This window comes from Tenrec ecaudatus, chromosome 4 (assembly GCF_050624435.1).
Source record: "Tenrec ecaudatus isolate mTenEca1 chromosome 4, mTenEca1.hap1, whole genome shotgun sequence".
Taxonomy (NCBI): domain Eukaryota; kingdom Metazoa; phylum Chordata; class Mammalia; order Afrosoricida; family Tenrecidae; genus Tenrec; species Tenrec ecaudatus.
The window spans coordinates 85,256,846-86,397,821 of NC_134533.1; the positions used below are offsets into that span (position 1 = coordinate 85,256,846).

General features: G+C 40.2%; 4 protein-coding genes, 2 non-coding genes and 2 pseudogenes across 9 annotated transcripts; 3 read left to right on the top strand and 5 right to left on the bottom strand.

Annotated features, from left to right (window-relative positions):
• Window positions 1–454: 454 nt before the first annotated feature.
• Window positions 455–54,127, bottom strand: RAB38 (RAB38, member RAS oncogene family). The gene is made up of 3 exons (XM_075548698.1): window positions 53,848–54,127; window positions 37,785–38,065; window positions 455–1,330 (listed from the first exon to the last, which is right to left on the bottom strand). The coding sequence occupies exons 1-3, from the start codon at window positions 54,047–54,049 to the stop codon at window positions 1,178–1,180; spliced, it is 636 nt and encodes a 211-aa protein (XP_075404813.1). The 5' UTR covers window positions 54,050–54,127; the 3' UTR covers window positions 455–1,177.
• Window positions 54,128–152,899: 98,772 nt separating this feature from the next.
• CTSC (cathepsin C) lies at window positions 152,900–206,123 on the bottom strand. Of its 2 annotated transcripts, XM_075546430.1 has the most exons (7): window positions 205,840–206,112; window positions 203,008–203,153; window positions 176,652–176,818; window positions 169,947–170,102; window positions 166,545–166,660; window positions 158,333–158,464; window positions 152,900–156,994 (listed from the first exon to the last, which is right to left on the bottom strand). In XM_075546430.1, the coding sequence occupies exons 1-7, from the start codon at window positions 206,012–206,014 to the stop codon at window positions 156,492–156,494; spliced, it is 1,395 nt and encodes a 464-aa protein (XP_075402545.1). In that variant the 5' UTR covers window positions 206,015–206,112; the 3' UTR covers window positions 152,900–156,491. The 2 variants fall into 2 exon arrangements, with proteins under 2 accessions (XP_075402545.1, XP_075402546.1); XM_075546431.1 differs by lacking the exons at window positions 152,900–156,994; window positions 158,333–158,464; window positions 166,545–166,660; window positions 169,947–170,102; window positions 176,652–176,818 and adding exons at window positions 188,197–190,834; window positions 193,820–193,904 and having other exon boundaries at window positions 205,840–206,123.
• Window positions 206,124–230,001: 23,878 nt separating this feature from the next.
• LOC142445939 (zinc finger protein Pegasus pseudogene) lies at window positions 230,002–230,988 on the top strand (annotated as a pseudogene).
• A 157,825-nt stretch (window positions 230,989–388,813) lies between these two features.
• Window positions 388,814–877,857, bottom strand: GRM5 (glutamate metabotropic receptor 5). 3 transcript variants are annotated; one of them, XM_075548701.1, is made up of 9 exons: window positions 877,200–877,857; window positions 704,227–704,476; window positions 537,156–537,391; window positions 510,275–510,521; window positions 503,759–503,927; window positions 492,852–492,978; window positions 455,001–455,940; window positions 389,525–389,702; window positions 388,814–389,404 (listed from the first exon to the last, which is right to left on the bottom strand). In XM_075548701.1, exons 1-9 carry the CDS (start codon window positions 877,855–877,857, stop codon window positions 388,814–388,816), a joined length of 3,396 nt encoding a protein of 1,131 aa, XP_075404816.1. The 3 variants fall into 3 exon arrangements, with proteins under 3 accessions (XP_075404816.1, XP_075404814.1, XP_075404815.1); XM_075548699.1 differs by adding an exon at window positions 404,100–404,195 and having other exon boundaries at window positions 388,814–389,702; XM_075548700.1 differs by having other exon boundaries at window positions 388,814–389,702.
• Window positions 732,830–732,958, top strand: LOC142447638 (small nucleolar RNA SNORA20). Its single transcript, XR_012784304.1, has one exon. It is a non-coding gene; the product is annotated as a small nucleolar RNA SNORA20 (small nucleolar RNA).
• A 2,023-nt stretch (window positions 877,858–879,880) lies between the features above and the next one.
• Window positions 879,881–880,018, bottom strand: LOC142447771 (small Cajal body-specific RNA 21). The gene has a single exon (XR_012784423.1).
• Window positions 880,019–976,840: 96,822 nt separating this feature from the next.
• On the top strand, window positions 976,841–1,092,947 carry TYR (tyrosinase). Its single transcript, XM_075548702.1, has 5 exons — window positions 976,841–977,665; window positions 995,298–995,514; window positions 1,031,342–1,031,489; window positions 1,083,345–1,083,526; window positions 1,092,586–1,092,947. The coding sequence occupies exons 1-5, from the start codon at window positions 976,847–976,849 to the stop codon at window positions 1,092,810–1,092,812; spliced, it is 1,593 nt and encodes a 530-aa protein (XP_075404817.1). The 5' UTR covers window positions 976,841–976,846; the 3' UTR covers window positions 1,092,813–1,092,947.
• Window positions 1,078,715–1,079,079, bottom strand: LOC142444297 (large ribosomal subunit protein eL30 pseudogene; annotated as a pseudogene).
• Window positions 1,092,948–1,140,976: the final 48,029 nt, after the last annotated feature.

Genomic DNA, 1,140,976 nt, shown 5'->3' on the forward strand with positions numbered 1-1,140,976 from the left:
CAAATTCAATTCAATTTTTTTCTATAGGAAATTGGAGCTTAATTGCTGAGGACTTTTGAGAGACTGTATTGAGCATGTCTCAAATGAAAAATAAATGATGCCAGTGTGAAAAACAGAAGTAGCTGCTCGTAGCACATGTGTGTCACAGCCATTGTACAAACCCACTTATCACTGTCTACTTTGGTAATTTCTTTTACATTGCTTTTTCTGGAACCCCCCCTTGATCAGCAGATATGAAGATATAGCCCTCTGATTATATGCACTGATGACTGGTGTTTTTGGTCTCAAGGGTATATAAACAATTATCAGTTTTATTATCAGCTTTATTAGTACCCAGAATTTCCCTCAAGTACACATTTCTCATCTCTTTGAAACACATTTTAGAAATGTCTCCTGAGATGCTTGGTTACACGGTCAAGAACAAGTTCACAACTAGCACAAAAATTCCAAGCACTTTCAGAAGTAGGGAAACAGCATCTTTTAATGTTTTATTTTTCACTTGTGAAAATACACATACTATATATGACAAGTGCACAAGATTCCCCCAGCTTGAGTCAGAGGAAGCTGACAGCAGGGCACAGACAGGGGGCAAGCATTTCCACACAGTTTTCAGTTAAACCAACATTCAGGGCACGGAAAATGACAAAAAACAAAATGAAAAAACAGGGAGCTTATGTACTTGACTCTGAAAAGCTAAATCAGAGGCAACCCTTGGGATGTTGATAATTGAGGTCATCGCTGGAACAAAGGACATTTCCACTGTCAGGACACCACAGAAAGTATGGAAATCTAGACAGAGATACCAGGGGCACAGGGAAAGCCAATGCCTAACTTGACGGCTAGTCTGCTGTTCCCCTTTCTCTCTGAGACCCGAAGTCTTTATTGATGTAAAGAAACAAATAACAAGTCTGGTTCTGTCCCTGAAGACTTTTGGACCAACTACACAACAAAATTCTGTCACAGAGTCAATATTTTAAACACTTGTAAACACTGTGGTGGGGGCAACAAAAACACCAAAATGATTTGCTATTTCTCTCTTATTTGAAAGATACGGGTAGAGATCTTTGGCATGTCACTTGTGTCTCCCTCTCCTGACATTTACCTGGAATGGTAAAATATAAGGCACGGGGTGTGGGGCGATGGGGCTATTTCCATCATGTACCAACTCAGCTGACCACTAGGACTTGGCACAGCTGGAGCAGCTGACGACTCTGGGCGAGGAGAGATGGGGCTTCACGATGTCTGGCTCAATAGACTCCATTAGGTCACACTCGTTGGCCAGGATGTGTTTCACCAGGCATCTGGAGGCTTCGTCGATGTTGATATTTTCCTAAGGTGGGGGAGAGACAAAACAAAAAAAATGGCTTTGGTCATTTGGTATTCATCATTCCAGAGCAGTGGCCTATAGGTGATAGAACGGCAGTAGTGGGGATGATTCATTTAAGTAGTTTTTTATTGCCTATACACTTGCAGCTTCTTCATATCTTCCTCGTTTTCATTTTTTCCCTTCAAGAACTTTACCTTTTAAACCTTCATACAAGTAAACAGACTTATTCTTTATTTTTTCATACAAGAGGCATAGTGTTTCTCAGACTTGCTTGTTGTTGCTATTAGATGCCATCAACTTTGCTTCATAGTGACCCAAAATGGCAAACTAGCGCTTCCCCCATAGAGTTTTCTAGACTAAAGGAGTCTGGTGCTGTTGGGTAAGAGTTGGACTGCTAATCACAAGGCTGATCGTTCAAACCCTCCAGCCACTCCATGGGAGAAAGATGAGTGTATGTATGCTCCCCTGAAATTAGAGCCTTGGGAACTCTATGAAGGTCACGATGAGTTGGACTCGACGTGAGGGCGGTGGGTCATATTTATGGGAGGAGATCAAGCACTCTTTCTCCCACAGAGCTGCTGGGTTAAAGTGATTAGCAGGTTAATGTTGAACCGTTGTGTCACCAAGGCGCCTGTGGGCTCTGTAAAAAGGTGTGATGTGCAGGCAGCATTTGACTTCTGATTTCTGGTAATACGCGCATGAGAGAATCCTCATCAATGGCATCAGCTGCCCAAGGCCCAGTCTTCTGAGACTGAGGTAAGATATGCCTCTGGTCTCCAACCTGCTTACTGGCTCTGACACCAGCCCATCAACCCATTGCATTCTCTAATTCTAACCTGTGTTCTAGATCTCATTTCAGTGGTCATCCAGACATATAGACTTTACTCACAGTTATGGGGTTTATTAAGGAAGTTAACAGATTAACAATTTAGGACCAGAAATGTTCAAGACAGAACAGTGGCTTCTCAACAATGTCCACAGGTAAGCCTCTCTCTGTTTCCGAGTGTAAGCCCTGTTAGGGCATTATTACCAAGCTCTTTATTACTGTTGACAGTTGGCGCTCTTTCAGCCATACGTCTCAACCCTAATTAGCATTCAACTCTAACTCCATGGATTGCCGAAATAAGTGCCTAGAGGCATCCCACTACATAACCAACCTCCTCCCTGAAAGCACTGTTTTACACTCTCTGTGGGCTAGAAAGACCATGGCTCTTTCCTATGGTTTGTCTCTTGGTACTGCTACTGCCGCTCCTCTGCCACCTTCCTGCTGTCACCGCTGTCTATAATGAAGGAGATTAAATGGGGAGGGATCTTAGGATTCATAGAACATGCTCCTAGGTCTCCTTTCTTGATGGTAGTAATTTCCCACTCCCTGATGCTGAGATGACTCATTGTATACCCAACAGGAAGACAAAACTGACCAATCCCCATATTACACCTCCATATTCTTATAGTCACAGTGAATCCTGTGAACAACTCTTCACAACTGAATAGTATAATCTTCTCCTTTTCCCTGGATGCATCAGGGAATGAAGAGATGCATCCAATCTGCATGGTCACCCAGTTGTTTGGTGGGAGTCAAACTAACCCATTGCACTGCAGACTCAGTAGGCTGAATGTCACATAGGCATTGCTTATTGTCACATGCAGTTAGACTGCAGCAGGGTACTTTTACACTAAAATATCATTTAGGTGAATAATTATTCTCTGCCACGTAAGTTTTGTGACCTTGGAATGAAAGAGATATAAGATAACCCCCACAGTGAGCAGTGGTACTTTCACATGTTTTTGTTGTTGTTTATTTGTTTTCTGGCTCTCTCCCTTATAGCCAATTGGAAGAGGTGCCTTGTTTAACCGCTTCAAATGTGTGACTTTCATTGACAAGTAAAGTGTGATGAGAAACAATGAGTGTAACGATCATATAGAAGCAATGTATATTGCTCGGTTTACCGTGTCCCTTTCTCCCTGGTTCTGCAAATGGAAGCATGCAGATGGGACTTCCCTTGACCTGGGTCCATAAGTGAGAGCCAAGCACCTGAGTTAGCTCATGATGAACAGGTAGGGTGAGTGGCAGTAGCCTTTGTTACTTGAAGACACTGAGATTGGGTATTGTTTATTACTCTGCTATAACCTAGATAATCCATAAAAGAAAGTATAAAATCATATATATATATAAAGCTGTTTTTTTCTTGATATATCTATATATATATAGCTTTTTTTCTTGATATATATAGATATATCAAGAAAAAAAACAGCTTTAGTTTGGAAAAACTGTGGAGCAAGGGTTAGGGCATAAAATATAACATTTATTTATTTACTATATGTTTAAGGTGTCTTTTTATTTTTATTTTTGCTATTCAGAAAGTGGAGAGAGAGATAAACAAGACAAAACAAAACCTAGTGGGGCAGGAGAAGGGAGAAAAATAGGAAAAATGAAGAAAGAAACAAATATATAGGTATATATAAATATGTGTACATGTAGACATAAATATTGGTATATTTGTTTATATATGCATATATGCAAATGCATCGAGGAAGCAGAAGGATGTTGGGCCTCTACTTAATCTTACCTCAGTACAAGAACAGTTTGTTTTAATAATGTGGCATTGTATGATACTCACCTTCCTGACACAATCACTGAAGACAAAATGGGTACATAAGCAAACGTGGTGAAGACAGCTGATGGTGCCCAGCTATGAAAAGATAAAGCTTTTAAAGGCTTGAAGTCAAACAAGTGACCATCTAGCAGGGAAGCAACAAAGCCCACATGGAAGAAGCGTACCAGCATGTGTGATCATGAGGTGTCGGTGGTAATAGGTTTCAGAAGTTCAAAAACAAGCAATCAAACCAATGTGAAGGGGTGTGGGTATAGTTGAGACCCAAAACTCACCTGTAAGATAACTGGAAAGTCCCTCTCAAAAGGGTCCCATGGAAAGAATGATAAACGCATTGTGCAGTATCCTCTGATTCTTTAATATTGTCTCCCCTTACTATTTCTCCCCATACTTTTATGGTTTTAACTTGTTTTACCTCATTAATCATGTTAGGCTTGCGTATGTTCATTTGTATAATTAAGATCATTTGATACTTGAAAGCCAAGATAAATAACTCCTCAGAAACAGTAACAGGAGTAATGGTTCCCTGATGGTAAGGGTGGGGTGGGGGGTGGAGAGCCAATAGCATTGATGTCCATACAGCCCCAATTGAGGGAGAGAACAGAATTATATGTGAATGGACATATTGGATGGTGTAAGAAATGGCAAAAATAAAAAATAAGGTTTCCTAGGGGTTAGGAAGGGCAGCAGAGGGGATAATGGGGAGCTGGTATGAAGGAGTTCAAGAAGAAAGATGTTTTGAAATTGAATGTAGTAGCAATTGAACAGCACTGTTTGATGTGGCTGAACTATGAAATGTTCTGATATCTGTAAGAGCTCCCAGTAAAAATATATGCCAAATATACTCATGTACAAGCCAAGTTTTCCAGCACAGTTTTAACGCAGTTTGTGTGGTAAAATTATGTGCCTCGGCTGATATTTGGGTTTGTTTATCCTCGAGTATATATGGTGTATATATAATAATTACTACAAATGTGCTAATAAACAAAAAATATCTATTGAAGTAAAATGAAATAAAGAGATCACCAGTAAAATTAAATTAGATACTTTTATCACAATTTACAAAAAAATTCCAATATTTCTTCATAATTCGATAAACAGATAAGGGCTGTTTGTTAAATTGCCTGATTTTTGTGTGATGTCAAGCTTGTCACAGTTTCTGATCACAAAGCCATATTACAAGTTAAATGTTAGGAAGCAGGAATGGCTTTCAAATTGCATCCATCATTAATCGGATGCAAAAAATGTAAAAAATCATTAGCATACTTTCCATTCTTTAAGCCCCAGCCTGAATTTGTCTGCCTAGAAGGTTCCAGCTAACTTTCAGGGTTCCAAACAGCAGTCCACTTACTTATCCCCGCTCTTTAGAGCTTTGTCTGGAAGTCTACTTCCAAAATCACCGGTCAGTGAAAACTCTCCAGAGTGCAGTTCTCTTCTGACACACACAAAGGAAAATTGACTCTATGCTTGTGGATGGGTGTGGTGGAGGTACGAACCCATTTACATTGAGTCAATCCCAATTCATAACTATCCTATAGATTATTATGGTCAGTAGAACTGACCTATAGGGAATCCATGTTTAATGGAAGCATCTTTCTCCCCCAAAGCTGTTACTCACTCACTGCCATCTAGTCGATTCTGACTCATAATAACCCTGTAAGACAGGATAAAACCGCCCCGTGAGTTTCTGACACTGTACTTTTTATGGAAGTAGAAAGCCCCGTCTTCTCCTGCTGAGTGGCTGGTGGTTTCAAACTACTCACCTTGTGATTGGCAGCCCACGGCGTAACTACTGCACCATCAGAGTGCCTTAAAGCTGTTAGTGGATTGGAATTCCTGGCTTTTCAGTCAGTTGTTCAGCCCTTTAGCCATTGCGGCACCAGGCCTCCTTAGAGGGATGGTAAATCTAAATCAGACCCAAATCCACTACCTTTGCGTCGATTTTGACTCGTCGTGACACTAAGTAGGGTTTCTGATGCTGCAAATCTTTAGGAGAGCAAACAGCTTCACCTTTCTCCTGCAGAGGGATTGGTGGGTTTGAACCGCTGACTTTGCAGTTAGCAGTCAAGTGTTTAGCAGAGAGAGAGAGAGCCACTGTGAAAATCCTTGTTAGTTTCCAAACCTACAACTTGAAGTTCCGAAGTTGGTGATTTTTAGCTCGTTTATTCTGCTGGTATTATTAGTTGCCGTGCCCAAAGTTTCCATGTGTCTGAGCTTTCCCTTCCTCCTCTATGAAATAGTGTGAATGAAGAAAGAATAAGATCGGTATTATCCCTCAATCGTTTCCATTGATGGATAGAAAAGAAACGTGGTTGGATGGCTCCCTGTCAGCGGTGGAAATCTTTTGCGATCTGGACAACCCTGGCAGCCACATAGCATTCATGCTCTCCCAAGTTTCACACTTTCATCCTTAAAACAATGAAATCATTGCCCTTTGTGGAGTGCACAGGTTGGTGCTTTCACAGCGTGGATGTACTATAGCTAAGCACTTCATATATATAATATTACTTACTCTCGTTTGAAACCTTATAAAGCAACGTTAGTTTTTTGTTCGTATTGATTTTGTAGCCGCTGTTGGGGGCCAGGGGATGGCATTTCTACCTTCAGCTCAAGTGCCTGTCTCAGCCCCTGAAAGCCAGGGAACATCAGAGAACATTTGAACTTCGGACTCTCTCCGCCGTTAGTCAGGATTACTCTGTCTTAAAGTCAATTCTCACAGCTCCAATGCTCTTCCTCTTTCTACGATCATGTCTGGGGCACCGATGAACTACCGGCTCCCAAGCAGTAACTGGACCTAGAGAAGGCCTGGGTCTTAAGGGTAGACCAAGCGGAGCACACAGCCCTTTACATTCGCCTCTTGTTGATGTGCTTCATTAGGAGCCTCTCCCATAGCCTGACTCCATTTCAGATTAGGGGAAAGCGGGGGTGGCTAGGCTCACTCAGTCTTTATGAGCCATCACATTTCACCACAGATCCATTACGGTACAGAATGGTGCAAAGATAAAGCCTTCTGCTTTATCACTTACCATCTCATTAAGGATCGATCATGAATAGCACAGTGCTAGTCAACATGGTGTACATATTTCAAATTAGAGAATGTAAGAGGAGGCCAGGAAGAAGAGTAAACCTTCACACAATACTGACCAGCGTTGCTACAAACTGGCAGTGTATAGTGCTCAGAGTACAGGCTTGAAGCCATATCCCTATCTCCGCTTCCCTGCTTTCTGGCCATGTGACCGTAGAGTAGTTGCTTTCCCACTCTGGCGATCCTTTAACTTGGTGGTAAAGTAAGATGATTAAAACATCTTACCTCACAAGTTATTTTAAATTAATGCATGTGACTATTTTGAACATGTGAAATATGACAGGGCATAAGATACACATTCATCAACGAAACATAACCATCTGTGTATGCACGTTCTCCATTTTGCAGCAGGACAGAGTGAGGTTGGAACAGGTAATGCTAACTGGCTGGCCCCACATCATTCACTATGGGGCCAAGTGGAGCGCAGGGTTGAATGAGCCCACAGCCTAAGCTCTTTCAACCACATATACCTGTGACTTCTGAAAATAAAGAAACAGCATGGGTAGGCACTTAGCCTGCCAGCATAAAGACAGAAGGTGCATATACCCAGGGCCTCAAGGCCAAGCTGGTTTGTGATGCTGGCAGACTTATAACTCACTTTCCTCTTTCTAAATACCATTGGAGTCACGGCCAATGGGTCTGGACCATGGAGAAAGAAAACAGTGCAGCTGAAATTTCCCTCTGCCTCTGTCCAAGGCTGTCCTTGCTAATCAAACTCCAGATGACAGAATTGCAGATCCAGCCCTTTAGCCAGACAGATGGCCATGACATTGATGGAGCTCCTTATCATCCATGGGGACACACACCCAAGGCCACGTGTTCTAGGTGACTGTGTGGAAACAGCTGTTGGCTTCCGTGTAGAATGCCACCTGAGAAGTTTTACTTGTATATATTTTACAGAGTAGCAACCATATCCTTAGCAGCATTGCTTGCTATACATAAGAAACGTAAGTACTCTATCATTTCAAGACACAGGCCCTTGGGCAGACACTGACTGTAATCTATTTACATATTTTCAATGTGACAAGATAGTCTATAGTGCTGACTGCTTTAGGATGATATGTGATGATTTGGGTGTCCCAGCTCAAAATATTTACATTTACCTTAATAAGTAAGTCTGATAGTCTTCATTTCTAACCCTACAACCAAATGGTATTGGGTTTTGGGTCTCCACTATATCCCATCACTTCACATCAGTTTGATTACTTGGTAGTAACTACGAGAGCGATAATGGAGGCCTAGTCAGTGATGGGCCCATAACAGTGCTTTATGACATAATCCTCACATTCATTCTTCACAAAAATTGATTAGTGAGATGTTATTGGTGTTTTCAAAGAAGGAAGCTGAGAGATAACATGGTGAAGGAACTTCGCCACAGCAGAAAAAGATCTGGGTCTATCGGACATTTTAACACCTACCTAAGCCCCATTCCCACCCTGCTTCACTGTGGTGCCTCCAGGATTAAAACATATTAAAATAGGTTTAATTCTTAATCAGTACCTGTAAACCCTAGATGCATATTCAAATCACATGGTGAGTTTGGATTGCTTTTTTTAACTTTTAGCGGGGCCCTACTCCCAAATATTTGATCCCATGGGAGTAGAGGGGTCCCAGCATAGTTTTTTTTTTTAATATCTCCATTTCCTTCAAATGTGCAAGCAGCTTTGAAAACCACTCTTATCAAGTAAGAACGATCTTAAACACGGGATCCTTTTGGTTTCTGTTACAGGCTTTCTGGAAATATCATGTCATGCTGTGGCTCTAAAGTGATAGTAATCTGACTGTTGAGGAAAGTACACGCATCTAGCCTTCTGAGGGCCTGGGAACTTGTCGTTTTTTTAATTAGCACTTCAGAGCATCTGTCTAGTGGCAAGTTATTTCATCTCTGACCCCCCAGTGCCAGAGAGCAAAACATCCTAGCAGAAAACTTTCACATCTGCCTGGTTAGAAGCGGCCAAAGAATTCATCCTCCCACCATCTTTCCAAATCCATCAACCTCAAACAAAACACCAAATGTACCCACGGCTCAGAGGTTAGGACACTAAATTCCTCAGCCCTTTGAAACTTTAATTAGAGCAGATGGTCTACTGGATACTAGCATCACAGTTAGAAGTCTCATGCAGAACAAGGCTTTTAAAATCTATTCTCTAAGACGGCTCAGCACTCATTTACTGGGTACATAAGTGCCAAACATTTTACTAACTTTCATGGTTAACATGGGAGCTACCCCAGTGGACACTGGTATTACAGTCTGCTTAGTATTCCTGCCCCCTTCCCCCCACCATCATCTCTCTTCTGCTCTTTGGGTGGCTGCCTCCGTTCACGGGGATCCCAAGCTTCCATTAGGCTCTCCAATGCTGAGTCCTTTGTCATAGATACTGTTCTCAACCGTGGAAGTCCATTTACTATTCACAATTCGTGGTAAGGTGATGGCTATTACCCTCATTGTATAGACGAGGAAAGTGAAGTTCAGGGAGGCTAAAAGCTAAATGAAGATCAAAGTCTACAACCTTCCCTATGGATTGCACCTTAACTTAAAGAGCACAGGATTCCTGACAATGGAGCCAAGAAGCAAGATCAGAGTAAATGGAGAAAGAAATGAAGTGGTCCAAGATTCCATTTCACTCCAACCCACAACCAATGCCCATGGAAGCAACAGTCTGGAAATCAAACGACACATTGCATTGGGCAAATCTGCTGCAAAAGACCTCTTTAAGGTGAAGGTAAAAGTGTCATTTTGAAGATGAAATGTGCCTGATCCGAGTTTTGGTCTTCTCAGGCACCTCATATGCATGTGATCGTTGGACAATGGATAAGCAAGATGAAGGAAGAACTGGTACATCTGCATTATGGTATTAGGGAAGAATTGTGAATAAATCAATGGGCTTCCAGAAGATGGAACCACTTTGTTTTAGAAGAAGGATAGCTGGAATGTTCCTTAGACGTGAGAATGGAGAGTCTTCCTTCTGTCCTTTGGACATTTATCACCAGAGACAAGGAGAAGGATAGCATATTTGGTAAAGTAGAGATCAGAAACACAGGAAGATGCTCACAAGATAGACTGACACAGCGCTCAAACAATGGGCTAAACCTACCAACAATCATGAACCCAATGCAGGACCAGCCACTGCTACATTCTGTTGTTCACAGATTTCTGAGTTGGAGCCAACACACGTAATACAAAAGGCATATAACACACATAACACATGCAAAAGGCATATGCAATATCTCAGCGGAAGCAAGGATCAGAACAATAGGTTGTAGTGCTCCACTGGATGTTAAAAAACTAATTTCCAGAAGTAGATTTCCCTCGGCTTTCTAGTCTCTTAGGCTGGATGTGCCACTGAAACCTGTCCATCATAGAGGATGCTGCTGGCATTTGCCACCCTGGTGGAATAGCTTCCAGCAGGAGAGGGGCACACAAGCCAGCAAAATATTGACCGACTGGTGGTAGACCATTTGAATCCAGTCCCTACATTCATTAAGTGAATCGCCATAAAAAAACCACATGAGGAAACTGAGGTAGAGACAGGTTAAATAGCTCACATAAGGTCACACAGTTAGCAAATCAAATTTACTCCACTTGGTTCTCCTGCTCATATACTCTCCCTCAATGTATGCAGTCTCAGAAGGCTATGACCGACCCGGTTCGACATTATGGAATAGTCGAACTCGACTTGGTCCAAGAATCCCCACCCTTAACCAGAGTCTCTACTTCTCTCTACATTGTCAGCTGGAGGACTGAAGAGGCATGCCCATTCTCCAAATCTCAAGATTACTATGACATCATCTGCAATACGTTAGGTATGTCCCACCATGTCACCTATTTACTTATTTTAATTTTAAATATCTTGATATCATGCATATGTAATCTCTAATTTACCTGGAGGAATTCGAGTTCACCATCCCTCCCTCCTCCAAGCCAGGCCCTGCAACCCTAACACAGGCAGGCCCACACCTCTAAGATCATTTTAGGGTCTACTGTAGCTCAGATTGCAGGTGCCAAATTCAATCTGTAGTAGGAATTCTGCTGCTAATGACCACTAAAATTCCAAGCATTCGTGGATATTGTACTTATGAACACTTTGTTCTCAATGCAGTGTGTTTTTAGTTGTCCTCTTAGTCACATATTATAACTATGATACAGCATCCAATAACTGTGCCTGAAAGAGAAAAAAACAATCAACATAAAAACTAGCTTGTAGCCAAATTTTAAAAAGCCTGGTAATGAAGATATAGCAGCTTTCAGCCAAAATACTCTCTCCATGAGCTTGTCCCATTAGGTTCAAAATATTGATCATCATAATTAAGAAAACATATTGAACACTTACTACTGACTGTTCACTCAGGCACTCTGCCATATACACTATGCATACTACTGCATGTAACACACATCCTAGGAGAAGAGATTCTGTTGAGCCCATTTTACAGATGAGGAGACCATAGCAAATACAGGGCACACGATTTAGCTTTGATATTGTCAGCACTCATCCCATTCCGTTTAAAGTGATGCTTGTGGAATGCCAACTATGGACAAAAAAGATCTGTTTTACAATTTATCTCTTTCGATAGTTCATGTTCTGACGCAACGTGCCAAGTCCAAGAAGAGAGAGTGGGGCATGACTGCCGCGGGAAGGGCAGCCTGGCACAGTGCACACTTCCCGCGGGATCGGTGGCAAGCCCAAAGCATGAAATGCCACAGGTTAGTTTGTAACATGTGTTCAGTGGTACCTACACTTCACAGAGGTTTTGTGGGGATGATAGGATTCACATAAGCAGAGCACACACACGTCACAGAGCGGGTCTGCATTGAAAGCATGCCCCCCTCACCCCGCCCCCTTTAGACTTCCTTTTCTTCACTGTCTCCTTGCAGATTATTTTTTAGAAATTCCTCATAGGGTGGTGGTTCTCGATATTCCTCATGCCGTGACCTTTCATACAGTTCCTCATGTTGGGGAGACCCCCCAACCACAAAATTACTTTCCTTGCTACTTCATCACTGTAATGTTGCTACTGTTATGAATCGTCATGTAAATATCTGAGATGCAGGATGTATTTTCATTGTTACAAATTGAACATAATTAAAGCAGAGTGATTAATCACAAAAACAATATGTAAGTATATATTGTGAAATATTTATTTCTAATGACAAATAAATGAAATTTTGTCTTGAAGCATGGTGTAGCATGAGTAACTGTCTCCATGCCGGCTACTTGTATGTGGGCGTATCTGCATGTGGGTGGACCCGCCTGGAGACGGATAGAGGAGCGGAGTCTCGGGTCCTAAGACCATTGGAAATATGTGTTTTCTGATGGTCTTAGATGACCCCTGTTAAAGGGTCATTCGACCCCCCAAAGGTTGAGACCCACTGTCATGGGGAGTCATCTCTGACTCCTTCTAGATGGGGAAACTCCCCTTCAGTCAGCTACATCTCGCCAACAGTCAGAATGAACCCAACGGCATCTAACAACAACGGTGAGATAGTTAGATAAGTTTGGGGAATGTAATGTTAAAGTAATTCCAAGCAGTTTATTTATCACAGGATTTCTCAGAATCTTAAAAGTCCACAGCAATTAATAGGAATGAACTTGTTGCGTTACATAGAAATCAATTCCGTGTGCAGGGTGGGAGAGCACTGTAGGTGCCTAGGTAGCATGACAGGAGCAGGAGCTGGGGGGGGGGGGTGTAGAATGAAGGCAGAAGGTCAAGGTACGAGGATCAGAAGCAAGCAGAACACCCCCCCCCCCACCTTCTTCCTTCTCAATTACATGTACAATGTGAGTAGTCATTGTTTGTCTCGAGCAGGTAATTAGTGTACAGAATTTCATAAACTGATCTGATCATAAGACTCTTATTTCATGCTCTATCTCATAGGGTTAATATTGCTCTTTGGGAAAATTGGGAATGATTGACCTGAAATGTGGATAGGAGTTTTGTTAATGTGTGGACAGAGATATTTATTTACTGAATTTGTGCAAAAGAGCTTCATAAAGTTATGGGGGAAATGAAATGAAGAGATACTGAAATTTTTCCATGAACTTTTTGAAGCTTCCCACGTATTACCCTTGTGGTTTCTTATCATGACTTCGGGAATACAACCTCATTTTCCCTTTCTCGTTTTTCTAAACCCAGATAAAAGTGAAGTCCCTATGACTTCAGAGAGTACAGTGAGGTGACTCGTAGTAAAATTTGTAACAATGGACCCAACTGGTTATGCCATGGTCCTGTCATTGCCCACTCGAGTGAGGCTTTTCAGACCACTGTCTGCCACCCCAGCAAGGGAGGTTGGGTGCATCTCCCAGTTGCTTCATAGTCATCCTCTATAGAACCTATAATCACCCACACATGCTATTACTTTGATAAATTTACTCTCGGTTCTCAGCCTGAAGGTCACGACCCCTTGGGGGTCGAACAACTCTTTCACAGGGGTCGCCCAATTCATAACAGTAGCAAAATGACAGTTTTGAAGTAGTAACAAAAAATAATTTTATGCTTGGGGGTCACCATAACATGTGGAACTGTATTAAAGCATTGTGGCATTAGGAAGGTTGAGAACCACTGCTCTAGATTATGAACTTAGTTGCAGCCGAAATGCTCCTCAGACCCTGGCGTGTTAGCAGCATTTCGTACACGGCTTATTGGCATAGGGGTGCTCAACCGGTAATTTACAAACTCATGGCCCTACAAAGGAAAAGGGACCGATAACAATTGATTATCAAAAAATATTGTGGTCTTCTCTTTGTTGGTATATAGTATATAGAAACTCAGGACAGTTTAAGACATGGGCTTAGAAGACTTGAGCTCTCTCCCTTGATGTTGCTACATGCTAGGTTGGTCCCTATAGGCAGAACAAGGTTTCTTTCTGTTATGGTTGATCAATTGTGAAATTAGAAGATTTATAGTCTACTTTTTTTTGAAACAGAGTTGAAGGTGACCCCTGAGATTATCTCCCATCCTTGACTGATGTAGTTAAACTTCTGGGAGTCCTGAGAATAATTAGCACTTAATGGGAACCATTTCTCAAATTGATAGTTTAAGTATAAGACATTTGTTTAAGTAATCATTTACTAGAGCAATTGCACTTTATCAACATGATTAACCAGAAGTTTTTTGGTTGCAAGAATCCAAAATCCACTGAATTGACTAGGCTATCATAGAATTGCCTAGGGCACATCTCTGGAGTGACAGAGCTGTTGAGTGACTCAGGTGACTCCATGAACCTCAGGAAATAAAAGTAGACTCTTTCAAACACTGTCAGTCAGTTCTAGCTTCTCCATCTTTTTTGCAGGGATATGGCTGCCATTAGCCTCCGGGCGGATGGCATAAAGAAGTAGAGTTCTTATTCACAGCCTCTGTTGGAAAAATCCTGAAGAAGAATTCTGATTAATTTGGTTTCAATCGTGTTCACAGTAAAACTAGAGCAATTTGGAGTCCAGGAGGAATTAGTACCATGAGTGGCCACAATGAGATTATGTGAATACTACTGAAAATTACTGCAACTCGAGACAGCATGCAGGACTTGACATTTGGAAAAATGTATAGCTAGAGGGAGGTGGAAGAAAATGAACCATTTCTACAAAGAAATGTACATATGTATGTGGTTGATAATAGGGAACCAGGTAATGGAGGAATCTTGCTTGGTTTCATGAGAGGCCACCACGTGGGTGTCCTGTCTTGTGCTGCAGCCACCATTGGCATGTTTGCACCCAGTGTTGCAGTCACCGTGTCAATCGATCTCTCTAAGGGCCTTTCTCATTTTCAGTGACCCTCTATTTACCAAGGAGGACGTCTTTTTTCCAGGCATTGGTTTCTCTTGATAACATGTCCAAGGCACATGAGATAAAGCCTTGCTGTCTTAGGCTCTAAGGAGTATTCTAGCTGCTTTTCCTCCATTCTAGCTGCTTTTCTTTCTGGTCATCCATATTACTTTGCACTTTCTTTTCCTAAATTGTAATTCAAATACATTGATTCTTTGGTCTTCCTTATTCGTTGCCGGTTTTTACATCCACATGAGGTGATTAAAAATGCCATGGCTTGGGTCAGGTACATGTTAGTCTTTAAGATGACAGCTCTGCTTTTTTTAAACTTTGAAGAGGTCTTTTGCACTACATTTGCCCAATTTAAAATGTGGTTTGGTTTATGGACTATATTGATTTACTGCTTTGATGGGCATTGTTTGTTTACCCAACTATATTAAAATCCTTGACCACAAACATCAATATGTTCTGCTGATCATGATTGCGTATTGGTCCAGGTGTGAAGAGTTTCATTTTCTCTAGGTTGAAGTGCAATCAGACGGCACTAACAGCCTGCTCCTCAACAGTGTTTGTTTCAAGCCCTCTAGATGTTAAGCATGAAAGGTTCTATCATCTGCATGTGGCAGGTTGTTATTGAGCTGTTCCCATACTGATGTTGTGTACCTCTTCACAGAGTCCAAGTTCTCGGATTATCTGCCCCAACATATATAGTGAATAAGCATGGTGATAGAATAGAATCCCGACACACACCTTTTCTGCTTTATTTGTTTCTTGTTTAAGTCATATGTTGCTTATGTCTGACTAAAATTCATGGAGCATGAATCTAATTGTAAATGCAACCTGTAGAGTTCTCTGAGGAAAGGTATATAACTGAGAGATTGCATTTACTATATCAAGTTTTTGCCCATTTGGATAATCTACACCAATGATGTCTATATTTGTATTTTAGACAGACATATGCAATGTGTGGTTTAAAAAACCAAAACTGGTTCAATATAAAATATACACATACACACTCGCATACACATTACAATGGGACTTCAAAAAGTTTGTGGGAAATGGAATGAAATGATCATAGATTTCCCCCCACAAACTTTAAAGGCCCCTCCTATTTACAAACATATATATGCATATATGTACACACAAATATATGTATAAAATACACATATATATACATATACAGGTATATATGTGTGTTTATTATGTACACTTACACCCACTCCTCACTTATGGACATAATTTGCTTACAAAGATGAGGTCACTATTCAAGAATCAGCATAATGCAAAAACAAAGGCTGACCACATCAGATCACAAGATGGAGAATGATTACACCTGTCAAATTACATCATTACTTAGCTGCCAAATGATGTTATTGCATAACTGACATGCCACTGGGAATTATGGCCAGCCAAACTTATGCATGACTTTAATTATCGTATCTAACATTACTTTCACCTCGCACCTCAGCATTAATTGTGCCAGACATTTGTCATTAATATGCAAAATAATCAGATAGATTTATTTTTACTATTTTCATAAATGAGCAATGTTGGAACAATGAGAAAGTCAATGAGTGAAGGATATATATATATATATATATATATATATATATCCTTTATTTTAAGATAAATAAAATAAAGATTATCTTAATAAAAATAAGTTAGAGATTATTTTAATCCTGTTTTATATTTCTAGTTATTTTCCCCATAAGGAAAATATAGTAGTTCAATGCTCATATTCAAAGGCTATGGGGGGAAAAATAGGCGGGGAAATAGTGATTTGGTTTTAAACCGGGATAGTTGTAGGAAGGGGTGTCCTCATATCTTTTTTAACTCTTGAAGCCCGAAGGAGAGATAGGGCGTCTATAAATAATCCATGAACTAGAAAGGAGAAATATATATATAATGAATGGGAAAATATCTAAGTTCTTTTCACAGATGAAAAACAGGCCATTAGACTGAGTCTGGGGAAAAGTCAGGATAGAAAGTTTAGAACTGGAACTTTTAAACTATGTAAATATGAGTAGCCTACTAAAGGAAAAAGAGGAATAAGTTTTAAAAGAAACCAATGTGACAAGGTGAGGGCATCCTGAGAAAGATCGGCTTTACAAAGAACATGTGCAAAATACAGAAAGAGAAGGGAAGTAAAAAACTCATGTGTCCACCACTATAGATAGCCCCAGTGCCTGAAGCTTCCTGCCTCATAGATGTGCTTAATGATTACTTGAAGAACAATTAACTGACTCTTTCAAAGAAAGAGTTCAACTACAAGATGATTTTGAACCACTCTCCCATTTCTAAGAATGTAGTGTTTTCTTGAAAATGGGAGAGAAAAACCACGATTTAAGCATTTTAGATTAAGTATGGACTTCTATTACTATAGTGACATTGCTAGTCCAGTCTGACCTTCTTGACAGAAATCTGAACTGCAAAAACTAAACTCACAACCAGATGAACCAGAGCTTAGCCATCTTATTCCAAAGGCACTTATCTGCGGAGAGTAAAATGAGCCTTCGGGGCACTGTTTAAAAGTGGTATTTAAACAGAAGGCTTCAGAAACATACTGCATAAGCAATGCCAGGCTCTGCAAAGCTGACAACCCTCCTTCATTATCAGAACCACAGGGAATATGAAAGTTAAATATCTTGCCTTATGGTTCATCAAACTTTGTGCCTACACACGACATTTCAAAGTGGTCAGGAATGATAAAAGTTTGCAATGGCACCTCTATTTCCTGGAACAATCTTTGACAGGCAAAATTATTCTCAAAAGATGACTCTAGTTCATTTACTTCAAGCAAATGGATTTAAAATTCCTACTTTTTCTGTCATTGCCTTTTTGAAATCACTATTTGGACAATCTGATTCCTTCAGCATATCTCTGGGCATGTCAGGCTAACCCAGTCACTGGACACAGACCCAGCAGGCTAGGGCAGTGGACAAGCTGCTGAGGAGCTATTGCCGCCGCTCCTCAGTTTTGTCTAATGGGATATTGACTTTTACCCCAATCCCAGAAGGCTCTCCTGAGAAATCAATATCTTACAAGGCAGCGAGGCAGAAAAAGATGAAACAGAAGGACTTGGGAGAGCAGAGCTGTCACCCACAAATCTAAGGGTACTTAAAGATGGCAAACAAGACACATCAGAGAAGGCAGAGAACCACAAACCAGGGGCAAGCAAAATCAATACTGAACACAAGGAAGAAATATCGGAGACAGAAGGGCAAACATGACCTAGTAATGAAACCCCTCCCGAAACCAGAAAGCAATCCTTCCCAACAGAGAAGAGAAGTCAACATGTGTTCTGACAAAGGGGACAGAACTTTTGCCTGATGCGTTTCTGTTAAAAGAATGATGGGCGGGGGGGAGACTAAGGTGAGTCCAGAATCAATCCGAAGCAAGATTGAATCTATCTGTGATATTCACTAGCTATGTGACTTTGAGCATGTTACTTAAATGCTGCTGTACTTAGTCTTTGTGATATGAAAGAAGATGGTGTGATGATTGAAATTATACCCCAGCCAGGAGTGAGTCACGGAGATCAACAAAGGCTTGCCTGCAGGAACATCCCTCAGTTAAAGAAGGTAAACCTACTGAGTATTTATATCTTTTTATTACTAAGACTCTGTGGAAATATCTCAAGTTAATAAAATATTTAAAATAGAATCTCAAGAATCAAGAGAATGGGTAAGCATGCAGCAGCATTAAAGAGATTTCAACAAATTTTCAGAATTCAGAAGGTAGATGGAAAAATAGTACCACTTTTATGAGGATTAATATAGTAACAGCCTAATCAGTATTTGTAGTTGGAGCTATGGACAACAATTCCCACAGAATCCTAAAGGGACCCAAGACTTACATGGTGAGAATGGCTGAGATCAAGGAGATTGGTTGAAAGTCAGAATGGGGAGCATAAACCTTACTCATTCCTCCACATAGATTGCCAACAACTAATCAGGTAAACTTCAGACTTGAGACCCAAGAGACCAATAACTAGTGTGCATGTGTGGGTAGTGTAGAGTTGAGCAAAAGGGGTCAACAAAAAGTCTGAAAATACGGCAGCTGAGAATCTCCTTTCCCTCCACAAAACACTTGGCATCAGAAAGTAGAAAACTTACCGAGATAAAAGAGGGTTCATTGCTAAAGGAAAACTCCCCACGGACTGACATTTCAGCATCCCCAATGTCTATCAGCCTAAAGTGAAATTCAACATAATCAGCAATCAATATGAACACTAAGAAGCCTATCTATACACACAACTTAGTATAAGTTTTTTATAGCTCATGCCAAAATACCAATGGTCTGCCAGGAATCAGAAGATGTTTAAGAGAATTGTAAAATAAAAGAGAACTCTAATAAAATGCCCAAAACAAGAAACAGAAAAAATAAATTAGAAAGTTAGCATCACTACTGATAAAAGAAGTTGTTGTATTTTTAAATAAGAGCATGATGCTATGAAAAAGAGCAATCAAAGAATAGAAAAGAACTCTTTGAAATTAAAACTACAGTTTCTGAGGTTCAAAATTATAATAAAAGAAGGGGAAATTAAGTTTAAAATGTTTCCGAGAGAAAAAAAATAAAATCCCAAGTCACAGGCTGGAAACATGATTTTGAAAACACCCTGTAGATTTATATCCTTAGTTCAGGAGGTTACAACAGGTCACTGTGAATTCCACAAAGAGAAAACAGGAAAATGAAGGAGGGGAAAATAGACAATAAGTAACATAAGAATATTTCTTAGAGCAGAGCTCCCAGGTTGAAAGTCCTCCAGAGCACACAATGAATGAGCCTGCACAACTTCAGGTCAGTAAAGGGCTCATTCCCAAAAGTCAGATTGATGAAAACAGCTTATATTGAAAGCATTAAGAATCAGAATGGCAAATGATCTGAAGATCAATTGTAAATGTAAACCACGATGTAATACTGTCTATTTACAGGGTAAATTGACTATTTATAGGTAACTGCTTCTAGTTAGAAGGATAAGAACATTCAACCAGAATTAGAAAAAAATGTCTTTTAAGATAAAACAAACTCATACATGACCATGTAGCTTTTCCTAAAGAATTATAGAAATTAACATAAAACAAGAAATAGATGAGTAGAGCTGGATCCAGGCACGGAAGAGCCTGGCAGAAGAATGGCCCACAGAAGTATGGCAGAGAAGAGTCCAGGGTGAAGCTCCATGATCATTTCACAAGGCCCACACCCAAAAAACTCATTGCTGTCAAATCAATTCTGAGTCATAGTGACCCTACAGGACAGGCTAGTGCTGCCCCTGAAGTTTCTAAGACTGTAGCTCTTTAGGAGAGGAGATAGGCCTGTCTTTCTCCCAAGGATCAGCTGGGGGTTTCAAATTGCTGGCCTATCAGATTGAAGTATAACACTTAACCGCCATGCCAGCAGGCTCTTTGCACAGAGCAATTCAAACTAATGGGTGAAGATAACAGAAGAATCTGAGAGGGGGTTCACCAGGGCAGAATTCATCTCCATAGAATAAATAATATGGTGGAGAATTTTTCAGAAATATTAAGGATTGAACAGCTTGTTGCATCAGGATCACCTGTGGAACTTATTAAAATTGAAGATGTCTAGTCCTTTTGGATAAGATCCATTTAAAATAGGTGCCTGACACCTGGACTCTTCCTTTGGGAAGCTTTCATCCTTGGAGATCCAGCTCAAACATCAAGAAATCTGCTTCACCCCCAGGAGGCTGGGGAAGCCACCAACTTTTAAAGAACTTCATATTGCATTCATAATCATTTTTATGGTGTTTCTTCCAGGATATTGGGAGTTCAGAAGCCCAGCAACTGGCAAAGTGCCTACCCAAACACACAGTAGTATGTCATACATTTTTTATAAATTAAAAATGGAATGGATGACAAGAATATCAACCAGACTGCATGTCAAAACTACCAACAGAGTGTTTTCCAAAAACACACCTTCTAAGCTCCCTTTCAGTTCTCTCTGAGAGTTGGGCTGAGGCACCTGAAATTTTAACATGCTCCTCAAGAGATCTTATGCACAGCCTGCTCAAGAATCCTTGACCTTGGACAGAGCTCTGCACCCAAAGTGAAGAAATACAAAGTCTAGGCCTGGAATCTCCAATGGAAATCATTTAAAATAACTTTCCGGAATACTGTTTCTTTATTAGTACAAAAGACAAATATCATGCTTATTGTTTGTGGCTCAAATGGCAGTAGCTGAAACAAAAAGAAAAACATGTAAAACGAGATTATGAGAAATTCAGTGAGGGGAAAACCCATTATATTCTAGCCATGGGGTACGAGGACGGGAGTACGCTGGATAATCACATCCACAGGTCCAGGTTAGGTCCTTGCGGGATGCTGTGGAATTGCCAAGCTATGAGCACCAGTCTAGGGGCTGGAGGCATTTGCAGGCTCTGCTTCACTTATGTTCATTTTTCTTATTTATTTTCCCTTCTACACTGCGGGGCACTACAATCTCCCTGCTGTGAAGAGTATCCAGAGACTGTTCTAGACTAAAGGAGTTATAAAATGTGGAGTCGTTCGGGGAATTACAAAAGTAAATTAATTTCGTCTGCTTCTGTACAGTTCTCTAAAGACCGAAATAACCCCACAAACAGAGGGGGAAAATACATACAATAAAAGAATTTCAAATAGTCCTTAGAAGATGGTGCGACGAATAATTCATTTTCATCCATTAACACCAACTAAGAGATCACCTGCTAAGTGCAAGTCGCTGGGCTGTCTGAAGACCAGGTGGGTTTCAAAGACCAGGGTAGTAAAGAAGTAATGTAATCATAATATAGTTTGAGATAAGCGAGACTACAGGGATGTCTGTAACAGATGATCCGAGATGAGTTTGGAAGGAAGAGTAGGAGACAAGTGCGGTTTGTGCGTAGTAGCACATTCTAAGCACAAGGGACACAGCAGTTCTACTATGGGGCTTGCGTTGGACTGCTGAAATCAAACTCAGGAATTCGAAGGCACCAGCAGCTCTCTGGGGGGAAGTTGAGGTTTTTCTCCTTCTGCAAAGAGTTACAGTCCCAGAAACTCACAGGGACAGTTCTACCCTGTTCTACAGAACAGCTATCAGTCGGAATTGACATTATGACAGTGCATTTTGTTTTCTAAGAGAAGACAAAGGAGGGACAAACAAACCGAGGCCTACAGGGCAGAGGAAACCTTAATTACGAGTGGAAACGCATACTTCACATATAACAGGGTCTCGGAAAGATGAGTATCATGGCCACGTGGATATAAGACACGGGTGTGTCAATGGGTGTGAAGTCTCCAAATCAGATGAGCAATGTCCACGGTATTATTTTAGAGACAAGCTGGTGAGCACAGTTTTAGCCAGATTAGGTTTGAGGTCCCCATCGGTGTAACATTCAGGTTGAAATCCAGAGGAGCAGGGAAACCTGGGTGGAGGGAGAAGTCACGGAGAGAGTTCTAAGAGGAACTCTGAGGACAAGGTGGTTGTACTGAGTCATTCCCTGGATCTGGGCAGACTTGACTTCTGCAGGGTTGACTTCTGCAGACCAGAGACATTGTGAAGCATCTAGCTGCATCCAGGTCATCTTTTCATTTCAAAAAGTTTCAGGACTCTACCCTGTTTGTCTTGTCTTTAACCACTTACATTTTTATACAAGTATGAGGCTCTTTTCTGCTTCAAAATAACCTCAGAAAAAGATACAGTCTTTGGAGTATCTTCCCTCCTTGAGAGTCTATAAAACTATCCCCACAGGTCTTTTGTCCTCAAAAGTGTTTTCTACAAAAATAATTATGATGGAAAATGGAGAGAAGCTGTTGGGTAAAAACATGGAAAGTCTTCTGCAGATTTCATAGTGTTTTTCTCAGTCTCATAAGCACTGGTTTGCTTTCATTACATGAAACTCTTCTTTCATGGTTTAGAATCCATTCTCCAAGCTTCCTCTAACTTAAATGGACCATATTTTTGGTTGGTTTTGTTTACACACCTCGCATAAGTCCATTATACTCCATCCCCATCATCTCTCCTTATCCAAATATTGTCCGAGAGGAAGGATGGAGACTGCTATGACCCCAATCAAGGAATTGTGGGCGATAGCAATTTTAGGCGGGAATTGTGTTGAAAAAGTTCTCGACTTCCACCTTCCTGATTCTAAAGTATTCCAACAAAAAACACCTGACCTAGTTAAATAGAAGTCTTGCTCAGAAATCCTCTAACTAACACAGTTTTAGAAAGATAACTTTGGAGTAGGATTAAGTAATTCAAGGGAGACTAGCCTGGCTACAGACTAAAGTAAACCCCTCAGTGAGCCGAAGCGCCCGATATCATTCCAGGAATGCACGTGCTCTTTTTAAGGGAAACAAACCAACTTGTTGCGCATTAGCAACCTTCTAGGCATTTCATGCTTATCGCCACTGATTCTTACAACAACCTTATAAAATAAATGTTTTCTCGTTTTTCATATAAGCAAAAGGCTCAGAATGATTAAGGGACTTACTTAATTTGTGTAGTCTTGCGTCAAATGTAAGATCCAACCCAAATAACACTGGCGCACTCTGCAAAGCGCATCGCTGCCTCTCTGCGCTCCTATGGTTCCCTTTCATATTCATAATTGCATTGTGATAACAAAATCTGAGTCCAACCAAGGGAGCAGCTGTTTTCTTAGGGATGAAAGAACATGGTCCCTCAGAGAGGGACCCACACTCCAGGCTCATCACTCCTGGCTTGGTTTGCCATCAGAAGAGAGAGCTGAGTGCATCATGTGAGTGGCTAAAGAAACATCCCCTGCTTTGTGCCAGGTAAATGGATGGAAGAGAAAAAGCACCTTGAAAAATATATGGATGTCATGTGGTGCTGGAGAGAAAGAGAACGGGGACTTCAACGTTTTAGAAAATGTCCAAAGGTAGAGATGGGAGGGAAGACACCATTCTAGATAAAGTGTTTCATTGTGGAGGAGAGAGAGACCAGGGCGTTCTGGGGATGAGGCTGACTGAAGACCAAGTCGGCTGGGGAGCCTAGAGTTAAAGCTCTGCCGAGGCCACTGGACAGCCATTAGCAAATGCTTTTCAGGCAAAGAGTTCCTCATAGGCTATGGAAGCCCGAACCCAAAGCCTGAAATGGTGACATTTTGGGGGTATAATCATACAAAAATCAAAAGATACCCTTAATTTTCTTAAAGAAAAATGTTATTTAAATAACAATAATTTTTATTCAATTGGTGCCTTTTCCTCCCTAGAAATTTGGAAAACTCTAAGCATGGTGTCCAGAGCTCCTCAGCGTCAGCATTAGGTATAGACATTTTGAGCTGAATCATTCTTTTTGGCGACCCGAGAACATAAAATGTGTGCTATGCATTGAGCTGTTTGCCAGCATCCCCACAGTCCTTACAGAGCACCCCTCACACTCTACCCACAGTTGTAATCACCCAGAGTTCTCCGGACACTTCTAAATAGCCCTTGGAGATGGAGGAGACCTATTTAGATGATATTAAAAACAAGCAATGAAAAGAAGTCTGGATCTCCTGTCTTGTTGGACCTAACCTTCTCGGATAGGGTTTAAGGTCCATCTGGATTCTCTTTGAAAACAAATAATCCTTGCAGGCATTTTCTCTCGAGTCTCCGCAGGGAGGTGGCACCGAGGAAGTGAGGTGGTTGGTTTTTGAGTTAATTGACTGAAGACTGTATACCCCAAAGCCAGGAACTTTCTACATTTCCTGCCTGCACTCAGAGCTGAACTTTCTTCTCTAAAATTGAAGTCACCTACATAGGAATCGTACATCCCCACAGGGAACACCATGGAGAGTAGAGACGGAAATGCAGGGAAAGGCCGAAACCACTGGAGGGAAAGCACCTGTGAGAGCGCACCCTTCCTTCTCAGTCTGCAACATTGCCCAGCAAATCTCTTCCTTTCATCATGTTCCCTGCACCTCTTGATACAGGTCTGCGCTGCTGTGGTCAAGGAGCCCTGGTGGCGTGGTGGGGTCCACGTCGGGCTGCTAACTCCAAGGTCAGCAATTCAAAACCATAAACTACTCCAGGGAAGAAAGCTGAGGCTTTCTATTCCTGTAAAGATTGATAGCCTCAGAAACCCTGTCACTCTCTCCTAAAGGGTAGCTGTGAGTCGGAATTGACTTGGTGGCAGAGAGTTTGGTTGGAGGTGGAGCTGTATGTTAGCTATTGAACTGCTAACCACCAGGTCAGTGGTTCAAAGTGAAAAGTCTCTCCATAGGAAAAAGAGGAGGTTGTCATCTCCTCTAAAGATTTGGTTTAAAAACAAATCCCATACATAAGATTGTTGTAAGTCAGAATTGATTCCATGGTAGTGATGCATGTGTTTCTAAAACTCTTAGAGATGAGGGCCCCTTATTACTCAAGTCCTGCCTTACAATGTATCAGCTATTCAATAAATATAACACCCAAACTCATTGCCATTGAGTTAACTGATGGCAACACTATGGGGGTTTCCAAGGCTATAAATCTTACCTGGAGCAGATAGCCTCCTCTGTCTCCCACTGAGTGGATAATGAGTTTGAACCATCAACCTTATGGTTAGCAAAGCAACACTTACCTCAGAGTGCCACCAGAGTTCATATTCAATAATAGTTATTATATAATAGGGCCAAATTTGAAAAGGTGCTATTCCATGTCACTTAATATCTCAACTGTATAGCATATCAACTATTAAAGCCTTAGTCACTTCATCTCTCCAGTCTTAAGTTTAATACCCTCATCTATAAAACAGTCATAAAAATAGTAAGTACCCTGTGCACTTGCTTTAAGGATCAGCTAAGTTATTAGTGGAGTACCTGGCTAAAGGGAAGCTATTGTTGTGTAAGATAAAAGCCAGCAAATGTTGATTTTTTTAATAAGGGGTCAGCTGGTATATATTTTAGACTTTGCAAGCCAGAAAGCCTCTATTGAAACAAATTAACTTTGAAGACATAGCAGAAAGTCAAGCGCAGGTGCTTCATGGCTAAACCCACGAGCATGGATTTAGCCCAATAAAACTTTAATTACAAGATAGGTGGCGGTCTGTGTTGGCCTGTGGGACATGGTTTGTGTGATGGTTATATTTTACACCAATCTGATGGCCAGGTTCCTAGAGGCGAAGGAGCTCTGGTGGCATATTGGTCAGAACCACCAGCTGCTCCACAGGAGGAAAGAGGGCTCTCTAGTCCACACGCTCAGAAACTCACAGAGGCTGTTCTACTCTGTCCTGTAGGGTCATTAGAAATTGGCATCAATGTGACAGCAGTGAGTGTGGTTAGGTTTTCAGTGTGAACGTAGGGCTGGAGTTCAACCTCACAATCAGGTCTTAACCTGGTTTTGCCCCCGTGGAGGTGTGGACTTTTTAGGACGGAGGCCCTGAGAATTTCTTTCTCCCTTGCCTCTCCTCACATTGCTGCTTGCCTGGATTGTGTGTCATGCTCTGGAGTTGGCTGTTCACTCTGCCTGCTGTCCCCTGGGAGCTATGGCACCCTGTCATATTCCTGAGGACTTTGGATCCATGCCACTTAGCTCCAACTGGCCTGAGCTCTCCCAGCCTCCCATGCATCTGACCCATGGACTTGAATTGGACTAGGTTAGACTGATTTCTTAATAAAAAATTATCTCTTAATGTAAAGTTCTTTCTTATGTGTATACACGAGCGTCACTGGTTTTGTTTCTCTAGAAAGCTAAGCCTAAAACAAGTTTGCTAACCCTATTGTAAAGCACCTGGTCTTGAATCAGTAGGAAGTACAACATACAGAAGGTGCTTGAACCACAGGTTCCTAAAAGGCAAACTGCTCCCTAAGGTAAGCTGAGCTTCTATGTACTATGACAAGAAGAAAAAAAACCTAGAATTAAAGAACACAAAAGTAGATGTCACAAGAGACTCTGAAATTTGCTCTTAATCATAGTGTAGCTAAGGCAAATGAAATAAATAATGAAGTCAAAGAGCTGAACAAAACATTTTTAAAAGGCAGCTCAAGAAGGTAAGAAATACATCATAATGAAATGTTCAAAGACCTAGAGTTATAGGGGAGGGGAAAACATCACACGTAGCCTATCTTAAACTTAGAGAAACAAAGAAAATATTTAAGCCTCAAGTTGCAGTATTCAAAGATTCTATGGGTAAAATATTGACTGATGCAGAAAACAGCAAGAGAAGATTGAAAGAATACACAGTCATTGTATCATCGAAACTTAGTCAACATTAATTCAGAAGGTGGCGTATGGACAAGAACCGATGGCACTGAAAACATTAGCCACAAAGAAGTCTCCAGGAATTGACTGACTCTCAAGTGAAATGTTTCAACAAGCAGAAGGAACACTCGACAGATTTACTCACCTAGACCAGGAAATTTGGAAGACAGCGACTTGGCCAATGGGCCGGAAGAGTTCCATATTTGTGCCCATTCCAAAGAAAGGTGATGCAACAGAAGGCTCAAGTTATAGGATGAAACCATTGATGCCATGTACACGTAAGATTTGCTGAAGATCATCCAACAATGGTTACATCAGAGAACACCAAGAAGGTGTTTGTGTTTTATTGACTATGCTATGGCATGTGTCTGTGTAGACAATAACAAATTATGGATAACCTTGAAAATAATGACAATTCTGGAACACTTCATTGTGTCCTATAGAATTTTCACACGGATCAAGAGGCAGTTGGGTGAACAGAACAAAGGAATGCTGAAGGGCTTAAAGTCAGGAAAAGCGTGAGTTGGTTGTATCCACTTACCTACTTATTCAATCTGTGTGCTGAATAAATAATCAGGGAAACTACATGATATTAAGGAAAAGGTGGCATCAAGATTGTTAATAAGGAAGGATTATTAACAGCCTGAAACATACAGATGACACGCCCTTACTTGCTGGAAGTGAAGAGCGCATGAAGCACTTGCCGATGAAGATCGAGGATCGCAGCCTTCAGTATGAGTTATAATGCAGTGTAAAGAAGGCCACCATCCTCACCACTGGACCAATAACTAACATCATGAAACATGGGGGAAAGATTGAAGTTGTCAGGCATTTTGTCTTTGGATCCACAATCATTGAGCTTCGATCCACAATCATTGCTCATGAATGCAGCAGTCAAGGTATCAAAAAACATTAGGGAACTCTGCTACACGGGACCTTTTTTGGAATAATGAAATACAAGGATGTTCCTTGAGGACTAAGGTGTACCCGACCTGAATCAGGCCTTTTCAATTACCTCATATATAGTTGAAAGTTGGGCATTGAATAAGGAAGGCCGGAGAAGAATGGATGCATTTGGGTTTCAGTGCTGGCGAATATTGAAAGTATCGTGGGTTGGTTGTCAAAAGGACATACAAGTCTGTCTTGGAAGAAAAAGCCCTTTGTGCTCTTTAGAGGTAAGGATGGGGAGGCTTCATCTCACACACTTTGGACATGGTGTTAGGAGGGACCAGGCGCTGGAGAAGGGTATCGTGCTTGGTAAAGTGGAGGGGCAGCACAAAAGAGGAACATTCTCAAGGGGATGGAATGACACAGTGGCTGTAATAATGGGCTCAAGCATAGGAACAATTGTGAGGATGGGCCAGGATTGGACAGTGTTGTACTCTGTTGCACATGGGATTGATTTGGTTCAGAACTGACCCGACTGTTGGCACCTAACAAAAACAACACAGGCAAATTTCAGAGATGGCACAATAGGATTGTGCAAAGGCAACCGTAAGGGTGTGAGCTTTCCGTAATGAAATGGGAGCCATGATGTATAGAACGACATATATCACATCTTGCTTTCTGCACTCCAAGCTAGGGGTTAGATCCTCTGATCATTTATTTTGGTTCTGCTACGGTGTTTTAGCCATAGTTGGATCTCAGATTATCTTGTAAAGGATAAGCATTAGTATTGTTGCTGTTGTTAGTTTCTGTTGAGTCAATTCCTACTCATAGCAACACCAAATGTGCATCACAGAAGGGATCTATTTGGTTTTGAGAAGCCAATTATCTATCCATAGGTGCCCTGGGGTCAAAGCTGTTAAGAGTTGGCCCGATCCCTATGGTTTGAAGTTCAAAATCATGAGTAGAAAGACAGGGTTTTCTACTCTTGTAAATAGTTGTAGTCTCAGGCACTCACAGGGGTAGTTCTCCTTTGTCCTCCAGGGGTGATATGCATTGGCATTGACTCAGTGGTAATGAGGGTTTCTGGGGGGTATTTTTTAGTTCTGGGGTACCACTAGGTGGCCTTGAACTGCCAGCCTTTCAGCAGCTAACCATCTATGTCACCCCGAGACTCTCTGAAATGCAAACGCATTGGTTGAAATTAAAATTGTAAGTGTTATTATTAATTTATATGGATCTTTAAGTAGCTTGATGACTATTGAAGTATTTAAGCTACCTCGGTATCAGGAAATGATTTCCATTTTTCAATCTGTCAGACATGATGATTTGAATAGTTGTACTACAGACTGCTGGCCATTATGTGAAATGCTCATGACTGCTCAACACACCCATCTTTCTTTTTAATGATGTCTTCAGATTGAGCTCTTGTTAAAGATCAACTCTTCCTTCTAGGCCCCTACCTGCAGCCAGTTCCAATCAGATCAGCCAAAAACGTTGCTAAATGTGCTGTGGCCAATTAAGTCTATGGAACATTCTATAACCCCCACCTAAATGGTTTGGAGATGCATACTTAGACATTGGAGGATCTGTTTCCCATAGTGAATATTGACACTTCAAGACTAATAGCAAGCACCAAATAGCATGCTCTGAGCAGACACCACTTAGTGTAAGACATTCACGGCACTGCCCCAGAAACAATGGTCACTCAGTATGAATCACATCGAATCAATGAGTGCACCAGTGCCTGTCAGGAATCTTTGATATTTGAAAACATGGAAATAATCAGAAGTGGCCTACTATTATTGTTACAATGAAGGGGTTTTTAAAAATGGCGTTCTATCCTCAGTTCATTAAAAATTAATTAGAATAACTGTCTACAAGTACATAATGAGATCGACTATGCATCCTAAATGTCCGTCAATAAACCACCATTTTTAACTGAATATTTTCTGGAAGTCTCTAAAAAGGAATTGTGTGGGATTTCACTCCCCAAATGGTTTCCAGAAACGGTTGTTTCTTAATCACTGCATATTTTAGCTTTCAAAGAAACTGGCAGCTTACTAAATCTAATAAAACACTAAAAATATTTCCTCTACAAAAAATCCAGGAGCCCTGGTGGCATAAATGGGTTACGAGGTGGATTGCTAGCTATAAGGTCAGCCGTGTGATCATCAATCCATAAGAGAAAGATGGGGGTTTCTGCTTCGGTAAAGATGTACTGCCTCAGAAACCCAAAGGGATAGTTCTACACTATTCTCTAGAATTACTGAGAGTTGGAATCAACTAGATGGCAGTGAGTCTAGTTTTTAGTTTATACAAGAATTCAAGGCCGAAACCAAACCAAACTCGCTTCCATCCGGTCAATTCTGACTCATAGCTACCTTACTGGACAGGGTGAAGCTGCCCCTGTGGGTATCCAAGACTGTGATTCTTTATGGGAGTAGAAAGCCTTATCTTTCTCTGGAGGAGCCACCGGTGGTTTCAAACAGCTGACCTTGTAGTTAGCAGCACAATTCACAACCACTCCATCAACAGGGCTCCTTGGAATTCTAGGCCAACATTTCCTAAATGTGCTTTATTATTTTCTTAGCATGTCCAAGTGCATTTCAGGGGAGCTTTGCACTGAAGTCTCCTTTTTGAGTCATCAATTGAAGAGAAATTGAACAGACAGCACTTAAAGAGAAATGTTATTTCTTAAGCACATTATCAGTTTAGAAGGGCACACCATGATTTGGAAATGTTAACAGAATGGAGGAATAAGGTTACATTGGGGAATATTTTATTCTGTCTATTTTTACCACAATAAAAATAAACAAAAGTATATTATTGAATCGGAGAAATAAGGTAATAGCTTTATCGCTTTGGAAGAATCAATGTAAATTTCAACTTATTTTTCCTTTTATATAATAATAATTTATAGTCTATAAGGTCATGCTAAGGATGCAACGAATTCATACACACAAAAATTTTAACACAAACATAGCAAGCATCAAGGACTATTAATAATTTCTGGAAATTTGAATGCAAATTACAAGAGGAAACAAGTAAACAAAAAGTATTTCAAACTCTCTGCCATTAAGATAATGATGACTCACAGGTAGAACTGTCCCTGGGAGGTGCTCTACTGTGACTGTGTCTGGGAGGAGAAGGCCCCGACTAAGAATTCCTACAGAAAGGAAAGCAGTGGTTACAATCCATTTTCACAAGTGTGCAGGACCAAGGAGACTCATGCGCATTCTCCGTGGCAAGGTCAAAAACGAATGCTGGCTGATTAGATATGATGAAAAGCTTCTTTAAGAACTATCGGAGACTGTAGAATTGTACACTGCCTTTCCAGAAAGGAAAGGCTTGATGAGGAAACTGCTGTCTGCCCCATATAGCAGCAGACCTGAGTCTGCAGGGCAGCTAGGAAGTCAACTACCTGGAAGCAGCACTTGTGCTGCTTTGTTTAAGAAAAGGTCTCAGCCTACCCTGTGGTTAGCTAAGGCTGGGGTTGTTCTGCCGTCCCCCCTCTCATAAAAAGCGTGTCTGGTGAACCCACATACATTTTAGGATCTCTTTTCATCTCTTTTTCATCTCTTTTCACAACAATTCTGGGTGGTGGTGGTGTGGCCCAAACACCGAGCGTTTTCCCAAGAGTAGGTGGAGATGTAGGCAGCGGCATCAATAATGCCCCAGGTAGATTTGTCAGCCAGTAGTAAGTCCTCGCCCCCGAAACAGATGCAGAAGACAGAACTGTCGACGTTACAGAAGCCATGGCATGAGCAGGGTACAGCTCATGGCCTAAAGGAACCAGTCTACAAACTCATATTGAGCTGGGACACAGGAGCAGTCATTTTTATTATGAAGCGCAGGATAGAGACAGAAGATGAAAGCAAGCTCCTGATTGTCAAGGTGACAAATACAAATTTAAGTTGCCAACCTGGAACAGGGGAATTGTCTACAATTACTCTGGGACACCAAGTATAAACGAGGGACATTTGGGGAAAATGGACCTGGGCCCGCTGTAATTATACATTTATACTATAGAAAAGTATACTATACATTTCCTGGCCATAAATCAAATACCCTTCACAGCTTCTAGGACAACAAGTATCCAAGTAAGTGACCGCAGTGAGCAAGAAGAAAGGAAGCGAAGTGGAGACTAAGAGAAGGCTGACGCATTTGCCTTTTCATTGTCTTTTCTCCGCTGCTTTCAATGTTCGAGGAGCTGATGAGAAAATCGGAGATGGCAGCATTCATTCAAATCCTGATTTTCAGACCTTTAACTCACGAGTCAATCTGGGTCTCTGAGGATTGTTCCGGCAGCGGTGCTAAGCACGCAACCTCTCAAGGAAGAAGACTGAAGAGCAAGAGGCATTTCCCTTGCAGGGGAGTCAGTGGCCAAAAGGGAGTTCGTCTTCATGACGGATGTTTCTAACACCCTGGTTGTTTCCACTTCAGAGATGGACAAGATGATGGTGATACTGAAGACAGAAGTCATGGTCTTTGACTCATGTGACGTTTCATAGACATAAGAGGAACCAGATGTTTCTCACCAGACTGACTATGACAGGGCTTAAGAGGACAAAATTGTTAGTGGATTCCAGTTGAGGAGAAATGTTTCTTTTGGAATTGGTCCCTGCTCCCCATTGTGGTAAAAGAATAAATTGGAAGCACAAATGTTACCACTTTAGCTTCAGGAAGACGGTTTCATCTGGGACTTCCTTTTGTAAATACAATAGTGAACTCAGAAAGTAAGCAAAGCTTTAACAGAGATCTTTAAGAAGAGGGAACAGTCTGGCACTCCAGGCTGGAGTATTGATCCTGAACTTCCAGGCACTGTCTTTTAGGATTAGCCTGGCACAAAAAAAGTCATTTTCATTATTAAGAAATTTACACCAGTCAGGGTGCAGTGAAGCAACGATGAAACGTACAACTTTCGTCTAGTTCTTAAATGCTTCCTCACCTCACTCTCATAATCCCAATTCTACCTCACAAATTTGGCTAGACCATAGGATGTACACTGGTACAGACAGGAACTGGAAACACAGGGAACCCAGGATGGATGAACCCCTCAGGACCAGTGGTGAGAGTGATAATACCAGAAGGGTATCATAAAGTAGGTGAAGGGAGATGTCAGACAGTGTAAGATATGACAAAATAATAAGAATTTATAAATTATCGAGGGTTCATGAGGGGATGGGGAGGGAGGGGGAAATGAGGATCTGATACCAAGGGCTCAAGCAGAAAGCAAATGTTTTGAGAATGAAGAGGGCAAGAAATGTACAAATGTGTTTGACACCATGGATGTATGTATGGATTGTGATGAGTTGTACGAGCTCCCAATAAAATGATTTTTAAAAGAAATTTAGAAAGGGCCAATAATCATATAAAGAATTATCTCCCTTCATTAGCTGTAAGATAAATACAAATTAAAACAACAATGAGATACCACCTCACACTGATACTTTCTGCAAAGTTAAAAAAAATTCTGGAGAGAAGATGAAGCGATTGAAACTCATACATTGTTGGTGGGATCACAGAATTGCAAAGTCACTATTGAAAATGGTATAGCACTTCTTTAAACCAATGTAAATACAAACACCTTATGGTCTTGCAATCTCTCTACCAAAATAAAGAACAAAACGTGAACAGATATACGGGCACCTGTGTTTACCGCAGTACTCTCTGCACTAGCAGAAAGAGGGAAACAATCCAAAGCCCCATCTGTGCAGGAATGGATAAACCAACTCCGGCACATAAACACAGTGGAATAGGATGCTTCCTTAAAACAATGGCAAGCCAAAAGCTCAGGACATGGACACAATTGGAGGATATTTTGCTCAGCAAAGTTGGTCAGCCCCATAACGATAACTATTTGGTGACACCATTGTCATCAAGGGACAAATCGTTTTCACATGAAAGGAAAAGCCTGGGAGGACTCTGGTGAGGCCCAGGGTGGCTGGGAGTGGAAGGGCTGGCACAGAGAGGTAAGGGGGGAAAGTGGGTGGGAAAAGAAAAGCAAAGGGACATTTAGAATGACACTTCAGTAGCAGTCTCTGGGGGTAAGAGAAACGTTGCTCCAGTTCTATGCATTCCAATGAAATCTTGTAACCTCTAGATTACATTAGAACAACGGTTCTCAACCTGTGGGTCATGACCCCTTTGGGGGTCAAATGACTCTTTCACAGGGGTTGCTCGATTCAGACTCATAGCAGTAGAAAAGTGACAGTTATGAAGTGGTAACGAAAATAATTTTATGGTTGGCAGTCACCACAGCATGCGGAACTGTATTAAAGGGCCGTGGCATTAGGAAGGTTGAGAACCACTGCATTAGAACTTCAGTGTACTTCAGGCTTGTGAAACATCCCACCTCCATACAAATTTCTTCCAAGTTTCCACTTGCAGAGATTTGTAGGATTGGAAGGTCAGTGGGAAAGCACCATCGAGTAGTCGGGCCTCAAATTAGGGAGCACTATTCTCTCGCGCGCACGCTTTTTTTTTAGCCTTACATTTATTGGGGGCTCTTACATCTCTTATCACAATCCATACATCCTTCAATATGTCAAGCACATTTGCACATGTGCCGCCACCATCGTTTTCAAAGCATTCTCTTCCCGCTTCCCATTTCATCCCCTCGCCCCACTCTTGATAAATTATAGATTTTGTTGATATCTTACATCATCCTCCATCGCCCCTCACCCACTTTTCTATTATTCGTCCTCCTGGGAGGGGGTTCTAGATTGATCCTTGTGATCAATTCCCCTTTCTCTCCCCACCCTCCCCTAATCCTCCTGGTATCTCTACTCTCTTTGCTGGCCCTGAAGGGTTTATCTATCCTGGATTCCCTGAGTTGCAGGCTCTTATCTGTAGCAGTGTGCATGCTCTGGTCTAATCTGATTTGTAAAGTAGAGTTAAGGTCATGATAGTGGGGGGAAGGAAGCTCCAAAGTGCTAGAGGAAAGCAGAACAACATACTGAGCAGCTCCAGAGGAAAAGACCGAGCAATCTACTCTGGTAAAAAGTATGCCTTAGAGACCCAGATAGACTCACTGATGGCTCAAGGACCCTGCTAGTACAGTGGCTTATGAATTGGGCTGCTAACTGCAAGGGCAGCAGTTTGAACCCACCAGCCACTGTGTGTGATCGAGATGAGACTGTCTGCTTCCCATAAAGATATACAGTCTGGGAACCCCACTGGCCATCTCACCTCTGTCCTATAGGGTTGCGATGAGCCAGAATCAACGCTTTGGTCATGAGTTTGGAATTTGATGGGGTTGCTCTAGCCTGTCTCTGCGGTCTCTGTGAATTAAATGATATACCCACCCACCCCTTACCAAGTTTGGTTGTGCAATGGTTGACGAAGAAAAGTCAAAATGAGGTGAGCATCTGCCTCAGAGGTCCTGAGATCCACAGGCAACTCCAACTCTCCCTGAAGACATAGAGACCTCTTCCTTCTTTCTTTTAGCGCTTACCACTATCGAAGACACTAGCTATTTCATTTGTGTTTTGTAGGTGCTGTTGTTGATGTCGAAAGTAAAATTCTGTCTCTTAGGTGAACTGATTCATTCCCAGTTTCTAGAATATTTGTCTGGCTCAGAACAGCTGTTCAAAGATAATTGCTGGCTGAGTAAACCAATGAACCGTGGAAGACTGTACTCCTCCTGTAAGTGTGGGTCATATTGTCTAAAATGAGATGGAAAGCAGTCAGTTGAAACAAGCCCCACCCCCACCCCAAATTCTTCTCTTTCGCCTGGGCACCTGGAAGCTGCAGAGTTAGAGAAAAACTCTCTTTGAAGGAGCGAATTTGAAAGCATAGGAAGGAGCTGTGGAATAAACCGGAATACAGCTAAGGATAAGAGGGAATAAGCAAACCCACCACATGTGGAAATCATCATGAAACCTGGCAATAAAGTACAATGACGAGTTTTACCTACCTATCTTTCAGTGCAACCGTCAGAAAGCTCCAACACCAGCTAAAAAGTAGAAACAGTACTCACTGCATCTAAAATAAAAGGCAGGTCCCTAAAATGTAGGGGAACTAAAGCATTTCTCAAGAAAAGGAGGGAAAGTGCACTGGATTACTGGGTCCTCCCAATGGAGCATAAGTACCCGGAGTTGGAGAATAACAACTTTCCAAACAAAAGGCACCTCTAGAGGCGGAAGAGAGATAAGGGGGTACCGAGACTAGGTGAAATGACTCTAGGTGAAACACAAATATTCCAATTGTGACAGAGAGCACAGCACCAGCCTTCATCCCTTCTCACTCTCCATCGTCTCTCACACCAAGCAGTTGGTTAATCCTGCTAGTTTTTGCACATCAAAGATATCCTCAAATCAGTTTTCCTGTCTTATCCTCATCGCCACTATGCTAGTCCACGTTCTTGACCTTTCCGTGACTCTCTGCTTCCAGGATCACTCCCTCCAATTGCTGTCGTGGTTACAAGTCGGACTATGATCCAAGTGGCTGGCAGTTCAAAACCAGCAGCAGCTCCCTAGGAGAAACACTGAGCTGTGTAGTCAGGTAAACAGGACAGTCTCAGAAACCCACAGGGGATCGCTAGGAGTCAGCATTGACTCAATGGCAAGGCGTTTGGATGCTGTGCTTGCAGGAGCAATACTGATCTTATTCCCAGCTAAACTCAAAACAGCCAGCACAGTGCTGGGGCTCGACACGGAGTTAATAGCTGCAGTCCACAAAAAGTAAGGAAAAAGAGGTGGAAAAACCATGATATAAAACTGTGTGTAGAATATGCTTCAAATAATGTTCACACGGAACAGTTGAAAAATACATAAAAACATGTATCGCACGTAGAGTTGTCTTTATTTCCTTCATACTTTTAAGTTGTGGGGTTTTCTTGAGATTCTCAAAATATTCCACAAGAATCTTTTTTCCTGATACTGAGAAATAAACATATATTAAAAAACCATAAGGGATTAGACAAAAATCGTAGGCCTGGCAATCAGTCAGCAATGGGAGGCCCAGAGGCAAATGTAAAATCCTTCTCCTTCATCTTCTGGCCCTACCTCTGCAGCCCCCCTCCTTCTCTCTCCCCCTCCTGCTCCTCTGCTGCACCGCCAGCCTGCCAGACTGGTCTATGCGCTCTCCGCTTGTGCACTTGCCGTCTGCTCTCTCCCCATGGTCTCGGTCTTCTCTGCTTGGCAGTTCTGTGTACTTGCTATCTTTTCATTTCTAGGGAAAACAACGATACCATTCCTAGTATGAAGAAGTCATTTTTAAAATACTTGTAGATTAAGAAATTCACAACCGAAGTCGTGGACACTGAATTTAAGGTCTACCTCTTGTTAGTATAAAATGGGGCAGTCATCATACTATTGGAGACACAGGTGGTTCCATCGCAGAATTCTTCCCTGCCACATGGACAGGAGACCCAATTTGAACCTGATGCACTCCCCACTCAGCCACCACCTGTCTCTCAGAGGAGGTTTTTGTGTGGCTATGATGTCAACAGGCTTTAGGACAGCTTCCGGGCTAGGATGGACTAGGCAGAAAGTCTCGGAGATTTCTTCCTGAAAATCAGTCATTGAAGTCCATACAAATCACAACAGTTTCATCCCCAACTGATCACAAAGTCGGTTTATGGTTCTGTTATGCACTGAGCTGCCTTAAGCCAGGGGCACACTTCACAGCAGCTCACAAACATATTCTTAGCCTCATCAAGTGGTTTTGAGGATTGGAAGAGAAAACACATGCAAAGGATGCCTGGTCGACAATAAACACCCAACAAACACAAGCAGTTATTCATTACTATCGGCGTGACCATGTACTAGTGATTTAGCTACTCTCATCTTACATTGTGGACAGCAATTCCTGCCCTGTCCACCTCCTTGGTTTGACCATAAGAGTCAATGGCATAAAACAGATCAGGACACAAAACCCTGATGCTGACAATGAGGTGCTTTTTTTCTGTGTCACTCTTACCTACATCTCATTCATCTGTTAAGGTCATATTACCTTGGCTGATGTTTCAAACCACCCGACGAAACCATGCTCCTTGCAGAACTGGTCCATCTTGAGGCCATTGTTCAAGAGCATATCCTTTCCCTGATCACATTTGTTGGCCAGCAGAACTGTTGACACTGGTTTGCCATTAGGGAGAGTTAACTTTGAGTCCAAATCGCTTTTCCACTTTGTCACTGCTTCAAAGGTGGCTGGCCTGGTGACATCGAAGACAATAAATGCACCCATAGCTTCTCGGTAATAGACCCTTGTCATGTTTCCAAATCTCTCTTGACCTGTCATCAAAAAGAAACACAAATCAACACTTATGATTACAGCTGGAAACGGAGCCATAGTCTGGAGGGCCACGTGGCCACCAGGGGAACAACCCACTCAGTGAAATGCTAATTTTTAAAGAGTGAGCATGGCACACAACAGTGGAGCTCTGCTCTTAATTTCCGTGTTCAGGAAGGAGTTTATTAATTTAGTAAATATGTTGCTTTTCAGATTATATCTGCATTTCATTTATTTTTATAGATTTTATAATCCTTTATAGAGTCTACATACTGCATATCAGATGTTCTAAAAGCACTTATATTGGGAAGCTCTGGCACCATGCTATGCCCCATAACAAATCTATGCTATCTGATATATGAAGGGCCTTCAAAAAGTTCATGGGAAATTCAAATACCTTATATATTTTTAAGTTTGTTGGCATGCACTTCATCTATCATGCACTTTAATCATTCAATTACAGTAAGAAGAGTTCTGCAATCGTCACTGCAATCAATTTCAGGATATTTTCTTCTCATACTCCTCGTCGTTAGCATCCTACCGCCTACCAACCCCCTACCATATCCTTAGGAAATTATTAACCCAGTTCCTGCCTCTATAGATTTACCTACCCTGGATTACATATAGAGAGCATATAGAAAAACATAAACAAAAATCAAGCAAATCAACAAGAAGGACAGAACAAAAGAGAAAACTTTTCATTGAAAAGAAAACATTCAAAGCTGAAACAACTTTAAATGGGCCGAAGGGAGATTAAAAAAATAAGGTGTTATATTTGTACCACCCATCATGCCGTAATTCCATTTTTCTATGAACTTTTTGAAGTTCCATCACATTGCCCACTTACAACATGCTGTAATGTAACTTTAATTTTAAATGAACTAAAGTGGTATGAAATGGTATAGAATTTATGAAATTTTAAATTAAGTTCTCCAGGCGTAGTCCAGACGCTCATCTCTGATGTTCTGAAAGCACATTAGGTGGCGGGCAGCTGTGTGGACAGGGCCAGTCTACACAGTTCCCTCATCACAGAGCGTTCTGTTTGACAACCTTGTCCTGGACACTTGTGCATAATGATTTAAACATGAGACTCTCCACCCACTCTAACTATGTGTGAGTCTGGGTACTTTAGAGAAACAAACCCACAGAAACTCATGTATAAGAGAGAGTTTTATATAAAGGTTAAGTGCGCATCAAGAAAACATCCCAACCCAATATTACCCAAGTCCACAAGTTCAACATTAACCCATTAACCCATATATCCGACACCAATCCACAAAGTCTTCCTTCATCTCACAAAACAGATGCAATGATGCTGACTGAAGGAGGAAAGTCGAGACAGTGAATGTGTAAGCATCTCAGCGTTGGCAGGGGTCTCCACACGGCTGCTACAGCACCCAGGGCTGCATTGGGGTAGGTCCATGTGGCTTCTCCTTAGGGATGTCTTGCAGGAAATCAGCCTTGCAAGCTGAAGCAGGGAACTGCTAAGGCTCACCAAGCCATTTATCTCTCTGCCCTTCAATTAACCCCACATATGTTTATCAGCCAGGTTGGCACAATAAACTAACTCAAACTATAATGTAAACTTGCATTCTAGTGGGAAGATATATGAGAACCAGCATCATACATTAGTGAATTAGACATTATATCACAAGGGTATCTACCGTCTACTCCAACTCAGGGGATAATAATAATTAACCTGTATCATATGTTTACTAACCATCAGAAATGTATATTATCTACATGATCAGGAAGGTACAATTCTTGTCCCCATTTGTAAATGAGAAAATCAAGGCTTAGAGAGGTGAAGTAACTTGCTCAAATTATGTAGATGGTAAGTTTAGGGAGCAGGGTTCACACCTGACATGTTGAAATCTATAGTCAATGCATATTTTCCACCATTATATCCTCTCGATTATTGTGCTGTTTTCTCCATCAGGTTTTTGTTCCAGCAATGTCCCATTCAGTTAAATAGGGCAGGTCTTTATTAGACAGCTGTGATACCTGTGCCAGTTGCTGGTCTAGATGCCAGGAATTCAACAATGAACTAACATTATACCATTAAATGAAATTTATGGGGCAAACAAGGGACCTTTATTTTTTTTAAAAGAGAGAGAGAAAAGAAAGGAAGAGAAAAAAAGACTGAGGATTGGCATCATGACATCAGTTTGAGCTGCAAGCAGTTCTGGTCTGATGCTCAGTTGTTGTTTTTTTAATTTCCAAAGGTAGATTGACAGAGTTTTTGAACACTCTACGCTTTACCATCCTCACTTGCACAATGGTGATGATAATGCGTGCCTCAAAGAGTGACCATGTGGAGGAAACTCATAGCACGCAGCACAGTACGTTCAAACTGTATGGGACTTGCGTGTTCTTTCCATTTCCGTAGCATACTCAAAAATATGAAAGATATGATTACCAGTACTTTAAAATCAGAATTGCAGGCCAAAGTTTATGGTGAAAAAATTACAGTTATTTTCAGATGACTAAAAATAGTACGCAAGATTACATTATTTCCAGCTATAGCCACTGTGGTTGCTGCAACAGGAGCTAATGAAGGCCGGTCCTTGAAACCAAACCTTGCAAAGCATGTAACCAGCCAAAAGCTTTTAATGCTAATTTGGGGACTTATTTATGTAAAGCTAGGTGCATGAAAACAACAGTAGTTGTATTTTTAGCAAGTTAACTTGCTTGGAGGGAATGAAATACTAAAAGTGGAGTGGATTCAGGAAGATAAGGTCAATATGCCTCACTTGGATCTTTACACTTAATTTTGAGCTCAAAGTTATTTTGTTATTTTCTAGGTTGTGAAAAGAGAATGATCCCTAAGTATTTAGGGCAATGGAAGGTCAAGGAGGATGCCCATCCTAGGGAACTGACGTCACTAGATGCTCATGTGTGCACTGTGCTCCAGTGTGTCTAGCCCACCCTGTGAAGAAGAGCATTTTGTCAGGACCAGCACATGACCATCTCAAAGCACTTCTTACATGAGTTCTTCTACAGAGGTTGTTTTCTTGTTGTTGGGGTATTTTTTTTTGGGGGGGGTTGCTCCCACAAGCATCCAGTCAATGAAAGAAAGTTATAAAATGTTTTTCATATGACACACCAACCACAGATGAACTTTCATTTCTCCTGAATGACCTTTAAACTTCATTCGTTTCCATTCTTTCTTTTCAAGTCTCTGATGCAAACAGTGATCTCCTTTGATAATGCTCAGGATGGCCACTGCCTTTCAAGAAAATACAGGGCGGGGGGCGGTGGGGGTGGGGCGCGGGAAAGGCCTCTGTGATTATTCAGAACTCTGAAGGCCTCTAGGCTTTTCATGAATGTCTTATGATTCCTTTCAGGGAACTAATCAGATAAAGCACAGAGTCATGGGTTAGTCAATAATCTGATTGTCCAGCTGTCTGCCGAGCAGAGTAAGGTGGCCCTCTGGATGAAAGATTTTATGTTTCAAAAATATGGCACAGGGTCATTTTAAAAACTGTGCCAAAGTGTGATACATAGGCATACAACTTCACAAACCCACCCCACTGCAATCCAGTCAATTCTGAATAAGCTGAATAAGCTTGCCCCATTGAGGCTTCAGTGTTATAATCTTCATGGAAGCAGATGACCATTATCCCCCGGTGACTCTGAACCACGGTCCTTTCTGTTAACAACCAAGTTCTTCTTCACTGTGCTTCCCGAGTCCCTTTTTACCTTCATGTGTGTTCACAAAGAAAAGTGCGCTTGTGTGCGTTTGAGTGTGTGTGTGTGTGTGTGTGTGTGTGTGTGTGTGTGTGTGTGTGTGTCAGACAAAAGCTTATTTCTGGAAAGAAATGTCCTTTGTATATTGAGTTCATTGGGCCAGCAGACACTGAAGGTTTGTATTTTGCCTTTCCAGCCTAGGGTCACACTAAGAAAAGGTATTGTCACACTCATTTGTGTTTCCCTGTAGTTTGTCAGCTGAACGCTTTCGGCTGTGTCTTATTTTCAAAACGGTACTCAGTTCCCTAAGAACTGTGTCTACCTACAGGCAAAGTAGAAGCTGAAGGGTTTAATATAGGCCATGTACTTAAAAAAACAAACAAGACAAAGACAGAGACTATGTTCAAAATCAGCCTCTGGATTTAGCCCACTCTTTTAACCCATTTCTTGATAGCTACCATAGTTCAGATATTGTGTTCTGAACTTCTAGCCTACGCTTCCCCTGGACCCTGCATGGAGTATGATCTAGTTCATCATGTCAGACCCACATCTCTTAGTCGCAAAAGGCACATTCCACAGATGCATCGATGTGGATCATGATTTAACTTGAAGGGTGCTGAGTGACAAAGCAACCAAATGAATTTCAAAAATTAATATGACGGCTTCAGTGGCGATCAACAGCCTCATGGGAGAAGGCAGTGAACTGAGGGGGTTAAGACGTGAGTCTTTAGCGGTGGTTACCAGCGCAACCATGAACAAATAGCTTTCTCTCCCTGAGTTTTCTCATTTGTAAAATGCGGTTGGTCCGGCTGATCTCTAAGATGCCTTTCTGCTGCTGTCCTCCGATTCTGAGGCTCCGTGAAATCGACACGTGGTCCCCTGTCCCAAGCACTTGAAATTTACATTTTATGCCATGGCTTTCTAGATAAAATACACAAAGACAAAAATGTCTTAATATGCCTTTAACACTATTTTAATTAGCACTGTAGAGCAGCTCCCCATGCGTAGAGCGCAGCCATGAATCTTCGGATGAGGTGTGTAAAGAGTGGGGGGAAGCACGCTGTTTTCTACTAGTCTGAATTCATTCTCGACCACCTTCTGTCCGTAGCAGCAAACTCTGGGACTCTGAGAAATCACTGTGCCAGTCTGATCCTAGACTGGATGCTTGAAAGTCATCGTTCCCTTGGGCATTCCTCACTAACCAATGATGTGCCCTCGTACCCTCACTGTGCAGGAACCCAAGTCTCCATGTCTTCCACCTCCGGCACTCTATCACACCCCCAGGGCCACTCAGAGGGACGCTTCTGAGCGACCTTGCAACTGCCGCCGCCTCCTTCACAAACACAAGGAGCTCTAACACCTGAACTTGTGCCTTAATTTCTGAACGCCTCTGTCAGATTTGTTTCCCCAAATACTGCTTCGCTTCATTCATCATCAGAAATCCCATTAATGTCTGGAACCAAAAACTGACTGCTACACTTCGATTCCAACTCATGGAGTCCCCACAAGGGTTAGATTAGATTTGTGCTCCATCAGCTTGTCAGTGGCTAATGTGGGGAAGTGCATCACCAAATCCTCCTCCCATGAAGCCTCTGGGTGGACTAGAACCTCCAAACATCCAACCTTTCATTTAGTATTCAAGTACGTTAACCATTTGTACCACTCAAGGACTCTTTAGTGATTACGTTGTTGTCCTTGGGTGCCATCAGATTGGTTCCAACTCATAACAAGCCTATGCCCCACAGAGTGAAACACTACCTGGTCCGGCACCATCCATACGGTGACTGACCTTGAGCCATTGTTGCAGCCACTGTGTCAATCCCTGTTGGCGAGGATCTTGCTATTCTCACTAACCCTCTGCTTTACCAAGCATTACATCCTTTTCCAAGGACTAGTCTCTCCTGATAAGATGCCCAAGTCCCTGAGATAAAGCCTCACCCTCCTTAATTCTAAGGAGCATTCCGGGTGTCCTTTTTTCAACACAGATAGGCTTCTTCTTCTGACAGCCCGTGGCGTCTTCTGCACTCTTCACCGACTCCATCATTCAACTGAATTGAAACGTCTCGGGTCTTCCTCATTCTTTCTCCAATTTTCACATGAGGTGGGGCAATTGAACAGAGTATGATTTGGCTCAGGAGCACCTGAGTCCGCTAAGTGACAACACTGTTCTTTAATCTTCTGAAGATGATTTTCCCAATAAAACGCCTCATTTTATTTCTGACTGCTGCGTCCATGAGCATTGTTTGCTCATCCAAGCAAAACCAATTCCTTGGTATATTCAATCTTTTCTCCGTTGATCAGGGTGCTGTTGTGTGGAATTTTAGTCTTCGTCTGTTCTTAGACTGAAGTTCCAATCAGACCTGCTCCCCCTGGGTCATCTTGCAAGCCGTTGAAATATCGGTGGCATGACTTCCACCATCCTAGTGCCAGAGTATGCCTCCCTGGCACGCAAGTTGTGGCTGCTGCCGGTAGCAGACAACAAACACTGACGGGCCGTAGTTGGGTGGCTATCATGTTTTATGGCTTCTAGAGTATTTTAGAAAAATTGAACTACTTTGCAACAATAATAATCTTGCATATTGTCCACACACGCAGGTGTTGCACTATCTTGAACACGCGAACAGTTGCAAATGTGTGATCTGTATTTTAAATTCATTTGAGTTAACCAATATCAAATTCCATATTAGGAAACAAAATGCTGAGGATTCCTTGTTTTCACACTGTCACATCCCAGAGATGTTGCATTAGATTTAAGCTAGTTGATTCTATCAAATTTATCAAAGAAATTTAACCCAAAATTGTGAAATCAGAAAATATAGACAATTTCATTTTAAAAGAAGCCAATGCTACTTTCATCTTGTTACTGCTTTCTTGGAAATCTCATGTTTTCCGTCTGTGAGATTTACATGATAACACAGGAATCTTTGGATTATCCCAATGCCATTTATGAGCTTTGTGGAAAGGCAAATAGGGAGACAGCTTCGTGAGTAAGCTTCGCTCCGGTTTCCTAGGAAAGCCGGAAGTAGTACTTAATGGTTCAGGTTAGGAACACATTGTGCAGAGAGCGTTTTGAATGATGACCCAGTGGTTTCGGGTGGTGAAGTGTTCATTTGTTTTCCCCTGTGGGTTCGTAGGGTGTTTTCGAGGTTGCGCGTCTTGGGCTATGAACTAGAAGATGCGTCCTTCATCCGGAGTCAGGCGTCTTCCCAATTGGACACACCTCATCCCTGACCTGCTCTCCACTCCCGGCACCTGGACGAACTGGATCCCTCACCCGGTCACTTCATCAGGCCCTGCCGAGAGTTTCTATGATGGCTAGTCTCCGGGTTATAAACGAGGTCCATTCCTAAGGGTATCTTTAAATGGAACTTGGAGGCTAGTCAGAACCAGTGCATTATGGTTCTCATTAACCTTACTTTAGGGCAATTAAACGCTGGTGGCTTTTCAAAGGTACAAAAGCTGTCTGTGCGGCACGTGAAGGTAACTGTGGTCAAGAGAGTTGCCAGCAGGAACACTGAGGATGGTCTGGGTTAGGCTGCTGACCTCAAGGCCCACCACGCAAACGCGCCAACCAAGCTGCACGAGAAAGGCTGTCTGCTCACCTAAACATTTGGAATTGGAAGCCTTATCCAGGGTCCCTGTGAGTCAGAATCCACTTGCCAGCAGTGGGTTTGAAGATGGAGTGGTTCCGTATTTTCACAGTGAGCGCAGGTTTACAAGACGTTGAAGGGCAAAGAGGGAACCCCTGAAGTGTAGTGGGTTAGCGGCTTTGTGCTGAGCTATAACCCACAACTCACAATTAATGCTCATGTACGCAGCAGTCAAGAGATCAAAGTCTGAGCTCAGCACAAGACCGTTTCAGAGTGGTGAAAACAAGGATGTTCCTCTGAGGAGTTAAGTGCACCTGACCCAAGCCGTGGTATTTTCAATTGATGCATGCATGTGAACGTCGGACTTTGACTAAAAAAGACTGAAGGCGATCAATCATTTGAATTGTGGTGCTGGCAAAGAATATTGAAAGTACCATGAGCCACCAAAGGACAAACAAGTACGTCTTGGAAGAAGTACAGCCAGCGTGTGCTTTAGAGGTAAGGAAGGACAGCAAGACTTCCTCTTACGTGCTGTGGACATGTTGTCAGGAGAGACTAGTACTTGGAAAAGGACATCCTGCTTGGAAAAGTGGAGGGGCAGCAAAAACAGAGAAAGGCCCACCATGAGATGGATGGACCGCATGGCTGCAGCAATGGGGGGAGGCATAGGACCAATTGCGAGGCTGACACAGAACCAGGCAGTGAGAGCCGATTTGATGGTACCTGACAACAACAACAACAACATAACCAAAGGGGTCAGCTCTACCCTATTCTCTCTGGTCACTGCCAGCAAAAGTCAACTAATGTCAGGGAATTGGTCCATATGTGGCTTTCTTACATTACTGTCCCATCTGCATGCTATCAGCCCCTGGCACCTATCTTCCCAATGACATCACCAAGTCCTTGACTCCATGACTGCAGTACACAGTTACTCGTCTCTTGTGGCCACAGAGCACGTAGTACTCCGTGAAAGAGGCCCTTAGCCATGCTCATAACGGACGTGTGAAATAGAAAGGAATGGGTAGCCCAAGTGCTCTTCAAAGAACGAGGTAACAATTAATATTGATTTCTTGTTTAAAAGCGAGAAGCCCAGCAGGAAAAGGAGTGAATGGATTAAAGGAAGACCTCTTATCCAACTCACCTACCTTGTCTCCTTTCTGTAATCCACTCAGGAAAAACAAATCATTCTCAACTGAGTATCACCCAAGCGAACTTCCTAATTTCTTAATTTACCTGTGAGCAATGCTTCATATTCCAAATCACAGTTGGCTGTCACTCCAACAACTCCAAATTTAAAATTTAGTCTCCAACTTTATATTTAAGTACAAGGCAGTGTGTGTGTGTGTGTGTGTGTGTGTGTGTGTGTGAGAGAGAGAGAGAGAGAGAGAGAGAGAGAGAGAGAGAGAGAGAGAGAGCGAGAGAGAGACCAGACAGACAACCCTTGGGTGGTAGAAACAGTTAAAATGCTTGACTACTAACTGAAAAGTTAAAAATTAGAGTCAACCCAGAGGTGCCATGGAAGAAAGGCCTGGTAGTTTATTTCCAGAAACAAATTAATCATTACCAAGGGTGTGAGGGGTGATGCTGTGAGAGTGGAGGGTAAGTGGGTTGGAAAGGGGGAACTGATTATAAGGATCCACATGTGATCTCTTCCCTGGGAGAGGGACAGCAGAGAAGGGGGGAAGGGAGACTCCGGATAGGGCAAGATATGACAAAATAACAAGGTATAAATAACCAAGGGCACATGAGGGAGGGGGGAAAGGGGAGGGAGGGGGGGGGAAGAGGACCTGATGCAAGGGGCTTAAGTGGAGAGCAAATGCTTTGAGAATGATTGGGGCAGGGAATGTATGGATGTGCTTTATACAATTGATGTATGTATATGTATGGATGGTGATAAGAGTTGTATGGGTCCCTAATAAAATGTAAAAAAAGAAAAGAGGAGAAAAAAATGATTAGGGCAGGGACTGTACAGATGTGCTTTATACAATTAATGTATGTATATGTATGAACTGTGATAAGAATTGTATGAGCCCCTAATAAATTGTTAAAATTTAAAAAAAATTAAAAAAGAAAATGATTAGGGCAAAGAATGTACAGATGGGTTTTATACAATTGATGTATGTATATGTATGGATTGTGATAAGAGTTGTATGAGCCCCTAAAAATGTTTTTTAATTTAAAAAAAATAATAAAAATAAAAACCCTGGGGAACTCAGGTTTACTCTGCCATCCATTGGGGCACCATGCGTCAGAGCTGGGCTCAATGTTAGTTGGTGATGGTGGTGGTGTATATATGAAATAAGGGTTAGTACAGTATCCTTGCAGTTCAGCAGATGTGTGTGTGTGTGTGTGTGTGGTGTGTGTGTGTGTGTGTGTGTGTGTGTGTGTGTGTGTGTTGTCATCACATTTTGTTTCAGACTCGGTGATTTTGACTCAGCTTAAATGAAGTAGCTAATTTAGATGGAAAAGTCAGATGCACTAGTAATGCCCTTAATATTCAATGCTGGGTAAAAGGAATACAAGAAACCCAATCCCAAGAAAGGTCCTGACATGAAACAAGCAAGGAGGATCAGGTCTCATACTTTTCTTTAAACAAATAATCAGACTAAAAATAGCCCATGGAATTAGTTTTAGTAAGTTCACCTATATTAAGAAAGCTGCTATCTTAGAATTATTTAACAAATATGGGAAGGATTTTCTGATCCCCAGTGGATTTGGTCATCCCTTTAAACACACACACACACATACACACAGCTAGAGGTAAATGGACCTGCTCTTGGTCTCCGGTGCCACTTGTTAGCTTTGGTGGTCTCAGGCAGGTTCTTTCCACCTCCATTGTTTTATTTTCTCAAAATAAAATGAGCTCAACACCCTTTGCTCTTTGCACACCCTCACCCTCAGCAATTCCAAGAAGACCAAGCAGGAAAAGATGTCTTATAATAGCCTGCAACAACTACACTTTTAACAAAAGGCTATCGGTAACATTTATTTAGTGTTTATTATAGGTAGGCACAAGTTTATATGAATTAACATCTTTAATTATTTTAACAAGTCTAAGATGGAGGGCCTGTTCTTAACCCCACTACACAGACAAGAATAAAGGTAGAGGGTTCAGTAACATGTGCAAGTCATAAAACTAAGCAAAGGAGTTGGGACAAACTTCATGTACTTACCCAGAACCATAAACACTGTCAGATAATAGGTATTGAAGCTGACAGAGAGAATACAGGTCCAAATATGTGGCTTTGGAGGGCAACAATCACCATTTCACAGATGGAGCAAACAAAGCTCAGCAAAGTCTTTATGCTTGTTCAATGCTAAGCAACATCTGCATATTCCATGTATTTTATTTGAAGGAGGCAGTTGACTCTCTTGGACTCTAGGAGGCTGGGAGTTTGAATTCAAACTGGAAAGTCCATTGTCTCTACAAAGCAAGCTAGTTTACTTGACAATTAAAGACGCAGCATGCCTCACCGTCTGTATAAATAAAGGGTGACTGTCATGATGTCTGTATTCCTGCAACAGGACCCAAAGAGTCCAAATTGTACAGCCCTTTTTCAAAGTGGTCAGTAATTATACAGAACACTTTAGAAGACGCGAGGAAAAGATTCTTATCTATAATGTTGTTGTTTGCTTTTTCCTGAGTAATACATGAAGTGAACAAAAAGGCCACTCCATGAATGGATATCATACCCAAGAACCACATTTTCAGAAACAGACTGCCATTACACTTCCTTTCACCCTCTCTGCATGGTGGTACTGACTAATGTCCCCAAACCAGTTAGAAAGAAGAAAGAAGACAACCCACCTACAAAAGCAACAGCAATATTAAAAGGGAAAAGGGGCGAGGCCTGTGACCTGACTGTGTGCCACACATCAACAGCCCTGTAGTGATAAAGAGCATGGCTTAATCTCATGTCAGACAGAATCGGGTTGAATCCAGCTAGTTCACTTATAGCTGGGGAGCCAGGGGCAAATTTGCTAGGTTTCACGGACTCTGGTAAGGGCTTCTGAACCAAGAGCTGACTCAGCATCTCCTCAATGGTAAAATTCTTAGTCGTGGGAAATTGCTGCCCCATATTTGTGAGAGCCATATCCTGCTGCACATGCCTCTCAAAGATATTTTTGGAACCTTTCAGGATCAGATTGGCAGTCTGAGTTGTTATGAGACATTAGATAAATTGGTCTTACTTGGCACTGAACCAAATGAATATCTAGTATTTATTGCAGCAATCTCCAAAAAGGTGGAAACAACGTAAGTGCCCATCAAGAGCTGGTGGGCACACACAATGTAGTACACACCCAGTATGGAATATTACTCAGGCGCAAAGAGATATGGAGTTCTGACATCTGCTTCAACATAGATACACTTGATTGATGACATTTTTATAAGTAAAATAGGTCAGAAATAAGAGGGTAAATATTACGTGCTCTATTTATCTGAAATATCTAGAAGAGGCATATATAAACAGACATAAGCTTATTAATGATTGATAGACATGGGCAGAAAGAAGGGGAAAGGCTAACTCATTGCTTCGTTTCTGTTGGGGTGATGGAAAGATTTGGAAATGGATAATGACTTTGATTACACAACCTGATAGACACCTTTAGTGTTTGATTACACAACGTGATAAACACAAGTAATGTTACCAAATTGTATAGTTGAAGATTGTTAAACTGGCCAATGTTTACATATATATGTGTGTGTGTGTGTATGTATATATATATGTGTGTGTGTATTTCAGTTATATATATATATTTCAGTTATATATATGCTTCAGATATAGATATATATATGTATATATATACATATATACAGATATAGATATATATGTGTATATATATGTATAATATATATATATATAAAACTGAAATGGAAGAACAAAGAGAAAGTCAGACTGATTAAAGATTCCTCCATACCAGGCAGAGCTGACATTTTATCACAACAGTGCAAGTGACTGAACAATCACCTCTTCCTCCCCCGTATCAGCCCTCTCAGAGCTAAGCTCAGACCATCGCTGCCTGTGCTTTGCTGGCAAACACCAGAGGAGAGCACAGAAAAGGGAGAACTGCATTCTTATCATGGGGAGTCAGCTGTGGTTTGAAGGTGTTCTAAGGTACACTTAATTCACGCCTGTCTAGGTTCCGATGGGTCTGGCTTTCTTATGAACTCATTACCCACAGGGCCACCTATGCAATTTGAAACATGCCAGTGCTGTGCCTGAATCATTCCCACAAGGCCCAAGATTCCCTCAATCAGCTTTTCCTGCTGTACAGCCGCTCACCCAGTCTGCATGGCTGTTTGGTTTAAAACTGCTGAACAGAAATGTAAGTCAGCATCACAGTTAGATTTGAAGAATTTCCCTGGCTAGGATTCTGGTCACCACTTGGTCTAAAGAACGGAGTTCCAAACTTCCAAAGATTTTTGATTGAGGCCCCATTGGCATGAGTGCAAACCTCTTCCAAGAGCCATGGGTTAGGTAGGAGGCATTTCTAAACTTGGGAGTGAAATGGTTCATGACTCTATGTTACATTAGGAAGGAGGCTTAAAAATGGAGCTGGGACAGAAAATAATTTATTAGGATTTAATCAAAATGTGTATAATGCGCTTCTTGTATAATGGTTACCCTGTTTTTTGTTGTTGTGAGTTGCCATCAATTCAATTCTGACGCACACCAACCATACCTACAGTAGAATAAACACTGCCCAGTCCTGATCCATCGTCACAATCTTGGCTGAATTTGAGCCATTGTTGCAACTACCACACCAATCTATCCGTTGAGGGTCATCCTCTTTTTACTAGACTTTCTAGTTTACCAAGCCCAGTGCCCTTCCTTTGCCCGATAACATGTCCCAAGTATGTGTGATGAAGTCTCGCCATCCCTTCTCCAGAGCATCTGGCCGTACTTATTCTGAAATAAATGTGTTCATTCTTCTGAAAGTGAGCGTGATGTCCTTTGCCAGCGCCTTCATTCTTCCGAGGTCTTCCTTATTTCTTATGCAGCTTCTTCATATGGTTGGAAAGACCAAGGTTGGAGTCCGCTGCACCCTAATACTCAGAGTGTCACCTCTGCTCTTCAACATTTTAAAGAAGGGGTTCGCAGATTTACCCAATGCATTTGATTGGATAACTCCTTGCTTCTATAGGTGCTGTATAACTTCTGCTTCTGTTACATAAATTCTGCCCGATGCAATATGTATTTGATTTCTTGACTTCCACTTCCATGAATGTTACATAATAGCTATAGTTCTTGGATACGTTTCTTACGCCTTTCCTATGGGGGCTACAGTCACAAATTTAAAAACAACAACAAACAAACATAGTAGCTAGTTTAATAATAATCTTTTCAGATTCTTTAAGCAATAGGGACTACTGCATTTAGCTATCACATGTTGACCATTCTCTCTTTTTGTCTCTCATTTGTTGGAAGAACGCATTTTCTTGGCTTAAAGAGAAAGAAACTGAGGTAAGGAACTTAGGGGATTTGCCTAAGATCAACCACTTTCTATAGATCGAACAGAGATGCATATGGAAGCAGTTCAAATCTGGAACTTAGGTTTTTAATCTCTACACCCTTCTATCTCCTCTGTTAACCAAAGAAAACAAGGCTAGTCGTTGCTCTTGTTGGGAGCCAGAGGGTTGGTTTTGACGCACACTGACTGCGTGATCAGAACAAAACACCGCCAGGCCCCTCCTCATCCCCACAATTGTTGTGTGAGTCTGTTCTTTTGGCCACAAGGTCATCCATCCCATTAAAGGTGTTTCTCCTGTTTGCTGACACTCTACCAAACATGATGACCTTATCCAGTCCCTGGAGAAGGGACCCATAGGCATTATGTAAAATGTTCAAGGTCACCTTATTCCTTCGCTTTGACACGGATAGTAAAAGTATAACTAGATCCACTTTTCAAAAGTAAGTGAATTTCAAACTAGAGTCCTGGCAAGTTTTAAGTAGCCCACATCGATTTAAGACCCTCAAGCCTGCCACGGCAAAGGACAAAGGCGGAGAGTGGAGGTTTTAAATGAAAAGTCCGAGGACGTTCTGGCTGGTGACGTCTTCTGGTCTCTGATAAGCCCTGTGCTACTGAAGCTGCTGAGGATGATGTCAAATGCCTGAATCTGTCTGCAAGCCAAACGCTTTATCATAAGACCTGGCAGCTCCTGATTAAAGAGGCGCTGGAGTTCCCAGAACAAGAAATGCCTTTCAAAGACTTTCCACAATTGTTCTTGCTCCAAGCTATGATAAAGTGTTTCCAGTCAAGTGCACCAACTCAAAGGAACCTATTTTCTAATGCAGAATTAAGCCAGGTTGGGCCCAGCATTTAGAAAGATTCCTGGTGTCACAGACGCTGAAATAGTCAGGGGAAAAAAGTGGGACCTGTTGGAAGTGGCTTATGAAGAATCCCAAATGATCCTGAAACTTCCACACTGGAAGATTACTGGGCCAGCGTCGTCCAACTTCCCTCCAGCTTCCCTCAGCAAACTGAGCTGAGGGAGCTTGTTCTAAAGCCCTGAGCATGTTGCTGAGCAGCTCGCCAGGATCTTGTAAGGAGGGGCTGGATGTGGCCTGGTTTCCAACAGCAGCAATAGGAGGGACCAGGCGCAGTGCACTCGAACCTTTTGGTACAAACCCTCAATAGCCACTTCTGATTTCAAAGCTCCAATGTAAACTTCACAGGGGAAAAAAATGAAGAAAAAGTGGCCTCCTTCTGATAGGCTAGGGAGACCACCAGAGAGAGAAATACTAGATGGCCCGTGGTGTTTTATACACAGAAAGGTCCTGGGCTTTCTCACTGTGTCCTCACTATCCGGTCCATTCGGACTCCCAGCAACTCTATCGGGCAGGGTAGACTTGCTCCATAGGCTTCAGTGCGGGACTACATCTTTACCTGAGCATACAGACCCATGTGTCTCCTGCTAAGCGCACTGTGGGTTGGTACCTCCCATCTTGGTTCAAAACTCAAGGCTTACTGCCCTGGGCCACCCGGCCTCTTTTGACCACAGCGGTGAACCCCAAACTCACTTGATTAACTTTAGAAATGAAAGTTGGCAAACTGTGGAAATAGCGTGATATTGGAAACAGAAACTGTAACTTTCTGGCCAGGGCCTATCCGATCCTAGGGCTTCCCGGGACAGACTAGGCTGGGCAGGCAGAGGCAGGTAAGACACGGTGCCGACTCATGACTGGATTGCCAGCGCCCAGCTTCCTTCTGGGTCCGTAGGGAGCCCCACGCGCGGCAGGCCGAACGCAGGAGTGGATGCTGGAGGGGACAACGCCGGGGAGGGCAACGGAAGAAGTTTCGGCTCGAGCCAGAAACTTTTTCTTTCATTCGAAACCCAGTTTGCGCTCTACCAGGAATCGCCCGTCCCTGGCAGCTGCCTCGGGGAGATCAGTCCGGCCGGCCTGCCTGCCACCGGCTGCCTCCGGGCCCGGGAGAAGGCAGGCGGGCGGCCGAGCGCGCCGGGCCGGGCACTCCGGCCCCCTCTCCCCGCGGGCGCTCACCTGCGATGTCCCACAGCTGGAGGCGCACCACCGTCTCCGGGTCCCAGTGGAGCACCTTGAGCGCGAAGTCCACGCCGATGGTGGCCCGGTAGTGCGAGGAAAAGTTCTGGTGCACGTAGCGCTTGATGATGCTGGTCTTGCCCACGCCCAGGTCCCCGATCACCAACAGCTTGTACAGGTGCTCCTTGTGCGCGGCCTGCATGCTGGCGGCCGGCCCGGGCGCAGCGCCGGGAAGCAGAGCCCGGCCGCACGGGAGGCGGGCGGAGAACGACTGCCCCGCGGGGAGCGCTGGAGCCGGCGGGGCGCGCGCGGGAGGCGAGCGGCGCTGGGCGGCTCCGAGGGCGGGACTCCTCCCCAACCGCCGGAGGGGAACGCCGCCGGAGAGGGGGCGCCTCCTTCCCGAGCAGCGCCCAGGGTGTGACAGGCTCCCCCTCCGAGGACTTACCTCCCCTGCGATGGTGGCCCCAAGCGGTGAGGTGTGGGTTTTATTTTCCCTTTTTTTAAAGTGTGTGTGAGGAAACGAAACATCCAAGGTCGCTCCATTAGCTGGAGACCACAAAGTGGGTGACCAGCACAGCTGGATACACAGCTGGGGACCCACGCACCACACACCCTGTGAGAGAAGGAGGAGGGGAGGCAGCAGAGAATTCCATGGTCAGGAGGCACCTGAAGGCAACGCGGGGGGATAAGCATCCAGAAACAGGGGAGTCAGCACGCCTTCCGCAAATGAGTTCTTTCTTGAACCTAAGTTATCTGGACTTTCGTGGACACCATCTCTTGCCTTCATTCCAGTTATCTTAGGAAGCGAGACAGTTTGTCCCCCCAAAAATTGAGCGATTTTCCCAAGCGCATGCAGCTAGTACAGGTGAGAGTGAGGATTCAAACGCAGGCCTGTGGAAACCAGGTAAACCACTCCTACTCTTACCTTCCAAATCAACCGAAGGAGACTGACATCTATCTGATGGGTTGTTGAGAGGATGATCCTTACCGCGCATAATGAACGCCCACCCCATTGTAGACGTTAAACACAGGGGATTGGCTCTCGGACACTGGGTTTGGCTTGGATATTAAGATCAAATGAAATGAAGGACAAGCAAACACTCTACATCACGTTCGTTCATGGAAATACAATTAACAGGCACTATCCAAAGAGCTCTGATAGCAAAGAGAATTACACCTTGGACTGGTAACCTCAAGGTCATCAGTTCAAAACCCCAAGCCACTCAAGAGGAGAAAGATGAGGCTTTCTGCTCCATACTTAGAGCCTTGTAACCACCCAGGAGCAGTTCTACTCTGCCCTAGAGGGACAAGCCAGAACTGATTTGATGGCAAGGAGCGAGTGTGTGTTCAGCTTTTCTCTCCTTAGAGGGGAATTCAGAAGCGTTGTTCCTAATGGGGCTTGAGTAATGGCTTGTAGAATTGCATCCATTTGAGTTGTACTGAACTTCTTGGATAAATCATTTCTTTCCTTGGTTTCCTCCCACACAGGGACTCTCCAGGCAGATTCATTCTAACACATAAGAAGGTAAACCATCTGCTTGAATTATTGACTGACAGTATGACTTCAAAGTTCAGGAAGTTAAGTTGAGGAACCTGAGGTTCTTAACCCATATGTAAAACCCTGAAAAATCCGTGCCATCGAGTGGATTCTGACTCATAGTGATCCTCTAGGACAGCGCAGAATGGCTTCTGTTGGTTCCTAAGACTGCCCAGCTCTAAGGGAGAAGAGAGCTTCATCTTACCACTCACACACCTGGTGGTTTCAAACTGCTGGCCTTGCATTGGATAGTTCAACACTTAACCGACTTGCGTTGTTTTTAGGAGTCATCCGGTCAGTATGGACCTGTAGCAACCCTACACACGCCAGAATGAAGCAGTGCGTGGTCCTTCCCGCTCCTTGGGATCGCTCCCATGTTTAACCCACTCGTACTATGATGAGGCAAAGTGACAAAGAAAAAAATAGACCCTTTGCCCACCACTTCTATATATCAAAAAAAAAATTGGTCTGGGCAAAGAGAAGGGGGAAGGAGACATATGAGAAGGGGAAAGACATTTGTGTTGGAGTGGGCAGGTCCTCGGTGTTATATCTGAACCAAGTTTCTGGCTGGTCTCAGCTTGTTTTTCTAGCCTTAGCCAGGCTGAGTCACTCTCAACCTCACCTGTTCCCCTTTCGGATCAGGAGCCTATTGGAACATCAGGTGGATATGTTTAGAGGAACAAGTCGAGCAAGATCTGGGTTCCCCTGGGGCACGAAGCTCATGAAATTTGAAGGGCTTTCTCTAAGGAAAATGGCACATAATGACAAATAAAAAATTTAGTTCAAGGCTTTGGAAGGGGTCCTAAAGCTTCAGCTTCATTGACTGTCAACTAATCAGCCCATAGGGGCAGGCGGTTCCTCTTCAGGGACAGCGGGCAATTGTGGTGAGCCAACTTCCTGGCTAGGCAGGAAGTATGTGCAATTTGTTTCCAGAGCCTTCACTTAGGTCTCGTGGTAATTCTTCACAGTGGGAAGAAATTACTCCTAGCTGTTATTTTTAAGCCTGTTCAGTTAAACTTGTGTCGGGGAGCACTCCAGGCTGAGAGTACAGTGACTGATTTGTAAGTCATTCTAGACCTCTGACTGTGAAAGTCTTCCTAAAAATTAGAGTTAGGTTGCATGGGGTCTGGAGGATTCATTTGATTCTAAAATATAGAATCCAAGATTTCTAGAATGTTCTGGTTGGAGCGACACTCCAGTTGATTCTAGTCACCCCAAAATGTTACCATTGCCCCCTAAGTGGAGTTTTTGTGCTGCGCTCTAGTTGCCCTCTCTTTGGTTATGCGATTGCATGAAAGCAGAGAGAGATCTGGGCAGAGGGCTGTGGAAAGGTCCTTTCAAACCCAACATCATGCCATAGTTCCAGTTTTATATATTTTCTCTCGAGACAGGGAGCCATATAGCTGGGGACAGGCTATAAACTAGATTTAGGTCAGAGAATTGCAAGATGGAAAGAAAAATCACAAACTGAGAACGCATTAGGAAGTAGTTAAGACCTTACACCATCTCCTCCCCCAAATATATTTCATATGAACTCATCTGCTCCAATCTGATATCCACCTGTTCCAGGAGGGTAGGGTGCTCAGCATTGTCTTGATAGACACCCACCACCACCACCCAGAGGCGTTGGCTCTTCTTCCCTCCTGAGAGAATAGCCGGCGTTGTGTGCTGGGATTCCTTCTTTCTGCACCACGGAGACCTGTTTACCACAGCAGCTCTCAAAGCATTTCTGGCGCTGTCTTGACAATCTCCCTGCCCTTCGATTGCTAAAGCACAGCGCACCTCTCAGGAAGGACGGGAGGGTAGGTGATACAAGTCTGTACGAGCACTCCGGAGTCAAGCTGGGAGTGGAGTCGCAGGAGGCTCAGAGTCGGAGTTTTTCATTTCCATTCCCTTGTCATCCATCCAACGCCCACGCACTTACTTGCTGGCACCTGTTAAATTGGAGACGTAATTTCAATAATTGGCGATGGCTTTGCAGATACAATCTTGACGATCAAAACTCTCCTGCTTCTCTCTCAAGGCTGCTGGATGCGGTGAATTCCTAGGCAACTACCTTATTTGCTTTTGCCAGTTTGAGGGCCATAGGCGGTTATTTATCTACTTGCTGAGTTCTTAGTTATTATTCCAAAGAAATGTTTAAATGGAGGCAAGCGGCATTGCCAAAGGAACTATCGTAGGGAAGGTGAACTGAATTTCCTTAGATTAATGCAAGTACTAGAGAAAAAGAGATGGGTTTTAGCATGCACAGGGCAAGAGATGCCACACAATTTGTCATCCAAACTGGGTCCCATGCGAGTGAATGAGGGCACTGCTCACAGTGACACCAAGTGACAGGCAAAGCCAGGGCTCTCCTAAAGAATGTTCATTCCTGAAACAGATTGTTTAGTGTTCTCAAAAGGGATCTACAAATAACAGTGGCATTTGGAAAAGTCTCCTAAATCACTATTTTAATAAATAGTTCTGCCAGGTTCAATCTGCAGCTCATTTCTCTGTTGTCTTCAAATAGCCCTCTCCTTTTATCCACTAGGTTTGTCTGCAACCTGTACTGACTTGCGATGGGAGTTACACTGTAGCATTCTCCTGGCAGTGTTCAAGAATTTTTACATTATGTGGAGAGTGGCCAAGATGGATTCTGTTTAGAAAATTCTTTAAATGCATATTCACAACCTTGAAGGATTGAAGGTGGATTTTTTTTCTAGAAAGACTATGCTAAGATAGTCAATGATTCTCACCATTGTAGATGGTTTTTAAACCCATCATTAGGATGGGCTAAGAAAACCATAGTAGACCCTAAACCCATTTCAGCAGTAAGCTTATTCTTTTGTTCAATTGAGTGTCAAAGATACTTGTGTCCCATTCACATATTTGAGTTTCGCCCCCAACAGGAATGAGTGGAAACAAGGTCCACAATAACCAAAGGCAAACTTCTGAGAAAAAAAATGGAACAAAATGATTCTCTAGGAGTTCAAAATTTCAACTTCTCTGTGCTGGACATTTACAAGGGGTCAAATGCTTTGCTTTGGGTAGTTTATTTAACCCTCATAACCATTTTATATGAAGGGAATTGCATTACAATAAATTAAAGAGTTAGCCCATAGTCACAGGTGGAAAGTAATTGAATGACTTCTAATCTCTAAATCATAAATTCACGCTTTTCCCCTTCTACCACCTCCAGTATGTTGATAAAATCGAAATCTAGATTTCTACTGAAGCTTTGTTGCTGCTATACTATTAGTCATTTGGGTTGTAAAGAAAATAACTTATTTCTATTTCCATTCTAAAAATAATTCTAAGAAAATCTAGGAAAATATTTAATAAAGAAAAGAGAAATCTGTGATTCCAAATTAAAAGGATATAGTCCCCATTCTTGCAACAATTGAAGCATAAAAATGAACACACTCCTCATTACACTAGGTAGTGATCTTACCTAGTATATGTGAACAGCATAAACCAAGGGGTTAGCTATATTATTTCCAGAGGAGGCAACAGATTAATAGTACAGATGTTTTCCAGTGTTAAGGCTCCTAGTCCTATGGGGACACAGGAATTGGTATGGTGTAGCCAGAAGAATACCTCAAGAAAAATAACTGGACAAAGAGAGGGGCGGGGAAGAAATGACTGATTCGAGGAAATAAAAAAATGACTGACCAGCCATCAAAGCCTCAGTTAAGACATATATTTGTGCAAAGCACTGTGAGAAAGTGTTCTGAGAGGCAGGGAACAGAAGAGAAGTCTCACATTTATGTTTAAAAGTTCACACAGTGTAAACTCCCACCACTGAAACATTTCCATACCACTTGAAGTGTTAGCCTGCACCCACATGGCTCTCTGCCCACCTCTCTGCCCCCTTCCATTCCTTCACTGGCTCCTTCCTTCCACTGCAGCCCGTCATTAGGCACTGCTATTCTCCAGACTTGGGATTCTGGCTTTTCTTACGCAAGCTTATCTGTTCCTAAGACAGTATGAGACGAGGCTAGTCGCCCAGCTGAAGTTGGCCAGCTTTCTCAGAATTCACATACACATTTCACCACAACACTACCAAGTTGTAAGAACTTGGAGAATTTGACATCCGTAAGTCTGTTCACTCGTCTGTCAAACAAGGACAGCCCTTTATACCTCAGAACGCTGGTGTGATACCTAGATGAAAGAATTCATTGGTTTAATAATCCAGTCTGTAAGTCTGTTCACTCGTCTGTCAAACGAGGATAACACTTTTTGCCTCATAATGTAGTTGGGATGCCTAAATGAACTAATTCATTGACGCACTGCCCATCCTGCTTCCTGTAGGATACGCACTAAGAACAAAGAACCATTGCTAAAGGATCAAATGCCTGCTGACAATTGCTGTCTGCATTTTAAACCCCGACCTTACTCCTGTCTTTCTTACATACCCTTCTGACTGACTTTGGGCATTCCTGCCAGCCTGCATAGCAGGCATTTCAAAGACAGCCTGTGCCCAGATAAACTCATTATCTCCCCTCAGCCGCCTTGTTCCTTTTCCTGTGCCCCTGGTTTGGGGAGCGTAGTTCCACCGGCTCCCCAGTTTACCAAACCTGAAAACTCAGTCACAGTGTCTCCTCTCTGGTACTCATCCTGCAAAGAGTTACCATCTCAGAAACCTGCAGGAGCCGTCCTACCCTGTCTCTAGGAGTGCTGTGAGTCAGCATCACCTCGGTGGCAGTGAGGATATTTTTAAACTTTTATTATTAGCTATATTTTCTTGAAAATGTCTAAAAATTATACACCCATATTGAATCAACATATTTTAAATAATTTATCTTTTCTGGAATTTTCTATTTTCTAGTTTTCCTACAGTGAATGTCGTTGATTTTTTGAAAAGCACTTGTGTGTTGTTGTGTGATTTTTATGTAAATATGCACCAGTGGCTCCAGCTGATCCAGTCGCAGACCGCAGCCTCCAGCCTGTAACCCATTTTCCCTGGGCTCTCCACAGTGTGCTCGGTATCCATGCATTAGGTTTCAGTAGTTTTCCTGGGACAACTTTTCTCGCCCTGATCCCATTGATCGCATCAGCACTGAGCCGTTTAACTTCCCAAGGGAAGGAACTTGCCATTTTCAGGGTGGCATAATCAGTGTGACTCTAGAACCAGTCGGACCAGGTCCCCACTCAGCCCTGAAATGACTGCTCCAACAGGCACTCACAGGAGCTCTCACCAAGCACCATGTGCCTGATAGCAAGCTGAAGGCAAACCCAAAGAGGTGGCCCTCCCACTTGGATGAAACATTTCACCATGGATTCCCCCATGTTTGAACCTCACTATCATCTCTGACTCTTTCTGGTGTTTTCCTTTTGCACGCAGGTTCCCATGTGTCTGCCCTCTCCATTCATCCTGCCGCTTGCATTTCAGCTCCTTTTGGTAGCTCTTTAAGAAGTGCCTTCCCCAGATTGCCTTGGTTTGGTTTCATCTGTTTTGATCTATCTGTCAAGACCCTGCGATCAATCTTCCTCAATAATCAGTAACCCCAATAGAGCACTCTTCTACTCTCAATCCCTGGATTCACTTGAAGTACAAGAGAAATAAATTCTTAAGAAAGAAAGAGAGAGAGAGAGAGAGAGAGAGAGAGAGAGAGAGAGAGAGAGAAGTTCTTATTTATCTCAGCATTGAGTTGGGTTTTCAAGTCAAATCCAAATGCCAACAGGCAAACATCATCTTCCTCCGTAGACTAGAGCCAAAAACTAAATCCACTGGCAGTAAGTCAGTTCCCACCCTTAGAGGACAAAGTAGAACTGTCCCTTTGGTTTGAACCACTGACCTTGAGGTTAACAAGAGAAAGTGTAACCCGCTATGCCACCAGCCTCCTTTCTTCCTCCGCAGCACTCCTTTAGAATAGCAGTTTACATGTGTGTGACTTCACTTTTGCTCCACCTACCCGCGTTCTTTCTGAAGATATACTCTTTCTCCATTTTAATGGGCTGCCTGTGAGATCAGCGGTCCAATCTGGGTTATAGACCCTATTACCAACTGGCACCGTATCTACCACACCATGGCTGTGTGCTCAAGCAGGTTCTGTTCTTGTTTGGGGTAGGCTGTATCTACTGCCCTGGCTGACCCAGACATTCAGTAATGCTTTAGTGAAAACTTAAAATGTGAGCCATCTGAAACCATGTCTTGGATTACTGCCAACCATTCTTAACCCTGGATGAAATAAATTGCTTAATTCAGTTTATTTGTGTTTCTTGGTTTGTTTCCCCCCACAGGGAACTTGATTTTGCTGCCGGCATGGAGTAAAAGCAGTGGGAGGGTGAGAGTCCAGAGATTGCAAATTATGAGGGCTGGGTACTCTCTCTGGCTCTGCCTCAAACACCTGAGTCAGCTTCACCGCCTACCTGCCTCACCTTCCTTTCAGTAACACCAAGCCAACCGCGCTCACTGCCCTGGAGTTAGTTGATTCCTCTCTAAATCGTCAAGAAGTTATCAAAAACACCTCGACTTAACTATAAACACAGTAATTATTGGACACTAGTAAGTATCCTTTAGCCAGTGGTCTCCTCTCCAGGAATGCACCCTCCTGAGAAATCATTGGAGACTTGGTTTGCCTACACTAAACAGCTGGCTCTTTTGCTCCGGGGATTGGCTGCTGCTTTCTCCATGTGACACAATGTTTCTTCCCTCAAAGTTGTTATGAATGACTCATCAAGGTCAAAGCCCTTCAAGGCTATCCAAGCTTGGTGCATGAGCTCCCTGGATACATTTTCCAGCACTCTCAGTTATTCTGAAATGGCTTGGTGGGTCTTCAATGAGCACACCTGGGCTCTGATGACATCAAAGTCTTTGAACGTATAATAATTCCACCAACTGGGTCACTTCTGGAGGCCCTCGGGTCACCAAGAAACCAAACTCACTGCCATTGAGTAGATGCTGACTCTGTAGCATAAAATAGAGCTTCCCCTGAGGTTTCCAAGGCTGTAGATCTTTATAGAAGGACAGCCTCATCTCTCTCCTGTGGAGCCCCTAGAAGATTCGGCCCCAGCTCTACTCCACTATGCACAGTGGCCCCACGTGGCATAAACGTGGCTTTCCCCCCAACTACTAGACTCACGGCCACCAATTCAAACCCACCTAGTGGTACTGCAGAATAAAGGCCTGGCAATCTGCTCCTACTCAGACTACAGCCCAGGAAACCCCATGAAAAGTTCTGCACCGTGATGTACGGGGTCACCGTGAGTTGGCATTGCCTTGAGAGCAATGACTTTGACATGGTTTGGGTCACTACCGAATCATTTTTGTAGCTCCTCAGTTTACTCTATATTATGTCATTTGTTTGGGGTTTTTTTTTAAACAAGCAGGATTTTAAAGTTAATTTTTATTCCCTTAGAAAATTGTCACCGTGCATGACAGCCTCCTTCAACAACGATCATCAGACGAAGAAACCTCTGGAAGTTGACCTTCTCCGTCCTCACTGGGCTTGTGGCCTTTCAGAGTCAGCTCCCAGTCTCCCAGCTCTTGGTATGCAAATCTGGCATCTTTTCTTCTTCTTGCTGAAGTCCCGTCTGGGGGATTAGCTCTTGCCCTCTAGAGAAATGGTCCAAACATAATAATAATTGAAGATGAATGGGATTTTCACGGTTTCAACAAAAACTAAGAAGATTACATGTATCCTAACCCTAATCACAGTGGTTGCTTTATTGCCACATGGGTTCACAGTGAGGTTACAAGTCACTACCAGTAAATAGAGGCCTTGGAAGAATAAGAGTTATGTGTCAACATGCATTGTCTGCTAGTTGCTAATTAGTTGGGTGCTGCCTGGCATTTATTATACAGAGAAGTTAGTAGAACTAGGGGAAGCAAGATTTGGAAGACTGAGCTAACACACTTTCCTGAAGAAGCTCTAATTATGGGTCCCAGCAAGGAAGGTGATGGTCATTCGGTGAGAGAGGGACATTCTCCCAGTAGAGTATCCTGCATATTAAGCCGGAAGGCAGAGGAACTCTTCACTTTGCTCTCCTGTTCTCAAATTCCACTGATGAAAACAAACCACTGAGTCTGGTCCTAGTCCTACAATTCCCTTACAGTGTGACCCGGGCAGTCAATAGACTTCTCTGACTGTCAAGTTCGCTAGCAGTAAAATTAGTGATTAACATGCTCTACTGTTTTCTATTATTGCCTGCCATTTCAAATCAAATGAAATAAATGATTCTACTACTATTTTGGAAGGAGCCCTGATGGCGGAGTTGATTATTCATTGGGCTCCTCACCACAAGAGCAGCGGTTTGATCCCATCAGTCGCGCTGTGGGAGGAAGATGAGACTTTCTGCTCCTATGAATAGTTACAGCCTCAGGAACACACAGGGGCAATGCTGCTTTGTCCTAAAGGGTTGCGCTGCGTTGGATTTGGTTCGATGACAGTTTTACTTTTTGTTTTGGTACTATTATTATGCAAATTGAAGAGAGATGATGATGGCAAAAATCAAATAGCTTCTCTTTATCTTATTGCTCATACTAAAAGGATATAAATTCAACTTCCTCTCAAAGAGCACACTGAACACTGTCCAGTAGAAGTGCTTCCCTAGTCCCAGGGCATTTCCATGTATATGTTAGTTTTGTGTCAAACAGATCTGAGTTTGAATTGTAGATCTATCATTCATTATCTGGTCATGGATAAGTCACTTGCCAGTGAATCGAGGATGTTTTTCCAGGTTTGCAATCATCTGTAAGCACATAGTGCCCCTTTTTTATGGTGGTCTCACTGCCACTGAGTTGATGCTGATTCATACAACCCTATAGGACAGGGCAGAGCTACCTTGTGAGTTTCAGAGACTGTCTATGGGAGTAGAAAGCCCTGTCTTTTCCCACAGCATGACTGGTGGTTCTGAACTACTAACCTTGCGAAGTCCAGCCCAAATGCATAACCGCTTTGCCACCAGGATGGTATCGTTTCATTATTCTTAATTATTTACAAAGAAAATTAAACCAAGAGGTTAGGCTCCTTTTCCCAATATACCCTTGAACTGGGTTTAAATCTAGAATCAGTTACATCTTAAGTCTTTTTCTTTTCTTAAGACATGATGCATAATCAAAAGTTCATGGCATATAGTATTCAATACGTATAAGTTCCATATGTTACTTGAGAGTCTAAGAATCTGTAGAGCTAGGTTACTTGAATTCATTTTGGCTGTGTGTGTTCTTGGGCAAATTACAGCCGCAGAAAGTGGCCATTTTAGACACATTTTAGACCATTTTAGACACATTTTAGACCAGCAGTGCCACTCTGTCCTCCAGGTTTCCTGTGAGTTGGAACCAACTTGATGGTGGTGAGTTTGGTTTTGGTTTGGGGGCAGGATCCAAAGCCTCTCTGTGCCTCAAGTTCTCCCTTCATAAAATCGAGATAAAATCAGATACTTCAAAGAGTTGCTTTGAGGATTGAATTAATGCATAAAAAATACTTAGACTTTGTGTGCAATAAATAGGGCCTATTTTTATTTAATAGAAGTAATTTTCTGAATTTATCTTCACTAACATGTAACCTAAGTATATCACAGTCCATGTTATTAAGAAATAAAATATAGTCACTTAAGAGAAAATAATTTCTCTTTAAATGTTACCTGCTGTTGAGAACTTAAGAGTCAATTCTGACTCAGAGCAAAATAACATGAGGCCTCCAGAAAAATCCTAAGTGCTTCCAGCATAGATTACTACATGCTAAATTTGCATTCACTGCTTTGAACCAAGATGGGATACTTTTCATTTTATCTTTTTAAAAAAATGTACATTTATAGAGATTCAATCTTAAGAGGTTTTGCAAATACAGAAAATAGAAAATATAAATCAGTCATAAAGTCATCTTCTGATATGATTACTGCCAACATCTTATCACATTTTATTATTTATATGTATTAGTTTAAATGTATGTGTGTACACAGGTATCTAAATATAGTTATAACTATGGGGTATATTTAGCTTTTCTCTTTTACTTGTTGACATACTTGGAGTTTATTTGCTTGCAAACATCACAAAATATGTTTTTCTAAAGGTCATAGCCCATTGCCCCTTAAAATTGTATTTATAATAAAGTTCAGTAAATTATCACTTTTAAACCCAAACAGAACCTTTTAAGTATAACATCTCTAGAGTCTTGAGATTTTCTTCCTATCTTTAACACGTCGTATATGAAGTGATATCACAGGAAAGAGCATTTTAAGAAAATTCTATTTCTTTCTCAAAAAGGTCATGAAAGCATCTGTTTAATTTTTTTAACACAAATTAAAATGGAAAGTAATAAAAATCATATCCCTGTACTATCAAAATTTTCTTTCATATATTTTTGGAGCTCTTCCAAAATGTGAATGTTCACAAAATATCAGCATGGTCTTTGAACATAATCTCTGGCACATGCAAATTGTCTACATTTAATTATACTTAGCACTTAGCACTTTTATCTGGAGTATATCAAAGTATTTCACACATCTTAATAAGGCTTGAAGTTGGTTTTTTTAATTAAAGATTTAATTTGAGGTAATGTTCAGCAAAGATACTCCACAATGGAGGGGAAAAAAACAAACCTCCCCAAACCTTTTAAAAATACGACATATGGCTACAGACTCAATCCTAGGGCAATCAAATAAATAGTGTGTTTCAAAATGAATCTATAGCAACCAATCAAAATCCATGTATTCCCATTCTTAATCTGTCATAATTACTGATGAAAATGAAATATATCTAAATGATAAATTTGTATCAAGCAGAATTAATTGTGTAAGTAGCTTGGGGGAATTTATTAAATCTCAGTCTCTTAACGCTCACAAACTTTTTTTCCATCCTTCTGTCCGTCTTTGGATGATCGTTTTCTCCATCTCAGTAACGCCTCTAGGATGTGCCTGGAGAGGGCCAATGGACCTCGTCTGAATTAGACACTGTAATGCCGCTTTTCTCACTCATGAGTAAGATTGGACAGCCCAAAATGGGTTTCATGATACTTTTAGTCAGAAGCATAGGGTTGGAGCAATCTAGGAGGGGAAGAAAGTACCAATCTGCCAAGATTACTTCTATTTATATTCTTAATTAGATATTAAATTGCTTGTAACTTGTCCTGAGGGTCTGTTTTGATTGCAATGTATTATTAGAGAAAATCCAAGCAATGGCATGCCCTTCTGGACGAGGAAGATAGGAAATTAGAAAGCTGGTATGCAGGAGGGAAAATGAGAGAGAAGGAAGAAGGGAGGAGAAACAAGAGGGAGGATCCCTGGTCCTCCTGTTCTGTAATAAGGTTAGTACATTTGTCTCCATTTATTTCTCAGGTAGGTGAATTGTAGCTTGAAGAGGTAATTTCACCAGGTAGTGCCACTTGGAAGTAATCGCTCTGAGGTGTAGCCACAAATGTATCTGCCTCCGAAGCCCATCGTCCCCTCTCCTCTGACCCGTATCAGGCTGCCGTTCTAGAAATTGGCTACGGGCTCTCTGAAGTCTCCCGCTTGGGTTACAGCAGTCGCTTCCTCTGGTTTCCTAGCATTGCAGGGCTTATGATGGGAACTACGGAGCCAGTACACATTGTTGATGGAAATAATGAGTTAGTAACCCCAAAATTGGAGGGAAAAGAGACAAAATGAATCTCTGTTCTTTTAAGTAAAAAAAAAAAAAAAAGGAGGCAGACACCATAAAGTGAATAGAGTGGTGCTTGGAGCTCCTGTATCACCAGTCCCACTGGTACTGTCGTTAGATGTCGGGGTGCTAACCCTGTAGGCCTTCAGTGGGCGAGATGAAGGCGACTGCGCTCATCAAAATGTACAGTCTTGGAAACCCTGCACAGGATGCCGTGAGTCAGCATCAACTTGATGGCAGTGGGTTATGTGGAACGTCCAACTCAGTTGACTTTCAAGACATGGCTTCAGATTGGGTATCACTAAGAATTGTGGAAAGGAGCTAGAAACACACATAACCCCAGCCACCCCCCCCCCCCGAATAATAGCCAAATTTGTGCCTGGGACTAGTCTATGAATTTTCTTTGTTCTGGAAAAACACAAAGGTGTGACTATAGATTCTGAGGATTCTGGCCCTGGCACAGATTGCATGCCTACTACAAGATCAACTCGGAAATGAACATGAGGATCAAGAGCATATTGACTCCAGGAGTCAAACGAGGGTTGGTCTGCACCCAAATCCCTGTCTGGTGCATTTTGAAACTTCACCCCTTGAACTGAGCTGCATCTCTCAGGAGAAGGCCTGAAATATCAGATGCTTTATTAAACATTAATTCTGAGCTTCTCACACATAGCTAATAGAAGGCAACAGGGGCTATTTGATTCATTGGCTGATGTCAACGGACAATTTTGTGGCAGTGGAATTAATGGTAATGATGATGATGTTTGCATCCAACAAAACCAATCTCAAGGCTCTTGCGTCTATTCTGACTTGGACAGGATAGAACAGCTCATTTTGGGTTTCGGGGACTACAACTCTTTATAGGAATCGATTCATCTTTCTCCTGTAGAGTGGCTGGCAGTGTTGTACTTCTGACCTTGCGGTTAGCAGCCCAACACATAACTCCCTTGGCCTCCGAGGCTCTTTATGTGTGGCCTTGCAATTAGCAAAAAGATCAGAAAACCCAAAATGAGTCTTAAACAGGTAAAGGGACGTTAGCCAGCAGAGTTTAAATGTGTAGGAATATGGTGAGTTTGTGAGAAGTTTGAGATCCAGTATCTAACAGATAAGAAAGAAAATCTTACTCTGTCTCCCTTAAATTTGGCTTTTGTGCCAATGCTGACTGTTTCTCACCAAATAACTTAATGGCAATGGATTTTGTTTTACTTCATTATACAGTTTGATTAAGTCTTCACATCTTTCTTGCAGTTAGGATTGGTCATGCTACTGAGTTCTTGCTAAGAGGGAAGCAGAATTGATGTTCACTTCCAGGACAGAGAACCGCTGCTATGTGTTCTTCTTGGTTTCTTTTTTCATAAGCCCTCCTATCCTCCCCCCGACCCCCCCACCCCACCCCGCCCAAAAAAAAAAAAGAAAGAAAGAAAGAAGAAGGAAAGCAATGCAGCTTTAGGGACCATTTGAAGAAGATGGCAAACCTGGATCCTTGAACAGTGTGTGGAGTAAGGGTTACCTGCCGATAAAGAACACCTCTTTGGGACTTTATGTAAAAGAGAAATCAGTTATTATTATTTTATTATAATGTTTGAGCCATTATATTACTTTAGCTACTTTGGAAATATCGATATCAAAAGTGGAATGGTGGGATGGTGACATAAAATAAATTGCTTGGATGAGCAAGACAGAAAGTTGTGCCTTGCAACTCTTTGTTGCTTTTGACAAAGCACTGCCAAGGAGACAGCAGTTTAGTAATCATAAATAAAAGCATAAATAAAAGTAATAGGTTTGGGGAATTGAGCAAAAGGCAAACCCAGGCCATTTCTCAGTCTCAGAATGTGAAGGGTGCAACTTCAGAAGGCCTTGACTCAGCAGTGAGTGGCCTTGTTAGAGGTCATTTCAGAGGACTTTGAGGCACTCACCGTGCAGTCAAGAGTGAGCTAGGTGATGGCAGAAACAAAAACACAAACAAACCACCCTTTAAAATTACACTTCGCAACGTGGGCTTATAGGCAGATGAAACAGGGGGAAGGAAGTAAATCTCTAATCCAAACCAAACCTATTGCCATCAAGACAATTCTGACTCCTGATGTTATTGTTACAATGCATCTCACTGAAGGCCTTCCTATCTTTCACGCCCCTCTGCTTTACCAACATGACGTCCTTCTCCAGGACTGGTCTCTCCTGACAATAGGTCCAAAGTACATGAGACAAAGTCCCACCATCCTTGCCTCTAAGGAGCATTCTGCTGCTGTTACTTCTTCCAAAAGAGAGTGATTTTCACTTTTAGCAGTCCAAGGTACTTTCTATATTCTTCTCCAGCACCACAATGCAAATGCATCAATTCTTCGTCAGTCTCCTTTTTTCAAAGTCCACGTGTCACATGCACATGAAGCAATGGAAAAGACCATGGCTTGGGTCAGGCACACCTTAGTCTTCGAACTAACATCCTTGCTTGTCAATACTCTAGAGAGACCTCGTGAAGCAGAGTTTCCCAATTCAACGTGTCTTTAGATCTCTTCACTGCTGCTTCCATGAGCATTGATTGTGGATCCAAGCAAGACAAAATCCTTGACAACTTCAACCATTTCTCCATTCTTCATGATGTTCCCTATTGGTCCAGTTGTGAGGAATTTTGTGTCTTTAATATTGAGTAGTAATCCATACTGAAGGCTGTAATCCTTGGTCTTGATCGGCAAGTGCTTCAAGTCCTCCTCACTTTTAGCAAGCAAGGTTGTGTCATCTGCGTATCACAGTTTGTTAGATAAACTTTCTTCCTTTCCTGAGACTCTTCCTCAGATCATCCAGCTTCTCTGACGTGTTCAGCATTCAGATTGAATAGGTATAGTAAGAGGCTCTAACTCTGATGTATACCTTTCCTGATTTCCAACCGTGCAATACAGCCTTGACCCATGAGCAGGTTCCTCATCAATACACTGTAATATTCTGGGACATCCATTCTGCTCAAGGCATCATTTTGTTATGCTACTCCCAGGCAGATGATGCTGGATACTCAATAAAACACAAGAAAATATCTTTCTGGTATCCTCTGCTTTCAGCCAAGATCCATCAGACATCAGCAATGCTATTCCTGGTTCTGTGTCCTCTTCTCAGTCTGGCCGGGGCCTCTTGCAGCTCCCTGTCAAATTCCTCATACAACTGATGTTGGATGCTTTAGAATGCTCTTTTCCACTAGAGACCTCTTAAGCCTGGAAAGTTTTCGGGAAATTTAATTGCAAAAGAAGCCACGAACTGATTTTCTTTTATTGCATTTAACAAAAAGCTGACAGCCCTAAATTTCATGAGCAGAAGTGAGCTCTGTGATCGGGGTTGTCCTGTACACAGCAGCGCTCCCTGAAAGGGACTTCAGCCGAAGCAGTTGCCATCGAAGAGACCATGAGGCTAGTTCATAGACGTGCAGGCAGAAGGCAAGGCTGTCAGAAAAGAAGCAAGCAAGTTCCTCTCAGAAAACAAAGTAAGGAGACCTAACCACGGTATTGCTCCCATGTTTCAGGCCGGCAGCTCTCACAGTGCCGCCCTGGCTGGGGGGCTGGGGGGTGGGGTGGGGGGGCGGGGTCCCTCATTGTCGGAACCACTGACTGCGTGTAATGCCATTCTTGTTTGCAAGTGCGCCCACGGCCTCTTCTTTCTTCTGACCAGACATTAAGTGCTCTCTGGAGGACACTGGGGTTGTGTTTAGCAATGGACAACAGCAAAAAGATGTCCTCATGAAGCTAGTCGTGTGCGGTTCGCCTAGCCACTTATAAAATCAGTAATAAAAGTCCATTTTGGGGGGGAACTCAACCATGGGAGTAAATGGGTCATTGGGAGAACCAAATTAAAACTCAGTTCTGTCACTGAATCTATGGTCCCATTTGGGTCTGGGTTTGCATTCCGTTTGGTGCTATATGAGGGCTAACAGTTGTGTTAGCTCCATGCAAGCGCACTGAGCACACAAGAACTATGGCCAGAAGTATCAGATGAGGCCACAAGCAAATCTATTGAGCAACACATTTTTTGTATCTACCATTTGCATGCAATTCACTGACAATCTGTACAGTAATATATGAAATAAGGAAATTTTACTCTATGACACTTCACATTTTTCAGTATTGTGTTTTATAATGCACCATTAAATTAATTAAGCCATTAAAATAATGTTTTGGTAGTTACAAAAATGTTTCTAATAAAAATAAAAATTTAAATTACAGCGACAATAAAAATTACTCAAAGAACCACCCAAGCAATTCAAGACAGCAAAAATCAAAGACATAAAAGTGAGATATAAAACAAGCAAGTGCATATCTGTACTATACAATTTGATGTTTGCATTTAAATTTCAAACAATAACTCCAGTCTGTAGAAAAGAGCATCGTGCTAGATAAAATAGAGGGTCAGCAAATTAGAGGAAGGCCCTAAACTAGATGGATTGATACAGCAGCTAAACAATGGGTTCAAATACAGCAATTTTGTGAGGATAGCAACGTACCAAGCAATCTTTAATTCTGCTTTATGTAGAATGGCTATGAATCATAATCAATTGGATAGCACCTAATAATAACCACAAATTATATATTAATATTTTAAGTTAATTAATTTTAATTAAAATATTTAATATTTTTCTAATTCAAGTTTCATTTTATTAACATAAAAGATAAACAAATTTTATGGTTCAAGTATTATTAAATTTATCACAAGTATAAGCTTACTTGGAAGATAAACAGATATAATAACTTATGATACACTTCATTGCCCATTAAAAAATTGGTTTATTTCATCCACAAAAAGCAAGGTGAAGCAATTATTTTCTTTTCTGCTACATAAAAGTGAGATGCAAATGTGTATGTAAATTTCATTGTTTCATTGTCAAGTTGAATGCTGAAGTAGGTCAAGACAAAAGTTCTAAGTTAAGGGTGCAAACTAAAAGCTTCATCTGTTTCTCTCAGATAAAAAATGGAAGTCTGCATTCATGCCTCTTGCTTTACTTCCCTCTCCTTGCTGTAGACTTTGGTCACCGCCTCCTGGGTTTTTTTTGTCCTCGTTTTCAGTTTACATATCATTTCTGCTGCATACATCACTGTGTTACGTGATGCCAACTATGCAGACCAAAAGCTACCACCTTCCTGTTTGAGATGGACCCAGACCTATATTTTATTTATGCACTAAATCTACAAGTTTATTTTGCTTTATTTTTTCAGTTCTAAAAGAGCCAATAAATTCATACTCAACCACATCCTTTTACATATTTTAGTAAAGCTTTATTAATAATACAATCAGCAATTGAAATCAATAAAAATTATATTTTTAAGAGAGGTGTGCATTTTACTTTAAGTTTTAGAAATCATATAGCATATTTTAAAATTAAATTTATAGTAAGAAATCTTACTGAACATTTCTGAAATCCCCAAACCTGATGGGAAAAGTTTTGAAAGAAATGGAATCCAGAAGGGAGATGTAGACAACAAGGGAAGGAACTATATATACTGCCTGTCGATACCTCACACTGAGGAATTAATGGAAAGCCTTCCATAGATAAAGAGACACCTCAGATTTAAGATCTGCTTTTTCTTCTACCCTAGAGTCAAACTGAAAAGAAGAAATCATGAAAAAAAGGATTCATATCTGATTCATCATGATCATGCTACCTTATTTATCTATGTGCCATTAAGGAGATACATTTTTAAATTGATTTTTAAAAAAGAAATAGGAAACTTAGTCTGTAAGCTGCATATATTTCAATTCGATAAAACTTATTGACTGAACTGAGAACAGTTACTATTGGGAGGGCTATGAATATTCATGGAAAATACAGTTAAGAAACTAGATATATTTCACTGAGAAAATCTGCTGTACAAAAAAAGCAAACCAACAAATTTTAAAAACCTCTTTAAATTGTATGTTTATGTATTTATAAAGGTTTTCCAAGTATTACTGTCCTACAATAATTCAAATTGGCTATAAATATTCTGGGAGCCATAAATCAAGTTTGCAGCTCAACCATAGATAGGCCTTCAGGGTTTGGTATCTGCTGTAGAAAGGACTCACCCCTTGTCTGTCAGTGGTGGCTTGTGTTTTCCTGGGATGCTGGAAGTTATACCATTGGCATTTCAAACACCAGCAGGGTACCCATGGGGAACAGGTTCGTTGGAGCTGCCAGATTAAGAAGAAACCAAGAGCAAAAACCCACACAACTGGAGCAATAGACCCAACATTGCAAATAGAGAAAAGATTGGATCTGCCCAGGACTTCCTCTTACTTGGATCCATGATCAGTGCTCATGGAAGCAAGCATCAAGAAACGAGACAATGTGCTGCACTGGGAAAATATGCTGCAGAAGACCTATGTAAAGTAGTAAGAGCAAAAATGTCACTTTGAGGATTGATCTGTACCTGACCCGAGCCATGTTACTGATGATCATCTGATGCACATGTACCAGTTGAATAAGGAAAGTTGCAGAAGAAATGATGCATTTGAATTGTGGTGTTGGTGAAGAATATTGAAAGTACCATGGACTGCCAGAATAGGAAACATATGTCTCAGATAAAGTGCAACCAGAATGTTCCTTAGAAGCTAGGTGGCAAGTCTTTGTCTCATGGTCTTTGGACATGTTATCAAGAAGCCCGTGCCTGGAAAAGGACATCATATTTGGTAAACCAGAAGGTCAGCAACCAAGAGGAAGCCTGCAAAGGAGATGGATCGACACAGAGGCTCCAACAATAGCCTCAAACTTAACTAAAACGTGTGAGGCTAGTCCAGCACTCGGCACTTTTTCATTTTGTTGTAGGTTGCTATGGGTCTGAGCTAACTCAATGGCACCTAACAGCAGCAACCACACACAATGGATGAGGCATCGCAATAGGACTCCATGAGTACTAGGGAAACCTCCCCAGAGGTGCAGGCATATCAATAAATTACAAAAGAGGATAGTAAGATAAAACTATATAAATGTTTGGGGGGGGTTCAAAAAATTCAGGGAAAATGGAATTTCATGGAAAAGATAACTGTGGAAATTTTACGCACCAACTGTTTGAAGCCCCTCAAGTATATATATACACACACACACACACACATTGCTCAATGGATTATGGGGGTTACAGCAGAAGGAAAAGTCAGGGAAACTTTTACATGGATAATTGGATTAATTTTAAATACTGGAAGGACTTTCTTAATGCTATGGAATATTGAAAGCCAGGGGCAACCCAAAGGACAAACAAATGTGTCTTGGAAGAAGTATGGCCAGAGTGTTCCTTAGAGACAAAGATAGTGAGCCTTTATATTAGAAACTTTGGACATGTTGGCAGGAGACATCAGTCCCTGTAGGACTTCATGCTTGGTAAAGTGAAGGGGCAGTGACAAAGCAGAAGGCGCTCAGGGAGATGGCTTAACCTAGGACCGCAACAATGGGGCTCCCGCATAGGCACAATCGTGAGGCTGGTGTGTGGGACTGGGCAGTGTCTTGTTCTGTTTGGTCACTATGGTTCCAAACTTACTGGATGGCGCCTAATGACAGCAGCAATAATAGGGGAAAGAGATGATTCTAGGCATAAGGAACATTGTATGTTCTCTAGGAAAACCAAGGGCCAGAACAAAGACAAACAACAAAAATCTAACCAGGTTCTAAATTTTGTTGCGAAATAATCTGTAAAAATAATGTATTCACATGTTCACTATAGTGAGTATTGTACTTGAATTAATTTTGTTGAATGTATAAATCTTGTTTAACTGAACTCAGCTTCTTCCTTTAACCAAAAAAAAGGGGGGGAGGGGGAGATATAGAGGTAGTCCTGGCTTAAACAGATCTGATCCTCTTGTATCTTAAATTAAATTTGTTGGTAAATCAGAACAAGTTTTGTTGAACTGTGAGAATTACCTGACATTCAAATCTAACAGGCTCTGGGAAGAAAAAAGATGACGCTGTCTGATACTGTAAAGATTTATAACTTCAGAAACCCTATAGATGGTCTCTAGGAGTTGGTATTGACTTGATTGTAGTGTTGTGTGGTTCATATGTGTGTTTGAATTCGTGTAAGAAGAGTCCTGAAATCTTTTAGATGATTTAAAAATTGCATTGCTGAAGGGTTTTGAAGAGTCATCCCCTCAAGTCCGAGGGCTGGGTGGAAGAGATGTGGGCAGAGATTTGCACAGAAGATAAATATTTGCTCAGAGCCCCTCGGGGAGCCTGTGGGTGTGATGGTTGACAATGATATTGGTACCCAAGCTGTCTGAAGGAGGCCTGGTGGTCCTATGGGCTAGAGGAGTTGGGCTGCAAACCACAAATCCCACTCTGTGGGAACAAGAGGAGTCTGTCTGCTGCTGTAAAAGTTACAGTGGAAAAAACCTGACATGGATTCACTTTGAGTAGAGATAGACTCAAGAGCAGCAGGTTTGGCTTTTGTTGGCTTAATTGTTTCAGAGGGAGAGCAAATTTACATAACATTAAAGGACAAATAGGAGGTTTTTTTTAAGTCTGATGTCCATAATGAGGGAACTTACTGTATACCAATATTTTATGTGGCAGTTCAAGTTAAGATTAAATTCGTGCACTTCATCTTCTCATTGATACTTTGATTATAATTATTTTTACATCTTACAGTGACGTAGGGTGATAAATAGCCTCACTGTAAATAATGGCAAAGACATGAATCTTAGAAACCTTGAAACACACTATTAATGAACACAGTTAATCTAACTTTCTAATAGGATGAATCTCTGATTTAGTGTCATTGGCATTATTCAGCAAAGCTTTAAATTGGTTGCACTGAAGCAGATTGAATGTGTTTTAATAGACATCTAGTAAAGAAAAGTTGGCCTTAATCATAAAAAAATACCTGGGAAGCTCTATATTTTATTAATCATATGGCAGTCAGCAAAATCTCTTTAGCTCTATTATTTGGAAGTACTAAGCTGAAAAATTCCACCATTTTGCCAAAGTTAGGAATTAGGACATGGTGATCAAATATGAACTTGGCTGAAAACTGAAGCACTACCTGGAAAGGCTTTCCTGATGACTCAGCATCTGTCATCAGACTCGTCTGTGATTTCTTGCGTCACTAAATGCCCCCACCTACTCACTGTGTTTCACTCTTAAGCCGCCTCTCTTCCCCCAGCATTCACAGTCTCTGCACCCTCTGCTCTCTTGGAGCCCTTCATAATGAATTCCAGGTGTCTTTATCCCTGTTTGTATTTTTCACATCACTGAGCTCAGGACTTCCAGCTCTCCCTCTCATCACTTATAATCTATATCCTCTGATTGCGTCCTATCTCGCACCAATGTCCCACAGTTCTAAAAGCTTCAGTCTGGCATCATCAAAATCCCTTACTTCCTTAACACTGTCTCTGGGTCATGTCTACCTCTTCTGGACAATGACTTTCCCTAAAGAGCCTGCTTGCAATTGCTACCTGCCTTCTCGCCCACCTTCCCCTCATTCCACTGAGCCTGAGGGTGGGCCCCACGACACAGTGTTTTGGCTATTATTCCTCCATCGTACAACTCTTCAACTTTCAAGTTCGTGTCATCAGATTACACCTACCACTGCCATTCCTTACCGTAATCATGAACTGGGTCTCTCTGTTTATTCGAATACTTTAGATGCTGGCTTATACTATAACTTTCTCAACACCACTTCTACAAAATGTAGGAGTTAATTTAATACCCATAAACATGATGAGTAGCATTTTTACCTGTTTGACCTCTTTCGCTGATTATCATAACCTCCTCCTCTGAGAAACTCTCTTAAGCATTGCTCAGCCAGAATCCCTCTACCATAAAATTGAATGTTAAGCAACTCATATTGTGAACAGCACCACATGTCGAAACAGCACATTTCCCTTCATGCCCCTTCTCCCCAATGCATTGGAGGCTGGTCCAAATAACATGTCTCTTCCAACTCTCACTACTGTGCCTCTGTACCTATAGAGGATGGGCTAAACCATATGGAGGCTTAGTGAGGCAGTCTTTGGCCCAGTGGTTTAGGCACCAGCAGAAACGTCTACCACACTACTTTCGCACCATGCCAAGGTCATTTGGAACTCTGTATTCCTGACACTCTTTGAAGGGCCACTGGGAAAAAAAATAAGACAATAATTTTGCTCTCAAGCACTGTGAATTTTATGGGATGTGAAGCCTCTATTTGCTGGCAAATGCTCAAATATGACTATGACATAACACCCTCATGTCAAGTCTAGAAGGAGCACAGAAATCAATCCATCAACATGTGTTCTTCCAAATATACCTTTAATAGTATGAATTTTAAATCCTATCTCCTTAAAAATGTGGCTTATTCATAACAAAGGAAAAGAGGGACCAGGTGTCAATATTTAGAATTAGGGACGAAACAGGGAAAGTCACAACAAATCCCAATGAAATAAGATTAATTATGCAGTACTATGAAAGATTGTACTCTAATAAATTAAATAATTTTGAGGACATGGAAGAATGTCTGGAAAACCACTCTCTCCCCCCAAATTTACACACATAGGCATTAAGGACTTGAACAGACCATAACAAAAGAAAAAATAGGGTCATCAAGAAACTCTAAACAAAAATAGCCCCGATCCAGATGGTTTCACAGGAGACTTCTACCAAGCATTCAGAGATCTGACACCAATCCTACACAAACTCTTCCAGAACATAGAACAGGATAGCAAACTCCCAAACTCATTCTATGAAGCCATCATAATTCTGATAACAAAACCGGGCAAAGACCCCACAAGGGTAGAGAACTACAGTCTGAGATTCCTCGTGAACAAGATGCAAAAATTCTCAACAAAATCCTAGCCCATAGAATCCAACAAAATATCAAAAAAATAATACACCATGACCAAGTGGGATTCATACCAGGGATGCATGCAGGGATGGTTCAGCATTCAGAAAACAATAAATGTAATCTTTACCAGGGACACCAACAAGGGACAAGAACCATATGATCATATCAATTGATGCAGAGAAAGCATTTGATAACATCCAACACCCATTCCTGATAAAGACTCTCAAGAAGATAGGATTAGATGAGGACATTCTCAATACAATAAAGCCATACATGAAAAACCAATAGCTAATATTAAACACAATGAAGAAAAGCTGAAAACACTTCCACTGAACAAGGGAACTAACAAGGATGCCCTTTCCCCTCACTTCTATTCAACATTGTCCTAGCCAATGCTTTTAGACACCAGCAAAATATCAAGGGTGTACAATTAGGTAAAGAAGTGAAATTTTTGCTATTTGCAGATGATATGATTTCATATATTAAGAAACCTAAGGGGTCCACAATAGGATTCCTGAAAACAATAGAGAAGTTTACTATCATAGCAGGAGACATGATTAACTAGCAGAAATCAATTGTATTCCTATATACCAGTGACGGGAATACAGAAAAAGATATATAGGAATTCATACCACCCACAATAGCAATGTAAAAACTGAAGTACCTATGAATAAACCTGACTAAAAACAACAATAACAAAAAACTTGTATGAATAAAGCTACAGAACATTACTACAAAAGACCAAAAGGGATTTACACCAATGGAAGAAGATTCCATGTTCATGGATCAGAAGACTCGATATAATGAAAATACCACTACTGCATAAAGCAACCTACAAATTAAATGAAATCCCAATCCAGATTCCAACATCGTTCTTCAAATAAATGGAAAAACTGATTACCAACTTCATATAGAAACCCAGGATAGGCAAAGAACTCCACAAGAAGAAGAACAAAGTAGGGGGCCTTGTACCACCTGACCTCAAAACCTACTTCAGAACCACAGTTGTCAAAACAGCATGGTACTGGTATGATGATAGATAATGCAGATCAGTGGATCAGGACAGAAAACCCAGATATAAAAATATCTGCATACAGACCATTTATTTTTGACAAAGGCCAAAAAACATTAAATGGGAAGCAGATGCCCTCTTCAATAAATGGAAAAGCGGGATATCCATGTGCGGAAGAATGGAACAAGACTCATCTCTCACTCCATGCACAAACACAAACTCAAAGTGGATTAAAGACCTAGGTGCAAAACCTAAAGCGATCAGGATATCAGTGAGAAAACTGGGACAAACCTAGGAGACCTGGTGCAGGGAATACACAGGCTATCAGAATTTATAAAGGAAACACACTCCATGGAAGATAAAAGAAATGAATGGGGCCTAATAAAAATAAAACACTGTGTACATTGAAAGACGTTATTAGAAAAGTAAAAAGAGAGCCCACAGACTGGAAAAAGATATTTAGTTATGACATAACAGACAAAGGACTACTTACAAGCTTATGAGAAAAGAAACTAATAGGCCACTGTGAAGTTGGGCAAAAGACCTGAACAGATGATTCACAAAGGATGACACTAGAATGGCTAATACACACATGCAGAAATGCACCAGGTTATTAGCCATCTGGGAAATGCAAGATAAAACAACAATGAGATATCGCCTAACGCCCATTATTGTAGCCCAATTAAAAAAAAAACTGAGAACAACAAATGTTGAAGAGGGTAGAGATTGGAACTCTTACCCATTGCTGGTTGCCTTGTAAATACAGTCAGCCCTATGAAAGGCAATATGATGATACCTAAAACAGATGGAATTGAACTACCATTTGACGCAGCAATGCCGTTACTGGGCATAGACCCAAAGAAAGAAGAAACAGATCACGAACAAATGTTTGCTACCTCATGTTCATCGCAGCACAGTTCACAATAGCAAGAAGCTGGAAACAGCCTAAATTCCCACCCACAGAAGAGTGGATAACAGAGCTCTGGTACATAGACACAATGGAATCCTATGCATCCCTAAAACACAGCAACGAAGCACCTCAACTTGTGGAGAGATCTGGAAGATCATACGCTGAGTGAAGTAAAGCAAGCACAAAAGGACAAATACTGTGAGTCCACAGTGGTAGGAACAAGCAGCAGAACAGCATAAGCCTGCAGTCTATCCAGTTTTCTGGCTGGGGGCCAGACCGCCTGGTAAAGAGCTGGGCCAGTGCCAGCGAACCGCACATCATCCCCTCCAGGTAAGGACAGTGCAGGTCACTTGGCCAGAGGGCCCCTCACAGCAACTGAGATCAATGGTTTGGGGAGAGGTGGGGGAAAGCTGGCTGTTGAGTGGTAGTGGCTCTGAGACGAGGTCCCCCGAGAGGGAGGCAGCCCTGTGCTCTCCTGATGGGAGAGGCAGTGCAAGAATCTCTTAGTTGTTCCATGAGAGAAATTTCCTCCATGGCTTTTTTAATGTTGTTGGGGGTCTTTCCCTTCTTGCACATAATTTGTCATTTTGTCTGCATACTATAATGTTTTTTAGCCTTATCACCTTAGTGTGATTTTGAATTTTATTATTTTCTGTCAGGTCTCCCAGCTGTGAGGCATGGGAGAGGATGCATAATGATAATAACGGACTCAAGGGGATACAGGGAATTCAAAGGTGGGAGGGCTGGGTGACAGGGAGGGAAAGGGGATTTCGGGAGTAAATAATAAAGACGGGAGGGTGGAGGGAGAGCTAGAATGAACTGCAGTTGCATAACTCATCTTCAAGGTGATTTGACCATGGTGGGGTGGTGCAGAGGGCCCCCAAATGGATGTGGCTCGTTGAAATTTGACACCTTTTCCTCTCAAAATCTTCTCTCAGCCATGGCTTTTAATGTTCCATTTCTGAACCTCAAAGCTAAGAATGAGTCCTTGTTCTGTTGATGCACGCCTTCCTGAGACAGTGGTGTGCCTCACAGGCAGAAAGACTTACAGCAGTAAAGGGTGCTTATGCCTTGGGCTGCTAACTACAAGGTCAGTCGTTCAAAACTACTAGCCTCTTCATGGGGGAAAGATGAGGCTTTCTCCTTTAAGAGCTTTAGTTTCAGAAACCCCAAGTAATTCTACCCTGTCCTGCAAGGTCGCAATGAGTCATAATTAACTCGATGGGAGCCAGGAGTACTGGGTTCATGTCCAGCGGCTCACCAAAGTTCAACCGCTCAACCTTACCAGCTGCTCTGAGTGAGAAAGGTGAGGCTTTGATTTAGAGTTTCCAAACTTAGCAGTGACACTTTCACTCTGTCTTACTGTGTCTGAACCTGCTCAATGACAGTGAATGTTTTTTGGTTTTTTTTTTCCAGTTTATACCCTTTTGGACCCTGAAAGCCTCTGATGTGGGTTTCTCTTTTCTTAAGCACATTTAATGTATGAATATCTCGATTTTAATGTCTCTAGAGTCTTGTGAAAGATAAATTATTTTCACAAAAGTTCAAAATATTTCTTTAATAAATTCTATTCCCTGGGGCATATTAGAACAGATTCCATTTATAAAACTCACTTTGCATATGCATTTCCATAAGCATAACAACTGCACAAACTGTGCAGTTGATGAGCTCATGAAACAGCAGAAGGGAAAGCCTTTGGAAATTTTTTAATAAATAGGCTTGTAATTTTCAATAAAAATGTCATGGCCTGTACGCCAGTATTCAACCCTATAAAAGTCTGTACACCAGTATTCAATCCTATATAATGGCATATCATTTAAGAATATGAACACTAAAAATAGATCAGGTCTTAAGACATTAATAGCAAATCTAAACTTAAAGTTTAAGCCTGGATCGGTCCAACACTAATTTAATAAACTACTTGTAAGTAAATTAATCTATGGTTAGTAGTTATGATAAAAGGTCTGTGTAGACTACAGAAACAAATCCATGGACACACCTATGTGTATAAGAAAGAGATTTATATACAAGAGCAATTGACATTGAGAAAATATCCCAGCCCAGTACAGATCAAGTCCATAAATCAGATATTAGCCCATATGTCTGATGCCAAGCTATAAATTTCTCTTCAGACTCACAATACACATGCAATGACACTGAATGCAGATCATAGGCCAGTGGGTAGACAGACTTTGGATCCAATGACATTGGAAACATCTCATCACTGGCAGGGGTCTCTGCATTGGGGTGGGTCCATGTGTCTTGTCAGCTGCTCATTGTCTCCCAGGGTGTGAGCAGAGTCTCCCTCCTCCAAGGAGGAAATACCAGATTTTCCAGAATTCTCAGGAGAAGGCCATGCCCACACAGAAGCCTCATTGGCTATAATCTGATTGAAAGACTAGACACCACATCTTCACTTGTAATCCTCTCAAATTGACAATCATATAACTACCACAAGGTCATTCATAGGGATGCTTCCTGAATGGTTTCCTTCCCCCTTGAGGCAAATGAGCTTCATGTCCTACAATTATAGTAGGGATTCTTCAGTTTGTCTTTTTTCTATTCATGCTGCAACTGATTGCTGTACAGAGTCCTTGATTTACAAATTCATTTCTCTTCCAAAGACTGTGATATGAAGGAGACCTTTCTGCTTTGTTTCAGAAACTGTAGGTTTCTATCTATCGAAGTTCAAATCCTGGCCATCTAGCCTACAAGCTATGTAACTCAGTGCAAGATTCTTTTTTTGGCAAGATTCTTAACCTATTGTAATGGAATCATTAATTTTTTAACATACAAAAGAGATATCTTGGAGATTCTTGTGAACACTCAGTGAGATGAATGCACCCAGCTGCAGGAGGTGGAGGCTGAGGAATTATACAGGATAGAGCTCTGCAGGACAGAGCTGAATCTCCCAATTCAGCACTGGAAAGAAAAAAACCGCAATCATTCAGTGTAAATGACAAAAGGGAGATCCCTTAAGGCATAGTGGTAAACTCATGGTAGATTAAGTCACTACAACTCACCTATAATCCAGTTCAATCCCTGATTGAATTAAATTGATCAGTGTCAATCTATCTTCCTGGCATGAAAGGAGAATCCAATCGATAGAAGATCTAATTACCCAAAAAGCAATATTTACTCTTTGTTTTTGTTATGTTTTGAAAATGTTTTCTCACAGTCTGATTACCCCTCAAAATACATTTTCCAATTATTTTTACAAATCTGTTAGCTTATCCAGACAGCTGCTTATTAGAACTATCATTACTCTTTTTTTATTCTTCCCATCTACTTTTCCCACTTACCCATCTTCTCCCTTTTCTGTATTTCATGGCCAAATGATTCTGGATCTCAGTGGACCTCTTCCATGTAACCAGACAGAGCCCACGACCCCTACAGAACTCAGGAGTTCACATCCCTCTTATAGCTACACCATAATGCGGAGGAAGCAATAAGCAACCACAGTAAATCCCCCAAAACAATCAAGAGACACAAACACAAACAATCAAAAATCATTAAAACCCAATGGAGCATTCTGAACTAAGAGGCCCTAGAGCAACCAGAAACAGGATTTAAAGAATTGTGTTTACATAAAGTTGGCTATATAGCCCCCCTCAAAAAAAGGGACAAATAACAGAAATGAGGGTGAAAGGAGACAACGGACAGTATAAGATATGAAATAATTATAACAATACATTATTGATCAGGGATTCAGCAGGGTGGGGGAGGGAGGGGGAAAGGAGGAGCTTATACCAAGGGCTCAAGTAAAAAATGTTTTGGAAATGATGATGGCAACATATGTACAAATATGCTTGATACTATTGGTGTATGGAATGTTATGAGCTCTAAGAGCCCCAATAAAATGATTTTTTAAAAGAATGGTGTTTGGTTTCCTTCAGGAATGTGGGGGACACTCATGAAAACAAGGGAAGAAATTGAAAAACTGAAATCCTTAAACAAAAATGAATTCCAGAAGATAAATAATGATATAGCAGAATAAGGCAACATAACAAAAGATCTGAGGAATAGAATGGACAAAGACATTGGGTCATGAGTTCAAAGACAATCACTCTGAATACAATCAATAAGAGAAATGAACAATAGAAAAACAAGAACAACAAAAGAATCTACAAAAAGCCTGAGAATACTTTACACTCTGTCTTATTGAGGCACATGGCTGTTTAAGACTTTACACTCTGTCTTATTGAGGCACACAGCCTCTCTTCAAAGGCCACACCGGAAGGTTTCTGTACAGAAGCCCCAGTAAGTGAAGTGGGCTTTACCTCAAACTCACCTGTAGCAGATTTTAAGAACTGACACTCCCGTGCACTTAAGGCCAAAATGCAGTAGTATGACAAGAAGGTGACTGCTATGAAGTTAGTGGTCATTGGACTTTGGTTTGGTTCACTTGCTATGAGGGTACTCAAACACTGGTGGCCCAGAAACACCACATATTTACTAGTTTGCTGTCCATCTTGCTGTCTGATGGCATGCTATTAATCTTATAGGCATGCTTATGGCTTTGTGCATGAGGGTAATTGAAAGCTTTGCCCTGTTACCAACCCCCATTATTTGTGTAAATAGTGTCTAGTCGACACTTGGGCCTTGGGTCTCCACTCTGCACTTCCCCCTTCATTTAATATGGTATATATATACACATATATATATATATACATATACACACATATACACATACATACACACACACATATATATATACATACACATACATATATCTTTTTTTTTTTGCATGATGCCTTATACCTGGTCCCTTGGCACCTCGTGATCGCACTGACCTGTGTGCTTCTTCCATGTGGACTTTTTTGCTAGATGGCCGCTTGTTCACCTTCAAGCCTTTAAGACCCCAGACACTATCTCTTTTGATAGCCGGGCACCATCAGCTTTCTTCACCACATTTGCTTATGCACCCATTTGTCTTCAGCGATCCTATCATGGAGGTGGGCAGTCAATGATATGATTGTTTGTTCTTTGATGCCTGGTAGCTGATCCCTTCGGGACCACTCGATCACACAGGCTGGCGTGTTCTTCCATGTGGACTTTGTTGCTTCTGAGCTAGATGGCCGCTTGTTTATCTTCAAGCCTTTAAGACCCCAGTCACTATCTCTTTTGATAGCCGGGCACCATCAGCTTTCTTCACCACATTTACTTGTTCACCCACTTTGGCTCCAGCCGTTGTGTCGGGAGAGTGAGCATCATTGAGTTCCAATTTAATAAAATAAAGTATCCATGCATTGAGGGAGTGTTTGAGTAGAGGCCCAAGGTCCTTCCGCCACCTTAATACTTGACCTATAAATATAGACACATAGATCTATTCCCCCATCCTCCTATATATATTTGCATGTACATGTCTTTGTCTAGACCTCCATAAATGCCATTTTACTCCTAGCACTTTCCTCCATCTCCCTTGACTTTCCTCCTGCCCCACTACCATGCTTCGTCGCCACCTGGGCTAGAAGGGTTTAGGAGAGGAGATGGGTTAATTAGGGTGCGAGGTAGTACCGATGAAGAACACAGCTTTCCCCCAGATCCTGGATGCTTCCTCCCCCCAACTACCATGATCCGAATTCTACCTTGCAGGGATGGATAGGGCAGAGGCTGTACACTGGTACATATGAGGGCTGGAGGTACAGGGAATCCAGGGTGGATGATACCTTCAGGACCAAGGGTGTGAGGGGCGATGCTGGGAGAGTGGAGGGTGAGTGGGTTGGAAAGGGGGAACTGATTACAAGGATCCACATGTGACCTCTTCCCTGGGAGAGGGACAGCAGAGAAGCGGGGGAAGGGAGACTCCGGATAGGGCAAGATATGACAAAATAACAATGTATAAATTACCAAGGGCACATGAGGGAGGGGGGCAGGGGAGGGAGGGGGGAAAAAAAAGAGGACCTGATGCAAAGGGCTTAAGTGGAGAGCAAATGCTTTGAGAATGATTGGGGCAGGGAATGTATGGATGTGCTTTATACAATTGATGTATGTATATGTATGGATTGTGATAAGAGTTGTATGAGCCCCTAATAAATTGTTAAAATAAATAAATAAATAATAAGCGTGAAAAAAAATAGTGTCTTGTCACTCAAGAGTTTAATCTGTACAAGTCAACAATTTATGTATTGGGTTATGAAACTTTCCCATTCATGTATAATTAATTTCCTTTTCTCAACAGTGTTCCAATTTCTCTATCATTGGATAAATTAAAGACACAATAGAATTACCTTATGCCCCAGGGGATGATTTAAAAGGTTCTGTGTCATACAATGATTATGATACTTCTACAGTGAATGAAAGACGTATATAAACCACAAATATATGAATGGAATTTTGGCTCCCACTTAATTCTAGGCCCAATGGAAGAACCATTCAACTCTCTACAGGACCTCCTGAAGAGATTAGTGAAGATTTGGGTATGGTAAAGAAGCTACAGGGTGCCTGCTATAGTACAGAAAGAATAGGATCTTGGGTACTAAAGGCTTGCTTTAAAATCTTCATTCATCTAAGTGATGCTTCAACTACGCCCACAGGGAAGAAGTACCCCAGCCTCTGTGATCCAAGGGGTGTAAACAATAAAATCCAAATCTGAAGGAGAGAATGTTATCAGAGTTTAAATTGTGAACACCTGGTTTGCAGAGGCTCTGGATGACCGTGCGATCCCAGAATTCATCTGTAGGGTCACCACATGGATTAAATCTTTGGTGAATCCCCTCAGACCATGGTCAAGGGGTATGCAGAGCCTTGCTGTCAGCGAACATTGTGAAGTCCCTTATGGCAGATATAGTTAGATTAAAATGTAATGCCTTATCATTTGATCTCCCCTTTGACCCATTTGAAAGGTTTTTCTGTTTTATCCAGTTATATTTTGGTTGGGTTATTTGTTTGTTTGCTTCCCATGTGTGTTTTGTGTGACTTTTTGTATATGAAATACAGGATGGGTGATCTTCAGAGTCAGTAACTGGATCCATAATTAGCTAGGGGCAAGGCAGAGAAGGCTGAGTGCCAGTGGGTAGTGAACAAAAGGAATCCGGGAAGAAAATGCTCTGCAATGATTGCGGTGATGAGTGCGCATCTCTTCTTAAAGACTGACAGATTAATTGTGGGATATGGAAGCACATGCCAATGAAACTGTTTTTGAAACAGAAATGCAATGAACAGGTATCTGGGAAGGTAAGAGACAGGGTTAGTGGTGTCTACTGGCACCCTCGATCAGAAAGAAGCTCAATGCTGATCAATCTCATTGTTTTCCAGAGATACAAGGGCATTCATTTCTGAGCTCCCTTTGCAGTTGGGTTGAGATCACGTGAGAAGTCTGACTAGTGAAGTGCGTTGCTGTGTGAATGTGTTGATGTGCCTTTTCCGCAGGCCTCGCTGCTGATGATTTCATTGATTCTCTTTGTAGTTTCCTCCTGACTCCTGGGCGAGAAACGTGTCTCAGATTATGAAGTTACTTTATAGGAACCAGTAGCCGTGAATTTGGGATTCACTACTCCGAAGTGGTAGCAAATCACTTGACCTTCCTGAGACTGTACATTAGTATAAAATTTATCTTTATTGTTTGGAGTTCATTTTCTATATGAATTGTAGTTAAGCACTCGAATGAATACATATTCTGATTCTCCACAATATTGTGGCAATATTAGGAATTATTCATATATGGATTATTCATCTTTTCCACATGATATGAATTGTCATCAAACAATAGATAATAAGTAAATAATGAGAAGAATTCTCTCCAAGATTTTTAAAGTGAGATACAGATCCCAGAACTCTTTTATTATGGGCAGTGAACAAAGTGTATCATTAAGTTGCTGTACAGAAAAGGGCCAAGTCTGAGGACCACAAAACATGCTGAAGATATCCGGATGATTTAAGCCTCACCTAAAGCATGGGTTCAAACTTACCAAAGCTCATGGAGCTAGTGGAGAGTAGGCAGTGTTTCAGTTTGTTGTTTATGAGAGTGCTGTGAGTTGGAGCTGAATAGACAGAACAAACAGCCACAGCAAACCTAAAACAACAGTCAACTATTTGGTTACTCGGTGGGAAGAAGTAATGACTTTAGGATGGGTCAGTCACAAATGATTTGATGAAGGGAAAACTTGACTTTGCTCTGGAGTGATGAACAAGATCTGATTTGACAGCAAGGGAATTGGTGCAGGTAAATGCAGCATCAATAGGGAGCAGATGCAACGATAATATGAGGATGTGCCAGAACTGAAAGTGACCCAGTCATTGAGCATGATGGCTTCCTCTATCACGGATATTCAGGCTACAAAAAGGAAAGGGAGATATATATATATATATATAAAATAGCATATGGTTTAGCAAATGGTGCCTTTTCTGTTAATGAAACCTTGTATGTGGGGTTGATAAGGAGATTATAACTTCCAATTTTACCTCTTTTTTGCAAATAAATGACAGAGCTAGATACAGCTAGAATGTGTTACTTATTGATTATGATTTTGAGATGTTAAAGGGACTTTCAGTGGCATTTGCAGATATAGGACTGGGGCTGGGGATAAAAGATTTAGTATCGAAAGAGAAGCAGCTTATATCTAAGTGTTAGTTGAGTGAGGATCAGTTTTGTGAATGACAGATATAAAGTGAAAGCTGGGTCGCAATCTCTCTCTTATTGTGGTAAATGAAATAGATCCAAAAGAGAATGATAAATTCAGATAAATAATAGTCTACATACCTTATGGATAAATAAGCTCACCAGTAGAATTATTTATTACCTGGATATCTAGTGTCATGAAAAAAGATTACCAAAAGTTAAATATTTGTCAAAGACCATCCACAATGCAAATGCCATTACTTTAATTGTATTTTTAGTAAACAATTATCTGCCTCTGTCCCTGAAAATAATGGATGAATTATAAATATTGCTATTTATTCCTATTTGTTATCAAGTATATATCTTAAATGGATTTTTACATATTCTTTGGGCTCTCTTTTTCAAAACAACAAAAAGAGTAATCATTCTTTCCCATAGAATTGAGGACTATTTCATCTTTTCCGCTTCTGATTTACATTGTTTTCCCTTCAAAGTAATCTTAGCATCCATACCTAATAAAACACACGTACAAGAAACGACACACACACAAAAATTTCTGAGCCCTACTAATGGAAAACACTGTGTCAGGCACCTTGGCAATTACAGAGGTATATTTTAAAGCAATCAAAGTTTTTAAGGCCCTTATGTTCCCATGAGTAAGAAATATATAGATAAACTATGTATATAAGCCAGCACAAACAGTGCTTACTACTTTACAACACTAAAATAGTAATTCTTCAATTTAGAACAGTAAAATAAACTATTCTTCACAGGTATTAAGGACAATGAGTTAAACAGTGAAGAATCTGTAGGATCAAGCAAGTCCTCAGAGAAGCTAGATTCTCTGGAAAAGAATGTGGCATCCGGGTTGGAGGAAAGCTTACTAACAACCTGCAATATGCAGATGACACACCGAACTTTCTGGAAGTGAGACTTGAAGCACTTGCTGATGAAGTTCAAGGATTAGGGCCTTCCGTCAGACTCAATATAAAGAACTCAATATTAAGAACACCAGAAACATCACAGCTGCATCAGTAGGTAAGATCATGACAAATGGAGGAAAGATTGAAGTTGTGAAGGATTTTGTCTTCAGTCCACAATGTTCCTGGAAGCAACAGGCATGGGATCCGACCGCATGTTGTACTGGGTAACTGTCTCTTTAAAGGGTTCACATCAGAATGTTACTTGAGGACACGGGCAGCCTGATCCAAGCCTTGGCATTTCAATGGCCTCATGTAAATGGAAAAACAATTATCTTTGATCTGCTCAGTCTGTCACCTACTCAGTGCAGAAAAAAATTATCTTTATTGCCAATCTATTGATCACATGCTTCTAACCCAATCAAGGTGGGAGAATGAATTTAGTTACTGGTGGTTTATTCATGACTTTAAGATTTATTACGATGATTCCAAAAATCCAAATCCAATTCACTGCTGCCGAGTGTATTCCAACTCATTGCAACCCTGGAGGACAGAGGAGAATTCCCTGGCGGATTCTCAAGGCTGTAAATCTTTAGGGAATCACAGTGCAGCATCTTCCCCCACAGAACAGCTCATGGTTTCAGATAGCCGCTGTGCTGACCTTGGGGAAAAGTCTGGGGTGTACAGAGCTGTTCTTTCAAAGCACAGCACATTTCTGCTTGGCGCTCCACTTGCTGGTCAGCCAGAACCCAATGCACACATATTGCAGCGGCCTTCCTCATTCCAAAATCTTCCATTAAAATTCACTGAACCGAGCTCAAAGACAGTCAAGATAACTTCTTCATCTCTTCAATGGTACACCGTCAATCTTTGAACACAGGGAATGGATTTGGTCAACATTTCATCTGTTTGGGAAGTTGATGACATCCAGAATAAGGTCAGTCATCAGTCAACATTTCATCTTTTTTGAAATGAGAAAGCCATTCGTACACTTGATTTTTTCCCATAGTGCTGCTCTTGTAATGTGTTCAACATCACAACAGTTTCTCAGGCATTTCCCCAAAACAGGAAACAAAATTACATAGCCCCACACTGTTCTTTTAAATTGTCCGTCACAAAAAAAATGATGTTCAAACAAAACTACTTTTATGAAAAAAATCACTGTGACTAAAAAGAACCATCTCAGGCAATGTCACTGGGGGCACCAACTCGGAGTGGATGCTCTAGATGCTCATCTAGCAGTAAAAACGCATATTACCAAAGCTATGTCCAATGGAGCTTTTTTCTGTTTTTTATTTGGGTACCACTCTCTATATGATTATATGTAACAATAAGGGATTATATGCAACAATAACACTAAGGGTTCCTAGGGGAATGGGTGGGAAGGAGAGAGGATAAGGGGGATCTACAAAATGATTTGAAACTGATTGAGTGGTACAATTATTCTTGATACATTTGAATTATGGAATGTTATGACATTTGTAAGTGCTCCCAATGAAATTATTTTGAAAAAAAATGCTAAAAAAGGGTGTCATGGATTTTTGGAAGGATTTGTTACCAAGGGACTCTCTATGTCTTACCCCACTGCTGAAGAGTCAGTCCTGACATTGAGAGGTTGGAGATGGAGGCGCAGGAGACGAGGCTCAGTCAGGAATGAGAAGTAGAGAGAAGCTTTATTAAGGCAAGGGAAAACTCTTGGACGAGTTCCGCAACCTAACGAGTTAGATCAGGGAAGTCACATCTTCTCGGTGAGGCAGTGGGAAATATATAGGCTCGAGCCAAGGAAGTATACATTGACAGAAGGAAGGGGGATTTTTATTGCTTGCAGCTGCAGGGCCTTCAGTCAAGATGAGACCCGTGGGAAGTCATCTTGTTGTTCACAAACCTGCTGTCTGGGGTGCTGGGCAAGGGGCTATACAAACCCTGCCGGGAGAGAGAAGCTCTTTGGGATGTTGGGGCAGGAGTTGCCTAGTTCAATAGGTCATCCATCCTCCTGAGAGGCTGGGGACAGGGGCTATGAGGTTTCATCTTCCTGAGGAGCCAAGAGGAGGTGGGGCTGCCCAGTTTGAACCCGGCCCAAACAGACCTAACAGAGAAAACCTTACAGAATAGAGAAACTGCCCTCCATGTTGCATATCTGAGGTTCTAAATCTTTAGAGAGGCAGACGACCTCACCTTTCCCACGCGGGATGTCTGGTGCATTCAGGTCACTGAAATTCAAGTTAACAGCCTAATGCTTAACCCGCTGCTCCATCAGGGCTCCTTAGGGGCTGTGGAGGAAAAATAACTCGGTATTCATAAATAATTTGCTAAATCTTAACTGAAACCTCTTCCATGGAGTATTATACCTTAATGAATACTTTTGTGAGAAAAAAAATTAAGACATCTATTTTGTCAATTTCTATATTTTTATTTCTGGTATAAATCATTTATAATTGTTCACAGGAGTCCCATAGTGGCAAAAATGGTTAAATGTTTGGTTGTTGTGATGTACCATTGGGTAAATTCGTATTCATAGTAACTAACAATAGAACTGACCCTGTGGTTTGCTCCTTTCTTCCTCACCCTGCTGCCAGCCTTCTGAATTTTGCCCTTTTGTTCTCTGAGAGCTGATTGCTCTAAGCCAGGAGCACATCCTTCCCTAGTTCACTTTACAATGAACTAGATTGATTGGTGCTTGATTGGTCTATTCATTGGTTGACAATTGAGCTAAGGAAGTGAGTTTAATTCTAGGCCTGATGGGTGACTAAGGGCCGTAGTATTGGAGGTTTCACAGTCTATCCAATCAGGAAGCCTGGTTTTTTTATGATTGAGTTTTGTTTCCCATTTTTTCCCCAGTCTATCCACGGCCCTTCAATGTGTTCCCTTTCAGAGGAGTTGGCAGTGGTAGTTGGTACCAGCTAGTTATCTCAGGATCATAGGAACTGACGTCATTGCATGACCCATTAAGTCCACTGGACTAATGGTTCCTATGCATTTTCGGTTTTCTTAACACATCTTTGTTCCAGATGGGAAGATACTAATAGCTGCACTTTAGATGGCCACTCAAAATCTTTTAAGGCCCGAACTGCTACTCACCAAAGTACAGTGGTGAACATTTATTTGTGTTTCTTTTAACCAATTGCCCTTGAAGTTCCCCAAGACAATGGTCCTAAACCCAAGTCCACTTCCACTGATTCACTTTCTTTCTTTCTTTCTTTCTTTCTTTCTTTCTTTCTTTCTTTCTTTCTTTTTAATCATTTTATTGGGGGCTCATACAACTCTTATCATAATCCATACATACATCAATAGTATAAAGCAAATTTGTACATTCATTGCCCTCATCATTCTCAAAACATTTGCTCTCCACTTAAGCCCCTGGCATCAGGTCCTCATTTTTCCCCTTCCTCCCTACTTCCCCGTATCTCATGAGCCCTTGGAAATTTATAAATCATTATTTTGTCATATCTTGCCCTGTCCGACGTCTGCCTTCACCTACTTTTCTATTGTCTGCCTCCCAGGGAGGAGGTCATGTGTAGATCCTTGTAATCAGTTCCTCCTTTCCATCCCACCCTCCCTCTACGCTCCCAGTATCGCCACTCACATCACTGTGCCTGAACAGATCATCTGCCCTGGATTCCCTGTGCTTCCAGTTCCTATCTGTACAAATGTACATCCTCTGGTCTAGCCAGACTTGCAAGGGAGAATTCAGATCATGATAGTCAGGGGAGAGGAAGTATTTAGGAACTAGAGGAAAGTTGTATCTTTCATCATTGCTACATCACACCATGACTTGCTCGTCTCCTCCTCAATACCCTTCTGTAAGGGGATGTCCAGTGACCTACAAATGGGCTTTGGGTCTCCACTCCACACTGCCCTCCTCATTGACTATGGTAAGATTTTTTGTTCTCATGATGACTGATACCTAATCCCTTCGACACCTTGTGAACACACAAGCTGGTGTGCTTCTTCCATGTGGGCTTTGTTGCTTCTGAGCTAGATGGCCGCTTGTTTACCTTTAAGCCTTCAAGACCCGAGATGCTACATCTTTTGATAGCTGGGCACCATCAGCTTTCTTCACCACATTTGCTTATGTACCCATTTTTCTTCAGCGATCACATCATGGAGGTGAGCACACAATGATATGATATTTTTGTTCTTTAATGCCTGATAACTGATCCCTTGGGCACCTCATGATCACACAGGCTGGTGTGCTTCTTCCATGTGGGCTTTATTGCTTTTGAGCTAGATAGCTGCTTGTTTACCTTCAAGCTTTTAAGACCACAGATGCTATATCTTTTGATAGCTGGGCACCATCAGCTTTCTTCACCACATTTGCTTATTCACCCACTTTGTCTTCATCAGTTGAGTCAGGAAGGTGAGCATCATAGAATGCCAATTTAATAGAAGAATGTATTCTTGCATTGAGAGAGTCCTTGAGTGGAGACTCAATGTCTTTCTGCTACCTTAATACTAAACCTATAAATATATGCACATAGATCTATTTCCCCATCCTCATACATAAATATATTTGCATATGTACATGTCTTTAGCTAGACTTCTATAAATACCCTTTGCCTTCCAGCTCTTTCCTCTCTTTCTCTTGACCTTCCTTCTGTCCCACTAACATGCTCAGTCCCCACTAGGGTTTCAGAAATTCCTCTTGGTTACATTACCCTTGATGATGCCCTACTAGGCCTCCCACACCCTACTCACCAACAATTTGGATCACTTGTTGTTCCCTTGTCCCTGGGCTTGTTAACACCACTTCCTTTCCCCCTCATCCCCCTTTCCCATGTCCCCCTGGAACTGTCGGTCCCGTTGTTTTCTCCTCCATATTGTTCATCCAGCCTATCTTATTTAGACAGACCTGTGGAGAAAATAACATGCACAAAAACAAGACAGAGAAAAACCAATTAACAATATACAACAAAACAATAGCAACCCAATGACAAAAAAAACAGAACACAGCAAGAAAGAAAAGCTTGTAGTTAGTTCAAGGATCATTTGTTGGCCTTTAGGAGTGTTTTCCAGTCCAGTTTGTTGGGATACCATGCCCTGGCCCCAAAGTCCACCTTCAGCGTCCCCCGGGGACCTTGCTGCTCCCTTCTCTTGCTATTCTGTTGCACCCCCTTAGTGTTTTGCCTCGATGTTGTGAGATCAGATCAGGTGCAATTTCCACACTGTCTCCCGTGTTGTCCTTGTAGGGCTATGGGTCAGTGAGGGGCATCATGTCTCATAGTGGGATTGGCCATATGGTCCTCTCTGTGAACTAGCTGCTCTAATTGGGATCATCATCCTCATGGCCTGGTGGGCCAGGATGTGCTCCACTCTCTCCTCCTCCCCCTTCATCTGCTCCCGTGTGCTCTGTTCAGATATGTCCCTCTCCTGGAGCTGCAGATTCAATGCCGTCTTTTGGAATAAATTCTTCTGGGGGTGGGGAAGGTGTCCACTTAGTAGTTGGGATTGAGGCCAGCCCCCCCAGACCACTCCACTGGTTCCCTACTCCATGCCGGCATGTTATAGTCACATCTTGGAGCACTGGGTTGAAGTCTGGTCCTTCTTTCCCTGTGGAGATGTAAACAATACCCTCCCTTTGGGTGGGTTAGTACCCTGTGCCCCCACTACCCATTTCTTTTTTATTATTGTTTTTTTTTCCTTTCCCCACCTCCTTTTTGTTGTCTACCATGTGTATCCCTGTATTTGGTCTGGTCCCTGCCATATTACTTGGTCCTCATCCCAGGAATGTTTGTATACAGTAGCTTTTCCCCTATGCCCTTTTGCATTTTTTAAAAGCTTACCTCAGTGGACTCATGCTGTACATGTCCTTTTGTGCTTGACTTACTTCACGTAGCATGATTTCCTCTAGTTCTTCCCATGCAGCAATGTGCTTCATACATTCATCACTGCTTTTTTGTGATGCGTAGTACTCCATTATATGTATATACCACAGTTTTTTTTAATCCAATCATCAGTTGATGGAAACTTGGGTTGCTTCCAAATCCTTGCAATTGTGAACTGTGCCAGAATGAACACTGGAGCACAGATATCTGTCCTTGGTTTGCTTCTTGCCTCTTCTTGGTATCTGACCAATAGGGAGATGGCTGGGTCATGTGGTAACTCGATTTCCATCTGTGTTAAATATCGCCAGATCAATTTCCATAGTGGCTGTACATACTAGCAGGTCACCAACAGTGGATGAGACTTCCTGTCTCCTCACAGCCCCTCCAACACTTGTTGCTTTTTGATTTTTTGAATTGGGCTACCTTTGAGGGTGTTAGGTGGTACATCATTGTTGTTTTAATTTGCATTTCTCTTATGGCTAAAGATTGGGAACATTTTCTAATATGTTTGTTGGCCATTCGGATTTCTGCCCCTGTGAAACATCTGTTCAGGTCCTTTGCCCACCTCCTCAGAGGGCAATTAGTTTTTTTCTTTTTGGAAGCTAGCAGAGAATTGTAGAATTTAGTAATAAGGCCTTTGATGTGTCATTGCTAAAGATATTTTCCCAGACCATGGACTCTCTTATTACTCTCTTGGTGAAATCTTTTGATGCACACAAATATTTCGATGTTTTATCTTCAATATATCCCATTTGTCAGTTTGTGCCTCCTCTGTGTTTGTGTCCTTCCCTATTTCTAACACCCTATGTATTACCTGTGCCAAAGTTCTCAAGTTGGTCTCAATTCCCTCATTGATGGCCCTAATAGTTTGGGGTTTAACTTCAAGGGCTGTGATCCACCTTGAGTTTATTCTTGTGCATGGAGTGAGATAAGGGTCTTGCTTCATTTTTCTGCAGGTAAATATCCATTTTTTCCAGCACCACTTGTTAAAGAGGGCATCTGCTTCCCATTTCATATTTTTGGGGCCCTTATCAAAGATCAGTTGTCTGTATGCTGATGATTTTATTTCAGGGTTTTCAGTTCTTTTCTATTGGTCTGAGTATCTGTCATTGTACCAATACCATGAGGTTTTGACAACTATGGCTGTATAGTATGTGCCAAAGTCAGGTAAAGCAACCCCTCCCACTGTATCCTTCTTTTTGAGGAGTTCTCTCCTAATTCTGGGTTCTTCCCTCTTCATATGAAGTTGGTAATCAGTTTTTCTGTTTCTTTTGAAGAAAGATGAGGGTAATTGTATCGGGATTGCATTAAACTTATATAGTGCCTTTGCAGAACTGACATCTTGACTATATTGAGTCTTCCAATGCACGAGCATGGGATATTCTTCCATTTGTTGAGGTCACTCTTGGTTTCTTGTAGTAGTGTTCTGTTGTTTTCCCCATATAGGTCTTCCATATAGGTCTTTTGTTCTTTTAGTCAAGCATATCCCTAGATATTTTTGTGTTCGGCTCTTATGAAGGGTACCACCTTTTTGATCTCCTCTTTTGTGGTCTTATCTGATTTGTACAGCAGTCTGATGGACTTCTGTTTGTTGATCTTGTACCCTGCCACTCTTCGAAACTCCTCTATTGCTTCCAGTACTCCCCTTGTGAAACCTTTGGGATTTTCCCAAAAACTTATGGGACACAGCAAAGGCAGTTATCAGAGGAAGTTATATAAAATTATATCATTTGCAAATAATGATCGTTTCACCTCCTCCTTCCCCAGACAAATACCTTTGATGTCTCTTCTTTGCCTTATGCTGATAGCTGAAACCTCCAGCATGATATTAAATAAGAGTGGGGACGAGGAGCATCCTTGTCTGGTCCTGTTTTTAAGTGAGGTTATATTAGTCTTTTCTCCATTGACTACCACGTTGGCTATTGGTTTTTCATATATAGTTTGTATTGTCTTGAGGAATTTTCCTTCCATTCCTCTCTTCTCAAGTGTCTTAAACAGGAATTGGTGTTGGATGTTGTCGAATGCTTTTTCTGCATCTATTGATATTATCAGGTGGTTCTTATAGTTTTTCATGTCAGTGTGTTGAATAATACTAATGGTCTTTTGCATGCTGAACCATCCCTGCATTCCTGGTATGAATCCCACTTGGTCATGGTGAATTATTTGTTTTATATACTTTAGTGTTCTGTTGGCTAGTATTTTGTTAAGGATTTTTGATTCGAGGTTCATTAGGGATATTGGTCTATAGTTCTCAATTCTTGTGGGATGCTTGCCCAGTTTTGGTATCAGTTATACTAGCTTCATAGAAGGAGTTCGGGAGTTTGCCATCTTTTTCTAAGTTCTGGAAGAGTTTGTGTAGGATGGGTGTTAGCTCTTCCCTAAATGCTTGGTAGAATTCTCCAGTGAAGCATCTGGCCCAGGGGATTTTTTGTTGGTAATCCCTTGATAACTTTTTCTATTTCTTCTATAGCTATGGGTCTGTTGAGATTCTTGATGTCCACCGAGGATAGTCTAGGTAGGGATTGTTTTTCCAAGAATTTGTCCATATCTTCCAAATTGTTGAATTCATTAGAGTATAGTTCTTTTTAGTACTATGTAACTATCATTTTGATTTCTTTAGGGTCTGTTGTAATGTCCCCTCTTTCATCCCTTATTCTTGCTATTGAAATTTGTTCACTCCTTTCTATGGTTAGGTTTGCCAGTGGTCTGTCAATTCTGTTTATCCTTTCAAAGAGCCAACTTTTAGCAGCATTCATTTTTCCATAATTTTTTTATTTTCCCTCTCCTGAATATCAGCCCTGATTTTTACAATTTCTTTTCTTTTGCTATTAGTAGGATTGTCCTGCTGACCCTGCTCTAGTTGTTGTAAATTTTGTGCCAACATATCAATCATGTGTCTATCTTCTTTTTTCAGGTGTGCATGTATTGCTATGAAACTTCCTCTGATAACTGCCTTTGCTGTGTCCCATAAGTTTTTATATGTCGTGTGCTCATTCTCGTTGGTTTCTAGAAATTTCCTAATTTCATCTCTGATCTGTATCAGTATGCACTCCTTTTGCAGTAGGGAGTTATTCATCCTTCAATTGTTTGCTCTTGTTTTCTTCCTCTTCCTTTTGTTGATGTCCAGCCTTATGGCACAATGGTCAGAGAGAGAGGTCTGCATTATATCAATGTGCTTAAATTCATGTAGATTCACCTTATGCCCCAGGATGGGGTCTATCTTCAAATATATGACAAGTGGAATTGAGAAGAATGTGAATCTTTTTGTATTTGGATGAAAAGCTCTGTAAATATCTATCAGGTCAAATTGTATAATTGTAGTGTTTAGATTCCTAGCCTCCTTGTTGAGTTTCTTTCCTTGTGATCTATCTTTCTCAGAGAGTGGTATGTTGAAGTCACCCACTATAATTGTTGAGGCTCTGATTTCTTTTTTTTATTCTTTTGGATTGTTTGGTTGAAGTATTCAGCGGGTCTCTCGTTCGGGGAATATATGGTTACAATGCTTAATGGTTCTTCGTCTACCATTCCTTAAGCATTATATAGTGTCCCTCCTTCTCTGTGTTTATGGTTTACACTTTGAGGTCAGTTTTATATGAGATTAGGATTGCAACCCCTGCTTTTTTAAAATTGTTGTTTGCTTGGTATGCCTTTCTCCAGCCTTTGATATTCGGTCTATTTTTGTCTGTAACCTTGACGTGTCTCCTGTCGCCAGCAGATTGATGGATTTCATTTTCTAAGCCAGTCTGTTAGTCTCAGTCTTTTAATGCCTGATTTCAGGCCATTGATATTCAGGGTCATTATCTCCATATGCAGACTCTGTGATGTCATCTTATACCTTTTGTGTTTTGTGTTTTCCTTCTTTCCTTTCTCATTAGTCTGTTGTGCATGTGTGTGTGTATCATTCTTGAGTTATTTCAATCCTTAAACCAATGCTATCTTGGAGTTTGTTTTCTCTTTGTTGTCCTCCGGGTGAGGTTGTTCTATGTGGTTCTCTCTTATTTCTGCTCGGTGAGTGTTGTGCTTCTGCCCATACTGGGTCGGCAAGGAACTTTTGTAGGGCTGGGTTTCTTCTAACATATCCTTTGAGTTTTTCCTTGTCTGGGAAGACTCTTACTTCTCCATCTTTCTTGATCGATAATTTGACTGGGTAGAATATTCTTGGGTTTGTGTTGTTTTCCTTAAATGTTTGGAATATCTTACTCCACTCTCTCCTCTTCTTAATAATTTCTGCTGATATGTCTGAGCATAGTCTTATTTGTGAACCTTTATATGTGATTGTTTGTTTTTCCCTAACTGCTCTCATGATTTTCTCCTTTTCCTCAAAGTTGGACAGTTTAACTATAACATACCTTGGTGACTTCTTCTTGGGATTCAGTCTCACTGGTGTTCTTTCAGCCTCCAGAATGGCTGCCTGGTTTTCATTCATTAAGCAGGGGAAGTTTTCCTACAAGAATTCTCTCACTATTATTGCAGATGACTTCTTTGTGTGTTTTCCTCCAGTAAGCCAATAATTCTAATGTTGTTCCACTTCATATCATCAGACATAGCTCTTAGTTTTTCTTCAGCTTCTCTGATGATCTTATTAGATTTTTGTTCACGTTTGCTAAAGTCTGTTTAGCTGTCCTCCAAGTCACCGATGCGTTTCTCTGCTTCCTCCAGTCAATCCTTGAGGTCCGTGTTTCTGCTACTGGTTTTTGTTATCTCCTTCCTAAGCCCCTATATTTCCCTTTGGTTTATGGCCTCCAGTGATTCACTTTTATAAAGTGTTTAGTTATAACTAAGACATTTTTATAATTTTGATCCCTGCGTGCTTTATATTCACATATGTAGGTAATATACTCTGCAAAACATGTATATATGAATACACACACGAACATGAACTACCGTTATTTTTCTTCCCACATGTCTATTTTTGTGTTCTCTAATTGTGTTGCTAATGCTGATATTGCAGGATTTTGTATATTATAACATGTACTTCTGTTGTCTTCAACTCTAGTAAATCCTCCCAGCATTTTTCTTTGCCTTGATAACTTTTTCACCTAAGTTAATATATGTCTACCCTTTAGTTAGTGATTCAATCTCTCTTTCCATATAATCCTTTGTAACAATCAAAGAATACGTTTTGTACAGAACATGCTTCATAATTTTTATGATGGCCTCATACCATATTTGTCCTTTGGATGAGCCTTTGATGAACATGTACTCTTTATGAAAGCAGATGTCAGTCTTTTCTCTGATAAAGCTGCTGGTGATTTCAACTTGCCATCTTTTCAGTTAGTAGCTCACCACATAACTAATGACCCACAACGGGAGTCCTTGGAGCTTTGTGTCTGAGTGGTTGGTTGCTAACTGAATGGTTATTTGTTCCAACCTACCATTTTCTCTGACTTCACCTCAGATCTCTGAGGAAGCAAAGACTTGATCATCACTTCCCATAATGATCACACTGAGGGAACTCCACACAGCCATTCCACTTTATAACATAAAAGGATGCCATGAGTCAGAATCAACTTCACACAACTAACATCAGTACCAATTTTTCATAACATATAATGTCAAGAGATAGCATTTCTTTACTGGTCAACAGTTCAGGCTCTACATTTTTAAAAGGTGATATCTTTTTGGCATTAGAGTCAACAATATCTAGATAATAAGGATAATGAAAATAGTTGATATATCCTGAATGCAAATACTAAAAATAAACAATGTATCATGGGCTCCACACTTATAGCCATCATGGTTTAATGTAGCGAGCATATTTGTTAGAATCAAGCAGGTTTGAACTCAAAATTTGACCCTTTACTCTTAATTATCTGGGTAATTTGAAAAAGTTGCATAACCTGAGTCACATTCCTTCATAATAATAGAAATATTTTCATCCTCTGGACAAGAAAAAAAAACTGTCAAATAGAATAAAAAATACAATGGAGAGTCCTACTAGCTTCAAGGTCACCAGTTCTTACCTACCAACTGCTCTGTGGAAGAGAGGTGAAGCTTTCTGCTCCTATAAAGATGTATAGCCTTGGAAATTCACAGGGGCAATTCTACTCTGCCCTTGTGAGGTTGCCATGAATCAGAATTAACTGGATGGCAGTGAGTTTGGTCTTCTTTGGTTTTTAAAGCCCATCGTCTAAGTCCAAAACCAAAGGCCATTGAGTTGAGTCTGACTGAGTGACTCTGAAGAGGATATTTGAGGTTGTAAAGCTTTGTGGAAGCAGATAGCCTCCTCCCTTTCTTCTGGAGTGGCTGATGCGCTTGAACTATCTACGTTTCATGTAGCAAATTAATTCCTATCCAACATCAGCACTAGGCTCATTCAGTACAGAATAGAAGATCAAATTCACAAGGAAAACAGTATCCATGAGAAAATGGATCATTCAGTGGCAGAATTGTGTGCCTTCCGTGTGGAAAAGTTGAGTTGATTGGTTCCTGATCAATCACTGTATTGCATGTGTCTTTGTCTTTACCACCAGTTGGTAGAAGTTTGTGTGTTGTTCTAAAGCTAAACCCTTGCAGAGTAACTTCTACTAAGACAGACGATGAAGCCTCGCAATCTTCTTCCCAATTCAGGGAATGATTCAAAAGAGTCTAATGCCTGGGAATGTCAACTGTAAGGGAGTTAGCAGCATGGTCAGTATCCATGCTTTGTTAAATACCATTGTTCAGATGTTTGCACATGACCTTTGTTTCATTATTATTTAAACCAAGTAGGCTGATGACTGACTACAAAGGACTTTTTAATACACCCATGAACTAGGTCTCTATTGTTGAATTTAAAATAATAAAGGCCTTGATATAGCTGAAAAACAAAATCTCAGATCAGGTGACTTACTGAGTGTCTTTGAGTCCCTCTCCATGGCAACTCTCTACATACATACATTGATTGAAGCCACTAATTCTCTCCACAGTCCTGGCCACACCGCTATTAACACATCTTCTTTAGTTCCTCTGAAGTCCCAGACATTCATAAGCTGTACCACAATCTTTCCTGCAAAATATGATCAAAGCTTTGAAGTCAATGAAAGTTTTTATACAAGTTTTCTGACAGTTGTCCCGTGATGAGCAGTTGATGGGTTGTCTCCTTATTGAGACTTGCTTGCAATTAATGCTAATGTTTTTAATGGGCATGCCTGAATAGCTTTACTTTTTATCTGGATTTTATTTGAAAATGTTCAAAATCTCTAAATAATGTTTCATAGTGTTGAACATCCTTCATTAGCTTTTTCTTTGATAAGTTATTTTTTTGTGTGATTATCGAAAGACAGTTTCTTGTTAGTTTTTTTCTACTTAGCTTTCGTTGGTATATACAATGCAAATTGATTTTTTTATGTTGCATATAAAAGTGTTCTGGCTACTTTTATGGTTAGTCTGAAGAATCTTTTGAATTTTCTTACACATAAAGTCAGGCTGTCCACAAACAGTCACACTTATTCCCTCCCAATATTATTTTCATTTTCTTTTTCTCTTGGTCCATGACCTTATGGTATGGACTTTCAAGATTTGGTCCTTAGTTATGTTAATTGTAAAGGAGTTGTAGATCATCTTAATCAGATTCAAATCATTTATTTATCTACTATGATAGGAGTTTGTAACAAGAATGGGTGGGGAACAATATCAAACATTTTTTTCTGTATCTCTTGAGAATATCATATGATTTTCCTTTTATTTTCTTTATACATTGGATTACATTGATTGCTTTTTAAATGTGACCAACTTTAATTCCTGAAATAAGCCTAATGTGATAAGACTCAATTCCCTTATCAGATGATATTATTTACTCATTTTTAATTACTTAGGAATATGAAAGATATGGATTTATTATATTTTTCTTTCTTATAATGCCTCTGGAGAGATTTGTTATCAAGATTGTACTGGTGCAATAAAAACTAATTAGGAATATTCACTCTGAATATTCTGTTCCTTCTCAGTTTATATGAAGTTGGTGTATTTTTTCTTTAAATATATAGAATAATTCATCACTTAAGCCACCCAATCCCAGAGTTTACTTTGTGCAAGAGTGATTATTAACATGTGCATTTCTTTACAATATATAAAACTATGAATTTTTCTAATGCTTTTGTGTCTGCTTTAATAAATTCATTTTAAAGTAATTTGGTTTTTATCAAAATGTTATTGCTTAGTGACAAAATTTTGCCATCATTTTTAGTATTTTAAGATGTTTAAATATATATTTAATTTTTTATTATCTAAGGATTTGCAATTCATATGAGCCTTATTGGGGAAAATCTTCTCAATTAAAGAGAGTTGAAAAAATTAAAACAGGAAAGGTTCTTAAAATTAAGCAAGTGCATAGCAAAATCAGAACTAAAGTCTATTTATGCCTATTGTCTTTCTGCCCAGGGTTATTTCACCATCCAATTGCAGAATATCTTATTCATGATTTACAGCAGATAACTTAAGATGTCTGATTAATAACCTGGCCTGAAATGCATCATCACCCTCTTATTATAGTTCACCCAGGGAAACCGGTCACCTGTAGAATATGTGTGTATACTTTAAGACCCAATCTGCCTATCTGCTCCCTGCTGCCAGTCCCTAGATTCCCAGACTAAGTCAAGCTATGATAACAATTTTGTGGGAAATTAATGTAAAATAAAATGATAAGGGAGAATTAAAGAAATATTGAATGAGATCAGAGTCTAGTCTGGTCTTGAACTTCATCGCTGAAACTTTAAAATGTTTCTTTCACTGAGAAGCAGTAATAGCAGAGACTCCGTTAGAGGAAAAAATGCTAGGCTGAATAAACCACGGTCATGCTTCTGTGCATTACTTATATTCTCAATTATGCCTTAAGTAGATGTGAATTCTATACTAGTTTATCAGCTCCTCTCTCACCTCCCTTGAGGGTAAAATAATAACTGCTACATATGGAATTCTCATAATATCTTGTGTTTTCCATGAAAAATGTATGTACTAATGTCCTACCTTTACGGAAAAAGAAATGAAGCTCAAAACACTTAGAAAATGCCTAAGGATATTTAGCAAATAAACACAAAACCAGGAACCAAATTTAGGCTAGTTGCCTCAAAAACTCAAATTTCTACGATAGTGTCTTGCTAATTTCAAATATAAGGAGTACTCATTGCTGTAATGAATGATGCCCTTTCAGGGCAAAAATTCATATAAAGGAAGAGATTTTGTTCAAGGCAGGGGGAGGAGGTGGGAATGGAATTAGAAAAAGAGAAATGTCCTTTTTTATGTCTTTAAACACATACATTTGGCATCAAGATCACAAGATCATTTGAATCATTTCCCACTTGCCATGTCCTTAGGCTATTCCATTTCTCTGAAGAGTCCCTCCTCGTCCTATTAGAAAATTTTGAATTATCCCCTGTCAGTTTACCGTATATACTGGAATATAAGCCTACCTGAGTATAAGTCGAGGTACCTAATTATTACCTGGGAAACTAGAAAAACTGATTGACTTGAGTATAAGCCTAGGGTGTAAAATGCAGAAGCTATTGGTGAGTTTCAATAATCAAAACAAATGAAAATAAAATTACTAAAATTTGAGACATCAGTGGGGTAATGTATTTAAATATTTATTTAAAATAAAAACTTAAATAAAAGGACAACATTAGTACACCAGCACAGTAAGTGGAAAATAGGTTCAACAAAAACAATAAGGTATCAACAATGATACCTTAAGAGTACTGTTCCCTGAGCTCAATCAGCAACCAAGCTAAAATGTAAAGTGTTAAATCCCTTAAAACTGAATTCGTCATCATTATCCATATCCCAATGCAGAGCTTCAGTTGGTGTGAAGTCATCATAGACGCTGTCCTCGCTGGGAGTACCAGTGACCCATGTATAAGCCGAACCCCAGTTTATCCGCACAATTTTTGTGCTGAAATGCTTGGCTTATACATGAGTATATATAGTATATTGTCTATTCAGTGAAGGATTCTCTTTCTCTTTCAATGATTTTTTCCTGTTGTATTACTGCTTTATAAAAACAACCCCCCCAAGGAAAGCCTCCCCTCCAGCTCATATATTTACAAATAGAATTGTGTAAATGCTTATTAACATTTGCCTCTCCCACTAAATTATAAATCTTTTAATTACAATAGGAACCATACCTCTTGCATCATTCTATCCCCAGTTCTCAAAATATTACAGGAGGTGCCCAGGGAATATATTACCATCACCTTCCATGGCTTTAAATTACATCTGCGTGCCTTTCTGTTCTCTCCCAAGAAGTTTTCTTTCAAGGAAGCTACAGCACCCAGCACTTGGACCTGCATTCACTCAGCATTCGCTACAGACAGCTTTCTCACAAGACAAAAAAAAAAGGCCTGAACTATTTTTAGCACTTAAGGCTCTATGGATTTTTAAATATTCATCTGTTCGGAATGGGTATTTAAATTGATGCCTACTTTAAAGGTTTACAATCAAGAAGTTAATGTTTAGAACACGTGCAGACACAGATAACACATACATCCACAGATCCCCATAGTTGTCTATATTACTTCAGTAGACATAACATCAGGGTCTAAATGTGATATAATTTTGAGACTTTTGCTGAATGTGAGACACCACACAAACAGTAGTCCTTCTGACCTCCTCACCACCCCTCTCTATCTTCCCTTATATCAATACAGATTAGGAGAGTTCTGCGTGATGCACAAATCAAAGGATGTTATCCGGATATAGGACTGGAGGCCTGTGAAACTTGTAGAATTTGCTGCAATGTGAAACAAAGCCACTAGGTGGAACCTTATGACATTTATGGTTCCCTTGAGTCCAGTATTAATCACCTTAGCGCTTACATTGGAAAGAACCAAGAAAATCAATGATCTGCGTTGTTTTCACAGATGAGAAATCTGAAGGCAAGCCAAGGAATGGGTTCATCTAAATCATGTTGAATCACCAAACCATTGTTGTCCAGTTGATCCTATCTGATTATAAGACATTATAACACAGAATACATTAACTACCGAGTGTTCCTAGCCTATAGCAGATGCTGCTGCTTTGCCTTTCTTCCTCAGAGCAAATAGAGAGCTGGAACCTGCAAGTTCCCGGGTAGCACACTACCACGGAACCCACTGTGCCTACATATAGAATTCAGAAACCCCAAAACAGCCCCAGAATCCAAGTTGCACTAGATCTTTGTATTTGGTAGATAATGCTTTTGTCCCTTGGGTTATGGACTGGGAAGGTGTGTGACCTTAATAAGGATCTTCGTTGATATTGTGGGTGAGGCATTGAGCTTCTAAGCACAAGATCAGCTGTTTGGACCCAATAGTAGCTCCTCAGGAGAATGAAAAGACTGTCTGCTCCCAGAAAGATTTAAAATTTTGGAAGCCCAAAAGGGAAGTACTATCCTTCCCTAAATGATTAGAATTGACCCAATGGCAGTGAGTTTGGGTAACCTATGGAAAAATTGAAAATGTATGATCAATATTTCTGATGGCAGAGCAGTACTCCTATTGGCAGAACATTAGCTACCTTGTGTTCTGAAGTCATGCTTACTCTCAACGAGAGGAAGTCCTTTCAAGGTCAGGTCTACAATGATTACATTAGAATGAAAGCTTTTGGGGTTTCTCATGCATAATCAAAGGGGCCTTAAATCTCAAGGTGGCTTCTATTACAGGCAGCGGTTTAAGAATCCTAAAAGAGAAGCCTGTCTGCTTCTCAGATACAAGTATTCTGTCTACTGTCCTCGGTGAAAAAAGAGTGATTGCTGTCTTCTTTGCCTAACAAGCGCCACTGGGGCAAGGAGTCCTGAGTGTTTAGAGATAAAGCAATCGCACGATCAAGCTGAGAAGGATAAATCATCATTGCGAGTTTCTCTTACCCTCCAGTCAGCTCTGCCCTAGAATGAAATAACACATTAAGGGTAGTATTACAAAGAATGGGAAAACCATAACACTTTATTGTGCTTATGTAGAATCTGTAGGTAGACCAGGATGTAGTGATTCAAACACAAGGGACGCTGGCTGGTTTAACATCAGGAGAGGGGTGCATCGGGGCAGTGTGTTTTCGCTATACTTATTTGATTTGTATGCTGAGCAGAAGTTCTAAGAAGCTGGAATATATGAGCCAGAATGTGGTATTCGAATAAACTGGGTTAAAATCTGGACTGTGTGGATGACACAAGCTTGCTTGGTTTAAAGGGAGAGGACTGGAAGCAAGAACTGATATAGATCAAAGATGACAGCCTTTAGTACTGGTTACAGCTTAACATGAACCAATACACAAAATCAGGACCCATGAGGATATTTTTGAAGTTCTCAAGAATTTCATTTTACCTGGATTCACAATCAACATCCGTGAAAGCGACAATTGGAAAATCAAATAGCATTTTGCTTTGGGAAATTTTGCTGCCAAAAATCTTTTAAATTGTTACAAAGTAAATGTGTCACTTTGAGGATTTAGATTTAAACACAGTCGTTTAGATCACCTCATATGCCTGTGAACACTGCAGAGGGGAACTTCAAACAAATTGATGTGTTTGAATGATGATGTTGGTAAATATATGGAATACACCTTAGCACGTCAGAAGAATGAAGCAATCTGCCTTTCAAGAAGTACACCTGGAATGTGCCTGAGGAGGGAGGATGGCAAGTCTCGTCTCACCGACTTAGATCATGTTATCAGGGGTGACCAGTCCTTGAAGGAGAGCATCATGTTTGGTAGAGGCTCTCTGAAAAGAGGACCCCTTTGATGGAAGAGATGTACACGGTGACCTTAACAATGTGCTCAAGCACAGACACAGTTTGGAGGAGGGTGCAGGACAAGATAGTGTTTGGATCTGTTGTAAAGATGGTCATTAAGAGTTGGAAGTGATTTGAACAGACTGAACAACAGAAGGGAATGTGGGAGATAAACCACAATTATACATAACTATCAGAGAAAATGAGATAGTGATACAACCAAGTGTCATGTGTGATATTCAGACTGATGTGTATGGTGTCAGGCACAACCTCTTGCATATATACAGCACTGATAAAAACATGGCAGCTATTTCTATGCTGTCTTGTTCCTCCCAGAAAGATGTGCATGAAAAGAAAGCTGAGGGAAGAAAGTCTCTGTCTATAGAGGTGAAGAGATCTGCTAGTACATTTATGTAGAATGTGTAATCGCTGCTCCAAATAGAAGTGCTTCTATATAAAGATTAGTCTTTCGATTTGTTTGTTTTTAAACCTGTGAATGGAAAGTAAATTAGATTTCTAGAAAGGCTAAGAAAATATTCCTATGTCTGTAGAGGTTGGTACTCTCATATTTTGTTAGTGATATTCCATCTTGTTAAAAATGGGTAACATTTCTGTAATCCAATACAATTAAAATGCAGTCAATAAGATTATAAACTTGAGACGCGTCACAAACGTTCATCTATAAATACGATTTAGCTTGTTACAACCCAATCTATGAGTTAGGTAACATTATCAGAGTCTTTCAGAGGAAAATATTAATAACAAGGAAAAGAAATTGATCCTGCTCAAGATCACTAAACTGCTAATGGCCACAGCTGGACTTTGTGTGTTGGTCCAAAGCCCGTACACGTCTGACACTATACAGTTATACTTAGTGGTTGTTTTCTTGACCTTACAGCCAAGGAAGCCATATAAACCATGAGGGGGGAAAACCATGTCTCCAAGTCTAGTACAGAGTAATAGAGAATAGTAGAGCAAATTATGAAATAATACTGTCTCTGAAAGGATACAAATCTAATAACATGAAAAGATGTTTATGATTACAGTATATTTTTAAAAATATGATCGAACTATAAATTAATCTTGTTGTAAAATTTTATACTTTTGTGATTATTTTTCTTTGGGAGGTAAAAAAGATAAAGATGTCAAGTATGTTGATGCATGCTATACACTAGATTAAGAAAGTAAACAAGACAACTTCATGTCAGCAAGTTTTGAGAATGGAAATGTTCTAACTAGTGTTGATAAGCTTTGTCAACCTAAAGCAATCAAGTGTTTGAGGCAATAATAATTATGACCCTGTTTATGATGTTTGAGGAGTGTTGAAGCTAATATAAAAATGACTTCGGTTCCTGATGTCCCTGCATGGGGGAGTGTGTTAGTGTGGGTTCTCTAAAGAAACTAAGCCAGTGGCATGTATATGTGTATGTAAAATTGAAATTTGGATCAAGAAAGGAGCTCGCACAGTTGTAGAAGCATATAAGTCCAGTCCCATACAACTCCATGGGTCAGATGTTAAGCTGGAGACTCTTCCTGACTTGTGTAACTCCTAGCATGAATGAACCCAGAAGTAGGGAGGCTACAGGCCAGTGGAGGCAAAGGAGGGAGAATACAAGGTCAGCAGTCAGACTTGTGTGACTAGAGAGTAACTTGAATTCAAAATCAGCAGATCAGCGGGCAGGCCACTGATAGTCCCCAGGGTGGGCAGGTCACTGACTCATGTCCAAAAGTCAGCGGTTGATGAGACAGATGCAGAATCCAGGCCAAGAAGAAGAGACAATCAACAAGTGGACACATGAAGTCTGCTTAAAGGGGAATAAACCATGGCCCTAATAACACTTCCTTCCAATTACATCATGCCTGTTACCTGATTAAGGCTGTAACACGCCTCTCTAATCTGCTCACAGCAGGCTCCATCATGCAGTTGGCCACATTATTTTAGATTATGTGATTCAAGAGGCCAAACTACTGAGAATTCTGGCCAAGCCAATTTGACACAAAACCTAATCAACACAGAGACACAGGCATAAGATCAGAAGACCGTCCTATCTATGCTGACACAGTGAGAGTGGCCCTATGAAAAGCAGGCCCACCAGAGGACTGCCCTGCATATTTCAAAGCTGCATTGAAACATGACCCATGAGCATCTCCTTTAAGAACACCGAGTAGAATCCCATGAAGACCAAAACCAATCTCACCATCTTTGACGAGAGTGTGACTCATAGTGGCCCTGTGGAGGGTTTTGAAGTTTGTAAATCTGTGAGAAGACAGCCTCATTTTTCTCCCATGGAGCAGCTGGTGGGTTTGAACCACTGTCCTCTCATTTAGCAGGCCCCCACAACCCACTGTGCCACCCATTGCTTGAAGTAAAAAATAACAAATTAACAAAAAGTTAACTGGAATTTAATACAGTGTTTGGGAAGGATCAGTCCGCTATCTCACATTTGAGAACCATGATTGTTCTCTAATGGTTATGTAAATCATCCATCATCTCCAGAATACTATTAGTGCTACTATTTTCTTACTTGGTTATATTGGCTGCTAATTAACCATATTATTGATAAAATCATAGACAGATATGCTTACTAGAGTGGTCCTAAATCCTATAAAAATTAATATTTTGTCCAAAAGCACATGAAAAATCACAAGGAGGGGAAAAGTGGCCCCTTTAAATTGTCTAGAAAATTCTGCATTGCAAACTTCTTCCTGATTCGTTGATGCCCTTAGGCCGCACTCTCAATCCTCTCATTACCTGTATTAAAAATAGCCACAGAGCATGACATTACCCTACAGTCTAAAATGTCTAAAGTTAGTTTTAAGTTTTGTGTTGTACAAAGAGTAAATTTTTACTTACTCAGAATTTCAAAGTTCTACTGTTTAGGAGTATTTGTTGGGACAGATTGGCCACAGAAACCAATTCTGTGATACTCATATATGTGGAAGGAGAGCTTTATATCAAGAGGTAATTATATGTCAAGCTAACATCCCAGCCCCATCCAAGACAAGTCTGTAAATCTAACACTAGTCCATAAACCCTGTCTCACACAGCCACGTGCAATGACACGGAATGCTGGGAGACCCCAGCATGCAGAGTTGTGTGGACATGATGGCCATGTCCCTGGCAGCTCTCTGAGTGACTGGACAGCAGCAAAGTGAAGCAGAGAAAGGAGGGGGTTCCCTGGACCATGCTTGTGAGGAGGCCACGCCCACAAGACTCCACCCCGACACTTCAAGTTGACATGAAATTCTGTAACTAGCACTGGTAACATGGTACTCTAAGAATTCTAGTGGACTAAGTGCCTAGAAAGGAGCCCTGGGGCTGTGGTGGGCCCAAACTAAACTGGCAGCTTCAAAGTCGGTGGCTCCAAACTACTGGTTGCTCCAAGTGAGCAAGATGAGCCTAACTGCTCCCATGAAGAAGTAAAGTCTCAGAAGCTCCAAAGGGCAGTTCGAGCCTGTCCTATAGAGTCTCTCAGAGTCAGAATTAACTCCATCGCAGTGAAAAAATGTGAACTGCCTTAGAGAAGAGGGATTTGTCAATCCCACCTCGAGGCACTGGAGAAGAAAGGCCGGGCAATCTGTTTCCATAAAACGATTATAATAAAGGAACACAGCCTTCCTCTGCCAGGGGTTACCGCCCACGAGTCAGAATTGACTTCATAGCCGCACGCTTGGAGGTTTATGTACAGATGATTCCAAGGCCACAAATATTGCTGGCACACTAATCTGATCAATAATGCATGCCATAAACACGACAGCTAAGAGCTTCAGCTCCATCTGAAGAGTTAGTATCTTCAGTCTGAAGACAGCACAAAGGCAGGCACCGTCGGAGGGGAGCACCAGCGCAGGCGGATCACTGGTCTGGCCGGCTGGGCTGGAGCAGCAAGGTCAGCAGCAGTCTGGAAACCCCGGCTGCGCAGCTGGAGAAAGACGCGATTCCCTGCTCCTGTTCAAACTGCCCCAAGGGCAATTCTCCTGGGTCCTACAGGGGCATTGTGAGTAGACCTGACTCCATGGCACTGAGTTTTGAATGGCTTGACCAGAAAGAAAGGAGGAGAAAGAAAGTAACATATTTAAGTTCTCTGTAACCCTTTGTGTCTTAGTCCCCACTTCTTGAACTTTAGTGGAGGCCCTTAATTAATTAGCTGCCTGCCGTGGGGACAGTTTTAACGCAGAGTGACCCAGTGGGACCGGAGAGAACGGCCTCTGTGGGTCTCTGAGATGGTAAGCCTTAACGGCAGTTGAAAGAACACCTCCTCTCTCCCGCCTCTCTCCCCTCAGTGAGTAGCTGGGGCTTTGAATCACCGACCTTGTGGTTCGCAGCCCAAAGCAACCCACTATGCAGGCAGGGGCCCCAGTCGAGACCTGTAATAACTTAGAAAAGCGGAGCTTTTTAACTGGTTTCCCACCACTAACGGACTTTCTGGTCTCCCCACCACTACACAGCCGGCGTTCGTTTTTTCCTTCATTCAAGGAGTTCTTATTTTGAAGTCCCTGCTGAGTGCCGGAGGAGAAGCTGGAATTCGGATCATGTTATTCTATTGCTTTAGTGGGTGGAAGCCATACTCCTTTCCTTTGATCTGGATCCCATTACGTCACCCCTGACCACACTTGTCTGGAATCTTCTGCTGAAGTGAGCTCCCGCCCCCTCTCACATTCCCTGCAGCCTTTTCATACACGCTTGTCTGCCTTCTGGCCATTGCTAATCCCGTCTCAGAAGCGTGTGCTATCCCCAAATCCCCACAAGTACTGACTATTCTCAGTTTCTTTGAAACTAACCAACAAATAAAATGTTATGTTTTAGATGAGGGAACTTCAAAAATGTTGTGGAAAAATCCTGTTACCTTTCTATTCCATTTCTCTAAGAACTTTTACTTTTGAGACTCCTGTGTAAGTATAGTAATAACAACAACAATAATAAAGGCAAGAGACATTACATATTGTAACAGTTATTATTAACACTTGCTATTTGTAGGTAGTAAGAAAAATCAGTTACTTATCTTCCTACTTTTCACTGTTTTCTAGTCTTTTATTGATGATTACCTATCTTAGTTTGCTAGTGCTTCTGTCACAAAAAAATCACGAGCAGGTTGCTTCTAAAGAACAGGGCTTTATTTTCCCATAGCTTTGCTGGCCAGAAGTCCCCAACAAAGGCATGGGAATGCTCTCTTTCTCCCTCAAGACTGGGGACCATCTCTGTCTCTTTCCACTGCTGTATCCTGTGGAGTTTATTTTTCTTCAGTCTTTCTGTGGTATCCATCTACCTCCGTTTATGCTTACTTCTCTGTTTAATCTGATTGTTTTCTTACTCAGATATAATTAGCTTTAGGACAAGCTCTACATTTTCATGGTCTCCTTAACAAGAATGAGGAAGCATAGTCCCAAGAAGGATGGCAGCACATATTTTGGGAAGGTACAATTCAATCTATAACATTGTTTGTGATATCTTATATTGTGAAAGAAATTGAAGGGGGAAACAGGAGAGACAGCAATGAGTATGGCTACAAAGGAGATTGACAAGCATTGAGCAAACCCCACACGATTGGTAAGTTACCTGTCTGCTTACTGAACTTGCCTTTATTCTTGGGGAGCAGAAGTCACCCACAGGCCTCCCACTTAGAGCCAAGCTCCGTTCGTACAGCATTGTTGGTGGTTGTTTCAGGGCATGGTCAATACAAGTAATTAAATCTTTTATAATCTTTCACAAGCTATTCTCCTTCCTTGTAAACATCAATATCAGATGCAATGAGCATTAGTAAGGAAAAGAGTGAGTTACAACCGGATCCTAAGGTTGGTGAAGTGAAAACATAGGCAATTAGAAATATAACTCAGTTGGGGGTGTTTTGGTCCCTGAATAACCCAAAGTAAAAATTTTTGTCAGAAATATTTCTACAAAGGCCTCAATTCTGAGGTTTAACAAAGCCAGGATCGTTAGAGAATTTTACAGGCTTAGAGCTACATGGACCCTTAGGAGATGTCAAACTATTTTAGCCGTGAAAGACTTTCTTGAAAGGAACTCTTAAATAAAAGCTTGATGCTTTTAACTTTTAGCTTGCATGAATGACAAAGTAGAGAGGGCAGCAGCCACTGTGAATTTAGGAAAACCGGGGTTAAACTCTCATTTCATTTTTGGGCAAGTCACTTAACCTCTCCGAAGCTCTTCTTTTTGTTTTGCTTTTTAAAAATAAGAATCATAATATCTTTCTCAGTGGTTGACTGTGAAAACTAATGAAATGCAGTCTAAATATAAACCAAAAATACACCGCCAGCTTTCTTTTCTATTGAGATTTTTATCTGTTTTACTTTGTTACTGTTTTTAAGGTTGTTTGTTTGTTTCCCTGTGTGTTAAATAGGCAGACGTAAATCTGGAGACAGTAGATTGGGGTTTCTTGAAGGTGTGGCAGGGGAGGCGGGAGTGGGCTGCTGGTAGGACAAACCGAGGAGTCTTGGAAGAAGTATGGCCAGAGTGTGCCTTAGAGGCAAAGATGGCAAGACTTGGTCCCCCATATTTTGGACATGTCAGGAGAGACCAGTCTCTGGAGAAGGTCATCATGCTTGGGAAAGGAGAAGGCCGATGAGGAGAGGCCCCTCGGGGAGTGGATGGACGCTGGGGCTGCCACATTGGCTCCAGAGTAGGAATGCTGGTGCCGATAGAGCAGGCCTGGGCGGCACTTTGTTCTGTTGTGCACTGGAGCCTCCTGTCTTGCAACCGACTCTCTGACACCTAACAGCCACCATAACCCTGAGGACAAGAAAGACAGAAATGTTCTAAAACTGACTGTCATCATCATTGACAACTCTTCTTGATGTGATTGAATTATGGAATTGTGTAATATGTGAATGATATGCCAACGAAACTCTTAAAAATAAAACCACTGCCATCCACGCAAGTCTGACTCACGGTGACCCTCTGTGGTAGGTGTTAATGTGTAGGAGGCCTGTTGTCACGATGGGTTTGGATCTTCCAGCTCCTCTGTGGGACGAGCAGCTGTGAAGCAGTTCTACCCTCTTCTGTAGAGTCCACATGAGTCGGAATTGACTTAGAGACCTGGCGTTTGGTTTTGCTATTAGTCTGTGCAGGCGTCAGAATAGTGCAATGGGTCCCCTCTCCTGCTTACTCCAAGGTGGGTGGTGTGAACCAATCCAGCAGCACACTGGAAGAAAGGCCTACTGCCCTGTGTTAATAAAGATGAAAGCCAGTAGCCGTATGGAGCACAACTTCACTCCTTAACACGTGGTGTTGCCACGCGTCATAATGGACTTGATAGCAATCCAGTATTGGTATTCGGGGGCTGTCGTTTCTAAACACTCCCCCAAACTTAACGACAGGGAATCCAATTGTCCCTTGGAAAAGAAAACCATAGCTGACATATGCAAAGTCACTGAAAAACATCTGAATGATTTACAATCCGGCAGAAATGTTTCACATCAGACTGAGTTTATTAACATTTAAAGAAAGAATGTGAGGCCAGAGGAAGATTCGAGGATTTCAGAGGCATTCCTCCGCTAAGTGTTTTCCAGCGGCTGTTCCAAAGGTCGCCAGTCCCATCCCTTGGTGTTTGCTGCTCGGGGGTTGGGATTGCTCGCTCTGTTGCTGGGTACTGCCTCTGCTGGAGACCCTCAGTGGTGCGGTGAGTTAGGCATTGGACGACTGACCACATGACCAGGGGTTCAAACCTACCAGGTGCTCTGCTTCCATGCAGATTACAGTCTCAGACACCCTGTGCAGGGAAGCTCTGAGCCCCAATCTACTTGACGACAATGTTTTTATTTACTTTTTCTTTTAATCACTCGGAAGAGCCCTGGTGGTACAATGGTGAATGCATTTGACCACAGCCACCCCGTGGGAGAGAGATGTGGCAGTCTGCATCAGTAAAGAGGTACAGCCTTGGGAAACTTATGGCAGTTCTGCTCTGTCCTGAAAGCCCCATCTAGGGTTTCCATCAGTCGGCATCAATTTGATGACAGTGGTTTCTGACCCAAACATAGGGTGATAAGCATTTTCCCAACACAATCTCATTTCATCTGTTCAAAATAACTTAAAGAATGACAGTCAGGCATCAAAGGACAAAAAATCGTATCCTCTGTCCTCATCTCCATGTTACAGTTGCTGAGGACAAACGGGTGCATAGGCAAATGTGGCGAAGAAAGCTGATGGTGCCCGGCTATCAAAAGAGATAGCGTCTGGGGTCTTAAAGGCTTGAAGGTGAACAAGCGGCCTCTAGCTGAGAAGCAACAAAGCCCACATGGAAGAACATACCAGCCTGTGTGATCACAAGGTGTTGAAGGGGTCAGGTATCAGGCATCATCAGAACAAAACAAATCTTATCATAGTGAATGAGGGGGGGGTGCACAATGGAGACCCACAGCCCAGTTGTAGGTCACTGGATATCCCCTTAAAGAAGGGTCTCGGGGAGGAGACAAGCCAGTCAGGGTGCGATGTAGCAACGATGAAAAATACAACTTTCCTCTAGTTCCTAAATGCTTCCCTTCCCCCCTATCATGATCCCAATTCTACCTTGCAAGTCTGCCTAGATCAGAGGACATACACTGATACAGATAGGAACTGGAAACCCAGGAATCCAGGGTGATGATCCCTTCAGGACCGCTCATGTGAGTTGCAAAGGGGGAACCAATTACAGGGATCTACATGTGACCTCCCTGGGGGACAGACAACAGAAAAGTGGGTGAAGGGAGACGTCAGACAGGTCAAGATATGACAAAATAATAATTTATAAATTATCAAGGATTTATGAGGGAGAAGGGAGCAGGGAGGGAGGGGAAAAATGAGGACTTGATGCCAGGGGCTTAAGTGGAGAGCAAATGTTTTGAGAATAATGAGAGCAATAAATGTACAATAGTGCTTTACACAATTGATGTATGTATGGACTGTGATAAGAGTTGTATGAGGCCCTAATAAAATGATTAAAGAATAAATAAACATAAAACAGAATGGCAATAACCCAAGAAAATGCAATGAAATGTATAGATATTGATGAGAAGGGGCAAAAGGATTGCATTCCCTTCAGGCAAGTTAATGTGTGTCTACCAGGTATTTAGTGGTTGACCCTTATTTCCTTCCCATGCTTGGTCACCATCAAAGAAGATTTCCCTTTGTGTGAAAGTTTTTTCATGTTTGTTTATTTAGAATAGTGTTTTCATATAATACCTGTCCTTTTGTGATTGACCTTTTTCAATACGCACAAAGTCCTCCCAGTTCATGTGTGTTATCGAATCATTTTTATTCTTTACATTCTGTTTTAGCATCTGGCAGAAATCAAAACATTTAGTTCAAGTAAGTGCAATAAGATTAGAACAAATCGAAACTTATTTTGCTTGCTATTTATTTCTTCAAACTTCCTGGTATAAATTTTAAAGTGGGCTGAAGTTCTACTTTGAAGATAAAGCTGTATCTGACTTAAGCCCTCATGGTAATGTGAGCTAATCATTGGGCTGTTCATTACAAGGTTGGTGGTTCAAATCCACCGTGAGCTGGATGAGGTGTTCTGCTCCCATAAAGATTTGCAATCTCAAAAACCAAAGGTTCTATTGTGTCTTAATAGTGACACTATGAGTCAGAATTAACTCAATGGAGGTGGGAGTTTTTGAGTCTCATATACATGTGAAAGCGGGGCAAAGAATAAAGAAGATCAACAAGAACACTTCTGAATTATGGTGTTGATGAAATATGCCATGGGCTATCAGAAGAACTAGCAACTTTATATTGAAAGACGGATAGACAGAATGCTCCTTAAATGGAAGGATGGCAAGACTTCACCACATGTGCTTTGGGCATATTAGCAGGAGGGACCAAGCTTTGGAGAGGGATTCATGATTGATCACATAGAGAGTCCATCAAAAAGAGGAATGTGGGAGTGGCTGAAACCGGGCAGTGTTTCATTCTGTTACCCATGGGTCACTAAGAGTAGGAATGGATTTGAGTTGAGAGCAACTAACAGTAAAATTGTTTCATCTATCAAAATGTACAAAAATCCAAAATCATTAGGAGGATTATTAGTGTGGTTTCATTTTTCTCTTCTTTTACATGACACAAGAACACTGTTAACACAAGGGGGGAGTATAGAGATAGATCCTGAAATTGTCTGACAGGCTTCGGATCTTTTATATATATGTATATACACATTTCAATTTATTCACATTGTCACCAACACTTGTTATTGTCTGCCTTTTAAAAATCATTTTATTGGAGACTCATACAGCTCTTATCAAAATCCACATATATATTCATTGTGTCAAGCACATTTGTACATTTGTTGCCCTCATCATTCTCAAAATATTTGCTTTCTACTTGAGCCCTTGGTATCAGCTCCTTATTTTCTCCCTCCCTCCTCCCCCCTCTTTCATGAACCCTTGATAATTTGTAAATTATTATTTTGTCATATCGTATACTGTCTGACACCTCTCTTCACCCACTTTTCTGTTGTCCATCCCCCAGGGAGGGAGTTATATGTAGATCCTTATAATTGGTCCCCCTTTCTACCCCACCTGCCCTCCACCCTCTGGTATCACCACTCTCACCACTGGTCTGAAGGGACCGTCCATCCTGGATTTCCTGTGCTTCCAGTTCCTGTCTGTACCAGTGTACATCCTCTGGTCTAGCTGGATTTGTAAGGTAGAATTGGGATCATGATAGTGGTGAGGGGTTGGGGGGAGAAAACATTTAAGAACTAGAGGAGAGTTGTGTGTTTCATCATTGCAACACATGCTAAGTGAAGTAAGCCAAGCACAAAAGGACAAGTACAACATGAGTCCACTGAGTTGAGCTTAAAAAAAAAGTGCAAAGGGGGCATAGGGAAAAGGCTACTGTATACAAACAGTCCTGGGGTGAGGTCCAGGTAGTATGACAGGGCCAGACCCAATCCAGGGGCACATACAATAGTCAACTAAAAAGGAGAGGGCAGACTTCCAGATCTTTAGCAGTGAAGTAACAAGACCAGTGTGTGTTCCTGCTGGCCTGACTCTGGTGGTTACGTGTTCAACTGCTAATTGGAAGGTGGGTGATTTGTGAAAGGTAGCAGTGTGCATCCTTTAAAATTATGTCCTTGGAAATCTTATGGGGCAATTCTTCTCTGCCCTACAGGTCATTATAAGTCAGAATTCAACCCAAGCACAGACTTCTGGTTCAGTTTTCTTCTTAGGAGGGTCCTTGATGGGGGCTTTAGGCCCCCAAGCTAAGCTCAGAACCAACGCTTCTTCATATAATTTCCTTAGGCCACAATGTCTGCTCCTAAACTGCCTTTGCCTTCAGGAGCCCATGGGCTGTAGAGTTTTTCTGTCCATCCTTTAACCCATAAAATGAAAAGCCCCAAAACAAAAGAGAACACACACACACACGCATGCACACACACCCACGCGCGCACACACACACACACACACACACACACACCACTTGATTTCCATTTGATTCTGATCCATAGTGACCCCGTGTGTCCCATAGTAGAACTGTACCATAGGATTTGTTTAGCCCTTACAGAAAAAGATCAGCAGGTCTTCTTCCAGGGCACCTTGGCTTGTGTTCAAGCAAGGTTAATAGAGGATCAGAGAGCATTTCCACCAACTGAGCTTAGCCGATGGTGTGACTGTTCTTGTTGGGAGGTGATCTCCATTGGGCCCTGACTCATAGCAACCCCGTGTACAACAGACCCCCACCCTGCTCTGTCCTGTGCCATCCTCACCCTGCTTATGCTTGATGGCATTGCTGTAGTCACGGGGCCAATCCATCTCATTGCAGGTCTGCCTCTTTTTGTGATGTCTTTCCACTCTACCCAACACTATGTCCTCCTCCAGGGACTGTTCTCTCCTGATAGCCTATCCAAAGTCCGTGAATTAAAGTTTCAACCTTCTCAAGTTTAAGGAACAATGTACCCGTACTTTTTCAAAGAAATATGTGTTTGCTCTTCTGGAAGTCCATGGGACTTTTAATACTCTTTGACAGCACCATAATCCAAGTACACCTTCCCCTCCTTTTTCATTGTCCAACTGTCACATGCACATGAGTCCATGGGAGAAACCATGACTTGGGCCATATGCACCTTCCTCCCTCTGCAAAGAGAAACTGTCGCTGTCACACTTTCCAGACGTCTCATGCAGTATATTTGCCCACTCCAATCCATCATTTGATTTCTTGACTAATGCTCTCTTGAGCATTGATTTTTCTTTAGTTCTCTCAGCTTCATAAACGCTGAAAGTGCTCTTCCTTTTTGATCGGCTAACTTCAGGTCTCTGCACATTTCCTTGCAATACTTTATTTTCTCAAGCTGCCCTTTGCCAAATTTTGGTCAGCCCTTTGACGTCATCATTTCTTCCATTTGCTGTACCTGCTCTAAGATCAGGAGCAAGGTTCAGGGCCTCTGATACCTACGTTGGTCTTTTCTGCCTTCGTAACGACCTTTCACCTTTGTCGTGTCTGGTGCTCTTGATGTCATCCCGCAGCTCACTGGGTCTTCCCTGGTGAGTGTTCAACAGTTGACATCTGTTCTTGAGATGCTCTTGAAATGCTGGTGGGATATACCTAAGTCTGTATTTTGACTCTTGTGGACGTGTTCATTTTCTTCAGCTTCATCCTGAACTTACATATGAGCAATTAACAGTATGCTCCACACTCAGCTACTGGCAACCTCGGAGCTGCTGAGAATGAGCTTCTCCACTGTCTTGTGCCACAGATGCGGTCCATTTAATTCCTGTGTGTGCTATCTGATGAACTCAGTGTAAAGTGGCTGGCCATGTTGTTGAAGGAAAGGTATTTGCAATGAAGAAGTTGGTCTTGTGAAATGCTGTCTTGTGGTCTCTAGCTTCATTGCTGTCCCCCAAATGATATGTTCCAACTTTCATGCCTTCTTCTTGGTTTCCAACATTCACATTTCAATAGCCAGTAATGATCAATGCCTCTTGGCTGAATGCTTGATCAATCTTACACGGGAGAACTTGGTAGAAGTCTTCAATTTCTTCATCACTGGCTTTACTAGTTGTGTGTAAGTTTGAAAGATTGTTTCAACTGAATTTCCTTCTTCTTAATTAATTACTCTGCTGGAACTAGAGGCACCCTCATCAGCCTAGTCTAGTTTCAGTTTCCCCTTTTATGGCCCGCAAACTCAGAGGTGGGTATGTAGTCATGCTTGGGGAGAGAGAAGTAGAGAAAACGAATTTGGTGAGAAGGTGGGTAAGGGAATCAGTAGCTTGTACATTTCATCTGAAAAGCACTAGCAGGAGCTATAGGTATCTCTGAGACTAAAAGCAGCAGCAATAATATTTCTGACTTAAAATTCCAGCAGAAACATGTTGGAGTTATTGTGGCTTATTTTTAGCATGTCTGATCAAATGTCCTTGTGTTAGTTTTTATTGGAAATCCCATTTATTATAGGCATTCGATACCTGCTAGTTGTCTAGTCTCAGACCTTGGCTGATCCTCATCAACCAAGAGTGTCTTAGACCACTTTCATGTGAGACATGGAGATGCAAAAAATTAACAAAGCATTTTCTTCCAGATACTTTTGCTGTGAAGTGTCTATTGTGTTCCTCTTTGATGCATCTACAAAACAATGGTTGACACTTCTGATGATTGCCCTAGATTATTTTTAAAACCTCACTGAAGCTTACTGATTATTGAAACATGCTCTCACATATTCATCTACACGCGCACACACACACAGAAACGTCAAGAAGTTCCTGGGAAAATTCCACTATCTTTAAATTCCTTTTTTTCCCCTCGCAAGCTTTTTTATGTAGACCAGAAAAATAAATAAATAATAGTTGCCATGATGCCAATTTCAACTCATGGTGAGGTAGTTTATTGTGCCAACCTGGCCAACAAACACATGTGGGATTAATTGAAGGGTGGAGAGATAAATGGCTCAGTGAGCCTTGCCTTTTTTGTCTCTTGCTCTTGGATCATCGAACCAGTGTGTGGTTGCCTTGTTTGTTCTGTGCCTCCATTTGCAAACTACACTACCTGTGGGACACCTAACCCATGGACTGTGTCACTGTAATTTGAGGTTCCTTCAAGACCCGCTTCACCACATCATTGGAATTTACATCTCTTGAGCTGGGGACTGTCAGACCCTGTCATCTGGCTGACTGTGGTGATCTGCCTTGCTGTTTGCTGCCTGTGCCAGGATAGCCCGACTTGCTCTACAGAGGACTACTGGGCAGCCCTCAAGACTTGAAGGACTGCGAGTGTCTCACAGGAGTGAGTTGCACTGAGCCATTTGTATTGCTTTATAATTTAATTAATGGTTTATTCCTTAGGTTATATATCTATCTATTTGTATAAATACATATAAAATTATTAGCATTCTGGTTTCATTTCTCTAGAGAATCCTAACACACATGGTGACCCCCATATGAATCAGAGTAGAGTTGTGCTTCAGTGGGCTTTTAATGGGTGAGACTGTATAAATCTAAATAATTAAGCCACGTGACAAAGTAGAGGATCACCAAAAAAAGAGGAAGAAACTCAGTGAGACAGATTGACACACAGGGGCTACAACAGTGGACTTGAACATGACAGCAGTTGTGAGACCCGCCCAGCTCTGGGCAACACTTCTGTGTAACATACATAAGGTCGTGACACAAGCCAGGCCTTGAAGAGTCATAACAAGTACATTAATCTGCTGTCTTATTCAGGATGTACACATGGATGAAGTCAAAGGTGGAAGGAAAAGTCTAATGCACCAAGGGCCATCGAAGTTGGAATAAAATCGACAGATGCCAACAACAGCTATCTATTCGGGGAGCCTGGATGATAGACATGATTTTCTTATAAATGGTCCCAACCCATTTTGAGACTTGCTGGCTATTTTTGTTCATAGAAATTACAGCCTTGCATAGAAAAGGAAATGCTGTGGAACCGTTACAGAATTGTAGTACACGAGGCCACTCTGATGGCAATTAGCTGTCATGTGTATGAAAGGGCTTCAAAAGGATCATGGGAAATGGAGTTCAGAGATAGTGTGATCTCCCCATGAGCATTTTGAAACTCCCAAGTGTTTTTTAGGGTAAATAAAAAATTGATTGCTACTAGGATTCCAGTAGCAGCTTATTTCATGTCTTGGGGTCAGTGGCGGCCTGTGAACAAGTTTACTCAGTGGTGCACTTGCCTTCGTTTCCTTAGGGCACCTTCCAATAAAATGTCCAACCCGAACAGTGCCTTCTGAGAGAATTTGCTGAGGCAGTTAATTCAAGGCCAAGAGGACAGTTCAGTCTATGGTGATAGTTATTCTTAAAGGATAGGGGGAATACATGCGGGGTTATTAAGAAGTTGTAAGGAAATTGAAAACTACGTCACCGAGAAAAGGGTCCTGAAAACTGCACCAAGGAATCTTTTTTTCCATGAAGCAGGGCATCTGCTCACTCTTCAAGCATAACAAGGATTGTCTGAAACAAGTTCATTGGGAAACCTTACCCCATCCATTCTAACCCTGACCTTGCCTGTTCAGATTTCTTTTTGTCGCCCCAACCTAATATATATATAGTTTATTTATAAAATATAAATATATTTATTTATTATGTATATATTTAAAAGGCTCAAAATTTAAGTCCCTTTAGAATGTCCTATATGCTGTTTGGATGTGGAATTGAAGAGTACCATGCCCATAAGGGGAGGCTTAGAGAGATAAAAATGCTACATTCAGTAGTGGATTGACCTAGATGGAGGATATGTTGAGAAATAATAGCTTCATGCTTTTGCATTTTTGCCTAATAAAGGTTTCTCAGACTTTATGACTTCTGTCCTATGATATGTGAGTGAGGTAAGGATAGACATATTTAACACTTTTTATACAACAATATATAAATTTCACTGATAATAATAATTGTTGAAGTAAAATGTTAATCACATTCGAAGATGCTGTTCTAATGGGTCTGGTATTTTTAACAAGAATTGCAGCTGTGGGAGATCAGAGGCCAAATCCTCTAAAACCCTTATTTGGACCATCTATGGGTCAGGCAATTTGTTAAAAACATTATAGGCCTTATTTTATCAAAAGATTATATCGATGCTATAATGAAAATAATATATTCATTTTATATATGAGTAAGTGGGGGCCAAGAAAGAGAAATTGAAATCCAAGGTCATTAGGCAAATATGTGCCAGGTGCGAAATTCAAATTAGACTCCACGTACATAGCTTCAGAGGCCAAGCACTTTGAACTATATGTGATCATAAAATATATTCTGATGTTAAGAGGATTTTAATTCTAGCAGAAGTGGCAATTTTCTACAAATATATGTAAAATTTTTAAAGTGGAGTGCTCTTTAGCCTCATATATGTATCTGTCTCTTGAGCTAGGTCATGCTGTGCTGTATTAACAAGTAATTCTTGGGTAAAGTAGTGCCGCAAACAGCAAACAATGCTTTTCCCATGTGCCTCATGCTCATCCTGAGTGGTGCTGAGGCCTTTATTCCATGTTCTCTTTTCTTAGGGTCACAAACAGTGCTGCTTCCTCCAGGAACACAACTGCTCCCTGGGGCGGGTGAGGGGAATTAAGTAAAAGGCACCTGCTCTTCTTTCATTTTATTACCAAACCCAAACCCCAGAGTTACTGCCATCAGTTGGAAGCCTGCACAGAGGATGCTAGAGGATAAGGAAAGACTTCCCCCTGTGAGTTTCAGAGACGGCAACTGTTTTCAGGAGTAGAAACCCCCATTTTTGTCCTGTGGAGCAGCTGGTGGATTTGAAATGCCAACCTAGTGATTACCAGGCCAACAAGTTACGACATCACCATCAGAGCAAATTATCCGGGCATGGTTAACCTTAAGGAAGGGCAATTCTATCCTGCACCCAAAGGCAGATGCTTGGAAATACTTGGAACAGCACAAATGTGCAAGAAAGTCTTGAAAGGACGAGACTTAAACTAGCAGGTGTGGTGGTTACATAACCTGGTGTCAATTTGGGACTTGAGAGGATTAAGAGTGAAGGGGTGGAGTCTAGTCTGTCAATTGGGTCATAGTCAATGAGGCCGCTATGTGGGCATGGCCTTCTCCTGAGAATTCTGGGAAATCCTGATTTTCCTCCTAGGAGGCAGGAGACACTTTCTCTCTCTCCTTGCCTCCTGGAAGACATCCCCGAGGAGAAGCCTCATGGACCTACCCTGATACAGCTCTGGGAACTGGAGGAGCCACATGGAGACCCCTGTCAGCACTGAGATGCTTCTACTGTCACTGACTTTGCACCCACTGGCCTGTGATCTTCATGCACTCAACATCATTGCATGTGTTTTGTGAGTCTGAATAGGACTTTATAGAATGGTATCGGACATATGGGCTAATATCAGAATTATGGGCTTCATCTGGACTGGGATGGGATGTTTTCTCAATTTTCAACTGCTCTTATATATACAGCTCTTTCGTATACACATGTGTGTGTCCATGAATTGGTTTCTCTCATCTACCCAGACTAACACAGCAGGTGAATTGGTGAATTGAAATTCTGGCCTTATTGTTGCCATGAAGTGCCATCCAGTCGGTTCTGAGACATCACCACCCTATGGCTCATAGAATGGACTCCCCCTGGCCTGCACCGTCCCCACAACTGTGCAACGCTGGAGCTCATTGCTGCAGCCACAGGGTCCGTCCACTTTGTTGAGCACCTCTCTCTTTTTCTCTGTGCCTCTGCTTTACCAAGCATGATGATGTCCTTCTACAGGGCCTGGGCTCTCCTGATCCCATGTCCTAAGTCCTGGAGACCAAGTCTTGCCATGCTTGCCTCTAGGAACTTTCTGGTTATACTTCTTCCAAGATAGATTTGTTGTTCTTCTTTCCTGTTGCTAGCCCATGGTACCATCGTATTCTACTGTACCCTAATTCAATGACATCAAGTCTTCTTCAGTCTTCCTTACTCAGTGTCCAACTTTCAGGTGCTTATGAGGCCATCAAAAGTACCTCAGTGTGGGTCAGGTGCACCTTACTACTCAAAGTAACGTCCTTGGTTTTCAACACTTTGAAGAGCTTCTGGGCAGCAGATTTACCCAATGTAATGCATCTTCTGATCTCTCAAGTGCTGCTTCCTTGAGTGTTGATTGTGGATCCAAGAAAGGCAAACTCTTTTTCTCTGTTTATCATAATGTTACTTTTTGTTCCAGTTGTAACAGATTTTAGTTTTCTTTACACTGAATTGCAATTTATATTGAAAGCTACATTCCTTGATGTTCACCAGCAAATGCCTCAAGCCCTCTTCACTTTCAGGAGGCAAGGTTGTGTCATCTGCATATTTCAGGTTGTTAATAGACCTTCCTTCCATCCTGATACCACATTCTTCTTCATATAAGCCAGCTTTTCTGATTTTTTTGCTCAGCATAAAGATTGAATAAGTATCATTGGAGGATACAACCCTGACTCACACCTTTTCTGGTTTCATTCACACAATTGGTTCTTGATCCATGTACAGTTTCCTTGAGAGCACAAGAATTATTCTGAAACCCATTCTTCTCAAATCTATCCATACTTTGTTAGGATCCACACAGTTGAATGCTTTGGGGTAGTCAATAAAACATAAGTAAATGTCGTATGTACACATGTCCCAACCAAGTGGCTACAAAAAAGTGAGGAAACCTCAATTTCTTTATTTCCTCACCAGGTAAAATAAGACCAAACTATTTCTTTTGACATTAAGACACTTTATAGCCAGAAGCATTATAGATACTCTCAATAGAACTAGATAAATTAGAAATACTCATTATGCTGACCACAATTATCTATTCACGTACCAAAATGATATTTCAGATTCATAATATATTTATTTTCGAATTTCTATTCAGGGATTTGTTCCAGTGAAATTTAGGAAATCATTAGGAAGAGAGAGTAGAAAATATCTAACCTAATAATCTGAGAAGTCACTGTAGGCCAGTTTTGTCAAGAAACTGTCTCTAAAATAGAAATTTTTTGTGCATAAATAGCACCTGTAAAAAGAGTGATGGAAGCTGGACTGGGTAAGAAGAAGACTGGGTTGTACTGTGGTGCAGTTTTAAGCTAGATTGCCTGGGAATTCAGGAGCTCTGATGGCCGTTCAGAAATGTTATGGGTGGAGACAAAGGAACCAAACCTAACTGCAGGTTGAGCAATACCCTAAGGAGCAGGTGAGTTCCTAGAGAAATCCTGACCTGAGAGCAGTAACCAGGCAACATTTGCTGTAACTGGATGGATGAGGGCCTCAGGCCTGAGATGGGGGAATCTGAGAATGTACCCAGCATCCACTTCAAAAGCAAATTTGGAAATACCATCCACTATAAAACTGGATGCCTCCAGACTATGCCTTGTTAATATTTTCCATTTCAATTTGCTTCCATTGCATTAGAAGTCAACTGTGGATTCATATTCTAATATATAAAAAGTAGCATTTGATAGAAAAATACCTAATTGTGGAGAACCTAAATTATTTTTCTCTTGCCACTTGTCTTCAATCTCAGAATAAGTGCTCACCCAGGAATAATTACCAGAATGTTAGGTCTTATTGTCAAAAGAAATTCATTTTCATGAGCGTTGTCTCAGAGGTATTTCCTAGAAGACAAAACTCATTATTTAACCTATTTCTGCACTGGTCAAAATGCTTTAGAAACCTTTCATTTTTAGGCGGGGCTATTGCATACCTCAGAACTTCTTAACACTGTCCCACAGAGGCATGAGTAGCGAGCAGGTAGAGAAATGTATCTCCTGGAGCCTGCTTGTCACTGGATTGCACGGAAAATGTGTGCTTCTGGTTTAATGGATCTAGGAGACTTAAGACTATACTTGAGTACTTGAGTAATTTAAAATTTTAAAAGTGTATGTGTCACAGAAGACATTGAGAAACCAGAGCATATTTAAGATAGAACAGGGCCTTTAACTAACAGGCAGCCTTGTTTCAGGGATGGGTTTCAGAATCAGGGAGAGGTAGCTACTAGTTCATTCTGCTGGCCCTTATGGTAACGTCAGTAGAATAATTGAGATACCTATTCAAGATGATTGCAGCTTTACCCACTATTTGCTGAATTTTGTTTTATTTTTCCAAAAAATATCAATTTTAGAGTGAGTAGGCACATCTTTAGCAATTGTTTCCTTCAGAAAAATAAATAAAACAACAAGAGGCATATGTTTCCTCAGAGTGCATTACATTATATTTTATCCTTCAAAGGGGCTTTATGAGAGGCACCCAGATGGCACACCAAAGAGAGATTAAGAATTCTGCACCTCAAAATATCTTACAAAAACGTATCGTGGTTTGCATGGTATACAAATGGTGCTTGCCAAGCAGATTCTACAAGCTAAACATTGTTACATAATTTATCTCATATAATTTAATTTCAAAAGTATGTGTCATCCCGACTCCATGAATAAAGAAGCTGAGGCTTGGAGAAATTAATAGGAACATATTTAAACTCAGAATTGCTCATCTTCAAAGCCATGCCCGAGAGAAGAGTAGGCATTTCAGGGTCTGGCTGAATTATACGAACTCAGATGGCAGCTACCGGTTGGAATATCTTTCTTCCTGGCCAGGGTGGTCTTGGGGCTTGTGCTAAGCAGGGTGGGTAGTAATTTAGAACCCTGAGTGGTTCAAACCATTGCTACCCAAAAAGGTTGGCAGTTTGAGTAGTTCCCTACTTGTCTCTTTCTCTGTCCCCCCACCCACTGTCATGTTAACAGGTTATTGGACCAAAGAGTCAAGTCTTTTTTACTAATAGAGAGGAATTCTGGAGTATAGTAAAAGATCCATGGGCTTCAAATTCAGATAGAAATTTGGATGTTGGGTTTATCATGTACTAACTTTATTATGTTCAGAAATGACTTAGTACATATGTGTAAGGCTCAGATACTATATCTGGAAGAGCAATTTTTTATTTAGAAAGTACCATTGAATTGTGAAGCTAAAAGTAATATATAAAAACAGGAGAGTGAAATAGATAGTAATTACTGTTGGATATTGCACTTGAAATCTGAAAAAAAAGGAAACTCCTCCCAGAGAAATCCAAAACATGCTTTTAATAAGAACACGTAGTGTCCAAAGCCGACCCCCACTCAGGGAGATCCCCTATGTATCAGAAGAGAAGCAGGTTTCCAGTGGATGGATCACCCAGCCCTTTCTTCTGAGGCACTTCCAAGTGGACTCAAACTGCCAACCTTTTTGAGTAGCAACTGAGTATGTCAATGGTTTGAATCACCCAGGGCCTCTAAATTACTACCCACTCTGCTTAGCACAAGCCCCAGGACCACTCTGGCCAGGAAGAAAGATATTCCAACCGGAAGCTGCCGTCTGTGTTCGTAAAATTCAGTCAGACCCTGAAATGCCTACTCTTCTCGCAGGCAGCCCCTGACAATCAGATCATCAAATATTTGCCTTTAAGTTTCCCAAAGAAGCCTTGGTATCAGTCCCAGTCTGCTTTTTGCATCTTCCCCTTTTACCTGACCTACTTCTTGCATGGGATATTTTCTCCACCATTTGTGCTGGTTTTAATTAAAGCTGGTAATTCTGGGTGCCTTCCACATGCTCCCTGATGTGTGTGATATAAATGGACACAATAAACAGACCATCTAATATTGATAGCCTCTACAGCTGCATCTGCTAATTAGGGCCAATAAAGGCTTTGGGGGCAAGAGTTCCCATGTGGCATTTGTTTAATTAAAGCCTTTGTCTGCCCTACTCAGAAGAGTGAAAAATAACCCACTGAAAGTATACTGAAAACAAACATAGTCTTTAGAATTCAGAACATTCCATCAGAATAAGGCTATCCGGGACTCACAGAGGGTACTTTTAGGCCAAACAGCTTTTTCCTTGATAACATATTCACTGTTGCTTCCATAGTTTAGCTAAACTGGATAACTTATTCTATTTCCAAATCATTGGTGTCTATACAGCAGTAGCTCTTGCCAATACTTTTCAAAGATATAACAGAGTTCAGAGATGAGCCTGGGAAGATGAGTGCATGTGGGAAACAGAAAGATTTCTCCCAAGCAGTTTCCCCAAATATGTGCCAAACTTAGCTGCTTGCTACACATGGGGAATGACTATACACTTGGAAGTCATCAGAAGTAGGTCAGGGGTTATTCTCTCTAAGGGTTATTAGCCCTCCAGAGTCAGCAGACACCACTGTTTATCCCACAACAAGTAGGGCCCACTCCCTTCTGATAAGGATAGTAGTAGATTGTTTCCCTGAAGGAGAGCCCAGGGAGGTCAAGCCCACCCAAGGGTGACCAAGTTTAGGCTGCCATATTGTGTCTAGGGTCTGCCCCTCTTGTCATATGTACTTTTTCATAAATCAAGATGCGTCTTAAAAAACAAAACCTCAATGTAAAATTAAAGCTTTGGGAGGTTTTCCTGGGCAATGGCCCTCTGTGGGCCTCTTCCTTCTCTTGGGGTAGGGAGGAAAGGGTTCCCTTCTCTGTGGATAAATCTAGAGGTACGGAGTCGATGGTGTCACCCTAACCACCTCCAGCTGTGTCAGTGCCATTGGAATGAGATATTCAGTATGGTGGGGCCTGTCAAACAAGAAAGAGACCTAAAGGGATTGGTCTAAATTTACACTGTCATTGCTACATGTATGCTGTGGTAGCTATATAATGTTTTCAACTTGAGCCTTACGAGTGAAGGGGTGGAGTTTACCTGTCTACCAGGTCGCAGCTTGAGGATCTCATTTGTAGCTGCTGGAGACAGGAGACAGACTCACTCTCTGGGAGACATCCCTGTTGACAAGCCACATGGAGACCGACTGATGGCAGCCAGAGCCTCGAAGCTAGAGAAGACAAGTGGAGGCTCCAGCCAGTGCTGGACAACTTTGTGTGACAACTGCAATGGCTAATGGAAACCAGCCAAAACAGAGAGGGTGTGGTCAGAAATGGTGAAGAAGTTGGAGGGTGCAGGCACGTCTGACCTCACATAGAACCGAGGTTTGTACTGATCCCAATTCTGAGGCATGTTCAATTGCTGAAGTCTATCCGTATGAGATGGCTTTCAAACAGACACTTTATACTGGTGACACTGTGTGCTTGGTTTGGGATGGCTTACCTCAAAAGTTGGTACTTAACCCTGCCAGGAGCTCTGTGGGAGAAAAATGAGTCTGCTGCAGTCATAAAGAGTTTCAGTCGTGGAAACCCTATATAGAGATGCTATCAATCAGGATGAACTTGAAGTGCATTTTGGTTGTGTGTGTACATAGATATAGACATGGACACACATGCAGAGTCCTTATGACATATCCACGTTTCAGCGAACCATACTTACCACGTTTTTGTACATCTTATCATTAGTAATATGCATATATAAAATGATCTGTAATTTTTTGGCTATATTTCCAACTCCCAAAGACAAGTAAGGAATTGCTGTATGAGGATACTACTAATAAAAGGCAAAGATAATGAGGAAAAAAGAAAGAGGGAATTCAAATAATCTCAGAATCAACTTACAGGAAGTCAGAAGAACAGAATCCCATTAATTGTAAATCAGGGTTACCTGGCTCTGTGTGTGTGTGTGTGTGTGTTTGTGTTTGTACTCTATGCCTTAAAATTATTTTATTTAATATATTTTATTGGAACAAATTCTGTACTGGTAAACAAGGACATTATTTTGCACTGTTTTATATAACAACTCAGCATTCTCATTGGCTGCTTGTATTTTTCAGTAATTTAATTTGTCTCCTAGATTCCTTCAAAGTTTCCTTAGGCAGCTTTTATGCATAATGGATTCTGGGCAATAAGACATACCCTTGTTATTTCTAGTGACCCAAATTATTTCATTGTGTTATCTTAGTCTGATTTTCATCTTCACAGAACATTTTTGGGTTGGTTTTTTTTTTTGCTTAAGTTTTGTTCACAAATGAAAATCATCCCTCTCCTTCCTCGTGTGGGTGTCTGTAACTGCGTACTGTTTACAGGAGTAGAAACCTCGGTCTTTCTCCCTTGGAGCTGCTGTCTTTTAACTGCTGATCATGAGGATTGTAGTCCAATGAGTAACCACTACACCATCAGAGATTTATTTTCCATTACAAAGCAGCTACCAAAACACTAGCACTTTTGTTCTTTTTTAAAAATGTTGTAGCCGTAATTTATAGCAAGTAAACCAAAGTATCTTTGATTATTACAAAGTCTTTTCCTATTTTTTGTTTGTTTGCTCTCATTTGCTATTATCCAGCATAGCAAGCAGATGCCTTCATCCCTCTCCATCTGCATCTCCAAATCATAACTAATTGTCTCCATGAACAACTCCTTCTTTACCACGAGACTTGGACAAATAGATGGTTTCCAGCTACTATTACTGAATATTTTTCATCAACAATTCCATAGAAGAATCCTGATCAAAAGAACAGAATTTCGAATGCTTACTGACACCGGACTTTCTGGAGCCATGGAGGTGGGATGAACCCCTGAAACTACTGCTCTCAGAAGATCTTTTAATCTTCTATTAGAAATATGCTTAGAAGTCTTTTAAAAGGTAAGCAATGTGTGGCTTACACAGTACAGGATGTCTGTCTTGACCTTTGGGTTGTTATCATTATTTTTGTTTACGATCAAAGGGGTTTTATTTATGCTGAACTCCCACCCCCAAACTCCTCAGCTCAAACTCTCCAGCTGGGTGAAAGCTGAGGCTCGTTGCTCCTATAAAGATAGACGGCCTTGAAAATCCCACGAAGGGTCTCTGTGAGTCAGAGTTGGCCCAGTGGCAGTGAGTTTGATGTTTGGTGGTTTTTGTTTTATTTTGTTTTGTTTCATTTGTGATCTATATTAGGTCAAATTGATATTAGCATCTCAAAAAGTTAGATAGGCAACTTAGAGGGCAGTGAGTTCTTGCCAACCTGAAGGCAGGACAATTCAAAATAGGAAAATGAGAGTGGCTGTGCGAGTCGAAATACAGAAGCACTGTCACTAAATTGTACATGTCAAGACTACTGAGCTGACATGGGTTACTGTGTGTATCCTCAAGACCAAAGTGTATTTAACATTGCTCAAAAGTGAACAAACACTACCAGATCTGTGCTACTGTGTCAAACGATACAATACCTGCACAGAGCACCAAAACAAAAACCGATTGCCAAAGGAAGCAGAATAATCTGAAGAGCAGTGTCTGACATTTCCAGAATAAAGAGAGCAACTCAAAAATGCAAGAAACTCAGAAAACCCCAAACCTTCAAGAAAAAGAACAGAAAGCATTTTACAATTGGATTGTCGAAAGCCACATATAAAAATAAATTCTCAAAAGCAATCAACAAATAAGACATTGCACAGAGGGTTATGGTGGTAAGAGTTATGGCTAACTTCTCATCAGCAGCAATGGAGGACACGAAGTGGTGGAATGACATATTTAAAGTGCTGAAGGAAAAAGCTGTCAACCTATAAGTTTATCTCCAACAAATGGTACTGGCAAACAGAGGTGGAACAAACCCATTTTAGACATATAAGAGCTTAAAGAAGCAATCTGTAATTGATCTGTAAATGCAAGAGTAGTTCTATGCGCTGATGGATAAAGAAAGTTGGGCAATAAATTTAAAGAGTTTCATTTAATACTATTATTATTTATATACCATTACTAGTTGTCATCAAGTCCATTTCCAGTCACAGTGACCCCATGTGTGTCAAAGTAAAACTGTGCTTCACAGGATTTACAATTCCCGATTAGCTGCAAGGGAATCACCTGACTTATTCTGAGATGTCTCAGGATAGACTCAAACCACCAACCTTAAGGTTAGCAATCAAGCCTATTAACTATTTGCACCACTCAGGGAACCCAGGATTCTATAATGTAGTGGTAGTCACACCTACCCAACATTTGAAAGGCCGTCAGTATGAAACTGGATGAAAGCAAGAGGATTTTGATACAAACAAACCATTGAATTGTCTTATAAACTATTAACTGTTTCAAGCAAAAGGTCTTAACAATGGAATGTGTAGTTTATAACAGATGTATATAGTGTACATAAAATATCGGTTAATAAAAGTACAACAATTGTAGGTAGTAATTAAAAATATACTCTATGGTAAAATTGTTAGATTGTACATGAAGTAATAGAATGCTCTTAACATAGATTATAATAATCCAAAAATACATCCAATCTCTAATGTTATCTCTAAAAACAACACAAAAATGAATCCCTAAATAATCACTGTAAGAGAGAACATAGAAAACTAAAAAATATGTAATGCATTCAACCCAGAGTGCCAGAGGAGGAGCAGAGGGATAAAGAGCGGCTGAGACAAATGGACAAGAAGCTGTTAGACTTAAACCAACCATTTACATAAATGCACTGATGGCTGTCTTTCCCCCTCCCCCAAGTGCACAGAGTTTAAGAATCGACTTTAAAAATGACCCAACTATATTCTGTTGACCAGAAATACATATACACACAAACAAGTGGAATGATAACGAGGTACTATATTATCCCCTGGAAACACTAAGCACAAAATATTGGTGTGATTTTTTTTATTCAAAAAGGTGGCCATCCACTGACATCTTGCCGAAGAAATCAATCATCCTTATTCTTTTTGACATATCTGTATCGCTAAATAGAAACCTTTTCTTTTTCTGCTTGTGCCATACTTTATTTGCTCCCACTCCCTAGTACTTTCCTTAAAAACATTCTTGTATTTTTCTGCTTATTATGAACCTAATATGAACCTATAATATTTGAAGTTACCATCTTCTTCAAAGTTTAGAATCTCATTAGGGAAGTACGATCGTGAAACCGAGAATAAGTGGTAAGTCATTTGGAAAAGCAGCCTTCCAAGGGTCAGGTAAGATGAAATAGTGCTTGGCAACATTAAGCACCTCGTAATTGATCTCATGGTCTTGCCCTTCATCTCAATCTTACTTTAACAACAGATATTATTACCAAAGTAACAATCTGAACATGTTATTACCCTACACAAAATTCAACTTTCCCCTTGCCCCAGCCTTGCCAGTTGATCTGATTATGACTGTGAAAATCTAGTGGGTATAGTATGAAACCTTGGCCCAAAGCTATAATATTTCTTCTTCCCCAGAAATGTGAGCACTCCTTTGTGTGTGGACACCAATTCCACAGACGCCTGACCCATTTGTCTGGACTGAATGCCATGCTTACCTGTGATTTTGAAAATTCTTGATACCTCATCTACCTACTTCACCCATGCAATACCTAACTTGGAATCATTTGTCCAAACTGAGCCATGTTACTTCCTCTATTTGTTCCTCTGAGACTCTGGCAGTTATGTTCCACCAACTCTGGAAGACTACTCTCTAGGGTCGGTGCCACCCGGATTACGTCACCAGGCCTCACTCGAATCCACATATTGGACAGCTGCTTCTCTATATTCTAGACCAACCTGTCTCTGAAATTCCATGTTTAAAACCCTTTCTTCCATTCAGCTCCTCCCTCAGCAAACTGGAATCTCCTTCCTCCGGTGAAAGGAGTGAAAGTACGCACAGTCACAAGACTAAAATCTGACAAAATGATTATCAAACAGGAAGATTGTTGGCTTTACCATGGAGAATTCAAGCTCTGCCAACTCCTTATCATGTAACAAAGACGCTATTTAGAGCTGCTAACAGGAAGGTCAGCAGTTGAAAAACACCAGTCACTCTACAGGACAAGGATTTATATAGCTATGTAATACATCTATAATGCATCTACATTATAAATGATACATCTACAATACATATATATTATAAATTATACAATTATTTGAAGCCTTACAGTCTTGGAAACCCATAGGGATAGTTCTACCCTGTCCAGCAGGGTTGGGGTGCTATGAGCTGGAGTAGATCCGGTAGCAGTGAGGCTTTTGACTTGAAAGCCCTCTCTGAAAAGAGGCTATGGGTAAGAGGCTGGTGAATTTACAGAAGCAAGGAACTCTAGACAACATAACTTTACAGTAAAACAAACACGGGCACTCTAACCTATGGTACTATTGAGACACATTTATGGGCATGTTTGTAGATAACTAAATCCAAACCTATTTAATGACAACAGCATAATCATGAGTTAAAACAAAACAAAACAAAAGCCCTTCGGTGTCATCTAGTAGATGCTGGCTCATAGCGTCCCTAGATGGCAGGTCGGACCACCCCTGTCAGTTTACAAGATTCGAACTGTTCACACAACAAACCCGGCTCTTTCTCGCATGGAGAGCTGGTGGATTCAGAAGGATGCCCCTGTGGACTGTAGCCCAAAGCACAGCCACTGCGCCACTAGGGCTCCAGAATCATGAGTCGTAAAATCCTTCTCAAGAGAAACGTGCAAGTGCTAATGCTGAAGACGTCATAAATAATTGTCCAGATCATTATTGGCTAACAAGTTGTTGTCAAGGGTTGCCAAGAGAAGAATGATTAATTCCACACCTCTTGAGTGACATTGGACGTTGAATATAATGTGTGATAATGAGGATCGGACAGGCATGAGCCCAGAGCTGGGAATGCAAGCACTAATTTGTTCAAATACCCTGAGCTGAGCTCTTTGTCTCGCTGAAGGTTTTCCTTTCTGCTGCTAAAACCTGTTCTGTTGCCTTGCATGCTGTTTAAGTAAGACTACACAGCAAAGCCTGTTGCAGGTAGCCCGAGCAGGGCGAGGCATTGGTCCTCGGGCAGGAGCTGCCTCTCGCCCCTTCAAGTGTCCTCCTCGCACCTCAGCCCTGTGAGTGGAAACGGAGGGCCTGGGAAGCAGCCAGGGACAGTGCCTCCAGAGTGACTGTGATCTGTGTGCTCCTGCAACTGTGAATTTGCAAGGGCTCAGGGGGAAGCAGGCCTTGGTGGGTTCTGAAGCAAACAGAAGTGAATGAAATTATCTCTCACTGACTGGGGATTCTCTCTCATGATGAACATGTAGTTGAGACTGAAGATGGATATATGTTTTGCCATCAGTGAATCCCTTGCGGGAAGCAGACGGTTCTCACTAAGGCCCCAAAGCAGTTGTGGATCTGCAGCTTGGTTTGGTTTGCTTGCAGATTCTCATAACTGGATCACAACCCTTGTTAACAGCAGCCCGGGCTTCATGCTGGCAGGTGCTGGTTCTGGTTTCTGGATGGAGAGCAGGAGGGGAAACACTCAGTCTCAGAAACTCAAGATTCTTTCTATTTCTTGGGATGAATTCTGAGCCTTTAGTTTTGATGAGATGACAATGACTTACCATCTTTCAATAACTTCATTCTGAGTAAAACTGGCCCAATGCAATTGAATTATGCACATCATCTCAATGCTTCACTATGGGGTTTGTAGCAATTATGCTGATCCCTGAGCTGGCCAAAATGATTACAATGTTTTCTCCTGCCCTGGTTCCTATGATTTCGGTTGATTTTGCTATGCCCCCTACTTAAAGTAGCACTAATTTTTTTAACAGACCTATAACAGATTATTTGGGGTATGTTAGTCTGGGTCAATTAGAGAAGCTAATTCACAGAAACTCATATGTATAAGACAGAATTTTATATAAAGGGTAAGTGCATATCCAGAAAATATCCCAACCCAGTGCTGCCCAAGCTCACAAGTCCAACATTAACCAATATGTCCGACACCAATCCACAAAGTCCTCCTCAATCTCACAAAACACATGCAATGACGCCAACTGCCGGAGGAAAACTGAGTCAGTGAACGTGTAAGCATCTCAGCGCTGGCAGGAGTCTCCACACGGGTGCTCCAGCACCCAGAGCTGCATTGGGTAGATCCATGCTGCTTCTGCTCAGGAATGTCTTGCAGGAAGTGAGCCTAGCCAGCTGAAGCAGGGAAGTGGCTAAGGCAGCTGCACCCTGGTCCAACCATTAGAAAACAAGAGAACTAGAAAGGTGAGGCTCACCAAGCCATTTATCTCTCCGCTCTTCAATTAACCTCACATGTATTTATAGGCCAGGTTGGCACAATAATCTTTAACTATCTCATGGGGTTAAAAAAATTCTCCCTCGCAGTGAAATACTGTAGTGACTAACTTTTCATGCTTGTACCCATGTTATGCTGAAAGGGCTTCATGTAAATGTTCTGTGTGGATTTAGTAAGAGAAATCTAAGTATATCTAGAGTGATGTGTATATGCCACATTACTCTACCAGACTTCTGTGTAAAACATGATGTCCTAGGACCAGACTAATAGATGTCATCTCTTTCAAGCTTTTGACTGGGGAAACAGTTCAAAGGATAATTTTCAGCCAGAGTTGCCCTCTATTCGCAATGAGAAAGGCTTGCGTGGTGGCCAGGATTGGCTCAAGGACACCGACGACATGGACATCTTATTGACCCTATTCTTCAATTTGGTCTGCCATAAGTACACTCCTGAATGGGAGCATTGCCTCTTTATCTGAGACTTAGGTGCCCTTTGACAGATGTATACTGAAATAATTGATCTAACGAAGAAGTATTGGTAAGAGCCAGGACTTAAGAAATTTATATTCAAGTTACTGATTAAGATTTATTAAAATTTGTTTGCTTACTTAATTCACCAGTCTCTGTGTGGGGGAAAGATGTGGCATTCTGGTTCCTTCAAAATACACAACCTTAGAAATCCCATGGGACAGTTCTGCCTGTCCTATAAAGTTTCTATGTGTGAGCATTGAAATAGTGGTAGTAGATTTTGTTGCTCTTGTTTTGAATCCCTGTGAAATACTTGTTCCTATTTTTTTATATTGATAGCCAAAGAAATTATGATTTTTGAAGATACCAACATCTCTCTAGGTAGGATTAGAAAAATGTTGACTTTTTATACTACAATTTAATGATGCCTATCAGGTGAATAAGAAGTTTATGTCTCAACTATGTGCTGTTTTAGTCTTGAAAAAGTAGTACTGATATATGAAAAAGTCATTATACTCATGCTTATCATCCTTAGCATTTTAAATATACTGTGTTGGTTTTTTACGCCTAGAAAATGCATTCACACATATGTTGGCTGTTTTTTCTCATGGAATGCTCATTGGTAAATAATCTGATAGCAACTTTCATAAAACTCAGCGTAGAGGTGCTCAATTCTTATTTCCTTGCCTTAAAGGGCTCCCCAGTTTAATGGTCTTGGATTTGTGGGGTTCATGTGACATTTTTCCAACTATGGCCATTTATAAAGTTTCCATAATGGTTTTTTCTTACCAAACCTAATTGCAATATTGTCATTTAGTCAATACTTATACTGTGTAGGTCAGACAAAATTATTGGCTGGAGTCTTCAAAATGAAATTGCAAATAACTTTAGATAGACAGATGTATGACAGATGGTTTACAATAGATTAAAGACCAATACACTCCACTCGATATTCAAGAACTCTAAATTCCAGGGCAGTTTCCAACAGGCCCTCAGTAAATGTGTTTAAGAAGACAAGCACTACTGTGGAGCCCAGGTTCCTAAAGTGAAAGTGCTGTGGTCACCAGCTGCTGTATCTCAGTGATGAGTCTTGTGAAGCAAACACCCTCCCCACAGGAAAAGGATTGGAGTCCAATTTCCCACAAAAGCCATAAAAACGTGAATGCTTTCTGATCAACTATCAGAGAGCCATTGTGAGTTTGTAGCTTACATGGGCCATGTTTTCCATGCTCCTGACTTCATCCCTCTCAAACAATCCATAGTCACATGCTGTCCGTGCAACCTCAATGCCTGGTGCCACTGACAGATGTTCAGACTGATCACCCAGCTGTTTGCGATGTACTTTAATATGATATATTTACTTTAGTTGCAATAACAACACTTAATATTGGTGAATGTGTGCAGGCAGACTACTCCTGGTTTGTAACATTGACAGGATATTATTTAAACTTTGCAACAAAACTCAGTAAATCTCATCGGCCTGCAGATTTGCAAAAAACAAACAAAATGCCAACATTCTCTGTCATTTGAGTCCCTGCTGATAACAGCCATCGAGGAAAGAGGAGAACTGCTTCATGGAACCTCCCAGGCTGTGACTTATGGGACCGGTCACCACGTCTTTCTTGGGTGATCTAGCTGGTTGGCTCAAACCATTGATCTTTGGGTTCGCAGCTGAGCCTGTAACCACTGCCTTTGAAAGGGTGGTTCCTTGGTCCTTTGTTATGACAATTGGGACATGCACAAGGTCTCATAATCAGGATAATATAATCTTTTATATTTGTTATATGAGTTATAAATTCTTTAACAGAGGAGAGTTGGTGATCAGAACTTGGGGCCAGGGTTCTACATAGAGACCAGGATAATTCAGCTGCCAGCTGAAAGCACTACAGGTAGCAAGTGCCCAAAACAACAAAAACAAAACAAAACCACTTATGTTTGAGTGAGAAAATATCTCTGCCAAGTCAAGTTTTTAAGGTTTTTATAGTGCCTTCTTATACGTTCCTATGAAAATGTCCAAAGGCCACTTTTTCTATTTCACATTTGAATAAAACTGTATCAGCTGTTTCTCAGGTCTGGGAAAATGATACAGAGAAATTGGCTTTGAGGATGATAAAGGGTGATTTTAAGAAATCCAGTGACTCGTGCCTTAAACACCAGCTGAAAAAAAACATAGTTTATAGACTAGGGATGATGCCAGCTCTGCTCCTGTGTAGACAGCCGCCAGGCAAACATAACAGATACTGTAATCACCATTTCTTAATGGCTAATATTGTTATTGGGCTTAGGTGGAGAGCAAATATTTTGAGAATGATGAGGGCAATGAATGCACAAATGCGCTTTACATAATTGACGTATGTATGGATTGTGATAAGAGTGGTATGAGCCCCTAATAAAATGATTAAAAATATATATTGTTATTGGATGCCATTGAATCAGCTCTAACTCACAGCAACCCACTGAACAACAGAAGGGAGAACTGCTACACCTAGTGTCATCCTCTTTGCCAAGCTCCTGCTCCTTGCTATGTGAGCCCATCAAGGCAGGTGCTGTGTCAGTTTATCTCATTCAGGGTCTTCCCTTTATTCACAAGCCTGCTACTTTAACATACACACCAACATTGGACGTACTCACACATCTAGGCCACATCCACTTCTGAAGCTGACCTGAATTTCTGCAGTTCCCTGTCAATGTACTGCTACTATCGTTTTTGGATGATCTCCAGCAAGAATGTACTTGCACGTGATATTCATGATATCTTTCTATATTTTGAGCATTCTTTATTTGGAATGGATTCAAATATGAATCTAATCTAGTCAGTTGGCCCAGTAGCTCTCTGCCAAATTTCTTGGCCTAGTTGAGTTCGTGCTCCCAGTGCTTCTTCAGCTTTCTGAAGCATTTCAATGGGTGTTCAGTCACTTCCTGGAGCCTTGTGTTTTGGTAATTCACTTAGGGCAATTTGAACTTCTTCCTTCGGCACCTTTGGTTCTTGCTCAGATGGCCAATAGAAGAGAAGAGTGAAGATTTTTCACTTCCAGAATGAGGTCACACAACATTGCAAGTCTGCCCTGCTAGAAGACTCTATTTCTTTCACGGTCCATACATTTTGATAAAGTAATTTGTGTTGTTGGAGAGATCCACACGGTAAGGTGCTTAGAGTGGTGCCTGGCCAAGAGTGAATAAGAAATAGGCCTTCAAGAATTCACGAGGGACTGCTCTCAGAAACCTCTACAATAGCCTTCGCAACTGAGCCTTTGCATGAGCCTGCGGACCCTTGACTAGCAACGCCTCAATTGCAACTTTATGAAAAATCATGAAAGCTAGAATTTGGTGAAATTATCTCTGGATTCCTGACACCTAGAAACTGTGAAATATAAAATACATGTAAGTTTAAGCTGTTACGTTTTTAGGTAATGTGTTATGCCACAAAAGAGATAGGATCTCTCCAAAGAGACTGGATTTGAGTTTCATCACTATACAGATAGTATGCACTGAGTGTGAACATGTTCAAAGAGATGGAGTGTGTAATGATGGTGGGGAAAGGACACTGGAATGGAACCTGCAGTGATACTAACATTTAAGGAGTGGATGGAGTATCAAGAGCCTGGCAAGACTCTGAGAAGGAATCGTTGCAACTCTGAACGAAAGGTTAAGGAAGGAGTGACCAAATATCAAGTCCTGAGATAAAGACTGCAATCGGAACCTTGATTTTAGCACAATGGACCATTTTGTTTACTTTCATCTGAACAGTTTCAAAGAAGTGACCTGGGTGGGATGCAAATTTCAATAGAAAGAAGACAGAATATAGAATTCAAAGATAAAAGGAACTACTGTGGCCATTCTTTGAAGAAGCTTAGTAGCCATTGAGAGAAAGGAAGATTTATGTAAGAGGAGGGTGTAACCTCCCCAAATGGAGGTCCGTAATACGCATTTTCCCCACTAGGTGAGCATGGAGCACCTTGTTCTGGGTTAGTGCACCCAGTGGCGCCACCTGGGAGGTTCTCTCTGGTCACAGTGAGTTTTTTTCATAAAGAAAAAGAAGTTTGGTTTGAACCTCATTTTTGGTGATGGCCGAGTTAAGGGAACAGTTTGCTGCTGTGACATTTGTTTCCTGCTCAGCAAACGTGCCGCGGAAACTGCCTTGATGCTGAGCACAGCTATTAAGGACAGCACTGCCGGGAAAACTCAAGTGGAGGAGTGGTTTTCTCATTTCAACTCAGGGGAAATGTCGACTGATGACAAACCTCATTCTGCACACCCGTCATCTCCCGAATGGGTGAAAATGTTGACTTGCAGCGCATTTGGAGTCCATTCCATGAAGGCCGACTGTTAATCAAGCCTTCTATTGGAAGTTCTGGTAGCAGAACCGTGTGCAACAGAAAAGGCCTGATTTGTGGCACACGGGACAGTACTCCTGCTCAGGCAGCCATCTCAGTACACCAGGTTTTGGCAAAAAAAACAAAACAACAGCTTGCCTCTTGCCTCATACACCTTACTCACCTGACTTTGCTCCATGTGACTTCTTTTTGTTTCCTCAAATGAAGAGGGACATGAAAGGACAGAGAGTTGATGACATTGAAGAGGTGAAGAAAAAAATGAGGGAGGTGCTATCACCCATCCAAACAGATGAGTTGAAAAATATTTCCACTAATAGAATTGCATATTTGACCAATGTATTAAGTGTAATGGAGAGTATTTTTCACGGTAATAAGGTTATTTTGTTTTTAAAAATTAAATACATAGCTTTGAAAAAATCATTTTGATGGGGTACCCCATCATATATTTGGTAGAATGAAAATTATTGTTTTAATACTGGGAAGGAGACTAGAGCATATTTATATGGTGAAAACTTCTGGGTCATGCACATTTGTATTACATTTTTTCAGGACCGTTATTTATAACACAAGCAACTATAAAGAAAATCATTTGTTTTGGTTACTTCTAATCTTCCTGGTATTTTGAAGGGACTTACATGTCAACATAGCTAAAACATAATATCATTTCCCACTTATTATAATGTAAACATTTTTGAATGTTGCCATATTGGTGACATGGTTCTTAATACTTTATAACATATTGTCAAGCCTGTGTGTTATGAATGATCCACTTGCTTTTGGTTGGGCATTTAGGTTGTTTCCCACTTTTTGTAACTATAAATATATCTGTGATTAATTGCTCAAAGTTCATCCAAAACAAAAACAAAGACGCTCCCCTAAGAGATGTCTTCTGGAAACTTACCAGAGCCAGTGGTCTTCATGCAAAAAGACACTGACCAGAGTCCAATACGAATACACACAGACATTGAAGCATCTGCTTCTTGATTATTCTTTCAGAACTCCAAACATCTAAAGCCCAGCAGGCGTGTAGTTCAAATTAGATGGAAGGAAGGAAGGAAGGAAGGAAGGAAGGAAGGAAGGAAGGAAGGAAGGAAGGAAGGAGGGAAGGAGGGAAGGAGGGAGGGAGGGAGATTATTGAGTGAAAGGATTTATTTAAAAACTGGGAAACTGTCCTGGGTCAATGCCTTTCTACTAGCCTGCTGAGGTGCATGAGATACCTCAGACATCTTTTTACTTTTTTTTTTAGATCAGAAGATTAATACGGCCCATGCTGTTGCTCTCCAAGGAAAATCATCCATTCTCCCTGGAGGTTGAACACACTGCCAGACTGTCTTCTACTTGAGTTTATAGCTATTGTTACAAATCTGCTAAACACTGGGTTTGCCAAGGCCTTCCTAAGAATTGCTGTTGGATTTCTGGTGAGACCCTTGTTAAAAGAGGATGCTTTGACTGCTTTTGGAGTCAGCTGAAATCCACCAAGTTTTAAACAGAGCCTGTTATTGCTCCCCCTCTAGGAGACCACCTGGCTTCTGTTTACACTAATTTAGCATACTGAACATGTCTCCGCCTCAGGGCTTGTTCAGGTAATGTAATTACCTACAAAAGCACAGGATGAACAAGAGGGATCAGGACCTGGGAGAAGAGATTTCAAAGGAAACCATGAGGAACTTGAAAACAGGGTTTATGAGTCAATGCCATCAAGTTCCGTTAGTAAGCCAATGAGTGGCCTCTGTGATTTAGGGCATGTTATTTAAGGGATCTGCCTCTTCCGGTGTAAAAGAGGAGCTTTGAGAGGAATTAAACAAGATACTGTGTGTCCAGGGCTTACCAGACCCCCAGGCACAAAAGGAATTGAAAAATGACGACCATGATTATTGCCACTAGAGACAGAACTGTGTGCAAAAACAAGGGATCTTTCTGCAGTAAGAGGGGGCCGGCCGCTGGTGGACTCTGCTGCCCTCGCAGTCAAGGTCAGCAGGTAGCCTCGGTGCTCCAGGAGTGAGCAGGATAACCCAGCAATGCTCTGGAGACGGCGGGAAGGCGGTGAGGGAATCCATGAAATGAAAAATTCCTACAGGCAAGCAAGGACCATCAGGTAGGCTCATTCCAAATATACTCGTTTCTGTAATCTGTGGTTGGGGCGATGGGTCACAAGTTCAACTGGTAACTGAAAGGTTGCAGGTTCCAATCATCTGGTGGCATGTGATATACTTCCAAGAAATCAGCCACTAAAAACCCGATGGAGCGCAATTCTACCCGGACACAGGTGAGGTCACTACATAGAGTTCTGTTGTTGTTTCCTACTGGCTAGCAAAGATGATGATAGAAGTAAAACTTGACTCCAGCCCCAGAGCATTGAGATAAAAGGCTGGGAACTGTGACAGCGCTAAGGTTCAGGGAACCAACAGGAAGCTCAGTTCAATAGGGGGTCTTGAGGTTAGGGAGACACTGAACGCAAGTGGCATTGCTGCATGATATGAGTGCATGTTCCTGAGTTCCATTTGTCAAGCATTTGCAAGGGTCCCTCTCATTCTATCACGGCAAGAAAATAGTGAAAACACCTGCCCTTTCGGGTGTCTTTTGAGTGTGAGAAAAACTATCCATACAAAAGTTGATTTAATTAATCTTGGGTTTAAAAGTCTCCGGCTGTTTATTTCCTCTCTCAAACGGAACGTGATTATGCGTAGCTTTCTAGTGAAGTTATTTTATTTTCTTCATCTCACAAGGACCCATGACCTAGTAAGAATGAAGAACCAAGGCTTTAACAATTGATCTTGAAACTCAAAATATGTACAAACTGTTTGTTATTTATATCAAATGTTTAGTGACCTGAGACATGTTCATCTTCTATTCCAAAATATTCCCTAAACATGGGTCTTACCTTTGCTTTTGTCTACTAGCGATTCTCACAACTCCTAGTCTACCAGTATCCCCCACCCCATTCTTATTATCAAGTATAGCTGTTGTGTGACCCACAGTAATTTTATTTCCCACAATTAAGGGGGTGTATGAGGAAAGTTACTAGGTCACCACAGGTCAGGAAAAGCAAATAGCACAGGTACAGTCATGGGTTCACGGCCGCATGTCTCCTCCCAATAGCCAAGTGGTTCTCTGGTCATCAACCTTGATTCCATGGACCAGGAAACCTGTCCCCCTGTTGCTTGGTCACAGTTTCATCGTCCCAGGCCAGATGAGAAGGTACCCCATAATCTCGGCGCTGTTCCCTTGAGTATCTGTGCCCCAGTCTCTGAAGCAGCTGGCCTCAGATGCCTCCACTACTTCAGACAGATAGCTTGGACACGCTCTTCCCAGGTCCTTGGGGTTTTTCTCTGTTGATACTTCAAAGATGACTCAGTCTTATAGTCAGGGGACTGGTGCTGAAAACTGATCACATTTTATATAGTTATTAAATGTCAGGGAGTTCCTATTGGGGGTGAGGGTACAGAATGGACTTCAATGTAGCAGCTGGAAATGAAGGGAAGTGTCCTTATTTTTACTCATATTGTCCCTTTCCCCCACACATTTGGCCTCACATTTCTTTTCAAGTCTCGATTCTTCCGAGCTCAGCTCAAGTCTAATATCCTCACTAAACCTGCTGAGTCCCTTCCTGCCCCTGAGAACCCTCCTCCTACTACAAAACCGGTAACCTTGGAATAGCGCGGGGAACTAGGTGGAAGGTACACTTTCTCAAACTCAGTGCTTTTGAAAATTTGGGTCATTAGTTTGCTAATTTTTTGTTGCTATGAAAGATTGTGATGTTTTCATGTTTTTTCTTTTAAAAATCATTTTATTGGAGGCTCCTACAGCTCTTAATACAATCCATACATACATCCATTGTGTCAAGCACATCTGTACATTTGTTGCCATCATCATTCTCAAAACAGTTGCTTTCTACTTGAGCCCTTGATATCAGATCCTCATTTCCCCTCCCTCTCCACATCCCCTCCCTAACAAACCCTTGATAATTTATAAATTATTATTTTTTCAAGTTTTACACTGTCCATCATATCCCTTCACCCACTTTTCTGTTATCCACCCCCCAGGAGGGGGTTATATGTAGATCTTTGTAATCTGTTCTCCCTTTATACCCAAGCTGCTCTCCATCCTCCCGGTATCACCACTCTCACCACTGGTCCTGAAGGATTCATCTGTCCTGGGTTCCCTGTGTTTCCAGTTCTCTCTCTCTCTCTCTCTCTCTCTCTCTCTCTCTCTCTCTCTCTCTCTCTCTCTCTCTCTCTCTCTCTCTCTCTCTCTCTGTGTGTGTGTGTGTTATTGTCTGAAGTGAACTTGTTTCTCACAAGATTCCAAGTCCATTTCAACTTCACTTTCCTCCTTTTGTCTTTAAGCCACTCAGACCATTGTTTAGGCTTGAGGGCGAAGGAATCTGGAGGGCTCCAGTTCCTGTCTGGACCAGTGTCCATCCTCTGGTCTAGCCAGATTCGGAAGGTAGACTGGGGATCATGAAAGGGCCTTGGGGGAGGAAGCATTGAAGAACTAGAGGCAAGTTGTATGTTTAGTCGTTGCTATACTGCACCCTGACTGGCTTGAGTGCTGAGTGGAGACCCAAGTAACACCTGTAGACAACTGGGCATCCCATTACAGAAGGGTCGTGGGGAGGATTTTTTTTTTTTTAGAATGTTTGGTTGCATCTCTGCCCTTCAACCACTAGATATCAATAGCAATCTCCTGCCCCACCCAGTGTGACCACCCAAAATGTCCCTAGACCTTGCCCCAATTTGCATGATTTTAAAAATTTTCCCCATGTTTCAAGTACTGTGTTAAACTCTGTACATATCATGGTCTTCATGTTATGGTCAGATTCTAATTTTATACCTTTATTCAAACTTCAACTTGGCTCTTTCTTCTATTTAAATTTGTTTCCCATCAAATCCTGATCGCTATAATTTACTTTAAATTCCTCATAAATAAAAACCAGACACATATAAGTAAATGACCATTGTTTCTCTTTAATCTCTCTATAATCCTTGAAAATATGAATTAAGATTGTCCTTTAGTAGATGAAGACAAAGAGATATCTGTTCAGTAAGTAATAAAACTATTGTCCAAATAAAAATGATGGAGTAAAGATTCAAAATCGAGCTTGCTTGATTCCAAAATCCATATTTTTATTTCACTGTGTTGATTTGTTAACTTTCTTTCCAAAGACTCGTGTGTTTATTTAACTGGGTTGTTGCTTACCGAGCTAGGATCCTGCCTAATATCTCTTGGGGATTGTTTTTTGTGTGGTATGATGGCATGGGGATAGTTAATCCCAGGGAAAAACACACTTTTTCATTATCTAGAAAGCTCACAAAAGTGGGGGTATAAAAATCTGATCCTAAAAGCATTCATTTTCTGTCATTTATCTTATACTATACTGAAACTACTCAATACTTTTGAAAGCTCACAAAATACATTACAGAAAAAAATAAATCATCTCAATGATTGCTTTAATTCACAGCCCTGGCTTCGTGGCATTGCCCTCATTTCCTCAGGGAAGGCTATTTCTCCAACTTATTTCTTTTCAATTGATTGTTAGGGTTTCAATCTCTTTAGACCTTTTGCAGTAGAGGAAGGTACAAGTCAGCTATTTTTTCTCAATTTGGGAAGTTTGAAGTTTATCACACCTTTCCCCTACTTAACAACATCTAGAATTGAATTTCCAAAACCAAATTGCCTTTTAGGACAAAAAGTTCATGACCAAAGTATTGCATCAGCATCACACCCTCCAAGTGAGGAAATGAGAGGTTAAATTTCTTACTTCTCTGACTAACTCTAAAAGGGCCTTTGAAGAAAGGAGCTCTTGGTAAATGGATTTCTGTAAGGAAAAGACATGTGTTACATTTTCTGTTAAGCCATCAAAGCTGAGGGTTACTTTCAAAAGCCTCAAAACTCCCTGCCATCTTTATCTCCCACAATTTTAATTTGTTTGGGGGTTCAGGACAATACCATGACACAGCTAGAAAGTCCACTAAAATTTCCATTATTTCATAGCAAATTTCAAGCAGACATATTTTTCATCTAAAATATTTTAGAAATAAGGCCCAGGGCGGCTAAACGGCCCACGGCCAAACACTAAATTCAAGTTCAGGCAGACCTGAAGATTCTGATGTATCCAAAACACTCAAATCTTGGCGAGAAATTCCTACTGATTTTTGGTTAAAACATAAATGTTATTTGCATTATGAGACATAAATAGTAATATCACTCTACTCAAAATCCAAACGGGTAAATTCACACTTCCAAATCAATACACATAGATTGGAAGTAAGAACCTTCATCCCCACAAAGAGATAACGCCAGGAGGCAGGGGAACTAGAAAGGATTAGAAGAGAAAACCGAGGCTCTCTTATAAGCGGTCATTTCGATTGCTCTGTCTTCTCAAGGGAGGCAGCAGGTCCAGCAATAAAAACTTCTGGGAACACTCTATGGCCTAGTGATCGATTATTACCATTTGTTTAGCTGTGACCTAAGGTTTGCCACTTCACCTCTGTACCCATGCTTTATGACAGCGGTGGATGCAGTGATTGTCCAGCTTCACTTCTGGCACTACTTTCCTTTCAAGTCTGGTACATTCACTTTACCCTGATGCAAAGATTACATTCTGAAGAGGAGCAGCTAATTGTTGTTGCTTAGATTAACCGAATTTAGTCACTTTTGCCAAGTGTCAAAGACCTCATTGTGTCAGTGATCTTTCCTTCAACCGAGGCCTGTTATTCATCTCTGCTATGGCTCGCCAGACCTGAACACATTTCAGATATGTATTCTCCCAACAGGTAGCAGTACAATCAGTATTTCAGGGAAAGGATGTAAATGTCTCTATATCAAAAAGTAAAAATCATCTCCTTAACTCAGTTTAACTTTTTCCCCTGCTGCTCAGCCTGTAAGACTATCAAGTCTTCTACGTGTAGATCACTATTGCGGGCCATTGGATATTTCATAGCATTTGCTCCTGTTGCTTTTACCTCTTGCAAAACTGCCAGTGTCTTCACCTACCTCCTGCATGGCAGTGTTCTGTGAGTTTTCTCACCAGTGCATTCCCCCATTTGAAACAAAAACAAATCTCCCACATCCTTTCCCTTTATGACAGTGGTTCTCAATCTTCCTCATGCTGTAACAGTTTAATACAGTTCTCGATGTTGTGGTATCACAGCTTGTTTATTAATATGTCTTAGAAGCTTGGCCCTCACAAAAGAGTTAGGACTTCAATTCGGATCAAGGTGAACGGAAAAAATACTATTTAGAAGAATAATCTCTTACTATGTGCCACGGATTTTTATTAGTATTTTGTCTTTATGAATACAATTACATACCCCCTAGAAAATTTTATAAGGTAGATATACATATCCTTTACTATTGAAATCTATTTGAATTCTGAATTTGCTTGTCATAAGTTGAAAGAGTACTGTGTGCAGGTCTAGTCAGTCAGGAAAACAGTATTTTCTGAATCCACCGTCGTTCTCACTGGGATATGTGAATAATTCCAATTTAAAGAACATCTTAAAGCAATGCACATTCATTTGGTTCCTATGTTGGAGTAGGAAGAGTTTAGAGGAATATTTGAGTCATAGAAATATATGTGTACTATTCTCTCCATGAATACAACGAATCTGAAGTACAAGTAGATCAAATAAACTGTCCAAGGGTAGAGCCAGAAATCTTCCATCAGCAATATGGCTCTAGAGTCTGGAATCACATTTGGACTGTGCTAGATTGCCTAACTAAACTTGATTTTCCTCATCCCTGTGGTCTTGGCATATCTTTATTACGGTCTTTCTGTGAATGTCTTGGAGATATAAGCCCGAGTTGCCATCCTGCTTTTTCAAAAGACACTGACAGACTTGGATGACATCTGTAGCATCAATATACCGGTATCCAAATTTTAGGTAATAGGACTTGTTTTTCATATGGTTTAACAATCTTATCACATGGTGTGTGGAAACATGATATTCTATTTAGACACCATTTAAAAAATATATTTTATTGAACTATAATTAACAATTTGTACAATCAAATAATGTAATCATATTAAGAAGGTCAGTGCAATCATCACACAATTAGCTTTGGAATCTTCTTCCCTTTTGTACTCATTGATGTTAATGCCCCATTTCCCTCCCCATCTGTGCTCCCAGTCAATCATCAGTCCAGATACTGTCTGCCCAACTCCACTCATCCCATTTTCCTGCATTTGGCTTCATTGCATGTTCTTCATGAATCTGAGGAGGACTTTATAGAGTTGGTATCGGACATATGTGTTAATATCAGACTTATGGCCTTGGACTGGACTGAGTAGGGATGTTTTCTCAGTGTTCAATTGCTCTTGTATATAAACCTCTCCTTTTACACATATGTGTGTCCATGGATTTGTTTCTCTAGTCCACCCAGACTAACACACTACTGAAGTCCAAGCTTATCCTTGTTGGTATCCCTATATAGGCAACGGTTCTTTTTCTCCTAGCTGCCTTCCAGAATCTCTTCTTTTCCTTCAAGATGGATAATTTGACTATGATATACATCAGTGTTTTTCTCCTTATGTCTATCCTATTTGGGCTTCTCTCAGTTTGTTGAATTGTTACTTCATCCTCCTTTATAATATTAGGGATTTTTTTCTATGAATTTTTGTGCTATTTCCACAGTATATATTTTTACTTCTTGCTCTGGAATCCTGATCAGATGTAAGGTGTTTCTCTAGATGGTGTTTCACATCACTCTCTGGCTTGTTTGGATTCATTTTCTTTGGTGCATTGTGTGTGTGTGTGTGTGTGTGTGTGTAATTGTTTCTCTCATTGACTGTAGTCAGGGTAATTGTCTTTGAGTTCACTGATTCAATTTTTTCTATAACATTGTATTCTTCAGATGCTTTGCCATGTTGTTTGTTTCTGTTATCTTAAAGTTTACCTTCTGGGATTCTCTTGGGAGTGAGAGTTTTAGTTTCTCAATTTCTTCCATTATTTTCATGACTATCCCTCTTATTTTTTGAAAGGTCCTAAACAATATTTTAAATTCTATTTCTGGTAGTTCTAGGGTCTCTTTTTCAGAGTATCCCATTGGATTTGGGCAATTTCCATTTGGTTGATCTTGTTTCATTATTTGTTTTTTAGGTGAAGTGTAGTTGACTGCTATTTTTGCAGCACAGTGCTGCACCAGTTAGTGGTGGGTAGGCTGATGGATTGGGTAGGTGTAGTTGGCTATTTTGACTTATGGGAGAGAAGTCTAAAAGGAACCAGAAATCATATGACAGGAAGTGGAAGAAAAAGGTATACAAGTAAATTAGGTGAGGAAAGTAAAGGGGAAGAAGTGAGAGTTTAGGGTATAAGTAAGAGTACTACTAATAAGTACTTGATAAGTCCCAGAATTCTTGATAGGCCCAAAAGATTGTCAGATATTGGTAAAAGGAATTTTATGAGATACAAGACTTAATATTTTTGATGGGAGAATATTTTGCTAGAAGTGGGAGATGGAAAGTGGAAATCAATGATGGTTGGGGCAGGGGTGGAGTGGAAGCAAATAATCTGTCCAGGAGGATATATATATGAAATGTATAATTGAAGTAGGGAGTAAAAAGGAAAAAAGGAGAGTGGGGAAGGGAAGAATTAGAAGGTAAGGAAGACCAGAGATGAAAGAGGGGGATTTGGGGGTAAAAAAGGAAAAACTATATATTAGGTTACTTGGGTTGGGTGTGGTCAAGTTCTGTTGCTATGGGAGCATGCATGTAGCTGGGTCTTGGCCCATAGGGTCTGCGTATCCCTGTGTCTGTCTGGGAAACAATTTTTTCCCCTCTAGAATGTAAAGTCACTTGACGATGGGGTGTGAGTATTACAAAGGGAGGAGGGGTAGATGGTGCCTAGAAGTTGGCTTAGTTGCAAAAGGCTTTGCTTGGGCTAGGAGGCAATCTGTGTCAGTCTTCTCAAGTAGACTCTGCTGTCCCCAGAGTGCCCCCAAGAAGTGGGTGAGGTGAAGGGTTGGCTCTATGGGTTTGGATGGGGTTTAGGATGGTATTGGTCCTGTTGGAGGAAGCTTTGATCTGAAGCAGCTAGGCTTGCTGATCAGTGTGGGTGGTGGATGGGCAGTAGACCCAGTTGAATTCCAGCTCCAAAGGAAAGACTGTGGTTGGGGTGGGTGTAGTTTGACTGTCTGCTTGGGAAGTGCACACAATTATCAGGGGTATAGGACTATATGAAGAGAATCCCCGGGAATAAGAGTGGATTCATATTAGTTTACAATAAAATAGAAGTAGAATTCAACATTCTGGAAGCAAAAAATAGACCTGGGGATTTGGTGGGGACCATCTCCCAGATGTGTTGGGTGTGTTTAAGTTCTGGTACTATGAGAGTGTGAATGTGGGTGAGTCTGTGTCCTCAGGTGCCTGGGTTTGTTTGTCCTATGAGGGAGCCTGTGACAACTTTTACCTAGAGCAGCAGTTCTCAACCTGTGGGTCACGACCCCTTTGGGCATCAAACAATCCTTTCATAGGGGTTGCCTAAGATCATCAGAAAACACATATTTCTGATGGTCTTAACCGAGACACTGCTCCTCTATCTGTCTCCAGGTGGGCCCGCCCACATGCAGATATGCCAACATACAAGTACCAGGGTGTGAAGGCTTTACTCATGTTACACCATGCTTCAAGACAAAATTTCATTTATTTGTAATTAGAAATAAATATTTCATAATATATAATTATATATTGTTTTTATCATTATGCTTTAACTATGTTCAATTTGTAACTATGTAAATACATCCTGCATATCAGATATTTACATTATGATTCCTAACAGTAGCAAAATTGGTTATGAAGTAGCAATGAAAATAATGTTACTGTTGGGGTGTCACCACAACCTGAGGAACTTTATTAAAGGGTCACGGCATTAGGAAGGTTGAGAACCACTGATATAGAGTCTTCTGTCCACAGAGGGCTCTCAGGGGCCAGCAAGGTGGACACTGGATTATGTAGGTTGGAATTGCCCTGTTCTTTCCAGGAGCAGGTATGTGCTCTGCAGCAGTCAGGGCTTCCAGTCAATGGCAGGGACAGGAATCTGGCTGGGTTGGGTGTGGTCTACCTGTGTCTGACAGTGTGGTACACAGTTGCAAGGGTTTGTAACATCAGGGGTAGAGGAAATAGTCACCAAAAGAGGACATATGAGGAGGAAACCCCCCCAAAACAAATTTTTTTTCAAAGCTATGTCTTTAATTTTTTTACAAAACAACCTTATCATTGTTCAAAATACAGTTCATACATTTGTCAAATCTATGATCCCATTCTTGGACATACGTTTCAAACACATCTGTTTGGATGACTGACAGCACCTCCCTCATTTTTTTCTTCACCTCTTTTATGTCCTCAAATTGCTGTGCTTTCATATTCCTCTTAATTTGCAGAAAGAAAAAAAAGTTGCATAGAGAGAGGTCAGGTGAGTGAGGTGCATGGGGCAATGGAAGCATGCTGTTTATTGCCCCAAAGTGGCTCACTGAGATGGCTATGTGAGCAGGTGCATTGTCATGGTGGCAAAACCCCTGTTCACTAAAAGTCAGGACTTTATTGTTGCTGTTATGCAATCTTTTCCAAACCACTAAACAGAAAGTTTGATTAACTGCGTATCAACTTTGTGTGTGTGGGGGTACCCCCTCATAGATCAATTTACAATAAAATAAAAGCAGAATGTAAAAGCTGAGGAGCAAAAATCATGCTCCCGTTTGAGTGAGGCTGCCACTTCCTTGCCTCCGAAGCAACAGGGACCCCTCTGCAAGGTGTTGGGGGAAAGGTGAAAGTGGTGGGAGAGGGGCACGGAGGGAAAGGGGAGTTGAGGACCTGGTAAGATGGCAGGTTTCAGTGCTTGGGCTCTGAGGGCAGCTGTGCCAGGTTTTTGACAGTCAGTCCTCCATAGAGTGGCTCCAGGTGCCAACATGGTGAGGGGCTTTGCTGGGTGGTCTGGGGCAAGACTTGTAATTGGTTCCCACAGAAGAGGTAAAGAAAACATTCCAGAGTAGCCACCCATTGGGGTGGGCAGGGGAAGTAGGAAAAGGCTAAGTCTGTTTTGCTAAACTCTTACTTTTTTCAAAGAAAATAAAAGAAAAACAAATTGGTATACTTCAACTTCAGGTCAAGTGTCTGGGTTCAAGGACCTTTGCCACTGGGTCCCTCTGGGACACAGAGGGGCTTCTCATGCTGGCTCCCTGGTGGCCTTGCCATCATGTTTAAGGAACACGGCCACCATGGCTAAAATGAGTCATTGCTCCTTCTTATAAACCCCCCCCCCCAAAAAAAAACCAATAAACTCCCTGACACTGAGTCAATCCCAACTCCATCTTGGAAAGCCAAAGGGACTGTCCCATTTTGTCCCATAAGTTTTATAAGACTGCTTTGAGTCATAATTGACTAGATGGCCGTGAATTTGGAGTTTGGTCCTCAACTAACTGTATTTGTGACCTTTTTGCTTTCCCAGTCAGCAAGATTTATACTGTATTTAGTGTCTCAATATTTCCCAAAGTATTTGATGGAGGATGTTGGCAATGATTTCCCTGCAGTGCTCAGGCAGCACCTTCTATGCAGTTATGCAAGAGTCCTAGGGGCAGGGTGCAGCTCCAAGAGTTATTCCCATTTGTGCAAGCTGACTGCATTCCAATGGGAGAACCAGAAGGAGAGACTCCCCAGTAGCGTGCTAAGTAAAATCTGACAATCACGTACTCTTGATAAATGTTTAGTCAAAAGAAAATCAATTCGTACTTGGCTTCTAGTGTTGACCTAAGAGCAAGGCTAAGGCATAAATAGGAATAAGATTTCATTTTAACCAATAACAAAGGAAATAAAAACTTTTTGGAGGCCTTCCAAATGATAAGGACGTTGGCAGTCACTCTGAGTGTTTACTTCCTCATGGGATGAAAGAGCCACGGCATGTGCCAATGTGCCAGGAGGCCCAGGAAACCGCACATCAACATGGCGCGTGCTCCTGGAGTGCCACTCCAGTCCAAGGGGAGGGAGTGCTTGTGGCTTGCATGGTAAAAGGTGCATGAGGGTCAAGCCAAAGCACTGACAGTGAAAATGCCAAGGAGCTATTCCCAGGATGCAGCTTGTTACTCTAGCGGTTATGAAAACTCCAGTAGAGGGGTCAGTCGGTGTGCTAGGATGTGCAAGGATTGTGGCGTTTAACGGTTGAACCATGGCTCTCTTGATTGGCAGTGGTGTGACCTTGGATGAGTCGCTTCCCCTCTCAATGCCTCCATCTCCATCTGTGCAAAATTAGGGCAGACAACTTCCATGGTTCCCAGTTCCAAATTTCCAAAAGACTTGTGGTTCTGACATATTGTCATTTGGAGCCCAGACTGCCCACTCACCTGCTGTCCACACAATTTGTAAAAGGTGCTGTTTACTATGCATAGAAGTTTCATGTTGTTGTTGTTGGGTGCCTTCCCTTCCATTTCCACCCAGGTAACCAACCGCATGTGACAGAGTAAAGCCACCACCAAGCTTTGCTATGTATCGTCACTCTGAGAGCTGATTGGCAGGCTCTCCTTCTGTGAAGACACTGGAGGCCTTCCAATCACACACTTTCTGATTACGAGTTGGGTGGTTGATACTTGAGCCACCAAGACTTCTAGAGGTTTCATATCACTGTGAAATATTCCTTGAAGATACAAGGTCCTGTTATGTCTACAAGGTTAAGAAAAGTCCACTAAGCTACTATTGCAAAGACTTTTAAAGGCAAAATATATGTGGGGTTCTTTATATGAATTAGTTAAACCAATATCCAAATGTTATCTAAACTCCTACTTCCTCCCTGTTTGGCTTCTGGCTCATCAACTAGGGATAATTATCAGGGGATGCCACCTGCCATAAAGGTCCATCATGTTGTTTTAAATTGAAACCATGTGACCTAGTGTGAACCTACTGGAAAGACTCATTGGTACACTTTCTCCTATGTACGCAAATAACTTAGAAAGAATATATTACCTGAACATTTTTAAAATTTCTTTTTTAATTCATAAGCATCGCCATATTTTCTTGTGATATACACAGTGTAAAAATAAGGTATAAATTTCACTTTTTAAAATATAGCATCTGGTAGGATTACAAATGATTAGCAACATCCATTTCTTCAGAGCCCACTGTCACCTGTCAAAATATTGCTTAAGTTCTTGGAAGATAATAGGCCAGTGGTTGATAGGAAGGCATATTGTTACTGAGATCAATTTGGATTTCAAAGACAAAAATCTTCATAGGAATTTTATTTGTAATCTTCTGAAAAATATCTCTATAAAATGCCCAAGTCTATTAGTAAATCAGACTCTTTGGGGCTGAGAGCTGTAGTTATGAAATCCTGAGATACGCTCTAGAGTTTAGGAATTGGCATGGCTGCCACCGCTATGCTTTCAATTCCACACTCATCTGTTCCTCTGCGGATCCTGAAGTAGCCATCCTCACCCCAGCTGTTGCCCCAACTGTTTTTCACAATCCAGTAATCCATCCCAGAAGCTATGTCAGTGCCGTAGCCCACAAGCAGAACTGCGTGATTAGTCAGCTCAAAAGGATTGAAAGGATCTCTCAGACCAGTGTGCTGATAGATCCCCTTTCGGTAGTGTAGGAAGTCATCATAGACTTCAAAAGAAACTGCCATGGGCCCATGACTGACGAGTTCATGTTTCATCAACGCTTCATTACAGCCCCCGTAAAAACCTCCGACATAGTAGTAATCAGAGGAGTAGTAGCGAAAGCAGTCGGCCTTCACTTTACATGGCGAATCCGTGGCTCTGTAGGGGAAGCAGCCTTCTTCCACTACCCCAAAATCTTGGGCATACTTCCCTGCGATGAGATAAGGGAAGCCACCTTCACAGCCTGAGGATGAACAGCATGCACAGTTATTAGAAATGGTCCATTTCCCACACTTCTCTATTTTAGTTAATTCAGTTAGATGCGAAAGTTGAATTAGCCTTAATGTCACTCCTTTCATCCATCCATTAAGCCATCTAGCTATCCATCCTATCACACTTATTCATTTAACTGAGTTATCTAGAACCTAAAATGGGAAGAAGCTATAGCATAGTGGTTAAGCAGGCAGGTTCTGAAGTCCAGCTACATGGGTTCAAATCTAGCGTTGGTTGAACTTCACTTCTTTGTATCTTATACAAATGGAAAAAGACACAGGATAGTAGTATTTACACTATGTAAATTATTTATTTACACTACTTAATCATTTACACTATGTAAAGACAAGGAATTTGTATTCAATAATGTGAGCAATTGTTATTTTATAACCATTCATTATAACTAGAAACTTTCTCAAAAAAGTTCTCCCTGATTACGTCTGCAGAAAATTCATAATTAGGCCCTTGTCACCTCCCTTCTGTCCTGGATCTATTACACCAATCCATACCCTGTACTTTTTTTCTCACCAGTATACTTTGATTCGTGCTTATGTAATGGTCTATTTATATCAATTTATCTCACTGTAAGCTTCAAGAGGGTAGGGGCTAGTATATACATAACAGCTTCTTGAGTCTAGCAATCACAATTACTGACTTTAACGAGCATTCCAGAAAGACTGAGAAGATCACTGACAGATAACCACCCACCACATAGAAAGGCTGTTTCAGTGGTGGGCTAGACAGCTTCGACATGGTCATATCTGGGGTCTGTACTAGGAAACTCTAAAATTGGAGCGATTCTCGCTGGGTCTGCTGCATACATCACCTACAACCTGCTCTGGAAGCATTCTCCCGGAGATAAATCAGCGTCAGAATGGTTGTAATTGGCGTGTGCTCATGAAGCTGAAAGTCTAAAGGCTAAGCTGTGTGCCCTTCAAGAGCCCCAGAACCTCTCTTTACCTTTGTTCTGGGCTGTTAACAGTAATGGTGCCTCTTCTACTTGTTAGGGTTTTGAGGATGGCTAAGTAATGACTGCAAGAGGCAGCTAAGATTCAGAGAAGCCCTGATGGGGGCACAATTTAGATAGCGCTGCATTGGTTTTGAGGAAGAGCCTCGGCATGCCGCCTGCTGCTTAGCTGGGAGGGTGCGATAAATCCCATGAGAACCAGGCACTAGTAAGTGATGGCCCAACCGTGCACGCAGCTTGTCCGACTACAGACACTCCCTTCTGTCCAATATATTGTCCTTTGTCTTTCCCAACTGCACACCAGAAACAAGACAGGCAATTGTGCGTGTAAAATACATTTACCTTGAGCATACTGGCTGCAAGACACAACTTCCTGAGGACTGAAGATTGGAGTTTGAGAATTGTTAGTTGCTATGCGGATTCGTGCCTCCAGCATCCCCATAGAAGCAAATGAGTAGCAGCTCCCACAAGATGCTAGTGATAAAAAAGAAGAGACCTTTGATGCTTGCACAAGGGTTCAGAGATAAACATGAATGTTTGAGGCACATAATATATTCCCATTGACCATTGTCGTTGTTGTTCATAAGAATCAGCACCGAAGAGCTGATCCACAAACACTACTATGCTTACAGGCAAACTTTTACAGCGGCTTTTCTTGGGACTGTTTTAGAATAAAAAAAAAACACCTATTAATTTCTGAGAATTATTTAAAAGTATTCTGAGAACTGAAGAAATTATTTATGTAGCTGGCTGAGGCATCAGACTGAGGAAAAACTAGAAAGAGGAGATGCAATTAGATTGAGCTTTGAAATACCTTCAAAGAAGCTTTTACCAAAGGGTGTTGGGTGGAAGTAATCCTATGAATGGCTCAGTGTGTCTTACAGAGAGCTGTATTTTACCAATGTTAAGGTGACAGAATACAACAAAGCCTAAAAGAGACCAGAGGTTTGATTATAACAGTGAACATAGGAGTGAAGAAGGGCAATAAGGAAGTGAGAACATGAGGCAAATAAATTGTAGTGAAATGAGAGCAGAATTCGAATAGCTTCTAACGTCCACTGCAAGGAGCCTGGTGCTACAGTGGTTAAGTACTTGACTACTTAACTGAAGGTCAGCTGTTCCAATTCACCAGCTACTCTAGCTGCTCCATAGGAAAAAGATGTAACAATCTGTTTCCATAAAGATTACAGTTTAAGGGAGACAGAGTGTGACCCCCCTTCAGACTCGACTAGAAAACACTCATAAGGGCTAACAAACAGACCATAAATTATTTATAGGGTTTTCCATTTTTGTCAGTGCCTTTCTTTTTGTTGTTGTTATTTTGTTGGTTTTGACTTCTTTTGTTGTTTTGTTTGGCTTTGCCTGTTTTTTTTACACTTATTAATGTCTCTGCATGTCTATCTAGATAAGATAGGATGAATAAACAATTCAGAGATAAAAAGAATGGGATCAATGGTTCTGGGAGGATATGGGAGAAGGGGAGGTGGGATAACAGAAGGGGAGAGAAACCAACTAGGAATAAGGGAACAATACGATGTCTAGTGGGGCCCAATCAAGGGCAATGTAGCAGTGAGGAATTACTAAACCCAAATGAAGGCCGAACACAATGGTGAGGCAAGAGGAAAGTAAAAGGAAATAGAGGAAAGAACCAGGAAGCAAAGGACATGTATAGAGGTCTAATTACAGGCATGTATTTATATGTAAATATATTTATAAATAATGAGAGAGGAATAGAACTATGTACTTATTAAAGTTGCAGATGAACATTGGGCCTCTACTCAAGTACTTCCTCAACAAAAGAATACTTTATTCTAATAATTGGCATTCTGTGATGCTCACCTTCCCAACATGATCACTGAAGACAAAATGGGTGCATAAGTAAATGTGGTGAAGAAAGCCGATGGTGCCCAGCTATCAAAAGATATAGTGTCTGAAGTCTTAAAGGCTTGAAGATAAACATGCGACCATCTAGCTGAGCAGCAATAAAGCCCACATGGAAGAAGCACACCAGCCTTTGTGATCATGAGGAAGGATCAGGCATCTAAGACCCAGAATAAAAATCATACCCAATGTGAATGAGGGTGGGGGGTTGGCGTGAAGTGGAGACACAATGCCCATGTAGACAATTGGACATCCCCTCACAGAAGGGTCACAAGAAAGAGAGGAGCAAGTCAAGGTGCAGAGCACTGTTGAAATGCACACCTTTCCTCTAGTTCTTTAATGCTTCCTTCCCCCCACTATCATGACCTCAATTGTATCTTACAAATCAGATAAGACCAGAGCATGCACACTGCTACAGATAAGAGTCTGCTACACAGGGAATCCAGGATAGGTAAACCTCTCAGCGCCAACAATGAGAATAGGGAAACCAAGATGATTAGGAGTAGGTGGGGGGAGGAAAGGGAAATTAATCACAAGGATCAACCTATAACCCCTTCCCAGGGGATGAACAATGGAAAAGTGGGTGAAGGGTAATATAGGACGATGTAAGATATGAAAATAATAATGTATAACTTATTAAGGCTTCGTGAGGGAGGGTGCACGGGGGAGGGAGAGGGCAAATGCGCTGATATCAAGGGCTCAAGTAGAAAGAAACTGCTTTGAAAATGAAGATGGCAGCATATGTGCAAATGTGCTTGACACACTGGATGAATGTATGGATTGTGATAAGAGATGTAAGAGCCCTCAATAAAAGTATTTAATAATAAAAAAAATTATAGTTTAGGAAGTACTGTGGCGAAATTTAAATCTGCCCCACAGGCTTGCTATGAGTTGAAATTAACTTGATGGCAACAGGATTTTTTGATGTTATTGTCTACTCTACAGCTACAGACTCCTTAAAAGGCCTCCTGTTTTCAAGAGAGGAATATGAGTAGCTGGGTGGGGGTTAGGACAAAAGAAGAAAACAATTTTATCTAACGCTTGGATATTAAATACAGTACATATTCACTTAAGAAGCATCTGCTCTGCATTTATTTGGTATCTCAGAACTCCAAGCCCACTGCCACCGAGTCCATTCTGACTCACGGCAACGCAACAGGACAGACAGAATGGCCCCTGTGGGCTCTGAGACAGTCACGCTTTACAAGAGTAGAAAGTTTCATCTTTCTCTCGATCTTTCTTGCTGTTTCAGAGAACACACGCATGCACGCGCGCACACACATAATGTATTGTATTAGAAGAAACATTTTTAAACATATTTCTTTTCCTACATGTTCCTTTAAAATATGTGTACGTAAAAGAAATATACATGTGAAAATATGATTATATAGCAATACTGAAACTTTCACTTTTTTCAATTCTAGGAAAACTTTTACAGCTTTAGTATTACATAAATGAACTCTTCTGATACTAATCTCAAGACTGGTAGTTTGAAACCACCAGTCACAGAGCAAGAGAAAGTCAAAGCTTTCTGCTTCCATGAAAACGTCTTAGAACTAGATCCCTAGATCACTAGGAATTGGAGTGCATTCAATGAGTGATTTTTTTAATATGGCCTTTTTCATCTCTGCCACTGATATGAATTCTACAAGAGGGAAAGCCTAGGAGCTGGAGTTAAATCCAGTTCTACATATTTAATACATTCTTCATATTACCAGGATATTAGTTATCACAATATTTAAGTAGCAAGCACTCGCATATGTATGTAAAATAAGAATAATGAATAGCTACACAATTTAGAACAAACCAGACTCATTTGACATGGAGAGAAGCCTGTTTTCTTTAGTTAATCTGAATTTAGTTTTTTAACAACTTCTTTCATTAGAGCGAAGCACATTCCAAGGAATAGTATGCATTCAAAAATATCACTGGGGAAGGGCGGGGGGGGGGGGGCACTGTTTGCCCTTTCTCCAGACAACTTGCCATTCGTGCTCTTCCCTGGGTGCAAAGGAAAGCCAAGCCACTCCATGCTCAGCTTCATTTTGATGGTTTTTTCTTCCTATAACTCAATTGAATTCCCTTGAGTTTTCATAGGAAAATGCTTTCTTCATTTTGGTACCTGACAGTAAAGAAACTCTGTGCATATTTGAAAGTAGAACAAGCCAAGTAATGAGCAAGCAGATATTTACTTCCAGAAAATGGAGTGAATTCAATAGAAACACCCAGCCTTAACTTGCTCCAAATCTATGAGACAGGTAGAGGCCTTAGGTACCAATATGAATCTCTTCTGAATTATTCAACACTCCCACAAGGTCTTGGGCCTAAAGTCTACTGGAACCCTAATTCACAACTGCTTTTCTTTTGGGGGGGGAGGGGCAGAAGTCCATTCTGCATTTTGTTTGTTTTGATGCATTACATTCCTGGAAAAAGAAGCCCGGGATTTTCCCTTCCATGTGTTTTGCCTGGCTTTCTCATGGCACACGATGCTGGAGGAGGGTGTCAGCATGATGAAACTTCATACTGCTTTTATATCTGATGTTTTCTAGAATTCTCCTCCTTAGAATGTCAGCATTACCAAATAACTTGGTTGTGGCTAGGTGTTGCCTAGTCTGTTCTGACTCACAGTCACCCTGAGCACTCCCGGACCTGCGCTGTTTTCACCATTGTTCTTAAGTGCCGATCCATCTTGTCACGGGTCTTGCTCTTTTCTTCTGACCCTCTACTTTATCAAGCATTTCCTTCTCCAGGTTCTAGTCTCTCTTGACAACACGGCCAAAGGAAATGAGGCAAAGTCTCACCATCTTTGCTTCTAAGGAGCATTCTGGAAGTGATGAAGCTATTGCCTCGCCTACACACTCGACAGTGAGTAAGCTAAGACCCAGAAAGGAGCAGTGACCTGTCTGACGTCAGGTAGCGAATAGACAGGTGAGACAACTGCCGTAGCATCTCCAAATCCATGTCTAGGGCCCTTCATAGTTTATAGGTCTGTGTGTACCTTAAAGAACATTCAGATTTTCTCTTACTTTGAACCTTTTTATTCTTAAAAACCATCCGAACAACACTGCCATTAAGATATCTCTTTCAAACGATGGTGTCAAAGAACTGGTTGAGGGACAGTAAATAGGCAAGTCAGTGTTATTTTCATAGGCTACCAAACCCCAAATTCACTGTCAATTCTGACTCACAAGGACTATGCAGGATAGGGTTCTAGATTTCTCCTTCAGAGCCTCATTTTTCTTCCTCAGATTGCTAATGGGTTTGAACTGCTGACCTTGCAGTTAGCAGCCCAACTCATTATCCACTATGCCATCGTGGTTCCTCAGTAAATAATGCAGTTGAAGTGAGTTTAGAAATTCTCTACTTCTGGGCATCTCTCTTGGTCTCCAGAACTCACGTTAATAATTTTCTCTAGTTATTAACCATTAAACTCCCATCATCTGACTACCAAGTCCTGTGGATAAAGCAAGCCTCAGGACATCCAAGGGTTCAGAAAGGACTCGGTTAACAGAGAAATCACAGGAATGAGGAAAGACGATAACCTTCCTCAAGTCTCTAACTTTCCCAGAAGACTGTCAGCTGTCAAAGTAATTAATGCCGCTTTTCAAAAGACAGGGTCAGAGTCTAGATTCTAAAAGAGATATTTCCCTTCAGAAGGTTAGAGTGCAATAAGGAAGAATGAGTGTGTATGGCCCAGCTGGAGTTTGGCAGTAATCTGATTTCCACAATGTCAAATAGACAACTTGAGTTTAGTATAGTTCAACTCTGTTGAGCTTGCCTCTCCAACAGTGGTGAACACACTGCGAAGGGGTGGGGGTTCTCGAGAAGCTAGGATAAGCCCCCTGACCTTTGCTCTGGGGCAACTCTTTCAGTGTGGAAGCACAAGGAAAGTGGAATAGATGGTTTACATCTCCTCATTCCAGCTCTCATAATATAAACAATATCAAGACTTAAGTGAAATGGTTTGAAACTCAGCAGGTCTTCATTAAGGTGACCCCCCCAGGAGACCCTCCCCTTCTCTCTTAACGATGTACTCACAAAGAAGACAGTATAACAAGGAGAACCCCCAGAAGTCTACTTCATCCACTTCCCCAGCTCCTGCTCCCTCCCACACTTCAGGTCCACTTAGCTGTACGCCTACCGCATACAGTTGAGTCGTTTTCAGGTATAAAAGCAAAACTTCATTTCCCATCCCAGTATTTCTATTTTTTAAAAATTTTTGATTGGCTCTCTAAAAAGAAGAACAAGAACTCCTTTTACTAAGCCTAATTTTGAATTCTGAGTTACTAGTACACTATTATTCCTAAAGTTAGTGAAAATCCCCCAGTAACTCCGGTAAGAAGACAAGAAAATAGTGTGATTTCCCCCAACATAGGGCACCAAGCACCACAAGTAAGTCAAGCCAGGAAACTTTGACTGCATAATTTTCTCAAGTATCTGAGAAGATATTAAAGTTGAAGGGTCCATTTAAAAGCAGGCAATCCACCAAAGCTTCAAACTATATAACATTCCAAGAATTCAGAACAGTGGAGACAGTAATAGTGCTTACCCTGCCTATCAGACAACGATTCCTTCTCCCAAACGATTGTCTTACATCACTAGTTAAACATACCGTGTAGGAAGTGAGAGCAACTAAGCTTTTCTGTTTTCTCAAATGCTCCCGCTCAGTTCTAGAAAGACCTTAACAAATGACTTATCCTACTGCACTTGAACTTTTTGCTTCCATGTTTTCCTGAATTATCGATCTCTAGGACAAGCACTTTCCATTCTCTGTGATTAAAAAAATTCCAACACAGTAGGTATTGATACACAACAAAGCCACAGTATAACAGTGTGGTTCACATTATTGAGGGCTGGCCATTTGCCAAATCCTGAGCTCAAACCGTGGCATGCACAATGTGCTTCACCCTTACAGGCAGGCACTGAACATATGTGTTCAATGACGAACTAAAGTTTAATTCTCTTTCACAAAAGAGAAGGAAGGCAGGGATCTCAGGACTTACTCTTGTCCAAATCGAGAGTCCTAGAACCAGCGGTGCCAAGGAAAAGTTAAGGCGAGTCTGCCTGTGTCAGATGACGAGTAGGAATCTACTTTTTAAAAAACATTTTATTAGGGGCTCATACAACTCTTATCACAATCCATACATATACATACATCAATTGTATAAAGCACATCCATACATTCTTTGCCCTCATCATTTTCAAAGCATTTGCTCTCCACTTAAGCCATCTGCATCAGGTCCTCTTTTTTTCCCCTCCCTCCCCGCTCCTCCTTCCCTCATGAGCCCTTGATAATCCACAGATTGTTATTTTGTCATATCTTGCCCTATCCAGAGTCTCCCTTCCCCCCAGGAATCTTGATGGCATCTTGTTTTGTCAAAGCAATGAACATTCAGAATGCCCCACACGACTTCCATGCTGATCACTGGGAGAGACTGGTTATCAAAGGAGTTTTAGTAGGGAAAGGGCAGAACAAATGTAACTTTATTGTCCTCAGGAGACACTCATCAGAATGTTTCCAGATAGTAATTAGTACACTTATAGTAACAAATCAGTCATGTGTACTATGATTATCTTCAAAATGAGCTTACAAGTTAGAAACCTAAAGAGTGCGTACATGACGTTCAAGTCCTTGCCAGCAAAAACGTAGGACGTCAGCAAACTTTGCTGTCCAGAGCAAACAGAGGAAGCGTTATTAAGCCAGTCAATTTATACTGAATCAAGTATATGGAAAAAAGCAAAACAAAAAATGCAATCAAAATAGACGTTTCGACAAGCCTAGATTTGCCCCTTGATTAGGACGCTAACCTCATACTTACCATCAAATACAAGGAGGATTCAAAAACCTCATCCTGTCTTTTAATTCTGTTCTTCCAGAAACTTTCGAAACCCCTTCTGTTATAGTCTGGTATCAATTAAATCAAAAGATTCGTACACAGTTTCAGAAACATGTACTGTATGAGGGAACAATGATCTAATTTCTGGGCTTATGTAATAATTAAAGAATAAATGACAGAAATTGAGGCACAGATTAGGAAGCAAAGGAGGATTTCAGAAATAACTCAGTTTTATAATCTAAGTCAAAAGAGTTACTCCTGGTTAACATCTTTTAAGAATCACATTTAAAAGAGAATAAAGCACTTATATTTATTACAGCACTAATAGCTAGGTGCAATTCTTTGTTTCCATGTGAGTCGCTCCTTTTGAGCTAGTCTTCGTCTAATCTGTTTCCTGACACTGGCTTCATGGATTATGTACTGAGAAGCATTCTTAGAAAACACTGAGCATGACATAAAACTCAGTGCCACGGAGTCAATTACGACATGGCGACCCTAGAGAGCACAGCAAAAGTGCCCCTGGTGCGTTTCTAGGAAGTGACTCTATAAGGGAGTACAAACCCTCGTCTTTCTCTCACAGAGCGGCTTGTTATTTTGAACTGCCGACCTCATGGTTAGCAGCCTAACGTACAACCCATTATCTATTAATGAAGTTTGGTAGGAATGCAGAAGGAAGCAGTGAGAATTTATAGTCATATTATATTTTTCACTCTTCTGCTAACATGGAACATGCCCATTTCGTCTCTTAATCCCCGGAATCTATCCAGGCATCTGATATATAATAAATACTCATTAAATATTTCAGAATGAATTAATAAAAAATAAAATAAAATGTATACCTTGATTTCGAACGGGGCTAACAAAGTTGTTACCACGAACATTTCTCCAGTCCCAAGATAGTGGTAAGTGTACAATCTTTTGCTTCATTTCAGTGGTCAGGGGTGCTGGTTTGGTCCTAGGATAGAAATACAAGCTTCATAAAGTGTACAGTCTTTTCTTTGATGGATCATTTCCTAACCTCTAATTGCATGATTTTAATCACTTGGTGGGGATTCATAGTACCAAAACAGTTTTCTCATGATTATTTTAACGTGTCTTGAACTAAATGTTATGAAGGCCTCTCACTATCCATTTTTTTTGTCAAATAGTCTTGTCCTTTTATGCAATGATAATGGTTTTGCACATACTTATTTATACTGTCTGCTGAGAAAATCACACAAGAAGCTGGACTATAGGAAGGTGAACATGGTGTCAGGATTGAAGGAAGGCCCATTAACAAGCTGTGATAAACAGATGACGTAACCTTGCTTGCTGAAAGTGAAGAGGACATGAAATATTTAATGATAAAGATAAAAGACTATAGCCTTCAATGTAGACTACACCTCAATATAAAGAAAACAAAGACTCTCACAAATGGGCCAATGAACATCGTGATAAACTGAGAAAAGACGGACGCTGCCAAGGATTTCCTTTGATTTGGATCCACAAGCAAGGTCCACAGACGCAGCAGTCAGGAAATCATGATACAATGCACTGGACCATTCTGCTGCAAAATACCTCTGTAGAGTATTTTTCAAAAGCAAAGAGGTCACTTTGAGGACTGTGATAGTTACATAATCTCCTAATCTGGTGTCAATTTGAGACTATTCAGAATGAAGGGGAGGTTAGCCGCTCAATCTTGATGACCTCATGTGGAGGTGCTACAGAGATAAATAGCTCACTGGAGGCCAGACCCACATTCTCTGCTTCATATTCCTGATGACAAGCCACATGGAGCTACCTTGATGGAACAAGAGCCCTGGAGCTGAAGGAACCACATGGAGATCCATGCCAGTACTGAGATGCTTCCACGGCCACTGCATCCACAAGATTTTCCACCCACTGACCTGTGATCTCCCTGCATTCAGCGTTGTTGTATCACTGTGTGAGTTAAAGAAGACTTTATGGACCAACATATGTGGTAATATTGTACTTATGGACTTGATCTGGAATGGGCTGGTATGTTTTCTTAATTTACCATTGTTCTTTGATTTAAACCTCTCATACATATATGAGTGTCTCTGAATTTTATTTCTCTAGTCAACCCAGCCTAACACAAGGACTAAGGTATGCCTTACCCACACCATGGCATTTTCAATTTTCTGGTGTGCATGCAAATTATGAACAACCAACAAGGCAGTCCAAAGAAGAATTTATGCATTTATCTTACGGTACTGATGAAGAATATTGAGTAGACTACGAACCAACAAAAGGACAACAAATCTGTTTTGGAAGCAGCATAGCCAGGATGGCCTTTAGAAAGGAGAATGGAAGACTTCCTCTCCCATATTACTTCCTCTCCCATATCATGTGCATATATCAGGAAGGATCAGTTCTTGAAAAAGGACATCATACTTCATAAAGCAGAGGGTAAATGAGCGAGAGATCTTTAAGGAGATGGATTGACATTGGCTAAAACAATGGGTTCAAGCAATGCAATGGGGTCCTGAGGATGGTGCTGGCCTGGGCAGTGTCTCCTTCCGTGGCACAGAGGTGAGGATGAGGCAGCATCAACTCGATGACACCTCACAACTACAACAACAATGACATGGTCCAGTATGCCTACCTGATCATACTTCCTTTTCACAGGTCTAGCCAAGAAAGTGGATGGCTGTGAAGTTGAAGATGACATACACAGAATACAAAGAAATGGGGCAGTAGAGTAGTTTGAAAAGAAGTGAGGTAGGCACAAAGAACTTGTGATAGTGTGATGTTAACTACCACCAACAGTATTCATTCAACATCAATAACAAGAGCCCATTGCCCCAATGGATCCTAACTCACAATGACCCTCTAGAAGGTTGTGAGTCTATACATCGTTACAGGAAAAGATGGTCTTGCACTGTCCTGTGGAGACACTGGTCCCTTAAAAAGCTAAGTAAATAGCAACTGTTGTTCAAATCAGTGGCTCTGAGGCAGTCTGCTTGACTCCTACAATGTAAGACAGAAACAACACAAGATTATGGTGGCTGTTCTCTGGAATCCCAAAGGGGTTTTCTTGAACATTTTTCTTGAAAACCATAGGATAATCTTGGAGGCTTATTAGGAGAAAAAATTTAAGGAAATTGAAAGCTGAATTAGTGAAAAAAAGACCAGGAAACTTGTACCAAGGAATTTTCTTTGTCAACATATCAATGCACCCGCTTTTTCTTCAAGGGCAATGAGGCTGCCCTATGAGATTTTCATTGGGAAACTACCCCATGCACCTTATGGTTCCTTCAGACAATAAAGAACTATAGATTTTAGTTTTTGTTTCCAAAATGCAAATATCATTTCAATAAAACATGAGTTGAGTCCCGCAAGGATGCCAAATTGCCATGATGGTGCGGTGTAAATCAAACAGCACAGAATCCTCTCCAGCAGAGAAAGAGAGATGGAGAAAATGCCCCCAGAAGTGTGTAGACCTCGCTGGAGGAGGAAGTGCATCAAGATAGATGGAGGACATGTCAAGAAAAAAATGAGCTTCAAATTTTGATATTTGTGTTTAAATATTATTTTTGCAGCAGTACTTTTTTACTTACCTCATATTGATAAGTAAGAAACTTGCTTTTCTTTCTATTTTCGATGGACGTTAAAGGATGAAGAGAATGTCAGGATGTTTCCAGGGGACAAATTTGACAGTTGTCGGCAAGTTAGGGGTGTTTGAGGCAAGGGAGTGATGCAAAGGAGTAAACAAAAGTAAAATGAAAGAAAAATTCTAAGCAATTATGGGTTGTTTTGTCAGAAAGCAAATAAATCAAGGTCAAGATAGTAAATTTATTTCTTATTAAACGTAGATGAGTTTACATGTAGACAGACATGCAGTAGTAACACAATTATAGCAAGGCGTGAGATAAAACTGGCAGTAATCTATTAAATGTGTAAGAATTGAGACTGGGTGGTGAGAGACCAAAGAGGATCCAAGGCAGGGGGCTGAACCACCATCCCCAAGATGGATTACATAAAACCCCAAACCCGAGTATAGAGGATGAGAAAGGGGGGGTGGAAGCGAAAGACACAGGGAGAGGATAACCCTTATATAGGGTTTGGAGAGAAACAGAGGAATAAGGTACATATGAAAACAAGGAGAAGATCGGATTTTTAAAAAGAGATCATGTAAAAGCTTTAATGTGGGATGACAAATAAAACAGTAGTGGAGGTTGGGAAAATATGAGGTTCAGCAGAAGTCTTTGTAATAGTGATAAGGAAATGTACTTCATTACCTTGGGATCCTCTGTCTGTGACCACCACCTCTCCTGGTCATGTCTCTCAGAGTTAGGGTCTCATATTCCATGTATGCCGTTGCAGTCCAGGATTTCTGAACGGCATTGATAGCTTTCACAAAGTTGTGGTCATATTTGTAGAGTTTGTTCGCATGCCTGTCAAGAGAAATAGGACACTGTAAAATATACCCTTACTAATGTATATAAACCCAAACAATCATATTCACAGCCACAGAGCTGATTGCAATTCATAGCAACCCTAAAGGACATGTTTTCTAAGGCTGTAAATCTGTATAAAAACACGCTCAGACCAGGTGGAACAGCTGGTGGCGTTGGACCACTAACTGTTTAGTTCACTGTCACATGCTTTCATCAATGTGCTACCACGTTCCTCTAATACAAATAGAATTCAAAGAGGCATTCTTATATTTGATGCCCAAGCTGGAAGTGGTATACTCTTTAAGGAAGGTAACTCAAGATTAAATGCAGTTTCTGCTGTTCTCCCTCTTTTCTGACTGTGTAGGTTGTACAGGTGTGTTGTAGAAAGTTTTAGTGTGTGTGGGTGGAGGGGAAATGGTGGGGGAAAGTGGTTGTCCCATACTATCACTCAGTTATAACCATAGCTGGCATTTAAATTGTATTTGTAGTATAACTATGCATACTTCTATAAAAATTTGCTAGTTCTGTCGAAATATTTTTATTTCTTGTTTTTAATATAATAACAACTTCCACATCACCATGTAATCTTCTAGATATTTTTTAATTGAATAGACTAGCTACAAAATGATGTACTATCATATATTCAATAGTTTCCTTATTTTAGAACATTTATTGAAATGTTTATAATCTATCACTAGTATAAAGAAGTGTTTCATGGATGGAATAGCCTGACACATATACTTTTTTCCGAAGATGATATGCGCTTTCAGTGCCATTGGGAGTAAACAAATTTTAAGACTTTTGATTAGTAGGGATGTAAATAGATAAATTATACAAAGAACATGTTTATAAAGCTGAAGAAATGGGGTTGAGTTTTCCATTAATCTGCACATGACTATGTGCCGGTACTAAAAATGCTAGTCCTCATGGTATCACTCACAGCATGAAGCATTCTGTCATTTGTTTGAAGTATATCCCGTTACCCAAGATCTCCCTTACTTGTCAGTCATGCACAGTGTATTACTCCTAAGTCAGATCAGTGAAAAACTTCAGGTATATTGTAAACTGCTCTTTTTTAAAATTTAGATGTTTGTAAAAAGAATGTTTTCCTGTAGCTAAAGAACTGGGCAGAACTGAAAATAAGCAACCATGTTAATACTGTTTTATCATAGTTCTTTCCTGCTTTTTAGAAAATGTGAAAGCAGAAGAGTAGCTTTATTAGACATATTGTATATCTGCCTATATCACATTTGAAATGACACTAACCGAAAGCCAAAAATAAATTATGCATTTGCTTCTTCAGGTAGAAGAGTAGGTTTTTATCTTATAAGTGTTTATCTTACAATATATTCCATTGGTGAGAGAAACCATTTTATTGAGAGAAAGTGGGCTGCCCCACTTCTCATCTTGTTTAACTTCCTTTATCCTAACAGCGTACAGACGCTTTACAGTAATAAAAAGATGCCATCATAAGTTTTATCTATTATTTTAACAGATGCCAGGAAATCCAAAGTAATGTACTGTACTATGGTAAGACAGATAATTACGCGTTGGAAGAGTTGTTGAAGATAATTCAGTCTGAGGCTCATTTTAAAGGTGAGCCAGTGAAGGATTGAACATTCCAGTTAGTACATTCTTAAATAAAGAAGTAACATGTACAATATCACAGAAAGTACAACCATTTAGAAAACATCTTCTTCACTGCCATGGATTGTTTCATACACATATAGCAACCGGACAGAACAAACTAGAACTGCTCCTTAGGGTTTCTTAAACTGCAAACCTTTATGGGAGCAAACAACCTCATCTCTCGCCTGCAGAGCAGCTGGAGGGGCTGAACCGCCAACCTTGAGGTTAGCTGCTTATTGCTTAAATTACCGCACAAACAGGCTTCCTGTAGAATGCAGAGTATATTACAATCAGTAGGGGGAAAGTAAATTGCTTAGTAGGAAATGTGTTTCTCAAGGGTCAAGCCAAAGGAAGCAATTTAAAAACTACACACAAAATGGAAGCGATGGACTAGTTCAGATCTTTCTGAGCCTTTTCCCTGGTAATTATAATTGATCCTCTCTGACCCCACCGCCCCTTTGCTTCAGAGTCTATGACTGTCAATGTTGTCTGCTGTTGAGTGGCTCATGACATTTACACATTTAGTGTATTTCAAATAAAATGAAAAGGTTATTTATTACCCATTAGCCCTACGGTTTATCTTTTTTCTTCCAAGGACAGAAATACCCTGAGATTTCTTGTTTGTGAGGTCTAAGTTACTTAAAGTAGAGCTAATTTAGCAAAAACAAAAATAACTGCCTACATTTTTTGACTAAGGATTTAAATTTCCCCTACTTACTGCCTGGTTTAAAATTCATGTTAAATTAGAATTGCTGGTATATGTTGCAACAGAATCATAGCCATCTACAAGTATACGCAGCTTGTTACTACATGGTAACTAATAAAATAATTTATTCCGCTTCATCTTTGTTTGTGAGAAGCCTGGGCTAGTGGCTATATGTTAGGTTGTGATGCCCTGGTCATCAGTTTGAAACCAACAGCAGCTCCGAAGGAAAAAGACTGGGCTTCCTACTGCTATAAACAGATACAAAGCCGGAAACCCACAGGAGGGTCATGGTGAGTCAGCATTGACTCGGTGGTAGTGAGTTTGGTTTTTGGTTTATCTTAGTTTGTAGAGTGGAGTACATTTTTTTTTTTTTTACTTTGCACTGCCCAGGGTAAGTAGTGCCAGGGTAAGTAACACACCTCTGTGAACAGGGGTTGGTTACTAAGTATCGTATATACTCGAGTATAAGCCAACCCGAATATCAGCCGAGGCACCTAATTTTACAAAAAAATCTGCATTAAAAATGTGCTGAAAAACCCAGCTTATACATGAGTATATAAGTAATTATTATTTTAGAGGTATTTCTGTCTTGTTTATTTTGCCTTTACTCAGTTTGTTTTGCTTTGCTTTCCTTTGCTTGCATAAGTAATATTCATCAGTTATTTCAGGTTTAAGAATTATTATGATAACTCAATCACAATCCCTTATGTAGTGTCAGTTGCAGCCTCTATGGCTGTGGCTAGCATGACATTTTTCAGGGAGTTCTCTGCTGTGCTCATGGGTAGAGTTAAGATGGGATGTATTTTGGGTCTCTACTTACTAGAGGATGTGAACCTAGTTACCACCCTTTGTTTCCTTGAGATTATGGTCTGCTTTAAGACAAAAGCCACAGCTTTGTTGCTTCTCAGCTAGATGGTCACTTGTTTATCTTCAAGCCTTTAAGACTCCAGATGTTATATCTTTTGATAGCCAGGCACCATCAGCTCTCTTCACCACATTTGCTTATGCACTCATTTTGTCTTCGGTGATCATGTTGGGAAGGTGAGCATCACATATTGCCGGATTGTTAGAACAAAGTGTTCTTGTGTTGAGGGAGTACTCGAGTTGAAGCCCAATGTCCATATGCAACCAACCCCACATGGAAGAAGCACACCAGCCTGTGTGATCATAAGGTGTCGATGGGATCAGGTGTTAGGAATCTAAGACCCAGAACAAAATCATACCCAATGTGAATGGGGTGGGGGGGATATGGAGTGGAGACCCAATGCCCATCTGTAGACAACTGGACATCCCCTCACAGAGGGGTCACGGGGAAGAGATGCGCTGGTCAGGGTGCAGTATAGCACCGATGAAACATCTTTCCTCTAGTTCTTTGGTGCTTCCTTCCCCCCACTATCATGACCTCAATTCTACCTTACAAATCAGGTTAGACTAGAACATGCACACTGCTACAGATAAGAGCCCGGAACACAGGGAATCCAGGATAGATACAGTCCTCAAGGCCAACAATGAGGGTAGAGATACCAGGAGGATTAAGGGAGGGTGAAGGGAGAATAGATCACAAGGATCGATCTATAATCTATTACCCCCTCCCCCTTCCAGAGGGACGAACAACAGAAAAATGAGTGAGAGGTGATGGAGGACAATGTAAGATATGAAAATTAAAATCTGTAATTTATCAAGGGTTTGTGAGGGAGGGTGGGATGGGGATGGGGTGGGGAAGAAATGGGGAGCTGATATCACGGGCTCAAGCGGGAAAAGAATGCTTTGAAAATGATGATGGCAGCATATGTGCAAATGTGCTTGACACACTGGATGAATGTATGGATTATGATAAGATATGTAAAACAAGGGGGAGAGAGGGGAGTGAGTAAAAGAGTAATCAAGAGGAGAGATTGCAGCCTCTACCCATGTAAAATGTCTTTTTCGATGTAAATGCTCACACAATGAACCTATGGATATATTGTGATTAGAGCTGTATGAGTCCCCAGTAAAATTATTTAAAAAAAAAAACACCACAGCATCCTCAAAGCCATTCTGCTGTGTACAAGAAGTAGAGCAAGAAATCCCAGAACCACCAGAAGACGAGTCAGCAGCGGACCATGTTTAGGAACTCTATTTGAAGTGGCTGAGACCGAGGACACCATGGGACAGAATAGTGGAGCAGCTCAGAGACTACAGTCTGTAAAGCAGAGCAGTGGGCCTTGGAGGCGAAGCCGAAGGACCACATGGCTGACCCGATTGCGAGACTTGGCTGCTGGCTGCAAAGAGGTGTTGCTGTGAACCAAGGACTGTGTCCTTATTGTTTATTGACCCTGACCCATGGGAACTTGTCAACCTCCCTGCTAAGTCCCCACAATTATTAGCTCTGTCTATAAATTCTGTGTGGTCACTGAAATGAATTATTGAACCGAATAGGAAAGTAGAACATCATGGGAGGAACACGTGGTGTTGGACCGGGTAACAGAATGATGGAGGTTGGAAGTACGTTTGTCCTCTGCCGTATAGCACCTGGCCTCAGGCGTATGTGGAGTTGGACTCTCCTCCTCGAAGTAGCTAGAGGTTAGATATGGCCTCCTCTCTGTTTACTTAGGGGCTGACCCAGAATTGCATGGGACCAAAATTCACCACATAAGATTGAATAAGCTAAAATAACTATCCTAAACTTTAAAAAAATACACTGTTTGTTTGTTAACTGCTTCCTTCCCCCCAGGAGGTATTTTTAAAGTGCTGCTATGGCATTTTTTTACATGTTGCTTTAAAAAAATCTCATAGCACATTTCTAAAAATACCTCCTGGGGTCTGGCAGTGATTAGCAAACAAAAATAGAAGCTAGATTATGTATATATGCATATGTATAAAGCACACACTTATATATAATTATATATCTCACATAGAACATGTATAATTCATGTATATGAATTTATATGTATATGCTCAGTACAAGTTTTATATAAATATTGCTGATACTCAGTGTTTCATTTATCCCCTTTGTAAACATAAGATCAGCTACTTCAGTAATTAATTAACATTGTGCTAGCTACAGAACATTCTACATAAGGGCTTTATCTCCTGATTCTTGCTAGTTGACTAGTTCAGAATGGCACCCCTTTTTCATTACATAGCTCTAACCTTTAGCCCAAGCTCTCACCTAGATGAATTAACAGATGTAATTTGGGACAAATATGAACTATATTTGTCCCCTATTACAAAAAAATATATATTAAAATATGAATTATATTTGTACCATACTACAAATATATTTATCCCTAGGTCAAATATGAACTATTAGCTGACTTATACCTATCACCTGACATCTTCATTTTCAGAGCTCATTCATCCAGTTCTGTGTGTCAAAGCATATTAGTCAAGTATAGCTGTGTTTCCCAACAGTGGACTCCACATAAATGTATGCTGGTTTCATACGCTTTCACTAGTAATCATGTTGTATAATTATTTGTCGGTCTCTTGGACATGTTTCATCTTGATCTCTGTAATTCTGTCCTGACTGAGAAATGGTTTTCAGATACAGCCTTGTCTGTTAAGATGCTCCTCCGAACTTCAGCAAGAAGAAAGGTCTAGGGGTGGCTCGATCAAAAGGAAGGAACACGCAGGCTGAACATTTCCAAAATTGAGACACTCGTCTCTGGATGGAATTGGAAGGATCTGGAAGGACATGCATTCCCAGGAAACAAAAGTTCTGTGTGGGAGTAGTTGCTCTTAGGAAGAACGTGTCAGGGTGAAACACTGTTTGTTACCAGGAAGAATGTGCAACGTAACTGAGTGGTTCCGCTCCCCTGGGTGTAACCTATATGCCCTTCCTAGCCAGGTGGCTGACCTTCACATTGTGAAGACCTTCAACTTGAAGCTGACCGTATGAACCCCTGACCTTGTTGCTCTGTGTGCATACAGGCTCCTTGTTACCATTGGTTGAGTGGACTACTTGGTGTTTTTCACTTTGTGTTGCCCAGTTTATTCCTCAACCGAACTCTTTTTTGTTGTTGAATTCCCAACAGAAGGAGATTTTCAATGCTGATATTAAAATTTTAAAAGTCCTTTCAATTACATCAGCCAACATATTTTTTTTCTAGAGAAGTTTTGCATGTTCTGAAGAAAAATGCCTCTCAAATAATCAAGAGCGAAATCTCTATGAATTAACACACAAACATATTAAGCCCGAAGTAAATTAAGGTTCCAATTAGATGACTTACATTTGGTGATGATTCTTATGGTGTGCCACATGGACACTCATATGCTCAGAAGTAGTTCCCACCTTTCTTCCAGTGAAACATGCCCAATTCCGGCCCAGTACATCATGCACCCAGCCTGGCATCGTCTCATGGCAATAACTGGTCACCTTAGTGCCCTCTTGTTGGTACTGCAACCAAATAAAGAGAGAAAGGGAAAAGCAAATCACAATTATTCTCAGTGAAACTTTTCAAGCTTTGATTCAAGCAAAATATGCCCCTTTATGTTTGACCTCAGGGACGTGCCTCCACTAGTCAAAATGAAAACTTAGTTCCGATTATTCTGACACAGGAATGAATTCAGAGAAGTGTGAAATGTGACCAATGGCCATAGTCCTGGGGGTCCCACGAGCTCTCTCTGAGCAGTATGCCTGCTCTATCTATGAGTCCGAGTTTTACGTTCTCCCACTCTCTCTAGGACATCGCCTTCTAACACGATCCTTTTCAGAGCACTTGGAAGTATTAGTCAGGCACCACCAATTTTCTAGCCTTGGGATGGTGAAGACTTACTTGCAGGATCCATTAGCCCATTGGTTTGTGTCCATATTTCTTTCAATAGTCATTCTTTTTCTTTCTTCTGGATGGGGAGAGACCAATAGCAGTATCTGTGATGGCTGTTCATGAGCTCAAAGACCCCAGTGGCTAATCCCCAAATTAGGATGTACAGCATTGTCTCTGTGTACCATCTTATACCAACTGATCGTGGTGCCACCCGAGATATGGTTCCTGTCCCTGCAGGCCCAACAACATGTTCCCTCAAGTCACTCGGGCATGTCTCAGAAGCTTTCGTAACTTTGGCCTCCCCACATTGCATCACTAGATTTGTAGATTATTTGAAGCAAAGATGAATACACATAAAGGCCTCTGTCAATTCTCTCTCTCTTTCTCTAGATAGATAGATAGATAGATGGATGGATAGGTGAGTATAACCCTGTTCAGCCTGAGTGTCTATCCAAACCTACTGGTCTAGCAGCACTATTGCAGGAGGGGTGTAAGTAACACTATGCCTGTTTCACTTTCAGTAGTGTCTTCCCCTGCTTCTATTATTTTTGCTAACCTCCCTCTTATTGTATATTGCCTTTTCTCTTTTTAGACTAGTCAGCCATTTAATAGCAGAAGGGTTTTTCATGGCTGATTTTTCCAAAGTAAATTTCTAGGCCTTTCTCCCTAGGTGCCCCTAGAAAGACTAGAACTACCAAACTTTGAGTTAGCAGAGAGCACATTAGAATAACCAACCATTGAGGATCAGCAGGGCAGCCTTCCCAATGACAACGTTCAGAGGGTCAGGAAAGAAGAAGGGACGGACACATGAAGCACAGGGAAGAAGTGAGATAAGCAAGAGCACATTGAAGGGATTGCAATAGATGAGCTGAAACAAACTATGCATGAATTGTTGCACAGAAAACTTGATTATGTGGTTTATAAACCTTCACCTAATTCACAATAAAAAGTTTTTGTAAACTTCACTCTGATAATTTACATTCTAAGAATAGTTGTAGAAAGGAAAGGGAAGTGTACACGACAAAACAATTCTAGGAATGAAGGGAACAAATGCAAACAGAATTTGTGGACAATTGCTGTGGGCAGCCAATCAAATGAAAGGGGTTTCCTAGGCAATGAGACCTGCATCAAGTCTATGTGGTCCTTCTGGCAAAGCTCTCTAGCTTTTTGCTTTGGGTCCTGTACTTGGCTCTCATAATTTGACATCTGATTCTTCAGCTAGCAACCTAGTGCGTGACTTGTTGATGGTGGGTTCCTCAGCCTTCGCCACTCTTGACCCTGAAGTCTGTTGTCTGGCCTGCCAGCCAGTTTCATCCAGCGCCGGCAGCTCCACGTGCCAGGAACCATCCCCAGCCTGATGTCTGACCCAAGAACTTGAGAACTGCCAGTCTCTACAGCTGTGTGAGCCATCGCTTTGGATCTCTCTCTCCATGCATGCAGAATGATAGCTAGCTGCTATAGACCAAAGTTGCCAATTTGAACCTCACTGGTTTCGCGTTGCTAGGGAGTCTACTCTCAAACAAGTAGTGGCACACTGCCTGGCCTTTCTCCTGTGGGCCTGCTGGGTGGTTTCAAACTGTCAACTTTTGGTGAGCAGAGTGCCTTAAGCATTTGTGCTTCCAGGGCTTATTTATCTCATCTAAATGGCATACAATTTTCTGTATTCAAGAGTTGGCAAACTTCTCTTTAAAGGGACTTCAGACTACATAAGGTATATATCACAACTACCCAACTCTGTCATGAATAAGTGAATGTATTCCAATAAATTATTACGAAAAGAGCTGTACCGTTGTGAACCTCTAGACGAAAAAATGGGTGGGCTAACCTGAAAGGTAGAATTACCTTAGGCAGCTGACTCACTTGAGATAGGCCCATATTTAGGAGTATAGTTGAAAATGGAAAAGGTGTAAATTTCAAAAGAGTCAGAATTGAATGCTGGAATTCACCTTTCAGTAAGCTACATGGACTGACATAAGTGTCTGTTATACTACTAATCTGTACAGCTTGTTTATTTTGGTAGTGCAAGACAGTCTGCGGTCCATATAACTACCCCTGTTGAGAATTAGTGTGAATTTATAACTCATTCCTCAAGTTTCTGTTCAAAGCTCAATTTCAGGGCTAATCCATGGCCACACAGTCAAATTAAACTCATGGTAACATTTTAGCATACTGAAAGAAAGGCCTATGACATTTCTATCGTTTCAGAGGGGTGTTCTATGCTAGAAGGCTTAGTTAAAAGTTATTTCTATGAGGGAATTTCAAAATACTTCTGGAAAACTGGAAATGGAAGCTAATGCAAGTTTTTCTGGAACTCTATGAAGCCTCTTCAAATCATGCTGTAGTTTAGGTGCCTTGGGATCCACTTTGACACATTGTGACTCCACGTGACAATGGCTGCCTCTTGGCTGTCCTCTTTACAGAAACAGATCCCTGGTTCTTTCTCCTATGGGCTGACAAACAGTCACATACGGGCAATCTCACATGGCTCCACCATGGAGACCTCTGATTGCTCGCGTGCGCTTCTCATTGGTACTGGCTCTTCCTCCTGGGGTACGCTGCTAAGTCAAGCCAGGCGGGCGGCCCATGTCCACTCTCCACTCATTTAGAAAGCAGTCAGGGAATCGTTTGAGATTTCTTGAGAGTTTGTAGAAATCCTGGCATACACAAAAACTGAAACTATTCTATACAAAAGAAATTGCCCATTGCCGCAAAACAGAAAAGTTAAAAAGTAAAGAAGAGCAAAGAAGTTTATCCCAAATGCTCAAAAACAGGATTGAGTAGATAAAATATTGGTATGCATCATTTAACATCCATAACACTTTCCGTAAAATAGGAGTTTATGTGACTTGGACTTGTGTGAATTCCATTATTTCATATATAGTACCTACATTTGTCTATATTCAACACATAGTAAACCACTTAAAAACTTATCTGGCTCTCTGTTGGCGCCCAAAGCCTTGAGGTTGGAAAACTTACACCTGGTTATCCCTGGGTAAGCAGGGTCCTCTGAAGAGCCTGACTGGAATCAGAAGGGCTGAGAGTTGAAGTGGAGGGGCTGAATTCAAGCAGGTGCCAGTCTGTGATGTGGCTGGATAGGGCATAAACCAGGGGCAGCCATAAAAGACACACCGGCCACAGCTTGTCTGACTTGTCGCTCAAGGAGTCCAGCCAAGAGGAGTAGCTGGGAGAGCTGGGCAGCTGCTAGTTTAGTACAGCAAAAGCAACATTGGCCCCGCCTCCAGGCATCCTTCCAAGTAAGCTCATTGGGTCTGTTCCATAGATATATATGCAATTGGATATTGTCTGAACAGACATACAGAGCACAGACCTGCAAAGGGAGTGCCTAGGTTGTAAACATGATCCATTTTTACTGTGCCTTTAAGAATATGTCTGGATTTTTAACCTAGATCAGTCACGGCTGAGGAAATGCCACTGGACCTGGTTCAAAATGTTAAAGTTACAGTGAAATGGAAAGATAACCCAAAAGGGAAAATCACTGGTCAAAGCCTTGCTAGAAATGCAATTCCCCTTTCACAGGTGGTGGGCAGCGTACACACTGCATACCAAGCACATCTCCTGACCTTGGACTATGAGCATATAGGGCTGTCCTGCTCAGGTGGCGGCCTCCCACTTTAAGATGTTGCTAACGACATCCCTTTGCATTTGTATCACTTGCCCCCTGTCCTGCCCACAATCCAATCTTAAGCATCAGCCCTCGGATAGAACTCTTCCGAACCTTCCAATGGCAGGGCTTCGGCCATGTTTTTCCCACTCCAGGTACCATATCAAATCTGCTCTTGTTTCCTTTACTGGGCCCTCACAGAGCTGGTTTAAAGCACATGTAGAAATTGCCCTTAAGTCAAATGTTCATACCCTCGGGGCCGGCTGTATATTAATAGGAAAAAATATATATGTGATTTTAAATGATGAATGTGTCTTATAGAAGAGAAGTCAACAAACTGGGGTAAGCTACTTGTATTTATTAACATCAATTTAGTAGAGCACACCTTACCGTATACAGCTGTACGGTATTTGTATATTGTATAAGGCTACTTTCACCCTCTCACAGGAGATGTAGTTGTAAAGGAAAACATAAGACCCACAAAGCCAAAAATATCTTTCTCTCTAAGAGCATCTGGTGGTTTCAAACTGCTGACCTTGCGGTTAGCAGCCCAACTTGCAACCACTACCCCACCATGGTCCTCAGGAGGAGCTGCCAGATGCTGTTAATTTTGACCAGTCTGGTATTAGGATAGCAAATGCAGAGAATCGTCATTTAAATAACATATGTGTATTTGGTAGAGCTCTTCCGTTTAGATATTCAACATATACTCATCACACAGTAGGCTCGATGCATTGTGCAAGACGCTGAGCATGCAAGCATCTAAGTATGGAGGTGGCCGCTGCTGCCTTTAAAAAGTTAGAGTTAAATGAAATAAATGTGCAAGTAACTCGTAGCACATGTTGTGGTTGAGCAAGCTAACCATGTTTGGAGAAGCCAAGAAAACTTCCTCATTAAAGCAAAAATCCTGAACACAGATGAGACTGCTTTCCCACGGAGTCAGAGGCATTAGAAGAAATGGGCCCCGCGTGTGGCATCAGCATGGTTTGGCTCACTCCAGTCAGCACAACTTGGCCAGAGTTCTAAGCCTGATGTGAGCTTCTCGTCAGAGGGGAAGGATGGCCTGTTATCGTCAGTGGACAGGGGGAATTACCACTGGACCCTAGCTCATTTCCCCACTGTTATTTACCATGCTTATTTGTTCCAAGATTCTGTATGCATCAACAATCGTGTAGAAGTAGGACGGTCCACTCACTCTAAACTTCAGAAACATTTTTCAAGTTAAACCTAAATCTTAGAGGCTCAAGAGGCTCTAAGAATAATATTGTTCTGGGGTGAGGGAGAGGGAGATGGGGAGGGAAAAGAGGCCTAAAACAAGAGGCAGTACACCATGGAGGTGACCCTGACTCACAGTGAGCCTGTACGAAACAGTCCAACTGCCTCGCTGGGTTTTGTAAGGCAGTAGGTAAGCTTTCTGGTAGCAGACTGCCAAATCTTTTCTCTAGAAAAGCAGCTGGTTGGTTCAATCACTGACGTTTTTGTTAGTAATCAGATGCCTAACTCCCGAGTTACCAAGCAGCTTGAATTTACAACCAGTGCCCTCTAGAACCAAGCATTCTTCCCAAGACTGCACCCCACTACTCATGCTCTGTCTTCCTTGCAAAGAAACACGTTGGTCAAAAATACCAAGGAGAGATGCTGAAAAATTAAGGAGCAAAAGTTTTAAACCCCAATTTGGAAAAGGATTTCAGTTCTATTATTTGATCATCAAAAAAAGCCTTGGGATAAAGCACTGCAAACAAAAGGAAGCGGAAGGATTCAAATATTGGCTTACAGGCTACAAAAGTCATTGTTTGTCCTCTATATCTTTAAAAGAAATCCTGCAGTCAGACGGTTAAGTGCACTGCTGCTAACCCCAAAGCTGGTGGTTCAAGCCCACCCAGCATCTCCATAGGAGAATGACCTTGCCGTAGGTTGCCATAAAGAGTGTACAGCCCTATTGGCAGTTCTGCTATGTCACATGGAGTTGCTACAGTCGAAACTGACTTGACAGCACCTAACAACAACAATGCTTTAAAAAGATAAAGTGACCCTCGTGAGTCAGTTCCATATGGTCAGCGAGCTCTGTAAAGACTAAACTTTTAAAGGAGCCCTCATGACCACGGCACTGTTGGGTAAGCCTTGGACGGCTAACCACAAGATTGGCGGTTCAAACCCATCAGCCATGAAATATGGAGACAGATGGAGCTGTCCGTTCCTGCAGAGATTTACAGCGACTCGATAAAGAGTCACTATGCGTTGGGATGGATTTGATGATAGTAGGTTTGTTTTATTTTGAATTTTAAAGGCCATTATGCCCATTGGTTATATCTACTTCAGTCTTGGTACTGCTCATGCTAAGGCTTTGATAAAGGAACATGGTACAGATTTAGACTCCCTAAGTGGAGACTCCACTCTGCCACGTACTGACTGTGTGATCCTGAGTAAGTTACTTATCCTCACTGTTGTTTCATGTTCCTCATCCTTACAACAGAGGTGACAGTAATGGACCCCCACCTTATAGGTTAGGCTTATATACAGCAACACAATCAACATCTCCCCCAATCTATCAGGTTGTTCTCTCCAGAAGGACATTAGCATCATGGGAACAGGAATGTTCATGTATCCAGTACCTAGGAAAGTGTTTAGCACTAAAAAGGAATTGGTCCTTATATGAATGAGATCTAATCTCCTATAAGAGAAAATGAATTACAAATGCCAAGTCTTGCTCCAAAGATAACAAAATTAATTGAAGTATATATATGTATGTATGTATATACATATATCTACACACTCTGCTTAGTAAAAGTGTGGTTCAGCCAAGACTTTGTTGTTGTTAGATGCTGTCCAGTTGCTGCTTCTCCATAGGAACCTCATCTCACAAATTAGAACTGTCCTGTAAGGTTTTCTAGGCTGACATTCTTTTCTCCTATGGAACAAGGACATTACAAAACCCGATTCCCTCTTGAGTTTGCCATTATTTCAGACCAGTCACTTTCCTATCCACACCTTATTTTGCCTCTCTGTAAATTTTGGGTGAACCAGAAGTCCTGATGGCCCAGGGAGTGATCCATTGGACGGATAACTGTAAGTTCAGCAATTTCAAACCACCTGCCCCTCCACAGGAGAAAGACAGAGCCCTATATGCCCGAGAAGAGGAGGCTGTCTCAGAGACCTTCAAGACAGGTCGACTCTGTCCTGCAAGGATGCTTTAAGTTGGAATCGATTTGATGGTACTAGACTACCAGAATGAATCCAATTTGTCTTTGAAGAAGCACAGTCACAATGTTCTTTAGAAGGATTTCCTTAATAGGATTTTGTAGTTGATTTCATTTCTTGAGACAGGCTGTGTAAATATCTATCATGTGTTTCTGTAAAAAAACAAACACAAAGCAAACACATATCTCCAGATTCCTTATCCCTCAAACCTAAATAGTGGCCTGAATGGCTTATAAAAAAAAAAAAGGGAGGAAAAGAAAAACTGACATTGACTTGGAGTCTTTCAGGACAAACAAGTGCATCTCAAACAAACAAAAGAGTGGATGACAAAACATCATCTCAAGTACTCTGGAGGCCACGTTATCAGGAAAGACCATGCCAGAAGAAGAGCAAGCTGGAGTAAATCATAGAGCAGCGGTTCTCAACCTGTGGGTTGCAACCCCTTTGGGGTCATTCCAATTCATAACAGTAGCAAAATTACAGTTATGAAGTACCAATGAGAATAATCTTATAGTTGGGGGAGGGGCGGGGGATCACCACAACCTGAGGAACTGTATGAAAGGGTCGCGGCATTAGGAAGGTTGAGAACCACTATCATAGAAGATTGGTAAGAAAGAGAAAGACCTTCCATGAGATGCATTAGCACAGTGGCTGCAACCATGGGCCCACACATTGCAATGAGTGTGACAGGGCCACAGTGCCCGGGCGTCTTTCATGCTGTCATACGCAGGGCTGCTGAACCGGAGCAAACTTGAGGGTAGTTCGCAACAATAAAATCTCTAAATGCAATTGACTTATGCCTACTCTTATTTCAACAAGTAGGTCATTTTATAAAATTTAAGAAAGTGACAGTCTAGTATTTAGGATTTAATATCTGTTGATATGCTTTTTCAACATGCCATTAATTGCTATACATTCTCAAAAGGCCCATTCTTCAATTTCTGGTTCACTGAATCAACTTTTCAATTCCATCCCCGATGGCAGAGTGAGTTGCTCATTGCGCCGCTAATCACAACGTCATGTCGGTGGTTTGAGAACACCCGTCACTCCAAGGAGAAAGATTAAGCTGTCTGCTCTTGTAAAAATCTGAACAACCTCAGACACCCAACAGGGCAGTCCTGCTCTTTCCTATAAAGTTGCTAAGAGTTAGAATCAGCTCAATGGCGTTGGGTTCTTCTTTCAGGAGAATTAGCCAATTGAAAAATAGAATCGGTTGGGTCATTTATTTTTCTTGTATCTCTTAGTTAATTGTTGTTGAAGAGGAAGAGGGATCAATTAAGGCTTATCCCATAGTTTTTCCACTGAAGAAAATACTTAGCAAATATTTCAATACTAAATTCAGGAAATTCACTGGCTAGGAGAGAGGCAAAGTTTAATAAAAAGAACTTTGGCCTTTAAATTCCAGTTCTATCACTCATTTATGTATTCTTTAGCGAGTTATTAACTAGTGATTCTCAGTTTCTTCACCTGAAAGTAGGAATGATGCCTGTGTTTTATTGGATTTTTATAAAGGATAGAGATAATATGGAAAGTTATAAAATCTATGTGACAAAACCCTAAATAATAATATGAACATTACCATCAGTTATAAGTGGGAGTCAAGCTTATTTGAATCTTTATTCGTGTCGTAGAAGAACTTAAACCCTAACACACTCTCAACTGAGCAAGTAACAATAACCTCTCACAATGAACCCTCTCTTGCCAACTCAAAAGAAAAAGCAAAACCATTCAGCAAATTCCGGTGTATAGAGCCTCTCCTCCCAAAGACAGCATGAAAAGATTAATTTTTGGAATATTGTTAAGAAAATATTATAATTTCTATTTCTACACAATAGGAAAATAAAATGGAAAATACACTTTATTTAATATAGAAACTATTGCCTATATGGTTCAGATGTGGTCAGAGAGTTCCTTCTCCCATACAATGTGCCAGGGTGCTAAGTAACTATGCAATGGTGACACTTCATTAACTTTATTCCCTTTTATAGGTTAACCTATTTAAATGATAAATGGAGTCCATGGCTTAAAATAAGTCCTGAAAATAATTTGGAATTTCCAAATAATGATGTAAACATTGACGGCAAATCTTCCATTTTCTCCATTCCTAACCAGAGCTCAGCCCACGGTGCTTTCAATATTCTTCACCAGAAACCACCATTTAAACGTGTCCGTTTTGGTCCCCCTGTTGAAAGTGCCATGGACTGCCAAAAGGACAAGCAAATACGTCTCTTGGAAGATGTATGGCCAGCAAGCTCCTTACAGGCAAGGATGGCAAGACTTCATCTTACACACTTTGGACAGATAGTCAGGAGAGACCAGTCCCTGGAGACGGAGATCATGCTCAGTAAAGAGAAAGGGCAGCCAAAAAGAGGAAGTCCTTCAATGAGACAGATGGGCACTGTGGCGGCAACCATGGACTCAGGCACAGGAATGATTGTGAGGATGGAGCAGGACCGAGCCATGTTTCATTCTGTTTTGTGCCGAGTCCCTATGGATGGGAACTGACTACATGGCGCCTGACAATGACAACAGCCTGAGCTGTCACCCATGATAAGGAATAGAATGTTTTAGAAAGGTGTTTTGAAATACTTCCGTCAAAATACATTAGAAAAATTCTAATGTTCAAACTTATCAGTAATCAAAATTATTTCTTGGTAGCAATCTTACACAAACCCATGTATTAATGAAGCATGTTATTTTGCTTTCAAATTATATCATCATGAGATAAATTTTGGTAGGACATCCTTTTGTACCATTAATAAAATAAATGTGATATTACTAATTTAATCACTTAATATTACTTCACATGATTTATAGCAAGCATATTAGCATAACAGTCCATGCCTATGTTTTTTAGAATGTGAATATTCATATTGTGGAATGCATAATAAGAATATCTAGAAACCCAAGTCCAGCCTACACCCAGAAAAGTCACAATTTCAGGAAAGAATACTATGCAGGAAGTTGAATAATTTAAAGATGAACCATAAATCTAGAGTTAAGATATTAAAACAATTTAGAAAAAAAATGACTAACTGGATATCTTGCCAAGCTCTCCAGGGAGGACCATATCTTTTCTCAGAAAGAAACAAACATCCCTAAGTCATTTGCTGGTATTAGATCGAGTTTTCTGCGCACTAGCTAAACCGAACTATTTATTTAAGAAGTTTGGAGTTCAGCGAGTTGTGAAATTGCCAGGAAACTGTGAACAGCAGTTGCAACTAAGTGGCTTCCATACTTTTAATGAAAGACTTTGTGGCTATGTTTTAAAATTGAAAAGCAATGGCCAAAAAGTTACTCATTCCTTGTCCTGAAGAGTTTAAACCAGTATGTGCTCCAGGATGAGAGCTCTGGCTGCGGTGTGTGTCATGCCACTGACTGCCAGCACTGATCTGACTTGTCCAGCTGGCTGGGCGGGTGACCCCTTCCTCTCTCACCGCTCCATGTGGGTCCCTCCCAACGCTGGCTCTTCCCTGATAGGAGGATTGTCCTTGAAAGTGCTCCCCAGCTAGAACTTCCAAACAACACCCAGGGTTCAGAAGATAAGCTCTAAGGATAGCTAGGAGACTGGCAACATCGCACTCAACAAAGTAATCAACGGTCCTTGGCCCATTCGTTATTTATTTACTCATCAACTCTTAAATTTGAAGGCTTAAAGAAATCTTATGCTTGTGCTCTGAACTGCACTAAACAGAACTGAGGCACAACCTTCATCGGCCCGATGGGGTTCTTCTCCATGCTCTAGGAACCACTGCAGGCATGAAGCGCACCATTTCCCTTGAATGGACAGGTAATGTGGTTTTAAATCATCTTGAAAGTTAAACCAAAACTCTTTTTAACTTGGAACCCTAATTTGGACCTCTCTCCTCTGCTGTTGAGGTGATTTGACTCAGGAACCCTATGAGACAGAGTAAAAGTCCTCTGCAGGGTTTGTGAAGAAGTAAATATTTAGGGAAGCAGACTGGCCCATCTTTTCCCCATAGCTGGTTGGTTTGAACTGCCAACCTTCTGGTTAGTATCCCAATGCTAAATCCACTGTGCCACCAAAGCGCCATCTGGGTCTCCACAGACATATCAGCTACGTCATTCAACAAAGCTCTAAGGACACAAAGACCAATGCTAGGGTTTACTTAACTGAAGTCAATCAAGCGAGACAATTACAGCACCAAGAAGCATTATTCCATTGACAAATATTTATTGAGGTCTACTATTTGCCGGGTGTCATGCTGTACATACATACAGAATAAAACAGTTTACAATTCAAATATGATCTCTGCTCCAGAAGCTTCACGGACAGGGGGTAGAGAAACATTATCTCATTATTACACTCTGGGCCATTCTAACACAGATATCGGCAACCTTATGCCCACCACTTCATCTCTTCTATAATCAGAACAACCATTTAGATGCAAAGGGAACCACCGAGACAGAAATTTCAAAATCTAAAGTAGAGAATAACTTCAGTAGAGGGAATGTCAATTACATGCTCAATACACTCTTATGTAATGCTAGCTTCAGCACTCAGCCTGAGAAGATACGACTCTTCTGAATTCAGGAGGCCAGAACGTGGGTATTTGTAGAGCACAGACCCTAAGGTGATGTTAAGGGCTCAAAAGAGTTCATGGAAAATGGAATTTAAAGATAATGGAATTTTTCTCCAAACTTGTGGAAGCCCTCTGGTGTAGCAGCATTCCTAATTCATGCTTGCCGAACCCAAACCCAAACTTGCTGCTGTCATGTCGATTCCAACTCACCTAGAATTATTTTTCTGTAATCTGGAGTACTTGTGAAAAGACAAGCAGTTCTTGTTTCGTTTACAAGGACCTAGAAAATTGGATGTGCACTGGGTGTTGAAGGGATCAAGACAGATATAGGAACGTTAGGACTGGAAATGGATGACATGCTATCTATCCAACATTCACATGGCAGCCAAGTAAATAAAGTTACCTGCAATGGGAACTCAGATCATGACTCTTTCCCCTCTAATGGAGAGGGCAGGGAGAGTTTGACCCAGGAGGTGGGATCCAGGCAGGTCCTAAGTGATGAAGAACGTGTCAGTTCCGGAGGAGAAGACCTGTATAGTGGTTATGTGGAGGACTGCTAACAGCAAGATCAGCAGTTCAAAACCACCAGCCAACAATTCGGGAGAAAGCTGAGGCTTTCTACTCCTACAAGGAGTTATAGTCTTAGAAACTCAGAGGCAGGGAGTTAGTGAGAGGTAAAGAGAAAAAAATAGTGTCCAAGTTTTTATATCATATTTGTGAAGTATAACATGTTCAGAATAGCACATCGGAACTTCTCAGATGGTATAAGAAGTCTGAATGAATAAAGCAAGAGCAGTAAAGTGCTCATTCGTGAAAAATTTCTTCCATCAGTCCCGGATGCAGAAGAAAAGGAATCACCTAGGTAATATGGTCCGCGTGTAGTCTCATAGTTGAGGCTTCTCAGGACTGGGGGCTGCTGTTGTCAGTCACCCAAGAGGCAAGTCAACCTCATGGCAGCCCCAGGAGATTAGAGCAGTGACACGCTTTCCTTTGAAACCAGGAAAATGCGAGAAAGGAAATCAGTCACTGTTTCGCAGGAAGGGACTAACAGACAGCCATCCTTGTGAATAATAGTGTGAGTGAGAGGTCAGTTTGTCAGAAGCACTTAATTTGGAGTTTATAAAGCTCCCCATTCAATTTTTAGAAGGATCAAGGGAAGGGGAAGGTAAACTTTTACCTGGACTGAAAGGACCTTGGTTTAGAGAGTGATTTGGAAGCTTGGGGAAGCGAGCCCAAGCTTCCCGCCAATAGTTCCCTAAGATCTCAGTAGCAGCTAATGCAAGTCAGACTTCATTAAACTAACATTCATGACACCCATGGGCTGAAAATCACCAGGACACTCGACTCAAATGTGACCCAAATACCCCAAGTTCTTTGTGAAATGGTTATTCTTTTGTTCTTCAGTTACAAGGAAGACCTGAAACCTGAAAGGCTAAAACTAGAGTTTCCATATTTACCGTCCTGTGATTGGAAGCAAAATGCTAATCAGTCCGAGCCTCATTTGACCTCTTTGTAAAATAGAGTTGCTATTATCTATAGGATGGTTTTAGTAAGGCAAAGTACAGCAAATTCTTAGCACAGAACTTAGCACCTACTAAAAACAGATAATTATCCACGCCATCTTCATGAACAAGGACCCTGTCGGCCTGCTACCTTCATGAGGTCGGCCACCTTTCAAGAGTGCTGCAAAGGACCATCCAGCCATCAATAACTGAGAGTTGTGTATCGCAAGGGATAGCTCATTTTCTCCATACCATAGGTTCTGAGGTTCCTCCAGGTAACAAAAGAAAGACAAGGCACTCGGGAATGAACAACTTATCTGATACGATGAATAAAATGAAATCTTAATATTTAAAAATCATAATCCTGAAAGATCATTTCCATGCAGGCGTATTCAAAAGAATTAAAAAAATAAGTTAACACGTTGCGCAGATTTCCTTTGATTAAAAGGCTGACTGGTGAAGCCATTAAAGACTTCCTTTTTTCCAGAGATATACATTTTTATGTGTTCCTGCGTAGTTTCGGGTTGGTTCACATTCCAAAGTGGTGATCACTGCTTTTCAAGGAAGTGTTCCGGAGGGCAGCTGCCTTCGAAGGAGGTCACGGCGCTCCTTTGAAATTTCTGTGCAAACAGAAACTGCCGAACAGACTGTAGCTGCGAGGCCTCTGCTAGTTGCCAGAGGTACCTAGGTTGTTGTGCTGCGCTGCCTCAGTCACAAAGTCTGTCCTTTGGTGGCTGGGTGGCTTTAAAAGAGCGCCTCAGCAGATGCTCTATTTAACAACTACAAGACAATAAAAGCCAGGGTTATAAGCTAATAAACACTGGTGCATTCAAGTACAGTTACATTTTTCTACCTCTGGGATTTGGGGGGCTGCCCTTGTGCTACTTCCAATCCAGGCAGGCATTTGGGCGGGGATTTGAGCAATTGGGTAAAATGGAAGGAAGTCTATCAGTGTCCTACTGCTGGTTAGAGGTAGTTGTACTGTACGGTCCATCCCAAAGGTGACATGTTGCGAAGCTTGTGTCTCTTAGGGCGTCTATAAAGTGGGGCAAGGCTTTTAGGTGTATTTACTGTTTCCTTTGGAAAGGCGTGGTTTTCGGTCATAGAGAATGTTCAATGAGTAAATGACTTCAGGAAACACAGTACAAGCACATGACCTTGAGTTACTCCATTACCACAGGTATGAATGATTACCTCCTCCATTCTCCATCGCTCAGGCTTCTAAGCAAGTATGCACAGCCAGTGTAGGGGTGCCTATGTCTTCAAAAGTTTCACTCATTCAATTTTTAAAAAATGAGAAGATAAAATGAGTGTTTTCCCTGCCTTGTTCCACCTATCCTTCCTCTAGAGTCCACTGGTACAATGTGACCCACATAATTCTTTTGGAAAAAGCTAGCATATTTCGCAAAAGATTGTCAGCAATCAGTGTTTCCACATGCATTCCATTTATGAAAAATGGTTACATCACCAAAAAATGACAAGCATAAAATGATTTGGTCATATTAATCAGTAATGTTCAACATATTAATTAACATTCAGTAAAAAGTGATTTGAGAAGCCAGTATTTTTCCTATGCTACTAAGACATTCATAAAAAGCTGACATTCTCAAGCAGAAAGCTTAAGCATCATTTCCTGCACAAGTAGCCAACATGCATAAGAAGCACATGCAGATGCACTTGAAAATGGACTTTTATTGCATAAACCTAAAATAATTTTGAAATCCATTTAGTAAACAGGCTAACTCTACCAACCTAGGTATATTGTCATGTATCACTCACACATTCTAAACGTGGGCTTCGTCTTCCTTAGCTTCGTCTCACCAGGAGCTAGACTATTTGTCTCATTTATAGTATGAACACCAGGGCTTATCTTGGATACGAGCTGGAGAGTGTCCCAATGATAATGAAAAGTGAAGGCATTTAGGGCAGATTTTTGTAATCTGTCTTATGAGATTAACTTACTTTCCTGTAGGAAAAAATAAAACTGATTTTGGGAAAAGTTGCTTATGATGCTTTCCTCCCAAGATACCCACCATAAAACATGATGAAGATTCTGAAAAGTCCTACAATGAGATGATTTGACATGATTTACATTTTTTCAACTACTGAAAAGAATTCAGGAGATGGTTTATTATGTTCAACTCTAATGCTCACTTTGACTGGTGATTAGGGTTGCTTCAATTTTTTTTAAAGTTCCAGTGTGCGTTATAAAACCTAAAGGGTTCTTTCACGCACATCACTAACGGTCGTTGTCATTAGAGTACTGTGCTCTCTAAGGGACAGAACATTTAGCTATAGTTTAAACGAAGCCTTTAGAAGGGGGTTATTTTGTTCCACCTAATTGTTTCAAGGTGACTAGATCCAGGGAAACAACAACAACAACAACAACAACAACAACGGACAGGTTTCATGATCTATTACTTTTCCCTTGAAACATCTTCTTTCAGGAAGTCATCAAAATTAATAAGTCTACCTTGTTTTCCAAGTTGAACATATCCTGTTTCAAAATTAGTAAACATTAGATGTCTTGGAACTAGTGACCTTGGGGTTGTCTTGGAACTGTTTAGCCGAGTTTTACTTTTAAACTTTAAAATGACTTGAATACGAACTGCTTTTTAATACAAACGTTGTCCAGTCAGAAAGTGTTGTCTTGATGTAGCAGTGCAGCTTCCGCCAGCACTTCTCTACAACATTGTGTCTACACACTTTCAGAACCCTCGTTACAGTGGGGCGCTCACAACACGCTCAATGGTATGTTTCCCAGTTACAGGTGATCTCGGAAACGTGCATAGCAAGCTGCTAATGGGGTTTGCAGTTGTTTATTTTCAACATTTGGGGGGAAAATTTCTAAAACTCTACATGAAGAAGTGGCCCAGCTGATAAGCAATTCTGACCTGGAAGTTGTATGGACCACGACTGGTCCATTTAACATTTGGCAAAACTGAAATGAAAGTGAGGGCATGGTGTCGGTTCCTTTTCTCATATCTCACTTCTCAGATGTCAGGGGCCAGTGACGTATAAAGAGAAAGAGTGCTAATTGAAATGCAAAGAAGCATAAATTTCCATCAACTAGCCACTCATTTTTCCATCATAATTTGGACATCTAATCTTATGGGTTCAGAGAGAACCATGATTTCAACTCCTGAGATGGAGGAAAATGTAGAGAGCATGCGATCCTTCTCTTTCCAGGCAACATTCCACGTTGTGAATAGAGCCGGTTGCAGAAGGATGGGTGGTAGCACAACAGGGTAAGTGACGGGTATGCCCCTTTCTCTGGAAAAGCCATCTTCTGGACTGGAGAACCATCTAAATTGGCAGGGCCTCACACGAGGATTTTCTCTGAAGGGAGGGAGTCCTCATGAAAAATATAAGCAACCTATAGCAAAACAAGTTCTCTCTGAACCCATTTAAAACCATCTTCGTGCCTTTATATGTTAAGGATATGGACTGAATTTGAGCCAATCTTTATTTAAGTGAGCCACTGCCTCTTAGGTTCTGGTCTATTTGAAGAGCACTTGAAGCGTCTGTTTGATGTGTGTAAACAGAACATGTAAAAGTGGTGGTGGGGGGCAGGAATCGTGCACAATCGCCCAGGCAGGTAAGTAGCAGCAGATAAGCAGCCTCAAGCAAGCAGCCAAGAAGAAAGCCACCCTCTTTTCAGGCGGCCTTCTTTCTGCTAAATGATCAAATATTAATATGCAGAATCCACCAGGGAAAAAAACGCTTGCTTATAGAAGGAATTAAAAGTAGTTCAATGGAGCTCACCCAGTTTGTTCCTCGGATGTGGCAAATCATATATTCCCACCGTTCCCAGCTGCATGAATAACTGACTGATAAAATCAGTGACGTCCTATGAAAAGTTTACAATGGTACACTGAGTCATTCAGTACACTGACATTAAGAATCTCCATGAAAAGTCAAAAGATGAAAGCATATGATAACATGCATTCAGTGCTAAATTTCAGATACTTCCCTTCAATTAAAACACTCTTAAAAATCTAGGTCACTTTTATAAAGAAAAATATAATTGTGAGGCACTGACTCTGTTCATGAGTGTGTATATATAAAAAAGTAGAGCTACCGCAGGAACAAAATCCAAAATTTTATATCTTAAAAAATGAACCTGGAAGGCAGTGTGGACGAAATGGCAGAAGATGTTCAAATTTATCCTTAGAGTAACATGATAGATTTCTGGCTGGTCTGGAAAGCTTGACATTTAGAAGTTAACAGCACATAGAGAATGGTTACTGGACCCTTTGGTGCGGATTTCTCAACACATCAGTCTTGTCCTGAGTTGTAATCAGCTTCACAGACATTTGTGCCAATGTTTTCAGGGACACTGGTATTGATAGCCCCACACAAAGGCTCAAAAATCAATGCGCAAAATTTCCCCGAGTGTTTCCAAGAAACTCTTCTACCTAACCAAGCCCCAGTGTCCTTCGGCTGCATCTTTTTCAGCCCTTGTGTAGCTGAATCTTCCAAGTCAAATGAGTTCTTTGTCTTAAGCTCCCTTTTCCAATCAGTTTCTTTTACTCCTTCTGAGAAACTATAGGGAAATGAGAAAAGGTTAGAAAGCCTATTTAGTTGGGAAGGTGGGTTTTTTTTTGTTTTGTTTTTTTTGTATTTTTGAGTTTTGTTTCACATGACATCTTTCTTCTGGGCAATTAGTAAGAGGATATTAAATGTTCAATTAGGAGCTGAAAGGTTAGTGGCTCAAAGGCACTCAGAGGCACCTCAGAAAAAAGGCCTGGCAATCTGCCTCTGAAAGGTTGAAGCCATGAAATCTCCACGCGGCACAGTTGTACTGACACGCAGGATCACCAGGAGTTTAAAATGACTCAATGGTGATGATGGGTGCTGGAGTTGACGGGTGCTGGAGTTGGGTTTCGATCTGCTTGGTCCAGAGAAAGACTGGGCTTTCTCTTCGCGTTCCAGTCACAGTCTCGGAAACCCACAGGGGGTTGCTATGAGTCAGCATCGACTCGATGGCAGGGAGGTTGGTGTGTTGTGGTACGACTTCACGTTACACAGCCATCATCTACATCATTAACCCAACATGGAGTCCTTCGTGCTGAGCTCATGTCATGAAACCAGTCAAAACCAAATTAACATTTACCAATTTCCTGTTAATCAGAATCTCCCCAATATCTGTTTTTAACAAAAGATAGCAGGTTAGACTGTATTCCAAGTCAATTAATCCTTGCCTGCCATCTGAGTAACTAGGTTTCCCATAAGCTTGTCAGGGTGATACCGTGACTCTTTTCTTGTTCTTTGGAAGGTGCAGTCTGGCTTTCAGCCTGGATGCTTCCCGATTTCCAAATCTCTAAATAAAACTTTTGCATTCTACAGAGTAACTCAGTGAAATGCGCTCTTTTAACATCATGCTCAATATAGAATATAAAGTGTATAAAACAAACAAAAAATAATATTAATAACCTTTTATCCTACCACCACAATAAGACAACCATGATTAAACATTTTTATTCATTGTGTTTCCTTGCACTGCCCTTAGGTAAGCAGTCAGCTGATTTTCATTTGCAGGTACAGTTAAGTAAGGCAAACGTGTTGGAGGGTGCCAAAGACATACAACCACACCTGGATGCCCGCTACTCAATGTAATGGGACCTTTCGTTTGGCCAGGCACAGCAGTTTAAAAAGAAAATTGAATCTGAATGCTTAAGAATAGGTCTGCTTTGCCCCAGGCCTAATATTCCTTAATATTTCACAGAAGTTGGTTTTCAATGTGAAAGGTCCCCTCCAGGAGGGACCCTGCTTGCTGGTGAGTTTCCATCCCCTTGCTTGGTTGAGAAAGTGCAAGTAACAAAATACAAACTTAGTGTTTCCTGTGCAAACCTCTACGGGTCCAAGTTTCCACCTAGCCTGATGTTCTATACCCAGATCCTCTATCCGTACTCTACCACCCATTTCTCAAAGCAGTTAAAGCCAAAGGTGGAGGAAACTCATAGGAGTTTGTTGGGGAATGAATTATGTCTCCACAACATGATGTGTTGAAAGCCTGGTCCCTGTACTTGTGACTGTGAGCTTCACAGGGGTAGGGATGGTGGAGGTTTTTGTTTTGGGGGAGAAAATTATAGAGGCCACACTGAATAAATCCTGATCTCTTCGTTTCTTACAAATCCAAGAACTGACAGGGAAATAATAGGGGTCACATTCTCACAAGGAAATAGGTTGAAGCCAACATTGAGGATCTCTTTAAAAGCCAGGACATTAGTGGGACTACCAGAACTTAGAGACGCAAGAGACGACCTTCTCGAAAATGCAGAGAGAACAGAGTCCTGTACATGCCTGAAGTTGGCTTACGAGAAAACGCATGGCTGTTTGTCGAGACCATCCACATTATGGGGTTTTTTTTACGGCAGCCCTGGGAAAGGAAGACAAACCCAAACCATGAAAAATGCGGATCTTTTAGGGGGAGATCGGAATAGAAAGAAAGGAAACAAGTTTAGAACAAATAATATTGTTCTCACAATTGCTTCCAAGGGAGGCTAAAGCCTTGTTGTACTCCATGATGCTCTCCAGGGACAGGAGGCAGAGCAGGGGTCTGAGGAAACATGCACCAGGTGGCAACTGCTCAACACTGTAGCCGGAGCGATTCAACAATATGATGAAAGGCTATTGGAAGAAGATAGAAGGAAGCACACAGTAGGGTCAGGTATGAATCAAGGGAGATTCAAAAATCCAACTGCTTTGAAGAATAACCATATATGTAAGCGGCGGTATACTTCAAAAACAATTGCCAGATTTGTCTGTAATGGCAGGAAACTGACTAGGCAGTGTTGTCATTTAGATAAGACATGCCATGTTCAATAGTCGTTACTGCTTAAGTTTTGGTGATTCTTTATAAAAAAAAATTACTTTAAAAATACTTCCTAAGCTTATAGGGTAGATTCAGTGTATCACTGAAAAGTCTCTCAAGAAGTACGGTGGTGGTTTTCTGAAGATAAACACCCTAACCAGCATGATTTCCCCAGAATTTTTGGAAACACCCTGTCATTTGTAGGAACATTCAGCAAACTCCCACATGAGCAAATGTCACCCAAAGTGTTTGACTCACTTATCATCTAAAGTCAGTTTCACCTTATCGCTTATCCTTGATAAAAATCTGTGTCCATCACACTTTGAGTTAAACATGCAAAAGGAACAAGATATCTTATCTCTGTAAAAATGTTTATCTGAAACTACTGCATTCTGGGAAGAGAAATTTTTAAGCCAATTATCGTATGTATATTCTACTTTGCTTATTGAATCTTCTTTTTTTTAAGTTTAACTGAAATAGTGCTGGGGCAGCCTTATTTCTAAGAGGAAAAGTGATAAGAGGAAGCTGACTTTAGATAATAAGCAAGTCAAACACTTTTGGTGACCCTTGCTAAAACAAAGTTTGCCGAATCACAAACTGTTATGTAGCTATTTACTTAATACGACCCACCTAGTCATAGCAAGAGCATCCTTGTTCATCACAAATACCTTCTTCAGAAGCACCAAAGACAACTATACATGGACAGCTGTAGATGGAATACACAGAAATCAAGTTGACTACATCTGTGGGAAAAGACATGAAGAAGTTCAAGATCAGCAGCTAAAACCAGGCTAGGAGCTGATTGTGAACAGAACATCAATTGTTCATATGTAAGTTTACGTTAAAGTTGAACAAAATACAAACAAGTTCTCAAAAGCCAAGATGTGGCCTTGTGCCTACCCAATGTGAGTTACAAGAACAGCTTTGATGCACGGAATACGAATGATTGAAGATCTAATGAGCGATGGGAAGACATCAAAAACATCATTCATGAAGAAAGCAAACTCATTAAAAAGGCAGGAAAGAAAGAAAAGATCGACTCTTAGTTGTCGAGTAGCTAAGGCAAATGGAAGAAATAATGAAGTCAAAGAGCTGAACAGAAACTTTCCAAAGGAAGCTTGGGAAGACTAAGGGAAATACTATAATGAAATGTGCAAAACCTTAGAGTTAGAAAAAGAAAAGAGAGCAAAGAAGAACGTGCTTGGCATATCTTAAACTGAAAGAACGCAAGAAAAAATGCACACCTCAACTTGCAACAGGAAAAGGTTCTACATAAAAAATATTAAATGACATAGGAAGCATCCGAAGAAGATGGAAAGAGAGCCAACGGTAACAAAGGAAGAAAGATAAGCTTGCACTGAAAGAATCAGCCAAAGCAATGCTCCAAGAATTGGGACGGAACACCAACTGAAATGTTCCACCCAACAAGCTCAAGAAGCATTGGAAGCATTGACTTGGAAGCCAGCACTGGGCTGAAGAAATCTATATTTGTGTCCATCCCAAAGAAATGTGGCCAAACAGAATGCTCCAATTATGGAACAAGATCACTGACATCACAAGCAAGTAAAATTTTGCTGAAGATCGTTCAATAATGGTTGTAGCAGTACACCGACAGAAAGTTGCCAGAGGGTCAGGCTGGATTCGGAAGAGGACATGGAAAGAGGAATATCATTGCTGATGTCAGATGACATCAGAGAACAACAGAAAGATGTTTACTTGTGTTTGGTTGACTACGCAAAGGCATTTGACTATGTGGATGATAACAAACTATGATTAGCCTTGAGAAGAACAAGAGTTCCAAACACTCAGCAGTTCTAAATCACGGGTTGCTTCAAGGGAGGAAGATTACGCTCTCTACTCGTGTAAAACGTCAGTCTCAAAACCCCACAAGGGCAATTTTAGTCTGTCCCGTAGAGTTGCTATGAGTCTGAGTCAACATGATGAACCCGCTTTCACTTTAAGACATTTTGCTCTCTTGCTCTGGACCCTACACCTGCCTGACCTCTGGCTTTTGGGACTCCAGCAGCAGTTGGTCACCTGATCTGATCACAAGCTTCCAAAGGCTTGTAGATGAAGAGGCTCCTCCAGACAAACCTTTGAATTTGGGATTTGGTAAATCCCAAGCTCCTTAGTTCATGAGTCTTTTGATATGTTGAAACTAATTGTGGAATCCTGGGACAGGAAAGAATATACTAATGGGAAGCATTCTGGCATAAGCATTTTGGGGGATGGGGAGGAATGGCCATTTGAGACATCTTTAATCTCCTCCTCAGGAGTCCTAGTGGCAGAGTGGTCATGCATTGGGCTACCCACAAGGTGAGCAGTTGGAAGCCACCAGCCGCTCCATGGGAGGAAACCAAGGCACTAGACTCCTGTCAGGAATTACAGTCTCAGAAACCCACAGGGCATTTCTGCCTGACCGATAGTGTCACTAGGAGGCAAAATTAACTTGGTGGCAGTACGTAATATTTAATGTCCCCCTCACAGGTGCTAATATTGTATTAATCTTTCAAAAAGAAATGATTTTTGCACACACCCTGACAAATCAGCATGGCTCTGGTGAAGATTCTGGAAAATAGACACTTTTACAGAATGTACTAAAACAGTATTGTTAATTCTAATGAGAGAGCAGTGTTAGCCTGTGCTCTCCATTCGTTATGATTATGCAAGTTTCCACCCTATAAAGAAGTATTGACTGTTCTTACTTGAGGACACTTACACTCTATTTCTTTTAAAAAGTGGTTTTCTGGGGAGAAGGAGGGAGGTGGGACAAGGGAGGGAGTAAAAAAAGTGGTTTTCTATTGATTTAATCTGAGGCTATGGCAACATATCAAAGCGACTGTACACTGATTTTTAAAAGGCAAAAAAAGCACTGTTGAGTCCTCTCTAGTTGCCAGCCTTTCTCTCTATCTGCACGATTTCCACACTGTTCTTGAAACTGAGCTCACACAGCCTTCTGGGGAAATACTAATGGGAGGAAACTGTCCTCTTCAACTTCTGATTCTTTTTTCCCCTCGTAATTAAACAGTGGTTTTAGAAGTTTCTCCACTAGTTTCCCAAGTGAGTAACCCAAATGAGTAAAACTTATTTGGATTCCCACTCCTAAACCAAATGAATAAAATTCATTTATTTTTATACTATGCCTCATCTCCCACTTAATTTACTCAACTTCCTATTTCCCCAGCTCAATTCTACTACATTCATTCATTTCACTTGATTTGCTTTATTTCATTTTTTATAAAACAAATACCAACTAAGTGCTCATGTGCATCACATACGTGCATAGCAGTGTGATGAGTATGGAAACCCTCCTCTGGTCAACCTGGACCAGTGCATCTACCATTAGCTTCCGATGATGAATTACAATCGCATTTCCTGCTGCTACGGGTGATGCATCACCTGGGACCTTCTAGACCAGGCATCCTCAAACTACGGCCCACGGGCCACATGCGGCCCACCGAGGACATTTATCCAGCCCGCCAAGTGTTTTAGCCCCATTTGTTGTTTTACTTCAAAATAAGATATGTGCAGTGTGCATAGGTCTTTGTTCATAGTTTTTTTTTAAACTACAGTCTGGCCCTCCAACGGGTGTGAGGGACAGTGAACTGGCCCCCTGTTTAAAAAGTTTGAGGACCTCTGGTCTAGACAATAGAATGGTATTGATGAGAGAGAGAGAAAAACAAAGGAATATTAAGGCCAACATTCCAGAAAAGTGCACCTTAAAAAGTTCATGATAGAAATGGAATTCAGATCATGGAAATTTGTTCCCCTGCTATTTGAAGTCCCTTAAACAAATATATTTTTCCTACAGATTCCAGAGAGAAAACCTGGGCCCTACCTGACTTGAGAACTGTTAGTGATGGAGAGATAAGAACTCCACAAGGACGGGGTTTCTACTTCTGGCCAGCCCTCCCTCCATGTTCCATGTGGTGCAAGGAGGGCTACCATCTTCTAGGGCCCTTGTCTGGGCAGGCCAGAAAAGATTCACCCCGGAAGCCACTAACTATTCTCAGGTGGAACGGGTTAGTTTATCATGCAAGACTGGCCAGTAAAAGCCAGGACTATGAAGGCTCAGAGGAGAGCTGGTGGTGTAGTCATTACATATTGGGCTGTGACCCACAAGGTCAGCAGTTCAAAACCACCAGCCACTCCAAGGGAGAGAGATGGGTTTTGTGACTCCTATAAAAAGGGACAGGCTCAGAAACCCACAGGGCACAGGGGCAGTTCTTGCCTCTCCTGCAGGGTGGCTAGGGGTCAATATGGACTCGATGACAGTGAGTTTTATGAAGGCTGAGGGAGTCTCCCTAGCAAAGGTAGGGTGATGTGTCCTCTTTGAGACACAGAAGCATCACTTGGAACCCCTCCCAGTTCTCCCTCATGTGTTTCTTATGATCACTCTGACTTGTATCCTGTAGCAATAATAAATCTATAATCATGAGCATAGTACTCTCCATGACCTCTGTGAGGCAGAACCTGCAAGTGAAGGTGACACATCATGCAGACTCCAAAGGTGTGGCTGGCATCTGCCAAGTTAGCCCTCTAAAGATGGTGCACGGTCTTGAGGGGCTAAGGTCAGAGAGGGTGTGCTGCCTGGGCAGCTGGTGTCAGAAATGATGGAGAAATGGGAAGGTAGGGGCTGGATGAATCTCCACATGCTGGATGTTGGATTCATGCTGATTCTTATTCACAAAGTTGGCCATCAGCAGGAGGCATGAGTGACTTAAATCTGCTAGAAAACAACCAGAGTAGCCACTGCGTGTGGAGAGAGAGAACTTTCTCTGTCTTCTAGGTCTTGACTCGCGGAAACCTCTCATGGACAGAGATGGGAGTCGTGATACCAGGAGAGTAGGGGAAGGTGAAGAGAGGAGGGGGAAGCAACGGTGGGGGAAGGGAGACAGCGGTCGGTGTAAGACATGAAAATAATGATAATTTCTCATTTATCAAGGGGCCACAAGGGGGGAAGGGAAGGAAGAGAGGACCTAATAACAAAGGCTCAAATAGAAAGTAAATGTTTAAAAAGATAATGATGGCAACATGTTTGATACAATTGATACATGGATTTTATAAGAGCTTTAAGAGTCTCCAATAAAATCATCTTTTTTTTTAAAAAAAAGGTCCTCACATTAAAAACAATAAACAACAGTCTGCTGAAAGATAATTTAAGACATATGACTGGCACACACGTAACATCTTATCCTGGGGACAAATCACAACACATTCACAAGTTGAGCCTTTGCCAGTACTTTGGCTTTTGTGGTCTTTAACAGTTTCATTTACATACATGATTACGAATCAAATCACTTTCCCATGAATCCTTAGACTTGGCTAACTATTCCCAGATGTTCCCCAAACTGTGAACCCTACACCATGAAAGGTCTGTCTTTATTTATACTGTACTGAAAAGCAGCTACTTTTAGGCTGCAGAAGTGATTGTCAGGGAGTTACAAGAATAATTCCAATTTCAGAAGAAACATCTGGGGATGGACTGCAGTGTGTGTTACACTATTGTACGCTAGAATGCATAGGGAATTTGAAGCAGAATACAAAACTGAAACAGTTCTATGCCAGTGAGAGAAGAAAACAAACTGGATTGGGCTAGCACCCTGCTACTTTAATTAGCCTACAGACTCACTCCATGCTCTCTACGGTTGTGTTTTACTTTAATGACATAAATTATCCATATTAACATATTCAATTCACTTAGTCATTGAAGTCAATTTCTCACATTAAGAAAGAGCACAGCTTCAATTAAGCAAAATCTATATTTTCTATATATTTCATAGAGATTCAATACATAGCCAAGTAGCTAAAGAAACATTTAAAAATAATGGTGCATAATAAAGAAATTAAGAATTTTGTTATACTTGCCCAAAACGTGATCTTAAGTACAAATAGGCTGTACCTATTCAAATTTAGATCGGTCTATGTGTTTTCTTCTCTAACCTACTGCTTAAATATGTGAAATCACAGATTTAAATGATGTGGTACGGTTATACCATCTAACTTCCCTTGGAAATAAAGAGGCAGTTCTGGTTATCATTTTCATCTAAAACGAAAAGTCAGAGGGTCGCCTAATCAGAAGAGGTTTCAAATATCAAATCACTTAAAAGAACAGCGCATGCTGCATAAAACTAACCTTAAAAAAGGCAAACCACTTGTAGTCATTCAACACAATTTCAAAGCCTTGATTGTAAATGATGGTGAAACGGCCCGAATGGCCCAGGTCATCATATGCCGTGGCAAATTTCTGAAGGTGCACGACTACTTTTTTTTCTGGGGGTCCTAGAGGAAAGAAAGCACACAAGAAAGGACATTTAGGTATTTGGAATTCAAGAAGGTGAAAACAGTTTCCATTATTTGATTAAACTACTTTCCCTTTATGTGACTCAATCTGGAACCACAGACTGGCTTGTGAAGAAATCAGTATCCACCTTGCTGCATGCCTCTGTGCAGTCCCAGAGGTCTCATACAAGCCTCTCAAGGGGGGCAGGGGGGCTCTGCAATGCTTCGTAGCTCAACATGCAGAGAAATCCCCACCCCCAGAAAAGCCCTAGCCTTCCCTCCCAGGGAAGATTCACGTCTTGGAAGCCCACTGGGGCAGTGCTCCCTGACCTATGGGGTTGCGGGCCCTGGGAAAGGACATGACGGCAGTGAGGCTGGTTGAGTTGAGCAGCCTTCCCACAGCATCCAACAGTGCAGAAGATTGTCCATGTTTCCCACAGGCATTCCAGATGTTGAAAATCACAGGCAAACCCAGAGCAAGGAGTGAGACAATAATGGTAAAAAAGTGAAAAATCGGAGAATAAAGGGGAGAGCAAAGAGACACAAAGACTAGCGACCAGTTTGTAAGGAGGATAAAGTGTTAAGCCCAAGAGAAGACAGGAAATTATTGCTTAAAGAAGAAAAAATGGGGAAGCTTTCCCCTTCACAGCTCTATAGTTCAGAATCTCAGAATCTGAATCCTTCCAAAACACGAGGGTAAGTCAAAAAGGATGGCTACAAAATCATGGAAATCTTTGTGAAAATAGCAAAATATGAAACTATTATTTCTAGACATACCCTCCACCTGCATCTATACATGTCTGAAGGCAGTGTTTCCCCTCCCCAATCCTTCCCCAAAGGACTGTGCACTTCTCAGTGCCTACCATGTAAAATGGCAGTTTGGGCATCCTCAAGGGACTCAAGTTGTAGGTCTTTTTGATCCTTTTTGAGTTTGGGGAAACAACAAGTAATCTGAAGGGGCAAGATCAGACCTACAGGGTCGATCTGGTAGGGTTTCCCTGCAAAATTCCCATAGGACAACCTCTCCTGTCCTAAAAGGATGAGTAGGAACATTGTCACGATGAAAAAAAAGGCTTGGTGACGCTTCCTGCCCTTATTCTCACCAATGTAGTATACAATTTTCTTAAAACATATGTGATTGCCCTGGGTACTTTGAGAACACTATCAAGGTCAGCTCTTTGCAATCTCCAAAGACAGTCACCATGGCCTTCTGAACTGACCTCTCTGCCTGCCCTGGAAGTGACCTAGCAAATCCCCTGGGAACCCGCTGTGTTTGGATTGGTCCTTTATTTTTGAAGGCACCCTACAGAGACTTAGCTGAGTAATTGCTGAGGGAACATGTCTGCAGCCACCCCCTGATCCGAGAGACCAGCATAAACCTCAAGTTTGAAAGAAACCTGCACAAGTATGACCTAGAATCCGAGTATCGATACTGCTTGAGTTATCCTTGTATGTAGGAGAACTTGAGATGCCCATCCCACAAAACAAATGTGTGCGGAGAAGATGGGGGTTCACATCTATGAATATTAATTGTTGCAATAATGCCCAAGGTATGGTTTGTAGACAGAGGCTGTCCTTTAGACAGCGTTTCTGGCTTTCAGATGAATGCTCTGTAATAGGAGACTGACTGCAAATCCTGACATCCCTTCCCTCCCTCACTTCCAAGCTCAAGTCTAAGGCAACACAAGATGGTTGAAATTCCCAGGATCAATTGGTCGATTTCAGTAACAAATGGCGATCCTCATTCTGCTGACAAGGAAATTGTGGAGGAGAGCCTCTCTCACGTCTGCACAGAGCACACTGTCATGCAAGGGCTGGAAAGGACAAGAATGTGCTGCTTCGGACCCTGGGTTGTGTGGTCTTTCTTTCCCCAACCAGAGTCCAATGACTAGATTCTTTGTCCTTGGAGAAGCTGTGAGATCTGAGGGCATATGGAATACAATGGGGTGGCCAAACACTAGATTCTTCTTGAGAGCCCAACAGGAGTCAGGCATGTACTTTGTTCTGAGCATTTCCAAATTTAATTAATGGTTAAAGTGTGTTTAGCATCATTCCACCTCCAAAATATATATATATATATATATATATATATATATATATATATATATATATATATATATATATATATATATATATATATATATATATATATATATCTTCCTGCAACACATGAAACAGGAGTTGTCTAGGGGTAGTAGCAACAACATGTGACCCAATGAAACCTACAGGGTATAAACCACAAGCCAGCAGGGGGAGAACAATGAGTCTAGCTTTTCTGTGGGTTGTGCGGCTGAGTGCATTTCTTTTCACAAGCAAGACTTTTTTTAAAAGTCCGATTGCATCGAGAATTCAAAGATTGCATGTCTCAACTATTTTCCCAACCGAAGGCTACAAACAGTTTTGGAGTTTGTTTGTTTGTTTTGGAAAAGGAGTAATGAGAAAAACATCCAAACCCATGCTAACCAAGAAAAGGTGAAGTTACAAGTTTCGGAGCAGCTCAACTTTTATTTCGCAGCCCTGGTGAGGGAAAGAGCACACACTCAAAGGAGGGGACCCGAGCCAAGAAGTCTGGTGGGTCTTTGCACGCATGGCGCTGGGCGCCTTGGGGAGAAAGAGTCCAGGGGTGGGGGGGGCGGACTGGAGAGGTGCATGGCACCTGAGAGGCAGGGATCGGGGCTGAGCTTACCCACAACTGAGCAGTTGACATTGCGGTTAGAAGTGCTCGGGCCCACTTCGAAAACCCAGGTGCCCAGCAGGTCGGGGTAGGTGCAGTTGGCAGGTGTGTCGCAGAGCACGGCGCCCCGGCCGGCGAGGAGCAGCAGCAGGGCGGCCGGCAGCAGCGAGCGGGGCCCGGGACCCATGGCGGCGGCGCGAGCGCAGCGGAGCCTGCAGGCTGGGGGACCGGAGCCGGAGAGCGCAGGGCGCCAAGTGTGGCAGCCCGCGGACCGTGCACGCCTCCCAGTCGCCGGATGGCCGGAACCAGGGGGCCCGGGGGCGGGGTCATGGCGGGGGGCGGGGCGGGCGTCAGGTGGGCGTCCCGCGAGGAGCCCACACCTGGGGGGCCGGCAGGGCCAGCTGACGCTGTCAAGGGACCGCTCAAACTCTTGCAGGGAAAGGGCGACCACAATCGAATTGGGGCGCCCCCAGCTGTCAGCGCTGAGTCTAGACGGCCCCCCTCGGTAAGTGTGGTACGAGAAATGGGGAGGAAGGCGACAAGCTACAGGGTGACCGAAATACCGGAGCAAAGAGGGCAAGCTCCCTTGTGGGGTTCACTGTCATTTGCCCTTCGTCCCCGCTTTTCCGACGCCTCTCAGGTCTAGTCAGCGTTGAATCCACTAATTTCTTTTCTTCCTTGAAGCTGAGTTTGCAGCCCCCACCCCCCGCAGTGGCTGGAGAAGTACTTTTCCGCCCTGTTGCTAAGTGGTCACGACCTTCATTTCGTTTGGTTTCCTGTTAAGATTCGTGCCTTGCACTTAGGAGACTTGCCATGTCGTGTACACGTGCAATTTTTTTGATACGTTAGTTTTCTTTTTCTGCCCTGCAGTGTGGAGGATTTAGTGACCCAAGAAAAAAGCCAATACAACGTTTTCAAGGAGCTTACTTTGCCCAACCACCCCCTCATTGTACACACAAACAGCAGGGGGTTCTGAGAGAGGAAGTAACTGAGGGGAGAAGCTGGTCTTGTGATCCGGTTCCTGTGTACAAGTCTGGTTGCCAGCAATCATACGTAGTGTCCCTTCCTTAATTTAAATGGCCCCGTGTTGGTGAGGGCTTCTCTGGCTGGTCTGGCTGTTGCCTTTCCCCCACAGAACTGCGTCCATGTGAGGTTTGGTGCAGGATCAAGGACGCAGTGGCCTCATGACTTGCTGTGTTCTCTTCCTGTCATTTGGGTAAATACATTGTGCAATCACTACACTCATTTCAAAGACAGATTTGTACGGCCTCCGTGTCCAACAGACTGCACTCCAGCAAGCCCCGTGACTCACCTTTGCCCTCTAGATTCTGTGTTGACCACACCTGGGAAGTGTCCTAGAGTTGGCACAGTAAATGCACTTATGGCCCTTATCTTGGTTTCTAAGCTTGAAAGTTAATTTCGGTGTGGGAAGGGAGTTACCTTTGAAAGCACGGAATGAAAAATGTTTCTTTAGGTGAGCACACAAACTGCAAAGACGAGGGTCTGGCCCACACCCTTAATAGCCTTCCTTTCATGTTAGATTAAAAGTTGACATCAGGTAATTAAACGAGTATACTATTTAAAGGTGCGCACTTGAAGAGTAACACTACTTTTATGAGCCTCACCAAAGTGTGTCCTCGGACATTAAAGACTGAAACATTGCTAGGTCATCAATATGGAAAAGTGGAACAACCAGGTGGGAAATTCCTGTAATGGGTATAACCAAAGCAGCATACTTTAATGTGAAGAAAATTTCCCACTATCTTTACGGACGGGTGATAAACAGAGGGGGATCTTGAAGGCCTCAATCTAATGGACTAATTTAAATGGTAAGAGATCCAGAGAGTGACTTGCTAAATGTCACATTGTCAATTAATTTGCTTTAAAAATGAACCTCAGGCACCTTGGTTTATGGTTTATTTCCACTTATTCAATAATTCTCAAACTCTTCTCCCTCAAAATAAAATAATAGCATTTTCTCCATAGCAGGAGAAGGGCGATGTTTTTGTAGGGCCCAATGATTGCCAAATTGATCCGACCAATGTTTTATTTCTATAATAACTATTCTATAGAAACACTTTACAATTCTGGAGTGAATTTCAAAACACTATGTTATTTACACAATACAAAAATTTTTTAATTAAGCAGAAGTGTAATGTAAGTGAAAAATGGTAAGTTTCTAATGTAATAATATATGCTCCATTGTGTAAAATGCTCAGATATGAATGCCCTAGAAAATATGAGACATAAAAAAAGAAAATATGAGACATGCAGATGCTTACTCTTCACAGTTCTATGCTCAGTTCTAGATTGACTAGAAATTGGGCAAACACAGATGTAGACAACTTTCAGGTGAGTTATGAATCAAGTTTCTGATCAAATGGTCGCCCAATAGACATTACCCAAACAATGGCACGATTGTGGGTGGTGAGTAACCCAAGCAAAACAGCCTACAATTTTTTGCTGCTTTTCATACATGTTGCATCCCTGAAAATTTCAAAGAGCCGCTCCAGAAGACAGTGATTTTCATCGCTGGATATGCATGTAAAAGTTGAACATTGAATAAGACCGAAGAATGGATGCTTTTGAATTATGGTGCTAGAGAAGAATATAGAAAGTACCATAGACAAATCGGCCCTGAAAGAAGTACTGCCGTGATCCTCAGTGGTGTGGCCTAGTGATCCTCTGAGATGTAACCTCACATCAATTCTGCGTAGCCAAATAGTTGTTCGAGGGTTGGGGTGGAGTGTAACCCCTTACTTAGGTCACAGTCCTACTGAATTTTCCTCTTAGCCTATTTCATGTATAAATAGATTTTGTAGAGAGCTTGTTTGCTTCTAGCTGGTCTGGCTCCTACATCTGGCTCATTGACATTCTGTTCTTTGGACTTGAGGCAACAGCCTGTCAACCAGGGTATCCAGACTGCCATGTCACCTCTTGGCTTTGCATTCATTGGACTCTATAACAGTGGTTCTCAACCTTGCTCATGCCACAACCCTTTAATACAGTCCCTCATGTTGTGGTGATTCCCCCAACCATAGAGCTATTGTTGTTTCTACCTCATAACTGTTATTTTACTACTGTTATGAATTGGGTGACCCCTGTGAATGGGTCATTTGACCCCCAAAGGGGTCGCGACCCATAGGTTGAGAACTGCTGCTCTATAACCACGTGCCTCACCTATAGTACTTGATCTCATCCTTCTCTGTATCCACCAGCCTGTGGTCTTCCAGTTTTATCTTCCTGCTTCCTGGTTCAACTTCCAGCTTCCTGATTTGTTATCTACCCTAGCCACACAAGTCAGGAGAAGCTTCCAGGTGAACAGTTGACCCATAGACATGAACCCAATGAGACTTACCTGATTCAACAACAATGTGAACCACTCTGCTATAAATTTCTCTCTGGTTTTGTATCACTGGTTTTGCATCTTTAGAGAACAAAGCTTCACACACTGCTTTTAAATTAGATTGTTAGACTAGAGCCAGAGTAAAGAATTGAGTAACTGATACAATAAATAAAAAATTAAGAAAATAAATTGAACTGTACAGAATACGCTTGTTCAACCTTCTATGGATGTCAATTACTGAAATAATCTTGACTGTTTGATCCCGTCCTCAGTTCATGATTGCATTATGAAATAAACTGTGTTTATTAGAAATTTTAGGCATGTTGTTTTTCATGGCTGTCATTATTGTTAGGTGCCGTCCAGTGGGTCCTGACTCACAGCCACCCTATACATCACAAAGCAGAGCAGTGCCCCATCCTGCGCCTTCCCCACACCTATCTGTGTTTGAGCCCAGTATTGTAAGCACCGACTTAAGTTAGCCTGTCAGGAGTTTTCCAGTTTTCCATTTCACTTCTAGTTTACCAAGCTCGATCTCCTTCTGCAGGGCCCTGTCTCTCCTGACAACAAGAAGTACTTGAGATAAAGGCTCCGCATCCTTGCGTCTAAGGAGCATTCTGGCTGTACTTCCAACAGATCTGTTTTTACTTTTGGCAATTCATGGTACTTTCAATATTCTTTGCCAGTACCATAATTCAAACACTTGGATTCTTCTTCAGTCTTCCTTATTCCATGTCCAACTTTCTTATTCATACGAAGCAATTGAAAATGCCATGACTTGTATTAGACTTAGGTTTGTCCTCAAAGTAATATTCTTGATTTGCAACACTCTAAAAATGTCTGAGTAGCAGATTTACCCAATGCAAGGTGTCATTTGGTCTCTTGAATGTTGCTTCCATGACTTTTGATTATGAATCCAAGCAAGATAACATCCTTGACAACTTCAGCCTTTTCCCTAATTATCATGATGATACCTATTGATCCAGTTGTGAGGATTTTGGTTTTCCTTTCATCAAGTTGTAATCTATACTGAAGGCTGAAATCCTTGATCTTCAATAGCAATTGCTTCAAATTCCCTCAGCAAGCAAGGTTGTGTTGTCTACGTATCATAGGTTGTGTAAAAGCCTTCCTCTAATACCGATGTCATGTTATTCTTAAGATTGGCCTGTTTCTCTGGTTATTTGCTCAGCATCTCCTAAGTATGGTAAGAGAATACAACCTGACACATGCCTGATAAAGCTATGCAGTATCTCTTTGTTCTGTTCACAAAACTGCCTCTTAACCCATGAAATAGGTTTTACACAAGCACAATGCAGTGTTCCAGAATTCCCATTCTTCTCAAGGCTAACCATAGTTGGCTACGATTCACACAGTCGAATGCCTTAGTAAAACATCTTTCTGGCAACATCTGTCTGACATGAAGCAATTATATCCCTTGTTCCATGTCCTCTTCTGAATCTGACCTGAAGTCTGACATATCCCTGTCAACATACTGTTGCAACCACTGTTGGATGCTCTTCAGCAAAATTTGCTTGCATGTCATATTAATGATCTTGTTCTATATTTTGAGCATTTGGTTGGTCTCCTTTCTTTGGGATGGGCACAAACATGACTCTCTTCCAGTCGGCCAAGTAGCTATCTTCCAAATGTCCTAGCCTAGACTAGTGAGTGCTCCAGGGCTATGTCAGCTTGCTGAAACATTTCATTTGGTATCCCATACATTCCTGGATCATATATTATCTCCTGAAAAGGTGGCCTGTGGACTAGTTCTTTAGGGTACAATGGCTGTTTGTAGTCTTTCCATCTTCTTGGATACTTCCCGAATCATTGAACATTTGCCCATGGAATCTTTAAATATTGCAACCGAGCCTTCAATGTTTTCTTGAGTTCTTTCCGTTTAAGATATGATAAGTGTGTTATTCCTTTTGGTTTTTGAACTTTAGGGTTCTTCACGTTTCATTATAATATTTGACTTCGTCTTCTCCAATTCCCCTTTGAAATTTTCTGTTCAATTCTTTGATTTCCGTATTTCTTCCGTGTGCCTATCTACTCTATGAACCAGAGTAAGTTCCACAGTCCCTTTTGACATCAATTTTGATCCTTTTTCATCTTTAATGACCATTTTCTTTCATGAATGATGTTTTATGTCGTTTCACCACTTATCAGGCCTTCTGTCATTAGTGTTCAGTGAGTTAAATCTATTCTTTAGATGTCCTTGTAACTCAGGTGGACTAGACTCAGGATCATCATTTGGCTCTCGTGGACTTTTACAAGATTTCCTCAGCCTCCACCTGATCTTACATATCAGCAATTGATGTTCTGTTCCACAGTCAACCCCTGACCTTCTTTTAGCTTTGGATATTGAACTTCACCGGCGTAGTCAATTTGATTTCAGTGTATTTCATCTGGAAAAGGCCATGTGCATAGTTGCTGTTTGCATCGTTGTAAAAAGGTCTTTGCTTTCAACAAGTCTTTGGTCTTGCAAAATTCTGTCTTGCCATCTCCAGCTTCATTTCTGTCACCACGGACTATATTTTCCTATGACTGTTCCTTTTTCTTTGTTTCCAAATTTTGCATTCCAAACATCATTAATCGGGTGATAAATTTTCATACTGAAGACCTTGGTAGAATTCTTCAATTTCTTCACTAGCTTCTGTGGTTGATTTATAAATTTGAATAATAGTTGTATTGGTTGAATTTCCTTCAAGGTAGATGGATATATTTCTATCACAGGTAGCACTGGATTTACGATCAATCTGGAAGTGTCCTTTGTGAAGGTTAACGCAAAGCCAGTCCTCTGGATCATGTCATCCCCAGCAAATGACTGGTTCAAAATGGAGAGTACCACTCCATTTCAACTCACTAACACCCAGGGTAGCAATATTTACACATTCCTTTTCATTGTTTGATGACTTGCAATTGTCCTGGATCCACACTTCCTACATTCCAAGGTCCTATTTCTCGATGTTTGAAGCCGTCCCTTCTCATTTTGAGTTTGCCCATCAGAACTGAAAGTCCGGAAGGCTTTCCTTTCAACATTTTCACTCCATTGACATGCTATGGTTGACTTTACTTTGAAAGGCATTTCCTTTCTCAGTCATATACATTAGGTCTTTAGTATCTGACGATGTTTTGATGCTGGGTAAAAGGTTTTTTACAGGCTAATTCCTCCAACATGGACAGCCTATTCCGTTTCATAGACTGTTTTTGTATTGGAATTTCCATTGAAATCTGTTTACTTTGGGTGACTGACCCTGCTGGCAGGTGAAACATCATTAACATAACTCCCAGCATCTCAGCAACAGACGAGCAACTACAGAATGACACCTTGACAGATAGGCAGTGGTTTTCACTGCTGTGCTAGGATTACCCTACAGGTCATTAAGAAGTTGACCACCCAAGCAACACCAGAGTCGAATAAACTTCTTGAATATATCAACTTGTCTTCCTTTCCACTGACATCACTCTTGTGCAATATACCAATTATTTCTCACTGGACTAGAACAATTAGCATCTAATTTCATTAACTTTTTCTTGAATTAAAAGCACAGGCTAGGAACCTAATCCGTGATTTTCATTTCTCCCTCTCCCTCACCATCTGTCTCCAAATTAATGTGTCCTACTGGGTCTACCCTCACCAATGAAATTATTTTTAAAATTACATAAAAATAAATCAAGCAATTCATTTGGTTAATGTGTCCCAAGTTACCTTTTTAGCCATTTTGAATATGATCCTACACGACCCTGAGTGACTTGCCCCATGTAGTTAATCATTCTCCTAACTGTTCACTGTCTCAGAAGCTCATGCCTTCTGTCTCATCCTCAAACCTTCCAGACTCCTTCCTCATGACCTGTGCAGTTTCTTGTCCTCTCTGCCTGTAGTAATTTGCCTAAATGTTCATATGACTACATTTTTTCCTGTTCTGGCATTCACAATGACACATATTTTCATGCCTTATAAAGAGCTTTCTTAACCATACTATTTAAAGTGGCCTTTTCCAACTATCCAATGTCATCACCCTGTTTATTTTATATAGTGCTTAAACCTACCGACAATTAGTATGTTTCTAAATGTATGATGTATCTGCCTCATTGACACATAAGCTCCCTGAGGCATGGGTGTTGTGTGTCTTGTTGATCACTCTATCCCGTAAAGGATAGGTGCTTGATACATATTTAATATTAACGGGATGACTCACTTTCCAGTTTAAAAATCAGGTTTATTAGTAGCAAAATCTTGCTGAGTAACATTGATAGCCCTAGGTAATAAACGTGGTATTTCTCATTTCATATTCCTCAGTTTTAGAGAAAATTTAAGTAATATACAGGAGCAAATATTGTGTCCAAGGTAGAGCTTAGATTTTAAGTTAATGTACTTGTGCTGATTCGCGTGGAAGCTGTGGAAGTTGACCTAAGAGTCATAAACATTTAGCATTCTACTCTGAAGTCAAGTTGCGACCTCATGGTGAGCAATATCCATAACAAATGTATTGCCATCCAGTTGATGCTGTCTCATGGCAACCCTATAGGACTGAGGAGGAATCAGTTTCTGAGTCTCTAACTGTTTACAGGAGCAGAAAACCACATCTTACTCCTGTGGAATGGCTGGTGGTTCCAAACTTCGGAACTGGCAGATAGCAGCCCGATGTGTAACCACGATGCCACCAGAGTTAAACCGTGTCTTCGTATTTTGATTTCTAAGTTTTTCAGTTTCAGTTGACTCCCCTGCATGTTATTACTGGAAAGAAAGTGCAAGGTTGAGCAAAGTAATTAATAAACAGTCAAAATATAAAGGGCCCTTGAATGAATAGAACAAAGCCAGATATGCAGTTGGTTTAAGCATAATGATTTATAAAAAGAGACTGTCATTTTCTAAATGTTGGGGATGTTTGCTCCTTTTTCAAGGAGACAGATAGGAACATTGAAAATATTTTACTTACATAATAAGTTGAAGGGATGAAGTATGTTTAGGCATTGTTTTTGTGCTTTAAACTCTTCAGAGCCCTGGAGGGGCTGTTAAGCACAAGGAAGGCAGTTCAAACCCACTAGCTGCACTGAGGAAGAAAGCTGAGACTGCTTCCAGAATGAATTACTGTCTCAAAAACCCATAGAGAAATTCTCCTCTGTTCAAAGTAAGGGTCACTATGAGGCAGAGCCACAGAATCCACATGACAGCAGGTGGTTATGATTTTTTTTGTTTAGTGTTTTTAGTTTCACAACCTTCAGATATTAATTAATGAATTAATTAGCCTACCCCTTTTGTGTGTTTGTCCATTCTATTTAAACATTTAATTATGTGATAATATGTAATATTCTATAAATTTACCGAACATTATACAAAGTGTATTTTGCCACTGTGGTACTTTTTAAATTCCTCATTCCCTTTTCCATTCAAATCGAGGTAGAGAACATATCTTCTGAAGATAGTAATGTCAATGAGGACACATATTTAAAGTGTCCTTGGGGTACCAAAATGAAGATGCTTAATAATCAGATGGAAATATTAGTGTAGGCAGGGCTCAGTAGAGCATCAACTTGCCCTTTCAATACATCATTTTCTTCTCTGGTTAAAACTATGCATATATTGAAAGTACCTGCAATCTGTTTCCTTCTCTAGTGGCTGAATGCAATTTTTATTAATCATTGTTGAATAAATCATGTTGAATTAATAGAGAGCAGCAGAATGAGGAACTTAACAATTCAGAGGCAGGGTGAGGGACTTAACATGCACCAATATTTAATCTAATCAATAAGGATAATCAAAGGAAATAAATAAATATATATATATATATATATATATATATATATATATATATATATATATATATATATATATATATAACGAATTTGAATAAGAACCAAGAAAGAGTGATATTCATTGGGTGTACACCTCCAGGATACGACCGCTGAAGACAAATGGGTGCATAAGCAAATGTGGCGAAGAAAGCTGGTGGTGCCTGGCTATCAAAAGAGATAGTATCTAGGGTCTTAAAGGCTTGAAGGCAAATAAGTGACCATCTAGCTGAGAAGCAACAAAGCCCCATGGAAGAAGCACACCAGCCTGTGCGATCACGAGGTGTCGAAGGGATTAGGTATCAGGCATCATCAGAACAAAAAAAAAACAAATCTTTCAGAGTGAATGAAGGGGGAAGAGCAGAGTGGAGACCAAAAACCCATTTGTAGGCCACTGGAGATCCCTTTGCAGAAGGGTCTAGGGGAAGAGATAAGTCAGGGTGCGATGTAGCATCGATGAAGAAGACAGCTTTCCTCAGTTCCTAAATGCCCCATGCCCACCCCACCCCCAACTATCATGATATGAATTCTACATTGCAAGTCCGGATAGAGCAGAGGATGTACACTGGTGCAGATAGAAGCTGGAGGCATAAGGAATCCAGGACGGATGATACCTTCAGAAACAGGGGTGTGAATGGTGATACTAGGACGGTAGAGGGAGAGGGGGTTGGAAAGAGGGAACCGATTACAAGGATCTACAAGTGACCTCCTCCCTGAGGGATGGATAACAGAAAAGGGGTGAAGGGAGACGTCGTACAGGGCAAGATATGACAAATTAATGATTTATAAACTATCAAGGGTTCATGAGGGAGTGGGGAGCGGAGAGGGAGGGAAAAAAAAGAGGACCTGATGCAAAGGGCTTACGTGGAGAACAAATGCTTTGAAAATGATGAGGGCAAAGAATGTACAGATGTGCTTTACACAATTGATGTATGTATGGATTGTGATAAGGGTTGTATGAGCCCCTAATAAAATGTTTTAAAAAAAAGAATAGAAACAGAAGTGACAGGTGGAACTTAATAAATAAATAAATAAAATAAAAAAGAACAAACTTAAGGCAATGTCAGGATTCAAATATCCCAAAATGTAGTTCATTATTTCATACAGTTAATACTTAAAAAAGAAAAATGAAAGAGGCACACAGAACTAGATTATGTTAGAAGAGTTTTAACATATTTGTAAAAATATGAATAATGTCTGATATGACTGTTAAAAAATCATCAATGTGGCACAACTCTCGTTAAACCACTGAATTGTATGGTATGTGAACCTATGTCAATAAAGCTGTTTTCCTTTTTTATTAAAAAAAAGAAAGAGTGATATTGATGAAATCAAGAAGGAGGAATGTAGGTGTCTATAATAGAGTGAACTGAGTTTTTGTTTCAGTCTTCCCTAAGAGTGGTGATTTGGCTTCCAGTTTCAAGACCAACTGCAAATTTGGTGTTCCATTTATAAGGTTCAGAGAAAAACCAAGCATAATCTGAGAAACATATTGGAAACAATCACCAAAGCCTTCAGAGAGCTCTTTGCACCATGAAACTTCAGAATAGTCATTTGTGAAGATTCTGGTGGTAAATCATCTGCACATGATATGCACGACATGTCTAATCTAAATGTAGAAAACAAAACTTTCTCATTTCTTATCTAGCATATGCATGTTGCAATAATGATAGTTCAATAATTTTGACAGTCTATTAGATCATCTTCCTTTGGAATACAAAAGAAGATGGATCTTGTCCACTTGGTAGGCCAGGGAGCTGTCTTCCCTGGTTCATGTATACACACACACACACACACACACACACACACACACACACACACACACACAAACAATAAAACCAGAACTATACTGGGTGGAGCGGAACTTTCATAGTATGCATTTTTCCCACAAGGTAAGCATTGAGCAACTCGCTCTGAGTTAGTGCACTCAGTAACATCACCTGGGAAGGTTCTCTCTGGTTACAGTGAATTTTTCCTAAAAGCAGTTTTGCTTAATCCTCATTTTTTGAGTTGGCTAATTTAAGAGAACAGCACATGGCTGTGAAATTTGGTCTCCTGATTGGGAAAAATGCTGCAGAAATGGTTGTGACGTTGAACAGAGCTTACAATGACAGAGCTATGAGAAAAACTCAAGTGTACAAGTGGTCTTCTTGTTTCAAAAAAGGTGAAATGTCAATTGCTGGCAAACCTTGTTCTGGATGTCCATCAACTTCAATAACGGATAAAAATGTGATCAACTCATAGTGCATTTGGAGTTCATTTAACCAGGTCAGACTATTAATCAAGCTTTCTACTTAGAGGTTCTGAAAAGATTGCATAACAATGTGTGACAAAAATGCCACAGAGGGTGGACTGGTTTTGCCAACACAGCAATGCACCTGCTCACATAACCATCTCAGTGTTCCAGTTTGGGGCAAAAAGCAGCTTGCCTTTCTTGGCCCATGCACCTTACTCACCTGACCTTGCTCCATGCGACTTCTTTTTGCATTTGCAAATGCAGAGGGACTTGAAAGAACAGTCATTTGATGATGTAGAAGAGGTAAAGAAAACAATGAAGGTGCTGTCAGTCATGCAAACATATGAGTTTGAAAAATGTTTCGGAGAATGGAATCGCAGATTTGACAAATGCATTAAGTGTAATGGAGAGTATTTTGAAGGTGATGATGTTGTTTTATTTAAAAAACTAATAACATAGCTTTGAAAAAATATCCATTTTGGGGGGCTACCCTTGTGTATGTGCGTGTGTGTGTGGTGTGTGCTTGCATAACTGAAACACTTCCAGAAGTGTACCCATTTGTCAAAGCATCTCAGTTGATATTCTGTTGATTCCTAGAGCGTTGTCTTTCACTAATGTTTTTACTTTCAAACTTTCACTTAGAGTTTGGACTTCCTTCCATAGAAGTGATTTTAGGTCAGATGCTACCGCCTGTCTTGTTGAATGTCAACCATTTCTTAGTGATTCTATGTATCCCTTCCATCTTCTTTGGGTGTTTTCTCATAAACGGAGAAAAATCAACATTGTCCATGACTTTCATTATTCATAGGTCAACAATAATCAAGAAAACACAGTGTATTACACTAGACAAATGAGTTTCAAAGGCAAAAAAATAACTTTGTTAACTAAGGTGGACTGAACTGAAGTAGCAGTCTTTCCAATCATTTGTCTATGCACACAAATTGGGGTCAATAAAAAAAGATAGATGTAAAATTTTTTTCCTCCTTAAAAAAATCATTTTAGGGAGGGGATGGCAAGAAAAAATCATTTTATTGGGGCTCGTACAATTCTTATCACAATCCATCCATCCATCCATTGTGTCAAGAACATATGTACATTTGTTGCCATCATCATTCTCAAAACATTTGCTTTCTACTTGAGCCCTTAATATCTGCTGCTCATTTCCCCCTCCCTTCCCACTCCCCCCTACCTCATGAACCCTTCATCATTCATAAATTATTATTATTTTGTCATCTGTTGTACTGTCTGATGTCTCCCACCCCATCCTGCCCTCTTCTCTGCTGTCCCTCCCCCAGGGAGAAGGCTATATGTAGATTCTTGTAATCAGTTCTCCCTTTCTACCCTACATTCTCTCTACCCTCCAGGCATCTCTACTCTCACCACTGATCCTGGAGGAGTCATCTGTCCTGGGTTACCTGTGTTTCCCGTTGCTATCTGTAACAATGTATATCCTCTGGTCTAGCCAGATTTGTAAGGTAGAATTGGGATCATGATAGTGGGGGGGTGGGGGGGGTAAGAAGTATTTAAGAACTAGAGGAAAGTTATATGTTTCATTGTTGCTACCCTGAACCCTGCCTGGTTCACCTCCTCCCCACAACCCTTCAGTAAGTAGTATCCAGTTGGCTACCATTGGGCTTTGAGTCTCCACTGCACTAACCCACATTTTTAATTATATGATTTTTTTGTTCCTTGATGCTTGATACCTGATCCCGTCAACAGCTTGTGGTCCAACAGGCTGGTGTGTTTCTTCCATGTGGGCTTTTTGCTTCTGAGCTAGATGGCCACTTGTTTATCTTTGAGCCTTTAAGACCCCAGATGCTATATCTTTTGATAGCTGGGCACCATCAGCTTTCTTCACCACATCTGCTATGCACACGTTTTTCTTCATTGATTGTATCAGGGAGGTGGGCACCCACTGATATGTTTTTTAGCTCTTTGATGTCTGATAACTGGTCCCTTCTACACCTCGTGGTCAGCCAAGCTGGTGTGCTTCTTCCATGTGGGCTTTGATGCTTCTCAGCGAGATGGCCACTTGTTCATCTTCAAGCCTTTAAGACCCCAGACACTATATCTTTTGATAAATGTGAAATTGATGCATTTAAATTGTGCTGTTTGTGAAGAATGGTGAGTGGACTGTGGATTTCCAGAAGAATGGACAAGTCAGTTTTGGAAGAAGCCTCTTAGAAACAAGTATAAAATATTTTACTTTGCTAACTTGGGACACGCCATCAAGAAAAGAGTAATTGCTAGAAAAAGACACCTACATGGTTATAAATTCACCATGTAGATATTCCTTTTCTAGAAATTGTGTTTCCCAAAGTGTGATATTCCACACCTGGGGCGCACTGAAATGATCCTGAAGACCTGAAAACCAGTTACCTACACCTTATTCTGGATTATGTGTTATGGTACAAATGTTTTTAATTGCCAGAAGAGGTGCTGACTAGATTTTCTTTTTCTGAAATGGGGGCATTGGGCCAAGTAAATTTGAGAACTTATGCAAAAGGTCAGTGTTAAAAAAGAAAATCCTCAATTAGATGGATTGACCCAATAATTCCAACAATAGACTCAAATATACTGATGCTCCTGAAGGTGGCACAGAACCAGGTAACATTTTGTTCTGTTATACCCGAATTGACATATTTCATATCTGACTTACTAAAAATGAACAATAAATATAACTGGAACACCAGTCATACCTCCTCTTGAGAAAGAAATCATCGTTATTATCTTGGAATGTTTCCTGGAAAAAGAAGGGAACATTTCTATTTTTAAAAATCTGCCTCGGGCCATTTCCTATGTAATTCCAAGATGCCATTGAATCAGTTCTACCAGGGTCTGTGTGTCGCCGAGTAGAACTGTCTCCAAAGGGTTTTCAATGGCTTGGTTTTTAGCAGTAGATCCATATGCTTTCCCAGGTGCTTCTGGGTAGGTTCAAACATCCAGCTTTTTAGTAAGAAGTTTAATATCATTAGTCAGAACAGGGCAAGGCTCTCTGTGGAACAAGACCCATCAACTGTTCAGATTTTGAAATTGAAGAAAATTAAAATAAAGCCATGAGAGCCTGCGAACGACCTTAAGTATTTCACACCTAAATTTAGAGACTACCTCACAAGTAGATGTGCCACATCAAACACTAAAGACTGAAAAACAGACCAATTGTGAGATGGAATCAAACACCACACCATACATGAAGAAGTTCACAAGTCACTTGGGGGTAGGGGTGGGGGGGGTGGACAGACCAGATGTTAGCAGAAACTCAGACTTGCTGCTGAACATAGAGTAGCTAAATCAAATGGGAGAAATGATGAAGTAAAAGAGCCCAAAGAATCCTACAATATTTTGACTTGAGGAGCAACTTGGACTTTTTTCCTTGGTTCTTTGGGCTTGAGAAATGCCAGCAGTGTTCTTCCCTTTTGTTTTTTGCACTCCTGGTCTGGGCACATATCTTTTTAATATCTCATTTGAGTTCTAGCGTCTCCCTACAAAGTCTTCTATGGTAGCTCAATATTACATATGGTTTAAGCTCTGTACTGCTTTGAATTTTATTTTTCTGTCTGTAGGTATAAGAATTTAAAAAACTCAAATTGCTGTATGTGAAGAAATGTTTCCACTTAATATATTAACTATACATTGTCAACTTACATAGGAAATTAAAATAATCAGTACATTTATTTTATTCAGAAAGACACTTAGAAATATATTCTAATATAAAATTTAAGGAATTTAATTCTATGCACATGTTAATTCCATCTGAAACAGATGCAGTACAGTGTTTTTTAAGAAAGGTATTCACAATATGCGATCCAAAATAATCCTTGAAACTTATAAGAACAGGAGAGGAATCTAAAAATCATAAATAGTAGTAACTTACTTGATATGTTGGAAATAATATGGTATTAATTTAATATGATATTCATACTGAAAATGCAGTCACAGAGTGACATTGTGAAATGAAATTCATGTTAGAAGACATAACATTGAGAGTCACTTATTGAGTATTAATTCTTGGAGCATTTCATTGAGATTTAAGTATTCTCAGATGGGAAACAACAATAATTCTCACCATAAAGAGCTGCTGTTAGTTTCACAAATGATGATATACACAACAGTGCTTTGTAACTTCTCAGACTATTTGGTAAAGATATAAATGTTAATTACCGCTAAGTTGGGTAATGATGGGCGATAATGACTTTAATATGAAGAATGATCTGATTAATGCTGCCTACAGTGGGAGGGAACCATGAGAGAGGGAGTCACTAATTCTCACAAAGCTAAGGAAGGTACCTGAATCAGAGTGGAGGAAGTGTGAGCTATTCCTTTATGTACACATAGAAACTTACAGGATTTATTTGAAGGAGTGTATGGTTGTATCTTCCATAGGGTGCTATAGACAGAAGTCAATTTTAGGCGAATGGGCATGAAATTCCCTGTGTTGTTTGTAAAATGTCTCAGTATGGTAAGAAAGCAGCATATTGCTTGGTAGTAGCAATTTCCTTTCTATTTTATAAATGATGCCAGAAATTCAGCTTTGATGATTTATTCCTTTGTATCTCTTCTCTGTTTATTTTTTTCCTTTCTATCACTTCTTTATTATACCAACTAGGATTTATAACAACTACTCGTTTCTTCTGTGACTGCTTTACAATGTACCTGCTTCCACTACCATACAAAGACACCGTTTATTTAATGCTATTGCTGTCACCATGAGCCTGCTCTCAGAGGAGGGACATGGACTTGCTTGTGTTTGTATTTGCATGTGCACACATGCATACTTGCACAGAGAGCAAGTGCTTTAGTTAGGTGCTGCTGCTAGAACAGAAATGTGATATGAGGTTTTGTGGTAACTTGGCTTGGCCAGGATTTTCAGTAATTTAGCAGCATTAGATGCCTAATAATTCCCCCATAATGATTTCTGACAAAATGTAATCACCTCTATAATGGGACCTATTCTTCAGCCCATCAGTTGTAAAAAAGTTAAGGTGGGATGCAGCATCCTTCTTCAGATCACAACCCTAAGGCAGTCAATGGAAAGAAAGATTCCTTGGGGGTATGGCCTGCTTTCAATATAAGGGAACCTGTGGGAAAACCTGCTTGCTTTTATTACGGAGTCTAGGTCCTGCATCTACCTCATTGACCTCTGTTTCATTTGACTTGAGTTGTTGGTCTGTGATGTTGCTTGCCAGTCCTTAAAGTCATCAGGGGTCTGCCATCTGACCTGCTGACCATGGACTTATCTTCTCTGCAGCCACAAGCCTTTCATTTTAGTGCTGATGTTTGGTTCTTCAGAATCCACAGCTATGCTGGTCCGGAGAGCCATTAGCCTAACATCATACCCATAGATTTGGAACCTACTCAGACTTGGACTTGGGCCTGCCAGCTTCTACAACTGTGTGAACCATTTTCTTGAGAAAAATATATATATAGCTTCTACAACTGCATGAACCATTAGATAGATAGATAGATAGATAGACAGATATAGATAGATAGATAGATAGATAGATAGATAGATAGATAGATAGATAGATATCAGTAGCTTTGCTTCTCTAGCGAATCCAGGCTGAGGCAAAAGCTACTCAAACAGATGGGTTTGAAAAACAAAAATTTATTCTCTCATACTTTAAGAGGCTAAAAGTCTGAATTCAGGCACCAGCTCAAGGGGAAGGTTTTCTCTAATGATTCCGGATGAAAATTCTCTGTTGAACACTCATGGGTCTAGCATTCATCCATTTTCACTTGGGTCTAGGAGGCCCTCCACTCATGCGCCCCGGGTCCAAAGGATTCACTTTGCTCAGAGCTTTTTTTTCTGTGCCCATTGGTCCCCCATTCACTGCTGCTTCTCTCTCCTTCTATCATCTGTAAGATAAAAGGTCATGCAGGCTCCATCCCAGGGAAACTCATTGTAGATGGAATCAGGCTGTGACATGACCGAGGGTGTGGCACATCGCCCTGATCCCTTAAAATGGCCTGGTTTATCACATCAGATTACATTATAGGGCATGATTATAGCATTACGTAACCAGCAATTACATCATCACATAGCTGTATGGGAAGACACAATTCAATCCCTAGCACTGTATTTGTAGGCATGGAATATCAAAACCAAGTAACAAACCCCCTGCCTTTGAGTCCAGTTCACCTCGGAGTGAGCCTGACGGACAGGCAGAGCCGTGTGATATTGTGTCCAGTGCGGAAACCTTCAGGGCAGTCAGCAGCCTGGTCCGTTCTGCAGAGCAGCTGGGGAACGTCAGCCGGCAGTCTTTCAGTTTGTAGCAGCTCACAGCACTGCAAGGAATCCTGGGATGGGGGAGAGATATCCAGAAATATTTATTGAGTTGCTCCTATTTAAAATGCAGTCCTCTAAGAACTATAACAAAGGAAGCCTGAGTCAAGAGCACATCACCAATAGCATTTGTTTTTAATTTCTAATTTCAGAGTCGGATAAGAGTACTTTTTTCACATACCTCTTCGCTATATGAGAAAAAGGTTGAAAGGAGATTCTGATTTGTATACAGCCCAGAGGGAGCATCAGAGCAGGAGGACTCTGGGTCCTCAAGTGCAGGAGGGTTTGAAACCACAGGCAGGAAAAAAAGGGAAATGGAGAAGTATAAACAACTTTAGTCTATTTAGTAATATTTAGTAAAATATTTAGTAATGTTTTTCTCCAATAATCTACCCCACTGCCTTCAAGAAACTTCTGGACCTTTTGAGAAGAAAATTATAAGATGCAAAAATAGAAATAAAGATTAACTATAGGAAGTAAAACGTACCAATTATACATGCAAATAGAATATCTCATACCCATATGAATAATATGGTTCATATGTATGTATTAATAGATTATGTTAAATTTAGTAAAATACATTTTTATCTCAAAATATATATTTTCATATTTAACTCTTAAGATTGTGATATTTTTGTGAGGGGAAACAAGATAGAGTTCAGGCACCACTGCTCTGAAAAGGTTTATAATAAGAGGACTTGGATAGAGTGGGGGGAAAATGTTGAGGAAAACTTGAAATCATAAAAATGACTAGATTTATTAGTCGAATAGAGACTGTTAAAACTCCAGTCCTAAGGCCCTTCGACATCCTTCAGGCCAGGAATTGAACTCACTATGACTGAACTTGTAGCTAAATAACAAACACACCTCTAAGGTGAGCAGTAACTCCAGGGAGGCATGCCCTCCTTAGAACAATAGATCAAAGAAAATCAAAAGGGCAGAAGGCCGGGACTGATAGATAGACGGGATGAATGCAATGAGTCAACCCTGGAGGAAGTGGGAAGAGTGCTATTCGACTGTTGGGATTGTAATCAGTGTCACTAAACAAAATGTGTATGGCTCGTTAAAGGGAAAACCAATGTGCTCTGTAAACGTTCACCTAAATCGCAATAAAATGTTAATAAAATAATTATTTTAATGAGGAAAGTTGGGAACAGCGGCACACACTATCTTGAATTGTACATTTGGGAATGGGGTCTAATTGACCAAGAGTCAAGAAAACTTTTTTCCCCCAGGCTAAATTCAATCAACTAGCTGGTGAACTTACGTAAGTAAGCCACTTTACCTCATTGGGTCTGCCTGGACTTAATTTCTCTCTGTCAATCAAATGTGGCTTAGAATAATCAGGAAAAATATTTTGTGAATCATGAAAGTGTCAGGAATGGAAACTCTACTGTATACAATACACGATGACAAATTGCACTTACGAACACTTAGTTTGGGGGTTTGCTGCTGCTGTTGTTCTGAGAGCACTTTATTGGTGGTAATATTCATAATATTTGGCATGCATCATTTAATTTACTGACGTTATCATTTTCAGATGGTCAGTGCAGGTTTTTATATGTAATATTCTCAGCTCCAAGAAAGAAGAGGTAGGTAACATCAGAGCCAACATGGACTCGAGTTGTTATAAAGGAACCAGTTTGGGACTCTGTGTACATATTGCATTGGTGGTACATCTTAGAGAACTTATATTAAGATGTTGTTCATCATTCTTAAAAATAAAATCGTCATAAAGCAATCTGTAAGTTACCTATTTTGTAAGTGGTGATGTCAGCATTCAAGCCAGGCCACTGTCCAAGTTCTACGCTCTTTTGTTCGGACGTATGCCTTAGACGTCATGCAGTGGACCCTGTGAAAAACGGAAAGAAAATTTCCTGGTCTCCAGTACCTGAAATGTCTATCACTCTCTTTGCTTCCCTCTGAAAATTGATCTTTTGAAGCTCAAGAAGAAGTTTTTATCATTTAAGAAGTATGACTTTCTTTAGAGAAAGCTCTAAGTAAAGAAGGCGAGCAGAGTCTGTGAGAATAAAAGTTGACATCCTTTGTTTTGAAATGAGAATAAGGGCCACCCAAATGGACCCCGCAGTTCAAAGGAGGTTATGCTGAAAAGGGGCCAGCAGGCTCTTGGAAAGGCAATACTCCAAAGAGTGGTGAAGTGACACTGGAGAGGCCTTGTAAGAGAGGAAATGGCTGCTGCGGCTGCTGATCAAGCTCTCCTGTGCCCTGTCAGAATGCACACGTGTCGAAAGCAGTAACAATTTCCCTGGTAGCCGCCCCTCTTGCTTCATCATTTTTGTTGTTGTTAAAACAAAACAAAGTCTTCTTAAATGGGAGAGGTTTATATATTTTCAGTCTTTGCTTCTGTTTTGCTTTCTTCATTTCTAAAAATGGAGAGTTGGACTCATTTCATTCTTTAATGTTTAATATCCCAAAGTCACAGATTTAAATTTAGCATATAGTTTAGGTGAGGAATCATAAAAGCATTTAAGAACATGTGCATTTTGGGAGAGAGAAAGCAATAGGTTCATTTCTTCCAATGTGAAAAAAACATGAAGTATTTTTTTCCTAACAAGTAAATATAGCAAAATTGAATACTGAGCCTATAAGAACTACGTAGTCCTTGTATGCAAAAAAAAAAAAAAAAAGACACTACGACTCAAAGATACACATACTACTGAACAGGACTTGGCCTCGTGTAAACCCGACAGAGAAAAATAATTAAAGCCAAATGAATAGGGTCTCTATGACTTGGAATTGACCCAATGGCAGTAACTTTGGCTTGTGTGGAGTAATTCTGCTTAAAGCAAGAGATTTTGTTTCTCTATGTTCTTTTTTTTATGCTGGCATACATTATTTATCTAGTGCTTTGCCTGGGTGTGTACTGTACAGGACACCTGCAATGGATATCCATGCATGAATGCATGATGCATGAAGCATGTGCACACAGGAATATGCTTCTCAGCTCTCGTGAACCAAATGGATTTCATCTTAGTGCATCCATGTCTTTACTTTATTCTGCCACAGAAGTCAAACCCCTAATATTTGGCGTAACTTTAAGTTTTATTTCCTAAATTCAATAATAATTTCTTTGAACATTTCATTAAAAAGAGATGCAATCTCCAGCACTACCCCACCCTACCACCGCCTTTTAAAAACATTTAAAATACTATGGATTTTTTCCCTTGGGGTCTTTGACTTTAGGTTTGATCATGGATTTATTTGGTGCACTGGTTCAGATAATAGCACTGGACAGACCACACTAGCTCTAGTTTCTTTTTTGTCTTTTTGGGGTAAGGTTTGAACAGAAAGAATAAGTTTACTGAAGGGGTACATATGCAAAAGAAGTCCAGAAGGACCTTAGCTAGTCTAAAACCTAAAGCTGTACTTCTAGTTTCTTAGATATGGTATTCACTATATTTTCAGCTATTAATTGACACTAATTTACTGATTTATTATCCTAGTTTTAAATATGAGAAGAATTCAGACTCACAAACTATAGGATAAGACCAAAAGGGTAAGAAATATTTGAAAGAGAATTAGATGGTAAGGGACTTCCAAGAGAACCAATGGTGGCTAGTGGGTTACACCTTGAGCTGCCCATCATAAGGTCAGTGTTTCAAATGCACCAGCCACTCTGCAGCCGGAAAAAGCTGAAGGTTTGGAAACAGAACATGTCCATTTGGAATATAAAAAAATGTATGATTTCAAAGCAATTTTGAAATATAATCAGCAATAATATTTTAAAGTTCTACCCTTTTCTTCAAATTATTCAGCAAACATTTCAGAACATGTTTTAATATATAGAAACCAATGGATAACTCATGTTAAGTGTTGCAGAGGTGAGATTAACTCCAAGCTTCTTTATCAGAAAATGTCTAACTTTTCTTTGAAGGGTTTCTCTGCACAGGTGGAGAATTGTGCCGTCTTCTCACAAGACTGGAACATTTCAATTTCAATAAAAGATTGAACTCTGATGGGACAATTTTAGGTTTCAAAACATTTGAATCTCTAGTTATTGTGTCAAACTCACTACCAGTCATTTAATTATGACCTATAGCAACCCCATAGGACAGGCTGGAACATCTCCTGTGGGTATCTAATGCTGGTCATCTTTAGGGAAGCAGAAAGTCTCCTTTTTCTCTTGCCTTGAGTCTGATGGACGTGAATCACAAAGCCTGTGATTAGCAGTCAGACACACAACACATCACACCACCACAGCTCTTCAGTAATTCTTCTTTCTGGCCCCTTTTAAGATAACAAATTGGAACTACTTGTTTTTCAGTTCCTAAAAAAGTCAAGTGATACTTGGGGAAAATTTCTAGTTCATGTAACTTGCACTGTTCAAATATGTCTTTGAATCAAAAGATACTATGTGAAGTATAACTTGACCTAAATACTCAGCACAATACAAAGTAAAGAAAGCCAGCATGCGCTTCCTCTATTTTAGGCCAGCTAACACTACATTCAAATATCCTGTTTCCATTTTTGGTGATCCATTTGAAGAGTGGCATATGGCATATATTCTCTATGTCAAAAATGAGAGTTTAAGGGGGAACGTCAATGCCATTTTTATAACCAGCAAGTCAAATATCCCCAGAAACAAGCCTAGCATTTGAGATGCCAAAATGTAATATAGGCATTCTCCGGGCTTACTGAACAAGATTCATTTCCAAGTATGTTTTAAAGTCAACTTTGTAGGTAAGTCAGAATAGCACATATGGCTCTTATTTCGCCTTATTTTGGTGCAAGAATGAAGGTTAGACATTTAGCTGCCAACAGCAAAACTGATAGTTAAAATACAGCAAGTGCTCAGTGGGAGAAAATGATGCTGTCTGGCCCTGTAAGAGTTAATATTGGAAACTCCATATAGGATCTTTATGAGTCAGAACTGGCTTGAATGGCACTGGATTTTTTGGATTGTGTGTAAGAAAAACCTTAAAGCTTTTTCCAGCAAGATGAAATGGTTGGCAATTTTTCTCCATTGATAAAGATGCTACCTATGGGTCGGGTTGCATCTCTACATTAAGTTGCAATCCATGCTGAAAGCTGTAATCGTGATCTTTAGAGGCAAATACTTCAAGTCCTCCTGGCTCTCAGTGAGCAAAGTGTGTCATCTGCATATTTTTAGTAAGCCTTCTTCCGATCTTGATTCATCATTCTTCTTCATATACTCCAACTTCTTGGATTATTTGCCCTGCATATGAACTGAATTCATATGGTGGAAGGGTGAAAACCTGACTCACACTTTTCTTGATTTTTAACTACACAGTATTGCCTTGTTTTCTTTGAAATAGTGCCTCTTGGTTCATGTATAGGTTCCACATTAACAAAACAAAGTGGTCTGGAGTTCCAATTCTTCTCAAAGAGAAGTTTGTTATGCTTGGTGTGATCCATCCTTTGTTGTGACCCACATGGTCAAATGCCACTGCATAGTTTAAAATACAAGTAAACATCTCTTTATATTCTCTGATCTCAGGCAAGTTTCATCTTACTTCAGCAATAATATCCTGTGTGTCACATCTGGTAGAACCCTATGACACACTGCCACAACTGTGGTTGAATTATCTTCGGCAAACCTTTACTTGAATGTGATCTTACTGATGTTGTTCTATAATTTCTGCACGCTGCTTGGTCACCTTTCTTTGGAATGTATAGAAATAGGGATCTTCTCCAGTCAGATTCCAGCACATAGTGACTGTGCAGAACTGTCCTTATGGGTTCCCAAGGCTGGTTCTTTACAGGAAGAGAAAGCCTATCTTTCTCCCAGGAAGAGGCTAGTAGTGTAGAATGGTTACTGTGCTTAGTAGCCCAACACACAACTACTGTGACAGCTCTGAGCCGGAACCAACTCGGTGGCATTGAGAGAGCGTTGCAGTCAGATAGCCTCCCAATTCTAGCTATGTACAAATACGTGCTTCTGGTGTTTTATCAACTTGTGGCAACATTTCTTTTGGTATTCCATCAGTTCCTGGAACCTTGCTTTCTGCTGATGCCTTGGTTGTGTAGTGGTTGTGCATTGGCCTGTGATCTCTAGTTCAAACCACCGGCCACTCCAAGGAGCAAGGCAGGACTTTCTATTCTCATCAAGGTACAGTCTCAGGAATTCACGAGGGCAACTCCACCCTGTCCTATAGTGTGACTTACAGTCCTATGGCAGTGACTGGCTTTTTTGTTTCAGGGTAAACGTTTCAGGGTAAATTAGACTTCTTCCTTCGGTACCATCAGTTCTCTATCATATGCTACCTCTTCAAGTAGTTGAATACTGACTCTTTTGGGAGTGGGAAAGGGGTACAGTGGCTCGGTACATTGTTTCCATTGCCTTTTTTATGCTTCCTGCATCACTCTATAGCGAGATAGGGTATTATTGTGTGCTATGAGGTTTCCAACTGTCTTTTCCTGGAATGCAGTCAACCCATTTATCAAGACAATGCTGAGACACATGCCAAGCTCCCTCCCTGCTTTATGGGAGACTTGGCCTAGACAAAGCAGAGAGATGGAATTTCAGAGGCAACAAACATGGAAGTGGCGACAGAGGCTGCCTTTGTGGTGGCGACCGCAGAGACACTGAACAAGGCCGTGGGGCTCACTCCGTGCAGCTGTCAGGAGGTGTCCTCTAGGTGTGATGAACTGTAAACTTCAAACGGAAGCAAAGATGGGGAAAAGAAACCACAGCCTCCCGACCTCGTGAAGACTTTCAAGAACAGCTGACTTGGCAGAAAGGGTGAGCGTGACCTTGGGATCTGTCAGTAGGGACCAAGAAGCAGAGGCTCTGCAGGGAGCTGGAACTGCTCATCAGAGTGGACTTGACCGTCCATCTGTTGGAGTTTCTCTGGATGAAAACTCCAGACTGGTAGTAGACGGGCTTGAGAGGACTTGGATGGGAAGCTCAGGCGTCCCTAGCGCACCCATGCCAGCAAAGGGGTGGCCTGGCTCATGGAGCACATTAGAATCCACACCGGTGGGAAACCTCATAGGTGTCACTTGCGTCCTTTCGCCTCTGCTGAGTGCGTCACCTGGGAGCCCACAAGCGGTCCCACACTGGTGAAAAACCATACAAATGTGCATTATGTTCCTTCCACTTCTGGCACCGGAGCAACCTGTCCCACCATCGGAGGCGCAAGCATAAGATGGTAGCGGGGAAGGGGACCAGGTCTTCCTTGAACAGCAAGAAGATGGGCGGGATGGGGACATGGGGGCGAGGGGCGGGGGGCGGGAGCTGTAGAGAAGAAGACGGCCACCCTGGGGTATAGCCAAAAAGCACCAGTCTGAGCCCACTGTCTGTGGTGGCTCAGAAACCAGGCTACCTTGGCGACTTCACTCACAAAATCCCCAACCTTCAGACCAATGCCTATGAGAGTATGGCGAAAGTCACACCCCCTGGGGGCCTCCCAAGGGATCCCCAAGAACTCACGGTTGACATCCCTTTCAATGAGCTCTCGACCAGCAGCACGGTTGTCCAGCCTGCCTCCTGAGCACCAAAGCCTGACATACAGCCTATCATGAGTCAGCGGCCCTCTGCCCAAGCCACTTAAAGTTTATACATTTTATATATAAAATATAAAGTTGACAGTTTATATAAAACCCACCCCACTCTCCATTTATGTTTTCCCTCATGAACATCTAGACAGTCATGTGTGTGTCAGAGCAACTAGGCAGAGGGAGGTCTGGTTTCCCCTCATTTAGATACCGGGGAATTGGAGTCCGGTCATACTCTGTGCAGGCGCTCACTTACCGCCCACACAGAAAGTCCACAGAACTTCCATGCTGATGGAGACTTGCGATTTCAGTCCGTAGATCGCAGCTGGATGTTCTTTCTGCCATATTTCATAATGGAAGCCAGTTGCTTCTCCTACAAAAAATCAGTTGCAACTTATTTCGGCGCGCGCGTGTGTGTGTGTCTGTGTGTGTGTAGCACTAGGGGAATTACCTTTACATTTGCTCTGAATTACACTGCTATTCACATAATTTAAGCTGAAGAAATAGTTTCGTTTCAGCTGATAAGAAGCAGGCTATTTCAGTATAGTAAATCATTTTCCATAAGGGGACTTGTAATGCAATTTTATTTTTAAAATATGAGTTATGAAAACATGAGGCAAACATCATACATAAAGGAAAGTTCTGAAAAGAAATGAAACCCAAGACTTGACATGGAAACTATATCATCTTTTTCTTCTACACCTGAAGGAGTTGAGGTTGAATACTTAAAATATGTTCATTTTTTAGTTTAAACACATATTAGCCTTTCATTGGATTCTTATGTTCCAGTTTATTTAGTTTCAAATGAAACAAAACCGAAAAAAAAAACATGAAAGCACGAGGAAAAAGGGATGCAGGTACCTTTTAAAAAATCTCTTTATTTGGCCATTTCATTTAAACCACCTGGTGTTATCGCCATCGGTCTGGTGGTTATTCCTCCCCTTCCGGTGATGAGCACAGAGGTGCATTGGAGCATCGTTCGTCTGCCTTCAAAACGGATCTTGGATGTTCCCTTTGCTTGCCTTCCATCCTGTTCATGCCCATTTTATGGAAAGGGGTGCTCTGAACTAATGCTGACAACAAATAAAAGCTGGTGTTCAAAGTGGATTCTAGTGTCCTCTTCAGAATTCGCCATCTACATCAGCGTCTGAGAATCCAAATGGTAAAGCTTATTGGCAATTTTACCAATCTTCAATTACAGTAAAAACACTATGGAGAGTGTAATTGGGGTGGTTCCTCAGCAGGAAAGGATACAGTAGGGTAGGAATGGACATAGGATGTATTTAAACTTGGGTGTCTGTTTACAAAAATGAGGGTTGTTAAGTCAATATAGAGACATTTGAAGAGGAAGCTTTTTTTATATTGTACAATTAGCTTCCTCCAAAATTTAACTTGGTCAAGCAATAAAAGACATTGTTACTAATTGCTGGCTTCTGCGTGCTTTCCAAAAATTTTGTTCGTAACATGATTGAAGTTTGTAGGTGCTACTAGTTGGCTTAAGGAGATTATGTTAACTATCAATCAAGCTTTTATTAACCCAAAAGGGCCTTTAGCCCCATCATACATGAAATGAAAATGCTGATGGAATATGCCCACAAAAACCCAAGGGCTACCCTGTGGGTCCTCTGCCCTCACTGCTAACTGGCAGGAAACCATTACTAAGGAGTCTTGTGGTTGTAACTAATCCCAACTTTATCGTTTAAATATCAGCACTAAAGACCTTTCCTTCCCAAACCATAACACCAGTCCTTGTCAATTCTAAGGCTTGTGAATGCACAAACCCCACAATTCTAGGTCACTCTGTTGCTGAAACTATACACTTCCCAGATCAGTCTTAATGCAGCCATCTCCAAGTGTCCTACTTGATTCTAGTATTTATTACCAGGGAGAAATTGATTGATGATATTTGAAAGCCTTGGCGAATTTAAACTTTTCTTCCTTATATTTTATTCTTCAAATAAGAGCAGTACCCCAGAAAAGAAAATGAAAATCTTCATTAAATAAAGAGGGAGAAGTCTCATGTTCAAAGCCAATTGATTAACTCTGTCTTCTGGGCCAAATAGTGACAAATACTTTCCGTCAACTGAAGTTTTGGAGGTGCATTTTAGTTTAATCAGGGACTTCTTTTTTTTCCCTTATAATTATGAACCATGATGTATAATTCTCATTTTCCTGTGACTTAAAGCACACCATTGGTATGTCAAAGCTTTTAGTGCTTGAAAGCTACAGTTCTAAATGCTCTATATTTGGAAGCCAATCTACCTTAGAAAAAATTTGGACCTTGTATTTTTTTAAGATATTGGAATTTTATTTAAATGATTTTGAGTTAAATTTTGTATCTGGGAAGATGTTTGTATCTTCCCTTAAGTACTGAGTATGTTTTCTCATTTTTAATCAATTATTTTATAGAATGAGTCTATACAATTTAAACAGTTTATAGAATGCCTAAATGTGCACTACGTATAGTACTCTGCTGTTAATATTCAGGCAACATTCTGAAACCAAATTTATTTTTGTCCAGTGACTGTAAGTTTAAACTTTAAAGTTAGTAGATAATTCATCTCCACTAATATTTTTTAAGGAACTCTGAAAAGATTAGCAGGGAATAATTTTCTTTCAGAGTTTGCCTATGTAATATAACTTCATAAAATATAAGTGAAAGCTAGTCTTTTACTTTGAAAAAAATCCATTGGATATTTTCCAGTGTTGATTCATTTTAGAAATATGTTTGCCATTCATTTGCAGAATTGTTGGACATATGGAATATTACCAAAACACAAGCTCTAGCATATTAATTGATAAATGTAGGAGGAACGATGAAATTGGGGACTTTTGCAACTTCAATAGTAATAGGTTTCAGGTAAAAATCAACAACTGATGGTAAAACTAGTGCATGAGGTTTTCTACTACCTGTGATGTAAGAAGTAGCAAGTAAAAGACATTCTCAACTAACAAGGATAAAAAGGTTTAAAATCTACAAAGCAATAAAAGCTTTCTTCAAATCATCAGAGTGGAGATTTTAAGACAGTTTCAACTGGATTGCAATTAATGGCCTGCCCCTCTGAAAAGACAGGGGACCAAAGAGTGATTTCACTTTTGGCAGAACATGAGAGGAAAATGTGACTTGTCATAAAATCGGTCAGAGGAAATCAATTAAAATACTGCCAAGGTTGCAAAAGAAAACGGTGGACTCTCTTCTTAGATTCTAATAACTTCAAGACCCTAAACACAAGGCGTGTTCACTGCAAGTTCTGTTTCAGAGCATCCACCACCCCCGCCGGCCCTGGATGCTTCTGAGTAAGATTTGGTGTGAGCCTGGAGGCCACAGAGAGACAGCCCAGGGGTCCCGGGGTTCAAGTACGCAGACAAAGACGGGTTACCAGTGGAACCAAGTTGTATATTACTGTGCTGTTTCCTGGCTCCATCGCTCATGAATCAAACCCAAATCAAAACAAAAACTGTCGTTTGGGTCAATTCTGATTCCTATTGGTCCTGTAGGACAGGGTAGAACGGCCCCTATGGGTTTCCAAGTCTGTACGCTTGACAAAAGTAAAAACAGTCATCTTTTGTCCCACAGAAGGATTGGTGATTTCAAACTGCTAACTTTGTGTCACCGTAGACTGGCAGCCAGTGCATAACTCACTATACCACAAGGGCTCCCCAATCAAACCTTTTCCATCAAATTGATTCAGATTCATGGGGATCCCATGTGTCAAACATCACATCATCTGTGATGCCTTTTCTTACCACTTCAGCTGAAGTGATTTATTCCTTAGTCCAGAAAATGACAGTCTTTTCTACCTTGCACATAAAGTCATTAATTTTGCATAGCTAAAGTCTTTCTAAGTCTGAGTCAACATAATGACAAGTGAGTTTGAGTTTAGTCTGATCAGTGTCTAGCTGTTTTTAATATTCAAACACTGTCGCACTGCAGAGTTCTCTTTATTTCTTTTAAAATTCTTGGCCATTGAACTTATTTAGAATCTCACAAAAATTGGTAAGTAAAGACAAAAATTATTTTATCTTTGGTATTTTTGGGTTCATAACATAAGCAGGAGTCATTTTTACATCTGGTTTGTTTATTCTGTCCAAATTGAAGTGGAATTACTTTGGCCAAATGGACATTAAGTAATCAATCTACAATGTCGGGAGGGATAGACATGTTTTACTGGTCTGATAATGATATCCCTAAAGAAATGCTACTAGCTGGAATTGACTCCATAAGAATGAGTTTAGTTTTTTGGTTTAATATAGTCTGACAACATACATAGAAACAAACAAAAAATCTAAATAGATTTCTTAGTAGAGTTAGAACAAAAGCAAAGATAATTTTATTTGCACTAGCATTTCACAAACTCTGTTTCTCAAACTGATAGTAGATTTCCCCTGAAATGAATAATTACTGTCCTGGTCCAAAGCATTGGAGAAGAGCTGCATGGTAAGACTTATAACACAAATTAATCATTTAAAGTTTTGGGGAGGTTCTCCTAAAAACAATCTCTTTACAATTAGATGCCCATTTAAGCAGCATTCACAATGCTACAAAACACTCTGAAGAATTTCCACAACTATTCCTAAGCCGTATTCCCTTTCTTTAACCAATCATGTCAGTCAAGATTTGATTCCATAATCTTTTGTTGTCGTTCTTGAAACAAAAAAGACCCAAACCAAAACAAACTCTCCATAGCTGGCTCAAGCAGAAAGAAATGGACTAAAGTGGATTCAATGACTCGGAGAATGTTGAAAAGACTTGAAATAACAGGCTTTAGGAATAACTCCCAGGAAATACTCCCAAAACCACATCATAGAACTGAATCTTTAAGGGCACTTCTGCTTCTTATGATGAGGAATCTGCTAAATCAAAAAGCTTCTGCCCCAGCTTCTAGTTCCATACCGTCTGCTGTGTTACCATCCAAACCAACCATCAAAACAGATGCATCACACACACCTTGTCTTTCTCCCCACGTACCACAATTCAAATTTGTTTCATACTGGTGAAATATAAGTGAAATATAGGCATATCCCAAACATTAGCTTCAAGGGAAGCTGACAATTATATTTTCTTTCCAGCTTCTAGAAGTCTTTGTTATGTGCCAGTGAATTAACTCGGGGCAGAGACCACATGTAATTAGAACTGCCAACAGGATGTCTTAGGCTGTAATCTTTATGGGCGCACTTTGAAAAGCTGCTTTACCCCTCAGCCACCGGGCGGGTTTCAATGGCCAATTTATAAGCCAAATAGCCAAGCATTTAACCATTATGCCGCTGGGCTTCTTTGATTAGCGTGGTCATGCACACTAATTCTCCCCCCTCCCCACCCCCCCACATACCCTACCAACATGTCCAATGATACAGTGGGATGAAATAATAAAAATTTGAAATGCAGTTTCATAAAATTCATAAAGGCAAAGACTATTCCCCGGGCCTGGTGTTTATAATAGAGTAGATGCTCAATTAAATTTTATTTTAATGATTCAGTGAGTGGAATTATCAGGTCAAAACCAACCCTTTATTTCTCTAAGGAAGAAATGGAGCTCCAAAGTTGATAAACAATATGTTCTCATTGGCCCCAAAGAAACCCAACCTCGGTGTCCAGCCTTAATCTGTGTTCCCATCATCGTTCCCTGGGTCTGATCATTGAAATCCACCAAACAACAGATAGCAGACTTTCTTTCTAAAGGACCCCAAGGAAAAAACAATTTATAATCTAAAGGAGTAAAATTAATGGAGTGATCAAATACTAATTGGCTATTAAAAGACAAAGCATCCTATGCTGAGCACTGACATGAAAGAGGATGTTGTTGCTAGGTGCTTTGGAGGCAGTTGTAACCCACAGCGACCCTGTACGTGTCCCACAACAAAATACTGCCCGTCCGGAGCCCTCTTCCCTGCTGTTCCCAGGCGTGAGGCCACTGGTGCAGCCATCGCATCACTCCATCTCCTTGACGGTCTTCCTTCCTCACTGCCCCTCCACTTATCGAACGTGACATCCTCCTCCAGGAATTCATCCCTCCTGCCATGTCCAAAGCATGTGAGACAGATCTCTCCATCTGTGCCCCCTAAGCAGCACTCTGGTTATACTTCCTCCGAAACAGAACGGTTTGTCCTTTCTGGTACTTTCACTATTCTCCAGTTCCCCATTCAAAAGAATCGATTCTCCTTCGATCTTTTTTATTCAATGTCCAATTTTCACATGCATCTGAGGCACTTGAAAATACCATGTTTTGGAGCAGATACACATTAGTCCTCTATGTAGTATTCTTGCTTTTCAACATTTTAAAGAGATCTTGGGCAGCAGATTTACCTGATGCAACACTTTCTTTTGATCTCCTGATTGCTGCTTCCATGAGCATTGATTGTGAATCCAAGCAAGACGAATTCCTTGACAGCTTCAACCTTGTCTCCATTTATCATGATGGTACCTATTGACCCAGTTGTGTGCATCCTGGTCTCCTTTACTGAAGGCTGTAATCCACATCAAAAGCTGCGAGTCTCAATCAATCTTTACCAAGTACTTCAAATCCTCCTCCGTTTCAGCAAGCAAGGCTGTTTCATCTGCTTATCTCAGGTTGTTGATAAGCCTTCCAGGAACCCTGCTGCTACATGCTTCTTCATGTAAGCCAGGCTCTCTGATGATCTGCTCCGCATACAGACTGCGTAAGTGTGGGGAGAGGATAGAACCCGGATGCCAGCGGTGGCATTCAAATAATGTAACAACTTGTTCACGGACCTTTGTAAGGATAAAAAATTACATAGTTATGTAGTTTATTATTTCATATAGTTAATACTTAAATAAGAACAAGAAAAGAGGTACACAGACTAGATAATGTTAAAAGAAAAAGTTGTAAAATATTAATGAAAGAAAAACATAAGAGGATTATTTAATATGTTTCCATATTGCTTCTTGATTGGCATCCTTATTTGCAATATTATTTGTCTTGATTTATCCTTACCCAGCCTTTCACTGTAGGAGTAAGATCCCATTCTTTTAGAAGTAAGCCAATTAGACAATAATCAGTGTGTTTGATGTGTTAGAAACGGGTGACTTCTCTTTTCTGAACATATTATGTATATCTTTGAACAACCACATTCTGATTTGGCTGAACTCAGAGATTCCTCTGACACTATTTTTTAACTCATTGAGCATTTTCAGGGATTGCATGATTCATTCCTGTATCTCATGGGAATGTTGGGCATAACACAAAGCTGAAAGGATAACTATAGTTTGAGCATTCTGTTGTCGCATCTATCTGAAAGGGGTACAAATGTGGATCTCCTCCAGTCAATTGGCCAAGTAGCTATCTTCCAAATGTCCTGGCATGAAGAATTCAGTGCTTGCTGTGCTTCATCAGCTTGCTGAAACATGTCAGTTGATATTCCATCGGTTCCTGGAGGCTTGTTTTTGGCTAATGCCTTCAGTACAACTTAAGACTTATTTGTTCAATATCAGTGGGTCTCGTTCGTATGCTACCTCTTGAAATGGTGAAATGTGAACTAGTTCTTTTTGGTAAAGTAACTCCGTGTATTATTTCCATCTGCTTTTGCTACTTCCCGCATCATCCAATATTTTTCCCATAGAACCTTTCCATATTACAACTCAAGGTGGGAATTTTTTCTTGAGTTCTTTCAGTTTGAGATAGTCTAAGCATGTACTTCCTTTTTAGTTTTCTAACTCTAGGTTAGAGTTAGATTTTGTCTTCTCACATTGCCCTTTGAAAACTTCTCTTCAGCTCTTTGACATCATCATTTCTTCCATTTTCTTTAGCTTCTCTATGAAGGAGGAGCTGATAGTATTGATGACTGTATAATCCCACCGGGCAGTATGTGAATAAATATGTAGGATGGTGTAAGATACAGCTAAAAAAGATAAATAAGAGTTCCTTGGGGGTAGTATAAGGGAGGGAAGGGATAAAGGGGAGCTGATATCAAGGAGCTGAAGAAGAAATAAAATGTTTTGAGATAGATTGTGGTAGCAATTATAAATACTGTGTGATGTGATTGAACTATGGAATGTTAGGATACCTATATTAGCTCCCAATAAAATGATTTTTTTTTTTAAAAAAAAGGTTTCGGTGTCTTCTGACACCCACTTTGATGGTTTCTTTCCTGTCCTTTTAATGACCTTTCGCTTCCTTCATGAATGATGCTCCTAACGTCCTCCCATAGCGCATCAGGTCTTCTGTCATTAGTGCTCAAGGCAGCAGATCTATTCTTAAGACGTTTTCAAAATTGGGGTGAGATAGACTGTGGTAATTACACAATCGGGTGTCAATTTGAGAGGATTACGAGCGAAGGTGTGGGGTCTGGCCTGGCAATCAAAATATAACCAGTGAGGCCTCTGTGTGGGCGTGGCCTTCTGAGAATTCTGGGAACTCCTGTATTTCCTTCCTGGAGGCAGGAGACACACACTCTCTCTCTCTGCTCACTTATTTGGAGACTCTCTACTGATGACAAGGCTGACTCCCTGTGAGACATCCCTGAGGAGAAGTCACATGGACCTACCTTGATGCAGGCAGAACTCTGGCCTGGAGAAATCACATGGAGAGCCCTCCCAGCACTGCGATGCTTCCACTGCCACTGGACCCAAAGACTTCCTACCACTGGTCTGTGATCATCTGCCATTTAGTGTCATTGCATGTGTTTCGTGAGTCTGAAGAAGACTTTCTAGAATGGTATCAGACATATGGGCTAACATCGGACCTTTGGGCTTGGACTGGACTGGGTAGGGATTTTTTTTAATGTACAATTACCCTTTATATAAAACTCTATCTTATGAGTTTCTATGGATTTGTTTCTCTGGCCTGCCCAGACTAACACGTAGACAAAGGGTCATATTTTGGCTCCCATGGACTTGCTTTAATTTTCTTCAGCTTTAAGCAGAACTTACATAAGAGCAAGTGATAATCTGTTCCATAGTCAGCCTCTAGCCTCATTTTGGTTGCTGATATTGAGCTTTTCCATTGTCTCTTCCCACAGAGGTAGCCAATTTGATTTCCGTGAATTCCATCTGGAGAAGTCCATGTGCATACTTAATATTTTGTGTTGTTGAAAAAAAGGTATTTGCTATGAACAAGTCATTGGTCTTGCAAAATTCTATTGTGCGAACTTCAGCTTCATTTCTATAACCAAGTCCCTATTTTGTAACTATTGTTCCTTCTCTCTCCAACTTTTTCCTTCCAATGGGCAATGATTCTCAATACATCTTGTTTGTGTGCTTGTTCAATTTCAGTCTGAAGTCATTGTTAAGTTTTTCAATTCCTTCATCACTAGCTTTTTGGTTGGTGCATAAATTTGAATAATTGTTGTACTGATTGGATTTCCTTGGAGTTGATAGATATAATTCTATCACAGATGGCATTGTATTGCAAGATTGATTTTGAATTACCCTTTTGAAAATGAATGCAATGTCATTTCTCTTGATTGTGTTATTCCCAGAATAGTGAATCATGATTTTATGATTCAAAATGGTCAAATATGAGTCCATTTCAGCTCACCAATGTCCAGTATATAGATTTTTGTGCTATCCATTTCATTTTTTACCCCTTCTCATGTTGTTAGATCCATACGTCTCACATTACACGTTCTGATGATTAGCAGATGTTTGCAGCAGTTTCTTCTGACATTGATTGAGCAACGCCTCATCAGAAAACGAAGATCTCAAGGCTCCGTTCTCACAGCCTTTAAAGTGATCAATCACATTTCGAGTGCTTTCCGACCTGAGAGGCCCATCTTCCGGCGCTGTCTCTGACAATGTTCTGCTACCATTCGTTCGACCTCCAGAATCTGAAACTCTTTCAAAGCTATGCATAAGGTTTTCAGAAGCTGCTGCCTCCAGAGTGGGAAGCCAAGTACTTCGTCACTGTCTGCTCTTAGTCTGGAAGCTCTCCTGAAACTTTGAAACTGTGGGTGACACTGTGACATTTGAAGTACCAGGGGCACAGCAACACACAAGCCACCAAAGTACAACAAACTGATCGACAAGTCATTGAAAGAGAGCACATGACTGTATTTTTTATTAAAAGAATAATAGCACATTTTAGACCACTGTATGTTAACATATTCAACAACTTATTTTAAATCAATAGAATTCTTAAAATACTATAGGCACAGCATCCATTCAAAAGGAAATGGATATCTCAAATAGCCATACATTTTAGTTTACTTAGAAATTTTATCTTAAAAGCTGGTGGAATTCTGACAAATGGTCTTTCTGCATCCAGTGAGGTGATTATACGTATGTTTTTTTTTTCTTTTTCAGTCTCTTAACACAATAACAATGCACAGATTAGATTTTCAAGTGACGAAGCAACCTTAAATTAATAGAGTAAATTCTCATTTGGTTAGGATGTATAATTCTTTTTAAAAATGTCATCCTGGATTTGATTTGGTAATATTTTTTATCTGTTCATCAGAGATAATATGAGTATGTTTGAATTGCATTTCGTATTACAATAATGCTGGTCTTGTACAGGGGGAACTGGAAGGGTCCTCTGTTGTTATTATTGTTGTTAGGCACCGAGTCTGTTCCACCCCATAACAGAACAAAACACGACCGGGTCCTTCGCCATTCTCATCATTGTTCTTATGTCTGAGCCTGTGTTGCAGCCGCTGTGTCAGTATTTCTCATGGAAGGCTTTCCTCTTTTTGCTGCCCCTCCATTTTACCAAGCATTATGTCCTTCTCCAGGGACTGGTTAGAAGTGTTGTCTACTCTTCTAATGGTAGAAGAAAAACATATTTTAATAACTTATCACCAAATTGCTGAAAACAAAGATATATTCTTAACGTTTATCAGCAGGAAAAAAAAAAGAAGAAATATTGTGGGAAACAGAAGGATTTCTCCCAAGCTGCCTCCCCCAAATAGATGCCACACTTAGCTGCTTGCGAATGAGATACACTTGGAGATCATTAGAAAGATCAGGGGCTATTCTCCTTAAGGGTTATCAGTCATCTAGAGCATGCAGTCACCACTGTTTATTCCACAACAAGTAGGGCCCACTCCCTTCTGATAAGGATAGCAGTTGTCTGTTTCCTTGTAGGAGACCCCAGAGAGGTCAAGCCCACCCAAGGGAGACCAAGGTTAGGGTGCCATCATGAATCTAGGGTCTGCCCATCTTGTCACATGTGTACCCCTAGTCCCTCTCTTTCCTATCATGTGTACACCCCTAGCTCATCCCCTTCCTGTCATGCTCATGCCTATCGTATACCCCCTTCCTATGATGTGTGTACTGCCCCTTCCTGTGATGGGTGGTTACCTGTGATCATGCCTCCTGAAGTAGTTATAAGCCTTGGTCAGCAATACACTCCGGCTCTCCTGCTCTTGAGCTCTCCCCATGAGGACCACCAAGCGGGGCTGAGGTGATCATGTTACCATGAATTGTATCTGACTCTATTACTTCAATCTCCCTTGTATCTCTCATGCTCTTTATGACTTCACTATAATCTCTACTTATTATTGCTGTACCATCGCACCTACGGGACCAGGGATAATTTGTTGGGGGCCCTCCTCTCCCCCACAGGATACAGGGCAAGATAGGCATGCTGTTTTTTTGCTAAAAACTGGAGCACTGAGATGACTGTGTGAGAAAATGCATGGTTGTGGTGGCAAAACTAGTCCCCCGTCTGCCACAAATTAGGCCTTTCTTGTTGCAGGTCCTTAAGCAATCTTTTCGGAACCTCTAGATAGAAAGCTTGATTAACAGTCTGACTGGATTGAATGAACTCCAAATGTTCTACAAGTCGGCATTTTAGTTCATTTGAGAAGTTGATGGAGGTCCAGAATGAGGTTTGTCATCAATCAACACTTCACTATTTTTGAAACATGAAAACCTCTCATACACTTGAGTTTTTCCCTTAGTGGTATCCTTGCAACCTGAGTTCAACATCGCAAGAGTTTCTGCAGCATGTTTTCCCTGAGCAGGAAACAAAATTTCACACCTACATGCTGTTCCCTTCAATCAGTCATCACAAAAACAAGGTTTGAACAAAACTGCTTTCATGAAAAATCACTGTGAAGAGAGAGAAACTTCCCAGGCAATGCCACTGTTGCACTAACTCAAAGCTCCATGCTTTGCCTAACAGAAAAATTTCGACTACAAAAGCTCCACCCAGCAGAACTTTTTTTTTTTCATTTGGGGGGTAGGTATCCCCTAATATTTTGGACATTGTGTTAGGCCAGGTTGACTAGAGAAACAAACCAGTGGCAATGCCATGTGAAACAAACAAAATTTATAAAGTATCCCAGCCTTGTCCAACTCAAATCCATAAGTCCAACACTAGCCCATAAGTCCCCTCTCCAGAATCACACAGCCACATGCAACAATGCAGAAAGCAGGAAGATCACGGGCTGGCGGGTGCAGTCAGGTGGATCCAATGTCGCTGGAATCATGACCAAACTTTGGCAGCTCTCAGGGTCAGTGGTTGGGAAGTGATGCGGGGAGAGAGGAGATTCGCAGGGTCGTCCTTAGGAGAAGATCACACCCACAAGGTAGCACGAGCAGACTGTGATGTACAGATGTACAGATTGGGACCCACCCCTACGCTTTCATACATCTTCAAATTGACATAAAACTCTCTAAGTACCACACACATGTTATCAAGAGAGACCAGTTTTGGGAAAAGGGCATCATGCTTGGTAAAGTGGAGGGGTAGTGAAAAGAGGACGCCCCTCCGCCTGATGGATTGGCAGTGGCTGCAGCAATGGGTCAAACACAGGAACACCTGTAAGGACGGCGCAGGACCGACTGTGCTGTTTCCCGTGATTCGTAGGATCTTTGTGAGGCAGACCAGGCTGGAGATGCCTCGCAACAGCGTGGCAGTGCCTATGGCTGTTAACTGAAAAGAGAAAGCCAAAGACGATTTTGCTTTTAGGAAAAAAACAGAAAAGTGAAATGTGGCTTCTGTAGTTATTTAGAAGAGCTTTGAAGAAGCTTCTTCCCCAGAACCACACTCAGCAAGCATCTCGGCATCCAGCTGTCCTAGGTTTGAATGTTGTCTGTGAGCACTAGATACTGCTAGTTATTTTGGGTTTCGTGTGCTATTTCATATGAATTGGTAGCATATTCTTTTGACTCTTGGAATGCTGGAAAAAATGTTCGTGTATATTAATAGTAATTACTTCTTCAATTCATATAATTTTGATTATCAAAGTTTCAGATGGTGGGTGGAGGAATCCAGTGAAACGGTCTCCTTTATAAAAGCGGAACCTCTTGGTCTGTTATTAAAATATAACTTTCTAACCCATGTGCAAACTCCCCCTCAGCTGTTTCATCTATAAACCATCTTCCACTGAGGACCTCTGATGCCACAGGTGGAAAATTGATCTTACTTGCAGGCAAAATTCTGTTTCCTCCATAAAGCCTTCCTTGATTTTCCCTAGTGTGGCCTTACTTATGCTTTTCTAACGCAAGATGATTATTAACTTGTTTTCATAGTGGTTCATCTCTCACACTCATCTCGTGTAGGGTGTTTCCTGAAAGATGTGTGCTGCTTATGTTGGAAAACATTTACATATATTAACCACTTGCCACTTGTGCAGAAATGCTCATTATATTATTATTTAGTGCCAGCTTGTCATTTTTGGGGAAAAGGTTATTATTTGAAAATGATAAAAGTGTTGTATATTTTATCATCAAAGTGTTTTAGCATCTATGAAACCTTTTAGGGATAATAAATATATAGCTTCACATTTCTCATCTCAATGACATCTAAGTAACTAGAAAGATGTATTTGCAACAAATTTGTAAATGGAGCAATTTAATAACAAAACATGTGAATTGCTGACGTCCACAATACTAACAAGTAATAGATCTAGTTCTAAAATCTAGGTCACCTTTCAATGAAGTATAGCTTTTCCCCTACCAGTCGTTCTCTTAATTATTTAGAATAAACAGACATGCGAAAGTAAAACAAAAACAAAACCATTAAAACCCATTAAATGAGGCGTGGAAGGAGTGAATAGCGACATTATTCAGAACCTGCCCGCCCACAGCTACCCCTCTAAAGAAGACGTAGAGATTGCTAGCTAATTGTGCTTTTGAGTTGATGCAGCAAATAGGCTGAACGTAGGACATGGACGTTAATCCTTGCCAAATGTAAAGGCACTTTGTCCACCACTTCAGTTTGAAATTTACCTGCTATTTAAAAAAGCCTCTAAATCCCCAGGGTTGACCTACATACGCTTCTCTTGTGCAACATAATAATCTGTCATTGTCTTTATACTTTTACTTACAGCATTGCATTATTACTAATATCTGTGTGTGTGTGTGAACTCCTGAAAGAGATAGAGTGTGAACTGTTTATTTCTCTTCCTTAGAGGCTATCAAAGGTATTTCTTATTTATCGTGCTTTGTACTGTATACATAGAAGACACATAATAAATATTTGTTAAATAAGTACATATGTATGTATGCACATATGTAAAAGTAGATATACATGTACATGCATATACATATACACATATCCAATGGTGACAAAATAGCTATAGCTACATTTCATGTCATGACTTAGAGAGCAAATCATTTTCTAAAGTGTCAGTGTTTTCAGAATATCAAGTGTCTGGTTCAGAAGGCATAGATGTTTGCAATTGTTTCTTTGTCTTGGATTCTTCTTGTCCTTTCACGGTCAGACAGACCGCACATCCTCAGTCAGAGAGAGAGAGAGAGAGAGAGAGAGAGAGAGAGAGAGAGAGAGACTCCTGAAGAGCTGGAGCGACACAGTGGCTGCAACCACGGGCTGAAAAGTCACAAGAATTGTGAAGCAGGCAAAGGCCCGGGCGTATTTCCTTCTGTTACAGACAGGATCACTGTGTGTTGGCACTTGACAACACCTACCAAAGATAACATCAAAACATGAGCGTGGCAAGTATGAGTCATTCTTGACTCTCTGAGAAATGTTCATCTTGAGTATTTACAGAATGAATGCTCCTTGATTACAGTAAAGGCGGTGCCATGGTGAATGCACGTGGTTGCTAACCCAGAGATCGTGAATTGAATCCTGGGCTGCTCGGCAGGAAAAAGAAGTGATGGTGTGCTTCCACGAAGATGCACAGCCTCGGAGACCCTCCCGAGCAGTTCTCCTCTGTCCTTTGGGATTGCTGTGAATTGAGTCACTCTCTGTCACACGATTTTTTTGGGTTTTGTTTAACTTTTTAAAGGTCAAATGCAGTGTGATTCTTTAGCTGCCTTTTAAGCACCTTTCTGACGTAGGAAAGCAAAATAGTGTAGTCACACCATATTCAGGCAGAAAACCTTTGAATGAAGACCACATGAAATCCAAATATAGGAAACGCATTTGGAGTCTGTTCTTCCGTAGTTAAAGTAGAAGTGGGAGGGGTTGATTAAGTAGGCTGCCCTCCCACTCATCTCATTAACATGTATTCCTGCTCCCACACTCATTCATGCGTGCACACCCCCTGCAAGTAAACAAAACTGGAGCCCCTGCGTAGAATCGATTGAAAATAGGTTTAGCTAGCATTCAGATGCAAAGAACAGAAACAAAAGAGAATACATTCCATTAGTGGAGAAATTTAGTTGCACAATATTGATCATTTAAATATAGATCATTCCTTGTGATAATTTTCAGTATAGATACTTTCTTATTCATGTGCTGAGACAGACACTGATAAGCTGTCTATCAAAACTAATTTTTATTCTGTATTAACATAACCTCAATTTTATTCAGGTGGCACTTGAAATGCAACCTCCACTACCCAGAGACTGGAAAAACTAGATGGTGAGCAGCTACCACTACCAACCGTTAAATCAGGACCACAGAAGCTCCCGAACTTAGCAGGAAATCATAGAAAGAACATATTTGCTGGTCTGACAGAGGCTGATGGAACCCCTGAGATGGTTAGGCCCCCTTCAGTCCAGGATCTGAACTCCAGGGATCACCTTTCATCTAAATAACAGAAATATCAATCAAGGAGCAACACTCCTGAGGAATGGATTGCTTAAACGAAGTAACCAAAATATAAAACCAAAACGCCAGTGTTTGCCCCAAACACAGCTTAGAAGATAGTAAGGGACAGGTAAAGAAGATCAATAACTAACCCCCTATCAAGTCAATTTCAGCTCATAGAAATCCTTTAGGACAGAGTAGAACTTCCCCCTTGGGTTTCCAGAATTTAAAATCTTACAGGAGTAGACAGTCTTAACTTGGTTCAGTTGAGTTACTGACAGGCTTGAACCACTGGCCGGGTAGTTAACAGCACAATGCACAGCCCACTAAGCCACCAAGCTCCACAGGAGGGGGGATGAATACAGCAAATTCAGGGAGGATAGGAAGAGTCTTATTCCATCGAAGGAATTCCAACTAATATTATGAAATAAAATCTGTGTACATAGTTAAACAAAACTATTTTCCTCTATACATTTTCACCCAAATCACAATAAATTTAAAAGAAAAAAATTAAGTGGTATTTCAGGTTCCTTTGCATATGGGGAATGGGGAGGATGGTATAGTGTTAGCTGAAGAGATTTTACCATAGGCTTCTTGGTAGAACTCTCAGAAAACAGTATTTCCCTAACACGATGTACAAGATGACTCTGGTATGCATCTTTTGTTGTTAACATTGTTGTCCATTTCTTTTCTTACTTTCTGTATTGTAGACATGGTCAACAACTGCCTTCTAATGATGAGGATGAGTGTAAGACTATTCCTGGGGGTACTGTGGGGGAGGTGGTAGTGGGGATAAAAGGGAGCTGATATCAAAGAGTTCAAATGGGAAGAAAATATTTTAAAACTGATTATGGTAGCAATTGTACAGTACTACTTGATGTGATTGAACTCTGGAATGGTGTGATGTCTGGATCAGCTCCTAATAAAGTTATTTGAGAAAAATAAAGGTAATAAAGCTAGCATATAGCTCTAATTTAAGAAAAAAAGAATAGTTGAGAAGGAACTAGGAGCTTGCATCCCTAATGTTGCATCCACAAACCATGGACTCCTCTACATTCAGGTGCTTTTAGGTGCTTTCACCTCAGTTTCAGCTCACAGTGACTATGTGTAAGAGAAGGAGACAGCACTAGGACCTGCACCATCTTCACAATTGTTCTTATGTATGACGATTAAACTCTATTGTCTCTGTAAGACAATTAAAATCTTAATTGTATCTGCATTATCTGCCTGGTTCTTGTAAGCTCCAAATGATACAAATGACACTTAGAATGAACTAATGAGAATAATGCTGTTCATCTTTAAATGCTATTGATCAGTACTGAAGCTTGCTTTTTGAACACCGTTCCTATTCAAGTTAAACATACATAGCACATATGTCCTAAAATGTTTTGTTTACATCTTGCCTTCCATTTGCAGAAAGGACTTATTTATCTCTTTCTGATATTTATACCTTTTGCATACACCTGCTTCTAACTTACAACTATCTGGTTATCCAACATATCATATTTACAACAATAATTTTAAAATATACTATCCGGTAGTCGTTGTGTGCATTCATGATATGTGTCTGTGGACCTTTATTCTCCTGATGGGCCTGGATAAGAAGGTGGAGGATGGTAATGACTGGATTGTGACTCAGCTCTGAATGATTGTTAATTGAGTTGTGATTTCCATCTTGCTGAGTGTAAAATGAGCCAACCAAGAAACATGAAGTAGAGATCTTACTAGAAGCAATAGAGAAGAGTTGGAAGGGAAATGCATCTTTCGGACCTTGAAATTCCCTATCCATTAAAATTTGTTGTCCAGGAGACAGCATTGACACCACAGGGTAGCAACAGCAGAACCCAGAGTCAGAGCATGAGACACAACAGTGGATTCCCCATGACCGTGGACACTGCAGTGCCCATGTTGGTTAGAATATAGCCCAAGAGGTAGGTACAGCAGAAAAATAGAGTGATTTGGTGGCTACTGTGCAAAATTAACCCTTATGGTATGGTTTCCAGGAATCTGACTCTTGTTTTCTTTCTCTGCTACTATCCCTTGGTTTCACCACATAGTTTATATTGTGTTAACTGCTAAAGATGCTCACATCCCTAAAGGAGCAGAGCCAGTGAGGAATTGGTAGGTAGATTATGAAACACAGCTTCCTTTATGGTGTGGGACACAGGGCTGCCTGATGGCTCTGAAGCTGATAAATTTGGCTCCCTTCTGATCCTTACTTGCATGGGATATGGATAACATTGAGAAGAATGGCAACTCTAGAATATTTATACTCATGTGGAGTCTGGACACAAACCAAGAGGCAATTATAGGAACAAAGCAAGGCAATACTGTATGGTTTCTCATGGGGATAGGTGTGTGCCAGGATCAGATCCTTTCACTAAACTTATTCAATCTCTATGTTGAGCACATAATCCAGAGAATCTGGGCTCTATGAAGAAGAATGGAGCATCGGGATGGAGGAAGGCTTATTAACAATCTACAATATGCAAATAACACAACCTTGCTTGCTGAAAGCAAAGAGGACATGAAATACTTTCAGATGAAAATCAGACTGCAGCATTTGATATGGTATAACTTGGTGTAAATAAAACAAAATTGTCATAATTAGATCAATTGACAATGTCATAATAAATAGAGAAATGATGGAAAATGTCAAGGATTTCATTTAGCTTATATTCATAATCAAAGCTCATGGAAGCGGTAGTCAAGAAATCAAATCAGAATGTCTTGCATTAAGCAAGTCTACTGCACTTGAAATTAAGGATGCCGCTTTGAGAAGTAAAGTGCACCTGACCCAGATCGCGGTAATTTTAATTCTCATATGCTTAGGAACATTGGACAATGAATAAGGAAGACTAGAGGTCTTCCTCAAAATTGATGTATTTTAATTGTGGTGCTGACAAAGAATATTGAATGCGTCATGGACTACCAGAAGAATAAACATATCTCTTTTGGAAGAAGTACAGCTAAAACGATCCTTAGGAAAGAGGATGGTGAGACTTTGTCTCGTGTGATTTGGATATGTTCTTAGGAGAGACCAGTCCCTGAAAAAGGACATTAGACTTGACAGAGTAGAAGGGTAGGGATAAAGAAAAGGACGTTTTTATGAGATGGAGTGACATAGTGGTCATAGCAACAGGATCAAACAGAACCCCAATTGTGAGGATGGTGTGGGACCAGGAAGAGTCCCATTCAGTTGTACACAGGGTGGCTATGAGTTGGGGTGTACTTGATAGCACCTAACAAGTGGCCTTTAGCTCAGAACCCCAGCTGACCCTACAACCATGATATAAGTGACATCTCAGGCGCTGAACATGTTACTGCCAGAACAAGACAGCAAGATCCCAGATGTACGTCAGGACCAAGTGCTGGAAAGTGGAGCCATGTTGGATCGATCCCAGCATTGCTTACTCCACTGGAGAGATTTGGTGACGTGTCTCTGTGGAGGCAGAGAAATAGTGTGCAAACCCACCATTCTGCTACACCGAGCGCCCCAATAGTCAGGCTTCCCCAGAACTGAGATAACAGCAACCACCCAAGGGACAGAACTGGGCCTTCCTTTCTGACATGCAGGAAAATGAATGACCGCTCATCATAACCCCTCAGGTGATCTCTTGGGGCAGCACATCTGAGACCCGCTCGCCACCGAAGAGAAGCCATTGGCATGATCCTAAAACAGAGAACATCAAAAGAGCTTGTGGGAAAAACCCACTAGTTTCTAATTCCAGTTTCCTGACAGCTCTTTGAGCAACAACGCCCCCACCCGACCACCCCGCGAAGAAAAAGGCGTCATTTCTTGATACCAAAAACCCATCATTCCAACTGTCCATATGTCTTACTTGGCTTCCTTCCTTTTGGAAGAGGGCCCGCTTGGCTGGAGGCAAGCAGAAGAGCAGCGGCTCGAGCTGGGGCCCGCTCCCCTTCCATGTGCTGTATTCGTGCCTTGGAACGTGCCCTTGCTGGAAGGCCTGGCTCAGGCACCGTGGGAGACTGGGGAGACATGGGTTGGCTTCGGTGCCGAAGTGAATGATGAAAACCGGAAAAGGCAGAATGACTGGTAATAAGTTTTTTTAAGAGGGGAAAAGCAAGTAGCTCTGTCTTAAAATAGAAGATCTCTCGTGGTAGCAGAAAGTACCAGATAGTAAAAACTAACCGAGGAGGTACAGAGTAAGGTGTCGAGGGTTTGAAAGGAATTTTATTTGCTTTGGTTTATCATACTCACAAATAATGGGCTTGAAATGAAACAATGGCCTCTTTGGAGTTATTCCTGAGATGGGAAAGAAGACGGGTGAGCCCTTCCCTGCAAGGCGTTAAAATAGCAGTGAGATCATAGTCTTTAAGAGGGTTGGCATGAGGTAAGCGAACACAGCATTTTCCACTGGTGTCATTCCCTTTGGGCTGTTTGTTTCTACCCTTGGCTCCGTAGAAGTGATGGGGCAAATACAAGCCAGGGCCAATGCTATCACACAGGCCCTACAGGACAACAGGTACAGCGTGCACCTATTAATTGCCTAAACCACCCAGGTAAATAAGGAAGTTCTCCAGAAGTGGATGGCTGAGCACTTCTGACAGCGGTTTCAAGACGGGACATGTGCTGTAGGGAAAACCGAGTGCTATGCCAGCGTGCCACCAGCACATGACTAATTTGTGAAATCCCATAAAGATCCAGAGCCTGGGCACAGCAGATGGCTGTTTGCTGTGGCTGCCTGGTTTTCCTTTGCCTTTTGAGCTGGAGAGGGGGTTTGCTGTGAGTTGGCATTTTCGTGAGCATAGGGTAATTTGGCTTTGATAGCCTATCTTTCTACTGTGCCCTGCACCTTCCGCGATGGCATTGCCTCTATCATTCTGACAGAGTGTCTCCCTGGGGGCCTTCGAGCAAGTCCCAGTGGTTCATGGTCTGTCGTTAGAGCCCACCTTTCCCTCCTCTGCAGAAAGAGGAGGCATTTTACTGCTGTCAATGTTACTGTCGCAGAAAACCATGGGATCGGTTCCTGCTTGCCCAGTAGTGTCACTGTGAATTGGAATAGACTTCCTGGCAGTAAGTGAGTCCAGAGCCTTCAGGGACCTTGTGGGATGGGGCGGCACACCAGAATGTAAGACATGGCTTCCAGGGATGAATTTCAGGGGAACCAACTTTTTCAAGCCTGAATAATTTAGCTACCCTCTGGCTAGCTCACTTCCCACTTGCTAACTCATTCTTATATAACACGTGTTAGGGTGCGCTTGGAGGCCCAGGGACCTGGCACATTCCACCTTTCTTCACCAAAGCTCTCAATGCCCCTGCCTTCCTGTGGGTGGTAGGCAAAGAGACTTGAACCAACCTTGCCACTGCCCAGAGACCAGCGTTAGTCAGTAAGCCCTTTATAAACTCTCGTCTTATGTATCATGGGCCTTCCAGCTCCTTTCTTTGGTCCCAGGGCACCTTGGCCAAATTCCAATTTACTGGTCCATGCCCAGAGAAGATACTGATCATACGTCTTCAGATCTCAATGCAGCAGCAGCAGTGAACATGTGATTCTATCATTTTTTATTAATAATTCTTACCAATAACAAAAAGCCTCTGCCTCTATCCTTTATTCATAATAGATAGTGTGTATGTGTTATAAATTGATTCTATGTGCCTCAACATTTTGGGGGCAGAAATTTTGGGCATTAAGGAAAAAAATACTACAGTGTCTCAAATCCTATCACAAACATAATTATATTTTGGGATAGCTTAGCCATTTGTATTCATTAATAGCATATCTTTTTAATTTCCAGGGAGTGAAGCTATAACTTAGCTTGCAAAACTGATATGCACATGATTACTTGTTAAGTTAACAAACTTAAAATCTGTAACAAAATAAACTTTAACCAGACATAATTTTCAAGTATCTAGACTAACAATATTCTGAAGACTTCCATCTCCTCCCATGCCACCCTTTCTTTTTTGTCTGTGAAGATGCTCTGAAGAAGTAAGCTTTGAACTGGATTTCTTTGAAGTTAATGTCCTTGTGGCAAATTTGAAGTAAACCTGGACTCTTGCTCAAAATCAATATATCTGAGAAATTTTAATGTTTCTTTGTCCTTTGAATCTGAGCTCCTTAAGTCATGGCTTGTTTCTCTGCCCTCTAGCTTTTTGATTGGATATGAGGTTAGGTAACAATGAATGCACTTCAAATGTTAGCCAAATAAATCAATGTTTAAATACATTTACAAACTGTAGCTTTTTCTTCACTTTTGCATTGTTTAGTGATATATTCTGCATGATCCTTTTGGTCCACTTATTTTTATTCTGCTGCAAAAAGTGCCTGTTTGGATCTCTTTTCCAGAATTCTCTGGTGTGTTCTGCTTGGCTTAGAGCCATGAACAAGCTGGGGAGTTCCACTACTGGCTTGGGAAACAATCTTTCTTTCCCCTTTCTGCCCCACTAATGCATATTACATTTGAAGATAGGGCTTTTTCACACACACACACACACACACACACACACACACACACACCTCCACCCTCCTTCCTTTCCTCCAATAATATCCATAGGCTTTGTGTTTTGCCAATCTGGAACAGGAGGATGAGTTTTCAGAATATTCATACATGATCCAAGAGAGAAGTAGCCCTGAGATTGAGAAAGATCACAACAATCAGTGAGAAGAGCCTGACTCATGGAGGGCGGGCCTTAGCGACAGACCACAAAAAACTGAAGAAAAACATGAACATATTTGGACAGCCGACTGAGGCACTACCAAAGCATAAATGATGAGACTAGGAAATGTGTCCTTCCAGACCACTCATGGCGCTGGGATTGCTGTGCCTCCTACAGGGAATGCTTTGTCTCGCCATGTGTCTTCACTGGCTCTCTGTATCCTCATTTTCAAATGAGAGACTTGAAATTAATCATCTATGAGACATTTGCTAATTCTAATATTTTCTTAAAAGACACCGAAACTCATTGCCATCAGGTCAATTCACTCATCGCTCACATTATTTTTAGAGAAATAAATGCTTCTATTGTTTTTCTCACATTTGTATTTATTCTTGTATCATTTTATTAATCTTGGCCCTTTAAAATTTTAACTTTTATTTATCTATTGGCCTTTGGTGTTTGAATAATGTGGTCGGCAGAGGCCATACAGGATGAGTAAGATAAAATCAGTTTGATCTAGCCATCACAATCTTTTTGGCTACAATGTTAGAAAAGGTACCAGCGATTAGGAGCAGAGGAGAAGACTTGGGCAGGAAAGCAGAGATGAAGGTGGAATAAAAAGGATGATGGCAAAGGAAAACATTTGCTAATTTCCTAGGGCACAAGAAAGATCACTTTCTAATTTTAATAATGAACATTGGCTATAGTTTTTCTTTTTACTCTTGTTTTATTGGGACGGTTGTGAGGGGTTTCGTTACTGGGAGTAATTAAAAGGCTAAGGAGACATTAACCCCTTTCCATACCATTTATAAGAGAAGATAGTTGATTCTTAATTTTTTGTCTCTTTTTTAATGAATCATTTTATCAGGGGCTCTTACAGCTCTTATAACAATCCATATATCAACTGTATCAAGCATATTTGTGCATATATTGCCATCATTATTTTCTAAACATTTTCTTTCTCTTTGAGTCCTTGGTATCCGCTCCTCTTTTTTCCTATCCTCACCCCCTTCCCTTCCCCTCCTCCCTTCATAAACCCTTGATAATTTATAAATTACTATCTTCATATTTTACACAGTCCATTGTCTCCCTTCACCCACATTTCTGTTGCTCATCCCTTTGGGGGGAAGGGGGTATTGTATGTCGATCATTGCGATTGATTCCCCCTTTCTCCCCCTTCTAACCCCACCTTCTCCCTACCCTCAAAGTATGACTACTCCCATTAATGTCCCTGAGGGGTGTATCTATCCTACATTCGTGTCTCGAAAGCTCTTTTCTGTACAAGCTCTGGTTTGGCCGCATTTGTAAGGTAGGATTGGGGTCATGATGGTGGGGAGAAGCATTAAAGAACTAGAGGAATGTTGTATTTCATCAGTGCCATACTGCACCCTGGCTGATTCATCATTTCCTTGTGACCCTTCTCTAAGGGGATGTCCAATTGTCTACAGATGGGCTTTAGGTCTCCATTCCCACCACCCTCATTAGCATCAAAATGGTGTTTTGTTTTGGGTCTTCTGATGCCTGATACCTGATCTCATCGACACCTCATGATCACACAGATCAGTGTGCTTCTTCCATGTGGGCTTTTTTGCTTCCCTGCTAGATGGCCACTTTAATTTCAAGCCTTTAAGAACCCCAGATGCCATATCTTTTAATAGCTGGACACCATCAGCTTTCTTCACCACATTATCTTATTCTCTCATTTTGTCTTCAGTGATCATGTGGGAAAGGTGAGCATCACAGAATGCCAGGTTATTAGAACAAAGTGTTCTTGCATTGAGGGAAGACTTGAGTAGAGACCCAATGTCTGTCTGCTACCTTAATACTTAATCTATAAATATACATATATAGACCTATATCCCTTTTGTTATATATTAATATATTTATATATGTACATGCCTATGTTTATATGTCTATAAATATCTTTTACCTCCTAGTTATTTTCTCTATTTCCTCTTTCTTCTTGCCCACTATCATGTTTGACCTTCATCCAGCTCTCTGTACTTCCTCTCAGAAATGTTGCATTGATCAAACCTCACCAGGTATCCCATGCTATTCTCACCATCAATTTTAAATCTCTTTTGTTCCCCTGTCCCTGTTTATTGGCTCTCTTTCCCCCATACCCCTCCTCTTCCCTGCCATGCCCCCTTCCACCTAGAACCTTTGGTCCTGTTGTTCTGCCTCAGGATGAATTATCAAAACAAAAAAAAGAGAGCCTGTGAATAGTTCTAGATCTGTCTGCTGGCCCTTATGAATGTTTTCTGATCTTCTGATCAGGTCTGAGGCAGTGCCAAGCCCAACATCCCAACCAACACCCCAAGTTTGTGGATTCATTCTTGTCATACCATATCTTTTGTGTTGGGTGTTTTCTTATCTCCCCAAATAACATTGTGCTGAATATCTGGGGGTGGAATGGGGTGGCACCTTCATTCTTGCCTTTGTTTCGCCATTGAGGCAATGATATCCTGGTAGTTGTTTTTGGCATAATGACGTCCAGGTGGGTTTGCACTATGTGGTTGTCTCCTATTTGTACTTGTTGAATGTTGATCTTCTAACCACAGTGGATCAGCAAGGATTTTTAGCAAGGTTGGGTGCCTTATAATGTATTTGTTGACATTTTCCTGGTCTGGGAAGACTTACCTTTCCATTTATCTTGTGTCTCAGTTTGAAAGGATAGAGGATTCTTGGATTGACATTGTTCTCTTTCCAATTTCAGAAGATATCACTCCACTCTCTCCCCCTCTTCATGGTATCTGCTGATAGGACTGAGCATATTCTTACCCTGAGCACCCTTGTATTTGACTGCCTTTTTTTCTCTAGTTGCTCTTATGAGTTTTTTCTTTTCCTCAAAGTTTGATAATTTAATTATTATGTGCCTTGGTGATATCTTCCCTGGGGTTTAGTCTAATTAGTGTCCACTCTGCTTCCTGTGTGATTGTCACTCATTAAGTTGGGGAAATTTCCTTTCAGGAATTCCCTTGCTACTTTAGCTGTTGACTTCTTCATTGTGTCTGGTTCTGGTATTCCTATTTTTCGAATATTGACCTATCCATAGCATCTCTCATTGATCTCAGTTTTCCTTCCACTTCTGATTATCTTGTTTGACTGTCTTACCCTTTGGTTGAAGTCTGTCTGGTTATCCTCCAGATCATATTTGTCATCCCATAACTTTTGTGTTGGTATTCTCTGCCTCTTCTGGCCTGATGGTGAGGTCTGTTATCTTGTTTTTTGCTTCTATTACCTCACCCCTTAACTCTTGTATTTCCCTTTGGTGTGTGGACTTCATCCCATTGATCATGGACTTCATCTCCTCAATTGTTATATCCTTATTCTTTATTGCTTCCTGAATCTCCTGTATGACTCCAAGAAACATTCTGTAGATTTCTTTTTGTGGCAGATCAACATCTGCTTCTATAAGTGTCATTAGGTTTAAGACTACCGCCAACATTGCATTTTGCTTCTCTTATTTTCTTGTTGAGAGTGTTGAGGTAGTTTGCTCTTAGTATGTTGTCTTTGTGGTGCTCAGTGCCATGTTTCTGAAAGACATGTGGGCCCTGAGCTTTCTCTGTAGGGCTGGAAAAAGTGATTGTGGACATGCCTGTTGCTTACTGTGTTTGGGTAATGGGATGGTACATAAGGAAGGGTGCTATGGCAGTTGGTGGCTGGCAGCAGCGGGAATATTCAGAAGATGGCCTCTGGCTGGCTACTGTGGGTTTGTTTCTGGACCAGGCCAGGTATGCCTATGATGTGTCTTCAGGACTAGTCTGGGGTGGTCAGGACACTGCTGCTCCAGATTGTAGTGTGGAGGGCCTGAGAATCACAAGGTCCCTGGGTCAGTCACTGAACTGCAGAGAGCCTGAAGAGCTGCCGCTGTGCTGGTCGCAGCACTGCTGAATGCAGGCCTTAGGGGGGTGGGGGTGGGGTTAAGCCACCCAGAAGAGAAGCTGCATGGCTGCAGCTGCTGTGTGGGAAAACTTCACAGCTGGATATGTCCCAGCAGAGAAGTAACTCATGCAGGATAGACTCACGAGTGAATCTCGGTGTCCAGGTGGGCCTGCAGGACAATCTACAGAGGAGAGCAGATGCGATCTGACAACGACTTTACGAGCTGCAGTCAGTAGGTGGGAAGGAGGCCGCCACAAGCTGAAGGGTCATGGTTAGACCCCATATTTATATGGAAGTGTTCCGTTTGGGCCTGTTGGAGCCCCTCATGGATGGGTGGAAGACTCTGGCTGCAGTGGCAAGGGCTGCTGTTGATAGGTAAATGAAACCTGGGCACAGACATCTGAGCTACATGTGGGAAACAGGGGTGGGGGTGGGTTCCAGCCACAGCGGGTATGGTCATAGGCTGGCAGTATGTGTCTGACCATTCACTTTAGGGCTTGGCTTGGATGGATTGTGGATGGAGTCTACTTGTGGCCACTGGGGCCACAGGCTGGTGGCAGGAGGGTCCCAGGTATGGTGGCAGGGTGCCATATGGGGAGAAGGGACCTGCTCGCTGCAATGAGTGTCACAGGTGAACTTTTGGCAGAATCTAGAGGCTCTGGGATGTGGCTAGCTGGGGGGGGGGGGTAGCAGGACACCTCCCTTGCCTAGGGAGTACTCTGGATTGCTATAGGGGTTAATTCACTTACCTGAGTGCCCCACTCGGTCTCCTAATCACTGAATTTACTGATCCTCATTGAACCCTTGGTGCAAACTGTTTACCTGGGTGACATCTTGCCAGAAGTCTGAACTCTCAATTTTAATCAAATAATTCCATGACTAATCCTTGATACAGGAATATTGTTTTACACAGCACATGTAATGATGCCAAACGCAGGAAGATCACAGGCTGGTGGGTAGGAAGTCCTGTGGGTACCATGGTGGTGGAAGCATCTCCAGGGCTTTGGCTGCCATCAGCATGGCTCCACGAGGCTTGTCTGATTGTTAGTTTATTGATGTGGTTGATAGCTGGCCTGAGCTATAGATTTATGTTCACTTCACTGTAGGTACTTGGGGAGCTGGGAGTTTTCTCTGCGAGTCTCATAGCTTGATATTCAGCCATTGTTGTTATTGGGTGTGGACTCATAGCATGATATACAATGGAACAAAACACTACCCAGACCTGAATGATCTTCACAAACGTAGTAATATTTGAGCCCTTTGTTGTGGTCCTATGTCAATTCCTCTAACAGAGGGTTGTCTACTTTTCACTGACCTGCTTTACCAAGCAAGATGTCCTTTTCCAGGGATAGGTCTTTTATGATAACTTGTCCAAAGTACAAGGAGGGTACCCCCCTGCCCTCACCCCGAAGGAAATAGAAAAGCTCCGCTGGGTGGAGTTTTCATAGTACACATTTTTCCTTCCAGGTGAGCATCCAGCACCTCCCTCTGAGTTAGTGCACCCAATGGTCTCACCTGTGGAGATTGTCTCTGGTCACAGTGAATTTTTTTTCATAAAAGCAGTGTCATTGAAACCTCAATTTCTGTGATAGCAGATTTTAGAGAACAGCCTGAGACTGTGAAATTTTGTTTCCTGCTTTGGAAAAATGCCACAAAATCTGTTGTGATATTGAACACAGCTTACAAGGACTGTGTTATGGGAAAAACTCGAGTGTATAAGTGGTTTTCTCATTTCAAAAACGGTGAAATGTCGATGCATGACAAGCCTCATTCTAGAACTCTGTGAAATTCCCAAACGTATGAAAATGTTGACAAAATCTTCGCACTGGTGCTCAAAAACGGAAGACAGGTCACTGAAGGGATCAGAAAGTTATCTGGACTACCTTGGTCCTTGGGTCAGTGAATTTTAATGGAAGATTTAGAAATGAGCAGAGTTGTTGCAAAATCTGTGCCTTGGGTTCTGACTGACCAGGAAAGAAAGCTCAGAGTGCTTTGAAAGAATACTTTGAAAGACTAGCTTTGAAGCAACCCAGACTTTTTCCCCAAGCTAATTACCGGTGATGAGACATGGCGCTACTCTTTCAAGCCTAAAAGCAAACATCATTCGAGCCAGTGGTAGATGCCATCATCACCTCACCTTTTAAAAAACTTGTCAAGTGAAATCAAATATTAAGATGATACCCATTTGCTTTTTCGATTTGAGGGGCATAATGTATTTGGAGTTTGTTCTACCATGTCAGATTCTTAATCAAGCTTTATCTAGAGGTTCTGAAAACATTGTGCACAGTGTACAATAATAAAAAGAGACCTGATCTGTGGCAGACCAAGTTCTGGTTTTACCACCATGACAATGCATCTGTTCATGCAGACTTGGCAGTGTGTCAGTTTTGGGCATAAACAGCATGCCCTCTTGCTCCACACACCTTACTTGCTCCATGTAACTTCTTTCTGCTTTCAAGAATGAAGAGGGACACAAAGGACAGCAATTTGATGATGTCAAAGAGGCAAAGAAAAAATGAGGGCTGTGCTGTCAGCCATACAAACAGATGAATTTGATAAATCTTTCCAAGAATGGAATCGCAGATTCAACAAATATATTAATTATATTAGATAGTGCTTTGAAGGTGATAATGTTGCTTTGTAATAAAGTAATAATAATAATACATACCTTTGAAAAAAGTCTGTTTTTATTGGGAAGTACTCCCTTGTATTTATATCACTATTCTGACTTCTAAGGAGCATTCTGCCTATGCTTCGTCCAAGGCAGATGTGTTTGTTCATCTGTTATCCACAGTAGTTTCAATCTCTCTTTGAGAGCACCATAATTCAAATGCATGAATTCTGTGATCATCCTAACATAGTGTCCAATTTTAGTAGTCATATGAGGAAATTGAAAATACCATGGCTTGGCTCAGTTCACCTGCTCTTCTAACACATTTACAGATTCTTGTGAAGCAGATTTATCATCTGATTTCTTGACTGCTAAGTCCATGAGCATTGATTGTGGACCCAAGTAAAATGAATTTCTTTACAACTTCATTCATTTCTCCTTTATCAAAATGATGACTATTGATCTAGCTTCAAGGATTTTTACTTTGTTTACCTGGAAATATGAAATTCCAGTGCAGCCATGAGAATTGTTTAGAACTGGGTGGAAAACTTGACCACACTCCAGGGTCGAATAGGTAATATAATGTGTGAGCAAGATGGGCATAAGGCAATAGAAAATATATGGTTAATGATTAACCAGGAAGGGGATATTTCACTTACAAATTTCAATTTTTTTTCCCTTCCCTCCTCTCTTTTTTTAACAATGTATCTACAAACACAGAAAAGCCATCTCTAAATCCCAATTTAGGACATTTGGTGGTCAAGAAACTTTTTTTTTTTTTTTTTTTTTTTTTGCCAATGGCCTAACTCGGGCTCATGGTGTCACCTGGTGTGGTAATTCATGGATCATCTATTAGTTATATGGTATGATATTAATAATTTTTTTCTAGGCTTATAGTAGGTTAAGTTAAAAAATATAGAAGCAATCCTATAGCCCTTCGCCAAGAGTGGATTGGCCCTGTCCTAATCTACAACAGTCCTGCATCTCCCAATCAAGCTCCTAAGGCACCTCACAACCCCACCCCCACCACAACTTCTACCATGGGTCTAGGTAGAGACCATTCTCTTCACTCATTGACTGGCTGGTGATGAAAGGGGTGTAGTGCATGGCATGAATCCTAATGTCGGAGCATTTGTGTCCCCTCACCTACATACCAGCCCAGTGTCGCCACCAAGGATATTGGGTTCCTTTTGGTGTTAGTCCCTCTGACATTGTGTCAGTTCACAACTCCTGTATTCCCTTAGTGAAACTACTGTACTCCCCTGCACTGTGATGCTTAATCACTAGTACCTAGTTCAATTCCGGCAACACTACAGCACCTAACTGGTGGTAGCTTTTGTGTTTACTTCCTTGTATCCCCCTTGTTTGAAAAAGTGTTTAATTGGGATAAAATGATAGTCATGACTAGGATGACCACTGTCAGTAATGCTGGGGATTTAGAGTCAAGCATACAAAATTAGTCGAAAGACTTTGAGAATAGTTTTATTTAAACATAATATATATCCACAGGAAAAGTACATATAAGAGCACACACACTGAACATACCTGCCTCAAGAAGCAGAAAATTATCCATATCTTTTAAATATATGGTCACGCCATGTGCTGTTCTGGAAGGATTATTTTTAATACCACTTGGCACAATGTCTACAGTGAGGTACCAGTATAGATTTTACTTTTCTCGTTTATAAGACTATGAAGAACATAGTCAGGGAATGGATCTTTCTTTCTTCTTTCTGTCCATGGCACCTATTGCAATGGCCCAGTGTAGGTTTCACTATGAGTCTGTTGGTCTGTAGTTATTGAACTTGACTACCCAGATCCATGCATGTAATAGGGAACCTTAGCAATAAACATCTCCAGACCTCATTTCAATCTCTCATTTCATCTACCGTACTTAGTTATTTCGATGTATATAGTGCTCTCATGAAACAAAGGGGGTATTTCAAATGTATTCTCTCTGGATGAATGTTAAAACCCAAAAGTAGAAAGCCAATTAAGCAGGGTTAATTAGTGTTTTGGGTACAATAGATAATTCTCAATTGGTACTAATTCAATGACCAATATCAGACATTCTCTGAATGTGTTTGCTGGAAATTCCCTATGATGTTTAGTTGCAACACTGTGGGATGGAGAGGACAAGATCCAACAAGAAAATTAAACCCAAGTACTTGCTGGTTTGCCAAATAACCCTGGGAAAATCAGAGCACATTAGAGGTTGTTGTCAAGTAACTTCTTTATTTTTTTTTCTGACTTTCAGGGCACAATTTGATAGTTACCTATTTCTTTTGTGCTAATCTTCAGCTATAGGTTTAGTTCTATAGAAAAATGCTATTGTGCTGTGAGTAAAAGATATCACACTGTAACAAAACTTGACGATCCAGGAAAATCAAGGAAGAGTTCAGTAATCTATCTGCAAACATGTGGGAAGAACCAGACAATTTAGTGAGAGGAGAACTGTAGGGTGAGTGAATGACAGAAAGAGAGAAAAAGGTAGGTAATTCATCTCTGAGTAGAGAAGAGCCGGAATGCCTATGAATAGTCCCACCTTTGAAACACTTTTGGAATTAGGTGCCTGGAACAATTCTCCTTATGTCCTATATTTTTGAAACTTGGGGGTGGGCAGGGAATGGAATAGTAGGTTTGTTAAGCATGGCTTTACACAAGGTTGTCGATTTCTCAGAAATGGACATTGTCTTGCAAGCCTAGACCCTGGCCATTTCTTTATGTTGGCTGATGTCATGATAGTGTCAAGTCAACAGCATCATGAAAGCCTTCACTGTCACAATTTTTCTTCCAGTAAAAACTTTAATCCCAGGAGGAAGGATTCCTTCTTTTATCAAAGTAAAGCACTATCTCAAATTTTATTTCTAAATTCTGATAGAAGGAGTAATAAGTAAAATTCTCTCTGTACCTCTTAGGAAATCAGTGAAGGGCTGGTTTCTTTTGTTTTGAGATTGTATGCCACTGGAGTTTAGAATTCTGGAATATTGGACAAAGACCAAGAGGCAGAAGAAAAGTGGATAGGTAGAAGTAAAATTGGAGGTCAAGATTTAGAAAGCATAGAAGGTGAAGAGAAGTAACTGATTTTGGATTTTTGACTAACAGTTGATATTTTTGAGCTTGTTTCTGAATAACAGAGCCAATAGTACTTATTTCAGGGATTCTTGGACAGTGATTAGAAGAAACGCCCTTACTCACCCTCTTTTTTAAAAAAAAATAATTTTATTGGGGGCTCCTACAACTCTTATCACAGTCCATACATCCATCCATTGTGTCAAACACATTTGTACATTTGTTGCCATCATCATTCTAAAAACATTTGCTTTCCTCTTGAATCCTTTGTATGTATCAGCTCCTCATTTTCCCCTCCCTCCATGCTCCCCCAACCATGAACCCTTGATAATTTATAAATTATTATTTTGTCATATCTTATACTGTCCAACATCTCCCTTCACCCTCTTTCCTGTTGTCCATCCCCCAGGGATGAGGTCACAGGTAATAGGCTCCCCTTTTTTACCCCACCTTCCCTCCACCCTCCCAGTATCACCACTCACACCACTGGTCCTGAAGGGATCGTCTGTCCTGGATTCCCTGTGCTTCCAGTTCCTATCTGTACCAGTGTACATCCTCTGGTCTAGCCAGATTTGTAAGGTAGAATTGGGGTCATGATAGTGAGCGGGGAGGAAGCATTTAAGAACTAGAGGAAAGTTGTATGTTTCCTCATTGCTACATTGCACCTTGACTGACTCGTCTCCTCCCCGTGACCCTCTTGTAAGGGGATGTCTAGTTGCCTACAGATAGGCTTTGGGTTTCCATTGTGCACTCCCCCTCATTTACAATGATATGATTTTGTGTTCTTTGATGCCTGATACCTGATCATTTCAACAGCTCTTTATGAAGTAGAGTATATTGAATTTGAAATTTCAAGTGAAATTTATCCCCACAAGAGTCTTTTTTGCTATCTGCCCTGTTTTTGTTTTTGCCCAGATGAGACTTCTTTACTTTATTTTAAAGACTTAGTAAAAGAATAGTCTCTGATTTTAGGGTGAGGGTTAGGTATTAAAGGAGTCTGCTCTACTTCATAGCTTATGGGCACAATCCAGTCAGTAATTCCAAACGGAAACTTATTCTTTTATTATCTTCAAGAGAGTAACATATCATTATTTAATTAAGTAGTATTAAAACATATAATACTATACTGTAGATTAGACCCAGTGGTTACAGTTCAGGAAACCAAAACTTTCCTGGGAGAAGAGGGTTAGTTTTATGTCCTATATCCATCAGTCTTGATTTGGAAAGCATCTGGGAGCATCTCAAAATCACTGTGTATTACATCTCTAGGTTGAAGAAGCATATATGTGATGTTATCTGTAAAGTGCTAAGGAGAGACTTCACCCAAAAGATATTCATAGGAGTTTGTAAGCTAGACAATTTTGAGGGTCGTTGTCCTAGATTTCCTTTAGCAACAATGCGTTTTATATGGTAAAGTTGATTTTTGTCTTTCCCCACTGATTGGATAATTAAAATATCAGCTTTTGGAAATACTGAATTTCATCACACGTAATATGAGGAAACTTCAAAAAGTTCATAGAGAAGTGAAATTGAAATCTAATAGATTTTTTCATGAATTTTTAATCCCCTCATATTTGTTTCTAAAAGTACCACAAAATTAAGAGTAGACATTACTGAATCAATGCCCCATCTTTAGAAAAAAAAACCAAAACTCATCCGATTAATTCAGTGACTGGAACTCTGGAATACCTTTAGTTGTTCATCCCAGTTGGTGTGGAATCGATTCTAGGCACACATTGCTCAAGCAGTTGTTCAGCCTGCACCAACCACCTCTTGAAACAGTGAGTTTCGGAAGTTTACTTTTTCCAATAGGGCCTTCGTTTTCGTTTCCTTCTCCTCACGTGTAATCTTGCTCCTATAATAAAATGACCATGTTTTAAGTTCCTTAGCTCTGGTGTACCAGATTTTAAAGTTAATTTACCTTTACCCTTGAACAGAATCAGATTTTGTGAGAACGCAGATCATTGTGAATGCAATTGTCACTAGGAAATTCATAAATATTCTATTTCTTAAACTTTCTACCACATGGAAAGAGTGTCTTCCTCCACCGACTTTGACATTAGGCATTCTCATATAATTCCCTCTTCCCAGTGAATTCTGAAAGTGACACACGTCAACACCCACACACAGAAGTTTTAAGAACAATTTTCAGTTTGCTCCATCTCTTTCCCTGCCAATGTCATTGTTGAAGACTAAACATCCTGCGAATGACTAGCAGGAGCAGAGTTATATTGCCACATAATCTGGTCTATCATCATAAAATATAATGGTATAAATTCGTAGTCTTTCTCTTCTCGGGCTGACCATGTTAAGTTCTAATAAACGTTTGTATGTGAATGAAAATATGGCCTATCTATTGATTTTAACATAATTGGAGGCCCTTATTAACATCCAAGTCTCTTATTAAGATAGACCAATCACTATGTTTGGCTAAAATTAAATTTAGTCTGATATGAACATTTGATACAATAAAGAGACTTTGTGTGTGCTCTATATACATATGACTGGCTGAACCCTTTCAACTTCTCTCAACATCATCATCATCATGAACACAAGCATCAACCATTATGTACCTAAAATATAATTACCAGTACTTAACTATTAGAGGGAAATATTAAAGTATGTATCTACAGCCTTACTACCGAGAAGTGCTTTACCAATAAGTATATAGACTGGTTTCTTTCCTTCCTTTAACTTGTAATATTTTCCGACTTTATATAATATGTTTTATATAAAGTATTAGATACTTTATAATTCACCTCAATCATTTACTCATAAATTTGTGGAAATTACAATTTTTAAAAGTGGAAATTTGGCATATAGTGGAAGAGTCAAGATTACCTCTTTTTTCCTCTTTATTTCATTTATTTTTACTTGAAGTCCATGTTATTTCTAAGATAGGACAATTTAGTAGTATTTAAAATTTAAAAACAAAACAGAAACCTTATGGTTAGGAGTTTGGAGCAACATCTATACTTCTAGTTCCAGGTCTTCAGCCACATTCATACATCAGGTTATAGAACTTGTCAGAAAATATTGATAAGACTTCAATATAGTTTTCCCATTTTAATAAACATGTTTAATCTCAGGGCTGAGGCTATACTCAGGCTTGTGCAGCTGACAACTGCGATCTTGTGAGGGCTAGTCTATAAGCTCTATAAGATTGACTGCATTTTCTAATGGCAGTTTCTCTCAGACACCAAACTCAAGCATGTTACAGAGCACTCTCACTCCAAGCAGCGACAGTGAATATATGCAACACTAGACAAGTCATACCTAATGCTTTCTTTGTTCTTTTTCTTTCTCTCACCCCCTCTCTTTCTTCACTTGTTCCATCCAGCTCCCAGAAAGTTCTGATTACGGACACTGTACTAGGCAGCAGGATAAGTCCTTACATCGTGCTTCAGGAGTTCATGTCTAATCAGAGGAGAAAATAATTACTCAATTGCAAAATAATATAATATGTGTAATCCTGTAGTCCCTATCAAAGCACAGAGAATGATTCTCCAATCATTTCTATATCAGTTTTTGCTTTTCAAAGGATATTCCGATCTTAGCTCCATAATATCCCAGGAGATAGTGCAAAGCATGGGACTAGTGCTCTAACTAATGTACTGGGAAATATGCTTGAAAAGAGAATTGCCCCTTTAATGCCATCCCCTTGGGAAGTTACCCACTAATTATAATGATGCTGACTTTTCTGAAAATATTTTTACATTTCTATTTGGTTCAATGGCACATTTTTCTAGAGCAAAGAGTTTTTGCTTTTTAATTGACAATGTCTGAATAATGCTGGCTGAGCAAAAGGTTCACGAATACAGAGGCAGCTATGTTTAAAACCTGTGGGGGGTAGCCAGCCCCCCACAACTAATCATGGGTTCAGTATGCACAATTGTCTGGTTGAGACATATAAAGATTATAATAAAGTCATAGAGAGTAAGAGCGATAGAAGAGAGAGTAAAATAAAGAAGTCAGACACATTTCATGGTAGCATGCTCACTTCAGCACCTCTTGGTGGTACAGGGCAGGAGAGAGAGCAGGAGAGAGAGAGACTTATTGCTAACCAAGGCTTATATATCTTTGGGGGTGTGCATGCCTGCTAATTACAGGTAAAGATACACATCACAGCAAGGGGTTGTACAATAGGCAATACAAACAATAGGAGGGGAATATACAATAGGCATAAGCGTAATAGGAAGGGGATGAGCTAGGGTTGTACACATAATAGGAAGGAGTGGGATTAAGGGTATACATGTGACAAGATGGGCAGACTCTAGATTCATGATAGCGGCCTAACCTTGGTCACCCTTGTGTGGGCTTGACCTCCCTGGATTCTCCTTCAGGGAGGGAGTGGACCTTACTTAGGGCGGGATAGACTATGTAGTCCGATTGCTCTAGATGGCTGATAACCCTTTGGGAGAATAGTCTCTGACCTACTTTGGTTGACCTCCAAGTGTACAGTCATTTACCATATGTAGCCAGCAGCTAGGTTTGGCATATATTTGGGGAGACAACTTGGGAGAAATGTTTCTGTGTCCCACAAAAACTTTTTGAACACAGTTGGAGGGTGAATGCTTATTGTTCGGTGTTTTTGGATTTCTAGAGACTTGAAAGGGACCAAATGCAATCAAATCCTGATCAGACTCAGTGCTGTTTGGTGTTCAATGTGAGGCCTAGCTGCATAGGAATGGTGCTGAGTTTCTCGCAATCAGAATCTGAAGAAAACCAGAACAAAAGTGCACAGAAAAGGAGTGGGGTTTTATGATTAGTAATGTCAGCCCAAAATGTGAAGGGTGCTGGGTGTGGGGTAGGAGGAGGTTACTCTATAAAACCTCAGGACTTTCTAAGGAAAGCCGGTTGGATTAGCGGCATCGTTTCTTCTGAGAACAAGAATAGCATCCCAGCATTACTCAAATCCTGGGGGACTTTTAATAAGCAAACGTAGACTAAGAAGTGGATTGGGCCCGGCGAGGGCTACATTACTCTGCATTAGTGAGAAGATTTGGAAGTCCTACGGACGAGCCAGAAAACCTCTCCAGAAGGAAGCAGGGAGGGGGATTGAGAAGCCAGGGGGCGAGGACACATCCATGTCCTCCCTGGGTTGTCGGAAGACAAGGGCAGGTCAAAGGGAGATTTGATTCTTTGCCTCTCAATTGCTTTCACAAGTACAAAGACTTGACACACGGCATTTTTGTGGTTATTCTTTTCAGAACCAGGAAAAACCTTAAAAATCGACACCTCAGTCACAGTGGTACACATGGAGGCCTGCATGAGAGGGAAGATGGAATAACACATTAATAGAACTTATTTTGGGGAGCAACAGGCCCTCAGTGACAATGGAAATCTAAATCCTCCAGAGATACAGAGAACCCTTTGGGGAGGCTTTCATTGGGACATGGGGGCTCTGGGTAAACCTAAACGGTAGATTACCCAAATTGATATGAGTTTCGTATCAAAGATAGTGAGCACTTCAGGTTTGTTTTCACAAGTATAATCCTGGACTAATTTTTTCCCTCCCCCTTTAGACTTAAATGCAGGAAGCATGTTTTACTTATTTCTGTACCTTGAATCTAGTTTCATATCAAACATTCGTTAAATTATATTAAATATATGAATGAATTATTAGTTGCCTAATGAATACACAACTGAGTGAGAGTGTTTATTTTCCTAGAACATAATATAATCATGGGGAATTAAATGACAACTTTAGAGCAGGCCAAAATCATAACTTTTTACATATCAAATAAATATTTGGTTTAGCTTCTTTATTTCTTTTATTTCTTTTTTTTAAAAAACTCTTATCACAATCCTCACATCCCTCAGTTGTGTAAAGCACATCTGTACACTCATTGCCCTCACCCAGGTTTAGCTCCTCTCATAGAGACAGCTTGAGTTCTTGTTTTCTAAGAACCTCACTGATATCTAACTCTGTATCATACAGTTCAATAATTTAAACAGATGAAAAAGAGTTGTGCAATCATCACTGCAATCGATTGAACTTTTTTTTTCATTCTTAAACTCATCATGAGTAGCTCCCCATTTTGCTCCAATCTCCCTACAACCCAAGAAATTATTAATGCAGTTACTGTCTCTAGAGATTTACCAATTCTGGATTTCATATAAAGTAAAACATACTAAAGCCAAAAAGCAAAAAACAGTCACAATAGAACAAAAACCTCAGTTGAAAATAGAGAAAACAGAAAATAAAGATTTTCTGTCAAAAAAAACAGAAAATAAAAACTAGAAAAAAATTGAAATTGAGTCAAACAGGAGAACAACTGATAAGGTGTTCAGATTAACCTATGCGTGCACTAATCAACCTTTCAATGCGCTCTCTCTGATATAAGGACTAGTCACCTCCCTGGTCAAGGGTCAGAGGGAATTCACCAGAGGCTTAATCCAAGTGGGGGACCTGGAAATGGATTTGGGGCTTTCATTGCTATCCATAGCCTTCTGCAAAAAAGGGTGCTCACACTTTAAACTTAGATTCCGTATTTGATTACTTCGGAATATCTCTAAACTACCACCATCAACACATCTCGATTCCAAAAAATATAAAAGAAAGAAAAAAGTTCCTTCTCTTAGAAACAAAAGAGGAAATAAGTAAAATGTGGTTTTCATGTCTTGATGAAGTTTCCCTTTGAAAGAAGACCCTGAGACACTTAGTACGGTGTGAACTCCACACCGTACTAAGCTGATTCTTGTGTCTTCCAGTCCACACTGCCCACTATCTAATTTCATGTTGAAATATCAGTTAAGAATTGAATAAAATCCAAAGTGCTGATTAAGTCCCTAATCAGTTACTGGCAACAGGGTCTGAAAGTGATGAGTGTAAAGAGGAAGTGGCTGCCCAAAAGGATGCAATCAGTCCCCGGATCATATGATCCTCCCCTCCTTCCTGCATTCTACCCGTCACCCGCCCCAAGGCTCTCTCTATACACAGTAATGCTTTAGGACAGCACAGAGCTGCTCCACGTGTTTCTCAGACTACAAATCTGCGTAGATTTCTCCCTCTTGAGGAGCTGGGTAGGAACCACTGACATTGTAGTTAGCAGCCCCGTGCTTAACCCACTGTGGCACCAGGGTCCCTTTTGGTCACAGGAGGGGCAACTATAAGCGTTCCTATTGTTGATCACCTCACAGCTCCATGTCACTCAAAAAGGAGGTACTAGGTCTCTTTAAAAGGTCATACAACGTTCATAACCAGAGCCCGTGAGTCAATCTGAACCTTGGGGAGGGATTATTGATAGAAAACTAGAAGCCTCAATTTGCCCCGTTTCCTGCCATCTTCTTCCAAAACTTGTTTTGAGAGCTGGCCAGCATGAGTCAACTATTGTTGCTAAGCAGTCGGCCGCCCCCCCAGTCTGTTACTGGAGACAAAGCAGTGCTTGTGGGAGGGAACTTGGCACTCTGCCGTGGGTCGCAGATTGTCACTGTGCAGCAGAGGGTTCACATAAAAGGAAACGGTCTCAATGACTTTAATGGAAAATATTTTAGTTGAAATAACAGAACTATGTACTTGCCTTTGCCTCTGTTGGGCAATTTGTCTCCCAGCATTGTGGAATGGCCTGATCTTGGTGAGGAGTCTACTGTTATGTGAGAGGAATAAAGGCTTACACAAAAAATACCTCTAAAAGCTGGAGATGTATGTCAATCTTGGTTCTACTACCCCCAGGACCTAAGGGCCATCATAGGTCAGACAAAAAGGCATGTCTCCCATTCTGCTCTCCACCTCCTCCATGTTCTGTCATGCCTTAATGTATGTACGCCTTCATGTATATGAGAGTTTAAAACGCTAGCTAAGACTGTTCAAGGCCCTTCAATCTTTAGATTATTTGTATTTAAATGTAGGTGCTCTGGTGACACAGTGGTGATAAGAATTTGGATGCTAATCGAAAGATTGGTAGTTCAACCTCACAACTGCTCCATGGTAGTCTGCACCCGTATAGACTTATAGCCTTGGCAAGTCTGTCAGGCAGTTTTAGTCTAGCCTATAGGGTGGCTGGGAATTGGTGTGAACTCCACACCAAATGGTTTGGTTTGGTTGGAGTGTCTTTAAACCAGTGGTCCTCAAACTTCGGTCTATTGTAATAACCTGGGGAGCAATCTTACTTTAGCCTGGGCCTCAGTTATGGGTTCCCCAGATGGCTTTGATTCTCCCAAGAGTTTGCCGACGTTTGTGCGAAAACAAGGCTGCACACTGGCTGAATTATTTCAAACCACCTGATGAGAAATTTCATTTTCTGTTCTTACCACTAGAACCCACTAGGATCAAGTGGCGTCTGAATAACGGTAAACCTGACGAGCAGAATGCGGCTGCTCTCTAGGCTTTCTGGGGTGGTAACTAGTGCCTGGAGCATAAGGCAGAACGAGCTTCATCTCTTTCCCTCTCAGCGGCTGGTGGATTTGCACCGCTGACCTTCTGTAAACGGCCCAAGGCATACCCATGCCAGAGACAGTAAACCGGAATCTACATTCTAAAAAGATCTCCTAGTTGATTCTATGTCTACATAAGAGTTTCCGGGGGCCCTTGCTAAAATAGAGATTATGACTCACTATATCTGGGGTGGAAATGCAAAATTTCAACAGGGAGTCAACCCCAAATGGTAACCACTCTGCCACCAGAGCTAACTGCTACTCTGGCCAAAAGTCCCCCACTGAATACATTGACCGTTTTTGAGATTTTTTTTCCAATTCCGTGGTATTTTAACATCTCCCTAGGTAGTTTTCTAGAGGAAGTACCCTTGTTTAATCCTGAGAAACACCACCTTTGAGATATCCCCTATGCGGACGGTTGCACTATTTCCTTCAGGTCAAGACCATCAGCAATGAGGTCGCCTGCTAGTAAGTCTGCACCTTTCAATCGGTGGTTTCCAAATTTTAAGGTTCAAAGAAATGTCTACAGTATCATGTTAAGAAAAAAAACCCAACTAAACAAAACCTTTTTAAAGTCAGTAGATGGGAGGAAGGAAAGGACGAGAGGTTTGGGAATTCGCCCCTGTTTCCAAATACATCATCTTCCAGTCCCCTAAACACCTGCGAGTAGCAAGGCCTTCTATTAAACCTGCTCATATCTTGGTCTTTTCTCGCAGAGCCGTTATATGCAGTTAGCTCTACTCGTTCACATGGGGTAGGCTGTTTATGCATTATGTGGACTCAGCAGCCTGTGAGAACACCATCTTGTTAAACATCTTTGATGTTCTTGTAACCCTTAAGAATTTAGGCTTTGGATTCAGGTTCCATTGTCCTCCACCTTCTAGCTGATTGATTCCGAGCAAGTTTATTAACCTTAATAACTGTAGTTTCCTCACTAGAAAATGAGAATAAATGTTAACTTTAAAAAGATCTAAACAAATAAAAAATTCTAGTTTATCTCTAGTTTCCTGAGCACTCTGAACTCCCCACCCCATGTCTTCTCCTTTTCTTTCTCTTTCCACCCAACTTACAAATGTGTGTTTTGATCTCAACATTCATCTATTTAATCAACACACATTTATTGAACGTTCTTTTTGTGCTAGGCATTGTGATAATCTCTCAGAATATTCTCAGTTCATCCAGTGGTATACTGGCAAAGGTGTAATTATTGGTTCTTTGATCATATGTATCTAAACATATACACATGTATACATACATTTTAAAAAAAGATTTCACTGATCTACAGGATACATGGCATAGTTTAAGATACTCTTTATTGTAAATTCTATGGAGACAATTTGTCCACACAGAATAAATCCTTGTTTTTCAGCTAAATTCTTGTGTCTTTAGCTGACCTATAATTGCAACTCTTAAGTGAATGTAGTTCCCACATGAAAGACATTAATTTTGTTTTTATTAACTAGTAACACAAAAGTCAAAGAAGTACATATGTTGTAACTTCACTCATTTGTCAATGACATGAGCAGCTATGGTTCTGAATTTGATTATAAGTTATGAGTACTGCAAGGATAATATATCTTCACGTTTCTGTCCTATATGCAAGATAACATCCATAGGCCCAACACACCCTTTAAAGCTTAATTTATATTATTTACATTTTTCAGTCTAGACCATTAAGTAAATACAAAGAAGAAATTAAATCATTATAGTGATTTCCAATTCATTAACAGGCCCACAATGGCCAATTTCAGTACCAGACTGATGTCATTGAGCAAGGAGCTGGGCAAAGGAGCATAGTAAAGCATCAATATGTGTCTGTACCCCACAGAAATACAATCGATGAAGTTAACCCTGAGGATATATAATAGTCAATTTATTAAAATAAATAAAAAGTGATCTAAGTGGAATTCATACATAGTACTTGCGGCGTTGACGAAGAATACGGACTATACCATGGACTACCAGCAGAACAAACACAGCTGCTTTGGAAGAAGTACAGCGAGAATGCACCTTCAAAGGGTGGATGGGGGGATTTTTCCTCAGGTACTGTAGACATGCTTCCAAGAGGGACCAATCCCTGAAGATTGACATCATGCTTGCTTGGTAAAATAGAGGGCTGGCAAAGTAGAGGACAGCCCTCCTTGACATAGATCAACACTGACTGCACCAATTGGCTCAAACAGCAATGACGGTAAGGACAGCAAAGAATGACAGCAGTTTGTTCTGATGTATAAAGGGTCCCTAGGAGTCAGGTCTGATAGCATGGAATCTTAAAACTTCTTTTCCAAATTTGCAAAATTCCTAAAAATTTAATAACGGTGAAACTTTAGTTGATGTAAGGTGTCTGTATTAAAGCACTGAGTTGTGAAGTAGACTCAGCTTTTACCCTCATGAATTTTGAAATTAAATGGACCTGGGTTTGAAGAGGAACGAAGCCAAAGACACCAAACTCACTGCCATCAAATCACTGCCCACTCAGAGTGACCCGAAAGGTGAAAGGGAGCTAGATTTAGGGACAAGTGGAGCACAGGCCCACATAGAGGGATTGGAAGGAAATCAGGCACTAATTGGACACCTGTGGGAAACACAAACTGGGCATGTGCAAACTAGCCTCCCCCGCCTCCCACCCCCACCTTCCTGCTCCCTAGCACAGATGAAACCTAAAACCTTGCCTCCACCGAGGGCCAAGATATTTACACATGTGGGCCTAACTCAGCCAATGAGGTGAACCAATACTTTCAAGCACACCTCCCCAGGCAGAGGTGTTAAATTGTCCAGGTGCTGGAAGGCCAAATCTCTCCCTTCCTCTGCGTGTTCAGCTGCAAAGGGAAAGTGGGGGGGTCTCTCTCTCATCTTGTGGGTGCCTGCTTGGGGCCTACACCCTCTTTTGTCTCTTGGCCTCTTGGTCCCCAGGGATTCCTTAGTTCCGCACCTGTGGGTGCTCTTTTTCACATGTTTTTTTCATGCCCAATCGTCAAACCCAGCGTAGCTTCACACACTTTACAGAAATAGCCGTGTATCCTTTTGAGACTTTAAAACTTGAAACTTTTCCTTTCCTTCATAAAAACTCTCTTGGAATACAAAGTGCTTCTGCGGCATGAATTCTTTCAGCGCTCTGTAGCAAGAACCAAAGTTTGTCCCACTCCAGAAACCAGGCAAAGGACAGTGTAGAACTGTCCCTGTGTGCTTTCATGACTGTAACTCTTCATAGGAGCCGAAAGCCCATCTTTTTCCCACGGAGAAGGTTGTGGTTTTGAACTGCTAACCTTGCAGGCAAAATTGTAACCTCTACACCACCTAGGGTCCCTCTGTGAAAGGAACACATAAGCCAAATTGGAGTGGTCAGCACAGTAGACAGAATTTTGTACCCTGAACCATTGCCCTCTGGTGTTATGCTCCTGAATATGTTACATTCTATATCAAAGAGACTTTGGGGTGTATTTAAGTTTAAAAACAATTGGGCTGAAAAAAATAATGTGTTCATGGATTACCTAGGTGATTATCATGCAATCACATGAACCCTTAGAGCATAAGGAAGAAACAAAAGCCAGGGGGAATTAGAAGCATAAGAGAGATTTGATGCTCCATTCTTGGCTTGAAGATGAAGGGGACTGCTTACCAAGAAGATGGCGATCTCAGCCCTACAAGGAACTGAATCCTGTCACCAACCAATCAGCTTGAAAAGAACTCTGTGTCCCCCATGAGAAGCCCAGTACCAGCCAAGAACTTGATTTTAGTCCAGTGAGGTCCTTATGAAGAAAGCAGAGTCTGCTGCATTTCTATCCAAGAGACACTGAGAGCTAACAAATGTATCTTATTTATGAGTTGGAATCAACTGGTAGTGGGTTTGGGTAGGCTATTGCATTTGTGCTAACTTTTAGGCAGCAATAAAAGAAAAACTACAGTTAGTAATGAAAGGATCAAAATAATAATTTTCCAAGAACATCAGGGATTGGATAATCTAGAGCAAAGAGGGGGAACGTCTGACCACTGGGTAGAATAAGGCCCATAAAATCATCAATACTACCTACATCATATGCCTCACCCCACACAAGTATTTCCAGCTCTCACATTGTTTGTTTGCTTTTATTTTTCCAGCTCTCACATTGTTGTGAGCTGCCACTGCGTTGGTGCTGACCAATAGCAACACTGCCCCGTCCTGCACCATCCTTACACTTGTTTTATGCTTGAGCTCACGGTGCAGCCACTGCGTCAAGCCATGTTTTCCAGGGCCTTCCTCTTTTATGCTCCCCCTTTACATGTTCAAGCATGATGCCCTTCTCCAGGGCCTGATCTTTCCTGACCATGTATCTAAAGTACAAGATATGAAGTCCCACCCTCCTTGCCTCGAAGGAGCGCTATGGCCATACTTCTTCCAAGACTGAGCAGTTAGTTTGTCCTTCTGGCAGTCCATGGTATGCTCAGCACCCTTCTCTAACATCACAATTCAAATGCAACAATTCTTCTTCAGGCTTCCTTATTCCGTGTCCACCTTTCACATGCATATGAGGTGATTACAATACCATAGCTTGGGGCAGGTATACCTGAATCAATAAAGCAGTAATATATTCTGTGTCAGAGGATAACATATGTGACAGTCAGATGAAACAGGAGTACTGGGGAACATGGAGATTGTAGTGTTGTTTCTTATCCATAGTCAGGAAAGGCTTCCAAAGAATACCAGTAACTCAGCCTTTTCTTTGATTGCCACTGTACAGAGATACACATGTAAAACTTACAGCTCCACCTCTTGTCTGTCAGTTTGTCCCACTGTGCTGGCTTGTGTGTTGCTGTGATGCTAGAAGCTACATCACCGGTGTTTCAAAGGCCAGCAGGGTAACCCGAAGTGAACAGGTTTCAGGACAGTTCCAGACTAAGAACAAAGAAGAAGGTACCGGTTGGCCACTTTGGAGGAAGCAGCTGCTGAAAACCTTTTGTGCAGCATGGAAACGTTGTCAGACACGGAAGGGCTAAGGAATGGGCGCCGAACATTGTCAGAGACAGTGCTAGAGGATGGGCCCCTGGGGTGGGAGGACAATTGAAAGGCGACTGATGCGGAGTTGCTTTATCAACCTACCGTTGACCGTGGGGACAGCAATGGAGAAAAGCTATGGGACTGGACCCTTTGGGATTTTCATTTGCTGGTGGGTACATACAACTCAAGGTAATAAGAAACAGCTGCAACAAATTTACACTAATCATAACTTGGAATGTAGAAACTACCAATCTACGAAAACTGGCAGCCAAGAACAATGAAATGGAAAGCACAAAGTGTTAGTGAGCTGAACGGGACTGGTATTGGCCATTTTGAATCAGTAAAGCCTATGATTTACTCGGCTGGGAATGACACAATCAAGAGGAGTGGTGTTGCCTTCGCTGTCAGAAAGGACATCTCAAGATCTATGTTGATTTGCAATGCTTTCAGTAATAGGATTATATCTATTTGTCTTCAAGGAAATTCAACTAATACAACTACTATTCAACTTTATGCACCAACATGAAAGCTAGTGATGATGAAATGGAAGGATTCTAATAATATCTTCATTTAGAAACTGATCAAACATGCTATCAAGATTCTGTGACAAAAGAATAAACCTGACTTGAATGATTAAAATGTTTGTCAGTTGATTCCCCCTCTGATACATGTTAGGCCTGAGTGGGGTTTCTTTTTGTATTTTGTCCATATTGGAGTTTATCTCAGATGTGTTATGTCATTGGGCATCATCCTCTTGACTTTGTGTGGTGTGTTTTTCTGTTTTTCAGTATATGGAACCCAGCATTGATGAACTTTTAGGGACAGCAAGTAGAAAAGGGGTTCTTGGTAGGGTGGGTACAGTGGTGGTGGTGGGTATAAAAGGGAGCTGATGTCAAGGAGTTCAGGAAAGAAAATAATGTTTTGACTGTGATGGCAATGGTGCAATACTGCTTGCTGTGATTGAACTATGGAATAATATGATATCTGTTTTAACTCTTAATAAAAAAGTTTTGGGGATAAAAGATGCATTGGTAATTATTGGTGATCAGAATGCAAAAGTTGGAAGCAAAGTGGAAGAAATAATAGCTGGGAAATATGCTTTTAGTTATAGAAAAAATATGTATTTGGTGATAGAAATGAAAGATCGCATGATATGATTTTACAATGACTAATTGTTCATCACTTGTTCCTTTTGAAAATTTCCTTTTGCAACAACACAAAAGGCAGCTACAAAAGTGGACTTCTTAGTATGAAATACACAAAAATAAAGTTCACTACACCAGGGGGTGATGGAGAAGCTCAATTTCACTGATAAAAATGAGGCTTAGCCAATTGCTCATATGCACGTTCAGGTTGAAGCTGAAGAAAATTAAAACAAATCCAAGAGAGCCAAAATACAATTTTGAATCTTGAGTCTAACCCTTGAGTGCTAACCCACCTTAATTTCAAGAACATCTCAAGAACAGTGTTGACTTATTAACCACTAAAAACAGAAGACCTGATGAGCTGTGGGAGGACATCAAGAACATTACTCATGAAGAAAACAAAAGGTCATTAAACAGAAAGAAGAAAAGAAAGGCTCAGAAGAGACCCTGAACTTGCTCTTAATCATAGAGCAGCGAGGACAAATGGTTGAAATGATGATGCCAAAGAGCTGAAAAGAACATTTCAAAAGGCAACTTTGGAAGAAATTCAAATATTATAATAAAATGTGCAAATATCAAGAGAAAACCAAAAGGGGAAACATATTCAGAATATCATAATGTGAAATAACTCAAGGAAAAATTGAAGCCTTGAGTTGTACTAGTGAAAGATTCTATGGGCAAAATATTAAATGATGCAGAGCGCATCCAAAGGTGGAAAGAATACACAGAGTATTAAAAAGAATTGGTCCTCATTCAAACATTTCAGGAAATCGCATATGAGCAAGAGCTAATGGCGCTGAAGAAAGATGTCCAAGCAGCACTGAAAGTGTTGGTCAAAGACGAGGCTCCAGGAATTGACAGAATGTCCATTGAAGTGTTTCAGAAAGCTGAAGAAGCACTGGAAGCACCTCGGAGGAAATTTGGAAGACTGGAAGAGAGCTATCTTTGTGTCCATTCCAAAGAAAGATGCCCCAACAGGTTGCTCAAATTATAGAACAATATCATTGCTATCACACACAAGTAAAATTTTATTGAAGATCATCCAACAGTGGCTATAGCTGTACATGGATACAGAGCTGCCAGAGGTTCAGACTGAACTCAGAAGAGGCTGTGGAACAAGCGATGTCATTGCAGATGTCAGATGGATCTTGGTAAAAGCAGAAAGATGTCTACTTATGTTTTACTGACAATGCCAAAGCATTCGACGGTGTGGATCATAGCAAACTATGGATGACCTTCAGAAGAATGGGAATTCCAGAGCGCTTTACTGTGCTCAGGCAGAACTCGTACACAGATCGAGTGGGAATTGTGGGAACCGACCAAGGGAATACTCCATGGTTTAAAATCAGGAAACGTGTACAACAGAGTTGCATCCTCTCACCACACTTATTCAATCTGTATACTGAGCAAATAATCACAGACGCTAAACTATATGAAAAAGAACGCAGCATCAGGATTGGAGGAAGGCTTATTAGCAACCTGCGATATGCAGATGACACAACTTTGTTTGCAAAGGTGAGGAGGATGGAGGTGCTGATGAAGATCAAAGATCTCAGCCTTCAGTATGGATTACGACTCACTGTAAAGAAGACCAGAATGCTTACCCCTTGACCAATGGGGAGCATCATCATGGATGGAGAAAAGATTGACATTTTCAAGGATTTTGATTATTCCTTGGCTTTGATCCATAATCAATGCTCCTGGAAACAGCAGTCAAGAATCGAAGGTCACATGGCCTGGGGTGAATCTGGTGCACCTGACCATTTAAAGTGTTGAAAAGCAAGGGTGTTTCTTTGAGGACTAAGGTGCACCTGACCTAAACCATGGTATTTTCGGTTGCTAGATATGTATGGGGAAGGTGAACATTGAATAAGGAAGATCTGAGAAGAATGGGTATATTTGAACTGTGGAGCTGGGGAAGAATATTGGAAGTGTCATGGATGGACTGCTAAAAGGAAAAACAAATCTGCCTAGTGTTCCCTAGAGGCAAGGATTGCGAGACTTTGTCTCATTTAAACTGGACATATCATCGGGGGCAATTGGTCCCGGAGAAGGACATTATGCTTGGTAACGTAAAAGGGCAGGGAAAGAGAGGAAGGCCTTCAACAAGATGGACTGACCCAGTGGCTGCAACCGTGGGTTCAAGTTCAGGAAGGATTGTGAGGCTGGTGCAGGACTAGGCAGGGTTTCCTTCTGTTCTTGGGAGCCATAGAGTTGGGGATCAACGCGATGGCAACTATCAACTCCGAGAATATGGATCTTTATGCATCCCACTCATTTTTCTTAATTTCCAGGTTTTCTAGATTCATACCCAGTACATATCAAGGTCAGATTATTAATGAATGTTTGCAGTGTTTTTTTTCCCATTTTCAGTCATGCCCCATCAGCCAATGACGGTCCCAAAGGCTTTACTCCCATAACCTTCACTGTATCCAAGCCATTATGTTTGAGAAGGCAGTTTGGGAAGGCAGTTATTTCTAATTCATAGTCATTAGGTCTTCAGTATCTTACAATGTTTCAATAAGGTTTTTACCAGCTAATTGCTTTGAAGTGGACAACCTATTCTTTTTCTTAGTCTGGACCATCTGGTACGACCTGTGCACTTTTGGTGACCTTGGCAGCATTTGCAATACCAACGACATATGTTCCAGCATCACGTCGCAACACATGGGCCACCATAGCACGTCAAACTGACAGACAATCCATGACATTAGGCATGACTTAGTTAAATGTCTACCCAGCAAAGTTACACATTTGAACATGATGTTCTAAATATTCAGATGGCCCTCGGCAGAAAAGTAGAGGGGCCGTGTGGAAGAGGAAGGCCCTTAAAGAGAAGGTTTGGCACGATGACTTCGACAACGGGCTCAAACATGAGAGCCGTTGCGAGGTGCAGCACTGGGTAGTTTTTCTTCAGTGTGCTTAGGGTACTGAGTCAGAACCAACCTGAAGGCACGTAACAACCAAAACAAGAGCCCCTGTTCTAGGTAGAAGGAGCATGTGTGAAGCCTTAGACACCCAAGAGAAGACAGAACTTCCCATCATGGAGGTGTTCAATCTGAGTCCGAACCCACCTGCAATGGGTCACCCGAAGGGAACCCCATCTTACAATGTCGGAGAAACTTCAAAGAGGAAAGATGGCAAGTGGGAGGCTTCCCCGCTTTCTGATCAAGATTACGAGGATTGAGAAATAAAGTGGGGCCACCTGTGAAGCATCTTTTAAATCAGGACATTTTGTACATTGTTCTGATAGCTAAGGGAGGCAACAAATTATTTGAAGCCGGCAGTGAATGGCAATACAGGTTTGTATTTTTTGTAGAATCATTGAAAGGGAAGGGGAAGGAACAGGCCAGAGGAATACAGATCAAATAAGAATGGTTTAACGTTAGATCAGACCGGTGTAATGGGGATGGATAAAAATGGATTGATAATCCCTAATCCAGCTATTGATCACTGTCTCTTTCTTGGTTTATTTGTTCTTATAGCTTCTAAATGTAGTCCAGCAACCACTTGTGGAGTAGGCCCTGCCCTGCATAGTGCAACTTAGCACGCTGGTGCTGGCCCAGAGGTGGGCAAGGTGACTTTACGTAGAGGCACCTCTCTCCTTCTGTAAAGTCAGCCCCAAAAGCCCCATGGAGCACAACTGTGCCCTGGCAGATATTGGGGTGAAACGAGGTCAATTTGACAGCAACTGTTTGGTTTTGTTTTCATGTGTCGGCAGCAGAGATGGCAGACCAACCTTTAAAACCTCAGCAGGGCCCTTCTAGCTGCCCTTTCTTTTCCTCGGACCCTGGGGGGCAATATAAATCCAACATATTGATTTCAAAAACATTTTTTCCCACTTATTGAGTATGTTACCTTGGGCAAGCCGGTTAGCTTTCATAAGGTCTCACACTCTGATTTGTCAGTAAGTATGAAAGCTCTTTCTGGAGGATATTTGTCAGCATTAAATTCAGAGTCGGTAAGAGAACTTTCAGACTATAAAGCACTCTTAAAGGACTTCTTGAGTTTTCTGACTTTTTATGTGCTCCAATTCCTTATTTTTTTTTGGTATTTTATGCAACGTTTCTTAACAAATTGTTCATTTTAATGGTAGGTGGTCATTTGGTCAAATTCTTAGCAAGAAATTATATGTGCTTTGTCTAGGATATCAATAATTCACTTGAACATGCTAAAACTCATAAAAAGGAGGGAGAAATGGATAACAAAAACATTGAGAATTGTTGAAAGTGGGTGAAGCGTACAAAGGGGATTTGTTAAGTCTATAACACAATGGTAAATACGACCAAAATAAATATTACTTATGAAAAATAAATGACTTCAACAAATAATTGCTGAGATGCTAGCACAAAACACTCACTTGGCTAAATATTGATGTGTATTTGTTTTACACCCACATACACTTCTTACTTATTAGAGAACATGATATCTTAATATTTAAGGGCACAGGAAATACTCGTATAGTTTAAAATAGATGTTGTTTTAGAGCACTTAAGGGTTTACAGAAACATTTGTGATGGTTTCCATTTTCCCATCTCCTCCTAAGGTGTATGAGAAGGATCCTCCCTTCTAACGACTCCATTGTAAGTTGGTTCTGACATAAGTGGAATAATTCATTTTTTAGTTGTTATTATTATTGTATTTGATTATCAGTATTTTTATACATTTGAATTTTATCTTTGGGTATTGAAAACTAGCATACATATTGACATATTTTAATACATATACATTTACGTCAAATATATATAAATCATGACATTTTCCCAAATGATGAACAACTGTTGGATGGCATTGGCATTTTGTCAGTCCCAGTAATGAATGCAGCTGGGAAGGTTCTGAAACAGCTGCATTAGCCCTGTGAGTGGGGGTTGGCAGTTCTAGTAAGAAAATGAGTGAGACCTGACCGCATGTTCCTCTTCTATTTTCATATATTTTTGGTACATGTTTCTGTATGGCCGGATCAATACCAGGCCGGCTTCTAGCAGTAAGTGACCTTGAATCTCCCCCACCTGTGCAGAGCTGACCAGAGCTGGCTGAAACAATTAGCAGGCGTGACCTTGAATCTCCCACAGGCACCTGCAGAGCTGACCAGAGCTGGCTTATGGACCACTTTATTCTCAACCCACCACTCTGCACCTGGCACGCCTGTTAGCTCAGTGCCCACTTTGTTCTCCGCCCGCTGCTCTGCACCTGGCATGAGTGGACCCGGAACCAGGAAGACGCGTTACATTCCAAAAACCCAGACATACCTGTATCCCCCAATCCCTGACTATGTTACCTTATATGCACTCAAGACAGCTCATTCACATGTTCCCTGGCCATATAAGCACCACCTCTGTAGCCTGGGGTGCCACTCCTTCAGCCCGGATACTGTGGACCGTGGGACTTCGCCCAGGCTGGGTTTTTCTCCTCAAGAAAGCCTATTTGTTCAAATTCTACTGATTTGGTCTCTGGCGCCTCTCGACTACCGTACAATTTCCTGGTAGCATCTTACTGTTTCCTGAATCTGCTCATTGACTTTCGCAAAGCAATGAACAGTTTGGGTCCATGCTTTCAAGCAGCTGAATCCTCTGATTTCATTTAGAAAATGAACTCTGCAGCAGTAGTTTGAACAGTAAATCATGACATTGGACATCTAAGGATGATAACAAATTATGTGCTACATCATTGTATGAAATATAAAGCAGCAATAATAAGACCAACAAAAAAAGAAGACAGATGTGAGTTTCAACTTAATTATGTCATAAATTGAGGGCATCTTGCATGATTGTGATATATTTGTTATAAGTGATGAGCCAACCCTAAAATACTATTCATTAAATTCATAGTTGGCGTTAGGACTCACTCTGTGTGTACTACAGTCCTATGGGTTTCAAGAAATGCAAAATGTTATATGTCCGTCATGACAGTAACACACAAAATAGCGCTACTTATCTTAAAATGTCATGTGACTTTATCTGTTCATCCCTTCCCTCTTCCTCCTCAACGCCTGAAAACCATGGATCTTTTTATTGTCTCTTTAGTTTCAGCTTTTATAGATTGTCACAGAGTTAAATCCTGGACTCTCAATAGATTTAAATGTCGTGTATTTTAGATTACACTCCACATGTGCCAATTGGTTTCTGAAGATAATTTAAGTATATGAGTAATTTAAAGTAGGACTTGAATTTAGTTGTTACAGTATGAAATATAGTAGCATGCCTTCTTCAGAGGATAACCAGGAAGGTAGTTTTAAGGTAAAGAAATGATGAAGGCTAGAATCAGGTAATTCTATCTGCAATGGAAAGACTATTTTTGTTTTTAAGAAACATGTAGGCTTCATTTCCCATTCTGCCTATGTCATACTGTCTTTCTAAATTAGTATCACCAAAACCCCTTCCCAGAGAATACTTAGATGTCTTCATGACATTCCAATTTGAAATAAGATATCAGAATGCACCACAACCTAATGACTTAAAAAAAGTTTTATTGGCATACAGTTAATATATCTTACAATTTAATTTTCTAATAATATTCGTAAGAGTTGTTCATTCATCACCACAATCAATTCCAGAACATTTGTTTCTCATACTCATTGTGGTTTACGTCCCATTTCCCCAAAACTTCCCCTGCCATGCCCTACATAATAATTAATCCAGTTATTTTCTCTATAGATTTACCTGTCCTGGATTTCACATGCAGAACATCATATAAAACACCAACAGGAAGTAAGTAAACAAACAGACTCCAACAACAAGAGAGAAAAACCTCAATCAAAAAGAAAGCAGAAAAATTAAAAACGGAAACAACTTTAAAATGGGTCAAGAGGGAGATCAAATGATAAGACATTACATTTTACCCTAACAACATCTGCCAGGATTTCTTCATTTGCTTTAGGACTAATTTCTGAAAGCTCAGGAAAGGCACGCGTTGCTATTCTGTGGTCCAGACCCAGCTTCTGTGGAGAGAGGAAACCAAAATGCATCTGAGACATTGCAGAAGAACGGCCTTCATGGCAGTCAAAGCCAGATGAGCCCCAATGACTCACATAGACAGTCAAAGCAAAGGCTGGACAGAGACATGACTTGGAGAGAGAGAGTACTATTTTGCAACAACTGCTATTGAAGAGTCAGGGATTAACAAAGAAAGCAAGGGGCTTATGTGTCTCATAGGAATAGAATGTCAAGAGAAGTTTACTGGCATTTCAAACCAACTTGGCTGTCCTTGCTAAGGCGTCATGTGAAGTCCAGGGAGGCTACATTCTCACTCTCTCTGGCCCATGTGCTAGTTCACTGCTTTATGTTTAGGTCAAATGAGCAAGAGCTTTCATTAGGACATATGGAGGCTTCCTCTTAAACTTCTCTTCCTGGGGGGCAGGGTGGGGGAACACACATAAGGAATGTATCAAAACTTTCCCAAGTAAGAGGTAAACCTTTACCGTCTACAACACATAGTATTTCAAATTCAAGCCCATTTGTAAATGGGCAATCAGCTCTCCTGCATGCAGGCCTTGATAAGCATGACCATTAGAAGCGGACAATGGCAGGGTGAACTCAGCACAAGGATGAACGACAGTGAGGTCTTGAGGTGAAGTGTAAAGAGCCCAGGATTTGAAGGGAAGTACACGAGACGGCTCCTAAAAGTGCAGCGTCATTCTTTGAAGAGTTCCTTGTACTCGTTGTTTGGGGAAGTCAAATCTATTGTTTCCTCAAATTTCATCTTCTAAAATGAGGCATTTCGACAATTCTAGACAATCCCTAAGATTCATGCCTTTTCAAATGGAGAATTAAATGACCAGGAAGGCTGACCTTGACCATAATTGGAAGCTTTGGAAGAAATCAGAGGAGTTTTCGAGAGTGAGCTTCCCAAACTAGCATAGGAGAATTGAAACCAGCATGCCCAGCATAGAAGGAATGCCCAGAGCGAACTTCATGTGGTGGTGTTTGGCACCCTTGAGCTGGTTCCCGTCCTCAGTGTCCTGATCTGCAGCAGAACAAGACATTTCCCTAGCCTGCACCCTCCTCCATTTCTTACTATACGTGAGTTTGTTGCATTAACTTATGTCCATCCATATTCTAAGGATCTTCCTCTGTTTCATGAGCACGCTGACCTTTTCCAGACAATCGTGCCTCCAGACAACATGTCCGAAGTACATAAGACAAAGTCTCTCCTCCACACTTCTAGAAGTCCTGCTGTCTGGCTGTCCTTCTAAGAAAGGTTTGTCTATTTTTCTGGCAGTTCACTATTCAGTATTTTTCAATACCATAATACAAAGGCATCAGTTGTGTTTTGTTCTTTCTTAAGGTAGTTAGTTTATTGTGCCAACCTGGCTGATAAACACATGTGGGGTTAATTGAAAGGTGAAGGGATAAATGTCTCAGTGATCCTGGCCTTTCTAGTTCTCAGGTCTCTTGCTTTGTGGTGGTCGGACCAGGGTGCAGCTGCCTTAGAGGCCAAGGCTTACTTCTTGCAAGACATCCCCAAAGAAAAGCTGCATGGACCTACCTCGTTGCAGCCCTAGGTGCTGGAGCAGCCATGTGGAGACCCCTGCCAGTGCTGAAATGCTTACACATGCACTGACTCGGCTTTTCTACTGCAGTCAGCATCATTGTGTCTGTTTTGTGAGATGGAGGAGGACTTTGTGGATTGGTGTTGGACATATGGATTAATGTTGGACTTGTGGATTTGAATAGCACTAGGTTGGGATGTTTACTTGATGTGCACTTACCCTTTATAGAAGACTTTCTTTTATACATGAGTTTCTGTCAATTTGTTTCTCTAATGTACCCAGAATAACGCATTCCTTATTCGTGGTCCAACTTTAACATGGATATCAAGTGATTTAAAATAGTATGTTTTGGGTTAGGCACACCTTAGTTTTCAAAGTGATATCTTTGTTTTTACCACTTTTAAGAGATTGTCAAAGATATCATTTGATGTATCCACTGCTGCTTCCTTTGGCATTGATTATGAATCCTAGTACAATGAAGTTCTTGATGAAGTGTATCCTGATGTTGCTTATTGACCCAGTTGCGAGGATTTTAATGTCTTTATATGGAGAAGTAGTCCTTGTTCTTCATTAATAAGTACTTATTACCCGCTCCATGTTCAGCGAGCAAGGCTTTGTCATCTGCATATTGCATGAGTCTTTCTCACACGCTGATGCTCCACTCTTCTCCAGAGAATCCAACTTCTTGGATTATCATTTATCCAGCAGAGAGATTGAGAAAATATGTGAAAAAAAGGAGCAGAGACATACATTTTTTTTTCAGGGAGGCCAGTGTCAGAAGACCTAAATTTCAAAGGCATGTATCTTTCTGTGCCCCTTCCTGACTGGCCCCACATTGTAATATAGTTGAAAGATGGAAGGGTGATGCAAGTTTATGGATGGATGTCTTTGGGCCATTAACTACAAGGTTAGCTCTTCAAAACCACCAGCTGCTCCAAGGGAGAAAGATGAGGCTTCCTACTCCCATAAAGAAGTACATCCTTGGACACCCACAGGGACAATTCTACTATGTCCTATGGGTTAGCTGTAAGTCCAAATTCCCTCAGTGGCAGTAAGTTCAGTATTTGGTTTTTGTGTGCTCTTTTGTTTTTAGGCAAGTAGAAAGTATTCCTTAGGCAAAGGGCACAGGAAATATGATAAGGAAGCAGTGGGCGTTGGGGCAGGGGCGAGTGAGAGAGTTCCTGTTGCCTCCAAAGTTCTCAGAAAGGACACAAGGAGATAGCTTGCCACATAACCTCCAGGAAACCGAATCCAGCAAGGACCGCATTGCTGAGGCTGGCCCAGCTGCCACGTCGCCCCCTGCTTCCTCTTTTCAGCCCATCTTAGTGAAGTAGACTGTTACCGAGGAACAATTTCAAAGCCCTCCCAACCAAGCAGCACATCTCCCTTACTCTTCAGAGGTAGCTTCTACGGGTCAGAAATCTAGTTTAGATTTTGTTTCTGGTTTTTGCTATTTTCTTAACCCTTTACCTTTAACAGGTTTTGGCTTTAAAATGCAATCTTTGCTAATAAATAGAATCAGCTTGCTTTATAATTGTAATGTTGATTAGACTCTTCAGGACATGTAAAACATTTGGGGGGGTATTTCTTTGGGAGGATTAATGCTATGAGAAAAAGAGGAGGTTTCCTGATTTTTTGTTGGGGCTACACTTCTATCAGCTAGTTCTTCTGTTGAGCCTTGTTTGCCTTTGCACATCCCCTCTCAGGAGAGTTTCAGGAAAGACTCCAATGCATGGACAAACGGGTGTATGTATGTGAAGGGCGGGTAAGGGGGTGTTATCTTTCCAATGGTTAAAAGTGGTGAAGATCATTTTATATACAATCTGAACGCTGGATTTTGACTTTACATGTATGCAGTAATTGGCATGGATGTGGACATATCTGACCTCCCTAGCTTCCCCTTGGACACAAGACAGGGGTCAGACAGGCCTCCTTATTTAGGCTTTATTTGTCTATTCTGACACCAACCATTCCTTCAGCAGCACTCTATTGGCAATTCTGGGTTCATTGCAGGGGCCCCAAAATAGGCAATGTTCACAATTAAGGGCATTTAGGAGGGAAGGCAAGAGGTTGCCTCTGAAAATCAGCAGAGAGTGTGGATACAGTCATTGTTCCCCTTAGCCGTCAGCCACGTCTCTCTCTCTAGTCCTCAGCCTCTCAGCCATGTGGAAGCCAAGTCTCTCTTTAGTTATTAGGCTCTTAGTTATCCCTTGGCCTTTGCCTCCATGGGCCAGGAAGTCAACCTACCTGTCACTCTGTCCCTAATTCCATAGGCTCAGGCCAGTTAAGAAGAAAGTACGTCACAGTCCCAGCTCTGCTCCTCTGTGTCTCCATGCCAGGGCCCGTGATGCATCTGGTCTGGCAGCCTCCACCACTTCGGGCAGAGCTCTGGAACACGCCCTTTAAGGTCCCCAATGTTTCTCTTGTCTTCCTTGCTGCTGCAAAGATGGCTCATCAAATATGGCTCTCCCTTATAACCAGGCTAAAGATCACAAAAACTGACCACTCCCCTCTGCTAGCATCACACACACCCAGTTTGCATGGTCCCGCCTAATCATTTGGTGGGAGTTACAGAGGTCTGGATAGAAGAGACATATTAATAAATTTCACTGCACCACAATTTGCAATTGACCTAGAACAAATAACTCCTTCCTTGTCTAAGTCACGTATTGCTTCTGGGGGTCCCATTGTGTGAAATGCTAGGGGCTGTGTCACGAACCTTCAGATTACTTCTCCTACTCAGTTTCTCCCTCTAAGCCACTACCTCTTCCCTATCATTAGATCATATTGAAATACTGGAATATCGATCTGACCAGCCATCCAGTTGGTAAAGCACACATCTTTATTTCCCAGGGTTAGAAACAATTCCATAGCTCTATAAGGTTCCAAATAGGCCCCATTAAACACATGCAGCCATCTGGCTTTTGAAGTTCTCTTAAATCCTTAGAGGCTACCATTGTCACGGGAAGTAGTGTGTGGGGAAACATACTGTGCAGTTTACCAACTCCCTCATGTTGCGAGTGTTGTCACCCTGCATGATCTCCACCCCCTAGCCACAATTATTGGATATAAACAACATGAGTGCACTATATACCCTGTTTCTCTGAATTGATCCAACGTCCTGCTTTCCTCTTCATAAAGAACTAAGCTCTTAGCAAATAAAACGAGCTTTTAATTTTTTAACAATGAACTGAACATTTTAGGCTTTCTAATATGCTTGCTTCATTTTTTTTAAACAACAAAAATGTTAGCGTTATCTTGGAAAGATTTCCAATTAGTTGAGTGCACCGGCAGGCAGACTTGCAGGTGTGACTAAATATTTGGGGTGCACAGCTCTCTGGGTGGCGGTTGGTGAGTGAGCCCTGAGTCTGTTGGGATTCTTGGTACCTATGAGTTGAAATCACACAAGTCGTCTTCATCTACTCCAGAGGACAATAATAATTACACAACTTTCCATTTATTTCTCTACAGGAAAGTTTGGGGGGACCTGAAACATCTGGTTTCACCTCCTCAAAGACTTCTTTTGAGATGGAGGAGGCAATTGCTCTCCAATTTCAGTCTCACACTGAATCGTTTACCCTTATTGCCAAATATGGTCTTCTCTTGGGTGTCTGCCGAGGACAGTAAGCTCTGACAAAATTCATGCTCCTCCTTGCCTTCTACTGTCAACTACCTGTGTCATGCTGGGAATTCTCCATCTGCAATCTGTCCAGTATCTGTCCCCATTTTTATTTACACTGTTCGCTTCTTGCTTAGAGTCCATTCTCTTGCTATTTAATCCTATACATGACTTCATGAATTAACCCCCAAAACTATAGCCCTGGTGTTGCCAAGCCTCTTTTAGAAGAAGTGGAAAAAGAAGAAGTGGGGGAGGAGGAGGAAGAGGAAGAAGAAGAAATAGAAGAAGAAGAAGAAGAAGAAGAAGAAGAAGAAGAAGAAGAAGAAGAAGAAGAAGAAGAAGAAGAAGAAGAAGAAGAAGAAGAAGAAAATGATTAAGGGGAAAGAAAGACAAGAAAGGAATGATGAGGGAAAGGAGAGAAAAGGACAGTAAACTAATAAGCAGGCTCTTTAACAGGATATGTCTCTCTGTCCTCCACCTTCTCACCTCTTTCCTTCATCTGAACTGGATGCATCGCTGTCCATCCTCAGACTTTTTCCTGTTGGAAAATCCCAGTGCTTGGTGCTGCTTGAAGCTGGTCTCCTGCTCCTGCCTTTGCAGTGTGTTCCTGCTTTTTATTATGTCTTTCATGCCTTCTCCTCTTTGCCTCTCTAGGTTCAAATGCAACTGATCGTTCAAAGCACGGATGACATCCTCCTTAATCACAATGTCACCTCTAATTTTTCCAAATTGTTACTCTAAAAAGAGCTTTCGTCCCAGAGAAACAGAGCCAATTCACTAACTACAAGTGAGAGGAAGAAATGGAAGCCTTTTTAGAAGGTGACAGCAAACCAGGCTGCTGTTGTGGTGTTCCATTTAAGATCAGTATTCAGAGGATATCGTTTACTTTTGAATCTACATTTTGGAGCGTCATGTATAGATGCTTTACCTTGACTCGGGTTTCTGTGTGACCATAGGATGTAATGGAAACAAACAGAGCAATAACACTCTCACTGTCATCGAGTCAATGCTGACTCATAGCGAGCGACCCACTGTGAGTTTCAGAGACTGAAACTGTTTAAGGGAGTAGAAAGTTCAGTCCTTCTCTTGCAGAAATGCTGGTAGTTTTGAACTGCCAATGTAACCACTACACCACCAGGTCTCCATTACAGAATATTAAGGTTCTTTTAGTATCAAACCTGTCTCAGGATGTTTTTGTTGCCTAACTAGATATTAGGGCCTAGCGTAGCGTAGGACTCCTGGTGGTATCATTGTTATGCATTGGGTGAGAGGCACAAATTCTGCATTTTGAAACCACCAGAAGCACCTCCTCAGGAGAAAAAGTGAGGCTTTCTACTCCCATAAACAGTTACAGAAGACTTGGAAACTCCACTGGGCAGTTTCACCCTGTCTTACAGGGTCTCTATGAGTAGGCATCAACTTGATAGCAGGGAGTTGAGTGAGGGTGGCAGAGTGGTTATGTATTGGGCTGCAAATCACAAGGTCAGTAGTTCAAATCCACCAGCTGCTCAGTGGGAGAAAGTTGAGGCTTGCTACTCAGACCACTATGAGTGAGAATTGACTCAATGGCAGTGAATTGACAGTAAGTTTTTAATCACAGGTAAATAGGAAGAGGTTCTCAGAATTATCTGCCATTTCTAGGTGACATCTGTTTCTCTTTGAGTAGTGTATCAAGTTACAAGAATTTCAGAGAGGCCGTATTAATTACGGATAATGACTTTCTAACTACAGTAAGCAAATAACTTGGGTTACAGGAAAATTAAAAAAAAAGAAGAGAAACAACGTATGTTCTTGTCCTAAACCCTCGAAGTACAGATAGCAGTATATTGTTAATCTATGATGAGAATTTAGTGTACACCAAGTTCTAAGCTAAGCTTTCCGTGTGTGTTAACACATTTAACTATTAACTATCTTCAGTCCTTTGCAAGGCCAACTCTTTCCCCTTCTCTACAGCCCATGGATCCAGGATTAAATTATAAACACATGGCAGAAACAAGGGCTATGCTGAAACTTACTCTCCTTAAGGAGAGTACATTCAGGTAATTCCAAGTTTGTATTACTTCTAGCAGGAACACTGAGTATACTTTATATGAGGCCATTGTAGTACAGGATCAAATGGAAAGATGCAGGGCAATTGGAAGCTTATCCAGTAGATTCCTCCAGCCAAAATCTTGGTATCAGTTCCTAGAATGGTTTTTCCTCTTTTCTGAGAATGGAATACAGGTGAATACACACTTAAACAACAACAGCAACAAAAAGGTAAAGGGTCACTTTATTGACTGCCTGGAGGACTAAAATTACATTTTCTTATTCATTCACCCTGTTATTAGTACATATGAAGCAAGCACGTATGCTAGATACTGTGTACATTGTACAGCCTTGGCGATATGATAATGAACACGAATTCACCCAGCCCTAAAGGATCTTACAACCTTGTGAAAGAGGTGGCAGTTACACATGTGCACGTATGGTGCGGTGCCACGCTGTCCACAAAGGGAAACTCTGGGCTCTTTGCAATCATAGATGATCGTGCAATCTGGATGGAACTGGATAGAGAAGGTTTTCTGGAGGAAGACATGCTGAGTAATATTAGACTCAGAAGAAGATGGTGGTGAAGAGACGGGAAGTGACAGTTGGAAGGAAGCCTGATTACTGGAAAAAAGGCACAGTCTATTTATTCATAGACTAGAGATAAGAGCAGGAGCCTGGGTCCCGTGGTGGGCTGCTAATCACAAGGTGCAGGGGTTGAAACCATGTGCGACTCTGCTGAGAATGATCAAGCGTTTTGCTCCAAGAAAGATGGACAGTCTCGGGAGCCTGCCGTCATAGTTCCACTCTGTCCTTTCGGAATGTCATGAGCTGGAATCCACTCCGTGATAGTGAGATTCTGAGTGAGAGGCCGGAGAAACCTGGGGTGGCTGGGAAAGTGTTTCTGGATGTTCAGCCCATGAGCACATGCATTGAGTACCCTGTTTCCCCAAAAATAAGACAGTATCTTATATTAATTTTTCCTTCCAAAGATGCGTTGGTCTTATTTTCAGGGGATGTCTTATTTTTCAATGAAGAAGAATACGGTACACATTTATTGTTTTATTAAAAGAGACCTCGCACCTCCTGTCTGCTCCAGCTGTGCTGCCGCCAACAGTGAGCTGCGCAGCTTTGCCCGGCACTATGGTCCAGAGTCCAGAGTTATGGTAGTTTCGGGGGGGCTTATTTTTGGGGAGGTATTATTTTAGGGGGGGTGCCTTATATTTCAGCGAGAGGCAAAATTGTAGGTAGGTCTTATATTCTGGGGATGTCTTTCTTTCGGGGAAACAGGGTAAAATTAAAACCAGGCAGGTTGCCTCCTGGCTGTTAGAGAATGGGTAGGCCTTTTAATGTTACATTGTTTCTCAACCCACTGACCAAACAACACTAAGAGAATTTCTCCTCTACTAAAATTTCAACCTAACTAAAATAATTTCTTCACAAAATGCGTAGTATTTTTCTTGCTTTATGAAGAAATTAGTAGAAAATAGTGTGCTGGTTATCATACCACATAAAACTCATCTCAAATGTAGTGACTTAAACAAAAAGTGTCATCTTATGTTCCTGGTAGTGCCAGTCAAGTGCTCAGAACAAGGATGACTTTCACTCAACTATGGCCCGGAGAGGACCGAGACCACTCTCGGGTCTAGACTGACTTCCCCTGGACCCTGTGGACTATGGGGCAGGCCTGAAGCGAGCAGGGGGAAGGTCTACATCTGCTGTAATACAGGCTTTCTCCTCTGGTAGCTGGTTCAGGGCATTCAACTTGGCCTCTCCCTATCCCCACGCAAACCCCACCACCCACCCCGGTCTTGTAGTTGCCAGTTTCCTGCCTGGATATGGCTTGGCTGGATCCTTCACTTCATTCTCCATATAGTTTTAGATTGTTTGCCCTTAGAAATGGATTGGGATACTTTATGTGAATGAAGTGATCACCTGAGGCCACAGTGGTATCTCCTGCCCAACTGAAAAGTGCCATCTACCCTTCTAGCCTTTATGTCTTTATTCCTACTTCCATCAAATAAAAAAACCGAATATACTCGTATATAAGCTGAATTTTTTCAGCACATTAAAAAATCATTTTATTGAGGGCTCATACAACTCTTATCACAATCCATACATACATCAATTGTATAAAGCACATTTGTACATTTGTTACCCTCATCCTTCTCAAAACATTTACTCTCCACGTAGGACCCTGGCATCAGCTCCTCATTCCCCCGCTCCTTTCCTGCTCCCCCCTCCCCCTTGAGCCCTTGATAATTTATAAATTATTATTTTGTCATATCTTACATTGTCCGACGTGTCCTTTCCCCCACTTTTGTGTTGTCCATCCCTCAGAGAGGAGGTTATATGTAGATCCTTGTAATCGGTTCCCCCTTTCTACCCTACTCTCTGTCCATCCTCCCAGTATTGCCACTCTTACCACTGGTCCTGAAGGGATCATCCATCATCCTGGATTCCCCGTGTTTCCAGTTCCTACCTGTAATAGTATACATCCTTGGCTCTAGTCAGATTTGTAAGGTAGAACTGGGAACATGATAGTGGGTTGGGAAGAAACATTTAAGAACTGAAGGAAAGTTGTTTGTTTCCTTGTTGCTACACCGTACCCTGACTGGCTCATCTCTTCCCCATGACCCTCCTCTAAAGGGATGTCTAATTGCCTACAGATGGGCTTTGGGTTACCACTCTGCACTCCCCGTCACTCACAATGATTTGATTTTTTGTTTTTGATGACTGATACTTCATCCCTTCGACATCTCATGACTACACAGGCTGGTGTGCTTCTTCCATGTGGGCTTTGTTGCTTCTGAGCTAGATGGCCACTTATTTACCCTTAAGTCTTTAAGACCCCAGATGCTATATCTTTTGATAGCCAGGCTCCACCAGCTTTCTTCACATTTGCTTATGCAACCACTTTGTCTTCAGCAATCATGTTGGAAATGTGAACATCATGGAATGCCAGTTAATAGAACAAAGTATTCTTGCATTAAGGGAGTATGTGAGTGGAGGCCCAATGTCCATCTGCTACCTTAATACAAACCTATCAATATGTGCACATAAACCAATTTCCCCATCCTCATATATAAATATATTTACATATGTACATGCCTTTATTTAAACCTCTATAAATGCCCTTTGCCTCCTAGTTCTTTCCTCTGTTTCCTTTTACTTTCCTCTTGTCCCACTACCATGCTAAGCCTTCATTTGCATTACACTAATTCCTCTTAGTTACATTACCCTTGATCATGCCCTACCAGGCCTCCTACACCCTCCTCACCACTGATTTGGATCACTTGTTGTTCCCTTTTCCTAGGGTTTGTAAACACCACTTCCTTTCCCCCCACCTCCCTCTCTCCCATGTCCCCTGGAACTGTCAGTCCCATTGTTTTCTCCTCCAGATTGTTCAACCAGCCTATCTTATTTAGATAGACCTGTGGAGATAATAACATACACAAAAACAAGACAGATAAAATCCAAGCAACAAAAGAAAACAAAACAACAACAACAAAAAGCCAATGTCAAAACAAAACAAAAAAAATCCCACAATACAACAACAACCGAAAATAAAGGCTTGTAGTTAGTTGAAGGACTGTTTGTTGGCCTTTAGGAGTGTTTTCTTGTCAAGTCTTTTAGGGCACCAAGCCCTGGCCCCAAAGTCTAGTTTTGGTTTTCCCTGGGGACTTCGTTGCTCGGTTCCCTTGCTGTTCTGTTACACGCCCTTAGTGTTTTGCCTCGGTGTGGTGTGGGCAGATCAGGCACAATTCCCACACTGTTTCTCCAGTGTTGCCCCAGTAGGGCTATGGGTCACTGAGGGATGTCATGTCTCCTAGTGTGGCTGGCTTTACGGTCTTCTCTGTGCATTGGCTGCTCTGAGCAGGAATATCGTACTGAAGGCTTGGTGGCCAGGATGTGCTCCTCTCTCTCCCTTCATCTGCTCCCGTGCGCTCCCATCAAACAAGTCCCTCTCCCTGGGCTGCAGCTGCGGTGCTTTTCAACATGTTAAATTCAGTTTTTGTGGTAAAATTAGGCGCCTCGGCTGATATTCGGTCAGCTTATACTCGAGTATATATGGTAAGCCTGAATTGAGATGCCCAAATACTCTCTATGGACCACTATCTGCACTTTAATTAGTCTCCCAATGGCAATTCCCCCACTCTTCTACTTCCAAACGTCTCAGCTTTCAGCTTTTATCCAGGCATACTTTGCAGACGCGATTACAGCTTATTAAAGAGGCCCTCAAGGGATGGTGGTTACACATTGGGCTGGTAACCACCGAGTCAGTCACTGGAAATGCTCACCCACTCCTCCAGAGCAAAGGAATTCAGTAAAGACAGAAACTCAGAAACTCACAGGGCATTTCTACCTGTCCTGCGGGGGCCTCTAGGTTGGAATTGACTCAATGGCAGAGAGTTAGACCTATTAAAGTTGAAAGAGTAGGAAGCATTTCTCATAGGTTTCTTTAAAATTTCATTAAAAAAACTTACTGATATTTTTAAGTAAACAGTACATTCACATAGAGCACAATGTCAAGGTGAAAGCATAAAATAAATATAAGGAGCTTTTGAAAACTTCAGGGAACATTCCAAATATTTTAAAACCTTTCTAGGAAATATTTGAGGTTCTCTCATGGACTCCTTCGACTCCAATAAAAGCCCCGGAAATGTGTTTAGGTCCGAGTCTCAGACAACCCTTTCTGAGTGACCACAACACAAGAAATGGGTTTATTATGAAGCTCATGAACCTTAAGTGGTAGAATACTTTATTTCCTTGGGTCACTTTTAGGTTACCTATCAAGAGTCCTATCAATTTGTTCACTTCCTTTTGTAAAAGCTGCAAGTGTAGTTTAATCACATCGGTTAAATCCCCTAGCTTTTATTACTTCAAATCTCCTCCCCACACTCCCTCTCATGTGAGGGGACATTTAATTAGCCAGGGGCATTTTAACTTCTGGTTAAGGAGAAATGGAGATGGGAATACATTTAATTTTAGTTCCATGAGCGGTTTCATCATCTTTGCAGTCATATTTTTGAATAGCTACGTTATTGTTAAGCGTGGCAATTAGTTTAGTTATAGTCCTACTATTTACTTCATTGATTACATAGTGTTATGATGTGAAACTATAGGATCAGAATTTCATGCTAATTTTGTTACTGTGTATATGAAGTGTCCTGTGGAATCTGGAAGCGGCACTCTAGGTGCATTCAGATCTGTGTTGGACTGCTAACTGCCAGGTCAGGGGTTCAATCCATCGGCTGCTCATTGGGAGAATGCTGACAGCCCATGCTTCCCTAAACATTTACAGCCTCCAAAACCCTACAGAAAGTCCGTGTGAGGCTGGACTAACTCCATGGCAGTGAACTTGGTATGAAATCTGGACTATCTGAAGCACGTGGCATCAGGATTGTAGGCAAACCAGGAACAACTTACTGCACCCAGATAATGGAGCCCTGGGGGTGTCCTGATTACCCAGCAGTCTGTTAATCACAAGATCAGCCATTTGACTTCTATAAAGAGTTACAGTCTCAGAAACCCCCAGGGGCAATTCTGCCCTGTCACTATGGACTCAAAGGTAGTGAGTTTGGTTTTGGGGTTCACAATCTTGCTTGCTGAAATTAAGAGAATGTGTAGTAGTTACTGATGGATTTTCAAGGATTACAGCCTTTCAGTATGGGTTCCATCTCAGCATAAAGAAAACGGAAACTCTTACTACTGGACCCATATGCAAACAATAAGGAAGAAAATCAAAGCTGCCAAGGGCTTCATTTCACTTGGCTCCACAATCAATGCCCGAGAAAGAAGCAGCTAAGAAGTCAAACCAGGGGTTGCATTGGCTTAGTCTTCTGCAAAACCCCTCTGTAGCGTGTCAAAAGCAAACATAGCACGTTGAGGACTAATGTATGCTCAACACAGGCCATGCTATTTCCAATCACTGCACATGTATGTGAAAGTTGGACCGTGACTAAAAGATACCAAAGAAAAATCGATGAATTTGAATTATGATATCGGTGGGGAATACTGAATCTACTACTGACTGCCAGAAGGCTGAGCAAATTTGTCTTGAAGAAATACAGCCAGAGTGCTTATGACGAGCAAGGATGATGAAAATTCCTGTCGTTTCTTTGCACATCTTATCAGGTGGGATCTCCTGTTTGCATATCGAGCTGGGTGGAGGATCAGTTGCAAAGAGATGACTCTTTTAAGAATGAAGTAGAGGACAAGTCTGACTTCCTCACTGCACAAGTGGGGAGGAGGAAAATCACCATCAGCCCTCGACTGATCCTAAGAGGTCCGAGTGTGACAAGCCCCACTTTCCAACTCTTTTTCAAATTCTAACATCAGCTCCCACCCTCCCACCGCTGAAATGACCATGCAGAACTCACAGACCACACTCACAGTTACAGAGTTCATTAGGGGAGTGAGCTGGTTACAACTGAGGATACAATTCTTTGCTCAGGATAGCCTCTCTCTGCTGTGCCCATGGACCTCCTGCTCTCTGGCCCTGGACCTCTGGCTCTGGCCTCTGTGCTGCTCCGGCAGTGTGACAAAACTCTTAGGGTGCTGCTCATAAATGTCCCAAAGGCACCAAACTCCCATCATACAACTAAAACTGAAAGTGTTGGGTTGTAGCTCCCTAGGTCTGCAATCCTAGCTCCCCCGATTTAGTGTCTGGAAGGTACCATGATGCAGAAGCTAGTCTCCTGCCCTGCACTAAGGCCCTCGGCTTTGCGACCTCTGTGGGCCAGGAAGGCCACCTGTGCTTCCGCTGCTGCCACTCCTCTGCTGCTTCTCTGGCATTGCAAGCATCTCCATCTCCGGAGTGACGAAGGTCAATGAATAGGGACAATCTCCGAGTCCAAAGGTTGATGGTGCTGAGATGACACCCCTGCCTCCTCCTGCTTCTCAGAGGGTTTATGTTCTACCCAGCACTTTGCCCATGTGCACTTTGAGATTTAAGTTTTGACAATCACAACCTTGTTAACCATCACTCCCAACTGAATTATGTCATCCTAGCAGCATTTCCCCCCACCTTCTCCTACCTAGACCCTTCAGAAACATGCATCAGAAAGACAAAAACAGTTGTTTGCTGAGTTACAGATCATACAGTTAGAAGAACCATATCGAGTCTTTGCTGTCCCACAGCTGTCGTTAAGCTGGCCTGACACAGTGGCAGTGACAGTGGTTCCAGCCCAGCCAGGGTTGTGAGAGTGGCACAGGGTGGGGCGGGCTTTCCTTCTCTTGCAGTTGGGTTTGCTGTGAGTAGAAACGGACTTGATAGCACCTCACATTGGCAGCAATATGGAATAAAAATGATTCATAGAGGTGTGAAAGAAGTTCAATGATAAAAACATTATGTTCTTTTTCTGGTGATTTTGCAGTGATTATTTTCCCATCTCTTTGCTCACTTTTAAAACTTTTGTATATAATGTTGAATTTGTTCCATTCCCTGCTTTTTCCTTAGCAAGGTATTAGAACTTACTGGTCCCATGAAAACCATCCCTTGTATATTCTGGCCCAGGAACTGCCTCACTGCTTTCTTTTCCTTGGGTGTGGTCTGCTCACCCCTCCAGTATAGGAGCACTAGGACAGTCTGCGTTTCTAATAGTACATCATCAGTGCCTGGAAAAGTAACCATCGCAATAGGTTCAAAAGTAGCCATTCCTTGGTTATGCCCGTGCTTAAAATAATGAATTTGGAAAAGAAAAATAATAAAAAGGAGAAACCCAAAGGTCAGGTGAAATGAGGACAAGAGACAGCATCCCCATTGCTGTCTTTTCTCTAAAATGTTCCTGGTTTAATTCCAAGATTGCTTAGCTGTGTGTGCTCACACCTTGTCTGACCTTGAGAAGATTTTGCTAGATATGTACCAGGCAAGAACACAGAGCCTGTAGATTAAGTATAGAGCAACAGGACCCACAGACCCCAAGTCATTTGTTTTCTCTGACAGCGCTGTGCCAAGTTGGAATGAGGGAGAAAAGACCATCAGTAAAGCAAATGGCTCAAATAGAGCTATAAATCTACACCACACTCTTCATAGGATTTATTCAACTGAAGATATGTCTAATATTGGCCCTCATTGCTTTAATTTTTTGCTTATATGGGAAAATAACAGTTGATACAGTAACTATCCCAAGGCAGAAGTGCATTATTAAAAAAGAATACTTTACAGTGTTATTGATCTCTCAAGACACTGTCAGAGATTTTAAATCTTGGATTTAATAAAAGATAATATAATTTCTTTTATGGGAGTTTTATATTTTCCCAATCTTTACCACCATGTCTGTTTCACACTTCAAAATAAGAGTCTCCTAATAAAATCACTGGAGTAAATCCTAATCCAAGTTACAAAGATTCGGTGGGGGGAGGGCCAGCCCCCCACAACTAATCACTGGTCTGATAGGCACAATTGCACGGTTAACATATATAAAGATTATAGTAAAGTCCTAGAGAGCATGAGAGAGAAAAGAGAGAGTGAAATAACAGAGTCAGGCACATTTCATAGTAGCATGCTCACCTCAGCCCTACTTGGTGGTCCACGTGGAGAGGGGGGGAGGGGAAGGAGGACAAGGGGAAATGGAACAGGGGAGGAGGACAGGGGAGAGGAGAGGGAAACCAAGGAGAGGCCAAGGGAGGAGTCTGCAAGAGAACTCTTTATTGCTAACCCAGGTCTATGCATCTTTGGGGGCATGCAAGCCCCTTAATTACAGGTAAAGACATACGTCTCAGGAAGGGGTTGCACTATAGGTGATACAGCAATGAGAGGGGGCCAATCTAGAGACATACACACAATAGGAAGAGGAGGGATTGTGGTATACATATGACAAGAAGGACGGATCCTAGATTCAGGATGGCAGCCTAACTTTGGATGTCACTGAGCAGGTTTGACCTGTTCCCTGGCTCAACTGTAGAGACCATTATCAGTAGGGTGTGACCTCCACCTACAGGAACCACCAAATCATGACTGCAAACCTTTAGGGAGAAGTAACCCATTGTCCTTAATAGCAGGGGGCAGGCCTAGGTGGTGGGACAGGATGGTAGTTTGGCAACTGACTACCTTCAGGGAGGTAACTTGACAATCATTTGCCATTTGCTGCAAGCAGTGTCCTGAGTCATATATTTGGGGGGAGAAGACTTGAGAGAAATCTTTGTGTTTCCCACCAGATTCCCACCCCATTGAATTCACATCGCAACATTCCCTTCTCGAGCTCTTTCTACTTGAGTGGCTCTACCACTCTAGCACCTACAGCAGGACACGTGATGTGCTGCCGGAGGAAGCACGGGCGGCAGCTGCCATGCAGTCACAGTGCAGGAAGCCCCAGGGGCAGTCCTGCCCTTCCTATAGGGCTGCTATGTGTCAGAATCGACCCAATGGCAAGGTGTACTAAATAGGCTTGACATTTTTCTACTTTTTATATATACGTTAGGTAGGCTAGCATAGGGCGGGATGTCCATTAACGCATGCCCATTGGCCCGAGCTACGGAAACAAAGGAGTGGCACACTGCACATGCTCAGAGGTTCAGGTTTCCCGCCGCCTGGATTGGCCCACCTAGGCCAGGTGAATTTATTTCAGCCAATGGGGTCAAACCAGGGGTCATCCACCACGCCTCCCTGAGGAATAATTGAAAAGGCAGGAGCCAGGAGTCGACCTGGGACTTTGCGTGACTCAGTTTCCAGGCAGGCTGCAAGTTCGGGAGGAGCTCTGTGGGTGCCTGTGTAAACCTGAAACTTCTTCTAATGTTCATAAAACACTTGGATCACAAACCAGGCTTCGGCGTGAATTCTTTCTCCTGCGGATCCAAGGACCGAGGTATATCTATCCCCAGAGAGATCTAACCTATACACCAAATGAAACTCACAGCCATTAAATCAGTTCCAACCCATAGCAACAATATAGAGTTTCCAAGGCTATGTATCTTTATGGAAACAAACAAACAAAGAAAACATAGCCTTCTTTTTCTCCAATGGAGCAGTTGATAAATCTGAACCACTGGCTGTTAGTGGGACAATACGCTCCTTGACAGCGTCCTTGGCAGGACTCCTTTACACACACACACACACACACACACACACACACACACACACCCCAACATCTACACAGTACAGAAGACAATGGATACACGTGTGACAGTGACCTTGGCAGGACTCCTTTACACACACACACACCAACATCAACAAAGGACAGGAGCCAATGGATACACGTGTGACAGTGTCCTTGGCAGGACTCCTTTACACACACACACACATACACACACACACACACACACATACACACCAACATCTACACAGTACAGGAGCCAATTGATATACGTGTGAAAGGAAGGACCAGGGTAGCAAGCTCACTCCACTGAGTTGATTTTGATTCTCAGAGACCCCGCGTGGTAGATGAGAGCTGTTGTGTGGTGTTGCCATGATTGCGGTCTTCACAGAAGCAGACTGCCACAGCTTTCTCCAAGGAGACGCTGCTGTGTTTGACCGGCCATCTTTCAGTTAGTAACCAAGTACTACTAGTTACTAGTGTATCGCTAGGGATCCTTGCCAGTAGCAAAGGGGCCTAAATTGGTGTTTGAACAACAGGGATGGGGTATCTTTTAAAAGCGGGGACCCTGTGTATCTTATATTCCACTTTCAACTCAGCCCACTGTAGTCGCTGGCATTTGATAAAGATTTGATAAACTGGTAAACATTACTTGACCTTGAGTGAAATAAATAGGAGTTTATTTAGTAAAGGGAAGTGATATAAAGGCAAGAAGAAGAACAATTTTTATACAGAGATAATAGATAACTTCAAAGAAGGAGGATGGATTATGATTAACATTGGTAATTTAGGTTCTAAAATGTGCTGAAAATGCTATATGGATAAAAATAAAATTGAGGAGTGATGATTAGCTAAAAACGAAATTCATAACTGACAGTGCCACAGATTTTAATAATATTTTAAAAGAGATCATTTACTCGGAAAGAACCAGGTAGTTGGCAACATACTTAGGCTACAGCTGTAAATTATACTTTGTATGAGGAAATAGGTTTTTTGCATTATTTATAGCAGTTCAGGTTGAATTTCTGTTATTTACAACTGAAAGCAGCTGAGCTTTGTATTATCGACAACAAAGGTTAAAAGGCAAGCAAATAATGATATAATCTTACAGTGATGCTTTAAATGTGGGTTTAAGACCAAAAGCACTAGACACATTGTCTAAGTGAAAAGCACACGTGTAGGCCGTACGCTCGCTCGCTCACTCACTCACTCACTCACTGCACTGGAGTCCATTCTGATGCACTGCCACCCTCTGGGACAGGGTAGAACTGGCCCCGTGGTTTCCCTCAGAGAGCCTACTGGTTTTGAACAGCAGACCTTGTGGACTGCAGTCCAACTCATAACCACTAAGCCACAAGGGCTCCTCAGGCCATGTCCTAGATCTACTAAATCGGAAACTCTGGCACAAGAGTTCAACCAAAAACCAAACTTCTGGTTCTTAAGTCAATTCTGATTCATAACAACCCTATTAGGCATCATAGAACTGCCTATGAAGTTTCCAAAGTGCATACAGGAGCATATTATTACATATTGTTTTTCCTCTGGGGAGAGTTCAGGGACCTGCATTTTTAAAAACTTTCTTCTTTTTTTAAAATCATTTTATTGGAGGCTCCTACAACTCTTATCACAATCCACCCATACAACCATGGTGTCAAGCACATTTATACATGTGTTGTCATTATTTTCAAAACATTTTCTTTTACTTGAGCCCTTGGTATCAGCTTCTTATTTTCCCCCTCCCTCCTCACTCTCCTTCCTCACAAACCCTTGATAATTGATAAATTATTATGTCATGTCTTAAATGTTCTAGGTGAGTTTTCTTTGTGCTGAAGTTGGAAAACAGTCGCTGTAAGATGATTCCTTAATTTGTATTTCTAACAAGTGTCTTCCTGATGATGAGGATGGCACTGCAGGCAGCTGGCAAGCAGCCCCCAGCAACTAAAGGTGTGGTCCTTCTCTTTAGAGAACCATCTCTAGGTGACTCAGTTATAACAATCTTATACTCAGGTGTCTTTCACAGTAGCACTAACTTTGTGTTCCCCAGACAGCCATGTGTTCACGAGATCAGGAAGACCATGATGGGCAAGTCCATCAATTTTAGGAGGCAGGGATGAGTTTCTCAGGTGTTAGCAAATTTCCTCTGATACATTTACATGCAGATGGATGTAAACATATGTACCATTCATGATATATAACCCCTCCCCCCAAAGCCTGTGTCATATATGTAGCCTAGTGGTGTAGTGGTTGCACATTGGACTGCTAACTGTGAAGTCAGGGGTTTGAAACCACCAGCTGCTCTATCAAATGAAGATGAGGCTTTCTATCCCCATAAGGAGTCACCGTCTCAGAAACCCGCAGGACCAAGTCTCCCCTGTCCTGTCGGTTTGCTGTGGGTGGGAATCAGCGTGATGGCCGTGAGCTTGGGGTCTGTGTTTTGGGTTTGGTTTTGGTTTCATAGATCACTCACTACAATGACAGCTAACCCCTTCTCACTCTTGCTGTCATCTCAAGGAAAGTTGTATGTTGAAAATAGAATTGTTTCTAAGCTTTGTGTAGGAAGTGAAAGTAAGTGTTTACAACCCCAGGTGCTATTTTCAACACTGAAGCCTAGCACCAACATTAGATGTGAACAATGGTCTTAGAGTGGAACATTTGGCTACAGAGAAGTTGTTGGCAGCAGTTCAAGCCCATTAGCTATCCCATGAGAGGAAAAAACGTGACACCTTGCTTCTGTAAAGGTTTATAGCCTTGGAAACCCCATGGGAAATGTCCGCCCTGCCCTACATGGTTCTGTCAAACAAATCAACTGAGGGCAGTGGGCACATAGTTTATCTGTTAACTAAACAGCAGTATCCTAGGGAGGGAGTGGCAGAAAATAAAATAAGATGAGATTGTAAACGTGAAGAAAGGAAAATACCGTCTCTGTCCAGTAGCAAGGAGAATAAGAATATGTATACTTACATAGTAACTTATGAAATGTTGATATTACATGGGATATTACGTATTCATTTATAAGACTTACTGAGACTTGCTGGGTTGAACTTGATGAGTGGAGCATGGAGTCTCAGGTCTACAATGTATCAAGAGTGTGGATATACAAGGGAAAACACATACAATGACTAGGGTTCCAGTTCGTACGTGCTCGGGTGAATTCCACACGTGTTTGACCATGACCTTGTGATCAATGAAGGGCTGAAATCAGTGAATTGCAGACAAATTCCCTTGCTCTATTCTGGTTAAGATTCTTTTTTTTTCATTTTAACTTTATTTTATTTATTTTTTGAAGCAAGTTCTATTTTATTACACATCACTACAAACACCAGTGGTACAGTTGAATGATTTGAAGCAATCAAACTCAAGCATTGAATGGAAGAAGTCTCAGCTGAGTCATTACATTTTAATAAGGAGCTTACTTTGCAATTGTCTCTAGGGATTCCTGTTAAATTTATTTTTTATTAAATACTTATATTGGGGACTCTTATATCTCTTATCACAATCCATGAATATCCAATGTGTCAAGCACATTTGCACAATGCTGCCATCATCATTTTTTTTCAAGTTACTTTTAGTTATTTATTTATTTTTACATTTTATTAGGGGCTCATACAACTCTTATTACAATCCATACATATACATACATCAATTGTATAAAGCACATCCGTACATTATTTGCCCTAATCATTTTCAAAGCGTTTGGTCTCCACTTAAGCCCTTTGCATCAGGTCCTCTTTTTCCCCCCTCCCTTCCCGCTCCCCCTCCCTCATTAGCCCTTGATAATTTATAGATTGTTATTTTGTCATATCTTGCCCTATCCGGAGTCTCCCTTCCCCCCTTCTCTGCCGTCCATCTCCCAGGGAGGAGGTCACATGTGGATCCTTGTAATCAGTTCCCCCTTTCTAACCCACTCACCCTCTACTCTCCCAGTATTGCCCCTCACAACCCTGGTCCTGAAGGTATCATCCGCCCTGGATTCCCTGTGCCTCCAGCTCCCATATGCACCAGTGTACAACCTCTGCCCTATCCAGTCCTGCAAGGTAGAATTCGGTTCATGGTAGTTGGGAGGAGGAAGCATCCAAGATCTGGGGGAAAGCTGTGTTCTTCATCGGTACTACATCGCACCCTGACTGACCCATCTCCTCTCCTAAACTCCTCTGTGAGGGGATCTCCAGTGGCCGACAAATGGGCTTTGGGTCTCCACTCTGCACTTCCCCCTTCATTTAATATGGTATATATATATACATATATATATGTATATATATATAATTTTTTTTGCATGATGCCTTATACCTGGTCCCTTTGGCACCTCGTGATCGCAAAGGCTGGTGTGCTTCTTCCATGTGGGCTTTATTGCTTCTGAGCTAGATGGCTGCTTGTTCACCTTCAAGCCTTTAAGACCCCAGACACTATCTCTTTTGATAGCCAGGAGCCATCAGCTTTCTTCGCCACATTTGCTTGTGCACCCATTTGTCTTCAGCGATCATATCATGGAGGTGTGCAGCCAATGATATGATATTTTGTTCTTTGATGCCTGATAACTGATCCCTTCGGGACCACCTGATCACACAGGCTGGTGTGTTCTTCCATGTGGGATTTGTTGCTTCTGAGCTAGATGGCCGCTTGTTCATCTTCAAGCCTTTAAGACCCCAGACACTATCTCTTTTGATAGCCTGGCACCATCAGCTTTCTTCACCATATTTACTTGTTCACCCGCTTTGGCTTCAGCAGTTGTGTTGGGAGGGTGAGCATCGTAGAGTGCCAATTTAATGAAATAAAGTATTCATACATTGAGGTAGTGCTTGAGTAGAGACCCAAGGTCCTTCTGCCACGTTAACACTAAACCTATAAATATAGACACAGATTTATTTCCCCATCCTCATATATATATTTGCATGTACATGTCTTTGTCTAGACCTCTGTAAATGCCCTTTGACTCCTAGCTCTTTCCTCCATCTCCCTTGACTTTCCTCATGCCCTACTACCATGCTCCGTCCCCACCTGGGTTACAGCTATACCTCTTCTTTACGTAACCTTACCCTTGATCATTCCCTACCAGGCTTGCCACTCCCCCCTCACTGCCATTTTGGCTTCCATGTTATTCCCTTGTCCCTGTGTTTGTTAATACCACTTCCTTACACCACCACCACCCCCACTTCCCCCTATCCGAAGTCCCCCCGGAACTGTCAGTCTCGCTGTTTTTCCTCCATATAGTTCATCCAGCCTGTCTTATTTAGACAGACCTGTGGAGACAATAACATGCACGAAAATAATACAGAGGAAAACAAAGCAACAGTATACAACCAGACAACAATACAACAACAAACCACTGACAAAGAACAAAACAAAACACATCAAGAAAGAAAAGCTTGTAGTTAGTTCAAGGATCGTTTGCTGGCCCTTAGGAGTGTTTTCCAGTCCAGTCTGTTGGGGCACCACGCCCTGGCCCCAAAGTCCACTTTCAGCATTCCCTGGGGACCTTGGCACTCCATTTCCTTGCTGTTCCGCTACACTCCCCCAGTGCTTTGCCTCGGTGTGGTGGGATCAGGTCAGGTGCAATTCCCACACTGTGTCTCCGGTGCTGTCCCCTGTATCGCCCTTGGTCACTGAGGGGCATCATGTCTCATAGTGGGACCACCCATGTTGTTCTCTCTGTGGACTGGCTGCTCTAATCAGGAACATCATCCTCATGGCCTGGTGGGCCAGGCTATGTTCCACTCTCTCCTCCTCCACCTTCATCTGCTCCCGTGTGCTCTGATCAGATATGTCCATCTCCTGGAGCTGCAGAATCAATGTCGTCCTTTGAAACAAATTCTTCTTGGGGGACGGGCAGGAATCTACTTAATGTTTGGTGCTAGGGCCAGCCTCCCAGACCTCTCCACTGGTTCCCTACTCCACGCCGGGATATTGCATTCACACCTTGTGGCACTGGGTTGAAGTCTGGTCCCACTTTCCCTGTGGAGATATAAACTTTCCCTGTGGAGATATAACCCACCCCCTTGGGTGGGTTACTGCCCCATGCCCCCACTCCCCTTTTCTTCCTTATATTCATCCTTTTATTTTCCTTTCCCCACCTCCTCCACATCCAAAGTTATCTCCTGGGACATTTACATCCAAGACAGAGAGGTCGGCTCAGAAGGTTATGGCAATCATTTCTGGAGACTCCAAAGGGATGATCTTGACAGATTATCTGGAAGGACATGAGATAGGGTCATATGAGTTTATCAAGAAGAATTTTTAAGAGTACTAAACACTGCACTGAGGTGGGGGGGGGTGGAGTCAAGAAAGTTACATCAAGATTTCACTTAATGTTAACTGCCCTTGATACTGCCCATCATGACACCGCCCTTGCTCATTCACTAAGGGTTTCTCCTGTGAGAATGTTGTTGGGAAATCTTAGCCCAGCAATCCCTATTTCCGTGATCTTGTTCTTTCAGAATCCTTTTTGTTTCTGAAACTCAAAGACTATTTTGGAACCCAAGTTAAACCCTTTGAGGATGCCAAACTGCTATTTTGATATAGTGTAAATCAGAGGGCAGAAATCTTTGGGAAAGGATTAGGGAAATGGAAATACTACTCACAGAAGTTTATAGACTCTATAAAGGAAATGTAAACAATAGGTTAAAATTTTCATATTTTTGCTTCATAAAGGTCTCCATGATTTTTAGCAGTATTTTTGACCTACCCTTGTATGTACATGAAAATCTGCAAATTTTGTCGTGGAGTCTGTCTTCATGAAACATAAGAACGATACAGCAGTAGTCTGATTGGAGTACACTACAAGAGAACCAGCATGGAAATGAGTCGCGTGTTTTGACAATTGAAAGCACACAGAACTAATCCCATAGCAGACACCTACAAGGAAGTCCTTTGGCTAACAGAAAAGTACCATCAACCAATAGCAAAATGCCTATTACTTGGGGCCTAAATGCTTAGAAAACAAAAGAAAGTGGCCATTGGGAAGCTAGCTGCCATGCTTGTGACTTTCTGAAGGCTCAAGAAGGACAGTGCGGGCATGACCTCAAGTATGCAGGGGGGAGCAGAAATTTAAGAAAATATAATCTTAAAAATAAAACAAAAAGCCATGACACAGCATCGGCACGTCTGGAAAAGAAGTCGGTGAAGGAGATTGCAATGCTCTGAAACGTGGCAAATCACATGGTGCAGTTGGCTGCAAATGTCCCCGAGAAAGGAAAACGGGGTGGGGGGCTAATTATAAACAATCAGAAGTGTTATATGGGAAACATTCTGTGATGATTTTTAAAAAATCAAACAGTATTTATTTACAGAATACCTTACCAAATATTAATTTGGTTTTTGTTCACCCTGTTTTCCATCTTCCATTAAAAATAATCATACAAGTTTATAACCTCACAAAAATGGTTATGCTTATTTGTATCCTCAAAATATTCCCTAGTTTGGGGAATAGAAATTGTGTTCATGAACCAGGGCCTTTCAGCCAGCTAACAACAGATCCACGGTTTCATTTTTGTTTGTTTTGTCTTCTTAGTGACCTAAGCTTATTGCAGAGAAAGAGAGCTACTTATGTTTTTGAGAGGTAGAGCTGATAGTGATATAAATACAGTAATTTTCTTATTAATTAACCATTTTCCTGTGATTTATATATAATAAAACAGATGCCAATTCAACAAGTTTCACTTATGTAATTTGGTGACAGGATTGTAATCTTCATGTTAAACAACCTTTGTCACTATTCTTTGCCTACATATTCTGCCACCATTAGCATAACCCTCCAGCTGGCTAACCATAATTGCTTATTTTCCTATTACCTATAAACAAGATCGTATGGCATTCTTTGATGACTGATTTATTTTACCTAGCAACATTGTCAAGGTTCAATGATGTTGCGTCAAGGCTAATGTCTCTTTAGGCATGAGTAATGTTGTGTTCTACGTATACGCTGTGTTTTGCTTAATCACTCATCTGCTGATGTCCATTTAGGCTGAGGCTCCTTGTTGATTATTGTGACTAGTGCTGCAGTGAACATGGGGTGCATGTTTCTGTGTACACTCCTGCTGCCAAGTCCTCAGGGACACATGTCCTTGGAATTGGGATTGCTGCGTCATGGTAGATCCGTGTTCACGTTTTGAAAGCATCCAACTGTCATGCATACATGTACCATGTTGCGTTCTCACCAGCCATGTTTCAAGGTTTTAATTTCTCCACATCCTCAGTAAATCATGTTGTCCTGAGTTTTTACTTTTATTACCATTTTAGTGAGAGCGAGGTGGGACGTCATTATGGTTTTAATCTGAACTTCCCTAAGGAGCCCTGGTGGCAGAGTGTGTTAAGCAACAGACAATGAGCCCAAAGACTGGCAATTCAAATCCACCAGCTGCTTCGTGGAAGAAGATGAAAGCTGAGGCTATCTGCTCCCATAAATAATCACAGAATCAGAAAACCACAAGGACTGCCTGTGTTCTTCCTAAAGGACTGCTATGAGTAGGAATTGACTCAATGACAGTGGGTTTATAGTTTGGGTTTGTTTGTTTGTTTGTTTTAGGGGTTAACCACTGGGCTGTGAGGTTCAGAAGCTCTGCAGGGAAAATCAAAACCAAAACCAAACCAAACAAACAAACAAAAAAACCTAAGCTGGCAACTTGCTTCCATAAAGATTTCAGTGTAGGGGGGAGACGTCAGACAGTGTAATATATGACAAACTAATAATAATTTATGAATGACGAAGCGTTCATGAGGTAGGGGGAGTGGGGAGGGAGGGGGAAAATGAGCAGCAGATATTAAGGGCTCAAGTAGAAGGCACATGTTTTGAGAATGATAATGGCAACAAAGGTACCTATGTTCTTGACACAGTGGATGTATGTATGGATTGTGATAAGAATTGTACGAGCCCCAATAACATGATTAAAAATAAAGATATCAGTGCAGAGAACTATGGCAGGGTTCTAGTCGGTTACGCTGGATTCCTGTGACTTGGAATGCACAGCACCCAGCATCGTTGAGCTAAAGATTTGCGGCATTCTTAAGGTGCTTGTTGCTTGATGTTCTTCTATCCCAAACCTTTATACATTTTTTACTTGGATTGTTTGTCTTTTGATGATTCCGTTATAGGCAGTTTAAATATATGTGATATTATATTATTATCAGATATACCCAAAACTCACTGCCATCAAGTTGATTCTGACTTTTAGTGACCTTATAAGATAGGGTAGAAGAGACCCATGGGTTTCCGACACTATAACTGTTGACTGAAGTAGAAAGCCTCATCTGGTGGTTTTCAGCTGCAGTTACAACCTCTACTCCATTCTCATCAGATAGGATTCCTTCTTCTTTTTTTCTTTCTTTCTATTTTTTCACTCTATGGGCTGGCCCTTGCATGATATGGAAGGACATGGAAACCATTATGCTAAATGAATTTAGGCAATCACAACAGGACAAGTACTGTATGAGCCCACAACTGTAAGGAGAAACACCAATTAAAAAAATCCTCAAAACCAATTCCCAAACAAAGGAGCACCAGCCTCGAACCAGACATCACTGCCCTAATGTGCGCTTCTGAAGAACCACCTCGAAACAGGAGAGCTCACATCAACTGGAGTCACTCTTTCAGTAAGGAGGAAAGGGAGAAGACCACCCACTCTATGCCATGCAGCACAGAGAGGAGGTTGTGACAAGCCAATAGCCACTCTGCAGGAATGCAAAGGGAGCCATACTGGAAAGTCGCATTAAGACCAGGGGAGGGTTGCATCTTGGTTTCAATGGAGGCACTTATCCTTCTGTTGGTGGGTAAATTGACATTCTGTGGTGCTCACCTTCCTGACACGATTGCTAAAGACAAAATGGGTGCATAAGAAAATGTGGTGAAGAAAGCTTATGGTGTCTGGCTATCAAAAGATATAGCATCTGGGGTCTTAAAAGCGTGAAGATAAACAAGCAGTCATTTAGCTCAGATGCAACAAAGCCCATATGGAAGAAGCACGCCAGCCTGTGTGATCATGAGGTGTCGATGGGATAAGGTTTCAGGCATCTAAGACACAGTACAAAATCATACCCAATGTAAATTGGGGTGCGGGGGTCATGGAGTGGAGACCCAAAGACCATCTGCAGACAATTGGATACCCCCTCACAGAAGGGTCACAGGAAGACATGAGCCAGTCAGGGTGTAATAAAGTTGTGAAATCCACAACTTTCCTCTAGTTCTTTAATGTTTCCTTCATCCCAATATTATGACCTCAATTCTACCTTACAAATTGGATTAGACCAGAACACGCACACTGCTACATATAAGAGGCTGCAGCACAAGTAATCCAGTATAGATAGACCCCTCCGGGCCAACAATGAGAATAGAGATACCAGGAGGATTAGGGGACGGTGGGGGAAGAACGGAGGAATGGATCACAAGAATCAACATATAAACCCCTCCCAGGAGGATTAACAATGGAAAAATGGGTGAAGGATGACTGAGGATGATGTAAGATATGAAAATAATAATCTATAACTTATCAAGGGTTCATGAGGGAGGGTGGGTAGGGGTGGGAGGGGAAAATGAGGAACTGATATCAAGGGCTCAAGTAGAAAGAAAATGCTTTGAAAATGATGGTACCATACTTGCAAATGTACTTGACACATGGATGAATGTATGGATAGTGATAATAGATTTAAGAGGCCCAATAAAAGTATTTAATTTTAAAAAAGAAGAAAAAAATAGGGCGACCTAGCCATGAAGACTTTTTCTTGAGGGTCATTACAAAAGAATAAGCAATTTCAGTCTCTGGATATTTTTTTAACCTGAGCCTCAAATAAACTAGTCAATGCATATATCATTTTAAAAATGAAGATGTCCCTAATGTTGGTAGTGCCCATGTATGAAACCAAGACAATAAAGTCAAATGGGTAATAATAATACTAATAATGAGTTGCTGTGTGTCTGAGTAGACCTGTGTACAGCTAGTGGTTTCAAACTGCTGACCTTGTGGATTGCAGATGAATGCATACTCACCCCACCACCAGAGCTCCTGCTTGTGATAATAATAAACCCCAATCATAAACTCTGCCATTGAGTCAATTCCAACAAATAGTAACCATGTAAAATATCCCAATCAGAGTGATTCTAGCTGTGAGTAAGCAACAACAACAAAATATTACCCAGCTAAAGGGGCCTGATCCACATTGTATAGAATATCTCACATAAAAATAAATATTGAGGGAAAAGGCACTAGGATTTATATTCTTGATCCAATCATGCCAAGAAGGACTACGGTCTTCTACTGTTTCAGCTACACTATCCTCAGCATCTATTATTTAGTTAGTTAGTTTTTAATTTTGAGCCCAATGATTTTATTTTTAAACTGGTAACAGCTTTATTGGAACATAATTCACATACCATACAATCAAATGGTTTAAACATATATTTAAAATCATTTTATTGGGGTCTCGTACAATGCTTCTCACAATCCATACATGCGTACATCCATTGTGTCAAGCACATTTGCGGCTATGATCATTTCTCAAAAAATTTGTTTTCTACTTGAGCCCTTGGGATCAGCTCCTCATTTTTCTCCTCCCTCCCCACTTCTTCCTCCCTTATGAACGCTTGATAATTTATAAATTATTATTATTTTGTCATATTTTACATTGCCTGATGTCTCCACCCACTTTTCTGGTGCCCATTCCCTAGAGAGGAGATTATGTATACATCCTTGTAATTGGTTCCCCCTTGCTACCCCACCTTCCCTTCACCCTCCAACATCACCACTCTCGCCACTTGTCCTGAGGGGTTCATCTGTCCGGGATTCCCTGTGTTTCCAGTTTTTATCTGTATCAGTGTACATCCTCTGGTCAAACCTGATTTCTAAGGTAGAATTGGGATCATGATAGTTGGGGGGAGTGAGGGGGAAGCATTTAAGAACTAGAGGAATGTTGTATGTTTCATCGTTGCTATGCTGCAACCTGACTGGCTTATCTCCTCCCTGCCAAGGGGATGTCCAGTTGCCCACAAGTTGTGCAATCACCACTACAATCCATTTAAAAACATTTTCTTCATTCATTTTTTTTTCATTTTCTTCATTCTTGTACTCATTAGTAGTAGCTGGGTTTTGGACTCTCACTGTCACCCATATATAGCCTTCTGCAAACTCAGTGCTCAGAATTTAAGCTTTAATACAGTTCCATCCTCCAGTCTTGGGTTTTATTATTTACAACCCTTGGATTACAGGCTGATGTGGTGCTTCCCATGTGGATTTAGCTGATACCTCATTTAGTTTCAAGTTTTAAGATAAGCCTTTAAGAGCCCAGATACTAGTCTTTCTGATAGCCAAACACCATCTAATTTCTGCACCACATGTTTCTGTACCATCCATATCTTCAATGATCTCCTCATGAGGGCAAACATCAAATACTCCCATGTCATAAGAGCTAGTTGTTCTTAGATTGGACTTAGATAAAGTGTGAATTCAAAATCCATTTATATATTTATGGTTTCTATGAGGGGGTACCCCTCTCCCTAAATGGATTTTTTTCCTCAAAGATATGTATCTATATATATTTTTAAACAAAACAACATTATCACCTTCAATGTACTCTCCATTACACTTAATATATTTGTCAAATCTGTGATTCCATTCTTGGAAACCTTTTTCAAACTCATCTGTTTGGATGGCTGACAGCACCTCCCTCATTTTTTTACTCACCTTCTCAATGTCTTCAAATTGCTGTCCTTTCATGTTCCTCTGCATTCACAGAAACAAAAAGGAGGTGGCATGGAGTGGGTGGGGAAAGAGAGGCATGCTGTTTTTTGCCCCAAACTGGCACATCGAGATGGCTGCATGTGGAAGACAGGGGATATGCAAATACCCTGTGAGTAAACATTTTCATCTTTTTGGGAAGTTGATGAACATCCAGGACAAGATATGTCATCAATCGACATTTCAGCTTTTTTGAAACAAGAAGATCACTCATACAGTCTTGATTTTTTCCCATAGCACTGCCCTTATAAACTGTGTTCACCATCACAACAGTTTTTGCAGCATTTTTCCAGGGAAGGAAACAAAATTTCACAGCCGCAGCTGTTCTCTTAAATCAGCCGTCATAGAAAAAGCGGTTCATGAGAGACTACTTTACAAAAAAAAAAAAAAAATTACTGTGACTACAGAGAACCTTCTCAGAGGAAGCCACTGGGTGCACTAATTCAGAACTACTTGCTCAATGCTTGCCTAGTGGGAAAAATGTATACTATGAAAGTTTACCCCAGCAGAACTTTTTTCTCTTTTAGGGGTACCCCCTCATATATGTCTCTGGTTCACTTTTGAGGCATCATTATTTTACTGAGGGATATTATAAACTATCCCACAGAGCATGAGGTAATTCTATGGATAGTGACATTAATTTAGCCAATGGTAAATGACCTAAAAGACTGTTCAGAAAATGAAAGTATATATGTATAGGACAGGTTTTTAGGCTAAAACATATGAATTGTTGCCTTGTACAGATTAAAACCTTAGTGATGAGACACTGCAAATAATGAGGGTTGTCGAAAGAGCAACAGTTTCTTTTTTTTTTTTTTTTACATTTTATTAGGGGCTCATACAGCTCTTATCGCAATCCATACATATACATACATCAATTGTATAAAGTACATCCATACATTCTTTTCCCTGATCATTTTCAATGCATTTGCTCTCCACTTAAGAAGGGAAACAATTTCAATACCACTCATTCACAGAGAGAGACCACTGGACAAAGACATGTCACAGAAAAAGCAAAGAGAATGTAAAAGCATCAAATGTATCGTAGTCTTGTTACCATTTATCGAGCACCCACAAGGTAAGAGATTTGAACCAAAGTCCAATGGCCTCCAAATTCATAACCTTCGGATAGTAGGGAGAGTAGTCATCTGCTTCTTGTCACATGAGGCCTTTTCAGCTTTAAATCCAAAGAGGTCGTTCAGCAACTTTAATCGGCTCCAGGTGTGGTTAAAGTAAAGTCTATCTCAGTAGGGGTTCCAAATCAGATTTCTCAGGTGTGGCCTATGCAGGATGTTGGGCACCTCAAAAGGACAAAGTCTACAGCCCTGGTGGTGTAGAGCAAGTGTCCTGGGACACGTGATAGTCATAGGACAGAAGCTCAGTCAAAATTGCTTGATTAGGAACATAATCCTGGACATATTCTCCCACCGAGGGTCTATACAAGTAATGTTAAGTGTTTTTCCCAATGACAAGTTGCCCCTCCTGGCTTATCCACCAACAGACGTGAAATCAGCTTGTCTGACACAGGCATGGCCCTCTCAGCACCTCTGGGCTTGGATTTCTATTAAGGTTAACTGAATTCCTTCGTAGGAGTGTCTGTTGATTTGGGGTGACCGTGGAACAATTTTACGTGGCAGGAATTTGCTGACCTTCTCCTTCTCTCTGCAACCTGGGAAATGGACCCCATCTGGGTAAGAGTTTCCTAAGATGTACAAATAAGGGGTGATAGATGGATCACATAAGCTTTAGGCAAGCACACTACCTCATTGCTTGGGAGAATGGATTAAAAAAATTACATTACAAGCTGAGAACAGATAGTTGCTTTTGTCTTGGTGTTTATCCTTATACTAGGGGTCTTATGCAGTATTGGTCCTATGTAGGTTGACTAACTTTGTTCAGAATAATGGTTTCCAGTTCCATCCACGTCATGCGGTGGTTCATGGTTTCTTCATGGTTTTTAGGATTGCATACCATTCCATTGTGTGTATGGCCATGGTTTCCTTATCCAATCGTCTACTGGTGGACATTTGGGCTATTTCCAGCTTCTGGCTATTGTGAATTGTGCTACAGTGAACATGGGAGTGAATGTGTCTGTTCAGTTTGCATCTCTTACTTCGTTGGGATTTATGTTCAGCAGAAGTATTGCTGGGCCAGAAGATATTTGCAGTCCCTGTTGTTTTCAGTAGTGCCATATTGATTTCCACAATGGTTGCACATGTTGACACTCAACTTTTCTTTTTATGCCAACCCATTCATGATCTCATAAGGATTGTTGTTCAAAAGCATACCACCCTTCCCTATCACAAAGCAGAAAGAGGACACTTTCTTACAAAGTCTTTATCGTTTTAAGAAAAAAAAAGTCCCCCTCTACCCACCAAATCTCATATATATATATATAATCATTTTATTGGGGGCTCATACAACTCTTATCACAATTTATATATACATCCATGTATCAAGCACATTTGTACATTTGTTGCCATCATCATTCTCAAAACATTTGCTTTCTACTTGAGCCCTTGGTATCAGCTCATTTTGTTAAAAAAATCATTTTATTAGGGGATCATACAACTCCTATCACAATCCATACATACATCAATTGTGTAAAGCACATTTGTGCATTCATTGCCCTCATCATTCTCAAAACTTTTGCTCTCCACCCAAGCCCCTGGCAATAGGTCCTCATTTTTGCCCTTCCCTCCCCACTCCCCCTCCCTCATGAACCCTCGATAATTTATAAATTATTATTTTGTCATATCTTGCTCTGTCCCATAAATCCCTTCCCCCACTTTTCTGTTGTATGTCCCCCAGGGAGGAGGTCATATGTAGATCCATGAAATAGGTTCCCCCTTTCCAACCCATCCTCCCTATGCCCTCCCAGTATCACCACTCATACCACTGGTCGTGAGGGGATCATCCACCCTGGCTTCCCTGTGTTTCCCGGTTCCCATTTGCACCAGTGTACATCCACTGGTCTAGTGAGACTTGCAAGGTAGAATTTGGATCATGATAGTGGGGCGGGGTTGGTGGGGAGGAGGAAGCATTTAGGAATTAGAGGAAAGTTGTATTTTTCATCATTGCTACATCGCACCCTGACTGTCTCATCTCCTCCCCAAGACCCTTTTGTAAGGGGATGTCCAGTGACCTACAAATGGGCTTTGGGTCTCCACTCTGCACTTCCCCGCTCATTCACTATGGTAAGATTTTTTGTTCTCATGATGCCTGATACCTGATCCCTGACACCTTGTGATTGAAACAGGTTGTTGTGCTTTTTTCATGTAGGCTTTGTTGCTTCTAAGCTAGATGGCCACTTGTTTACCTTCAAGCCTTTAAGGCCTCAGATGCTATATCTTTTGATAGGCGGGCACCATCAGCTTTCTTCGCCACATTTGCTTATGCACCCATTTGTCTTCAATGGTTGTATCAGGGAGGTGAACACAAAATGATATGATTTTTTTGTTCTTTGATGCCTGATAACTGATCCCTTCAGCACCTCGTGGTCACACAGGCTGGTGTGCTTCTTCCATGTGGGCTTTATTGCTTCTGAGCCAAATGGCCACTTGTTTACCTTCAACCCTTTAAGACCCCAGATGCTATCGCTTTTGATAGCCAGGCACCATCAGCTTTCTTCACCACATTTAGATGATTACCCACTTTGTTTTCAGTGGTTGTGTAGGGAAGGTGAGCATCATAGAATGCCAATGTAATAGATGAAAAGTATTCTTGCATTGAGGGAATACTTGAATAAAGTCCAATGCCCCTCTGCTACCTTAATACTAACCTTATAAATATATGCACATAGATCTATTTCTCCATCCTCATGTATAAATATGTTTGCATATGTACATGTGTTTATCTAGACCTCTATAAACACCCTCTGCCTCCCAGCTTTTTCCTCTATTTCCTTTGACTTTCCTCCTGTCCCACTATCATGCTCAGTCCCCACCAGGGTTTCAGCAATTCCTCTTAATAACATTACCCTTGATCATGCCCAAGGCGTCCCACACTCTCCTCACCACTGATTTGGATCACTTGTTGTTCCCTTGTCCCTGGGTTTATTAACACCACTACCTTTCTCCCCACCTCCCCATCTCCCATGTCCCCATGTAACTATCGGTCCCATTGCTTTCTCCTCCAATTGTTCATCCAGCCTATCTTATTTAGACAGATGCGGAGATGATAACATGCACAAAAAGACAGAGCACAACCAAGCAACAATATACAACAAAAAAAAAACAATTACAAAAACAAAACACAGCAAGAGAGAAAAGCTTGTTAGTTCAAGGATTGTTTGTTGGCCTTTAGGACTGTTTTCCAGTCCAGTCTGTTGGGGCACCATGCCCTGTCCCCAAAGTCCACCTTCAGCATTCCCTGGGGACCTCGCCGCTCCATTCCCTTGATGTTCTGTTGCACCCCCTTAATGTTTTGTCTCAGTGTGGCGGGATCTGATTGGGTGCAATTCCCTCACTATGTCTCCAGTGTTGTCCCCTGTAGGGCTATGGTTCAGTGAGGGACGTCATGTCTCATAGTGGGGCCAGCCATGTGGTCCTCTCTGTTTACTGGCTGTTCTAACTGGGAACATCAACCTCCTGGCCTGGTGGGCCAGGATGTGATCCACTCTCTCTTCTTCCCCCTTCATCTGCTCCCATGTGCTCGGATCAGATTGGAGCTGTAGATTCAGTGCTGTCCTTTGAAATAAATTTGTCTTAGGGGAGGGGCAGGTGTCCACTTAGTAGTTGAGGTTGGGGCCGGGCCCCCAGATTTCTCCAGTGGTTCCCTCCACGCCTGCATGTTGCATTCACATCTTGGAGCATCGGGTTGAAGTCTGCCCCCTCTTTCCCTGTGGAGACACAAACAATACCCTCCCCTTGGGTGGGTTAGTGCCCTGTGCCTCTGCTACCCTTTTCTTTTTTATTATTTTTTTTCCTTTCCCCACCTCCTTTTTAGTTGTCTACCATGTGTATCTCTGTATTTGGTGTGGTCTTTGCCATATTACATGGTCCTCACTCCAAGAATATTTGTATACCGTAGCTTTTCCCCTATGCTCCATTTGCCTTTTTTTTTTAAGCTTACCTCAGCAGCCTTTCAAGTCTTTGCATATTTAAGTCAATGCTATCTTGAGGTTTGTTTTCTCTTTTTTGCCTTCTGGGTGAGGTTGTTCTATGTGATGGTCTCTTATTTATGCTTGGTGAGTGTTGTTCTTCTGCCCATACTGGGTCAGCAAGGATCTTTTGAAGGGCTGGGTTTCTTCTAATGTACTCTTTGAAGTTTTTCCTTGTCTGGGAAGACTCTTACTTCTCTATCTATCTTGATCAATAATTTGGCTGGGTAGAGTATTCTTGGGTTTGCATTGTTTTCCTTCAGTTTTTGGAATATGTTACTCCTCTCTCGCCTCTTCTTCACAGTGTTCACTGATAGATCTGAGCATATTCTTTTTTGGGTACCTATATAGGTTACTGCTTGTTTTTCTCTGGCTGCTTTCATGATTTTCTCCTTTTCCTCAAAGTTGGCTAATTTAACTATTATGTGCCTTGGTGACTTCTTCTTGGGTTCCAATCTCACTGGGATTCTTTCAGCCTCCTGAATGGTTGCCTGGTTTTCATTCACTAAGCTGGGGAAGCTTTCCTCCAAGAATTCTCTCACTATTGGTGCAGATGACTTCTTTGTTGTGTCTTCCTCCAGTAAGCCTATAATTCTAATGCTGTTCCACTTCATATCATCAGGCATAGCTCTTAAGTTTTCTTCAGCATCTCTGATAATCTTATTAGATTGTTGTTCACGTTTGCTAATGTCTGCTTGGCTGCCCTCCAAATCACTGATGCGGTTCTCTGATACCTCCAGTCGCTTCTCGAGGTCCATGAGTATGCTACTGGTTTTTGTTATCTCCTCCCTAAGCGCCTGTATTTCTCTTTGATTTATAGCTTTTACCTCTTCTATCATTTCATCCTTTTTCTGTATTGTTTCCCTCATATCCTCTATGAGTCCAAGTAGCATTCTGAAAATTTCTTTCTGTGGCAGCTCAGTTTCTGCTTCCTCTATGCATGTCATTATGTTCAGGACATCTTCTGCCATTGCCTGTTGTTTCTCCTGTTTTTTTCATTGAGGTCGTTGGGGCTGATAGCTATTTGTGTTGTGTAGTGTTAAATAAGCCAGGTGCCATTTTCCAGGGAGTCGAAGAGCACTGGCTCTCTCTGGGAGACTTGTAGGAGTGCTTCTTCGAACTGCCTATAGCTTATTTCACTGTGGAATTAACGTACCACTTTATCCTCCTATGGCTTCCCTCTCAGGGTAGTGACCCAGAAGGGTTGCCTGCTTTGGTGTTGCAGAGGTTGGGCAGAGGCTCCTGCAGCAGCTTTTGTTGAGGAGTGTTGGCCGAGCTGCCTTATGCCCCCAGGCACACAGGCAGGAATTGCCTAGTAAGAATATCCCCTGATGGGGATCAGCTGAGTTCTTCCCATCCTCACTAGCTACATAGGGTGGAGCTCAGCTAGCTGGGTGTGGTGCAGCTGTAAATGCCCTGGGCTAAGGGGAGTGGTCTGGAGGTTAGCAGTAGAGTGTGAGAGACCAAGAAAGAGGCAAAGAGGAGGGGGAAAAAGTTAAAAAAGCAAGCTGGATGAGCCTGTGGGGGCTGGGAGAGAGAGATATAGTGAAAAGATGGAAACAAAGCAGCAATGTAGTTGGTTCCTGATCCATGCCAGTGGAGCTGCAAGGGTTCTGTCCCTGCTCTGAGGCAGCAGTGGCAAGCTGTGGCTGTGTTGAGAAGAGGCCCCTGAGCAGCCCTCCAACACCGAGGAGGAGACAGAGCGGAGACACAAGGGTCTAGTGCCTGCCCCGAGGCGGGTGGCGGTAAACTGTGGCTGTGTTGAGACCAAGCCACCCTACAGGCTCCAAATGGTTCCAGCTATAGCAGACACAGTGGCAGGGCCAAGGTCAAGCCCCAGCCGGCCTCCACTGAGGTAAGCCAAAAGCCCCCAGCCCCTCAAAACCCCGTGGGTCTGGTGCCTACTTCTCTTTATGATGTTCCTCCTGCATTCCAGCAGTGTTGATTTTCCCTCTAAGCAACTCTCCTGGGCTGAATTCTGTGGAGTCCCTCTGGTATGTGGTACATCTTGCCAGAAGTCCCCAAATCATATTTTTTAGAGTAGAACTTATTTTTAGTCAAATACGCTCAGGAACATTTAGAAACTAAACTTAAATTGTTTTCTTATCTGGAGGGAGTGTAATGCAGCGAGAAATACACACATTTGAGAGTCGATTCTGACCCCTGTACCTTAGGAAATATAGACACCTCCTAATCTCAGGTGTACAAAATAATGACTCTTACCTATGGCTGTTTTATGCAAGAAATGAGATGTGAAACACCTTGCACCTGTGCTGCAGAGCAGTTCAAAACTCCAAGCATCTTTGTTGACTGCCCATGATAGGTAGATTAGGATAATCTCTGCAAGCTGAGACTCGGGATCAGCTCTCCCAGGTGCCAGGTGAGCAGTGCAGAAACACCTGCTGGGCCTCTGGGACCCATATTCTGTTGGCTTCCTTGGAATTTCCTGCCCTTGGTTTCGAGCTCCTGTTCCCGTATTATTTTCATGAGATTTTGTTTTGGTTTGGTTTGTTTTGATTAAATCACTTGATGGAGGGCTCGTACAACTCATCAAAATCCACACATACATCCATTGTGTCAAGCACTTTTGTACATTTTTCTTCATCATCCTCAAAATATATGCTTTCTACTTAAGCCCCTGGTATCCGCTCCTCATTTTTCCCCTCTCTGACCCCTCCTCCCAGGAACCTTTGATAATTTATAAATTATTATTTTGTCATATCTTCCACCGTCCAATGTCTCCCTTCACCAATTTCTCTGCTGCCTGTCCCCAAGAGAGGAGGTTATATGTAGATCTTTGTAATCTTTGCCCCATTCTCCCTCACTTTCCCTCTACCCTCCTGGTATCGCCACTCTCACCACTGGTCCTGAAAGGATCATCTGTCCTGGATTCCCTGTGTTTCCAGTTCCTATCTGCACCAGTGTACATCCTCTGGACCAGCCGGATTTGTAAGGTAGAATTGGAGTCATGAAATTTTTGCGCTCCCTTGAAGGGGCCCTTTCAGTGGCAAGCTTTCCCACAGTCCCCGCTGTGTGGCCTGGCCTACTTTCCAGGGATAGTGTGTACTTTCTGAGACTGTAATATCTGAACCTTCCCTGTCCCTCAAACAATATACACTTGGATTTACAAAAGTGCTTCTGCTATGTGAATTGTTTCGGTGTTGAGAAGCAAGAACAAGGTAAACCATCCCAGAAACCTAACACAAGGTCAGCAATTTTAAACCCACAGTGCATGAGCAAGAGGAGGATTTCTACTCCTGAAAAGATTGAGAGTCTTGGAAACCACAGGGGCAGTTCTGTGCGGGCCCATAGGGCCGCTAGGTGTGGGAATCACTCTGTGACAGCGAGTTATTTATTTCGGTTTGTGCTCAGTACACTCCCTGGTAATGTAGTGGATTAGGAGTTGACCTGCAACCACAGATTCACTAGTCACCCCCAGCCCTCTGGGGGCAAAAGATGAAGCTGCTACTCCTGTAAAGACTTACAGCCTCAAAACCCAAGAAAGCAGTTCTACCCAGTCCTGGATGGCAGTGGATTCTGTTCTTTTAATGTTGGAGATGGTACACAATACACAGAGGAACTGATAGCTGTGAAAATGAAATTCACCAAGAAAGCAGGCCATCTATGGAAAAGCCACAGGCTACTGAAACACCACCTTGAGGAGAGTGTAACAGACACAAGCAGGAGCACGACAGACAAAAGGACATTGTAAAATAGCTCAAGAAATCCATAGAGTCTGTGCTTCTTTTGTTTGCCAGATTCCATATTTCTTCCTCCTGAAAGACTGGGTTCAACGGGATTAAAAGACAAGCACAGGGAGGACCTGGTGCCCATACTGAAAACGGTAATTACAGCACCAAGGCAGGATTCAAACAAAGAATAAAGGAATTGTACCTATGTCCAATTAGTCATGCTAAATCCCAGCTGCCCTTGCTCCAGACTCTATTTTGAGTTATTGAACTCCATCTTGGCCTAAGGGGAAAACAGCATTAGCAAAGAGCTTGTAAGAAACTTGTGACTCTACAAAGGGTCCAAATCAGCAACTTTGCCCTAAGAAATGCTTGCCAATTCTCCAATAAGATAACCCTACAGAAACCATTGACTTTGTAAGTGCAGTCTGTGTAGCTTGTGGCATGTTTCCCTTGCAGGTGTCTATCTTTTGGGCTGCTACCCATGAGGTTAGTAGTTCAAAACAACCAGGTGCTCCACAGGGGAAAGATGAGGCTTTCTACTGCTGTAAAGACAGTCTTACAAATCACAAGGGTGGTTCTACCCTATCCTAAATGGTCGGTATGAGTCGGAATTGACTCAATGACAGTGAATTGCTTTTTTGTTTTGTTTTATTTCTTAACAAAAATTTAACCTTCTAGCCTTAATGTCCATAATGGTCTCTGAGAACAGCATCATTCATTCATGGGTCCATTCTAGGCTTTTAAATTCTAATTTAGCACAGTAACTTTTTATGCCGGTTAGAAACCTAATAAATGGTTGCAGCATTGAATTTACTTAAACTGATTTTTCTTCAAAGTGAAAAATTCTTCTCATCCCAAAAAGATAATGGAGCAATCAAAAACCCATCACTTTTAGGATTTTTATTTATGTCTTTCCAAGTGCGTACTGTCCCACAATCTGGCTTTCTAGAAATGTAGCCTCTCATCCAAGAGAAGGTATTAAAGAAGTATGTAAATGTCTTGCTTATAAAAGTCAGACTTAGTTCTTGCCCTGTAGTGTTATGTAAATGTATCCTCTCTTTGAAGTGATTAAGCCAAAGCTTTGTCACAACTTTCTCCTTCACAACCATTTTTATTTATGCATATGCAGATTTCATACCAGTGAACAGGCTTGTAGTCTTTTCTCCTGATGAACCAAACCTATCCTCATGAAGCTGACTCTGACTAAACACAGAGTAAAAGACACGGGGTAGTGTGGTTGCCTAGACTGTGTGGGCTGCTAACCACAAGGGCCGCAGTTTGAACTGGCCAGCCTCTCTGACAGAAAGAATCCCCCAAGGGGAGTTCTGCTCTATTCATGTGAGGCAGTGGCAGTAGGTGGGCGAGGGCACAGCATAACTGCTCTCTGGGGTTTGGGAAACTCTTTCCTTGGAGTTCGTTACCTGAGATGCTCTGCAGGAGCAGCAATGCCTAGCAGGTTGTAACAAAGGATGCAATGTAGTGTGTGCCAGCCCATGGCTCAGTGGATTCCTTTCTAAAGACTGTGCCCCCTCCTCTGGGAGAACCCTAGTCATATAATGGTGGGACCCTTGGGGTGTTTCAAGAGGGTGGAGGGTGTAGGGTTAGGACGGGCTGATTCAAACGTGGTGGGAAAGGCCATGAAGGTACCTAATGGACTGTTTACAGAAACAGAAGCATTAAGTATAACCCTATGATTTCAATATTAATCCTATAGCTTTATTCTCTCCTGGACATGAGGTAGCAGCGGGATGCCAGCTTTACAATAGCACGAGATTGAGGTGGTCTGCGTGCCCTTACACGTGCAGTTCCCGTCTCAAGTAGACTGCCTAAACCACCATCCTTGCAGTCAGCAACCCACTGCTGGATCCCACACCTGGGATCTTTCCTCATGCTACGTTAAGGTCGGATCAGAACCATATGCATCTGTTTGGACTTACTTACAAAGTTGACTTAAAGGAATATTTAGAAATGGATATAGTTCTTAAGCTCAGGATTTTTACTAGAGTAGGTGAGGACAAGAGGCAGATGCTGAACTGAGCAGCAGAAAACTGTTTTCCGTCTCGAAGATTCTGACAAGGTGTTCCAATGTGTGTCAGATAAGATTTGTGCTCCACCAGCTGCCAATGGCTAATTTTTCGGGAGGTTGCCCGGCTTGTCAGCAGTTCGAAACCACCAGCTGCTCCATGGTGAGCTTTCTATTCCCATACAGGTACAGTCTCAGAAATCCAGAGGATTTCTATTCCCATACAGGTACAGTCTCAGAAATCCAGAGGAAAGTTCTATTCTGTTCTATAGGGTCACTACAACTTCATACAGACTTGATGCCTGTGGGTTTGTGCTGTTTTTGTCTCTTCTTTTTATTTAGAAACCTGAATTATTTTCATCTTCTTGGCAGCTATCTGAAAGGTTGGAAGTTTGAATCTGCCAGGGGCATTGGTAGGAAGGCCTGGCGATCTATGTCTTACAAAGTTTCCATTGGAAACTCAGTGGAACCTGGCTCTTCTTCATCTCCAGGGCTCAGAATGGACTCCCTGGCAACTGGTACCTGGCAAAGGATGCCGTGTTCACTCTTCTCTGGCGCCTTCACATTGTCTCTCTTCCCCACAACAAAAAAAAAAACCCTGGTGGTTAAGTGTCTGGCTGCTAACGGAAAGGTCAGCAGTAGAACCCAGCAGCTACTCCACACAAGAAAGATGTGGCAGTCTGCTTTTGTTAAAAAAAAAAATGCACCTCTGGAAACGCAATGAGGCAGTTCAACTCTGTCCTGCCGGTCCTTAGGTGTCAGAATCGCATTGCGGGCAATGGCCACTGGTCCACAGCAGGCGGCAGCTGCAGGCCCATGAAGCTTCGCCCCCACTTCACACAGTTCCCCATCTAAAGTCTCGCCTCTGTCCGTTCCACAGCGGTCTTCACACTTCCCTAACTGGCTTCTGGACCTGAGGCTTTCATCTGCAACCCTCTTAGTTTGAGGTTGGGTGTTATTGCTCTTCTCTCTGCATCTCCTGGCATACATGACTCAGTCTCTGTCCCAAGAACACTTTCTCACTCCCCAGAGCACGTCGGCTGCACTGGATTCCTACCGAGCCGCTCTCTTAGCTAGATCTGCCTCTGCTGGTGGCTCTGCCTCAGGGTTGAATCGCTGAAACCTGGGGACCTTATGCTAGGGAGCTTGAGTGGCACTTTAAGGCCACGAGGGAGAAGGGAGTGGTGCGGAAAGTAGAAAGATTGGGGATACAGGAGACGTTGCCATCCACCGAGTGCCTGCAGCAAACAAAAATTAGCTGTCCATGCCAAAATGAAGGGTTGCAAAGAAATGAGGTACGCATTACACACCTAGGGGGACAGTCCAAAGCTGAGCATGCTCAGATCCAGATCACCTACACGCAGGTGAAGGTCAACCTGGGCATACACACACTAGGTACCAGTAACATTATATCACACCCGTGCTCCTGAACTCAGCCACTAAGATGGGCCAATACCCTCAACCACGCCTCCCTGCCCCCAGGTGTGAACAGGAGGGCAGACTGCGCTATTTGGAGGTCTCTCTCCTTTCAGGCCGGAGGGTGGGGTCTCTCCCATGCGCACAGTGCGTGTGAGTGCCCTCTTAGGGCTCGAACTCTCTCTCTCTCTCCTTTCATAGGTCCAGGACTCCTTTTGAGTCTCCTCTCAATGGCCATTTTTCTAAGTGGTTTTTCATGCTCCCCTGAAGTGGCCATGTTCGGTCATAAACGTTCCCATACCCTGCCTCCACCCCCACCCCCGCCATGCCGTCTTGCACACTTTCCAGGGCAAGTGTACTTTTAGTGTCTGAGACTCATACCGGAAAGTTCCCTTTCCCTCATAAAAGTTACTTGGATTTACAAAAGTGCTTCTGCCCCGTGAATTCTTTTAGCGTGAGAAGCAAGAACCAAAGTAAACTGTCCCAGAAACCTAACATTTTGAGCAGACTTGCATATGGGAAAACACTTGGCTGACTACAGTGTGTAAAAAAATGGAAGATAAAAGAAAGGTAGGGATGTCCTTTGCGATCATTTGTAAAGGATGACACCTGAGAAATGACAGAACAGCCAGTGAAATGCAGAGAGGAAAATCCATCTGATAATTAGAACCAAGTAGACTGGTCCCGGGTCATCAGCATAGGCCAATTTTCTTTCTGATGCCTGTCTACATATTGCTATATATTTATTCATCTCTCTATATGTCTATCTATATATTCATCTCTTCCCCCCCACCTTTGATCTATTTATTCAACTAAAGTTAACCATTAACCCATAGAAATAAATTTTTAAGAACTGGCTTTGATTCCCCTATATTGCAATTCCTTCCGTGATGACGATGAGGTGGAAACCAGAACCATGAGAGGCCACACAGAGGGCTGTGCTCCTGTTTCCTGGTCCAGTTGGCACGACTTTTCACAAGTACTTTGCTTTTTCCATTCCACTTCTTAGTTGCATGTATGTAAATGCTCAACCCAATACAAATACACGTTGCTTTCACATGCGACACTCTTTCTCCAGGGAGATGTTAGAGGGGTGTTAGAGACAGGCACAACACCCATCTGCTAGCAGCAAGCCCCCTGAGCCTCATCCCTAAGTCACGAGTTGCAGAAGTCTCTCCTGGGTCGTTAATGTGCTGCGCTCGAAGTCGGCCTGCTTTCATACCGAGGATAATGTGTCCCCTTGGAAAGCTCAGGCTGTCTGTTTGGGGATGAGTTTAAGTGGAACATCACCCCAGTGACTCTTTTGTGGCATCCCATCAGCATCCTCCATTAAGTAGAGCCAAGTGAATGTCTTATGGACTGTGTGGAAGAGGCAATTTCCCAATCATGAGCAACTTCAATTGTTTTTAATAGCCCCAAACCCTGCCAGACATGTCTACTGAAGGAAGATATTGCTTTTCAGTTTGTCCCAGAGTGTGGATCCTTGGTATAATAGCTTTCTTTACTTTAGTGTTTACCTACAAAAGCCCACCTGCTACTTCCATGTCATTGGCAACTGTTGTTAAATTAAATTAAAATCCCCGGTAAAATCAGCATCCCATTTTTTTGGTGGATTCAGGATTAAAGAGCTTGGTGAATGTTAAGTTACTTATATTTTGAGTTCACTCCAGGAAGATTTTATTTCCTTTTTCTAAACTATAAGATGGTCAAAGTTCCAGAATGAATCCGTATTGTCAACATGCCATTGACCTTAACATCCTTTTAGCATTTCTTTCAATGTCTCCCACAGAAAGAAAATTCCTTCCTTCCTTCCTTCCTTCCTTCCTTCCTTCCTTCATTTATATCTCTCCAAGTGGAAATTCTTCTTTGTAAAAAATGCAGTGCACCATCAGAAAAGTGTCTCACTGAGAGTGTGTCTCAGTTCACAGTTGAATGCATTTACAATTTGGGGAAAATTCATACACTGTCACCTGCAGCACGTTACAAGCCTATCATTTGAAACGAGGCTTTAGAGGTCTTATTGTTTGATGTTTTGTGAGTCAAATTATACCCAAGACTTGGGCGGCCCCCATCTAACCAGTGGGATACTTAATGTAGTACATGATGAAGGGAAATTTGATCCTCACAGTTCTAGAAAGGGAAATGCTGGGGGCGGGGCAGGGGGAATGGATCACGAATTGGTCAAATAAAAGATTGTTTGTTGGTCAGTTGGAGAAACACTGATAACAGTTATAGATGAGGACCATGTGCCATAGACCGGGAAAGCATGGCTCAGGCTACACAACTTGCCATTGGCTGTCTGGAGATGCAGCTCTAACGCTGAGTCTGGTTTTTTTTTTTGCATAAGCAGCGATCGCTACTATGTTGCATTAACCAGGTAACAACCTTTTCAAAAGGAGAAATGCTCCTTTCCTTTCTAGCAGTTATGGCGACCAGGCGTGGGGTCTGAATTGTGCCTTCCCTGTGTAAGACTCTCCTTGTGTAAGATGCATCAGTTTTCTAAGACTCTGTGACTTTATTTTAATATGATAATGCTAATAGTAGAAACATACTATGCCAGGTATATATCAGGGAGCTTCTAAAAGTTCATATTAAAAATGTAACTAAAAGGCATTTTCCCATGACATTTTAAGTCTCTCTTCTATCAAGATTAAAGCATAAGTGCAGGCAAAATTTTTGTTTTGCTAAAGTTGACACTATGGGCAACAAAAATGGAGAAATTATCATTAATTTATTATTATCTTATGTGACTGTGTGGAGTTCAGTGCCTACTAACTATTAAACTAAATGACTGGAGTTTCCCTTCATTGAACACCTTTGTATAAGGTGAAAGATTCCATTCAAAAACAAACAACAATGTTTATTGTGAATTTGGTGAAAGCTTACAGAGCGCCTTTGTTTTCCATCCAACAATGTGCATGCATTTGTTTCAGCTCATTCATTGTAACCCAGGCAGTACACCATCACTTAGCAGGTTCCTCCTCCTGCCTCCTGTCTCCATTTCTCCTTCCCTTTACTTACTTCACTTTGTCCTGCGGTGAGCACTGGCCTCATGACCTCAAATGGTTGATTATTGTATGAACCGCTTTCCTTCCTAGAGTATTATTTCCCTTATGAATTGGTCTCTCTTTTTTTTGGCTGAAATTTGAGCATGGCAGGTGAAATCATTTTCACACCTGCAGGGTGCTAAACGCTTAGATTCTGGAGTTGCTTTGTTTCTAACTAAACGGCATATCTGTTTATTTAAGAATTTTGAATTGCTTCGCAGTTGTCTCCCACATTAGTCAGAACATCCAGTGTGATCACCCAGAGCAGTTGGGAGTGATATCTAGGCTGCATCGTGTTGTTCTGATCTCAGGGTCACAGGGGCTGGTGTTTGCCTCATCCTTAGAATTATGAAACCCTCCTTTTAATCTCTTGCTTTTGACTAACACAAAAGCAATCTTAGAAGTGAGTTTTAAAAAAATGTCTTAGAGTCAGAGTCTTCAATCTCTACAGATCATCAACATTTTTCTAGAATACAATCACATATCAACACTCTAACAAAACATTCTCCCCTGTTTTTGAAATGCTTCACCATTTTGAATTTACTTTTATTATTCTATTTACAACACTAATTAAATTTTTATGACTCCCTTATTATGTCAATGATACATAATCCAGAAACATGAATAGTTTCAAATAATCCCTAAAAGCAATCCCTTGTAAAATTGTAGGCAACATTTTACAAATGGTGTCAGTCAATTTATTACTTTAAAAGTTGATTACATTAAAGAAATGTTTAAAAGTAGATTACATTAAAGAAATGAAAGAATGAAGAATCATTTGGGGGCTTAACACTAGCAAAAGTTAAACATAATCCAACTGGAATCCTAATTCCCTTACTAAATTCAAGCTTCTTCATATTAATTGAAAGTATTACTACTTGGTAAATTAATGCAAAGAGAAAAAGTATATATACTATAAGCTATACATGAAGAGAGAAATATGTAAAAGTTGGATAGTCTATTATTCTTTTAATCAGCTACAGAGGTATGGCAATTTGGTCTACTTGAAGATATGTAAGTGCAGGGCTGATATTGAACCTGTTCATCAGATCACAACATGATGGTGCCTTGTGGACTTGGCCTTTCACAAGGAGCATCTAGTGAAATGGAAACTCCCCTTCTCTCCCTCTCTGTTTCCACCTTCCTTCTTGCCAATTCTGATTGTGTCCAGAGCCCTGCCACTGCTATGGGATCCCCACTACCTTTCACTCCCTGGCCTGTTATCTTCCTGCATTCTGCATCTTGGCATAGGCTCCATGAATCTGCAGAGGGACTTATGGACTAGAATCAGAGTTATGAACTTGAATTGGACTGGACTGGGATGTTTTCTTGATATATAATTACTTCTTGATATAAAGTACTGTGTTAGTCTGAATACTTTGGAGAACCAATCCACAGAAACTCATGTATAAGAGAGAGTTTTATATAAAGGTTAACTGCAAATCAAGAAAACATTCCAACCCAGTGCTGCCCAACCCACAAGTCCAAAATTAACCCATTAACCTATATGTACAACACCAACCCACAAAGTCCTCCTCCATCTTACAAAACACTAGCAATGATGTCGACTGCAATAGGAAAGCCGAATCAGTGAACGTATAAGCATCTCAGCACTGGCAGGGGTATCCACATGGCTGTTCCAGCACCCAGGGCTGCATTGGAGTAGGTCTATGTGGCTTCTCCTCGGTGATATCTTGCAAGAAGTGAGCCTTGCCAGCTGAAGCATGAAACAGGCTAAGGCAGTTGCACCCTGGTACGACCATTAGAAAACAAGAGACCCAAGAACTAGAAAGGTGAGGCTCTGAGCCATTTATCTCTCTGCCCTTCAATTAACCCCACGTGTTTATTGGCCAGGTTGGCACAATAAACTTTAACTATCTCAAGTACTTTCTTACACATATATTAGCATCACTGACTTTGATTCTCTAGTCAACTCCACATAACACAAGAGGAGACTTTGATTGATTTTATTTACACATATAATTAGAAGGGAATGATAAAGGATTACTTAGAGGATGAAGTTAAAAGGTAGTAGCTATTCGACCATCTCCTGGAAGAGCAGGTACTGAAATGTAGTTGTCTACTATGCAATAGTGTTCCCTAAGTTAGGACTTAAGGTTCCTTCAAATAATAGCAATAACTATTAGGACATTATTATTTTTAATAATACATTCTTTAAAATTTTAAGACCGAGGATAGCTCATTTTTGCTCTACCAAAGAGTAAATTATTCATTTGGAAAAAAAATTTTTTTAATGGTAAAAGATTATGTACATAGCATTAGTCAAATTTCTAAGGGGCAGAAAAATCCTCAGGCAGCTACAGCACCAGTTTGAATGCAGCTACTATACTTTCAGGAATTTATAACTTGGTTCACTGTTCTTTAAGAGTTGGGTAAACTAATGTTCCAACATAGGGAAATTCATTCTCAAATGATACTCCTAAATTCTGTGGGTTATGTAATTTAGACCATTCTGAGTCATTCTTCCTCACTGAGCTTTGAGATGCATGGATTTCAGCAATTTTAATTTTTGTTGCAATGGTGATTGAAGCCAGCCTGAAAATAGCATGCTACTGTAGTCTGACCAAATTTAAGGTCATTGGTTCATATGTCACTGAGCTTTCAATGAGAATGAATATTCATGAACACTGTTGACACAAAAGGTAGAACATATCAGAACTCAAAGAAATCCAACATCTTTCTGGATATAGTTCATGTACAAGGGGTCACAAGCTATTCTTTAACTTTGAGTACAAGAAAAAGACACATCTTCAAAACCAGCAGTCAACACACACAGCACAAGCAGCCCCACTAATGTCACAGAGATCTCCATGGCTCAGATATCTCTGTGAGATAGCCCCAGAAACAGGAAACAAGGATTGATTTCTGGTGAATTGTTCCCTCATTTGGTTGAAATCCTCATTTCCTTGATTGCATGCTATCTTTTTAATAAGCATCCTTCATCGAAGGTCATGTGGAATACTCAGCACCCAGCACTTGATTTCCCCCTCATTTTGTTTTCTTCTGCACCTATGCCTAGTATGTTGCAGATCTTTGTCCATCACTGTGAACCTTTTCTTTTATTAACTTTTAAAACTAAGTCAAGAAGAATACAACAATGACCTAATAGTCACAGACCTTGGAGAAGCAGTTAGAGTTTATGTTAATTTGATCGTGTATGAAAGTGTAGGAGTGGAGTCCATTAGGTGGTAGCCTGGTGATGCTTCTTGGGAGTGTAGTCTTTTTATAAGAAACACACTGTGAAATTCTCTTTTGGTCTGGCCCTTCACCTTCCTCCTCGTTGGGACTCTGTGTCTGCCTCTAAGGCTGACCCCATATGGGCCGGTGACCTAGAGAGCTGTCAGCCCCCGGATATGTTCCTTCTGACCTCGGATCCATGTCACTCTGCACCCACCATCTTATGATTGTCCTGCTTCAACTTTCTTCGCTTACGCTGTAGCTGCCTACGTCTTAGGTGAGCTCCCGCTGTTACTGAACCATAGACTCTGGTTGGACTGGATTGAGAGGCTTTCTTGATATAAAGTTCTTTCTTATGCCTATATGAGTGCCACTGGTTTTGTTTCTCTAGAAAACCCAGCTTAACCCACCTGGAAAGAAAATATTGGTACTTAAGGTATACCTGATTCCTTTGATGAAGGTCACAGATCTACCAGCAGTGGGAACAGCGAGGGCTGGTCCAGGGAAATAAGTAACCATAGTGACTTTCCACGGAGAGGTCAAGGGCGAAGGTGCGAGGGTTACAATGTAAACATACTATGCCAAAAGGCGTCTGACCTCCTCTCCCTTCACTAAGGGGAGGAGAGTCAAGCTTAACAGGCCAAAGCAGATTCCTTTGAGGCAGAGGTTAGACACACCTCCACCATCCAAACTTTTTACCAATTCTGACACCAGCGGTTCCCCCCATGGCAATATCTCTGATGGTTTGATGATTCACTCCATTGCCCACAAAGAACTCACAGACCATACTTTCAGTTAGGAAGTTTTTAAGGTAATGAATAGTCTATGATTCAGAGTCAGGGATGTCAGGATGAAGTTCTTTGAGTAAGACAATCTCTTCTCAGCTTTGCTTGTCCAGGACTCTCTCTGGTCCTGGGTATCTAGTCCCTTGGCTGGCATCTGTCCTTAGGCAAGTGTTACAAAGCTCTTCAGCTCCTCAAGTAAGTGCTCAGGGCCACTGTATTGTGCCAGGAAGCCTCTTGTCCAAGGTTGCTCATCTCTCTTGTTCCATGGTCTGCATCACCACCGCAGCCACCCTGCTCCACTGCGCGATCTTTTAGTCTCTGGATCTGCTGCTGCTGTTTCTCTGCTGCCGCTTACCATCTTGCCGCATCTCTGGGTTACTCTTTAGTCTAGGAGTTTCTCAACACATAGACTCCGGGTGCAAAGGGTGTGTTCTTCTCCCATCTCTTCTTCGTGGTAGTGAGGTCCCCTTGTCCCCTGGGATTGGTCCTCTTTTGAACCTAGTGGGATGGTTAAAAAAAGAATCCTCATATTAGTTTCCATAATCTTATTTGCATTATGTGACCCCACAGATTTTCTGTGTACCTTGTTTGCATTATTAATCTGTTCAATGCCCTTGGTAGGGAACAAGTTCCTCATTTGCATAGTCACCCTCGCTCATTTGGTGGGAGGCCCTGGGGAGAAAGGTCATGGAAATGTGATCTATTGCATTGCATGCAAGAACAGAGAAGATCCAGTTTTGCAGAGGTTCACATATCTCTAAGAAAACACACGGGGATTAGCTGCAGAAAGTTCACAGGAGTACTTGGACAAGGAAAATATGCAGCAATTAGAGCAGAGAGCACCAATATCCTGACTCACAAAGGAGATAACTGGAATATACTTTTAAGGAGATACCCCCGCCCCCCCCCCCCACACACACACAAAAGAAGACCCCAAAACAGAGAGTCCTAATATTTCAAAAGACCAAGAATTCGACAGTTGAGTTACATAAAAACAACTGTTAAAAGCAGCCATCTAGCTCAGAAGCAACAAAGCCCACATGGAAGAAGCACACCAACCTGTGCAATCACAAGGTGTCAAAGGGATCAAGTATAAGGCATCATCACACACACATACAAAATCTTACCATAGTGAATGAAGGGGGAAATGCAGAGTGGAGACCCAAAGCCCATTTGTCGGCCACTAGAGATCCCCTCACAGAGGGGTCTAGGGGAGGAGACGAGTCAGTCAGGGTGTGACGTAGCACCGATGAAGAATACAGCTTTCCTCCAGTTCCTAAATGCTTCCTCCCTCCCCCTGTCCCCCCACCACTATCATCCGAATTCTACCTTGCAAGTCTGGATAGAGCAGAGGTTGTACACTGGTGCAGATAGGAGCTGGAGGCACAGGGAATCCAGGGAAGATGATATCTTCAGTACCAGGAGTGTGAGGGGTAATACTGGGAGGGTAGAGGGTGAGTGGGTTGGAAAGGGGGAACCAGTTACAAAGATCTACATGTGACCTCCTCCCTGGGGGATGGAGAACAGAAAAGGGGGGGAAGGGAGACGCCGGATATGGCAAGATATGACAAAATAACAATTTAAAAATTATCAAGGGCTCATGAGGGAGGGGGGAGTGGGGAGGGAGGGGAGAAAAGAGGACTTGATGCAAAGGGCTTAATGGAGAGCAAATGCTTTGAAAATGATGAGGGCAAAGAATGTACAGATGTGCTTTATACAATTGATGTATGTATATGTATGGATTGTGATCAGAGTTGTATGAGCCCCTAATAAAATGTAAAAAAAGAAAAGGAAAAAAAAGAAAATGATTAGTGAACCTATAGGACAGGGTAAAATTGTCCCCTGTGAATGTCTGAGACTATAAATCTATCGGAGAGTAGAAAGCCCCATTTTTCTCCCAAGGAGTGGCTGTTGGTTTCAAGCTGCTGAGCTTGTAGTTAGCAGCCCAACTCGAAAAATACATAGATTTAAAGGAACCAAATCCAAACTACAGAGTGAAAGCACTCAGAATGGGCAATTTGTGTCAAAAATGAACTGATGCAGGAGATGGGTGGTAAATTGGAGATGGAAAAAAGACTAAGAACCCTTAGAGAGGTTTAATTGCCATAGCTACAAATACTTCTGTAATTCTCAAATTCAGTAAGTTTGTCAGGTGAAGAGATTTAGAAGAAGAACGGTGATGAGACAATGTCTTAGAGGTTATAAATGGTCTCTATGTAAGTGGTCAAATGTAGGTACTCACACCCAGTTGACAGTCCTAGCTGACAGCTGGGAATATATATCAGATATCATGTGGCATTCAGATGATCCCAGATCTCAGCTACTGAGTCAACCCCAGACTTTGAAAATTCCCAGATGAGTGCCCAGACATTACAGAGACAGTCTGTAGAGACAGTGACTTTTCTGAACCCCTGATGCACAGAATCTGTGAGTATAGTAAAATCACTGCTACTTTGTTATAGGAATCCCTGTTTTTGGAAAGTTCTTTTAAAAAAATCATTTTATTGGGGGGAATCATACAATTCTTATCACAATCCACACATCCATCCATTGTGTCAAGCACATTTGTACATTTGTTGACATCATCATTTTGAAAATGTTTTCTTTCTACTTGAGCCCTTGATATCAGCTCCTCATTTCCCCCTCCCTCCCCGCTGCCTCCTCATGAACCCTTGACAACTTACAAATTATTATTTTGTCATATCTTATACTATCCGACATCTCCCTTCACCCACTTTTCTGTTGTCCATCCCCCAGGGAGGAGGTTATATGTAGGCCATTGTAATCGGCTCCCCCTTTCTGCTCCACCTTCCCTCCACCCTCCAGGTACTGCCACTCTCACCACTGGTCCTGATCATATCATTGTAAATGAGGGTGAGTGCAGAGTGGAAACCCAAAGTCCATCCGTAGACAACTGGACATCCCCTTACAGAAGGGTCCTGGGGAAGAGACGAGCCAGTCAAGGTGCAGTGTATCAAAGATGAAGCATACAACTTTCCTCTAGTTCTTCAATGCTTCCCCCACCCACTCACTATCATGATCCCAATTCTACCTTACAAATCTGCCTAGACCAGAGGATGTACACTGGTACAGATAGGAACTGGAACACAGGGAATCTAGGACAGATGAACCTTTCAGGACCAGTGGAAAGTTCTTCTTATGTCACTTTAGTTTTACAGAAGGCATATGTTAGCACTTATGTTTGCTAACCAAAAGGAAGATGGAAAGGATTTTTTACTTTTATTAAAAAAGACAAAAACCAAAATTGGCTGCCATGTGTGCTTTGCAGCTTGCCCTTAAAGAGGCACTGCACCCTGTCGGGGGGGAATGACGCTGCCACGCTCCATTTGTCGAGATTACACTATCTGTGCATGTCTCTACTTTGTATAGGCTATACATTTGTCACATCATTCCTACTTTTACCATAAGTTAGTGCAAGTTAAAATTTTATGCATTATTTGGTATGACTGAGTGTGTTTTTTAAGGATCTGGGAATGGTTGACAAATTTAGCTGTATTAATTAATAGTAATTGCTTCTTCACTGTTTTCAGACTAGATCCAGAAGAAAAAAAAGAGGTAGCATTCCTTCCATTAGCTGGCCCTTGAAAGAAAACAGAGAATATAGCAAAAATGTTTACTTCTATTTTATTGGCTTGCAAAGGCATTTGAGTTTGTGAATCTAACAAACCAGTGAAAACTTACGAAGAATGAGAATTCCAGAGCATGTAATTGTGCCCATGGGGAACCTGTATATAGACCTGGAAGCAGTCTCCAAACAAACCCAGGGGAAACTGCAGGGTTTAAAATCAGGAAAGATGTGCCTCAAATTTGTAGCTTTTCATCAGCTGTTTGAAACGGTATGCTGAACAAATAATCCAAGAAACTGAAACGCCTTGCCTTTGAATCAATTCTAACTTATAGCTACCCTACAGAAAAGGGACAAACTTCCCCCCTTTGGGTTTCTGAGGATGCAAACCTTTAATGGAGTGAAAAAACCTCAAATTTCTTCCAGAGAGGAGTTGGTGAGTTTGAACTGCCAACCTTGTTGCGAGTGACCCAATGTGTAGTCCACAATGCTACCAGAGGTTCAGGGAAGCTAAACTAATGGGGAACACAGCATCAGGATTTGAACATGGCTCATTAATAATCAACCATATGCAAACAAGTTTGCTTGCTGAAAGCAAGAGAGCTTGAAGCCCTTGGTGGAAATCAAAGTCCCAGCTTTAGTGTGGGTTAGAACTCAGTCCGAAGTAAACCAAAATCCTTATAACTGAACCAATAGACAACATCATGCTAAATGGAGAAAAGATTGAATTTGTCAACTTTTTTTTTTCCTTGAATCCACCATCAATACTCATGGAAGCTGAAGCCAAGAAATCAAATGGCAGTTGCATTAGGTAAATTTGCTGAACAAAACCTCTTTAAATTATTAAAGAGCAAAGACTCCATTTCGAGGACTAAGGTATGCCTAACCCAAGCATTATTTTCAATTGCTTTATAGGAATGTGAAAACTGGATAATGGATAGGAAGACAACAGACTATTTGATGCATTTGCATTTGATTTAAGGTGTAGGAGAAAGAATTTTAAAGCATCATGAATTCCAAGAGAACAAATGAACCTACTTGGAGAAAGTACAGCTGAATGCTTCTTGGAAGCAAGGATGGGAGGCTTCATCTAATGTCTTTTGAACATGTTATCCTGAGGAACCTGTCCTTGCAAAATGACATTAAACTTAGTAAACAGAATGGACAAAAAAAGGAAGACACAATAAGATAGATTGTCATAATGGTTAGAACAATGGGGTCAAACATAACAATTGTGAGGATAATACAGCACTTAACAGTTTCCTTCTGTTGTTATGAGGAGGACCTGACTAGAGGACACTGACCAGCGACAACCCTTCCTGAACAATTCCTGAGCTCTTTGAGGCATACTGTGATACATGTGGAGACTGGATATTTGGGCCACGTCTTCATGCAGCTTACTTGTTCCTTCAGGTCCCACTTTGGCCCGATCTCATATATACCACTTCCATTTATCAATGAAGTGTTGCTGTGCATGTCCAACTTTATGATTACGTGGGTCAGTCAACACCAAGTTCATCATGGGCAGCTCAGGTCTCATGGTGACTTGGTGGCCCATGGTGAAGCATTCAGTTTCCACTAAGGCCCAGTAACAAGCCATCAGCTGATTTTCAAAAGGGGAGTAGTTGTCTGCAGAGGATGGTAGGACTTTATTCCCAAATCGCAAGGGTCTACACTGTGATTCACCAACTGGGGTCTGCCAAAGACTACATCTCTATCTGTGACTGACACTTCTAGCACCATTGGGTCAGCTGGGTCATATGGTAGCAAAACAGCTTGCACGGCAGCCTGAACCTGTTGCAGAGCCTTGTTCTGGGTCCCCTGAATATTGGAGGCCTTTAGTGTCACTTGGTACGTAGGTCGAAGTAGAACACCCAAATGAAGGATATGTTGCTTCCAAAATCCAAACAGACCCACTAGAATTGTGCCTCCTGTTTAGTTGTTGGGCGAGTGGGGGCAGATGCAATAACTTATTCTTCACTTTAGTAGGAATGTCTCAACATGCCCCACACCACTGGACCCCTAGAAATTTTACTGAGGTGGAGGGTGCCTGAATTTCCATTGGGTATTTCCAACCTCTTGCGCACAGATGTTGTACCAATCAATCGAGTCTTTGATATCGCCTCCTTATATCATATAACGTATATATATCACATGACTGCTAGAACTTTTCTGCAGCCCTCCAAGCATGTTTAGATACATTTTGTTTAAACACATTTAGACAAAAAATTTTTGGGACCGATGAATGGAAACCTAGTAAGATTACTTTTTGATTTTTCTTTGTGTTTTAAAAAAGTAATTTGGCTATTCAATGGTAAAATGAATGACTGGGGCTCAAGAATCAAAGCAGGGCAAAGCTGAAAGCAGGTAGACTTAGTATTGTAAGTGTGCCGGCAAATAAAATAGCAAACATATTCCGTGCCAGATGATGAAATGAGGCAGGAGTGCTGGGGAATGTGGCGGTGGGATGTCTTTTCTTGTGTCATAGTCAGGAAAAACTTCCAAAAAACAACCAGTGACACTCAGCCGCTCCTTTGTCTCACAATTTACAGGGCTATCCACTTATAACTTGGGTACTTTTGTCTCTCTGTGTTATACTTAAAAGTGTTTTGAAAAGTTAATCATATAAGCAATTATACTATTCCGTTTGACATAATAGAACTATGGAATGATATGACATGTGTTTTCATAAATAAATAAATAAGCAAAGATTCAGGAATGAGTTCTAGGCTCACACTGAATCCAAGCTCCAATCTAAGAACACTTAGTTCTTACGTCATGACCTGACTTGATACTCACCTTCATGAAATGATTACTGAAGCTAAGGATGCTACAGCAAAGTATGATGAAGAAATTAGATGGTGACCAGTTATCAATCAGAATAGTGTCTGGGATCTTAAAGGCTTGTGTTCAAACAAGTAGCCATCCAAGCTAGAAGTCAACTAAGTCCACACAGAAGAACACCAACTTGTGTGATCCAAAGATGACAATTGCAAAACTGGAATAGAAAAGTATCAGGTCTAGAATTATGAACACCCAATTTTGGAAGCCTGTGGAGGACAGTGGGAGACCCAAACTCATCTGCAGAGTCAGATCAAGCCACTGGTTGATACGTTCTGGCCAAGGGCAAGAGTGCCAAACAGCCTTACCCAGACAGAGACCATTGTAATCTTGATTATGCTGAATCGAACATGATACTTGGCCAGTTGACCTCCCTAATGACATGATCTGAGCATGCTCTGGGTGCAAGTATCCCTTAGTTAGTCCATGACAGAAATTTCTTTCCTGGCTCCTTGGATGTTAATGGGGGTCTTCTCTCTCTCATGCATTGTTTCTGTTTTTGTCTTTATACTAATGTGATCTTATTTTTACCACCTTAGTGATTTGTTTGTCCTTGTTTTCTGTTAGACTTCCCAGTGGCAAAGCACAGGAGGAGTGGATGTATAATGATAATAACTAATACATGGAATGAAGGGTGGTGATATAAAGAATGAAGGGGTGGGGTGGGCTATAGGGAGGGAAAGGGGATTTTGGAAATGGCTAATGAGGGCAGGAGGAGGAGCGAGCACTAGAACTCATCATGATTCACAAATCCTACTGAAGGCAATTTAACCCTGGGAAGGCTGAGATAGATGGGGTGCTGATTGTACAGCTCCCCTTGATATGATTGAACAAGTGAATTATTCAACTGTATTATATGTAAATTGTGTGCCAAAAAATATTTTCCAAAAGTTCACATACAAATGTTTCCACAATTAATTTTTTAAGAAATATTTTAATATGTTAAATTAATGACAATGAAAGTATGTTTATGGCTTGCATAGGCCCAGTGGATTACAAAGAATATTCTCTGAAATAATAGCTTTTCATAGTTACCTAGTTCTGCTGCTTCTAAATAGTGGGCTGCTTTAAAGTACAAGAATTTATTTTCTCACAGCTCAGAAACTAAAAATTCAAATCATGTCTTCCCATGACTGGCATAAAAGTTGTATCGATTACTTCCTGGGACCACTCTCTTAGTTTCTGGGGTATGCTGTCAATCTCTGGCATTCTGTTGTTTGTAGACAAGTCTTTATATGGTGTCTATCTATCAATCTTTTCTGTCCGTGACTCTGTCTAATCTGCTTTTTAAAAAATTCTTTGTCCACAGGGTCATATTTATACTTACAAAGGTTAGGACTTACACATTTATTTTTGGAGGGCACTAGTCAATTCATAACAACATCCAATTTTAGTTTATGTGACTTAGAACTTTGGATTACTGAGAACTGTTAAAAATGAAAATTTCTGCAGATGGTGTAGTATAATACTGAAGAGAGAGACTGAATTTCCAGCCAAGAATTTGAAGATTTCCAGATGTTTCAACTGGGCTTGTCCCCAACTAAAAGAATCTCTTCACAATACAATAATTAGGTAAGTCATTTAAATAATTTTTTCTCAAAAAATGTTACATTTCTAGTCATCCCATCAACATCAGAAAGAATCAAGTAATTTGTCTGAATATCTAGTAGTTGAATGATGGAGAAAAGGTATGTTGCCAAGTTGGCAGTTCCTTTTGGTAGAGTTGAAGAAGTGCTTTTGAAATTATATCAAGCTTTGGATATTCACTTTCATGGACATTATTAAATGAAAGGCATCACAAACTTGAAAAAAATTTTTTTAACAAGATTTGGCTTTTCAAAATGATATTCTAATAGAGATATCAGTATTTTCTTACCTTTTACAAGAAAAAGATATGGTGAATAGATGTGCTAGGCTACTTCAGTAAACCGTTATTGTAGGCGGAGTAATCTAGAGAAGTAAAACCACTGATGGAAAGCGGGGATGAAACCCAGGGCTGAGGGGCTCCATCAAAAAATGAAAAAGCATGACTAATCCTCAAGAGTCCAGAAAGGGAGGTGACATGATAGGTCCCTGAATTGATTTATCATACCACCCCCTTTTTAAATTAAAAATTTTATTTCTTTATTTTTTATTCAAAAGTTTTATTGGGGGCTCTTACATCTCTTATCACAATCCGTACATTCATCCATTGCGTTAAGCACATTTGCACATATGCTGCCATCATCATTTTCAAAGCATTTTCTTCCCACTTGAGCCCCTGATATCAGCTCCCCATTTCTTTCCCATCCTTCCCCTGCCCGCCCTCCTTCATGAACCCTAGGTAAGTTATATATTATTATTTCCATATCTTACCTCATCCTCTGTTACTCCTCACCCACTTTTCTGTTGATTGTCTCCCTGAGAGGGGGTTATAGGTTGATCTTTGTGATCTATTCCCCCACCCCCCTAATCCTCCTGATATCTCTACTCTCATTTTTGGCCTAGGGGGAGGGAGGGTTATCTATCCTGGATTCCCTGTGTTGTGAGCTTTTATCTGTAGCAGTGTGCATGCTCTGGTCTAATTTGATTTGTAAGGTAGAATTGAGGTCATGATAGTGGGGGGGAAGGAAGCACCAAAGAACTAGTGGAAAGTTGTGTGTTTCATCGGTGCTATACTGAACCCTGACTGGCTAATGTCTTCCTTGTGACTCCTATGTGAGGGGATGTACAATTGTCTACAGATGGGCATTGGGTCTCCACTCCATGCCCTCCCCCACCCCTTTCACTTTGGGTATGATTTTGTTCTGGGTCTTAGGTGCCTGGTACTCAATCCCATGATACCTTGTGATCACACAGGCTGGTGTGCTTCTTCCATGTGGGCTTTGTCGCTTTTCAGCTATATGGTTGCTTATTTTTCTTCAAGCCTTTAAGACCCCAGAAGCTATATCTTTTGATAGCTGGGCACCATCAGCTTTCTTCACCACATTTACTTATGCACCTATTTTGTCTTCAGTGATGTGCTGGGTAGGTGAGCATCCAGAATGCCCATACCACCCACCCCCTTTTCAGAAAAAAAGAGAGAAAAGCTCTATTCCTCCCTGGCAATTAAAAACTTTTGTACTGTAGTCCATATTCCACAATAAAATGTAGGTAAATGCTTTTGCCGTCCCGCGATATCATTCCAGAACCCCCCACTGTTGGTTTCTCTCACTTTGGGAAACACTGACTTAGATGGTTTCAGAGAACAGAGAATTGTTTTGAAACCATGAGCATTAATGTAAACTATTCTGCGGGGTTTGGGATTTACTTACTGCCGTTCCCATTTGTAATGGGAATGTCTGCATTGTGCCTGTCCCATAATTGTATTGTAGAAACAGGTAACTTTAAGCTAGGTGGCACTGAATTACTGTTTATACCCATGTAAGCCAAGCTTACATTATAAATGCAGTTATTGTGGTAAAATTAGGTGCCTTGGCTGATATTCAGGTCTGCTTAGACTCAAGTATATATGGTACATATGAAGTGGAATTTTTCTCTTGTGATAAGATATGCCTAAAGCTTCCCATATATTTGATTTACATGATTCAGAAGATGAGATTTGGGAATTAAAGTCAAGTTAAGACTTTTGTGAAGATATGGTGGGGTGAATATGTTTTACATGTGGCCAGAATATTGATTGGGAGGAAGGGGACTGAAGGTGAAATATCATAGATTGAATTGTTTCCTCCAAATATATAACTTGCTGGTCATGATTCCTCATCTTATATGGTCTTCTAACTTGTTTTCTGCTTTCATTTTGTGATACATTATAAACTCTAATTTCTACATGCTAATGACTCAAGTTACACCCTTACTCAAATCACATCCCTTCTTGAATCCTCACTTTTTATCTCAAAAGAGATAAAAGCATGGAGAAGCTAGCATCCCCATAGAGGAACTTTGTTAGCCCTGTGAAAGAAGAACCAGGAACCGTGAGTCTTTTGTGCTTGGGGTCTCTGTGCTGAGAACCTCCTACACTTAAAAAAAAAGTAATACCAGCTGCATGGAGATCACCAATAAACACTGGACCCAGATTTGAACCAATTGAGATAGAAATTTTTTCCCGGGTGTTGATGCCCTGAATTCTGACTTTTAGCCTCTTTATTTGTGAGAGAAAAAGTTCCATTTGTTGAAGCCATCCACTTGTGGTATTTCTTTGATAGCAGCACTAGATAACCAAGGTGCTCACCGCACACATAATAGTGTTATATGAAACTCTTTGGCAAAAAAAAAAAAAGATCCTGATAACCGTACTTAATGCCCGTGAGTTGAATCTCTAGTGACCCTAAATGATAGAATAGATTCCTGTGGGTTTTCAAGGTTGTAAACCTTGATGGGAGCTGAAAGCTTTATTGTGGTAGTTATATAATCTATTGTCAATTTGAAAGGATAAGGAGTGAAGAGGTAGAATTTAGCCTGTCAATCAGGTGGCAGCTTGATGACCGTATTTGGAGGTGCTAAGGAGAGAACTGGCTCACTGGAAGCAGGTTGCAGACTGACTCCTTGGGAGACATTGCAGTTTACAAGATACATGGAGCTATGCTAGTCCCCTGAGCTGGAGGAGCCACATGGAGATCCCTGCCAGCGCCGCTGAATCCACAAGACTTCCCATCCACTGGCCTGTGATCTTCCTGCATTCAACGTCATTTCATGTGTTCTGTGAGTCTGAATAGGAGTTTATAGACTGGTTTTGGACATATGGGCTAATATTGGACTTCTGGACTTGATCTGGACTGGGCTGAGATGTTTTCTTAATGTACAATTACTCTTTATATAAAGCTCTGTCTTATACATATTTGAGGGTCTATGAATTTGTTTCTCTAGTCTACCCAGATTAACACACTCATCATTCTCCAACAGAAGGGCTAGTGGCTTCAAACTCAAACCCCAAACCAAACTCACTGACATCAAGTTAGTGCCAATCCATAGTGAAAGCTCATAGGGTAAACTGCCCCTGTGAGTTTCTGTGACTGCCAATCTTAATAGGAGTAGAAAGTCACATCTCTCTCCCAAGGAGCTGCTAGTGAATTCAATCTACTAACCTGAAATTAGCAGCTCAGCCAGGGCCGCATCTTCATAATCTAGAACAGTGTTTCACACAGTGAGTGATACTGTCCCCTGTGGGGAAGGTGCTGGAACCATCTGGAAAGACGGCAAAAGCTGAAGCTACACATTATCTTGGCTGCCGGGGCATAAGACAACAGTTTTCAATTACCAGAGTCTCACTGAGTAATTTTTTTTCTCCTGAAAAGGGAGCCGTAGGCCAAATAACTTTGGGAACCTGTGATTTAGAGGAAATGAATAATTTTTTAGCAAAATATGTTGTACAAAAATTGACAAGAAGAGATTGTATAACGTAAATGGACCAGTTGCTGTCCTCGCTTTGGCAGCACATATACTAAACTGACCAATTGCCATTGAAGATTAAGAAATTCACTAGGCTTTGCCATTTACAAAGACACCAGGCCCAGAGGGTTTTGCAGATGGGGGTCCATCTTACTTGGGATATGCATCAAATAAAGACAAACGCTTTCTGATGACTAAGTGATAAGGAAATCACTAAAATATATTAATAGAGCCCATGGACCAGGCTTTCTTTCAACTGTACATATTAGGATCTTTTCTGTATTACCACACTTATTTATCTAAATATCACAAAATATATTTTTAGTACCATTTGGCAGATAAGGAAATTGATGTTCAGAGAAATGTGATGACTTGCCCAAAGTCATTAAATTAGTGAAATGTAGAGCAAAGAAAAACTCCCCTTTCCTATATCCTAATTAAACTGCCTTTCCATTATTTCCCCCTCTTTATGTCAACACTGAACAACTAACGAAACCATTTCCTCACAGAGGAACTGTAGCCTTCTAAATATGTTGTGGAAATTAACTTATAATTGATTTATCAAGTTCATTTAATCATCACAGTGCATTTTTGTTTATTATTTCTCTGATGATTAAATGCAATAGAATCCTCTGCTGTGTTTGTACCTTAATCGCTTTGAGGCTCATTAGGTAGAGAACTTGTCATTGTGTTCTGTGGCCTAGTTGGGAAAGGATCATTTGGAAATCACTCAGGCCAGTTGCACATTAGAAACACAGCATCATCAATGTCTTCTTGGAAAATAATAATACACCATTTTAAGTTGCACATCCAATGGATTGTTATTATAGGACTGATTGTAAATTATGTTTTTGCTATGCATACGTTAGGCATGATGAATATTTATCATTGCTTCCGATGATGTATGAAGCTCACGATTCTAATCTGCAACTATTCTTAGATTCCTGAGTTCCATGCTCTGCTTCAGATATCCAGTCGCATATTCTACCTGAACATCCTTTCTGTTCTTCAAAAGACACCAACTTTGAATTGATAGTGACCTCTCTCTGCAACCTTGTTCTACTGCTGCGTTCTGCATCTCTCGTCCTCCGGTACTTGCTCAGTGTCCTCAGCTAGAGAGATCAGAGCCACCGTACAGCATCAAATCGCTCTCCTTACATGTCTCACTTACTCATATCTCTGAGGAGTCTCTTGTATCCATGCCATTCTTATAGGACATATATATCACAAATATGTATAATGCCCCAAACCCACTGTTTTCAAGTCATTTCCAATTCACAGACACCTTACACAGAGTTTCAGAGACTTTTATGGGCACATTAACTTTGTCTTTTTCCCTCATCAAAAAAAAAAAAATATATATATGGATGATTAAATTTTAATATGAACACACTAAGTCCCCATCAGCACCCTATGATCTAATAATGTTACCCTCAATTTTTAGAGGAAGTACGTGAAACAGAGAGGTTAAATCGCTCGTCAAGATCGATCTTAGTTATCTAGCACTGCTCTAGCGGAAATAGCCCAAGGGGTTGGCTTTCAAGGACAAAAATGTATTCTCCCACAATTCTGGAGGATAAAGTCCCAGTAAAAATCTCGGGAGTGCTGATTCCTTCCTTATCAGTAGGCCCATTTATTCCTAGGTAATCTTCACGTGGCGTCTGTAACCCTCTGCGTTTGCCCATCTCTGTGTATAATCTGCTCCCGCTCTCTTTTAAATTCAGAAGTTACTAGGTTTAGAACTGCCCCTGCAAGTTTCCCAAACGCACTGCCATCAAGTCGATAACTACTTATAGTGGCCTTATAAGACAGGATAGAATGGCCCTTGTGAGTTTTCAAGACCGTAACTCTTTACTGGAGTAGAAAGCCCCATCTTTCTCCTATGAAACTGCTGGTAGTTTTGAACTGCTGACCTTTGGTATCACAGCCCAACACCTAACTATGACATCACCAGGGTTTTCTCTTAAAAATAGCAATGTAGTCTTATTAACATATCAACCCTCTTATTTCTAAACAGGATTACATCTATAGTTCTTAGTTGCGATTAGATGCCTTCAAATTGCTTCTGACTCATAGAAACTGTGTTAGACCAGGCTGAATAGAGAGACAAATCCAAGAGCTTGATATCAAAGAGCAATTATATACAGAGAAAACATCTCAGCTCAGTCAAGATCATGTCCATCAGTCTTATATGAATCCATATGTCCAATTCAACTCCAAAAATTCCTCTTTACACTCATGCAGCACATGAAATGATACTAAATGCAGGAAGATCATAGGCTGGTGGGTGTAAATTCTTGTGGATCCAGTGGCTGTGGAAGCACTTCAATACTGGTGCAGGTGGCTCCTCCAGCTATCTGAGTGCCTCTTCCACAGAAAGGTGAAGCAGAGAGAGAGAGAGAAAGAGAGAGAGAGAGAGAGAGAGAGAGAGAGAGAGAGAGAGAGAGAGAGAGAGAGAGAGAGAGAGAGAGAAGTTCCCAGAATTCTCATGAGAAGGCCACACTCACAAGGTGGCATCACAGGCTGTGACCTGATTGACATGCCAGACTCCTACACTTATTAATCAAGTTGACATAAAATTATGTAACTGCCACAGAAACCCCATGGGACTATAATTCCTATGCCCATATTGGGGAAGGGAGCAATTCAGTGAATAACAGGGTTATGTAATGATGTAACTTGAACCATAGGGAAAGGATTTAAACTCAGGTAGTCGGAATGGCTGAAGCATGCTCTTCCTCATGCGACTGCACACCACATTGTTGCTCAAACAAGGCGGGCCCTTTATTTTCTTAACTAGCCTTTATGCAGGAGCTCTGGTCTTGTGGTGTTTATGCCTCAGGCTGCTAACTGCAAAGTCAGCAGTTTGAAACCACTAGCTGATCCACAGGTTGTCTGCTACAGTAACGAGTGACAGGCTCAGAAACTCTCATAGGCAGTTCTACTCTGTCCTATAGAGTCACCATCAAATTGGCAGCAATTCAGTGGCAGTGAGTTTAATTTGCATTTTTTTTGAGTCTTTATGCATCTAGTAATTCTCCTCTTTGAAACCACTTATGGGGATGGGGAAGGAGGGGTAAGAGAAATGATTTTGTCATTGTTTTATCCTCTTCTTCTTTAGAAACCTTTAAAAAAATTCCTTCTTATATGCCTATCCCCACCCTCACCATCTCCCATGTAATACGTTTTCTCCAGGCCGTGACCCTAACCTCCTCCGCACCACTTTTCATAATGCATGCTCACTTTCTTTCATGGAGCTCTTACGTCAGCCCCCAGGATAGCAGACTCGGTCCCGCATCAAGGCCTATAGAAGTATTGCTCCTTGCTTTGGGAACTCGTTGTTCCACTGCATGTGTACTGCACCATAAATATTCCTACCAGTCCTTCTTTTAATGCCTTCTTTAAGAAGACTTCTCCTGATTTCATAAATTAGCTGAGCTCTCTTTGGTGCTTTCATTAGCTCTGTTCTGTTAGAGAAGTCAATCTAATGGGCTAGGGAAACACAGGGACACATCAAGGTGGAGAGATAAATTCAAGGTGGAATGTGGAAGAGGTATGGTATATTAGAGTTAAGTGAGTCACCTCCTTCAAACACCTTATTTTGTATGCAATGGCCTAAACTCATGAAAGAGATGTATGATGAATTGACTCTGGTTGCCTGGTATTTAATTAATACTATTAGTAAACCTCATCCATGCAATGGGATACCAAGTCACCACTGAGCATGGTAAATCTCACTGTCATTGAGTCCATACCGATCCGCAGCAACCCCATAGGTCAGAGCAGAACTGCCCCTGAGGGCATTTGAGGCTGTGACTTTTACCCTAGGAGAACTCCTCATCTTTCTCTGTGGAGTGGCTGGTGGTTTCAAACGGCAAACCTTGCAGTTATGCCTTAGCAGCCTAACCCACAACCACTAAACCACCAGGACTCCTACTAAACATAATAAATATTTTAATTAATATACATAGGATGATTTCCATGGAAATCTACCAGAATGACTATAAATCATTTCTAAGTTAGATTCCACCTATATAAGGTTGTTTCTATCTATGTGCTTCTATGAAAGGGTTAGAGAAGGATCAGAGGAGGGACAGAATGAATATTATACTGAAGAATGTTTATTAAAGTGCTAATAGAGATTCTGTTGTCTGAGCATTTTTCTGTAAAATTTTTGGTGATTAAAATATTTACAAAAATAATGCATTAGGCTTAATGATCACTAAACAATGAAAGGGACTGATTATTTGAGGAGGGGGAAGATTTCTAAATTTTTTGGGGGTGAATCAACACAAATTTTACTAGGATCCTTCTCATTTTCTTTTCTAAATGTTCATTTTAAGGACACTTTTAGGAAAGATGTTCTAACCAGGGCCTATGGACGGAACCAAGCACTGCATCCATTCCTTTCAAATCTGACCTTAGCTAAATGAATGAAATTGTCATTATTGTCTGACTCACTATTTTAAAAGATAGAATGGAATTTTCCAGTAAAACTATTTTTCCCACCTGTGATATTTTATGACCACCTTAGCCCACAATGTTTAAAATCTCTCATGTGGTTTCTTTTAACACATGGAGGCCCTCTGGTAGCACAGCAGTTCGAACCCAGCAGCTTCTTTGTGGGAAAAAAAATGAGGCTTTCTACACCCCTAAAGAGTTAAAACATAAAACCAAACTCACTGCCATTGAGTTGATGCTGACTCCGTCGTCTCGGGAACCTCCAGAGGCAGTGAGTTCTACCCGGTCCGCAGAGTCACTGTGCGTGAACATTGACTCGACAGCAGTGAGTTTGGGTGGAGTTTTTAATGATTTTTTATAATAATTAAAATATAGCCAAAGGCACATTAGTGGATTTAGGTGTCACATTTCAAATGAAGTCAATTTAAAGGTCGGACTATACTTAGATGGTCTTCCCGGGTCCTGGTACGCGATGCCAGCATTCCTGAAGATCGCCCTACACGTGATTCACTTCACTTCACTTCTGACTGCTGCGCAGTACAGCGTGATAGAGATTCGTTTTCAGCAAAACGTTTCCACATTTTGAAAGCAACAGATTTTCCCCCTCAGTACGTTCTTTGATTGCTTGTCCTGGTTCCCCTCAGACAGTACACAGACAGTACACTGCTGCGTGCCTGCATCTGGCCCTCCCACGCCACACTGTCCATGCAATCTGCTTATCACAACTTCGTGTCACTGTGATTGAGGCAGCATCTGTTAGTTCACGCTGCTGAAACAGCGGTGCCACGTGGTGTCAAAAGCGTGGTGAGTGAGGCCAGGGAGAGCTGGGCTTACTCACCGCCAAGGGAGCTGGAGAAGAAGCTGGGCCTTCCGGAACCTCAGTTTCCCCGCGTGGACGCGGGCCGTGCTGAATGCGGGGTGCTGCTGTGAGAGGGCGGCGAGCTAGGGTTTGTGCATGAGCTTGTAAAGTGCTGGCCACGGGCTGCCATGGTGTAGATTCTTTTTCTTTTATATTCAAGCTGCCGTTAATTTGATTCTGACTCATGAGACCCTGTCCTACAGGGTAGAGCTGATCCAAAGGACTTCCCCAGCTGTAACCTTAAACCAGCTGCCACCTCTTTGTCCTACAAAGTGGCTGTGAGTTGAACTCTGACCTTTTGATTACCAGCCACAAGCTTAACCACACAGTCACCAGGGCTCCTTCCTTAAAATGTGTCCCTTTTACCCAACATCACTCAGTCTTCTGTTCTGGGAAATGCTAACAGTACTTCTCCCTTATGAAAATGAGTAAGATAGAAACACTGATTGTGGCCTCTGGGCCTTTATAATATTAACGACTAAGTTTCTTAACGTATTTTATTTTACAAACTACCTCTCTTTGTGTTACAATAGCAACCCCATGAGAGAAATGAGAAGACTTCATTGTAGCAAGATTCCATTGTCTCTCTTTAAAAAATTTTTTTTTGAGGTGACAGGAAGCCGACTTTATTCTTCAGGCAATGGGGACTCCATTTAAGTTTTAATATTTTCTTTCTTCAAGCTTCTTGTGTGCACTGTAGAAAACTGAAAGTCAAAAAGTCCATTATCTTTTAATTCCATTTTCCCGTAAACTGTTAAGCCCCTTAATTATATTAGATAGCCCCTTAAGGAATGAAAACATTGAGGCTGGGTATTTTAAACTTGAGGATCTTTTATGTATCAGGAAAGTTCTTCAGAGAATTAAGAACAATATCATATACATGCAAAGGCAGAGAAGGAGCGAGAGCGCTTTTAAGTCAGCGGCTCACACAATGATGGGGTGGCACATCTGAAATGCATCGGTGTAGCTTGAAAGGCAGGAGACCCCGGGCAGAATGTCTGAGCTCCTGTCTTGGCACAGCATTCTCTCTTTGGGAATTCTCAGACTCTGCTCTGAAGGTCTCACACTTGTTGGGTCAGGCGCTCCCACGCAATTGAGGGCCATCTTCATTTTCGAAGTACCTCCACAGCACCGGCAAGAGGAAACCACGGAAACCCTGACCTACCCATGTGAAATTTGATAACAGCAATTAGTCATCACATCCAGGTAGGAAGAGGAGAAACAAGGAACTGTACTCAGGCAACTGGAAATGAAGGGGGATTAAAGATAAGTGAGGACAAATTCTCTTCCCAGAGCCTCCATGCTACATTCCTGTTTTTGACACATAGTTGACAGTGGTAATCACAAATTTTGCTTGAGGCCGGCCATTCATACACAACTATTTATGCAGATTATAAAAAAGAAAGGAAAGAAAGAAATACCTTCAAATGTCAACTGTATGTTAAATGTCACAAAGATCATATCATTCAACTGGGTCATTCCTCTCTGGGTTTCCATCTCTACCTGTAGTGTGGGGGCAATTTGACTTTTTCATGGTCATGCAACTTGTTCATAGACTCCAAAAACATTAGAAAAATATTGAATAAAATGATGCATACATCCTATTCTAATGCAAACACCCAGTTCTGTATTTTTAAGATTTCCCCTGCTCCCTTTGTCCACTGCTCTTCTTGGATTCTTCCAGCTCCTGAAAGTAAAGCATAATTTCTGAGAATATATCAATTAATTAAGACAGCATATTGCTAAGCAACAATAAGAATGATCTACAAGTGCACCAACAATATGCACAAATTTCACACACTTAATATTTACTCACAGACTACAGACACAAGTAATATATATTGTTTTATTTCATTAATATAAAATATAGAAAGCTACAAATTGAATCTAGCATGTTAGAAATTCAGAGAGCGGTTAATCTTAGGGGAGGCGACCATGGAAGGGAGCAGGGACGTGGGCTTCTGGGCTGCTGTTATATTAGTCAGCTTGTATTTCTGATGCATTCTTTTCTGTGTTTACTATATTCTAATAAAATATATATTTAGAAACATACTCTTGGTACTACATAAGGGTGACACTCATTGGCACATATTTTCAGCTTTAGCTAGATGTGTTTCAGTTTGTAAATTCCCATGGTTTGATCTTTGAAACAACACAAACCCAGGAAACTTTGGGGGGAAAAAAATACATTGTGGATCCCTGGGAATACTGGTTAGGAAGAGAGAGGCTTATGAAAATTTTATAGGAACTGTAAGCAAAAATTAGCTGTATCTAAAAGCTCTGGAATTTAAGCAATGGTTGGTGAGTGATATAAAGTTTATTGTGCCAACCTGGCCAATAAACACGTGGGGTTAATTGAAGGACAGAGAGATGGCTTGGTGAGCCTCACCTTTCTAGTTCTCTAGTCTCTTGCTTTCTGATGGTCAGACCAGGGTGCAGTTGCCTTAGCCAGTTCCCTGTGTCAGCTGGCAAGGCTCACTTCCTGCAAGACATCCTCAAGAAAGCTGCATGGACCTACCTCAATGCAGCCCTTGGTGCTGGAGCAGCCATGAGGGAGGGAAGGTGGGGGAGGGAGGGGGAAAATGAGGAGCTGATACCAAGGGCTCAAGTAGAAAGAAAATGTTTTGAAAATGATTATTGCAACAAATGTACAAATGTGCTTGACACAATGGATGGATGTATGACTTGTGAGTTAGTTTATATTACCAACATGACCGATAAACACATGGGGGTTTATTGAAGGATGGAGGGATAAATGGCCCAGTGAGACTCAACTTTCTAGTTCTCTGGTCTCTTGCTTTCTGATGGTCAGACCAGGGTGCAGCTGCCTTAGCCAGTTCCCTGCTTCAGCTGGCAAAGCTCTCTACTTCCTGCAAGATGTCCCTGAGGAGAAGCCACATGGACTTACCCCGATGCAGCCCTGGGTGCTGGAGCAGCCGTGTGGAGACCCCTGCCAGTGCTGAGATGCTTACACATTTATTGACTCAGCTTTCCTCCTGCAGTCGGCATCATTGTGTGTGTTTTGTGAGATGGAGGAGGACTTTGTGGTTTGGTGTTGGACATATGGGTTAATGGGTTAATGTTGGACTTGTGGGCTTGGGCAGAACTGGTTTGGGATGTTTTCTGGATGCAAACTTAACCTTTATATACAACTCTCTCTTATACATGAGTTTCTGTGGATTTGTTTCTCTAAAGTACCCAGACTAGCACATATGGTACCAACGTCTATACCTTAATCCTATAATCCTGTGAATATGTTCCCCACCTATGAAAATTTGTAAGCCAACCACTTATACTTATCAATCATCTATCATACATATAAATGAAAACACACTGAGTCCAATTGTATCTGATATATCATACACGAACAAAGGAAATATATGCAACATGCACATAAAAAGAAAATGCAGACAATTACAAACCTCGCTTTTGCAATTGATCACATGGGCATAACTGACAGGGAGAACTACCTTCTTCTACTACCCATCCTGTATTACCTTTCCCTCAGCAAGCACCTCAGCTAGCTGTGGACTTTTGCCTGGTGGGATGACCCAGACCTTCATTCCTGAGGGGCCTGGGTCATTATAAGTCCTGTCAGCATTGGGTTGCTGTAATTTACCATTTACTTTAATAACAAGGCATGGCAGCACTAAGAGTCAGCCTATGGCATCTCCTGGATTCCAGACATATTCTTCTTTACCTCCATTATGTAGTACCCGTCCAATTTCTCCTTGGTAATCAGCATCAATCAGCCCACTTAGTACAGTGACACCTATCCTGACCTGTTGATCCAAAGGCATGAGAAGCCCAAAGTGCCCAGGGGGCATTCTCAGTGCCAGTTCAGTGGAATCCGTGCTGTGTTTCCGGGTGGGAGAGTTCCTTCCTTCGGGACAAGGACCTCCAGGCCTGAGGAACACAGGGTTGCTGGGACAGGAAGCAAAAATGCTGCAAGTGGATCACTAGGAGTAATAGTGAGTGGTGCCACTCCAGCTTCCACCCCTTGGTTCCTGGACCCATGAATTCTGGCTATTGGAGACACAGCACCATGTATTGGCCGCTGGTTTAGAGCGTATACAGCTTCCTGGAGAACATTGCCCCAGCCCCGCAAGTTGTTGCCACCTAGTTGGCGCCCGTAATTGTGTCTTTAGGTGCCCATTCCATCATTCTATCAAGCCAGCAGCTTCAGGATGATAAAGAACATGATATGACCAGTGGATTCCATGGGAGTGGGCCCATTGCTGCACTGTATTTGCTGTAGAGTGAGTTCCTTGATCTGAAGCAATGCTATGTGGGATGCCATGCCGGTGGATGAGGCATTCTGTAAGTCCACGAAAGGTAGTTTTGACAAAAGCATTGCATTCAGGGAAGGCAAATCCATATCCAGAGTAGGTGTCTATTCCAGTAAGAACAAAACGCTGTCCCCTCCATGATGGAAGTAGTCCTATGTAATCAACCTGCCACCAAGTTGCTGGTTGATCTCCCCGAGGAATGGTCCCATATCTTGGAATTAATGTTGGTTTGTGCTGCTGGCAAATGGGGCACTCAGCAGTGGCAGTGGCCAAGCCAGCCTTGGTGAGTGGAAGTCCATGTTGCTGTGCCCATGCATAACCTCCATCCCTGCTGCCATGTCCACTTTGTTCATGTGCCCATTGGGCGATAACAGGAGTGGCAGAGGAAAAAGGAGGACCAGTCTCCAGAGTACGTGTCATCTTATCCACTTGATTATTAAAGTCCTCCTCTTCAGAGGTAACCCTTTGGTGAGCCTTCACGTGAGATACAATTACCTTTACTTTCTTGGCCCATTCAGAGAGGTTTATCAACATACCTCTTCCCCACACTTCCTCCATCTCACAAAGCACACCCAATGATGCCGACTGCAGGAGAAAAGCTGAGTCAGTGAATGTGTAAGCATCTTAGCGCTGGCAGGGGTCTCTGCACGGGTACCCAGGGCTGCATCAGGGTAGGTCCAGGTGGCTTCTCCTCAGGGACATCTTGCACAAAGTGAGCCTTGCCAGTTAAAGCAGGAAATTGGCTAAGGCAGCTGCACCCTGGTCTGACCATCAGAAAGGAAGAGACCCGAGAACTAGAAAGGCGAGGCTCACCGGGCCATTTATCCTTCCGTGCTTCAGTTAACCCCAAATGTGTTTATCAGCCAGGGTGGTAATATAAGCTAACTCAGCTTGTGATCAGTTGTATGAACCCGCAATAAAATGATTTTTTTAAAAAGAAAGAAAAGACCATGGCTTGGGCCAGACCCACCTTATGACTCAAAATAATATCCTTGCTTTTCACCACTTTAAAGGGGGCTTGTACAGCAGATTTTCCCTTGATTATTGCTTCCATGAGCATTACTTTTGGACCCAAGGAACAAAAATTAAAAATATATATTATCAATTGGGAGTTAATGTATATATCATGCGATTCCATAGTGCAATCACATCAAGCAGTATTGTATAATTGCTACCACCATAAGTTTCCAAGCAGCAACAGAATGTTACCTATTGGTCAAGTTGTGAGCATTTTGGGCTTCTTTATATTGAGATATAATCCAGACTGAAGTCCTTGATCTTCATCAGCAAGTGCTTCAAGTTCTCCTCACTTGCAACAAGCAAGTTTAGGTTATCTGCACATGAAAGCTTGGTGATAAGCCTTCCTCCAATTGTGCTGCAACATGCATCTTCATATACTCGATACGCTGATGGTTTGTTCAGTACACAGACTGGATATGTATGATGAACACATACAACCCTGACTCACACTTTGTCTGATTTTAAACCCTTCCTTTGTTCTGTTCTCATAACGGCCTCTTAATTCCTGTGCAAGTTTCATAGCACGGTGAAGAGTGGATTTCCCATTCTTCTTAAGGCTAGCCATTGTTTATTACTACCCACACAGTTCAATGCCTGGGTACAAACACATAAATAAGCATCTTTTCTGGTATTCTCTGCTTTGAGCCAAGATCCATTCGACATCAGCCATGATCTCCCTTGTTCCACAGCCTCTGCTGAATCTGGCCTGCATCTCCGGCAGCTCCCTGTCAGTGTACTGCTGCCACCACTCTTGGGTGATCTTTAACAAAACACTTTCCTTGCATGTGATATTATTCTGTAATTTGCACATTTGATTGGGTCATGTTTCTTTCAGTGAGTACAAATATAGAGCTCTGTCAGTCGGTTGGCCAAGTAGCTGTCTTCCAAGTTTCCTGGCTCTGACATGTAAGTTCTTTCAGTACTTCATCAGCCTATTATAGCATTTCCATTGGTATTTCATCAATTCCTTGAGCTTTATTTTTGGCTAATACTGTTAGTGAAGCTTGCATTGTTTCCTTCAGTACCATTCATTCTTGCTCATCTGCTATTTCTTGGAATGGTGGAATGTCAGCCAGGTCTTTCTGGTAGGGTGACAGTGTATTCTTTCGATCTTCTTTGATGTTCCTGCATCATTCAATATTTTCCCCTAGAAAAGTTCAATATGGCAACTAGCAGTTTGAATTTTTCTCAAGTTCTTTCAGTTTCCGATATGCTGAGTGTGGTCTTCTTCTGGGTTTTCTAACGCTGTCTTCGCATACTTTATTATAATATTTTACTTTGTCTTCCTGAGCTGCCCATCACAATTTTCTATTCAACTCGATAACTTCATCGTTTCTTCCAGGTGTCTAAGCTACTCTACGGTGACGAGCAAGTTTCGGAGTCTCTTGTGACATGCCTTTGATCTTCTCCTTCTTTCCTGTCTTTTGAATGCCCTTTTGCTTTCTCCATCAGTGATGACCTTGAGGTCATCCTACAGCTCATCAGGTCTTCTGTCATTAGTGTTCAATGTTTCCAATCTGTCCTTAAGATGTTCTCAAATTTCCTGTGGAATAGACTCAAGGAGGTGTTTTGACTTTCCTGGTCTTGTTTTAATTTTCTTCATCTCACCCGGACCTTACATTTGAGCAATTGGCGGTCTGTTCCAGTCAGCCACTGACGTCATTTTAGCTGTTGATATTGCGCTTCTCCATCGTTTCTCACAGATGTAGTCAATTTCACTTCCGTGTATTCCATCTGGAGAAGTCCACATGTATTGTGGCCTCTTCTGTTGTTGCAAAACAGTATTTGCTGTAAAGAAGTTGGTGATCTTGCAAAATGCTATCATGCTTCCCTTTTGCACCAAGATGATATTTTCCAACTACTTTTCCTTCCTCTTTCTTCCAACTTTTGCTGTCCAATCACCAGTAATTATCAATGTTTGATCAATTTCATGATTGATCCATTTATTTCCTTAATTTCATGTTTGACATTGGTAGGATTCTTCAATTTCTTTTTTTAAAAACATTTTATTAGGGGCTCATACAACTCTTATCACAATCCATACATATACATACATCAATTGTATAAAGCACATCTGTACATTCTTTGCCCTAATCATTTTCTTTTCTTTTCTTTTTTTACATTTTATTAGGGACTCATACAACTCTCATCACAATCCATACATATACATACATCAATTGTATAAAGCACATCCATACATTCCCTGCCCCAATCATTCTCAAAGCATTTGCTCTCCACTTAAGCCCTTTGCATCAGGTCCTCTGATTCTTCAATTTCTATATCACTGGCTTTAGTGGTTGGCACATAAATTTGAATAATAATACCTATTGAATTTCCTTTCTGTGGATATCTATTATCCTATCACATATAGCATTGCACTTCAAGATAGATTTTTAACGTCCTTTTGGATGACGAATGCACCATCACACCTCTCGATTGTGTCATTTCTGGCTTAGTAAAATATATGAAGTTCTAATTCAAAATGGCCAATACTGGTCCATCTCAGCTCACTAGCACCTAGATTGATCCTTATGCGTCCATTTTACTTTTGACAATTTTTAATTTATATGCTAATGTGTAGTCTAATTTCCAACCTTCTAATAGTCTAATTGCAGCTGGTTCTTCTCATTTTGAGTCGTGTCCCTCAGTAAATGAAGGTCTGGAAGGCTATCCTCACGGAGACGTTACCCCACCCACTGCATTACGGTGGATCCTGTGAAGGCAGCTTTCCCTCATGCAGAGTTTGAGTGTCTTCTAACCCCAGGGGCTCCTCATCTCTTTCTATTCATGAAGTCTTCAATACCTGACAATGTTTCGATGCCACTCATAAGGTTTTTGGTGGTTAATTACTCAGATATGCTCAACCTATTCCTTCTCCTGAGTCTGGAAGCTCTGTCTAAATCTGGTATTTCAAATACCTGTGACAGCTTCTAGCTTCACAGGAACTCACAAACCACCACTGTGTGACGCGCTGAGAGACAGTTGTTGGATTTGACACTAGCAGGACTGAATTGGATTTTCCCTCCTTCATCCAGATTTATGGAGTGTCAGCCACAAATGACCTGTCAATGTTTCCAAGTTCAATTCTGATTAAGCTTATTCTGTTTCAAAGGTAAAATTCTACTGACAGTAAACTGTAGGGGACATCCCAATGAGAAATGTTCTTCCCAGACACACCCTGTGTATGCGTTGGTTCTTTGGGGCGCGTGAGGTGCAGCGGGGGTCTGTGTTTCTGTGAAGGCACATCTTTCAGTGGAAAACAAAAACTTTGAAACAGGGACCAGAAGAACTCTGACATCTCAGGTTTTTTCCTCTGGCCAAAGAAATAGGCTTAAGAGAAAGACACTTATGGGGACTGAAGGATGGTAATTTTGCAATGAGTAATGTATTTTATTTTATTCTGGATCTCTGCTGTTGGCACTGAACTTTCAGAGCAACTTTTATCTGCGGGTGAATATCAAACAAATGCTTTGCTTGGGGTAGGATGAAATGAGGCTGGCATTCAACCTAGATAACTGGGCACTGTTCCCTGTCCCTTTTACCTGCTCAACCAGGACCATGAACTCCGCGTGGCAGCCTCTGTTGGAAGGAACCCCAGTTAGCAAAGCAATGTGCCAATCAAAGAATCGTGTGTTCTCGAGGAACAGCCAGCTGTTCCATGCCATGCGGGAATGCTGCTCAATTCCGGGACAACCATCCTCTTCTCAGCCACGACTTTCAAGTGCAGACTTGGTTTTTCTCTAAAGATCAGAGGAACACTTATACCAGTACCATGTTTTTCTTTTCTTTTAGCATTCTTTAGATAATGTGCTTTTAGAAATATGCTATTTAGGAAAAATTAGGAAGTGACAAGAAAATAATGCTTGACTGAGTCATATACAAGGTTGTCATCAGGGTTTTAAATATCTATCACTTTCTATCATCCTATCACATTTTGATAGATTCTAGATACACCCTCATAATTCCCTGGTTTCTAACTGATGAATTGCTTTTTCTTTGGATTTGACATGAAAACCTCAGAAGTAACATTGATTTATTCTGCCTTCTTCCCTTAGAACACCATTTCTGTCCCTCTGTTCCTCTCTGTGCCCAAGCAACACTTTGGGACAGGTTCTCAATAATTCACACTTATTCGAAGGCCATGGTCTTCGGCTGACTGGTATACTTTCAGGCTGCACATCTTAGCCAATGCCATATTTTAAAAATTTCCTTGGAATCATGAGAGTCCTTAATGGTTTTCTGTTTCCTAGAATTCTATCACCGGGTCTCAAATCCCTTCATAATATGTACCACACCCTAATTTTCCATCTTCTGTTCCTTAACTCCTCTCTGCTCTTTATTCTGACTCGCCACCCATTCAACAAGTATTCAGGAACCACTCATGTATATCTTCACATTTTAGTACAAGATCTTCCACATAAATTCAATGAGTATTGGTTGTGTAGCATAAATCAGTGAATCAAAGAATCTGCGTTCCATTCTATCTTGCAAAGAATAGCCTTTACCCTTCTCTGTCCTGTCCAAACCCAGAGAGTCTTCCAGGTCTCACTCAGCCTGTGCTCCTCCACAATACTCTTTCCTGCTCCTCCAGACACCTGATAACTTAGTCAATGAGTGATAGTATTATAAGAGAAATACTATAGAAGTGGGTGACTTTACTTAACATAAATTAATTTTCTCTCCCAGTTTAGGAGGCTAGATGCCCGAATTCAGAACACTGGCTCCAGGGGAAGGCATTCTTTCACTGTTGGCTATGGATGAAATTCTTGTCTGTCCAGCTTCTGCTTCCTGGTTCCTACCTATGACCTGACATCTCTCTTTCCCCACCTTAGCTCTACTAGCCAGGAGCCCTGGGAGCATTGTGGTTATGTTGGCTTAATAGCTGCAAGATCAGTGGTTCAAAACCACTAGCTTCTCTGTGATAGAAAAATGGTGCTGGAGACTCACAGGGGGAGTTCTGCCCTGTCCTAGACTCACTATGAGTGGTCCTCAACTAGATGCTGGACTCTGTTAGGCTGTTCAGTCTAGTTTATATATCAAAAGAGACGTCCTCAAGACACACCATACAGGAATCCTGCTCAGTAACAAAACAAAGCCAACCTATTCCCAAATGGGATTATAGCCATAAAGAAGGAGGGTACGATTCACCACATGTATTTTGGGGAACATAATTCAGGCCACAACACTTGGTTTCATTTTTTTGAAATTGACAACTTGTTTTTATTTATTTTGTTTGGTAACTGGTGTTTCTTTGGATCAGTAAAGAGAAATTATGAAATTATAGACAATTTGTACATTTATTATTATTATTTTGCTTTGGGGTCACACTGGTTGTATTTCTGATGTTTCGGGTTGAAGGAGATGCAAGGGCAGGCAGTTTCTCTGCTCTGCTGCCATCGGCCGAGGATGTCCTTGGAAACTGACTTAGCTTGGTGTCCCCAACCAAGGGAAGACAAGGGCTCTGCTCCAGTCTCCGGCCTGCTCTGGGTCTCCGGCCTGCTCATGGATCTCAGACCTGCTCTGGATCTCCACGTTGTTGGGATTTTTGGGTATGATTTTTCTTTATATGGAATCCAAAATAGGCAAAAGACTCAGGATGCCACTCCTGGGGTGGTGCCTGCACCACCTCTGCCAGCACCCCACAACTGCTGCTCCAACTTCACCCCAGACTTTGAAGACTTTCTGTGAGATCATCAGAGTTTGACCATCCAATTTTCAATTCTCGTTACTCCTTAACAAAACTTTTTGCTCCAGTAAGATAAATGTCCTCAGCTGCTCTCCACATGCCTTCCTGTTCTTAGTCCTGTCACCTGCAGGCCCTTTGCTCTCTGCCAGGAGGGCTTGTCCTGGTTACATCATCTCCCGCCACAGCTCTCCTCTCCACTTACCTAGAGCCTCCTTGCTTACGGGGCGATTCATAAGACATAGCTAAGCACTGGGAGGACACACACACACACACACACACACACACACACACACACACACACACACACCCAATAAGCAGAAGTCCTCTGGGTGGAGCAGAGCTTGCATAGCAAACATTTTTCCCACTAGTCAAGCATGGCGCACCTTGATCTGAGGTAGTGCACCCAGTGGTGTTGCCTGGGAAGGTTCTCTCTGGTCACAGTGAATTTTTCATAAAAGCAGTTTAGCTTGAACTTGTTTTTTGTGATGGCCCATTTAAGAGAACAGCTGCAGCTGTGAAATTTGGTTCCTGCTCCGGAAAAATGCTACAGAAACTATTGTAATGTTGAACACAGATTCCAAGGACAGCGCTAAAGGAAAAATTCAAGTATATGAGTGGTTTTCAAGAAAACCTAGCTGCATAACTGCTCACCGGGCAGAACAGAGTTCTATTCTGAAATGTCGATTGATGAAAAACCTCATTCTGGAAGTCCATCAACATCCTGAATCAATCAAAATGTTGACTCGGTGCATTTGGAGTTTGTTCTACCAGGTCAGACTGCTCATCAAGCTTTCTATTTAGAGATTTTAAAAAATGTGTAACAGTGTGCAGCGGGAGGTGGTGGGGTGGAAGACTTGAGTTGTGGGAGATAAGGTGCTGGTTTCACCACCACAACAATGCATTCGCTCACGTAGCCATGTCAGTGTGCCAGTTTGGGGCATAAAACAGCATGCCACTCTTGCCCCATTCACCTTACTCACCTGACCTTGCTCCAGGTAACTTGTTTTTATATCCAAGAATGAAGAGAGACATGAAAGGACAGTGATTTGATGATGTAGAAGATGTGAAGAAAGAAATGAGGAGGCACTGTCAGTATCCACAGAGATGAGTTTGAAAAATGCTTCCAAGAATGGAACCACAGAGTTGACAAATACATTAAGTGTAATGGAGAGTACTTTGAAGGTGATAAGATTGTTTCGAACAAAAATTTAAATACATAGCTTTGGGGGGAGAAATTATACATATATGTATGTATACCTATTATCTATAATATATAACCTATTATGCATCTTCACTCACTCATTCCCATTCTTCTACTCTAAGTGCAATTAAAAACCCTAGACATAATTCAATAGGCACTGGAAAAAGGGACAGAAAGCTGGTAAGAATTCTGTGAAGGGGTTGGGCCTTCGGTATTGACCAGGACTCTGTGGTGATTTCCTTGGGTTTTCTTTTTACCTAAATGTCCTCAACTAGGCAACATAGATGAGTCATTCACATCCACCGGAGCAGCTCTGGGCGGTCATCCGGTGCCACCACACGTGCACCCAGCAGCTGCAACACAGCTCACTGTGCAGAACAGAGTTCAATGTCAGAGCAAAATGTTGCATGGGCGGAGAACTTGGTTTCATTTTTTTCCCCCCTAAGTTCTTATAATAATCTAAACAATATTAACTTCCAATGACCACAAAAATATTTATCACAAAAGTCAAATAAAATGTTGTCTGAAAGATTCCACTGCAATAAGTTTGAGCCTAAATGGAATCTGTATCTTCTCCCAAGTACTAAAATAGGGCAGCAAACCAAAGTTGTCTTCTAACAGAGGCTACATTCCCAATCATTGTTTACTTGATTTGATCTTTTGACTGATGTTATGTTTTTCCTTAAAAAATGGAGGAGCCATGGAAGTGTATTGGCTAAGGCTTTGGGATACCCACCAAACGGTCAGCAGTTCAAAACCAGCAGCTGTTTCTTGGAAGAAAGATGGAGTTTACTACTCCCATAAAGAGGCTGTTCTCAGAAACTCACAAGAACAGTCTACCCTGTCCTACAGGAACCCCAAGAGTTGGAATTGACTCGACAGCAGAGTTTGCTTTGGTTTTTATATAACTCTTCACTTATGGGATCAAATCCAGCAGTGGCTCCATCAACAGCTCTTTTTTGCAAGAAAGCAAACTTCCTTTGGTAGATCAAAATCTTATAATAGAACATAGACATCAGGGGAGACTCCATTTGATAGGTTGTATTGATGCATTTCCAATTGGCTGGCTTCTAACCTTCTTGGTATGCTTGTGGCGATGGATTCACTGACCTGTTCTTGTGTTTCTAGAAGCAACCTCTGTGAAGTTATGATAGTTTCCTTTCACTTTCAAGTCGAAGACTTTGCTCTCGGCTTTCAAAGCATCAGGGATCAAGAACTTTCCTAAAAGAGTTAGTACATCATTGGAGATATCTCTTAGCTCAGTCTCAATTTTCTCTACATATTCTTGAGCCATCAGCTGATTCTTCTTTGCACATTCTAACTTTTGCTCAGACTCTACATAGCCTGACAAGATGACCTCTGGGATCCTACAGTGTTCTGATATGTAACTAAGAGAAGATTCACCTCTCTCGAGTCAATTCTGACTTTTTTAGTGACCCGGTAAGTCTCCTCACTTCCTTTATTCATTTAACACGTATTAGTGATTACTGGGTTTTCAGCACGGAGTCCTGGTAGTGCTTAGTAGGCTACAAATTAAGTTGCTAAGCCCAAGGTCAATAGTCGAATCCACCAGTGGTTCACAGGAGCAAGAGAAGGCTGGTTATTCTAGAAAAGATTTAAAATCAACAGGAAAGTTCATTTCTGCCCTATAGAATCATTATAAATTGAAATTAACTCGATGGCAGTGAATTTCAGTGAAGGAAATATCATTTACCTCATTGCATAATTCAGCTCCTTCCTTATTCAGTTATACACTTTATGTAGACTACCATGCCATTGTATCAGTCAGCCTGCTCTGCCAATTTGGCCCTTTGCACCGGCTCATTTCTGTCCTTGACTGTATGTTCTGTGTTGAGAGTTGGATACAAATGTCTTATGTTTGGACAATACTTTATCAAGTGGTTTTGCCTTGTGATAGGAATGCATATGAACATGGGTTCATAAGGTGGAGTTCCTCATGTGTTGCTTACTAGTCATATAGCCCCCCCACCCCCCAATCTTTTTCACTTTTTCTGTTTGAAAAAGGGAATATTAGTATTTACTCCTTAGGCCCATGAGATATTCAATAACAGTACATTTAAAGTACTTAAAATGTTGCTTTGTGAAGTGCTATAAGCATTTTACTAGTCTTAGTGGTAATAATATCAATGGTATTAATAAAAATAGCAGTAGCAGTCATTAAAACTACAAAAAGAAAACAAATTCATTGCTGCCATCAAGTCAATGCTGACTTATAGTGACACTGTAGGACAGGGTCAAACTGCCCTTCTGATTCTAAGATGGTCACTCTTTATGGGAATAGAAACCATAGTCAGTCTCCCGCAGAGCAGCTGACCTTGCAGATTGAAGCCTCACAAGCAACCACTACACTATGAGGGCTCCTTCAGTAGTAATTAGGTGCCGACTATCTCCCCATAGAGTCATAAGCCAGGTCAAGATGGTGTTTTAGGACATTATTTTCCAAGTGATCCAAATTGAAAATCTCAGAAATTTCTGACTTTCCCCCCTTTATTTTCCAAATCTAATCAGTCACGAACCATTATTGACTTTAACACTAACCTTTACCTGTCCCATATATCATAATTTCATTACCTCTGAACCACTGGCTGACCTACCTGCCACTCTGCCTTTTGTATTGCATATTATACAGGAGAGAGCTTGCATCTCTCAGGCATGATGAACAGGCACCTTGCTGAAAGGCTCAGTGGAACAATTGTTTTAGACTCCATCGTACTCTAAATGCTTAGTCTTTTAGACTCCATTCCAAGCTCTAAATGCTTAGACTTGTGCCGACAATTGAAATAAATATAATCCCATTCCATGCCAGTCACAAATTCAAGAATGAGTGTGGGACACAATTCAAGTTGGTGTAATGCAAAGAGAAGTTGTCTCTTGGGCTTTGATGAAGACATGGTTTATGAAGACATGCCCTCTTTTATTAATCTGAACATTGACATTTCTGAATATACAAAAACTATAATTGTTTCATGTAATAAGCTACCACAAACAACACAGTTAGCCCAGCATTCCCTTGGTGTTCAAGCCATTAGACCTTAACACTTTCCGATATTTCCAGCCAAGAGCACCCTAATACAAAATGGGATAAAGAAGAAAGGCAGAAGAATGGGGGATACTATAGAGGCAAATGTTTAAGGACTAGCAAAAAGCATCTATGTTACTAGAACATGGTGAGTGAGGAAAGAGAAATAAAAAATGTGGAAAACCTAAGATTTAAGATGGCATTTATAGGCCAGATCCATTATCAGGAACAATATGAAGAGGAGAAACAGTTCCTAGTACATACTATTTCTTGCTGATTTGTATTTGCTCACTGGTAAATTGGAAAAATGTGCAGACATTGGATGGCAGATAGACTTCATCTCTCAGGGAATGTGAATTGACACACTGCTGAAAGGCTACAACTGAAGGATTTGATTTTTTTTCCCTCCTAAAACATAGCACAAAAGAAAGCTACAAAGAACTTGAAACTGGACAATTTAAACAATTCTATTTTCTACATAATAAAAGGCAAAGGGATTTTCACATGTCTCATTTTCAGGTCAAAACTAGTTCTCTAGAAAGAGACCCAGGTTGAGAAGTGCTTTCTCCAAGAAACAAATGATGTGTGTCATGAATGAACCATTATTTATGTTCCTTTCTGAAAGTACAGTGTCATTCTGTTAAATGGAGGAGACAGGCAATTGTAGATTTCCTCAGTGTGCCTTTGGGAGAAAGCATATATCCATTCTTTCTATGCAAACATATTTCCTGCATTATCAACCAGCACCACAAAGCACTCTCATTCTCACTTCCAATGAGTCAATTCCGACTCATAGCGACCCTATGGGACAAAGCAGAACTGCCTCCATGAATGTCCAAGGCTTTAACTCTTTACCATAACAGAAAGCCTCATCTTTTTCTGGAGGAGCAGCTAATGGGTTTGAACTGTTGACCTCAGGGTTAGTAAGTAGCCCACCTAGTAAACCACTGATCTACCAGGTCTCTTTAAGGCCAGCACTGTATTGTCTTTATTCAATAGTTGAACCTTAGGGAGTTGAAGTAACTTGCCCAATATTTCAGTTAAAGAACTTGTCTAAAGCAGAGTACTACCAAAAGTGGAAGAGTTTTGACAGTAGATGTGCTCACTCCAAAATGTATGTCTCATAAAGTTGAGCCAAGATTTTGTCGACTTTAATGTCTGTGAACTTTTTGTTTAGGTTTAGAGAGGCAGGACATGTCATTCACCAATCAAGTAGGGATATTTTAGCAGTGAAAGTCAATGCTATGAAAAATTATGTTGGGACCACAGGCATATATTGGGATTATAGCTGGCAAACTGTATTTACCACCTTCATTGTATTCAAAGGACCACAACAGGAAAGAGTATTGATTTGGGAATACGACGGCCTTGGGATCAAACCTAACTTTAAAAATCCTGGTTTCTTCATCTCTACATTTTAAAAAATGTGATGTTGTAGAGTATCCAAGATGACCAAAGCTCTTAATAATCTGAGATTAGGATTGCAACCCCTGCCTTTTTTGAATTGCTGCTTGGTTGGTGTACCTTTCTCCAGCCTTTGATTCACAGCCTATTTTTGTCTGTAGCCTTGAGATGTGTCTCCTGTAGGCAGCAGATTGACAGGTTGTGTTTTTTAAGCCAGTTTGCTTGTCTCAATCTTTTAATGCCCGAGTTCAGGCCATTGATATCTCCATCTGCTGACTCTGTGATGTCATCTTATACCTTTTGTGTCAGATGTTTTCCTACTTTCCTTTCTCATTAATGTGTTGTGCATGTGTGTGTGTATCATTTTTGACTTCTTTCCATCCTTAAGCCAATGCTATCTTGGGGTCTGTTTTCTCTTTGTTGCCCTCTGGGTGAGATTGTTCTATGGGCGGTCTCTTATTTATGTTTGGTGAATGTTGTTCTTCTGCCCATACTGAGTTGGCAAGGATCTTTTCTAGGACTGGGTTTCTTCTAACGTATTATTTGAGTTTTTCCTTATCCAGGAAGACTCTTACTTCTCCATCTATCTTGATCGATAATTTGGCTGGGTGGAGTATTCTTGGGTTTGCGTTGTTTTCCTTCAATTTTTGGAATATGTTACTCTGCTCTCTCCTCTTCTTTATAGTTTCTGCTGATAAGTATGAACATATTCTTATTTGTGAACCTGTATATCTTATTGTTTGTTTTTCCCTAGCTGCTCTCATGATTTTCTCCTTTTCCTCAAAGTTGGATAGTTTAACTATTATGTGCCTTGGTGACTTCTTCTTGGGATTAAGCCTCACTGGAGTTCTTTCAGCCTCCTGAATGGTTGCCTGGTTTTCATTCATTAAGCTGGGGAAGTTTTCCTCCAAGAATTCTCTCACTATTGTTGCAAATGATTTCTTTGATGTGTCTTCCTCCGGTAAGCCAATAATTCTAATGTTGTTCCATGTTTTCTTCAATTTATCTGATGGTCTTATTAGATTTTTGCTCGTGCTTGTTAAAGTCTGCTTGGCTGTTCTCCAAGTCACTGATGCGGTTCTCTGATTCCTCCAGTTGATTCTCGAGGTCCGTGTTTCTGCTACTGGTTTTTGTTATTTCCTCCCTAAGCTCCTACATTTCTCTTTGGTGCATGCTTTATCTCCTCTATCATTTCATCCTTTTTCTACATTGTTTCCCTCATATCCTGTATGACTCCAAGCAGCATTATGAAAATTTCTTTCTGTGGCAGATGAATGTCTGCTTCTTCTATGCATGTCGTTATGTTTAGGACACTTTCTGCCATTGCCTTTTGTTCCTCCTGTTTATTTGTCAAGGTCATTGGGGCTAATGGCTGTTTGCATTGCGTTGTTTTAGAGGATCCAGGTGCAATTTTCCAGGGATTTGAAGAGCACTGGCTCTCTCTGGGAGACTTGTAGGAATGCTTCTTTGAACTACCTACAGCTAAGTTCACTATGGAATGAATTTACCACTTTATTCTCCTGTGGCATCCCTCTCAGGGGAGTGACCCAGAAGGCTGGTGGGTTGCCTGCTTTTGTGTTGCATAGGTTGGGCAGAGGTTCCTGCAGCAGCTTGGAACATTGATAAGTGTTGGCCGAGATGTCTTAGGACCCCAGGCACACAGGCAGGAATTCCCCTGTAAGATGTTGAGCATAGTATCCCCTGGTGGAGGTCAGCAGGACTTTCTCCAGCCTTGGGCTAGCTGCACAGGGTGGAGCGCACCTAGCTGAGTGTGGTGCAGAAACAAATGCCCTAGACTAAGGGGAGTGGTCTGGAGATCAACAGTGGAGTGTGATAGAACAGGAAAGAGAGCAGAAAAAAATGTAAAAGTAAGCCTGCTGAGACTGTGCGGGGATATAGAGAAGAGAGGGAAACAACAGTAACAATGTAACTGAGTCAGGATCCCTGCCCATGGAGCTGCAAGGGTTTAGTCCCTGCTCCCAGGCGGTGGCCAGCTGTGGCTGTGTTGAGAAAAAGCCCCCTGATGGTCTCCAAATGGTCCCGACTCTGGCAGAGACAGTGGCGGGGCTAAGGTGAAGCCTTAGCCAACCTCCACTGTAGTAAGCCAAAAGCCCCCAGCCTCTCCAAACCTCGTGGGTCTGTGCCTACTTATCTTTATGATGCTCTTCCTGCATTCCAGCAGTGTTGAATTTATCTCTAAGCAACTTTCCTGGGCTGAATTCTGTGGAGTCCCTCTGGTATTACTCCATCAGCATCTTCCCGGAAGTCAAAGCTCTTAATAACAACATAATGGTAAACCTTTTAAAATGGTCTCCTTTTCTTTTAGATATTGGTTTCTCAATGTTTTAAGTATCCACATCCTCATTTAAACTCCCTTAGGATTCAATGCCTAGTTTATAAAAGACAGATTCTCCACTATCACTTCAGTGGGATACTTCATTGTTGTTAGGATCTGTGGATACTACTATCAGTTCCTACTCATGGATCCTCTATGTATAACAGAAACACTGCCAGCCCTGTGCTATTCTCGAAATTATTGTTGTATTTGAGTCCATGGTTGCAGTCATTGTACCAATACATCTCATTGAGGGACTTCTCTTTTTAGGTTGACACTTGAGTTAGTTAAGGTATATTGTGCCAAACTGGTCGATTAACACCTGAGGTTAGTTGAAGGGTGGAGAGGTAAATGGCTCAGTGAGCCGCACCTTTCTAGTTCTTGGGTCTCTTGTGTTCTGATGGTTGGACCAGGGTACAACTGCCTTAGCCAGTTCCCTGCTTCATCTTGTAAGGCTCACTTCCTACAAGACATCCCCAAGGAGAAGCTTCATGGACCTACCTCGATGCAGTCCTGGGTGCTGGAGCAGCCGTGTGGAGACCCCTTCCAGTGCTGAGATGCTTACACTTTCACTGATTTGGCTTTCCTCCTGAAGTTGGCATCATAGTATGTGTTTTGTGAGATGAAGGAGGACTTTGTGGATTGGTGTCAGACATATGGGTTAATGTTGGACTTGTAGGCTTTGGCAGCACTGGGTTGGGATGTTTTCTTGATGTTCACTTATCCTTTATATAAAACTCTCTCTTATACATGAGTTTCTGTGGATTTGTTTCTCTAAAATACCCAGACTAACATAACCCTTTAATTGACCAAGCATGATGTCCTTTTCCAGGGACTAGTCTCACTTAATAACATGCACACAGCCCATGATATAAAGCACCACATTCAAACTCAATAAATACTTGATGATTTGACTATTGGAAGAATAAATTAAATATAGAGTTTCACAGTACTTATTTTTCTATTTCTGAAAAACAAACTATAACTAGTTTTTTAATAAATTATTTGCCTAAATTAAAATAAAAATAAAGTTAAATTAAACATTGTTGGGCATTCATGTGGAATCAGGTCTCTGTTATTTGATACAAGCATTGTCATATTTAATGCTATCCCATCAATGTTTCCATGTTGCCAATATCAGAAGCAAAAGCAGAGAGAGATGCAGCCATCCATTAATAGTCCAGAAAGTTCATTTACATATATTTCTATTTGGCTGCATCACTATCACCTATGATCTTTCACATGTCTAGAGTCTCAAGTATCATTGGTAGAGAGTCTGGTTCCAAATTTCTAGGAATCATGCTCAGGGATTAAAAAACAATTTTTTTTAAGTCAGATGATTCTGTCAAGAAGACAGAATGGGAAATCACTCTTTTATAGCATCCAGATATCCCAGAGGTTCAAGCAATCAATAAAGAGATATATATTGTGGTAGTTACATAATCTGGTATCAATTTGGGACTTGAGAGGATTAAGAGTGAAGGGGTAGAGTCTAGTCTGTCAATTGGGTCAAAGTCAATGAAGCCTCTGTGTGGACATGGCCTTCTCCAGAGGATTCTGGGAACTCCAGTACTTTCCTTCTTGGAGGCATGAGACACTCTCGCGGCTCACTCCCCAAGAGACACTCTACTGGCAAGACAGATGGCACTATGCTGCTAGTCCCCATGCTCTAGGAACTGGAGGAGCTACATGGAGAACCTTGCCAGTGGTGAGATGCTTCTACTCACACTGGATCCACAAGGCTTTGTACCCACTAGCCTGTGATCTTCCTGCATTTGGTGTCATTGCATGTGTTTCGTGAATCTGAAGAGGACTTTATAGATTGGTATCAGACAATAAGGGCAATATAGGACTTATGGACTTGATCTGGGCTGGGATGTTTTCTGAATAGTCAACTGTTCTTGTATAGAAAGCTCTTCTTATACACATATGTGTCCATGGATTTGTTTCTCTAGTCTACCCAGACTAACACATATAACATTTCCTAGTATTTGCTAAGTAGTAATACATAGGATACAGCTCTTCATAAGACAGGTCTTCAGTTCATAGCAGATGAAGATAGTGGGTTATTTAAAGTCTTGATTTTTTTTAGAAAGTTAAAATTCTAGGAGAAATAATAAATGATAAAATCTTGAGAGATTAATTAGGAATGATTTCAGAGATTTTCACAAATTCATAAGGCCTTGAAGAGAACACAAAGAAACCTTGATGAAGAGGGCTTGTTCATTAGTTAAGTACAACAGCCCTTCGGATTCATAAATAATGAATTGTTGAAATCCAGACCAGTCAATTTGTGAATATAAAATGTCTATGCTCATAATGAAATGAGTGTGTCTTTATTTTCCTATTGTGTGTTCTCTGAGGGACAAATGCCTCATCTGAGGCACACATCTTTATAATTGTAATTTTTCATATTAGTTTATAAAATTAATCAAATAACCATTTCCTTTTATCACTAGACTAGGTTTCTCATGAGAATGGCAACTGATGTGTTTTTTGTTTACCTTTATATCTGAAGAGCCTCACACACAGTAGATAATAATTTAGTTTTTAGCTTGATGAATGGATGGGTGGGTAATGAATGAAAACTTGACTTAGCCATTAAACTAAAAGGTTCACATTCTAAAGGATTATAGAGCTCTGCCATATATTCCTCTTAGGAAGCTTCTGTTACTTCCGATAAGTTCACCATTACCAAATCATTATCAGACTCTACATTTGTTAAATACATATCTGTAGTTTGAGTAAATCTCCTTAATTTACTAATGAGTTTTATTTAAACAAGGAGCTCTGGTGACATAGTGAATTTGGACTCCAGAGTCCAAAACAACTTCCCGAACTCTTACGATTCAGTTGTCTGAGTTGACTGAAAGTCAAAGTCAAATTATTATTGGGAGTTAGTACTTAAAAGAATCTTAAATAAGAAATTTCTATCTAGACCACCTTTCCTCCTATGTCATACTGAGTCATAGGAGCCTTGTGGCACAGTGGTTAAAGAGCTTATCTGTTAAATGAGAGGTTAATGGTTTGAGCCCACCAGCCTCTCTATGGGAAAAGGATGCTATTGTCTGCTTTTGTAAAAGTTTACAGTCTTGAATACTTTATGAGAGTGTTCTTCTCCATGCTTTCAGTTCTGTATGAATCAGAACTGCTGACTTGACAGCAATGAATTTAATTCAGGCCAGACTTCTTCGTGATCTGTGGCAGTTACATTATTACTTCACCCTTGTGAAGGGGTAGAGTCTAGCGTGTCAATCAGGACACAGCTTGATGCCTTCATTTGGAGGCACAAAGGAGATAAATAGCTCACTGAAGGCTAGATACACTTCTCCCTGCAAGAAATTCCTGTGGACAAGCCACATGGAGCTATACTGATGGAGCCAGAGCTTGAAGCTGGAGAAGCCACATGGAGACCCATACCAGCATTGAGATGCTTATACCACCACTGGATCCAAAAGACTTTCCATCCACTGGCCTGTGATCTCCCTGCATTCAGCGTCATTGTATATGTTTCATAAGTCTGAAGAGGAATTTATAGATTGGTATCGGACATATGGGCTAATATCAGACTTATGGACTTGATCTGGACTGGGCTGGGATGCTTTCTTAATATGCAATTACTCTTGATGGAAAGCTCTTTTTTATACACATATATGAGTGTCAATGAATTTGTTTCTCTAGTCTACCCAGACTAACACATCATCCATCTTAGTTTGGAGGTGCCACTGCAAGCTTCCCACATTCCAAGCAACACAGGAGCCTCCACTGGCAGATGAGAAATGACTGCACATGAGCTGCATTGGTAGGGATTTGAACCCATCTCTCCCGTATCCAAAAGCAAACCAAACATACATGACCCTGTACGAGAGGATAGAACTGCCCTGTGAGTTTCTGAGACTATAACAATAGAAAGCTCCACCTTTCTTCTATTGATCGACTGGCGGTTTCAAACTCCCGACCTTGCAGATTGCAATCCAACTGATACTACTGAATCAACGCTACCATCATATCCAGTGTACTATTTTATAATCTACTATGGAAGATCAAAGAAGCCCTGGTGGTACAATGGTTAAAGCGCTTAGCTGCTAAGCAGTTGGCTTTCATAAATATTGCACCCGTGGAAACCCTATGTGCAGTTGCTATGTGAATTGACACAGTGGCTACAACAATGACTCCAGTACAAATACAACAGGAACAATTACAACTGGGCGGTGTTGTGTAGAGGGTCACTATGACTTGGAAATGACTTGACAGCGCCTGACCACAACAATAGCACAGTGCTGCTAGCAGTGGAAATAGCCTGGGCAGTTGTATGGTTGGTTATTGGATGAGACATGACGGCTCATGTTTTTATGTCGTCGCTATTGTTAGGTACTATTTATTGATTCTGACTCGCAGTGAACCTATGTACAACAGAAGGACACACTGCCTCGTCCTGTGTCATCTCACCAGCGTTCCTGTGTGTGAGCCCATTGTTGCAGACATTCTGCCGATTCTACTCCCTAAGGATCGTCCTCCTCTTTTGTTGACCTCATGAGCAAGCAGGATGTTCTCCAGGGACTGGTCCCTTCTGATAACATAACCAAAGTCTAAGAAATGAAGCCTTCTGGTTGTAATTCTTCCAAAACATATTTGTTCTTCTCCTCATCCGTAGTATATTTATATTTCATATTCTTTTCAATATGATTAAGTGCTTGATAATTACAAAGGCCTTCATAGAAAGGCTTGCATTATTTTATAGTCAGAGCCATCCTGACACAGGTGGAGTGTCGTATCATCTCCATTTTACATTAAAGAAAACTATGGCACAGGGAAATTAAAGTACTTGACCTAAAGTCCTTCAGTGAACTGGCAATGGGGCTCAAATTTTAACTCAGGCCTATTGCATCAAAATCCAGGTTAGTCTTTGCCTTTTAGTTTTCTGTTCATTTAACATTTATTAAGATTAAAGATCCTTCTGATTTCACATTTTGTCATGCTCCAGACTATGCAACCAAGTCAGTTGTCAGCTAATGTCATTCTAAAGAGATGAAGGCACAGGAAGAAGGACCAATGGACAGCTGAGCTGCATGACACTGCTTCTCATGCAGCCACGGACACTGGTAACATAGAATTGAAAATGGCTTTTGCAAATTGCTATGGAATAGCAGAGTTTAATGAAAATAATAAAGAAACAGGGTGTTTTGGCAGTAGTCCTTACACCAGATTTAGAAGATCTACGTTAGGTTTTAGCCTTCCAGTATAAAGCTCATGTTTCAAAAGAGCACTTGTAAATTTCTTTATGATGAAACTAATTATTACTAAGATAAATTATATTAATAATTTAAGATTTTTCATCACAAACATCATTTCACTTGAGCCCTCATCATCATCAATCCGGCAGTAAAAGGGTTATTTTACTAGAGAGGATTTGAAGACTGAGTGAGTAGTCGAATTTGGGGGCATATGGAGGTCATTGTCTTTGTACAATTCTCACCACACTTTCTAGCTGCCATCGAGTTGATGTTGATTCAAACAGACACTACAGGATAGGATAGAACTGACTTTGAGAGTTTCCAAAGCTGTAACTTTTCTGGAATAGAAAACCCATCTCTCTCCCATGGAGGGCTTTGAACTGCTGACCTTTTAATTAGCAGCCCAACCCATAACTACTGTGCCACATAGTCCTCTGGAAAGTTTGGACAAGTTTATATTTCTTTCATTTGTCAAGAGTTTTGACTAGAATCCATGAGCTCTTGAGTTAATGAAAACTCTAAAATCGATGTATTCACTTGAAATAACTTTTGAAATCAAAACTTGCTCCAGGTTTAGGTTCTTGTTGTTGTTTTGCTTTTGAGCTAGAAGCTTCTAAGCCATGTCCTTTCCTTCTGTTTCTCCATCCATCTCTGTCCAGTCAGAGTTTTTCATGCTAGTCAAGACTAGATGAATGGACAGAAAAAATTATGTTGAATTATTTGTCTGGTCGTTGATTATTTCTCAACACTTGCATGTCTCTCTGGATCATTTACATGCCCCTCCTGAGTGATATGATTGTAGGACTGAGTTGAAATAAGTTACTCAAGATAACCCCTAGTAGGCAAAAAGAGGTTGAATAGAATCATTTAGAAGAGGATCCGTTATAAAAGTGCTACCCCGTATAGTCTTCCCTTCCTCCGACAGAATGGATTTTCAGCATATTGTCCACACAGATGGGTGCTGTGCACAGTGGCTCTACTCCCTTGGCCAGGGCTTCTGAGCCAGTGTGTCAGACTCATCTCAAGAGAATGCTCAGGAAAACGTTGCTATATATCACGTTTCCCTCCTTTGCTTTCCAAATTGGCAATTGCAGAAGCATGTGATTGTCTGTGTTTTTTTTAATTTTTGAAAGTGAGCATTTGGGACCATTCTGGATTACTCTCTCTAGGACTGACTCTGAAAGGAGGGAAAACATTTCCAATTCTAACTCCAATCTTCCAAAATTGTCTCAACCTGGGGGTCATCCTGACCTTGGCCTGCCAGATGCTGTGGTCTGCCTCTCCAGAATGCCATCCTGTTATGATTTCAGAGCCACCTGTCAGCATGGCAAGGAGCGACTACAGCAAGAGGGAAACTGGGACAGGAAGTCTCTGTGGGCTTCTTTGCTGTTGGTAGTTAATGTAATTATACGGCGAGCAACAAAGGAGGCAACCCAAAGAAAAGTGGTGTGCTGTAGCAGAAGCACCTCTGGAAACCAAGTGTGGGCAACGGGTTCCAGGCTACTTCACAAGGGGTTTTGTATGGATCAAATAGCATCACATATGTTCCATGCACAGCCCAATTAGAGGCACATGCCAGATGCTCACGTTGTCCTATTCTTGATCCTAACTCTCTCTTGCAGTCAATGTGGCAGTGGGCAAGGCAGGAACTCTCTCTGGAACTGCACGTTTTATGAAAGAAGAACTGAGACTAACTCATAGAACTAAGACATGTACAATCAAGACGGTCTTTATTGCCAAATACTACTACGCCGGGTGTTTTATGGAAATCATTTGATTTGGTTCTCATGGCAACACTTGGGCTAGTTACTATCTCCAGTGGAAAATGAGAAAGCTAAGGCTCCAGGAATTTTAAGGTTTGTTCAAGGTCATGCAATCTTTAAATGGCAGAGTGGTTTTCGAGTCAGATGGAAAAATTGGAAGTAAAACTCCAGTTTTTTTCCCCTCATAGCAGAGGAATGTGAGCACTTTAAATTATTTTCACATTTTCTAATTTATAATGCACGAAATGTTTCATAATATATGTGATCAATAATGTATATATGGTTATTAATATGAAATGAATGCCTTCAATTATCGTTATGTCTATTTTCTGATTCTCTGCGTTCTCTTCATAGTGTTAGGACTTAGGTGTATACCTAGAGATCTGCTAGTAATGATATTCGCTAGGCAAACTTTAGGACCCCTTCTAGTTTTTATGATTTGCAAATCTAACATTCCAGACTATCAAGGAATCAAGATTATATAGATTGAGTTATCAGTGTTACCTGAAAATACAATGCTGTTAACTCATAGGACAATTGATTAACATGTTAGTAATCAACAGTATCCTTAGGCTGATGTAAGGGACAATCTAACCAAGTGACTCGGGGGCCCCTCCTGGATAAGTGTACCTCCTCTTGTCAGCTGCCATAGTCCTGAACTGCATGAGCCACCAATAAGAAAGGTTATTTATTTGAGTTTTTCAAAATGGAACAAAACAAAAAAAAGGACTGGTTTCAATGATCACTTTTAATGTTTTGTTCCATGTGTTATTCATTGTTTTTGTTTTAATATCTGGTAGTTGTTATTAGGTGTTGTTGAGTTGTTTCGGACTCACAGTGCCCCTAGACTCGATGTACAGCAGAACGGAACATTGTCTGCTGCTGCATCATCCTGCAGCTGTTGTTATGTCAGTGCCCACTGTTGCAGCCCCGGGGGCAAAGCGTCTGGTGAAGGCTCTTCTTCCTTTTCCTTGCCCTTCTACCAAGTATAATCTCCTTGTGGATTTGTTTTTGGTATTATTACTGTTTTTATTTTTTTAACACTTTCAATTCAATGCCAAATTCTTCCATTTTTTGGTTAATATTTATTATATGGTAGTTACATAATCTGTCGTCAAGTTGAGACTTAAGAGTGAAGGGGTGGAGTTTAGCCTGTCAATCAGATCATAGCTTGATGACCTCATTTGGAGGCGCTAAGGAGATAAACAGCTCCCTGCAGGTGGGACACTCACTCCCTGTAGCTTGCTCACTGAGGCCAAGCCTGGTGGAGCTATGCTGATGCAGCCAGACTCCTGGACCTGGAGGAGCCACGCAGAGACCCGCGCCAGTGTTGCAATGTTTCCACCACTGACCTGTGATATTACTTCCTGCATTCAGCATCATTGCATGTGCTGCGAGAGTCTGAAGAAGAATTTATAGACTGATAATGGACATATAGGCTAATATTGGGCTTATGAACTTGACCTGGATTGGGCTGGGGTGTTTTCCTTTTGTACAGTTGCTTTTTGATATAAAGTTCTCTTACACACATATGAGTGTCTGGATTTGGTTTGCTAGTCAACCCAGATTTAGACATATTACATATATATTTCAGGTAATTTCTTTGTAGAACTCTTCAGCATTTACAAAGATTTCAAAATCTGCTGTTCTCACTAACAATCAGCTTTAAGTAGATTATATGTTTTTCTCTTCTTTCCAGAAATAACTTAGAAGAGAAATTGCAAGTGTACATAATTATCTTGGCTCTCATTTTTCAATTAAAAGGTTTTTAATGTGTTTTAGCTTTTTGGAATTTCTTCGATTCCATTTGTGAGCTCAACAAAAGGTAATGTTTAAGAATGGGTTAAGTATATTAAAGAAGTTAACTGCGCTTTTTTATTTATTGTCCTTGTGGAGCTCTGTAGCATAGTGGTTACACGTTGTGCTGTACCCACAGATCAGAAGTTCACAACCACCAGCTTGCTCCAGAGGAGACAGATTAGGCTTTCTACTCCCGTAGCGAGTGAGAGTGTTGGAAGCTTACCAGGGGCGTTCACACTGTCCTGCAGGGTCATAATGAGTCAGAAGTGACTTAATGGCAGTAAGTTTGGTTTTCAGGTTTGGTTTTGACTAGTGCTTGCTTTGTATATTTTTAAGCCATGTTGTGACATATATATGCTCATGACTGGTCTATCTTCTGTGTAGTTTAACAGGTACCATAACTTGAAATGCCCTTATTGATCCACTGAATGCTTTTATTTCAAAGTATTTCTCCTCTGATGTGAACTGTCCCCCACCTGCCTTTGTGCCCTATTTCTGCCTCGGTGCTTGGCTTATGCAAAGCCATGGTCAGCTCACCCAACACACGGTGCACCTATACGACAGAGCAGGGCTGCCTCTTCCAGTTTCTGAGGCTTTAAAGGCTTTATGGGAGTAGAGAGCCTCATTTTTCTCCCACTTGCACATACAAGACAGACCTAATTTATTGTAGTCCTGGTTCAGCAAATAACATCCCTCAATAACACACTTCCATTATTCTTTCTTCATTATTCTAGCTTCATTTGCTCTCTTGGTATTTAAAAAAATCTGCTTGCTGTCTGTTTGTCATTCACCATCACTAGCACCTTTTTAATGAACCGGACCCTCAATTTGTCAATTCGGAATAGCTGTATCTTGCTCCTCTTTATTGCTTAGTGATTGAGGTTTATAGATTTTATTACTGCGTAAAGAGCTTGAGAACATTTGCCCTGGCTTTTCTCTTACTGTCTGGAGAGACTCAATACAGATGTTTCCTAAATTTGTTGCTGGTTTATTATTATAGATACTAGTCTTCCCAGAAGAAGATCCTTTCTCTTTATATATATTTAGATTTTTGAACTGCTGTTACCAGGCCACAGCTTCTTGTCTTTCCAAAATAAAATGCTTTTCCCCTTTAAGCATTTGGAGTGGTCCATGGCTCTTTAGAGTAGAGGGGCATGCCATTGCTGCTACTTGGGTTAATGGTGTGATTTGAGTTCTTGAGAGAGCACAAGTGTGGGACAAGGGAGCACCATTACATGTAGGGAAGTAAAGAGAATCCTGAACAAGCAAGAGTATATATGCGCTCTTATACTACATGCTGTAATGTGTTACATGTTATAGATACACCCATATCACTGTACTCAATCGGGTAAAATACCACCACTTGTCTGTCAGTTTGTCATTCTGTGGTGGCTTGTGTGTTGCTGTAATGCTGGAAAATATGTCATCGGTATGTCAAATGCCAACAGAGTCACCCAAAGTGAACAGGTTTCAGTGGAGTTTCTAGACTAAGAGCAGAAAACAAAGAAGGACTTGGCTCCCCACTTTGGAGGAAGGAGCCCCTGAAATCCTTGGATAGATTCAAAACATTGTCCGACAATGCAAGCCCAATGAATGGAAGCAGAGCATTATTGAAGGCAGTGCCAGCGAATGGGCTTCTAGGGCCACAGGGCACTCAAAATGTGACTGAAGAGGATATGCTTTCCTGGAAGGAAGGTGACTATGGTTACCTGACTTGGGTAAATAGAGCCAATGGGAGTAGAGCCTCGGGGGTCTTCATTTGATGACAGGGCAGGACTCAAAGTAAGGAGACAAAGCTACAAAAATCTAATGATAGGAATGGGAATATGTGCACTAAGAAAAATTGAAGTAGTAAAAAATATGAAATGGAAGGCATAAAGGTTGATATCTTGGCCATCCATCGGTGAGCTGAAATGGACTGGTGTTGGCCATTTTGAGTCACAAAAGCATGTGAATTACTATGCTGAGAATGACACCGTCAAGATGAATGACATCGCATTCCTCGGCACAAAGGACATCGCCAAATAAGTCATGAAGGACAATGCTGTCTCTGATAGGATTATATCTATTTGCCTTCAAGAAAAAACCAGCCAATACCAATATTATTCAATTTATACAGCAACCACTAAGGTTAGTGATGAAGAAATTAAAGAATTCTACTAATGGCTTTAGTCAGAAATTGATCAAACATATACTCAAGATGCATTGATAAATAGTGGTTCTTGTAATGCAAAAGTTGGAGACAACAAAGGAACAGAAATTGGAAAATATGGTCTTGGTGGTAGAAACAAAGCTGTAGATCGCATGATACAATTTTGCAAAATCAATAACTTGTTCATCGAAAAGACCCCTTTTCAACAACATTAAAGGTGATCATACACATGAACTTCTCCAGATGGAATAAACAGAAATTAAATTGACTATCTCACTGGGAAAAGAGGATGAAGAAGCTCAATAACAAGCTAAAACCAGGCATGGGCTAACTGTGGAATAAAACATCTATTACACTTAAATAATTACAGGATAAAGCTAATGAAAATTAAAACAGCTACACAGGGGCCAAAATACAACCTTGAGTCTCTCCCACCTGAATTTTGAGAACACCTTAAGAACAAATTTGACATCTTGAAAACTAATGAAAGAAGATCTGATGTGCTGTGGGAGGACATTAAGAACCTGCTTAATGAAGACCACAAAAGGTCATTGAAAAGACAGGAAAGAAAGAAAACAATCAAAGTAAATGTGAGAAGAGACCCTGAAACTTGCTCTCAATCATAGAGCAGCGAAGGGAATTGGAAGAAATGATGAAGCCAAAGAGCTGAAAAGAAAATTTCAAAGGGCAACTCAAGAAGACAAAGCCAAATATGATAAATGCACAAAGACCTAAAATTGGGAAAACAAATAGCGAGACCGTGTTCAACATATCTTAAATGGAAAGAACTCAGGAAAAACTGCCAGCTTTGAGTAGCAATATTGGGCGATTCTGTGGGTATAAATAATACTGAAAGATTCAGGAAACATCACAAGAAGATGGAAAGAATACACAAAGTCACTGCACCACCATCGCAGGAGGCAGCATGTGAGCAAGAGCCAATGGTGCTGAAGGAAGAAGTTCAACTGCACTGAGGGCAGTAGCCAAACGCAGGAGTTGATGAGACGCCAACAGAAATGTTTCAACAAGGTGATGAAGCACAGGATGCCCTCACTGGTCTTTGTCAGGAAATTTGGAAGAGAGCTACTTGGCCAACTGACTGAAAGGGATCCAAATTTGTATCTATTCCAAAAAAAGGTAACCTAGCAATATTCAGTCTATAGGACAGTATTATTGATATCACATACAATAAAAAGTTTCCAAAGATCAAACCACAGTAGTTGCAGCAGTACATTGACAGGGAACTGCTTGATATTCAGACTGGATTCAGAAGTGGAGGTAGAGCAAAGGCTGTCTAGTGGATGTGAGCTGGATCTTGGTTGAAAACAGAGATTACCAGAAATATGTTTACTTGTGTTATATTGACTATGGCCAAACTCTCTGCTGTGTGGATCGTAACGAGCTATGGATAACCTTGAAAAGAATGGGAATTTCTAAACACCTCATTGGGCTCATGTGACACTTGTACATGGATCAAGAGGCAGGTACATGGACAGATGGAAAAATAGGATATTGTGTGGTTTAAAATCCGGAAAGGTGTGTGACAGGTTTGTGTCCTCTCACCATATATATTCAATCTTCACCACATATATTCAATCTGTATGCTGGAAAAATAATCAGAGAAATGGCTTAGCTGAATGTGGCGTGAGGATGGAAGAAAGGTTTATTTACTTATTTTACTGCTAACCACAATGGCCCTAGTTTGAACCCACCATCTACTTTCCCTGAGAAAGCTGAGGCTTTCTACACCCACAAGAGTTACAGCCTCAAAACCCCACAAGGGCTGTTTTACACTGCCCTGCAGGTTTGCTATGACTAGGAATTGACTTGATGGCAGTGAGTTTGGGGGTTTATTTTGGAGCAAAAATAAATACCTTTGGCCTTGATTAAAATCCAATGTAAATATTTATTCTTGTAGAACTTAAATGCAGTTTCTCCACAATACATGTGTTTTTGGTTGTTCAAGATCTTAAAATTAGCTGGAAAAATTTAATTCAAAGGAAATTTAAATGATCTGTGTCAAAGGTCTCACTGCCTTCCAGTCAGTTGGGTTCCACATTAGGCTGTTAGCCACAGACTCACCAGTTAGAAACCACCAGCCAGTTCCTAGAGGGCAAACAAGGCTTCTGACTGTGATAAAGAACTACAATGTTGGCAGCTCCTGGGGGCAGTTCTACTCTGTCCAATAGGGTCACTATGAATCAGAACTGATTTGATGGCAGTGATAAAAGAGGCGGCTTCCAAAAGTTAATGGACAAATTGAATGAAAAGATAATGTATTTTTGCATGAAAATTTATATCCTCTCATATGTCTATATATTTTATCCACTAAGTTATCTAGACATATGAAGAGATTCAAATTTTAATAATAATTGGGAAAATAACAGGGTGACTGATCCTGGATTTTGTATTATTTACAGAAAACATGTCTGTTTTGTAGTTTTGTTTGAGGAAGTCATTTCATTATTATAAATCTGTTTACTCACCTAGGCATCCACCTACAAACACTAAAAATTAAACGCTGATCATTTATTTTCTGAAATGGTCATTCATGTGTAGTATAACCAATAATGTGGCCAGCCTTGAGCAGAGATTACAACATTAAAATCTCATTCCTTTGTTGGTTTTCAAGATTCACACTTCAGTAAGCCTTGCCTCTGTGATTCGAGGTTCAAGTCGGACAGGATTTCCTTCTCATTCCACAAGTCGTATTGTGTTCAGCACACCTAAGAACCTGCTGCTTCTGAACTGTCTAGTTACTACTACGTCACCACAAATACTGCTACTACGGCTCACTTATCTTTCACCAGCAATGTGAGAATGGAGAGAGCGAATTCTTCAGGCAGAGAGAGAGAAACTGAGCTGTAGAGAAGTTGAACTAACTTATCCCAACTTATGTGGGACACAGTAACCGACTTTTACTTTTAATCCAATGTCATTTCTATTGCAAAACTCGATTTGAAGGGCTTCCCAGGAGTCCATGTAGTCTTAAAGGCCTGCTCCACCTGTAGAAGATAGCGTTTTGTGTGTGGACCAAACTTCAAAGCTGCAAATATAAGTCTCATAGTGTTGTGTGTGTGTGTGACTCAAGTATACTTTATATAAATATTTGTGCAAGGATCCTTGGTGGCGTGGGTTACAAACCGAGCTTCTAAGTACAGAGCTAGGAGCGCTAACCCCCAGTGGCTCCACACGAGAAAGATCCGGCTGCCTAGTCCGATAAAGTCTCGGAAACCCACAGGGGCAATTCCACTCTATCCCACAGGGTCACTGCGAGTCAGAATCAACTTGACAGCAGTGAGTTTAGTGAATAGACACACACAAAGAACTTCAAAAAGTTCATGGGAAATATTTTTTATTTTAAAATGTCAATTTCATGAACTTTTTGAAAGCTCCTAGTGTATGCATATTTGTTGTGTGTGTATATATACATTGTATATATTTCTTTGTAACACACACATTGTATGTACACATATTATTTGATACTACAATTCTACACACATGAGAATGTATGCATATATAGCAGGAACTGAGTTATAGAGAAGATAAATTAACATATTATAAACTTGTGTATGTATAATTGTTCTTGTTATAAATCTACATTTTATTTCTCTTCCACATCAAGCATCTACGCTACCTGCTTCCTTTGGTGTTTAGCAAATATATATTCAGGGAATGTAAATTTGTTTAAGAATCAGCCAAAATAATATGTGATTTGGCAAGTATATTGTCAAATATGCTTTGATAATTTGACATTTGTCAAAATATGCTTTTATCCTGTAAAAAAATCACAACGATAAATCCATGCAGATAAACAAATATATGTATCACACAAACACACAAAGACAACAACAGAACTTATCTATTTGTATGTGTGTGTATGTGTGTTATCTGTATGTCACCATGTTATCACCATCACGCTGGATATCATGAAACTGTTTACAGAATCTGTATGTGGAGACACACAAAAATAAATATTGCCAAACTGCTTCTTTTTTTAAAACTATGTACTGTGTCCTTTTTATCTTAAAAGGTGTTTGTAGGTGTCTTTGGGAGAATCTGTGGTGGCATTGTATTTGATTTATATAGTCATCTTAATTTTTTAGGTTTAGGCTTCTATGAAAACTCCATAAATAAAGTGTGTAGGTAATTTAGAATTAATTAGTAGCTAGGCTCCCTTGGTTCCGGAAAACACTATTAAGACAACATTCTCAACATTTGAGGGGAGAAGCTTAAAGTCATATCATAGTTTCTTTTTTAATATTGTCAAAAGTAACCGACTTCACAAATACCAACTGTAACATGAGTTAGACAACTGAGAAACAGGCAACTGTATTTTAAAGTGCTAAAATGAAATACATTTATGCAAGTACAAAGCGAAACAATGCTGATAAAAATGTTTACCTTTATGAAAAAAAACCGTTTGCAATTCACATCAAAATAATTTAACATTCTCTATTATTTTAATAGTACAAGCTGCAACAACAGAAAAAGAACAGATACACGCGCACAATTGTTAAACCAAATCAATGAGAAGTGCAGAAAAAAGTAAGTTCAAGCAATTTTAGCGCACACAAATCTTTTAGAGTTGGCACCGTCTCTCTAAAACATCTATATTCTATATAGATTCCTAATTACAACACCACCAGCAGCTGCCATTGATTCTATAAATACACACAATATACATAGTATATTTGTTCACATTGAAAGATCAGTGAAATTCAGCCAACTGTTTTATACATGCCTCATGTTTCATAGATAATCTTCTCCCAGGCCTTAGGCCCCCTTGGACAGTCATTCTGTAGATTTATCTTTATGCTTTCACTGATCTGTAACTTTTATTTTTCACAGTATAAAATTGTAAATGGTAACTATAGAGATTCGGACAGCTTGAAGATTATTAATAAGTTGTTGCTAAATGTGAACTCGGATAATACCTTTGAAGTCTCCGAAACATGTACATTTTGTTGGGAGACCAGTACAGGATTTTTTTTTTTTTAGTTTTCTTTTTTCCTTAAAAAGAGTGTTTAGTTCCTGGTCTGGAAGTCACAAAAAACTGCAGTCGAGTCATTAAATAATTCATTTACAGTTAGAAACAACCTCTAGTCTTTCTGATTACTTGCTGGTACCAGGTGTAGCTCGGGAGAGACTGTAACTATGGAAGATTAGCACTTTGGAAGATTTGCTTTCTGTCGTTGCTTAAGGCAAGTCTTATGTGTGTTTCCTTTCCTGGTTCCCCTCTGTTCCCCATCCCCCTAGTGAGACACGTGGCCATTTCCAATTCAGACATGATCTCAGACTGCTCACACTCGGCTTCCCATATGGAAGGATGAGTGGGCTGCTGAGTCAGAGTTACTTTTTGAGACCAGGTCTTCTTGCTTCCCTCAGGGGACCAAGCTCTCCTGTTAGCTGTTTGTGAGCCTTAGCAACACTGCAACTCCCACTTCCTGCAGCCACGCTCTTCCTGGCTGAACTTCCACTTGGCACCAGGAGCAGACTGCTCTCAAGGAAATTCAACAAGAATAAGTAACCAAATGGTTTGTGAAGTTCATTTCCTAGCCCTAGAATGAATATTCAGTTATTTTTTAGTTCATATTTATGACTTGGAACCTGGTATTAGAATTGGCACAAAGACAGTTAGCATCATTCTAAAACAGCAAGACTTCAAGAATATCTTACTCATAAGATAATGTCCCGTATATACACTGCTTTCAGTGAAGCTTTAAAGGTTAGTGAAATACAGAGAAAGTACATCTTGTTCTTGTCTAATGGATTATTTTTCTTTTTACAGTTGCTTTATTACGAGTTCATATGGAATTTTCAAATGGCAAGTTATCTGCATTAAATTAAAATTTCTAATGAATTCCTTATCAAGTGGTGAACTTTAAAAAGGAATATGTTACTAAAGATTAGAAAAAAATTAGTCATGGATAAAGTTTTAAAATGTTCTCCTGATGAACAGAGGGATTTACATTGTACAACCAAACAGAAGGGTTTTATGAAATGAGTTTTAAAACTTAGATAGACGAGCATATTTAGACAGCCTTCAATGTCTAAGAAATCAAGACAATATAATAATAGCCAAGCTAATGCCACTATGTTGAGGATGATTTGGAAATATTTCAAAATATTTGCCTTTATTTCTCAAGTAGATGCAGGCATTTGCTTCCAATAGAAGGATGAAACGTAGCTAGATTTTACTTCTGGTGCGTGATACTGGGAAATCTGACTTAAACTTTAAGAACAGATATCAAGAAAGTCAGCAAGCAGTATATTTATTATAACTTTTACAAGTGGAGATTACGAAATTATATCAATGGATAGATTTTCATTTTGCCATTGTTGTTTTCTAAAACACCATGTGAAATGAGAAATGTATACTCCAAAATAAGGAAATGGAGCGAAAGAAGATGTGCCTTCTTTTTTCTCTCTACCCTAAATATGCTTCGGCCTCACAGCAAATCTTTCTACTAAGGCTGTCTTTGTGTAAGGCTGGGTCAACTCAACTTTAGACTTGAGGGCACCTCTTCCTTTTTATTACTATCCTTATTTAGATATCAAAAAAAAACAAAACACTTGGCACCTGAGGATAGCTGTGATGGGAAGAAGAAAAATGACAGTGGTTTCAGGTCTTGAGCTATGGAGTCTACCTTTGCAAGCCTATCGAATCCCATGTGTTTCTATTATAATCTGAAATCTCGTTTCTGCAATATTTTAAAAAGTGACAGTATGCAGTGCACAAAATCATACTAATGGCTACAAAAGATTGTGTGGTTTGTTTCATTAAGGTTCCTCTGTTTTAGTATTCTGTATTGCTTTGGAAAAAAAATCTCCGTTTGTCATAGTTCATAGCTGCCCAATTTAAGCAGCCTAGAAATGTTAAAAACTGCTGACCCCCTGGCATCGCTAACTCTCTGCTAAGTCGACTTGATACGATTTAAAATTTCCAGTGTTTTAAGATCTTGTTAAGTGTTCAAACCGCAGTCCCTCCAATCACGACGTCTTCATTGCGTCTGTGGAGCTCTGTTCCCGTGGCCGGACTCAAAAGCACAGAGGAGCTCCTTGTGCATCGGGTTCTCGATAGAAAAGAGTGCAGAAGCTCAGAGCGTGTTGCCACACGTCAGCTGGCCACTCGGCCCACGACAGTATTCATTAGGAGCAGCCACCCATCATAAAGAGAGAGCTAGAGCTGGGCTGCGGCTCAAGAATTATTATTATAAAGAGAATTTCCAGCTACACAACACACTCCGGTGAGGGAATTACAAAACAGTACTCCGGAATTTTTGTTTGTTTTTTGCTACTCCAGTATTGATTGGCAACATGGTGAGATAGTCCAGAAAGCTTGCAGTGGTTGTCTGGGTCAATGGAGGTGAGCCTGAAATAACTAGGGAACTAGGAGGAATTCCCCATGCAGGCTTTTGGAAGAGGAATTCACAACCAAATCAGAGAGGACAGAGAGTCTGGCAAAAGCCGGGCTGACCATAGCAGTGCAGGTTTGTGTCATGGCTAGGGCGCACTCAGAAAACCACCTCCGACATCCCTGGGCCCCAACGCCTGCTTTTCATGGTCTTTAAAGGAAAGGGGAAAAGAAATCAAAGGAAGGTCGATGCTTGGTCCCAGATTTTGAGTTTGTTAGAAAATGTACATTCATGTTTAGTGAATCAAAGAATATTCCGGGCAAAGAATGAAAGTAAACAAACCTTGTTTTGTTTTCTTTTTACAGTTGCTCATAACGTAAGCTTTCCTCCCTCCCTGTGCTGTTCACACTCCTTGCTTGCCTAGAGCAAAGCACTTGATATGTGACTATTTTAACAGACTCTTGTCAGCCCTCAAAAATATAAGCTGTGTTTCTTATAAGCCCATGTTTTCTAAGGCCACGAGAAGAAAATCTGCCCAAAGATTTGCAGTTGTTATCGTCGGTCGTGGTGAAATAGCACTAAGGAGCGCCTGTTTCCGTTAGGGACCAGCCTCCAGTCTACCCGGGTGGCTAGGCTGTCACTGTGTCTCTGTGAACACCGGAGGTCTCGGCTCTCTCTGCACTTGGGACTGACTGCGCTTGGTGGTCTCCAAGGTCATTCACAAGGACGAGGAGCTCTGAGTGTAATCTCTTATGATAAGGGTGTCATATTTGGGAGAGGTTGGGATACAGAGGGCCGACTCGGAGGCGGGCGAGTTGGGGGTGGTACTCCCCGAGTCCACCGAGTCTCTGAAGGGGGACGGCGGGGTGAGGGCCACCAGCTCCTCCAGGTCTGGCTTGCAGGCCGCAGCGGCCGTCTCTGGCCCTGCGGCTGGGGTCTCTCGGGCCGCGCCCCCGGCCGGCTGCGCGCCGCCCGCGGGCCCCTCCAGGGCGGGCAGGGGCTGGATTTCGGCGAAGGTGGTCATGGTGGTGGGCAGCTGGATCTCTTTAGGGATCAGGTAGGTGGAGCAGAGCGGGGTGCCCGCGGCCGGGCCCGGCGCCGCCGCCGTGGCCAGCATCATGGAGTTGAGCTCGCTGATGTTGGCCGTGAAGCGGGTCACCACGCTGCTGATCTGCTCCATGAGCGAGCCCTGCGAGGAGCTGCTGCGCGCCGCCGCCTCCGAGTGCAGCGAGGGCACGTCGTCCTCCGGGCGGTGGCTCAGCGTGCTGATGGGCGAGGGCGAGCGCGGCCGCGCGGGCGCCGCGAAGGGCTCCTCGGCCTCGGCCACGTCGTACAGCGCCTTGGCGGCGCCCGCGTCCGCGGGCTCGGGCGCGCCGGGGCCCGCGCCGGAGCAGCACGGTCCACCTGGCCCGGGGGCTGCGGGGGGCGCTGCGCCTGCGCTGCCGGCGCCCAGGCTGCGGATCTCGGTGCTCTTGGGGAAGGGCTTGATGATGGCCGTTTGGTTGGGGTTCTCTTTCTTGTTGATGTGAACGGACAGCCGCTGCCACAGGTGCTGTCCCCGGGTGCTCTTCTCGTTCTGCGCCCACGTAACGGACTTGCCGTTGGAGCTGTGGAGGGAAGGGGAGACGAGAGGTGACTATGGGAGAGGTGGGCCCCTCCGACTGGGCTTCCCCAAAGGTGGGTGTCCATGGGACTCGGGGCGGGGAAGATGACTCCAGCTCCTTTAGAAAGAGGGGAGCGAAGGACCAGGTGGAAGACGCCTGGGGTGATGTGGAGTTTGCGGGTTTGTTTTCGTGTCATTTAAACACCAACAAACGAACGAAAACAAAACGCCATCTTCTCTGGCCTGCAGTTGGTCAGTCTGGGCATTGTGCAGTCCTGTGGGCCTTCTGGTTGTTGCGCTAACCGCTGTTTATGATGCAGCGGGAAAGCGCAGGTGCGCAGCTGGTGGCTTTTGCAGAAATGCCAGGACAGTCACGGGCTGCCTCAAATTCACTGCCCCTGAGTAGGACTTAGAAAAGTTACCGGGAAGTTCAAGAGTGTTTGCAGTTTGGTTTTGATTCTGTAGCCCTGGGTTGGTGGATTTCACTAGGGGTTTCGGTTGGACCTCCTGATTTTGAACTTGGTCGGTTTTTTGCTGTAAAATACCAACTCGGGGAACATAGACACAAAAGTTTAGCTCATTAGAACGTTTCTAGTTCACAGCATTCTTACAAATTTATGTCTAGACCTAAAATGTGAATAACCATCCCATGAAGGCCAAGGCTAGAATGGTGCTTTCAGATCAGGGTCTTGATGGGTGTTGTCTCCCCGACTTGATTTCTTAGGGCCTTTCTTCCTCTTCCCTTTGCCAATCAGTTCTTCTGAGTATCCACCCTGGGTCTGGAAGTTGTACTGACCATGTGAGACTTCATGCTGCTGTTAAGAGCTTTCCACTAAAACTGCACACTGACCGGAACTATAAGGGCTATCAGGAATAGCGCCACTTACTAATTAGAGGGCGTGGGGGTGTGCGCTATAGGGGTAGACCCTGGCATGAGCACCCATCCCAGAGGAATCTAACCCAACCACAAAAATCAAGCCCACTGTTACCTAACCGATTCGCAAGACTGTAAATCTTTACGGCTGCAGACAGCCTCATCATTCTCCCTTAAAGCAAACGATAGGTTTCGAACTGCCACCCTTGTGGTTAGCAGACCAATACCTAACCCCAATATGCCGTTTAAGTCCACAGAGCTCTGTTTTAGGAAGGGTATATGATTAAAAGATGGCCTCAGGCCATCTGTGTTCCAAGGCTTTGGAAAAACCATTTTTAATCACTTTCCCCAGTGGTCAGTAAATAAACGGGCTGAAGACTTACTTCGGGTGTTTGCCAAAGATCTGTCCCAGACCCTAGGATATTCCCTGTACTGGTCTGGAATGAGCTCCAAGGAGCTGGTTTACACCAGCACTGTGAGCCTTCCCGCCCAAGTGTTTCTGAAGTAGATGCATCACAAGCTGTGGACCAAGGAACTCTAGTGAGCAGCTCTCCTTCCTCGGTGTTCCCCCTGGCTTCCTTGGCCTCTGCTGGCAAGCCGACCCACTTACCTGGAGCTGCCTCTCTCTTGGGAACCCAGCTGCCTTGGGACTGTCTGGGTGCTACTGTCAGGTGCACTCTGCCCATGGCACTGGTTCCTTTGGTAAAAGACCATCATTTCGGTCACTCCTTTAACAAGCTACTTGACTCTTTTCTGCACTGCTCGCCATTCTTCATCTGTCCCTTTCTGCTTTGTGGTCTTCCCTTTCACTGCCCCATCCTCTTAATTTCATAGCATTCAATGTATGCAATATCTTGCCAATTGTTGTTTCCCAAAATTCGGGAATGTGAAACCCCCCACAAAGGGCCAGTCATTTCTAGATTTTGAAGGTTGGAATGTTTCGTAGACAGCCTATAGACTTTCCTTCTCCTTCATGTTCCAGGATTTGTGTTTCAGTTTTGCAACATCCTACCCGGTTATTTTCAACTTTTCAATGCATTCCTTTGTTCTTTTTCCAGGTGGCCACTAATTTCCATCCTATTTAGGAGGTGTGTTTGGGAGAATGGTTGCCAGCTACCCCCTTTCTCTTCTAGCAGAATAATAAGCAGCCAACGGGTTAAGTTGCAATGAGGCTTTCAGGTCACTGGGTCGGCTTTTAATAAAAAGGATGTGCTAGTAATTCAAATAGCTTGATTTACTATACTAAGCGTTACTTGATTGAAGTTCTTGCTCTCAGCCCAGGAAGCTAGGAGGTTTTGCAAACACCTGTTTTGTATAAATTTCTCCCTCTTGACTGCCTTTGGTTTACTATGCTGGAATATATCACTTTGGGTGTTAGCAATGATAACCTTTGGGATCACCTGCAGTCAAGCAAATAAACATGATAAATGATTCGGTGGGGGAGGGGGGCAGCAGGATCTGACGACCATAGGAGAAAGAAGAAATCTTGAGTAGTCAACTCTGCACAAAGCCTCGGCTTCTTCCCTGGACTTGCTTTTTCTCACAGAGCCCACGAACACCGAGAAGCGAGCACTCAAGCTATCTACTTAACACAGGAACTGGGCAGAGGAGATAGTAGAGAAATGGAGTCCAAACCTGAATATTTCAATTCACCTGAATGACCCATTCATCCCATGGGTCACGAAAGATATTCTCATCAAAGCAAAGAGGAACTCAAGGAAAAGAGACAAAGCTGACCCGGGAGCAGACCCCCGTCTGCTCATTAGTGGGATATAAGCACCATAAGGGTAGGGACCTTATCTATCTTGTTTATTGGCATACAGCAGGATCTTAAGCATGTGATGGATGAATATGATCTTTAAAATAATAGGGGCATGTGGGTATCCTGGAAAAGACACTGGGCAAAGGATCCTAATGTTAGGATTTCAATTCTGGATCGGCCATCCTAGATTCATGAAAAAATGCAAACTCCAAGCCTCCATAAAAAGAAATAGCATTTCATTGGTCAAGCTCATCGTGAGAAATTAAATGCAATTATGCCAGTGTGGGGGCCTGGGAAGGAAAATGTGCCTAAGGATATTAGTTTTTATATTCTCAGTGAGCAGTAGGCTTCAGAAGATAAAAATAAAGTACTTAAGTACTATTTGGAACTCTAGCTTCATGAAGAGCAATAGCAATATAAAGAAAATGTGTGGTAAAGACATAATTCTTGCTGTTCTTCATGCATTTGACCCACGGTCACCAAGGTTGGGATTCCATGGCCTGAACTTTTTTCACCATAAACAAACTCTCAAGTGAGCGCATCTACACTACTGACCTCCTTATGATTCCTCTTGCTGAGATTTATCCCCATTAGTCCCCCCACTTTTCTATCTGCTTCATATTCCTGTGACCAGCTACTATTCCTCCTTCCCCTCCTCTCACTTCTTGAAGGCAGCTCTCTTGCTTTCCCCACCTACCTGAGTAGGTCAGATTCCCTTACACCAGGGATGGGCTAGGTCCAGCCCATGAGTTGTAGAAGGCCACAAAATCGTCAATACTAGCTCACATCACACACCTCATCAAAGATGCAGTTCCAGCCATCACATTAGGAGTGGGTTCATTAAATGATTGACCAGGATGATACTATATTCAAATGGCCCTCGCCCATAAAAAGTTGCTCCCTCCGGCCTTGGACCCTTCATGTGGCACATAGACCTTTTTGACAGGTGTATCTCACCTGAATAGGGTGTCATGAAGGCAAAGGACAGAGAGTTAGCATTTCATGATACAGCAACAGTAACAAGCAAACTGACTAGAGAACAATGAGCGTTCAGTAAGGTTCTGAATGGCTTTTATATTTAATTATTTTTCTGTTAGATTTAAGCTATAAAATAATTCAATCATGATGACATTCTACATATGTTTGCCCTGGAGCAGTGACAGTGGTTAAGCATTGGACTGTGGTCCCTAGGTCCACAGTTCTGAAACATCAATTCTGCTGTGCTTTGGAGCACAAGAGAGAGACAGGGCTTTCTACTCCTGTCGGTTCTGCTATGCCCTGGAGTACAGGGGAGAGACAGGGCCTTCTACTCCTGTCAGTTCTGCTATGCTCTGGAGCACAGGAGAGAGGCAAGGCTTTCTACTCCTGTCGGTTCTGCTATGCCCTGGAGTACAGGGGAGAGACAAGGCTTTCTACTCCTGTCAGTTCTGCTATGCTCTGGAGCACAGGGGAGAGACAGGGCCTTCTATGCCTGTCAGTTCTGCTATGCTCTGGAGCACAGGAGAAAGAGGGCATTCTACTCCTGGCAAGGATCACAGTCTGGGAATGTCACAGGGCACCTGTTTGACATTGTTTTATAGGCTCACTCTGAGTTGGCATCAACTCCATGGCATTGAGTTATGAGGCTTTATTTTTTAAGTAACCCTGGTAGCTTAGTGGTTACTCATTGGGCGATGATTTCCAACATTACCAGTTTGAAACCACAAGCCACTCTGGAAGAAAGACTGGCTTTCTTCCCATAAAGAGTTGTGGTCTGGGAAACCCACAGGGCCAGCTCTACCCTGTCCTGTAGGGTCGCCATGAGTTGACATTGACTCAAGGGCAGTGAGTTTGTTTTTTTGCTTTTACATATCTTTCATATAACTCAATATATACATAAAAAGTAGAAATCAGTCTATACAGAAAAAGTTATTTTATTAACTAAATAAAAATTATAGTTTTGATATCTATAGTGGGTGATCAAAAAAAGGGAGAAATGGGTGTGCTCATATTTTCCTTTCCATTTTCTTATTTTAGATTCATATATAACTGCTCATTTTTTCCTTTTTCTTATTTTCCGATTCATATATAATTGTTGTAGTGACACTCCCCAGTGATAAAAGATGTGGCATCATGATGGAAAGTAAAAAGACTTGGAATTAGAACCTTAAATATGTCCCTTATTAGTTGAGTGATTTGGGGAAAATACTAGAGATTTTAAAGGACACTTTAATGCAAAGGGAAATTCATTATTATTCAAATCTTCTATATTATTTGGGACAAGATCTCGTGTTTATTACTTAGCCTGCAATTGTTTCCTTTGGACATCTTCAAATTATGTTTCTACTGACCACTTGAAATGAGAAAAGGAAGGAAAGTTTTTCCTTATTTGTTTACAGCACTTCATTGCATATTTGTTTTCAAAATGTAACCCTGTAAAGTCTTTGAACTTCTGTCTTTTATGAGTTGCTCTGTACTTATAGGGGGCAACGCAACATTTCAATAGCATTATTTAAGAATACATGCTTTGTTTCTTGGTGTTTTTACACTTCGGTTCTACCAGAATGATACCTTCTACCTGTAATCGTGGGAATTTATTCTCCTTCTTTCTTTCTTTTCATGCCAGGCACATAACAATTTAATTATTTCAAGCAGCTTCTCTTTGGTTATTCTTACGAAAAAAATATCTTTGTTGTTAGACCTCTCTTTGCTTTTCACTTCAAGGGTAGCTAAGAGGGAAGTGTACTATGATTTCCAACTTCCTAATTCAAAAGTATTTAAAGAAATGAACACATTTGGAATATCATTCTTGAAAATAACTGTCAGAAAATATTAGGCCAATGAAAGTATCTCCAATTCAGATGCAGATAACTTGCAACTACAATTTTTATTTCAAATGAATTAAAATTCAGTTTCTGCTTATTTTCATAAACTTTTGGTCAGTATATTTTTCTTTTTCATTCTTTGGGTTTTATTATTATTACTACTATGATGTATGGTAATGCATTTTAAAGGAAATGCCGAGAGGTTGAAAATTATTCACATTCAGATATCTCCATTAGGTGGAAGAATTTCTTGATGACCTTTGTGTCTAGATTCTTAAAATTACATTAAGAAACGCATCATCATACATAAAACAATAGTCAAAGCATTTGTTATGATTTGCCAAGTTACAGAGTGAATGGCTATCAATCATTTCACTGACAGGACTAATTTGAGTAGCTGAGATGTGTGAGTTGCTAGAGAAAGCACTTGAGTGTATAGAAGTGAATTTAACAACTAAATGAGTTAGGATAGAATAATCAAAACAATATCATTTTATATTTGTATAGTATATTGTATTAGCATATTAGGTCTCCATGAAGCAAAGCGACGACAGAAGTTCAAGGAGCTACAGAGTATTAAAGAAATGACCTGAAGCCAGTTTGATTGTATGGGGAGTAAGTAGAAATTAAGGCATCAGATGGTTAATTTTGGATTTTTTTTTCTGCTATAAACTCTTCCCAGCCACCCTTTGGTTAAAAAGGTTCTTCTTTTGCTTTATTTCTCTATTTGTATAACTCATCACTAATTTATACTTTATCCTTTATCAGAAACAGATAGGTGGTCTGATATAGTAGACTTGAGAAATGGTCTGATTATTAGAGACATATGTAATCTACATAGTTGATCAACAAATAAGCAAATAAATAATTGCTCTTAGCTTCTTCTCCATGCTGTCCTTCGACTGTAAAAAAAAGTCTATGTTGTTATTTATATGTAATGTGTTTGGCCTTCTTTCTCCAGTCCAATGAAAACGATCTAAATGCAGGGGCTATCCCATAGTCTTTTAAGTCTCTCACCAAGTCCTTGTCCATTGACCTTCACCTTAGCTTGGTTCCAATTTTAGTTCTTCTTCAGGAATATGTTGAAGTTTAATTACTACTTGTTAACTAATTCTTTAGGCAACAATGAAATCTTCAGCCATTCAGTTAGCAGACAAACACCTTCTGTGAACTCCCTTAACAACAGAGGTTTCCTCCCAAGTATGGGATGTTCATTCTGGGTGAATGACCTAAGTGTCCTATGCATCCTCATTGCTGCGACTCCCCCTTGAGGATACTCAGGTAGTGAACACATTTGAGTCACATAGAATGCAGGAGCCTTAGGAGTCAGGAGTTTCTTGGGTCACCATGGAGTTTTTCTCATATTTCTTTTGATCTATAGTCCAGTTACCTGAGTTTCAGCCTGAACACTAAAGAACCCCTCGCACCCGAGATTGAAACTCCAGGCTTTAGTTGCCGTGCTCTGCCTCATGTTAAAAGGAGGTTTTGTATTTATTTTTGGACCAAAATAAGAAACACTTTCTTTCTACCACTACCTTTCGATTTTAGCTAAAGTACTTCAGCTCAAGTCTGTAACTTAAATCAAATGCATGAGGAGCCCTTTAGTTCAAAGGCTTGAATGCTGGTTGGAGATCTACCACTAAGATGCCTATTGCCTCTCCCTGGCTTCCGGAGGTGATTTCTCCTGATTCTATACTTTTTATTGGATAGAATGGGCACAGACAGTAGGTGTGAGGCACTAGGTCAGTTCCAGTTTTGGCCCCTTGAGGATGCTGAACACTGAGCCCCCGCTAGCACCGTTAAAATAACTTCTCTGACCTCCTAAGTGTACTCCAGTTGTACTTCTGTCCATCTTATGGGTTCCTCAATAGATGACAGGGATCTCGCTATTCCCTCAATCTCTGGACAGTCCATTGTTATTAAGTGCTATTGGCTCCTTTTTTAATCGAATCGATCCCTCTGACAGTGCAGTACTGTCCACTATGGTATTTGAGGGTGTAATCTTCATAGAACAAATTGTCGGGCCTTCCTTCCATTGAGCAGCTGAGTCTCTGTGAACCACTAGTACGTTGGTTGCCAGTCAAATGCTAGCTGTGGTGATGTTCCCGAGGAGCTGTTATTCCTTTAGTGCTTGCACATTTTTGTTTTCATGTGCACATTGTTATTAATTCCTAGAAAGCGCTGTGAGCCCGTTGAAAGCATGTCCATGTTGTGGACTATGGCAGGGAGTTCTAGAGAGGTTTGAAGGAGTTCTGTGCACGCAATTTTAACTGGCTGATGTGATCACATCCTCTTACGTAGGATACCAAAATCCATGTCTGCCCAGGGATTACTAGATCTAGGTGTAGGAGACACAGCGCCATATAAGTGTCGCCTGCTTTGAAAATATGTAGGAAATCATGGATATAAAAAACACACTCAAAACATAAAACCTTAAGTGTAGAAGCTCACTTTGAACTTCTCTGAATTTTCAATAGAGGGCTTAGTGTCATATGCACAATACTCAAAATTCACGGCCATCAAGTCAGTTCCGACTCATAGTAACCCCACAGAACAGACCAGAACTGCCCCCTGAGCATTTCTGAGACTGTATTTCTTCACAGGAGTAGACCGCCTCATTGTTCTCCTTATGCATAGTAAACTAGGTATAAATTTCAAAAAATAAAAAGGATCCTTGTGCTGAAGAACCAGTTCAAAATGACTCATGCAATTGATGAAAATCTCTGACTCACCATTCAACTTTACTGAATAACTTCTGCCCGCCATTCAGAATTACCCAAGTAATGGAATATGGCAATATGATTAGGCGGATATTACTGAAAGATTTTGCCCAAATCTTTAAGCATGACTAAAAGTAGAAAGTGTTTCTCTAGAATTCACTTCCTTTCTCTAGAACTTTATGAGTATAGGTTGCTTCCCATTGGTTGGTATTTGTTATATCGAAACGTACTGTCTCAAAAACATTTATATTGATTTATAACCACTGAACTATCAATAGAAACACATTGTGTGTGTGTGTGTGTGTGTGTGTTACTAACATTTGTAAGATGAGGCCAGAAATTTGCTCCAGTAAAGATATACAGTCTTGGAAACCCCATGGGGCAGTTTTATTAAGTCCTATAGGATCACTATGAGTCAGAATCAACTTGACAAGAGCAATTTTTAGACTAATGTCACCCTAAACCTCCTCTCTACCCTCTCCCCACCCTCACCAAGGAGTCTTTCCTAGATTTAGTCTAGTGTTTCTGCAATATAATTTGTGAGTGTTTTCTCCCCGGAATTCTTGAAACCTTATCATCCCTGTAGATCATAGTCCTTTTCTCAGTTTCTATCCAAATCTAGGTCTTATTTTTATCTTGATCACAAGTTGAACATCTTAATTAGCCTATTGCTCTAGCAGGTTCCACATGCATGAGTTTTATTTGTTATTAAGAATATCCATTCGTTTAGGGTGGAGTTCATTTTAAACATTCTTGAGGACTTCATGATCTTTAAGACAGCATGACATACATACAGCCACATTCATTGTTTGAATCAACAGACCCGAGGACTCTTGGGTACCGAGGATGGAAAAGTGAGCATGACCTGCAGGTTTATTGAGAACGCACAAGCAACAGATGCTACGCAGTGGTAGAGGTAAACACCAACACAATTAAAATTAGGAGGGAGTGAAGCAATACGATAAACGAAACAACTGTTTAAGGAAGACTTCAAATGAGTTGCCATTTAAATTGGGGTTTGAAAGCTGAGTCAGAGTAGACAGCAGTAGAGCAGTCATGGTTCTTGGACAAGGTGACAAGAAGGAGAAAGAAAGGTTAAGCCAGCGATAAACACAGCCTGTTTATAAGGCTTGGCATGATAGAAAGGAGATGATGTGTTTGGAGAAGTTTGGGAAATCTGGCAAAGAAAGGAAAATGAAGGGAAGAGGAGAGCTGTTAGGGTTCACTTTAGAAGGGTCATGGGTTCTTAGTACGGGTGTTCGGATCTTATCTTGGGGGACAGGCAGCATAACGAGTAGAGTGCCAATTCTAGAGTCAAATTGATTCGCGCTCCAATCTGGAATTTACCATGTATGTTTTCCTAAGATTAAGTCAGACATCATAGCAGTATCGACACGCTTATTTCCCTCCTCTCTGTCCAAATCTAGGCCTTAAGATACGCCTTACTGTAGCCTATCTTAAGATACAATCTTACTTATTGGTGACTTTTATAGGCTTTTATACTATGGGGGAATATTTGATATCATCTAGGGAGTTAATCCTTGAACTACTTTTGTTGCTATTAGATTTCACTTGATTTTCTTTCTCAGACTTGGTTTCTGGGAAGAGTCATGATTGGATGGAACTTAGAACCTAAGACTAACGGGACTGTCTAAGCTGGGGATGTTGGGTAAGACTGTCAGTACCTGAGATTCAAGAAGTGGCTGCTGTGTGGCAGGCTACATGCTACGTAGGTGCTATACTTGCATGATCACATTTAATCCCTACAGTAACGCAATAAGAAAATCACTATATCATTATCATTTTATAGGAGATGGAGATTGGAGAGGCAAAATGACAGTCCTAGGTCACACCCTAACTAGAACCAAAGCCCAAGGCAGGATTTAAGGTTTCTATTCCGTGTGAAAGGTCACTAAATGAGGCTCCTAGGCAATCATGTTAGCACCCAATAATGCTAATCCATCCTTTTGTTGATTTATTTAATACCCCTGTCTCATTTTTCTCACTGGTAACTTGGACTTAAAAATATACGCCTCATCATGCTCTGGGAAGAGCTTTATTTGTAATGCACGTGAAGGGACTAGTACACTAATGCAGCTTTCTAATAATGTTCACTCTTATATTCATTATTTTATAACCTCAATATAAAGTAGAGCATGGATTCAGAATGGAACTTAGGGAGGAATGAATGACCTGTACAAAAGTCCTGATTTGCTGCCAACTGCGTGCACTCCTCTTCCTGAGCACAGTTCAGATTTACGTTGATTTAGTTTTCACTACTCTTAATTCTGTTTTCACTGGCATAGTATATGGTATAAAATTTAAAGTTTACCTGCGGGATAACTAAAAGACGATCCTGTGGGAAAGGAGTTCTGAATTGCACTGTCTGTGACTTTACTCTCCTTTAGACTACCAACTTTCGAGAGCACTGATCATGTTGATTTTATCCGTTCATCTCTAGAACCTATCAAGGGATGGTTCATAGTAGGAACATCATGCATTATTAGCACATAAAAGAATAACGCATTGATTTATTTAATAGCTGAAGGAACGTAACATGACATGACACTTTGGAGCCACCTTTCAAATTGGAGACCTTCTCACTCTGATAATGGCTATTGTAATATCACTAGTAGCAGAATCTCTACAGCTTTATCTAATATACCCATTTATCATAGATTCTGTACCTACCATGTGAAAACCAACTGTAGGGGGATTAATAATTCACATAATTGACATAACTTAATAGAAAACTTTTCATTTCTCATAAAAATAACCCTTTATCAGCCTTCTTCCTTCCAGAACTGCACGATGCTATAAATCCACCTATTTCTTTTGACTAAGGCAGCTCTTTCAGAGAGTATTTGACTAAGGCAGCTCTTTCTCAGAGAATCTGAACATCTAGGCCTCCACTCTGTTGGGTACAAATTGAGGACACCAGAAAACGGGCTCCAACAAGAACAGTGAGGGAAGGTCCGTGCTGAGACACGGGGGGCTATGAACTTTCGGGGTTGAGAATTTAGCCATTGCTGAGGGTGGGCCCTCTTGGCATGAACTCCCAGGGGAGCAGGGTTTAGAGAATTTCGGGTTCACAGAGCCCCACCCTGTTCAGGCCTCTCTTTCACTTCTCCTGCATCAGGAGGACTCTGCTCTGGAACACACTCAGACTGTCCACTGGGCAAGTATGAAGAGATGACAAGTTACACTATACTCAGACAAAAAGGAAAACAACAAGAAACAGACAGATTTTTCACAACCACCAAAAGCAGTTCACTGAGGGGAACGCGGCCACTGAAGCGAAAGTGTTGTGGATCCATAGAATGTTCTCTTTCCCTCCCAACTGCGGGGGCGGAAGGAGAAGGCGAAGCAGGAGAGAATGTCTCCAAGTCCTTGCCATCTTAGAGATCAAGGTCATGGTGTTCTCTGTACTATTACTATGCATGTCCCTTCACAAAAGGCCACTTGGGTCTAGGAGAATCCCAAGAGATCCGAATCCATCGGGTCCCGATCCTCCCACCGTTTCATTTAAGAAAACACGAGGACATGAGGTGCAGGGTTTCACTCTGGTTTTCTGTGGTTGTTTGAGCTTTCCGTGGGCTTTCCTGACTGTTTCACGATGGCCACGGAGCCAGTCCAGATGTTGCTGCGCGTTTTAGAGGTAACACAGGACCCTTATGATGCTGGCCTATGACTGGGAAGGAAATGATGATGGTGGTGGGGTAAGAGTTGGTGCGAAAGATGGGTTTTCACTAGCTGAGTCTAATAGAGCCTATAAAAGTCTCATACGTATTGCCCTCGTTCTTGTCCTCCCAGTCAATTCTAGAGTACGCAAATGGATACGGTACTTCTTCAACCCTTGCTTACACTTTGTTTGCACTAGAGAGGTCTCCTCTCTATTACCTTTTCCTTTAAATTTATCATGACTGCATAAATGTCAGTGTACATGCATGTGAATGCACATGTTCATGTGAACATATTAGAAGGTATAAAAAAGATCCCAAGACCAGGAGAGTGTGGGCTTCTTCTTCGAGTGCCTCTAGACCCTCCCAATGCTGCAGGAAAGCTTCCTTATAACACTGGCTTTGTGGGTATGCTGGGGCTGAGTTGGTTCGTCAAGTAGAATCATTCTTGATGCAGGATAATTTATTTGCCTCTGCCCCATCAGAATGTATGCCTCTGTGGCTATATTCATAGAAATAAAGAAACAAAAGACAAAATGGATCTTTCGATTCCTGGCAATGGGCCAATCCTAGGGAAAACTGGAACATTTGCTGATGGACATGTTCACTTCTCAAAGGGCTACCTCTGAAGACTTAGATCTGACACAGGACGTTTGTATTGTTTGATCCAGGGTCCCCTGGCCCACTGCGTCCCACTCTCACCCTTACCCTCTTCACATCCATATTCTCGCTCAAGTCATTTGTGGAAAAATCAAATCCAGGTTATTCATCTCTGAGAGCTCCGGGATTGACTTCACATTTCTAAGAATAATGGAGGTCTGAGCATGTCTCTGCCATCTACTAGAGAGTTTACAAAGTATCAGTTTATGAAACCACAACATTGGAACGACTTCAGACTCTGGTTAAGTGGGGCTCAGAGACCCCCTCAAAGATCTTGCTTCAGTAGATGTGATAGTCAGCCAGGTTGGAGTGTTTGGGAGTTCTAATTCTAGATATTGACTCAGATCTCAAGTCACTTTAGACAGAGCCCTGGAACCTTCATTTGAGAAGTTGTTCTGCCAACTCCAATGCTGTGCACCTGGTATTTAAATACAGTTACCATGAAGTGTCGTATCCAAATGGAAGAAAACCAATTAGTTTGAGCTTTTCTCAAAAAATCAATACATTTGAGACTCCTTTTTGGTTACACTGAGATCTAACAATAGCTGTAGAAAGCGATCGTGTCATAAGGCTTCTAGGTACATCACTGTGCACAATCACCTTTCTTATTTCTGGAAACTATGGACAAAAGTCAGCCACACTTCGGGGCAGAGCTACCACGAATCACTGCTTAGCCTGCACACTGCAAGGCCCTGGGAGCCATTCTCACAGGCTGCACTGTGACTGGCGACCCCACAGTTGTTCGGAGCAGTAATTCTTAGAAAAGGTGAGTCATTATATTGGAAACCAGAAGATACCCACCACCGAGGAAGCAAACATAATGCCTGGAGATAAAAATTCAACAGAAATCAATAGAACTATCTTTTTGCTGAGCAGCTGGGTCACAAGTTCCCGCTCTCAGCACGTGCACACACATGTGTATACACTCTTCCTCTTGGACTTGCCCTCTCTCTGATTGGGGCTGCTCTTCAGGAGCCTCCCTTTCCCACTCTGTACCAGAGAGGTATTGAGAAATGTCACAATGAAGTCGAGGCAGAGAGTTAACTCACAGTGGGGTGATCCCCCCCAACTCATGACTCCAGGTTTCTGGAACTCTTTAATGCCAACCTTGGCAACCTTCATTTCCAGAGCCCTCTTCTTGACACCCCGTCCCATGCAATAAAGCACGTTCATTTCATGCAACACAGCTCAGCTGATGCTTTTAGCTCCAAACACCCCAGCTGAGTACTCATAACTCAGTGGGGAGGAGTTATCTGCTATGGAGGGACATGCAAGCCCAGCAATAGAAGGTGTTGAGACCACACAGAAAGAAGTCAAGGAGCTGCAAAGCCAGAGGATGATTCGTTTTCCCCATTTCAGTTCAGGAAAAGCTTCTTGTTCTACAGTCTACTGATTGGAGGCAGCACTTGCCACCCGGCGTGAGGGGATGTTAATGCCAAAGGAAGTTGGATTCAAACCCAGGCTTCTCTGGGTTTGGGGGATGGAGTCTTCCCTCAGTTCCAAGCCTTTCCTCAACATCACTTCTTGGCCTTTGCGTTTGTTTTGTGAAAAGTATGCACTAATCTGGTGAATTTCCTTCAGTCTCTTCCACTTTGCAAACTCCAGAACCATTTGACCGTTAAGGGAAAACTCAGGGGGAGAACTGACCGAGAGGTACGGCTTCAGACATGCAAAGCACACGGCCCGGGACAGCAGCAGCGTCTGGGACAGGAGGCTCCCATCACGTCACTAGAGAATGGCATCAATTTTGCAAATCGAACACACACAGAGAACCAGTGGTGGCCCTGGATGGACATACAGTTTGGGACGCACAGTTTACTGACAGCCTGGTCCAGGGAGCCGCCTGTTCCTCCAGCTCACAGACAGTTCACAGCGCCTCAGGCCACTTATGATTTGCTTACCTGCTCATTGTTGCTCTCCCACCATTCCCCATACTCCCTTTGGGGGTGAAACACTCTATTTCCGACTTGTGCTGGGCCAGTCTCCTGTCTTTGTACCTGGTGAGTATGAACAAAGACAGGAGCAAACAGAAAGACATGATTGTGTGCTCGACTGCCCGGCCGGACAAGAGCCATGGCTGCAGGAAGGGCCACCCCCGGTCAAAAAAGGGGCTCCTGGGATCTCTGTTCGACGGTGGTGGTGATGTTCTTTGTTTACTGATGGGGATCATTTTGCCGATTCTTGGTTTTGGTTACGCCTCTTGTAGACTACTTTCTGCATTACCTGCTAATCTGTGCATTTACCTCACTTAAAAATCATAAAAGGGACATGCTGTAATTTGCAGTTCCCATAAGTCCATCTAAGAATAGATGAACATCAAGAAATGTGAATTTGTTTATTGCTTATTATATATGACGCACAGGGCTGGAACTTTGCTTCTGTTTAATCCCGACAATAGCTTGTGGCAGAGACTCTGTATAATTTCATTCTGCAAAAGAGATATCCTATGACTGTCAGGATTCAATAAACTGACCGCAGGCACCCAGCACATGGTGGGGCTGTGAATTGAACTCGGGGGACCTAAGGCTATAACCCGTACTTTCCACCACTATAAAATGTTGACTTGCAAAGAAAAAAATCATTAAAGGTTTATCAATAAAGAATCTTCATCCACTACCTGCTATGCCCAAGGTACTAAATTTACCAAAGAAAGAAATTATGCTCTTTGGCTGTGAGAAATTTACCTAACTTCATTACATAATTAAGCTGCTATGGATTGATTGCTTCCTCTTGTGGAGGGTGGCTATGCAGAATTGCCAGTCCCTCACTGCTAGAGGCACTTGGGAAAAGAAGGTGTGAGATGCCTAGCATTTGTCTGCTGTTTGGTATATCAAGATGAGGCCTTAGAGTACAGTGACAGTTTTTCAAACTGAAGTGTTTTCACAGAAATCATTGTTTTACTTATCATTTTAAACCTGTGGAGTAGATAAAGAAGGCATTGTTATCCACATTTGTCAAACACGAAAACCGAAGTTCACTAAGGAGACCAAAGCCACCCGGTCAGTAGAGAGTAACTACTGATAACGCCTGAAGGTAATAAATCATTTCCCTTCTAAAACAGGATCTGCAAATGATACGGCTTCTCCCATCTTCCTGGGATTCAATAGGCAAAGATAAAGTAATTTATTAATATACTAAGTAGATGTATATATCCTTTCAATAGATACACTATTTGTAATTTCTGTTTTGCTGTCTCAAAAATAATATAAAGTGAAAAAAATAATATAAAGTGAAATAAAACGCAACATTCTGAAAACAATGATTGAGTTGTTAGTGTAGCCCTTTGTCTTGTTTTTATTTTCTTCTACTGTAAAATGTTAACAACATTTAGTATTTGAATGAAAAAATATTATTTTCCAAGTTAAGTGGATACAACACATCAATTTATTGAATAGATATTAACTGGGAATCTTTTAGGTTCCAGGTAATCGACTTTGTATGAGAGAGAAATGATTAACAGGGCTTGGTTTATGAGGTTTAGATCAGCGGTTCTCAAATTGTAGGTTGCGACCCCTTTGGGGGTCGAATGACCCTTTCACAGGGGTCACCTGATTCATAACAGTAGCAAAATTACAGTTATGAAGTAGCAACAAATATAATGTTATGGTTGGGGGGGTCACCACAACATGAGGTACTGTATTAAAGGGTCGTGGCATGAGGAAGGCTGAGAACCACGGGTCTCGATAGAAAAGGAAGGAGACAGGTAGATCTTACTCAAGTTAACTGAGGTCCAGGACATTAGGAAGAGAGGTCAAAATCTGTAACATTGTCTCAAAGGAGGAAAAACTCCCCAACAAACTAGATTCCGTAGCTTTTATTTTAAAAAAACTGCTCTATGAAAGGAATCCTTAAAAAGTACCAGTCATCAAATGACACTCCACATTGCAACTGAGAACATGTTCTGTTGGCTTGTGATTTGGGTTGCATAAACAGAAAACTGCTTTATAACTTAATTTGGTCGATGGGATTATTAATGGTCATTTCCTTATAAAGGTTGGGGCTTCTTAAATACTTTTAAATTGCTTCTTTAAAAAAAATTGTTTCTTTTAAATGAAATGCCAGTTAGTCCATTTATACTTTTTATATAAAAGTCATAGCACTACTTTACTAGTCCTGTACTCTTCATGATTGGAACCTCTCTCTGTCTCCATCTCTCTTCCTCTGTGTTTCTCACTCTATCTCTTAAACACAAACACACACACTCCCACACTGCTAGGTGACTGCATTTATGCAATAAAATTGTAACTTTCCCACCTTTTTTCAGAACACAACCTCTCTTGGTAAAATGTCCCATGGATGAAACTTACTCTGATAAAACACGACACATCTTAGAAGGTCAAGCAGTTCTTACATTCAAAACAAAGTGAAAATGCCATTTGTACAGATTGGGAAGTTCATCCTTTACTTTTAATTCAGGGTGTTCTTGCTTGACTATTCCTCTATAATTACAGTTTAATTATGCTCACCAGCTACAGAAATATGCCACATTTTAATTCATTCATTCACTTATTCAATATTCCATTCATCAGTAATGTGTTGTTCAACATAACGAATAATGTTTTAATAGTCTTCACTGCAGATGTATAACTCTTACTAACTTAGCTTATTTCAGAAATGTGAACTGTCAATTTAGAATAGTTTGAACTATTCAGAATGCTTAGTGTATGTATCAAATAATAATTAAAACAGTTTAATATTTATATGATAAATTATTTCTTCCACACACCTATAATGTACATATCAGGCATTGTTGAATTGCTTTAGAACTCTTAACTCATTTTTAAGGAAAATTCATTGTTTAACATATTAAAAGCTATAGTATAACAAATAATAACAATAACAGATTACTATGTCTACCAAACCATTTTCTCTATATTATCCCCAATTGTTAAAACAACCCTACAAAGAGAATTTATGATCTATATTCTGACAAGTATATATTGAGGATCTGAGTGTCCTACACCCGAGCTCACAATTTGAGTGGAGAACTCCATTTTGAAACTGGCATCTCAGATCTTGTGGTATATTCAATAAGATGTATTCTAAGTAACAAGGGGCCATGGTGGTGTCATGGTGTATGTGTTGGACTAACTGCAAAGTTACCAGTGCAAATCTACCAACTGCCCTGGGAGAAAGATGAGGTCTGCTCCGATACAGATTTAAAGCCTTGGAAGAACAAAGGGCAATTCAACTTTGCCCCACAGGATAGCTATTTGTCTAAAATGATCTGATGGCAGTGTGGTTTTGGTTAACAACTCCAGTAATACAAACAAAACTACTCAAAACTCAAAAATACAATGCCCCTGAGAAGGTGCAGCAGTCGGCTGCCATACAGACGGCGGCCTTGGAAACCCTGTCTCAGAGGTTCGCCTCTTGAGTTGCAATCTACATAGCAGTAATGGATTTGTATGTAACACATATGGTTTGTTTGTATCATTCAAAGTCACTTACTGAAGACTCCGGATGTTAGGCATTTTGATAAGGAACAATATATAACTCAAACAAATCAATACCATTTGATAATTCACAATTGGGTATGGGGATAGGATATAAATATAATTTTGAGACTGTGGGAAACCTTATGGTAGCAATAAATACAGGGTAGGTGACATCACCCCAAACGCCAGCACCCTGTAATGCCTATGATTCAATAACGAGGAGGGATACGCTGTACAGAAATGGGCTAGCAGGAGGCAAAAAAAAAACACAGCAATAAATAGATGGACAGACAGACTCACAGAATGCCATAGATGAGGAAGTAGAGTTTAACATTTTTATTGTAATAATTCTCCTTAGATGTGAGGCCAGTGACGCTTTGTCTCATGTATTTTGGACATGTAATCAGGAGGGACCAGTCCCTGGTAAAGAACATTACACTTGGTAAAGTAGAAGGGAAATGAAAAAGAGGAAGCCCTTCAGCAAGATGGACTGACACAGTGGCGGCAACCATGGTCTACAAGGTGACCACAATTGTGAGAATAGGGCAGGACCAGGCAGCGTTTCTTGCATTGTACCTAGGATTGCTATGAGCCAGAACTGGCTTAATGGCACCTAATAATAGCAGCCTAAAATAAAGGAAGGTGAAATGGGCAATGGCGAGGGTAAGGTATTTAAAAAGAAGCATATGGATGAATTTAGTCTGTAGACTATAAAATGCCATTGTCAGATGGTTAAGATAAAGAAAATGTTGAAAAATATATTACTATGAGCTTAAGGGAATGAAACTAGAAATAGATTCATAGTACTGTTAAAATCCATGTAAGAAATCATGAGATAATACCTTAGAGTAGTGATGATACAGATGAAAATTTATTTAAAAATATATTTTGAAGGTAATGTGGTAGTTACATGACCTAGTGTCAACTTGAGCCTATTAAAAGTAAAGGGGTGGAGTTTAGCCTGTCAATCAGGTCACAGCTTGATGACCTCATTTGGAGGCATGAAAGAGATAAATAGCTCACTGGAGGCCAGACCCACACTCTCTGCTACACAGTCCTATTGACAAGTCACATGGAGCTACGCTGATGGAGCCAGAGCCCTGGAGCTGGAGGAGCCACGTGGAGACCCACGCCAGCACTGAGATGCTTTCACCACCACTGGGTCCACAAGACTTTTCACTCACTGGCCTGTGTTCTTTCTGCATTCAACATGATTGCATGTGTTGTGTGAGTCTGAAGACCAATCTATAGTCTGGCATGGTGCATATGGGCTAATATCGGATTTATGAACTTGATCTGGACTTGGCTGGGATATTTTCTCAATATACAATTGCTCTTTGATATAAAGTTCTCTATTACACACACATGAGTGCCTCCCAGGATTTGTTTCTCTAGTCTATCCCGATGGACATATAAGGAGGATTTATTGGATAATGAGTGAGAGAAAGTCTTGATTTCTGTCCCTGTTATAGTCCTAGATGGCACAATTATATGATATATACATGAGATGAGAATAGTTGGAGAGGAGATAAGAAGCTTCATTTTGCAATATTGGACTTGAGGTTCTGGTGGAACATCCAACTAGACATGGATATTCAGGAGACACATGGATATAAGAATCTGCAGTTTAGTGACCTGTTGTGCATTTGAGAGCCATGAGATAGTGATGGTGGAAAAGGCCACGAGAAGAGCTGAAAGCGCTCACAGAGCTCACCTAGACAGTATTGTCAGGGGAGAGAAGGGAGTGCAGTCTTGTTCTACTAGTTCAAAAGTGTCTATCACCTTGTTAATGTAAGTCTTACCTCAAAATATTACCAACTGTCTTCCCCTGTGCCAGACACTGAATTCAGGATTCTTCTTTTTCTTTTTCATTCCCTTTTTTCCAGGGTTCTTCTTATAGCCTCTAGACTTCTACAGGTATTCTCAAAACTGACTTTGAAAACATTTGTTTCTAAGACATACATATGTCATAGGAAACTCTCACAATGCTTTCACTGTTTCAGAATGACTTGTTCTGCAGTAAGTCTTCGATGTCACTCCTGAAGTGCTCTCTAACTCTCCCTTGCACTTCTTTTGTCCATGAAAATCCCATTTCTTTTGATTCAGCTCTATTCAGCAATTTCTTTTGACTCATCTTTGTTTGGCAAATAGAAAAGATGGGCATGAATCACTGAGAAACAATCAGAAAACAAAAACAAAACATAATTTCCCCCATGATGATTTGGATGAAACAATTCATTTATTCACTCGCTTTCCTTTTTCTATGAAAATATTAGTGAATATTGGCTGTGAATACTGAAAGACACATACTTGCTGTGTGCTTCCCAATGATGTGTTCAAGTGAAGCGAGACTAGAAGAAAATGAAGAAATTCTGGCTGCTTGAATGTCGTTTTTGGTAAGGGTTGGATTCGTGTCCTAGACCCATTTTATAACTGGGTTGGCTTTTTCTTGGTGAGGCGACGACATTTTCTGTGAATTTTGGATACTAGAATTGCACCTGTCTTGCCTTTTTTGCTTATGCTTTTCCCCAGCCTTTGGGTTCTCTTTTTAATCTTTAAATAATATCGTTTGATGAGCATACATTGAAAATTTTTACATTATATCACTTTTCTATTTTATCTTCTTTTTTCACAAAAATCTTTCCAAAAGTTAATGGGAAAGTTTCATGACTTTTAATTGTAATTTTTCCAGAGGTTATTTGGCCCCCTTGTAGTTTGTGTTATGTTTGTTAGCTATTAGGACACTCACAAAAAATGATCCCCCAGTACTCTCCCTACGTTCTCTTGTAGGAAAATGTTGGATTTCTGGGCTTGGACTGGACTAGGTTGGAATGTTTTCTTAATGATAATTACCTTTATATAAAACTCTCTCTTATATGAGTTTCTATGGATTTATTTCTCTAGTCCACCCACACTAACATACCATTTGAATGAACTTTGACCCTTGTTGAAAACTGGTTATCCATAGAGAGCTGGGCTTAATTCTGATTTCTAAACTCTTCTCTCTTTGGTCTGTGTGTATATTGTTGAATTGTTACATAACTGTTTTGATCCCAGTGGCTGTTTGAGGGGCCTTACAAGAGTTTATTGGGAAAAAAAAAATCTATCTTCCTTTTTAAAGTAGATTTTAATTAATTAATTATCAATTAATTCCTTTATAAGAAATTAACAGCTATATAAATAGTCATCTTTGACCACTCACCATCAACCTAGGTCCTTGGTTATTTTAAAAAATAGTTTTAATGACATATAATTCACATATAATATACTTTAATTGTTCAGTTATATTTTAAGAAGTTGTGCAAACACCACCATAATTCATTTCAGAACACTTCCCCCCATATTTATTGTTGTTTGCTCCCCATTTATGTCAACCTCCCATGCCATGACCCTAGTTAATTATTAATCCATTTACTGTCTCTTCATATTTACCTGTCTTGGATTTCATATATGGACAATCATACAAACAGAGGGAAAATCACACCTTCATGAAATTCAGATCTGGTAGGTGTATCTGTTGATTTTAAGTGAAATCACACGACATCGTGTGCAGCAACTGAATAGTCTTATCCCTCAGGCCCTGTTTTGAGAAACTGACCCAAGGTGAGGTGAGATGTCTTCCATGAAAACGGTTTTTCACATGTACCTCTAGCATTGTAACATAGAGTTGTTGAAGGTGAGAAGGAGTTAAAGCACCGGTTGATGAATATCAACAATTTCAGCTTTCAGTACAGATTACAGCTCAATATAAAGAACACCCAAATCCTCACAAGTGAACCAATAGGTGACATCATCATAAGTGGAGAAAGGACTGAAGTGTCAAGGATTTTGTCTTCCTTGGATCCACAGTCAATGCTCATGAAAGTAGCAGACAAAAGGTCAAACAATGCATTGCTTTGGGTAAATCTACTGCACAGAACCTCTTTAGAGTGTTGAAAAGCAAGAATGTTACTTTGAGGACTACGATGCACCTAACCCAAGGCATGGTATTTTCAATGGCCTTATATGTACATGAAAGTTAGACACTGAATAAGGAAGACCAAAGAGGAATGGATGCTTTTGAGTTGTGGAGTGCTGGTGAAAAATATGAAAAGTGGCATGCACTGCCCAGAGGACCAACGCATATCTTGGAAGAAGCATGGTCAGAGTGCTATTCAGAGGCAAGGATGACAAGACTTTACCTTAAATACGCTGGACATGTTCTCAGGAGAGACCATTCCCTGGAGAAGGAAGGACGTCTTGCTTGGTAATGTGGAGAGGATTCAGAATAGAGGAAAAGACCTCAAGATTGATTGATACAGTGGCTGCAACAATGAGCTGAGGCAGGGGTTGGCAAACTTTTGAGACAGAAGAGGCAATTATGTATCTCATAATAGTTTAAAAATTATTTGAGAGCCATAAGTACATTTTTTACAGACAAAAGAAATCACCATTATTTGGATAATGTTTGAGATGTATAGGATCATTATCATCTATGAATAGAGAATCTCCCTTTTTCCTTTTATTATTTGGATAACTTTCTCTTTCTTGCCTTATTTCTCTGAATAACATTTCTAGCACAATATTGAGTAAGAGCTGTGATAATAGGTATATTGTCTCATTATCATTCTCAAGCAGAAGGCTCTCAGAGTTTCTTGTTGAGTATAATGGTACATATTAATTTTGCATACAAGGGTGAGTATAAAATACCGTTACTAGGATTCTAGTTCATATGTGCATGGGCTTAGTCCAAACAAAACATACTTAAATATTCATCCATGGTCATTGGATGGCTAAGAGAAGTTTTCTCAGTAATACACTTGCCTTGATATAAATAGGGCACCATAATAAAAAATGATGTTTTTGTGCCCTGGGAGAAAAAACAATTTTACTGTAAGGGTTAGCATTAAAGTTTTATCAAAATTCAAGTCTATGCCTTTCCAAATCATTTGAGTGTTTTAACAGGTACATGGGGAATTCTAGCTGATATCAACAACAACAACAACAACCATGTTTTCAGATAGTGCGAGTATTTTAAGGAAGTCCCAGAAGATCTAATATTTGAGCCAAGAGAGAATCCTGTCATTCTCCATGAATCAAGAAGCTATGGTTTACCCCTGCAAGTTTGGGCTTGATGAATGCCAAAGCGCTGTGGTTATACCAGCTGGCCCCGGGGGACGGACTTTCCTCCAGTCTTTAAAGTGAGATCAAAGCTAACGAGAATTTTATAGAATTGTTTGTAACTAAGAATGAATCTCAAATTTGCCAATAGAATCCAGTGAGCAAGAATCAATCAGAACATTGTCTTCCAAAAGGATCTGATGGGTCGGTTCATTTCTAGGCAGAAAGGTCAGCTTAAAAAGAGTATAATGACATTAATGTTATTATTTAAAATTGTCCTCCCTCTGTTGAGTCACTTTCTTTGTGATGGATCTCTTCTAGTCAGTTGACTATGTAGTTGACCACTTTCTTGGCAGAACTAATTAAGTGCTTCCAGTGCTTCATCAGCTTATGGAGAACATTTCAATTGAAATGTCTATTCTGGTTTCACAGGTGTTGAAATCTGAATGGCCAATAAACACATGAGAAAATGTTCCCAATCATTAGCCATAAGAGAAATTCAAATGAACACAACTGTGAGATGCCACCTAACACCTTCAAAGATAACCCAATTCAAAAAGTCAGAAAGTAACAATTGATGGAGGGGCTTTGGTGAGATAGGAACTCTTGTCCACTGCTGGTGGACCTGTAGCTATGTACAGCCATTATGGAAATAGATTTGGTGATATTTAAAACAGATGGAGATTGAGCTACCATACGATCCAGCAATCCCCCGACTGGGCATATACCCAGAAGAGGCAAGAAACAAACCACAGCCTGACTTCGGTGCTCCAATGTTCATTGTGGCACAGTTCACAACTGCAAGGCTTAGAAACAACCCTAATTTCCATCAACTGATGAGTGGATTAAAAAGCTGTGGTACGTACATACAATGGAGTACTACGCATCACTAAAAAGCAGTGATGAATGCATGAAGCACATTGCTGCATGGGAAGAACTGGAGGAAATCATGCTAAGTGAAGTAAGCCAAGCACAAAAGGACAAGTACAACATGAGTCCACTGAGGTAAACTTAAAAAAAAACACGGGGTATAGGGGAAAAGCTACTATATTCATACATCCTTGGGGTGAGGTCTAGTAACTAGGGCAGGGGATAAACTCAATCCAAGGATGCATATGGTAGCCAACTAAATAAGAGGGGGAAAGTAAAAGAGAGAGAAAAAAAGACATGGGTAGGGGGTGAGCAGGGCACTAATCCACCCAAGGGGAGGGTCTTGTTCATATCTCCACAGGAGAGGGGGAGAGAGAGATCAGGCTTCAATCTCATGCATCAAGGCATGAATACAACATACTGGCATGGACCAAGGAACCAATAGAGAGTTCTTTGGGACTGACCCCAATCCAACTATGTTGACACCTACCCACCCCCTCAGAAGAATGCATTTCAGAGGACAGCAATGGGACTACAGCTTGGGGAAAGGGGCGGGTTAGATTAGAGCACATGGGAGAAATGCAAAGGATGGAGAGGAAAGAGACATCATGGCCCCCTAAGCCCCGAGGACGATGGTCCTGCTCAGAGAAGACAATGCTCGGGAAGGACCGTAGGGTCAGCCCCATGGCATCCCACACTGAACAATGGCACTGCAGGGGACAGCACTGGAGACACAGTGTAGGAATAGTGCATAGTCTGACCCCATCACGCTGGGGCGAGCCACTGAGGGCATGCAGCACAGCAGCAGGGAGAGCAGAGTGATGAAATCCCAAAGAAATACAAAAAGTAGACTTGGGAGACAGAGTGTGGCACCCCATCAAACTCAACTAGAAAACACTCATAAAGGCCAACAAACTGACCTTGAACTATTTATAGGCGTTTCCGTTTTGTCAGTGGCTTTCTTTTTACTATTGTTATTTTGTTCTTGCTTTTTGCTATTGTTATTGTTTTGTTGGTTTTGACTTCCTTTGTTGTTTTATTTGGCTTTGCCTGGTTTTTGTACTTACTAATGTATCTGCATGTCTATCTAGATAAGATAGGTGAGATAAATAATTCTGGAGATGAAAAGAACAGGACCAATGGTCCCTGGGCAGATACAGGAGAAGGGGAGGTGAGATAAAGGAAGGGTGGGGGGGGACAAGGGAACAACAAGTGAACTACAATTGAACTAACATCTATGGAAGGAAGGTCGGAGGATGCCTCATGGGGCTCAATTAAGGACAATGTAGCAGCAAGGAATTATGAAACCCAAACATGATGGTGGGACAAGAGGGAAGTAAAAAAGAAATAGAGGAAAGAACCAGGAGGCAAACATAGTTATAGAGACCTGAATAAAGGCATATATATATATATATATATATATATATATATATATATAGAGAGAGAGAGAGAGAGAGAGAGAGAGAGAGAGAGAGAGAGAGAGAAACGTAAGTAGAGCTATGTACTCCTATCTATATTTTAAGAATTAAGGTTGCAGATGGACATTGGGCCTCAATTCAAGTACTCCTTTAACACAAAAACACTTTGTTCTAACAACCCAGTATTCTATGATGCTCACATTTCCGACATGATCACTGAAGACAATATGGGTGCATAAGCAAATGTGGTGAAGAAAGCTGATGGTGCCCTGGTATTAAATGATATAGCGTCTGGAGTCTTAAAGATAAACAAGCGGCCATCGAGCTGAGAGACAACAAAGCCCACATGGAAGAAGCACACCAGCCTGTGTGATCATGAGGTGTAGATGGGATCATGTATCACACGTCTAAGACCCAGAATAAAATCATTCCCAAGGATGGTGGGGGGAGAAAGGGGAATCAATCACAAGGATCAATCTAGAACTCCCTCCCAGGGGGATAAATAATGGAAAAGTGGGTGATGGACAATGGAGCACGATATAAGATATGGAAAAAATAATCTATAACTTATCAAGGGTTCATGCGGGAGGGCGGGCAGGGGAAGGAGGGAGAAGAAATGGGGAGCTGATATCAGAGGCTCAAGTGGGAAGAGAATGCTTTGAAAATGATGGTGGCATATGTTCAAAAGTCTTGACACATTGGAGGAATGTATGGATTGTGATAATAGATGTAAGAGTCCCAATAAAAGTATTAAAAAGAAAGAAAGAAAGAAAAGAAATGTCTATTTTGTTAATTCTTGTAATTAGCTAATACCTTCAGTGTAACTTGGAGATTTTTCTTCAGTACCATTGATTTTTGATCATATGCTTCTTTTAGACCCATTTGAATGCTACTCAATTAAATTTGGTGCAGTGACCCTGTGTATTCCTTCCATCTTCTTTTGATGCTTTCTACATAATTGAATATTTTGCTTAAAGAATCTTTGGATATTGCCAATCAGGGCTTGAATTTTTCTTTAGTTCTTCCAGCATGAGAGATGGTAAACTATCATATGTTTTCCTCTTTGGCTTTCTCACTCCACATCTCACTATTATACTTTCTTTTCTTTTCTGTTTAGTTCTGTTCCTTCGTTATTTCTCCGATTTCTATAAATAATTTTATAGGGGACTCATTACAACTCTTATTATAATCCTCACATCCATCCACTGTGTCAGCACATTGGTACATTTGTTGCCATCATTTCAAAACATTTGCTTTCTACTTGAGCCCTTGATATTAGCTCCTCATTTCCCCCTCTCCCTCCCTCCCTCCCTCCCCTCCTCCCTCCTTCCCTCCTTCCCTCCTTCCTTCCCTCCCTCATGAACTTTTGATAATTTATACATTATTATTAATTTTCCATGTTTTGTAATGTCTGATATCTCCCTTTACCCCCTTATCTGTTGTCCATTCCCATGGGAGGGGGTTATAGATAGGTCCTTGTGATCGGTTTCCCCTTTCTCCCCCCACCTTCCCCTTACCCTCGTGGTATGGTGACTCTTATTATTGATCCCAAGGAGTTTATATGTCCTGGATTCCCTGTGTTTTCGGATCTTATCTGTACCCATGTAAATGCTCTGGTCTAGCCAGATTTGTAGGGTAGAATTAGGGTCATGATTCTGGGGGTGAGGAAGTATTAAAGAACCAGAGGAAAGCTGTATGTTTCATTGGTGCTATACTGTACCCTGACTGGTTCATCTGCACCCCACAATCCTTCTGTAAGTGGATGTCCAATTGCCTATAGATTGGCTTTTGGTAAGGAAAATTTTAAACAATAACATTATTATCACATGCAAGTAAATTTTTACTGAACATGATTTACAGTTATGGCAATATGTAGACAAGGAGCTTCCAGAAATCCCAGCCATATTCAGAAGATGATGTGGAATGGGAAACATTGTTGCTGGCATCAAATAGATCTTTGCTCAAAGAAGAGACTACCAGAAATATTTTTACTTATGTTTTATTGACTATACAACGCTATCTGACTGTGTGAATCATAAGAAACTATGAATAGCGTTAAGAAGATATCTAGAATGCTTCATGCACATGTGGAACCTGTACATGGACCAAGAGGCAGTCATTCAAACAGAACAAGGAAAGCAATGTTTGAAAAAGAAAAGAAACGTGCGTGTCAGGGTTGTGTCCTTTTACCACTTACTCAATCTGTCTAGTAAGCAGATAAACCAAGAAACTGGATAATATGAAGAACGATATCAAGATTAGAAGGCTTATTAATAACTTGTGATGTGTAGATGACATGCTTGCTGAAAATCAAGTGTACTTTAACCATTTACTGATAAATATCAAGGACTTCAAATTTCTCTGTGCATTGGAACCCAATGTAAAGAAAACCAAGATCTTCACAACTAGACCAATAAATAACATCATGATAAATGGAGAAAAGATTGACGTCATGATTTTCATCTCATTTGTATTCACAGTTAATATTCATGGAAGCAGCAGTCAAGAAACCAAATTATATACTACTTTAGATGAATCAGCTGCAAAAGACCCCTTCAAGGTGTTGAAAAGGGAGCATTTCACTCTGAGGACCTAAGTATGTCCGACCAAGTGTACCCATCGGGTTTCCAAGGTTGTAAAGCTTTACTGAAACAGAATGCCATACCCCTTTTCCTATGGCCTAGCTGGTGGGTTCGAACTGCTAAACCCTAAATTAGCAACTGTGTGTTTACTACTGAACCAACAGGACACCGCACTCTGTCCTAGAGAAACATCAGTTAATCTTAAAACTTGCCTCTAGCTCATTGATCTTAGTCTTAACTTGATTGGCCCTTCAAGATTGTTGAGGCTTAAGGGGTCTACCCAAATTATGTCTCAACTTATTTTGTTTTCTGGGCTCAGCTATTATACAAAATACTTAAATGGATTTCCTGATGGACAAACCATACTTTAAAAATACTGGTTGCTAGTTTGTGAGTGTTTAATACTCACATATTCATGTTCCTTCAAAGGCTGAATTTACCTATTTTGTTGTTTCTGTATACTTGATTAAGCAGAATGCTGGGGAGGTGGGGGTGGGGAGGTGGGGAAGGCTATAGTGACTCTTTTGGATTCCAGGGTAAAAACAGAGGCTTATAAGGAAACGGCTTTCAGAAAAACTGAAAGCAGTGTTGGTGAGCAACAAACCAGGAAGTTAGCACCAAGGATCCCGCCGGCCCCGCCATCATCAATGTGAACCCATCAGTCTTTGAGGGTAACAAGTGTCATCCTCCAAGAATGTCATTGGGAAACTCACCCCACCTGCACTACAGCGCAGATCATTTCCTCCAGACTCCCCTTTGACCCCAAACCCAAAGAATCCTGAAAAGGAACACATTTTGCATACCTCCAGGAAGCTGGGACTGCAATTTTAAAGCGGCTTAAATGGAAGAACACATTGTTCTTTGCGGAAGGGTGAGAAAAATCAAAACTGCCTTCAGGAAGGTGTATGTGCAGATGGAGGATATGGCACGAAATAATATCTTCAACTTCTCATAGTCTTGTTTAATAACATTTCTAGGTTTTTGAAGCGATACATTTTGACTTGCCCCTATACATATCATTGATCATATTGAGGAAGAGCCTTTCTATTCCTTTTTGCTGAGGGTTTTCCTTAGGGAAAGATATTACATTTTAGCAAATGTTTGTTTCTGAATCAATTTACATGATCATATGAATATTTTCCTCTGTTTTCTTTTTTTGTGGTAGATTGCCTCAGTTGATTTTTGAACTTCATGCTTTTTTAAAAAATCCACACTATGCTTTTAAATTATATGTGGGAAGTCCTTTATTTGAATGATGTTAATAAATGTGAAAAACTAAGCATGGCACACATGCAGGTAATGATGTGTATTCAGTGGAACCAGTTATATAAAACAATATAAAATTTTTTTATAAGAGGCCAAATTTGACTGTTATGACCCAGTGGGGAAAAATCACCAGAGCTCCACCCCCCACTTATAACATGGAACCATACTGCCTTTCCTCTGAGTTCACCTACAAATGATGCAACAAGATGAAGGCTGTCAAACAAGGCTTCACTGAGAAAGAAGAGGTGGCAACTAGGGTTGCTGTACGGGACACCCTGTGCCGTGAGAAGAGTTAGGGGTGAGGCGGTAGAAAGGTCAACAGTTCACAAAGACAACTGTCTAGGAGAAGTGGTGCCAAGAGAACTGTCCAAGGAAAGCCCAACTTCAGCTGAGGTGATCGGACTCGAGATCAGAGGACATTTCTAGAGGAAGGCAGAATAAACATTGTTGTGTGTCTTTGGTTTAGAGGAAAAGAGTAAGAATTCACTATGACAAAGTAGTTCACATATTAGTGTGGTTTACTAAATGTTCCTGCAGATCTTTAGGTCTCTACATGGAGAAAAACAGCTTTTGCTAACAATGAAGGGTGAAGTTGATTCATTCACTAATTTTTATACTAAAATCCCACAGTGATCATGATTAGTAGGTCTCCAAACTACGCCAGAAATGTTCACAAATTGCAAACATATTTGAAAAGCTGCCAGGAAATGTATTACACTGTTCTCTATAAAATAAAGGGAAGATAAAAGTTGGTATGTAGAAAAACAATGCAAATAAGCAATTGAAATTTAAGGAATAATTCATAGGAATTTATCCAAAGGGAATAAATACAACAAAAAAATTCAAAAGTTTTTGTACAAAAATCTTCCCCTTTAGTGCTATAGAAAATAGCAAAAACTAAACAAAACAAGAACAACCAAATCACTGGAGAATTGTTTAATAAATTATAGCACAGCAACATTATGAAAATGTGCTAAATTTTGTACTGAATAGAGCCTTTCATTTGACTTCTAGAGAAACCCCTAAGGGTAGATTTTAATCCCACTTATGATGAGAACTCATTTCATATATGAATCATCTGATGTCATTGCCTTTTGTTTTGTATTTTATTTCAACATGGCTGCTTATTCCACAATCAGTAGAAACTCAGGAAGACACAGATTTTTAAAATAAATTCGTAGGTACTTTACAAACTGACATAAGATTCCCAGTAGGGGAATCTTTTCAAGGAGGAATAAAATGTTAACTAAATTAAGGGTTGCCATATGAGAATACAATCAGCTAAACACTCATTTCAGTATAACATTAATTAAATGTTGCTGGCTTCTGTCTGAGGCACTAAGGCACTTTTGACCCAAAGAGTTAATTTTCTTTTTTTCTAACAGGTCAGTAGTTTTCCATCTGGGATATATCCTTGTACCGTTTTGTATGAACAACTGGAAAAGCTTTGGAGTCAGACCAAGCTAGTACTGATGGGAATTAGAGCATCATTTACTGAGCACCGAGTATATGCCAGACAGGACTCTAAGTACCTGAATTCAATGATTCAATCATCATAACAGCTCTATGATTAGGTCCTATCATTATTCCTATTTAAAAAATGAGGAAAACTAGGACACAAGGAGATTAATAACTTGTTCCAGGTTACCAGACTGGTTAATGACAAAGTGCATTGCAGTTCACTAAAATGCTGGCTTCAGACACTAGCTACGTTATGTGTTGGGCCTAAATTGGTCCCAGGGACACAGGCAAATGAGCTATTTTTCAAAAATATTTCACCCTCCACTCCCTGATCTTTTTGGCTTAAGCTCTTGCTCCTGCTCCATCTTGAATCTGTTCTACTCTATTGGGTAAGAAGCCTGAGCTCTAGTCGGTAATGAACGTGATTCAAATTGTGTACTTGGTTATCTCAGTCTGGGCTCAGATGGAGCCCAAACCTTTTCTTCAGATTCTTATGGTGAATTGGGTGAAGGTTTACAGAGCAGATCATTAGTTTTACCTTCTACTACGCATACACGCTTTGGTACAGCCCATTTTTACAATCCCTTAACAACAGGGCCTTTCACTTACAGCAGCGTCCCCCAAACAACCCCCCAACAGTCTAGGTCAGAGTAGAGCTGCCCAGGTGAGGTTCCGAGACTGTGACTGTTTATGGGAGTAGAAAACCTTGTTTTTCTCCTGAGGACCTGCTTGTAGTTTTGAACTGCTGACCTGGGGGTTAGCAGTCCAACTCTTAACCCCTATGCCATCAGGGCTCCTTCAATGGCCCCTAGCTGGTATTCTTTTGTTCTGTGTACTCATGGCAGCCTAAGCACACCAGAACAGACTGTTGCCTAGTCCGCGTGTCATCTTCATGATCATTGCTATTCTCCTGTCTACTTTGCTGCCACTCTGTTATTTTGACTCCTTTCCAATATAGGAGGCTCACCTTCCAGCATGACTTCAGGCATTATGCTGTGTTCAGTAGCATTTTCACTGGCTAATTTTTAGAGTTCAAACACCAGGCTTTTCTTTCTAGACTGTCTTCATTGGGAGGCTCCATGGAAGTTTATCCGCCCTGGGGACACCTGCTGGCATTTGCACTTTGGCTTCCAGCCTCCTGGAAACCTTCACAATAGGATACACTGAGAAATAGGTGGTGCTTTTCTTGAGAAAGGCCTCCCAATTTTAAAAGCTTTATATAAGTGTTGTAAGCCTGGACATGCATACTCTGGCCCTGGCCCTGCGTCTTACAGCTTGTCTCTTCCTTCCGACGGGTATCATGAACTCGGTTATTATAGTAGTAGAAGGACTCATTTTTTCTGAGTTGCAATTTTCCCTTCCACCAAAGAGAAATGTTGTGGGTTTGGTAAGGTAAATTATGATCTTAATAAGTGCTTAATAATGTTATTTCTATAACTGCCGTTAAAAAAACTAATAACTTGTGTATGAGCTGGCAGTTTTCCTAAAATAGTCCTCGTCCAAATTATTTTATCTAGTTGCTCCACATGTCCCTGAAACGTACTTAACTATGATTCTTCATTAAGGGACACAACTAATGTGCTCTTCATTAAATATTGTGGGTTAATGAATCTTAATATTTCTTCCATCCAGGCCTACCTCATATATTCTATTTCGGCAGATCCTAACTTCATGATGTTTTCTTGACTAGAAGAAAAAGTATTTTGTGGCTAAGGGTCATAGAGAATTTATAATGAAATTCAAGTGGACGTCTTCATAAAGAACTGAAATTTCATAACAAAGGCTGCTCCATGTAAAAGAACAGTGTTTAGTCCAGGCATTTTAAGGATGACCAGGCAGCCCTCAAGGATGAGTTGAGAGAGCGCAGACTGTCAGGTGAATGAAGAAACTGTGGCTGACGCCCAGAAACGGGTAGGCGGAGACTGTAAAATGGTCATTGGCGCTGTGGCTTCTGAAGGTGGGATCTCACATAGCTCCACATGTTCCATTGTAAAAGCACATCATGACTTCAGAACACTTTTGGTTGAATGGGCATAAGAAATGTCGTGGGGAAATCAACTCTGAACCTTGAAAACAAGATGGCAGCTAATGAACTCTATTTTATGGAACAAACCAGAGACTGCGATGACATTTAGATCTACCAATACAATTTAAAGAGCAATGTTCATTAAAACAGTGGTGGATCTACTGGACCAGTTAATTGCAGGGAGAAGGGTTAGTTCAGACAGCTGTGGAAATGATTTTGGGGATTCCAAAGGCAGACCTTTGATAGATTTCCTTTAGGGACACAGGGTGAAAGGGGGCTTATATTGCAAACATTTTAAGAAAATTGAAGACCACACTAGTTAGAGAAGACCAGCAACCTTATGCCAAGAAACGTTTTTCCACCACAAAGATTGCACTAGCTCAGTCATTGAAACTCCTTCTATCAGAGTTTCACAGAAAAATTGTACACCAACCAGCCTTCACCCTTGGGCTTGCCCCTTCAGATTTCATTTTTTCCCTTAACGGAAACACATTGAAGGGAACGCCAAGGCTGCATGTTGATGTGGTACACAGAGGAGTGCAGAATTTTTAGGAGAATGGCTAGAAAGAGGAAATCATTCTGTGCAGAAGTGTACCAACTTAGATTGGGGATATGTTGAGAAACAATGGCTTTGCATGCTGTTATTTTCTTTCTTAATAAAGGGTTCTATGATTTTGCAGCAATGTTTTACTTACCCTCATTGATATATATATATATAAACATGTACATATATTATTTATAGATACATAATATTCACACACACCTCTCTATATTATTATCATACAGAAAGATAGAGAAAAACAGTAATTTCTCAAATCTTGCTAGAATGATTGAGTTTTTGCTTGCTTTAGATGAGCAATTTACCATGGTAGTTAAATGCATTGACTAGACTCTCAGAGCAGCTAATAGAAGTTTGACTCCAATGACTACCTCTGCAATTTTGTTATTTTTAATAACTTCTCTTTTCGTAAATCCATCCTTTAAGTAATAGAAATAATACATTTAGCTCATAAGCTTCACGATTTTCTTTGATTCTTACCATTAAATTTCCAAAGGTACTGTTTGATGGGTAGTATTAGAAACTCAGAGATGGACATTATAATCCCTAATTTTTAGTTAAACTCATGCTGAGGGTAATTAGAGTAACTTGATCAAAATCAAAGTTTGAGAGACCCAAAGCAAGGTCACTCATTTCTTGGACGTTAAGGCATACACTTTATATTCTTTCAAATAATATATCCATGTAAATAATATGCCTATACTATGAGGAAGCTTCAAAAAATTAGTTGCAACATTCCATTATATGCTAATTCAATTTTCCCCTCGAATTTTTAAAACCCTGCTCATATAATGAATGGAAATTAACATAAAGGGGGTCTTCTAGACACCTAGCATAGTGCATAGATTTTTAGCTAAAATTAAAAATATATATATTTTGCAGTTTTTGAATTTAAGGAGCTTAGAAGCTTATAACAGAGTCTCTAAGCTGGCTGCCAGAAACAAGCGATTTAAGAACAATAAACTTGTGCCGACGCTAACATTCATGTGCAATCAGCATAGAAAGATTACACCTGGATAATGAAATGGGAGATACTATGGTTGCAGTAGAAACTGACTGTCTGAGAGAAGCCTGGCCCATTGTGTACCCTCACTCTTCATTAGATGCGTAAGTGGTGAGAGGAGGTAGTTCAGGGAGAAGACATAATGTTCTCTTGGTTACCTTTCTTCCTCAAATGGGGCCTAGTACAATGGAAGCAATTCTATTCACATTTCGCTTTATACCCAGAAAGAGAGCAGAGTGAGGAGCGTGGAGGGGAGGAAAACCAAACTGGGCAAGGTCAACATCTTGCCTATGACGGCCACGATGACCACAAATACCTCACTGTCAAGTTCACGCGGTTAGAGACCACCTTGGTATGCCTAAGGCTCGCTGTAGTGGCTGGAGTTTGGTAGGGTGCTATAAAAATGTGCCGAATGAAAGAAAATGAATGAAGAGGGCAGTGGGCTATCTCAGGAAAGACCTAGAGGAAGGTATTGAGGAAGAGACACAACATCAGAACCAGATTCCAAATCATCGTGCCATCTTTTTGGTGAGGCTTCCTCTGGTCTCCCCTTCATATTGGTTTCTTTTTTGGACTCCATCGTTGTCACGTGCCAAGTCTTAAATCATATATGACCACGCCCTGAGAGCATTTCCTTATATTTCAGGCTCTGCAATGCAAAGATTTGCTTTCTAGGGGAACAAAGTGGGTTAGTCTACTTTACAGCTCCATAGACTGAAATATCACTTAGTAATCATAGACATCCTGGTAAATTGGAGGCACGCAGCAAATGGTATCTGCTTATTATTATTGCTTGAATAATGCACATTCACTAAAGCAGCAGCCATGCGCCTTGTTTCCTGTGGTTATTTCTATTCAATTCTCTTCTATTTCTCTTGTTTTTGATGCCTGCTACACAACTTACACTTTCACAGTGCATTACGGACTCTCTTTAATGTACTAAGCTTGGCTTCCCTTCCATTTTCCATAAATGGGGTCCCCATGTGTCTTCTTGAGGGAAATTCTACTAGCCTCCTTGAAGTTTTTACTCCGCCCTCCTATGAACCTTTGCTGCCCCCTAGAGGGCCTTGTTCTTCAGAAGCACTGCCTCCGAAAAAGGATCTACATATAACTTTCTCCCTGGTGGACAAACAACAGAAAAGTGGGTGAAGGGAGACGTCGGACAGGGCAAGATATGACAAAATAATAATTTATAAATTATCAAGAGCTCGTGAGGGAGTGGTGAGCAGGGAGGGAGGGAAAATGAGGAGCTGATGCCAGGGGCTTAAGTGGAGAGCAAATGTTTTGAGAATGATGGGGGCAATGAATGCACAAACGTGCTTCACACAATTGATGTATGTGTGGCTTGTCATAAGAGTTGTATGAGCCCCTACAAAACTATTTAAAACAAAGAAATAGAGCTGCGTTCAGCAGCAACATGAGCCTTGAGTGGTTCTGCCAGGCCCTATGGCTCCTTTGCTGCAGCTGTATCGTGTAATGGGCTAAGGAACGTGAAACTTGGGCCCACGCACACAAGTGGTTATCAAGAACTGAAACCCATCTCAAGTAAAGGTTCTGAAATGGTCACTGTGCTCGGCACCAAGCTCCTAGGCTGTGAGTGTTCCAACCTCTACATCTACATCTTGGGGCATAGTTTTTGCAATAGAACCCAGTAACTGACTAATCAAATCAACACGTTCTACCTGATGAAGCCACAGTTTCCATCTTCATTTGGACCTTTGGGAGAAAAGCATCTCCTTAAAAAAAAGTGACCTGTCAATGCCTTCTTGTTTAATCCTCCACTAGCTTCTGCTTGTCATCCATCCCCAGGACGACTCTTAACTCTATCTAACTGGACCTTGTGTAGCATTGACCACATCCTCATTTGTCAAAAACTCTCTTTCTTTCTGAGCAATCTTTTGTATTTTCTTCTCAGGTGTACCTGACATGAACGCATACAAATCTCTAGCTCATTGTGAATTTCCTTTATTTCTCCAATCCGTAACCTCTGCCTTTGACTCTTCGAATTCCACAGCCTTTGGGGATGGAGGCCAGTTTTTTGAACTGTGTTTTAGGCCTGTCATCTTAGGTGTATCTTAGAGATCTTAAATTGAACAGGTTCAAAACTAAACTCGAATTTTTCCCCAAACCATTTCTCCTTTATAATATTGCTCCTCAAGTTCTAACTTTTCTTAGTCTTGTGTCAGCATCAAATTTTGATGACTCCCTTTTTCATTTTAATCTTGATTTTGGACTACACTAAACTCACAGCCAACTCCAGTCTACACAGCGCCATTTTCATGAAATTGCACATTTTCATATTCAGGTGCCCCAAATTCTTGATTTTAACATTCAAACTTCTTCCCAGATATTCACTACAGCAAACGTTCCTGTACTACACAGGTTTCAATCTTTCTATTTACACATGCTAGAAACCTATGACTCAACATTAAATTCTCTTGCTCACTAAAAACCAACAATAAACAAACTTGAATGCATCAGCAAGTCCTGCCATGTGCGTTCTGGTTAAAGCTATACTCATCTTTTACTTAACCTGCCACATGGGTCTCGGATTCACAAGGGTTTCCTCCTTGTCTTCTTCACACACGAGATTCTGTTCCATCTGGGCACAGAGGGGTCTTTCCCCCCTATTATCTCATCATGTTCACCCCCTTCTTGAACCTTCCTCACAACACAGTCAAAAGTAAAATATCAAACCTGTACTCAATCTAGTTCCCAAATGCCATTCTACAACTTGCTCTTTTCATGTTCTTCCTGCCTTACTTTACGCTAACCACAACGAACCTTGGGTTCCTCCTCCAACCGATAATCTGGGTCGTGCCTCGGGACCTTTGCAAGTGGTCCTTCTGCCTGGGACACTCACCATGTACCTCCAGCTCTTTGTGTCCTATTTTACAACTTCACACTCATCTGTTTAGCCTCCTCCAAGAAGCTCTCCATGACCCCATATCTAAAACGAATCCCCAATGTACCTCACTCTACTCCTCACCTTCTTCAGTTTTATTTATAGCAATTATACCCATGTAGCTTCATGAGTCAGAATTGACTTGAGAGCAAACACTCATTGCCATTGAGTTAATGCCAATGCATGGCAACCGTATCGGACAGTGTGGAGCTGTCCCTGTGAGTTCCTGAGACTGTAACCTGTTACCGGAGAAGAAAGCCCCGTCTTTCTCCCAAGGAGCTGCTTGCGGTTTCCTACTCTACTCGAAGGCAGTGAGTGACAAATCGATGATGGGTTTGGGTTTCCTTTTCATTGTCATTATCCCCCACTAGCACTGAAATTCTGTGAGGGCCTGGGGTTGTTTGTGTTTGTTAAGCACGTGCCCTCCAAGTTCTGAGTGTTTCCTGGCACATGGCATTTCTGCGACAAGTAATTGCCGGGTGAATGGATGGTTGTAGTCAGAACATTAAAATACTGCCCACATTCTTTAAAAGTGTCCTATGTCACAGTTATTTGTCAACTGATTGATATTCAATGGTGAAGGATGGGAGCAAAATGTGTGTTTACATACATGTGTGTATTAATTCTTTTATTGCCATATAATGGGCTGTTGCAGTTTGGGCAAATGAGGCGGGTTTCTTATCAGGAAGATATTCCTATAAAAAAGAACTTTACCATGTTCAAAACTGAGAAGTAAAACTCTGCTATGAATGTGGAAAATTAATAAAAAATTAAGACATCTAAGACATGTATTCATTACAGAGGTAGGATGCCACACACATGATAATTTGTAGCCTCTCTCTTCCCCATCGAAGGGAAGGGTAAAGTCCTTAATCTGGACTAAACTCCTATATGTCTCTGCTTTCTGGAGAGTGATGATGAATGACTGAATAAATTACTTGTGTTGTATTGAGTGAGATGACTGGGGATGAACTGAACTCTAAGTAAACACTTAGTAGAAGCAGGAATGGCAATGAGTTCATGGAAGAGGCAGGTGGATTTGTGCAGAAGGTTTATGTTCAGGGGAACAGGGAGGGAGGTTGAAGAGGCAAGAAGGGTCAACTGAAGAGGCAGGGAGCATTGTAACGCCAATTACAGGAGATGTCGCTAGGTTAAGATGCAATTCCTTATTATTTTATATTCCTTTTAACCCATTTTAAATGTGTTCCAGTTTTTGAAATCTTCTGCTTTCTCTTTGATTAAGATTTTTTTCTGTTTTATTTTGTCATTGTTGTTGGATTTTTTGGGTTTTGTTTCTTTATTTCCCCCCTTGATTTTCTGTATATGAATTTCAAAACAAGTAATATATAGAGACACTAACTGGATTAATAATTCCGTAGCATGGGAGGGAGGCTGGGGAGGGATGGAGAGCTAATGACAATGACTGAAAGGAAGAACAAAATGTTCTAAAAAAATTTGTGGTCATGATTGCACAAGTCTTCATAATATGATCATAGTGCTGAATTATATGATATGTGCACTATATGACAATAAAACTATTTTTAAAAATCTTGGAACTAGTCATTCATTTTCAAATCTGTAGGATTAACCCAGTAGTAAATACCTTTCTGTTGGTCAAATATATTGAACTTATAACTATTATAGTAACTTGGATATGCAGAAATGTTATTATATCTCATATATAAGGCATGAAAATAAAAGCATATAGTTAAAAATTCAAAGTAATTATCAAGGAAACCATAGCATATACTATCCGATTAAATATCATCAGGTTTGAGAACCAAGGAACATTGAGCATGGTTGACATTTTGAAGGTGGGTAAGGAGAATGATTTGTTAAATAATAATAGAAAAGAACACAGATAAAAAGATTACTCGGGACCAAAGAGAACACCTGGGCTGTGCTGACACTGAGGTAAGGACAGGTGTGCCGAGCGACTCTCCATATATCATTTGGAGACTCTGAAGCAGAGCTCCAAGGAGAGGAATAATTGAGAATTGAAAGTTACTGATGGTTTGGTTCTCCAAAGAAGGCAATAAAAGGAAAAGGAGCCGAGGGGACAAGTGACATTAGGGAACTCCTACAGAAAGTCTGTGCCTTTGTGTCTTTCGCTCTTGCTTGCTGTAGCGCCTTCTTTTACCGAAGAAACACAAGCACTCGACCTTCTTTGTCAATGCGAGCTCCTCTGTGAGTGTCTCTCATAGATGACTAAGGAGTGGAATCGCATAATGGAAGATACAGGAAGGCATGCAGCACAAAGAACACCGAGCAGAGCTAGGCAGTCGTGAGTCCAAATCCCCCTAATCACAAGCTAAGTGTTTATCTTGGAAAAATCAGTATAGCTCTCCGAGCCTCAATTTCCACAAGTATAAAACTCAGAACAATCTACATAAGTAATGTATGAAACACCACACAGCTCTTGGAAAGAGCTTGATGTACATGGTTTTCATTTCATCTCATCCAGCCACCAAATAGAGAGCTGTGCCTCACAACTATTGACATTAAAACAATGAAATGGTGAGTGTGTCGGGTGGGGTGGGGGTTGGTTGGGAGAGTCAGTAGTGAACTGGAGGTAGGAAATGGGAAGGAGCCAAATGACTAGGAAATATATAGAATTTATTTTAGCTAGTAGTCACTTTTTTCTTTCGTCATAAATGGTCTATTAGCACCCGAGGTCCTTAGTAACTATAGATTCTTAGCTGCCCTTTCATATTTCTTCCCCAATTCCATTTTTACCAAGGGCATGGAGTTTGAGGGGAAAGAATCCTTAACTTACAGACTTATGCCTGAGCCGTGTTTTTTCTGCTACTGACTCTGATGTTCCAAAGACCTAGCACTTGGATGCTCCAGATAAGGGGCAGTGAGCCTACCTCCAAGGGGCTAATGGAAAGAAGAGGACCATTTCTGGAGGCAACTTTTAGGGGGAAAGCCAACAACTTTGCTTACACTACTACTTAATGTATAGCAATTAATCAACATCGTACTAAACTTTAAGAACAGTGAGTCCCCAAGTTCTGTGTGAGATCCCAAACCTGATTTTAGTTTAAATGGTACAGACATGGAAGTTGATTAGGGGTAACCAGGGGCAGGCGGGATGGGATCAGGGCTTCACTGCTTGGTAGGCGCTGAGTTTGTGCTGATAGGCACTTTGGCAGAGGGCCGCGGTGGGGGTTGCCCAGCATGATTCATTTCATGAGTGTCACTAAAGTGGATAAACATGAGAGAACTCGGAGAATTTCTGGTAAATATTCCGTTTCCTTCCATTCCATTTCTTCATGAGCTTTTTGAAGGCTCCTCATACATTTTTATCAAAAAGCAAAAAGCAACAGCCACAAAGACAGTATGGTAATGTTGGCTCACTTCTCTGTCTTAGGAGTTTGCTCCTCTTGCAGTACCATCCCTGCTGCAATGAGACAAGGCCTTCAGCTGCCTCGTTTGTCCAAGACTTTCAGTGCTGGAGTTTTGAGGCCCCATTCTTCTTTAACTCTGTGATCCGCTGTTTCTGTTCCCTAAGATCTACCTTTCTTTCTTCTTTCTTTCTTTCTTTCTTTCTTTCTTTCTTTCTTTCATGCATGTGTTCGTTGATAAATGGTTTTTGAAAACAAAACAAAACAAGCACACAGAAGTCCATAGAGTGGGTGTTGTTATCGCTGTACAACAGAGGGAAACACTGCCTGCACTTGCACCGTCCTCACCATTGCTCTTCAGCGTGAATCCACGGTGACGGCCACGGTGTCAATCCATCTCCTTGAGGGCTTTCCTCTTCGTCACTGCCCCTACTTTACCAAGCACGATGTCCTTCTCCAGGGAGCGGTCTCTCCTGGCAACATGTCCAAATTATATAAGAGAAAGTCTCACCATCTGAGGTAGTTTATTGTGCCAATCTGGCCGATAAACACATGTGGGGTTAGTTGAAGGATAGAGGGATAAATGGCTTGGTGAGTCTCGCCTCTCTAGTTCTCGCATCTCTTGCTTTGTAATGGTGCGACCAGGATGCAGCTGCCTTAGCCAGTTCCCTGCTTCAGCTGGCAAAGCTCACTTCCTGTAAGACATCCCTAAGGAGAAGCTGCATGGACTTACCCCGATGCAGCCCTGGGTGCTGGAGCAGCCGTGTGGAGACCCCTGCCAGTGCTGAGATGCTTACACATTCACTGACTCGGCTTTCCTCCTGCAGTCAGTGTCATTGCATGTGTTTTGTGACATGGAGGAGGATTTTGTGGATTGGTGATGGACATATGGGTTAATGGGTTAATGTTGGACTTGTGGGATTGGGCATCACTGGGTTGGGATGTTTTCTTGATGCGTACTTAGCCTTTATATACAACTCTCTCTTATACATGAGTTTCTGTGGATTTGTTTCTCTAAAGTACCCAGATTAACACACCATCCTTGTCTCTAAGGAGCATTCTGGCTGTACTTCCTCCAAGACAGATGTATTTGCTCTTTGGGCAATGATGATACTTTAAAAATATTCTTCTCCAACACCCTATTTCAAAGATATATATTCTTCTTCGGTCTTCCTTATTCAGTGTTCAACTGTCACATGCATAGGAGGCAATTGAAAATATCACGACTCGAGTCAGGGGCAACTTAGTCCTCAAAGTCCAGTTTTTCTCTCTGTGTATACACACATATATTTTCAACAATATTTATATACATATAAACACTTTTCAGTCAATATTTCACAGGTCCACATTAAATGACACTAATTAATTTGGGGTTGTGTGTCAAATATCATAAACATCTATTGCCAACTTTCTCATTAACCTCAGGAGAAACTCAGTGCTTCCCGATCAGTGAATCCAGTGAATCCCATTTCCCATCCTTCTTGCCCTGTTCACCACTATGAACTTTAGTCTCTGTGCATTTGCTTAGTATAGATATTTCACAAAAGCCCAACACATTAAAAAATATTCTCCAAAGGGAATGGGAATCACGTTTTATATTTGGCTCTCTGTGAAGATTTCTTCCCTTCTCTGCTCCAGGACCAGACTAACAGTTTTCCTGTGGCCATGCAATTTTCAACACCACAGTTACATCACGTGGTGGAAAGAAATGCAGGAGCAGGGCAGCAGGTTGTGGGCTAGTCTGCGTTAGGGTGACCTTGAACATCTCGAGTTTGCCGTTTTCAGGATGCCCTGAGTTGATCTGCAAGAAAGTAATTTGATTTAAATTTCTGGGCATTTAAATTTCAAATGTATTTACATTTATATTCTGCTATCAGGATTTTTAAAAATCTTATGTTATTGATTTTATGGTGAGAGCTTACCAAGCAAGTTAGGTTCCCATTTGACAATTTCCACAGATGTGATTTAGTGGTGTTAGTTACATGTATTGTAATGTGTCAACCTTCTCTTGAATTGTATTGTTTTTGTTCCCTTCCTACATCTCAGCTTCCCTGGCCCCCATCTCCTCATCTTTCCTTTGGAGCAATTGTTGACTTTTCAAAGTCTCAATCTGATGGTTTTTAAGATGGGTGCCAGTCTGACAGGTGGTATCCTTTCTTCTGTGTCCAATTCTGCTGTTCTGTTGAAAGGTGATCTCAGGAAGTACACTGGGTCCCAGGATTAAGGAGGGAGGAGCCCTCACAGTGGAATGGTTACTCATTGAGCTTCTAACTGCTAACCGAAAAGCCAACAGCTCTAAAGGACTAGCCTCTCCTGGTTAGAAAGACAGGGCTTTCTACTCTTGTCAAGACTTGCCATCTTGGAACCCCATAGGGAGAGTTCTACCCCGTCTCACAGAGTCGCTATGAGTCGTCACCATCAGGGAGTGAGGTTTAAAGAATGTTGTAGGCATATAATCTCAAAAGATCTTTGTTTTCAGTCTTCTTTTCTTGAGTTTGTGGTTTCTATGTTTTCCTCCATTCTGTGTGTGACCAACTATTGGGCCCTATGAGAATGGTCAGTGGTAGCAGCAAGGCACCATCTAGATCATCTCATTTTGGGGTAGATGAGGACGTTGCTTGTGCAGACTCATTTCTTCTATGTTTTGAATTACTCAATATTTTGCTTCTGGTGAATCGAGACCAATAGTTTTTTTCTTAGATAGATACCCGACAGGTATTAGACTCCAGAAACTACTGTAACTTCCATCAGGGAAGATCACTGTAAATCCTGGCCTAATCATTTCTGTCTGTGGTTTGAATGGAACAAGCTGAGCTCTTTTAGAACAAAGACGAGTTAGCTTTGCATGTGGTAGAGTTCCATCAGAGCACCTCCTAAGTGAGTCCTGGTGTCTGTGGAATGGTTGGCTACTGAAGTTTCCTACACAGAGTGCCCTGGATTTTTGAAAATAACCATGTGGATAAGTGAGTAGTGGATGTTTGACTGAGTTCAAATTCACCATTAGGGGAAGAGCTGAATGTTCATCAGAATGATTGAAAAAGTGAACCTTTGCTTGCCACTAATTTGATTCAGACTTATTACTAGACTTGCTAAGAGCAGATACTATGTTTTTGCTGGTAATGGAGTGACAGCAGGGAATTTCTCCAGTCTGGCAGAAACCAGAGTATACAAACCAACAGTGCATTCCAACCTAAGAAGCGCTTCATGATGAAACCCAGAAACTTCAAGGAAAACACTGTTAATTAAAACAGCATTATATTTTCATTGGGAATTGTTAGATGATATTTTCTAGGCAAAATAAAAAGAAATTAAGGCAGACACTAGATAAAGATAGATTCGAATAAATTCAAAGGCAGAAGTTTCTCAAATAAAAGGCTGGCTGAAGTGTTGTGGTGGTGAATGACATGGCAGTTTCACATTGCTAGAATATGTAGTATGAGTTTAGAAATACAGAGGGGGAATGATTGTGAGGATATTGGGCTGGTGTAACAGATTGGTTGTTGGATCCAATGTTGGGAAGGTCAAGTGATCAAAGTAAAACGTCATTTGGGAATATAGATTTTTATTTTTAAGACATGTGTACTTAGTACCATTTATTTAGAGGTTGGGTTATATGATCCAGTTTAAAATTTAGAAAGGATATTCTAGCATCACCTTGGGGAGGTGCATCGATAATAGAAACTTAGGGTATCATCCAGCAGTTCGAACAATAGTTACGAAGAAATACTCTATCACAATATCTTTGAAAATACAAAAGATAAGTTAAGGATGCAAGAAAATATCAGGATATGATGAAAGGTTAGGGGATGTGAAGCATCAAGAATGGACAAATAAGTTGATGGTATAGCTTGTATCCTCAGAGAAAACATAAGAGGAAGAAGAGCCTTCAATGATAATGTCTAGAGAGGTAATGAAATCATTAATCTATTGGTAAAAAACATTTTCCTGTAATGACCTGTCTTAGATATTAAAACTATGCAGGGAAAAAAACACAAAAACCTATGCAGGATATCAAGTACACTTAATTCTAAAAAGTCCATTTAAAAATTTCTGTGAAGTATGTGCTTAAGGAAATGTGGTGAATTTCAATTGTACTTGGCTACTTCTAAAAGGATACCTTCAATAATTCCATACAGTGTTTAAATTCGCAATTTAGGAAGAAGGGAAACAAAAATCACTTCTAATTAAAAACAGGATTGATCTGAAACTCTTTAGAAAATACATCTTACTATGTGGACCAGTTTAGTACAAGCCAGTCTGTGCTGTGTGCATTACACAGGCATTTCAATAAAATAAAAAAAGTGAAAGTGTTTTCACTTTTGTCTTTGCTTTCATGCCTGACCAAGATTGGCTTTGGTCTTTAACCGGATTACAGCATTTAAACTCACTGAAAGCGAAGTAAGGGAGACAGTTAATGAAAAACACAAGAGCAATAGATGGAGGAGTATTCAGTTTGTCAGAGAGATTAAATAGGATGGAGTAAGGACAGTTGTGGCAGTTACATCATCTACCGTCAATTTGAGGAAGGGGTGGAGTTTAACCTGTCAATCAGGTCACAGCTTGATGACCTCATTTGGAGGCATGAAGGAGACAAATAAGTCACTTGAGGCCAGATACACACTCTCTGCTATACATTCCTGTTGACAAGTCACATGGAGCTACACAGGTGGAGCCAGAGTCCTGGAACTAGAGGAGCCACATAGAGACCCATGCCAGTGTAGAGATGCTTCTACCACCACTGGATCCACACAAGACTTCCTACCCATCATCCTGTGTTCTTCCAGCATTTGGCATTATTGCATGGCTGCATGATTCTGAAGAGGAAATTAAAGACTAGTATCGGACATATGGGCTAATATTGGCCTTACAGATGAACTGGACTGGTCTGGGGTGTCATTTCAATATACAATTTCTCTTTTATATAAAGCTCTCTCTTATACACATATGAGTATCTAAGAATTTAGTCAATGAGTTAATCTCCTCAACCCAGACTAACACAACAATCAATCTTCTTTTGAAATATGACTAGCCTGGAAACTAATAGTGGCCCAAGAGTTGTAATAAATTCAATGACACCTGTATAAGATCAAAACAATGTGCACACATATACACCCACATATATAAGTGTGTACATTTGTATGTTGTTAGGTGTAATTGAGTCAGTTCAGACTCGTAGCCGCCCAGTGGACAACAGAACCAAACACCACGAGTCTGACATGAGCCATTTGCACAACTTTACTCTTGAGCCCACTGTGGCTATCATCTGCATCAGTGCATTTTGCCGAGTGTTTTACACATATGTGCATGCCTATCTGTATACCTCTGGAGAATATATATATAAAATAGCCTGAGAGTTCTAAGAAGCAATACAGATTTTTTTTTACAGGTCACACCATTTTGACATGAAAGTGGGATCTCAATGATGATAAAGCAACAGATAAAATATCGAAGCGTGTATTAGGCTCCTTCTCTAATTTCTAGATCTGGGAATCAGCACATCCACCTCTACTATTAGCACCACACCTGAAAAAGGTTGCCTCAGGCCGATGGCATTAATCTCTCTGTTTGTACAAATCCAGAGTAGCAACCGGCTCTCATGAGTACACGGAGCATCCGGAGGAAAAAACCCAAACAAATAACTTTCCTACTGAAGCTGCCCAGAGGGCCCCGTCTGCCACCTAGTGGCTAGAGGGGGGACTTGGACAGCTGTAGAATGGGGATGGGGAGAGGTGTAGGAGAGCCTTTATTTAAACAGTTGACAAATCAAGAGTGGCTCTCCACTAACTTTGCCAAGGGTGATCAGACATACTATGGAGTTTAAAGACTGGGTCTTTCTTTCAGCTCCCAGGAGATGCAGTCACAAAGCGCTCTGCACACTGAATCCAGTGAAGGGAAATGTCCAAGGGGACATTAGTTTAACCCGTGCTTTGCTGGGTGGGTTTGGAGTTTGAAGGTGAGAAAGACAGGCCAGACGCCCGGAGTCTACATCTGCTCAGCTCTGGCTAGCACATTAGCATTCTGCTAAGGTGTCTTGGGAAGCTCTTCACGGAAGTCAATTTGCTTTTGTTTTTCTCAAGTATCATCTGAAATTCCCAACATCCTTTAAATGAAAACAAGTCTGAAAGTTGGCCTTCTCTTGTGACTGCGTGCTGAATCTATTCTGTCTCGTGTTTTCATTAGCTCACAGCAAAGGGAGTAGCACTGGCTATCCATTTGGAGAACATTTGGTTCCCATCCCGCTGTCCTGGCAGGCAACAGCTGTGTGCATGGAGGAGAAAAGCCAGCTTTTGCCCTCCTCCAATCCTTGGCAAAGGGCCCCAGATTCAGCTTCACCCAATGGCTAGACTGTCTGTGAGAGTGGTGTCCACAGTTCACATTGAGCTCTGGTTCCCTCTCGCTCCCCTGCTGTGCTTTCCTTCACAATGTCTTCTGTCTCTGCTGCAGTCAGAACTCATGTCTACTGAGCCTGCCTTTCACCAGAGGGCCAAGTGTGGCCCTGCGCCCCCTCGCTTCTCACCAAGACCCTAATGACCAGGCGAGAGCAAGGGGTAGGACACAGCGCAGCGGAACCTGATGGTGGATGATGCGCAGCGGTGGGGGCATTGTGAGTCCTTTAGGGGGACAAGTAAGAGGGCTCAGGGAGGTTGATCTCCTGTTTACCACCTGTTTTACCACAGTGGAAAAGTGTGAAGCCACGCAGAAGACACTGTTAGTCTTGCCCTCAGTGAGCTGCGACCAAGTGTTGAAGAGCGGAGAGGCCTGCAGGTGGGAGTCGGTGGCATACCAGGTTTGAATGAGATCAGAGGGAAAGCTTATCTAGCCATGTAGTGCTGTCGGAACTAGTTACCACAAGTGCAATGACTTAAATACAATGCAATTTTATTAATGTAAAGTCCTGTCGTTCAGATATCTGGTGGTCAAACAGGACCACGCTCAAGATTTCAGCGTTTCAGGGTTGTGTGTTTTCCTGGAGGAATCTCGTCCCTTGCCTTCATTCCTTGACGTGGAGTTCCTTTCCATGTTGACAGCCAGCAACGGTCAGGTTTGGTTTCATGTTACGTCACTCTAACCCTTCTTCTCCCTCCTCCGCATTGGGCCCAACCAGATTCCATCTGTGACTTTAATTCCCTCTTGTCATGAATACGTATGTGTAAGTAATGAGGATCGGGGAATAACTTTGGAGGGCCCTTACTTTGCCTACCACAGGGAGCTTGAAGCGTCTCCATTAGATCCCCTCTACAGCACTCGCACTGGTGACCCCAGGGAATCGGTCTTCTCATTCTCCTCAAGGCACCCAGCCCTGTCGAGATAGCGCCTCTAGATTCTAGTTATTGTCAGTCCAACATGTCTCCCCATGATTCCTGATGCAGCCTTCTGGTACTAAGTGCCTGCTTAACACTTTGGAGTTAGAATTACTTCTCTACACGATAGCCCATTCGATGCCTAAAGGAATTCTATTCTGTGCCTTTTCTTTTCAAGGTAACAATTCTCACACCTTTAAATCCCGCTTCGTTTTGCTAGTTTGATAGACTTTTCACTGTTCTCATCACACATTTGGACAAAATCCAACGTGTACGTTTCTTTCTTAAGAACCCCTCCTTCAGCAGTGTCTGCACTTCTAGGCATGTCCATAAACAAATTGGCTCATCACCTCTCTTGTTCTATTCTTGTCATCTAACACCGGATAAGATTTTATTGTTTAATCTCATTTTTGTTTTTATGGCAATAATATATAGTGACGTGGGCTGCTAATCACAAGGTTGATGTTTCAACCCCACCAGCCACTCCTCGGGAGAAAGAAAAGGCTTTCTGCTCTTGTGAGGATTTATAGCTTCAGCAGCCCGAAGGGGCAGTTCTATAGGGTAATGATGCATTAGGATGGGTTAGGTGACAGGGAGTAAGACACATTGAGATTCTCACCAAATTAAATGTCAAGGCCTCCCAAATTTCCTTCGACTCCCCACCATGTCCCCCGAATCCAGTACTGAGGAAGCTGGTTGCTTCTGAGGACCTGCAGGTGACACTCACTTGAGTGAGGCAGAATGACACAGTCCTGCCCGGCCAAAAGGGAAGTGCTGGCTGAACAGTTGAGACGCATCTCTCCATCTGCTTTGGAATTTGCCAGATGGGCAGAGAGTAGAAAGTGCAACGAATAACCACACAGTAGCATGGCCCTCTGTGTGAATACCTTACTCTTGGCAGTGCCTTGGAGTTTAATGAGTCTGCAAAGGGGGCCCAGAGGAAGAAAGACTTGCCTGAGATGACAATGACCTGCAAGATCCTCTTGAAAATGTATCAGTTTGCCTTCTCCACAAGAACGTGGCTCCTGAATCAAACAAGTCTAGGTTTAAATCCCACTCTTGTCCCTTCACAACTGCGTGGTCCTGGACCAATGACTTAACCTCTCTAACCTGTTGATTTTCCCCTTTGGGAAGCAGGGGTGATGCTAACAGTTTACAAGTCACAGGGTGTTGTGAGTCAACCAGCACTTAGAGTACAATAATCCCTAGAGCAGTATCAGTATTACCTTGGAGCTTTCGGCGTCTTCGGCCCTACTGAATTCAGAAACTCTAGAGTGGGGAGTCTTGCTCCATAGGATAAGACGCAAAATACAACGATTCACTATTGGAACTCAACTGTTCGTGGTAATCGTTCTAACCTTCACTGAGCACTTCCCTATTTTCACCATGAGTTGCAATTTGGTAATTGTTTAATTTCAGAAGACCAGGCCTAGGAACAGATCTACTGTAAATACTCATGTATAAGCTGAGCTTTTCAGTACATGTTTAATGCAGTTTTTGTGGTAAACTTGGGTGCTTTGCAGCAAGGAGTGGGGAGCCAGTGGAGGGACCTGAGGGCTCAGCCCCCATACCAGCTATGTGGACAACTGCCTCTCCCGCAGAAGAATTTACTTGAGAGGACTGCACTGAAGCTGCAGCTAGGGGAGAGGGGCATGTCTGCTGAGAGAAAATGGGAGCAAATGAAGGGGGAGGAAGAGAGAGTGGAGCACATCCTGACCCACCAGGCCTGGAAGACGATATCCCCGCTATGAACAACCAATGCACAGAGTGGACAATAGGGCTGATCCCACTACAAGACATGCCGTCCCTGGATGGCCCAGGGCCCTAAGGGGGACAACACTGGAGACTCAGTGTCGGGCTGACCCAGATTGACCCTGTGACACCGAGGCAAACCACTAAAGGTGTGCGGCAGAGCAACCATGGGAGCAGAGCAGGGAGCCCCTGAGGGAGTACAAAGGACAGACTCTGGGACCAGAGCATGCTACCCCATCAGACCTGCCTGAAGGACAAGCCTAGAGATCCAAAATCAGACCTTGATCTATTTACTGGTTTTTCTTTCTTTGAAAAAATTTTTTCTTTTAATTGATTTGTTCTTCTATGGGTATATGGTTTCCTTTTTTGTTGTCATCACTGTATTCTCATTCATTGCCTGTCTTGCTATGGCTTGATTTTCAGTGTATATTATTATCTCTAAAGATCTATCTAGATAAGATAGACTGGATGAATAGTCTGTAGGAGAAAACAACGGGAGCAATGGTCCCCGGGGGACACAGGAGAGGGGGAGGCGGGGCTAAGGAGGTAGTGCTGAACAACCCAGGGACAGGGGGGCAACAAGTGATCCAAAATCAGTGGCAAGGAGGGTGTGAGAGGCCCGGTAGGGATTCATCAAGGGCAATGTAACCAAGAGAAATTACTGAAACCCAAATGAAGGCTGAGCAGGATAGTGGGACAAGAGGAAAGTAAAAGGAAATAGAGGAAAGAACTAGGTAACAAAGGGTATTTATAGAGGTCCAAAGACTGGAAGGTACATATGTAAATATATTTATTTAAGAGTGTAGGGAAACATATATGTGCATATATTTATAGGTTTAGTATTAAGGCAGCAGATGGACATTGGGCCTCCACTCAGGCACTTCCTCAATGCAAGAACACGTTGCTCTATTAAATTGGCATTCCAGGATGCACACCTTCCTGACACGATTGCTGAAGAAAAATGTGTGCATAAGCAAATGTGGTGAAAAAAAAGCTGATGGTGCCCAACTATCAAAAGATATAGTGTCTGGGGTCTTAAAGGCTTGAAGATAAACAAGTGGCTATCTAGCTGAGAAGCATCAAAGCCCACATGGAAGAAGCACACCAGCCTGTCTGACCACGAGGTATAGAAGGGACCAGTTATCAGACATCAAAGAACAAAAAATCATATAATTATAAACGTGGGTGGGTGCAGAGTGGAGACTCAATGCCCATCTGTAGGCAACTAGATACCCCCTTACTGAAGGGTTATGGGGAGGAGATGAGCCAGTCAGGGTGCAGAGTAGCAACGATGAAACATATAACTTTTCTCTAGTTCTTAAATGCTTCCTCCCCCTCCCCCACTATCATGATCCCAATTCAACCTTACAAATCTGGGTAGATCAGAGGATGTACATTGATACAGATAGCAACTGGAAACACAGGAAATCCAGGACAGATGACTCCTTCAGGACCAGTGGTGAGACTGGCGATGCCTGGAGGGTGGAGGGAATATTGGGTAGAAAGGGGGAACCGATTATAAGAATCTACATACAGTCTCCTTCCTGGGGGATGGGCAGCAGAGAAGAAGGCGGGGGGAGACGTAGGACAGTGTAACATATGACAAAATAATAATTTATGAATGATGAAGGGTTCATGAGGGAGGGGGGAGTGGGGAGGGAGGGGGAAAATGAGCAGCGGATATTAAGGGCTCAAGTAGAAGGCAAATGTTTTGAGAATGATGATGGCAACAAATGTACATATGTGCTTGACACAATGTATGTATGTATGGATTGTGAGAAGAATTGTATGAGCCCCCAATAAAATGAGTAAAAAAAAAGTTAGGTGCTTTGGCTGATATTCAGATCGGCTTATGTTCGAGTATATACAGTATGTTTGTTTACCCAACCATCTCCTCCCGTGTCCCTCAAACTACAGAAGCCACATAAATAGCAAATAGGAGAAAACACCATGATTAGTCTGCCCCTTGGGGTGTCATTTTTTTTAATTCAATAGATGGGGAATTATGCTCTTGCCATCGGAGGAGCCAGCTGTTGGTGACACCAAAGAGCAAGACCAGGCAACCAGCTTGAGTACAGGAGACAGTGGCTACTGTCCTTTAACTGCTTTTGTTTACTTATTCCAACAAAGTGAGGACACGTTTGCTTTACCAAGTAGAATTTCATATTAAGTCATATTTAAAATATTCCTGCAGTGATTCAGCCATTATTTTCTATAATTAGGTAAAGATGGATCCATATGGTCTGGTCCAAGTTAAAATGAAAACTAAAGAATAAAATATCCATGAGGACATGGGGAGGGGGGCAAATGTTCTTAGAAAATGGAAGAATTAAAAAATAGTTCAGGGTTTTTTTTCTGTGAATTTTTGGGCGCCCCCTCCTATAACAGCATCACCCAAACCCTAGTGGGAATCAGAAACATAGCTAGAGCTCACAAGCCACCTTTGCATTCCAAGGAGGCATGGCTTCTCCAAGAAGCACTTTACCAATGGGTCACAACCTACTGTATCAAAATGTAAAGGACAATTTGAGGGTCACAGGGCCCCCAGGATATGTAGCAATAATGTACGAGTAGCACTGCAGAGAAAATTCTCAAAGTCAAATATTTCCATTTCAGTAGTTTTCCTGAAGAATGATGTCATAGAATATCCTTCTATCTTGTGTCTCTAGATCTGCAATTTGGGTGGACATGAACTCATATGACCCCCAAGATTAGAAAAATAGAGAAAGAAAGAAACTCACAAATCTGAGTCTGCACTCTGAGGCACACATTGTGTGAGAGGGAAGCAAAGAGAAATGAAAAGGTAATGGGATTTTCCATGAGCTTTTTTGAAGCTCTCTCCTATCACGCGTACTAGGTCCCTATGAGATGAATGTTAGCATTTAATTTTCAGAGAACCAGAGGGTGTAAGTTTTCTGTGTAAGGTCCCAGCTTGTAAGGAAGTAGTAGAGCTAAGATTAAATTCCACACCTGTGCCAACGTGGCTTATGTTTCTGTATCACTCTTTCAGATGGCTTATGAAGTGAGGGGCCAGGCGACCTTGTTGCCTGGTGTCACTTTGATATTCTACAGACCCAAAGTCTATGTGTGCCACCAGTTGATTCTGACTCATAGTGACATTATACAACAGAGGAGAATTATCCTATAGGGTTTTTTAAAGCTGTAAGTCTTTACAGAAGCAGACGGCTATGTCTTTTGATGAGTTTGAACTCTGATCCTGCAGTTAGTGGTAGGGAACTTTAGCCACTGTGCCATTAGGCTTCCCTTTCCTCTGTACTCTACCCCCTGCCCCTTTCCCAAAGTTCACCATTAGGTTAATTTCTTTAGAAGTAAAAATGAAATATGAACACACTTACATGACAGAAATACATTCAAAGTGACCTTATTTTTCAGCAACAAAAATTGGGATATATAATTGAGAAAAGTAATCCATTAGGCAAAATTGAAATGAAAGGGGCTTTGGGGACATATCAGAGTTTGAATCTCAATGTTTGGTTCCACTATTTATTAGATGTACAGTAGAAGCTATTTAGCCCTGTGTCGGCGCAAATGATGAGTGCACCTGAGTGCTATGGAGCCACCCCCTCTCCCCACCCCCGAGGTGCTTCAGAAGAAGAGGCCAGTCAGCTACATCTGACAATGCAGCGATGAGCAACACTGAGGGGGAGGGGGCACAAACCTATGAAGACTATATGGGGTCATCATGAGCTGGAATCAATTAGTCAGCAATTAGTAGCCTCTGTGTGCTTCTGCTGTTCACAAGGGTAAGTCAAAAAGGATTGCTACACAATAATAGGAAGTTTATTAAACAAAAAATATCAAAGTGTGAAGCTACTGTTGCTCAGCCTATCATCCACCTAGGTCTATATGCTTCTGAGGACAGTGCTCCCATCTGTCTCACCCTGCCCCGAGGATTGATTTTCACCATGTCTCCACAGTAGTTTGGGCATTGTTGGGGGACTCAAGTAAGGTTTTATTTTCTTTCAATTTTGAGTCTGGGGAATACAAGTCTGGGGGACCTTGCAGGGGCAAGATCACAACTACAGGGTGGATTGGGTAAGGTTCCCCAGCAAAAATTTCATAGGACAACTCTTGGTTTACTTAAGGAATGAGCAAGTACATTGTTGTGATAGGGAAAAAAATGGACATTTTCCTCACTGATGCTGTTGTCACATTTCTTAAAATCTCTTCATAGTTAACGTCAATGCTAGTTCTGTGTCAATTGAGAAAATCGATCAAGATGACTACTTTGAGATCACAGAAAGCTTCTGAGCTACCTGAATTCATCAGGCAGATCCTCCTGAAATCGCTGTTCTCATTGTGCCTTGTACTCTGAATCATATTTGTAAATGCAAGATTTTTCTCCTCTCAGGAGTCCTTATACAAAACCATCTTCATTAACTTTGAACTTGCTTATAAGACCAATGGAAAGATCAACTCTTCGACTAACATGTGCACTTTGCTGAGGCTAAGATTTCTTTTCTTAATGAAAATACTGAATGATAGGAGCTGTATCCATAATAATTCTATGGACATTTTCTACCAATGCCTAGATGTAAGCCACAGTTTCTTCTTCCATTGAAATTGATGGTCTTCATTCTCTTGGTTCATCTTTGAGGAGTTTCAATTTTCATTAAAACTCTTGCCCATCTAAAAACCATTGCTTAATGTGGGGAAGCATCCCTTGTTTTAACTTATTTCAAAATGTCAGTGATTTGGAGAGTTGCCTACTTAAGTTTTGTTAAAATTTGTCCTTAGCCCTGTTACCCCATTTTTTCCCAGAACACATAAATGTAATTTTTGAGGTACTTGGAGGAGATGAAGATAAATGAATTACTGAAAGAACTTGCCTTCACTCATCCGTTGATTATAGAGACATATTTAGAAACATTTTTTTTTCTGGAATAAGCCTGTTCATATATGAACTGGATCCCTTGTAGCAGTATTTTTTAACATCCCGTTCTTTATCTGTGAATAGAGATAAAACTTTTAATATAAAATATGTTTACTTTTATGTGCAATGAATTCATGTCTGTGAAAACACTCAGCACAGTATGTGTACTAGAGTTGTTGTTCAGTAAGCGTTGACTATAGAAAAGCTATATAAATAAGCTATTAGTAATCATTATCATAACAGCCTCAATTAGCATATGTTTTCTAGCAGAAGAAAGGAGATAATGGATATATAAGCTTTGATTGTAGTGGAATGAGAAGGCATCGAACTGATATTGAGAAGGTAGCTGTGAACGTGAGGGCATCAGATGTGGAAAATGGGGGTCAACAGGGACTGAAGGTTACAAAAAGAAATGGAGAGCCCTGGAAGGTGGCTGCATGAGGCTCAGCTGAAGGTTGCAAGACACCCTTTGCCTCTTCCTATCAGCCTTTCCAGACTCGTTTCCTGGTGCAATTTTACAAGTTTTAAATCTCTGCACACATCATGTTGTGTCATCGCTCTGGGCGGTTGTTTAGTTTGCTCTCCCAGAATGGTATATCCCGTGGCTCTCGCTGGGGTTCATTACAGGTGTCACCCTTCCAGGAATCTTCCCAGAAACTCAGATTATATTCAGTGCCTATTTGGTGACCATATAGTGCCTGATTACTCTATGCATCTCTCTCTTTATTATCTGGTGCTCTCTATAAACTAATAATGTGGGGGTGAGTTGGGGCGGGGGGATGGGGGTTGATCTGATCCATACTCTGATAGCTTGTGTGTCTTATACCCATAACAGCAATGCATCCAGGAAATAGTGCTTATACTAAGTTGTTCTTAGATGCCATTGAGTTGGCTCTGACTCATAGTGACACTATGCAAAATAGAAAGAAACAGTGCCTGGTCCTGCCCTATCCTCACAACTGTCACAGCCACTGTTTCCATCCAGCTCACTGAAGACCATCCTCTGTTTTGCAGCCCCTCTACTTTACCAAGCATGATGTCCTTCTCCAAGGAGTGAATGGTCTCTTATTTTTGGATATATTGTAAGACAAATATATGTATTTGTATGTAAGACCAAATCTTGCCATCCTTGCCTCTAAGGAGCACTTGGGCATACTTTTTCCAAGACGACTTGATTGTCCTTTTGGCAGTTCACAGCACTTTCCTTGGTCTTCAGCAGCACCACAATCGAATGCATCAATTCTTCTTCGTCGGTCTCCTTTATTCAACATCCAACTTTCACATGCATATGAGCAATTGAAAATACCAAGATGCCGTAGTCGGGCACATTTTAGTTCCCAAAGTAACATCCTTGTTTTTCAACAGTCTAAAGAGGTCTCATGCAACAAAATTACCCAATGCAACATGTCTTTTGATCTCTGGGTTGTTGCTCTCACAGGCATTGATTGTGAATCCAAGCAAGACAAAAGGCTTGGTAACTTCAATCTTTTCTCCTTCTACCATGATGTTACCTTGGGGTCCAATTTTTGGATATTTGGTTTTCTTTCCATTGAGTTCTAATCTACACTGAAGGCTGCAATCCTTGATCGTCATCAGCAAGTATGTCCAGTAGGTCCTTATCACTTTCAGCAAGGAGGGTTGTGTTATCTGCATACTGCAGATTGTTAATAAGCCTTCCTGATCTCGTGATGCTGCATTCTTTACATAATCCAGCTTCTCTGATGATTTTCTCTGCATACAGATTCAGTAAGTATGATGAGAAGGTACAACTTGGCACACACTTTTCCTAAATTTAAACCAATCAGCATTGCCTGCTTCGTTAGTGCAACTGCCTCTCGATCCATTTGCAAGTTCCACTTGCGCACAATGAAGGGTCCCAGGGTTCCCATTCTTCCAGGACTATCCAGTCTTTTCTATGATCCGCAGGCAAATGCCTCGGCATCATCCATAAAACACAAATGAATATCCTCTGCTTTCAGCCAAGATCCACCTGACATCAACAACAGCATCCCTTGTTCTACATCCGCTTCTGCATCCGGCCTGAATGACTGGCAGTTTCCTGTCTATGTGTTGTTGCATCCATTGGTAGACAATCTTCAGCAAAATTTTACGTTCCTGTGAATGTTTCTTTGGAGTGTTTCATTAGCTTGTTAAGATATTCCAATTGGCACCTCTGTCTGTTCCTGGAGCCTGGCTTTGGGCTAATGAGTTCAGTGCAGCTTGAACTTCTTCCTGCAGTACCACTGGTTTTTGCTCACATACTACTTCCTGAAATGCTGGCGTGCAAACTAACTCTTTCTGGTACACTGTCACCAATGTAGCCTTTCCATCTTCTTTTGCTGTGGCCAGCTCATTCAATATTTTCCCATAGAATATTTCAATATTGCAACTTGAGGCTTGAGTTTTTCTCGAATTCTTTCAGTTTAAGACATGCTGAATGCATTCTTCCTTTTTGGTTTTCTAACTCTACGTCACAGTTAATTTCTAGTACTTAATTTTAATTATTTAATTATAATGTACACATTTAATTATAATATTGCACTTTGTCTCCTCGAGCTGCCTTCTGCAATGTTCTGCGTTGAACTAGACTGAACCAAGGTGGGAAACTACAGGAGTCCTAACCTATAGCATGAAATTTCACCTGAAATTAGGCAAAAATTTAACAAGATACTTATAAAAAGAGTAGTGTAAATTTGCATGTGGTTGTTATGTGTCACGGAATCAGTTCCAGTTCATATCAGTCTTCTGTACAATAGAACAAAACATCGCCAGATCCCCTGCCATCTACTTCTTTTTTTGTGACCCTCTGCTGTACCAATTATGATGTCTTATAGTTTCTGTAAAATTTCAAACATGTAATAAAATGATAGCTCCAACAAATATATGAATAGTAAAAATGATTCAGGTTTTATTCTCACAAACTAAATTTATATAGATATTTGAAAATCGCCATTCAATAGACAAACTCTAGGCAGACCTGAAGATCAAATTTCATCCCAGAGGTCTGTCTACTTTATTTATACAGCCAAAACCCAATAGAATCAAATCAAATCACTGCATTTGAAAGTGTGGCGGTGTCGAGAAAGTAGAGTGCAATAAAAATCCCCAAAGAGCAGGTTTGAGGGAAACTCCTCGGAAGAAATTCACCCCCTCCACCCATTCAACCACAATGTCTCAAGATCAGGCTATAATTTGCTAAGCGCAAGAAACAGAAACATGGTTTCTCAGTTGCTTGTGTAGGCAGTCAAACCAGCCTACCTTCATTCTAATCCTGTCTCTTCTACTTCATGTGCTGTGTTGGTTTAAGAAAATAAATCAACCTCTTACTCTGCGAAATGGCAAAAATAGTGTCGCCTACCCCACAGATGGTTATGAGGATCAGAATAGTTTATACATCAAGGAGTTGAGAGAGACAATTTCCTTAGCAAATGCTCAACCTGCCTATCCATCCATCCATCCATGCATCCATCCATCCATCCATCCATCCATCCATCCATCCATCCATCCATCCATGCATCCATCCATCCATGCATCCATGCATCCATCCATCCATCCATCCATCCATCCATCCATCCATCCATCCATCCATCTAACAGTTATCTGATTTACTGACTATATGCTTGGCAGTGGACTGAATGCCAGTGGCACAGAAAATAATGAAAATACAGGCTCTGATTCTAAGAAGTTGTGTGTGTGTGTGTGTGCATGCATGCACGCTCATGCACAAAAGGGTATGCAACTGTGTTAGTTGCCACTAAGTTGACAGGTATTCTTGTCAACAATACATGTATAAAATAATGATATGTTGCCCAGTCTTGTGCCATCTTCTCAATCACTGTTGTAATGCTGTATGTGCATCTATCCTTGTGGCTGTGTGTCCATCGAGTCTCATATCAGATGAGATGTGCTCTCATAGAGGTAGGCACATAGTTCACCTGGAGCATGAGGAGTAGACTCCAATCCATTCTTAGAATTCAGGACAGGTTCCCAGCAGAAATGCTGTCTAAGTGAACATGGGTCAGAAGAGCGCTGGGGAGGAAGGTGCTGTATTACATAGGATGGGAGCTGCCTTACTGAAGGCCAGAAAGCAAGAGAATCATGAGGCTCTGTGTGGAGAGTCAGACAGGGTGCAGCTAGACATGAGGCTTGTCACTCAGGGTTATCTCACCAGAAGTCTTTCGTTCCAACACATTTGAAGCAAGTTTGGTGTCTCCCTAATCTCCCAGCCATGGAGCTTTCTAAACTGACACTCTAATGCTTAGTTTCTGTGGTTTGAATGGGTTGTTTGGGAAAGTATTTCTAGATACATTTAGATAGAATCTAAAATGTTTACCTTTGGGGCCCTCTGTTTCACTGCCTTGGGCCCCTATGACACTATCATTTCCTTGGGATTGTGCTGTCTGCCTCAGGAGAGGGAGAATCCCTCAAACCATATCCTGCTGCTCTCTGTATCCTGAGTATCACAAAAGGGCTTAGCACAAAGCAGGCACTCAGTCGATGACTGATTTGAAATATCTAGCTTTATCTTATTTTTAGGATAAATCATCATCAGATAAAATGTGGACTGTCAATTAAATACGATGGCCCATCTTATTCATTGTGGTGGTGCTGCGAGTGTATGACTTACAGCTCACCAGGTTTTCCATCAATTCATCACTCGGGCAGCCCAGAGCCGGCACGTGCCAGGCACTGTGCTGGGACAAGAGGGAGATACACACGTGTTCAATGCAGCAGCTCATATTCCAGCTGTGAGAAGACCGCCTCCATGGGCACAACTCATCCTCATATCCCGACGGCCCGAGCACTTTGCTTGGCAATGCTCAGTTTGTGAATTGCTGTGCATGGATAACACATCAACAAGGAATATATTATAAATGTATACTATTAAAAAAAACTCCAAATGCTCAGATGAGTTATTTGTCAGGTAGCTTGATCTGAGGGGGTTTCAGTGAGGGAAGCTGCCCTTTGGATGATGAATGGTATCCAGAGAGAGAGAAGAAAGAGCTAGAGGATTCCAGAGGGGAGAGATCATGAACATCACTTCATACAGGCTGGTGACTTGTTATCTCTTATTGATATGTGAGCTATTGGAAATCACCAAACCTATAAGTGAATCTACCAGAATTCACACAAGAGCACCAAGGCAAATTGTACTTTGGTCAGTGGGTAAGGGTGAGTACTTTAGACAGCCTTCATCATGTTAAACAAAACAATTCACTTAGTGGCCTTCATAACAAAGCTAAGTCAAGCAAAGTGAATTATTTAATTCAAAGTAAAGCGGCAAATGATAGTTTCTAAAATTAAGGTAAGGTGGAGGCTATTTTATTTCTGCTCTTTGATGAGAATCCCCAAGGGTTTCACCTTCTGAGAAATTTGGTTTCAGAACAATAGACTTCAGTCCTGACATTCACCTTGAAAAATGCCCTGAACTGTAGAACCCCAGCCCCATGTCCCTGGGTATTCTGAAATGTATGGAGCCAGAACTTCAGGTTCATCAGATTCCATGCTTTATTTAGGTCAGACTGGCTCTGTGTTCACTTGTCAATTTGCAGCTGAAGTGAAGGCCTGAAACGGAAGCCTGGCATTATCTGCCTGACAATGATGCTGCACCACGTTGCACTGGAAATTAGTGTCTAGAACCAAAATGTTAATCACAGGGACCTCTATACATTGATGGCATAAATAGCATGTTTCTATATATATATATATATATATATAAAATCTATAGTGACTCACCTCTGTTTAAATAAAAATCCCCCTTTGCTATTTCAGTGAATTGAATGACTGACTCCGAGTACTTTTCTTCTTGTGCTGTAAGGTGAGAGGATTTAACATCTCAAAACACTACCGGATCTTGTAGGTTTATTTTGATTCTTTCTTCAGGTGCTAAGTGATCTGGAAATAATTCTCTGTCCATTCCATGGTCAGTGGGTGGTTCCTTTGACCCCCCTTGTAACTACAGGCACCAGAAACAAGTCTTCTCTGGGCTGTGATGATGTTTTCCAGAGTGGGACTCCCAACCCCCCAGTTTTTCAGCATGTTTAGAATGTTTAGGGTTGCTTGGGGGTGGGGTGGGGGAGCATGGTCCTGTGTTTAGGAAGTTTGAGAAATCTGAGGAGGTAACAAATTATTGATGGTTTCTACCCCGCAAAATGTTCATTTCTCGGAAAGGAATCGATTGGATGGGGGTTTACACTTCTTTGACAAAGTTACCTCTTCACTGAGAGAATTTGTGGGATAACATTTCCAAAGCATCACTCCGGGAAGCGATCAGCCCTTGTTGGTAATCTAGACCTGCATTGAGAACTATGTTATCACTTATGAGTCATGAAACTGCGGGCAAGTATTTTAAACAAGTTGGGCCTCAAATCCCTCATCAGAAAAATGAGAATGATGGAGATTGTGAGGTTTTACTCACAGTATTTTGCAAGTATTGGGGATTTTTTAATAATTATATATTAAATATTAAACAATGTAGCCAACTATTGTAGATGGGTAATAGATGAACAACTTGGGGCATTGGATTGATTTACAAATGCTTTCCAATTTTCTATTTTCTGCTCTATTCCTCATCCTCATTTTTTGGTCCATAGTTTTCCCCTTTGACTACATAGTCTCCTATTCCTGTTAAAACCGTTGCTACTAGTTATTAGCAGTTTCCATGGTAAACATCATTCCTGGACTTAACCAAACACCTATTGGACATACTCTTTTTCCTCCATTTCAATCTCTATTTAATCCAAACCAGCCCGCTGCCATATCGAGCCTAAAGAATTCTAAATGTCAAGCAGCTAAGGTCATTACCACATGAAAAAGTTTTGGCTAATGGGATGGAAGGGAAATTTTGCTAAGTAAGCAGCTGAGAAAGCTATTGTTTCTCTAGTAATAGGATTGGGTGCATAAAGCCATGAACGCGATCTTGCGACAAGCATCAGTGAAATAACGACAGAGTAGATGTTGGTGCTGCCATCACCGAGTCTCTGCGCGACCCCGGGAATCATCTACCTCCATAAATCTTATAATGGGGGAGGAAATGAAACCCAAACCAATAGCTTACACCCCTGCAAGTCAGGCTTTATCTTTCTAGTCCTTATTGAGTTACTGTCTATATGCTCATTGGTATTTTTTAGAGTTCAAACTCAGGAGCACAGTTCGTGGCAGAAATCACAACAAATGTTTAAAGAGTAGGAGGTCCCTGGTTACATCATTCTTCATAATTTGCACCCCACTGTGACTGGATAATGCGTTATATATTTCCCTTTAGAAAATTATAAACAAGAAGGGGAGATGAAATCATACATAAGCTACAGTATGACAAATACTATATCAGCACGTAGCAACTTAATGTTAGGGTCACATAGACGAAAAGGTTTGGAGACTCATGGAGGGTTTAGAGGGGAAAAAAAACTTTAGCTGGGATCTTATTTTTCTCTGTGAAATTAAGGGCATTAGTCCATAAAGATAATGGATTTGGAAGGGGACCACATTTGTGATGAATTTCCCTCTTGCAAAGGAATCGCAGGGTTCTCTGTCCTTCGGCCTCCATATCAAAAGCGGGTTCTAGTTTCACTATCCTGGTGTACGGCACAAAGGAATATTGGCACTTGTCATTGATATAGGCGCATAGACCAGCTTTGCTAATATATCAGGACACATGAAAAATTGCAACTACTAGGGTTCCAGTCATACATGCACAGGCTTGTTCCAAGCAATATGCATTTGGCATGCATCTGTGATAAGTGGATCCCTGCAAAGTCTCTCAGTGATACACCGGCTGGGAGTCTCTCAGTGCTTCGCTATTGGCAGATGCTTTTCATGTGTTTTATCCATAGGGTGTCTCCAAAAAAGGGTTAAATCAAAACTAACAACTTCTGAGGATATCTTCTGGGTCAGTTCAGTTCAAGACATAGGGTCAACTCAGGAAATGATGGTGACTGCTTTTGGAATACTTTGATCTTAATAGATTTTCACAAAGGACAGACTATGATCACAGGGCCTTATTATGAAGATATTTTGAGAATATGGAAAGCTATGTGGCTGATGAAAAATCCAGGAAAGTTATGCTGAGGGAAAAAGAATTTCCCATCATGACAATGCACCTGCTCATTCATTGAAGAGAGCAGTCCTTTGAAATTTTCCCCAGGAAACCTTACCCCATCTACTTTGTTGCTCTAATCTTGGCCTTTGAGGCTTGGGTTCTTCAAATTCATAGGTCAGTATAAAGAAAACCAATATAGACCCCGAGGAGGTCAGAGCCGCTGCTTTGGTGAGTGTAAATTGAAGCATGCTGAAAGTGTTGGAGAAGGGTCCCCCAAATCAAAGCCCACTGCCGTGAAGTTGATTCCGACTCAAAGCAAGCCTATGTAGGGTTTTCACGGCTGTGCGTCTTTCCAAGAGCAGACAGCCTCGGAACTGCTGGTATAGTAGAACCACCAACCTTGCAGTTAGCAGTCCAATGCTTCCCCAGCAGCACCACCAGGGCTTCCTGGGGGAATGATCAAGAGAGAGCTGGAGATGCTTTGTTCAGAAGTGTATAGACCTAGATGGAGGATATGTCAAGAAACAATAACTTCATATTTTGGAATTTTTGTCTAATAAATATTTATAGGATATTGTAGTAGTACTTTGTGATCTGCTGTTGCGTAATAAATCTCGTAGGTCCACACTGTCTTTTATGGTGCTCTTGGTTATTACGATCATTCTAGCTGCATATCTGCCAAGCTGTCAGGTATGACAGAAGATTCGTGCTAGTTGGTTAGTAGTAACAGCAAGAGGTGCTTACTATGTGGCAGATGCTTTACAAGCGTTAAGTCATTTAATCCTTACAACCACCTTTGAAGGTATCTATTTCAAGAGCTCCGATTTTCAGAGGACGAAAATAAGGCATAGTTAAAGTAATTTACCCAAGTTTAAACAGCTAGTTTAGTGATTCACTGTTGGTGTTGTGTAGTGCTTTGTACTGCCTTCAATAAAGTATCATCTATAGATTTATTCTTTATATCCACTACCTATTTCAATTTTCACAAGCCTAAGGAGTAGGAAATATCTCCAATTGGTAGATGATGTTTCTAAGATTCAGAAACTGAAGTTGCACAATTCACAGGGGGAGCTTGCTACGAAGCCAGTGCTCTTCAGGAGTGTCGCAGAGACTCCTTAAAGCGCCGCCTTAGTCAGTGTTTGAGTTCTTAGGCAAAGAATTATGATCCCCTCGCTCCATCATTCTATCTGTTGTGTATCTTAGGCTTCCCTGGAAGATTTTGCTTGAAGAGAAGTTTTGGCTGATAAAATTTGGAGCAGGGTGAGGGCAGGGGAAATCAATATTCTTAACTAAAATGAAAGGCTGATATTGCAGAAGTTTCAGAACAAGAAAACTTCAGAGAAGAGTCAATATAAATGGAAAATATGCCAGTGGGTTAGATACATGGCAGGTCTTCTCTGTACGAAGTACGGCATTGCCAGCATTTATTGGAGAGATAACAGATGAGCCACTTTCTTCAAAACGTATAATTTAGTTGAATATCTTGGACAATATATGAGTACACAGAAAAAGACGAGACTTATAGAACATCAAGAAACTAAATAGAAGCAAAGACATACATTAGTAATGCAAATGAACTGGGCTGCACAACTAAGCCCCGAGTATGTCCCAGGAGTCAATTTCAAATCTCAGCAGACGCATTATCAGCACAATCATCAAAGCTTATACCTTTAAGAATTAGAAACACGCCAGTTTTCATGCAGGCTAAGAGAAGAATAATGAAATGGCTAAGAGGTGAATAATTAAAACAGCATTATTTAGATAATGCTTAACTTTGGGGAAAATATTCTGTTCCATTTATTTACCTACCATTTAAAAATAGGCCCAATCTCCCTGCAGGGAAAGACTTGATATCCTACATCGCTTTCTGGGTAGGCACCCCCTAAATAGAGGCAATTCTTATTGCCAGTTCAGTGATCTATCTATGCAGCTTTTTCATAGCTCTGGCTCTGTTCCCACTGATACGATGATACCATTTCCTTTGAATAGCTTTAGCATCATTTATCACATAAGGAGGCCTGTACATGGTGGGGGTGGGGTGGCGGGGATCACTGACTGATGGCTGCAGATCATTCTCAGGTGACATTTGGGTGATAAGTACTAACTATGATCTTTCACTTGAGGGTATGATGAGTCTAAGATCAAAGGAAAAGTGGAAGACTGTGCTCAGAAAGAGCTTATGTAAGATCCATTCCTTGCTTTGCCTTTACCAGATTCTGAGCTATTTCTCAGGGTTCAAATTGTTCAGTAAGATCTGTGATGTAAACTTTATGTCCTCTTGCCTCTAGGAGATGGGAAACCAAAGACTGGTCTAGACTTGAATAAGATTCAGGCAGAAGCAAGTGTGGTCAGATGTATGAGCACGTTGGCTTTTCACTTCCCACTCTTCTCTGCCCCTTTCGAAGCTAGCCTTGGCTTAGTCATAAATAGGACAGGGTAGAACTGCCTTGTGAGTTTCTAAGACCAACCTGACCATGGACATCAAAAGCCCTGTCTTTCTCCCACAGAGCTCTGGTGGCTTTGAACTGCTGACCTGTCAGATCACAGCCCAACTCAAAACTACCACATCACCAGGGCTCCACAGGTGTCACATTATCCTGATCTCGTGTTCTCTGTAACTTGCATTTATCAAAGACCTACATTTGCATTCTTCCATGCTTGCCCTTTACACTTGGGCCCACATCCCGCTGATCCCACAGATAAGACTGAATGAGGAGGTGAGAGCTGTCCCCTGGCACCTTGCCTCCCAGAGTTTTATTAACTGAATCATCTCCCTTTTAAGACCGGCAGTGAAGGCCCTGCTTCCCTTGGAGGCGCCAAAGCCCACACGATGGGTGTTTACCTTAGGGTTTCCCCAGAGGAGCCCCTCCTCTTCCAGAGGTTGACCAGGCTGCTGGACCTGCTGGCCGCCGAGGAGGACTTGCCGTCGCCCACGTGCATGCGCACCACGGTGGAGGTGGTGAAGGCGCTGCGCACGTTCCTCTCTGGTTTGGCCAGGATGATGTATACCTTCGGCACAAACATGCAGCCCAGAGCCACCGTGGCACTTAGACTGACGGAAAAACACATGGTGATGATTTTGTAGTTGCTGCCGAAGTAGATTGGCACGAAGGCCAGCCAGATGATGCAAGTGGTGTACATCGTGAAGGCGATGTACTTGGCCTCGTTGAAGTTAGCCGGGACGTTTCTGGTCTTGAAAGCATAGAAAGTGCAGCTTAAAATCAACAATCCGTTGTATCCAAGAGGAGTGACCACTCCGAGGTTGGTGGTGTTGCAAATCAGGTAGACTTCCCGAATGCTTGGGTAGTCGTGCATTATGTCAGGGGGCTCCATGATAAAGAGCGCCACAATGATGCCTAACTGGATGCATATGAGGATGAACGCAATCACGAGTTGGGCGCAGGCACTCATGAATCGGGGCTTTTTGGTGCAGATCTTTTTCTTGCTGCCAGCCAGGATCCTCGCAATACGGTTGGTCTTGGTTACAAGGGCGGAGTAGCTCATGGCTGGGGAGAGACCAATGCCAATTCTCTGAAGATAGCAATAAATCTGCTTGGGCTTGGCAATGAGGCAGAAGGTACAGAGGTAACCCAGGCAGATGCCAGCCAGGATAATGTAGCAGAGCTCCCTGCTGGAGGATTTTACCACTGGTGTATCACGGTAAATGATGAAGACAGCGGTGACGAACAGGGTAGCCAGCAGACCCAGGCAGGCAAACACCACGGCAGCAATGGGCTCCGGATCACCCCAGCGAAGATATTGTACGGGGATCAAGTCACAACCTGCAGACACACAGACACATATTGGAAAAGAAAGAAGAGAGGTTCACTTGGATCCCATGGACTAAGTTTCAAGCAACTGTGCATGACCTTTATAGGCTGTCTCCCATCTCGCTTTCTATTCTCAGTATCCCATGCTACACTTTCATTGCTAAATATTTATATTTGTTACACACATGTGACAGGAGCTGGCCTAGGGTTCAAAAACAAAATGATGGAGATGTTTTATGTTTTCTTAAAAAAAATAACTGGAGGGGAGAGGCTTTATATAATTGCTTCAGACGATGTTAGGATCTTGAAGAAGCATAATGCGAGTCCTGATGCAGTATTGGGCAGAGGAAGACCTCCTTAAACAGGCCTGGATACAATAAAGATACTGGTTTGATTGAGTTTGAGGATTCAGCAAGTATGGGAAAGAGAGGCTAACTGTGAAAGGGTCTATGGATATTGGAAACACATAGGAAAAGAAGCCAGCGCAACAGTGTGATGAGAGGAGCCAGACTGGACTGGAGGGCAGGCAGGAATGAACCTTGCCAGGCAAGGAGTCCTAGATAAGAGGTGTAATGTATAACTTTAAATCATTGAAAGTTCTTGAAATTTATGCTGACTAGAGAAATTACATTAACAGATTTGTATGTCTTTTGTTTTTTTAAAATTACCCCTTTCATTGATTCCTGGTTATTTGGATGAAACAAAGGTAAAACTGGATGCAGAGAAGACTGTGTGGGTCGGTCACTGCTGTGTGGTTCGATGATGGGTTGGAGTAGAATGGAACTATGAAATGATGGTGAATTATTCAGGGAAAATAGGAGTGGTAGTTAAAGGGTATTGCCTCAAAATCATAGAAGCCTTTATTAAACAAGAATATTAACATGGGTAGACATCAGTTCGCAACACTGTCTCCATCTAGGTCTATGCACTTTGGAAGGCAACGCTTCCATCTCTTGAACCCTCCCCCGAAGAATCCTGTGCTCTATACTTTCCAGCAGGTCAAAACAATCGTGGTGCCATCCTCAAAGCCCTCAAGTTTTCTTATTAGTTTTTGTTGTTGTTGAGTTTCAGAACAAAGCAAAGTCTGAAGCAGCAAGATCAGGGCTGTAAAATGTGCTTTCCAATGAAATTATCACAGACGACCATAGCTACCCAAGAAGATTGAGCAAGTGCGTTGTTAGAATGGGGGAAAAGATCTTGGCATAATGCCCTTTTTCAGCATTGCAGTTTTCAATTCTCTTAACATGTTTTCATAATGAGCCCCTATGATTATCCTGTACACATCAAGAAATGTACTCAAATGTGCTGACCTTTCTCCTTTGAATTACACTGACCTAGCACGTTTCCTTGGAAGTCATGGGTTTGATTGAAGGATTGTGTGTGTGTGTGTGTGTGTGTGTGTTTTAAGTTACCCCAATGAGACTAAGACATGTATATGACCGAGAAAACTTGTTTACAACCACTCACAGACTGAAAAAACAAAACACTTTAAGGCGTGTTTTGTTTGGTACAAATGTATGTAGTGACTGGGCACTCAGAGCGATGCCCTTTGACTGGTTCTTTTACAGGGTCTTTGAGTCCTTATGGGCAATTTGAGAGGGTGCTCAAGCATGCTGGCCTGGATCTACTATAAAGAAAAGGTGGAAGGTTCAGAGACTCTCCTGTCTCAGATGTGATAGAAGATAAGATATGATTTGGGGAGCGGGAAAGCGATCAGGTGGTTTTATAGGAAAAGTGACTGCAGGATGAAACACTGTGTCAGCCAGGGAAATGCCTCCACTCCTCCAATTAGTCTCTACTCGGGGCTTTCAGTTTATAAGTCACTTGAGCATGTAGCAAAAGGAAAATTAACACATGAAGATACATTTAAGTTACCTGGCTTCTTTTAAACTGTCTTTAGCCAGTGGTTTTCACCCTTGGCTAGACACGACAATGACCTAGAGGTATTATTACCATTACTGTGGCCTGGGGTGTATGGAAACAGTTTCTGATTTCATTACATTCCTGGGATGTAACTTGGCCATAGGATTTTTGAAAGCCTTTATAAATAATTCGAATGTGCAGCAAAAATTGAGAGTGCCTGTCCTTGAAGGAACATTCTTACTAAAATAGAATTAGCCATCTTTATTGAATAAGGAGGAAAGGAGGTGAGAAATCTAGTAGAGCACTGGATATTTAAGAGAATCAGCAAAGACGGCTGAGTATCTACAAATATCCAGTTTTGTCTCATTGTCAAGAACAGATCTTCAATGTGATTTGTGTTCGTAAAAGGTGACACTTCAAGACCGGATGGCTCTGTAGTCAAGTGTGCCAGATGACTGGATGTTAACCAATGCGATGTCAGCACAGACCCCTAAATTACAGTTATGAAGTAGCACCTCCTCCTTCTCCTCTGCCTTTCCCTGCCACTGCCTAGAATCTCATCAAGGTGGCTGAAGCTCTAGCAGTTATTTTGGCTTAAAAGGTTACATTAGGAACAGAAAACAAAGGCTGGGTGTAGACGAGAAAAGTCGAAGGAGTCAGGGACCTCGATAACCATCATACCGCTGATAAGCTCTGCACTATCTGCAGCCACATCTACACTGCTTACATTCCTATTATTATTACTTTGTTAGATGCAGTAATCCAAAGAATTATTGAGATATAAATTCAATTTTCCTATTCATTTCCCATATATCATGATCAAAGTTGTTATAGCAGTGGCTTTGAATTTCAAGAGGCCACTGGGAAGCAGGAGAGGCTACAAAACTAAGTGTAGAGGAAGGTGTGGTTATCTCAAACTAGCCCAGGACATCTATTTGTAAAAATGGAAGCAGCATGCTTTTTCTTCCCTTTCTTTCTGCCCTGGGAGCTTTTGTTTGTGTGTTCTTAGATGTGTTATTGCATTATTAGTTCCATAGGATTAAATTATTTATGGATTAAAGGCCTGTGACTTAGCATGGGATCCTGGGCACAGCTTGCATGCTTGGTTCTAGGCAACTGTGTATCCCTAGTCTAAAAATCTGTGCACTCAGTATGGAAATGAAGGTCTTTTAATGTATACATATACATTTGTATATGTTTGGAATGCCCTGACAAAAGAAACAATAATTTTAAATAATTTAATTCATTTTGAGGAATCATATCCTATTGCTAAAGAGTACATTTGCATTTTTATACTTGTAGGAATCAGCTCAGATATATATTGGGAGTCAGCCTTTAACATAGTGGTTCTCAACCTGTGGGTCACAACCCCTTTGGGACCCCTTTTACAGGGGTCGCTCAATTCATAACCATAGCAAAATTACAGTGATGAAGTAGCAACAAAAATAATGTTATGGTTGGGGCTCACCACCACATGAGGAACTGTGGTAACGGGTCACGGCATGAGGAAGGTGGAGAACCACTGATCTAACCCTTTAGGGCTGAGGGTAATATTTACAAATGTGCCCCCTTTTTGCGATGGTCTTACAACAGGAAGAATTAATCATACTCATTCTTACTCTTTTATAGTACATTGTTTATAATGCAGCATGGCACAGCATCCATTAGCTAGTAACAGAACGCCGATGATGCTGGAGTGCAAACTGCAAAGTTGGTAGTTCACATCCACCATTCCCTCTTCAGGAGCAAGATGGGGCTGTCTGTGCCTGAAATGATTTATAACTTCAGAAACTCTCCATAGGGGGCACTAAAAGTTGGAATTCAACTGCCAGCAGTGGGAGGGTTTACGGTCTTCTCCAGGGCCTCTTTTCTTACATGGCTAGTTCATGTGCTCCGAAGAGCCGCAGTAAAGTAATTACTGGCATAACAAGCATGCCATATTGTCTCTGAAGTCAGGAGTCTTCCCGTTAACAAAAAGAGATTCAACTGAAAATTGTGTGTGTGCATGTTTTGCTTCTGTATTTAGTACCCTAGTGGATTTGATTTTACTTTTCTCATTGTGCTTCGCATTCTTAATTTCTCTTATTGAAATGTCATTATTCCTGTAATTTCTAAATGGCTGCGAAAGTAGCATTTACCCCTATATTTTATATCATATGTGTTCTTGAACTCTTTCTAGGCCATCATTAACATCATGTGTGAAGTGAAAGTAGATCATTTAGACATACTTGGATATATTTTGGGGGTAGTGAATCTAATGTGATAGGATGATTTTTGCAACTTCCCCTACTTTAAACGCTCAAATAAGTATGTTATATTTATCATACACCACTCATGATTTTATGCCCACTTTAATGATGCTTCCATTGCACAAAGTACTTCTGTAGCTGTTTTCTTGGCACAGCAAATTGGACTCTGATTAGAGTATTATAATCACCGAATCTTATAATTGGACAACATGATAGAGTTTCCAAAAATGAGCGCGTATCACAATAATTTGGAGAGTCTGCACAAATACCACAAATACAGTTCAAGAGCCAAGATGCAGGAGATTTTTAGTCAGTGAAATTGGGCTGAAACAAAGGGAGCTTGCTTTGAAGAAACATGTCTATTGTAGTGTTTATGCATCAGGCTGCTAACTGCAAATTCTGAAACCACCAGGAGCTCTGAGGGAGAAAGAAGAGGGATTTTTTGCTCAAGTAAAGTGTTATAGTCTGGGAAACCTGGGGGTAGTGGGGTGGGGGGCAGGGCGGGGCGGGGAGGCAATAGCAACCCCATGCTGTAGCATCGCCATGCATCAAAATCAACTTGATGGAAATGAACTTTAGGAGGTTTTGTTTGTTTGTTTTGGGCCAGGCCAAGGTCCTTGTTTGGCAGCACTACCTTACAGATAAACAGACCGATTTCCTACCCCGTCTACGAACGTTTTCTGTAACTCCCAAACTTAACCACCCTAACTCTACCTAAAGCTTTCTATGAACTGTCTTGCCTCAAGGCCAGGGCAGGAGGTCGAGTCCCAGGTGAAGACAGATGCCAGAGGAATCAGTTAGGAGGTTATCACAGGAGGGAAGCTAGCATGAGGAGTATATACCAAGTCCCTGTACTCACTGGAGAATATAGTCCCGGAAAGGCAGTTCAGAACTAGGGTCCAAGAAAACTGTGAAGTAGTGAGATGGAAGAGGCTCATAATCAAATAGATAAGAATGCTATTAACTAACAGAAGGGAAGAGAAGGAGTAATATCTACTTCTACTTTAGATGTATTGTGCTTGAAGTATTTGTGACATGGTGAGATAATTCAGGTGCAGGTACAAACCGAAGCTTAAGTGTTGTCAAGACAGGTAATAGTAAGAGCTTTTGGAATTGTCTGTAAACAGGTGGCTATTAGATATGTGGAAATATATGCACTTGAATAGAAACTACATAAATGTAGATGAGAACAGAACCTAAAAGTCTGAGTTAACACCAACCTTAAGGGATGGCAGTGGCAAAGGATCTGTCAGGGAACACACAGATAGATCAGACAGGAGGAAGGGTATCAGTTGCAAAAGGAAGCTGGGTAATTGGTTGGTTCACAAAAGTTTCTCTAGAAAAGTATCATTTCCCTTTTCTTCATTTTACTCTTACCTAAAGAGCTTCTGCAAAACTGTAAACATCAGATTCATATGGATATAAATCATCTCCCTCTGTTCTATTAAATCCATTTCTTTTGAACAAGGGGCGGTATCTTCCCATTGCTTATTGTTACTATTATACATGTTTCTAATAAGTCTCAGAGTTCTGCAATAAACCATATTTTGACCTAAAATTCCCATTACTTACTGGTTCTAGTGTGCATTAGTTTATAAATATCTCAATACGTAGCTCTTCTTTCAAAATATCTTTCTCAAGTTCTTCTGAGAAGTATTGGGCATTTTGTCCTTTGCTGGTCTTTGTTTGCTTGTCACATTCACAGCTCTGTGGTGATGCACTGGAATGCTATGCCAAGGTTCATAAAGAATCCGTCAAATATGTATATATGATCATATTTTAGAAATTCTGGACATGTCAGTAAAACACCCTCCTAAGGAATACATTAGAATTTGCTTCCTCTTCAGAAGATGAAGACCATTGTAGTTCTCAGGAGCAAAACAGATAAGCCATACATTAGAAAAATCACACCCTGTTTTCTGATATTATCTATTTAAATAGCTGTGCACTCTTCACTTCTATCTCATTTCTTGCTTGATGAATGGCACCAGTTTTCTCTGGAATAGTTTTCTCTGATATTATTTTCAGTTTAATTTGATACGTATAGCAGACACAATAATGTTTCTTTTGGTTTGCTTTAAAGGAGAGCAAGCTACCCAAATTGTATTACCCCCATTCATTCTCTGACCCCGCAAATATGCTTCTCTGGCATTCAAGGCACAAGGCATGGCTTGTTGATATCGTGGCTACAGTGTGGGAGCTCAGAAAGAGTTGGTGCTCATGCTTGCTTTGTGGGTATTGTGCTGCTGCTGTTAAGTCCGTTGAGACAGTGCTGAGACAGTCCCATACCACCTCTCGGGACCTGTGCCATCCTCACTGACGTTTCTATGCTCGAGCCCGTTGTTGCTGCCACCTTGTCAATCCATCTTGTCAAGGGCCTTTCTCTTTTATTTTCACTTCCCCTCTACTTTCCCAAGCATGGTATTCTTCTCCAGGAACTGGTTTCTCCTGACAACCAAGTATGCAAGATGAAGTCTTGACATCCTTGCCTCCAAGGAGCGCTCTGGCCTGACCTCTTCCAAGACAGGTCTGTCTGTCCTTTTGTCGTGGTACTTCAATAGTCTTCACCAGCATCACAACTCAAACACATCAATTCTTCTTTGATCTTCCTCATTCGATATCCACCCTTCGCATGCATGTGAGGTAATTAAAAGCAACATGGCATAGGTCATGTGCACAAGGTAACAGCCTTGCTTTCAATACTCTAAAAAGGTCTTGTGCAGCAGCTGTACGCCGTATAACACATCTTTTGATCTCCTGACCGCTGCTTTCTTGTGGATCCAAGTAAGACAAAACCCTTGATAACGTCGAGGTTTTCTTTATCAGGATGTTTCCTATTGGTCCAGTTGTGAGGACGCTGGTCTTCTTCACATTGAGTTTATTCCACACTGCAGGCTGAAAGTGCTTCAAATTCTTCCTTCTTCAACAAGCAAGGTTGTGTCATCTGCTTATTGCAGGTTATTAATAAGCCTTCCTCTAATTCTGTTGTCACATTTTCTTCATGTAATCCAGCTTCTTTGATTATTTGCCCTCAGTGCAGGTTGAATAAGTCTAGTGAGAAGAAACAACCCTTACCCCCACCTTTATTTTGAACCATACAGTGTACCTTGTTCTGGTCATGCAACTGCCTCTTCATTCATGTACAAGTTCCACATGGACACAATGAAGTGCTCTGGCATTCCCATTCTTCTCAAGGTATTGGTCTTTCAGAATTAATATTCCTGAAGTCGATGTTAACATTTTCAACCCCTTGTGTAAGTGTGTGTATTCAGGCAGTGGGAGAGAGAGGAGAGCGGTCCCAGGACAGGATTGTGGTAACCCTAAGCCAATCTGAGAATCAGCTCTTTAAGCACCATAATGCCTGTTTCCTTTCGGAAGCAAAGAAGGTTCTGCCAAGAAAACGAATAGAACTGTATGCCTCTTCACATGCTGCCAGCCCATCCAATTTAAGGTAGAAAACACTGACATAGACTTCTGGGAAGATGGCGGAGCAGGGGACCCGCATACTCTGAGAGCTCTTTCAAACAAGGCGGGTTTGGTGTCCAGGTAGCCAAACAGAAGGAGTCTGGCAAGTGTAATATCCCCTGACACAGCACCCTACGAATTTGTCCTGAGCTGGGGCCTCCTCAGTGATCCAGGATCCAGTTCTTGGGACATCTCGGGTCATTAGGCTGCCGCCACCTCGGCAGCGACTAGCTTCACTCCATCCCCAGACTAGGACCCTGCATCTGGAATCACTTGCCTGCTCTACCGAGACATGCGCAGCAGTGGCAGGACCCCCTACAGCAGCTGCCCGCTTGTGGGGCCTCCATATGAGAGAAGCTCCCCTTGGACCCGTGTCCCTCCCTCCATTCACCTAGGGCCTGGGTAACTGATCTGCAAACTACCTTGGCTGCTTTGGCGACCTCCACGGGGGATCATCCACCCCCATTGCTGCCAGGGAGCTCTCCACTGGCACCCAGTTTGCCTGGCTGCTGTGCTGCGTACTTCCCGTCGGTGAGCCTGCTGCCTGAGCTCATCCCTCCTGAAGCCTAATCGTAAATTCTGTGACCTTGTGTGTGGCTTCTGCTACCTCCTCTGTTTGCTCCTGCAGTTCCCTTTTGTGGGTGGACTTTATCCCTCTCCCCCATTGTGGACTTCATCCCCTCTATTGTGGATTTAATCTCCTCTATCATTGCATCCTTATTCTGGGTTGCTTCCCTCAGCTACCGAGCCACGTCCTCAGGTTGCCTGTGTCACCACGGAGCCCTGTGCCCGGGATCCGGAGCACTAAACCTGCCTGCCACGGCAGTGCTGACAGCGCGGGGTGTGACAGTGGGCGCTCCTGCCTGTTGGGAGCATGAGTGACAGGGTTTTGCGCTCCCACAGGAGCTGCTCTGCCCAGCCTGGAGCACTGCGGGGTTTCCAGGGGCCAGCAGCTCCAGGCGCCAAGCCAGCCCGCTGTAGCATGTCCCTCTCAGGGTGAGGGCAGGCGCCATTGCCCACTGTTTCGATTGCCCTCTGTCCAATCCAGCTTGGACCATGTCGCAGAGGAGCCTGCGACACTCACAGCACTGGCGGCTCAAGGGATATGTGCCCGGCCTGTTAGGTAGCCCAAGATGCGGCTTTGCGGTCCCTGCAGGAGCCACCTGTGCACTCCAGCCAGCTCTCACCACTGTGGTGCCCTGGGGGGTCCCCAGCGCCAGCTTCTAAGCCTGCCCCAGCCCATTCCAGCCAGCACAGGAAGGAGGCAGGCGGACCCAGCCTTTTACACCTGGTACAGGAGGCTGTCCATGTGGGGCTGTTCCCGCCTGTGTAGCCTCTGCCCACAGGCTCAACTCTACATGCCTGCAGGGACCTGGGAGGGCTTCCTGATCTGAAGAGCATTCCCACCCCCCACCTCCGCCTTCTATTAGGCATCACTAGAACTTGGAGGGAAAAGAAGGGGTGGGGATTTATATATATATATATATATATATATATATATATATATATATATATATATATATATATATATATATATATATATATATATATATATATGTATTTTATCTTGTGCTGGCTTTTCTCTTTTTTCCTTTTACTTTTGGTGTTTTGTTTTCTCTCTTCTTTCTTTCCCCTTTTTCATTATTTCGATTTCTTCTCTTCTGCCCCTTTTCTATAGGTTTCCCTTCTATCTCTTTTTTCTTTTTACACTTTCACTATTATCACTTATTTTCTCTCCTCTTTTTCTCTCTCCTTCTTTCTCCCTCTCTCCGTATTTTTTCTTTTTATTCCCCCAATTTTTAAATTATTTATTAATTAAAAATTTTATTAAACATAAAAGGGCTGCTAAGGGTGCTCTGACAGATGAGGTCTAAGCAGCCTGAGGGCACTCACTGAGGCCCCATCCCCCATTGCAGTAGCTGAAACATCTCACCACTGCTGGTCACTAAGCCTTTGGGGAACGCTGCCTACACAGCAGTCTGACCCATCCTTATAGTAGGTCACAGGCAGCCGCCTGCAAGAATCCTTAACAGTAATACAGATAAGGGGCCCCTGGCTTCCAAGAAACATGAGGCATACAAAAGGAACGAGGAAAAATAAACAGACCACATCACTCCCAACAACAACAAAAACCAGAGACAAAACATAGTAGCAGAGCTAATGTCTCTCATAGAAGAAACAGATACAGATCTTTCACAGAAGGAAAATCTTCAGAAGTCTGTAGATAATTGGACATCCTTGCAGAGGGGTAGTGGGGAGGAGATGAGTCACTCAGGGTTCAGTGTAGCAAAAACAAAACTCCTCACAACCTTCCTCTTATTCTTAAATGCTTCCTCCCCACCACTATCATGATCCCAATTCTACCTTGCAAACCTGGTTATTCCAGAGGATGTACAGCAGTACACATGGGAACTGGAAACACAGAGAATCCAGGACAGATGAACCCCTCAAGACCAGTGGTGAGCGTGGCGATACCAGGAGGGAAGGAGGGGTAGAAAGGGGGAACTGATCACAAGAATCTATATATAACCTCCCCCCTGGGGGATGGGCAACAGAAAAGTGGGTGAAGGGAGACACCGGGCATTGAAAGATAAGATAAAATAATAATTTATAATAATCAAGGTTTCATGAGGAAGGGGGGGAGCCGAGAAGGTGAGAGAGGGGAAAAAGGAAAATGAGGAGGTGATCCCAGGAACCCAAGCAGAAAACGAATTTTGAGAATGATGAGGGCAACGAAAGCATAAGTGTGCTTTACACAATTGATGTGTGTGGGGGCGTGATAGGAGTTGTATGAGCCCCAGTAAAATGATTTAAAAAAAAACAAATTGCTGCGATAGATCTGTTGTGTTATTTCCTTTTTGTATGTGGTGGTTAGATCTGCCTGGAGTTCAGGGTAGTGAAAGGTGGTTGAAAATATCATGCATACTGCTCCATCAGTTAGTCAGTTGTCTACCTTTCCTCCTCTCTTTGTTTCTCTGGGTTTGCGTCTCTGGGTGAGTTAGCTGAGATCTTGGGGAATGTAGACTCAGTGTTCCTAGCATGACACAATATTTTCTATAACTTTCCTAGTTTGAAAGAATCAGAAATGTTGTGTGAGCAGTGTGATATGTTTTATATCTTCTCTATAGCACTTGCTATAGTTGGAAGTGTATGTGTGGTATTAAATACTTACGATCTGTCTTCCATATTAGACTATAAGTCTCCTGTGCTGCTTCTTTTGCTCATAAATGGACTGCATATGTGGTTAGAATAGCAATTTACAAATTAATATATTAACAATATAATAAAAATATATTGTTTGCGTTCTGCTGTGTGAGTCCAGTCAGTCTCAACAAACCTTTCTGTTGTCTATCGGAAGCCCGATGAACCTCGAGTGAGACCACTCCTCTTGACTTTTAGAGTCAATATCCTGAGAAACCACAAAATCAAGGAAGCAACTTCATCACTTAGTTCTGCCTCTGAGTGTGCCCTGCTTCATTAGAAAGATGCCTGGTACCTGTTAGGCATTTGACAAATACTTTAGGACTCACAGATGAATCCCATTCTGGGTAATTCACTGGATCTGGTATGCATAAAGAAAGAGGGAGGCAATCCACAAAAGTTCTTCTTTACCATGGCCATCTAACTATGATGTTCCAAGTCACTGTTCCTAGATCAGAAGATAAGAACCCAAATCCAGGGTAGAGGAAGTCTATTCTAGAGTTGATAGATTGTCACCATTACCTAACAGGAATCACACGTCCTTATAAGGAGTTCTTTGGGGGTAGTGGTGACAGGTTGGGCTCTGATGCACAAGGTCAGTGATGCAAGATCACCAAGCGCTCTGCAGAAGAAAGATGGGGATTTCTATTCCCATAAACAGTTACAGTCCTGGAAACTCAGGGCATTTTACCCTGTCCTGGAGGGTCACTATGAGTCATCATCAACTTGATGGCAATGGATATGAGTTTATAGGTTTATACAACAAGTATGTTAAACAGTAACCAATTGCCTTCAAGTCAGTTCCAACTCGCAGTGATGTCATGTGTGTCGGAGCAGAGCTGAGGGCCATAGAGTTCCCAAGGACCATTTTTTTCTGAAGTCAATTCGCAGGTCTGAAGTAGCTCTGTGTGGACACATACCTCCAACCTGTTAGGTAAGTTTGATTGGCAACTGCCTTAGTAGGGAGCTGTTTCATCCCTAGGTATGCCAGTATAGCAAGGAGAAGCTAATATGATATGTCAGGTGCTATTTCAGAAATCTTAGGCATCAGCATTTCGGGTAGACTGAAGTTTACTAAAACATGTTGACTTGGTAGAATTGAGACTAGAGCTCAATCTGATTATTATTTATTTTAAGCTTCCTTAGGTGAAGCAAAAAGGGCAAGTACCACACTCAAATAGTGCATAGGCTTTATGGAGTCCTAGTAAAATCATGATTAATGACAGTGCCCACCATGGACAAAGTGCAGTCAATGTAAGTCAGAATGGACTAAATGGCACCCGGCAGCAGTAGCAACATTCTGAAACGAGTCTACATCGCCTCCTGAGGCATCTTATTGATTCAAACTCTTGAACCCATTTTTTAAAATCCTAGTTTATGTATTCCAAAAGTTGATGCCCAGAGACACTGGCTGGTAACTTGTTTTCATGTCTATAATTTTTTTTAACTATAGGTACTTTTCCAAATGGGCATGGAACACCTCCAGCCCAAAGAGCCAGAATCGAATAGGGGACGTTCGTCACATTGCCACCGAGGTGATTCACAGCCATTCACTCATCTGACTCAGACAGTTTCATGTCCTTCAAGGGTTATAATACATTTTTGTTTTTGATTCCCTCAGTCATCCCTTCAAAGAGCTGGAAACACAGGCCTCTAGTTTTTATTTATATTAAAAATTTTGTTCTTCTTTACTGACTAAATTTTACAGGGAGCTTGAAACTTTACAAAGATTTATTTAATAATTAAGTCATAAAGAATGATTTAATAACACTGCAGAGTGCTAAGGGGAAGGATCATCAGAGATGCACATTTATAGGGAACAGCTTTGAAAAATATGACTTCCAGTTATATTGCCGACGAGAGAGGAAAAACACAGCGCATGGCTTTCAATGATAAAAACAACTGGCAAGAGAACTTTGCTTCCTTTCCACCCCTCCTCTGTCCTTCCGCACCAGCTAGCTCTTCCGTGCTCCTCTGTTTTGCAGATGTCTTCTTCTGAGCAATGATTTTTTGCTCCTCTAGCCTGCCTGGCAGGCTCCTCTTATGTGGTCAAATGGAGCCTTGAGCCTGTGCCGAACACGACACTAGAACTTTATGCTAATTGTAAGTTTACTTGGCTCTTCTACCATGACGGTGGAATTCAGTAATGAGCACAAAATACCACTGATCATCTTTTGGTTTTAAACTGATCTTTTATATTTTATTTCAGTAGAATAAAAAGCAGAGTTTTCAGTGCTTTATAGAAATTTCTTCACTGATCCTTTTTAGGAAATTGGTCTTTAATTTCTCAAGTAGTCATTCCTCCACAAAGGTTTCTTCCAAATACAGCCCCCAGTAGAGACAGGGAATTGTGTATCAATCCCATTTAAGACTAGATAAATGAGATGCAAGTGCGTTTGTAAAAGTCCTTGTATTCACAGAGACCCTAATATGCAAGCTGGAAGTAAGACATAGCCCCTCCTTCCTCATTTGTCCTGTCCCTCCTTGTTAAAATCATTTGGGGATGCTGCACCCGATGAAGTGCCTGCCTGTGCACCAGGAATGCTTGGTGTTACTAAAAATACAGAAATAAACAAAGATGCAATGAATTGTTCTGAAATTCCCCTTCCTTTCTAGCTTATCCATAGTTTGTTCCAGTCCACACAGTCAAATGCCCTTTCAGAGTCAATGAAACAAAAGTTAAAAACAAAAACAACAAACCGTCCTCCTATTCTCTTCTCGTCAGTTGGTTTAGGAGCTGTCTTCCACATTTCTTGGCACAAATTCGTGCTTCCTGTTCATCACCTGCTTGTTGACACATTCCAATAGGTGTCAACAAGATCATCTCCTGAAACCCTGCTTTTGGCTAGTGTCCTCAGTGCAGCTAGAACTTTTACTTCCACACTTCTTTGCTCTTTGTTCATATGCTACCTCTTGACGTGGTTGAATGTTGATGAGCTACTTCTTGGTACAGTGGCTCTGTATTATTTCCATCTTCTTTGGATGTTTCCTGCATCATTCAATATTTTGCACAAAGAATTGTTCAATATTGCAACTCAAGGTTTGATTTTTTTAGATATTTCCGTTTAAGATACACTTGCGTATGTTCTTCCTGTTTTGTGTTCTAACTCTAGACCTCTGCACATCTCATTCTAATGTTTGACTTTTTTCTAGAGCTGTCCTTTGAAATGTCCCGTTCAGCTCTCCCATTTCATCATTTCTTTCATGTGCCTCAGCTGTTCTACACTTAAGTTTCAGAGTATCTTCTGACATCCATTTCTATCTTTTCTTTCTTCTGAATGACCTTTCACTTTCTTCATGTGTGACGTTTTTCGGCTCAGCTCCCAACTCGTCAGGCCTTCTGTTGCTAATGTCCAAGGCAGCAAAGCTGGTCTGCAGATGCTCTCCGAGTCAGTGGGAGAGACTGCAGGTAGTATTTTGGCTCTCATGGACTTGTTTTAGTTTTGTTAAGCTTCAACCTGTACTTACATATGAGCAATTGATAGCCTGTTTCAGTAAGCCCCTGACCTGATTCTAGTTGCTGATATTGAGCTTCTCCAATGTCTGTGCCCACAGATGTAGTCAGTTTGATTTCTGTTTATTTCATATGACAGTTTATGCATTTTGTGGTATTGAAAAAAGGTATTTGAGAGAAAAATTGAAAAATTCTAACATGCTGTCTCTAGCTTTGTTTCTATCACCAAGACCACATTTTCCAACTACTCCTTCCTTTTTGTTTCCAACTTTTGTATTACAATTGCCAATAATTATCAATGCATCTTATTTGTTCAATTTCAGACTTGATCAATGATTTAATTTCCACATCACTAGTTTTCATAAATTTGAATAACAGTTATATCTGGATTTCCTTTTAAGAACAAAGATATTATCCTATCACAAACAGCATTGTACTTCAAGATAGATCTTCAAATTTTCTTTTAGCCAACACATGTAACACCATCCCCCTACAAACTGTGCCTCTCTGCATGGTGAACCACAGGAGTGTCAGGTTCAAACTGGCCAATATAAGTCCTTTTCTGCTTATTAATGCCTAGAATATCAATATTTATGCACTTCCTTTTCCTTCTGATGACTTCCAATCTTCCTAGATTCAGATGTCATATATTACAAGATCCAATTATTAATAAATGATTGCAGCTGTTTCTCATTCCAAGTCATGCGTCAGTAGAACTGTAGGTCCTCAAGGGCTATAGTCATTGCACTTCATTATGGTCAACTCTACTTTGAGAAGGAAGCCGCTTTTCAATTATATTGTGAGTGCCTTGAACTTGAGGGGCTCATCTTCTGGCACTATCTCTGAGAATGTTCTGCTTCTGTTCATGAAGTTGTTAATGCCTGGCAATGTTCTGTTGCTATCCATAAAGTTTTTAGTGACTATTTTCTCTGAGGTGGACAGCCTATTCCTTCGTTGTAGTTTGCTCTTAGTCTGGAAGCTCTGTTCATTTTAAAATACCCTGTCGGTATTTGATAAACCACCAACATGGCTTCCAGAACCACAACACACAAGCCACCATAGTATGCCAATTGACAGACAAGTGGCAGATAATATACATAGAAAAATACATTTCCAACCCCCATGACTTGGTATGACTCGGCGTCTTTGTAATCACCACCTGGGTTCGCCTGTATACCTTCTGTGCATAATTGGGAGTTTCCTGACCTTTGGGATATACCAGGACTGCCCTGAGGATGATGTTTACCTCACTTTTCCTAAGGCTCACTGCACATCTAATGAATTTTCTGCCACATATTTTGCTTTTTAGGATTTCTCTTTTCAAAGCTATTTACTGAATTTTAATGATCCAAATAACCAGCATATTTTCTAAGCACCATAATATACTTGCCTAAATAAAATTCTCATGCTTATTATTTAAAGGAAATATGAGAGAAAAAGCCAACATATAGGAAAAAGGCACAAGGATGGGGAAGCCCTGGTTTTACTCATAAGAGTAATGGGATTTTCCCCCCCCATACAGCACAATTGTAGCATTTTATACCCTTAGTTCAACATGAATTATTGATTATCACTCCACAGCACTGATTTGGGACCATGGTGTCACCAATATAATGGTTAATCCCATTAAAATAGCATCTTTTAAAGTGCTTATTCTGTGTGGTATAAGTGTGCTTGTATGTACCATGTGCAAGTATGTCACAAGCATCACCTCATTTCATATCCACAGCATTCCTATACAATAGGAAGTATAACTTTATTCATTTTCAGTAAAAGAAACTGAGGTCGGGTCAGAATGAAGAGTAGTTGAACTGAAGGGAAACAGAAGAAATAGAGGCACTGAAAAAATGAAGAGAGTGAGAAAGTCAGGTATGCAGAGAACGACCTGCACAGCACAGGAAGAATGCATGATGAAAGAGCTGTGATATCTCTGGGGAATGACTGCTGAAAGTTCAAGTGTGAAACCAGTGAAAGTTTTAGGAGAGAAGGTGGTAATAATACGTGCTTGCCTACATCGCAAGACTATTGTGAGGACCATATAAAATAACCCAGGATTGGAGCCGTGCTCAATAACTAAGGGGTTTGAAATGGGGGGAAGAGAAGCATACACAGAGCCTCAGTGACTGAACAGCTGCTAATTCGCTGAGGGTTTTATTAGATTGCCTCATGTTCTAGGGAGAATCCAGAGCTATTTTATCTTTCTTGTCTATTTATATAAGTACAGACCCAAATAAATGATATTATATTGTCTTAAATTATTTTTAAGTACACGGCAGCACATAATATTCTACGAATGTTTTACTCCAGCTAATGTGATTTTTAAGAGATACCATGATAGGACATTTATCTGCTTCATATTACTTATCTAAATCACCAGTGCTTTATGAAGCATTTTCCAAATGGGTTAGATAATGTAATGGTAAGCACTGTGTTATGTTTTATGTTCTTTGGGGGGAAATGTGATCATTTGTTTTGAGTAAGCTATATTTATCGAAAACTGAAATCAGTGAAGTTACATTATTTTTCTTAGTCTGGTTATATCAGGGGGGTGTTTGGCCACAATGACATTGTTTGGGCCAGATCACAGATTTATATTTGTGAAGAACATAACGCACATTTGTCATTGCATGGTTTCTGGCAAGATGATCATTGGTTTGTATTTTTTTTCCAGGACATGTTTTGAGAAGTTTCACTGAGAGTGCCTTTGGGAACATTTTCATTTGGCTTCTAGGAGCAAATTGCATTTTCATGATAACATATGTCATCTTTCTGACTCAGTGGGGGGAAAATTATACATCAATGAGAATTGAGAAATTGGAATTCTGGGTAGGGCATTTAGCAATTCTTAGTGAGTCCTGGAATCTCAACTAAAACTATTGTTATTTTCACCATTAATTCAAACAATTTTATCAAATTTATTTATTATCTGAAAAGAGCAAGGGCACGCAATTGTTCACTGCATTTAGAAATCTGTTCAGAGTGAGGTCTGCAGTTCATAGGCGCTTCCTTACCATCTACAGCATCTTGTCAAAGTACAGACTTTGCAGAAATCGTAGGGATTTAGTGTGATTTTCTGTGACTATGAGCAGAGATAATTTACATCTTCAATATCAGTTTTATATAAAGTGGAAATAATATTTCAAAAAATTTAAGAATATCAGAGATTTGGGGGAAGCATCAAATGCATAGAGTGGCAGGCATTTAATTCATGGAGATTTCTTTCCTTTCCTCCCTTCAGCAAAGATGTATTTCCTAGTATGTTCTGGGAGATTGGGTTTCTTCTGCGTACCAGACACACACCAATACTTCCATTAGCTTATATTCCAAGTGGAGAGACCAACAATATATGGTTAGCAATATTAACGAATACATGAAATACATAATACAATTAAAGATTATATATGAACTGGGTAAACAAAAAATACAACTGATTGAGAGGGGTACGATGCTCCGTATTAAACAGGTGGTTAGGGTAGATATTTGAGCAAGGGAGTAAAAGTGGGAAGGATTAAAGCTGTGTGAATATTGGGGGCTGAGTTCAGAGGCAGAAGGAATGGCTAGGGCGATGATTTATAATAAGGTACTTCTTGATGTTTAAACCGAAGTGCAAAAGGTCGAATACATTGCGAAGGGGAAGAGGGCAGATGAAGTTAAGGGTAAAGTGCGTCAGAGATATACATGGGGACAGACCACATAGGACTTGACCTTGTAAAGAGTTTGAGTTTTCCTTAGAAAGAGGTAGGAAACCACTGTAGATTCTTAGGCAATGAAGCTTAATATATATATATACATATATGAAATATTGAGAAGAGGCTACAGAATAAGAGAGACAAATAAGATTATTTTAGTAATGTTGCTCTGATAGCTTCCATTAAAATAGCACTGAATCCTATCAACCGTTTTTGTGACAGAATGAATGCATGCTGGGTCTTGCACCTGACGTGTTTCAATACAAGCAGTCCCTGGGCTGAAAACCAGGTCCATTGCTAAGTGTGTCTTTCAGTAAGATTTGCAGGTAGCGATGAATAGACACACAGGTCATAGTAGGCTTACTTGAGTACAAAAAAACAACTGTACAAAGTGAAGGTAATTTTGACAAAGAATTTGTTGTCAGTGGGAATTGGTTTCCACCCTTCTCAAAGAGGGAAAATTTACATAACATTAAAGGCTAAGTGTGAGTTATCTATAAATTAGATGTTCATAATCTCGAGACATTATCACACAAGAAATAAATAACAGCTTTTACTAACTAAAAGGGGAGGAAGCAAAAAGTCTTACGATTCTGGATTTGAAGAGTGAATGTGATTTCCCAACAGACTGATCAATGGACATGAGGAAAATAAAATAGTGACTCCGACATTGTCGAATGGTATAGGGTCCGTGATCAAAATCATTTGTCAAACTAAACCCACTACGATACACGTCACTTCAGTTAGACTATCTTCTAGGTATTCTGAGTCTAGAGGAGTGGGTTACAAAGCATGGTGATTTTAAGATTCTTAAATGTAGCCATAAGCCATGATAATCTTAAATGGGATGCGCCATCTCTTGTTGACCATTCTTCCTGATCAGAATGAAATGTCTCATTTCATTCATGAGATCATTTTTTACTTTTGCTATTTTCCTAGCTGGTAAAGGAAAACACATATTTTTTAACCTTTCCAATTGATATTCCCATTCTGCATTTAATATTTTCTGTCTTTACCTAAATATAGGTTTGAAATTATCAATGCATTTTTATCATGTTTGATCAATTTCAAATGACAGAAGTTGGTAAAAAAACAAACACAACAACTTCAGTTCCTTCATCTTTGCCATCAGTAGTTGGTACAAACATTTGAATAATAGTCCTATCAATTGATCTTTTTGTTGCCATATAGATAATATCCTATCATTGGCAGCATTGTTCTTTTTGATGATGAATGTGGATGTAATCCCTCTTTGTCATTCTCAGTAATGGGTCATATGGTAGACAATGAAGAAATTGAAGATTTTTACCAACTTCTGCAGTCTGGAAACAGAGAATACCAGAAAGATGTTTACCTGTGCTTTCTTGACTAAGCAAAGACATTACAACAAACTGTAGATAACATGGTGGGAATTCCAAAACATCTCTTTTTGCTCATGTGGAGCCTATACATAGACTCAAACACAGTCATTCCAACGGGACCAGGAAATAATCCAACATGACTTGACATCAGGAAAAGTGTGTTTCAGGATCGTATCTTTTCACCACAGTTATTCAGTACATATGCTCAACGAATAACCTGAGAAACTGGACTATATGAAGAAGAACGTGACTTAAGAACCGGAGGGAGATTCATTAGCCTGTGATATGCAGATAATTCAACCATGCCTTGTCAATTGCGTGATAGGGATTGGTGTAACTCCAATCCTAGCCCAGGACACCATCCTTTGACTTGAAATTAGCCTACCTTCCAGTGCAGCATTTTCTCCAACTTCAGGAACGCAAAGTTCACAAGTTGGGTGACCATCCTTCAGAATATCAAACAAGCCAATGCTAACTACCTCATCCATTGATGGAGGGAATGTAACATTTTACATTACAGCCTTCTGTCCTGCTGGTTTCCCACTGCCCTATCAGAATGTCAACCCCAAACTTGGGAATCCATAAAATATTACACTTGTTTTTCCAACTGCTCATGCCTACTGCCCTTTGAGTTTGATAATTTGGTGAAATAATTCATAGAATCATGGAAAGTATACCACACTTACGAGTACAGATTTCTTATACCCCCCTCCCCCTCAAAAAAAACCACATACAAATGAAGTGATAGATGGGGTGTAGTCTAGAAGGGGTCCCGATATGGAGCATCTGTATTCTAGGAAAGAGCAACTCTTTAAGAGCAGATTTTGTTATTGATCATAAGCTCTGAGCCTGAGGGTTCTTGGCTTTTTTATGGGCTGCTAGTCTTTTATGGTGATGGCAATTCCCCTCATCAGCAAAATCCTCCAACTTCATCATCTTCATCTTAAATCTCAGACCAAGGCATCCTAATTATGCCAAGGGTCACTTCAGAGTAATCAAAGACAAAAGCTACCTAAGCTTTGAAAAGGCCAGGCCTTTTATCCTCCATGGTATAACGGTTACAAGTGGGGCTACTAACCTCAAGATTGGTAGTTTGAAACCACCCGTCACCACCACGAGAGGAACTCTCTGTGCAGGGTTTCTGAGACTAAAAATCATTACTGGAGAAATCAATTTCAGTTGCCCCCCCCCCCCAGGTCAGCTAATGAGTTTGAACCATAGAACTTATGGGTAGGAGTATTGGCAGCTAACTGTAACTCAGTGAGGACCTGTTAATGAGTAACCTTATCCTCGATGAAATATGGCCTCTGATGCAGGGCTCAGTTGTTTATATTTAATGGGCTTTCTTTTATTGTGGTGAACGTATAACAAAACTTATACTTTGATATATTTTTTAATTTTGACACGTACAATTTAGAGACATTGATTACCTCTCTCCATTGGTGCACCTATTTGCTATCCCTTATCAAATTATTTGGCAGCTCCCTAAGCATAGTCCTCCCCCCTCCCACTCCCACCTGGGCAGCACTATTCATAGTTTTCTGTCTATTGCCTTTTTCTTGTCAGTGAAACCATTCAGTATTCACTCTTTTCATAGCTGGTATTTCACTTGGCATGTTTTCAAGGTACATACATGTTGTGACATGAATCAAGGCTTCATTTCTCCTTATGCTTAAGTACTAGTTCATTGACTGTGTAGAGCACATTTTGTTTACCGTTGCACCTGCTGATGGACATTTCTAGTTGTTTCCACCCGTGTCTGCTGTAAAATGTGTTGCAACAAACACTTACGTCACGGATTTCTGTTTCTGATCATTCCTTCTCTTCTTCTGGTGGTACACCGGAGTGAGATGGTGGCTTCTGGGTAATTCTATGTGAAATGTTTTGAGAAACGGCGGAACTCTTTATCACAGGGTGTATACTGTTTTACATTTGCTCCATCAATGAATGAGGTTCCACATAACCTCATCAACACTTGTTCTTTTCTTTCCTCCCTTTTTTGGATAATTCCAATTTTTATGGGGGCATTTCATCCTGGTTTTTATTCACTGTACTGTGGATGCAATTATGTTTGCTAGGCTTTTTCTCTTATGGCTATGTGCTTCCATTTAAATTGGAAATTAGGAAGTTCCTCAATGAGAGGAAGTGATTCTGTGGCTATAACATGGGCTCCAATGTTGTAATAATTGTTGGAATGGCACAGGGCCTGGCAGTGTTTGGTTCTGTTGCACTTGGAGTTGCTAGGCATCAGAACTGACTACAGTCTCTAACCACAACCCAACCCACAACATTGACAAGGCCTAGCCGTGATGGGAGAAGGGGGGAAATCTTATCTATTCGTTTATTCAGCAATACATTGATAAGGATGCATAAGATAGCAGGTTGTATACCATGTGCTTTTATGCAAATAGTTATCTAATCTGATGCCCAGACCCTAGAGAGGCTTATTTTGGAAATTCACTACATTTTAATATTAATGGGAACTCTTAAGTAACAGCATCATAATAAAAATAAACAATGTATTTATCATCCAAAAGCACACTAAAATTCACCTAAAGTGTGAGAAACATAATATTTAGTCAACAGAGTGGATTTTTTTCCCTCGCTGATCTTTAGTCTAAATTAAATAATCATATTGTAATTACCATGTTATTGTTAGATGTCACCAAATTGGTTTCAACCCACAGCAACCCTAAATGCAACAGAATGAAACACTGCCTGGTCCTGCACCATCCTCACAACTTTATTTTCTATATTTGGGCCCATTGTTGCAGCTACTGTGTCAGCACATTTTAAATTAAAAACCTGGGAGCAGATGGGGCTGACTAGCATGTGATCCACATCACGTTGATGCCACACCCACCCTCACCCCACACCTAATCTGAAAATATAGGGCCTGAAAAAAGGTGGTATGATAAAAAATCTTGGAATCAAAGCACCTAGCTCTAATTTTTGATTACTTTGAGTAGCCCAGAGAATGTCATCGAATCTTAATAAATTCAATTTAAAAATAGGAATCTCTACTTCATAGGGCCACTAGCATTGGAATCAACTTGATGCAGGGGGTGAAAAGACATCCCCCCCTTCCACCCCCAGAAGGTTGCTCATAAACTCAAAAGGAGAGTACTTAAAATAGTTGTAATTATAGATTGTTGGTATTATAAAAGCTAATCTTCCCCATGTTTTTATTTAATGTATTTATTAAAAGGCAAAAGAAAATAAAACAAAATTTGGAACAAGAGTGAACATTTGTCAGCAGAGAGTAACTCACACTCTAGTGTCATAAAACTGGTCCTTGGCTGAGCCCCCTTGGAGTTCACTCTCTCCCCAGTTCCCACTAACTGGTTTTTATTTGACCATGTCCTCCTTTTCTCCTCTTCAGTGAAGACACAAAGGTTCTAACCTCCAAAGCAATTAGGTAACTCAGGGAGTCAAAGGAACTTCCTAGAGAATGTTCCTATTGGCATTACAATGTCAATAGGCAGGCTCTGCCTTCCATTTCACAACTTTGTACTTACAAAAAAATAAGATACATTTCTTTATGAGGGGAAAGCAGGAAATCATTCTAGCTTCCTGTCATAAAGTTTCCCACTGAGTTCTACTTTAAAGCCACATTGTTTTTCTTTTCTCTTGGGTTTACTGGAAGACAGCCAAAGCTTGGCAAACCCACCTGGAAATGGTTCCACAGTTTTAGACAGAGGAGCTAACAGATCAGTGGAGCTTTTCCTACTTATATTCCAGCAGAAATTATTTCAGAGTAAGCAGACAGTTCTTTCTAGGGCAATTTATGTGTTAAGAAATGCTATGCAATAAAAGTGACTTCTTGGTGGGGTTTTAGGGAATTCGCTGAATGCCTAGGCTAAAATGCTGCCTTCCGTTACTTTTTATCCTGTTCTTGCTCAGAGCAGAACACGATGCAACACCTTTTTTTCCCCCAGGGAACCAGTTCTCTAGTCTCATTAATTTTATTTCCTAATAAAATCTTATGGCTGTTTTATTTGCATATATCATCTTAATACAAACTACCAATAGCTTTCAATTAGATCTTTGAAACTTTTTATTTGCTGTAGCTTTCTCTCACTCACTCTTACAACTTCCACATTTTAATACTATATTTTTAATATTAAACATTTACACAGAGTACAAATAGTATGGCTTTTTCAATTATGAAAAGGTAATGATGTAAATTAGAAAATAAATAAAAATATAGGTGCAATAAATCTTAACACTTCCTCTCCTTCTTTTTAATATTCTGACTCACAGTGACCACAAGGATGCAGAGTGGAAGTGCCTTCCACTACCAAGCTTCCAAGGTAGTGGTGACTTTGCAGAGGCAGCTTGTCAGGGCTGTCCTGCAAGTCATTCCTCTCTGGGTGGTTCAAACTGCCCCCCTCGCAAGTACTTTCTCTGTGGGTAACAATCAGCACCTTCACTTAAAACAAAATAAGTCTGGTTCAGGCTATTACCCAAACAAAATTTAATTTGGGGCAATATGTAAAAATTTGATCCAATATAACTTCTTTCTCTTTCACTATCTTGTGCTGTTATTTTTCAGAGCAAATATTAACCTTTTATTGTCAGTTTCTCAATATAGTGTTATAATTACTGTGCTGTACAGTTGCTTTTTAAATCATATCAGGAGAAAAGCATTACGAACAAAGATATGAAACATTTTATATTCGACGGTGTAGTTAACTTTTCTACATCTGAAGTGGACTTGAAGTAATTGCTTCAGTCTACTTTGGTTACACTTCGAAGGACTTCCTTTTGTATTTATTGCACGACAGATCTGATAGCAACACATTCTTTAATTTTTTTCTCCGAAATGTTTTTAAGCTCTCATGCTTGAAGTATAGTGTTGCTGGGTATAGAATACCTGGTTGTTAAGGTGTGTGTGCGTGTTTTAGCATATTGAATGTTGCTTTTGGATCACCTAGTTTGTAATAGGAATTTGTTAATCTTAGTGAAACTCCCTTATATGTGGTCAGTCATTACTCTTTAGCTCTTTTCAATTGTTTCTGACTCTGAGTCTCAACAATTTGTGATGCGTCTAGGTATGGATTTTTATTTTACTTACAGTTTGAGTGTTTCATAATGTAGATTGATATTACCTGTCCAATTCAGATTTTTTCTGGAGTTATTTTATAAAATATTATTTCTTACTCTTTCATATATATATATATATATATATGATATTCTACAGGCCACTGGGTCTCTTTTCTTTTCCTTTATTTATTTTACTTTCTGCATCTCAAAATGTATAATCTATATCTATCTTCAAATATGTTGGTTCTCTCATGTAAAATAATCTTACATATTCTTTAAACTTTTATTGTAGTTTTCCTGATCTATTCAAAATACATATTGGACTTAGTATTGTCCAAAGTTATTTGAGGTTTCTAAAATTTGTAACATAAACAATAATTGTAAGTACTTTAGAGCTATACTGCCTAGATTCAAATCACTTCCTGATACTTAATTAACTGTGTGACCATGAACAAATTACATATGAAGGGGTATCCCCCCACCAAAACAAACAGGATAAAGCTGTGATGGAGGGAGCTCTCATAGTAGTTTGAATTTTTCCTGCTTGGTAAGCATTGAACAACTCACTCAAAGTTACTGCACACAGTGGCTTCCCCTGGAAAGGTTTCTCTGCTCACAGTAAATTTTTGTAGAGGCACTTTTGATTGAGCCTCATTTTTTGTGATGGTTGATTTAAGAGAACAACAAGCGACTATGAAATTTTGTGGCTTGCTCTAGAAAAACGCAACAGAAAATGTTGTGATATTAAACTGCAATATTAAACATAGCTTACAAGAACAGCTGTGGGAAAGTCTCAAGTATATAAATGTTTTTCTCATTTCAAAAGAGGTGAAATATCACCGGATGACTAACCTCATCTGGATGTCCATCAACTTTCCAAAGGGAAGAAAATGTTGAGAAAATTTGCGCTCCTCTGCTCAAAGACTGACGAAAGACCATTGAAGAGATCAGGAAATTATTTGTACTATCTTGGAGCTCAGTTCAGTGAATTTTAATGGAAGACTTGGCATGTAAAGAATCACTGCCAAATTTGTACCTTGGCTTCTGACTGACCAGGGAAAAGCATCGAGTGGAAACAAGCTGAGCTTTGAAAGAACAGCTCTGAAGCGACCCACACTCCTTTTCCAAGGTCATTACTAGAAACGAGGCATGGCACTCTTCTTCTGATCCTGAAACCAAACATCAGTGAAGCCAGAGGAAGATGCCATCATCACCTTGCCCCCAAAAATGAATCAAGTGAAATCAAAGATCAAGGTGATGCTCATTTGTTTTTTGAAGTGAGGGGGACAGTGCACTTTGAGTTCTTTCCACCAGGTCAGACTGTTAATCAGCTTTCTGTTTAGCGGTTCTGAAAAGATTGCATAAAAGTGTGTGATAAAACAGCCTGACTTATGGCAGATGGAGACTCGCTTTGCCACCATGACAACACACCTGCTCATGCAACCATCTCAATGTGCTAGTTTTGGGCAAAAAACAGCATGCCTCTCTTGCCCCATGCACCTTACTTACTTGACCATGATCATTGGAACTTCCTTTTATTTCCCCAAATACAGAGGGACATGAAAGGACAGTGATTTGAGACTTAAAATAGGAAAAGAAAAAACATGGGAGGTGGTGTCAGCCATCCAAACATGATGAATTTGAAAAATGTAGTAAGTGTAATAGAGATTACTTTGAAGATGATAAGGTTGTTTTGTTAAAAAAAATTAAATACAGAGATTAGAAAAAAATTATCTTGGGGGATAACCCTCATAACCTAGGCCTAAAAATACAATTTCTATGCCCCTTTCTCTGCATATGACTAGTCAACATTTTAATTTCATTTAGATAAACCTCCAGAAGGAAGTAATGTATATTACTTGTTTTTGTCAAAAACACTGTACATTTATGAAAATGTTTACATTACGGTAACCTTCATTTCAGATCTCCTTCTATGAATGTGTGTGTGTTGGGACTTCAAAATTTCATGGAAAATGGAATTAAAAGATATTGGCTATTTTATATAAACTCTTTGGAACACACATACACTCAACTATAAGTTTATGGATAAAAACATAGGAAAATAATACTATTAGTTGTTTCCCACTTGTATTTATTTCAATGCTTGGTTGGTTCTGATTTTCGTATTGTTTTAAGGATAAAATAAATTTTAAAATTTTAAATTATTCAAACACTTCCTGGCACAGAGAATGCATGACTGTCTTAGTTTTTATTGTCCAAAGGAAGATACTCAAAGGTGACCTTATCTGAAGTGGAATAAACTGGAAAATTATAAACCAGTAGAGTAGAACAATGGCCTAAAACAAATGACTGAGCCCAGCTGTGGCAGGTTTGGGCCTAGCTAGAGCCATCAGAGTGGACTGCAGGCCAGGTGCTGTAGGGGATCTAGTATTTTGGATTAGGATCAGTGTGATGCTGTTGGACATAGCCATAGGCTCTTTGGTCAACTGTAGTACATTCCCATTGATGGGTAAGCTTCACTAATCTAAGATAAATATAGAGATCTTTCCAGGGCTGACATTTATGTTTTCTACTCACAGACACAAATACATTAACACATATGCACATAGTCACATTATTTTTGTCATTGTCAGTTCTGATGTACAGAAACCCTGTCTACAACAGAATGAAGGCCTGTCCCTGTGCTGTGGGGGGCAGAGAATGGGAAGAGGGTATATATGTATCAGCCCTTTATTCTCATATAGTAAGAAGCCTGGCAGGCTGGGTTTCTGGAGCAGAGGGAGGTCTACAACTTTGTGAGTTGGACATGAGTTCCAATCACATTCTCATAATTAATATTGCTCCCCAATATATCCTCCCGTAATATTGATACCTTAAAATAACCTCTTACATGCACATGCTGATTGCTATGTAGCAAGCAGCTTTAATTACAGGAGCAGCCATGCACAGTTGCTCTCTAGCCTCTGAAGACAGCCAACACCCGCCCATACCTGCCCCCGGCACTGTTGTTAGGTTACTTCTCCAATGAACTCAGGAACCTTTAAGGTTAGGGTACAGCCCTCCTTGTTTTGTATGTGGCTACCTGTAATTAGGGGGATTTGCAACCCCCCCTGAGAGTATATAAATTTCTGTTGGAAATATATTATCTCTGTGTGTGAACCTGGCTCCTGAAGTCTTGGCCTCAATGGTGAGCCCTTGCATGCCTTAACTGCTCTGATGTCTCTTTAATTTTACCCTTCAATTACACAACTGCCCCCGAACCCATTCCCTTGTGAGGGCTGTTACCCTAACTGTGCCATCCTTACAATTGTTTTTAGGTTTGAGCCCAAAATTGTTTTTTTTTATGTCTGTGCCATCTTCACAATCATTTTTATGTTTGAGTTAAATTATTCTTATGTTTCAACACATAATCATATAAATGTCATATAATTCTTTTGCTTGAATACCTTCAATGATCCCACATTACTTATGCAGAAAAAAAGAGCCTAAACCAATTATTTAAAGATTCTCTTTAGAGGGTGGCACAATTCCTACTCAAATCTTCATTTGTAATACTCCCATGATATTTCTGCAGGTTGACACATTTATTGAGCAGCCACTATTCAAAGAGGTTTTAAAAGGTGGTGACTGAGTACCAAGTACTAGAGGGACTCCGCAGAAATCAGTGCAATAGTTACTAAGAGGGAAATTCCACCCTGCCAGGTCAAAGGAGGAGAGTCATAAAGATAAGTAGGCACAGATCCACTAGGTTTTCAGGGACTGGAGGCTTTTGGCTTACCTCAGTGGAGGTTGGCTAGGGTTTGACTTTAGCCCTGCCACTATCACGGCCAGAGCCAGGATCATCTGGACCCCGCCCATGGGCTGTATCTCATAGTTTGTTGGTGCCTCCAGGCAGGGATTAAACCCTTCCAGCACCATGGTCAGGGATCTGGGCTTGGCTATATCGTTACTTTTGTTTCCCTCTCTTCTATCCCCCCCCCCCCAGTCTCAGCAGGCTTAGTTTGTTTTTCTTCCCCCTTTTCTGGTTCTCTTCCCTTTTCTCACACATGCCACTGCCAGCCTCCAGACCACTCCGCCTAGCCTAGGGCATTTATGCCTGCCCTCCACCCAGCTGCCCAAGGCATTATATAAATTCAATGCAATCCCGATACAATTACCCTCATCTTTCTTCAAAGAAATGGAAAAACTGATTACCAACTTCAATGGAGAGGAAAGAAGCCCAGAATTAGGAGAGAGCTCCTGAAGAAGAAGGATATAGTGGGAGGGCTTCCTTTACCTGACTTTAGCACATACTACACAGCCACAGTGGTCGAAATCGCACGATATTGGTATGACGACAGATACATAGACCAATGGAAAAGAATTGAAAAGCCAGAAATAAAATCATCAGCATACAGACACTGATCTTTGATAAGGGCCCCAAAAAAGTGAAATGGGAAGCAGGTGCCCTCTTTACCAAGTGGTGCTGGGAAAAAATGGATATCTATCTGCAGAAAAATGAAGCAAGAACCTTATCTCACTCCATGCACAAGAATAAACTAAAGGTGGATCACAGACATCCACTCAAGTACTTACTCAATGCAAGAACACTTTGTCTTGTCAAATTGGCATTCCATGATGCACACCTTCCCAACATGATTGCTGAAGACAAATGTGTGTATAAGCAAATGTGGTGAAGAAAGTTGATGATGCCCGACTATCAAAAGATACAGCATGTGGGGTCTTAAACACTTGAAGTAAATAAGTAGCCATCTAGCTCAGAAGCAACAAAGACCACATGGAATAAGCACACCAGCCTGTGTGACCACATGGTGTCAAAGGGATCATCAGGTATCAGGCATCAAAGGACAAAAATAATATCATTGTAAATGCGGGTGAGTGCAGAGTGGAGACCCAAAGCTCATCTGTAGGCACCTGGACAACCCATTACAGAAGGGTTATGGGAAGGAGATGAGCCAGTCAGGGTACAGGGTAGCAACAATGAAACATACAACTTTCCTCTAGTTTTTTCATGCTTCCACCCCACCACTATCATGATCCTAATTCCACATTACAAGTCCAGCTAGATCAGAGGATGTACATTGGTACAAATAGGAACTGAAAACACAGGGAATACAGGACAGATGATCCCTTCAGGACCAGTGGTGAGAGTGGTGATACCGGGAGGTTGGAGGGAAGGTGGGGTATAAAAGGGGAACTGATTACAAGGATCTACATATAACCTCCTCCCTGGGGGATGGACAACAGAAAAGTAGGTGAACAGACATCGAACAGTATAAGATATGACAAAATAATAATAATTTATAAATGATCAAGGGTTCATGAGGGAGGGGGGAGTGGGGAGGGAGAAGGAAAAATGAGGAACTGATATTAAGGGCTCAAGTAGAAAGCAAAAGTTTTGAGAATGACGATGGCAACAAATGTACAAATGCGCTTGACATAATGGATGTATGTATGGATTATGATAAGAGTTGTATGAGCCCCCAATAAAATGATTTTTAAAAATTTCCCTTCTTAAAATTAGAGTGTAATTTATCTACTATTAAAAGATTCAAATATACTATTAAAGAAAGAAAGAAAGCAGTGATGAAGCACAGCGCCACATGGGAAGAACTGGAGGAAATTATGCTAAGCAAAGTAAGTCAAGCACAAAAGGACAAGTACAACACGATTCCACTAAGGTACACTTAAAAAATGCAAAAAGGGGCATTGGGAAAAAGCTACTGTATACAAACATTCCTGGGGTGAGGTCCAGGTAGTATGACAGTGGCTATACCAAATCCAGGGATACATATGGTAGCCAACTCAAAAGAAGGGAGGGAAAAAAGAAAAGAAATGGGTAGCAGGGGGAATTGGGCAATAATCTACCCAAGAGGAGGGTATTGTTCGTATTTCCAAAGGGAAAGAGGGACCAGACTTCAACCTGGTGCTCCCAGACTTGAATGCAGCATGAAGTAGGGAACCTGTAGAGTCATCTGAGGGTCTGAGGGGCCGGCCCCAATCCCAACTACATGGACAGCCACCCCTCACCCAAGAAGAATCTACTTCAGAGGACAGCATTGAAGCTATAGTTACAGGAGAGGGACATGTGAGATCAGAGCACACAGGAGCAAACGAAAGGGGAGGAAGAGAGCATGGAGCACACCCTGGCCACCAAGCCTTGAAGACTGTATCCCTGATCAGATATGGCCGGCCCCACTATGAGACACAATGTACCTCACTGACCTGTAGCCCTACAGGGAACAGCACAAGATACAGTGTGGGAATTCTGCCCAATCTGATCCCACCACCACAACGAGGCAAAACATCAAGGGTGTGCAATAGAACAGCAAGGGGAGCAGAGCAAGGAAGTCCCGAGGGAGTACCAAAAATAGACTTTGGGGCCAGGGCATAGCACCCCATCGGACTCGACCTGAAAACACTTTTAAAGGTCAACAAACAGATCTGGATGTATTTACAGGCTTTTCTTTTGTTGCTGTTTTGTTTTCTTTTGTTGCTTTGTTTTGCTCTGTCTTGGTTTTGTGCATATTATCTCTGCAGGTCTATCTAGATAAGACAGGTCGGATAAACAATCCAGGGGAGAAAACAATGAGACCAACAGTTCTGGAGGGACATGGGAGGGGAGAGGTGGGGGAAAGTAAATGGGGATAACAAACCCAGGGACAAGGGAACAATGAGTGATCCAAAATTGGTGGAGAGGAAGGTGTAAGAGACCTAGTAGGGCTTGATCGAGGGCAATGTAACTGAGAGGAATTACTGAAATCCAAATGAAGGCTTAGCATGAGAGTGGGACAAGAGGAAAGTAAAAGGAAATAGAGGAAAGAACTAGGAAGCAAAGGGAATTTATAGAGGTCTAAATAAAGACATGTATATGTGTAAATATATTTACATATGATGATGGGGAAATAGATCTATGTGCATATATGTATAAATTTAATATTAAGGTAGCAGATGGACATTGGGTCTCCACTCAAGTACTCCCTCAATGCAAGAACACTTTGTTTTATGAAACTGGCATCCCATGATGCTCACCTTCCTGACACGATCATAACTGAAGACAAAGTGGGTGCATAAACAAATATGGTGAAGAAAGCTGATGGTGCCTGCCTATCAAAAGATACAGTATCTGTGGTCTTAAAGACTTGAGAATAAACAAGCAGCCATCTAGCTGAGAAGCAACAAAGTCCACATAGAAGAAGCAACAAAGAGATGCAAAAAGCATGGAAGAAGCAAAAGAGAGAAGCAACAAAGCCCACATGGAAGAAGCACAACAGCCTGTGTGATCATGAGGTGTCAATGGGATCAGGTAGCAGGCATCAAAGAACAAAAAATTGTATTATTGTGATGAGGGGGAGTGCATAGTGGGAACCCAAAGCTCATCTGTAGGCAACTGAACATTCCCTTATGGAAGGGTCATGGGGAGGAGAGGAGCTAGTCACGGTGCAGTGTAGCAATGATGAAACATACAACTTTTCTCTAGTTCTTTAATGCTTCCTCCCCACCCCACCCCACCCCCGCCCACTATCATGATCCCAATTCTACCTTACAAATCCAGCTAGACCAGCATATGTATCCTGGTGCAGAGAAGAGCTGGAAACACAGGGAATCCAGGACAGATGAATCCCTCAGGACTAGTGGGGAGAGTGGCAGTATGGGAAGGGTGGAGGGAAAGTGGGTTAGGAAGGGGCAACTGATCACAAGGATCTCCATATAACCCCCTCGCTGGGGGACGGACAATAGAAAAGTGGGTGAAGGGAGACGTCAGACAGTGTAAGACATGACAAAACTATAATTTATAAATTATCAAGGGTTCATGAGGGAGACAAGAGTGGGGAGAGAGTGGGGGAAAAATGAGGAGCTGATACCAAAGGCTCAAGTAGAAAGCAAATGTTTTGAGAATGATGATGGCAACAAATGTACAAATGCGCTTGACACAATAGATTTATGTATGGGTTGTGATAAGAGTTGTACGAGTCCCCAATAAAATGAATTTTAAAATAAAATAAAACATCTAGAGCATCTAGCCAAAAAAGGAGAAATATATAGACCTTGGTGAAGTATATGTCAACAAACAAGAACTTTACATTATAATCCTTTTATATTTAATAAAGGATTCTATGATTGTGTAAAAAATGGTGCATCTCAAAATGGAATTTAAGAAAGATAATGGCATTTTTCCATGAACCTTTGCAATGTCAGACACTGTGCTCACTTTTAATGCAAATATAATTAGGAAACTACAGATCTCTTCTTGAGAAACTAACATTTAAATAGGAAAGGAAGATAAATTAAAATTAAATTAAAAAATAAAGCAGTAGAGAGGATTTAGCAACCTTATAGTGTAACAAACAGAGAGGAGGTTATATTATTATAATAATATTTAGTTAGTTAATATACAGCAATTTCAGAGACTAGGTTTCATATATGATTCTATATGAGTAGTTAGGAATAGAGAAGATTCTAGCATGTCTTTCCATTTTTAAAATCCCCATACTGGACCTTTTAGTATTATAATATGGCTTTAAAAAACCGTAAGAAAACAGTTCTCAATTAACCAATTTTTACAACCAAACAAAAGACGGCAATCAAGTCCATTTAAATGCCTAGTGACCCTACAGAGCATAGTACTCCCTAGAATTTCTGAGGCTGAGGATCTTATCTTTACAGGAACCCAGAGTCTAGTCGTTTTCCGCACAGCTGTGGGTGCTTCTGAACCACTGCCCTGGTGGTTAGCAGCCCAACCCCGAAGCCACCCTGTCTCCATGGCTCCTTACAGGTATGTAATTCCATTACATCAATTACGAGATTCATGTTGCCACTACTTTTTCCCATAGATCTTCCTATTTCATCCAGGTGTACATTTTGTTAATGGTGCAAAATTATAGAAAGCTTCATTAAATAAAAATGCCCACCCATGAAACTATTGTTTTGAATATATGTTCCCTGCAGGTCTCTCTATTTCTGAAGATGTTGTTTTCATCTCTCTAGCTGTTCCTCAAGAACGCTGTGCTCTTTGCTCCATCGTCAAGACCGCAGGTCAGGCACGCTCAGGAGACTCGGAATGTGCTACTGTCTGGTGTTTCTCGCGTTGCGGAGAAAGAAGGCTGAAGGGAGCGATCAGGCGCTCGGATGCAGGGGCAAGCTCTCCTAATGGAATCCACATAGATCAGTCCTTCCTACCCTTGAAGCGTGAGCAGGTGCGTTGTTGTGTTGGAGGAAATTGTCCATAGGGCACTTTCATGGCCTTATTTTTGCCCAGGCCATTTTCAATTTCTTACATTTTCTATATAATAACCATCTGTGATAATTCTGTTCGCTTTGAGTAACCTACTAAGACGACCCTTTTGGAATAAGAACAAAAACACTGTCAACATAACTTACTGAGTTAACTTCTCTTCCTTCATTTCATATTTGAGCTCTTCTTAAACTTCCTTAAAATGCGTGATTTATCTGGAAACTGCTGCCTTGTCTGGGGAGACATTCCTGTCAGTTTCTTAGAAAGCTTCAGTGATGGGAAAGACTGCCAATGGAGTTACTGTTAAAAATTGATACTGGCCCTGACCTCAAAAGAGCTGTTTTGCAGGCCTCCAAAGGTGTCATTCTTCAAAAGGCACCCCAAACTAGACCAAAAGACCCATTTTGCAGGTCCTCACTGCATGCAGAGATATATAAATTGAAACCCCAGTAGCTATATTTTACCTACCACAATGCAACCGAGAGCATCCATTATTTCCCTTTTGCATGTGATTTACTTTATTTAGGAAATATTCTAAAGAAGTCACTAGTTAAAACCTTCCCAGCAGGTGACATCAGATACAACTTAGAAAGAGAAGCAGCAGCAGCTACTGATGGAACCCTGGGAGAGACCACTTTTTAAGGAGACCAGTGAAGCGGAAGAGATGGCAACAATCTGAGCAACGTGCACAGAAGCCAGAGAAGCCGCTGCCATGTTTCGGATGGTAGTAGAGAAAACGTCAAGAGAGTGTAAAGCCTTAAGGAGGGGGGAGCAGGGAGGGAGGGGGAAAAAAAGAGGACCTGTTGCAAAGGGCTTAAGTGGAGAGCAAATGCTTTGAAAATGATGAGGGCAAAGAATGTACAGATGTGCTTTATACAATTGGTGTATGTAATATGTGTGGATTGTGATAAGAGTTATATGAGCCCCTAATAAAATGTTTTTTAAAAAAAGAGTATTACCTTGCGCCAAAAGGTTTACTAAATCATCATTCACTAGTAGTCATTAGGTTTGGCAATGTGGTGGCCACTGGTATCTTTTGTTCTGGTAAATCAAGTGTGAATAATTAAAATAGAAATGCATTGATTACCCACTCAAAAATTTTGATGAAAACAAAGGATGAATGGAATTAACAACTGGAGGATTTGTCTTTAAACAATAGAGGAAAATCTCTGAGAGAAGAGGGAAGACGCCAGGATATAGATACCTTTAACATTAGGCAGAAATAACCCATTCATCATTCTTTAATATGTATGATCTTAATAATTCCCAAACAGCTTTCTAATAGGAACCTCTTTCTTATAGAATCATTATCATTTATTTCTTTTTAAAAGTGAGCTCCAGTTGATGCCTTGAAGGCAAATCTACATATTCTACACTTTGGGATTCTTTCCTCTATGTTTTCAGACTATTATGTGAATTCTCTAGTTATCATATTTGGTATACTGGTATGTATTTAGAAATCCTGCTGATGTGCTGTTATGTGTTAGGCCGTGATCTGCAGGGTTTGCAGTTCTAAGCCACCAGAAGCTCCAGGGGAGAAAGACTTGGCTTTCTACTCTGGTAAAGAGTTACAGTCCAGGAAGCTCCCAGGGAGGTCGCTATGAATCAACATTGACTCTATGGCAGTGTTTGTATTTTTGGTTATATATTTATGTGTTTTTGCTCCCACTTGACTATGAATTTCTTGGAAACTTAGAGTATAGCGCTCATATTTCTAGATCATTTTAAGATATCTGGGGCAAAGTAAAGTCTTAATTTTTAAAATGAATCATTCAACACTTAACATTCTCAAAGATGTTACAAACTGATTATGCCTAAAAGTAAACTTTTGATCCTTATTAAAGCATGTACTTATTTCTCCAGTCTTCAAAGCAAACAAAAATTGACACCTTTCCTTTAACATCTTCCACATCCAACTCATCTCAATGTCTATTAATTCTACCCCAAAGCACATTTGAAATATTCTAGCCCCTAAGGCAGAACCATATCTACTTTTTCACTTTAATTCCTTTAACATCTTTAGTAAGGCAAAATGCATGTATGTTGCACCAAGGAAAGAGCAGACCCTTCTCATTATGAATAGCAATGTCTTATAAAACAAAGAATATAAATTTAAAACCTATATATTAGCTTACAATTTGCTTAGCTATGCACAAAAGAATCCAGGATGAAATTAGAAAAAATATGTCAAGAATTTATAGGAAGGAAAATATTGGTTATAATGCTACACACCGTTCCTGAGAAAACAAATCATATTTTTTCTTTCTACCTGACATATTATGTATGTTGGAGTTAATTTATTCAACAAAATTTACGGAAGGTTTTGCTTCAACACCGAGTTGCCTCTTGGGAGACCAAGATGACTAAGGGTACTCGAAAGCTCAGTATCCAGCGTGGAAAACAAAACACTAGGGTGCATAATTAATTCAGATTTTTGTTTTCTAAGCAAAAATGTTTTCTTCATATATGACAAGCACTAAATTGAAGCCGTTAAGGACTAGGCTTTGGGGAATAATTTATTACAGCTTTCATGGAGACCATCATGGTCAGGCTAACATCTGACATTGACGACTGAAGACTTTTGTGCTAGATCCATATGAACTTGTCCATATAATTTAAACAACAAGACTCCTAACCTATCACATAGCTGCCTTCTGCCTGAAATGATTTGTTCACCTTTATCTGCAAATGCCTCCCTGTGACTTCCCTAATCGGGCTTTTCAGTTCATAACGTGTGTTCTCTTTTATGTGTTAATAATGTATTTACTTTTCAAGCTTTGCTTATGCAGCCATGAGTTCTTTTAAAATAAAAGTAACATCTTCATTTACAGACCTCTGGTTCAAGAGAAGGACAATAGGCACCTCGTGTGTACTTAAAACTGTTCACTGAAGAAGAGTTGTAAGGGAGGATGCTAGAAACCTTCCGTTTTACACCTTATCTCCCACCCTGCACCCCTAAATGACATATGGAAACAAAAGACAAAGCTTGTTCTGTGACAACATGACTTAGAAAGTCTTATTGGTTAGAGGTTAATGGTTTAGACAGAAACATCTAGACCAATTTCTACCCCGATGTCTACTTTTGCTTTTGCACATGTCATAGTGATTTCAGTTTCTTCTAAATGAAAACACTTTAGCTTGGCACTTCCAATGGCACACTTAGCTGGACCCTGCTAAGGAATATTCTGGGACTTGCTTGAGGATGGACTGAGAGTTTCTGCTCTAGTTTGATTTATGTCTAGGAAGCTCACCCCAGAGACCAAAACATTTACTTTGTTACATTAACAGCACCATACAAGTGAGAAAATGCTTTAAGGTGTGACCCTCTCTCCCCATGCTCTGCCTTTATTTCATTTACTTTTGAGGAGTGTTTGTATGATGGCAAGGTGATACACGCACCTGTGAGGTCATCAGTGGGCCAGGACCCCAGTTGGCAAGCCTTGCAGGTGTACTCGTCAAAGACGTATTCATTCTCTTTACAAGGCGTACAGGTCCAGCAACAGCTGACTTCTCCCTTCCGGATCACCTAAAGCAGACATACAAAATGCTATTTATTTGGAAAAACACAGAAGCAACTTACCCAAATGTACGGCTTCACAATACAGAAAATACATTATTTCAAGTACTATTAGATAAGCAGTATTGATATCTGTAGCTTATAGCTAGAAAGAACAATAAGTAAAGATGAGTTTAATGAGCAATCCAATGTCATAAAATGGCTAGATAAGAGGACCAAGTGAAGGTTTTTCCAGAGCTTGCCATGTGATTGTGTGTTAGAGAGTAGATCCTGTCTCAGGGTGACTCTACAAGACAGAATAGAACTGCTTCTAGAATTTCCAAGGCTGTCTGTCATCTTTAGCAGAGCCCATCTCCAGGCCTCTGCTGCTGTACAGCCACTGCATGGTTCAGGCTCTCTCCTGTTGGTTAGCATCTGAACACGTAACCCAGTGCCGCCATGCTGCATTGAGATGTTTGCATTAGCATACATGTGCACACAAACTTCCTGCAGGATGTTTTGCCTCTTGGAAGTTAAGAACTTTTGATCAAGAATTACCTTGAATGTGGATGCATAATGATAATCACTGATACAGGGGATAGAGGGAACCCAGGAGAGGGTAGTAGGGAAGGGGAAAGGGATTTGGAGAGTAAATAATGAAGGCAGGAGAGGGTAGGGAGCACTAAAATGGATTGAGATTGAATAACTCATATTAAAGATAATTTAACCATGGGGGGGTGGGGTGCTCTAAAATTGAAGTGGGGGTGATTGTACAATTGTCCTTGATATGATTGAATCACTGAACGATTGAATTATATGATATGTAAATTATGTGCCAATAAAACTGTTGGACAAAAAGAATTACCTTGACTTTCCACTATGAGTTGAATAACTGTATGGAAAAAGCACTGCATATTTCTCAATGTTCAAAATAAATCTATATATATTAATGAAAAATAATTAAGAATTATTATTAGGTAGAAACGTAGACGTTTCAATTAAGAGGCAGAAAATGAAAACATTTTGGAGGTACATTCTTTGTCCTTGAATGTTACTAAAAATATGGCTAAAAAACTTCAGCCCATTCCTTCCTATTTCAGTAGCTTTGTTTTCTTTAGGATGAAGGTGGATAAGGTTATTGAGATAATAATCCACTTCTTTATATATTTGATTTTTTAAAGCAATGAGAAATAATTGAAATGATTTAACAGCTGAAAGAGTCCCAGATGCTATTCTTTAGTAATGAATATGCCTCCCTCTTTTTCCCACTACTGGTGCATGAATATCCTCTGTGGAATAGAGACAGCATTCATTAAACGAGGTTAGAAATAATTAAAACTGTGATTAATAATGAGCAATAAGCTGACACAGAAATGCTTACACTTATATGCAACTCTATTATAGGCCTTTGGTAATAATGACATTTCTATATATCTCTCTATATACATATAAAGTCCATTTCAAGCTGGCCATCTTTCTTAAATGTGTATTATCCCTTGTATTGGATTTGGAATGTACAAAAGTACATGTAGGGAGAGAAGGCAAAATAGCCTGGATAATCTTGTATCTAAAATTACCAGAAATTTGGATAACATTGCTAATTATATCGATCTATAAACAGCTCTGGAAGACATTGGGGTAAGTGTTGGGCTGCTAACCACAAGGATGGTGGTTCAAACCCACCAGCCATGTTATGGGAGGAAGATGAAGTTTTTTGCTCCTATACAGAGTTATAGTCGTGGAACTGCAGAAGATCTGTCGAGCAGTATTGCTCCTGATAAGGTGGGTCTCCTGCTGTCATTGTAAAGTATACATGTGTGTAGGTGTATGTTGGGTTATTGGTTTCGCTGTTCTTCACAAATTTCTGTTCTGTGCTCCTTTTCCTTGTTCCTTTTTTCTTTGCAGAGACTTGATGTTTGCTATATTTTTGTGTTTTTCTTCTTTTTATTTATTTTGATGAAGTTTTTCATTTTCTTTGAGGTCTCCTTGGTATATATTGTTTAATTATTAAATTTATAGAAGCCTGTTTTCCCCTTGTGAACTACATTGTCTTCCTTTCCCTTTGAATGTTTTGTATTTAAGTTCCCCCTCTATTTTCTTTGTATTTGTCTTTATTATGGATTGATATCTGGGGTTCTCTATCATTGGCCTTGTAAGATTTTTGTTTGCTTGTTTTGGTTTATTTTGCATGCAAAGTTACGTGGATGGATTTCTGGGTGGTGATATTGGCTGACTACTCATCCAAAAGACTCTCCTTAGTATTTTTTTTGTAGACCTGGTCTTGTGTTTACACATTCCTTTATGTCACCTCGCCTGAAAATACCCTATCTCCCCCTCATATTTGAGGGATAATTTTTCTGAATATAAAATTCTTAGTTGGTAATTTTTTTTTCTTAAGCAGCTTTATTGGAGCCCTTGTGGTGTCGCAGTTATACATCAGGCTGCCATCCACACGTGTAGCAATTTTAAACCTTCATCAGCTCTTCTGGAGAAGGACTGAGGTTTACTCCTGTAAATGGTCACAGTCTCAGAAACCCACAAGGAGTTGCTATGAGTCAGCATTGACTCGCTGGCGGTGAGTTTGTTTTTGATTTTAATTTGGTTTAATTTTAGAGCGGCAGTGAAAAAGAGGAAGGCCTTCAAAGAGATGTATTGAAGTGGTGGTGCCTCAAGCATAAGAATCATGGTGGGAATGGCGCAGGATCAGGCAGTGTTTCATTCTCTTGTGCATATTGTCACTACAGTTGAGAACCAAGTTGATGACACCTAACAACAGCAACAGCAATAATAACAATTGGCTTCTTGCCTTCATGGTTTCTGCTGAAAAAAATCTAAGCTTATGCTTATGAGTCTTCCTTTGTAGGTAACTGTTCTTTTTAAAATCTAAATCAGGTAAAGAGGGTGAAGGAGAATCAGGATTCTCTCCTTGGAAATTTTTATTGTGGTATATTGTAATGATTTCCTTTTGAGGTCTATTCTCTTTGGGGTTTCTCAGCTTCTTGAATAGTTATTTTTTCTCCAAATAGTCAGAATTAATTAGGTGACAGTTGATTTGGGATTTTTCTACCTAAATTATTCTCCTTATTTGTAATTTGTTGTTACTGTGTGACAGTGGGTACATTCTGACTTATAGCACAACTGTAGCACAGAGTACAACAGCCCTATAGGGCTCTCTAGGTGCAGCTTTTATGGAAGCAGAACACCAGGCATTGCATCATTGGCTAGCAGTCAAGGGAGTGATGGATACTACCACAGAGTTCCTTATTTACCGCACACTGTTATCTCATTACAATATGAGAGCAACTGAGAGATCAAATAATGTTGGTATACTTCAGGTTACATGGTGAATTGAGCCTTACTGGCATATGGAGAGAGAGTCTATTATATATTTACAATTCAGGGAAATGAGTCCTGCATGGGGGCAAAGAGACACTGGGTTCTAGCATTTGGGCTGTCTAAAATAGTCCTCGATTTATCACGTTTCAAAGTTATCATAAAATGACAATGATAACAATACTCCAAAACAGCTCACTGCCACTGAGTTGCTTTTCACTCGTAGTCACTCTTTTTAGGGGTTCAGAGATGATAAATCTTCAAGGAAACAACCAGCCTTATCTTTCACCTGCAGAGGAGCTGGTAAATTGAACCAATGACCTTGGGGTTGGCAGCCCAACTGATAACAATAGTTACTATAAACTGGAAACAATAATAATAACTACCTCATAAGGTTTCCTGGGGATTAAATAAAGTACAATAACAATTTTAAAACTGTAAACTTTCTATAAATGTAGCATATTTCTAAGTAATATGTTCAGAAAATAATTCTATAGAGAAATTAAGAATTTAATTTCAATATTATTTCAGCCATACTTGGTAAAATCATCCTAAAACAATCACTAGACTTTGTAAGGGAAGTAGCTATATTTTAAATACTAAAGGGTACTTTTTCTAGGACCTTATCAGGGTCTGCAAGCAAAAGTAGTTGCATATTTTGCCTCTAGAAACATGATAGATTTCTATGTTTCAAATCTGCATTGGTTTGGGAATTTCAGTTTTTACCAAAATAAGTTCATGCCCCTTTCCAAGGATAATTCAAATATTATAGTCTCTTTTTGAATCAATAGTGACAACTTAATATGTTCTCTTCTGATCATTCAGAATTGATTTGTTTCACTTTTTTTTTTTTTTGCTCTTCTGTTATTTCACATTCATGTTGAATACAATTGTTCTTGACTATTGCTTTTCATGGGAATCCCATTCTTTTTTAACACCTGAACTGCTGGTGCTTTTTTTGGTAATAGCATGTAAAGCATGTTTAACCTTTGCTAGTCTAAACACTTTCTGTATATGTGTATTGCAGATTGGTAACAATGATATGAAATTTCATTAATAAGGTTTCTCAGTAATAACCTTAGCCATATTAAGGAAGTTCAGTTAATTGTGTTTTCAATACAATGGAAATGAGATTTAATTGGGAAGACAGAATTTCAGATTAAATATAAATATTAAATAAACTTTGTTAAAACTCAAAAGAAAACCCAAACACTGCCATCACGTCTATCTTAATTCATAATGACTGTATGGCTAAGAGGTGTACTGCCAACCTCAAGGTCAGCAATTCAAAATCACCAGCTGTTCCATGGGAGAAAGATGAGGCTTTCTCCTTCAGTAGAGAGTTACAGCCCCAGAAACCCACAAGCAGTAGGTCTACCCTGTTCTACAGGGCCATTATGAGTAAATGAAATGGCCCAGAATTAAAACTATGATAATTGTGAATTGAATTATTACATGGAGATAGAAAAGCATACATAAAAATCACCTAAGATGACCATTGGAATACTGAAATTAGAAGTCAAAACTGTTGCAAAAAATGAGTATGACCGGTGTTTCAATAAAACTGATTTCAAATAGGCAGCAGGTTAGATTTGGCTCATAGGTTGTAGTTTGCCCAACCATGACAAGATACAACTTCATTGTCATATTATATAATTTCATGTCAATTTGACGATACAAAAGTGTTGGGGTAGAATCTAGTCAATCAGGTGCCAAGCACAAGCAAAAATTCAGATGGTTATTTATTAGCTACTAAAGTATTTCAGAGTGTGTTTGCCTGCCTGCACCCCCCATCATTCCCCTCCCCTCACCCAGAACACTCCACCTGCCCCCCACCAGCCATGGCCCATTATGGGGCCTTTTTATGAGGGGTGTCACCTCCTCATAAGGAGGATCCTGTGAACTTCCTTCTCTCTCTGCCTCCACCTTCCTGCTGACTTGACTTAGACTGGGCTGGGATGTTTTCTTGATATATAATTACTCCTTGATATAAAGCTGTTTCTTACACATATATATGTATCTCTGGATTTGTTTCTCTAGTCAATCTGGCCTAACACATTATGGTACCTTGGGAATGGGGTACTCAAAATAAAATCATAAAGATGGAGAGTGGATGATTGTAGTTTTACTTTGGTTAGCCAGAGGTCAGACATGGCCACACTGTTTATTTGATTGTTTCCTGGAGAAGACATGGGACGTTAAAGTTTTGATTCATTTTCTTTGATTATTCCTGTCTGAAATGGTGAAAATGAATGTGATAGGTATAATTGTGAGCCCATTAGGGGAATTACATTCTGAACTTCTCCACTGAGACCATGTTGCTTAATCAGAATGGCTGACTGAACGCTTGGCCCTGCCTTGATGCAGCCAGAGGCCTAAGACCATTTTGCATATGAGTGGGATAGTTTAGATAAAATTGATTTGATTATATTAAGAATGTGTTTTGAATCTGGCTGTAATAAGATTATATTGACTTCTAATTTTTGTTATTGATATAATGTGTGATAGAAATGATTATGTGGAAGTATGAAAACAGAGTTTGTAAGCCCATTGCTTTCAGCCATTAAATTGGATCTTTAAATGGGCATAGGCCTGCCTGCAAAGAAGGTGCTGAAAAGATAAACCCCACTAAGTTCTTTGAGTGCTCAGTACATTTACATTAGGAAAGACTTGCTAAGAGAGCTGTTAGCAGACTGAAGGAAATACACAGGAATGTGGCCTTTTTGAATTTTGAACTAGTGATTTGCTCCTGAATCTGGAATAACTTGGAGCTATAAAGAAACTCTCCTCACTAGGACTGAAAGTTAAAGAGAGCCTTTGGGAAGCCTGAGAAGGTCACTAGGTGACCATCTAGATCCACTTGTTGAGTGGAAGTGAGAGAAAAGCAGCAATAGGGAGAGAGGTTGAGCCTGGCCACTGAAACCTGTGTACCTGGTTCACTGGAACTAGAGAAGAATATGAGAGTGGGTTAAATGGTTTACATTTTAAAGAGTTGCACAGAACCTGAGCCTATGGCATGACTTAGCCCAAGAGGGCTAGGGTTCTTGAGAATTTGTGGAGGGGCCTATGATTGAAAGGCAAGGCAGTCAATGGGCACCCTGGTAAGTCTTAGCTAGGTGGCCCACATTGGGTTAACCAGAGCCTGACCAAATGAAGATATTTTTGAATGTGTGAATTAGTGCATATTGTTGCTGACTTTTATGGACAGCTTGTCCTGATCTGACTTTGCTTGTGGATTCAGACTCACAAGGTTGCAACCAGAATGCAGATTCTCCACATTAAAGAGCATGCTTGTCACCTGCGAGCCTTGTCACCTGGGAGCCTTAGGCTGATAAAAATGGGACGTACACAACATGGATGCCCAAAGTAGATGGTGTAAAGGCATGAAGTGGCTGGCTTACCTACTTTCATAGGTGGAGAATTTGTTCATAGAATTATGTGATCATAATTCTATATAGTGTAGGTGTTCACTTAACTGCAGTTGGTAGACATAGAATAATGTTTTTCTTGGTTCACTTATAGGATATTAGGTTAAATATTAGATTTAAACACATTTTGAGTTTATGAATTTAGTTTTACCTTGTTAGGGCCAAATATGATTTTACCATTGTCTTTGTCTTAAAAATTCTGTAGGAAAAAAAAATTCTGTAGGGCTCAAGAGTTGTGTCAAAGTGTCAAGTTGACAAGGGCTGGTCTGTGGTAGTTACATAGCTTCATGTCAACTTGAAGATATAAAAGTGTATGAATGGAGTCTAGCCTGCCAATCAGGTCACAGCCTGATGGTACCTCCTTGTTGGTGTGGCCTTCTCATAGGAGGGGTCCTGGGAATCTCCCTCCTCTCTTTCTGCCTTCACCTTCCTGTTGCTGAGCCACACTGGGACTTGCCAGAGCCCTTGAGATAAGTACAACTGCCTTTGGATACAGGGGACTTTGTACTCACTAGTCTGTGACACCCTGCATTCTGCATCATTGCATGTGATTTTGTGAGTCTGAAGTAGGATTTATGGACTAGGATCAAACTTGTGGATTGAGTTGGACTGGGCTGAGATGTTTTCTTGATATACAATTATTCCTTGATGTAAAGCTGTTTCTTACACATACATGAGAGTCTCTGGATTTGTTTCTTTACTCAACCCAGTCTAACACATTCCTCCACCATCAAGATTGAGGGAGACTAATTAACTACCTGCAATATGCAGATGATACAACTTTGCTGAAAGCAAAGAAGTCATGAAGTACTTACAAATGAAGACCAAAGCTTACAGTCTTTTATATGAATTACACCTCAACAAAAAGAAAACTGAAGTCATCACAATTGGAATAATAAACATCTTGATAAATGTATATAATGTTGAAGCTTTTCAAAGATTTCTTGTTACTTGTATTGATAATTAAAATCCACATAAGGAACATCCAAAAAATCAAGTGGCATATTGCATTGGGCAAATATGTTATAAAAGGCTTCTTTACAGTGTTAAAGAGCTGAGGTAGTTACATAATCTGATGTCAATTTGGGACTTTCGAGGATTAAGAGTGAAGGGGTGGAGTCTAGCCTATCAAACATTGTCTAGCCAATGCGGTCTCTGTGTGGGCAGGGTCTTCTCCTGAGGATTCTGGGAACTCTGGTATTTTCTTCCTTAGAAGTGGGAGACACATTTGCTATCTTGGTTCACACCCTCTCTTGACTGAGACGCTCTACTGACAAGACACATGGTGCTACACTGATATAGCCTGTGACTTCTGGAGCCGGAGAAGCTGCATGGAGACCCCTGCCAGTACTGAGATACTTACAATGCCACTGAATCCACAAAGCTTCCAACTCACTGGCCTGCGATCTTCCTGAATTCAGTGTCACTGAATGTGTTTTGTGTGTCCGAAGAGGACTTTAGACTGGTTTCAAACATATGGACTAATATCAGACTCATGGACTTGATCTGGGTTGGGATGTTTTCTGAATATTCAATTGCTCTTGTATATAAAGCTCTTTTTTATACACATACAAGTGTCTGAATTTGTTTCTCTAGTCTACCCAAACTACTACAAGATCAAAGGTGTTATTTTGAGAACTAAGGTTCGTTTGACCCAAACCATTATATTTTAAATTGCCTCACATGTATACAAAGGTTGGACAATGAATAAGGAAGACCTAAGAGAAACTGATATCTTTGAATTATACCACTGGTGAAGAATATTAAATTTACTATGGAGTTCCTGAAGAATGAACAAATTTGTTTTGGAAGAAGTACAGCCAGAAATCTCCTTAGAAGTGAGGGTGGTGAAACTTTGTTTCCTGTTATGGGGACCTACTATTAGGAGGGTTTACATCTTGGAGAAAGGTTATCATATTTGTCAAAGTAGAGGATCAGCAAACAGTTGAAGGCTTTTCTATTGCCGTTATAGATGAACAGGATTGACTTAGCAATGTTTGTGAGAATAGTGCAGGGCCAGAACCTGGACGTGTCAAACTCTGTTGTTTGTAGGGTTGTAATGAATCAAAACCAACTCCACAGCATGTAACAAAGAATGACAATAACCTACCAAGCCATTTACCAGATATCAAGAAATTCATTTTTATCAACTCTCTTTCTTCCTTTTGTTATTATCCTTTCCAAAATTTCAGAACCATTCTTTAGGCCATCACTTTCAGTACTAAAATATTTCACTTGCAACATAAGTGTATTGTAAACAAATAGAATGTGAAGTTCACAGAAAAGTTAAGACCAAATTTTCCAAGTATATACACTGCTTGGAATGTGGTACTACTGAACTCCAATACTCACCTGTCAAATGTCATTTTGATCTAATCTTTTTTATTCTTCTATGACATAATGTCCTCAAACCTTCTTCCCCTTTTTATTTTATATCAGTGTGGGCTGGTCTTAATTAGCCTAAAAATAGCCTTTCATTATCCTCATCCTACCAAACTATGACTCGATTTTCACCACGCACCTTTCCCTGATTAATTTCCATTCAACTTGGCAGGTGTTTTTTCCAGAAGGCTTCAGATAAATGGCTAACCCATGAATATCATGTATTTTTAAAAGTTTTTTTTCTCAACCTTCCGCTTTCATGACCTCTGTCTTCCACTGAGCACCCTCCGCTGTGTCTGTGCATTCTCTGGGTTTCTTTCTCTGACCCCATTTCTCTGCTTCGATTTTCACTTCCTCTGCAGTTCTAAAGTAGATATTCTCCAGCACCTGTTCCAGTCCACATTTAGTTTCTCTCTCAACTTTGAAGTTCTATGGTTATGTTAATGGTAACAGCTTTGACTTTAATTAAGTGCTAATTCTATATATTCTTCTTATTTCTCACTGTTTTCCATCTCAACATTTTCTTTCACTTGCTAGATAGCTCAAAACCAACTTGCCCCCAAGCCAAGCTGTTGCCTTTTATTCTACACCCTTTAGACATCCCTGCCGCACTCCTCGTATCTAATGCCATATGGGATTGAAGTTGAAAGTCTTGGACTTATCCTTACTCCCACCTCCACCCTCCTCTCCAAATCATATATCCAATCAGTACCCAGAACTCAGTAAGCATACGTCTATAATCTCCTCCTATATATCTGCCCTGCACCTAAGCACTACCACTCTTTCCTAATCCAAGCCCCTCGTTACCATTATCAGTGTTTTCATAACCTATTTAGTCTTCCTTTAGCCGTGGTCCATAAACACACAACAATGGCCACAACCCAATTTTGATTCAAATGATTCCCAGTTCCTGTTTAAGGAAACTTAAATAAAGGCAATTTATTGTGATTTATGAAACTCTGGCTTCAACCTATCACTTCAAGTTTTTCTTTCATAATAACCATTTAGAGTCATGCACCCTAGATTGTTCTGTGTTATTCTAAAGTCCTTAATTGATCAACTTCGTACCTCATAACACTGTTCCCTCTATAGCAGTGATCTTTCCCCCATATCTAACTTTGAAATCCCTTTCACTTGTTATGGGTCAACTTCTCATAGTCGATTCAGAATAACCCCCTTTCTGATGTCTGAACTTCACATCACGAAGCCTCTTCAGACGAGGCCATCACCTTTTGCATGATATTGCTCACCTGTACCATGACATTTCCCACATCTTGACCACCAGACAGTAAAAGGGGTCTGACTTTCTCCCAAAGCTGATATCAACTATCAAATTAGTAGGACTTTGGTAAATATTGGCTCAATTATTTAGAAATTAATGTGCCTTCCAACTGTTAACTATTTTCCAGAAACAACATCTTCAAAGGGTTACAGTGGGAGAAAGCATGCGCAAAATGGGAGATACCAATGACTTCAGTCAATCCAGGTACTCACACTAGTATGGGTTGTGCTCTAGAAAGTATAAGGAGCTAATGAGAATAAAAACACAATTTCTGACTTTAGAACCTTACAATATAAAATTTAAAACAAGCATCCAAACTTTTAAAAATAGCCAAGTGAACGTTTAAATCCAAAGTAAAAATGAAAGAAGCAGGGCTCCATGTTACCTTGATCTGGCCTTTCTCACATGGCTCGCTGCAGACAGATCTGATGATGGTGCTTTTCTTGGACCATACCTCCTCATCATCCATTTTTAGTTCCCCATTGTCCCAGCTCCCAACGTTGATGTAATCAAAATAATCTTTTCCCATTTCCTTGAAATTCATGATTTCATACCTTAGAAATAAGAAAATAATAAAGATGCCGTTAGGATCAAGCAATCATTTTATTACCAAAAAAGCCCTTGCTGCCATATTAGCGGCACAGAACTGTCCCATGATAGCACAGCACTCTGAACCACAGCACATCTGCTTCTTCCCTTTCTCTTTGGAGATCAGTTTTCACTTCCATTCCTAAACCGGAAGTAGAAAATAATCCCTGTGAGCAAGGGACTTGACCTCCGCACGCTGGAAGGCAGTTTTGAAAGAATGTCAAGAAGATTAAACCAGTACTATTGCTAAGTTTCTGAAAAAGATGAACTGCTCTTTGTCTTTGCTTACGTCAACTGATAAAACTTTTGTTTGCTAATCAAATGAGACATTTGGTAAACCTTTTAACTTGGACTTCAATTTCGAGGAGTGTGGGGATAACCATGTCTAAATTTATTGTGTAAATACACTTGCACAAGTCATGGTTTATGAAGTATGGAAATGTTGAAAGAGATAAGTGCCTTTGTTAGCTATTATTCCTAATTATTATTTTTAATTACTTATTTTATTGTGGTATAAATATATATATAACAATATATTTCTCACTTTAATCAAATTTGATATGGACAATTCAGTGATACTAATAACACTCACCACCATTATCCATTTCTAGTTTCTAATCAGCTTTAACAGAAACTGGACCCCCTAGGCACTGGCTTCCCCCTTCCTCTCTCACTCCAAATCTATTGTTATCCTTGTTCGTTACCATCACATCAGGGGACCTAAAGGTGCAGAAGAGAGCTGCTCTGACGGGTTTTCCATTCTTATGACTGTGACCCTGCTCTTCGGACTGTTGGTACACTACTAATCTTTGGTCTACATACGTTGGCCTCTTCTAGCTATTTCATACAAGTTGCATCATATAATATTTCACCTGTTGTGTATGACTTATTTCATCGAACATAATGTTTCCCAATTTTCACCCACATGGTAACTTGTATCAGACTTTTACTTTTTTCCCCCCTTATGACTGAGTACTATCTCTGTGTGTGTGTGTACCATCGAAAGTAGCTCTGATAGTAATATGGGTCAAGCATTTGAATGCTAACTTAAAGGTCAGCAGTTCAAACCTACCCTGTACTTTGCGATCGTTGGCTCCCATAGAGGTTTGCCCTATCAGAAACCCTATTGACCCCTTTCCTCTGTCCTGTCGGGTCATGAGGAGTAAACATGGACTCACACACTTCCTTTTGGCAGTGTTTCCTTTTCTGGTGGCGGCAGGTTGTTTTGTTTCGAATCATACATAGAGAGCTAATCCATTCAGCTCCTGGCTATCGTGAATACTGTGGCAGTGGGTAATATTGTTCAAGTGTCTTTGCATTCCTGATATCGGTGATATGTCTATGCCGAGGAGTGGAATTGCTGGGATTGTAGCAATCCTGTGCTGAACTCTATGAAGATCTGCCAAACCTTTTCTACAGAAGCTTGTAGTAGTTCCACAATGTCATGCCAACTTGAAGAAACAGAAGTGGAAGGGGTGGAGGTTAGCCTGACGATAAGGTTACAGTCTGATTGTATCTCCTCTTGGGCATGGCTTTCTCACCAGGAGGATCCTGGGAGCTTCCTTTCTCTCTCTCTCTCTGCCTTGACCTTCCTGTTGAGTGCCACACAGAGACCTGGGCCAGCCTTGGATGCTTCCCCTGTCATTGGATCCACAGGACTTTTCACCCAGCAGGCTGTGATCCTCCTGCATTTTGCATCATTTCATGTGGCTGAGTGAGTCTGAAGAGGGACTTAGGGACTAGTATCAGACTTATGGAATATCTTGGACTTGATCTGGACTGAACTGGGATGTTTGCTTTATATTTAACTACTTCTTGATATAAAGCTCCCTACTATACATGTTTCTGAGTGTCACTGGATTGACTTCTCTGGTCAAACCGGCCTAACACAAACCTGTACCATATCATAATTCTCCAGCAGCAAACAATGTGGGTTCTAGTTTTGCTACATTCCTACCAGTTCCTTTTGTTTTCAGCTATTTGAACATAAACACTTCCAAAGCAGGTGCCATTGAGTCAATTTCATATGTGTCAGCGTTGAACTTTGCTCCACTGGGTTTTTTATTATTTGTTTATAAAGAGATACATCACCATGTCTTTCTTCTGAGGTATCTCTGGGTAGACTTGAAACTCTGCCTTTTCATTGAGCAGCTGAGAGCCTTAACAATTTGCATCCAGGGACTTCATTGATATTCCATTTGGAAAAAAATGGAATCCCTTTGTGACTTTGATTTGCACTTCTTTAATGACTAATGACATTGAACACCACAAAGTGCTTGTTGAACGTTTATGTATCTTCTGTAGTTTGGTTCTCTAGTTTGGTTCCCAACACCATCACTCCCATTTTTATTGCTTGGCTTTTAGTTGCAGTTTTATCATGGAAGGTGTATTAGATTTTGTCAAACGCAGTGAGATAGTCATGTGGTATACAATACCTTTTGATATAGTCTATGCTTGCGTGTTGTCCTCTAAGACTTGCAAATAGGCAGAGAGTCTCTTACAATAAATATTTCTTTTAACTTTCTATGTTCAGAATGATGAACTTTCAGGAAATTGTGATGCATGCAGAACTCTAGCTTTTAGGTTCCAGGGACCAGATTGCCACAATCAGAACAAAGCTCTTTGGAGAATTGTTTAGAACAAAACGGATGCAAATCTGCCGGAACAGGCAGTGTACAATTTGCCATGCCATACTGTTTCGGATCTAATCATTTTTTGTATTGTCTTTTTTAGAATATTAACCCACTGTAAGCTGTAAGGCTTCTGTGCAATGTCTTATTTGTAGCTAGTGAGTAGTGATTTTGAGTAAGGGTCCAAACTCCACTTTTAAGTAAAAAACAAAAACCATGAATAGATGATATATACTCCAGGCCTGCAGGTTTCCACTCTATCACATCATCCATGGACAGCCTATGAAATGTCCAGTGAGTTGAGCTATGAGCACCCAGAACACTGATGTAATAAGAACTCATATAGTGTGTCATTGGCTACTTCCAATGAGGCTTCTAAGTCTTCACAGACGACTCCTTGCGATTAAATGATCTTTGAATATTTTAGCTGAGAGAAAGGACTGTGGTTACAAGACTTCTTCCTTTGTTATTATTGATTTAAAGAGATATTAGGGTTTCATTATCTCCCCATTTCTAACAGTTCTTAACTCTAGTGATGTCTATAACAAACTGTTAATTTTGCAGGCACTGTGAAGAATAGATACTGGAACCGAGGCATAAAGAGGTTAATGAGTATGAATAAGTTTCAGAACACGCGCGTCGTCGCAGAGGCATTGCATAACCCAGTCTTCAGATTTCATTCCTTTGTTCTTTATTCTCCACGACTGCTTGAAATCAGCTCTATAGAGTTGAGAAATCAATTCTACATTGTTAAGAATTGTAAAAATATAAAACACTCTCCATTTTAAAGATCGTATCTCTACATCAAAGTATCTTTTGTTTTATATAGATTAAATGCTAAAACAGTGAAAGAATCCATTAAAATCAAAACTATAAAATATAAAAATTTCATTTAAAGGGGAAATGTTTCAAGAAAAATTAAACTTCCATTTTGCTGAAATTAATGAATCTGTACTAACTATACTAGACACAGAAGTCTCCCTTTGGAATTAGCCCTCAGGTTTCTGGTAATTGAGTCTAATCTACAGAGAAACACAAAGATATATTATCACTAATGACTAAAACTGGGAAAATATAAAAATGCTTTAAAATGTTTGTTAGTATAACACTAAAAGTTGAGATACAAGAGATTATCTACAGTAGAAGCCTGGGGAATTCATAGAGGTTCCTTTTGCTTTCAGAGATCGTATGTACGGATATCCTCAATCAAAAGAGAAAGCAATCACGTTCTCACAAATCCCCTCCCTTAAACGCCAGGTAAGAATTAAGCACGTCTTATAATGGCTTCCTGCAATGTCTACTGATCATATCATCTACAAGATTGTGCTTTATTTTCCAAAATAAAACGGTAACTAAGCATACTCCATTTTTTATTACTTGGCCAGGATCCAGGTTGGACGAGTTCCAGGCAGATTAGTATGTCTTTCCGTTCACATGACATTTGAATAAGAATCTTTTCCATGTCCCTCTTTAGTTTTCTCCCCTTTGTTCCCCCAGCTTCTCTTATTTTTCTCTCTTCCTCTGGCTCTTCTGGCTTTTGTGTTGTTTTTCTTCTGCTCCGTCTCCCTCTGCGTGCCTATCATTTTCTGTATTTCTCTGCTCCTGAAATATATTTCCCATCACTGTGTGTGGATACACATATTCCATCTTCTTTAAGCTCTGTTCCTTTCATGTTAAAATGTGACTGAAAATTAATAATGATATTCTTTTCTACTAAATATGTAGAACCCTTAATTGACCTGAGACACATTTCTTCCTTTCTCTGAGACTCAATTTGTTTTTCTCCAGAAATATTAGGAGAAAGGAAATAAGTATGTCCAAGGTCACTTGATGGAAGTGAGTTATGTTGGTTTTTTTTCCCCTAATAGAAAGAGTGGACCAAGTTGGGCATCTTCACCAGCCAAAACACAAACCCACACCTCCATCAAAGCCATTCCTCTGTATCTGAGAGCCAGCTCAGGAACAGGGAGGGCCCTGGGGTTGCAGCAAGTGAGTCTGCATTGGGCTTCGATCTTCTCTACTGGAGAAAGTCTGGGCTTTTTACCCCTGTAAAGAGTTATGGTCCCAGAAACCCGTAGGGGCTCACGATGGGTCAGCACCGACTCCCTGGCAGTGAGTGTTGAGCTCAGACACACGGAAAATCCCAGGAGCATTGACAGATGGGTGCTTGCGATCTCTCTCGGAGCTCAGGGCACCAGAGACCGTGACACACAGACTATGGAACTAGGCAGGCTGAGGACAGGCAACCAGGAGATGGATCAGAGGAGCAGTGTTGGCACTACAGTGCCTGAGGCAGAAGACGATATGTGAGCTCTCTGGTCCCCAGAGGCAGAGCCAAGGGATCATATGCGGGAGGAACTGACGACCACAGCTTGGATGCTGGCTAAGGAAAGGTGCTGCTGTGGACCGGTGACTGTATCCTTCCCGTTTTCTACTCTTGAATTGTGGTAACCTCTGAACTCCACTAATGAAACCAAACTCACTGCCATCGAGTAGAGGCTGATTCATAGTGACCACCCCATGGGTCACTGTAACTATTTATGGGTGTAGAAAGCCCGGTCTCTCTTCCAATAAGCACTTTCTGGTTTTGAAACCGCTGACCATGAGGATGGCAGCCCAATGTGTAACCGCTGGACCACATGGGCTCCCAATCGAGCCCCTTTATTGTGACTTTTATCTGTGCACTTTCTGTGACTATTGCAAGGAATTAGCAAACACAGCCTGGAAGTACAGTGCCGTGCGAGGAATGTTTGATGTCAGATGAGGTGGGGTAAGAAAGAATGGAGCGGGGAGGCATGTCTGACTCTGGCCTCATGGCAATAGGGAAGTCAAAGGAAGTCAGAACTCACCTTTCCCTGGTCCCCACCCTACGCCGTTCAGTTGTCAACATAAGATGGGCTGGATGGCACAGGGTTTTACAGCGTAAGACCAGAAGACTGACAGTTCTGACAGAACTGAAGACTGAGATCTAGCCCTGCTAAACTTACGATATTTTTTCCGTGACATCACGTTTCCTGGGTTAAAATATCCTACTGTTTGTCCTGTAGGAATCTGTACTATGAGTTTTATAGAAACACTGGTAGGTTTAAAGTATCTACAAGTTGACTGATAATTATCAGTAAATTCACATTTCTCAGGTTCTTCTCCATAAATAATGAAAAAAGGTAAAATTTTGGAGAAAATGGAAATTTAGTTTTCAAGAAGAAAATGCTTCAATTGGAGGATGATATATAACTCACTGTAGTTAGAAAATATGATTTATGACTACTGTAGGAAGAAGCAATATTATGATAGTTACTTAACCTCTTTTCTTGGAGTAGTAGAGATTGGATTGTTCTGATATCAATCATTCTATCACCCATGAAGAGGACTGTATTGAAGGCATAACTTGGAGAACCTGGAAGAACCACAGACCTGGCTTCTGCTCTCTGTTAGAATCTGAGACTCCTGCTTCTAAGGCTAGGTTCCTGAGGGGTGGCACTGATTCCCAAAGTAGATTTTGACTCTTAGCATCAATGCTGTCCTTTAACCCCACCCCCACCCCAAATTGGCTCTTCTTTGATGTCAACCTTCCCTTACAGAGCTACGATGCCTAGGTAACTACAAAGCACAGACATGTACACATTAAGATTGAGAGTTAAGCATTGTTCACGCTCAACAGTCCACAGAAACTATCACAATACCTTCCTGGGGAGTCTCCATTCTCATCAAATAGGATCATATCTCCAGAAACGCCAGTAAAATTGGTTTTCATCAGGGAGTCCAAAAGTTTGCGCCCATCAATTGGCTTCATTGCATCGCAGAGGCCCGCGTAGCCCGGGCAGAGGGACATCTGCATGTTATGGAGTCCGTAGGCCATAGAGTAGATTGCGTTGATCACAAATCCCATTTTGGAATCTTGAACATGATGCGTTCTCAGAGTGAGAGAACCTGTTGGAAAACAAATGGAGGAGCAATGTTGAGATTGAACTCGGCTGTGGCCACACTCCTGGACCTTGGATCGTGAAGAAGAGGGTGGCTTGGAATAACTAGAGACAGTTCTCAGACTGAAAAAAGTCTCATCAATGCTGTACTCAATAACTGTCTCTTATACGTGGGTTTCTCCATGTAACCTTGATGAAAGACTAGAATTCCTAATAGTAGCAAGATTCATCAAACTCAGAATATGGATACAATTCTGTGCCACAAAATTTATCCTAATGATAGAATAATTTTCCTCATGCACTGCTCTGAAACCTCTCTGGTGAGAGGATAGTCCGTGAATCTTCTATTCTAAAATGATAAAATTCTTCTAGTCAAGCAAAGTAAGGCCTCCAGGATCTGACTTCAATTTACCTATTTTGAGTAATCACCGACCGTTGCCCATTGCAAAGCATAAACCAGTCTCATTGGCAGTTCTAAAATAAAATTTAACATTTAAACTCCTCTAAGTCATTAACTAATTCAATATTTATTGAGGGCCAAGCACACATAAAGCTGTGTTGTTGATAATCTGGGGAAACACAGACATAAAATGGACAGGAATTTGCACTTAAGAAACCTGACTAATTACAGAGACAAATTATGTATGATGAAATGTAAAAGGTAATACATATAGGGTTAAAATTAAAGAGGCCCAAAGGAAGGAGAGATTTCATACCAAGTAGAAGGCACTTGGGGACATTTTGTTAAATACATTGCTTGATGGATTATTAATTTGACAAATGTGAACTAAGTGCCTGTTATGTCTGACTGCCTACCGCATGCTGGGAGTGAGGCGGGAGGAAGCAGTGTCAACCCAAATAACCATGATTCCTGCTCTAATTCAGCGTCCAGAGGGCAGATGAGCATGTAAGTAGGCAATTAAAATGTGTGTTGATAAGGGTTGAGGCAGACTAAATTGCGAGGACACCAGATCTGGATTGGAGGAGTCATGGAAAGTGTCCCCAAAGTTCACTGAAGCCGAGTGCTGTGCCTGAGCACATCAGCTCGCTGAGTGAAGGTTGGGGTACACTGGTGGGGATGGAAGTGGAGCAGCTACGTGGGAAGGCAGTGTGGCCATTTTGTAAAAAACTAAACGGAGGCTTAGTAGATGATTCAGGAATCACATTCATAGTTATTTAGCCCTGGAGTTGGCAGCATATGCCCATCTAAACCCTACACACAAATGGCTTAGGCAGCCCCATTTTTAAATACCCAACATCGGAAGAACCACGATGCTCCTGGACGAGTGTGTGGACAAACACACCGGGGCACATCCATACAACAGGAAATTATTCAAACAAAACAAGCTGGAAGCCAAGGAAGTACATTAAGGACACTTTTATGTGCATTCTAAATGGAAGAAGCCAGTCTCAGAAGGCTGTGCTCTCTCTAATTCCAATTACAAAGGGGCTTCAGAACCTCCGTGGAAAATAAGATGAAAAGATGACAGAGTTTTTTACCAGGAACTTTTCAAAGCCCCCTCATATATGACATTCTGGAAAAGACCAAACAGGGGAGATAGTGAGAAATTATTGGTTTCCAAGAGTTAAAGTGGAGGAGGGGAAGCACAGGGCATTGTGAAGGGCAGGAAGCCTACCCTGGATGTCAGTGCAATAGTGAATCCATAGCATGGTGGAATTGTTAAAATTCACAGTCCCGTGCAACACCAAGGGAAGTCTCGTGTTGATTTAAATAATGTTTCAAACTAGCTCAGCAAGCGTAACAAATTACTACACCAAGGCCAGGTGTTAAAAAGGATGGAAACTGGGTAGGGGCAGGCAGAGGGTATATGGGTATTCTGTCGTGTCTGTCTGTTCAGTTTTCTCCATGAACCTAAAGCTGCTCCTTTAAAACACATGCATATAGTTCCCGTGTGTGCTGCCCACGTGGTCCCTATTGACCGAGACCTGTAGGGCAGAGTAAACCTTCTCCCATAGGGGTTCTAGGCTGAAATATCTAAGTGAGCAGATTGCCAGATCTTGTTCACTAGGGAGTGGTTGATGGGTTTGAATTACCTACATCTGTGTTAGCAGCGGAACATTTTAATCATAGCTAAACCAGGAAGCCACCGACCTGGAGTGAGGGTCAGAGAGTCACAAGCAGTTGGAAGGTTCGCAGATGAGAAAGAACATGATGTGTGTTGTGGGAACGTGCAAGACTGTTGAAATAGCAACAGTATAGGATGGGAGATAGGAGAAGTCTAGAGCAAAACATAATATGATTTTTGTATTTTATCACAAAAGCATCAACCTCCTTGAATTGTTTCAGCTAGGGAGGTCATCCTCAGACTGGATGCAGCAGGAAGAGATGATTCAAGGGCTATCAAAATGGAGGGAAAGACCCATGAAAAGGTGGAGCAGAGACGCCAGCAAGAGGCGAGTGGGCCTCACAAGGGAGAACCCACTGCCCGTCGCTGTGATTGAAGAATACAGATTGGGGCAGAAAGGACGAGGTAACTAATGAGACGAAAGGAACAGCGGACGTAAAAAGACCGCTTGTCATTTGGAGAAAAGCTTGCTGTAAGAGAGATTTTAACATAAAACAAAACCTTCTCTATGGGTCCCGTGGTCCTTCCTGACTTCTCAAACGATAGAGGCATATCATTAGCTGTTGATTTAGCCCCAAGACAGAAGCTTTTAGTTTCACCGAGCAGAGAGTTTCCCTAAGGACTGAGCCTGGTTCCATCTGACAGAAACACGACACGGGATGCCCATCTCTGGACTAGACACTGGCTCCAAGCTACTTTCTAACCGAATCTGATCACTCGCTTCCCCAGACTCCAGTCATACTTCTGCATCTCAGCGAGCACTGCTGGAAATTTCATTCATCTAGTTGCTCAAATACTTTGGAGACACTTTTGATTTCGCTCTCTCCTTTATACCTGCAGAATAGTCCTTTGATCTTTATTCAAAATACAGTCAGCTTTAGACGACTTCAAGCCCGCACGGTTCTACCAGCTTTCAGACACTTCATTTCCGGTTCGATCACAGCAATTTTCTGTCTCTCCCTGGTTTCCTAGTTTCTACCCTACCTTTCTCCTCACTCTAGCCTATTTTTAATACACTAACTAAGATAGTTCGCAAAAATATGTATGTTTGATCCTGACATTCTTTTTCATAAAACATCAGGGGATCAGATCCCAGAGAGTAAAATCCACAGTCCTTCAAAGGACTTCAAAGGTATACAAGATCCTTGTCTAGCACACCATCTCCCCTCATTTTTTCTGATGGCATTTTTACCAGTCTTCATTTAGATTATCAAGCTTTAGCCATACTGATACATTCCTGATATTCCTAAAACATGTTCCAACCTCCAAATTCAAAATCCATGACCATGGTGCCTCTTCTGACTCATCGAGACCATATAAAACAGAAATTAATTACTCGTCAGAGTTTCCAAAGAAACTGCAAATCTGTAGTAGACAGCCTCATTTTTCTTCACCGAGTGGTTGCTGGTTTTAAACTGCCAACCTTTTGGGTAGCAAACCAATGCTTAACCCACTTTGCTACCAGAGCACTTTGGATGCACAGTAGATCCCCAGTAAATATTTGCCCAGTCAGTGCAAGAATTATCTACTCCAACTGAACTATTTACTCCCTAATCCTACCAGCACCCTTTTGTTCTTGCTTTTACTTTCTTTCTTTTTTAAGGCAACAAGTGTACATACTTCCTGAAGAGGATAATAACTATGGATATTAAAATTAACCTCGCTTGTCTGAATTTCTTATTTTCTTTGTATTTCTCTCAAGCACTTTCTGCACCTTACTAGAATAATGTGAACAAACCAAAGAAAGGGGGAATTTGTAAGGTTCAGTCTCTGAGAATGTCCAATTATCTAAATAAGAAACAAAACAAAAACAACAAGCATCTTAAATCGAGCAGGAATTATTTGATTGATTCTAGTTCCAGGAAACTGGACAGTTGTGAGGCCACGCTTAGCTGCTTTACCGTGAACCTAATCCACATACTTAGCCCCAATCCTTCGTGCCCGGGCCACTATGGTGATGGTGACAGGCTCATGCTTTGCTTGAGACTCACGATGCATTCTGTGAACTGGCATGCTGTGTGATTGGATGCCAGGCAAACACCTCGCAGCCTCCAGGTCCTAGTTGTTCTTTAAGCACTCGACGGAGCAAGCTTCCTGTCTTAGCAGTGATTGTCAACCTAAGGCTTTACTTTTGTGTTTGGTTCTCAATCCATGTCATTAACAATTTCTACATATTGGATAAAGCTCCACATTTCATTAGTCTTGTGACTTTCAGCTGGTCCTTTAACAGCTTGGGGAAATTTGCTTTTGTTTTTGAGGCTTGTTGTGGTTGTTGAGTATGACATAACTAAATCATCATTCGAATTCGTTTGTGACTTTTCTACCTTTTGGTCATATACGATTCCTTTGTCTTATTTCCATATTGACACTGGGACTTTGCATCTTGCTGCCATCGCTGGTGCTGGTTTGCTGCCTACGGGACCCAGAAGGGACTTCACATTGATGTTTGCTAAAGAAAATTAGACAGACACATCATGCTAAGACCCTAAAGAAATGTGTGATACGAATGCTTGAATGTTGCTGCCTATGAGTCAAAGACCATGCTGTTGTAGGGTAAACATTAGAAACTACAATATAACACATACATAAGGGTATATATGTGAGTACAGACATAGGCATTAATTATGACTATTCAAATACATGCCTTGTATGATGGTAAGTAATAAAAAAGGTTCCAATTCTTTTGTACATGAGTTTGTTTCAAAGAAAATGTGGTTGAGCATGCTTCCTTTTATGTTCTTTCATTCAAGTGCTCATTTTATGCTCATTCAACTCACTGCCACCGAGTCAGTCCTGTCTTAGAGTGACACTGAAGGTCGGGGTTGATCTGCTCCGGTGCCTTTCTGAGACTGTCATTCCTTCCGGGAGGAGAACTCTCATCTTTTCCCCTTGGACCTGCATGGCTCCTTTTAGTCTCACGAGGGGACCTTAAAAGATACTCTCAAAACAGTGGCTTCCAAAAGGATCTAATGGGCCAGCTAAAGTCAAAGCATAGGGTTAACCAAGAAAATTATGGTGACTGTTTTTTGAGGTACCAAAAGGACAATCTCAAAGGATTCAGGAAAATCATGGAAAATTATTAGGAAGACAATTTAATAAAAGGGAAAATGACATTACTGAGTGGAAAGCAGGAACATTACACCAAGGACTTGTTTTTCCCATGATGACATTGTCCCTACTCATTCTCCAGGGATGCAAAGTCTGTCTGAAGAGAACTTCAGCAGGGAAACTTAGTCATCACCCTCAAGCCCTGACCTTGCCCCATTCACACTTTGGCTTTGTTCTTCAAACTCAATACACAGTTAAAAGCAACACAATTTGAATCCCAGTAAGATGTCCAAACTGCTGTTTTGATGTGTTTTTTAAAATATTTTATTAGGGGCTCATACAATTCTTATCACAATCCATACATACATCAATTGTATAAAGCACATTTGTATATTCATTGCCCTCATGATTCTCAAAACATTTGCTCTCCACTTAAGCCCCTGACATCAGGTCCTCATTTTCCCCTTCCTTCCCCTCTTCCCCCTCCATCATGAACCCTTGATAATTTGTAAGTTATTAGTTTGTCATATCTTTCCCTGTCCGAAGTCTCCCTTCACCCACTTTTCTGTTGTCCGTGGCTTAAAGCAAAGAGCCTGGAATTTTCCAGGAAAGGTCTAGAGAGATGTATGTAAATTTCCTTCAGCAGTATATAGTCCTATATGGAGAATTTGTCAATAAACTGTAGCTCATATTTTGATATTGTGTCTAAGAAATGTTTCTATGATTTATATCAATATTTTTTACTGATCCTTATATATTTAAATTTTTCTTAAATATTTCATTTTATCTATGAATTTTTTATTATGAATCAGGTGGGAGGGAGGTTTCCATTTCAGACCATCAAGTCTGCATTCAGCAGTTCCAACCCCTCATTACTGCCCCACCCCATACTCTATCCTCCTTCCACTCCCACGACTTCTCTTCTCCCTCCTATGGAACTCTAACTTCCTTCCACCCAAGCCAGTGCTTGCTGCCTTCTTCTTCCCAGTCAAACTCCCTCCGTACTCATTTCCCTCTAGTCTAAAATTCTTTGTATTGCGTTTTGTCCTTAATCGCCGGGGTTTCATGCAGTATGTCTCCTTTTGTGATACTGCACTCAGCCTTATACACTCCAAGTCCATCAATTTATAGTCTCTCCAGACAGGGAGCGACTCATAGTAACACCTTAGCTGCTCATGAGCTTGGAAGGTCTTAGTCACGTCACCCAAAATGGATGTAAGCATTCATTCTCTTTGCGGACTCTGTTATGACAGTTGGTCTTGTTTTCCTGGAGCATGAACCTGAGGCCTGCAGTCCAGGGACTCCTCCTCCGATGGAGTTGGGATTTCTCCTAACTGTGCCTTCGGTGTGCACCCCCGAATTCACGGTGACCTTGGCACCACATTCATGGATCTAGGTGAATTCATGACTACACAGGAACAAAACAAAACGAAAAATGCTCCAAATTCACTACCAGCATTTAGGACAGTGTCGAACTTGCTCCTGTGAGTTTCTGAGACTGTAACTCTTCATGGGAGGAGAAAGCCACAGCTCTCTCCTTTGGAGTGGTTGTTGAGTTTGAACACCACTACATGGCTGGAGTCCTTTATTCAGGGCTACACCCATGAGCAAATAACCTCTGTCCAACTTATATCTTCTCTGGCATACTCTTTTCCCTCCCACACCTGCCTAGCCCATGTGCATCTTCTTATAACAGACAAACCTGCTGCCATCCGGCTGATGGTGACTCATAGCACAGAGCCTGTAGGGCAGGGCAGAGATGCCCCTGTGTGTTTCCAAATTGCAACTTTGTATGGAGTAGAAAGGTCCCTCTTGCCCCCCAAGAGTAACTGGTGGCTTGGAACTGCTGACTTTGTGGTTAGCAGCCCAATGTGGAACCGCTGGCCCACCAAGGCATCTCCTTACAGCTCATTATTATCGCAAGATTGTGCATACAGCCATGCAGTGCTCTCTTGTTCTTGCACTCCTTCCAGTGTGTCATGAACACTGTGAATCACCCTAACACGCGCCTTACCATTCTATGCTTGACACTTAACTTTTCAAAGTATTTCTTTTCATACATTACTGATGTAAGTTGACACCATAAGACAGATATGCACAAGGAGAATTGCTATCCACTCTGTAGACATAAAGAAACTGAGCCTTAGACAGGTTATGTAGGTATTTCAAGGTCACATAGCAAGTAAAAAACATCAGAGACTAAATTTGTAATGCTATGTCTAATGTTCTTCTTGCTATCCATATTTTTATACTTGAGAAATAAGCAATCCTTGGATAATATACCACAACATCTGTTTTTTTAAACATTCCTTTATAGGAATACTATACATATATTTAGGAAAAAAACAAATGGATATCAGGTTTGATTTATTCCTAAAAACTGCTGGTACCTTCAAATACTGCCAGCTCGAGCTAGTTGCCCAACTTGGAACAATTTGAGCAGCACTGGGTTCTTTTACATGTCTGGCGACTGTATGCCACCCAATCATTCCAAACTCCCCAAAAGTGGTCAGAGGAAAATTAATGGCAGTTTAACCTTCTCAATCTTTCTCTAATGATTTATGATGCACGTGTACTTTGTAAGAATGGTTTCTTAATCTTTATTAGAGTTTACAATGCATCAGGAAATCAATTCATAGAAATGCAATTTGAAATTCTAAACTACCGCCCCCTCCTTCCCAGCTTGCTTTCTCCATAAGCAACGACGTCCATGGTTGAGTTGATACTTTCAGAAAGCTCTATTTGATCGAGAGCTAAAAGTTAAGACATTGCTCCACTTTTTCATATTTTCTGCTTTGTTATCAATTGAGGTTTGGTTTTTAATCGTTGTTGGTCTATTCGTTTACACTGTCTTGATTTTGTATGATTTTCTGTATATGAAACCCAGATGAGGTAAATGTGTAGAGACAACACTTGGGTCAATTGATCCAGAGAGACATGACAGAGGAGGCTGGCAGGACACGAGGAACGACAACAAAGGATACCAGGAAGAAGAGTATCCTGGAAGCGACTGCGACGCCGGTTGCTCACGGTTTATGTGTGTGACTACACTGCTGAGTGTGTGACAAGTTCTGTGTATGTTGGTGAGATTGTTGAAACAAACCAAACTAATTAACTTACATACAAAAGAAATTAGGTTAGCTCTTCACTGGCACATAACAAATAACTAGCCTAATCGGGATTTAAAGACAAGTCGTCTGGCTTCAGCATTCATGCCCATAAGCAGAATGCTAATCCAACTGAACTCTCAGATGCCTCCTGGAGCACAGCGACCTTCATGTCTCCTCTGAAACCGAGTTCCTCCTATAGTTCATCTTTCTTGGCGGCTTCTACCATAGTCCTCTGCATGCCTTTCCCTTAGCCTCCCTGCTACCACCTTAGTACGTGTTCTCAGAGTTTGCTAATGTTCAGGTTCTTCTGTAATTAATTGCATTTTTGGATTAAACACTAAATACAAAAGGTATATATATATATGTGCATATATATATCTTAATATGTATCTATAAAGGCTGCTCTGTACCTTGCTCCAAGCCATTTGATTCTTTCCCCTAAAGATAGCCATTCTTGCTAGAGATATTCAATTCACTAAACTTACCAAGATATTACTGTACATTCATTTATAAGTAGTTACATAAGAATATAAATATTCTCTCATAAAGGATAATAGGCACACCCACACATACTGTCCTACATTTTGCCTTTTACACCATATTGTGGAGGTTTGAGAATTATTTCCATATTAGTAGACATAGATACGTTGCATTTGTTTTTGTTGCTTTTTTTTACCCATTGTTTAGCATATCCCTGGGTAGACATCTTTTACTAGTCCCAGAGTACATCTGGGTTGCTGCTTGTGTTACTGCAACCATCTCTTAGCAGATCTCTCTTCTTGCCCTACATTTCCCACTATAGATACAGAGAAATAATTCTATAATGAAAAACTAATTTGTCTAATTTCTTACTGAAACTATTCAGTTGCTACAGTTTAACTGATAGCCAAATTAAACTCTATATACCTCGTCCAGTCACTGAAGACCTTTTCTGAATTTGCTTCTATTTACTGCTTCATGAAAATCGATTAGGCTCTACACCAATGGTTCTTGACCTGTGGTCCCAACCCCTTTGGGAGTCGAACTACCCTTTCACAGGGGTCACCCTATTCATAACAGTAGTAAAATGACAGTTACAAAGTAGCAACAAAAATAATTTGATGGTTGGTGACACCACCACACGAGGAACTGTATTCAAGGGTCGCAGCATGAGGAAGGTTGGGAAGCATGGCTCAAGTTATTGAAAACACCAAACAGTATCTTATTAGACTCTTCTCTCGTCTCTGATCCCTTGTGTATTTCACACCATACACCTGGAAGCTACAAGTACTTTCCCTTAGATTTCCTACTTGACATGCTCTGTGAATACTCTAGGACTCGTCTCCATTTAGAAATTGCTCACGAAACTACGCGATCCAGAATGAAGGTTCTGCTGTGCACATCTCTGGTAGCAGTGCTGATCTCATGATACCCTCAACACTACGTACAGAAACTGCCTGTTTACATATCTGCCTTTGGCCTGGATCTAAGGCTCCTCTTTGCTCTTTGTCGCATTGATGGCCTGTCACTAATTTCTAGTGCACTGTGGACTCTCTGCATACGATTGTGCGTTGTCCATACAGGTAACCCTGGTGCCTAGCACAGCACCTGGTACATCATTAGGACGGTTCATTTGAATATGTGAATGAGGCCAGATGGGTGACAGATTGGCTCCGAAGGTGTCAGTGTTATGGTAAATACACCACATACTAATTTGGTCTTCACATTATCGGACCTGTTTAGTTATTCCTAAACAAAGCTAAATAATGAAAGCAATTTAAAATAGTTGGAACATACAATCCTATCAAGCAATTTCATGTGGTTTTCCAGTCAAATCAAACTGTATGAGAGCCCAAGCAGGTGGAGCTGGAGTAAGTCAACACTCTATCCTGCATCTCCCACTGAAGGCAGCCGTTTAAGATCCCTGCCAGAGCATCCAGCTCCAGGCTCTGAAATGAAATGGGATCACATGGGTGTAAACAAAAACAAGAACTCAAAATACCACTGAAATCATAGGGGAGTTTCTGGGTCTTTTTTCTCTGGGTTCTTTCTGCTTAGACTCAAAGGAAGCCCAATTACAGGTATTGGTAGGTACCGACAGGAAATGCCAGGAGATGTCCTTTATTTCTAGGTTGACAAGTGGAAAAAAAGGGGCTTTTTTCAATTCAGGGAGATTGGAGGACATCTTGCTTTTGTCTATTTTAATTCTTCCCTCCAACCCCCTAGGTAGCCTGCAGAGGGCGTAGTGGTGGGAGTGGCTATAACTCCAATGATGGGGCACTGACTTCTGGTCCGACAAGAGTTCCCAAGATGGTAGGGGGAGTCCCCATGACCTTTCTCTGCCCTTCTCTTGCCCCATTTGGCTCCCATATCAAATCCACTGGCAGAAAGCAGAAGGTCAGAACAGAAGTAGAAACTAGAACTTTAGATTTCTACTAAAAGCAAGAGTCAGGAAACAGAACAAATTGACATCTGGAAATTGTTAGGGGGTATTCTGCAGAAGAGAGAGCTCAAGAAAGTGAACATAGAAAATTGAAAATGAACTTTAGGCCCAAGCTGGGATCTGGCCCTATTTACAGACTGCAGTGTTGAGGTCTCCACCACAGGGTCACCATAGCCAGGGTTCAAGGCTCATCATTTAATGAGATAAACTCTAAAAGCGCACCCATTTAAAAAGATTTCGAAAATGGAATTGAATTTGCAGCCACAATCCACAGAAGGGGAATTTTAAATCTGAAGCTCCTAGGCTGATGCTTGTTTGGGAAGAAAAAAAAAAAAGGAAGGAGGGAGAGAAGGAAAGAGATCAACATTTTCCATAGGATTTGAGTGTGACTAGCAATTATGTAACACATCCTCAAACATCCAGTATTCTCTGTTTCCTCTAGGGTTGCTCTAGTTGGAATCTATTTCCATCGATGAGTGTACATAACAGAAAGGAGCTCTGCTGGTAGAAAGATAAAGCACTTGGTTGCTAAGCAAAAGGTTTTTTGGTTTAAATCCATGTGGAGGTTTGTGGGAGAAAAAAAAATCCTGGTAAGCTACTCTTCTAAACCCTCGAGAAAGCACTCCCAGAAGCCCTCTAGGATGAAAGGCAACTTGGAAAAAAAGCCTTAGGCTAGACTTCTGAAAAGTCCCATATTGAAAACCAATCGAGCACAGATCTACTGACATGCAGGAGGAGGCCAAAGGCAGAGCTGCCCGCCCCCCCCCCCCCCCCCCAGGAACTGGTTCTGAAGAGAGAGCACACTGGTATTATTTAGTTGGGATTCAAACCTGGATGCCACCGAGCAACATTTACTTGGTTAATTGATGATTTTTGATGTGTGCCAAAGGCAAAGCTCATGGAGTCTGCTGGCACGGTAAGCATTGGACCCTTAACCAAAAGGTCTGTGGTTCAATTCACCAGCCAGTCTGAAGGAGAACGGTAAGGCGAGTCAGCATTGACTCCCAGGCAGAGGAAGGACCAGGCCTCACCCAGGTGTGTGCCATCCTAAGCACACTAACTGGGCTTTACACTAGCCTAAGACAGGAATTGGGAGCAGGGAAGAGGCTTCTCTCTGTTCTTGTTGTCTTCAAAATTGGCTAGCTGACTTGCAGTACCCAGCATGCAACCTTCACATCCCGATTTTTTTAATCAAACCAGAGGGCCCCACACAGCTAGCAGAAACGGCAATGCTCCAATCTGTGACTACAATTTCATTTCACATCCTTCAGTGTATATTTTAAATTCTTCTGGGCAATCATAACTTTTAAGTGCAAAAGGCTTTAACAAAGCAGAACTAGAGAATGTTTGAACTAAGAGGGAATTTAGATGGCGTCCAGTCTAAGAGTTGCCACAAGGACGGTCCAAGGCTGCACTTGGCCTATAGAAATAAGCTGTTTAGCCAGAATACTATTTCATGGACATTTTACACAAAATCCAGCTCTACAGATTCTTGGCGGTGTGTGTGTGTGAACATTTCTCTTGCCACCCACCTCTCTGATGTCTGTAATGCTTTGCTATCACAGACTTGACTTTGATGAAATTATTTTACTTTAGAAACGGGGACACTAAGGCCATGATTGAGTAGTCATTCCATAGCTTAGTGGTAGCTAGTCCTCGACCTCTTGTCTCCTAACTATGGAGGTTATTATCATTTTCATTACAATAGGCAAAGTAGAATATGGTTTTAAAATATTTTCAAATAAATAAATTGACTCATGACCATAAAAAGTAATGAAACAATTAAGTGCTGTTTTTAAAACACTAACAAAGACACCTTGTTTATTCTGTGTGTTAGCCTTTAGATTGGCTAATAAAATACTTTCAGATAGTCCGCATTGTTTCGTTCATATCTCCCTGTGGGAAAAGAATCATAAAGTGAAACATGGGGAGGATTGAAGTATTTTCTGAGGAGAGTTTCTACCTGGAAGATGCCATTGGGTGATGCACTATAAACATTTTAATGAAACCAATTATCCCTCCTCTCATTTATTTTCTACATCTACTCATTTCTTATGCCTATGGCAAATGGATTCAAGTTATACACAGCGGATGACACAATAATTTGTTTCCCGCTGCGACAGAAGGGCATAGCATCCCCCAAGCCAGAATTAATCTTTTGCCCTTCTCTGCTCCCACAGAAATGCGTTTAGACCTCTATTGAAACACATAACAATTTCTGCCATGCATTCGGAGTACCTAGGCGCTGTTGGCACCCACCAGAGGATGCTCTTCCGACAAGCGGAATCTGCCCTCTTCATCTTCATGTTTCCTAACAGGACATCGCGTGAGCAATTCATCCGTTCATCTAACATTCTCTAAGAATCTATTTTGTGCAAAGGCCTCATAATACATTATGTGCTTCAGCAATTTCTTCAGAATAGGTAGTCAGCCCTATGAGAATCAGGCTCACATTGTCCTTGTTTATTGCTGCATGCCTCGCATTCAGAGCAATGTTAATATTGTCAATAACAGTACTGGTGCATATTATCAATGACGAATTAGTGTGAAATAAACTTGCCATGTGGGACCTACTACACAGTGGGCTAGAAAGGAAAAAAAACCAAAAATAATGTTACATGAAAACTGGGTAGTTTGGGGTGTATCGATGACAATGAATGGAACGAGGGAATGGTTATATGATTTGATCTTAGAAACAGGGATGTCAGGAAGGAACGAACAGTCCACCAAGGGAAAGGAGTGACTGTTGACAGCACACAGAGCATCATCCTCTTGCCCAGCCCGGGATGCGCCTCATCTGTGGTGAGCAGCACGGCGACACTGGGAACCTAGAACTGTATCCACATGCCTGGAAAGACATCCGTTTCTAATATCTGCAGCAACTGGAATTAATAACTGTGCCTGAAATATAGGCAGTTGACCTCTAAATGCTCATATGGAAATGCAAATGAACCCAGCAGCTGCAGGCAGAAGACACGCCTTCAGGGAGCGACAGCATCTCAACAGGGATTGGACACCTCTATGTCCCGAAGACCAAATTTTAAATGTAAATGATTCACCGTGAGCAGCCAGTTGGCAGCCCTCTGATGGATATGTTATTGCTGATAGCATATCTCGTTCATTCACATTACAGTATTTTGAGGAACTTCCATATGGTGTGTAAATGAAGGAAGAATTCCACAGAGATGCAGGACTGAAAGCTGTTAGCAATAATATTATTTTTTTAAGTGTGCAGCAAAAATAAAAAATCAGAGCATTACTGTTTCCTTCCTATCAAAAGACCATGCTCCTAGACCAACCTTCTCCCACTGATCCCTCTCTGCCTGATCCATCTTTATTTCCTACTTCTCATATCCATGTTCCATTTTAACTGCATTTCTGAATTTTCCTGATGATGTGGCGTTCTGATGTCTATATCTATATGATTAGTTTCTCTCAATACTTCACAATTTAATAGCCACCTTTACATTGAAATCTTGCTATAGTTTTCTAGGGCAATGTGAATGATGCTTTTAATCACAAAACAGGGAAAACTGTATCGTCCTGTACAGTTTCATGTATGAGAGACAATGTATATAGACTTCATAGCCCCTGAGAGGCACTAAGTAAGTCGAGTCTCTCTCTGCGGCTCTGGGATATCTAGAACAGTGTGGATACAAGCTGTACCTAGAATTGTCTAAATCAATTACAAAATTAACATGCCATCTCTTTGACATTTTTGGAACAACTGTACTTTTTAAAGAAATCATTTTATTGGAAGCACATACAGCTCTTATCAAAATTCATTGTGTCAAGCACATTTGTACATACACCGCCATCGTAATTTTCAAAACCGTTTTCTTTCTATTTGACCCCTGTCTCAGCTGATTTCCCCCTCCCACACTCTTCTTCCCTCATGAATCCTTGATAATTTATCATTATTTTTTCATGTCTTACACTGACTGATGTCTCCCTCCACCCACTTTTCTGTTGTTTGTTCCTCTGGCAGGGGGTAATATGTAGATCATTGTGATCAGTTCCCTCTATCTCCCCCCCACCTTTCTCTTGCCCTCCTGGTATCGCTGTTGGTCCTGAGGGTTTTATCTGTCCTCTGTATTCCCTGTTTCCAGCTCTTACCTGTACCCATGTATGTGCTCTGGTCTAGCTGGATTTGTAAGGTAGAATTGGGATCATGATAGTAGGGCGGGGGTGTGTGAAGAAGCATTAAAGAACTAGAGGAAAGTTGTATGTTTCATCGGTGCTCTACTGCACCCTGACTGGCTTGTCTCTTCTTTGTGACCCTTCTGTAAGGGGAGGTCTAATTGTCTATAGGTGGGCTTTGGATCTCCACTCCACACTGCACCTCATTCACAATGATGTGATTTTTTTGTTGTTGTTTTGGGTCTTTGATGTCTGATACCTGATCCCATCAACATCACATGATCACACAGGCTGGTGTGCTTCTTCCATGTGGGCTTTGATGCTTCTCAGTTAGATAGTTGCTTGTTTATCTCCAAGCCTTTCAGATTTCCAGATGCTATATCTTTTGATAGCCAGGCACCATCAGCTTTCTCTACCACATTTGCTTATACATCCATTTTGTCTTCAGCAATCGAGTCGAGAAAGTGAGCTTCACAGAATGCCGGGTTATTAGAAGAAAGTGTTCTTGTATTGAGGGAATACTTGGTAGAGGTTCAATGTCTGTCTGCTACCTTAATCCTTAACATATAAATCTATGTACATAGATCTAGTCCTCTCGTTATATTTAAATATGTTCACATATGTACATGCCTGTATTTAGACCTCAGTAAATGTTCTTTGCCTCCTAGTTCTTTCCTCTATTTCCTTTTACTTTCCTCTTGTCCCACTATCCTTTCTGCCTTCACTCAGGTTCCAGTAATTCCTCTTGGCTACATGGCCCTTGATCAAGCACCATCAGGAATCCTATACCCCTCTTTCCATCAATTTTAGATCACTTGTTGTTCCCTTGTCTTGGGTTGGTTAACACCCTTCTTATTATTCCCCACTCCCCCCTTTATCGCTCCCCCCCACCCCCCAGCCCCAGAACCATTGGTCCTGTTGTTGTTTTCGCCTACGGTTGTTTATCCTGATAGACATGCAGAGACAATAATAAGCGTGCAAACAGGACAGAGCAAAACCCAAACAACAACAACTGCAAAATCAACAATAAAAAAAGAAAAGCCTATAAATAGTTCCAGGTCTGTTTGTTGACCTTTAGGAGTGTTTTCCAGTGGAGTTTGATGTGTGCCACACTCTGGCCCCAAAGACTACTTTTAACTGTACATTTTTATTCACAAAATGTTCCAGAGTTTGTGCTTTGAAAGGGATGTTAAAAATTTAAATTCCATTAAATCTTTTACAGCTAATTAAAAATAATAAGCATACTAAATGAAAACACCATCTCATACAATAAACACTGTAATGAAAATGAAGTAGAAAATTGACAAGAAACATTGATGAATTACATTGCGGTATACAAACTTTTTTGCAACAAATTCAACCACAAAATGTCTTGTCCACAAATTGGACACATTAATTATCATGTCTGATTTCAGAGATTTGACTAGTTTAAAAATAAGATGATAGATTAAAGAATTTTTATTGCAGAATATTTATCATACTTCCTCCTTTGAGTGTAATTAATGTGTCCCTGAGACTAGATTCTTTCTGATGTTGCTGTTGTCGGCTACTGTCTAGTTGGTCCGTGACTCATGGTGAATTTGTGCACCAAAGAATTTCATATTGCTTGGTTTTGGGCTATCCATGATTGCTTTGTGATCCACATGGTTCTCACTGATTAATTTATGGAAGTTGACCCTTCGGCCTTCCTTCCTAGCCGGACTTAGTCTAGCAGCTCTGGTGACACATGATCAGGATCAGGTTGTTGTTGTTGGTGGTGGTTGTTGTTGTTGGAGGCCCCCCCCAGGTCAGTTTCAGCTCTGACTGTAGGTATGAAGGAAGGACACACTCCTGGTCCTGTACCAACTTGAAAACCATTGTTATGTTTGAGCTCACAGCTGCAGTCACTGTGTCGATTCATCTTACTGGGACGCCTTCTTTCTTGCTGACTTCTATTAACCAAGCATGCTGTCATTCTCCAAGGGCTGGTCCCACCTGACAGCTTATTCTATGTCCACGAGACAGAGTCACTTTCGTCGCTAATGCATTGGTCAAGGTTGGAACCCGGTTTCCCACTTTGAAGACTCTAATTCTCCCTCTGAGCCACCAAGAATCTAATTTAATATACATAGTTTGAAAATCAATGCACTTCCACTTTTAAATCTGATAATAATATTCTATATGTGGTCTTATTCTGAAATATTTCAAGGGAGAAATAGCATCCAATAAATGCCAGGTACTTTACGTTCATTACCTCATTTAATGCTCACAGCAAACATTTGAGCTAAGTATTATTTGCTATGTTTGTTTGGATGAGAAGCTTTTGGCTAAAGGGTTTTAAAAAATGCCCAATGATATAAACTAACGTGTAATAAGGTAGAGTTTCAAACTCAGTTCAATCTATCTATATAGGTCAGTGGTTCTCAACCTGTGGGCCACAACTCCTTTGGGGGTCAAGCGACCCTTTCACAGGGGTCGTCTGATTCATAACAGTAGCAAAATTACAGTGATGAAGTAGGAACAAAAATTATTTAAGGTTGCGGTTGCCACAACATGAGGAACTGTATTAAAGTGTCACGGCCTTAGGAAGGTCGAGAACCCCCGATATAGGCTGATCTTTCTTCAAGAAGCCAGTCTCTTACCCTAACTTCGTATAAGTACAAGAAAATAACTTTTTGGAAATTAGTTTCCTCCCCATGAAAATGGTTATGATCATCACTGCTAGCTTCTATGGGTAGACGTTGAAGAGGAGTAAATGAAGGATTACACCCAAGATGACTTGAGTCACTGTCATAAGTACAGTTGATTGAAAGAATTACCATTCCTCTAATGCTATCATCACAGAAGTCCTGTGAGCCGAGATGCTGCTAGCTTCACATATTTATAGACAGAAACAGATTTTCTATGGACAAATACTGAAAATGCATTCATCGATTTGTAAAGCCTGTGCAGCATCTGGAGTGCTTTTTCACGTGCTCCTGACATGTGACAGCACTGGTTCTGGCTGGGCACGAACCTGGAGGACAGAGTAGAGTTGTCCCGCGCTGTTTCTCAGCTGTTCTCATCAGCAAAGCAGCTGCCACATGTTTCCTCCTGTGGGTGAGCAGTGGGCTGCAATTGCCACATTTTGATCAGTAGCCGGATTCTTAACCACTGTGCTACTAGGCCTTCATTAAAAACAACAACAACAACTAAAAAACAAACCAAAAACCCCCAAATGCTTTAATATTTACAAACAGTCGTGAAGGGTTGCAACAACAAGCACCATTGTCTAAAACAACATCATCAGTGCGTCAGGTCAATGCACTCCCTACTTTGAGTCCTTTCCTACGAATGGGCCTGTACCATTCATTCTATGTTGAAGACAAAATTCAATAACATAGGACACTTGAGGCTACTGCATTTTCCTGCTTCGCATCATTTCTCAAAATTCCAAAGAGGGTTCAGTGGTGAGCATCATCACATGTTAATATTTTGCAGGTACAGCAGACAGCACAATACAATAAAAAGAACACAATTTTTGAGGTTTGGATTGGAATTATAACTGTTATTTTATCTGTCACATGCAAGCAAGCCACCAGTTCTTGAGTTTTCTTTTATTAATTCATGAAATCGTATCAGCAGCTACCACACCATAGAACTAAGGTTCAATAGCAAACAAGGTATGAAAAGCAAGAAGATCTATGAAAGGCTTTATAAATAAAGACCAAAGTCTATCAGTGATGACTAGAGGCAGGCTGGAGGGAGAAAGAAGCCTAGAAAGATTGGTGGCAGTGAGCGGTGGAGATATTTGGAAACAGATACTACCGATGTTTGCATACGGCTGTAATCAGTGTCATGGAATTGAACATAGAAAACATGATGACATGGACATTATTTTATTATATACACACATATCTGTATAGATACACATATAACTGTAGGAAGGAGTGGAACTAAACTTAGATGTGAAGCACGTTATACTAATCCCCCCAGAAAAGGGCAGTTCTCCAACTAGAAAATGTCTAGGGCTGGTTCCTTCCAGCCTGATTTCTATCTACAAAGACACTATTCAGAATTGAGGCATCGCTGTCATTTTAAAAGACTTTTATCATTTAGGTTTCCTTCTTCTTGGAGATTATGATGGAGACTTGTCTTTGAATGACGCTAATTACGATCTAGTTGTAGAAGGTTTTGCCCTGGGTCAGAAATACTTTATTTTTCTTCTGCTTGGTCTCCGAATTGATTCACACCAAAGAAAATAAGTATAGAAAACTCAGAAATTTTGAAAAGACTATAATTTGCCAGAACACACTGTTCTTGTTAGGTCCTGTCTAGCCAGGTCTGCCCCACAGTGACCCTCCGCACAGCAGAAGGACACACTGCCTGGTCTGCATCATCCTTGCAATGTTCTCATGGTTGAGCCCATGGTGGCAGCCACCATGCCAACCCATTGGCAAGGGTCTTCCTCTGATTCACTGTCCTTCTCCCATCCCATGGACAGGGCTTTCCTGAGAATATGTTCAAAATACATTCTCGATCCTTGCTTCTAAGGAGCATTCTGGCGTACTGCTTCCAAGACAGAAGTTCGTTCTTTTGGCAGCTGTGGCACTTTCAGTATTCTTCTCAAGCACCATAATTCCAACACATGGATTCTTCTTCAGTGTTCCTTTTGGATATCCAGCTTTTACATGCATGCAAAGTAATTGAAAACACCCTGGCATGGGTCAGGTGCACCCTAGTCCTCAAAGTAACATCTTTGCTTTTCAACCCCTTAAAGAGGTCTTGTGCAACAGATTTACCCTATGTAATCGGTTGTTGGGTCACTTTAACTGTATGCAATCTTATAGATATTAGCTGATGGATATTCTCTAAAGCAATTTCACACATTGCAAAAAAGCTGCTTAAATGCACTTCTACTCATATTACCGTTATAACAATCGATTGATTTCATCTCAATTTGGATTTCAATCCTTTTGATTAATCATAAGGGAGGAAATCACATGCCACAATGAGGAGTGATGTGGGTGATATGGGAGGAGTGAGATGTATGCTGCATGACATCTCTTTAAATCCAAATGTGATGTACACCCCCTTCCTCATCCAACTCACTGCTTGTCTATCAGTTTACCCAACGACGGTGGCTTGTGTGTGTCTATCATGCTGGAAGCTGTTGCACCAAACACTAGTGGGGTCACCCAGAGTAGACCCCATCTAGTGGAGGTTCCAGACTCAAATAGATGAAGACGGAGGCATTCTATTTCAGGGGGAAAAAGTTAGTGATAACCTTATGTATAATAGTAGTGCCTTGTCTCATAAAATGTCAAAAGATCATAATGCTGAGAGTCATTTGAACATCATAAGATACATCACAGAAGGAGGAGGGGCTAAAGAATCACTGCGCCAAAGTGAATTGGTCAACATAGAACCCTTTCGAGAGTTGGCACACAATCAAGAACCAATACTAATGATGGAGTAGGTATAAGGACCATTGCAGTCATCGGTGAAAAACAGGCTTCCAAGATGTCAAGAACACTGGTTAAGGTGTTTCAACAAATGAATGCTCTATTGGCCATACTCACTTATCTATCCAAAGAAATTTGGAAGAGAGCTAGCTGCCAAGAGAATAGAATGAATCCATAGACTTGTCCATTCTAAAGAAAGGTGATGTGACATCATTATTTAGCAGTATCAACAATTTCAAAGGCAAGTGAAATTTCTCTGAAGATAATTTTTAAACGAGTGTTAGTACATTGAATGGAAACTTACTTGAAATTCAAGTCATATTCAGAAGAGAACATGAAATGAGAGGCATCATTACTAATATCAGGTGGCTCTTGGCTAAAAAATAGAATACCAGAATATTTCCTTGTGTTTTACAAACTATGCTTAGGAATCCAACTATATGGATCATAACAAAGTATAGATAATATTACAATGAAGGCAAATTCTACAACACATAATTGTTCTCTTGAAGAACTTGTACAGAGACCAAGAAGCAGTTTTCAGAATGGAACAAGGAGACACTGCTTGGATCGAGGTCTAGAAAGCTGTGTGTCAAGGTTATACTTTTCACATTACTTATCCATTATATATTCTGAGAGAACAATCTGAGAAGCTGGGTTATATGAAGAATACTGTATCTGAATTGAATGAAGATTCATTAAAATCCCATGATTTGTGGATGACACAACCTTGCTGGCTAAAAATGAGGTATTGAAGCACTTATTGAACACAATCAATGCAGCCTTTAGTATGGATTTTAGGTAAGCATAAAGAAAAATATTTTTTTTACAACTGGACCAATAAACAACATCATGATAAATGGAGAAAATACTGAAATTGTCAAGGATTTCATTTTACTCAGATCTATAGTCAACATCCATGGAAGTAGTAGTCAAGAAATTAACTGATAACTGCATTTAGCAAATCTGCTAAAATAGACTTCGTTAAAGTATTAAAACCTGAACCAAGTCATAGCATTTTCAGTGGCCTCATTTGCATATGAAAGATGAACAATGAATTGGGAAGATTTAAAAAAGAATGAACTCATTTGAATTATGGTGTTGGTGAAGAACATTGAATATATTGTGGATGGCCAGAATGAAGAAATATGTACTGGAAGAGATACAGCAAAATGCTTCATAGAAGTGGGGATTCTGGACTCATTCTCATCGTCCTTATTCTTTGTACATGGAGTTGTTATGAGTGGGAGCCAACTAGACAGTATAGAAAAGCTACTTCAACAAAGGTGTTACTCATCTCTCATGTCCTAGGTTTTATACCTTGCCTTCACGAATCTCCAGAGCAATATAAAGGGTCATTTTAACTCTGTGTTGTTGCTACCCTTGATGGAAGTCAGTATTGCCACTTCCATTCAGCACCAATTATTGGACTTTCTATGATATTCAAGCTACCCTCGGCAGTGAAGAAGGTGTTTTTCCCAAAATAAATCATGAAATCCTACTATTTCTTACTATTCCAACCTCCCAAAGGCAATCCATATTTAAATGATATGCACTCACCTGACTAAAACATGTCAGTGCATTCTATTTAGGAAACATCACCACATACTACCGGCAAGTTTACGTGAGTCATAGTGGCCCCAAAGGACCGAGTTGCTATGCTTCACAGGGATTTTGAGATGGTTTCTCTTTACAGAGCCAGCTAACTCGCCTTGCTCCCAGGGAGCAGCTGGTGAATTCTAGCTGACCACTTTTCAGTTTGTAGTTCAATGATTAACCCACTGAGCCAACAGTATCCTTGTTATTTAGCAAAGTAGTCATATTGGGTATTGTAGATACGAACCTAGAACTTTTTAAAGAATGGGGTGGAAACACTGAGTACGTAAGCAAATAGGGGCAATGATTTGGATAGGGAAGACTTGGGTATCTGCTTCTACAAGCCATACCTGGGATGTGTTGCCTGTGATTGATTCTGATTCTTGGTGATCCCAGGTGCTCCGAATGGAATGGAGCTGCACAGAGTTCCCTTGGCTGAACACTTTATGGCAGGGAACACCTGAAGCTTGGAAATCCACGCCCGCCAGCCAACCTGCCAGACACAGAGCTTGCTTCCATCGACATTCCTGGGTTTGGAAACCATATGTGCAGTTTTAGTCTACCCTATAGGTTAGCTGTGAGTTAGATTTGACTTGAGGGCATTGAGTTGAAATGATTTGGGAGCTAAATGCAAGAAAAGACTCAAAATCTTGACAGTGAGTTAAAAGTTGAAAGGGTAGCAAAGGAAGGTAATGTGATGAAGAATGGGCCCTGAGTAGGGTTGCTTCAACTCTAAAAGAGAGGGTTAATTTATATAACATTAAAAAGCACGGGCTTTTATTAAACCATAAAGTGAATGTTCATAATCCAGCTACTGCCTTTAGTTCAGCACACAAATATTTTGTTTGCACCATCTAAGACCTACCTGACTTTAAGATCTATGTTTCTTTTTTGTATCCTTGACTTAAATGTATTGATTATTATATGATGCCAATTTGATGTTTAATTTTTTGCCCTGTAATATTCTTCATCTATATGTTGATAAAATTCTCGACAAATCTGAGTTTTATTTTATGGTCCAGTCCTTAATATTTATGTGAGTAAGAGTACGTTATTGCCTTTATCGAAATCTGGATTTTGCTATCTGCAAAATGAAGTACTTCCCTCCTTGAAAACAATAACCGAGGAGCTACATATGAAGTGTCTATGTTTATATACAAAATCACAACTGCTGTCAGAAAAGACTGGGAGGAGGGACTAAAGAACATGTTCCGTTACTGGAGCTAAAAACTGGTTCTAAGCATAATGCTCATTTCAGAGTGTGCTAAAGACAGAGGCAGCAACAAACCCACAGGGAACATTGCACTGAATAGTTTCCTTAGAAATAATGTTTCCATGGAAATCAGTGAAGGTATTTTTCAAGATTATACTTAAGCAAGACCTTAAGCAAAGAGTTAGATAAACAGAAAATTTGATGTTAGTACAGACGTTTCAGACCAAAGGGAGTGATAAAAGACTATTAGTTACAGAAAAAAGTACAGACCAACTGGAAAACCAATAAAAAAATTCCCTTAATGAGGCTGTTCAGGGATGGTCAGCAAATTCTTAGAAAAGAGAAATTGTAGATGATTGCAGAGATACCACATTTCTTTTATAACACTTGCAGTATATCTGCATATGAAGTAAGGCATGCACAAACAGAACTAGACATGGAGAGGCATATGCTTCCCAAATCTCAAAAGAGGTAATAAGTCTGTGTTCTTCAGGAGCCTGAGAGAACTGTGAAAAATATGAAATTAGTTATCAAAAATGTGATTTCTATGACGTGTAAGTTATGATGCTACTTATTCCCACTTTTCCCATGAAAATAAAAAATCAATACAAAATTTTTAAAATATGTATCAGAAGATGTTGGATCAAACATGCCAGTCTGAAATGGGCGGGAAGCAACCATATTTCCATCTGAGTATTCTCTGATTTTGGTATTTCATCCATTGGCTGTTATAAAATCCATAAGCCATCAAATTCTTTCCCTCTATTTTCTTCAAGAGAAAGTGATAGAAGGCTGTTAGGTTCTTATTTTACCAGGTAATGGTGTTTAAAAATCATCACAAAACTTCATTTACTATCCTGTCATTTCAAATAAACTGATGCCAAAAGCACAGGATGAATATGACCTCAGGAACAAAATGCTTTATGAAAAGCTCACTGCCTTGTTCCAATTTCCCTTATCTTTTCACTGATAGATGAGAAACCCACCAAGTTAACGAGACCCTGGAAACACTCACTTGTCATTTCAAGAAATTTAGAAGACAGTTTCTTGGCCATCTGACTGAAAGAGATCTGTATTTTTACCCATTTCAAAGAAAGGTGACCCAATAGAATGAACAAATAATTAATAGAACAATGTATTGTTACCACCTGTAAGTAAATTTTACTGACGTCTATTCACTAGTGCCTGCGGTGGTACATTGACAGGAGGCTGTGCCACCAATTCTGGCCAGAGGTTCAGAAGAGGACATGGAACAACGGATCTCATAGCTGACATTAGATGGACCTTGAATGAAAGCAGAGATTGCCAGAAAGATGTTCACTTGTGCTTTATTGACTGTGAAAAGGTATTAGAGTGTGTGGACCTTAACGAATTATGAAGAGCCTTAAGAAACATGGGGATTCCAGAATATTTCATTTTACTAATCCAGAACTTGTACATAGATCAGGAAGCAGTTGTGTAACAGAACAAGGGAATACTGCATGGTTTTTAATTAGGAGAGGTGTGAGTCAGGGTTGTTTGCTCTCCACAGACTTATTCAATCTGCATGTGGAGCCAAGAATAAAAGAGGCTGGTGTATATAAAGAAGACGGTGACATCAGGTTTGGAGGAAGGCTTATTAACAACCTGTGATATGCAGGTGACCAAGCCTCTCTTGCTGAAATTGAAAGGACCTGAAGCACTTGCTGATAAAGATCAAGATTTCAGCCATTCAGATGGTAACAACTCAATGTAAAATCATGGGGTCACCCTCTTGAAGTTATGCTACATGCTTGTTTTGGTGTATGAAAACCGTTGAACCTATAGAGTTAGAAAGTGGAATAAGGATTTGGGTGGGAGGAGGGTGAGGTAGGGGCAGGATGAAGGGGTGATGACATCAACAGGTCCATACAGAAAAAGAATGTTTGGAAATTGATTGCTCTAGAAAATGTATAATTCTGCTGGATGTGACTGAATTATGGAATAATGTATGTATTAATTCTAACCAATAATAAAAAAAGAAAACAGGATATTTACAACTGGACTAATAGGCAATATCATGATAAATGGGGAAAAGATTGACGTTGTCAAGGATTTAATCTTGCTTGGATCCAACATTCAATGCTTACGGAAGCAGCAATCAATCGATCAAACAACACACTGCTTTGGGTAAATCTGCTGCACAAGACCTCTTTAAAATATTGAAAAGTAAAGATAGTACTTTGAGGACTACAATGTGCCTGACCCAAGCCATGGTATTTCTAATCACCTCCCATGTGATTGTTGGACATTGATTGAATAAGGAAGACTACAGAAGAATAGATGCATTTGGATTACAGTGCTGTTTAAAAAGATTGAAATATCATGGAATGCCAATAGAACAAACATCTGTCTTAGAAAAAGTACAACCAGAATGCGCCTTAGAACAAAGGGTGCTAAAACTTTATCTCACGTACTTTGTACATGTCGTCAGAGCAACTTGTCCCTGGCAAAATACATCATACTCGATAAAGTGGAGGGTCAGTGAAAAAGAGGAAGACCCTCCGTAAGATGGATTGATACAGTGGCTGCAACAATGAACTTGGACATAAGAGCAATTGTGAGGCTGACTCAGGACTGGGTGATGGTTTGTCCTTTTGTTCTAAGGGTTGCTGTGAGTTGGAACCAACTCAAAAGCATCTAACAACCACAATAATATGAAAAACTCTTCATGGAATGGAATTGGTTCATGAACCACGCTGAATGACCCACTGCTTGGGACATAGCATGTATCAATGAATTGCACTTTTTGTTAATGTGATTTTTCCCTTTCTAGACACCCGACCCCTTGAAGGAACCCACGCCCTGCTGCTGCCAGGGTGATCTCAACTTAAAAGAGTTATAGTGTTTGTGAGACTATAAATCTTTATAAGAGCACACAGCCTCATCTTTCTCCCAAGGGGTAGCTGGTAGGGTTGAACCATTAATTTTACAGCTATTGGACAAATACCTAACCTAAAGCATCACCAGGGATTCCTTTGATTTCCCTTACAACTAATACAGATATATAATAGTTGATGACTTGATGGAATTATGAGCCCTCAGATTATTTCTTCTAAAGTATCCTAAAGATATATCATTCAATACATACCTTTCTATCTCTATCTCTATTTCTATACCTATCTAACCCCTGCTACTATTATGTGGTTTACTGATAGAAATAAGATTGGAATCTGTCCTTCAACAGATCAATTATTCAGACCTGTGTGAAATTCTGTGGGGTGCGATGTTAACTATGAAGGATAAGAGAAATGTCCAGGAGGTTGTATCTGCCCTTGACGGTGTCAAAAAGGGGTTTCTTCTAGAGCCTACCTAATCCCTTGATCACAGTACTTTACAGAAATGTATCAATTGCTAGGCCGATATAGATATAACTAATCTAACTACTCTACATTTCAACGAAGTAAACAGTTGCTATGATATGTTCGCCTTAGTGAGCGTATAACCTGGTTGATCACCTAAAGCAGCAAAACCCACTCTATTTATGTGACAGATCGCAGCGACTATCCCCATTCTATTACGACCCACTCAAGTCAGAAGCAGCAGCCTTCACCACTTGAGATGAAAACAAGAAATGTACTCACTGTTGCAAGTCTTGTTATATTTGGTGTTCTCCTGTGAAAAGCCTTCCAGCCGGCACTGAAAACGATGCTGCCAAAATTCTTGAAACCAAGGATTTCGGAGGTTTGTTTCTGGCCGGAGCTTCAGATAATAATCATCGAACCACTTGACATCGGGTGATTGGAGCTTGATTGTGATTCCACCCACAGCTTCTCGCTGATACCCGTCTGTCACGTCATACCTGTCAGCCCAGCCATCACTGTAGGAGAAACAACACATCTCTCAGCTCACAACCGATATCTTCTAAGCCTATGAGGTCATTTGCTTTCTGTTTGAGATTACAGAGTAAATCGTTACCTCAAGCCACACTTGATTTTGACAATCTACCTAACTAATTATTGGGACAGTGGTATGTTATAATACAAAGTACAGTAACACAAACATGGTCAGGGCTTAAAAGTACCCACATTTATTTGAATTTCAAGGAATAAACTCAAGGTTTTGGGGGTCATAAGTTCATAATTTTACTGGTTGCAAAAGACAAGACTTCGTGAGGAGAAATTCCATTATCTTTTAATTCGTTTTTTCCATGAACCTCTTGAAGTCCCCACACAGACATTTTACAGTGGATTATAGAAAGGTTAAAACAAAAACAGCATGACCTCAGAAGATTGCCATCCTATTAAATGATAAATGTCAATGTCTCAGACCACTATCTTTGTAGTCTACAGTTAATAGGGAGTGGCACTTCTAAAATAAATGTAAACTCTGTGACGTGAAATCATGTTTTGCATTAGAGTGTAAGAACTTGTTGACAGAGTTCATTCTCAAGATTTTTCTAGCCCAAACTGGTGATCCAAAGTGATTTTAAAGTAAAACAAAGTTTGAAATCAGAGCATTCATGTAATGACAGAGTTACATGTATCAATGAATCGGACAACATCTTTGAATCTTATTCAGAAGGATGTAGAGACACAAAATTGGAAATGAAAGAGACGAAAGACATCCAGGTTAAAAAAATGATTGGCATCCTTCTCTCTCCTATTGGAGTATAAACAGTTGTTACTCTTAATTGTTTTTTCCTTTGAAACAATGCCAATGCCCTCTAAAGATAGTCAAGAGAAAAACTGCCCTCAATAAACTTCACACCAGACAGGGAGAGAAAGGATATGGTCGCGGGCTGTAGGGGGACAGCACAACATGGAGGACAGCTGTGTTTGGAGGCCAGTGGCCCGTGGAAGAAGTGAGCACTGGGCACTGGGAATAGGGGTGAGGACAGGTATTTATGTTATTAATATTCTTTGTTTTCTTAGGATTCAGACATGTCTTTTTATAAGAATGTGTCGTGTAGTGCTCTTGGGTCAATTTCAGTTCATCGTAACATCCAGAGTAGAAATGCTGCATAAGATTTCTGAGCTTGTCATCTTCAGGGGAACGGACGACCCAGTCTGTCTTACCCGAAGCTCATGGGTGGGTTTGGTTTGGGTCCAGCAGCATTTCAGCGAGCAGCCTAGTGTTGAACCATTATGCCATGAGAGGTCCTTTATAAGAATACTAATTTACCGCAAATCAAATGCATTTTTGTCCTCATCATTTTATGTCGGCAAAGAGCATGCATGCCTATTTTGCATAAACCAATGCTATATTTGGTTGCAAATTGATGATGGGGAATTGTTCCATAGGCGCTTATGATGACTTGAAATAACTCCTCTGGCAGCAGTGCGTAGAAGAGTTAACAGGTATAAACAAAATAAGCCTTATTTCATGGAACTCTGCTTATCAAGAATACATTTTATTAAAAATTATCTATGGTAGAATTTGAAAACTTTATGGCATATCAGGGAAAGCATGCAAGACAGTGTGATTTTTTTCCAATGTTGAATAAAGATATCTCACACATTCTCTTCACTCAAATTTCTCACTTTCAGCTCCAGAAGATTTTATTTAAAGCTGACAAGTTGATATGAAGTGGGCTTGTTTGCCTCACTTTCTCTGTTTTGGAGGGTTTATTTTATCTCTGATATGAGAGGGTAGGTCTCAATGGTGCTCAAGGCGATGCCTGGGTGCACTGAAAATGGGACAGGGGGTTATGTTTCTTAAGCAGAACCTCATTCTCTAAGGAAGTGGAATTTAAATTTCCCCTTTTGTTCATGCTAGCTTTTATGTAACACTATGATTATGAATATTACATAAGAAATTTAAGGTTATAATGGGTCCAATTTACCTTCACAATTCATTCATTGAATTTAAGGAAGATTGTAAAAAACTTGTCTTGATCAACTCCTCTTATAGGTAATATTTCCATAAAAGAAAAATGTCAATGCCAGGGAATGTTAATTTGTTCACCTCTCAACCTGTTCTCTTTGATTTTTTTCCCCTTACTATGTATAGACCTCTTCCCTTTATTTTAGGATTTAAAAAATAGGATGTTTTATTAGTAGCGTTACAAGTTAGGATAATGAGTTTAAAGGCTTCCCTCCCCCCACCCCCCAAAATGTTTCTGTTCAACAGTATATATATATATATATACATATATATAAAGGAGCTTGTGTGTGAACAGAAAACCCCAATATCTCATATCACAAAACCTGATACTTCTATTTAAAATTTTGGGAGAGAACCAATTGCAAAAAATATCAAGAAAAACCACTCCTTTAAGACTAAGTTATATGATACTGTCAGGCTTTAACATTTTCATAAAAATATGATTTTAAGATTTGTGCTAGTATGCTAGGACAGTCTAAGTATCGAGTAAAGTAATAAATCTAAAAGAAAAATGACTCGAGAACACAACTTACTTTTATACTAACAAATATTTTTTCATCACATTGACATGTTGTAGCTAGAAGCTAGTGACTCAGTTGCAATTCATAGAAACCCAGCCCTCTTGTGAAACCGGACAAGACCTTGCCTGGACCAATACAGTCCACACCATTGTTTTGCTTGAGCCCAATGTTTCAGTCACTACATCAATCCATCTCATGGAGGGTGTTGGCAGAGTGCACATTCATGTCTTTAAGTGACTTACATGCCATACAAGAAGAGAAGAACACAGGGAAATAAACTATTTCCTAAACACCAACCACACTATAAAGACACTTTTCCAAATATGACCAATTCATCCATCTTTCTCTTTTCTCTGATGTTCATGTTTCTATATACTCATGATCTAATTTGCTTCCTTTTATTCTTATTTTATGAAACATCTATTTAATTATATGCATAATTAATTTTCATGCTGCTTTAGCCAGGTGTCCAGTCTTTCTTTGGTGAAAAGAGTAAATGGACACAATTGTGCGTGAGCCCATAGTTGCGAGCCACTAAGCAACGTCTCCTGGTGACGGTCGTCTTTTTTCTTCCCTGTTCTACTTTACCAAGTCTGATGGTCTCCGGTCCAGAGAACTGATCTCTCTGGACAACGTATGCAAAGTATGACATCCTTGAGTATGTGCACTCCGTTCGAGACAGATTTGGATGTTCTTCTGGCTGTCCACAGTATTTCCATATTCAATACTCACAGCACCAACGTTCAAATGTATTGCTTCTTCTTCAATGTACAATTTTCACATGCATATGAGACAATTGAAGAGATCGTGGTTTGCATCACCTAAAGTACATAGACTCCTTTAGCTTTTCCTCATGGGTATCTTAAGACCTGCTCATCTCGAAACAAATTACTTTTAATTTCTTCAAAACATTACATTAACAAAACATTGACTTTTTTATGACCTATCCTTCCCTTTCTCAAACATCAATTCCTATTTATGTTAATAGCTAACAACTCAAGAAAGTTTTTTGTTCCCTCTTTCCAACAGAACGTTTAGATTTAAAATAAAAAGCATTTGGAATTCTCCAGCTAAAATTCTTCTACATCTTTGAAATCATCCTTCTTCAACAACATATATTCAATATCCATCTACGTTAGCCTGAATTGATTTGTGGCAAAGAACATTGTCAATTTCAGTAATTCAATAGTCTCAAGATCAATGAAAATTCTCAAAAACATTCCCAATACAAGTATCTCAATATTCTTAATGTCAAGGAACAATCTCAAAATCAGTCTATTGGTTTATTGCTTCTTCAATCTCTAAATTTATTACAGACGGCCTATAACTCTATTCTATGTCATTTTCATTCTGAAATCTGTTCAAAAGAATAGCCCTTTCTAAGACACTTTCAGTCCTATAAACAGAAAATATAGAGAATAATGGGAACTATGCAATATTTCCTACCATTTCTACTAAGGAGTGACATATTTCATTATTTAAATCTCATTGAACAAAGCGACTTATGAGCAAACATGATCTAAATAGGGCAGGGTGTATAATTTTGTTGCAGGGAGGAATAGTGAATATTTTAAAGAAAACATAATCAACCACATTTACTGCTTGTTAAAATTGTAATTCAGGAAAATACAAGTTGAATATTCCTGGGCACTACCATCTAATAGAACACAGGTCAGTGAACAAATCAAAGGAGAAGACACATCACTAAATGACTGACCACTTACAAATGATTGTCCAATCACAGGTCTAAACCAAATGTAATGAGACAGCAGATTAATAAATGATTCATTAACTCTTTACAGTAAGCAAGATTGGAATTGTTTCCCAAATGGAGAGATAATAATAATTTGAAATATTATTCACCATAGCCCTGGTGTTATTGTGGTAAATGCTGGGATGCTAGCTGAAGTTTTGCGGTTTGAATGATAAAAATAATAGAAGTATATGTTTTTAAGAAGGATCCCTGGTGACATAGTGGGCCGCCCATTTAACTGCGAACCACCGGTCAGCAGTTTGAACCCACCAGTAGTTTTTTGGGGGAGAAATATGAACCTATTGCTCCTGTAAAGATTTAAAGTCTCAAAACCCGAAAGGTGCAGTATTTCTCTTGTCAGATAGCATTGTTATGAGTTACAGTCGAATCGATGTCAGGAAGTTTGAGACTTTTGGATTGTCTCATGACAATGAGTTTGAAGGCTCATCCAGTTCCCATGGCACTTCCACTTCCATTCAGTAATGGTCCCTGGACACCACCCACTCCTGGTCTCATGGTTCAGGAGAGAGTTGTGTGCCTCGAGGTGGTTAGCAACGCATTCCATTTCTTCCTCGTCTTCCTTCATTTCTTGAGTTGATTAGAGAACTGCTGTCTTTGGGTTGGCTGCTTGCAGGATTTTATGGTACCAGACACTATGCACTAAAACCTTAAAGAATGGACAGAAAATACTCTAACCAAGTCATAGTTTGGTTTAAAAAGTGAAAAATGCCGCCCTTGAGCATTCTGCTCTTTTTAAGATCTACCAATATGGAAGCAAATAGGAAGCCACAATTTAGAAGAGGATTTAGAATATTTCAGGGGTCGTGTGTTTATGCAAACGTGGGAGGTTAGAAAAGGAGGTTGAGAATCATCAGATAATGAAGAATTTCATCAATGCCATGTAATTGGATATGTAGAAAGTATTGAATTTGTGTATGGTCTGTGTACGTTCTCTATACCACAAAAATTTAAAAAACAACATAGTTTCATAATTATTTTTATGGGTGATCCTTGCATCTTATTAACATTTAAAAATTGTGACTACTTACTAAAAAGCAATATATATAATCAATGAGTATATTTTATATGCTGATCAATAGCTGTTATCATTCCAAAAGTGAGAAAAATATATTTATATAACTTTAAACCTGGACACCATATATGAGTATGTCCATATAATATAAATATTTTAATTTTATAATTATTTTTCTATTATCACATTAACTTACTGCCACATAAAGCAAACTAATGATTATCAAATAGTTACCGTGATATTTAAAACCTATGCCTTCAACATCAACTCTGTTCTTGTGTTAAATGCAAGCTTTAGCGAGTTATTTGCTGGCAAAAACACACAGATCTTTAGAACAGTTGTGAAGGAACAGGTTGAACAATCATTGGACACTGGAAAGGCTATGCTAAATAATTTAAAATTTGTATCTATTAAAATCCAAGTCTCTAAAACACGGGCAATGTATTCTTTCTTTCCTTTGCTTGCTCCCTCTAGCATCCCTCCTTTAACGTGTTGCTATGGAAGAGAGTACAGTGATGGGTAGGTAACTGCACTGGGTAATACTTTGGTAGCATTCTTTATGTTTCAAGTTTTATTCATTCTAATTTATTGTCAATAAGCAATTTTACTTTCTCTTCTATGCCAGACATCGTGGGAGGATCTAATTCATGCCCGCATGAGACCTTAACTGTTCCTGCTGAATCTAATCCCTTGACTGTTCCCTGTTTGTCCTTGAGATGGAGTCTCCCTTTTCTTTGCATTGACCCTTCCACACGGCGTCCATCACAAGTGTTCCAGGCACTGATCTTCACTTGCTGTAAATCATAGCCCCGTCCTGCTTCCCTGGGCTTTTTCCCAGATCACATGGTTTAGTATTCTGGATGTTTCCACTTTCTTAGTTCTTACATTTACAATCCCCCGATGTATTTACATGGGAGACTAATCACATACATTGTGCATGCGTTACACTAGTTGAACTCTCAAATGGCAGCATAGCTTAATTTACTCCACAGAGTTATTGGGAAGCATATCATTGTCCCATGCGCCATTTGCAAACAACATGACAACATTACTTCCAAGGAGGCAAGCATATAAATGACTGCGTCTCGAAATTAATCAAAATAAAACAACTAGTTACTATGGAGCTGATTGCGACGTAGTGGCCCCTGTGGTGCAGAGAAGATCTGCTCCGTCGAATTTTAATTTTCACAGTTGTGACCTTTTGGAAACCTATTGCCAGGCCTTTCTTCAAAGGTGCCCCTGGTGCTTCAAACTACCGCCCTTTCAGCCAGGGATGGAGTGTTTAATCATGCGTGGCGCTCATAACCCATGTCTAGAAGTTACCATTGCAGACACGAGCACATTTATGATGGAGATCTGTGCCTGTGTTTGTGTGTTGCACACACAGCTCTTCATGTTCAGTGAACCCTTTATCGTAATTGCTTACTCTCATGATGATCTTCATAGTGCTGAGACCAACCATATACTATTGGTATATTGGGAATGCAGCCTTATATCAGTTTCCTCAAATGTATTACCTTTTCACACCTTCCTGCATTTGAATAGCCTATGCCTTCAGCACAGAGAATCGTCTGCTCAGATCTTCACATGGTTTCTGTTTGATAAAATCCAATTTATCCATCAAGCAGATAGACTGCGCTTCAGTATGACAAATGAGAAACCATTTCCAACTCCCATGGGTTCAACATTTCCTTCTCTCTGCTTCTAAAATATTAGAACACTTATACCTATAGCCTCTGAGCAAGTATTGCGTCACTACGGTTTGCAATGTTGTGATATAGTGCTGAACACAGACAAGGTCCCCGCAGTCATGAGAGTAATATTGCGATGCATTTAGTGTTGTATCATTCATTATATTTAACACAGCTACATTATGTTAGACCCAAGTAGAACATAACTTCATAGATATGTTCTATGATCTATCATATTGCCTAAGATATAATAAACACTTAAGACATACTTTATATAAACTATTTATAAAGTAGATTTTAAACAGCAGATTTTAATTAAACAGGATTCTTGCAAGATCACTATATTTAATTAAGAAAGCAATCCTCTTCAATGTATCTTATGACTTTGAAAGGTTGAATTGATCCCTCCCTTCACCATGGTCCTCTCCCCGTCCTTCCTCCATTAATCTACTTGATGCAATTAAGGTTAATGAGTGCATTCATTGTGCTTTATCCTGGCGTTTTCTCCTCTCAAATCTGTTCACATCCCACATAATTATTAGGGAAACTGCTGTTCTACCCACGTGTAATCATCATCCTGCCAAATCTCTTACCAATAGCATTTTAATAGATATTTTAGGATTTATTTTCCTAGTAGTGGGAGTCTACTGACTGCTTGGCTGTCTGCATAACATCCCCCTCCCCTTTTTATTTTCTTCCTGGGCAAGTAAGAGATCTTAGAATTTCTAAATAATAATGAAAATCAAGAAAACATATGGAGTTTTAAGTAAAAGTTCTTCTGAATTTATAGCAGTCAGCATTAATAAATTAATCACAGAAAAGAAGCACAATGTAGACTTAAAACATATGTGGCTGTTTGCTACAAATCAGTTTGTACTTCCATTACATATGAAGGAACTTCAGGTTGGAAAGCAGGAAATTGCCCAGGGTTATAAAGAGTCAAGCTCATGTCTACTTAAAACTATAAATCAAAACCAAACCAGTATAACCTATCAAACTTATTTTTAAATCTAAATCTGTATCCAGCATCATCTGGTGTTACCTGAAAATATGGGGCGAAAAGAATTAATAAAATTCTAATTTTATAAAATACATAAAAACCTGGGAATCATTTTCTTGTTGTCCAATTTTTGAATCAGGAAGCAGATAATTCCCTAAAATCACTACATCCACCGGATAAGATGCTTTCCTCTGTAGTGTGCAGTGACCCTGGCAAATTAGTTCGTGTCTCTGCTCACGAGAGCAAGAGCTATTAGAAGGTACCCGGCAGGTCTTCATTTGGTGCACAGATGGAGAATGGACTCTGGAATTCGCATTTGACTTAGAGTGCGTGCATTTTATCCTTCACAAACTATCCCTGTGGCACACATTGATATCAAGACTATTGTCAAGCCCTCACGATATTCCTTCCCATTTATCACTGACAGTGATCAAAGATCAACAAATGACATAAGAAACATACTGGATTGGAGATTAAGTTTTAGAAGTAGTTATTCTACAGAAAGCTAGTCAAACGTCAAAACTGAAGGTCTGAAAAATATAGCTGCCACATGCCCAGTAATTAGTTCCCCAGACTGAAAATATCGGTCAATATAAGAAACCAATAGCTACTTCCATGTCTGACGATGATGGGTCGGGCAAACTCTAACCAGACAAACAACCACAGAGGTTGAACAGCATTTTAAAAATAAATCGCTGTTATGAGAGAGCAACGTAGCCATCCAGAACTCAAGATCTTAGAGTGAAAACAAAAATATATTGAGATAATTCTTTCGCCTTCAAGTATTTAAGAGTTTACTTAAAGGCAAAATCAAGGGGCTAAAAGGCTGAAGCGAACTCACCATAATACTCAAAAAGTTGTTTTCCCCCTGTTTTAATGGGACTGGGGAGCAAACATGGCAGCTCTGGGCTACTGTGAAAGCCAACATTTGATCAGAAAGTATCTGGAAGAGATTTGACTCAGAAATCGGATGCAATTTTATCCCTTGAGACATATAGTAATTTAGAGGCTGTAATTGAAAAGCTTAGAGGCAGTGCATAAGTAATGAATGAGAGGTTGAAAAGGCTAGGGAATAATAGTTGAAACTGTAGCCCTTCGAAAAGGAAAAGTCCTAGTAAAGAGCCCATACCTTACAGACTGCAGTGTAGCTATAAGGCCCAACCGGAAAATGATATGTCCCAACAACAATGGGCCCTGTGTTAAATATACAGATTCATAATATAGCATGGCTAAATCTATACTATAATATAATAACATCAAATTCAATCAGACAAGGGAGGCAATTAAATAATAAAATTTGCTTGATTAATCTAAAAGAATAGTAGGGATTAATACAAAAATAAATAATAAGATTTAAACTTAAATACATCAAGAATTACAATGAAGGTAAAAGAATTAATTTGGACTGAAAACTGGGCTGGATTAGAATAATATTCCAACTAAATGTAGAACTTAAAACTATATACTTTAAAGCTAATGCCCCATATGAGGTATGGGAAATGACCTAACAGCAATTATAGAGATAATATTTATATCCCATGATCACAATATGTGATACGATCAGAAACAATTGGATAAGTGTTTGTTTTGCATATGTTCTCTATTTAAAACTAGTAACAGAGAATCAAAATATAAGAGGAGGCTTCAACATTTCTTGAAAAAAATTCTATCATCTTTTCATTCCATTTTTTCATTAACTTCTTAAAGTCCATGATATAAACCCCAAAGGGTCAAAACTAAAAGAAAAAAATAGGAAAATAAACTATCTGATTGAGGATTTCAACTCAGTTCTCTCAGAAAAATTTAAAAGATAGAATATAGATTGGAAGATTACTATGAATAGTCTTGATTTAGTTAGCATATAAAATACTGAACCTAAACTTTTACATGAATTCTATGTAAGCAAATGCCAAGTGGCATGATCCACACGGGAAGAGAAGTCCAGCAGTAGAGGACAGTCATGGGAGTATGGATAGTCAGACCAGGTTTCAAAGAATTGGAAGAATTTGAACTGAGATTTAATGTCTCCCTACGTTTTGCATCAGTTAGGTGAAGTACAAAACTTTATAGAAAATTGAACCAGCAGACACACAGGGAGAGATTTGCCTGGCATATGGGAATGTGGCCCCACTTTTACTTTTGTCTCCAGGAGACCCAAACTTTCTCCAAATGTTTTGTTCTATAATGAAAATATTTACCATGTTCTTCTATCTGGGAGCCCATCATCATCTTCAACTCCATCTTCAAACTCATATTTTTCCCTCATTGGTTATGCTTTCTGTAGTTATGTAAAGTCATCCATAATTTGTTGTTGAGTTATATCCCCATATAACTCACACAGAAAGTGAAATGATACTGCTTGCCTTAAAATAAATCAAACCACGTTCACTGCCACCGAGACTATGCCAACTAGCAGGCATTTGGGAAATGCTTGCTGAAAACAAATGGGAATAGCTGGGAGTTGAACGTGACTATGTAGAAAGTTAAGCACGGGACTAGATGCATGAGGCATGGAGTGGCAGACAGAACAGAGAGTTATAATGGAGGGGGTGGTTATCTTCACAAGTAAGAGAATCCCACATAGCATTTGGAGGCTTAGAACATAAGACAATAAAAAGTATAGCTCTGATTTCATGAGCCCCCTGAATAAAAATTTCAAGGTTAAAAACTCAGCAACAGTGATTATTAGAAAACTCAAAGAATTTTATCCTTCCCAGAAGTTACCAGGATGCCATAAAACTTAATTTAATGTCTTGAATTGTATTATAACAATCTCATAAAATTCAGTCAATCTAATTCAGTGTTTTAGTCTCCTAATTGATTGGCTTTATAACCATGAAGTCCTGGAGGTCTATTTGCAGCCTTCTCAAAGGAATTGAGTTAGCTGTTAAATTCTCCAAAGGAAATTATTCTTTAATGTGTTATTTGTAGACTTAAATATACTTATCATTTGCAAACTATAAGCCTATCATCAGGAGCTCTGGTGGCAATGTCAGGGAAACATAGGACTGCCAACCTGAAGATCAGTGGTTCAAGTCTATCAGATGCTTCAAAGAAGAAAGAAGAGGCTGTCTACTCCAGGAAAAATTCTGAGCCTCAGAAAATTTATATAGGGTCACTATGAGTCAGACTTGCCTACAAGGATCATGTTCATATAAGCCAAATAGGATGAAGCAGAATTACCCCCAAGGGTTTCCAGCGTTGTGAATATTCATGGATTTTAGTTAGAATGAATTTGTTGAAAATGTGTTTGGCTTTTGGCATGTGCTATCATTTGAGTTACAATAACAAAAAAGTCTGCTCCTCCCTTGTACACACACTTAGAGCTTCTTAGAGGCAGAGAGTGTGTCTTACCTATATTTATATACCAATCTTGAAAAATATAAGCAATAGATAAATATTTGTTGAATGTGGTGATAATTATACCTTAAACATTATAGGATAATAATTATACCTTAAACATACCTTAAATAATATATATTAGATATGCAGAGGATACTATAGGAATGTTTAATGACAATAACTTATTGCCTAGCACAGTGTATTTTAGAATGCATTTTCAGTTGGGTGTTTTTTTCAGTTTTTAATTAATGTTATACTGCATGAGTAAAAGGGACATTCTGAATCATTCATTTGAGTACTCCATTGGTTTTCAAATGGCTGGATAATTAAAGTGTTCACCTTTAAAGTGAAAAATTATAGTCTTGAGAAATTCATGGCTGTGTTAAACTCGGTTGCCTAGAGAAACAGAACCAGTGATACTCATATATTCATAAGAAATATCTTTATATCCAGAAGTAATTTTATATCAACAAGGCATCCCAGACTAGTGCAACTCAAGTTCATGAGTCCCCTGGTGGCCAGAGACCTCTTCAGACGGACATGGCTGCGGACCAGTGATGCATGCCGGTGAGGCAGGAAGGAAGGAGGTCACAGGTTGGTGAGTGCAGAGTCCCAAAGATAAAGGTTGGTGGAAAAATGATAGAGTCATAGCTCAGGGGCTGGCTCCATTGTCAGCCGCCCACATGGGATGACCCTGAAGTCCATCACAAGGTCCCAGCTAGGAGGAAGGTGAAGGCCAGAGACAGATGCTCTCACTATCTCTCTCAGAAAAAGGCCACACTGCCAAGGAAGTATCATTAGGCTGTGACATAATGGATAGATTGGACCCTGCCCCTACACTTTCACACAAGTGACAGCGAGTTGACATGAAAACTAACTGGCCGAATAGCTCTTCAAATTTGAAGTGAACTCATTTAATCAACACATGTTCATTTATGTGTGCATCAGTGACTATATGCACATTTTGCTAATGCTTAAAAGACTAACAATATGTGGTGACTTAGTTGGAAGAACTCAGTGATTATCCCTCTGAAACTTCAGAAAAGCAATTCATAATTAAAAAATGAAAATAATCTCAAAATTTGACTTATTTTTCCTTCAGAATTTCTCATGTATCTCTTAAATCATTGAAAAGACTTTTGTTGAGATCTTCCTATATGCTGTAGGATAGACATTTAATTAGATACAAAACATGCCACAGGGCAAGCAAAAATGCTACAACTGTGAAGAAAAATATTAGCCCTAAAATCATATAATATTTTTGAATTACAAATGGAATTCTGTAAGGGAATGTAGCAAAAGCATGAATAATTGCCCTGTAAAGTTTCCAAGGCCGTAATTTCTAGGTAAGATAATTGCCACATCTTTGCTTGTGGAGCAGCTGGGGGGTTGAAATGGCTCTTCTTCGGTGCTTAGCCGCTGGGCCCGCAGCTTGCCTTAAGAAGTGACACCATGACGAACCATCAGAAGCTGCCGACCTCGTGTGGTCACCAAGAAGCAAACATTCAACAAACATGCCAATAATTAACCAGCCAAAGCCAGGTTTCAGGAGCAAGTCTTCTATTTGAAACCCCTGCGATAGGCCGGACCGTGATTCAGGGAAAAAAGTGAAAGAAGTTTCTGGCAGAACACAGGGGAAGGCCAGCTCGTGGAGCCCTCAGGGTTCACCGTGGAGGGTTTATCCTCTGCGCTAAGGACGGGAGGGTCACTGAAGCATTACAAGCAGGCAATAAAAAATATTCAAAAAATCTAATTTTGTCCTGAGCAATAGCACACCTTATGCTAGTAAAAATAGTCATAAAAATCAGCTGAGAGGCAAAAGTGAAGATGCAATTTAATTAAGATGCCACTGTACTGGTTCAGAGGCTGGTCGCTGTAGTTTGAATGATGACAGTGGAGATGGAGGTGAGAGCTTTTGCGATGGAACTGGGTGTCTTACCCATGGGATGGCTGATAAAAAATAACGAACTATGTGACTATCAAGCCTCTTGCTTAAACCATGGAGAGGCAAGAGGGACTGTTAGTTGAAATACTATAAATAGAAAAGAACCAATTTTAAGGTAAAGATGAATTATATTTCATATATGACAACATTCTAATATCTAAATGAAAATGATTTTGAGTTGGAGATATGCATCTGAGAATGATAAATTTGGGCTCTTTTAGGTTGTAACAGAAAAATGTAACACATAAGCTATCATATGCAAAAGAGAAAAGAGAAAACCTTTACAATATCGGGATTTTCTTGCTTTATGTTAATAGTAAGTCTAGTCATAGAATTAACTTCTTACATTACTGTAGCTTAAGATTCAAATGATTTCATCAGTATCTTAAATTGGGAAGTTTAGAAGGTAGCTAAGTGGAGTTGGGTTGAAGCTAAGTGAACTAAAGAGCAGTGTCATTGTTCTCAGGGAGCTCGCTGTTGATGGATTTAGCTCCACCATACTTAGTTTTTGTTATTTAGTATCAGTGATACACAAACTTGGCTACAAACCCAACTGAAGTAAGGCATATCTCTATTTTTGAGGTCTGAACTTTTAATTTACTCCCTGCTTCCTCGCTCTTCTTTTCATCCATAAACTTTGAGATACCATTCAAATTCATTTATTAAATCACTCGGTTCTCCTCTCTGAACCTCCCTTCTTGCTCATTAGGCTTCTTAACACTAGACCCCGTAAGGACATACTGTAACAATAACTTCAGTCAGACTTTCCACATCAGACCACGAGTCCATGCCTACTTGATATTTCTTCCTGTCTACACCAAATGCCTCAGCCCCATCCCCAACCCCTGGAGAATCCCAATGTTTTGAAAATTCTTTAGAAATAATAATGTTAACGATGATGGTGAAGGAGGAATGATTGTGTGGGGGTCTCTCCTTCATGTAAATTTCCCACTTGACAATTATGGTGTGAGTGAAGAGGTTACTAACTTCTGTGTGTATATTTTTATTATCCAGAGTGGGATTGACACAAAGAAGAGAGTAATTTTGAATAAATGGAGGAATCAGAAGTGCATCATAAAGTTACATCTAAGGAGACACAGGTAATTGAACATCATAACTAAGAGATAATTACTTAATAATAACACAATAATAATTATATAATAAACACTTAATTATATAATAGTGTATAATTATATTATATAATATAATAAATACTTTATAATTACATAAATAAGAGATAACAACTTTGAAGCTTTTGTTGTATATCTTCAATGCCTTAATTGTCCTTAGACTTCAGACTTTTGAAAGCCTCCTGAGTTGATTTTTTTTCTTCAAATCCTCATTGACATTTAACATTTTTTTTCCATTCCCTCCTTTCCTAAGCGTTCATATTGGCATAAGAATCAACATCTTTAAAAAGTAATAGCTTATCCCTCAGCTTCTGTTCCCTCCTGAGTGATGCTATAGTTCTCCCTTTGTTTAATTTAAAATTGGTATTAATTGGTATTGGTATTAACACTTTATATTTCCATGTCATCGATTTCATTTTTTCTCAAGTCATCTTCCCAACAATATTTATATAAAATATTTTAATCAGAGTAAACAAATGCATACCTGCATACTTTTTAAAACCTTGTGTTCTTTTTCTTCCTAACTTTTTAGTAGCCTTTTCCTTTTGATGATCCGTCTCTTTGCATTAATGGCTCAACATTATCTTAGTTTTGGACCTGCGTTTGAAACTTAGTTTTCTGAATTCTTATTCTTCCTTTTTATTTCTGATTTTTTCTTGTTGTCTACAAACTTAAGAAGCTAAATTCCTTTTAAAAAATGCATATTAAGAAGGCGAAAGATTTATGTGATTTGAAGAGAAACCAGAGTATGTTGATAACATAATAATTTATAAATTATCAGGGGTTCATGACAGAGGGGGAGGTGGGGAAGGAGGGGAAAATGAGGACCTGATGCCAGGGGCTTAGGTGGAGAGCAAATGTTTTGAGAATGATGAGGGCAATGAATGTACAAAGGTGCTTTATACAATTGATGTCTGTATGGTTGTGATAAGAGTTGTATAAGCCCCTAATAAAATGATTTAAAAATGCTTATTATATGCTCTCTTTTAAAAACAATTTAGCCACTCTCATAGCAATTGCTTGCCCCACTGTGATATGACTGAAACTGTAGCTTCCATGCCTGATACCACATATTTTCTATAAAAATAAACCTACGTTCACATAGCATAACAAAACACCAACATTTTTGCACAACTTCTAAATTATGATTACTGTTAGATTTAAACCCAATAGGCTGACTTTAAGTAAAATTAAGTCAAGAATAGATGCCTTGCTTTTCTTAATCATGTACAAGGTAATAGGGCTGCTGGGAATTTTGGCTGAACTCAGGAAGGGGGCTCAGAGACGGCAAGCAGTGCCCAGAAATGTTGCGAATACAATGTGAACTGAGGGAGCAATCTAATCTTGGAGAATAATGGTTAACACACATATCCATATTTCAATTCCAATGCGAAAAAGTAAACATTGACTAAATCAGGTATGATTACAATCAGAAATGATGTTGAATATAACCATATGTAGTCAGATACACGGCAGGTGCGTGACTTATGTATTAATATATATGACAACTGCCACTAGAAAATCTATCAGCTATTCAACAACTGACAAATAGCGAAGCATCATTTTCACCCTGTGCCAATCCTGCATACTTTTGAAGGACACATTACTGACACTTCACTCAATTCTTTCTTCTCTCTCAACAATATATACATTTCTCATGAATCTGCTTGGGTACTCTGTGTACTAGTTTTCCAGTCATTTTCAATCACAGACAGAGTGCAGGCAAGGATTTACCTTTGTCTATTACTACTAATTTGTAATAATCTCCATGAGTTACAGGAGTAGGATATGTTTCGTCCTTTTTTTCCGCTTTATTTTGCCCACAGAGCCTGGTTCAATTTAAATGGTGAATAGCTAACTAAATTCTGGGGATTCTGTTATTAAATAATAATCAACTGACCTTCCAGGTAACAATTTCATGTTAAACAGCTTTAATAGTTTTGATTTCATTATTGTCTAAAATTTTTAAAATTATAAACAAAAGTCAGATGCTGCCTTCCGAATTCACAGAAAATAAAAAAACAAATAAACTAAAAGACTGTGTAGAAAGCCCATTGTCTTTTCCCTGGAGAGCGCCTGGTGGTTTTGAACTGCTGACCATGCAGTTGGCAGCCCAACTTGTAACCACTAGCCCACCAGGGCTCCTAACTCATAGAAGCATTATGTTATTAATAAAGTTTCTATCTTATTTTCAAGGCACTTTTCCTCCGAGCAATTGATGACAATGAATCATAGCTACAATGCCTCCACAGGCAGGTCCCAGTGGATTACTTTCCCCACAAGGAAATGTATTAATTTCACACTGTGGTTCATTAATGGCACTGCCAATGCTCCTGTGAGGTATGGGCATTTGTAATTCTCTGATGCATCCTGATTACTTGGCTTGTCCTGTATTTCTTCACCAATAAGTCATTTCCACTAAACTTTCACTAGGGAAAGCAGGGCCTAATGGCATATCCCATCATAGACTACACACACAGTCATCTTCTATTATCTCAGGATTTACTTTGTACCTACTAATTCTATATTTATGTTTCTACTGTCTTCTTCCTTTTTAATGTACTTATTTCACTTCTGCTAGGCTAAAATTTGGTAAAGGATTCCTAGTTTTAATGTGATAAGTTATACTTGCAGTTATCAAATTAGCTTTTGACAATGGCCATTGTCTGAAATTTAGTAATATCCTCTTAGAATATTTTAGTAAGTTTTACCAATGCTGCACAACTCTTCTATAGTATGCTAATTTTATAGGTGGTAGTTTTAAAATAACACTTTATAATTCCACGTTCCATTGAGCATCTACTTAATAGAAAGAGATATTGGATCCTAAGACAAATTCATTTGCCCACCTGAAGAAAAGCAACACTACTGCTGAGTCAGTTCTGACTCCTCTTGACCCTGTAGGGCAGAGTAGACCTGCCTCCTAAGGTCTCCAACGCGGGCATCTCTGTGGATATAGAATGCAACATCTCTCACCAATAGAGCAGCTGCTGGGTCCAAATCAGTGACCAGGTGAGCTATTTAACCACTGTGCGACCAGAGCTCTCTAATTTGCTCACAGATAGATGATACTTATTTATTTATATTATTTTTAAGATATAAAAACTAAAAAACTAAAAACTAAAAAGGTTTAATATACCAATATTTATGAACTATATTATGTTTATTTTTTAACAAATAGAAATAATGTAATGTATTTCAGTAAATTTTAACAATTACTTAAAAACTCTTACATTTGGAATTCCTAAATCACAGATTGTATATTATTCTCAAAATTAGTTTTCTTTTTTTAATCATTTTATTAGGGGCTCATACAACTCTTATCAAAATCCATACATACATACATCATTTGTGCAAAGCACATCTGTACATTCATTGCCCTCATCATTCTCAAAACATCTGGTCTCCACTAGAGCCCCTGGCATCAGATCCTCATTTTTTTCCTTCCCTCCCTGCTTCCCCTTCCCTCATGAGCCCTTGATAATTTATAAATTATTATTTTGTCATATCTTGCCCTGTCCAATATCTGCCTTCACCCACCTTTCTGTTGTCCATCCCCCACAGAGAAGGTCACATGTCAATCCTTGTCATCAGTTTCTCTGACATTTAATGCGTACTACTGGTCTAGAAACTGTCAGTACTGTATTGAGTAGAGAAAGAGGAGAAAGAGTGTTGGCACAAACACAAATGCACATGCCAAAACATAATGCTATCGGTCACGGAGACGGTGAAACAACGTGAAGTCCACTGGGTGAGAGCATTAGTGGTGGAGAGCACCATCACACTTGGTTGAGGTGCTGGGAAAGAGTGGGCTGGAATCAATGGTGGCATCCAAACAGGAAGCTGAAGGAGGAGAAAGAATATGGACAGTCTGGGAGAAGAATGCTTGAGGAGAACAAGAGAGGCAGCAAAAGAGGAAGGCCCTTGACCAGATGGATTGACACAATGGCTCCAACACTGGGATCAAACATAGGAATGACTGTAGGGATGGCACGGGTCCAAGAAGTTTTTTATTCTGCCATATATAGGGTGTCAGTGAGTCAGAACTGACGTGATGACCCCTAACACTGCAAAAGAAAGGGCTCTGTTGATGTGAGTTTCATCAGTGCTATACTGCACCTTGGTTGAATCATCTCTTCCTGATAACCCTTCTGTGGGGGGGCTATCCAACTGTCTACAGATGGGTTTGGGTCTCCACTACAAATCCCCTCATACACATAGATATAGTTGTTTATTTTGGCTCTTTGGATACCTGATACCTGATCCCGTCAACACCTCATGATCACACAGGCTGGCGTGCTTCATCCATGTGGGCTTATTTGCTTCCCTGCTGGATGGATACTTGTTTACCTTCAAGCCTTTAAGACCCCAGACGCTATAGCTTTTGATAGCCGGGCACCAACTGCTCTCTTCACCACATTTGCTTATGCACCCATTTTGTCTTCAGTGATTGTGTCGGATGTGAGTATCAAAGAGTGCCAGGTTATAAGAACAAAGTGTTCTTGTGTTATAAGAAGACTTGAGTAGAAATCCAAAGTCCATCTGCTATCTTAATACTTAACATATAAATATATGTACATTTGTCTCTATCCTTTTCATTATAAATTAGTATATTTACATATATACATGCCTATAGCTATACATCTGTGAATAGCATTTGCCTCCTATTTCTGTCCTCTTTTTCTTTCCACCTTCTCCTATGCCACTATCATGCCCACTCTCCATTTGGCTATTCCTCTTGGATACAATGAACTTGATTAAGCCCCACCAGGCATTCACAGACATTCTTCTAGTTCCTGCATGCTTCTCCCTGCCACTACCATGACCCAGTTCTACCTTACAAATCTGGCTAGACCAGGAAACACACATTGGTAAAGATAAGAGCTCTTGACACCTGGAATTCGAACAGTAGTGGGAGTCCCAACATCATGAGACTAGGGAAATGGTCAGGAAGGAGGAAGGAGGAAAAAGCAGGAACCCATCACAGGTTGTACATAAAGTCCCCCAGCCCCAAAGGGGAAGAATAAGAGAAATGTGGGTGAAGGGAGACAATGGACAGTGTAAGATATGAAATGAAAATAATAACAATATATAATTGATCAAGGATTCACAAGGGTGGAAGGAGGGGGAGGGGGAAAAAGAATAGCTTATCCCAAGGGTTCAAGGAGAGAACGTTTTGGAAATGACGATGGCAACATGTGTACAAATATGCTCAATACAACTGATATATGGAATGTTATGAGTGCTGTAAGAGGCCCCAATAAAATGATTACATTAAAAAAAAAGAAAAGAAGAAGAAAGCATGGCTGATATGTTCTAAGAGTCGACACCTGGTGGGATAGTGGGTGAGCATGTGGCTGCTAACTGAAAGTTTGGCAATGGAGATACACCAGTGGCTCCAAAAGAAAGGCGTGATGATATGCTTCTGACATGATGACACCCTGGTTCCGCTCTGTCCGGGGGGGGGGGGTCACTATGCGTGGGGAGCAACTCCATGGCAGAGAGTTAGGACAGGAAAGGGAGCCCCCAGACTGACGTGGCACCAATGGTGATACAGTCAAAGAGGATTTCCTTTTATCTTAGAAGGTAAAAGTAGCGCTCTGCATTTGTTTCGCAGCAAGACATGACAAGGCAGTATGCTGCCCAGGAAGGCAGAGTGTGTCCCCACACCCCTTACCTGCAACTACACGCTGCCTACATTGGTCTACTTCATATAAGCTGCTTATTCTATAGATGACACTATATGTTTATACTATATGTTAGTTGTAGTTTGGGTTTTACGCATTGTGATAATTTGATGGATTACTATTGGGGGGTCTTTGAATGTTCACAGTTTCTCCCATGTGAATTGATGGCAATCGCTTCCTCATTTTAGTCCTTTGTGACTTGTAAAGAGGTCATAGGAACACTGGACTTTCAGAGAGTAAAGACAATCTGTGTATTTCAGTCAGCCTTTGGAGAAGGTAGTGGAAGAGAGTAAGAGTGGAAAACCAGGAAACTAACCTATTTTAATAATCTAAGTAAGAGCTAATGATGACTGATTTGAGAGGTTGGTGATACCAATTAATTACACTCATTATATATAATAGAGTATAATTTGCTATTGAATTAGATCATGTGGATTTATGAATAGAGATGAATTGAGGATGATTCCAAGATTGTGGGCTTCACGACTGCCTGATAGAAATCTAATTGAGGTAGTGAAATGTAGTGAATTATTTAATATAATGTTTCTAGAAATCGCCTTTGTTACTCCCATCAAAAGACCTTTGTTTTTTTAAAGGGTTGAGTGAGAAGATGGATTATATGATTCAGCTGTGAGTGACCATCATCCTGATGAGTATAAAATCAGCCACCTCAGAAGCAGAGGAGGCGAATTCACTACCAGCAAGAGAGAAGAGTCGGGAGTAGAGCATACTCTTTGGACCCTGAGGTCCACATTGGACTTCTTTAGTTTAGGAGATAGCATTGATGCCACAGGAGTAGCCAAGGATCAATAGCAGCCCTACCACCAGGAGCCAAAGTATATAACAGTCTACAACGATATTTATACAAAGTATACCCCAGAGAGGTGTGTTTTACTCCAAGCCCACAGAGCAAGTCATAATGAGTGCTTTGAAACAAGAGGCTGGCTGGTAGAGTGGGGTCCCTCTTGGCAATGAATTGGGGGAAGTGGGTTTGTTGACCCCAGAGCTAGAGCTGAGTACCCTCTGGTTCAGCCTTTTAGAGAAGTGCCATTCCCTTTGGGTATTTATTGGCATCCATACAATTGGCAACATTGCCCAAGGTGGACAGATGCCAGACCAGAGGCTGAGGACCACAGGCATCTTCCTGAGAGTGTGGATGGGAAGCAACTGTCCTGACTGAACAACAGTAGCCTAAGCATTTACCGCCTGATTCGAACTTGTTAAATTTCAAAATAAATATAAATTGATAAATATTACTGGATCTGGCCACACAAGGCGGCTGCTCTGGGTGGGACAGTTGGTATCAGAATAGGGTCCAAGTGATAGAAGGTGAGGCCCCGCCTGAACTCTGATTTGTAGTCATCGGCCCACCATGTCCTCAGGGGGGATGTATTGGTTGGAAATTTTGGATCAGTGATCTGTATTATGTTGAATTTAAAATCTGCGTCTTACTCTCAAGTGTAGATGTTGAGATGAGAGCTAGATATTTCCGTCTGGAGCTAAGGGGAGATGTCTGACCCAGAGACAATACACTGCAGACTCGACAGCCAGAGATACAGCCTTTGAAAGAAGACATGAGAACGTGAAGAGTATACTGCAGTCTTGTGTTTTTCCCAATGCCTTCCTTCTGCCACCCTCTGCCCACCCATCAGTGGTCTTTCCCTAAATCCCCCTATTGCCCCTTCTCTGTCTCATAGCACCAACTAGATCATGCTTTTTATTACTCAGTTACGTTTTAGGCTGCTCTCTTCTCCGAGAGCCTCAGACAGTACTCTACTGGAGGTTTGCTCTTTCGATTGAGTCCGCCAGGAAATATTTGATTTTCCAAACCTTCATCTTCCCAAGGTCCCTTAACCCACAACATTATACCCGATAACTCATTCAATTGGTGTGACATTTTGTCTGTGAAGCCTTCTCCAGCTATTTTATTCTAAAATAAAAGAGTAGAACTCTGATACAACTTCCACGTTTAAACTCTTCCTTGGCAGAAAAGTTGTATTATGAGTTCATTGATGAATACATTAATTTCACATCTGCCTACACATAACTATGGGAAAACAAATTACACCTGCCCTACTATTAAATGGATCCTCGGTGACTCAGTGAATTATGGGCTGGGCTAGAAACTGCAATGTTCCATAGCTCAAAGCCACCAGTTGCTCATTAAGAGATAGTGTTGCCTGCTTCCATAAATATTTACTGCCCTGAAAACCCATAAAGAACAGTTTTACTTGTGTTATAGGGTCCCTCTGAGTTGGAATTGACTTGATGACAATTTTTAAAATGGTATTTGTATATAATTTCAGTGGGGAAAATGAGAAATCTCAATTTGATCTACTACACTTTATGTTTAGAAAGGCCCTTTCCAAACATTAATTAATTCACCCGTCAGAGTATTTCTGCTAGGTAATTATTAACAGTACAATCATCTAGATAAGAAAAGTAAAGGCCAGGAGCCTTTTAAAATCTTATCTACGGCTACTGAGATTGAAATCAGATCTCTGACAATAATTACCACCTTCCTCCTCCTCTTACATAGCTTACTCAGAATCCCCAAATATTTAATATCACCATTAAGTTTATTCTTAATCTTCCCTTTCCTTTGACGACATGCACTTATACATACATGTAGTCATGGGCACCATTGCATATGTATTTACCTTCTGTGGTCAGGTAGACCTGCAGAGTGCAGGTTTTATAAAGGTCTGCTTTTAGTAAAACCACCAAACTCAAAACACTGCCAGCCAGTTGATTCTGACTCATGATGATCCTACCACACAAAGCAGAATGATTTCCGGGGATGGGAGGCCCAGTGGCTGATGAGTTGTAGGGGTTGCCCTTTGGTTAGCAGTCCGATTCTAAAGATTTAAAACTTTATCTTGGAATTAGCTTGTTGGGAATTTAAGTACGTTTCTCGAGGGTCCGAAATAGTGGATGAAATTAACATCTTGAACTTTTCCTCAACTCTGATACCTACTTTTATCAAAAGTATATTTCTTTGAATTGAATTTTAAATAATTTCACCCCCAGGGCTTGGATATTTGTACTTATAATTAAGTGGTAGGTGAAAAATTAGCAACCCATAAGTCCCCAGCACACCGTCCTCTATTAGTTTGACAGACTGGGTTGGCTTGCATCCTGCTGCAGTGCTGGGAGCTTGCCTGCAGTTCGAGAAAGGCCACTAAAAAGACATGAAATACAACATCAAAATGGATGTAAGAAGAGAGTCTGACATTTGCTCTTGAGCACAGAAATCTATAAGGAATGGAATCAATGCCTAAAAAATTTCTAAAGGCGGCTCCAGAAGACAAAAATGTAACAATGAAGTATACAAACACCTGGAAGACCAAGTTCAGCATTGGTCAAATTGAGAGACCCAATCCAGATTCAAATTATAATATTACAGAGTCTATGGTACAAGTATTGAATGATACAGAAAGCATCAGAAAGAGATAGAAGGAATACACAATTGCTTTATGGAAGAAAATTAGTTGGATGCTCAAATGTTTCAGGAAGTAATTTATGCTCAAGAAATGATTGTACTGAAGGAAAAATCCCAAAATTTACCGAGGACATAGAGAAAAACAAGACACCGAGAACTGACAGAATAATAAGTGATGTTTCAACAAACAGATGTAGTGATGGAAACATCGAATTGTCTGGCCCAAGAAATTGGAACACAGTGACCCGGCCAATCAACTGGAAGAGGTCAGGCAGGGCTCCACCCTCCGTCATTTTTACCCTATCCTGACACCAATTGTTCCTTCTGTTATCACTATGCTTCTGCGACCAGGTTAGATGATTCATTGCAATGGCTATATAGCACGCACAAAAGATGCTTCTGTTTATGGGCCTTATTAGGGAACTTATGTTACAATTCAGGTGGTAAATACTGTATATATTTGTGTATAAGACAAGTTTTGCAGCACATTTTTAAATGAAATTTTTGTGGTAAAATTTGGTGCCTCGACTGATATTGAGATCAGCTTACACTTGAGTATATACAGTACTCAGCATACAATTGTTCAGTCAGGGCAGTTTCTCCTCTGGCATGCCCCCAGGAAGGCCTCTCTCTGGCCCTCAGCATCTTGGACTGGCCTCTGCCCTTTGTGGGCGATGTTACAAAGGTCTTTTAGGGATGCTGATAAATGCCCAAAAGGCATGGTATTCCTCTATAAGGCTGAACCTGAGGGTACTCAGCTCCAGTTCTGTGGGTAAGCCGGCCCAGCTCCCTCAAATTATTGCCCAGAGGAATCCCACTCCAGGACCATCTTCTTGCCCAAAGCACTCATTTTGATGTGCTCTCTAGGTGTAGAAGTCCACCTTTCTGTCACATAACATAGATCTTAGTTCTGCTGCTGCTGATCCTTTCCACTGGCATCAAAGCTGTCTCCTGGACCCATCGCGTTCAAGATGTACAAATCGTGGGGTCCAACGAACATGCTCCACTCCTGGCTCCTTTTTCTTGCTCATAGCTACATCGCAATTAATGTTTTCATGATACCAGATTGTTGTACCCAGCAGGATGGAATTCACCATCTACTAATGATCATAGATAAATTGTAGAATTCAAACAATACCTTCCCCTTCTTAAGGGGAAGGGCATAACCTTCTTAACCCATCAGGAAAATGAACATTGTTTGGTGAGCATAACAAAGGCTAGAAGAGCACTATTAATCGTTCACATTGCAAATTTATATTTGCACTAATTCCAAAGAAAGACAATTGACAGAGAATAGATGCATTTGAATGATGGTAAGGCGCACTGACTATAGCAGTCCATCACAAGCCTGTGGGCATCTCAGAAGACGGACAATGAGCATGTGGCTCAAAAACAAAACTCTCAAGACTTCATGGACTTTGGACATGTTATCGGAGGGGCCTGTCCTCCAAGAAGGTCATTACGCAGGGGAAAATCGTCTGGTAAAAGATCCCCAATGACATGAATCAACACAGTTAGAAAAGATGGCGCTTATCCTGAGAATATTTTTGCAGTCATGTAGACAAGACCCCAAGGAAATAAAATCATTCAAATATTTTATTCATTAATCCTAAAGACATCAAATAGGAACACTATTTCTTTTTAACAAGAGAATTAAATTAACTGTGTGTGATCAATTGTAGAAAAATAATCATCTTTGAGTAAGCCAGACCTGTTAGGCAGTCTAGCATAGGCACTAGAGCATCCATAACGCATGCCCAGAGGTCCGAGTTACGGAAACAAAGGAGTGGCACACTGCACATGCTCACAGGTTCAGGTTTCCCGCCAGGTACGTGTGGGTGGGTGCTGCACCTGGATTGGCCCACCTAGGCCAGGTGAATTCAATTCAGCCAATGGGGTCGACCAGGGGTCATCCACCATGCCTCCCCGTGGAATAATTGAAAAGGCAGGAGCCTGGAGTGGACCGGGGATTTGCGAACAGCTTCCAGGCAGGTTGCTCATTCAGGAGGAGCCCTGTGGGTGCCCGTGTAAACCTGAACCTTCTAACTTTCATAAAACTCACTTGGATCACAAACCAGGCTTCGGCGTGAATTCTTTGAGGTATAGCTCTCCTCTGAGAGATCTAACAATTCAGGCGATTAGAACTTGATGGGTTAGGAAACCACCAGAAGACTCACTTTTGCCATCTATCACATGTGGGCACACCGCAAAATTCTTCAGGACCATTGTTATAACAAGTAAAAATATTTAAAGCACCTAGATAAAAGAGATACTAACGACAGGTTCACTTTATAGAGTTCATGTTTACGACATCTAATACAGTATCTAAGGGCCCTGGTGGTGTTTACCTTGGATGGCTAACTGCAAGGTCAGCAGTTCGAAATCACCAGTTGCTCCTCAGGAGAAATACAGGGCTTTCTCCACCATAAAGGGTTATGGTCTTTGGTCTTGGAAACTCACAAGGGCAGTTCTACCGTGTCCGGCAAGGTTGCTATGCATTGGCATCAACTATATGGCATTGAGTTTGGGTAGGCAAGTACAATATCTAACACCAAGTGAGCACTTGATAAAAAATATTCCACACTGCCCATTGCAACACTGGAAAGACTAGTGTTTCAATAGTTCTCAATTAAAATAAAATAATCCTTAGCTATACAACAGATATAAACCCTAGATACTGTTTCACTCTGGGCTTGAATGTAGGCTAGTCTAACTAGAGCATCGATATTTTTGGCAAGGAAAGTATGCTTGTACATTTTCTCTAGTTTGTAACTCACTGACCTCTCTGGGGTTTGATCCCACACAACCCTTCAGATCTTATTCTCACTTTCCTGTGAACCCTGTTTTAGCAGGTCACTCTCTGAGAGCCAGCTCTGTGTCTCTTCTCTCTGCACAGCTTTGAGATCATGCCCAGACCTCCTGATATCTGACCACAGTTCCTGCTCTCTCCCTGGCTTCCTTCCCTGCTAGTGTTCTTGGCATAGACTCTAGAGCTTGATTTGTGACACACATGCTATAAGGGATAAACCAGAAACCATCAAAGACAAAATTGAAGAGGTCTATATAGTCCTGATGTTCTTATTCTGAATATCCACTTCCTTGGTTGCGCTTTTATTCAGGAACCATGATTAAAGTACTTTCCTTCTTTATGCAAAGCACCAGCAGAAGTTCGGCAGAAGTATAGTAACTCCACCTCCAGGCGCTCATCATCCAGCTGGGTAAATATGGTGGAAGCAAATGCAGGCAAGAGATGTGCTGATAAAGATCTGTTACACAGGAAATGCTTATCTGGTACTCGGTTTATTAATGCCCATATCTTCCCACATAGAGCAGGCATCCTGGTGTTATTCGCGATGTTATTAATGGTTAAATATACCTCATTGTGGACATGATTTTAGAATATGAAACACTCTTGACCCTAAATTTTAGATATATGGATTTCAAAATATATGATTCTCATTTAATACCTTATATATATTTTTCTCCCCCTTGTGGTCCCTATTTTTTGTGTCTGTGTCTGTGTGTGTGTGTTAGACTGGGTACTTTAGAGAAACAAATCTACAGAAACTCATGTAAAAGAGAGAGTTTTATATAAAGGATAAGTGCACATCAAGAAAACATCCCAACCCAGTGCTGCCCGAGCCCACAAGTCCATCATTAACCCATATGTCCAACACCAATCCACAAAGTCCTCCTCTGTCTCACAAAACAGACGCAATGATGCTAACTGCAGGAGGAAAGTCGAGTCAGTGAATGTGTAAGCATCTCAGCACTGGCAGGGGTCTCCACACGGCTGCTCCAGCACCCAGGGCTGAATCCGGGTAGGTCCATGTGGCTTCTCCTTGGGGGTGTCTTGCAGGAAATCAGCCTTGCAAGGTGAAGCAGGAAACTGCTTTGGCAGCTGCACCCTGGTGCGACCACCACAAAGCAAGAGACCCGAAAACTAGAAAGGGGAAGCTCACCAAGCCATTTATCCCTGTGCCCTTCAACTAATTCCACATGTGTTTATCGAACAGGTTAGCACAATAAACTAACTCAGTGTGTGAGAACTCAGTCTGTATTTTGGGAGAAGAGAAACTTCATGATTATGGGAAGGGACAATATAAACCTTGAACAAAGAAATATTTGATGACGAATATTATTTATTAAAAGAGGGCATTATGCACAAATTTTCAATGACATTTGTACTCAATGTGTTTTATCTTTTTAAAGATACGAGTTCCAGAATAAATGAAAACCAATTTCAGATAAAGCATTCTCAATTTGTAAGATTTCATAGCTTGACTTTGATGGATAAATAATGAATTAAAACATAACAGTTTGTTTTCTGAGTTTTTAATTCTAGTTGTCTTAGTGAATATGAAGAGGTATCAGATTACTTTTATTTCCCTAATGACTAATGAGGAACTCTGATGTAGTAGTGGATTATGTAATGGGTTATTTACCACAAGGTCAGTAGTTCAAAATCACCATGTGATACACAGGAGAAAGTTGAGGCTTTCTACATTCCTCGCTAGTCATAGTCTTAAAAACCCACAGGGGCAGTTCTAGCCTGTTCTGCAGGGTAACTGTGTGTCCTAATGCACTCGATGTCAGTGAATTTAATGAATAATAATGTGTACTTTATTTTCACATGCTCATTGGCCATGTTTCTTTGGGAATTTAATGAATAATAATGTGTACTTTATTTTCACATGCTCATTGGCCATGTTTCTTTGGGAATTGCTTATTTCAAAACTTTTGTCATTTTAAAATGAATTATAAGTGTTTTTTATTAGGGCCCGTTGTTAGATGCCATTGACTTGGTTCCATCCCAAAGCAACTCTCTGTACAAGGTCATGAAACACTGACTTGTCCTGTGCCATCCACACAATTGCTCCTGTACTTGAACCCGTTACTGCGGTCACTGGGTCAGGCCATCTTCTCGAGGACCATCCTCTCTTTCACTGCTCTTCTACTTTACCCAGCATGAAGGTCTTCTCCAGGGATTGATCTCTCCTGAGAACCAGTCCAAAGCATGTCAGCTGGAGTCTCACCATCCTTGATTCTAAGGAGCGCCCTAGCCATTTTGCTTTCAATACAGATGTGTTTGTCCTTCTAGCAGTCCAAGACGCTGCGGGTCTCCTTTAACAGCACCACCGTTTATTTAAACACACCAAATCATCTTAGGGTTTCCTTATTCCATGTCCAACTTGCACATGCACATGAGGCGACTGGCTTGGGTCAGGCACATCTTCATCCTCAACATAACATCTTCACTTTCTAATACTCCAAAGAGGTCTCGTATAGCAGATTTACACAGTGCAACACATCTTTTGAGCATTTGACTCCTGCTTCCATGAAAGTTGATTGTTATCCAAGCAGTACAAAATCCTTGACAACTTCTAGTTAATCTCTATTTATCCTGATGCTACTTATCGATCTGTTTGTGGGGATTTTGTTTTCCTAACACTGACATGTAATCCATAGTGCAGGCTGAAATCCTTGGTCTTCAGCAGCAATGCTTCAAGTCTTCCTCACTTTCAGGAAGCAGGGTGGTGTCATCTGCATTCACCAGGCTGTTAAGAAGTCTTTCTTGAATCCCGATGCCACATTCTTTCTCGTATAATCCAGCTTCTCTGATTACTTGCTCCTCATGCAGACTGGATAAGTGTGATGAAAGGATACGACCCTCTTGAACACACTTGATTTTAAACAATAGAGATCAATGTACAAGTTTTACATGTGCACAATTGTGCTCACTTAGGGGTGAGAATTCTTTACATATTCTAGATTCAAGTATTGTATCAAATAAATGATTTGTAAATATCTTCTTCCTTTCTGTGGGTCAATTTTCATTCTCTGGAAAGTATCCTTTGATTAAATTTTTAAAAAATAGTCTGAAAAATTATTTGCCTTTTCTTTCCCTTCTTTAGATGTGTGTGGTTTTGGTGTTACATATAAGAAACTATTGTCAGATTTAAAGACACGAGGATGTATTTCCTATGACTTCTAAATGTGTAAAGTTTTGAATCTTAAATTTAAGGATATGACCTTTTCAAAGGTTAATTTCTATATATGGTGTGAGGTAAGGATCCAATTTCGTTTTTTCGATACGAATACATAGAAAAGCTCAGTACCATTTATTGATGAGGCTATTGCTTTCTGATTGAATGGTAATGTCACCTTTGTCAGAATTCTATTGCCTATGAATGTATAGATTAATTTCCAAACTTTCAACTCTACTTCATTTATCTCTATGTTTATTTTTATACCTGTGCCATATTTCTTTTTTAAATTGTATAGTTTTGTGGTATGTTTTGACATCAAGAATTAAGAATCCTGATTCACTTTTTTCAAGACTGTTTCGAGTATTCTGTAGCTATTAAAATTCCACATGAACTTTTCTACTTCTGTATAAAAATCTGTTTAGATGTTGAGAGGAATGGCATTGAAACTATAAATTGCTTTGGGTGACATTACCATTTTAGTTTTAAAATCCATGAACACTATTCTAAAGTAAGTTTCAGGTCTTCTTTAATTTTTGAAAGCAATTTTATGATTAGCAATTTTAGTTTTCGATGTACAATTTTATACTTCATTAATTGAATATGTACAAATTAAAAACAATTTTAGTCACATAGTAAATTATATTAGTCTTTTAGATTCCTTTTCAAATGGTTAATGCTAGCTTATAGATTGTGTTTATGTGCTATGTGCTGATATTTATTTGTAATTTTACTGAAATTGTGTAGATATTTTAGTATCTTCAAGATATTAATATATAAAGATTTTCTATATGTGACTATTTCATTTGTAAATGGAAATATATTTATCTCTTCTTTTACTCATAAGATGATTTTTGTTTCTTACCTTGTACTACTGGCTAGAACTTCTGGGAGACATTTAACATTACGTGATAAAAGCTGGTCTTTGTCCTTGGTCCTTGTTCTATGGGGATGCCGTTTTCAACCTCCCAGCCAGACCCCACCTGCTCCCTCCCGAGTCTGACTGCCATCCAATGATCTCTACATTTATTTCACCAAACCCACTTTTCATCTCATATTCCCTAACACTGTGACGAGACAGTGCCACTCCACCCTGACATTTAAACGGTACTTCTGTGAGTTCCTCCCATTTCCTACTTTCCTTCTTTATACTTTCTCTTTTTGACCTTATTGCCTCAATAATCATTTCATACATGATTCCTCCAATCTGTCTATTGCATAGTCCATGGCAGCAAGCTTCAATCTAGTCCCGAGGTTTCGAAATGTGCTTTCTTATGATGCCCATTTGATCGCATCTCCTTCCTGCTTGAAGTGATTGCCTATGAGCTTGAGGATAAAGTCCACATTACTAACCATGGCTTAGGAGGTTCTCCATGATCTGATAGCAACTCATTGTTAGCATCCTCATCTCCTATAGTTTTCCTAAAGCTCTTGCAGAACAATGTTCTGTACCTTTTTGTTTTAGGTTCTGCATAACTCGTAGGATAGCCTTCAGTGTGAAGTTAAGTTTCCTAAATGCCAGATTATTCAGTTCCCCACCACCGCCAGCCCCCTCTCTCCTAACTGACCTCCCTAAATCTAAGTCTTGGTGACTCTGCAATCACATGTTCATTTTCTGATCTGCAGTTTCCTTCAGGCTCCCCAAGTGCAGGGAGGACTCCCCCCATCTCTATCTCTAGGCCCTCAAAGTGGGTTGTGCACGCGTGTTTCTAAGTGCTTCCAGAGCTTATGCAGAGCTTGGTGAGTGTATGCACTGACGCATGGGCACTTGCATGATGAATGCGTGAGCGCATGAATGAGATCAATTATCATCAGTTACAAAATGATCTGCAAGTACAGAATGATTCGGAATGAACCTTCTTCATACAAGGCCCTTATGACATCCCAAAGCCCCATCATTGATGTTCTCTGTGACCTCTAATGAGTCACTTAGTCTCTCATCTGTAAATCTTAATTAATGCTTTAGTAATAATGACACGCTTTTAAAATGTTAGGCTCATTGTTTCAGAAACACAGCTATGCTCATATTCATTGGGAATCAAACTATACAATATGGAACAATACACCATTAAAATTTTTAAATATGCTAGATTCTCTCTCACTTGAAATAGATGTTCTTGAAAATGTCTCCACTTCAAACACAGCAGTGTTACCACTCTGAGGTGAAGAAAAATGTCTTCCTTAATTTCAAGGCAACCCTTCACAATGCCTCTGTCTCTGGGACAGCCACAGGTGAGTCAGCAGAAAGCACTTGATGTGAGGCAAGGAGGGGATTCTCCTAGGGTAGAGGCGATTGGCTCACTGCCTTTAGAAGACCAGCAGTTTCACAGCTTTCTACGCTATGGAATCACTGCACTGACTCACATATGGAAATAGGTATATGAGGAGTTACTGCCCCTTCCCCCCAATTGTTTTAGAATTGTTTTCAAAGCTATTTAATTAAAAAAAAAACCAACTTATCAATGTGAATGAGTGGGAGTGCAGGGTGGAGACCCAAAGCCCATCTGGAGATAATTGGATATCACCTTACAGAAGACATGAGCCAGTCAGGGTGTAGTGTAGCATGATGAAACAGAAAAATTTCCACTAGTTCTTTAATGCTCCCCCCCACTCTAATAACCCCAATTTAACCTTACAAACTTGGCTAAATAAGAGCATGTACACTGGTGGAGCTGTAAACATAGGGATTCCAGGACAGATAAACCCTTCAGGACCAACAATGAGAGTAGTGATACCAGGAGGGGAAGGGGAAGGAGGGGCAGAAAGGGGGAACTGATCACAAGGTTCTAAATAGAACTCCATCCCAGGGGATGGACAATAGAGAAGTTGGTGAAGGGAGACCTCACTCAGTAAGGCATGATAAAAACAATGATAAATTATCAAAGGTCCATGAGGGACGGAGTGGGGAGTGAGGAGGAAAATGAGCTGATACTAAGGGCTTAAGTAGAAAGAAAATGTTTTGAAAATGATGATAGCAACATATACAATAATGTGCTTGACACAGTGGTGTATATGTGGATTGTGATAAGAGCTGTGTGAGCCCCCAATGAAATGATTAAAAAAACAAAACAACCTTATCACCTTCTAAGTACTCCCAATTACACTAATCCATTTGTCAATTCTACAATTCCATTCTTGGAAACATTTTTCACATTATCTGTTTGGATGTTGACAGCATTTCCCTCATTTTTTTCACTCTTCTATGTCTTCAAACTGCTGTCTTTTCATTAATGGAAACAAAAAGTTGTACAGAGTGAGGTCAGGTGAGTAAAGTGTGTGGGGCAAGATAGGCATGCTGGGGTTTTTTTTGAGGGGGGGGGTTCCCAAATCTAGAATACTGAGATGGCTGCATGTGAAGGTGCATTATGGTGGTGCAGAAATCGGACCCCATCTGCTACATAAAGGCATTTCTGTCACACACTGGTATGCAATCATTTCAGAACCTCTAAATAGACAGTTTGATTAACAGTCTGACCTAGTGCAGCAAACTCCAAATTCACTATCCCCCTCACATCAATGAAAACCAGATGAGCATTGTCCTGGTCTTTGATTTCACTTGAAGAGCTTTTTTGGGGGGCAAGGGGATGATGATCACTGACTTGATTGATGTTTTCTTTGGGAGTTTTAAGAATGCCACCATTTCTTCTCACCAGTAATGACCTTGGGAAAGAAGTTTGGGGTGCTTCTGAGCTGTTCTTTTAAAGCACGGCATGTTTCCTTCCATTCGACAGTCTTTTTGCTGGTCAGTCAGAACCCGAAGTATAAATTTCACAGTGACCCTTCTCTTCACAAATCTCCCATTAAAATTCTCCAAACTGAGCTCCAAGATAGTCTAGGTAACGTCCCCATCTCTTCAGTGGTCCATCGCCAGTCTTTGAGCACAAGTGCACAAATTTTGTCTACATTTTGTTTTTCCTTTTGGGAAGTTGATGGATGTCCAGAATGAGACTTGTCGCCAATCAACATTTCACCTCTTTAGAAATGAGAAAACCACGTATACACTTGCGTTTTCCTTGTAACCTGTGTTCAACATCACAACAGTTTCTGTGGCAATTTTTCCTGAACTGGAAACAAAATCTCATAGCCACACACTGTTCTCTTAAATCAGCCATCACAAAAAACAAGGTTTTAGTGAAACTACTTTTAAGGAAAACATTCACTGTGACCAGAGAGAACCTTCCAACCTTCCCAGTGATACCACTGGGTGTATTAACTCAGCAAGTTGCTTGGTGCTCTTCTAGTGGGAAAAAATGCATCCTATAAAAACTCTACCGAGCAGAGCTTTTTTTCTGTATTTTTTTTTGGGGGAGATATCCCTTCCTATATATCTGTGAGCATAAATATATTTGTGTGTGTGTGTGTGTGTGTGTGTGTGTGTGTGTGTACATTAGAGGTGCTCTGGGCAAGTGCTTGACTGCTGATTGAAGGATTAGCAGGAAAATTTTATAGTTATAGTCTTGGAAACAAACCCTCTAAGGTAGTTCTAACCATATTCGGGTCACTGTGGTTCTAAATCTACTCAGTGACAATGATGCAACCTATCTATCATTTTTCTATCATCTATTTAGCTAGCTCATTGGTTCATTTTCTCCAACTAAGCCAATTTGTCATTAATACAAATACATTTACTATGAAGGCTAGTATATAACACAAAGTGCTGTGTGAAACACAGGAATGTGATTTTTGATGTGAAAATTGGGCATAGCTTTTGGATGAAGTAGAATCTGAGACTCTTCAGCTCCTCAACCGCACCTGACAAGGTTTTAAGACGTTGAGTGTGAAACAGAGGTGAAGATTAAAATAGCATCATCATCACTGGTGATACTAAGTTGGGAAATTAGTCTCATGGAATATCAATTGAGCTTTCTGGTACTTATCACTGGAACTGACAAACTTATATGCCCACCATGGCCCTGGTGTACCAAGGGGCTACATGCATGTGCACAGGCTGCCTAGGTAGGACTTCAGCGCACACAACAGCTCTTGCTTTAGAAGAAGGATCGTTACCTAAAGCCAAAAAGGAGAAGGATGACCTAAACCCAGCTATTTATTTTTTGCATTTATGAATGAGAAAACCACTCTGCATCCTCGGGGAGGAAATATTGATAGTGGGAAAAGTACCCACAGTAGATCATAGGCTCTAGAGGGTCAAAGGCAAAAAGAGACAGATCAGGCAGTGGCCAAGCTGAATGCGAGCTTCAAAGCCAGTCCCGCGGAGTTAGAATAACTGAAGACTAAAAATTCCCTTTGTGGAGTAAAGCAGAAATGAAGTTATTCCTAACTCTGTGTGAACTGAACAAGTCACTTAAATCCCCTGATGCTTGGTTTCCTCATTTATAAATTGGGGATAATTGTATCCATATCACTTAACTCAAGGAACAGCAGCTATGATGATGGCCACTACCAGAACGACTGTACAAGAGAATATGTTATATGACCAGAAAGATTATTTTTACAAAATAATTTTGCTAGCATGCATTTTATTAAGTAGTCTTTTCTTCCTAATTTATCAGTTTGTTGAAATCACATTCTTGTCTACTGGGCTTTCTTGAAGTGAATTGTACATATTACAATCAAAGTGACCATGTAGCGGTTACATCCACTGTCTGTCACACTGTGGGCGCTTATGTGATACTCTCAAAAACCCACTGCTATTGGGTCGATGCTGACCCTGTAATACAGGGTAGAACTGTCTCTATGAGTTTCCAAGCTTATAACTCTTTTTGGGAATAGAGAGCCCCATTTTTCTTTGTCCAAGTGGCTGATGGTCTTGAACTGCTGATCTTGTGGAGCCCAGCCCAACCTGTAACCTGTAAGCCAAGTGGGGTCCTTTATGTGATGGTAGGATGCTGGAATACATGCCTCGGGCATTTATAATACCATCAGGGTAACTCTGATAGGTAGCTCCCACAGGAACATATGCGGGGAGGTGAGCCTGTCAATCTGGTCCCAGCTTGGTTGGAGGTTTGCTGAGACAATGGCTCTCCGAGGCTGGTCTCTTCCTCTTTCTCTCTGGAGGCGGGTTACCTACATTCTCTCTCTGCCTTCACCTTCCTGCTGCCGCCACATGGAGATCTGCGTGCACCCTGGAGATGCATCCAACACAAGACTTTGCACCCTCTGGCCTTTGTAAGCACTCCCTGCATTTTGCAACATTGCGTGTGGCTGTGCGGGTCTAAAGAGGACTTATGGACTCGCATCAGACTGATGAACTTGAGCTGGACTGGGCTAGTGTGTACATGGTTAAGTTCAGAGCTCCTGTAAGAACACTTCTCTTTGATAATATATATGACTATATTGATATATAGCTACATCTCGATAGGAAGCTCTCCTTTATCCATAGATGTACATACGAGTGAGTGTCTCTCAGTTTGTTTCTCTAGTCAATCTGGCCTAACACAGTAACCCATAGTGGACGGTTCAGGGGAATATCCAAACTAACGCGGAGACCCAGATAATATGCTGAAAACCAGATAGATGCCAATACAATATTACGTAATGTAGCGCTGAGCTATGGACCTCTCGATTGGAAGGCACTAAGAATACACAGTGACCACAATGATGCACTAGGACATATCAACAATTGTGAAGATGGATGAGGCAAAGTTTTAGTCTCTTAGGTTTGAGATTGCCATTAAGTCAGAGCCAACTCTATAGCAACTAACATTTGTGTGGTGTATCAGCAAAGGAGGAGGGTGCCATTGAATGTGGATCCAGAAGCATAAGTGCCAGCATGAACAATGGAGATAACAAAAATTTACAGAGGTGAGGTATGAGCTCTGTGGTGTGAGAACCAGTGGAGGCTATCAAAGGATTTTAGAAAAGAAGACATAAACCCCAGTCATACTTTTATCACCAATTAAAACTTTATCTAACTGTTTTGATGGGCAGGGTAATGAGCAGAATGAGCTTTAAACTGAGCCATCAAAGTAAACTGATTATATTGTGAGGCTCAAAATACCCTTAAATGCATGTTTAACAATAAGACCATGGTGCCAAGAGACCTGAAGTGCACCGTGAATGTACTTCCTCGATCATTTATGCTACGGGTATTTTTATTTTGTTATACATAACTGTTTATGGCCATTTTAGTTACCCAGTACAACTGTGACAGAAGTAGCTCAAGTGGGTGCCTTTGAAATAAAGACATTCACTGCGCACAGTTCCCAAGGCAGTGTAAGTCAGGGTCTCCGTTAGCCTAACTCGTTCAAGAGTCTCGAATCTCCGCGTCTCACTGAGCTCCTTGGCCTCCTGGGGCGTACACATGTATCTGTCTGGTACCTTTATCCCATGCACCTCTTTCTACGTCTAGGTTTTCTTCTTTCTTTTTAAAAAATAACTCAGAAATCATTAGGTTCAGTGCCCATCTGGCTCTGGGGCATCATGGTTGCCAAAAGAAAAAAAAAATTATTTCCAAACACAGTCCCATCCACAGATAGAGAAATGAGGATTTCAGCCCATATTTTGGGGGGATAGGATTCAGCCAATAGGAATGGTTTTAGCATTGATGGCTATTGATTGCCTGTGCTCACGGTGAGAGATGAAATGTTCCTCTCACAGATGGTTTGTGCTAGAATGCGAAACAAAGAAGAAGAGCAACTCCACTGCCACTGAGTGGTCTGGTGTAAGCTTTCTGAGACTGTAAATCCCACAGAGCTGCTGGTGGATTTGAGCTGCCAACCCTGCACTGTACAGTCCCATGTCCAACTCTTTTATTCAGTGCTATTGAGTGAACTCTGACCCGTTAGGACAGAGTAGAACCACGCTGTGGGATTCCGAGTCTGTAACTGTTTACAAAAGTAGGAAGTCTCCTCCTTCTCCCATGGAGCAGCTGGTGGTTTCAAACCGCTGACCTTGCAGAACCACCTTAGTGGCCCAATGCAACACCCACTACACCTTCAGGACTCCTTCTAATTATGGCATCATTTTATTTTTTTAGGGGACAACCAGGTAGCAAGTGGAGATTATCAAAAGAAAATTTTCCGGTTTCCCGACGAAGCACCCACTCGTGCATGAGCTCAGAGCTTAGCCATGTACACCTTGGCCTTGTGCCACTTTAATGACTGGGTTCAGAGAAATAAACTATGTGTCCAGGTCAAAGGCTGTGGGATAATTGGAAGGATGGCTTTTTTGAAGCTCCCTGAGTGACATCTTCAAAGGAAAGACGAAAGATAGCAGAAGCTTGCATGCCTCTTCATTCCTAGAAAATGTCTTTTGAGGAGAGAGTCGGGAGGGCTGATGCGATTATACCTTAACATCTTTAGAAATGGTCACATGACATGTAGGAAACTTAAGAAAAAAAACAACTTAAGTTAAAAAAAACAGTTCTTACTTAAATGTTGAAAAGCTACCACTGACCATTTCTTAACCCAGCCAGTCTGAAACACTTCCCTTATTTTGAAATGCAGTCGTTCTTCTTACTTTATAAGAGAAAAAAAGAGATTTGCACACAAGGACCTTCTTCCATTTCCTCTGATATAATTACTGCTTTGGAAAACCACAGGTCAATATTTTTAGGAAATAACTATGGCTTTAAAAATTTTTAAAGCAATTTATCTAAATCTTTTATCTTTTCAAGTATTCATACGAGGTGACTTAGATGAGATTTCCTTTTATATTTAAATTTTTCCCCAGGGTTCTCCTACATTTTTTCTACCCCCACTTACAATTGTTCTGAAAGAATATGTGTAGTTCATTTTTCAAACACCTTTTTGGTTGTGGTATTACTATCATGATTAAGAATGACTAAAGACTCGAGTATTGAGGGACATATCATTAATGCCCCGTAGATGAGATGTGTGGTTTAGATACAGGGGTCACTTATAAAACAACTTTTATAAGTCTGTTCAAGTCAGACACATCCGGTTTGAACATGGCATTTGATACATGATCATGAATCACACTGAGAAATATGTCACATTTCTTGTCTCAGTTTTTTTGTTAGTGAAAGAGGTCTTTACTCTGGTACCTATCTCATAGAATTACTTTGAAATTTAAATAGGATAATGTTTGTAAAGTGGTCAGCAAAGCATTAGGCATGAAGTCTGCATCCACACAATTGGCGTTTCCAGTACCTTTGAATTAGAGAAATGGAAAAAATCACGAAGCTTCATCAAACTTACCACTAAGCTATATAAAAGATAAAAGACTGCAGTTGAATTTTACATCAGGTGATTGAATAATTTTAAAAGAATCGCTGGAGAAGGTGATACTTTGTTTTCTTATGTATGATTTATTTAGACTATTTCCTTTTCAGCCTGCCAGCTGCAATTTAAATGCTTATCCTATTTTCTCTGTGTTTTTTTTCTTTTCTGGATTGGCACAGGAGCTGATTTAGCACATAATTTGTGTCTCATGTGCATATGATATGCAGTGTATATAATCTCTCTGTATAGTATTTTTATAAAATGTTCATCGTGGAATCGAATCCTAAGTCAGCAATTCCCTTTCAAGTGCAGCTGCATTCACATGCCTCTTTCCCTGGGGAAGGAAATATTTTATTGTCCCCCAAGGCCGCATGAAATCGTGAACGTGAGGAGCGGCTGAGTGAAAGCAGTTTGGGGGTTTATTGTTGGGTTGTTTTTTCCCTGAGAGGGATAACTTCTTGCCCCTGACAGCTCTAGAATCTCTTGTGGTTTGGTTCTGTCGTTAGGATTGATGTGGTTTTATGTGGATTCTCAGAGAAGCGTTTTTATTTTGTGATTTCCTGAGAGGATTAGGCAGGGAAAATCCCCGCTCAATACTCACGTGTTAAATAATAATAAATACAAGAAATAGGTAACTGAAGTAGCCATGTAAATCCATGTGCTCTATCTTCCAACTGTGTGTGGTGTATGTGTGAGACAGGATGGTAACACAATGAAATGGAGATTTAGTAGAGTTTCTTTCCCTCAGGACAATGGATTGCATGAACATCACCTAGAATGGATTTTAAATGAATGAAACAGACTCATATAATACTTTCAAAATTGTCTAAACTGAGTATTCATAACTTTCATCTACTTCTTAAAGGACTCGTGGTGTATGTAATGCTTGGTCATTCACCTCACGCCTCTTCTCCTGCTTCACAGTAGAGGAGACTTGTCAATTTGCTCCTATAAAGATTTCAGCTCAGGGATTCCTATGGGGAAGTTTTACTTTGTCATGTAAGATTATTATGAATCAGAATCAACTCAGTGGCACACACACTGCTAGACAAAGCTCTGAAATCATATAATTCTCTTTGTGTACAAGCACTATCATCCAATGTTTGCTTAAATTTTTCATAGAAATAGTTGTATGCATTTACTACTTTTATTCAGTTATCCAAAAAAACCAAAAAACTAGAAAATCATTCTAGACATCTCACTGATATGATTCTATTTCAAATGCTGTTATATTGACTAAAGGAACCCTGGTGGCATAGTGGTTATGTGTTGGGCTGCTAACTGCAAGGTCAGCAGTTTGAAACCGGCAGCCACTCCTCAGGAGAAAGATGGTTCTTTCTAACAAGTACAGAGTTACAGTATTGGAACCTCACAGGAACCGTGTTCCTTCCCTATCCTATTGAGTTAGTAGGAATCAAAATGGTCTCTAAAGCTGGGAGGTTGGTGGTCTTGGTGGTGGTAGAGGTTGTGACATTTACAGGATAAATTATGTTTAAATTCAATTTGTCTAATTTTATCTACTTGTACCACATTTCTCCAATGCCAGCTATCATAATCTTTCATTAGGACCTTTAAACAGCCCCACAACTCTCCATCAACATCCAGGCTTATCCACCAAGATAGTCTCCACACAAGAGCTAACAAACTTCTATAAATGAAAATCTATTCGTATTCCTCCTTGATTAAAATAGCTCCGTGATTTCCCATTTATCTCAGGGTAAAGAAAAAAGGCTTGAACACGGCCCTGCATGGTCCAGCTTATGCTCTGCCCCCAGTTATGCTCTCCACTGCGGTCTGAGTGGCTTGTTGCATTGCTTTGTACATCATGAACGTTTCTGCAAAGGTGTCTTGGCACATCATTTTCTTTTACTTCTTCATCCAGTTAACTCCACTGATGATTCATATCGTGAAACCTGAGGAAGCCAGAACTATTTTTTTCTGGATTTAACAAGCTTTCTACCTTGGACAGGTGCATGCGTCCCACTTTGTCTCCTTCCTTTCAGCCTAAGGTGTTTGAGTGTTCCTTCTCTTAGGAAACTCTGCCTGAAACAGTTCTGATTTTCACAGATTTTAAAAATTATCCCCTCATGCAACAGTTACTAATTTAACCAAACTGTCCCTCACTTCAAGATTACATAGGTCAATTCCTCTGTTATACGATTTCATGAAACCATATTCCTCTATAACAATTTTAAGTTTCTATTGATTTCATGTTTTGGGGTAAATATTATTTTTCCAATTAGACTATCACCTCAGTGCTAATCTAACTGATGAATGCCCATGCTTAGCTTAGTGCCTCTTACAGGGTAGGCATCGGTAAGCATTGGGTGAGTTATGGATGGATGGCCTTTTCAACTGAATACACATATCTTTAGAAGAAGAATTTATTAATGCGTACTATTTAAAACACCATGAAGAATTTCTAACCGTGTGATCCTGAAATAAAATGCCCTCTCTACTCACTTTTGAACTGTATGGTATCTTGTCTCATTGATCCTCAATGTTAGATAAATGCTTGCCCCGCATGACTGGTAACTATTGCCGCCTCAAATAGACACAGCAAAATAAGCCAGCTTAAAAGCAACAAATAGAAAAACCATTCATTCTCACGGTGTCAGTGTCCTATGCTGACCAATAAAAGAGTTGGGTAAGTTATTTCCCCAGGATCATTCTTGCTCATGACATCTCAGGTATTCTGAGATCATAGCACTTGTATGCAGTTTGAGATAGTTAATATCTGTATTTTATATATAGCTTCGAGAGATATCAAGACATGTAGCATACAAATGAAAGTTCTGGGCCGATTTTCACTGTCTCAATCTTTTAAAATTGCTTCTAAGTAAAATCGCACATTGGAATCACGCTTTAAGTAAGGTTGAGAGCCATCAAATATCCTCTACTTCCTTCCTAGGTCTATGTCATTCATTATTTTTTAATATATGTTCAGTGGAGGCCGGCACGTATTCTGTTCTTCAGGAGCAATGCATTTATTCTTCTACCTGCCAGGAATATTGTCTACTGAAAGTTCACAGCTGAGTTTCTTTCCAGGAAAATCTTGTTCAGCCAAAGGAAGGAAATTAAAAGGCTGCCTCATCGTCGATATTTCTCTCCTGCAGGACCTTCAATCAATGGCAAATAGATATGGAGACCCACAGGCGTGCCACCTTACTTCCAATGGGACTACCCTGGAGGGCCCAGTAGTTTCCATTGGAAATGAAAGGGGTATAATTTGGATGTAGAATGAGCAGGGAGTTAGCGTATGTTACTGTTCAGTCTTTGACAGCAAGCACCTGCAGTCACACCGGGAGCGCTGTATGGCCAATTGACATGAATGTGTCAGTTGAGTGAATGAAAATAAATAAAATATGTTCACTTTTTGCACCACTAACTTACTCTCAGGGTGGCACTGAAGGATGGTGATAAGAAAAAGTCTCCCAATGAGTGAGTTTTAATGGATATCCACATTTTTGTAAGAAGCAAAATATCTCTAGATCTATCTATCTATCTATCTATCTATCTATCTATCTATCTATCTATCTATCTATCTATCTATCTATCTATCTCAATCATCTATCATATATCCATCTATCTATGAATAAACCAAACCAAACTCACTACCATCTAGTCTATGCTGATTCATAGCAGCCCTATAGGGCAGAGGGTACCACTGCCCCTCTGAGTTTCTGAGATTGTAACTATTTCCAGGAGTAGAAAACCCCTCTTTCTTACTCAGAGTAGCTGGTAGTTTTAACCTGCCCTTCCTTGCAGTTTGTAGTCCAGTGCTGAACCACTATGGCACTAAGGTTCATTTTATAGGTATGTATATAGGCATGTATATAGGCATGTGTATATATATATATATTTCAATACACCAAACTTACATATACACATTACCTATGCTTAATATTATATGAGTATATAAATGAATTTCTCCACTGGTTTGTCCTAGGACTGTTAAGGGAAGAAAAATCAGGAACAAGGAGGTCTGGGGAAGACATGGAGATGAACCTACTGGAGTGACAACATTTAAAGATATTTGTATTCCATGTTAAGCACATCAGAGATCATCTACTACTGAAGACAAACTGGACATCCACGTAATGCGAATGACACATCCACTTCACTTGACATTGACACATCCACTTCACTTGACATCAGCATTTTCTGTCTTCAGGTATTCCATTGTTGACTCAATGGCATCAAGAAGAGAGTGGCTGGTAGTCCAGGGATGGAGGTGATACTTGGTTCTCATGGCACAAATCCCTGCCCTTCAAGATTAGTGGTCAAGCTGCTGCCTCTACCGAAGACATCCCATAAGGTACAGAACCAAAGATGAATCCCCAATATTCATCAAGGAAACCAACAAGCTATTTGCTGGCATATTGTTTACATTTATTCCTTTTACTTTCCAAGGAACAGAGATTCGTTTTCACTGAAATCAGCACATATTTCACATATAGATTCACTGTTCCGAACCAGAACCCTAACCAGCATCAATAAATGAGGGCCAATAGAGTGGCTGGATCCAACCACAAGGGATGCATTATAAATCGTTACTGGGGAGGATCTCCCTCAACAGTAAATGAAGTGTGGCATTTGCATGGATGACTAGAGGACTGTTTATCCAGGCATATGCCACACTTCCAATTCTCACAGTGTTTTAAAGATACAACTGATGCCCTGCAAGGGTGGGATGCTGTCTTAGACCAGGGTGACTAGAAAAACAAATCCAGTGACACTTATATACATGTAAGAAAGAGCTTTATATCAAGAAGTAATTATGTATGGAGAAAACATCCCAGCCAAGTCCAACTTAAGTCCCTAAGTCTGATACCAGTCCTCAAGTCCCTCTTCAGACTCATGAAACCACAAGCAACGAAGCAGAATGCAGGAAGATCACAGGATGATGACTGAAGATCATGTGCCTCCATGGCCTGTGGAAACACGGCAAGGCTCCTGCAGCTCGCAGGATGGCCTGCACGCAGGGAAGGGAAGGCTGAGAGAGAAGAGGAGGTTCCCAGCGCCTTCCTTATGAGAAGGCCATGCCCCCAAGCAGGCATCATCAAGCTGTGGCCTGACAGGTTGAATACTACTCCTACACTTTTATATATCTTCAAGTTGACATGAAATCATGTAACTACCACAGATGCCATCAGGTAAAACACAGTAAATAATTTTGATCACTGACCATCCTGTGAGTCCGTGCCCTCCCAAAATATAGTACACAGCTTGACCATATTTACCTCACTCCAAATAACCCATTTGTGCTTTTCAATCAAACATATCTAGGTTATGCGGCTCCTGGTCTTAGGTCATAAAGGAGGACTGTTTCTAGTAGACTAGACAGCATATGAGCCAAGAAATATTTATCTATAGCGTCCACTCATTCACATTAGGCTTCTTAACAGAAGCTGCAAAAAATGAAAGTAACCACCATTTTGGAACGGGTAACTGACCCAGTCATGAGGAAGAGATGAGACTGTCCATACACGAGGGGGATACAGACAAGCCAGACTCTGATTCCCACCTTAGTGATGCAGTAGGGCATGTTCTGGGATGTCTAGAGCTCATCTTCCACCCCTCTTCATGTGAAGTTTGGATGGGAGCCACAGTTCTCCATTTCAAGTACTCATTAAAATTGCTTTAGTGATTTTATTTCCAACCTGAGACCCTGAGTAAACTGACCTCCTGTGGGGTCCAAGTGTCATTTTGTAGACTGTCTCCAGGGGAGCGACTCCAGGTGTGTCGAGAGAAACCCCTAGAATCCCTCATTCTTCTGTTCTATTTTTGTCCTAACATTCCATCCACAGTTAAGTATAAAATCTTTACTAAAATAAACTTCAAATAAACAATCAAATTGTTAGTGTGACTGTTTTGAAGACTTGGGTGTCTTCTCCTCAATTCTCTCTTGGCAGTCATGGTCACAGAGCTCGTTAGCATTTATGGTAAGAATGCTCCATTAGACAGTTAACATATCAACATGGAGTGGCGTTGTTGTTGTTGGGAGCGCTCCAGTGGGTTCTGGCTTATACCAACCCATGTACGACAGAACCAAACACTGCCAGTTGCTTGGCCATCCTCACAATTGTTCTTAGGTCTGAGCCCATTGTTGCCACGATCTGGTCTAGGGTCTAGCTCTTTTTTGCTGCCCTTCCCCTTTCACTTTACATGCTGTCCTTCTCCAGGGCCTGTTTTTCATGGACAACAAGTTCACATACATCAGATAAAGTCTAGCCATCCACACATTTAAGGAACATTCTGGCTGCACTTCTTCTAAGACACATTTGTGTTTTCTTAGTCCGTGGTACTTTGAATATTCTCTGCCAGCACCATAATTCAAATGTATGAATTCTTCTTCAGTAAGGTCCAACTTTCACATACATACGAGGCAACTGGAAAGACCGTGGCTTTGTCCGCCAAGTGACATCCTTGCTTTTCAATACTTTAAAGAGCTCTTGCGTAACAGATTCACCCAGGGCAATGCATCGTTTGGCATCTGACCGCTGCTTCCCTCAGCATTGATGGTGGATCCAAGCGAGACAAAATCCTGGACGATTTCAACCTTTCCTCCATTTATCACGATGTGACCTGCTGGTCTATTGGTGAGGTGATTGGTCTTTACATTAAGTGGTAATCCATACTTGAGGGTACAATGCTGGATCTTTCTCAGCAAGTGCTTCAATTCCTCCTCACTTTCAACAAGCAAGGTTGGGTATTTGCAAATCATCGGTTGTTAATAAGCCTTCCTCCAACCTTGATGCTGCATGCTTCTTCATCTAATCGAGCTTCTCTGGGTATTTACTCAGCATATCAATGGAATAGATCTGTTGAGTTGATGAATCCTGACTCCCACTTTTCCTGGCAGCATCCCGTTGCTCTTGATCCAAGTACAGGTTCCTTATGCGCTCAATGAAGAGCTCTGTAATTCTCAATCTTTTCAAGACTATCCATAGTTTATTATGACCCACTCAGTCAAATGCCTTTATAGAGTCTGGAGTTAAGTAATGCACATTCATGTTTTCTGAATCAAGTAATTAACTTTTTCCATCCTCTTTGTCACCAATAATCCACTGCAGTCACTTTCCCCTCTGCCTCTTGTTAATCTCATCTCCATGTCATCATCCATACACTTGTTAAGAGTGTTTAGTCTTTAAAAAATTAACATGAAAAGGTCCACTGTGGTTATATCACTCCTCTGGGTATCACCTCCTTCTAATGCCTGCTATTTGCCTCTAGTCCAACTGCCAACTCCCCAGCTGGCTCACAGAGGAAGCCGCCCTCCTCACTGAGCTGACTGCATGAGACATGCATGCGTATACTCTGTAGATTCCAGTCTTTCTAGAGTGATGGTGATGGACCTTATAAAGCAGTTACTATGTGCCAGATAGTTTTAAAGTACATTTGCCTCTAAGCTGTACACATCTCTGAGTTAAGATAGCATGATTTACAGCTTACAAATAAAGAAACAAAAACTCAGATCAGCCAAATAACTTCCCAAAGAGACACTGCTAGACTTTCACAGACTTGAGATTAAATATCAGACGTCTGGCCCCAAATCCTGTGCTTCTTGATTACTGGGTGTTACTACTTCCCTCACAGGACCCATCAAAGTTCTTTTGTTTTTCATTCATTTCAAATAGTCATATTTTACCAGATTTTCAAATATCAATTCAGATTTCTGGGGAATGATTAAAATTTACGAATGTGCTCTATCCCTCGTGCTCAACTTTCCAAAGTTTAGATTACAGTGTGTACCTCTCCACATCGCCTTCCAGACCTGCAATGTAATGCTTTACTCTTTTCACTTTTCCTTTAATTAGGAATAGAACTTCATCTGATCTGAAAATCCTGGAAGACAGGGCATGTGTTGTTTACTACTACTGCTACCCTAGAATTCCATGAGAGACGTGATCTTGTCTGGGTTTTTGATTGGGCAGTATAACCTCAGAAAATCCTGGATACCCAATCCTGGATACTTTTGAAAGGGAAAGGAGGTGCGATCCCTATGACACTGGGACCATAGTCATGAGCCTTACTGTATGGTTGCCATATGTGGAGAATTTTTTTTCCCAAAAGGGATTGCCCCTCTGTCTTAATTAGTAAGGGATATAAGACAACGGAAAGTGATCTACCTTTAATAAATTATATTACCTTATGAGTAGGATTGTATAAATTCTATGAGCGCTTATAGCTCCACTGGCGCTATACTTTCACCTGTAGCTTAATTTAAATTAAGGAGTAGTTGTGTACAGAATTGCTAACTCATTTAAGGAAATACCATTGAACTAATGATGACAAATCATTGGTGTTGTCAAGAGGAAGCTGTTGGAGCTGGTGATCTTGTGATAACGTTTAATGCTGACTGATATGGCTTACAGGGGGCTGTGTTTGAGGCTCACTGAAGCAAAACCTTCTCATTCAGTCTTGCACTCCTAGGAATGTGAGGCTCAGAATGATTCCGCATTGCTCCACTCACTTCCTTTTTGAGTCCCTCAAGGGAAACAGTGTAAAGTCTGGCTTTAGTTTAGTGATTAACAACCTTGTCTCTAATGCCAAACTGCCTGGCTTGACTCCCGGTTCTACCAACTGTTTTCTGTGTACTCTTGGGTAATTTACCTAACTGTGTTTCAGTTTTCTCATTGGTAAAATATTAATAGTATCTCTCTTATATACTTATTATGTGGAATAAATGAACCAATACATAAAAGATCGCTGACATCAGTGGCTGGCACTTAGTAGGGTCTCTCAGTGGTGTCGTGCGTTAAGAGGGGGGCTGCTAACCTCAAGGTCAGTAGCTTGAACTCACAGCTACCCCACTGGAGGATGTTGAGGTTTCCACTCTCATAAACGTTTACAACCTCAGGACCTCAAAAGGTTCTACACCATCCTGTGAGGTAGAATGAACTCAATGGTGGTGACTTTTATATAGCAGATAAATAAATGACGGTGCCAATGTGCATGTAAAGGTCATGCACAGGTGTGAGGACCTTTTCCATTCTTTCCTTCCTGAGGAAGAGTCACTGGGTGGTACACAAAAGCAACTAAACAGCTGCAAAAGGATAGGTTGGAGGTTCAAATCCAGGGATGCTTTGAAATATATACCTAAAGATGAATTGCCAAAAGATTACAACCCTGGGAAACCCTATAAAATACAAATAACTGTGGAACATGTGGGGTTGCCAAGAGTCAGGATCACCTCAATAGCAATGGTTTTAATTCCTACTATGCCCACATATTTCCTCCCCATCACTCTACCTGCCTTGTCTGACACCTGTGCATATGCTTTTCTCTGTAGATGCCTGTGTATGTTAGTTATTGCTACAACTCCCCACAACAGGGGGGCTGCAGGTGGGTTATGGATTCCTAAGGTTTTGATTCAGGATTACGTTTCAAGCTTCAGTCATAAACAAATGGAAACATGGGCAATGAGCCAGCTAATTGAGGTGCTTTCCTTCTCTGGGGTTAAACTCTTCAGCATCCTGGAGAGAGGATGGATGTTCTGTGCTCTGAAATTTGAACATTCCTTTTGCCATTCTTCACTACGAGTCAGAATCAACTCCTGGCAGGTTTTGTTTGTTTTTTGAATAGCTTTGTGCCTTTAACCAAACTCCATATAATCTCATTAAAATTGTACCCCTTTGTTGAACTGCTAAAGAAGGTGCCAGAAAAGCAACAATTATTGGAAGAATCATGTAAGCGGAAGTCAGCTCCAAACTAAGTACCTGCCCTCCGCATGTCTACTGCCAGACACCGGTGATCTCCAAAATCGCCTTCCTATTGAATTGAGCACCCCTTGCACTACTCTTTTCCTAAGAGTTTTATTCATGTTTATTTCATATTTTGAAATTCAAATCTTTTATAAATGTAACGGAACACCTTGTCAAGTTGTGATAAAAACAAATAAACACAAAACAATCAAAACCCGCTGCTACAGAGCTGATTTTGACTTTCGGAAAGCATACTGTTATGGAAACCATATAGTGATTTTATGGGACAGAGCAGAACTGCCTCCTCAGTTTCCAATGCTGTAAATATTTCTAAAAAACAAGTAATGGATACATCTTTTCTTGCAGAGCAGAGCAGAGCATGATGTAAACCTCAGACCTTGCAGTTAGCAGTTACGTACATTAACTACAGTGCACCAGGGATCCTTTCCATAAATACAAGGCAGATGTGACACTGCTTTCTCTCTGCCTTTGTTATTTTAGGCTCAATAGATACACTCTTACTGTCTGCCAACATGTTGAACCTGAGGCTTTTTGTCCTTTTGTTGCAATGGGAGCCTAGCAGGCAAAAGCGCACTAGGACTAAATGGAATGAATTGTCTTTGTGATGTAATATGGAATACTAAATGCAGAAAGGGAGCAATGCCATCAACCTGGTATTCAATATTACTTAATGCTTTGCCACTGTTGACATTTCACAGGTTGGGAAACATCCCCCAGAAAACAGTATAGGAAGTCAAACACCTTGCGTTCTAAATCTTGGATTGGAACCGTGCCTCTGCAACTTAAAATATCACCTGCCACTGCGACATCACACATCGCTCACCGTCCCTACACTGTGTTCATTCACTATGTAAGACCACCTCCACTCCATGGTTTGACAATTACATTAGATCACCACACTGCCATCGACTCCAGGCCCTCTCAGAGCGACTCCCTCTGGGCTTTTATGGGAGCAGAAAGCCCTGTCTCTCTCCCTTGGAGCCGCTGGTGGTTTCCACTACGCCGTCAGGCTCCTAATTGTATTGGACAAGCAAAGTTTATAACTCCTCCCCACCCCACGGGCCTGGCATATTGATGATCCTCATTTAGAGTGGGGCAAATTAGTTACTTTAAAGACAATTTAAACTTAAATGTTTCCTTTTTTTAAAAATCAGGAAATTAACTATTTCTATGGCCAGTTCCAAAGTTTTAGGGTAAAGACTGGCGGCTTTCCTAGCTCTTTTGGGTACTTTTGGGCATTTTAGAAACACTACCTGGTTAACATTTACTTTATGTCTGCTTCTTTACTTAAAAGCAACCATCTTTTACGGAGTAAATATGAAGTGGGCCGTATCATCAGATCTGAGTGACTGATGTAAATGTGTGGAACACCTGCCCTCAAAGGCCGCAGTCGAAAGAAGCAGAGGAACACCACCCATGCTATCCAACTAGTGTGCATATTTTTTATATTCTCATGTTTCTGTGAAATGTGCCTGATGAGCATGACAGAGTAATTTGGAAAGCATTCCAAGAAGCTCATGTGGGCATCAGTGTAGGCTTCCCAAAGGAGAAATTGTTTAGTCTTCTAGAAAGATCGATAACTCGACCAAGGAAAGCGGGGTAGCAGGCACACTGACGTGGTGATCAAGTGGCCATGTTCAGGGCACCATGCAGTATTCAGTGCGGTAGTGGATGGAGCGAGGATAAGGTGGAGGCGGATTAAAGTTCCGGTCACTCAGTCAGGTTCACAGGACTAGCTTTTATCCACTGAGCAATAGGATCCTTGAAGCAAGAATCTGTAAGACTAATAGATTTCAATATGAATAGATTTCATGGCGGTGGGGGGGGCATTGGAGTGGAGAAAGGTAGCAATGGCAAGATCAGAAGGTGGTTGGGAATTCTTGGTATTAGAATCCAAGGTAGAGAGCTCTCGGGGTCAGAGCAGGGCCCAGAATGCTCTGGGCACGTGTTTAGGTGCTGGCTGTGTGGATCATTTGCCCGAAGTCACTGGAAGTCAACAGAGGCTGTGTTGCCATCACCGTTTCCGGGCAAGTTTGTGCTCCTGGCATCCTCCTCCTGTGCCCTGGGGGCAACTGTAGCTGGGCTTTGAATATGCATGAATGCCCCTTTATTGCTGAGTGTCTGAAAATCTCTCTCTTCAAAAACACGCACAGCACAACCGGAACCTGTTCTCAATAGGAAACAACTGTGCCACTGGAGTTGGCAGGAGAAAGCTGGAAGGAGAGCAAGTAACAGCTCTGCTGCCTACCATGCTGCCTCTCCCAGCTTCCTGTTAAAGGCGCCTTTGCTTCTTTCTCCTCCGCAAAGCAGAAGGGGAGCGCTGCTTATTCCCATCCACCGCTCCAATTGTTTCAAATTAAACCGCCCCAGGAGCGGCATTACCTCAGTGAATGTTCCTCAGTATTGTGGCACTCGGCAAGGTTCCAAACCAGCTTCCCTGAAGACGGCCATTGTTCCTTCTCGGTTCAAAAAGCAGGCACTTGCAAAGCTGCCATCGTGCTCGCCACAGAAAGCATGATTTTGTTTAGTGGTGGGAGGGAAGAATACACCCATGACGGAATGAGAAAAAGGGCCAGAAAGGAGTAGGTGCCAACCTCTGAGAAGGTTGCGTTGCAGCCCCATCTGTTTTCAGCAGTGGAAAGAAAATCCGTGCTGAATAAGATGCTGAGCTGGTGACCACCTTGGCTAGACCCTGCTGGCGAGTGAGCAGTGAGGAGGAGCGGTCAGTGAAGGAAAAAACAATGCCTTCAAGATCTGCGTCCCAGTGAACATGGGGTTAAAGCAAGACGCCGTCACTACTTGTAACATCCTACACAAGGCGCTGACTTTTCTTAGAACTCAGTCTCATACGCATAAACGAAAACACAAAACAGGATTATAAACTGTTTGAGCAAAGTGCTATGCGTTATTTGACTATGAAGGGTCAAAATTACTTGAGAAATTCTTTGGGGGGGGGGACCAAGGTGTTTATTATTATGTTTTTTATTCCCAGTTTCATTAATTGAGTAAATATTGAATCAATTCAATGTGGGCAGTTGGCTTATGCATGAGCGGGTCTGTGGAGGGGAAGGGTGGACAGAGAAAGGAACATTTCTGCCAGGAGAGCACATGCAAAGGCCCTGTAACTCTTAGGATTTGGAAAGGCCCCTATGGCAGCAGGACTGAAAACTTAGGTGGAAAATCGGATGGCTCAGGGTGAGTTGGAGCAGGAAAAGTTATCGTTTAGTGTCACACTGTTCCAGGTGTTGGACAGAGTCCAAAAGGGTAGAGATATGGTACTCAAGTGAGAATAAATAGAAAAGTCAAGGAATAATAGAAAAAAGGCTTCAAAGGAAGGTGTGCACTTGGTAATTAAAAATGATATTACATGACTACTCTGAAGTCTAGTATGTTGCTTTAAATATTTGTGTCACGATTTCCAAAGCCCACCCTCTCCAATTCCCTGCTGGCATAGTGAGAGTTTCAGGTTGGGTGGCTAACTGCAAGGTTAGCAGTTTGAGACCGTCAGCCACACTGGGAAACTCACTGAATTGGGATTGACTTCCATGGCGGTGAATTCATTTGTCTGTGCTTATGAAGGTGTGGGTCGGTTGTGCTGAAAACCTTAGGGATGATAGTATCCAAACCAAAGAAACCAAACTCACTGCCGCTGAGTTCATGCCAACTAACACTGACCCCATAGGACAAAGTAGGATTTCCCCTGTGCGTTTCTGAGACTACAACTCTTTAAGGAGGTAGAAAGTACCATCTTTCTCCATGGATCGGCTGGTGGATTTGAACTTCTGATCTTATATTTGATAGTCTACCAGAGCTTCTACTCCGGTACTAGTCAAACATTAAAGTCAAGTGGCCAACCTTAGAGCAAAGGAACTATGACAGGGAATCTTACTGAGTCTCTGGATTAGAGAGGGTTGAGTAGAGAGAACTGGACAGGAGCTCTTGGGTAAGAAATTCAGAAATAGAACTATCTAGAATGAAACTCCCACAGGAAGGGGACTAACTGAACCAAGATGTACATTGATTTCACTCTCCTCCCTCCCAACTCTTGGTGATGCCTCCTTTTGACTGAATCCCACTATAGGCAAAGCGAGTCCAAGAGGTTGAGCTCTGTCTTCTAGCTTCTATGATTCAAAGGCTCTGGAGTGAGATTGCTCAAGGGAACAACTTAGACCTACCATGAGTTAGCTGAATGGGGCAGCACAAACTACTTCATCTCTCAGTTTCTCAGTTTACTTACCTAGAAAATCGCCATGGTAAAAGTGGCTCATGATTAGGATTATTGAAAATTTACAAATGGTAAATATTCTAAAAGTACTGGATCTCCTGGTTCATATTATTGCCATTTCAAAGAACAAGAAGCTATTGTTTAAGGACTAGGCTGAAAATCGCACAACTAGTATGTATGAGAAGAAAGATTCTACATTTTACTAACTACCACCTCTGGATTGTGAATTGTCTGAAGGAATGATTTTTGCCTTCCGGGTGCATTCTGAGAACCCAAGGGAGCACACAATTTTTGCTCAATAAATGTTTGATGAATGAGTATATAAAGCACAATGACAGAAGGCACACAAGTAATTCCACAAGGAGAGAGAAAGGCTTTCTGTTTGCTTCTGAAGTCCTCTCATCCTGCATAGAAATTCTATAAATGAAAATGTTTCATAGCTTCTTCAAGAAGGAACTTTGGTTCAGTAATATTTTTTTAATCCCATACTATGACTACTCTGAGGTCTATTAATTTGGTTTGAGTATTTAAGTCACCATTTAAAAGCCCAACACCTTCATTCCCCATGTCCATCTCATGTCTAAGAGGTATTTTAAAAGTCCATGGAAAAAAGGGATAAAAAAGAGTGGACTTTTCATTCTTTGAAGCCATATTGTCTCTCTTTGAAGTTAAGACATCTGTAAGTTAAGCACTGGATCTGTGACTTGCAGGAACTTATTAGACTCAATCATTCCTATAGTCTAGAATTTTTATTATTGTTTTAGGATTTTTAAAAAACATTTTATTAGGGGCTCATACAACTCTTATCACAATCCATACATATACATATATCAATTATATAAAGCACATCCATACATTCTTTGCCCTAATCACTCTCAAAGCATTTGCTCTCCACTTAAGCCCTCTGCATCAGGTCCTGTTTTTGTTTATAGTGGTCTCACTGGAATTCTGTCCATTTTCTTTGGGTTTTTAAAAAATCATTTTATTGAGGGTTCATATAGTTCTTATCACAATCCATACATACATTTACTGTGTCCAGCACAGTTGTACATATGTTGTCATCATCATTTTCAAAACATTTCTTTCTACTTGAACCCTTGTTATCAGCTCATTTCCCCTCTCCCCCACCCTCCCTCCCTCCCTTATGAACCCTTGATAATTTATCTTTTTTTTCCCATGTCTTATACTGACTAATGTCTCTCTTCACCCAATTTTCTGTTGTCTGTTCCCCTGGTCAGAGTTATATGTAGATCACTGTGATCAGTTCCCCTTCCCCCCCCGCCAACCTCCCCCTTTCCCACCTGGTATTGCTGCTCTCATTATTTTCCCTGAGGGATTTATCTGTCCTTGAATCCCTAAGTTTCCAGCTCTTATCTGTACCAGTGTACATCCTCTGGTCTAGCCAGATTTGAAAGGTAGAATTGGAGTCATCATATTGGGGAGGGGGAGGAAATTTTAAAGAACGAGATGAAAATTGCATGTTTTGTCGGTGCTATACTGCACCCTGACTGGATAGCTTCCTCTCTGCAATCCGTCTGTGAGGGGATGTCCAATTGTCTACAGAGGAGTCTTGGATCTCCACTCCACCCTCCCCCTCATTCACATTGATATGATTTTTATATGATTTTTTGTTCTGGGTCTTTAATGCCTGATACCTGAGCTCATCAATACTTTATGATCACATAGGCTGGTGTGCTTCTTCCATGTGAGCTTTGTTGCTTCTCAGGTAGATAGTTGTTTGTTTATCTTCAAGCCTTTAAGACCCCAGATGCTATATCTTTTGATAGCCGGGCACCATCAGCTTTCTTGACCACAGTTGCTTACGCACTCACTTTGTCTTCAGCAATCATGTTGGGAAGGTAAGCATCATTGAATTCCAGTTTAAAAGAACAAAGTATTCTAGCATTGAGGGAGTACTTGAGTAGAGGCCCAATGTCCATCTGCTACCTTAATACTAAACCTATAAATGTATGCACATAGATCTATTTCCCCATTGTCATATATAAATACCATATGTACTTGAAGCCGAGGTACCTAATTATTACCTGGGAAACCAGAAAAACTGATTGGCTCGAGTATAAGCCTAGGGTGGAAAATGCAGAAACTATTGCTGAGTTTCAATAACAAAACAAATGAAAATAAAATTACTAAAAATTGAGACATCAGTGGAGTAATGTATTTAAATATTTATTCTAAATAAAAAATATACATAAAAGGACAACAAGTCATTTAGCATTAGTAAACTAGCACAGTAAGTGGAAAATAGGTTCAACAAAAACAATAAGGTATCAACAATGATACCGTAAGAATGCTATTCCCTGACCTCAATCAGCAACCAAGCTAAAATGTAAAGAGTTAAAATCCTTCAAAACTGGATTCCTCATTGTCATCGGTATCCCAATGCAGAGCTTCAGCTGGTGTGAGGTCATCACAGACGCTGTCTACACTGAGATCGCCGTCATCCCCATCACTGCTGTCATTTTCAAAGTGCAGTCTTCACTGCCATCCACATTTCTGGAAGGCACGTTGCACCATGTCTTCTGGAATGTCTTCCCATGCATCTCAAACCCACTTTGCTATTAATTCTATGTCAGAGTTCATGAGATTTCCTCCTTTTGTTAGTCCGGCTTGACCAGATGACATCCATTCATGCCACATCCTTAGCACACGGTCTTTAAAATGCTTATTCAAAGATACACGTCATAGGATGGCTCTGATTGGTTAGATGTGAGTAAACAAACATTCCAAGTCCTGCAGTGTCAGTGGGGCTTTGAATGAACAGCGGAGAAATGGCAATCACCCTGGAGGTAACGGCGCTTGCTGGGGTACCACTGGTCCATGTATAAGCTGAACCCCAGTTTTTCAGTACATTTTTTGTGCTAAAAAACTCAGCTTATACATGAGTCTATATGGTATATTTACGTAAGTACATGCCTGTATTGAGAGCTCTATAAATATCCTTTGCCTCCTAGTTCTTTCCTCTATTTTGTTTTAATTTCCTATCATGTTCAGCCTTCATTTGGGATCAGTAATTCCTTTTGGCTACATTGCCCTTGATCCGGCCCACCAGGCATCTAATGCCCTCCTCACTGTCAATTTTAGATCACTTGTTGTTTCCTTTTCCTGAGTTGGTTGACATACCCCCTTCCTTTTCCCCACCTCCCTCTGTCCAGTGTCCCCTCAGAACCACCGGTCCCATTGCTCTGTACATTTTCTATGACATTAGAAATATATGCACAAGCTGAAACTTCTTGGAGGAAATTGAAGCTTGAAGTGTGTAAACATATTTGTTACTTTAAGACTGACTGTACTTCCATGGGAATTAAGGTAAGGGTATTAAAGGATGATAAAGATAACTTAGATGGTAATCTTATGTGTATTTAAAGGGTCTGCTAATGAAGCTTGCTTATAAATCGATGCCAACAAATTCATAAGGAAAAGACTAGAAGTCAACCCATTTGTATCATAGTACAGCTGTGCGCTTTCAGGTTTTCTTTCTTTTTTTCAGGAAAATAATCTTTTTTTAAAAACCTTTCATTAGGGACTCATACAACTCTTATCACAATCCATTGAGATTGGTTTAATTGTTTTCTAACTCAAAATCAATTATAAGCACTAGATATTCTGACTTCTAGTCTTTTCCTTATGAATTTGCCCTAATCATTTTCAAAGCATTTGCTCTCCAACGTTTTCAGGTTTTCAAAGGCTAATTTTTCAAAAGCAGCTTACAAGGTTTTATTTCAAAGCACCACCAGGTGAATTCACGCTCTCATCCTTTGAGTAAGCGCCTGAGCATCTTCACCTTTTGCACCACCCAAAGTTGGTGGTGTTGATACAGGCTTGTTGCTTCCAACTCATGGCGACTCCAAGCATCATAGCAGAACCGCTCCATTGGTTTTGTAAGCTGTGATCTTTACAAAAAGAGTTCGCCAGCTCTCTCATCCCACAGAGTCACTGGTAGCTTTGAACCACTGATCTTTTGGCTAACAGCCAAGGGCTTAATTTAGCTATTATACCACCAGGTTTCTTCCACCTAAGGTAGTATGTGGAAATTTCAGTGTTTGTAAAATGGGAATAATATCTTGCCTTACTGAGACAGATAGAGTTAAACAAGCTTGCCGGAATTCATAATGGAATACAGATGTATGCTCAAAATAGACCAAAGAAGTTATGCCCACCTCTGTCTCTTGCCATTGCAGATACTTAGGGTTGTAGAATCCACCCTCAGGAAATCACTGCTTTATTCATTGTTTTTCCAGTCAGCCTGCTTGAGCCTGTATGTTTAGAATGACCATTTGGCAGCAAGATACCCTTTACTGTAAGTCCTCTGTATACGGGAGTCAAGACTGCCTTACCACACCCTTCCTTTAGGCACGACTAACTCCATGTCGGAATTTAGATGTGTACTCTTTCACTGCCCAATGGAAAGCTTGTTGGGAAATCTTAACCCATCCACACTCCAGCCCAGAACTTGCTACTTGCCACTTCTTTTTACTTCCAAGAACATTTCAAAGGAATATTTGAGTCCCTCCCAGATGCCCAAACTGCCATTCTGACATTGTGCAAACCAAAATGCATAGGATTCATCGGGGAAGGATTTGAGAGACAAACACACTGCCTCCCCAAATGTGTAAAACTGTGTGGAGGATATATCAAGAAATGATAGCTTCACATTTTTATATTTGTGCTTGATAGCAGTTTCTATGGTTTTATAGCAATACTTTTGGACTTCTTAAAACATTAAAAAAGTTTTCTACCATTTAAGGTTTCTGTGAAGATTAAGCTTGTTGCTAATGATAACGCTTTCAGCACCATGGCAGATAAGTATTCAACTCTCTTTTTCTTTATCATTTGGAAAAACACACATAAAAACAGAACTTATAGTTGCAATTGTTACAACATTAGAGAAGAGAGATTGTGGGAGAATCTGTACAGAGACTCTCTTACAACCCCAGGGACACAAGCACTTTCTCTAGCAGACACACAGATCACGGAGACGTGGTGTGGTGGTGTAGGTCCAATCTGGGAGGAAGACATGCATCTTCCTGGTTCAGCACTGGCGAGAGCACGCTGACTTTTGCTCTTCACTCCAGGCATCTGCAATATGGCTCAGATGCTCTCAAACCAAGACTGTCTTGGGAAACTGAAACTCAATTGGGGCCTAAATGTTTAAAATGCTCTAGGAGAAAAACAACATCTAATTGTCGCCAATAATCTCCCACTTTCTGATAGTTTCTCATTAACCTTAAGAAAACAGTGTTTCCCCCAATCAGTTGAAAGCAGTACATCTTTCCCCCTTGTGAACAAGCTTGTTTGACACCTTGTGAAACTGCAAGATTTATCCATCTTATAGGCTATGATGAACCCATCAAAGACTATGAAATTTCAAAATGTCTGGCTTTGTGTGAAGGAAATTGTTTTTCATCTCTTTTAAGCAGGATTCCTAAATTATCACAGTTACTAGTTCTGTTAGTAACAGCAGTTCACTGGTGAGGGAGCAGCACAGAGAAAGCGTTTGGAGAAGCTTGGAGGGTGGGAAGTCTCAGTGAGATCCAGAGGATTCGGGAGGTTTTCCTAAAGAATGTAGGTTATCAGTGGTGGTGGTGTTTGGGGGTGTGTGGGGGGGGGGGCAGGGAGGCATGCAGAATTTCAGGCAGCAGGAAAGACAAGCCTAGTATTAACTTGGCACTGGGTGGGGCTAAGCAGGCAGCTAGTTTCAACTGCAGTCCCCAGGTTACAAAGGAGGTTCATTCTTAGCTGGGTCTTTTTCCAGTAATTTTTCAGGGTTTCAAACTTGTTCTCCCCAGAGTAGTCATGACTGAGGAAGTGCCACCAGACAGTCCCTAAGTCACTAAAGTTATGGTGAACTGGACAGATGGCCAGTAGAGGATAATTTAATGGCAAAGGCTTGCTTGTAACCTTTTTATAATCCCCCTTTTACAGAATGGCTGTGTGTGTGTGTGTGTGTGTGTGCATGCGCGCACGCGCGCGCATAATATAGTAACCAGATGTCCTGCCCTCAGATTCTGAGCAGAATTTGAAGCAGCACTACCCCATGGAAAGATGGTGGCAACAACGCCAACACCATGGTCCCCACCTCAGACATGATGGCTGAGTGCCAGTTGTCCAATGTTACGCTTCAGGCTTTGGAAAGGGTTCCCGGTGCTGATTCTAATCTCCGAGTCCACTTACTCCGTCAGTAATTTTTCAGTTCTGTCATCAAGGAGCCTTGGTGGTATGGATAGTGGTTACTCAAGCATTGGACTGTGCTCTGCGTGGTCAGCAGTTCAAAAGCACCCTCAGGTTCTGGTAGAAAGACTGAATTTTCTATTCCTTCAAACAGTTTACAGTCCCTTTTGGGAAACCCACATGGATCACTATGAGTCAGCACTCAGTGGCAGTGAGTTTTTATATCATTATTACTTTTCAGGTGGTGTCCATAAATCAGATGTTCATAGCCCATGGATTGCCTGTAGATTGTCCACTTCTCCACGTTGGACACATTGTGCTCAGTAAGGAAGAACATGACTGCACTGGGGATAATCTGTGAACAAGTGATGGGGCTCTGTACCTACCTGACAGCGCACAATGAACCAGAATGGTGAGAATGCATTGGCGAGTTGGACAGCTTTATCGGTCACTGCGGTGCCTGCCTTCATTAGGGAGTGCCTGCAGCTTGAGCATCGCCGAGGAAGTCGTTTTCCTGTGATGCCTGCAGTGTGTCTAGTCTCTTCGTAGAGCCCGTAGGTAAGCTTGTGAGATGGTGCTTCATGCTCACCGGAAAAGTCTGGACCCCTGTGTACTATGGACGCCCATTGCACTCACCCCAGTGTAGCGGCTCTTAGAGCTCTGCAGAGATGCTCCTTAGAACTAGTCAAGGTGAAAAGTTACAAATGAGATAATTTATTCTCCTGGTTCTACTTGGAAGGAAAAGCTCATACATGGCCCATTAGATTATCTCAGATCCGATTCTCATTTGCCCATTTTTCTTCAGAATCAGGAATTTTTTTAAGATAAATACTTTCCCAAATGATGTATGGGATGTGGACGTTGCTTGAAGAATCTGATAGTGCAAATATTTAACATACTCAGCTGCTACCCGAAAGATCAACCACAGGCACCAAGGAAGAAAGGCCGGGAGATCTCTTTCTGAGACATCAGCCATTGGCAACTGCCTTGCCACCAACTATTGTTTTTAATCACTAAAAGAGGATAGTAGGCATGAATGAATTAACATTTCTGAAATGTGTGCCATACGCAGGCTTTTATATACATTTCAGAATCATACAACTATTTATCTCTTACCTGCGCATACATAATTCCTGAAGGAGACATCACATTCTAACAAGCACCATAAGGGCAGTGCCTGGTTGTTCCTTAAGTGACCTATCCATACTAGATGATCAATTAGATTTTACAGAGTAAATATTAATTAAATAGAACTTGTAAAAGAGTAAAAATTGAAGTCAAACTTACACTGAATGCATCTGAATTCTCATCTATTCAACAAATGTGCACTCAGACTAAATAAAACTCACTGCCTCAAAATCAATTCTGACCCATAGGGACCCTATAGGAACCCTATAGGACAGGTTAGAGCTGCCCCTGTGGTTTTCCAAGGCATAGAAAACCTTCTTTGTTCCTCAGAGCAATGTGTGGTTTCAAACGGTTGCCTTTAGAGTCAGTTAGTAGCCCTATGTGTAGCAATGCCCAGGGCTCCTCATAATTGTAGACATCACAGCCTGGGTGGGCTAAGTGTGGGGACAGGAAGTGAGGGAACTCAGATTTGAAGGTACCTATTCCTAGTGGAGTAGTGGATTTTTATATTGGGCTGCTGGCAGAAAGGTCAGCAGTTCAAATCACCAGCTGAGAGAAAGACGAGGCTTTCTCTTCCTGTAAACAGTTCCAATCTCAGAAACCCACAGGCAGTCCAACCCAGTCCTATACCATAGAATTGCTGTGCGTCAGAATCAACTGGGTGACAGTGAGTTTAGTTTCTGATTTTGATTCCTGACTGCAAGATACATATGCTTGTGTCAACATTGCCAGTCCTTGGGCTATGCATATCAGACTCACTGACAACACCTAAAACCTGTAATGTTATGTAAATGGTCCTCACTTTGAAAGGACTGAACTAATCCCCACTGGAAACACATCTTTATCAGAATCACCTCCACTTGCTGCAACTTTTGAAGCGTTTTAAATCTTTTCTCTTGCTGAAGTCAGGCTAATAAGAATTGAATGTACCTGTTCTGACTTTTAAATTCTTAAAGACACTGGAAAATATTGCATCATAACCCTGGGACTGAATAGTTTATACTACCTATGAAGGGATTTTTCATCAGATGGGGGAAACAACATAATCCTTATTAAGGTGGATATTACTAATTTAGAACCAGGATTTTTTGGGAAGCAAACTAAACTGTGGAACCCCTCTCAATCCCTAGAACATTCTAAAACTGAGTCCTCTCCTGATCAGTAGAACGGAGAAGAATTTTACCTGTTGTTTATAAGCTGTCTGAAATCCTTTGTGGAACAAGAATGAGTAATTATGAATACACACATAAGTAATAAAAAGGGAAGGATGTAGTATGTGCAATTTCACTTCCAGTTCAACAGGTACTTACTGAGGGCCAACAGTATGAGGGACGGTATCTATATTGCAGAGAAGCTGCTACTTGAGTCTGAATTAGCTCATAGGTTTAGGTGGAAAGATGAATCAAATAAGTAAATAAAATTTAAAAAATAAAACCTGATTGTACATAAGGACAGCACATGGAGCTTGTTAGAAATACACCAGTGGGATCTCTGGGGTTGGGTCTGAACATTTTTATGTTTATGGAGGGCCACCGCTAGGAAACACAGAATTCCATGCTCACTAGGATGCTCCTGATTGCGAGTCCTATGGTTTCATGTCACCCCAAAGCATTCTCACAAAACCGTAAGGAAAACAAAGAAGTGTCTGCCAGTAGAACTTTTCTGTGAAGGTGGGGATCAAGGGAAAAGAATGAGTAGCGAGAAAAGGGCAGATGGATCTGGATTGTCATCAGAAACCCAGGCCATTACCAGCCCCAGGCCTAAATGGTTTTGGCTACAGAAGTTCTGTAGTGGGGTGAAGCCTTAACCAATTCTTTTGCTAACCCTCAAGTTAGAGGTTCCATCCACCCTGCGGACTCTTAGCAGAAAGGTCTGATGAAAGTCTACCGAAAAACCGACCACTGGAACTCCAGTTCTATCCTGACACACACGTGGGGTTTCCTTGAGTCAGAATCTAGTGCCTTATGAGTGATTTTGCTCTTCCAGTCTTCTTGTAGGAGGTTTGATTGGAAGTGCTGACGGACTTCCTACCCATGCCCTGGACGTTACATTAGCCCCAATTCACAGGTAAGGGCACCTGAGGCTCAGATGGTGATATGGAAATCATGATAGAAAGGTAAGAATGAGCTGGTGCCCATTTATGATACTCTTTTAATCTCCCTGAGGAAATTCTGGGGTTGAAAAGTGTAAAAGGAAAACCAGGAAGGCTTAACGGAAGGCGGGGAGCACCTTGGCTAAACATAGTGAAGCGAAGCGTTTTCTTAAAAGGTAATTGGTGGTTGGTGGGGAAGGTAGGCGGTTAGTCTGAGAAACAGGAGAGAAAAACACCTGTGTTTGATCATCAGTAAGGGGGGATAGTGTAACAGCTAAAGTGAGAACTATCCAAAATAGGTCTCAAACAAAGGATGATTTCAAATGAAGAATCATTCCTTGGGCTTCTTACTCTCTGTTGGCTTAATTTTATTAACACCTCATTACATGTAGAGGGTTGATTAGCCATTTTAAGAACCAAGTGCAATAAAGAAAACGGAGAGGGGGAGTAGACTTCATGACCACCCGTGGTACACTATTTCCAATGTCACTGGTGGGATGCATGTTGAACCAATTGACTCACACAAATACATGATAAAGCAGGTGATATTAGCCCCATTTCATTGGTAAAGGAACTGCGGCCCATGTGGTTACAGGAAAGCCATGGGGTGGTATTAGGACTGAGTCTACACCCACTCCCGATGTAGCTTTAATTTCACTGTGGAAACACTCATCATAATAGTTTTCTTTTTGTGGAACTTTTTCTTAAATTCCCAAATGAGCCATTCCTTTACTTGGGTTGCTTTGAATTTTCTTCTGCTTTTATTCAGTTGGAGTGCTTTTTGCCTAATTAGGAAGCATAAGCCAGCTCAATTGCTTGATTTTCCAATTTTTTTTTACTTAGGAAAAATCATAAATCATTATGTATGATTCTGCCTTACTAGAAACCCTAAAGAATGCATCAGTCTTCTTTCTTCAGCAGAAAGAAACACAGTACAGAACAGCCTTCTGTGTACCACACTGCCTTCATAAATAAGACTCTATCATCATCATCATCATCATCGAAAATCATTTTAGGTGCTATTGAGGGATATGTACTAATAAAAAACATTTGTTCCATTTTGTGTAATTTAGAATTGCTTTATAAACATTGGGCTACTGGGACAATAGATGTTACTAGTCTGTTGTATACAACGATTGCAGGCTTTCTGGAACACAGGTTTCCAGAAGGACTCTACCTGATGACAACCAGGTGTGTCAGAGTGGAAGCGTGTCCCACAGGGTCTCAGTGGCTGGGTTTCCTGACTGACCTCTTCTCCCCAGAGACTTTACGTGGACTGAAACCACCAACCTTTTGATAAGCATCCAAGCATCCAGGGTCTAAACAACATTTTTTTAATACTTGTTCATGATAAGTGTTTGATATTTAACATTTGCTATATTTATGTTTAATATTACTATATGGGATGTTTTGAAATACTTTCTGCATTTTATTCATTCTTCTGTAAGCAAGATGCCATTTGGATCCCCATTTTATGGATGCAAAAACTGAGTTTTATACAAATGGATTTTCTCATTAAAAACCACCGAGTAGGAAGATCGAGGTCTGGACACAAGCTTAGTCCAATGTTTGACCCTTTAGCTCATTATTCTAACTAATCACCAGGTTGTTTTATCAAAGAATACTTAAAGGTACAGGAAATGTTTGATTTACTCACAATAAGGAAACTGCTTTATGAAAATGGTTGAAGAAAATACATTAAATATGAATATATTCTCTCAAATTACAGATGTCTCTTTGTTTTTATCTGATATTTGTTTTTAAAATATTTTCTACAATAACAATAGTTAAGAGAATATATTGTTTTATGTTTTAAATAGAATCTATTCATATACTAGAAAGATTATAACAAAATACATCACATATTGAGAAGGCTTTCATGTAGATGACAGATCTATGAACATGCAGTGATATCATTCTTCTGTTTATAATTTCTAAAGTTTCCTCATATAAAATATAAGAAGAAAATCAAATGCAATAGTTAGCATCTCAAAAAACTCTCAGAGATACATTCTACTTTACCAAAACATTGGAAGACGCTGTATTTCTACCTGGGTCAGTATGCTTCCTGAAGGCTCTTTCACTTTCACTTTCTCCTCAAAGGTATTGAGGGTAAGAGCCATATCACTTTAATGTTGCTTTTAGATTTGGTCAAGGCACGTTCCCCCTATAGCCAACTCATGAAACACAGTAGGAGAAGCCCCCATAGAATTCCTTAGGCTGTAATCTTTATGGGCACAAACAGATCACAATGTCATTCTTCCACTGAGCCTCTGGGTTAGTTCAAACTCGCCATCCTTTCAGTTATCAGCCAAATGCTTAATAGTGGTGCAGATTAAAAGTGGACACAGTGCTGTATTCAAAGGACACATTCTTGTATTTAGACTAAGTGTTGTATTCAATGGACACATTCTTGTATTTACTTCACCTTTGCAATGCTGAGGAGCCCCTGGTGCAGCTGTTGGGTAGACATGGGACTGTCAAGCACAAGGTCAAATACCTCCGTGGGAGAAAGATGAAGGACTCTACTCCTTACAGCCTCTGAAACCTAACATAGAATCTCTGAGTTGTAATCAACTTAATGGCAGTGGGTTTGTTTGGGGAGACTACAGTGCTTACCATACAGTACGCCTTCAATGAATGTTTGTGGAGTGGACCAATGACCTTCTCTTATCTACTCCTCCTAATCTACTTTCAGTATAACAAAGGTTTCGACTCCACACTTCAAAGTCGCCAGAAGAAGTGTAATTAAGAACTTTCCTATTTTGCCCAATCAATTCTGTTTTAATTTCATTGACTGTGCGCCAATGTATCCATGTATGACTACCATAATTTGACATTACAAAAGGCGAGGAAAAATTCCCGCCAAGAAAAAAAGAGGTTAGCCATTATTATTAGTTATTATTTTTTAATCCTCTGTTCAAATATCGCTTTGTTCCTAAAGACTTCTCATACCATGCCCCTCAGGAAATGATCATGTCTGTGCCTTCCTAGTTCACCTTTGATCTTTTTAAATCTTTATTACATGTCACCGCACGGTAATAACTTCTGTTTCTCCCATTGTCAGATGAAGGCGAGCACATTATTGAATTCATCTTTTACTTTGAAGACATCAAAGAGAATGATAGGGCTTCAAAAACTTTGTGGAAGAATGGAACGGAAAGTTAATGACGTGTCCACATGCACTTTTTGGAAGCCCCTTTGCCCATTCCATCAGGAGTGAACATGAACATGAATTCCTCTGTCATGGAGAAGGTGACATCTAACTCCCATTCTCATCTGCTTGCAGCTGTTATTCAAACACCCTCTGCAGAGCAGCACCCCTGGCCCTTCGGTCTACAGTGGCCCTCTCAGGTCCCTTGTCCACACACTCTATTCTTTTCTTCTTTTCTTTATTTAGTTCTCCTTTAAAAGCACTGCATTTCACTTTCTCTTCATTACTTACTAGAAGTAAGCTTCCTGAAGGCAGCCTTTTTGTCTACTTTATTAATTATATCCCCAGAGCCCAAGACCAGATGTAGCACATTGAATCATTGCTAACAATAATAGTGAGTCCTAGTAGCTCTGTGGGATGACCATCTGGGCTCCTTACTGCAAGGCTGGCAGGTCAAACCCACTCGCTGCTCCAGGGAAGAAAGATGTGTAGTCTTGGAAATCCTAGAACGGGTCGCTGTGAGTTGGAATACACTCAGTGACAGTGTGCTTGTTCGTTGTACAGTTTATAATAGTGACTATTGACATCATAGAAAGCACAACTCGCTTCTCTCCTTTCTGGGCACAGAATCTTCCCTGGGGGTGCAGGAGACCCAGCAAGTCTGCATGGAAACATGGCATCTCACTACTGCAACTGTCTCAGAAACCCTTGGAGAGGTGAACATCTGAATTTATTGTTTCACTTACAAATATTACATTAACTGGGTAATACAGCGCTAAGGACTATTTAAAAGCAGACTTCTTGCCCATTCATAGAAACATGTTCAGTATATATTGTTGTTGTTATGTACTGAACAAAAGTGGAGTATAAACTTACTGTTAGATGTGTTATCTCTCTGTGTCATTAGCAATGTGCCCATACACTTTTATCATGAATGTCAGAACTTGTTTTCACGATGAAGAAACACCTATCGATTCATACTTTTGCAAATTCACATACATAACATTTTCTTATGCTTCCCAAGTGTCCATTTGGTCACTGACAGTTTTCTGGACAAAAACAAAAACAACAAAGCAGTCTCCTATCTGTGAACTCTCATTCCTTAATGAAATTTTTATGCCTCTGAGGTAAATATATGAGTTGGTCCTTGTATACCAAGATCATCAAATGAGAACAGAGATTGACAAAGGAAATGGCAGCATTTGTTCTCTATAATACAAGATGCAAATATGAAAGACTGTTCACTTTTATGCAGATCTACCTCATTACTTCCTAATAGCTTCCCAGAAAAATAGACTGGGCATGTAAAGTGTGACTGAGTGACTGGTGATATCTAATTATCACAAACTGAACACATGGCCTGGCACTGGGGGTTTGGTCAATTCGCATTTCTAAATCAATTAGCAAAGCAGTGAGACGAACACATCACATAATTGAATGTTCTCTCGGTTCACGTTTAGTGCGGTGGCATTGCATGACTTTGAGAGTGAGTAAGCACTGATATCTACACTGTTCATCCGCATCCATCCTGGGCATTATGTGTCTACCTCTCTGGGTTTTTCTTTTTGTGTGAGAAAGCACTGATATCTACACTGTTCATCCGCATCCATCCTGGGCATTATGTGTCTACCTCTCTGGGTTTTTCTTTTTGTGTGAGAAAGAGTGTGGAGTCTCAAAATGAAGTTTGACAGATACATTCCTACTAAATTCACATGGACCAAGAATACCAATGTCCCTGATCCAAGGATTGTAAATGATAGAATCTAAATCCAAAACAGAGAATGGTATCAGAGCTTAAATTGTGAGATTCTGGTATGGAGAAGGTTATGGGTGACAATGGAAGCCCACAATATATTTGCATCATCTACATAAGAACTAAGTCTCCAGTGACGTCCTCTAACCGTAAATTCAGGGTGGGAATACGCTGAGATATCTGGAGAGACCACTGTATGGGATTAAAATGATAAAGCTGATTTGAACAGTGATAACATTGCCAGCAGATCTCCTTTGTGATATGCTTTGGGCTTGGTCTGGTTTTTAATATTTTCTCTCTCTGTGTATATGAGTGTATGTGTGTGTGTGCCTGTGCCTGTGTGTGTGTTTTCACATTGGGGTTTGTCTCTGTTATATGCTGTTATTTTTAGTGGTCTTCTTGACTTTCTGTGATGTGTTTTTCAGTATATGAAACACAGGTAAGTGACGCTATAGAGACAATAATTAGAATAAAGGTTTCTGGAGGGTAGGGTAAGGGATAAGGGGAGTTAAGAAGAAGCTGGCATCTAGGAATTCAAGAAGGAAGAAAATATCTTGAAGCTGATTATAGTAGCAATTGTACAACATGGCTTGATATTATTGAACTATGGGATGGTATGAAGCCTGGATTCACTCCTGATAAAATCATTTTGGGGGAAATAATTTAATAAACAAATAAATAAAAGAATCACTCACTAGCTTTTGGGAAAAATATATTCCTGTAAACGTATGATCATCCAAAATGGCATTCTCAGTGGCATCTGTCTCCAGTCATGCGCGTTTCTGGGGGAAATCTGCAGAACTTCCTGACACAGCTCCTTCCTGTTCCAGGACCCTTGCCGTGACTGTCTTGTGCACACATCCCCAAATGTTGAGCTGAAGGATGAACCAACCGTGAGAGGAAGCACTGAACGGGATCTCTTGCTATTTTTCAGAGACTGTAATACGCAGAATTCTCCCTGCAGCTGCTTCTACGTCCTGAATCTCTCAGACTTGTCCAGGCAGCGCTGGCACAATAAATCTCTCTGTATTAAGACCAGGGAGATCCCTGGGCACAAAGCCAGACATATCCCATAGTTTGCTGTATGCCAAAGCAGACTGTTTGGTCTGGGTTTTCTAGCAACTCACAGCGATGCCCTGGTTTATTGTCCCTTATTGTGTCATCAATCAAATGCTTGTTATGGTTGAAGAGGTCATTGAGCCACATAAGTTCAGAGAAAGACAGTGGAGACATTGAAATCTGAAGTAACTAGATACAAAAGAACATTCCGTGCGGGAATATCCCTATTCCATGTGTTGATATTTTGAACTGCAGCGACCACCTTTGTGTCGTGTTCCAGCCCGCCTTGACTCCATTACCACAAACGTCCTATGAACCCGCCTTAGGAAGATCTAACCTCATACGTGACCCTCCAGCCCTGTCGAGTTACCCAACAGGCAAGGTAAGCCCACACTTACTCATGACTACTTGTTAATCTGTAGTGAATATTTTTATATTTCTGTGCCACATCAAAGATTCAGTTTCTAGATCTGGCTGGCACCTGTCTCTCCCCCAATCCCTCAGTATCGTCCTTTGGAATTTACAATCCTAGAGGGACAAGAGTAGCCAGTGAGCGAAAATAAGCACAGACATATTTATGCTTTCTTACTAATCTAATGAACCATTTCACATGTTTTCTGCCATGCAGTAAAAACGCAAAAGCCATCACTCCTGTCTTCTATCCTTGATATCATCCCCCTTGTTCCCGCAGCAGCAGAGCAAGAGTTTTAAACATGGAAATCCTAATCCAAATGCTCTGAAAAAGAGATTTCAGATCCTTCAGAAAATTAGTGAGAATTTGGATGAGCTAGTAACCCCTATTGATCGGTAGCCCCGATTCCTGTCCTGCTCGCGACAGTCTATCTCCAAGGGCAGTCCTCCAGTCTCGTGGGAATGCCGAGTGACTCATCCATCACAGAGTTACACATGCACCATCCCTCATTAGGAAAAGTGTCCTTCCTCCCCCTCATCTTCACCTAATGAAGTGGTTCACTCGTGGTCTCTGTTGAGCTGGTCCTTTCTTGGGAGGTGCTCCCCAATCCTCTGCTTACATAGATCCTGGCCTTACCAGCTCCTCAATACGCCACCTTAACAGCTCACAGTAGTCTTCACAATTTCTATTGGATGGTTAGCTGTTTGGTATTTCTCTGCCCTGTAGATGGTGTGTTTCCCGAGGGTAGGACTGCCTCTATTTTACTCATTGCCTTGTTCTCAGAATCCATAATAGTGATTGGACACTAGGAAATCAATATAAAAATTATGGCGGCATATAGGAATGACTTACAAAAGCCAACAAATTACACGATACCGCATAGCATGCATTACGGATTTAAATTAAAGTGTTTTCTATGCATTCCTGAATTCAGAAACACCTATTTGCAGTAGCATTGTCATTGCTTTTCAGTGCTCCAGGCGGTGGATGAAGGCATGCGTCCTACACACTTGACTGTAACATTGAGGTTCTTTATGACTTGGGTTCTGTGCATGTTTGCAGCCTCCTCACCCTCCATTTGACCCTTGTCGGAGATGGTCTAGGGATGGCGGGCTGTGTGAGTCCACACTGGCACTGTGCTGCTTTATAATGCTCACGTTCAAGCATTGCCCACTGCTGAAAAAATATCATCCTGCAGTGCCTGACCAATCCTCTCTGCTGCTCCTTGATACTGTTTGCATGTAGTCCCCCAGGGGCCTCTAGGAGCTCCCAGGCCGGGCTAAGCGTACCTCAGTCACCCACATCACTCTGTGTGGTCTTAGCTCTTGGAATAAATGTCCAACAAATCCGATGAGTGATACTACCACTTGCCAAATTGTACACCAATAACATGCATGCATCGTCTGCATATCTCTTGGGACTTGGAGCGATATCCGCATTGGGACTGTTTGGGTTACCTGTTACATTCCCATTGCCTAATACTGTATTTGGAATACAACCATCACCCGACTTAAAGGTACTGAACTGTCTAAGGAGAATGCCAAAGGGCAAACAGCATCAAGCAGAGGGAGAGTGGCCCAAGAACAGTGTACTGAAACGATCATATATTTTTGCCCATCCTTGACAATGTGATCAGTTGTAAAATGATATGAATCTGAAAGACTTCCTAAAGAGATTTCAAAAAACATTCATAGAAAAGTAATTTTATTTATGCAAAACTCACACATAATATAGTTTCATAGAAGTCTCTGTTAGAAAGACTGTGTAAACATCATCAAACTCAGTTCTAGCGCTCCCTCCCACCTCCTGCATTCATTATATGCGCCCAATTCCCTTTACCCACCCCACCCCATCCCTGGATAACCACTGCCTCAGGTATTGTCTCTGTGCAGCCACTCCTGCTGTACTTCACAAACTGGGAAACCCAATAGAAGCAATTGAAACACAAGAAAACAAAGAAATAATGATGCTATAAGGATAAAAATAAAGAGCAAGTAAACAAAGACTACCAACATTTTAAAAGCCAGAGAAGAAATTTCTTTCATGGGACAAGCGAGAACTATTTAAGCCTGGAGCTAAATTCCTTCTTGGAGACTACAAAATGTAGCTGTGCCCCGGCTGGGGTGGTCTAAGTTGATCTACCGTCACTTGTCCAAGGTCCCTGCATTAGAGACTCACATGAACGAGACTAAAAGTACAATTTGCTCGGCGTCTCCTGGATCACACTTTATTTCATCCTGTATTGACTGAGATGACAAACATACATATAATTCTTCATATAAATATAAATTCTTCATACATATAATTCCAGTATCTCTGCTGACTGGCAGCTTCCTTTCCTGAGCCCCAACGTGTCCTGTGGATGCCTCTGTCTTAGCACTTACTAAACTCTCTGGAAACCAGTTACTGGGATCTTTCTCTTCTCTGTTGGATTAAAAGCTGCCTGAGGGGGGGGGAACTATGCTCTATTGCTCTCTTCTAAGACACCTGCTGTCAACAAGGCTGTTGAATAACGGGACCAATGGCCAGTTTTGCGTATGCTGGAGACGATGCTATCAGCAGGTTTAAATTGTGAACTTTCACTGGCTCTGAGTTCCTCCTGAGGCCCAGCACACAGGCAGTCTGGAAACTGACAGTTCTCGTGCAGAGGATGTTTAGCGTTGTGACCTTAGATATTTTCTCGGAACACACCCAAATGGAAAGACAGGAGGCCAGTGCCAGTGGATTAACCTCAACTTTCCTGGACTGAATGGACAAACCCAGTTGATTGCTTTCACTGACCACACATTAAGCACCTGTCTACAACTATTTGTGTTTACCTTGGGAGCTCCCTGCAGAAGATTATTTTATAACAAATTTTAAGGATTCTATTGAACTAATATTTTGACATTTTTACAGTTCTTTCTCTTTAAATCTCTTAGAAAGCCTTCCTTAATTTGATGTTTAATTATTGAGTGATGAAATGTGGGGGACTAATGGAGCGATGAAGGCATCACACTTCCCGCTCGGAAAGCCGGCATGCTCTGTTCACAAAGTCTTATGTTTGGGTGCCTCATTCTTGGCCAGGCTTCTAACTCACTGCCCCCCCCCCTTTCATCGCCTCCACCTGTCAGTCCCCCACCATCTTTCAACACTGACACGTTGAGTGCACTTTCTCTCTCCTCGGAATTTCCTTAGTACTTTTACCGTAGTACATTGTTTGCTTTTCCCAAGTGCGTTTCATAAGGCTAAACCCAAAAGACTCACTCAACAGTCCTTAAATATAATGACTGATGAAATAAATGTAAGTTTCTGCATTATCAAGCAATACCTTGCATTATACTGGTCTCTCTGGGGGCTTTTTTCCCTCACTAGATTGCAATTTTTCTGAAAGTAGGAACCATAGTTCTAGGCTCTATGTTCTTATCTAATCTATTTGTGACGGTTCTGGAAAGCCTGACCAAATATACACTTTGAAGTGGGACATGGCTTCCTCATGTCTTGAATAAATAGTGAAATTCCATGAATCAAATTACTTTCCTCAGATCATGCAATGGGTCAGAACCCATATTCTACACCTTGAACATTCTCTTTTAACAATTTAGTTTCTTCTCCTATTGATTCAAGCTATTTTCTTGATATAGCATATCCTGACAACTGAGCCCTCTTCTCAATAGATTTTATGTATTTAGAAATTTCTCTTTATCATTTATGTTGTGATCATGCTAGACACATCTACAAATTAAAATTGAGATGCTCTCAATTGCAAAATTTGCGTGGTTCTATAGTGAGAGTTCCGGGGCTTGACCCCACAGGGCCACAGATGGATCTGCGGATGCATCTCCTAAGGAACTCCTGAGGAGACTAGACCTAGACCTAGGCTTTCGTCTGGGATATGTTTGTTGTCCTGAGGGAGCCCAAGGGACTTAACACGTAGAGAAGGCTTCCAGAAGAACAAATTGCAGTCGTAAAAGAAAAGAGGAAATGAAAGAATGACTATGAATATTACCACAATTAAGGAGTCTCTGCATGTTCTAAATCAGACGCTTCCCCTGCTTCCTTCCAAGGTTGCATTTTATTTAACTTTGAGCAGTGTGTTACACAGGTGTGGCAGAATGACTATTGGGAATATACAGGTAAATTTTGACACTAAGCTAGACGGATGAACAAAGAATCCTGGGGCTCAACAGTTAGTGACCTGCTTGCTGACAAAAAGGTTCAAAGCTATGAATAGCTGGAAACCTTTATGGTTTGTTTCTGTCACGTGGGTTCACTATGGGTCAAAACAAATTCTGGGACACCTAACAACAGCAAAATCCTGATGAGTAATTTTATTTCAATCTTCATGCATTTTATTTATGAAATTATTCATTTTTTGATATTTGTGGGAGTAAAATATAGTTTCCTTCTAAAGTGCACTTATTTCAGTGTATAACATTTCCAAATAGAACTCATATCACTTGAATATGGAAAAATCATTGCTTATTTATATGATGTACTTGTAGAAAATACATTGTTAGAGCATAGTTTGATTCAAACATTCTTTTTATTTTCAATTCGTTTGCAAGATAGAGTTCCTTCAATTGTATTCCATGAGCATATTGAATTTTTTGCAAGATATTGTGATCATTATTTTTTATTATTGATGTGACTGATTGAAACAAAGGTGCTATGTATTTTATTTTTTCCTGTAAAGAATATCTGTCACACAGGATGCTTAGCAAACAGCCAGCATTTTTTCTTAAGAGTCTGCCCCTGATATTGCATGCAGACATTTGGAGTATGTTCCAAAGGTGGGATCAACTGTGCTTGTTGTCCAGAGGCTATGCTGGGTTATCAAAGAGAGACATAATAGATGGATTTTAGATTTTTAAATGGATTGTTAACTAGATAATAATAGATTTCAGTAGCTGCATTCCATAATCTTCTCGTAAACTGGTCTCATTTGGCTACTGAGACCCCACATTTGATGTGTATATTAAAATAAATTTTAATTCATTTCCTTTTTCTAACCCTTGAAATACTCACTTTTAATGAATTCACCTTATTGCATAAGAATAAGAAATACATTAAACTTAGTTTTCTTTTCAAAAGTGCTGATATTCCCCACATTCTCACTCTTGCCTCCTGGGCTTTCCCTTCATTTGCCCAAAGATAGCTGTGACTTTAACAGCGACACGAAATCTCTCAGCTTCCCTGGCACTCCGAGGTCATTAAGCTTCATCTGAAAAACATAGCTTTGCCAGCATTCCATTTTGAGGGCAAATAAAATAAAAAGGATTTCTCTGTAAACACCTCTTCCAGGCCCATTACTCTTGTATGGTTTCACATTTTAAAACTTTCATTTTGTACTTTTTCACTTCTTAGCTTCACTGTTCATCTCTGCCAGTTTTAGTGCCACCCAACCGTCTGTAGTGATCACTTGGTAAGGAGTCCTGGTGGTGTAGTGGGTTTCACATTGGGTCACTAGCTGCAGGGTCAGCAGTTCTAAGCCACCAGCAGCTCTGTGGAATATAGATGAGACTTTCTCCTCCCATAGAGTTACCGTTTGGGAAACACATCAGGGAAATTCTACTCTGTCCCATTGGGACACTCTGAGTCAGAATCAGTTCAATGACTGTAAGATGAGAGGCAAGCACAGTGTCCCCAGAGTGTGGCCAACGTGAACTCCAAAGTGTGGAAGGCCTCCCTTCCCTTCACAGAGACACACGATCTGAAACGTGTCTGCTGCTCCCAGGCAGGCTGTCCAGGAGAATGTTAAACGTCAGCTTTCTGCTGTGTGGCAGCCCCTATGGGCTAGGCTGCCTTTGTACTGCAAGACTCTCTTCCTCTTTTTACAGTGCCAGATCTGCAGTCACGATGCCAGAGCGCAGGCCTGGCCATGGGTTCCTGAATTAAGCCAGGTTTCTCTCCACACTTCTGATGCACAGCAAATGACACCAGCCACGGGTTCGTATACATGTTAATGTACACTCGCTATGTCATCTAATAACCAATTCAAAGTTACAATTATTTACTAATCTTAGATAAAATGTGACCAAATGGCCTAGCTTGCTTGTCACATTCCCCATTATACTCCTTTCCAATTTTAAAGGCATACTAATTATGTCAACAAATCAGGTGTCCCTTAAGGAGACATACTGGTGTAACAGACAAAGTACTGAGCTACTAACCTCAGGGTTAGTAGTTCAATCCTACCAGTTGCTCCCAGGGAGAAAGATGAGGCTAGCTGCTCCTGTAAAGACTGACAGTCTTAGAAACCCAAAAGATCAGCTCTATCATGGTCTATCGCCACAGTTCTCAACCTGTGGGTCGTGACCCCTTTGGGGGTTGAACAACCCTTTCACAGGGGTCGCCCAATTCATAACAGTAGCAAAATTACAGTGATGAAGTAGCAATGAAAGTAATTTTATGGTTGGGGGGGGCCACCACAACATGAAGAACTGGATTAAAGGGTCGTGGCATGTGGAAGGTTGAGCACCACCGTCCTACAGGATCACTCTGATCCAGAATCAGCTTGATGGCAGTGGGTTTTTCATGTTCTTATGAAAAGTTGTTTACCACTCTGAGCTTCAAAGGGGTTAAAAACCTATAATTTCTCAAGATCCATCCATTTAGAATACTTAATGAGTAATAAGATGACCTCAAATATGTATAAAAACAAACGCACAAAAATGGCTTAAAAATTCCTACATGAAACTTTCCCGTGTTAATCTAAAAATATAGTTTACTTTTGGATCCAAATACTAATTTTTCAAGGGCTCTTGGTGTTTTATTGTAAACATGACCTACGCACTAACATGGTGAGTATCTACAAGTGAAGAAAGACTCGTGTAATGGTCCTGGAGGTTGATTTCTTTGAGCACTCCATGATCTCTCTGTAAGAAGCTGTACTTAAGGTGCCTGAGTTAGTTCACAGACAGAGCAGGAGTAGCCGAGCTTCTGAGCAGCCCTGTGGAACAGAGCTATCCCCTCAGTCAGGAGGCCCCTCCTGAAGCTGATGCTTCCTACTTTCCTTTCCAACTGGGCCACATCCCTGCGAATGTGAGGAGGGTCCCACTTGGGGAACATGGTCTGTGGTCCCTCCAGATCTTCCCACTCCAGCATTTTCTTCATATAATGGGGATAGATGGAGGACCTGTGCAAGTCTCCAGTCTCTGACCCCCTAGTCTTGTGCCATTGGGGGTTCCATGATGGGTTGCTAGCAAGGAGGTGAGCGCTTGGAAGCCACCAGGGCCTCTGTTGGAGTGAAGGTAGGCTTTCTTCTCCTGTAAAGAGTTGTTGCCCTGGAAACCCACAGGGGCAGCATCACCCTGTCCTACAGGATCGCTGTGAGCCTGCATTGATTTGATGAATGAAGTGGTAACTTGGTGCAGCAGCCCTGGTCTCGTCGTGGGTTATGTGTTGAAAAGCTAACGGAAAGACCAGAAGTCCAAATCACCCAGCTGTTCCAAGGGAGACAAAGGAAGGGTTTTACTCACCTACAGATATCCCTAGGGGAATTTCTCCTCCGACCCTTTGCTATGATCCATCCCATGAGTCAGAATTGAATCGATGGCAACGAAGGTCTTTTGTTTTGTTATAAATCTAAGTAAAATATAGTCTTTAGATGATATAAATAGTTCATGGGCTCAGCTGCTAATCAAATGGCTGAAGATGAGATCCACCCATAGAGGCACCTGGCGATTTACTTTTAAACTGTCCCAAACAAAAAACCAAACCCATCCCCATCATGTTGATTCTGACTTAACATGACCCGATTTAGCGTTCCTGAGTCTTTATGTTGGCAGCCTTGTCTGTCTCCCACAGACCAGTGGGTGGCTTAAACTGTTGATCAATTGGTTAGCAGTTCAACTCTCACCGATAGCTTACCAGGCTTCCTACTTCTAAAAAAAGCCATTAAAGTTCTGTGGAGCACAGTTCTACTCCAACACACATGAAACTATCATGGATTGGATTAATCTGAAGGGTAATGGTAAATTGGCAGATTAAAAATGTCACTTTCATGGCATCTGTAGCCCTTTCATCAGAGACATGAAATTATGTACTATCAATATGCTGAGGAAAAGGAAATTCTGTTTGGCAAGGGGAATATTGGAAAACACCTAGTCCCTATTCCACCTGTTATGTTACTGTAGCTACACCACAAGACAATTTAAACACCAAGTCTGTCTTTTAATCCTGGGAAAAAAGTGGATAGAACAAATTAAATTCTACATCAATAAACTACTTACATAAATTTATCATGGGATCCAATACTAAGAGAAAGCAAGCTCACCAGAGAAAGAGAATTTGAATCTCAGATACCATGCCTAAATATTAACTTGGAATTTAAATTGCAAATTGTAAAAAGACTTTATGTCTGCAAAGAGAATTGTAAATTCTGGCAAAATGCTCCTTTCTTAACGTCCAGATGTAGATCTAGTTGTTGTGCTTAGGTCAAGAAGTACACGGTGAGTAGGAGACCCATCTAGGCCTCAGTCTTTTCAGGATTGAGGTAAGTCTTGAATAGACCCCTGGATGTTTAGTCTCCATAACTGAATTCAAGTCAGCTTGTGGGGCTTTCTCTGGGAGGCCCGGGTCTCATATCCGATAGGTATTCGACAAACTTTAAATGGTGAGGAAAGTTAATCAAATGTAATAAAGTCAGGGAATATATTAAATATCTGTTATGTGCCAGATTCTTTCATGGATTTTTTTATTTCACAGAAAGGGAGGGCACAATGCATGTGAACGATGGACCCAGAGTCACTATTAATAGTGATCTGTTCTCTGTGGGATAAGCTAGTATATAGAGGAATCCCTGAACAATGATAAATAGTCAACGTGCTCCACTACGAACTAAAACATCAGTGTTTCAAATGCACCCAAAGAAAGGCTCAGTGATGCACTTATAAAAACCTCGGTTACTGAAAGTCAGCACACAGAGGATTGACATAAGCTCGACTTAGCAGCACAGTAACATGGTCTTGGTCGCTAACTGCAAGGCAGGTGGTTTGACTCATCCGCCACTCAAAGGAAGATGAATCTGTCCCTGTACAGACTTAACCCTGGTGACATCGTGGGCCCCGGACTGGTCTGCTAAGCACAGGTAGGCAGGTCAAAACTGCCACCTGCTCCTCAGGAGAAAGACGGTCCTCAGGAACCCACAGGGGCAGCTTTACTTTGGCCTACAGGGTGTCTATGATTGGAATCAAGTTGATAGCAAGAGGGGTTGTGTGTGTATGTGTGTTTGTGTGTGTGCGTGTGTGTGTTCTTTCTTTTATGCGTTGGACTCACATCCACGGCAGTGGGTTCTGTTTGGTCGGGGACAATAACTGGTACTAGGAGGGACTGTTCAACAGCAGATTTCTACTCCATCTCGGGGCATTTTCCACTGCCTTTGGGAAACTAAAATGTAAGGGCAACCGATAGCTTGTCAAGATTTACAGACGCCCATTGCACTGAAACATTTCTTTGTTGCTAGCCCGATTTCATATCTGGCTAAGCTACAAAATTCATGATTCTTCTTCATGGATTAAAAAAGAATAAATGAAGTTCATCTTGAAAATATTTTAAATGTCATCAAGTTATATTTGGGAGCATTATAAATGGAAGCAGCCGTTATGCAACCCCAAATCCCATGGTAAGCTCCCATGTTCGTGAACTTTTCAACTACGCAACTATATTTACAAATGAGCTATCTCCAAGGACACGGGTTTGGATACATAGTGTTTTCTGTTTTATTTTTAATTCAGAGTTATTTTATTTAGAAACGTTTTCTTTTTGCCCCATAACAACAAAAAGATAGACCAATTAAAAAAAACTGGATGTAAAAGGATTAGATCCAAGCAGTCTTTGTTTACCCAGAATCCCTGAACTATATTCCATCATGATGGTGCTATTTTCAAGAGAACGTTCAGCCCTCGATTAGTGGGATGATGGTCACTCATGATGAGATGCTGACACACTAAGCCTTGGGCAGAGAATGAGCCAGGGAATGCCAATCATTTATGCGATATGCTATAAAAATATTATCATTCTTCTTTATGTGCAGAAATAAGGAATGATAAGGGGGATGTCAATTAAAATAAAAATGGGCAAAGAATAAATACATAATAATTTAGCAAAGTGCTAGAAGAAATATATTGAGCTTATCATTTGCCTAAAGATACTTCAGACAATTAAAAATCTATATTGCAAGTTATTTGGAAACATTGTAATAACCTGATCAACAATACGGTTGCTGATTCATATAAAGGCATTTAGAGTCAAGCAGACATACAGTTTTCATACTGACTCTTATATTAACTATGTATATTCCCTCTGATAATTTTCTTACACTCTCTGATTTTCAGTTTCTTTGTTAATTGGCGATAACTCTATTTATACCTCACAGGATTGTTAACAGGGATTCTAAACATGATACTACGCAAAAATCTAACATGATACCTTGGCATCCTTATACAACTTGCCACCCTAAAATGGAGTTTTTTGTTTATTTGCTCTAATAGATTAACCATCTTGAGCACTATGGTGGTAGATGGCGCTTACTGAAGGATTGACCAGTTTGGACAATCTTCTGAGCATATATTGCAGCCTTCTGTGTGGATTACCACTAAATGTACAGAAAACCAATTTGCTCAAAAGCCAACAAAAAAACATCATGATAAATGGAGAAAAGAAAGAACAGAGTAGTCAAGGATATCATTTGGCTTGGATTACATCTGAAAACAAGACACAGAGCAGAAGAGCAGTGTGGAGACCATGAGTACAATCAGCTTCCTGATTCACATGTCAAGGGGCAGGCCAGCGAGCATGTGGCTGAGAAGCTAAGGATTAGAGAGAGATGGGGCTTCTGGTGGAAGAGAGGTGCTGCTATGTACCCTTGGTGATTTCTGATCCTTGTGGTAATCTGTTAACTCCCCTAAGAAACTTTGTGATAGCGAGTATTGTCTGTGAGTTCTGCGTGGCCATTGCAAGGTATCAGAGTGCCAGGAGAAGGAAGTCAGAGCAGGGTAAAGAAGGGCAGAGTTTGTCACCATGTCTGACCTTGGTCTTGGACAACTGGCCTAGGCCTAGTGTAGAGGTTAATTCTTTCTCCTTCCTCCAGGTGTAGCCAGGGAGGGACGAGGTAGCCCCCATGCCATTTCATCAAGGTCAAACAGTACTATTTCTTAACAGGACAGAAAATGAAAACAAAAACTACATATGTGAGTTCAGTTCATGGTAGGCAATCAATAATTGTTTTGAAAGAAAGTACATAAAATGGGAAATCCAAATTTATTTATTTTTAAATAATTTTATTGGAGGCTCTTACAGCCCTTATAACAATCCATGCATCCATTGTGTCAAGCACATTTGTATATATGTTGTCTTTATCCTTTTTAAAACATTTTTTTTCTACTTGAGCCTTTGGTATCAGCTCCTCTTTTTTAACCCCTTCCACAAATTTTTGTCTGATATTTTTGTCCAGATCTACTTTGTTGCTTTTGTAGATTTAGCCTTCAGAATAAATGCATCTATTTACTCTATAGTTATTATGATAGTTAGATTTTATGTCCACTTCATATATATGGTTGAAGGTAGGAGTGGGGCCCAATTAGGTCACAGGTGTGATGCCCCTCCTGGGTTAGGGACTTTGCATCAGAGAGACACTGGGAACACTGGCTGAGGCCAGGTTTTTGTCAAGTTTCTCCTTTGTAACATGGTTATGTTCTCTTCGTAACAGCCAACTTCTTCATGGAGAGAAATTTTCAGAATATGAAAAAATCCTGTTCCTTTTTACTTTTGCTCACTATTCTGTCAATCATAAAGGATTCTTGCCCAAAACAATTGTTACTGTCATGTTCACCAAATGATGTTTTTTTCTTTCTTTCTTTGTCTCCTTCATTCTTTCTTCGTTTTCTAACTGGGATTCTACTATGAATTCCAATTAGTTATCCACTCCCACCCACGACTTTATCCATACTTTATCATTGATTATATCATGGTTTACTCAGGGCTTAATAGTAGGACTACCTTGCAGGGCAAACCCTCAGTTACTAGCTAAAAGGTTACCAGTTCAAACACCCACAAGACTTCCTCAGAAGAGTGGCCCAGTGATCTCTTCTGAAAGCTCACCGCTAATGAAAAGGTGATGGATCACAGTTCTACTCCCATGCAGTTTCGAAGTGGACCTGATGGCAACTTGAAACGAATCCAGTAATATGAGTTCATGATTGTGTTCATTAATATTTCTCACATACCATTTAGCAAGTATTGGGGAGACATATATTATTAGAGATGATATGGCTGGGATTCATCTGGGCACTGTTCTAAGTCCCGGGCACATTTCGACTCATTCACTTTCACAAAAGCAGTATGAGGTCGGGACGATGGCCGTACTCATTGTAAGGAGGCCAAGACTGAGAGACAGGAACTTGAGGTAGCTTGTTGCAGTCACTCCTCAAGTAAGTGATAAATCTGAGACGAGAGTTAAGGATTCTAGAGTCAGAGTCCTTTCTTTTAGCCCAAAGAGTAAACTTGTCATTATGTCAATTTCAAAGTATCATGACCATATGTGGGACCGTAGCTCTGCCTCGTGTGGTTTGGAAAGCTCCTCTCTATAGAAGCAGACTGTCATACGTCTCTCCCAAGTGTGGGAGTGGCTGATGGGTTTGAACTGTCAACCTTTCCATTAGAAACTGAGCAGTTAACCACTTTGACACCAGGGATCCTTACCGCAAAGAGTCAAATAAAGCTTTGTGAGGTTCAGAAGCGTTTACCCTCCGAGATATCAACATGTCTGCCACTGAGACCAAAATGTGCACAAAAGACACTTGTTCTCAGCATCAAGACTAGGAGAAAGAATAAGCAGAGAGATGCCAGGTAGAATAGGCAGGTTCTGCTCAGGGGCAGGAGGGCTTGACAAGCTGAAGGAAGGGCGTCACGTGGGAACTGCGGATGGAAGATGGATCTGAAATAGAGCCAGCAGTTAGTTTAATCCTATGTGCCCAGTATGTTTCATTGGGAATAGCTCCTTGATGTGCTGTGCCGTGAGGAAGATCGTCAGTGCCGTAACTGAGGACCATCGTGCATTGCGGGTACGGGATGGGAGACTGGCTACATCTGCAGCAGTTCATCAACGCAGGCAGGCTAAGGAGTGGTCTGACTCTATTTCTTCCAAGACAGATATGTCTGTGCTTTTGCCAGTCTGTCATATTTTCCATATTCTTCCTCAACACCATCATACAAAGGCATTGATCCTTCTTTGGTCTTCCTTATTCAATGTCCATCCTTCATATATGAGGCCTTTGGAAACATTGTGACTTGGGTCAGGTGCACCGTGGTCCTCTGAGTAACTTCTTTGATTTTCAACACATTAGAGAGATCTTCTGGAGCAGACGTTTGCAATACAATGCACCATTTGACCTCTTGAATGCTACTTCTCTGAGCATCGATTGTGGATTCAAGCAAAATGAAATCCTGAACAACTTCGATCTTTTTTTCCCATTCATCATGATACAGCCTATTGGTCTAGTTGTGAAAAAGTTTGTTTTCTTTTCATTAAGCTGTATGCATATTGAAGGCTGTAAACCTCGATCTAATCCACCATCCTTATTAGATCTCTAATGTATGTATAGATGTATGCTTGTGGAGAATATATCAGGAGAAAGATACAACCTCACATAATTTATGTTCTAGGCAGGCAGTGTTCTGAGAGATAAGGGTCTAGTGTGATCACAAGCAGGAATAGCAACTCAAATTGGTGGTGGGTACGTGGGAGTTTCAAGAGAAGGTTTTATGTGGGAAATCAATCCAGCTCTGAGGATAATGGAGGCAGTGAAATTGAGAGGAACACTGACAGGAGCATGCTCTTATTAGAAATGCAAACCTGTTTAAAACAATATGGCGGGGCCCCGCTAGCAAGATGTGTGTCGCAGTAAAAGAATATCATTCAACCCCTCCTACCACCATCTTTGATGAGCATTTTCAGAGATGGTGAAGTGGAAGGTTAGGTTTTGCCCCAGATATTTTTAGACGCGTAAATAGCTGTAAAAGCCTAGCTTTGGGTGGCATTTGTGTAACCCCTCCCTCAATAATAGGGATTCAGACTGTGGAAGATCTAGGCGGTCATAGGGTTCAATCTCTGATCACTTCTAATTCTCAACAAGGTACAGTGATAATTATTTACATCAGCATAACACCTTGTGAATCACTTTCATAATATTGTCTCCTTGGCTCTTCATAACCATTTTGTGAGACAAGCAAAGACCATGTTGAAATCTTTACTCCCCAGAAGAGGAGGCTGAAGGAACTAAAGAATGGAAGTCAATGGCAGGAGAAGGCGACGGCAAATCTGGGATCCATAAAGAATGGAAGTCAATGGCAGGAGAAGGCGACGGCAAATCTGGGATCCATAAAGAATGGAAGTCAATGGCAGGAGAAGGCGACGGCAAATCTGGGATCCATAAAGAATGGAAGTCAATGGCAGGAGAAGGCGACGGCAAATCTGGGATCCATAAAGAATAGAAGTCAATGGCAGGAGAAGGCGACGGCAAATCTGGGATCCATAAAGAATGGAAGTCAATGGCAGGAGAAGGCGACGGCAAATCTGGGATCCATAAAGAATGGAAGTCAATGGCAGGAGAAGGCGACGGCAAATCTGGGATCCATAAAGAATGGAAGTCAATGGCAGGAGAAGGCGACGGCAAATCTGGGATCCATAAAGAATGGAAGTCAATGGCAGGAGAAGGCGACGGCAAATCTGGGATCCATAAAGAATGGAAGTCAATGGCAGGAGAAGGCGACGGCAAATCTGGGATCCATAAAGAATGGAAGTTAATGGCAGGAGAAGGCGACGGCAAATCTGGGATCCAGGTTTCTAATTTCTCAACCTGTGCTCTTTCTGAAACGACAAGGCTTCCCAACATTCAAGTTCATCAGGGAGAAGCGTATCCTTTGATCTATGAGAGTGATGGTCTCCGCAATGACAACTCATGTATCCACCCTCCACCCTTCTCACGGAGAGACCAATAAGGTGGGAAAGCAAACCTGCCCTCGCGTCTTTTAGGGGAGTTTGCTGAAAAAGCAGAAAAAGCAGGCCTGGTGGGAAATGATCAAGGGAAAGGTTGCTTAGAGAAGAGGTATACTCTAGCCCAGGTGGCGATGAAGCATGGTAGTAGGGCAGGAAGAAAGTCAAGGGAGATGGAGGAAAGAGCTAGGAGCCAAAGGGCATTCATGGAGGTCTAGACAAAGACTTGTACATGCAAATATATATAGGAGGATGGGGAAATAGATCTATGTGTCTATATTTATAGGTTAAGTATTAAGGTGGCGGAAGGACCTTTGGCCTTTACTCAAACACTCCCTCAATACATGAATACTTTCTTTTATTAAATTGGAACTCTATCATGCTCACTCTCCCGACACAACAGCTGGAGCCAAAGTGGGTGAACAAGTAAATGTGGTGAAGAAAGCTGATGGTGCCCAGCTATCAAAAGAGATAGTGACTGGGGTCTTAAAGGCTTGAAGATAAACAAGCCGCCATCTAGCTCAGAAGCAACAGTCCACATGGAAGAACACACCAGCCTGTGTGATCGAGTGGTCCTGAAGGGATCCGTTATCAGGCATCAAAGAACAAAAAATCATCATTGACTGCACACCTCCATGATAGGATCACTGAAGACAAATGGGTGCATAAGCAAATGTGGTGAAGAAAGCTGATGGTGCCTGGCTATCAAAAGAGATAGTGTCTGGGGTCTTTTACACACACACACACACACACACACACACACACACACCATATTGAATGAAGGGGCAAGTGCAGAGTGCAGACCCAAGGCCCAAGCGTCGGCCAATGGAGATCCCCTCATAGAGGGGTTTAGGAGAGGAGATGGGTTAATTAGGGTGCGAGGTAGTACCGATGAAGAACACAGCTTTCCCCCAGATCCTGGATGCTTCCTCTCCCCAACTACCATGATCCGAATTCTACCTTGCAGGGCTGGATAGGGTAGAGGTTGTACACTGGTATATATGAGGGCTGGAGGCACAGGGAATCCAGGGTGGATGATACCTTCAGGACCAAGGGTGTGAGGGGCGATGCTGGGAGAGTGTAGGGTGAGTGGGTTGGAAAGGGGGAACTGATTACAAGGATCCACATGTGACCTCCTCCCTGGGAGATGGACAGCAGAAAAGGAGGAGAAGGGAGACTCTGGATAGGACAAGATATGACAAAATAACGATGTATAAATTACCAAGGGCACATGAGGGAGGGGGGAGCGGGGAGGGAAGGGGAAAAAAAAGAGGACCTGATGCAAATGGCTTAAGTGGAGAGCAAATGCTTTGAGAATGATTGGGGCAGGGAATGTATGGATATGCTTTATACAATTGATGTATATATATGTATGGATTGTGATAAGAGTTGTATGAGTCCCAAATAAAATGTAAAAAAAGAAAAGAGGAGAAAAAAAAAAAGAAAATGATTAGGGCAAAGAATGTACAGATGTGCTTTATACAATTGATATATGTATATGTATGGACTGTTATAAGAGTTGTATGAGCCCCTAATAAATTGTTTTTTTAAAAAAAGCAGAATCCTGATCTTTGCCTGAGAATTTCTAATTAAGAATTTGGGTGTGTGTGGACATGCATGCTTAAGAAATACATCTGGAAATTTTGATGTACACTAAAAGCTGAGAACTGATTCCACACCAGAGTTGGAGGAGCTAGCCCTAGTCGTAATAGATGGAGCAGAAAGAAAAGGTCAGCATCCCGTCATCTGGAAGCCAGGCCAAATTTTGGTAGTGGAGGAGAGCAATAAGCCCAGCCCCACTCCTGAAATGTCAAACCAGAAAGCCTGCTATGCAAATATAAGTTCCAGGAAAATGTCCTGGGCTCTTTCCAACCAAACTGGCCATGCATTTAACCCTATTTTTATACAAAAAAGCTTTATCTGTCTCTGCATGGGTTGTGACCTCAGGGCTTAAGATTTATAGGGAACAGCGTGAAGCAGTAGGCACCATCTCATTTTTACCATAGGACTTACTATGTAAATCGGAGCTCGGAGGAACATCCCAGCAGGAAATCCTCATCCATGCAGTCAACTCTTAGCCAAGAATTTCAATTACTTAGCAGAGCATTTGTGTGCACAAGAGGCCTACTGATGACGTTTAGGTTTCAGAAGCAGAGAATAATAGCACAGGAAGAGTGATGGGGATGGTTTGCTAACCTGAATGTGCCACATCTTTATCTTCAGCTCACTTCCCAAATCCTCAGCCATCTATCATTTTACTCCCGTGCCAAATGTTTGCCAGTCTTTCCCACAAACAAGACTCCAATGGTGACTTTCTCTTGAAGGGCATTGATCTCCTCTTGGTTTGGGACTCGCACAGGTGGGCCGGTCTTGCAAGACTAAGTCACAGTGAAAGGGAGATGATCTCAAAAGCTCCAAAATGAACTTTGGGTCATTTTCCTGGAATTGAAATGACCCGTGACCCAAGCAACCTGCCCAGAAAGGTTTTGAGATAAATAAAATCACCTTGGATTTTATCAGAAACCTAACAACAATTTCCCACTATTAATCGGTCGCTATTCCAAAATGGCAGCTTGCAGCCCCAGAAGTAGCAAAGACTTCTAATTAATTGCAGATGACTGGCACATGCTCCAGTTTGGCTATACATGCTGGCAGGAATTGTGGTTAATTGTCAGTGGGAATGAAACTTCTATCGACTGGTTAGGCACACAGCAAATGCAAGAGTGAAAGCTATCTCAAGGAAAGATTGAAATGAGATCTCACGTTGGTGAGGAAGGCAGATGTTCCCATGTTAGTCAAATAAATATTAACCCAAGAAAGCCACTGGTACAATTTATTCTATTATCATAATTACAAGAATATTAACTATCCATCTTTCATTTATTAGTGTCTGAATTTATAAGGATATCACCAGAGTTTCATAAATAAATTTGAACCCCAACCTGGTCGAAAGCCAAATGAGAGCAATCTGGTTTACGTTAAGTATCTCCAAGCGAATAATATTAATGAAAGGCTAGAGAGAGAAAAAACGTAAGACAAGGGAAAAATGATACTGAGGCTTAATAACAGTCCATTACAAACAGACAGGGAGACATTAACAGCCAGACATTCTGTATAGTAAACCATTATTCATGACAAGGTCACCTTTGCTATTAGTAGATATACAACAAACACGGAATTATAGGCCGATGGATATCTTAGAAGTCACAAAATCCTTCCCTTTTGTTTGAAAGCTTCCACCACTGAAGCTCAGGAGCGAGGAACAGAGGAGAATAGAGAAAATTGCCATTTATGAAACCCCTTTGGTATAAATGCTTTAAGATCATCAAAAGCCATATCTTTCTCCCAGAAGCAGCTGGTGGTTTCAAATGGCTGACGCTGCAGTTTGCAGCCCAGTGAGTAACTGTTAAGTCACCAAGGAGTCTGCGTGGTGTAGTGGTTCTGCATTGCGCTGTAACCCATAGGTGACCAGTTTGAAACCATCAGATGCTACTTTGGGAAAAGACTGCGCTTTCTATTCTCAGTAATAGTTACAGTCTCTGAAATTCACAGGGAGTTCTACCTTGTCCTGTGGAGTCCCGATGGGTTGGCATCAGCATGATGGCTTGAAGGAGGAGCTCATGGTGTAGGAGGAGCCTCAGGGGGCAAACTGTGTTACGTGTTGGGTTCCAACTGCAAGGTTAGCAGTTAGAAACCAGCAGCTGCTCTGCAGGTGAAAAATGAGTCTTCTTATTCCTGTTAATGGTTACAGTCTCGGACACAGAGTTCTACTCTCTCCTGTATGGTTGCTGTTGATTAGGAATCAATTCAAGGGCAGGGTTTTTTGTTTGGATCGTATACAATTATACTGTTCTATGCCTTTCATACACAAAACTTATTCAGAACCAATATGAGCCCTGAAAGGCTGATAGCAAGGTCTCAGGCCAGACACGAGGAAAGGAAGGCATCACAGAAGAAGTGGTAAATCTTTTCCTGCCACATCTTCCTGGACAGGAAACATTGCCAACTCCGCTGCCACAGCAGTGGCTGCCCAGGGACTGGATTCTTGACCCAAAGATCAACCCATAATGATGATTTCAGAGGCACATTCTACAACAATATCCAGGCTACATTTTAAAGTATAAGCCACTGGCAAATTAGGAAAATGCTAGGTACCTTAGACTAGTCAGGAATATCTTAGAAATCAGAAAATTCATTACAATGAATTTTTTAGCATTGATTGCAAATCACTAATACACCTGGTGCAACATCAGACAATGTGTTTTAACACTTGATAATATAATTAATATAATTTTTAAATAAAAATATCAAAAACAATGTAAGAAGAAACATCAGATTTTAAATCAAAGTCGAAGAACTACAAAACCCCTGATTTTGCTTCTTTACCAATAATATCTCAGGATACCCCATACACTCTCCACTGAATCCCTGTAGCCTTCATACATTGGTTGGATTTGCCCAAGAAGATATCGATTTTGGATTCCTCTTTAAATAAGAGGATTTCAGAAAGCTTGTGAAAAAATTCCACTTTCCCTTTTATTGTTTTTCATCAGCTTCATTGGCCTATGATTTTTCACACAATTGAAAAGTTCAATCACATCAAGAAAAGTTATACCCAATTTCATTTCATTATATTTTCTCTACAAACTTTTTGAAGCCCCCCCCAACCTGTGTCTTCCCAATACTAAGTACACTACTTTGTAGGCTATTTATACAGCACATGCAAACTAGTCGAAATATAATAGACTATTAGCAGTCTCTGGGTAATCTAGTAGTCAATGTCTACCCTGTTGTTTGTTTTATAATTTAGGAAAATTCTATTCACGCTGATAACTCTATGAGTCATTCAAGAAGGCATCACTTCCGTGAGACCCAAAAGAACTGTCAAATGTGTAAACCGGAAACCAAAACAACGCACGGCCCTCAAGTTGATTCTGACCGGCCACCCATGAACCACAGTAGAACTGGCACTGTGGGATTCTAAGGCTGTAGATATTCAGAGGAGCAGAAACATGTATCTTTCTCTTGTGGAGCTTCTGGTGCTTTTAAGCTGTTGACTTAGCTCAACTCTTAACCCGTTACAGGATCTGGGATATGCTGGGATGCCGCTGACCTGGGGCCCGGACTCTGTCTCACAACACCTCAATTCACCCTCTTTTCTGTAGAATAGATGGGAACTGTAGCCACAAGACTCCGATAGACTGGTTCTTCCAATTGAATCTGCATAAAGCAATTACTTCATTCATTTATCTCATTGTCTCATCTCTCTCTTCGTATCGTATGCTCTTCGATTGAGCTTTCCTGGGCAGACACCTCTATCCAGGGTGCTACCAAGAGGAGCCGCTGAGAGCAACTCCACGGTGCCCTGAAGAGGGCGACCAGGAAGACAAGAGCTTCAACTTCCGGAAGGAACATGCATATTTCCCTGTGAGAATATGGTGAAAGTCTACAAATTTTTAAAAAGAGTAGACGGGTTCTCAGTGACAACAGCCTATGATCCAAGGGTCTGAGTTAATAAAATTGAAGTATAAAGTCAAATTTAGAATGAAATTAAAATTATTTTTTAAAATTAGCTTGAAAAGAAATGAGTTTAGGCGTCTTAGAGGGTCTATTTTCCTTATTTTAGTTCTCCCTGGGGTTTAGAAAAAATATTTGAAGAAAACACTATTTTCCAAAACTGTCCTCTGCCATTTCCCTCTTAAATAGAAGTATAAAAGTACAATATTAAATTCTTCTCAGAAGTTTACACATCATGAAAGTATGTGCTATTATTTATCATATTAAATGTGTATGTAATTTAAGTTAAGGAGTCTGTTTGCAATCTAAGGAACTCTATGTAATGGAAGTCACGGAAGGCTTCATTTCAGGTTATCTTGTCAAATTCCAAACCATTGAGCAGATATCCCAAGGCTGAGACAGAGATCCCCAACTCCATCGTCAATGAGCATAACCTTGAGATGAATGCATTTTTCTTTTTAACTGTCCTGTGGGAGGTTTCACTCGTGTGCAAATGAGAGGAATCATTTTCTGAAAGCACACTGATGTCTGACCTCAAACTCACTGCCGCTGCCCAGACTCTGGCTCGCAGCGATGCAACAGGGCCGAGGAGAACAGTCCTGGTGGGCTTCAGGGGCTGTGAATCTTTTCATGGTCTTATTATATTTATATTTTAAATAAATTGTTAGATTGATGGAAAATTTGAGCAGATGGTTCAGAAAGTTCACTTGTTAACACCCCAACCACACACATGTACAGTGTACAATTTCACTTATGATTAGCACATGTGAACATATTAATATACCTTTGTAAATATTAAAATGTATATTATTCATTATAATTATATCTAATACATCATTGAAATGATTTCTCAGTTTTATTCAATACTTGTTATATATTCAAAAGTTGCTATAGTCAGTTTTTAATATAACGTGTAAACTCTGCATGTTCCTGTTATGGTGAAATGACATCTTATTACTAAATCTGATCAGGTTAGCCAGAAAGGAACCATTGCTGAGAAGAAACTTCTCTGATCATTCAGGGTTGGGATAGAAAAGAGCCTGCTGCCCGATGCTCTGCCTGTGTTTCTGGGAAGACCCCGGAGAAACCACTCTACCTGTCTCTCTGTTTTCTGTGTTAATTCATTGGGTAAGTATTGAACTGCTAATCACAAGGTCAGAGGTTCAAATCCATCAGTTCCTACTCTCCTGAGAAAGGTTACGCTATCCCACTCCCAAAAAGATGTACCACCTCAGAATCCTCATAGGGTCTCTATTAATCAGAACAGACTTGCTGGCAGTGGGCTTTAAGCTCTAATCAACCATTTATGATTTGACTGCCTCCCTTTGCCTTACACTGCTGCTTGAAAACTTACTGAAAATTGCTTATTTGGTTTAACCTGTCACTTGTCGTTACTTTCTTTGGAAACAGCACAGTGCAATGGTAGGACTACAATGCCACTCTACTTAAATTAAGCAAGCGTTGGTTCCCAAATTGGCCACCCGAGTCACCTTGAGCTGTGTCTCAGTTCTCAGGTATGTAAAATGAACTGAAGTAGACAAGCAATAGGAACATTTTATTAACAGAAGGAGCACAAACGGCACAGTGGGTTACACATTGGTCCACGAGCCTCTGGGTCAGTAGTTTGAAACCACAAGCCACTTCATGAGAGAAAAGTGAGGCTTTCTACTGCCTTAAAGAGTTCCAGTCTCCGAAACCACAGGGGCTGTTGTACCCCGTTCTGTAGGGTTGCTGTGAGTAGACATCGACTTGGTGGCAGTAGATTCATAGACAAGAATTTGTATGAGGGTTACAATAATTATTTGGTGACTGTAAATAGCATTCTCTCAATAAATGTGGACCATTGCCCTTGTCCTGGTTCCAGACTTTGCTGTGTGGTTGATAAACCTTAGAATCTCCTTACTGCTCCTTGAATTTCTCATTTTGATGCAACACACAACTTAACTCAGTACCACTTCTTCCCATTATGATCCCTCTCAACACTCTTTTGGGGTTGATCATATCTTCTTTTTGATGTTTATAAAACATGATTGACTTATGCATTTTTAACAATTTCACTGACATACAATTTGCATCGCACACATTTGAATAGTTCAATAATTTTCATAAGAACTGTGGAACTGTCACCACAGTAAATGCCAGGACATTTCTTCTTCCTCGTACTCGTTGTTAGATCCACATATTCCCACTAGCCTGCTTTACCATGTGTGGTAGATATATAATTGTTTATTAATTTGGGGATTAAGAGTGTAGGGGTGGAGTCTAGCTTGTCAATCTGATCCTAGCCAATGAGGGCTCTGTGTGAGCATGGCTGTCTCCTGAGAATTCTGGGAAATCCGGTACATCCTTTTTGGCACTTCTCTCTCTCTGCTCACACCCTGGGAGACAGAGCAGTTGACAAGACACATGGACCCACCCTGATGCAGAGACCCCTGCCCCCTCTGAGATGCTTACAACGCCACTGGACCAAAAGGTTTTCTACCCACTGGCCTGTGATCTTCTATATTTGGTGTCATTGCATGTGTTTCATGATTCTGAAGGGGACTTTATAGATTGGTATCACACATATGGGCTAATATTGGACTTATGGACTTGATTTGGATTGGCTGGGTAGTTTCTCAATGTTCAATTGCTCTTGTATGTAAATCTTTTTCTTGTACTCATAGGTGTGTCCATGGATTTGTTTCTCTTGTGTACCTAGACTAACACACCATGTTCCTTTGAAACTCTTTATCCAGATGCAGTCTCTAAAGATTTAACTATCTTGGGTTTCATGTACAGGAAAACATATAAAATCAAAACCAAATGAAAACAAGCGGCCCACCAACAATGACGAGGGAGTAGCCTCAATGGAAAACGCAGAAAGTATTAAAAACTAGAACAGTTATACATGCGATCAGGAGGGAGATCAATTGGTAAGGTCTCACACTTTGATCTAGCTACAACTACAGCAACCCAGCCCACAGCATACTTGATCGGATAATAAGGCTTTTCTCATGCCGACTCTATAGTCTGAAGGAATTCACCAGAGGCTTAATCTCCACGGGGGACCCAACACGTGGGTTTTGGGGCTTTCACCGTGTGGTAGTTAGATTTTGTCAACTTGACTTTACATGAAAGTGTTTGGGTGGAATTCAACCTATCAGTCAGCTCACAGCTTGATAAGGTCTCCTTGGGAGATTGGGCCTTTTCTCAAGGGAGACAGTAAGACCATCCCCTTCCTCTCTTGTCCTTCATCTTCATCCTTGATGAGACACTGTGACTGCTACCAGGGGAGGCCCCATGTGGGCTGCGGGCTGCTGAATCTGGCCCAATCTCCCAGCTGCCATGTTTCCACAAGCTTTGGAACCAGGCAAAGTTTGACCCACCGGACTCCTTCAGCTCAGACAGCCTTCAGCTCCATGAGTCAGGATAAGGTGAACCCTTGGAGGAGTTAGACTGGGAGGGATACTTTCTTGATGTTAAGTACCTTCTTGCTAAGAAATTCTTTCTTGTACGTAGATAAATGTCACTGGTTTTGTTTCTCTAGCCAGAGGTCCACATACGGCCCACCAAGGACATTTATCCGTCCCACTGGGTGTTTTTTGCCCTATTTGTTTTTTTTTACCTCAAAATAAGATATGTGCAGTATGTATAGGAATTTGTTCATAGTTTTTTTTTAAAACTATAGTCCAGCCCTCCAACAGGCCTGAGGGGCAGTAAACTGGCCCCCTGTTTAAAAAGCCTGAGGACCCCAGCGATAATCTAGCCTAACACACGCTGTCATTAAGCACCTTCTGCAAACATGGGATTCAGAATCGAAGTTCTTATGTCATATTCTCCTCTGAGTTTGCATTTCATCATTTAAAATCATTGGTTCACATAAGCTTGTGTGCTTCTTCCATGTGAACTTAGCTGGCACCACACAGAGATGCCTTCTTGTTTTAAGACAAGCCTTTAAGACCCCAGTTGCTATTCTTTCTGAGAGTTGGGCATCGTCTGCTCTCTTCACCACACGTTGCCATAGTACCTGTGTCTTCGGTGATCACGTCATCATTCAGGAGGAGGAGCATGTCACAGGAACAAGCTGTTCTTACATTAGGACTGGGATGAAGTATGAGCTCAAAGTTAATTCATGTATCTGTGATTTATACATGTCCCTAGTTAACTTAAAAATATCACTATTATTTTGTTGAAGGACATTATAAGTGATCTCCATGGGACCCATAGTAATTCTTTTGATATTACCATTAAATTAGCCAATTGAATAGAATTTAAAATAATGTCAAGGAAATTAAAATACACATGCATATGCAAAAACATAAGTTCTTGATTTGTATAATAATAATTTAGGTGACTGGATTCTATTTACACAAACAGTGAGGGTGGGAAGTAGGGCAAACTTTCAATAATGTGCATTAACAAAGGCAGACTTGTATTAAACAGATGATATCTACTTTTGTGCTTTTTGGAACATGCATTTGGTTTCCATAATAACTTCTTTATTATAATAACATGCTTAAGCTATTTTCTTTAACTTATCATTTCCCTACTGTGGGGCAAAAAGTTGTTTGACCCTGGTGCCTGCAATTTTTTAAAATCATTTTATTGGGGCTCGTACAACTCTTAGCCCAATCTATGCATATGCCCATGTGTCAAGCACATTTGTACATTTGTTGCCATCATCATTCTCAAAACATTTGCCTTCTGCTTGAACCCTTGGTATCCACCCCTCATTTCCCCTCCCCGCCCTCCCTGCTCCCCTCTACCTCATGAACCCTTGATAATTTATAAATTATTATTTTGTCATATCTTACACTGTCCAACGTCTCCTTTCACCATTTTCTGTTGTCCATCTCCCAAGGAGGAAGTTATATGTAGATTCCTGTAATTGGTTCCCCCTTCCTACCCCACCTTCTCTTCACCCTTACAGTATCGCCACTCTCACCCCTGGTCCTGAAGGGATCATCTGCCCTGGATTCCCTGTGTTTCCAGTTCCTATCTGTACCAGTGTACATCCTCTGGTCTAGCCAGATTTGTAAGGTAGAATTGGGATCATGATAGTTGGGGGTGGGGTGGGGTGGAGGAAGCATTAGAGAACTAGAGGAAAGTTGTCTGTTTCATCGTTGCTACACTGCACCCTGACTGGCTGTTCTCCTCCCCGCGACCCTTCTGTAAGGGGATGTCCAGTTGCCTACAGATGGGTCTTGGGTCTCCAATCTGCATTACCCCTCATTCACAATGATTTGATTTTTTTTGTTCTTTTATGCCTGATACCTGATCCCTTGGACACCTCATGATCACACAGGCTGGTGTGCATCTTCCATGTAGGCTTTGTTGTTTCTAAGCTAGATGGCCGCTTGTTGACCTTCAAGCCTTTAAGTCCCCAGACGCTGTCTCTAGTGCTAGCCGGGGGTGTCTGCAGTATTTACTGGGTGATCCCAGGGTACCACATGAACACTTTCCCTTTGATGAGTTCCACAGTGCTTCTCATCCTGTTTCAGGACTGAGGATTTTCAGAACGCCAAATTCCCTTTCCTAACATTGTTCAAAGCTTTTCTACTTTTTAGTATTTGAATAATAAACTCCATACGGAATTCTAAGCCCTGTGTAATTTGGTTGCACTAGATTGAGTCAAGCTCATTTTATACTGGTTCCCAAATACGTCGTGACTGCGTACTGTCGCGCTGATTCCAACGTACTCTGGCCATGTTGTCCACAGAAAGCAGTCAGCAAGGAGGATCACTGTGCTTGGTAAAGTAGAGGGGCAGTGAAAAAGAGGACGATTCGCAACTACACGGATTGATCTATTGACTGCAACAAATCAAATGATTGTGGGGATGGCATCGAGCCAGGAAATGTTTTATTCTGCTGTAATTACAGTTGTTATGAATCAGAATCAACTCAATAGCACTTTTCAACAATGTCATGCCAGCATAGAAGTACACCAAAGGGTTCCCAAGGCTGTAATCTTTACCGGAGCATATTGCCAGGGCCTTTCTCCACGCAGCCACTGGTGAGTTCAAACCACCAGTCAGCAGTTGATTGCATAATCACGGAGTCACACGACTTCGTCCCAAAGGTTAGGGCTAAGCTAATAATGAGTGTTGCTTCCTTACTCTTCACGATGTATGGTGATATGATGCTTGTTTCCATCAATAGACAGCTTCAAACACAAAGTTCCAATCCTTCAGTTCCTCCAAGCAGCAGATGTCATAATATTGTGTTGCTTTCCTTACATTGAAAATATATATCTATTTGACTTCATCAGGTTGTATTGGCTTCTCTCTTCAATTAATACTTTACTGTATGGCAAATTAGATTGCATAGGTACAAATGTTGGATCTATTGATTGCTAGCTGGATGAGTTTGGACCAATTACTGAACTTCACAAAGTTTCTATTTATTCATTTGCGAAGGAGCAAGAACATTAATATCCATTGGACTTGATGACGAGGTTTCAGTGAAACAATGCCACATGATAACTGCTTAATACATGGTACCTGGAAGATGATGACAACAGTGGAGAATTTAAATTCTTGAGGTTGAAATGGGACTCAATTTGGACCTATTACATTTGGTAACAAAAATTTAGATTCAGCCTCCATCTTTTTCTAATACATAAGCTAATCAGTTTTCACCTGCCTTCATCATACACTAAATTGGTTAGCAAACAACAATACAGTTTCTGGATTCATTGATTCTAGCTATAACCCAAGGGGGTGACTGTTAACTTGGTAATGTAATGGTTTTGTTTTTGTTTTTTTTGAATATCCATATATCAAACCAACGCAAGCAGGGGGAAAAATGCATGCAATCACTTGAGAATGAAAGAGAGCTGCAGCTGCAATTGCCAATATAAGAAGGTAAAACATCACTGCAGTCAACAAACTGAGCCATAAAAATGCAAATTCTGTGAATCATACAGTTTAGACGTTCATACATTTTACTGGTACTTTTTAGTACAGAGGCAATGAGATTGATGCACAATGCTTAAATACTCCATTGTGTTTATGAAGACTTTATAGTGTTTTCTGAAGCAAAAAACACTGAGAGAATAACACTGCTATCCATAAGCAAGATGCACCTTTCTCCTTAATGGTTTAATCAGAAAATCCCCTTGCTGCTCACCTTCTGTTTCTCACGGAAACCGCAGGCTGCCGAGCTGCCGTCATGTTTCCTGGCAGCTAAGACCTCCGTACTCTTTCCAAGAGTGTAAATATGCTAACGCACAACTGCCAACGGAGAGCCACAAATCAGTCATGCTTTCTGCATGTCTGACTTTCATACGTAATAAGACCATAGCATCGGAAACTGTGCAATATAAAACTTTCTTACATTAAAAAAGAACAAAATAAGCAATGTGGTTTAAAATTATCTAAGAAATAGAACAGATGTAGAACAAAGACGAAAAACCTGAATGTCGATTGAGAGATGCACAAATATTCTCAAGTTCCTACAAAAATCTCAGATTCCTGAGCTCTCATTTACACTTGAAAAAAAAAATCTCCAGGTTATTAATACACCTAATGCTCACCATAGTTTTTAGGGCCCACACAGTTGAATACTTTTGCATAGTCAATAAAATAGAGGAAAACATCCTTGTGGTATTCTCTGTTAGCAGTCGATATTTATGAGGCACCAGAAAAGATGTTCCTTTTGCTGTCCTCTTCTGAATTCAGCTTAAATCTCTGCAGCTCTCTGTTAATAGACTGCTGAAACCATGGAACCATCTTCCTCAAAATGTACTTTGCATGTAATATCAATGATCTTGTTCTATAATTTGAGCAATCTGTGGCATCACCTTTATTTGGATTGGGTGGGAATATGGATCCTTCCAGTCCATTGGTCAAGTGTAGTTGCCTTCCAAAAGTCCGGCCATCGAGCACTGATGGCTTCCAGCGCTGCAGTCAGCTTGCCGAAGCATTTCCGTTGGTATTTCGTCAAATCCCGGAGTCTTGTTTGGGGGTAATGCTTTCAGTACAGCTTGAACTTCTTCCTTCTGTACCATTGGTTCTTGCTGATGTGGTACCTCTTGAAATGGCTGAATGTTTCCCGGTTCATTTTACTACACATCTTTATGTTACACTCATGTGCTTTGGTTCCATTGTCTTTTGATGCTTCCTGCATCATTCAATAACTTTCCCATAGAGTCCTTTATTGTCACCATAAGAGGCATGAATTTTCTTTCCGTTTTTTTTCAGCTCAACATACGTGGAATGTCTTCTTTATTTTTTGCTCTCTAACTATAAGGTACAATGATTTTTGCATATTTTATCGTAATATTTTACTTTGTCTACTCAATTTTGTTCAACTCTTTTACTTCATCAATCTACCAACTTCTTCAGTCTGACATTCACCAAACTACAATAAAAATGCATTGATAACTGACAGGATTGAAATGTTAAAGTTAAAAACAAAGAGGAATGGACAATATTTGTAAAATAAGGTCTTAGTGATAGAAATGCAGCTTTGGATAACATGATAGTAGTTGGTAAGGACAAGGCCATCCTCATGCCAAATGTTTTTTTTTTCAGTAACATAAACAGTCACTATATATATGAAACTTGCCATATGTAATACATAAGAAATAAATTGATAGCATCTTCAAGAAGAGATGATGGAGAAACTTAGTATTAGAAGCCAAAATGAGCCTTATATTTAAGTTCATGAGGCAACTGTTGAAGCTGAAGAAATTAAAACAAGACCATTAATTCCAAAATACAAACTTTACTATATTCTACCCGAATAAGCTAAATATACTAAATTTTAGTATGTTCCACCGGAATATACTAGAATAACTCAAAAAATATATTTGCATCATTAAACACTAATGAAGAAGACCTGAAAAGCTTTGGAATGACAAAAAAACACGTTATAAATGAAGAAAGCACACTGGCTTTAAATCGACAAAGAAGAAATAAAAATGTCAAAGTGGATATCATCCTGCTAAGTACTTGAGAAAGTTCATGGTTTACAAATCCATATAAAAACTGACACAAATGTTAATTTAGATTTTCAACACGGCATTTGGAACTGGAAAGTGGATGTCTGATTAGAGAGCATTATTCATGTGATGCTCAAAGATTCAAATTGTCCCTAGTTTCTCCCTTAGTTTCAAAAAGCAGAAGCTTAGAGAAGCTGCTAAAAGATGCCAGAAATTAATTTGTCCAAAACCTAGAGGAAAATGTGAAGCAGAAAAATAACTAGGCCGACAATGTTATTGTGAGGTAGTTCTAATTAATTCTTCATAAAAATGCAATTTAAGGATATTATCTATCATTAAGGTGAAGACAAGTTTCAGTCACATGATAGAAAAAATATGCTGAATTTCATTTGGGGAACTTTTCTTCTATTGCAATGGAAATGTAGAGCACACCTGCATCTAGTTAACTCATCTGATCATGTACTAAAATACAGTAGATTAGTGTGCTATGGGGGGCACACTTTCTTCCATTCCTGTCAGTGCTAGGAGACATATAGTTACAATAATTCATTTAATTCAGGTATGCCTAGACAGTATATAAGCCAAAGACACAATCAATTTGCTTCATGTCCAAACATGGTCTCAGTTAATTTTTATGTAAACTGACATTGTTAAAGGCCCATTTTCCTTTAAAGGTAGAATTAAATAATTTTGAACTAAGAATTGTTTTTATGACTATTGAACCTGGCACATTCACTCTCAAGATGAGAATTCCGAGTCCTAGAAATATAAGACTCAGCACAGACCCACACAAAAAATTATGACAATACCTGGATAATGGCTCAGGCTTTCTGACAATGTATTCAACATTTCTTTTGTTTGTCATTTAAGTACTAATTGATAGATAGATAGATAGATGTTAGATAGATAGATCATGAAAAAAAGAAACAGAAATAGAAGTCCAAGCAATCAGCCTATAGTACTTACTCTTCCCAGTTCACTAAATATATGAAGTTAATGCAACTGCTTGCTCTTGTTAACGTCTCCCTGTCAATGCATTGCAGCCAATTGGGGCTTGGTGATTTATCAACACAGTAAGCTTTAGAATTGTTTACCTCACATCAGCATGGACAGATCCTTACTGTCCCTGGAAATACTCTGGTATCTTTTACAGCAAGATTATCACTTAGAATCAAGGTCATGAATAACCAGTCATTAATAATCAGAAATGCAAAGGACATTGCACATCATTCATCCCATACTCAAATTTACAGATAACCTCAAAGAACCCAGAGAACTGCTTTGGTCCAAAGATAGGCAATTGGTTAAAGAGCCTACATTATAATTCAAGTCTTCGGCGTCTCAGATCTACGCTGCCTATATAGTAAGCAAAACTTTACTGCGAAGTAAGTATTCACAAGCTGTTGGAGGGCATACATTTGAATGGAAAGATGAGATCTTCATATTGAAAGACCTTAGAAAAGCATTAAATGTAATTAAAATTTTTGATAGAGTACTTGATTTTTTTCTCCCCTTTGGAAAAGATCAAGGATGAAAACAGACTTCCTTTTATTCTAGTTTCCAGTCCAATGACATAAGTCAAGATCTTGCTTTCCATGGCCATCTTTCTATGACGGAGGATAATGTAAAAAGGTTCACTTTTCTCTTTCTTCTTTTTTTTAAATGACGTTTTGGCTCTTGTGGATTTGTTTGAAATTTCTTTACCTTCAACTTGCACTTAACTATGAGCAAGTGATGGCCTCTTGAACAGTAGTAAGTGGCTGACCTGGTTTTAGATACTAATATTGAGCTTCTCCATCTTCTCTTCCCACAGATGTGGTCGAATTGGTTTCTGTGTATTTCTTCTGGAGAAGTCAGTGTGTATAGTTGCTGTTTGTATTGTTTAAAAAAATGTTTGCTATGAGAAAGTTACTTGTCTGGCAACATTCTATCATGGGATCTCCATCATAACCAAGACTTGTTTTCAACTATTCTTCCCTTTATTTATTTCCAAAATTTACATAGAATGGCCAATAGTCATCAATACATCCTGATCAATTTTGCACTGAAAAAGTTGGTAGAATGCTTCCATTGTTTCAACAACATCTTTTGTGGCTGGCACATAAATTTGAGTAATAGTTGTATTGATTGGATTTCCTAGAAGGCAGAGAGATGTAATTTCAGCATGGTACTTAAAGACAGAACTTTAAAGGTCTGTTTAAATGATGAAGGCAACGCCACCCCCTTGTCTGCGTCATTCTTGGAAGAGTAAACCACATATTTTTCTGAATCAAAATGGCCAGTATCCGTCCATTTGGCTCACTAAGACCTAGGATATGGATATCATTTCATTTGTAAAGATTTCCAATTTTCCTAATTCATACTTCACACATTCCAAGTTCCCATGACTAATTGCTTACAGCTGTTTCTTCTCACTTTGTGTCACATCCCATCAGCAAATGAAGGTCGCAAAGGCTTTACTCGTGCAGCCTTCTCTCCATCTGAGCAGTTCGGGTTGACTCTCCTTCGAAATGGCAGCTCTTCCTCCGTCCGATTTGAGTGCTTTCGGATAGAAGAGATTCATCTTCTGGCACTCTCTCTGATAATGTTCTGCTTCTGTTCATTAGATTGTCACCAACTGAACGTGGTTTGGGGGTTCTTTAGAGGATGTTCAGTGGCGGATTCCTCTGAAGCACGCGGCCATTCCTTCTTCATAGTCTGTTCTTGGTCTGGAAACTCTGCTGACAGCTGTGCACCGGGGGTGACCCTGCTGGCCTTGGAAATCCAGTGATGTAGCTTTCAGCATCCTAGCAACACACAAGTCACCACCGTAGGACAAACTGACAGACAGATGGTGGATGCAAGCTGTAGACTTTACTTAATAACAATGTATTGATGTTGGCTCATGAATTGTAACAAATTTGTCATGCTAATTATAAAATGTTAGTAATAGGGAAATTGTGCATTTTGTGTGTTGATGTGTGCATGGTATGGATGGTAATAGGTAGACTCTCTAGGAAATCTTCTCAGATTTTCTGTTAATCTAATAATCACTTCCCCCCAAAGAAAATCTAATAAAAGATTTAACCAAAAAAATCTTGCTCTCAATTACTTGATGATAAAGCCAAGTTGTTTCTGTTTTAGGCCTTTGGACACTAGAGTTGTGTTGGTCTGGCTATGCATTTGTTTTATCACTTGGTGATTAAAAGTTCGTGTCACTAAATGGAGTCGGCTTGTACCACATGAAAGGAGAAACAGGAATATGGTTCCAAAAAATGTATGATTGAGAGAAATTGATAAGGGTTCCAATTACCAACAGCTGAGGATTTAATTTTTATTACAACATATATTAGTAGAATTTGTCATAACATTAATTTAAATATAATTGGGTGAAAATGTATTCACTTCCATAAAGAATCACAGAGGGATATTTGTCACTGAGCCTCAGAATAGATTAGTGGACAGATAAGACCATATTGCCACTCAGCAGTTGCCAAGCAATTTAAATGCCCCTTGCTCCTGTTTTACTCAGTTAAATAAAAATTCCCTGTATCTAAGCTCATGTGCTCATGAAAAGTAAAATTCAAAACATACTCTTAATATCATGGAGCATTAGTCACGGAGAGATTTTTTTTTAAGTACCGAGTCCTAAGATGGTCAATATGGTAACCTGTAGCGAATTGCTATGTGGTAGGTCTGGATTATGAAATGCTACAAGAATAAAATACCCACTGGATCTTGAAGACTGAGTATCAAAATGAGAAATGTAAAATATCTCACTAATTGCTAAAGTGATTATATGTTCAAAGCATAATATTTAGTTCTACTAGTTGGAACAAGGCCCTCTAATAGTACAGAGCATTAATTGTTGGGCAGCAAACACAAAGGTTAGCAATTCAAACCTACCACCTTCTCCATGGTAGAAAGATAGGCAACTGGGATCCTTGCCATATGGGTCAGTTCTACTCTTTCCTCTAGATCGCTATGAGTTGCAAGTGACTTACTAACAATAGACATCCATATATCTCTACTAGATTAAAAATACATACATTTATTTAAAATTAAATCTACTTGGCTATTTTCCTTTTTCAATATTTTGATAAAATTTAAAATTGCAGAAATGACTCACACTGTTTCTCCCATTATATTTCCATAGGATGATCATCGTCTTTCTAATTCCCTCTTTGTATAAAGGAAGGAATTATGACCCAGAGAAATGATATCATTAGTGCAAGTTACGGTTCTTAGTTGAGCAGAATATTTTTAACAAAAAAATTAGTTATTCTCACGAAGGATTTCACTTGGGTGTCATGATGCTCGCTGCTTGGGGAACTTAGCCTGCTCCTCTTCTAGGTTCAATAAAATGAGCTTTCATTTTCCAGGGCATCCTCTTTCTGAAACAGAACTCTGTATACTAATAAATGGTTTCGATAACTTACTGGGTTTTATCCTCAGAAAAGTCCTCTCAAGTATTAATTATTACCCTTCCTTATAGATGAATGATCTGATATCCAGATGTTAAGCCAACTTGCTTTATTATCTGTAGTACTTACTACGAGTGTGGCAGACATGAGATTTAAACTGGGATTTCCATTTTACCTGCTCGGCTCAATTGCCTACTGAACAACACATATACACGGGTCTATCTCAACAGTTATTAAGAACAACATAGGATCATTTAGCCTCTCACAGATATTTGGGGGTGACAGCTGAAATTCCCTCAACTCTTCATCTGGCTGAATCTAAATGTGATGGTATTTACTCTAAAGAAAATAGACATCCACTGTATTGTATTCTCTACTGCATTGGGCTCTGGGGAGTATAAATGATCATACTGCAATGGAGGCTAAGGAAGAGAAAAATGTTTTGATTCTTGGATAAATGCTCAGTTTTCCTGCTATGTAGAAAACCCCCAATTAGCTGATATGTGCTGTGCTTTTTCAAGAGAAAGAGGAAATGACGTCAGGGTTCTAATTCTAGAATTAAAGAAATTAATATCCTCACACCTCCACAAACATGCCTCCCCACACACAGGACTAAAGAAGAGGCTCATCACTTTTAAAACTGCTCCTCCTCCTACCTTCTCTATTAAAAATTTTTTTTAAGCTTTCCTTATTTGTATTCTTAGACACCAAAATGGAAAAGCCTAGATTTATCTGACTCAAGCCAATCTTCTGCTCCTCAACGCAACATTGTTCCTAAGCACCATTTCAATGCCACACTTTCTCTTGCTTCCTCTTCTTGCTCTCCCACAGCACAGACTCAGCCCTGACCAAGCCCCTCATCAACTCTTCTGACTAGAGCTACATCTCCCTCTTGTTCGCTGTATTCCAGTTACCCTGGTTCACTTTCATATCCTAAGAATTGACTTGTTTCTCCTGTGCTGGGGATCACCCCTGCCGGCCCCCCTTCCCTAAATAAATTACTCACTCTACATGCCTCAATTCTTCTGAAAAGCTTTTTTCCTTAGCTCACCAGATGAGTTAGGTCTTGCTTTGAAATGGCACTTAATAGGATCCTGTGTATTTCCCTTACAATATTTACAACGATAATTATGATTTGTGTGTGCATATATCATACTGCTCATCTTTTTTTTAAAAGAAAGTGGTTTATTTGTTTTTAGGAGTTCCATCAGCACGTAATTCACATATTGTACATGAGGTCTATCACCGTCACAGTGTTGTGGGACCACTGCCACAACCAACTCCAGGACCTTGTCCTTGCTGTTTGCATTGCCTGCTAACCTCACTGTCCACAGCTCTTTGAAACTATTAATCCAGTTGCTGTCTCTATAGGTTTGCCGATCTTGTGTTTCATATACAAGAAAAAAACGTATAAAATCAAACCAAAACATAAACATCCCATAAACAATGACAGAATAAAACGGAACAACCTAAGTGGAAAAGAAAGAAGAAAATATTAAAACTGCAACAGTGGCACGCTGGGTCCAGAGGGCGATCAGATGACAAGGCACCCCGTGTTTACCTACCTACCACGGACGCTGCCTGATAACAGTGTTTCTCATCCCTGAGCTACCGTCAGAGGGCATTCACCAGAGGTTCACTTCTAAAGAGAGTCCAGGCAAGTGGATATTGGGCTTTCATCATGTGATAGTTAGATCTTGTGTCATATGAAACTTATATGTCATCTTGAACTTATATGAAACTTACAGGAAAGTAGAGGTGTGGCGTTCAACCTATCAATCAAGTCACACCTGATGGCACCGTTTCTGCAAGAAAGACAGTGAGAACTTCTTCTTTAGGTGACTGGAAAATATTTACAAAATTATAAGGGTTGGAGATAGGGTAACATTTACAATAATGCTCATTTGTTGTGCTTATTTTTGAAAATATCCAGAGTACAATTGCAAACACCAAATATGTGTTTTGTTTTATAAATCCCTGAGAGAGGTTCTTGATAACATGGGCCCTAGAGTTATGGTTTTAGACTTCTTATCTCAGCCTTTCACCGTAAGTGTGGTCAAGCGATTTTCCATATGTATAATATTTGTGCAAATGTGTGTGTTTCTTAGGGACGCAAAGAGTACAGCCTGTCAGAACAAAGTATCATTACTGATGATGCAAATCGCTTTTGAGAGTAAGGCGTATGCACATCTTCTGTTGACCTAATCACTTACTCATTTGTGTAGTCATTAAAACACAGATTTCTTTTTCACTCTTAAGAACATTACAAGTGCTTGAATATCACCTCAGGCTCATCCTTCCTGAGTGGTTGTACACGTGGTATTTGAGCTGGGGAAAATAAATGGGGCCACGGGATGTAACCAAGCTCTTGTGCTATATATTTTCTTCTAATCCAAAGACTTAATTTGAAGACCAAAAGGAGAATCATGAATGGTAAGAGGAAATTTCCGCACATATCTTTCTATTTGTAAGAAACGGTCATCTATTTCTTTAGCAAGAACAGAATGTGGTCTGAACACCAACCTGAAATAGTTGAAACCCCTGAAGAACAGAGAAGGGCCTCCCAAATGACATGTGGGAATCCATACAGTGCAGGCCTTGATCATAAGTCTATAGCAAGCCTAGGTTTCTCTATTAGGACAACTGCGCCTATATTTTATATATATATATATATATATATATATATATATATATATATATATATATGTAAGTGATGCAAAGGTGGTGGTGGAGTCCTTTGCTCAGCATCTCTGAATAGGTTAGATGTTCCTGGCGGTGATTCAGCTATCCTAACTGCGTTTGATGCTCACAGATGGTCCCCTGGTTGCTTCCAGCCAGGCCCATTTGTCAGGCACATAGTGAGTTTGTTCTGCTGCTCAGTCACTTTCAGAAGGGCTTGTGCTAAGTGTGAACAAAGAGGGACGCCTTCAACATGCTGGCCACACACAGTTCTGCCAACACAGGGAACCAGCATCCTCGGTCCAATCATCCCTTAGCTCAATGACACCTGTGGACGCAGACAAGCCAACAAAGCTGAGATTCCTGCCGAGCAGAGGAATTAAGGACATCCTTGGCTGCCAACAGCATTGCTGTACAACAGCAGGGGGCTGAAAATCACATTAACATGGCATTGGATTTACACATGCGATTCTCAAGTCTTCCTCTTATGCTCTGCACCCCCTGGATAAACAATTGGTATTGCTAAACCCAAAATACAGTCATCCTTATTATAATTCTTAGTAATTTGGATTGATACAATTTTTATTCCTTTTTATTAGTCATATATATGAAAATTAATAGTATTGGGTCACAATTTTTTTAAACTAAAAATAAACTGAACTCCTAATAAGAAAACATATATTCTTCTTGTAACAATGATAAGCATTTCAAAGATAGCTGCTGTTTACTAAGTAGATATTTTATGCAAGATATTGCCCCATGACTTCAAATGTTTTTACTTGCTTCTGATATTCCTGTTATAAATGAGATCCTACTTTCCTCGGCTCTGATCATTGGAAAATGGTAGGCTTCACAAAGAAATAATACTTTTAAAATATCTTGATGAATATAAAGCCACCATGAGTCAGTGTAAATGTACATGGTCCAGAGCTGAGAAGCTGGTTTCCGCCGCAGCAGAGGGAGCAGTCCTCAGGGTAATGGCTGCCATCGCACAGGAAACATTCTCTCTTATACCAGCTATAGTTTATACCCTAAACAACATGATCAGTCTTAGCCTCGTAACAATTTTATTAGTATAAAGTAAATATTGTCTCTGACAGATGACGATTGAGGGTTAGCGATTGAACCATTCTTCTGAAGCACATCCTAGACTGTGAGCAAGCCGGGATGAGAAAGTAAGCCTACCCCATGTCAAGGCTCAGCTCTCCCTTAGGATGCTGTCTCTTACTTCGAGTCATTCCGAACCTTTTGTTGTTCCCCCCTCGTCAAAATGGAGCGAAGAGATCTTTACAGACAGTTAAAGAGGTGGAAGCTTCCTTTCAAGTTTAATGAAATTTTATCATCTCTTTTTCTGGTAATTTGGAAACTACATTGTCAAATCAAACTCAAAATGAGGAAGCTGTTTAGTGTCAGCCCTGAGTTGATAGATTTCTGTTAACAAGACAACATTAACTGTGGTGTCTACCTGTTCCACATACATCTTATGAATGAGCTGCCAGAAACAGAGCAATACTTTATTGCACTAGATAAACAAGGTAACTAGTTACAATTGCACATGGACTAGAAAGCTACTTCAATGAGAACAAAATCAAACGTGGAAGCAGGTAGGGGTGTCAAAGCAGGGATGGATAAAAGCAAAACCATTGGAGAATGATGAAATGGGGACAGTCATGGGAGTAAGACCTGTATCCAACAGGTAAGTATTCTACATAGCAGCCGTTACCTCCCACGAGTCTCACTCCTAATGCATGCATTCCCTCTTTGGATACTGAAGGCAGTTTTAGTCAAACTCATCTTGGATGCTTGAATATCCATGTGATGGAAGAACAGGTGACATATTATGACTCTCAACACAACCAGCTATTTCTTCCAATTATATTACTGGCTCTTATTTTTACTTAGAAAACATTAGTTCTTTCATTCCCAAACAGGATTACATGTGGGGCTTCAAAGCACCTTAGACTCTAACAATCAAGAAGCACTAGACTTTACATTCAATCTCTTGACACAAATCTGCTAGCAGTAAGTCCTCCTAGACACAGAAAAATATAATTCCCTCTGATCAGTAGAGTGCTCACACGGGTTTCATGCCAGGTTACACAATATGATTATACACACAATTCCAGCTTCTCAGAAAGCTAAACATCACGCCATCCTGAGCGACCTTTACTCTGCAGGACTCAGCTATATGGCGACCAGTGCACCACTGTGGCTAGAGTCTACATTCTATGCTTTTTCTTTCGGGGAACATTGCAGTAGGAAAAAGGACGGAGAGAGAAGAGAATGAGCCGACATAATACCTGTGTTACCATCAATCCAATGCTCCTCTGCCCAGGTACCAAAAAGAATTCAGTGCCATCTAATTAAATGTTAATCCATTAAGTGTAAGAAAATGATTGCCTGAACATAGCTCAGTGCACTCTGTGTCACAGTTTTCAATCCTTCCCACTCTGGCATGTGAAAACTGTGTTGTCCTGGGAGAAGTTATTCGTCTTATAAGTGAAGATCACGGAGGCATTTGGAAATGAAAGCTTTAAAAAATGATTTCATAAACGTGGAATGCATTCCTGCTTACAGAATTATCCAAAATAAAAGTCAGTACTCTAAAACCCGATTACCAGATAAAGGGCTGTCCATCTTTGGCAATGTTAATCTCTGGTCACGTGCTGGAGCTATTTAACTGTTATCTCTGTCATATCATCCCTTCTGGTGAATTTCTCTTGAAAAATATATTTACATCCCTCTGGGTGACATATTCCTCACAGGAGCCTTGACTAAAGCCAACATTTGAAGCCATTCTCAAAAGGCCTAAATATGCAAAATTCTGAATGTAACTTAACACGGTTCAGTCATTAACACACTGAAAGGGCAAAACATTACCGGTAGCATTAAACAGAGCTCCTGAGAGGTTCCAGCATGCTATGCAGAAGCTTGTCAGAGGTGGTGGAGTGTGTGTATAGGCTTATCCTTCTATCTCACTGAAATGCTTGCACAGTCAACGTTTGGTTACTTAGTAACAATAAAATTGCAATTATGTTCCCTTATAATTAACGATCTTCAAATAAATAGTTTTCCAAACAAATTGCATACTTCAGTAGAATATTGTTCTTTCTATCTTGGTATTTATTTAACTCAGCTTCTCCGTGTGTAGGCCATTATTCCTCTCCAAATGCTTTTCTGTGTTCTAAAAAGCAAGGCTACCTTAAGCTGAAGCTCGGTTTGGAGAGCAATCTGAGCAAAAGGAAATGGAGCTAAGGATTTTCAGATTAATTGAGAAGAATGGGATGACTTTGGGGTTGGGGTTTTTAAGGTCATATCCATTGTGAACCCCAAACATCGACATGCCAGAGAAGAATTTGCCATTTGGTAAGACAGCCAAGTACCTGAGCCCAGCAGTCATGGCTCAGCCTCTGTGTGTAGCAATGGTATGGAAAACATCATAACAAATGACCAAAGAAAAAAATCCTCACAGAAAAGGGCGCTTCAACATTGCATTTCACCATGAGTTTAATTTTAAAACCCCTTGTACTTGGCATTGTGCTGTCAAAATATTCGGTTTTTGACCCAATTAGTCGCCTGCCTGGTGGTGGTGTAGTCAGGTGCGGTCAGCTCAATCCCAGTTCACGCTGACCCAGATGGATCAGAGTGGGACTCTCTGCTCCGCCTCAAGTCTGGGGCCTTTCTGAAGCAAACCTTCCAAGGCCCTCCTGAGCTAAAATTGTCACTATCGTAGTGAACAGCTGTTTCAGTGCCAGGGATTTCCATCTTTACTATGGGTATTTACAAAGACGTGACCAGGGAAAGCCTCCCAAGATGGCTTAAGTGTGCCTTCAAAGTGTCATTGAAAGTTTTAACATCAAGGAAATGAACGAGAAAAACATATCCACATTTTGTCCTTTTATTCCAGTGTGTGACTACAGGGACCATGATGCTGAACTACTGGTGGTGGGATTCTGAAAAGTAGCTACAAGAAAGAAGCCAAGCCACATCACCTTATGTTTGCTTTGGCCTAGTCTGCTCAGGTGCCAAAGGTTACCCAGTTACACGCTGACCTCTTACATGAGATGCCCATTCACTTACTGTACAAATCTGCAATATCAGAATCAATAGCAGGTAACACATATTGTATGTCATCCACTCCATGCCCATGTGTTCAAGAGAACCAAGTATCTTTCATAGACGTTTCTAGGTACGAGATATACAGACATGACTATGACATGGTCCTTGCCGACAAGCGCATAGTCTAGTAGCGAAACAGATGATAAAGATACAGCACGATGAACTGGAATAGAGCATAAGATGTAGTAGTAGTAGTAGTAGCAAAAAAATGGCATCAAAAACACAAATGGAGGGAACGTTGAATATAGGAGTGTGGGATGGGCAGTGCTGTTCGCAGAGGTCATAGCACAGTGGGCTTGTGTTGAGTTGAGCCTCATATGGCATTTTGATTTATTTGAGGTGCTTTGTTGTCAAATGCTGTTCATTAGGGGTTGTTGGCCAATTGAGTGTTTAAATAACTTTACCTGTGATTGACTACATCCTGATGGTTTACAAGTTACCCCTTGAGAGCTATATAGATATGAAGCAACATCTTCTTACCCTTTTTATTTCTTAGATCAGGAAAAACTATTATGCATAGATACTTGTTCTAGAATTCCTTATAAAATTATGATTTTCTTAGTTTGTTAAAAAAATAAACCTGAGAAACCCTTTAGATATGATAACATAATATCTCTTGATATATATATTTGGGGGGGAAGAATCAAAATAACACTGGATAGTTACATAATATACAAAAATTTTAGATTGGGAATCCCATGAGCAGAAGGAAGAACATAAAATGAATGAAGGACCATACCAGGAGGTACAGACTATGACAAAAACAGACTGATATAAATAAGAAACTCTTGTTTCTATTTAAAACTCTATTTCCCAACAATATGGAAATTCTGTTTGAGGCTGCGGTCTATGGGGTCTGTTTCACATGCCACCTCTTCCAGGTTAGCATCAAGGGGTGCACAGCCAGACTTGTCCCTTTTGTCTTCCAGTTCCACAGCATGGCACTTACAGGACACCACCACCAGGGCTACTTGTAGCTCAGAGAGCAAATCACTTTTTTTAAATGTTAAAATTATGTGACATTTTCAGAAAAGTAAATGATGGAGAGGTTTTATTTAATCTCTTAAATTTCAAGTCTGCTTAAAGCACTGTGTTGTTTTCAAAATCCTGACAGTTGCTAAGGCAACTGGCAAAGGAACTATTAAATGGAAAGCGATATTGCAAAATAAGTCAAGTGGACGATGTAAGCAGTTAGTGGTCATGTTTCAGAGACAGGAACATGTGTGAAAGCTCAAAGGCAAGCAGGGAAGCCTCTACTACTGGATCTTGATGGAGAATCTTGGACCACCTTTGCCATTAGCCATGGTTATTTCTCTGCACATCTACCTTCTTATGGGCCTTTTGAGGATTCTTTCAGAGGGAGATGGATGAACTGGAATGAAAAAGCCAGCCTCGTTTGGATTAAAGACATCATCAGAGGAAGGACTCCTGGCTTATGATTTAGGAGACCCATATTCCAAAATAGGCTCAGGTGTGAGTTTAGAAAAGTGTGTTCTTCTCCCTCAGGCTCAATTTCAATATCTGTCCAATAAAGAAGATAAGAAAAATTATTTTATAGTTTCTTCTAGCTACAGTAATCTGATTTATGGGCAGAAGATGAATGGCAATCCAAGAAAAGGAGAATGATAACATATACCAAATAAAAATAAAATCCTGGGTAGTGGTACCCCCATCACCACAGCTGGTAGCGCGTGGAGGCAAAGTCCAATTTAAGTATGTGAACAGCAAAAATAAAATAGGTAAGTGAACATTTATGACTGAATTATCTAAGCAAGAACAGATTGCTACACTATGTACAAGTAATACCTTTAATTTTGGATCATAAGTGGAACCAAGATTTGTTATTGAAATTCAATATACTTAGATGCATTTTATTTTACTCGTTTTAATAGGGGCTCATACAACTCTTATCACAATCCATACACACAATCAATTGTGTAAAGCACATTTGTACATTCATTGACCTCATCATTCTCAAAACATTTGCTCTCCACCTAAGGCCCTGGCATCAGTTCCTTATTTTCCCCTCCGTCCCCACTACCCCCTCCCTTATGAACCCTTGACAATTTATAAATTATTATTTTGTCATACGTTTTCCTGTCCGACATCTCCCTTCACCCACCCCCTTCTCCCACTTCTGTTGTCCGTCCCCCAGGGAGGAGGCTACATGATCCTTGGAATCGGTTCCCCCTTTCAATCCCACATACCCTTCACCCTCCCAGTATCGCCACTCACACCACTGATCCGGAAGGGATCATCTGCCCTGGATTCCCTGTGTTTCCAGGTTCCTATCAGTACCAGTGTATATCCTCTGGTCTAGTCAGATTTGTAAGTTATAATTGTGATCCTGATAGTGGAGGAGCAGGAAGCATTTAGGAGCTAGAGGAAAGTTGTATGTTTTATTGTTGCTACATCACACCCTGACTGGCTAATCTCCTCCCAGAGACTCTTCTGTAAGGGGATGTCCAGTGGCCTACAAATGGGCTTTGGCTCTCCACTCTGCACTCCCCCCTCATTCACTATGATAAGCTTTTTTGTTCTGATGATGCTCAATATCTTATTCCTTCGACACCTCATGATCAACAGGCTGGTGTGCTTCTTCCATGTGGGCTTTGTTGCTTCTAAGCTAGGGGGCCGCTTGTTTACCTTCAAGCCTTTAAGATCCCAGATGATATATTTTTTGATAGCCAGGCACCATCAGCTTTCTGTACCACATTTGCTTATTCAAACACTTTGTCTTAAATGGTTGTGTCAGGAAGGTGAGCATCATAGAATGCCAATTTAATAGAAGAAAGTATTCTTGCATTGAGGGAGTACTTGAGTGGCGGCCCAATGTCCTTCTGCTACCTTAATACTAAACCTATAAATATATGCACATAGATCTATTTCCCCATCCTCATATATAAATGTATTTGCATATGTTCATGCCTTTATTTAGACCTCTATAAATGCCCTTTGCCTCCTAGCTCTTTCCTCTATTTCCTTTGACTTTCCTCTTGTCCCACTGTCATGCTCAGTCTTCATTTGGGTTTCAGTAATTCCTCTCAGTTACATCACCTTTGATCACGCCCTGCCAGGCCTCCTACACCTTCCTCACCACCGATTTGGATCACTTGGTGTTCCCTTGTCCCTGGGCTTGTTAACACCACTACCTTTCCCCCCACCTTCCCCTCTCCCATGCTCCCCCCCCCCCAGGAACTGCCGGTCCCATTGTTTTCTCCTTCTGGTTGTTCATCCAGCCTATCTTATTTAGACAGACCTGTGGAGATAATAACATGCACAAACCAAGCAACAATATACAACAAAACAACAACATCAACAAACCAATGACAAAACGGAACGGTGAGGTCCCCAGGGAATGCTAAAGGTGGACTTTGGGGCCAGTGCATGGTGACCCAACAGACTTAGATGCATTTTAATAATTATTTGATATCTAGAAGAATTGGTCATGGAAATTCCAAACTCATATAGTGATTTTATAAAAGAAATCTCTTGACCATGCCAATTTTGTATTTTTATAAAGCAACAGAAAATTGCTAGTTTCTCACAGCACACTCTAGTGCCTTCTCCTGCTCTACAGAATACCCCAAGAACTATGTAAAGGAGCCATCCTCAATCATCCTTTCTTCTGCTCCACGCAACATATTCTATATGCTATCTGCATAGCAAATTAGTAATAGCATATTCTATGCTACAGTAGCATCAAAGTGCTTGCTGCTTTCCAAATTTCTTTTTCATTTTCCCACATCTTTACAGATACTATTACTCTATCTACAGAGTAGTGATTTTTTTGGGGGGGAGGGTTCAAATCTGAGGGTTCAAATCCCATCTAATGTCATATACAAAATAATGTCTTCCTTGACTTTATAATAATCACAAATTAATGTCTAACTTTCATTCATTCAACAAACAGTGCTAACCATCTCCTATTTACTGTTTTCTAGGTGCCTTCACAGCTCATCAATGCTATTTTTGTACACTAGCCATCTCTCTCTCTCTACACACACACACACACACACACACACACACACACACACTCGTTAGGGATACCGGGTGGTACTATGCATTACTGCTTGCTATATAACCCAAGGGTCAGCATGCTGACAAAGCTCGCCTAGCGCTTCTTCTTATGCAGTGAGCTACACATGGGGCTGCTAACAAGGCCAGCAGTTCAAAATCACCAATTCAAAATTGGGAGAAAGAAAAAGTTTTCTACTCCTGCAAAGAGCTACCATCTGGGGAACCCACAGTTGCAGGTATACCCTGTCCTATAGGGTTGCTATCAGCTAATATCAACTGGCGAGCAGTGTGTTTGTTCTGGATAGGGTTTTCTATACTGTAATCATTCTTAAAAACATTTTATGGGCATATAATTCACATATCACACAATTGACTAGTTGAGACCCATCTAGACGAGTTGTAAAATCATCAACACAATGAGACTTAGAAATTTGTTGTTCTTGTCTCATCGAGAGTGCCCTATCCCACCTCACCCCCAGCCCAAACAAAGAACACATACAATAGATAAAAACCTCCGTTCTATTTTGTTACTGTTCTTAGTTTGCTCTTTAAAATGGTTTTGTATATGTGAAATTCAGGATAGGTAAATCTCTACACACAGTAACTGGATGAATTGTTCCCAGCGGGTTTGTGTAATCGGGGATCCTCAGAAAGCCGATTGGGTGGGTCTATTTGGTCGAGTGAGTGGCTATGAGTTGACAGTTGAGTCAGCAGTACTGCGCACAAAATGACCTATGTGCATATTCTTTTGTTAATATGAGAGGACAGGATGCTTATGACGGAAGAGAGGGGAATGGTATGGTATAAAAATGAGAAATAAAGATAATTATATGGCATATCAGGGGAAAAGGCAAAATGACTTAAAAGTAGGAAGTAGCATGATGTATTTTGGAAGTGTAACGATGAAGCAGGTCAAAGAAGGGTTAAAGCCAGCAATAGATATGTTTAGAGTGTAAGGCAATGATTCGTATAAAAAGAGCTTTGCACAGAATGAAAAATAATCTGATCTTTCTTCATACACAATGGGGAGCCTCTGGAATTTTTAGAAATGTCACTCTGGCAGCAATATAGAAGATGAATTGCAAGTGTGGGAGTGGGAACAGATCGACTACATAGAAAACAATTGCAATGATGTGAGATGACAAGCTACTGATCTATAGCAGCAGCAGTGTGAATGCAGAGGAACGAACATAAGGAAAGAGTTAAACTAGTTATCAATTAGACTTGAGAGTTAAAGTTTTGAGGAAAAAATCCTATAATGGCTTTCAATCTTCGAGATTGAAAATAACAAGCAGAGAAGAGGAGGTTTAGATGGCAAGATAATGGCCTCCCTTCATACTGGCTAGATTTGAGGTGTCTATGAAAAATTCACTGAAAATGTCACATAAGTAGCTGAGTATGTGGGTGAGGAATGAAGGAGAGAATTGTGTGCTAAAATGTAGGTTTGGGGAAGACTGAGTTTGAGAAGCTGAGAAGAGCAACTTTTTCCCATTTACTTTGTATTCTCAGGTTCTGGAATCTTCAATAAGTGCTCAACACTGTCCAGTAATGTTAAGTTTGATACAGCATCCAGGATTCTTATTTAGATCATAAATAGATGATGTAACATTTCTGACACACAGTGGAAGTTCAATAAATGAATATTCCATAGATATATGATTCAGCAGTATTTTGGCCTTACACATCTCTGAAGTTAAAAATACCAATCAAGAATAGTCAACATGTCAACATTATAAGAGTACAAAAACATTCTAAAAAGCAGTAACCCATTGCCTTGGGGTCTATTCCTGCTCGCAGTGACCCAAAAGACACAGAGTGGAACTGCTCCACCGAGTGTCTGAGACTACAAGTCTTCCTCTTGTAGAAGAACGGTGGGTTTGAATTGCTGATATTGCAGAGAACAGCCTAACCCTCTGTGTCACCCAACCCTCAACTACCTGTGATGAAAAACAACCTTCTGCTGTCTAGCCAATTCCAGTTCATATAGGGTTTCTGATAAATCTTTACAAGGGCAGATCTTCTCCCCTTTCAGTGGGTTTGAACCTTCAACCTTGTGGTTAGTAGTTTAACAGCATCACCAGTGTTCTATATGCCACTGGGGCTCCAAATTAAATAAATACTATATATGAGTCAGAATTGACTTGAGTTTATCTATCTATCTATCTATCTATCTATCTATCTATCTATCTATCTACCTACCTACCTACCTACCTACCTACCTACCTACCTACCTACCTACCTACCTACCTACCTATCAACAATCAACTAAGGGAACCCTGGTGGTATAGTGGTCATTCATTGGACTGCGATCTTCAAGGTCGGCAGTTCGAAATCACCAGCTCCTCCTTAGTGAAAGACAGGGCTTTCTGCTCTGGTAAAGAGTTACAGTTCTACCTTGTCCTATAGGGTTGCACATGAGATGGAATTGATTCTATGGCAGTGAGTTTGATTATATATAGATATTGAAATATAGTACTTTAATATTACTAGAGAATTCATTTATATGCTATAGAACTATACAAAATGTACTACTAAATAAAGAAGGTTAAGGTATTTGAAGATATTTTGTCCATATTTTAAAACCTAAAGATTTTATTGCATGGAATGAAATATACATTAATTCACATTTATCCTCTGACCAGATTGTATTATTTGTTTAATTAGCATGACCTTGTGCTCTGTAAACTCATTTGTTTTTCTCTGGCCTTTCATGTCACATGTCATATTCGAGTATTTATAACATCCTATTGCAATGTAGGTGAAAGATGAGTAAAATAGATTTTTAAAGTGTTGATTATTTCCCTCACATATCAATGTCGGAAGTATTACAAGACTTCTTGGCGGGGAAGAAAATTGAGACAGATCAGCGAGAATGTAGAAGCCTTAGAATTTACCAACATTTGGAATATGGCCTCTTAGCATTCACGTTTACAGTCAATAACTAGAGCTTTCTTTAAGTTTCTGTGGTGGCAATCAGAGGGTTGAGTCCTACACAGAAGCTTATGATACAGTTGGCTTAATGGTGACCTGACAAATCTCACAGATATATTTGCTTATAGACAGAGACCATTCCATAATACTTTTGTTTCCTAGGGCTGCTCTAACAAAGTCCCACAAGTCGAGCAGGTTGAAGAATACAAACATATTATCTCACGGTCTCCAGGTATGCATGATTCTGAGTTCAGGGCATGGGAGGAGCCAGGCCATCCCTTCTTGCCTCAAGAACCCCTTGGCATCCCTAGGTTTGTAGATGCGTCCTCATATGGCGAATACTCTTGTGTGACAGTTTCCTTGTCTGTTCCACGATATAATGTGGGAGGAAGGTCTTTCAATGGCTTTTGTATATGTTAGAGCCAAGGAAGCCCTCTGGAACTGGTGAGCAATGTAACACCTGGGATGGCTATGCGTTGGCGATGACTGCAGAGCCATGTTTCTGTGGTCATTGCTGTTCTGCATTAAAGTCTCCATAAAGTGATCACTGTATAAGATATGAAAGCGATCAGGACTCATGGCACTCTGGTATGATCTCATCTTTAAAGAAAAACATATACCTAAACATGGTTATATTAACCGCCATAAGGGTTAGGAATTTCAACATCTTGGGGGTAGTAGTGGCACAATTTAATCCATAAAGACATTCTTGGATGTATCTGTGTGTGTATATTTTGCCTGAAAAAATCAATCATAAAGAACTGGAGGTTTCTGTTCCATTATTCAAATTTGGGTCAGAATGAACAATACTCTCGAACAGACAACTGACCTAAGATGGTAATGTGATAGCCCAAAAAAAACAACTCTTTGGATGAAGTACCATTCACACACTATCTTCAAACAGCAATACGTGTTCACAACAGGATGATTATGCATCTGCGACTGAGATTACAATTTTATTACAATGAGAAGAGATTTTTAAAGATTAGGGTGATATAGTTCTGAGTTAAAGCTCTTTTGTAAAGAGGACAGTTTAAAGGGGATTTCATTGAACAACTCAATCAATATTTAGTCAGCCCAGATCATGTGTCTCACTCAATATACTTAGCTATTTGGGAAGAGGAAATAAAACCTGTAAGACATGGCCTTAACTATAAATTATATATATATATATATATATATATATATATATACGCTCATCTAAATGGTCTTTCTTAAAAAAAAAAGAAAACGAAAGGTTTCTTTGTGACTTTGTAGGGATGGATACCATTCATTCCTCAAACATGTGTATACTCACATATCTAATAACAATAATATGTGCATTTTTAATATCCACATTTAATAACATAAAACAGGCTTCATAATTTGTATCACATTGTTTCCATTTCCTGATAATCTTTAGTGCTTGAATTTAGGTTTACATTTATGACATTCATTTTCATGGTCACACTTTAAAGCCTTTTGTTCCAATTCTTTGTCCTAAAGGTATAATACATGTTGCAAAGCAATTCAAGTCTGAAAGAATTACTTATATGAGACATAAATGGAAGAAATAAAACAGGAAGAAATGGATGTAGGGCACACGGAAGAGAGGGAGGGAGGGAGGGAGGAAGGAAGGAAGGAAGGAAGGAAGGAAGGAAATAAGGAAATAAAAGCTTTCCAGTGAATGTATTTAAAATACACAATCATAGAATTAGAAGACAGTTTAAAGTGCACTTAAAAACAAGTCATTTATTTTAAAACAAAGAAGGATTTATAATTATGACCTGGCAGATATTGGGAATATGGATGAAACTGCCATGACTTTTGATCTTACAAGCAACAGAACTGTGGCAAGTTTAGGAGAAAAAAAATTTTTTTCTCAAAACCACAGGAAATGAAAAAAAAACCACTGTACAGTTGTTCTATCATGTTTGGCTAATGGAACTAAGCTGCGTCCTGTCATTATTTTTAAAAGAAAGACCTTGCCTACAAAGATCAATTTCCCACCAAGAGTTACTGTGCATGCACACATTAAAGGCTGGATGGATGAAGACAGACCAAAAAAATGGCTGGAAGAAATTTGGAACCGATGACCAGGAGCAGCCTTAAAGGAAAAGCCATCGTTACTTGTCTGGGATATGTTCAGAGCCCACCTATCGGATGACATAAAAAAATTGGCAAAATCTAGTAAAGTTACTTTAGCCGTTATTCCAGGTGGGCTTACATCTGTACTGCAACCTCTGGAGGTATCTTTGAATAAGCCTTTTAAAGACCATGTGTGAAGGATGTGGCATGAATGGATGTCATGTGGTCAAGCCCGACTAACAAACGGAGGCCTGACACAGAGTTAATAGCTAAGTGGGTTCGAGATGCATGGGAAGACATTCCAGAAGACATGGTGCAATGTGCCTTCCAGAAATGTAGCATTAGTAAATGCTATGGATGGCAGTGAAGACTGTGCTTTGTATGAAAATGACAGCAGTGATGGTGATGACGGCGATCTCAGTGAGGGCAGTGTCTGTGATGACCTCACACCAGCTGAAGCTCTGCATTGGGATACGGATGATGATGAGGAATCCAGTTTTGAAGGATTTTAACTCTTTACATTTTAGCTTGGATGCTGATTGAGCTCAGGGAATAGTACTCTTAAGGTATCATTGTTGATATCTTATTGTTTTTGTAGAACCTATTTTCCACTTATTGTGCTAGTTTACTAATGTTAAATGACTTGCCCTTTTATGTATTTTTAATTTAAAATAAATATTTAAATACATTACTTCACCTGATGTCTCAATTTTTAGTAATTTTATTTTCATTTGTTTTGATTATTGAAACTCAGCAATAGCTTCTGCATTTTCCACCCTAGGCTTATACTCGAGTCAATCAGTTTTTCTGGTTTCCCAGGTAATAATTAAGTACCTCAGTTTATACTCGGGTCAGCTTATATTCAAGTATATACGGTACTTCTGGCCTCCACCATAGGGATTCCCTGTGTTGGTTACATCACTGCTGCTTGAATTTATGCTTTTCACCACAATATTCCTTGCAAGCTTTGAGGAAGCCATTGTTTTTAGTTGTGATGCAGGCAGCTCAACTCATGGTGACCTTATGCATACACAACAGAATGCTGACCAGGCACAGCAGTGAATAATATTCCATCATGACTCATAAGGCCTTCAGGCTTAACTTTCACTAGTGAATCACTAGACTGTTTTCACTAGTCTGTCATTCATTTAAATGCAGCCCTTACACCTCTCCACCAGGGGTGTGGCTGCCGGTATTTGAAATGCCATTGGCGTAGAGTCCATCATAATGACAAAAAGCAAATCACTATACTATAAGAAATTGACAGATGTGTGATGGTTAATCCATTAGAAATAACTAATCACTAGTATTAATAATTTAATAATTAAAACTTAATGTTTACTGTTATATTCATTGAATCCTTACTTTTTATGCACAGCTCTGTGATTGGTGTTTAACCTAGATCTTATTCTATCTTTTCAACAATCCCATCATGTAGGTCCTATTAATATTTCTCATTTCATAAGTGAATAGACAGGCTCAATATTATTATATAAATTCCCTGAGATAATTTCTCTAGTGTGTGGATTTACTCGGGCCACACCCGTGTTCCTAGCCATTTTGTTATTTGTCAATGTGGTTATCAGAGTGGGTCCTTTAGTCAGTGGGAAAAAGAATTTAACAGTTAAACATGTCCCTATTGCATAGGAAGGCCCAAGAGAGATACTTTCGATGCTTTCTTGATTAAACAAAAAGAAACAACAACAAAAACAATTAGCCATTCTTCTGGATTGTTACTTATTTAATGAAATGTATTAGTAATTTGAAATGGACTACAATGAATTACTCAGAGAAAATGGGCTCAACTAATTGGTCCAGAAATCATCTCAAGGATATAATTAAATTGCCTAGTGTACTATTACTGCGAGTATAAACACTATTACTGATCTTCAGGACTGCTTGAATTTCCAGCATAATTAAAAATACGTGGTAGAAAAGACAAGATCCATGAAGGAGAATTTGGCTCATGGACCCAGTCACGTGATCAGCTAATGAAAGCAAAGCAAGGTCAAATTTCAACTGTTTTTTGAATTGTTTCCAGCATTTGGGCTTCTACGATATATTTTAATCCTTAGGAATCATCCATTTAAAAACTACCATAACCACTAAGGGTTTTCTTAGGGAAGGACAAGCTTATCTAAGCGTGTTTCCTAGGTTCTAATGTTTTGTTGCCTAGAAATAAAGATGCTTAACAAGAATATGTTGAATAAATGGATTCAATTTACATAAAAAGTAGTATTTTTTTTCCAAATTAATGAAAGGCAAAATTTAAGGGATGCACCAAGGAGTTTTCAAGATTATAGAAAATTTCAATTAATTTTTAATTCCATTCTTCCACAGACTTTTTGAAATCCCTTCATATATGATTCTCATCACATTACTTAGGAGTTTAACCTATTCCATGTTAATGACATAATATTGGGTCAGAAAATCATAGGTATTTGAATATTATTACTTTCGTAGAATTTTGTGAATATGGAAAACATCATGGAACTATTTTAAGTGAGCGACTATTTTCATGACTGATTTCTATTATATATGAGACTATGAAAAAGAGATAAATCACATTTACCATGTATTCTGCATTATATAACCCTTGCGCATAGTCAATATACAATTTTAACTTAGAATTTTTATAATAGTATTCATTGAAATATCAGTGAGTTATATTAAAATGACATTCAATTTGTGTGTGTGTGTGTTTCTCCTTTGCCAGAAATTACCTTTGTAAGGGTGATGAAGCAATATTGTTTTTCAGGGAAGACAGAGAATAAATAAATTACTGTTCGGGTAACACAGTGGTTAAGTGCTCTTTTGACAACTGAAAAGTTTGAAATATTCTCAGTTCTCCTAACTGTAACAACAAAAAGGCCAGTGTGGTGGAAGACAATTGAGTTTCAAGATGCATGCATCCACATTCCCATCTTTACTTTCAAACAATCATTTACTGTGGGAATTTAAATTATGAGCAGTTTTGTGAATTGTGATTGTCAGAAAACAACTTAAAAAACAGCTCTTTTCTCTCTCCCTTTATTTATAATCTCCTATAAATACGTAATTATCAATTAGCTGATTGATAGATTTAGATCCTATATGAATTCCAATAGGAATATTAGCGATTATACAACCTGTCTATTTAGTGTTTAGCATGATCAAAAAGCTAAGAATGGAGAATCAAATATATAAAATTAGAAAAATATGAAATAGATATTTCTGGTAAAAATCAAGATTATTTTGCTTAGATGATGCTGGTCAGTCCTAACTAATATCTATGTCTTCACTAGCTTAGAGATCACTGCCTTCAGATCAATGCTGACTCATAGTGACCCTATAGGCAGGGTAGAAATATATCTGTGGCTTTCTGAGATTTTATCTCTTTAAAGGAGTAAAAAACCCTCTCTTTCTCTTGAGCAGTGGCTGATGGGTTTGAACTGTTGACCTTGGAGGTTATAACCAGCATGTATAGAACCTATCAAACCTTTGGTGTCCCATGGCATTTGGAATATTATTCTTTAATCATATTTTCCAGCAATTATAGCTAAGACATGAAGACAGATTGGACCAGGGTACCTACATATTTGGTTTATAAATCCCCTATGGGCATCTGTATACAGATTCCATTCAGTCGTGGATTCCCTGTTCTTCCTTGTCTCTATCCCTTTCTCCATGTTTAATGAATCAATAGCATATATTTCTAGCTATAAACATTATGCCAGGCTCTGCAACAGGTGATGCAATTTCAGAGATGGATAATTCAGACTCTCAATTCCTCTATGGAGTCAATACGTGGGATAAAGAGTGAAAACTAAGTAAAAGCAAACAAAACTAATTATTACATTTTGATAAATGAGTTAGTTTATTGTGCCAACCTAGTCAAAAAACACATGTGGGATTAATTAAAGGGCAGAGAGATAAATGGCTCAGTGAGCCTCACCTTTCTAGTTCTCTGGTCTCTTGCTTTCTGATGGTCAGCCCAGAGTGCAGCTGCCTTAGCCAGTTCCCTGCTTCAGCTGGCAAGGCTCACTTCCTACAAGCTTCTCCGAGGAGAAGCTGCATAGACCTACCCTGATGCAGCCCTGGGTGCTGGAGAAGCCAGTGCTGAGATGTATACACATTCACTGATTCGGCTTTCCTCCTGCAGTCAGCATCATAGTGTGTGTTTTGTAAGATGGAGGAGGACTTTGTGGATTGGTGTTGGACATATGGGTTAAGAGGTTAATGTTGGACTTGAGGGCTTGGGCAGCACTGGGTTGGGCTATTTTCTTGATGTACATTTATCCTTTATATAAAACTCTCTTATACATGAGTTTCTGTGGATTTGTTTCTCTAAAGTACCCAGACTAATACAATAAATATAGAAAGAAATTGTGTTATGAGGGCAACCAAAGCAAATAGATTCCAGATTTATAACCTTCATCTGGTTCATTACCCTATCAAATATTGACTTTCAGTTTAGGAATCTTCCTCGCTAGTCTCTGTGGATGCGGTTAGACTCTTGCAAACAGTGGTGTGGATGCCAGTCTGACCTCCTCTGGTCACACAGAGGAGAAGGGGAACTCATCCCTTCACCAGCCCAATTGCCTCTAGGCAGACAGCAGGGCAGAACCACCCCTGTGGATTTCTGAGTGGGAAACTCTTTAAAGAAGTAGCAAGACTGATCTTTCTCCTGAGCAGCACTGTTGGCTTCAGACTGTTGAGGTTGATGTTAGCAGGTCAATGTGTAATCAACATGCTGTTGGGGCTCCGATGAGTTAGGATCAACTAAATGGCAGTATGCTTGGTTTTTGTTTTTGTTTTTATGAGCAAAGTTCATGTGTTATCACATGCCAGGATCAGAAGACACTAAGAATACAGTGTTTAGTCATCAAAATGCCTCTTTTAAGCCAGGAACCAAGAGTCTCTCTTTCGTCCTTTGCCTGTAAGCATTGTGGTCCCCTTTCCTCTGCCGCCATGGGTCAAAAAGCTTGCCTGCCATTCTACCTCTGTCATGGGACATGGTCTGAGCAGACTGGCTCCTCTGCTCTGGTTCCCCTGGTCTCCCCATGGCATGGCCTCTGCAACTGCAGGCAGGGATCTCAGACATGCTCAGATCATGGCTTTTTTTCCTTGGTGGTCCTGGAAATTCTCTCTTTCCTGCTTCTGAGATGGCTCTCTTATACACAAAGGAATAGTGAAATGGAACAATCCTGAGTTAGTGTCTCTATACCTGATTGGCAGGGTTCCACCCAATGATTTGGTAGAACTTATACCTGGGTAGACAAGCCCTATTAAGAAATGTAATTCAGTACAACTATTCAGTTTTGGTTCATTACCATTGCTATTATTCCATTCCCCACCCTGGATTAAAATGGTATATGTGTGTGTGTCAGCTCTAGTGGTGGAACACCAGCCCAGAGGGTGTAGTGGTTACTAACTGGGCTGTGTGCTGCCACGTTAGCAGCTCAAAACCAGCGGCTCCCCAGGACAAAGATGAGGCTTTCTACTCAGGACGAAGATGAGACTTCCTACTCAGGACGAAGATGAGGCCTTCTACTCAGGACGAAGATGAGGCCTTCTACTCGGATAAAGAGTTGCAGAAACCGAGAGGGGCAGTTCTGCCCTGCCCTACAGAGTCACCTTGAGTCTGAATCGACTCAGTGGCAATGAATTTGGTTTTGATTTGCTTCTAGAGGCCAGAGCAGTATCTTCTCTGTATTTGTGTCACCAAGGCCTGGATTTGTTTTTCAAATGCCAACAGATGGTCAAGACCTGATTGGCAGAAAGAGATTCTCATTAGATTTATTATGTAGTCCTAAAGATGAATGAAGGGGAATTACTAAGAATACAAAGGATAATATGTGACATTATAAAATACAGACATGGTCATTGGTTCAAATTTACAACATTTTTGATTGACAGAACAAGAATGCAAATTCAAAAGGTAAGTGTCAGTATTTTGGATGGTTTGGGGGAACTAATATGGAAATATGAGAGATTCTTAACCTTTTATCAAGGTTAACTTGAGAATTTGAGTCCTAGCCAAAAGGTATTGACTGTACAGCTATATGTATTAAAGGGTATATTTTCGAGTAAAATGACTGTGCATTGACAAGTGAAATGTCCAAGGGATAATATTAAGGAGCACCAAGTAATTTTCTAGATTAGGATCATTGAAATTCCATAAGCACCAATTGAGCACACATAATGAACAAAATCAGTTCTGAATACTTAATGAAAAACAGACTGAGTGTGGTTGAGGGACAGGGCAGATGAAAAGTCTAAAAAATCTAAGTATTATATGTTCCAATAGTTATGATATTTACACAGCATTCTCTTTGTCAGTAAGCTACATTATTTAAATGTCAAACAATCTATTAAGCAATTGGTAGTGGGTAAGTGTGATATGTGAAGCCTAGAAATATCTATGTTTTAAATGTGTTTAAAGGTATAAGACTAAGTTTGAAATAACTGTTTGGTATGGAATTTGTGGCTGGTTCCTATTGTCACTTCTTTGTGATTCCACTTTTACATTAAATGCCATGTAGGCTCTGGACAAAGAAAGTACTCCAAAGAAAATCTTCTGCCTCTGACAAGTCTAATCCATAAGAGGATTTAGTATATGAAAAAAGAGGCAGGAGGTGGAAATGGATGACAAGTCCTGAAATAAAGTCACCATCACTGCCTCCGGTAGCACATTTCCCACTATTTCCCTTCATCCTAAATCTGCCCATCATGCAAGCCTCTCTTCCCATGACTCCCCCACAAAGCCGTCCCTAAGCGCCCAGAGCAGAGGTAGCCTCGTCTTTCTTTGACGATATTCTTGAGCTTTCATGATTTAGCAACAAAAGGTTAAAAAGTTTAATGGAAGCCCAGTGGTTCTTCTTATACAGTTACAATCGTATGGAGAATGTTTTCAAGAGGATGTTTACCATGTGAATGATCCCATTTAATGCACACAGTTATTAGGAGGCTGCAGGCATTTGGTAGACGGCAATTGGAGCCATGGTGCTGTCGCTCAGCGCTGTCCCTTAGGTTCTAAATCACAGGGACACTGTATATAACAGAAGAAGGCACTGCTTGGTTCTGAGCCATCATGATAGACATTCTTATGTTGGAGTCCAACATTACAGCCACCACATAAAGCCATCTCCTTGAGTCTCTCCCTCTTTCCTTTTTTTCTGATGTTCTTTTGTCTTGACTCTTTGTTCAGTTTTAACATAAGAAATGAAAACAGCATGGTTCTGACCATGTTTGCTGTTAACATTTAAAATTAGCGTTAGGTCCTTTGTAGGAGATTTTATTTTTCCAATGAAGTTCATCATATGACATTTTGACTGCTGCATCCATAGCAGTGGATTGTGGATTCAAGCAAAATGAAATCTTGACACTTCAATCTTTTCTCCACTTATCACTGATGTTGACTATTGGTCCAGGTGTGAGGAATTTAATGCTGTTGAATGGTAATCCATACTGAAGACTGTAGACTTTGATATTCATCAGTAAATGCTTTAAGTTCTCTTTGGTTTCAACAAACAAGATGCGTCATCTGCATATCACAGGTTGGTAATTTTCCTCCCTCCAATCCCGAAGTGACATATTCCTTATGCATGCCACTCTTTGGGATTACTTTCTAAGTATACAGCCACTGTCTCTATAGCTCTTCCCATGCAGCATTTCATGTACAGAGAAACAGAAAAATAGAGAAAACAAAACAAACTACTGCGCTCCAGATGCCAGCAGTGTGGCCAGAGAGGGCTCATTGGAGTCTAGTCCAAGTGTGGATACTGAGAATCCATGTGGGGCCCCCGTGGTCATCTGTAGCCTTTGGCTAAATTGTATTCTGTCAATTCTGGTAACTTTGTTTTTCACAAAGGTATTCAGTCGAGTTTAGACTCTTCCCTTCAATCCCATAAATTATTGATTACAGAGTGAATCAATAGCTTGACTGAGACTGTTTATCATGAAAGATAGAGTCAGTGCAATTTATTCTTAAACCTATCATATCACTACTATACAAACATTACCCTAACCATAGCAGCAACACGACAATTCGGTGGGGACACATCAGAGAAGGGTTAGCAGGTGTCAAATATGAGCCTTGTCACTTGTTCTAAGACACCTCTGCATGTATATTAAATGTGTTTTTTTTAAAAAAAACTATTTTCCTAAAACTATTTATTTTTTTGTACTCAGTGTTGTCAAATATGGGACAAAAATCCCGGGAGACTCTTAAGCCCTTCTTCAAGATGTATTGGTAATAAAGTATACAAATAAAATAAAAACTTACTTGAGGTTGAACGGCTCCCAACTCATTGACCCTGGTTCTATAATGTAGAACTAGACTTTTCCATAGCTGTGATATTGTGCATCAGTTATATAGTTATTCCATCCCTATGTTGAGTAAATAATCAGAGAAAATGGAATATATGAAGAAGAATGAGGAATTATGAATGGAGGAAAGCTTTTTAACAACTTTTGATATGCAGTTGCCTGGCTTGCTGAAAGTGAGGGGGACTTGACGCATTTGCTGATGAAGGTCAACGACTGCAGCTTTCTATATGGATTGCAGCTTTCTATATGCATAAAGAAACCAAAAGTCTGCAGAACTGGCCCAATAGTTAGTATCATGACAACCAGAGAAAAAAATCAAAATTGTCAGGTTGTTATCAGGCTTGAATTCGCAATCAATGCTCAGGGAAGCTTTAGTCAAGAAATCAAACAACGTATTGCACTGGAAACTCAGTCTACTGCCCAAGACCTCTTTACAGGATGTTATTTTGAGGCCTGGGGTGCACCTGAGCCAAGCCATGCTCTTTTCAATGGTCTCGGCTGCATGGGAAGGTCCGACACTGAGAAAGGAAGGCCGCAGAAGACCGATGCATTTGAATTCTGGTGCTGGGGAAGGATATTAAATGTATCTGCAAAGAGAACAAACAAACCTGTCTTGGAAGAAGTATAGCTAGATTGCTCCTTAGAAGCAAGGATGATATATGCCTTTGGATATGTTATCCTGGAAAAGGATAGGTTGCTCCGTGAAGTAGCAGGGCAGTGAAAAGGATGAAGACCGTGACGGAAAAGATGGGCTTGAATAAGACAGCAGAGAGGGTGGTACAGGACAGGCAGGGGTCCCTGTTGTACCCAGGTCATTGCGTGTCACAACTGACTTGTCAGTGCCCGACAACCACAACCAGGCCTTGCTTTAAGGCAATTCTGGAGAGAGTGAGACCTTCTTAGTGACTAGTTTCATCATTTGTGCTCCCCAGGGTTTCTAATAGGCATCAAAATTCTACTAATATGCATGCCCTTTGACTCAAGAATGTCAGTTGTAGAAATTGTACTTTTAAAAAATTTTACTTTAGATCTAATAAGAAAAGCATCCAGATATATTCATAATAGAATTTGCACTCTATTGTTGTTTACATAGTATAAAAATTGATTAAATCTAAATTTTCCATGTTTGACTTTCCAAATAATTTATGGTATTTCTTTAAAAATATGATTAAGCACATCGAAATGAATATTTTAATGTATATTCAAATAAAATTATACATAGTACTATGAGTATAATATGAACCAAATTGTTAATCTATTTAATTTGAGAATGGTAAGGTCATGGCTAATTTTTACATATAACATATGATAAAATTAGACATAGAAATAAGTACTAGCATATATTAAAGGTACCCCAATCATAAAGTACCTAGGATCTTTAATGAAAAGAAGGTATGATTTCTAAGTTTTCATTTGGACATAGAATGCCACTCATCTTGGATTTATCTGCACCAAAGTTCGCTTCCTTGTACACCTAATGTCTAGACAATTCTAGGCTAATAGAAGTCAAAATATCTTTTCATTCACATTTTATTCTTCCACTTAGAGAATTGAGAATGGTAGGAATAACTTAGACAATGCTTGGCTCAAACCAAGTGCTGGAAAATGCATAAAGCGCATATCCATCATCCCAGCCGGGATTTTCTGGGCTTCGGTCCCAGACTTCCTGGGAAACAACAAACTGGGCCAGTAGACAATGGGACTTAGAACCAGCCTCTCAATGAAAGAGAAACTGATGTGACAAATGAGTTCTTGACTTGAAATTAAATCTAAGAAACCATTTCTGAAAACAGTCTGAGAGAATTTATACATGTTTGTGAAAAGTAAAAAAAAAACAAAAACTACAAAACACAAATCAAAGGAAACAAAATTGAAACCCAAAGGGAAGCAAATGTGACAAAATCGCTCTTCATTGGTTTGTACTTTTTTTAAATTTAAAAATAAAGTTTCCTAATTTTAAATCTAGTATAATCTAATCTAAGACTCCTAAACCATAAAAATGGTACTTTTTAAAATTCTGTGTTTCTCTGGATAGAAAAAATACTATGTCTGATCGTTCCAGTCAGAGTTATGTAATGCTTTTATGGTTCTACAGCACTGTTTTTTCCTTGTTTTACTTTTAAAAACATCTTATTACTTGAAAAACTATTATATTTCATTTCATTCTCTAACTCCCATATCAAATTGTAGGTTCTTTTAGAATAGTTATCATATCTATTCACCTCAATATCTGAAGTCCCAAATATGCTGTGCAAAATCCAATAGGAACTCAGCAAATTTTTCAGAAACACACAGTTTTTGTTTTGTTTTTTCCTATTGTAACTAAAGGCAAGAAAGAAAAAAAACTCTGAGGAAGCAGGCAGAAGACACCAGAATATGCTGAAAAGAGGCAGGTCTAATTGTTCACAGACCGAATTTCAGTCCCACTTCTATCGATTCTTTGCTGCATGATTTTAAGCAATACCACTAAGTTCCCAGAGCCTCATTTTCTTGACCCAAGTAGCTTGCTCACTGGTGACACTTTGTGCTGCCAACCTCAAGGTCAAAAATGGAATGATCTATCACTTTCTACTCTCGTAAACTCTGACAGTCTCGGAAATCCATAGAAGCAGGGGCACCCTGGCCCATGGGGTCTCTCTATGAGCCTGCACAGACTGGATGGCCGGGAGGTTGGTGATCCTGTTTTTGCTTTTAACTGAGTAAAATAATACCTGCTATTTAACTTTTGACTTTGTTGTGGGAATCAAGTGGGATACATGGAAAAATAAAGCAAAATTTTCAATAGTAATTTGTTGCCAGAATAGAAAAAAAATGCATGTTGCTTTTGCAAACATTGGGCTTTCCCCCATGGATCCAGCTTGAATTTCTGATGGCTCCCTGTTGATAGAGTACTTCAAGTGTTGTTGAATGATATGCCACAGAATTTTACGTACATGAGATATCAATGATACATTTTCAGTAACTTCCACATTGGTAGGTCACCTTTCTTTGGAATGGATCCGAATGGAGGTCTTTTCCAGATAGTTGGCCATGTAGCTGGTTTCAGACTCTCTTGGCATAGGTGAGTGCTTCCAGTGCTGCATCAGGTACCTGGGACATTTGAATTGCGACTTTGTCAACTCTTGGTGGGTTGTTTTCTAGTAATGCCTTTAATGCAGTTTGGACTTCTTCCTTCACTGTTACTGCTTCGTGATCATACGTTACCAGTTAAAATGTCAGTCTGGTGACCAGTTCTTCTTGGCACAGTGACTGTGTATCCCTTCCATTCCAGGCTATACACTACTTGCATTATTCAATATTCTGGCCTGGAGTCCTTCACTATTTCATCATGAAACTTGGATTTTTTTTTTCTTCTTCAGTTATTTCAGCTGGATGTATGCTGAGCAGGTACTTCCTTTTTGCTTTTTAAACTGCAGCTCTTTGTACATTTCTTTGTAATAATTTGTCTTCTTGAGCTGCCCTTTGAAATTTCACATTCAGCTCTTTTGCTCGCTAATGTCTTCCATTTTATTTATCATTTTATTCTATCATCAAGATCAAGTTTCAGAGTGTCTTCTGACATCCTATTTGGTCTTTCTTTTCTCTCTTCTTAGACTTAATGCTTCTTTCACACCTGGTGTTCTTGATATCATCCCACAGTTTGTCAGATCTTCTGTTATTAATGTTCAATGCATCAAATCGATTCTTAGGATATTCTCAAAGTCAGGAAGAATATATTAAAGTTGTATTTTGGCTTTTTTGGACTTGTTTTAATTTTCTCCCATTAAAACCTGCGGCTACACATAAGCAACTAGCTGTCTGCTCCCTGCTCATCCCCTGGCCCAGTTTTTATTCTGGGATCACGTTGCACCATCATCTTTCTACATTGATGTACTCACTTTACTGTGTCTCACCGCTGTTTCCTTTGTTGAAAAAATATATCCGGGATGAAGAACTCATTCATGTTGCAAGATGTTATCATTAGACCTCCAGTTTTGTTTCTATCATCAACGCCCTATGTTCAAACTACTATTCTTTTCCCAATCTCGGTGGAAAGAAAACCCAGATCCTTACAACTTGACCAATAGAAAGCCATTGATGTTGTCAGGGATTTTGTCTAGTTTGAATCCACACGGTATGCTATGGAAACAGCAGTCAAGAGCTCAACTGACACATGGCATTGGGTAGATAAGTGTGAGGCACAGGACCTCTTTAGAGAAAGTGTCAAAAAGCTAGGATGTTACTTTGAACACTAAAGTGTGCTTGACCCAAGCCAGGATCTTTTCAATTGCCTCATCTGCATGTGAATGTTGGACATTGAATAAGGGAGACTGGAGAAAAATCTCTACATATAAATGATGCTGTGGGTGAAGAATATTGAAAGTATCATAAACTATCGGGAGAACAAATAACTATGCCTTAGAAAAAATGCAGCTAGAAAGCTCTCAGAAGCTAAGAAGTCGACGGAGTGGGGCGGGAGGGAGGGGGAAATGTGGAGCTGATGCCAAGGGCTCAAGTCAAAAGACAATGTTTTGAAAATGATGAGGACAACAAATGTACAAATGTGCTTGACACAATGAATGGATGTATGGATTGTGATAAGAGTTGCATGAGCCCCAAATAAAATGATTATTGAAAAAAAAGAAAGATGGATTGACACAGTGGATGAAACAATGGACTCAAATTAAGGACAATTTTGAGAATGGCATAGGACTGGGCAATATTCCCTTCTGTTGCTTCCAACAACATTCCTTCCTCTCTGTTTCCAACTTGCACATTCGCTAATCGCTAATAATTGTCAATGCATTCTGAATTCATGTTTGACAAATTTCAGACTGGAGTTGGTTAAAATCTTCAATTTATCACTAGCTTTAGTCATGAATGCATAAATTTGAATGATAACTGCATTCACTGAATTTTCTTTTATGCCTATAGATATTATCCTATCACAAACAGTATAATACTTCAAGAGAGATCTTAAATGTTCTTTTTTATAATTATGGAACACCATTCCTCTTGAATTTGCCATCCTAGGCTTATTGAGCCATAAAACCGTTTGACTCAAAATGGCCAATGCCAGTCCACTTCAGCTCATTGAGGGCCACTATGTCAATATTTATACATCTCCTTTCAGTTTTGATAAATTCCAATTTTGCTAGACTTATATTTCGTTTCTTCCATGTACTAATTATGAACAGATGTTTACAGCTGTTTCTTCTCTTTTTGAGTCATGACTCAGCAGTAAATGAGGGTCCTGAAAGCTTTAGTCATTCCACATTATTATGTTCAACTCCACTTTGGAATGACAACTCTTCCTCAATCATATTTTGAGTGTCTTTGAACCTGATGGGCTCATTTTCTGTTACTATATCGAAGAAAGTTCGGTTACTCTTAAGTGTTCAGTGTCCACTGCGATCCATAATGGTTTCCTTGATGAATCCCTCTAAAGTGGACAGTCTAGTCCTTCTTCATTGCAGGGGGAGTGATTTTTTAGAGTTGCTCTTCTACCCACAGTCTCAAACGACCACCAAAGGATCTTTCTCTGCAAGCATCTGGTAAGAGGTGGGGAAGATACTGTTAGAATTAATCTGTGGGTAATTTTGGACAGGATCTCCTGGAGTGGCACCTTGCTGTGTATAAAATGAGCCTTATGAAAAGCAGGAGGGAGGGAATCTCATTACCGACCAGAGCCAGATGTAGAACGTATCCTCTAAAACCAAGATCCTTTCACAGCGAACCTCCTAAATCTAGATGACAGCTATGCAGAAGAGGACCAGCAGCAGAACCAGGAGCCACAGCATGGGATAGTGGGATGGACTTCCCAACCCATGGAGCAATTAAGATGAGTGCCTTTGTGCAGGACACTGGCTTGTGCAGAGAGATGTCACTGGGCACTTAATTGGGAAAGTTGCATCTGCTGAACCAGGGAAGTGGGCTGAGTGCCCTTGGATTGAGGCTTAGAACAGAGTGGTATGCCCTTTTAGGCATTTACTAGCAGACCTGAACTTTGAAACATATCCTGGTAAACAAATAACCTGAATATTTATCACAGATATTACAATATGTTAACATCCTTAATAAGCTCGTGTGTTGGTTTATTGTGCCACCCTGGCCAATGAACACATGTGGGATTAATTGAAGGGTAGAGAGATAAATGGCTTGGCAAGCCTCGCTTTTCTTGTATCTTGCTCTTTGATGATCAGGCCTGTGTGCTACTGCCTTAGCTTGTTCTCTACCTCAATTTGCAAGCTATTACCTGTGGGACACCTAACCCGTGGACTGTGTCGCTGTAGTTTAAGGTTCTTTTAAGACCTGCTTCGCCATGCTACTGGAGTATACGTCAGTTGTGCTGGGGACTGTTGGACCCTGTCATCTGGCTGAGTGCTGGTGACCTGCGTTGCTGTTTGCTGTCTGTGCCCAGATAGCCTGAATCGCTCTAGAAAGGACTACCCTGTGGCCCTACAGACTTGAAGGACTGCCGGTGTATTAGCTGTCTTGTGGAAGTGAGTTGCACTCAGCCGTTTGTACTGCTTTATTAATTAATTATTTATTTCTTATGTCTCACATATATAATGTATATATGTACATACACACATATGCATATAATCATTAGTGTCCTGGCTTTGTTCTCTAGAGAACCCTGTCTAACATACTCTTTAATCATGAATTTTGTTGGTGAGTTCCTGTATAGCCATTGAAAGGGATGAGTAATACAGAGAACATTCATTAAGACATTACATCCTATTCTGCTCTGAATCTGGAAGCTCCACTGAATCCTCTTTGATGTGAGTATCATAATGCTACTTAAAATCCCAGTGCCATAGCTTCCAGCCCCATGGCAGCAGGCCAGCTACGACAGCATGACAAACTAACAGCCACATTTTAAAGAAAATAACCTGACAAATCTAAATTCATTAAATTAAACCCTTGAGTAACATTGACACTTACTGGAGAACCATAGCACATTATTGAGAGGATAAGGGTGGAGGTGGGGTAGATGAAGCAAAACCAATGAAGAATCAATAATTTTCAATATATCTACATGATATAAAAGTTAGACAGAGGGTGCATGTGACATTATGAATGCCCCAAGATTTGGGATCACACATTCATAAGTTTGGATTTAAATTCTGGTCTTTGTGTTTTCAGGAGAAATTGTAACCTCTGTGATAAGAAAAGATTACATAAGCCATGTTCCTAAGGCAAAGATTTGGAGATGATAAATCTAGAGATGACACCTTTTCTTGGTTGTTCTACCATAGTGTATGGGTTAGGAGCATTTCTAATCTTGCAGAAACCCTTGTCTTGGATGGCCAAGCAGGCACTGGTGTGGGGAAAGGAGACACACATGGATGATTTAGATGAGTTCTAATCCTCCAGGAGACAGACTCTTTTCTTTGGCCTATGTTTCCTTATGTATTAGTCTGGGTACTTTAGAGAAACAAATCCACAGAAACTCATATATAAAAGAGAGTTTTATATAAAGGTTAAATGTGTGCACAACTTCCCCTCCCCCAGAAGAATTTACTTGAGAGGATGGCACTGAAGCTGCAGCTTGTGGAGAGGGACATGTCTGATCAGAGCAAATGAAGGGTGCAGGGGAGGGAGTGGAGCACATCCTGCCCATCAGGCCTGGAGGACAATATCCCTGCTATAAACAGCCAATGGACAGAGTAGACAATAAGGCTGATCCCACTATGAGACACGTCATCCTTTGATGGCCTAGGGTCCTAAGTGGGACAACACTGGAGACTCAGTGTCAGGACTGGACCAGACTGACCCTGTGACACAGAGGCAAACCCCTAAAAGCATGCCACAGAGCAACCATGGGAGTAGAGCAGGGAGCCCCCAAGAGAATAAAAAGGACAGACTCTGGGGCCAAAACATGGCAACCATTGGACCTGACTGAAGGACATGCCTAGAGATCAAAAATTAGACCTTGATTTACTTACAGGTTTTCCTTTCTTTTTAATTTTTTTCTTTTAATTAATTTATCCCTCTATGGATAATTGGTTTCTTTTTATGTTGTCATCACTGTGTTCTCACTCATCACTTATCTTGCTATAGCTTGATTTTTGGTGCATATTATTATTTCTACAGATCTATCTAGATAGGATAGACTGGATGAATAGTCTGGAGGAGAAAACAACAGGACCAGTGATTACAGGGGGACATGGGAGAGGGGGAGGAGGAGGTAAGGAGATGGTGCTGATCAACCCAGGGACACGGGAGCAACAAGTGATCCAAAATCAGTGGCAAGGAGGGTATGAGAGGCCTGGTAGGAATTCAGCAATGGGCAAGATTACTGAGAGAAATTACTGAAACCCAAATGAAAGCTGAGCAGTATAGTGGAACAAGAGGAAAGTAAAAGGAAATAGAAGAAAGAACTGGGTGACAAAGCTTATTTATAGAGGTTTGAAGACTGGAATGTACACATGTAAATATATTTATATAAGAGTGTAGGGAAACATATCTAGGCACATATATTTATAGGTTTAGTGTTAAGGATGCAGATGGACATTGGGCCTTCACTCAAGCACTTACTCAATGCAAGAACACGTTCTATTACATTGGCATTCCAGGATGCACACCTTCCTGACATGATTGCTGAAGAAAAATGTGTGCATAAGCAAATGTGATTAAGAAAGCTGACGGTGCCTGTCTATCAAAAGGTATAGCATCTGGGGTCTTAAAGGCTTGAATATAAAAAAGCTGCCACCTACCTGAGAAACATCAAAGCCCACATGGAAGAAGCACACCAGCCTGTCTGACCACTAGGTGTAGAAGGGAACAGTTATCAGACATCAAAGAATTGAAAATCATATCAGTGGGTGCCCACCTTCCTGATATGATCAATGAAGACAAACGTGTGCATATAAGCAAATGTGGAGAAGAAATCTGATGGTTCCTGGTTATCAAAATATATAGCATATGGGGTCTTAAAGGCTCAAAGATAAACAAGTAGCCATCTAATTCAGAAGCAACAAAGCCCACATGGAAAAAACACACCAGCCTGTGTGACCACAAGTTGTCTAAGGGATCAGGTATCAAGCATCAAGGAACAAAATATCATATTGTAAATGTGGGTGAGCGCAGACTCAAAGCCCATCGGTAACCAACCAGACACCCCCTTACTGAAGGGTTGTGGCAAGGAGATGAGCCAGTTAGGGTTCATGATATCAACGATGAAATATATAACTTTCCTCTGGTTCTAAAATGCTTCCCCTCCCCACTATGTTGATCCCAATTCTATCTTACAAATCTGGCTAGACCAGAGGATGTACATTGGTGCATATAGCAACTGGAAACACAGAGAATCCATGACAGATGACTCCTTCAGGACCAGTGGTCAGAGTGATAATGCCTGGAGGGTAGAGGGAATGTGGAGTAGAAAGGGGGAACTGATTACAAGAATCTTCGTATAGCCTCCTCCCTCGGGGATGGAATGCAGAGAAGAGGGCGGAGGGGGGAGAGATGTCAGACAATGTAACAGATGACAAAATAATAATAATGTATGAATGATGAAGGGTTCATGAGGTAGCGAGGAGTGGGGAGGGAGGCGGGAAATGAGAAGCTGATATTAAGGGCTCAAGTAGAAGGCAAATGGTTTGAGATTGATGATGGCAACAAATGTACATATGTGCTTCACACAATGGACATGTATATGGATTGTGATAAGAATTGTAAGAGCCCCCGATAAAATGATTTTTTTAAAAAGAAAGAAAATTATGATGGCAACAAATGTACAAATGTGCCTGACACAACTGATAAATGTATGGATTGTGATAAGAGCTGTAAGAGCCCCCAATAAAATGATCTGTTAAAAAAGATCCCAACCCAGTGCTGCCCAAGCCCACAAGTCCAACATTAACCCATATGACCAACACCAATCCATAAAGTCCTCTTTCATCTCACAAAACAGACGCAATGACTCTGACTGCAGGAGGAAAGACGAATCAGTGAACATTTAAGCATCTCAGCACTGGCAGGGGTCTCCACATGGGTGATCCAGCACCCAGGGCTGCATCCGGGTAGGTCCATGCAGCTTCTCCTCAGGGATGTCTTTCAGGAAGTGAGCTTTGCCAGCTGAAGCAGGGAACTGGCTAAGGCAGCTGCACCCTGGTCTGACCACCACAAAGCAAAAGACCAGAGAACTAGAAAGATGAAGCTCACTGAACCATTTATCTCTCCACCCTTCAATTAACCCCACATGTGTTTACCAGCCAGGTTGGCACAATAAACTAACTACCTCATAAGCCATTTTCCTAAGGCAAAGATTTGGAGATGAAAAATAGAGATGACACCTTTTCTTGGTTGTTCTACCATAGTTTATGGGCCAGGAACATTTCTAACCTTACAGAAACCCTTGTCTTGCATGACCACACAGACACTAGTGTGGAGAAAGGAGGCACACATGGATGATTTAGAAGAGTTCTAATCCTCCAGGAGACAGACTCTTCTCTTTGGTCTGTGTTTCTTAATTTTATTCTTCATTGTGACTCTCGGTCAGAGCAAAGCCCCAAAACCCATCTATCGACAATGTGACATCTGCTCACAGAGGGGTCACAGGGAAGGGATGAGTCAATTAGGATGTAGTAAAGCACTGATGAAACACACAATATTCCTCTGGTTCCTGAGGCTTCCTCACCCCTGACTATCATGACTCAGTGCTGCCTTTCACAGTGGACTAGACTAGAGCATGTACACAGCTACAGGTCAGAGATAGAGCTCTTGGTACATGGAATTCAGGAACAGGAATGGGAGTAGCAATACCAGAAAGGTTTGGGGGAGGTGGGCAAGAGGAGTGAAAGAAGGGGGAATCTTTTACAATGATCAATAATTACTCACACACCCACACACCCCACTTCCAGGGAGATGAACAACAGAAACCATGGGGGAATGGAGACAGTGATCAGTGCAAGATATGAAAATAATTTATCATTTATCAAGGGCCCACAAGGGTGATGGGGAGAGGGAAATAAAGAGAATTTGATACCAAGCACTCAACAGAAAGTAAATGTCTAGAAAATAATGATGACAACATATGTACAAATATGCTTGATACAAGTGGTGTATGGATTATTATAAGAGCCCCCAATAAAATGATCTTTTACCTTAAAAAAATTAACACTAAGAACTTAGGGGATTAAAAAAACAAAACAAAGAATAAGGAAAACATTTTTTCTGTGTTCAGAATGGACTTTAAGATAGCATATGTCCAGATTCAGCCTGACAAATTTGTCTTCCCACATATACAAACCAAACCCAACCCACTCCCTTCTAGTCAACTCTCATATTTACTTCACACACAGTTTCCAACACCCCAAACTTAGAGATGATCCCATCTTTGTCCTGTGTAGGGACTGGTGGGGTTGAGCCAACTACTTTTCCATTAGGAACCTAGCACCCACACAGCACCAATAGGTAGTGAAAACAGATGTACTATTAGTGTTTCGATTATATAAGAACCTGGAAAAAATCTTGAATTTTTGTTGTTTAATCCTTCAAAGTTGAAATTACATTTTGAATAATTAAAGTTTTTATATTTTATTATTTTCTAATTTCATTAAACATGATCATCTAAAATGATAGATTGATACAGTAAAAATTGAAATATTCTGAAATATATTATGTTAATGAGTAATGAATTATCAGTGGATCTCTGTTAACATGTAGGAGTCTATGCCCATCCTCTTAAATTCTAATTCAGCAACTCTGCAGTGATAACTGGAAGATAAACAAATATATTTCCAAGAAGATCCATTAATTTCTTTCCTATTTTGAAATTCTCATTTAGTAAGAATTTATTAAATAAGTATGTGTGTTCTGTTTTATTCTAAATCCTGCAGGTGGAATATGTAGGCTGATTCAACATTAATTCAATCATTAATTTTAATTATTCCATTAATTGTTAATGGCTACTTAAATTATTAATAGATGAGTTCTAATTCCGTTGTTCTCTGTCTTTAGCTAATCAAGTTTGGAAGAAATATGCAAAGTGTATTCTATATTTCAGAATTGATCTTTACTGTAAGCACCAACTTATTCCCAGCAATTGACTGAAGCTGGAAAAGACATGGCCCTGTGACTGACGCTGCTCTGGTCACTTCAGCTGGTGGTGGCCTGACACCTGCTTACGGAATGGGCCCAAATGACCATCTCTTGGGCTCTTTGTTCACTTCTACACCCTCATCATGAGCTTCAACAGAGATGACCAAAGTTCGCAGGGTGGCTGCCTGGCATCCTGTGACATTTTCCTCATCTCAGTGTGCCTATCTTGGTTCAATCTGATATTGCTCTGATAACTAAATTGGTCTCCAGGAATATGAATAAGTAATAATGTCACTTCTAAGTCTCTTCATTTCTCTACCCAAAACACTCTCTCCAGTAGTACTTACATTTTATTTATTTTATTATTTTTTGGCTGCTGCAAAAGAAAGCTTTATTGTTTCCATTTGGTCCCCAGCTGGGGGTGGGGGGGCTCCAGGGCGGTGGTGCAGCGGACGGGTTCAGGCAGAGGGGCTAAGGCCGGCAGTGGGGAGGCAGAGGGCCCCTGGCAGGTGGCTTGGCACCGCAGGTTCCTAGTCTTCTTTGAGAGTGAGCCTCTTGAAGAGATACTTACATTTTAAAAGAGAATTCCGGGCATTGATTCTCTTTCTTTAAGAATTGTATCAAATTACTTCTGAGGTGTTCCATGATTACCCAGACATATCAAAAATTTTACATTCCTTGGATTGCCTATTTTATATGTTTTACAGAACACCTGTTAACATAGATTTCCCATTAGTCTATAGGGTTTTACATGGAAATATGCTGGTAATATCAAGATTGAAGATGGGTTTTAAAATCTGTGTAAAGATTTCAGATACTTTTTAAAAAGTGAACTTTAAAAATCTTCCCACAACAGAAAACATGGGTGGACTTCTACTGCATATGTTTTCTAAGAAAAAAGTGCCATCCAATTTTTATATTACTAGCAAAAGATGAATAGTCCATTTATTTATTAAGATAGGATATACCTGCAATCCTGTAATATGCAGAAATTAATCAGAAATAGATCTTGTCTAAGAAATTTACATTCCAGTGGCAAAGATAATGCTTATAAAGGAACACAACAAAAGTTCTACAAAAATTTGGAGGAAGGGAACAAAGAAGGAAGCACAGAAAGAAGGGACTTTGAAATTGATATTGAAAAATTCAGTACATGGATGTGCAGAGGATTACAATGTATATCCCAAGCACAGGATGGAAAAATACAAAGGCAAGGAAGCAATTTAAACAAGTATAAAGTACATAAATATTTCCAAATGATTTAGAGAAAACAACTGTTGATATATAGATCAAAGGTGTATCGCTTTGAGCATATGCAAATGAGTTAGAATTCCATTCTCTTTCAAAAATAGAAAACCAATAGGTTTCTCCTCAGTGAACATGATTATCAGGAACATAACTTCCTCTAACATAAAGAAACCATAAAATAAAAACTCTGCCACTTGTCGCCTAAGATAATTTACCTAAATACATTGAGATCCAGTTCCTCCGCGGCTTTATTAGTGACAATAATCATCAACATGTTATCACTTTAATACGTTAGGGATGATTTCTAGGCAGTAATATCTCCTCAATAAAATATTGCCACTCCCGGCTATCAAAAGAGATAGTGACTGGAGTCTTAAAGGCTTGAAGATAAACAAGCGGCCATCTAGCTCAGAAGCAACAAAGCCCATATGGAAGAACACACCCACCTGTGTGATCAAAGAACATCAAAGAACAAAAAATCATATCATTGGCTGTACACCTCCATGACACGATCGCCGAAGACAAACGGGTGCATAAGCAAATGTGGCGAAGAAAGCTGATGGTGCCCGGCTATCGAAAGAGATAGTGTCTGGGGTCTTAAAGGCTTGAAGGTGAACAAGCGGCCATCTAGCTCAGAAGCAATAAAGCCCACATGGAAGAAGCACACCAGTCAGTGTGATCACGAGGTGCCAACGGGACCAGGTATAAGCATCATGCAAAAAAAAAAAAAAAGAATATATATATATATGTGTGTGTGTGTGTGTGTGTGTGTGCGTGTGTATGAATGTGTGTATATATATGTATATATATACACATATATATGTATATATATATATACATATATATATATGCACCACAGTGAATGAAGGGGGAAGTGCAGAGTGGAGACCCAGGGCCCAAGTGTCGGCCACTGGAGATCCCTCATAGAGGGGTTTAGGAGAGGAGATGGGTCAGTCAGGGTGCGATGTAGTACCGATGAAGAACACAGCTTTCCCCCAGATCTTGGATGCTTCCTCCCCCCAACTACCATGATCTGAATTCTACCTTGCAGGGTTGAATAGGGCAGTGGTTATACACTGGTACATATGGGAGCTGGAGGCACAGGGAATCCAGGGTGGACGATACCTTCAGGACCAGGGGTGTGAGGGGTGATGCTAAGAGAGTGGAGGGTGAGTGGGTTGAAAAGGGGGAACTGATTAAAAGGATCCACATGTGACCTCCTCCCTGGGAGATGGACGGCAGAGAAGAGGGGGGGAAGGGAGACTCCGGATAGGGTAAGATATGACAAAATAACAATCTGTGGATTATCAAGGGCTCATGAGGGAGGGGAGAGCGGGGAGGGAGGGGAAAAAAAAAGAGGACCTGATGCAGAGGGCTTAAGTGGAGAGCAAATGCTTTGAGAGTGATTAGGGCAAAGAATGTACGGATGTCCTTTATACAATTGATGTATGTATATGTGTGGATTGTGATAAGAGTCGTATGAGCCCCTAATAAAATATTTAAAAAATATTCCCACTCATTTTATTTTAGGGTGATGTTCCTGTCTACAGGATTAATCAATATGTAATCTGAATCAGGCAAAGAAAGACCAGTGAGACTTATGAAATGGGAGGCAGATGGTCTACACTTAGGCTAGCGCCAGTAAAGGAGGGAAGAACGAGACTTGTATTTCACAGACACTGAGTGCAGGAAAGCATAAGCATGAAACAGTTTTCTACTTATGTTTATGTGAAGCATACCTCTGCTCTACTAATGACCAATGTGACATCAACATTGGTTATACACATAGCCATTCACACTACTCTGACAGCAGTCACTTCTGCACCCATTGGACTAGGGGTGATTGACAGCCTGTCATTTTTCTGAAAATCCTACAAAATTCAAGACTGATAAGGCATTCTGTCACCAAGAGAAAAATATCTGATATGCCAATTGAATTAAATGTTTCAAAAGATAGAAGGTGAGACAGGAAGAGGTTATTGACACTAAATGCTATTTTAAAAATGTTTTATTAGGGGCTCATACAACTCTTATCACAATCCATACATACATCAGTTGTGTAAAGCACATCTGTACATTCATTGCCCTCATGATTTTTAAAGCATTTGCTCTCCACTTAAGCCCTTTTTCCCTCCCTTCCCTCTCTCCCTTCCCTCATGAGCCCTTGATAACTTATAAATTATTATTTTGTCATATCTTGCCATGTCCGACGTCTCCCTTCACCCCCTTTTCTGTTATCTGTTCCCCAGGGGGGAGGTCACATGTAGATCCTTGTAATCGGTTCCTTCTTTCCAACCCACTCTCCCTCTACCCTCCCAGTATCGCCACTCACACCGCCAGCCCTGAAGGTATCATCCGCCCTAGATTCCCTGTGTTTCCAGTTCCTATCTGTACCAGTGTACATCCTCTGGTCTAGCCAGACTTGCAAGGTAGAATTCGGATCATGATAGTGGGGGGGGAGGGGAGGATGAAGCATTTAGGAACTAGAGGAAAGCTGCATTCTTCATCAGTGCTACATAGCACCCTAACTCATCTCCTCCCCTAGACCCCTCTGCCAGGGGATCTCCAGTGGCCGACAAATGGGCTTTGTGTCTCCACTCTGCACTCCCCCCTTCATTCACTATGGTAAGATTTTTTTGTTCTGATGATGTCTTATATCTGATCCCTTTGAGATTGCACAGGCTGGTGTGCTTCTTCCATGCGGGCTTTGTTGCTTCTGAGCTAGATGGCAGCTTGTTTATCTTCAAGTCTTTAAGACCCCAGACACTCTACCTTTAGATAGCCGGGCACCATCAGCTTTCTTCGCCACATTTGCTTATGCACCCGTTTGTCCTCAGTGATCATATCATGGAGGTGTGCACCCAATGATATGTTTTTTGTTCTTTGATGCCTGGTAACTGATCACTTCGGAACCTCATGATCACACAGGCTGCTTTGTTCTTCCATGTGGGCTTTGTTGCTTCTGAGCTAGATGGCCGCTTGTTTATCTTCAAGCCTTTAAGACCCCAGATGCTATATCTTTTGATAGCCAGGCACCATCAGCTTCCTTCACCACATTTGCTTATTCACTCACTTTGTCTTCAGCGGTTGCATCCTAGAATGCTAATTTAATAGAAGAAAGTATTCTTGCATTGAGGGAGGACTTGAGTGGAGGCCCAATGTCTTCTGCCACCTTATACTAAACCTATAAATATAGGCACATAGATCTATTTCCCCATCCTATATATATATATATATTTGCATATGTACATGTCTTTGTGTAAACCTCTATAATTTGCCTCCCAGCTCTTTCCTTTATTTCCCTTCACTTTCCTCCTGTCCTACTATCATGCTCTGTCCCCACCTGGGTTTCAACAATACCTCTTTTTTACATTGCCCCTGATCATGCCCTGTCTGGCTTCCCATACCCACCTCACCACCAATTTGGATCACTTGTTGTTCCCTTGTCTCTGTGTTTGTCAACACCACTTTCTTAACACCCCCCTCACATTTTAAATGGCCATTTTTGAAAAAAGAATATACAAATTGAATATACTGCACCAAAAATACATTGATTGGTACCTACTCTGCAATTAATTAGCTGTCATTTTAACCAAAAAAATACCTATCGGGCATTTCATAGTATATCTTTTATTATAATGTCTAATATGAATCCCTATATTTTACTTGTTATTTTATACTGTTATATAAATAGTGTATACTACTTAATCACATAATAGTGTCTACTACTTAATCACATGATATTATAGTATAATATTGCATATTAGCATTTATTTATAGAAAATATATACAGGTACGCAGTGCATAAAAAATGAATTTGGATACGTGGATCAGCCTGGTGAACTAATATCTCATAACCAACCACTAGACTATCATGGAGACCTGGCGGTGAAGTGGGTGAGATACTGGATGGTTAACTGCTGTATAATAACTTTTGAAATAAACATTATTTGCTAATTTTTAAACTATAGCCATCTAAAGCATTACTAAGATATAAAATATGTTGTCTCTCCAGAGCCACACTATAGAATTTTAGATGTAAAGTGTAGTGTTTGTTAGCATGCAAGCAACCTTTGTATAAGAAAATGCAGACACACAAAGAACGGTAATTGAAAATAAGAAAAATGCCTAAACTCTAAGTCATGTTAAGATTATTATCCTTTTTTACATCCCGCTACAATAAAACTGAAAGAAAAGTAAAAATGCATGGTGTCTGTACAATAAAATTGCCTGGCTTTGTGGTTAAAAAAAAACCCCAAAAGCAGTTTTTGTGAATTGGAAAAAGTAATTTTTTAGTAAAATTCATTAAGAATTGTCCGTTTTTTCTAAACACTTAAAGGCACTGACCATGAACGATTGACACACCTGTGTCACCATGGCATACCGAGACGTACACCGTCACTGAGGAAAAAGATCCGTAACGAGTGAGAGTTAGCCGCTTCAGCAACTCGCATGTTCAGCCTCTTGTTTCTGTTACATGAACTCTGGATTTTCAGAAATCTCTGAAACGTTAGTTCATGAATACTAATCAAGTATCTTGAAATATAATCCCTGAACATGAATTCATTTTTTACCTCAGGACATATTTTTATTTTTCATGTATCACAGGGATTTATGAGAAATAGAACTTTGGCATTTATTGGCATCAGTGTTTTACTAATTAACATTCTTGTATATCCACGGAGGAGAATGGACAGTCTTATAATCCACTTCTTTATCTTTGAATAGTGTGTTTCCGTGCGAGGACTATTAATCAGTTTAACCCATGACTCCCTACAAACATTTGCCTTTTAAAAACATCCTCAAGTCACTGAGAAAAAAAACCCCAAGAAACTGATTCAAATTAAGACAGCACATTATCTCAAGTACTTCCTATAGCTGATGAATTTATAGGACAATAATCGTATCATAAAGGTGGGGGATTCTTTTACTGGAACTAAAAGGAGGTGTGGGGAGAGCTCCCTTTCTCAGCTTCCTGTCAGACTCCATTCCTCTGTGGGGTAGATTAGGAAACGGTTGTCCACTGTATTCAGCTGATTCCACTAAGCTCTCCGTTCCTAACGACTGGATTTATGATCTGAGGCAAATCATCGGGGATGCATGAAGAGATGTAAGGAGGTTACAGATGTTCATTTTCCATTTGGTTCCCTTTTGTCTCACAGGCACTATGATTTATGTTTTTCATGGTTTTTGAAAAAATTATTTGTAACCATTCCTTAAAAACATGCTGGGCAGGTCCCTGCTCATCAGGACAGAAAGATTGGGAAACCTTATACAATGTGAATCCTATTATTTGATTATGCCTCTGCTAAGGTGATTTTGAAGCTTTGGGATAAGATGCCAGATACGAGTAAAATATCTGAGGAAACTAAGTGGACAAAATTTTTTGAAAAAAAAAAAGAGTTGTTAAAAAAAGCTTAGGTCAACAAGTTTGGGGGAATGGAGTCTGTGCTATTCTAATTATGCTCAAAGAAGGACAGCTATTTGGGGATAAACATTGTTGAGGATGCCTTTGGTCAATGAACTTGGACACTCTTTAAAGAGGAAAAGCATCCCAGAGTGAGTGTAAGAGGGCAAGTGGATCTGGTCATTTTAACAGAAATAAAGACACAGCCATTACTACACATAACTGTTCATGTCGACATAAAATATATGTGGTTCTATAAATGATATAAAAGGACAGAGCTAGATCTAAAGCAAATCCACATAAATAACAAGAGAAAAAATGAATGTTGAAACCAGATTTTGCATTAGGACTTGTGAATACCAGTTAGGGAGCTATTTGAGATAGCACACCACGGAGGCATCGATTGGTAGAATGCCTCCTTCCCATTGCACCATACCAGTTGCCATTAAGTGGATTCTAACTCAGGGCGACCCTATTTGTGTCAGAGAACTGTGCTCCATAAGGTTTTACAAGGGCCAATTTGTCAAAACTAGATTCCCGGGCTTTTCTTTTGTAGCATGCCCAGGTAGATTCAAGAGGCCAACATTTGATTAACCATGGAATCAACAAAGGACCCCTATCCTTCCATTCATTGAATAAGAAGAGAAGCAACGTATAGTAAGATTATATTCATGCCAGTTATTTTATCATTACGTTCATTGGAAGATACTGGTAATCCTAGAATCACAAAGTATATATCTAAACTGGTATTTAAATCAAATATGTGCATAAAACTGAGCAGTTAGGTACATTTGAAATCTAATGTCAGTCACATGTTTGTCTTATATAAAGTGTATAAAGTGCTTTTCTATACAAAAAATTAAAGAGCTCTTTACAGACACAATAAAATACATTTAACATACTATAATAATACATTGATATATGTTGCAATTAGTGCCATTTGTTGATAAATTGAATGTAGGTTGGAATTTTAATAGACTTCCAGGGTTGGTTAGTAACTATGGTTACATATAAGTCTAATGTTTATAACCTGGACACTACTGATATAAATGGCATAAAATAACCTGTCACCCTGTGTCATGTACATAAGAGTACATGAGTTTTTCCCAATTTAATCTTGTCCAAATATTCAAAGAAATCCATATTAAAAAATTAACTCCTTGCCCTCAGAGAGTTACTGAATTATTCAACTGCTCAGAGACAATGGACCAATATTAGAAAATTTATATCTATGAATAGCAAGTTAACATACTTTATTCATCTGTAAAATGGGAGCAAAACCACAGAGGGGAAAAACAAGACAATTAAGTCAGATAATTTTCGAGCAAAATAATCTTAGCTATATTACTGTAGGTTCTGGAAGAGCCATTGAGCTGAAACACATCTATTTCTCATATCTATTCTGAAGGTGCCAGCATTCTCACGGGCTGGGGGGTGGAGCATTTAGTAGAACAATTCAGACATTCTAATATGTTCCCAGTAGGACAGGGACTGAACTGGTGTTATTGATGAAAAATATCAAAAGATTCTGACAAAAACATTCAGAATTTATTTTAATAGACTCTGTGTCAAAGTGAAGAAAGAAGAGCAAAGACAAGGCTTGAAATGTAGTATTTTCTAAACTATAAGGAAACAAGGCGTTTAAGACACTAACTAATGAAGCATGAACTAACATTTTAATATCTTATACCCAAAGGCATCTCTTTTGTAGAGCCCGTGGTCTCCCCTCATGCCCTGTGCATCTATAAAGTTCTCAGTCAAGTTCAGGCAGACACAGAGCAAAGAGAAGGTCCCGGGAAGCCTCTGGGAAGGAGAAAGGAAAAGGGCTTTGGCTGGTTGGATACATCAGCTCTTGTGCTCTTTACCAGGTTGACTGGTTTATCCTGTGTTGAATAGTAAACATTTGACAAGGTAGAGAAATAATGATATAAAAGATTTGTACCATTGTGGCTTGGAAGTGAGAAATCTTATACGTGACGTAACATTGCCGTATCATAAATATTTCTTTCCCTTCATTTCTCAATCCTACCTTATTCTAACAAAGTCAGTGCCTAGCCCTTCCAGAGGTGTTGTTTTGGGGTTGTTGTTGTTTTGTTTTTAGGTGCCTCTAGTGGGTTCCAGTTCACCTTTGATTCTATTTACATCGGACGGAGAGTGCCTGGTCCGATGGCATCCTCTCAACAGTTGCTCGATTAGATCCTATTGTACAGCCACTGCGTCCGTTGACTTCTGAATTCGCTTCCTCTTCTTCTGAGGACGCTCCAGGCTACCAAGCACCATGGTCTGCTTCTGAAAACATGTCCAGAGTAAGGGAACCCAAATCCCTGCATCCTAGTTGTAAGGCGCACTCTGGCTGTATTTCTTCCAAGACAGATTCATTTCTTCTCTGGCAGGCCCTTGTGCAGTGGTTCTCAACTCTCCTCAATCCACAAGCCTTTCGTACAGGTCCTCATGTGATGGTGACCCCCAACCATAACATTATTTTTGTTGCTACTTCATCACTGTCATTTTGCTACTGTTATGAATCGGCGACCCCTGTGAAAGGGCTGTTCGCCGCCTCCCCAAGGGGTCACGACCCCCAGGTTGAGAACCACTGTCCTAGTGCAACATGCTAAGAAGCCCAGAGCACCGCACTTCATGTTTGCAACATAGATCTTCACTAATGGCCAGCAAAAACACGACACTTTTCCTGGAAGGCGTCTGTTCTCCAAAATGGAAAGGCGAGAATTAGGTCAGTTACATAAGACTTACATTAACGGGGTACACCCAGGACCACTTTGGTGATGTTGTTAATGTTATTGCCTTGTTGTGGTAACAAGAGGGATGTGAAGTTAATTTCCCTTGCTTCTGAAGTTACATGTTTTTTAAGTCTGAGGGGTGCAATATTATGATAACCTACATACAATATTAACCAATTTCTGCTAAAAGAAGTATGGTATTTCAAAAGTAACTCCATAAACATCAAAGAGAAATTGTTCCAATATCCATCTATATTGCAGTTAGCTCAGCAGGAAACATTATTTCAATGATGAGGTCCTAAAGAGCCCCCACAAACTTGAGATAATTATATGTGATAAATCAACCTCCAAAGGCATATTGGTAAGAGCTACTCAATTATGTATGAATTTAAAATCTTGAAATTATAGAATTCTAAAGCTGTTGAGGGTCTCTTTTTTAGTGCATTTATTACAGAGATCTGGGCCTAGAGATATTAAACAATTTGTTTAAGGTTGCCCAGGACGTGGCAACCATGATTTTGAACATGGTCTTTTGCCTTCAATTATTTCAGTCAACAAGCTCTTGGTGTTGGTACATCTGTGGCTGACATTGTGTTTGTTTGAAGGGCGCATTGAGGAAACCAAAAGAACCTGTTGGTAAGAATAATACAACAACATTAAAATATTTTCTCTAAAACTAAAGTTTCAACATTGAGAACTTGGAGCTCCAGAATTTAAAACACTGTTTCTAAAATTAGACTAGCAAACTAAAACTTACTTTTCAAACTCCCAGTTTCACGTGTAGGGAAATCCATACACTGATACTTCATATGTTTGGAAGATGGTTTCACAGCTGAAAACTACTTGTATCCAAGGACCCTTAATCTCACCCATGCTTTTCCCTGTGATCTTTTATAGCCCTCTCTCATTTCCAAAATCCAAACTGAACTCACTGCCAGCCAGTTGATTTTTGGCCTGAATAATGGAAAAATTTGGCTTTCCTGCATCACTTTCTGCCTCTCATGCTCAATTATAGAAATTTACACTGAATTTTGCTTTAATTCAAGCATAAGGCTTCACTTTTATCTCATTGCAATATTTTAAAGGATGTTTTGTGATTTGACTGAAAATGACAGAGTAAATCGGTTTTCCATTCAACAATTCATACACGTTAATTCATGACACCTATCCTCACGATGCAACAACACTTCCTGCATCTATCACGTCCATTTGTCCTTCTTGGCTATATGCCTTCACCATCGAAGTTATTTTCTTAGGATAGAGAATTCAGAATGTGCAGATTCTACTTTATCCTGCAGCACCTTGCAGCTGTGCCTCCAATTGACTGGTGCCCCCGTGTGTGCAGCGAGAAGTCCTGTGTCATTTGGAAGGGGTGCTTCTTTGCCACATCTTCGGAGTGTGTGTGGCTTCTTCAACACAGTCTCTTGATCTCAAATTTTCAGTTGATTTCGCATAATCATAGAATGTAAGTAAGTTGTGCTGGAGTTCACTGAACTTCTTAAATGTACAGATTAATTTTATTTACTAAATTTGAGAACATTTCAGCCATGATTTCTTCAAATTGTATTGAAGCTTTAGTTTGTCCCTTGTCTTATTTTCCCACAGGTACTTATGTTCCTCACGTTTAAGCTTTGATTTTCATGTTAGGTGACTCCTATTCATCAATTTTATCAGTGTCACTTTCTGTCATTACTAATGCATGGTGACCCCCTTTTTGCAGAGAAGAACTGGGCTCCAGAGGGCTTTCAGCTGCTGACTTCGTGGCAGGGGATCACCAGGCCTTTCTTCCTCGGTATACTTTCTTATTTTCATATATTGCTTTAACATTCTAAAATTATCCAAATTCTGAATTTCTTCCCCAAGAGACATGATTTTTGTTAGTTTCAATCCCAAATAAATCTGTTAAACTTTTCCATTTAATCCTGCAGTGAGCCAGTGGCATTAGATTTACGTTTGTATTAGCCTCTGTGACTGGCTGGTAAAACCAGTTGCCATTAAGTCAATTCTGACACATGAAGACACTGTGTGTCACAATAAAAATGCTCTCCATGGTCATTCCAATAGCTGATTTTTTTGTGTGTGTCAGAAGTAGACCATTGAGCTTTCTACTGGACTTCCCTTGGAAGGATAGGAACCACCAACCTCTTGGTTAGCACTTGGTTAGCACTGTTTGAACCACTCAGGGACTCCCCCAGGTTTATATTAAGACTTTCATGGACACTTTACATATACTTTACAAGCAGCCAGAGACTAACTTACTCTATAGTCACCTACTATGCTTCACTATTATAATTATTTGTTTGAAAGAAACACCAATGAAAAGTTTGCTACCTGCTTGAGTCTTTACTAGGCTCATACTGGTGGAACACCTAGATGACCTCAGGGTGGTTGTGAAGTTTGCAGTAGAAACACACGATAGTTTCCCACCAATAAATCATTTGCTAGATGTTTGTCTGTTATTAGTTGCAGTCCACGGCATAACCGCTGCACTACAGGGTTCCTCTTGATTCCAAACCAAAACCAAACTCAGTGCCATCTCGTCAATTCTCATGACTTCTAGTGACTCTATCGGTAGAACTACCCTTGTGAGTTTCTGAGCGTGTTACTCGACCTTTCTCTCACGTACAGCAGGTGGTTTCAAACTGCTGACCTTGCAGTCAGCAGTCCAATGTGGAACCAGTGCTTCTCCTTCTATCTATCTATCGATCTATCGATCTATCTATCTATCCACACACATATAATCTTGACTTCCATTAGTGGTTTGGATATAATTATGTTGGGGGATAATCGAATGACTAGGGCTACTAAAACCACATGACAGGAAGGTTAATGAATGGACCAGGGGAATTCTTTCAGATGTATAAAGAGAGGATGCATCTAGATAAAGAAAAAGGGCACTCAACAGCACTGTGATCAGCACAGGGAGCAGTGGCAACCTGTGCGGTCTGCCAGGCTTACGGAGCAACAGGATGTAGGGGACTGTTGAATTAAAGCTGAGTCCCTCCCTTCTTGTCTGGGGCTGATGCATGTAGCAAGAGTTGCTCCTTTAAGCAGAAAATCAGTACCCTTCTCAATCACCACTAGAGTGCTCCATAGGGTTTTACGTGACTGATTCTTTGTCAGCAGATTGCCAGGTCTTTCTTCTCAAGTACCTCTAGGCAGATTAAAATACCATCTTTTAGGACACTGGTCATACCCTTAGCCATTTGTGCCTCGCGGGGAAGCTTTTCCTTATGTAACCAAACCAACTCACTGGTTTGGGGTTGATTCAGACTCACAGCAACCCTCTAAGAAAGGGTAGAACTGACCCATAGGTCATCGATCTTAATGAAACTAACTGCCAGATCTTTCATCTATGAAGGGGGTGGCGGGTTCTAACTGCCCGCCTTTCAGCTAGTAGCTGAGAGCAGGGTTTATTACATTATCTTCCTCCACAGAAGTCTACAAACTTAAAGAGCTCTGAATTTTCCACTTTCTGTTCTCTCTTGCTAATGATTTACTCTCAGAAACTACCAAGAGCTCTTTACAATTGATTCGCCAGACGGATGCGTAATTATCTTGCTGTTTTTGGACATTCAACATTGATGTCGAGAGCTTTTGCAGAGCTCAAGCGAACCCAGCAGAGCATCGCCTTTGTGACAAAGCTCCCAATGTGCATCGCAGGCAAGCCTTCTGCGAGGAGCATCGATGTCTAGCATGAGGTCGGATAAGCCTAAAATGAGAAAAGTTTCTCTTCCCTGGATAAGGCTAAATTAGCTAGTTCCCCAAGGAGAAGAATTAACATCAGAACGAATTCTGATGGTTTTGTTGGCTTATTACAAGTTTTAGAAAAGTGATTCTCTTTACACTCACCAGGTTTCCTAATGAGAAAGGCAGTTCTGAAATATGTGCATCAGAAAGATAAACCTACAAACGTCTCACAGCATTTAAAAAAGACAAGGTGTAGTGGAGATAGTATCTGTTGGATGACAAACATTGACTAAATATTCTGCACTGTGTGTAAGGCAGGGTACTCTGGAGAAATAAAACCAGGAGATGATAGATAGATAGATAGATAGATAGATAGATAGATAGATAGATAGATAGATAGATATAGGTTCATACAGTGAGAAGGACTGTAATGTGTAATTAGTCCACACAGCAGTAGAGAGGGCTCAGTTCAACTCACTTTTGTGGAACAGCTAACATACTGCCTTGGGATGCTGGTCCAAGGTCAAGGAAGCAGACAGCAGAGTCTGCACTCAGGAAAGACCGGCAGAGTCAGCCATTGGCAGTGGACAGCAGGGAGAGGCAGTAACAATCAGTAGTGTGGGAGCTTAGCAAAGCAAGCCCAGATGGAGCCTCGAGCTCTGGCAGTAGACGTACTGATGTCCTGACAGGATCTGCCAGCAGCACGGCAAAGCAGGCCTAGAAGGAGCCCAGGCTCTAGTGGTGCACAGCAAAGTGACACCATCTACAGGTTGGCTCAGCCCACAATAGTGCAGCCAGAGTTGATGAAAACAAGGAGCTCAAGAAGCCGCATGCTGGTCCCGTCCCCAGGGAGAAAGAGGGACAGGAGGCGGCCTCAGAAAGCATTTATCTTGGTCACACTCCAACACTCCAACCAAACTGTAACCTGATTAAACTCCACCTGCCTTGTTCCTATGGAAGCCTAGTTGGCACAGCTTGTTATTTCATTTTGTTTTCATAACAAACTGGCAATATCAGAAGTAACTCCTAAATATCTATGGGTAATCAAATCAATGTTAGGTTATTTGACCAGAGTTACCTGGTTCATGAATAGCACATTTTCTCAAATATTGCACATTGTTTTCTGTTGTATTCAAATTGAATACACAAAGATGTATATGCACATTATACATTAAAATACAGTAGGTTTAAGTCAGACATTCTAATTTGAATAAGGAATGTCTTATTTTTAAAAGGATACACTTGCAAGAGACTGGGGCATTTGCTAGATATTATAGGGAGATTAATTGTGGTGACTAAATTTATATTGACTAATTTTAAAGATTTGCTTCAAACTGCTTAAAAAAAGCAATTGTTTGATTCACAGTAAGTTGCCTGTTTTCACTAAGAATGTTTGTTCTGTTTTGCACAGAGTCACTCTGGGTTGGAGCTGGTTCAATGGTAGCTAACAACAACTGCAGTACACACACACACACACACACACACACACACACACTAGTTGGATGTGCTGTTTTATGTTAAAATTCACAAACCAATAACTCCAATGTAATGACTACTGTGGACACTAGCAACATGTTTTGAACCTCAAAGAAACTCTATATTAATAAGTCTAACATTGCAACTAGAAAAGACATAGATAATTCACATTTGAAAACTTTATTTATTCTGTTTTGTTGATCTGAATCTGTCCTAATTTACAGAGAGGTGTGTTAGTCTGGGTAGACTAGAGAAACAAATTCATAAACACACATATGCATATAAGAGAGAGTTTTATATAAAGGGTAATTGTACATTAAGAAAACATCCTACCCAATCCAGTCCACGGTCATAAGTCCGATGTTAGCCCATATGTCTGACAGCAATCTATAAACTCCTCTTCAGACTCACGAAACACATGCAATGATGCCAAATGTAGAAGATCACAAGTCAGTGGGTAGAAAGTCTTTGATGGTAGAAGCATCTCAGTGCTGGCAGGGGTCTCCACGTGACCATTCATTCCAGCACTCGGCCACACCAGGATAGGTCCATGCGGTACCTCCTCAGGGATGCCTCGCAGGGACTCAGCCTTGTCAGTTGAGTGTCTCCATGGGAGTGAACTGAGATAGTGTCTTCTGCCTCCAAGAAAGAAGTGCCAGATTTCGCAGAATTCTTAGGAGAAGGCCATGCCCACACAGAGGTCTCATTGGCTATCTCCAGACTGACAGGCTAGATTCCACCCCTAATCCTAAATTGACACCAGATTAGGTGACTACCACAGAGGCAAGGGGAAGTAGAAACAATATTGATTGATCACATGCTTTGTTTACAACAGATATATATATATATATATATATATATATATATATTGGCAAAGGCTATTTTTCCGCCGTGATCATAAACACAATTTATTATGGACAAAAGAAAACACAAAGAAAAGGTGGGTTTGCCAAATGCATTGTTACAATTTAGATGCAAAAAATTTTCTTCCTCTCCCAACCATCATCAAGCAGGACAGTCCGAGAACCTTAATATGTTTTGACCTTTTTTTTTTCAAAATGAAAAATACTATCTTGTAGGCTTATAGTCTATAAATGTTCTTACTTTCTTGTAGGCTTATAGTCTATAAGTGTTCTTACTTTCCAAAGGTACTAGGAACAAAAGGTATTTCAATTCCTTGGAGTCACAGAAATGCTAACAAGTAACTAGCCACTCCTCTGGTGAGTGCTTACCATGGGTGTGGTGAGCAGCCTTGAAAGGTGGCCCGGAAGAAACAAAAGACACATACTTCAAGAAACAGTGTTTCTGATGCTTAGAAACACAGACGTCAAAGTGGAATGGCCTGAGTGTAGTCTAGTAAGTGGAACTGTGACCTCTTAGCACATCCTCCTTTAAGAAACGAGTGACATTTTATGTATGTAAAACAAAGGTATGGTGCATGGTCCCTTCAGTCTTCTCTGGGAAACTGTCTCCTTTCTCCAGGTTGCCTAAGTGAGAAGGCATTGTGCATATTCATAAAATTGCAACAATGTGTGCCCACTGCGTTGCAAAGCAATTTGCATGCATTTTTTATCTAATCATTTATTTGAATGATATTGAGTGCCTATCTTGAACATAAAACACAAATATGAGGCATTCCTACTGCTGTGGTTACAGTGTTGCCTCCAAATGCCCAGTAACATATTCTAAGTTTTAAAAAGGCTCCTTTTTGACAGAGAAATGCTAAAAGCATCTAATATTTTTAGAAATAAAATGTTCCCACAGGAGTGTTAACCACTGACTTTTTCGATTGTTTTGCCACATAATCCAGTCTGCTATAGAAACTGCGAAAATGTAAAAAGGGAAGCATCAGGCTCTGACAATCTCTTGAGACTACCATGTTAAGTGTGGTTGCATCTTGAACATTTTTCTGAATATCGTTAAAAGCAAGATCAAATTCTAGAAGGCAGCAAAAGATTTATTTGGAGTGGCATTTTTTAAAATCGTGGTTTTTTTCTTGGCTTGAATAAATAATTTTATAAGTGGCAACATTTTTGTTGGTTTATTTAAGATATAACTTCTCATGTCTAAACAGACAAGACACACACACACACACACACACACACACACACACACACAAATGTCCTCCCAACTGGAACACCTATAAGAATGCCGTAATGAACTAATGGCAATGTTAACTCTGACTCTAGTCACCTACTCCTTGAGCCACTCCTGGTAGCCTCTCATCATTCCTTCCTGTCCCACATGAGCAGTGTTACATTTGCAGACCCTCACCTGCAAGGACACATTGTCCTCATTGTTCTCAGGTGACAGGACACAAGCATGCATATGTAAATATCTGCAACTATGTGTTTTAATGATCTACTAATGTATCAGGCCCCTCTTTTTAGCTAAGCCTTTGCTTTGTGACAAATGAAGTGTCAGTTGTTCGAAGCACGGGCAAGATGAATTGTTGAGATTATGGAACTGATCCAGTGGTTCCGAGGCCATCTGAATAGTTACATGGCTAATGGGGCGAACTATGCTTTGCTTCTCAGACCTTGATCTCTGGTCACACCCTGAACTCGCGGGGTCCTGCCTTGGAAACTTGGAGTGAAAGTCTTCAATTTGCTGAAAGTGAACCCTTCTAGCTGTGACCCACTCAGCTAGACTTCCTGAAATTTCTCACTGATTTCATCAGCTGTTTATTCATTCATATTTATAAGATGTTTATTAAGTACCAGACCTTTATCCACGGTTGGAACATAAAGACGCAACAGAGACAGGGAATTTTCCTCTTTTGTCCTCTTAGAGCACAGACTAGATACATAAGAAATAAAACGAAAAAAGATCTAAGTAGCCCAATAGACGCGGAGCATGCAGAGGGGCGTGGGTATGTAGTGAGGACTACTTGCTGATCGGCGTGAAAAGACAGAATGAAATGACTCCTGACTAGAGGAAGAGAGGGAAGTAGTAGAATGAACACTGACTGAAAAATGTTCCACTTTTAAGAATCAGTCTTTCTTGTAACTTCCAAATGCATTTCTCAACAATGCAAGTGCTGCTGTACATGTTTTTATTTATTTGGCTGATGCTTTGTTTCAACATTGTTTCTGATTGCTATTTATTTCCACCCACCGAGGTACATCAGCCACTAGGAGCTTTATTATACTACAAGTAGCGAGGTCTCCAGACAGGGATCTGTAAGGAGGTCCAAGGCTCTGGTTTGGCTGTGTTTGACATCTTTATTTTCTTTTATTTTTGTTCTGGTGGGGTGGAAGTATTAATGCAAGAAAACAATCTCAAGTATTTCTGATGTCAGCCCGGGTGAAGAACCAATATTAAAGGCTTTAGTCACCTAACTTGATTACAAATCACACTCTAAAAAACATAAACTATGACATACATTTGACCATTTTCACTTAAAATGAGTATACACCTGAGTATAAGCCGACCCGAAGATCAGCCGAGGCACCTAATTTTACCACAAAAACTCCATTAAAAATGTGCTGAAAAACTCAGCTTATATACGGATACATATGGTAAATGCTTTCTGAGAACATTGGAAGTTCCCCTTAAGATGTTTGACACTAAAAACTTAGTTTTAGATTTTATTAACTACTTGATCTCTCTTATTTCACTTCTGCTAAACCTAATAAGACACAGATGCTAAGAGGACATTTCATATTGTATGCATCTGTCACTGCTGCTTAAAACAGACAAAACGACTCACTGCCACTTAATTGAAAGTCCCGGAATGGCACAAAGAGTTTGTGCTTGCTTATTAAGTAAATGTTGGTATGGAGCCCAGGTGGTGGTGCTGGTGGTTATGCATTGGTCTGCTAACCACAAGGTCAGCAGTTCAAAAACACCAACTGCTCCAAGGGAGAGAGGATTGGGCTTCCCTTGCCCATAAAACCCCGCAGTCTGGAAAACTCAGAGGCAGCTCTACCCGCCCCTGTAGGGTGGCTATGCATGGGAATCAACTCAATGGCAGCGAGGATTTCCAAGTTTTGTTTTTATTTTTAACTAATTTTGTGGAATCAGATTAAATTGGTGCTCTCCAGAATCTATAGTAAGAAGCCCTGGTGGCACTGATGGTAAGCATTCAGCTGCGAACCTTAAAGACAGGATGTTAAAGAGATGCCAACTGTGAGGCTAGAGCCATGTCGGGCTTCCTCCTGCTTTGATGGGTTACAACCTAGGAAACCCACAGGGTTACTATGAGTCGGAAGCTTGCTCTTGAAAATAGAGTCGCTAAGGAAATGGAAGAAACAAGGAAGCAAAAGACAACACAAAAACTTTCAATGGGCAGTTTCAGAAAGCCAAGTGAAATAATATAATGAAATGTGTAAAAATCTGGAGTTAGAAAGTGAAAAAAAATGTCCAGCCCATCTCAAGTTGAAAGAACTGAAGAAACAAATCCAAGTCTAAATATTGACGAAAGAAACATGAAAAGAAGTTGAAAGAATACACAGAGTCACTGTATCCAAAAGCACAAAAACGTGTCGGCTGCTGCCCTGCTGCAGATGTGGGTGGGAGGCAGCCAGCCATGGAAACCTCCAAGAGATGTGCAAGGTGGAGCCTCTCCTGCAGCAGGCTCACAGGAGGGTGTGAGAGATGTGCAAGGTGGAGCCTCTCCTGCAGCAGGCTCACAGGGGGGTGTGAGAGAGCGCAGAGTCCATGGAGAGCAGCCCAGAGAGCCTGTGGCAGCAGTGCCCAAGTGCTCCCTGCAGCAGGTTGGCCACCTGCTCCAGCAATCCAGGCTCAAGGAGGCCATTGTCCTAGTTTGGTTCTTTAATGGGCACCAGGATGACAGTGATTGCTCACAGCAAGAGGATTTGAGGCTGTTGGGTCTCCATTCCCAAGGGCGGGAGGGGGGGGCGGGGGGGTCGGGGGGACGGACACAGGTTTTTCCCTTAGATCACAGGGCCCCATTTCAGGACTCCAGGCTATGTGTGGCCACCCTGTGCTACTCTGTATTCCCCAAAGGGAGATGTGTCCCTCTGTCTAGGTCCTCCTTCTGGGCTCTCTGGTGCACCAAACAGAAGTGCCTGCACTTCTCAGGAACAGACGGCAAAGGAACAGAAGACTCAGTGGCGGCAGAACCCTGAGGTTTGTAGCAGGGATTTGAGGGTTACGTTAGTCATCCACTAATAAAGGGATTGAGCACACAAGGGTGGGGGGGATTTGGGGTGGGACATAACTGGTTGATGTGTTCATGAGGTTCCACAATGCTCATGATATGAATCCCCATGTCACTAATCTCTTTCTCCTAAATAAAGAAACCTGGACTACATTAAAAACACATAAAAAATAACTGAATATCATTTTCAAGAGTTAGCATATGATCCAAACCCCAATGGTAAATAAAGAGGAAAGTCCCAGCTACACAGAAAACATCTGGAAAAAAAAACAGGTTCCAGGAATTTACAAAATATCTACTGAAATATTTCAACAAGCTGATGGAGCACTGGAAGTATTTATGCCAAGAAATTTGTTAGGGAGCTACATGGTCAACCGATTACAAGAGATCCATATTAGTGCTGATTCCAAAGAAAGGTGAACCAACAGATTGCAGAAATTATTGCACAATATCATTAATGTTACATGCAAGCAAAATTCTGCTGAAGATAATACAATAATCATTGTAGCAGTCCATCTCCACAGAGCTACCAGAAAAGCCAGCCAGATCCAGACAAGGATATGGCATGAGCGCTCTGATTGCTGCATTCGATGGATCTCGGCTAAAATAAGAGAAAACCAAAATGATGCTTACTTGTGTTTTAATGACTAGACAAAGGCTCAAACGCAGTTAAGTGTGTGGATAATAACTACACATGGCTGACATGGGGAAGATGGGAATTCCAGAACATTTCATTGTGCTTATGTGGGGATTGTACGGGCACCAAGAGTGAGTGAGTCATAGGAACAGAATAAGGATATGCTGCTTGGTTAAAATTGGGAATGGGATGCTACAGAGTTGTATGTTGGGAAAATATTCAGAGACACTGAACTAAATGAAGAAAGGGGGATAAGGAATTGAAGGCTTATTAACAAGCTGTTATATGCAGATGACACAACCTTGTTTGCTGAAAGTGAGGAAGACTTGAAGCACTGTTGACGAAGAGCAAGACTGCAGTCTCCAGTATGGGGAGCAGTCTAGTACACTCCATGCAAAGAAGACTAAACTCCTCATAAAGGGACCAATATGTTACATCATGATAAATGGAGACAGGTTGAAGTCAAGGATTTTTCTTGCTTGGGTCCATAATCAATGCTCATGGAAGCAGCAGTCAAGAAATAAGTTGGGGGGGGGAGGGGGTTGGTAATGGTGATGGCAACATATGTACAAATATGCTTGATACAATTGATGTATGGAATGTTATAAGAGCTGTAAGAGCTCCCAATAAAGTTTTTTTTTGAAATAAATAAATTGATTTATTTGATTGTGCACATCTGCTGCACAAGACCTCTTTAAAATATTGAAGAACAAAGACATCATTTTGAGGACTAAGATGCACCTGACCCAAGTCACGGTGTGATATAAATCTCATATACATGTGAAAGTTGGACCCCAACTATGGAAGATTGAAGAAGAGTTTCCATATTTGAATATTGAAAGTGCCACGGACTTTCAAAAGAACAAACCCATCTGTCTTGGAAGAAGCGCAGCCACAGTACCCCGTAGACGGGAGGATGATGAGACTTTATCTCACAAACTCTGGACCTGGTATCAGGAAAGACCAGTCCCCGGAAAAGGACACTATGCTTGGTGAAGTTGAAGAACTAACAAAGAGCAAGGCTGTCCAGGAGCTGAACTAATACAGTAGCTGGACCAGTGGGCTCTAGCTTCACTATTGTGAGGGGGACAAGACTGGACAATGCTTTGTTCTGTTCTGCATCAGTTTACCATGTGTTGTGACTGATTGGATGGCACCTAACCACAACCACACAAGTTGCAATTGACTGGATGGCAGTGTTCGGTGGAAGGACCAACATATGATTTATTGAGAAATTACGGTGATTTTCATTTAGAACTTCCTGTGACACAGTATGCCTATGAAATCTTTTGTAGGTCAGAACAGTGAAAAACAAAAATATAAGCATGTACATTACCATTAACATACATAGGAAAAGTTTTTAATGTTCCCATGCCTGTAAAATAATTTTTAAAAATTATCCAAACATCTGAAATGTCACAGATATAGTTCATAGCTGCATGGACTTGATACTGAGACGTTGAATGCAGTCTCTGGGAAGAAGCTTGGCGACACCTTTCTATACTCACAATATCTCATATCTATTAAAAGGTTTGCTGCAAAGCAAACTTCGATAGTTTTCCTTTTTGTATTTTTTCCTAATGAAGGTGTATCCTTTTTGAATTTCAGTTTCTATCAAGATTAAATCAAAAGAAGAGAGAGGAAAATATTGTAATCAGCAGAAACAGCAACAGATTTAAACTTGAATAGCAGTGATAATGCCAAATTCATAAAACCGATAGACTCCTACATCGCTACAGCAGATTTGGAGCACCGGTGGAATAGTGGTTTAGGTGATGGGCTGCTAACCGCAAGGTCAGTCGTTTGAAACTACCCGCCCCTGTGCAGGAAAAAGAGCAAAGGCTTTCTACTCTGGTAAGTAGCTAACAGCCTCAGAAATCCAGAGAGGCAGTTCTGCGCCATGCTGCAGGGCTGTGAAGTGTTGGAATGGACTCAATAGAAGTGAGCGCTTAAGGGAGGATTACAGGAGAAGTGAGTGGGTCCAGTAAGTCAGGGAACCAGAAACAAACACATCACAGGTGAATCATTTGTTTACAGTGTATTCGTGCTAGTGTGACCTGGGATTGAATTTCTGGTTCACTTTTCAATACTCTAATTCGCTGCCACCTTCATTGAAACATGGCCACAGAAAGGGGGCCAGGTGTCATTCACACTGTGTTATATGAATTTGCTTTGGTCATAAGGTTTTTAATCAGTGAAGCTGGTTGACCAGAGAACATAGCTCACTCCTGGCCAAGGAGAATGAACAGACCAAAGTTATCTGAGAACTCTTAGTGATGCTTTAAAAATAAAATCTTATTTAAATTTCAATAAAATCTAAGTTTTTATATATATATCATACTGAAAAATAAATATTCAAAGTATAAGTCCAAATATTGTCATGTCGCACAATTCCATCTCTCCCCTCCACCATTAAATATTATAGTTCCCGAAAGCTAAATTCTTATAATGCTACAAAACCCAGCTTCAGTTCATTCTACACTCAGATTCCAGATATAATCCATTCATTTTTATTTGCAAAGTATATCCTTTTTGAGCTCAAGTCTCAAATTTTTATTTCCTTAAGTACTTTTGTTTGAAATGCACATTAAGTCAATTGGCCCCCAAATGGACCCATTCTCTATTCTCTACCTCATACTAAAACTTTTACAATGATAACCATGTGTCAGTGAAAGTTACTGGTATTCATCTTGTTTCCCAGATAAAAGAACAACCCCAAACTCAGAATCATCCTCTACATTTTCCATGATGCGCAATCACCAGGAGTCGGTATGTTTAATATTGATTACAGAGCCCTTACTTGTTCCTCTCATCACTCATACCCTCCAATCTACTGTACTGTCCGTTTTTAGGATTATAGGTCTCCCTGTATTTACTGTCCTTCTTTCTTCATTCGTCCTTCATTCTCAAGGTCTATCTTTTTGAAAATATTATCTATCAATTTCCCATCTCCCAAAATGTGCTTTTACAATAACAAAGCAAATCTCAAAATACTATAAACAGAACCTGGTATTTCTAAGCTCCTCTGCAAACATTCTTCCCCCATGCTCATCTTTTTATTCATGCATCAACCATGCAGTTCAGTAAATTTACATCAGATTTGTAGAAGACTGAGCTAAACAATTGTTTTTTTTTAACGAAATGAACAATACACAACTAGTTGGTGTTCTAAACTAAAATGGAGAGACACAGGCAAACAAGCTTCGAAGCAAAAAGACTTCAAAGTGTTCTGACTTTATTTGCATCCAAATTTCTTTAATAAAATAAGCAAAACAATATCCTAAAACTTAAAGCCAGACTAAACTGAGCTTATCACAAGTATAGAGCCATATTTAGGTAGCTAAAACTTTTTTATCTTTATGATTCTTTTTTTAATTAAATTTTTTTCTTTATGATTCTTAGAATGACCACTAAACTAAACCAGGTAAGATTTTGTCCAAATCCTGAACCACTAACCACAGGGCCTGAGTTACTAACCTGCCAGGAGCTCTGCAGGAGAAGACAGGTTAACCGCTCTTATACAGCCTTGGCAGCCCTGGGAAAGGTTTCTGTGAATTAGAATGGACTCTTGGCAGTGGGTTTGTTTTTTAGTTTATAATCTTGTCCAGTCATTTAATCTTTTTGTCTTTATTTTTTCTATATAAAATTGGGATTCAACATCAAATTCAAGAGAAACATACTTGACATATCAAATAGTGTTTACATCATTAAACAACGATCTTTCCTGTTGTCTTCTTCTCTCCCTCTTCACAGGAATTCAATGGAAATATTTTTGTTGTGTTCTACACTGTATTTAATATTGGTTGACCCAGTGGAAAATAAACTTGTTTGCAAGTGTCTATGCAAGATGGTATTCAATGATAAAGACTACTACTAGTTCTTGAGGAATAGGTATTATCATATATATACGAAATCAATTGTTCAAAACTCTTCTGACAAAGGTATTTATTATAATGGGCTCTTAACTGTTTTATTTTGAAAACTAATATGCTGTTTTAATTACTTTTTAAGAAATGTTTGCTATAGTTTTCAAATACTGTTGAAAGAATATTTTGTCTTATGACTTATTAACAACTGTAACACTGAAGGCCAATGACCATCAATTATAATATATGAATCATTTTCATTATTTACAGACAAGATTTTAAAAGATGCTTAAATAGTTAATTTGTTAAAATATGGTCCTTGTTTCTGAATATTAGTCCAAGTTCATCTTCAGGCTTACATAATAGCTCAAGGATTACTTTCCCAAATACAGAACTACGACATTAGTGAAAATCAGTCCCCTTAGAAATACTATTACTGCTCCACTTTGTGATTTTGTTGTGTTCTCAGAGACTATTTCAGAGACTGGAACAAAATATTGGGGATGCAGCTAATAAGTAAACAGACTCCCAAGAAATCAAATGGGACTTCTCAGTGACCAGGCCCACATTACTTTCACATTCAACGGATGTGCAACACAAATGGTGAGATATGCTGACGGATGGTGCTGTTGCCATCAGAGGGGTCATAGTTCTTCCAAACCTTCTAGTTTAATGACCATTAAATGTGATTAGCCCAAGGCATCTGGGAAGAGTTATAGGTAACCACAACTTCTCAAGGTGGGACTGTCTGGGGAGTTATAGCATGAGCTAAGTAGAAATTCTTAGGATGAAATGTTTATGTAAAAATACCAACCTAAGTCGAACTTATCTGGAATAGGTTCTTTGTTAGATGATAGCCTAATAGAGCCAGGGATTTCTGATTGAATTGGGATTGCCCCGTTTCATGGTGCCTAGGAGTCAGATGCCTACAGTGAAACACTGGGCCATGAGTCATGGTATCCGGGTCTTTGGCAATGACTATGAGTACTATGAGTATGTCAAGCAAACATTTAAGAATGAGTGGATGTTCTCAATTCTCATTTATAAGAATTAATCTGCTTTTCTGCCCACTCTTCCAGGTGTACAATTTATGGACAACCGCACTTCCAATTTACGGAAGAGTAGAAGAATGCTGTATTACTCGTGCTTGTTTTTAACCTGTCTTTTTAGATATGTCATCTTGGTAATTTCACCATTACTCAATATTGACTGAGTTCTTGTCTGTTCAGATGAGTACTTAACAGGCAGATTGTTTTAGATTTTTTTCCTCCATACGTACCATATTCTATTACTTCCAAGCTCTAAAAAGGCAACAATTACAGTCTGTTCTGTTCACTGATGCACCCCAAGCACCTTTAACACATAGTAGGAATTCAATATTTGTCACATGAATGACTACATAAAACAATGTATGTAAAGCGCTTAACAGAGCACATGGCAGACAGCTTTGGACAAATGGCCTTGATGTTATGGATGCTCACAATGTTCTCCCACTGGGATGGCTGGAAGAAATAAGATCCTTCAAAGAGAAGACTAAGAGAACAGGGGATCATATTATTGTTTCCAAATACTTGAAAGAGTGCCACATATTAATTTCAAAAATTGATGAGGCAAAAGATGGAAACTACAGGCAACTTCATGGGGTTTTCTTGAGTCGGGAAGACTTCTAACAAAATTATTCAAAAGTGAAATGAACTAGTGCTCAAGTAAATACTGAATGGTGACTTTGCTATTCCATGGATATATTCAAGAATATAATTAAAGTTATGGATATTAATACATGAATTCAGCTATTTGGAAAAACTATATAGAACTCTAAAATAAAAAGGTTTGTGGTTGGTGCTGCTGGCAATAAAAACATAATTGGAACATGATGTATATGCATATATATTAAAAACAGATTACTGTATATACTCAAATATAAGCCGACGCAAGTATAAGTTGAGGTAACCTAATTATTACCTGGGAAACTAGAAAAAATGATTGACTCGAGTATAAGCCTAGGGTGGAAAATGCAGAAGCTATTGCTGAGTTTCAATAATCAAAACAAATGAAAATAAAATTACTAAAATTGAGACATCAGTGGGATAATGTATTTAAATATTTATTCTAAATAAAAAACATACATAAAAGGACAACAAGTCATTTAACATTAGTAAACCAGCACAGTAAGTGGAAAATAGGTTCAACAAAAACAATAAGGTTTCAACAATGATACCTTAAGAGTACTATTCCCTGAGCTCAATCAGCATCCAAACTAAAATGGAAAGAGTTTAAATCCTTCCAAACTGGATTCCTCACCATCATCCATATCCCAATGCAGAGCTTCAGCTGGTGTGAGGTCATCATAGACGCTGTCCTCACTGAGATCGCCATCATCACCATCACTGCTGTCATTTTCATACAAAGCACAGTCTTCACTGCCAACCATAGCATTACTAATACTACATTTCTGGAAGGCACGTCGCATCATGTCTTCAGGAATGTCTTCCCATGCATCTCGAATCCACTTTCCTATTAACTCTATGTCAGGCTTCATGAAATTTCCTCCTTTTGCTAGTCGGGCTTGAGCAGATGACATCCATTCATGCCACATCCTTCGCACAGGGTCTTTAAAAGGCTTATTCAAAGATACACGTCATAGGATGGCTCTGATTGGTTAGATGTGAGTAAACAAACATTCAAAGCCCTGCAGTGTCAGCAAGGCTTTGAATGAACAGCAGAGAAATGGCAATCTCCTGTGAGATAACGGGTGCTCTTCCCATTACTGGGGGGTGGGGGGGGGGGAGAGTGAGATGTTCTCACCTCGCTGGGGTACCACTGACCCATGTATAAGCCGGATCCCAGTTTTTCAGCACATTTTGCTGAAAAACTCGGCATATACATGAATATATATGGTAGTTTTCCTTGTGGGTATGTGATTAAAGAACATTTATTTGTTGGCTAATAATGTAATTGAAAAACAAATACTGCTGATTTGTCTTAAAATGTTGCAACCTAGCAGGTAGGAACTGGAGAATTCCTTATTTCTTATTCAGAAAAAGGACAAAGAACTCTTGAAGACTTGGATTACATGCCCACTTTCTTTTCTTTCCTGTTCAAGATACCCTACTGTTCATGTTCCTTGGTTTTGGAAAATTAACAGATACATCACTCCTGCCAAGTAGAGACAATTTTAGACAAATGCATGGCATCAATAAAGAAGGAATTTCACTCAATATCACTTTTATGTAAGATGGGTGGCCTTAAATCAGAATATCCCCACCCATCTATTGTTATCAGGACAGAAGAGAATTGAGTGCATAACGTGGCTTCATAAAGGAAGCCAGGAAGAAATGTAAAAGGTAAGTTAAGCATTTAGAAAACAAAGAAAGGAGGCTTTCGTTAACGAGCCATCAAAAGTTGGTAATAAGGGGATTGACTTTTACATTAGACAGAAATACCAAGAATGAGACAATGTTTCTAAGCTTTTCTTTAAATTGCCCGCCTGCTGAGAAAAAGTACAAACACAGCAGAAAATTTTTAAAGGCATAAAATGGAAGAAGCTCACCAACTACTGATAAATCACACTGTTTCTACTTCAGTAATGAAATGCATTCACACATTTAAAAGCTTAGTATCCACCCTACTAATTCAGCGACATCAGGATAAACAAACCGAATGGTTGCACTCAAGTGAATTATCCAGATAATTAAAGTTAATCTCCAGCGAAGCTAACCTTTCAGAAACTTATGTCAAAACAATATGAGTCGAGGCAAGGCAATAATATTTTTATACAAAATAATGAGGTAATTTTCCACCGATGCTTTAAAAATTGGCCCAGAAAGCAAGACTATATTCCCAAGTCCCAAAGTTCTATAAAAGTATTTATATAGCCATTTCTCCCCCCAAAATCCATTTGTGAAGCAACTTCAGCTATTTTGAAATGTGTTTACTTCCCAAGGTTAATGTTCAAGAATTGAAGACTCCTCACATTTCCTTTCAGTCATTTTCAAGGAGTAAGGAAACAAATCATCTCTGCGTGCTGATTCCTACTATCGTTAATCAGCACACAGCACATCTATTTATTTTTCCTGACTTTTTTCCCTCTAGAAACTTGTACTTTATAATCTTTAAGTTTTATTCCACTATATAGATTAATATTCTAAAACATCTGGGTTTATACACCAAAAGACACCCATCTCTAATGCCAAATCACTAGTCTATGGATTCTAGCAATGGACAAGTCAATCTTCGCTTTGGCACTTACCTGCCCAGGAGTAGAAACTCTCCTGCGAGTCCCAGGCGCCTCATGGCCATTAGCAGGCCTCTCACAGTCATCCCTTCACAGAAGCAGGCCACCACGCGGGCCTTGGGCAGGTGGCTCCTGAGCTTCTTCAGCAGCTTGTCGAAGCTCTGCTCCCCTGCATTGCTGTAGATTTTGTAAGAGTGGGCGATGCAGATCCCTTCCTTGGCTGACATGTCTTTGAAAGCCTCCATCCCACTTTCTCCATAGTTGCCTGCGTGAAAACAGGAGAGGCCAGTGAAATGACAGTACTGAACTTAATGGGTACAATTAGATTGCAAGAATTTGGGGAGCACCAAGGTGAGTTGGTGTTGAGTTTAGAAACAGAAGACTTGACTTTGAGATTTTACTCTTTCATTGACTTTTTTTGTTTTGGACGATTTACAATGAAGCTACAGAATACATATTCCCGTTGAAACTTTTCAAATTCACTGGATGGGAGAGGAGAATGAAATAAAAAATTGCACGTAATCTATGACCTCTCTTAATTGTCCCAACAAGCCCTATGCCTTTTACCTCATTCATGACCATTTGATTTTCAGTGTATCATTATTTTACTTCATGAAGATTTTCAGGTTAGTACAATTATGAATAGATTTTTATTTAATACAGGTTTTACAAACATATTCATATAATATTATTATACAGATTATTGTTACATTGTATTACACATTATTACTCAGCAAATATGGTTGACTCATACTGAAAAGTCCAGCTCCTAAAATGAGATATGAGATTTGCCACATAAAACTATATATACTAACGAAATTCTTTTAATGAAAATATTACTCAATATTTCCACAGGAAAGTTAGTGACAGGATTGGCTATTTCTCAGATCCTTTACAAGATCTAATAGAGGGGGCAGTTTTCTAAAATAATGGGAAATGGTAATTAACATTTACAGTTAACTATGTTATCTCATATTTGATTGCTAATATTATTACTTGTTTCTCACCATAGCACGCTATGCTAGGTTGTATGACATCCATCATACAGATTAGAAAACAGGTAAGTCAGTTCTGTACCCCGTAAGTAGAAGGCGAAACTCCACTTCCAGTTGTATCTAGCAATGATCAATCTATTCCTCCTCTCTTCAATGATTCACTCGTAGGAGCTGTAGAAATCATGCATTTCTATTTCCCATTTAAAGGTCACAGTGCTTTACACTGGGATTTTTTGGAAATGTTTAAGGCATCATAAATCATAGAGGGCTCATTTTCTAAAATTTGATAATAAAAGGGTTTTTTTTATATCAGTATGACTCTACCAAACCCAAGTTTTGCCATTCACTTGATTCCGATTCCTCATGACTCCATGTGTCACGTGGGAGAACTGTCCCGTCCCCATAGGGCTCTCTTGGTGGCACGCCTTCTGGGAGTAGACCGCCAGGCCTGTCTTTAGTGGTGCTAGTGGGTGCGTGCGAACACTCACCTTTCAATGAGCACGGAAGTTGAAATTGTTTTGGTCATCCAAGGAGATAACTTTATTTTTTTAAAGAAACAACCTTTCTATAGGACTTTAATACTTAAAAAGCACGTTCTGTATGTTACCTCACTGTTCCTCCCACAGTTTCAAAAAAATCTGTGATAATGCTTAAAACATACCTGCCTCAGGAGTAATAAAAGCTGTGGTTCAAATGTGGCAAGTAGGCAGGTGTCCCAGTGAGAAGATAGAGACAGATAGATAACAGCTACATAGATGATAGAGAGATAGAGAGATGGAGTGAGCTAGAGAGAGAGAGAGAGAGAGAGAGAGAGAGAGAGAGAGAGAGAGAGAGAGAGAGAGAGAGAGAGAGAGACAGGCAGACAATGTGTATGTTTTTATCTATGCTGCTAGTTGCCATTGACACAATTTTGATTCATAGCAGCCCCTCGACAAAATGCCGAGCTATGCTCCTGGGGCTTCTCAAGGTTGCGATCTTTGGGTGCAGAATGCAGGTTCTTTTCAGGGAGCCGGGCAGATTTGACCCACCAACCTTTCAACCATTTGTACCGTTGTGCCACATATATCTTATGTCTGCATGCACCACATCTTCTATTTTCAGACGCTATGCACATCACCAAAGCAGGTGACTTGCTACAGTTGAGATACTTCAACTTTGGGGGTGGATTCAGTGGGGTTCTATATTCATGGTCAAACTGAAAGGGCAAACAATGCTAGCTAAAACTTTATCCTACAAACACAGGGCCAGCTACATTTTTTCTTTCTTTCTTCTTCCTCAGAATTAAGAGCAACACGAAGAAATTGTGTTGATAGCAGGTGGGCTATCTGGTTATTTTGCAATTAACAAAGTTTAAAGGGTTCTCTTTGAAAAAAAATGTGCCAAGGGGTTTAAATTACTGGCTTTATACTAATCTGGGTAATCTATTGTTCTTTGATTTATTTTTAGCCAACTATTTTCCAAATGACGGTCTTGCATGTAATGCTTTACTTCTGGTACAACAGCATAAATAGTATAAAATTAGGCTCATAGTATTCTGGTGGTGATAATAAAATTTTAAATAAATACTTAAAGGAGGAAAAATTCTGATAAATGAATAATCATCACTACCTCACCTCTCAACTTTGTTTTAACATTATTTTTATTTATATATTAAATTACATAAAGAGAGTGTGGAATAGTGGAGAGAACTTTGTTAGCAAAAAACTCTGAGTACAAATTCAGACCGGCTGCTGCTGCTGTTCTAGGTCCCACCAAGTGAACCCCGGCTCAGAGGGGCTCTTGTGCAACAGCACAAAACACTGCCTGGTCCTGCTCGGTCCTCGCCCCACTGCTGTAGCCACGCTGTCAACCCATTGCCTGAGAAGCTGCTCCTCTGTTACTAACACGTATGGTGTTCTTCTCTGGCTCACCTGTGCAACGTATGTGTGATGAAGTCTCGCCATCTTTACTTCCAGAGAGCATCTGGCGGCACTTCATCTATATGAGATTTTCTTATTCTTCTGGTATTCCAGAGAATATTATAATATTTTTAGACAATGCCATAATTCAGAAGCATCCATTACATCTCAGTCATCTGTGTTAATTGTCCAATTTTTGACTATATATGAGATTATTGAAAATATCATCAGACACAGCTTAGCTTCCTAAGCTACTTCGTTGCTGTTAAACACTTGAATTTTTTCACGGCAATTTTTTTCCAATGTGAGACACCCCTTGACTTCTTGACGGTTCTTTTTCAGGCATTGTTTGTGAGTCTGCATAAAATGACAAAGTCTTTGACAGCTCCAGGATTCTCTTTGTTTGCCATGGTGCCTATTGAGCCTGTCGTAAGGGCTTTCCTTGTTCTTATGTTGAGCTGTACTTCGCACTCGGGTCTGCATCCTTAGTAATAACTCTTTCCTAAGCTCTTTTGCATTCCACAAGCGTGGTTGTGCCATCTACGTATCGTTAACAGTCAAGTGTCTCCATTGTTCTCCATGTAATCCAGTCTCACAGACTGTTTACGGAGCATGCAGGTTGAACACGTATTGTGAAAGGCTACGACCCTGATCCATACCTTTCCAAACTGTAATTCCCCTGCTCCTTTCAAATAAATGCCAGTTTCTCTATGAGCACAATTAAGTGTTCTGAAATCCCCATTATTTGCAACATTATCCCCAATTTGCATGTCCCATACGGCTATATGCCTCTGCATAGTCAATTAAATAAAAATAACCATCATTCTTGCATTCTTTGTTTTCAGTCAAGATCCACCTGACACCATCAATGGTATCCCTTCTGCTATGTCTTCTTCTGAATTTGGTTTGAACTTCTGGCAGGTCTTTATCGATTCACTGCTACAACTATTTTTTACTATATATCTTTTACTTGTGTAGATATTAATGGTATGGTTAGATAATCTCCTCATTTTGTAGCACCACCTTTGGAATGAGCATGGGTATTAACTTCTTCTAGTTTGTTGACCAGGTAGTTTCTTTCCAAAGTTTTTGACACGTGAGCTAGCTCTTCAAGTATTGCATCTGTTTATTGAAACTTCTCAATTGGAATCCTGTCAGTTTCTTGAACCTTAATTTTTATCAAAGCCTTCTGCATAGCTTGCATTCATTCTTTAATATTGGTTATTGATAAAATTTTCCCACTTGAAATGGCTGAACACTGACTGAATTTGGGGGTACAGTTACTATGTCCTCTCTGTGTAGTCCTCTCAGGTTACTGCCACACTTCCTTTATGTGATGCTCAGTCTCTGTCAATGTGGCTGGTCCAGGATTTTATGCTTTGGAAGTTAGCATTTGGTAATCCTCCATTATGTGACCCAAAGCATTGCAATCAACATCATGATGGCGTCTGCTGTGAACAGTGTGAGAATAGTGGGTGGAGTGCAAACGATGGGAAGTTTCTTCAGGGGTGTGGCCTACCCCTATATAAGTAGGTGTCATGGAAAGCTTCTTAGCTTCTTTCTTGTCTGGATCTTGCATCTGGCTCTTGATCACTGGTTCTATGGACTTGAGCCACCCCAGGAATTCAACAGAGCCTAACAGCTGACTTGCTGACCTTAGGTTCATATGGTCTGTAGCCATAACTCCTGGTCTTCCTGATTGTCCTCCAGCTTCCTGGTTTATCAGCCCCAGTAGCTACATCAGTCAGGAAGAGTCTCCAGCTTAATACCAAACACATAGACTTGAACCTGACTGGACTTACCTGTACCTTCAATTGTGTGAGTCACTTTTTAAATAGAAATGTTATTCTCTCTCTCCATTATCACTGGTTTTGCTTCTTTTGGGGTACCAAGCCTAATATATGGTGCTACTCAATATTTTGCTCAAAGGATGCTTTAATATTACAACTTGAGGCTTGCCTTTCTTTTTTTCCTCTTTACAAAGTATATCAGCTTGAGAAATCCCTTTTCTAGCTTCAAGTCTTTGAACATTTCATTATAAGACTTTACTTTGCCTTCTCTAGCCACACTGCGATGTTCTGTTCAGCTGTTTTTCTTCATCATTTGTCTCTTTCAACTTAGTGACTACACTTTCCAGAGAAAATGATACAATATCTGCTAACACATTTTGGGGGCTTTTCTTTCTCCCTTGTATTTTTAATGACCTGTATTCATCATATATAATGTCTCTGATGTTATCCCACAACTCATCTGGTTTATAGTAAGTCGCTAATGCCCTATGTATCAACTTTACTCTTGAGATGGTCTCTAAATTTGGATGGGATATCCTCAAAGTTGGATTTTGCTCTTGTAAATTTGTTTTAACATTGTACAGCTATCACTTGACCTTGCATATGATCGATCGATGGTCTGTTCCACAGATGTCTCCAGGCCTTGTTCTGACTGATGATAGTGAGCTTCGTCACCAGCTCTTTCCACAGATGCAGTTGATTCGATCACTGTGTATTCCATCTGGTGAGCGCCACATGTATATTTGTTATTTATCTTGTTGATAAATGGCACTTGCTATGAATAAACATTTTGTCTTAAGTTTTATCATGCTTCAAAAAATAATTTCTTGTACAAGGATCAGCACAAGAATGACCCCATTAAAGTGAAGGTCAAAGATACCCCATATTTCAACCTCTGCAAAAATGCTATACCAATGTCCTCATCTCTGATAACAGCTTACATCTCCAACCCTCGGTGCTTTCCCTCACCTGGATCTGAGGTTTGAAATTATGATAAACTAACAGAGCTCATAACACATCAGAAAAAAATGGCTAAAACAGTTGGGGAAGCTGGCAAGTCCCACATGTATAGTATGAAAGATTCTCCGTTCCCACACCAAAATTGGCCAAGCAAAGGAAAACACACTGTGACATTCAACACCAAGATGGCTCCAATTTCTTAGCAAAGGGTCTTTATAGGGTTTACATGGTTATCTGGTTGGTGTTGATCCGGATCATTTAGCATTGCTAATCTGTACGTGCTGAGTTAGGGGCAGGGAGGGGAGTCACAGAATGGCTCATGTCTGGGGTCATTTCTTGCCCATTTCTGGGGCCTTTATGGAAACATGGTTTGGCCTTCTAATGCCTACAAGCTAGGTAGAGCACGCACTCGCTGATCATTTGTGCTCGTATTCGGTGGGCCAGGCCTAGTCTCAGCTAGTTCTGTGACACTAGCTCCCTGCTTTTGTTAATTAAGCAGGAACCTTGCAGTTTGATTATTATGTGAACAGCTGAAGACAAGAAATTATTTTGCTTCATACTACACACCCAAGGAAACTATGGGTGGTGACATGCATCACACATTAATCTAGTGTAGCATTATCACATTCTAAAACGAGACGATAAACACAGGCATTAAAAAAATCAAATCCATGTGGTAAATAGTATGGGAAGCCATATCTGACCTTCTCTGGTTTCCTCGTTGACACGAGACAGGGGTCAGACATAGAAATACATCAATTGTTCTTCATTCTTCTTTATTCTATGTCCAACTTTCATATGCACATGAGGCGACTGCAAATACCATGGCTTGAGTCAGGCCCACCTTAGTCCTCAAAATAACATTCTTACTTTTCAGTATTCTAAAGGAGTTTGGTGGAGTAGATTTATTCAAGCACTATGTCTTTTGATCTCAACTACTTTATCTGTGAGCACTGATCGTGGATCCAAGCAAGACAAAATCTTTAGCAACTTCAATCCTTTCTCCATTTATGAGGATGTCACCTATTGGTCCAGTTGTGAGCATTTGGATCTTCATTCCATGCGGAAGGCTGTACTCCTTGATATTCATCAGATACTAGCTCAGGTGTTCCTCACTTCCAGCAAGCCTGGGTGAGTCATCTGCCTATTGCAGGTTGTTGATAAGCGTTCCTCCCATCCTAATGCTGCATTTGTTTTCATATCACCCATTTTCTCGACTTACTTGCTGAGCATATGGATTGAATACGTATGGTGAGGGGACAAACCCCGATGCACATCATTCCTGCAGCATGTCCATGTTCAGTTTGTACAACTATTGCTTGACCCATGTACAAAGTCTGTCTGAGCGAAATGAAGTGCTTTGAGATTCCCTTGCTTCTCAAGGCTATCCATAGTTTGCTATGATCCACACAGCCGAAGGCCTCAGCATAGTCAATAACCACAAGTAAATATATTTCTGGTATTCCCTATGCTCACGAAGAGACCATCTAAGCTCAGCAATGGTATCCCTTCTTCTACATCCTCTTCTGAATCTGAACTGAGTCTACAGCATCTCCCTGTCAATGTATCACAGCAACCATTGTGGGATAGTTTGCAGCAAAATTTTACTTGCTTGTCATATCAATGAGATTGGTCTATAATTTGAGCATTCTATTGGGTCACCTTTCTCTGCAATGAGTATACATATGAATCTATTCCAGTCAGCTACCCAAGTAGCTTTCTTCTAAATTTCCTGGCATGGAGAGAGTAAATGCTTCCAGTGCTTCACCAATTTGTTGATACATTTCATTTGGAAATCAATCAACTTCTGGAACCTTGCTTTTGCCTAATGCTTTCAGTGCAGCATTGACTTCTTCCTTTAGAACCTGAGTTCTTGTTCATATGCTACCTACTGAAATGGGTGAATGGTGACTTCTTCTTGTAGGTATGGTAATTGTGTATTCTTTCCAGCCTCTTGTGATGTTTCCTGCATCATTCCATATTTTTCCCATGGAGTCTTTCAAGATTGAAACTCAAGGATTTTTCTTGAGCTCTTTTCGTTTAAGATATGCTGAGGGTGTTTTTCCATTCTGGATTTGAAAGCTATGTCTTTATACATTTCATTATAATATTTTCCTTTGTCTTCTTGAGCTTTTCTTTGAAATTTTCTGTTCAATAAAAACATTATCTTCCATGGACTCATCCTTTTTTCAGTTTTCACATCCAATTATGCTGCAGAATTGGTAAAGATTAGAATTTATTCATTCTTGGTATTCGCGATTGGTATGTACATTTGAATATTAGTTGAATTAACTGGTATTCTTTACAGGTGTATGGATATCATCCTGTTACAGAATTTTACTTTAGGGTCAATCTTGAAGTATTCTTTTTGATAATGTATGTGACACCATTCCTTGTTTGTCCTACCATAATAGACTCTGTGACAGTATAATTTAAAATGACCAAATATCTGTCCATTTCAACTCAGGAATGCCTAAGATTGGGAACCCTGATGAGGTGGATAACTGCAAGGCTGGTGGGTCAAAGCCACCAGGAATTTGTGGGAGAAAGACTGGTCGGTGTGCTCCCATGAAGATTCCAATCAGAGCTGACAAACCCCGATAGGATCAAGAGGAGTTGTAATTGAATCAATAGCAATGGATTAGTGGCTAAGAATCAAGTTGAATAGCCTCTCCAAATCACAAATTTCTCATCTGAGAGCTAGCACAATAATACCAAATCCTTGGATTTAAAAATTATTTTGGTACATAAAATTCATCATTCTACAAAGCAGATATTTCTATCAAATACTCTAAATAAAGGAACACTAGTGACTTATGGGTTACATGTAAGGACAGGACTTAACACCCACCAGTTACTCTGAAATTTAGAGATGAGGTTTTCAGTTCTGTAAAGGTAACAGCCTTAGAAACTCACGGGCAGTTCTCTAGTCACTGCGAGTAGAAATCAACATGTAGGAAGTGGGTTTGGTTTCCATACCTAAATAGTGTGGGTCATTAAGCAGAAACTTAATATGTATTGTTTTTGAATGTAAAAAAGAAGGAAGATAAGTGGCCCAAGGAATATAGTCAATGAGGCCATGGAGCTGACATATTTAAATGTGTCTGATGCTGGATAAATAAAAGGGGAGAAATAAGCTAAAAGATTGGAGCAATAAATCATCTTCATCTATCATGTACTCTCAAATTTCCTTGGCTTATAATACCCTTGCCATGAGACAACTGAATTTTGCCATTGTTCTAATTATTTCAAATCATATCCTGCACCCTAATAACAGAGCATTTAGTTTAAAATAGTACATTATTATATTTCATGCAGAATGTTTTATTACTGGAAGCATTAAATGTATTTCATTTAATATATACAGTTCAGCCACTATTCTAATCATGCACTACGTAAGGAAGACTCCAGTGTGAATTCAACCAAAAACAAAGCAACAAAGCAAGTCCTAGTATTATGTAATTATTTAAGAAGTTACTTGGATTTTGAATTATATGTACAAAATTTACTTTGTGGTATTGCATACCATCGCTACTAAGATATTGTCATACAAATGTATATACAGTAGTCTGTTGAGCAATAATAAGTCACATTTGTGGCCCTTTTTTCTGGCTACCAAGAATGAATCCTGAAAATGGGAGTTTGAGCTAAAGAATAATAGTATAAGTTTGCATAGAAACAATTTGTAGGCCATATCTGACCTCCTCTGACTTTCCTATTGCCAGGAGAGAAGAGTCAGAAATGTCCCTCTGTAGTCCATCCTTTTTCACCTCTTCTGACACCAATCATTCCTCCCATGGCAATCTACTTCTATTCTGGTTTCCATAATTAATTGCAATGGTCACACTCATCTCACAGACAATCCACATGACTGGTTATTAAAGGGGGGGGGGGTTAGTAAAGACATTATCAGTAAAAAGTAATGACACATTGATACACAACAATACCTCTCCTCAGCCAGCAACCAACTCTCTATATCCCTCAGCCTCTCAGTCAGGTTCCCCTTGGCCTCTGCTTTCCTATACCAGGAAGCCTGCCTGTTTCTGTGTCTCACACTCCCATAGCCATGGCATTATTCCTCTGTCCCATAGTCTCAGGGCTGCAGTCTCTGATGCCTCTGACCTTAACCTCTGCCACTTCAGACACTGACTTGACACAAGCTCTTCCAAAGGTCTTGGGTTTTTCTCTGTACCTGGGCTGTCTCTTCTACACAGAGGAATGGCTTTGATGGAGGTGTGCTTTTTGCCTTTTAGCACACCATACTCCCAAGGAGTATGTCCTCAGGATATCTGAAATGGAAATAACTCAAGAAAAAAGTCAAGCCTCAAATTTCAATTTTGAAATGTTCTACAGGCAAAATATTGAGTGATGCAGGAAGCATCAAGAGAAGATGGAAAAAATACAGAGACATTGTACCAGAAAGAACTAGTCCACACAGTCCACCGCTTCAGGAGGTAACATATGAGCAAGAATCAGTGGTGCTAATGGAAGAAGTTCAAGCTGCACTGAATGCATTAGCCAAAAACTAAGCTACATGAATGGACAGCATATCCACTGAGATGTTTCAGAAAGCTGAAGAAGCACGGGAACAGCCCACTTGTCTATGCCAGGAAATTTGGAAGACAGATACTTGGTCAACTCACTGGAAGAAATCCATATTTGTGCCTATTAAAAAAATCAGCACAACAGAATGCTCAAACTATAGAATAGCGTCATTGATATCACACACAAATAAAATTTTACTTAAGATCATCCAACAATGGTTGCAGCAGCATATTGACAAGGAACTGCCAGAAGTTCAGGTTGGATTCAGAAGCAGATGTAGAACAAGGGATATAATTGCTGAAGTCAGATGGATCTTGGCTCAAAGCAGAGACTTTCAGGAAGATGTGTACTTGTGTTTCATTGATTGTGCAAGGGTATTCAAAAGTGTGGATTATGATAAACTGTGGCTGACCCTGAGAAGAGAAACAGTAAGAGCATCCAAGAGATGGATTTCTTTTTTGTACATCAACTATTTTGAATAGCAAAGTGAGATTAATATTGGTCTCCCACACCATAAAGTGCCATGCCAGCCTATTGCTTATGATCCATGTATCACTGTCTCATTTGTACATCTTAAAAAACACTTCTTCAGAGGAGGCCTCACCTCATCTAGGATCAGTTTCTCATATTGTGTAGGGGAGAAAAACAATCAGTGGCTGCCATGTAATACTGTTCCACACCCAACTCAAGTCAATAGTTATTACTGCAAGGGGGCTTAGTGAATGCTAACGGAAAGTCAAGTCCAGAGGTAGAGCATGTCCAACTCAGAGAAAGAGATTTCACTTCCATTGGTGGGTAAAACAGGAGAGGAAGATGTCACTGGGAAAAACCCCAACTTTACTTTTAGAGACCCCACTGGGCAAATGCACCCTGTATTGTGTTCCTAATCAGGGACTTGTGAGATTCAATTCGGCCATTAGGGACCCACGTCAAGTGTTCTAGACAACCAGGACTTTAGACTTAGACCTTTCATGCTGCGCAATAACCTTCATAGACCACACCAGAAGGATCCCATTTGGAAAGTCTACTAAGTGAACCAGATTTTACAGTAAACGTACTTGTGGCCGATGAAGGAGATGAAATACTCCCTTGAACTTAAGAATGACATAGCCGAGTGTGAAAGCAGCAGCTGACTACTATACCAGGTTTCTGGGTTTGGAAGTTATTGGACTTTGGTTCATAACTCTTTCTTTGAAAGTGTCCAACAATTGGTCAGTTAAGGCTATCATACATTTGCTCTTTTCATATTTTCTTTTATGAGATGTATTTGGATGACTTTTTTATGGCATGTCTTAGTTGAGCAGGCATAGTTCTATTTTAGTGAAAGAGCATTACTGAAAGTTTTTCCCTATCTCCAACCCTTATTGTTTGCATAGTGCCCAGTCACTGGTTAGACAGTTTAGTGAAGGCCGTAACACAGAGAATCAAGAGCTTTATTAGCATCATTACACATAACATTTATGAGCCTGTGGAATTATTTGGTAAAAAACAAACTCACTGCCACCAAACAGATGCTGACTCATAGAAGCCCTATACTGGGGGGTCAGAACTGTCCCCGTGGGCATCTGAGACTATAAGGATTCATGGGAGTAGAACAACTTATCTTTCTTTCATGTTTGGGGTTGTGGTTTGGAACTGCTGACCTTGAGATTAACAGACTGACAGGTTCATCCACCAGGGTTTCTTTCTCTTGGCAAAAGATCGCAACCAATATGTGCCACTTAGTGCAGAAATTATTTAAAATAAAGCATCACCATCAGCACTATCACTCAAACAAGCCTACACAGTTGCTATGACCTTATCTGTAAACACAAATACAGCATGGACACTCAGAGAATTAGTTCCACGTTTGATAGCTAGTGTAACAGCTAGCGTTTCAGTCTGTGTTTGTCAAATTTCAAAGCCCATGTTTTGTTAGTGTTGTTGCCCCTATTGATCTCAAGCCACTAGGTAAAGATTGTTTGGCTTAGTTTAGTGTTATGGTTCTTTAAATGTAATCTTTAAATATTTCATTTGAACCCCCTTCCAAATGTTATTGCATTGAATTCACGCTAGCAAATAGACACATTAAAAATAACTTTTGCCTAATTTAAAGAGCTCTCAGAGGCGCACGCTATGTGACACTCCATGATCTAAAGTGCATCATAATGGAGAATTGGTGTTGCATGCCAAAGCCGTTGAACAAATAAAAAATGCCTAATTATAATTTCTACAGATGTAGCCTAACACAATCAGAGGAGAAAACTAACTGGAATCAGTAATCTAAACTGGGGAGGGAGGAAAGATTTTTAAGGGACAAAAGAAAGGTTACAAAGAAATTTTGATGTAAAAAATTCTGAAGTATTTTGAAATTTGTGACTTTGCTCTTATAGCTCAAATTGAGATTTGCAAAAGAACAAAAAACATCATTTGATGAACCTTCAGTAACATATGAGAGACTCTGATTCATGTTTCTCTCTGGCTACTCTTTCTAGAAGAAAATACGAAGTCGAGACAGAAGCTACAGCCCAGATTCCCACCCTCATGACATCAACTTCCTTCTGCTTTCTCTGTAAGCTGTCAACTCACGGCTGAAGCTGGCAGTGCATGTCTCATTAAGAGTGATTCCATTTCCCCAGAAAGGACAGACTGCCATGTGGAACTGTGTGTCAATGGGTTGAGTGGGTTGGTGAGTTTTTCATTTTGCCTTTGTTTTAGCTCACTAGGCACCTCTGATCCTTGATTCTAACTGAATCTGATGACAACCAAAACTTCTCCCATCAGCAGCTGAAGTCAGAAAATCCTTTATAGCGCAACCAATCCTGCTCAAGCGTGACAGCCTTTGCTGAAAAGGAGCATCTCCTTTGACAGCAGCCCCCCGATCTGCCAACATCTATTCCAACTTAGAGCTACACGGTCTGGATCCTGGGGTGGCCAGATTCTATCGGGAAATGCTCAGGAGCTCACTAGCAGGGCTGTAGGGAGGGGCTCTGTTTCAAAATCCCTGTCGGACCATCATTTACTGCCGAATTCTCAAATGAATAAAATGACTGGAATGTAGAGCAATGGCCAAGCTCTGCTGGCTGCCCAATTCGGAGCTTTTATCAGGAGTGGGTCAACTGCACGATAAGGACTCTCCAGTTGCAACTCTTGCTGCTGAATGGTAGCATGGTAGCCTCTAGCCATTTGAGCACCTGACGTGGGGCCAGTCCAAATTGAGATGTGCTGTAAGTGTAAAATAAACCGGATTTCAAAAACTTAGTATAAAAATTAGAATGTAAAACAATTCATTTTTTGATATTGTATAATATTGCACATTGAAATTGTCACATTCTGGTTCGTGTGCATGAAATGCATCTTCAAATTAATTTGACTATCTACTTTTCTCTATATTGCAGAATTTAAATTACAGAATTCTAAAACTTCCAGGCCGAATTAGATTTCCACTCAAGAGTACTAGTGAAAGATGAAAAGTAGAAGAAAAGATTGGCACCCTATGCATTTCATGGAGAAATTAAGACATTTTAGGCTACTTTCTGACATAAAATAACATTATGATCTAGGCCTAACATCTAAGTCCAGCTTCCCTGCTTGTCATATATTCAAATTTACAACAAATAACCAAATAGATGCTTGCCAACAAATATGCAAGGCTCTCGCAATTTGATACAAATGTCATTTTTCTGAGACGCACTTTTCTCTCCACTGAAAGTGACAGCATCCACTCAATCTTCCATCTTCAAAGCTCTCTAAGGCCAATCAACCCCACAACAATGATGAACAACCTGCAGCCAAACAGCCAAAAGCCTGTGTAGCAGCTCTTCTCTACCATCATGGAGCTGATTGAGTTGACTCAAGTCAGAAGTTACCTGTCAGCAGTGAGGTTTTGTTTGTTTGTTTGTTTTTACCAGGCTTTATGGCCCACCTTACTGTGATAAAGCAATGTACATTCCTTATGGCCTGTTCCATGGTTTCAAATGAATGCCAAAGTGAAAAGTGGGTAAGAATGACCTAAAAATTGGTTCTTTAAGATGATGGTGAGGGAAATAAGAAAAGCCAGAATGCTTTCTAGAAAAGGTGATAGTGAGGCTTCACTTCCCATACTTTGGAATTTTTATTAGGAAAGAGTGTCCTTGAAGAAGGACATCATGTAAAGTAAAAAGTTAGTGAAAACAGAGTACTCAGTGATGATAAAATTGGTGCATGACCGTGCAGTGTTCGGCTCTTTGAACGCAGGGTAACTTTGAGTTGCCACTGACCTGCCAATCCTGAACAACAAACTCCAACAGCGCAGTAACATTCATAGTTATTGTAAAGATTGGCACTTTAAGATACTGAAATGATCGACCAAAGAGTGACTTCTGAATTATTCTTTTGTCTTGGAAGGCTGTTGGTAGGTGCCTTTACGTTGATCAGACTCTGAGCAACAGCACAGAAGACTACATGGCCGTGCCCCATTGTCACAGTGGTTAATGCCCGAGTCCTGTGTGGCAGGCAGCATTTCATTCAGGGCCTTCTCTTTTGTCCTGCCCTCCACTGTTCCAGGAGTAATGCCCTTCTAGAGTAACCAGTCGCTCTTCACACATGTCCAAAGCATGTGAGGTGGAGTCTTGCTCTCCTTGCCTCTAAGGAGCATTCTGCCCGGAGGCCATCCTACAGCCCACTAGGCCTTCGGTCAGTAGTGTTCGATGCATCAGATCTGTCCAAGAGATGCTCTTGAAATGTGCTGTAATGTCCTCCAGGTTGTATTACGGCTGTCGCGAATTGTTTTAATTTTGTCAGCATTAACTTGCCGAAGAGCAGTCTACACTCTATTTTACAGTGAGAACCTGGTCTCACTTTAGCTGCTGATCCTAGCCTTCTCTACCGTCTCCTCCTCCCACAGTTGATTTCTGTGTATTTCATTGAGGGAAGTTCATGTTTATAGTCGCTGTTTGTGTTGTGGTGATATTTTCTATGAAGAAGCCATTGGTTAGTCTTGCAAAATTCCATCCTTCTACCTCGAGCTTCATCTCTAGCACTAAGATTATAATTTCCAACTCAAGTTTATTTCTCTTTGCTCCCATCATCACCTTGTCATCACGGATAGTGATCAATGTATCTTGATTATGTGTTTGATGAATTTCTGACTGAAGAAGTTCCTAGAATTCTTATGCTGAAGTAGCCTAAGTATTTTAAAGGTAAAATTATTCTTTTAGGTAAGCATCAAGTTTTCATGAATAAAGTATTCTGGAACATCTACTACGTAAAGAAAGTCTGATATTGGAGCTTCTCTGCGTTCATTGTGATTCCAATACGCTGAATTTGACTAAGGTAAGATATAACCGATGAAAGTGAAGGCAAGTTAGTGCACAGAATCCTGAGCAGAATAAGAAGACTGTGTTTTGAGATCTCCATCTTCCAACTGTCACTAGAAGGTCTTTTTGTGTGTGATTTTGACCCCTAATTTAATAAATGTATATGCATCCCATGGGCCATTATAGAGAGAGATTTTATATAGGCCACCTACTACCAAAGAAAATGCTAGCCATTTTCCTTACACCTCCTCCATATGCTTGCCTCAAATTTCACTTTCTATTTTTTAATACATATTGGGTACATTTTTTTTTAAAAATCCCAAGTTAAATTACCATGTAAAAAAGAGTTTGAAATTCAAATCATTTCAGTGTTGCAAGCATAAGAGATCTCTGGTAATTTATGAAAAATAATCCACAAGAACTAGTAAAACGTTTTATTAATTTAAATAATATTCATTCTTCTGTTGTACAGATATTTCCTAGACTTTATACCAAGTGTTGTAGGGTGTTTTGCTTATGCTTTGTTTCTCTTTTGAGATATTCGACCCTTTGTGAGGCTTTCTCCATCTGGTAAAGTATGTATATATTTTAAACCAGATGAATATAAATTAGTCAAATGACATGCATTTTCCTCATATATATAAAAACAGGGGATAATGAAACTCACTAAGTGTATTTCTCCAATAATTACATTTGTTTGTAGATGATAGTGGGAGACTTGTAAGGAAGAAATAAGGATGCATTCCATTGTAAATCGGCTTCTCTGGCATTTCTCTTCTACGAATAATCCCTCGGCAATATCTATTCCAAGGTGCAGGAAACAGGCCCTCTCCTGGGTCAAAGATATTCATTTTTAGCTCTCTTCTGGGAAGCAGTCCTAATATCAAGTATTAGTTTCCCCGATCCAGGTTTTACTCATAAATTCCTGTAAAATTCTTAATCTGGGAACTAAATTGGGTGAGGGTGAAGGAAGGCTGATCCATGTCACTATTTCTTAATCTTGGATTATTTTCATGAATTGTTTATAGGTGCGCGTGTACGTGTATGTGATATGTGAGTGGTGTGAATAAATCTACATATACACACAAAAATATGGAAATAATACAAATATACGGTGTGTGTTCAAGTGAACATGTAGATAGTTAAATGTCATAACAGAGTTACAAATACTGATTTATATGTAGGTGAGAACTGGCTGGTAGATGCTACTTTTATTGGATAAATCAGGTTAAGGCATTTACGTAGTATTTTCTCTTACCGTTTTCCTGTTCAATTCCATTCGGATTATCTTAAATTTTATATTTAATGTGGCAAGGGCTTATTCTAGTACTATTTCAGAGAAGTGACTTACGAACTGTGATAAGCATATAACAGGGTCTAGTTAGTAGAAAATCTCAACAGGTTTTGCTGTTATTACTCACATATATTTTCATAAATTCTTCCTTATTATTAACTTCAAGATGCTCTTGCCTGCCATATCGGTTCATGACTGCCTCATCATTTCTACTCCCCGGCTACCATCCCCAATGTTGCCTCCATTCTCAATGTTTCTATTGACACCTCTGGCCACATTTCTCCTTCAGCTCAGCACTCCATGCAGGTGAACTGAATGGGTCCCAAAGCATTCTTCATAGAAATTTAAAACTAGAGTTTCGCATTCGATATGATGGTGCACTACATTGTCAGCAGTGTAGCTACAAAGAGTATTTCAGTGTTTCTCAAAAGCATGAGCCCTTTCTGTGTGGCTTATGTAGGGACCTCACAAAGCAAATTAGAATAGACATAACCCCTGCCATTAGGGAATTAATAGCTAGCGTATCTTGATTGGATTTACCCAGTGTTGTAATGGTCTGATTCTCCTGCCCTCGTTTCGTTGCTGAGGAAATCCCAGGAGAGTACCAAAGTGTTGGCTTTTTCACTCCGTTTCACTAATGCCTGCTATTTTTTCCACAGTATAATCCTTTAATCATACCTTTGGGATGCTGGAGTGTAGTAAATCATCTGGGATTACCTAACACACGGGAGCAACAAAGTATTCTCTGAAGCATATGGAAGCTGAAAGCCTGACTTATTTCCTGCTTGTCCCTGAAGATATTCTTGGTTCAATTCCTCCTTCCAAGAGCATTTTGGCCTGGGAGAAATCCCTGGAATGGAACTCTGACCTATGCCTACATTTCCAATGAAAGGAAATGATTTAGGAGTAGCCTAGGACTCAGGACAATTTTTAGCCAGACTTCTTTGTGATTATAGCAATCTATGAAATAGGAAGTGGGCAAAGCCATGCTTTACACGTTAAAGTACACCTTGGTTCCTACAAATGTGGTATCCGACCAGCTCCTTAAGAAATGTCTCAGTGCCACCTCAGTGCATGGTCCACTGTGGGCCACTCATCCTTCTGTCTCTGTCTACTTGAGTGAGTGAATAAGCCATCTTGTACTCACAGTGAGTCCGCCCTTCAGTTCCCTAGTCTCAGTACTTCCAGAGGGTGAGATGCTAATTCGACTGCTGATGTGGATTTATACATGTGCTCTTCAGAGTCGAACTAACAGGAGAATCTCTACTCTCTGTTCTTGACAAGGGTGGCCAGTAACCAGGGTTCTACATTCATAAGGAACTATAAAGAGAGAAGTGCTTCCACGTGAAAGAGAAGGAGGGCGAAGTGGAGGGTGTCTGCCTCTCAGTAGGAAGACATTGATTGCACTTGTGAAGGGGCTCAGATAAAAATACATAAATACACCGCCCTTTACTTTAGCTGACTGAATTTCACTCTAAAGCTATTACAACCAAAGTGCCCCGAAGGGTATTCTAATAAAAATAAAGAAAAATAAAATATAAGATGGAGCAATAAAGAATTGCATACATGTGAAACTTTATTTAAACAGAAGTGGTTTATATTTAGGGTTTATATTCAAGTCTTTAATCCATCTTGTGTTTGTTTTTGTGTGCGATGTGAGTTATGGATCATGTTGCAGATTGAGATTCAATTTTTTCTGGCATCATTTATAAAAAAATCGCATATATTTTTCATTGAACTTTAGTCATTATAGCCATCTTGAAATATTGTTTATGCTTAAAAGTCTAGCAGTTCTTAAACCTACCATTAGCTCCTTATATTTAACAGTATAATAAATAATGATGATAGGAGATGTTTAAATTTTTTATAAAATTCTTTTGATATCTCAATCTCAGCATTTTAAATTCTATAGATTTAAGCTTGTATCATTACAATAAATTATTCTGAAAAGTCCTTAGGATTTGTCAGACCATGCAAGGTTTAGGAGGTTAAAAATAATCCTATTATTATGCTTAATAAACCATGTAAAATCGAGAGTGGATTCTTCTGTCCACTTGATACTTTTAATAATCAAAGGAATTTTCATATTCTAAATTGTCTTTACATAAATTAGAGGAAGACATTATCTCAGTATTCTTTAAATAATCTAAATAGAATAAAGATTATTTACATAACCATGCCAATTATACTTATTATTATTTTGTTTATCATATAATTCCTTAGTCTCGAGTTTGAGGGGCAAGAGACAGGAAATTAGGTTCTGCAAGGTGCCTTTAGTCCATTTTTTCTCAACATTCTGTACAACGGAATGAAACACCGTCAGGTCCTGAGCCATCTGCCATCGTTGCAGCCACTGTATCACTCACTGTCAGTCTGTCTCCTTGATTGTTTTGACCTTTGACACTGACCTTCTACTTCAGAAGACAAGCCTGCTGTCCTTTTCCGATGCCGGTTACTTCTGAGAAGAGATTCCAAAGACATGAGGCAAAGTCTCCGCAGCCTCACTTCTAAGGAGCCATCTGATTTTTTCCTACCGAGACAGATGTGTGCTGTGGCAGTTCACAGTGTTTTCAATGTTCCATTCCTATGCCATAATTGGCATGTATCAATTCTTCCTCAGACTTCCTTATTCGTTGTCCAACTTTAAAATGCTTGTGAGTCGATTTTAATATATCATTGGCTTGGGTTAGGGACACATTACTCCTCAAGGAGATGCTCTTGCTAAGAGACACTCTCTCTCTTCAACACTTGGAAGGGGTCCTGGGCAGCAGATATGCATGTCAGTTGAATTACTGTCTGATCCTGCCATGAGCATGAACTGTGGATCCAAATAGGATGGCATCATTGATAGGATGCCATCCTTTTCCCATCTTTCACTGGTCCAGTTGTAAGGATTTTGATTTCTTTATATTGAGTTGTAAGCCATACTTAATGCTGGAGCCATTGATATTGGTGATAGGTTGGTGTCAACTTGCCTTGATATATTGCAGCTTGGCCTCAGGGCTTCCCTTCCAAGATTCTCACACTGCCTAACCGAGGCTGTGGCTGGAGGCTGTGGCTCCATGGAGGCTGTGGCTTATCGATATAGCTCTCTTTTCGCTGTGTGGACTTCACATGGCCACCAGCAATGTCACTTTGCCCACTGAAGCCTGCCATTGGCTCTTGCCTAACACCAGCCACACCCTTTCTTGAATCTCAACTGCTGCTTGAGCCACCAGAGCAGTTGCCATCATAGGTGCCATTGTCCACTACCTTACCCTTTTCCTGTCTTTTCCGTGGCTCTGCATCAGCACCACAGTCAAAGAGGGCCTTCGAGCCAGCATCGGACCCACAGCTGAATTGACTAGCCACTCTGAAGCTGTGTAAACCACATCATAGATATAAATTCCTTTCCTGATATGAACTTGAACTTATCTGTCTATCTATCTATCTATCTATCTATCTATCTATCTATCTATCTATCTATCTATCTATCTATGTATCTGTATGTCCTGACTTTGTTTCTACAGTATATCAAGCTTAATAGAATATTCATCAGCAAGGAAAGAGCTTTTGATTTTGAGTCTTTTGGCAAATGCCTCAAGAAGAACCAGGAACACACAGCCAAAGCCTGAATGATGGTTGGACAAAGTCATGATAGAAGAGCAAAATGATTTCATCAAGAAAGAAAATATCTAAATGTGGTTTAATTTATTAATTTACATTTTCTGTGATTTGTGATGGAAACATCCTACACGTACTAAGGAATTTTAATTTACATATTTGAGGGAAGGTTCTAAGGAAAAGAGTAGTAAAATTCTGAGATAAGCTAAGAAAAATCATAGAAACCTATATGAAATATGTTCCAAAGCAAAAATAGGCCAGTACCTTCTTAGAGATCCTTAGAAAATATACTTTGTTCCTGAAACCAACCTAACTTCTTAATGCTCATAACAGTTATGAGCATATTACAGTGGTGTAAGACATGACACAAAAGTCCCAGAAACAGAACCAAAAGGAGGTTTAGAAAAAGGTGAACAGAATCTTGGGGACAAATTGAACAGCACCCAAAATTCAAATATATCAATAGAGTTCTATAAGAGGAAGAGACAATGATTATTGGAGGGAAAAATTGGTAGAAAGCAATGGGCTACCACGTCCAAATTTCAAAAACAGAAAATTAAAGACAACTATGTAAAGACCCATAATTGTTATCAACACACTGCTAGAGTCCAAAGATAAAGGGGAAGATAATATAAGATTTAAACATTAAAATTAGAGAAAAATTTTAAAAATGCATAAAGAAAAACAAATTCAAGTTAATCTTGTGCTTTCTATCAGAAAATATGACATCAGAAGAGAGACCAGAATCTTTAAAGTGCTGAAATAAATGTCTTTACAGTCTGAGAAATATGTCCTTCAGAATGACAGTAAAATAAAACCATTGTTAGATAAAATAAATTTAAGATAATATATTGCCAATAATTCTACACTAAATGAAATGATAAAGAGAGTTCATCAGGCTGAAGGGAATGATGTCTGCTGGAAATTCAGGTCTCCAGAGATAAAGGAGGAGCCAGATGAATGCTAAGTATCTGGGAAAACACAGCATAAGAAAACAACTCTCTTTTAATCAATGCAAACATGTTGGATATGCTATAAGAGATTTGTCTTTAACTTGAAAGCATATCATCTCAAAAGAAAAATACTGCTTCTCCAGTAGAAAAGTGGACAAAGAAAATAGCCAATTATAAAAGATAAAAAATAAATAGTATGAGAAAACTACACTTTACTGATGTCTATAAGAGATAAACTAAAAACAATACTAACATACATTCTGCTTTTTCCAGACTAAAGAGGCTTTTTCTTTATGAGAGAATATAGTACTAATGAAAAGGAATTTGTAAATATTTTCAAGTTAAAAAATAGTTGTTTATTTTTATAAAGTACCCTATGTTAAAAATTTCCACTCAATTTACCTGTGTTTATTCACATGTCATATATTTCTTGTTCTAAGTGTCGTCCTTACAGGAAATGCATACTAATACAATGAGATTTCAAGTAAACGCTAGATTGCATTGAATTAGCATATTCATTCTTATGTGCTTGTCTTAGAAGAATACATCTTATACTTAACTTGCAAGGTTTATCTTAATTCTAATCAAATGTGTTACTGTTGGTTCTGATCAACTCATTATAAACTCTCCTCTGAAGCTCGTCTCCTTATTCATTGGTTCAAGATTTACAAAGTTTCTTCACCAGGACCCTGGTGCCCACATTATCCAAAGAAAACCACACACTTTTATCACTGAATGTGTCTTCCCCCGAATTTATGGGAAATGATGTCAATTTTCTCAGCATAGATGAAACTGTTTTAGGTTTTCAGTACTCTACAGCTCTCAACAGACCTCCGAAAAACTAAAATCACCAATTACAACTATATTTTGCCTTTTCTGCAAATCAACAGACTTAATTAACAAAGTGTCATTCAAATTCTCAATGGAATGAAAGGTGTTTGTAAGAGAAACTAAAGAAAACATGAAATTCATTGCCATCAAGTTAATTCTGACTTAGTGACTTCATAGGACAAAGTAGACCTGCCCTGTGCGTCTCTTTGTAGGTAAGTCTTTACAGCAATGGTTGGCTTCCTCTTTCTCCCTTAGAGTAGCTGCTAGTTTTGCACTACCAACCTTACCCAAAGTGTAACCAACTAAGCCGGCATGGATTCTTTAAAATGTTACTACCTTGAAAAATAGTCACTTGTGTTACAGGACATTAAGAGGATACTGAGAAAGGGAAATTGAAAGATAGTGGATTATTTTTTTCCCATGAATTTTTTGGACATCCTTCACATTCAATGAAGAAATGGATGAGTCTTAACCAAATGGAAGGAGTGTACCGGAGGTTTGGACAGAATCCTTTAGATTTTCAATCTGAAATATTGAAAGGAAATGCTGATATGACATGGAATTCTGACACAAGGAATACATGGCTTAAACAACAACAGAGATATTTGTGCTAGGCACATAACTGTTGGTTGATTGTCAGGGAAGAACTCTAGGAGACAGAAGTGGGAAAAAAATTAAAACATAAATAAATTTTAAAAACGAGGCCTAAAAACAGAAAGAAGCAAAAGTTGTAAGAGTAAACAAGTATGCAGCAGAATATGGGAAAGAATGAGTGTGCAAATATGTACTGAGTAGAATAAGACTATAGTTAAAAATGAAATATTAATGCTTTATATTCAGAGCTGCTCACAATTCTCGTTCATTCAAACACTGGACAACACTGTAGCAAACACTAGTTAGTATTAACAAGTGGTATATTTTCACACACCAAATGTATACTGTATTTATTGTGCAAAGTCACTTTAGTCACATTATCATAAATCCAATAAATAACCTTGAAAAATAGGCATTCCTATCTACACTTTAAAATGCTGAATAATTATAAATTGATATTGAGCTATGACTTGGCAGGACATTCTTTTGACTCGAATATACAGTACTTTCAACTTATTCAGCCTATATCATTACAAGGCTCAATGGTTCCAAAAATTTATGATCCTATAACAAAACACGGGATTAATAAATACATTGCTATTGGGACAATCTGATTTCCAAGTCAAAGAGGTATACAATTCAAGGTGATGGATAATGTCTAGAGGTTGAGGTCTTTCTGGGTTAGGAACAAATCCTCTTCACATACTTTGTGAAAGTTATTTAATTTACATAAGAATTAATTTATTGTCTGAAGAAAAGAATGAGTAATACAAGTAAAATCTATTTTATAGCATTGTTGTGAAAATCAATTAAATGATGAAGGCCAAGAAGAAGCAGGAGCCCTGGTGTCTTACTGCATTACACCTTTAACTGATAAGTACGAGGTCAACAGTTCAAAACCACCAGCTGTTCTGTGGCAAGATGAGGCTTTCTACTCCTGTATAGATTTATAAGCTCAGAAACCCAATGGTGCAATTCCCCCCTGTCCTATAGGGTTGTTATGAGTAGGAATCAACTTGATGACAGTGAGTGAGGCTAAAAAGCATCAAACATTGTCCTCAATAAATGACAGGAGTTGTGATGAAACACAATGTCATCAGATAGTCAAGAAACACAGTAGCCCTCATAAAGCAGGTCTCATGAAGCTATTACTTCTGGTCCTTTTGATTATACTTATATAATCAGAAAAGGAACATTACATGGCAAGTGTCTTTTAGCATTAGACTTAAAATTGAGATAATACATTGGAAAGGAGACTGTCTTAAATCCATTAGATTTTCTTTCATTTTTTTCCTAAAAGAAGAGTTTATTTAAACAATTCAAATTTTTATCAACATATGGAAGTGTAAGAAAATTCTAATGTTTTGAAATGTATTCTCTAAAACTGTTATCATACTTAACCATTCTAGGTTTTAAGAGAAAGAAAATCTATCACCTTGATTTATTCAAACACAGTGATCTAGAGGAGATAGACCTGAGACTGGGATTTGACAACTGTAAGAAGTTATGCTGCAAACTGCAAGAGGTAGGCATGTTCTGTCATTGGATAATCATAATGATCTACTATATCAGACGAAGTAGAGAATTTAAAACCCAACATGATTTTCTTTAGACAGAGAAAGTTCCTTTCACAAGAAAAATGCAATTCTGCCTTCAAAGAGATAAAATTGGGTTGTTTGTTCAAGTGGAAATGCAGACTGTAGTATCGAAAAATCGAAGTCAGTTCATCTCAGTTCTTTTAGACTCTCCTAATTCTTTTTTTTAATCATTGGGGGCTCATACACCTCTTATCACAATCCATATATATATATCAATTATGTCAAGCACACTTTTACATTTGTTGCCCTTATCATTCTCAAAATGTTTGCTCTCCACTTAAGCCCTTAGAATCAGCTCCTCATTGTGACCCCCTTCCTCCCCCTCCCAACTCCCCCCTCCCTCATAAACCCTTGATAATTTATAAATTATTATCTTGTCATGTCTTACACTGTTTGATATCTCCCTTCATCCACTTTTCTGTTGTCTATCCCCCAGGGAGGGGGTTATATGTAAATTCTGAGAATTGGTTCTCCCTTTCTAACCCACCTTCTCTCCACCCTCCCAGTATCACCACTCTCACCACTGATCCTGAAGGGATCATCTGTGCTGGGTTCCCTGTGTTTCTGTTTCTTATATGTACCAGTGTACATCCTCTGGTCCAGCCGGATTTATAAAGTAGAATTGGGACCATGATAGTGGAGGGGAGGAAGAATTTAAGAGTTAGAGGAAAGTTGTATGGTACACTGCATGCTGAATTGCTTGTCTCCTCCCCTTGAACCTTCTGCAAGGGGTTGTCCCATTACCTAAAGATAGGCTTTGGGTCTCCATTCTGTGCTCCCCCTCATTTACAATGATATGCGCTTTTGTTCTTTGATGCCTGATATTTGGTCCCTTCGACACCTTGGGTCACCCAGGTTGGTGTGCTTCTTCCATGTGGGCTTTGTTGCTTCTGAGCTAGATGGCTGCTTGTTTACCTTCAAGCCTTTAAGACTCCAGATGCTATATCCTTTGATAGCCGGGCACCATCAGCTTTCTTCACCACATTTATTTATTCACACATTTTTTTCAGCGATTATATTGGGAAAGTGGGTACCCACTGATATGATTTTTTTTCTTTGATGCCTGATACCTGGTCCCTTCTACACCTTGTGGTCACACAGGCTGGTGTGCTTCTTCCATGTGGGCTTTGTTGCTTCTGAACTAGATGGCTGCTTGTTTACCTGCAAGCCTTTAAGACCTCAGATGCTATATCTTGTGATAGAGGAGCATCATCAAAACTCTTCGACTTATTTGAAAACTAAAACTTGTTTTTCTCTGACCTTCAGCCACTACACATAAATTACCTATTTTATACCTTTTAGGATCTGTGAAATAAAAACAGAAGAAATAGATCCTACTGTACAGTCACACACTACTGTTTTTATACATTTCAAATACAAATGAGATCATATTCAAAGAGGAATTAAATGGCTTAATATATTACTTTTATAAAAATTTGACTGAGGCTTTTTGAGTTCCTGGCTATTGGTTATAAAATGCTCACTCTGTTGCCATGTACATTTCTGCATCTCCCACTGTCCTTTGCGTGGTACATGTGGTGCTGACTCCTACTGCTGTGTGCTGCCTTTTGCTTTGCTCACGCCAATTCAAGTACATGCTAGTCAGTGGTTTTCCCTCTCATTCCCATTAATTAACTAGCAAGAAGCATTTCTTTTGGTGAGTGACTTTTCTTGACTTTTTATGATGGTGAGCTCATACAATTTTTATACTTTAGTGACTGATTTATTTCAGTCACATGAAACTCCTGGTTCATCCATGTTATAAGATGTTTGGTGAATGTATACCTACTATTTAATATATCCCTATTATTTAATTCTGTACATAAATCACAAATTGTTTATTCAACCATTGTTGGGTACTTATTGTTTCCATCTGTTTCATTACTGTGACCAAAGTGGCAATGAACATTGCTGTGTCTCTTCAGGTCATAGCTATGTCTCTAGGGCAGACGCCTAATGATGGAATCACCAGATCGCTAGCTTTCTAAGGCAGCGTCGTACCATTTTTCATCGTGTTTGTGCAATTTATATTTCCACCGGGTTTTGTAAGTGTTCTAATTGACCTAAAACTGGGAGTTTGCACAAGAGTAAAAGACAACAGTGATCAATATTATTACATATGAAATTCTGCAATTACATTTATAACAATAATCTATGAGATGAAATACAGCAAGGCATGCAAGCTGAAAAGGTGTGGGATGGCCAGTGGGAGTAAATGTATAATATAGAGCTGTTTGGCAGAGGACATTTCTACATGTTTATTTGTATGGATGAAGGGGCTCATGAAAAAAATGCCATTATTTTTTTAAATTACATTTTTCCATGAACTTGTGTAGCCTTGGATATCAACTGTGCATAGTAGATAACCCGGACTAAGTTATGAAAACTTCTTTGCCATAACCAAACACCTCAAGAGACCAAGTCACCGGGATTGGAGGCCTATAGCAATAGTCTTTGGACACATCTATGTCAACTGGAATTATATACAATAAGACAATATTCTACAGCTTACTATGGCTAAGAGCATCTGGGGTCTTGGAAATGTGTGAGTAGTCATCTAAGACGACCCTATTGGTCCTTCACTGTTGAGAGTGAGGAAAAGAGATGTGTAGACTATCCATCTAAAACCTTTCTAGGCCTCGAAAACCACCGCCGCCACTAGCTTGAGACCAATAGAACTTGAGGAGGCTCTCACAGCTGCCTTCTGATCAGGGTCATAACAGAAGGACCTGGATCGAGGGAGAGCAAATCTAGGACAAAATGCAAAACTATGAGAAATCCCCAGACTTACTGATCTGGTGCAAACTGCACAATGTGGCACTTAATCTTCAAATCTGGAAATGAACCTACCCTCAGAGATCACTTTCCAGTCAAACAATTACAGAATAACAAGAACAACAAAAACCTCACTGCTAATGAGTCAATTCTGCCGCATAGTGACCCTTTCTGGAGATTCCACAGCTAGGAATATTTAGAGAAGCAAACACCTCTCTTTCTCCCATCGAGTGGCCCATGGGTTTGAGTGCATCTCTTTGGGCCAGCACACCAAAGCTCACCGGGCAGAACCACCAAGATAACTCACGCAAACTTCGGATAGGTCTATTAAGGGAGTGGTAGTACCAGAAATGAATGTTCTCCTCAGTGTAATCAACCCTTGTACTGTCCTGTAAAGCAGAAGCATTTGCCCAACAACTAATCTCAGAAGGCAGGGAAGTCATGAAAGGACAATTCAAAGGGAGGAATCATGAAGGAAGCGGAAAGAGGTATGTTACATTGAGGATGTTGCAAATAATGCCACAAAACAAAATAAGCAAAACTTAATTTGCTCTGTAAATTTCCATCGACCAACATCAAACGTTCAAAAAGAAAAACAATGATCTTCCATGAACAGTCTCTCTCTCTCTCTCTCTCTCTCTCTCTCTCTCTCTCTCTCTCTCTCTTTTAACAGTTCAAAGCAGATTTATCATTTTTAAAAATTATTTTATTGGGGGCTCTTGCAGCTCATATACCAATCCATATATCCATCCATTATATCACACACATTTGTCCATTTGTTGCCATCATCATTTTCAAAACATTTTCTTTCTACTTGAGCCCTTGATATCGGCTTCTTCTCTTTTCCCCTCCCTCCCCCACCCTCTCTCCCTATGGACACTTGATAATTTATAAATGATTATTATTTTCATATCTTACACTGACCACTGTCAACATTCATCTATGTTTCTGTTTTTAATTCTCCTCCCCCACCCACGGGATTGGGGATGCAACTATACATTGATCATTGTGATCAATTTCTTCTTTCTCCCCCCACCTTCCCTCTGCCCTCATGGTACCACTACTCCCATTATCGTTCCTGGATTCCATGTGTAGCGTCAGGGTGCATGCTCTGGTCTAACCGGATTTGTAAGGTAGAATTGCAGTCATGGTAACGGGGTAGGGGGAGTAGCATTAAAAGAACAAGAGGAAAGTTGTATGTTTTGCTGGCGCTATACTGCACCCTGGCTGGGTCGTCCCTTCCTTGTGACCCTTACACCTATAAAAGTGAATGAAGAATAAATAACTACTAAATAAAATTTATTACATCCTAAATGTCATGCCTAAAGGATATCAAAGAAATTCAATAATACAATTGGTATTAAACTCATGGTCATACAGCTGTTAAATTTCTTTGCTTTATCTATTATTTTGTATTTTCATTTTTATCTTTAAATTGTGCAATATTTCTGAAATTCCAAAATTTTTATATTACCATCTTAATTGATCTTTAAAAATCACATCACTTTTCCCATTGATTTGCTGCTATTATCTGTCAGTGATATGAGCAGTTATACGCATGGGGTAAAATATATGAGGCCCTTGCAAATTGAGATGAAATAATCATTTTCTCTCTTCTGCATAGTCTGGACATTGGCAAAAAATAAATCACATCTCTATGATCAGGTATGTACCTACTCTTAAATATTATATCATTTCTTTAATATTTTTATAAATATATCTGGAATACATATATTAAAGAATGAGGTATAACATTTATGATTTTATCTTATTTATTATATTGTTATTTAAGCCAGCTTAATTAAATAGGTTAATTACATTTTATATCTTCCATGTAATGAAACTCAAACTCATGTGCTCTGAGATAAAGATATAAATGAGCATTAAATTCCCTGGGGCATATTATGTTATGAATACATTATGAAGAGTAATTCAGGGAAAGGGTTATAATTATTCTACTGAAAATCCAATGTAATTAGATGTCCTTCTTTAGAATTATATATTTAAAATTTGATTTTAAAACCATAGTAATTACCAATAGAATATTTACATGTATAGGATGAATATATAGTAACTATTATTTTGGGTAAAATATATTTCTTAAGAGGAGGCTTTGGGTAGATGAGGATTTTGGAATGACAAAAAGAATGAAATATTATCCTTCCTCATAAAGTTCTTCATACCCCTTAAGTAAAAAGTATGAGTATGTGTATTAATAAATCTCCACCATTTATGTAACTTTAAAACAAACCCAAAACATATGATCATTGGCAGTAAGTCTCTCAAGTTCTGTTGACAGCATGAAACAACTCTGTCTTTACTGTTGGATGACCCATGTTGAAGTGCCTCTCAAACTCCTGACCCTTGAAAGTCCACCATTTCTTTACTTTTGAACTTGAGGATAGAATTACTTTGATCTTAGGTGCTTCCAGTTCATCCAAAAGTGATGAACCTCCTTATTAATTCTCCTACCATTTGCTTCAGGTGTCTACACTGAGGTTCAAGCTAAGAGTTTAGTTCACTTTCAAAGAAATCTACATCAGACAATATAAGCATCAAACAGACTGCATTCACCCTATGGTTTGCAAGTATCTTATCTTGGTTGTGCACAGGGTACACAAAGTTCACTTGAAATGAAATAATATTCTCATTAACTTATTCCCTTATCCAGCTTTTAGTTTACAGATGCTGCAGCAAATTTGCACAAATGCGGTAGCTCTAACAATACAAGTTTACTATCATATAGCTCTGTAGATCAGACACAGAACCTATTTTTTACAAAGTTAAACTCAAAATACTTCAGGGCTACACTGTTTCCCAGAGATGTTTGGATAAACGTGTTTCCTTGACTTTTCCAGCTTCTCGGGCTCCCGAACATCCTATTCTAGGGGCCCTTTCTTTCCTCGGTGCCAGCAATGGATTGGATAGCCATTCCATGTCTGACTCTCTGTTGCCAGACATTTTCAAATACAAATGCAGATGTGAAAGAATAATTTCATGACATTGCAAATATGAGATATGAAACTTCACACAACAGCAAAAGAGGAGCAGCTGAAGTAATGGTTCCTCTGAAAGTGAAGAAATATGGACTACAGTGTTAACTCAGGGAACAGTAGAAATTTCATACGTAAAAACAAACTGAAGGAAGTCTGGAATGGTGATGTCAGAAGCATCACAATGCATGCCCCAATGAAACAACCAGTTCATGTGACAATAATAACCATAAATGTACAAAGGCTTTTGATCCTAAGGACAGAACACTAAGGACATTATATAATATCTCTCTAAATACAGTGAGATTATGTGGCATTTGAGCTACAACTTACTCCCACACACACCCTTCCCCCAATGGGATGGAAAAACCATTTGAAGCAAAAAAAAAAAAAAAAACAGAACAAAAATAACACACTCAAAAATGGGGACCTGACTCTCTTCAGCACATAGTCTAGGGATAAGGCTTTATCTTGGCAGGTACCAGCCATGAGTGTCCCTAAGCTCCTTCTAGACAGCCCTATGCTGTTAAAGTGCTATTCTAAAAAAGCAGGAACAAGAAAACTATGGTACATGTCCCATCCAGATGCCATTAATAAAACAGAAGGTTCAACCATAAAGGTTGCATACCATGAATAAGGCAACTTTAGAGTGGAAAGTGACCACATCTCTGCTGGCGTCTAAAAGAAATGTTCTAAACTGGGAGTAGCAAGCTGAGAAGGCCAGGGACCACATGATTATGCTGTCTGCACCTTCTGCAGTGTTCTGAACAGTGGTTCTTTGCTAGCAAAGATGCACGTGTTCTTCTAGAGAAATAGTTCATTCAGGCCCAGGTACAGTGGGTGACTCATAATCAAAATTTTGTAGGTGAATAATTAAGAATGGGCTGGTATCTTCATGATCTTAAATTGTAGCAAGTAATAAGGCAGAGCATCCAGAAATTTAACAGACAAAATTAGGGAATGAAACACCAGAAAGAGTCTTTGTGTCCAGAAATCAGCTCAGGAGTGTTACTAAGAGGGAAATTCCACACTGCCGGGTCACAGGAGGAACATCATAAAGATAAGTAGGCACAGATCCACTAGGTTTTGAGGAGCTAGGGGCTTTTGGCTTACCACAGTGGAGGCTGGCTAGAGTTTGACCTTAGCTCCTCCACTGTCTTGGCCTGAGCCAGGATCATCTGGAGTCGGCTTAAACTCAACACAGACACAGTTTGACATGGCCTTAAGGCAGGGTTTAAACCCCTCCCGCCCCAAGGTCAGGGATCAGGACTCAGCTAGATTGTTAATTTTGTTTCATTCTCTTCTCGCTATCCCCCCCCCACCCCACCCTGCCACTATCCTACAGGGGTAATACTGACCACCACACTGTGCAGTGCTTAACACATGGCTGGGCAAATTCCACCCACTTTCTTCAGGGGAAATCCTGCCTGTGTGGCTGAGGGAGCTTCTACCTTTCCACTGTGACTGTGGAAACTTCCTTCCATTTGCGGTAGTGCCTCACATGACCTAAGGCAGCTTGGCCAACACTTGCCAAAGTTTCACACTACCTTCAAGAACTGCTGCCCAACCTCCGCAGTGATTTACCTGAACAGAGCGATTCCGCCCACCATTCGTGGCGCTCTACACCAAAGCGGGCAACCCACCAGCATTCTGTGCCACTCCTGATGCAGCAGCAACCCCCCACACCCTCTGCCGTGTCGCAAGCTGCCATGGGCCACACTAACATGGCTTCTTGTGAGATCACCCAGTACAGTATCATGCTCATGGGTTCAAACCAACCCAGCCAGTGTCCCGTGGGAGGACCACCCAACTTGCCCTCCAAATAGCAGAATATTGGTTGACTAAGGAAAGAGTGAAGACCCAGAAGGATAAAGTGGTAGGCCAATTCCATAGTGAAATTAGCTGCAGGCAGCTCAAAGAAGCATTCCTACGAATGTCACAGAGAGAGCCAGTGCTCTTCAACTCCCTGGAAAATGGCACCTGGCTCCTCTAAAACAATGAAACACAAACAGCAATCAGTAACAACGACCTCAACAACAACAAAAAACAGGAGAAACAAAAAGCAATGGCAGATGTCCTGAACCTAGCAATGAGCATAGAAGAAGCAGACGTTGATCTGCCACAGAGAGAAATTTTCAGAATGCTGACTGGAGTCATACAGGATATGAGGGAAACAATACAGAAAAAAAGGATGAACTGATAGAGGAGATAAAGATCAAGCACCAGAAATACAAGAGCTAGGGACAAGAGAACAAAAACTCAGAGACTTCACCAATCGACTGGAGGAGTCAGAAGAACTGTACCAGTGACCTAGAGGACAGTCAAGCAGACTTTAGCAAACACAAACAAAAATCTAATAAGATCATCAAAGAAGCTGAAGAAAACCTAAGAGAGATGTCTGATGCTATGAAGAGGTACAACGTCAGAATAATTGGATTACTGGAGAAGATACAACAAAGAAATCATCTGCAAAACTAGTGATAAACTTTTTGGAAGAAAATATTACAAAGAAGAGGAGAGAGTAGAGCAACATATTCCGAAAATAGAAGGAAAAGAACACAAACCCAGGAATACCATATCCGGCCAAATTATCCCTCAAGATGGATGAAGCAATAAGAGTCTTCCCAGATAAGGAAAACTAAACAACAACAACAACAACAACAACATTAGAAGGAGCCTAGCCCTAAAAAAGACCCTTGCCAACCCAGAATGGACAGAAGACCAGCACTCACCAAGCATAAATAAAGACCACCATATTGACATCCCCACCCAGAAGGCAACAAATAGAAAACAGACCCCAAGATAGAAGTACCTTAAAGGTGAAAAAAGTAAAGAATAAACCACACACACACACACACACACACACACACACACACACACACACATGCACAATGCAGTAATAAGAAAGGCAGGTAGGAAAACACCCAACACAAATGGTATAAGATGATATCACAAAGTCCACAAATGGATGTAATAACTCTGACTATCTAGTTTAATAGAGCAAAGTATTCTTGCATTGAGGGAATCCTTGAGTGGAGGCCCAATGTCCATCTGCTACCTTAATACTAAACCTATAAATAGATGCACATAGATCTATTCCCCCATACTCATATATAAATATATTTACATATGTACATGCCTTTACTCAGACCTCTATAAATGCCCTTAGCCTCCTAGCTCTTTCCTCTGTTTCCTTTACTTTTCTTCTTGTCCCACTGTAATTCCTCTTGGTTACATTAGCCTTGATCATGCTTTACCAGGCCTTCTATACCTTCCTCACCACCAATTTGGATCACTTGTTGTTCCCTTGTCCCTGGGTTTGTTAACACCACTACCTTTCCCTCCTCCCCCCCTCTCACATGTCCCCCTAGAACTGTTGGTCCCACTGTTTTCTCCTCCAGATTGTTCATATAACCTATCTTATTTAGATAGACCTGCAGAGATAATAACATGCACAAAAACAAGACAGCAAAACCGAGCACAATATAAAACAAAATGACAAAAACAATAAACCAATGACAAGCAAAACAAAACACAAGAAAGAAAAGCTTGTAGTTAGTTCAAGGACTGTTGGTTGGCCTTTAGGAGTGTCTTCCAGTCCAATCTGTTGGGGCATCAAGCCCTGGCCCCAAAGTACACCTTTGCATTCCTTGGGGACCTCACTGCTCCATTCCCTTGCTGTTCTGCTACACCGTCTTAGTGTTTTTCCTCGGTGTGGTCGGATCAGATTGAGTACAATTCCTACACTGTGTTTCCAGTGTTGTCCCCTGTAGGGCTATGGATCAGTGAGGGATGCTGTGTCTCATAGTGGGGTCGGCCATGTGATCCTTTCTATGGACTGCCATGTGGTCCTCTCCTGGCATTTTATGATGCTCACCTTCCTGACACAATTGCTAAATGAACAGTGTGTGAACAACTAAATGTGGGGAAGAAATCTGATGGTGCCCGACTATCAAAAGATATAGCATGTGGGGACTTAAAGGCTTGAAGGTAAACAAGCAGTCATCTAGCTCAGAAGCAATAAAGCCCACATGGAAGAAGCACACCAGCCTGTGAGATCATAAGTTGTCAAAGGGATCAGTTTTCATGCATCATCAGAACAAAAATCTTATAGTGAATGAGGGGGGCAGTACGGAGTAGAGAACCAAAGCCCATTTTTAGAACAGTGGACATCCCATTAAAGAAGGGTCTTGGAGAGAAGACGAGCCAGTCAGTGTACGATGTAGAAACGATGAAACATACAATTTTCCTCTAGTTCCTAAATGCTTCCTCCCCCTGCCCTACCATGATCCCAATTCTATCTTTAAAATCTAGCTAAAGCAGAGGATGTACACTGGTACAGATAGAAACAGGAAACAGGGATTCCAGGGCAAATGACCCCTTTAGGATCAGCAATACTGGGCGCTTGAAAGGAGGGTGGGTTGGAAAGGAGGTACCGATTACAAGGATCGTCATATAACCTCCTTCCTGGTGGCTGGACAACAAAAAAGTAGGTGAAGGGAGACGTCGGACTGGGAAAAATATGACAAAATAGTAATTTATAAATTATCAAGGGTCATGAGGGAGAGGGAAGTGGGGAGGGAGGGGAAACAATGAGGAACTGGTGCCAGGGGCTTAAGTAGAGAGCAAATGTTTTAACAATGATGAGGGCAATGAATGTACAAATGTGCTTTACACAATTGATGTATGTATGGAATGTGATAAGAGGTATATAAGCTATGAACTCCTAATAAACTGATTAAAAAACCAACCCTGACTATCAATGGACTGAACTTGGTATTAAAAGGCTTAGGCTAGCAGACTGGTTTAGAGAACACAACCCATCAACATCCTGCCTACAAGAGCCACATCTCAAGACTACAGACAAAGATAGGCTGTGAATCAAAGGCTGGAGGAAAGCATACCAAGCAAACAGCAATTGAAAAAAAGCTGAGGTTGCACTCCTAATCTCAGATAAAATTGACCTCAAAATCCAAACAATCAAAAGAGATAAGGAGGGACATGATAGAATACTCAAGGGAGTGGTAGACACTAAGCATTTTAAACATATATCCCTGAATGAGAGACTTGCTGAATACAGCAACCAAACACTCCAAAAGATGAAAAATGAAATCACGTGGGGCATAAGGTGAATCTGCATAAATTAAAGCCTTTAATATCATACAGATCTCTCTCTCTCTCTCTCTCTCTCTCTCTCTCTCTCTCTCTCTCTCTCTCTGACCAGTGTGCCATAAGCCTGGAAATCAGCACATGAAGAAGAAAACAAGAGCACACAATTGGAGGAAGAATAGCACCCTGCTGCAAAAGGACTGTGTACTGGCCCAGAGCAGAGATGGAATCAGGAAATTCCTAAAAACCAATGAGAATGAGAACACAACTTACCAAAACTTATGTGACACAGCAAAGGCATTTATCAGAGGAAGTTTCATAGCAATACATGCACACATGAAAAAGGACAAGAGACTTATGACTGATATGCTGGAACAAGATTTACTAGAGCAGGTTCAACAGGACAATCCTATTAACAGCAAAGGAAAAGAAATAATAAAAATCAGGGCTGAGATTCAGGAGAGGGAAAATAATAAAACTCGAAAAAATTATTGTTGCTAAAAGTTGGTTCTTTTAAAGGATAAACACAATCAACAGTCTGATGGCAAGCCTAACCAAAGAAAGGAGGGAACAAATTTCAACAACAAGGACGAGGGATGAAAGAAGGGACATTACAAAAACCCTAATGAAATAAGAGGGACAATTACACAGTATTCTGAAAGATTGTACTCCAATGAATTTAACAAGTTGGAAGACATAGAAAAATTTTTGGAAAAGAAATCCCTGCCTAGACTGTCCCCTAAGGATGTCAAGAATCTTAACAGACCAATAGCAATAGAAGAAATTGACAAGGTTATAAAGGGATTGCCAACAACAACAACAAATCCCCTGGACCATAGGAGAATTCTACCAAGCATTCAGGGAAGAACTGACACCAATCCTACACAAATTCTTGCAGAACATAGAAAGAGATGGCAAACTCCTGATCTTCTTCTATGAAGCTAGTATAACTCTAATACTAAAACTGGACAAGGTTCCCACAAGAATTGAGAACAACAGACCAATATCCCAAATGAACACTGATGCAAAAATCCTTAACAAATTACTGGCCAATAGAATACAAAAGTACATATAACAAATAATTCACCATGACCTAGTGGGATTCATACCAGGGATGCAAGGATGGTTCAACATACAAAAGACCAAAGTATCATTCACAAAATTGACATGAAAAACTCTAAGAACCACATGATAATATTGATAGATGTGGAAAAAGGATTCAACAACATCCAACACCAATTTTTTGTTTAAGACACTCAAGAAGATAGGAATGGAAGGAAAATTCCTCAAGATAATACAAGCTATAAATGAAAAGCCAACAGCCAATGTGGTAGTCAATGGAGAAAAGACAAACACAATCCCACTCAAAAAGGGGACCAGACAAGGATGTCCCTTATCCCCACTCTTATTTAACAGCATACTTGAGGTTTTAGCTAAAGTATAAGGCAAAGAAAAACCATCAAAGGTATTCTGCTGGGGAAGGAAGAAGTAAAATTACCATTATTTTCAGGTTATATAATTTTATATACAGAAAATCCTAAAAGCTCCACAATGGGAGTACTGGAAGCAATAGAGGTATATGGAAGAGTGGCAGGATACAAGATCAACAAACAGATGTCTATCGGACTGCTAAACTCATCATATAAGACCACAGAAGAGGAGATCAGAAAGTTGGTACACATCACTATAGCCAAGCACAAGTTTAAGTACCTAGGGATCTACCTGACTAAAAGAACAGAAGATTTACATGAGGAAAACTACAGAATACTATTACAAGAAACCAAGATTAACCTCAACAAATGGAAGAATATCCAATGCTCATGGATTAGAAGACTCAATATAGTGAAGATGTCAGTTATGCCCAAGGCACTATATAAATTCAATGGAATCCCAGTAAAATTACCCTCATCCTTCTTAAAAGTAATGAAAAAACTGATTACAAATTTCATATAGCGAGGGAAGAAGCCCAAAATTAGCAGATAACTCCTCAAGAAGGACAGAGTTGGAAGACTTGCTTTAACTAACTTCAGCACGTATTATATACAGCCACAGTGGTCAAAACTGCATGGTATTGGTATAATGACAGATACTCAGAACAATGGAACAGAACTGAAAACCCAGAAATAAAATCATCAGCATTCAGACAACTGATCTTTGATAAGGGCCAAAAAAAAAAAAAATCAAGTGGGAAGCAGATGCTCTCTTCAACAAGTGGTGCTGGAAAAAAATGGATATCTATCTGCAGAAAAATGAAGCAAGACCCTTATCTCAATTCATGCACAAGAATAAACTGAAGGTGTATCACAGACTTCGAGGTAAAACAACAAACTTTTGGGGCCATCAGTGAGGGAATTGGGACAAACCTGAGAACTTTGGCACAGGGAATACATAAGCTATCAGAAATAGGGATGGATACAAATACATATGAGTCACAAATTGACAAGTGGGATATACTGAAGATAAAACATCTGTGTACATCAAAAGAATTCACTAAAAGAATAATAAGAGAATCCATCAAATGAGGAAATATTTTTAGCAATGACCCATCAGACAAAGGCTTTATTCTAAAATCTACAATACTCTACTAGCATCCAAAAAAAATCCCAAAAACTAATTGCCCACTGAGGAGGTGCGCAAAGGACCTGAACAGAAGTTTCACAAGGGCAGAAATGTGAATGGCCAATAAAAATATGAGGAAATGTCCCAGATCCTTAGCCATAAGAGAAATGTAAATTAAAACAATGAGATATCCAACACTCTCAAAGATAGCCCAATTCAAAAAATCAGAAAGTAACATGTGTTAGAGGGGGGGTGGTGAAATAGCAACTCTCATCCACTGTTGGTGGATCTGTAGGCATGTACAGCCACTATGGAAATCGATTTGGCGCTATCTAAAACAGATGGAAATTGAGCTATCATATAACCCAGCAATCACCCTACAGGGCATATACCCAGAAGAGGCAAGAAACAAACCACAGTCAGACATCTGTGTTCCAGTGTTCATCGTGGCCCAATTCACAATAGCAAGGAGTTGGAAACAACCCAAATTTCTATCCACAGATGAATGAATTAAAAACTATGGTACATACATACAATGGAGTACTGCACATCGCTAAAAAGTGGTGAGGAATGCAAGAAGCACACATCCGCATGGGAAGAACTGGAGGAGACCATGCTAAGCAAAGTAAGCCAAGCACAAAAGGCTAAGTACAACATGAGTCTTCTGAGGTAAACTTAAAAAAAAAAGCAAAAGGAGCATAGGATATAAGCTACTATATACACACATTCCTGGGGTGAGATCCAGGTAGTATGGCAGGGGCCAGACCAAATCCGGGGATACATATGGTAGCCAACGAAAAAGGAGGGAGCAAAAAAAAAAACATAAATGGGTAGTAGGGGCACAGGGCACTAACCCACCCAAGGGGAGGGTATTGTTTATATATACACAGGAAAAGAGGGACCACACTTCAACTTAGTGCTCCAAGATAGGAATGCAAGCTACCAGTATGAAGCAGGGAACCAGTAGAGAGGTCTGAGGGGCCAGCCTCAATCCCAACGACGTGGACAGACACCCCTTTCCACAGAAAAATTTACTTCAGAGAACAGCACTGAACCTACAGTTCAAGGGGAGGGACATGTCTGACCAGAGCACATGGGAGCAAATGAAGGGGGAGGAAGAGAGTGGAGTACAACTTGGCCCACCAACCTTAAGGGCAATATCCCTACTTATAGCAGCCAATGCACAGATAAGACCATATTGCTGGCCTCATGACAAGACATGACATCCCTCACTGACCCATAGCCCTATTGGGGACAACACTGGAGACATAGTGAGGAAGTTGCACCTGATCGACCCTACCACACCGAGGCAAAGCACTAAGCTGGAGCAACAGAACAGCAAGGGGAGCAAAGCAAGGAACTCCTGAGGGAATTCCAAAAACAGACTTTGGGGCCAAGATGTGGGACTCCATCAGACTCAACTAGAAACACTCCTAAAGGTCAACAAACAGACCTTGAACTATTTAAAGGCTTTTCTCTTTTTTTTGTCATTGTTGTTGTTTGGTTTGGTTTCCTTTTGTAGTTTTGTTTTGCTCTATTATTATCTCTGCAGGTCTATCTAGAAAAGATAGGCGTGAGACACAATCTGGAGGAGAAAACACAGAGGGGCATGGGAGAGGGGGAGGCAGGAAAAGGAAGTGGATGCTAACAAACCCAGTGACAAGGGAACAATAAGTGCTCCAAAATTGGCAGCAAGGAGGGTGTAAGAGGTCTGGTAGGGCTCGATCAAAGGCAATGTAACCAAGAGGAATTACTGAAACCCAAATGGAGGCTGAGCATGATGCTGGGACAAAGGAAAGTAAAAGGAAATAGAAGGAAGGAGTAGGAGGCAAAGGGCATTTATAGAGGTCTAAATACAGGCATATACATATATAAATATATTTATATATGGTGATGGGGAAATAGATCTATGTACATATATTTATAGGTTTACTATTAAGGTAGCAGATGGATATTGGGCCTCCATTCAAGTACTCCATCAATGCAAGAATACTTTGTTCTATTAAACTGGCATTCAATGATGTTTACCTTCCCAACATGATTGCTGAAGACAAAATGGGTATGTAAGCATAATTGGTGAAGAAAGCTGATGGTGCCCAGTTATCAAAAAATATATTATCTGGAGTCTTAAAGGCTCGAAGAATAACAAGCGGCCATCTAGCTCAGAAGCAACAGGCCCACATCGAAGAAGCACATCAGCCTGTAGGATCATGAGGTGTCAATAGAATCAGGTATCAGGCATCAAAGAACAAAAAATCATATCGTTGTGAATGACGGGGAGCATGGAGTGGAGATCCAAAGCCCATCTAGGTAACTGGACATCCCCTTACAGAAGGGTCGCGGGGAGGAGATGAGCCAGGCAGTGTGCAGTATATTACCAATGAAACATGTAACTTCCCTCTAGTTCTTTAATGCTTCTCTCCCACCTACCCCCCCACTATCACAATCCCAATTCTACCTTAAAAATTTGGCTAGACCAGAGGATGCACACTGGTACAGATAGGAACAGGAAACACAGGGAATCCAGGACAGATGAACCCCTCAGGACCACTGGTGAGAGTAGTGATATCTGGAGGGTGGAGGGAAGGTGGAATAGAAAGGGGGAACCAATCAATGGACCTACATATAACACCCTCCCTGGGGGACGGACAACGGAAACATGGGGAAGAAAGATGTCATACAGTGTAAGACATGACAAAATAATAATAATTTATAAAGTATTAATTATAATCATGTGGGAGGGGGTGGCAGAAAGGGAAAACAATGAGGAGCTGATACCAAGGGCTTAGGTAGAAAGCATATGTTTTGAGAATGGTGATGGCAACAAATGTACAAATGTGCTTGACAAAATGGATGTATATATGGACTGTGGTAAGAGTTGTACAAGCCCCCAATAAAATGAGTAGAAAAAGAACGTCTTAGTGGGAACATAAGGATTCCTGGGGTCCTGGAAGACTGTGTACAAGTACTGGGCTGCATCAAGTAAGGGGCAATTGGACGTGGATATGGATGCAGAGTTGGAAGCATTCAACAAACCATGTATAGATCCAAGGGCAAAGCTGGCTCAGGGGAGGAAGACAAAGTAACATATTAAAATGAAACGTGCAAAGACCAAGAGAAAACCGACAAGCAAGAACATGGTCAATGAAACGTAAACTGAAAGAACTCAAATAATTCAAAGCTTGAGATGAAATATTGAAAGGTTCTAGGGGCTCAATATTGACTGATGCAGGAAGCATCAAAAGAACATGGAAAGAGCACACAGTCCCTGCACCAAACAAATAAATAAAAACAAAAACCGGTCAACTCTCCACCAGTTCAGAAGGTAGCATATGAGCAAGAATCAGTAATGCTGAAGGAAAGATTCTAGCATTAGCTGAGAACAAGGCTCCAGGAATTTATGGAACACCAATAGAAATGTGCTAACAAGCTGATGAGAACTGTAGTCACTTACTCTTCCATGACAGGGAATTTGGATGACAGACACTTGACCAACCGATGGGAAGAGATCCATATTCGTACCCATTCCAAAGAAAAGTGACTTCAAAGATTGTTCAAAATATAGAACAATATCATTATTATTGCACAAAAGAATTTTTTTTGTCGATCATCCAACAATCAGTGCCGCAGTGTATTGACAGGGAATGCCAGACATTCAGACTGGATTCCGAAGAGGATGTGGAACATGGATATCATTACTGATGTCAGATGATTCCTGACTGAAAGCAGAGGCCATCAGAAAATTGTTAGTGTTTTATTGACTGTGCCAAGGCATTCAACTGTGTGGACCATTGTGAACTATGGATAACTTTGAGCAAAGCGAGACTTGCACGACAGTTCATTTTGCTCATACTGAACCAGAGCACGGAAGTACTACCAGGTTTACAATGAGGGGAAGAGTGCAGTAGGGTTGCCTCCACTCACGATGAAAAACTCATATCAGTTTAATATATATACATATATATGTATGAATCTTAGCATCCTAAAAGGCGGATGAATCTACCAAAATAAAAGGTACAGATTTACAGTCTCAGAAACCACAGGACATTACAACTTTTTCCTGTATAGGATCATGATGAGTGAGAATTAACTAGAAGGCACTGGGTTAGATATAAGAATGGCAGCACAGACTATGCTGGAGAAAAGATGGAATGCAGCATCAAAGTTTCCATATCTTGATGATAGTAAATTAATAAATCTCAGGTAGACTCTGATAAATTAGGATCTGTATTTTATATCCTAGACAATTTTGGATAAACACTTTAAAATAATATCAATTAAAATATAATACATAACACTTAAATATACCAAATAAAAACTAAATTGATTTATTCCTTGTAATATAAATGGTTTTAGATTTTAAAAATAAATTTATAAGTCATAATTACATAATGCCATCATTAAGAACTAACTTTCCTTAACTGTAAAATTGAGATTCTCTTGAAAACTACTATTCAGCTAAATGTTAGCGATTATGAATATGTACTTTGGCATGAAAGAGACTGCAGTATTAAAGCTCAATTCACTAATGTGATCATTATCAGTTAATTTCATGAAGGCTTATTTTACTTTCTAGTATAGAGTGAATAATAACCATAAGTATTTTTTAGGTATACTATGATGACTATATAATACATTAAATCATTTTACACAGCTAATTATCAGCATTATCTTTTAAAATTGGGTTATGAAAAAGAAATAGTATGTAAATATTTCTATGAACAATGATAAGTTTTCCATAGCTACTCTATTTTTAAAGGTAAAGCCAGACAGAAGCATATCTGATTCTACAAGTATAATAATCACTTCTTTTCTTTACAGAGCAGGGCTGTCCCCGGGGATTAGTATGACTGCCAGTATTTAGGGAACAGAAAGTTCCATTTTTTGTCCCCTAGGCCAGCTAGTAGCTTTGAACTGCTGACCTTGTGATTTGCAATTTAATTGGTAACCCATTATGCCACAGGGCTTCCAGAGTCACAAAAAGATGGTTGTAAATTAATATTAGTTAGTTTTGTAATTTTGTCCAATTTACTCAATTTCAAAAAGTCTTACTTTCTTCACATATAAAAAGAGAGTAATCCTAACTACCTGTGCTGTTATTGAAAGGATTAAAAGAAATAAGTTATGGAAAACCAACTATCTTAGCAGCTGGCGGATGACAGGTGCTCAAAGATATATATAATTCTCTCTTTCCATTTCCATTTCTTTCAGGTATTTATAACTCTTTGATGTTCACACTAAACATAATGTACTTTTCCTTTCCATTTATTACATAAATTCAACTGTGTGTTCATTTGTCTCTCTGGATTGCCGCTGTTCTCCAGATAAGAAACCACTGCAATAATTTCTAGATGTCTAATACAGAAACTTATTTACTTATTTATTTATTCTCTGGAGATGGAATAAAGATTGTTTTTTTAAAATTCATATATTAAATGGAAAATGGATAGATGGCAAATCTAGATCTGACTGAAAACGTGTCCTTTAAAACCCTAGTTTCTCTTAGCATGTCAGTTTGTGCAGACGGAGTCATGTAGTCATGTGAGCGGTTTTGGCTTTGTAATCTATTCTCTCTCTTTGTCATACAACATTCAGTTTCCTAGATTATTGATTATGATCCTTAAGCATTTGCATATCCTCAAATACTCAAAGAATTTGTATTTTTTAAATCCTAAAAATATTTTCTGGAGTTTAGTTTTAGAATGTCTTCCAAAATAATTTTCTGTGGGTATTTCATACATAAATCAATCACAGTTAGTTTTTTCCCATACTTCCTGCCAGAGTAGAGTAACAAAACCCTTTGACCTTTGCAAAGAAGGTAATTCCTTCCTTGTATATTTGGGTGAAAATTCTAATGGGATGACTGGTTACGAGGAAAAAAAAACAAAAATACAACCAATCACAGTATTCTAATTGAATGTTAAGATATATCCATGTTGTTGAACAATTTCACCTTCAAGCGACCAGAGAGAAAATAGACTAATATAAAACCATAGATTTCTCTTTATTAATGACCTATCCACTGAATTCCTGTTTCCATTTAGAGACCCCAAATAATTATGCATAATAGCTTGATAACCTGAAATACTGTTTTATTTTCCTAAAAGGTTTTTTAAATCAACTGCATTCTTACATGTACAAATCAATCTTAACCTTTTCCAGAAAACCCAGAGAACTTCCTTAATTCCACATTTCTTTGTCTGTTTAAATAAGGCAAAAACTAAGATTTTGTCAGTTATCTGATAAAATATTCCGCACATCTAGCAATACCATTGTTTTTTACTTTCACAAAAGTTTTGTTGTCCAGCTAACTGAACTCTGAATTTGTTTGACTTACATAATTGATCCTCTCAACTGCTAGTCAATAAGACTTAAGAGAAATATATATTTTGAACAAACAGTACGGGGTCAATATCTGACCCCCTAAAGCTGCCTGGGGGGAGAGGAAAATGCAGCTCCACGACACCTAAAGGTGATTTCGAAGGAGCACAGTCTGGCATGATTCAACCTTCCAATCGTCTTTGCTTCACGTGGCTGTCAGCTGTTCCCTTCACTGCACGCTATTTCTCTACTAGGGTCAATATTCCTTTTCAATGGCCACACGGAACTCACTGAAAATCCTCCTGATTATGAGGTTTATTAGAAAAATCAATACATTACAAGAATTCAAGATTAGAAAACACTAAAGATACAGCTCCTTTTGTCTCTTCTCAGGGGTATTTCTCTCTGGTTCTCAGTTTCTGGGCCACAAGGCCACTGTGCCTCTGACCTACTTAGGCAAGTGCTTCAAACCTGTTTCAGTACAGATGATGCCCAATGGACACCCAAGTCCACATACAGCCTCTTGTCTGAAGGAAGTCATCTTTAACTCGTGTGTGCTGGTAAGCCCACTGCTATCTCATGGTCTCCACAATGAGGCCTCAGTTACCCCTGGTGAATCTACTTGAACACACTTCATTCGTGGATCTTCGTTCTCTGTTGTTCTTTTTTTACAATGTACTTAAAATTTTTAGATCATTTTATTGGGAGCTCTTACAGATATCATAACCTTCCATAGTTCAATCACATCAAGAAGTGGTGTACGTTGCTACCACAGTCACTTTCAAAATGTTTTCTTTCTTCCCAAACTCCTGGATATCAGCTTGGTTTTATCCCGACCTCCCTCACCATTTCCCTCACCCCTTAAAACCCCTTTTCCTTTTCTTTCTTTTTTATTCCTGAAGAGTGTTGTTTTGGGTGATTTGGGCCATGTTTTACCCAATCCATCCATTCACATACAATTCTGTTTTTTTATTCCATTGAGTGCCACGTGGAAAAACTTACCAATTTCCAAGTTAGAGTACTCTAGCCTTATTTGCAAGTTCATGCACAGTCATTTGGTAAGAGTTATAGATACTATGGACAGAAGATACATATCAAATTATTTACTCTCTCTCTCTCTCTCTCTCTCACACACACACACACACACACACACACACACACACACACAAAGACATACAGAGTTTGGAAGTTCAAACTCACAAGCTGCTAATTCAGAGAATATTGAGACAGATGAGGTTGTCTACGCTTGTAAAGATATATAGTCTCCCAAATGATAAGGAACAGTTCTGCTCTGTCCTATCAAATCCCTATGAATCATAATCAACTCTACGGCAGGGTTTTTTTGTTGTTGGAGTTTCTGGGTGGCACTACTGGTTAAGCTGTACACTACTGAGTGAATGGAAACTACCCAGAGCAACTTTGAAAGAAAGATCTGGTGATTTGCTTCTGAAAAGTGATTCCCTGTGTTCAGGCTTCCTCCACCAGATAGAGAGTCACCATGAGGTGAAAGCTACTTGATTCCATGCCAACACCTTAAGGGGGTCTTAATTTACCTGTTAATCGGTTGGAGCTTTTAAGCTAGGTGTAAGACTGTGACCTGACTCATTCCATATGATGCATCATATGTGCACAACATTGGAAAATACAATAAGAAAACTGAAGAATATATGCCTTTGAATTAATGTGTTAACTTGAGCTAGGGGAAAAATATCCCACAAATGGGAAATTGGCAAAAAACAAAAGAGGTGGGATGACAGGGCTAGCCACTGAGAGTTTTGATAAGTTGTTGAATAAAAACATGATGATTTGATATGTAAGCTTCTACCTATTTCAAAATAAAAGGTTTAAAAATAATAATGAAGGAAAAAGTTATAGAGTATATTTTCAAGTAATTATGATTTTTTATTTTTGCTTGCTAAATATATAAAAATATCTGCTAGAAATTACCTATAAACATCTGAATGGGACAAAAAGAAACCCCAGTGGCTAAGTGTTCAGTTAAAAATTAAGGGTCCTTGGTTTAAACGCACCAGTCCTTGAGGCTCGATGGAAGAAAAGACTGGGCAGTTTGCTCTTCTGACGTTCATAACCCAGGAAGCTCTGTGGAGTGATTGTACTCTGATTTATCATGTCAGTCCAAATCATAATTGACTTGACAGCAGATGGGTTAAAGCATGGGGTCACACATTCGATCTAGCCCCAACCTTAGAAAAATCTTAGTATAGACTAGCCTGGAGAGTATTGAAAACCATATGTAAAATGATGTTCTCATAGATATGTAGAAACCACATCCCTTAAAAGAATGTTGATTTGCAACACTTGTTGATTTCCCTGGCATAAACACGTTAACCTTGTCAATTTTAATTTTAATATATAGGTGATATAACTGAATGTGAGGTTGAGAGGATATATGCAAAAATGACTCATCTGGACGAATCTGAGCAAACCTCACCATAATCACCACTTAGATATAAATGTGTAGGCTTGCGATCATTTTAAAGGTATGGTATTAACATCTACGTTAATTTTAACTGATATTGAAAATCCTATAAATCACAGATATGCTGGTCAAAATGTCCATTTTGCATATTTTGATCTGCACAGCATTTTAATAATGCTGACTGATATTATTAAAACAAAGCCATAATTGTTTTTGTAGATCTTATCCTAATTGAATCCATCAATATATACTATGTACAATTTTGAAATTTGCTGTAAAGAAGGGACACAGGAAAAATTAGTATTCTGGTCCTTGCTTCCTTGAGAGAATCACAGACTCCTGAATGCGTAATGCGAGTCAGCGATGGAATAAGTACTGGAATGTAGGTAAGCGCCGTCCAGTCCAAAGAACGGGCACTCAACCCTGTGTGGTTCAGGATAACCTACTCGGAAAATGGTGCTGTCACAGTCAGCTTATGAAGCATAGGCAAAGTACACCTCATTTACTTTAGAGTCCCTCCAACATTTCCAACCATGGTCTGACATCTATATTTGAAGTAATCAGTGTAGGATTCGGGAGCTGTGAGATGCAATTGATTTGATGGCATTGAGTTTGGTTTAGAATTTGGCTGTAGGAGTCACTTGATGGAAAAGTAGACTGGTGATTTTGTGATGTTAAAAACGGGCTGAAAATCAGCTGGAACTCTTAGATCAACTCTAAAGGATTGTGTGCCTGACACAATCCATAGTGTAGCCTCCTATCTATGGAAATCTTGACAGTGAGTAACATGGGCTTAAGAAAAATGTAGGCCTTTGGCTTAAGGTGTTGGGAAGAATATTTACAATATTATGGACTACCAAAAGAATGAACTAATCTGTCCTGGAAGAAACACAACCAGAACGCTTTTTAGGAGCAAGCAAGGGAGACTGCTCTTGCATATTTTGACTCGCGTTATGGAGAGGAATCAGTCCCTGGAGAAAGGCATTATGCTTAGGAAAGGATAGGTGAAAAAGAGGAAGATCCCCATGGAAACAGATTGTTACAGTGGCTAAGACAATAGGCTTTAATATAGAATAAGTATGAGGATTAATAGGATCAGACAGTGGTTGGCTCCATTATACAGAGGATCGGTATGATTTGGAATTGACTCCATGACATCTGATAATAACAAGATTGTGAATGAAACATAAAGCTACTTAATGATAGTTAAAGGGAGCCTTGTGGTAGACTGGTAAAACAGATGTGAGCATAGGTAAGCCATCTGCATGTATCGGTTTCCTTAGCAATGAGATACATCGTTTGAAGTCTATAATGCCATTAAATCATTTCACATACGTTAAAAAAACTCATTTAATTATTTTTCACACACACGAAACACCATAGAAACGTTCTACATGTTGAGTGATTGAACATGATTGTAACCTACAAAGTCGCACAATTATAGAGGGACCGATATGGATTTCTAATCCATGTCTTCTTGATTTTAATCTCTTGGGATGTTCAGGATAGTTTCCAGCCAGGAGACTCTTCAGTCTCTGAGACATCTTGGAATAGTCTAAATGCTGAGAAGTCAAGGAAAACCAAAGACACAGACTGTGCTTAGTCACACATACATGCATTCTGCGGAGGAGCTCTGAAATTGTCAGGGAATTGTGCCTCCAAACTTTCATATTAGTTTTTCAGTAATGTTCTCTGGTTTACTAATTAGTAGGGAGGTCTATCTTCTCCTTGGCTTTGAAAAGTGATAATTTGCTTGATTGCTCTCAACAGATTTTTTTCCATAACCTGCGATATTTTATTTTCCTCTTCTCTGTGTTTTTTAAACTGCATAACATTTGTGAAGGCTCAATTTCATTAAACATCTAAAATCTAGTTCTGAGAACCAACGGCTTCAATTTGTTACTATCATTTCCTATGCAAACCACCATCATTGTTTCTATTACTAGGGTCAAATGAACTGTTTTCACCTTTGGGAGTGGTCTTCACTTTTGTTCACACTTGTTTTTCATGCTAAATTATCCTAATTTTTTCATAATTTAGAAGATTTTTTTCTGGGATGCTCTTGAAGTATCCCCAACCTTAATTCTGTTAAAGGATTTAATGTGATGTGTTCTGCTTTTCTCTTCTCTCATAAAATTATTGGATTGCCTAGAAACAAATGCGTTTTTAGTAATCCGTGTGTGTCTGCAACTGGTACAATGCTAACATAACCTGGTGTGGAAGAGGTTAGAATGTGTAGCTAAAATTTATAGTGTGGATTCTTACTTCTGTCTCTTAATAGCTTCGTGGTCTTGGACAAGTTTTTTTTTTTAGCTTTTGGGGCATTGGTTATTCATCTGTGAAGGGTGCATTATAAACCAATTAATTTCATAAAGTTTCTTTTGAGAATCACAAGAATATAGTCCACATGCCACACCAATACAAAACTACATAAATATGTAGGGAAAAGAATGCATAGTAGGCTAGGCAAGGAAAAGTGGTGCTCCAACTGTGAAGTACCTGGAGCTCAAAAGATTGGTGGTTTGAATCCACCCAGTGGTTCCTGAGAGAAAATCCTGGTTATATGTTCTTATAAAGGAGACATCTAGAAAATCCCATGGGGAATTATTTTCCATGTCAGGGGTCACCATGAGTCAAAACAGACTTAGGGCACCTGACAGCCACAGCAGTAAGTGTATAACGGCAGCATCACAAAAAGTGATCGTTTTTAGATAAGGTAGTCAAGGCACTAATTATGATAAGATTTATTCACATGCCTTTTTCTCTGGGAAAAGCAAATGAGTTGAGTTAGTATTAATAAATATTAGCACCAAGTGTCTCCAGATCACCACTACTATTTTATAACTATTGTCTGTCTACAATTGTGCGAAGAGGCTATGAAGAATCTCAGTATCTTTAGAAAAAATATTCTGAGAAGTCAGACTCTAGGGAGAAGAACATTACAGCAGGATTGGAGGAAGGCTTCTGCTCAACCTTCAACATATACATGACACATATCGTTTCCTAAGAGCAAGGAGGACATGGGACACTTGCTCATGGAAATCAAGGCTGTCTCCTCTGGTATGGATTACAAGTCCATGTAAAGAAAACACAAATCCTCATAACTGGACCAATAAACAACATCGCGATCAGAGGAGAAAAGACGGACGTTGTCAAGGATTTCATTTTACTTGCAGCCACAATCAACTCACGGGGACAGCAATCAGGTAGTTCTGACCCACTGATAGTAGCTAGAGGTAGTCATTTAAATGTTAAGCAGAAATTCCGTTCACTGCTCGGAGCAACAGTTGCTCATGGTACATCCGCTCACAATGCATCAAATGAGCCTTCGCCCTGGGTCTTTGGGTTCATACTCGGCTTCGCTTTGCTGCCACTGCCACGTTTGAACATGGACACTAGAAATGTCATCGGGATAAAAGGCTGAGAAAGAGAACGATGCAAATAGAATCAAACGCTTTTTCATCACAAAAGAGTAGGCAGAGTGCCGAAGCTGAACTTGGCTTCTATAACTCTCAGCATTAAATATTTACAGCATCTGTGACTTACAAAGTCACAATTTCTCTGCATCTAAACTTGTTGTTAGTTCGTCTTCATTGCACCTGTCAATGCACAGACACACTGTGTGTGCAGAGCAATTGTTCCATAGCACTTTTTCCCATTTTAGAATATGTTCTTTCTTTTTGTACTCGTTGTTATCATCTGCTCAATGCCCTGCAACCTCTGTCATAACCCTAAGATACCATTCATCTGTTTATTGTCTTTATTGATTTAGTTCTGCATTTCATATAATGAAAACAATACACCCTGAAAAAATTACAAAATGAAACACATAAAAACCTGATTTCAAAAGAAAGCAGAGAATAATAAAAGCTAGAACAAATTAAAAGTAGGTCAAAGGGGAAATACATGGTAAGACGTTAACTTTTAACCTTACTATATCTGTATGAATTTGGTTTCTGATGTGCTCTGTCTGAAGGCCAGGCTATTCACAACCCTGATCATTGGTCTGGGGGAATTCAATGGAGGTTTATTTCAGGTGAGAGCTCTGAAAATGGATTTGAAGCATAACATTGTCAAAGCTGTGACTTTTCAAAGGCTGATCACCATGCCTTTCTCCACAGCCGGCTCTTGGCGGGTTATTATTTATACTTTTCTAATGGTACAGCATTATGAGTGGGCTGCTAGCTACAAATCCACAGTTCAAAACCACCGTCCACTCTACTGAACCAAGACAGGGCTTCCTACTCCTGCAAATAGTCACAAAGTCCCTCAAACTCCGAGGAGCGTTCCACGGAGGGTTGATTTGAGTCAGCATTGACTGGATGGCAGCGAGTTATCCTTCATAATTCCATATTTAGGCAAATTACATATGCAATGAAAATAACTGTGAGTAGAGAGTATCACATAAATACTGCCTGTCTTGCCGTGCCATTCAAAGCAGACATACTCGTTTCACCGTATCTTCTCTGGTCACTCCGGCCTTACTCTTAACAAGCCTCTGCTTGCGTGATCACAAAACCCCAAGTCAACCTGGTCAAGTCAAATCTGACTCTTGGCAATTCTCTGTGTTATGGAGCAGGCCTTCTTTGGCAGAACCATCTCACCAAGCCCTTCAGTCACAGCGCCACGGACTGGGTTAGAACCCTCCGCTTGCTGTTAGGTACTCGAGTCACAATGAGGTATACACCCATTTATGGACCTCACGGTTGCATGACAGGTTTTTGAAAGTATGTAAGAATCATGATTCTGTAGCTTTCCTAATGCGATGAAAGAGAAAGCGCGTTAGGCGCCTTTCTAGTAATATTAATAAAAATTATGTTATTTGTAATTTATAGTTATTACCATCTTTACCAGTAGTCTGTTCTCTCTGAAATCTGTCTTACATATAGGCCCCCAGATTCAAACCTCCTAAAGCTCAGGTAACTATCTTCCTATGAACTTGAAAATGATTTCCCAGAGCTGAAATATGAGACCAGCTTGTTTACTCATTTTCCAAAAGTCGTGTGGCATATATTCCATTTTAAACTTCTCATCTTAATATACCTTATTCCATGACTATATATTAACTTCCAGGTATATTGGATTGCAGTTCCCAAATCTTTGTCCATTTTCTCCTGCTGATCAATATGCATTATTATTCCTCCCTTATTTAGCTATCTAAATCTTCGCACATTCTGATTTATCTTAAAATGTCACCAAGAAGCAGAGTCATCAGATCTCAAGAAGTCCACTGAATGGGGCACATTTATAAGGTGTGAGGTCATCCATAAGTGCATTCCTCTCTCAGTTCTTCATGCCCCAAGATATGCCAACCAGTTTTGCTTTCTCTCCTGCCTTGCATTAACCCTTAGCTGCTCACGATCTCTCTGACTATTTTGAGTTTGGTGGCCAGCTAGTAATAAGATTGAGAGCTCTATGGGAGAAACCTTGCTTGGCAACATTGAGTCCAAGTCATATTCTCCAATCCAGCTTGTAAAAATCACGTCAGAGAGAGTTATAGGCAGTAGCCCAACAAAAATGAGGGTGAGAATTTGAATTCCCATTTGTCATCATTTGTTGCATGTTTAATTCCCTTGGAAGCCTCATCAGAAAGATATGATTTATAAGACATGATTCTAGCAATCCTGGATTCTTTCGGCCAAGTACTATTTAACACAACTCTAAAAGTCATCTTCTACTGCTAACATATTAGCCAAGTTGGCATCTTGTTTCTCTGCATCTGCTTCTTCCCCCAGTGTGGTTGGTGCATGAGACAATTGTTTACTTCCTTCCCCACCTGGAGACCTTTGTGCTACCACAGCTAATATGTACAGAAATGTTGTACATTCTAGTCCAGGTAGAGGTAGCTTGGAGAAAGATCTAGTGATCTAGTTCCAAAAACGTAGCCTTTAAAAAACTCTGTGGACCAAAATAAATTAAAAAAAACCTCTATGGACCATAGGTCTACTTGCATGTACAATGAGCCACCATAAGTCGACTCCATGCAACTGAATGGCTAAGATGATTTGCTCTCCAGTTTCCTCAGACTTTGTGTCTGCTTTGATTTCTCCACTTCCTATTTCATGTATGTTCCCTTTATGATAGTTATTACAACTTAATATTTCTCTTTGTTTATGTGTTGTTGCTCAGCGGTTATAGATTGAATTGTGTCCTCCAAAATTAAGATTTGCAGCTTTTTACCCTGATATCTGGCACTGTTGGGTAAGATTTGGACTGCTAACCACACGGGTAGCAGTTCAAATCCACCAACCACTCCATGGGAGAAGGATGAGGTTGTCTGCTCCCTTAGGTTCACAAAGCCTCCAAAACCCCATATAAGGTCACTATGAGTCGTGATTCATTCAAGGGTTATGGGTAATTTATTCTGTAGTTATAATTCCATTAGTGTATAAGTTTTCTTTGATATGTTACTGGTGCAGTATTATTATAGTGTGTGTGTGTGTGTGTGTGTGTGAACTCTATTTTGAGATATGAAAAATTTAGCAAATTAAGTAAGAAAGCATGAGAGCAGAAATGGAGCAAAAGAAGTTTACATGATCCCTACAAAACCTAGGAATAACAAAACTTATTGCCATTAAGTAGATTGCAACGCACATTGGCTCTGTATAGGACAGAGTAGAACCAGCCCGTGTGGATTTTTGAGGTGTAAATCTTTATGGGAGCAGAAAGTGTCAACTTTCTCAGCTGGTGGGCGTGAGCCACCAGTTTTTCAATTAGCGGCCCAGCACTTACCAGGCAGTGCTAGCAGGAAAAGAAGCTAAAAAGAAACAAGGACCTTCTTACAAGGCCAAGGGAACTGGGGTGGGGTGGGGTGGGGACAGAGAGACATGGATATCAAGCATTCCCCTAGAGTCAGCCAGTGAGTTCAGTCTTTCAGCTTTCTACACTGTAAGAAAATAAACCCACTTGTTAAGCCACCAATGCGTGGTGCTTGTGTTATAGCAGCACCAGAGAATCAAGACCTCATCTTGCCCCTGTGGTACTTAAACTCCAGCAACACAGAGTGTCTACACAGCACATCTTTGTAATCACAGTCCTCAAAGCAGTACCTCCACTGATGAGCACACTTACCTTTTTTCTTTAATTGGTATGATTGATTGTATAAATTGCCAACACTAGGAAGTATGGTGTACCCCCCAAAAGCATGGATTCATGGGCTTGGCTCTTTCACTGGCTCAACTTGTAATTCTTTATTCCAAAGCACTTGGTCTGTGGAAGGCTATGTACAAGTACACTTTATAGTGTACTTGTGTTTGAATGACTCTGCAAAGTATTTGACTATGTGGAACAAAACCAGCTATGGATAACACTGAGAAGCAAGGGAATTCCAAAGCACTTCAAAATGTAGATCCCATGCTTTGATTAATTCAACTAATTTCAACAAGTATTTTATAACTCTTTTTAGAATGTGTGAGTTGATTATCCTTGCTTCACATTAACCCAGGCCAGTGTATAACATCCTCTAAGTTATTAATCACCCTCTATAGGCTGACAACATACAAATTTATTCATTTGCAACAACTTGCATTTGACATCCTATTCATTTAAACAAATATTAACAAACATCTACTATATCCCAACCAGTTCTCCTGGTGGCATAGTGAGTCATCAGATGAGAAGTTCAAAACCACCAGCTGCTCTGCAGGAAATAGAAGGCTTTCTACTCATTTAGATTTACAGTCTCAGAAACCAACAGGGACAGTTGTTCTATGTTATATGGCACCACTGTACGTCTGAATCAATTCAATGGAAGTGAGTTTGATTTTATATCTTAACCTTACTCCCAATGCTACACATCCAATAGTGAATAAGAAGTGTTGGACACTAGACATCACCCAATAGTAAATAAGAAGTATTGGATATGACAAATCCAATATTTAATGGAATATCCTAATGGAGTTTGTATTTGTATGAAGAATGACAGATACTAAACTGAAGTGCTCTGTGTAGCCAAATGATATGCTCAATGTGATTTAGAAAATAACTATGATTACAGTTATTAAAAATCGACTTCAAGGAACCAAGGGAAGAGTTGAAGCAATGTTTAGAATAATCCAGATGGAGTGTCATGGCAGCACAGCAAGCGTAGTTGAAGAGAGGTACTAAGCCTAGTTTTGCTCCTCAGCACATTTTACTGCATTGTTCTACTGAAGCCTATGTTAAGATTAAGATCCCATATTCAGTTCACCTTTTATACTCCAAACAAGGTAGGAATAATGAATTAAAGGTATTACTAATATCTACAATAAAAAGTAAATGAAAATTATTTATCTTTCTTTTAGAAATATTTAGTAATAATTTTCTTTTCAAAAACATTAAGAAGTAAATTTTGATTGATAACATTTGCAGGTCTCCCATTGGGCATGTATATACTTATAATGCACACTGGTTCTTGATCTACTATTCCCTTGAGCATTATATAGAGCCCCTACTTATCTCTTGTTATGGTTTGCACCTTAAGATCAATTTTGTCTGAGATTAGTATTGCAACCCCTGATTTTTTTTTAATTTCTATTTGCTTGGTCTATTAGTCTACAGCCTTTGATTCTCAGCCTATTTTTGTCTGTAATCTTGAGATGTGTCTCCTGCGGGCAGCAGATTGACAGGCCATGTTTTCTAAGCCAGTCTGCTAGCTTCTACCTTTTAATGCCTGAGTTCAGTACATTGATATTCAGGGTTATTACATCCATTTGTGAACTCTGTGATGTGATCTTTGATCTTTTGTTTTGAGTGTTTTCCTCACTCCCTTTCTTATCAGTGCCTTATGCTTGTGTGTGGGTGTGTGTAAGAGAGAGAGAGAGTTTCATTCTTGCATTCTTTCCACCATTGAGCCAGTGCTATATTGGGAGCTGTTTTCACTCTATTGTCCTTTCTATGGAGTTGTTCTATGAGGTGATCTCTTATTTGTACGCGGTGAGTGCTGGGTCAGCAAGGATCTTTAGTAGGACTAGGTTTCTTTTAATGTTTGTTTGATTTTTTTTTTTTTTTTAGTTTTGCTACTCTGGGAAGACTTAATTCTCCATGTATCATGATAGGTAATTTGGCTGGATAAATGTTCTATGGTTTGTGTTATTTTCCTTCAATTTTCAGAATGTATTACTCTACTCTCACCTCTTCTTGATAGTGTCCCCTGATTGCTTTGAGTATATTCTTAATTGGGTGCTTTATAGATGACGGTTTTTTTCTCCCTATCTGCTCTTATGATTTTTTTCCTTTTCCTCAAAGTTGGATAGATTAATTATTATATGCCTTGGTGATTTCTTCTTGGAATTCAGTCTATCTGGTTTTATTTTGACTTACTGAATGGTTGCCTTGTTTTCATTCATTAAGCTGGAAAAGGTTCCCTCTAAAAATTCCCTCATTATGTTTGCTCTTGACTTCTTTGTTGTGTCTTGTTCCAGCAGTCCAATTTTTCTAATGTTGTTCCTCTTCATAGCATAGACATGGCTCTCAGGTTTTCTTCAGCTTCTCTGATTCTTCCAATAACTGAAAAAAATACTTTACCAACTTCATGTAGAGAGGGAAGAAGCCTGGAATTAGCAGATAACTCCTCAAGAACAAGGACAAAGTTGGAGGGCTTCCTTTGCCTGACTTTAGCACCTATAATACAGCCACAGTGGTCAAAATAGAGTGATGCTGGTATAATGACAAACATTCTTACCAACGGCAAAGAACTGAACACCCAGAAATAAAATCATCAGCATACAGACAGCTGATCTTTGATAAGGGCCCAAAAATATCAAATGGGAAGCAGATGCCCTCGTCAACAAGTGGTGCTGGAAGAAAATGGGTATCTACCTGCAGAAAATTGAAGCAAGACCCTTACCTCAATCTATGCTTAAGAAAAAACTCAAAGTGGATCAAAGACATTGAGATAAAACCCCAAGCTATTAGGATCATCAATGAGGGAATTGGGACAAACCTAAGAACTTTGACACAGGGAATATATAGGCTATCAGAAATAAGGAAGGATACAAATACAGAGGAGGCACAGATCGATACGCGGGATATACTGGAAATAAAACACCTGTGTACATCAAAAGAATTCACCAAGAAAGTAAAAGGTGAGCTCACAGACTGGGAACACACTTTTAGCAGTGAAACATCAGACAAAGGCCTTATTATTAAAGTCTATAATACTCTGCTAGCTTATAAGAAGAAAAAAGCTAATTGCCCACTGAGGAGGTGGGTAAAGGACCTGAACAAAAGTTTCACAAGGGCAAAAATCTGAATGGCCAATAAACATATGAGAAAATGTTCCCAATTACTAGCAATAAGAGAAATGCAATTTAAAACAACTATGAGCTACTACCTAACACCCTCAAAGATAGGCCAATTCAAAAAAATCATAAAGTAACAAGTGTTGGAAAAGGCTGTGGTGTAATAGTACATCTTGTCCACTGCTGGTGGACCTCTATCTATGTACAGCCATTATGGAAAGTGATCTGATGATATTTAAAACAGATGTAAATTGAGCTACCATAGAATCCAGCAATACCCCTAACCGAGCATATACCCAAAAGAGGTAAGAAAAAAAAAAACACGGTCAGGCATCTGTGTGCCAATGTTCATCGCAGCACAGTTCACAATCTCAAGAGGTTGGAAACAACCCAAATTTCCATCAATGGATGAATGGATTAAAAAACTGTGGTACATACATACAATGGAGTACTACACATCCCTAAAAAGCAGTGATAAACACATGAAGCTCATTGCCACATAGGAAGAATTGGGGGAAATTGTACTAAGCAAACTTAGCCAATCACAAAAGGACAAGTATAACATGAGTCTGCTGAGGTAAGCTTAAAAATGCAAAACAGGCATAGGGGAAAAGCTACAATATACATATATACTTGGGTGAGATCTAAGTACTGTGGCAGGGGCCAGGCCCAATCCAGGGATACATATGGCAGCCAACAAAAATAGAGGGGAAAAGAAAGAAAGGTGGGGGAGACATGGGTAGCGGGACAACAAGGCACTAACCCACTCAAGTGGAGGGTATTGTTTATATCTCCACAGGAGAGGGAGAGAGGGACCAGACTTCAACTCTGTGCTCCAAGAAGTAAATGCAAAATAGCAGCATGAATTAGTGAACCAGTAGAGAGGTCTGCGGGGCTGGTCATAAACCTAACCTCATGGACTTCCCCACCGCCAGAAGAATGCACTTCAGAGGACAGTACCTAAGCTACAGCTCAGGGAGCATGGGGCTTCTGATCAGAGCACACAGGAGCAAATGAAGTGGGAAGGAGAGAGAATGGAACCCATCCAGGCAGGCCTACCAAGCCCCGAGGATGATATTCCTGATTAGACCAGCCAATGACCATATGGCCATCTCCACCTGAGACACAACATCCCTCACTGACCCACAGTACTACATAGTCAACACTGGAGACACAGTGAAGGAACTGTACCTGATCTGACCCCACAACACCAGGGCAAAAAACTATGAACATGCAACAGAGCAGCAAGGGGAGCAAAACAATGAAGCCCCTGGGGAATAACAAAAGTAGACTTCAGGGTCAAAATGTGGCACCCCATCAGACTCGACTGGAAAACACTCCTCAAGGACAACAAACATACCTGGAACTATTTATAGGCTTTTCTTTTTTTGTCATTGTTTTGCTGTTGCTGTTGTTATTGTTTTGTTGTTCTTGTTTTCTTTTGCTTTGTCTTGTTTTTGTGCTTATTATTGTCTCTGCATGTCTGTCTAGATAAGACAGTAAGGATAAACAATAGGAGGAGAAAGCAGTAGGGGGGATACAGGACAGGGGAGTTGGGGAGGCAGGGGAAAGGAAGGGATTGTCAACAAAGTCAGGATTAGGGAACAAGTGATGGAAAATTGATGACAAGGATGCTTGTCAGGCTTGATCAAGGGAAATGTAGCTTAGAGGAATTACTAAAACTCTAATGAAGGCTAACCATGATAGTGGGTCAAGGATTAAGTAAGAAGAAATAGAGGAAAGAACTAGGAGGCAAAATACAGATATGTACATATGTAAATATATTTAATGATAGGGAAATATATATATATATATATATTATTTATATGTTAAGTATATAGGTAGCAGACAGATATTGGGCCTCTACTCAATGCAAAAACACTTTGTTCTAATAACTGCATTCTGTGATGCTCACCTTCCTGACACAATCACTGACGACAGAATGAGTGTATAAGCAGATGTGGTGAAGAAGGCTGATTGATGGTGCCCGGCTATCACAATACATAGCCTCTGAGTTCTTAAAGGCTTGAAGATAAACAAGCAGTCATCCAGCTGAGAAGAAACAAAGCCCACATGGAAGAAGCACGCCAGCCGGTGAGATCAAGGGGTATTGATGGGATCTGGTATGAAACATCAAAGACCCAGAACAAAAAATCATATCAGTGTGAATGAGGGGGAGGCCAGAGTGGAGACCCAAAGTCCATCTATAGACAGTTGGACATTCCCTTACAGAAGGGTCATGGGGAAGAGATGAGCCAGTCAGGGTACAGTATAGCACTAAAGAAACACACAACTTTCCTCTAATTCTTTGATGTTTCCTCCCCCTACTATCAGGACCCCAATTCTACCTTACAAATTCAGCTAGACCACATCATGTACACTGGTACAGATAAGAGTTTGCAACAAAGGGAATCCAGCACACAGATCAACCCCTCAGGACCAATAATGAGAGTGGCGACACCAAGAGGGTAAGAGGAAAGTGTTGGGATAATGGGGGAAGCAATCACAATCATCTACTTATGACCTCTTCCCAGGGGAATGGACAACAGAAAAGTGGGTGAAGGGAGACAGCGGTTGGTATCAGACATGAATAATAAAATTTATAAATGATCAAGGGGTGGGGAGATAGGGGGAAAAATTAGAAGGCAAATGCTCTGAGAATGATGATGGCAACAAATGTTCATATGTTCTTGACACAATGATGTATGTATCGATTGTGATAAGAATTGTATGAACCCTCAATAAAATGATTAAATAAAAAAATTACCAAGGGTTTGTGAGAGAAAAAATCAAGGGTTTGTGAGCTAATCTCAAGGGCTGAAGTTAAAAAATGTTTTGAAAATGATGATGGCAACATATGTACAAATGTGCTTGACCCAGTGGATGTATGTATGGACTGTGATCAGAGCTTTAAGAGGCCCCAATAAATTGATTTTTTTAAAAGATGAATCATGGGCCAAATTAAATATTTAAAAATTTATCAATTGAATTATTTTTATGGAATTGTTCAAGGAAAATTATCTAAAATGCAATGTTTAATTGGTCTTGATGTTAACATAATGCTTTAAAATATTCTAACAATTAAGATTTTCTCAATAAGAGTTTATCGTTTACTTGTTATACAATTTGCCCATAATAGAATATATTCAGGTGTTTTAGAAATGGAATAATTAATCATAAAGTATGGTATTTAGAGCACTGGGTATGGCCAAGTCCTACACTTGGTTTAATAATACAAGAAGCTCTATCTCTATACTTAGAAACATAGAAATCTGTGAAAGAAGGAAGGAGATACCCAAAGCTGTACTCCCAGGCATGTTACTATTGTATCTGTCTGCTACTTCAGCGTCGGTCTAACTCATAGCACAATGGAAGAAAACAATGTATGGTGTTCTCCCTCCTCACAGTTATTGCTAAGTTTGAGTCCACCTTTGCAGTCCTTATGTCGTTCCATTTCACTAAGGGTTTGCCTCTTTCACTGACCCTCCTTTCTACCAATCATGTGATCTTTCCCCAGGGACAAGTCTCTCCTGATAATATATCCAAAGTACATGAGATGAATTTTTAACAAACTGACCGTATGTCTCTTCCAAGACAGATCTGTTCATTTTCCTGGTAGTCCGTGGTGTGTACCTCCAAAATTCTTTGCCTACACTAAAATTCAAAGGCATTCATTTTGGTCTTCCCTATGTATTGTATCCTCTTCACTCTCTCACAGGTGGTTGAACATGCTCTGGTTTAGTCCAGGCTCATGTTGGTCTTCAATTGATATTATAGCTTTAAAAGATTTTAGAGATATTTTTTCAAGATATTCCAATGAAACACAGCGCTTGACTTTTTCCATGGTATTGATTCCGGTTCCAAGTACAATGAAATTCTTGATGACTTCAATCATTTTTTTTTGTTTACCATGATGTCCCACAGTAAGGATTTTTATTTTATGTTGATAATATAATCTATAATTAAGGTTATAGTTTTTTATGTTCATCAGTAGCATTTCAAGTCCTCCTCAACTTCAGCAAAAAGCCATGCTATCTAAATATCACAATTTATTCATGTGTCTTCCTCAGACAGCAAATATTCTTGAAAACTTTGCTCTGCTTATCGGTTGAATCATGAAAGTATCGTGAAAGGAGATAACTCGGACACACACCGCTCATGATTTTAAACCAGGCACCATAGCCTTGGTCTATCAGAAGGACAAAATTTTTGGCATATTTATAGTTCTACTTGAGCACAATTAAGTGTCCTGGAATTCTTAAATAGTTATTCACAAGTAGAACTCACCTTATGTTACAAATGTCAGGGGTTAATAAAAGATAATCAAGCCAAAATTTATTACTGAATTTTAAAAGACAATATAAATTACATTTGCAAATGTCTATGATTTTGGAAGTAAAATGCATTCCTGGTAACATTAGAATGAAGTATTAGACAACTGAAATGGAATTAACAGAATCTGTGGCAAGAACAGCACCTACTTTACCTTTAGGAATAATCTATGTCTCTTATTATTGGTTCAATTATTCCTACTAAATTCCATTAATTTTCAAAGATCTTTGTATCTAATCATTATATACTCAAAGTTTTATTATTAATTTATAATGCATTGATGAATTTTAAATTCCATCCATTTAATATTTCTGTATCTGTTTCTTGATCTTAGACCTTGAACAATTATCTGACCAGTCTATTTTCTCAGTTCTTAATGAGTAATTTGACTGTATTCATTGGCTGCAAACAGAAATTTTGCGAAGAATCTTTAGGACACCATCAACAAATCTTGTAACACTAGATTTTACAAGGAAGTGACGAGCTATGCTTATGTTCTCTTATGTGTGGGGATCCCTGGTGGTGCAGTGGTTAAGCATTAAAATGCTAATGGAAAGGTTGCTGATTGGTAAAGATTGAAGGCCTACAAACCCTCTGAGGTGACACTACTCTGTCCTCCAGGGTCACTACTAGTTGTTTTATTTTGGGGTTATGGTGAGCAATAGTAGTTGATATTCAAAAAGAGAAAAAAAAACAATGATAGAACTGTAAATATATTATACACTATTCAGTTATATCTACATAACATACCACTTTGTGTTTAAATTATATTTATCTATCATTACATTTAAGTTCAGGTACATAAAGTAGAGTAATGGTTACCAATAAGTTACTGTGATGTTTACAACTAATAGGTTTGATACTAATGTCTGATAGTGGCTTTAAAAAATCCATGGAAAAATAGAATTCAAAGATAATAACATGTTTCTAGTAACTTTTGAGGCTTTCTCCTATGTGCATTTATTTTATACATAACTTCAACTTGTAACTTCTAAATTTCAACTATATGATTCATTTGCTCAGCAGCATTTATATTTAAAATAATAATAAACATAACTACCATTTATAAAAGAGCAACCACAGACTCAAAACAGCTGTGGCTCTTACTACTGTACAGTTGAAGGAATTAACAATAATTAATATGGAAAAGTTTTAAGTTTCTCATTTTCCCTTTTCTTTCCTACATTTAGAGACCAGCGCCAGCCAATTTTTTCGAACTCATTCTTTATTTTCACTTGGCATTACATACATACATTTCATAAATTCTCAATCCAAATTTTAAGTCAAAGATAAGTACTGACACAACCATCATTTGCATACATGGCATAAAATTAAATATGCATTTAGACACTAATGAGGAATTAAAGACTGCTTTGTGAGGTGTACCTCTCCTCTTTCCTGGCCCATGGAATCTTTCCTCTCTACAGTTGACTGACATATTACACCTGAAATGACCAGATGATGAAAAAGTTCAGGTACATTTGAAGCCCCTCATGTATTGTATTTTGGTCTTATGAATTAATCAAATAGAGAATAGTCAGCAGAGCCTGTATTTAAGGACAGATCTCTATATCTCAAAATCTGAATGCCTTTTTAACCCTTTCTAATCTATTGTTAAGAGCAGCCTAATTTTTGAAGATACTTTTCTTATTTTAACTAAAGAAAATCTAAATCACACTCTAGTTTTATAGGACACTGAAAATCCACATCAAGTTCTTTATAATAATCTTATGAAGAAACTCATTACATATTAATGTTGCTCATTAATCAGCATTGGAAACAACAAATAACCTTCTTTTTTATATACATTAAGAGTTTTGCATATTTTTCTCCTTTCTCCCTCCTCTTGCCTATCAATTTGTTGTAATGTGGTGTTTTATATGTTGTTATAATGGGGAAAGCTATGACACCTTTATTTAAAATACTTATGGGTCACTGATAGTCAGCAGGTTTCAGCTGAGCTTCCAGATCAAGAACAGCTAAGAAAAAGGAGAGCGTAGTTCATTTTTAAGGACCCAATCCCTAAAAATACTCCTATGAATATCATTAGTACATTCAAAGAATAATGCCCAAAGATTAGGTCCTCAGATTAGAAGATAACCAATGACTAGGAGAGAGCTGCCTCAACAAAGACCTGACAGCTTTATTGACAGGAAGGTTATAGCCCAGGATCTTTACTTACAGATGAGGCACAACTGAAAATGAGGGGGGAAAGATGGCTGTCAGTATCCATTACACACTGGAACATGGAACATAAGAAGTACAAATGTAGCATATTGAAAATCCTCAAAAATGGGATGGAATGTACAGCAATTGATACTCTAGGTATCAGTGAACTGAAATGAATTGGTTTGGGCATTTTAAAGCCGGTAATCATGCAGTTTAATATGCACGGAGTGAAGTTCAATAGGAATAGTGTCAAGTCATCATTAAAAAGAACATGTCAAAGTACATCTTAAAATTCAAAGAACATGTCAAAGCACATCTGGAAATTCAAAGCTGTCTATAATACCTACACACATTTGAAGAAGATCAGTTAATAAACTATTATTCAAAGTTACACATCATAACTAAAACAAATGACAACAAAGGTAAAAATAGGACTAACTTCTTCAGCTTAAAATCAATCAAACCTGCAGTCAAGATGTGTTGATTGTTATCAGCCACTGGAATGAGAAAGCTGGAAACAAAGAACCAGGAATAATAACTGAAAAGCATGGTGATGGTGATAAAAATGAAAATGCACAGCCTTGACAGAATTTTGGAATACCAACCTCTTTTTTTTTGTAAATAACTTTGCTTAACAACATAAAAACAAATTTACACATAGACTCTGCCAGATAAACTACACAGGAATTATATTGGCTACATCTCTGTGAAGAAATGGGCTCTTGTAGCAAAGTGGGTATGCGTTGGGCTGTTAACTGCAAGGTCAGCAGTTTGAAACCACCAGTTCCTCTGAGAGAGAAAGATGAAGCTTTCTATTCCTGTAAAGAATTACAGTCTCAGAAACCCACAGAGGCAGTTCTACCCTGTCCTATGGGGTCACTATGAACCAGTATCAACTCAATGGCAGTGAGTATTTGGGGTTTTTGAATGGAAAGAAATGATGGAGACTATCAATATTAGCAGCAAAAACAAGGCACTGACTGTGGAACAGACCATCAATTGACCACATTTAAGTTCTGTTCTAAGTTGAAGAGAATCAAATAAGTCTGCAGTAGTCAAAAGATGGCCTTAAGGATATCCCACCTGAATTTAGAGACCTTTCTAGCAACTGATTTGGGCCATTGAACACTAGTGAGAGAAGAGATGAGCTGTGGATGACATCAGGAATATCATATACAATGAAATAAAAGATTATTAAAAAGACAGTAAAGCAGGAAAGGATTAAAGGGGATGTTAGAAGAGATTCTGAAACTTGTTCTTGAAGATGAAACATTGTAAACAAATGGAAGAATAATGAAATAAAAGAGCTGAACAGAAAAATTCAAAGTGTAGCTTGAGAAGACAAAGTGAAATATTATAATAAAATGTCCAAACACCCAGATTTAGAAAGCCTAAACATGGAGAACACATTTAGTACATCAACAGTTGAAAGAATTGAATAGAAAAAAAAAATCAAGCCCCTAGTTTTTGTATTGAAGGACTCTCCAGTTTAGAGGCAGTTTGGGGAACAGAATAAGGGAATGTTGCATGATTTTAAATCAGAAAAGGTGTGTGTCAGGATTGTGTCCTCTCTCCACCCTTATCCAACCTGTATGCTGAGCAAAATCATTAGAGAAGCTGGATGATATGCAGAAGAATGTGACATCAAGATTGGAGGAAGGTTTATCAACCACCTCTAATATGTAGATGACACAGCAACCCTTGGAGACCCCCATGCGCTTTGGCATCAATCTCTCCCTACGTCTAGGAGTTACTCAGCATGGGTCCCGAAAACCATGTTCTACTTCAACTGATTTTTCTTGGTGAGAGTGAGGTCCCTCTGACCTACACTGCTTGTTTAATCTATTTTATATTTGCAATGTAGGTTGACCTAACATATAGTCTAATTTTGTAAATCATATCCTGCCATATTGGCATAATTGCCTCTAACCTGCCTAATTAACTTTAAGGAATTTAGGGTTTGCCACACATAGAATAATTAAATCAGACTACAAAATGGAGGATGATTACACAATACTGAGAACCATGGCCAAGACAATTGTTTTTAAAGGATTTGAGGGTTGGGCACAATTTCACAACAGGATGGAAGCTAGTATTATGCCTACTACATATGTAAGACTATATAAAATGTAGATTTTTATTTAAACTGAGTCATCCCATATGGATGCCTTTATAATGCCGGTGTTCAATGCAGCTATGTGTTCACTTCTACAGTGGGAACTGAAAAGTATTTCTTCCGGCATATTGATGGTGCTTACATCCAAGACATGACATCCCTTCCAAGGGTTTACCAATTAGCATGCATTTTTGTACCTGATTAGAAATCATTTTTGCCAATTTAATGATCCAGCTTTGGGTTAAGTTGGAGCTAGTTTGGGTTATTTATTTCTCTATAAATCTCATTTTATTTAAAATATGTTTTATATTTGTCTCAAAATATCTTGAATAAGTACTGCAGTTGTTTCTATTCACCATTTTTCAAATCCTGCAGTAAAGTCAGTTTGCAGGTAGCCTCCCTAAATCAATAGACAATCTTCTCCTGAAAGGATCCCAAAATAGGAGAAACTACAACATAAGTTCCATTAGGATAGCTCTGGGCTCTGTAACTTTCAGAGGCTGCTTATATATAACCAAACCGCTTTCTGGGATTTAGGTTCTTGGTTCGGAGGTTTTCAAACCCAAACCAAACTCATCATCAAGTGAATTCTCACTCATAGCTACCCTTTTAGTTGTAGATTTAAGGTCATGGTTTATAGAATGGCCGAGTTAATTAGCCAAATAAAATGTTAAGTGATTCGAGTCTACTTCCTAGCAGCCATCCAAGGGTACAAAAATAGATCTATATTCATCTGGAGCAATAGAGGAAAAGAGTCAGGAAAAGGAAGAAGATACGGGCTACCTGTTGAATTGCTTCCATGAACAACTTCCACACATTCCCGGAAACCAGAACCAGATTGTACCTGACTCTCATTATTGAAAATTTGTTAAGATCAAAGCTTGCATGGAAGAATACTCTTCAAAAGCAAGGAAATATACAACACAATTTCAAATTTTTGTGGAATTAAATTTGTGGCGTTATCCAAGCTGAATGAACCCCATACTATGGCTCTGGGATAAGATTTTAATGTTAAACCAAAAACATCCCATGAAGTATTCTTAAAACCAAATAATAGTTCAATGTAATTAGAAAATCACACATACATTGAGCATTGTGCTGTTTATGATCTAAGAAGACACGGAAGAGGATAGAGAGAATGGCTGTACAACTTGAAGAGCATCATCGCTGCCGCTGAATGTTACATTTGAGTAATGGAATTACTATCACTAAATTGTACATGGAGAAATTATTCCATTGGCATATATTCTGCTGTATTAAATCTAAACAAAATAAAGTAAGACAATATCCCAACTCCCACTGCCTGCCTGTCAGTTTGTTTCACTGTGGGGCTCGTGCACTGCAGGAATAGCATCAGCACTTCGAAAGCCCGCAGGCTCACACACAGGGAACCGGCTTTAGCAGAGCTTCTAGACTAAGAACAGGCTACTTAAAAGCAATAGGCAGAACACCTTATGGACTGAACTGAAACACTGTCAGATATTGAAAACCTCATGAAATGAAGCAAACTATTGTCGGAAGGTAAGCCCCTCAGGTGAGAAGCCCATCAAAACATGACGGAGGAAGAATTGCTTCCTCAGAGTCGACTGGACCATCATGGCTTGGGTGGGACAAAGCCCATGGTGGTGAAGCCGTCAGGACTTCCCTTTGCTGATGGGACACAACTGCAACTGGGAAGAAGCAGCTGGATGCAAACATCAATTAATAATCTGAACTTGGAAAGCACAAAGACGGAATCTAGAAAGATTGAAGTTGTAAACCATGAAATGACGCACATAAAAATTCAGCATTCTAGGTACCAGTGAGCTAAAGGGCACTGATATTGGCCATTTTTAATCAGAACTTTGCTATACTGGGAATGAAACAGTCAAGAGGAATGAGATTACATTCAACTTCAAGAAGGAAATTTCAAGACCAGCCTTGAAGTTCAAAGTTGTCTGTAATGGGATTATATCTATCCAAATATAAATAAATCCAGTCAATACAACTATGATTTAAATTTAAGCAGCAATTACCAAAGCTAGTGAAGCACTAGAATTAGGAAGACAGCCATGTGACCGACACATAAAATTTGTATTTTTACAGATTCCCAAGGAAGGTGACCCAACAGAATTTTCAAATTATAGAATATTAGTAATACCACATGCAAGTAAAAATTTTCTGAGGATAATTCAACAAATGTTGCAGCAGTACACTGACAGGGAGCAGCTGCCAGAGGTTCATGCCAGACGATGTGGAGCAAGGGATGTCATAGCAGATGCCACATGGATCTTGCTCAAAAGAGAGAGTACTAGAAAGCTATTTCTTTGGGGTTTGTTTGTTTGTGGACTATGCATAGGTCAACTGTGTGACCATAACAAACTATGCTTTGAGAAGAGGGGCAATCCTAGAAGACTTCATTGTGTTCATGGGGAACCTATACATGGCTCCAAATGCAGTTGTGTGAATAGAATAAGGGAAAACGATATCTTTCAAAGCAGGACAGGTGTGTATGAGGGTTGTATAATCTCACCATACTTATTCAATCTGCATGCTGATCAAATAATCAGGAAAGTTGTAGTATATAAAGGAGGAGGTATCGTCAGGATTGGAGGAAGACTTATTTTTTTTAACATTTTATTAGGGACTCATACAACTCTTATAACAATCCATACATATACATACATCAATTGTATAAAGCACATCTGTACATTCTTTGCCCTCATCATTTTCAAAGCATTTGCTCTCCACGTAAGCCCTTTCCATCAAGTCCTCTTTTTTCCCCTCCCTCCCCGCTCCCCTCTCCCTCATGAGCCCTTGATAATTTATAAATTATTATTTTGTCATATCTTGCCCTATCCAGCATCTACCTTCACCGCCTTTCTGTTGTCCATCCCCCAGGGAGGAGGTCACATGTAGATCCTTGTAATCGGTTCCCCCTTTCCAACCCACTCACCCTCTACCCTCCCAGTATCACCCCTCACACCCCTGGTCCTGAAGGTATCATCTTGCCTGGATTCCCTGTGCCTCCACCTCCTATCTGTACCAGTGTACAACCTCTGCTCTATTCAGACTTGCAAGGTAGAATTCAGATCATGGTAGTGGTGGGGAGGGGTAAGAAGAAGCATTTAGGAACTAGAGAAAAGCTGTATTCTCATAGGTGCTACATTACACCCTGACTGACTCATCTACTCCTCTACACCCCTCTGGGAGAGGATCTCCATTGGCCGACAAATGGACTTTGGGTCTCCACTCTGCACTTCCCCCTTAATTCACTATGGTAAGATTTTTTTTAATGATGCCTTATACCTGATCCCTTTGACATCTCATGATCGCACAGGCTAGTGTGCTTCTTCCATGTGGGCTTTGTTGCTTCTAAGCTAGATGGCTGCTTGTTCACTTTCAAGCCTTTAAGACCCCAGATACTGTCTCTTTTTATAGGCTGGTACCATCAGCTTTGTTCGCCACATTTGCTTATGCACCCGTTTGTCCTCAGAGATCATATCATGGAGGTGTGTACCCACTGATATGATTTTTTGTTCTTTGATGCCTGATAACTGATCCCGTTGGAACCACATGATCACACAGGCTGGTGTGCTTCTTCCATGTAGGCTTTTTTGCTTCTGAGCTAGATGGCCGCTTGTTTATCTTCAAGCCTTCAAGACCCCAGACACTATCTCTTTTGATAGCTGGGATCCATCAGCTTTCTTCACCACATTTGCTTGTTCACCCACTTTGGCTTCCGCGATGGTGTTGGGAGGGTGAACATCATAGAATGCCAATTTAAAAGAAGGAAGTACTAATGCATTGAGGGAGTGTTTGAGTAGAGGCCCAAGGTCCTTCCGCCACCTTAATACTAAACCTATAAATATAGGCATATAGATCTACTTCCCCATACTCATTTATATTTGCATGTACATGTCTTTGTCTAGACCTCTATAAATGCCCTTTGCCTCCTAGCTCTTTCCTCTATTTCCCTTGACTTTGGAGGAAGACTTATCGTCAACCTTCCACAGGTAGATGGTGCAATCTCGCTTGCTTGAAAGTGAGGAGGCCTTGAACCACTTGCTGATGAAGATTGAGTATTGCAGCCTTCAATATGGATTACAAATCAATGTAAAGAAAACCAAAGTCCTCACAACTAAGTCAGTAGATAACATCATGATCAATGAAGTTTGAAGTTGTCAAGGGTCTCGTTTTTCTTGGATCCACAATCAATGCTCACGGAAGTAGCAGTCAAGAAATCAGATGATATATTGCATTGGATAAAACTACTGCACAAGATCTCTTTAAATTGTTCAAAGGTGAGAATATCACTTTAAAGACTGTTCCCTGACCCAAGCCATTATATTTTCCAATGACCTCATATGCATGTGACTGTTGAACATTAATTAAATAAGGAAAGCCAGAGAATTGAAGAAGGTGAATTGTTATGCTGGTGAAGACTGTTGAACATACCATAGACTGCTAAAAGGACACATAAATCTGTCTTGGAAGAAGTACAACCAGGATGTTCCTTAGAGGCAAGGATGGTGAGACTTCATCTCACATACTTTGGACGTTATCAGAAGGGACAAGTCTGTGGAGAAGGACATCGTATTTGGTAAAGTAGAGGGGCAGTGAAGGAGAGGAAGACCCTCTATAAGAAGGATTGGCGCAGTGGGTGCATTGATAGGCTCAAACATAAGAATTATTGTGAGAATGGCATAGGACTGTGCAGTGTTTGGTTCTGTTGTACATTTGGTCACTATATGTCAGAAACAACATGATGGCACCTAAGCACACATCCAAACTTCTGTCTTATGAAATATTTTCAAATAAAAATAAAAAGGTAAACACCAAATGCACTGCTATCAAGTCAATTCTGAAGGATGTCGACCTGCAATGAGGAATTCTGGAACGATGAACCTTTCTTTGTAGGAGCAGAGTCCTCATCACTGCTGAATTTGAATCACTATCCCTTTGGGAAGTAGCCCAATCCCTAAAGCAGAACATCCCTGAGGAAATACATTAAATATTCATTGATGAATAGATGAATCTGCTCACTCTAATTTAGTTACATTGATGAATTAAATATTTAGCTATTATATTTAACTAAATATTTTATGAACAGTAAATATTCAGAATTCTACAATTTACATATTTATACAAAACTAAAGTTTTATAGTTTAAAATAATAACTCCATTTGCAGGTGGCCAAAATGAGAGTTTTCAAATATTTGGAAGGAAGTATAACTTCTAGTATTTAAATCTCAGGGTTATGGCAAGAGCAAGTGTGTTCTGACTGGGAGAAAGCCCATTATTTAGGATTCACATTTTTTTAAAAAAAGATACATGATTTGAAAGATGGGTATCATTGCCATTATTTAAACAAAAGAATAACGTTTAAAAAAACTAACCATTTTAAACAGACATTTCTCAATAGCAAAATACTTAGTTTATCATAAAGTTGCCATTGTTCATCTCACTAAATTCAATTTGAATGGACTAAACTTTGTTTCTCGGCCACTAAAATCGATAAAAACCATTAGGCATCTTCTCTGAGCTCCTCCATGTGTATGAGCCACATTATTAAGTTCTTTCCTCGCGAAGCACTGGCATTCCTATAGACACCATCACAGAGCGAAGCCACCAATGTCGGTTTGTTTGTTTGTTTGAAAGTTGTTTGTTTTCTCTCTATTTACTACTTCTTCCTTTCTGTGTGATTCATTTTAACTATATATAAGCTATGGTGACATTTCTATTTTCTTAACATTTCTCCAAAGCCACCATTCAAATTTACCATATATATACACTTGTGCAGAAGCTGTGTTTTTCTAGCACATTTTAATGCACTTTTTGTGGTAAAATTAGGTGTCTTGGCTGAATTTCGGGTCGGCTTATACTCAAGTATATACGGCAACTAAATATTTTGTTAACATATAAACTTCATGATTGATTAGTAATATATTAACAAAATATCATTTGAATGATTAATATTTAACGGCGGAGGGTGATACACTTAAAATAAGAGTCTAATTTAAAATGTTCCTTGAATATAGGGAATTACGAAATAGCTTCTAGAAGTCCAACTTGACCCTTTCTTTGTAGACCACTCTGCATTCATGTAGAAATGTGCATTGGGAGAGTCCTAGTTCTGGTACACACTTTGAAAAGTGGGACCTGTCTTAGGGTTATGGGCAGCTCTCTGGCTGTGTGAGCACAAGCATAAGCTTCTGCTGAACAGTCTCCCAGGTTCTCGAGTAGCAGCATTACCAGAAAGATACTGGCTTTCTATGTGGTATGAAAGCAAGAGGAGAGTAATTAGGAATGCTGGGTTCTAGTTGGGGTACTCATAAATGATGTCATCTTGGACAAATCATTTGACTTCCATGCTAGAATTACTTGATCTAGAAAATGAGAGTGAAAGACTGTCTCTACTAGTGACTCCACACTTGTCCACTTCAATCAACTGCTACACCAACGAATAGTTGTGAGGGGCCCATGAGTTCTTACGTACACCAAGTTCACCTTGCACATATGTATGTTACTAGCTTCCCAAGAACATTGATTTTACTAAGAAGAGAAAAATATAAAAGCCCTTTAAAAATCCCTCAATTAATTGTTGCATGGTTCCTGACTCGCCTATTGTTTGGGGGCTGGGGTGAGTGTTGCGAAACAAGGGACAAAGTTGCTGAATATAAATGTCATCACTCCAAAAAGCTGTTGCTTATTTTTTTAATCTAAAAAAATAAGATATTTCAAAGATGTATCAACTTAATGCATATGTCATGATAGCATACTATGTGGCTAACCTATTAGTGTCCCAATAAGTGGGATGCATTAATATCATCATCATCAAAATAATCATTAGAGACATTGTTCTTGATTCTTATATTGGTCTTTGAATAAGGCAAGATGTTGAATCTACAGCCTTTTATTCTGTGATATCTAAAGTTCACACTGTATTGTAGAAATTTGTCCAAATATGTAAAGTAATTAGTTCATAAAAAGTAATGAGTGCTAATTACTAACCATTATTGCTGAACATTTCAGTTTCCAAGCCTCACCTATTCATTGGTTTGGGAAGGAAAGAAATAAAATATGTAGCATATTTACACTAAAGATGATACACTTTTACAACGTGAAGGTAAAATCACACTAGGGCCCCTCTAATCAAAATATGAAGGATTTGATTAATTCCTGGAGAGAAATGTGAGAGAAGACTCAAAATATCAGGTAGCACAGTGAGGGAGTAGCAGGTAGAATTCAAAAGCACATATAACACTGTTCTCATATTGCACATCGTGATTTAATTGTACAAAGTAACATCAGCAATCATGTTGAATAGATGATTTAATTTTAGTATTATTGAACTTATATTTATTTTAAATTTTATTTGAAATTTTGGTTTCATTTTATAACTGAAAAGGCATTATATGCATTACTCTCTCACTCTCTAACACTGTTATGTTTTATATATTACAAAACATGCATAAGTTAGGGGCAAGGCTCTATATGAATGTTTCCCATTAAAGGAGTAGAAAGTTAATGCTGAATGCAAAAGGACTACTGTAACAGAACGCGAGAAGAGAAGCTAATTAGCTAAATTTGCCATTTAAAGTTCTGCCAAAGGAAAAGTGGGGAGCAAATTCACACCTGTCGCTTGCTTATGCCACGCCTGCAGGTGCCAAACACTGCTAGGTATGTGTGCGAATTTAATTTAATTTAATTCTCCCGTCAGCACTACGAGGAACTCAGGATTCCAACGTGACTGGAGACAACGTGAGGACACACGAAGAGGACTGTGCCAGGCTCCCGCCCTGCTCAGTGAGAGAGTCGGGAGTCATATCCTGATTCGGGATTTTCCTCACAACCCTAAGGTCTCTTTTAAAAGATGTACATCGTCATTTCAAATTTCAGATGAAAGATTCCACAACATTTAAAAACGAATAAATGGAAATAGTTAATAAGTGAGTAAAGGGAGACAAGGTCATAGGCACTGACGAGAAATAATAAATGATCTTAACTACAGGCATACGGTTTTTACTGTGCAGCTGTTTGTGTCGTGACAACCTGCCTCCGGTCAGTCTGTAGCGGTCATGCATTGCAACAGCGTGTGCTCATTTTGAGTCTTTGCCACAGGTGATCATTCTCATAGTCTTGTACACACCATAGGCTATAGTATAAACATAACAATTACATCTCTTGGGAAATAAAAACATTTTTGTCATTCATTTTAGTGCAATGTTAGCTTATGAGATAGTTAATGTTGTTTTTTTTTATGCCAATCTGGCTGATAAACCCATGTGGGGTTAATTGAAGGGTGGCGAGATAAATGGCTCGGTGAGCCTCAGCTTTCCAGTTCTTGGGTCTCTGGCTGTCTGATGGTCGGACCAGGGTGCAACTGCCATAGCAGTGCCCTGCTTCAGCTGGCAAGGCTCACTTCCTGCAAGACATCCCTGAGGAGAAGCCACAAGGACCTACCCCGATGCAGCCCTGGGTGCTGGAGCAGCCGTGTGGAGACCCCTGCCAGCACTGAGATGCTTACACGTTCACTGAGTCAGCTTTCCTCCTGCAGTCAGCATCACTGCGTCTGTTTTGTGGGATGGAGTTGGACTTTGTGGATTGGTATCAGACATATGTTGGTTAATGTTGGACTTGTAGGCTTCGGCAGCACTGGGTTGGGATGTTTTCTTGATGTGCCCTTACCCTTTATATAAAATGCTCTCTTACACATATGAGTTTCTGTGGATTTGTTTCTCTAAAGTACGCAGACAAACACAGCTTTCGTGTGATGGTCTGCAAACAAACGTCAACTGCCTGAGGCGTGCCTGTAGCTCACAGGCATCCAGTCCTTACAATGGCCTCCCACTTTTTGAATGAGGAAGTGAAGCTGAAAGGGTGTGGAAATGGGAGAAAGGTCATTATCAATGAATGCATTGCTCGCTCCAATGGTGGCACTGTCACCTTCTATGTGCAAAACTTGCTCTTTTTAGGTACTGACCACTCACATCCAACCCACAGAGTAAAACTGCGCCATAGCGTTTCTTGGCTTTATGTAAGCAGGTCATTCAGTCTTTCTCCCATAGGACAGCAAAGTGGATCGTAACTGTGAACCTGCCAGTTCGTAGTCAAATACTGAACCATTGCACTGCCATCGACCCTTGACTCCAGATAAATCAAGAAGGTGATAGGTTTTTCCACTGATAAGTAGGTGGCCCTATGTCTTTCATTAATTGTCAATAACAGCCCTGTACATTGTGAAGCTCATGAACCTAACTCACTCCTTCCCTGAACAGATGGAAAGAGAGGAACCCCAAGAAGTAGAAATTCTACAGACTGAATAAAGTTAACACATAAAGTATACATTTTGCATTTCCATATACGATTTAATGTTGATCACACTTTCTAAAAATACTTTTAATTTCAAGAGAAGGCTGCTGATTAGTTTAGTATCATTCTCTAAATGTATACTTGTGGAAGGTCCTAATTTAAGATAAAATACAATCTTAACAATCCATATCCCTTTTGGAAATATTGAGATGGCAAAAATATTATACTTTATAGATTTTATGGCACTTTTTCTACAAAGTAAACACCTATTCCCTTTATTTGATTATTGAAAATCAAGTGAAACTGCTCCTGGTTAATAGTCGTATATATGTAGAGTAGAGGTAGCTATGGGAACTGAATGTCAAATATCTGTACTCAAATCTCATCACTGACACATAGCAGTTATGTATCCTGCACGCTTTATATAAATTCCTTGAGATTCAGTTTCCTCACCTTACTAATGCATTCTTTGTAGGATGTTTGTAAAGATTAAGAATAACACATGCCAAGATTTTAACTAAATGCTTGAAATTGGCAAGGGTAAGCATTGGATTGCTAACTGCAAAGGTTGGTGTTTCAAACCTACCAGCTACTCTACAGCAGAAAGATGAGGCTCTCTCCTCCTATAAAAATGTATATAGTCTCAGAAACCCTTCAGAAGGTCTCTGTGAGTCCGAATCGCCTTCATGGCAGTGACTACTATATTATACGCATGAAGGTGATTTATATATAGACATATATATACAGCTAAAACATATATAAAGCATATATATATAAAGCCTAAGTCAGAACTTAACAAATAAGAGCATTTGCTAAAGGAACCAGAGATTCAACTACATATTAAGGTGCGTAACAGCAAGAATTATCTGAGTCATGGAGTGATTTCTCATTACCATTTGTCACATTTCCTTCTGTTTACTATCACATCAAGGAAAGAGAAAAAGTTGTGAAAATGTAAAAAACAATGTAAAATAAAGTGACATTTAACAACATATGACCAAAGAAAGCCAATAAATCTAGACAAGATACAAGGTAAGAACAATTGCTTTATGCCAAGAATATAAATATGAACTTTCCATTTTTATGTATCAAAAAGCCACAAGTAAAAGTCCCTACAAGTACTATTTTGCCTGCTTCACTTAAACCATTGTTGTGATTGCTGATAGAAATATTAACTAGTTTCAAGAATCAGCAAGATATAAGGGCATCTAATACATATATAAGCGAAGCAAGCACTCTACTAAGCCAATGAGTTTTATTTGAACCAAATGAGCCATTAAAATTAAAATAATAACCTACAATTGAGTGAGGGGTGTAGTCCAGATACTACTTATTAAGTATTAAGTGTTCTTAAACGTTAACCGTGTATTTTACTGTAATAGCATCCATGAGTCGTACAACCAGTTAGGCACCTGGGAAACAAAAGAAAGGTTGGTAGTTTGAATCTACTCAGAGACACTTCCTGAGAGAAGCCTGGAAATCTCCGGTGAAACCCTATGGAGCATGAGTCTACTCTGATATCCTTTGGGCCACCAGGAGCCAGAATCACCATGACATCATCTTGTTTCATTTGGCTTTAGTTTTATAAGTTTTAAGCTCTATGAGAAATGGGGAGAAAAGGTAGATTCGAGCAGGAAGATAGCTATAGAAAGTGCTATTATTCCAAAAATGGCCCTACCACAATTTATAACTTATTATACCCAAAAGCCTAACACATTGCCACGAAGTCAATCCCAACTCTTAGTGACTTTATAGGACACGGTAGAATTGTCCCGCTGGTTTTCAAGACTGTAAATCTTTAAAGAAGCAGAAAGTCTCAACTTGATCTCGAAGAGCTGCTGATGGTTCCAAACTGCTGACCTTGTGGTTAGCAGGCCACCTTGTAACTAACTATACCACCAGGGCTTCTGCTGTGTATAATAAAAAGGAATAATACATGCCATTGGTGTGATGAAAACTCACCAACTAATCATCATCATCTACAGAAAAAATATCCATCTGCATTTGTGCGATAAGATGGGCACTGCATTTAATTGGAGTTCAGAGGAACCAAAGTGGCTTTGACCTTAGCGGGTGAAGATGCTTCCTTCTAGCAGACATGCTGTCATGTGTGGCACATGGCTACGAGCCGGGCTGCCAGCTGCCAAGTCAGAAAGAAGAGCCTTCAATTCAAGTAAACAGGGGCAGTCTCAGAAAAGCACAGGTGGCTTCCCCCCTGTCCTAGAACGTCGCCAGCAGTCGGAATTGACTCGATGGCAATGACACTTTTGTTTTTATCATCTATGTTGGTTTTCAAATAGTTAATACAGAAAGTGGCGAGTGATACGATTAATTACAATCTATGAGTAGAACAAAGAAAACCCAAAGGCAATTTGAGTATCTGATAAAGGTAATGTTTTCTGAGCAATTCTTTTCTAATGCAGTTGAAGCAAAGACAACTCAGCTTCCCTCCTCCCCGGTATGACGTGCATTCTTCTTTCCGTCACCAGTAGTGGGACAGACAATACAGATAAAGGCTCCTCTTAGCCGGCGTTCCCCTGGCGGGTACAGCAAATGACAGCATGGATACCCTCATACCCTCAGGAAGGACACTAGGCCAGGCAGGGACACGCTTTGAACACCCTGTGTGCCCCGGCAGTCCTTATCCTTTAAAGAAAGATCCTGGGACACTCGCATCTAATATCTATCCTCCTATTGTAGACTTCTAAAAACAAATGCAGTCCTCGGATCCAGTACTTCATGCCGGAAGTAGTGGGTCGGGTTAGAGTTTCTCCAGTTTACTGAAGAATGAAAGCAAACGATGAGAAGGAATGGCCTTCAGAGACGCTATCTTAGAAGAATAAAGCCTACTCTTTAACAAGAAGGGGGGATATAGTATGTGCCAAACATTGTCTTACTATATATTAGTAAACATATTTTCTAATTTAATCCATACAGTGATTTTGTGATGTAATTATTATTCCTATTTTTAAGGAAGAAATCACCCCGCAGAGAATTCCATGAATGCATACCTTTACACATTCAGTAAGTGGTAGAACTCAGCCAGTAATTCAGATTCCCAATCACTGTGTGTGGGTTTCACTTACTGTGTTCCTAATCCACCTGCAACATGGTTCCAGTAAAAGCAGGAAATCATCTGAATTTATTGTACTGTCTCACTAAAAGGTGGTTCTAGCTTTTTATCTGAGCATTAAATATATGACACTTAAAGTTATCTTAGATTTCCTAATTATATGAGGAGCTTTCAAAATTTGTGGAAAATTCTAATATCTTTCAATCCCATTTCTTCCACACATTTCTTGAAGCCTACTCATATTCATTTTGCATCTGAAAAATAAACCATCTCTGTTTGAGTGTCCCAGGATGGGGTCTATTCCATATTCCCTTTCATCTCCATAACTGGGTTTTCTCCCTGCTTGCTGTCCTAGTGACAGTCACCAAAAAAAGTTCTTGATTGCTGTATATTTTAAATTAACCATTGCTCTATTTTTCATCTTCTGGAATAATTTCCTTGCATACTCCATATTTTTAGTTTATGACTAATTCATCTGTGGATGACTCAAGAATTCCTTTTATTCTGGCACATCTGAAATAATTTCTCTTCCCTTGAGATCACCACGATATATGCTAAAAGTTCATCCTCCAAATGTCACAGCTGAAGAACTGGAAAATCTACTCAATATTGTTTTGTTTTGTTTTGCTTTTAATCATCAAAACTTTGGTGTCAGGTGTACTTACTTTAAAATAATATCTTTACAATGCAAAAATTATTCTTCAAATCAAATAACCAAGATTTGCCCACTTTGTTTTGCATAAAGCCAAAAGGAACAATATGTACAAATTTCATCCTATTATGGTTCATTGGGCAGCACTAGACAAAAGTGATTCAAAATGAAACCAATCAAATGTAATAAATGATATGGGTTGCAGTGGGGTGTGTGTGTGTGTGCATGCGTGCTCACCAAATGCCGGCACAACAGAAGAAATCCTGACCACTCATGGTGAGTAATTTTTACTCAGGCTTGAAACAAAACCCCCATGTGTCAAGCATTATCCTAAGTCCTGACTCTGGGCCTCTCCCATAGGAGTTGAACAGATCAGCAACCACAGAACCAGAGAGAAATTATCACATGTATGCCATTGTGAATGGCTGGTAAAACAAAAAATCACATCTGACATTTAGTGTACAATGGATAAATAAATGCCGAGAAATAGGAAAGGAGAGTTCCTGGGAGAGGGGAGAGGAATCTGATGTCTAAAATCAAGGTGTCTTGTATTTATTCATCATGGCTTCCTCTCTAGGGAAAAGAAAAAGTGCTAAGGTAGAGAAATGAGAAGCAGCAGGGTGTTTGAAGGAACTGTATACATGGGGGGGGGGGCGGTAGTGAAAATAGCCAAGTAGACTATATGAAGAGTTGGGAATGGGGCAGTAAAGGAATCTGATAGGGCAGTAGAAGGTCTTGTATTTATGATTATTCTTGGAAAAAAGTTGTTTTCAGTAAAGCTTGGTACTTTCTCTCAGACCTGAGGTACATAGTGTTGAACTTGGTAATTCTTAAGAAGTTGCAAAAGAACATTCTGTCTACATGGGCCAGAAGTGTCATTAGTAAATCCATCCCTCACCAAAGCATATACCATCACCCACCAAAATAAACCGTTTTTAATATTCTTTCTTCTCTATGCTTTAGCATCCCATTTACCAAAGCGGCCCATTTTTCCTAATCTGAAATCACCCCACACAGAGATCTCATTCTAAGTTGGTGTCTTTTGGAAGAACTTTTAAAAAACATTTCAACATCTAGGGACATCAAAATAATTTTTTAAAATTTCATTTGCTTGGGAAATTGGAGACATTTTGGTAAGAATAAGGATGGGATGGTCCCTGAGTTCATTTTAAAAAAATATAGTTCTGACTTTTAAATTTTTAAATGCAAATGGTCAAATTATCCAAAAAAACAATAAATTTTGAAATTAAAATTGATGCAAACAGAAATAGGTAACCAGAATTATAAACAAAATGGATAAAATAACCACAAAGAAAAAAAATCCAGTTACTTCAGAATATAATATTTAGACTATAAGTCCTATGTAAAATATGAGTGAATTAGAGGATAAGAAAAATTGAACAAAGTTATTGAAATTTACTTGGTTTGGAAATAACAGTCTTGAAAATGCAATTCTAAAATGATTTTGAGCTTTAGTTGGTTTTTAAAAAATAATAATCTCATCAATGTGTTTGGCACAGAGTTTCAGGTGCTGGAAAAGTTGAATGCAAATATTAAACAGGGTCAGGTGGTGAAAATTCATTAGATTTGAAGGACAGGTGCTGATACACACACATGCACATGATACACTCACATGCACACTTCTTCTCTAATGCTGAAATGACAGTGGGTTTGGATTTTTGATTAAGTCCCTGATGGGGCAAATAAACAAAGGCGCCCCAGAGGCAATAACAACTAAAAACTCAGATCTTGGTCACTAAATATCATGTTCTGCTAATAAGGACAAGCGCTGCTTGGGGAAATGGAGGGCTCCAGCCCGGGACAGGAAAGTACAAGGTGAGCTGGAACAACTTGTGCTAAAAAAACAAAGAAGAGGAAAGTGCTCAAAGCCTAATGGGGACATGGCAAAAGGACAAGGAAGCCAATTTAAAGGAGATCCCACTTAAAAACAGTTGGAACAACACATGGCCATCAAGAATAATTATGATAGTAATGTACTATACTACATTTGAATTCAAAAAGAAAGAATCCATGAGTAGAAATAATTTGGGGCTGGTAGAGGCCAGGCAATCAGTGAGCTTAAGAGAGAGAAAAGAGAAGACAATTGGAGATCTTTACAGAAAGTGCGAACTCTACTTGTAGAATCAACATAGTAACAACCAAAGAATGTAATTCTTAGGAACATATCAGTGCAGAGGCACTTAATTATTTAGGGTGGATCATCCAGCCAAAGTCTCTAATTCCCACCAAAAGACCTTTTCCTGCAGGGGTCTGGTAACAAGGTGTGGGAAGATACTGACAGGATTCACCTGTGAGTAAATGCAAATAGGATTCACTGGGGGGCCATCTCATTACCCAAAAGAGCCAGGAGTGGTGCACTTTATCTGGACCCAAGATCCCTACCCAGCGAACCTTCTGGATCCAAATCAGATGAGCAGCAGCAGAATCAGGAACCAGAGCATGGAACAGAGTGATGGATTTCCCAATCCACAAAAAAATTAACATAGGTGCTTTTGTGCAGGAGGCTGGCTTATAGAGTGGGGTGTCTCTGGGCACTTAGTTGGGGAACTTGAACTTGTTGACCCACGGATGTGGAGGTGAGTGCCTTTGGGCTGAGGTTTACTAGAGTGGGTGCATCTGGGTACTTACTTCAGGGCGTTGAATTGCTGAACCATGAAGCTTGAGTGGAATGCCTTTCGGGTTGTGGCTTTTAGTAGAGTAGTATGCCCCTTTGGGCATTTATTGACAGTCCTGACACTTTGTAACATGTGATAGTAAACATCTACCCTGAGCATTTCTCACTGGTATCAAAATTTGTTACCTTCCTCAATAAACTCTTTGAGAATTTTGTCTATGAGTTTCTGTGAAGCCACTGCAATGAATATTAGAATTCAAAGAAGTATATTAAAGCCACATTAAAGGTAACTCAGAGCTTACAAAAAGTGGGAAAATGCATTTTATAGTTGAGAGAAACAATATCTTACCCCAGCGGTCCTCAACCTGGGGGTTCAATGACCCTTTCACAGGGGCCGCCCGATTCCTAACAGTAGCAAAATTACAGTTACGAAATAGCAATGAAAATAATGTTATGGTTGGAGGGTCACCACAACATGAGGAACTGTATTAAAGGATCACGGCATTAGGAAGGTTGAGAACCACTGTTTTAACCAAATAATGAGACAGTTTGACATCATGTACTTCCTGACATGATGCTGTGAGGGCATCCTACTTCACTAATGGGCTTCTCTGGCCTGACATTTTGCACTTAGTTATACTCAGACAGGCAGATCTAGCCTGTGAGATAATCAGCAGAACAATGGGTCCAGGTTTATCAAATGAATCAATATTTTGAAACATGAAAAAGAGTGATAGACTTTGTTCAGTCAAGACATAGGAGCCAGATATTAATGTATACATTTTGATTGGATAGTAGCTATAAGAACAAAAACACACAGAATACAAACACAAAACAAGTAAAACATATCCATCAAGGGCATTTTTTTAGACAACTGGGGAATGAAAAGTTTTGCATGACCTATGAATTGGGGGTGCTATTGCACATGTTACATTCTTAGACATTGTACAGTTTCTGAGGCTATGCGAAGGTTACTTATTATTTAAATGTGGATTATTTATGGGTATGATGACATAGTTTGACACAAGGGGGTTGTGTGGTAGTATTAACAAATGGTTAACCTACATAAGAAATATTCATATTTTTTGTTCCACTCAACATTTTTGGTTGATGCTTTTGATATAAAGAATATACGTATATCTTCCATTTGAATGTCACCATTTTCACTTTAAAATGACAGTTTTCGTGTTAAAAAGACATGTTGTTATTGTTGCTGTGGGGGCAGCCAAGCCAGCTCTGATGCAGAGGGATCTGCTGGACTACAGAATGAAGCCATTGCTGCAGCCACTGTGCTAATCCATTCCTTCTAGGGCTTTCTTTTCTCACTGCCAAACACACTTTTAAAAAGGTGATGTTACTGAACTCCGAAATGACGTGGCTCTTTTGAGTTCAGTTGATTTTAACTACCACGCATTAACTTTTACAGTACCTCAATGGATGTGTTTCAACATATTGTTTCCCAGGTCTCTAATTTTGTGTTTGAATAAAGTACAGGGATTGAATGGAGGTCTAAGTTTTAGAGAGATTCATCTATCAAGCAAGAACGTATAAGCACTCAATTAATTTAGCACCATTTCTTGAATCTTTAAAACTCCCTAGGAAGGCAGAGGCAATTGCTTCACATGAACACATTATTGCTGTTGTTATTAATAACTTATTACTCTAAGATTTAGAGAGATTAACTGATGCACTCCAATAGAATTTGTCATAGATGCCATTATTAGAGCATTTTTGAACTCTTGGACCAATAGTATCATCCTCTTACTTATTAGGCAAGACCTTTATGATGTCTATGTAGTTTTTAAATGTATAATCATTTAATCACATCTAACTTTCATTTGTAAAAATATTATGCTGTGAAAATTTCTTCAGACAACCAGACATCTTCAATAAACGGCTGTGAGTGGCTCTTCTGTGAATTAGCTTCACGGTTTGCAGCAACCATTACCACCCTTTCTTCTACCAAATGTTGCTGTTGCAGTCATGTGTCATCGAGTCAGTGCTGACTTACGGTGACCCGTGCCTAACAGAAAGATATATTCCTCAGACCCGGGCCATCTTCCCAATGGTTACATTTGAACCCATGGTCCCATGGCTTTGTCAATCCATCTCCTTGATGGCCTTTGGCACTGACATTCTACTTTACCGAGCAGTGTGTCCTTTTCCAGAAAGACCTTCCACTTCACTCAGTAGGTTGTGCTTTCCCAGACATTGATCTCTCCTGACAACATGCCCAACGTACATGAGACAAAGTCTCACCGTCCTTGCTTCTAAGGAGCATTCTAGCTATGATTCTTCTAAGACAGACGTGTGTTCTGGCAGACCGTGAAACTTTCAAGATTTTCTTACCACCAGGATAATTCAAATGCATCAATTCTTCTGCAGTCTTCCTTATCCATGATTCAACTTTCACATGCATATGAGGCACATACAAATACCGTAGCTTGGGCCAGGTGTACCTTTACCTTCAAAGTGGCATACTTGCCCTTCTACACTTTAAAGAGTTCTTGTGTATGGCCAATGTTCTAGTCTACATACTGCACTGAAGTGAACTACTTCTGGCTCTTCTAGCCATAGTTAGTTTTTGTTTCTCTCATCATATGACTTTACCCTGATGGGGCTGGATAAGAAAATGGGGGAAAGATTTAATGGGGTTATGATTCAGCTATGAATGATGGTTAACAGGATTAATTGTGATTGCTATCAAGCTGAGTTAAAAATCAGCCATCTCAGAAGTAGAATTGAGGAGATTTCACTAACAGCAACAGAGACTGAGTCATGAGAGTATATCCAATAGACTTGGAGATTCCTCTGGATTGAACCTCCTTATTCTAGGCAACAGAGGATCACCAATAGCAGGAGCAGGAGCTGGAGCATGAGGCAAAGATGTCGATTTCCAAGTACACACAGAACAAATACAATGGAGTGCCTATGAGCAGTAGGTTGGGTTATGGGACAGAGGGTCTCTGGGTATTTAATTGGGGGAGCTGGGTTTGTTGATGTGGAAAACTAAAGCTGGGTTCTTGGAGGTTGTAGGTTATCTTCTGGTCATTTATAGACAGCCTGAGCAGAGAAGAGGTCAGGTCAAGAGACTGAGGGCCAAAGAGATTGGCCTACCTGCAGTCCCAGCAGAAAAGAAATTGTCTTCATTGAATAATTGTATCCTGAACATTTCCCACTTGAATTGTCACTTGCTACTTTTCCCTGATAAGTTGCACAGTGAGAACATCACATGTGAGTTCTGGTGGCCGCTGCAGTAACTTATGGCCCAGTTAAAGAAGGACAGTCGTGTGGGATGGGCAGTCTTGTGGGATGGACGGTTGGTGTCAGAACAGGGTAAAACCATGGGAGGCAGAGGCATGTCTGAATTCCGCCTTGCAGCAGTCAGCCTGGGGAGCTGCAGGAGATCAGATGTGGCCCCCACACACGTTCCACAAATAGCCATCTCAGTATACTGAAATTACTCATGCATAACCGTTTTTGAGCAATAATAAAGCTTATTTTCCCACTGATATTTTGCTTTCCTACTGTAATTTTCTTGTACTTATTCATGTATCCTTCAAGTTTTCAAGTGAGAACTCTTGCTTTCCTTCAGAACTACTTCCTTTCCCATATCCATCATGAAAAACTGCTTAGTGTCCTGGAAAGAGCAATAGGTGGTAATTGGTCTGGAATGTCTGTCCATAGATTCTAATTCCAGGTGCATCTTTGTTTAGCTATAGACACGTCCTCATTTCTCTCCTGTTCTATGTTCCCCATTTCTACAACGGAGTTTACAAACCTGACCTAAAGAGGTGGTTATGAATAACAAATACGGACCTTAAAGTGCAATGCTTGACATTTGAGCTTAAGGGAGCCTTGGTGACGAGTGATGTGTGCTGGCCTTCTAACCAAAGCCCAGCAGTTTGGCACACCAACCCCCTCATGAGAGAGGAGGCTCTGTGCTCATAACGATGGATCACCACAGGAACCTTAGGCGGAAGTTTTACTGTGGCCAGCCGGTTGCTATCATCATTTGAATCAGTTTGATGACAGGTTGGTTTTTTTTTTTTTTAACTTTTGGTATATGACCTTAAAGATTTATGTCCTAAAGCAAGCTAAATTGAGCTAAATTTTGAAGGATATTTGGTTACTGCTCCAATTTTATAATAAGGCCTCATGAACAGTGGGTTGATCCACCCTCATAGCTTCTACTATGATAACTAAGAGTGAGTTTAAGTGAATAAAAGCAAATTATGCAAGCACTGAGATGCCAACTTTGATGCTGACAAGATAGATAGCCATCAGATTATAAATGATCTGTGAAAAACTAAGGAATCTGGAGTCTGTCAAAAGTTAGGAAGCAGGAAACATAATCAAGTGTGTGTGTGTGTGTGTGTGTATGTGTGTTCATGTGTACCTGCAAGTATTTTGTGTAGGAGAATATGATCATTATTTCATTCCTGGTTTATTTAAAAATTATATAAGTACAAAGGATTTGCAGTTAAATTTCTATATTGCCTTTTTATAAGTTACTTTGACTTAAATTTCAGATAGAAAATACCTGACATAAAGAAGCTTGAAGACAACGACTATACTTAATGTGACTGCTTAGGATTTTCAATGTTCATTTAGGTCAATACAAAGAATGTTTATACACAATGGTTGCCTTCGGTTTTTCTTTTTCATCAATTGTTGTTCTGCCCAAGCAAAATCATCAATTATTTTAGGGAACAAATATTTTATGCATTTCTGATCTTTTAAAAATTGGGTTGCATTTTCAATCTATACTCTTTACAGGGTTCAGAGAAAATTAATAACAGGATTACATTCACTTTACGGAGAGAATGCCAGTCAATGGGGGTGATCACCTGGAATATTCTTGTTCCAATTGCTTAGAGATTTATTTTGCTTCAATTGGAGCATGAATATTTCCTATTAAGAAAGTCTGTAAAGATCTACACAGTAAGGAATCTTAGAACTCTATCAGTAAGAGATATGTGATTTAAAACATATAATAATCATACTGAATGTTTTAAACTTAAAATTTAAAGTGCATAAGCATGCAAAACTACTAATAATGGACTAGCTGAGAAACTGCAAGTACAATTACATGTAAAATCATGGCTTCATCTCGGGGTCTCACTCGTGAAATGAACAGATAGGCGTTCCCCACATTACTCATTACTTCCTGCATTAATGCTCGGATGGACAAGTACTTTTCTTTTCTTGAAAATTCTCGAACTCTAATAATTTCAAACGACATGTTTAAAAGTCGTGTGTTCTCATGGCAGCGCATCCCATGTGGACTCCACATTAGGACAAGAGACTCGCTCACAGTCAGATCTCTACCTGCCTTTCTGATACAAATTCTGTCCTACGACAACATGCACCACACGTTTAACCACACATACTGTGCATGCCCTTTTTACCTTTGTGTGTGTGTGTGGGGCGCTTTCTCTCTCTCTCTCTCTCTGTCTCTCTCTCTCTCTCTTCTGTGTGTGTGTGTGTGTGTGTGTGTGCGCGCGCGCAACAGTTATTCCCTTATCTAGTATCCCTTCTATAGCCTGACCTTGGTAAATGCAGACTACTCAACCTTCAAACATTATTTCCAGTTTATATCTATAGTTTGAGTTGAGTTATGAATGAACAATATTCACCAGGAATTCAGGAAATCGCTTCCCTGGGAGTCTCTCTTACTGAGCAACCCTGCTGAGAGTTAAGAACAAATCCAGTAAACAGATATTCTATTATGTACAAAATATTCCATTTCCAATGTACTCCCCTAAGCTATCAATAACACCAATAACTTGCAGAAGTCTGAGGCTGACCCACGGAAATAATTGTATGGCTAAGGGTCTAAATCCAAGATTCAGAATTGAACATTGATAGAGCAGCTCTGTGGCCTTTAAATGTGAAATGAAGAAATTGAGATTCCCAGGAAATGTGTCAGGGGTGACTGGAGGATGACAGAAGGCGAAATCCACCCCTTACGCCCCCCCACCCCACCCCAAAAGAAATGGTAGCGAAAAGCAAGGGTCATTTAAGCAACTCTATCTCAGCCAGAGAAGGACAGTAACCTGGAGTCGATGACTTGCTCTGGCCCTTCTTGTCATAATCACACTCGCTACGTGCCTTCTGGAATCTGTGGTGAACTAGCCTCTGCCCATGGTTATCCTCTCACTGCGGAAGGAAGTCTGCTACAGGATGCAGGCGGTGCTCTTGAAAGTTCCCTAGAGGGTGTAGCTTATTGCCATCCTTTGGGTTCCTGGAGGGTCTGGTCTGCTGAGCATAGAAACCACCCCTCCACTCAAATCGCCCCTTTGCGGAGGCCTCCATGGCCTCACTGAGCATTTGCAGAGTCAAGACTTTGGGACATATGTGGCAGCAGCTCTGGACCCCGCATATAGTTCACAGCACCCACAAGCACATGCGACATCGCCGTAAGGTGTTGAGCTTCCGCGAGGCAGTGCTGTGAATCACCAAGCCCATGGACACGAGGGAATGCGCTCAAGGGAGGAGGTGGAGAGGAATGGAGCAGTATAACATCTTGGAAAAGTTGGATGTTTGGGATATATTTCATCTCAACCTCTTGGGAACTAATCTGATATTATTTCTTCTAAAAAATTATTATCATACCTCTACTGCCTGCTTTATATATTGACACTGTAATAAGTCTCTTTTTTAGAAAAATGAGGCTATTACCCTGTGTTTAATTTTGAAAAAGTACATAAACATTTTCACTACCCCATATTAGCAGCTCAAAGAATCAGGAATTTTATTTCCCCATATATGAATCAAAACCCCAAGCCAATTCAATGGTCACTGAGTGGGTTCTGCTTCATAGACACCCTGAAAGGCAAAAGAGAACTGCCCCAGCCAGTCTCCCTGGCTCTGCATCTTGATGGACACAGGCAGCCACGTTGTTCCTCCAGACTTGTGGGTGGGTTTGCTCTGCTGATCTTTTGGTCAGTGGACAAATGCCTGAGCCATTGCATCACCAGGACCCCTAATTAACGAGTAAGAAGTTGATGTCCCAGCACTTGGGTGTCACCTGTAGCTTTATTTAATTAATCTCCCAGTGTGGCTCACAAGATCAGATGGCAACAGTTTCATCTTTTTGGTTTAAGGATGGCTTATTGCTTAAAGTTTATCCACTTTCTACCAACTACAAAACCTGATTAATTTACTTCTTTCAGACATTCATGAAATCCACTTAACAGGGGGTGGGTGGGGGAGGTGGGGACTTTATGTGCAGGGCAGAAAACAAAGGTCTAAATCTAAAAGATCCCATAAAGTTGCAGTAAATTGTGAGTGTGTAATACATGACACAAACATACTTTCACGAATACTATTCTTGCCTCCTTACACCTTAACACACACACACACACACACACACACACACACCACACCAATGGTTATTACTGCTGGTGATATTCTGATTTACAAAAGAAAACATAGATTGAGTAAATGGTTATTGCTCTTTATTATGTGTAAAATTTCAGATGCTTGAGAGAAATATAACCTTTCAAAGAACAGAGAAAAAAGGCAAATATGACTTGAGCCTAAGTAACCTAACAATGCAGAAAAAAAATACACAGAAAGGTAAATTCAGGCACAGTGTTAGAGCAGTAGCAGAGAAGTGTGATTCTTTTCAATTGGGACAAAAGAAAAAATATATACATGACCACTTCAGTTTCAATCCCAGGAAACTACTTCAGAGGTATCTTTGTTGATAATCACTAGTTAAAAAGCTTATTTTCGGCATGAACTAGTTCTCTTGTGATAATGGATTGGCATTTTCACCTTACAACTCTGAAACACATTCAGGGTGATCCTAGTTCTCAAGTTTACTGTCAAGGTCAAAGGAGACACTGCCTTGGGGAGGATCTGACAATGTGTGAATGTGCAAACCCAACATGAGCCACATCCCAGTAACTGGACACTCTCAGAGCTGGAAAAGAACTGGGAAAAAAAACCAGAAAAATTTTATTTATTGTGGAAAATCAATGCAGAAATTTCTACTAAATATTTTTTCTTCCTCAAGTAGGAGTGTATGAAATGGGTGTTTGCTTGTTTATTTGTATGTTTATTTATTTTTTAAATCATTTTATTGGGAGCTTGTACAACTCTTATCACAATCCATACAGCAATTGAATCAGGTATGTTTGTACATATGTTGCCCTCATTCTCTTCTACACATGTATTTTCTATTGAGCCCTTGGTATGAGCTCTTTTTTTCTTCCCCCTCCCACAACCCTCATAACTCCATGATAGATTGTACATTGTGATTATTTTCATGTCTCACACCGACCACTGTCTCCCTTCCCCCATGTTTTCTGTTGTTCTTCCCCCCATAGAGAGGTGTATGGTTATGTGTCGATCATTGCGATCGATTCCCCCTTTTATTTTTATAGTTATTTTAAAATTAATAAGTACAGATTCTTGTCTATGTAAGTTCTGCTTTGTAGGCCAATCTGGGCTGAATTCAAACCAAAAAGAGAGGGAGTAACATGATGGAAGTATTTTCTTTCCCATCCTAGACTCAACTGAAGAATCGTCAGTTGAGAGAAAAGTGAGACTATAAGAAAATTATCTGTAGGAAAATTGAGATATTAGTTCATTAGCATTAGAGGCAGGAGAAGTTAAAGAAAAAACTTTCACTTTGGGAAAGTTCCCAAGACTCCCTAGAAGCCGATGGATTGGATAACACGCCTCTGCCATTCAGCCAGTTGACTCTCCTTTTCATCCTTACGTTTTAGGAAGTAAGAACTGATTCATATAATGTTTGTTTTATTCCAATCTGTCAAACCGCAACAATGGCTCATGGCATCTCTCTTGGGTCCACAGTCAAATAGGACACAGTACGGTACATAGGTAGATGATAGAAATATAGATGAGAGAGAGAGGAGAGCCAACTGTGTGTGTGTGTTACTGACTTATTTAATATGTGAGAGGTTGGGTAACTTATTTATCCTTTCTGAATCTCAATCTCATGTATGAATAATAAATAATACTTCTTACATCACTGGGATGTATGAAGCTATATATTTTTGTGTCCAATGGAACTGGTATATAAAGTAACCACTAAATATCACTATGATAACTAGTATTATAATAGATCTATGTTTGCATGTACATATGAATGCATATACTTATTCATCATTGAGAAACTTTTTACATGATGTAGATTCAAAAAGTTCATGTAAAAATTCTATCACTTCTTATTTCCACTTCTCACACAGTTTAAAGCCCCTCATATTACTTTATGGCATAAACATAGGCCCATTCATTCCATTCAGTTTTGACTGAGCCCAGAAACTTCTACAGCTAACCCTTTAGTCTAGAAAACACTGAGGACACACCAGGCAGTGACTTTTACAAATAATTTGGCTGTTTCTCAAAAAGTTCGCTATAGAACGGGACATAGAACCCAGCAGTCCCAATTCTCAGGACATACCCTGAAGTGAAAACAGAAATGTATAAACAAACCTATATTCCAGCATTCATTGCAGCATGATTCATAAGAGTCAAAATGTCCTTCGCCAACGGAGGGATAAACAAAATGTGACTCTCATATATAAGTACAATAAAACATTACTCAACTATTGGGAGAAATGTAATCTTGGTATATGCTGCTACCTGAATGAACCTTGAAAATATTTTGCTAAATGAAATGAATCAGCAACAAAAGGACAAAGACTGCATGCCACCACCTATGTGAAATGGGCAAATGTCTAGGGATTAAAGCTTGCTAGTGGTTTTCAGAGCTGGGAACGTGGCGCAAAGGAGACATGACTGCTTGGAAGACCATGTGTTTCCTTTGCCGAGGATGGAAGAATCGTGGAAAGCATGGTGAGAATGGCTTCACAGTGTGACTAATGGAATCCAGGCCACTGACATGTGCATATAGGGATGCCGACACGGAAATACTTCCTACAACAAACACAACACGTTTCCAAGTTTCTTTGGATTACATGTGAAAGGTTTTTTTTTAGGATTGGATGGAAAATAGGCTTTCGGGAATATACTGTAAGAAGGACTAAGCTAATACTTTAAACTGAAACCAGTTTTATCTTCATTAAAACAATGTCTTTAAAGATCTCTAAGAAGGAGTGGTAAGCAGAAATGTGTGCTCAATACTCGTAAATAAACTCTGAGAGGTCTTTAAAGTCACTTACCTTGAGCTCTGACATCACAAAACTGCAAGAGCCTGCCTCTCATTTGCTTCCCTGTCTTTGCCCAGAAACCACTGCAGTGCCCGTGTTGTACTGTGTCCTAGCTCCTGCGTGAATAACTCAGCCAGCCAGCCTCTGTCAGGCACGCAGGTCTCCTCTGAGGCCACAGTAACATTGCTAACTAATCATATATCTTCTGGGGAGAAATATGTAAAACGACACATCACGAAGGAAGAAAAAGTTATGAATTCATAGGTAGGCACAAAAGTATAGAATTGAATATTGTATGCTGCTAAAGATAATATCAGCAGTCATTTGCATATGACCTTCAAGATGTAACATCCCACAGTTCAAAAGAAGTATTTTACCTAAATGTGCATGTCCACTGACCACTTGGAAAAGCAAAGGCATTTGCAAGTATCACTAAAAGAAACCTACCATGCTTAGAAAATCTTTTGGATCAGAAGTTATACTGACAACATTGTGACAGCAAAAAAGGATCATCCATGACAAAGGGTCTCCTTTGTCAGTTCTGGGTTCCTAATCTGGTCATCTTTTTAATAGTTGTTTTCAGTTTTATTATGTTCAATCTGAATCCATAATTTGATGAAAACTCTATCCTCTCCCATTGAAAGTGAAGAAAGTGCCATATCACATCACGTTGAGTCCCTCCACACGAGTGGAACAAGATGTTCCCTGGGAAGTGGCAATAACGGTGACCCCAAGAGAAACCAGTACAATAACCCAAACTGCCAGCCCCCTCAGCAGCTGTTATGTAAAGAGAGGTGGAGTACAACCTGACATTGTATTGTGCCTCATAATGAGAGCTAAAAGCAGGTCTTACCTCCCACTTCTTCAAATGCTCTCTAAGTAAAACAAGTGTTATTATCATCATCACACAGAAAATACATGATTGATGCACAGTTATTTAACAACTTAACAAGACAATTAGATTTAGCATTCAAGTCCAGAGGGCTTCAAAAGCACTTTCATACAGGATGATCATCTTTTCTTAATCTGAGCTGGCCAATGCATGTAGCGATTGGCACTTGAAATGTGTCTAATACTTTGTAGAAACTTAATTTTGAATGACTCAATTTTAATTTAAGTAGCTGCATATGGTTAATGAGTATGGTACTGGAAAGCAGAGGTCAAGGCAATTCTTCTGTATCAGTGAGTTTGTGTTTTTAGTGGTCTACATAGAGCATGCACCAGAGGTGGATGCATGGTGGAAGCATGACACTGGAAAACAAAGTCAGATAAAGCTTTTAGAGGTGGACGAGAGGGACAATCTAACCAAGTTTTCATTCTAAAATAAGAAAACAGGTGGGATTGCTTCCCGTCTATTAATTTCCTGAAAAGTGATGTGGGCAATTTTTATACAGATTTTTTAAACTTTCATAGCTTACCCATAGGCTATTTCATTGTGTGTATATTTTAAAATGCAATAAGCAAGAATTTTGCATTTGTTGTTTTCCTAAAGGTAGCTGAAGGTAAGAGAAGATGAGGAACAATCTCAAAATCATACACCAACAGGAAGGTAATACGATGATGTAAAATATATTAAACATAGAAAAATTCTATTAATCTGCTATACAAAATATTCTGAATTATTCAATTTATACTTCAGAGTTGCTCAATGATAAAAAAAAACAAACCAAAAGACCTGCCACTGTCAGGCATATTCAGACACATCATGATCCTGAAGGGCAGAGTAGACATGGCTACCAAGCCTTATGGAAGCAAATTACCATGTGCTGAGTTTAAGCCACTGCCCCGTGGAGCAGTCCCCTACTGTGCAGCCAATCTCCTTGGTTAATGACACCGCAGTGCATAAATTAAGACACTACAAAATCTTAAGTTAAATATTGAGGGTTAGACTTAAGAATTATGCATATTATTTATCATATCATTATGAAAACCAGTGCATTTAGTCATATGAGTGTAGTGAAACAGATCTCTGTGCATATATTTATAGGTTTAGTACTAAGGCAGCAGATGGACATTGGGCCTCCACTCAAGCACTTACTCAATGCAAGAACACTTTGTTCTATTAAACTGGCATTCCAGGATGCACACCTTCCTGACACTATTGCTGAAGAAAAATGTGTCCATAAGCAAATGTGGTGAAGAAAGCTGACGGTGCCTAGCTATCAAAATATATAGCATCTGGGGTCTTAAATGCTTGAAGATAAACATGAGGCCATCTAGCAGAGAAGCATCAAAGCCCAGATGGAAGAATCACACCAGCCTGCCTGACCACAAGGTGCAGAAGGGACTAGTTATCAGACATCAAAGAACTAAAAATCATATCAATGGGTTCCCACCTCCCTGATATGATCAATGAAGAAAAACGTGTGCATAAGCAAATGTGGTGAAGAAAGCTGATGGTGCCCGGCGAACAAAAGATATAGAATCTGGGGTCTTAAAGGCTCGAAGATAAACAAGTGGCCATCTAGTTCAGAAGCAACAAAGCCGACATGGAAGAAACACACCAGCCTGTGTGACCACGAGCTGTCTAAGGGATCAGGTATCAAGCATCAAGGAACAAAAATATCATATCATTGAAAATATGGGTGAGTAAAGAGTGGAGACTCAAAGCCCATTGACACCCCTTATTGAAGGGTTGTGGGGAGGAGACCAGACACCCCTTACTGAAGGGTTGTGGGGAGGAGATGAACCAGGCAAGGTGCAGGGTAGCAACAATGAAACATATAACTGTCCTCTAGTTCTTAAATGCTTCCTCCCCTCCACTATCATGATCCCAATTCTACCTTACAAATCTGGCTAGATCAGAGGAGGTACATAAGTAAAGATAGCAAATGGAAACACAGGAAATCCAGGACAGATGACTCCTTCAGGACCAGTGGTGAGAGTGGCGATGCCTGGCGGGTGGAGAGAATGTGGGGTAGAAAGGGGGAACTGATTACAAGAATCTATGTATAGCCTCCTCCCTGGGGGATGGACAGCAGAGAAGAAGGCAGGGGGAGACATAAGACAGTGTAATATGTGACAAAATAATAATAATTTATGAATGATGAAGGGTTCATGAGGTAGGGGGGAGGAGGGGGGGAGGGGAATGAGCAGCTGATTTTAAGGGCTCAAATAAAAGGCAAATGTTTTGAGAATGATGATGGCAACAAATGTACAAATGTGCTTGACACAATGGATGCATGTATGGATTGTGATAAGAATTATATGAGTCCCCAATAAAATGATTAAATAAAAAAGAAAAACAGTGCATTTTATAAATCATGAAAATTAGCTTTAAATAGCAATATGTATAATTATAAAATTAACAAAAACTGTACCACCTCACTATGCATAAAGAAATGTTGACTTCTTTTTTCTTCCATCTTCATGTTCCCCATTAGGCTAAAAGAAGACAGACACCTGGTGCTGTAGTGCATTCTGACTCCCAGCTAGACTATGCAGGGCAGAGTAGAACTGCTGCAGAGGGTTCCCAAAGCTCCTATTTTTAAGGAAGCAGACTGCCACATCATTCTCCCACACAGCAGCCATGGATTGGACCTATTAACCTTTCAGTTAGCAGCATTAACACGCAATCACTGAGAAACTGAGGTTCCTAATCATTAGCCAAAATGCCTATGCTTTTCGAAATCAAATTTTATAATATCTTACCTACACTTTCACCCTGTTCCTGTCAATGTCCTGGATTTATTCTGAATGTCCTTGCTCCTCTGCCACTCCGTGCGGTGTTCTTTAAGCTCAGAGCGCTCTTCTCACCTGGCTTCCACTTACTGCAGCTCACCTTCCAGGATCTCAAGCAGATGCCGCCAAGGACCGGAAACCATTCCTCCTCTCAGAACTCCTCACACCTTCTGCAGTACTTCTGGAGCCATTCTGGCCTTAGCGTCCTATTAGCACAATAAATAGTTGTCCTAAAGGGGTTATTGCTGCTTAGCCACATGAAGGCACTTTGAGGTCATTTTCATCTTTATAAAATTTCTACCTACAAAAATAGGTTCTGAAACAATGTTGGTTTGAACGGATTTTTAAAGTTCCAAGATGTCTTGCTGACTCTAGGAGGTGATGAGTTTCACAGAAAACCTGAAGGAATCCCAAGTATCTTCTCAGACATTCCTGATCCTATTCACAATTCAGAGTGTGGAAATGCAAAGCTTAGAGGAGCAAGTTGAAACAGGAGTCCCTCAGTTTGCTAATTCTGTCAGAATGAATAATCACCTGTGTCTTCACAGTCTTTGTATGTAAACACTACAACGCTCACAATGCAATGCTCTTAACAGAATTCTTCAGTAAAGCATTCTGGCAATAAAAATAAAATCTTATGGATGGGTGATATTTATCACAATAAAAATTATTCTATGTAAGTGAGTTATTATTCTAAAAAATACATTTTATCATGGTGTGACAAGCATTTTATTCATTTATTCAACACATATTCATTAGACAAGTATTGTGCGAGAGGCACTCTGGTAAGCTAGAGATTGAATATGAATATTACATTGCCCCTGTTCTCTAAGAGTCACAGTCCAGGAGGGAAGAGAGAATTACATAATCATTAAAAATGCAAGCTTCAAGTACACTCAATTCCATTTTTTGTCTCATCTAATGCATTATCAATCTGATTCTAAATAATTACCTTTGCCTCTCTTGATCCTATTCCTCATCTTTAGAATGGGGAAAAACAGACGTGTCCAAACTTCACTGAGTGGTCGGGAGAGTTACACAGGAAAATGTACATAAATGCACAAAACAGCACAATGACTGGAATTTACTAAGTGCTGCGTAATTATTGGAAATAATAGTTGCAATTCAAGGTGAAACATGCCATGCCCAGAGAATACAGAACAGACTATACAAACGTGGAAAAACAGGGACCTAATTCTGTCAAAGTCACAGCATGCTTTTCAGAGGATAAAATGTTGAAAGTAAGCTTTGGAAGAGGAGTAGGAATTTTCCAGGTGATGTCACTGAGAAGTGGAAAGATTAGTACTGTGGATGGAGGAAACAAACTCTGAATGCTAATTCAGAGGTCTGCAAGAAGCACAGTGTGGCTGAAAGAGAAGGCAGATGGGAAAGAAGTCGTAGGGCAGGACAAAATGATTCAAGAAACATTGAGAAGACAAGTCTGGGAATACCGCTCCCTTTTACAAACAGCTATCTGGCTACAGTTGTTCAAATACTCGGTGGAAAGTATACTAAGTTGACATGCTACCTGGGAAAAGTTTGGACACGACTTCAACGCTTCTAGGCCATCCATGGAAGACTCTTGAATTTGGTTAAAGGCTCTCATGGATGTTAGTTGCTGAGGATGTGACACATAGGTCAACAGGAGCCAGATTTGGTGAACTGCCTCTGAAATGCCACAGCTGGAAACATCACAGAGAAGTTCTGCTCTGCACATGGAGTCTTCATGAGTGGTGGACTACAAAGGTAGCACAATAAGGAAAAGGCAAAATAATATATTCAATGGCTTTATGTATAAGGGATTAAGCTAGCAACATAATTCCACCACTGGCCAACGTATGTTCTGTACCTGAGTCATTCTTCATCCACCTACTATAGTAAAAATGGTCATGCAAACTCTTAGATTGCTATCACCAATAACCAGAAGTAGATCTTTATCTTTACTCAGGTACTAATTGGGCCAAAGTAGAAACATTGGATTAATTTAGACCAATCAGATTAATTTGATGTGGCTAAATTTCTGGAAATGTTGCTGCATAAATCCCTTTGAAGAAATGCATATGAAAACAGTACTATTAGCTCACCAGGACTTAAAGTTTGAGGAAGAAAAAGAAAACTATTAGATAAGATGACCTACAAAGGGAAAACAATATTGTCCCCAAAAGGAAAAATTCCTTCAAATCATGAGCCAATCCTTCAATAGTCTTCAGCTTGATTGACAGTAAGACATCTTGGTGCTGAGCAGGAAAATCTAGTATGTGAGCTGTGTAAGGCCGTGAAACCATCAATACCAGCGAACATTACACCCTTCCCCAAAGGGAAGCAGTCCAGTCATCAAATTAGGAAGAAGCTAATTAATGTTTGAGAACATAGAGCAAGCTAATTTTTACATTCATAATTTTTTATGGCTCACTAAGAATGGTAGAAATATCCAAATGGCCCTTGGCAGTAAGAAAGTTTCCTTACACTTAGTCTAGAACATGATATGGCTTTGTTAATGGTTTCCTGACCTATGCTACTGCTCACACTAAACTGTAATAAAATCTCAGGGGTTCTTAGGTATAGCTATGTACTAAGAATCAGCGTTAATTTAGTGTGGATCTGACTGACCAGTGAGGATTCCATTCCTTTGCATCACGTACTTCATGATTGGCACAGTTTCATTTTAAGATCTGAGTTTCTAAGTCTTTTGTCACAACTTTTTCAGTCTATATTCCCTGATTCTCATGTACCCAGGTGTGTGCTACGGCTACTTCCTGCCAGTAGAGGGTAAGCACCCATGCTGTTTACGCCTAACAGAGTAATACACCAATGATGTGCATGACTCAGCAGATTGAGCTTTATACCAATTATCAGATGGTATTTTGTTTAGGAAGCATTTAAGATGGAAAGCATTCCTCCTATTCTCACGGCCCTCTTCCCCCCAATCCCCCAAACCCGAAGAACTTGTTACTTGCCATGTCACTCATGGCAGAATACTGATTTGTCAGATGACTCTCCTTTTTCAACTCTGTCAGGTTTAACCAGAGGTTAAGGCGAAGCTTTTCTTAACTGGATACCTTTTTCACACCCTAATGCATGAGGCCATAGCTAATGGTGGAAATACTAACTGGAAATCTACAAATCATCTCAAACTACCTTAATACATGTTTCATTCAAACAAGATATCTGTTTTCTTCATTTTTTTTTATCAGAAGTGAGGAAGGCATTTAATGGTGAATAGGGCTCCATGGAAGTCGTTGTCCTAGTTCTGAGATTACTGGAGGCTATAGGCTATATCTGTCCTGGTACCCTGAGCTTCCCTACAATGTTGGCCTGATCCCTACGGTTAATGCAAGCTGATAATCAACTCATCTGAATTCCAGCCTTCAGGGAGGACAGCGAGAGAAATTTCCATGCAAGGAATTTCCTTTTTAAGGAAGTACTGTAAAAGCTCTGTGAGGGTAACTCAAAAGTATGACTACTTGGCTCTAGTTCATACAATCCTGAGTTTATTCCAAACAAAATGAATTTAAACACGTCGCTAGAGGCCTGTAGACAAGTTCTCCCAGTAAAGCACTTCTCTCCTTAAGGTGCTCCCAAGACATGTTCTTGTTAGGTGTCATTGAAGGGATTCCAATTCAGAGCACCTAACGTACAACCAAACAAAAGCCTGCCCCCATCAAATTGATTGTATGTTTGAGCACATTGCTGCAGGCCCGTGTCAACCCATTCAGCTGAGGTGTGCCCTCTTTTTCAGCAGTCCCTCCACCTTACCAAGCATGATGTCTTTCTCGAGACAGTACGTCTATAGGGCCTGAGATAAAGTATCCCCATCCTTGCTTCTAAGAAGCATTATGACTTTAATTCTTGCAAGACAGATTTGTTTATTCTTCTGGAAGTCTCTGGCACTTTCAATTTCTTTTCTAGCACCATAATTTACAAGCATTTGTTTCTTCTTCGGTCGTCCTTATTCAATGTCCAACTTGAGTATGCAAAAAAATGCTATGGCTTCCGTCTGGTGCATCCTTGATTTTCAAAACTCCAAAGAGGTCTTGTGCAGCAGCTTTACCCAATGCCACTGGGTAAGTGGCATCGTTTGATCTCAGAATGGATACTCCCATTAACATGGATGAGGGATACTAGCAAGGCAAAATCCTTGATAAACCTTTTCTCCATTTATCATGGAGTTAACTATCGGTTCAGTAGTAACTATTTTGGTTTTAGTTACATTGAATTGTAATCCATGCTGAAGTCTGCAATCCTTGCTTTTCATCAGCCAATACTTTAAGCCCTCCTCAATTACAGCAAGAAAGGTGTGCCATCTTCATATCACAGGTCCTTAATAAACCTTCCCCCAATCAAGACAGAGGTTCAATGATGGCTTCTGAAGGAATCTTCTAGGCCAGTAAAATTCAAAACAGATATATCAGTTCAAAGGCCACAGGGACAGTTTTAGAGGTGCAAGGGGAACATTTTTGGTTGCTTTTCAAAGGGCAATCATGTGGAAGACTTTTTTATAAATCAACAATTGTATTAATAAGTAAAAGGCCAGGAAAGCCATGAAAAGGAATGTTTTTTTTTTTTTACCAAAAAGTAATGAACCTGAATTTGTTTTTAATTTTAGCACAGGCTATCCTATAAGAATTTAATGATGAAACTTTACTTTGTCTATTTCACATTTTGATAATATTGTTTAATTAAATCTCTGTGATTTTGTAGGAAAACTTGTTGACCTACCCTTATACTTCTAAAGTTAGCCATTCTTTTATGATCACTGTGTCTGAATAGATTCCACAGCATGGTACTTGTTTGTTGTTATCTTAGTGAGTATAGATATTATTTTTAGAAAAACATTATTTTAATGTGTGATTAAATTTTTAATATTAACATGTTACATCTCAAACTAAATACAGCATTAAAGTACAAATTGATGAACATACCACTCATGAAAAATCTGTTGTTCTTTTTAAAGCAGTTTTGAGGTGAACAAATGAAGAGATTATAGCCCTCATGAATTTACATGCTCACACCCTGTTTCTCATTATATTTTAGAGAAAGTATTGAAGCATTGACTTTGGTTGACTCAACAAAGACAAAGAGCTCTGGGTGAACTGTCACCTGACTAAGAGGAAGGAAATGTGAAAAGAGATCAGTATATTGCTAGTTAACACACTAAGAGATCAGTGTATTGCTAGTTATCTATTGCATAGCAACTATCCATTGCTATGCTTGATAAGATGCATGGATTATGTCATGAAGGTAAACAAAGTCAACTTGACAAGAAAAACAACACGTAAATGGAACTGTGATCTTTTTCTCTTGTTTTTCTATAGGATGGTTCAACTCAGTGTAACACATGTCATATGGCAAAGGCTTCACTGATAAATGCCATCTAAATAAGCATAGGGATGAAGGAGAGAAAAATAGGCTGATTACTGGTATAAATGACATTATAGGCAATGGGGGAAGTCCTTAGATGATACAATCATTATTGTGCTTGTCTACTAAACAACATGTAGAGGTCTGAGTGTTTTCAGAGACAAGCAACCTTGAGGAGAGGGCTGAAAAATCAGTCGGAGTCAATTCAATGATAACTGGTTAGGCAGAGAATGAGCCTTTGCAGATGACCTGGTATAATTTTATGCTGGGAGTTTCTGAGGAAGAACCGGGAGATCGTTTGCCTAGAGAAAAACTAGTGCACGGGGATAAGAGAAGCAAAGCAATAGTAGGAGAATATTATGGTCACTGTGCATTTACTCTAAGTTTGAGACCTACTGATAGATGGTGATCAAAGCAAAGACACTTGCAATACCCAAGTAAGAGATGTCAATACCCAAGTAAGAGATGTCAATCTTTGATTAATCTTGAATTTCTAATCACTTTGCATTTGAGGTATTTCCCATCATTTTGCATTTGATAGAACCTGTCAGACAGTGGACAGTGTATATTTGAAAGTAAATGTCCTGCGAAATTGTACTCAGTGTACGCAGTAAGAAAAATGGATTTCCATAAAGTGACCTGCTATTTCCCATTACATAGCTCTATGGAAAAGCATACTATCGGAAATTGAATAATTTCATAGAAAGATAGTCATTCTGCTGATATGGATACGGAAACTGTATTTTATAGAGATAAGGCAAATAAAGGGCTCACTGCCAATAACTTGTAGATTTTGGATTTGAACTGAATTTTGTTAGACTTCTGGGGTCCTTAGAATCATTTCTAAATTACTTCATTGAACCTTTGATTTGTAGCTTCTCAAGGGCCTCTGGATCTGAGTGTAAATTACTATATGGATCACCTAAATAAAGAAAATAAAATCAAGGCAAGATAATCTTGGAGCTTTGACTGGAGCTTGGTAGAATGAAGTAAAAACACCCATCTTATACATCATCTGTGAATGAACTATTTGGGAATATTATTCTTAGAATTCAAGATAACAGATAAAATAATGCGTCCAGTTTCAAAGCATATAAGCTTCACCCAGACTCTACTTTTTGTTTCAGTCAAAACAACTCAGCCAAGTTGTCCTTACAGTGAAATGTTACAGCATTTAAAAAAAATTGCTTGTAAATCTAAAAAGATACAGGACACAGCAGCCAAGAACTGAGGCTGCCATTTGCAACTGTGCCAGGGTCAAGGTCACTCTCTGTCCTTGGACCATTCATTCAATTGCCTTGAGACTTTTTTTGCCTTATAGATATATTGAATCCTTGCTACTTATTCATTTTTTCTTTTAGATCCTTGAGATAATGTGTAATTTAGTTAGAGGTATTGACAAAATATTATCACCTCATCTCTTCCCATTTAACTCATTTCTTTCCCCTGCCCTCAAACTCCAAGAAACATTACACTTGCTAAACATTTTCTATCACCCTTTTCTCAGTTACTCGTAAGTTTGTAATCTGGACTTCTCTATTCAACTAATTTTAATAGTGGTAATCATTGTATGTATATGCCTTATTTATCTAGCATATCTAGGAGATTCCATTAGGTAGAGTTAAGGTTACATACATATTTACACTTATATCAAAAGACGAGTGAAATATTGTGCAGGAAACAATAGTTGGCTGTGTATATGCTGATGAGAAGGGATCAATAAAGAAATCAAGCAACATATTGCATTGGGCACATACTCTGCACAACACCTGTTTAAAACAAACATCCCACCTTAAAGAAAATCCCAGAAAATGATAAACCTATTATTCAGTAAAGTAACAGGATAAAGTAAGAAGTTACAAGATCAACATACAAAAATCAGTCAGATTACTCTACAAATGAAAGAAAAATAATATGATTTACATAACCATGAAAAGATGGAATTATTAGGAATAAACCTAACTGAAGATTCAAAAGCTCTACTTATGAAAAGTAAACAATAAAACATTGCTATAAAGCATAAAAACACTATATAAATGGAAGACTATTCCATGCTCAAGGAAAGGTAGACTTACATTGTTAAAAAGTCAACACCACACAAATGACCTATTGCTAAAATGTGCTCTTGATCTACATTTCATATGGTGTAATAAAAGTATTCATCAATTTTACAAGGAAGGGAAGGAGACCCCAGATAAGCATGGCACCGTGATAGTTAGATTTTGTTTCAACTTGGCTGGGTAAGGATTCTCAGTGGTTTGGCAGCTGCGTCTTGAAATCCTTCATTAAAATTACCTAACAGAGTATAATAAACTACACAGTGGAACTGCCCAGTACCGACCAATCAGCTGTAAAAAGTGTAGGGTAGAATTCAATTGCCTTACTCAAAGCACAGTCCTGATAAAATCTCCTGAGGAATAAGCAGAAACTTTATAGAATCAACCTCTGATTTGGGAGCTTTAGCTATTCGCCTGCCATATTGCCTGCCAATCTTGGGAGCCATAGCAGCCTTCCAGGTGATTTGCCAACTTTACATTCATTAAACTCTGCAGGCCCAAACATGGCCTGCTGTCCTTGTGTTCCTTTTCCACCGTAATCAACAGTCTTCCTACTTTGCTTTGCTTTCTACTTCATTTTCTCAATTCTTGGTTCATCAGCTCCTGCAGCTACACAGGTCAGGAGAAGCCTCCATCTTAGCATCTGACCCACTGGATTGAAAGAGATTGGATTCACCCACATTTACAAATGTATGGGATATTTTCTTAATATAAATTTCTCTCTCTCTCCCCTCAGTTAAATAAGACTAGACTTGCTTCGGTAGAAAAGCCAGTCTAACACAGTTACACAGGTGGAGGTCTTACACTATCAATCTTGTAACTACTGTACAGGCATGGTGGTCTGAAGAGTTTGGCACTGATAGATTGAGAGACATATCTAGCAGTGACACAGAACTGAAAACCCGCAAGTAAATCCATCCATCTACGGACAGATCATCTTTGACCAAGAGCTGTTATTGTTATGTGCCATAAAAGTTGGCTCTGACCCATAGTGAAAATGTTCATAACAAAATGAAATATTATTTGGCCCTATACCATCTCACTGTAATACACTATGAGGGCACCCCCCCAAAAATGATTTTTTCTTCAAAACTATGTGTATTAGTCTGGTAGACTAGAGAAACAAATTAATAGATGATTGGGGCAGGGAATGTATGGATGTGCTTTATGCAATTGATGTATATATATGTATGGATTGTGATAAGAGTTGTATGAGCCCCTAATAAAATGTTTTTTTAAAAAAGAAAAGAAAGAGCTTTATACACGAGAGCAATTGAATATTGAGAAAACATCCCAGCCCAGTCAAGACCAAGTGCATAAGTTGGATATTAGCCCATATGTCCGATAGCAATCTATAAAGTCATCTTCCGACTCAAGCAACACATTCAATGATGCCAAATGCAAGAAGATCATAGGTCAGTGGTGGAAAATCTTGTGGATCCAGATGTAGCAGAAGCATCCCAGTGCTGGTAGGGGTCACTGTATGGCTCCTTCAGCTCCAGGACTCTGGCCATATCAGGGTAGCTCCACCAGGCTCTTCATCAGTAATGTCTTGCAGCGAGTGAGTCTGTCTGTGTCCCATCTCCAGTGAGCTATTTATCTCCTTAGCACCTCAAATTAGGTCATCAAGCTGCGACCTGACTGACAGGCTAGACTCCACCCCTCCACTCTTAAGTCTCAAATTGACATTAGATTATGTAACTACTACACTGAGTATTTAATTTTTTAAATATAACAACCTCATCACCTTCAAAGCACTTTCAATTATGCTTAAGACATTTTAAAAATTGCACTTCCATTCTTGGAAATATTTTTCAAACTCATCTGTTTGGATGACTAACAGCACCTCCCTTATTTTTTTTTCTTTATCTCTTCTATGTCATCAAATTACTGCCCTTTCATGTTTCCCTGTTCATTTATGGAAACAATAAGAATTTGCAAGGAGTGAGGTCAGGTGAATAAGGTGCACGAGGCAAGAGAGGGAAGCTGTATTCTGCTCCAAACTGGCACACTGAGATGGCTGCGTGAGCAGGTACATAGCCATTGTGGCAAAACCGGTCCCCTGCCTGCCACCAATCAGGCCATTTTTGTCTCACACTGTCATATAATCTTTTCAGAACCTCTTTGCAGTCTGAGCTGAGGCAAGCTTCCAATGCACTAGGAGTCAACATTTTCATCTGTTCAGGAAGTTGACCAAAGTCCAGAACAAGAAATGTCAATAGACACTTCACCTTTTAGAAACGAGAAAACCGCTCAAACACTTGAGTGTTTTCCACAGTGTTCTCCTTCTAAGCCGTGTTCAACATCACACAGTTTTGGTGGCATTTTTCTCGGCAGGAAGCAGTTTCACAGCCCCATGCTGTGCTCTTAAATTTGTCATCACAAACAAAATGGCGTTTGAGCAAAACTGCTTTTACAAAAACTTCACTGTGACCACCCAGAACCTTCTTAGGTGATGTCACTGGGCGCACTGATTTAGAGAGTAAGTTGCTCTATGCCCTTATGGGAAAAATACATACTACAAAAGCTCCACCCAGGATAGCTTTTTCTGGATCTTTGTGGATATATATATATATATATATATATATATATATATATATATATACAAAAATCAGAAAGAACAAGCAAGTGTGAGGAGTGGAGATTATATTAGGGCCTTAAATATAGTATTTATGAAGCTACCAGATGGTGCAAACACTTTAGAACATGGCATGGCATTTCCTATATAAAGAGGTATGCACACCCATGTTCATCACAGCATTGTTTATGATGGGCACAACATAGAAATGACCTCAGTACTTATCAGCCAATGAATGGATAAAGAAACCATGTTACATACACAAAATGAAATGCTAAGCACTACTAAAGAATAATGATAAGTCAGTTAAATACCTCATAATATAAATAAACCTAACGGACATTTTGAGTAGTGAAATTAGTCAATAATAGAAGGATAAATGTCATTAAATTTCTAAAAATTCAATAGGATATTCAGACAGAAGTAAAGGGATTCTTTGGAAATGCTCAATGAGAGAGGGAAATGGAGGGGAGGTCATTAACTAGAAGGCACACATGCATTAACTCAGGCTAAGGAAAAGGCAATATGCGATAACTACAAAACCAATCCAAACTTCTTCGAAGAGTCACACAGACTGAGACTCAAGATCTGTTTCCTGAGGACGCTCAAGTCAACTGACACAACCTAGCTCACAAAGGCCATGCACATGCATGCTATTTGGGGGGATTAGTAAGCAGGGTCAGTGAAGTTTGTGAGGAGGCATCTAAGGGGAAACTATTAGTCTCTCCCTTTTGGAACAAAGAATGAAAATAGTCAAATTGGTAAGGAAACAATTAGTCCAAAGTTTAAATGGATCATATGAATGTCAGCATCCATGACCTTGAAACCAGCAAAACTAGATAGATCCTACCTACCACTGTCTCCCTCTCCGACAGGAATCACAATAGTCTGTCCTGAAAAGAGTGGGAGAGAAATGTGGACCCAAACTTAACATAATAAAACAGACTGGGCTTTCTGATCTGCTACAGCCTGGAGGAACCCTTCCTGTTGTGGCCCTTACACACGTTTCAGGTATGCACCGGACATCACTCCCATGGCTCAGATTTCAGCCAAATACATAACAGACAGATTTAAAAGGTGGATAGTAACACCAACGAAGCACACTGTTCTCAGAAAAATCAACCACCCTGGATCACAAGGACAGTATTGTCCCAAGGATAGAGCTGAAAAATCAAGGAGGATTTTAAAGGACAAATGGAAGCGGAAACATAGCTCGGAAGTTGGACAAGAGCTGTTGCATTGTGAGGATTGCAATCCATGACACAAACCAAACATGGATGGATGTTCCGATGAAAACTAATTTAATCCATAAAATTTTACCCAAGTTATAATAAAAAGCAAATATTTTGAGAATGATGATGGCAACAAATGTACAAATGTGCTTGGCCCAATGGATCTATGTATGGATTGTGATAAGAGTTGTATGGGTCCCCAATAAAATGATTTTTTTAAGTGTTAAAAAAAATGCCACATCAAACTGAATGTAGCAACAGGGGCACAATAATCTTCTATGAAGGAAGAGATTTAACAGATTGGGGGGTGGGAATATAAACTAATGCTGCCCTTCCCACTCATTTTTTAGTCATAAAATATTTTCAATAAAAATGCTAAGTCAAATAAAAAAAAAGAAAAGTGGAAAAGAAAGTGACAGCAGAGAAGTTATGAGATAAATCAAGAAGAACTTCTAAAACAATAGCCAGACTAGAAGGAAGACAGAGAAAGGGAGGGAAGAGAGAATATAAATTACCAATACAAGAAGAGAAAAAATATCACTATAAACTCTAACAGATATTCAAACAATATTGAGGAAAAAATAGAAGCAACTTTATGCCTATATATATACAGGTTCAATATATGAGTTGTATTTGTTTATATTGTTTGTACTCTACCTTTTTGATGACATACTATAAAGTATTAGTACATAAGGAACCCAGATAGACTTGGTAAAGGTGAGTATTCATAACCAATTTATAAAGCAAGATAGGATAATTGGGTGACACTCAGGAATTATCTTTAAGATGATACGAATTTGTTCTATGTGCAAGAGAGAGAGAGCAAAAGTAGTTCGCTTTTCCCTCGTAGTATAAAAATCCATGATTTTTTCAGCGTGTGTATTCTGGCCCATAGAATTAAGTTGGTCCTTCTCATTTGTTAAAACCAGCTGTGCTCACTCCATCACGTATGGTCACCAGGAGAAATTCAAGCTTGCTGCCTAGCACTGACGGGCATGCACCTTCTCTTATTACTCATTTTTACTTTGTTTTTAAAGCAGGCAAGTTATGGGATTCCAATCAGAGGATATTTTATAGAAGAAAGTGGTTACATAGCAATGGAAATTTTGAAAAGCCACACAAGACCAATTTCTCAAAAGATACAAATTATCAACACTCACTCAAAGCTATATAGATAACCTAAATAATCCTATGTCTACTGCATATTAACAGCAGGACACCATGACTATGCATGGGGATTGAAGGATACCAGGAGAAGTCCAGAAACTAAGGCCCTGTTTTGATGGCTCCCCATTGAGAACTGAGTTATGTGAAAATGAGTCAACTCTCAGAGGCCAGAGGCAAAAGAAATATAACAGTTCTGGAAGATACCAACAAGGCAGGTAGGGAGAGATGGGAGATCCTGCCTACCTAGGTCATACATCTGACGACAAGCCGACTGGTGAAGAAAAGGGATGGCTCTTACATCATTAAATGACTAACATAGACACACATGACAGGGATGACTGGCCTTTGGTTTTCTATTGTGTTGGAATTTGAAAGTTATGGGAAGTTAGTAGTTAATAATAGAGCAACAGGATAGAAAACCTTGCCTCTGACAATGTAGGAAAGCCATCACATAAACACAATGTTTTTTAATAAATTTATGTCTTATTAAATACATGATATTAAGCATCTGATACAATATTTTAATATATTCCAATTGATAGTATATGCTATAATTAGGCTCAAGTAAATAGAAAGAAGGATATGAGAGATCGGGTTATAAAGAGAAGGTTTTTAAATGGTAGGAAGACTATGTTGCATAACTCAATTTATGTAAAAATGCCTAGCCTAGGCAAGTTTATCTAGCACCAGAAAGCAGGTTAGTAATTTTCAGTGGTTGAGAATACTGGTATTTTGAACGTTTCTGTTTGGGGGTGAAGAAAATGTTCTGAAATTAGATAACAGCGATAGTTGTATAACTTTATGAATTTCCTGAAAAACACTGAATTGTACACTTAAACATTAAAAATTAAAAAGAAAAAGGCAGGGTAAAGATAACGAAAGGATTTATTTGAGGATGCTTGATAAGTTCATAAAAAATGCAAAGTAAAGATCATGAAATTTTTCCATGAATTTTTGAAACTCCCTCATACCTTATACCAAGACATTTTGAACTCCTTGTCTAGGTGCTGGTTAGACCATTGACAGGACTTTTTGGAGAATGGAGCAGTCATAGAAGGGCACACTTCTTGGGATTCAATAAGGAAAAATGTGCAGCACGGTTGTATCCTTTCACCAGACTTACTCATGTGTATTCTGAACAAGTGAATCTAGGACTCTGGTCTACCTGAAGAATAATGCAGCATCATGTTTCGGGGAAGACTCATTAGTAACCTGCAATAGCAAGAGGATACAGCCATGATTCTTCAAAATGGAGACCTAAAGCACTTACAGATGAAATTCAAAGACTATAGCCTTTTATAGGCATTATATCTCAACATAAAAAAATTATTCCCAAATTGAACTAAGAAACATTATCACAATAAAGATAATTAATAGTGTCAAGGATTCATTTTATTTGAATGCACATTCAGCTCCAATAGAAACAGCCATTAAGTTGCTGGCGGGGGTGGGGGTGAGGCTGGGCTACAGTATGGGAGCATGGGTAATAGGGAGTTGATGTCAAAGAGTACAAGAAGGAATAAAATGTTTTGATAAAGATTGGAGTAGCAATTGTACAACACTGTTTGATATGACTGAATAGTATGATGTCTGGATTATGTCTTAATAAAGTAGGAAAAATAGCTATTAAGATTCAAGCAATATATTACAGTGGGCAGATCTGCTGCAAAAGACCTAAAGGGCTAAAAAGTGAAAATGTCACTGTGAAGACGTAGTTGTGCCTGGCCCACGCCATGGGATTTTCAATCGTATCCCATGTATTCCATGGGCAATGACTAAGGAAGACTACAGAATAATTGTTGAATTTGAATTGCCAGCATAGTGCTGGTAACGAAGACTGACTATATCGCTGTCTACAAAAGAAAGAAGCAATCTTTCTTGTAAGATATACAACTACAAAGCTTCTTAGAAGGGAGAGGGAGAGGCTTCAACTAACATCCTATGGGTCTGTTATCAGGAAGGACCAGGCCCTGAAGAAGGACAGCATGCTTGGACAATTAGAGGGTTAGCCAAAAGAGGAAGACCTCCCAAGGAGATGGACTGACACAGCGGAGGGCTCAAGCACACAATGATTGTGAAAATGTGACCCCTCAGTACCCCCTTCTATTGCTGCTATGGCTCAAGAGACTTGATGGCACCTGACAACAAGAGACATAATTTTTTTAAAAACACAAGCATCAGTGCAGAAAACGGAGTCTTTAAATAAAGTCAGAGACATTTCTAAGAACAAGGCAGTTGATTGTGCCTGGTAGGAGACAATGAGAGGCTCACCTGGGGCAATAGCACTGAATGTGGAAAGAAGGCACTCGCTGAGCAGGGGAAGGCGACTCCATAGATATTACAGCAAGGGAGTTTGGTCATTGAAATCTTCCCTTCATTCACTGCAGGCTCTGGAACATGGTCTGAAACGCTTTCAATTTTCCTTCAACTTTTAGTACTAAGAAAATAAAATGCTAGGGCAGCAAGTTCCATGAGATACTGTCGAGGCTTGCAGACACTGTTAATTCACAGCATGAACTGAAATTCTCTGGGTGCCAAATTTCATGAGCCCTGGACAACTTTTTCCAATTACCTTCTCTATGAAGCTCCACGTGCCCCTGTGAAATGCAACTAAGTTAATTTCCCATCAAAAGAACACCTTCATGTCAGTGATTTCTTCACCAGGAACAATAAGCAATCATCTGGAGTACCCATTAAGCAAAGGCTTCTGGGTACTAGCAGAATAGATTGCAACCATGAGCTAAGATTCCTTTCAACTACTCTCTGACTAATCAGAGAATGTGATGTGGAGTACTGATGCGAACAGCTTCAAGACTCGGGCATTTATAGTAGTTCTCCTTCTGTCTGCCAATGGATTTTCAATGACTCCCTCTACACATAAGACCATCATGCACACAGAAGAATAAGTTGATTAAAAGATGAAGGTTCAAGTACTCCTTTCAAGTACTCCATCTGAAAGTTGAGGGGTCCATGTGTCTGTCAAAGGCCACTCAACCTGACATATATGGCTTATATACCTTTCCACCCATTGTCTCCAGATATTTTAATATAAACTCTCATCAAGAAACTTGATCTCCCATGACCATAACTGGCATACTCCTACTGCCTTTACTTTTAATATCTGGTGAAAGCAAAATATTTTCTGGCTTTCCTCATTAATAGTTATTTTTATAGTCTTAAGTAGATATCATCTCTTATAGGAAAGCATTCCTAATATTCTTCTGTGCCTGATATAAATTCGGTGACCTTATACTCATCACATCTTACACATAAGTGTATCCAGGTGGTCTAATACTGTAGGACATGATATCAGGGGAGACCAGTCCCTGAAGAAGGACATCATGGTTGGTAAAGTGAGGGGCAGTGACAAAGGAGAGGGCCCGTGACGAGACTGACACAGTGGCTGCAACAATACACTCATACTGAAGCACAATTTTGAGGATGGCACAGGTCCAAGTAGTGTTTCATTCACTTTCCTAGGCGGTCATGATGAGTTGGAACCAACTCCATGGCACCTAGCAATACTAACAAAAATACTCTAGGGAAATATTAGTTAAGAAAATGTTAGTAGTTTGTATATGTTGAATTACCTACAGTAACAAATATAGCACTAAAAGACAAAGAAAACTTCTTTCCATCCACATAATAATCTAAAGCAGGTGGCTGTGTGAACATAGTGCAATTCAGAAGAAACGTTCCCCCAACACACATACACACACACACACACACACACACACACACACACACACACACTTCGTCTATCTATTGAGGTTTTCTTCCTCTACCTTTTTGGTGACATCTGCACCAAGCAAGCAGAGAGGAGAGAGGGAGAGAAAGAAGCTCAGCTTTTCCTTAAAAAGTTTGGCCCAGAAATGACATACATTATTTCCATTTGCATTCCCTCTGTGAACATTCCATCCTTTCAGCCCATTTAATTACAAAGGAAGCTAGCAAATAAAACCTGACTGGGCACATAGGGACGCAATCTTTATATTATTTAAAGCATTCAAAGTCAAGTGGCAGAAAGCTCTCCAAAGTGACTGTTCCATGGTCTTCAGAATGTCAAGTTCACAAAACAAAACAAAAAATCAAGAATCTGTCTAGATAAAAGCTAGATGAAAACATAATAAGAACTATGACATTGAGCGGAACATATCACAGTGGAATGGCTCCTTGTCCTAAAGAGGGTACAAAAGGCACATCTGTGAAAAACTGGATAGGTCTACGGATCCTTTGATAATATTAGGTCAACGTGTACTTATTTCCTTCCTAATTCTGATGGATATACACTGGCCATGTGGGGAAATGTTTTTTGTAGATAGAAGATTTATATTAGAAACTTGCATAGTATGAAAGACAGAATAATAGCATCTCAAAAATATCTGGTTCTGATAACTGGTAGCATGTAGATGCTACCTTACACACAGTCTATCCATATAATATTAAATTAAGGATTTGGAGATGGGAAAATCATTTAGATTACCCAGATGTGTCTTCAATATTCTTTTAGAACTGTCCTTATGTGAGAGAAAAAATTGACACATAGCACAGAAGATCAGAGGTGATGTGAAGATGGAGGAAGAGATTAGCATAATGGGGCAACGAGCCAAGGGATACTAATAGTACCTGTAACTGGAGGAGGCAAGGAACTATTCGACCCAGAGCAGTGGTTCTCGGCCTAGGGGCTGTGACCCCTTTGGGAGTTGAACAACCCTTTCACAGGGATCCCCTGATTCATAACAATAGCAAAATTACAGTTGTGAAGTAGCAACAAAAATAATATTATGGTTGGAGGTCACCACAATATGAGGAACTGTATTAAAGGGTCATGGCATTAGGAAGGTTGAGAACCACTGACCTAGAACATTCAGTGGGAATGCTGCCCTGCCAATAGCTTACTTTCAACTCTGCCATGTTGTTTTCTGGACTCCGTATCTGTGAGAAACCAGAAACCACTGAATTGTGTGTGTGTGTGTGTGTGTGTGTGTGTGTGTGTGTGTGCGCGCGCGCGTGTGTGCGTGTGCGCATGTGCGTGTGTGTTGCTTCTTTCTTTCTTTCGTTTTGCTTATGACTCACAAAGAAGTAATGCAAGAGATAACACTATCATACATAGAATTTCTTCCACTTTTTAGAATAAGAGAATTGTCAATAGTACAATCCGGGTAAAGGACATACAAGGTTTCTGTAGTTATTTTTACCATTTTCATATAAGTTTAAATTATTCCTAAATAAAATGCTTTAAAATTAGAGAAATAAGTGACAGGAGTACAAGAAGCATGAAATCTAGAGAATATCAAAGGTTTCCATAGAGACTCTGACTTCTAACTTTTGCTATTTTATCCTTAGTATGTTGGCTTTTATCTCAAAGCCCTTCACTTCCCATTCTAATGTGGCTAATTTTGTTTTGTTTTATTTAATTTGTAGAGATGTCCTCCATTTATCTTCCAGATTTAAGAAGTGTAGTAAAAGAGGAAAAGGAATTATGTCAATTGAGCCTATCTGATATAAATCCTCATAATTTTTTTAAATATCTTTATCTGTGTCTAGCTAGAAGTGACTATTCCTTTTCCCAGCCTCTTGAGAAAATATTAATATGGAACAAAATACTGAAGATGTATGCTAGCTGGCTAATAAACAATTTTGAAAATTTGCACATTTATCTACTTCTACTTTTAATATCCATATCTGTATTTAAAGTGTCCCATACAGTGTTGTAAATAAATGCTCAGCTGAGAAGGCAGCCACCATGAAGAGGGTGGCTGCAGAGAATGTCAAAGTTAGTTTTGAAAATCAGTAGATGATCAGATGTGCCCAACATACGAAGAGAATCGCGGAGCAGAAGGAAGAGATCAAAGTAAAAACGTAACAACTCCCAAACCTAGAAGACACTCGTGATGTCACCTGTTAGAAGACCACCACCAGATTATTCCACACCAGGTCGGTGACGTTTTCATCAGCCACTTCCAAGAGGAACCATAGGAAATGTTAGCAGACACAGAAAAATTTGCAAGAATAAATTGATGCCTTATAATCCTGAGTGGAGCCGATTCAGCAGATACTAACTAGCTGATTTGAATATGCAAACTAACTAGCTGATCAGTTATACGCAAAGTTTGGCAGCAACATAATAAACCATGAAACTGGTAGAAGTTAGAAGTTTCATAATACCTTTAAAAAGTGTTTAATAAATTTGGATATTGTTTAAAATGACGATTTCCCTTCTTCAAGTGATTATGGAAAGCAAAACTTTGTTTTTAATGTTCATTTATTAAATGGAAACTTGTCACATGTCTTGCCTATTCATTATTTGTCTATGCATTTTGCATGAAAATTATAGAAAGTCTAGGGGATGTCCATTATTCAAAGCAGCTAAGCAATAAAAAAAGTCTTCAGTACATGTTTGTAGAAATAGTGAATGCATTCAGGAATCAATTAATCTAATATTTCAATGATAGAGTAAGTCCTTTAATACCATTTTAAATTAGTGCATACTGCAACCCCACCTCCACCCCCCAAATCCTCACTGCCCTCCGGTTACTCATTGTCAACAAGGCGATTCCATCTCACAGCTACCCTAAGAAACAGAGTAGAGTTTTCCTGGTGGGCTTTTGGGAATGTAAATCTTCATGGGAGTGGACAGCCTCTTTTCCCATGGAGAGGACAGCGAGTTTGAACCACTCATTTTCTAGTTAGCAGGCCAGGTAGCAGCCACTATGCCACCGGTGCATGTGTCCCCAGATCTGTGGAATAATTCAAAAACCATCGGTATTTCAGGATACATGGACACCTAAGCCATGTTTCGTCACCTGGTTACAAAAATGTCTTACATAATATCATGATGATTTGTCTAGGGGTTACCTCTTCTGTGTCTATTATTTTATTAGGTTAAAATCACATCAGTGTTTGCCAGAAATGTTGCAATACTCTTTTTCTCTCAGTTCTTGCATTATAATTCACCCTATTGAATAAGATAATTGGACACAAAAAATGAAAAAACAGAAAATAAAAAATTTGTAAACTATTAGGTGTAAAAGTGATTCTTAAGGAATATGCAACAAATATTCTGAAAGTCCTGCTTTAAATAACTAAATGGATGGGAGTATCAAACATGGTGTGGGGAGTGAATTCGGATGCAATAAGATTACATGAAATTGACAAATAATGTTTTAGGCGTTAGCCTATTCAGAGGGCTGTGGAAAATTGAAAATTCAAGACTTAAAGTAAGAGGATGTGAAATATGAGGCATATACGTCGGAGGCTTCCATTTATAAGTGACTGCCTTGAACCAGACACCCTGGTTCAAATTAGCCACGTAAAGCAAGAGGGAAAGAACAGATTGAAATCTGAAGCTCTCCAGAGCCTGATGATAGGAAAAGAAATAAAAGAGAACGTATAAAATTTAATTTTAAACAGCTGCCCTTGATCATTGTGTGAAGGCACGATGCCAAGTATTCCTGTACAAATCTACTGTATGCACAGATGAGAAAATGTGTGCATGAGCAGGCATGCCCCGTCGCTTGTAAACAGACAACTATTATTCTACTCAGATCTGACTGACTCCTGATGACAGTGCAACTTCAAACCCAGTTGACCGAGACAGTTAAAGCTTACTGTGCCAACCTGGCTGATAAACCCATGTGGGGTTAACTGAAAGGCAGGGATAAATGGCTTGGTGAGCCTCGCCTTTCTAGTTCTCAGGAATATTGCTTTCTGACGGTCAGACCAGGGTACAGCTGCCTTAGCCAGTTCCCTGCTTCAGCTGACAAGGCTCACTTCCTGCAAGACATCTCCCAGGAGAAGCCACATGGACCTACTCTGATGCAGCCCTGGGTGCTGGAGCAGCAGTGTGGAGACCCCAGCCAGCGCTGAGATGTTTACGTGTTCACTGATTCAGCTTTCCTCCTGCAGTAGGTATCATTGTGTGTGTTTTGTGAGATGGGGGAGGGCTTTTTGGATTGGTGTTGGACATATGGGTTAATGTTGGACTTGTGGGTTAGGCAGCACTGAGTTGGGATGTTTTCTTGATGTGCTCTTACCCATTATATAAGACTCTCTCTTATACTTGAGTTTCTGTGGATTTGTTTCTCTAAAGCACCCAGACCAACACAATGACAATGCAAGTTGCTACACCTAGTTCTTTAATGGAAACACATCAATCACTGCAGGTGAGAGAAACAGGTATGAATTAAACATATGCACAGGCCACAGTGTGAGTAAAAGCTACACAGAGAGAAATGTAGAGGTAATGAAACTGGGGCTGAAAATTTTAGGGACCACAGAATCACCCAGTTCAATTTCTATCTTAAAGAGTAAAGTCCTACAAAAATAACCATTTTATGAGCACCTGATCTCAGCCTGAACACCTTCAGAAGTGACAAATAGAGTACCTGGCCCTCCCAAAATTACTTTTTTGGCCAGCCATCTCTGATTTTAGTTTTAATTCCCTTCTGAGCTTCCCTCTCACTTAGTCTCAATTTTACATAAGTTTTAAAATATTCATTTTCTTTAATCAACATCTGCAGACACTCATGTATGTATTTGAAATTGCAATTACCTAGAAATCAATTCTATTTTCCTCTTCGTTTGCTTGAAATCAATAATCATTATCTGGGATCATTTCACTTAAAGTGTCATTAAATTTACTAAATTGACTAATCACATAGGTGGAACCCACATAACAGATAAGCAATATCACAAACATGTCTTTTCAGACTGCAACCTGAATAATCACATCAAGTGTCAATCCAGCGCCAGACTGCAATTCCCTGTCCCAGTACAAGCTTAACAAGTGCAAACTGCTCTTTATCACCAAGTCAGTTCTGACCCATTCAGAAGCAGGGCCATGCTTGTTTCTTCCAGTGAGCACCTAGTGAGTCCTAATTGCTTTGTCCAACAGCCTTAATTTGGCCACCACACAACCAGGCTTTCTCAGTGGAAATTAGGCATATTAAATTCTAGAAACATGTTACTGACATTACATAAACACTGTAGTGCACACTATCACAATTCCCCATTTATAAGTAAACTAAGGAATATTGGAGACATAATTATTCCTAGCTATTTGACATGAACTCATCATTTTTCACCATAGAGAATGTTGAAATTAATATATCAACATTGTTATTTTAAATATGGAAAAACTAATGTTTGCTCAAATGTTTTTAGAAATAAAAAACCCGATACCCCATTCAATAATTGTTCCTAATTCCTCAAGTTTTCCTGCTAATTGTGATCTGTCATCACACTCATCAATCAACTCTTCTTTAAGGCAAATATCTCTAATTCCCTTAATCTGCATTAAGTGATAGTTTAAAGATCTCGTCGGTAACACTCTTCTTGGATGGGTACCCAGTTGTTCGGGTCCTTCTTAAATGAGGGCTAGACCCATGAGGACATGCAGTTCTGGGGTTGGCTTCTCAGGAAAGGGAAGAGCAGTAGAAATTCATCATTAACTCTCTTCCACGGCTCAGCCTGGGATATGTAGATCCCTAGGGAATATTTCCGTAAGAATTCCCAGATGTTACAGTGGCTCTCTTGGAAATACCATCGTGCTATTGATTCAGATTTAATTGGTAGAAAGCCAAACACTATACTATTTTTAAAATGTGTGCTTTAAATGCTGCAGTTGCTTTAGTCCCTTCTTAGGATGTTTTAATCTGTAAAAGAAAAGTTTGCTAATCTCTAAAAGTGGTCATTTTATTTGAGAAAGAAAAATGTAACAAACATTTTAAGTCTCCAATAGCTAACCCTGGCTTTGATACTGGCTATGCAACAAGCTATTTTGTGTGAATAATGGCAACTTTCCTTGATCTCTCTCTGCCTTCACTTTTTCATGGAATTCAATGTCTTTTATGAGTCACTACCATAATTATAGAAAATATATGAATATTTGATATATAATGGGGCTCAACCAGAAAATCATGATTTTGTCTTCATTTTATATTGCACATTATAATCTTTACATTATTATTAATAATGTTATTGTCCAGTATAATCACATTGTTTAATAATACCTAATAATTACATTCCAAAATAAATGATCACTCTGCCTAAAATTTAAAGGCTCTCAAAATTCTGAGTACTTGAAACTTTGATTAGTATGCTAGCTGTCAATACCCAAATCAGTAGTACGAATGCGTAAGCCTTAGCGGGGCATGGTGATGATCAGAGGCTACAGCAAACCTGTACACAACCGTTTGTTAATTGTCCAAGATTATTTAATCTAAAATCGTGTCATCTTTGTAACTATATCTTAGGAAAATCTAAAAGAAAGCTTCATTGCTGCTAATCAAGGATGGAGAAATAATTACCACTTTACAAAGAAACTAAGGCTGCATTAATGATGGAACCAACAATGATCTGGAACACAAAACTTTAATTCCTATCTACCCACTATACAATCTAAGTTTTCTACCACCGTTAAGCAAGTTATGAGTTAATACAAGTATGCTTTATCAGCTTTGGGGCATTTTAGATGGAAGAATATCAAGAGAATTCCTGGTAAATGTCATGCCCAAATCTGTGTATACTGAACCTGCATATATTCAGAATTTTCTGTAACTAAACCTTCTTTCCAAAAAGGGTAGGAAATTTGTTGATTACTGTTTAGAGTTCTGAAATTCCATTTTGAATCATTAGTTAAAACTCTTGATGAAAATTATTTAAACTTCATGGCTGTTGTGGATCTACACCTTCCTTTCCTTACATTAAATTTGATAAAATATAAAAAGGGCACATTTTTGGAAGGCAGACTCAGGTTCCCATATTTATATTATACATAACAGAAAAACACTCCTTCCGGTGACTTTTCATGTAATAAATGGAGATATTGCATAAACACTCCCAAAACAAAGCCACCAAATTTGAGTTTATTCCAGCTCCGAGGACAGAACCTGCAGGGCGGAGTAGCCCTGCTCAGTGGGGTGTCTGAAGACGCCATCATTCCTTACAGAAACAAACTAACAAACTCCCTAATGTTTCTCCCACCAAATAGCCGGGATATTGGAACGGCCAGTCTTGCGGTGAGCAGCCCAATGCTTATTTCCGCATGTCGCCAGGGCTTCTTCTTGGTAACAAATAAACTTAAAATCCATGTGCTAAACACAGAGCCTGGCACAACATTATATCAAGGGTAGTTCTTATTATAAAAGTACCATCTCCAAGAGATTTGAGGAAGTTGATGAGGCTAAGTTTCGAACACAGTTGTTTATCTGTAGTATCAGCCCATTATACTCAAAGAGGTCTCCGTGTGGTTTCAATGACACAATGCCCATCCACTAACCCAAAGGTTAAAAAAGACTACTGATTAGATTCTGAAAGTTAAAAGCCATGGAAGCCCTTTGGAGTGGTTTCACTTACGCATACATGAATTTTCAATATGTTAGAATCAACTGAATTCTGACATCTGAAAATAATTTTTATTATTCAGAGAATAAGCCTTCAATGATTGCTTGCTGAATCCAGCACAAAGACAAGTTTTAATATTATACCAATTGCAATTAAGCTGTAAATGAAAGTACTTACTTGCACTAAAGATTTTCCTATAAATACAATAAAAATAGCTCGGTGTGCTGATTTTTCCTCTAGGGTTAGTGCATTTCCTCAAAATAACCCTGCTTGGAAAGAGAGCATGTATAATTTTCTGTCCAATAAACAGTCAATACTGAAGCAGATTCTCGAAGTTTGTCAAAATTTTTTTATAGATTGACTAAAATACTTTACTAAAATGAATCAAAGGATTCCACCAAAATTATTTTCAAATAATATGGAGGGTCATAAAATTTATGAAAATGCAGATATTAAAAACCATGTATGGATTTTCCATCTTTACAGAAGCAAGATCTCAGGTTTTTGTGCCACAGAGGATCCGGGTGGGTCCGAACCAGGAATCTTTAGGATAATGGTAATTGCAAACAAGGTTTACCACTCAGGAATCTCTGACACTGCCACCTGCTGCCGTAAATCGACTCCACCTCATACCAAGCCGACAGCACAGAGTGAAGATGCTCCTTTGGGTTCCAAGAGTACTATTTACCGAAGCAGACTGCCACCTCTTTCTCCATTGGAGTGGTTGGTGGGCTCAAACCTCTGACACTTCAGTAAGCAGGCAAGTGCTGCCAGAAGTGCTTCTGATACTGCCAGTAGCTCTCAAATAATCTAGATTTAATAAAGGACGGTCAGTGGTAGCAAAAGGTATGGGAGTGTAAAAGCACCTTAGAGTCCCTTGTTTGATTAATGCTTAGCTCACTCTAAGATCAATAAGTTTGTTAAAGTAACAGAAGCCCCTTAAGTCTAAAAAGGTCAAACTAGTCTAGTTTACCTTTGATTCCAAAAAGTAAACAAAATGACTTTTAAAGCCACGGTAACCATTCACTAGAAGAAGCTATCCATTAATGAACAAACTTGAATATAAAATACATATAACAATTAATATATGTTCTGTGATTCTGTTGAATTTCCTAATTATTCCCTTACAGATACAAGGAAAATATTGACCTTTGATTTTAATCTGGATTGAAATTGCTTTTTTAGAGGTGTCTAATTATTGCTACTCTTGTTTTGTATGTCTTGTGCATTTATACGATTGCTGGGTCATTCTTTCTATTTGAAGAAAGATTTTCAGCTTTGCTCAAAGTTCTCGTTTAACCCATCTGCAGAATACAGTTGTTGGCCTTTCTGTGCTCACATTTGAGACTTCTAAGTGTTCTGGTCTAAATGTGCTTGCACTCCTGTAGAGAGAGGAATCTTTAAACCCCTTGTTATGGAAAAAGCAACTCCTTGACCTTGGTTTGTTCTAAAACTGATGGTCAGCGGACCAGGCACATGAAACCTGGAAGCAGATATGAGCATGTTTTCTAATGAGCTGCTGCTTTAGTCACTGTTTCTTTTATTTCTCAGCCTCTTATTGTGAAATTCTACATTGGCATAACTGTGGCTAAACCATTCTTCAAGATCAAAGGCATTCCATGCCAGAGATCTATTTTTCTAATGACTAATTAAATCTTCACTGCACATTTTGCAATTATCTCCTTGATTTATCATGGAAAAAAGGAAGTTAAAATAACTTGAAACATCAATGAAAATTACAATATCTCTATTATTGTTGTTAGCTCTCAACAAGTCAATTATGACTTACGGTGACCTAATATGTAACAGAATAAAATGTTTCTCATTTCGGTGTCTTCCTCATAATTGCCAGCATGTTCAACTCCATCCTCTGGTCTACCTCACCAAGGATGTCTCTGGTCCTTCACTACAAATGGCATCCTTTTCCAGTAATTGAACCCTTGTGATGATTCACCCTAAGCAACTATGCTGAGCCATGTTCCACAAGGTTTTTATTAATTAATTTCTAGAAGTTGATTGCCTGTCCTTTCTTCATAGTCCCTCTTATTCTGTAAGCTTGCTGAAACATGTCCACCACGAGTGACCCTGTTGGTACCAGCTACATGGCTTCCAGCAGAATAGCAACACAAACTCCATTTCATATATAATTATATTTAGTCTTTTTAAATATAATTGGATTCTTTGTGGATTTATTTTCTGAACATTGAGCAGAATATAAAAGGTTAACATATACCAGTAAATGATTACTGAAATAATGTATAATATAATATATAATAATATATTATAATATTGGTGAAAAATTAAAATATATGAAACATATCTCTAGAATAGTTATTTTGATAGAAGAATTATTGACTTTCCTAATATAATGTCCCTTATAAAAATGCTGTCCCCAGGAGTATTTTTGTTAATGGTATTGTATGTATGTTCTTCCTTCGTTTTGACAAATATCTCACGGTTAATGTAAGGTGTTAACATTATAGAAAAATAAGGCAAAAATAGACATGAACATTTTGTGCTATATTTGCATATTTTCTAGAAGTCTAAAATGATTCCCAAATCAAAAATTCTATGGATAGGAAGTATCTAAAAAGAGTTTCAGATGTTAAAAATAAAATATTAACCGTCCGAGTGAGTTTTGCCCTTTTGATCTTCTATACTCACCTCTCCAAAGTATTCTTTTCGTAACCACTTTCTCCCATGCCTCAGTTAGTGACACAGGGAGACAGATCACCAGAGGCTCAGTTCCTGTGTAGATCCCACAAAGGAATCTTGGGCTCCCGCTGTCATCTAGAGCTTTCTACAATCCAGATTCTCACAATCGAGTCTCTGACACTGTTCCCTCCTTTGACTTTGGATGCACACGGGACTTGGTCTGGTTTTCAACATTTTCTTGATTTTTTGTTTGTTCTTATGAGGGTTTATCTCAGATGTGTTGTGTCATTGGGGGGGGGATTTGCTCTCATGAATTTGTTATGTTTTTCTGTTTTTCGGCATACGCAACCCTGGATTGATGAGCCTGTAAGGACAGCGAGTAGAATAAGGGTTTCTTAGCAGGGCTGGGGAGTGCACGGGGGTGAGGTGGGAAGTAAAGGGAAACTATGTCAAGGAGTCAGGAAGGAAAAGAATGTTTGGAAACCGATTGTGGTCGCGATTGTACAGCACTGCTTCATGTGACTGACTATGGAACTGTATGATATGAGATATGTACACACAGATATATTTCTAAATTTTAAAAAGTAAAATGAATATCAAGGTTTTCATTTAAGCACAGATGATGGTCTATGATCAAGCTTCGGATAGCCAACTTTATTTCCTATTCATGTCTCCTTGATGTGCACTCTTTAATACACTCAGGAGTTGGTTTTATGACAGAGATGTTATGACAGGTATATGTAAACTAACCTACCTGCATCACATTAAAACTAAATTGCCATCAAGTTAAATTCGGATTTCTGTGTGTCAGATTAGAGCTGTAATCTGTAGATTTATGAACATTGATTGCCAGGGTTTTATTCCTAGTTCCACTCCATTATGTAAAATATCTTATACGCTTTGCATCTTTCAACTGAAAAATATGAAGAAAAGAGGTATATAATTTTTTGTTTAGCTAAATCTTAATTCTAAGTAAAATAATATGTATTCATGGATTCATGAAAAATTGCATAAAATCTTCCACTTATTCAAAGTTAACATTTACAAAATATTATTTTAAGCATAATATATATTTATACTATTAATTAAATGCTAAAATCTGCTCAACAAAAATTTCAATCCAAGAAAATGTTTTATCACAGAAAAAATACCCCCACACACACACCCACAGAATGCTCATGGGCATTTCTGCTGTTTCTGGCACATGCAATGGATGTAAAATGAAAATATTACTGCTTCAAGATAAAAGTTTGTAAAGGAAATGTGACCTAACTAGAAATTCTGAGGTAATTGCCGATAATATTATTTTCTTGATTACTCAAGAATGTTTGTACTTGTGTTTTTAAGTAGCTGGTGGTGAGTATCAAATAACTAGTTTAAGATTTTATTCAGTACTTTTAAAGCAAACATGTAAGGATTTTTGCTTTAAAATACAGTATATCATAAATTACTTCAATTGTAACCACTCAAGCTTAAAATTAAACATTTGACATAACTTAGAAATATACTAAGCTGTGTGTGTGTGTGTGTGTGTCTGTCTGTCTGTCTATTTGTCTGTCTGTCTGCCTGTTTTCCAAAATTCACTGCAGTGTACCTGGGTAAAACAGTATGAAAGAAAGAAGATAAGGGTAGAAGATTTATACAGCAGATTTTTTTTATTTGGTTAGTTTCAGGGGTTTTTCCAAACCACTAGAAAAGAGAATATGAAATTTGAGACTAAATTTGAGACTAAAATTTGAGACTAAATCCAATTTATTTGTTGTCTAATCCCTTGAAAATGCCCAGCACACTGTAGGTTCTCAGTAAATATTAAACTGGATGAGTGAAAAGTATTTACATGGAATCCGTGTTAATCCATATGTTTTAGCTTGAACTAAAATACATATATCCCATATGTTGCTTTGATTTCTTTCTTACAAGAAAGTAAAAATTCTAGCTATTTTAATAGCAGTAATAGTGCCTTATTTATAAAATTTTTTGAATTGCATTAAAATTTATATTTTTAATTGTTTACTCTAAAACTAACCAGTCTGCAATGTGGGCATAGTAACTTTCAAATTCATTGATTACAAACTTTTTTTCTTCACAATTCTCTTATTATTGTAAATTCATGCATAAATAAAGCTTCTATTTCCCCTTTGGTTGTTTTCTGAGTTTATCTTCATTAGCACCTAAAGCATCCTTGTGTATTGAAACTATATGTATCTAATGAAACTAATTAACAATATTTTTATTCTCCTAATTATGAAAGCTACATTCTCAAATTTAAATAAAAAGGTAAAGATGTCTAGAATCTGATGAACACTCACTGGATAGTTGTTAGAGATATATATTTCTGATCCACTCACTCACTGCCTTTAAGTCAATGCCAACTTACAGAATTACATTTTTAGATAATCCTCAGAAGGCTAATTGAAACAGTGGAGCATCGTCTTTGGTCAAGTAAAGGGGCAGCAAGAAAGAGGAAGATCCTGAAGAGATGCGACACCGTGGCTGCAGCAACTCACTCAGCCTTAGCGACTGTCGTGGAGATGGTGCCACACCTGGCCGTGCTTCTTTCTGTGGTACATCTGGCCCTTGGGAGTTGGAACCAATGACTCAACAACAACAAACAACAATACAACCTGGTGGAGAAGCCTAGAGGCATCCTTTAGAGATTATTTTCCAGGGCACAGTACCTCAACGAATAATTCTAATTACATTCTTCAGAGGTTAAGAACACCTGCCTGGAAGATTCATGAAGAGTGAACTTTATGTTTATATCTAAGATTTTATGTGAAGGTCACACCTTAATACCAATTCCTTGGCATCCTATCTGCATTATCCTTTATAACTTACCAATTTTATACTCAATTTGATTGAACTCAACTTATTCAGACTTTTAACACCAGATTTAGTTGGACCAAGTGCATGAAAAACTATGAATTCCATCCTCAAGGAACATCTCATAGTAATATATAAAATTAAAAACAATATTTTAGAATTCAATTATATTCACATCATTAAGTTTATGTCTCATGTATATATTTTTTAGTAATTGAAGTACTTCCCATTTGATCTCAGTCATAACCTGCGAAGTAAGACTTGTAGCCTTTTTTGTTTCAACAAAACATGAAACTGAGACTCAGAGTTAAATATCATGCCCCAGAATAAACAATTAAAATTAGTGGAAAGACACAATAGAATTCAGATATATTTTAACCCCAACTCAAAACTGACATATAAACTGCAATGCTAACAATTTTATAGAAAAGGAAAAAGAGGTATCAACACTAGTGGTCAAGAAAGAGTTGGATGTTTCAGGAGGAAATATTAACATTAAATAATCTGCAGGATTTTCATTGCATAGCTATAATTTATCTGGGATACAGAAATGAACAAAATGAACACTTTAGCCAAGTTTAAGAAATATGGGGAGAAGTCAATGTGAGACAGGGACAGCAGGACCATTACCCAAAGAGAGCAGGAGACAGTTGGCCCTCACATGGGAATGAACATGAAACGATTAGAGAATCGCCAAGAAATCCATTGCCCAGAGCACAGTCCAGTCTGTGGGTGAGCATCTGACTTGGGGTTTGACCAGAGAGAAAGCATGCCGTGCGCAGTTACTGAGGAGTGCAGGCTGCACGCAACAATAAGGGAGGAAATTACTGCGGCGCAAACAGTGAGCCTCGGGACGGGTTGATGATGATGTCTATTGGCTTCTAAGATTTCTCGGGTAAAAATAAATTGGTACTCTATAAACGTTGTTCATATTTATAATAACAGGTTTCAAATATAGTGTAGAGGCTGCATGGAAAATGGGATGGCACCAACAGGCCCCAGATCCTGAAATTCCAAATGAAAGTTATTGACAAGTGCCGGACAAAAGATTATAAACTGACTCTCTGGAGAGGGAATGAGGACTCAGATGGATGCTTCCCTCCCCTCCATCCCTTATCTACAGACTTTCCAGGAAGGACACCCCCCTGTGAGACAGGTGTTCAACACAAGAACACTCGGAGGGCAGAACAGAACCTAGTTACTACTCTGCAGACACACACATATGCTCATGTGAGAGCTGAGGAACTCACATTTTTTTACAGGAAATTTTAATTATCACTCAATTTATTAGCTTCACAGTTCAACTACGTTAACAGGTTAAATCCTGTGGGAAAATTTTTACTACAAAATGACATCATTTGGTTCCAGCCACATCTTTATCCATAAGAAGTTCTTCCCTCCCCTGAATTAAAATGCTCCATATCAAAAGCAAAAAAAAAAAAAAACACCGAAAAACATCTATAAAGCTTTGAGTAGTGTCTCTGCAAGGAAGCAGTGATATTATTTAGAATATTTGCCCTTCTCAAACAAATCCATGTAGGACAATTCAGCTTGAAACAGCACATGTTCGGGCCTACACAAATGCACAAGTGCAAACGCACATACACACTCTTTCACCTTGTGCAGCCGGATAGAATTACTTATCCAATTTGAATGATGAAGGACTTGACATAGTATAAATAGTTGTACATATTTCTCCTTGTGATTTCAGACAAAATGAATACAAGAAAGTTCACCGCTTTGGACGTCTCCATGTAAAACTCCTTGGGGGCTGTCTGAGAGAGGGTAGGCACTGTGTCTGCACAGGGCTAGGCGGCATGTCAGAATCCAAGAGTGATCACAAAATCCCTGCGGTGCCTGGGTGAGCAGGGAGCACGGCAAGCGACATCCCCGTTTTGGGGCAAGGTTCAACACAACATTATTATTTTTAAGCTTTTCCCCAAAGCCAGCACTCTGGTTTTTAATCTCTGGCCTCCTAAAATGTGAGAGAATACAAGTATTCTCTCCGCGAGGTATTTCTGTTGCAGCAGTACCAGATAACTAAGATATAGAGGTAATTAAAATTCATTTTCTTTCTCATCTAAGATTTCATAAATTATGCACAACAGTTGGAGCAAAAAACATTATAACACTACCTGAAGTTATTCTCACAATTTTTAAAGGATATACTTAACACAATTATTTTATAAGCAGAAAAGGTAAAGGGAAGTGACATTTTAAAATGTTGTTTGAAATTATTATACTAAATATTACAATGTCTTAACTTCTATACCACTATCTATAAATTACATCCTACCTCACTGGCATGCTTTATAATCTTCTCTACCATAAAATGAAATAATGTATCTAACATCAACCAGAGACATATATAAGCTATAGACTTATGAATAGATTGGGGTTTGCACTTAACTCAAGCCCCAAGCTAAGAAAAACTAATTCTATTACATGACTCTGCTCCATACTCACCCTCCTGAAGAGATCATTGAAGATAGGGGTTTCATTGCAAGGTAAGGTGAAGAATCCAGATGGCATCTGGCTTTCATTAAAAATGCAGCCCAGGTCTTAAACACTTTTCTTAAAACAAGAAACTATCTAAGTGAAGTGCCAACGAAAAAGACTTAGACCATCCCGTGTGATACAAGGATTTTAAGTAATTAAATTGAACTCCAAAGGAGGGAATGATATCAGAGCTTAAATTATGAACAACGGGTGTGCAGAAATCTATGGATGGCAGTGGAAGCCCAAAATTCATTTGCAGGGTCAGTGCATGGTTTGAGCCTCTAGTGAATTCCCTTTGACCATAGTCCATGGATGGGATTAGCCTTCCCAACAGAGAACCTTGTAAAGTCAATTGTGGCGTGTTAATTCCATTGTAATATAATACCTTATCATTCGATGTCCCTTCGGACCCATATGTTGGTATTGTTTGCTTCCCGTTTTTGTTTTGTATGATTTACTCTACATGTAATTCAGGTAGGTAACTGTATAGAGACAATAACCAGACTAGTAATTACCCAAGAGAATGGCAAGACAGGTGTGGAGGGAGATGGTGCTGATCACAATGAGTAGGAGATGAAAATGTTCTGAAATGGATTGTGGTCATGATTCTACAACTCTTCTTAATATGGTTTAATGATTAAATTGGATGAAATGTAAAGTACATACCAATAAAGATGTTTTAAATAAAACAAAATATTTATAAACCTAATAAAACATGTATCTATTTTATAAATAGATAAGGAGCTATTCTAAAATTGACATGGAAATAAAATGACTGTGGTAGATACAACGATATTTTTAAAAAAGAATTAAGCCAGAGGAAGCAATCCACTTGATTTTGGAATGTATCATACAACTACATCTGTCAACATTGTATGATAGTGTTGGAGAAGTAGATTAATTAGTGGATCAGAACAAATATCCCAGGAATAAAATCCACATAAACATGCAAAACTATTTTTTTGACAAAGCAGAATCAATACAACAGAGGAAAGATAGCAAAGTCAACAAAATGTTCTGGAGCATTTTAACAAGAAGCAAAGATAAAACGACTAAAAGACAAAACCTTAAACCTCATAGCTTGTACAAAACTTAACTCAAAATGGATGATGAGGTTAAATGTCCAACATAAATCAATCCAAATTTTAGGGGAAAATGGAAGGAAAACTTTGTAACATAGAGCTAGACATAACACATCAACCAGCTTCAAAATAAAATAAAATGCTAAGTTTGACTTTGCACAATTAAAACTCTTCATGCCAGACACTGTAAGGAGATGAAAGCAAAGCCGAACTCACTGGCAGGGAGTCCTTCCTACCAGAGGAACACTACAAGGGTAGGACAGGACTGCCCCTGGGAGTTTCCCAGAAGGCAACTCTGTCAGGGAGAAAAAAAGCCCGATGCCCCTGTGGAGTGACACTGCAGACCTTGCAATCAGCAGCCCAGGGTGTAAGCCCTCTGCCACCAGAGGAACCACAAACTGAGGACAAAGGATGTGCAAATCACACACCCAACCAAGGAGCAGTATTTAGAGAATACAAAACGTTCGTGGAAAAATTCTACTCTCTATTCATGGCATTTTCCCACCAACTTTTCACAGACCTCCTCAGATAAAAATATCTTAAAACTCACAACAGACAAAGATTCACCTATATATATATTGGAGCAATTTCCACAACAGCAAAATTCATGGAAACAATCAAAAACCCCAACTACAGAAGAATGGATTAACAAGCTCAGGTACATTCATACTTTAGTTTTTATGTGTCGATTAAAACACTATGACAACTCTCTCAAAGATGTGGAGAGAACTGGAAAACATCATGCTCAGCAAACTCAGTCGATCTTAAAAACAAAGCTTAACTTTTTTTAAAAAAGCTAAATATTTAATATCATCACCATTATTATCAGCAAAGTCAAAGCAGAACAAGCGTGGTTTATAGACCAAAAGACTAGCCCTGGATGACTAGGAGGGAGCCAGGTCCTGGGGTGGGGAAAGAAGAGGGGTTTGAGGGCAGGACTGGAGGGAGGAGACACACACAACATGGAGGGTTTATGAGGTAAATAAATAAATAAAATAAAAGTTGCTCCATGAAAAAACCACTCCAGATTCCTGACCCGTCAGATCCCAACATTGGCCTATGTCACCACAAAAGGAGGACAAGCACAAGTGAAGTGTGCTTGGAGTCTGCGGTGTCATTCAAGTTCATATCAAACATGGAGGGGACAGCACTCAAGACCACACAGCAGAAATGACACATTCCGCTTAGATATTGGGCAAAAGATATGAGCAAACATTTCACTGGAGACGATGTTCAGATGACAAGCACATGAAAGAAAGGGTGTTCAACATTATGATCATCAGAGAAATGGAAATTTAAGTCCCAGTTACATAGCTCTGCATACCTATCATGTAAACTAAAATTTAAAATAATGACAACACTAATCATGTCTATGTTGCTGAAAACAGTTTGAAATGTTAAACTAAATTTTTAAAAAGAATTCAATATCTCATTAATAAGAGATCCACAAATTTTCCTCACGGTTGTTTATACTTTCACACAAACGTTTACATAAAAGTTTGTAGCAGCTTCATTTGTAAGACTCAGAAAGTAAAATCAGATCAGATGCCCTTCAGTGGGCGAACGGTTTTTAAAAACTGTGATGTAACAGGAAACTATTCAGTAATAAAAAAGGAGGGAGCTATTGGAAATGCAAGCCCCTAATAAAAGAGTTGGCCAGATATGGTTGAAACGAAAATGCTAACTCCTATTTGCTTTTCATGGTCTCTCTTTGGGGCTGTTTACTGACATTAAAACAAGGAGCACCTAGGATTCTTGGAAGTGCGAGCTATTTGCCCCCCAGAAGAATTCTGGAACTGAGGTGACAACAACATTTTAAAGGCATTGGGCATTTAGCCAGTGCCTGGAGCACACATTGTCTTCTAAACCCCTTAGATTAAATGTATTTCCATTTCAACTTTCACAATGCTTGACTCCTTTTCTGGACAGAATCTGAGTTAAAAAAAAAAGGTGCTAAACCTGAGGGAATTTGTGAATTCCAAAGGATTGTACTTTAAATAAAGCCACAAGAACTGATAGATTAAAAAAAAGTAAGCTATTTGCATCAGAGAAGGAGCTGATAGATATATTTAGCAAATTGGATGTTCGTGGATCTTGCTGTTCAAGAATATCAGGCAGGATATATTCCTCTTTTGCAGGCCTGGCTCCTTCAAGACATACAGAAAGGAGAGGCTGTTAATGCAAATGGCTGGATTTGTTGCTCCTATTCCTGACATGAAGACAGGAAGTTTGTCACAAACCCAGGTGGGCTACCTCCCACACAATCTGCTTTTCATATGCATTAGTTGATTTAGTCTTCTAACAGTGTGGTACAGTTTGCAAAGATGGTCTTAGAAACATCTTTATTATGAAGTCTGTGAAAGCTTACAGAGGACTTCGTGAGTTTTACACTCAAGAGCACACACACATTTAGTGTTAACTTACTCTTGGCAATCCCACAGGCTTTCCCACGCCCTCCCTGTGCTGCCTGCTTTCCTTCCTTCTTATTCACTGACCCTTCCTACTTCTGCCTTTGGGTCAATGCCACCCTTTTGATCTTCAACGCTTGATTTTTCTAACAGAGGTGCGTTCATTTCCAGACCTGACTGGTGACTAAGGGTTATAGTTATGGAGACCGGCCAGTCTCTGTTTTATGAGTAATCCTGGCATCTTTTATGATTATTTTGATTATGTGCATTATCAGTAAAATGCAATGAACCAAGAGAACTGATTTAATAAAATAGAATGTTTTACCTTCAGATGCGATCTGCCTTGGCAACCTTAGCTAACATTTTACCTACCCAAGTGCACCCTACCATACTCTTGACTTCACTTATTTCTATTGTCTGCTTCCATTGCACCTGTCCCCAATGTGCAATGTTGATGTCGGTTGCCATTGAGTTGATGCAATGAACAGAGACTGCTGGGTGGAGTGAGGCTGGGTTCCACAGGGTGCTCAAGGCTGGGGCCTTTGAGAGGCAAATTGCCAGGATTTGCTTGAGGGGTGTTTCTGGGTGGGTTAAAACTATCAACCTTTGGGCTAGTATTTGAGAGCTTTATTATTTAAGCCCTTTATTGTTGGTATTTCTTGCTTCAGCACTTTATTGTTTGGACTTCATTCTGGACACTCTCATTTCACTCTTTTGGTTCATTATTCTTTCTCCTTTTTCATGACCACACAAAAAGTAAGTGCTGTTGTTATATAAAAAACTCTTGTTTGCCAGCCCTGCCCTATTTTTGTTTTCCTTTTTGGTTTGCTAATACTTGGCTCCTTTCCATGATGTTCCTGGCGTTCCCACTAGCCTCTGAAGCAAATAGATGCTTAGACTTGGCTCTTGCTCTGAGAGGGCTCCCAGTAGAAGGGAAGGTTGGAGATGGGGACAGGCTGACGTGTAACAAGGCGATGGGTAACTCTGGTACAGTACAGCCTACAGTATCTGGTTTCTTTGTATGTCCTGTGATATGAAAATGAATATAATAGAGTATGGCCCTACGAGTCCTTGCCCTTAAATATCAAAGAATCTAATGAGTAGGAGAATCAAAGAAAGAATAAAGGAGGAAATGGAGAAACGAATAGAAAGAAGAAGGAAAAAAAGAAACAAACAAAAATGTCCCACAACTTAAAACTCAGTCGAACATAGTGTGTCTTCAGAAGAATACAAAATCTAGGAACCGCTTGATAATTGAAGTAGAAGCAACTTTTCTGGGCATATGAAGGAAAGAAGACTGAGGAGAACACTTTCTACGTCTTACAGGATCAATCACTTTGAAATAGTGTTTGGAAAGGATAAGACATCTTTTTTTTAGGACACATTTGATTCTTCAAATCAGCATGGCATAGGAAACAATTTGAAAAGTTGGAACCAAGGGGAATGTAGTTACATGATCTTTAAGGTCCCTCTGAAACTACAATTTTTGGAACCCACATAGGACATTATGAAACGTTTGCGCTTCCAGATGGGAAAGACGCTGTTTCAAACAGCTTTGCTTGTCTCCTCAGTCCCATCAGAGAGCAAGAAACCTAGAGAGGCAGCATATGGGTGATGCACAATCGAGACCGCAGCTATTGCACCCCAAAACTGGAGCACACTCTGGCAGACAAGACCATTTCTGGAGCACACTCTGGCAGACAAGACCATTTCTGGCTTAGGCCAGTACTTCCGTTTCTGACTACAGGATTTCACGTGCAGAGAAGAGGGGCAACACTCTAAGCAGAATTCTTACATAGGTGAAATCGATCTTTGGATTCATGCAGACGAGTAAGATCCTACAAGTGATATGTAAATGACTTTACTATGTTTTATAGGTTTAGAAGTGTTCGTAAGAGGAATATATCTGAAACAGTTATTAGCAGAACAATCTGCGGAGGGCTGTGTCATCATTTCAGCAGCAGTTGAATGTGTGTCAGTCCGTACCAAGAACAGGCTGTGGGTTCAGCAGCAGTTGAATGCGTGTCAGTCCGTACCAAGAACAGGCTATGGGTCCCATAAGTGGAACAAATTGGAAAGAGTGGAAATTCCAGTAATTAGGACAAAATGCTTGTTTTTGTTTTTATTATTATTTTCTTTTTAATTTGGGGAGAAATGCGATTTGTGAAGCTTGAGTCACAAAAGTCAAGGTGTTATTTCCCTTCCAGTACTTCTGTTCTAAATATTGGAGTAATTAAGCAAGGGTGAGGAATGTGGATGCATTATAATCTAGGTGAAGACCATTGGACTCAGAATTATTTTATTTTACATTATAGAATTATTGACCATAGTCAAGTGACTTGATTTCCACATCCATAATATTGAAATAATGATGATATATATTTGATAGAAACCGATGTTTTAAACATGATAGTGTAGTGATTAGTTAATCTTGTGCCTAACATTTAGGAGGTCAATTTATGTTATAAAAGGGAGAACCAGATATTTTCAGTGACTGAACACTATAGATTATTCATAGTAAGAGGAATATGTCACAAAGGATATGTGCTTGATCTAGAACGTTTTCACAGCATTCCTTTAAATTTGGAAACACCCATATCACATATTTGGCAATGTGCCAAGCTATATATAAAAACAGTCCCATCCCCTACAGAAGGGTCGCCGGAAGGAAAGGAGCCAGTCAGGGTGCAGTGTAGCAACAATGAAACATACAACTTCCCTCTAGTTCTTAAATGCTTCCTCCCCGCATGATGATCCCAATTCTACCTTACACATCTGGCTAGAACAGAGGACCTACACTGGTACATTTAGGAACTGGAAACACAGGGAATCCAGGACAGATGAACCCTTCAGGACCAGTGGTGTGAGTGGAGGTACCAGAGGGTGAGGGAAAGGTGGGGTAGAAAGGGGAAACCAATTGCAAAGATTTACATATAACCTTCTCCCTGGCAGACGGACAACAGAAAAGTGAGTGAAGGAAGACGTTGGACAGTGTGAAACATGAAAAAATAATAATAATTTATAAATAATCAAGGGTTCTTGAGGGAGGGGGGTCAGAGAGGGTGGGGAAAATGAGGAGCTGATACCAAGGGCTCAAGTAGAAAGCAAATGTTTTGAGAATGATGATGGCAACAAATGTACAAATGAGCTCAACACAATGGATGGATTGTGATAAGAGCTGTATGAGCCCCCAATAAAATTATATATATAATTACATATAATAAATATATATGTAATTATATATATAATTTTATTGGGGGCTCATACAGCTCTTATCACATATACATGTCCCTTATCACATATATGTCCCTTATCACATATATGTCCCTTATCGTATACATGTCCCTTATCATACATATGTCCCTTATCATATATGTGTGTCCCTCTCTCAGTGATTACAAGATTATAATCTAGTAGAGAAAGTAATAAGGAACCAGCAGGAAAGCACAGTGTGCGAGGAAGGTGTGGAGGTCAGGTGCTAAGAGGAACTGGGCCATCGCAGTCCCTTTTGAAGACTTCCAGGGAATCACTAAAAGGATATTAGAGAAACCGCTGTGCCAGCTCAGGCAACAGCAGGTCAAAGGTTACCTATGAACAGCACAGTGTGATAGAAAATGGATGGAGAGCATTCTAGTTTCAAAGGAAAAACACCTTGTTTCTAATGGCCAGACTCTGCCAAATAATCTCACCAGATTAAGAAAAATTACAACTCCTCTCAATGTCAATTTCCTGATCTGTAAAAGTGGACTTTTAGGGAACCCAGTTGGTACAGCAGTTTAATGGCTTGCTGAAGGTTGCAAAACAAATGATAAACATGAATGTCACATCCTAGAACTATTATATCAAGTTTCTGAGACCATAAAGCTTAAATGCCAGATACCCGCACCTTTCTCTGCAAAAGAAACCAGGACGTTATAACCGGCAACACTGGGGTCAACAATCTAAAGCTTACCTGTCCGCACCTGTCAGCACCACCAAGGATCCTCAAAGGAGACAGAAGGAACAATAAATATGGAAAGATAATTCTTTTCTTTAATAAATCATTTTATTGGAGGTTCTTACAGCTCTTGTAATCATCTCAATTGTATCAGGCACATCTATACATACATTGGCATCATTTTCAAGACATTTTCTTGGATAATTTTTTAAAAGATGTGTCAGTTTATTTGCCTATGTAATCTATTTTAAAAAGTAACTGCCTCCTAAAAGTAACTTGCCTTTACCTCTATTACCTTAAACATATAAAAATATTTTAAATACTTCTCATGGACATTGAGTTGATTTTCACTCATCTCATTCCTATAGGGCAAGGTAGAAATTCCCCTGTGGGTTTCGGAGACTGAAAGTCTTTACCTGAGTAGAAAACACAGTGTTTTATCCACTGAGATGGGTTGACTGTGTTATAGCAGTTACATAATCTCCTGCCAATGTGAGTGAAAGGGTGGAGTCCAGCCTGCCAATCAGATCACAGCTTGATGACCTCATTTGGAGGAGCAATGGAGATAAAAAGCTTACTGAAGGCCTGACCCATTCTCTCTGTCTTCCCTTTCCTGCTGTTGAGACACTCAGAGAACTGGAGGAGACACGTGGAGACTAGCGCCAGCTCTGAGATGCTGCCACTGCCACTGTATCCACAAGACCTTCTACCCCTGGCCTTTGATCATCCTGCATTCGGCATCAATGCATGTGCTGTGTGAGTCTAAAGATGAATTTATGACTAGTATCAAACATGCGGACTCATATTGGACATATGGATCACATTTGACTGGGCTGAGATGGTTTCTCAATATATAATTGCTCTTTTATATAAAACTCTTTCTTATAATACATGAAGCTCCCTGGATTTGTTTCTCTAGTCAACCCAAACTAATACACATGTGGCTGTCAGTCCAGTGCATAAACACTATGTCATCAGGCCCCGACATCATATAAAAGACACAGGAGAGATATCATCCCACACATGGCTATGCTTTTCTTCTTTAGCTCCTTAGCAAAAGAAAAGACAAAATAAAAACAAAAAATCCTGTTATTTATTATTTATCATAAACCAAAAGATTGTCAACATGAACACTGCCATACTCAAACGCAATGTCAATAAATTATAATGTCAGCTGCGATGTTGGCTTTACAACACCTCTTTCCCTTCTTTCTATTCCTTAGATTTTTCAAGTTTAGTGAACTGATTCCATTTGGGGAAAAGATGGAAGCATCAATAATTAGATGACTACATTTATCTTCATTTTAATCAGTATATTACCCAAGTTTACCAAAATAACAATCAATAATCCTTTGAGAAAACTGAAAAGATTTATCCAAGGTAAAGGTCACTGTGAGTTGGACTCAACTTGATGGCATTGAGTTTGGTTTGGATTTTTGTCCAGCTAAAAAGGAGCGATGGTGGCACTGTGGGTTGGCCTGCTAACAACAAGGTCAGTAGTTCAAACCCACCAGCTACTCCATTGCAACAGAGGACATGATCTGTTCCTATATAGATTTATAGTCTCAGAAATCCTGTATAGGATAACTAGGTGACAGTGGGTTTTTCATTTGCATTTTGTTTTGTCTGATTTAACTGATAAATAACAATACTAGGATTCAAACCACAGTCATTTTATGATTTAGGCAGTGCAATTAGGTAGACATGAATTTTAAAGAATTCAAAAATAAAGAAGAATGTTATAGATTGAATTGTGCTCAATACGAGGCAGTTCTAATGCCCACACCCGTGCATGTGGCCTTCACTGGACATTTGTTCTCTGAATATGCTATGAGTAAGGTTAACTTAAAATCATTCGAGAAAACCCTAAGACCCTAATGCCCTGCTCAGGGTTGTCTGTTAAAGACAAAGAACAGACACATAAGCAGAATTTTCCAGGCAATACTCACCCATGAGCCAAGGAATCCCAAGAATCCCCCGCGGCTATCAGAAGTTTAAGACACAAGAGAGGTCTGACCCGAGAAGAATCAGAGAGAGCATGGTTCTGCTAAAGGAAGACTTTTAAAAAGTTGCTACTAGGTTCTCTGTCCATAAATGCAAAGATTTATTCCAAGCAACATTGTGAACCCATCTCTGCAATCAGTAGATATTTGCAGACAAGCTGCCTCAACAACGCCTTTGTCACCGTCTCACCAAGAACATTTTATAAAAACCCAGATATTTTGTGTCATATAAAACGTTTCTGAGGTCATGACTACTATCAACTTTCTAACAAAACTAAAATGGGCCCCTTCCCAACGCACTGAAACTGTGCATCACGCTTATAAGAAGGCTGACCCACATAAAACAGTTTTAAGGTGGATGAAGAATTGTAAGGTAGGATGGGAATACTTCAGTGAGGAATTCAAGGTAGAAATTTCAGCTCAGAGGAGTGATTTTTGAGTTCCTAAAGGAGAAATCCTGATTGATATTCTTGAAGGACACTGGATAATCATAAGGGTTATTTGTGACCAAGTTTTGTTAGGAAGACTAGCACAGGGATGGGATGGGGAATGTCCGTTAAGGCTTGCCCAGAGAGCCAAGCACGGGAACAAGGAGCTGCGCACTGCACATGCTCAGAGGCTCTGGTTTCCCGCCAGAGTGCATGGGTGGGCGCTGAACCTGGATTGGCCCACCTGGGCCAGGTGAATTCAATTCAGCCAATGGGGTCGATCAGGGGTAGTCCACCACGCCTCCCTGTGGAATCCTTGAAAAAGCAGGAGCCCAGCCGGAGGGACAGACTTTGCGTGATGCTGAGCAGCTTCCGCCAGGCTGCATGGTCGGGAGGAGTCCTATGGGTGCCGTGTAAACCTGAAACTTCTGACTCTCATAAAACTCACTTGGATCACGAACCAGGCTTCGGCGTGAATTCTTTCTTGCACGGAGCCAAGGACTGGGGTACAACTCTATCTCCAGAGAGATTTAACAGTTTTAGGAAAACTTAAAACTGCATTGAGGAGAAAAAGGCCGGAAAAGTTGTGCTGAGGAATTTTTTTTTTTTTTCATCTGGCAAGGCGCATCAGACACCCTTGCTCTGGCAGACATTCTCACACTCCTTGGATATTCCAGGGATCGATAAGCAAAGCTGTGCTGAATTTTATGTAGTTCAATTTGTAGATAAAAACAATATCTGTGGCTTATAAATTATGGTGCAAGGCTAACTGATTCCATTTTCTAAGAACAATATAGAACCTGCTCACCTCTGTAAACAAAAACCCAGTGAGCTGTAACTGAGGTGCACACTGCACCCACTTCATTTTCCTGGTGCATTAGCCCTTCCCTTTACAACTCCTGCAATCCTTCATTAGCTCCATTTGCACCTCAGTCATCTGTTTTATTGTTTCTGTGGTAGTGATTTTTATCTCATTTTGACGCTGAAGTGCAGTGCTAATTCAGATATTGGCTTTAGAGAGCAGGGGTACTTAAAATGAAAACAACGTTAAAATATAAAAATTGCATAAGAGTTGTCAGGATCACCCGGCTGTGGAATTTGGAGGGAAGGGAGATGACCCTTTCATGGCCGGTTCCCTGGGGTCTGGGTCACTGTTTCTGAATGTCAGAGAACTTAGCAGGAGCTACCAAAAATTGTCTCAGCTTTCCCCCACACCAGAATTAACTTGAGCTGCTTCATGAAAACTAAGTTTCACCGAAATTGGCACTTTCAGGTGTTGTGGCGCCCAACATTGATGCCTTGATGGAAAACACATCGATGTAATTGTTATTTTCTTTTCTTACTGTGACTTGGGTGGACGTGGATAGAGCAGACCATCTCATTTGATTCACATTGAACAATCCATACACTTTCAGTTTCATCTCCTTCGTTGCTCTGCCCTCAATGGAGCATCGCTGATGCCCCAGCTGCCCTGCTGCCTGTTTCCATCCTGCCTTCCTTCCTAATCCCTCTGACCTGTGTCCCTGTGGACATGCTGGCCGTTTACTCTCAATTGGCTGATAATGCTACTTTTCTCCTGTAGACTTGTCTATTGTTTGGCTAAAAATTGAAGTATGGGGGTGAGTTCAGCTCTAGACTGAAAGGGCTATTGTATCAGGGATCCCACCATTCTCTACTTGATCAAAAAGCCTGTTAATTTTTTATCATTTTGATTTTTGTTCCATATTTTTCTACTACTCTCTCCAGGATATTCTATCTTTCAGAGCAGTTGGTCATTGGTTAACCTCCAGTTCTTCTGATCTCAAGTTCACGAAGGCTGCTGGCTCATTAGCCCATTGGACTAATAGTTTCTATGTCTTTGATTTTCATCACTCTTCTTTCCATCAGAAAGAGACCAGTAGTTGAATATTAGATGACCACTAACCTGATTTTAAGATGCCTGGAGCTGGTACACAAAATAGAATGCAGCACTTTGTCCCTGTGAAATATGTTATGCCAGTTGATCTTAGTGCCCCCTTGTGACGATGGTCTGAGCCCCGAGGACCAGTGATTCATTCCTTCAAGGTGTTTGATAAGGTTTAAGGAGCCTTCATAACTTTCCACCTTGTATGGTCCACCTCGCTCAAAAGGGAAATGGATATGACATGCACGGGATTTCAAAGGTTTTGGAAAAATAAGATGGGAAGACAAAAGCAATCCAACAGCCCTTCTTACTTGAGGAGCCCAGTTCTCTGTATTTGCCATGTCATCAAAGCAGCAACGGCAGGTGTAATAGCTTGATCATGAGTTGCTTATTATGGGCCACTCTGTTAAATGCACTGCATATATTTATTGACGTAATCTTCATGTCATTTGCATTATATAGACAAGATCACTTCTCTCTTATTGATCAAGTACTTGTAACTAGGCAGATTAAACAAAGTTTCCCATATGGTATAATTAGTGAGAGGTGGTGTCTAAATTCAACCCCAAAGTATTTAGATTTCTTTATTACTTAATACTTTTATTGGGGATTCTTACATCTCTTATCACAATCCATATATTCATCTATTATGTCAAGCATATTTGTACATATGTGGCCATCATCATTTTCAAAGTATTTTCTACTTGAGCCTTTGATACCAATTCTTAGCTTTTTCCCCTCCCTCCCCACCTCCCTCCCTCCCTCATGAACCCTTGATACATTATAGATTATTATTTTCATATCTTACATCATCCTCTGTCACCCTTCACCCACTTTTCTGTTGTTCGTCCCCCAGGAAGGGGGTTATATGTTGATCCTTGTGATCGATTCTCCCTTTCTCCCCTCACCTTCCCCTTATCCTCCTGGTATTCCTATTCTAATCGTTGGCCCTGAGGGGTTTATCTGTCCTGGATTCCCTGTGTTGTGGGCTCCTATCTGTAGCAGTGTGCAGGCTCTGGTCTAATCTGATTTGTAAGATAGAACTGAATTCATAAATCGGGAGAAGGAAGCATTACAGAACTAGAGGAAAGTTGTATGTTTCATCGGTGCTACAATGCACCCCGACTGGCTCATCTCTTCATTGTGACACTTTTGTTAGAGGATGTCCAATTGTCTACAGAAGGGCTTTGGGTCTCCACTCTATACCCCACCTCCCATTCACATTGGTGTGATTTTGTTCTGGGTCTTAGGTGCCTCATACCTGATCCTATTGACACCTGCTGGTGTGCTTATTCCATGTGAGCTTTGTTGCTTCTGAGCTAGATGGCAGCTTGTTTATCTTCAGCCTTTAAGATTACAGATGCTATATCTTTTGATAGCTGAGCACCATCAGCTTTCTTCACCACATTTTCTATGTACCTGTTTTGTCTTCAGTGATCATGTTGGGAAGGTGAACACCACAGAATCCCAGATTATTAGAACAAAGTGTTCTCGTGTTGAGGGAGTACTTGAGTCAAGACCCAATGTCTATCTGCAACCTTAATTCTTAACATAGAGATATAAGTACATAGATCTATTTTCCTCTCATTATATAAAAAAGTATTTAGATTTTAAAGCTAGTTTAATTAATCTTCTGATTTTTGCTAATTTGTTTTATTTTTGTCTGTCTGGTTACCTTGTAAATAGCATATAATGTCTGGGTTGAAGTATATTATCCACTGTGATGTGGAAAGCCAAAAGTTACCTGCGAAGAACACTTGAAATTAATAAATGTAGAATAGCAGAAATTTAACATGCCAATGAAGTGATTGCTCCAGAAGAGAAAGATGGTTCATGTTTGTTAAGTCAGAGGATTCTGGTCTAAACTAATGAATTTCTGGCATGAAATCAGCATGAACAAAATCTGAACCATTTAGCTTCACAATTCTTTATTTCTCTCTGTCTTTCCCCCCAAAATCATATTATATTAAGATGGAATCCAGACCTCCTTCCACTCAATAGTTCAGTCATATCAAGCAGTGTGGTACAATCAACTGCAACACATTTCCTTCCTATTGTGCTCCTTGCGATCCACTCCTCATTACCCCCTCCCCACCCACTGTCTAACCAGGAATCTTATTCCAGTTACTGTCTCTATAGGTTCACCCAAACTGGGTTTCATATACTGAAAAATATAGATACATAAAAGTTAATCAAGAATAATAACAAAATGCAGCACAGAGAAGCCCCAATTGAGAGAGGGAAACAAACAAAACCAGAAAATATCAAAAACCAGATCACAGCTTAGCATTTCTAGAGACTCAGTTAGGGTTCTGACTTGTTCCAAATTGAGTTCCTTTTAGGAAAATCCATGTTACGTATAAAAAATACAGCCTGAAAATTCTACTTTGAGTGTAGTGTTACTCTGGTTCTATAGTCAAGTCTGCGAAAAGAAATACTTCTCTGAGCAGAAGCATTAGACAATCCACAGTCAAAAGGAAATATAAGAAGGGAACAATGCAATCAAACATGTTCAAAGGTGAGCAAAAATGGATTAATCTGCATCATCTAAACTTGACCATTGCAAAAGGACAGCCTCAACATATCAGCATTGCAGCCCAAAGAGCAAGAAAGTCATGATAATAATGACATTAGAAATGTGTAACAAAATGCTTGAATAATTTCATAAATTCACTTCGTGCCTGGTTCAAAGTAAAAAACACTGCTTCCCTTTATATTTGGCCCAGGATTGCTAGTTTGCATAAAATCAACGTCTCAAGGAATCATGAAAACAAGCAAAACCACATATGTTTGCAGATGATTACCCAAAGATAGCACTAGATTATTCATTATGCATTAGTTGCCTCATTACAAATTTAATATGATTCATTTCCAATGTTTCACTGTGTCTTAGTCCCTTTGGCCCAGCTTAATATGTGTAGTGTATTTGCATCTTCTGTTCAGTGTGGATCAGATTTTAGGAAGGCATATTGGCATAGGAGGTTTTTGTTTGTGTGCTTTTAATCTGATGGGGTAAATTTCAAATATTGGAAGTTTCATTTGTGTCTATATCCAGACTGGATTTTACCATTCCCGTATCTTGCTAAGGGAGCAACCAGCCTTTAGACTTCTTTCACTCATCTTCTGCCTTTGTCCACAGAGAACAAATGACAAATAAGCCTGCGCTGTGGGAGACATTAGAAATGTCTATGTCGCCACCTTTCTTGTTGTTCAAAATAGAACAGAAGTGGAAATGTACAACTACATTCTCCATACATACAGAGACCTTTATGTTGTACTTTATGAAAATCAACATAGTTCATAGTCCAGAGAAGTGAGCAAACAATCAAATAAATGTATCAAAATCCATCCTAACTCCCTGACAAGGCCATGTATTCTGAAATATTTTGAAGTCTTTGGTCTTTGAGGGCAGCCTTGCCTCAAATGACTGTCCGGTAGGAATCCTCTGGCAGTATAGGCTAGCTATGAGCTATAACTGAAAAGAGTTGTTTTTTTCTTTTTTAAAAAACAATTTATTAGGGGCTCATACAACTCTTATCACAGTCCATACATATACATACATCAATTGTATAAAGCACATCTGTACATTCTTTGCCCTAATCAAGGAGTTGTTGTTCTTATGAACAACCTTGTCATCATTCGAGATCTAGTAAAAAGTCATCTATGTTTCAAAAACAGTTTTATTAACATCTTATTTACATAGCAGACAACTGAATGGTTTGACTGTATTAGGAAAAAGTTGATCAATCATAACTATGAACAATTTTAGTTTCTTTATTTTTATACTCATTGTCATTAGCTACCCATCCCCTCCTAGTTTACAGTGCTACAACCCTAATAAACTCTTAATCTAGTTACTGTCTCTGTAGCTTTAACTATATCATTTTAAAATCATAAGGAAAAATCCTCCAACAACAGTAACAAAATAAAACACAGAAAAATCTCAGTCCAAAAGAAAGCAGAAAATAAAAACTAAAACAAACCAAAAGAGAAACACCCACTATGAGATGTGAATATTTAACCCAACTATATATGCATGAGTTCACTTTCTGGTATACTCTGTCTGAGGGCAAACCTATTCACATCCCTAGTAAATGGTCTCAGGAAACTCAATCGACGCTCAATCCCTGTCAGGATTTTACAAATGAATTTGGGTCTTTCACTACCATCCAAACCCTTCTGTAAAGCAGGAGCTCAGAATTTAAGCTCTAATACAATTTCTTCCTTTGATCTTGGATTTTATTATGGACATCTTTGAAAACACAGGCTGGTATGCAATAAATTTATAAAAGAAGTGAGTTGCACACTGAAAACTATACAATATTTCTGAAAGAAATGGAGGCATATTCAATAAATATAAAGACATTCATGTTCATGAATTCAAAGACTTGATATTTTTTAATGTTAATACTCTACCAAGTGAACCTTGGATAAAACCTAATCCCTATCAAAATGCCAATAACTTCTTTTTATGCAGAATTGGGAAAACTAATCCTCAACTTCATGCAGGATTACCCAGGGTTTTAAATAGTCAAGACAATCTTGAAGAAGTAGAAGAATCTGTAGGAGGATTCACAAATTGCTAGTTGAAAGCATGCTACAAAACGGCAACCCGAGCACAGTGGTAATGCTATGAAGATAGGCATTCTAACTCACAGGACACAATTAAGAATCTATAAATAAATCCATATGTGCATGCTCCATGGGTTTTAGTGCATTTAATTGGGGGGAGGGAATATCTTGGGACATCTAGACCTCTACATGCAAAAGAATGAAGTTGATTTCATATTTTATATAAAAGCTAACTCAAAGTGAAACAATGACCTAATAGTAATAATAAAAAAAAGAAAACAGAAGAACACATATGGGAGACCGTTAGAACCTTTGATTGATACCAAAAGCACAATCAACAAAGAAAAAATAGATCAATTAGACTTGATTGAAATTAAAAATCAAAGGAGTTTACCAACAAAGTGAACCATCTACACAATGGAAGGAAATGTCTGGCAATCATATATTTGATAAGGGTTAGAATCCTGAATATAAGAAACCTTACAACTAAAAATTAAATGACAAACAACTCAATGAAGAAATTAACAAATAAACATTGGCACATACACACACTGGAATACTCTCCATCTTTCGAGTATAGTGATGAAACTGTGAAAACTTTCATACACACGGATGGATTGGGCGGATATTATGCTAAATACATTTAATCACACGCAAAAGGACAAATATTGTCTGAGACCCTGTTCTTAAAAAAAAAAATCAATAAAACTTTTCCATACCAAAAAAGACAGACTTTGATGGCTACCAGAAATGTTGTTGTGTCACATCCCATCCGTTACAACTCAGGGCAACAGGACAGGGCAGAGCCGGCCCTCGGTGTCCCTGTGCTCCTGTGGAGGAGCTGGTGGATCCCCACTCCTGATTTTCTCGGTAGCAGCCAAGAACACAACTACGGGGCTTCTCACTAGAGGAATACTCACTGCCATCGAGTCAATGATGACTGACAGCAACCCCACAGATTAGGGTAAAGCTCTCCCTGTAAGCTTCTGAGACAGTAACTCCTGATGAGACGAAAAAGCCCGCTCTGTCTTCCCTGTGGAGCGACCGTGCTGTCTCACTGCTGACCATGCAGGTCACAGTGCAATAGGTAACCACTAGGGTAATTATTGAACATATCTCTTAAATAAAATAATGCTCCCTTAAAAGTTCTGATGAAGACGAAAGGGTATTTTGAATAGGTGGAAGAAAGCAGTGGTACCTAAGTTCACCGTCGTGCTCTAGTAAAAAGATCGGCACTACTAAAGACATCTTGAAGCTCATCCACATTCTTGAATAAAGTCGAGGAACTTTAAGACCCTTCCAAATTTAACATTCATCTGCTCTAGAAATAATTTATGTACAATAATAAGCACATATTTTATTGTATTGGTAACAAAGGTTTGATCGGTGTATTCTTGTTCTTCTATGACACTCAAACAAGCAAAGTTAAGTGACTGGACTTTTGAATATTCTATCATGGATTAAATGGTTTGAATTCAATAGCTACTCCACAGAAGCAAGATCAGGCTGTCTACCCAAGTAAACCTTTAAAGTCTCAGAAACACAAATGGACAGTTCTGTCCTTCCCGATAGGGTCTCTATGAGTCACAACGAACTCAATGATAATAAGGTTTTGGGGGTTGGGATTTTTTGTGAGATACCTGTTATTGCAATACCATGTGGAAATAAGGACTTTCTTCCTTGAGTTAATTATGCCTTAAGCCAATCACTTAAAAACATTTTTTGTTAGATTTTACCTACTTTGTAGTTACATAATCTGTTGTCAATTTGAATATTAAGAGTGAAGGGGTGGAGTTTAGCCTGAGAACCAGGTCGCAGCTTGATGACCTCATTTGGAGCCACTAAGGAGATAAATAGCTCAATGGAGGAAGGACACACGCTTACTTCCTGAAAGACATTTCCATTAACAAGACACATGGAGCTACACTGAGTCCTGGAGTGGAAGGAGCCAGGTGGAGACCCCTGCCAGTGCTGAGATGCCTCTACCACCAATGGATCCACAAGACTTCTCACCCACTGATCTGTGATCTTCCTGCATTTGGTGTCATTGCATATATTTCATGAGTCTGAAGAGGACTTTATAGATTGGTATTGGACATATGGGCTAATATTGGACTTCTGGACTTGATCTGTACTGGGCTGGGGTGTTTTCCCAATACTCAACTGTTCTTATACATAAAGCTTTTTCTTATACACATATGAGTGTTTATGAATTAGTTTCTCTGGTCAACCCAGACTCATACACATACTTATTTATTCATCTTAACAATTTTTACTTTAAATTAGGAAGAGACTTAAGTTCAGAGTGTCATCTTTGAATCAATAGTTTAAATTACTAATCAACTCCTCCCTAATAATTACTCTGCCCCTGCTCCTTTATTCATCCTCTTGTGGGCCACCAAATTCCACTTCATCCACATTAACTCTCAGGCTAGTCTATTAATTTGTCTTTCCTCTCTTCCCTCCTTCCTTTGGCAAACTCCAAAGTCTGTTCCCTTTGCCATGAAAGCCAATCCCTTTTGAGATATAAATGGAAGAAATTAGACAGAGAAGCAAGAAAGCACGGAAGGGACAACATAAATGCCAGGCAGCATGAACATTTTCCAGAACTAAGATACAGAAGCCGAAAAGAGACAAAGACCTTCCACCAGAGTGAAAAAGATTTTGCTAGCAGCAGTGCCTTGAAGTCAGACTTCTAGCCTTCTAGCAACGTGGGGTACGAATGTGCACACTTAGAAACTCTATATAGAGATGATGACTTGCTCATAGTGAATTTGTCTGTTTGCTTTAACTGTGAGAAAACACAGGTATGTTTGTTAAAGCTGCCAAACACTTGCAGTATGTCTAATACAGCAGCACCAAGGAATTGAGTCAACAATCAAAATTCTAGTCGGCAAACAATGGATAAAAGATAAGTAGGCTCCATTAACACTACTTCCTCTTCTATAAAATTAGCCTTCTTGTGAAGTTGCTCAATGGTAGGGTCAATGAATAAAATAAAAATTTAAACATAGCCCAGGAAAAAGTACAGAATAGGAACCTGGTTTTCCCATCCTCTTTTGCTTTTCTTAACTTTCTACATTCAATATAAATTATTCTTACCACTTATCAAATGCCAACTCTGTGTCCAGCGTTTGATACTAATACCCCCAAATTACCTTGCAAGGGAAAAGTGTTCATTCTTGCTTACAAAAGCAGAAAGTGATGTGGACTGACCAAGCTTTAAGAACTAATCAAACCCAGGGTCCAATCTTGGTCTGGTTCCAACTTGAGCTCTTTAACACACTATGCTTTTTGTCACAAGCATAATGTTAGATGTACAGCTTCTGGTTTTTGCTGTTCTTTTTGTTTTTTGTTTTTGTGTGTTTTTGAAATTTCTATTCCCAAGTGAAACTAAAAGGAAAGAGTGGGAAGAAAATGTGCAGAAGGTTTGACTTCTCAGTTCTTACAAAGCAAAAGGCATACATGACTCAAACATTTAGTTACATGTCCAGGTCAATATACCCAATAAGCATCTAGTTAGCACTCATTACCATGCCTGTCCCAGCCCCTCCCTCTCAGTTTTCCAGTTTTACACACTGGGGAATACTAAGCTCTTTCTAGGTACTGTTGTGAGAAAAACCCACTGAAATATTATACATAGTAATTCAATTAGTAATTCCTTCTTACATGTCCGCAATCCAGAAAAATACACCTTGATTTCAGCTCGGCACATGCCATCTCCCAGTTGCTCAATTAAATCAAGTTGGTTTGTAAATGCACAAGGGAGTGATTGATTAGTGCCTTATCAGTAATATGGATGCATATTTCATTACATATATATGACTTCCTTACACTCCAATAATCATGTCCAAAATCACCTAGTTTAGCAACATCACTTTCCTCCTCATTGCAGTCTCCTCTTTTAAGGAAGCCAGTCTGTGCCCAGAGCGGTTTAGAGTCAATGATATGGATCTCTGTAAAATCTGTATGTTAGCCATGAAGATAATGCTTCGGTGCTAAGGGTGAACACTGTAGGAAGGTAATCTTACTAAAAGAAAATAGATCCTTGACTTTCTCTGCTTCTAGCAAAAACTCACTGCCATCAAGTCAAACCAAACTCATTGAGTGTCCTAGGATATAAATCTTTATAGGAGCAGATGATCTCCTCTGTCTCCCTCAGAGCAGCTCCTGCATTACATCTGCTGATCTGCCCCCCACCCCCCTCTGTGAGCAGCCAGGCCTGTAACCCATGACACCACAGGGGCTTCTTCCTACCTGATAACATACTCAAGACAAGGGATGGATTTTGAAATGTGGAATGGACCCATGGGAAGCCTATTGTGTATCTGCCAAGTCCAGTTGAATGCAGCCGAAGACAGAGGTGGATAAATCCTATGTCCTGAGTGCTATTTGGTGCCACCAATATATTCTCTAGACATTTGAGTCAATTTGTGGCAAAGAAATCAGCGACCTACGAATAGATGATGTATCTGCACCTATACATTGTACCATCTTTTGGGAGTGGGTGTTTTCTGCATCATCAAATTTAGCCTTATTACTTTGTCCCCAACATACATCAGTCAGGTGGACCTCTCCTTGAAGGTCCTGGCATGTTACTGTCCCTCGTGGAATCTTGGAGTCAACTTCTGCCAAGATTCTGTTCTCAGATAAAAGCTAGATCTGATAAACTTGGATTTTCCTTCTCTTTTGCCTGAACCTGACTTACACTTCTCTGAACCCTCTTGCCGCAGGCCTACTGAGGTATGTCACCTTGAGAGATTGATGACGCTTCAGGGATTTTTCAGAATGACCCTCAACTGGATTTGTCTGATAGTTTCATCTTGTTTACACAGGGATATCTGTTTGTGGGTAGAAGACCGCAGAGAGAGAGGCCACAGTCATCACATCCTATCAAGGTACGTGTCATCAATAGCACTATTGACATTGACTCTGTTCACCTGTCTCTGGAAGAGTCAGTTAAGCTTCTCAACTGTAAGGTTACTCTCCCCTTAATGCAGAGAAAAATATTCCTACTTGAATCCAGTAAACCATCTAAACAGCATTCCCTTTCATCTCAGACACATCCCAAATTTCACATTGAGCATTTCCCTATTGAAAGGATTATTTCTGAAGATAGAATCTGTGGAATTTTCTTGTGGTTGCTGTGATTCGGGGAAAGCACCCACAGATCTTGGTTTACCCATTTACATGATTTAATGGAAAAGGCTACCCTTCCTGAAAGAAGGGATGGCTCTGGGGGACCTCTCCTCCTACAATGTCCCTCACACACAGCCCACTGTTATATGAGCTACAGCTGCAGCAGCCCTAGGAAGTGCCTCAGAATCACATCAGTGCACAGTCTGGGCAGGGAGAGGGATGGTGCACAGCTGTACATGGTGTGAACAAGGGGAAGTGAGGTAAGAAAAATCTTTAGCTGAGTAATTTCCGATGTTTCTAAGTGCAGATCATGCATTCTCTTATTTAGGGAAGCTGCACAATCTCCACGTGAGGTGGCCATCACTGACCCGATGGTGCAGCAGAGGAGGATCAGCCTGCGATTCTGCCAGATGGCAGGTGGCAGAAGGAATTGAAATGCAGATAATGGACTCCCAATCCCACGTATGTACCACTGAAATGTGAGCGTAACAAGGATCCAGGTTTAGTAATACAGTCTGTCCTTCTTACTGCCACCCGAATTACTGTAGTTGCAAAGGACAGTGAGTAAATAGTACTTATAGAAAACATGTTTAAACAGAGTCAATCTCTTTCCTGTGGTTAGAAAACATGTATGTACAGCGTGATTCAGTGGGCATGGTATTAAATTACAAATGTGAAAAAATGCATCCCCATGAGATACTGACCCATGGTAGCCCCCTGTGTTACTGAGTAGAAAATGTTCCCTTGGGTTTTCTTGGCTGAATTTTTGCAAAACTCAATCCCCAGGTCTTTCTTACATGGAGTCCAATTGGCTGGATTCCAATGACTCACCTTTAGGTTAGTAGTCAGAAACCAAAAACCTTCTACAGAAGATTAGTGTCTTTATAAGAAAACGCCTCGCTGTAACACCTTGATGAAGCCAAAATGAACCAGAGTAAATCAGTGGGGATCATTCAGTTACACCAGGAGGATCTTCTTTAAGAAAATGCATATGAGGTCTCAGTGGCCTCGGCATAGAAATGAAAACAATACTGATTACACCTGCAGGTCCATACTTACCCAATTCTTGATAGCTTACTAATCCATTTGGCTGTTACATTCATTTGCTTAAAATAGTAAGATGATAACACATGTAGCATTTATAGTGTGTCCGGCACCCTTGTAGAAGGCATTAGCATTATTATTTCATGAAAATCACACTGGTCCCTGGAGGGTCATCATGATCAATTTCCTTTGGCAGAAAGTGAAGCTAATGGTCAGGCAAGGGACGTTTGCTAATGGTGTCAAAACTGGGATTCCAATCCAGGATATCCTGACTCCCAAGTCCATCCCTTTCCTAAATGCCCCCTAAGAGTCTCCATGTGGAGGAGTGGACATGATATCTGGTCAGAATGGACTCATTTCAGCATCTAAGTTCCACACTATGGTTATCTTTGTACTATCTTTTTTTTTCTTCCCCTCACTGCCATCGAGCAAATCCTAACTGCTAGCAAGCCTGGCCCTTTGGGGTTCCGAGGTGTAAATCGTTACAGAGCAGAAGCCTCATCTATTTCCCCCCACAGAGCAGTTGGTGGTTTGTAATTGCATGACTTCATGATCCGCAGTCCAACAGGTAACCCACCACTCCCCCAGGGCCCCTGTATTCATCTCTAATAAACGAATTTGTTATCAGAACAGTCCCACACTCCATACTGTGATGCTAATGAGAATAGGCCAGCTGTAGTTGTTTCCATTTGTCAAAGGTAAAATGACAGAGATTCATTGGGTACTGGGAGTCCCACAAAAGGAAAAAGTTAGTGAACTTTCATGAGCCTTCTGCTTCCCTCCGACTCATAAACAAAGGGGAAACATTTATGTGGAATGGGAAAGCACAGGGAGAAAGAAGATCTTGTTAACAAGTAGGTTACTTGGTCCTTTACCCAGACCCCTCTAGAAGCAGCCCACGGTCCCTGCTGTGTCCATTCAGTGTAGTGCCAATAGCTGCCTAACTGGTTCCTTACTCCTGTCTTTCTGCTTCCTGGCTTTTTACCCCTTTCCCTCCTCCCAACTTCAATTTTACGCAGCGTGTTCCAGTCCATCCTTCCTCTGCCTTCTTCCTCCTATCCATCCCACTGATCATAATGCTGACAAAAGGAAACACTGCTATCAGGTCACTATTGGGTAAGCAGTGGGTTGCTGACCACAAGGTTGGCGGTTCTAATCCACCAGCTGTTCCACAGGGGGAAAGTTTAGGCTATCTGCACTCATACAGGCGCAGAATCTCACACACCTCCAAGTCACTATATGATGAAATAACCTGATGGCAGTGGACTTCCGTGTGTTTTGCTTTTGTTTTTGGATCTCTGCACATATTCTCATTCTAACTCCTGTAACAGAAATCTTCTCTATATGGTTATCAGTTAATTTTACGCCAATTATCGTGGATTTTCCTCTGGTGGTGTAGTAGTTACTCACTGGGCTGCTACCCCTGAGGTCACCTATTCAAAACCAGCAACCGCTACACAGGAAAGACAAAGCTTTCTACTGCCAACCAGAGTTAGAATCTTACAAACCCGCAAGGCTGTTTCTCTCCTGTTCTCCAGGGGCATTGTGAGTCAAAATTCACTCGAAGACAGGGGGTTTCCTCATCCAGTCATGTCCAATCACATCCCTCGATGTTTTCATACCTGAAGTATGGATTCCTTAATACATTTTAAAATCTTAAGCCTGAGTTTCCCATCAATTCAGAAATATATTTTTAAACCCAGATGGAAACATTATGGGAAAGAAAACCCTCAGCCAACCTGCCATGCCGGAGTTGATGAGGCGGGTTTGCTAGTGAATGCGCTCTCTGTTGCATCTCACTGCTACATTAAGATACTCCCCAGCTGCCATTGGGTAAAGACTCCCATCTCAAGATCTTCAAATAACAAATGATTATGATCATCTACTAACTAAAGTAGTAACCTACTTCAGTCTTTATATATTTTTATTTTAATTGTGCCAAATAATAGGATGATAAATTTCAATTAAAGTTCTCATCAAGAACAAAATATCAGCCAGGACGTGTACTCCTATCAGCAGATCACTTTTTAATTCAAAGATTTTAGTATCAAAATAACAAAATATATTTGCATTCTAGTCTTTCACAGGCAGCGATATTGGCAAAGCAATATTTTCCACTTGGTTCAACTTCTGTAATGGCATGCTTTCAGTGATTGTTTGTATAATTGGCAAGAACAGATCTAACAGCCTGGCTTACATGCTCGAAATTTATAGATCACGTCTTCTAACCCAATATTGAGCCCTAGAATGCAGTTTATACATTATCTTCTGCACTTTGGCTCAGCCCTGAATTCTAGCATCTTCCCTATATAACAAAAACTGGCTGTTTTACAGATAACCATCTTGAATGGCAAGCACAAATCAGTATCTGCTGCTTATAGGCAAATCTTCCACAAAGAAAGATGCATTTCACTTTTCTTTGGCCAGAAATCTATAAGATGTTGGCACCAAAAATTGAAATCTAAAAACCAAGTATAGTGAGAATGAAACCTAGAAAGTCGTATTTAAATTATAGAAGCCTCAATTTTCACTCCTCCATCTTGAAATGTGAGAGATGCGTGGGCAGTGGGAGAATAGCGGGAAGATTAGCGACAACACTTTGTAGCCTGAAGGGGAGAACTTTCATCTGTGTCCCTGGCTACCAGGGAGACATTTTAGTCCTGTTTAAGTGATAATACCTAACTGGTTGCTTTTACTTTTTGGTCAGGGGATAAGAATTAATTAGGAGCCCTGGTGGTGCAGTGGTTAAACACATGCCTGTTAGCCACAAACGGTGGGCAATGTGTACCCCCCAGCTGCTCCTTGGGAGAAAGGCGATCAGTTTAGAACCTCAGAAATCCTGTGGGGCAGATCTACTCTGTCCTTAGGGGCCATTGTAGGTTCAGACACAACACAATGGGATGATAAACTGTGAGCTCAGTATCTGAGGTGGATGCCAACCTACATGTAGAAGCAGCTGAAATTGACTACAAGAGACAACGTAAGGAGGAAACATATAGATTAGATGCTGAAGATGTCACAGAGAGTCAGGTATAAGGCAAAGTTTAAAGCCAATGTAACTATAATATAGTGTGAAAAATAATAAAGAGTAGATACCACAATAAAAACAGTGACCGATCTGACACACTAGAACTACCCCTTTGAGTTTTCTAAGCTGTAATATTTATAGGGATGGAGGATAAATGTGTCTCACTTAGAGGTGCTGGGGAGTTTTGAACTGCCAATCATTGTACCACCGTGGTTTCTTAATACATTAAACAGAACCTAAAGCAAACTCATTGCCATCGAATTGGTTCTGACTCGGAGTTCCCCTGTAGGAGACAGTGGAATCTCCCCTATGGTTTCTGAGAAGGTAATTCTTTACAGGTGTGGAAAGGCTCATCTTGCTTCCATGGAGCTGCTGGTGGTTTTAAACTACTGACCTTGTGGTTAGAAGACCAATACATCATACATTTAGCCACCAGAGTGCCTCGCTGACTACACAGGAAGCATCAAAGAAATGGAAGGAAGAGTCACTCTATTGGTCAAAGAGCTGTTCAAAATTTAACCACCTGAGGAAGTAGCATGTTATCAAAAACAAATGACTGCAAAGAAGAAGTCCAAACCTCCTGAAGGCACTGGTGGAAAACAAAGTTCCAGGAACTGAGAGAATGCAAACTGAGATGTTTCAACATTGGAAGCAACGTTGGGAGTGTTGACTGATAAACGCCAAGGAAATATGAAGATAGCTACCTGGTCAACCAATGGGAAGAGATGTACGCCCATGCTAATTCGAAAGCAAGGTTGTACAATGGAATGTGTGAGTTAAGAAGCAGTGTTGAGTCGGTGGTGAAGGGATGCCACACGGCACATCCAACACTGGAAACCCCCAGCCGCTCTGCTGGAGAAACACGAGGTTTGCTGTTCCTGTAAAACGTGACAGAAGAACACACAGAGGCAGTTTTACCCTCTCCTGCAAGGCTGCCATGAGTCTGCGTAGACTTGAAGGCAATAAGTTTGGCTTTTTTTTTTTTTTTGGATAGCCACTGTTACAGGCATGTAATATTTTGCTGACTAAGCAAAAATCCACGACCATCAAGTTGCTTCTGACGCAGATGACCCTATATGGTGTCTGACGCGGTACGTCTTGTTAAGAGCAGATAGTGTTATATTTCTCTCTACGAGGAGCAGCTAGCCGGCCTGGGTTTAGCAGTGCAGCACTCACCTGACGGTACCACCTGGTATTAAAATGGTCCTATTCACAGGAAACCGCCAGAAGCTGAAACCAGATCAGAAGACGACGTAAAACCATAGATGTTGGGGTTGAAGTTCAACAGGTGATGGTTAAAAGCAGAGAGTGTTAGAGAGATGCTTTACTATTTAGTATTCAAAGGCATTTTATGTATGAGTTGTGCTTATAGATAACATTACTGAAAATGGGAGTCCAGGGCACCAAATTGTGCTCCTTTGAAAAGTGCATATGGAGTCAGAGGGACTCACTCCAACAGAACAGGAGACACCTGTGGTTGAAAATCAGGAAGGGTGCATCCGAGTTGTATTCTTACACCATTGTTATCTTATCTGAACTTTGAACAAGAAAAGTAGGCAGGGAACAGATAATGAAAGGCCAAAAATTATCGAACTTTTTTTTTTTTAGCTTAAAAAGTCCTTTGGTGAAGTCTAACAGAAGAGGGGAGACCACCTGGTGCACATCAGGAATGGTATGTATCAGCGTTGTGTCCTTTTTTCTTTTTTGAGGCATTTTAAAAAATTTATCACACTAATTCAATTTGCCCGCTGAACTGACAACCCTAGAAGCTACACTCTATGAAGAGTGTGTCACCAGAGTGGGAAGAAAGCTCATTATCAACCTGCAATCTGCTATCATTGTCACACGCTTGCTTGTCGAAAGCAAAGGGGGCATTAAAGAGTTTTCTGATGGAGATCAAAGCCCTTCATCAAGGATTACGATGAAACATAAATTTAAAAAAACACACCTAAAGCAACAGGCAAAAATCACAAAGACTGGAAAAAAGATTAAAGTTGTCAAGGATGCCATTTTCCTTCAGCAGTCCACAATCCACAGCAGCAGCCAGGAAAGGCCGTGATGCATGGCAGTAGGCAAATCTGTTGTAAAATTGCTCAAGAGAAAGGATGTCACTTTAAGAAGAAAGGTGTGCCTGCTTCAAGTCATGGTACTTCATTCATCTCCTGCTGGACACGCCACCGCTGGACAGCGAACACACACCGCTGCTGGACAATGAACACAGAAGACTGAAGATGAATTGATGCATGTGAATTACGGTGTTAGCAAAGAAAACCAAATGCATCACCCGCTGCAAGAAGAAATCTGTTATAGAAGAGTACAGTGAGGGCGCGTCTCAGAAGTCTAACTGATTAGATTCTGCCCACGTATGTTGACATGTTATCTTTTTATTTATTTTTTGACATGTTATCTTTTATAGGTTGGTAGGTAGCTTGAAAGGAGGGGTCATTTCTTATAGAAGGGCAATATGCCTGCTAAATAGGGAGTTCGTGAAAAAGGAGAAAGAACATCTGAATGGACGCAATGACCAAGCAGTGGATCCACACATAGCAACAATGGAGAGGATGACCCAGGACCACACAGTGTCTCATGCGACTGTCCCCTGGGCCTCTGTGAATTGGAACCAACTCAATGGCACCTAACAACTATGCAGTGATTGGAACCAGATTAAGACACAAAAATGGTGTCCACTTTATGAGATGTAACATACTGACTTGAAAAACTGTTCATGTCATAGTTTTGTTTTGTTTTCTTTTAAAATTAAGCTCAAACTAATATGCTCAGAGTTGAATTTGTGGGTAAGATATTGCTTAACTAATTAGTAAGTGAGAAAGAGAAAACTGGTTTGGGAAAATTAAAGCGTACAAGGTGGGATGTGGTAAATGGAATCGATAACAGCAGTTACTTTATGAAGGAAATTGGGGGGGGGAGGGTCAGTGTTTCCAAGGAGTGCATTATACTGATGAAGCTTTTGAATTTAGAACCTTGAGAATATCATGGCTTAATGGATTAGAATATCATGGCTTAATGGATTAGAATATCATGGCTTAATGGATTAGGTTTTGGGCCTTAGAATGTAAAATGAAAATTTTCTCTGCCATACTGGAGTCTTGAAAAGCTTATTTGTTTTCTCTGTGTCTTGGTTTTCTAGATTCCTAGATGATGGCAAGAGGAGAAGTGGCCGTGCAAGGGTGAAGCATTCCACTGCTAACTCAAATCCCAGTGGTCCGAAATAAAAAGGAGATGCAGAATTAAGCATATACTTTTTAATTGTGTTTAAGCAAGATCTAAAGGACACATAACAAGATGTTACAAGTTTTATTCCTCTGGCGTATTGATGAATGTTTAACCATCATTTTCACAATGTTCTTCTCCAAATGGTACTTATTAAAAATATTTTTATTTGGAAGTTAAATAGTTTTTCTCTTTTTTCCTTCATAATAATATATTTGTTGCAGTACGTAGATACATAAAAGAAATTCCCATTTTGACAATTTCACACAGATGATTCAATGATGTTAATTATGTTCATCATACTGTGCAGCCACCCGTTAACCATTCCCAAACTCTTCCATCATCCTGAACAGAAGCTCACACATCTCATTTGTGCTTGCCCTTTTTCGTTCACTGAGGGTTGCTAAGCAGTTTTCAGCCAGAAGAATAGTAGAAAAATTTGGGTGCCCTCCAAAATGTTCATATATGTCTGTATGAAATTCACATTACTGGTGACATTTACTGAGTGCCTACTGTGTATCCCAAGGAGCCTGGGTGGTGCTGTCGAGTGAGCACTGGTTTGCTACCTGCTTCAAATCCATCAGCCACTCCATGGGAGGAACATGGGGCAGTTCCTACGAAGATTTGTAGTTCAAAATACTGCACAGAGTCGCTAGGAGCTGAAATCGACTTCGTGGCAGTGTTTGTTGGTTTTTTTTTTACTGGGTATTGTATATCATAAGTGTGTATTTATTTTAAAATATTCATTTTGTTTGCACAACATAACTTTTATATAGGTCTACTATTGTTTTCTCTTTCTGTGTCTTAAGCTCTCATCTATAAAACTGAGCTAATAATTATTCTACCCCAGGAATGATGTGAGAATTAAATGAAGTAATACCTGAAAGATACTCAGAAAAGTAGCTACCTGGGTCATGCTGTGTCAATTTTCTTTCATCATTAATACATTTGCTGTCATTATCACCTTCATCTCATTACCATGGAAACTGAGAAATGCAGTTGTTAAATAACTCAGTCATATTCTGATCTATTGAACCACAGAGTCCATCCCCCTTCAGCCCAATGATAAAATCAATAGATGAATAAAGATTTAAGGCACATATAAATACTATCACTTGTGAGACTAAGTGCACTTAGAATAAAAAGCATCTTAATATGTTGAGATTAAAGCACATACACAGTGATAGAAGTTAACAATTTTGAACCCTTGCTGTACACTAGGTATTGTGCTAAATTAATAATCAGAGCTTCCCATGTTCCCAAAACCTTTATAAGCACCCTCTTTCTGAAATGTTTTAAGATGCAGTTACCCAGGTCTGCTTTCCTTCAATGTCTGAACTCTTTCTGAACGACTCTCCTGCACTCCCATCAGTCATGCTCACAGGTGATTTCTCCATCAGACACACTAACATTGTTTGCTCTGATGGGCACGATCTAGAAGGCGCATAGCTTCTTCTGCCAACCACTCTGAATCGAATCTGTGTTTTATTGTGGTTGAACATAATTATTAAAATATCATTGACTAGCCCCCTAACTTCATAGGACTATGTTAATATGTCATAAGGAAAGCTGAAATCCTAGCCCAAGAATACAGACTTAGGCACATGGTGAATGTTCATTTAGTAGCTGATTACTCCATCAGGCAACTTTAGATTCACAAAGTACATTATCTCATTATTCAATTGACCATCATAACCAAACAGCACAGAGAGAGCAGATTCAGCCACCTGTTATCTTGTACCGAGGATCTGTGCACTCTCAGGGGATGAGGAAGCTGTCCAGTCATCTTAGAGGAAAGCAGAGGTGACCTCTTAATTCCACACTGACCCCTCTCTGCCATGGCCTCAGACCCAGAGCAGCTGGAGCGCTGCGAGGATCAGAGACCAAGTTTTGCAGAGTTATGTCACTTCAGGATGTATTTCTTTGCGTTCTCAGGAGTGGTTAAGATTAACTGCAATGGACTATTTTTTCTTCTATCTGAATCAAATTATTTGTATTATCATTGCCTTAGAGCCTTTCAACTTTCTAATCATATGTAATAGCTTTCAAGATATAAATACTGATGGATATGAAGGTAAAACCAAAGAGACATAGGCATTTAGGCTAGAGACATGTCTTTCTAATAAACCGAAACTACTATCCTCAAAGAAAGTCACCAAACAGTGCAGCCTCCCTCAAGGAAGGTGCTCTCCAAGTCACTGAACCTAACTCATAAGCCATTCATTGTTCTGATTTTTCATAACAACAGTTAAAGTGGGTGTGAAGCTCAGAAATAACTAAAGGAAGAGGGAAAGGGTTGAGACTGTCAAACTCAGAACTAGGCCTGAAATTATGTACAATTTCACTTAAAGAATGCTAAGTTCATACCAGGAAAATGTACTACAGTTTAAAGGGATATAATGTATTTATTAATTTAATTTTCCTAGAGTCCCACATCGATAATTTGATAATTATCAGAAGTCTAAGTATTCCATGAAGATAAATTATATCAATTTGGCTAAAGAAATCAAATAGTGGTTCTAGTGCATTGTTTGATGTTGTCTAGAATATTTATTATATATCTATGATGAAGGGGGAAAAGCTTTAATTTTTTTTCAATCCTTCAATGGCACCTAACTTAGACTGCCTATATTTAAGAGAACAGACTTAGCGATTTAATACTCTCTCTGCAAAACCAAAACCCACCTCACTGCCAGAGTCAATACTGACTCATGGTGGCCTTATCTCACAGAGCATCAAATGGCATGAAGAAAAAGAATATCTAGCTTCTCTGTGACTATAACTCATGTGAGTGTAGTGAGTTAGGCATTGGGGTGCTAACCTGCTAAGGGCAAGTTCAGCAGTTCTAGCCTACCAGCTGCTTCACTGGACAAAGATGGGGTTTCTGATACTATGAAGATGTACTGTCTCAGAAGCCCAATGGGGTGGTTTTATTCTGCCCTATGAGGTTGCTATGAGTGAGAATTGATTTGGTGGCAGTGAGGCAAGAATAACATCATATTGAACCAAATAGTAACATATTCCTTCTTCCTCCCCCAACCTCAACATGCACACAGTAAATATATCCCTATTCATCTCAGTTATGTAGTAATCTTCTTAAAGTATCACATATTTCATTTGCATTATTTTGTGAGAATTTATAAGCAAGTTTTCTTATAAAAATAACCAAAATCTCCATAAAATTCTATAGTAAACCAATTTTTCTTTCTTGAAATCTAGTTGCTTAATATAATCATATTTGTTTTTTTTCTTTATGAGTAAATGATGAATTAGTATAAACTCATGGCTTGATTTGTATCTGAGGATAAGTTTGTTTTAAAAAGTACTTCCATCTTCCTTTTGTTTATCATTTATTACAGAGCCTGAAACATAGTAGACTCCCAGCAAACATTTTAAATGAATTAACCTGTTGTAGCATAATATGTCTCTTAACTCTAGTTAGGTTCCTTTCATGTATTTCATCAAAAATTCTTAGATCGTTGTGAAAAATGTTCTCCCGAATCATAAAAATGTAGCTGTCAAGTTTTCAAGCATTTTCATACAATGTGGAAAATGAAAATAATTCCTAATTCCAAACCCTGGCGGGGGGGGGGGTTGTCATTATTTTAATTATAAGAGGGTTACTCTTATCAATTTTAAACAAATGCAAATTCATATAATTAATCATGACAGCCTGATGCTTGGGCACATATTCTTTTCCTGTTTTCTCTTCTTAAAGTGAAATCTGGAGTTTTTCAATTAAACATAATAGAAATTAGCGGTTGTTGATATACTTTCCTCTGAATATAAAATTAAAACCAATTTTGCTTATACTCAAGGAAATAAATGAACTAATTAGGGATTTTTTTTCAATACAACTAAGCTTGATTACAAATAATAAAAAAGGAGGTCTTGTGTAATGTTTCCTTTTTTGGTGACTTGATATAGTTTATCCTTTTTCAAGTCACTTCAATAAAACATGAATTAATAGCTTCATTTGTGATCAAAACTATGTTTTAAATTTCATGAAGTGTGACTTAAAATAGCATGATATTTCCATATGTCTAACTTAATAATTTTTAGTTATCAAGCTGCTCTAAGCAATACAGCACACTCATAACAATAGTTATTAACAGTTTTCCTAATAATTAATAATAATCAGTGCTTTAATTAATTTAATTAAGGAGAAGCAAAGGTTGAAGCTCTAAACTTCTTTGTCTGGTTGGCGAAAACCAGATAAATTACATTTGAAAGGATATTATGTAACCAAAGAACTAAGAGCAGTATAGCTGCAGAAACTGTCAAAGGTAGAAAGTGTTTGGTGTTTTTTTAGACCTCGGAGAGGACATGCATTGCTCACCGGTTTCAGTCTACTCTACCTCAGAGACACCCTTTAGGACACAATCGAGCTGCACCGTTTGGTTTTGAACCAGTAAATGTTTACAGGAGCAGAGTCTCATCTTTCCCCCATAGAGCAGCTGGTGGTTTTGAACTTCTGATCTTGAGGTTAGTAGGCCAATTTGTGACTCACTATGCCACCAGTGTCAGATATCATTTTCCTCCTATTTGTACTTAATCTGTTTTTCACTGATGCAGGGGTTGTATCTTACTTTCCACTGGATATTAACAATAACAAGGAAGCCGCAGTGTGAAAATGGTGTGTTATCACTTCATAAATTACAAAGAACCTTTAGAGCTTCCGGAACACAGTACATAGTCTATAAATAGCTGTGGCGAGTGTTCGTGGTCTCCTGTGGGAGTACAAAGGCATAACTGCTCCACGGCTAACCGTAAGGTCGGAAGTTTGAGTCAGCCCGAATCACCCTGGAAGATTTGCGATCTGCTTCCACCGTGCAGCCATTGAGACTCCTGCTCCAGCACATCCAAGGGAGAGTTCACTCACGCAACGACAACTGGTTTGTATTGTTTATCTATGGTGATATTCTTTCATAAAAGTTGCTCATGCTTGTTGAAAAGCCTAAAATAACTGTAGCATTATGCGTCTCTCTTGAATTGCCCTCTGCCAAATCTTCCCCACCCCAAATGCACCTACATAGAAAAGGTCACCATATTAATAGTTTCCAAAACCAAATGCACAGCCATGAAGTAGATGCCTGCCCATAGGGACCGCCCTGTGGGTTTTCTGAGACTGTAACAGTTTGCAGGGCCAGAAAACCCCACGTTGCTTCCACGGAGCGGCTGGTGGTTTGCATCTGGCAAACATGTGGCTCACAGTCCAAGGCAGAAGCTCTGTACCATCAGAGCTCCTCAGGTTAATAGTTAAGATTTAAAAATTCACAGACTTTCCATAATTTGCTACACCTTATACTTCTTTTTTAAAAAATTGGATTAACATTCTGATTACTACAAAGTTATCTTTCCTGGCTTTAGCTGAGCTAGAATAGCCAAAACACTGAGATGATTGAACCGACAGGGAACGAATGGGTTGGGATAAAAAAACACACCATGCCCCTCAGTGGTCGAGCTGACCACTGTGCTCCCCATTCATTCCAGCAGGGCCCAACCAGCCTATCAGGTTTCACCAGCAAAGTATTAAGACATTCCATGAATCACACCTTTTAGTCAATATAACAAGGCTTTAAACGTTTGGTAAAAACATTGTTATCTAAAAGGAACAAAGGCCCACCTAATTAAATCTTCAAGACATACCAATATTAAGTCTAGTTTTTTTTTTTACTTGGGGAGGGTTTTCGTAGTGGTAAGATGTTTCTTTTTTCACCCAAGGGATTTTGTAAATAAAGTTTCACTTACATGATTCTATAGGTATGGATTTTGGTAGATTTTTAAAAAGCTGTTTAATTAATTATTGGATCCTTTCTTTGATTGAAAAGCTCATGTCTTACATGTTTACCCCTCATTTTACTTGAGGTGATCTATTCCCTGAGATGCGCAAAAGGATAGCATCCCTCTAACTACAGGGAGATACTATGTTGCTTAAGCACCGTTTAGAATAGCTTTCAGCGAGTGTAAAATAAAGTCAAATGTACAAATGTCTTTATGCATCTACACATACACAAAGAACCAACAATATCCAGAATGGTCCTTGGGCATACACTCTGGGTTAACCAAGTTCTGATTCAGTTATGACTAAGTAGAATCTCCCAATCTTTGGAAAAGCTCTGTTCTAATGCGGAGGAGGTGATGTACCATGGTGCCAAGTGTTCTTTTCTGCGTAATGAACCAACTACAGGAAGATTCATGTGTTCAAAGTCGCCAGTGCTGTTTATACAACAAAATAGCTGTCAAACATGTCAAACTTGATGTCCATTAAAATTTAGTTATTCTTCTCACTAATAATTCAAAACAGAAACAAAACCCCAAGAACCAAATTATATATATATATATATATATATATATATATATATATATATATATATATATAGCAATGCAAGCAATTATTGAGTTTCGTCTTCTAGATAAGAATACCAAGTTAGTCTCTCTTCATAAAACACAATTACAAATGGTGGGCCTTTCATGTTTGCCTCTTTTGCCAGCACCAAGCCGGCCTCATGTGAATCATCTCATTTCATGGGACACATGAATGCTCCACTGCTGTCTATCTGTGGCCTCAGCTACTCACTCAGGGTCATGAGCTCGGGCAAAGACCCTTGCTTTTTCAGCAGCATCTCTTTTCTCCTTTGACTTGCTGTCATCCAACTCACTGTCAGATACTTTCTTTTTCTTTTTTTAAAAATCATTTTAATTGAGAGCATTTACAATGCTTGTTGCACTCCATATATCAATTGTATCAGGCATATTTGTACATATGTTGCCATCATTCTTTTCTAGACATGTACTTTCTATTGAGCCCTTGGTACCAGCTCCTCTTTATTGCACACTCCCCACCCTCGTCACCCCTTGATAGATGATAAATTAGTATTTCCATGTCTCACACTGTCCACTGTCTCCATTCCCCCATGGTTTCCATGGTTCTTTCCTCTGGAGGGGTGTTGGTGGTTGTGTGATCAGTTTCCCCTTCTTCCTCTCCTCACCCCGCCCCCCTTCAGCCTTCCCATCTGGTATCTCTCTTCCCATTCCTGCTCCTGGGTTGCATGTGTCATGAACTCTTATCTCTTTTCTACGGCTGTGTATATGCCCTGGTCTAGTCCAAAGTGAGAGGCATCACTGGGGTCATGGTGGTAGGGGTGGGGAAGCCTTAAGGATCCAGAGAAATATTGAGTGTTTCATCGGTGCTATACTGCACCCTGGTTGATTCATCCCTTCCCTGTAACTCCTCTGTGGGGGAGTTTGTCTACAAATGGGCTTTGGGCATCTGCTCTGATCCCTCTCATTCTTAACCATATGGTTTTGTTTTTTTGATTGTTAAGGGTCTTCTGATGCCTGTTACCTGGTCCCAATGACACCTCATGCTCACACAGGCTGGTGTGTTTCTTCCATGTGGGCTTGCTGTTTCTCTGCTAGATAGCTGCTTGTTTCACTTCAAGCCTTTAAGACCCGAGGCACTTTATCTCTTAATAGCCAGGCACCATCTGTCTTCTTCACCACATTTGCTTATGTACCCATTTTGCCTTCAGCGATTGTGTTAGGAGGGTGAGCATCCCAGATTGCCAATTTATTAGAACAATGTGTTGTACTAAGGGAGGATATGAGCAGAGGGCTAAAGTCCATCCACTACTCCAGCATATTGCCATATAAATATGAACGTAGGCCAATACCTCTATTTTTATGGATTAATGTAATTTAATATGGACACCCTGTGCTTATACCTCTATCCATAGCTTTGCTTCGTAGATCATTCCTCTGTTTCCTTTTACCACCCTTCTGCCCCACCATCATGCTCACCCAACTTCTGCCTCATAGTACTTCCTCTCAGCTAGATTGCTGTTGGGCCAGCGCTCTCAGGATCTCTATATCCACCTCATTATTGTTTTTTATTCCCTAGTTGTTCCCTTGTCTATGGTGCTGCTTGCCTACTGCACCTTTCCCTTGGTCCCCTTCTCCTCCAAAGTGTACCCAGGACCGTTGGTCCTGTAGGCATACCAACAATGGCATAGACCAAATAAATAGAAAACAAATGATTGACAAAAAAGAGAGACATAAGAAGAAGAAAAAAAACAGAAACAAAAAAAACCACAACAACAAAGTAAAAAATTATGCATGCTTCCAGGTCTCTCCGCTGACCTTTATGACTATCTCCCCACTGGTCCTGGGGGATTTCTGGGAAATGCCCCTCCTAGCCTGGTCTATTTTGGGGGGTTCTTTAGAGGCTTTCTGGCTTGGATTTGCTCCTGTAACTGATCTGTTGTGTTTCCTTCATGGTGCACCCCGCTGCAGGGGGCTCAGGCCACACTTCCTCCCTCTGTGTGTTCCCAGTATTGTCCTCTGTCACAGTCTGTTCCAGTAAGGGGACTACATGTCATGAGCTGTTGGCCCCACAGTCCTCTCTGTGCCTTAGCAGCTCCATGCTGGGATGTCGTCCTCCAGGTTTGATGTGCCAATATGAGGTCTAGCCCAACTGTTACTTTCTCTGTTTCCTTCTTAGTTTGCTTCTGTGTGGGCGTGATAGGCCAGCACCTCATCCCAACCTGAAAGTTTAGTGTTGTTCTCTGTCACATGTACTTCTAGGGAAGGGGTTGGTTTGGCTGTGGTTGGGGCCGGCCCTGAAGCCCAATCTTCTCATGCATTCCTCATCATGGTTATGTTGCATGCATGGTTTGGTGCATTGTGTTGGGGTCTGTATACACACTCCCTATTGTGTAGAGTCATAACCAATACTCTCCCCCTGGGTGGGTTAGTGCCCCACTCCCCCCTGTACCATCTTATTACTACCACCCCCACCCTTTTCTCCCTCTCCCTTCCCTCCTTTCCCCTAATTTATGTTGTATTCGCATGTACCTCCTTGGGTTTGGTTTGACCTCTACCCGACTGCCTGTGCCTCAGTCCATACATTGTGAGATAAGTGGCTTTTCTTCTATACCTACTGTGCTGGTTATACTTAGCTCAGAGGATTCATGTTTTACTTGGCCTTTTGTGACTGGCTGACTTCACATAGCAAAATTTCCTCCAACTGTTCCCATGAAACGACATGTTTCATGTGATTATTAGTGCTTTTTAGGGATGCATAGTACTCCATTGTATTATGTGCCAGAGTTTACTAATCCACTCTTCTGTTGATGAAAATCTAAGTTGTTTCCAGCTCTTTGCAATTGTGAATTGTGCTGCAATAGACATAGGAGTACAGACAACTGGTTGTGGTCTATCACTTACCTCTTTTGGGTGTATGTCCAGTAGAGGGATAGCTGGGTCATAAGGTAGATCAATTTCTATTTGTTTTAGATATCGCCAGAGGCTGTACATATCTACATGACCACCAGCAGTGGAGAAGAGTTCCTGTCTCACCATATCCCCTCAAACATTTGTTGCTCTGTTATTTTCTGATTTGGACTAACTAGAAGGGTGTTAGATGGTAGGTATCTCCTGGTTGTTTTAATTTGCATTTCTCTGACAGCTAATGATCAAGAGCATTTTCTCATATATTTCTTGTCCATGTAGGTCCTAGTAAAGCCATTTTTGAGTTCTTTTACCCACTTCCTCAGGGGGTTGATATCAAGAAGGCAATTCCTTTCCCAATAGCCAAGAACAAATTTAAATGCCCAGGAATATATTTAACAAAACAAAAAAACTAAAGACTTATACAAGGAATACTATAAGCCCCTACTACAGGATACCAAAAGGGACCTCCACAAATGGAAGAACAGCTGATGCTCATGGATTGGAAGACTCAACATAGTAAATATGACACAATCTTACCCAAAGCACTTTATAAGTTTAACATTATTCTGATAGAAATACCAACAACCTTCTTCAAGGAACTGAAAAAAATTGACCACCAATTTCATAAGGATGGGGAAGATGCCCAGAATTAGCAGAGAACTCCTCAAGAAGGACAAAGTCGAAGGACTAGCTTTACCTGATTTTAATACCTACTACACAGCCACGGTGATCAAAACAGTGTGGTACTGGCATAATGATGGATAGTCAGACCAGTAGAAAAGAACAGAAAGCCCAGAAGTAAAATCAACAGCATATAGACAACTGATCTTAGGTAAGGGCACCAAAATCATCAAGTGGGAGGAGGATGCCCTCTTTAACAAATGGTGCTGGAAACAATGGATATCTATATGTAAAAAAAAAAAAAAAAAGAAACAAGATGTACATCTCACCTCATGCACAAGAACAAACTCAAGGTGGATCACAGACCTAGAAGTAAAACCCCAAACTATCAGGATACCATCAATGAAGAAATCGGGACAAACCTAAGAACCTTGGTCCAGGGAATACATAGACTAACTGCAATAGGGAAAGGTACACACACAGATGAACCTGAAATTGACAAGTGGGATCTGCTAAGGATAAAACACCTGTGTGTTTCAAAAGACTTTACCAGGAGGATAACAAGGCAACCACAGACTGGGAGAGGCTTTTTAGCAATGACAGAACAGACAAAGGGTTTGTTACTAAAATCTACCATACCCTCATGGTCTGCAAAAAGATGTTCTTTTTGTACCATCTTTGTATTTATCAGCTTATTGAGAATTTGGAAATGCTTCAATTCATTCTGGACCATCTAGATTTTCTCCAGATTCTCAAGTAATATCATCATCTGTAAATCACTTCTGCTTTAGAAAAAAACCCCACCTTCCCATTCACAACACATCAGTCCAGTACTTTTTCTCCCACACATTATTCAGGTTCAGCTTCTTTCACTTATTTACTCTTTCTATTCTATGTCTTTCCCATTTTTTGAAATGTAATTTTATTGGAAGGCATTTCTTTTCTTGCAGACTTGAAGAGCTATTATTCACCACCGCCTGGCTGCTCCGGGTCATGGGTCTGCAGCATCTCAGAACCTGTTTCACCCCAGCTGCAGCCACAACCACAGGGTAGAGATGGGTGTGGGGGTGTTGGGGGCCTACACCATATCCTTCTCAAGTCATCTTAGAGCTCGGGGGACTTTAGTGTAGATTCAAGTCATAATTATGACAAAACTCAAAATTATGAAAAACATAGAAAGCTTAGCTTCAAATGACTAGAACTCACTGTTTGTCTGTTTGCCTTCATTTTGGGCCCTATTTTACCCCTCTGCAGGATTGATCACTTTTCTACTAAATACTATATTCCATTCACTAGTCAATTTTAACTAGACAAATCAAATTGAAGCATCATTTGTGTTTTTGGTAGTGTTTCCCTTCGTGATAAGGCAAGGCAAGTTCTTGGAAGCCATGTTTACAAGTTATTTATCAAGTAATTTCTATATGCCAAGCTTGATGCTGAGGGTTTTATGTCCTCTTCACACAATAATTCTACAGGGGAAGTATCTATCATCTTTTTTGATACACAAGGAAGTTAAATTAACTGACTTGTCTGAAATCACATAACAAGAAAAAATAAATGATTAGTATATGCACTCAAATATCATGTGCTCAAACCAGTTGCGACAGTTACTGTCAGGTTGACTCAACTGATGGAGGCCCCACATGTGTCAGAATACAATGGTGCTCCATCCAGTGTTCAGTGACTGCTGTTCTAGAAGCAGACCTTCAGGTTTGAGGCACTCAGAAGTATTTCTGTGCCCATGTCATTACTTAAATATAATAATCCAGAAGGTTCTGGCTATTTAAATTATAGCAATATCTTTGTAATAAATGGTGAATTTAATATCTTGCCTACGATATAGCTTAATTCTTATTTCATTGGACAACTCTAACTTTGCAAAAGCTCTTTCATTCCTTATCTCACTTTATCTTACCAATACTATGTGGTGTCAGCTTCACGTTATCCAAATGTGTCAGATGTAGAAGATTGTTGCTCCAATCAGAGTGTATGTATTTACAATGGGACACTCTTAGAACATTGAAAGAAGATCGTCCCTCTGTGTCTTCAAACTCACTATACAACACACCACTCAGACTTTACCATTACTTGTTCTTAAAAACCACAAAGTAATCTTGTGGGTGCTATAAAAGCACTGCATTATATTATAGGCATATGTGTGCGAATGAGAGATTAGAAGTGGTTTATGATAAATATAAACTTTTAAGTATGCCAAAATTGCAGTCACGATCTTTTGAAATTTGTTCTTTAATGTACTGTATTGAAATTTATTACTTTTTTAATTTTCTCAGGCTTAAATAAAACTCAAACTGGAAACTTTCCCCCTCCCTCCTGGTCTAGGAAGTAGGATATCTGTAGGATATCTTATGTTTGATTTTGTGCTATCCTGATATTTAATTAATATTCCAATAATATATAAATTACTCATATATGTCTAAAAGACCTCCATTGTTTCATAACACAGTGGAGGTTGCTGTTTTTGTTTTTTTGATAAGACTTAAAAATTTTGTACCAAGAGAGAAGAACCAATGATATTTCTACAAAATAATAGAACTGTGCATGTGAGTTATATTTATCTAGCTAAACATAGTAATATATTAGCAACATTGAAAGGAAAAATAGAGTAAGTTAAATATAACTCTTTTTTAACCACAAGAAATGCATTTCAAACTTAAATTTACTAGCCACATATGGCTATATGCAACTAAAATAAAAGTTGCTAAAACAATTTGTACAGTTACTTGCATGTGATAGGCTTTGATATTTATATTATAGTTTATCCAATTTTACTCTACTCTGTATCAAATTCTGGTCTCAACCAACAAAAAATGGCTTTACACATGATTTAAGGATTATGACATACAGCTTGAACCTCCTCTTAAAAAACGTGTGTATGTGTTCATGTATGTGTGTGTTCATGTGTGTGTTCATGTGTGTGTTCATGTGTGTCTGCACACGTGCATGTGCGGGTGTGTTCATGTGTGAGTTCTTGTGTGTGTTTTCATGTGTGTGTTCATGTGTGTGTGTGTGTGTGTGTGTGTGTGACAGCAATGCTAAGTGAAAGACAGCATCACTGAGTTGAACTCTGCCTTTGAAAGTTCCATAAAATGAATGTAATGATCCCACTCATGCTGAGAAATCTCTCCAATCTAACATTTGGTTAAACCAATAAGTCATTCTGGAGCATTAGCGCCTGTGCCAAAAATGAGATTTCATAACTCCTAAATGAATTCCAAAGAATACTCTTTTATACATAAGGCTACATCATTTAACAATATGTCCTCCTGCTTTTAAAAAATATGTACCATACTGCTTCCTCCTATAATTACCATTTGAAATACTGAGTGTGGAGTCTGCCATGGAGATGGGAATAGAAACAACCAAGCACAGTCTCTACTTCTCACCAGACTGAAAAAGAAAAAAATCCCTTGTGAGGTCAACTTGTCGCACGTCTCCTCCTTAATTTATTTCCTTTTTAACTGAAATTAATTCCTGTCTTGGGAAAAGGGAACGGTACTGCTGTCAACGATGAATAAGAAGACACATGAAACATGCTCAAAAGATTCCCTCCGGTAGAACCAAGGAGGGTTTCTGGTTTTATTTGTCTCTGGGTGGGAGAAAAGAACCAAGAGATGTGCACTCCACGCTTCCTCAGAGTCGCAGCTACTCTCGGGCCAAAGGGAGACTATATGGACATATTTGTATTTCAAGTGACCTGACCTTGAGCTCCGATTCTTAGCTTGCCACTAACTTAGCTGTAATATTTGAGGGAAATGACTTTTTCATATATATTTTCTACACTATCAGCCTTGGATTCATAACCAATGCTTGCGGAAACAGCAGTCAAGAGATCAAATGACACATTACCTTGGGTAAATCTGCATAAGACCTAATTAAAGTGTTGAAAAAACTCATTCATTCAAAAGTCTTTGAGCACCTAATATGTGACAAGCACCTTTAACTTTTATTTCAACCAGAGGAAAAAATATTATGAATAGGGAAAACCTTTAAACTGACCTTAAAATATAATATATGGATCCCTAATGGCAGAGTGGCCAAGCACTTAACTGGTCACTGAAATTTCAGTGGTTTGGACCCAGCAACTATTTCGTGGGGAATCCAACCAACCTGCGGATCTGACCCTGCCAGATTCTCTCACTGCCACTGAGTGGATGCTGGCTCACAGCCATCCTGCAGGACAGGGTAGAACGGCCCCAGTGGCTCTTTGTGACAGTCACTCCTAAGAGAAGCTGGTGGTTTGGAGCTGCTGACCTTAAGGTTAGCAGCCCAAGGTGTAAGCACGACCCTGTAAAGATTACAAGCCTAGGAACCACCAGGATGCTGTTCTACTCTGTCCTGTTGACTCAAGAACAAACAAGAACAACACGCCATCTAATGTCTAGTCTCATGAGAACGGATGGACCACTTGAGGTGTTTCTTCTTTCCCACACCATTCAGTGTGATTTTTGCACCATTTAAATATCAGTACCGCTAGTGTCTACCAATCCATTTAATTTTTTTTATTCTGACATCTAAATAAAGGCGATGAGTTCCACTTTCTTAAAGAAGAAATTAGAGTCTAAAGTCAATGAGATGCATATGTTAATTATGGACATCTATTCTTGAATATTATATTTTGAAATCTGTTCTGGTGAATTCTGGTGTTCTCACTCAAATATCTCTGCTGGTTTTACCAATACATTTTCTATTGCCTTGTTTTAGTAACCACAAATAGAATGCTTATTTAATTATACATTGAAAAAGGTAATATAACAATTTCCCATGTATGTATGTAATCATTGTGCATGAAAAATGAGCCTCTACCATTCCATTTCATAATCTAGCTATATAGAAGCTCTTCCTAGAACGAGTAATTATGATTAGTTTTATTTTTCCAGAGGTTCTTCTACGAATATCCTGGCAAAAGATTTTTTACGTAAACCCCCACCATATTTTTTTTATATAAATGATTACCCATGTTATAAATAGAATGACACCTTCCTTTTTTGACTTAAAAAGATCTTGGAGATAATTTTATCTCCAAAATTCTGAAGATGATTCAGTCATCTAAGTACTATGTCATAATCAGTTGAATGTATGCATCACAGATTATTGTATAGACTAATAAGGTGTGTACCTTCCTATTAAAATAAAAGTTTGAGCTTAAAAGAAGCCGGTGATCATGATCACGATGTCCTTGGATTTAGTGTCTCCTCCCATATTGTGACCCTACTCTCCAGAAACTACAGGGATGCCCCATATGAAATCTTTGGCTTCTTTACTTGGAGTAAACCCAAACACATTTTATCTTTGACCTTTTGCAAAAATACTTTATACTTTTTTGCCTCTTCAGATTCCCGCATGCTTTTCACTAGAATCCTACCCCCTCTTAATTTTTACCAATTTTCAGTTTTCTCCCGAGCACAATTCAATGTTATGATTCCATTTGTTCATTTAACTTCCTCCTATGGCCCTCAGGATGTGATTTCTTTCTCTTTTGATTTCAATTAGAAATTTATTTGAAACTTTAGGTTATCCTGGATTATATATGACATAAGTAATGATATGATCAATTTCTTTTAAAAGATCTCATCTCTTTTAAAATATTGAAAATTCCTTGAGGATAACTAGTGTGTGAAAAATACGATTGCCCTCCATGGTTCTACCAGAGAGTCTAGTATAAAGTTGTGACTAATAAATGTGTTGGATAAATAAATATAACCTTATGGTACAATTCCATTAGATTCTATTAAATTATGTTAATACATTGAACTAGAGGTCAATGTCTGTACTGTTTTATATCACTGCTTGGTTGTAAGAGCCAACAAAAAAGTGAAAGCCTAAGAAAAATATCACACCATTACAAAAGCTCTCAACTATATACTGAGTTCAAAATCTCTATATATCAGTATCATTCTAAGTATACCATTAATTTATAAAATGAGGAGCTGATACCAAGGGCTCAAGTAGAAATCAAATATTTTGAGGTAGAAAGACCTTGATCCACTGCATATGTCCATTTTATATTTGTGCTATATGGAAATTATTAGTAAGACTGTCTATGTAATTAACATCTTGGTATTATGCTACCTTCATAATGAAAATGTTGTTATATCTGATGGTTATTGACTCCCAATTTCTGAAGTAGGCCCTTCTTTGCCTTGTCAGTAATTTCCTAATAGCTCAAGCCAACACAATCAAATGTTTTTGGACCACACTGAGAGTGTTATGGCAAGACTACTTAAATTTTAACTACTCCTTACACTAACTTAATTAGCTATGAAAAGTGTTTTGTAATTCTTCAGCATTCTATACATGTACAGTGCCCAGAAAGAAATGCTGTCTTACAAAATGGGTAACAAGGAAGACTCATCACTTGGGTCCATTAACTTTCCTAGGTCAACGAACTCCTGTGTCAAAGGATGACAATAAAGCCTATCCTACGTACACTGGTGCAGAGAGGAACTGAAAAGACAGGGAATCCAGGACAGATGATCCCTTCAGGACCAGTGCTGAGAGTGGCAATACCGGGAGGGTGAGAGGAGAGTGGGGTGGAAAGGCAGAACCAATTACAAGGATCTACATATAACCTCCTCCCTGGGGGATGGACAACAGAAAAGTGGGTGAAGGGAGACATCAGACAGTGTAATATATGACAAAATAATAATAATTTATAAATTATCAAGGGTTCATGAGGGAGGGGGAGTAGGGAGGGAGGGGGAAAATGAGGAGCTGATACCAAGGGCTCAAGTAGAAATCAAATATTTTGAGAATGATGATGGCAACAAATGTACAAATGTGTTTGACACAATGGATGGATGTATGAATTGTGATGAGTTGTATGAGCCCCCAATAAAATGATTAAATAAAGAATGACAAAAAATCCTATCCTAAAGTGCCTTGACTGAGAATGAATGAATAACGTATACAAAAATATTTCAAAGGAGCTGTACATAACATTGCAGAAGAATGTCATCAGCCATCATAAAAAATCCAGCTTTCTTTCCTCACTCTGGTTGAAGATCCAGAAGCAATGAGTTTCCAGGCAAACTGAAAACGAATGACTAAACATTATATTTACCAACTGTATTCTATACAAGGATAAAATCACATTTTTGCCATTTCTAAAACAATTGAGCTTTTAAAACTCGAATCCACATAACTGTAGAAAGTTATAGGGATAGCATATGAATCTAATTTAAAGAAATGTGTATTTTACCTACATATTTTGAATGGGATTCAGCCCTAGAGCTAAATATATCCCTTAAAGTCCAGCTAAAAAGTTATGCTTTGGTATTTAAATATATTGTGAAATATAGTACATTTATATAAACAGTTGTATCAACAAATATGCTACTGAAAATTAGTTTTAAGAAGAAACTATTCGGTAATTTTCTGTAATAGTCTGCCTGGGCTAGAATTGGCTGCTTTCTGGGCCTTCTGTGTCTTTCTATGCACCTCTCTGCATTAAACTAACAGACACTCTGAGCAGCTTTAAACTGCTACAATGTTCCGTGTTCAATGAAGATCTGGGAAATATAAAACCTCTAGTAACAAATACCAGAATCATACCTGTACAGCACGCATACAAACAATGTGATGTAGTACACTTAAAAACAATCTTCATCTTGCTCAGACCTGCCATTAAGGTCCCTTTATTTGTTAGTAAAACTAGGATACCCCAAACAATCCAACGCATATGAAATAATTCACGCTTCGCATATAAAATATGTAACCCAGGATTTACAGAATGCATTGTAAGTCACACTCAGTAAAGGGCACGTACCTTCCGTGTGCACCGCTGACACGTATGTCCAGTTGTACCTCTTCACGATGTCCACCATAGCTCGTGCCTGCTGGGCATCTGAAGGCACCACCCTCATGAAGTACTTGAACAGAGTCTTGTCGCTCAGATCCATGCTTGTTGCTGAGTAAGCAATCTGAGGTATGTTGAAAAGCTGGAGCAAGTTCTGGACCTGAATGGCCACCGAACTGGAGCCCGGGCCAATGACCCCGACGATGGGCTTCTTGGAGCGGAAGGAAGACGTGCCATCCACACAGCGCACCAAGCCCTCTTCCTCTTCTGCAGAAATCAGGGAGTCCCTTATGAACTCAATGCTCTGCTCTAGGGCCACCGCCGAATGCCAGCAGGAGTCTCTGATCTCACAGCCCAGGGTAATGTTGGGCAAGAGAGTGGGGTCCGAGTTGATCCTCTCCAGAGTGTGCAGCATGGCCTCCACTCTCTGGATGCCATACTGCTCGCGGACGGCCCCACACTTCCTCTCATGGACTTTGTCCACCGTGGGCTGGTGATGGACGGAGAAGAGAGCTCCGATGATGATGTCACCTGGCATGTGAGCCACCACTCTCCTCTCGCTGGACGGGGCACTTCCAAGGACATCCTCTTCGCAAAGCAGGACTGCCAGGATCGCCAGAAGGAGCATCTTAGGGAAGGATGTCAAGCGCATAGAGACAGCATGGTGGGGCCAACGGGGAGGAGGGGTCGGAGGGACAGAAGCAATCGATGCCTGTGCTGTGCGGTAAACCAGGAATTGGCCAGCGATTTAGATGTTCTCTCTAAAGGATCAGCACGGCCCCGGGTTCCATTTAGTTAGATATATCCACGTGATCATGGTCTTCCAAACCTGAAAAAAATACAACAAAACAAAACATGGATGCTTTAACTATAGAAGTAGATCTACTTTGAAGAAGCTCCAAAGGCCCCCACTAGAGAGGGCTGTGAATGGTGGTAACTGCCCCATCCCCCCACCCCCCACCCCACCCCCACACAAGGATTCTAAAAGTTTCCTCTCATGTGTCTGTCTTGATAAAACTGCTGCTGTCATCTCTGGATGTTCTCCTATTTAGGTGGATTTCCTATTTTTCATTTGCTCCTCTGGCATACCCAAAGCCAAACCTTCCGCCTGGCGAGGACTGGACTATTGAGAATGTTCTAGAAGCAAAACTGTGTCATGAGGATAAACGCGAGAGAGTATGGACACATCTAAACGTGCTCAGTCTCGGAGGTCTATGGTGGCAGAGGTGCCAATAACTGTTTTGCTTCCATGTTCATTACGCTTTTTTGTTTCGTTCCAAGTTTTCAGTTCGAACATGTACTGATTATGCAATTATAAAACTGAAGTTACCTATAAAACAGTTTAATGTCACTGCCCCAAATGCAATATAAAACAGTCGGAATGATCTAAGCAGGAATAAATCAGTGCTGTGGCTTGTTTACATAGAAGATGGGACAGTGACCCGAGGTCAGGTGGATATTTCCAAGTTGAGTGAACTGCAAGTACAAGAAGGAGGCTGTGCTGTCACTACGGGAAACCCTCTCAAACACACAGCCGGGCATAGAAAAATGAGCATCACATGTTGAGGAACAGGATGCTGAAGTTCGAGGACCACTTTGTGTTAGAAATATTGAGGAACTCATTTTAACCTCTTCATATCGGAGTTTCCTCATCTGAAAAAAAATGGTCATTAAAATAAAACATCAACTATGCAAATGCTTCAACATTGGAATAGGGCTATATATATTCAAACCAAGATAGTTTCTGCTATTAAATTTCCAAGGGCATTCTGTGGCAAGGTAGTGAGAACAAAAAATTCCCTGGCAACCCACTCAGTTCTCCAGAGAGTCTTCAAAGTAATTACAGAGTCCAGTAATCAGTCCTCCTGCCATGATCCAGGAAAATTCCCACATCTCCAATGTTTAAAGGATTGGAAGAAGTTATGTTTGGAAGTATCTTTCCAAGTAGAAATTTGGTAGAACTGTGAACATATTCATCTATTTTCTTCTAAACTCCTCATGAGAAGGAAGTTTTGCTCAAAGTTGGCTACAGCAATTTCTAGCATCATTTGTAAAAGGGTACTGACAAATTAATCATTTAGATTATTTAAAGGGATTGGTAAGTATGTAATCATCATTGCCAGCCTCGGACATCAAATGGTTTTAAATTTTCTGTAGAAGCTTAGAAACCCATCCATTGACTCATTTAACAAATATTTCTGGCATGTCTGTGCTATGACATTCTGCTAGGCATTATATATCCGGGAGTGACAAGGTATAAACATCCCATGTACACATGCAGCATATAGATCCAAAAGAGGAAATGAGATAATAATCAAATGAAAACTAACTACACATCCTGGAAGGCAGCAGCGATCTTAGCATGAAAGAAGAACACCCTCAGGATGCTGACTTACACAGAATGACTAAGGAAAGAGATGCTCAAAGGTGAGTTTCACCTGAGTCGTGATGAACGCAAAAACACATGAAAGGAAAAATTAGGAAAATGAAAAGAAGCCAGTCCACCACGTGAAATGTGAGACTGAGGTATGAAGAATCGAGTGGGTAGTGGCACAGAAAGGACAGGTCATGTCGAATTTCTCAGGTCTTATAAGGAATGTGGATATGATGTATAACAGAAAGAAAGCTGATTGGCACCATTCTTTTTTTTTAAGTGTGAGGCTAGGACAGCCTTGGCGAGGGTCCCTTCTGGAAAGCTGCTCCCAGGGGAGGAAGCCTGGCCTCTCTACTCTAGGCTCATCTGGGGGGAGGTAGAGGTGGCTGAGCCCACTGCCCAGGAAGGTGAGCCAAGCACCATTCTATATACAAACAGAGAATAGATAGTACTGGGGTTCTTGATTATTCTGGATAATGGAATAGAGGAAGCTGATTAGGAAACTTTGATTATTATCTAGGTGATGAAAGAAAATGGCTTGGTTTTACTGGTGGCACTGGACACGGAAAAACAAGAGCAACATTATTACGATGTTCTGATACCTAGAAGTACACTTTGGACTAAACCATGTTCTGAAAATCTGATGAGATTTTACTACCACTTAGTTCATGAAAAAGTTAAAGTTTATGGCTCAAATGCCCACAAAGTATTGTTGCTTTCCTTTAATTGAGCAAAAATTCTGATTAGACCTCAAGGTGAAATATTACCTCCACAGTGTTGTTCATTTGCTCAAGACTTATTTACTGACTATTCTGTACCCCAATCTCTTCTAGACTCTGTGAAAAAATAGTCATATGTTCACCCCCTCATGGAACATATAATCTTAGAAAAGTGGTCACACAATCAACGAGATAAGCAAAATATTGTCTAATAGGCAGTGATAAAGAGCTAAACAGAAAAAGAGAGCAGAGAAGAAAGCAATAGAAATGTGAGCATTCTTTAATAATCTGACCAAAGAAGTAAAAGCTTAAAAAAACAGAATTTAAATAAATAGTTTAAGGCAGCTAAGTGGGTAATGCAAAAATATACAGAACAAAGCGAATCTTAAATAGAAATGCAAACCCCTGCGTGCAGGTTTTTACTTGGTGTGCAGGGAATAGTGAGGATGCTAGGACAGCTATTCAAAGTAAATGAAACCCACTGTTGCGTGGTAATTTTGACTTATCTTGACCCTATATGATGGAATAGAATTGTTCCTTAGGGCTGGAAACTGCAAATATTTATAGGAGCAGATGGCTTCGTCTCTCTCACTCAGAGCTAACTGGTAGGTTTGAACTGTTGACTGTGTTAGCTCCCTGACACTTAATTCACAGCATGACCAGGATTCCTTAGTATAGCTACAAGGGAGTGAAAATGAAGTGAATGGAAGAGATCAATTCTTAGAGGCAATGTGAAACCAGCTGGTTTGGGCTTCTCTGGATTTCAGGAAGATTTTGGCTTTAAAGTTCAATAAGAAAAGGTTCTCCAAAAATGACAGAATTTTTATTTTTAGCACAGGTCAGATTCAGCCATGTGATAACCTATAGCACCAGCATCCCCATCTCACCCCCCACTTATTCACAACCTCAACGAGGATGTGTGACGATGTTCAGCCTTAGAGGCAAAGATGGCAAGACGATATGACATATTTTGGACATATTGTCAGGAGAGGGCAGTCCATGGAGAAGGACATCACGTTTAGTGAAGTAGCAGGGTAACGAACAAGAGGAAGGCCATCAAGGAGGTGAATTGACACAATGGATTCAAGCATGGGAACAATGTGAAGATGGAGCTGGACGGGATAAGGTTTTGTTCTGTTGTACCGAGGGTCACTGTGATTGAAACTAACTCCACGGCCCCTAACAACAACAACAACCTATCTATCCATATCTATAGATCTATGTATGTATGCGAGCGTTCATTGACTATCCATGACGCAATTTACTTAAAAATGTGACTATACTATTCATAATGGAAGGGGAATATGGTGTAAGCCATTTTATTGACATGAGATCAACAGGATTATAAAATTAAATGCAAAGTATTAAACAGTTTAACTGTATACCACCTTATATACAAAAAATGTCTGAAATTCTGCAACAAAAATATTAGTCAGTGAACTTAGTTGTTTAACGCCTGTAAATATGTGTTGACCTCTCACAAGGAAAAATTGTCTTTTATTAACTTTGGTTTAAAGTGCTCACATTTTAATGCTTTTTGGATAAAAACTTCTTTAATTATAAATGAACAAATGAAAAGATGTCAAGCAATAAAATTTAATGATGAGAAAACAATTATAACAAATTTTCTATTTTATTTTTAGATAGAACCTTCATATCTAAATAGTTCAAACCATTTCTATTTTTTCAGAGACTTCATCACAACTAAGCTGCAAAACAATATGTTCTTACATAATCAATAGGGACAAAGAATCAGTCATTTTTGAATTATTGTTGTAAGCTGAAGATTTTTTTTCTCTGGGAATAAAAATGAATGTTCTGTTGTGCCGTTTGGGAGCATTAAATTTATAAACATGTCTAAAGCAATTTCAACATTGGGAAATATGTATTTTGCCTTCAGTCATGGACTCATACATGCCTATTATGGGTAAGTTTGACTTTCTTTAATCTGTACATTTCATTCTCTTTCAGTAATCATATTGTCCCAGTTCTCAGTAAAGTTGGTAGTTCAGTTTTGGAAGAAGGTGACAGGAATTTTTGGATGCCTTCATGCATTCTCTGCATTGCTTAAGGTGAAGATTCTACTTGAAAGAACTTTCCATCATGTTGCTAGATACTTCATATACTATTGCCCTTCGTTTCATACATGATTCAAGCATGTCAATTATAGTGTTGTATTTAGTTAGGTGAAGTTTATCTCTGTCACTCATTTAATATATCTACAACACTTTCATCATTGACTTGTTTCTTTCTAATGCTTCGGTAATAGTGAACTGTTAGTTAAGCAATATTCAGTAGTATTTTTGTTGTTGTTGTGTTTTTGAATTTTCAAATTCTCAGGTCAATGACTGGTAGCAATCTGTGCATGTCTTCAATTTACTTTTGAATCTTGGAGAGCTTAATGCTTCCCATAAAAATGATGCAATAATTATCCATAACTAACATAAATACGCCACATACAACATACATACTCTACTGTTTAAATTTGGTTGACAATGTTTTCAGGTTCCATTTTGGTATCTTTTTGTGTCTGTGCTCCAGCAATATTTTCTAAGATATCTAGAATTTGCATGTATGATTTCAGGATTGAATTTACTGATACAATATGTACTGATCAATGTGTATTCACAAAATACATTCCCACCAAGTCAAAGTCCCATCTTTCTCCACAGAGATGTGCATTACAAAGACATTTTAATACTCAGTGAACAAAATGCATTGCTACTAGGGCTTAAGTTCAGACATGCATAGGTTTATTACAAACACAATATGTTTAAGCATGTCTCAGAGATCAGTTGATGACTGCAGACAAGTCTCTCATTTGGCTTCATTGGTGTGCCTTAAAAAATGTCCAATCAAAGCAGTGGTTTTCAGAGGATCTACTGGACCAGTAAAATTCAAGGTGGAACATTGATCTTAGAAGATTAGAATGACTGTTTTCTCAGATTCTACAGGCATAATCTTGATAGAATTTGTTAAGAATGCAGGATGATAACAGAGGATTGGTAGGACTAAGTATTAAGAAAATTTAAAACTACATGGGGGAGAAAAAGGCCAGAATGATACTGAGTTAACAAATTGTCCATCCTGATAATATATATCCTTATTCTTTGAAGGCAGCAAAGGTAGCACTACAGGAATCTCATTTAGAAACCTTAATTCCCATCTTCTTCACAGCCCTGATGTTCCACCTTCAGGCCTTATTTCCAAAATTCAAAGAATATTTTTTAAAAATAACAATGATTTGAATCCCTCCAAGAAATAAAATTGTCATTTTTGACATGGAAACACAGAATTCTTTGGGAAAGGGCTAGGGAGATGAAAGGCACATCTTCAAAAAATATATAGAGAGAGCTCAAAAATAGATAGCGCTAGATAGAGAATGTGTCAATAACTAATAATGTCACAATTTGATATTTTCAAGGGGTTCTCAAAAGCACTAGCAGCTTCCAGGAGAGAGACTGGGCTTTCTACTATCCTAAACAGTTGCAATTTCAGAAACCTGCAGCAGAGTCACTCTGAGGTAGCAGTGACTTGATGGCAATGAGATGACTCATTAGCAATACTTTTTTACTTACCTTCGTATGTTTTAAGAACTCCCCATAGGTGAGTAGAGGTGGCAAAGTGTAAGTGATAAGTAGGGGTAAGAAATAATCTGCTGCTTCCATCCAGCTAACAATTTGCTACATCTTACAAACTTGAGTGTGTGTTCAGCACTGGTAGGGAAATCAGATATTCACTGTGTACTATAATTTCTTGTTTCATGCCTTCATAAAGTGCTTGCCTGTTATCATTCTTAAACTAGTTTCTTTGATACATGTTAGTAATCCTTATATTATAAGAAGTTGATCTATATGAGAAAGACCAGGAGTGGAAACTATAGGGAAATTGAAATAGCAACTCTTACTAACTTTACTAAAAATAGTTTATCCAACTTTATCACTTACTAGGTTTATTAATTCTTCACTTTGTTTTAGGCAAATAGGATGGGTTGCCCTTCTCTGTGTTATCATATCTTGCGATATGACCTGCAGAAAATGGAGTGAATTGACAACCCATTCAAGTAAACACTATGTTTTGGCATTTTGAGGAGGTCTCAGGAATTCCTTTCATCCTTGAAAAGAGATGTGTAAGTATCGTTATAATTATAGCAACACGTTGTTGCACAGGATTATGTAGAACTGGCATTCTTCATTAATTGGTGACACTAGTTCATTAGTTGGGGAGCCCCTGTGGTGGAGCAGGCTGCTTGGTAAGCAGTAATGACAGCAGTTGGAATGAAGAGCAGCTCCGTGGTAGGAAGAGGAGGCTCTCAGTAATGTACTCCTCTAATGAATTACGGTCTCAGAAACCCACAGGGCATTCCACTCTGATCTATAGAGTTCACTGTGAGTTAGCATCAACTCCATGTCATTAAGATTGATTAAATTTTGTATTTAGTTCATTGAGTCAAAATAATGTCTTTACATCAAAGAACTAAAAATCATATCAGTGGGTGCCCAACCTTCCTGATAGGATCGATGAAGACAAACGTGTGCATAAGCAAATGTGGTGAAGAAAGCTGATGGTGCCCGGCTATCAAAAGGTATAGCATCTGGGGTCTTGGAGGCTCAAAGATAAACCAGTGGCCATCTAGTTCAGAAGCCACAAAGCCCACATGGAAGAAGCACACCAGCCTGTCTGACCACGAGCTGTCGAAGGGACCAGGTATCAAGCACCAAGGAACAAAACATCATATCATTGTAAATGTGTGAGTGCAGAGTGGAGATTCAGTAATGGGTGAGTGCAGAGTGAATATTCAAAGTCCATCGGCAGCCAACCGGACACCCCCTTACTGAAGGGTTGTGGGGAGGAGATGAGCCAGTCAGGGTGCAGGGTAGCAATGAAGAAACATATAACTTTCCTCTAGTTCTTAAATACTTCCTCCCCTCCACTATCATGATCCCAATTCTACCTTACAAATCTGGCTAGACCAGAGGATATGCATTGGTACAGATAGCAACTGGAAACACAAGGAATCCAGGACAGATGACTCCTTCAGGACCAGTGATGGGAGTGGCGATGCCTGGAGGGTGGAGGCAATGTGGAATAGAAAGGGGGGACTGATTACAAGAATCTACATATAGCCTCCCCTGGGGGATGGACAGCAGAGAAGAGGGTAGGGGGATATATCAGACAGTGTAATATATGACAAAATAATAACAATTTATGAATTATGAAGAGTTCATGAGGTAGGGGGAGTAGGGAGGGAGGGGGTAAATGAGCAGCTGATATTAAGGACTCAAGTGGAAGGCAAATGTGAGAATGATGATGGCAACAAATGTACATATGCACTTGACACAATAGATGCATGTCTGGATAGTGATAAGAATTGTACGAGCCCCCAATAAAATGATTTTTTTTTAAATCATGACTTTAAGGAAAATTAAAATCATGTCATTTGTTTAAGTATAACCATCTAAAATGTCTGTGAATTGAACTATTTTTATGTTTATCACTCATATTTGGGTTTCACCAATTGCTGTAACAAACTGAGAATTAAATGATTAAAAACTAAATAATTCATAGACAATAAACCAATTTACAAGGTCACTTGATGGAGAGAATACAGCAGCTACTTCATCTGATCATTTTCCCCACAAACTGTATGCACTAGAGATAGACTCTGGCTATGGAGCTTCTATTGTTTATCATCCAGCTATTTTTGACTGAAATTTTCAAAATGTCCACTATGCTACAGAGGCTCAAACAAAGCAACAGTTATTAGAATAGTGCAAGACCAGACGATGGTTAATTCTGCTGTACAAAATCATGGGGTGGAACTAAGCTAACAGCAACCACAAACAACTTACAGGGCCACCGTGACTCTCAATGGACTGAAGGGCACATGAGGACAACGTCAAGTGTGTTAGATGCCTAGGCTGGACGTAGACGCTCTTACTATCACAAAGTTGAATGTTACTTATACTTTTTAAAGTATTTCATGAATCAAATATCCAAACAGGTTATGGATGTGATTCCTTTGCACAGTTTAGAAACTTTCACTTAGTTTTTCAAAGATGGTGCCAATTCCAATCTCTATTACTCAAGGCTTTCTCCTACCTTCATCTATGAGGGGTACTACACAAGGTTTTTGTTTTAGTTTCCCAATAACCTGCTCTATGCCGGTTCATGGGTGATGATCTCTCTCCTTCGCAAGTTCACTATGAAGTTTCTTTACTATTGTAACAAAGACGTGGTAAAAGAAAAGGGAAATAATAATGACATGATACTTTTATTTTCAGTGTTCTTTCCATTACATGTGGTGTGCGTGAGTGTGCGTGAGTGTGCGTGAGTGTGTGTGTGGGGTGTGTGTGTGTGTTTTACTGGTATCTTGCCACAAGTTCGTAATTTTTAGAACCACTAGAATACTTTATTTAATGATAAAATTCTGGATTAACAGCTTAATAAATTAATCACTACCTCATTATAGGCAAGAGCGACCTTGCTTTAGTGTATGTTAAAGTATTGGGCTTCAGATCCCCAGAGGGTGTCATGCTATATCTCATAAGAGCTTAAAGAGGAGACACTGGTGTATAGGATTTTCCCTAAGTGGTCATCAGCATTGCAGCCAGATACACAATTCACACTGTCTTTTATTTTCAACGGTCTTCTCAAACACTGACCATCTTACTGGCACAGATGTCTCTTATATAACTAAATCCCCACAAAAGCAAATCACACAGCTCAGGACATCAGCACTAAAATGATTCCTTTTGCTTGAGCAATAGCTTCATCACAGTGTGGGTGTCACTATTGTATATGTCATGGATGCCTTTGATATAATTTCATGCAAACAAGTGTATGTGCCAGATAAGAAGCATCCATGCTGTAACGATGCTGAGAGCTTATAGTCTGAGAAAAGCTCCCATCGTTGCCGCTATTTGAAGCATTCATCTGTGACCTTGTGAGCAATAAAATCCAGCACCTCTTCTGTTTAACCCAGGATAAAGAACAGGTCATATTTTACTTATGCCTCCCACCTCTTCACAATTAAGATTCAAAAACTAGTATTGTAAATACTGAATTCTATAATTTTATGCATTAATGAAAGAGTGCTAACAGTAGGAAAAAGTTTCTAAAATCATTGTAAATCATTTAAAAAGTAGTTGAGTAGTCCATAAAGGCCTGACACAGTCTTCAGTGGGAGAGCAATAAAAATGATGCAACCCACCATGAATGAGCCATCAATTCCAGTAAAGATTTACATATCATATTATGTAATACGTAAAGATTTACATATTACATTAAAAGTGAAGAGTCTTGCCAAAAGCATCATGCCTAGAACCAATGTGGTGCGTGCTATGTTACCTATTCTTAGATGCGTGAAGAAGTTTTGCGTTTCTGTAACTGGATCTCTATTTATTAATGAACCCCAATGAAACCCACTGCCATGAAGTTGGAACAACTCTATATAGTGCTTCCTTGGCTTTGTAAATCTTTACTGGAGCAGATAGTGGCTGGTAGGTTTGAACCATCAACCTCGGGATTAACAGTTCAATACTTGCCCCAAAGTGCACCAGGGCACTTATTAATAATACTATTTATTGAGTGTCTATCTTGTGTTAAATAGTACTTGTTGTTGGAGGAAGACGAAGGAGAAAGATGAAGCTGTCTGCTACTGTAAATATTTATTTTCTCTGAAACCATTTCTGTCCTATATGGTGTAGCAACTCTGTGGCAGGGGTACGCTTCAGAAGCCACACTAGCACTCCAGGATAATATAAGCAACTTGGATTACTGGAATTAGCAGGTGAATGTTTTTCATTGTCAACAATACTGACATTTTCGGTACCTATTCTTTGTTGTGGGAGGTGATCCTACAAACTGTAGGATATTTAACAGCAACTTTCATCTGTATAGATTTCAATTAAAATCATCCCACATCTACAGCATCATCAAAGGAGAACCAACTAACAGCCAATGATCTGGCTATATCAGTCTTGCAAAGCCTTTTCATAAAATCTCCAAAAATAATCCTTAGAAGGTTAGTTTTGAATGGGCTAGTTAGTTGTCTCTAGCTAGATCATCTTCTTTTGAAGTTAGTGATTTTGATTTGAGAAATACAGATTAAACTGTGAGAGTTATGGAATATTTGGCCTTATAATAAATAAGCACAGTTTAGAGTATCCATAAAACATAATAAATGAATGTTAGGAGAGTATTTTATTAAATATTTAGCCATTTTAAAAACTGCTTTAACATTAAGTCCAAAGTTCATTGCAATAAAAGCAAAATAATAATATAAAAATGGATAACTTTTCATAGCAATTTAAATATTAGTTTTCTCAAATTCATATTTTATTGGTTTATCTTGAAATAATTATTATAACATTAAACTATCTTCCTTCTGGGTCTTTCAATAATTAACTGTGTTATAGTGTCTTAAGAAAATTTGGTTTTAAAAATATTTTTCAATTACTTCTGTGCAAAATATTAAGAATGTAAGTAAGTTGTATAATCACTCCAGTGCCTGCTATTACCATTAGTGTCATGGGCTTTTCTTTTTCCTCACAGCAATTATGTTAAAAAATGTGAAGTTGTGGCATATAACTAGAATTATTATAGCAATTAATCTTTATAGAATTCTTCTTAGTTCTAGTATTTGTGCCAACAATTCATCATGACCACTTAGTTTATAAATGACAAAAGCGCATTTCATAAAATGTATAATTTAAAATTCTAAGTCTTTCTTTTAAACTTCCTGAATAGTATGGACTAATTTCATTTTAACTGTGGTCTCAAATTATTTACTTTTTTTCATTGTCACCAAAACATTTGCACACCTATTTTAAATTACTTGAATATGTGAGAACATTAAGTTTTGCACTCTTTTCTGTTATACAGAAAGAAGTCACTGTGAGCTCAAAATAAGTAGAATTCAAAACAGAGGTGTTTCTCTAGGTTTGGAGTCAGTATTCCACTTAAAAGCAGATTCATAAATCAGTTGGTACTGAATTTAAATACCTGCTTTGTCATCTTACAAGATAAGGGACACTGAGCAAGTTGCTTAAATTTTCTTTGCTTCACCTTTTTCATTATCAAAATCCACAGCATAAGAATGGAAAATAATTCATGGAGTGTTGGAAAGATTGACCTCAATGACAGAGGAACCTGGGGAAACTTTGGGTGTCAATAGGCCTGTATCAGGAAGATCTCTATAGCTTAGCACTAGGTAGCTCACCAGAAAGGCATGTTGTTGCAATTACTAGGGACTCTGTGGGGGTCCCTAACAATTCACAACCCTAACAATTCACAGCCCCCCCAAATGGTATGGGGTAGTTGTGCTCTGTCTTACAAAGTCACTATGAGTCAGAACTTAACAGTGGTCGCAACATGCAACAATATGAATAGCAATCATAACTAACATGTATTTAATCATCATTGTGGATCAAGCACTTACATTTGCCCAAACAATTCACCATAACTATCCAATGAGCTTAATTGTGTTAAAACCCATTCCTCACATTAAAGTCAGGAAACTGAGGCATGGCGATGTTAAATAACTTTCACAAAATCACATAGATAGTAAACCACAAAACTCAGGTTTAAACTCAGGCAACCTTCTGCTAAGCCTACACTCTCACATAGCATGAATCCACAACTCACCTCAATAAACCCAAACTCTGATGCTCTGCCACAGCCGACAAAAACAGAGTGTCCTGGGAAACAGTGACTTGGAGTTGCAAATACATCAGGTATACTTATTTTCATTTTCCCCATTGTCTAGTATGTGAAATTGAAAGAAAAAGCCTCAGTATTCCCACACACACAAAGTACGAGGAAATAATTCCATATAGGATTTTATGTAATTTAAATAAAATACTATATTTTATGCTTAGCTTAGTGCCTGAGTGCTGAACAAATGATCATTATTAGAGTAGGGATGAGTCTTCACCAAGTCTTTTGCCTGGTGCTTTCCCCGACAAAAGCTACATATCAATAACAACAACAAAAAGTTGTTATAATTGATAAAATCTAGATTCATAAAGAAATATCACGGTTTACACTCTGATTTCTAAGCTGTGGAACAGTCAGATTCAGGATTCATGTTTTCTTTCCTTGTAATGAAAGCATTTCGTCAACGAACCATGAAAAACCCTTGATACTCCCATTTTCCTACGTTCTTCTAAGTTTCACTTACTGACGAAAGTGGAGAATTTATAATATCTCAGCACTATGAAGCATATGCTGCTGATTACATAAATAGCACATATTTCCACATTGTAGAATATTCCTGCCTTGTGTCAATCTACCACCAGTATGGCTTTACCCAAAGCAAACGGAATTAGCTTTCATATATAACAATACATATCAAAGAGTAACTTTTATTTTATAAAGATGGTTTATACTTTATGTAGATGCCATAATAAACAAATCCAAAATAATAGATCGATAATGTATAAAGAATATCTGGATATTTCCTTATTTAATCTCATCAAGATAGAAGGCCGGAATGAAACAGGCATACAAATAGGTACTTTTTTAAATTATTAACTTTAAGCCAATATTTTTAATCATAGTATTCACCTACCCTTCACTTCTAGACAGGCTTGTTTTCTTTGCCAAATTCTCTCATCATTATATAAAAAATATAATAGGATACAGCTCCAGTAAATCTTCAAAGTTTTTGAAGTGAACTAAGAAAAATAGGATTATAAAAGCCTTTATCACAAAAAAGAGTGTTTTGCAATACATGCATAATATTAGGATAAATAATCAAGGCAGCAATCTGAGTAAAAACTGAAAATGGTATGTAGCTGCGCAAGTATTCCCAGGGGTCTGTATATTATGAGGGATTTCTTAGAGTCTCCTTTTCCCTTGGTGTCAGGTCTTCTCTATAAGGCACAGTATCGAATGATGGTCAAGGACTGACTGTACCTATTGAAACACAGTAAAACAAATCCTGGTCATGATGATTCCAACACTGTCCCCATTCCTCTAATATTCTCAATATTTCCTTTCATAGTCATACATCGAAGAAATGTGGTTTCCTTTTAATCATCTAGCCCAGAGTAGAACACGGCCATGTCCTCGCCAACAATTCTAGCTGGTGCAATCAAAACGCTAGATTGTATATTTTGACAATCAGGATATAAATGAGTAGGGTTAGTTTTTAATTAAATCGTTTCTCTTAAGAGAAGTATTTATTTATTCTAGCCACAATCTTTCCTAAGAAACACTAAAGGATCTGTCCAGAGTTCTGAAAAGGTTTCCACTGGAGGTGGCTGCAGACTTCCTGGGATGAGTTCAGGAAGCTGTATTTCCACGTTTCAAACTGAAGATCTTTTTAAAAATGGAAATTATCTTCCAGAAAACACATAAGTAGTTACAATGTATTCATAACTGTCTGCATGCAACAGACATATATTTAAAAAGAAGAAAGAAATTTCTACATTTTATAAAGGCCATAGCCCTCAATGCTCACCTTACAAGTATTGATACAACTCAACATCTCAAAACTCGTACCAGAATTTCATAGTACATAGAGAATTTTACAGAAAAATTCTACAGTGCCCCGGTGCAGGAAAAACTACTCCTACCACCTTTGGGTGGTGCAAATGTGAGGAGAGAATGAGCTCTCGCTACGTCGGGAAAGACTCAGAGCAATAAAAACTTAAGGAAGGAATGAAAAGGGGTGGGAGAAGATGCTTTTCCATTCACCTGTGTTAATTTCTTAGCGGGAAGCAAAGTGCTAGAGACTAGCTGCCTGGCTACTTTCAGTGGTACTGAAGGAGCACTAACACTGCCGAATAAGCGCACACGTGCTTGTTAACCAGTCTTCGATGATTTCCCTCTCTTGCCGGACCAGCTGAGGGAGGGCAGGGGGTGGTGACCGGAAATCCGAACAGCTGGTCAAAGAGCCCTCCCTCCCAGAGGACCCTGAAATTCCCTCTGAAAAGTCCCACCTGCCAGTTAGGCTTTGGTCACTGAGAGCATGCCTCTCTTTGTGCCTGCCCCTGGTTCTCTTGCCCAAATTGCCATTGTCTGCGCTCCTTGCTAGGCACAATGCTAATGCAGGCGCCCCATGGTAACAGGCTTTGTGTCTGTTAGGAAAGAGATCTACAGAAAGGAAAGAGCGGGAGTGCTCACACGGAGATTCCAGAAAGAAGCCGTCTCCCTTCAGAGAGGTGTGCTTTCAGCACCACCCGCTGTCCCCCTTCTGCCTGCAGATAGCACCCATGCCCCTGCTGCCCATGGAGCTTATGGGGAAGCCAGTTCCCTTTCTTTCCCTCTCCCGTGCTAGCATCTCGGCGGTTTGGCGGTTTGGGGGCGCACAGTCTGCATCCTAAACCCTAGGCACCTTACCTTAGTGACCAGGAACCGGGATCCAAAAGCATGCAAAAGCCGTTTCTCACGCCACGTGCCCCCCTCCCTTCCACCACCACCACTGAACACACACACACACACACACACACACACACACAGCTTCTTACCTCCTGCACTCTCTTGCTTGTACATCTTTCCCCAATATGTTTAAGCAAGAGCAGCCACAAAGGGAGCAGACTCAAACCTCACACTGGCTCTGGTTAAACCCCCCACCCCCTCTCTCTCTCACACACACACACATACTAAGATCAACACCCACAAAAAGAGAAAGATGAAAACAAAACACACGAATGAACACCAAACTATGAAATGGAGCAAACAAATAGCTCCAACCCTTGGGGCCGGGGGCCAGCTGGCAAACAGACACTTAGCAAGCTTACCCCCCTGGAGGCTGTGCAGCGGGCAGTGAGACGTGGATTAACTTGCCCCCTGTAAACTTGGGCTGCACAGACCAAGGCACAGAGCCAGCCTCTCAAGTCCCAAGCTTCCCCCTCCCAAAGACGATCTCAAGTTCATCATCAGGCTCAGTGCGCCTGTGGAACAGCCGAGCTGAGGGCGGGCGGCTTGTGCAGCAATCTTCCTGCTACTGAGAAAGGGGAGAAGAAGGGAAGGGGAGAGCGCGGAGGAGGGAGGGGTGGTAGTTTGTATTTATAGAGAACACAGTTCTCAAGCAACTTTTTGGTGCCACCAAGTGGCACAGTGAGTTCCTTTAGGAACACAGAATCCTGGATGAATCTGGATGGGTGTCCCAGCCCTCCTGCCAGATTCTCACATGGTGAGAGGAACTGGGATTTCCTCGGGATTTGGACCTTCCCCTGTGTAGGGTTATATCTCAGCACGTTGGGCATAGATGCTGAAGGCAAAATGGGTGCATAAGCAAATGTGGTGAAGAAAACTGATGGTGCCCAGCTATCGAAAGATACAGAGTCTGGGGTCTTAAAGGCTTGAAGATCAATGAGTGGCCATTTAGCTGGGAAGCAACAAAGCCCACGTGGAAGAAGTACACCAGCCTGCGGGATCATGAGGTGTCGATGGGATCAGGTATCAGGCATAAAAGACCCAGAACAAACAATCACATCAATGGAAATGAGGGGCAATATGGAGTGGAGACCCAGAACCCATCTGTAGACAATTGGACATACCTTCGTGGAGGGTCAAAAGGAATGGATGAGAGAGCCAGGGTGAAGTATAGCACCAATGAAACATACAAAATTCCTCTAGTTCTTTAATGCTCCTCTCCCCACTCTCAATGACCCGAATTCTACCTTAAAAATCCGGTTAGGCCAAAATGTGTACACTGGTACAGATAAGAGCTCTCAACACATGGAATCCAGGACAGATAAACCCCTCAGGAACAATAATAGGAGTAGCAATACCATGAGTGTAAGGGGAAGTTGGGGGTAGAAATGGGGAATCATTCACAATGATCAACATAAAACCCACCCCAACCCCCAAAGGGGACAAACAACAGAAACGTGGGTGAAAGGAAACAGCGGTCATTGTAAAATATGAAAATAATAGTAGTTCATAAATTATCAAGGGTTCATGAGGGAGAGAATTTGGGGGAGGAAGGAAAATTGAGGAGTTGCTGCCAAGGACTCAAGTAGAAAAACAAAATGTTTTTTAAAGGATGATGGCAACATATGTACAAATGTGCTTGAAATAAAGGATGTGTGGATTGTTATAAGGGCAGTAAGATCCCCCAATAAAATGATTCATTAAAAAAAGGAGGCTGGTATATTGGGAGATAGGGCCGCCTTTATACAAGTGACCAAAGAACCAAGGGAAGTGGGCTCCTGTCAGTTGTCCCTGTGGGAAGAGCTGTTCCCTTTGCCCCCCTCACCTCTCTGCTCAGTTTACAATAGACTCAGACAGGATTCTAAAACCATGCTGCCATACTGAATGCCCAGTCTTTTCATTGGAATGCCGATTGGTTTCCATGTGTCAGAGCCAAATCCACATTATCTCCCCATACCTCAAATTCTATGAACTCCCCAGCCAGCCAGCACACCTCCATTGACAATTGCTAGCTTAAAGTTTAAACAAAATAAGAAAGAAAGAAAAGATGGACTAGGTTCTGTGATCAGAACCTCTCAAAACAGCTCTCAGAGCTCCACTTCCCCTTGGCTGCAGACTACGGATTTCACTGTCCTCCGCACCTACTGCCACAGAATTGGCAGTCTGCATCCCCCAAACAACACAGGTAGGAGCTCAGAACTACCTGTGATCCTTTGAGAGAGAATGGCCCCAAAGCTTCCTTCATCCAGCTTTTACCCAGGGTCCCTGTTTATATGGAGATCCCTAAATCCACACAGTCACACACATGCACTACTGCATGGAACCTTAGTGACCATCTACTGAAAGCAACCTCTGGGTCTCTTGCAGAGGGGGAATCTGAGTATACAAATGTTAAGGGACTTCTTCAAGGTCACCCATTTCCGCAGGAGCCAACACAGTGCCTGCTGGGGGTGGGACTGAGTGAATACAGTCATGGAAAACCTGACTATCAGGCCCTTGCTCCTTCCACCAATCTACTCAGCCCAGTCAGTCATATGGCTCTCTGCTCTTCAGTTCCAATGCCCACGTCCCTTTCTCTGTCACCATCCTTTTGCCAAAGTTCCATAAAGGAGCCTGAAGTAAGACGCCACCTCTCCCCACTAGAAGTAATTCAACCTAAATGTATAGGTCTAGAGCGGCACATAGACTCCCTGAAAAATGGCCAGGAGTTCAAAACTCCCTCCCTCCAGCAGCACTCTCACCTTGTCCCAGTGTCATTTTAGAAATAGACCACCGGCACCCTCGTGAACCTGGTCCCTCTAGCGCTGCTTCTCTCCAGTATGAAGCACCTGCAAGTCTTCCTTTCACCAAAACCCCCAAACCTAACGCCCTCCAAGATAGAGCAAGACCCACCCACCCCGCTTTGCAGAATGCACGCCTTAGTGCACATGTATCGGTATGCAATACACACACATAAACACACGCGCACACACACACAGGGAAAGAGAAAGATCCAAAACGCCTCCTTTGGATCAGATCTCTATTTTTTCCCCCTCTTTTTTTTTTTTAGTTTGTTTTCTATGGAAACGAGCCCCCTTAAATACCTCCTTTATGCAAATACCAGCAACACGATGCTCACACACCTCCCCTCAGAGCGGCGGCACCCTGGTGGCCAAGGATCCCAGGCTCCACATTCCCATCCACTGCGCCCAGCGCGCGCCCTTGCAGGGTGACTTTCCGAAAACTTGCAGGACCTCGGAGCGTCCCTGGCTCCACTGGTCGGCCACCTGCCCGCCACCTGCCTTCCTGGGTCCTTGTCCAAGCCCAGCGCCCGCCCCTGGGCGGGTGGCTCCCCGTCCGGGTGCTGGGGGGAGGGGCTCCGGCCGCAGTCCCCTCCGGCCCCCTCGCGGAAGCCTCCAGGGCCGCGAGAAAGCAAACGGCAGGGCGTGCTTACCAGGTGCGAGCCCGGGGCTGCGCGGCCCCCGCCCCTGACGCCCGGCCGGCTCCCCGCGCTCTCAGGCGGCCCGGCCTGCAGCTGCAGCGCGAGTGGCGGCGCGGGAGGCGGTGGCGCGGAGGCGGCGGGGCGGCCGGCGGGGGCGCTCGCTCCCTGGCACCCGAGCTGCAGCACGTGCGGCACTCAGCAGACCCTGTGGACAGCGCCCGGGCTCCGCGGGGGGCTGATGGGGCCTTGAAGTCTGGGGCTAGGGGTCTTCCACGCAAGGTCTCGCCGGGCTCGGGGTGCTGCGCCCCAGCTCCGCTCCGCATGCCTCTGGAGCCGAGGCGGGAGGAGCGCTGTGCAGGGAGGCGTGGGTGGCGTGTCACTCAAAGAAGCTGAGCGAGCAGGTAGATCAGAAGCATCTTCAGGAGGATGGCACTTCCACCCCTGGCAATAATGGGGAGCCAGTGCTAGAGGGGAGATACCCAGGAAGCCAGGGAACCCCCCGCCCCCCAAGATGATTCAGAGGTGTGAGGATTTGAAAGAGGAGGTTCTTTGTAAATGACATGAGTTATTAATGATGCCATTTTGCATTTGTCCGCCCTTCTTACAAAAGATCGTCTCTGAGTCCATCAATTCTTCTTCCTTAGCGCTTAGTCAATGCCTTTTACTTCCTCACATGCCTTTGCTTGCCTTTTTCACTCCACCCTCCCACCTGCCCGCTGCCCAACCTAGCCAGGATAGTTTGAAATGCCGAGGTGATCTTTAAACTGCATTTCTGCCTCCGAAAATGAGAGTGATATAAATTAGGTGCCTGGCTTAAAGATAAGAAAGGCTTTGGCAGCAATGTTAACTTTATTGCTCCCGTTATAATCCCTGAGCTAAATTCTGGGGTCCACAGCAGGTGGATGGAATATTAAGATGAGGACACTGAAGTGGGGGTGGTTGGTCCTGATGCATGCATTCATATGCCTTTTATTAGTTTTACCAATAAAAACCTTAATAAATGATGTTTTTCTTTGATAGAAAACAAGAAAAAGAGGGAAAAGGTATGTGGCACTACACAATGTTGGTTTCACTTGGAAGTTGGAATATAACTTCTAACCGTTTGCTAGTTTCCTCTCATTGTGGCCATTGTTAATGTTTTAGTTTCTTGGCATGAAACCCACAAAGGGTGTCTTAGTCTTCTAGAAAGGGCAAAGCAAGCTGTGACCCACCTTTGACAAAGCTGTGCCAACCTGAATAAGAAACATGAGAAAAACGATGGCATCCATGAGGAATTTTGTAAATAGTGAGAACATTGGTGATAATAAAGGGAAATGTGTGAGCGGATTGTTCTGGCGATATGATTGAGCTGACTGCATCACGCAGACCTCACAGCCCAATTGGCTGGAATGCTGGAGAGGACAATCAGACCACAGTTCTGATCTAAGTGTGGGCACTTCGCTTTCTAGGAACGTAAGAAGCGTTCAGTCCTCACAGTCTTGTCAGCAGTTGGACCTGGATCAAAGCGAAGGGGAATCCAAGGATGTGAAGGTCTGAGGCCAGGCAAGAGGAGGTGTTCATGGTCATCATGAAGTCCTTTAAACTCTTCAATGAACTCCACGAATTTCCTGTTCCCGTTTCCCAAGGTTACGATGACCATTGCTTTAGATAAAGGCTAGACATGTCAAAGCAAGACAAAAATTACAAAGCACTTGTAGGAGATTCTTAAGACTGTGAAACAAAGGAACACAAATTGGGTGACATAAGACTAGACAGATATTTTCTCTTAGTTCTAGATGCTAGGGGTCTAAAATTAGGGTGTTATCCATGTTGATTCCTCTTGCAGGTTCTGAAGAAGAAACTCTCTCCAAGCTTCTGGTTATGACCAGTGATTCTAGGTGGTCCTTGTTTTCCATCTCCACTTCCACTTTCACTAGTTGTCGTCCCTCTGAGAATCCCTGTCTTCATGTCTCCTAGCTTTCCTAAACCACCAGTTGTAGGGCTCAGCATGCTCCAGCGTGACCATTTGCAGAGTCTGTTTTGAGAAGGTCACATTCATAGGCACTTCTGACTAGGACTTTAACGTGTGTCTTTTGTGAGACACACTTTAACCCATAACAATGACTCCTATATGAAATGCAGGTTAATATACCCAGTTCATAAATTCTAAAACTAAAATCTATTTCATAAGCTCTGAAATCTAAAATGCAAAGGGCATTCTACTATGTTGAATAATGGTATTATTTCCAGATGAGAAAGAAAACATCATTATATAATCTTAATTGTTAAGTGACATTTTAAATACAGTGTTACCTCATAATTGTAAGGTGCTGAATTATATAAATTACAAAGAACATAGGAAAAATGTTTTCAGTCCTAAAGGTAAGACTTTACTATAAAACATAGGATGATATGACTTTTATTTTAGGATGATCAAAATATTGTAATTATTGTGAAAAGTAGTGAAATGAAAATATAATGCTCAGTTATGCTTGTAATTATTCAAAACTAAAACTTGGAATTATCATTGATCCTTCTCTTCCCTTCACACATGACAGATAATTTCTCATAAAATCCTTTTAGACTCATGTAAAAAATATATCCAGACCTCATCCACTTCTGATCACCTTTACCTTTATTACCATGTGGATCAAGCCAACATCACCATTTTACCTGGTTTACAAAACTAGCTTCAAATCGGTCTTCCAGTGCCTTCCCTTATAGGCAATTTCCAACACAGCAGCTCAAGTAGCTGTTTAGGAAGATAAGTTAAATCAAAACCTTCCAATAACTTTTCATCTCACTCAAAGTAAAAGCCAGGTTTTAAAATGTCCCTAAAATATGTTTACTGCTTTTGTTACATTTCTGACATCATTTTCTAGCATCTCACTCATTTACACCTTCAACTTCAACCACTACACCTCCTTATTATTATTCAGGCATGCACAACATGCCCTTGGCTTGATCTGCTTCTTTGTGTGGAGGGGACATGGTTGCAAAGTTATCACTCGCTTAACTCTCTCTGGTCTTTCAGATCTTTGATAAAAGATTACCTTCAAGAGTCCTTCCCAGACAATCCTATTTATCACTGTAAACTATTTTCCATCCCAGGCCCAATCAAGGTGTATATTGTTGCCCCATTCTAAAACATACTCACTTTTATTTCACTGCCTTTGAGTCAACTCCAAGTCACAGTAACCTATCGGACAGAATAGAGCTGAGTAGAACTGCCCCCATTGGGTTTCTAAGTCTGTAAATCTTCATAGGAGCACCTGACAGGTTTGAATTGCTGACCTCGAGTTAGTAACCCAACACATAATTGTTAAGCCACCAAAACTCCCTTTTCTAGATCATACTGACATTTCCAAGACTGCAAATTCTTGGTAGACTAGACAGCCTTATCTTTTTTCTCAAAGGAGAGATGTTGGTTTTGAACCTCTGATCTTGTGATTATCCTACAGAGTATTTCTATATAAGTTGTGTGTGTGTGTGTGTGTGTGTGTGTGTGTAAAATGGAAAGATGTTGTAGATAACACTTAGAATGGAAAGACAGTTACCGGACAATTACAGTTCCAAAATCATTCATTTGGGGATAGGGCCTAACAGAGACAATAAACTATATAGACACACACACACACATTCTAGGTCAGTATCATCACTTATAAATTTGGTGAATATTTTCAGGAAGCACCCCCCGAAAAAATTACTAAGTGACAGCATTGTTTGGCAACCCTGGTATACTTAAGTCCCTCTATGTCCCATTATTCAATTTGTGTTTCTAAAATTTGGCCACTTCATGTTCTATAGTCTAAAGGATTAGTGCAATTCTAAATGTTTTGTAAGTAGGTGGTGATCTGAATCATCAAATTAAAGTTTAAAAATGGATTTTGAAAATATTTGTCTGAGAACACTTATTAGGTTTCCATTCATTTAGTGAAGTTTGAGAACATCACAAGAAGCGACTTGAATCAATGCGCACTAATAATAGCAGACCTAACGAGCTGTGTGGCGACACTAAGATCATCATAAATGAAGAAAGTAAAAGGTCATTAAAGAGGAAAGAAAGGAAATATTAACATGGCTGTCAGTAGGAAACCTGAAGCTTTCTCTTGTTCATGGAGCAGCTAGAGGAAGCGAAAGAAAAAATGAGAGTAAAGGAACTTAAGAGAATATTTCAAAGGGCAGCTTGGGAATACATAGTAGAGTAACATAATGAATGTGTAAAGACCTGGAGTCAGAAAGCTGAAAGAGAAGAAAACACACGAACATTCTTCAAATGAAAAAGAACTAACGAGGAAAACTCAAGCCTGGGTCATACACAGTATTGAAAGGTTCTGTAAGAAAAGTACTGAATGAGGCAGGAAGATTCAGAAGCTGATGGAAGGAATAACAGTAATCACTACACTAGTCGGCCATGTCAGGAAGAAGCATAGGATCAAGAAACAATGATCCTGAAGGAGAAGACCAAGCTGCACCAAAGCCCTTAGCAAAAATAAAGCTCCAGGAATTAACAGAGTAAACAACAACAACAACAACAACGCTTCAACAAGTTGATGAAGCAAAGGAAGCACTGTTTCCTCAGCCAGGACATTTCAAAGACAGTTATGTGACCCCCAAACCCAAAGCGATCCATGTTTGTGCCCATCCCAAGGAAAGGTGACCCAACGGAATGTGGACATTATCAAACAATACAGTGAATATCATATGCAAATAAAGTTTTTCAGAAGAGAATTCAACCACGATTTCAGCAGTACTGTGACAGGGAGCTTTCAGAGATTGGAACTGAATTCTGGAGAGAGGGTGGAATGACGGCTATCACTGCTCATGTTCAATGGAGCTTGGCTGAAAGCAAAGAACCTCATAAAGATGTTTGCATGTGTGTTATTGTCGATTCAAAAACATTGGACTGTGGGGATCATAACAAACTATGGATAGCCTAGAGAAGAATGGGAATTCCTGAGCACTTCATTGCTTTCTTGTGGCGCCTTTACATGGACCAAGTGGCAGTTGTTTGAACAAAACAAGGGAATTCGGCATCAATTAAAATCAGGCAATCTATGCATCAGGGTTGTATCCTCTTACAATACTTATTCAATCTGTAGGCTGAGCAGATCATCAGAGAGCCTGAATTCGATGAAGTAGAATGTGGCATCAGTATTGAAGACTTATTAACAAATGAAGACTTATTAACGAAGACTTATTAACAAACCTTCAATATGCACATGACACAGCCTGGAGAGCGGAACGTGAGGAGGACTTGAAGCATTTGCTGATGAAGATCGAGAATTACAGGCTTCATTATGAATTGCCTATCATGGTGTATGGAGGAAAGAATGAAATTGTCAAGAATCACATCTTGCCTAGATCCATGGTGAATCCTCATGAATGCAGCAGTTAAGAATTCAAAAGACATATTTGGGGAGGCAAATTTACTGCACAGAACAAAGTCTATGCCATTAAGCCAATTCTGTCTCATAGTGACTCTAGAGGACAAAATAGAACCGCCCCTGTGGACTTCCAAGAGTATAACTCATTAAGAGAGTAGAAAGCTTTTTCTTACTCCCATGGAGCAAGTGGTGATTTCAAACTGCTGACCCTGTGGTTCGCAGCCCAAGGCGTAACCAGGATACCATCTTGACTGCCAAAAGAACCAACAAATTTGTCTGGGAAGAATGCTCCTTAAAAGCAAGAATGGTGAGACTTCATCCACCTACTTGGACCATTTTGTCAGGAGTAACCAGTACCCGAAGAAGTACCTCATGCGTGGTAAAGTAGAGGGCAGTGAAAAAGAGAAAGACTTGACAAGGATTGATACAGCAGCCGCAACAATAAGCTCAAACAAAATCAATTGTGTAGCTGACACAGGCCCACCTAGCAATGTTTGTTTGTTTGCTCTAAATATGCTGAAAATCATTAAAAGTAGAAAATGCAAATAATCCAGAAAAAGGAAGTGGCAATGGCCTAAATGATCTTGACCAGCATATTTTCTGATGTACTAGAGAAAATTTAGTTTCATAGAAAACAGGGGAAATGGGGAAGATGGTACTATTAGTAAATGCTAATATTATTATATAGGCCTTTAGATAAAAGGGCCTTATAATCCTTATAAACTCAGTTGACAATGTCTACACACACACACACACACACACATACACACACACACAGTATTCGCTGTTATGAGTTGGAATCAATTCTATACCAGTAGGTTTAGTGTTAGTTTTTAATTTGGTGACTTTTTATAAAAATTCAATATACAATCAAATCATAACTTTGAATTTTAACTTAAAGCAGCATTTCACTTCTACCTAATATCTAGGCAAGGCATATTTAGAGTATTTCCCTGGAATGTTTAAATTTGTCAGGGTACTGGGTAAAAAGTATAGAATAAGAGAGCTTGCTTCCCTCAATGTTTAAGGAGATAGAAGTACTACGTCAGTGGATTCTTTTTACTGTGAAGCCCTGTCCTCTTAAGTCATCCGTGGCAAAGGCAGAGTTACCTGTCTTCCCTCCATGACCTCTGGCCAGGTGCAACTCCCAGCACAAAAGGGAAAGTTCTTTCTGGACAGACAAGAATGAAACCGGAGCTCCAGTTTCACTCCGTCCCTGCCCAAGGGAGTAGCAGAGGGTCTACTGAATTTAAAGTCTAATAGATTGCCTTTTGAAACCCGGCTCCGACTCACAATCACTTAAGGGACTTGGATAACTTACTGAAGCAAGAAACTAATTTCCTTATCTAGGAATAGAAAAATGGAAATCATAATTTTAAAAATATCCATGTCTATTAGTTAGACATAAAATCACTGTTCAGGTTGAAACAGGTAGATATCTTGGGCACATCATGCTTCTTTCCCACTTTTCCTCACAATTTAGTTATTTTGTTCAGTGCGATGGTACCATTTTATTAATAGTGCTGTAGGATCACTAATACCCAAACTGACCAGCTTTCTGCATCCTGTGATAATGCTGGTTGCCATGTGCATTTACCTTGCAGAAAAGCGGAGTGAGAGTAGGATTCCTGGTGCAATGAGCAATCATTAGTTAAGAAAGAATATGCAAGGGTGTATGGCATTTCATGATGACCATGATGGATATAATGATTAGTTTATTTTAATGTTCAATTAATTTATCGTATACCTTTGAGTAGCCGTGGCACTGGGCATATAGTCTGTGACATAAGGTCCATGCTATTAGACACTTGGACATTTGAAAGCTGCATTCCAGTCTAGTAGAGTTCATCTTATAAATGTATTTAAATTACAGGGCAAGGTCTTGTGATAATTCTTAATATTTTTGGCAAAGGCAATGAAATGTTTAAATTACAATAAAAAATACAAGAAATATAATGGCACCACCATTCTGTTCCATATTTAAATAACTAAAGTTACACAGAGGATTTTATTCCTTTAAGCGGAGCATCAAAATCGTTGCTCAGTGGACTCCTTGGGAAGCCTGCACTGGATGCAAACACAGCAATAACTGTGCAAGAGGAGAAAAGACACAGCCACAGACGTGAAGCATGGCATGTGAAGATGGAGGCAGCAATCAGAGTCAGGCTGCCAGAATAAGTAAAGCCTGCCCGGGACCATTAAAAAGGATGAGTCAAGGAAGGATAATCCCCCAATGCCTTCAGAATGTAATGACCTAGCCAACACCTGAATGTGAGCTTCAAATTCCCAGAACTCTTAGAGAGTAGTTTTCATTGTTTTAAGCATCCCTATTTTGTTATAGCAAAAAAAAAATTTATAAAGTGTGGGTGGGATATTCGGTTTAAAACCTTGAGTGATGTTTAAGTTAAAAGATGTTTTTACTTGGAATTGATTCAGAAGACAAAGATTCACAGAATCAAAAACATCTTGAGACAAGAGGAGTAAGTTGTGTGATGGGGCAAGTGTCGTATTTACAAAAATGAGAATCACCGAATAATGTTGAATTCTTGGCTCTGAAAATCATTGGCATCAGAAGATCAAGGCACAAGTATCATGTCCTTAATCTTAAATCATAAAGTTAGAAAATATCTCTAATAACTAGGTTTAATTTATTTAAGTTGCATTTTACAATGTATACACAGTATATAAAAAAGACTAATTTTTAATGCAGATCAGAGATTATAAACCACAGGTCTTTTTTGTTTCTTCCAATTATTGTAGTTTATACATTCAACTAATTCCTAGTTTCTAAACTATAATGATAAAAACAAAAGTATGCAGAAGGCTAAACTACTTGATTTGTAAGAATATTATTACTAGATATTGAGTGAAAGTTTTAAGGCCTTTGCTCAATGAAACAAGGACTTGATGGCAAGACCTAAAGTCATTTATTTTTACTTATTAAAATGTATCAAGGAAAAGAATTTTATTCATATGAACTTCTAATTCAATCAGAAGTTTTTATTGAGAATGCAATACTTGCACAAAACGGTCTTTATTTTCTCAGCCCCGACCTCTCCTTCCAGTGAATAGAATTAAAATTAGCATCATCCCAACTTAATGGAAGAAGACGACAATGAACATGTTATCCATAACTTGCTGATTGATAACAAATGATAAATGTCAAATACTAGATTACATTTAAGCCTGACCCAAGAAATTCTTATGACAATGCAGTTCTTTTAATAATCTTTTAAACTAGGCTCACACTCTTTTTTTGAAATGTCTTGAAATGGCTCTTCTATGCATATCTTGGTAATTCCCACCAAAAGATTGGGTGGGAATGTGCACATTTGCATGGGCAGCACTAATCGAGGGCCTTGGTCAGTTTCAGTTGTCACTGCCCTGGCTATCAGGATGAGCTGTGTTGGCAGGAACAAATGGAGAAATCCCAGGAGCATTGGAACTAGAGCACAGTCATGATCTCTGTCTGAAGTGATTCAAGCTGAGACCAGAAGCACTAGAATCGGAGGCAAGGAGGCTATGAGACAGAATAGGGCAGGAGCATGGAGACCAGTAGACCTTGAAGCAGATCAGCGGCCTGGTTTCCTGCCCCGAAGAGACAGCGGGCAAAGGACCACTTGACTGAGAGTCTGAGGACCAGAGATTCTTGGCTGGTGGCTGAGGCATAGTGTTGCGATGTACCAAAGACTTTAAATATATTTATTGTTTACAGAGTAAACTTGTGATGACCCATTACTATTTTCAATAAACTCCTGAAATTGTGATTTTGTCTATGAGTTATGTGTGGCCATCACATGAATTCCTGAGCCCAGCACAGAAGGAGATTGCTATGGTTGGAGCCATTGGTAGCCAAGTAAGTAAAGAAAGTGGGAGGGGGAGGTATGTCTGACCTCTACCTCATGGCAATAGGGAAGCCAGAGGTCAGATAGCACTGACAGGACCTCAGATAAGAGGTCAGATACTGCTTATAGTATACTTTATATTTTTTCTTCTTTTCCTCAGGGTTGCTTCTTCCTATCTTGGTTATTTGTCTTGTGTTCTTTTTCATTTTTAATGAAAGAGAAATTCATAAGGGGCTAGGTGCTTGTTGGTAAGTCTTCTTATAACTGAGCGGATCTACTGCTCCAGCCTTGAAAAAAAAAGGACCTCGTTATTTATTTGTTTGTTTGTTTGTTTGTTTGTTTATTTATTTAGGGTCAGTTCCATTGGGTCAGTTCCATTGGGTCAGTTCCATTGGGTCAGTTCCAATTTCAAGTGACCCTACATTCAAAGAGTGAAACCCTGTCTGTGTCATCCTCACAATTGTTATGTTTGACCACATGATTAAAGCCACTGTGTCAATAGATTTTGTCAAGCATCCTCTTCTTCATTGCCTTTCCAATTTCCCAGGTGTGCTGATCTCTCTGGATAATATGCCCAAAGTCTGTAAGAGAAAGCCTGCTTCTAAGGAGCATTCAGGCTGTACATATTCCAAGACGGATTTCTTAGCAATCAATGGTACCTACATTATTTTTCACCACACCATCCTTCATGGTGATTTTTTTAGTCTTCTTTATTTAGTGTCTAACCTTCACATGCATGTAAGCATGTAAAAAGACCATGACTTCGTTCAGGCACACCTCAATCCTCAAAGTCCTTGTTCTTCAAAACTATTATTTTTCAGTCACATCTAAACTCACATCCTGGTTGTTGGGCAATTTGTCATGCTGTAGTGGTTTGGGTGATGCTGGAAGCTGTGTCACAGGTATTTCAAATATCACCAGGGTCTCCCATAGTGATGGGCAATCCAGATTAAGAACAAACAATGCAGAAGTTGTAGGTTTTCCACTTCTGAAAATGTCGCCTTTGAAAACTTTATGGGTAGCAACAGAACATCGATGAATTGCTCAAAGATGAGCCACACAGGTTGGAAGGCCCTTAAAATCTCATCGGGAATGACCAGTCCTCTCAAAGCGTAGTTGATTGTAATGGCACAGATGGAGCAAAGCTTTTACGACCTCATTTTCTGGTAAGACATGACTCAAAATGAGAAGAAATCTTTCCAAGCATCAGTTAATAATGAGAACGTGGGTGGCCATATGTTTCTATCAATAGAATTACCTTATGCTCCAGGGAGGGGGGTGATTTATAATGTTCTCTATCATAAAATGACAATGATGTCTCCAAAGGAGACATATCTAAACTATAGATATATGTGGTAGTTACATAATCTGTTGTCAATTTGAGATTTAGAGTGAAGAGGTGGAGATTAGCCTGTCAATCAGGCTGCAGTTTGATGACCTCATTTGGAGGCATGAAGGAGATAAATAGCTCGCTGGAGGCAGAATACAAGCACACTCCCTGTGAGACATTCCTGTTGTGAAGACACATGGAGCTACTCTAGAGCCCTGGAGCTGAAGGAGACACATGGAGACCCCTGCCAATGCTGAGATGCTTCCATTACCACTATATCCACAAGACTTCCCACCCAATGGCCTGTTATCTTCCTGCATTCAGTGCCATTGCATGTGTTGCATGAGTCTAAAGAGGAATTTATATATTGGTATAAGACATATGGGCTAACATTTGACTTATGGACTTGATCTGGACTGGGATGGGATGTTTTCCTAATGTACATAAAGCTTATTATATATAAAGCCCTTTCTCATACATATATGAATGTGTCTATGAATCTGTTTCTCTAGCCAACCTGGACTAAAACAAAATATCAATTGATTTGGAGCTTGCACTTTACTCTAGTGTGACTCTAAGAACTTCTTGTGACATTACCCTGCTGTATACTTACCCTCATGAAGAGATCACTGAAGATACGGATGCTACAGCAAAGTGTGGTGAAGAAACCTGATTGTACCTGGCTAGCAGAAAAACAGCAGCTGGGGTCTTAAAGGCTTGTCTTCAAACAAGCAGCCATCTAAGTAAGGTGTTAACTAAGTCCACATGGAAGAAGTACACCAGCTTGTGTGATTCAAAGATTGTAAACAAGAAAATCCAAATCAGAAAAAAAGAAATTGTGTCAGAGCTTAAAAGATGAGTACCTAGTTTGCAAAAGGCTATGAATGGAAGTGGAAGCCTCAAATCCATTTGCAGGATCCCCAAATGGACTAAGCCACCAGTGAATTCCCTCTGCACATACTTCAAGGATATGAATAATCTTCTTTCAGACAGAAAGCATTGCAAAATGGATTATTGTAGATGTAGTTAGGTTAAAATGTAACACGTTATCATTTGAGTTCCTTTTTAACCCATCTTAAAGTTGTTTCAGTTTTCAATATAATGTGTTTTCTTATTGATTGAGACTTTTCTGTTTTGTCATTGTTGTTGGGGGGTTGTTTGTTTGCTTTCTAGCCTTATGGGTTTAGCCTGGGGTCTGTATATGAAATCCAGGATACGTCAATTGATAGCGAAAGTAACTGTATTAATAACTACCCAGGGACCAGGCAGAGGGGCTTGAGGGGAGTGGGAGAATAAGGGGCTAATAATAATCAATACCAGAAGAAAGGGAGTTGAAATTGTTTGTGGGGATGATTGCATGACTCTTCTTACTGTGATTGAAGAAGTTAATTGTATGATATTTGAAGTATGTGCCAATAAAACTAATTTTAAAATAATCAGAACCTGGAACATATGCAGTATCCATCTAGGAAAATTGGTTGATGTCAAAAATAAAATGGTATGCATAAAGATGAAGACGGCCACGGTGAGCCCAAATAGATTGAAATTAGCCATTTTCAATCAGATCAGTCTGTTGTCTACTATACTGAGAAGGAACAACTCATGAGGAATGACTTCTCATTCATCATGAAAAAGAATATCTCGAGGTCTATCTTGAAGAACAATACTACATGTAATAGGATGCTGTCTACAGATCTACAGGAAGATCCATTAATACGATTATGCTAAATTTTGCACCGATCTCTAAGCTCCCCAGCTTCTTCTATCTGAACTTGATCAAACATTCAATCAAGAGGTATTAATAATCATCGGTGATTGGAATGTGAAAGTTGGAAACAAATGGAAAAGGCGCTAGTAGTTAAAAAATATGGACTTAATGATAAAAACAGAACGTCTAGAACTCATGTTAGAATTTGCAAGATCAGTGACTTCATCAATAGTGGAGGAAGATCATTAACACGCCTCAACATCCAGATGATATAGCATTCAGTATGATGTCAACTCAATGCAAAGAAAATAAATTCTCACAACTTAGCCAATAGAAAATACGGTGACAAATGGGAAAGAGATTGATGTCAAATACTTCCCTTCACTTGTAGCTCCAATCAATGATTATGGCGGCAGCAGTGAAGAAACAAATTATTTTGCACAGATGTGCGGCGGGAGGCATACCGTATTTAAAGTGTTGAAGAGCAAAGATATCACTTGAGTACTAAATTGCTCCTGACACAAGTAGTATTTCCCACAGCTTCACAGAGTTGGGAACGCTGGGCACGGCACATGGGAGACTGGAGAAGTCGTGCTGCATGTGGAATGTGGTGTTGGTGAAGAGCACTGAAAGTACCGGGGCTGCTGGACAAGGAAAGGAACTCACCTGTGAGTGCTCACTAGAAGGGAGGGTGCAGAGACTTCGACTCACGTACTGTAGATCTGTCATGCGACTAAAGCAGTTCCTGGATAAGGGCATCATGCTTGACACAGTAGAGAGGCAATGAAAAAGAGGAGGATCCGCAGGGAGATGGATTGACAAGTATCTGAAACAATAGGATCAAATATAACAATTGTGAGGAAGATACAAGCCAGGCAGTGTTTTCTTCCACTGTGCATCTCAGCCCTATGAGTGGGAACTGATTTTATGGAAACTACAAATAGTAACAAATTATTTGGTCTTTAAAAATTGGAGGCTATTTTGCATATATGAGTGGTGATACAAAGTTAAACCCAAGTAGATACTCAGAGGTCTACAAATGTGGATAGAATAAGCTGTCTCTAGAATATTCTGAACTGAAAAGCTTAGGTGAACTTAGATGGGGTTTGTTCTTTAGTGTGTAAATTAGAAAAATGTAGAATATCCTTACTTGGCCTTACCATGCGCATTGAGTTGATAGTATTTATTCAGAGATAAGAAATTACCTTTAATCTTGATTTATATAGACTTACACTTTATAGACAATTTAACAAAATTGAGTAGGTTTTACAGTGACTGCTGAATATATAGGCTTTCCTTAACCCCTATAAGTGTATTTAACCCCTATAACTACATTTATTAATGAATAAACTTTCTAAGCTGGCATTGAAAATACAATAAAATTGTAATTTTTTATGAACTTTCACAGTGTTAAATTTTGTTATTCTGAATGGAACCAAAGGTAAATTTCTAATGGTTCTTGCTACTTTCTTTGAAGTATTTCAGGAAATATCTCTAAATATTAAGAGTTGTAATAAATGAAAAATAAACCAAATTGCAAAGACTTTTTTGAAGTATTTTAAATCAGGTACCAAGTTTTTGGTCACAAATATATAGAATAAGTTAAGTTGCTCTCTATCAACCATCATGAATGTATTTCTGTTGAAATGCATTTCTGTTATGTTGAAATAAAGTTTTAAAAAATCCAAAAATGATTTCTTGAGTTAAACCAATAGCTATTATATAGCAATAACTGCAATGATAGAAACTTGAAATCTGATTAACAGATTTCTTCTTTTATAAGTTACTATTCCATTTTTGGTGCAGCAGTGAGCAAGTCCACTTCAATGCAAGTCTGTTTCAGATGGCAGTTGAAGGCTTCTCCTGACTCCTGTAGCTATAAGGGCTACAGCAGCAAGATGACACAGAAGACCACAGGCTGGTGGATTCTAGGCTGAATAAGATCCATCAAGGCCAGTAGTCCACTGATTGCTCCTGGGATCAACAGGCTGTCGGTCAACAAACCAGATCCAGGATCCAAACCCAGCAGTTAGCTTCTCCCATACATGTCACTTTATATGAAGAATGGGCCACACCACGAAGGATGCCTTCTTCTATTGTGTTAGGCTGTGACCAGATTAGGAAGGGCTATTGTTTCTTCAACTTCTTGCCTGTTCCACAGAAGATCACATCATGGAGCTGACCATGGTATCACATCACATCCTGCAAAAATCGCGGCCCAGTCAAATTGATACAAAACCTAACGATCACAACTTCTCTTCCACATTTAGTAGGAGTGTTTATTTGTACTAGATATACCGCTTCTTCAGAAACTGGCTCGTGGATCAGAAAATCCTGTAACCCTTCCTTAGCTTATTTATCTGCAGCAGGGAATAATTTAGTGCTATAGCTAGCTGTAGAGACTGAATGAAACACTGGTCTTGGCACATAGTAACTATCCAGTAAATTATTATTTACAGTTCTTGTGGATAAAATGTTATATTACACATAAGTAAGAGAAACCTTTCTGAAGCCAGTCTGCCTGAATTTGGCACTTGGTTCTTGTATAGTTGAGTGTGTACTAGTGATTTATCTTTTCTGTGTCTTCTTTTCCATTATCTCTGATATTGGAAGAATAATGGTAATTAGTTCTGAATTTGTTGTGAGGATCAAAGGAGTTAAGGCTTGTTATTTCTTTAGAATATTATACAATATTAGCTACTACCACCATTGCTAGCTACTACCAGCATATAACTTAACTGGCATTTTAAATTCAGATCTTAAGGAAATATTAATTGATCTGTAGTCACATACCAGATCCTCTACTAAGTAAAGGGATTACAAAGTGCAATGAACTCAAGGAATTAACAGTCTTGGTGCATTTATATCACATGTGTTGTATTTACATTTGATTATTTGAAATTACATTCTAATGATTTATGATATATTTACTGATAATATTATAATATCATTATATATTATTAGTATATAATTATGTGTGGAGAGCCTAAATATGAGTAAAAACTTTTAATTATTTGGGAATTTATATCAATATTGTTAATATATTCATTGGATTCAGAATTTTAAATTTTCTGTTTTTCAATTATTGCTCTCATTTTATATATGACAGATGCTATATTTATCCCAAGTCCAATTTCAGTCATAGTTCCAATTATATAAAAGTCAGAGACGTTTTCTCTCATCTTCATTTTTTCCAGATGTCCAACTTCACTCAAGAAAAAAAGGAGAGGGCGGGTGAACAAGTAAATGTGGTGAAGAAAGCTGATGGTGCCCGGCTATCAAAAGAGATAGTGTCTGGGGTCTTAAAGGCTTGAAGATAAACAAACGGCCATCTAGCTCAGAAGCAACAAAGCCCACATGGAAGAACGCACCAGCCTGTGTAATCACGTGGTCCCGAAGGGATCAGTTATCAGGCATCAGAGAACAAAAGGTCATATCATTGGCTGCACACCTCCATGATACGATCACCGAGGACAAACGGGTGCATAAGCAAATGTGGCGAAGAAAGCTGATGGTGCCCGGCTATCAAAAGAGATAGTGTCTGGGGTCTTAAAGGCTTGAAGGTGAACAAGTAGCCATCTTTCTCAGAAGCAACAGAGCCCACATGGAAGAAGCACAACAGCCTGTGCGATCACAAGGTGCCAAAGAGATCAGGGATAAGGCATCATCATCCCCCCCCAAAAAAAATCTTACCATAGTGAATGAAGGGGGAAGGGCAGAGTGGAGACCCAAAGCCCATTTGTCGGCCACTGGAGACCCCCTCACAGAGGGGTCTAGGGGGGTAGATGAGTCAGTCAGGGTGCAATGTAGTACCGATGAAGAATACAGCTTTCCCCCAGATCCTGGATGCTTCCTCCCCCCGCAACTACCATGATCCGAATTCTACCTTGCAAGTCTGGATAGAGCAGAGATTGTACACTGGTGCATATGGGAGCTGGAGGCACAGGGAATCCAGGGTGGATGGTGCCTTCAGTGTCAGGGGCGTGAGGGGCGATACTGGGAGAGTAGAGGGTGAGTGGTTTGGAAAGGGGGAACTGATTACAAGGATCTGCATGTGACCTCCTCCCTGGGAGAGGGACAACAGAGAAGAGGGTGAAGGGAGACACCGGATAGGGCAAGATATGGCAAAATAATAATCTATAAATTACCAAGGGCTCATGAGGGAAGGGGGAGCAGGGAGGGAGGGGGGAAAAAGAGGACCTGATGCAAAGGGCTTAAGTGGAGAGCAAATGCTTTGAAAATGATTAGGGCAAAGAATGTACAGATGTGCTTTATACAAGTGATATATGTATATGTATGGATTGTGATAATAGTTGTGTAAGCCCCTAATAAAATGTTTTTTAAAAAAAAGAAAAAAAGGAGAGGTGAAAAATGAAGAAAAGAAGAAAAAGGATAAAAGAAGAAAGGTAAGGAGATGTGGGTAGGAGAAAAGCAAAGAAGAAAGAAAAGGAATCAGAGAAATAAAGGAAGGAAACAAAGGAATAAGGAAGAGAGGAAGAGAAAGAGAAAGAGAGGAAGATCAGAGGACGAATTTGCACAACTTACCAACACTCAAAATGTAATCTAAATGAAATCACATAATTTATAAGGAAGTTATTCTTAAATGAGAGTTAAAATCAATGTCAAAGTACCAAATTTAACACTTAAGAGTCTAAGCTCAAGACCTTTTTTCTGATCTCTTGATGCTCCATGGACTCATGTCTGGTTTCTATGGAAACCATGTTTCATGAGTCTTTTAGATAATAAGACAAATTTATTGTGTTCCATCACTTATAGTCAGAAATTTAGAATTAAATGGATTTTTGCTCATTTATGCTGCATCTTTAGGATGCTTGTCTTTAATTTAAATGCCTTTAATTTAGATGACAATAAATTATCTCAACAGACTGATGGGAGAAATAACAAGAGATTTTGAATTTCATTAATTAAAATGTTTAGACAAATGATAGAGAAATAGACACAAGATCAGAGTGACCTAGTGTTCTGTTCTCTGATTAAATGTGTATAAATTTATATTTCCTTTCTCCCTAGAAACATGAGATAAGCAGTGCAAATAGAGAGCTAGTAAGACAACGGAACTGCATTAGACGGATAAGCAGTGTTAAAAGGGATTAAGTTAATGTACTTTTTCTAATAATTTATTTTGTATTAAAAACTGTCTTCATATGACCCGTCTGCATCCAAAAATAAGTTTAATACAACTTAAAGGTTTCCTAGACCCTTGGAATTATCAAATAGGAATACATTCTACCTAAAATTGAGATCTCTTCTTTCTCAAATTTTATATAGGCTAGTCAAATTTTCAATCCAACTTTCCTTGATCTTATCATTCTATTTATTCCATCTTTATTATAAAAAACACTCTTTATTAAAGCAAAAGAGGTAAAGTATAAAATGAGTAAGTCATATGAAATTTAAGGCTCCCTTAAAGAGGTAAACCTTAATATTTTAATCTCACTTAACCACTTCCCTACTCTGAAGTATGTGTTAAATTTTATTCCTATAGCAGTGGGAACAGAAAAATATATTGCTATACATAATATAAACTTCTATTAAACAAAAATAATAATATATGGAGCAACTGTTTCACTGGCATTTCTATTTCTCTAATCCTCTCCAAATGATTTCTGTGCTCTCTGATTTATGCTACATCAAAAGTCCATTTGGGCATCCTTGTGGGACTCAAATTGTATTACTTTTAAATGTTCTGTGAATTGTAGGAACAAAAAGATGTCTGCAAGGGCAAGATCATCACTCTCTTCATGCCACTTTCTGAATATTTTCTCACCAATGTAATTTTCTTTCCTTAAAACTTCTTTCTAATAAGCCCTAATGATCATTCTGTATTCTCTGAAAAAGTCCACCAAGACGACTCTGTTGGAATCCCCTTCATAACAGGCACCAAGATCTTCTGAGCTGATCTCTCTGACTTGAACTTAACTTACCATGGGCATCCCCTCAGAAGCCAATCTTTCAGCTGGCCCTTCTTCTGAAGGCCCTCTAACAAGGTAAGGCAAGTTTATTACTACAGCAGTATGTCACTGACTGTAGTGACTTACTGATAGCCGAGACACGTTAAACACATTTTGTTTGGAATAAACCATAGTTGAATTAAGTAAAATCCTAGTGGAACTATTTTTTTAACTTAGGTTCATATTTTAAACCCAAAGTGCTCCAATTTTCTATAATTACATAATGTCTCACTGTATACCTCACTGCCATTGAGTTGATTCTGACTCATTAGAGATCATATACAGTTTCCAAATCTCGATATCTTTATGCAGGCAGAGAGCTCCATCTCTCTCCTCTTGAGTGCCTAGTGTTTTTGAAGCCCTGACCTTGTCATTAGCAGTCTAGTGCTTACCGCACAGTGTCACCAGGATTCCTTTAAAGCTGTGTGATTTTTAATTATTTGTTGGTTAAATTATTAAACATTATATACATGCCTACATGCAAAAACTAACAAAACAAAAAGCTCACTGAAATAACGTGTACTCTGTCTCATAGCAATCCTGTAGCACAGAGTCGAAATGCCTCTGTAGGTTTCTCAACCTGTCCATCTTTACGGGAGCAGAAAGCTTCATCCTCCTCCCAAGGAATGCATGGAAGATTCAAATGGCAGGTCTGTGCTTAGCAGCCCAACATGAACCCACTCCCCTACCAAGGCCAATGCTACTGATATGAATGCATATGATTTTTACTGTCATGCACTTTCATTACATAGGACATATCAGTTGCATTTTTAGAAGGTCGTTTTGAAGAAGATAATCTATGGCCTTCTAGACTGGGAATGACAAATAGAGGAGGGCAGTCACCTTCATCCTTAAAAATTCAAGATCATTCTGAAGTACAACTGTTTACGTGCCAGGATAATATTTATAGACCTACACAGAAAACAAGTTGGTTCAACTATTACCCAAATTTACACACTGACTATAGTCAAAGGCGAGGAAACTGAAGATTGTATCAACTTCTCCAGTCTGAAACTGATCAAAGATGCGTTTAAGATGCATTGAAAATTATTGGAAGAATGAGCATTAGAAACGAAGAAGATCAGAATATGGAAATTATGGCCTTGATGATAGAAACAACACTGGAGATTCCATGATACTATTGACAGACCAATGATATGTTCGATACAAATACATTTTTAACAAAATAAACAGTGACTATGCACATAGACCTCACAGGATGAAATAAACAGGGATCAAGTCTACTACAACTATGAAAGGGAAAATAGTGAAGTTCAAAAAGTTCAGGCAAATTAAGGCTAGAGAATAAGCAATTGCTGATGAAAATTGAGATAAATCTTCAAGCACCAAAAGTATCCACTGGAGTATATTCCACCCGAATATAGATATCATCTCAAGATTAGACTCGAGGTAGTAAACACTAAGACATGAAAAGCAGACTAGTTGTGGGATCATATCAAAGACATCATACATGAAGAAAGTGAAAAGTCATTAAAAATACAAAAAAGAAATGAAAGACCAAAACCGGTGCCAGAAAAGAGTCAGAAGCTCCTTTGGAATGCAGAATACCCAAAGTGAAGCAAGAAGTGAGGAAGTAAGAGAGCCAAATAGGAACTTTCAAATTGTAGCTCAAGAAAAAAAAAAGAGCAAAGTAATATAATGAAATATGTAGACAGAATGCCCAAATGGAAGAATATATTTGGCATTTCTCAAACAGAACCAAAGAATATATTTATGGCTAAAAATGCAACATTCAAGGATTCTAGGTGCAAAATATTAAACAAATTCTAGAAGTATCAAGAGAAGACGGAAGGCATGTACAGAGTCACTGTACCTAAAGCAATAGGTGGACTTTCTTCCAGTTCAGGAGGTAGCATATGATCAAGAACCAATGATACGTACAGGAAGTAGTCTAATCTGCACTGAGGGCACTGGAAGGAGAACAAGGTCGCCGTGCTTGGTAACTTGGAGGCTAGCGAAAAAGAGGCAGGCCCTCCACAAGACGGATTGACATAGGGATGGCAACAGTGGACGCAAACCAAAGAACAGGCCTGTGCCGTGTTTCGTTCTGCGGTGCATAAGGTTGTTATGGGTATGAACTAACAGCAGCAGCAACAGGACATTGGTGGAATGCCAGCTGAGACAGTTCAACAAATGATTGGGGCCCTGGAGGTGTTCATTTGTCTATGCCAAGACCCCTGGGAAAGTTACTTGGTCAACTGATTGGAAAACATCCATATTTGTGTCCATTCAAAAAAAAACATGAGGAGATTCAACAGAATGCACAAATGATCAAACAAACAATGGCATTATTAACATATGCAAGAAAAATTTTGCTGAAAATTATTCAGTTATCAACAAGGAACTACCATAAATTCAAGTAGGATTCAGAGAGTGTATGAAGCAATGGATCTCATTACTAAAGTGAGATGGATCTTAAATGAAAGCAGAAAATAACAGAAAGATGTTTACCTGTGTTTTGCTTACTATGTAAAGGCATGTACCTGTGTTGATCATAACAAATTATAGATAATTTGGATAAATGGGAATTGGGGAGCAAGCACTTAATTGTGCTCTTGTAGAAGCAGTACTTAGGAGCAGTTTGAAACCACGAAGCTTCTCGGGAGAAAGACGGGCTTTCTACTCGATCACAGTGAGTTTGGTGTTTTCTTAGAAGTTGTACACAGACCAAGAGGCAATAATTCACACAGCACCAGGGGTCACTGTGTAATCTAAAATCAGGAGAGGCATGCTGATGCCTACATTCTTTTACCATACTTACTCAATTTCTATACAGAATAAACAGTCCAAGGAGCTGAGCAGCATGAGGAAGAGCACAGCACACTGAGTGCAGGGAAATTCATTAATAGACTGTGATATGCAAATAACATAACATTGCTTGCTGAAATCAAAGAGGGCTTGAAGCACTTAGGGATCAAAATTAGACCGCAGCCTTCAAAGGGACTGCATCTCAAGCTAAAGAAACTATAATCCCTTAAAACGGAATAAATAAGCAACGTCATGATAAATGGAGAAAATGTTGATGCTGTCCAGGATTTATTCACAATCAATGCCCATGGTAGCACCATCAAGAAATCAAGTGACGTGCTGTATTGAGCAAATCTGCCGCAAAAGATCTGTCTTGAGTGTGAAAAACGTAAAGACGACTCTGGAAACAAAGGAGGCGCCGGACAGAGACCTTGATATTTTCACTTGCCTCGGATGCATATGAAAGCTGGCTCGTGAGACAGAAAGACTGGAGAAGAATTGAGACTTTGGAGTCGTGCTGTTGGCAAAGAACCTGGACAGCATCCTCGATGGCCGGAAGAAGGAGCAAATCTGTGTTAGAAGGGCCACGGGGGTTCTTATAAGGGAGAAAGGCAAGCTTTCTGGTCAATCTCACATATGCTTTCTGGTCTATCATTTTCTCTTAGTCTGCTCTGAATTTTGTCTCAAAGAAAATTCTTCCCTCCAATTAAGTATTACAGCATTAAGCATCTGATCACACAGACCAAGGTGCTTCTTCTGTATGGACGTAGCTAGCGCTTCACTTAGGAGACTGCTTGTCTTTAGACAAGCCTTTAAGACCCTGGATGCTATTCTTTCTGAAAGCTGGGCATGACACGATTTCTTTGCCCCACCTTGCCGTGTATTTGCACCTTCAGGGATCTGGAGATAAGGGGTTGAGTACTTAAAAATATCACATCATAAGAAAAAAAACATCCTTAGATTACGGCACAGACCAAGTGCAAGTGCAAGATGTATCCACATGTCTAAAGTATACACAGGTTTATGGTTCACTTTAGAGGTAGCATAGCATTATCAGCTTGAGAAATAATGTAAATAAACCTTTATGGGGCATTTGGTATTTTTTAAAACAATGTTAACAGCCAATGGTGTGGAATCTAAACGCCGGTAATGCCCTTTATCTAGAGTACAGGAAAGTTTACCTGTACAGATTCGAAACAGAGAGCAGAAGCATGTTCAAGAAAGCAAAACAAACCAAACTAAGACATGTCACAGGCAGCAAAGAAAACACGAAAATGGCAAATCTCTGGCGGTCTCAAGTTGTCAATCATTGGGTAATGTCAAAGCAATAGAGATTGGAACCAAAGTCAAGGACTCCAAAGCCCATGACCTGAGGCTAGTAATCCTCTGCTTCTTCTCACCCCATGGCATTTCAGCTTGAAGTCTAGAGAGTGTTTCTGCTACTCTTCCTCCGCAATGGGTGCGTTTAGAAAAAGTGCAGTTCACACAGTGAGGGTCTCCTGATGAATCTCTTTAATGGGACCTGTGAGAAATAGCTGTAGCCCCCAATGAACCCAATATCCAGACAACCCACCACATGAGGTGCAGATCCCTAAAAGGCAGGAAGCGTCCGGTCATAAATGCTTGTTAGTAGTGCTTCACAGGCCACGTTTTCTCATGGGGAGCCTGAACAAGCCCAGGAAGCATTCCGCTAAAGTCAGGCTGCTCTCCTGGAGTTGTTTACTCCTAGAAGTGAGATCCCACTCTTCAGAGTCGGAGTTAGCCCTTCCCTTTCTGGTTGGGAATTTCTACACTCTCCTGTCTGGTTCCAACAGAAGGGAGGGCCTCTGAAAATTGGTTCTAGGAAGCACAAATATAGGAGTGACAAACAGACCATAAGCACTAGAGGGCCGCCTGATGACACACTGGAGAGACTACATTTAATGATGATATAGTTGCTCAAAACTCTCAGTCTGATTTTCTGTTCTGCAGTCTGTTCCTTTAAAAACAACAACAACAACAAAAAGAACCAGCCTCAAACCTTCCATAGGGCACAATCCTCCCAGAAAAATACTCCATTGGTTTTTAACACCATTTTTTGGGTATGTTTTGAAGATTCAAAGAACAACTTAAAATGAAATGTCCAGGAGCAGATGGTTCACACCTGGATCATGTGAACTTCTAAGGACGTCTAAGGCCAAGGCGAGATCCTAACACTCTTGGTGGGTGTTGGGAAGAGAACAATGCGCACTACTAGAGCTACCTGTCTGTATTCAAAGGGCACTGAGAGCAACGACTCTCCAGCCATCCTGAGGTTCCAGCTGAGCAAGTCACTTGGCAGGGAATTTTACTGTTAGTATATTTCACACCCTCTAATCTCATGAGCTCCTCTCACCATTTTTTATGAATTTACTAAATCTGCCATGAAAAGTCATGGTATTTTATACTTAAAATTTAAACAATGTGAGAGCAGTGAAAATAAAATAGTTACCTACCTACAGAGGTAGTCCACAGAAAAAGCCCACAGAAGTTCCACATATAAAACTTGTAAACATTCAACGTGATTAGTAGCTAACTAGTTTGGGCCAATTTTGGATTAGCTATAATTCATAGTCTCCAACTTCCAAAGGTCCAGGCAAAATACAATATTCAAAAGTTTCAGGTGTAACAAACTTTAGTCATCAAACTTTACTGTGGCTGAGGAAGTGGTGGCATGATCTATTTGCAATCTTTTCTCAACTTTACTCCCACTGGTCACTCACACTTATATGATCCTTTGTATTTACTCTGAGAACCTAGTATCAATCATGTAACATTTGCAGTGATCCCGCGCCTGCCTTTATTCATAGAGTAAATTTTTCTTTATGCAAAGAATAACCTAACTCAAGACCACAAAGGTTTTCAGTCTTTTCTTGCCTCATGTTTTTTACATCCAAGCGTCATTCATTTTCTTCAACTTACTACAAACCTGCAGTAAGCATTTACTACTATATTTCACATTCTGGCACAACCAGACAGACTATTCTAAGACAAGACTGTCTCTCTCTCTCTCTCTCTCTCTCTCTCTCTCTCTCTCTCTCTCTCTCTCTCTCTCTGTAAATTACTACCAGTCTGTCTTCTCTCCGTACCTTAAACAAGGTTATATTAAGTTCCCTCCGTGAGTTTATCTCCTTAAACATTATACTTTACGAACTAAACTTGATTCACACATTTAAAACCAAAGAAGGCAAAGGGACCTGAAAAGGCACTTTAGGTACAGGGTTAGCCAGTCAGATGAAGGAAACCTGTCTCAAAACAAATGGCTAATATTAAACTAGGTCACAGATGGGAGCTCTTTCTCACACGGCACCAACTTTAATGAACGGACAGCTCTAGCCAAGGCAAAAGGCAAATCCTAATACAGCCTAAAGTTTATAGTTAAGCAGATAGGTCTCTGAGAAACAAGCCATTAATCAAAACCACACCATATTATAAGACACTCATAAAATACCCTTATGACAGCATACAGACAAAACAACATGCCCAACATTCACAATATCTTAACAGTCTTCCTGTGCATCTTAATGACCTCATGGAAGAGCTTCAACTGTTCTCCAGGACAAGTTATAGAAATGGTGGAGCATCAGCTCTTTCTGAGACCATATGGTTGGGTAAATCTAATCACTCTCCATTGGGAAATCATGTCATTCAAACAATGAATAAAATTTCTAAACTAGTAAGAACTTATTTTTTATGGCCAGAAACGTAATTCTTTACTAATAATATTAAACTTTCAGTCAAACAGGTAAAGTTTTAGTTACATTTACCAATGATTACTTCAGTCATTGTTTCTGTGCATTTCTTATAACTCTATAGTTAGGAAAAATTAACATGCTACTTAGCAAATATACATGTATATTTATTAACTATACATTCAATTATAGCATATATTAACTTAATTATAATATTAACAAATCACTTAAAAGAGTTTAAAATTATTAATGGACTACCATGCACTATTAAAATGTAGTTCTCTTGATTTTAACTTTTTCCTTTTTATCCATATTCAGCTTCCTTAGATTCTTTACAATTTCTAAATATTAACTTAAAGTAAAAGTTTATTTTAATTCAAAGAGTAACCTCTAAAAGCTGCAACTGCTTCCCAGGTTTCTGAGATTGTAAAATTCAAACCAACTGGTTGATCCTTTCTTCCCCCACCCACACACTCTCCCCACCTTATTTCTTTTTCTAAAGGGAGAAACTGAGATGATAAGATGAGCTTGCATGGTCTTAAAGGGGCAACACCCCAGTTAATTTTTTTTTTAAATATAGTTTAGACTGACCTCTCATGCTTTAAACAAAGGTCCTTTCTTGAGAAGAAGTCAAGCTAGTTTCTCAGTAGCTAAACTTCTGACTGCAGGAAATAAACCTTTCTAAATTAGTAATTCCACAGGTGGTTGGAATAGGGTTAGCCAGTCAGATGGAGGAAACCTGTCTCAAAACAGAGGGTTAATTTACACTAGCTCACAGATGGAAGGTGTTTCTCCCATGGCACAACCTTTAATGAACTGACAGCCCTGTATCCAGCAACCCCCAGTGAAAGATTTTTCTTCCAAAGCAGAGGATTGGCCCACTGAGAAACTAGAATTACAAATTTATTTCAATCATCAGATTGACAGGCGCGGATGAGATTTCTTAGACAGATTGTCTTAGCACAGATAAAATCTCCCAAAAGCAGTCCTGTGGAGCTGACAGACATGGATGAGCTCACTTAAACCGACTGCCACGCCACAGAGGAGATCTCCCAGTCAGCCCTCCAGTCCTGACAGATATGGGGCCTTCACAGTACCGAAGTGCACTTACCAGATACAGAGTGCGTTGATGTAGAAGGATGGCCATACCAAAGGCTTAGACTCTTGAATCCTGGCTGAAGGCAACCGGAAGATGGAGGGACAGCAGCCGGAAGAGCTCTCAAGGGTTAATGACCCCTTGGCAATTGCCTCCAGCCTCCAGGGTCCTGGAGCGTCCCCGCCCACTGGGGAAATTTCCCTATCTGGGGTTTCTCAGCTTACTGGAAGACCCCGGCAATTATCCCCACCAATTTGTTGTCAAGTGGGCACCCAGAGGGCTGGCATTGCCTGGTCACCATTGCCAGATCACAGAAACCAGGTGACTCCCATAGATTCTAAGTTTTATTTTCACAAGCGTGGAAAAGGAGAACGGGGGTGGTGCTTGCCTCCCCTTCCCTTTGTTGTTGTTGTCCTAGGATACACATGAGAGAGAGAGAGAGAGAGAGAGAGAGAGAGAGAGAAACACTTCCTTTAGATAGACCTAAATCTTGGAATGATAGCTACAAGCTAGGAAAACCAAGTTTTGTTTGAACCAAGTTCTTGTGTTACAGACCTTCCATTAATTGGGCACCCTAAATCTCAAGCAGATAGGCGCCTGGTGTGCAGGTCCTGGCTCTTCGTGAGGGGAGGGAGGAAGTGGGGACACCATCACAGATGATTCCGTGAGACAATATAGAGGGATTTAGCTCAAGGTCACAGCTATCCCTCCATAGTTATTTTACATCTAAAAAATAATATAATTCTCCTAACGAAATTATCTTTCCATCATAAGGTAAGCAGATAGACTCTTCAGGTCACTCCCTATCAGAATCAAACCATGACTTTGATTTGCTTCTCCCAGATGGTCTAGTGATCTGACCATTTCTTCATATGTTTCTTGGCCATTTGTAAATCATCTTTGAGGAACTGTCTGTTCATGTCCTTTGCCCATTTCTCTTAGGAAAGTATTCCTACAGATGTCTAAATTTTTCTTCCCATTTTGAGGTTCTCTTTTTAAGAATGATGCACATAGCTTGAACAATGACTTTTAATCTGTCATTAAAAAGGAAAAAAAAATACTTTAACACAAAACCTAATTTCTATGTGGGAAACCTCTCCACAAATACATGAGGAAAAAGAAGTTGTATTATTTCATAAGTGTTCACCAGAATATAATAAAAAGACATCTTAGCCTTTGTCTAAGTGGATAAAACATGCTAATTCATCTGTCCAACATAAAATTGCTAATTTTCTACCATGATGGCCAGCAGTAAATCTGTAAACTAGGTTTTAGGACACTTGGTTGCTGCCTTTTGATATGCTGATGAGTCAGTTCCAAACTCACAAGGGGAAGGAACCGCAGTGTGCTCATTTGTTGTTATGTTGCTGTGTTTGAGCTCATTGTTGCAGCATTGGTGTCAATTCATCTCATTGTGGATTTTCCACTTTCTTACTAATCCTCTGTTTTTCCAAACATGATTTCCTTCTCTGGTCCCACTTGATAACATGTCCAAAGTACAAGAGACAAGGTACTTCTTCTATGAGATTTGCTCATTCTTCTGGCAATTCATGGTGTAGTCAATAGTTTTTTTTTGCCAATATCATAACCCAAATGTATCAATTATATTGTCTTCCTTATTCATGTCCATTTTTGTGTGCATATGAAATGATTTAAAATATCATACTTGGTTCGGGCACATTAGTACTGCAAGTGACATCTTTCCTGTTTAGAATCTCAAGCGTTCGTGTGCGATGTTTGCCTGAGAAAATACACCTTTGGATTTCCTGAGTGTTGTTGCCATGGGTATTGATTGTGGATCCAAGTAAAATGATATGCTTGACAAAGTGAATATTTTATTTATCATGCCATTGCTCATAGGTGCAGTTCTGCGGGTCGTGTTTCATTTACATTGACTTGTAACCCACACTAAAGGTTGTGGTCTTCTCTCTTCATGAGTACATGCTCCAAGTGCTCTTCACTTTCAGCACTGTGCGTTGGTCTGTATGCAGTTTCCATTTGAGCACAATTAAGTGCTCTGGAAGTCCCATTCTTTGCCAAATTATCTATAGCATTATGATCCGCATTGCCATAGTTTTATATCATACAGTGCAGGCCACTACTTAATATGAACCTTCTAGTCATAGTCTTTGTAAATGATATCAAGCAGTGGACTATGACCATGTATATTGGGTATATACAATTTTTCCTGATATGGTGGTTAAGAGGAGTTAGGGAAGATGCTAATGAGATTATATGATTCAGTTTTGAGTGATTTTTAATAATTGTAACTTTTTTTAATTTAAAGAAGGAATTTGGTCAATGTTGTCAGCCTGTTGGGTATAAACTGAGCCTTTCCAGAAGCAAGGATGAGTGTGACCGTTGGAATATTACTGTTATCAAGAAAGAACATTCAGGGGTGGAATGTATCCTTTGGATACATTAAGGAAATTGAATTTCCTTAATACAGTGACAGAAAACCAAGACACGTGAGAAACAACAGAGGAGATGCGATGGCAGACTCAAAAGCCAGTGGATGAAGGACATAAAGCTGATTGATTTCAGGTAAGAGCTTGCTTATGGAGTGGGGTGCCTTGAGGCCCTTTACTGAGAGCTGAGGTTCTGATCTGTGCAGCTAGAGTTAAGCATCTTCAGGCTGAGAATCATGGTGAAGTAGTATGCCCTCTGTGCCCTTATTGGCAACTCTAAAAACACTTTGCAACATTAACTAAGGAAGGAAGAAACCAAAAGGACAATGGCTGAGAGACCAAAGCCCAGAGAGAGGATTGCTTATGAATATGACTGAGAAGAGGCTGTCCTTACCCCAAACTGCCTTCAACATTTCAGATACTGAATTTATAATTAGGGACTTGTTGAGTAATATTGTAGTTTGCAGAATTATTCACTAACTCCTACTTTCCCTTCCAGAGTTCCAATGTGGCACAAGCGTTTAAGGGTTTGAATACGAGCTGAAAGGATGAGTACTCAAAGTCATTCAGAGGCCTGGCAATCTGCTTCAAAAGGTAACAGCATCAAAAACCCTGTAGAATAGCTTTACTATACACACATGGTCACAGGGTGTCAGAACGAACTCAGTGGAAACTAACAAGATTTCAGCTTAAACAGTTACTTAATCATGGCTCTTCAGGCCAGGTGAAATTTCTCTGTTACATGTTCTTGGTACACGCTAGTCATTACTTTGGCCGCCTTCCTTACAACTGAATTGAAGTCAACATTTGTACTATTTCTTTCAGTGCTGGTGTCCTAGTGGTTATCAGTTGGGTTGGCATCCACAAGGTCAGCAGTTTGAACCCAGGAGCTGCTTCTCGGAGAAAGACGGCTTTCTCCTCTTGTAGAGTTACTGTCTCGGATACCACAGGGGCAGTATTACCTGTCCCTCTGGGGTCACCATGCATCACCATTGACTCGGTGGCAGGGCGTGTTATTTGTTTGCACATACTTACCCTTATAGAGAAACTCTGAGGACAAGTCACGTGGTCCTGGGATAGCGAAACACAAAACAGTGTTAAACAGAGAAGAGGCCCTATAATCTACAGAGCCCTGGGTTGTGGTGTGTGTAATAATAGTATACATTTCCTCTTCCATATTGTTTTAAAGGCTTTGAGGGACTCTATGTGGGTTAGGGTTACTAAGAAAAAAAATAATGCTGGTTTCTTTTCTTTCTGACTGGGGAGCATCAGATATTACTGCTTCCTCAATCAATTAAGGTACAGCTTGACTTCCTTAGCAATTTTTATGTCAGATAATATTAAGCTACTGGTATGAATTGAGGTATATCTCACAAAAGGATATGTTGAATTCCTAACCCCTGTGTGTCTATGAATGTGACCATATTAGGGGAAATAAGTTCTTTCTTTGAAGATACTACCAGTTGCATATTATTGACGCAGAGCGGATCTTGGTTCTAAACCCTGATGAATATGTTTTATAAAAAGAGAGAGAAGACGTGGAATCAGGGCCATGACAAAGGGAAGACACCATGTGAGAATCTATCCATCCATCGGCAGGAAAGGAACAACAAAAAATACCAACAGTCACTACAAATGAGGCGAGGCACAGCCACTCTGTGTGAGCGCTCAGAAGGAATGCAATGACAGTGCATATGCCCCATTTGGACTTTGAGACTCCAGAGCTCAGAAACCATACGTGCCTGTCTTGAAGGCCACCTGCTTGGTGGCACTAAGTCAGCTACTTTGTGAAACTAAGCTCTTTGTAGTGTCTATGGAAGTCCCAAACCAGTTGCCTCGATAAAAGAACAAACAAAGGACCTCTTTGGATCATCCATGGTTGTGCACCCAAAGTTTGTCTGGAGTTGGAACCCCAGCTCTTAGATTGCCTTGCTCTGTAAGCTTGAGCAAATCTCTGGACCTTTAGTTCTTGTCTTCACACTGTCAACAATGCTATTTGTCTGCTCGGATTGTCAGAATTTAAAGAGGTAAGAAATATGAAATGGCTTGTGCAAAGACTTCCAGATAGGAAGTGCTGAATCCTTAAAATAACCGGGTGAAACCCACTCCGGAATCCAATATCCATGTCAATGAGGACCATGAGAGAAAGCACGTGTCCACCCTTGCCTGTTAATGCGATAGCTTTCCTCCATGTCCCAGGCCTATTTATGACATCTCAGACACACTGCAGCCTGTGGGTTTCTGAGACATGAAATGCTTAGTTCCTCCCTAAGAATTCGATGCAGGGATAACACTTTTCAGTTTAACAACAAAATACCTACTGATAATGTTGCATTTCTTCTGCAGTGAGTGTCACGTATCATGATAATAGTGTTTTCATTCAATCTGCGTACTGGTCCTGTGGCTGGGTATTCACGAGTACCTCCTTCCTGCCTAGTCGACCCCTCATCTCTTCCCAGCCTGCCTTCTTTTTCCATCTTACCTCTTTTCCTTGCTTCCCTTTATTCCTTGTCTCTGCCCTTGGTAAAAATAATATTCTTTTCATTGGAGAGTTCAGAAAGAAAAGACACTCGGGCACGAGTTAAAGCCTGGTCAGTATCTAGTTGCCCGAATTAACAATCTATACCTGCTAAAGCATATGGTCCATGAACGGATTTAAAATTGAATGCATTAAAATAGAAAATAGTAAATTTTACCATCTGAACACCTTCAAAGGCATACTATGCATGTTCCATGAAATTGTTGCCTAGGAAACAAGTAAGTTAATCTTATTTTTGGCATATAACTGTAGGTGTAGGACCGCTCCAGATCAGCCCCCAGACAGTGCAAATACTAATATTTATGAAACCAACAACACAGTAAAGATACTTTTATACAGTCATCTCCAGAATTGAAATATGTTCTAAATTGTGGCTAAGAATGCCCAGGTAGCCTGGAGAGGCAAGCACATGCCTCCAAGTTCCAGGGAGGGGGTAGAGAGACTAGCTCTTCAGAACCAGGAGAACAAAAAATTTCTCCAAGCAGCCTCTTGCTCTTGCAGACAGGAGATGTAAGTGCCAAGATTAAGGAAACAGTATGCACAGACCTTGCTCACGAATCAGTCACTCTGTGAACCTGGGTGTATCAGTCTAGGTCAATGAGCAATAGGTTTCAAGATGGATAAGATGTTGGCACATTTCTCTGGAACAACTTAACACCAACACCCTAGGAGCATAAACATGTGTTTTGTGACCTTTATGGTTCAAATGTTTATTGAATTGTGATGAATGGGTTTTTAGGTCCAAGTCACTAAGACTGATAGTTCTCAAAGTTTTCAGTGTACATTATTTAAAAGGCTGTCTTTAAGACCATTCTCTTCTCAGATAGTAATAACATAATACAAAGTGTACAACTGTTTTTTTCACTCTCTATCTCCCTCCAATTATTGATTTTTATTATATTAAAGCCTTCTTTCTCATAAAGTGGTATCATAACTCTTAAGGCTTCATGTTTAATCACCCTCCCCCACCTTTGGGATATTAAAACAATGCAGTTCCCTTCAAAATACAAGGATCATATCTGAATCAACATTTTCTCCATTCAAATCTAGTAAAACTTGAAATGTGAAGGAGCGGGGAGGGGCAGGCCCAGGGATCTATAATTTGATTTTTCTCCACATTTTAACATCTCTCAAGTTCTCTGTTGTCTTCTCATCTCTAGCCCTCTGCCACTGGGTCAGAAAGAAGAACCACGGTTTCAGCGTTCTCTTCAGATTCCTGCCCACCGAGTCATTCTGCAGAGTTGCCTCGGGTTTATTCCGTTCGAAGTTTGGATCAGTTGCAGATATGTGTTCTGCATAGGCTGTGCATCTGGTTTTCTTATGTTGGTACCTGCTTCACTCACCTTCTGTGTATTTAAGAGCCAATTCAGGGAGGGCAGGCAAATATGCATGCACATCCCAAATGGGGTCCACACTCAATTTTCCAGGTTGGACATTTCAGTGTTTAGCTAGACAGATGGTTGCATAGTTTCCTAAACTTATCTTTTCAGCCATTGGAATACAAGAACCCACTCCAGTGCTTATAAGACCGTCAAAGACTAGGATGTTTTTATGTTGCCATTATCTTCTTGCTAGATAAACTTTTCTCTTTTTAAGTTGTACTGATGTAGGCTACTCCAGATAATGGTACTTTTCAGAGCTATATACCAGAAGTAGACACTAAGTATATATTTACATTTATGAACTGCAAGTCATTCTTTCTCCCAAACCATCCCGTAATGCTTCGGCAAATGAGCCTGGTGCTTTGCTGCATAGCCAACGTCAACTAAGTGAAGAAATATCAGCGTCCCCTTCTCACAAGCAACACTCTCTCAATGCTTTGGGGATGCCCTGTGTTTGTGTCTAAGGAGAATGAAACTCCCCTCTTACTACTCCATGGCAGAGACCAGATTAAAGAGTAATTTAATAGCACGCGTGTTGTGTTTTAAATCTCCTCAGTTACATTTGCATACAAAGAAGGTAGCGGGATGGTGGCCAGAGGAGGTGGGGAACTCCACTGTTATGCTGTTGAGTATCTATGTCTATACTTCTGCTCACCAGATCTGAGTTTCTAGCCTTTCTCCAACTCTACACTACTTTGTTTACTGTATCCGTGTAATAGTTCTTATATCAGATGCAAGTCCTCCAAATGTACGTCCTTCACAAGCTTTTCATTTCATAAGACTGTGCCTTTAAAGCAGGGGTTCTCAGCCTGTCGGTCACCTGATTCACAGCAGTAGCAAAATGACAGTGATGAAGTAGCAATGAAAATAATATTCTGGTTGGGGGTCCCCACCACCTGAGGGCCTGTACGAAAGGATCACGGCATTAGGAAGTTGAGAACTGCTGCTGTAAAGTTTGTATTTTTATTGCTACTGTTAGCAGCAGCAGCTTCCTTTTTTCGACTTGCATAGTATGGCAAGGGATTTGTCAATTTTATGGATGTTTCCAAAGGAACAGTTTTCAGTTTCATTTGTTTTTCCCTGTTGTTGTTCTTATTAATTTTTGTGTTGTGTTCTAATTTTATGTCATTGATTTCTATTTCACCGATTTTTTTTCATTATTATTTCTTACTCTTTACTGGCTTTGGGTTCAATTTCCTCTTTTTCTAGTTTCTTAAAGAGAAGGCTCAGATCACTGATTTAAGTCTGTCTTTCTTTTTAATATATGAATTCAATGCTATAATTTTCACTCAAAAATGCAAATATCAAATTATAGTATATTGTGCTTTCAATTTCATTTTATTCCAAGGCGTTTTATAATTTTTTTTCTTTTTTTTAGTGAGTGAGTGAGTGAGAGAATGAATGAGTTAGTGAGTGAATGAGTGAGTGAGTGAGTGAATGAGAGTGAAAGAGTTAGTGAGAGTGAGAGTGAGTGAGAGAGTAAATGAGTAATTGAGAGAGTGAGTGAGTGAGAAAGTGAGTGAGACAGTAAGAGAGTGAGTGATTGAGAGAGTGAGTGAGTTAGTGAGTGAGAGAGTTGGACAAAGAGTGAGTGAGTGAGAGTGCCACGTTTTATAATTTTCTTGAGATTTCTTCTTTTACCATTCAGTATATACATGTGAGTTTTTCCATTTCAGAATACTTGAAACTTTAAAACACCTTTCTTTCTTATTTCTAGTTTCATTCTACCATGCTTGATGCACATAATCTGTATGATCAGAATCATTTTGGATTTATTGAGTTTTTTCTTTGTTGAGATCTGGAGTATGGTCAATCTTGATGTGTACTTGGGGAAATGTATTTTATATTGTTATGAATAAAAATTTTACCTAATAAAACAGTTATCCTATATCATTTTAATTATTTGTCAACCTTCTTTACCAATTATTTCTAAGTGGTACATATGTTTACAAGTATAATTTTAAATATTTCTGAACTTTATTTCAGTACTGTTTGAATAGTACCTGCCTGTTAAGCATGAACAAACTTAATTCAGCAATCTATAAAAAGAATAATACAGTTACCAAGTGGGTTCTATCTCATGAAGGTGAAGTTTCGTCAGTATTATAATAATTTAGTTCAACAGATTAATGAAATGTGAAACGACAAATTTAAAATAATTTCAATGGATGTAGAAAGAACATTGGGAAACATTCAACATTAGTCATGGATTTAAAGTCAGCATGCTGAGGAATGAAAGGCATTTCTTGGTGGGAGAGTCTCCCTGGAAATCAGGAGAGAGCATCTTTTCCTGCTCAATTTATTGAGTGTTAGAACTGTATAACCACACACAGATATATGGATTCCCGAAGAAGAAATGTCTATTCATAGATGTCATGATTTCTTTCTATGATGTCCCACAGAACATATAGAAATAAGCTATGAGGACTAATAAGTCCATTTAACAACGTCACTGAACACAAAGTCATTATAGCCAAACATTATCCAGTTGCTGAATGCTCAGAGTTATGGCCCATGGGAAAAAGCAGAGAGCTGTCTGTTAAGGTTCCCAGCCTGCGGATCCTTATGGAAGAGACGGCATGTCTTTTGCAGTTAGTAGGTTCCAATGATCAGTCTTCGGGTTAGCCGCTGAGCACTTTACTACTTCACGACCGCAGCTCCTTAAAGTGAACCGAGTCTAAATTTCATTTTCAGATCTAGTCAGGGTCAGATTGGAATGAAACACAAGCGGCACCTAGCATGACAGATTTAAGAAGTTCCTTGTTCCAAGGGTTTTCAGACAGGAATTGAACAATATGAACAAAAATTGAAAACCACTGTCTATATTAGCATGAAAAGTTAAAAACACACAATGAAAAATTAACAGGAAATAGGCAATATTTCTCGGCTGACACTACATGCTAGAAGAAATGAAAGAAGATGTAGAATAATAAAGAGTTACAATGTATTCATGAACTGGAAGACTCATTCTCTTCAAAGGATCAGGCTCTATCAATGTCTGATAAAGATCTTTTTGATATATTGTTTTAAATGTTCCAAAACATATTGGGATGATAATTGCACAACTCTTTTTATTAAAAGATCATTTTATTGGGGGCTCTTTCAACTCTTGTTACAATCCATACGTCGATTGCATCAGGCATGTTTGTACATAGTTGCCTTCATTCTTTCTAGACATTTGCTTTCTATTGAGTCCTTGGTATCAGTTCATCTTTTTAACCCTCCCCCCTCCACATGGCCCCTTGATGACAGATTGTAAATTATTATTATTTTCATATCTCACACCAACTGCTGTCTGCCTTCCCCTATGTTTTCTGTTGTTCTTCACCCTGGAGAGGGGTGTGTGGTTGTATGTCGGTCACTGTAATCAGTCTCCCCTTTCTCCCTTCCTCTCTCCCCTTTCCCTCCTACCCTTCTGGTATTGCTATTCCCCCTCCTCTTCCTGGATTCCATATGTCGTGAGCTCCCATGTCTTATCTATAACTGTGCAGTCTGAACTGAGAAGCAGCACTGGACTCATGATAGTGTGTGTGTGGCGGTGGGGTAGGGAGGTGAGGAAGCCTTAAGGAACCAGAGGAATATTGTGTGTTTCATTGGTGCTTTACTGCACCCTGGTTGTCTCATCTCTTCCTGTGACCTCTCTGTGGGGGTATTGTTTCATTGTCTACAGATGGGCTTTGAGTGTCTGCTCCACCACTGCCCGCTCATTCTCAAAAATATGCTTTCATTTGTTTGTTTGTTGTGTGCCTTCTGATGCCTGTTGCCCAGTCTGATGCCTCCTTGTGATTGCACGGGCAGTGCACTTCCCCCATGTGGGTTGTTGCTTCTCTGATGAACGGCCGCTTGTTCAGCTTCAAGCCTTTAAGACCCCAGAGACTATATCTTTTTATAGCCGGGCACCATATGCCTTCTTCACCACATTTGCTTATGCACCCATTTTGTCTTCAGTGATTGTGTTGGGAGAGTGAGCCTTTCAGAATGCCAATTAATTAGAACAAAATGTTCTTGTATTGAAGGAGGGTATGAGCAGAGGCCCAAAGTCCATCTACTACCTCAGTGTACTGCCATATAAATATATGTACGTAGGCTAATACCTCTAGTTTGTGGATTAATGTATTTACATGTACATACTTAGGTGTATGCCTCTGTTCATTGCTTTTCTTCCTAGGTCCTTCCTCTGCTTCCTTTTACGTGCCTCCTGCCCCACCATCACTTTTTCCCTACTTCTGCCTTTTAGTACCTTCTCTTAGCTAGGCTGCTGTTGCTCTGATACCCCTAGGATCTCTATCTCCTCCTTGTTGTTGACTCTTATTCCCTAGTTGTTCCCCTGTCTATCACACTTCTGCTCACCACATCTTTCCCTTGCCACCCTCTCCCTCTAAGATCCCCCGGGACCATCAGACCCACTGCTTTCTCCCTGGGCTTGCTTCCCCTGCCTGTCTTCTATAAGTAGGCAAACTGAGTATGACATAGACTAAACAAAAAGAAAACAACAGATTGAAAAAAGAAAGAGAAAATATCCATAATTCCGGGTCTGTTCACTGACCTTCATGACTATCTCCCCACTAGTTGTGGGGGAGCTCCAGGAGCTGCTGCTCCCAGCCTGAAGTCCATTTGGGGTTTTTCAGGGGCTTCGTAGCTTTGCTTTGCCCCACTGCTGATCACTTATGTTCCCTTCTTGGTTCACACCGCTGTGTGAGGTTCAGACTGCACTAGCTCCCAGTCATGTGAACCTAGAATTGTCCTCTGTCACAGTCTGTACCAGTAAGGGGACAACATGACAGGAGCTATTGTCAGCCCCACAGTCCCCTCTGGGTCCCAGCAGCTCCCCGCAGGGATGTCTTCCTCTTCTAGGCCTGGTGTGCCAGCGTGGGGTCCAGACCGGCTGTCCCTTTCTTGTCTTCCTTCCTGGTCTGCTCCATGTGGGCATGGCATGCTGCTCCTCTCCCCAACCTGTAGGGTTCGTGTTGTTCTCTGTCACACATATTTCTAGGGAGGGGTCAGTTTGGTTCTGGTTGGGGCCAGCCCTGTAACTCTCTCTTTTCATGCATTCCTCCATGTGGTCACATTGCCCTCATGGTTTGGTGCACCATGGAAGGGTCTGTATGCCCACTCCCAATTATGTGGAGACAAAACCAGTACTCGCCCCCTTGATATATTTTTGTAATCTGAATTTTAGAAGTTATTTGGAATAGCAAAAAATGAGAATAGCCAAACCACTTTTGAAATAGTATAATAAAGCTCAAAACCTTACATGTACTCTTTGATTTCATCGATTTACCTCAAAATAACAATAATCAAGGGATAAAAATCTACATAAAGTCTGATTCAATTTATAGGAAATTGTGGAAAGGGTAGAACTAGAGGGAAAGTAACAGATCAATTTTGGCTCAAGGTGAGGGAAATGGATGAATTGTAAAGTCACCAAGAATATTTTGTGTGTGTGTGATTGATGGTAACATTCTCTAGCTTAATTATAAATGTGGTTATATAACTAAAAACAGTAGGCAAACTTCATCCAGCTGAATATTTCAAAAGGGTATATGTTACTGTAAGGAAAGTAGACCTGAATAAGCCCAACCTCTCTCCCCAATATGTAAATGCACCTGCAGGACACGTACCTCCTTATTGTTTGATTGGTTACAGAGCTCACACTCGTGATGGACTTCCTCAAGTGTGCCTGGATTGACTTTACTCTTGCCTGCTTTAATTCGCGTAGCCTTCCCTGACTCGTCAAATCTTTCACATATGTATTCATGCATCATGTAACACATGGCAGCCAGTGTGCACTAGACAGATCAGGGAGCTGAAGAAGGACCATGACAGTAAATTCAGGAAACCGTTCCGCTGAGTCACATCCCTTCGCTTCAGGCTGAGTCCCTTCAGCGAGTTGAATAGCGCATTCTTCTCATCTGTACAAGGCACCAATAGCATTTACCTCTGGGCAAAGCCCTCCTCTGGGGAGGCCTGTTGGAACATCAGTCAAGTGCTTGTTTGCTAACGGAAAGGTCAATTGTGTGAACTCACCAATGCAACATGGCCGTCTTCTGTAATAAACGTTTATAAATTCAATAGCTCAGAGAGTTCTGCCTTAGAGAGTCTGAGGGGCAGGTCTGCTCTGCTGATGAGGGTCAATGTGACTTGGAATCGACTTGATAGTAACAGGCTCAGTTTGAATTCTATTTTAGGATATCGTTTATTAAAAACTTAAGTGGGACAAGACAAAGAGGTATTGTCCAGGTGAGGGATACCAGTACCACGAGGTCACAATGGCACCCAAGTGTTGGCTGAGATATCGTGCTTTACAAAGGACATGGGAGTTCAAGGAAAACTGTCACATCTACATGATTGATGGCTCAAGAGTGTTTTCAATGGTAAGCAAGTGACTTAAAAGCTGTCGAGGCTGGTGGCAACCACCCAAAGAAGGCACACTTGGCCTTTTTACACTAATAGATCATGAAGCAGTACGTTTGTTTGCATGTTGTTAATAGTTTATCTTCAGAGGCAGTGTTGAGGCAAAATGATAAATGCTTTAAAATTATTGTCTCCCCCTCCCATTTCGTTCTTGTTCTTGTGTGTGCTTATTTAAGTCATTTTATTGGCATATCCTTCACCTATAATATCATTTAATCATTCTATCACACTATGAAGAGTTACACAATCATCACTACAATCAATTTCAAAACATTTCTATAGTATTCACTGTTGCTAGCTACCCATTCTGCACCCCATCCCCACTGTGCCCCCATGCTCCTAGGTAATTATCAATCCAGTTACGGTCTCTACAGATTTACTTATACTGGTTTCACATGTGGCTGCTTACTTAAGGACAAGCCTTTAAGACCCCAGCCTTATTCTTTCTGATATCCCTGCACCATCTGGTTTTGTCTCCTAAGAATTAATTGTTCTCAGATAGGAGTTAGAATTAGGGTGAGACCAAAATCCCATTCAGGCATTTATCCTTTTACATCATTTTATGATGTATGAAAAGATATATATCATTTTAGGATAGTGACAGTGATGGGATTCAGATCATTTTAACAACAAATTTGCTGCTGATGATTATTCTAAGTATTTAAAAAGATTTACCAAAAGGTAGTTTATTGTTTCATATGTTTATACTTAAGGCCATAAAGGAGGCACACAAAATTAGATTATGTTCTAAGAGTTTTAAAATACCTGACCAAAAAAACCCTTTCTTGATCAAACGGTTTTTTAAAGCTATTTCCATATTGCTTCTTGATTAGCATCCTGACTTGCAATATATGGAATTTTATCTGTGCATCCTCCGCTGTGGGATGTATCCATGGCCACCATTTCACTCAAGGAGTGGGACCTCACTCCTTTAGAGGTTGGCCAATTAGACAATAGCCATATTGTTTGATACGTTAGAAGCAGTTAAGCGACTTCTCTTCTCTGAACATATTATGTTTCTCTACGAAAAGCCCCATTCTGCTTCTGCTGAATTTACAGCAATTGTTCTGACCATGTTCTCAGCTCTTTGGACACATTCGGGAAGTGCATCATTCACTCAGGTCTCTCATGAGAGCTGGGCTGCAGCGCGAAGCTGAAAGCCACGACAGTGAGTCACTTTCTGGGTGCTAGGCACCTTTTCTCTTTATGTTCTATGTTTGTTTACTGATGTAACAAATGCAAAGGAACAAAAAAATGTATTTCACCAAAAAATGAGTTTTATGAAATATATAGGTAGATAAATATTTCAAGCATAGTTATGACTAATTTTTATATCCATGAATAGCATGACCCTTACTATGGTGATTTATAATACATAGTTGTGAAGATGAACATTACAAAAGAGAAAGGAATGTAAATTTGTGATTTCCACATTAGAGAACCTTGTTGCAAGTGCCACTGTCACAACCAGCTCGCCTGGCACAGCAGAAAATCAGTATCTGCTCGGTGGCCCAACGGATGGACTCCTGCCACTGGATGTGCCTGTGAGGCCTACAGGAAGTCTGTTGATAATGCCATTCATTTAGATAATGGTATAGATTGAAAACGCTGTTGAGAAAAGGAAATGATACTAATATAGTCAGGCATCAGACTGCAGTACATGAATTGTTGAGTTGGATACATTAAATTCTTAAGTGATCCTATTGATAAAAAACAATGAGGGTTGGTAATAGGGCAAATATTCAATAACACTCGTTCGCAAAGGCAGAGCCCTGCCTAGCAGACGCATACGTGTCATGAGAATCAGCTCGACTTTTTACAAGCCCTCTTTCACCATTCAGCTGCTCGGCACTGATTCCCTCTCACACTTCTTTATTCAACAAATGTTTATTGAATAACAAATAGGTATCAGGCCTTAGGTGAAAATGTCAGAAATATAGCAGAGCCAAAAAAGTCTTACTTCTCTTGAGCTTATTATATAGTAGGGGATACAGACAATTACCAGAATTAAATCAGTATAGCATGCTAGATGAGAAAACATGGAGAAAAAGAAAGCAAGGATATAAATAGCAGTATAAAGATTAAGATTGGAGATGGGTAATCAGGAATGGCCTCACGATGGAAATGTGGATGTCAATAAACCACCTGATACCTGTGTTTCCTGACATGGCTGTTCTCTTCATTAATATATCCATTAGTAATTTAATGCTACTTTTGGCTACATTCTTCGTACATAAACTTCTGGAATAGGACTTATTTTCTTAGAGGTAAGTCTGGGTTTGGTTAAGACTTTTACCCAAGGGCTTCACCATTACTCGGGAGTTGGAGGGTAGTTGCAGTAATAGGCAACCACCAGAAGAGGGTAGCAGAGGGTTGTAGAGTAGGAGTTGGTTGCTGACAGCCTTCCACCATCCCACCACCACCACCCCACCACACAGACTGTGCTCCCAGAGCATTAACATAGTCAGACCTGAGAAGAACGTCATTTATAAGAACCAAGATTACTCTGCAAACGTGTATGCCATCGAAGAAAAGGGGAATGTGCCGTGGTGTATTAAAGTGACCAAGTCTTGACCCTGTTTCCAATAAGATCCCTTACCTTCTAGCAAACCTTCAAATGCTTGCTTGATCGATTAGATCCCTAGAGTATGACATAAGTGTCTGTCCTGGCGGTGCCCCCTACACAAGTCTTTAGATTCACTTCCTTCCTCTCCCTTCTCTGCCGTCGTAGAACTCTTAGACGCCCTTTACAACTGCAGTGACCTCTTTAACATGCTGTGGGATCTCCCAATTGTATTTTGTTTTCTCTTAATGGGAAGTTCATCTGGAATCCTTCATATAAAGTGGGCATATGAAGAACTGACTTCTAGAGCATTTATTTGTGAGTAACAGGAAGGCGGGAGCCAAGACCACCTATGGAGCTCATCACTTCAGCTGTAGTGATTGCCAACACAGTAACTGCAATGTTGCTCATTACTTTTTATTACAAGAACCGATCAGATTATTTCAGAGGCAATCAACCCAGATGGCATTATTTACAGTCCTTCTCCCCCAGCCCCCTTTTAATCCTTGTGTCCCCAAATTGTAATCTATAATTCACATATCAAAAAAGTCCAATATTTCACTCATATCAAAAGGGCTAGGCAATCATCATTGCAATCAACTTGGGAACTTTTTCCTCTTTCTCTTATTCGTTGATGTTGACTCCCCATCCCTCCCTTGCTTTCCTTGTCCCCAGAAAATCATCAACACGGCTGTGATCCATGTAATTCCACCCATCCCAGTTTCCCTACGCAGATAAATATCAAAACTAGGGCAAACAAGTGTCTGTCAACAATGACCACCTAAAACTGAAAGAGACTGCAATCTAGGAGTAAGTAGAGAATACTATACGTTTAGAATGTATTCACTCTGGGTCCAGAGGGAGATAAAATGTACAATATATTATATTCCAGACTAAGCAAAGCTGCTAAAATCCACTTTTCAATACTCTTTGTCTGATTTTGTGCTGTTGACATTCCTAGCCTATGTGAATTAGAAATTCTCCAGGGATTTAATTCATGTAGAAATTCTGCAAATGGATTTTGAGCTGTCTCTATCATCTAGAGCTGTTTAAGATTTAGATTATTTGGACACTGGTGCAATTCCTTTCCCCCGTTTCAATCTTCTTTTGGCTCTCTTTGGATCACAGAGGATTAGCGTGCTTCTTCCCTACGGACTTAGCTAACACCTCATGTATTTGAGATGCTGAGTGTTTTGAGATAAGCCTTTGAGACCCCAGATACGATAAGTCATGATAGCTGGGCACCAGCTGGTTTCTTAACCGCAGTTTGGTACAACAACCATGCTTTCAGTGCAATTCCTCTTTCTTAAAGATGCATAAGTCTTACAAAGCTCATCTCTACCTCTGTACTAGAATACAGCCAGACAGAATAGCAGCATCAATCTGAAACTTCTTGCCTGCAACACACTTGGGAGAGCCTACTAACAGTGATATCGAACAGATGAAAATGCATTACAGGAAAGCAAGGTTTTCTTGAAATGAGCATTATCGTGACCTTTGATCCAAAGTAGACCAAAGATCTCCTGTACTTCTATGGCCAGGACTTTCCTCCTTTCATTCTTAGATGCTTGGCACCAATTTCACTGTGCATCCAGTGGTCAATAAGACCTGACACAAATTTTATTTCTCTCTACTCCCAATGCTGAAAATGCTGTATATATAAAGTGTGTCTCTCTTAACAAGAAGAGACTCTTGTTTGAGGTAGTGCTTAAAGATGGGCGCCTATATCACAATAGCACTATGAATTGAGGATGAGCATCTCCAACCAATTTACACATGAGACATGGAGTTACTCAATAATTTTTCTCTCCAAAATCCCATCAGAGATAAAGTCTATATTTATAGGAATGTGAGTCTCTCTGATCCCAGATCCTATGACCTTGTTTTATTCTGCTTCAAAAATATATTTTATTTAACATATTTTATTAAAGGGACCAGTAAATATATTTTTACAGAGGAACTTTTAATCCCTAATTCATTAATTCAGATTCAACTCGGCAACATAAGGCTAACACGATGTCCAGAACTCTGCTGATAAAGTCGGTAGTTAGGATGCTTCCTCATTACAACCATTTAAAACATAACCCAAATAAACTTAGCTGATGCAACCCTCTCACAGTCTGCACTTTTCTAAATTATGCCCAGGAAATAAAGGTGTGTCTTTCTGTGTGCCTCACAGAAAGACTTAGATGAGGCTTCCTTATTGTATTTTGCAAATGTTGACTTCTGAGGAGAAGTTACTCTGATATAATTACTTAATGAAAACTTTCAGTTGAATTTTTATGTGAAGGGATACAAGAAAATTGAAAATAGGTTCCATTCAATAAGTGTGTTTTCTGAGTTGGGCTCTGCCATAGCTTAGTGTTCTATTTTATTCCTTTGGTTTCTAACATCCACTGCAATGGCTGCACAGAAGCTCACAGACAGGGTTCCTGGTGGAAGGGTTGATGAGGGAAGTGGATACGCTGTAAGGCCTGTGAGAAGAGCTCAGGGAAGTTGTTCATCAGGTCATGTTACACAGCTTCATGTCTAAAAAATACCCAAAGGGCAAACCCCTCTGCTAGAAGTATCAAGTCAAAGTCATTCCCTTCCAGTTCTGTGAGTCAGCCAACCAAGGCGCCCAATGAAGTGCCCAGAGGCACCCCTCTCCAGTAAGCCACAACCAGATGGCACTCCCTCCACTCCTAGGGTCAGCATTGCCACTTTTCCCTAGAGGCATTCCACTCTGAAAGCCAGCTCCCTGCACCCAAGAGCTTCAAGAGCTGGGAAGTGCATTACTTTGTCCAGTGCTCTGCTTCTTGGTTTGGCTGCTTCGCCCCTGATGGTAGAGCTATTTTCTCCATCCAGGGCTTCTGTGCGGGGATCTCAGGTCCAGAGGATTCACTCTGTGCCTAGCTGTTGCTAGAAATGTTATCCCCCCCTCCTGCTTCTCAGAGGGCTCATTTTATACACAGGGGGCTGCCACCCCCAAGGAATCCTATTGACAACTACTCACAGGTGAAGCCTATCAGTCTCTTCCCCCACTTTCTTACCAGATCTGTTAGGCAGATAGGCAGGGATGGGATGTCCATTGACGCATGCCCAAGAGAGCCAAGCATGAGAAGAAAGGGCGGCGCACTGCACATGCTCAGAGGCCTAGGTTTTCCCCGCGGTGGGCCTGAGTGGGCATTAAACCTGGAGCGGCCCACCTGGGCCAGGTGAATTCAATCCAGCCAATGGGGTAGATCTGGGGTCCTCCACCATGCCTCCCCCTGGAATCCTTGAAAAGGCAGGAGCCACGGGGAGAGAGGAGGAACTGAGGAGAGAACTTGAGAAAGAACTTGAGACAGGTCTTTTGGAGGAGAGCTTGGGAGAGAGATCTTTGCGTGACGCCAAGCAGTCGCTGCCAGCTTGCATGGTTGGGAGGAATCTTATGGGTGCCGCGTAAAACCTGAAACGTCTTCTAACTCTCATTAAACTCACTTGCTCTGGTCCCCCTATGTTAGAAGAGATTCTTTTTTTCAAAACCATATTTTGGGAGTTAATACTGATATCACATTTTTCTATAGTTCAGTTGCATCAAGCAGTAGTGTACAATTGCTGCCACAACCAGTTTCAGAGCAGTCTTTGCCTTCTTGAACTCCTTGACATCAGATGCTCCCATTACACCTCCCCACACTGCACCCCCCATGAGCCCTTCTTCTACTTGCTGTCCCTATAGGTTCATGCTCCTGCTTTCCTAATCTGAAAACCAGAAAAATATACAACAAAAATTCAAGAGGGTGACCACCCAATGAAATAACACATCTGAGATAAACCCCAATATGAAAAACAAAAAAGTTCAGAAAATGTTGAAACCAGATCAGCCTAACGTGATTCAGAGGAGGGGCCAGCTATACGGTTCAAGTCAGGCTTATAATTCTGATCTTCTCTAATCATCTCTCCCACGCACTAGAAGACAGGCATCAAAGTAATTGAATAGACTATCAAGAGTGGTGAAACCACATGAAGTGAAATAATTGATTATGCAAACTTGCCACTTTAGGACTAGACATGTCACTTCGTAATAAAAGTGGCAGGGAAGTCAAGAAAATTGATAAGGCTTGTGTAATGAAGTTGTTACCCTGAGAGTTGTGGATTTCCTATGTAACTGGTGTCTTAAGTGGCATGTGTGTTTGCCATGTATATTTTGTTAACACTATCCATATTTACATGACCAGTGTTCTAAACACTATTTCAAGGGAGAAACCAATAGAACTAAGAGTAGAAACACTTTCAGAAATATTATATTAACTTGTAAAACCACAAAACAAAGCACAAGGCTTTGGCATAACTTTTCGATGCCTTTGTTTTAAGAATTTGCCACTTGATATTACTTCCATCCTGTATTCCAAATTTATCTTCCATTTTTTCCTTTCTCTATCAACATCAATTTCTAATCAGCTGGCATATACCTGTACACATGCACTCAGAAAAAAACTAACAATACTCAAAACCAAAATGCAGTTCAATGCCTTCCCCAAAAATAGTATCTTCTCCCTTTCTGGAGCTGACGAAAGGCATCATCATCATCAATCCAGCTGTTCAGGTTCTAAAACTATAATTTATTTATACGCTTTATTTCTCTTTCTTTTAAACATTTTTTTCTATAAATACTTCTCTTCTGACCTAACGGAATAGCTCCAAGGATTTGTATTTCACTATAACCTCCTTCTGTTTTTAAATCCTCTAGTCGGTTGTCCAACGCCGGTCTCTGATGATGGGAGCATGAGGCTACCATATTGACTTGCAGTCTTAGAACCCCAAGGGGATGGCTCCACCTGTCCCATGGAGTCACTCTGAGTGGCATTAACTCCAGGAACTGAGTCTGGTTTTGCCTCTGATCAGAGGAATTCACTTCTCTACTTAAATCATGCTCTTTATGCTTCTTCCCATTCAAAATCTTCAATCTTCCCCCACTTACATCTCAATATTTCCATACCCTTTCTACTTGCCAACCCAGAAAATTCTGAATTGCAACAATCATACTGAAACATGTGCCTTCAATAAAAATGTGTGGGACACTATTTCTAATTATTGTAAAACCTCCCTTTAAAAAGACTAGTTGGAAATTACATCAATTTCCAAAGACCTTCCTCAATACTATATCCTTCATGAGGTTTTCTTTGATTGTATCAGTACAGCTCATATCTAATTCTGGAAGTTTATCTCAGATATATTTATCACTTTCATTAAGTAATTTATTTATGGATCATGATATCATTACTTGATATTTTAAATTCCAATTTCAAGCCTGCTCAGAAAGAGATGTGTTTATTCATGTTTCATTCCCCAATGTCTCCTACAGTGATTCCAACATCTTATTTGATTACTTCCTCGTAATGCCTAGTATTACTTCCATTTTATCAGTAAAAATCATTTCTGATTCTCATTCAGTGTATTTACAGATTAAACATCTACAATCCTTAAGTTTCACAATTCATATTAAATGATGATATTCAGAGTGGTGTTTTGTTGTGATTTCCAAAACAGTAACCATCAAAGAAAAATACGATTTTATTCATGAGAAACCTTGGAATGGGCTTGAAATTAGGAGTAAGAACCATATAAACATATAAACATTTGATTCTACAACTTACTAGTAGCACAACTTAAGACAAACATTGGAAGTGTCCGAGCCTCAGTTTTTTCACCATAAGATATAAATTAAAATGTAAGACTAACTTTATGCGATAAAATAATTGATGTATGATACTCTAATTTTTCATAGTCTTTTTAGAATAAAGATATTTTAAATATCCTATTTGAAATTAAACTTTTAATTAGATCAGTTAAGTGATCATTTCGATGGTCAAAATATCCTGAATGCTGCATTAATGTTCTTATTTCCATGAAATATCTGATGTTTTTGATGTGCTGTCTGTCAAAAAAGTAGGTAATGTGAAATTTCTATAGTATTTCTTTAAATTATATCTCTTTTTAAAAGACTATATATTATATAAGTAATATATATACAAATATTTCTAGATAAGTATTCTCTTAAGGTTATTCCTCACAAGGCTATTTTTCATTTAGAAACCTCCAGAATTATTTGTCTTTATTTATTTAAAGTATTTGAACCAATTTATTAATCTTCTAAAGGTACATATTTTATTGTTCTCCTCACTTGCTCTTTGTTATTAATGCTCCAATTTCTTCCAAGAGCAGAGAAGCAATCTGATCAGTCACATTCCTGGACAATGGCACTAGTTTTGCGCATGCGACTGTAAGCTGCTCAGGCTCCTTTCAAGGGAATGCAGACAAAAAACACTCAGTTACCACTGAGTCGGCTTGAAACCATGTGATCCACTGTGTTTCAGAGTAGACCCTGTTCCCTGTGGTTTTCAATGTCGGTGGTACTTCAGAAGCAAATCACCAGGAATTATTATACCCGAGACACCCCTGGATAGCTTGAAAATATCAACCCGTTGGCTCATAATCAAGCTCGTAACTGTTGGTTTCATCCAGAGATTCCACCAAGGGACTACAATACCGCAAAACCAACACGAGTCCCTCACAGACGAGCTATGCTTTCAAAGGTCTCAGGTGTTGTCTTTTCCTCTTTTTCTCCAATTCCATATTTCTATTCAATTATAATGTATGCCAATTTAACTCTACTAACTGATGTCAGCTTGTCAATCACTGCTTATGTGTGTCCTCAATATCTTATATTCCATATCAAATGACTATTAAAAATATTTTCCTTTACAAATATATTATTTAATCCTTAGGAGGAAGTATATTATTAGCTATTGAGATTATAATTTCCTTTTATCAACAGTATTTTAAATTCTATACCATTGGCTAAATTAATGACACTATTAATAGATTTCAGCCTCATTCCCCAGTTTTTCATGCTTTGCGGCTTGTGTGTTGCTGTGATGCTGGCAGACAGGTCAGTGCTATTTTGAATAGCAGGAGGACCACGCAACATGAACAGGTGTCAGCAGAGCCTCCAGACAGAGAGCAGAGTTCAAAGAAGGAATTGGCTGCCCGCTTCTGAAGAATTAACGACGATCTTATGAACAGAATTGAAACCCTCATAAAAACAAGCAGAATGTTGACAGAGAGACGGCCAGAACGTGAGCCCTTTAGGTCAGAAGGCACTCAAACTATTACTGACGGAGGAATGTTTCCGAGTAGAGTTGATCATAATCACAGAGGTGGAGTAAAGCCTTCAGGGCCTTCATTTGCTGGTGGGGCATGACTCAAAATGAGAAGGAACGGCTGCAAATATCCATCAATAATCGGAACTTGAAATGTATGAAGTATCAATCCAGGAAAACTGGAAGTTGTAAAAATGAAATGGAATGCATAAAAATCAACATTCTAAACATTAGTGAACCGGAATGAATGGTGTTGGCCATTTTAAATTTAAAAATTGTTTGAATATAATGCTTGATTTACTACATTGGAATGAAACAATCAAGAGGAATAATGTTGTATTCATGTGCTATCTGTGATAGGATTATATCTATCCAATTCAAGGAAATTCAATTAATACACTATTATTCAAATTTATGCAGCAACCAGCAAAGGTAGTGATGAAGAATTTGAATAAATTTCAGTAGGATCACTGTGAATTCTGATCAAATGTACAATCAAAAAGTACTGATCATTATTGATCAGTGGAGTGCAAAAGTTGGAGACAAAGTAAAAGGAACAGTGGTTGAAAAGCATTGCCTTGATAATAGAAATGAAGCCAGAGATTCCATGACATAATTTTGCAAGATCAATAACTTATTCATCTCAAACATCCTTATTCAAGAACACAATTGACAGCTTTACATATAGACTTCTCCAGATGGAATATACAGATGACAGCTTGACTACATCTGTGGGCAGAGCCTAGGAACAAGCTCAATCTCAGCTAAAACCAAACCAGGTGCTGACTATGGGAAAAAAACTATAATTTTTTTTTGGTTGGTTAAAGGTCAAGTTAGGTTAAAGCTGAAGAAAATTCAAACATGTCCACGAAAGTCCAAATAAAACTTTGAGTCTATTCCACGTGAATTTCCAGAACAGATTTAATGAATTGAGTGTTGACGACAGAAGACCTGATGAGCTGTGGGAAGACATCGAGAACATCATACATAAAGACAGCAAAGGTCATTAAAAAGACAGTAAAGGAAGAAATATATAAGCATGAGTGTAAGAAGGAACAATGAAACTTTCTTATAATAGTAGAGTAGCTAAAGCAAATGGAAGAAATGCTTAATTCAAAGAGCTGCATAGAATATTTCAAAGGACAGCCTGAGAGGCAAGGTAAAGTATTATGATGAAATGTGCTAATACCTGCAAGACCAAGAATGAGAAGACTAAAAAGAAAGAACACACTCGACATATCATAAACTGAAAGAACATAAGATGTTCAAATCTCAAGTTTGAAAGATTGAAGATACTGAAATATTCTATGGGGGAAATATTGAACGATGCAGAAAGCATCAAGAGAAGAGAGAAGGGATACGCAGACTGCGCTATGCAGGTGACCAACCTTGCTTCTGGACGGGAGGATCCCTGAGGCATTTGCTGATGAAAATCCAAGATTGTAGCCTTCGGTAAGGATTGTGACTCAACGTAAAGACCCAAATCCGAACCACTGGACCCATGGGGCCATCATGATACACGGAGACAATTTTGAAATTGTCAAGGGTTTTGTCTTGCTTGGATACACAATCAATTCTCACAGAAGCAGCACTTTAGGGAATCTACTGCATACGACTTCTTTAGAGTACTGAGAAGCCAAGAACACTTCTTTGATGACTTGGCTGTGCTTGTCCCAAGCCATGGTATTTTCCATGCCTCACATACATGTGGAAGGTGTACATGGAATAAGGAAGACTACACAAAAATCAATATATTTGAATTGTGGTGCTTAAAAAGAGTATCGAGTATTGTGTAATGCTAAAAGGGCCAACAAGTCTCTTGGGAGAATGCTCCTTAGAGGCAAGAATGGCAAGACTTTGTTTTCCATACTGTGGATGTATTCTGAGGAAATACCAGTCTCTGTAGAAGGACATCATGTTTGCTATAGAGGAGAGGCAAGGGAAAGGAAGAAGTTCCTCAAGGAAAGGGAATGATCCCGTGGCTGCAACAATGGATTCGGGCATCAACAAGAATTGTAAGGATCGGGCAGGACTGTGCAGGGTTCATTCTGTTTGCGCAGGGTTGCTGTGTGCCACAATCAACTGCATGGCACCAAACCACAGCAACAGAAGAAGCGAGCCAGCCCTAGAGAAGGACAGTTTTTTGGGTAACAGAGAAAAAGAGGAAGACCATTGCAGAGAGCGATTTACACGGTTCGTTGCTGCAGCAATGGGCTGGGACATAGCATGATATAGAGTAGATCCCTGTAGAGACTGTCAACGTGCCTGATACTGAAGGGAAGACACAGAATCAAAATTTAAAATAGCTGTTTATCAGATGAAGAAGAATTATAATCTCAATAGTTAATAATATATTTCCTCCGACCTAAGGATTGAATTATACATTTGTAAGGAAAACATTTTAATAGTCATTTGATATGGAATATAAGATATTGAGGGCACACATAAGCAGTGATTGACAAGGTGACATACAGTTAGTACAGTTAAATTGGCATACATTAAAATTGAAATATGGAATTGAAGAAAAAGAGGAAAAGACAACAACCAGAGACCTTTGAAAGCATAGCTCGTCTGTGAGGGACTCGTGTTGGTTTTGCGGTATTGTAGTCCCTTGGTGGAATCTCTGGATGAAACCGACAGTTACGAGCTTGATTATGAGCCAACAGGTTGATATTTTCAAGCTATCCAGGGGTGTCTCGGGTATAATAATTCCTGGTGATTTGCTTCTGAAGTACCACCGACATTGAAAACCACAGGGAACAGGGTCTACTCTGAAACACAGTGGATCGCCATGGTTTCAAGCCGACTCAGTGGTAACTGAGTGTTTTTTGTCTGCATTCCCTTGAAAGGAGCCTGAGCAGCTTACAGTCGCATGCGCAAAACCAGTGCCATTGTCCAGGAATGTGACTCATCAGATTGCTTCTCTGCTCTTGGACCATGCTGGCATTCATGCAGCTCCTCAGTCGGGACATCTTACAAAGGGATCCCGCATGGACCAGGTACAGTGATTTTTCATAAAAACCCATTATGCTGAAATTCCCCAGAGTAAACAACATGAACTTTAACCAGGCTCCTCAGCCCTGCCTGATTTTGAAACAACTGGAGAATTTACAGACGTGTGTGTGGTTCTACAACCACCTCCCTCTCCTCCTGATGTTTGAGTGAAAATCAAACAGATAGTTTTTCTTCACCTTGAGGCTGAATGTGATGTAACACACAGTTAAGTGGACAACCACTATTTTGCATTATTACTTCTTTTTACCCAGAGCCTTCATTCCACATGAAATTTCCCACAGCAATTCTAATTGTTCATAAAGTCATTGGCTAAGTTTGAAGAACTATGACGAACTAGGATTGTAAGGAAAAAGGACAGAAAGAAGCCTGGCTTATAATAATTTTCAGAACTTGGAAAAGCCCCAGACTTACGTTTCTTGAGTTTCATTTTTCTCATTTAGAGATGACAAAATAAGCTGAATTCCATTTCTCCCATAGAAACAATGATATGGGAGAGAAAATGGATCTTATGTGGAGAAGCAGGTCCTTCAGAGATAAAAAATTCCTCTTCCGGCAAAAGGAGAAACGCGCAGAGGTACGTTTTCCAAAAAAAAACACTGTGAGTTCCAGGAATGCCAGGGAGAGGGGCTTTGGAGGAAAATGGTGTGTTTTTTTTATTATGAAACTTCTTATTCTGATAGACTATTGATATTGAAGGCAATAACTTGAGCAAAAGAGGCAGAATCTTGCTAGGCTACTTATGTTTCTAAGTGAAAGGAGAAACATTTTTTAAAGTTTTATAAAGGGCTTCCAAAATTTTAGCTTGGGAAGCCATAATGCAAAAAAAGAGGTTAAGAAATATAGATTTGTAATTTTTTCAAAAGATACTCAATTGTATATAAAAATATATTCCCTATATGTCAGTCTTCCTGGGAGAGGAAACAAATCGACTGAAAGAGAGGGCTCATAATCAAGATGTAGGAAACTTACACAGAGGTGGTGAGGAGGAGGAAGAAAATCAGCGAGGAAGAAGGTGAAATGGTCAGAGGAAGTGGACATCACAGCACTCTGAAGTGAAGGAATTGGGTTACGGAAGAGGCAGATGCAGTCATTCGTTTGTGGAGGTGTTGAAGAAGGAGAACTAAGATGTTTTGACTACGATACCCTACCACTGCTCTCTTCGCTGATGACGAGGAGGATGGCTGGATGAGAGGGTGAAAGAGAATTGGGCTGTGACGGTAAAGCGAGTAATAGCTATCCTGAAAGAGTCAAGAGAAATTTTGCTTGGTTTGTTTTTCCACCATGCAACAGGGACTTGATGGGTCGCAGGGCAGAGCTGAAGGGCCGGTGGAGGGCTTGGTGTTGGCTAGGGGTGGGGAGGAGAAATACAAAGGTAGAAGGGACAGTTCCTAAAACGTAAAGACAGAAGCAAGCACCTAGAGAGAGAGGAGCTTGGAAAAGGCAGAAAGACTGCTTGCTTTGAAAAAGGAAGTGTCTTCTAGGGAAACTGGGGAAGCGGGTTATGTTCCAGGAGGAAGCAGGTGTGTAAAAGAAAGGTGTAGGGTTTATGTAAGAAACCTGAATCGAAATGCAGCAAGTCCAGTAGGCATTCATTAACTTTATTGTTTGTATTGGACCAGAGAAGCACGGGCCTGTCATTTTTTCCCAAGTGGAGTTACAGTGAAATTACAGGAGCTAAGTATTATTAAGGCCTCTCACTGGCTTTACAACGTAACACTATGAAATTTATAAAATTACCTATTTGTTGTGTATGCTTTTGTGAGTGTTTGTGTATAAACTTGACATCACTGCCATCAACATTTCATCTTATTTATAAAAACAAAACAGATGACAAGAATAGCATAAACATTTGATTGCTACTAGGATCTTTAGTTCATAATCACTCTTAAATTTGATTGTGACAAGTTCTTGCCAATTGAGAGAAAAAGAATTCCTGCCATCAACTTGCTTTCGGAGTGATTTTGACATGTTCTCAAATGTTAAAAAATTTTTTTTCAGGTAATTTATTACCTGTCATAAGAGATTCAGGCTCAACTCGTTGCTATACTTTTTGCAGTGTCAACCTGATCTGGAGAAAGATAAGCGGTGCTCTTGAAGTTTCAGGGACAGGAAGTGAAAACAATCAAGGGGAACTTAACTACAAACACTGCAGAATTCTTCTGATTGCTCCATGTCAACTATTATAGCATGTTTGAAGAGAAATCCTGATGGTAATGCGGCCCAAGGTGAGATCGTTTACGCAGATAAATCACCATCCCACACAGAGTAATGCCAAAATCTTCAATGACAGATTTGGGGCATGTCAATCTTTAAACTATCAGAGACTTCATTTAACAATCTGTAGAGGCCTCACTTCTAATTTGCAGTTAGTGCACCTGGCGAGGTTTTATTAAAAAGATGATGAAGAATTAAAGTTGACTGTATTATAATTATCTATGTCTTTGCTGTCCCCACAATGATCATCATTTTGTTTTGTTTTTCATTAAATAGGAAGCAGTTCTGTTCATATCACTTTTTGAGTAGAAGTGGCCTTTGGGGGTGAAGAGGTACTGGAAGAGCACTTCGTGAAGAAGAACAGAGCAGCACATAAAGGCAGCTTTCCTCACAGACCTTGGGCACTAGTCGCACGGTGGCACCTGACCTTGCCAGAGCAAACGTAACAAGGAGAAGCTTTCACCAAGATTCTACCCCCGAATACCAACCTATCCTTTCTAGTTTTCTTCTTCCACATTCCTTCCTCCCCCTACCACTATTACAGTAAGGGGGGCATTTTCTACTGCTTACATTTCCGATGAGCTCCTTTACCTTTCCATGACTCACTCCTTCATCAAATATGGGGTCATTATATGTTGAAAAGGCACGCTACTAAAGTTTACTCATGGGGGGGGGTTGGTGCCTGTGAAAGAATGGGGGATTAAATACTAGCAGTGGTGGTCCTAGATAATTTTTTGTGAAGATTAAAAGACCCAAGTAGTGTTTAGTTGTGCTATAAGTTCAATGGTAAAAGTGGAAAACTTGAAAAGGAGTTGAAAAATAATTGTGTACAATCTCATATGCACAAAATATTAAAACTTTAATTATATAAGATGGTACATTTGCTCCTTCCATACCAGAGGCATTCCATACCCATTCTGTACTCAAGGCATTCACTGTTAATAGCCTGATAGATCCTTAAGATTTTCTTGAGTTCATAAGAACATATTTATAATTGTAATATATTTAGAGTTGTAATATGCTTGTCTTTGCCAGTTCCAAGCAGAGGGAGAGTCTACTTCTCTAACTACACACCTCAGGGTTTCCCTTTGAGGGATCTGATCAATGAATGATACTGCTTGCCAGTTACAGGCCCAGCCTTCGTTTAATTGGCACCTGCTCTTTCTTTACTGGGACACAGTTTTAGACTGCCCCCTCTAGAAATGCAGTGGTCAATCTGTGATAAATGCATGCCACATGGCAAAGTCATGTGTAGGCATTCTGCTCAACAGTTCTAAGTTCCCAGCCAATAGCCAGCCTCAAGTACAGACTGGTGAATGAACCATTTAGGATGCCAAGGGAAGTAGAGTTCTTGAATTAGTATGCTCACAGCTGTCATTTACTGAGAAACATCCAGTAAAATGGCTCAGTTGAGACCATTTAATGCATAAAACCCTAAGAGATACTAACATCTTGTCACATTGCACCTCGAAGGGCCTTTTGTTCCTTTGTTTTTGGGAATCCTGAAGGTGGAATGGTTAAGTGCTCCATCAATAGACAAAAGGGCATTTCTCTGCCCTCTCGGTCAGCTATGAATCCGAATGCAGTCTATAGCAGTGCATTTTATAAGGATTTTGTTTTTATTTTATTTTATTTGGGAGAGGTGGGGTGTCTGTTAGACATTACTGGATAACTGACAGAGCCTGAACCCTGCCTAGAACATTGTCTTTAAACCAGTAATGTCACGTTTTATCAAGTCTGTTGTTACTCGTTGTTGCCCAGTCAGTTCCACCCCACAGCCACCGCATGCACACCCAAAGGAAACACAGTGGGCCTGGCCCGGCCTCACCATGCTTGCTATAGTTGAGCCCATTGTGCCGCTGCGGTGTCAATCCATCTTTTTGAGGAACTTCCTCTTTTTTGCTACCTCTCCACCAAACATGGTGTCCTTCTCCAGAGACTGGTCTGTCTTGATAACATGCCCAAAGTTCAAGGAACATCTCACTAACCTTATTTATTGACAGTGGTGCATCCTCTTTGTAGTCATCTGTGTGTGCTGCTATATATATTATATTATATTTTATATCATTATATTATATTATTATATTAGTGTTAGTCTGGGTAAACTAGGGAAACAAATCCACAGAAACTCATATGTGTATAAGAGAGAGTTTTATATAAAAGGCAGTGTACATTAAGAAAGCATCCTAACCCAGTGCTGTCCAAGCCCACAAGTCCAGCATTAACCCGTGTGTCCAAACACCAATCCACAAAGTCCTCTTCCATCTCACAAAACACACACTTTCCATAAAGATGCATGACTGTTCATAGCATAGTTGGAATTCTCTGCACAAGTAATTTCAGCTTTGCACCCCCTATTTTCAGCCACTGTATTCTCCTCTTCACGTGTTTGGACACTGAGTGTCTAGGTCACACACACCCTATCTATATGCAACACATAATAGAATGTGTCTCATCCGTCCTGAGTTTAAATTGACCCACAGCGACTTCATATAAAAGACTTGGTAATCTACTTCTGGAAAAAATTAGTCATTGCAAATTCTATGGAGAATAGTTCAACTACAACACTTAGGGGGTCTCCAGTGTCAGTTGATTGATCACAACTGGTAGTGCTTTCCATCATTCTCTCGTGTCTCTATCACGTTAGCAAAGCTTGTGTGTTCACCTGCCAGCCTCTCATGCTTATGGATAAAAACATTGCATTCCTTTTGGACTAACCCAATTCTCAACTCTATGAAACCTTCTCAGAATCCCTTATGTATCTTTTCCATTCACCTAGACGACTTGTCTACAGATCCCTAAAGTTATGAGGACATTGTTTATGTTAGGTGTGGCCCAATGAGATCTGCCTCATTCAGACCTGTGCACAACAGAATGAAATGTTGCCTGGCCGGCTTCATCCTCACAGTTGTTTCATGTGTGAGCCCGTTACAAGCCGTAGTGTCTGTCCTCCTCATTCAGATTGACCTTCTACTTGACCAAGCGTGATTCTCTTTCCCAGGATCTGGTTCTGCTAATCGCATGCCCACAGTGCATGAAACGGAGTCTTGCTATCCTTGCTGCTAAGAAGTTTTCTGTCTGTATTTTTCCAACACGGATGTTAATTGTAATGTGGCCTTTAATAATTGCTATTATGAAAGTGCATGGAAACAAGTATTTGTTCATATGCCTACTTTACAGTTACCATAAGATCTCAGAACCAAATCCATCTATATTGATGCATCTCTCTAATCTAGGCATAAGATGAAGGAACCTCCAAAATTTTGTGGAAAACTCCCATCACCTTTTATTTCTATTTTCCAATTAATGTTAGGGTCCCTCATATATTTATGTAATAATATCTTTATGCTCATGGCACACTTAAAATATTTTGTTGCCATATTCCTGCGCCCCGGTGTTGTGTGTTAAAATAATGGATTTTAAGTCAATTTGAATCTGTATCACCTAAAGAAAGTTTCAAAGATCACATTTCTCTGACAAGGGATTTCTTTAATAGCAAACAAAAAAAACTGGAAGCTTTGAATCTGCATTTTCCTGTGCTCTGTAGTGATTCTGCTGGGATTCATGTGTTCATTCCAGAATCACAGTTATTTTTTAGAGGCATCTTTCTATTAAATTGAAAGCAAAATTTTACTCCTACTCTCTTCTTATCAAGTAACTCTTCAGCATGCTTTTCAGGGTCCCAAGCTTTTGGCAGATGCTCTGGTCCAAAAATTAACTATTGACTTTGATCAACGAAGTGTGCCGCAATGTATGGTCTAGGATGAGTTAAAGAGCCTGAAAGGGAGGTCAATACCACTAGGCTCTAATGCTTCCTCCGGCGTTACCACTGCTTTGCTGTTCTGGCAGTCCAGAGTACTTTCGGTGTTCTTGGTCACCAGCATCATTCAAGTGCATCCATTCTTCTGCAGTCTTCCTTATTCATGTCTAACGTCCGCATGCATGTGAGGTGACTAAATGTACCCTGGCGTGGGCAAGGTCAACTGTAGTCTTCACACTCATCAGCACTTTTAAGAAGTCTCATGCACCAGGTCTTCCCAATGTCTGCAGCTTCTGTCAGTGGATTATGGATTTGAGTACAATTTCTATCTTTTAGCCACTTACCATGATATGTGCTACTGGTAAAGTTGGGAACATGATTTTTCTTTACATTGAATTATAATTAATACCGTAGGCTTAAGTATTTGATTTTCATCATTAAGTACTTTAAGTCCTCCATTTCAGCAAGCAAGATTATGCTACCTGCATATCGTAGGAATTTAATAAGGCTCATACCAAACTTTATGCCATGTTCTTCCTTATGGAGTCCAGCTTCTCAAATTATTGAACAAGTATGGTGACACCTGCCTGTCGTGACTGTCAACCATACAATATTGCCTTGTTCAGCTTGAGTGACTACCTCTTGGTCCATATGCAGGTTCTTTATAAACATAATGAAGTGTTCTGGGATCCCTATTCTCAATTTTGTTTTAAAAAATCTGGTATAATCCACATAATTGAATGTCTTTTCATAGTCAATAAAACAATAGTAAATATCTTTCTGACTTTCCGTGCTGTCAGCCAAGCTCATCCTGTGTCAGCAGTGATACCCGCATGCCGTCTCGGTTCTGATTCTGCCTTGACTGAGAGCCCCCTGTGAACACACGGTTGTGGTTTGCGTTGAGCGATTTTCAGCAAATTTTACTTGCATGTGATATGAATAATATTGTTTGAGAATTCCAGATTCTGGGTCATCTTTTTTTGAAATGGGAACAAATGCAGATCTCTTTAGCTGACCATGTAGTTGTCTTCCCTTTCTTTTTTTTTTTTTTTTTGCATAGTGTGTGCTGACATCAGTTTGTTGAAACTGTTCAATCAAAAGTCCTTCAATTCCTAGAGTCTTGTTATTGGCTCACATTCACTACAGCCAGGACTTCCTACTTCCGTGCCACTGGTTTGTTCATAGGCTAACTCCTGCCGTGGTTAAATGTTGCTCACTTCTTTTTGGAGCAGTCATTCTGAGTGATATTTCTGTATTCTTTTGAGGCTTCCCTGCTCTCACTATTTTATCCAGCAACACATATTGTTCAATAGTGCTGGTCAAGGTGTTAATGCCTTTAGTTCTCTTTCTGTGTTAGCTACCCACTTGGTATTCTAACTCCACGTTTTTCGCCCAATTTCACTATAATACTCAGTCTTCTAGAGCTGCCTTTTGAAATTATCTGGTCAGATAATTTACTCCATCATTCTACCATTTGCTTTAGCTACTCCACATACAAGAACAAGTTTCAAAATCTCTTCTTCCATCCACTTTGGACTTTTCTTCATTTAATAACCTTTTGCTTTTTTCACACATGATGTTCTTGATGCCATCCTACAATTTATCAAACCTTCAGCCATTAGATAGCCTTGCTTGGTTCTTGGAGGACACATTGGGCTGCTAACCCCACTGTTAAAAGAAAAGGCCACAAGTCGTATTGCGGTGCAAATATCAGATTGTGTGCTTCCATAAAGATTTACAGACTAGACAACCTGTAGGGGCAGGTCTGCTCTGCCCTAGGGGAGTGCTAACTGTTGGAATCCGTTTGAGAGCATTGGATTTGAGTTTAGTCTTCAGTGTTCAGTGCCTCAAATCTGGTCTAGAGATGTACTCATACTCGGGGGGGGGGGGGATATATTCAAGGTTGTATTTTGGCTTTCAAATACATTTTCATTTTCTTCATCATCAACCTAAACTTGCATATGAATAATTGATGGTTTATTCCATAGCTGGTCATCTGCCTTGTTTTGGTCAATAATATCAGTCTTCTCCATCATCTCTTCCTTTAGAAACAGTCCATTTGATACCTGCGTGTTAGCCCAATGAGATCCATGTGCAAAGTCACCTTGTATATTGTTGAAAAAATGAAAGTCAGTCATTAGTCTCATAAAATGCTATCATGCAACACCTAGTTTTGTTTCTACCACAAAAGCCTTATTTTACAACTTCTCTTCCATCCTCTCTTTCCAACTTCCACATTCTAATCACCAATAATTATTAATGTACCTTGATAGTTTATCTGATCAATCTCTCACCAATGTGGTAAAGTTATGAATGAAAAGTAATCTGAATTAAAGCCAGTTCCATAGTCTTATATCTCTCAGATTGATCTTTGACCTGAGTTATGAGAATGAGAGTGTCCTTTTTTAACAGTGCAAGTTCACACCAAAAGGAATTGATGCTAATAATGATTTTAACATTATATTTTCAGAAACTATTTAGGTCTTTCATGCTCACTGTCTCAACATGTAGTGGAAGAACATATGTTATGTGCTATGTATTACTTTGATGGTTGAATAATGTTCCATTGAGTGGCTATACCACACTTTTATAATCTGTCTGTTCCAGAGCATTTGCACCATTTTCATTTGGGGCAATTATAAATAATGTTGCTATGAACATTTTCATACCGGATTCTGTGTGGACAACTGCTGTCTTCCCTCTTGAGCCTATACCTAGAGATGGACTTGCTGTGTCATGTGATAGCTCTAGATTCAATGAAACCATTGTTCCAAGGGAAAGCAGCCAGGTCCCAAAAGACCAGAATGTTTCTGCTCATCAAAGTCTAGAATAGATAAAACTATAGAAACATAAAATAAATTCGTGACCACTGGGAGGAATTGCATAGGAAGGTGGTTGTTAAAAGAATTCATGTTTGTTTGTTTTTTTACAGTTAAGGAAGTGTTCTGAAATTGACTCTGCTATGGTTGCACATATTTGGAAATAAGAAGCATTGAATTGTACCTTTTAAGTGGGTGAATTGTAAGCACATGAATTACACCTCAATAAAAAGATTAATTTATGCAAAAAGACATTTTATCAAACAGTTTGGAAATAGGAGGAAGAAAAATAAACATGTGGATGCTACCTTTCCATGACTGGACGCATTCTCCCTCGAGGAAACGGTCCCTGAGTCTTTAGATGAGCACACAGGAGGCTGCTCTCGGCGTGCTGCTATTGCAGCTCCAACAACTTGTATTGGCTTTGTCTGCTTCCTGGCTGTCTTCACATTAGACGCTTATCCCTTTGGGAAAATAAAGTAACATCTTATTAATAATTATTTCCCCAGGGCCAAACACAGAGACTGAAACATGATACATTAAAAATAAGCATATTATATGGATGAATAAACTAGATCATTTTCATCCACTAGAGAGTTACAGGATTTCTGTAAAGCAGCATACAAGGATATTGAATGTTGAACGAACAGCCAAGTCTATTATGAAAACAAACCTTAGCCCTCTCATTTTAAATTGAATTTAAAATGTTCCATCTACAACCTTTTGATTTACTACCAAATAAGTGTAAAGGCATAGGTAATGATGAAAAATATTGCCTAAAATAGTCACTGACCATCTAAGCACACCAAATTTCTACAAGCTCTATAGCATGGTCATAAATCGAATAGATTCTAAAGTCAACAGGTTTATAAGACTGACAAGAAAGGATTGAAACTAAGGAATGTGCAAACAAATATCAGCAAATATCCTGGCTATCTCTCATTTCTCTGAAAGAAATTAGGGGAACACTTTATGTTTTCTCTGTCAATTGGTAGTTCTCCTTTTCAGAGATACACAAGAATTCCATCAAAATAAGCATTCATCATGGCTACTGCATTTAGTCTGAGACAATTTCATACCACATATATCCAGATAAAGAAATCTATTAAATTACAGCCATCCAGAAGAAACATTAAAGGGCATGGATTGTTGACATGGACTTGTATTTGTTGCCCATGCACAATGTCTCTTTGGGTGGGCAAAGTTCTTAGGGACATGCATTGCATCTAAAGAACAATAAGATTGGTGGCAAAGTTGATATATTTTTAAAGATAGATATGACAATAGATAGACAGACAGCCCTTCCAGATAGACACCAAAAGGAAAATTAAACTGCAGAGCTTTATAATGAGATTCTTTACTCAAAACTCCGAGCTTCAAAAAGTTTGTGGTAAAACAGAATAGAAAGATAATGGAAATTTTCCATGAATTTTTGAAGCCTTCATATATTTCCTAACAAGATTATCTAGATGTTAAGGGATGTTTTCCCCCTCTCTCCTATAAAATCTTCCTAAAATCCTGATTCACCTCACAGACACAAGAATACAAACAGAAATAATTTTTCTACAAGGGAAGAAAATCTAGGCTGATTTCTTCACTCTCGTATAATCTCAAACATCAGAAAGCAATGGAGATTGCACCTTTGGATTCTTTTGGAGACACTTCCTGACAAAAGTGTTGGTTATGGCTAGCCAAATGACTCCATCAGCCAGAGTTCAAAAGGTGAAGTCGCCTCTTTGTTTTGTCTGTGTGCGTGTGCGTGTGCGTGTGCGTGTGCATGTGTGTGTGTGAAATCCTAAGTTTATTCCAGCAAGCACTTGCAGAAGGAAAATAGCCAGGTTTCTCTGAGCAGTTTCAGAATAGAGTCCTGACCCCGTGGGTTAGCATACAAGAAACAGGTTTTATTTACAATGATAACAGGAATAGATCAGCATGCTTTTACAATGTTACTGGATACAATTGAAGCACACCAGCCTGTGTGATCACGAGGTATCGAAGGGATCAGGTATTAGGCATCAACAGAACAAAATATCATATCATTGTGCATGAGGTGGGGAGTGCAGAGTGGAGACCCAACGCCCATCTGCAGGCCACTGGACATCCCCTTTCAGAAGGGTCTCGGGGAGGAGAAGAGCCAGTCTGGGTGCGGTGTAGCAACGATGAAACATACAACTTTCCTCTAGTTCCTAAATGCTTCCTCCACGCCCCCCCAATTATCATGATCCCAATTCTACTTTATAAATCTGGCTGGATCAGAGGATGTACACTGGTACAGATAGGAGCTGGAAACACAGGGGATCCAGGATGGATGATCCTTTCTCAGGACCCATGGTAAGAGTGGCAATACCGGGAGGCTGGAGGGAAGGTGAAGTAGAAAGAGGGAACCAATTACAAGGATCTACATATAACCGCGTCCCTGGGGGATGGACAGCAGAAAAGTGGGTGGAGGGAGACATCGGACAGTGCAAGATATGATGAAATAATAATTTGTTAATTATCAAGGGTTCATGAGAGAGTGGGGAGAGGGGAGGGAGGGGAAAAATGAGGGCCTGATGCCAGGGGCTTGGGTGGAGAGCGGAAGTTTTGAGAATAATGAGGGTAATGGGTATACAAATGTGTTTTACACAATTGATGTATGTATGGATTGTGATAAGAGTTGTATGAGCGCCTAATAAAAGGATAAAAACAATTCAAAATGTAACAGACTGCCCTCACAGAAAACATTCCTTTAGTCTTAATCAGTAAGCAGGTCCTGTCTCATGTAGTAAACCAGGTCAATTTCAGGCGACGATGGTCTGAGGGCCCCATAAAGATATGAATGATTTCCTAATGATCATTGCAAAACGCTCCTTCTTAGAGTTTGTCTTTCTTGTATTATAAATTCCCTCAGGTGTTGTGTAATGTGCTCTCTCACGTCCACTTTAGCCATAGCTGGATTGTATAATTTAAGTTGGTAAACTGTATCATAGGTCAACTCTAACACAATAAAGCTATTACAATTAGAAGATTAAAAAGCACACCGTATCACTGAGGATAAAAGCACGACACTAAGCAATGTACTGTTAGGCTCAGCAGTCAACATTTATCCAAAAGAGAAGGTGCGAGCGCAAGGAGGGAGCAGGAAACCCATGAACACCAATGACAGAATGGAGACAGTAGGAATGCGGACATGTTGCAGGAAAATGCAGCCAATTGCCTGGGACAATGTAAAGAGAAATTGTTAAATGGGAACCACATCTTCTGGTACACTTTCACTTAAAGCACAATAAAATGTATTCTAATTAGTAGAGCAAGCACATCCTCATGAGAATTATTTTTTCAAGAGTAAAGACAAAGAAGTAAAAGCAAGTGGAAGCTCTTTGTCCTACTCTGAACTTTCTAAGCTTGACCCTAATTATTCCCCGCATGACATTATCCTGGGTAAATATGTTCAGAGATGGGGCTATTCCCACAGGAAAGTCTGAAAGATCTGTCTTACTGGGGTGGTAACTGTTTTCTAGCTTATGTCAGAATTCTCAGAGAAAACTTCCAATGACCTCCCTGGAGAGAAAACAACAAAACACACAACACATACACACACACACACACACACACACACACACACACACAGCCCCAAATCAAGGAGCCAAGTCTGTGAGGAGGAGGACTAACGATTGTAGGGTCATCTTCCAATGTGTGGAGGAGATCTCTTCCATTCCTCTGTTTTCAGAATCCCTCCTCTCACTCCCAGCCTCACTGCTGCTTGTTTCCCACAAGGCAGTGTCTACCCAAGTCCTCCTCGATGAGGGCCCTTCCACAAGGCGAGGCTGTGGGCATTGATGGGGTAACCTTTGCAAGAACTAAGGGCAGGGATCTTTCAATCAACCTGCATGATAAAAGAGCTAAAATAATCACGTTATTTTCAGTTGCCCCATCACTTTGATTTCCACTGATATGTCGTTCTGTAGATTCCTAAATCTTTCAGAGTTTCTGGAAATTCATCTTGGGTAGCTTTGCTGCTTTCCTATCTTCTGACTTATCGTTTGACTTCCTCAGGATGAGTGCCCTTACTATACACACTTTTACACTCTACTTTCCACCGTTCTTAACATCTTCTCTTCTTTAAGGCATATACCTGTGAAACTGTTCTTTGAAAAATCTCCCTTAACATATCTTTCAGTTTAATTTTAAAAGTAAGTTAAATTAGGCAAAACATTATTAATAGGTATTCTAAATTTAAGTTGTCTGTTAATTACAGGGATGGATCCTCATTGGTCATAATGTGTTATTTTTTAATTACTTTCCTAATGCCTTGTTGAGAAAGTTTACTCAAGTGTTTTTATGGTGTCCATAAATGATATTCCCTTAAGATTCTTTTTTCTTTTAATTTTTGATATGGTCTTAAAATAGAGCAAATGGGGCATAAATTCACTACAGAAAATTTTATTATTTTTATTTTCTGTCAGAATTTAATGTGAAAGATCTGTATTCCTGGAAGTTTTGACAAAGCATGAATTACAAAAACAAAAAAAAACCCCTGGAATATTACTATTTCAAATAGACCATCATCTGACTACTGATCCAGTTTCTTAATAATTTTATGTATATTTATTTAAATATATTTTTCTACTTCTTATAAAATCAATCCTGTGAATTTTTCCTTGAATCAATACATTTTTCTCAGATTTTATTAGTAAAATTCCCAAAGGAATACTTTATCACTTTATTTAATGTTTACTGAATCTATCATTGTGTTCACTTTATAATTTTAATAATTAATGTGTATATTTTCTCTTGAGTTTTTGTGACTTATAGCCTTAGAAATCTATTTACTTTATTAGTCTAAGAGTTAGGTCTTTTCTGATGTTTTTATACTTTAAAAGTTACTTGTTTTATCTCTACTACACTTTTTGGTTCCTTTTCCTTGGTTTTCTTTTCTTTTTTCTCTAAAACTTTGGATTTAATTAATAATAGTTAAATCCTAACTACATAGATAGATAGAGTCAGTCCTAACTATCATAATCAATACATTTTGGACTAGAATTTTTCTCCTAAGAAACATGTATTTCTATAACCTCCAAACTTTGAAGTACAAAACTTTGTGTCTTCTTGTTTAAATACATTACAGGGTCTATGTAATCAGTGGATGACTGTGGACAAGGTACCTCAGTAATATATTGTTTCTTAATCTCATATAGTTTTTTTGTAGCAGTACTTTCTTTAGTTAATCTCACATAGTATGTAGCATGTTGTTTTGCTAAGTGCCCAACAGTTGGTTCTGATACACAGCAGCATCTCAAGCAACAGAATAAGACACCCACCATACTGGGGCAAAATGCTAAGGGTGTGCAACAGAGCAGCAAGGGGAGCAAAACAATGAAGTCTCAGGTAATACCAAAAATAGACTTTTGGGTCAGGTCATTGCACTCCATCAGGCACAACTGGAAAATACACCTACCTGGAACTATTTATAGGCTTTTCTATTTTTTTGGTCATTGGTTTTGTTGTTGTTGTTTGATTTTTTGGTTTTCTTTTGTTGGTTTGTTTTGCTCTGCCTTGTTTTTGTGCTTATTATTGACTCTGCATGTCTGTCTAGATAAGTTAGGCAAGATAAACAATCCAGAAGAGAAAACAAGAGGATCGATGGTTCCAGGAGGACATTGGCGAGGGGAGGCAGGGAAAGGAAGTGGGGGTGAAAAAGCCTAGGGACAAGCCTAGGGACAAACCTAGGGACAACTGATCTAAAAATCAATGGTGAAGAGAGTGTAGGATGCCTGGCAGAGTTTGAATAAGGTCAATGTAACTGAGAGGAATTTCTGAAACCAGAATGAAGGCTGACCATGAAAGAGGTACAAGAAGAAAGTAAATGGAAATAGAGGGAAAAACTAGGAGGCAAAAGGCATTTATAGAGATCTAAATACAGGCATGTACATATGTAAATATGTTTATATATAAAGATAGGGAAATAGATCTGTGTACATATATTTATATGTTAAGTATCAAGGTAGCAGATGGACATTGGGCCTCCACTCAAGTACCCCCTCAATACAAGAACACTTTGTTCTAATAGCCTGGTATTCTGTGATGGTCACCTTCCTGACACAATCCCTGAAGGCAAAATGGGTACATAACAAATGTGGTGAAGAAAGCTGATGGTGCCCAGCTATCAAAGAATATAGCATCTGTGGTCCTCAAGGCTTAAAGTCAAACAAGTGGCCATCAGCTGAAAAACAAGAAAACCCACATGGAAGAAACACACCAGCCTGTGTGATCATGAGGTGTCGACGAGATCAGGAATCAGACATCAAAGACCCAAAACCAAAAAAATTATATCAATACGAATGAGGGATAGTGAAAATATGAGACCCAAAGCCCATCTATAGACAATTGGACATCCCCTTACAGAAGGGTAACAAGAAAGAGACTAGCCAGTAAGGATACAGTATAGCACCGATGAAACATTCAACTTTCCTGTAGTTCTTTAATGCTTCCTCCTTAATTGATGACCCTAATTCTAACTCACAAATCTGGCTAGACCAGAGCATGTACATGGGTACAGATAAGAGCTGGAAACACAAGGAATCCAGGACAGAAAAAACCCCTCAGGACCAATAATGAGAGTAGAGATACCAGGAGGGTAAAGGGAAGTGGGGGGAGAAAGGGGAAACCAATCACAATGATCTACATGTAACCCCTGTCCAAGGGGGATAGACAATAGAAAAGTGGGTGGGGGAGACATCAGACAGTGCAAGACATGAAAAAATAAATAATTTGCAAATTATCAAGGATTCATGAGAAAGGGAGGGAGGAGGAGGGAGGGGGAAAATGAGCTGATACCAAGGGCTCAAGTAGGAAAAAAATGCTTTGAAAATGATGATGGCAACATATTTACAAATGTACTTGACACAATGGATGGATGGATGGACGGTGATATGAGTTATACAAGGCCCCTATAAAATGATTTTTAATGAGTAAACTGAATGTTTTTAATAATGTTTTTAATTTCATATTTTTTTTAATTTATCCTTCTCAGGTCAAGCAGTGACATGCTCTTCCAAAGGAAATATGTAAAATATAAAAGGAAAAGTATATAGAAATCTTAGAGATTAGAGATAGACACTTCTTTTATAGGCATTTAATTCTAACAATAAAATTATGAGCTAATTTTATTTTCCTCATTTTACCCATAAACAAACAGGCCTAAACTAAGATTGATGGTATCTATGAGATGAAACCTTGGCTTTGTAGAGTACTAAAGCACTCTTGTTTTAATACTCTTGTCTGTTTGCTTGATTGACTACACTATGTTTCATTATTGCTTCCTGATAGAGTCTATATTTGGGCTATGGGATAAATGGAATATTTGATGAACTGTCAATTACATGTAAATGGCTACACGATCAAGTGATAACACATGTGCTATAATAAAACATCAAGGCCTGAAGTTTTGATAATTCACGTATAGACTTGGCATGAACTTTTTACAGATTCAGGATTTGTAATGAATGGCTTTTAGTCTGTGAACAACCTCAAATGTAAACAATTGCTCACTTGTGTGCACAAATAAAAATTGTAAATGTTCTGATAAAACTTCTAGAAAATATTGCCATAGGACATCAGGTTTCAGTAACGAGCAAGCGCACCATTCCTTGGTTTACAATGATTTCTCTCCTCTTATTCTCTGATCCACATGCCTAGAGGAGCTCTAAGATCTGTGTATTATGAGGGAAAACCACACAACTTTGCACACTACTTTACTTCTCAAAGTTATGTCAATTTGGGAGAGAAACTACAACTTTTCATTGTCTCTGCTGTCTCCATTTTAACCGTCAACTACATGAAGTCACCAATGGATCTGGTCACCTCTACGTTTTGCTGTTCCTTCATTCAGGACTAAATAGCCTCGTTTGCCTCTTTCTTTCTCCGCTGGTACAGAGTCCAGTCCTCGAAGCTTGGAGATTGCATCCTCTGATTTCAAGAAGGCCTTCCCAACCATCTGGCCTCTCAGGCCTGTTCTGACAGCATGGACTAAATGAGTCCACTGTGTTCCTAGAATTCCTGATGCATCGATTCACCGACCTCTACATGAACAGTCACAATCACACTGCTAATTTTAAACCCTGGCTGCATTAATTAGTAGTTGCCTCCCTTCAAATAAGTGTTTGAATCTTCTAAACCTTGCTTTTTCTCAGTTGCAAAATTAGACTAATAATTACACGTAGTTTTGTCACAAAGGTAACTGACTCTACGCAGAAAGCTTAGAGGAGACATTTGTCCCAGGTCTCGTCCCTTTGCTTCTCCCCTCCCAGGAGCACTCTCTCTTGAATTCACACTGCTGTGGCCCCAGGAACCTGGTGTGAAACCACTGCGGGAAGGGCCTCCTCTTCTCCTCTGACCGGAGCATAGCTTCATCCAGTGAAGAGCACAGGAAGGACCTCAGAGTGCAAAGGACTATGGAGTGAGGCCCCCTGGTACTCAGCTCCCAGCTCTCTGCCTGCCGTGGGAACAGGGTCAGCTACATCCTCCTGCAAGGCCACAGCTGAGCCACATGGCTCAGTCAATACAATGACCTCCTCTGTGCATCAGCAATTGTCCATGGCCCTCGCCTCTTCCAGATCAGCATACTGCTTTGTCCCTTGTTGGTTTCCTTAGCCCCTACAGCTCTACCCCCACACTTATAAATAATGCCTTTATTAAATCCCATCTGAGTATGTCAGCTGTTTCCTTCTAGGGCTGACTCGGACCAATGCCACAGGCAAGTTTATTAACTATATGCACTTATTAAATTGTCCGTTGTCTTCTGACTTATGGGACTCCCTTGATTAAGGCTGTGGTTCTTCTGTCACTGTTCTCTCTTTAGCAAGCATTTTACGTGACAAGATTTGCATACGAAGTAAATCTCTGATGATTGATGGAAGGGAGGAACATGTATTTATCTGATTCCTATAAGTGAGACTTCTTTCTCACTCTTTCCCAATTCGAAGTAGAGTCCTTCATACTCAGTAATGCCAAGCAACTGTTTGCTGTGTTGAATGTAAGCAGATCTAAAATTAAGAAGAGAAAATGATTCAACGGAATGTTTCAGTCATATTCACCTTCGGGGCAGTTAACAAGTTATCAGGTAAGTATAAAATGCATATTAAATCAGTTTAGCAGGATTAGCATGCAGGCTGACTTAAATGGAGGAAACAGAAATTGGGATGAGGTATACAAGGGCTATAAATTTTTAAGCTATATATTTAATTGTGTTTCTTTATTTACAAAACACACTTATCACCTTCAAAATACTCTCCATTACACCTAATACATTTCTTAAATATGCGATCCCATTCTTGGAAACATTTTTCAAACTCATCTGTTTGGATGGCTGACAGCACCTCCCTCGTTTTTGTCTTCACCTCTTGTAAGTGGTCAAATCACCGTCCTTGTATGTCCCTCTTCATGCATGGAAACAAAAAGAAGATGCACGGGATGAGGTAAGGTAAGGTGCACGTGGCAAGAGAGGCATACTGGTTTTTTCCCCCCAAAATTGGTACACTGGCATGGCTGTGTGACCAGGTGCATTATTGTGGTGGCAAAACCAGTCCTCCATCTGTCACAAATCGGGCCATTTTTGTCTCTCACTGTTATGCAATCTTTTCAGAACCTCTACATACAAAGCTTGATTAACAGTTTGACCTGGTGGGATGAACTCCAACTGCACCGTCCCCCTCACATCAAAAACAAAACAAATGAACATTGTCTTGATCTTTGATTTCACTTGACAATCTTCTTATGGGTGAGGTGACAATGGCGTCCTGCCCTGGCTTGATTGATGTTTACTTTCAGGATAATAAGAACAGCCCCATGTCTCTTCACCAGTAATGACCTTTGGAAAAAGGCTGGGTGGTTTCAGAGCTGTTCTTTCAGAGCACAGCAGGTTTCCACTCAATGCTCTTTTTCCTGGTCAGTCAAAACCCAAGGCACAAGTTTTGAAGAGACCCTTCTCATTCCCAAATCTTCCATTAAAAGTTATTGAACTGAGCTCCATGATAGTCCGGATAACGTCTCCATCTCTTCTATGGGTGTCATTACCTTTTGAGCACACGACATGCATGTTGTCGACCTTTTCAGCCATTAGGGAAGTTCATGGACATCCAGAACGAGGTTTGTCCTCGATCCACATTTCACCTTTTTTGAAACAAGAAAGTACTCGTATACTTGAGTTTTCCTATAGCGCTGTCCTTGTAAGCTGTGTTTAACATCACAACAGTTTCTGTGGCACTTTTGCTGAGCAGGAAACACAATGTCACAGCCTTATGTTGTTCTATTAAATTGGCCATCACAAAAAATGAAGTTTGAGCCAAACTCTTTTACCAAAAAATTCCCTGTGACCAGAGAGAACCTCTCAGGTGAGTTGCTGGACGCTGGCCTAGAGGGAAAATGTGTACGATGAGAGTTCCACCCAGAGGAGTATACTCCATTTGGGGGGGTTCCCTTTTTATAAATGATTCAAACTGACACTGACTATATAACCACTATGTGAGAAGAGTAAATGAAAAGGAAACAGTCTATACATTCCATAGGTAGTTTTCCAACTACTGTGTTGTCTAGGACATTCACATGAATACTTTCAGCATAATCACTGAAGTTAATATTCTACCTATCAAATGAGTGCTAATTCGTACTTATGAGGGTGTCTGATGCTGTGCTTCGGTTTGTATGCCATTTACACAAGGGTTGTTGAGATTCCATGAATAAAGAGGAGCTGATCAAGAAAACATACTTGGTTTTAAATAGCCGCTCAACAAATGGTAGGCCATCCTGGAAGTGGGAAAAGATAGTGGGGAATCAGTAGAAAGTCTGGAGGAAATGAGATGAAGATCGTGAAAGTACTTTATAACCTAAAGCGTTACAACAACAGCATCGCTGTTAACAACCTTTGGAAATATGCCAGGCATGAAGTATTATTGCAATTTCACATGAGGGGTGAGTTAACTTACAGAAGTGAAATGTGTTGCCTCAAATCACAGATAACATGGCAGCATAGAATAAATTTGTAGCTCACTTCTCTCCAGTTTACTGGGATCTTTTCTAATCCTGGTTTACCCAGTTGTTTACTTAATTTTATATGAAGTTACTATCCAACGTCTCTCTGCCTTCTGAACATTCTAAGAACTGTGTCTGTTCCATTGTAATGAATTTAATTTACTATGTATTGGCCCTTTGTGTAATGAGTTTGGATAATGTGAGATTATCTTTATTGATAAAAGACTTGAGGGATTCTCACGTGCACCTTTATTTTAAGTTTAAACATCCTCCTCAGGGTACCTTTTGTGAATCTAATGGAGAATACTGAAAAGTGTGCTCTGTAAAGATTCTATACTGATGATTTCTAAAATATGCATATTGAATGTAACTTCTTTAGGTAAATTACCCATAGATACTTGATGGGGCCCGAATATTCACAGACAGACAGCATTCTGTGAGGGCTGAGTAATTCCTGTGAGGTGAAGAAATAGAAGAGGGCTTCAGAGAGTTCCTGGAAAAATAGAATTTAAAAATCATAGAATGTTTCCACAAAATTTTGAAGCTCCTTCTTATGCTCAATAGATGCATTTACATCAGGAAATTTCTGGACTGACAATTTTTTGTTCAATAAATATTGAAAGACATGTGCTTTCTCCTAGAGGATCTGTACTTTATTGGAATTTAGAAACCACTCTTTTGCACTTTCACGGACTCTGCATTATCGTTGTGCAGTTGGTACATTGGCCAGATCTGCTCTGATCCATCGGCGGCTGTGCTGCTTCTTTGCAGACATCCTCTCTTGGTTTGCACATGTTTGCATTTTCCGATTAATCCATTTTCTCCACAGAGTGTCTTAAATCATGTCCTCTGCCCTTGTAATGCAGATTTGATTCTTGGTAATGCAATGGAAATGATTCCTAATAAACACTTAACTACAAATGGGATATGCATTAAGAGACAGCAGAACCATCCCAGAAGATTTACATGGAATAGAATTTTGCAAATCAGGAATTAGAATGCCTGAAATGAATACCCTTTGACTAGGATAATTTATAAATTGTTCAACGGAACCAAAGACAGCACAAATCGCTCAACATTATGTCAACCAAGTCCTCATGGAAGCTGCACACTAGCCTGTGTGATCAAAGAAATATTAACCATGACAATTCATGTTCAGATGAGAGAATTGTTTCATATCTTAAATTCTGAGCACCCCTGGTTGCAAAGGGCTAAGAATGGCAACAAGAGCCACAAATCCATGTGCATAATGCCCACATGGATTAAGCTTCCTTTAGTAGATTGCTTCCAGCCCTCTCCAGCCAGCCAGCCCAGGCAGGAGCAGTCTCTCTTGCCTGGGTGTGTCCATGATGCAAGTCCCCTTACTGGGGACAGTACAGGAAGTCGCATAGTCATGAGTCAAGCCCTATCACTCTCACTCTGACTGATTTACTTAAAAGCCTTGGACCTATTTTGTCAGCCTTTTCTTTCTTTTGTATGACAGTGTACATGTCCCAATCATGTTCTAGACCAATTTTGTCAGCCCTTTTATTTACTTGATGGCATTGAATTTGGTTTATTTGTTTTTTTCATTTAACAATGTATATGTCCCAATTTCTACTTGTGTTGTCCCACCTGTAACTGTGACATATTGATCTGTTACCAAACATGAATTTGTGACAATTTCCCATATCCCGTACCCTATTTATCTAGTTTTGACTAGGAATACAGGAAGACCATTTTGACCTCATGTATTAGCCTTCCTCATTGGAACATCCATCCATGTCTTTGTGTTGTCTTTGTCTCCTCCAAACTTAATAAATGTTCTCCATAAATTTAAAAAAAAATCCTGTGAGCATCCCATTGATGCATCTTGTCCCTTCCAGGTCTATCTTTTATGTGTCTAAAATGTTATATATGACCTTAAAAAATCATCCTCTGTGTTTGAAATATTTTAGAACATAAAAATGTACTTAAAGAAATAAGAATAGTAGAAGAAATACAACTATTTCTACTCATCTCTCCACTTAATAAACATATATTTAAAGTTTCAAGCCATATACAGACCTTGGGGTGAAACAACATTTTTGCTATAAAAATATTCAATGACCTTAATTCAAATTGACATCAGACCTATTGATTGATTATTACAGTGCGTTGTAGTTAGTGCATTGACAAAGATGAACTCACTCCAGGTGTAAGGAGAAAACGAAAAGGCCATCCTGCTCAGCCTTTGAGAAAGCCATTACATAGGTCAGTGAAGTCTCTCTGTAGGTTGTAACACCAGACCAGTTATCTTACAGTGTGATAAGAATCATGCAAGTGTTATCGTTGTTAGGTGCCTTTGAGTCAGTTCTGACCCATAGCAACCATGTATGCATAACAGAATGAAACACAGCCTGGCCCAGTGCCATCTTCACGATTGATCCTATGCTTGCGCCAATTGTTCCAGCTACTGTGTCAATTCATCTCCTTAAGGCCTTCCTGGTTTTTGTTGCCCACAACTTTACCAAGCATGGCTTCCTTCCCAGGGCTAGTCTCTCCTGACAACATGTCCAAAGTAGGTAAGACAAAGTCTTTGCCATCCTTTCCTCTGAGAAGTACTCTGAACTTCTTCCAAGACACTTGGATTTTTCCTTTTATACAAGAATTAAGAAAAGGAAAAACTTTCCTTTAGGGAAAAAAGAATGGGCTAGGCTCTGATATCAAAGCAAGCATAGCATACTGGTGTGATTGCTGAAATTAAATGTCTTAGCGAATGAAGTTTTCGTTGGAATTGCAGGAAAATGGCATGCTGGAAAAGAAGAGGCCAAGTTGTAATGATGCCTCATTGTATCTAATAAAGCAGCTAGTTCCTAATTTTGTACCTGAAAAAGGCCCAGAGGCATCGACAACCCTGCGCATGGAAGAGGGTAGTGTTCAAATTGGGACCTTGGCATCGACTTGAGAACCGTGAGTTTGGTTTTTGAATAAAAACAGTTAACATTTAGCAAGCGCTGACATGCCAGGCCTTGGATCTGAATTTAGAGAATTTGACTCAAGTGCATCAAATTCAAGTGCACCTGAGGCCTATGGCTTTAACTTTGGTTTATATTTGGGATCTCTGGATAATGTCTGTGTCGTGCATGATGGAAGATGCTCAGGAATAACCATGATGTTTGGAAGTTCACTAAGTTGCCTTTTTATAAGACAAACCGCGATAGTGGTGATGGATTCCTACATTTAGAGAACCATGAGCCAGTTAAACTGAGAATTGTCCATTCAAGAGTGAGTCTTAATTTCGAGTCTGACTTCCCCTTTTCTGATTCCTGGGATTTAAATCGGTGTTATAAATTTGAATGGAAAGCATAATCTTAGTCCTCTCTGAGTGTTACAGAAGGATCCCGGTGGTGTAATGGATAGGCACTTTTTAAAAATCCATTCTGCTAACTGAAAGGTCAGTTGTTCAAACCAGCCAGTAGCTCCACAAGAGAAATACATGAGTTTGTTTCCATAAAAAGTGCAATCATGAAAACCCGATGGGATACTTCTCCTCTGCCCTAGGGAGTTGTTATGAGCTGACATTGATTTCATGGTGATGTTGCTGAGCATGAAATCGATGGCAGCGGTGCTGCTGGAATATCCTCCTTCTGTTAGCATGGCAGTCGCTTCTGAACTTACTGCCGCAGGAAAGTAAGCCCTTGCCTCGACACCAGATCAGCCTGTTCTTTTCTGAGCACCTTATAGTTTTGACTTTATGTATTTGGGGTTTGGGTGGGTGGGGCAGGGGTCTTAGCACCTAAAGGATGATAGTGTTGGCTTTGCAAGATGTTTAGTGGCTAGGTAATTAGCTTCTCCTTATTAATAACCATTTGTATACCTAAGCATATGACATCTAGTAGAGAGGTGTGTGTGTTGTGTATAATCAGCATTACTTATAGAAAAAAATGAGTAAATTTAAATTTCAACTGTAGACACTACATGTTGTTTTCCCCCCCTTCAAGTACACACACACACACTTGTGATTATGGTAATCATTGTCTAACATATAATGTAGCATGGCTAATAGGCATTTTATTTGTTTCCTAAGAATGCCAGAATGAAGTGCTATGAAATGGGCGGTTTATAAAAACAGAGTTCTGGGGGGGCAAGTCCAAAATCAAGGTGTCCGCAGTGTTAGCACAGAGAAACATGGAGATCCTTGGCATTCCTTGAATGGTCGTTGCATGACTCCCATTTCCGTCCTTGTCCTCACATGACGGCCTTCTCTGTGTCTTCTGCTCTTTTACAAAGAGAGCACTCATTAGTTCAATCCACCATGAGACCAGAGAGGCAGTGCTTTGTCGAGAGTAGAGCTCAGAAGACAGGAAGAAATGGGAAAGAAGGACCAATGGAAGAGGGAAGCACAGGGAAGTGGGAATGGTGCTGGTAACACTATGGGGATTGTGATCAGTGCCACAGAGCACAATGTGGTGAACTGTTGAATGGAAAACCACTCACTAAAATAATCATAAAAAGATTTTTAAAAGGAAAAAAATACCACCATTCATGTTGGATTGATACCAACTCTATTCCAGTATGATCCCATGTCACTTGTTTGGTAAAATCGTCAAAGCCACAATTTCCAACAAGCTTTCAAACAGGTAACCAGGGGTTTGGACTTCAGCACATTTTGGGGGGGACAATACTCAAAAAACATCATCTACTAATTACCTGAATATTCATCAACTATTTGTCAGTCTGTATATCAATATAATAATGAATAAAGAAAAATTAATGGATAGAACTTTAGAGGCCTAAATATTGTGGTTATGTTTAGAGTATTCAAGATATAAAAAATAATGAAGTGAGGATGGTGTCTTATCTCCTCTTGTTTCATAAAACAAAACAAACAAACAAACAAACAACAACAACAAACCGCCATTGCTTCTATTTCAACTCATAGTGACTCTATAGGAAAGGTTAGAACTGGTCTTTTGGGTTTCCAAATCTGTAGATTTTTATGAAAGAAGAAAGCCTTGTCTTTCTCCGGTGGAGCTACTGGTGGAACCAAATTGCTGACCTTGGTTACAGCAAAACATACTACCTAATATGCCATCAAGGTTCCTCTGACTCCACAGAGGACAAAGAAAATCAGATGGCTCATCAGTATCGCCCAAGGCGGATTTCTACCAGGCTGGGTCCAGACATGCTCCATCCCACAGCACTGGTTACTTTTTAGCTGGGTTTGATCATTCATTTCAATGGCCAAAAATAGATTCACAGATAACATTCATGAGTATGGTGTTTCTTGAGGAAATTAAAGGTTACAAAAGCTCAGGATAAAATTATTCAGACAGTACAGCCCTTTCTCCGCTATGCCCACCAGCAGGTCTCTTTCTGGTCTTTTATCTCTCAGCCACATGGCTCATTGACCTCTGCTCTGCGGGTGCAATATTACAAATTTCTTCTGGGGCTACCAATATATGCCCAGATGGCATGCCACTTCACCATAAACCTCAGCCCAAAGGCACTCAGCTTTACTGGCTCCTTGGACTGGGACGTCCATCTCTCTGTCTCAGGCTCTGATTTGTTGCTGCTATTCTTCTATTATCACAGCTGTCTCCCGGATCAAGTCTTGGAGTTCAAAAGACATGTTCCACTCCTGGTTCTTCTCTTTTGCTGATAAGATCTCTACTTTGCACTTTGGGATGGTTCGTTTTATACCAGCAGGATGACAATCATACTTAACCTTATTGGCAACCATTCACAACTAAATCCTATCAATCTCTTCCCTTATCTTCTCTTATCCAGACCCAGCATGAACGAGTCATCTGAGGGAATAACTCCTAGAAACCATTAATCCAGTTACTATCACCATAAATTTATATATCCTGGATTTCTTATACAGGAAATACATACAAAAAAAGTGAACCAGACAGTTACCATTATCAAAATGAAACAGAGAAAAACCTCAATCAAAAGAAAGCAGAAAATAAATTTAAAATGGGTCAAAGGAAGATCAAGTGATAAAGTGTTAAATTTAACCCAACTGCATCTACAGTAAGCCCCTGCACGCTGCATGACAGCAAGCCTCCTCGCACCCCTGGTCTACGGTCAGAGGGGATTTACTCGAGCCTTCAACCTTGTGCATGTCCCCATCCTGCCCCACTTCAGAGCCTTTGCTTATGCTAGGCCTTCTGCCAGGAAAAAAAAAAAATCTCTTGTTTTCTCTTCACTAGACTTTTCTACATTCTTCAGATCTTACTTGAAATGCCATTTCCCTCAGAAAAGCATCCAGTTCATGCCTAACAAGACTAGACAGGTCTCTCTGTCTTTTTCCCTAACGTCCTTGCTGTTGCTTTTTGGTTCGCACTCAGAGTGACCCTACAGAATGAAGCATTGCTTGGTCCTGAGCCATCCCCAGACTATTGCTATGTTTGATCTTCGTGTTGCAACCATCATGTCAATCTGTCTTGCTGAGTGTCTAATTATTTTTTGCAGACCCTCTACCAAGCATGATATCCTTCTCCAGGGACCAATCCCTCTTGATAACATGTCCAAAATACATGAAAGAAAGTACATGCTGCTGAGTCTTCTGGCTGTACGTCATCCAAGACATATTTGTTTATTCTTCTGACAGCATCAGGTAATTTCCATATTCTTTGATGACACCATCATTTAACTGCATTAATTCTCCTATAGTCATCCTCCCTAATAGAACTCATTAATTTTCTTTATAGAAATTTTAGGTAATTTAGTAAGGAAAATTATTTAAATGAACAAAACTTTAAATATAAAAAATCACTAGAATTAATGTATATTAATAAATTATTTCCTTACCATAGCATCTGTACTTCACTTTGGTAGTCGGTGCACAATAAATGCGTACAGAGTACTTACTGAGACCCTAATTCTATTTTTTTAATCCTTATTCTTTGAACAGAGTATTGCTTAAGTTGAGCTGTTAAGTCCTAAAATAAACTCCCAGGACAGTGTAAAACACTCTCCAATCGTATCATCTACAGATATGTTGAGAAAGTATCGTATTTGTCATAATGAACATGGATTTCCATCTTGGCTTGCCACAGCTCCCTCCCAACCCCAGGCATGGCCGTCAGCACTCTCTGCTGATTATTCCACAAAGCACCTACAAAGTGGTGCAGTGCTTCTGGAAAACATCTTGTCCAGCTGGCAAATGAAGAAGATGGTGCCCATTAGTTATTTAAAAACAGTCTCTCTGGAGTACACTGAAGAACAAGTAGAAGTGAATTTGATATCTAGAAAGCATGCACTGGCAACAGGACTATTATGCACACGGGCTACAAGAGCCGGAGGTCTATTTGGGGGAGGAATGAGAAGTCCGTTTTGAGATGGAAAATAAGAGGGCAGAGTGGATGTGAACATTCTTCAATGTGGCCTTGAGAGGGACGAAAGCACATGAGAAGAGCAGCCGCTGGTCGCTTCACAATAAGACGGAAACTTCCCTTTGTGCTTTTACCTGGCAGCCTGGTTATTTGCCGGCAGAGGAGAGATCAGGTCTAACTCAAAATTCCTAATTAAACTGGACCTGAGAAGTTGAGTTGGCCATCCCTTCCAAGGAGATGAATAGATTTATAAAAGGTCTCATGTGAGTATAAGTAACAGAACCAAGACTCCCTGGAGACAAGACGGCCTGTGTTAATCTCTTTGTGGTTTGAAAAGCAAGAAGGCAGAAAACAGATTAAGCGTCCTTGTGGCGATCATGTGATGCCTTCCTGATCCCAGCCAGTGGCAGTATTTCCATGGAAACCTCTCCTTGTGCTCTTCACCCCCACTCTGCTCCTTCCATGTGACAAGGTTCTTTGGGGTGTGGAGACAAGTGCTAAGGAAAGGAAACTTGAAAGGAAGAAGCAGAGAGCAGAGCAGGCCCGCGTGACCATACGCGGCAGGGAACCGGCGACCTCCGGCCCCCTGGTGTTGAGCACCCACAGTGACGTTTATGTCAGGACGCTCACTTTCTCTGCCTGGGCCTTCAGATCACGACGTCACCTAGTTTTTCATAGTAACTTAAGATAAGAAAGGGAGAGCTAGGGGACCAGCCTTGATTTCACTCCCCTCAATCGATTACTCTTCGGCTCACAAAGGGATCATTTCCCAAAATGTCCTGCCTTTCAAGGCCACCTGTGGTAAAAAGCCACAGTCCTAGAAACTCACAGGGCAATTCCACCCTGGCCTATTGGGTCATGGTGAGTCAGCGACAACTGGATGGCAGTTTGGACTTTGAGGGTTTGTTCTAAATGCTCATCCGGAACTCCAATGCAGTAAGGAAACATGGTCCCCGCCCTCTGAATAGTTTCCTCTTCCAGAAGTGTATCCTCCCTTCTCATTTGCCTTTTCAATCTATGTCCACCCTCTGTGGGTTTACGCCTGTTGAGCCCTCTCATAAGAGAACACAGACCCCAAGTATTCGGTCCTTTTCCGTGTCCTCAGTTCAAAAAGATGTCCATTCCTTCTAAAAGTCTGAATGATGTCCTATTTATGTGAAAATTAGCATTAATAGTTACATTTTTATTTTTACCCATATATTTCCATTTCTCTCACTTCACACATCTGGAGGGATGTAAGTCATACGTAGATGAATGATTATTCATTTATGGTAATATTTATTCATTCATTTACTACAGTAGGAACTCTAAATAATAAACAAGTGCCTCTGGGTAGTTTGCTCAGCTAAGCAATCCACTCCCACCCTAAAGGTGGGCTGTGAGCCCAGTGGCATCGGAAGAGAAAAGCTGCCCATCGCCCTTTGAAGCGCTTCCAGGCGTCAGTGCGTGGGCTCGCCGTGAGTTGAAGCTGGCTGAATAGCAATTGCGATCGCTATCGTCGGTGCGGTGTTTTACTGTTGTCATTGTGTATTCTTTTAGAACACAGACTGCAGGTCTAACATGGAAAATCAAGGAAATTGCTAACTCTCCAGCATTTATGAGTGAAATAAGGTGCCTACAGAGTTAATCTCTCTCTTTTTCCTGTTTGAATGCCAATTACTAAAATTCCCACAGTAAACTAGACTCCTCACCTACCACAGGCATCTCCTGAGAGCTGGTCATAAAAATGTGTGGGAGAAAAAAGGCACATAAACAAGTGCATCAAAACAATCAACCCAAAAGTATCAAAAAAGAGGTGCTCCTATTAACACTTTCTATAAGATAGAAGAGTGATAATGAGATCAGATAGAAGAAATACTATGTGCCTTGAAAAAATATTTTTCTGCAAAACTGAGTTTGGCAAAGGCCTACTTATGGTCTCTGAAGAAACGTCTCTTAATCTTATTTTCTGCAGCATTTCCTGACCTTTCTTAATCAGAACAGCTCTATTTCTGACACTGATTCTCCTTTGCAAACGTAAATCAAAGTTCGTTCGAGAATCATTCACTGAGTTTACTTGAGCCAGACCTTGTTATTACTGCTATTGGTATTAAGGCTGTCACACAGATTGAAACTATTAATGGTGAATAGTGTTTTTCACTTTTAAAGAGGCCTGTCCCACTGATGGGCTAAATGCCAACTCTGAAGACAAATTAGTCATGAGTGTTTCAGAAGATGAGAGCTTAAGATAAAGAATGTGAGTGTTTGGTGCCGGAGGTGAGAGGGGCGTTACATGGACTGAGCCCAAACATGTGACGGGCAGGGTAGGGGTAGCTGGGGAGAGAAGTCGGTGGCTTCAGTTCAGACAGACCTTGTGAGGACTCAAGTGAGAATGTGCCTGCTCTTTCTGTACTGCTTTTTATGGGGTTTCCACGCCTCTACTGGCCATTTCCCTCGAGCCTGCGTTTCCTCCAGGGACCTGTTGAAGAAGGAATGCTGCCCACCATGGAGCGGGGATGGGAGTCCCTGTGGCCGACTCTCAGGCAGGGGTTCCTGTCAGGACGTCATTATTTCCAGTGCACCACACGGGCCCCAGTTCCCCTTCACTGGGGTGGATGATCGCGAGTCTTGGCCCTCCGTGTTTTATAATAGGACTTGCCACTGCTCTGGCAATTTCATGGGATTCGACTGTGGAAATTGCAGGTTTGGTTTAGTGGGGCCGAGGTGTACAGAGAGGCGCATGCTGGTGAGAAGAAACATCTTTGATTTGAGTGTACCAGAGAAGGACAAATTCCTTGCCTACCTCACATTAGCCAAGCACACCATCAGTGCAGACTATGTTGTCCCCACAGGCAGCTACCGCCAAATGAACAATGGATCGACACCCATGTTCAGGGACATCAACATTTATGATCTCTTTGTCTGGATGCATTATTATGTGTCTAGAGACACACTGCTTGGTGGAACTGAAGTCTGGAGGGACATTGACTTTGCTCATGAAGCGCCAGGCTTCCTGCCTTGGCATAGACTCTTCTTGCTGCTGTGGGAAAAAGAGATCCAGATGCTGACAGGCGACGAGAATTTCACCGTCCCGTACTGGGACTGGCGAGACGCAGACGGCTGTGATGTTTGCACAGATGAGTACATGGGAGGGCGCCATCCAACAAACCCGAAGCTACTCAGCCCAGGATCCTTCTTCTCCTCTTGGCAGGTAAGATGCAGCTGGAGTCAAAGGCTGATTGAGCCATAGACGTACAATGTCAGGAAAGAGAGAGACCTTAGCAATGACCTCCTTGGGAATTTCCTAAAGCTCCTTTCTGCATCCATCCCCCCACCTATCCCCAGCCTAGGGGAGTTCTCAGTGATGAGTTCCTCAAGTAGCTTCTATTTTGCCTCTGATAGCTCACTTTACAATTCTATTTGGATAGATATTGATGTGATCATTTGTCTAGTAGCTGCCTCTTTTACGAGGTCTCTAAGGTCCAACAAGGAAAGAGTGTTCGGCATGTCACTCTACCTCCCAGCACCTAGGATGATGGCTGACAAATGCACATAAGTATTTGTTGCATGGATCATGGAATTTATTGAATGGGTGAATAGTTAAATGACTGAGCCAATAAATAGAATGGGCCAGAGCTTCTGTATTTTTTTAAAGAAAAATCATATCCTATCCCAGTTAAAAATATGAACAGCCGGTCTTATTCCTTACCATTGTTCAGGATCGGCAGTGGAGAGTCTAGGGAAGTCATTGTTGAATATATCTCAATAATGGTTAAAGAGGTTTAGGAAACATATGATTAATTTCTGTCTGATACAGGAGCATCCTTGGGAGGCCCAGGTATGTAAATAATGAATCAGCTAATGTTCAGTGTCTGTTTAATTGATTCTGACTCATGGTACCTGTGTACAGCAGAGTGGAACTGTCTGAAAGAGTTTGTATGGCTCTCATCTTGACTGAAGCAGACTGTCACATTTCACCCCATTAGAGAAAATTCAAACCACTGGCCTTTTGGTGAGCAACCGTGTTTAACCACCAGGGCCCCTTAGTGAGTATATATCAATTCCTGGTATAAGTTCTTTTCTTTGTTAGCAAGTTTAATACTCTTGCATTGCTCCAGTTTAAAGATAGAAATAAGGGATAACGAAATTAGGTAACTTGCACAGGATCACACATCTAGTAAGTGGAAGAGACAAGGTTTGATCTCAGACATCCAGGCTGGATAGCCACTCTATCTACATAACCACACAGGCTGCTGTGACATGTTTAGCCAAGGGATTTAGCGTCTCCTTTCTCATGTTTTCACTGCCACTGGGTTTGTATGTCTTTTTTGGTCTCATTTTTTTTCAATTTGAATACAGAAGATATTAACTTTGATGTAAAATACCTATACACTTTACAGGAACTACTATATTCATATAGAATTCCTAATTCTCTTATGAAATCGCCACTCTAGATTATGGACACAAAGTAACCAAAGGAAAATACCAATTACCATTTTATAAAATATATACTGTAGGTGGAAGGAATGTTTCCCCGTCCCTCTGTGTTCCATGGATTTCTAAGGCAGCACTTGACTAGCAATGATTTATGGATCTAAATGCAATATGGTAATATGGCGAAGAGGCTCTTGCACTATAATCATTATTTCACACTGCCATTTTGAAAGGTGGACCCCTTACCCCAAGCCCTGGAAACTCATTGAAGGTTGCACATCTTTGAGGCGTAGCCTATCAGAAAGTGGTCATTGTCTCATTTCTGATATCACCACTTCCAGCTATTCATAGGTGAAGGCAGCATATTTGGGCAAGGAAGGGTGGAAAATGTGCTGGGAGAAAAAAAATCTTACTCCATAAAACGTCAGGCCTCCTGCTTTAATCCACGAAGGGCAAAGCTCTCTTTTAGCTCTCCCATCCTCTCTTACTGCGCAAAGTACTGCCACGCTTTGAAGTGGGATTTTTCAGTCACCTACAATACTTTGCTTACCTATATAGCTTCACATGACCTAGAAAGGCCGGAGCATTATCTAAATTGCCAAAACATTTAGAAAATCCACACTGAAGCTTCAAAGGTAGATGCTAATTTGCTTTTTTTTGTGGGGGGGGTGATCGTTATTTATTTTTTTTATATTTAAATACATACATATTTTTTCCTTTAAAAAGACCAGATGTGGTGGTGAATATGAATATCTATATACATCAGAATGAAAATTGACTTAGACAGTCTTATTTAGCTTACACATTTGTTTTGCATTCTTTTTTTTTTACATTTTATTAGGGGCTCATACAATTCTTATCATAATCCATACATATACATACATCAATTAAATAAAGCACATCCATACATTCCCCGCCCCAATCATTCTCAAAGCATTTGCTCTCCACTTAAGTCCTTTGCATCAGGTCCTCTTTTTTTTTTCTCCTCCCTCCCCGCTCCCCCCTCCCTCATGTGCCCTTGGTAATTTATACATCGTTATTTTGTCATATCTTGCCCTATCCGGAGTCTCCCTTCCCCCTCTTCTCTGCTGTCCCTCTCCCAGGGAGGAGGTCACATGTGGATCCTTGTAATCAGTTCCCCCTTTCCAACCCACTCACCCTCCACTCTCCCAGCATCGTCCCTCACACCCTTGGTCCTGAAGGTATCATCCACCCTGGATTCCCTATGCCTCCAGCCCTCATATGTGCCAGTGTACAACCTCTGCCCTATCCAGCCCTGCAAGGTAGAATTCGGATCATGGTACTTGGGGGGAGGAAGCATCCAGGATCTGGGGGAAAGCTGTGTTCTTCATAGGTACTACCTCGCACCCTGATTGACCCATCTCCTCTCCTAAACCCCTCTATGAGATCCCCTCATAGAGGGGTTTAGGAGCTAATTTGCTTTTAATGACATGCACTGTATGCTACCTGTTGATACTCAGATTTATATTTATACACATTTTCTAATCATTTATTGCTTATAGAATGACTTATTTAATATCATTAGTTTTACTATATGAGCACATTCTCTTTGCATGCATACACATATACTTGTTCATACATGCCTGCATAGTACTATACAAAATGTGTGTCTCATATTTTCATCAAGAAGCTGCTTATACACATTGTTACCTCTTGTAATGTCATTAGTTTTAAACTAATGTCATTAGTTTTAAAGTAAATTTTCAGTGTTTAGTGGGTACTCCACTGAAATCATTAAAATATTAACTTTAACATGTTTCAATAGTTAAACTCTTGTGAAATATTGGTTTTTAAAATAAAATTAGAATATGGAATAAAAAACAATGACTAAAAGGCAAGAAAACATCAATTTAAACAGCAAAAGGGAAATGAACAAGCAATCATTTATCTGTGGTGTTAAAAGCTGATGGTTAACAGAGTTGGCTGCCAACCCCAACTATGACTGGTTGTTTCTATTTCTTCACAAAATCTCTCTTGTTACCAAGTTATTAAGACTGGAGGCTTACCTGCACTTTACTCAGAGGTTTTAATATTAAAATTTCATAAGAAACTTAGTGGGAGAAAATGGAGAAACAACAACCAAACTCACTGCCATCAAGTTGATGTAGACGCATAACAGACTAGAACTGCCTCTAGGACTTTCTGAGACTGTCACTCTTCCCTGGAGTAGAAACCCCCATCTTTATCTCTAGGATAAGCCACAGCCCTGGAGCTGGAGGAGCCACATGGAGACCCAGGCCAACACTCAGATGCTTCCACCACCACTGCTTCCACAATACTCTCCACCCACTGGCCCGTGGTCTTCCTGCATTCGGCATCATTGCATGGTAGCATGAGTCTAAAGAGGAATTTATGGACTAGTATTGGACATATGGGCTAATACAGGACTTATGAACTTGATCTGGACTGGGCCGGGATGATTTCTTTATGTAAAATTGCTCTTTGATAGAAAGTTCTCTCTTACGCACATATGAGTGTTTCTGGATTTGTTTCTCTGGTCGACTAATACACATGTATTACTCCAGATGTACTTGATATATAGGCAGATATACAATTGAGATACTTTTTGTTCATATTTTCATGAAAATATTGTATTCAGTTCTTACCTAGTCATATCCCATACTCAGGTTGATTAACACTGTTCTCCTTGTGGATTCATTGTACTAAGTACACATTTATAGCACAACATCTATAATTCTTCAGTGCACTTAATGGTTTTCTGGCCTATCTTTGTCTACCACTCGACTGGCTGCCCCAAAGGGAAGACTACGTTGAATTATTTTTTGTACCATGGAAGCTATGGCTATGATATATACATAAAATAGGTTAGACAAATGTATGTTTAATTAAAAAATAAAACTTAAAATTAGAGAAATGCTAACTCTAATAATAACACAAATTTAAAAATCAGTCTGCTTGGCTGGCTCTCTGAGACCTTCCTTATGGCACGGGACCCAGTGCCAAGAGGTAACAATGTGTATAAGCAGCTTCTTGATGGAAATATGAGACACACATTTTGTATAGTACTATGCAGGCATGTATGAACAAGTATGTGTATGCATGCAAAGAGAATGTGCTCATATAGTAGAAAAGACTGAGAAATTACTATAACTGAGAGTCCTGTTCATTTACTTAAATTAGAATATTTGATTGGTGTCTCCACTAAGTAATTGGAGGTGCAAACTTCCATTTTATGATAGAAGTTGAGCACAAACCTAGGACCCTTACCAGCAGTTAAATAATAAATAATAGTCATCATGAAACACTACACACCTGGTAGAGTTTTCCATTAAATAAAATAATATGCAAGTATAAAAAGTCAGGTGATTAATGTTTGTGTATTTTAGAATTCTTAGATTTTAAATGTGTATATATTTTTGCATGTTTATTATTTTCTTTATTTAGTGCCAGAGTTTTTAAAGTGGCGCTATATTTTAATTAATGTAAATACCTTGATATTGTTTTGGAAGTTACTAATCAAATGTAAGTGCCAGCACAATTATATCTAAAGTTATACTATGAGTACATAAGCTAGCTATATATATATATATATATATATATATATATATATATATATATATATATATATATATATATATAATTATCACATAGCTGTAACAAGGGATTAGAATAAAGAGAGAACAAATATTCCTAAATGGTAGACATGAAGGAACATGGCCAGGAAATTCACTCATCAGGTGAAAGCACATCATATGGAAGCAAACAGTCGGAAGAAAATAAAACGTCACATTTCAGCAGAGATCATGGGTTTTGAGTAACCATAGCAACAGCTCAGTGAATAACAGCTATTTTATGAAAGAAAAGAAAAAAGAGATTCTGTGGAATGTCAAATGGCTTACTTTTTCTTCCTTTCATTTTTTTTTCTTCAAATAAAGCCCTAATGCGATAATAGAAACTTTGCTACTGGTTTCTAATCATTGGTAGTTTGTTGCTATTTCTTTAAATGTGAGACAATACAATGTAGATTCCCCCAGTTCATTAGTGCCTCTGGTTCCTTCCATCTCCCTCCTTTCCTCTGACTTGTCATCGAAAACGCAGAAAGTCTTGGGTAGAAGATCTAGATGAAAGTTCTATCTCTGCGAATTTCCAGGGAATATTGGACAAGAGATTTAGAATCTCTGACACTCAGTTTTCTCACCAGAAAACAACAACAAAACATAATTGGTTCATATATATGTTTGTTTCCTATAATGCTGCTGCTGCTGTTGTTTGTTGGTGTGGTTCGGTGCTGCTGTCCAGTCAGTCCCAATGCACAGTGGCACTGAGTACAACAGAAGGAAAACCTGCCCCAGTCCTGCCCCCTCCTCACAATTGTCCTATTTGTGCCCATTGGTGCAGCCACGGTCTCAATTCATCTTGTCAAAGATCTTCCTCTTTTTGGCTTTCCCTCTATTTTATCGAGCATGACGTCCTTTTCCAAGGACTGACCTGTTCTGCCAATATGTCCAAAGTATCGGAGAGAAGTTTGGCCATCCTTACATAAAAGGAGTATTCTGGCTGCCCTTCTTCTAAGACAAATTTGGGTTTATTTTTTTTTTCCTTTGGGCATTCCATGGTATTTTCAATATGCTTCACCAATGCCACATTTCAAATGTCTTGATAAAGAAGTTTAGTCTTCCTTACTCAATGTTCAATTTTGACATGCATAGAAGGCAAGCTAATACCATGGCTTGGTCTAGAGCACCACAGTCCTCAAAGTCACCTCCTTGCCTTTCGATACTTTAGAGAGGTCTTCTGCAGCTGATTTACCCAATGCAATGTGTTGTTGGATCTCTTGACTGGTCCTTCCATGAGCATCAATTTAAACAAGACAAAATTCTTCACAATTTCAATATTTTCTTCATTTATCATGATGCTACCTGCTAGTCCAGTTGTGAGGATTTTGGTCTTTTTTCAACTGAGTTATAATCCATACCGAAAGCTGCAAGCCCTTGATCTTTGTCAGCAAGTGCTTCAAGTCCTCCTCACTTTCAGCAAGTAGGGTTGTGTCATCTGCAGACCACAGTCTGTTAATAAGCCTTCCTCCAAACCTGATACCATATTCTTCCTCATATAATCCAGTTTCTCTGATGATTTTCTCAGCACACAGATTGAATAGCTATGGTGAGAGGATACATCCCTGACTCACACCTTTTCTGATTTTAAGCCATGGAATACACCCTTGCTCTGTTCGCTCCACTGTCTCCTGATCCACGTCTAAGTTTCCTATGAGCACAAGGAAATGGTCTGGAATTCCCGTTCTTCTCAAGGTGATTCATAGTTTGTTATCATTTACACAATTTAAGGCCTTGTCATAGTCAAAAAAACACAAGTAAGCATCTCTCTCGTATTCTCTGCTTTGAGGTGACATCAACAATGATGGCCCATACCCTTTTGTAAAAATGTGTGAAGCTCTGACAGCTCCTTCTCAATGCCAAGCTGCAACCATTGTGGAAAAAACTTCAGCAAAATTTTACTTGCATGTGGTATTAATGGCTATATGCAATAAATTGAGCACTTGGGGCCCACTTTTCTTTAGAATGGTTACAAAAAGAAATTTCTTCCAATCACATGGTCAAGTAGCTGTCTTCTTGGGCCATGTTTTTCTTGGGGCATGTTTTTCCTTTTTGATTTTCTAACTATAATGATGGAAGAATTAAATGGAATGGAAATCAGAATTATTAATAGAAATAACAATGTTTTAAATCACTTACTTAGCACCAGACTTAAGGAAACTTAATAACAAAAAGACAAGCAGCCAAATTGAAACAACAAAATGGACAGAAGATATGGACAGACATTTTACCAAAGAGGCTATTCAAACAGACAAAAAAGCACTTGAAAAGATGCACCAAATCATTAGCCTTTAGGATGCTGTAACTCAAAACTACAAGTTACCACAAGAAAGAAAGAAAGAAGGAAAGAAAGAAAGAAAGAAAGAAAGAAAGAAAACACTCCACCAGACTACCTTTGTTACACACAACTCTGTGTTCTGCAGAGTTTCCCCGTCTATAATTTTTCTGGATGTATACAATCAGGCCTTTCTTCCACTTTGCCACTGAGTGGCTTCAAATTGCCAACTTTAATTTACAGTGGATAAGGGCCATTTATCTGCATTAATAATGGACTCCAATGAGATGTAATGTCATTCTTATTGGATTGTAAATTTTTAATAAAGGAAAACACAAAGTGTAAAATGATATGGAAAAATCTGAGACTGTATCCCGTGCTACTGGGAATTTAAAGTGGTATAGCCATGATGGAATCAAATTTGCAGTTCCTCAAAGAGATGAACATGGAAGTGCCATGTGATCCAGAAATCCCAGTCGTAGAGAGTTCCAGAGGCGTGAGGAGCAGGAGCATGAACAGAAACACCGCACACCTAAGTTAACTGCGGCCAGAAAACACCACACACCAAAGTTAACTGCGGCACTTTCCACAATAGCCCAAAGGTGAAAACAACCAAAATGCATGTCAGTAGAGGAATGGATTAACAAAATATGGTATATAAAAATAGAGAGAACAACATAGCTGGCCCTACGATGAGAAATGATGCCAATCAGTGACTAAGGGCGATACAGGGGACAGCACCGGAGACACTGTGGGAATTGCACCTGACCTGATCCCACCACACCGAGGAAAATCACTGGGGGAGTGCAGCGGAACAGCAAGGGAATGGAGTGGCAAGGTCCCCAGGGAATGCTGAAAGTGGACTTTGGGGCCAGGGTGTGGTGCCCCAACAGACTGGACTGGAAAATGCTCCTAAGGGCCAGCAAACGATCCCTGAACTAACTACAAGCTTTTCTCTTGTGAAGTGTTTTGTTTTGTTCTTTGTCAGTGGTTTGTTTTTGTTGTTTGGTTGTCTGGTTGTATACTGTTGCTTTGTTTTACTCTGTCTTGTTTTCGTGCATGTTAGTGTCACAACAGGTCTATCTGAATAGGACAGGCTGGATGAACTATCTGGAGGAAAAACAATGGGACCAATAGTTCTGAGGGGACTTGGGGTGGGGGTGGGGTAAGGAAGTGGTGTTAACAAACACAGGGACAAGGGAACAACATGGGACCCAAAATGGTAGAGAGGGGGGAGTGGCAGGCCTGGTGGGAAATGATCAAGGGAAAGGTTGCTTAGAGAAGAGGTATACTCTAGCCCAGGTGGTGATGAAGCATGGTAGTAGGGCAGGAGGAAAGTCAAGGGAGATGGAGGAAAGAGCTAGGAGTCAAAGGGCATTTATGGAGGTCTAGACAAAGACATGTACATGTAAATATATATATATAGGAGGATGGGGAAATAGATCTATGTGTCTATTTTTATAGGTTAAGTATTAAGGTGGCGGAAGGACCTTGGGCTTCTACTCAAACACTCCCTCAATGCATGAATACTTTCTTTTATTAAATTGGAACTCTATGATGCTCACTCTCCCGACACAACTGCTGGAGCCAAAGTGGGTGAACAAGTAAATGTGATGAAGAACGCTGATGGTGCCCGGCTATCAAAAGAGATAGTGCCTGGGGTCTTAAAGGCTTGAAGATAAACAAGCGGCCATCTAGCTCAGAAGCAACAAAGTCCAAATGGAAGAACACACCAGCCTGTGTGATCGAGTGGTCCCCAAAGGATCAGTTATCAGGCATCAAAGAACAAAAAATCATATCATTGACTGTACACCTCCATGATAGGATCGCTGAAGACAAATGGGTACATAAGCAAATGTGTTGAAGAAAGCTGATGCTGCCCGGCTATCAAAAGAGAGAGTGTCTGGAGTCTTAAAGGCTTGAAGGTGAACAAGCGGCCATCTAGCTCAGAAGCAAAAAAGCCCACATGGAAGAAGCACACCGGCCAGTGCGATCACGAGGTGCCAAAGGGACCAGGTATAAGGCATCATGCAAAAAAAAAGATATATGTGTGTATGTGTATATGTATATATGTGTGTATGTATGTATATATATATGTGGATATACATGTATGTGTGTGTATATATATATATATATATATATATATATATATATATATATATACCATATTGAATGAAGGGGGAAGTGCAGAGTGGAGACCCAAGGCCCAAGTGTCAGCCAATGGAGATCCCCTCATAGAGGGGTTTAGGAGAGGAGATGGGTTAATTAGGGTGCGAGGTAGTACCGATGAAGAACATAGCTTGCCCCCAGATCCTGGATGCGTCCTCCCCCCAACTACCATGATCCAAATTCTACCTTGCAGGGCTGGATAGGGCAGAGGTTGTACACTGGTACATATGAGGGCTGGAGGCACAGGGAATCCAGGGTGGATGATACCTTCAGGACCAAGGGTGTGAGGGACGATGCTGGGAGAGTGGAGGGTGAGTGGGTTGGAAAGGGGGAACTGATTATAAGGATCCACATGTGACCTCCTCCCTGGGAGAGGGATGGCAGAGAAGAGGGGGAAGGGAGACTCAGGATAGAGCAAGATATGACAAAATAACGATGTATAAATTACCAAGGGCACATGAGGGAGTGAGGGAGTTGGGAGGGAGGGAAAACAAAAAAGAGGACCTGATGCAAAGGGCTTAAGTGGAGAGCAAATGCTTTGAGAATGATTGTGGCGGGGAATGTATGGATGTGCTTTACACAATTGATGTATGTATATGTATGGATGGTGATAAGAGTTTATGAGTCACTAATAAAATGTAAAAAAAGAAAATGATTAGGGCAAAGAATGTACAGATGTGCTTTATACAATTGATGTATGTACATGTATGGACTGTGATAAGAGTTGTATGAGCCCCTAATAAATTGTTTTAAAAAATAATGGAATATGCTTGATAAATGAATGTATGGATTATTATAAGAGTTGTAATCGTCCCCATAAAATGATCTTAAAAATAAATACTAAACAAATAAAAATAATGGAATACTACTCAGCCACTAAGAAAAATTAAATTATTATATAAAGGGAACTTAAAGACACCAGGCTGAGCGAAATAAGTCAGTCACAAAGGAATAAACACTGTAGAATCTCACTCATGAAATAACCGAATCTATAAATATCAAGGACACTAGATTTTTACCAGAGACGGGCAGAAAAGAGAAGGAAAGTTTTTGCAGGAGACAACGAGGTCATGATGATAGTTTTAGAAGAATTAGGAAAAGGGTAGCAAAGCTGGTTGCACAACTTGTAGAGTGTAATCAACTCAATTATATGTATGGAAATTATATGTGTGTGTGTGTATAGATAGCCACAATAATAAGATAAGGCTCTTGGCAAGTTAGTTATCCCGAGATCCTTCTGCTCCTAAAATTGGAATAGTAAATCTCAAAGGACTATGATGAAAGTATTCAATTAAATTAAATATATTAAATATATTAATATATATATTAATATATTTAATTAGTAACTAACATTTTCCATTTTCTTAATTCCATGTTTAATTATTATATTTATAAAAATACGTATAATGCTTTTACAAAGTAATGACTCTGCTACTAATATCACGGCGCCAGAGTTAACGTGATTTGATGAACTGCCCGGAGATTTTACATCAAATGCTATTCGTAAAGGGTATGAGCTGTGTGGAGCTATTCTGGCTGCTTGACGACCGCCTGTGTTGCAGAGGAGAATGGCACCGTTGGGCTTCCTTGGCTGTATGCTTAGGAGAACTCTATTGCAAGGCTTTACTTCGATGGCTCCTGTGAGTGGGTCTGAACCCTCAATTTTTAAGTTAGTAGTTGACCACAGACTATCTGTGCCATGTAAACACCTTAACATGAGTAATAATTATCATTAAATACTACTGTCTACCTCACACTGTATACGCCATACTTTTCATATGTTAAGTTGGGGATGGTCTGGTTTCTTAGAAAAGTTGCTCTCATCCTCATGTACAGATGTAAAATGTGGGCTACTTAGAGTTTCCGTAGCTTATTCAAAATCACATAGGAAGAAGTTTCAGAAATTTGTGGGAAAACAGAATTACAAGCGAATGGAATTTTCCTTCAACTCTTTGAAGCACTTCGAAGTTAGAGTCAGTCTTAGATCTCAGGAATTTCTGACTGAAAACCCTATGCTCATAACCACAGTGATCATTCCTCTTCCACACAGCATAGAAAACCAATGATTCTGGTTTCGGCTTTTAAATTACTCCTGGAACCGGGTAGATTTTCTTCTTATAACTCCTACCTTCAGCCATCTGACAGTCACTTGGAAGTTGACATTTCAGCAAAAATAATGCCCCCCAAACCTTTCTGGTTTAATTCAGACTGCTGCAGGAGTCTTTTAGGCAGCAGGATCTTTTGAAAATATTCTGAGATAGAAGGAAAATTATTCTGTCTATGTGCCCATGATAGTGTCTAGTTAATTGGTGTTAGAAGGAATTCAATACATCGCATTCAATGTCAAAGCAAAAGTTAGTTTAGTTTTATTCAACTATTCTGTGTACACTTACAGCGAGTAATAAATGCAGTAGAGAGAGCTTTAGAATCAGGAGTCCATGTTTTAACTTTTGACTCTAACTCTAAAAAATATACATCCTTGGAATAGTCACGTACCATTCTAATTATAAATTGCCTCATAACTAACATAAGTTGGGAATGTCATGAGATATGAGAGAAATGAAAAACTGAAAAAAATATTTTGCAATACAGTAGAGATATATAATTTAATATTGTAGGTATGTCCATTGAGATACAGTCCGTTTAAATGACTTGCCCATTGCCACATGGCCAGGAAGTAACTAAGCCACAATTAGAGCCCAGGTCTATTTGAATCTAGAAGCCAATGCTTTTCCATCATTAAATGCTTCAATAGTTAAAACAAAGTAGCAGCCATATTTAGGGTGCATGGTGTATTAGGCTTTGTTCTCCAGAGAAGCAAAAATTCGTGATATATATTAAGTGATCTAAGTATATCTGTTATATGATGTATGATATATATATAATAATTTCTATCATATGTGTGTGCTATATATATTTTCTATCAAGGAACTGGCTGAGTTGTAGAAACTGGTAAGTTCAGTCTAGTTCAAGTCTGTGGGTATGATGTTAAACTGAAGGCTTTTCCTGTCTTTCATGGCTGCTGGGGCTGATGAACCAGGAAGCAGGACGACAAAGCAGGAGGACCATGGCTAGTAGATAAGTCCACAATCATAGATCAGATGATAAATTTGAATGGTCCCCCCCAGAGTTGGCAGGCAATATGGCAGATGCAGGATCCAGACCAGCAAGGAGAAACTTTCCCACAGAATCATCTTAAATAGGAGTGGGCCACACCCTCCTATTTAAACCACACCCTCCAGGAAAAGCTGTGGCATGATTAAGTGGGTGGCATTCCACCCTAATCTTCCCACAACTGCTTGGCTGCTCACAAAGAAAGCCCATCATGTAGCTGATTAGATTAGATTAGATTACATTAGATTAGATTAGATTATTGTATCATGGATGGGCCTCAACTGATCCTGGCCTGTTTCATTTTTTCCTTCTACTTGATTATTTACTTTGCTTTAATATTGAATTTGCTCTAGCAATATGTTGCTATAGATCCAAGCTCACTAGGACAAAGCATGTGTAAGATCATTTTGAAAATTCTCAGATGTGATGAAAACAAGTTGACCACAAAGCCTGTACACTTTTAAATGACCACTCTATGTATTTTGCTTACTGTCCCCACAATTCTTCATCCTGACATAGGCGACTGATCCTGCTAGCTTTTGGTGCTACTCTTTTATACTATGGCTCAATTGTTTCATCATGGAATTAAAGATCAGATCCTCTAAGTCCACGATGTGGTTGTGTAAAATTCAATATGAAAAACAAAATGTACCCAGTGACACAATTTTCATGAGCTTGGATCAAGTATGAATTCACTAAAGGTTTAAGAAAAATGACACATTTTTGGAAGTATAGTCCATGGCAGAAATTGATACAAACCAACCACAGAACAAATACAAATTCATTTTAACACATTTCCAATGGAAGGTTTACTGGTTCGTTTGTTAACAAATTGACAACAAAATTGTATTATTAAATTAATGAAATTTTGTCATCCATCTCATAAATATTTATTGAAACGTATAGTCCTAGCTAGTCTTCTAGTTCTGAGAGTAAAGAAATCAACACAAATAGCACCATGAAATTGTTTTCATGGAGCCTGCCATTTTGTAAGGAGCGTGAAAGGAGTCACCTTCGTTGACCTATTGAAGTAGAAGAGACTTAATAAAGCTTAAGCTGGGCAAGGAGCAGATAACCCACTCAGAGATCACAGGCCCTCCTGGAAGCCTGTGAGTATGACCAGTTTAGTGATGGCAGTATGGTATTGCCTGTACTTCATCTTTTGGCTTAGGATTTATGCCTCAATATCTCAGTCATTACTCCATTTCATTGAATTTGTGATGCCAATGATTTAAGGTGCAGCATTTAACTTGTAAAAGTCACAAACTCAATGAATAAATTTATGAAATGGGGGGAATTTTTTTTGGAACTGCTGACAATTAGATTATAATGTCATGGTTCTAATCACTTATTGAAAGAGCTCTGATAGATTTACCCAGTCATATATTTTTACCAGAAAGTACTCTTCGGCTTATATATAAATAAAAGTGTAAGCAACATAGTTTGAAGGATCCATAAATCTTTGCATGTAGACTCAGATCCTTCGGAATCAATTTTTTAAGTTGAATCACCAGAGTTCTTTCCTCTGAAGATAATTGACTTGGCCCCAGGGATTACACAGAATAAAACAAAGCACAGTCCAGTAGAGTAAGAGCCTGTTACAGGAGGAGTGAGAGAGAGGATTAAGAGACTGGTGTCCGCCAAGATTCGGGAGAAAGATAATCCACGCTCACGGTAGGTCACACTACCATTTTTAATATTTCCCAGGTGGTCCCCATGTCGGGGATATTCTGAGTGCTACAGAGTAGAACTGCTCTGTGGGCCATCTGCTGTAATCGTTACAGAAACAGATTGCCAGGCCTTTCTTTCGTTGTCTTACTACACAGATCAAACTGCCAAACTACCAGGCAGTTGTCATTCCCCCCAGGGACCTCAGGTTACCTCAGAAGAATGTATTAACAAAATTAGAGCGCATACAATCCGGAAAAAGATAATGTGCCATCTTGAGGCTGGCATTGGCATTTACTAGTCCTCATCCTGGAGAGGCCAGGGGAGGGAGAGGGTCCTAGGTCTTGGAAAGGGACGCTGAGGAAAGAAGATTCAGTTGGGAGACCCAGCCAATGCAGGTTGACTCAGCAGACATGTAGCTAGGGAAATAATTAGTTCAAACCCATTTGACTTATGTTCTCTAAAATACTTCACTGTTTCCATTAAGCATCCCAAAAGAGATGGTCAATAGAGCCAATGAATTAGTCCCTAAGATTTTGTTCCCTAAAAAAAACCCTAAATTTTTTTCCCTAAACAAAACCCTAAAATTAGATTCCCTAAAAGCCCTATATCTGAGTGGGAACAGGTAAAGCTTTAATAGAGGAACAAAGAAAAATTGCTCAATATAAGGTCATAGAGGACAGAGGGAGTCATACTGGACAGAACATTGGGGGATCACTTATAGATATTTGTAAGTTGATGTATACTTTGGCTGCAATTTAGCCAGTTAATTCTATAACTAGAAAATAGTTATATTTTATTATTAGTTATTTTCATAACTAGAAAGTAACTACTTTTCTTCTGGCTGGTCCCTGTTAAAACTGATAAGATGAACCAACATGCCTTCTCTATTAAAAAGGCTAGTAATTAGTAACAATTCTTCCTTCAAAGCCATCCATCATTTTCATTTGCTCCACTTTTTCTTTGTTTCCAAAGTTGATCTTGGCAATATTCAGCTTCGGCATTCAGGTTCTTTTACACAATTTCATTGTTGTTGTTTGGTGCTGGAAAGTCAATTCAGACTCATAGTGACCCCATGTGATATAGTATCTCCCCCATCCCCCACCCAGGATTTTCTTGGTTCTATACAGAAGCAGATTATTGCACAATGGTTACAAATCCCACATTTAGTTGTCAGGACACATTTGATATCTGCAAGACAGACTGTGTCTCATTCATCTGGCTTGTCTCCTATTGCTTTGCACTGGTGTCTCATTAGACTAAACATCTATCCACACCAGGGGCAAAACAGAAATGACTTCAATGGAAAAAGAAAGCACAGGGTCCTGTTTGGACTTGTTGCTAAATTACGTGTTCCAGTTTTGCCAATGAATAAGTATTTACTTAATATTAGTAGCTATAAATTGCTCTAAATTTCACCCCCCAAAATGTTTAATATCATTTCCATCTGCTCTTAATTAATTTAGCTAAACTATAACCATCTGAGAGGGCATAAAATTTCAAGGAAAATAGAATTAAAAGAGAATGGAAATCTTCCGTGACTTTTTGAGGCCCCTCATATTTTGTGTTAAATCAAAGGCATGTCATTCAGAATCAACCAGAAACTACATAACGGACTTAAATCCCCTTCTCAATATTAACCTACAAAATAGTTAAACAACGTTAATACGGGCATTGCTAACCTAGATACATCTATGAAGTGGGCTAGAAGATTTGGGTTGCAGTTTGAAATCTATTGTTCTCTTGACATAGAACTATGAGAGGTTTCTTACTTTCTCTGAGTCTCAGCTCCCTCATTTGCAAATGTAGTAAGCAATGCTCTGTGGCACTAACATATTTAAATAAAATTCTTATTGTAAAATCATGAGTATTTGTCATTTGAATGTGGTGATTCTGCTAAGAGACACATCAGTTCTAGCTAAATGCTTGTCTGAAAATCTTATTGACTGATACAACTCCAAAAGGGTAATCACTATCAATTTAATATTTCATAAGAAAACACAAAGGGAAATAATTCACAAATCATGTTTCCTTTAGCATCATAAAAATGGAAAAGGAAATGTATTGCCATCAAGTTTTATCCTGGCTGATCGTGACCCTATCTGCTACTTTGAGTTTCAGATACTTTACATTTTTACCAAAGCAGACAGCTTCGTCTTTCTCCCACAGATCCCCTGTAAAAAGCAGCATGGGTTGGATATATCTGACCTTCTCTGGCTGACTTCTTGCCATGAGCTGGGGGTCAGATCGGCCTCCCTGGTCCATGCTGCTTTACTTATACAGACACCAAGCCTCCCTCTCCCTCTGTGCTGGGTCCCATCATTCATGGCAATGGCTGCCCAGAACTTACAGACAATACTCATGATTAGGTGGGTTTATAGTTCATTGGTAACTACATATCAGGATCAGTGATAGTAAGGGGATAGTCCTAGGTCCACAGTCAGCAGTCAAGTCTCTCGCAGCATCTCAGCCTCTCAGACACGAGACCGCTTGGCATCTGCTTCTGTGGACCAGGAAGCCCGCTGACTTCTTGCTCTGTGGCACAGTCTCACAATGTTGTGCAGGATGGGGAGCAGGTGTCCACAGTCTTGCTCCTCCTACTCTCCTGACCATGGTCTCTGGCGCATCTGGTCTCGACGGCCTCCACCACATTAGGCAGACAGCTGTTGGATGCATTCAGTGGTTGTGAGATTTCTCTCCGAGATAGCTCTTACACTGAGGAAAGACGGCAATGAATGTGTTGTTTTTGTCTTTTCGCTAACCATACTGGGAAAGAAAATGAAGGATGGTTTTATTATGTCACATCCTCTGGTAAAGTGGTCTAAAGTATGATTCCAAAGGGGTTGGAGTGGAGTGGGGGGGGGTATGTGGCTTGGTTTACACCTTTTATTAAAGTTGGCAATTAACTCCACCTTCATTCTGTAATAGAGAAGTCTCGAATTTAAATAGATCACAGAATGAATTCTGGCTAGAAGGACCATATTAACGGACTCTTCACACGCTGATAGGTGTGATCTGCTGACCTTTTGTTAGCAGCCCAGTCCTAAACTCTTATTACATCGGGACTTCTTGGCAGTACATAAGTTAACTGAATAATAATAATAATAGCATAATTGCTGAAAACTGAGGGCTTATGATTAGTCATGCCATGTGCTATGGCCTTCAACTATTAAAAAAGGACAATCTATTATTTTCTTCCTAAGCCTCAGCACCCAGCGCAGTACTTAAAATATAATAAATGTTCAACAAATATCTGTTAGTTTAGTTTTCTTTTGAATTGTTTGCCACAGTTATGGAAGAATTTATTATTATCATAATTTGGTCATTTGAGGTCTAGGGGAAATAAGCAATTTTTCTAAGAGCTTATATACCAAACAAAAAAGTAAGTTTTAATTTGTACAATGTATCCCATCCCATATTCTCAGAAAGTTGCTACTTTTGACAATTTACTGAAAAATATTACTCTCTCATTGATTAATTATGTCAATTGGAAATGAAAGACGGGATTCAAGAAATTCAGCCTCTCCGCCATTCCCCTTAAGTTCATGGTGATGACCATGTCCCTAACATGCAGGTGTCTTCTGCAGATCATCTGCAGCCGGATAGAGGAGTACAACAGGCTTCAAATGTTATGCAATGGAACATCCGAGGGGCCATTACTGCGCGATCCAGGAAACCACGACAAAACCAGGACCCCGAGGCTGCCCTCCTCAGCTGAGGTGGAATTTTGCCTGAATTTACCAAACTATGACTCAGACTCTTTGGATAAAGCTGCCAATTGGAGCTTTCGGAACACACTGGAAGGTAATCCTTTTTCTTTAACTTTTACTTTGGGAAATTTTGTTAAACTCTCTAATCCTATGCTCGGTGACATTTGATAATTTAGAATTATCTCATTGAAAACGGACATGTGAAGTATGGATAGGATGATGGATAATTTTTCAGTAAATTATATTAACTGTTGTGTCATTGTTTCATATCCTTATCATTTTGTACTTTCTTTCTTTTTGGCATAATTCATCTCATACCTACATGATCCCAGGCCTGGAACCAGGGTATCTCTTCAGAGCAGTGGTTCCTTTCAGTAAAAAATGCTATTGAAAGACAAATATCTGGCACACTTGTAGATCACTGGAAAGATGCCTTTTATTGCAGAAACCGTATTACAGAGCATGGCACACCCCTTGTCAACCCCCTGCAAACTAAAAGGGCCCTTGCTTGTCCTTACTAAGAAGACATAGAACCCTTAGTGTAAACCAGGTACATATGGGTAAACTTATTTTGATAGCTAGGAGATAAAACTGCTTCTCAAGAAAGGAGACAGCTTCTCCAAGAGAGTTGAGAAGGGAGTTCTTAGAGGAATTGTGAGAATAAAGAAATTATTAAAAAATCTGAAAATACCTTGGGAGATGCATACTCATAACTTGTTATGCCTTGGGGCTAGCTCTTGGCATGGCACCCATGAGTCCCAGACTGCTCGATTTGGAAGTGAGTCCTGGTGACATCAAAGTATGTCATTCTCACAAATTTTGAACCCTTGCCATGATTTCCATCATTCCAGGGTGTTCGGTAAGCAAGGGCTCTCTCCTGGGCACATTGCTAGTGAAATTCTGGCCAGTTGTTTCTGACGGACGACTTCTCTAGAAGGCTTATCAGTATTTGTTCCTAAAGAAACATCTTTTAGGGAATTTATCAGTTACTTTCTCTCTGAGTGTACTCATGAGTTATCAAGGAAGTTATTTTTTAACCAATTTGTCTGTGCAGATAGGCTTTAGGTTCAACGTGAATGATTTTTTTTTTAATTTCCATTTTGCTTACTGTCTCACCTGGATGGGGGATTGTTACAACTCCAAATTAGAGGAAGAAATAGGTATTTATTAGAAGGTGACACCAGCAAGGAGGCTGGCAGCAATTCAGGCTCTGCTAGTGGCACCCTGTTTGAGATCAGAATACCGAGAGAAAATATGCCTTTCATTTTGGAATTTACACCTTGAGGAATCACATATAGATACTTTGCACTAACTCCGATATCAGGGCAACCATGGAAAATAATTTTTTGACTATGAGCAAGCAAACATCAATAAGTTTCTTTCAGTCTTGGGCCAGTCTCCCAATGTTTTTTTTTTTTTTTTTTGACTAACTAGACAACAGGGCCTAGCTTTTAATCACGAACACATAATGTAAGAGAAGCCTGTCATCTGTCCCTTCTAAGTGACATCCACACCCAACCTGTCTGCCTTTAAGCCATGTCACAAATTATAAAAATGCCATGAGAATGCATTGGGCAAACTGCATTTAGTTAGGGGCTTGGGGTCGTGGTGTTCAGAATCTGTTAAGTAAAATGACTTGTACTACAGTATGCATGTGAGTGGCCTGGCCTATAGGTTCTACTCAAGTAAAGAGCAGGACAAGAGAAGCAAGAAGAGAAGACAGCTGTTCTATTCTGCTATGTCCATGAATGCATGGGAAGGTGAATTTTTTTTAAACCTTAAAATTTGTGCTTCTCTTTTTATTTTGGACCTTTTGTAACATACTTCCCATGGAATGAAATCTCACAGTAAGTGCCACAATGGAAGAACTATTGGGCTTTTGTCTACTCAAGTCATTTATGTAATTTCAGCTCTCCCCTTAGATTCCAATGCTGAAATACAGACTAGAGACATTCAATCTATGAGTTGTGCAAAGGGCTTCATGTTCCCAAATAAAGCAAAGAAAAAAAAGACTTATAAAATGTTCTAATCAGGCCATTGAGTGGTTCAGGCACACAGCTGCTAAACAGGATGTTGGAAGTTCAAAAGTACCAGGCACTGAAGACAGCAGATGGTCCCCAGTTAGCAGAAAGAATAGCCTCTGGGGTCTTAATGGCTTGTCATCAAACAAACAGCCATTTCCATGAGGTGTCATCTAAGTTCACTCAGAAGAAGCACACCAGCCTCTGTGATTCAAGGATGATAAATAATAAACTCTAAAACTGGAGGAGGGAACAGTATTGGGCCAAAAATTGGGAACAACTGGTTTGCCATTGTTCTTGGATGACAGTGGGAGCGCCTACTCCAATTCCAGGATCCCCACGTGGATTTAGCTTTAGTTGAATCCCCTCTGGCTATAGACCAGGGATGTGAATAGTTTTGCTATCAAGTGCATTGGAAAGTATATTCTTGCAGATGTGGTTAGGTTAACATTTGACAATTTATCAACTGATCTCTTTTTGGACCTATTTGAAATTTGTTCTAGTTCTTAATATTGTTTGCTTTCTTTTCAATTGAGGTTTTTCTCAATTTTGTTTTGTTATTTTGTTCTTGTTGTTTTGTGGGGGTGACGGGGTTGATCAATTTTTCTGTATATAAAATCCAAGATTGATCAATCTATAGAGAAAGTAACTGTGTTAGAGTTGTATTTTTAATGGGTGTGGCAGGGAAGATTGGAGGGAAAGAGCGAAAGAAAGAATAAAAACTAATGTATTAATGTTTGCACAAATCTTTTTAATATGATTTAACTATTAAATTGTAAGATATATAGAGTATATGTACATAAACCTATTTTTAAAATTAGAATAAGTTAAAATATCACTTTATGGAAGAAAGATGAGGAAACCTGGATCTGTAGAGATTTACACAGCCTTGGAAACTCTATGAGATAATTAAACTCTGTCCCATAGGGTTACTAGAAGCCATATTCAACTCAGAGGCAAGGAGTTTTGTTTCGGTTTTTAGTCTAACCCCCCATTCCACCACCCACCCCCCAAAAGGCAAATTCATTTCAAATTCCTGAGGGTGGTTAAATTCAAACAGCAATCTTTCTTTGCACACATCTCTGGCTAGAACTGGTGTCCTCGGTTTTACAGTCAGGATGGGTAGGAGCGTGCAATGCGTAGTGAGATGATCCCTGAGAGTGCTGGCGGTTTAGTCCAGTGGATAAAGGCAGTGGCCTCTCTATCAAATCACCTCAGTTTGCCTCCTAGCTACATCACTGTCTAGATATGTTGCCAAGAACAACTGCTCAATGGCTCTTTGTCTTTGCTCCACCTCCTATAAAATGAAGATACCTATAGGAACTATAGGGTTAGTGTAAGGATAGAAGGCACTCAGACTATGTTTTTCTGTTAGAAAAAATAGAATATTTTTAATACATAAATGGCCTCAAATATAACAATGATTATGAGTATGATGAAGGACTGGGCAGTGTACTAAGATCGCGATCGCCTGATACCTACCACAGAGCATCAAACAGCAACATCATTATTTGAAGCTCGGAGTGATTACTGTCAATTCAGTTTTCAAAGATTAATTTCTCTGACAACTTAGAAACTAAGTAGAGGTTCTTGAGAAAAAAGATCATGATAAGCTACGCTTAGTGGAAATATGAAAAGGAAGAATATGGTAGAAAAGAAAGTTTCTGGAGTTAGTTTCCAGAAATTTAAAGATATTTAAGGGGAAATTCTCTCGAGTGAGGAGACAATGTGAAGGTTCTGAAACCCCAAAAGTAGAAAGGTACAGGAACAAGGAACAACTCGAATTTATTGGTGTGTCCCAACCCTGAGCACAGCACCAGATGATAATAGACACGTAGGTCCGATAGACTGACCTACAAATCAATATGTTAAAGAAAACTGGAGTCTTTTATAGAACTCTGTGCACTGAGGTGCTACTCCAAAGTCAACAGTTCAAATCTACCATCTACTGCTCAGGAGAAAGATGAGTCTGTCTGACCCTGTAAGGATTTGCAGCCTGTGAAATCCTAGATAGAGTCACCTTGAGTCTGAATGGACTCAATGGCAATGATCTTGATCTACAGATGAAGATGAGAGACGTAGAGTATAAATCCAGTAGTACTTGGTGATTGACTGAATGAGGCACAAAAGTGAGAATAATGAGAATTATTCAGAAACTTCTCCAATAGACATATTTGTCCTTGTAGCAAATCTAATTTATCTTTGTAGTCACTGCTTTATTTATAGCTGTTACTGCCAAACACTTCACCACTTCTTTTGCTAGGATTTGATGAGGAGCAGACTATAGAGGGTTAAATGAGATCTTTGAGTGGCTTGGATAAAAAATATTAAAATTTTTTTAATTTGGTAGAGATATTTTAAATGAACAGTGTATATTTGAGTATTCAAATAGAAAAGCCACCTAGCCATGAAAAGGTCTCAAATGAAATTCTAGTTTCTTATCATCTAACCTTAAAAATGGATTTTTAAAGCTATCCAGAAATGATCAGACTCCTTACAACAGACTCAAACTCTAAATTCTGTTGAAATTTTCCATATAAGTATCAATAGCAAGGAGGTGGTTTAAAGGTGATGCTTCCTTTCTAAAGATCAGAAGACACAACCTCTTCTATATCCCCCCTTTTTCACCCCGAGAGCTATGTGAAAACCTGAGTTATTGGTGTTTTCTGGTTAAAATAGCAGTGGAGAGGCTTGAGACGAGTTCTCCACACAGGAAAACATTTCTGGAGACATTTGGGGTTTACTTTGAATGTCCCTTTGTCATCAGGAAAAGATAAAGCCTTTTACAAAATCAGAAATAAGATAGTTTTTATTATTGATTAAAGTTTTGTGGGTAATCAGTCTGTAATACATTTAAATATTATTAGGATAGATGCTTCTCTTGATTAAGAGTTAATATTGTGTGATAGTTTTGGAAAAACAAATCAAATATAATTTCTATTACCGTAAAAGCCTGCTAAATCCAGTTAGTATTTTGTCTCCAAAAGAAGTGTGGTAGGATTAGAATGTATTCCCCTGAGCTGGCTGTCAAACTCTAGTTAGACTGTGGTAATAGACTGCTTGAAATGATGACTGTTTGAATATTAGGGTCATTTTAATTCTTAAAGAGACACATTTCTTTAGACCTAGTAATATTGCTGAGACATCTTGGAAGCAAAAACTCACATTTTCAGATTTTTTTTCCAAGAAAGAATTTAAAAATAGAATCTTTATAATTTTTGTATTTTTCTTCCCCTTAATACTCAATAAACTTTTAGCAACATGCATGATAATAATGTAGCCAGGGTTGCCTCTATTAAAAATAATGGAGTGTGAGCCCAATATGTTTATATATGTTTAAATGAGCCATTGACCTTTTTTCTTTCCACTGTTCTCCTTCTCTCTATAGTGGTGTAAACGTTGTGGATTTTCAGTGTGCTGTTTACGTAGTGCTTTCATTACAATGTTAACATAAGTAGGTGACTGCAAATAATAGGACTTTACTGTTTCAGTTTCACAAGCAAGGAATCCAAAGTAGGTGTATAAACAGCTCTATGCTCTGTCTGCTCTAGAATACAATCACTCTCTTTCATTTTTAGCTCCTGGAAAGCCCAGGTATGTCTTGGTATTCCTTGAATTAAACATAGATTCTAACATGTTGCCTTTTCCCTCTGTGTCTGTCTTTCCATCTTTCCCCCTTTCTGTAAAACACCACTCAAAAATGATTAGTTTTAGGACCCACCTATCACAATGCACTGTCCTTAACATAAGAAAAGGCTCACATTCACAAGTAAAAGGGCTAGGGACATCAAGATAGCATTTTTAGGGAATACATTTAAACTATAAAACGGAGGAAGTAAAGTAGGCATATGACACTTTTGCTATGACTTCAAAGTTACTGATAAAAACTATTCTACAAAGCGGGTGCATAAGCAAATATAGTGAAGCAAGCTGATGGTGCCCGGCTATCAAAAGATACAGGATCTGGGGTCTTAAAGGCTTGAAGATAAACAAACAGCCATCTAGCTGAGAAACAACAAAGCCTACATGGAAGAAGCATACCAGTCTGTGTGATCATGAGGTGTCCATGAGATCAGTTATCAAGCATTATTCCCCCCACTATCATGACCTAAACTCTACCTTATAAATCTGGCTAGACCAGAGCATGTACATGGGTACAGATAAGAGCTGGAAACACAGGGAATATAAGACAGATAAACTCCTTAGGACCAATATTCAGAGTAGCCATACCAGGAGGGGAAGGGAAAAGTGGGGGGAGAAAGGGGAAACTGATCACAATTATCTCCATGTAACCCCCTCCCAGTGGGATGGACAACAGACAAGGGGGATGGGGAAGACATCAGAGAGTGCGAGACATGAAAAAATAATAATATGCAAATTATCAAGGGTTCATGAGGGAGGGGGGAGCGGGTAGGGAGGGGAAAAATTAGTAGCTGATACCAAGGGCTCAAGTAGAAAGAAAATGCTTTGAAAATGATGATGGCAACCTATGTATAAAGGTGCTTGAGACAATGGATGTATGTATGGATGGTGATAAGAGTTGTAGGAGCCCCCAGTAAAATGATTTAAAAAACTACTCTAGGAAACTCCAGTGAAGAAAGAAGGTAAAAAAGATCATCCTCAATTGGCAATTCTAAACAGCATGTAGTCTTGGGTTCAATGCTCTTTAAAGTGGATTAGAAGACTTTGAAGGTAATCAGAACTAGATCTGAACATAGTTTCTAACACCTTCTTTTTCATTTTAAAACTATACTTGATAATTATGTGTTAGGACTGTGGGGAGATAGTATTTACTACCTACCCAAGAAATGTTTCCCTCTTTTCAATAGTCTTTTCAGATTCCCCCATAACTTAGCACATGTTATTAACCCTCATGATATAAATTCATCCATGATTGATCATTTTTATTAAAGTTTTCATTATTTTAGTTCTCTTCTTGGAAGATGTTTGCTTGCTGAGGGATAATTCCTTCCTCAGCAATGGATCATAGGGTTCTAGAAAATTTTTATGGAGAAAAAATCTATTCATATCTTCTAGGTATAGAGTACTCCCATAAACAGTGACAGTTTCAGAACCTTATGGAGCAGTTCTCCCCTGTCCTGCAGGGTCACTGTGAGTCAGCAGCGACTCAATGGCAATGAGCAAGTGAAGTACAGAGCAGGCAATAAGTACAGAATTCAGGTATATTTCCTAGGCATAAATTTTAGGAATATGCCCATCCAGTGTCAATAAATAAGGCAGATATTATGATTTACTCACTTAACAAATACAATCGAAAGCTTCCTCTGGAAAAGGCACACATATAAGCTTCAGGGTGTGGAATAAAAATCAAAGTGTCCTAGCATGAGCAAAATAGAATTTCGTTTCTTTATCTCTTTGCAAGTCTCTTCAGTATCTGGCTTAGTAGAAGACCACTGTGTTCCTAGATTGGTTGTTGACTTTATCTGTTAAAATATGCTTTTTTTTTCTACCGAGAAGATTTAAGAGAATATAGACCCGTGAGGATATTCCATTGAAAAAGGATAAAGATATTTCTTTAAATGTTCAGATAATTATGAGTTTTCTTTGTCAGTCTAAACTTGACAAGTGGTCACTGCTTGAAATCTAGTTGCACTTTCAAATCTAACTGTATACCACAACTTTTGAACATTATTGAATACTGGTTCTTCTATTAAAATACAATAATCTGTTTAGACCTTAAAATTAGACTCTGATCCACAAGGTCTGTAATGTGAAACCATCAGCCTCTCTGGGAGAAAGATGGGCTTCTACTTCCAAAATGAGTTACAATCTCTGAAACTCACAGGGGCATGCTACCCAATAGGGTTGCTATGAGTCAGTGTTCACTAGATGGCAGGAAATACACTTTATGAAAGGAAGTTGTTTTTAAGTATGACTTTATAATGCATCATTTGAAAAATAATGGTGAGCTATGCATATTTTCCAAATTTTGAAGCATTTATATATATATATATTTAAATCACATTTATTAAGGTTACAACTGTATCATCAGAAAACTCATTCAGTATCCCAATGATGGAATCAAGTTTTCACAAATCTCCAAGTTTGTTTGAAAGCCTAAATTTTATTATGACCAAAAATCACTGTCAATTTTTAATGGACATATTCATTTTGTCATTTTCAAGAAAATGCCTTGGTTGGCAAAACTATTGTCTATCTTTGATTGTACATTAAATGAAAACAGCATTCTATGAGAAAACGTGATTTGTTCAGCTCCCAACTTGAACAATGACCCAAATGCTATGCTTTAAGGCCAGCATGCTTTAGAATACAGAGGAAATGTTATATTGCTAAGTCCCAATCTAGCAAATAAAATATTCAATACACTATCTTCAGTGTTATAGATTTAATGCAATTGAAGTTTTTTACTGCTTCATCGAAGGCATTCTTAAGTGAAACTAGCATTCTTTTATTACTTTATTTTCTATTGCAAGTGTGTAGTTACAATGGCTGAGTATTTTTCTGCCACTTCTGAGATTTGTGCTGAGGCAATAGAAGAACAACCATATATTTATTGGTTTTCACAATCAGCACAGATATGAATACAAAAAAGAGATATCATGTTCAATTGTTATTATTTTTTAATAGTTTGATATTGAAAATCCTCAAAAAGGGCTCCTGGGACTACAGATCTGAGATTTCCCACATTTTACTGTAGTTATAAAGACTTTTTCTTTAATTTTAAAATAATAACATTTAGCAAAACTGTATTATTTTCTAGTGTAACTCTACAGTTTTGGGGGGAAGTGCCAAGGAAAGTTCATATCCATCAGTCCCCTTGCTTTATGCAACTTGCCATCAAGCTTTTTCCAACTCAGAATGACCCCATGAACAACAGAACTGAAGACTGCTTGCTCCCGAGCCAGCGTTGGCCGTGATTCCAAAATCTGAGTTCATGGTTGCAGCCATGTATCAATCCATCTTGTCGAGTGTCTTTCTCCTTTCTGCTGTTCCTCTGCTGCCACACAACCAGAACCATCAAGGTAAAGCTGACTTGTATTGACCTTGTATAGGGTTTCTGAGGCTGCACCACTCACAGACTCTATACAGATCACACATACAGATCTATTTTTCTTAGACATAAAGTGCTCACCTTGTAGGTCTGGATGTTTTCACTCTCTTGTGACTGACTGCTCAGAGCATGTGGAATGGACCCATTCAGGTGGCTCTTTGTCAGGATGAAGTCCAGACACATCCAACTGGTGTCAAGGAAGTCATGGGACCACATGAATCCCTGCAGAAGGAGGAAGAGCTACTGAGGTAGGAAAATGGAAGTTCCACTGTAGCTTTAGACATTGTATCTGATTGTCTATATGCAGATTATCTGCTCAGGATATTTTGATCCTAGATGAGACTAAGGATCATCAGGTTCTAGACCGTTATGGATATGTCAAGTAAGCAATCCTATCATGCTGATGTTGCTAATACTCTCTGACCCAAAGTATGATATTCATGTATCCTGGATACCAGTTATAACAAATGGTCCAGGTAATTTCATAATCCAATATATATAGCAGGGATATTCTCTATAAAAGACTGTTGGAATCAAAGCATTCATTTCCCTGTGATACACAGAGTAACAAAATGAGAAGTCTTTTTGTAGCACCAACTTTGGAAATTAGATTTTGACATTGCAAAACACTTGCTATTGCACGGCATATACATTTCTTCAGTGCAAGTTCACTTTGCCTTGGGGACAGAAAAATAATTTGCCATTTGTATAGAAATCATTTGCTGTTCAGAAAAATCACTAAGGTGTAAAGAGTTGCCCCTTTTCAGTTTGCAAATAGCTCTCTGAGTGATATGGAATAAAAATAATTCTTTGATATACAAAAGGCTAGCAATATTGAACCAAAAAGCAATGAATATGTCTATGTTAATTTTCCAGATAAGAGACAGAAATGATGTAATTAAATGATTATTTGTTGAATTCCAGGTGGTATGTAACATTTTTCAATAATAAAAACCTTACAACTGTCTCATAGCATAAGTTTTATTTCTATTTTGTGTGTGTGTAAAAGATTTAACACTACACGTTTGACGTACGCTAACATTGAACTTACCACTATGTCCATCTGACCTCAAGCATATTAAGGGTGCTATAAATTCCCTTCTCATTGCAATGTCTAACAGAAGTTTCCTCTGTTAAATGGACTGATGCTAAACACCTTACTCTCTTGAGAATGTTAGAATAAGTAATTTGGAGAAAACATTGACCAGATATACCAAAAAGTGACATTCAAAATGCTAAAAGTTTTAACATTATGGAAAATCTCATAACATAATATCCCAAATGTCCATGTTTCAAGTAAAATTCACTCGGCATACATACAAAATGCCATAATGTTGTCAATAACATTTTGTCACATGATGTTATGACATTTTGTTTGAGTGAAAAACAGACAACTGACAAATATTAATGCTGGTCTGAGATGACATATATGTTGGAATTAGCTAATAAAGATTTTAAAGTAGGTTATATGTGAATGCTTTCATCAATATATATGTATGCCATTGAAAGAAAGAGAAGCAGAAGTATTACCCAGGAAATAGAAATGTTCATAATGGGAGCAACATATACAAGAAGAAAAAATGGAATTTTTAATACTGAAAATATAATAATTGAGGGACAGAATTTAATAGATAGTCTCAAAAGATTATTAAGAGAGAAAGAGAAGGCTATCAATGTACTGAAATATAAAACAGCAGGAATTATCAAATTGGGCAATGTAAATGAAATGAGTCAATTCCTTAAAAATCACAACTAGTATAATTCAAAATACATACACCAATCAGATCAACACAACCAACATAAACCGAAAAGCTAACAGCAAAAACTAGGAAAGATATTTAATTTGCAATAGAAAAGACTCCCCCGCCCCATAGAAATCTCCTTGAAAGGTATGGTAAGCAAAGGTTTTGATTTTTAGATGCTCTCTTTGGTTATTCCTATCAAAAATGGTGAAAATGTAGTGGATCTTAAGTTGAAGGTCAGAGAAGAAGGGCAGCTTTTGAATCTTCAGGCCCAGATGATTTCCTGAATAATTCTACCTAATTTTAAAGAAGAAAATTTAACAAAGATCCTTTACAATATTTTCCAGAAAATAGAAGGAAAACGTAGAACTACTAAATTGATTTATAAAGCTATATTTTTTGGTTTTTTTAAAGAAAGCCAAAAACCAATATGCATCATAAAACCTTTAGAAATATAGTTAAGGAATTTATAGAAATAATGGCACATCATGAATAATATTTATTACAAAATGTAAGATTAATTAATATGGAAATGATCTCCATATTTACTTTTTCAGCATCAATATCCTGATTTTTATCATCTAAAGTAGTTCTTCCAAGGTGTTCCCATTGGGATAAAGAGAATAAAGGCTTCATAGCCCCCTGAACTACTTTTAGAATGGCATACGCATCTATGTTCTTCACAATACTGAAAACTTTAATAATAAAATAGAACAAAACACAGAAAAATCAAGACTTTCAACCTAATATCCAATATTAAATCAAACCCATTGCAATTGGATCTGTGTCAACTCACAGTCACCCGAATGGACAGGGTATAACTGCCTAATAGGTTTCCAAGAACATAAATCTTTATGGAAGTAGACTCCCTCATCTTGTCCTACAGAACGGGTGATGGGCTCACACTGCATGCCGTTGTGTTGGCAGCCAAGTTTAAACACTGTGCTCCAGATGGCTGAAGCAACCCCGACGACGACTTTGGAAGCAAAGAACTCTCACATTCTGATATCAAAACATACTATTGGCACCGACCACCGAAAATGCAGAGATAGATCAATGCAATAGAATTGGAAGTCCATAAATTATGTACATTTATGGTCAACTGATTTTTGACAATAGTGCTAATTTCCTCAAAGAGAAAACAAGAGTCTCTGCAGTAGATGATTCCATGATTTCCACACGCAGAAGAGGGAATCAGGATATACGCCTCACACCATATTAAAAACAACAACATCAAAATGGATCCAAGACCTCGATGTGAAAACTCAAGTTTTAAAATTCTTAGAAGAAACTTTAAGGGTCCAGTATCCCTTTAAAATGGTGTATCCTCAGATATGACAGAAAAGAAAGCACGAGTCCCAAAGCAAACTAACAGAGAGGAGCTCATCAAATAAAGTACTTTGTTCATCAAAGAGCTCGCAACACGAAGTGTAAAACTATGTACAGATTGAGAGAAATATTTTCAGAGTTGAACATAGAAGCACCATGCCCTAGATATAAAAGGAAGCTGCAAAAAGGTCATGTAAAAATTACGTTCACTTTTAATTCAATTTTCCACAAACTTTTCCAAGTCCCCCATGTGCCCAAAAGAATTGAAACGTGGGCTGCAAACAAAATCTTGTCGGTAGAGGATGCTGAATGCAGTACTTTTCACAATAGCACACATCCATGAGTCAACAGTCAAGTTCATACATGGCCATCCAGACACAGGTTTGAAAATGTCAGTCTGTAGCAGTCCCAGAGTGGCAACAGTGTATACACACTGGGTTGTTGCTGCTACTGTATTTAGTAACAGAAATGAACATACCCCCCCCAAAAAAAAACCGTACTGTTGATCCTGCCACTGTGAGTTTCCAAGGTGGGTTGTTCGTGGTGGCGTAGTGGTTCTGTGTCGGGTTGCTACCTGCACAGCCAGCAGTTAGAAAGCACCAATCACTCCCCGAGAGTGCCTTTTACTCCCCTGAATGGTTGCAGTGTACAGTCCATTCAGACGACGGCTGTAGGACGTTGCTAACACACTGCTCTTTGCAGCTCGTTCTCAGTACTTGACCTTTTCCCAAAAGGAGGGTGGTACGTCCTCTCGAGTCCCGGTCCCTTTGGAGCCTCTCCAGTTCCTGCCGGAGAACAGCACAGTTGGCAGTGGCGTCTTCACAATTGTATTCAGGAGGATCAAAGTGGTTTACTGGTTTGGGGAGATTTCGCAGTAGACGCTGATAGTAGAGTGTAAACCGGGTCAAGTATATATGTTATGAACTAACACTTTTTAAAGATAAAAGTCATTCCGTTCATAAAAAAAGAGGGAGTTACTGCATTCATTCAGGAGATATTAAATTTTTATTGCATTTTAGAAAATAAAATGATCATACAATAAAATGTAAATGATCCCCCCCCCAGGTTTTACATCTGTACCACACTATATATCTCTTTTCCCTAGAAATCAAGAGTCTAAAAATAGCCAGCAATTACTGATAGCTTACTAAATGCCGGATGTTGTATTCAGCACTTTATATTTTTTAACATTATTACAGAAGGTGAATTCTATTTATTTTCCTCACTATGTATAATAAGAAATTAAAACTATCATAAAGGTAAAATGATCTGGCTATGACACCCTCATTCCTAAGTGCAGAGCTGGAAACCAAGACCTACACAGAACACTGGGTCCTTGATCACACAAGGGTCCATTTTACGACGTGATGAGGACAGTACAAGGCGTGGAGAAGGATCACCACTCTTAAAGCACGAGACAGTGAGGAAGTCCTCACTGCATTCAGCCAGCTCATCTCTATCATCTAACCAATGGAGAAAACGTCCCTGCACTCTCTATGGGATTTGCTGTACCAAATAAGATAATGCCTGCTAACCGTAGAAAGCCTCTACCTTACACTACATCAAATACCATTTGAATGCTTCTTCAATGTGTCACAATTTTGTTCTCTTATCAATGAATTTTAACCCCAATCATATTTCGTCCAGTAGTAAATTATAAATGTAAGCACACATGCTTTTAAAGCTCATCACTCTCTATGAGGTCATTGTCAACCCGATTTAGTGTCTTTTGTTCTTAAATAAATAGAAGATAGTTTATGAATATAAAATGATTGATATGTTCCATAAGAATAATTTGATGGCAATAGTAAAGTAGGTTAGGAAGCATCACTTGCATACACACCAAAATGGTGTCTCACACAATTTCTTCCCATAGTCCATAGTCCATTTAAAAACTAGACAAACACAAAACAACTCACTGCCGTGGGGTCAATTTTAACACAGTGACTCTATAAAACAAAGTAGAACTGCCCCTGTGTGTCTCTCAGATGATCAGTCTTACAGGAGTAGAAACCCTTGTCTTGTTCCTGTGGGGCCGCTGGCTGGGGTTTCAAACAGCTAACCTTGTGGTTAACAGTGCAATGCATAGCCACTCTGCCATCAAGACTCCACTAGGCCATTAATAGAATACTATTGCTGAATTAACCATTTGTATCAATTAATTAATTAATTGAGAAATTCTACAATAATGTAGCTGAAATAGATTAAAATGCATTGTGGTTCATAAAACAATGGATAGGCAGATCACACAGGGCTGCCACCATTAAGGTGCGTCTTTCACTGCTAGGACATCATCTTAGTAAGAAAGAGACCAAAGTGAGGAAAGCAGTGTTTCCATTCCCTTTATATGCATGATGTAGAAATGTCATTCATCACATTCATCACATATCAGTGATCAAAACAGCCACATCTTATTTCTGTCCAACGAAACTAGACAATCTTCAGGTGATAGCCTTGTGTGTCTTCCCTACCTTGTTACCAACACATGCAGGAAAAGGTCATTTGATGGAAGTTAGAGACTGGCTAGAAGACCACACTTAATAATTCATGCATCCACCATGCCTACTAAATAATTAGGTGGGACTATAAAAGTTATATGTGTTAAATTATAATACAGGGGAGTGGCCAGCTTTGGCCCCCATTCCTCTGTGGGTAAGAGATTCATATCAGAAGTACAGAAGGAATTCTCATAACCATCAATGCAGAAGAGATACTAGCAGAACATTGGTGCACGTCTGACGTGTCAGAATCAGCAGGGACCACACTATACTGAGACCAGAGGCGGGGGCAAGGAGACCATGAGACACAGCCCAGGAAAAACATTGAGACTCTGAGACTGTGAGACAGAGCAGTCGGGGGCTTCAGGGGTGGAATGGAATTCCTGCCCATGAGGGCAGAGGCTAAGAACATATGTGACTGAGAGACCGGGGACCAGAGAGACCTGACTGTTGGGTGAGGAGAGATGTTGCTGTAAAAATGACTGTGGTCTTAATGCTTTCTATTCCTGGCTTGCAATAACCTGTTGACTTCTCTGATTAACCCCTATAATTATGAAAGTTCTTGGTCTATAATTTCTGAGTGGCCACAGCAACAAATTATGGAAGCCAGCAAAAAAGTAGAGTGTTATATGAGGAAGTGTTGTTGGACAGATTCAAGAAGACAGAGGGGGGTGAGTTACAGTCACTTCGTGTGGCTATTCCAGCCGTAATCCCTTTTGTAATGTATTATAACTCTGGACACACTAAGTCTGTGTTTAGAATCCTATTTTAGAGAGTTTGCTCTGTTGTAGTAATGGACAGGATTAGGGTGGGATTAAGATACAGGGTGTGGACCAAGTCATAGCCTTTTCCTTGGGGACGTCTTTAGTTTCTACCTTAATAGGAGATGTGATCCAAGGGACAGGTTGTTTCTGGTTAAGACTTTATTAGAGGGTGTGATTTTTATTAATCCTAATTTTTCATTGGAGGTGTGATTTGCTAAAAAGACTACCCCCACTCTATTAAAGCCATCTCTCAATGTTTAATAGTCACAGAGAGAAATCCCAGGACTTTGGGAGAACACATCCAAAATCTCTGTCAAATGGCATAGGCTGTCTAGACCAGATGCCTCAGACATGAGACTCCGAGAAGCCGTCCCAAGATTATAGGGTACACTTCTGTCTAACCTGAGACTACAGGACTGTGAGGTAGGCTTTCCAGCCCATGGAGGCAAAGGCCACAGACCACATGGCTAAGAGGTTAAGAAACAGGGAGAGATTGAACTGCTGCCTGTATCTTTACTGTTTGCTGATCCTGACTTGTGGTAACCTATTAACTTCCCTATGGAACCCTATTAACTGAGTATTATCTGTGAGTCTGTGTGATCATTGCAATGCATTTTCAAACCCAATATAGTTGCCATATGGGAGAAACAGTTGGCATCAGAATAAGTAGAGAGGGAGAGACTGTGGATGCTTGTCTTGTCCCTTCTTCATGGCGATAGGAAAGCCAGAGTAGGTCAAGTATGTCCAGCTCCATTGCTTTTTACTGCAGGTGGACATTTAATGCAGGTGCTAATTGACCCTGGGCTGGTGTGGAGATGGATTCTCTTCTCTCTTGTGTAGCAAGAAGAGGTCATATGGATCCTCCATACTATTTTCTCAGTTGGTTTCAGAAGTGGGATTCATTTCACCGGTTCCAGGTCCAAGAAAGCCACAAAAGAAAAAGTAGGAAGGGGTATGGGAAATAAAAATTTTAATTCTTAAATTGGTTCTCTGGTTGTTCTTGCCTGTCATGGCTGAAAGGAAAATACCAAGCCCCAAACCAAACTCACTTGATGCTGGCTCATAGCGATGCTATAGGGCAGGATAAAATAGCTCCTGTGAGTTTCCAAGACTGTATGTCTTTACTGGAGTTGAAAGCCTGGTCTTTCTTTATAAAGATGTGCAAGGAAACTGATTTGTTGCTACTACTTACAATAGAAAATGCCGGAATGGAAAGAGGAGCACAGGGTTCTGGATCACAGCTCAAGTGCCGTATAAACGATCTCAATGTTTCCATCTGTGTCATGAAACAAAGCCTTCTAGTTATGGAGGTGACTGCTGGAAATCAAACGCAGAGGCTTATCGTAAGAGTGACTGAATTACAATGTAAACTGACTTCCCAACCTTGAATGGTGTCTGATAGTGAAGTCGGAGTAATGTTTGGGAAGAAATGGGACCTTAAAACTTGGAATACCTGCAAATAATCAAGAAGAAGGGGACATTGAGACGCTAAATTTCATCAAACCACTTGAACCAACAGTACGACCCTTCCATCTGAAGATATGATTCTCCCTTTGTCTGACAATCCATTAGCAATGACTATTATTCCCTTTACTCACATTCAAGGAGATTAGTCCTCTGTGCCTGCTGATATGGCATGTGAGGTTGGGTCTGGAGCTTCTCCTGAGGCAGATACCTTACAAGACACTGCTGAGTTCTCCTAGGAAGTACCCCTGCTATTCATCATTGTTGCTAGACCTATAACAGCAGTTAGTCCCAGCAAGTTCTATAATGTGAAGTAGAGCATGTGACACATGAGAAGGTACTCTATACTCCCAAGTAACTGCTAGAGTTGTCTAACATGTATGATGGAAACACGGGAAGTGTGTGTGAGAAAGGCTGTTAACAGTAATATCTTTATTACTACATATATTCTAATACTCGGTATACTGTAGACAAATGTTAGCAAGGCTTTTGGAAATGTTAGGGTGAATTTATCAGGAGAGACCTATAGACTCAAATATGAGTGCCTGAGGACATGCCCTACAATGAAGCGCAAACTTGTGAGTCTTAGCTTCTCTAAAGAATGCAATGTCTGCTACTTGATGTAAGTCCAGCTTGATACTGGGAAGTTCCCTAATTGAATTATGTCCATACGGGACATTTAACAAAAGAGATAAGGTGGATATGATTGCTATAATGGACAGCATAGACAAAGTAGTCATTAGAATAGCTTGATTTGTATGGAATTATGTTGTTGTCTTTTAGCACTACAATGGCCAGGGATTAAAGTAAGGGGTAAACTATAGAAAACCAGTCCTTACATGATTACCAATCTCCTAGACCTTTAGGAATGAAGGTTTGTGCCACCATTCAGGCAAAGAACCACAACAAGCTGTGGCGCTCGCTGAGAGCAAAGGGAATAGAGAATGGGTGGTAGAAGAAGGTATTTCTAAACTCTAAATAGCACCCATGGCAACGTGACCGGTTACGGATACAAGTGTAGTCGTTATGAGTGCTTCAAATCATTAGGTATGCATCTAATTTTTTGTTTTGATCATTTTTAAAATATAAGGTTGGTGCATTTTGGGGTGTGCACATGTTAGTGTATCATTTTAGGCACAACTCTGACTTCATTATTGTCTTTGTTTAGAAATTATGTATGGTTAAGGCGATGCATCTGACCCACAGAACTTGAAATGGACATGCTTGTCCTACAGTAGTGTGAGACATTTTCTTGATACAAACCTCTCATCCTGTCTCTCTCATCCTCTCTGTCTCTGTCTTTCTCTATAGCTACACACACACACACACACACACACACACACGAGACCTTTTGGCATAGTGGTTACTGAAGGCTTCTAACTGCAAGATCAGCAGTGTGAAACCCATCGTCCCTCTGTGGTAGAAAAACAGAGCTTTCTACTCTTGTAAAGAGTTATAGTCTTATATGACAAAATAATAATAATTTATAGATTATCAAGGGTTTATGAGGGTGGGGAGGGAGAGAGTAATGGGAGGAAAGGGGAAAAATGAGTTGCTGATACCAAGGGCTCAAGTAGAAAGCAAATGTTTTGAGAATGATGAGGGCAACAAATGCACAAATGTGCTTGACACAATGGATGAATGTGTTTATTGTGATAAGAATTGTGCAAGTCACCAATAAAATGATTATTTTTAAAAAGAGCTATAGTCTCAAAATCTCACCTGTCCTACAGGGCCACTATGAGTCAGAATTGACTTAATGGCAGTTAACACATATATCATTGGTTTTGCTTCTTTAGGCAACCCAACCTAACACAATGACCTCCTTTATTTTTTTCCTTCTAGGATCTAATCATCTGTAGGACTTCATTTCTCAGCTGTGTGGCCTCATTTACACGGAGACCTGAATTCTCAGCTTTTAAATGAGAGTTTACTTACTCACTCTTGCTTTTGTTAGTATTTATCTCTTTTTGTTATATTTTCTTACTTTACCTGTTTTTTGCCCAAGTACAAGCTAAAAGAAGTCAGAGAGCCCAGTTTCACTTCTCAAAACTTATTCCATACTCTATGGGTGGGTAATTATTTCTATTATTAAGCCATGTTTAAATCAGTAATAATTTATCTCTTAACACTTTTCCTCAGCTCAACCACGCTGAACAATACCATGACTCGTTTTCCTCCAACCTGACCAAGCCTTTTTATCTGTCCACCTAATTACTCATTGAGGTGACTATTGAGAAATGACCTGCTGTACATAAAGGCCAGCTTCACACCCTGGGTCATCTGAGTCAAAGACATGTCTCTGATGGTGATCGCACAAGAAGAAGCAAGTTTTGTAAGAATTCACCAATCTCAAAACATTATAGCATGTTTTGAAAAGGTTAATTTAACTGATTCTAAAATTTTATTAGCAACATGAAAATTGTTTCCTGTTTCAAAAAAAGGAGTGAATACTCAATTTCTCCATATTTATTCGGTCAATTCCTGGGACATCTACTATCTGTAGGTCCTCTGTAATATGTGGGAAATTGCAGTGAAAAGTACCCAGATCCTGTTCTCACAGCATAATCTAATTAGGACTGGACATCGGATGAAGGATTATAACTCAAAGACAACAAATGATCAAAAATGCATTGATACATGTTATTCAATTGATGAACATAAGCCATGTTTCTTTTCCCAAGAAGATCTTATTTAAAAAATTGTTTATCCAGAAGAATAATTTGAAAAACAGGTAAAGTACAAAAGAAGGAAAGAGGAAAATTATACAGTTTTGTAGTAGCCTTATAAAATATTCCTACAAATTCCCAAAGAACCCTTAGAATTAATAATTTCTGACAATAATAAGCTTACGTTTCCAGGTCCTAAAAAACCTTTTACATTCATTATTTTAACTACTATTCTCAAAATCTTTGTCACATATGTAGTATTGGGCTCATTTTGTGTATGATGGAACAGAGATTCGGAGAAAGCGGATGATTCAACATGGTCGACACCGTATATGGATGACAAATCATCAAAAAAGAAGTTCATGTCAAATCTAGTAAATAACAATGCCAGGTTTTAGAATTATGGTTAATAGCCAGGGTTAATTATTTGTTATATCACTTACTAGCCAAATTACTTTGGGCAAATTACAGCATCCTTTATATACCAAAACTCCAAAACCAAACTCACTGCCATTGAGTCAATGATATCTTATAGTGACCCTATAGGCCAGCGTAGAACTGCCAGGTGAGTTTCTGAGACTGTAACTGATTACCTGAGTCAAAAGCCCAGCTCTTTTCCCCAGGAGCAGCTGGTGGTTTTGAACTGCTGATCTTTAGATCACAGCCCAGCACATAACCATGACATAAGTCACCAGGGTTCCTCTTCAATACAAAATGGGGATTTAAAAAAAACAAAGAAATTATCTCATGTATTATTAAGAAGATTACATGAGCTAATATTTCTAAATTACTAATATCATCCTCTATGCATCATAAAGATTTAATGAATATTTTGGTTTATGTCTCATAAACTGATTTACACAGAATCTAACTTACTAATTCTGCATATAACCAAACTCTTTACTGTGAAGTAGCCTGGGGTTGAAGTCTCTGATGGACAAGAGCAGTTTCAGACAGTATTAGTCCTAAATTGAGCCTATTCTCAAATTGTAGTAAAAGGTTAACACTTTCTACTTTTAAAAGCAACCTTTAAAAAGCAGTTATAGCTCTCTGCCACTTTTGGAATCCAGTAAGGGAATTAAATTTGACAGAAGTAAACTTAAGCTATAAGGGGGTAGGATTTGGGGTCTGATTTCTTTGTGACCTTACTAAAGAATTCTAGCCTTCTCTTACCCATGACTGAAAACTAATTCGTCCAATTAAAATTAGAGAAAGCACTAAGATATATTTTGTGATATATATTATAGGAGCTGGTGAAATTCTTGTTCAAGGTCAGTGGGAGAGTTGGAACTCTCAAAAAAGAGTTTTCTCAATTTTGAAAGAGTATATTATGGACAACTGGGATGGATCAATTGGGCAGCTTTTTCTGCAAATAAACATTATAAGAACAAAGGATGTTAGGGCATTATTAGAACTAGAACAGAAAGTCTACTGCCAACCCAATTATTTTAGCTTTTAGTACAACTTATAGCTCTAAACCGACTGAGAAAATATAGCAATATAATTAAGAGCAGAATTTGAAATTTGACAGATAATTGTTCTAAATCCAAATCTAGTTACTAAGTACTGTAGATTAATGACCTTGGCAAGATAAACCATCTTGCTTTTCTGAGTTTGAGTTTCATTGCTTGATAGTGGGTGTAATACCTTCAAAGCAGTTATGAGGATTAAGTATAAGATGGGAAAATGATAAACAAATGTCTAATCTAGTGTCTATACGGTAGGAGTGGAAGATATAATACTAGGTGTAGTCTCTATTGTACAATAGAAAGTAGCAAGAGAAGTGAAATAAGAAAATTAGAAATCATGTTTCTATTTATAATCAACTGTGTAGTGCTGGAAAGGGAGAAATGTCTGGTCCCACAGCCTCTGGGCTCCGCCTTGGAGGGAAAAATGCCAGCCCATCCCTTAGGAAGAGGCATCCAAATGCACTTGAACACTGGCCTCCTTGTGTTCCAGTCTGGTAGCATTATTCCAGCTTCTCCCAAATCTTCACCCAAATCCTTTCTTATCCCAACGTGTGTACTATTTTTAAAAGTTCTCTGAACAGATCAACCAAGAATTCTGGCTCTAACAGTATGAAAAAGTCTTCTCATCCAAATGTGTGCAGAACAAAGACGGTGCCTCTTCCCAGGAAGGCTGCACTCAGATTATCGCCATTCAGCGTCATCCCTTGTTACCTTTAGTGCCCCACTCCAAGAAAAATCATTGGTGTTCCTTCATGGGCACCCGGGAAATGTCTCTAAAGACATTCCATGCTCGAGTGACTCTGATCTTCCATACAATGGTTAGTGCTACTTCCCTCACCAGATGAATACAGAAAAATCCAAATTTCCTTAAATCCTTCAATGGCCTACTGAAATCTTGAACAAACCTCCTGATGCAGAGAGTCAGAGGAACCCAGGAAGAAGACTCTGACAAAGACAGGAAAGCAAGCACCAAGTACAACCACAATCTCAGACCCTCCCACCGCAAGCTGAAACTCTGCTGACCTGCAGAACAACAACAACACAACCCTGTAGATCAGGCTCCAGCTTTTCAAACCCACCTATCATTCGTCACATTGCCCCTGGAAACCATGTACACTGGAACGCTGGGGAGATCCTGATCTCTCCAAGGCCCAAAATGCAAACCTGAGACTCCAGGAGGCATTATGGGCCACACTAAGAAAACTTATCTAAAACACTGAAAAGAGTAAGCAAGACCATCCCCTTCTGTGGTCAGGAATGTGACGAAACAGAGGCATTGTGGGGTGGGAAGATATGGTAGTTACACAATTTCATGTCAACTTGATATAAGAACGCAGGGGTGAAGTTCAGCCTGTCAATTGGCTCACAGCCTGGTGAGCCCTCCTTGTTGGCATGGCCTTCTCATGAGGCTTCTGGAACGTCCCCTCTTCCTCCTTGGAGGTGGGACACACTCTCTCTTTGTTACACATTCCTGTTGACAAGTCACATGGAGTCATGATGATGGCAGCCAGAGCCCTAGAGATGCGCCTACCACTATTGTATCCACAGGACTTTCCATCCACCAGTCTATGATCTTTCTGCATTCAGCATCATTACATGTGCTGTGTGAATCTGAAGAAGAATTTATGGCCTAATATCAGACATGTGGGCTAATATAGAACTTCTGGACTTGATCTGAATTGGGCTGGGGTGTTTTATTGGTGCATAAATATTTTTTGATATAAAGTTGTCTCTTACATAAATATGAGTGTCGCTGGATTTGTTTCTCTTGTCAACCTGGACTAACACAGGCACAAAGGCAACTTTAGAAAATAAATATTGTTGAATCTTTTAAAATTATTGTGTAGATGATAATTTACAAGTCAAATTTATGACAAGACTGAAATTCAAATTGGATACTTAACAGAAATAACTGTGAGCATCACAGTAGGAGATCTTACGTTGACATGGATGGGAAAAAAGTAGAATAAAATTCAAAATTTAAAAAAAAATCAGATTTACTTGACATGGTTCCAACCTATAGTGACCTTATGCACAACAAAATAAAATATTTCCCTATCCTCTGCCATCCTCACAATTGCTCATGTGCTTGAGCCCTTGTTGCAGCCACTGTCAGTCCATCTTATTGAGGACCTTCCTCTCTTTCACTGCTCCTCTTTTTTACCAATGATGGTGTCCTCCAACAAGGGCTGATCACAGCATGTAATGGGAAGTCTCACAATCCTTGCTTCTACAGTGCGTTCAGGCTGGACTTCTTCCAAGACAGATCTATTCATCCTTTTAGCAGCCCATGGTACTTTCAATATTCTTCAAGAGCACCACAGTTCAAATGCATCAATTCTACTTCAGTCCTCCTTAATCAATATCCAACCTTCACACGCATATGAGGTAGTTGAAAATACCCTGGCTTGACTTAGGCAGACCTTAGTCCTCAAAGACCTCATCTTTGCTTTTCAGTATGCTAACGAGGTCTGGAACACCTAATTCAAATCTGAATTCACCTAATACAATTAGTCAATGGATCTCTTCACTGCTGCTTCCACCAGCATTGATTAGGGATTCAAGCAAGACAAAACACTTAACAGCTTCAATTTTTCTCCATTTATCACAGTGGTACTATTCTATTGTTCCAGTTGTAAAGAATTTGGTCTTCTTGACATTGAGCTGTAATCCGTACTGAAGGCTGAAATCCTTGATCTTCATCAGCAAGTGCTTCAAGTCCTCCTCACTTGCAGCAAGCGAGTTTGTGCCATCTGGATGTCGCAGCTTGTTAACAAGCCTTCCTCCAATCCTGATGCCAGTTCTTCTTCATTTCATCCAACTTTTCTGATGATTTTCTGAGTATACAGATTAAATAAGGATGGTGAGACTGTACAATCCTGATTCATACCTTCTGGATTCTAACCCATGTAGTTTTCCTTGATTCTGTATGCACAACTGCCTCTTGATCCATGTACAAGTTCCGAATGAGCACAATGAAGTGTTCAGGAATGACCACTTTTCTCAAGGTTATCCATAGCTTGTTTGATCCACACAATTTAATGTCTTGGCAATAGTCAATAAAGCCCAATTAAATTTCTTTCTGATATTCTCTGATTTGAGACAAGATCCATATGACATCAGCAATGGCATTTCTTTCTTCATGGCCTCTTTGGAATCTGGCCTGAACATTTGGTAGCTCCTTGTCAATGCATGGCAACCATTGGTGAATGATCGTAAGCAAAATTTCACTTAAGTGTGGTATCAGTGATATTGTTTTATAATGTGAGTATCACGTTGGGTGACTTTTCTTTGGAATGGGTAAAAATATGGATCTGCTCTTGTCCGTTGACCAAGTAGCTGTCTTCCAAATTTCTAAGCACAGATGATTAAGGGCTTCCAGTGCTTCACCAGCTTGTTGAAACATTTCAATTAGTATTCCTTCAAGTCCTAAAACCACACTTTTGGCTAATGCTTTCCCTGCAGCTTGACCTTTTCCCTTCACCACTGTGAGTTTTTGCTCATCTGCTGCCTCATGAAGGACTGAGTGTTGATTCGTTTGTTTTGGTGCAGTGACTGTGTATCCTTTCCATCTTCTTATGATGCTTCCTGCATCATTTGCTATTTTGCTCATAGAATCTTTCAATATTTCAACTCAAGGCTTGAATTTGTTCTTGCGGGCTTTCAGTTTAAGATATGCTGACCATGTTTTTCCTTCTTGGTTTTCTAACTCAAGTTCTTTTCACATTTCACTATAGTTCTTTACTTAGTCCTCTTGAGCGTCCCTTTGACATTGTCTGTTCGGCTCTTTGACTACATCATTTCTTCCATTTGCTTTAGTTACTCTATGATTGAGTCTCTTCTGACACTCATTTTGATATTTTCTTTCTATTTTCATTTACCTTTTATTGCTTCATGAATAATGTTCTGTTGTTCTTACACAACTCATCAAGTCTTCTGTCATTTTTTAAAAATCATTTTATTGAGGGTTCTTACAGCTCATACAGAATCCATGCGTACACCCATTGTGTCAAACACATTTGAACATATGGTGCCATCATCATTTTCAAAACATTTTCTTTCTACTTGAGTCCTTGGTATCACCTTCCCCACCCTCCCTCCCTCAATAGCCCTTGATACTTTTTTTTTCATGTCTTACACTGACCGCTTTCTTCCTTCATTTACTGTTGTTCATCCCCCTGCAAGGGAGTGATATGTAGATCATTTTAATCAGTTCTTCCTTTCTCCCCATACCTTCCCTTCCCCTCGGTATCAATACTCTCATTATTGGTCCTGAGGGGGGTTATCTCTCCTGGATTCCCTGTGTTGCAAGTTCTTTTCTGTACTAGTGTACCTGCTCTGGTCTATTCGAATCTGTAAGGTGAAATTGGGGTCATGATATTCATGGGGAGGAAGCATTAAAGAACTAGAGGGGGGATTGTAAGTTTCATCTGTGCTATACTGCGCTCTGATTGGCTCATCTTTTCCTTGTAACCCTTCTGTAAGGAGATGTCTAATTGTCTACAAATGGACTTTGGATCTCTACTCCAGAGTCCCCCTCATTGACATGGATATGGTTTTTTGTTCTGGGTCTTTGATGCCTAATACCTGATTGCATAGACACCTCTTGATCACACAGGCTGGTGTGCTTCTTCCATGTGGGCTTTGTTACTTCTTAGTTGGATGGCCGCTTGTTTATCTTTAAGCCTTTAAGACCCCAAATGTTATATCTTTTGATAGCTGGGCACCATCAGCTTTCTTTACCACATTTACTTATGCACCCATTTTGTCTTCAGTGATCATGTCAGGAAAGGCAAGCATCACAAAATGCCAGGTAATTAGAATAAAGTGTTCTTGCATTAAGGGAGTACTTGAGTAGAGACCCAATGTCCATCTGCTGCTTTAATACTTAACATATAAATAGATGTACATAGATCTGTATCCCTATCTTATATATAAATATATTTACATATGTACATATCCATATTTAGACCTATATAAATGCCCTTTGCCTCCTAGTTCTTTCCTCTATTTCCTTTTACTTTTCTCTCATCCCACTATCATGTTCAGTCTTCATTAGGGATTCAGTAAGTCCTCTGGGTTACATTGCCTTTGATCAAGCCCCACCAGGCATCCTATGCCCTCCTCATCATCAATTTAAGACTACTTGTAGTTCCCTTGTCCCTGGGTTCCTTGACACACCTCTTCTTTTCCCCCAACTTTCCCCTCTCCCCCAGGAACCATCAGTCCCATTGTTTATTCACCCAGATTATTTATCCTGCCTATCTTATGTAGATAGACATGCAAAAGCAAAACTAAGCACAAAAACAAGACAAAGCCAAGCAAAATAATAAAAACAACAACATAAAAAGAAAAGCTTATAAATAGTTTCAGATCTTTTTGCTAACCTTTAGGAATGTTTTCTAGTCTAGTCTGATGGGGTGCCATGAAGTGGCCTGAAAGCCCATTTTTGGTATCCCCCAGGGACTTCATTGCTTTGTTCCCCTTGTTGCTCTGTTGCATGCCCTTAGTATTTTCCCCTGGTGTGGTGGGGTCAGATCAGGCACAATTTCCGCACTGGGACTCCAGTGTGGTTCCCGTAGCCCTGTGGGTCAGTGAGGGATGTCATGTCTCATGGTGGGGCCAGCCTGATGGTCCTTACTGTGCATTGACTGCTCTGAGCAGGAATATCATCCTCGGGGCATGGTGGGCCAGGATGTGTTCCACTCTCTTTTTCTCTCTCCTTCCGGTCAATGGTTTTCAATGCATTAAATCTATTCTTGGGCTATTCTCGATAATCAGATGGGAGAGACTCAAGGTTATATTTTGGCTCTCTTGGACTTGGTTTAATTTTCTTCAGCTTTAACTTGAACTTACATTTGATGGTCTGTTTCACAGTCAGCCCTTGGCCTGGTTTTAGCTGATGATATTGAGCTTCTCCATGAATTCTTCCTGCAGATATAGTATATTTGATTTCTGTGTATTCCTTCTGGAGAAGTCCATCTATAGAGTCGCCATTTTTGCTGTTGAAAAGATATTTGCTATGAACAAGTCATTGGTCTTACAAAATTCTGTCATGTGATCTCCAGCTTCGTTTCTCTCACCAAGACCCTGTTTTTCCACTGCTGTTCTTTTCTCTTTGTTTCCAGCATTTGCATTCCAATGGGCAATAATTATCAATGCATCTTCATTGCATGATTTATCAATTTCAGACTGATGCTATTGGTAAAATTTTTCACTTTCTTCATTGGTGCATAAATCTGAATAATAGTTTAATTGTTTGGATTTCCTCAAAGGCAGATAGATCACAAACAGAATTGTACTGGATTGTGGGGAACATCTATAACTGGTCTGGAGATGAACTAAGCCTACTTGCAAGAGCTGAGTTTTAGTACTTTTTCTCAATCTGTGTTCCGTAATATCAGATTGGTAGTTTGAAATTTCACACAATAGATGCATCTATAATTAGAAAATGCTAAAAAGCAGCATTCCTCCCTCTGAGGTCTGGTTATTAATCTTTTGCCAAGATACTACTGAGTATATTAAATGAAAAATGTTTCTGAATATATTTTATAAACTATAATATATAATGTAAATATATTATGTGAAATTATATAGATTTATATATCCTTTGATATTCGTTTAAAAATTTCATTTAATGGGGTTGCCTAAAATCCCTCAAGGAGATGGACTGACAATGTGACTATAACCATAGACTCAAGCACAGGAACAATTGTGCGAATGACTCAGGACCAGGCAGTGTTTCATTCTGTTGTGCATAAGGTCAATATGGGTCAAAATGATAGCAATTCACCATTTTTATTCAAACAATAAAAACAATTAAGCCAGTGTTCCTAAAACTTTAGTTTGCTTCAGAATCATCTGGAGGACTTATTAACAAATGTAAGATGATAGCACTTGCCCCAAAATTTCTGGTTTAGTACTTTTGAAGTAGGCCTGGATCATTATAATTTCTAAAAATGTCTAGGTGTTACCGCTGACTCAGGGATTATGTTTTGAGAACTATAGAATTTGTGGACTATTTGGAACCTTGGCAATTATCTAACCATTCGATGGTGAAAACCTCTGGACTACTCATTCACTGGATTTGCTTCATGCCCTGTTCTCCAGAATTGAAGGAATCTGCAGAGTCAAATTAAAAGTACTTATTAGCACATATAAATGCTAATTAAATATATCTATTACTGTAGCATCAGCTCTTTGAAAATTGAATCAAAAAATGAATGCTTTCATTGTACCTAGTTGCTGATATCCAAGATCCTTTTGATCTGCAATTTTACATTTCTGTTAGAAATAGTTTAAATCACAAGCCTTTAAAAGAACTCAGCCATCACACACAATCTCATAAAACTGTTGTGTGTAACCCTGTGATGCTGTGCATTTCATAATTCCTGAATTAAGTTGCGCATTAGGAGAGTAAATTGGAAGAACTATAGCCGGGGGCATCTAACGGCCACTTATTGTCAATCTTCAGAAGCACTGATGCAAGTTTCCTCTTTTTCTCTTTGCCTTCTTATCTCCAACTCTATCTCTGAGATACTATGAAACATTAAAAGAAGTTGGAGTTTGTTTTATGTCAAATTAAATCTTCTCTATTTTCCGGAGCATTTGGTGACTTTTTTTCACAATTTAAAATCTAATAGACATGGTAAAGTGCCACATCTATTACACAGCTTCCAAGGAAGGAAGGTACTGAGTCAAACGAGATGATATGTTTGAAAAGGCCCATCCAGTTGCTGGTAAGGTAGCTACCCACATTTTTTAATGGCTCCTTTCCAGGGATCAAGTTGGAGCCATTATCGGGAAGAAACATTTACAGGGCAGTGAGTAGTTTGGAATTATTAAGGCCGATGTTTTGGGGATCATAAGAATATATCGGGAGAAAATATCAAGTGGAGAAAATAATATATGAATAAGTAAATTTGTTTATAATGTTAGTTCAGGTTTACAGAAAGAATACATTAGCCAGGTTTGATGAATTTTGATCCAGATTGCACATTAGAATTGCCTGAGAGGGCTTCTTACACATGCACTTGACTGTGACCCAATCTAGATTTACTATATCCTAATCATTGAGGGTAGAATTTTACTGCTTTAACAGTAAAACCAAACAAAACTTTTTTTCCAGGGTCTTCCTGGAAGACAAAAGAAGTGGGAAGGAAGATGGATTGAGAAACTGAAAGTTCCCATTACTCTCATTAGCCTGAAATTGTGTTTATTCATTTCCCAGAGGAATGCAGCAAATAGACTTGAAGGCATAACAGAATAACTTAAGCAACTGTCATTGCCCTACAAGGAGAAGTTTGAGCGTTTGGGCATCAGTAGCTGCTAATAAGGTCCCCGTGGGCTTATTAGACTTTCACCCATGGGGAATGCCTGAACAGGGACGAGGCACATGACACATTCTTCACCTTGCTGCTCGCCAGGGGATGAAAATGGCAAACCAATAAGTTCATCTCGGGTGCAGCTCACAAAAGGGGTTTCCAAAGTATGTAAGCAATCTGTACAGACACTGTCCAACTCTGGTGTGTGGAAAACAAACACAGGATTTGGAATCAATCAGAGCTGTATTAAATTCCTTGACACCTTCAATGACTGGCTGCCTGAATTTCACAGTGTTATTTAAACTTCTATGAACTGCAACTTTCCTCTTCTGTAAAATTGGGGCAGTAGTAATATTGCCTCATATTACAAGCAAATGAGATTCAAATAGGATCATGTATATGAAAGGATTTTGTAAAAGTATACAATTCTTATTTGATGCCTATAATTACCTCTTTGTCTGTTTCTTCCTTAAGATAAAATCTCAGCAAGGAAAGCTACTGATCCTGTGGCAATCATTTCTAATTTTTAAAGTGATATCTTGACCAACAATGAAAACTTACAATAGAAAACACTCACTTTTTTACATGATTCATATCCATAGATAAATCACCTCTATCAATTGACACCTACCAATATTCTCTACATCCTCTGTTGTGTCCTCTGGTGAGCATTCGTCTTTTTCATTCTTATTTTCTGTAGGGCAGGAAAAGTGAATGATGGAGAATTTATATATGCTTTTCTTTTAAATCCAAAGATGTCCTTCTTAATTTAATTTTGGAAAATGAACACAAAGTAACTGAGTCCTACTTCGGAGGTATTTCTTATTTGAATACACAGATTCCTTTTAAATTATTAAAATAATAAGAAGCTCTATATCAACATTCTGGTTCCTATAACAAAGAGGCTGAGTATTGCCTCCTTCTTACATACGTCTTATCTGGAAGCCCTGTCTTGACCATGCTGGAGACGCCCTTAGAAGCAACAGCTGGGAAGGCAGCCAAACCGGGGAGCAAAGAAACGGTAACCTTGCTGAACACATTCTGAGAATGCTAGGTGCATTTCCTTGGATTGTGCTTGAACACCTGCGGTTGAATGACAGCAAGTAGAAGGCAGATCTCTTGGAGACCAGGAAGTTGGAGGAACAGCTAGAGTTGGAGTGAGTCCTGGTACAGGGAACTGCAGCAACGGAGGCTTTTCTGAAGCGATGGAGTGGGAGCGCACATGCTCTTGGCTAGTATCCTTCATGATAATCACATACTTATGAACTTCAATGCTATATTCTTCTTCAGTGCCACGGAGACCAGGCTGACTCAACAGCAACCCCATGCAACAAATTAGAACTCCTTCATAGGGTTTTCTTGGCTGCAAACTTTATGTCCAGGCCTCTCTGCCTTGGAGCAGGTGGGATCAAATGCCAGTCTTTGGTTAGTAGTAACCATTGCCATTATTAGGGCTCATGCCATTACCATGAGGTGATACAATGAGAACAGCTCCAAGTCATGAAGGATCCATTGTGCTCCATGTCCTATGCTGAATGCCTCACACCGGCTATAAAAATGAACCCTCGCCACAATTCCGGTTTACCAGGGAAGAACCTGAGGTTGTAATAAGGTAACTAATTTGAGGAAAATCATGATTAGACTCCGTGTTAGAGAATGTGAACCAACATATGCTCAAGCATATTTTTTGCATCACCATTTTCAAACAGTCACATGACTACAGGTTTATAAACACTCTCTAACAAAAATATGGCACACGGATTTCTAAGGATTATTATTTCTCTCTGATTGAAGAGACTCTTGGACACCTTTTTCCCCTACCCTTTCACAGCCTCCCTCCTCTGGCTGTACAGAAGAAGGATGTATCTTTCACCTATCCTGAAGTCTGTCTCCCCCTCGCTGGTAGCTGCCATGGTATTGATTTTGACTCAAGGACTCTCTAGGACAAAGTGTAACTGCCTCATAGCATTTTCTAGGCCAGGTGTTTCTTCCACAGAATCTCTGGATTCCACTGACAGTGTTTGTTAGCAAGGGAGCATGTAACGATTGTGCCACCAGGACTTTCCCTGTGTGGGATCATCCTGAAAGCTTTAGGCAGTGGTTCTCGTCAAGTTCTTATATAAATGTCTTACATCTATATGCATGAATTGACAAAAGTTGCCATAGACATGAGAATTATTAGGAAAGAAGATTCATCTTGTTTGGGTAGGCTGGAGGGAACAAGGATTGGAATAGTAGTCACAAGTTGAAAAGATGTGTGTCAATGGCCAGATGAGAGACAGAAATGCTGTGAATCACAGTGATGGGAGAGCATGAGGCATTATATGCAAAAGTCAAGAGGTATGCCTTTTACAAGTGCATAAATAAGTCGTTGTGTGAATCAAAGATTTCTGGTTCACTTTAAGTTGTGCAATTCTCTATAGTATATTGGATAACCTAAAAGAGAAAAAAATCACCGCTTTTCTGGTTACTAAGCAGAGGTGACACAGGAGAAAGAAAGGCCTGGTGATCTTCTTAAGGATCACCATCACTGACAACCCTTTGGAGCACAGTTCTTCTAGAACACATGGAGTCACCAGGAGTCAACATGAACGCCACAGCAATAAGTACTGAAAATAAACAATAATGAATCATCTGTAGCATCCCTCTCCCCACATACAAAAATGAACTCCAGATGGACTAAAGTTTTTTTCTTTTTTTTAAAATTAGGGGCTCAGACAATGCTTATCACAGTCCATACATACATCAATTATGTAAAGCACAGTTGTATATTCATTGTCCTAATCATTCTCAAAACATTTGCTCTCCACTTAAGCCCCTGGCATCAGGTCCTCATTTTTCCCCTCCCTCCCCATTCCCTCTGCCCTCATGAACCCTTGATAATTTATAAATTATTATTTTGTCATATCTTACCCTGTCCAACGTCTCCCTTCACCCATTTTTCTGTTGTCCTTTCCCCAGGGAAGAGGTCACATGCAGATCCTTGTAATCGGTTCCCCCTTTCTAACCCACCCTCCTTCCTCCCTCCCAGTATTGCCACTCACACTACTGGTCCTGAAGGGATCATCTGCTCTGGATGCCCTGTGTTTCCAGTTCCTATCTGTACCAGTGTACATCCTCTAGTCTAGCCAGACTTGCAAGGTAGGATTCGGATCATGATAGTGGAGGGAGGAAGCATTTAGGAACTAGAGGAAAGTTGTATTTTTCATCATTGCTACATCACACCCTGATTGGTTCATCTCCCCAAGACCTTTCTGTAAGGAGGTGTCCAGTGGCCTACAGATGGGCTTTGGGTATCCACTCTGCACTCCCCCCATGCCCACTCATTCACTATGGTAAGATTTTTGTTCTGACGATGCCTGATACCTGATCCCTTGACACCTTGTGATCACACAGGCTGATGTACTTCTTCCATGTGGGCTTTGTTGCTTCTGAGCTAGATGGCCGCTTGTTTACCTTCAAGCCTTTAAGACCCCAGATGGTATATATTTTGATAGCCAGGCACCATCAGCTTTCTTTGCCACATTTGCTTATGCATCCACTTTGTCTTCAGAAATCGTACAATGGAGGTGGACACACAATGATTTGATTTTTGTTCTTGGATGCCTGATACCTCATCCCATGGACACCTCATGATCACACAGGCTGGTGTGCTTCTTCCATGTGGGCTTTGTTGCTTTTGAGTTAGATGGCCACTTGTTTACCTTAAAGCCTTTAAGACCCCAGGTACTATCTCTTTTGATAGCCAGGCACCATCAGCTTTCTTCACCACATTTGCTTATTCACCCGCTTTGTCTTCAGTGGTTATTCTGAGAAGGTGAGCATCATAGAATGCCAATTTAATAGAAGAAAGTATTCTTGCATTGAGGGAGTACTTGAGTAGAGACACAATGATGGACCAAAGTTTTAATGTATTCCAGAACTATAAAGGTTATCAATGATAAACTAGGGACAAGCTTGAGTGCCCTACGGTAAAGTACAGATATACTACCAAACATACTAATGGAAGAAAACACAGTAAAAGATACAATAAATGTCTGTGGCCTAATAAACATAAGACACTTATGTTCATCAAAAGAGTCAAAGGAGTATCCATACACTGAGAAGAAAATCTTTCACAACAGCACAACAGACAAGGGGCAAATCTTTAAAGTGTGTAGAAAACAGCAACAACTAGATAAGGAAAAAAAATTGAATACTCCAATTATAAAGTAGGCAAAGTACATGAATAGGCAGATCACCAAAAATTATATCCAAATTGTTAACAAACATATGAAAGAATGCTCATGATCCCTAGCCACCCAGGAGATGCAAATAAATATGAGATTCCTTACACAGGCAATAACCCAAATATAAAAAGCGAGAACAAGTTCTGGAGAAAGTGAGGCGAGATTTGAACTCTTATACACTACTAGTCTTCTGTTAAGGTGTACCACCATTGTGGAAAGTGAGTTGACACTACCTCAAACAACTGGGAATTGAAATTCCATTTGAGCCAGAAATACTTCCGCTGAATAGATACTCTAAAGAAATAAGCGCCATTACTCAAAGAAGCATATGCACTCTCATGTTCATTACAGCATGTTCACAGTAGCAAGAAGCTGGAAACAGCCCAAATGCCCATTAGTAAGTAGGAGACCGGATAAAGAAGCGTTGGTACATGCACACAATGGAATGTTATGCATTGCTTTAAAAACACAAAGACGAAAACATGAAGCACACGATGACATGGAAGAAGCTGGAGAGCTGTATGCAAAGTGAAGTTAGTCAATTGCAAAAAAAAACCCACAATTATTGTGTGAGATGACTATTATAAGGAGAAACGCTGAGATAAAGATTTTTGTAACAAAGAGGCAGACTTTGAAGGTTCTCAAGGCAAGGACAGCGAGGTAGGCAGACCAAGTAAATGACTAGACGCTTGCCAGGTATTCACTTGGGTACCAGGGAGGGTAGAGATTCATAGAGGGAGAAGTGAAATCAGGGGAGAGGGAGAGGATAGGATATGAGGCTGCGTGATTGGGTTCGAACTACCGAATGCCGCGTTGATGATCTGAAATGTATCTCCCTCCTCCACCTATTCGCAATAATAAATTGTGTAAAAAAATGAAGTTTGCTGAGAAAATTGTTCTAGCTACATAAAATGAAGCGTGACCTCCCCTAAGGAGCCTGATAGTCAGTGGCTGAATGCTTGACCACTAACCACAAAGTTAGCGGTTCAAACCCATTAGCCTCCCTGCTGGAGAAAAAGGTGGCAGTTGGCTTCAGTAAAGATGTTTGGCCTTGGAAACCCCATGGGGAATTGTCCACCATCTTAAAGGTTGCTCTGAGTTAGTGTCGACACCGTTGGTTTGGATTTGGGGCCTATCCTGCCTGACTTCCAGTGCTTTTACTACCTATTCATGACCTTTGATTTGTATTATCATTTTACCCACAGATCTGCTTGCTTGCTATTTCTTAATTCTGAAATTCAATCATATCCCTTCACCATATTTCCCCAACTTGGTTCTTGCTTGCTCTTGCAGAGTGCCTTTTGGATCTATTATTTTATCTTAGTTCCACCTGTGAATCCTGGGTGAAAGAACACTGAAATACCTTCCTCTACCGCTTCCCAAGGAAGATGTGAGTGACTATTAAAACCAATCACTAAATGAAGAGTGTGGGTTTTGACGTCTGATTTCAAAGAGTTAACATCCAAACTCTACCTTTACCTGAGCAGCATCGAGAAACAAACTTCTTTGAGTGTGTTTTATTCCCAATGGGGAATAATAAAATTTCAGTGACAGGGTTATTACAAATATTGACGGGTGTGTGGCACGCAAAGCATTTAACTCAATTAGCAGTCACAAAATCCTACCTGTTGTTCTCATAATGATCCCCATTATTATTATTCCAAATAGTAAATAAAACAATTTATCAGAATTCTAATTAATTTGAAGCAAACGTTTTAGCCAAGTCAGATATATAATTAATGGATGTCTTCAGTACTGTCCATGATGAATTATAATGTGGAAAAATCACAAATGTTATGCTTTCTATGGACTCGAGCCAAAATTAAAACTATTCACTGGAAAGCAAGGGGACACAGACTATAAAAATCTTCCCTAAGTAGAGTCAAAGGTTTAAATGAGAGTAATGAGGGTGAATATTACACAATACTCTTACTACTTTTCAGTATTCTATTCATGGACTCAAGCAAAACAACAATTTTGAGGCCGAGTCAGGCCAGAGAGGGGTTTACTTTCATTGTGCATGGGGTCTCTATGGGTCCTAGCTCAATGGCACATAACAACAAGAACAACCTTTCCATAGCTAAAGGAAGAACCAGAGGCAGGAATAACAGGAAGAAATGCAAATTGACTGAGCCTATTCCATTTGGTTAATGCAGTTCATTGTTTCCAGATTAAGGCTACTCAATTCCCAAAGTTCATCAAACACTAACTAGGCATACTCAATGTCAAGAATTCCAATACATGGTAAATTGTGCTTTTATCCTTGTGAATAAGGTTTTCTTTTCTTTCTGAAAAGGGTGACTACAGCACTGGTAAGATAATCACTTAGAGTTTGGCCCATTGTGATAAACTGAAAATAATTTTCTCTTATATCAACAGGGTTTGCTAATCCACGTACTGGGATAGCAAATGCCTCTCAGAGCACCATGCACAACGCTCTGCACATATTTATGAACGGAACGCTGTCCCAGGTCCAAGGATCTGCCAATGACCCCATCTTTCTGCTTCATCACGCCTTTATTGATAGGTAGGTTGACACATTCTCATCACTTATGTGCTAATGGCTTTCAATGTAATGAATGTCTGCTAAATGTAATTTTATTTATCATAGAAAACGATGGTGTCTATTCTTTCAGATTTGTTTTCCCAGCAACAGGGTCTAAAATAACTATCTGGATGCAATTGTTTTATTTCTGTCTTGTTAGAATAATCTGCTCATTCTATTTGATGAATAGACATGTGTTGATTATTGGTATAATAACTCAAAACAAAGAAGCAAATGTCAAAGTTGCTTCTGATTTAGTCTACACATTGAACCTAATATAGTTTCTGGGGATAGAAGTGGAGGATGAAGCACCAGAAAAGTGAGAGTTTTTTTGTCCCAAAAATCTGTAGCTCCCAGCTTTCCTCATAGGATCCTCATTCCAGAGTTTCTCAAAGAAAGTAGCTTTATTCGTCGACATATATTATTTACAGAGTGTAATTATTTCGGCCTTACTGAATGTTGCGTGGACTTGCCTGATTATTCCACATCCATCTGACTGTATGCATTGTTTATGTGTCCCCAAATCTGGGACCTTTTTTCTTGAGCTCATGTCTACACACTATTCCAGACTAGTCTCAGATTTTACCTCCTTCGTGAAGTATGGCTAGACTACTTCTGTCTGCCAACATCTCTCCCACCAAAGGTAGGCTTGGTGATCTCAAGTTGCTAGTTCCAATCAAGCATGATGGGAGTATTTGTATCACCAAAAGCGGCAAATGCTAAAATCATGTATTTTCTTTCTGAAGAGCTGATATATATTTTCCAGCACATCCTTATTCTTGTATCTTAGCCCACACCACATTCTCTTTATGTCTTTATCATGTTCTTTGTCTCTTCCCTTCCATTAATTTATGAAGAATCTAATGGCAGAGTTAATGACTTAGATGGTGTTTATTTTCTTATAGTGATTTGTGTAGCATCTAGTTAGTAAGTGCATAATAATGTTCCATCTGAAAAACAAATGATTGAAATTTATTACAAGAACACAAGCAACAAAAGGCACTATAGAGGAATTATTTTACCTGAAGAATTTCTTTGTTGAGGTTTGAAAAGCAAGTTTAACAATCTTTATGTTATGTAATACTTCTCTATTTTTAGTTGTGCTATAGATGAATTACATTTCCTTTTCTAAAATGCATTTCTTATATTTTGTTATTATTTTTCTTTTAGGTCTGTTTTTTATAAATGACTGTGTAGGGCTTTTACAATTTTTTAAAAACCCAGGCCTTTTGCCATTAGTGTTATATTATCTTTCCTGTTAGCAAATTAACATTTTAACTCTTAAAGAATTTTTTTTTTAGTTAGAAATTATCCTCTTCTGTGCAGCCTCTTTACCCATCATCTCCTCAGGGTTGCAGGCTCCTAATTCTCTTTCATTGTCAATATTCTCATCTGTAAAAGGCGAGTTTGGACTCAGATTGCTCTGTCCTTCTGGGTCCTTGCTGCCCTCTGCATAATGCCTTTTAAAAGAAAGAGCAGTTCAAGGCGTTCGAAGAAACATAGGGCTTTGGAAGATTTCTGAATGCAACTTAATCATGCTTTTACAGATGATGACTAGATTAGTGATAAACAGACACAGCCAACTCATAGTTAAAATCAGTTTTCTCCCCTGTTCCTATGAAAGGAGACCCGGTGCTGCAGTGGTTGTGTTGGGCTGCGATCCGCATGGTTGTCAGGTCGAAACCACCAGCAATTACGAGGAAGAAAAACTGGGCTTTCTTTTCCTGTAAACAGTTATCGCCTCAGACCCCGCATTGGGTCCCTATGACTCAGCGTTGACTCGATGGCACTGAGTTTGGTTTGGTGTATTCATCTTAAGGTCTTGAACGGTATCACATGTGTAGACTATTTCTAGCAGGGGGAGGGGATTCAAGAGTGACGACCCTAGAACAATCAGGCTGTTTAGTCTTGTTCGATTAGGAGATCCTTTTTGAAGTTAGCTAAATGCAGGGCGGTAAGTTAAGTTTCTTTAGTAATGAAAGGCATCTTTAACTTTAAATCTGCCTAACAAAGCTTTCATCTAACCAAACACGCTGTGTTTAAAGGCTCTCCAAGTTAGCTGGCATGAAGAACTAGGTTTCAGAACGCCCACTAGGTGCCAGACACGGCACTGCAGGTTTGCTAGTGTGTAACCCACGTAGATGCCACTTGCTTCAGGAAGGCAGCCCGAGGTTCGCATGTTGAATTACTCTCCTCTGAATTCTTATCCTCAGGAACCCTGGTACCCACGTGGGTTACACACTGGGCTACCAATAGCAGGGCCTGCAGTTGAAAACCACCAGTCGCTTCTCAGGAGAAAGATGAGGTTTCTACTCCGGTGGAGAGTTACACTCGGTCACCCTCCGAGGCAGTTGTGCTTTGTACTATAGGACCACTATGCGGCAGAGTTGACGCAGTGGCAGTGAGTTTGGAGAGATTGATGTCCCTACACAGCCCACCACAGTGTACTGGGGTGTACTTGCCTATTTGAAATGAGAAAACTGAACATAGAAATAAAAATAACCCATATTCCTTTGCATAGTTACAGAAAAATAAAATCAGGTTTTTAGGTTAGATCTCCTGCCCCAGTGGCATTGTTAATCATCAGGCTCCTAACTACAAAGTAAGCAGTATAAACCCATCAGCCTCTCCCATGAGAAACATTCAGATTTCGGTTCCTGTCAAGATTGACAGCACTGGACACTCCACGGAGCAGGTCTGCCCTGTCTTGTCAGACCGCCACGGGTCCAAAGCAGGTTTATGGTAGTGGGAATTTTGGTTTGAGCAAGTTCTCATCCCTAAAGCTGCCTCTCACTGTTGATTATATTATAATTATCTTAGCATAATGGAAAACATGAAAAAAAGCCCCAGGTATGGATATGTTTTTGAAGGTGATAAAGACACGCCGCCATTTCAAATGATGTCGGGCACCCAGGCTAAAATTGTAATAGAACATCCTTAGCTCTTTATTAATTTCTAAGCATTTCGTCTACGGATGCAGGAAGACTTGGGTGAATTTCCTGAGGGGTTAATTAGGACCTGATAGGAGGTAATTGTTGGACTCTACTTGAATCTGTAAAACTCCTTCTGTAATTGACTCAAGCCCTGGCCACCCGCTGTGTCAGGGTAAAATGATGTTCCTCGGTTTTCCATGGCTGGTTTCTTAAAAGCAGAATGCCGTGCCATTCTTTCGACTCGCCACTAGTGGACTCAAACCTCAACCCAGCACAAATCTACTTGTACCACACAAGGAGAGATCCTCTGGGAATTCTATACTCTGGGAATTTTTCTGAGACTTCCTTTCCTTATTGTTAAGATGGGACTTTTATAATAAGTCCTGAGCAGCTCAGATCAGAAATAACATGTGTGCCATGACTGGTCCTTAGGTGATGCTGAAAAGGGCAGAACTAATAAAGTAATATTTAAAGAATAGTTTAAAGAATATTTAAGCTAATATTTTTTAACAGACTAAATAACTGTTCTTCCATAGGTGAGTTATTCTCCAAAAGGCTGTAGGTTTAGATGACATTCATCAAGGGGACTGACAGCAGAGGAAAACTCGGCTCTATTGATGCTTCGAGGGCTCCATTAAGGTTCTGTGAAAAAGCTAGGGTAGCAGGCAGAATCAGCAATACCTTGGGGAGCAACTTGAAGATCACGCCCTGAAATTGTCCTTTTTGATGATCTTACATGTTTCTTTGACACTCTTCCAGGAAATAGGTATTCAGCATGTGTTGGATACTGTGTCCCTTCTACAGCAGTCCCAAAGGAATGTTTGGGTGTTATTGTGTGTGAGCCTGGGAGCTGCACCTGTATTTACAAGCCAGCTAAGCAACGTCTCCTCAATGCGGCCTTCTCCGCTTCCTCAAGGCATTTACTCCTTTATTTTCAGTATCCAACCCACCACCCCCCTCCGACCCATTCTCTAGAGTATAAGCCATTGGTTTTTAATTGTCCAATTACCAGTTTACCTAAATACATGTTGCATTTTTATTACAGCTCATGATATCTATCACATCTTTTTACCTATATTCTCTGTGTTCCGCATAATGCCTGACATAAAATGTGTTATTAAAGAAAGAAAACACTACAGTGCCCAACTGCAGTGTGTTAGTATATTTTAAATATATTCTCCACTATCCTTTCACAAGGCAACCTGCAACTGTATGTAGTGAATGTATCTATACAGTGGATACATTTTGTATTTTTAAATGTCCCTTATACATTATTAAAAGAGGATTTTAGATTACATTCTTTAAGGAGGCTTAGTGAGATTCCATTTAAAACCCACCACCACAACGCGTGAACCCACAGGCACATGTGTATCGATTAACAGAGGAGAGGAATGGTGTGAAAAACTGTTGGAGATGATTATGTGGTTCATGGAATTAAGTCTGAACTTTATCTCTCTGTACTTCTCTCAATTATTTTTCATAAGTGTGTATGCATTTGTAATGGCACCAAACAATAGAACTCAAAAACTGCTTCGAGTCTTATTTCCTTTAGCTTTTTGTTAATAAAGCACCGTATGGACTCGTGTATAAGCCGAGGTTTTTCAGCACATTCTTTATGCAGTTTTGGTTGGTGGTGCCTCGGTTGATATCCGGGTTGGCTTATACTCGAGTGTGTACGGGAACAGTGGGTACTTCGGAGCTGTCAGACCATACGCCTCGTAGATGGGTTGGAGAGTGGGTTTTACTGAATGGTGCTGCACCCTCCCGGCCACACTGTCCATGACCACTTTACCAGAGGCAGCGATTACTGCCCTCTCACCTTTATGCAGCCTTTCAGGTGAAAAGCCCGCTTTCCTCGGTCCCGAGTCTTGAAGCCACTTTATGGAGAAACCTACAAATAATTAAGTCTTCTGAACCTGTGCCTTATTTGTACACACCCGGCTTCTTCTTAAGCTGGCCAACAACTTTCTCGTAGCAATTTTAGCAGTGGAACCTTTTATGCTTAATTCAAAAGCAAAACAAAACATGCCCCTCAGCATAATTACACCTCCTAGAGCCCTCAGGTAGGCTTCCCACGGCTGTAAACCTTCCTGGGAGCAGACAGACTCACCTTTCCCTCGTGGAGCTGCTGGATGTTTGAACTGATTGCTCTGAAGTTAAACAACCGTGCCACAATACTTGAGTTTTCATGCACTGTCCGCAAATGTCACAATAGTGGGAAAAGGGTTTCCAAACACTTGCCATTGCTTGGACCCTAGTCACTTATGAAAGGGTCACGGGGAAACAGTCAAGAATATTTCGGTATTCACACAGTGATTCCTGTGTAGTTTCAACAAACTTTCAGCAGTTGCCACTCACAGTGTGCTATATTATTTAGTGATTGGTGCAGCCAGGTCGCTTAGTACGCGGAAGTACTTTAAAAAAGGAAGGAAGGGAAAGCTCCACCAGGCACACCTTCATGGTAGGCATTTTTCCTGCCCCGTGAACATCCAGTGACTCACTCTGAGTTAGTGCACCCACTAGGGTTGCCTGGGAAGAGTCTTTCTGGTCACAGTGACTTGTTTTCATAAAAGCAGTTTCTCTCTAACCTCATATTTTGTGATGGCCAATTGAAGAGAACAGCATGCAACCGTGAAATGTTTCCTGCTTGGAGTAAAATGTGCTTCCTTCATGGGGACTTAGTTGACACCTCACCTAGACGACTACTCGACTACTCGTTACAAGGTGGTTCTTGGGTTTGAGCCCCCCTCTGCAGCCACTGGGTCAATTCATCTTGTCGAGGGCCTTTCTCTCTTTTGCTGCCCCTCTGCTTTACCCAGCCAGAGCTCCTTGGTGGCTCATTAAGTCATCTCGTATGTAAATGAGAAGAAAGTGCCCTGAAAGTGGGATCAGAAGGGTAGGGCTGAATCCGGAGCATTGACCGCCCTGCTTGACAGAATGGAGGATGAATGTTGGATTCCACTGTGGGTCACAGAATTAATTACTGCCGATGGCTTCATGAAGAATGCGTGAGATCTTGACTTGTGAAGTTGGGAGCAAAAATATTCAATACACACGAAATCTCGCAAGGAAAACAGAAAAGCATGAGGCTAATAGCAATTTCGGGGATCAGCAAATAGTGAAAATACTAACAAGCAAAGTTTATTGAGTGCTTACCAGGCACCAAACATCCTTCAAAGTGCCTCACACGAATTGACTAATGGAATACATATATCATTCCTAATCAGTAAAGTGCCATTATCATCCCATGTCTTACGATTGAATAGAAAGTAGCAGAGAAAGACTTGTTAGAATATGAGTCCATGTTCTTAAACTCTACTGCATTGAACCTCGTAATATATTTGGGGGGAAACTACAGAAAGAATAGATAGATAGATAGATAGATAGATAGATAGATAGATAGATAGATAGATAGGTAGATGTAAATGCATACACATATTTGTTTATATTCCTTCTGATGAGTGTATATATGCATATATAATGTAATACTTCTCACTTAATGACATGCTTAAATTCCAGAGAACAGGTCATTATTGCAAAACTGGCATTGTCCTGTACTGGTAGCTCACTGACAATTGGGAGCCTCTGGCAAGACCCAGGATGCTTGCTGCACCGCTGGTCCCCCTTCGCCCCTGAAGCCATGGTTGGCTAGAGGTTGTAGCAGCGATGTCCCGATTGTGCCTACTGCTCACCTCCTCTAGCAGCCATGCTTAGTCAGAGACGCAGCCACAGCCCCACCCACCCTTTTCTTTACCCCGCGTTTCCCATCTTACCCAGCCTTCCCCTGCCCCTCCACAACCTCACTTCATCCCTCCATCACCCACCCATCATGCCTGAGGCACAGGGGAAGGTATTCACCACTTTGTCCTTTTTGTAGCCTGGTCATTGCTGGGGTCCCTGCACGGAGAACCCTGGACCCAACTGCAGCCCCATGTGGGACCAATGTCATCCTAATTATAGCCTGAGATTTTTTGGGTAATTTGTCTTAACTGTGATGTTTCTGATAAGTTATTTGATAGGCTAGTCATAGTTTTATATATAAAAATTTTTTAAATGTTTGTGAAAATATAATAGAAAATAGAGACTTTTTCAGATACTTTTTAAAAGATCTTTGGGACAGAGAAAGGATCCCTGATGTCATTGCAGTTACACTTTGGGCTAACAACAAGGTCAGCAGTTTGAAACCACTAGTCGCTCCTCAGGAGAAAGGTGAGGTTTTCTACTCCCATGAAGAGTTACAGTCACAGAAATCCACAGGGGTGGTTCTATCCTGTCCTATGGGGTCACTGTGGGTCACATCGATGATCATAGTGAGTAAGAGCTCCCTCTGAGCACGAGTCAAAGAGCCTGGTTATGGCAGCTGGCCAGCCCATGCAGAGAAATGTTGCCAGCAACTTAACAATTCAAACGAGTGCGTCACCAAAACTTAAAACTGACATTGTCATTTGCAATATCCTAGAAGGCTAGACAGGAGAAGAATCAAAGCGATGGAATTATGGTGGTGGTCAAGAATATTGAAAGTACCGTAGAACAAACAAATTTGTCTTGAAGAAGTAAGGAGGAGGAGACTTATCCTACATCCTTTGGACACATTGTCAGGAGAGTCCAATCCCCGGAGCAGGACCTCCAGCTTGGTAAGGTAGTGCAGGCCGTGACAAAGAGGGGGGCTTCAACCAGACGCGATGACATAAAGGCTGCAACAATGGACTCAGCCACGGGAGCCATCGGGAGGATGGCAGAAGACAGGGCAGGGTTTCATGCAGTTGGGGACAGGGTGTCCATGGGTCAAAACTGACTCTAGGCCACCTAGCAACAACAAAGATGGCTAGACTACTCACAAGAAAAACGAGTCCTCAAATTGTACTTTCTTGGGGGTGGAGTGTCAGCATTTCATCTGAATAGGCAAGTACTGACTCAGGTACCCAGGGGACTGAGAGCAGGAGGCTGGGAGGTGACCCCCATCCTCATTGTCTAGTCATACCTTCTACAGTGGGGGCAGGTGCCTGCAGGCAGGGGGCCTGGGAGGGGGCCTGACTCGGCTCCCTGGTATGGCTTTGCCTTCTTGGCCATTTGCTGAGCTGCTCCACGGCTCACTTTACAAAATGTTGTCAGTAATGTTACGCTCCCTGAAGAAATACAAGCTGGCGCTTTTCTAAACTAGAGATCATTTCACAAAGGGTTGTTTTTGTAAGGAGTCCTGGGTGATGCAAAATAGTTTGCTCTCTTGAGGCTAACTGAAAGGTTGGAAGTTCAAGGGCAGCCAGCGGCACCTCCAAGGGAGACCTGGTGATGCACATCAGTAAAGTCAGCTATTGAATATCCTGAGGAGCTCCGTGGTGCTCTGACACACGGAGGCACCGGCTATCTAAGCAGATTGCTTTTATTCAGCCCGTCTACTCAGAGCATGTGTGCGGATTGGATAAAGGCAGACACCCTTTCTCAGGATGCTATTAGTGCTCTCCAGTGTGGGTAACACCGCATTGCTTCTCCCATAGCCTCACTCCCCATTGCATGGCAATGCTGCAAGGTGCAACCCTGAAGAAAAACATTCTAGGTACAACTGGCCGGCCTCCCTCCACAGCTACAGATTAATTACAGCTTTTGGAATGACTTCTTGGCTGGGCTTGCAAGTGCGGCTTTCCCTCCACTCCCTAAACCTCCCCTGGGTCATTTTGCTAAGAAGGCTGCCCCGGCCCACATACCACAAACTGAAGCCTTGCCAACTTGGCAGCCCAGAAATTGTCCAGGCAGAAGAGCAGCAGAAAGACAGGTCCCTGGGGTTTCAGGAATGGACAGCAGCTTGCTTCCCTGCTGGTGATGACAGGGCTGAAGCTGGCTCAGAAAGGCAGGGATCCCAGGGTTATGGAAGGAGGTGAGCTCACAAACCAGACATGTCTTAGCGTCTGCTCTAGGAATCAGATGGGGTAGGGACAGGGGACCTGCCTGTTTATGGGTTTCTTCTCATGCAGTTGGATTGGGACCAGCTTTAAAAATACTTCTTGGTGCAGGAGAGCCAATTCCCTACACCAAGCAGCAGGAAGATCTTTATAGCCGTGCTTGTCCGTGCTGGGAAACTGTATCTGGTATTGCCACTGTTACGTGTAGTGCCCAGGCTGCGGGATTTGTTAGACCTACTCATAGCCGTGTCTCTCTCTCTCCAACACTAAGGCTTGAGTTTTTTTTTAACACGGAGTCCATGTATTGATTGTCTCTAGACCTTAACGTCTAGAACAGATCCTGGAACACATAAGAGGCATTTATTCATTAAATATTTATTAGACTAAAATGTTATGTAATTGATCATTCTAAGATAGGCAGCTGCCTGCTGGGTTATAAATAACATTTGTTGTGGAGTGAACTACAAATGTAAGGAAATTCAATGGTATTATATTAACTGATGAAGAAGCCATGAAGTTTAGCTAAGAAACCTAAAGAGAATTACTCCTACTATGTGGGAAATATTCCAACCTGTGTAGGATTAATGTATGGAGGGCAACAGCAATTTAATTACTTGAATTAAAATATGATGCTTTAAAATTTCCAAGGAAAGAATATGAAAATATATACATACGTCTCATCATTTTTAATATAGAGTCTCAGTTTTACTGGACATATACAACTGAGAGAAAACTTCAAAACCATAATCCAAACTCATCCAATACGGAAGGTACGCTACCAAGGATACATAGTTTCTGCCAAGCAGAGACTAGAATGTGCAGCGGTCTTATGGTGCAGAGCAGGAGGTGCCTAGGGCAAGACTGAGAGGTGGGATATTTACCCAAGGAAGTCAGAGAAGTTTGACTTTTAAAAGGTCCTGGTCATAATTATTTAGAGAACCGGAAATCAGAATTGCTGAAATAGCACTAAGTATCAGATCGGATCCAGAGAAGTCACAGAGATATGAAATAAATTTAAAATGTGGTAAACCAGGAGAAGTAATAAATCATGTAATTACGAGCACAGATTTTTAGCATCAAACGTGCCTCTTCTGACTCCAAATCTACTTCAGAGCTACATTATAGCTGACAAAGTGTCTACTCTCCTCACGACCTTCTTTTCTCATCTCAGAGCTACTAATATTAGCAGTTATACTGGTAGCTATCTGAAGTTGTGGGACTGATCATTAGTATAAATGTAAAATAACATATTGAAGTGTGTAGTACACAATAAAAAGCAGATACGTTTTCTGCCATTAAGACATTTACATTTTAGTAGGGGTAAAAATGCATAACATGGAGAGCAAAAATAAGCACCTTATTCAGTCAGATACAATTATATGAAAAACATGTATTTTATAAATTGTTACTTGAGAGAAAGTTCTGTTATTGGCTTTCTGAGGGACAAAGCTATAAACTGAATTCTGGGTTGATAACAAAAAGCCAGCAAAGAATATTCTTTGGAGCAAAATGTTAAAGAACAAACAAACCCTAAAACGAAAGTTCCCCTGGCAGGTTTGTATTCAGCTTGAAAGAGCTCGGCGTGTTTCAAGGTTGGAAAGGAGGAGAGTAAAGCTTCAGATCATTAGCGGTGGGATCTGGTACGCAATGAGGCTGGAGGCATCAGGACGAATCCACGAAGGTCCACGCGCTGTGGAAAGACTCCGAAAGATTTTAACCAAGCAGAAGATGGCATTCTTTATAAAAGATGGCCTTTAAAAAAATATGTATATCCTCGCTCCTGAAAACAGTGGGGGCAGGGTGGCAATCAGCAAGAGCTGGATTACTTTATTGCACTCTCAAATAAAGTTTCAAATAAGAGATAACAGCATTTTTAACTAGGGGAAGACAGTGGAACTATGGGAAAGAAGACAGTCCACATGGATTTCAGAGGTAAATTCAATAGGACATCTCAATGGATACATTCAGTGGCTATGTCAGGAGTCCAGGTTGTGTAGTGGACACGAGTTTGACTGCAGTCTCCAAGCTCAGCAGTTTGATACCATCAATTCACTTGCTGGAGAAAGACAAGGCTTTCTACTCCAGTCCTGGGTTATAGTCTCCGCAAGGGCAGTTCAACACTGTCCTAGAGGTTTGTTATGAGTCAGCATTGACTTGATGACAATGGAAGCGATAACCAGGGGAATGATTGATGATGAACTTCAACATAAAATGACAATGATGTCTCTAAAGTGAACCACAGGCACACAAAAAAGCCATAGATACATGAATGGATTTGGGGCTTCCACTTCATTCTAGCTGGAATCTAAGGACAATTAGTTCTTAAAAGATGGCTTGGCTTGATGCTGGCCCCTATGCAGAGATCACTGAAGATATGAGGGTTATAGCAAAGTGTGGTGAAGAAATTAGATGATAACTGAATAACAGAAGGAACAGCGTCTGGGGTCTAAAAGGCTATTCTTCTAGCAAGCAACCATCTAAGTGAAGCATCAGCGGAATCGACATAGAAGTACATCAGCCTGTGCGATCCAAGGTTTATAAAGAATATAATCCGAATCCAAAATGGGGAATTCCATCAGACTTTAAATTGTGAACACCTGGTTTGCAGAAGGCTGTGGATAACAATGGAAGCCAAAACCATGTTCAGGGTCTACACACAGATTCTGAAGAATCCCCTCAGATCATGGATATGAACTAGCTTTGTTTACAGAGAGCAGTGTAAAATGGATTAAGGCAGACATTGCTAGGTTAAAATGCAATATCATTTGATCTCCCTTTTGACCCAGTTTAAAATTGTCTCAGTTTAAAAAAAAAGAGTGTGGGGAGGAAAATACTTGTGTATTGAGCCTCTGGCGAATCCCGTCTGACCAATAACCAGGGGTGTGATTAGCCTTGCTCTCATACAGAGGGCATGGAGAAGTGGATTATTGAAGATTCAGTTAGGTTAAACTTTTAACACCTGATCATTTGGTCACCCTTAGGATCTATTTAAATTTGTTCTAGTTTTTAATATTTTCTGTTTTCTTTTTTGATTGGTGATTTTATCTATTTATTAGTTACTGTCATTAAATTAAAAAAAATATTTTCCTATATACATAATCCAGGATAGTTAAATCTATGGAGACAGTAAATGGATTAATGTTCTTGAGGGTACAGCAGGGGAGATTGGGGAAATGAGGAGCATGAGTATAAGAATGAAGACAATGTTCTAAAACAGATTACAGTGATGATTGGACAACTCTTGATGTGACTGAACTATTGGATTATATGATATGTGAATTATATTCCAATTATATGTTTCAAAAGAGATTTACTGGGTAAGAGAATCGCAGGGGCAGTTCTGGCCTATCCTACAAGGTCACTATGAGCTGGTATCCACTCGATGGCAGTGAGGTTTTTTATGATCTCAATGGACTATATGTGGGCAATGATGTAGAGGTAGAATAAAAGATAACACCCAATATTTCAAGCATCGGGACAATACTGAAGCTGCTTATGGAAGTAGAAAAGACTAGATGAGTTAGTAAAGAAACCAGAAATAAGAGAGAGTACTCTTTTGCATATATTGTTATTTTTTCCTTCTCATTATTGTAGTGTTTGTGTATCTGTGTCAATGTCTGTGTTCATCTTTAAAGTGACACTTCACTATCACAGAGAGGCAGGCAACTAAGCAGTCAGCTGGACCTTGGAATGTGGAGCTCAAGAGAGAGAATGGTGTTAGAGATGCAAAACTAGTAATCTTTAGTCTACAGACATTTTTCAAAATCATGAAAGTAAGCATATATCCAGGAACTAGGTGTAAATAGTGAATAGAAAGCCCAAGCAGTGCTGGCACACTCCATTATTAAGAGGATGAACACATTCAGATGAATGAGCAAAGGAGAATGAGAATCATTGGCCAGTGAGGGAGGGGTGGGTCAAGGACATGCCCTCCCTGCCAGGACACTTATCAGTAGGGTGGTAGGAATACACGTCAAACTGTAGTAGAATAAGAACAGGAAACATTAAACCAAGCGTTCAAGGATGAGATTATAAAATAGGGACATAGGACAACAACTCATTTAAGATGAAAATTTTCAGGTATGTTTTTTGTTTTGTTTTTAATTTAACAAGAGTGGTACTTGACTATCCTTACAATTTCAGGGTATTGCTAAAGAAGGTAAAGAAAAACACTATATTTAAATGCTATAAAGCTAGATTCTAAGTATAAATATATATGACTTTAATTCTCCAAGATGACTTCCTTTAGGGGAAATTATCTCCTACATTCTATCAAAGGAAAATGTTATCCAAAAATGGTAATCTTGCATAAAACATGCATAGAAAATTCAAAAATAGGAACTTGCTTATCAGATTATTCATATAATTTTTGATCATATGACTTAATTATTGTGGTTCCAATGAGAAGTGTGTGTCTGAGATCATCAAAACAAGAATTCTTCACATAGAAATGGCAAAACAAAGAACAGAGAAAACCCAGGACATGACATAAAAATGCTATCTCCATCGTGCAGTCAAACAGACTAACACTTTTCAAGGACAAAATGTCACAATCATCAGAAAATATCAATAAGGTATGAATCTGTTAGGTACTGAAGCAAGATATATTGCTAAATTCAGGAAGTCAAAAGAAATTTTCTGCTGCTGTTCTTTACACACAGCTATTTATGATTGTGTGTGTATGTGTCTGTGTCTCATTCCAAAGAGATACAGGAGAAGGGGAGGTGGGAGAACCAACCCAGTGGGAGAAAGGAAGGGGAGGGACAAGGAAACAACAAGTGAACTAAAATCAATGGAAGAAAGGTCATATGGATGCCTAGTGGGGCTCAATCAAGGGCAAAGTAGCAGCAAGGAATTACTAAACCTGAATGAAGACGAAACATGATGGTGAGACAAGACAGAAGTGAAAAGGAAATAGAAGAAAGAACCAGGAGAAAAAGGACACTTATAGAAGCCTAAATACAGGCATATGTGTATATATATATATATATATATATATATATATATATATATATATATATATATATATATATATATATATATACATATATATATACACACACACACACACAATGAGAGGGGAATGGAACTATATATGTATATATATGTGTATATATGTATAATGACAAGGGAATGGAACTATGTACTCATATCTATATGTTAAAAAATAAGGTTGCAAATGGACATTGGGCCTTGCTCAAGTAGTCCCTTAACACAAGAACACTTTGTTCTAACAATCTGGCATTCTGTGATGCCCACCTTCCCGACAAGATTGCTGAAGACAAAATGGGTACATAACCAAATGTGGTGAAGAAAGCTGATGGTGCTCGGCTATCAAAAGATACGGTGTCAGGGTCTTAAAAGTTTGAAGATAAACAAGCGACCATCTAACTCAGAAGTAACAGAGCCCACATGGAAGAAGCACACTAGTCTGTGTGATCACGAGGTGTTTTGGGGACCAGGTATCAGGCATCTAAGACCGAGAATAAAACCATACCCAAGGTGAATGGGGGCGGGGGGCGGGCAAGGAGTCATGAAGTGGACACCCAATGCCCATCTGTAAACAATTGGACATCCCCTCACAGGGAAGAGATGAGCCAGTCAGGGTGCAGTATATCACCGACGAAACACACAACTTTCCTCTAGTTCTTTGGTGCTTCCTTCCCTCCACTATCATGACCTCAATTCTACCTTACAAATTGGATTAGACCAGAGCATGCACACTGCTACAGATAAGAGCCTGCAACACAGGGAGTCCAGGATAGATAAACCCCTCAGGGCCTACAAGGAGGATTAGGAAAGGGTGTGGGGAGAAGGGGAACTGATCACAAGAATCATTCTAGAACTCCCTCCCAGGGGGACAAATAATGGAAAAGTGGGTGAGGGGTGACAGAGGTCGGTGTAAGGTATGGGAAAAAATCTATAACTTATCAAGTATTTGGGAGGGAGGGAGAAGATATGGGGAGCGGATATCAGGGGTTCCAGTGGGAAGAGAATCCTTTGAAAATGATCATGGTGGCATATGTGCAAATGTGCTTGACACACTGGAGGAATGTATGGATTGTGATAAGAGATGTAAGAGCCCCCAGTAAAAGTATTAAAAAATTTTAACCAAAAAATAATAATAAAAATAAAAGAGAAAGTAAATGACAAGCTGTCCCATTTTAACCTAGATACAACTGTGGTAGTCTACCATCCAATGCACTCTGTCTGATATCAAGGCCATTCCCCTGCTATAGGAGTATGTAACACTTGGATGGCTTGTCTTTTGTTGATTGGTAGTAGTCCTTTATAAATTATAGATATCTAACTCTTAACAAATAAAAAAAAGGAAAGAATCAATAAGGTATCTTCATTGTCCCCGGGGGGGGGGGGGGGCGGAGAAGGGAGCAGGAAAGAAAATCAGCAGGAAGAGCTTTAAAATTCACATTATGGAATTTCCTTTTACCAAGATTGGAAGAAAATGCTTTGGAAAATTGAAACAAATCTTAAAATGCCCTGATTCTGGTGAACCCCATTCTGCTAAATCTCCTGATAAAAAATAATCAGAATTGACTAACACCAATTCAATCATCAATATGGGTCACTATGCATCAGGATTGATTCAATAGCAATGGACTTGTTTTGAGTTTTATTTTCCCACTGCATAATGAGGAGACAGACAGCTCTGATTCCTAATGCCATCATGTGCTCCCTCTTTCTATGAGAAAGAAGACATTTCATTTATTACTAAGCTCTCTTTTGTGGTTGCAGTTTTAAATGTGAGACTTTTAAAAATATGACACTAAGAATTCTGAATGTTTTCTTGATATATGTATACAGGTAAGATAAAGTAGGGACTGGCTCTTATATTACAAATCAAACAGGTTAGAGAGTGGATGATCTGCAAAGAGAAAACATATATAAAAGAGATAGTCAAAAGTTAGGGCGTGGGCATCTCTGAACTATAGACACTGCAGTGTCCCAGACTTGATTAATGTAGTTTAAACACTCATCCTGTCACGTAGCTTACAGCGTGTCCCAGGATTAGACACAAAGGGAGAGTTCACAACTGTTTATAACGATGCATTAACACGTCAGCCAAGTTATCCAGTGATGAGAGGGGAGGATGAGCTGGGAACATGAAGTAATGGGTAAGTTCACATACTGCTGCCTTTAGTCAGGGAAGAAGAGGCAAGTGTCCTTTTATCTCAGTCAGAGACGGACCAGCCATTCCTTACCAGCTCCCATAGCTGAGTCATCAGCATTCTCCCGTGGGCCCTGAACCATGGAAGGAGGTGGTCCTGTCCTGTTTGCCTAAGGAGGAAATAATTTCCCCCACATATACAGAGTTGACGCTCAGAAAAAATAAGGTTAATCAGCTTTCGGAAAGAAAGAAAAGAACTGAAAACCACAGGCTATTCATGTCAGGAACCTTATCAGTAGGGGGGTGTGGCTAGAAGTCAAACTGTTAGAACAAGCATTTAAAATGTGTTAATGAAACAGATACATGACAACAAAGCATTTGAGAAGAAGAAAGAGTTTCAGTACATGACCAATTTATCATTTGAGGTTAATTTGCTAAAGAAATCAGGTAAAAAGCTTTTTTTAACTTTTCATAATAGTGGTCTCATATAATATTTGTCATTTTATCACTAATTTCAGTCAGTATAATTTCCTCCAGGTTCATCCATGTTTTTTTCAAATTCATCATTATTCTTTAACTTGAAGTATTTATAGCATTCTATTTTGTTTATAAACTTAATTTTATTCATCCTTCCACTGGTGGGCTTTTTAGGCACTTTCTATTATTATTATGAATAGTGCTGCAATGAACATGGATGTGCACATATCTATTTGTGTCCCGCCTCTAATTTTTTTAGGATATATATATATATATGATCTATATATAGGATATATATATATAGAGAGAGATCTATATAGGAGCTAGAGAGATAGATTGATATAGATAGATAGATAGATAGATAGATAGATAGATAGATAGATAGATAGATAGATGATAGATAGATAGATAGATAGATAGATAGATAGATAGATAGATAGATAGATAGATAGGAATTGTTGGACCATATAGTATTTCTATTCCCAACTTTTTGAAGAAGCACAATTTGTCTTTCCATTGTGGCTATACTTTTTTGGCCCAGCAGCACTGTATGTGAGTTCCAGTTTTCTTTGTACCCGAAGCTGAAGTTGCTTTTTTCTGTTATTTCGAATTTTGCTACGAAAGCTGGGCTGATGTGATACCTCATTATTGATTTCATTTGAAACTCTGAAATGACTTATGGTCGTGAGCATTTATTCGTGTTTGTTGGCTTGTTGGCTTGTTGGCTTGTTGGCTGCCTGGATAAACTTGTTTGATATTCTGAAGTGTCCATTAATGGTTTCTGCCCATTTTTATTTGATTACTTTTCTTCTTGAGGCATTGACACTTTCTAAGAATTTTAGAATTTAATCGCTTGCCTAAAATGAAATTCACAGTCTTTGGGTTTTCTTTTTAGTCTTTTGATGAAATATTTTTATACACATAAGTGTCTAACTTTTAGGAGGCCCCAGTCATCTAGCTTGTGATCTGTTATATGTGTTTTATTATCTTTGAGAGTATATTTATGCCATGCATTAGAACCTCTCTGCTTGTCTTTTTCACTGATGATCTTTATGGATCTAAGTTTCACATTTAGGTTTTTGATACATCATTAGTTATTTTTGCTTTGTTTTGTTTGCTTTTTTAGTATATGGTGTGATATATGGGTTTTGCTTCATTTTTCTGCAATTGATATATCCAGCTTTACCTGCACCATTTGGTAAATGTGCTTCCCCATTGAATGGGCTTCAGTTCTTTGTCAAAGATCCAGCGTGGCGAAAGGATCAGGTATCAGGCATCAAAGAACAAAAAATCATATCATTGTAAATTAAGGGGAGTGCAGAGTGGAGACCCAAAGCCCATCTGTAGGCAACTGGACATCCCCTTCAGAAGGGTCATGGGTAGGAGAGGAGCCAGTCAGCATGCAGTGTAGCAACAATGAAACATACCACCTTGCTCTAGTTCTTAAATGCTTCCTCCCCCCTTCCCCACTATCATGACCCTAATTCTACCTTAGAAATCCAGCTAGACCAGAAGATGTACACTGCTACAGATAGGAACCAGAAACACAGGGAATCCAGGACAGATGATCCCTTTAGAACCAGTGATGAGAGTGGCAATACCGGAGGGTGGAAGGAATGTAGGGTAGAAAGGGGGAATGGATTATAAGGATCTACCTATAGCCTCCTCCCTGGGGGACAAACAACATGGAAGTGGGTGAAGAGAGACATCGGACAGTGTAAGAGATGACAAAATAATAATAATTCATAAATTATCAAGGGTTTATGAAGGAGGGGGAAATGAGGAGCTGATACCAAGGACTTAAGTAGAAAGCAAATGTTTCGAGAATGATGAGGGCAACAAATGTACTTGACATACAATGGATGGATGGTTGGATTGCGATAAGAGTTGTACATGCCCCCAATAAAATGTTTTTTTTTTAAGATCCATCTTTCTATAGAGGGATAAATTCTCTTCTAAATTCTCCATTCTGGTCCCTTGTTCTATATATCTGTTGTCATCCCAGCACCAGACTGTTTTGTCTACCAATTTTGTATTGTGGGTTTTGAGATAGGGAAATGCTAGGCATCCCACTTTGCTCTTCTTCGACAGTGTGCTTTGTTTAACTGAGGTTTCTTTCCCTTCCATATAAAGTTGGCGATTCAGTAACAACGGTGATGGAATAGAGATCAGAATTGCATTACTTACTTGGGGTAGTATTGACGTTTTCACAGTGTTAAATCTTCCTCTCCATGACCTCGGCATATTTTCCTATTTATGTAGGTCTCTTTTATTTTTGTAACAGTGCTTGTCTTCTTTGGACAGTCATTTGTTTTATTAGTTACATTTCTTACTAAGGATTTTCTTTTTAGTGGTAATTGTAAATGATATTGTTTTCCTGATTTCCCTTGCAGACCTCTCTTGGTTAGCAAAGGAATCAATATTTAAAGATGGCTTATTTAACATTGCTGTTTCTCCTATATTGCTAAACAGCATTTAACTATTTTTCAGTGCAGAGATTGGAGGGTAGGTGGGCTTCCTGTCCTTCAACAATCTGTATTCATTCGGCGAATAGAACTAACAGGTCTCTACAGGGGGCCAGTTCACTGTCCCTCACACCTGGTGGAGGGCTGGACTGTAGTTATAAAAAAGCTATGAAAAATTCCTATGCACACTGCACACATCTTATTTTGAAGTAAAAAACAAAATGGGTCAAAAACACCCTGTGGGACAGATAAATGTCCTCAGTGGGCCACATGTGGCCCGCAGGCTGTAGTTTGGGATCCCTGTTCTAGAGGATCTCCCCAGTCTCTGAGATCTGTTTAAAGAATTAACTTGTAATTTGCTTTAGGATGATGCAAAATTATGAATTTTTTAGATTATGAATTGTTTTTCTTATTGGTAAACCAGGGATGCCATTGCCTTACAACATTTTAACTTTGTAAACATAGCAGAACTGAATCTTGTCAAGTATTCTCTTTTCCTTCATTTTCAATAAAAAAAATTAAGACCAGACTAGTATCATAGAAATGTATTAAGATGTAAGTAATTAAGCAAAAACTTGGATCCAGTAATAGGGAGTGGGGAATAGATTCTGAAGGAGCAGCAAAAACTCAGAAGGCAGAAGAGCATATTCAGGTGTTGACCCAGAAGTGATATCAAGGGAAGGACTAAATGAAGATATCCCTTCTACAACCCACTCTACGTCTTTGCTGGGTTCAATAAGTCATTGCAATGGCTCAGAACTCATAGACCATGATCATAATTATATAATTTATTAAGAAAGTTAAAGCAAAACAAAACCCACTCCCACTACCACAGTATTGATTCCAACTCATAGGAATTCTGAAGCTTTGTAAATCTGTTTCCTATGTTATGGCTGATGGACTTGAAAAGCAAACTTTTGGGTAACTAGTTCAACACTTACCCAACAGCACTACCAGGTTAGGATAAAAAATACTAATCCAAAGCTGAAAGAGGGGATAATGTCAGAGCTTAAATTGTGAGATTCTGGTTTGCTGAAGCCTGTGGATGACAGTGGAAACCCACAATACATTTGTGAGATTGACACAGGAAATAAGCCTCTGGTAATTTTCTTTTTATCATAATAGATATGTGTAATATCTGTTTTCTTCCCTTTTGTGTAAGAGCAATTTAATTACACCTATCTGCTCTCTTACCATAAGCAAATCATTACACTCATTGAGAAAGTAGCAGATATCAGGAATTAGACCGTGTTGCTGTTGGTAAGTGCCATCTAGTTGACTGACTGACTGATAGCAATCTTAAACACAACAGAATAAAACCCTCCGCAGTCCAGTGCCATCCTCCCAATTATTCCTATGCTTAAACTCATTGTTGTGACCACTGTGATGCTACATTTCTGGAAGATCTTCCTCTTTTTATTTACTAACTTTCTTCTTTGCCAAGCAGGATGTCTTCTTCCAGAGACTAATCTCTCTTGACTTGTTCACATTACATGAAACAAAGTCTTGCCATAGTTGCTTCTAGGCATTTCAAACACCTTAGCTGCTTCCTGGGAGAAAAAAAAAACAAACAACAAAACGAGGCTCTCTGCTCCAGTAAAGACTTACAACCTTAGAAACCTACAGGGCCAGGTATACTCTCTGATAGGCTCACAATGAGTCAGAATTGACTTAAAAGCAGTGAACTTGAGTTTTGCTGGAGTCAGGGATCCACCTAGTAAAGAAGATTTGTAACTTCCACATTCCCAGCCCCCCCCCCCCCCGTGTCACCAAGTGCAATATAATAGGATATCCTAGAGGCTAAGAGGCATTGAGTTTATACCTGCCCAGTCTGCTGATTGGTTAGTCAGCGTCAAAAGACATATCTCTTTATTCACCTGGCTAAATGTTATAGAACAATAGCAAGTTTGATGCTTGTCCCTAAAAAGCTTTTTCCTTTCTTCTTTTTAATAAACAAAATACTCTTTCTTCTAAGAAAGGAAACAAAACAAATTGCTATCCCAAAAGGAATTATATTCATTTCTGGTGTATATTCTCTCTCTCTCTCTCTCTCTCTCTCTCTCTCTCTCTCTATATATATATATATATATATATATATATATATATATCTGGATATATATGTGTATATATATATCCTTCAAATTCCATCTGAGTCCCCCCTGCATATTCTGTATTCCAAAGACAAAATTAAATTTGATGAATAAACCTTATACAAAGTAAGAATTAAGAAATATAAAGTGTTTAGACCTATATCAACACAAACACATACATAGAAAAGACAGAGGGAAAACACATAATTGCTATATACTTCATTACTATCAGAGATTTTGAGGTCACAAATTTTATTTATAATAATTACACTTTGCAATAAACAGTTGTATTTTCTCTTAGTCAACACCCTAGTTGCCCTATTTTTCATCTAGAATAATAAAAACATTCATAGAGGGTTTGTTTTAGCCTGAGTAAACTAGAAAAACAAATTCATTGACACTCATATGTGTATGGAAAGCTTTATATCAAAATGCAATTATATATTAAGAAAACATCCCAGCCCAGACTAGATCAAATCCATCAATCCAATGTTAATACATGTGTCAAATACCAATCTATAAATTCCTCTTCAGATTCACAAAACGCATCCAATGATGCCGAATACACATTGAAGGAAGATCACAGGCTAGTGGGTATAAAATCTGGTGGATCGAGTGGTGGTGAATGCATCTCAGAACTGGAGTGGGTCTCCATGAGGTTCCTCCAACTCCAGGACTCTGACTGACATCAGCATAGTTCCATGTGGCTTGTCAACTGGAAGGTGTATCAAAGAGAGTGTGTGCCCCACCTCCAGGGAGGAGGTCAGGGGTTCCCAAAATCCTCAGGAGAAGGCCATGCCCACACAGAAGCATCATTGGCTATGACCTGATAGATAGGCTAGACTCTACCCCTTCACTCAAGCTAAGAGGAGATTATGTAACTGCCACATGGTTTTCGTCCTTAGTTTGAATTCTCCCTGTGCTGACATTGAGAGAAAGCCTTCCCCCTTGAGCTAATGTACCTGCATTTGGACTTTTAGTCTAATGAATGTCTCTTTGTTAAAGACATTCACACTTGCTGTATTCATGTTGTAGCAGCATTTTATAGCTGTGACATAAATCAACTATGGAGAATCAAGTTATCCTAAGTAGAAATGTGCTCCAAGATGGGTTTACCCACGCTGTTATGTCTGTCAGTATGCTCTACCAGCATCGCCTTACATCTTCAGGGCTTCAGCTCAGACACTGTTCTTTCTCTAAAACCTTTTCTACCTGCAAGCAAAACTGATCACTTCTTCCTTTTTACTGTTTACTTTATTTTTATTCCATATTTGTGACTATTCTAAAGAAAAGTGACACAACAGACTATGGAAATTACTGAACAATATATTTTACATCACAGGAAAGTAATTTTTTGCTGAAGGTAATAAAAAGTGGTTACAGCAGTACCCCCAACAGAACTTAGAAGAGGATGTAGAACAAGAATCATTACTACTGATGTCAGACAGGTTTGGCCTGAAAGCAAGGCTATCAGAAAGCTACTTATTTGTGTTTATTGACTATACGGAGGCATTTGACTGTGTGAATCTATGGACACCTTTTTAAATAATGGGAATCCCAGAGCACTTCTCTGTGCTCTTGAGGAAACTTTAAATAACCCAAAAACCATGGTTCACACAAGGGCAGACTGAAAAGTTTAAAATCAGAATGTATGTGTGTCCAGACTGTATGCTTTCACCATACTTATTCCATCTGTATGCTGAGCAAATGGAGAAACTGAGTTATGTAAAGAAAAAGCCAGCCCATCTCAGAGAAGGGGGGGAAGGGAGACTCTGGATAAGGCAAGATATGACAAAATAACAATGTATAAATTACCAAGGGCACATGAGGGACGGGGGAGTGGGGAGGGAGGGGAAAAAAAAGAGGACCTGATGCGAAGGGCTTAAGTGGAGAGCAAATGCTTTGAGAATGATTGGGCTAGGGAATGTGCGGATGTGCTTTATACAATTGATGTATGTATATGTATGGATTGTGATAAGAGTTGTATGAGCCCCTAATAAATTGTTTTTAAAAAAAAGAAAAGAAAAAGGCAGCATCAACATTGGAAGAAGATTGACTTAACTTGCTACACTCGTATACGGATGGCAAGACCTTGCTTGCAGAACGCAAAGAGGACTCACAGCACTAACTAATGAAGATCAACAACCATAGCCTGTAGAATAAATTAAACTTCAGTGTAAAGAAACCCAGAGCCTCATTTTACCAATCGACAGCATCATGATAAATGAATAAGTTGAGGTTTTCTGTAATGGCCAATTTATGAGAACAGCATGCAGCTGAAATTCCATTTCCTGCTCAGGAAAACTGCCATAGAAGCTGTTGTGATATCGAACACAACTTACAAGGACAGCCCTATGGGAAAAACTCAAGTGTATGAGTGGTTTTCTCATTTCAAAAAGGTGAAATGTTGATTGATGACGAACCTCGTTCTGGACATCTGTCAACTTCCCAAATGAACGAAAATGTCTGTTTGGAATTTGTTTTACCAAGTCAGACTATTAATCAACCTATCTACTTAGAGGTACTGAAAATATTGAGTAATAGTGTGTGACAAAAAGGCCTGATTTGTGGCAGACAGAGGACTGGTTTTGCTACCATAACAATGCAATTGCTCATGCAGCCATCTCAGTGTGTCAGTTTTAGGCAAAAAACAGCAGGCCTCTCTTGCCCCATGCACCTTACTCACCTGACCTCGCTCCATGCACCTTCTTTTTGTTTCTGCAAATGCAGAGGGACATAAAAGGACAGTGATTTGATGATATAGAAGAGGTGAAAAAAATGAGGGAGGTGCTGCCAGCCATCCAAACAAATGAGTTTGAAAAATGTTTCCATAAATGGAATTGCAGATTTCACAAATATATCAAATATATTGGAGAATACTTTGAAGGTGATACGGTTGTTTGTTAAAGAAATGTTACATACATAGCTTTGGGGTTTCTTGGGGGGGGTGCCCTCATATGGAGTATGACCTAATATTGTGCTAATACTGTAGTAGCGTCTGCCCTCTGACTTCACAACATGGCGGGAGGAGAATCACCACGGGCATCAGCCCAAGGCTGGTCCCTATGAGGCGGAAGTCAGACATGCCTCCGCTCTCTAAGCTACTTTACCTATTCTGACTGCCACCTTTCTTCCTGTAGTGATCTCCAGTCCTCTGAGGACTTGATCAGTAATAGCCACACTGCACTCACAGACCAAAGCCATCATCAGGGAGTTCGTTACAGAGAAGTAGCAGGTTACAGTGCACATTCAGAAATGCTTCAGCCATGACGTCTCTTCTCAGCATCTCCTAGGGGCAGGCTCAGGCCCTCAGGGTCTCAATGACTGCCTCCTTGATTCCTGTCCTACTTGGGAAAGTGTTACAACATTCTTCATTCCCAAAGACACTCCATTCCATGAAGTACCCTTGACATGAAGCCATTGAGTTCTGTGGGTCAGCAAACCATGAACTGCCCCCCCCAAGGCCACCAACTGTTTCCTGCTTGAAGAGACTCATCTTTCTTGCTTTGTGGGCCAGCAAGTGGACCACTCTGTCTCCTGTGTCTGCTGCTCTGCTGCCTCACTGTCACTGCTTCTTAACATCGTTTACCATTTCTGCTGTTCTCATACTCTCGGGTCCAAGGTCAAGAAGGTTCAGCGAAGGATCTCCGGTTTAAAGGAAACACTTTGATCTTGGCTCTTCTCTCCTGATAGTAGGGAGAGTCCCTTTCCTCACCCTTTCCTAGCAGGAAGGCAAAACTGACAAATCCCCACATTGTGGTTATACACACTACCCCCAAAGCATGCCATGTAACTTATTTATACCTTCAGCCAGCTATCCAGTCCCCTGAGTGGACCACAAGCACCTCACATGTCTACCGACTTGTACAGTCATTTGGTGGGAGTTACAGACTATACCCACAAAGGGCACATCAAGTAACCCACTTCCCTTCATATTCACAGGTGCCAAAGAAGGCTTATTGATAGGTAGGGACTCAATTCTAGAAAGACTTCACTAACAGATTAATAAGGCAGGGACACGAGGCAATAATACATGTCAGAAAAAGAGCAACGATATAGTTATCAGAATTGACATCTATAAGAAATCATGGAAGGAACCCTCATGGCACAGTGGGCTCCCCGTTGACCTGCTAATCATAAGGTCAGCAGTTCAAACCCATTGGCCACTCCATGAAAAAAATATGAAGCTTTAGGAGTTTGTAAAGATTTACAGTCTCACAAACCCACAATGGTAATTCTACTCTGTCCTATACAGTCATTATGAGTTGAAATTGATGTGGTAGTGTTAGCTCTCTCGGGGGAGAGATATACCTCAGTCCTTGGCATCATGCAAGAAAGAATTATGCTGAAGCCTGGTTGGTGATCCCAATGGGTTTATAGAGAATAGCAGCAGTTTCAGGTTCTACAGTAAATGGACTACGAGCTAGAGTCCGCAGCACAGTTGCGTGCCTGCGGCCTGGCTGCTCCAGACTGCAGCCCGGCTGTGCTACATCGTGTAGCAGCTGCTGGGAAAGAGAGAGAGCCCAGAGCAAAACCTCTGGCCTTTTCAGGGCCCCGTTGGGAGGCGTGGTCGCCAATACTGGTCGACCTCATAGGCTGAATTGAATTCACCTTGCCTAGGTGGGTCAATCCAGGTGTAACGCCCACCTAGGTGTACCACCCCTTCCTGGCCTGAAGCTCAAACCTCTGAACATGCGTAATGGATGCCCCAGTCCCTAACAGTGGCAGTGATGTTAAGTTAAAAAGTCAAGGTTAGTTCAGGATTGATGAGGATTTATAATTCCTAAGGAGACAAGATAAGTCGAAAAAACTGGGAAAAGACTGACTTTGGGATAGAAATAAAGCCGTTTTAGCATGAAAAGAAAAGAGGCATTCAGAGCCTGAAAAAATAGATGTGTTGACCTATTTAGTATACACTTAAGGTAAAATTAAAAACATTACTTTTCTGTAACTTGCCTAATATTTGTCTACTTATCATGGGGATAATAAATTCATTTCTTGCTACGCTGAGCATTAATGTCAAGAATGTTTTCCAGTACAGTCTCTGATGCACACCATCAAAGGTGGCAGAGGGGCGACACTTAAACACTCATTGTTTTTCTCATCTAACACCTAACTTTAAAATCTTCCATTTTTTTTCACGGAACTGGTAGCATCCCTGGCTTAGTTCCCTGTTTTTCCAATTTGCACATTCTCCTTTAACCAGATGTTGGCATATAGGTGATAGGAGATTTCACTTATTTTTTTTCCCTTAAAGTTATAATGGTTCCCTAGACATATAGCCAAGAAGTTTTCTTTTTCCTTCTTGCCTGATTTGATATAGACAGATAATGTGAAAACATATTTTTTTCCTCTTCCGTGTCTTCAAGATAGCAGGTATTCTATAAATTATAAATAATTTTTACATAAAAAAATAAAACCCAACCTTTCTAATCTATGTTCCAGTAGATTGACATTGAGGACAGTTTTCATACATTCTACCATAGAAATCAACATAGGTCTCATCACAACACCACCCTCAATAAATTGTAAATTATATATATAATCTCATTAAAATATAATTGTAGAACATTAAATTTTATTAGGAATATTAGTCTTTTATTATTTTTAATCAACTAGCTAGTGACTTTGCCAGACACCTCAACATGAGATCCTTGTATGTTCTGCCCAGTGTCTATTTCAACCACTTTTTAAATCAGACCTCATAGAAACAGGTAATCAATTGAAAAAATAATTCAGAATCCTGGCTGCATAAATCAGTAGGATTCTTTAAAAAATAATACTGATGTCCAGATCTCAAATATAGAGATTCTGATTTAACAGATATGAAAAACTGTTTTTTAAAAGATTGAAAACCACTGTATTTGTATGTACAATGAGTCCAGAATTAGCAACATTTACTTAATCATAGATCTCCCACAAGTGAACTCTAGAAATGGATCACCCCCCTTGACTTAACAGTGTTCTCTTAACCTGTCCTCTTCTCATATTAAAAATGAAATTATGCCCTATTTTGTTTGATATTAGCTAGGGTACTAGAATCTTGCCTAACATATTATGTCTCTTTCTCCAAGGAAAACCAAACCAAATCTATTGATGAAGTACATTTCACGACTACCCATTATCATTGAGAACGAAGTGCAGAGCACTGACCCATAAAATGCTAACCTTAACACCCATCTGCTCCTGAACCACACTTCTCACACTCAATTTTACTGGAAAACCATGTGGAAATGGCACCAAATGTTGTTATCCTGATATATCCAGTGAAGTTAGAGGGGGGGGGAATAGGAAGAGGGGGAGAGTGCTGTTTATGTCTCCACAGAACCCCACCAAAGTGCCCTAAACCTTGAGCTCAGTGTAACACAAGGAGCAATCCATGAACAGAAAGGTCTACAGGGGCGGCCCCAATCAGAGTCAAACTGACCCCCTCCCTAGAAGCACGTGCTATGAAGGACAATACTAAACCTACAGGTTGGGCAGAAGGACTGGCCTGCCATGCCCATACAGAAGCAAACCAAGTAGGAAAAAGAGAAGGTGAGGGGCTAGACCCCATATTGGCACACCAAGCCCTGTGGACGATTTCCTCCATGGAGCTGCTAAGGCACAGGGAGACCTGTAGGGCTGACAACAGCTCAAGTCATAATGTCCCCTCACTGGAGTGTACCGAGACAGAGGACAATACTGGGGACACATGGCGGGAAATGTGTCTGGTCTGGCTCCCCACCCCCCACCCCACAGTGGGGTGAACCAAGAAGGGAACATAAAAGGTCAGCAACAGGAACAAAGCAAAGTTACAATAGCCTGAGGAGCCCCAGAATAGACTTCATGCTAGGAAGGAAGTTCCCAGAACTCCCCATGACTACTGGGGAGACAGTCCTAAAGGTCAGTGGACAGACCTGGAATTGTGTATGCTATTTTCTTTGGTTGGGTTTTTTTTTTTTTGCTAGTTTTTTTCTTTTTTGTTTTCCTCTTTTTATTCAATATTTTGTTTTCTTTATGTTTTGTCTCAGTTATTACTGTTTTGCCTACTTGTATAAGATAGACATGTGAAGCAAGCCCAAGGAGAAAGCAACAGGACCAACCATTATGGAGAGACTTGGTTGGCGGAAGAGGTAAGGGAAAGGAACAGTGAGCAAACAATGCCAGAGACAGGGGGAGTGTGGTAGTTACAAAATCTGGTGTCAATTTGAGAGGATTACGTATGAAGGGGTGGAGTCTTCCCTATCAATCAACATATAATCGATGAGCCTTCTGTGTCAGCATGGCCTTCTCCTGAGAATTCTGTGGACTCCTGTTTCTCCTCCTCGGAGGTGGAAGCCACTGCCTTCCTTCTGCTCACTCCCTGAGAGACACTCTGCTGACAAAACACATGGCGCTACACTGACACACCCTGTGCCCTGGGACTGGAGGAGTCATGTGGGGACCCTGCCAGTGCTGAGATGCTTACAACACCACTGGCCTGTGATCTTCCTCTATTCAGTGTGATTGCATGTGTTTTCTGAGTCAGAAGAAGACTTTATAAATTAGTATCAGAAATATGGGCTAATATCAAACTTAATGACTTGATCTGGACTGGGCTAGAATGTTTTCTCAATATTCAATTGCTCTTATATATTAACTTATTTCTTATACACATATGAGTATTCATGAATTTGTTTCTCAAGCCAACCAGACTAACACAGGGAGCAACTAGGGGATTAAAAGCAACAACACGAAGGACGTTGGGATCCCAATGGTGTTGGAGCAATAGCAGTCTAGCTAAGAAAAATCACTAAGAGGAAGAAGTTTGAGCATGACTGTGGGGCAGGAGGAAGGTAAAAGGAAACAGGGGAAAGATCAAGGAAGCAAAGCCATGGACAGAGATATAAGCATAGGTGTGTACTTATATAAATATATTAATTCATAAAAATAGAGTTATTGGACTATGTATATTTATATGAGGAAGTGGATGGACTTTGGGCCTCTGCTCAAACCCTCCCTCGATACATGAACATTTTGTTTGAACAATCTGGCATTCTGTGATGCCTACCCTCCCTACACAATTGCTGATGACAAAATGGGTGCATAAGAAAATGTGGTAAAGAAAGTTGAGGGTGCCTGGCTATCAAAAGATAGAACATCTGGGTCAATAAAGGCTTGAAGTTATATAAGCGGCCACCTAGCAGAGAAGCAACAAGCCCACATGGAAGAAGCACACTAGCCTGTGTGTTCATGAGGCACCGTCAGAGTCAGGTAGCAGGCATCAGAAGACTCAAAACAAAACATTGTTGGAGAATGAGGCAGGTCAGAGTAGATACCCAAAACCCATCCATAGACAATGGGACATCCCCTCACAGAGGGTCACAAGGAAGGGATGAGTTAGTCGTGACACATTATAGCACAGATGAAACACACAATATTCCTCTGGTTCTTTGAGGCTTCCTCACCGCCAACTAACATGATTTTCAGTTCTGGCTAGACCAGAGTATGTACACTGGTACAGATAAGAGCTCACATTCAGATAATCCAGTTCAGATAAAACCCTCAGGAACAAAAATGGGAGTAGTGATAACTGGAAAGTAAGGGAAAGGTGGGGAGAGAGGGGAGGAAGAGAGAAGAGGAACCAATCGCACTGATCAATGTATAACACCCTCCCAGGGGGATGAACAACAGAAACATGGGTGAAAGGAGACAGTGGTCATTGCAAGACATAAAAACCATAATCTATAATTTAACAAGGGGTCAAGAGGGGGTGGGGAGGGGAAGGTGAGCTGATACCAAGGGCTCAACTAGAAGGCAAATGTTTAGAGAAAGATGACGGCCACATATGAACTTATGTGCTTGATGCAAATGGTGTCTGAGATGTTATAAGAGATTTAAGAGCCCCAAAATGATTTAAACAATAAAATAATATGGTTTATAATTACAGATTGTCAATATATTTTTTTGTATCTGGAAAAAATGTCCTTTTTTTTCCCCATCTCCATCTTTCACTAAGAGTTTTTCCGAGTTTTAAAGTAGGATGAAATCTAGAGTCCCAGAACCAGCAACATAATTATTCTCCCCTCTGTCTCCGGCATGATATGAAGTAAATACTCTCTTTGAGGCTGACCGGGATCAACAAGACCCATCAAATCAGCAGCTTGTGTGTCTTCTGGGGCATCGCAATGTCCCCACACAAGGCAGGGCAGCTGCTCGACACTGCTTGTCCTCTGTGATTCTTTAAACAAACACCTTGACTAGCTCTAATTAGTATTTGTATTCTTTTCCTATAATGAATAAGGAGGCAGAGAGCTTTTATTTTGTAAGCAATCATCTGTGAACACCACGCACACACACAGTTGCTATCTGAATAAATTCCAAGCAGGATCAAGGATGCAGGGCAGTGCATGATGGGATTAAAATTGGTATCCAGCCACAGACACTTGTCTAGTTCTATTTGGTTTTGTTTTTTCAAGCAAATGCACCAACTCTGTGTCTGTTATCATGTGTCCTGGGGTGGGGGGGGGTGTCAGAGGGAATCCTGTCTGACCCTCACTTATCTCCTGCCCTCAAAGTAAAGAATTTTAAGTGTAAACACGGTGTGGATAAAGTCATATTAAATGTCCAACTTTTACATGTGAATGGTTTTCTGAAAGAACAAAATAAATGAAACGCTCTTAATTTTCACATGAAATAAAAACATTTCAATTGGTATTCCAGCAATTCCTGGCACCTTGTTTTTAGCTAATGATTTCAGTGCCACTGGAATTTCTTCCTTCAGCACCATTCATTCTTATTCATGCGCTACCTCCTGAAACCGTGGCGTGTCCAACTAGTTCTTTTTGGTACCGTGACTCTGTGTATTTTTTCCATCCTCTTTCTATGCTTCCTGCATCATTCAAAGCTTTGTCCATAGAATCTTTCCAAACTCCAACTTGAGGCTTACATTTCTTTTCTTCAGTTCTTTCTGTTTAAGATTTTCTGAGTATGTTTTCCCTGTGTTAGACAGGGTTCTCTAGAAAAACAAAACTATAACACGAATCAAGCCATGTATCTCTTTGTCCTCCAAGCAAACTGCAACCTTATTGATCCCATACATTCCTATTGGCCAGGTGGGCACCACAAACCTACCCATCACATTCTCTTTGGCTTTTTAACTCTAGGGCTATTCACATTTCAGTATCATATTTGGCTTTTTCTACTTAGACTACAGGTTTTTGGCTTCATCATTTCTTCCATTTGGCTTAACTGCAATATGTTGAAGAGCAAGTTCCGAGTCTTCTGACATCCACTGTGATCTTTTCTTTCTAATGATCTTTAGTTTTCTTCATGGGTGATGTTCTTCATCTTCTCCACATCAGGTCTTCTGTCATTGGTATCCATTAGTGACCTACTGATATAGATGTATCATATTTATTGATTTTGGATCCTTTACCAACCTTCAATTCATACTAGTACTTCTTGGTCATTGTGTATAATATATATATATTAATGTATTCAGTGTACATTTATCTTGTTGCAGATCTTAAAAATTATATCCAGGTCGTTGTTGTTAGGTGGTCTTGAATCAATTCCAACCCATTGTGACCCTATGTTCAACTGAATGAAACACTACCCCGCCCTGCGTCAGTCTCACAATTCTTCATTGTTGCAGCTACTATGGGATTCCCTTTCAGGCCCTTCCTCTGTTGCTGCCCCTGCACTGTGCCACAGCTACGCAAACACAGGAACCTAAGTGCATTCATAGGGGGGAGTCATCAACAGAAACGACACCTAAAGCACTTCTGGTCATGCTTACACAAACTAATTACTTTAAGTTTGTTCAATGAGCTAAATGAAGTCATGCCTGAAGAACAGAAGAAAAGACAGATATGTTAACAAACAAAGGAATGAAAATTATTAAAAGAAACCAAATGAAATTTTTGAACTGAGATGAAATATTTTTTTATTTTAAAAAATAATAGAGCCTAAGTTTTGAGATCAAAATAAATGAAAACAAAGGATATTACAAGTTAAATGATGCAAAAAATTTTAGAGGAAAAACTATATCTGTAAATGGTTATGCTATAGAAGAAGAAATATCTCATATCCATAAGCTAACCTCTTGTCTTAAGAAATGATAGGAAAACATGAGCAAACTATGCACAAAACAAGAAGGAAGGTTTGAAATAATCCTGATGAGAGCAGAAATGAGTAAAATAGAAAACAGAAAAATATAAAATCAAGGAGTTTGTTGCTGTCATGCAGCGAGCAGCCTGAGGTTCAGTGCTCCCGCCCAAGCCCTCCCCTGTTGGTGAGAATGCACTCAGAGTTCTCTGTTTCAAAGGCAGTTGATTCCATTGGCAGGTACTTCAGAGCGCTGCCCCTAAGCACTGCCTCACGTGCAGCGTTTCTGGCTTCCAGCTAGGAGAAGAGGTATTGGCACTTTGACTTAGGAGCAGCTCACCAGATAGAGTTGGTTTCCTGTAGTCTTGTTTGCTGGCTCTTGATATGAAACCTCCACAGGGTAACAAGGGCTCCAGGATTCCCACTCCTCTCCTTTTGACTGAGGGCAGATAAAGGGAACCCCAAACTTTACAAGAATTACTAGAATCTAGCCTCTGCAGAACAAAGCAAGGCTTATGGAAAAAGTGGGCACTTGCTCTTCCTGAAAGGATGTCATCCTTGGATACTGGAGGATAATTTTCACCAGTTCTGTTTGTTACACTGGGGAATAGTTATGCAGGATTCCTCACATAACCCTACAAGAAGTACAACTCTTTAAAAAATAAGCAAATAATTAGTGGCATTTCAAGGTATAAAACAGAGATGAACAGAACTCTAGTAATTGTGATTATAATAAAGGCACAAGCCCATTTATATGGAAAGTCCTAGGACACTGGGCATATGAAGAAGCATAACTGCTTCAGAGTGTGTCTGACTGGGGAGTGTAAGCCCCCCACCACTTGCCCCCACCCCCTTGTGATTCAAAGCTCAGTGCTTCAACCCCTGTGCCACCGGGGTCAGGAATTCAGAAGAGCTGGCTTAGCGATGAGATCCTGAGGAGGGTAATGTTCTGTGATGTGTAGTGTATTTGAGGCATAGGCCAGAAGCAGCCTTCTCTGACCTTTCTGGGAGCAATCCCTTTTTCTAAGTGTCTCTTCCCCCTGTGTTTCAAGTGAAGAATGAAATAGCTGTGTCTGCCTCCACCTCTCTCCTACCTGGGTTTCTATTAAATGCTTTTATGTTTAGTAGTATTACTTTGAGTTCAGATCCATCAAATTGTCCGGCCTTTGAGACTTCCTAATTTGGTGGCGGGGACAGGGGAGGGGATGGTTTTAGTAAATGTTTCTTAAGAGCTAGGGCTTCTCACTGTTTCTAGCACTAAAAAGAAAATAGTTCAGGAACACCTCATACAGAGGAGTGCTCAGCGCTTAAAGGAAACAAGGAGGCCATAAGAACTGGAGGACATATGGGATAACTGGAATGATCCACTGGGAAGACACTTCATATGGATTTTTTTCCTATGACTTTTGAAATGAGAAGGCTGTCAGCTGGCCCGACAAGGAGTTACCCACACCATTCCTCTTTATGTCCATGGGTCTGTACGGCCATGGCTCCTTCTGCATTCCTGAATGGGGCCATTCTCATGAAGAAATTTACTATAGAAGATAAGCATGAAATGATAAATTTTGAATTAAGAGAAGTATCAAGGTTCTCAGATCATAGTTTTGTTTTATTTTTCCATTTGATTCCCAGTCTTTCCTGGGATAGCCTATATTTGCACTTTTGATCTTTTACCCTATTAGTTATTGTCCACTTGTTTCAGAAGGGGGTTTCACTAATTTCTCGGGTTTCTACAAATTTTTCCTTAGCACTGGAATTCTTGCCTCTGTGTTAGGTTCCTTCTCATTGTGATGACGGAATGTAAGCAAAATGTCAGTTTCTCCTTTCCCGGAAATGGCGACTGATATTTTTCTCTCCGGATTGGATGGTGCTGAGATGAGTCATCTTGCTAAAGGAATACTTTCCTTTGAAGTGGAAGAGTCGAGAAGTGTAAGATAAATGAGGTGGGTTAGAGAAACTCGTCAATGAAGACGCTAGAAACACGCAAAAAAATTGGGTAAAAGGGTATGTGTGTGTCGCAGGCTATTATTTTAGGGATGAACACACAAATCATTCATTTTCAGCCTTGACCTCTCTTGTCATGGACAGCTTCCTCCTGGAAGTTACAATCACTTCTGGTGATTAAAATGTCAGCTTGTCGCCTCCAGTTGAGTTTGCTTTCTGAAGGATGCTTTATTTTATCTCCTTTGTCTATTAGACTGGACTTGAACACAAAATGTTTTTTTAATTTAGATTTCCAATAATGCTATTATTATTGCATAAAATATTTGTGTATTTGTGTTCCATAGGCTTCTTAATTGTACACCACAAATATTCCTGGGCATGCATGGAATATTTGCTCTTTGTTGGGAAGAAGCTTTTATCCCCATAAACATTTTATTGGGAGCTAATAGAGATATTATATCGTTCCATAATTCAATCACATCAAGCAGTAGTGTACAATCACTACCACAATCAGTTTCAAAACAGTCTCTTCCTTCTTTAACTCCTTGGTATCAGCTCCCCTTTACCCTTCGCTCCCCCATGTTACTCCCAAGGAACCCTTATTCTATTTGCTGTCTCTGTAGGTTCATCAACCCTGGGTTTCATAGACCAAGAAACATATCACCTAAATTCAACAGGGTTACCCCAATGACAAAATAGATCTGTGATAAATACCCGGTATGAAACACACACACACACACACACACAATGTTGAAGTGTGTGTGTGTGACAGAGATGTGTGTGTGTGTGTGTGTGTGTGTGTGTGACAGAGAGAGAGAAAGAGGTTGAAAATGAGATCAGGCCCAATGGCATGAGAGGGAGATCAACTGACAGGGTTTTAGCTGGTCAAATCAGGTTTATCATTTTGATCTATTGTCCTTCTCCAACACACTCTGTTTGTTCCCATCCCTCTCTTGTGCATAGAGGAAAGTCACAGAAAACCTGTTTCCTACGTAGATCTCACAAATGGAGCTGGGGCTTCCACTGTCTTCCACAGCCCTCTGCAAACCAGAATCGCCCCATTTAGGCTCTCATATTCTTCCCTCTTTTGGCTTTGGATGATATGATTTACCATCCTTCAGTCACTGATCTGGTGTCTTTCTTCCTGGTGGACTTAGTTGGCACCTCATTTTGATGGCTGCTTGTATGGAAACAAGCCTTTAAGACCACAGCTTAGCTACCAGACGGGCACCATCTAGTTTCTTCACCACACTTTGCTGTAACACCCATATCTTCCTTGTTCCCTTTCTGAAGCTTCTATGCTCAAGTGGATTTTTTCTTTCCAGATGGATTCCCTTGTGTCCAACTATTTGCAGTCATTTTTCACTTCCTGTCTCATTTACAGACACTGCCTTTGAATTTTCTTACAATCAGTACAGGTCCTAGTATCTTAGCCTTCAAAATACATTGGTCACCTGCCCCTAATCTTGACAATGAAAAATTCATCTTTCACAACCCTTTCTGTGAGAAATGTTACATGCCCTTCTCTTCACATGGAAATGTTCCCACTGACTCGAGAATGAATCCAAACTCTAGGCTCACATGCAGAGATTTATGTGGTGTGGTTTCTGGCTATCCGCTTTGCACACTATTCCTAATTTTGACCCATATGCACAAAACTAACCTATTCATGATTTTTTTTTCTAATTTATACTCTGGAAAAAGGGTGAAAACTAGAATATATGCTAGCCAATAATGGGTATTGATGAATAGGTGGAAGTTCCACAAGAATCCAAGATGAAAATTGAGACTCGCAGTAATTTTTTTAATGAGTACACTTAAAGCCTACAGGGAAGAAACTATTCTAACTTTAGTGGACAATAGGAGAAAACCAATTAATGGAATTATATAATATGACCTGATGTAGAGTAAATAAATGAATAACTCTAGAAATTTCCTGAATCTCATCAAACCATGCCAATTCCTTACAAGTGTTTGAGTTCATATCTGGCAGATAATATTCCTATATTGCAGTAATATCCATTTACCTAAAGGAATAATATATCACCCACTACCACCAAAATTTTGTGTCCATACGTTCATCTAATAGATGCAAGGTAAACTTCCCCTTGTAATGTCAGAAGCAGGTGATATTTTCCCCTAATTGATGAAAACAGATAGGATTGCAAATGTCACAGAATGATGTTGTTAGTATCGTATTACTAGGTTGTAAGTTGTTGCAAACAGGCTTACTGTGAACCCATCAGTCATCACAGAGGTCTGAGGCAATCTGCCTTCCTTTAGATTTATAGTCTTGGAAACCATGTGGAGCAAACAATGCATCAGGCTGAGGGGGTCCCAACACTCGAACGTGTCCTCAGGAGTGACTTTGCAATTGTAGAAAATATTAAAGACAGACAGACAGCAGGGCACAGGGCGCCTGGTCCCATGTCAGGACTGAGAGAGAAAATGCATTTTCCAATGGGCATATATAATGGAGACCACACATCTTTCAAAAGGCATGCATGCCATGCAGCTAGCATATAATCAATAGGTAATATCATAAATGGGTAACCTAATAAAACAGCAATGAGGTGAGTTATTGTCTTGACCTGGTGCTAGTTGATCTCAACCGCCCCTGAACCCTCTCCAGGGGTAGCTATCTGATCAGTATCAGCAAGTGATGTCCAAACAGAGCTGGCTGCCGTTTACGGTAGAACCTATAGAACCTGGTGGCTTTTATCTACAGAACACTTTTAGGCATTGTGAATTAGCCAGACACAGAAATGACTCATCTTGTACGGTAGTTCCTTGATGACAGTTCTTTTTTTTCAATTAATTTTCCTGATAATATTAGAAAATCGGCAAATCATGCAGGTTATGTGTGTGTGTGTGTGTGTGTGTGTGTGTTTGGCAAACACATGATCCTAGCACTCTCTTGTGAAAGCACTGAGCACAGCAAGTGTGTGTGTGCGTGTGTGCGTGCGCACACGTGTGAGTGTGCGCACGTGTGTGAGTGTGCGCACGTGTGTGTGGCAAACACATGATTCTAGCATTCTCTCGTGAAAGCACTGAGCACAGCAAGTGTGTGTGTGTCTATGTGTGTTTGTGGCAAACACATGATTCTAGCACTCTCTCGTGAAAGCACTGAGCACAGCAAGTGTGTGTGTGTGTGCGTGTGTGTGTGTGTGTGTCAAACACATGATTCTAGCACTCTCCCATGAAAGCAGCGAGCGCAGCAGCCTTGCACTCGGTTCCTGCTGCTTCATTTATTAAGGAAACAACTTGAGAAAAGCTACTTAAGCTACGAGTCCCTGTTCTTGTTTGTTAGCTTGCTGCTTTGTGTGTTAATGGGAATGTTGCTATGAGGCAGAACTTAATTAAAACTAAGGGTATATACTGCAGCTAGAATGTCTAGTTTTAATTCTGCCACTTTCTACATGCTGGTATAGCATTAGATAAATTCCTTATTCTCTCTGTGGTTCAGCTTTTGCACATGTGAAACAGGGAAAAGGATATAACATACCTAAGGTTTGTTTTGAGGATTAAATCAATTCCTGAATCAGAGGTACTGAGGACTGTGCCTGTCATATTATTACTACTGCCAACCCCAACACTACTATCTCTACTGTTTTACCATTGCAAAATTAAATAAGGTGAGAATATTTATTAAAATCCTCACATAATACTGGTTACATGATAAAACCAAAATTTACCCCCATGAAGTTAATTCCAACTCATAGTGACCCTAAAAGAGAGGACAGAGCTGCCCCTGTGAATTTCTGAGACTGCATCGGCAAGGCACAACTTTCTCTCACAGAGCGGCTGATGGTTTCGAACTACTGACCTGGCTGTTAGCAGTCCAATGTGCAACCACTACCACCAGGGCTCTCTGACATGTGATAGGTAACTGATAAATGAAAATCGTTACTGAAATGGCGAGTTGCTTTAAGAGCTTTGACTGCTAATAAGCAATGGCTAGAAGTAATAAAAGAGTTTACGTTCAATGAAAACAAATGTTGGCCGGAGTCAGGCAGATAGTTTAACTCTTATCGTATGAAAACTTGCTTTTGGTACCCTGATGCACTATGATCTCCAGTACACATTTTTCATTATTATTCAATATTATACAATGTGCACACCCACCATAATTATATTTCTAAATTTTAAATCTGATATGCAAAGGGATTTGGTGGATAACGTAACCTAGTACCAAGTACAAACACGTCCACATGTTAATAGAATCCCCTTTCCCAATCTAATGCTTGCCTCATTCCTGGTTTAACCAGGTGTTGATTACGCATGAGAGCACATTCAATGTACTAAGCATCTTTCTTTTCTTTGGGGTCCCATTAGTGATCAGTTCTGTGTTAAAGTCCGTGTTTTCAATGTAATCCTTTTTCATAATCTACTCATCTGATACAAATACGATCGCAAGTGTGAAGCTTTCCTTAACTTGTCCCTTCAGTTAACTGTTCCTGCTCTAATCCCGTACACGGGAGAGAGCATCAGTTGTGATGCTCCGAAGTCGTATCTATCTCTTTAACAAATGAGAAGAAATGAAAACCTCGGGGGGTACGAACCATTCATCTTTTAACAGCCTTATGGACACATAGTTCACATATGTGATTGCAGTAGCTCAATCATATTAAAGAGCTGTGTAATCATCACTACAGTCAATTTTATGACATTTTATTTGTACTCATTGTTGGTAGCTCCCCATTTCCCACCACCAACCTCTGCTGTACCTGTAGGAAATTATTCACCTAGTCACTATCTTTACAGATATGTATATCTTGGATTTATGTACAGAAAACATATCAAATTAATCAAACAATATCAATAACAATGCCAATAAAACAGAAAGACCTCAATCAAGAAGAAAAAGGAAAATATTAAAAATAGAACAAATATACATAGGATCAAAAGGGAGACCAAAGGTCCCTTTCTAACCTAACTACATCTGTAGTAATTTACCCCCAGACCTGGATTTTATTGTTTATAAAATCCTTAGGTCACACTGGCTGATGTGCTTCTTCTGTGTGAATTTAGCTGCTGTCTCACTTAGACAAATCTTCAAGACTTCAGACACCATTCTTTCTGGTAGCCATGTGTTTTCATCCCACATTTTGCTATATAGGATCCATATATTCAGTAATCTATTCATGAGGGCAAGTGTTGAACAGGGCCATAACATAAGAATTAATTGTTCTTAGATTAAGACTAGAAATAATCCAAGCTCAAATCCATTAATCTATCTATGGTTTCCATGTGTTCTTGGTTCACTTTAGAGTCTTTATTTTATTGTAGAACATGATAAATCCTACCCATGGGATGGATATCTGGTAACACTATTGATATTATTGTTGTCTTATCTAATATTATATAACTTAAAACACTATTGAGAAAATGAAAGTATATATATATATATATATATATATATATATATATATATATATATATATATATATATGAGAGTTCTTAGACTAAATTGCAGGGATATTTTTATTTGTACAGTTGGACAATATTTATACAAGGAGGGTTGGCGAAACCTTCAGTAATGCTCATTCACAAAAGCAGAACTGAATGCTCTGGACTAAAACATGTCATAAAAAAGGAAAGGGAGTATGAAAATAGCCAATATATGGTAGTCTTCGGTTGCCATTCAGTGAGCACTCTCCAAGCAAGGGTTTTAAACTGAAGTCCAGTGATTTTCACATTTGTAGTGATGGAATGGACATGCCAGCCCTAGTGAGTGGATAAGAGCCATTCTTATCCATCCTAGGACCAAAGCAGGTAGTAGGTGTAGGGAACTATTTAAAGATTACATGAACAGGGCAACTTAGTGATGTGGGCAAGCTAAAAATTATTATCACTATTCCACATTCACACCTAAGCACTGAGGCTTTGTGGCATTCAATCAGTGATATCGGCGGGCAGTCATCTGAATATCCAAATACACTACCTCCTACACTGTCTGGGAAATTGGCCCTTTAGGACACCTCTACACAGCTTCTCTCTGATTGGTTGTGGCCCATGAGCATAGCTTGGCTCATTTGATTTGAGTACCATTCCTGGCTAATGAAGTGATTCTCAATCCTGGGTGCACATAATAATCACGTAGGGAATCTCTATGGCTTGTTTTTAGCTCTCCCTCAAAACTGCACAGCAGGGTGCCTGCCACCTAATGAGACTTTTAAATGCTTATAGGAAAGAAAAAGAAACACAACTCGAAGACTGCCCTTCTGTTTTAAACTTTTGTTCATTGGCATTTTCTGCTTCCTTTTCACAGATACTTTAAGGGTTCTTACACGAAGTTGCTCCAAGTATCATCATTAGCTTCAGTGATTTTAATTTGCTTTTAATACCCGGGCCCACTGCCCCAAGGATGTTTTCCCTTTTCTTAACTAAGCTGATGAGTTGCAGTGTGTTCTTACACTCAGAGTAAATTGAGTTTGGTTCCATTTGAACCGCTAAATTGTATAACAACCCAACTTTGCATTTGCAGCTACTCATCACTGACAACCTATGCTCTTATAGTGTCCATTTAATCAAAAATAGGTTTTCAAGTGAAAATTTCCAATGTAGTCCATTCGGTACAAACCACCAGGGACACTGTCCCGCTAGGGTCCCCAATGGCATTTTAAATTATTTTTCCTTCCAACTGGAGGGTGGTCGTCCCACTTTTCTTACCAATCATACATTCGTGTTCCCTGAAATGTGCTGCTCCCGTTCCCCTCTCCTAACTTAATTTCTCCATCAGTATCACTCATCCCTCTGACAGGGTTGTCTACTTGCTTGGGCACCACATCATAGCTTTGCCTGGCAGCCACTCGGTAGACAGCATCCCCTTCCCCTCCCTTACCCATTTGTCCCCATTTATATTCTACTAAAATACTTTCTAGATCCCCGAAGCATGCCTTGGCTTCTTTATGTTTGTTCTTTGTTATTCCTAGATTACCTCCCCCTTTTCTTCTCTTATTTGCTCAAAATCATACTATTTTTTAAAATTTAGATTTAAGCATCAACTGGGATGCAGTACCTGACATGGCACCAGCCATCCTACATTCATGGAGGTCATATTTCTTTCTATCCTCTTCTGTTGTGATTGTTCCTGCCTCTCCAAAGACACTTATGCCATGTGTCATGTGTTGAGTGGTTGACTAGATTTTAATGTCCTTGAAAACAGATGCAGCTCCTTATATGACTTTATATTTTGGCAATGTAAAAATTACCTACTATATACAGTGCTAATGGATGTGCATAAGTGAATGACACCATCCACGGAAATAATCCAAGTCAAAAGTATCAGTTAGCTCACAGATTCTGCCTTCTTTGAGTTCCCACGTCTAATCACTAAATTTTTCTTAAATGTATTGAGACCACATTCTTGTTAAAAATTTGATTGAAAAATCTGTCTCCAAGAAAACCACACAGTTTCCATCCATATCTAATTTGTGGTAGCTACATCATCTGTTGTCAATTTGAGGATTAAGAATGAAGGGGTGGAGTTTAGCGTGTAAATCAGGCTGTAGCTTGATAACTTTATTTGGAGGCACTAAGGTGATAAATAGCTCACTGGAGGCGGGATACTTGCTCACTCCCTGAGAGACGCTCTACTGACAAGACACACGGCACTACACTGATATAACCCATGCCCTGGGAGCTGCAGGAACCATGTGGATAACTTGACCATCACTGAGATGCCTCTACTGCCACTGGATCCACAAGACTTTTCACCCAGTGGGCTGTGATCTTCCTGCATCTGGCATCATTGCATGTGTTGTGTGAGTCTGAAAGGAATTTATAGACTGCTACTAGACATAAGGGCTAATATCGGACATACAGGCTTGGACTGGGCTGGGATGCTGTAAATGTACAATTGCTCTTGTATATAAAGCTCTTTCTATTTGACACATGAGCATATATGAATTTGTTTCTCTAGTCTACCCAGACTAAAACACAATATAGGGAGGTTTTCAGACTATTTGCAATCCAGTCCCCAGCTTAGTGAGTGGCACGATGATGGGCATTGGTATGCAATGATCAAGAAGACACCATCATTGCTTTCAGGAAAATACGTAACCAGTTTAAAAGGATGGTATATAATAAAATGTTTGCAATACAATATGGCAAATGTAATATTTAAAGGGAAGAAACATTAACTCTGAGGTTTCATAAAAGTAGCAAATTAGCTGAGCCTTGATGGAAGAAAGAGTAGAGAATAAATATTTCAGTAAGACTTCTGGGGAAAAAACCCTCAAAAGCAAAGTAATTCTAATTTTAAAATAAATTCTAATAACATCAAGAGTCTATACTAGACACCATTTTACATGTATTCATTTATGCAATAGTTACACTAATCTAGTGAGGTTGTTGTTAGGCATTGTTTCATTGGTTCCGATTCATAGTACCTTACACATAACAGAACGCAACATTGACTGCTCTTGCACCATTCTGACAATTATTTAAACGCACTGTTATAACTACTGTGCCAATTCATCGCATAGAGGATTTTTCTCTAGCTCACCAAGCATGATGCCCTTTTCCAGGGACGGATATAGCTCCTGATAACGCATCCAAAGTATGGGAGACAAAGTCTTTCCCTTCTTGCTTCAAAGAAGCACTCTGAGTAAACTTCTCGCAAGACAGATTTACTTTTTCTTCTGGCAGTTCATGGAACTTTCACTTTTTTGAGCAACGCTATTTTTTAACACCATAATTTAAATACATCAACTCTTCTTTATCCCTCATTATTCAGGGTAACAACTTTCACATGTATATGAGGATATAAAAAATGCCATGGTTTGGCTCAGGTGTCCGACCAGAGTGCTTCTTAGAGGCAAGGATGGTGAGATTTCACCTTTGATAAGTTGTCAAGAGAACAGTCCCAGGATATGGATGTCAAGGTTGGCAAAGTAGAAGGGCAGTGAAAAAAAGGAAGGCTCCCAACATGATAGAATGTCACAGTGGCGACAGCAATGGGTCAAGCACAGGAACAATTGTGAGGATCAGGCAGGACTAGGCAAGTTTTCCTTCTGTGATGCATATGACTCAGAGTGACTTGATGGCACCTGACGACAACAACAACAACAACAAGAGTGTTCAGGTTGCATTGCATGCATACTCTCCTTCTGTATTTCAAAACTCCATTGAGTTTGTTCTGTTATTCTCCATATTTTACATATGTGTAAACTTAGGTTTACTGAGGTTATTTCCTCATCCCTCAGAAAAATCAGTACCAGGACTTTGAAACAAGCTATCGCAAGAAACAGATTTTCTATTTCTGGCTCTGGTTGTTTTTATTTGTTTGTGTTTTACCAAATCCCAAAACCAAAGTTATGACTCCTTGACTAAGTCTTGACTTCAACAAGTTCAAGTTACATTTTCCCCTTTGTCTGTCCATCGTACAGGTCCCTCCTGTATGCATAGTGAGGTATACTGTACCTTCTCCGTCAGCTCTGTTCTCTCCTGCCTGCCACTGTGCATGTGAGCATTCAGGCACTAGGGACCTCCCTCAGGAGCTATTCTAAGGTAGTTGTTATGGATGGGTCAAGGGCATTTTCCTCTGATACATTTCTCAGAAACCTAGTAAACCACTGCTGACTCGTCAGTACACATAGCTCGCAGAGAAAAATGAAACATTTCAATTCCACAGAATATCTCCTGTCTTGATATTTTTATAATTAGTATTTCATAAATGTGCATTGATGCATTGGTCCTATCTCCATATTCTTGTGAGATTGCATATTCAAATGCTGTCCATTCTTCAGATTTGGGCAAAAACCAAACCCTTTGTCTTTGAGGAGATTCAATCTGAAGGACTCCATATGCAGTTCTTAAAAAAATTTTTTTTTCATTTGCAGTTCTTTAGAGAAGCCGAGGGACACATCTTTCTCCAGGAAACACCTTGTGGTTCCACCACAGACCCTTCCATTAACAACTGATTGTGAAACCACAGTACCACCAGGGTTTCAATTACTCCCATGGAGTGAAATAAAAGGATACGCTCAGCTCTCCCATCTGGGTAGAGTTCTAAAACTATTGTTAGTAAATGGATGAAGGCATTGAAGCTATGCTCACCTATTTTTATCCTTAATTAAAATATGACCTCTTGCACACTGGTGCAAAGAGCATAAATTTGAAATGTGAAGGCCCAGAACCTTGTTATAGTTGCACAAAATTGCAGAAATCTGAATTGGACTCCCAAAATTTCTAATGAATTCTAGTTAAGAGACTGACAAAATCTGTATATTCTTTGACTCAATTTTCTTCTCTGTTGAGCAAATAAGCAAGATATAGTAAGAGTTGTCTGAGGGGGTACCAAAAAAAAACTGGATTTTTTTTCAAAGCTATGTAGATAGTTTACAAAACAACCTTATATCCTTCAAAGTGCACTCCATTACACTTAATGTATTTATCAAATCTGTGTTCCAATCTTGAAAACATCTTTCAAACTCATCTGTTTTTCAGGGGTCCTCAAATGTTTTAAACAGGGGGCCAGTTCACTGTCCCTCAGACCTGCACACTGCACATATCTTGTTTTGAAGTGGGGCGCATGTGGCCCACTGGCCGTAGTTTGAGGATGCCTGGTTAGATGTTTGACAGCACCTCCCTTGTTTTTTTTTCTTCACCTTTGCTGTTACTAAATAGCTGTTCTTTCATGTCCCTCTGCATTTGCAGGGGGGAAAAAGTCACAAGGAGTGAGGTCAAGAGAGTAAGGTGTGGGGTGCAAGAGAGGCATTGTAGTTTTTGCCCAAAACTGGTGCACTGAGATGGCTGTGTGAGCAGGTGCATTGTCATGATGGCAAAACCAATTACCCCATCTGCCACAAATCAGGCCTTTTTTTTTTTTCGTCTTGCACTGTTACATGATCTTTCCAGAACCTCTAAATAGAAAGCTTGATCAACAGTCTGGCATGGTGGAATGAACCCCAAATGTACTACGAGTCGACATTTTTTATTCATTTGGGAAATTGACAGGTGTCCAGAAAGAAGTTTGTCATCAATCAACATTTCATTTTTTTAATGAGAAAATCAGTTGAAGACTTGAGTTTTTTCCATAGCGCTATCCTTGTAAGCTGCGTTCAACATCACAACAGTTAAGTTTGTCATCAATCAACATTTCATTTTTTAATGAAAAAAATCACTCGTATACTTGAGTTTTTCACATAGCGCTGTCCTGGTAAGCTGTGTTCAATATCACAACAGTTTCTGTGGCATTTTTCCTGAGCAGGAAACAAAATTTCACAGCTGCACACTGTTCTCTTTAATCAGCCATCACAAAAAATGAGGTTGAGCGAAACTACCTTAAGAAAAAATTCGCTGTGACCGGGAAGAACCTTCCCAGGTGATGCCACTGGGTGCACTAACTCAGATCGAGCTGCTGGAAGTTCACCTAGAGCATTGGTTCTCAACTTTCCTGAGGCCGCAACCCTTTAATCCAGTTCCTTATGTTGTGGGGACCCCCAACCATAAAATTATTTTCGTTACTACTTCAAAACTGTAATTTTGCTACTGTTATGAATTGGGCAACCCCTGTCAGAGGGTCATTCAACCCCTGTCAGAGGGTCATTTAACCCGTCAGAGGGTAATTCAACCCACGAGATGAGTAACACTGGCCCAGAGGGAAAAACTGTGGACTACAAAAGCTCCCCAGTGGAGATTTTTTCCGTTTTCTTATGTGTGTGGGGGGATACCTTCTCATATTACAGAAATCGCTTGACTGTATATTTAGTCTCTTTCAGATTAAAAACTCAAGAAGCAGTGTACACCATCCTATATATTGAACATCTACCTTGTGCCAAGCATGGAGGAAATTAAGATTCAAAATAATAGTTCCTCGGGTAGCTGGTTGCATCACTGGTGCCATATATCGTATATACTCATATATAAGTTGAGTTTTTCAGCACTTTTTTATGCAGCGTTTGTGGTAGAATAGTGCCTCGGCTGATATTCAGGTCAGCGTATACTCGAGTATATGCGGTATACTTTTACCTGCTCTGAAAACGGCTCTGCATCAGTTTGGGCTGTACCCTCCCTGGTCATTGTGGGCCAATTTCTGAAGTAAGTGAAGCATTTAATGGATGCTTTAGTGTCTGTTTCCTGCACCTCTCAGTCCTATTGAAAAACCCTGTGTCACATGGCAAAGCTTTGTCAACAGAAGTTTTTAGGGCCTGGTTAAGGGACAGGAGGAGAGAGCAGGACAGAAAGCCAGGCATAGGCGACAGGACAATGTCTGAGGAAGAAGCTCAAATATGTCATGCAGATGGATTGAGTTCTTGCCTGAACTCAGTGCCTTTTCAACTTTTTCCAAATTTTCCTGCTTTTATTCTTAGTTGGGGGGCAGGGTTGTCAATTGAGTATGCCAGCCTTTTATCTTTTTAGTTACATGAGTGTTTGGTATGCCAAAGTGCATCCTTTTCCTTACCACGTAGCATGTATCCTGGCTAATCCTTTAGTATAAAGGGTTTGTTTCCTGTCCCAAAGATAGGCTTAGGTTAGGAAAATAAAGCAGATGCCTAAGTAATACCAACTTATATTTCCAGATGCAGCTCCTGCAGAGCCTTTGCCAAGTAAGTGGCCCTGGCCTTAAAGAGATACACCCTGAAGAGTAAACCTTGAAAGAAACACATATAAACTCACAATGGCAGAAACACTCTCACGTCATGCAAATACCCAGAGAACAAAGGCGTTTAACGTAAATAGTAACCTAGTGAGCTAATGCATATTGAGAACCCTCTCAATTGGGAAACATGGTGATGTAGTAGTCATGTTTTGGACTACTACCTGCAAGGTTGGCAGTTCAAACCCACCAGTCGCTTTTCAGGAGAAAGATGGGGCTTTCTACTCCTGTAAAGAGTCACAGTCTCAAACCCACAGGGGTAGTTCTGCCCTGTTCTATCGGGTTGCTCTGAGTCAAGTCAGCATTGACTCAATTGAAGTGAGTTTGGTTTTTTTTAATCTCAAATTATCCTTTAGGGTTACTATTCAGCTTTTCTTTTCCTTATTTTATTTTATTTTCCATGACTACCTTAAAGCAGATAGCATCATCCCCATTCTACAGAAAAGTATACTGAGACTTGGGGCATTTTTGGATGTCTCTGATGAACTTTAAAATTAGTACTTTTTAACATGTAATTAAAGCTTATTTCAAAGCTTTTGTATGTCAAACCAACAGTTCTTTTATTCTTTTTTTTTCCTTTTTAAACAATCTCTGGCCAGTTTTATGAAGAAAAAAAATACTGCAGGATTTCTTTTTCACCAGTCAGTTCCGGCATGCTTCTAATGATATCAGGATCATCAGGGTGATGATGGTCAGCGTGCACACCCTGGAGGACTTGCCACACACTGTGCCCAACTCAATGTTGAGGATACTGCAGTGATGCACACCAGTTTGGGCCAACATGGCATAGTACTTGATTTCCAGTTTCCTCAAGGCTGGGCAGCTGTTGGCCAGGATTACCAGTTTGACATTGCTTGACCTGATCATCTTCAGTGTCTTTTTGTAGCCCAGCACGTATTTTCCACTTCTCACAACGAGTTGGAGTCCAGAGTTGATGGACTACAACATCTTCTTTGCGGCCACCATCTTTCTGTCTTAGGTGCTGGACAGCCCCCTGCCAAGAGCAGCCGCCAAGATGGCCAGGAAGGGAGAAAGGCCAGACCAACAGTTTTATGAAGAAAAGAGAAATAACCCAAAAGAATAAAGATTAGAAGCCACTGGTCATTCTAGTACCATAGTTTGCAGAAAACCAAAGTTGAAATTCAGTAAAAAGGAAGTAGCAATTATTTTAAATGGCTGGGCAGTCGGTGGAGGGACTCTTGTGCATTTTCTTTATGACAATGTGACATCACTTCGTGTGTCCTTCTCAATGTTCAGAAGGGTGAAATCTGAGAATAAATATTCAGTTATGTTATATTACCTTTGTCTCACTGGCTCCCATAACTTCAAATATTATCTATAGGGTGATGAACTTTAACGTTCTGTTTCCAGAGTAAACACCGCTCTGTAATCCAGACCCATATGTTCAGCTCCCAACTTGACCATCTTCATTGAAATGTCTTAAAAGCTTCCCCAGCCTAACAGATCCTGAATCATTATGTTTGCATCCCTCCCTCAGGCACATCTTTTCCAGTAATATGCATTTCCAGGGGGTAAAAACTGCCAATCAGTGTAAGCCAGAAAACTCAGAGTCTTCTGTGAAAACACACCTGCAATTGTACTGCATGGATGAACACATCTGACCGAAACCAAACCCATTGTCACCAAGTCCATTCGACGCATGGTAATGTGATACAGGCTCATAGTTCTTTTCATTTCAAATATCCTTTGGTGTTTTTCTTAACATTTGCACCTCTGCTGTGTACCATGCTATTTTTATTATCAGAGATCCTAACATATTATTCATAGTTATTTTCAATTTCTCATCCAACAAATGTGCTCTATATATATAACCTGACTTAGATTTTTAAAAATTTTTCAGATTGTGTTTGTTTTATTCCCACCTCTTCCATTTTTGTTTTGTTTAAATGCTTTATCATTACCTATTGGAACAAGACATATTTTATAAGGCAGTAGGCGCTGAATCAATTAGACTTTATGATGACGAGGCATGTTAACCTCTCAAAGTCATGGACTTGGTTTAATGCTTGCGCTGGCGATGGCGGCCAGAGGCTTCCATTGTTCTTGGGGGTTTTATCTTTGTCTCCCTTGTCTTTGAGTCTCCCTAAGTACGGCTCCTCAGAGAGACTCTGTGTCTTGCAGCTTTGGAAGCTGTCATCACTGTTACTATGCTGGCATTCTGTAGGTAAAGTGTCGAGGAGAGAATGTTCTATAATATCCTGATTTAATCTCAGTCCTTTAGTGGACCTGTGTCTTGGAGCGGTGACCTTTAAAAGTGGACAACATCCTCCCCCCACCCCCACCCCGCCACTCTCTGTTCTCCCTGATGGCAGCATCACCAGTCTGTTCTTCATGGTGGACTTGAGTACCTGGGTGGATCCTGGACCACCCACCCTCACCCCATTTTGGTGAGACAGAAAGAAAGATGAAAGCGGCTAGAATGGGAAGAATTCCCTTCTTTCAATTTGGAACAAGTTCTGGACAATTTTTTTCCCCTGGAATGAAGGGCTTCATTTTGAATAAGACTCTAGATAGATTTCTCTGTCTTCAATGTGGGAACCAGATGCAGTTCTTGGAAGTAAAACCTTGACTGCATAGGAATTAACCCATATACGACAATGGTGCTTCCAACAGTTTGTTGTTTAATCATAATTCCGTCTCTAGTCTTTTGGAAAAGTTACCATTTAAGTATTTCTGCCATTTTATGGATCCAGCTGCGTCTTCTCGTGATAAGTAGATAGATTATCTGGATGTATTTATCACTCGTGATTTAGGGGTTCTGATTTAGCCCCAAGTCTTCCATTGTCGTATGAGGCAAAAAAATTGCTTATTTTGAATTTTTTCATCTATTGTTCTAAGGATTGGATCTTAACATGTCAGAGTTGGAACCAGGAACTCCTTGTTAATTTTATCTATAAAACACATTCTTTTATATGATCACCATTACCTTTCCCTAATTCCTCTATTGTGCAGTTCATTTTTTGCTCTGACCTCCAGAAAAATATCTAAATACAGTTTAAATGAATTTTTGATAGAAAGATTTTTTCCTCTAAATGTCAGTGTGATTATCTAGGTTAAACATTAGTATTCTGACATAAGACCATTCCAGGTATAGTTGCATGAATTTAACTGAACATGAGAGCCACCAATAAAGAATTTAATCAAGATTAATACCTTCATTTTAAATGGCTTAATAAGGTGGGTGAGCACATTAGTGGTTTCATGCATTAAATCTTTTGGTGCTAAGAATTGATGCCCTTGTTCTACCTAGGAATTTTTTTTCTTGACAGAAATAAGATTATTTATACATTGAACTATAGAGGTAATTTTTCTTTTCTGACAAAAGCTACAATATTTGCCTTAAGCCCTTATCTGGTGGTTCTTTGTGTATAAGGCTGTTTCTAAATCAGTCAAAATTTAACAGGAATTGGAGGTATTAATTATGATATGACCTCCTCTTTACAATAAAGATTTACCAATTGAAAATAGTACAAATAAAATATCTTATAAAACATTATTTGCCACATAATTTTTGGTATAATAATGTATATAATGTTGTAATTGAACATTTAAAAACTAGATACACATGAGTTTTTCCATTGTGTTTTTCAAATTGTATATAATGAACAAGTAGTACTTAATGACAAGCACTGTAGACATTTAAGCCAACTCCAAATAAATTTACTGTGTATGTGTGTGTACATATTGCATACTCTCCCACTCATGTCAGAATAACTATCATCCTTTTTCACTCAACGCAAATTTGCATGACTTTGGCTTCTCTATTGTAGCATACACTATATCTTCCATACACATATATACACTATATACAGACATCAGACATACACATATATACACTATATCTTCCATCAATTGCTAAGTGTTTATAGTAGAAGAAGATACAATGAAGGGAAGGAACAAGAGGACAAAGTTGGAATGAAGATAAGAAAATCTGTTTAGCATTTGTCAAGCACCTACCTCTGTACTTATGTTTTTTTAACTGATCCTCCCAATGTCTTTATGATGTAAGTAGCTCAAAACCACCAGCCAGCTCCAGGGAGAACTAGGCTTTCTACTCCTGTAGAGAGGGAAGCGTCTCAGAAACCCACAGGGCAGCTCTGCCCTGCCTATGGGGTCGTCCTGAGTCAGAATGGATTCCACGGCAGAGAGTCTGTGTGTTTATTATTCCCATTTGCAGATGAAATGGAAAATCAAAAAGGTTAAGAAACTTCAAGTTGCCTTTATCACAACCAATAAACTGAGATTTTCATTGTATTTGGTTGCAAATTGAGCTCTTAATTGCAAGATCAATCGTTTGAATCCAACAGCCAATGGAAGAATGGTTCTGATCTTCCTATGGGTTGTTATCTGTTTGAATCAACTCCAATATTTGATATATATGAGGTATTCAATACATCCTGTTGAATAACTGAGACCATAGGAGGAATGTTTGGTAGTCATGGAGCAGAGGACAGCTGACTCACCGAAGAAACCAGCTTTGACCACAACCAGTGTTATATATAGATGTTCTAACTGCTTCCAACTGGTTTCTTATTCTCCTCTTTCAGCATATTGAAAATGTTTCTTCAAAAGGTTTATTTGTTTATTTATTTGACTCCCAACCACAAGAAGCCCAGGGCCAGATGTTTGGTATGATTCTTTCCCCATGAGTTACTGTCTTTAATTTCATGCTTCAGAAACTCACTCCAGTCAATGTAAACACGTAAACAAGGTGGACTTTGCCTCCTATTATCCATCCACTTCACCAAATATCACATCAAGTGGAAATGTGACATTTGCCAAGAAAAAACCACCACATTTCACTATTGACTCCCATTTATTTTGTGTTTTCTTTCTCTTGGGTTGACGTTTTGGGGACAAGGAACATATTTCACTTACAACTAAAACTCAACCATTGTCACTCAACCAATAATTAGTCTTGTTCTGCAGCATTCTGAAGAGTCTACACTTGTCAGGTAAGTTTCACTCATCCCCCAAGAAATTCCTTTTTCAAAATTGCCCTCTCATACTACTTTCAAATGAGTGAGTTTCAGCATTTGGCAGCACGAATTAATGCTTTACACAATATTTTCAAAGTGTGAAGAATATATTTAGAATCTCTCTATATTTGGAGGAATTTACGATAAGCCTTGTTTTTCAGCATTCAGAATTTGAAATTCTTATTTTATGAACAATATATTTCTGGATCTGAGTAACCATTTCTTCTGCAGTGTCTTTGAACAGTGGCTCCGAAGATACCGTCCTCTTCAAGAAGTTTACCCAGAAGCCAATGCACCCATTGGACATAACCGGGAATCCTATATGGTTCCTTTTATACCTCTATATAAAAATGGTGACTTCTTTATTTCATCCAAAGAGCTGGGCTATGACTATAGCTACCTCCAAGATTCAGGTACAATGCAAATTCTTTCCAGTAAATCTCTGAATCTAGTGGAGCAAATTTCTTTTTAACATTGTATTAATTCATATTCATATGTGAATTGCTATTTCACAAGTCCCTCTACTCAAGTTTCAAATGGTATCTTATATGCTCTAAAATCAATGAATCAATCTAAGTGAAATCAAGATATATCTAAGAAAAGGAGTACAAATAAATGATGGAGAAAAAAATGAAAAGCCTATTTTAAAATGTCAAAAATATAAACTCACCCCGCCCACCCCCAGTGTCAGCAGTCCTTATATACACAAAAGGATTATCAATTTCATTCACAAGAAATTAAAGTTAAATCTACAGTAAGATAATTTGAATTGACCATCATTTCTCATCCATTGGATTTGCAAGCAATCAAAGGCTTAACAATGCATCCTCTTGCCACGATTTGAGATGTAGCTCTTGTTATACCTCGATAGTAGCAATGCAAACCAATGGAACCATTGACGAGGGGGATTTGTTAAAATCTAACTACATGGGGGCAAAGGACAAGAAATGTTTTAGAACTTAGTATTTTCTGTTCAATTATTCTGGAAGCCTCAAGTGCTCTGAAAAATAAACTATTCATTAAAATAAAGAAAAGGTGGCATACTTTAATTGATATATGAGAAGCCAGATAGAAAAATGCCATTCCTCTTCTTCACTTGCTCATTGTTAGATATGAATATTGACACATATTTTAAGACTTTGGACAGGCTAGGATTATTTCTAGGTGATTTTATCCATGTATTTGATTTTTCAACATACATTTGCTGAATGTTACTTTGAACAAGGCATTCTGTGGACACAGTGGTAATAAACATCATCTTTGTCTTCCTGGAGCTTACATCCTAATGGAAGAAATACATGTTAAATACTTTTTTTACTTGGTTACTCATTGAGACTGCCTTTAAGTATCAATGTTGTAACATTTCAGAGAGTAGTATCACTAGTTGGGAGCATTAACTAATTGGTTGTTGAATGGACTCTGACTCCTGGAAGCAGATGATGTGTCAGATTAAAACTGTGCTCCACAAGGTTTTCAATTTTAGGAGCTCACTAAGCCTTTTTTTCTAAGGTGCTTCTGGGTGTACTGGAGCCTCCAACCTTTAAATTCTTAGATTGACAATCCTTATTTCTGAAGATGCGGCAGATACCAAATTGGCCAGGGGCACAGAAGCCTGAAGTTAGACCCTACAAAGCCATGATTAATGGATTTGATCATATTGTTAGAAATGTAAAAGACAACGATGGTTTCTAAGCAGATACATTATGGCCAAATTTGAATTTCAAAAGACGGTTGCTGAGCAGTGTCTAGGAAATCTTGCAGTGGTTACAAAGGAGATACAAGAAGGTCAAGCCAGTAAAATATTACTGCAAGAGGAAGGGAGAGAAATGACTGTAGAGTTGATTGCATTAGTGGTGGTAGTAAATATTGTAGGGAAACCCAAGCCAAAACCCACTCCTATTGAGTCCATTCCACCTCATAGAGGCCCAGTAGGACAGAGTAGAATGAGCCCTGTGGGTTGCCAAGACTATCAGACTTTTTAGGAGTAGACAGCCCTGTCTTTCCATCTCAAATTTCCTGGTGGTTTCACACAACTGACTTTGTGTTTAAAAGCCCACTAATCCACCATGAGTCCTGAGAAGTATAAAAAATATATATATTGATATCTCAAAGATAATATATACAGAAATTGGGCATAGCTTGTGTTCTGAATTTTTAATAAGGAGATATTAGAGATATCTTTAAGCCATCATGCCTATGCAACTGGTGAATGGTGATTCAGTTCACTGCAGTTGGGTCAATAAGGGCAGGGACAGATTCCTATGAAAGGTTGATTCTGGCTCCGTATAAAATATGGCATGATTTAGTTGCTATCAGGGTGAAGCTGTCTCTGGAGCAACTTGATATATAGGTTTGAAGCACAGAGAAAGGCTTTGACTTGGAGACACAAATGCTAAGACATCAGCAAATCATCTTAACCTTCACCACCTTATGCAGTAGTGATTTGTATACTGTTTTGTACATTTATATCTTTTAAATGGAGAGTCAGAAAGGTAACGTGACTAATATGAAATCACAAATTTGGCAAAGGAAAACATAGAATAGAATCCAAACCTAAGCATCTCTCCACTGCTCTCAAGAAGATTGTCCCCGTGGACTTATGTATTTGTAGCTGTCTATTCGCTGTATACATCCCCTGCTTACTCTCTAGTGCCCAAATGGGTATATTTTACTGAAAAGAACAAAAAAATTAGTAGGGTCAAATGATGCCTGCAGCTATTTATTTATTTAATTATAACAAATGAATATCATTTGAAATGGTAGCCTATTTACAATAATTTTATACAGTAGTGTTTATAAAGTTAAATTTAGTGAGCTTTGACTTCAAAACATGACACTGAAACATCTATTTTTTATTCTCTGAATTATTCTGTATTTTTCATTCTGTTGCACTTTCAGCAAGTTGCAAATCTGTTTCTATTTTTTGCTAAACTTTTAGTTTTAAAAACCTTTACAATTTCTTGACATAATTTAGTTCAGTGATTCATTATTCATTATTTTAGTTGTTCATGGTTATAATTACTTAAAGGTTTTCTATAAAAAGGCTTCTGATATCTGACATTTGTCAAACATTTTATCTTATAATAGAAGCAGGCAATCATTTGAAAAATTGAATAGGTAATTTTTCACATGCATAACTAATTAAAATATTTGACCAAAAAGTGGTGGCCAATAGGGTCTGTGTCCTCCTGCTTTCTGTATGAGACATCTCCGTTGAGAGCTTCCTTCTTTCTAGTCTGTGAAGATAAGTAAGAAAGCATTGCTACCAAATCAGAGATGATTTTGTTTAATAAAAATATCACTGAGACAGCGGTCAGTGTAAAACATGAAAAATAAAGAATTTAGAGATTATCAAAGGTATATAGGGGAAAACCATAGGGATAGTTTTACTCTGTCCCGTCCAGTCCATCTGCGTGTTAGAATCAACTTGATGGCAGTGTGGTAGGGGCACAATTGTGTTCCTTTTAAACGTTTTTTGAGTTTCAAAACAAAAGGATTCTGTGGGGTCTAAATCGCAGGTGTAGGCTAGATTGGGTAAGGCTTCCCCAAGAAATTGGTTACTTTGCTTCCCTGAAAGACTCAGGTGTGTTACTATGATGAGAAAAAAAATCCTCAGTACCATTTTCCTGGCTTTTTCTACAATTGTTGTTTTCTTTTTTAAAACCTCTTTATACTAATCATACATGATTATCTTGTGTCTTTCAAGAAAACCTATCAAGATTAACCATTGGAGTAAAAACAAAACTGACACACCTTCCTGAGCTGACCTCTCTGTTTTGTTTCTAGCTGGCTCAGTAGAACCCCTGATAAACCACTGTTTTGACTGGATCGGGCTTTTTGTTTTTTTAGAAGGGACATTAATGAGACTAAGAAAATAATAGTACTGAGAGACTTTGCGGGCAGCTATCCCCTGATTACAGCGGCATCTTTAAACATTTTGTTTAGAATAAAACTGTGCATTTGTGAAATGTAGATGTGAATTAAAAATTGAAATGAGATACCATATGCACAATTCCTATAGTTTAATTTTGCAGATGGGATTTCAACAGTGTTATATTATTTACTGGTTGGTCAATAGATGTGCTGGCTATGTGTACAACTGTGTGCATGTAGCTCCTACTACTCAAAATGCCATACCATCAAAATCACACCAGAATTCTAAGTCGTTCCTCTGTGCAATGCAAAAGAGGTCTTTCAGGTTAGGACACCTTCCCTGACTCTCTTAGCAGAGTTAAGATCTTCTTTCCCCAAGACGCTGCTGTGTATTTCATATAATATTAGTTAAAAACATTATTATTGAAATAATTTGTTAACAGGGATACCTTCTATTCCAGTTATTTCTTTTAGAGCAGAGACTTTTTTTCCTTAATTTTTTTTATTTCCAGTGCCTAGACCACTGGCATGGCCCTGGATGGCATGTAATTTGAGAAAAAGCTGTGAAAATCTACTCATGATAGAATTTGGGATATGGAAAGCATGAATCTAGGAAAATTGGAAGTGGTTGAAATTAAATACATACAGATTGATTATCCTAGGTATTAGTGAGCTAAGGTGGACAGGTATTGACTATTTTGTATTGGAGAATCATATCATTTACTCTGCTGGAAATGACACAATCAAGAGAATGGTGTTGAGTTCCTTGTATAAAGTGCATTTTGAAATCAATCTTGAAGGACACTGCTGTATGTGATAAGATTATACCGATTAACCTTCAAAGAAATCCAATCAATACAACCATTATTCAAATTCATGCACCAACCACAGAAGATACTGAAGGAGAAATTGAAGAATTATGCCAACATCTTCAGTTAGAAATTGGTCAAACAGGCAACTGAGATCCACCAATAATTGTCAGCATGGAAGGCAAAAGTTGTACATGAAGGAGAAGGAACAGTCAAGGGAAAACATGGACTTGATGATAGAAATGAAACTAGAGAGACTATGATAGACTCTTACAAGACAAATGACTTGTTCATATAAAATACCTTTTTTCAACATCACAAACAAATAAATAGAAAATAAACAGAAATCAAATTGACTACCTCTGTAGGAAGAGATGATGGAAGAGTTCAATACCAACAGCTAAAACCAAGCCAGGAGTTGACTGTGGAAAAGACCATCAATTGTTCGTGTGTAAGTTCAGGTGAAAGCTGAAAAAAATTAAAACAAGCCACCAGTGCCAAAATGCAACCTTGAGTTTATCCCACCTGAAATTCAAGAACAACTCAAGAACAGATTTGACATCTTGATAATGAACGACAAAGACTCGATGAGCCATCTGAAGGCAGCAAGCACAGCATCATGAAGAAAGAAAAAGGACATTACAAAGACAGGAAAGGGAGCAAGTGGATGTCAGAAGAAACTCTGAAACTTGCTCTTAATCATACAGTAGCTAAAGCAAATGGAAGAAATGAGGAAGCCAATTAGTTGAATAGAACATTTCAAAGGACAGCTCAAAAAGACAAAAGTAAAATATAATTAAATATGCCAAGACTTAGAGTTAGAACAAGCTCAGTGTCTCTAAAACTGAAAGAACTCAAGGAAAAAAGCAAGCATTGAGCTGCAATGTTAAAAGATGCTATGGGCAAACTATTGAATTATATAAGAAGCATCCAATGAAGATGGAAGGAATACACAGTCTCACTGAACCAGAAAAAAAAAACCCTAGTGGACATTTCACCATTAAATGAGGTCACACATGAGCAAGAAACAATGTTGCTGAAGAAAAAAGTTCAAGCTGTACTGAAATCATCAGCCACAAACAAGGATCTAGAAATTGAAGGAATATCCTTTGAAATGCTTCATCTAGGTGATGAAGCTCTAGAAATACTAACTTGTCTATGTTTGGAAAATTGGAAGAGAGCTACTTGGCCAGCTGGTTGTAAGAGATTCATATTTGTACCCTTTCCAAGAAAAATGACCCAACAGAATGTTATAATTATAGAGCAATACCATTGATATCCCATCCAAGTAAAATTTTGGCTGAAAACCCTCCAACAATGGTAGCAGCAGAAATTTGACAGGTAATTACCAGAGAAGTCCAGACTGGATCCAGAATCGGTCATGGAACAAGAAATGTCATTTCTGAAGGGAGATGGATCTTGGATACCAGAAGGATGTTTACATGCGTTTTACTGACTAAGCTAAGGCATTCAACTGTTTGGATGAGATGGAACTATGGATATGGTTCAAGAGGCCATAGTGTAAATAGAACAAAGGAATATTGCAAGATTTGAAATGAGGAAGTGTGTGTGTGTGTGTGTGTGTGTGTGTGTGTGTGTGTGTGTGTGTGTTGGGGGGGTGTATTCTTTCACCATACTTATTCAATCTGTACGCTGAGCAAATAATCAGAGCAGTCGGCTTATATGAAGAAGAACCCAGCATCAGGATGGGAGGAAGGCTTATTAACAACCTGTGGTAAGTAGAGCACAAACCTTGCTTGCTGAAAGTTAAGAGGACTTCAAGAACTCGCTGTTGAAGATCAACAATTACAGCCTTCGTTGTGAGTTATAATTCAGTGAAAAGAAGAACCAAATCCTCATAATTGGACCAATAACTTCATGACATATGGAGAAAAATAGAAGTTGTCAAGGATTTTGTCTTGGTTGGATCCACTATCAATGCTCACAGAAAAGACACATTGCATTGGGTAAATCTACTTCACAAGACCTCTTTAGAAGATTGAAAAGCAGGGAGATTCCTTTGAGGACTTGTGTCTACTTCAAACCATGGTTTTGTCATTTGCCTCATATTCATGTGAAAGTTGGACATTGAATAGGGAAGGTCAAAGAAAAGCTGAAGCATTTACATGGTGTATCTTGTAGTGCTAGAGGAGAATATTGAGAACGTCACAGACTGCTAAAAAGACAGAGAAATTTGTCTTGGAAGAAGTTCAATCAAAGTGCTCCATAGACGCAAGATGGCCAGACGTCACCTTACATATTTTGGACATGTTATCCAGAGAGGCTTTCTCCTGGAGAAGTGGTCTTGCTGGATAAAGTAGAGGGGCAACCACAAAGAAGGCAGCTCTCAGCTATAAGGAGTGACCCAGTGCTGCAATAGCAGGCTCTAGCAGAAGACCACTCGGGAGGAGGGCACAGGACTGGGCATTGCTGCCTTCTGTTGTACGTGTGGTTGCTAGGATTCAGGATGGCACCAAAAACCAAAACCAAATATATATGAGTATAGATACATAAAGGATACCGCAATGTCTACTCTCTAGAGCTTGCAATCAAGTCAGAAAAAAAAACATAAATAGAAACGATTATTGAGCCCCCAAGCCCCATGCTCCCAAGTAAGCTAAGTAATTTAACATTTTAACTATTTAACCTACTCTTTACAGAATATTTATAAATAGTAGTGGTTGTGTTGGACTGATAAGCACAAGGTCGGCAGTTTAAAACCACCAGCTGCTCTGTAGGAGGAAAGTGAGGCTTTCTATTCTACGAAGAGTTACAGTCTTAGAAACCCAGGGGCAGTTCTACCCTGTTCTGGAAGATTACTATGAATGAGAATCTACTCAATGGCAGTAATTTGAGTTTGAGCTTTAAATAACATCCTAACTTATTAAATTTATCTCTGGAGTTTCTCATATACTAAATAAAGATTTTAGCACTCTTGCTACCTAATCACCTCTCTCCTATAATTTCTAAGAACAGTAATATCATCATTTGAATTGAAATATACACCCAGGATTTTGTCTTATTGCTTTACTGCATATTATTCATGCCCACAGCACTTCTATGGATGCATCTCCTGCATTCTCTTTTCCCCTTTGTTTGATTTTAAGTACCTATCACTAATTATAACAAACTTTTTAACAAGAATGGAATCTTTTATACAGCTCTTATCTTCTTTCACATCCATGAAGATGTGTATTTATTCTGTGCCCAATAGCACATTCATTCACTCAGAAAACCTTTTCAATCTTTTTATATGCGTTTGTGGTACTGTATAAGATTCCAGGATTACAGACAAAGAGATAGCTAAAACAAGCTCTGCGTGTCAGGTTATCATAATAGAGAAGGAAATCACATAAACAAACAACTTTAATATTTGTGATGGGGCAATAACCCCCAAACAGCACTAACTCCATGCCTATTGCATGTGCACGTGTAAAGCTTATTAAAATTAAACCAGAATGCTCTAAAGGAACATGTGGATTTTGAGGACATACTGTTTGACTTCATGAAGCAAGCCCAGAATAACATAAAGGCACCCGATAGGCATGTAATGTCTATAGGGTACACTTCAAGTTTTCCAAACTGTGTGAGTTCAAATACAGAGAGATTTTTATGAGCAGTAGTAGTCTGAATTATTGTGCTTCATAGATAGATAGATAGATAGATAGATAGATAGATAGATAGATAGATAGATAGATAGATAGATATAAAGTGAAGTTATTAGGGGATTCTAGACTATGACCTTTATGAACTCAGAAAAGACTCCTGGTGATTAGAGGTCAAGCACTTGGCTGCTAACTGAAAAGCAGACCGTTTAAAGCCATGAGCATTCTGTGGGAGAAGGATGTGGCAGCCTGGTCCTGTACAGATTTATGTCTGGGAAATTTCAGGGCAATTTTGCTTCATCCTACATGGCCTGTATGAATCCAGATCAACTTAACAGCTGAGAATTTATGACTACAGAGATTGTTGGGACATCCTTGACACACCCTGAGATTTCTGAGCATTTGCCAGGTGGTTAGTACACTTACTGTCCATCTAATAATTGAAAAACAGTGGTAATAGTTAACACTATCCTATGGAGGACCATATTTCTACAAGATCAGAGGACGGAATTGTGAATACAATAAAACCAAACCAAACTCACTGCCATCGAGTAGAAGCCGGCTCATAGCAACCTTGTAGGGCAGGGAACACCTCTGTGAGTTCCCGAGACTGTAGCTCTCCACGGGAGTAAATAGCCCCATCGTTCTCCCATGGTGAGGTTGGTGGTTCAACTGCCAAGCTTGCTGTTATCAGCCCAATGAATAGCACTATGTTGCCAGGCTCCATGAGAATCAACAAGTCCATGCATCCTATGTACTGAGCACTGCGCTATCAGTTTGAAACCACAAAACATTGAAGCAAGTCAGTTTTGTTTACCTATTTTGCCAAAACTGAAACTAGGAGTTTGGGGTATTCATTGTCGCTTTCCCAAGATCTTACGTAAGAGCAGAGCTGACTTTCAAATGCAAGCATCAGACTCCAAAGTAGTCTGCGATGTACTAATAAGACTCAAGATTGAGAGGACCTGATACAAAGGGCTTAAGTGGAGAGCAAATGCTTTGAGAATGATGAGGGCAAAGAATGTACAGATGTGCTCTACACAATTGATGTATGCATGCATTGTGATAAGAGTTGTATGAGCCCCTAATAAAATGTTTAAAAAGAAAAAAAAAGAATCAAGATTGATATCGTTGCCAGTAATAACAAGAGAAAAGTAAACCAATTGAAATGTCTTTCTATTTCAGACCCAGAGTCCTTTGAGGACTACATTAAATCCTACTTGGAACAAGCCAGTCAGATCTGGCCATGGCTCCTGGGGGCCGCTGTGGCAGGGGCTGTCCTCACGGCTGTGCTTGGAGGAATCACCAGCTTGCTGTGTCAGGGCCGGAGAAAGCAGCTCCCGGAAGAAAAACAGCACCTCCTCATGGAAAAAGAGGATTATCGCAGCTTGTTGTCCCAGAGCCATTTATAAACGGTCTAGGCATTAGAGCAGGGCACAAAAGCCTGATCTTATTTTAACTCATAGTGGTGCTCAAACCCACTCTTAGAATTGTAATCTAGCAAATGCCTGCTGCACCTCGACACAGGGAAAACACATTCACGCTTGCCTCCATGCTTTGGTTCAGCACTGACAATTTCCCTTAAGCCCATATTTCAAAAAAAAAAAAATGATGCCATTTGATAAAGTCTTACAAATAATGGAAATAAAATGTCATTTAAGAACTTTAAATAATTATGTGTTGCCTCTTAGTTATTTAGCAACATATTTTATTGTTGCCACCCCCGCCCCATTTTCATTTTATTGTGATTTGGGTGAAAGTTTACAGAACACATTAATTTTCCTTTCAACATGTATAGACGATTTGTTACACATTAGTTGCAAGCACCTCAATATAACTGAATTCTTTCCACCTCCCCCCTAGGTTCCCCATCTCTGTTCATTTTTCCTTGCCTGCTGAGTTTTGTTTTGGGGAAAATGATGTGCTGGATGGTTCAGATTTGCACGTTCTTCGCAGGTGTTTATGCCCTTGGCAGGCTTGTCTACTCTTCGACTGACCGGTGATCCCCAGGGGCAGGCTCAGGTCCAGATTTCAAGCTCATCTAGTGGCCATAGCCATGGGGGCTCCCTCAGTCTCTGTCACTCTGGTCATTTTTATGGTTCTGAATGTTGCCCTACATTTTTCTCTTATTCTGTCTAGGACCTTCAAGTGTAACCCTAATCAGAGTGATAGATATTGACTAGTGGACATCACCTGGTTCTGATCTCAAGCTAATCCAAGTTGTATTTCACATGGTCCATTAGTTCATTGGATTGTTTCTTCGAGACTTTCTTTTGTGTATTTTTTCACTCAGTTTTGGCTCTAGTTGGGGAACGACCAATAGTTTCTGCATCTTAGGTGATAATGCATAGCTTTGACATCCCAGTCACCGCTCCTCAGCGTAGGGTGTCAGGCTTATCTTTCTCGACTATACAGCATGCCAATGGACCTAAATGTCACCCAAGACCTATTCTTTCATTTTAATAAAAATAGTTAAAAAAACTACATTAATTAACTAATTTGGCTTTGATTACATTTGTTTGTCCCTAAGAGAATATATTTTCCTCTTTATTTTAGATTTGTATGTACCTCAAATACCTCAAATAGAAGATAACTCTCAGTTATTTCTTGCCATAGCATGCCTCTACTTTTTAAGGTCATTAAGAACAAGGGTCTCATCCATACAATAAATCTAAGGGCCTGTCTCCAGAGGTGTCTATGAAATATGGTGAATATGATAATCATGCGCCAATTAACATATTTCTCTTCTAAAAATCACATTAGAAAGTATTTAAAAGGCTATAAAACCTTACAAAGAATGAGAACAATTATGTTCTGTAGTTTTTGTAAAATAACTCAGTTCCACATTTCTTTGTCTAATAAGAGCTTAAATTAGCATGTCCAGATAATCCCTCTGTTTGAATCTTGGGGCCCAGTTGAATTTCTGAAAAGAGTACAATTGATATTACATTTGTCTTCTTTAACCATGTGTTGCCAAAAAGACAAGAGCCAGTGAGTAGAAGGTACAGAGGGGCTAATTTAGTGCAGTGAAAAGAAAAACTGTCTAGAACTTAGAGCTTGCCAAACTGGAGTGGACCTTCTTTGAAAAGAGTAAGTGGCTGTAGCTGGAAGTATTCATATGCAGGATTGGATGGCTAATTTGATTTATATTCTAGAGAGAAAATGTAAGCACTAATTCTATAGCACTACTTATTTAAATTGGTTAAAGGTCCTTAACAACTATTTCCCCATTCAGGATCAATGCCAAACATTTTGTTCGAAACCTCTCTGTGACAGCCATATTGTTTCAGGATGGTTCGCCAAATGCAAGCTCCGGACCTACCAACGAAACACGCTTGCCCTCTGTGTCATCAATTTCTATAGTTCCCTCAGGCCTGTGTGTGCTTATCTCCTCAGTCTTTTCAATCAGTTCTTCCACTTAATCATTTGACCCACATCTGTACGCGATGTCACCACTGTCTCTTGATGCTGTGCTCTAAAGACTGGCCTACCCAATTCAGGGTTCTTGAAACCTGCCTACCTGGCCACAAGCACGTCTGCTTTTCTGGACAAGTGTTTAAAATGACTTGGGGGAGAGTGATGAAAGGGGGAGGAGGGATCTTTAGGTATCTTTCAACTCTGAACTCCGTAATTCTGTACAATTTGAATTACCAAGTTCATACGGTTTGTGAGTGCATTTAGAAATAAAATGACTGACGACTACGACATTTTGGGGATGCAACCTGTTGTAGAGAAGATACTGGCCTGAAGCCAAGCAAGGTGTCCTCTCTGTTAAATGACTGCTTAAACATCAGGCACTCCCCATTTGGGTGTCCAAGGAAAACAAACGCTGCCCTACATTAGCCAAATGTTCCTGCTTGGTTGTAATTTAGAATAAACAGATATTTACAATATATACCTGAAGGAATCTCATTGACCATCAAGAAGTTATAACAGTTAATAAACAGCATTCATCCTCTGAGTCCTATTTGCTATCCTGTTACTGGAGTAAAGGAGGGAAGGTCTGTGAGACTAGGAAGAAAACACTCTATTATTAGACAAGTTTCCTGCATAAGACCTCTTTAAAGACACCAAAGCAAAGGTGTCTCTTCAGTGACTAAGGGGTGCCTAGCACAAGCCATAATCACTTCAGTCTCCTCATATACATGCAGATGATCGATGATGAAAAAGGTAAATGGAGCAATCGACCTGTGATGTGGATAAAACTGTTCAAGACACCATAGACTGCACAAACAAAACCCAGAATGCTTCAAGAATGAAAGACGACAAGTATCAGTTTGCTTACTTAGGACGTTACCAAAAAATGAATCATCACAAAGAGACATCATGTTTGGTAAAGTATAGAGTCAGGAAAAATGAGGGAAATTGAATGAGAAAGTGACACAATCAGATGGGGCACTCCCCACCAACCAGAATCTTTTTTCAAAGTTATGTATTCAAAGTATTTTTACAACACCACCTTATCACCTTCAAAGTACTTTCCATTACACATTTGTCAAATCTGCGATTCCATTCTTGTGAACATGTTTCAAACGCATCTGTTTAGATGGCTGACAGCACCTCTCTTCTTTTGTTCATCTCTTCTACATCGTCAAATTGCTGTCCTTTCATTCCCCTCTGCATTCGTGAAAACAAAAGGAAGTTGCATGGAGCAAGGTCAGGGGAGTAAGGTGCCTGGGGCAAGAGAGGCATGCTGTTTTTGGCCAAAGTCAGGCACGCTGAGATGGTTGCGTGAGCAAGTGCATTGTCGTGGTAATAAAACCAGTCCCCTGTCTGCCACAAATCAGACCTGTTTTTGTCCCACACTGTTCCACAATCTTTTCAGAACTTCTAAATATAAAGTTGATTAACAGTCTGACCTGGTGGAATGAACTCCAAATGCACTATCCCCTTGATATCACATCCAGTTTTTTTTTGGGGGGGGGTATGCCATGCACATATTAACCACATACATAAACATACAAACAATCATGAACATGGCATAGGAAGGACAATGTCTTGCTTTGTGATAAATAAGTTCATCATGAGCAGGAGCCCACTCAATGGTAATTAAAAACAATAACAAATTCATACCTTGGTACATACCTACAAAGGATTTAAAATAGATCATAAGCAGTGACATCTAAAGAGTGGATTTAATTTAGTTAGAAATTGGAACTACCAAAACTGAGAGTGAGAGGAGGAAGAAAGAAAAATTGAACCATGTTTTTCTGAAGTTGCTGGGGAAGGAAGCACAGCACATGGTTTTCTTCTGGTCTCAGCACACGTATGTGATAGGTTTAGTTCATTTAAAGAGGCCAGCATGATTTGGATAAGGCAAAGGAAGTATGTGAGTCCCATGGCTATATTTGATAGAAAAGATAAGTTTTGGGTCTTGAATAGTACTTCAAGTTACTTTACATTGCATTTTAAATAAAAGTCCATCCAAGAATTGTTGATTATTTTGGGAAATAAGAAAGCAATGACATAATTATTTTGGGAAATAAGAAAGCAATGCCTTCTTTAGTCAGTGTACCCCAAAAGAAACTACTGTCTTGTGTTTCTAGAGATTTCAGGTATCTACTTGTGTGGGGGACAACTTCTGTCATAAGACTATTGACAAATTAATCCCATGGTGCTCTCAGTAAGGCACAGAAATTACAGGCTTGGTATTTTGAGATACCTGCCAGTTCCATTAAATTCTAATCAGCATCATATTCTGTGGCTTTGTTTATCTTTGTGTGTCTTTTATAAATTTTGTCATTTTCTGCACTGATCTCTTTCCATTGCCACATTATAAGTCACATTTTGTTACAGAGAGAGAAATAAGCAGCTGCCACTTTTTGTTCCTTTGTGCCTTGTAAAAAAAGAAAAAAAAGTATTTTTAGTACCTAACCTTTCCAAAAAGTCAAATATGTAATTCTCCATCTGTAGAAACAAACATGTGATGGGTACAAGTCATTTCAACCAGTGTCTCTAGCAGGCTGACAACTGGCATTGATGGCAAATGTTCTCAAATAGGCTTGTCCTTGTTTATATGGGCTTTTCTTCATAGGAACCGCGTTCTTTGTCTTCATAACAAGGGCCTCATTTGAGCCACCTATTGTGCAGCTTGTGCTATTTTGGAGAATGTGTAAGTAGAATCAAGTTTCACTCCCCCTCTGATTAGACTCTTTTTAAAAGCTGCTGAAATGCAAGGAACAAGAATTTTGTTTTGTTTCTCCCAAAACTTTCCTTTGCTTATTTTCTGAAGCATTTGCAAGTGTGTACAATATAATGAAAACAAACTTGCCTATGTCAACCACGGAGGGCCTCGGCAACAGCAACAACAATGAAGTTTAAATAGCTGTTGTCAGATTCCGTCAAGTTGTTTCTGGTGCAGTGACTCTGTATCACAGAACAAAATGCTCCATATACAGAGCATCCTATCCTCACAGTTGTTAGGTTTGAACCCATTGTTGAAGCCATTGTGTTAACCCACCTTGTTGAGGGCCATCCTCTTTTTGGATGATCCTCTTTATCAATCATAATGTGCATTTTCTGAGGAGCTTCCTGCTACACTGCTTCCAAGACAGCAGTATTCGTTCTTCCAGCAGTCCACAGGGCTTTCAGGATGCTTCCAAGACCATCCTCCACATGCATCACTTCTGTAGTAGCCTTACTTCCTTATGTAGCTTTTGCAGGCATATGAAGTAATTAAAAATATAATGGCTTGAGTCAGAAACACCTTAGACCACAGAGTGAATTCTCTATTCTTGTATACTAAACATATGTAGGCCTTCTGCAGCCAAATTGTCCACCGCAGTATGTCCTTTAATTTCTTGGCTGCTGTATCCATGAGAATTGATTGTGGATCCAAATAAGACTAGTCATTGACCCCTTCATTATTTATTTATCAGATGTCATTCTTCAGATAATTTGTCTTCTTGGGTTATTTGCTCAGCATGGAGGTTGAGTAAGTGTGGCAAAAGGAAAGAACCCTGATGCACACCCTAATTGATTTTAAGCCAGGCAGTGTTGCTGGCTTCTGTTTGAATGACTGCCTCCTGGCCAGGTACAGGCTTCACATAAGCACAATACAGTGTTCTGTAATTCCCATTCTTCTCAAGTTTACCCACAGTTCGTTATGGACCCCCATCCAATGTCTTTGAGATAGTCAAGAGACAGTGAATAATCTGGAAAAAGAAAGTTCGTATAGTTTAAGGTGAAGGCCATGTGCACAGACAAATTTCTTATTATATAGTTAGGGAATAAATGGGAAGTGAAAAAGATACCTTCTCTAAGCTGAAGCCCATCTGTACGGATAAATTAGTTCAAAAACAACTTTCATTCTACTCTGTGACTATACTCCCTTGGGTAAGTGACAGATGAATCCCCTAGAACATATTTCTTTCAGGAGCAAGTAGCTGTTAAGTCCCCAAGAGAAGTTGTCCATCAGGGGCAGCTTGTCAGAAACTGATTTCAGGCAAGTACAGGAGACATGACCTTGTCCCCCAACAACCCAGCAACTACAGAACTCATGACATGAAGCAAAATTTAGAAGGAAAATGTCATCGTGGCCCTCTAGACACAATTGCTAAGTGAAGGGTCTGAGGTCACATCCATGCCAAGACCCAATCTAGCCCCTAATGAAAAATGCATAATTATTTACAAAAATGTATTATTATTCCCAATGGTGCATTTGAATAATGGTGCTGGCGAAGAATATTGAACATACCACGGACAGACAGAAAAAAAAAAACTCTCTTGGAAGAGATACAGCCTGAATGTTCCTTAGAGGCAGGAATAGTGAAACTTATTCTCATGTCGTTTGGACATATTGTCCACAGAGACCAGTCCCAGGAGGAGGACGTCATGCTTGGGAAAGCAGAGGCGCTCAACAAGATGGATTGACACATTGTCTGCAAGCATAGAAGCGATTGTCAGGATAGCTCAGGACTGGACAGTGCTCTCCTCTGTTGTTCATAGACTCGCCATGATGCAGAACCAACGCGATCACACCTAGCCACAACAAAATCACCCCCATATACAGTATCAATATGCATATATTTAATTTTTTCATATTTCTTTTGTTCTGGAGTTTCCTATAAAAACTTCCTCCTCACCTCTACTGAGGTCAGATGTGGGTAGTCTCTTTATTGAAAAATATCTTGCACTGCCTCCTTCTATCAATAAATCTATCCACGTGTGACTTTTATAATCTAAGTGCCATCTCTGTATTATCTAATCTAATAAGAGTTTTTGAATATATGAGGGCCAAAGATGGGGTGGCCCAATTCATAATAGTTTGGATAGTCAAGCATTAGTAAACATTTTTCTAGTATTCTCTACTATCAGCTAATTTTCATCTGACACCAGCAATGAAATCACTCATTCTATGTGTTTGCCTGGATTTCTGAGAGCTCCCTGTTGAATTTATGTTGCAGCTATTTTAAAAGTATCATTCACAAAATTTTACTTAAATAAGATGTCAATGATATTTCTCATTGATTTCCTAATTCTGTTGGGTCACTTTCCTTTTCAATGAGCATAACTATGGATCTCTTACACTCTGTTGGTCAGGTCTATATCAACTTTTTGGCATAGACAAATGAGTGTTTCAATGCTACATCAGCTTGTTGAAACATTTCAATCAGCATTCCATCAATTCTTGTTTTTTGGCTAATGCCTTCAGTATAACTTGAACTTCTTCCTTCATGACCATGGATTCTTGCTCACACGCTAACTCCTGAAGTGGTTGATTGTTGACTAGATCTTGTTGGTAGAAGTAGTAGTAGTTGTTGTTGTTAGGTGCCGTGGAATTAGTCATCAAAGCAATCCTATGTACAACATAACAAGAAAGCACCCAGTTTGGGGACATCCTCACAATTCTTTTTTATGTTTGAGCCCATTGTTAAAGCCACTGTGCATCAAGTATTTTTTTTCATTTCTTTATCCAATGTTCAACTTTCACATGCACATGAGTTGAGAGAAAACACCATAATGTGGGTCAAGTGCACCTTAGTCCACAAAGTGACTTCCTTGATTTTCAAAACTTCAAAGAGGTCTTGTGCAGTAGATTTATGTAATGCAATGTGTCATTTGCTTTCTTGACTGCTGCTTCCATGAGTTTTGATTATGTCTTCAAGCAAGATGTAATCCTTGACAATTTCAATCTTTTCTCCATTTATCATGATGTTACCTATTGGTCCAATTCTGAGGATTTTGGTTTTGTTTACACTGAGCTGTAATCCACACTGAATGCTGCAGTCCTTGATCTTCATCAAGTGCTTCAAGTCCTCTTCATTTTCAGAAAGTAAAATGGCATCATTTGCATATTGTAGGTTATTAATAATCTTTCCTCCAATGCTGATGCTGAGTTCTTCTTCATATAATCCATCTTATTTATATGTTCTGCATAGAGATTGAAAGGATACAGTGTTGATGCACATCTTTCCTGATTTTAAAACACACAGTATGTCCTTGTTCTTTCCTCATAACTCTCTCTTGATCCATGCACAGGTTCCACATGAGCACAAATAAGTGTTCCGGAATTCCATTCATCTCAATGTTATCCATAGATCGTTATGATTCACACAGTCTAATGCCTTGGCACAGTCAATGAATCACAAGTAAGCATATTTCTGGTATTCTCTACTTTCAGTCACTATCCGTCTAAAATCAGCAATGATAGCCTTTGTTATACATCCTCTTCTGAATCCCTGGCAGTTCCCAGTCAGTGTACTGCTGCAATCATTGTTGGATGATCTTCAACAAAGTCTTACTTGCATGTGATATCAATGCTATTGTTAAATAATCTGTTAAGTCACCTTCTTTGGAATATGTACAAATATATATCCATTCCAGGCAGTTGGCCAAGTTGGAGTCTTCCAAATGTATTTGCTTAGAAGAATGCGTGCTTCCAGTGCTTCATGAGCTTGTTGAAACATTTCAATTCATACTCTATCAATTACCGGAGCCTTGTTTTGGACTAATACATGCAGTGAAGCTTGAACTTCTTTCTCCCTTCAGTACCATTGGTTCTTGCCTATAAGCTACCACTTGAAATGATGGAATGTTGACTAGGTATTATGACTATTACTGTGAATTCTTTCTCATCTTCTTTAATGATTCCTGTATCAGTCAATATTTTGCCCATAAAATCTTTTTGTATTGAAACAGGAGGCTTGAATTTTTCTTCAATGCTTTAAAAAGATATGCTGAGTATGTTGCTTTTTTTTTTTTTTGCTTTTTCACTCAAGGTTCTTGAACATTTCATTATAATTCTTTGTCTTCTCAAGTTGCCCTTTGAAAATTCCTGTCCAGATATTTGACTTCATCATTTCTTCTATTTGCCTTAGTAACTCTAAGATTAAGAGCAAGTTGCAAACTCTTTTCTGACATCCATTTCGATCTTTGTTTCCTTCCCTGTTCTTAGAATGACCTTTTTTTTTTAAATCTTTTTATTGGGGCTCATAAGGCTCTTATCACAAACTGTGCATACATCAAATGAGCAAAGCACCCTTATACATTCGTTGCACTCGTCACTCTCATAATTCACCTTCCACTTGGGTTCCTGGAATCAGCTCGGTTTCCCTTTTTTTCCCCCCATCCCCCTCCCTCCCCGATCCCACCCCTGGTCCCTTGATAGTTTATAAATAATTATTATATCTTATCTTACACTCCCCGGCATCTCCCCTCACCCGCCTCCCCCTTGACAATCTCCCAGAGAGGAGGTTACACATAGATCTCCGAGATCGGTTCTCCCTTTCTACATGCCCTTCCCTCCTGGTGTCGCCTCTCCCACCGCTGGTGTTGAAGGGTTCGTCTGTCCTAGATTCCCTGTGCCTCCAGATCCCCACTGCACCGCTGTACAACCTCTGGTACAACCAGGTCCGCAAGGCAAGGTAGGATTGGGGTCATGATGATTGGGAGGGGAGGAAGCGTTCAGGAACTAGAGGAAGGTTTTGAGTTTCATTGTTGTTACACTGAACCCTGTGTGGCCCATCTCCTCCTCACTACCCCTCTGGAAGGGGTGTTCAGCTCTCTACAGGTGGGCATTGGGTCCCCATTATACACTCCCCCTCTTTCACGGTGATGTGATTCTCACCACCACCCCACCTTTGATGTTGGAGACCAGGTCTCCTCTGTCCTTCACGGTCACCTATGTTGGTGTGCTGCTTCCGTGTGGGCTCGGTTGCTTCTGGGCTAGATGGCCGCTTGTTTGCTTTCAAGACTTTAAGTCCCCAGACGCTATATCTCTCAGTAGCCGGGCACCATCCGCCTTCTTCACCACACTTGCTTATGCACACTTTCGTCTTCAGCCATTATGTGAGGAAGGTGATCACACAATGATTGTTTTTGTTCCTTTGTATCTGCTACATGGTCCATTCAACACCTTGTGTTCGCTTAGGCCGTGTGCTTCTTCTCTGTGGGCTTTGTTGCTTCTGAGCTAGATGGCCGCTTACTTGCCTTCAAGCCTTTAAGACCCCAGACGCTATATCTTTTCTTGATAGCCGGGCACCATCAGCTTTCTTCACCACATTTGCTTACACACACGGCTGTCTTCAGTGATCATGTCGGGAAGATGGGTATCCTGCAATGGCTGCTTAGCAGGGCGAGGTGCTATTGTATTGGGGGATTATGCATGAGGAGGCCCAATGTCCATCTGCTACCCTACTACTGAACCTATAAATATATGCATATAAATCTATTGCCCCCATAAACATAAATATATTTACATATGTACATGTCTGTATTTAGGCTTCTCTGTATGCACTTTGCCTCCTACTCCTTTCCTCTATTTCCTTTCGCTTTCCTCCCGACCCATTACCATGTTTGGCCTTCATTCTGGATTCAGTAGTTCCTCTCAGTTACCTTGCTCTTGGTCACTCCCTTCCAGTCCTCCCCTCCCCTCCCTCCTCTGGTTTAGAACCATTCGCTGTTCCCTTGTTTCTGTGTTGGGCGACACCTCCTCCCTTCTCCATCATCTCTTCCCACAGATGTAGTCAATTTGAATTCTATGCATTCAATCTGGAGAAGTCCATGTCTACAGTTACCGTTAGGGTTGTTGAAAAAAAGCCATTTGCAATAAAGTAATTGGTCTCGCAAAATTCTATCATATAAACTCCAGCTTTGTTTCTTTCATTGTGGTCCTATTTTCCTACTTATGTTCCTTCCTCTTTGTTTCTAACGTCTTTATTGAATTCTGAATCGATCAATTTCAGACTGAAGACATGATAGAAACCAATTTCTGCATCATTAACGTTAGTATTTGGTGCATAAATTTGAAAATAGTTGTGTTCACTGGATTTCCTCATATGTAGACAGATATCCTTTATCAGACAGCATTGTGCTTCAAGATAGATCTTAAAATGTCCTTTTTTGAAATTTATAAATGATAATATTGGAGCTTCAACAAGTTTGTGGAAAGATTTCATAATCTCTTAATTCCACTTTACCACAAACTTTCTAAAATACACGTTTAGAGATAGAATATCTTCCTTAAGTTCATATAGCTTTTGAAATGTGACACCAGGAATATAACTTTGTAGAAATACATGCTAAATGCTTTCGTATGCCTTTAATTTATATATTACCACAACTCTATTATTATTTTTACACAAGGAGTAATTTGAAACAGGTCATTTTCTTTCTTGTTAATTGTAGATAAGTATAGTGGTCAGAATAATGTTTTCCATATGATATGTCCCTGTTTTAACAAGTGGAGTCCACAAACACATGTCATCCTATACAGCAAAGGTAGTTTTGTAGAGTGCACAAATTTAAGAACCTTAATATGGGGACAGTTCCTGGGTTATCTAATTACATGAATACTTAAAGCTGAAAACATATCTCACTATAATCAGTTAGATAAATACATGACTTCAGAAGAATGGTCAGAGTGATACTGTGAAGATGGAGCAAGTAGTCTTGAACCAAGGAACACAAGACAGTCTCTGTTGCTATTGGGTGTTTAACACTTTAATACGGTCTTTTGCAGCAGATGTCCCAACGTAATATGTAGTTTTATTTATTTACCATTGTTTCGGTATCTGGTCTGACCTAAATAAAATGAAAACCTTGACAGCTTCTGTATTTTCTCTATTTATCATAATGTTGTATATTGTTCTGGTTATGAGGGTTTTTTGGTAGGTGGAATGTGGACAGCTCCTGACATCCCCTTTTGCTAATTGTTAAAACTTATACCAGTTGAATTGGAATCAGCTGCTAGTAGAATGGAATGCCCTGGTAATTCAATAACTTATGTATTTGGGAATTCCAAGGAAGTTTCTGCCGTGAGAAATGATTTAGTTTAGGTAATTATAAAGAAAATCAATTGCTGGAAAGTTGATTCCTGTTTAAGGAGACTTGGGGTGTGTCAGAGCAAACTTTGTTCCTGTAGAAGTCATATGGAAGCTATGTCTGATCTCCAACTGCCCAAGGGGGAAGAATTCAACTTCACCCCAGCCTGAGAATGATTCCTCAGAGACAGATGTCAGACAGACCGCCACCCTCCAGCCCTCTTCATGCTGACACCAACCATATCTCCTTCAGCACTCTATTTCTCTGCTGGGTCCGACAGTCCCTTGCAGTGGCCACAGAGCACCCACAGATAATTATGAAGGTTTTATTCTGGAAGGTGACAGCTTATAAGTCTGGAACAGAAACATGAAGGATACAGTTATTTGCCCACAGCACTTCTTCTCAGCAGGTACACCTTTATCTGGCTCTTGGCCCCTCAGCTGTGAGCTCCTGCTCTGGGGAGTGCTCCACAGCAAGGTCAGCACTCAAAAATGCCAAAAAGCTCTCCGTAAGTCAGCTTCTTGTTTGCACTTCTCCACACAGGCATCCTGGATGCACCTCACTGTGGCTCTCCTTTCTGCTGGTCATGTGATTTCCCTGTTTCTACTCCTGAGATGACTTGGTTTGTGCCTAATGCAATGGTAAAACTCACAACCCTCACCCCATGTAATCCCTTATATCTTTTTTGTATGCTCCCACTCAGTCATTTGGAAGGAGTTCTAAAAAGTGGATAGAAGAGTCAAGTGAGTTCACTTCACTACAATTCCAATTAGCTTATCTCATGGCTCTTGATTAATGAATAGAAAAATATGCAATGAGAGGCTGAGGTAACTAGGGTAAATTATGAAAGTCAAATAACCTACAATTTAAGGTAAATTGTGAATGCCACATAGGGATGCTGATTTTCCCCATTAGAGAATTGCTAACGTGATAAATCATGATGGGCAAAGTAGGATAATCTTTTAAAATAGCTAAGAACAATTCTTTATAGATATCGATGGATGGTACATGAGCTAGGATTAGGTATTCCTAGGCTAAGATGTGCAGAGACCCTACACTGAATAGAAGGTTCTGTGCTTAAAATACATATAGTCCATGAAGAAATATTTATACATACAAACCAGCAATATATCTGACAGGTTTGGTAGGATTTTCAGATTAGTTGTGGAAATTGAAAAAGTTGACGGAATTGCTTTCTCATGTGCTGGGAATAGCTTTGTCATGTGATAGAGAAATATAGTTAAAAACAAAATCTACCAACCCAGAAATCTTCTCCACAGATATTGAAGAGAAAATAAATATTAATCTGCGAAAGATATTTTGAAGACAGAAATCAATGTGACCCTATATGTATCTGAAGAGATATAAAAGATTACAATCATGTTTCAAGATAAAATTGCTAGCATTCTAGGACCTTGATGTCCTGAGATAAATTTGAAATTTGGGGTGCTTGTTCCAAAAGGTAACGCTGATCCATTCCCAAGGAAAGTGAGCCTGAAGCAAGATCACCTGAAGGTACATTTTAAAGAGGTGACTGCCGGTTCTTTGACCTAACACTTTAGATTTATACACCTTTTAATGAGAGAAATGTTTGATATATATAAGCTATCTAACGAGAAACCTGAAAGAACAGTGAAGGGGAGCTTCTTTTATTTTCAGCAGTAAGAAGAGTTACCTCCTATTTTCATTTAATATGGCCAGAGTACTCCTTAGAGGCCGGATGGCCAGACTGCATCTCACATACTTTTGACATGGTGTCAGGAGAGAGCAGTCCCTGGAGAAGGACATCATGCTTGGTAAAGTAGAGGGGCAGCAAAAAAGAGGAAGGCCCTTGACAAGGTGGATTAACACAGTGGCTGCAACAGCAGACTCAAACACAGCAGGGGTAGACAGTGTTTTACTCTGATGCACATAGGTGTGCTAAGGTTTGAACCTACCAACATTCACAGCTTGTGTTTGTCCACATATCAGTGTTTCATACATTTGAACTTATTTAATTTAATCCTCATTCAAATATTTTGAGTTTAGTATTATCCTAACTTCACAGTTAAGGAAGTGGCAATAAAAAGCTGAATACTACATGTGCCCAAGGTCATACTGCTAGTGTGGAGTTGGGACCAAAACCTAAATGGACTTTCTCCCACACCTGTTAGGGAACCATGTCACCAGGAGTGGATAATTATGTGTGAGTTTGTGTGACACGTGTGCATGGATTTATGCACTCTTCTGGGAGGAGACGAGGAAATTCAAGGAAAACATAGTACTTAAGCTCATTTCTCTTGTTATTCAGATGTCTGGCATCTTTTGAATAAAAATTTGAAAGCAAATCTAAAAGGGTATGATTTTGTTACCTTTGATAATATCATAGCAACAGACAATCTGTACTCTTCTAATACCCAAATGTGTACTCACTAGGACAAGTACTCTGCAGACCTTTCCACTGAGGTTCAACCTTAGCTTGTTCCTACAAGAATTTTACTGTAAAGATAAAGATTAAGTGAAAAGATAAGTTGAAGAAATATGGATTTTGAAATACTTTCTTTTACACAAATATACATACTTAATAATAAAAGTGGGTCAATAAAAAATTTTATCAGTTGGGTAGACTAGAGAAACAAATCCATGGACAGACATATGTGTACAAGAAAGATATTTATATACAAGAGAAATTGAACCAGATTTCCTAGAATTCTCAGGAGAAGGCCATGCCCACACAGAAGTCTCATTGGGTATCTCCAGATTGACAGGCTAGACTCCACCCCTACACTCTTAATCCTTAAATTGACACCAGATTAGGTGACTACCACAAAAATTCACACTATTTTACTTAAATGCCCATTCTTTATCTTTGAAGTACATATACTTGACTCAAGCTATGGTACTTTCAAGGGACGCATTTGAATTATGGTGCTGTTGAAGATTAATGAAATACCAATTCTGTCTTCGAAGAGGTTCAGTTAAAATTCTCCTTAAAAGCAAGGTTTGCAAGACTCATTTACTTTTAACATGTTATCAAGAGGGACTAGTCCTTGGAGAAAGACATCATGGTTGGTAAAATAGAGGGTGAGCAAAAGAGTGGAAGACCTTCAGAGAGGTGGATCGACAGAGTGGCTGTCATAGGCTTAAACAAAGGAATGATTGTGAGAAAGTTACAGAAGCAGGAAGAGTTTCATTCTGCTGGGGAAAAAAAAAAAGCCTCTATGAATCACCTAACAACAAGGGTACCTAACAACAAGAAGAAATTATTGAGGTAGAAGGAAATGAGTTGGAGAGGCAAACCAAAGTAGAGGACCACCTTTCAATTTCACTCAAAAGTTATAATATATTACTTCAAAATCATTAGCAAGTTAGGAATGAAGAAGAATAGTTGGAATATTATTTCTTATACAAATAAATTCTACATATTGATTTCTAAAATGATATGAGGGCTTGCAGCATACTTGGTGTGATCGCCAGCTAGAGTTACCATGATTACACAGGACCATTCCTTGTGGCTGAGGCCAGTCCTTGATTGTGTACTCTCGGCATTCATATCTTATAGATTGATAGGCTAATCAAATGCAGACCCTGTGACACCCAGGAGCAGATTCTCTGATGTGCTGTTGAGTAAGTGTTGAACTGTTAAAGGGAAGGGCAGAGGTTCAAACTTATACATTCTGAGGGAGAAATAAGAGGCTGCCTGCTTCTGAAAAATGAATAAAGCTTTGATCATCCTTGATAAGACTGTTCTTAGTCAAAATTGACTCAGTAGCAGCAGTTATTTTATTTTTAATATGGCTTTGAATCTGGGAGTTCTGATAGCTAGAGCTGGACTAGCAGGGTGAACAAAATAAAATAAATAACAACAGAAATGATGATGATCAAGGACTACAATTTTCAATATTGATTGTAACTCATTGTAAAGAAAACAAAAATACTCACAACTGGACCAGTAGATAACATTATGATAAAGAGCGAAAAAATTGAAATGTCATGGACTCTAAAACCAAAGCTCACGGTACTAGTCAAGAGTTAAAAGAATGCAATACATTTAGTAAATCTGTTGTACAAGATCTCTTTAAAGTGTTGAAGAGTAAGAATGTCACTTTTAACATAAAGGTGAGCCTGACACTAGCCATGATATTTTTAATTGCCTCATATGCATGTGAAAATCGGGCAAAGAATAATGAAGAGTGATTCATTTGACTTCTGGTGCTGGCAAAGATTGATAGATGTTCCTTGGGCTATCTAAAGGATAGCTCTATCTTAAAAGCACAGCCAGAATTTCCCTGAGAAGTGAGACTGGCTGCCACCAATAGCAGCCTCTCCTACACCTGCATGGTGCACCAACCCATATGCACTGAGAGGCCCTCCAAATAGAGAATCCTGGCTGTCTAAGGAGAGTAAAATCCTAGTGACATAAAGAAGTAGCCTGACTCTAGTGCAGTTAGCTACAGGCAGCCTACAGAAACATCCCTATCAGCCTTAAAAAAAAGTGAATCTAGGGTTCTGTGACTCCTGGAAAATGGTGCCAAGTTCCTCTAAAGTGACCCATTGAGAGCAACCACTCATAAAACCTCAAGTAAAAAACAGGAGAAACAAAACACATTGTCAGAGGAAGTCCTGAAGCTAGCGATGTGCATAGAACAAACAGAAGTTGAACTACCACAAAAGGAAAGCTTCAGAATGCTGCTTGGAGCCATACAGGATATGAAGGAAACATTACAGGAAAAAAATGTTATGATCGAGGAGATAAAGGCCTCACACCAAAGGGAAACACAAGAGTTAAGGGACAAGTAAAAAAAAAAAAAAAGAAAGAAAATAACAAGTTAATGGTTTCAGCAACAGAGTAGAAGAAGCTGAGAATCATATCAAATACCTTGAGGATAACCAGGCAGACTTCAAAATATGGTAGACAGTCAAACAAGATAAATTAAAGAATCTGAAGAACACCTGAGAACAATGTGGTAGGCTATGAAGAGGAACAACCTTAGAATAACTGGACTACCAGAACAAGACACAACAAAGAAGTCAATCGCAAAATGGCGAGGAAATTCCCAGATGAAAATTTCCCCAGCTTAATGAATGAGAATCAGGCAACCATCCAGGAAGCAGAGAAGACACCAGCTAGACTAAATCCAAGGAAGAATTTGCCAAGACATATAATAAACTATCCAACTTTGAGGAAAAAGAGAAAATCATGAGAGCAGCTAGGGGGAAAAAGTCACCCCTAAAGATATGAAAATAAGAATATGTTTAGACTTATAAACAGACAGAATGAAGAAGGGAGAGTAGAGTAAGATCTTCAGAAAGTTGAATGAAAACCCAAGAATCCTCATCCAGCCAAATTATTTATCAAGAGATGGAGAAGTAAGACTTCCCAGACAAGGGAAAACTCAAAGACTACATTAAAAGAAACCCAACTCTACAAACCCAGCTTTGCTGACCCAGTGTGGTCAGAAGAACAACACTCATCAAGAACAAATAGGAGATTGCCACAAAGGGCAACTCAACCAAGAAGTCAATACATTGAAAACAGCTCCAAGATAACATGGGTTCAATGATGAAAAGAAGGCAAGAATGAACCACACAATGCACTAATGGGAAAACACCCAACACAAAAGGTATGAGATGACATCAGAGAGTCCATTGATGAATGTTATAACTGAATATCAATGGACTGATGTTACCCATTGAAAGACAGAGAATAGTTGACTGGCTTAGAAAATACAACCCATCAATCTGCTGCCTAAAGCACACAACTCAAGCTTGCAGACAGGAATAGGCTGAGGGTCAAAGGCTGAAGAAAAATATATCAAGCAAATGGCAATTCAAAAACAGCAGGGGTTGCAATTCCAATCTCTGACAAAATTGAACTCTAGGTGCAAGCCATAACAAGAGACAATGAGGAGCACTATTCAATGCTCAAGGAATCAGTAGACCAAGAACCAGTGAAAAAAATAAACATTTGTGTACCCACAAGAGACACATGAAATTTCCCAATCAGATGTTCCTAAAGATGAAAAAAAGAAATCACAAACTCAACAATAGTAGATGACTTTAATAAAATGCTCTCTGAGAAACATCACAGGGATAGATGCTTAACCTGAAAGATATAAAACTAAATTCTATAATTAGGTGACTTAATCTGATAGACATTTTCAGAACTCTCCACCCAAATGCAAAAAAAAAAATTCACATTATTTTCAAGCCCATGTTCCACTTACTCAAAAATAGATCACCTGCTAGGACACAAGTCCAGCCTATGTATATTCAAGTACTTTGAGGTCACTAAGACTTCTCTCTTGGACCACTATGCCATAGGGCTGGAAATCAACAAAAGGAAAAATAAGAAAACAAGGGCAAACAATTGGAGAATGAATGACTCTCTACTGCAAAATGAGTGGATATTGACCCAGATCAGAAATGAAATGAGGAAGTTTCTAGAAACCAATGAGAATGAGAACATGATGTACCAAAACATTTGGGACACAGCAAAATCAGTTATCAGGGGAAGTTTGATAGTGATATATGCACACATGAAAAAGGAGGAGAGACTTATGATTGATACACTGACACAAAATCTTCACCAAATAGAGTGGAGTCAACAGGACAATCCTACTAATAGCAAAAGAAAAGAAATAATAAAAATCAGGGCAGAAATAAATGAGTGGGAAAACAAGAAAGCAATGCAAAAAATTCTATGCTGCAAAAAGCTGGTTCTTGAAAGCATTGACATAATCGATAAACCCTTGGCAAACCTAACCAAAGAAAGGAAGGAACAAATATCAATTGTCAGGATGAGGGAAGAAACAGGGGAAATTACAACAGAACCTGTGTTAGTCTGGGTTGGCTACAGAAACAAATCCAGAGGCACTCAAAAATGAATAAGAAAGAACTTTATATCAAAGAGTAATTGTATATTAAGAAACATCCCAGCCCAGTCCAGATTAAGTCCATAAGTCTGATATTAGCCCATATGTGTGATACCCATCTATAAATTCTTCTTCAGACTCATGCAACACATGCAACAACACCTAATGTAGAAAGAGCATAAACCAGTGGGTGGAAACTCTTGTGGATCAAGTGGAAGTGGAAACATCCCAATTCTGGGAGGGGTCTCCATGTGACTCCTCCAGCTCTAGGACTCTAGCATAGCTCTATGTGTCTTGTCATCAGGAATGTCTCCTAGGGAATGAATATGTGACCCACCTCCAGTAAGTTATTTATCTCCTTAGCACCTCCAAATGAGGTCATCAAGCTGTGACCTGATTGACAGGCTAAAAATCACCCCTTCACTCTTAATTGTCTCAAGTTGACAACAGAGTATATAATTACCATACACTCTAAAGAAATTAAAAAGATAATCACACAGTACTATGAAGGCAAGTACTCTAAGGAATTCAACCACTTGAAAACATGAATAAATACTTGGGAAAAAATTCCTCCCTAGACTATCCCAGATGGACATGGAACACCTCATCAGACCCACAACAATAGAGGAAATGGATAAGGTTATCAAGGAAATACCAACTAAAGCCACCCCCTACCTGCAGGACCAGATGGAATCACAGGAGAATTCTAATAAGCATTTAGGGAAGACCTAATACCAATCCTACACAAGCTATTCCAGAGCATAGAAAAAGACAGCAAACTCCCAAATTCTTTCTATGAAGCTAGCATAGCACCACAAAAATTGAGAACTATAGTCTGATGTCTCTAATGAACATTGATGCAAAAATCTTTAACAAAATACTGGCTAATAGAATACAAAAGTTTATAAAATGAGTAATTCACCATGGCCAATTGGGATTATTCCAGGACTGCAGGGATGGCTCAACATCTAAAAGTCCATCAGCATTATTTGTCACATTGATACTAAAAATAATAAAAACCACATGATAATATGAATAAGTGCAGAAAAAGCATTTGACAACATCTAACATTCATTCCTGTTTAAGACACTCTAGAAAATAGGAATGGAAGGAAAATCCCTCAGTATAATGCATGCTATATATTAAAAGCCAACAGCCAAAGTGGTAGTCAATGGGGAAATGACTAAAACAATCCCATTGAAAAAGGGGACTACACAAGGATGCCACTGTCCTCACTTCTATTTAACATCCTACCGGAAGTTAATAACATCAAGCAAAGTTAATAACATCAAACAAAGTAAAGACATCAAAGGTATTAACATCAAAGTTAATAACATCAAGCAAAGTAAAGATATCAAAAGTATCCTTCTAGGGAAAGAAGAAGTAAATATATTGCTTCTTCACAGATGATATGATTTTATACATGGAAAATCCCAAAAACTCTACAAAAGGAGTGCAGGAAGTGATAGAGGGAATATGGCAGAGTGGCAGGATACAAGATCAACAGACAGAAGTCTATCAGACTGCTATATACCTAAGATGAATCCACAGAAGAGGAGATCAAAACGGCGGTACACTTCACAATAGCCAAACACAAACTGAAATATCTTGGGTCATATTTAACAAGAAAAACCCCAGAAGATTTGTATGAGGAGAACTACAGAACACTATTATAAGAAACTAAGAGTGACCTTCACAAATGAAAGGATAACCCACACTTGTGGAGCAGAAGACTTAATTTAGTAGAGAGGTCAGTCCTGACCAAGGCACTATACAAGTTTAATGCTATCTGGTCCAAATACCAACATCCTCTTCAAAGAATTGGAAAAACTCACTACCAACTCCACTGGAGAGGGAAGAAGCCCAGAATTAGCAGAGAACTCCTCAAGAAGAAGGACAAAGTCAGAGGGATTGCTTTATTTGACTTTAGCACCTACTATACAGCCACAGTGGTCAAAACAGTATGGTACTGGTAATAACGACAGATATTCAGACCAATGGAAATGAACTGAAAACACAGAAAGGAAATCATCAGCATACAGATGATTGATCTTTGATAAGAGCCCAAGAAATATCAAATGAGAAGATGCCCATTTCAACAAGTGGTGCTGAATAAAATGGATAATCTGCCTGCAGAAAAAAATAAAACAAGACCCTTACATCATTCCATGCATAAGAATAAGCACAAGGTGGATCATAGACCTTGAGGTAAAATTCCAAACTATTTGGGCCATCAATGAGGGAATTGGAACAAACCTAAGAACTATGGCCCAAAAAATACATAAGCTATTGGAAACATGGAAGGGTACAAACTGAGAAAGCACAAATTGACAAATGGGATAGACTGAAGATAAAACACCTGCGCACATTGAAATACTTTGACAAGAGAATATTAAGAGAGCCTACAGATTGGAAAAACATCTTTCACAGTGACACATCAGACAAAGGCCTTATTACTAAAATCTACAATACTCTAACCTACAATAAGAAATGGGTAAAAGACCTGAATAGAAGTTTCACAAGGGCAGAAATCCAAATGGAAAACAAACATATGAGAAAATGGTCCTGATCATTAGCCATAAGGAAATGCAAATTAAAACAGCCTGAAGGATGACATCCTTGCACATGGCTACAGGAGATAGCACTGAAGACACAGTGTGGGAAATGTGTCAGTTGAAACAACCCCCCTCACCCCCCCCTACACATACCAGAGCAAAACACGAAGGAAACTTAACAGAGCAGCAAGTGGGGTAAAGCAATGAAGTACACAAGGAATTCTGAAAATATACCTAGGATTGGTGGGCAGGGTGTGATATTTCACCAAATCTGGTTGGAGAACATTGAGAAGGATCAGCAGAATGACCTGAAACTATTTATAGGCTTCTTCTTCTTTTTCTTCTTCCTTTTCCTCATCTTCTTCTCCTCTCTTTTGTTCCCCTCTTCTTTATTTTTTCTTTCTCTTTTTTCTCATGTCTACCTATACAGGATAGGTATGTTAACCAATCCCAAGGAGAAAACACTGAGACCGACTGCTCCAGCAGAACATTGGAAAGGAGGAGGTGGAAGAAAGGAGGGGGAGCTGAGCAGGGACAAGGGAACAACAAGAGATCTAAAATTGATGGTGAGCTATGTCCATCTATATAAGATAGGCAGGATCAACAATCCCAAGGAGAAAACAACGGGACCGATGTTTCCTGGAGGACATGGGAGAGGAGGGTGCTGGAAGGGGGAGTGGGGAGTCAACAAACTCAGGATAGAGGAACAATGAGGTCTAAAATTGATGGAAAGGAGGCCATATAATGCTGGGTGGGGTTTGACCAAGTGCAATATATCTGAGAGGAATTACTGAGAACCAAATGGAGGGTGAGCATGAAAGTGGGATAGGTGGAAGGTGAAAGGAAATAAGAGGCGAAAAGTAAGAGGCAAAAGCTATTTATAGCGGTATAGCTATAGGCATGTATATATTAATATTTTAATTTATAATGAAAGGGATAAAGACCAATGTACACATATTTAAATGTTAAATATTAAGATAGCAGATGGACTTTGGGTCTCCACTCAAGGTCTCCCTTAACACAAGAACACCTTGTTCTAATAACCTGGCAATCTTTGATACTCACTTTCCCGAAAAAAATTGCATGAGCAAATGTGGTGAAGGAAGCAGATAGAGCCTGGCTATCAAAGATGTAGCATCTAGGGTCTTAAAGACTTGAAGTTAAACAAGCAGCTATCTAGCAGGGAAGCAAATAAGCCCACATAGGACACCAGCCTGCATGATCATGAGATGTCTATGGGAGCAGGTATCAGGTATAAAAAAATCCCAATTATATTGATTTGAAAGAGGAGGTGTTGGAGTGGAGACCTAAAGCCCATATGTAGACAATAGAACATTCTCCCACAGAGGGGTTATAAGGAAGACATGACTCAATCAGAAAGCAGTGTAGCACTGATGAAACAAACATCATTCCTCTAGTTCCTGAATGCTTCCTACCCCTGTACCATAAGACAGCTCTACCTTATAAATCCGGCTAGACTGGCGTGCACACATTGGTACAGATAAGAACTTTTGAGATATGGAATTCAGGACAGATAAAGCCCTCAGGGGCAGTAGAGAGAATAGTGATATCATGAGGATGAGGGATGGTAGGGGCAGGGATGGGGAGGGGGAAAAAGGGGGACCCCACCACAAGGTTGGATATATAGTCTCCCCACCCCCACCAGGGGGATGAATAACATAAAGGTGGGTGAAGGGAGACCACAGACAGTCTAAGAAACAAAATCACAATAATAATATATAACTGATTGTGTTAGACAGGGTTCTCTAGGGAAACAAATCCAGGACACTTGTGACTTTGTGTATATGTATATACATATATATGTGTGTGTGTTTGTATATATCCATATATATGTGGATAAATATATACAGCACAAAGGAATAAAACAGCTAATTAGTCTATACAGAAGTACAGAGGGCTCAGTTCAACTCCCTTCTATGGACACTTATGATTTTGGATAGATATATAGATAGATACAGCACAAAGGAATAAAACAGATAATTAGTTCACACAGCAGTACAGAGGGATCAGTTCAACTCAATTCCATGGAACAGTCAATATACTGGAAATCCTTCAACTCAGGAGGGGTGCTGGACAATTTATATTCAAGGAAGCAGACAACTTGTATTCCCTAGGGCAACACAGGCAGTCTGTCCACAGGCAGCAACCAACAGGGTGGGTCACCAACAGTCAGCAGTGCAGGACCTTAGTGAAACAGGCTGGATGGGATATTGAACTCAAGTGATGCAAGATGACAGGATCCAACAGCCTCAAGCTCAAGCAATATACACAACAGCAGCGTGGCGAAGCAGGTCTCAAAGGAACCTCAAGCTCTAGAGACACATCCATGGATTGGCTGTCCCACACATGGTGTGGCTCACAAGGTGAGGCAGAGAACTAGCTGAAGCAGCCGCACCTAGTTTGATCACCAGAGAGCAAGAGAGAGGGACAGGCCTTGCAGAGCCATTTGTCTCTTTGACCTCCAATCAAACTGCAACCTGATTAATCCCACATGTTCCTATTGTCCAGGTTGGCACAATAAACATACCTATCACACTGATTAAGGATTAATGAGGTTGGGAGGGTGAAGAGGGAGCGGAAGAAAGAGGAGCTGATAGCAAGGACTCAAGTAGTAAGAAAGTGTTTCGGAAATGTCGATGGCTACATATACGAGTGTGCTTAATACTATTTAATGATGGATTATTACAAGATTTGTAAGAGCCACCCCGAAAAAGGTTAATTTAAAAAGAAAAAAAGAAAATAGAACTCCCAAATATATTGCGATAAGAGTTGTATGAGTCCCTAATAAAATCTAAAGAAAGAAAAGAGGAGAAAAAAAAAAGAAAATGATTAGGGCAAAGAATGTACAGATGTGCTTTATACAATTGATGTATGTATATGTATGGACTGTGATAAGAGTTATATGAGCCCCTAATAAAATGTTAAAAAAAAGAATAAGAGAAAAAAAAGAAATCAAATAGTAAAATGAAATAAAATCGATGGCAAGGAGCATGTAGAATTCCTGATGGGGTTTGATCAAGTGTACTGTAGCCAAGAAGAAGCACTGAGTTGAATGAAGGTTGAACAAGAAAGTGAAACGGGAGGAAAGTAAAAAGAAACTAGAGGAAAGACCTAGGAGGCAAAAGATATTTACAGAGGTTTAAATATAGATAAGCAGTTATGTAAATATATTCATATATAACAATAGAGCTATACATCTATGTACATACATATAAATACTAAGTATTAAGGTACCAGGCAAGTCTTGGGTCTCTACTGAAGCACTCCCTCAACACAAGAATACTTTGTTTTTTATAACCTGGCATTTTGTGATGCTCTCCTTTCCCACGTGATCGCTGATGTCAAAATGGGTGCATCAGTAACTGTGGTGAAGAAAGCTGATGATGCTTGGCTATTAAAAGATATAGTGTCTGGGTCTTAAAGGCTTGATGTTAAACAAGCAGCCATCTAGCACGGAAGCAACAAAGTCCATATGAAAGAAGCACACCCACCTGTTTGATCACAAGGTGTTGATAGGATCATGTATCAAGCATCAGAACACCTGAAACAAAAAAATATACTGATGCAAGTGATGGGAGTGGGAGTGGAAACCCAAAGTCTACTGGTAGACAATTGGACACACCCTCACAGAAGGGTCACAAGGAAAGAACAGGACAGTCAGGGTGCAGCATAGCACCGATGCAACACACAACATAACTCTAGGTCTTTAATGCTTCTCCCCCAACTATTATAACCCCAATTCTACCTTCCAAATTCATCTAGACTGGAGCATGTACACTGGCACAGATAAGAGCTGTTGACACATGGAATCCAGGACAGATAAACCCCTCAGGAACAATAATGCGAGTAGTGATATCATGAGGTTAGGGGGAAGGAGAGGGGAAGAAATGGGGAACCAATGATAATGATCAACATATAACACACACACTGGGGGCGGGGCAAACAACAGACACGTGGGTGAAGGGAGACATCAAATGGTTAAGATATGAAAATAATAATAATTTACCATTTATCATGGGCCCACGAGGATGGGTGGGGGGGGGGAAGAGAAGGAAAAAAGAGAAGCTGATACCAAGGGCTCACACAGAAAGAAAATGTTTTGAAAACGACGATGGCAACATATGTACAAATGTATTTTATACAATTGATGTATGTATTATTTTAGGAGCTGTAAGAGCCCCCAATAAAACGATTTATTAATTGGGAGAAAAAAAGAAGTGAGAATGGCAAGACAGCTTTGTCTATGGTACTTTGGCCATGTTGTGAGGAGACCAGTCCTTGGGGAAAGAGTCACGCTTGGCTGAGGTGTGAATAAGGGTGTCAGAAGACTGAAAACCCTGGAAAGAGGCTGACACAGTGAGTGCCACAGTGGCTCAAGCACAGGAACGATTTGAGGACGGCGCAGGAGCAGGCAGTGTTTCATTCTGCTGCACATAGGTTTGCTATGAAAAAAAAAAACAGCAAAACATATTGGAGACGCCTAATAAAACAGCAGTTCTCAACCTGTGGGTCGCGACCCCTTTGGGAGTCGAACAACCCTTTCACAGGGGCTACCTGATTCATGACAGTATCAGAATTACAGTGATGTAGCAACGAAAATAACTTTATGGTTGGGAGGTCACCACAACGTGAAGAACTGCATTAAAGGGTCAGGGTTGTGGAAGTAGGAAGGTTGAGAACCACTGTATAAAGGCTCAGTGTAAAAGCTAGGTTCAAAGAAATGGGTGAAGAAAATTGTATCCTAGATTGCTGAAAACCACAAACGCTGTCCTCCCACTACAACTCTAAGGTATGGTTGTGGCTTCCAAAGAGCTGCCTGTTTGCTTCTTTAATTCAAAACACTCTTCTATCATTGACAGGAGCCCTGGTGGTGCAGTGGCTTATGCGACGGTCTGACAACTGAAGAACCAGCGCTTGGAAATCATCAGCCACTTTGCAGGACAAATCTGAATCGTTCTGCTCCCTACAGATTCACAGCACAGGAAACCCAAAGGGACAGTTCTCCTGTCTTATCAGATAACTGAGTCAGAATTGACCTGATGGCCACTGGTTTCATTTTCCATTACTCACAGAGAAGAATTAAAATGTAGTGTCAACCAGAAGACAAGTTGACCACAAATCCATAAGGCATCATTACACACATTGACTCCATCTGTGATGTGCAGCCAACCCTCACTGTGTGAGCACTCTTGGTTTTGTAGCAGTTCCTTTTACACTTCTGCTTAAAGCAGCAGCAGGTGGAGTTTCTGTGACCCTCAGGCACCAGCACGGCTTCATGTTGATGGTCCCCCTCTTCGAAGGGATGTATCTTGTCTTTGTCCTGTTTGAAACTTAGTAACTACATCTCAAAAGCTGTCTTTGAATTTGGAGATTTCCTTGGTGTCACAGAAATTATGTTGGGCTGCTAACTAAAGATCCACAGTTGGAAACCACCGGATGCTCCACGGGAGAAAGCGAGGCATTCTACTCCCATAAAGAATTACAGTCCCCACAAATGTGCTTGACACAATGGATGTATGGATTGTTATCAGAGCTGTAAGAGCCCCAGTAAAATGACGAGAGAGAGAGAGCCGGTCCCAGAAACCCCAGAGTTCTACCCTGTCCTATGGGGTATGCTGTGAGTCAATATCAATTTGATGGCAACGAGTTTGATACTGGGTTTTATTTTTCCAGTATTAGAAGAGAAGACTAATACCAAAGAACTAACCAATTGTTCTTCATTGAATTCCGATGCATGGTGACCCATGTGTATCGGAGTAGAATTGGCTTCCACTGGACTGTCAAAGCTGATCTTTCAAGAGGAAGAAGACCACAAGGCTATTTTTTTTTCTCATTTTCTTTTCAAATTACTTCCTGATGGATTGAGTCTCCAAACTTTCAGGTTAGCCACCCAGCTCGTTAATCTTTAGCGCCAGCCAGGGTCTAATAAAGTAACCACTGCACACACACTCCCTCTCTGTTTTGTTCAAGTCTCCCATTTGAGATTAAAAATAAGTAAATCCTTTATCACCACCACCACCAAGAATAAGTACAAGAAAAATACTCAGCTATTTAAGAAAATTTACATCAGAATTTGTTTACTGGTCAAAACCTCCCACCAAAGAGATGGAAAAAACTTAATTTCAAAAACCTCATTGTCAAAATATATATTAGGTGACTGAAGTCTGTCATAATTTTCAGTTGCTTTAAGTAAAAAAAAATTCATAGTTTGGACATCATCTATCTGGAAAACAAACAAAACTACTTCTGACAATTTCCAGTTGATTACACATTTATCAGCAAGCTGCATGCATAGCCTGCATAACACAAACCATTTAAAAAGATTTCTTACAGATTTCCTTGCCATGTAAAATGTTTGATGAAAAAATTTACTACCATACATTTTCATCTAGAAAACACAAAGAATTTTAATCTATAAATTTGTACAAAATCTTATAGGTTTCCATATCCCTAAACAAGTTTCTTTATTTCCTTTTCAATCATTTAATGGGGCTGTTACAGTTCTTCGGACACTCCATCCACCCATCCTGTTGAGCACCTTTGTACATTTGTTGCCACCATCCTGTTCAAAACATCCTCTTTCTACCTGAGCTTTGGCATCAGCTCCTCATTTTTCGCCTCCCTCCCCTACCCCCCACCCTAATAAACCCTTGAAAAATTAAAAACGTTATTTTCATATCTTACACCATCGCTGTCTCTCTTCACCTGTCTTTCTTTTTGTCACCCTGGGGGATGGTTATACATTGATCATTGCCATTGGTTCCCCCTTTCTCCCCCCATCTTCCCCTACCCTCATGTTATCCCTACTTCCATTATTATTCCTGAGGAGTTTATCTGTCCTGGATTCCATGTGTTGAATCTTCTTAGCTGTACCAGTGTACGTGCTCTGGTCTAGCCGGATTTGTATGGTGGATCCCAGGTCTACCTTAAACAAGTGTCTTTCATAAATTATCTCTTGTGTTCTTTCACCAGTGACAGTTCTTCCTTGGTTAAAATACTACTCTTATTAATGCATGCATTCCTGGCCCCGATTTGACCCAAAGCAAATAATTTCACATGGAAATGCAACCACATGACTGCTAACCTTGCCTTTTTAAAGTATTTGATCTTGACCTATGGAAATGCCCATTCCAGAATGCATGCCAGCTTGGTGAAATACTAAGGGAGAGACACCAGATTCACTGAAAATAAATCACTTGAAAGACCACAACGTGGTAAGAATTGATTATGAAAAATAATCAATGTACTGGTAAGCAACCTGCTTAATCCCTAAAACAGTGGTTTATTCTATTTTTAAAAATGAATAAAAGCAAAATTGAATTAAAGCACAATGGCATCTCATTTGCTCCATGAATGATATTTTAGACTGATAAAAATAATGAGTAATAATTTACAAAGCATAAATTTAGTTACACCCACAGCATACACTCTTTTAATCTGAAGCAAATATATTTTCACAATGCTCATGAAGGATGGCATTCCAATTTTGTATGTCATACTGGACACATGTAAAGATCTAAAAGTGATCGCAGACATGCATACTGTCTACCATAAATCAGTAAATGCTGCTGAAATTCACAGAAAACAAAAATACAAAGTGGAATGATTCTTACATAATTTTCTGGTGTTTACTTTTCTACTGGAGAAATCATAGATCTACTTATGAGATGCATGGGGTCTACATGAACGTGTGTGGTAGGACGGAAGGAGGACAGTAAACTGTGGGTGTTAAAAACGGTTCTATAAAGTAGCAGTGGCTGCAATAACGGGCTCAAGCTCAGAGACGTGTGAGGATTGCAGTGGCGCCGGGTCAGCGTTTCATTCTGTCCTGTACAGCGTTGCTAGTGGTTGACGTTGATTTGATGGCGCCTAACAACTAACAACAACAGGTACTAGATGGCACTGGAACTCAGGTTCAATAAAGTTGCCATTTACCCTACTCTCTCTTAGAGAGTCCCTCAAATTGTTAAGTTCTCTAAAACCCTTCTAGAGTATCAGTTGGATCATGTGATCATTGTGAAAAGCTGCTAATCTCTTCCTGCAAGCATTGTAAAACACATTTCCTGTCACCCAGTGGAATCTATATTAACTTCCTAATGTGGGACCAACTCTGAAATAGCTTAGGGGAGACACCTGGCAGTTTTCCTTCTGCAAGCACTTGCAGGAATGAACTTAGAATTTCTTAGGTCAACCTGGTCTACATTTTTGGCCAACACAGTGACAGGCACTCTGAACCCCTAGCAGACAGTGACAGCATGACTCTTCCACTTACCGTCTTTGTCAATCTGACCAGTAACTGGGAGGGAGAATCCAAGGGGGAAGGGATCAGTCAGTTTTGCCATTATTCTGAGGATGAGAGCTACCTCAGAAACAGAAATCAGGAGAATCTCAATGGCCATTAAAAACATGTGACCAGTGAAGCACATACAAAATCCATGTCTAAAATGGAGTCAACAGCAGAGGTTCCAGAAGTTGTGACATCAGATCCTCAGAAAGCAGTGTGGCTGAGACCAATGCCAAGACGGAGACCATGAGACGGGGCAGTGGTACTTGTTTCCTGGGCCATAGAGATAAAAGCCAAGAGGACATGGTCTATGGTTCTGACATCTAGTTGTTTGTTGTTAAGTGCCACTGGGTCAATTAAAACCCACAGCAACCCAGTGCCTAACAGAAGGAAACACTGCCCTGACTTGCACCGTCCCCACAACTGTTCCTATGCCAGAATCCATTGTTAGTGTTTGGCCAGTCCATCTCCTTGAGGGCCTTCCTCATTTTTGTTGTCCCTCTACTTTACCAAGCATGGTGTCCTTCTCCAGGGACTGGTCACTCCCAATAACATGACCAAAGTATGTGATACAAAGTCTCACTATCTTTCCCTCTAAAGAACACTCTGGAGGTACTTCTTCTAAGACATATCAGTTTGCCCTATGGCAGTTCATGGCACTTTCAGGATTTTTCTCAGAACCACAGTTGAAATGCACCAATTTTTCTCTGGTCTCCTTTATTCAATGGCCAACTTTCACATGCCTCTGAGGCAATGGGCAATGCCATGGCTTGGATCGGGAACATGTTAATTCGCAAAGTGACATCCTTGCTTTTCGAGACTCTAAAGCGGTCTCCTGCAGATTTACTTAGTGCACCGTGTTTTTTAAAACTGGACTATTGCTTCCACAATCATTGATTGTAGATTCAGGCGAGACAAAATCCTTGAGAATTTCAACCTTTCTCTATTTATCATGATGCGACCTATTCATTCAGTTGTGAGGATTTTTGTCTCTTTTACATTGAGTTGTAGTTCATATTGAGGGCTGCCATCCTTGCTCATCAAATGCTTCAAGTCCTCTTCACGGTGAGCAAACAAGATGTGTCATTTGCATATTGCAAGTTGTTAGTAAGTCTCCCTCCACTCCTGATGTTGAATTCTTCTTCATATATTCATATAATCCATCTTCACTGATGGTCTGCTCTGCATACAGATTGAATAAGTATCATGAGAGGACACAGTGTTGACTCACCTTTCCTGATATTAAACCATGCAGAATTCTCATGTGCTGTTCACACAATTACACAAGTTCTGCATGAGCACAATGAAGTTTTCTGGAGTTCTAATTCTTCTCAAGGTTATCCATAATTTGTTTTGACCCACATAGAGGAATGCCTTGGAATGGTCAATAAAATACAAGTAAATATGTTTCTGATATTGTTTGTTTTCAGCTAAGATCCATCTGACATCAGCAACGGCCTCTCCTGTTCAATATCCTCTTCTGAATCTGGCCTGCATATCTGGCAACTCAATGTGCTACTGCAACCATGGTTGGGTGATATTCAGCAAAATTCTAGTGGTGTGTGTTATCAGTGATATTGCTGTATAATTTGAATAGTCAACTGAGTCATCTAACTTTGAAATGGGTACAAATGTGAATCTTTTCCAGTCAGTTGGCTGAGTAGCTGTCTTCCAAATTTCCTGGCATAGACAAGTGAGTGTTTCAGTGCTTCATCAGCTGGTTGAAGCATTTCATTTGTTATTCCATCAATTCCTAAGTCTTGTTTTGGGGTACTGATTCAAATGCAGTGAACTTCCTCGAGCATCTTTGGTTCTTGCCCATATGTTACCTCTTGAAATGGTGGTATGCCAGCTACTATAGTCAAGTGATTTTTAGTCAAGTGATTTCTGTATTCTTACTATCATCTTTGATGCTTCCTGAATCATTCAATATTTTCCCCCATAGAACCTTTCAATATTGCAACTCAAGGCTTTTATTTTTTCTATTGAGTTCTTTCAGCTTCAGATGTACTGTGTGTTTTTCTCTTTTGGTTTTCTTACTCTATGTTTTGTACATTTTGTTATAATATTTGACTTTGCTGTCTTGAGTTTCTCTTTAAGAGTTTCTATTCTGTTCTCTGACTTCATTCTTTCTTCCATTTGCCTAAGCTACTCTATGATCAGAAGCAATTTTGACACCTTAGAATTGTATAAATACACAAATAGTTTAACTTTACTATTTCTGCAAACATACCAACAAGAGGCACTGTGAACAAAAGGACTGCATCTTTATCCTTTCCTAACCCGCTCGCTTCTCTGATAACCCCAGATTCATAAGCATTGTCTCTATGTTCTCTGTGGCCATTGCCTTAAATTGTCTAACCCATCAGAAAAGCATAATGCTGTGGGGGGAATGATGACATAGTAGGTTAAAAAGGGAAGCAGGGTGTCGATACGTCTGACTGCTGCCTTGGGCTGGTATGGAACAGGATTTTCTTCCTTTTTCCCTTCTGAAGCCCAAGGTGAGCAGATGTGCCTCACCCATGCCATTTCCTTCCCGGGATATCGGGGCGGGGGGTGGGAATATAGAGGGTATAAATATGTATACTAACCTTGGTGCATAGGTAAAAAGAAAACCCTCAATTATCAGGCATAAATATTTAATATGCTTTGTCATGAATATATATTATTATCTAGGAAGAAAAATATCATTTTGACACTTTAGAGAATTATATATTTAAATGTTTTAACTTCACTGTGCACACCAGTGACCCTTGAGAAAAATCCTGAAAAATGAACCAAAAAGAAAACCCAAATCACAAATCCAGTATATTAAATTACACATCGGAATGCTAGGACAATCCCACTGAAGATGCTGCCGAAGTGAACATTAGGAAAACGATGAGCTCAGGATTCAGACAGTTTTCAAGGTTCCTTTTTAGAGGAAACTTCCTTCAACGCTGCCCATGTGTTCTTCTCATATGTAAGTTTTGTGTAACTTTTTGACTTTTCATCAAGATGAAATGGCCTTAACCTATTACTAACGTATCGGAGAAAATATTCAAACGTTACTGTTAGCAGAGCAGAATTAGTTTAAAATTAAAGAAATTTTCAGTATATTTTCCCAATTTGTTTAGTCTTTAGGTATCACGTAATATTCCAAAACAATGTTGGTTTTCTACAAACATGTATTATAATTTTATAGCAATGACATAATAAAATCCCCTACCTGAATTCCTGACCATTTCCTGTTTTGATAGGACTACTTTCATTATTGCAAACCTATTATTCTTTAATGCGTATTTTGAAAGTTTAAAATCAATATTTTTGTAGAGTTGTACTTGACTAGGCAATATGTGTTGTGGTAGTTATATAATCTGTTGTCCATTTGAGTGAAGGGGTGGAGTTTAGCCTGTCAATTTGGTCCCAGCTTGGTGACCTCATTTGGAGGTACTAAGGAGATAAATAGCTCGCTGGAGGCAGGATGCAGGCTCACTCCCTGCAGCTGACGAGCCACACATAGCTACACTAGTGCCCTGAGCTGGAGGAGCCACAGAGAGACGAGACCCCTGCCAGCACGGAGATATTTAAACCGCTGCAGGATCTACATGAATTACACCCACTGGCCTGTGCTCTTCCTGCATTCAGCGCCATTGCATGTGTTTCGTGAGTCTGAAGAGGAATTTATACATTGGTGTCAGACATACGGTCTAATATCCAACTTATGGACTTGATCTGGACTGGGCTGGGATCGTTTCTCAATATTCAATTGCTCTTGTATATAAAGCTCTTTCTTATCCACATATGAGTGTCTATGAATTTGTTTCTCTAGTCTACCCAAACAAACACATGTATAGAATCAATCTTAAAAATACATTCATACACCATATATACTCATGTATAAGCCAAGTTTCCAGAACATTTTATGCAGTTTTTGTGGTAAAATTAGGTGCCTCAGCTAATATTCGGGTCAGCTTATACTCAAGCATTTACGGCACATACACACATGCAGGTATGTGCTGATGCACACAGATTGTTATGTCTGTATAATACAATCCAGTGATTTTTCTCACCTATAAAATCATTTATTGTTTGAAGACATAGGCCTTGGCTTTAATTTAATTGAATGTCCCAGAATACCTGCCTTTTCCTCTATTAAACCTTAGTAAATGATGAAACCTGTATAATCCTCCAGCAATTTCTAGCTGGATTTCATAAATTAACATGGCTATCTCCAGTGAAAATAGACGTATCCAGAATGGATTTAAGATGTGACTTTGTTTATGGGCATCTCAGAAGAACAAAGGAAGGTAATCATGCTGATTTGCTTGTGGGTTCTTTTCTACTTGCCCACGAAACACAATTGAATAGTAAATCTTTGATTTATCAGGGACTGTGATTTGCTATGACTAGGAATTGACTTCATGTCAGTGAGTTTGACTCTTGGCTTTGGTGACTCATAAAGTCTTACAATTTCATTTTCTTCTATCAAATGCTTTATGCTTACTCTATTATAAAAAAATCTACCAAGGAAGATTTCTTGGCCATCTTCCCCCCTACCCATCTTTCTGTCCCACTACAATCCTATTAGGTAGAAGAAGATATTATTATTTCCAATTCCTATGTACACAGTCGAATACATTTCTGGGCTAACAGACCCAGGTCTTCATATTTCCAATGTTCAGTTCTGTCTACTTCACAACCACTGGGGTTCACTGGTTAACACTGCGGCTGGTACACTGTCAGGGAAGAACACTTCAGGTAATTATGCCCAGCCAATTATCCGTAAAGTGATTTCCCCTTCTTGTATCTCGAAATTTAAAACAAAATTTAATGAAAAGGAAAGAAAATAAGCACAATTTCCTGCTAATGCCATCTGGTAAGAAGGCAATCACAATCTGTAAATAGGGGTGTAATTGTCTCTGCTGGGCACTCAGTTCTATGGAAAAAGACACTGACATGATTAAAGACCTGGCGTTTTCATGAACTGAACAGTCCTCGGGACTCAGGACAATACATGTCTACTTAGTATGTCTAATCACAGAGCATGGATGCAGCTGAGGTCACATTTCAACACATATGCAGTGAGAGATTTTACATCTCTTTGAGTCTCAGCTGCAAAGTCTAGAAGATGTAACTGCTTTCTCCTTAGCCAGTGTGTTTGCTACAGTAACATTTTTAGAAAGGAAGCAAGACCCTCAGTGTAGCCACACAGACTTCTAACCACTAAGATGAACTGCACAGTCATCTTACATCGCTATGTACAAATGAATTTGCGGAGCTAGATGAAGCAGAGGAGGTCTTTTGCTCCCTGTCTATATTTGCTAGGAAAGGTTTCATTTCCTGGACAGAAGGATAAGTGCCAAGAAAAACGACTTTGCAATGACAGGAGTTTGATGTGTCAAGTATGTTGTGGAAGCAATGGTGGTAGCCTAGCTTTCTTTATTGCTACATGCATTAGAACAATTATGTTGTTCTAGGTCATAGTCACTGTGAGTCGGAATCAACTAGATGACGGTGAGGATTTTTTGATGCTGTTGTTGTAAATGCCAAGGTCATCACTAGGTTAAAGCCAAACGAAAGCCACCACCAAAACCACAAATCTATTTCAACCCATAGAGACCCTATAGGACAGAGCAGAACCGCTGCCAAAGTATTGGTGAGGTTGTAAATCTTTACAGAAGCAGATGCCACATATTTCACCCATGGAGCCACTCATAGCCGAATCATGGACCTTCAGGTTAAGAGCTGAGAACTCTAACTACTGGGCCAACAGGGCGCCCTCAAGATCAAACCGCAGCCCCTCAAAACCTGATTCTGAACGCAATCAGATAAATCCTGAACAAAGGGAAAGCTTGTACTAAAACTCCAGTGCCGACAAAAACAGTGCAAAGCTCCTTAAAAGCAGAGCGAACATCACACTCTTCTGTACTTGTGCACTTCCCATACCAGAACGATAGCCAGGTGTGTGCCACGCGTTTGAGCACCTTTTGCATTATAAAAGTCTAAATAGTTTCCCTTCTAGTTTTACATCTATGAGGCATTTATTTTTTGCCTCTCCCAGTTTCTAACTTATACTTTAACACTTGCATTTGGATTATTGTTCTCTGTTGTAAAGCAATTTTGTTTAAATGATTCACATCAGTTCTATTTTCTTTGCTAATGGAATTAGTCTCTCTTAATCCAAGTATTGGAAGCTTTCTTCTTTGCTTTGGAAAACTTCATCCAGCTAACTTTTACAATGATGTCCTTTGAGAATAGTACATAATGGAATAAATCAGTTCGAGCGGTGGAGGGAGATCTAGGCAGAGGAATACAATGGGTTCTCATTGTTCCATGGTGGTTGAAGTAAATGCTAATTGCATTTTCCTTGATTTCATTTATTTTCTGTCTCAGTAGTTTACAAAATGCCTTGTCCTCCCAAACAAGAAGCAAATTATAGTCATATGAGTAGAGAACAATAGACATTTATCATCATTTCCGTTTTCCCTGAGATTGTTAGAAAGTTGGTAAAGGACTATAGTCCTTCCCTAGAAATTATATTATTTTTTAATTTTTCCAATGTAAAGTTCTGGATATAATGATTTCTTTAGCACAGTTGACATATTAAAAACTGACATCTGAAAAAAAAAGTTTGTGCAGGAAAACACATAAACTAACATATTTTGAAACAGAAGAGACACCAGAAAGGTGAGTTTCCATATGTGAATCTAACACTAACACAGCACTGTATTTGCCGGATGCTCACCTGTCAGTCTATCATGTTGTCTGGGCTTGGATGTTACTTTGTTGCTGGAAGCTGTACCACTAGTCTCTCAAATACCAGCTGGTTCATACATGCTGCTTCATCTTTGTTTTCAGACTAAGAAGCCTAGGAAGAAAGACATGGTAGTCTACATCTTCAAAGACCAGTGACTAACAAGATCATGTACAACAGAGGGATGTCTCTGATAGGGAGTTGGATGGGGAGTTCCTTTGATTACATGACATTCAGAACATGATGGGGATGGAGCTATCCCTTCAAAGCGGATTTGACCTTTATGTTGAGTAAATTTTTCAAGACCTTCACTTGCTGATATAGCACAACTCAAAACACAAAGAAACAGCTACAAATACCATTAATAATTGGAATGTGCAATACACAAATTGTGAATCCAGGAATACTGAAAATTGATATCCTAGGCAGCAGTGGGCTGAAGTGGATGAGTATTAGTCACCCTGAAGCAGAAAAACAAATGTTTTCCTATGTCAGACACCACACTTATCACCAAAAAGCACATTTCAAAGTCTGTACTGACTGCAATGTTGCCACAATAAGACAATATCTGTATCTCTAAGAAAGGGCAGTTCATGAAATTTTATTCAAATTTATGAAGCAAACAAATATAAATGGAAGGTATTTTTAATCAAGTTTTGCAGTCTGAAGTTGTTCAGACATGCACTCAGCCAGCACTGGTAATCACTGGTGGTTGGGATGAGAAAGTTAGGAGCAAAGAAGACTCAATAATTAGACAATATGGCCCTGGTAATAAAATGATGCCAGAGATATCGTGGCAAATAGTACAAAACCAACTTATGTTTTACAAATACATTTTTAAACAGCATAAATGGTGTTTAGAAATACAATCAAAATGTACTGATAATTTTTGTGATTGAATTACAAAAATTGGATATAAAGAGAAAGGAAAGTAGTTGGAAAAGACAGTGTTGGTGATAGAAACAACAGCTGAGATCTTATGACAGAACTTTGCAAGACCTATGACTTCCTTGTAGCAGATAGCTTTCTCTGAGCAAGACAAAAGGCCACTACACATAAAGAATTCCCAAACTGAATGCACTGAAATCAAATGGACTACCTCTCTAGGAAGAGAGACGATGGAGAAGTCCATCTGAGCAGCGAAAAGATGCCCAGGGCTGACTGTGGAACATACTATAATTGTTCATATCTAAGTTCAGTTTGAAACTGAAGAGAATGAAAAATTCATGAGAGCCAAAATATAACCTTGAGTCTATCCCGTTTGAATTCTGAGAATATGTCATGAACAGATTTGCTATATTGAACATTAATGACAAGACTAATGAGCTATATGATAGCATCAAGCACATCACTTAGGAAGACAGCAAAAGCTCATTAAAAATACAAGAAAGAAAAGGACAAAAGTACATGTCAGAAAAATTCCCAAGTTTGCTTTTAATCATAGAGTAGCTAAAAGGAATGGAGGAAATGATGAAGACACATAATTACAAAGGAAATCTCTAGAAGATAAATGAAAAATATTATAGTAAAATGTGCCACGATATAGAGCTAGACAACTAAAAAAGGAAGAATATGTTCAGCATATCTTAAACTGAAAGAACTCGAAAAAAAATCACAGGCTGGAATTGCAATATTGAAAGATTCTAAAGGGAAATTTTTGAATGATTCATGAAGTATCAAAGAAGATGGAAAGAATACACAGTCATTGTACTAAAAAGAAGTATTTATTCCATCATTTCAGGAAGGAGCATATGAGCAAGAACCAAAGATGCTCAAGGAAGAAGTTCAAGCTACATTGAAAGCATTAGCCCAAAAACAAGACTCCGGGAATTGGTATAATAACACTTGAAATGCTTGGACAAGCTGTGAAAGCACTCATTTGTCTATTCCAGGAAACTTGGAAAATAGCTACTTGGCGAACTGACTGAAAGAGATTCATTTGTACACATTTGAAAAAGGTGCCCCAACAGAATACTCAAACTTCAGAACAGTATCATGAATATCACACGCAAGTAAAAGTTTACCGAAGATCGTCTAACAACGGTGGCAGTAGTACATTGAGAGAGAGTTGCCAGAGATTCAGAAAGATGTTTACTTGTGTTTTATTGACTATGCCAAGGCATCTGACTGTGAAGATCATACCAAACTATGGATACCACTGAGAAGAATTTGAATTCCACAACACTTCATTGTATTCGTGTAGAAGATGTGCATGAATCAACAAGCAGTTGTGTTAACAGAACGAGGCAACACTACATAGTTCAAAATCAGGAGAGATGTACATCAGGGTTGTACCCTCTCACCATATTTATTCAATTTGTCCACAGAGCAAGTAATGAGAAGCGCTGGATTACATGAAGAAGAATGTGACCTCAGGATTGGAGGAGGGCTTATTAACAACCTGTGATAAGCAGAAACTCAACCCTGCTTCCTGAAAGCAAGGACACCTTGAAGCACTTGCTGATAAAAATCAACAATGGATCTTTCCTTCATTGTGGATTACAACTAAATGTAAAGGATGTAAAAATTTCACAACTGGACTAATAGGTAACATCATGAAAATGGGGGAAAGATTGGATTTGCTAATTGATTGGGCTGAGCTGAAGCAGCTGACCCTGGAGATCAGCAGCTGCCCGCAGGAATGAGGAGATGGAGAAGCAATGCACGGAATGCCTGACTCCCTGATAACTGGACAGCCTACCTGCCAGAGCTGATAAACTACATCCTGGGCCATCAACCTGACTGCTGACATCTTGAACCATAAACCTTGCCGCTGCAGCACCACCTCCTTCCCCGCCAGCATGATGCCCTTCCACTACTTTCCTTTAAAAATCCCAGACACAGAACAAAACCTGCTACCTCTCTGGGTTACTTGCTAGACCAAGGGAATTCGTCCAGGGGCGCTTTCTCACGCTTTCTCTCTCCCTGCTACAATAAAACTGTCTCTGCCTGCATCTACTTCATCCTGACTTTGTTCTCTTCCTGAGCCTCCGTTCGCCTTTACAGTTGGTGCTGAAACCCAAAAGAGGTAGGGGCAAGGGACTCTCTGCTGTCCTGGCCCTGCTTCGGGTGGGATGTAGTCCACCCCTCCTCTTCTCCCAAACCTCGGGAAGCCCGCCTGGACGGGTGATTTCTGGTCAGTATCTCTCTGTGTGTGCTCGTCTGTCTCGTTTGTCTTTGCAGACACCAAGGAACAGCAAACTCACATAGGAACACAGAGTCCCTGCTTCGGGGTGCCATGGAAGGGGTTTATTCTTCCACTCTAGTACTAAGAGGAACTGGAAATAACTGCCTTTCCCTGAAAGGGGTGCAAAGATAGGGGCAGTTTCTCATGTCCATTTTGCCCTATGTGGCCCCAAGCTTTTTGTTTTTGTGTCTACTTTCTATGCCCATAACAGGACTCCTGCCAATAACAGGACTCCTGGCACTGGGCCTGGCAGTCACTGGCCCAGACTAAGAGTAAGACTAAGACTAAGACTGGGCCAGACTAAGTCACTGGCCCAAACTAATGAGGACTAAGGGGCAAAGGGTGGATCTGAGTTTTTTCTACCTGTTGGTGTGTTTTGTGTTTGCAGCTCTAAGATGCCTGCTCCCAGAACTACTCTAAGACTTTTCTACTTCCTCCATTTTTCTCACCCTGAATAAAAGCATCTGACTAACCTCCACTTTATAGGCCACCAGGCCTGGGCCCTCCACCCCCTTCTCGGCTCCCTTTGTGTCTCTTATTGATCCAAGGTCCCTGTCTGATAGACTAAAGCTGCAGACATGTGCTAGCGAGCCTTCCTGTTCCAGAGCCCAGGACTCTCCCCTGGGTCCCTAACTCTGATCAGGACGCCCCTCAGGGTTACCGGACCATTTCCTGACTGACAGATGCAGATGGGGACCAGCTGAGGCCATTCTCCTCTGCCCATACCCCCTGAAGTTTGAGACACCATGGGGAGACCTGTCTACACCCCCTTAGGACAGTCCTTTGCGGTGCCTACTGCCAACCTCACCAAGCTAGGCCTGGCTCCAGACCTTTGCCCCAAGCATTTATTCTTTTTCTGTAATCAAGTTTGGCCTCAATACCAATTGGACAATGAGTTGCACTGGCCAAAAAAATGGCACTTTCAATTTTAACATCCGCCGTTACCTTGACAATATTTATCAGCAAACTCACAAGTGGTCAGAAGTCCCTTATGTCCAGGTCTTTTGCTTTCTTCACTTCTGTCTCTCTCTGTTACCTGTCACCCTGCTCAAGTTCTCTTAGTCACAGACTCTCTTAATCAGAACTCTGACAGTACTCGCTCTCGTCTTTCTCCAAACCCCCTGACTTCTTGTTTGCGTCCCCAGTAAAACCTCCTCCATATTCTGAGTGACCCTCACCATCCCCTCCTTCTGCTACCCCTGAACCTCCAAAGACTGAGGTAACTGCGCCCCAACACCTGTCCTCTCCTCAGAGCTAGACATGTCAGATTCCCTGGAGTCTCCCTGCCACCACCCCCCCACCACCTGCGTAGCTCCCTCCCTACTCAACTTCCTCTGAAGCAACATTCACAACCTCCCAAACCCCACAGTTGCCCATTACCTTACTCAGGCTTATGACCTCACTTAACATGATATTGAAACTAAAAGGATGGCCCTCAGACCCCTATCTGTGACCTAGTAAAAATGGCATTTAAAGTTTTTAACTCTGGAGAGGAACAGGCAAAAGCAGGGCACAAATCCCAGGCTGGCCAAAAAGCTAATTAGCAAGCCCAAGCCTTAATAGCTTCCCTGAGGCCAGCAGGAGGGAAGGGTCAGAAAACTCCAGGAAGTATCGCCCACCACCGGAACCCTGGTTCAAAGGCAGCCTGCAACCCGACCTCCTAGCAAGCCTTGCCCAGCATGTGGTCAACGGAACCACTGGAGAAACCACTGCCCCTCTGGCGCCTAGCCGAGAGGCAGTCCCTTCAGGCTCCAACCTGCTGTTGGCACTACTGAGTCTGGCAACTGATGACTACTGAAGACACCCCTAATTCAGTGAGCCCAGTGACCCACCGCTGTGCCCAGAGAAATGATCAAACCAGCAGGTGAGCCGGTTTCCTTTTCGGTGAATGTGGGAACTGCCTTTTTAGCCCTCCCTCCTTCTCAGGCCCAACTTGCCCTTCCCGGGTCTCGGTTATGGAAATTGATGGTCATCCCTCCAGGCCTTTAGTCACCCAGCTTGTCAGCATTCCTTTGCCTTTACCACAACCCCTCCTAAAACAGTTCTAAGGCAAACACGGCACAACTCCTGTAACTTCTCTCTCCCTCCAAGGCACACTTATCCTGCCCTGCTATTATCTGTTTAAGCCTGTGCTCCACCCCCACCACTCTGGGTTTAGCGCTCAATAAATGACAAGTCATAACCCCCTCCCCCCCACAACCACCAACTTCGATGAGCAAATACTTTGCTTCCTTGGCTGTGTGGATTTTTCAGATATTGGATCCCCAATTTCTGCCTCATAACTGAGGCATTAACCTCCCGCGGGTGGTCACAGCAGCCTTTATGTGATGCAGCAAAGGTGACTCCCAGCAGACCTTTAACCTCTGCTGACAGTTAATACAATTCTCATATTCAGTAATTGTTGAAGTTTAGATTGAGACAGCAAGTTTCAGCAGGTCAGCGAGTAAGTTGCAACTAGTCATACAAAAGTTAGATAACTTATTATAGAATGTCTGGCTGTGTCAGAATGTGAGAAACATTGAAAGATTACAGAACTGTTTGCCAAGAAGTTGATGAGAAAAGAAAAGTGAAGGTGTTCACTGTAAGAGAGAAATCATAGTGTAAGAAGTATAAAGAAAATCAAGCCGATAGTTCCCTGGTAACACAGGGAGGCAACAGAACAGAGCAGCCCATCCTACCCAATGTCCAGCCACAGTTAGTCTGTTACTTCACAAATCAGTATGTGGATGGCTTTTCTCTGCGTGGAGATTGCAGACATAATATAGCTGTTAATACTCAGATTTTCTCCAACCACAGATAATTCTTTTAATGCAATGGAACTGTGTAAATATTGGTACAATGGAACTTTAAATGTGTAAATTTTCCCACAGCAGCATCTTGTTTTCCAGTTATTGTCAAACTCAGTCTCTCTAGCCTCCCTGCAGCAATAGCTCCAACGTGCTATTACAATGTTAATAACTCTACACCACACCCCTGCCTTCCAGTTGCCATAGAACCACAACTCACCAGGTATAGACAGAGTTCGAATGGGCGTAAAATTTAAAACTTAGTTCTGTTCCTCTCGACAAGCCTGCATTCTTGCCCATTCTGGTGACCCTTAGTTCCACTTCCTCCCTGGCAGAGGCATTGCTTTCCAGAGAGACATTGGAGCACAGCAGCAAACTCCAAACACAGAACTTTAACAAACAACTCCAGGTGGTCACAGACTCCACCTCGGAGTCTCTCATCTCCTTACAGGGACAGCTTACAGCCCCGGCACAGGTAACCCTTCAAAATCGGCGTGCATTGGGTCTGTTAACAGCTGGCAAGGAAGGTACATGCACGTTTCTAAGAGAAAAGTGTTACTACTATATTAATGAGTTGGGAGTGGTTGAGCAAAATGTCAAGTTGCCGGTGAAGCAATGTAGCAACTACCCCTAGTTCCCAAACTCCATTATGTCCTGGGTCACACCCCTAATAGGACCCCTGGTAACAATTTTCTTGCTGGTACTTTTAGCCCCTTGTCTTTTTAAGTTACTTCAAAAACGAATGGGAGACATAGCCACTCTAGCTGTTAACCAACTCTTGTTGCATCCTTACAGCCTCCTACCTGCTGATGCTGGTCCAGACCATTCCAGCCCACAGCCCCCCTCCCCACCTCCTGTCCTCCATACCAGTAGGAAGTAGCCAGATCAGATCTCTACGCCCCTTTTTATCACTACAGAGGCTGAGATTATTGACCTAAACTGAAGCAGGACAGCCCCCACTCCGCTTCCTTGCACATCCCTGGAGGTCTGCAGCTCCCCCCTGGAATGAGGAGACTGAGAAACAATGCCTTGAATGTCTGGGATAAATCCCAGATCCGGAACAAAGCCTATGATGTCCCTGGGTTACTTGCTAGACCAAAGGATTTCGCCCAGGGGGCTCTTTCCCTCTTTTTCTCTCCCTGCTACAATAAAACTGTCTCTGCCTGCATGGACTTCATCTTGACATTGTTCTTGCCCCTTGTCTCAGGTCGTCTTTACAATAATGCTTTCATCTTGCTTGGATCCACAATCAATGCTCATGAATGCTGCCATCAATACTTTTGAAAGTGATCAAAGGACACTTTTCATTTGGTAAATCTGCTGCACAAGATACCTTTAAAGTGTTGAAAAGAAAGGAGGTTCATTGAGGACTTGGTGAGCCTGAGCCATGCCATGGTGTTTTCAATTGCCTCATATACCTTAAAAGTTGAAAACTGAATCAGGAAGACTAAAAATGAATCAATATGACTGAATTATGGTGCTGGCACAGAATATTCAAAGAACCACGAACTGCCAAAAGAACAAGCAGCTCTGTCTTGGAAGAAGTATAGCCAGAATGCTCCTTAAAGGCAAGAATGGTGAGTCTGTCTTAGGTACTTGGACACATTCTCAGGAGAGAGTAGTCCCTGGAGCAGACATCGTGCTTGGTAAAGCAGAGGAGCAGCAAAAAGAAAGGTGGTCCTGGACAGCTGAATTGACGCAGTGGCTGCAACAGTGGCCTCAACCCTAAGAACAATTGTGAGGATGGTGCAGGACAAGCTAGTGTTTTATTCTGTTGTACATAGGGCCACTGTGTGTCAGCACAGATTCAATAGCACCTAACAGAAACAATAGACAGGTGCATTTCAGTAGATGAGAAACAAAGAATTTAAACAGACTACTTCTACAGAAAGACAATTGAGAAGCTCAATAACCAGGCAAGGGGCCAACTGTGGTGCAAACCATTACTTGTTCATATGTATGTTCAAACTGAAGATCAAGAAAAAATGTAGAAGTCCACATAAGGCAACATATGACTTGAAGTATTTTCCAGCTCTGTTAGGCTAGGTTGTCTTGGGCAGGCGTACTCAAACTATGGCCTGCCGAGTACATTTATCCAGCCTGCGGGGTGTTTTTGCTCTGTTTGCTTTTTTATTTCAATATAAGATATGTGCAGTGTGCACAGGAATTTGTTTATGGTTGTTTTTAAAACTATAGTCCAGCCCTCAATGGGTCTGAGGGACAGTGAACTGGTCCCCCTGTTTAAAAAGTTGAGGACCCCTGGTCTAGAGAAACAAAACCAGTGGCACTCATATATGTGTCAGAAGACTTTCTATCAAGAAAAAATTTATCAAGAAAACATCTCAGCTAAGGCCAAGTGAAGTATATGACTCTGACATTGGAAGAGCCCTCTTCAGAGTCACACAGCCAATGAGGCAAAAGGTGACATGGGATGGAGGGTGATCACAGGCTGGTTGGTGCAGTCATGTGCATCCAAGGTTGGCAGGGATGTGGCAGAGTGCCAACAGCTTAGACATTAGCTCCCAGTGTTTTTGGTCCACATGGAGCCACCCCTGAAGGCAGCCGCAGAGCTGTAGCAAGCAGGGAAGGAGAAGGAGCAGAGAGAGAGAGAGAGAGAATGTTCCAATATCTCTTTCAGAAAAAGACCATATCCAGAAAGCGGTATCATCAGGCTCCCATCTGATTGTCAGGTTGGATTCCACCCCTAAACTTTCATACCCATACAGTTGACATAAAACCAAACTGTCACACCACCTAATCCTCGAGACCATCTCTAGACTTGACTCCTTGAACACTAATGATACACGAACAGACAAATTGCAAGATAACATCAAAGATATCACACTTGAAAGTGAACGGTGATTAGAAAGACCGTAAGAAAAAAAAATCCAAAGTGAATGTCAGAAGAAACTTTGAAACCTTTCTTAAACAGAATAGTTAGAGAAGGGAAGAAATGTTGGTATAATGGGGAGCTTGAGAAGACAAAATAAAATATTCTTTCAAAACATGCAAAGATTTGGAGTTAGAAAACTGAAAGGAAAAGAACATGTTCGGCATTTCTCAAGCTACAATAACTTGGGTGGTGGGTATCCTACTGTGAGTTGCAACACTGAATGATTCTATAAACTGGACCAGGAGCCCCATGGGTGCAGCAGATGAAGCTTGGACTGCTCCTGTATCCAGACTGAGTATCTGGCCACCAGCTGCTGCAGCCAATCACAGAGGCAGGGGGAGAGTCAGCTAAAGTTTTATTAACAGATCTGGAAGGACAGCAGGATAAAGTCTTCAAGATTGCCTGGTCTCTTCTTTGGTAATCGGGATTTTTATACTTTTGGGGTGTCAGCACATTTGTCTCTTCACTTCCCTCTCTTTGGGGCATAAAGAATTTCCTATCTGGGAGTACAATTTACATCAAGGATGTGAAGTCAAGCATATCAATGATGAAGTCACATGGGTGCTAGATAAAAGCCAAGACTAACAGAACGATATCTATCCATGTTTTATTAATTATACAAAGGCATTTGACCATGTGGATCATAAAAAGTTACGGACAACATTAAAAAGAACGGCAATTCCAGTACACTCAATTGTGCTCATGTGGAACCAGTACATAGACTATGTTGGTCATTTGAACAAAACAAAGGAAAGGTGTGATAATGCACATTACTCTTTGCCTTTGGGTCTCAGTTTCCCCAATTATAAAATTAGAATCTTCCTAATTTCAGCATTTTATACTTCTATGATATAATTGGAAATGAAATTATCCTATCTGGGATGAACAGACTATTTATCATGAGTAGTATTTTAAAAATGTGTCCCATTTGTTTATTAGTAAAATCAGCATTCAGGTGAGTTAACCATTCTCAACGGGGTCAGGGTCTGGTCACAGGAATTCTTTCTTAAAACACTTTCACATGATTTTCTCTTTGTTATAATAAATATTCTGTAACCTCAGCATTATTCATTGATAATAACAGTTCATTTGCTTCTAGTGTATCTGTTGAAAAATGCTTTATAATTTAAACCCACTCCTCTGAGAAGTGCAAGTGAATACTGGTTTGAGCATTAAGAAATAACACGACCATATAGATTAAATTAAGGATACCTGGGAGCACTCTTGTTTACGCATTGGGCTGTTAACCAAAGGGTCAAAGGCTCAAACTCAGCAGATGTTCTACAAGAAAAAGTTGAGGCGGTAAGTAACCGTTGGGGCAATTCTAGCCTGTCATGTAAAGTTGCTGAGTCTGCGTTGACTCATGGCAGTATAATTTATAGAATAGATTAATTCAGCCCATGTTTTGGCTAAGGTCCCCTGGCAGTCAACAGCGCATACCTACCAGCTGCTCCATGGGTGTAATGTGAGACATCTGCTCCCATAGATTCACAGTCCCTGGAACCCAGAGGCAGTTCTAGCCTGCCTTGTAAGTTTGCTCGACATTGGAATTGGGTGGATGGCAGTGAATTTGGGCTTTGGTTTTGTTGTTTTGTTTTGGTATGTTTTGACTACATTGCCTTAGTGAGTTTTTTTGTTTGCTTTGTTTTGTTTTTTAAGGTCTTGTGCTATCGCAGTCACTCAGGTGGAGTTTTCAAGTCAATAAATGAGAAACTACTAATCACTTCATTTCTAAGGTGAATAAATTTTTTAAAAGGTAAACGAAGCTACAAATGTAATGTGCCCATGTAATTAGAAATAAAATGTGTTTAGACATGCCTCCGCAATTGGTGGAAAGCTATAGATAACTTTTCTAAATAATGTAATGGTTTTAGTTAAAATAAAAGTGTCTTTCACAAAAATGTCCAATCAAAATATAGTAGAACCCCGGACCTCAACGCTAATCCATTCTAGAAGGACCATGGAGATGCGATGCAGTTGAGTTCTGAATCAATTTTTCCCATAAGAAATAACTGAAAATGGACTAATCTTTTCTTGACCAAGTTTTAACCCTCAGGTTTCCTTTTTACACAAACATTACACAGAAATTTCAAAGTAAATAAGTTCAGAGTTAAATAATATAATTTAAATAAGAAACAGAACATTGAATTTTTTTTAACAACTATAGTATGGCCCATACCTTGAGATTCTGGATCTGTGGACATGGATGTGGAGAGGAGGGATGGAGAGAGAGTCAGTGTTTGGAAGGGGAGTTCCCTTCCGTAAAATCAACTGTTAGCCGCTTTTCAGCTTTTCCCAGTCTTTGTGTTTTTTCACTAGAACCTGGCTGGCTTTCTTTAAAAAAAAATAATAAATCTGCCTAATATAGTCAGCTGTTGGTGTTTCCTTAACTGTTTTCTAAATTATCCTCAACAATATCGATAACACATGTGGTAGCTACATAATCTGGTGTCAATTTGGGCCTTGAGAGGCTTAAGAGTGAAGGGGTGGGGTCTAGCATGTCAATCGGATCAGGGTTACAAAGCTCCTTCAGTGTTGCTGATAAACGGGCCAGAGCATGCTACTCCGCTCTCGCCCCAAGCTTAACCCACTGGGCCACCAGAGAGCCTTCTGAATGTACAGAATACAAAATCTTATTCAGATTTAATATACTTAATACATTCCTTCCAAACATGTTAAAAAATTGCCGGGACAGTCACAGAGTGAAAGGTACTTTTCCCCAGGCACACCTCAGTGACAATAAGAGGCCTGGAGCCCAAATCTCTACGGCTAATTTTGGAACAAACATTATGCTTCTAAAATCCGTTTCATCTTCTTAGCAACCATGGCTACTTTATTGCTGCAAAGATAAAGTTAATAGAGATTTCAAGGAGACTATCTCATTTTAAACATTAATTTCGGTGAAAATGCATGATTCAAGACCTATGTGGCAAGCATCTGTACCAGAGTGAGACTTCTCCGACAAAATAGAGTTCTCTTAAACATGGACGAGGGAAT

What these genes read in the sequence shown, in the direction of transcription:
- RAB38 (XM_075548698.1), bottom strand. Translation starts at nt 54,049, where the DNA reads ATGCAGGCCGCGCACAAGGAGCACCTGTACAAGCTGTTGGTGATCGGG. An exon ending in CCAGCTGTGGGACATCGCAG is followed by an intron (nt 38,066 to 53,847) that starts GTGAGCGCCCGC and finishes TTTTGATGACAG; the next exon opens with GTCAAGAGAGATTTGGAAAC. An exon ending in GGTTTGAAACATCAGCCAAG is followed by an intron (nt 1,331 to 37,784) that starts GTAATATGACCT and finishes CCCCCACCTTAG; the next exon opens with GAAAATATCAACATCGACGA.
- CTSC (XM_075546430.1), bottom strand. Translation starts at nt 206,014, where the DNA reads ATGGGTCCCGGGCCCCGCTCGCTGCTGCCGGCCGCCCTGCTGCTGCTC. An exon ending in CATAAGAATCATCACCAAAT is followed by an intron (nt 170,103 to 176,651) that starts GTAAGTCATCTA and finishes TTCTCTTGACAG; the next exon opens with GCATGCGAACAAACTCTACA. An exon ending in CACAGACAGAGGATCCCAAG is followed by an intron (nt 166,661 to 169,946) that starts GTAATGAAGTAC and finishes TTTCTATCCTAG; the next exon opens with GACCAAACCAGCACCCCTGA.
- GRM5 (XM_075548699.1), bottom strand. Translation starts at nt 877,857, where the DNA reads ATGCTCCTTCTGGCGATCCTGGCAGTCCTGCTTTGCGAAGAGGATGTC. An exon ending in GTGAGAAAGGCCAGATCAAG is followed by an intron (nt 492,979 to 503,758) that starts GTAACATGGAGC and finishes TGTCTGCTTTAG; the next exon opens with GTGATCCGGAAGGGAGAAGT. An exon ending in GCCCACTGATGACCTCACAG is followed by an intron (nt 455,941 to 492,851) that starts GTGCGTGTATCA and finishes GTGTGTCTGCAG; the next exon opens with GTTGTGACTTGATCCCCGTA.
- TYR (XM_075548702.1), top strand. Translation starts at nt 976,847, where the DNA reads ATGTGCCTGCTCTTTCTGTACTGCTTTTTATGGGGTTTCCACGCCTCT. An exon ending in CCTTCTTCTCCTCTTGGCAG is followed by an intron (nt 977,666 to 995,297) that starts GTAAGATGCAGC and finishes TGTCTTCTGCAG; the next exon opens with ATCATCTGCAGCCGGATAGA. An exon ending in TAGCTACCTCCAAGATTCAG is followed by an intron (nt 1,083,527 to 1,092,585) that starts GTACAATGCAAA and finishes TTTCTATTTCAG; the next exon opens with ACCCAGAGTCCTTTGAGGAC.